This window comes from Balaenoptera physalus (assembly GCF_965194825.1).
Source record: "Balaenoptera physalus genome assembly, chromosome: 1".
In the NCBI taxonomy this organism is placed as follows: domain Eukaryota; kingdom Metazoa; phylum Chordata; class Mammalia; order Artiodactyla; family Balaenopteridae; genus Balaenoptera; species Balaenoptera physalus.
In genome coordinates, this window is record NC_138882.1 from 161709118 (window position 1) to 162783166 (window position 1074049).

Here is a 1074049-nt window from a genome sequence, read left to right on the forward strand (position 1 = left end):
TCACAGAGATCCAAAGGCCCAGTTATCAGACTTCTCTGGATCTCAAGGGGCAGGGAGTCCTCAGCTGACCCACGGGCTACAACAGGGAAGAGTGTGCCTAGTGGCCGGCCGCAAGGGGGATGCACTGTGGAACTGCGAGAGGGAGGAAGCCTTTGACTTTGTAGCTGATTGTAGCTAACATGTGTATCAATCAGGATTCCCCCTCAGGTGTGCCTGACGGGAGACGTTTGGGACCTTCAAGCCCTTGGCCTCCACGGAGGCCCACGAAGGCCTCTGCAAATCCAAGACATTCTGCAGTGAGGGAACATGAACCAAACTGGGGCTAAGGAAGCCTTCAGTCAGCTTGGCAGGGGCCTTCTCTCACATTCCATCACTGATGGTGTAATGTGAGATTATGTGGTCTTGGCTGGTCTACAGAAGGCACAGGCCATGAGCCAGCACACACCAGAAAATCTTATCTACGCCTTTGGGGCTCTTACCTAAAAGGCATCCAAGAGCTGAATCCTTCACAGCTGGCACCATGTTGATCCAGAGCAGAGGCTCAGCGGAAGGGGGATGGGCACAGGGTGGGTCCAGGATGGCAGCAGTGCTGGATGCCATGGAAGAACAGAGCCACCTCTGGCAGTATGCCACACTGGCTGTGAACCAGACTGCCTGGGTCCCAACCTTGCTGCTGACTAGCTAAGTGACCTTGGCCTCTGGGATTCAGAGTCCCATCTATAAAACAGGGACTGAACTGGTTCCAAAGTGCTGCTATTCCTGTGCCCTCAAATCTGGCTTGATGGGTGACCTTCTTAGGGTTGCCTCAGAGCCCTAGTGAATATGCAATGCCAGAGCAAGACTACCCAACAGTGTTGGGATGCCAGCACGGGGCCCAGAACAGTGCCACTTGTCAGCAGGGGAAACGCGCCTGGAGAAGGAAATGGAAAGGCTTGAAGGGACAAGGTTTTCATACTCAGTTGTGTGAGTTTTAGAAGGGAAGGCTGCAGTCTAACCACAGATTTGGAATGGAAGCATAATATGGTTTTAAGAAAGGAGTAAGACAACATATGCCTGAGATGGTGGTCTTCCAGGTGACAACAGTTGAAGCCACGATCTGATCTGGGGAATCTCAGAAGCAGTCATAAACAGCAGCAGGTTTTCTATTAGGGCTACAGCGGCAGATCCAGGAACACTAACTCCAGGGACAGTGACAAGAAGGCCGCTGTCAGGGCTCTTCCCAAAAAATCCGCATAGACTGACAGCAGATAGAAGCCGCACCTCCAGCTGCACAGGAAATTACTAGGCTGTTTCACTGACTTTGGACTCACCCTCCGACATGGCTCTGTGACCGCCTGCACATGGTATTCTGGTCATTAACTTCTGGGAGGGTCAGCTGTTACTTGAGTGATCGTGGAACCGCCCCCCCACCCCGCCCCCCCAGCTAGCTGCTTCAACCTTCCTCTGAGTTACATTCAGAGCTGGTTCTCAAGATCAGCCTTCATCAGGACTTAAAGAAGGGATGAGGTATGTCTTCTTTGGAGAAATGTCTGTTTAGGTCTTTCGCCCATTTTTTGTTTGGGTTGTTTGTTTTTTTGATATTGAGCTGCATGAGCTGTTTGTATAGTTTGGCATACAGATGGCCAACAAACACATGAAAAGATGTTCAACATCACTAATTATTAGAGAAATGCAAATGGGAACTACAATGAGGTATCACCTCACACCGGTCAGAATGGCCATCATCAAAAAATCTACAACAACAAATGCTGGAGAGGGTGTGGAGAAAAGGGAACCCTCTTACATTGTTGGTGGGAATGTAAGTTGATACAGCCACTATGGAGAACAGTATGGAGGTTCCTTAAAAAACTAAAAATAGAACTACCATATGACCCAGCAATCCCACTACTGGGCATATATCCTGAAAAAACCGTAATTCAAAAAGACACACGCACCCCATTGTTCACTGCAGCACTATTTACAATAGCTAGGACATGGAAGCAACCTAAATGTCCATCAACAGAGGCATGGATAAAGAAGATGTGGTACATATATACAATGGAATATTACTCAGCCCTAAAAAGGAACGAAATTGCATCATTTGCAAAGACATGGATGGACCTAGAGACTGTCATACAGAGGGAAGTAAGTCAGAAAGAGAAAAACAAATATCATATATTAATGCATATATGTGGAATCTAGAAAAATGGTACAGATAATCTTATTTGCAAAGCAGAAATAGAGACACAGAGGTAGAGGACAAAGGGGGAAGGGGAGGGTGAGATGAATTGGGAGATTGGGACTGACATATATACACTACTATGTATAAAATAGATAACTAATGAGAACCTACTGCATAGCATCGGGAACTCTACTCAGTGCTCTGTGGTGACCTAAATGGGAAGGAAATACAAAAAAGAGGGGATGCATGTATACATATGGCTGATTCACTTTGCTGTACAGCAGAAACTGACACAGCAGTGTAAAGCAACTATACTCCAATTAAAAAAAAAAAAAACTTCATGGAAAAAGATTTTTTTAAAAAAAAGGGGATGAGGTATGTCTCTCTTACTTCCGCTGAGGTGGATGAGAATCCAAGCAACTCATTTTCTTTATACAGAATAGTTTCAAAGAAAGACCCCTACCTCTATAAGCAATACATATTCACAATTCTTTCATTCCAACAACCCACGGAAGAGCCATTTCTTCCTCCTTCCCACTAGAATTCCAGATGATCCCAACTTATTTCTTCCACTGAAATGTCACAAAACTATCCCAGACCTTCCTCTCCTCTCCTTCCTCCTCGCCCATCCCCAACGTTCATGGAATCCCCTCTGAGCTGGGAGAACTGAGTCTGCAATTGTGACACTAATGGCTTAAGAGCCACTTATATTGTTGATCAGATCCTCAAGACCTAAAGCCCCAAATCCACCTTCTGGGGGAACCCCATACTCCTCAGCAATCAGACAAACAGCATGAAGACATTCTTCCCAAGTGCAAAGTCATATATATTCTGAGTGAGCTATTGGCATTCAAGTTTTGACCAGTTTCAAGATGCTACTACCAGATAATGGGAAGACTGTATACAGACACTGCAATTTATGTTACATGAGGAAGACTGTTAGTTGATACACGAGAGTCAAGAGTTTCAGGTTAGATACAATCCATCCAGAAGGCTGAATACACTAAGAGCCTTACTTCTTTCAGGTCATAAGCCCTCTGAGAAGCTGCATCCTTTTTCAGGCCCTCTACCACTGTTTAGTGTGCTAATGCCAAGAATTTATGGCCTCTTTAACTCCCCCAGAGGAGGGGTGATAGGAAACTGCTAAAAGCCAGATGTGGGAGGCATCCTTCTACCACCTCCCACGCAATGTACAGTTTCATTAATTAACTCCAACCTCAAAACACCCGCCCCAAGAGCTAACTAGAATAGGCATCTCTCCTAGCAGAAGAATGGAAAAATCGAGGCACAGAGTCAACTTGATTGTATAAGGTTAATCAGCTATTTTAGGGGAGAACCAGAACCGGGATCCGGCTCTGCGCCCCCCGTTCCTTCCAGCAGGCCCTGTGGGCAGCTGTGATGAGTGTGGCCCAGCCACCTGGCTGAGGCTCACAGGGCCCACAGCCAGTATGGGAAATCCTGGAGGGAGGCTATGATCCAGCTGTGCCCCAGCTCTCTAGACAGGGCTGGGTTCCAAGCAATGATGCCAATGACGACAGATGTCACTGGCAGCTGGAAAATGGGCCCCCTTTGACAAATCTGGAAGCACCCTCTAGCTGCTGTGCTCAGGATGGGGCTCAAGAGCATCTATTTAGGTAAAGTGGAGAGACTGGGCTTGCACTAAACTGTGGGAAGGAGTGAATGCAGCTTCCAGAAAGTCATCACTTGGTTCAGAGGTTTACGTAGAAAGCATCTGGCCAAATCCAACGAGAACAGACCTAGAACCATCCTTCTAAACCCACCCTGAGTGGTAAAGATAAGGTACATGTCTTAACCTATATAAAGGTGAAGGATTATCGTTTTTCAACTGTACAGACACGTGACTGGAATTACAGTTCAGTGGCATGCACCCTATGTTGACTGTATTTAAACTACTACTGTGTAGTGCGACATCTCCATTGCATGGTGCCAAACATTTTTCAGTTTCAGTTACTTGGTGAGATCTGATTTTAGCCACAGTATTTTCAAAGCCAATTTCTATTTAAATGTGTTGTGGAAAAATGTAATAGTTTGACTTTATACACGTTTTACATTTACAGCAGAATAAGTACAGGAATTCGTACACCCAAATGGGTGTTGTTCCTTCAACTGGTCACGTTGGGAAGATGTATGTTTAGTCCAGGGAAGCTGACCTTACTCATAACATTTCTAGAACCTTCCTTGGAAACTGTCCACTTGTAAGCATCCTTAACATTGATAAGTCTTTGTCCTTTAAGGGTAGATTTATTCTTTTGAGGAATGATATTTTTTAACAGCCAAAGAGCATTAGAAGATAAGTCTGATCAATAAAATGGGTGATGGAGCTCGGGATGAACTCTGGGGAAGGGTGGTGTAAAAAAACGAGGTCTGACTATAAGGTTATGAGGCCTCTTTTCTTGCATGGCTTCAAAGGTAACTCCAAAGAGGAAGTCTAGTGCTCTTGGCACATGCAACATCACAGCTCAAGAGTAAGGTCTCCCAGGGAAATAAGTACAATCATGGTGACTCTTGAGTGCATATGTTCTAGTGTATTTGGTTAAAAAGGTAGCCTTGCTCATTTTTGTCATACTTCACAGAAGCAGAAATGAAACACTCCATGTCCGTGACTTCTCCCAAGGGCAGTGTCATCATCTACTGCTGGAAGAGTTAAAATGAAAAGCACTTGGTGTCATGTCTACATTATCCACTCCCCCCACCCCCCATCCCCCCCACCAAATGTGCAATGAGTTATTCCTGATACCTGAGTCTCCCCAGTGTGGAAAAGTGGGTAAGGACAGGTCTCTGGAACCTGGGTAAGACTAGTTATGTCAAGGGGATTAGAGTGTTTCCAATGGCTCTAGCTACCCAACAGGCTCACAACACCAACTCATACAGGAAAATCTCCTACAGCTAAGTACCTAAAGTTTCAGTAGAAGAGGGGGGGAAATGATTATCTTCCAGTAGCTTTCTAGGATTAAAAACCCACTCGCTTCTAATGTCAAGTGAACAGTCTATTGAAAAGAAGTCCATGGTGTTCTAGTGCATGCTTAAGGAAGAAAGTGTGTGGCCACTAGGTCACTGAAGTGCATTTCCAGCTGAGGTCAAAGGCAGCAAAGGTGCAAGAGGCTGCTGGGGCTGGCGTTAGTTGAAGCAGGATCTATATATTTGGAGTGGCAAAGCAATCTGTAGAAAGCCCCAGTTACAGAGCAGCATGTTTGCCAACGAGTGAAGTCAAAGGATGCTCAATCTCACTTTCTACAAAGTGCTTCACTGAAGATGCAAAGGAGGAAGCTCCCTTTAAAACACCATATCCTGAGTGTCAGAGAAATATGGTCAAGATGGTGATTGATGGGGAGCAGAGACTGATTCTCTAATAGCGCTGGGACTGTGTGTACTCCGAGTATCTCTCTCTCTCTCTCTCTCTCACACACACACACACACTTAATGAAGAGCACACAACTGCAGTCACATTCCACCTCTTCTGCACGTGCCTCTGTCCGGTGGTTGCTCTTTTGTACAGTATTTCCAGGAGCCGTTCTGAGTTAATGGGCTCCACTGCTAAAAGCCAGAAGCACAGCACAGAGTCAGCCGTAACATCCAACTGCTTGCAGCAGACATCGGTCTCAAATCCATCAGTGAGGATGTTGTTCTCGGTGAGGGTTTTTATATTAGTGTTTATAAAAACCGCAAAGCTAGGCCATTTGCTTAAATCATCGTTAGAAAGAATGCTGAGTGCCCAGATGGGATTTCTAGTTTCTGTGCAAATGAAATCACACTAGTCCAGATTTTATTCTCTCAAAACTACTAGGGAAGCAGTAGGATTTGGTTTCAATGCTGCCAAAAAGCAGGAATTCACTTAAGTTTTAATTCTGAAGCAATCCTGGTGTTAATGTTGTAGCCAGGGTCGGGCAGCATGGGGGCTGGGGCCCCCACTGGGCTTGCTGAGGACCCCCGGATCTCTCCCAGTTCAGGCTCGCTCTCGCTAGAGGTAGACCCGCTGTTGATGGCGTAGACGCTCTCTGTGACTCCCTGAGCTGAAGCACAGCTGTCTGGCTCTTTCTTCTCCCTGGGACTAGACAGTCCTGGGAGGGCAGCCATCTTCCCGGTCTGCCTGTTGGGCAGCAAGGACATGGTGTAGTCCGCAATGATCCCGCCCACATCTAAGTTGCAGGCCTGGTCAAAGGCTAGGAAACCCACGTTGGCGTTTGCTTCGCACACCGTAAAGGAGCCATCGTCCATGATGAGGAGATCGATGCCACAGAAGTCCATGCCCAGGATGTTGGACACCTGGATAGCCAGCTGCTTGCCTTGTTCTGTCAGTGGGCACATGACGCCCACGCCACCTGTGGGGAAAGTGCAGTGACGTAATGGTGACACTGTAACCGAGCAGGACCATATAAGGCCTTCCCAGAAGAAACCCCTACCCATATCCTCTGCCTGCCCTTTGTCGTAGAAAAACTTTAGTCAAAGAATAAATTTAATCAGAGAAGTGAGAAAATGCAGAAAGAAAGGAAAACAGTCAAGCAAGATAAGATAATAATACTTTAGCCATTAAACAAAGTCAAGGACCTTTAGTTCTTCCTCAAGGACTGCAGATAATATTCTGAGCCACGTCCTGTGAGCTGTTTTGCAGATACTGAAACCCCAGCAGGCGGAAGAAGTTAAAGGTATGCTGCCCACAAGCACGGAGACCCCAGACCGGTTGGAACCAGAAGGTTGATGATGCTGACCGCCCATTACCTCACCACCAGCCAATCAGAAGAATGTCCACGAGCTGACCACGCCCCGCTCCTTGAACGCTATAAGTCTCCTCACTACCCCCTCCAGGGCAGGACACACAGTCCTGTGGGCATTAGCCCACTGTGGCCCCCTTTGCCTGGCAAAGCAATAAAGCTATTCCTTTCTATAATACTTCACCAAAACTCTGTCTCTGAGATTTAATCTGGCCCCAGTGTACAGAGGCCGAATTTTGGCAACAACACCAGGCAGCGACTGGACTAATGAGTCAAATGACCCTTCAAGGAAGAGAGGTGAGGGATGCAGGGGAAGGGCAGCAAGATGGGCATTTTTATTACCAACAAAAGGTCTGAATGGAAATCAGGACACCCTTTGAGAAAGTAATATGATTGTTTCTTTCCTAGAGTTTAAAAAATGTTTATATCCGGGCTTCCCTGGTGGCGCAGTGGTTGAGAATCTGCCTGCCAATGCAGGGGACACGGGTTCGAGCCCTGGCCTGGGAGGATCCCACATGCCGCGGAGCAACTAGGCCCGTGAGCCACAGCTACTGAGCCTGCGCATCTGGAGCCTGTGCTCCGCAACAAGAGAGGCCGCGAAAGTGAGAGGCCCGCGCACCGCGATGAAGAGTGGCCCCCGCTTGCCACAACTAGAGAAAGCCCTCGCACAGAAACGAAGACCCAACACAGCCATAAATAAATAAATAATAAATAAATTAAAAAAAAAAAAAAAGTTTATATCCTCTGACCCAGTCATCGCACCATGAAAGAAATAATCTTATATATTGGGAAAAAAAGCTTTATGCACAAAGATGCTGATGGCAGTCATTTAAAATACTGGAAAGTCAAAATACTGGTACATAGTAGGCACTCGATACTTGTTGATGAGTAAATGAAAAATTACAATCTAAATAGCTCACAGTAGAGGAAAGCAGCATCGTTTACAACCATTACTAAAAATGATAGAGTTTGTGATCACATGGGAAAATACTTAAAAGGATTAAAGGCTGTACAGTATGACCATAATTATGCAAAAAAACATCGCCAGAAACGACACCAAAATGTTAACATTGGTTGTCTCTAGATGGTGGGATTAATGATAAATATTGTTTTTCATTTGACTTTGCTGTATTTTCTACATTGAGAATGAATTCCTTTTAGAAATTAGAAGAAACAAAATTATTATTTTCTAAGAAGAGAGAGGCCTGTGAAACAAAAATCTCATACCGAGGTCAGAGAGAGTCTGACTGCCCTTACTTGTTAAAAAGCTAAGACCTCAGATTTAACTGTCTTCCTTTAGTCTCTTTGCAAAGACTTAACACTTGTATTCTCAGGAACTAATGGCTTGACCTTAACCCTGCCCCTCCACCATCTATTACATGGTGTGAGGAAAAGGCTATTGAACAGCTTTAAAAGAGCTCATCAAAAAAGCAATATGGATAAATTACAAAACTGTGTAGTTTCTAGTTAAAGAATGGATTTTTTGGTTTGTTTTTTCTTTTGGCCGTATGGCTTGTGGGGTCTTAGTTCCCTGACCAGGGATCAAACCTAGGGCCCCAGCAGTGGAAGTGCAGAGTCCTAACCACTGGACCACCAGGGAAGTCCCCAAAGAATGGATTTTGTGAGCTGACTGAAAAAGACAAACTGATAATACATAAGGTTCGATACTGTGGCAAGACATGGGGTCGTCATGAAAATTAAATGAGGTAACGTATTAGGTACTTAGCACTGTGTCAACCTGAGCCTAGCATTTGCTTCTATCACAGCACTTTAGTCACAGTACCTTACAATGATCTGCTTATCCGTCTTCTCCTTTACTGGACTATAAGCTGCCCGAGGGCAAGGACTCTCATTAATCGCTACACTGTCAGCCTCTACCCTGGAGTCCACTTGGGGAGGTTGCTCAATCACACTCAGGAAGAAGGACCGGATTGGTGTTTCAGCCTCTTCATTAGTCACCAGACCTGGTATACTCATCTGGCGATTTAGGAAATAACAACTGGGTACTTTTTCACATTAGCAACATACAAATTCCACTCATGAGGCTGACAATAGATTTCTGTGATGAAGATGAACATTCCCATGCCCCCGGGACCATCTCCATGCACCAAAACTGAAAACAAGCTTTATCAATAGGTTAATGGGATGAGGTTATGCATTTGATCCAGACACAAACTGCAGCTTTCTAATAACATCAAACATATAAGAAAAACACAATTTTCAAAAGAAAAAAGAAACACAATCTTCAATTACAATGGAAAAGCAGAATATGCTATGTCTCCAGCTATAGCCTTACTTTTCAGTTTCTTTTTTTTTTTTTTAATTATTATTTTTGGCCACACCACATGGCTTGCTGGAGTTCCTGGACCAGGAATCGAACCTGAGCCCTCAGCAGTGAAAGCGCGGAGTCTTAACCACTGGATTGCCAGGGAGTTCCCCATTGCCTTAGTTTAGACTCTCCTTACTTCTTGCCTGAGCTATTGCCACGGCTTCCAAACCCAACTCCCTGCCTCCCTCTCATGCCTTCAATCCATCCTCTTCCCAGACGTCAGTTTTTCTCAAACACCAATCCTCACGTCACTCCCTTGTTTAAAGCTGACTGCCAAGTCCTAACACCTACAGGACAGGGTTCAAATCTCAGTGTCCTGACATCCCTGGCCTGACCTCCGTCATGGCACTCACACCCACCTGTCCCCCTCTGGACTGCTTGCTGCTAAGGGAAAAGGGCTTGTTTCTAATTCCTCTCTGTGATCCTGGCGCCTTGCAGACGGTCTGACCAGATAGGAGGGATCGAGACAATTCACTGGCTGGGTGCAAACATCCTAATGAAAAACCCTGGTGGCCGCCCCTGACCAACAGTCCGACTGAGCTTTCGTGCCTCACCGAGAGAGCAGTTGCTCTGCATCCGTCCGTCTGTGGAGCAGCGAAGCATAGAGCCTATCACCTGGCCACCTACTACCACCACCCGGATATCCTTTCCGTGGGACTCCTTCACGTACTTCTGGAACAGGTAGGGCACATCGTGGCGGATCACATGGCAGATGTCTGAGAGGTGGTGTTTATCTCTTGCGAGAAAAACAGCTTTTCCTTTAAGAAGAAAGACAAAGAGCAAGAGAAGTAGTTAGAGAAGCCTCTGAGCGCCGTCCTTGCCTTCCCACCTCCAGGTCCAGAGTCATCCATTCTTTCCCAACTCGCCTCACTGCGGCCCCTTCGATTTCTCTGACTCGACTCTTGCGTCTTATCAAATGGCTGTCGAACCTCATTTTTTTCTGGGTTTTACTCAGGTTCCTCTCCTTTCACAACTCTTTTTTTCAAAATGAAATCAAAATGTATTCCAGAAACACCCAGAAGAGGTCAAAATAAATTCCTAGGGATCTAGTCAATTCGGTTCCAGAAACAGTCAGCACCTCCTATCACCCCAGGATGCTGATTTGGCAGAGCCCATGTCCCACTCACTTTTTTTTCTAAATCCCCACATCTCACACTAGGCTCGATGCACAAAGCAAGTGTCAATCAATACTTACAGAACATAACTAATTGAACATACTTTAGAGGAATTCCCAGTCAAGATGGAGAGAGACCCACAGAAGATAATGACACAGCCTGATATAGCATCAGGAGAGGTCTGTGCAAAATACTATCGGAGTTCAAAGGGGGAGCCACTGCCAGACGTGCTTCCTCCTTTCAAACATAAGAAACTTATTATTTGGCTATACCCATTTAATTCTGAAAGGAATGGTCCATACTTCTATTGATCTCTGGGAAAAGCATTCCTTCTGGACTCCAAATTCTGTATTTTCTGCTTGAATCACTTATGCCTTTGCAATTATTTGACATCTGTTTTTCCATTTGCATATTAGCTAACAGATATGAGCAGGCGGCCCTGACAGGTTTGCTCCGTAAACCTGACATAAGCATACCATACCCTGATCCTTCTTGCTAGGAAACATGGAAAAAAGAGATGGTTTTCCTAAGATACGTGTCATCACCTTAAAAAGAGTGGCACATTTCTGAAGTCTTAATAAAAGAGGGATGGGTATCAGCCCCTAGTGGCATATAAGACCCAAAAGTAACCTCCAAAACATGTCTCAATCATTGGACATCTGGCACCAGGAGATCTGGCATCTGGCAGCAGATGGCTGGGATTCAGTGATAGGCACTGGGGATTCTCTGGACATTAGGTAGGATTTTCAGCAGAGATGGGGGCTAAATATATGGACTTTGTTCCTTGGTTCCTGGCACAGACGTTCTAATATGGGGCTTAGTCTGCAGTTAATAAAGGAGCTACAGTTTTAAAGCAAGGAGGAAAAAAACTGGGCAGGGGGAAGGGCACTAAGATTAGTTAATCATCTACTGTGTGCCAAACACTTTATTTTTTTAAAAATTATTTCTTTTACACTTCATACTAGCTCTATGAAGCCATTAGGACAAGGATAGTTATTTTTGTTTTACAGAAGAGGAAAATAAAGGTCCACAAGATTAGTAACTTTCTCAAAGGCATAGCCTGCATGAGTCCACTGCCTTCTTTAGATTTATTTCCATATACTAGAGCCTAACAACTGCTGTGACTTTGTTTACTCCCTATCCGTTTTCCCTAAGATGTGTGTGCTACACTAGCAATGACCAATCTGAAAATAAAATTAAGATCACAATTCCATTTATGATAGTATCAAAAGGAATAAAAAAACTTAGGAATACATTTAACCAAAGAAGTTCAAGACTTATACACTGAAAACTACAAAATATTTGAAAGAAATTAAAGATTGAAATAAATGGAAAGACATTCCATGTTCAGAAATTGGAAGACTTAATATTGTTAAGATGGCAATACTCCTCAAATTGATCTACAAACTCAGTGCAATCCCCACCAAAATTCCAACTTCCTGTTTTGTAGAAATCGATATGATGATCCTAAAATTCATATGTAAATGCAAGGGACCCCAAATAGCCAACGCAATCTTGAAAAAGAAAGACAAAGTTGGAGGACTTGTATTTCCCAATTTCAAAACTTTCTACCAAGTTACAGTAACAAGATAGTGTGGCCTGGCATAAGGATAGACATAGATCAATGGAATAGAACTGAGAGCCCAGAATAAACTCTCATACAGATGGTCAATTTTTGATTTTTGGCAAGAGTTCCAAGAGCATTCAATGGGGAACCAACAGTCTCTTCAACAAATAATACTGGGAAAACTGGATATCCACAGGCAAAAGAATGAAGTTGGATCTTCATCACACCATATACAAAAACTAATTCAAAATGGCTCAAAGACCCAAATGTAAGGGCTAAAACTGTAAAACTCTTAGGAGGAGAGATAGGTGTAAATCTGTGTGACCTTGGATTTGGCAAGCACAAAATGACATCAAAAATACAAGTAACCAAAGGAAAAAAGATAAATTGAACTTCATTAAAATCAAAACCTTTTGTGTATCAAAGGATACTATCAAAAAACTGAAAAGACGACCTACACAGTGGGAAAAAATCATGCTCAAATTATGTATCTGATAAGACAGTAGTAGCCACAATATATAAAGAGCTCTAAAAAAGTCAATAAAAGACCAATAAGCCAACTGAAAAATGGGCAAAGGATTTGAACAGTCATTCCTTCAAAGAAGATATACAAATGGCCAATAATATAAAAAGATGTTCAACATTAGTCATTAGGGAAATACAAATCAAAACCATAATAAGATTCCACATTACACCCAGTAGGATGGCTATAATAAAAACAAATTACACATTTAAAATTTGCTAAGAAAGTAAATCTTAAAAGTTTTCATAATAAGAGAAAAAAATTCTGTAACTATGTATGGTGACAGATGTTAACTAGACTTATTGTGATTATTTCACAATATAGACAAATATCGAATCACTATGTTGTACACCTGAAGCTAATATAATGTTTGCATGTCATTTTTTATACCTCAAGTTTAAAAAAGACTTTAAAAATAAATATATAAAGTGGGCCCATACATTACTAATGCTTGGAAAACATGCATTTTGGCTTGTGGCTTGTTTTTATCGTGGAGGTGTGGTGATCATTTGCATAATTTGTCGAGGCAAATTAATATACCCAATATAAAAGTTTTGTTTAGTATGTGAAGAAATTGGAACTTCATACATTGCTGGTGGGAATGTAAAATGGCATAACTGTTGTGGAAAACATTTTGGCAGTTTCCCTAAAGTTAAACACAGAGTTATCATATGACCCTGCAATTCTACTCTTAGGTATATACCCAAGAGAAATGAAAACATATGTTCACACAAAAACTTGTACATGAATGTTCATAGCAGCATTATTCATAATAGCCACAAAGTAAAGCAACCCAAATGTCCATCAACAGATGAACAGATAAACAAAATGTGGCATATCCATACAATAGAATATTATTGAGTCATAAAAAGGGATAAAAACCGGATCCATGCTACAACATGATGATCCTTGCAAACATTATGTTAAGTCAGAGAAACCCACACAAAAGGCCACATATTGTATGGTTCCATTGATATGAAATGTCCAGAAGAGGCAAAGCCATAGAAACAGAAAACAGATTACTGGTTGCCAGGGACTGGGGGGGCGCCATTGGGACTGACCTTTAACAAGTACAGGGTTTCTTTTTGGGGTGATGGAAATGTTATGGAATTAGATAGTGTAATGGTTGTACAGAAGAGTGAAGATACTAAGATCCTCTGAATTATATAATTTAAAATGGTACATTTTTGTTTTGTGAATTATATCTCAATTTTAAAAACATCCAAAAATACTATATCTTCTATTTAATTTGTTTACTGTCTGTCTTTCCCTTCTACAGTGTGAGCTCCTGGAGGGCAGGAATTTTTGTTCTGTTCCTTTCTGTATCCCCTTGGCACTTTGTGGGCACTCAATAAATATTAGTTGGATTTTATTTTATGTATATTTTACCACAATAAAGAACTAGTTGAGACATTGCATTTTTGCACTGTAGTACATATGAATCGTATTCAGAGCCCCACCTCGCCACCCAAACTCATTTCTCTCACTTCTTAGCAGGATGCCTTTCCTTTCCCAGGTTGCTTCTTTGCCCACACCTGTTTCTGTATGTTGCTCAGCCAGTTTAAACTCCACATTCCAACTTAAGTCTCCTTTTCTTCCACCGAAGCCTTCCCTGCCTCAGGGCAGAGTGGGCCCCTCCCTCTGTTTGGCTTGAACAGGCGTTGACCTGCCACAGAAGCCATTGCCCTGAAGTGCTACTTCTCTACTCTCTACACATTGGAGATGGAGAGCAGTGAGTGTGTCAAGTTCATGGGAACTGCTCATTCCATGTCCATTAGGGTATCTCCTCTCATTCCAGATGCCCTGAGCAGTTAAGGATGCCATCTGGGTATCATCAGGAGGTACTCGCTCACATACCACAAGGGAGGGGGACAGCTTTCTGCTGCACACGTCCTCTTCAACTACTATGTCTTGAGCACTGTAGTAGGTCCTGGAGACAGAGATGGGCAGGACCTGGTTCCCACCCCCTGAGCAGCTCACAGTCAAAAAGGGGAAAAGGCACATATATCTATAACTGTCATAAGGCGTAGTACTATGCTAGCGGCATGGATGAAGTGCTTCGGAAACACAAAGGGAAGGGCAATTAATTTTGTCTGGAAGAGAGCGAAGGAAACCAGGGATGTGGACAGAGAAGAAACAACGAGGAGCTGGCCTTAAAGCCCGAGCAGAAGTTCACTAGAGGGCAAAGGAAGATGGCGTTCCCAGCAAAGGGAAGAGAGCAGAGGTTTAAAGAGAGCAGAATACATGGTCTAGTCTGGAATGGATTACGGAGGGCTCATGTGGCTAAAGAAGGCTGCAAGGGAAGATCGATGCTGTTCGTCCAGGGCCTTCAGTGCCACGGTGAGGAATATAAACTGTATCTAATAGGCAACACCAGTTCTTGGGAGGGTTTTTCAGCAAGGGAGTGAGTGACAAGAAGAGATCTTTGTTTCAGAGAAATTGCACCCCCCAACGAATAGAGGAGGTACTGGCAGTGAAGTTAGGGAAACCAGTCAGAATCAAGTCAGGAGTCTGCTGCCAGAGTCCAGGGAAGGGCTGGGAAGGGTCTGGACAAAGCAAGGACAGTGGGGACAGCGAGGAGGGGACAGAAGTAAGGACTACACCACAAGCTCCGCAAGGGGGAGCTCCGTCTCTCCGAGCAGTGCTTCTGCCGCGCGGCGTGAGGGTCTCCTCCGAGCAGAGAGGAGGCCCGAACGGAAGCCCGGGAAGTGCGGCACTGACCCCGGTGTCCACGCGTGCTCTTCACCACGACCGGGTAGCCCAGCGGCTCGGCTTCATCGATCATTTTTGAAAAGTCTTCATGCCCACCTGTCAAGAAAAGCAGAAGTCAGTGAAGGTGAGGCTGATGGTCCAGGGCCCTGTGGGAATTCTTTGGAGGCCTCACATCTCTCTGATTCAGGCAATGTGAACCCATTCCATCGGACAGACATGCACTGTGCATGTGCCATACAAAAGGTGGGAACAGAGAGATAAGGAAAGCAGCATTATCACGTGCTTCCACGTGGCAGAGGCTTCACACGCTCTAGTTCACGCAATCGTCATGACAACCCCGCAGGCAGGGCAGGGATTTTTCCCTTACCTTGGCTGTGGTAGGCAGAATTCTAAGAAGGCCCCCAAGATTCCTACCCGCTGGTGTACATGCTCTGTATAACCCCCTCTCCTGAGTGTAGGGGGGACAAGTGACTATGCTGGGATAGCATTCCTGCGATTAGGCTAATAATCAGTTGACTTTGAGTTAATCAAAAGGGAGATGATTCTTGGTGGACCTGACCTAATCAGGTGAGCCCTGTAAAAGAAGGTGAAGCATCAGAGAAACTCTCCTGCTGGCCTTGGGGAAGCAAACTGCCATGTTGGAGAGAAGTACATGTGACAGGGCCAATAGGCAGCCTCTAAGAGCTGAGAATGGCCCTCAGTTAACAGCCAGCAAGTAAGTGGGAACCTCAGTCCTACAACTACAAGGAACTGAATGCCAACAGTAAACCTGGAAGACCCCAGACCTCAGATGTGGTCCCAGCCCAGCTGCCCCTTGATTTCAGCCTGGCGAGAGCTAAGCAAAAAGCCCAGCTATGCTGTGGCTGGACTTCAGACCTCCAGAAACTGTGAGATGATAAACGGGTGTTGTTTAAACTGCTAAGTTTTCAGTAGATTGTTGTACTGCAGTAGAAAACCAATACCCAAAGAAACCAAGCCTGGGATTTTTCTCACCCAAAGGTAAGGCATGACTTGAAAGCCCGAATTGGCTCCACTACACTCCTTTAAGCCTTCATTTAAAAAATACGAATATTAATCTGTATTAAAATCTTTCTAAATTTTTTTATAAGCTTCCTTGATTTCCTATACCTTTGCATCTTTGGGGGACCATTATTCTGCCTACCACAGGTGATACTGTAGTTCATCAATTTTTTGCAAAGCAAAATACTCTGGGATACTAATAAGACCTGTCACAAAAGTGCTAATGATTAAAAAAAAATAAAGCAGCATGAAGAGGCAGTGTAGATAATCAGGGGCATCTTTACAATGAGGACATTTTATAAGAAGAGAACTCCCAGCTTCCTGACACCCGCTGATAAATGTAACTCCTCTCTAGCCATCCTTTTGTCCTTCCCTTATAATACAGTGCAAGAGGGGTCCTGCTTATCTGAGGCCATCCCTGCACCTGTGCCTCGGACCCCCTTTGCTCTCACCTCCTCAGGGATCTTGCACCATTAAGTGTCCCCTCTCTGCTGTATCTTCAACCTCTCAGTTCAGAATTCCAGCAGCATTTTAAACATGCTCAGTAATCTCCCATCTTAAACAAATAAAACCCATTCCTTCACCCTGCATCATCCCTTAACTACAACCTTGTATCCCTACAATCAAGCTACTCAAAGGGTTTCAATTTCCTCACTTCCCATTCACTTCCTCATCCTTGACAAGTTGGCTTTTCTCCCTATGGCTGAACTGAAGCTGTATTCACTGAACTCCCTGTTGCTAAATCCAACACACATCTCCATGAATATGTTACGCGTCCTCTCAGAATTAAACACCCCTTTTAATTACACTATCCTTCTTGGGATGCTCTTTCCATTGGCTTCTGTCATCTCTCTTCTTTCTGTTCTCACCTCTCCAGGTGCTCTTACTTGGCCTCTTGCATAGGTCCTTCTTCCTTTTCCTATTCCCTAAAGGATTCCCTCTCGAACCCTCTTTTATTAAATGTCATTTTATTGTGGTAAAATATACATAACATAAAATTTACCATTTTAGGTGTACAGCTCAGGCCTCTTTTCATTCTACGTCTTCTCCCTGAGTAATCTCATCCATTCCTGTGACTTCACTTAACATAATTGAAGTTTCCAAATCCACTTCCTTAGTCTACACCTCTCTCAGGAGCTCCAGGTCCATTTATCTGCTGCCTACTGAATAGTTTTACTTTTATATACTATAGACAGCTCAAACAGAATGTGTCCCAAACTATAATAACCTCTTCCGACAATGCCTTGCCCTATCCACCAATCTGTTTCTCCTCTTCCATGGTTCTAGTCTCAGTGAGTGTTCGCTTTCACATCTGGTTGCCCAAACCAGAAACCAGAGTCACTCTTGATTCCTCTCCATGCTCCTCATAGCCACTCAATCATCATGCCCTAATATTTCTGTCTCCTTCCTAAGTCCTGAATCTGTTCACTTATCTTCATTCTTACTATGACCACCTTAGTTTAGACTATCATTGCTCATTTGCATTGTTTATAAAGCCTACCAGTACATATCCTGTCTCTACTTTGCCCCTGGTCCAATTCCTTCTCCACAGTGTAGCCAAAGTGACATTCTGAACTCTGATCAGGCCATTTCCTTGCTTAAAGCCCTCCAATATCTTCCTGTTAGTCTCAGGATTACCCCTGATTTCTTTCATGTACTGTATATGGTGACTTCTTATCTTTCTAGCCTTATATCTCAACTCTATCTCCCTGACATTCCACAAACTACTCAAAGTACCACCGATCGGTTGTGCTCTCTCTTGCCTCTAGGTCTTTCTATATTCTGCTTTCTTCTTAGACTGCTCCCCTGCCCCCCTTGCTTTAGCCGGATAACTTCAGCTAGTTTAGATGTTCTCTCTTTTGGGAAGCCTTCTTTCCTCATCACCTACTAAACTAAATTAGGAGCTCTCCTGTGTATTCCCATACCACCTTGCGCTAACTCTTATCCTGGCACTGCACTGAAATTGCCTCTGATGAACTGGGAATGCCCTGAGGGTAGGACTCTCTTACTCATTGCTAGAGCCTAGAGCCTATTGTGGTAGTTGGCACATAGTGTGTACCAGCTACACATTTAATGAATGAATTCCAGAGAGAAAGAAGCAAAGACATTTCAGACAGAGGCAATGACTATGATAAAGACTCAAGATGTTGAATCATCTAAGACGAACAGATTTGCCTTGAAAACCAACAAGAGATACCAGAGGCCTTCTGGGGAGAGAGAACATAGGGTTGCAGGCTATTTGGAAAGACAAGTCTCAATCCTATTTTAACGACACTCACCATAGGAGAAGGTGTCCGGCATGGGGACCCCATGTCCAGCCAGCTCCTGGAATGTCCAGAATTTGTTGATGCAGTTTAGAATGCTCTGTGGGCGGTTGACTAAGCGGCAGCCCAACTTCTCCAGGTGTCTCAGGACGGTGATGTCACTGTCCGACTGCACTGAGGGTGTGGGCACCCGGACAAGCACCACGTCTGGGAAAGTGGTGAGTGCCTTCTGGTTCAGCTGCAGGCCTGCAATCAAAGGAAGAAGTGAGCTCTGGGCGGGCCATCATCTAGTCCCACCAGAAGCAGTGGTTCCAACAGATTCCTCAAGACTGAACCTAGCAGGAAGATAGCCTTGAAAATGGCACTTGGATATCCTGTTGTAATGAGAAGCTACCGTCCACCCTATACGCCAAACAAATGGGCAGAGCATGACATTGAGGAAACACAAAAGAATGAACGGGGTGGGGGTGGGGGGAAAGAGCAGCATATCAAGAATAATCTAAGTTAGAAGAATCCATAGGAGATAATGCAGTCCAGCACCCTCCTTCCATGTAGGACTAGTATTACTCAAAATGTAGTGGCTTAGGAGGCTGGAGACTTAATGACAAGGAATGCAGTAAAGGTCACTTATGGTATCTTTACTACTCTTATGACTTCATCTTTAAAAGTCATCTGGAATATTACGAATATAATGAATGTAAAAATGTCAATGTTAAGTAAAAAAAACAGAACACCAAATTATCAGTACAAGTTAGAAAACGCTAGAAGGACATATAGCAACATTTTAACAGTGGGTAATGGGATTATAGATGATTTTCTATTTATACTTATCAGTATTTTCCAAAATATCTTCAACTGTGTATTACCTTGATAACAAAAAACTCAAAAAAAAAATCAATATACTAAAAATCAATTCAATATTAAGAAAAACTAGAATGTATCACAAAACAATTGGTCTATATAGCCAAAGGACTTAAACCTGTATGACATCGGATGAACTGGTAGTATTAGCTTGTAGTGAAGACTCAGAGGAACAGGAGTGCAGTCTTCAATTATCTGTGTGGCTCCATGCAGAAGAATTATTTGACTTGTCTTCTATGACCTCAGGAGGTACAGCTGAGGAGCTATGCAAAAGAGCATTATTTTGTCTGACTGTTCACTTCTATATCCCCAGCCCCTAGAACAGTATCTGCTGCCTGATAGGCACTCAATGTTTGTTTAATTATACAGAAGCTACATGGAGATAGATTTGGGCTCAACAAAAGGGATACTTTTCCTCTGCCTTAGGATGGAATGGGCTGAGGCTCATTGGTCATCCGAGGATGGCACAGAAGGAATGCAAAAGTTAGATAAGCTCACAGCAACCTGCTTGATCTCTTTCAACCCTGATATCCTATGGTTTGCATTACTCTAAGTAGTTACGTAGGCATCTCCGGTGCACCCAGCATCTGGGGATGGAATGATGGAGACAGGATATAGACTGGATAGGGCAATGAGAGGTGAGTTCAGGGAACTACTTGGTCTGCCTTAGTGAACCTTAAAGGAGTCTCTAAAATGCTCTACAGAAAACCTTTTAAACACAGTTTGAGAACTATCTTTTAGGCTTTAACCTAAAGCACCTTCGCTTTCATAAGTGATAAAAGGGTACAACCATATAACTCCAAGAAAACAAAAGGTAATAAGGAAGTTACCATTCCTCTATTGTGGGATGAATAATATCAATATAAAAACTCTAAGCAAAACAAAACAAAAGCAAGCAAACAGAAAAACCCAAACTGCAAAACTACTACATGGATCTAACTTGCACAGTTTCCACTCATTCTAGATGTTTCACCAATTTAAAAAAAAGAGAGTAAGTACAATCATTAAGTTAAATTGTTTTTAGTACTTCTGCTGATAGTGTGAACCCAAGGAAATGGAACATAATTCTCAGGGATGATTTGTAGAGAACGTTCAGGTTATCTTCACTTTGCCATCAGAAAACAGTATCATTTATACATGCTTTTTCCTTTGCCACTTAGAGCCCCTGGGGAAAATAATATGAAAGGGGGAAAAGAGCAAACCCTGAATAATATCCTCAAAACTGGTAGGAGAAGAAAGAAAAGTATTCAAGTTGGTGAAAATGGCAAGTAAAATACAGAACACTCAGGGGAAAAGCAACAGCCCAGAACAACATTACATAATGAGATAATATATGCAAAAATGCTTTGAGAACTACAAAACGCTATAGATATGCAAGGCACTGGCATTATTATTGCACAGACACTCTACTGAGCAAGGTAGGACACTTTATGGAGATTTGTACCACCTGATGAGAAAAAAATGGCTTTGCAACAGAAAAGTGACCTAGAGAGATGAGAAGCAGCAGAAACGTCTGGGTTTTAAATCTCAACATGAGACCACAGACAAACAGTTAAACTTCTAAATGGGAAGAAAAGAATTCAGTCATTTCTGGTTAATACCAACCACAAGTGGAGAGAGACAGCTCAGCCTCGATAAGCAGATTCACGTACACCTAGGAAGTCTTACCAGGATTTCATCTCTCTTCTCCAAAGGTAAATCTTTGGGCCTGGCTCATTCCAACTGAAGCCTTTAATAAATGAAGAATGGAATGGGTTAACGTGGAGCTGAAAAGCCTCTCCCAAGCAGTCAGGCAGGTCTGGTCTCTGACTGTGCTGGCCGTCCAGCTCTGTGCAGAGAGGGACGTGATGTGTTTAGGGAAAACATATGCACAACCAGTTACTTCTCTACCCATTGACCCAGCTCCAGCATCCTTGCTATGGGGCAACGTCACTTGTCCCATGTTCATGCCCATTTTCTTTGCTGTTTGCACCTTGTCTAAATCACCATTTCTAGAAGTAGGAGACAAGAGTCTGCTGCTCACCGTGGCATCCTTTAGCAGGAACAGCAACTCCACAGAGCCACGGCCAAGCACAGCTTGGGTTTAAGGCTGGCACTTGGCAAACCTGTCAGTGAATTCTGAAGCCTTTAACCACGTAGTAATCTCTCTCCCTCTCCCCATTAATATATCCTCTTGGGAAAGGATGGAGCTTAATGTGTCACCTTTCCTGGGATCCTTAATGTTCCCACTGCAATCTATGGGCCTTAAACCAAGGGAATGAAGTGCTGATGCAGGACCTCAAGGGGGCCAGGGCTCTGCTTGGCTGCCAGCAATGGAAGGAATGCCCTGAACAATGAGGGGCTCGTGCCCTCAATAACAAGGGATTTCATGTGATTAAGTGCCCTAGTGCCCTCAGGCATCACCTTGACCTGGGAAGCAAGGTGGGGGGAAAGGAGTTGAGTTACTTCTGGGACATTTGGGGATCTCCCAGATTGCTAGACTGGGATTGAGATTTACTACTTAGCCTCAAACCATTTTTTTTAAAAACTAAAATGATCACTATGTCCCCAAACAGGTCAATAAGATCATGAAAAAGATCAGTCCCCAAACTAGTTAGTATAATGACCAATAGCCAACCTAGTCTAAATCAACTTTTTGAAACCACAATATTTTCTCCATATTACTTCTAAAAAGAATAATATACTTTTATGGGTAATTATGTTTTTGACTCTATTATTTATATTTGGAAATATTTTAATGTATTAAAAACAAGATAGAAAAATTAGTAACTTTTCCAAAGAACTGAGCCTGTTTTTTTTTCTAACCTATATATTGGATTAAATTAATTCTACAAAACTAGACTTTTGCATTTATGTGTACAACAGCAAAGAAATGCACTTAATAATACAGAGAACTAGCTTTAGAAATAAACAAATCATTATTGGAAAGTAGAGCTCTAAGAATTAAAACCCATTCTCAATCATTCATACCAATACAGGGAAGAAGCATGGAAAATAAAAGGTGCAGTCATCCAGATCTGAATTTGCCTAACATTTTTACTGATCATCTATTGTGTTTGAGGAACTTTGCTAAGAACATTCATATGTATTATTGCATTTAAATTAAAGACACCTTGTTAAAAAAAAAAAAAACATAGAGAACAGACTTGTGGTTGCCAAGCGGGAGGGAGGGAGGGAGAGGGATGGACTGGGAGTTTGGGGTTAGCAGATACAAACTATTACATTTAGAGTAAATAAACAACAAGGTCCTACTGTATAGCACAGGAAACTGTATTCAGTATCCTGGGATAAACCATAATGGAAAAGAATATAAAAAAAGAATGTATATATATGTATAACTGAGTCACTTTGCTGTACAGCAGAAATTAGCACAACATTGTAAATCAACTGTGCTTCAATTAAAAAAAGAAGACATCTTGTATATGCATCCCTGCACTAGATCTGACTGTCAAAATCTTTGCATTTACACAGAACTGATGCACAGTGAGTGAGTCACCACCCTCCAGACCAGTGGGCACACAACACTCATTCATGTACACACATATGCATCTCTGGCTTCACAACTAAAAAGCAAGCTTCAAAACTAAACTGGCTTCTTGTACGCTAGGAAAAAAAAAAAAAAACAACCCTTCATGTACAAAGCAAGTGGCAGAAATAAGAAAATAGCAGGACACTGTAGCAGGAGAGCAAGCAAGGACCTCACTTACGGCAGCTTTTAGGACCATTACATTTGAGCAGGATCATGTAACCATGGCTGGTAGTGAAGCTCTGAGAGTTGTTAAAAAGGAATGAACACTATAAATAAAATAAGTGGGTAATAATCCATTAAGTGCTGCACATTGCCGTGTTGTGTTAGGAGGGAGATGTGTCATCCCAAACATGGTCTGGCTCATCTCAATCACTCTCCAGTTTTTCTCTGGTCTCTTTCTACCCTACCCCACAGCATTTTCTCATAAGGAAGTTACTTTTATTCTTACCAAGTAGAGGCTATGCCACTCCTCCTTTCTGTTTAAAGGTCTTTGTTACAATGCCCAAAGAAATCTCACCTCTACCTCATTAAGACCCACAGTCATTATGTGGCCACCTTCTCTTTCCACCAACTGCTAATTTGAGGTCATTTAATTCAATTCAACCTTCACTGAACTGTTGAGATGAATCAGACATACTCTGAAGCAGGAATACAAAGATGAGCCAGGTGATCTCTGCATACCAGGAGCTTATCGTCTCCTTACAGAGAAAGATATCAACATAATTTTAATTCATTCAGTCACTCAGCACACATTTATTGTTTCCTGCATTCATTCAGTGAAGATTTATTGAGCACCTACTTTGGGCCAAGCCCAGTGTTAGTTTGGGTTTCCCCAGAAGGACTCCTGGAGATAAGGACTGAAGTGCAAGAGGTCTATTATCACGGTGGTAATTTCAGGAAACACTGGAGGGGAAAGTAGAGAAGGCAATGCTGCAAATAAAAGATGTGTTATGAAGTGAATGATCACCTTGGCACCCAGGGCTTAATCTTGCCGGGCGACAATAAGAAATGGTTTAGTGCACACTCCTTGGTTACCCCACCCAAGGGGCGAGGAAGCTAGCAATTTATAATATTTATATACCAACCCTGTCTTTGGTTGAGAGCTGATCCAGGGGTGTGGTATTAATTCCCTGGTCCTTCCGGCTTGCCATGCATGTGTGGGCAAAGTGAGCTCCTGTGACCAGAGAAAGCCCTCAGGCAGAGATTCAGGTGCTGATGGTTAGACCGGTGGCAGCGGCAGTGTGGGGCAAGAGGGGAGGACGGACACAGTGCCATCAAATGGTAAGAGCAAAAGGGACGTGGGAGGGTCTCTGACAGGCACCATCTAAAAGGCTGGGCATAGGGGTTGAGGTGTGAGTGTAACAAACAATATCCCTGGAATTTAAGAAGAAAGAAAACAGACAACTGTAGTTAATGTCATTGATGCTCTATGCAGAGCACCTGGGTATTAAGAAGAGTTATCAGACTGGTTTGGGCAGGGGGTGGGGAGGTTCTAACACAATGTGAGAACTGCTCTAGCAGGCATATATATTAGGGTACAGTGACAGCGAAGGAGAAGGGAACAGTTAGGTGATTATTTCTGAGAATCAAGGAAAGTTTCGGAAAGGAGATGTTGACTCGTAGAGCTTCTGGGCTCAGAAGAAATGTGTAAAACTAATAAATGCATAATGTCTACCCTTCAGAAACAAGTCAATGGTAAAGGCATGGCAACTCATAAGCACTGAGTTCTGCGACAGCCCAGGGCAAACGTATTTGCAAAGGCCTTTCAAGAAGTTGAGGACACATGAGATGAAAGGCAATTATGGCAAAGTAGATAAAGTCCTGGCCTCCAGGTCAGAGACTTGATTTAATTCTGTGCCATCATTTAACAGCTTGGCAAGACACAAAAAATGTCCCTGGGTCTCAGTTTCCTCTTCTGTAAAATGGAAGAACTTGAAAACCTTCCTCTCTCCCACACCTCACCAACACAACGTTTCCTTGCAGCCACAAAGACAAATCTCATCAAGCCCTTTTCTCCTTTCCTATCAGGCTCTCAAGATTCCAGTCTCCAAGGTCATGTCACTTCCCTGGACTCTGAACCCCACCTGGCTCTGACGTTGCCTTTTCTTTCTTTCTTTCTTTTTTTTTTTAACATTTTGCCTGCGCTGGATCTTCACTTCATTGCGGTGCGCGGGCTTAGTTGCCCCAAGGCACGTGGGATCTTAGTGCCCAGACCAAGGATTGAACCTATGTCTCCTGCATTGGAAGGCAGATTCTTAGCTGCTGGACCACCAGAGAAGTCCCTGACATTGCCTTTTCTACTCCCACCTTCCACTCCTGCCCATCTCCCTGGTGCCCTCGGGGACTCAATCAATGGGACTCAGTGGGCAGCAAATCTCCTATCCTTGAACTTTTCAGCAACTGTTCCCTTCCCCTTCTTTTTCTGAGTCTAACTGAACCCTGGCTCTCCCCAGTGACACTGCTTCCCCACCAGCCCTCCCAAGCTATGGTGGGTTTTCTCTCCCTCTCGCCTGGGGTTACTGGGCCTAGAGGTAGGAGAGACGTGCTCCTAGCTTCTCATTGCAGCTTGACCAGCATCCTTCTCTCCTCCTAAAACACCCAACTTGACTCTCATCCGACAATACCACACATCTCCCCACTTGTGCAGGTCATCTAAAGACCCCAGTCACTCCCCTGTCCTTGAAGCTTTAGCTCCAGACTCACTGACTCTCCTGTGCTGTCACAGATATTGGTGACTTCAATATCCCCATGAAGAATTCTTCCAATTCCCAGGCCTCTCTGTTTCCTGACCTCCTTTCCTCCAAGGATCTTGTCCACCATCCCACCCCAGCCACCAGTACCAGTTACATTCTAGACTTTATGCAGTGATCATAACTCCCATCTCCAAACACCGCCTCCTATCTTTCCAGCTCACTCTATAGTACCCCAACTCCAGCCACACTTTGAAACCACCCGGAACCACCATGCATGGATCCCCCATCTTTTCACTGTCCCTCGCCCCCTTCATACCCTATTTGATTTCCATAGTCAAGCACCACAACATATATCCACAAATCCTTGCACCCGTTTCTTGCTTGGCTAAACCACAACCCCAGTTAGACTGATCCAACTCTGCCTACTTCATGTGCCCTCCTGTGCAATGGAGCATGTCTGAAGAAAAAATACACAAACCTGCTGACTGATCTCAAGGGCATCCTTATTGCTGCCTGCTAAGCCTTGTTTCCCTAGTCCATTCACTCTCCCTCAACACCGGACAACTATTTCACACTTTCTTTTCTTGCTTCAGATCTTCACTTCTTCCTCCCTCCTCCTCATTCTCACTCTTCCTATTTCAGGGAGAAAAACTGAAGCAATCAGAAAAGAACTTCTCTATAACTTCCCACTATCACATCTACCCACCTGCACCTGTGCCAATAGGTGATCTCTATTGTTGTGGCTGAAGTGTCCTTGTTCCTGGCTTAGGTCAACTCTTGAAATAGGCACTAGATCCCAATCCCTCTTAGTCACATAAGGCACTGCTCCAGCAAGTCACCTCTCTCTCCTACATCACCAATTTCTCTCTCTCTATTGGATCATTCACACCAGCATACAATATTCTGTTATTTCTCCCTTCTTTAAGAAAATCCTCTCAAATCCATCTTTGAGCAATATCTTAGCTCAGGCTGCTATTACAAAATACCATAGGCTTGGTGGCTTAAACAACAGACATTTATTTCTCACAGTTATGGAGACTAGAAGTCTGATATCGGGGTGCCAGCATTATTGGGTTCTGCTCCTGGCTTGCAGACAATGGCCTTCTTGCTGTATCCTCACATGGCAAGGAGAGGGAGGGAGAGGGGGAGAGGGAGGGAGAGGGGGAGAGGGAGAGAGGGTGGGGGGGGGGAGAGAGAGAGAGGTGTCAAGTTCTCTCATCTCTTCTTACAAAGGCACTAATACCATTCATGAGGGTACCACCCTCATGACCTCATCTAAACCTAATGACCTTCCAAAGGCTCCACCTCCAAATACCATCATATTGGGGGTTAGGGCTTCAACATATGAATTTTGGGAGAATACAATTCAGTCCGTAGCAAGTTATCAACCCATTTTTCACCTTCCCTTTATAACAAAACTCTTAAGACAGTGTGTATATTCCCTGTTTTCCATTACTTCATTGAAACTGCTCTTATCAGAGTAACTAATGCTAAGTCCACATTCTAAATCCAATGGTCAGTTCTCAGTCCTCATCTTAATTTGATTTACCAGCAATAGCTGAAACAGTCTCATCATGTCTTCATTCTTTAAACACATTCTCCACTCGGCTTCCAGGATGCCACACTCTCCAGGGTTTATTTCTTTTACTTAGGATTCTTTGCTGGTTCCTCCCCCTCTCCCCAACCACTAAACAGTGGAGTGCCCCAGAGCTCAGTCCTTGGACCTCTTTTCTGTCGATAGTCACCCCCGTGATAGGTGTATGGAGATGCTCCTACTTTTGATATCTTCAGACCAGGGCTTTCCCCTGAATCCCAAGTTGATATGATAAACTGCCTACTTGCCATTTCCATTTGGATGTTTAATGGGTACCTTAGACGGAGACCTGATCCTCACCACCTGACCAAACCTACTCCTCTCACATCCTTTCCATATGAGTAAATGGCAAACTTTATTCTCGCAGCTGCTCAGGACAAACTTTGGAGTCCTCCTTGATCAGTCCAATGTCTACACATCCAATGTCTGATCCAGTAGGTAAATTCTGACAACTCTGTCTTCAAAATGTATCCAAAAATCCAGTCACTTTTCACCTCCTCCCCTGAAATCATTCTAGTCCAACAACCATCATCCATCATCTGTCACCTGAACTGCAGCAAGAAACTCCTAAGCCAGCTCTCTGCTTCTGCCCTTGCTGTCATCAGTCTATTCTCAACACTGTGGCCAGTATGACCCTGTGAACATAGGGCAGGTCATGTCACCCCTCTGCTCAAAACTCTTCAGTAGATTCCCAGCTCATTCCAGAGTAAAATACAATGTCCTTCCATGACCCATAAGGCCCTATATATTGGCTCCCCCCACCTCACCTCTCTGACCACCTCTCCTAATGCTCATTAACTCTCTGCTTTGGCCACACTGGTTTCCTTGTTGTTCCCTCTTGCCTGAACCACTCTACTCCCAGATATCCAAACAGCTTGCATCCTCATTTCCTTCAGGTCTTTACTTAAACATCATGTTCTGGGTGAAGACCACTCCAGCCACTCTATCTAAAATTACAATCCCTTTTCCTGCCCCCAGAAATGTGCTACTTTTTCCTCCTTTTCCCTTTCTGACTTTTTTCCTCCTTAGCTCTTTTCACCAAATACTAATGTGTTTTATCTTGTTTGTATTCTATCTCCCCATCTAGAAGGTAATCTCCTTCAGAGGCAGGGATTTCTGCCTGTTTTGTTCTGGTGCCTAGATCAACACCCCTCACATAGTAGGCAGTCAACAGATATTGTTGAGCAAATGAATGAATGAAATCATAATAATGAGGGAGACTGTGTCTGTTCTTACTCTCTGTTATATCTCCAGCACCTAGCACAGTGCCTGGCCTGGCACAGAGTGGGCACCCGATTGATATTTGTGGAATGAAGTAAAGGAATGAATAGGATTGTTGTGAAGATTAACTGACACATAAAAGATATTTAAGTATTAATAACAGAGTTACAGGAATGAAGAACCATTATTCCTGTTCATTCCGCAATGCAAAGTAACTTAAATGTATCATTTCCTCATAGCAGGAGTCTTGAGTTACTTTTTAATAGTGAAGGAACAAGTAGAACTAGATTGAGAATTTCAGATCTTGTTGTAGTTTTGTATTAAAATAATATAAAGCCCTAATAAGGTGAAGTCTCTCCAGGAAGTGGGTAAGGTGACCCACCTACCTACTGGAGAAGTGGGTGGAGGGAGGTGAGGCTAGCAGTGACGTACCTGGATGTCCATGGACTCTCTGCTAATAAGGGGAATGACAAGGAGGTGTGGATGGATGGAGATGACGTGGACCTCTCTGATGATGGCTGTGTCCCTTCCACCAGGCAAACCTAACAAATTTGGTGGAGGTGTATGGTAGCAACAACAGGTGGTTCAGAAACCTATAAAGCAGGGCTTTGAGATCCACTAAGGATCCCAATCTATTGGGTCTAGAACGTTTTCCAACACAGTTCATGAGCTGTCCCTAAAAACAGCTGTTAGAAACATCAACACTTCAACCCATCCTCAGCCCTTGAGGTCAGCCCACAGTTATAAATGTGGACCCATGGGGTAAAGCGTATCCATTCAGCACTCACATCAGTTTGGAAACATTACGTGGTCGGTGCTTCCACCTACTGACCTTTCCACTAGTGCTGGATGGTGGTTTCTTTGGATTACAGGGTGCCAGGCACAGGCCTTTAGCAGGGACTGAGGTTAAAGATCAACCTTTGTGCACAAAGGTGAGCATGGTACCCTTTTCTGCTAGTGTCTTCTTGCACAGTAATGGGAGTCCATCCTTTCTCTGTGAGGCCCCTGTTGTCTTTTGGAAGGCTGCGGTAAGACCATTTCCTCATTCGAGTTTACTTAGGATTTCCCCCTACCCAAACCTTTTAAATATTACTCACCTGGTCACTACAAAGAACCAAGTGAAAGTAGTCCAGAACACCTTAACGTAAAGAACCTGACCTAGAAACTGCCATATGGACACCAAGGTTTTAGCTCTGAAAGTTAGGGAAGAATGCTGAATCATCCTGCTCCTAGAAGCCAAACTGTAACACATCCTCATTTCCAGGGCAGATTCATTTCTTTTGTCTTGGTATCTGTCCCTGAGTTTGGGACTATACTTTTTTCTTGAGACAGTTAATTGTAAAGACCTTTGGGTGGTCAAAAAACTTGATTTGCACCAGTGACTCTGCCCTCAAATGAGTAAATGTCCTTGTCACAAAAACAGTTATGCATCCAATCATGATCTCCCAGACACAGCAGCTAATTACAGTACATCTCACATACCTGAATTAGCCTTTAAGGCACTTCACTCAGTCATCCAACAAACATCAACTGAAGGCCTACTATGTACCTGTTCCAGAGCATATATTTGAGGAATACCCAGTCATTTAGGGGGTGATAGAAGATAAACTTTGTAAATAGATAAATTACAATAAAACATGATGAATGCTATCTTAGAAGGTCTGCACAATGTTATTCGGCAGCAGATAGAAGAGAGAGATTCCTGGGGGCTGGGTAAGGAGTCAAGACAGACTGTATAGAGAAGAGTGACTTGAGCTGGATATGAAGGGTGAATAAAAGTTCCCCATGGGGGAGGGTGCTGGACCAGACAGGCATCTCAGGCAGAGGCAATTTCAGTGCAAGGGGCAGGGAGGTCGTCAGTACAGGCTGAAGCATAGGGTGGAGTGGAAGAGGGGAAACGGAAAGTGCTGAGCCCAGAATTACTGAGTGTTGGTCCCAACTGCCAGCCAGCACTATGTGCCCAGACACCCTGACTGATGTTTATCAAATTAATGTGTAAAAAGAACCTAGACCTATGCCTGGCACACGATAAACACTCCACGAATTTTGCTTTGAATATTACTGTGTGCATTTTGGTGCCACATTCACCACCACCTTATCCTCAGGATGAGAAAAATTAACAAATACGTGTTGAATGAATGAAGAACTTGTGGTTTCTAAGAAGGAAATGGCAATGGATAGGATTCTCATAATGCTGCAGCCAGCAGGAAGGTGAAGGGAAAGTGTTTTCTACAGGATTGCTTCAGCCACCTGAAGGTCATTCACTCTTCCCAGTAGTCTCCCCCACCCAAATCTATGCGGGGTAGGGCAGACCACTGGGTTAAGAAGAATAACCATAAAACCTTACATTTGCACAGCTTCTTCAGCTTACTTGTATTATCTAGTTTAAAATAACTGCAATCTTTAAATCCCAAACTTTTAAACTCTTGTCTGAATCCTATTTCAGATATAACCTGAAATTCTCATCTCTGTATTTGAGTTCCCACTAGCCTCCACGGAGGGAAGATTGGCAATGAATTTAAGAAACTGGTAGAGTCACTGCCCATACCTGTCCCAAACTGACCCCTTCATTTACTCCCACACGAATCTCAAGAAAGAATGGAAAGGAGCCTGAGTAAAGGTGGTACCTTAACTTCCTAAACTATCACATTACTTTGCAACGTCACTGTCTAGCCTCAATTTAATATAATTCAGTTCAGTTCCACATCTGATGTCCTAAGGCATACTTATTCCATTATCACTGGCTGGGAATTAGGAGACCAGGTTTTTAAATGTCAGTTTGCTGCCAATTAGCTGGATGGCACTGAGCAAGTCACTTCGTTTTTTTTGAGCACCAGGTTTTTCATTTGTAAAATGAAGGGGTCAGAATGGGTGATCCCAAACTCCTTCCCAGCTCTCACAATAATTCTCAGATGGGAAATAGCATCGATGTCATTGTAACTCTTTCTGTATTTCGAAGCTAGTAAGTTCTGGAGTTTATTTCGGAGGAATACTTTGGCTCAGCAAATTACCAACAGTTTTCTACAGTTGACTCTAGAAGAAACTGGGAAGTAGACTGCATATCTTTATTCATTCAAAAATATTTCTTCAGTGCCTATTAAGGTGTGAGGCACTATTTAGACACTGTTACAGCCCTGAACAAAGCAAAGGAGCTCAGTCTTCTCATGGAATTCACTTCCCTGTGTTTAATTAATCCCCCCACGCACCAAATAAATCTTTTGACTGCTTTGGACAGCAGAAACAGTGATCTAATAGGTTTGTTTTATGTGTTGTGATTTGTGTGGGGCAATCTCTGAATTAGCAAAAAAATTAAAACTGCTTCAAAAAATCCCTGTCTTCAGTTTCTCCATCGACTAGGTAAATAACTCTGTAGTTTAAAAAGAAGTAACTCCTCGTTTCTGAATAGATTGAGATACATTCACACATGAATTCCAGAAAAATTTTAAGACACTAAACGAAAGGGGTGAAATGTTTCCTGCAGCACTGGAATTTAATTTTCTCTTTTCCTACGACTGATTCTTTAACATGGGGTTTTAGATACAAAACAAAAAGCATTTCCCTTCTCCTTCACAGAATGCATGATGGGTCTACAAAAAGGAACATGATGTGGAATGATGCGTCTGTATCTCAAAAAAGGCATCTTTATAGGCTGTAAAACAAATAAAGAGCAAACTCTTGGGGTGGAAAGATGTATATACTAGATTTAGGTCAGTAAAATATAACAGATTATTCCATTTAAGTATGGTACTGATGAAGAATTTTAGAGCTGGAGGAACCCTAAGCCTTAGATTTATAAATGAGAAACCTGAGATTCAAAGACATAAAGTGACTTGGCCAAGGCAAAGCCAAGATACTCATTAGCAGCAAAGTTGTAATAAGAATCCAATTCTACTGATTCCCTGTCCAAGAATCTGGTACTATATTAACTAACTGAGAGTTTTAGCAAATCAAGACTAGAGAGATGGTGCCCTTTATGGCTGACAGCCACTGTTTTAGACTAAATGTATGACACCTGATGTCTGTAGTATATTTCTCCAACAGACTATACAATCTGATATTACTTATGAAGGGTTTAGATAAATTTATGGATGAAACATCTGGGACAGATATGTTCTACTTAGAAACAGGTCATATTCAAAATCTCATTCCTAAATAGCCCGTTCAGAATTTGGAACCCCTTTCCCCTGCCAAAGAAAAGTAACAAATTATGAGTTAATTTAACCAGGCATGATTGAAATAATATGAATGGTATTCCAAGAAGCACTCTCACTGGGCCCAAAGCCCCTTGAATCCTGGACCCCCCTGAAGTGACTGGATACCTCCAGACTGGAGGCTGGAGAGGCTCAAAACTGCAAGCCAGGGGGAGGTTCCTAAGCCAGGATTCCTAAGTCAGAGACTGTTTGTATTAGGATAATTAAGAATATCTAAAAACATACATAACCTCTTGAGGTCATGGTCACAGATGATAGCCATGTCTTACCCCAAAAAATCTCTTGGACACAGTAGTGGAGAAATCGGTGAGGCCAGAATGGTCTGTACCTGAAATCTTGGCTTTTCTGGAATCGGAATTCAGTACTTTCAGGGAGGAGGATGAGTTTAAAGAAAACCCATCAAAGCTCTTCTCTCCCACTTTACACTCAAGAGGTGACTCCAATCTTTCTCAGATTTCTCCCCATCTGCAGTTTCCTAGCTTGGGAATTATATTCTATGTAGTGCATTAATGATGCTTAGACACTCTTGGAAAACTTTTAAAAACATTCATCCTAATGGCAGTTTTGTAAATTTAGTGTGGGCTTCTATAAATCTAAACTGACAGCGTATCAGTGCGAGCACAATTGGCTAATTTGGGGTTAGCTTGATTTTCCTCGGACCTCCAGGAGGCTTCAGGTGAATTTGAGTTCCTTCCAAACCAAGTCCCCTAAGTGAATTAAATCCTGTTCTCAAATCTTGGCCTCGGGGCAGATGCTGGTGGTCAAAGAAGCTCTCAAGGTTAAGTGCTTTCTCTAACCCAAAGAGATCTCTCAGGGGAGAGCGAGAGGTTTGGAGGACCGGAAGGAGATTTGGCCTGGGGGGGCCCGGTGCGCGCACCCATCCGCTGGCTCTCGGAGACCCCGGAGCGCCTCCCCGCCCTCCCGGGCCCGCCTAGCTCACCGAGGTTGCCGCCGACGATGGTGACGGCGATCTGGTCCATGAGCACCGCCCGGAAGCGCACGTCCTGCTCGGAGCAGCGCTGCCGGAGGGCGCGCAGGATCTGCACCTGAGGGTAGTCCTCGAGGATGCGCCGGTCCGTCAGGAACCAGAGCTGGGAGCACATGGCGGCCAGGACGGCGGCGCCCGGCGGGGCGCGGGCCCCCTCGGCGCCCCGGGCCGCTCGCTCTGGCTGGCGGGCGGCCGGCGTCCCGGGCGAGCGCGCGCCGCGGCTCCGCTCGCGCCGGTGCGCCAGGCGCCTCTGCAGCCCTGACCCAGCGAATCTGCCCGGCCACTCAGCGCCGCCGCCGATCCCGGCCAGCCAATCAGCGCGCGGCGGCGGGCGCGGGCCGGCCGCGGGGCCAGCTGCAGAGGCGGCCGCGGCGGGGCCCAAGCCTGCTGCGGCCGGGAGAAGGGACCCAGGTGGGGTTAGCGGCCCCGGGAAGCCCCGAGCGAGGAGGGCGGCGGGGAGGCTGATGGAGGGCATCCCTGCTCCGCGCTGGACCCCGGCGGGCGTGACGCTGCCGGCCGGGGTGGGGCGGCCGGAGCGGGAGGGGTTAGGGCGGCGACCCAGTGAAGCCGAGAGGGTGTCCGGGCTGACGGAATAGTGGTCCGCAGCGGGCAGCGGGATGCTTCCCAAAGGCTGTCCCGAGCACCCGAGGGCTGGGAGCATCGGCGGCCCCCTCCAGAGCCTGGGGCAGGGCCTCGGGGATGTCCCAAAGGAGACTCCGGGGCCTAGCGAAGGTCACACAGCTAGGCCTCCGGGTGGACCCTGGCCTTGGAATGCTCTGCCCAAATCCTGGCCTGGAGCTGGAGTGGGGATTGAGGGTTCAGGTAATTTGAAGGTGTGTTTCTCAGGGTCTCAGGTTTTCTTTCACTGGACACCCCCTCCCAGGATGCAGCGGTTCTGGGCCTGCATAACCTCAATGTGAAGAAAATGGACTCCTTTTAGTTAGAAGGACCACCAGCTGGTCTTCCCCCATTCCCCCAGCCCATACAACCGAGTCATCTTTAAACACTGTCCTTGGTCCTAGCCAATCGCAAATTCTGCCAGCAAACAACTATGTTTGAATCTAGACTTTCCTCTCTAAATAACTGAAAGACTGAAGCTGACCGTCTTTGGAGATTGCATTTGCTCTTCTGGCTCATTAAAATATTTGTCTTTTTTTTTTTGGCTTAGGGGGGCAAGAAGAATTTCAAAGCAGGCCAAACAATGATAATTTAGAAATGGGGTAAGATATCTCAGGTAAGGTATAGGCTTCACTATACATATTTTGCAGGTGTGTGCATTTACCCACTTGATGTGCCATTGGAAAAGTTCTGTCTAAATGGAATTTCAAAAATTAATTATTTTTCAAGCAATGTTAAGTAAATCTTTTTGTGTTGCAAAATACCTGCCCCCCCCAACCCCATGAATGTATTTTCTTAAAGTAGCAGTAACCTAGTGCCCTATGACTTAGTAACTTTCAAAACTATCTTCTAACCACAGATCGACTTGGGCACTAGAGGCTCTATCTTGTACCTTGACCATTTCCTTGATGTCCTATGGTATATATTTGGTACACCCTGATGCTTTCTACTTGGCTTCTGCAGGATCATAGTACATAGGATGTCTATAAGATGATCAGAACCATAGTTGTCTGGAACGATAATTTGTATATAAGAGTCACTAAATTTAGAAGTTGCTTACAATCCATTTTCATAGTTATCTTCATAAGTCGAGAATGTTTAATTCATATGCAGATGGATGCCAAGATCCCCAAAACCCAAGCTTGAGGAGAACAGGATCTGGGGATCCAGATGTTGTGATCACTTCTTCACTGTCTTTACTCACCCTCCCTAGAAGGTTGCTAACACTGCTGTGATCTCCCTTTTCTAGGATGGGTGATAAGTGAGAACCTGGGACAGTGGCATATCCAGTTAGGAGATAGCTAAACTTATGTTGGTATGTTTTGTTCTATTATCAAAATTATCAAGCACAGAGGTAACTGCCCCAGATTTGGGTTATTTTCTAAGATGTATTACCTTATGTAATATTTCTCCATAGATGACTCCCAAATTCAGTCCCCTGACCAGGGATCGAACCCACGCCCCCTGCAGTGGAAGCGCAGAGTCTTACCACTGGACTGCCAGGGAAGTCCCCAAATTCAATTTTAACCCTGACGCCTCCTGAGGTTCAACAATATAAAAACATGCTGTCCTGCCATCACCTCAATGTCCCTAGAGCTAAACTCATTCTTTCCCCCTTCATTCCAGATTCAGCTGTCTTAAACAATAAGGAAAGTGTATTATCTCATGTAACAAGAAATCCAGGTAGGTCAGTTCTAAGGTTTATTCATTTAACAGCTCAGTAAATTTATCAGGGACCCAAATTCCTTCCATCTTTTCACTCTGACTACCTTAGGCCAGTGCCCCTCATAGTTACAAAATGGCTGCCATAATTTCAGCTGGCACATGCATACACGCAATGTCCAATGGAAGTAGAGAAACTGTTTCTTCCCGTGTGTCTCTCTTTATTAGCAAGGAAAACCTGTCTCAGAAGACCACAAGCAGGCTTCTCACACTCTCCCACATCTAAACCAGTCACCAGCAGGGAGTAAGAAGCCATCATGAGTGGCTTAATGTAATCATGATTTACCCCCTGTGGCTGGGAATTGGAATCCCACCACCCTCACCAAGCACATGTAGAGTTAAGTGAACACCTGGGCAAAATTGGGGTTCTCTTAGGAATAAAGGGAGAATAGATGTTGGGAGGACAAGCAATGGTGTTTGATACAGATGGCAATAAGGTAAATGTATCAGGATAAGCCAGGTTAGGCTGTGGTAACAAGTGATTCCAAAGTGGCTTACAACAACAAAGTTTTATTTCTTGAAGTACTGTACATGCCCATAACAGGTGTATCAGTTTGGCGTATTTGAGGTTGTCTTCATGCCAGGACCCAGGCTGATAGCGTAACCTTTTTCTGGAAAAATGTTGGTCTCGCGGAAGGGGGAAAATGATCACGGTGAATCACATGCTGGTTCTTAATGCTTCTGCCTGAAACTTTTACATGCTAGAGCTCACATTTTCTCGGTCAGAACAAGTTCACCTGGCCAAGTCTGACATTGGTAAGGTAGCGAAGTATTATCCTTTCCTGGCAAGGGCAACAAAAATTTGTGAAAAACTATAACCAACAATATAGTCTGCCACACTCAAGGATGAGAAATAGCCAAATCCTACTCTGCTAATCGTCTCTCCTCTCTTTAGGGTTCCCAGGGGAACTATATAAAAGAAAGAAATTGGAATAGAAACCAAAGGATCATTTTATTCATAACTGAGCTAGCACCCAATAACCTCTAGAACAGAACTCTGCCAAAAGACTGAATCATATGGCTTACGTTTAAGGCTGAAGTGAAGCTTTGTAATTCCCTGCTCCGCCTCCACCCTCTAGATTTTGGGACTATCATACATAGGCATGCCTGTGGAAAGAGGGGAGAAGATGATCAGATCTGCAAGCAGACCAGCTTTACTCAACCAAGTGAGGGCCAAATGGAAACTGGGCTGGTCCTACCTGGAGCAAGAACAGCACTCCTGACCATGTGCCCTTTCAACACAAAGTGACCCAACCACCAGTAAAATGTGAACTCGTTAGTGTCCTGGGCTCTGACCAATCAGATTAAAAACTTCTTCCTTCTGAAGGTAGCCAGTCAGAGGACAAGGCAGAGGAAAAGGGAATTCCTTCCTATGTTCTCACATTCTCAATTTTGTTCTCTCTTAATCTATTAGGAAGAGGGGTAGAAAAGTCTTCTGCCAAACAAATGAACATGCCTTGTCTATTTGCCTCCTCATCTAGACTGTAAGCCTCTCAAGAACAAGGGCCAATGCATCGTGCATCACTGTTTCCACATATGGTAGGTACTCAAGTATCTGTTGATAAAGTTAGGACTGTCATGTAAAAGACATCACTGCAATTTCAGTTGAGAAAACTGTGGTCAGTTACAGATATACTAGGTTTTTGTAACCTGGGATTCTGGGGCCCTATTTCTTATCTTACTTCCAACCTTCACTATATATTGGCACAGAAGGGTACTGAGATGTGGGTCTGGACTGTGGAAAGAAAGTGAAAGTCTTTGTAAATATTACATGTGACCCCAAGCAGGTTGATATGTCAAGTTAGAAGATCAAAATTCAATTGACCTCAATAAATTAGAGAAATGGTCATCAGTGACACTAGGATAAATGGAAAGTAGTACATTGAAGGAGTAAAAGAAGCATCACACACGCATAGGTTCAAGAGAGAAAAACTGGCCATGCAGGAATGTGGCCAAGAAAGACCTGATAGTTGTGGCAAACCAATAACAGAATGAATAGAAAAATGATGGGCTATATTAACAGAAGTCTACAAGGCCAAATTCATCTTCATATCCCTGGGACCTAGCACGGTGCCTGGCACACAGTGCATATTGAGAAATAGTTATTGAAAAAAATTGTGTGGCTTTGGTCAGATTGTTCATGCTGTTCTGTCCCTCCGAAAGCCTTTGCATGATCAATGCCTATCCACTCTTCAAGACCCAGCTCAGATACAATTCTTCCGTGTTATCGTTCCTAAAATTTACCTTACCCTCACCTAGAAGAAAGCTCTCCATTTCTGAATCCTGATAAGCAGTTAATAACTGCTAGCTTACATTAATTATAATTAATATGTATTTAATTATGAAATATAATTAATTTTTTTCTAGTCATGGGCTCTCAGTAATTATTGGGTGAATGGTAACTCTCAGATTATGACAATCCAATATACATAATTTCAAAATTATAGAATTAATGACTAAAGGGAGGGGTCTCAAATTCTAGAATTTTGCATTTCTGGCACTGACTCTCTCACTTTCCTTGGTCTAGTAATCCAGATGTCAGCTTTTCCCTCATCCTCTTGTTCAAGCTCCCACCCCTTATTCCCTCTCACACCAGGGTCTTAAGGAACAAGGCAGAATTTACTGAAGGGGAGACACAATGTACATCTTGTACACTGCAGTAATTCACTTGAAAATACCCTACAACACACCTCTTTTTTCAGAGTACTCTCTGCTTCTGCCACTACGGACCTTTTTCCACTCCACTCCCCAGCCTCCAGTCTTGTTGCTCTTAACTCCCCCTCCCAGAGTCCTATGCAGATTCCTCAACCTTTCGTTATTGGGAGGAATGCATTTTACCCCAGCTCTACTTCCAAACTTGCGCCCCTGATGAATTACTGTTTAGCAAAACAGGCCTTTCAATTAACAGATCCATCTTCTTCAGGAAATAGATTATAAATAATTTTTCCCTGTTGCAGATACAATTAACACAAAATGACTAAATGGGGTTAGTCAATGAAGTCTTCATTGGAAGCTTGTTGGAGTCAGCTTTTGAAGATGACAATAGATACAGCTTTGCAGGGCAGAGTGCAAGGAAGACATTCAGGTGGTTGCTAGCTGCTGTCCGGCTGTGGATGAGCTAGGCTCTCAGAACCAGGTAGAAGTTTATAGTTTTCAAGGGGCTTTCTCTATCTCTCTTGAGACAAGGCTGCGTAATGGCTTATCTTGCTCTCTGCCAGCCCTAACCTCACTTAACTATAATGATTAAAGATAGATGTTTGTTGTCTCAGTCTTTCCTAGTTCTTTAGCCATTTCTGACAAGCCAAGAATTAGATTAGAAGCCTCAGCACTATCTTTCCTTTCCTTTCATGTTACGATACAGGCTATGCTGCTATAACAAAGACTCTACGAGGAATTTATTTCTCTCTCACTTAATAGTCCAGTAAGGTGGATGTCCGGCATGAAAAGGTAGCTTTTTCCCCTCGTTCAACCTGGGACCCAGGTTCCTTTCATCTTAGTGTGTTACCTGCTCCAGCGGTGTGGTCATTGTTGGCATGTTCGAGGCTGGCTTTATTAACCACATCTGTGTTCCAGACCTCTGGAAGGAGAAAGAAAAAGTGGAGACAAGTAGCTTCCTTTTAATGATGTAACATGAACATTATACTCCTAGCTTTCATTTACATCCCAAGAACTTGGTCACATGGTCACCTCTACTGCAAGGGAGGCTGGAGAATATATTCTTTAATTGGACAGATATGTGCCCACCTAAAACTTAGTGGGGGTGGGGGAGAAGGGGTTCTATTACTAAAAGGAAGAGGAACTGGAGGTGGGGATGATGAGTGGTTTCCACCATAGCTCCTTATCCCTGTGTGAGATAAACTTCCTAGCATGGCATAAGTGACCCTATGGACCTTCAGCTTTCCGCTGTAATAGTATAGAATTCCTTGAACTGCCCTGAATATGGTTTTGTGTGTCTCACCTCCATGACTGTTCATGGTAAATCTCGCTCGCCTTTCTTTGCCTGCTACAACCAGCTCAAGCAGCATCTTCTCCAAGAAGTCTTCTAAACCTTAGTTTGGCATAAGTGAACCTTCTTTGTGTTCTCTTAGTGCACTATGCATTCCTCTCTTTTGGCACTTGTCAAATTCCCCCGCTATCAGCACAAGCTTGAAATCATCTCTTTATGGCTCCATCTCCATCTAGATTGTAAGCAACTTGAGAGCAAATCTGCTCTGTCTCAGTGTTATTTGTATCCTTATTACCTAACTGTGCTAAATTCCTTTTGCCCACCAGTGGGGAAAATAACTTGCACTATCGCCTGACCCCCTGCATGTCCACTGAGTTTGGCTTTCATCTGTAATGGCCAGACTGTATACGTGGGCATTCTTTCCATTTGGATGGAAGCACTAGCCTGAAACCCCTGCTGATCTAGGATACTGATCCTCTTGCTAGATTTTGTGAATTCCTGCCTCTGGGGGGCGTAAGACCTGTTTTGTTACTCCCTAGGGGCTGACTGCTAACCCAGAACCAGGGTATGACACAGTCATGGCTAGGTTAATTTCCCCCAGTTCTGCTCCTAGTGGGCTCTGGCTATTTCCCCCTTATCACTGGTTCATCCTGCTAAGGCTTTATCATGTCTGACCTATGAATGAATTTGCCCATGTTAGGATTAATAAGTATTGTTGATACCTTCTGTTTGAAGCTAACTGGTCCAGGATGGGAATGGATTCTCAGATTTGTGGCGTATCACTGACACAAAATGCAATTTGTATAGGCTTTCTTTAGATGAAGATATATATATATCTTAAAACATATATGTCTTAAAATATATGTATCTTTAAAATATGAATATTTGTGTATGCAAAACCAGTATATTGAGAGGGATACTCATTTGGCAAATATTCTTTATTTCACAAAAGGATTGACCAGTCTTAGGAGTTAATCTCTCTCTTTTTTTGGTATAACTTTAGTCATTGTTCAGTGAGGCAGCTTATGTCTGTCCTGGAGAATGTTCCATGTGCACTTGAAAAGAATGTGTATTCTATCGCTTTTGGATGGGAAGTTCTGCAGATATCTATTAAGTCTATCTGTTCTAATATGTCATTTAAGGTCAATGTTTCCTTATTGATTTTTCTGGCCATTGATGTAAGTGGGTGTTAAAAGTCCCCTACTATTATTATGTTACTGTCAATTTTTTTCTTTATGTTTGTTAATATCTGCTGTATGTATCTAGGTGCTCCTATGTTGAGTGCATATATGTTTACAATTGTTATATCTTTTTGTTGGATTGATCCCTTTACCATTATGTAATGTCCTTCTTTGTCTTTTGTGACAGTCTTTATTTTAAAGTCTATTTTGTCTGATATCAGTATTGCCATCCCAGATTTCTTTTTGTTTCCATTTTCATGGAATACATTTTCCATCCTCTCACTTTCAGTCTTTGTGTGTCTTTAGATCTGAAGTGAGTCTCTTGTAGGCAGCATATACATGGGTCTTGTTTTGTTTTTGTTTTTTTTTTTAATCCATTCAGCCACTCTGTGTCTTTTGATTGGAGCATTTAGGCCATTTACATGTAAAGTAATTATTGATGGGTATGCACTTCTTGCCATTTTGTTAACTGTTTGTTTTTGTAGTTCTTTTTTGTTCCTTTCTTCTTGTTTTGCTCTCTTCCCTTGTGATTTGATGACTGTAGTCTCTATTGTTATGTTTGGGTTCCTTTCTCCTTTTTTTGTGTGTATCTATCATAGATTTTTGATCTGTGGTTACCATGAGATTTATATATAGCAACCCATATATATGTGATTATATTAAGTTGATAATCTCTTCTTAAGTTTGAATGCATTCTAACAACCCTGCATTTTTACCCCTTGCCCCACATTTAATGTTTTTGACTTCATATTTTACATCTTTTTGTTTGTGTATCCCTGAACTACTTATTGTGGATATAGATGATTTTACTACTTTTGTCTTAACCTTCTGACTAGCTCTATAAGTGGTTGATCTACTACCTTTACTGTATATTTGCCTTTACCAATGAGATTTTTCCTTTTGAAATTTTCATGTTTCTAGTTTTGGTCTTTTCATTTCCACTTAGAGAAATCCCTTTAACATTTCTTGTAAAACCAGTTTAGTGGTGCTGAACTCTTTTAGCTTTTGCTTGTCTGTAAAACTCTTTACCTCACCTTCAAATCTGAATGATAGCCTTGCCAGGTAGAGTATTCCTGTTTGTAAGTTTTTCCCTTTCATCACTTTGAATATATTGTGCCACTCCCTTCTTGCCTACAAAGTTTCTGCTGAAAAGTCAGCTGGTAGTCTTATGGTAGTTCCCTTATATGTAACTAGTTGCCTTTCCCTTTCTGCTTTTAACATTCTCTCTTTATTTTTTGCCATGTTAATTACAATGTGTCTTGGTGTGGATCTCTTTGGATTCTTCTTACTTGGGACTCTTTGATTCTGGACCTGGATATCTGTTTCCTTTCTCAGGTTAGGGAATTTTTCAGCTGTTATCTTTTCAAATAAGTCCTCTACCCCTTTCTCTTTCTTTTCTCCTTCTGGTATTCCTATAATGTGAATGTTAACATACTTGATGTTTTCTCAGAGGTCGCTTAAACTATCCTCATTTTTTAAATTCTCTTTTCTTTTTTCTGTTCAGCTTGGGTGATTTCCATTACTCTTCTTCTTACTCTTGATCCAGTCCTCTGTATTATCTAATCTACTATTATTTCCTTCTAGTGTATTTTTTATTTTAGTTATGCATTCTTTGTCTGTGGTTCTTTTTTGTATTTTATAACTCTTTAACCTTTTCACTGTGTTCATCCATTCTTCTCCTGAGTTCCTTGAGCATCTTTATGATCATCACCTTGAACTCTTTATTGGGTAGATTGCTTATCTTCATCCACTTCACTTAGTTCTTCTTCTGGGGTTTTATTTTATTCCTTCATTTGGAACATATTCTTCTATCACCTCATTTTGTCTAATTCTGTTTTTATTTCTATGTATCAGGTAGGTCGGTTTTGTTTCCCAATCTTGGAGAAGTGGCTTTTTGTAGGTGACATCCTTTGGAGTCCAGTGGCACTGCCCCTCTGGTCACCAGAGCTATATGCTCTAGGGGTGCCCTCTATGTGGGCTGCATTGGCCCTTCTATTGTAAAAGGGTCAACTACTGTGGGCATATTGGTAAATACCATATTGGGCATATTGGCCTGGCTGGTTGCCAGGTCCTGCCTGATGCAGAGGCTGCCAGCCCACTGGTAGGCAGGGCTGGGTCCTGGAGCAGCTGGCTGTGCAGCTCACAGGGTCCCAGGACTGGTGCCAACTGGCTGGTAGGCAGATGAGCCCCTAGTGCTAATAAGGGAGAGGGAGGACTCCAAAATGGCACTTTCCAGCACCGGTGTCTTCATGGTAGAATGAGCTCCCCAAAATGGCTGTCACCAACATCTCTGTCCCCAGGGGGAGTCACAGTTGCTTCCTGATTCTCCTGGAGGCTCTCCAGGATCAGCAATTTGGTCTGACCCAGGCTCCTTTCAAGATCCAGGCTCTATACTGGATCTTGGAGCATGAGATTTTGTGGGGGCCCTTTAAGAGTGGAGTCTTTGTTTCCCACAGCCCTCTGGGTCTCCCATATGCAAGCCTCCTTTAAAGCCAGACATTCTGGGGGGCTCATTGTCCCAGTGCAGGACCCCAGGGCTGGGGAGCCTGATGTGGGGCTTGGATCCCTTGCTCCTTGGGGAGAATCTCTACAATTGTGATTATCCTCCCATTTGTGGTTCACCTACCTGAGTCTTGACTATACTGTACCTCCATCCCTCCTACGTGTCTCATTGTGGTTCCTTCTTTTTAGCTTTAGTTGTGGAAAACCTTTTCTGCTAGTCTTCAGGTCATTCTCATTGATAGTTGCTCTGTACATTGTTGTAATTTTGGTGTGCCCATGGGAGGAGGTGAGCTCAGGGTCTTCCTACTCTGCCATCTTGGCCACAACCCCTCTAGTGTTCTTGATGAGATGAAGATGTATTGGCAATTTGTAATGAATTGAAGCGAAGTTCCCAGCTTCAAAAGGTCACTTAAGAGTTAGAGATAGCTGCATAGCTCAAGTGCTCAGAGCCCTTCCAAGTTTCCCTGCCTGTATTAGTTAGAAGTCATTCATTTACAAATGTCAGAAATACAGTTTAAACTAGTATAAGCAAAAAGGGAATGTACTGGCTTTCAGTCCTTGGAAGCGTAGGAATGGACTTCAGTCACAACTAGATCTAGGGACTAATATACATTTTCCAAATTGGTCTTTCTCACTCTTTCAACCCCTTTCCCTTCCATTCCCTTTCTCTCTCGCTTTCTGTCTCTCTTGCTCTCATTCTCACTCTCACTCTTCTTCTTTCTGTGTGTTGATCCCATTCTCTTCCACAAGAGACACCTTCCTTTGACGTGGCAGGGAAGTTAGACCCCTTCACATTCTCAATGTGCTTTATTTGGAAGACCAGGTGCATTTTTTTCTACCTCTAAACGAAAAGAATCCCCAGAAGAATTTTGATCGGCCTACCCCTGGACCAGTCATTCTGCCCAAGGCTATGTGGTACCTTGGTTGGCTGGACCCTATGGCTGTGAAACAGGATGGTGTGATTAGCAGCTTCACCAGGCTCACACAGTTTGTGGGGGTTTGGGCAGACAAAACAAGACATACCCACCACGCTCTCCCGTCTAAGGCCTGAGAGTCCCAGTAAATATCTTAAGTGTCCCCACCAAACAGCCCAGGCTTTACTTCACACTTTTGCTTGTTTCTACTCTTACTGCTCCACACTGACCAGTACTTGCCTTCTGTGTGGATCCCTGCTCCATGATTCCCTTGGACTGCCACTTAACACTGATACGACCACTGTTGGCCACTCTGCTGCTCAGGCCAATGCTTGTGCTGTGTTTTTTTCCTGGACCTCTCTCCTCTCAGTGCTCTATTTGGAGATGTGCCCATGAGCTTCTCAGATGCTCTGACAGGGACCAGTACATACGGTTGTGCAATCATTCACAGTTGTGAGGGTTGTTTGGTGCACAAGGGCACACATGGGGACTAAAATCTAGCATGAAATGCAGTTCACTAAGCTTAAGTTATACACCCTCCCACATATACTCCAGGAGGAAGAAGCACCTTCTTCTGCTTGTACAAGGGTACCAATCCATGCTCCCAGGAGCTGTGACTCCCCCCAGATGACTTTTTCTAATTCAGATGAAGGTTCCCTAAGGGCTAGCAGTAGTGAAGATCTTGCTGTTTCCTTTGAAAAGGAAAGGAACAGCTCCTTCTCTTCTGTTTGCTATTGTATCAGAGGGATGCCACTACCATAAACATAATGCTGGGAGAACAGCAAGGATCACAGGCCCCCCACCCCACCATCTAACTGTAACATCCTCACATGCCCTCCCAACATGCCAGAGCAAAGAATAATGAAAGACTGTCACAAATGTGACAGCATTATCAAAAGCATGCAGAAATCAGCTATGTAAATGGAAAGCCTGTTAGGTTCTCTGTTTTATGAAATTGGCAAATTATTCATCAAGATAGAAAATAAAAACAAAGAAAAACTATGAGAATCATCTCACAGAGATACTAACCATTACCACGCCCAAGTAACCCATGTTCACATTTAATCACACCATTAGATTGTGATAGCTCTCAAAGGCAGGTCTTTTAGTGTTACCTGCAGCCTAAACCTGCCCCTCTCCCTCCTCCCCAGAACTTATGCAAGACACCAATGGGCAGTAGCTGGGTCTGGACAAGTTTGGGTAATAGCCACCATGTTGGTCTACAACTACCATGCTGACCAGTCCTCCAGCCCTGATGCTGCTTGTGGCTGGTCACACCACACCATTTCGTGATGAATGCTCTCCTAGGAATCTGGAGTCCTGCCTACAATTTGCCTCTGTCAGTTCTCCCCCTGCCTGTTTTCCCCATCTCTTCAGACATACCTATACATGAATCATGGATATGGTTTGAGTTCTTTCCCTAGAAGTCTTCTCAACAGGCAAAACAGAGAGTGCAGTAGAAAACTGGAAGAGGTGTTATCTCACTATACTCCAGCAATATCCAAATCCCAGTTACATCCCAGTAGGCACTACCTTCAATAGCAATAGAAGAGAATGTGGATACTGGTGCCACGTGGTATGTCCTCTGGACCAGTGACTAAGTGAAATCAAAGGTGGTCAAACACATGTGCACATTTCTCAATTTGTGTCTCTCATACTGCTCCCCTATGATTCTATTTTTCTGCAGAAGGGCATGAAACTGAAGAAGTAGGGGTGCTTCCTAATCTGCCACCCAGAGACATTCTTTTGTTTTCCTTTTGTGTTATCATCAATAAAACTAGATAGGGTTCTAGCCAAGGATAAGACAGGGTAAGAGGGAGGTGTGGAAAGGATGTGTCCTGAGGAGTTCCTGACTACAGCACAGAGGATTAGAAGGACCTAATGTAGAGATAGTGAGAACAGTGAAGTAGATACCCCTAACCACAGGAGCTTAGCTCTGACTGATCAGATTAAAGGAAATAAAAGAAAAGATAATTTCAGCAATGGAAATGAAACAACTTTCATTGGCTTTCACTGACTGGCTTTCAAACTGATCTGCCAACTGAGAGTCAGTCCTGTACCTGCTGAGCTAAATTCTTGGTAAAAAGCAAAAGTTAGATGACTCACACCCATTACTTGGAAAAATTAATAGTGTCCCTCCTTGCCTGGGAAGCTGACATCATACTATCAGTGTTTGGTATTTATTTTGTCTTGCTGAAGACTTCCAATTTTATTTTTTTAATCCTGAAGCCAGCTACAGGTTCCTAGGAACGGTTGTTATTTGACAGCATCATATAAATTAGTCATGTTCAGTGGAAGTGAATGTACTGTACACAGCAAAGATCAGGTTGAATATAGAGGAGGCAGCACAGGTAGTAGGAAAAAACACTGAACTAGGGGACCCAAGTTCTTGTCCTGCCTAGCACTGCTAACTAGCCAGCAATGTGACATTAGGAAAGTCACTCAAACCTCACTAGCCTTAAGTGTAAAGTGAAGGGTTTAAAATTAGATAACCTATTATTTAAATTAACTAACTTCTAAGGCCAGCTCTAAAATGCTAATTCCATAGTCTCATTGGAAGTGGCACAAGGTGTTCAAGAAACTCATAGACAAACACCTGGATCAAGCGCAAATTAGCTGAACTGAGCCAACTACCAAGAGGAAACAAACCCACGCTGGTGAAGACCAGAGGTGTAGCTACAACGTCCACACTTGTTTTCCAGGAAGGTGTGTGATGGCTGGGCACAGGGGCATGACAGATAGTACTGTGAAATAATTTAGTCATGGACTCACTAAATGTTCCTTTCAATCTAGGTATGAGACTTGATATACAACTAAATGTTTCCCATGACTTGCTATGTATATATATATTTTGGTCTGATATCACATCTCAAGGGAAATATATCCAAAAAGACCTACTCACCCAGTAAAGTTCTTTGTGGTACCTACAGAGGCTGTATACAAATAACAAATCAGTGGTAATGCTAGCGTAAAGAATTATGTTGTGGCCATTCTGGATGTACCAAAATGTGGCCCAAAGGTTAGCAGGACCTCCTGACCTTGCTTGATCTACAGTATTGTTCATATTCATAAGATACAATGTGTACTTTGTTGATGGCACAGCTTAGATTCTGTGTGCCCTCTTAGTTGTCTATGAGAATAGGAGAAAGGGACCTAGCTTACAGGAGATAAGGCTTAGTCTAGGTCTGGGCAATACACATTACATACCCAGAGACTGCAGACAAGACAAATGAGATGCTTAGGAATTCTTTCTGAATACCACCATTTCCAAAAGACAGTCCCAGTCTACGTACCAAGTCTTATGTCCCAATACAAGAGTCCTGAGTCAAGGCATCCTACTGCAATCACTTGCTTTCAGTATACCATGGCCATGGCTTCCCTGGGGAGTACTACCCCAAAACTTAGTCCTCTGGGGGTGATTGATAACGCTTCTCTTTTCCATACAAGTTCTGAACCACCTAATAAACAAGACAAGAGCTGGCAGATGGAGGACAAATTAATGTTTATTTTCAATGTATTGGAGAATGTGACTTAGATGTGAGAGTCAAACTGTCTTCTTAATGCTGAACCTCAGGGTCAGACAGATTTACCACATGGTCAGAGAAGTCACTGAATTTTTGTAGGACTCCTCCATAAGGGAAGGACATTTATGAAACACACAACATGAAGGAGAAGCAGAGCAGAGAGCCTGCTATCTGTAGCCAGACCTGCTCCCCAAAGGAAGGAGATAAGAAGGTGTTCTGCTGTGCATGCCTAGTTTCTCCTTCCAAACGTACCAGTCAGATAAATTACTGTCTTCCCCAGTATTATGCTAATAACGCTGCTCCTGCCAAATGGAAGGGATTTGAAATTGAGAGGAAGCATTGCTCCACCCAGCCTCCCTTCCCCATTAACAAAGCCCAAGACCTTTTCCCAGGCTCGTAGGGAGGCCTAAAGTTTCAGCAGTGAAATGACACATTTCCTCCCTTTCTAACCCACCCCCTGGGACAAAACAAATTAAGTGCTCATAATACTAGGCAGAAAACTGTTCATTAGGGGTTCAGTAAGCAAAGAAGAACATAGTCTGCCCGTCCTGCTTTCTTCCGACACTGCATCCCAGGGTCCCTTCCTCCTTTGGAATAACTGTGGCTGGCATAGGGTATGGGGATGGTAACAATTACTGAATAATTACTTGGCAGCTTCTGAATTCTTGTCCAGAGATCCTGGAGGGTTTTATTTTTGGGAAAACCAAAGAATAGAGTGGGACCATCCCAGAGTATGGTATTCACATGCCAACTGACACAAAATCAAAAACTTGCTTATCTTTGGCCCATTCTCCTTAAGGGTACTACATCAGAAACCAGGATTCACTTTTTTTTCTTTTTTTAAAATAAGGTTTATATATATTTTTAACTGTATTCGATTTACAGAAAAATTTAGATTTTGCAATGGTAGTAAAGAGAATTCCCATAAATCCCAAACTCAGTTTCTCCTATTAGTAACATTTTACATTAGTGTGGTACACTTGTTATAGTTAATGAAATAATATTGATACATTATTGTTAACTAAAGTCTATACCTTATTCAGAATTGTTTTGCTTTTTTCCTTCTAGTTTTATTGAGAAATAATTGACGTGCATCACTGTGTTAGCTTTAAGGTGTACAGCATGATGGTTTAATTTACATGTATTATGAAATGATTACCGTATCGGTTTAGTTAACATCTATCTTCTCATATAGATACGGTAAAAAGAAAAACAATTCTCCTCATGATGAGAACTCTTAGGATCTACTCTCTTAACAACTTACCTATATATCATACAACAGTGTTAGCTATAGTCATCATGTTGTACATTACATCCCTAGCACTTATTTATCTTATAAGCTGAAGTTTGTACTTTTTGACCACTTTCCTCCAGTTCTCCCTCCCTCCACCCCCTGCCCTGGTAATCACAAATCTGTTTTCTTTTTATGTGAATTTGGTGTTTTGTTTGTTTTGTTTTTTTAGATTCCACATGTAAATGAGATCATACAGTTTTGGTCTTTCTTTGTCTGCTTTATTTCACTGAGCATAATGCCTTCAAGGTCCACCCATGTTGTCACAGATAGTAGGATTTCCTTGTTTTTTTTATGTCTTCATAGTGTTCCATTGTGTATATATACCACAGCTTCTTTATCCATTCATCCATTGACGGACACTTGGGTTGTTTTAGTGTCTTGGCTATTGTAAATAATGCTGCAATGAACATTGGGGTGCAGATATCTTTTTGAGCTAGTGTTTTCATTTCTTTTGGATATAGTCCCAGAAGTGGAATTGCTGGATCATACGGTAGTTCTATTTTAAACTTTTTGAGGAATCTCCATACTGTTTACCACAGTGTCTGCACCAATTTACATTCCCACCAAGAGTGCACAAAGGTTCCCTTTTCTCCACATCTATGCCAGCATTTGTTATCTCTTGTCTTTTTGATGATGGCCAGTCTAACAGGTGTGAGGTGATGAGATTTGTTTAGTTTTTACCAAATGCCCTTTTTCTGTTCCAGTATTCCATCCAGGATACGACATGACATTTACTTGTTATATTTCCTTAGGCTCCTCTTGGCTGTGCCACTTTCTCAGAACTTACCTTGTTTTTGGTGACCTTGAGAGTTTTGAGGAAAATTGGTCAAGTGTTTTGTAGGATGTCTCTCAACTGGATTTGTCTGATGTTTTTCTCATGATTAGACAGGGGTTATGGCCTTTTGGGAGGAAGACCAGAGAAGTAAGGTACCATTTTTCATCACATCATATCAAGAGTACATACCATCAACATAACTTAGGACTACTGATGTTGACCTTGATCACCTGGCTGAGGTAGTGTTGGTCAGGTGTTTCCACCATGAACTTACTCTTTTTTCCCCCCTTTGCATACTTATCTGTTTGGAAGGAAGTTACTGTGTGCAGCTCGCATGTAAGGGATGGGGAGTTATGCTCCACCTCCTTGAGGGCAGAACATCTACATAAATTATTTGGAATTTTTTTGCACAGGATGTATGTCTCGTCTTCCCCATTGACTTATTTATTCAGTCACTTATTTATATCACCCACTGACTTCTTACTTGTAGCTTTTCATCTGGCCACATGCTTAGAATTCAGAAGGAAAAACTCAAATTGGATTCTTATGGATATTCGTTTTATATGTTGGGTTATAACCCAATACTGATTTGATTATTTTATTGTTTGAATTGTTCCAACTTTGACCATTAGGAGCTCTTTCAGTTGGTTCCCATGGTCCCTTTTTTTTTTTAATTTTATTTATTTATTTTTATTTATTTATGGCTGTGTTGGGTCTTCATTTCTGTGCGAGGGCTTTCGCTAGTTGCGGCAAGTGGGGGCCACCCTTCATCGCGGTGCGCGGGCCTCTCATCATTGCGGCCTCTTGTTGCGGAGCACAGGCTCTAGACGCGCATGCTCAGTAATTGTGGCTCACGGGCCTAGTTGCTCCGCGGCATGTGGGATCTTCGACCAGGGCTCGAACCCGTGTCCCCTGCATTGGCAGGCAGATTCTCAACCACTGTGCCACCAGGGAAGCCCCCCATGGTCCCTTTGGCATATCCCCATCTTTGTCTTATTGTGTTTTTCTCTTTTGTTTTTGTTTGTTTTGTTTTTTAGCACTACAAGATGCTTCAGGTACATGTTGTATATTTCCCATCCCAATCCTAGAATAAGCGATTTTTCCAAAGAGGCAGAGTTCATTCTTGATTTGCATATTTACATCTACAACAAACTCATTAAAAAGTGGTGAGGGAGATTGGGAGCAGAATGGGTGGGGTCCCATTTCTTACTGATTCAGCTATTTTACCTTGCTTACTCCCCCAAAAGTTTGAAGTCTATATTTGTTTCCTATTGTTGCTGTAACATATGCTATTTCTTATTGCTTCTATAACAAATTACCATAAAGTTAGTGGCTTAAAACAACACAAATTTATTATCTTATACTTCTGGAGGTCAGAAGTCTGAAATGGGTCTTATGGGGCTAAAATCAAGTGTTGGCAGGGCTGCATTCCTTCTGAAGGTTCTAGGGGAGAATCGGTTCCTTGCCTTTTTCAACTTCTTATGGCTATCTACATTCCTTAGCTCATGGCCGCCTTCCAGCTATGGTATCACACTAACCTCTGCTTTCATAGTCAATCCCCTCTTTCTCTCTCTTCAGCCTTCCTCTTCCATCTCTTAAGGACCCTTGTTATTACATTGGGCCCACCCAGATTATCTAGACTAATCTCCCTGTTTTAAAACCTTTAATTTAATCATATCTGCAAAGTCCCTTTTGTCATGTAAGGTGACATATTCACAAGTTCTGGGGATTAGAACATGAACATCTTTGGAGGGTCGTTATTCTATCTACCACAAAATCCTAAAACCGAAAAGTGACATTTGCTGATAAATCACAGTTTTACCTATTTCCTTTATGCCACACAGGACATTCTAAATCTAAACATTTTCAGCCTCAGACAATCATTTCTCCTTTTCCCCAAAAGAGCTAATAATAACAATATTATTTAATAAACCTCCCTAAACAACTTATGCCACTTTTTGGTATTTTGCCCAGAAAAGTAGCACAATTTTCCTCACTAATTCTAGTGATATTTTGCCCAGTAGCAATTTAGAAAATGCAGGTTAAATAGTTCATGTGGTTGATTTCCTACTCTAACCAAATGATCTCTAAACAAGAAAGGCTAAAGCCTTTATCCAGGCTCATAGGGCCATGATGGCTCTCAAAGCCTATTTCTTATCTTCTACATCTTTTCCATACTGGAAATATAAGCCCCATCCATCAGTCAATCACATAGATCAGGGAATCTCCAATTATGTGTCCCATAAGACAGACCCAATATATTAGACTTAAAGTTAAATACTTGTGAATTTTTTTCCCAATGGAGAAAAAAGTTATAGTGATGAATAGAATGTTATACATTTCAAAAATGTTCCCCATTAATTTTCCTTAACACTGATAACCTCATACTGCTAGTCTGTCAACACATGCTAGCTGACAACAAAAGAAATGAACAAGAAGCCAATTAATATTAATAGAAAAGTTAAGAGATAAGCAATAACAAGTCAGGAGTTCCCTGGTGGTCTAGTGATTAGGATTCGGCACTTTCACGGCCGTGGCCTGGGTTCAGTCCCTGGTAGCAGAACTGAGATCCAGCAAGCTGCGTGTGTGGCCAAAAAAAAAAAAAAAAGGGAAAAGAAATAACAAATCATGTCTACTTTGATAGCTCATGGTGCTTTACTGTAATTTCATGTTGCATGCAAAGAAATACTTTGCTAGCCAAAATGCTTTCTCATAGAAAGAACCCTACATGTAAAGGATAAATATCTTTCTAAATACGGTGGAGCCAACTACTCTTTCTTCATTGTATTGGAGAGTCTTTTTAAAAGGAAACCATTTCTGTCTTGTGAAAGACTAATATAATCCTGGAGAGGCAAGAATATGGACTTTGGAGCTAGGTAAATCTGAGTATGAGCATCTTACTAGCTGCATGACTTCAAATATATTGCTTAACTGAATAATTAGAATTAGTTAGGAATTACATTTGGTTATTTGCAGAAGATTCTAATTAAAGCAATTTAACGATGAAAGAGTCTTACTTCTTCCTCAAAATAAAGAAGTGCAGAATTAAGCAGTTCAGGACTTGTGGTGGCTCCTTGATCATTAAGTTTCTAGGTTCTTCCTTTCTGCATGCCCCACGATCTTTAGCACACAACTTCCATATTCTAGGTCACTCATAATCTGATATGGCTTTTGTTGCTTTAGCCACCTCATCTGCTTTCCAAGCAGCAGGAAGGCTGAAGAGCAACCAAAACTTTCCAGGAAGCCCCACCCAGTGACTTCTGCTTCTGTCTATCTGGCTGCTCCTCTCTGTAAGGGCAATGGCAAATGTAGTTTTTCATTGGGACACACTGCTCCAATTTTGGAAGGAGAGAATCACTTTGGATTCTGTGGCAGAGATGCCTAAACAATCCCCAACACCCATGATTTCCTTCTTCTTTTAGTAATAGAATCACCACCATACCTATCCACCACTAGTTTTACCTTGGCTAGTGGCTACTAAGTAGAGGCTACATTTTTCAGTCTCTCTTGCAGTTAGTTGTGGCCATGTGACTGTGATCTTTCCGGACAATGGGATGTGAGCTGAAGGGTCCTTGTGCAATTTCCTAAAAAAAGGAACTGCCTGTCCTTCATCCTGTCTCTTGCTCCTTCCCACAGGCTGGGACATGCCTGGGTAGTGGTGAGCCAGCTTTTACGATACAGATGAGGATAACGCCCTTGACCATGGTGGAGTAGCAAGAAACTACTGGGTCCCTGGATAACTGTGTGAGGCAAAGCCACCTGCCGTCCTGGACTTTTTGTCTAACTGTTGTGTTTTATGAGAGAGAAATAAACCTCCACCTTGTTCAAGTCACTGTATTTTGGTATCTCTTTGTTACAGCAACTTAGCCTGTATCCTAACTAATACAGCCAACTTTCTGGGCCTCAATTTATTTTTCTGTAAAATGGCAATGGAATTATATACTCCACTGGGTTATTGCAAGGAAAGAAATATAAGTAAGGCACCGGGGCCATAGCTATTATATGTAATAGTTATTAGCATAGGTTTCACAAGATGATTCTGAGGAGCTGATTAAAACACTTGGAGGAAATAGTGCCAGTGTAATAGAGGACCATTATATGTGATTGGATCTTGATTTAGCAACAAAAGCATAAGAACAATAAATGTCTTGGATTTAAATGTAAGTAAGCTAGTTAAAATGTTTAGAAACATCACTTAAAGCATTTTCCCTTCTTAATAATTTGAATGATTTCCCTGCCTGAAGTTGACATGAGGGAAGTTCAGAATGCAGGGAGGATGAATCAATAGTAGACATCAGAATGATACTCCAGAAGATAAGGTGGAACCAGCCTTCCCTTGGTGGGCTTCAGAAGTGGGATCAGGGAAGACCACAGGACAGTGTGGGTTTCCTCCCCCCACTCTTAATGAGGGAGAAAAACAGCCAGCAGGAAATGTAAATTCTGAATTGACAAAATTTAATTTAAACTCATAAAGACTTAAACACAATGTTTTCTCTGCTACTAGCAGGAGTAGAGGCTTGAGTCTAAGAATTAATTGTGAAAAACAGTGAACATTATATTCTTTCTTTTGTACCTCTGAGTTATGGTATGCAAATTTCTATCCTGCTAGATGACACAAGGTCAGTACAAAAAAAAGCACAATTACAGGTCAATTTCATTTGTGAACATGGATTCCATAATCTTAAATAAAACATTGGCAAATTTAATCCATTAAGATAATAAAAGAATAATACATCACATCCAAGTAACGTTTAGCCAACAAATGCAAGGGTAAAAAGACTTTAAATTGGAAGTTTCAGCCAGAAACACCAAGGCAGTAGATATTAGATAACAATCTTGTCAGTAGACCATTTTGTAAGAATTTCAGAGTAGGGAGTCAAAACCTAGTTTCACAATTCTCAACTCCCTTACCCGCAGGGTGTAAAAGTTGTTGGTGCAGGACTTTGTAAAGAGGACTTTTCTGGTAGTGGACAAGTGTCTGACTCATGCCTGGAACATGTGAAAGGCAGAGATGGGCTGGCTAGCTGATCCTATCACAAGGGTAAAGGGAAAATGAGTCAAGTGGCCTGTACTCCAAGAGTCAGTCAGGGTGAAAGATTTCTTTGGAGGGAGAGCTGGCTTAAATCCTTTCAAATCCTGCCCAAGAGAACTGCCTGGAAAAGCCATGGGACTCCAACAGAATGACCCAGTGTAGCATGGACCACCAAAAACCAAAAGCTGAGATGGGAGAGGCCAATGGAAGGGAAATGGTGTCACCTGCATAGTGGCAAGAACAACAGAATGTTCCTACTGGGAGCCTCTGCAGAACCCACAAACATAGCTCAAGAGAGAAAGAGTCAGCTTTTAATATTTGCCAATCCCAGAGAACATGAGAATATTTAACAAGAGTGTTTCTCTCTCAAATGTGAGAGAACCAGCTGGAAGAGAAGGAGATAGATACCCAAGGTGGAAAATGAGAATGTAACTATGGCCCTACCGCCCTCCGTTCCTGCTGTAAGTATTCATGCAGAAGGTCCAAGTTAGGGGAGGAGAGGAGTTTTCACTTTAAATAAAGTTTGTCATTTTGATTATTATATAATTGGGCATTCTAATGCCTGAACAGAGACTGTCATGACCATGGGACCCTTTATTATCTAAGCATCATGTGAATGCCCAAGATTCATCTGGAGTGGAAAGGAAAGTTTCCCAATGAATAAAATTTAAAGGCACATTGTAAATAAGATCCAAAAAGCATAAAAATTTTTAAAAATTGGTAAATTAGATTTCATGAAAATTTAAAAATTTGGGGATGTTTCTACACAATGGAATGCTATTCAGCCATAAAAACGTGTGAACTACAGATATGTACAATAACATGGGTGAATCATAAAAACAATATGCTCAGTGGAAAAAGCCAGACACAAAAGAATACATACTATATGATTTCATTTATATGAAATTCTAGAAAAGGGAATACTAACCAACAGTGACAGGAACCAGGTCAGTGATTGTTTGGGGCCATAATGTTCATCATAGCGCCATTCATAATAACTAAAACATAGAAATAACCCAAATGTCCATCAACTGATGCATGGATAAATAAAATGTTGTATAGCCATACAGTGGCATATTATTTGATAATAAAAAGGAATGAAATACAGATACATGCTACAACGTGGATGATCATTGAAACATCATGCTAAGTGAAAGGAGCCAGTCACAAAGAACCACATGTTGTGTGATCCCATTTATATGAAATGTCCAGAACAGGCAAATCTGTAGAGACAGAAAGTAGATTAATGGTTGTCTAGGGCAGCAGGAAGAGTTGGGGTAAAAAGGGTACAAGGTTTCTTTTGGGGATGATAAAAATACTCCAAAATTTACTGTAGTGATTATTGTGCTACTCTGTGAATATACTAAAAAACACTGAATTGTACATTTTGAATGTGAATTATCTCTCAGTAAATATGTGAATTATCTCTCAATAAAGCTGATACCCAAAAAATGGTGTTGGAAGTCCTATTGAGGAAAAGAGTCAAGGTAGAGTCTTACCAATATCACTAAAAATATACTTTCCTGATAAATTAAAAACTTAAATATAGAAAATGCTATGAGGGACTTCTCTGTTGGTCCAGTGGTTAGGACTCTGCACTTCTAATGCAGGGCTGCAGGTTTGATCCCTGGTCGGGGAACTAAGATCCCACATGCTGCATGGTGTGGCCAAAAAATAAGTTAAAAAAATTTTTTTTTTAAATATGTTTTTTAAAAATGCTATGAATTTATTAGGAAAAAACTGTAGCAAAATGTTTATGGCCTTTGGAGTAAGGAAAATCTTGTGGAAGAAGATTCAAATAGAAAAAAGATTTTAAAGAAAAGTTATACATTTGACTATATCAGTCATAAAAACTTCTGTAAAACAATAAATACGTTTATGGTATCTAAAGCTTAAGGCAGGTAACAGACTGAGAGAAAATACTTATAGCGTAAGTATCAGAGAATTAAGACTCAAAATGTATAAAAAACTGCTATAATTAATTTAAAAAGGAAAAGAACATAGGATACCAACAGACAATTTACAAATGGGAAAACACAAGTGGCTGATATACATATTAAAATATACATTCGACCAACTCTCCTAGGAATCAGGAAAATTTAAAATAAAAAATTTCAGGAATTCCATGGCAGTCCAGTGGTTAGGACTCTGCGCTCCCACTGCTGAGGGCCTGGGTTCGATTCTTGGTCTGAGAACTAAAATCCCATAAGCCATGAGGCCAAAAAAAAATTTCTTTTTCACCCATCAGATTTTTAAGGAATTTAAAAGTTTGTTAATATTGTGTTAAAAAGGATATGAAAAACTTTCACAAAGGTGAAATGGGTAATTTTCAGAGACTGCTGGTAGGAATATAAATTGGTATAGCCTCTTTGGAGGGCAAATTGGCAGCATAGACTGAAATTTAAAATGTGTGTAGACAAGCCTCTTAGATAGGCTCATCCACCAGAGGGCAGACAGCAGAAGCAAGAAGAACTACAATCCTGCAGCCTGTGGAACAAAAACCACATTCACAGAAAGATAGACAAGATGAAAAGCCAGAGGACTATGTACCAGATGAAGGAACAAGATAAAACCCCAGTAAAACAACTAAATGAAGTAGAGATGGGCAAACTTCCAGAAAAAGAATTCAGAATAATGATAGTGAAGATGTTCCAGGACCTTGGAAAAAGAATGGAGGCAAAGATTGAGAAGATGTGAAAAACGTTTAACAAAGACCTAGAAGAATTAAAGAACAAACACCTAGAAGAATTAAAGAACAAACAAACAGAGATGAACAATACAATAACTGAAATGAAAAATACACTAGAAGGAATCAATAGCAGAACAACTGAGGCAGAAGAAGGGATAAGTGACCTGGAAGACAGAATGGTGGAATTCACTACCGTGGAACAGAATAAAAAAAAAAGAATGAAAAGAAAGAAAGACAGCCTAAGAGACCTCTGGGACAACATTAAGTGCGACAACATTCGCATTATAGGGGTCCCAGAGGAGAAGAGAGAGAGAAAAGACCCGAGAAAATATTTGAAGAGATTATAGTCAAAAACTTCCCTAAAACACAGGAAAGGAAATAGCCACCCAAGTCCAGGAAGTGCAGAGAGTCCCAGGCAGGATAAACCCAAGGGGAAACGTGCTGAGGCACATAGTAATCAAATTGACAAAAATTAAAGACAAAGAAAAATTATTGAAAGCAACAAGGGAAAAACGACAAATAACATACAAGGGAACTCCCATAAGGTTAACAGCTGATTTCTCAGCAGAAACTCTACAAGCCAGAAGGGAGTGACATGATATATTTAAAGTGATGAAAGGGAACAACCTACAACCAAGATTACTCTACCCAGCAAGGATCTCATTCAGATTCTAGGGAGAAATCAAAAGCTTTACAGACAAGCAAAAGCTAAGAGAATTCAGCACCACCAAACCAGCTCTACAACAAATGCTAAAGGAAATTCTCTAAGTGGGAAACACAAGAGAAGAAAAGGACCTACAAAAACAAACCCATAACAATTAAGAAAATGGTACTAGGAACATACATATCAATAATTACCTTAAATGTGAATGGATTAAATGCTCCAACCAAAAGACACAGGCTCGCTGAATGGATACAAAAACAAGACCCATTTATATGCTGTCTACAAGAGACCCACTTCAGACCTAGGGACACATACAGACTGAAAGTGAGGGGATAGAAAAAGATATTCCATGCAAATGGAAATCAAAAGAAAGCTGGAGTAGCAATACTCATATCAGATAAAATAGACTTTAAAATAAAGAATGTTACAAGAGAAAAGGGAGGACACTAGATAATGATCAAGGGATCAATCCAAGAACAAGATATAACAATTATAAATATATATGCACCCAACATAGGAGCACCTCAATACATAAGGTAACTGCTAACAGCTATAAAAGAGGAAATCGACAGTAACACAATAATAGTGGGGGACTTTAACACCTCATTTACACCAACGGACAGATCATCCAAACAGAAAATTAATAAGGAAACATAAGCTTTAAATGACACAATAGACCAGATAGATTTAATTGATATTTATAGGACATTCCATCCATAAACAGCAGATTACACTTTCTTCTCAAGTGCGCACAGAACATTCTCCAGGATAGATCACATCTTGGGTCACAAATCAAGCCTCAGTAAATTTAAGAAAATTGAAATCATATCAAGCATCTTTTCTGACCACAATGCTATGAGATTAGAAATGAATTACAGGGAAAAAAACGTAAAAAACACAAACACATGGAGGCTAAACAATAAGTTACTAAATAACCAAGACATCACTGAAGAAATCAGAGGAAATCAAAAAATACCTAGAGACAAATGATGACAAAAACACGACGATCCAAAACTTATGAGATGCAGCAAAAGCAGTTCTAAGAGAGAACTTTATAGCAATACAAGCCTACCTCAAGAAACAAGAAAAATCTCCAATACACAATCTAACCTTACACCTAAAGGAACTAGAGAAAGAAGAAAAAACAAAACCCAAAGTTAGTAGAAGGAAAGAAATCATAAAGATCAGAGCAGAAATAAATGAAATAGAAACAAAGAAAACAATAGCAAAGATCAATAAAACTAAAAGCTGGTTCTTTGAGAAGATAAACAAAATTGATAAACCATTAGCCAGACTCATCAAGAAAAAGAGGAAGAGAACTCAATAAAATTAGAAATGAAAAAGGATAAGTTACAACAGACACCTCAGAAATACAAAGCATCCTAAGAGACTACTACAAGCAACTCTATGCCAATAAAATGGACCACCTGGAAGGAATGGACAAATTCTTAGAAAGGTATAACCTTCCAAGACTGAACCAGGAAGAAATAGAAAATATGAACAGACCAATCACAAGTAAATTGAAACTGTGATTAAAAATCTTCCAACAAACAAAAGTCCAGGACCAGATGGCTTCACAGGTGAATTCTATCAAACACTTAGAGAAGAGCTAACACCCATCCTTCTCAAACTCTTCCAAAAAATTACAGAGGAAGGAACACTCCCAAACTCATTGTATGAGGCCACCATCACCCTGATACCAAAACCAGACAAAGATACTACAAAAAAAGAAAATTATAGACCAATATCACAAATGAATATAGATGCAAAAATCCTCAACAAAATATCAGCAAACAGAATCCAACAACACATTAAAAGGATCATACACCATGGTCAAGTGGGATTTATCCCAGGGATGCAAGGATTCTTCAATATACACAAATCAATCAGTGTGATACACCATATTAACAAATTGAAGAATAAAAACCATATGATCATTTCAATAGATGCAGAAAAAGCTTTTGACAAAATTGAACACCCATTTATGATAAATACTCTCCAGAGAGTGAGCACAGAGGGAACCTACCTCAACATAATAAAGGCCATATACGACAAATCCACAGCAAACAAAAAAACAAACAAAAAAGTGTGTATACTATGATTTAGGAATTCCCCCTGTAGGCATCTACCAGAGTAAAGAACTTACCCATGTGCACAAGACGATTGTACAAAGGTGTTCATTGTAGTATTGTCATTGTAGGACAAACAGGGAACAATCTAAAGGTCTAAGGTCTATTCAGAAGTGGACTGGCTATGTAAAATTTAAAAGAAAAGGTTCATTTATATGTATAGAGAATGACCTCCAGGATTTATTATTGGGTGACAAAACAAAGTTGCAGAACAATATGTTTGATATGATACCATTTTGTAAAAAGAAACACATAAAACAATGTTATCTGCACATACGTCTTATTTAAAACATAAGAGAAAGTCTGAAATACTACTGAACTGAAAATAATAGCGAATGATGGCCATTAACATGATATTGAGTGCTTTCTATAATATTAAAAGAAATTGCTCTAAGCCCTGTGTAAGATTTAACTCGTTCTATCCTTACAACAACTCTTTAAGATGAAGAGAGATTAAATAACTTGTCCAAAGTCATGAGTAAGTTGCCCAATCCAGACTCAGGCTTGGATACTCTAGCTCCAAGGGTTATCGGTCTTAACTTTGGTTATATGTGGGAAGTGAGGACTGGGATTGCAGTGGTGGTCAAAGGGAATCATGGCCTAATTTGTAATGTGTTTATTTTTTTAAGGTGCATGAACTTTTTGAGTCAATAAAAATTTATTTAAAAAGAAATATGACAACTTACCAATTATCATAGAAGGTTAAAGAGATAACTCTTATCGCACTTAATTTGTTATTCTTAGAAAAGACATCAGCGTAAGCTTATTCAGAGTGCTTTGAAAACTGGAGATGACTACTGTCTGACATGACAACTTTCTGACACAACAATGAATAAAATGCTTTCAATTTGGAAACTACAGTATGTTAAAATTGAGATTAAGACAAAATTCAAGTACCTCTTTCTTAAGTCTTACCATAAACTATCTTCCCAACCTTCTCTCTCCCCTCCTCCTACACCTTCTAGTAGGAGAAATCCATGCTGTTTCCTGCTCATGTTTTGCTCAGTTTGTTCCCATTTAATCCTCTCCCCAAGATGTTTGCACCCCCCACCTCTTTGGTTCAGGGGACCACCAGCATCTAGTTCGATGCAGAGCACAGAAGCTTTTACTATGTGTTAATAGATCTGGAATGACTGCAGTAGAAGCCTTCTTATCCAACAGGATCAGGACTGGAAATGGAATAATTCAGTTAAACTCAGAAATCACAAAATGTCATCTATATTTACTTTAAATATTTTATTTTAACTTTGAGCATGTTTATATATATTCATTCACCAATGTTTTAATGTAAAACAAGGTTGAGAATGAGTCCATGGATTGGAGCTCTGCATTATCTTTCTGGAACATACCACACTCACAGCATGCATTTTTATGATTTCCAGTTTGGGTTTCTTTAAAGTGGAGCAAGAGCTTAAACACACCTGGGAAAGAAATCTGTGTGCAGGACTTTACTTAGAATTATTTACCCAACTTTTTACAATTGTTTTGCCCACACTTATTTCAATGATAGTTTTTGTTTTTTTGTTTTTCAGTAACGCAGTCTTTATTGTCTTTTCAAAGCATTCCACTAAGTTTAAAAACAATTTAATGAAATGTTGCAAACATAGAAGGAGAAAAATAGAAAGGACACCTGTTCCCACACTCAGCTGTATGAATGCTACCATACTTGCTTCAGATTTTTCAAAAAGGAATCAATATTACAGATAGAGTTGAAACCTCCTGCACACTCCACACCGATTTCATTTCTATTCCACTCTCCCCATCCGTAACAACTAACCTGAATTCAGTGTTTAGCTTTCCCCTATGCATTTTTATACTTAGTAATATGTGTACCAATAAATATATATATATGGCTTTGTTTTACATGTTTTGAATCTATGTATAAACTGTATCATACTGTAATTTTCTCTCATCATTATGTGTTTGAGATTTATCCTTGTTCATATTTGTAGCTCTAGTTTACTCATTTGAACTGCTGCATTGTATTCTATTTTGCAAATATTCCAAAACTTATTTATTTTATTTTCTCTCTGGTTGAATAATTGGGTTATTTCCATTTTTTTCCCATTACAAACAGTACTGTAGTGATCATTCCTATCATATATCTTCATATATCTCCTTGTATATATATGTGAGAGTTTCTCTAGCCTAGCAAATATAACAAATGGAATTTGGGGGACAAAGGGCATGCACATCTTCACAAGTATATTGTCAAATTATTTTCTAATATGGTTGTAACAATTTATGCTCTCACTAGCAGTGAGTGAGTTCATTGCTCTATATTCAACACTCATGTTATCAGTCTAAATTTTTTTTCCCAGTTAGGTGGGTGTGAAATGGTATCTCAAGTGGTTTTATTTTGATTTGCCTTATCTATAATGAGGTTCATTATCTTTTCATATGTTTATTGGCCATCCAGATGTCCTCTTCTAGAAATTGCTTGCTTCTGTCCTTTGCCCATTTCTCTATTATTTATCTGTTATTCTTGATTTGCAGAAATTTTGTTAAACTCTAGATACCCATCTTTGTCAGTTAAATGAATTGCAAATATCTTTCTCAGATTGCAGCTTGTAATTTATCTTTGTTCATGTCCTATTTTGTTGAATAAATGTTTTTAAAATAGAGTTAATCATATTTATCAATCTTTTCTGTCATGGTTTATGCTTTTGGGTTTTAGGGAATACTTGCTTATTCTGAGAAAGATTCTCCTTACGTTCTCTTCAAAATGTTTTGAAACTTTACTTTTCACATTTAGGTCTTTGTTTCACTTAGATATGGTCTTTCGTATGTTTTGGGGATAGGAACCTAACTTTGTTTTTTCCTTTCTTTTTTCCTGTATATACAGTCGTCTTACCCCAGGTTCTCTGAAAAACAGAGCCTGAGGTACCACCTACATGCTAAGGTATTGAGAGGGGCAATGCCCGGGCAGCAATAATTAGGGAAAAGGGAAGTGAGGTGTGGGAGGAAAGAAAGCAAATACAAGTTGATATGTTACCAAGCTGGCCACAGCTTCCCAAGGAAATCCAGCTTTGGTCACCCAGGACATCTTCCCAGCAGGTTCTATGGAAGCACCACACCTCAGAACAGTCCATCAGAGAGAAGAGGAAGGTTGAACAATTTATCTTCTGCCTCCTCTTTTCTCCTCCCTGTTCTCGGTTGAAGTTTGTTCCATTGGAAGTTAAGTCACTTCTGTGTTGTTACACCAACCCAGTGGGGAAGCCAGTCTCCAGGGCTGTTATATGGTGCTTGATGCTTTATTTGAGCCTGATAGTGATGGAAAAGCCATATCCTCCATGAGTCTGGTAGGGTGGGACCTGAGCATCAGAGCCACTGTGTCTTCTGCTGTGCTGGGAGCAATGGAGGCCACACCAAAGTTGAACTCTTGCTCTGTGGTAAGACTGAGACAACTAGAAGTGTTAGGAGATGAAGAAACGTCAGTAGCGACTGGGGCTCCCAATGGAGAGGTGAGTCCAGGTGCATTATTTGGATCCTTACCAATAAATTTCCTCACTTATTGAATAGTTCATTTGTAATGCCACCTTGGAATATATCAAATCTGCATATATTCATGAACCTCTTTCTGGGGTCTCTTTTCTGTTCCATTCACCAATTTGTCTATCCCTACACCAATATCAGGCCATCTCAAACCCTGTGTCTTTAAACTAAGTGGCTATCTGGTGGGACAGTCTTTCTATTTTGTTCTGTATCTTCAAAATTGCCTTGTCCTTTTCCTCTTCTATATGAATTTTAAGATCAGTCTGTTTAGTTCCACAAATAGTCATATTTGGATTTTATTTAGAATTATATTGAATTTATAAACTAACTTGGGAAGAATTCACAACTTTATGGTATTGACTCTTCCAGTTCATGAACCTGATAGATCTCTCCCTTTGTTCAGGTCTGAGTGTGTGTGTGTGTTTTTCTTTTTATCTTTTAAAATTAATTAATTTATTTATTTTTGGCTGTGTATGGTCTTCATTGCTGCGTGCGGGCTTTCTCTAGTTGTGGCGAGTGGGGGCTACTCTTCCTTGCGGTGCGCGGGCTTCTCATTGTGGTGGCTTCTCTTGTTGTGGAGCATGGGCTCTAGGCACGTAGGCTTCAGTAGTTGTGGCACGTGGGCTCAGCAGTTGTGGCTTATGGGCTCTAGAGCGCAGGCTCAGTAGTTGTGGTACGTGGGTTTAGTTGCTCTGCGGCATGTGGGATCTTCCTGGACCAGGACTTGAACCTGTGTCCCCTGCATTGGCAGGCGGATTCTTAACCACTGAGCCACCAGGGAAGCCCATGTGTGTTTTTTTCAATTTTTATAATTTTCTTCACAATGATCTTACACATTTACAGATTGATTCCTAGGAATCCTGTTATTTTTGTCACTATTGTGAATGGGATCTTCATTCTTATTACAATTTCTGATTATTTACTGATGTTGAAAGGCTACTGATTTCTTCATATTGATCTTGAATATGGCAAATTTGGTAAACTCCCTTATTAGTTTTAATAGATTCTGTTCCGTGGATTATCTTGGGATTTTGTATGTAATCAATCATATTTATCTATAAATAAGGACAGTGGCCTTCTAATCCCAGTTTTAAGGATTTGTAAAAATCGTGAATGAGTGTTAAATTTTGTTGGTGTCTTTTTGACATTCATTGGAATGGTCAATTTTTCTCCTTTAATCTGTTCAAATGGTCAGTAGATTTTAGGATGCTGCGTTTCCTTGTATTTCCAGGATAATCAACTTATTCTTTGTAGAAACAATCCTCATTCTTTTGACATTCATATTACATTGCTTGACATAATTTTAATTTAAATTATATAATTATAATATCAAGTGCACCTGGCATCAGTAGGTTATGAAATAAAATACAATTGACCCTGGATAAGTATAAAACTCAAGTGCACAGCAGCCCATTACCTACCAGGATTACACTGATGGTTCTTTTAAGACAGAATGGAGAATGGAGAGTATCAGTTAAGTGGAAATCAATTAACAAAGTGTTCACTGTTTAAGGAAATCAGTGGCCAGGGTGACAAGAACATGCTCTGTAAGTCAACATGAGTTGTCTCCATCCAACCATGTTCAAGAAATAGTTCTTGAGAAATTACTATGCATTAAGTACCATGTTAGGCATCATGGTTAAACACAAAGGTGAAGCAGATAGTTCCTGTTCACAAAATATTTTGCAGTCTCGTAGAGAGGTTAAGACCAAGTGCTTACATACATCACAATGAGACAGAAAGAGTAAGACGGATGTCTAAGGAGGTACAAAAGCTATCATGGAGGGAAGGTGTAACTGGGGGAAAAGAGTGATCAGGAAACGAGTTTAAGAGGAGATAGATTCTGCTATGAACTGAGAGGAGTTGGACCATTGATATCTACACCAATCGGCCGCTTTAACTGCTCCCTATCTGTTAGCAATTTCCTTGAAAGCAGAACTATCCTCTGATCTCCTCTCATGACCATTTCTTTTCTTATTGGCCTTACACACAGATTCTCCCTCTCTGCCTGGCGTTTTCAGATGAGATGTCCACTCCCTAGTCCCTGGAAACTGTGACTGTGTTGTTTTACATGGCAAGGGAGAATTAAGACGGAAGATAAAAAAAAATTGCTAATCAGCTGACCCTAAGATTGGGAGATTAGCCTGGATTATACTGATGGGCCCAGTGTAACCAAAAGGGTTCTTTAGGGCTTCCCTGGTGGCGCAGTGGTTGAGAGTCTGCCTGCCAATGCAGGGGACGCGGGTTCGAGCCCTGGTCTGGGAAGATCCCACATGCCGCGGAGCAACTCGGCCCGTGAGCCACAATTACTGAGCCTGCGCGTCTGGAGCCTGTGCTCGGCAACGAGAGGCCGCGATAGTGAGAGGCCCGCGCACTGCGATGAAGAGTGGCCCCCGCTTGCCACAACTAGAGAAAGCCCTCGCAAAGAAACGAAGACCCAACAAAGCCATACATACATACATACATAAATAAAAAAAAAAAAAGAATGTAAGCAGAGAAGAATAGCATTAAAAAAAAAAAAAAAGGGTTCTTTAAAGTGAAAGAGGAAGCAGGAGAGCAGTGCCAGAGTGATGCAGCATGAGGAAGACTTCACCAGTCATTGCTGGCTTTGAAGAGGGAAGGAGGTCATGAGCCAAAGAATGCCGTCAGCTTCTAGAAACTGGAAAAGGAAAGGAAATGGATTCTCTCCTAGAGCCTCCAGAGGAATGCAACCCTGAGACACATTGATTTTAGCCCAGTGCTACCCATTTCAGACTTCTGACCTGCAGAACTATAAGATAATACATCTGCTTTGTTTTAAGCCACCAAGCTTGCGGTAATTTGTTAAAGCAGCAATAAGAAAGTATTAAAAAAAGTTAATAAAGCTGATCAGGAGAAAGAACAGGTTTGAGGGAAAGTTTCTGGCTTTGCTAGTGCTGAGCTGAGGAGCTAGCTGGTGGTTATGTGTGAAAAGGCCAGAAGGTCATTGGAAATGTGGGTTTGGATCTCAGAAAAGAAGTTGGGATTTGGGATTCTAGAATAATTTCATTGAGGAGATGCTTGACACCTAGAGAATGGGTGAAATGGATTTAAGGAGAAAGTTTACAGAAGTGCTGTCCAATAGAAATATAACACAAGCCATGAATGTGAGCCAGATTTGCAATTTAAGTTTTTCAGTAACCACATTAAAAACATATTAAAAAACCAGATTAAATTAAATTTTAATAATATATTTCATTGTACTCACATATCCAAATTATCATTTCAACATGCAATCACTATAGAAATTATTAATGAGACATTTTACATTCTTTTTCTTGGTATAAAGTCTTTAAAATCTGTTGTACATTTTACACTCACAGCATATCTCAGTTCAGCACATCTATAATTAATTTCAAGGGCTCTAACCGTCATGTGGCTAGTGGCTACTATATCGGACAGTGCAGTTTAGAGAAAGTGCACAAATAATGGAGCCTTGAGAGACTTCTGCATTTAGAAGACAGGAGGAGGAAAATGAGCCAGTGAAGGAGTAGACAAAGGTAGGGCAATGTTTCAAAACCCAAAGGAATTTTACTTAGGAAAATGTAGCGGAGGAAAAGCATCACATGATTTCTTTCTTCAATGCTCTGGCTCATTCAACTCTTAGATTTTAGAGGTATTCCCCCTGTCTGTAGTGAAGCTTTACACTACATTTTCCTTTGCTCTGCCTTTAATAGTCTCATATATACATCTAGCCATAAATTTAGGGGCTCAGATATAGGTGGCTAGGGATAATAGGGTGACTGGGGGAAGAAGAAAGGAGAACTAAAGTGGTATGAGGTTGTTGGAGGATGTGATGATTTGGAACAGGTGCCTGGTGGGAGTAAGATGGAGATCGTGTTGCCATAACAACTGATTATTTCATTGGCTCAATGACCAGTTGCCATGGTGACAAAATCTTTGTGTCAGTGTGACATGGATCCCAAGGGAGAGGATGCTTGTGCAAAGGACCCTTTGCTCATTGGTAAAGCTTTTATATTTGCAATAATTTCTGCATCATTTGATGAAACCTCCCCCAGGAACTTCAATGAACATTGATGTCCTCCCTCCTTCTTCCTGTTCATTTATAGTAATCATTGCTTGCAAAATGCACACATTTTCATTGTTCATGTTCTATATAGTGTTTCCTTATCTGATAGTCTTTAATTGTTTTTTTTAATTTATTTTTTTAAAGATTTTTTTGATGTGGACCATTTTTAAAGTCATTATTGAATTTGTTACAATATTGCCTCTGTTTTGTTTTTTTTTTTTAATTTATTTATTTATTTTTGGCTGCACTGGGTCTTGTGTGCAGGCTTCTCATTGCGGTGGCTTCTCTTGCTGCGGAGCACAGGCTCTAGGCACGCAGGCTTCAGCAGTTGTGGTTCATGGGCTCTAGGGCACAGGCTCAGTAGTTGCAGCGCACGGATTTAGTTGCTCCGCAGCATGTGGGATCTTCCCGGATCAGGGCCCGAACCTGTGTCCACTGCATTGGCAGGCGGATTCTTAACCACCTCGCCACCAGGGAAGTCCCATTGCCTCTGTTTTATGTTTTGGTTTTTTAGCTGGGAGGCATGTGGGATCTTAGTTCCCCGACCAGGGATCGAACACGCACCCCCTGCATTGGAAGGTGAAGTCTTACCACTGGACCGCCAGGGAAGTCCCTTTAACTGTTTATTAATTTAACTCTTTCTCCTACACAGATATAACCCTGTTGAAGGCAGGGATCATATAATTCAGTTGTGTTTTTAAAAGACCGGGGGTTAGTGGAAAAAGACAGACCTTTGGGAGCCAGACATATCTGTGTTTACTTACCACCCTTGCTTCTGCTGTTTGCCAATTGTGTGGCCTTAGGAAAGTCATTTTATCTTCTTGAGATTTCATTTTCTTCTATAAAACGAGGATAAAAAAACTTGCACTGTGAGATTGTTGTGACGATTACAGATAACCTATGTAAAGTAGCTGGCCTACAGTGGGGACTCAGTAAATGGTCCCAATTATTATAATATGGTGCCCAGCCCATGTTGGTACCACTTGATGAGTAATAAGATAATGATGACAGATGATAGGATAACAGTAGGACTAGATTTAATCTTCAGGGTCCTTAAAGTTCAGTTGTCCTATGGTGGCCCAACTATATGTCAGCTGCAGTCTTAACTATCAATCAAAGTTATGCTGATCATAACATCTTGGGAGAAAAAAATTTAAAGTATTTAATTAGGAAAAATGAGAGAAGAGATAACCAGGTATTTTGTGCCTCCTGAGGGAAGAACATACTGCCAATGAACTAGTTGTGTCCAAAACAAAACAAAACAAAACAAAAAATCACACATGAATCTAATTCAGCCTCTAGATCCAATTACTGATTTACAGGAAACACAGAGGGCAGAGCACATGTTAAAAACCACCACGGGGAAGCAATCAGCAAGATCCATATTGTGAGAAATACTATAGGAAAAATAGTGTAGTTTCTTCAACAAACACTTTGCAAGAAAAAAAGAGCAGAGAGGGAACTTATAAATTACAAAAGATTTAAGGGTTTTGTAGTGGCATAATAAAATGCACTGTGGTCAACAAAAGTTGCTGAATGATATGTAGGTTTGGAATTCCATGTGGAAGTCTAAGGAAATACATGAAATATACACCCCTTTAAGAGACAAAACAAACAAACAAAAAACCCCAAAAAACAAAAACCAAAAAGATGTAAGGGACATATCATTAATTTCCATGCATTACTTGAACCTTGATTCAAACAAACAAATATTTTAAAAATTCATAAGGTGATTGGAAATTTGAACACTGACAGGATAGGTCAAAGATACATCTTGATACCAGTGACTTTAGAAATTCTCATTAATTTTTAGATAAGAAAATGGTATGTTTTAGTAAAATAAGAGTTCTTATCTTTTGGAGAGAACAGTTTTTAAATGTGTGTGTATTGATGAAATATGATATCTGGAATTTGCTTCAAAATAACACAGATGGGACAATGTAAGTGTGAGGGTGGGAATCTAGATGAAACAAGATTGGCTACTACTTGGTAATTGTTGAAGCTGAATGATGGCTATGAGGGTTCATTTTGCTATTTGTTTATTTGCACATCTGCTTGAAGTTTTTCATAGAAAATAAAGAAGTTTGGAAAAGATTAAGGAATCATATTTAAAACATCAAGTGCATTCATCCAAGATTGTATGCACAGTAAAGATGCTCAGATGTAAGGAAATACAGACTATTCTTTGGTACAGTTGTGGACAAATGTATTATGATGGTTTAATGAATAAATTAATGTATATTTCCCCTAGCTAGTCCTCCAAAGTGCGGTTTCTACATTGGACACATCAATGATATTTTTCTATTTCAAATTACAATCAGTATCACTCACGATGTTGTAAGTTATATTTCTAGAAAAACATTCCCTGAGAGGGAATGTGCGGACAAGATGTTTTTTAGGGGGAGGGTAGAGAGGTGTGCTTTTGTGATCAGTCCTAGTCGAGGAGTGAGTAAAGAGGAGTGGGCAGAGGAAGGAGTTGAACAGTGATACAGTTGTCAAACAGATCTCATCTGAGCCAGCCCCCCAACCCCTTGGGAGCTCAGGAGATGGAAGGGCTCTTCCAATATGTCCCACCTTGAGCAGTGGGGCCAGGCCTTTATGCTTGGAATCACCCTCCTTACCGCAACAAACTTGAACTCATTCTTCAAGGCTGAGGTCAAATATTTCTGTGTCTGCGAACTCTTCCTTAAAACATCCATCCCCAGTCAGATCCAATTCCTTCCTCCCCTCTTCTTTCTCTATGAACCATACAGCGGAATAGGAAGAGCTCACATTTATAACATTTACTACGTGCTAGGTGCGGTGTTAAGGACTCTACATGTGCATTTGCAGTTGATACTATTATCCGCATTTACATATGAGGAAACTGAGTCTCAGAGTAATTAAGCAATTTTGCCCAGCTAAAGTCATTGAGCTAGTGAGTGGGATTTAGCGCCAGGCAAGGGAGCCCATACTTACTCACTTATCACTATTATTCACTTATCACTAGCACAAACTCAATCACTATTATGCTGGACTGCCCCCTAGCTACTGCTTTTCTCTTTGTACTCCAAGCCCTGAGCACAGTACCCAGCCTAGAGTTAGCATTTAATACATGTTGACTGAATGAATGGAAAGTCATCTGATCAGCATTTCTAGTAAATTTCATTTTAGAAACAGATCAAATCCAGATGCAATTTGATCCGGCACAAGGATGACATATTTCAAGGTAACAAGGAGCAAGAAACCCCACTAGAAGGACTATGCTTGGCTCTACTCAACGTGGCAGAAAAAGAGACGGATGCGGGGAGTGGGCATGTAGGCCATAAATTAACTGCTAAATGGTTAAAAAGGAAAAACTGTACTTAGGTACTTGAACATAAATTTTGTGTTTGTGTGTGCATATGTGTGCATGCAGGCCTTTTGTCACCTCTTGCCTTGAGAATCATTACAAAAAGAAATATTCCACATTCCTTTTACTATACTGAATGGTGGGGGAAGACACAAAAGTGGAGATGAGAACCTATAAGGAGCAGTAGAAGATACAGGAATTATAAATGTTTCCATTATATAGAAAAACAACTCTTCTCCTTTTCCATTAAAATATCAGAATCTGAGAAAATACACTTGGACAATCAGTATGGGATATTAGCAAAAGGAAGGATTTGGAAGCCATAGGATTGAGGCTCAAGTCTTTACATTGCTATTTGCTGGCAATGTGACCTCAGTTTTCTTGCCTGTAAAATGGGGACAACAATCTCTAACTTTTAGGATCATTGTGGGGATTTAGTAAGGTAAAATATTACTTCCTTCTTCTACTTCCTGTTCTTGATGGAAGCCATTGTTCCCACCTCTGAACTTCTATAGACATCAACATTTTGCCTGTCTTGTTTCATAGATCTCCCACACATTCTTTTTTTCTGGGGTATTTCAAAGCAAATCTCAAACATGTCAGTTCATCTTAAATATTTCAATTGCAAGGATTTCTGTTATTTTACACCAAAAGAAACCCCAAAATAATCTCTTGGTGAAAAAAAAAATAATTGTTTTGCACATCTTATTCTGTTTGGTTAACATATTAAGGTTAACCCTAACAGGTTCACTGGATCACTCTTCATTTCTGTGCTTTGCGTTAGCCCTTTGAATATACTAATTATGCCTAGCGTTGTTATACTTTGGAATTAGATGCATGTCATATTTGCAGTATCTTAACTGTTTGAGTGAGTGGTAGTAACAGGTGAATCTCTTCCTGGTTTTAAAACATTGATTTACAAATCTGGGCAGTCCTAATTCATTTGCAGGACTTTTTCTTTCTTCTTTTTTTAAAAAACATCTTTATTGGAGTATACTTGTTTTACAATGGTGTGTTAGTTTCTGCTTTATAACAAAGTGAATCAGCTATACATATACATATATCCCCATATCTCCTCCCTCTTGCGTCTCCCTCCCACCCTACCTATCCACCCCTCTAGGTGGTCACAAAGCACTGAGCTGATCTCCCTGTGTTATGTGCTGCTTCCCACTAGCTATCTATTTTACATTTGGTAGTATATATAAGTCCATGCTACTCTCTCACTTCGTCCCAGCTTACCCTTCCCCCTCCCCGTATCCTCAAGTCCATTCTCTAGTAGGTCTGTGTCTTTTTATTCCCATCTTGCGCTTAGGTTCTTCATGACCATTTTTTTTTTAGATTCCATATATATGTGTTAGCATATGGTATTTGTTTTTCTCTTTCTGACTTACTTCACTCTGTATGACAGACTCTAGGTCCATCCACCTCACTACAAATAACTCAATTTCGTTTCTTTTTATGGCTGAGTAATATTCCATTGTATATATGTGCCACATCTTCTTTATCCATTCATCTGTTGATGGACACTTAGGTTGCTTCCATGTCCTGGCTACTGTTGATGGACACTTAGGTTGCTTCCATGTCCTGGCTATTGTAAATAGAGCTGCAATGAACATTTTGGTACATGACTCTTTTTGAATTATGGTTTTCTCAGGGTATTTGCCCAGTAGTGGGATTCTGGGTCGTATGGTAGTTCTATTTTTAGTTTTTTGAGGAACCTCCATACTGTTCTCCATAGTGGCTGTATCAATTTACATTCCTACCAACAGTGCAAGAGGGTTCCCTTTTCTCCACACCCTCTCCACCATTTATTGTTTGTAGATTTTTTGTTGATGGCCATTCTGACTGGTGTGAAGTGATACCTCATTGTAGTTTTGATTTGCATTTCTCTAATGATTAGTGATGTTGAGCATTCTTTCATGTGTTTGTTGGCAATCTGTATGTCTTCTTTGGAGAAATGTCTATTTAGGTCTTCTGCCCATTTTTGGATTGGGTTGTTTGCTTTTTTGACATTGAGCTGCATGAGCCGCTTGTAAATTTTGGAGATTAATCCTTTGTCAGTTGCTTCATTTGCAAATATTTTCTCCCATTCTGAGGGTTGTCTTTTCGTCTTGTTTATGGTTTCCTTTGCTGTGCAAAAGCTTTTAAGTTTCATTAGGTCCCATTTGTTTATTTTTGTTTTTACTTCCATTTCTCTAGGTGGTGGGTCAAAAAGGACCTTGCTGTGATTTATGTCATGGAGTGCTCTGCCTATGTTTTCCTTTAAGAGTTTGATAGTGTCTGGCCTTACATTTAGGTCTTTGATCCATTTTGAGTTTATTTTTGTGTATGGTGTAGGGGAGTGTTCTAATTTCATTCTTTTACATGTAGCTGTCCTGTTTTCCCAGAACCACTTATTGAAGAGGCTGTCTTTTCTCCATTGTATATTCTTGCCTCCTTTATCAAAAATAAGGTGACCATATGTGAATGTGTTTATCTCTGGGCTTTCTATCCTGTTCCATTGATCTATATTTCTATTTTTGTGCCAGTACCATACTGTCTTGATTACTGTAGCTTTGGAGTATAGTCTGAAATCAGGGAGCCTGATTCCTCCAGCTCTGTTTTTCTTTCTCAAGATTGCTTTGGCTGTTCAGGGTCTTTTGTGTTTCCATACAAGTTGTGGAATTTTTTGTTCTAGTTCTGTGAAAATTGCCAGTGGTAGTTTGATAGGGATTGCATTGAATCTGTAGATTGCTTTGGATGGTATAGTCATTTTCACAATGTTGATTCTTCTAATCCAAGAACATGGTATGTCTCTCCATCTGTTTGTATCATCTTTAATTTCTTTCATCAGTGTCTTATAGTTTTCTGCATACAGGTCTTTTGTCTCCTTAGGTAAGTTTATTCCTAGGTATTTTATTCTTTTTGTTGCAGTGGTAAATGGGATTGTTTCCTTAATTTCTCTTTCAGATTTTTCATCATTAGTGTATAGGAATGCAAGACATTTCTGTGCATTAATTTTGTATCCTGCTACTTTACCAGATTCATTGATTAGCTCTAGTAATTTTCTGGTAACATCTTTAGGATTCTCTATGTATAGAATTATGTCATCTGCAGACAGTGACAGTTTTACTTCTTCTTTTCTGATTTGTATTCCTTTTATTTCTTTTTCTTCTCTGATTGCTGTGGCTAAAACTTTCAAAACTATGTTGAATAATAGTGGTGAGAGGGGTCAACCTTGTCTTGTTCCTGATCTTAGTGGAAGTGGTTTCAGTTTTTCACCATTGAGGACGATGTTGGCTGTGGGTTTGTCATATATGGCCTTTATCATGTTGAGCTAAGTTCCCTCTATGCCTACTTTCTGGAGGGTTTTTATCATAAATGGGTGTTGAATTTTGTCAAAACTGTTTCTGCATCTATTGAGATGATCATATGGTTTTTCTCCTTCAGTGCAGAACTTTTTTCAATGCTTGCTTCAAGGATATTTCATGGAAGGTTTTCCAGTTACTGCCCTGTACTCTTTGGAGATGCCTTGGGGCCCTGCTCCTTTGTTTGCCTGAGTTTAACCTTCACCTCCATATTCTCTTAATCTGGCACATTAAAAAACTTGATCCACAGTGCACTTCAAGCTAGAGTTCTCCTTGCCAAGTCCCCTGGGCTCTCCTTCAAGGTTTTCTACTCTTTGTAATATCCTCGAGGAGATTTGTGTGCCTTTACTGACTGCCTACTCTGTTCCAGCCCTGTAGATCCTGATGTTCCAGCTATTTTTCAATTATGTGGCATTTCATATAAATGAGGTGCATATAACTTGTAAAGTATTATATAAAAATTGGCTAACAATGTTACCACAGCCTTCCCCTCCCTCTGAGATCCCTTAACCCAAGTGGGCAATATACCATAACACAGGAAGAGCCTTTTTGGGAAGTTAGGAGACCTGAGTTATGGTTCCAGATCATTCCTTAGCATTAGTTTAAAAAAAATTTATTGAGTACCTAGTGGGTGCCAGGTACCCAGTAGGGTGCTAGGTTTAAAAATGAATGAGGTGGGCCTTGCCTGAAGAACAGGGACTGTATCTTAACCTTCTTTGTAACTTCCTCTGGGACATGACATGGTCCATGGAACCTATCTTATAAAGGCTTGTCTGAGCCCACAGATCAGGACTGAATTTCAAATTCTGTATTTTAAAGCCTTTCACTACATTACACCAACCATCCCATTTCCTATATTTTCTCATAATTCCCAAGCAACTTCTTTTACCTGGGGATGACATCAGAAATTTGCATAAGCAAAAGGAAAAAAAAATCAGTAAGGGTCTGCATTAGTCAGTATAGGCGCTGTTACGCTATGAGAGCAACTCCCAATTTTCAATGGCCCAATCAGCAACAGTTGTTATTTTTGGCTGCGTTGGGTCTTCATTGCTACACGCGGGCTTTCTCTAGTTGTGGCGAGCAGGGGCTACTCTTTGTTGCAGTGTGCAGGCTTCTCACTGCGGTAGCTTCTCTTGTTGCGGAGCATGGGCTCTAGACGTGCGGGCTTCAGTAGTTGTGGTGCACAGGCTCAGTAGTTGTGGTGCACGGGCTTAGTTGCTCTGCGGCATGTGGGATCTTCCCGGACCAGGGCTCGAACGCATGTCCCCTGCATTGGCAGGCAGATTCTTAACCACTGCACCACCAGGGAAGCCCCAAAAGTTGTTTTTCTCACTTATGCTGTGTGTCCTTCCCAGGTCAGCTTTGCTGCACATGGTCTTCGCTCTGGGACGGAGGCAGATGGATCAGTCTCTATCCTGAATGTTGCTGGTCATCAGGGCAGCAGGAAAGGAAAACATAGTGAAGTACTCTGACTCAAACCTTGCAGCTTGACTCAAAGCTTCCACCTGGAGGTGGCTCATCCAGCCACTCACATTTCATTGACTAATGCAAATCACATAACCAAGCCTGCTGTCGAGGAGGGCGTTGGGGAAGTAAAATCGACTCAGCCCCTCCCTTCCCCCAGACACAGGAAATGTTCAGGAACAATAATATAGTGGCTTTACCCTTTCTTGGGTAAACTTTCTTGGGTAAATTCTCACTCTACCACTCTCAAACTACTGAGCCTCTGTTTTTCCTCTTCTTTAAAATGGGGACGACCACCTCGTAGTTTTGCTCTAAGGAGTAAGTGAAAACATTTGCCAAGGGTCTATCATGTTCCTAATCACACAAGAAACGCTCAATAAATATTACCCACGCCCCACCACTCTCCACCCAGCATTGGGGTTTCTTGATCATTCTTATTCAGCCCATTAGGCACAGAGTTGGTCAATAAGTTCAAAACTTGAAATCAAATAGTTGCTTCTTAAATACCATGTTTGTACCCAGAGTTTCAGGATCCTTCAGGTTGCAAATTTTGGCTGCTCTTTCCTACTCACCAGTTTCCTTTCATTCTATGATTCCAAAAGATGCTGCTTACTCACTGAAGAGAGGAGATCTCCTCTGCTCCCACTCTACTTGAACACCTTCTCTCTCACTCTTCCTAGCACCACCCAAGTTTCATCTTCATCACTGCGTGTACATAATGTAAGGACTTTATTTAATCTACGCATTTGTTCATGTTTGTTCAGCTGTCTCCATGCTGTTGTGTCTTTCATGATGCTTTTAATTAGCTCGGTTGATTCTGAGAGTGGAGGCAAGCCAAGGTTTGAGCCAGGTGGTTACAAGGAAGATGGATGGGAGGGGGTGTTGGGGAGGTAGGTGGTATGAGTGCACTAGTGCGAATTCATTGCCAGAACTATGAAAAAAATTTAGGCTTCTGCCTTTTACTGGGGAGAAATTGTCTAAGTTACCCCTTTCTTGTGAGAATGATTAAGCAGTAGGGTGTTTGGGAAGGATCACATTTTGCCTTACTGATAAAATCTGAGGTTAACACCAAGCTCCTAGAGGGCAGGAACTCAATTTATGGATGGTTTATGTAGAGCGATATGGTCTAGATTCATCAGTTATTTCTTTTCATCAGCCACTAGTGTTTAATGACCACTTATAAGACTGTAATTTCTGTGGCCTCTACTTTTCTCATATCCACCCAACCTCTTTGCACAAGCTTTCCTCCTCTACCCCAAATTTTCTTTCTTTACTCCCAGGCCTGCTTCTGTCTCTATGGCAAACTCCTACTTATTTAGTCAGACTTAGCCTTAACTTTTACCTTTAAGAGTGAAGCTTTCTTTGGTGCCCCCATCCCCATCCAATCTGACAGAGTTAAGCCTTGCTTTTTTTTTGTTCCCATGGCACAAGTACAAATCTCTACAAATTGCACAGGCATTAACTTTTGACATGTCTGTTTTTCCAGAAGCCTAGGAGCCCATTGAAGGTGGGAAATTTATTTATCCCCTTTTGATTCCCTAGTGTTTAGCCCAACACCTGGTATAGAGTAGTTGTTTGATAAATGATTCTTGAATGCTTTTTAACTATGCAGAGTGACCAACACCTAACAAACACCCAAGTGTTATAATTAAATAGCAGTTAGTGGTGCTGAGAGCTTCCCAGTGGCCTCTGTATTTTTAGGAAATCTAATACATGAAATATAAGGTATTATATAAAGATACCCAGGGAATCTGGAAGGCTCCTTCAGGGCTGGGAATGATAGGAAGGGCTCTCTCATGTTTTTCTCTCTCCCCTTTGCAGGTCTTGGCTCATTTTAAATTCATTTCTCATTTTCTGCTTTCCTCTTACCATAAATAAAGAGGGAGAAAGGATTGGGTGAAGCCTCATTTGTCTAAAGGCGGCTGTGGGTCACGTGAAGTGTTGAACACCCCACTGTTGATGCACAGCCAATGCCGAATCAAGGTTTTGTAGGGCTATTGCAGTCCAGTTTGGGACTGTGTTTATTTTAGGGAATTTATAATCCAGGTGAGGCTGGGAAAAGATTGCAAACAACACAAAACAATAAAACTTCTATCTCATTGCTTTGAGCAATCTATTTCTCTTAAGGATCTGTCCCCTGAGTTGGATACCATTTTCTCTTTGAGGGCTCACCTGCTCCACACTCGCCCTCCCAGACCACTCTCATCTCCGGAGACTATGAACTACTCTTCTGTGCTGACGCTCGACCTTGTCCATAATGATGATTGTCTTCGGCGGCCTTTATTTTATGGCAGCCTGTGCCTGATCTCTTTTGCTACATAGCTATGATTATAGTTCCTATTTAATAGGCCAGGAAATGGAGACTAAGAGAGACTAAATAACTTGACGTAGGCACACAGGAAGTAAGATGTAAAACGTGAGATTGAACCCAAGTCTGTCTTCCCAATCTGAGCTTTAAGCTTTTCCTGCCCACCCCCAACCCCGCCCCCGCTGTTCCAGAATCCCCCCTGCTTCTATGGCCCTTACAACTTTTTTAGGGGGGGTGGGAGGTGGAGTGCTCCTCAGCCTTTGACATTCTGGGGCTTGTGATTCTTTCATTCTCAGACTGCTGATCCCCAAGCCCCCAAGCCCATTCTGGCAGCTATCCAGAAACATCTTTCTACTCTCTTACTCCATCATCGGCTGACTCCACTCAAGTGGCTCAGAGAGATTCCTGGTTTGGGACTTTGATAACCTTGATTCCCAGTCTCAGGTTAAAACCTGGTGACTATTGGCCTCAGTTTCTTCTTCTGGCAAATAGGTATAGTCTCAGTTTTGCCCATCTCCTTAAATGCATGACCCAGACTGTCCTTTAGTACCCTTCTGCTTATAGCACCACTCAGATGATAGTGGGCTTTGAGACCTAAAGAGCTGAGAAGAAGACAAGTGTTACCTGTGCTATAAAGGATCCACCCAGTGGCCCAAGAAAGAACCAGGAACTTCTGATTCCCTTGGCAACTCGGTAGAAGAGGGAACTTCTACCCTTCTGTCAGGCAAGCTGGCAAGGGTGGCCACTTCTATCTCCCTTATCACAGTGTACTATAATTATCTATTTGCTTCCCACTAGGCTGTGAGTTCTTAAAGTATAGAGACTGTATCTCATTTATCCTACTAACTGCTACCAGCCTGGTCCAAGCCATCATCCTGCACCTAACTAATGGAGCCTCTGGCTTCCACCAATGTCCATACACCATCGACTCTTAGCACATAGCCAGGGTGATCTTTGGAAAGCGCGAATCGGATCTTATCACTCCTCTGTTCGAAGCCCTGTGTTGGTTCCTCTTTAGCCAAGACCCTTACAATGGCCTACAAGACCCCACTCTCTGACCTTATCTCCTATTCCTCTCTCATTTGCTTACCCGGCTCCAGTTGTCCTGGCCTCCACTATTTTTAACACTTCCAGGAATACTTTCACTTCAGGGCCTTTCCACTAGCTGTTCCTTCTGCCTGGGACACTCTTTCCCATACAACGCATGGCTCACTCCCTCACCTCTTTCAAGTTTCTCATTAAAGTCACCTTATGAATTGGGCTCTCCCTGATGGCTCTATTTAAAATCCCATTCTGTAAAACTGGAATTGGAATAGCTGTTATGAATCTACCTTCATTTCTCTTCCACTAAGTCTTCTTTGCCACCCCTATTACTTTGCTCTACGAGTCTAGATTTTTTGGATAACTTCCCCCTCCTTTCCTCTAAATATTTTCCTTTCTCCCTTCCTTTTGCTCCAGTGCAGATCTAAAGCCATTCACCTATATTAATGCATGAGTTTACTTGACGAAAGAGGTGAGGTGTATTGAAACAGAAAAATATGTGTTCTCAGCTGAGGAGAAGCTGGAAAGGGAGTTGGACTCAGAAGACATTAGGTTTGAGTCTCAGCTTAAGTTTTTAGCCCTCTCAGCTTCAATTTCATCAGCTGTAAAAATGAACACAGGAGTCCTACCTTAGGGACCTGGTGAAAGCACTGAATGAGAGGTCAAGTGAAAGCACCTGGCATGTGGTCTCTACTAGCTGCAGAAGCTTGGCTTATTCTCCACTGAAGCCCCAGCACCTAACGCATGGTTCAGTTGAAGTAAATGAACACATTATTGATGAAGAAACGGTTGATGTTAAAAAAAAATCCCACCCCCCCCCCTCCAGTTTTCCTCATACCTCTTACCCTGGTCTATTTTTTTCCCCCCATAGCACTAAACACCTTCTATCACACCAAATTCTTTTCTTGTTACGTTTATCATCTTTCTCTCCATACTTAGATGATAGCTCTAAGAGGGAAGGGTATTTCCACCCTGCCCCCCTCTTCTATTCACTGATCCAACCCAAACACTAAAATAGGGTCTGACAACCTTAGTAGTGATCAGCAAATATTTGTTGGATGAGTGAATGAATCTTTTAATCTTCAGAATCTTGCTGGAGTCTTATGTAGAAAAGGAATATAGGAGTACTTTGAATCCTGAGTGCCTAGAAATGCTTGGTAAATGGCAGGTGTTCAATGTTTGCTGAAGCAATTGGGTACTCAGCTCTTTACCGGAGGTCTTCATCTGATCTATATGAGACCTACATCGAAAGAGGTTCCCAAGGTCAATTCACTCAGGCCTCTCCTTTTCATCTCGTCCAATCAACCTAGTATTCATCTAACAAATTATCTGAGTTTCCAAATATTGAGTATCTACTATGAGTTCAAAAGCATGCTTGGTGCTATATGTGACTAACGCAAAAGAAGCAACAGCAAGTAATAAGTCTGAATGTAATTAAATGTGAAATTACAGGGCAGATTTGCAGTGCTGATACTTTAGAGAAAGAATCAGTGAAGACTGACTAGAAGTAAATTCCAAAGTTCACAAGTCGCCCAACTACCCTTCCAAGCGCTCCACCTGTTGATAGCAAGGACCATAACCTGGGCAGCAGCTTTAGAATGAGAAGGTCTTTCAGAGTTACAAATCCTTTGTTTTAAGGAGTAGGAAACCAAGGCTAGGCACAGGAGAGGCCTCGGCAGAGATGGGTCTAGAACCCGGGACTTGTGACATTCTGGAAGAAGTGTCCTGAAGGTCCAAGGTGCCTTTGTGGGGGTCGTAGAATCCGTGGTGCCCGGTCTTCCGGAGAGGCTAAGGTGCCTATCACTAAGGTGAGGTGGAGGGGGTTAGGGGAGAGGTCACAAGGCGCCATTCCCCCGGGGGACGGGACCCCGGAATCCCTGGGCAGGCTCCCAGGCGGAGGTCCCTGCTGTCCTCAACTAAAGAGCTGCCCCCGCCGCCCTCCCTCCCCGGCCGCCACTCTGAGGAGTAGAGACCCCCGCCCCCCCCTCCCCCGCAAGTCGCTCGGAGCTGCCGGCGGCTGGCTGATACCTGCAGCACAGAACCAAGGCCCCGGGAGTCCCAGGGCACTACTTGTTCCAGCGGAGGGATCACAAGCGCGTTGCCACAGCTGTGACCGCGGAGGAGTCGTGACGCCGCTGACGCCGTGCCGGTGGCGCAGCGACGTCGCAGGAGGCGGGGGCGGCGGCGGCGGGGGCGGCGGCGGCGGGGGCGGGAGGGGGAGCGGGTTGGGAAGTAGTTCCGGGTGCGCGGCCCCGGATGTTGGCTGTTCTCGCTGCCGCCGCCGCTCTCGGCGCTGCTCCGGGCCTCGGCCGCTCGCACAAGGCACCGTTGGGACGTTTCCCGGGGGGCGGAGACGCACACAGCGGCCGGGGGCTCGGCCGGGCCGTACCGGCCTGCGCAGCCTGAGGTGAGCGCCCGCTGCCGGGGTGGTCGGGCCGGGACGGCGGGCGAGGAGGCGGGGCCGGGGCATCTCCCGGGACGGAGGCAGGGGCTGCTCTCCGCGAGACTCCCTCTCCCTTTTCACAGCCGCAGTCGCGTCGCGGGGCGGGCGGCGGGCGGGGCGGGGCAGGGGGCCCGGGCCCAGGCTGAGGCCTGACGGGCGGCGAGGGCTGGGTCGCTCCCTCCCCCGCGGCGCTTCTCAGCTGCTGCTGCTCCTCAGCGGGGAAGCGGCGGCTCCGCGCCTCCCGCCCCTCCCCCAGGCGGGGCCCGGGGGAGCCAAACTGGGTTCCCGGGGGCGTCGAGTCCGAGGACAGTGGCCGTCTTCCCTCCGTGACCTGCCCCTAGCCTGGGCTAGCCCCCTTTCCCGGCACGATGCGGCTTCTTCCCTTCAAGCTCCGGGGTGCCTTTCGGCCGGCGAGGCGGCCAGTACCTCGCGCGTCGGAGGTGCCCTTCGGCGTGAGGAGGCCCGTGCGGGGGCCTGCGTTCCCACCCATCCTGTCGCCGTGTCCTTTACCGGCATTGGGCAGAGGCAGCCGTCCCATGCGGACGTGTTGCTGTCCTGTGTGTGTTGCATCCTGCCCACGTGGTAGGGTGTCTCCCCTCCACCCCTCTCCATTTTTGCAGCTAGTGGGAAGGGAGGTTAAAGCGGGGTGGTTTTTACTCTGTGATTTCCTCCGCGTGGCGAGGAAGGTGTTAGGGTCAGTTTGCTTTGCCGAGGCATACTGTTGGTCAGCTGGAAGAAGCAAGAGTTGTACTCTCTGAAATTGAGACCAGTAGGGGACTTGGTTTCATTGACATCTTCCTCCTCTTCGTTTAGCTGCTCTTGTTCTTTTCTCTACCATTTAATCCTAAAGAGAGACTAAATAGGCTTTAGCTGCTGATGCATTGAGGTGCATAGTTTTCACTTCTCTATTCTACTTTTTGTGTGTATGGTTGGCGAAGGGTTTTCTTTTCTGTGTTGTGCAATCCACGCCTCAGTTGTTCCTAGTTGGATTCCTGAATGAGCTGAGTTGGGCTGGCCAGGGAGTTAGAGATTGGTGGGCATCTTTCTTGTCTTTTCCTAACGTTTACTTTATTTTTTCCTTTTGTTTTGTTTGCCAGTGAAGCAGGCGTGCATGTCATGGATGTGTTACATGCATAGCTCTTTATTTGCAAGGCAGCACTAGGTAGTTTTCACAGAGTCACTCGTTTCGTGGGAGCTCTTTTATTTCACTTTTCCTCTCTTTCTGTTGAGTATCATTGCACTCTCTGGTTTTTGAAGCTGTTTTTGAAACGTGTTTTGAGTAGTTTCTTTCCTTAATGTCTCTTCCAGGTTAAGGTTTCCATCTTCCTGTGTTTTGCTCTTTTGTGACCACAGATTGCTCCCTTAACTGGGAACAGGACACGGTAGCAATGAGAGAAGCCTTGTATTCCTCCTAGACTTCAGCAGATATTTATAGAAAAGCAATAACTCCTCTCTGTTTTTCTCTTTGGGTAGCATCTAGAGATTTGATTGAATTTTTTAGTTTTTTAGATATCTTTTCTTTTTGTGTTTCTTGGAGTTAAGGTGAATCATTTTCTTGGTTTTGTGCTGCTGAAGATGCTGGGGTCTTCCTCATGCTTTTATTAGGTATTTTTTTGGATGGGGTCAGGACATGTTTATTTTGGCTCTTTTTGGTTCATTAGTTTGGTGAAATGAAAAATCCTCATATTTTGAAGTCACTTTTTAGATTCCAAAATGGCTAGTTCTTTTTCTTGGTTTTTCACATGTGCATTCTCTTTGAGTGTATGTTTGTTTGTTTGTTTTTTCTTTTATCTCGTACAGTTGTTAGTATATTCTCCTTCTAGGTATGTAAAATAAAAATATTTAAATGCAGATTCTGTCCGCCCTCACCATGGTAAGTATGGGTGGGGCAGTGGAAAATAGAGAATGTTGTTCTGATACATTCTGAGGCATATTTATTTAGTTAAGTCAGTCAGCATTTGTGTACTTCTGCAAAATACAGTGCTACGTGTGAAGTGGTCTGTGTGACGAGACACAAGGAATAAAATATGTGGTCTCTTCACACTTCTGTTGGGGAAACAACATGTAACATGCATCATTCATAATTCCAAGCAACATCAAGCTCCTGGTTGGGATAACGGTGCAGCCAAAGTCAGAGGTATAAGTAAGATTTGGAAAATTTGGAATTTTCAAAGGGCAAGAGATGTATTTAGTGAAGGGGTATTTGCAAAGACATAGACGTGGCAATGTACAAAAGATATTGAGCAGTTTGACTGGCATAGGGAATCTGTATTGGTGAATAAGAATAAATGAGTTTAGGCTTGGTGAGTGTGTATTGATGGAGGACCTTATTAAGGATATAGGGTTTAATTTGATGGGGTACCACAGTGGGTTCTAAAGATTGAGAGTAAGATGATGCATATTGTTACTGAGGAAGGTTTTCATAATTAGTTGAGTGTTCTGGAGTAGGAAGACTGACTTAGAAGGCTCTTGGAGAATTTTAGAAACAAGATGATGAGGGTCTGAGATAAAATGGTGATGTTTGGAATAAAATAATAGCTAACATTTATTGAGTACTGTATGCCAGGCACAATGTTCTAAGCTATTTACATGTATTTAACTCATAAAATCTTCATAATAAGGTCTTATTATTCCTATGAAGAAACCGAGTTACAGAAAGATTAAGTAACTTGCCCTAAATCCTATAGAGAGTAAGCAGCAGAGCCAGGATTTGAACCCAGGCAGTCTTGCCTTTGAGCTTATGCATTTAATCTTTATATTGTCCCTATGAAAGAGTGTATAGAATATGTAAGAGGATGTATGTTTGAGTAAAAATTAATTTGAACTTAGCGATGATTGAATGTGTGCCAAGGGAAGAGAGCAAATTAAACATTAAAAGATTAAAGCCTAGAATCCTGGGAGAATGGCTGATAATGATGAGGAAATTAGGAAAGTGTCACTGTGAAGATAAATGAGCTAAGGTGGGTTATGGTCAGCACTTCGATTGTATACAATCAAGTTTTCAATAAAAGGCTAGTCTTCTGCAACTCCCGATAGCCTTTTCTCCTTGCTGGTTTTGCTCTGGAAATGCAGGCTAGTTTAATATTAATCTAAGCAAAACAATTAGAAAAACAGATCTGTTCAAAAGAAAAAATATATAGGAATTATTTTGGTTGAGCCATACCACTGCTTCCCAACCTTAGTGAAGATAATCAAGATTTGAATAGAGGAATCCTGTAGTATATCACTATAAGATGAACAGAGATACAGTGTAGGTTGTGCACGTACCAGGGCTGTATTTGGTAGTAAAAAAAAATATGTGAGTAGATGAGTGTTGGAGGTTAGTAGCATGATGGCGAAAGAACTTTGAGGTTTGGAACTGTGGGTGACATTATAGGCTAATAGGTAAAGCATTCTGAGAAGAACCAGGAAGTACATCAGTGCCACAGAAGCCAAGGATAGGAAGGATAGTGTGGTAGACAGTATCAGATGTAGTCTCAAAGTTCAGAAACAATGATCATGATGAAAAGACTATTGAACTAGGACCAGGAGGTGATTTGTAACCTTAGAATTTTGAAAGGAAGGATAAGAAGAGATGCCAGATTTGCTTTCCACAGAAGGCTTTGTAGAGATGTTGTGGTCTGGTGTGGTAATTCTTAGTATTTTCTCCTATGCTTCCTCCAGTCCCATTCTTGTCCACATGTCCGAGCTACTCAAATATCAGAAAGCTCACTTTTTTTCTTTAAAGAAAAGAAACGTGTTCTAAAGCCAGTGATTTTGTACTTCGTTTCTCTCACACGTTTTATTCTTTTTTTAAAGTTTTACTGAGATAATTCACATACTATACAATTCACCCATTTAAAGTGTACAGTTCAGTGATTTTTAGTATATTCACCAAATTGTGCAGCCATCACCACAATCATCATCCCAAAAGAGAAAGTCTGTAACCGTTAAGTCACTCTCCATTTCCCCCTCATTCCCCAGTCCTAGGCAACCACAAATGTACTTACCATCTCTGTAGATTTGCCTATTCTGAACATTTTGTATAAATGGAATCATACAGCATGTGGTCTTTTGTGTCTGGCTTTTTTCACTTAGCATAGTGTTTCAAGGGTAATCCATTTTTGTAGTATGTATCAGTATGTCCTTCCTTTTTATTGTTGAATATTCCATTGTATGGCTCTACTACCTTTTATGTATCCACTTATCAGTTGATGGACATTGGGATTTCTTACTCTTTTAAAAATCCTCCCTATCTTCATTTTAATCTTCACCCTGCCAACTTCATCCCTCTCATGGCTTGTCTTTTAGATTATAACCTCTACTATGCATTCTGCTAGGCACTGGGGATATAAAGATGAGTACGACATGGCTTTTGAACATTCATATGGTGTGTTTATGGTTTACATATGTTTTCTCATGTGTTATCTATTTTATCACGCAACAACCCTGTGATGTAGGCAAAGCTTTTTTTAAGATGAGTAATTTGAAGTTTAGATTAGGTGACTTGCCCAAGATTGCCCAGTTAAGTCAGTGTTGGAGCAATTAGATCATCTCAGTGCATGTCCATTGCTATTTCCACTTCTCTATGCTGCTATTCTAACTTAAAGGAGCCTCTTGTGAATTCCTGGAGAATTAGAGAGGTTGGAAAATCCCCTTGCTTAGGGAACCAGTAACTTTTAATGTTTGATCTTAAGGACATAAAATGAGATTTTTTCTTACTGCATTCTGTCACTTGTTTGTGATTTAGATAAGTCATTTCATATTTCTGCCTTTCTTTCAGAACTTTATTGGGGATTAATGTGATGATGGTGATAGTGGTAGTGGTAATAATAATAGCTAATGTTTTCTGAGGCCTTAGTATGGGCTCAAAAGTGTTCTAACTATTTTTCATTTATTATTCATATAACCCTCACAACAACTCTAAAAGGTAGGTTTTTTTGTTATCAAAAATTTATAGATGAGGATACAGGCATAGAGAGGTTAAGTAACTTGCCTAAGGGTATGTAGCTAGGGATGGAAAGAACCAGGATTTGAACCCCTGCAGTCTATTTTCAGAACTCAGTGACTCTTAATCACTGTACTGTTACTGTGTTATGAATTAATAGAGGGTATTATTTCAAGTAAGGGTATGACCAGAATATGAAGATTGGATTTTGAATGTAGTTGGGGAAACAAACAGCAAAATTAAGTTGACATTGCATCCACATTTCTTTTAAATATCAATCTAACACTTCAAGTGTACAGAGATGCGTGTTGTTTAGGCATCCAGGTACATTTTTTTCTGTTTATCCTTGCTAATAGCCTCTCAACTCAGAAATTGCATTATTTTCAGTGCTCTTCACTGTCAGCTTTGTTAGTCATTAGCTTTCCACATTGCCGCTATTCAGAAACCTTGGCTTAGGACAGCTAAAGCTTACTTTAACCTCTCCTGAGCCTCCCTTTAACTGTGAATCTTTGTTTTCCATTTTGAACAGTTAGCCTTTCAGTCCTAGATGGAGGTACTCTTTACCTCCTCCACCCCAAAACTCAGAAAACACCACAGAGGCATTTTATAACAACTGTCAAAAAATTTGACCATCTTATTTGGCATAACTGGATTTTAGTGCACAAATAACAAGAACCAAAGCACAGTGTTTTGGTTAAAGAGATTGACTTATACTGAAATTGGAAAAGGCATCTGCTATACAGGATTTTGGATTTAATAGAATTTGTTTAAAAAAAAAAAAAAAGAATTTGTTATAACCAGATCAACAAAGCATTATGAGCCATGTGCTGGGACATGGAAATAGCTTTGTTATATGGAACCAGATGTATTTATAACAATGGCATTCTACTTATTTTAAGTAATCTTTTGTAGTTACGTACCTTGGCTGCTGTTTTACTTGGCATATCAGCTGATAACCTGAGAATGCAATGTCTTTCAAAGTGGTTATTACTTTTCTATAGAATTGAGACAAAACAACTGAAATGGAGAGCAAATGAGACTCATATGGTGTCAAACTTTAATGCTGTAACAAGAGAAAATACTGGGTAAGTATGAATATGATACAAGCTAATTAGGACCATTTTCAATAAGAACTCTTTGGCACCATTAAGTTTAGTTTCTAGTAATTACTAAACTACTCTGGTTGCTCTAAGAATTTTACTGTAAATCTAAAGTGATTTCATTTTGGTATAATCAGTTTGTTGTTCGCACTGCCCTGTCTGACTTATTTCCCATCAACAGGTAAAGTAGTCTGTTATGGGATGCAGTAAGAGAAACTTGTTAGAACATAGTCCTAGAAAACTCTTCTGAGCTGAATGCTAACAATTTGGAGGTGGGCAAAGTCTTTGGGTGGAAGTTTTTAGAGAGAGTCTAGAAATCTGGCATGTTGACCGTCTTTGTTTGGGGTGCTGTAACATGCCACAGATTGGGTAACTTATAAACAACAGAAATTTATTGCTCATCGTTTTGGAGGCTGGAAGGTCTTAAGATCAAGTGCCAGCATGGTCACCTTCTGGTGAGGGTCCCCTTCTTGGGTCATAACTGGCACTTTCTTGCTGTGTCCTCACATCGTGGAAAGGGCAAGGGATCCCTCCTGGATCTTTTATAAGAGGCTAGTCCTATTCATGAAGGCTCTGCCCTCATGATCTAACTACCTCCCAAAGACCCCACGTCCTAATATCATCATCTTTGGGGGTTAGGATTTCAACATACAAATTTTGGGGGGACACAAACATTTAAACTCTAGCATTGGCTATTTTTTCATTATTTTCAAATAATATATATGTCATGGATTCCATTGAAGACTTGACTGATTATCCTAGGATGACCCTGTGTGTGAAGGAGACTTTATCTAGTAACTTAGTTTTAGCTAAAGTTTTTACCTGGAGTACAAAGCTAAAACCTGTAAATGAATTCTACCTAGAGGGAGTCCTGCCCATTGATATAATGGTGTCAAGGATATAAGACTGATCTTCTGATTGATTGGTAAAGTGCGGTGCCAGTGTCACCTTATTAAAGATTTCAGAAGTTGAAATTGGCTTTTTCTACGGCTGAGACCTGGCCTTACTGTGAAACATAGATTTGTGAGAGAATGGATGAAGGGAGGAAGACTGCTAGAACTCATTAATAACAATTTCAAATTCTGTTTGCTTACAGAGAGATGGGATTGGGAGGGGGTGCAGTATGGTAGAAAGAAGTTATTAATATCCTAGATTTTGGCTGGTGTGTATATGGGTATGTATTAAATTATTAAAAGGAACTAAAAAGTTTCTGTGGCTTGGCTGTAGAACTTTGGGAAATTAATTACAGATACAACAGTCAAATATGCTGCAGTCAGGAGCAGGTTGACTCTTCTGAATGAAGATGGAGCAGACTGTCATGGAAGGAGATAAACAATATATGGCCTCAGTTTTTGCTAGTGTGGTTGGGTCTGTGAATCTGTGACATGCTTTACCTGTCTACCCTGTGTAAGGACCTGTTGATGGTATTGTCTCACATGTGTATACGTAGATAGTAATCACCATCAGAAATGGCATCTTTGTGTATCAGGGAAGTCATGTTTTATGTCTATTATAGGGCATGTGTGTGCTGGAAAGATTTCCACCTTAATTTAAATAATACTTTATGAAAAGCTTTTTCTCTGATCTATTAGAAAAACAGTCCTGTGATATAGGTAAGGCAAATAATATGCGTATTCCTGTTGACAAATGGAGAAAATGAGATACAAGCTAAGATTGACTTAATGTCACTCAGTTATTTAATAGAGCAGAGACAGGAGCCTAGATCCTGCATTCTGTCTCTAGTCTTGTACTCTTTAGTAGAAAGCTGACAAGGTTTTTTTTTAAAAACTTACATTGCGTTCTTATTTATTGATTGATTGATTGCTGCGTTGGGTCTGCGTTGCTGCACGTGGGCTTTCTCTAGTTGTGGCGAGCGGGGGCTGCTCTTCCTTGTGGTGCGCGGGCTTCTCACTGTGGTGGCTTCTCTTGTTGTGGAGCACAGGCTCTAGGTACACGGGCTTCAGTAGTTGTGGCACGCGGGCTCAGTAGTTGTGGCTCATGGGCTCTAGAGCGCAGGCTCCATAGTTGTGGCGCACAGGCTTAGTTGCTCTGTGGCATGTGGGATCTTCCCGGACCAGGGCTCAAACCCGTGTCTCCTGTATTGGCAGGCGGATTCTTAACCACACTGTGCCCCCAGGGAAGCCCTGCTGACAAGGTTTTTATGAAGCACACACTTGGATTTCTGAGGTAGAAATTAAAGTTTAAGAACCCCAAAGGACCTGGGCTCCTTGGAGGAGAACTTGTCTTGTGATAATGTCAGACTAGGGTACATAAAACTGTTGAGAGCAGCTTCTTCCTTTGTTAAATTTGGGTCCATTTCCAGTAGTTGGATGCATTTTTACTTGAACTTGCATTCTCTGTCTTTGTGAATTCTGGAAGTAAGGAGGAGATGGAATCAGAAGGGAAACTTCTAAGGATTACTAAATAGCAGATTTGGTCTTATTATTATGAAAGTATACATTTATAAAAATTTAGAGAATGAGGAATTGTACCTGGAACATTTAGAGATTGAGGGTGCTTGGGTTTCTACCATAGTGCGAACGTATTGTTTTTTTGCCGGTGGGCAGGAAGAGTGACAGTATATAAAGAACTTATAACTCCACAGAAAAAAAGACTGGGAAAGAAAGCATCACGTTGGGTAGTCTTTATTTTCTCCTTTGAACCTGTTTATATTTTCTATAAGTTCTCTACAGTGAGCATATAACATTTTTATAGTCTTCTGTTTTCTAGTCTTTAAAAAATAAACGTATGATTTTTATGGTTCAAATGAGAATTTGGAAAAATGTGAATCGTAGCACTTTTGAAGAGTAGTTTAAACACTGGTGCTTTCAAAGTATTTTGCTTTTTAGGCAGTTATGTTAATAAATCAGTTTGATAAATTATTTGATTATAATCTTATAGGTCAAGTTGTGGGTGTATTAAGTGTTCTGGGTTTTTCTTTGCATTAGAAATTGGTCATTTAGCTCTGCTGGTCAATAAATTAATTTTAGTCCCCCAGAAGCAACCAAGAAATTAGGTTTACATATAGTAATTACTTATCAATAAATGACCTAAAAATAGCACTCTGACTTATAGTGAAAACTGGATTTAAGAATCTACTCATCTGCTTTCATTTCCTTTGCAGATTTCTAATAAGAAAAACCAAATTGTCAGTGATTCTTTAAGGTACTTGTTTTCATCCAGGGACATTGGACTCAGTTTCTCTCATTCATTTGCTCATTTATTCACCATGTGTTACGTCCTGGGAACTGTACTAAATGCTGGGGACACAAGTAACTGATAGGGTCCCTGCCATCAAAGACTACAGCTTTTGGTTTGGGAGAGACATCAGAAGAGAGATCCTAGGCATATGGAGATACCCATTTTTTCTGTTTTTCTAGTTTTTAACTAAAAAGCAGCATGACTAGCTTGTTTGAAGACTTTAATGCTTTTGGTGGTGTGGTTAGATGGCTTTAAGAGGAGCTGATGGTTTCATAATTATTTTTCTGACTGCAAAATATTGAAAATCATGGATCTAGAGAATTGCCTTATCTAAGGAGCGTTGCTTACTGAGGTAGATGACCCAGGCGTTTATATTTATATCCGATTTGCTTTGGGAGCATAATTAAGAAACCTGTGTTGATTCTTCTAGGATGGAGACAGTGTCTTTTTTTGTCTTTTATTCTCTTTACTGTTGATCCTTGAACAACAAGGGTTTGAACTGCACAGGACCGCTTGTAGGAGGATGCTTTTCTATTGTGACTATGACAGTACTACATGGTCCATGGTTTGCATCTGCCGATGCGGAGGAACTGCAGATATGGAGGGGCAACTGTAAGTTATACTCAGGTTAACCCCCATGTTGTTCCAGGATCAACTGTACTAGTAAATGGAAGGATATTTCATATTTGAGCTTAACTTTAAGAATATTAATATTGATACATTGTATCAAAATTTACCTTTTGTCTAATATATATATGTATGTATGTCTATATATGTAATACATAGATACATAGTAGTTCCTAACATCTTAAGAGTTAATCTTTTATTCAGACCAGCGAGATATCCCACTAAAACACTTGATAAAGAGTCATTCGGCTACTCTTAGAACACCTGTAGTCACCGATAGCTGTAAGGTAGCCTGTTTGTTGTTAGCTCTAATTGGGGCAAAATTTGCTTGTAACTTCATCTCTTTTTCCTAGTCCTTCTCTGCAGAACATTAGAGACCTAGTTTGCCTTCTTTGACAAGATAACTCTCTAAATATATGAATGTGATTGTTCATTCAGCAAATATTTCGTCAGCACCTACATATGCAAGACATGGTCCTGGGCATTGTGAGAGATCCTAAGGTAATTAAGAGGCATAGTCTCTTCTCAGAGAACTGATACAGAGAAAGTCATGGGTTTGTTGAAAAGAGTGGTTTTGCTTATGATGATCAGGAAACTTCTTGGAAACAATGATGTTTGAATTAAGATTAGTGATGGGGTAGTCTAGGCTGACTGCATAATCAAAAACCTAGAGATGAGGAAGAACAATGCAAGTTAGAGGAGTAGCAAGAGGCCCAGCCTGGCTGTTTGACAAACTATCCTCAAGGATATTGAAAATGTTCATTGTTTATTCTCAGCGCCCGGAGGAGTGTTCGCAAATAATAGGTGCTCAGTAAATATTTGTTGAATGAATGAATGGTTACATTTGGGAAATACTGAACAACTTCTTGAAGAGTCATAAAGCGCTTTAGGATATTGAACACTTTGTAAGTCCCTTAGAGAGAAAAAAAATACTTGACTCAAACTTACTTGATTATGGAATGCCTGTTAACAGCTCTGGAAAATATTACACTGGGTCTCTATGGTAGAGGTGACAGGGAATGCTGGAAAGTGTTTTCTTCAAGCTAAACACACCCATTTTCTTCATTCTACACTTGACATTTGGCTTCTAAACTCTTCACTAGGCTGATTTCCCTCCCTGCAAGTATTCTAGCTCATAAGTGTTCTTAAAACGTGGTACTCAAAACAGAACACAGTACTCCAGTTGTGAGCTAACCAGTGAAGAGTGAATGGGACCGCTACCCTCGTTGATCTGGATACTATTCTTCTAATGAACCCTAAGACTGTATTTTCTTTTTAGCAGCTGAGTCACTGTCTTGGCTCATATTCAGTTCTCATATTAATTTACAAGAAGTTCTTTGAGTAGATTCTCTGATTTCCTATTAGTAGAGCTAACACATGAATGCCCATTTTTTTTGATTGAGTCTAGGTTGTTTTCTCAGAAGTACTAGTGATTCTTAAGTTTCCTGAAATCTGAGAAAGAAAAGAATTAATTGTACAATGCTGGAGTAACATGAAAGTCCACCACTGCTGAGTACACTCAAAACTAGATAAGATATAATGAATCCCTCTGTACCCATTACAGATTTAATAATTATTAAGCTGTTTGCTCTATATGCCTCAACTATCTTTTGCTTAAGTATTTTAAAGAAAATCATAGGCATTGTCTTTTCACTCCTACAAACATCTCTAAAAAATATAGACATTTCTTACATAACCATATGCCATATTGTAGCTAATGAAATTAACAATATTTCCTACTAGTGTTATCACAATATCCAGTTCATAATAAAAATGTTCTTGACTGTTTGTGTCTTTTTACAGTCGGTTTTTAATTGAATCAGGTTTCAGACAAGGTCTACACATTACATCTAGTTGTTATGTTTGTTGTCTCGTTTAGCCTAACACAGTTCCCCCCTTACTTTTTGGCATAATTTCATTGTGTCCACTTCTTTGACCTTTCGTGTCTCTATACCAAGTTCTGTTACTGTTCCTTTTGAAATAGCTCTAAGAGTTTTCCTTCATTTACAGCAATTCAGCAAACATTTTGGACTGTTATGTACAAAACATGTGCTAGGCATTATGGGAGGTAGAAAGATTAATTTGACATGTGCCTGGCCTACTGGGAGGCCTGCAATCCAGTGGCAGAGGCAGGTACATACAGAAACAATATGAAAGAGATTATTTGCCTTCGGATGGGTCATGCCTTGATTATATATCCTCCCATATATTTTCCTGGAAAATGCTGCTAGTGGTATCTTCTTAGTACATTACTTCAGGCATGTCCTGATCAGGAACTCACAGTTGATTGCCTTTTGAATTAATCCAAACTATACTGTTTTGGGCCTGGCACTCAATGCTCCACTAATTCCCCCCTTTACCTAACATGGAACTTCTCAAGGCACAAATATCCTTTTTTTCTTTTTTTAGACCAAATTTATATTGTCATGTAGAATTTTCATTTCTCAAACAAGATTATAGACATTTTGAGAGCAAAAATCTTGTCATCTTTTTCTGTATAATACTGGAAAGCTTAATAATTAACTTTTGGAGAGTGCTGGCACATATGCCACTGGGCCTGTTCTTCCTGCCTACTACCTTTCCAGAGACAGAGCTTCTGCCAGTTAGAAGTAAATAATCCAGGGGCTTCCCTGGTGACGCAGTGGTTAAGAATCTGCCTGCCAACGCAGGGGACACGGGTTCGAGTCCTGGTCCGGGAAGATCCCACATGCCGCGGAGCAACTAAGCCCGTGTGCCACAACTACTGAGCCTGCGCTCTAGAGCCCGCGAGCCACAACTACTGAAGCCCGCGAGCCACAGCTACTGAAGCCCGCGTGCCTAGAGCCCATGCTCCTCAACAGTAGAAGCCACCGCAATGAGAAGCCTGTGCACCACAAGGAAGAGTAGCTCCTGCTCACCGCAACCAGAGAAAGCCCACACGCAGCAACGAAGGCCCAACAATTAAAAATTAATAAAATAAAATAAAAGTAAATAATCCAGTTCTGGGTCTCTTCTTTTACCCCAAAAGCCTCCTTAAAAGAAGAAAAAATGGTCTGAATCACATAACGGCAGATACATGGTTTGGATGTTGCCACTTCCCCATCACCATGTCCATGGCAAACTACTAATTTCTTGTTTTTAGACATGACCTTCGCAGTGTAGCACTTCAGGCAGCTACTACCTATTGAGTATAATTGGCAAATGATTTGAAACCTTTCTGCTATCCTTGTCCTAAACCAATAGTTCCTGAATTAAGCTGTGTATCAGAATCACCTGATACTTGTAATTAATAGATTTCCTAGGTTTCACTCTAGACTCTTGAATCAGGATTTCCAAGAATTGGATAGAAATGATTCTTATAAAGTTGGCCATGGTTTGTAGACTTGCTTTGAGGACCAGGCAGGTAATTCTTATTTTGTTAAACAGCTCTAGCAGTGGAGACTATAGCTGCCCATCTTTTCAGGTGTATAGCATCTCATTCCTCTGACAACCAATATGTTCTGATATGTTCAATTTACTTTATTATTTTTTAAATTAATTTATTTTTGGCTGCGTTAGTTCTGCTTTGCCGCGTGCGGGCTTTCTCTAGTTGCGGTGAGCGGGGGCTACTCTTCATTGTGGTGCGCAGGCTTCTCTTGGTGGCTTCTTTTGTTGCAGAGCACGGCTCTAGGCGCTCAGCCTTCAGTAGTTGTGGCTCGCAGGCTCTAGAGCGCAGACTCAGTAGTTGTGGTGCATGGGTTTAGTTGCTCCGTGGCATGTGGGATCTTCCCAGACCAGGGATCGAACCCGTGTTGCCTGCATCGGCAGGTGGATTCTTAACCACTGCGCTACCAGGGGAATCCCTGATATGTTCAATTTACATTTCAGGGATATGGTAGGATCTCTTGCTTTGAATTATACCAGGCAAAGCACATGAATCAAATGCCCAAGATAAAGATACGGGATCCAGAGAGGTGGCATCTTGGTTTTCTAAATATAACTGAGCTTAAATTTAAAGCCTCAAAACCCTTCAGCCCTCTGGAAACTTTTTCTTTCTCTGTTTAGTGAATACCTTTAAAAGTTTAAAATGGAAGAGTTCAACATTTTTGGAGTAAACAGTCTTTTGAATTTTTCATACTTCATGTATATTCATTAAAGATGATTTAAACATGTAATGTGATTTAACTTCATACACCTTTGTTAGATTTTCCATAAAAGTACATCTACAAGTTGGGGAAATGTTCTTTATTAGACCACATGATTTGATTTTGAGACTGGAAATTGTGGTTAAGTTATTGAGCAAAGTAGAAAGACTGAAGTTTCAGGATTATCCAGTGAGTTAATGACAGACCCAGAAATAGAATCCTGTGTTATTTGCTTGGGTTATGATTTGGTTTGAAGAGGGTGGCCTGTGATCTGCTTACATAAATTTCAGGAAGTAAGGTTTGGGGTTTGGAAGAAGTTACAGCTCTGTGATATTTGGCCAAGAAGCTCCCCTCACCCACATTTACCACCTGTTTTATTGACAGCAATCCTAAACTATGGAGGGTAAAGAGACAGTTCAGCCTTACACTTCCTACTCCTACAGGAACAGTCTTATAAAGCTGAAGCTGATTGTTGGTTGGCATGCTTTTTTTCATCTTCTGTTATCAGAATAACAACACCTGGCCCTAGTGTTGTTTTTAGGAGGAGAGGGGTATAACCTAAGTAGTTGATTTATAGATAGTGTTAGAGTGGTTTCCTATAGAATTTTTTCAGGGTATATAGAGGTGTATACGTAAGTGTATCTTCATTAAACATGTTTAATTAATAAACAGAATGGTTTGGAAATGGTGGAGCCTACCAGAAAACAAACTTTCTTGAACCACTAATGGTTCAAGGGGTTATAGATTTGAAAATAATTGCTATAGTAGAGTTGCTTTCTGGTGAAGTCATTACTTTTACTCTCCCCTTTTCCATTTTGTGGGGTTGGGGGGGGCTCCTATGGCACTAGTGAAGCAGCAGCTTACAGAACAAGAGAACATTTTGTGTGTGATGGTTCTTAAACTTGCTCTTTTAAAAAAACCAAAGGAACCCCTCCAGCTTTATTGAGATAAAATTCACATACCATATAATTCACCTGTTTAAAGTGTAAAATTCAGTGTTTTTTTTTTATAAATTTATTTTATTTTTATTTAGTTTTGGCTGCGTTGGGTCTTTGTTGCTGAGCGCAGGGGCTACTCTTCGTTGCAGTGCACAGGCTTCTCATTGTGGTGGCTTCTCTTGTTGCAGAGCATGGGCTCTAGAGCACAGGCTCAGTAGTTGTGGTGCACGGGCCCAGCTGCTCCGTGGCATGTGGAATATTCCTGGACCAGGGCTCGAACCCGTGTCCCCTGCATTGGCAGGCGGATTCTTAACCACTGTGCCAGCAGGGAAACCCCAATTTTTTTTTTTTTTAACATATTCATAGGGTTGTGTAATCATTGCTGCAGCCTAATTATAGAATGTTTTCCTCTCCCTCTAAAAGAAACCCCACACTCATTAGCAGTCAGTCCACTTTATCTGCCTCTCCAGCCCTATGAAACTACTAATCTAACTACTAATCCATAGTCTAACTATTAATATAAATTTGTTTTGGACATTTGATATAAATGGAATCATGTAATGTGTAGTTTTGTTACTGGCTTCTTTCACTTAGCATGTTTTCAAGGGTCATATATGTTGTAGTATGTACCATTCCTTTTTATTGCCAAATAATATTCTGCTGTATGGTTATAACATCTTATTTATCCATTTGTCATTTACTGGGCATTTGGATTGTTTCCACTATTTTGCTATTATGATTTAATGCTGCTGTGAACATTCGTGTACAGATTTTTCTGTGGAGGTATGTTTTTGTTTCTTGGGTATATTCCCTGGGTGTGGAATGGCTGTGTCATATGATTACTCTATGTTTAACTTTTTGACAAACTGCCAAACTGTTTTCCAAAGTGGCTGCACTGTTCTACATTTTTCACTATCAGTGTATGAGAGCTTCAATTTCTTCACATCTTTGCAACCTTTGTTATTATCTGTCTTTTTGATTATAGCCATCCTAGCTGGTGTGAAGTGGTATCTCGTGATTTCGATTTGCATTTCCCTGATAGCTAATGATGTTGAATATCTTTTCATATCTTATTGGACATTTTAATATCTTCTTTGTAGAAATGTGTATTCAAATCTCTGCCCCCCTTTTTTTTTTTTTGCAGTCAAATGCTCTTCCTCTGTGTTGTATCTCCAAATCTTTGCCTATTTTTAAGTTGGGTTGTCTTTTTATTATTGAGTTGTAAGGGTCCTTTATATATTCTGGATACCTAACTTGCTTTTCTAACTGTGAATTTGTCTGAAATTACTTGCTTGGAGGCAGAGAGAAGTAATGGATACAAAGACTACATTAAAAACAATCTGGTGAGTTTTCAGTTAGATCTTAGTTGTTCTTATTTTATGTTTATTCTCTTTTTCCAACTCTTGAGGAACCTGGTTTATTCATTCATTGAACAAATATGACTGCAGACTATATACCAGGATTTGGGGATATAACAGAGAATGAAACAGAAACTTTAATCTGCATTCTAGTGGGAGAGAGACAGTTAAACAAAAGTCATATCAAATCATATCAGATGATGACGAGTTATGAAGAATAAAACAGGGTAATGGGGATATACTGTGATGAGCTTTCTAACATATTCTTCACCTTTCCTGATTTCTTAATCTGTTCCTCTCTGCTGTTTGACCTTTTTGTGCTTTCTGTTTATTTTCATTTTATGTAGTTTGTAGCTAAACGTTTACTTCACTCTCTCTCCTTATTCTTAACACCCTTGCAGTCTAATTTTTGCTTTCACTAGTCCACAAGATCCACCCTCTATAGTAATAATGATCTTCTATTAAAAGCCAGTATTGTCTTTTTAGTTTATGTCTATCTTAATCTGTGTGTAGCACTATTGCCTTTCTATCCGTTACATCACTTGCTGCAACCTCCAGTACAGTTTTCTCAAGTTTTTTTTTTTTTTTTTAAACTGGTTCGTCTTCTCCAAATCTGTTAGAGTTCTCCAAATTTAAGTTTTGGCCTCTCTTCTCCCTCTAACATTACCATGGTGAATTGATCACTCTCACATGATTTTTTGCTTTCTGAGAGCATGTGACTCTGAGTTCTCACTTTCTAGCTATAGCTGCATCACTGCCTTCAGGTTTAACTAGTGAAGCTGCAGTGGACAGCTTGATTGCTACTCACTCAGCAGGATTCTTTTCCCTTTACGCCTTCCTCTGACAGATTTTTCCTGTTTAGGCTGATTAAGACACAGGTTATTTCCGTGACTGCTTTAATGATTACCTCTGACTAATGGTATAACAATTCACAGTGTTCAGTCAAGGAACCTGATTCAGAGGTGTTGTTCCTTCATGGATGCTAGTGAATTTTTTACTTTCAGGTCTTTTGAAAGAGCTGAATTCCGAAGTTAGAAAAAGAAGGAATAATCTCTTGACCTCTAGTGCTTATAGTATTCATTTTCAACAAACTTTTACTTCTTACTTTTATCTGATATGGTGTTGCTTTCATTCAAGCTACTGTCACAGTAACTGAGGCATGAATTTTTCCTTTTAACAATATTCCTAAGGTCACAATTGGCATTCTCAATTGGGTTCTTGACGCAAGGTCATGAATGTTGCAAGTTCTTTGTAAACTATAAAGCATTATATCTCTGTGTGGTGGGAGAGAGGAGAGAAGGGCTCATAAGAATTACTTGGGAGCTTTTTCAAAATACTTAGTCCCATTTCACCTCCTGCTCCCAGATAATGTATTGTTATACACCTGTTAGTTTGTTAAACATCTGCTTCCTAAATGTGAATAGTTTGTAACTCATTTTAATGTACACTTGAAGACTGCTTATATTAAAAGGAATTCCATATTCTTTCTGTTGATGATGGGATGTAATGCAGTAGTTTCTCTTGGAGCATACCCATCAGTGAGTGACTGGTTTTTACTCCCCGTCCTCTGGTGGTGTCATGCTACGCAAAGTTTCTTGTATGTTGATTTTCAGAGGATTTGCAGAAAATGCTACGTTGTGCACCAACTTAAACTGTATAAATTTTGGATGTAATTGAACAAGTTAATATAATTGTTCAACATAGTTGGCTTCAGAAATGTGAGTTTGTGATTTGGAGGACACTTTGAGATTTTCCTGATTTCACTGTGGATCGTCGTAGCCTTCTTTTGTGAGAGTTCCATGTTGCTGGACATCTGCCTGGGTAGGGAGAAGATGATTGGTATATTTGTTCTTACAGTTAACCAGACTGGTGTTCAAGACACCACTTAGGTGCAGTAATCTAAATTAAAAGTGGAGAAAACTGAAACTAAGGCATTGAGACCACAGTAGATTAGAAAGATATCTAGGAGCTGGAGTTGGTAGTAAAACTTCATCATTTTAAAGTGTAAAATTTGGTGGTTTTATACAAAAGGTTTTTAGTCACAAGATCGTGCAACTATCACCACTATCTAATTCCAGAACATTTTCATCAATCCTAAAAGAAACCTGTTAGCAGTCATTCCCTACCCCCATTCCTCCTCCCATCCCCCTATCTCCTGGCAACTACTATCTGCCTTCCATCTCTAGGATTTGCCCCATTCTGAACATTTTGTATAAATGGAGTCATACAATATGTGGTCTTTTGTGTCTGACTTCTTTCACTAAGCATAAGGCTCTCAAGGTTCATTCATGTTGTGGCATGTAACAGTACGTCATTCCTTTTTTATGGCCGAATAATATTCCATTATATATTATATGGATATTGTACAGATATGTCACATTTTGTTTATCTGTTCATCAGTTGATGGACATTTGGTTTGTATCCACTTTTAGCTTTATAAATAATACTGCTATGAACATTTGTATGCAAGTTTTTTGCTTGTTTTTTTTTTTTTTTTTTAAACTTTTATTTGCATTTATTTTTTGTGGCATTTATTCCCAGGCCATAAGTTTTTGTTTCTTCAGTTTCTTCTGGGATATCTTTTTCTTCGGGGCAACCTCCTCTTCTGGTTTAGGAACAATCTGGTCTTATTCAGTAAGGACCGTCTCAATGTGGCAGGGAGAGCTCATGTATCGGTTGATCCGACCATGAGCTCTGTAAGTTCTGTGCCGCATCTTGGGGGTTTGTTCACCTGTATGTGCTCAGTGACCAGAGAATCTGCATCTAAGCCCTTAAGTTCAGCATTACTCTCTGCATTTTTGAGCATGTACAGTAAAAATTCAGCACTCTTTTTGGGCCGCCAACCCTGCGTCCAGCCCCACTGTTTGGCCTGGGCACACCTACCAACTCCACCATTGTAATGATGGAATGCCACACATTGCTTCTTTAAAGTGACATCTTTCAGATACTTGGTGGCTTTTCGGATATGCATACCCTTAATGGCCTGGGCAGTTTCACGAGTGTTCTTAAAGTGAACACGAAGATTTGAACCTCTTGACTTGCATGATTTTGTGGGGTTTTCTGGGTCAAGTGAATAGCGAACCATTTTTAGAGGTCACCTCAGGCTGCTTACCGGAAAAGGAAGCTGTATGCAAGTTTTTGTGTGAACATATGTTTTAAGTTCTCTTGGGGATACATATATGTGTGTATATATGTATTCCCAAGAGGATTTATATATATATATGTATGTATATATGTATATATACATATATATAAATTTTTTATACATAAAAATACACACACACACGTACCCCTAAGAGTAGAATTGCTGGGTCCTGTGGTATCTTTTGTAAGAATTTACCTTTGTTTTTGATAAAGCTGGTATTGTAGAATGTTGTAGAATATGATTTAGGTTTAAGAGACAAATGGGCTGGCTGACTCTCCACATTCTCTTGTCCCTGCCCACCCAATTTGGACAGCTTACCTGATGTCTAGGTTGTTAGAGTCAACAGAGCAGTCATACCCAGGTAACTACCTTGTAGAATCCTGGATGTAGAGTCCTGGAGTTAGCTCTATGCACTTGGTGAGGAGTGGGCTGGGAGCCCAGGGCTGTTTAGAGAAGTCATTCCTCATAGAAATCAAGAATTGAAAAGAAGTGTTCTGCTCTAACAAAGGAAAAGAAAGCCATTCTTAGATAAAGGACTGTGCCATTTTATCAAGATAGGAAATACATTAAAGAAAGATAATGAATTCAGTTTTAGACATAGTAAATTCGGGATTTCCGGGAGGGAATGTTAGATATTTATGTTGGGAGATCAGGAGGTTGATCCCTGATAGAGATGTAGATTTGAGATTCATCTGCATTATAGGCGTTTGAAATGCAAGAGTACGTAGATCACCCATAAAGTAAAAAACAGTAGAGAAAAGTGTCTAGTAATTCCTGTATCTGAGGTCTTTGAGGTTTTGAGTCTGCCAGCTGATGTTTTAGCTGTATCTTACTCTGAGTGGCTTGTTTCCTTCTGGTTTTGTGATTTTTGATTGTAAATTTATTTATTTTGGGACCTTATCCTTGAGAATTCTTCCAGGCCTAGATCAAAGGCAGATTCCCCAGAGAGGATTTGCATTTCCTTCTGTCAGGGTTGGGTGGGAGACATTACCATTCTAGGACTACCCTAAACAAAATTCTAGGTATGAAGCTTTTTAAACCATAATCTAGGTGAGGGTCAGCTTCTGGTTGTGAGTGTCTGAGGAGATACTGTTGAACTGTTCTCATAGCCCCCCAATCCCTTACCAGCACTCAGCGCCAAGGTTAAGTTTTCCTTGCAGTTCTCTTAGGTAACACCTGGACTTTGCCTCTTGTACCTTGAGCCCTAATAGACCTTGGAATTGCAAGCTGAAATTCATAGGGTTTGGCAAAATGCCCTGAAGGTGAATGAAAGCTGGTTTCAGTACTCTGCATACGTCTCTAGTTTCCCTCTTTCATTTAGTTTTTTCTTTTTTTAAAAAAAATTATTAGCACCTTTAATTATTATTTATTTATTTATTTTGGCTGTGTTGGGTCTTCGTTTCTGTGCGAGGGCTTCCTCTAGTTGTGGCAAGCGGGGGCCACTCTTCATTGCTGTGCGCGGGCCTCTCACTATCGTGGCCTCTCTTGTTGCGGAGCACAGGCTCCAGACGCGCAGGCTCAGTAGTTGTGGCTCACGGGCCTAGGTGCTCCGCGGCATGTGGGATCCTCCTAGACCAGGACTCGAACCCGTGTCCCCTGCATTAGCAGGCAGACTCTCAACCACTGCGCCACCAGGGAAGCCCTCACTTAGTTTTTAGCCTCGATCATACTTTATTTTCTTTCAGGTTATTGATTAATATGTAAAGATTAAAAAAATTTATCCAGTGTTTGTTATTTCCAGTGGGCATGTTGATCAAGCTATCTATTCTGTTGTTCTAGCAGACGTAGAAGTGTCCATCTCTCTTCAGTGCATGCAACGGACAGTAAGATGCAGGGAATTCAGTCAGCCGCTAAGTTAAAAGTTATAAACTTGGGACAACATCCAGTGGTTTGTTTGGCCCACATAGTATTTAGAAAATGAAAATCAGGAGATTTCAGATAAAATTTTGGGTATCTTGCTTCTCTTGAAATATTAGAAGTTGTTAACAGTATTGGGCTTTCAATCCTGCTTAACAACAATTGGCTAGAACTGGGAATAGCGTCTAATCTTTTCAGAGTGAACCTGTTTTCTTTAGTTGCAGGCACACAATCTCCATTTGTGCTGTGTACGCATATTTATACCCATTCTAGCTTCTCTCATTCATGTTACCTGTAGACACTTGTGGATCATCCTTGTGCCAGGTAGTAGTGCTAATACACAGTTTCACATTTGTTTAGTGATTTGTTTAATTCTAATAACAAACCTGCAGTTTATCCCTGATGAATAAATAAAGTTACGAGTGGTATTATCCCCAAGTTACAGATGAAGAAATGGAGTTTCACTGAGGTTATATAAATTCTTCAAGGTCTCTTAGTGTCACAGCTAGAATTTGAACAAAGCTCCTTCTGTTCAATGCTATTCTTAACTTTTTTTTTTTTTTTAAGCAGTGGAACTGTTCTTCAAATGAAGTTTTAGTGAAGTCCATTATGCAAAACCAACAAAGATAGCACTGCTTTGATTGGAGGGTAGATGGGGTGGGAGACAATTATGTGGGGATGGGAACCTGCATGCTCAGCTCTTTGGTAGCCTTTAGGCACCTCTCTGGAATCCTTAGGATTCTACTAAACAGTTTGGACACTCTCTATCTGTAACTAAGCATAACAATTTGTTAAATTTTATGAGTTTTTAGCTTTTTTGGATGTTACAGTTATAGTGTGCCTATTTTTCTTGTGCTTCCTCGTATGTCAGTCTTCATCAGTGTAATCTGTCTTATTGCTCAACAGCATTTTTATATTTTGTGGGTATGTGTTCAAATAATGGTGAATCTTTTAGCGTTCTATTTCTGTTTTACAATGGTAGTGTGATTTATAGTTTATTTTGGAGCATCTGATAACTAACTCTGCTTTACTTTTCAGATTCTCTTTGTGGCCAGATGGGTTTGTATGGACAGGCTTGTCCATCTGTAACTTCATTAAGGTTAGTGCTCTTCTTTTTATTAGAACATGTAACATTTTAAAAGTTATGCTGGTCAAGTCATATTAGAATCAGTTTTACTGTAAGGTTCAGAATAAAATATTGTAGTCTGTTTTGGTAAATAGTGCTATTTTGTGAGATTGGGACATATTTTTGCTTACAGAGATATTTGTGGTAGTGGGATTTGGGTCTTAATCTCCACTTAGTACATGAAATAACAATTTTACTCTTCTTTGTTATTCCTTTTTTAAAAAGAAACTAATCTTGTTTCTACTTGTTTTAATTAGAAAACACATAGTAAATTTTTATTGCCTTTGTAGCAGATTATTAAATAAGACTAGATGGTAATTTAAATCTCTTTTTAAAGGACGATATAAATATGATACCTAGATTATCCTCATTTACAATAAATAAGTAAAATGTAAAAATGTAGGAACTAAGTTGTATTCAACCCAGTGGTTTTAGATTTTTTCGAAGTTGCTAAATCCTTTCTATAAATTAAATCTTAAGTGAAAACCTGTGAATAAAGCAGATAAATGCTGGGCTTTTCTGCTTGCTTGGGCTTCCATGTTCTACCCCTGCAGTTGCCCCTGAGGGATTACTCTAGTTCCCAGCGCACAGTTTGAAAAAATAACCTAAATCTAATCTGTTAATTGGGATCTTTCAGGCTAGAATATGAATTGCTGATGGCAGCACCTACCAGTTACATGTGGTGTTGTAGCTAGCTGTATCATTTATTTATTCAGCATGTTGAGCACCTAATATGTTGTCAGGAGCTATTCTAAATGCTGGGGCTACAGTAGTGAACATAACAGATAAAAATCCTGTAATTATTGGGCTTACATTTTGGTGACAGTGTAATTAATAAAAAAAAGTAAGAAGTATATGTTAGATAGCGACAGTGATAAGAGCTAAGATGAAGAATAAAATAGAGAAGGGGAATAGGAAATATAGATAGGGTTATTTTAGATAGGGTAGCCAGGGAAAGCTTTACTGAAAAGGTGACATTTGAATGAAGACCTGAAAGAGTGATGGAATGAACCATATGTTGGGTAGGTAGAAGATGAGCGTTCTGGGCAGAGGGAATCCAGGAGCTGCTGGGGCAGGAGACTTGCCTTGTTAGGTTGGAGGAACAATGATGGAGGTCAGTGTGGCTGGAACAGAGTAAGTGATGAAGAGAGGTGGAATTGACCAGCTTTGGAGGGCAGGAAAGAGAGAGAGGAGGGATACAAAATTATTAGAGCCATGAATGTGAAGTCAAGGAATCCTTAGGCATGAAAGAAATTCTGGTGGTTCAGAATGCCACCAAAGAAAAATAAAGTTGCCTTTTTAGTTTTTATGTACTTGAATTTTTATGAGACTAAGGCTGACTCTCCTTTTCCTCAGTAGGAGAGCTTTACTCCATGCCCTTATGGCATTTCTTTCCCTGAGAATGCATCTTCCAGCTTATAATGGAAGTAGGTGGAGTGATTACTTTTCTACCTTGTTGGAGTCCATGTGCCCCCACCCCCACCTCCCAACAAGGGACACCTGTATAGTTTGGAAAAGAACTTAAAAAAAAAAAGACTTCTTTTCTTTAATCCCCAAACCTGCTATAGAACTAATTTCACTTAAGAGTCCTTTTGTTTAATACGATGGGAGGAATCATTTTCCCCTTTTTTTGAATATTTAAAACTTTAGATATGACCATATCAGGATATTTTTGCAGACTTTGATCTTCCACTGATCATAGAGTTCCTTAAAGATATTTTATTTGTGGGTTATGCCAAAACAGTCATATATTAAAGTCATTTACTGGGATTTTAAATCCCTTTATTTGAATAGTTATGTTTAGGTGAAGATTGTATATGACATTGGGTTAGGAATAATATATGCCTAACTTTTTTTGCTTGATAGAATTATATAATTGGAAGAGATGATGAAAGAGATACCATGAATTATTTTATAACTTGCTCACTGTTATAATTCTAGTGTATAATATCCTAGAATCAAATTTTTGTGGATGTGCCTGTGAGTTTAGCATTTAGTTAATAAACTGAGAAACTCTATGGCATTTGAGTTGAGATATTTAGTATCCTTATATTCTAATCTTTCATTTTTTTGTAATATTCTATATGGTCCCTCTGTGAAGCAGAGAATTCACATTCTCAGATGTATGGGTAGAAGACCATTGTTTGTCGTTGATTTTTCTAACTGAAAGCTAGCTTTGGTTTGATATAAGGAAAAGAAAAGAATGACTCTTTTTTGGTAATGGGAAGAGAAACTGGATTACTTAAAACCACAATAAACAGTTTGGACACTCTCTATCTGTAACTAAGCAAGCCAGAAACGGCCTCCCAACTACACTATACAAATAGAAGTAGAGCAGGAAATCTTTTTTTTTTTTTAATTTTTGAATTAATTAATTAACTCATTCATTTTTGGCTGCATTGGGTCTTCGTTGCTGCGTGCGGGCTTTCTCTGGTTGCTGCAAGCTGGGGCTGCTCTTTGTTGTGATGCACAGGCTTCTCATTGCGTTGGCTTCTCGTTGCAGAGCATGGGCTCTAGGCTCATGGGCTTCAGTAGTTGTGGCACGTGGGCTCAGTAGCTGTGGCTCACAGGCTCTAGAACACAGGCTCAGTAGTTGTGGCACACAGGCTTAGTTGCTCCGTGGCATGTGGGATCTTCCCGGATGAGGGCTCGAACCCGTGTCTCATGCATTGGCAGGCGGTTTCTTAACCACTGCACCACCAGGGAAGCCCAGGAAATCTCAAATCCACTCACAAACATTGCTTGTTTGCCATAACTCTCTTTGTATATACTACCTTTATATCTTGTATATATCTGCATGTACTACCTATATATCTAGAAAGTGGCTAGACTCAAGACAGGAAAGCATTTGAGTTGGTGGAGAAGAACTGCACCCTGTGGCTAGGAATGAGAAAATGGGTAGGCAGGTGGGGGGTTGTAAACATAGGTGGGAGTGGGAGTGGATGACTTATGTGAAGTGAAGATAGGGCGTGGAATGAAAGTATGTGACATTTAAAAAATTTGTTGGGTAGGAGAGGGTACTTAGTAAATGAATTAAATCTCTTCCTCTGCCCTTTAAATATTTAGGGTAAACAAGTTAAATATTGTTTTCTATAGATGATATTGGATCCTTGTTTAATCTGAACATGTTAAAATTATTTTTAAAAATTGACTTACTGTATTTTTATGATTAAAAAGTAATCTTAAATCAATTATTGTAGAAAATTTGGGAAGACAGAGATAGCCCTTGGTAATGTCGTCTTATCATGTAATTTTATTCCAGTAGATGCTATGTGTGTTAGAAAAAGGCACCCCCACCCAAATTTTCTTTAAGAGAATGGTTGCAAAAGATTTTGTAGTGATAGCTAAGTATACTCTTAATTTTAATCAAATTGCTCTTAATTAACATTTTGTTCTTCTTTAATTGCTAGTATGGGTAGAATTGCATTTTAACAAAAGTTATTATAATAACATCATATACTATTACAGTATAATGAGACTGTTTTCTTTTATCAGTCAGGGTTCTTTCAGGAGGCAGAAACCACACCAGTTATTTGAACAGAGACTTTAATAGAATCATTAACTAGATTTAAAGTTGTTAACTAGGTAACAGAAAGGATAAAAATAAAACTTGAAGTTATCATGGAGATAGACACTTCCAGAAGCAGCTGTGAGCCCTAAGGGCTTGGGAACCAAAGGGAAAACCTAGAGACTTAGAGGAAGGGTCCTGTGGAAACAAAATTCAGATCTCCGAGGAGAAGGTACTACATGCTAGTGCTTTTGTCGAGCTCAGAATAGAAATCCCATAGGTTTGAAACTCAGAACTCTGGGGAGGGGTGCTGGCTGGTGCTGGGGTCTTTGAGTGGGGTATGCTTAAGCTAGTTCCATAAGTGTTAGAAAAACTGCAAACTTATTAACTTACTACTGTGAGGGGGACCTTCTGCTGCAGGGGTGAAGAAACCTTTGCTGGGGTAATGCTCTTATGAAGCCCAAAGAATAGACAGGAAGGCCAAGTATCTTTTTTCTTCTCCAGGCTTGCAGTCCATCTTTAGTGCTCCCTCTTGGCAGAGCCTTATAGGAAATCAGCTGGCAAAGCAGAAATGTGGTTTGCAGAGTCCCAGTTCCAGTATCATTAAGGCAGATTGGGAAGAAGGGATGCGGGTTTGGAACTGAGGGGCAATTACTTAATAACTTGTTCCAGCAAACTACTAAGAAATATGGTATTAAAAAGTGTTTTCTTGGGACTTCCCTGGTGGTCCAGTGGTTAAGACTCTGCGCTCCCAATGCAGGGGGCCTAGGTTCAATCCCTGGTCAGGGAACTAGATCCCACATGCATGCCACAACAAAGATCCTGTGTGCTGCAACTAAGACCCAGCGCAGCCAAATAAATAAAAATATTTTAAAAAAATGTTTTCTCAGATGTTTTGCAGCCAGTGTTTATGTGATTTTAGTAGGATACTTGCATGTTGCTAAAAATGCTAATTTTGTAAATCATGTGAAATTATATTAAAAATTTATATAAGATTTGCAAGTATTCCTCGCAATCCGAATCTACTGCATTCACATCCTGAGTTTGGATAGTAATAGTCTGGATAGTGAATACTGGATCATCTACATCTATTTAATTCCTGAGTTTTGGAAAGCAGGAGTGAAGGGTTCAGATAATGATGGATACAGTTTCTGTCAGACAATAGAATCTTAAAAATTTAGCAGAATCTGGTTACTGAGTTTATATAAGATGGATTTGAATCCTGAGGTGTACCTGCATTTCCAGGTGTAGACTCAGTAATAGCAAAAGCTTACCGAAAAAGCAAAAACTTTCCTTGAACATTTGCTTTATGTAGACAGGTAAACACATATATGTATATAACATATTTCTTTCACATATTGTAGCATTAGACTGTTATAATTCGGTTTGATTAAAGCAAAATAAAATTTGATATTTCTTTGGACTTGTTAAAATGGGGCCCTTTCTGCATTTCTGAATTGCCTAACATTTATGAGGATTGATTTTATGGTTCACATGTGTATTCAGCCTAGGATGCTGAGTTATCAGTATTACTTTAAGTAGTTTATGATCTTCTACCTGAGACCTCTTCCTTTTGTTATCTTTTTCTTTCTTTCTTGTTCACACTTATCTTTTCCTTTTTGTTACGCTTCTCCCTTAAAGATGCCTTTTATTATTGATCCAGTCTGTTTGTTTAGGATATGTTGGGGAACACATAGGGATTTTTAGCACCAGAGAAGCTTGTGTGTTAGTGTCCCAAGTGAATTTCCTGTCCATCTGTTTCCTCATTTCCCTCCATTTGATATTGATAACCCTGCTATTTAGAATGACCAGAGGAGGGTAGATTTATTTTAAGGCTTCTTGCTGTCTTGTTTCTAGTAGCAGAGTTGCTGTTAAGGCAGCTCTGGTATTTAGTCTTAGAATTGGGTAGATACAGGTTCAGATCTCTGCCGCGTATTATTCATATGATCATGGGTAAGCTACTTCAGTTTTCCTGATTTTGCTGTAATAAGGATGTTAATGTTTACCTCCCTGGCCTGTTAGGATTCATGGGATAAAATATATATTGATTACATAAAGCATCTGGCGTATTTTTTCCTTTTTTGCATTTTCCTGTAGTAGAATGCAAAAGGGATCATTGTTTTTAGAATAAAAGAGGACAGGTTTGGGGACTCCCCTGGCGGTCCAGTGGTTAAGACTTCGCCTTCCAATGCAGGGGGTTCGGGTTCATCCCTGGTTGGGGAGCTAGGACCCCACGTGCCTCGGGGCCAAAAAACCCAAAACATAAAAAGCAGAAAAGTATTGTAAAAAATTCAATGAAAAAGACTTAAAAAAAAAAAAAAAAAAAGGACATATTTGTATCCTTTGCTCTCAGCTCAAGAACATGGGGTAGAAGAGGATTTCTTTTTCCCCTTCACCCTAAATTCTTATTTTTAAAAATGAAAAAAAAAATTTTTTTTATTGAAGTATTGTTGATTTACAGTGTTGTTAGTTTCTGGTGTACAGCAAAGTGATTCAGTTATACATACACATATATATGTATATTCTTTTTCAGATTTTTTTCCATTATAGGTTATTATAAGATATTGAATATAGTTCCCTGTGCTATACAGTAGGACCTTGTTGTTTATCTGTTTTACATATGGTAGTGTGTATCTGTTAATCCCAAGTTCCTAATTTATACCTCCCCTTCCCCCCCTCAGGTAACCGTAAGTTTGTTTTCTGTGTCTGTGAGTCTGTTTCTGTTTTGTTAAATACGTTTTGTGTGATTTTTTTAGATTCTACATATAAGTGATATCAAATGATATTTGCCTTTCTGTCTGGCTTAATTCATTTAGTTTGATAATCTCTAGTATGATAGTCTAAATTCTTAGATTCTAGAGTATCTACCAGTAGCATTCAGGTTTGCAACTGACCTCAGGCTAAGGATGTTGCTGACATTTAATATTACATTTTTATCATACTTACATTAATATAGTTTTATGCTTTTAAGTCAGTCCCATAGAGTGGCAGAAATAACTTTCATTATCATGCCATAGTTCATCATTGTTATCGTATTTATCAAACTTTTTTTATAATTGATAAAATCTATTAATTTGCATGTTTAGTTCTGACATGTTCCAATTAAATGAAGAGTAATGAGAAACCGTCTTAATTTTGACCATTACAGAGACTTTTTCTAAAATGTATTTTGAACTTTTTGGCTTATCTTCTAAGGCTTACTGTCTCATATGGTAGCTGCTAGCCTCATGTGGCTATTTAAATCTAAATGTAAAAAAAATCAGTTCCTCAGTCACACTAGCCACATTTTAAGTGCTTGGTTAGCTACACATGGCTACTGACTGTCATATTGGATAACACACAAACATTTCCATTGTTGTAGAAAGTTCTGTTGGACAATGCTGGTCTAGAGCATCCTAAATGTAATTTAATCTTTAAGCTGACTTATTGGGCTTCCATTTCTGAGCATAAGGTATTGAAGAGTACCACTGACTAGTCACTGACTTAAGGACGTATTATAAAAGTTACTTATGGGAGTAAATATTGACTTGGATAACTAGCTTTATGGTGTTCTTACTAATATATTAGACCAGGCATTATTTAAGCATTTTATGGTATATTAATTAAATTTCCCCTAACAACTCTATGAGGTTGGTGTTATGATTATTTTCATTTCACAAATGAGGAAACTGAGATAAAAAAGTTCAGCAACTCAAGGACATGCAGTGAATAAGGAACAGAGCTGGGATTCATACAGAGGTCTTGCTCCAGTGCCCATGCACTAAATTCTGCCTCTTGGCTGTCAGTATTTATCATAATTTGAGGCTTTTTCTTTTTTTAAAAAAATTTGTTTTATTTTTGGCTGCATTGGGTCTTTGTTGCCGTGCACGGGCTTTCTCTAGTTGCAGCGAGTGGGGGCTACCCTTCGTTGTGGTGCGCGGGCTTCTCATTGCAGTGACTTCTCTTGTTGCGGAGCACGGGCTCTAGGCATGCGGGCTTCAGTAGTCGTGGCTCATGGGCTCTAGAGTGCAGGCTCAGTAGTTGTGGCACATGGGTTTAGTTGCTCCGTGGCATGTGGGATCTTCCCGGACCAGGGCTCGAACCCATGTTCCCTGCATCGGCAGGTGGATTCTTAACCACTGCGCCACCAGGGAAGCCCTTGAGGCTTTTTCTTAAATGAGGGGTGCCAAAAAATATTCTACGTAATTGAGGATACTATGAAGAAATAAGTGCAAATGGGAAATACCAATGCAGGAAACTAGAAATAAGTGATAGAAAACTAGTGATTTAATTTTGAAATACATTGTCTAAAATTGAAAATAAAATCTTGTTATGAAAGTCAGCAGTTTTTAAATAGGGAGGTGGTGGAGAAATTGGAGTTGTCATGAATTCTTATACATGGGGGAAGATAATATCAGAGGTAATAGACTAAAAAGCATCACTGAATATACTGGCAAAATAAAGGAGTTAAATATAAAATCTGTGGCTACCAGCAGTGCACAGAATATAAAATAATACTGAAAAATAAGAAAGAAATTATATGATTTGATTCAGTAAGCTTATTTTAGTCAAGCTTTGCTTGGTTACAAGTAAAGGAAATCAGCACTGGACGTATCAAACAAAAAAGAAAAGGAATTTATTTGGTGAATACTAGGGTATTTCACAGAACCCAGAGGTAGCTAGGTCTCTTAAGGGAATAGAACTTAGGTTCTTAGGAACCTAGGCAGTATATTTTCTTCTCTCTTGCTTTTCGCTGAATGTAATATCTTTTCATTTCTATAAACTGACTTTCTTTGCTTTTCTGGCACATGGGCATCCCATACCTCTCAAGTTCTTAGCTTTTTCATTCAGGAGACCAGCCCAGACTGTTTAAGTCCTATTACTAAATTCCTGAAGAAGAAAGTTCAGATGAACAATTTGGGTCAGGTACCAACCCTGGTTCAAATCCTTTAATTTGTTGTTGTAGTACTCACTTTTCAGGGCCCTGGGGATGGAGCCAACGCTGAGAAAGAGCTTGGTGAGCTAGGCAAAATGCTACAAAAAGTTTCTGATAAAAAGCAGCATGTGTCCAGTGTTGGATGAGAAGAGTTAGGATTTCAAGAGAGGATATTTTTAGGATTCAGAGCCTTTCCTTACAGTCATGTGGGTAGCATGTCTTTTTCTTTTAAAGGGATTTCTAATAGTTATCATTTGTTGAACGTCTACTCTGTGCCAAGCATTAACTCTGTACTACAGTGTTTCACATATATTTTGTCATTTACTCCTCACAGCAATTCTGTGAGGCTTAGAGGTTTGACTTGTCCAAGGATGCAATTAATAAGGAGAAGAATAAGAAATCAAGCCCTTTTGGGTGATTTCAAAGCCTTTACACTTTCCATTGCATTATAGTATATTAGAAACAGTGACCTATAGTCTTTGAGATGTTGACTTATAGCATCTTAAACTTTTTGGTCTCAAAAATTATTTATTTAGTGCAGAAAGTAGGAATAGAGGGAACTTTCCTCAACATAATAAAGGCCATATATGACAAACCCACAGCCAACATTGTCCTCAATGGTGAAAAACTGAAACCATTTCCACTAAGATCAGGAACAAGACAAGGTTGCCCACTCTCACCACTGTTATTCAACATAGTTTTGGAAGTGTTAGCCACAGCAATCAGAGAAGACAAAGAAATAAAAGGAATCCAAATCGGAAAAGAAGAAGTAAAGCTGTCACTATTTGCAGATGACATGATACTATACATAGAGAATCCTAAAGATGCTACCAGAAAACTACTAGAGCTAATCAATGAATTTGGTAAAGTAGCAGGATACAAAATTAATGCACAGAAATCTCTTGCATTTCTATACACTAATGACGAAAAATCTGAAAGTGAAATTAAGAAAACACTCCCGTTTACCATTGCAACAAAAAGAATAAAATATCTAGGAATAAACCTACCTAAGGAGACAAAAGACCTGTATGCAGAAAATTATAAGACACTGATGAAAGAAATTAAAGATGATACAAATAGATGGAGAGATATACCATGTTCCTGGATTGGAAGAATCAACATTGTGAAAATGACTCTACTACCCAAAGCAATCTACAGATTCAATGCAATCCCTATCAAACTACCACTGGCATTTTTCACAGAACTAACAAAAAATTTCACAATTTGTATGGAGACACAAAAGACCCCGAATAGCCAAAGCAATCTTGAGAACGAAAAATGGAGCTGGAGGAATCAGGCTCCCTGACTTCAGACTATATTACAAAGCTTCAGTAATCAAGACAGTTTGGTACTGGCACAAAAACAGAAATATAGATCAATGGAACAGGATAGAAAGCCCAGAGATAAACCCACACACATATGGTCACCTTATCTTTGATAAAGGAGGCAAGCATATACAGTGGAGAAAAGACAGCCTCTTCAATAAGTGGTGCTGGGAAAATTGGACAGCTACATGTAAAAGTATGAAATTAGAACACTCCCTGACACCATGCACAAAAATAAACTCAAAATGGATTAAAGACCTAAGTGTAAGGGCAGACACTATCAAACTCTTAGAGGAAAACATAGGCAGAACACTCTATGACATACATCACAGCAAGATTCTTTTTGACCCAGCTCCCAGAGAAATGGAAATAAGAACACAAATAAACAAATGGGACCTAATGAAACTTAAAAGCTTTTGCACAGCAAAGGAAACCATAAACAAGACCAAAAGACAACCATCAGAATGGGAGAAAATATTTGCAAATGAAGCAACTGACAAAGGATTAATCTCCAAGATTTACAAGCAGCTCATGCAGCTCAGTAACAAAAACACGAACAACCCAATCCAAAAATGGGCAGAAGACCTAAATAGACATTTCTCCAAAGAAGATATACAGATGGCCTACAGACACATGAAAGAATGCTCAACATCATTAATCATTAGAGAAATGCAAATCAAAACTACAATGAGATATCATCTCACACCGGTCAGAATGGCCATCATCAAAAAATCTAGAAACAATAAATGCTGGAGAGGGTGTGGAGGAAAGGGAACACTCTTGCACTGTTGGTGGGAATGTAAATTGATACAGCCACTATGGAGAACAGTATGGAGGTTCCTTAAGAAACTACAAATAGAACTACCATACGACCCAGCAATCCCACTACTGGGCATATACCCTGAGAAAACCATAGGTCAAAAAGAGTCATGTACCAAAATGTTCATTGCAGCTCTATTTACAATAGCCAGAACATGGAAGCAACCTAAATGTCCATCGACAGATGAATGGATAAAGAAGATGTGGCACATATATACAATGGAATATTACTCAGCCATAAAAAGAAATGAAATGGAGGTATTTGTAATGAGGTGGATGGAGTTAGAGTCTGTCATACAGAGTGAAGTAAGTCAGAAAGAGAAAAACAAATACAGTATGCTAACACATATATACGGAATCTAAGGAAAAAAAAAAAAAAAAGGCCATGAAGAACCTAGTGGCAAGATGAGAATAAAGACACAGACCTACCAGAGAATGGACTTGAGGATATGGGGAGGGGGTGGGGTGAGATGTGACAGGGTAAGAGAGTGTCATGGACATATATACACTACCAAATGTAAAATAGATAGCTAGTGGGAAGCAGCCACATAGCACAGGGAGATCAGCTTGGTGCTTTGTGACCACCTAGAGGGGTGGGATGGGGAGGGTGGGAGGGAGGGAGATGCAAGAGGGAAGAGAAATGGGAACATATTGTATATGTATAACTGATTCACTTTGTTATAAAGCAGAAGCTAACACACCATTGTAAGGCAATTATACTTCAATAAAGATGTTTAAAAAAAAAAAATTATTTAGTGCCCAAAGAGCATGTGTTTGTGAATTATATCTATCAAAATTGTATTAGAAGTTAAAACTAAGAAAAAATCAAAATATTTATTAATTTACATAGAAATAATAAAACCATTCTATATTAACATAGATAACATGTTTTATGAAAAATAATTGTATTTTCCAAAACAAAAATTTAGAAGAGTGGTGTTGCCTTACATATTTGCAAAATTTTAAAAATATCTGGCTTAATAGAGACAGCTGGATTCTGTTCTGTGCCTCTGCATTCACTCTGTTGTGATAGCACCCATCACATAGCATCTGAAAAGCTCCACTCTACACTTATGAGAGGATGACAGTGAAAAAGGCAAATAATACCTTACTCTGAAAATTGTTTTGATCCTTCAGATCCCCTGAAAGGGTCCCTGGACCACACTTTGAGGACCACTGAACTGTAAACATCATATGTAGCAGCTTAAGCTGTTTCTTTAGCATTTTATTTGTATCACATCAGGATCACCTTCCATGATGTTAGCCTTCTGCCAACACTGATACCATATTACTGGTATAATGTCATGGAGGCAGTGTGTGTGTGGAAATAGGATATCCAGTAAATGTCCTACGGTGAGTTGAAGCAGTATGGTTGCAGAGAGGTCAGGATAAACCCTTTAATGAGACAGAGTGAATACATGTTACTCAGAGGACGTTTATTATTACATATACACATATTTTTAAAAACTATGTATAAGAAGTATTAATAGCAGATTCTGTCTGGGTTTTTAAATAACATCTGCAAAGATGGCTTTGAGTGTTCTTGTATCGAAGGGACTCTTGTTTATTAGCTTTCCAGCTACTCAAGAGACATAGAGATTCCAATAGGTAGAATGAGATTAAATGCAAAATATGGTACTTACTTGATGACAGAATGTAGTTCAGTGGTTAATGTCCAAAAATATTTATTTTTCCTCCCTAAATTGTAGAGTAAAATATTTTTAAGATAAGAATTACATTTATAACATAAAGATGTCTTTTGACCATATGATCACTAAGTTTTAGCCTGAACGGAGTTCTAACTATGAGTGTGGCTTGTATGAATTTAGAATACAGTTTTATGAATCTAAGATTATATATTTGAGTAATAGAGTAATTTCGAGAGAATCTAGAGAAGAGCAGTAACTATATTATGGTTCTTAAATCAGATCCTATTGGAGTTCTGGACTTCAAACTTTTGAGAAGGAACCCAAATGGTTTTAATATTGTAAAATATGTGAAACATCGTTGTGAAGAGAACTCTGACCAGTTCTCATTTTCCAGGATAGAATTTAAAGAAATTTTCTTCTCTGTAGCAAGGGAGATACATGGTCTGTTAAAATTTATTATTATTATTTTAAACAAAATGAATTACTGTATACATTTGGTGAACTTTTCTTCCCTTGGAGATAAAGAATATTGTTGGTCTCCAAAATAGGTAATAGCAGGGCTTTTAAAAATCAGAGATGAGAAAGAACCTCATTAAATGACATAATGAGGTTCTTTCTCATCTCTGATTTTATGATAAATAGTTCTGAAACCACAGTTCTGTTTACAAATGACAGTTGTCTCACTAAATCCCCCAAGTTTTTGCATAAGCTGTATTGTGAATATTCTTGGAATTTTAGGGGTGAAACAAAAGTTGTGAAAGTCAAGAGTTTTTGAAATGTGAACTTCTGTTTGTGTATTGGATTCTCTATCCTAAATTATGATTCTTCTACCTATATTTTCACTTCAAACCAATGAGGATTTTTTGGGCTTGTCCTTTAAAAAGATCATTGCTCATAGGAAATTTAAAGCCTCAGTTATTCATACCTTAGTGGTGATTAGTTTGATGCTGTCCACTTTCTTCCTAAATAGAGCAGAGATCAACTGCTTTGAAAAGGTTAGAGTTTTTACTGGAGGAGAAGAGCAAGTAATTAATTTTGGAGTTTATAATACCAACTTTAGGGGCCAATCTTGGAGGCTTATGGCAGTGTGAGATGGGAGAGCCAAGGTATAGAAGGTACTTAGAAGTATGCCAGATGTAAACTATGTGTATTGAAATTTTATCAGGAACAAGCTGGTCCTACACCAGGAAAATGGAAAAACTTATTTCTTTATTTTCCTTGTTACACTTCTTTCTGCTGCAAAATATCCAACTGAGGCTTTTATACTCTTAGAACTTTGATTTATAGAACTCCTTTATAGAATAGGTAGGATTTTGTGGGCTGCTTCAGGAATCATCATCATAGAATCTTATTTCTGTGGGAAAAGTGTATGTTCAATTTTCATATGCAATCTACAAACAAAATTTAAAAGCACAGTCTTTTCTGGATCATTTCTTTAGAGTAAATAATTGAATGAGGGGCTCATTTCCATTGAGGTTGATAAATGATTATTGTGTGATTTAGGGCATGTAAGTCTAAAACCACTGAATAAGAGTGACAGTCATTTAAAATTTAGAAAATTCTGAAGAGTATGAATTTGATAGGAATAATAATAGCTAACATTTATTGAATGCTTATTTACTGTGTGTTAGAAACTCTTCTTAGTGCTTTGTATATATAACTCATTTAATCCTCACAACAATCCTTTGGGGTGGGTACTATTTTTATCCTCACCTTACAAATGAGGAAACTGAGGTATAGAGAGGCTAATTTACTTGTTTAAGGTCACATAGCTAAAAGTGGAAGAGCTTGGATTCCAGTCCAGGCAGTCTTGCTCCAGAGCCTGTGTTCTTAATCACCATATCTTCTCTAATGTAGGGCATTGACTGTGTTATTTTCCTGAAATTGAACTAAGAGTAGAAACTTTGGCTTTGCCGGTGTATGATAACTAATTTTGAAAAATAACAGCAGCTACTTTTGCTTGGAAATAGCTTAAATTATTGCTTCATTTATAAATTTAAAAATTGTTTTTTTTTAATCACATGCTTCCAAAATGTAAGGTCAATTTGTAGTAGATTATTTTCTTTCTTGTTAGGTTTCTGCCACAATCAGCCTTGGGTACCCAAATATCCACGTGTACTGTTCTTCCTATAGATAGAACTTACTTGCCCTTTTCCCAAGGGAAACAACCCAGAGTTTCATCCAGTTATTATATCCAGCTGAAATTCTAAGCTCTCTGGGTGCATTCACTTTCATTAGATCCCAGAGTGGCTTTTTGGTTTATAGTGGTGAAGGAATAGGATAATAGCAATAAAATCTTTTATTCAGAAAACAGTATAATGGGAAACACAAAATAGTCACTAGGCCATATCTATTATAAAATCCTCCTGGGTAGCAGTGGCAGAGACTCCATGACAGTATAATAAGTTCCTTGATTCTGCTCTTTGATGGGCTCTCCATTGTCCCCTGTGCCCTCTGAAAGGTCTCACCTTGTCCAGTATCCTCCATGGCCACATCTGCGGTGGGTATTGGTGAAGATGCCCTATCTGGGAAATGCATAGGCTTTATAGCTCACTTCTTGTTGATTAGCTTGGGTATTATTTTGGAAACTTAAGAGGCTTTCGCAGTCTAGGCACCCCTCTGCCCCTTTACAGTTATCTTAAAAAGCTTAGTTTCAAGACTTTTTGCTGCTTTGAGCCAAAGGACATTCCTAGGCAGAATTTTTTAATATGAAAACTCTGCCCTTTGTGCTCTACTTACCCCAGGGATTTCTGACCTTTTGGTGCCATGGAACCCCTTCAAAGTCTGGTGAAACTTGTGGACACTTCTCAGAATAAGGTCTCAAACTTCATAAAATAAAATACTTAGGATTACAGAAGAAACCAATTAATTATATTGAAATATGGTTAGCAAAATACTAACTTTATAACATAGTAATATATATGCCTTTGAATTAACACATTAAATAAAAAATCTAGTGGCAAATCTAATACACTGTCATAAATTTGAAGTAGTCGATGAGTTTAAAAAGTTGAGATTCTGCAGCATTTGTCCCATATGAATATATTTGTGATTTTTATTGATGGCAAAGTCACAGGTACTGTTAATGCTGCTGTGATTTGTTGTCTACTTTTGTAATTAAAGGAAATGCTAAGTTTCAGTTACAAGTTAGTGGAAATAAAGAATATATTTTCCCCCATCTAAGTTCATTCACCTCTTTTAGCTCCTGAGGGAATGATGGCTCTGGGTGGGGCCATTTGAAGTGATAGTCTTGGGTGGAAAGTCAACACCCTCACAACATTGCTTTTGTTTGGCAAGGTACCAGTCTTCTCTACTGCTAAGGCTGTAGTTTTGCAGCTATCACTCACTTACTTCAGTTTGCTACTTCAGAAGCAGTTGGTGTTTTTTTCAACCATGTAGGGCGTTAAATTATAGGAATTTAAATGGTCTGAATTGCAGACCATAGGCAGGGAGTACCTCCCTTAGCAAACCTGCGTTTTCTCTGCTTGCAACTCTAATTGAAGTTTATTTCCCTTTTAGGACTTTGTTTTAAGTGGCTAGAAGGAGCCAACACATGCCAATATTCTCAATTTTTCCTGTAGTATTTCTCTCCTTGCTGTATAGCCTCAGTTGGCGTATGGTTTGTTTTCCAGTTACAGTAGGTGACAATTTGACCAAATCCTTTGCCACTCTTTAATAAGTGTAATCAGCTTTCCATCCTGAAGTATTAGAGTTCTTAATGTTTGCCTCATCAACTCCTCTAAGAGAGTGTCTTATTTTAGGTCCTGTTACTTGTATCACTTCACTTCCATGTCCCACATTCCATGTTTGTTAGGAATTGCATTCACCTGCCGGTAGAGATCTTTTTATAGTAGTTAAACACATAAAAAGTCTGGAAGGTAGGCAGTTCAGGGCTGGGATGGCAGCTTCACAATTGGTTCACCAAAAAAATCAGGGACCCAGATCCCTTCTCTCTGCTCCCATGTCCTCAGTGTATGGCTTCCATTCTCAAAGGTCACCTTATGGTCCAAGATGACTGTTGGAGCAATAGCTATTGTATCCACATTCCAGAGAGCAGGAAGGGCAAAAGGCATAATACCATCCAGAATAAAATTGGGGTTGTATTCTTAAGGAAGAAGGCCAAAACAGATATTAAGTAGCAGTTAGTGGTCTCTGCCATAGACCTTGCTTCTGGCTGCCTCGGGTGCTGAGATGCAGTAACAGGAATTATGTTTTTTATATATGTATATTATGTGTAAATATATATATTTTTTGACCCCCTGAGATGCGTGTGATCAGAATTACCGCTGTGGTAATTACAAGGATTTCTTTTGAGTTCTCAGTTGCTCAGTTTTTCACATGCCAAGTGCTAAGACAAAATGCCAAGTGCTAGGAAGGGAGGGAGAGGATTCAGGAATATCTAGGTCACATCATCATTACCCTCATTATTCTTATTTTATTTTCCTTGATGTCTTCGTCTTACCTCCATTTAGGAAAGCCAACAATATCTCTACCCATTTCCCACCTTTGTATCCTGTTGAAAACTTTCTGTGTAAGCCTTGGCTACTCCTCAGTTGTTAGGGAAGTTACAGAGGGAAGCCAAGCAATGTGCTAAAGTAGCTAAAATGCATATTTGGGATCGTATCAGTGGCAGTATTTCATTAAGTGAGGTCAGAACCCCCTCCCTCCTCTTATGTCATAAATTAGTGTGGAGTTGTTATATCTGGATGCTCTTTACCTTTTCATTGTATGCAGAAAAAATTCCTTATTCTTTTAAGCAATAGATACCATCATAGATTTAAGAACTTCAGACATAATTTTTTCATGCCTTGGTTTATCCCACAAGTAACATTATCTTCTTACCTTTGGCTTCCATCTTCCCATTTTTCTCTACTTTTCCAGTAGAACTCTCTGTGTTCCTGTGTAGTGCTCACTTGTCAGTCTGTGCTGAGTCACGCTTTTTTCCAGTTCATAAAGGACTTCGATCCTGTGGTTATCCTTACCTCATACTGTTGAGTCCTCTTTCCCCTCTTCCTTTTAGCTTTTAAATGTGTTTGGTCTTGTTTGCTTGGGGAGCAGCACACCCACACCTTCATTGGCTAGTCACTGTTTCAATCATTTAACCACCATTTATTGACCCTTTACCTAGTGTGTTCCTAGGCATTGTGGGAACAGAAAAGAATAAGAAAGTTCCTTCTTCTAAGGAGCTCATGGCCTCATGGGAGAGAGGTAGATAAAGGTAACTTAATTCTATGTAAGTTCTGTGATAGAAGTATTTATAGTCAATGGGGGTAGGATCTAGTTCAATTTAGGAGATGGAGGATGGGACGAGTGGATTGACCAGGCTTTCTGGAAGGGGAGGTGTTTGGTCTGAGTCTTGATGAAAAAGTAGAAGCCAGCTAGGCAGAGTGGGAAGGAAAAGGCATTCCAGAAAGGAAGACTCATTCCTTATCCAAATACTGTGTTATTTTTCAGATAATGTGTACCTGGCATGGTGTTGGGTAGCATCTGAAGTACTAGTGTACGGTCACTATCCTCAATGGGGAGGCGGGGGAAAAGGGAGTGAGGGTAGAAAACTTATGTTCCAATTATACATGTGAAACAGCATGGTAAAGCCAAACTGAGGTTATAATTGTTCTAGGAATTAATAGAGAAGGATTAATAAAAGGTTAATGAAGCTAAAGTAGTTGAAAATGAGGCATTCAGATTTAGTATAATAGGAGAAGGGGAACCATTGAAAGTTTTTGGGCACAGTGACATGAAAACATTGCTGGCATTTCCCTTGGAGTTTATACATGGACTCTGGAGGTGATTAGCAGGGAGGAGTGGTGAGAAATCAGAGCCTAGGAGGCCAGCTAGGAAGCTTTTGGAATGAGGTGAGGTAATGAGGGCCTGACATTTCTTAACCAGATTTCCATAACCAGATTCCTCAGAGCCTCCCATGCTGTTTTTAAATCTGCCACCATCTGTTCTCTTATACAAGTGGACTTCTGTCATCACCATTCCACTAAGAGGTTTCTTTCTAAAGTTACTTGATGATCTGGTCAAATCTAATGGTCATTTTTTGTGTTCTCAGTGGAGAACCACTGCAACAACCAGCCTAAGCAGCAATAGAGGCATTTTTTACCTCACTACCAAGAATATGTAAAATATAACAAATTGCAAAGAAAACAGCAGCCCCGCTTTTTCAGATTTTAAATTTAAGAAAGATTTTTATACTCTACTTCAATGAATAATTCTTACTCATGATGCCTTTGATGACTAGGCACCAAATTCTTTCCAGCCTATTTAGATCTTAACTTTCTTTAAGTCTTAGCTGAAGTTCTTCCTTCTCTACCTCTTAAGGCTGCAGCCCATGTTGTCCTCCACCTTTTTCTGAGCCATTGCAGCACCCAGAGCTCTTTTCCAGCTCTTTCTTGTGTTTGACCTTCCTAATTGGAGTACAGGTTTCTAGAGGACAGAAATTTTATCATACTTGCTGTGTGTATAAAATTTTACTCTAGGATAGCCTTGTACACGTGTGTAATTATAAATTCTTGTTTATTTTTATAACAGTATTAAGTACCTACTTAGTGTGTGTTCATGTCATATTACTGAGACTCTCCTAAAGTCTCAGTTAGTGGCACTGGTGGAAGGAAACAGAAGTTAAAGATGGTTCTCAACAGGGAGCATCTACTATATCAGTTATATTCCAATTTGGAATGTTCTTTTACATTATCTTTGAAAATGTATGTGACTGGCTGCATTGGGAATTTGAACAAAATAAAGCTACTCAGTGGAGACTTAATTGAGGCAAATAGGATGATAGCATGGTATAATAATAGCCAATGTTCGTAGAATAAAATGTGAATAATAATAGCAGCAACTACTGTTATCACCACTACCAGTAGCTAACATTTATTGACTCTTTACTATTTGCCAGTCGCTGTTCTGAGTACTTTATATCAGTGAGAGGTAGGTAGTATTATTTTAATTTTACAGGTAGAGTATGGTAGAAAAACTGCTGGATTGGGCATCAGGAAATTTGAGCTCTGGTTTTAGTTCCGCTGTTAACTATTTGTGTGAATTTGGACAAGTCTTTAACTTCAGTAGACCTTAGTTTTTCATTTTTAGATTGGAGGCCTTGTTCTCTAATCTCTAGGGTACTTTGCCCACTCTTTGACATTCTGTGATATCTAAATTATCTTGGCTTCTTATTCCACAAGTTTCTATAACTTATTTCATGATGGGAACAAGCATTTCTGGCTGAGATTGTAGAGCAAGGTGCTGTATAGAGGAATTTAAAGTTCAGGTTTCAGAGGAATGCATACAGCAGAGATGGGGAGGGAAAATGAAAAATGTAAAACTGTTAATCAAAATATTGGAAAATATTCTATCTGCATTGCCAGTAGTTAATATTCTACTGGCAATGCAGATAGAATCCTCATGGCTATCTCTTGATTTATAATTGCTATTGCTTAATCTTGTTTACTTTATGGTTCATTAGTACCCTCCCAAGATACTCCTAGAGTAATATTATTAACTAATACTTATTGAATGTTTCTTCTATGCATAAGTTATCCCATTTATTTCTCAAAGTAATGTTTTAACCGTAGGTACTATTATTGTTTCATTTTACAGATTAGATGGGGTTTAGAGATAGTAACGCTTTCATAGTCTCACAGATAGTAACTGGTAGAATAAGTACTTGAATTCTGGTCTGCCTGACTGCAGAGCCTGTGTTCTTTATTAATTCTACATTGCCTCCCAGAAGTTCAGATCCTAAGCATATACTCCAGCTTGCTTTTTGCCTGCAGCTATTTGGAATGAAGGGTATATATGGGATTCTTAGCCACAGTTTTTTTCTTTTTACTGAGATACTTTAAGTTTCTTATTTTGTTTTCTTTTTCCCTTTATATCACTTAGAAGCCTTTCATTCCTCTCTGCTTTGTTGTCAGGCTCACTTTTCCTGCTTCTTTGATCCCAGGATAGGAAAGTTTGTACCTTTTGTTGAAAGTTTGCCATTCCAGTGAGAGGTGTCAATCTTTGTTTCTATATTTTTATCTTCCATTCTTAGAGCAGCTTCCTTCTTTCTCCAGAATATGTGTTAACCTGGCAGATGTTGTTTTTTCTTTTTTCTTTCTTTGGGTGATAATGGTTTGAATTTTTCAGCCTTGGAGAGAAATAGATTACAGAATCCAGATCACTGGATGTTTTTGTAAGCCTGTCCTTGAGGTTTTAATGCTTCTTTTCTTGCTGTCCATTTATGTGATTTTCTCCCTTATATCCCACACTCCCAGATCTTTAGTTTTCTTAAGCTTGTTCTTTGACTTTTTTTTTTTTTTAAACTGCCTGGCACTGCCTATTCTCCTTTTCTCTAGTTCATCAGTGTCCTTGAGTTTGCATTTCTTTTTTCAGTCAACTCCCCCAGCTAGCTTGTCTCCTTGCTATTCTTGTCTACCCTGCTTTACTCTTCCTATCTCCCACCTGCTCAACTTTACCTTCTTTCCTCCCTGTAAATTCCTGTGCTTATTTCTCAGTTACTTCTCTGACTTCTTGCCTACACTTTAATTTGGGTATTCTTTTGTATGATTTCCCTAAAATTTGTGTAAAAGAAATGCCAGATATACAATCTTAAGTTTTAAAAGGGCCTGCAGTGTTGGTGAGTAAAGAGCTGGACTGCAGACAGATGTTTTCATACTATGATCCTGTCTCCCTGTTTAAAGTGACAGATAGTCTTTTTAAGAAAACTGGCCTCAGAATTACTTTGTGTGTATATATTGTTCTATCTCTTAGACAGTTTAAAACCAAATTTGTTGTGTTTGGAGAGGAAGAAATTAAGAAAAAAGATTGGAAATGTTGATCCCTTAAATATTTGGTTTGGTCATTAATATACTCAATCTTTTTCCTCCAGATTTAACTCAGGCTTTCCCTCACTTTGGAACTCCTAGATTTGTGAATATTGGATATTTTGAGAAGCAGGGGTTCTTTCCTTGATATTGACTAAGGAGTCTATTTACCTTCAGGATGACATCTGAACTGGAGAGCAGCCTAACATCTATGGACTGGTTACCACAGCTCACCATGAGAGCAGCCATCCAAAAATCTGATGCTACACAAAATGCACATGGAACAGGAATTTCCAAGAAGAATACACTTCTTGACCCAAATACAACCCTGGACCAGGAAGAAGTCCAACAGCACAAAGATGGGAAGCCTCCATACAGTTATGCCAGCCTCATTACATTTGCAATTAATAGCTCACCCAAAAAGAAAATGACTCTAAGTGAGATTTACCAGTGGATTTGTGATAACTTCCCATATTATAGAGAGGCTGGCAGTGGATGGAAGGTAAGGATTTTATTTAAATTTTTATTTTTATGCTGTAAACAGTAACAATACTGGCTTTTATTGAAGATAAAGCTTTGTGGAGGCTTATATAATTAAAGATGAAATTCCAATTACTAGTCATTTTTAGGATTAAAAGAAATTAAATGTTTTAAATTAGATGAATAACTTTATTTTGGGTAGAATATTAACTTGTTAGAGCTTTCTTGTATTAGAGGACTGACATAGCATAAAGTATTGGAGCAGAGATAATGTAGCATTCACTAGAAAACAATACCCACAGTTCAGTTAAGTTGATAGTGTGTCTGAGGTTTAAAAAAAAACAGCATAGTATTGCAACTAGTACTGTTTTTATCATCAAAGATTTTTTTTAAAACTCTATTTTGAAAGAATTCTAGATTTATAGAAGAGTTTTATAAGTAGTACAAAGGGTTGCCATATATCCTTCAACCAATTCCTCTTTGTTAACATCTTATATAACCGTAGTACCATTATCAAAACTAAGAAATTAATACTTTTGACTAAGCAGTACTGTTAGCTACTAAGTAAATTACAGACTTCATTCAGATTTCACCAGTTTTTCCCACTGATGTTTTTTTATGTTCCAGGATTCAATTCAGGATCTAATCTAGGATCCCACATTACATTTAGCTGTCATTTGTTATGTCTCCTTAGTCTTCTCCAGTCTGTAACAGTCCCTCAATCTTTTCTTGTCTTTTATGACCTTGACACTTTTGAAGAGTACTTGTCAGGTATTTTGTAGAATGTTCCTCAGTTTGGATATGTCTGATATTTTCTCGGTTAGATTGAGGTAATGCATTTTGGGGAAGAATAATGCAGAGGTGATGTGCCCTTCTCTGTCTATCTGTCATATCAGGGGGAACTTGATGTCAGTGTGTCTTATTACTGGTAATGTTCACCATGGTTCTTTGGTTAAGGTGGTGTCTGCCAGGTTTCTCCACTATAAAATTACTATTTATCACTTTGTAAATTATGAAATGTTTTGGGGGAGATACTTTGACAGCATGCAATACCCTGTTTTTCTTAAATTTTTGTTCATTAATTTTAGTGTTCATTGGTAGATCATTACGGCAGTTTTTATTGTTTTCTAGTGGTGGTTTCTCTTTTCCTTTATTCCTTCTATATTAATTGGGATTCTTCCCAATTAATATGGAAGGCTTGTCCCTTCTTCCCCTTTTATTTATTTATTCAATCGCATATTTGTAATAGTATGCACTCATGGATATTTATTTTATTTTTTGTGCTGTCGTTATTTGTTGCTCAGATTTTTGCTGCTTTTGGCATCGGGAGCTCTTACAGGTTGGCTCCTGTGCCCTTTGATATGGTACAGTTCTTTTGTTTATTTACCACTTCTTAACTTTCTGGCACCACAAGATGTTCGAGGCTCATCTCGTACCTTTCCTGCCTCAGCTCTAGAATCAGCTACTTCTTAAAGAAGCCTTAGCTCCTCATCTAAGCTTTTTGAGGAACCTTCAAATTAGTTACCTCCCTAATCTATGTTATACGACAGATAATTCAGTTTTCTTTTGTATCTGCACATTTTACATTCATATTCTTATGTAGGAGTTATCCAGTTGTGTGCTGTGTGGGGTGTGTGTATTTGTGTGTGTGCATGTGGAAGAAGGGGACTTACAGAGCTTTAGGTCTGCCATCAGCTGGTAGTTCCACTTGTTTCTCTTAAGCTTTCATGTCTCAACACCTTTGTCTTTCTTGTTTGAATATACTTATTAAAGGCATTTACTGAATTACTGTGCACCAGTGATGTGTGCTATGTATCATGCCAGATAATCAAGTGCCTTATGGGAAGGGATTTTTTTTATATCTTTTCCTCTATTCCATTGCACTAGCACAGTACTTCCATTTAGTAAGCCTCAATAAATGCAGCTTGAATGAAAGCCAGAATCCTGGTCCCAACTTTCTTTCCTAGCTTATTTTTTGCTAGTTCCCTCTCATGTACTGTTTTTTCTACATATTCCAGCCTATTAGTTGTCCTAGAAATAAATATTTTGCTTTTTTTTGCTTTTGTTTTTCTCTTACTTCTCCTTGGACTTTCTCTTGCCCTTTGTCCAGTTGGCATTATTCTGTTTATTCTTTAAGCTCATATGTAACCTCTCTTTTCCCTGTGGAATTAATCTTTTGTGTTTCCATATGTTTTATTAATAACTCTATTATAGAACTTACAGATTTTTGTTCAGGGATCTTGTTTCATCGAAGTCCACCTTGAGAGTGTCAGATTCAGTCTGCTGGATTTCTTGCTGCTGGCCACCCCAAGTTATGGTCTGAAACTGGTTTAGAAGTAGTGATACAGTTTCATCTGGAAGATACATGGTTTGGATGTAATGAAGAAGGAAGGATGGAAAGCGAAAAATGGGAATAAGTTGCGAAGGATAATGTTGCTTTTTAGAACTAAAAGATACGCCAAGGAGATTATCTGATCCAGTCTGTTGCTTTAGGCAGACCTTTAATATTCCCAGGGAATTGCTGTTTCATAATTATTCTTTTAAAAAAGTTTCTTCCACCCAATTTTAGGAGCCTAGAACTTGCCATGATTACTTTATATTTTATTTTTGTAAACATAGAAATATTTTGAACATCTCACATGGAGACAAATGGAAAGTGGTTTATCTTCTCCTTTGCTCAGGTCCTATCTCTGTTTTCATGTTTTAGTTCCCATTCACTGTCCTAAGATTTGTTTAGCATTACTTGTACAACTTGCTGCTTACAGTTTCTTCTTCAGATATGGAAGAGATGGGTTAGGTGCAAATGGAAGGTCATATAGAACTTGTGAAATTAGCTTGTATTGTTTGAAGAGAGGATGGAAGAAAAATCCTAAAGCAGTGTCAACCACCTTTCCAGAAATGTAGAGCCAACTAATGTCACCCAGAGGAGAAAATGTTGCCGTGGTTACTTAAAAGGATTCAAATAGAATTGTAATATTTAGATGAACTCCCTTTCATTTTGTGCCAGGGCATTGAAGGGAGATTACATATTAAAAACAATTCTTTGAATAGTCCATAAGAGTTATAAAAACTCTTTGAATTTCCATAATTGAATGATTTTGTAATCTGAACTAGAGGAAAAGGAATTTTTTGTGTGCTATTCACCTTACTAAAGAAAATTAACCTATTAAGTTACTGGAATTTAGGGTAATAAAAAGAAGAATATAAAAGAGTGGTATGGGTATGTGGGGGTGTATTCTACTTTTCTGTGTGAAGAAAAAAAGAAATAAGAATATATTATGTGTTTGCTTATTGTTGTAAAAAGAAAGTTAGGAATAATAAACTAGAAATATAGTAAACATAGTTACCTATAGGGATGGATGGAACTGAGGTTAGAAGAGATACAGAAGGGAGTAAGATTGTGAGTGTACCTTTTTATATAGTTTTGAGTCTTGAAACATCTAAGTATTTTACACATTCAAAAAAATATAAGTTAGGAAATCAAAAAGGATGAAAGAAGAAAACCTTAAAACTGAATATAAGTAGAAATAAATAAGCCTTATATCAAATGTATAACGTAATCACAGAAAAATTCAAGAAGTTTTGAAAAGAGCATACCAAGGTTGAAAAGAATTACAAAAGAATCATGGACTTCATTTAGTAGATTTGTCTTTGGTAGTGGTAATTTGCTAGAGGCAGTCTCTCTACCTTGTATAACCACAAGAAAAGAAGTTGGGAAGGGGAGCAATTCTGAAACAATCTTATGTGCATGGTAGGATAGAACAAATGAGTACATATATTAGTGTTTTGGGGAGTCAGGGCTCTCACAGTGGAAGAAGAGAAATAAAGGTGGAAATGGGGTGGTTGATTTGAATGAGAGATGCCAGTTTAAACTCAAGTGAAAATAAAAATCAGTGAGAGTGCTTTTAAATTCAGATTCTTGGGTCACAACTCCAGAGATTTTGAATTAGTCATCTTAGAGCCTAGGAATCTGCATTAAAATTCATCTCAAGTGATTCTGGTGTAAGTAGACTGTACTTCTGAGAAACTACTTTTGAAGCTGGGTTTTCAAGGCCAAGCAATATGCCTTTATCAGTTATTTAACCCGGGCCATTTTTCTCCAGCTTACTCTCTGCCATCCTAGTTATCTCTACCTCTGCTCTCCCAACTTCTTTCCTTAGGGTTGTTAGAGGTAGTGTCTCCCCAAGTTGTGAGGTCTGAAGTCATCTCTTTTCTTCATTGTGTATTGTAGATACATGTCTTGGCTCTCATATCTCTCCGGGTGTTTTTATTTTCTAAATATGCTTTTGGTATTTTTTTCAACAGATTCGTGATTCCCATAGGAAAAGCATTATATTCTAGGTTCTGAGTTGGTAGACAAATCCCTACCCTTATGGAGCCTACTTACATTTTGATACAGAATACAGTATGGAAGAGGAAGACCATTAAACAAATTACTGTGTGGTGAGAAATCCACACTTGGCCTAAGCTAATAATTTATGAAAGTCAGAAAGGACTTCCTTAAAGAACTAACGTTTAAACCAAGAATGAATTGAAAGTTAAGTAGACTCAGGTGAAAGGGATGGAGGAAGGCTGGCAGCAGTAACTTTTGCAGGGGGAGCAATAAATGGAAAGCCTAGAGGTGAGAGAGACCATTGGAGGGGGTTAGTATAGAGAGTATGACAGCAGGATAGGGTGAGATTATGAAGAGTCTTGTGGAGGCTTTAAGGATTTTAGATTTTATCCTAAGTGCAATGAGAAGTTACTGAAAGGTTTTAATTGAAGCACTAATGTCAGATTTGCCTTGTGAAGAGGTAACTGCCTGTTGGGTAGAGAATGGTGGAGGAGGGGTAAAGAGAGGAAGGTAGAGGGTGGACACCAGTTAGGAAGCTGTTGTACTAGTTTTGGTGAGACTGGTGTCCTGGACGGAGGTAGTAACAGAAGAGATGGAATAAAGTAGGTAGATTGAAGGTAGACTTAAAAGATTTGGTGACAGATTTGTTTTAGATGGTGAGAAGGAGGGAGGAGTTAAGGAGGTCTTACAGGTTTCTGATTGGAACAGTTATATGAATAATTGTCTTTAAATAGAGAAGGGAAAACTGGCAGAAGACCACACTGGGAATAAAGATTGAGTTTAGTTTTAAACATGTTGAGTTGGAGGTGTTTCTGGAGATGTCTAGTAGATTGTTGAAAATACGTGTTAACTCAGGAGAAAGGTCACAGATGGTTATTGAAGCCATGGCTGTAGATGAGATTGCCTAGGCAGCAAATGTAGAAGTGAAAAAAGGACAGTGGCAGAGTCTTGAAGATTTCCAGCTTTTAAGCTTTTTGTAGAGGAGGATGATCTAAGTAGAGATGTGTTCTTCCACTGTGAAGCCATTTAGAAAACATGACCATTTTGATTTCTTCTTACCATCTTGATTTTGGTTTTTTCCCATCTTGAACTTTTTAAATGGGTAATTTTTCTGATTAGTTCCTTCTTTTCCTTGTCTTCTTTTGGATTTGGAGTGGGTATTGTTTATTATTTCATTTTATCTTCACTATTATTTTATTAGTTATACCTCTTCCTAAATTTTGTTTTAGGATGTGAATACTCTAGGGTTTACCACCCACATCTTTAACTTATCACACTCTACCTTCATTATACCATTTTATGTATAGTGTAAGAACTTTATAAACCTTATACAGTTGACCCTCGAACAACCCGGGGACTAAGGGGACGCTGACCCCTGCACAGTCGAATGTATAACTTTACAATTGGCCCCCCATATCCATAGTTCCTCATCTGCGGATTCAACCAACCTTGGATTGTATAGTACTGTAGTATGTATTTATTGGAAAAGTCTGCATATAAGTGGACCCATATAATTCAAACCTGTGTTGTTCAAGGGTCAGCTGTACTTCTAATTCCCCTGAGCCAACCTTTGTGTTATTGTACATTTTACTTTTACATGTTATAAATCTCATAAATAATTGTTATATTTGCTTTAGACAGTTTTCTTTTAAAGGCATTACAGATAAGAAAAAGTGATTTTTTAAATTTGCTTTCATTTTCACAATTTCTGGAACTCTTCATTTCTTTTTGTAGATCCAGGTTTCCATTTGGTATCATACTTCTGCCTGAAGAACTTACTTCTAATATTGCCAGCCAACTGGCGGTACAAGAAATGACTTCTTTCAGCTTTTGTTTGTCTAGACGTCTTTATTTTGCCTTCATTTTTGAGAGATATTTTTACTGCATATAGAATTGACTTTTTTTTTCTCTTAGTGTTTTAAAGATGTCACTTTGTTGTCTTCTAACTTGCATGGTTTTTGAGACATCGCTGTAATTCTAATCTTTATTTCTCTGTACATAATCTTTCTTTTTTTCTCTTGCTGCCCTTCAAGATGTTCTCTTCATTTTGATTCTCAGCTTTTGGGCTCTAATGAATATAGTTGTGTGGATTTTTAATTCCTTCTGCTTGGTGTTCTCTGAAATTCTTGCATCTGTGATTTGATGTCCTGCATTACTTTTGGACGATTCTTGTCTGTTACATCTTCAAGTTTTTCTTCTACCCTATTCTTTTCCATTTCTCCTTCTGGGACTCTAATTATATGTATTGTTCCACAGTTCTTGGATGATCTTTTTTTTTTGTATTTGTGTATATGTGCGTGCCTATGTGCATGTGTGTTATTTTGGATAATTTCTGTTGATCTAGCCTCAAGATACCTGAGCCTTTCCCTAATTGGGTCCAGTCTACTGATGAACCATCTAGGGAATCCTTTATCTTTATCATGTTTTTTATTTCTATCATTGACATTTGACTCTTTCTTATAGCTTACACATCTCTGTTGAAATTCCCCATCTCTTTATGCAAGTTGTGCACTTTTTTCTACTTGGTGCCTGGACATATTAGTCATAGCTTTTTAAAAGTTCTTGTCTGATATTTCTAACATCTGCGTCATCTCTCAGTTGGGTTTTGTTGGTTACTTTATCTATTGACAATGGGCTTTTTTCTTTTTTCTTCCTCTTCCATGTGTCTTGCAATTTTTGATTGAGTTCCAGCTACATGTGTAGAAGAATGGTAGAGATAGAGGTAAATACTATTTGTACTTGTAAATGGACGAACATCTTTTTTCACAGGCCATTTGTGTGGGGAGTCGAATTACACTCATCAGTAGTTGAGCTGGATTTGGGTTTTGTTGTTGGCATCTTTGCCTTTAGTATACCACAGACTTTACATTCCTCCTGCAGTAGACTCCTGTTACCTTGTGCTTGGAGTGGGAGGCTTGGGTGCTGTAGGGTTTTGTCAGTTTTCCTGTTTTCTCTTTTTAGTTGTCTCTGCCCACCTTGCTACAGATAGGAGTCTCTGTCCATGCTCCTGCCCCTCCTCTCTCTGCAAGTTGTCATTACTTGTTATCCACTGCTGGGCTTGTGGTAGGGGCTGGTTTTTTTTGGGGGGGGGTGGTGTCTTGATCCAGCCTTAGTCTTATTCAGGCCCTTGGACTTGAGGGTGGGGCTTTTTCAATGTTTGTTTTCCCTCAGCCAGGTTAGTTATCCTTGTTTATCCAGTTACCTTTGCGTGGGAGTTTCCTGTCCCTTTCCCAGCTATAGTCACCCTCCACCTCAGCATGGTGTATTGCTGTAGGATACTGGCCCCTGGATAGTTTCTGACACTTGTCCCATAGGTAAAAGGATTTTGCTTCCTCCATCAGCAATAGATCTTTGCCTGTATCCTGGGAAAGTGTTTCCTATCCCTCCCTAGAGACAGAAGGGCTTTGTTTCCATTCTTTCCTCAGAAGTAATCTTTGCCAGAGCCCTATGGGTGAGAAGTTTTGCTACCCCTACCTCAAACTTAAGTTTTTTGCTTTGTAAGATCTGTAGAAGGTGGTGTGGCTTTTTTTCCCCTCGTGGCCATCAGTTACCTCCTTCCTGCTTATGCCCCAAAGGAGACTTTCTCTGGTTTCCTTTCCTGCCCCCAATCTTTCTTGTGAGCATACGGTGAAGGTCCAAGAGCTTCTTCTGAGCTTGAGGGTGAGTGGAAATTTCCCCTGTGTCTGGGATCCTTGCTACTCTAAACTGATACCATGCTTGGCCTTTCAAATTTTAGCTAATTTCTTGGGTGCTTGGATGGTGACCACCTCTTTCTCCCATATTCTGCCAAAAAGTGAGACAGTTGTCCCCTTTCTCCTTGAATGGGCTTACCCTCTTAGGAATTTTATTTGTTGGGCTGCTTTGCAACCTCAGCTCTCTGATGTGGCTTAAAAATAGACATTTTTTTTGGCTTACCCATTGGTTTCTCATTGTTTGGGAGGGATCATCAGTCTTTGTAGCTGTTTACATTCCAAGTAGAGGTGGAACTCCCATTCATAAGTTTTTTTTTATTATTATTAATTAATTAATTAATTTATTTTTGGCTGTGTTGGGTCTTCGTTTCTGTGCGAGGGGTTTCTCTAGTTGCGGCAAGCGGGGGCCACTCTTCCTCGCGGTGCGCGGGCCTCTCACTCTCGCGGCCTCTCTTGTTGTGGAGCACAGGCTCCAGATGCGCAGGCTCAGTAGTTGTGGCTCACGGGCCTCGTTGCTCCGTGGCATGTGGGATCTTCCCAGACCAGGGCTCGAACCCGCGTCCCCTGCATTGGCAGGCAGATTCTCAACCACTGCGCCACCAGGGAAGCCCCATAAGTTTTAATTGATGTTTGGTAATAAGATAGGCTTGAATTTACATTCTCTGGTCATCTTTTAAAAACTTCTTTAATCCCAGTATTGCCTCATGAGAGGCAAGTTTTAATGTAGGCATTGTTAGAGTTCTGAATTTTACATTAAAAATAAAATGACATTATGCCAAAAAATAACCCCCTGCCCAACATCCAATTCTAAGTAGTGGCTAAATACAATTGGAGCCCCTCCACCAGATACCTGGCCATTTTGGAACAAACAAAATTATGAAATGGATTTTAGAGCATTTAATTAAGAAGAAATGGTCTTTGGGTATTTTCTGTAAAAATTGTGGCATAGTCCTGTTTATTCATGAAAGATTTCCTGTTTCACAGATTCTCCAGGTCTCTAAGTGCGTTTTCCTTCCATCCAAGTTGTTTATTCTTTCTTGCTACATTGAGGAACCTAGGTGTTCTTGCTGGCTTCTCTAGTCAGTGTCTTCCCATGTGGTTTTCTTTCTTAAATATTATAGTGAGAACCGAATTGGTTTTTATGTACTCTTGTAATGGAGCAGTGGAATTTTTTTGTTTATAACTTTTTAAACTCATTAAAAAGTGATAACACATGTGCCTTGTAAATCATTTGAACATTGCAGAAAACTGAATGGAGGAAAATAATCATCACTTATAATTCCATGTAGAATAACTCTTAGCATTTTGCATTATGACTTGTTTCCAAGAATAAATAAATTAGTTAATAAATATATATCACAATTATAATCATAATATGCATACAATTTTATATTTGGTATTTAACATTAATCACAGACATCTTCCTGCATCATTGAAAGGTCTTACTAAACATTTAAAATGTGACATATAGTCCATTATTTGGAGTTTTGTAAAATGCACTAGAAACTGTCTTTTCCAATAACTACTCCCCTTTGTAGCATTCATAATTTGAAAATCAGAAAGGTTTAAATTTGAAGCTCATTTAAAAAACTTATTCCATTTGTAATTGTATTCTGGTGCATAGAGATATTTAGGTTTCTGATTCTGTTTCTAAAGGGGGTTTTGGTTTTTGGAGTCCAATGACCTTATGGCTTTTCTTTCTTTTTTAATTTCAGAATTCCATACGACATAATCTGTCACTGAACAAGTGTTTCCTTAAAGTGCCTCGATCCAAGGATGACCCTGGAAAGGTAGGATTCATTTCTTAAGATAAAATAATTAGATTCTTCATTGTATCTTTTGGCATGTTTGAATCTGAGTTATATTTGTTATATAAAGAAAGAGAATTGGAATGAAAGCATTTAGGAACTCGTCTAGTTCATTGGTAAGGAACCTTTGAGAAAGAGCAAGTCCTCCTTTACCCACCCCGCCCTATTCCACCTCACCTCACCTCACCTCACCTCACCTCACCTCACCTCACCTCACCTCACCTCACCTCACCTCACCTTACCTCACCTTACCTTACCTTACCCTTTTAGTTGGTATGCTTCAAGGACCAGCCAGACAGGGAGAGATTTCTTTTTAAGCAATGAGAAGCTAGCTAGCTAGTATAGGGCTGGGCCTCTGTTACAGTTTGCTGTTTCTAATCTAGTTTTTGTTTGGTTATTTTCTCAAGTGTTACGCATTAAATTAAATTTGGCTTTTGAATTGCTTGTTGGAACCACAATTTATTATTACATAGAAGAAGTGAATCTGTATGTAATTGACAAGTGGAAGTAACTCTTACCCTGAAGTAAAATTTTCTCTGTTATATCCTTGTTTTCTTAGTTGCTGTTTTTTCCTCTTCATTCCATTTATCTTTTGCCATTGTTACATTTTTAGTATTTTATCTGCAGAAACGTCCCTTTTTTTTTGGTATCAGGGCCATGTCAAATACATTGTGGCCTGAACTTGGTACTAGTTGCTTGGTTTCGAAAGCTCAGAGTACTTGCTTGGACCATATTTGGTTGTCATGATAAATTGTTAGTTAGATTAGGACTTTGAGATAGTTTATCTGTTGGCAAGTACGCATTCTTTTTTGGATGGTTAATCTGCCTTTCTAGCAATGATTTCACCTCATTCAAGACCCACTGTGAGGAACTTATTGATACTTGAGGTTTCCCAGACATGCCTTTCCTATGGTTTTCTCTTATTGCACAAACTCCCTCTACTTGTCTGCATACTCCTTGTTTTTTAAGATTGAGCTGCAACATTACCCTCTGAAGTTTTTTTGTTTTCACATACTTCAACTGAGTTTGTTGTTCCATCTTTTGAGTTTCTGTTACTTTGTCAGCATTGTAGTAGTTCCTAACTGGTTTCTCTATCCTGGGGCTTACTATCTCCAGTTTAATAGTAGCCAGCCATCTTTCAGAAAGATTAACCTAATCATATGGTCTCTTTGTTTAAAATCTTCATTGGTTATCTATTGCCTTTAGGTTAAAGTCTGAACTTAAGAGGGTAGGGATAGTATGTATATTGTTCACTTTTTAGCCCCTGTTTCTTTCACAGTGGCTGGTGGCACTGAGGAGACACTCTTGTTGAATGAATGAATGTAAAGTTCACCCTTGAACAATGCGTGGGTTAGAGGCACTGACCCTCTGCACAGTCGAAAATCCCAAGTATAATTTATAGTCAGCCCTTGGTATACACGGTTTCTGCGAATCCACAGTTCTGCATCTCCAGATTCAACCAACTGCAATTGTGTAATATTGTAGTATTTAATGTTGAAAAAAATCCATGTGTGAGTAGACCCGTGCAGTTCAAACCTGTGTTGTTCAAGGTCAGCTGTATTGTATCCTCTGCTAGACTGTTAACTTCTTGAGGTTGGGCATGGAGAGTTATTCATCTCAATTGTAAAGCAGGCACTCTTAAATAATGAATGTTTTATAGCACCTTCTATGATCTGCCCCATCAAGTTGGTTCTCAGTAAGATTGAATAGATTATTGTAATAGTCTTATTTGACCCAGTTTATTATTTGTCTGTTTTCATAACTCTAAGATTGTGAATAGGAATTAGTGAAATTTTTCTTTCCTTTAAAGCAGGCTTATTATAAAAAAAGGAATTATAACTTTTTATATTTGCTTCATTACAATTTCTGATGGGTAGTGAGTGTATGTGAATCTGACTAAAAATCTTAATAGAGTTTAGAGATTAGCTGTTTTATTAGAGTTCTATGAAGATACTAATTGGAATCTGTAAACATTTGACTCAGATTTGATTTTTAAATGAGGTTTAAATCATTAAAAAAGAAAAAACCAACACCCATGAATGCTTAACTATATTATGTACTAAATTTTAACCAATTGGATATCTATTTTAAAAATCTTGTGCTGTTAGGTTTTTTTTTTGTGCAGAACTTAAAAGCTTTTTCTACCTTTACTTAAATAATATCATGGGGTAAGGCAGGTGAATAAGTAATAACATGTTATTCTTTGCAACTATTCATTTTGAATCAGGGTTGTCTTACTCCTATGCAACCAAAACAGTACAGAAATAAATTGAATCCTGGGAGGTTAATGAAAGCTTTCAACTTCTACCATTAGTCTCTAATTTTAAAGTTTCATTTTTATCAAAACACATCATTGTTCTCATTGACTTTGGTGATTATAGTAAATATACATTTGATATGATAAGTATCATACATTTACCATTGATGTGATAAATATCATACATTTGATAATGCATTTCTACTAATAGAGTCATCTTTATTTTCAGTCTCAAGGTGAGATTTAAATACCCGTTGTTCTTACTGATTTTGGTCAGAAGTAAATGTTGTAAATCTGATCTTATAAAATACATTTACATGAATAAAATCATTTTAGTTTTTGATACCAAAATAAGATTTTTGTTTAAAAAAGTTCTATTGCTTAAAAAAAGTTTTGAAAACCTCAGATCTAGCCCATTTTATAGACGAGGAACTAAGTAAGGCCAGTAAATGAGGAATGACTTGCCCAAGTTCAGTGTGGAATTAGAACCCAAGTGTATTGGCCAGACTTACTTGCAAGTCACAGAAACCTATTAGAGACTAACTTAAGGGAGAAAATATCTGCAGGAAGGGCTGGAACTGGAGAGGATTCTTCAGTTGTATCACCAGAGATGTCTCTTTACATCCCTTAGTTCTGCTAGCTTCTCTGATGGCTTCATTTTCAGCCCAATTCATGACAGAGATGGCCATCAGGAGCTTCTGGCATATATTCTACTAGTTTAGTAACCCTTAGCAGTGAGTGAGTGGTGCCCTCCCCACCAAATCCCCTGGAGTACCACAAACATCTTAGAATGAGTGCCCAACAAGCAGAATACACTTGGTTTCTTGGTTCCTAGACTGGCGTTTTTTCCACTATACCAGTTTTCCTTGAAAGGGAAGCCAAAATGTTAGTTAAGTTTTGGTACTTATGAATTGTTTTTTCTTTTTGTATTACAGTGTTTCCTGGCATTTGAGGAGCTTTTCCAAAACCACCCTCACCACAGTGGGAGAAAACCATTGAGCCAAGGTGGGGTGGGAGTAGTTTTTGGTCTTGGGTGATGGGTGTACTTTAACTAAACCCTTAGGATTTTGCTACCTGCTGCCATGATCCAGATGGGTCCAAGAGGTAGAGTTAGAAGTAGCTCATACAGCTTCTTCTTCCCTATACTTTCATGGTATAACTCTCTGTTCAGTGTGTTACTGGAGAGGTGTAGAAGCCAACTTAAACTTGAAAAGTATTGTTTAATTACAGGTGCTTTTATATGATTATTTATTCCTGACTCAATCCTTTATTTTCTAGATGCTTTTGTCATAAAAGCTCTTAATATTTGATACTCTCCCATGTACATTGATGGTCTGAAATCCATTTTTCTCAGTTCCCTGAAACTAAATATAAACAGCTACATTATTGCTTTCTTTAAAAAGAAACACAAAATGAAATTATATTTTGCATCCATAGCTCTGCTGCTTTTTTTGGGATAGATTTCTATTTCTTTTCCCTTGATTATAGCCCTGTTTCTGTATCCTGCAGTCTTTTTTTTTTTTTTTTTAATTCCTGTCTCTTATCTCCTCTCTTATCATTAGCTTTGTTTTTTGTATTTTTGTCTGGTTTTTTTGATCTAATTTTTTTGGTAAAAGCCTTCTTATTCTGGAATTCACAAATGCCTCTTAATTATCTTCAAGGTAAGTATTTTGCTCACATTTATGGAAAGACAAATCCTATCAGCTAAATTCAGTTTTTAAAAAAAATAGAGTTCTCTTTTTTTGCTTTCCAGCTTAATCTTTTCTCAACCTTGTTCCCTCTTCTCTAGCTCAGGAAAGTGATACTTTGACTTTAAAGGAAATAAAAGATTATAAGAAGTAGTTTTAACAGTTGCATAATTAAATAGCAGCAATGGGCTCTAAGAGAAATGAAATGATAGCTAAGAAGTTTAAGACCCCCGTGAAGGCCCCCTGCCTGGCCTGGGAGAGATAACTACAGTGAATTCATAGTAAGAAGAGCTTTTTGTTTTTTGAATGCTTTTTCTTCCCTGGGGTGGGGAGGTTGTAAATGCTCAGTGGCTGTGGAGATTGGGGGTCTCCTGGTTTGTGAGGAGACAGCAGCTCACTGCTAGAGAATTAACTTTTGGAAGTTCTGAGATTGTGATTATTTTCTACTCCTGTCCTCTGTCATAATGTAAGAGACCATAACATAGTTGACTGATTGCTTTTGTTCAAAGGATATTCTTTTTTGGCCATGTTAGTATTGTGTTGTATTTATTTGTAAATTGTCTGTTATTTGTTAGTATACTGTTTTGGTCATTTCATTTGTAAAGGGTTGTAGAAAGACTGGAGAGGTTTGAGAGAACATAAGATATAGCAAGCATTAAGTGATAAACAGTGTTGCAGGAATCATAGGTATGTACCTTGAAGAAGGAAGATAGTATTAAGTTTAATAATAGTCTTAAAGTAGATGTATGATTTTTGTAAGGAAGAAGTTGATGTCTTATCTGTGTCTTTGAATAAAACCAAACAGGAAGTAGAACTTAAAGATAGGCAAGAGTTCAGTTGGACAAAAATAAGTACATCATATTATTGGAGTGAAAAAACACTCATAGGGTTCCCAAGGGAAGCTTTAGAGTTTGCCACTTCTAAAGCACTTCAAGGAGAGAAGAAATTATTACCCTTCGTAGTTTTAACTCATGATAGGTAAGAACCCCCTTTTGAAGGCTGAGAAGAGGGCATGATCAAGAGGGATCCATCAGAACAAAGTTGAGATAGAATCAGGAATTAAGGGAATTAATGTAAGTACTAACATGAGGTCAAGAGTTGAGGTTGAATGTAAGTACTAACATGAGGTCAAGGGTTGATGCCAAGAGTGCATGTTAAGGCAGAAGTGGATTATGAATGTAAGGTGGTCAGTTAGACAAACCAGGGTTAGAAAGCCCAGACTACGCATTGAGAGAGGCATTCAGAGAGGATTTGAAAAATTGGGTTAGATAAGAGGTGAGTGTCTGATTCAGAGAGACAACACTGCAGAAACAGAAAGTAGTGCTGGCACAGAACCCTGACAATACACTGTTAGTCAAAGCAGTTTAGTTAGAGCTGCCTTTTACTTGCACATGCAGTAGTCTCTGTTCTTAAGGGTGGGAGATAACAGTTTGTTGCTGTTGGCCTCTTTTTTCTTTTCCAGATCTAAACTGCTTTTTAAAAAATAATTTTTTTGCCCTCAGATTAATTTTTACAAAAATTATACATGGTAAAATTTACTCTTTGGCATATAATTCTAGTAGTTTGACCAATGCATACAGTGTAAGCATCACCATGGTCAAGATACGGAACAGTATTGCCCTTTGGTAGTCAGTGCCCCACTGCCCCCGACTCCAAGTCCTGGCAACCACTGATCTATTTTTTGTTCTTACAATTTTGCCTTTTCCAGAAATTCGTATAAGTGGGACTCATACAGTAGGTGGCCTTTTGAGTCTGACTTCTTTCGCTTAGCATAATGCATTTAAGATCCATCTGTGCTGTTAGTATCAGCAGTTCCATTTTATTTCATATAGTTCATCTTACGGATTTACCACAGTTTAGTCACCGTTTGAAGAGCATGTGGGTTGTTGCCAGTCATAAGTTCATTTGAGCATCAAGTTTTTTTCTTTTAGGCTTAGATTCAATAATTAATTTGATAAATACTGAGATACAAGACAGTGTGGAATTAACCTAAACTAGTAACATATAAGTCATACTATCTATCATATGTGAGTTATAGTAAATATTATGAGTTATAGTAAATATAGGTGAGCTGTCTCTTGGAAATCAGTTGTGATGTAGTAAAACCTTATTTATCTTCTACTTAAATAATTTCTAAAAAGATTAGGTTTAGGCACTGATGATTTAAAAACAAGATATGGCCAACTATTAATTGCTTAATAGAATATACTGCTTTTAAGTATCCTTAACATTTAGAGAAACCATTTACTATACTACAATCAGTATACTAATTACGTATTATTAATTTTTTTAACATCTTTATTGGAGTATAATTGCTTTACAGTGTTGTGTTAGTTTCTGCTGTATAACAAAGTGAATCAGCTATATGTATACATATATCCCCATATCCCCTCCCTCTTGCGTCTCCCTCCCACCCTCCCTATCCCACCCGTCTAGGTGGTCACAGAGCACCAAGCTGATCTCCCTGTGCTATGTGGCTGCTTCCCACTAGCTATCTATTTTACATTTGGTAGTGTATATATGTCCATGACATTCTCTCACCCTGTCACATCTTACCCTTCCCCCTCCCCATATCCTCAAGTCCATTCTCTAGTAGGTCTGTGTCTTTATTCCCATCTTGCCACTAGGTTCTTCAGAACCATTTTTTTTTTAGATTCCATATATATGTGTTAACATACGGTATTTGTTTTTCTCTTTCTGACTTACTTCAGTCTTACATAGTATTTTTAATCCATTGATTAAGAGTGAGTTCCTTAATAATCTTTTCTGGGCAACACTTAGATTATTTGATAATCAATGTAAAAGTAATAAAGGACTGTATTTGTTCAACAAGAATGTTCCAGAGACCTGAGCTGGCATTGGAATAGTTTTTGTCCATACATTCATTCAGCCAGTTAGCCACCCAAGCTACCTGCCTTTGAGTGCCTACTGTGTATTGACTGTTCGTAGCCTATTTTTGTGGTCTGAGTAGAGTGATTATTTAACCTGTTGCCCAAACTAGAAACTTCTGAGAATAAAAAGACGTTTTTCTCAATTATGTATAGGCAATAGATATAAACCAAGACTAAAACCGGGAAGGATGTTCACTCTTATCTGTATGGTGCATGCAAATGCTGTGCCTTGGAGTTGTGGGCAGCTACCCAGGAGCAGCACCCTAAGATGATGGAGGGTAAAAAAAAAACAAAAACCCTTTAAAATTGGATTGCCATATCTAAACTGGGAGAGAAAAAACATTGAGACACATGGTCTGAAGCCAAAGAAGTCAGAGACAAAAGGGATCCAGTACTATGTCTGAGGCTCTTGATATGGTGTGCACTGAGAGCAAAGGAAGAGCAGAGAATAGTCTGTGATGATTCACTTTACCAATGAGCATATATACATGATAATATAGTTAGTTAAAACATAAAATTCACAGATGTAGCCATTTGGAATGGCTAACTATTTATGACAGGGACTGCTTTCCTCAGGAATATTAAATTAATATTAACTTCTTGGGTTTATTTATATTTAATCAGATAATGGCATTTTTATTAGGCTATTTCTAATCTAAGAGCTGTTAAAGAAAGGTCATATCAGTGTGTAATAGAGCAGGGGACTTAGTATTGACATAAAATTTCAGTCAGAAATTATTGGAATAATTAAAATATACTTTATTTGAAGTGATAAATATTTTGTAATGATGAAAATAAAGGCATTTAAGTCCATTGTTCATCTTTGACACATCTTGAAGTTGGCAGGTGATTCGGTTTTGGAAGATGTGTTCAGAGCTGGACGATTCTAGTTTGTGATCTTTCTTTGGGATTTTACAGACTAAGACATTGCATTCTTCTCCAGGAGGACGTTAACTTGCTGTACCAGAATTGTTGATATAAGTTAATAATAATGTCTACATTTGTATATAGCTTTACAGACTAGGGGGCTATTTTACATGCATTATCTCAGTCTTTAAAACAAAGTTGTATTCAGGCCTCAGTTTTAGATAGTGATCTTTAAGTCCATAGTAGATTTTTCCATAACGGATTAGGTCACATAAATCTCATATAATGGAACGTCACATAAATGGAATCATTTGGTATATACTCTGTGTCTAGCTTCTTTCATTCAGCAAAATGTCTGTGATGCTATTGCATATGTCAGTTGTTTCTTATTATAGCTAAGTAGTATTCCATTGTATGAATATACCACAATTTTTTGTCCATTTATCTGTTGGTGGACATTTGGGTTGTTTTCAGTGTAGGGCTATTATGAACAAGCTACTAAGAAATTCTAATACAAGTTTTCTATGGACATATGCTTTCGTTTCTCTTGAATAATGGAAGGATTGTTATGTCAAAGGGTAGATGGAACATTAACTTGATAAGAAACTGCTAAATCTTTCTCCAAAGTGGTTGTGTATTTTACATTCCCAGTAGCAAGACATGTGAGTTCCAGTTGCTCCATATCCTGACTGACAGTTGATACTACCTATCTTTTTTTAAATTACTTTTTATTGGAGTATAGTTGATTTACAATGTTGTGTTAGTTTCTGCTGTACAGCAAAGTGAATCAGTTATATATATATATATATATATATATATATATATCTCCACTTTTTTTAAGATTCTTTTCCCATATAAGTCATTACAGAGTACTGAATAGAGTTCCCTCTCTGTTTTTAATTTTAGTCATTTTAGAGGATGTGATGTAGTGTCTCATAATGGTTTTATTTTGAACTTTCCTGATGACCATTGATTTTGAGCATCTTTTTTATGTGCTTAGCTGTCATTTGTATATCTTCACTTCTTAAAGTTCTTTTAAAGTCTTTTGCAATTTTTTTTCTTTTAAAATTTGGTTGTCATTATTACTGAGTTATAAGAGTTTTATATATATTTTAGATATGTCTTTATATTGCATTCTTTATATTGTGTAAACATTTTTTCAAAATGTGATTTGCCTTTTTGTTTTCATAATAATGTCTTAAAAAGAGAAGTTTTAGATTTGATGAAGTCTAATTTATTAATTTTTAATTTAATGATTAACGACTGTGTGTCCTGTCCAGGAAATCAACCAAGGTCATAAATATTTTCTCCTCTGTTTTCTTCTGTAGGTTTTATAGTTTTAGTTTTTACATTTAGGTGTATGATCCATTTCAAATTAATATTTATGTATGGAGTGTTTAATCTTCCTGTTGAATTGTTCTTTTATCTTTATGAAATGTTCTTAATTTCTTCAAATACTCAGTCTTGAAACTTTGTCTGTTATTAATATAGCTACTACAGCTTTCTTGTGCAACTTCATGGTATATTTTTTTCTAGTATTTTGCTTTTAATCTATAAATGTCTTTGTATTTAAAGTGTGTGTCTTATAAACAGCATGTAGCCATTGTCTCTTCCTTCTTAAATTCAGTGCAACAGTCTCTGCCTTCTAATTGGAGTGCTTAGTCTGTATTTAATATGATTATTGGTTTGGTGGTTCTTTTTTTTTTCTTTTGTTTCTGTGTTGCTTCATTTTTGCAACCTTTGTGGTTAATCAAATATAGTATTATATTTTATTTTCTCTAATGACTTCTTAGCTATATGCTCCTTTTCTTAATTTTTCAGTAGTCATTCTAGAGCTTAACAGTATGTATTATTAACTTATCAAAGTCTATTTCGACGTAATATTATACCACTTTTCACTTTACACCTCACACTTCATACCACTTACTACTTACCTCTTCCCATCTGTTTCACAAGTGTAATAACCTTACAACAGTATAATTCCATTTATCTACCCATCCCTTTCTTTGTGCTGTTGTTATATCTTGTACTTCTCCTTGCGTCATAAATCCCACCTTAGGATTTGTTTTATTTGCTTTAAAAGGTTAGTTGTGTTTTAAGGAAGTTATTTTGACTAAAATATTTTCCTAAATTTTTATCTTTCCTGATGTTCTTTTCTATAAATCCAAATTTCAATCTGATATCTTTCCTCTTTAGCCTGACAACATCCTTTGGCATTTCTTGTAGTGCAGGACTGTAGGCAACACATTTTGTAGGCTTTTGTTTACTTGCAAAGGTCTTTATTTCATCCTCATATTTTTTGGGGGTGTGGAATATTGAGTTTTTTGGGTTTTCCCCATCTTTCAGACCTTTGAAGATGTTCCATCATCCTTGGTCTCCATTATTTCTGGAGAAAAGTCAGCTGTCATTTATAATATACTTTTATTTTCTTGTATGTAATATGCCCTTCCCCAACCCTACCTCCTCTGTGGTAGCTTTCAAGATTTTTTTCTTTAGATTTAAGCAGTCTATGATGTACCTCAGTGTGGTTTTCTTTATTCTGCTTGGAATTTGCTAATCTAGGATCAATAAGAAGGGGTTTTCATCCCCTTCAAAATTTGAGATATCTCAAAATTTGAGATATTTTTGGTCATTATTTCTTTTAAAAAAAATATGGCCCCATTTTCTCTCCTTCGCTTTTAGTGTCCAATTAAAATATGATAGACTATTTGACATTGTTTCCTAGGTCATTCTGGCTTTCTTTATTAATTTTCCTTTGTTCTTTTCCTTTTTGTTCCTTATATTGGGTAATTTTTACTTATCTATCTTCAAGATCTCTGGCTCTCTGACGCTGTTCTGTCACATCTGGTGAATTATTGGACTTTTTGTTTCTAGAATTTCCATTTGATCCTTTTTTGTGTGTGTTAAGAGAAAATTGGTGAAATGAGTTTAACCATTTGCTTTGATGCTGGAACAGTAGGGCTTCTGTGTTGTCTCCAGCCAGTTTGTGGACATGAGACATGCCTAGGAGCTTCTGCTTCACTGTGGATTTTTATAATAAGAAGGTATGTAGTACTGTCCTGATCTATATAGGGTTTAGAACCTAATCCATTCTTTCATCTGATTCCTTACATCATCACTGATGTTTTGAGATTCTGGGTTTTTATATGAAAACAAAGTAATTAGAAGAAATGAGATTTAAAAAAAATAATTAATGATAAATAACATGGATTACTGTGTCACCTCCAATTGTCTCCTTCCTCTAATCTCTGCTTACCTTTGCTCCATCTATTACATTGCTGCCTTAAGCTATGGTACACTAATAAACACACAGACCTACCTCTAATGCCACATTTTCAACCCTAGCCCTCAGCTTCATCTCCCTGAACTTTATATTGATGCTATACTGCACCATTGGTTTTGGATTTATGATGCAGTTAAATATCTTCATGTTGTTGCCCATACTCTTCATTGTATCTAGGTAGTCTTTCTTTCTATTTTACTCATTGTTTAATGCCCAGCTCAAGTGTCAGCATTACTCTGAAAGGAGGCAACCTTCCTTTTTCTCTTTGTTTCACCTTTTTCCTTCCTCCTTCCCTTCCTCCATTCCTGCTTTCCTTCCTCCCTCCCTCCCTATTTTCACCTCTTTCTTCTTTTTATTACCATAGTTCTTTGAATATACCACTGTTACAGCTCCTAAATGGTGTAGCTATCTGTATTTTGATCTGTTCCACCCAGTTGTGAGTTTTTCGTTGACAAGGATTGGTTCTTTTTCATTTTCATAGGCCCATAGCACCTAGCATAATATTTGATACATAGCAGATGTGTAATACGTGTTTATCACAAGAATAAACATGTCTTTTCCTAGTTAACTAAGAAGTAGCTGTTCTGTTCTTCTTAAGGAAACTTTTCTAATTGTATATTAATTCTTTTGCTGTTTTAAATTAAAGGCTGGTCTTTAGATGTTCTAGAAATCGTCACTTTGCTTCTTTTCACTCAGACCTTTTCTTTTGATCAGCAAGCCAGGGGTCAAGATAATTTATTTTACTTCTTAATATTAACTCACATATACTTTGAATTTGAGAGACTTTGGAGTTCCTATTCTTTGGGTAGGTGAACTGCTTGACTTACTCTGACATTAATGACTATTTAGAACTTTTATCAAGACTAACGTGGTCCAAAGGAAAGCCAGGAAACAGCTTGAAATCAAGAAACTTGAATTCTTTATGGGCATTACCACCTACTTTGCTTTGTGACAAGTGACTTTTGTCTCTGTTGGGTATACCAGTATATTAGATTGGGCTCCTTGATTCCAGTTTTTTTCTTAATTAAAAAATATTTTTTGTTGAGATATAATTCACATACCATAAAATTTACCCTTTAAAAGTGTGTGATTCAGTGGTTTTCAGTATATTTGCAAAGTTGTGCAACCACCGCTACTATCTAATTCCAGGACATTTTCATTTTTAATTAATTAATTAATTAGTTAATTTCTTTATTGGCTGTGTTGGATCTTTGTTGCTGCGCACGGGCTTTCCCTAGTTGAGGTGAGGGGGTGCTGCTCTTCGTTGTGTTGCACGGGCTTCTCATTGCAATGGCTTCTCTTGCTGTGGAGCACGGGCTCTAGGTGTGTGGGCTTCAGTAGTTGCAGCACACGGGCTCAGAAGTTGTGGCACGTGGGCTCAGTAGTTGCAGCATGCAGGCCCTTAGAGCACGCGGGCTTCAGTAGTTGTGATGCGTGGGCTCTGTAGTTGTGGCTCGTGGGCTCTAGAGTGAATGCTCAGTAGTTGCGGTGCATGGGCTTAGTTGCTCCGCGGCATGTGGGATCTTCCCAGACCAGGGCTCAAACCCGTGTCCCCTGCATTGGCAGGCGGATTCTTAACCACTGCACCACCAGGGAAGTCCGACATTTTCATTTTATCAGTCCAAAAAGAAACCCACTTCTCATTAACAGGTACCCTCCCTCATCCTCCAAACTTCTGGCAACCAGTAATTTACTTTCCATCTCTATGGATTTGACTGTTTTGGACATTTTATATAAATGGAATCATACAATATGTGACCTATTGTGTCTGGCTTCTTTCATTTAGTGTAAGGCTTTCAGGGTCATCTATGTTGTAGCATATAGCGGCATTTTATTCCTTTTTTATGACTGAATGACATTTCATTGTATGGGTATATCACAGTTGTTTATCTGTTCATCAGTTGATGGACATTTGGGTTGTTTTCACTTTTGGCTGTTATGAAAAATGCTATGATCATTTGTGTATAAGGTTTTGTATGGGCGTAATGTTTTCATTTCTCTTGGACATGTTTTCATTTCTCTAGGAGTGGAATTGTTGGGTCATATGTTTAATCTTTTGTACTGCCCTGACTGTTTTCTAAAGAGGCTGCACCAGTTTACTCTAACAATTACGAGGCTTCCAGTTTTTTCATATCCTTGCCAACACCTTTTATTGTGTGCGTTTTCTACCATAGCCATCCTAGGATGTGAAGTGGTATCTCATTGTATAATGGGCTTGATTTGCATTGCCCTGATGGCAGATGATGATGATCATCTTTTTATGTGCATATTAGCATACTCTTCGATAGAAATTGTAGGAGATGAGAAAGAATACTAGAAGATTAATACAAAATAATATGTGATCAAATAATGGAGGAGGGAATATTTCATATATATTTTATTTAACCCTTAGTATATCATCAGGGTCTGTTGGATCCAATTTCACTTTTTTTTTTTTTTAAAGAATTTCACTTATTCATTTATTTATTTATTTATTTTGGCTGTGTTGGGTCTTCATTTCTGTGCAAGGGCTTCCTCTAGTTGCAGCAAGCGGGGGCCACTCTTCATCGCGGTGCGCGGGCCTCTCACAATCGCGGCCTCTCTTGTTGCAGAGCACAGGCTCCAGACACGCAAGCTCAGTAGTTGTGGCACACGGGCTTAGTTGCTCCACGGCATGTGGGATCTTCCCAGACCAGGGCTCGAACCCGTGTCCCCTGCATTGGCAGGCAGATTCTCAACCACTGCGCCACCAGGGAAGCTCCCCCCCCCAATTTCGTTTTTGAGTATGTATTTTGAGTAGTTCTAATTTGTTAAGATTATTACTTTATGACTTTTATTCTTTAAAAAGAAGTCTTCCAAAGCACAGTTAGAAAATTTATCATCATCTTAAGAATTATTTCATCATTACCCATCAGTTATTCTCCATCATGCCCAACTACTAAAATAACAAGAATATAGCAGAATGATTGAGTGATGTAGAAGGACAATGAAGTAACGAAATTATCACTATTATCCTTCAGTTTTCTTATTGTATTGCCCAAAGTATTGCATCGTTCAAGAAGGTATAATAAAAGTCTGTAGATGCCATTTAAGTCTAGTCTTTTTTTGTTTTTTTCCCTTTTAGTTTTCATTGAACATAGTTGAGAGTTTAGGTATTTTTTTTCTGCTCATAATGACAAAAAGATGAAAATTGATAGAGGAAAATTGTTTACTGTTATCAGTAGAATCAGAAGTTAAATACAGACAGCAACACTCTAATTATGATGGTGAAATTGAGTGGATGATATTATAGATTAGTTTTCCCAAACCCAAGAAATACTGAGTTAGTGATATATTTCTAAGGACAAAAAGATACATGCTATTCTCATCCATTTAGTCATTCAACAAGAAGGTCTTCATCATGCAGTACTTTGTGACTAGAATCTGAATCATCCCATTTTTTCCTAGGAAGTCATGTTACAGTATTTTTCATCTTTTATGATGTTTGTGCACCAAAATTCACTTGATATGGTTCATAAGTGGACAGATCCTGAAGTCTGATGTGTAAACAAAAGTGCTTACAAGGAAATAAATGATATAGAAATGAAAGCATTAATTGGATTCATCATTCTATTTGGGATTTATAAACCAAATATGAAAATGTTTTTTGCAGTTATGGAGCAGAGGTGGCCATCCTTCAACAAAATTCTGAGCCATCAAAAATTACAAATGTATTGCATTTTGAAAAGTAGAAGAAGAACAAGAATTAATAATATGCTAGAATCTATTAAATATATATTTATAATCTGTAATCAGCATTGCCTTTTGATAGCAAAATATAAGGAAGAAAAACCCACAAGTAATAAAGTAGAACATTTTAGAGATTGGAAATCTGGAATCAGTACTTACAAGATAGATGTTTTAGTTTCATGCGTGACAGTTTAAGCACTTACATTCAAAAGATACTGACCATTTGATATACATACCTTCAAAACCAGAAAAATTGACTATTTTAAATATGTATTATATATATAAAATATAGAAAATTTGGGTTTGCTATGTTTAAATTCCTACTGAAATATCTCGTACAAGGTTTTTCCCCACAATCCTTTTATTATTTATTCTGTAAATTATTTGCAAAATGACTTAACTATAAACAAGAAGTGTCTATTGGACACAGGTGGTAAATAAATACTGATGACTAGTTTTCCTGGTGTACACTTAGGGCTGATTGTCATGATAACTCTATGAAAGAGATATGAGGAAAGTGGATCAAAGGTTTTGTAACTTGTCCGAGGTTATCGAACCAGATCTGAGATTTGAATCCAGGTCTATGGGTTAATAGATGTTCTCTTCAGGATGTCACATGACCTTTTAAATATTGTATAGGCATACATCATTTTATTGTGCTTTGCAGATACTGCATTTTTAATAAATTGAAGGTTTGTGGCAACCCTGTGTTAAGTCTGTTGGGCACCATTTTCCCAGCAGCATTTGCTCATTTCACGTCTCTGTGTCACATTTCTATAATTCTTGCAGTATTTCAAGCTTTTTCATTATTGTTATAACTGTGATGGTGATTTGTGATCAGCGATCTTTGATGTTACTCTTGTTTTGGGGTACCATGAACCATGCCCACGTAAGACTGCAAATTTAATTGATAAATGTTGTTTGTATTCTGACTGTTACACTTACCGGACTTTCCTGCATTTCTCTGTTCCTCTCCTTGGGCCTCCCTATTCCCTGAGACACACCAATATTGAAATTAGGCGAGCTGATAACCCTACAGTGGCCCTCAAGTATTCAAGTGAAAGGAAGAGTTGCACATCTCTCACTTTACATCAAAAGCTAAAAATGATTAAGCTTAGTGAAGAAGGCATGTCGAAAGCTGAGATAGACCAAAAGCTAGGCCTTTTGTGCTGAACATTTAGCCAAGTTGTGAATGCAAAGGAAAAGTTCTTGAAGGAAGTTAAAAGTCCTACTCCACTAAACATACAAATGATAAGAAAGCGAAATTACTGATATGGAGAAAGTTTTAGTGGTATGGATAGAAGATCAAACCAGCTACAACATTCCCCTAAGCCAAAGCCTAATCCAGAGCAAGGCCCTAACTCTCTACAGTTATATGAAGGCTGAGTGTGGTGAGGAAGCTGCAGAAGAAAAGTTTGAAGCTAGCAGAGATTGGTTCGTGAGGTTTAAGGAACAAAGCTGTCTCTGTAACATCAAAGTGCAAGGTGAAGCAGCAAGTACTGATGCAGAAGCTGCGGCAAGTTATCTAGAAGATCTGGCTAAGATAATTCATTATGATGGTGACACTAAACAATAGATTTTCAGTGTAGACAAAACAGCCTTCTACTGGAAGAAGATGCCATCTAGGACTTCCATAGTTAAAGAAGAGAAGTCACTGCCTGGCTGCAAAGCTTCAAAGGACAGGCTGACTCTCTTGTTAGGAGCTAATGTAACTGGTGGGTTTAAGTTGAAGCCAGTGCTCATTTAACATTCTGACCACCAAGGTACATTTGCTAACAACCTGGTTTACTGAATATGTTAAGCCCACCGTTGAGACTTACTGCTCAGAAAAAAAGATTCCTTTCAAACTATTACTGCTCATTGAAATTGTACCTGGTCACCCAAGAGCTCTGGTGGAGATGTACAATGAGATTAATGTTGTTTTCATGCCTGCTAATAACACAGCATCCATGGTGCAGCCCATGGACCAACAAACAATTTTGACTTTTAAACCTTACTATTTAAGAAATATATTTTATAAAGACATAGCTGCCATAGTGATTCTTCTGATGGATCTGGGCAAAGGAAATTGAAAGTGTTCTGGAAAGGATTCAGCATTCCGTATGCTTTTAGGAACACTCATGGATTCACTGGAAGAGGTCAAACATCAGCATTAACAGGAGTTTGGAAGAAGTTGATTCCAACCCTCATGGATGGCTTTGAGGGGTTCTAGACTTCAGTGGAGGAGGTAACTGCAGATGTGGAGTGGGAACAGCAAGAGAACTAGAATTAAAAGTGGAGCCTGAAGATGGGACTGAACTGCTGCAAACTCTTGACAAAAGTTTAGTGGTTGAGGAGTAGCTTCTTAGGGATGAGCAAAGAAAATGGTTTCTTGAGATGGAATCTACTCCTGGTGAAGGTGAAGATTATTGAAACAACAGCAAAGGATTTGGAATATTACATAAACTTAGTTGAGAAAACAGCAACAGGGTTTGAGACGATTGATTCCACCATTGAAAGAAATTCTGTGGGTAAAATCCTATCAAACAGCATTGTGTGCTACAGAGAAATTGTTCATGAAAGGAAGAATCAATTGACGTGGCAAACTTTGTCTTATTTTATTAAATTGCCACAGCTACCAGAAACTACTACCCTGATTAGTCAGCAGCCATCAACATTGGGGCAGGACCCTCCACCAGCAAAAAGATTATGACTAGTTGATGGCTCAGATGATGGTTAGTGTTTTTTAACAATGAAGTATTTTTAAATTAAGGTACATAACATTGTTTTTTTAGACATAATGATATTGCACGCTTAATACAGTATAGTGTAAACATAACTTTTATATGAACTGGGAAACTAAAAAATTCATGACTTGCTTTATTGCGGTATTTGTTTTATTGCAGTGGTCTGCAACCGAACCTGTGGTATCTCTGAGGTATGCCTGTAGTACTTTTGTTGGAATTTAGCATTGTATATTACTTAGAGAAACCTTTATGGGGAGCTTGCCTTGAAGTGAAGGAAGTTAAAGAGATTGATGTCAGTATGGCTTAGATAAGAGTTGGAGTTAGCTCCTGAATCAGGTGGAACAGGTGGCCCAGATAGTGGATTTAGCAGACACAAATTTCAAAACAGCCATTATAAATATGTTGAAAGAATTAAAATAAAACATATTCTAATAATGAATGAATGAAGAGATAGGGAATTTGAATACAGAGATGGAAACTATAAAAAGAACCAAATGAAAATTATAGAGCCGAAAAATGCAATAACTAAATGAATAGTTCACTGAATGGCCTTAACAGAATATTGCATACAGCAGAAGAAAAGATCAATTGATCAGGAACATCTAAGAATTATAAATGTATGTGCCCAAAAGTAGAGCTTCAAAAAAACCAAACAAAAACTACCAGAACTAAAAAGAGAAATCAACAAATCCACAGTCTTTTAATTGTGTAGTTGATGTGGTATATTATATAAGTTTCAGGTGTATAACACAGTGATTCACAAGTTTTAAAGGTAATACTCCATTTATAGTTATTATAAAATATTGGCTATATTCCCTGTGCTGTATAATATATCCTTGTAGCTTATTTATTTTATACATAGTAGTTCCAACCTCTTAAACCCCTACCCCTGTCTTGCTCGTCCTCACTTCCCTCTCCCCACTGGTAACCATTAGTTTGTTTTGTATATCTGTGAGTTTGTTTCTTTTTCTTTATATTTACTAGTTTGTTTTATTTTTTTAGTTTCCACATATAAGTGATAAAATACAGTATATGTCTTTCTCTGTTTTATTTTACTAAGCATAATAACCCTCCAAGTCTATCCATGTGGTTGCAAATGGCAAACTTTCATTCTTTTTTTTATGGCAGAGTAGTATTCCATTGTGTATGTATGCCACCTCTTCTTTATCCATTTCTATGTTGATGGGCACTTAGGTTGCTTCCATATCTTGGCCATTGTAAATAATGCTGCTATGCACATTGGGGTGCATGTATCTTTTGAATTAATGTTTTCATTTTTTTAATACCTATATACCCAGGAGTGGAATTGCTGGATCACATGGTAGTTCTATTTTTAGCTTTTTGGGGTAACCTCCATACTGTTTTCCACAGTGGCAGCACCAATTTACAATCCCACCAACAGCGTACAGGAGTTTCCTTTTTTCCACATTCTCTCCAACATTTGTTACTTGTGGTCTTTCTGATGATAGCCATTCTGACAGGTGTGAAGTGATATCTCATTGTGGTTTTGATTTGCATTTCCCTGATGATTAGTGAAGTTGAGCATCTTTTCATGTGCCTATTGGCCATCTGTATGTCTTTGGAAAAATATTCAGGTCTTCTGCCCATTTTTTAATTGGGGTTTCTTTTTTTTTTGATGTTGAGTTATATGAGCTGTTAAGTTGATATTAATCCCTTCTAAATGATGAAATTTTACAGATGTATGTTTTCTGACTAGCAGAATTAAATTAGGAATAAAAAACAAAAAGATACTTAGAAAATCCCAAAAGTTTAGAAATTAATATAGTTTTAAAGTACCTCTAGGTCAAAGAAGAAATCATAAGGGATATTAGAAAATATTTTGAGCTGAGTGATGAAAGCAGAAAATATCAAAATTTAAATGCTTTTATTTGAAAAATAAGAAGGGTCCAAAATCAATTACTTAAGCATGTATCTTAAGAAGTTAGAAAGATAAGAGCAAGGTGAGCCCAAAGTAAGTAGAAAAAAGGAAATAATAAAGGGAAATCAATAAAAGAAAATGAACAAACAAAAAACAATGAAACAAGAAGCTAAAATATTTAAGGAAAAAGCAATGCCAGTCTTACAGAAACTCTTACCGCCACTCCCCCCGTCCCCCCAAAAAAAGTGGATGAAGGAACAGTTTTCAGTTCATTTCATGAGGTCACTGTCGCTATGATGGCAAAGAAATAATAAGAGAAGTACAGACCAATATCTTTGTGAACATAGACCCAATAATCTTTGATGCAATATTAGCAAATTTATTGATATATGAAAAGGAGAATACATCATGACCAGGAGGGATTTGTCCCAGCAATGCAATGCAGGTTAAAATTTAAAAACCTATTGATTTAACTCATCATGTGAGTAGAAGAAAACTGAAAAATCATGTTATCTCAAGTGTAGAAAAGTTTGACAAAATCTGATACTCGTTCAGCACACTAGGAATGAAAAGGAATTTCCTTTATTTGATTAAAGGCATCTATAAAAAACCAACAGTTTATATCATATTTAATGGTGAGACACTGAATGCTTTTCCTCTGAGATTGAGAACAAACATGAATGCTTGCATTCACTGTTATTCAACATTCTGTTAGAGGTCCAAGCCAATGGAATAAGGCAAGAAAAAAATAGAAGACATCCAGGTTGAAAAAGAATAAGTAAAATTTTCTTTGTTTGCAAACAACTTTATTGCATATGTAGAAAATCCTAAGGAGTCTGTGGAATAGCCACTAGAACTAATAAGTGAGTTTAGCAAAGTCACAAGATACAAGGTCAGTATAATTTTTTTATGCTACCAATTAATGGTTGGAAAATAAAGAAAGCAATTTCATTTACAATAGCATCCAAAATAATGAAATACTTTAGGGATATGTTTTAACAAAATATATGCAGACATGTTTACTGAAAACTGTAAAACATTACCAAGAGAAATAAAACAAGACCTAAGTAAATGGAGAGATATAGCATGTTTGTGGAAAAGAGGACATATTGTTAGATGTCAGTCTTCCCCAAATGGATTTATAGAGTTAATGAAATGCCAATAAAAGTCCTAGCAGACTTCTTTTTTCTTTCTTTTTTTTCTTTTTTTTTTTAGAAATTGACAAGCTGTTTCTCATAGTCATGTGGAAATGCGAAGGACCTAGACCAGCCAAAACAATTTTGAAAAAAACCAAGGTTGTAGGACTTACAGTGCTTGATTTCAAGACTTTCTATATAGCTACAGTAATCAAGACAAAATGGTATTAGCACAACGGTAGACATGTAGATCAGTGGAACAGACTAGAGTTCAGAAGTAGACTCACATATATATTCAGCTGATTTTTGGTAGAGATGCCAGTGTAATTTAGTGGGGAAAGGACATAGTCTTTTCAAGAAATAGTGTATACCTTGGTGGAAGAAAAATTTATATTGATCCTTACCTCACACTTACACAGAAACTTAACTATGTATCTATCTCTGACAAAGGACTTGCTATTTAAAAAGTATAAAAAAATCCTTGTAACACAAAAAACAAAAAATCTTATAACCCAAATAAAACATGCGGCAAAATTTATGAATAACTGCTTCACAAAGGATGGTACATGGATGCCAATAAGCACTTGCAAAGATGCCTATCAACATTATTACGGAAATGCACACAAAAATCACTGAGGTACAACTATACATCCACTAGGATGGTTGTAATTGAAAAGACTTAAAATTCCAAGTATTGGCAAAGACATGGAGCAGCTGGATTCATACATTGCCAATAGTAGTAGAAAATAGTGTGACGGTTTGAGTTTATTTATATGAAATTTTATAAAATGTTAAACTATAATAATAGGAAGCAGATGAGTAGTTGTATGGGATGGACATGTGGGGGCAAAGGAAGAGGGGTTGCTTGTTGAGTCACACAAAGGAGCTTTTTAGGGTGATGGAAATGTTCTTTATCTTGATTTTGGTGTTACTTGCGTGCATGTATACATTTGTCAAAACGCCTTTAACTGTATGCTTAAAATGGGTGCACTTTATTTTTTAAAAAATATACTTCAGTAAAGTTGACTTGAAAAAATAAAACCAGAAAACAGAAAACTCTTGTTTCTTACTTGCTCCACATAAGCCTAGAGGAGTAGGCCCTACTCTGGGAAGGAATGTGTGTTTGTTGATTGGCTGTATTTAAGCAGTTCAGTTTCTGTGAGAAATATTGTTTTAATATGGAAGAGAAAAAGTAGCTGCTTTTTAAAGGTAGCTGAAAGGGATTTTTCGTGTGTGTGGTAAAATATTTATAACATAAAATTTACCATTGTAATCATTTTTTTTCTGATTAACTTTTTTTTTCCCACATCTTTATTGGAGTATAATTGCTTTATTTACAATGTTGTGTTAGTTTCTGCTGTACAACAAAGTGAATCAGCTGTATGTATACATATATCCCCATATCCCCTCCCTCTTGAGCCTCCCTCCCACCCTCCCTATCCGATCCTCTAGGTCATCACAAAGCATTGAGTTGATCTCCCTGTTGTAGTCATTGTTTTTAAGTGTATAGTTCAGTGGCATTAAGTCCATTAATATTGTTGTGCAACCATCACCACCATCCATCTCCAGAAGTTGTTCATCTTCCCAAACTGAAACTCTGTACCCATTAAACAATAGTTCCCCATCCTCCCTCCCACCAGCTCCTGGCAACCACCATTCTACTTTCTGTCTTTATAATTTTGACTGTCTAGGTACCTCATGTAAGTAGAATCACAAAGTATTTTCCTTTTTGTGACTGACTTGTTTAACTCAGCATGTCTTCAGGGTTTACTCATGTTATAGCATAATTGTGTCAGAATTTCCTTCCTTTTAAAGAGTGAATAATATTCCATTTTATGTATGTGCCATATTTTATTTATATGTTCATCCATCGATTGACACTTGGGTTGCTTTCACGTTTCAGCTATTGTGAATAACTTGCTATGAACATGAGGGTACAAATATCTATTCAAGTCCCTGCTTTTGATTCTTGGGTATATACCTTGAAGTGAAATTGATAGATCATACGGTAATTTTATGTTTAATTTTTTGAGCAACTGCCATACTATTTTCCACAGTAGCTGTACCACTTTATATTCCCACTAGCTAAGCACAAAGGTTCCAGTTTCTCCACATCCCTGCCAGCACTTGTTATTTTCTGTTTTTTTGATGATAGATATCCTAATGGGTATCAGATGTTATCTTGCAGTTTTGATTTGTGAAGGGAGGTTTTAAGTCATTTAATCCAAACCGGTAAGTTCACAGGTGAAACTCAGATAATAGGTTAGCAAGAGCCACTAGGTGGAAGATTTTACAACTTCTTTTGTGAATAATTTCAATTGTTTTTGCATTTGAGCATTCAGAGGTTTTTTTGTTTTTTGTTTTTTTTTAAGTATAGTTGATTTACAATGTTGTGTTAGTTTCTGCTGTACAGCAAAGTGATTCAGTTATACATATATGTTCTTTTCCATTGTGGTTTATTACAAGATATTGAATATAGTTCCCTAGTGTTATATGATAGGACCTTGTTGTTTATCTATTTTATATATAGTAGTTTGCATCTGCTAGTCCCAAACTCCCAGTCCAATCCTCCCCTGCCCCACTTCCTCCTTGGCAACCACAAATCTGTTCTCTGTATGAGTCTGTTTCTGTTTTGTAGTTAAGTTCATTTGTGTCATATTTTAGATTCCACGTAACAGTGATATCATATGGTATTTGTCTTTCTCTTTCTGACTTAACTTCACTTAGTATGATAATCTCTAGGTCTATCCGTGTAGCTGCAAATGGCATTATTTCATTCTTTTTTATGGCTGAGTAATATTCCATTGTATATATATAACACATCTTCTTGATCCATTCATCTGTCAGTGGACATTTAGGTTGTTTCCCTGTCTTGGCTATTGTGAATAGTGCTGCTATTAACATTAGGGGTGCATGTATCTTTTCGAAATATAGTTTTGTTCGGCTATATGGGCATTCAGGGTTTTGTAAGTACATAATGGTGGCTTAGGCTTACGAACGATTTTTTTCTCTTTTGTTGATCTATTTGTGATAAGCTACAGCCGATTATATTTTGTGTGGAAGGACAGATACATATTTGTTTTTGTAGTTTTATTAAAATGTTTAATAAAAAAATGTTTAATAAATCAATGTAATGTTTGGACAGTGAGTGTTTTCCCAGATTAATACAAATATACACAACCATGCAAAACAAACTAAACACTGAAATTTATCATTTCCATAAACAGTGGTTTTTAAACTGTTGTCCAGTGAGTTTGGGTATTTTTCTTCCTGCTTCACTGTCAACTTTAGCAACAACTGAGTGTAGCACATTTTCCTGCTTTGTTTATTTTGCAACTTGCTAGCCTGAACCATACTCATAATTGTTGTTTTAATTTTTAGTGCTTAACATTTTACATGGTTCTTGGCAAGTTTACATCAGGTCCGGTAGGCTCATTAGCTGAAATGCAGAAAAGATAACATGGAAGAATGCCCCAGTATGGCTGTGTGTGAAGTGAGTGCTGAGTTCATATACTGCCTAGATTAGGACCTGGGGAAGCCTGGCATTATACCCTGTATTCTGACATTCTTGGCACAATTTGTTCAACATCTCCCCCCCCCCCCCCCCGCCATTTTAACAAATGTTTATTGAGTACTTGCTCTGTGTCTGATATTCTACCGTGCACTGTGGATATAGGAATGAGTTTCTACCCTTAAGGAACTTGTAGCCTAGAAGGCATACAGACCTGTAAATAAAATTGTAATGTTAAGTGCAGACAATCATCTAAATGTGTAAATAGTATAGAGATCTTGCAGAGGGAGAGAGAGATGAATTCTTGAGTATTGTAGGAGGATCAGAGAAGGATTCCTTTAGATAACATCTGAGCTAAGTTTTGGAGGTAGAATATGAGTTTGTCAGTGGTAAGGTGGATGTTATAGGCAAGGAGATAAGTATGTAGGACAGGCACAGATGCATGAAAGAACATGGTATATTTAAGGAGATATAAGGAGATAATTCATGTTGGGCACAAAGTGTGAAAATTGATAGATGAAAGCTGTATTTCCCCTTGTTGTCAAATATTGCCTGTAAAAGCAGCCTAGGAAGATTAATGAAATGATAGAGGCAAAGAACTTGATTCTGGTCCTGACTCTCAAATCCTTGGTTGAACAGACCACTTTTATTTTTCTGAGCTTTGGTCTCATTTGTATATGTGCAAACTATATGATCTATGCTTTTCAAGTTATTTTTCAAGGGAGTCACAATTTCTGAGTGCCTGGAGCACAGTAGGTCCTCAGTATGTATTTTCGAAAGAGTGGTCTGAGAACTTGTATCAAAATGTAAGAGAGGATAAATAGTTAAAATTAACTGTGATAGAATAAGCAATAAAAGATTTATGTACAGACCATTGCACTTATTGTATAAAACGTGGTCAAGGAAGTTGTTTTTATAAATTGTTTCCCTTACCTGTTTAGTTTTGTGAGGTCCCAGGGTGCAGAAACTACATACAAAATAAAATTCTGTTAGACTTGAATGTCATATGCTGTTGTAATTATCATATATGTTCAATTAAGAATTAGTATATCTATATATGTTTTAAATGTGTTCGGTTGATCATTTCCCTTTTTAATTTGGCTGTGGCAGATTTCTTGGACTTGGCTTCTTCAGCTTGTGACTTTTTCTCTCTTTAATAACATAGTTATAAATGGACTTTTTTTTCTTGTATAAACTTTACTTTTCTCCATTCAAAACTAGTATTTCTTTTCATGCTACTTTTCCATTGTTGTAACTGCAGAATGTTTGCTTTTGAAGCAGAGGATTGTGAAAGTCCATTTTAATGTTACAGAGTTCCTGTAAAATACTGTTAATATAATTTATTTCTTTACCTTTAGGGGTCCTATTGGGCAATAGACACCAATCCGAAGGAAGATGCGCTGCCTACTCGGCCAAAGAAGAGAGCACGATCTGTAGAACGGGTAAAAGCTCTTTATCACAAATTTAGTGTGATGGGGTTATTATGTCAGAAATATAGATCTTAAAAGTTCATTTCCAGTAATACAGTAAGTATAACCGTAATGAAGGTAATATTTTATTTGGATAGCATTTTCTATTTTTTCAAAGCACTTTCAGACTTATTTGATCTCAACACCTCTTAAGTGAGGTGGGCACTTTAGGAATTAAGTAAAAGGGGTTTTGTTTGTTTGTTTGTTTTGTAATTAGGGCACAGCTGTTGTCTAACTGAGGGAGAATCCAGGTCTCTTGAGTTTTAATTTGGTACTCTTTACTCTGTGTCTACACCACTGAGGACTGGTTTTATATAACAGAACCGTTCCCTTTCACTGAAGATAATCATTTTGATTATTATTGAATTTTCCTGATTATCCTCAAAATGTTTTTTCCTGCTTTCAACCATGTAATAATTATTTTGTACACAGAGTCTCTAAGGACCTCAAGCTGAGTTTAAGTTGGGATTGGATGAGCCATGAGGTATAGCAGCAACGGGATTTAGTCAGGCAGATTTATGGTGCCAGCAGAGGGAATTCAGTACTCCAGTTACTAAGCTCTGCAGAATTAGAAGTGAACTCTTAGGTCAGAACACTTTTTGGTTTTATACGAACCAAAATTTAGAAAGATAAAGTTTAGTATTCGTGGCATAGTCTTCTGGTAATAGAGTTTTAAGGCTGAGATATGTATGTAAAAATTTGAGAGGGAATGAACCTCACTTATTGCCCCTCCATCTTTTGCTTTTTAAAACATATTGAGCACATGGACTTTAATTGTGTGAAAAAGTGGAGTATAAAATGTTTAGCATTTATTGCCAGATTTTGAAGGAAGAGAAGAATCCACATTGTTTAACCCAGAGCATTAGCAAGGATGTATATCTTGAAGGGCTGAGGAATTGTGGTCTTCTCTACCATTTGCTCTCTTCTTCTGAAGTTCCTGGAACTTGAATTATTTTTGGAAATTTGAATTCTTAGTTGGGTTGACAACTGGGAATTCCTTTTGGATATTAAGCCTGACTTTTATTCTGTTGCTTTGTTTCATAGTTCTTAGAGCAATACTTCTTTATTTCTGAGAGCCCCCTTTTTTTCCTGAAGACCATATTGTCAGTTTTATAATGGAAGTCTGTATAGAAATACAGAATTCTGATTACAGAATTCTGTTTTATGTATGTTCTTGAATGTACATTTTGGACATATATTTTCTGTATTTATTTCCTGCTGTTTATCTTTTTACCTTTTAAGTTTAAAGCATGTAAAAGCTTCAACAATTTGCCTTTGTAGTATAGTTCCATAAAATATCCAGTACCAGAGCCTTTCAGTTAGTATATTGATATTTATTTTGGCCTGAGCTATGTGTTGGTTGCTACTGTAGGAGAGAAACCTATAGAAAGAGAACAGCTGTAATCAGAGTATGTCTAAACAGGGAGACAGATATTGTTTAACAAACACTCTGAAAGATACTGTTCTTACAAAACATAATTTTGTGTCCTGATAAACTGATATGTCTGTATTTTTTCATTTAGAGGCTTTAGGGGGGGTAGTATTTTTATTAGGACAGAGTTTGTATTTAAGTAACCATTGGGTTGTCTAAGGAAATGCCTAAGATGGTCAAATAGTGAGTACGATTTTTAAACATTTAAAGTTTTGTCAAAAACGAAACATGACCCGTAAGTTGAAACTTCAGAGGATTTTAAAATGCAGATGGTAAATATGTTGACGTCCCTAAAATTTCCTTATTAAATTTTTGAAATGTTACTTCTTTGTCCATGTGTAAGCATCAGAGTTATATGTGAAACATCAAAGTATTTCACACATTTTTGAAGAGAGAAGAGCCTTTAATGTAAAGAGAAGCAATTTTTAAAAATGCAAGTAACAGTATCTTTATGTCTTAAATGAAAATTAAAGCCTGATGGTTATCTCCAGTCTAGTATTCTTAATGCAGTTGTCTGGACTGCCTTCCTGTTCCCTCCATTTACATGAACATAAACCCTTGTTCTCTCTTGACCATTGTGGTATTCCTTTCTTTTCTTAATCCTTGAATATGTAAATGCCTTTCATTTTCCTTTTTCTGATTCCTTTCATCTTGTTACCATGTTTTCTTTATTTATCATAAAGTAGACCTGAAGACCTAAAAAGAATTATTGATAAAGTTTAGCATGGTGAAGATGAGTGGGCTCCTTGACTAGGAGTCCTGTGTTTTTCTTCTGGCTTTACAATTTACTTCTTCTGTGACTTCTGGCAAGTTGTTAGATTTTTTGAGCTTCAGTATTCTCAGCTATTTTAAAGGAAAAGATAGAAGTCTTAACAGCTGCTGCGGACTGAATGTTTGTGTTCCCCCCAAATTCTTATGTTGAAACCCTCATCCCAGTGTGATGGTATTTGGAGGTGAGGCCTTTGGTAGGTAATTGGATCAGGCATGTGAAGCTCTCATAAATGGGATCAGTGCCCTTATAAGAATAGCCAGAGAGCTGGCTAGCTGTTTTCTACCATGTGAGGATAGCAATGAAGATACCTGCAAGAAGGCTGTTACCAGAACCTGACCATGCTGGCACCATGATCTTGAACTTCCAGCCTCCAGAACTGTGAAAAACAAATTTCTGTTGTTGATAAGCCACCCAGTTTATGGTATTGTGTTATAGCAACCTGAGCGAAGATAACAGCATAATAATGATAATAGATAATTGAGTTTATGTGCTAGATTTTTTTTTTTTTTTTATAAATTTATTTATTTATTTGTTTGTTTTTACTTTTGGCTGTGTTGGGTCTTCGTTGCTGCACGGGCTTTCTTTAGTTGCGGTGAGCGAGGGCTACTCTTTGTTGCAGTGCGTGGGCTTCTCATTGTGGTGGCTTCTCTTGTTGCGGAGCACGGGCTCTAGGCACGCAGGCTTCAGTAATTGCAGCACGTGGGCTCAGTAGTTGTGGCTCACGGGCTCTAGAGCGTAGGCTCAGTAGTTGTGGTGCACGGGCTTAGTTGCTCCGCGGCATGTGGGATCTTCCCGGAGCAGGGCTCGAACCCGTGTCCCTTGCATTGGCAGGCAGATTCTTACCCAGTGCGCCACCAGGGAAGCCCTAGATTTTTTCTTAAAGAATTTTATGTATATTAACTCATGTAATTTTTATAGTAACTCCAAATGATGAAACTGATAGGCACGGATGTTGTTATCCAAGGTACAAAGGACAATAAGTACCAAGGCCAGGATTATGAACTCAGGTAGTCTGCCTTCAGAGTCTGTGCTGTTTACAACTGCGTTATACTGCCACTAGTATTTGCTGTGCTGAAGATCACAAGACTGAATCAGATTTCTTTTTATATATGCATATCTTATTGTGAGATAATGGGCCGTTATTTATTTTTGGATTTGAATACTAATTTTTTTCTTCAATGTTATTTAAAATTTTTTAAAATTGAAGTATAGTTGATGTGCACTATTATATTAGTTTCAGGTGTATAACATAATGATTTAATATTTTCATAGATTATACTCCATTTAAAGTTATTACAAAGTAATGGCTATATTCCCCTGTGCTGTACAATATATCCTCGTTGCTTATTTATTTTATACATAGTAGTTTCTATCTCTTAATCCCATACCCCTATCTTGCCCCTCCCCACTTCCCTCCCCTCACTGGTAACCACTAGCTTTTTTTCTGTATCTGTGAGTCTATTTCTGTTTTGTTGTATACATTCGTTTTATTCTTTTGATTCAACATGTAAGTGATGACATAGAATATTTGACCTTTTTCACTAAGCATAATACCCTCTGGGTTCATTCACATTGTTGCAAATGGCAAAATTTCATCATCATTATTATTTTTTATAAATTTATTTATTTTTAAAATTTATTTATTTTGGCTGCATTGGGTCTTTGTTGCTGCATGCGGGCTTTGTCTAGTTGCAGCGAGTGGGGGCTACTCTTAGTTGCGGCGCGCCGGCTTCTCATTGCAGTGGCTTCTGTTTGTTGTGGAGCACTGGCTCTAGGCACGCGGGCTTCAGTAGTTTGGCGTGCAGGCTCAGTAGTTGTGGCTTGCGGGCTCTAGAGCACAGGCTCAATAGTTGTGGCGCATGGGCTTAGTTGCTCCGCAGCATGTGCAGTCTTCCCGGACCGGGCTCGAACCCATGTCCCCTGCATTGGCAGGCGGATTCTTAACCACTGCACCACCAGGGAAGTCCCGCATTCCTCTTTATGGCTGAGTAATATTCCATTATACGTAATACATGTATGCATATATATATGTATGTATGTATAATGGAGTATTTTATATATATATCTCCCACTTCTTTATCCATTCATCTGTTGAGGGACACTTAGTTTGCTTCCATATCTTGACTATTGTAAATAATGCTGCTATGAACATTGGGGTGCGTATATCTTCTCAAATTAGTGTTTTTGTTTTCTTCAGATATATACCCAGGAGTGGAATTGCTGGATCATATGGTAGTTCTCTGTTTTAGTTTTTTGAGGAACTCCGTACTGTTTTCTATAGTGACTGCACCAATTTACAATCTCACCAGCAGCGTACTGGGGTTCCTTTTCTTCCCACATCCTTGCCAACATTTATTTGTAGACTTTTTGATGATAGTTATTTTGACAGGTGTGCAGTGATATCTCATTGTGGTTTTGATTTGTATTTCTCTGATTAGTGATGTTGAGCATTTTTTCATGTGCCTGTTGGCCATCCGTATGTCTTTGGAAAAGTGTCTATTCAGGTCTTCTGCCCATTTTTTAATTGGGTTGTTTGTTTTTTTGATGTTGAGTTGTATGAGCTTGTTTATATATTTTGGGTATTAACCCCTTATTGGTCATATCATTTACAACTTTTTTCTCCCATTTAGTAGGTGGTCTTTTCGTTTTGTTGATGGATCCTGTTTATTTTTTAAATTTTTGGCCTTGGGAGACAGATCCGAAATAATATTGCTATGATTTATGTCAAAGAATGTTTTGCCTATGGTCTTTTCTAGGAGTTTTATGGTTTTTGGTTTTACATTTAGGTCTTTAATCCATTTTGAGTTTATTTTTGTATATGATGTGAGGAAATGTTCTAATTTCATATTTTTTACATGTAGCTGTCCATTTTCCCAGCATCATTTATTGAAGAGACTCTTTTCTCTATTGTATATTCTTGTCTCCTTTGTTATAGATTAATTGACCATAAGTGTATGGATTTATTTCTGGGCTCTCTGTTCTGCTCCATTGATCTATGTGTCTGTTTTTGTCTCAGTACCATGCTGTTCTGATCACTGTAGCTTTGTAGTATAGTTTGAAGCCAGAGAGTGTGATTCTCGAGCTTTGTTCTTTTTTCTCAAGATTGCTTTGGCAATTCAAGATCTTTTGTGGTTCCGTATAAATTTTAGGATTAGTTGTTCTACTTCTATGAAAAATGTCATGGGTATTTGATAAGAATTGCATTAAGTCTGTAGATTGCTTTGTAGTATGACCATTTTACCAATATTAGTTCTTCCAGTCCAGGAACACAGGATATCTTTCCATTTCTTTGTATCATCTTCAAACCTTCATCACTGTTTTACAATTTTCGGAGTATAGGTATTTCACTTCCTTGGTTAAGTGTATTCCTAGATGTTTTATTCTTTTTGATGCAATTTTAAATGGGTTTGTTTTCTTGCTTTCTCTTTCTGAGAGTTCATTATTAGTGTATAGAAAAGCAATAGATTTCTGTATATTAATCTTGTATCTTACAACTGAATTCATTTATTAGTTCTAATAGTTTTTTTGCTGGAGACGTTAGGATTTTCTATGTATAGTATGATGTTATCTGCAAGTAGTGACAGTTCTACTTATTCCCTTCCAGTTTGGGTACCTTGGTTTTTTTGTTTGCTTTTTCTTATCTGCTTGCTGTGGCTAGGACTTCCAGTTCTGTGTGTAATAGAAGTGGCAAGAGTGGGCATTCTTTTCTTGTTCCTGATTTTAGAGGAAAGGCTTTCAGCTTTTCACTATTGAGTATGATGTTGGCTTTGAGTTTGTCATGCATGACCTTTTTATGTTGAGATATTTTCCCTTTATACCAGCTTTGAAGAGAGATTTTATCATGAGTGGATTTGAATTTTGTCAAATGCTTTTTTGTGTGTCTTTTTATATGTTGTTGAATTTGGTTTGCTAATATTTTGTTGAGTGTTTTTGCATCTATATTCATCAGAGATATTGGCCTGTAATTTTCTCTTTTTGTAGTGTCTTTGTCTGGTTTTCGTTAATGGTCCTTGATTTTAAGAGACTTCCCCACATTTAATCTTCATATATATATAATTGTCATAAATATTATTATAAATAACAGAGCAAATTACTAAGTAATTAATCAACATGTTAGATCAAACAGTGGTAACTAAAGTGACTCAAAATATCAATAGATAATGCTGCCCTGGGAAGGCCTATAGGAAGAGGAGTGAGACTTAGAGTTTGATACAGAAGTGTAAGTTTTTGGCATGGGAAATAGCAAATGATAGGGGACTTCCCTGGGTCCAGTGGTTAAGACTCAGTGCTTCCACTGCAGGGGGGCACAGTTCATCCCTGGTCAGGGAACTAAGATCCCACATTGTTACATAGAATGGTTTTGTTGTTTAAGTGATCCCCCACTGTGTGCCTTCCTTCTCTGAGGCTGAGTCTGAGTCTGAATGAGGGAGGGTTCAGTTAAAGGTATAAGTGAGCAGAGGAAGGAATGCAGTCTACATACTTATTCTTAGAACAGAAAAAAACATTTATTTCAATTGGGCAAACATACTGAGTATACATTAGGTGGGAGGCACTACACGTTGCCTCCAGGAGATATGTAGAAATAGAATTTCTTTTTAAAGCAGGAGAAATGCTACAGAGTTGTAGACCAGAAAGTGTTTCATAAGGGGTTATTTTGATCAATGGATAAGATTTAGTTCTCTGTTTTTTACAGTACTATTGAGAGATAGTTTATGTACAATTAATTGAATGTTTAAAGTTTACAGTTTGAGGATTTTTGACATGTGAAGTTATTAGTAGTTGACACTATGAGCATTTCTGTCATACCCAAAAGTTTCCTCATGCCCCTTTGTAACTTGTGCCTCCCTCCATTCTTATCCCCAGGCAACCTGATCTGGGGAGAATTGACATCTTAACAATATTATTTCAAGCCATGGAAGTGTTGTATCTTTCTATTCATTATGTCTTTAATTTCTCTCAGGAATGTTTTTTAGTTTTCAGTGTAGAGGACTTGGATGTTTCCAGTTAGATTTAATCCTGAATATTTTGGATTTGGATGCTATATATTTTAAAATCCAGTTGCTTGCTACTAGTAATAAAAATGTAATTAATTTTTGTATATTAACGTTGTATTCTACAATCTTGATAGTTCTAGTATTTTTTAAAGATGCCTTGGAATTTTCTATATAAACAAGTATGTCATCTGCAAATAGACACTCTTCCTGTGCCTTTCCTTTCTCCTCCCCTGTCCCTTCCTAGAACCTTATTGCAGTGACCAGAATCTCTAGCACAGTGTTGACTAGAAGTGGTGGAAGTAGGCCCCCAGCCTTATTTCCATTCTTAGGAAGAAACTGTTCAGTCTTTCACCACTAAATGTGACATAAGCTGCAGGGCTTTTGTAGATGTCAGATGCTCAGATACTAAGCCCAGTTTGGTGAGAGTTTTTATCATGAATGGGTGTAGAATTCGTTAACTGCTTTTTCTGTACCATCGAAGTGGTTATGGCTTTTCTTTATTCTGTTTGCATGTTGAATAACATTGATTGGATTTGGAATGTTAAACCTTGTATTCCTTGGATAAACCCTTACTGAGTCACACTATATTATTCCTTTAATATATTGCTGGATTCATTTTGTTAATATCTTAAGTGTTTTTGCATCTGTGTTCATGAGGGACATGGATTTATAATTTTCTTTCTTTGTAATGTCGGCTGAAAAAAAAATGCACAACGTTAAAGTTGAGAATTATATTTTATTTGGTGGACTTGATGAGGGCTTAAGCCCTGGAGGCAGCTTCTCAGATAGCTTAGAGGGACTGCTCTGAGGAGGTAAAGGAGGAGCCAGGATATATAGTTTTCGCCACAAAAACCAGGTAGTTGGAACATCAAAAGATTACTGTTAATTAAAGAAAACTTGACATCTCAAGTTAATGAATTTAGTGCTTTTCTGTATATGGGAAGATGCAAGAGTCTGGGCTCATTGAAATCATTCCTTTGATGTGCACCTTAACTATCTCAGGCTAGTGTCCTGTTTGTCTCCAGATTCACCTCAAGGTGCACATTTGAGGGTGGCTGATGGCTTGATGGCCTCAACATCCATTGTTTACTGATATGGCAGGTGATATTTTTCATCTGCAGTAGTATTTGTCAGGTTTTGATGTTAGGGTTGTACTGGTCTCATAAAATTGGTTGGGCCATTTTCCTTCTCTTTTCTGAAAAAGTTTCTGTAGGTTGGTATATCTTCCTTGAATGTTTGAGAAAATTCATCAGTGAAACCATCTGGACCTGAAGTTTTTATGTGGGAAGGTTTTTGATATTTATTTGTTATGGGACTGTTCAAATTTTCTCTTTTTATTCCAGTTTTGGTAAATTATATTCTTAAGAAATTTGTCCCTTTCATCTAAGTTGTTGAATTTATTGGTGTAAAGTGGATCATAATATTTTCTACTAATATTTATAGAATCTATAGTAATAAATCCTCTTTCATTCTTGATATTGATGATTTGTTTTCTCTTTTTTTCTTCATTTGGTATAGCTAAAGGTTTGTTGATTTTGTTAGTCTTTTCAAAGAACCAGGTTTTGTCTTTAAAAATTTTTTTCTGTTGTTGGTTTTCTGTTTTATTTCTACTTTTATCTTTTATCATTTACTTCTTTCTAGTTACCAGTTTTTCTTATTAATATTTCTAGCTTCTTCAGTTTCCAGCTTAAATAATTGTTTTGAGACCTTTCCTCTTTTGTAATATAAGAATTTAAAGCTGTAGGTTTATCTCTAAGCACTGCTTTAACTGCATCTCACAAATTTTGGTATGTTGCATTTTCATTACCATTTAATTCAAAATATTAAAAAAATTCTCTTTTGAGTCTTCTCTGACCCATGAATTACTTTTTCCAAATATTGGGTTTTCCTAGGTATCTTACTGTTATATAATATAATTTGTTTTTCATTTCAGTCTTTACATATTTATTGAGACTTGTTCTGGGACTCAGCATGTGCTGTATCTTGGTGAATGTCTGTGTGCACTTGAAAAGAATATGTGTTCTACAGTTGTTCAATATAGTGTTCTCTAATATCAATTAGATCAAGGCATTTACTAATTTATTCCAGTGTTCTTTTTCTTTACTGATTCTTAATTGTCAGTTTTTGCTTCATATATTTTGAAGCTCTGTTATTAGTCTCATTTGAAGTTGTGACTCTCGTAGGCTGCATTTAGCTTAGTCTTGCTTTTTTAACATCTTTCTGACAATCTCTGCCTTTTTATTGGAGTGTTTAGACCATCAACATTAATGCAGTTGTCACCGGCCGAACGGGTGATTTCCTCAGTTCTTGCCCTTCTTGAGGGAAAGAATTCAGTCAAGAAGGCATAGAACAGTTTTAAGTAGCAAGAGTGTTGTTAAATAGAGCGAAAGTACACTCCTGAGAAAGGATGAAAGCGGGCTGTCTGGAAACCAGAAGCAGCCTCATGATGGGGTAGGGTTGGGTTTTTTAGAGTGGTGTTTCCTCCCTGTGTCTTGCATCATTTGACTGACAGCTTTAGGTTATATCACTTTTCTCCTAGTGCGCAGGTGCTTACTCATAAGCACCCAAGTGAAACCCACAGTTGGGGGGCGGGGATGCAAAAACCGTAATGCTAATTTATTACCTATACAGCATAATGAACCCTATGTTACCTTGAGTCACCTTTTAGGTCTTGGTGTGCCTGCGCCAACCTGTGCTGGTGGTTTCATCTTGCTTGGTCCTGATATGGCTGGAAACCTAGTGGTGGTCCTTGACCACAAGAGGGAGGACTGTGGGTGTGCTCCGATCACCAGTGTCCAGGTGGAGGAGGGAAAGACGAACCATCCAGGGTGGGGCGGGACCCCCTCCTGTCTGACTAGCTACCTAACAGAATTATCGATATTGTTATTAATGTAATTAATGATACTGTTTTCTGTTTGATTTCTCATAAGCAGGTAGGGAGTCCCCAGAGAAAGAGAACCAGACATGGCTTTCTTGACATAAGAAAAGCCATTTTTGGCCTAAGCCATTTTGTGATCTAAGCCTGGCCATACTGCTTGCTCTTGAACAGGTCTCAGTAATAATTACTTTAAGGGAACAAAAGAACAAACTGTTACCAGTCATGAGAAGTGACAATAGCAAAGATAATAAATCAGTTGTAACATTCCCAGTTCTGTTTCAAAGGCTAGCCCGAGTGCTTTCTTGGGCTGTTTTTGCAGAATTTAAACCCCTCTGGCAGGCGCTCAAGTACCAGATCAACTGGAACCTAAGGGAGGATGATGTTGACCTTTTCTGACCCTCGTGACTTCAATCAAGTAAAGGTTGGACTCTCTGGCCCCACCCCCCATCCCCTTCATGAATATGCATGTACCCTTAGCTTAAAACTTGCTTCAGTTTTGCTGTTGGCAGAGACACTGCTTTGGGAAAGATCCCCAGTGTTCCCCTTACTTGCTGCAAGTAGTAAATCCTTCCTTCTCCCACTCTTTGCCTTGATTGTGTCTTTTAGCTCTACACCCACCAAGAGGCGAACCCAGTTTTTCTGGTAACACTCTGTATTTTTAGTTCCTTTTTTCCACCTTTCTTGCCTTTCAGATTATTTGGATATATTTTTGTATTCTTATCTACTGGCTTTTTAGCTGTACCTCTTTTTATATTTATATATTGGGATTTCAGTATATATTCCTAACCTTCTGCAGTCTATTCAGAGTTAATATTGTACATATAAAATGTAGAGATCTTCCAATAATATAAGTCTCCTTTGTCCCTTTCCTCACCATTCCCCATAGTATTACATCTGTGTATACTGATGATCTTAGAAGACAGTGTTATAAGATTTGCCTTAAATAAAGATACATGATTTTTAAAACCTAAGAGAAAACAATGGTCTTTTAAATTTACCTAGATGTTTACCATTTCTGGTGCTTTCATTCCTCAAGGTCCAAGTTTCCCTCTGCTATAATTTCCCTTTAGCCTAATGAACTTTCTTATGTTGTAGATCTCCTGGCAACGAATTCTCTTAGTTTTCCTTTTCTGAAAATGTGCCTTCCTAAATAATATTTTTGTTAGATATACAGCCTAGATTGAAAATTTTTTTTCTTTCAGTATTTCAACAATATTCACTGTCTAATGACCTCCATTATTTTTATGAGAAATTCAGTCATTTTCCAATCAATGTTTTTTCTTTATGTGATATGTCATTCTCTGCCTGCTTTCTACCTTTATTTTTCAACAGTTCAGTTATGATATATCCAAGTGTGATTTTTCTTTTAATTTATCCTGATGGAGGTTTACTGAGCTTCTTGGATCTGTAAATTTGTCTTTCAGTAAACTTCCAAAGTGTTCAGTCATCATTTCTTCCATATTTTTTCCTGCTGTTTTCTCTCTTTTCTGTCCTTCTGGAACTCATATATACATGTTAGGCCTTTTGAGATTATCCCATAGCTTTCTGAGGCTTTTTTTTTCTTTCTTTCTTTTTTAAAAAGAATCAGTCTTTTTCCTTTTTGTTTTTTAGATTGGATTATTTCTGTTGATCTGCCTTTGAGTTCACTGATTCTTTCCTCTTTAATCTCCATTCTGATATTAAGTCCATCCATTGCCTTTTAAAATTCAGATATTATATTTTTCATTGGTAAATTTTGATTTTGTTCTTTTTATATTTTTTGTATTTCTCCACTGATATTTCTATTATTATGTTTTTTTCATTCAGATTTTTTCTCCTTTATCTCACTGAGCATAATTATAATAGCTACTTTAAAGTCCTTTTCTCGTAGTTCCAACATCTTAGTCTTCTTGTGGTGGGCTTCTGTAGATTATCTTTTCTCTTGAGAATGGGTTTCATTTTTCTATTACTTACATATCAGGTAATTTTGGATTGTATCGTGGACATTATGAATGTTATAGAGACTCTGGGTTCTGTTATAATCTTCTGCAGAATATTGGTATTTTTATTTTAGCTGGCAGTTAACCATGTTAGACTCAAACTGTAAGTTCTCTCTCACCGTCTGTGGGCAGTGGTTCCAATTTCAATTTGATTCTTTAAGCTTCTGCCTTATTCTGATCTGCATATGCATGGTTCAGGGGTCAGCCTGAGACTTTTGTGGTGTTTCATATACAGTTTTAGGGGATCTCTTTTGACTTTATCCCCTGTGGGATTCCTTTCTCTCTTTAGTAGCTGGTTGTGTTTACCTGGGCTCTTTTCCCTAGTTCCTCCTGACAGAAAGACAACTTTAGCTGCTCATACTCCGCATCTACTACCTGACCTTGGGGCAAAGCTACAGCAAAACAGGAAATTCAAGCAGGTCTCTCCCAAGTTTTACCTTCTCTCCACAATCTACCTATTTTTTTTATCCATCAGACTCCTCAGCTAGTTGTCATCCCATGTCCCTTTCTGCTTCCCCTACCCCAAATTGGTAGTTATCAGCAGAAGGTAGGTGTCACACTACCATTCTGGAAGTAGAGCCTGAATGAGTAGGATTTTGACATGGGGTATGAGGAAACTCCAGAAAGGATCTTTCATAAGCTGAGAGATGCCACCTAGATTAGATTCATTGATACTTTTCTTTGTCCAGAATTTGGGTTTTGGCTGCAATAATAACAGTTATTCAAACACGTTTTGGGATCTGTAGATTCCAAGTTAAATTAACTTTATTAATCAGGCTACTTGTCTACTAATAACATCAAATCAGTGTATCTACAAATAAAAATATATACCATACTATTGAGCATATCAGTGCATGTAAAGAGAATTGGGTCCTTTATTCTCTTGTTTTTTTGTTTTTTTTACACACACTGTATTTTATTTTTACAAGAGATAAACTGACACCAGGCATTGTAAATGGATGACCACACCAAAAGCAACAATGATTGCAATTACCAAACACAAAACACGCTCATACTATGTCATAATATTGACATTCAGTCCAGTAATCCTCCACTGTAACAGCTCCTTTACTTTGCAGTGAAAATTGATTTGTATATTCTTCGCCTCTGAGTCCTTGTGGGATTTTTTTTTTTTCAAACAGAAAGTCACAAAAATTATAATCATCCTCAGCAGTTCACTCAGTCCTGTGTAATTAATTTTTTTTTTCATCTTCATCTTTTGTTACCACTTTTATGAATTCATCAGTTTTCCATTAGAGTTTTGAAAATGCTTATTCATTCAGTTCAGCAGTATGGTCAGTTACCAGAAACCTGTACTTGTCAGACTCTTTTCCATGAATTCCTTGAAGATGAAACCCTTTTATAGGAACATTTTTGCAAAAGCATCAGCGTACACCCAGAACTGTCTGTCAGTGACAAAAGACTTAAAAATGACCACAGTTAAAGATTTGATGAAAGTTCATAATAATGCAACTGACAAGGAAGTTTAGTTATTTCTGAGATATACATTTTAAAGTAATAACTAGAATTATGACTTATAACATTATACCAGAACATATAAGATTTTTAGAAATTTCATGTAATGTCTGAAACATTTATATTAACATATTTCCATACAAATAACCCAAAGAAAGTTTAGTATTAGTTGTTTTTTTGTTTGTTTTTTTATACTGCAGGTTCTTATTAGTCATCAGTTTTATACACATCAGTGTATACATGTCAATCCCAATCTCCCAATTCATCATACCACCACTCCCCACTCCACCGTGGTTTCCCCCCCTTGGTGTCCATATGTTTGTTCTCTACATCTGTGTCTCAACTTCTGCCCTGCAAACCAGTTCATCTATACCATTTTTCTAGGTTCCACATACATGCGTTAATATACGATATTTGTTTTTCTCTTTCTGACTTACTTCACTCTGTATGACAGTCTCTAGATCCATCCACATCTCAACAAATGACTCAGTTTTGTTCCTTTTTATGGCTGAGTAATATTCCATTGTATATATGTACCACAACTTCTTTATCCATTCGTCTGTCGATGGGCATTTAGGTTGCTTCCATGACCTGCCTATTGTAAATAGTGCTGCAATGAACATTGGGGTGCATGTGTCTTTTTGAATTATGGTTTTCTCTGGGTATATGCCCAGTAGTGGGCTTGCTGGATCATATGGTAATTCTATTTTTAGTTTTTTAAGGAACCTCTATACTGTTCTCCATAGTGACTGTATCAATTTACATTCCCACCAACAGTGCAAGAGGGTTCCCTTTTCTCCACACCCTCTCGAGCATTTATTGTTCATAGCACTTGTTGTTTGTAGATTTTCTGATGATGCCCATTCTAACTGGTGTGAGGTGATACCTCATTGTAGTTTTGGTTTGCATTTCTCTAATAGTTAGTGATGTTGAGCAGCTTTTCATGTGCTTCTGGGCCATCTGTATGTCTTCTTTGGAGAAATGTCTATTTAGGTCTTCTGCCCATTTTTGGATTGGGTTGTTTGTTTCTTTAATATTGAGCTGCATGAGCTGTTTATATATTTTGGAGATTAATCCTTTGTCCGTTGATTCGTTTGCAGATATTTTCTCCCATTCTGAGGGTTGTCTTTTCGTCTTGTTTATGGTTTCCTTTGCTGTGCAAAAGCTTTGAAGTTTCATTAGGTCCCATTTGTTTATTTTTGTTTTTATTTCCATTACTCTAGGAGGTGGATCAAAAAAGATCTTGCTGTGATTTATGTCAAAGAGTGTTCTTCCTATGTTTTCCTCTAAGAGCTTTATAGTGTCCGGTCTTACATTTCGGTCTCGAATCCATTTTGAGTTTATTTTTGTGTGTGGTGTTAGGGAGTGTTCTAATTTCATTCTTTTACATGTAGCTGTCCAGTTTTCCCAGCACCACTTATTGAAGAGACTGTCTTTTCTCCATTGTATATCTTTGCCTCCTTTGTCATAGATTAGATGGCCATAGGTACGTGGGTTTATCTCTGGGCTTTCTATCCTGTTCCATTGATCTGTGTTTCTGTTTTTGTGCCAGTACCGTATTGTCTTGATTACTGTAGCTTTGTAGTATAGTCTGAAGTCAGGGAGTTTGATTCCTCCAGCTCCGTTGTTTTCCCTCAAGACTGCTTTGGCTACTCGGGGTTTTTTGTGTCTCCTTACAAATTTTAAGATGATTTGTTCTAGTTCCGTAAAAAATGCCATTGGTAATTTGATAGGGATTGCATTGAATCTGTAGATTGCTTTGGGTAGTATAGTCATTTTCACAGTATTGATTCTTCCAATCCAAGAACATGGTATATCTCTCCATCTGTTGGTATCAATTTAATTTCTTTCATCAGTGTCTTAAAGTTTTCTGCATACAGGTCTTTTGTCTCCCTAGGTAGATTTATTCCTAGGTATTTTATTCTCTTTGTTGCAATGGTAAATGGGAGTGTTTCCATAATTTCTCTTTCAGATTTTTCATCATTAGTGTATAGGAGTGCAAGAGATTTCTGTGCATTAATTTTGTATCCTGCAACTTTACCAAATTCATTGATTAGCTCTAGTAGTTTTCTGGTGGCATTTTTAGGATTCTCTATGTATAGTATCATGGCATCTGCAAACAGTGACAGTTTTACTTCTTCTTTTCCAATTTGTATTCCTTTTATTTCTTTTTCTTCTCTGATTGCCGTGGCTAGGACCTCCAGAACTATGTTGAATAATAGTGGTGAGAGTGGACATCCTTGTCTCGTTCCTGATCTTAGACGAAATGCTTTCAGTTTTTCACCATTGAGAATGATGTTTGCTGTGTGTTTGTCATATATGGCCTTTATTATGTTGAGGTAGTTTCCCTCTGTGCCCACTTTCTGGAGAGTTTTTATCATAAATGGGTGTTGAATTTTGTCAAAAGCTTTTTGTGCATCTATTGAGATGATCATATGGCTTTTATTCTTCAATTTGTTAATATGGTGTATCACATTTATTGATTTGCATATATTGAAGAATCCTTGCATCCCTGGGATAAATCCCACTTGATCATGGTGTATGATCCTTTTAATGTGTTGTTGGATTCTGTTTGCTAGTATTTTGTTGAGGATTTTTGCATCTATATTCATCAGTGATATTGGTCTGTAATTTTCTTTTTTTGTAGTATCTTTGTCTGGTTTTGGTATCAGGGTGATGGTGGCCTCATAGAATGAGTTTGGGAGTGTTCCTTCCTCTGCAGGTTTTTGGAAGAGTTTGAGAAGAATGGGTGTTAGCTCATCTCTAAGTGTTTGATAGAATTCACCTGTGAAGCCATCTAGTCCTGGACTTTTGTTTTTTGGAAGACTTTTAATCACGGTTTCAATTTCATTACTTGTGAATGGTCTGTCTGTTCATATTTTCTGTTTCTTCCTGGTTCAGTCTTGGAAAGTTATACCTTTGTAAGAATTTGTCCATTTCTTCCAGGTTGTGCATTTTATTGGCATAGAGTTGCTTGTAGCAGTCTCTTAGGATGCTTTGTATTTCTGCAGTGTCTGTTGTAACTTCTCCTTTTTCATTTCTAATTTTATTGATTTGAGTCCTCTCCCTCTTTTTCTTGATGAGTCTGGCTAATGTTTTATCAATTTTGTTTAGCTTCTCAAAGAACCAGCTTTTAGTTGTATTGATCTTTCTTTGCTATTGTTTTCTTTGTTTCTAATTCATTTATTTCTGCTCTGATCTTTATGATTTCTTTCCTTCTGCCAACTTTGGGTTTTGTTTGTTCTTCTTTCTCTAGTTCCTTTAGGTGTAACGTTAGATTGTTTACTTGAGATTTTTCTTGTTTCTTGAGGTAGGCTTGTATAGCTATAAACTTCCTTCTTAGAACTGCTTTTGCTGCATCCCATAGGTTTTGGATCATTGTGTTTTCGTTGTCATTGGTCTCTAGGTATTCTTTGATTTCCTCTTTGATTTCTTCAGTGATCTCTTGGTTATTTAGTAACGTATTGTTTAGCCTCCATGTGTTTGTGTTTTTTCCTTTTTTTCCCTTGGAATTCATTTCTAATCTCATAGCGTTGTGGTCAGAAAAGATGCTTGACATGATTTCAATTTTCTTAAATTTACTGAGGCTTTATTTGTGACCCAAGATGTGATCTGTCCTGGAGAATGTTCCATGCTCACTTGAGAAGAAAGTGTAATCTGCTGTTTTGGTATGGAGTGTCCTATAAATATCAATTAAATCTATCAGGTCTATTGTGTCATTTAAAGCTTCTGTTTTTTATTTTCATTTTGGATGATTTGTCCATTGGTGTAAGTGAGTTGTTAAAGTTCCCCAGTATTACTGTTTTGCTGTCGATTTCCTCTTTTATAGCTGTTAGCAGTTGCCTTATGTATTGAGGTGCTCCTATGTTGGGTGCATATATGTTTATAATTGTTACATCTTCTTCTTGGATTGATCCCTTGATCATTATGTAGTGTCCTTCCTTGTCTCTTGTAACATTCTTTATTTTAAAGTCTATTTTATCTGATATGAGTATAGCTACTCCAGCTTTCTTTTGATTTCCATTTGCATGGAATATCTTTTTCCATCCCTTCACTTTCAGTCTGTATGTGTCCCTAGTTCTGAAGTGGGTCTCTTGTAGACAGCATATATATGGGTCTTGTTTTTGTATCCATTCAGCAAGCCTGTGTCTTTTGGTTGGAGCATTTAATCCATTCACGTTTAAGGTAATTATTGATATGTATGTTCCTATGACCATTTTCTTAATTGTTTTGGGTTTGTTTTTGTAGGTCCTTTTCTTCTGTTGTGTTTCCCACTTAGAGAATTTCCTTTAACATTTGTTGTAGAGCTGGTTTGGTGGTGCTGAATTCTCTTTAACTTTTGCTTGTCTGTAAAGCTTTTGATTTTTCCATCGAATCTGAATGAGATCCTTGCCTGGTAGAGTAATCTTGGTTGTAGGTTCTTCCCTTTCATCACTTTAAGTATATCATGCCACCCCCTTCTGGCTTGTAGAGTTTCTGCCGAGAAATCAGCTGTTAACCTTATGGGAGTTCCCTTGTATGTTATTTGTCATTTTTCCCTTGCTGCTCTCAATAATTTTTCTTTGTCTTTAATTTTTGCCAGTTTGATTACTGTGTGTCTCGGTGTGTTTCTCCTTGGGTTTATCTCGTGTGGGACTCTCTGCACTTCCTGGACTTGGGTGGCTATTTCCTTTCCCATTTTAGGGAAGTTTTCGACTATAATCTCTTCACATATTTTCTCTGGTCCTTTCTCTCTCTCTTCTCCTTCTGGGACCCCTCTAATGCGAATGTTGTTGTGTTTAATTTTGTCCCAGAGGTCTCTTAGGCTGTCTTCATTTCTTTTCATTCTTTTTTCTTTATTCTGTTTCGCAGCAGTGAATGCCACCATTCTGTCTTCCAGGTCACTTATCAGTTCTTCTGCCTCAGTTATTCTGCTATTGATGCCTTCTAGTGTAGTTTTCATTTCAGTTATTGTATTGTTCATGTCTGTTTGTTTGTTCTTTAATTCTTCTAGGTCTTTGTTAAACATTTCTTGCATCTTCTTGATCTTTGCCTCCATTCTTCTTCTGAGGTCCTGGATCATCTTCCCTATCATTATTCTGAATTCTTTTTCTGGAAGGTTGCCTGTCTCCACTTCATTTAGTTTTTTTTCTGTGGTTTTATCTTGTTCCTTCATCTGGTACATAGCCCTCTGCCTTTTCATCTTGTCTGCCTTTCTGTGAATGTCCTTTATTCTGTTGATTGAACCAGATTTTTAGTATCCATGAAGAATATCTAATTAAAAGATTTTCTAGTTAAAGCTGTGAATCTGGCCTTGTGGGAATACAGTGCCACATACCACAGCTGTCTCCTTTTTCATTAATCACCATTGAATATTCCTATCAGTAGGTTCTCAGCATCAGTAGTAGATACATGTTAGTAGTCATCATAGAAACCAGCACTTACTGTGCATTTCAGGTACTATGCTAAGTGCTTTCATAAATTATTTCATTAATGCTCTTAACAGACCTCTAAAGGAAGTGGCATAATCCTCTTATAGATGAGGAAAAGAGTATAAAGGTTGAGTAATTTGCATGAAATCACACAACACAGGCTTGCCTCTTGTTACCAGTGGGGAGGAGTGAGAATTAGATAGTGAACCAGTAGTCTGGAATGAGATGACTGAGTTGAGTTAGAGGAACATGAGATTTGCATCTTTCTAAAGTAATCTTCTTTGTTAATTTATCTAAATTAGCTGGCACCAAAGTTGGGGCATAAATTGTAGCTAAATTGGCAGGCACCAAAGTTGGGGCATAGACAGAGCTGTCTTTGTAGTTCTTCCATTTGTATTTCTGAAGTGCTTTTCCATGTTCACCTAACTCTCAGTGTGTATCCAGCACGTAAGTAGTAGATTCTACCTTCTAGGGGTGACCCTTGTCTTTTACTTTTTTCAAGATGTCTGTTCCCTACCCTCTTGGATTATCTGATGAAAGAAATTCATGCCAAGGGATTAAGTGATAAGTAAATCAATCTTAGAAATGTTTTTCAGTGAAATTACTCTTTATTTTGAGAGAGAGAAAGGAGTTATCACACTCTATATCCAAAATTCTAAATGTAGAAAACCTATATTGATTTTTGACACCCATGTTAGCTCTATAAACAATGTATATGAAATTGTGTTATTTAGGATATTGTTCAGTTGCATTAACAGACAAAGGAAGACAAAACTACACCTGAGAGGCTTAAACCAGATAGATTTATTTCTCTCTTAGGTAAAAGTCCAAGCTGAGAGGTGGATCAGATGGATAACCAGCTCTGTTCCACAAGGTCATTCAGTTGTTTCCTTCTAATCTTATCTTTCCAGTGTTCCCCAGGGTATTACCTTCAGCTTTCTGATTATGTAGGATCACCACCACCACATCTGTGTCACAGGCCTGCAGTAAGAGGGAAAGAGGATGGAGGGCAAGCAAGTTCCTTTCAAAGACATGACCCAGAAGTTGCACACATCACTCTTGCTCACATCCCATTTGTCGCACCTTAATCACATGGCTACAACTAGCTGCAAATGAGTCTGGAAAAGGTGGTCTTTAGCTGGGCAGAGATGAGTTGATAACTACAGGGATCTATTGCTAAAAGGGAGCAGAGGGGAGAATGAGTGTTACCCGATTATTAGTAGTCTCCACTACAGAAGTTTATCTCTAATTTTGGCAAACCTATCCCACAACCAGTTAAAAGAGTTGGTAAGGAGTAGCCATACCAATGGACTTTCTGATTATCAGGTTAGTAGCATAATAAAATATAGTAGAAGAGAATTCAGTAATGATTTTAAGTTTATTTTCAGAAACAAAGCACAAAACTGGATGTTAGAGAATTTGATGAAATAACTTCAAATTGTGTTAAAGTTGGTGGTTTTATGAGCTAATAATTATTTATTTTGTTCTTGTATTTTAGGCCTCAACTCCATATAGCATAGATTCAGATTCTTTGGGAATGGAGTGTATTATTTCGGGAAGTGCCTCTCCAACTCTGGCAATCAACACTGTGACTAACAAAGTAATTCTATTTTTTTGAACACTTTTGAAATGTCGTTGAGTAATACATTTAATTTGCTTTTATAGTAACAGTAGATTACTGTATGGTTGAGTTTAAAGATGATATAAATTTGACCAAACCATACATGGCAGTTGGAAAGCTGAATCCACAATGCTTTTAGCTTTACACAAGTTAGAAGTAAATAAATAATTCTCTGGAAATATTGGAAGATGCTTATTGGGAAGCTCTATATTAAATTTAAATTCTTGACACTACCAATCCCATTGAATTTTTGAGTCCAGCATTTTATTGAATCAATTTGTTTCAAAATCATTGATTACCCCTCTAAATATGTGATTTAAAAAGAGATTGACAACCAGGGCGTCAACAGAATCCAGTAAAATAAATAATTCAGACAAACTCAGAGTCCATTAGAACGGTGGTCAACCTCTTTCATGATATTCAAGTCTAGGTACATACCCAGAAGTGTAGTATGTGGTAGTTTGCTGCAATTTTTGTTTTGTTTTTGTTATTGAAGCAAGGGTTGAAACTTTGTGCTAACTCATTAGATACCTAGTAGGGTACAAATATCTCTTCTTTACAAGGTAGTTTCTTAATCTCATATCTCAAAACCCTAAAAAGGCTCTGGGAGGTTCATGAAATAACTCAGTTCTGTGCATCTATTTCCTCCATTAGTAGACCATGATGAGCACCTTGAAGCCATAATATATCTCACTCTTGTACTCACACGGTCTGTCAGTCTTGCTTTTACCCTCTCCCCGTCTCCCTTGCTTTCACTTGCTCTTTTTTTTTTTTAATCTCTTCTACTTTCTTGTGCACACACATAAACACAAACATGTATACACTCAGTTGCACTAATACACGTATCTTTGTATTTGTAAAAGGTAATGAACAAGCAGATAGAAGACAGATTATAATCAGAGTGACTAATCAGAATTCCAATTTAGATAGGAAACTTACAACTGAAGTGTAAAGTAATAATTTTTCCCAAATAGCAATACATGGACTGATTCCATCAGAATCATTTAAGGGAGGGGTGGGGTTGTTAGTGTGTACGTGTGTTTGGTGGTGGTAGTAATTCCCAGATTCCATTGCAGGCCTACCAAATCAGTTACTTTATCCTTGTGGGTAGGGCCCAGAAATCTGTACTTTTAAAAATCATCCCTAATGATACCCAGCTAGACTTGAGAATTTCCGGTGAAATAGATGGGTTGGAATCAGAGGTATCCAGTACTGCTCTTTGTGATAGTCCAAGCAGGAGATACTGAGGCCTAAACATAGACAGTTGTGGCTATTAGGAAACAGTTAGAAAGTAGTAACGCTGGGACTTCGTGACTAAATAAAGGAGCTGGAGTTTTTGGACTTCTGCTTTCAGATATGATAGAATAGCTAGTATCAGATTAACCCTTCTCCCTATCTATATAAAATTACCACCCTGCCTCCCACACCCTGCCCCCCACACCCTGCCCACCAATAAAAAAGAAAGGCATTGGAGAAAAAGACAGGTAGGACTTCAGAAGAGAAGGTCTCAGAAAAAAGGGAAGCACACTGAGATAAGCCCTACGTGTTTTCCCTTGGGACATTTCCCACTTCTCAGTGCATGGCATAGAGGCTGCACAGAAAGCTACAACCTAGAGCAGTCATTGAGCTAGGCATGTAAAAACCAGAGTTTGAGGCTACCAAAGAGCCAGGGCTTAAGGACCAAGATCCTGAGGAATCTCAGAAGTGACCTCAACTGTTTGCAAGCAATATCCAGTTAAGGCATTGGCTAATCCCTAACCTGTGTGTGCTTTGACTCAGACACAGGCAAATCGTGGATTTTTCACTAGCCAGACTTCAGCAGTCTCACAGAGGTTGGGGGGACAAAAGTTGTAGTTCTTTAAAGAGGGAGCCATGGTAAACACCCCAGTTTTTCAAGTTGATACTTAAGAAAGATTATGTTCTATAAGTAAGAACAAATCAAAATAACACCAGTCTCAAACTGTTACTAGGGTGGTATGCTAATATTCCACTTGCCAAAAGAAAACTAAATCCTTTCTGGAAGATAACGTATCCCGAGCTTTTGCAAGTTTTCATAAGTAAGGTCTCACTTTCAGTCAGAATTTTCAGACATTCCAGGAAACAAGACCAAATAATTAAATGCCAAGATGGAAAGATAGTATAAACATATCCACAAGTTATCTAGATACTGATTTTTAAATAACTATGACTAATATGTTGAAGAAAATAGATGAATTATAGAAAATTTATCAGAATTGGAATCTGTATGGAAGAATCAAGAGAACTGAAAAATATAATAACTGAAATTAAGAATTAAATAGATGGATTTAACAGCAAATTAGACACAGCAGAGGAGACAATCAGTGAACTGGAAGATAGGTCAATAGAAAATATGCTGGTTGAAAAACAAAGAATGGAAAATTCAAAGAAGCTTAAGAGATAAATGGGATACAGGGAAAAGATCTAACAAACGTGTCATTAGTGTTCCAGAAGAGAAGCAAAAGGGAATAGAGAAGAAGCAATGTTTTAATTTTCTAAGACTGATGAAAGATAACACAGTACAGATTCAAGAAGTTCTGAGAACCCCAAGAAGGACTAATTAAAAGAAAACCTTATCAGACAAATGAAAGTCAAACTGCTAAAAAACAAGGATTTTTTTAAAAAAAATCTTAAAATCAGAGGAAAATAACAGGCAACTTCAAAGGAACACACTGAATTCTGAATAGAAATGATAAAAGTCAGATACCACCAGAATGAAATTTTTGTAGTGCTGAAAGGAAATAACTGCCAATCCAGAATTCTAAAATCAGAATTTCTATGAAAAATGAAGGTTAAGTAAATTGGCTTTTACAGAAACAAAATGTGAGAGAATGTTACAGTATTAAAAAATTAAAGGAGGTTAATTTTTCAGATAGAAGGAAAATTATCCTGTGCAGAAAAGAATGAAGAACACCAAAAGAGTATGCATGTCAGTAAATAAAAATATGTATCAAGTGATTAAAACAATAGCAGTTCTGTTATAGAACATAGTGCTTTGGAGTCTAAAATACTTGTAGAAGTTAAAGTACATGACAATACTAGAGTAAGGCATTAGGAAATATATTGCAGTTAATGTCTTTGCATTGTATGGGAAGTGGTAAAAGTACTAAGTCAAGGGCATGTGGTAAAATCTAGGGCAGTGATTCTTAACACTTCAGCATATATCAGAATAACTAGGAGGGCTTGTTAAAACCCAGATTACTGGGCCTTACCCTGAGAGTTTCTGATTCTCTAGGTCTGAGTTGGGGTCTGAAAAATTGCATTTCTGACACGTTCTCAGATAATGGTCATGTACTGGTCCAAGTTCCTTACCTTATGAACCACTGCTCTAGGTTACTACAAGAATAGTAAAAGAATATTACCAAGTAAGGAAAAATAATAAATCCTTGGTTAATCCAAAAGTAGGCGAGAAAGGAGAAAAAAAAATGAACAGAGAAAAGATGGGAACACAGGAAAATAAAAAGTATTTAAATCTAATTACATTAAGGAATACATTAAATGTAAATGTGCTAAATATTCATTTAAAAGCCAAAGAGTCTTTTCTGACCACAACAGCATGAAACTAGAAATCAACCTTAGAAAGAGAACTGAGAAAAAAATGATTACATGGAGAGTAAACAGCATGCTACTAAAAAGCCAATGCATCAGCAATGAAATCAAAGAGGAAATTTAAAAATACTTGAGACAAATGACAACGAAAACACAACCATACAAAATCTATGGGATGCAGCAAAAGCAGTTCTTAGAGGGAAGTTCATTGCAATACAGGCCTTCTTCAAAAAACAGGAAAAAATCTCAAATAACCTAACCTGCCACCTAAAAGAATTAGAAAAAGAAGAATAAACAAAACGTAAAGTCAGCAGAAGGAAAGAAATAATAGAGATTTAAAAAAGGTAGAAAAAACTCAATAAAACCAAGAGCTGGTTCTGTGAAGGGGCAAACAAAATCGACAAACCTCTGGCCAGGCTCACCAAGCAGAAAAGAGGGAGCACCCAAATAAACAAAATAATGAATGAAAGCAGAGAAATAACAACTGATACTGCAGAAATACAAAAAACCATAAGAGAATACTATGAACAATTATATGCCAACAGATTGAACAGCCTAGAAGAAGTGGACAAGTTTCTAGAAACATAACAGCCTACCAAAACTGAATCAAGAAGAAATAGATAATTCAGCAGAGGTGAATTATCCTGCAAACAAAAGTCCAGGACCAGATGGCTTCACTGGGGAAATCTACCAGACATGCAAAGAAGAACTTATACTGATCCTTCTCAAACTCTTCCAAAAGACTGAAGAGGAGGGAACACTCTCAGAGTCATTCTATGAAGCCACTATCACTCTGATACCAAAACCAGACAAAGATAATAACAAAAAAGAAAATGACAGGGCAGTATCTTTGATTAATACAGATGCAGAAATTCTCAACAAAATATTAGCAAGCCAAATCCAACAACACATAAAAAAGATATTACACCACAATCAAGTTGGATTCGTCCCAGGGTCACAAGAATGGATCAATATATGCAAATCAATCAATGTGATACACCACATCAACAAAAGAAAAGACAAAAACCACATAATCATCTCAATAGATGCAGAAAAAACATTTGATAAAATTCAACATCCATTCATGATAAAAACTCTTACCAAAGTGAGTGTAGAGGGAACCCATCTCAACCTAATAAAAGCTATTTATGATAAACCCACAGCCAACATAATACTAAACCATGAAAAGCTGAAAGCCTTCCTGCTAAAGTCTGGAACAAGACAAGGATGCCCACTCTCACCACTTCTATCCAATAGATAAAATTATCATTATATTCAGATAACATGATACTGTATATAGGAAACCCTAAAGACTTCACACAAAAACTATTAGATCTGATAAACGAATTCAGCAAGGTAGCAGGGTACAAGAGTAACATACAGAAATCTGTTGCATTTCTTTACACTTAACAATGAAATGTCAGAAAGGGAAAGTAAAAAAAAAATCCCTTTTAAAATTGCATCAAAAAAAATACTTAGGAATAAACCTGACCAAGGAGGTGAAAGATTAATATGCTGAGAAGTATAAAATATTGGTAAATTGAAGATGATTCAAAGAAATGGAAAGATATCCCATGCTCTTGGATTGGAAGAATTAATATTGTTAAAATGGCCATACTGTCCAAAGCAATCTACAGACTTAATGCAATCCCTGTCAAATTACCCATGACATTTTTCACAGAACTAGAACAAATAATCCTAAAATTTATGTGGAACCATAAAAGAACCAGAATTGCCAAAGCAATCCTGAGGGAAAGGAACAAAGCTGGAGGCATAAGCTTCCCAGACTTCAGACAATACTGCAAAGCTACAGTAATCAAAACAGCATGGTATTGGCACAAAAACAGACATATGGATCAAGGGAACAGAATACAGAGCCCAGAAATAAACCCACACACCTACGGTCAATTAATCTTTGACAAAGGAGGCAAGAATACACAATTGAGAAATGACAAGTCTCTTCAGCAAGTGGTATTGGGAAAGCTGGACCACTGCATGTAAATCAGTGAAGTTAGAACACACCCTCACACCATACACAGTAAGCTCAAAATGACTTAAAAACTTAAATATAAGACATAACACCATAAAACTAGAAGAGAACATAGGCAATACATTCTCTGACATAAATCATAACAGTGTTTTCTTAGGTCACTCTCCCAAGGCAATAGAAATAAAAGCAAAAATAAACAGACGGGATCTAATCAAACTTATAAGCTTTTGCACAGCAAAGGAAACCATAAACAAAACGAAAAGACAACCTACAGACTAGGAGAAAATATTTGCAAATGATGGGACCGACAAGGGATTAATTTCTAAAATATACAAACATCTCATACAACTCAATGACAACAACAAAAAACAACCCAATCAAAAAATGGACAGAATACCTAAACAGACATTTCTCCGAAGAGGACATACAGATGGCCAATATGCACATGAAAAGATGCTCAACATCACTAATTATTAGAGAAATGCAAATCAGAACTACAGTGAGGTATCACCTCACTCCAGTCAGAGTGGCCATCATCAAAAAGTCTACAAATAATAAATGCTGGAGAGGGTGTGGAGAAAAGGGAACCCTTCTACACTGTTGGTGGGAATGTAAATTGGTGCAGCCACTGTGGAAAACAGTTTGGAGGTTCCTCAAAAAACTAAAAATAGAGTTGCCATATGATCTAGTGATCCCACTCCTAGGCATATATCCAGAGAAAAGTGTAATTTGAAAAAACATATGCACCCCAGTGTTCATAGCAGCACTATTTACAGTAGCCAAGACATGGAAGCAACCTAAATGTCCATTGACAGATCAATGGATAAAGAAGATGTGGTATGTGTACACATTTTCATTACTCCCAAAAGAAAATCTCATACCCATTAGCATTCATTTCCCATTTCCTCCATCCCCTGGTAACCATTAATTTATTTTCTAACATTCTGGATTTGCCTATTCTGGACCTTTCATGTAAGTGGAATTGCAAAATATATGACCTTTTATGTCTGACTTCTTTCACTAAACACATTTTCAAGGTTCATCCATGTTATGGCATGTATCAGTATTTCATTCCTGTTGTCATATAATTTAACTGTGTCCCAGAATAAAGCTCAAGAACATTCATAAGAATCTAAAAATATAGCACTTAATAATGTAGATTCACAGTAGTCTGGCATCCAATAAAAAGTTACCAAGCAAAGAAGCAGTAGAAAACAACCCATAATGAGGCAAAAATCAGTCAATTAGAACTGACCCGGAAGTGACACACATGATAGAACTAGTAGAAAAGGACATTAAAACAGTTATCATGAGCCAAGATATGGAAATAACCTAAGTGTCTGTCGATAGATGAACGGATAGAGAAGATGTGGTATGTAATATACAATGGAATAATGTTCAACCATGAGAAAGAAAGAAATCCTGCCGTTCGTGACAAAATGGATGGACCTTGAAGGCCTTATGCCAAGTGAAATAAGTCAGGCAGAGAAAGACAAATACTGTATGATATCACTTATATGTGGAATCTTAAAAGGCCAAACTCAGAGAAACAGAATAGAATGGTGCTTACTGGGGGCCTAGCGGGTGGGGAGAAGTGGGGAGATGGTCAAAGAGAACTTTTCGTTGTAAGATGATTAAGTTTTGGGAATCTAATATATAGCATGGTGATTACAGGCATGATACTACAACACTATTGCTAGGAGAAAAATTGCTAGGAGAGTAGGTCTTAAATGTTCTCACCACAAAGAGAAATGGTAATTATGTAAGGTGATGGAGGTGTTAGCTAATGCTATGATGGTAGTGATTTTGTAATACATAAGTATATCAAACTAGTACATTGTGCACCTTAAATTTATACAATGTTATATGTCAATTATATCTCAAGTCGGGGGCTAGGGGGTGGGGGGAACTGTTAATGTAACTATATTTTATGGAAGTTCAGGTTGAACATGTGTATAGACACATGGAAGATATTTAAAAACCCAAAGCAAACTCCTTAGGGATAAAAATATGTCCCAGTTGAAAAATAAACTAGATGGGATTAACAGCAGATTAGGCATTGTAGAAGGAAAGATGTGAACTTGAAGATATAGCAATAAAAGCTATCCAAAGTGAAACACAGAGAAAAGACTGTAAGAAAGTAAATAGAGTATTAGTGAGCTGTGGGGACAGCTTCAGGCAACCTATAATATGTGTAATTGAAGTTCCTGATGTAAATCAGGATCTACACAGAGCAATTAAGGACACCAGAAATGATAACTATGTGGATAAATGTAAAACTTTTTTTAAAAAAATGTAAATCTCTTTAAAGGATAACTGTAAAGCAAAAAAATATGGGAAGGCAAAAGTAAAGCCATTGTTCACAGAAGACATCATTATTCATATGGAAAATTCAACAGAATCTACAGATAAACTCTTGGAATTAATAAGTGAATTTACCAAGGTGTCAATATTAGATCAGTGTTGGATTTTAGAAGTCAGTTATTTTTCTGTGTTAGCCATGGACAGTTAGAAAATACAATTTAAAAGATAATACTTAAATTAACATTAAAAAACATCAAGTACAGAGATACCTCATTTTATTGTGCTTAGCTGTATTGTGCTCCCCAGATATTGGGCTTTTTACAAATTGAAGGTTTGTGGCAACCCTGTGTTGCCAGCTGATGGTTAACATTTTTTACCAATAAAGTATTTTTAAATTAAGGTATATACATTGTTTCTGTAGACATAATGCTATTACACACTTAGTAGACTACAGTACATTGTAAACATAACTTTTATATGCACTGGGAGACCAGAAAATTCATGTGACTTGCTTTATTTCAATACTTGCTTTATTGCAGTGGTCTGGAACCAAACCGGCAATAACTCTGAGGTAGCTAGGATTAAATGAAAGATGAACTCTGCACATAAAACTATAAAACATTACTGAGAGAGAACAAAGGGGGTATAAATAAGTAGATATATAATTTTCATAGAGAAGATTATTGTAAAGAAGTCAGTTTTTCCTGAGTTTATCTACAGATGTAATATCCCAATCAAAATTCCACAATGCTTTTTTTAGGGGAAGGAAGATAGTAGGAAATGACCAGCTGATTTTGAAAGATAAATGAGACTCCAAATGGTAAACAGTAGTTGAAGAAAATGTTGAAGAAAAAGATAAAAGAGGATTTATACTTCCAAATACCAAGAGTAAACCTACAATAATTGAAAGTGTAATATTGGCATAAGAATAGACACATAGAATTATGGAACAGAGTTCAGTGATGTCTTTCAACAAATGGTGCTGAATCAATAGAAAAGTGAGATTTTTTCATGCACAAAAATCAATTTCAGATGGATTTGAGACCTTAATATAAATGATAAAGTTCTCAATTGGATGAAAAAGAATAAAATATGTTTTAAAAAGTAGAATGAAGGAAGTAACAAAAGATTAAGAGCCGATGCTAACGCAACACACAACAAAGCTTTACGTAATCCTTTAGCTAAATTTACTGCAAAAGGACAGAAAAGGATATATACGTTGTATGAAACGAGTCATTAATGGTAGAAGTCTGCATGGTGGTTACCTGTAACAGGAGATATGCAGATGGATAATGACTGGCTGGTGAATGATGATTGGGAGAGTTCATGAGTGGGCCTTCTGGTGTGCAGGTATGTTCTGTATCAGTGGTTCTGTGATCTGTGGACACCTGAGTAACCAATACCCTTTTGGGGATTCCATGATAATACTAAAATGCTATTTGCCTTTTCCTTTATTTTTGTGTTTTCACAGATGCAGCAAAAGCAATAATATGTAAACATTAGCACAAGTCAAGGCAGTGACACCTGACTGTACCTAGTAGTCATTGTATTCTTCACAGCCACACACCCTTCAGATTAAAAAAAAAAAATACTAGTTAAGAATATCCTTGATGATGCAGGAAAAATAATTTTATTAAATTGTGACCTTTGAGTATACGTTTTTAAGAATCTGTGTGGTGAAATGGGAAGTACGCATAAAACGCTTAAACTGTGTATACCGAAGTACAGTGGTTGCTTCAAGGAAGAGCATTTGTGTTGATCTAGCCACTTTGTTCATGGAGCATTGATTTTACTTGAAAGAACAACTGACACTATTATTCAGATTTGGGTATTTAGCAGATATTTTCTTGAAAATGAATAAAGTAAGCCTCTCACTTAAAGGAAAACAGTTGACAGTATCTCTTGCCAATGGTAAAGTTTGAGCTTTTAAGCAAAACATACAGGTTTGGAAAACTTACATCCACCACAGTGAGTCTGATAGCTTCATAGTCTTTACACACTTTTCCAGTGAGATTATTGGTAATGTTAACAAGTGTGATGTTTTGATGTTGTGTAATGAAATATGTCAATATTTGGAAGATCTGCATAACTTAGTGAATGATATTTTCCAAATGACCAATGCATAATGTTATAAAATCATGCATGGGTAAATGATCCATTCAAAGTCCAAGGTGGAAAGTGGATTATAATGTAAAAGAGTATGAAAATTTATTCATATGGTTTCAGATGTTACATTGCAACTAATCTTTAAAAAATTGTCACTTGTCATATTTTTGTGTAGTATCAAAAAAGACTATCCACAATTATCTGAAAAGTCTATTAAAATATGCTTCCCTTTTCCAAGCATACATATATATACATATATATATATACATATATATATATATGTATATATATGATGCTGGGTTTTCTTTCTGTACTTCCACCTAAACAACATATTGCAACAGATGGAATGCAGAAGCAGATATGAGAATCTAACTGTTTCCTGTTAAGCCAGTCTTTGAAATTTACAAAAATGTAAAACAGTGGCACCCTTCTAATTTTACTTATTTATTGAGAGAAAATATTTTTTTTGTTAACATATAGTTGAGTTTGTAATAGTTATTTTTAAATTAGTATTTAAAATTTTTTAAATTTCTAATATGCCAGTTATTGATAAATATATCAAAATAAACAAAAGCTCCTTGCCTCCTTAATATTTAAGACTGCAAAAGGGTTCTAAAATCAAAGTTTGAGAATTGCTGTTGATTACATGATTCCATGAGTATGCCCGTTTTATAATTAATAAACTATAACAACTCGTGTCTTTTCCTCTCCATAATATGTTACATTTTAATAAAAATCTTATCCTCCTTAGCTATGAGGATTTGTCCAAGATGGTGGGAAGTATTTCTGACTTGAGTGATAGGTAACTAAGCATGGACAGGAGAGAATGAGCAGCCAACAGAATGACCATGGGATGCTTGTAATTTGCTGATATTGTATTGCTTAAGAGCCCATAAGGTTGATTTTTTAAAAAATGAAATTTACGCTGGAAATATTGACCAGAAAAATCTTTGCCATAGTTTTATTTCCTCTCATTTTTCCTTATACTCTTTTCCCTTACTAGTTCCTAGACACATGATTGTTCCTAGCTGATGTGAATGTGAGACAGTTTGGTTTTGCCTGAAGTATTGAGGCATATATGCCTAGTTTTCCAGGTTTTGGCCTCTTTTGGCAAATGAGCATTGAGCATGACCCCATTTTCAGCACAGACAGAAGGGTGGTAATAGCTCAGTTGGTCGTTAAATTCAGCAAGTATTTATTATGTGTATACTGAGTAGAAAACATTATGCTGCTTATGATTATTTATTGGGGAACTCAAGTTGCTAACAGTCTAGTAGTGGATAAAAATATGATAAAAATTAGTTACACCATAAAATCAAAAGTATTAATTTTTCCCATGAAAGTAGGAGCATAGAAAGGAAAATTGGTAGTAGAATCTGAATAGAACTTTAAAGGATAGTTAGACTAGTTTTCTGTTTTAAAAATATCTTTTTTGTTGTTGTTTCTAATTAAAAATGATAATGCACATTATAAACATACTCAAGCATTGTAAAAATATACACTATCAGTGACAGAAGTCTTCAGGAATACCCAACCCCCTGCCAGTTAACCATTGTTAACAGTTTGGTACATAGTTCTTTCATGTCTAATGCATATGTTAGCATATTATTGTTATTTTAAAAATCAGATCACATATATATGATTCTACAATTGTGTTGGACAGTTAAGTTTACAGTTTTCAATATTATAAACACTATGATGCCTAAATTCTATTTTTTGTGTCTTTTTTTTTGATGCCTAAGATTTTGAAAGAAGAAAACTGATTTTGCTTAAAGCTTGAGTAAAAATAAGTTTATGCATTATAGAAATATTTAACAGTAAAAATCTGTTATAATCCCCTCTTATTAAATGTCGATGAACTAATTATACCTTTTAGAAAATTGAATTTATGTACCTCTGGATGGGATATATCCTTTAGTTTGAAAGTAAATTATCAATATTTCATGGTGGACATGGAGTTAGCGATGTAGAGCATGGATTTGGGGTAGGTAAACACCAAAGGAAAGACCAGTAACATTTTGTTTTCCTTCCATCTACCAGGTTAGTTGTATTTTTGTAGAGTTGCTTAAAAAGTACTCTTTATAGTAGGAACTACTTATTCGAATGTTGCTGTTCTTTTCATTGTAGGTAACATTGTACAACACTGATCAGGATGGTAGTGATAGCCCACGCAGTAGCCTTAACAACAGTCTCTCAGATCAGAGTTTGGCATCTGTTAATTTGAACAGTGTTGGAAGTGTGCATAGTTACACACCGGTAAGTCTTGGTGAAGTTAACTCCTTTGCTGAGTACTCATTTAGAGCTTAAAACGGAACCAAATGTAATTGAAATGCAAATAAAAAGTGAAGATGTATATTTCTCACTGATCAAATTGATCATTAGCTTAGATAAGTAGAGCAGATTTCTATTATATTTTAGCAAGTTAGATACAAATATATTGTTGTACAATGTTATATATTGTGGTCTACTTCATCTGTTCTCTGTCCAAGTGAAACACAATTGGAATAGGAAAAGAATTTTTACTTTAGTCTTCTAAAGCTATGTTTGATGATATTTTACAGTCCTTGGTAAAAGAGCTTAGAGGATATGTATATCACCTAGTTTCCCAGAAGCATATCTAAGAAGGGGATTTTACAAACCCCAAAGGTTAGGATGACCTGGTACTCAGTTGTTAACCAGTCTTGTATTTTCAGTTTGGGTCTGGAAAACAAAGCTATGCTATAAAGGGACCTGTGTGAGTATTCTTGCGCCTGTGCTGACCCTTCCGTTATCAGATACTTCTTTTCAAATCATCTTGCAACTGTCCTCCCCGGTAGACAGAACAGAGCTGGAGAGAGCCATGCGCCACACTGTTCATGGTATAAATTTGATCTCATCAGATCTCTCCCTGTTCCAAGATGAGTAATAGGTAAAAACTTTACACAGAAAAAAGATATAAGGGGGAGGGGGGACCTGAAATAAGAAAATAACACGAGGGGAACAAATTCAGAGAGCAGTTTTAAAACTCACCTTGAATGTAGGAAAAGAGAAAGAAGACAACTCAAAACTGTTAACAGTGCTCTGGGGGAAAAAATTTAAAATATTTTTCGAGAATGCAGAAGAAACAGATAAAGGAATAACAATTATGTAAAAGAATACGATAGATATGGAGAATTGCGAATTATAGGTGTCCCCAAATAGTTGGTACAGAAGCAGTTTTCAGAAGAAATAGAGAACAAAAGGGTTACTGAGTTCTAAGAAAAGTTAATGGGAAAAACACTATATCTAGACACATCATAACAAATTTTTAAATTTCAGAAGTAATCATAGATACTCTAGCAGAAGAAATAAGGTACATTCAGAGAAACACAAATCATACCTCTCTTCCATAATACTAAATGCCCGAAGATGATGGAACACTTTATACAGAGTGTCAAGGGGATAGGTTTGGAATTATAAATATTACGCCCACCAAATTTTCATTCAGTTGTGAAGTCAAGAAAAAGACATTAATTCTTTGATACACAGAGTTTAGAAAGCATCCTACCCTTGTTTTCATGCACCCTTCCTGAAAAAAATTATGTATTTAGCTGATCAGGTGATGAATTAAAGTACTCAGTAATGATGAAGTCATGTGCCAGTGGTGGAGCCATTCCCCTACACAAAACTCGTATTTTTCCATGTCATTGTAGACTCCTTGTAAGCATCATTTTGAAAGGCTGCATAAATTTATAGCCAGTGTTCATATCTTAATTTTTTCAAAACACTAAACCAAATGGTAGTTTGTTACTGCTTGATATGATCTTTAAGATATATTGCTGATCATGTTTTATTTTATTTCTAGTTGTGCTGTCTTCAGAGATAATTCTTATTTTTTAGGTGTTCATGGTGCTCTTTTTCCTTGCATAGCTCGAGGCCCTGATCCATTCTGTTTTTCTCAGAATCTCCTTTGTCTTTTACCCTTCATTTCTTATTTTCCTTAAGTATCATTTAAAAAAGAAAAATTTACCTACATTGAAGAGTTAGGTGTGTTGAAGTTCCTTGATGCTTTGGGCAGTGTCATACAACCTGACTCACAGTATTTGAGTTTAAATACTTAAAGATTAATTGAATAAATGAATGAGAAATGTTAGTAGTTTCAGAGTATAGTGAGTTTGAGATGAAATTGCTTCTGTGGAAATCAAGATGAAGACTCCACAGAAACTGGAAGGGTTCCAGGCTTAGCTTATCACTTATTATGACCTTGGGAAGGTCCTTTAACTTTGAATTCTTCCCCCCTACTGTGAAATGTGGGGGTTGGATTAGATTTCTGAGATTCTTCAAGACCTAAGTTAACAATTTGTGGTCTGTCCTTTTATGTATACCCAACTTAACAGATGATAGGAAAGCCGAAGACAGGGAAGTTAATTCCTTTGGGTTCTAGAAACTGTTCTGATATTTTCAGTTTTATATGTAACAAACCAATTTTCATATAGAGCTACTAAATTAGTAGTTTTTTTCTTTTAATGTTAGGTGACAAATCATCCAGAACCAGTCTCTCAGTCATTAACTCCTCAACAACAGCCACAGTACAACCTTCCAGAACGAGACAAACAACTACTTTTCTCAGAATATAATTTTGAAGATCTCAGTGCCTCATTTCGGAGCCTTTATAAGTCAGTTTTTGAGCAGTCACTTAGTCAACAAGGTGAGTTTTTTAATACCTCTTTTATAATTTTTTATTGAAAATTTTTAAAGAATTATTTTCACATCGCAGCTGTTATAGTTCCTTAATCTTAGAACATTACCATCATGATAAGGATTGAAGGTTCTTTGTGCCTTTACTATAGTCTGTATATATTTTTATCATAGCACAAGAATGGCAGATAAATCTATCTCCTCATGCATGCCTACTTTGTTTGATTACTAGTGGTGTCCTGGAGCATTGTGTTAAAGGATTCTGACACCGCATTTATGCCATGTGGGAAAGACTGCCGTGATTAATTAGTGATGTCTAGCATATGAAGTGTTTTGAGTGGTAAATGTTGCACCACAAGAATAGATGTGCCTTGCTTTTCTGTTCTGACTGCTGTTAGCAAAGAGATAACTTTTGGAATATGGTAGCACCAAATTTGCAGTTTCATGTACGGCACTTATAAGTGAACACATTAGTTAGTGGTCATTATTTTGTACAACATACTTAAATCAGATTTAACACTAAAAGTGATACTGGTTGAGATGTACTGTTACATCTCAACCAAATGCTAGATTGTTGCTATTATGTATTACTGTCCTATTAGCTGCTGGTTTAATTTTAATCAGAGTCATTTAGTAGGATCAAGGTGTCTCATTGTTGTTCCACCATAGAATGAACACTAGTCAGAAATTGTTGGGAACTCAAACATTGAAGCATTGCTTTGTTTGGCAGATTGACTATTTATACCCCAACTCAGAGGGTTTACCTGTTCACGGCAGTAGACAAAAATCCCTGCCTTTAAAGAGTTTACATTTTAATACATATCATTGTCAGATATTATGAAAGTTAATGTTATATGTAAGTGTTATATATATTGATGAATATCAGTAGTTTGTTTAGGAAGTTGGTTTTCTGGTTAAAGTAAGAGTCATGTATTTTCTCAAATTTTATATTAAATTTTCTTTCTATAAAAGTACAAAAAAAAAAAACTAAGACTTTGCTAAGCGGATCCAGCTTTGCTGATCATAGTAGAAAAATACTGGCTTTGAAATAACAATGGTGACAATTTCTGAAACCCATAATGCTATTTCATTACACTAATAAAAAAAGAAAAGAAGATTGACAGGAATTCTGGGTTCTAGTCCAGGTTCTACCATAAAGTCAACTGAGTTAACTTCACCTCTTTAGACCTAATCATTCCCATTGTACAGTGAAGAAGATTAGACTAGATCAGTGCTTTCCAAATTGTTCTCTTTGGAGCTGTTGGGTTTTCTGGAGGTTTCAGAGAGAAGGGTGCAGATGAAGAGGGAGACCTAACAGGTTTCTTTTCATGGCTTCCCAGAAAACAACTTTACATTTATTAGTTTTACATACTGGGCTTCTGAAAGATATTTTGTTTTGTTTTATTTTAAAAACAATTTGGGATTAAAAATGTTGGTAGAGATTATATCTGGGTGCCCTCTTAAAATGTTAGGACTTTATTGGAAACAGATAATGAAATAACTGCTTTCTTTCATCTTATTGTAGTAACCCTATAGATTCCATATAAATGACATTTTTCCCAGGGTTAAGGCAAGCACTTTTATTAACTCTTCTACCTATAAAACCTTAATTTATTATGTTTTGAGATTATCTTATAATGTACTCTGATATAATTTTACTCCTAATAACAAGTATGAGAATACTTTTATTTTTGTTTAAAATTTTTGATTCTTTTATTGACTGACAGTATGGTATGGGACTTTATTTTCATTTCATTCAAGTAAAACTTTTTTGTGTTTGGTTCAGCAAAACATTATATGTTGTCTTCTGGGATATGAAAATAGTGTAGTTATATAGAACTACATGTTGCAATAAGATTTGTTAAAGTGAGTGTCTACCTGCAAACCAAACATACATTATTTTTAACATTAAGCACTTCTGGCCTAATCATCATTATCATTATAGCAGCTAATATTTACTGAGCTAAGCCTGCAGCCTGCACTTGTACCATGGCATGTAATCCTCACAACAACTCTACGAAGCAGGTACTATTATCATACCCATTTATAATTGAGGTAATTGTGGCTTGGAGAGGTTAATAATTCTCCAGAGTTACCAAGTGTGTAAATTGTGGTGCAGAGATTTTAATTCCTCTTTTCTGGTGTTAAGAAATATGTAATCTTAACCCCTAAACTGTGTCTGTCTCAAGAATGTTCCATAAGAGTAATGAAAAAGAGCAGTGGAGATGGCTGTTTTGTTTTGCCTGGTCTTAAGGATTCTAGCCATCTTGGACTTAAAGTTTTTGGAGTAGTCAGAGAAAGAGATCAGAAATAACTGGGCTTTATTTCTACCCTCCTCTTTTGTCAAAGGTCTTCAGACCTATAGAGAACCATCCTCAATGTGACCCAACACCTCTCCCACTTTTCCCTTAACATTTTACTCATCTTTCAAGACTCAACCCAGATACTGCCTTTTCAAGGAAGGCTTCTCTGTATTTCAGAGCCCCTTCCTAGGTAAAATGGGGAAGAAGCAGAGTTCCTGTATTCCCTCTGTATACTTTTGCCTTAGTACTTACAGTGTTGGACGTAATCTCCTCAAGTGTCTGTCTCTTCCACTGGACCACGAGCTACTTGAGGGCAGAGAATGATGTTTCTTCTTGGTAGCCCCAGAGCCCAGGGTGTGGTGGATCAATATCAATACTTGTTAAACTGAACCAAAATCGCTTCCTGACAGCATATACCTTTGCTCTGTAAATAATTTTGCAAATGTTTGTCATAAGGTATAACTGAAATTTGACCATCAGTGTTCTTGCTTTGTCTGTTTTCAGGTTTGATGAACATCCCTTCTGAATCTTCCCAGCAGTCCCACACTTCTTGTTCCTATCAGCACTCTCCCGGCAGTACAGTGAGCTCTCACCCACACAGCAACCAAAGCAGCCTGACCAACAGTCATGGCAGTGGCCTCAACACCACGGGCAGTAATTCGGTTGCACAGGTCTCACTGTCCCACCCCCAGATGCACACACAGCCGTCTCCACATCCGTCCCATCGACCGCATGGTTTACCACAGCATCCACAGCGTCCCCAGCACCCAGCACCACACCCGCAGCAACACAGCCAGCTCCAGTCCCCTCACCCCCAGCACCCCTCTCCACACCAGCACGTACAGCACCATCCGAACCATCAGCATCAGACGTTAACACATCAGGCACCCCCTCCCCCACAACAGGTATCCTGTAATTCTGGTAAGTTTTTGTCTTCTGACGTGTGTTTGGCTAACTGTGAATTTGGATCTGTTATCTGGGGCTTATATATATTTTCTACCAATACTCTTCTTATCCATCTTCTTTTGTGTTTCCTTGCCATAGTCCTAGAGTTGTAAGTCCTTCAGTCTATAGATTCACCTGGATATTGTCTTGATTACAGTTTATGTGGTAACATAGGCAAACTCAGCAACCCTTGCAGGTTTTGGTTTTAACTCTTTTGTTCTTCTGGAAAACAAGTGTTTTTGTGAGCGTTTGAAAGAAGAGTGGAATGCACAGTCTGTCTGCAGTCTATTATGATTTAGTGTGGTATAGAAGAAAGAGTATAGATTTATGTCTGAAAGACCTGTATTCGAATCTTCATTATGGCTCTTTATGACCTTTGGTGCATTAACTCTTTTGGTCTTATTATTTTGTTAGCTGTAGAACAACACTGGTATACAGTGTTGTTATGAGGATCATATTGAGGTTACAAAGTATGAAATGCCTAGTCTAGTACCTTGCATTTACGTATTCAGTGAATGTTCCCACTTTTTCTTTCTTTGCATATTCCTGCCAAGTATTTCGTTTAGAATGATAGATTCATACCCTGATTTTAAAAGAAAAAAAAATGTCTGTTGCTCTTAAGATAGGTCTTGATGGTTTCTGGTGAGATGCTTAACTGACATTGCTCACAGACCAGGCAGTCTCTGCACTGCAGAACTCCAGAGGGTACCGTAGACATAGACTACAAGGTGAATGGGGCCTCTTGGAATGGTGCAGAGTACAGCTGGCTTCAAGTCTTGGGTTCATCATAGTGGCCTTGCTAAGTCATGCCTCCTCTCTAGGTTCAATTTCTTTTGTTTGTAAAATACAGGGAAATAATACCTTTCCTGCCTGTCTCACAGAGCAGATTGCCCCAGTGCATGATATAATGGGTTTGAATCCATTTGTAAAACTGGATTGGGATCGGCCAATATCAGGAGTAAGGCCAGCTCAAACTTTCGCTATCCAAGATTTATAATATTGCCAATATTATTTTTATAGGTGTTTCAAATGATTGGTATGCAACACTTGATATGCTAAAAGAAAGCTGTCGAATCGCCAGCAGTGTTAATTGGTCAGATGTAGACCTTTCACAGTTCCAAGGTGAGTATTGGTTCCTTCTTACTTATAACCAAATACACATATCATGTGTTTTTGAATAGATTTTAAGTCTCTTTTTAGTGGAAATAAGCATCTCCTTATATAGTGTTTCTTTTGCAGTTGGTAGTATGCTTAAAAACAACACTTTGCAAAATTCGTAATTAAGCCTTTCAGCCAGTTGATGTAGCGGAGGTTCACAGACAAGAGTTCTGAAGGAAATCTGGCCACATTTAAAAGAATCAGACTTTGAATAATTTTTAAAATGTCATTCTTCATTGCATGGGCAGAAGATTACCAGTGGAAATTTTGAGGGCTGGAAAAAAGAAGTGCTGTTTTCTTTGCAGTGTTTGCAGAACCATGCTAACTGTATTTCTAATGCTTTCCTCATAGGTTTGATGGAGAGTATGAGACAGGCAGATCTCAAGAACTGGTCTTTAGATCAGGTTCAATTTGCTGATCTCTGTTCTTCTCTTAATCAGTTCTTTACACAAACTGGCCTTATCCACTCACAGAGTAATGTTCAGCAGAATGTCTGTCATGGTGCCATGCATCCAACAAAACCTTCCCAACACATTGGAACAGGTATGGATTTAATTATCTTCTTGATTTTCTCTTTTTCTCATTCATATGAAATTCAGTAACTGTCTGGGGCAACTTGATATGTTGTTAATGATAGCATAGCAGTGATGCATTTATATCTTTTTATTTCTAAGAAATGAATGAAATCAAGTAATTTTTTTAAGATATATCTTAGAAAAATTGAGATAAAAGAGACTATGTTTTTCTGTCATGATTTACATGATTATTTTATTGTTTATAATTGACTTTCCTTTGTGAACTTTAACCTTTCAAGTTACCAAACAAGAATTGAATGTCTTAAAGATATGTACATTTTAATTTTAATAAGAACATAGTTATGAGATGTTACCAATTTAAATTTGTATAGACTTGCAATGAAAATCAACACATCTTTATATATCTTCTAAGAATGTTAAAAAAAATTAAAGTTCAGAGTGTATATGAAGAGTATACATAACGGTAGTCTCATTTATGTTTTGCTCTGGACTCAAAATTTGTGCTTTGTATTTTTTCATCTCACTTTCTTCCTTTATTTTTTACCCTTGTAGCCATCTCGTTTACTCTGATTGCAGAGCCTACAATTTTCTCAAGTTTACATTCTGTGTTTAATATCCAAGTTCTTTCTCTCTTCATTTTAATTTCTTGATGCCTTTATCTCCACGTTGACTTCTTTTCTGTACATTGTCTTGTTTTTAGAGTTGATGCTAAAAAGCTCTCTTTTCTATCCTGAGTGGCTTCCTTCAGTCATTATCCTAAGTTATTTCACATACTTGGTCTTTCTAAGTTCTCAAGATCCCTAGTCCTTTTTGTGAAATCTTCATTTGTGAAATCTTCTTTTGATACAAAAGAAATCTTCCATCTTTGCTTCTTCCACTTGAATAGCTTACCTAACTTGAAAGTCTCAGTGGTTGTGTGATTTTGGTGACTTATTCATTTCATAAATCATATTCATAGAAGAGCCTCATTCAGTGCCTGGCATATATAGGAGGTACTTAGTATTAACTGAATTTATTGAATGCCCTCTATGTGCCAGATACTAAGCCACTAAACTCTTTTTTTTAATAACTCTTAAGCTTCTCTCTCTCTCTCTCTCCTTTTGTCACTTCTTTTTTGGTTCCTGTTAAAATAAATTTCAAAAAATTTATTTTTATTGTGGTAAAATACACATAACATAAAATTCACTGTCCCAATCATCCTTAAGTGTGCAGTTCAGTGGTATTTAAATACATTCATAATGTCATAATGTTGTGCAATTATCAACACCATCCATCTCCATAACTCTTTTCATTTTTGTAAAGCAGATACTCTGTACTTATTCAACAGGACCTCTCCACCCATTTCATCCCTTCCCCAGCCCGTGGCAACCAACATTCTACTTTTTGTGTCTTGAGTTTTAACTATTCTAAGTACCTCATATAAGTGGAATCATACAGCGTTTGTCTTTTTGTGGCTGTCACTTAGCATAATGTCTTCAAGGTTCATCCATATTGTAGCATATGTTAGAATTTTCTTCATTTTTAAGGCTGAATGTATGTATAAGGCTATTTTTAAGGCTATTGTATATATAATATATACCACATTTTGCTTAACCATTCATCTGTTAATGAACACTTGGGTTGCTGCCATGTTTCAGCTATTGTGAATAATGTTGCTGTGAGCATGAGTGTACAGATCTTTTCAAGACCCTGCTTTCAGTTATTTTGGGTATATACTCAGAAGTGGAATTGCTAGATCTTACGGCAATTCTATGTTTCATTTTTTGAGGAACCATCATACTGTTTTTCGCAGCAGCTGTACCATTTTACATTTCCACTAACAGTCATAAGGGTTCCATTTTCTCTGTATCCTCACCAACATTTGTTATTTTCTTTTCTTATTTTTGAATAGTAGCTATTCCAGTGGAATCTCATTGTAGTTTTGATTTGCATTCACTGATGGTTAATGATGTTGAGCATTTTTTCATCTTCTTATTGGCAGTTTTTATATCTTCTTTGAGAAATGTCCTTCGCCCATTTCTTGATTGGGTTTTTGTTGCTGCTGAGTTTTAGGAATTCTCTATATTTCTGGGTATTAACTCCTTACCAGATACATGATTTGTAAATATTTTCTCCCATTCTTTTGTTTTCTTTTTTACTGTGTTGTTAGTGTCTTTTTTTTTTTTCTTCTTTTATTGTGTATGCCTTTGGTATAGTATCCAAGAAATCATTATGGAATTCAATGTCATGAAGCTCTTGCCCTCTGTTTTCTTCTAAGAGTTTTAAAGTTTTAGGTCTTACATGTAAGTCTGACCCATTTTGAGTGAATTTTTGTATATGGTGTTATATAAGGGTCCAATTTCTTTTGTGTGTGGATATCCAATTTTCCTATTACCATTTCTTGAAAGACTGTCTTTTCCCCATTGAATGGTGTTGACACCTTGTCAAAAATCATTTTGACTATATATGTGTGTATTGCTGGGTTCTCTATTCTGTTCCATTGGTCTTATGCCAGTACACTGTCTGACTGTAGTAGCTTTGTAGTAAGTTTTGAAATCAGTAAGTGTGAGTCTTCCAGCTTTGCTGTTCTTTTTCAGGATAGTTTTGGCTATTCACAGTCCCATGAGCTTCCATATGAATTTTAGGATGGGATTTTCTATTTCTGCCAAAATAAGTCATTGAGATTTTTGATATGGATTACATTGAATCTGTAGATTGCTTTGACATCTTAACGATATTGTCTTGCAGTCCATGAACATGAGATGCATTTCTATTTATTTACGTCTTCTTTAATTTCTTCAGCAATGTTTTTTAGTTTTCATTGTACAAGTTTTTCATCTCTGTAATTAATGTATTCCTCAGTAGTTTATTCTTTTTGATCTCATTGAAAAATGGAATTGTTTTTGTAATTTCCTTTTCAGATTGTTCATTGTTTGTATATAGAAATGTGACTGAATTTTGCATGTTGACTTTGTATCCTACTACTTTGCTGAATTCATTTATTCTAACAGTTTTTCTGTGTGTAGTCTTTAGGGATTTTTATGTATGAGATTATATCTGTGAACAGAGATAAATTTACTTCTCCCTTTTTAGTTTGGATGCATTTTATTTCTCTTTCTGGCCTAATTGCTCTGCCTAGAACTTCCAGTACTATGTTGAATAGAAGTGGTGAAAATGGACATCTTTGCTTTGTTCCTGATCTTAGAGGAAAAGCTTTCAGTCTTTCACCACTGAATATGATGTTCACTATGGGATTTTTCATACGTGGCTTTTGTTATGTTGAAGTAGTTTCCTTCTACTCCTAATTTGTTGAGTGTTTTTATCATGAAAGGTGTTGACTTCTGTCAAATACTTTTTCTGTGTCAGTTGAGATGATCATGTGGATTTTTGCCCCCTTCATTCTGTTAATGTGGTATATTACACTGGTCAGTTTTCATATGTTGAACTGTTCTTGTATTCCAGGAATAAATCTCACTTGGTCATGCGTGGTGTGCATAATCCTTCTATTATGTTATTGAATTCATTTTGCTATTGTCTTGAGAATTTTTGCATCAAGGTTCATAAGGGATATTGGTCTGTAGTTTTAGTTCTTCTTGAAATGTTTGGTAGAATTCACCTGTGAAGCCATCAGATCCAGGGATTTTCTTTGTACAGGAAATTTTTGATTAAGTATTCAATCTTCTTACTCGTTATAGGTCTATTCAGATTTTGTCTTTCTTCATGATTCAGTCTGTGTTGATATTGTGTTTCTAGGAATTTGTCTGTTTCATCTAGGTTGTCCAGTTTGTTGGTTTACAGTTGTTCAAAGAACTCTCTTATCCTTTTTATTTCTGTAGAATCAATAGTAATGTCACCACTTTCAATTCTCATTTTAGTAATTTGAGTCGTTTTTTTCTTAGTCCATTTAGTTAAAGGTTTGTCAACTTTGTTGATTTTTTTCAAAGAACCAACTTCTGGTGTTAAAGATTTTTCTCTAATGTTTTTCTGTTCTCTATTTCGTTTATCTCTGCTCTAATCTTCATTATTTCTTCCTTTCTGTTAGCTTTGGGTTTTGTTTCTTCTTCTTTTTTAGGTCTGTTTTTTAATGTAAGTCTTTATAGCTATAAATTTCCCCCTTAACACTGCTTTTGCTGTTTCCTGTAAGCTTTGGTATGTTGTATTTTTGTTTTCCTTCATCTCTAAGTATGTTCTTATTCGCCTTGTAATTTCTGCTTTAATCCATTGGTTAAGTGTGTGTTGTTTAATTTCCACAAATCTGATAATTTTCCATTTTTACTTCTGTTTTTGATTTCTAACTTCATCCTGCCATGGTCAGAGAAGATACTTTGTATGGTAAAATCTATTGAGACTTGATTTGTAGCCTAACATATGGTCTGTTCTGGAAAATGTCCCATGTGCACTTGAGAAGAATGTGTATGCTGTTGTTGTTGGGTAGAATGTTCTATATATGCCTGTTAGATCAGGTTGATTTATTGTGTTAAATCCTCTGTTTGCTTATCTTCTGTCTGGTTATTCTATCCATTATTGAGATAATGGGTCTTTAAGTCTCCAACTGTAATTGTAGAGCTGTTTATTTCTCCTTTCAGTTCTGTCAGTTTTTGCTTCGTATGTTTTGCAGTATGTTATTAGGTGCATAAATGTTTGTAATTGTTCTGTCTTCTTGCTGTATTGCACCTTTTGTTGATCTATAATGTCCTCCTTTACAAGAAGTAAGACTTCACAAGACATCTCTTGTAACATTTTTTGATTTAAAGTCTATTTCGTCTTATATTAGTACAACAATCCCTGTTCTCCTTTGGTTACTATTTGCATGGAATATCTTTTTTCATCCTTTCACTTTCAATCTGTTTGTGTCTTTGGATCTCACGTGAGTCTTCTATAGTAAGCATATGGTTGGATCATGTGTTCTTATCCATTCTGCCAATTCTGTCTTTTGATTGGAGGGTTTAATCCATTTATATTTAAAAGAATTACTGGTAAGGAGTGACTTCTGTGTTTTGCTATTTCTTTGCTATGCCTTGTAGCTTTTTTGTCCCTTATTTCCTGCATTACTGTCTTCTTTTGTGTTTAGTTGATTTTTTGTAGTGAAATGTTTAAATTCCTTTCTCCTTTCTTCTTGTGTATATTCTGTAGCTCTTTGTGGTTACCTTGGGGATTGCATTTAACATCCTAAAGTTACAACACTCTAATTTGAATTTATACCAATGTAACTTCTATAACATACAAAAACTCTGCTCCTTTTTGGCTCCACCTCCACCTCTTTTGGTTGTTGATGTCTCAAAATTACATTTTTCTACATTGTGTGGCCCAAAACATAGACTAATAATTATTTCAAATTCATTAATCTCTTAAATCATGTAGAAAACAATATGTGAAGTTATAAGCCAAAGTTACAATAATATGAGCTTTTATACTAATAGTTTTTAGAAAACATTTTAGCCTCTTAAATCATGTATAGAACAAAAAGTGGAGTTAAAAATCATTGTTATGATAATGCTATCTCTATAATTGCCCATGTATTTACCTTCATTGAGATCTTTACTTTTTTCATATGGCTTTGTGTTACTGTGTAGTGTCCTTTCATTTCTTCCTGCAGGACTCTCTTGAGCATTATCTTCCGGGGCAGGTCTAACAGTAACAAACTCTCTTAGCTTTTATTTATCTGGGAATGTTTTAATTTCTCTCTCACTCTTGAAAGGACACTTTTACCAGGTATAGGGTTCTTTGTTGACACTTTCTTTTTAGCACTTTGAATAGATTGGCCCACTACCTCTGGCCTGTAAAATTTCTGATGAGAAGTCTGCTTATAATCTTATTGAGGATCCCTTATATGTGACAAGTCACTTCTCTCTTGCTGCTTTCAGGATTCTCTCTATATCTTTGAAAATGTGATTATAACGTGTCTTGGTGTGGGTCCCATTGACTTCATCTTACCTGGAGTTCGCTGAGCTTCTTGGATGTTTATATTCCTGTCTTTCATCAAACTTGGGAAGTTTTCAGCTCTTATTTGCTCAGATACTCTTTCGGCCCCCTCTTCTCTCTCTTCTCCGAGGACTCCCACAATGCATGAGTGGTCTGCTTGATAGTGTCTCATAGGTCCCTTAGGCGCTGTTTGCTTTTCTTCAGTCTTTTTTCTTTCTGTTAATCAGCCTGGATAATTTCCATTGTCCTATCCTATCTTCACATTTGCTGATTCTTTCTTCTGCCTGCTCTTCTTTGAGTCCCTTAAGTGAATTTTTAATTTCATTTATTGTAATTTTCAGTTCCAGAATTTCTTTTTGGTTTCTTTTTATGTTTTCTGTCTCTTTGTTGATATTTCATTGTGTTCATGCATTGCTTTCTTAATTTTCTCCACATCTTCCTTTAGTCTTTGAACATCTGTAAAGTTGTTTTAAAATCTTTGTGTAGTAGATCTGCCTTTAGGATTTTTTTCAAGGACAGTTTCTGTGGATTTGTTTTTGCTTTGAATGGGCCATACTTTCCTGTTTATTTTTATGCCTTGTGATTTTTTTGTTGTTGTTGTTGAAAACCATACACTTGAATCTGTTAATGTGATACCTGTGGAAATCAGATTCTTCCTCTTCCCAAGGGTTTGCAGGATTTTGTTACTGGTTTTGTTTTTTTGATTGTTACAGGCTATCCTTGTGCTGAGGATCAACTTAAGGTTTAAACTTAAGATCTTTTCAGGTTTTCTCTGAGCCTGTGCTTTTTCTTTTGGCATGGGTGGTCACTTTCTAACTTTCCCTGGATATGCAGTTGTTTTTCAGTATCCTAGTCTTTAATGTCTGGCTCCCAGAGGGGAAAAAAGAAAAGAAAGAGGGGAAAGGGGGCAGCAGCCCTTTAAATCTCCTGGAAATCAGGTCAGCCAGAGGAGAGGAGCTTGCAGTGTTGGGGGGAGATGCAGCAATAATGGCCACCCTCCTTTTTGTCTGCACCTCTGTAATCAGAAGCAACAATCAGTGCTCAGAGCACAGACCCCCAGTATTTGGTGGACAGTACCCTTTTTCCTACACTGGCTCATGTAGGGTTTGTATAAGCTGTTCCAGCTGCTTGCCATGGGGGTAGGAGTGAGGGGATAGGTAGCTATATCTGTGCTAAGAGCTGAAATTCACCAAAATTAACTGCAATTTGCCAACCAAGCCTTCTTCTGCAAGTTGTGAACCTTCTGTAGAGAGTCCAGAGTTGCAAACTAGTTATGTTAGATTTTACCCATGCAATTTTATCTAGATTCTTGTTCCACCATCTTCCCAGAATTCTCCCTATCTTCATGTTTAAGTATCAAGATCTTTATGATTTGGCATGTATTTTTACTTATTTGTCTTCTTCCATTCCATCTTTTTAATCTATTCTTCTACGTGGACAGCTTATCTTTGGTCCTCTGATAGGTTCTAAGCCTGTAATTTGTCCCTTTCAGGATACATCACTTACTTTTCTAGCTTGCTTGAAGTCCTAGACCAGGTGTACCATACTTTGTCCATTGTCTCTTGGTTCTCCTCTCTTCCTTTCTTTCCCTGTTCAACCAAAATTGTCCCTTCTAAGTGCTGCCACATTCTCTTTTCCAAATCACCTTAAACCATTTCAGTCAACCTTGAAAGTACTAAGTGAATTTGAGTAGTTTATATGTCCATCAATATGCATGTGTGTTTGGGGTGAGCCCCTGTGTTGCTCAGATTGTTGCCTTCAGATCAGGGAATTCTAGGAAAGACAGGTAGAAGAAGATGTGGGTCAGTCTTAAGAGAAGGCCATTTCAGAAGGCCATTGTACATGCTAGCCAGTAGCTGTCCTTTCTGCAATTTCAAAGCTGTATGGTGAAACAAGACTTTCTTCAATTTTGTGGCCTAAATTTCTAAGAAAGGTCCAAAAGTACCTTTTGATTTTGGAACTGGGTACTCTTGGTCATGGAAAAAGCACTTTCCATCTGCTGCTGTCCTCTGTCAGAGTGGCCAGACATCTCTTCTAGATTCTCTCTAGGCTGAGATCCTGGGTTATTTCCCTAAAGCCCTTTGTTAGTAGACTTCTGTGGTCATCTCTACTTGATCCTTGACCTTGATTATTTGGTTCTGGTTTTTATGATTCTCTTGATTTTTTCTGCCATCTTTCCCTTTTATTGCCAGCACTTCCTTTCCCTCTAGGGTCCCCCCAACTCCTTCTTGATTCTCAGTGCTACTCCATTCATAGCCTGGCAGATGCAGAAGACCTATAGTTTTCCCTCAGTGTTTATTTGTCTCCCAATTTCCTTCCCCTTTAGTCTTTTCCTTCTGAGTCAAAAGAACTTTAACGAGCCCTGGCCTGCCAAGCCATGTTGACCTTTGTCAACACTTTGTGTGATCAGCTCTGGTGTTAAGTATCTATCACCTCATGCCTGCTGATGTCTATTCACAAACATTCAGGGTTTTTGTTTTTGGTTTTGTTTTTTAATTAAAATTTTTAAAAAAAATTTTGGCTGCATTGGATCTTTGTTGCTGCACACTGGCTTTTTCTAGTTGCAGTGATTGGGGGCTACTCTTCATTGCAGTGCGTGGGCTTCTCATTTTGGTGGCTTCTCTTGTTGCGGAGCACAGGCTCTGGGCGCGTGGGCTTCAGTAGTTTTGGCACGTGGGCTCAGTAGCTGTGGCTCACGGTCTAATCCAGTAGGTGAGGAAATGAGACGAGAGAAAATGAGAAAGAACCAGGAACAGAACCCAAGAGTTCTGACTTCCAGCCACTGCCTCCCAAGATAACATGCCTTTTTATAGTAAAGTTTAAAATCAGAAGTGATCTCTCTGACCAATTTACCATACTGAAGACTTAGGAAGAAAAGAAGAGAAAAGTTATACTAATAAAATTATACTAAGTTACAGCTCTAGTATATTTTTGCAGGAGAGAAAATGTGATCAGCCTTCATATTCGTGGCTGATGTACCTTTTAAAGGCTGCATCCGGCTAGAGGGGCTGCCCTCCTCTGAGTAATATGGTCGGTCATTCACTTACCAATGACTTCCCAGCCTCCATCCTGCAAAATCTTAGCTCTCTTTCTACTTATGCTTAACAACTCAAGTCATAAGACAAAACCTAATTTTTATTGGAGATTAATCTGTTTTTATATATATTTTTTTCATTTCTCTTTTTTTGGCTTAGTAATTCTTACCTTAAAGGAGGAGACAGTCTGACTTTCCAGTGGCAGGTGGAAACTTGTGAGCAGCCAAATATAGTGTGCCCTACCATGAATATAAAATGAAGATTTTTCTTCCCTTTCTAATTTCTTCTGGGAAAATGATTGCTGTTTTCTAGTTTGATTACAGCATTCCTAGAATGCAATTATAGTTTGTGTGAAACATTAGAATACCTTAGGGAAATAGCCTTTCCAGAATTCTGGATGTTTCATATAATATAAACCAGTGTTATGGTGGTTCTTCCCCAGGAGTTGTTGTGGGAGGTTGCATGATTTTTCCTCCCCTCCCTTTCTATTTTGCATTAGGATGCAATGTAATTGACATTCTGGAGCTATTATACTTGATGGCTGCTGTCAGTGAAAGCATATTAACTTAAGAACCTTCTGAAATGCTGTTTAAATGAGATCTATGTTTCCCATCTACACATCTTCTAAATAATATGTTTTTAATCACCTTTGATATAGCTCTTTTACTTTATGCAAATCTTTCCTGTCACTTTGTGCCTCCAGTCACTTTGTTAATCAGCTAGGGCACACTTAGGTCTGCTTTAAGGATGAGAAAATCAGGGCAATAGAGACAACCATTACTGGAAAGAGCCCATGAGTTAGGAGAACTGAATTCTAGCCCTAGGCCCTGTCAAACTGATGTGTCTTTGGGCAAGTCTTCTCGGCCTTCTGAGCCTCTGTTGCCTCATCCATAAAATGGGGGTAATCCCTGTCTTGCCTTCACTGTGGGTCTAGGGGGAGACTCAGATGAAGTAATGGGATATGAAAATGCTCTTGAACTATAATGAGGTATGTAACAACAACAGACATAACTTACCTACGAGCTTCCAGAGAGTTAGAGGCAGTGCCAGAATTAGTACCAGTGTACTCACACCCAGCCTGGCACCATGTTTGAAAATCCAGCACCACCTTTGGCAGAGTTTTAGCATCTAAAAGGAGGGATTTTTCCTTCCCTTTTCTTCCTCACTTTACTGGCTTAATTTAGTTTTAGGTAACAATTCTATTAAGATTTTTATGTTTGATTTGCTTTACTTATGGTACTATGTTTTCCTTCTGTCTTCTTCTCGATCTGATTAGGAAATTTGTACATAGACTCCAGGCAAAATCTCGCTCCTTCAGTGATGCCTCCCCCTGGTTATCCTCACATCCCGCAGGCACTCAGCACTCCAGGAACAACAATTGCAGGTAGTTTGGGGTGTGGTGTGTTGGGGTTGGTACTCGGAGTTTAATATTGAAAAAGGCTTTAGCTGTCCCGACAGGGAAGGAGGCTGCCTCAGGAGGGGGTGAACTCCCTGTTTCAGAGGGGTGGGGTGCAGAATACCTGTAAGATGAGGATCATAAGAGCCACCCTGTAGAGGCTTCTGGGTGGGTAAGTGAGAGCATATGCAGTGAGTTCCTGGCGCACATAGGAAGTGTTCAGTAGTTGTGTGTTTCTTTCTTCCTTTATCCTCTCCCAAGTCACTGCTGACATTGCCTCCTTCCTTCCAGGCCATCACGGAGCCATGAACCAGCAGCACATGATGCCTTCCCAAGCCTTCCAGATGCGGCGCTCTCTGCCTCCAGATGACATCCAGGATGACTTTGATTGGGATTCAATTGTGTAGAGCTTGTTTCTCAAGGCACCAGACAGACCCAAGCGTTACCTTTCTGTGCAGTGAAGGGGAAGGTTTGAGAGTATCCAGTTGAGAAAACAAAGTTTCTAATCATTTTACCAATGTTATCGAAATTTTTTTTGAAGACAATCAGAAAGATTTTAGCTGGATAACTTACTGCTTTTATCTGACCCAGACAAGTACTACATGTTTGTCTCCCTGCCAGCTGCCCTATGTAGCTCCTAATTGTTGTGTGATTTGAACGGCTTTTGCATATTTGTGTCAGTTTGATGTTGACCACAAGTGCCAGACTGATTTTTCAGGCAGAGCCTATTTTGCTGCAAGCAGTTTATAGATGCATATGTGTAAATACATGTACAAAAATTATTGAAAGGCTTCAGTTTTTTCTAATTGGATTATTATGTCTTGAAAAGGAAGTTACTGTGAGTTTTTATTCCTTGTTAGGCTATTTTTGGCAGGATGCTTTTAACTGATGTAGGCAACTGAAAGGAAATAGATTTTTTCAAAGCCCAGTTCCCCTTATTTAATCTTTTTTGGAAATGTGAGTATTGAGTTCTACTCAGTAAGCCAGAGAACCCAGAGTTTGATACTCTCCAAACAGTCCAAAGGGGCATGTTGTTCCTGAGCAGCATGAAGGACTGACTGAATGTTTTTTTGATGCCTGGGGGATTCTAGAGTTCATGTTGCACCGTGTCAGCATCTGTTTTTCTAAGTCTGCATCGTATGCCAGTTCTAAATGTGTTTGATTAGAAGCTGGGCACTCCTTGGCTTTTGAAACAAATCAGTGTCTCCACATTCACTTATGTATTTATTATTCAAAAGTGTTATTTTAATATTTATTGCTATCTTCTGTGAATGCTCAACTCCTCTTGGGTTCATTAAGGAGAAATGCAGTGTCTGAAAGCACAGAATTATTTTTCTTGATAAGAGTTTACAGACAAGACAATCAGAGAGAGATTGTGTCATTCTCTTTATCATTACTCCTGCCATGTGAGTATATTCTCTATCTTTGCATTCCTGCTAATTGAGACTTATTTGCTAAGTAGGATTTTCTGGAATTTGAATCAGAGTTCATTAGGGCAACAGAACAGCAGGGCAGTGTTTGTATAGCAAGTTTCCCCCTCATTCTCTTTCCATTTAGGAAGCACTGAAAGGAGGGTAGAGCCACACATGGATTTTATTTGCCTCAGTCTTCAGTGCAGTTACTGTTGAGTGGCCTGCTGTTTCTGTTGTCCTGTGTGTCTGTGTATGCATGACGTTTGGTTCCTTTCTTTGAAATGCAGCCTGCCTCTTAGGGGTTTTTATTAGTTGTTTGTTTTATTTCACAGTTACTTTGCATGGATTGATTGTCTTAGTTTTGCAGTGAAACTAAGAGAAATGAGATTTCTTTTTTTAATGAATAGATTTTGAATTGGTTCTTTAAACCAGAAAAAAAAAAGCAGAATTTTTCAGTTCTAATGGCGAAACGATGTTCCATCAAATCAAGGAGTACTAACTGCTCGCTGGTTGCTTTTTAGCATCTCTAGTCTCCATCAGCTATGCTTATTAAATCACTTTAATTACCCTTACTGATTCTGTGGTTGAGTCATCTCTACTTGAACTAAACAAACACCTTTGTTTCTCTGTGTGTGTATGTGAGAGTGTTTGCGAACGTCTTTGGGTATTTTTTCTAGTGGAGTGTTGCCTTGAATGAATCACTGGGAAGCCAGCCATGGTAAAGGCTGGTGAGGTTGGGGAGAAGGGAAAGGCTTTATATTCCTGTTGTTTGGATCCTGCTTGGCATGAAAAAGCAAACTCAGTTCCAGCCCCTTGGATCAGTAAAAATCAGAGGATTCTGGAAAGGCAGCCAATCAAGATGAGATAGCAGCCTGCAGAGTAAAAGCTCGGAAAAAAGGGGGTGATTCTCAGTAGTCTGCTCAAGTCACGGTTCTCTAGATACCAAAATAGCTGTTTTGAGACTATAAATTGTGTGGGTAGCAGTGTGCACTTTAAACAATTTGGGTATTAGAATGCAGTAGCTTATACTGAGTGATTCAAGTAGAAACCGCTGATGAAGATGTTACAAATTGTGTGAAGCTTATTTCCCATTTGGCAGTCATTTACTGATTTGCAGTGATCAGTATTTTTGTGAGAATTTAAACTTACCATGAATGGCCCTGGAGGCAGAGCCTCCATCCAGACCCATCCCGCACTAGCGATTCATGTGGCCAGGGAGCCCAGGACAGGCTTCCTCACGGGCTCCAGCCAGACAAGGCTCCCTAGTGAGGCGCAGAGCAACCCTCTAGTGGCCATCTCAGTTGGTAGTTGTAAATGCAGAGCAAGTTCTGTCTTGGGCTTAAATTGACTGAAGACTTTTGGGGAAAAGAATCTTAAATGCATATAATCAAATGGGGGTACTCTGTCCAGGAGAATAGTCCGACTGGCATTTGTGGCAGTTTTTGAAATGTAAATGTATTCATGTATGTTCTTGTAAATACATGTCTCTCAGATGTCCTTTGAAGTGGGAGGGAGTCAATCTGGGGATTATTTCAAATGGAATAGAGTATTTTGATATTGTTCATTCAGAGGGTGATGTGTACATATCTATATTGTATATATGTGATGAAAATGCATTGGCTTTTTGTGCAAACACAGTCTGCTCTCTGTACTGCTGTTGGACAGTCAGTGTTTTAATGTTTCTACAGTTTTGCTATTGCACGATTTCATATTTTGCCTCTATGATGAACGGCACCCATTCTTTGTAACTGTTCAGTGCTGTAAAGAAATATCCGAAGTGTCATTAGGATTGTTGCTGCCAAAAGTGATATGCATGAATGGCACTTAAAATAAATATATTATGTTAACTCTATTTACAACACCGATTGGTCTGTGTCATTTGCTGCAGTTGAGGGAACAAGATTGGAGCTAGTCCAGAAGCAGAAAGCCTGGAGTTAGTCATTCCTTGGGGTCTCAGAGATTGTGTCCCATGTACTGCTGCCTGAGAACAGTCATTGCTGCTGTTTATTGAACATCTCACTTGCTCTGTGAACTTGAGGAAATTATTTCATTTGTCTGAGCTTCATTTTCCTCATTTACAGTGCCTATAAAATGAGAATAATACCTACCTCCTAGAGTTGTAGAGGGATTAAATTAATTAAGGCATTTAGAACAGCATCTGGAACATAAAAAGTACTCAGTATGTGCCACGTGCTGTGCTAAGTAGATATTGTTATCCTCATCTTACATATGGGAACAACTCAAGTTAAAGGTATAATGGCTTCCCCAGATCCTTTGTTGGCAAGTGGTAGAGCTAAGGTTTGAATCCAGATCATTTGACTCCAACGTCATGTTTTTACACCATCCTCTATTACTTCCAGCGGAATACCCCTGTCCCTACCCCTACCCTGGACCCTAGTCTTGCCCCCAGCACTGCCTTCCCAGAGTGCTCTTTCCCAAAGGTGAAAGTGGAGCTTCTTAACATTTGCTGAGCCCACACTGTGTCAGCCCTTCCCATGAGAAATCTAGAGGTGAAAAAGCCACAGTTTCTGGCTGTAGGGGGTACAGACTTACCCAGGACAGGGAGCAAATGCCAGCCCAAGGAAGTTGCCCAGGGAAGCTACTCTGAAGATACCCCCTGGCAAGGCAAGATTCTGGTGGTGAGCAGTTAGGTCATGCTGAGGCTAGGGCATTGGCTTAGGAAAGCTTTGGGGTGGGCATGGGCTTTTTAAGTTGAGTTTTCAAAGGACTCGACGGGAGAAGGCGTTTCCATTTATACCACTGCTCTGAGCCAGGCATGGAAGCTAGATTAGCATGGGCCCGGGGTGAGGTTGAAGCCAAAGAAGTGACGGTTTGCTAGTTAAGAGCCAAGCACCAGCAATCCCTGGAGTTAGGATGAGTGGTGGTGTCCCGACCTGATTGTGGAAACAGGCTCAGAGAGGCTACCAGTGGGCAGACCAACGACACTGGTGAAAGTGGACTTGAAGCTGCGGTTTGTCTCACTCAGGAAGGGGAGAGATCCCCACCAATCCCACGATGCTGCTCAGGACCCCTCACTACTTCTAACTTAACCCATACAACACTGTCAGGAAAACCTATTTATAACCATTTTACCGATGGGAAACTGAGGCTCAGAAAGATTAACTTGCCTTAATTAAGTTCTCCTAGGTAGTGGAGGATCTGGGATCATTCAGTCTGGCCTGACTCCAAAGCCCATTTCCTTTTGCTCCACCCAGGGATAGTGCCTACCCATCCTGTGTGTGTGTGTGTGTGTGACTTGGAGGAGCTCTGCTTTTTCATCAGTGCCTCTGAAAGACTGTAGTAGGGGGCATGGTTAGATCTGGTCACTTTGTGCTGATTCAGGCTCAGCTAAAGTGCACCTTTGTGCTGATCAAATGAAAAAAAGATCATAAAGATGCATGTTTCATTCTTAAGCCTTTACCATGTTACAGTGTGTTAAGGGCTGCTGTTTATAGATGTGCCCTTACCAGACAAAGCAGTCCTGGAAGAACCATGTAAGCATCAGTTAGCATTCATAGAAGGGTTGACTGCATCAAAATGCCCTAGGATCACAGAACTATCTTGAAAGCTTCAAGCTGGGAGGGGCCTTTGAAATCATCTAGTATTATAAAACACCCACATTTTGCTGTTGAGAACATTGAGACCCAGAGAGGGAAGTGACTTGCTCAAAGTCATACATTAGTTAGGGGAAATTTGGGGGAAGGGGAGGAGTGAGAAAGTCATCTTCCTGGCAGGAATTTAAAATTCCTCACACATTGTCTTGATCTACACAAGAACATGATGCTGTAGTAGTTACTGTAGTTATTGCTCCGGCTTACAGAAAAGCAAACTGCTTTAGAGAGGTAAGGCACAAGGCAGCAGCCTCCTGAATGCATTCGATTAAAGCATGGGAATTTAATTATACACACTTGGCCAAAAAGAGAAAGAATGGAAATCTTAATGTGATAGTATCTACCTGTGATGAACGTGTGCCCCTCAGTGAGTACAAGTTGGAAGATTCAAACCTGAGACCATAACTGATGTCTACTTCCAGGTACCTCTCTGCCTGAGCATCTCACCACTGAGTGTCATTCCAGTGGGTAAAGATACACATTCTGTACAACATTGCACTTGGATGCAAGCCAGCTACTTCAAAGACAGACTGTAACCAAGAATTAGGAAAAATGGCCATGTTGGGCTTATTGAGATGGTGTGTTTTTCCCCAGTGTGGTGCCTAAAGGATGCCTAAATCCTTCCTAAAGGATTTTCCAGAGGATTTTGGACTTACCTCCCTGTGTCTCTCCCTCACATGATAAGCAGCCTCCCTGTGTCTCTGCCTTACATGATAAGCAACTAGTCAACATGTGCAAAGCACACATTTGGTAAGTGCACCAGAGCCGGAGTCTAAGCCCAGGTCAAGGCTGCTTCGACCCAGCTCTCAAGCTGTGCCTTCAGCAACGCTGACCCTGGAAGTCCAGAGTAGGACGGCCACCATGTATTCCTTGTTACTTCACATTACTTATTCCAAGTACTTGTGGGTTATCAGATTTCGCCTTCAAAACAACTGTGTGGTAGATAACTATTGTTGTCAACCTATTGCAAAGGAAAAATCTGAGCCACAAAGAGATTAAGTCACCTGCCCAGGGTCCTTCGCTCGTAAGTGGTAGAGGTAATAATAGCTGGAGCAGGAGAGCCGGGATTTCAAACCCAGGCCATCCAGCCCCAGTGTCTACACTCCAGTGCACTGTGCTGTCAGTCCCTTACAGGGCAAAGAACGGGGAGCCTTAGAACAAAGCCATGAGGCCGCAGTGAGCACCGGAGGCCGCCAGAGGGCGCAGGGCTGCCGGCTGTGTGCCTTTCCTTGTTTGGAAGGTTTCCTTTACCACAGGGGCTGTGTTCTCTTCCTCTGCAGCCCCCAGAGCTGGGAGCTCCTACAGACAGATAGGGACCCCAGTGGCCAGCCCTCAGACTCTGCTGCCGCATCAGAGCTTGCTGGAGGGAGCCAAGGAGCCCTCTAGTCCTCGGCGATAAACATACTGGGGGGGGGCCCACTGCAGAGTGGCCTCTGAGTCTGCTGCCTGGGCCCAGCCCTCCTGATGCCCACTGTCACCTACTCTGAGGTTCGGGTGGGGAAGGTCGCCCCACCATCAACCCCAGCTCTGAGTTTCCTGAGGCTCTGCATTCCTGGGACCAGTTGATGTCTTGTTTAGGCAAGCGTGGCCGGGCCTGCCACACACCTTGCCACGGGGCGTCTACCCTTGTCCTCCCAGCCCTGCCTCTGAGCCCGCACACACTCACACAGCGAGTCCCGGGGCCATCACAACATTATGATTATTGCCACTATTTGCCAGGCCCTGTGCCCAGTACTTGACAGCAGTTATCTGAGTTAGCACTCCCAGTTGCCTTGGAGGTTGGTGTCATTATCTTCCTTTTACTGCTGGACGTTGCCACTCAGAGAGGTGAAGTCATTTGCCCCAGGTCACCATCAGTGAGAGGTTGGCAAGGGGACGGGAACCCAGAGCTGCCTTACTCCGGTCTGCTCTTCCCACCGAGGCCTATGGCCTCTTCCACAGCACTCCCCAGTTGCCCTTGACCTCCCTCAGTGCCAGTCACCACACCCATCCCAACCCACCCTACCCTAGCACGGGGCCTGAGCTGACGTCACTGGGTGAAGGCCACCCCTCTCATGAGGCAGCCCCCAGAACGTCAGAGAGGCAACTTCCTGTCCCAGACAATGGCAATAAAGACGTCCAAGGGCACTTCCCACCCTTCCCATGCCTGAGTGACGTCCATAGGCAGAGGCCTTCCTGGGAACGGTCCTCTGGTTCCGTGTGAGAGCGTGTCAGTGCATGAGCTCTGTGACTGGGGTGGGGGGGTGTAGGTCCTATAAGTCAGGGTAACCGCGAGTGCTTGTGTGACTCCGACTGTGCTCATGAGGCCCTCCGTGTGTGTGAGCCAGACCTTGTATGTGTGTGCTTGTGTGTCTTGTGATTGTGTGCTCATGTGTCTGTGCCTGGGTATGTGATTGTGTCGCCTGCGTGATTGCGACTGTGTGCCTCATTGTGTCTGTGTGTGATCGTAAGCCGCAGACAGGAGAGAAGGCATTCTGCCCAGGGTAGGGAGGGCGGGATGGCTTCCCACTCAGGTTCTGTCTTCTTCCTCCCTTCCTAGCCTTGTTAGCCACTCGAGTCTTCCCCAGCAGCCCACGTCCCCGGAGACATTTGCCTGGGATAGAGCCGGGTTCCCAGGCACACTCAGGGTTAGGCCCTGCAAGTCCAATACAGATGAATTCTTCCCCTTTTCTCATCACATCCCTGGCCTGGGCGCTGTCACTGCTCCTCCCCACTGTGGCCCTTTGGACTGGATCCCAGATCTATCTATAACTGCTCCTGCCCCCAGGCAGCTCCTACCCTCCTCCTTGCGCCCCACAAAGTTTCCTGGCCAGACCGGAAGCTGGTCCATTGTGAGTTGCTGGCCTGTGGCTGATCGTGTTTTCTGCGGGCCTCAAAGGCCAAGAAAATACATGAGGCAATGGAAAGAACACGAACTCTGGAGTCAAAAGAACCTAAAGTTCCATCTGGGCAAGACGTTGCTCTCTCTGAGCCTCAGTCTCCTCATGTGTATAATGGGATTAAAGTGTTGATGAGACCGTCCATGAGAAGTCAGATGGAAGCAGCCAGCACGGGCCCTGGTACACTGTCAGTCCCAAGGACCCATCTGCCTTCCCTGTCTGCCCTCCTCCCTTGCTTCTCAAGAGCACATGCCAAGACCCATGGATTCCCCTGCACACCATCCTTCCAATCACCCCTGGCCCTCCCAGGGTACTGCTGGGGGTGGAACACACCCCTTCTCTCCTGGATCAGTGCAGCAGCCATACCTAGACAGTCCGCTCCCAACACCGAGGGCCATGATGATCTTTCTAAATCACAGCTCTTCTCATGGTCTTCCCCTAGCTTCCCACTGTCACCGGGTGAAGGGCAAAACGCCTTAGCCTGGTGTTTAAAGCCTCCTCTGGCTGCTCACCCACAGACCCTCTTGACACACTCTTTGCTTCAGCCCATCCCCCCCTTCCCCTGTGTGCTTCCTGTTGCCAGGCCTTTGCCATATAGCCCCCATCTCTGTGGGTCCAAATCCTCCCATTGATCAAATCCTCCCAGTTCAAATGCCACCTGGTCTGGCAAGCATCCCCAGACGCGGCCACGGGGGGACCTTTTCTCCCTGCGGAGCCCCAGGGAGTTTGTGCCCGTGTCCTATCCTCCCTCTAGCCTGTGGGCTCTGGGGCACATGGCAGGAGCACCAGGTGGGTCTCCCTCCTTCCCTGACAGCCTTCGGGTGTGATAGGTTGTTTCCGTGGCCGATGCCCAGGGCAGGCCAGGGGGCGGGGGGAGGAGGCCCTGCCGTGTGGGGAGCAGATGGTGAATGGAGCTCCCCCAGTGCCTTGTCCCGGCCAGGCCATGGGGATGTGAGATGACACTGCTGAGCAAACAACCAGACACACCCTCTGTCCACTCCCCAGCTGCCCCCCGGAGCATCACGGGAGAGATCCTGCCCACCCCAGCGCCTGGGGGAGGGGAGGGAGCCCTCCACCCCCACCTGGCCTTGGGCTCAAGCCAACAGGCTTCAGATTCCCACTCAGTCATCCACTTTCTCTGTGGCCCTGGGCACTCTCCCAGGAGCCTGGTTTCCTCCTCCGTACAACGGGTATCGCTGCCCTGTAAAACAGGGTCTGACTCAATGGTTGTGCCTTTCTTCTTCTCCTTCCCCAAAGGAGGAGGGGGTCTGGGGCTAGGAAGACAGGACAGGAGGTATGAACCGAAAAAAAGTTTAAGCTTTTCTTTGGCACTTGTGAGAACTGGCCTCTGTTCTGGAATTTACAGCTTTGTGACTGCAGCTGGTGCCAAGTCCACCTGGCAATGAGTCTGAAAAGTTGTGCCTTCCTCTAGGCTGAGCTAGCCCCACACTTGTGTCTGTGCTTCCCTCTCTGTTGGCTGGGTGCCCTCGTGCAGAGCGCCACCAGTGAAACTGTGCCCGGAGCTTCTGTCCGCACCCTTGGGAAAGTCATGGTTTCTTACCCTCTCTGGGCCTCTGAGCTTCAGCGTGCCCACCTATAAAAGGGGGTTCTGTAGCGATTTCTTACGTATTCCCAGAGCTATTGGGAGGTTCACATACATCGTGATGCCTTCCTCAGGCAGTTCTGGGCTCTCAGAAGAACCTCCAGGACATGTTTGCAAGCAGGAGGCGGAGGCTGTAAAATGTGGGCCACACCCTCTTCATGGTCACACAGATCAACATGGGAGTCTTCAGACTCCCACCTGGGCTCTGTTCAGGCCTTTCGTCCTAGGGTCAGCTGAGGCCTCCAGCCTGCAGGGAAGCAGAGCCAGGCTTGGGAGGGCTGGGCCTCAGTGGACCCAACTTTAACAGGCACACTGGAACCATGACGAGGTCACCCAAACACAAGAGTTCAACAATCTCTAGGCCAAAAGGAACGGCATCAGCATCCTCACAAAGAACAGAGGGCAGCCTGACAGCAGGGGAAACCCAGGCAGCTGCCAGCAGTGGGTGGCTGGGCTGCAGGGCTGGCTCTGGTTTTCACAACTGTAAAGCACGTAGCCTAGAGCGAGTGCCTGATAAACGTTCGCTGCTATTATTAATGTTATGATTATTACTACCACAGCCTTCCTGGTCTCCTGAGAGATCAGGGGTACCCACTAAGTGCCAGGCCTTGTATGGGTACTGGGGCCACGATGGAGCAAGACACAGGCTCTGCTCTCAGAAGCTCGTAGGAAAGTGGGCAGGACAGATAGTTTGGTAGGTTTTATAAGGGGAAAGTATAGGAGGCTGGTGGAGATGGTCTTAACACAGGCTTGCTGGGGCTGGAAGTCAAGTGAGGAAAGTTTTCTAGGCAACCCAAAACACAGTGTAGTTGTTATTGTCTCCATTTTTCTGATGCAAAAACTGAGGTTCAGAAAGGGCACACAGCTGTTCACTGATGGAGCTGGGACTCTAACCCAGGGCTGCCTGGCTCCAAAGCTGGAGCTTTTCCACCTACAGCACCCCAGGTATGGGCCCCTTCTTCCTGGCCCACTCCTAGGGAGTCTTTCGGGATCCTGGGCAAAGGGTGAGCAGGGGCCTGACCATGATGGGCCTTGAATGCCCGGCCAGGGAGTCTGGGCTTCCTTCTGAAGGTTTTGGGGCAGCCACTGATGGCTTTTCAGGTGGGGAGGCAGGTAGAGGTGGCATGGCCTGGGAGGCTATGGAGGTGTGAGAGTTTGCCGGAAGAGGTGGCCTTGGATGTGAGGCGCCCAAACAACCCAGACCCACTCGCCACCCGTAAGAAATGATGAGGGGTGTTGGGGTGCTGGGGAACCAAGGCCACAGGATTCAGGTGGGGGCCCGGGGCGATCCAGAACCCCAGGCTTCCAAGAGGACCCCAAGATCCAGCAGCTTCGATGCAGGAGAGGAGGGAGGGGGTCTGAACTCACACCTGGCCCCAGGCTGGGCCAGGGAATTGGCAGGGGAGGGAGGGGTGTTGGTTCCCATTTCCCAGGGGAGATGTCAGAGGTAGGGTTGGGTAGGGCAGGGCCCAAAGTGCTGAGGCCTAGGAGCCGTTTCCTCTTTCCCACAGTGTGGAGCTACATCACTCCCACACACCCACTCCACCCCAGCCTTGCAGCAGGTAAGCCCCGGCTAAGGGGTTATGGGAGAAAGAGGCTTCAGGAACCAGAGGCCCCTCCCTTTACCCCCAATCCCACTGTAACTTAGGAGGGGAAAGACTGAAAAGCCAAAGGGAGCCAGAAACAGGGCTCCTGCAGCCCACAGCGGCCACGCCGAACCCCATCCTTCATGTTAAACCAAATCCCAGTGCAGCCCGAGCCCCGTACTTTACCCCAGATCCAGCCCCAGTCATAAACCTGACCCCACCCACACCTCCAACTTACAGTGCAGACTCAGCTCCCACCTTAACCCTACCACAGAACCCTAAGCTAACCCCAAACCAACCTCCGTGTCAGCTACAATCTCCACATCGACCCACTCCTAGCTGCACCCCTGATTCCAAGCCTAACCCTGACACTTACCCCACGCCCGAGCTCAGCTCCATCCTGACCCTGACCCAAACCCCAATCTGAGTCCTAACTTGAACTCCTATCACTATCTGCTACTTCATCTTGCCCTAATGTAACTCCAGTCCCAGTTGGTAACCTAAGACTGATCTTAACCCAGCTTTCACCCTAACCCAGCTCAAGTCCACCCAACCCCAATTCCAACCCCAGACCAGCCTCAGCTGCACTCCTGATCTCTACCTGTGCTCACCACCATCCCAATCACAATACATTCTACCCTTATGTGTATCTCTAGCCTCACCTTCAACCCAAACTCCATCCATAACCCTAAGGTACCCTATCCCATCCCTAACCCTCTGCTGGGGCTCATTCCCGCCCAGCTCTCAGCTAGCAGCGGCCACCATGTGGCTGGACTGGACATGTAGATTTCAGCATACACACACACACACCTCGCATGTACTAACACACTTCAACTTACACACATTCCTCAGTGTACACACACACACTAGAAAAGGGAGGGAATCTTAGTCTGGTTCTGAGGACTAGCCTGAGAGGGCAGGTTGACCAAGTGTTTCCTGCCCCTCCCTTGGGCTGAACCCCTTTGAAGGTCCCTCCAATTTCCCCTGCAGTGACTCTCCCCATCCAGGGATTCCCACCCCCATCCCTTTCTTTGGAGCCATCCAGGCTTGCAGCCAGATTGGTTTGTAGATTAGAACAAAGCAGCTCCCAGGGCTTCCCTTCCTCCGTGTCCTGGAGGCTCTGCTCACAAAAGAATACAATGAACACACACTATGCGGGGTACAGTCCTCATGGGGGTCAGAGTCTAGAGGGGCAGAGACACACACCCAAGTAATCCAACTCAACAATATCCCCAGTAGGGGAATGTATCTGGTTCTGTGAGAACAAAGAGAGGTTATTTAGCTGAGGATGCAGCAGGGGTTATTGGATCTGGGCCTTAAAGTTTAAGTAGGAGTTCACCTAGTGACAAGGAAGGAAAAGCCTTCCAGGCAGATGGAGTAGCATATTCAAAGGCAAGGGTGCTGGGAGAGCTGAGCCTGGCAGGAAAGGCCAGGGTGGGGGAGATTAGGCTGAGTTAGCTGGGGGAAGCAGAGCAGAAAGAGGAGGGACACGGTGTGGGCGGGGGATGGGGGGATGGTTAGAGGGGCAAGGGAATCAGGAGGGAGTGGGGAGAGCACATCCGAGGATGATCTGAGGCTGCAGGACAGGCAGGACAGCAGGCCCAGCACCGGATGAGAACAGGCTATGGCTCAGATGGGCAGGTGGTCTCCAGAGGGGCCAACGGGTGCCAGAAGCTGTTGTGGCTGTTGATCAAAGTAATAATAACGGAAGGATCTTTTACTGAGTGCTTTCTGTATGCCAGGCATTGAGGTAAGCATTTTTATAACCTCATTTAATTCTCAAAATAACCCTACGAGGTACGTATTATTATATTGGTCCCCAGAGAGGATACAAGGGGTCCTGATGTTCAGAGAGGGAAACAATTTGTCCAGATTCACACACATAGGAATGGGGCAGTAGGTGGGATTCGAACCAGGCCTGTGGATGGCAGAGCTGAGTCCTTCCTCAAAGTCACAGTGGCCAAACCTAATGCCTGCCTTGGTAATCTCATTTCTTTTTTTTTTTTTTTAATTATTTATTTATTTATTTATTTTTGGCTGTGTTGGGTCTTTGTTTCTGTGCGAGGGCTTTTCTCTAGTTGCGGCAGGTGGGGGCCACTCTTCATCGCGGTGCGCGGGCCTCTCACTGTCACGGCCTCTCTTGTTGCGGACCACAGGCTCCAGACGCGCAGGCTCAGTAGTTGTGGCTCACGGACCTCGTTGCTCCACGGCATGTGGGATTTTCCCAGACCAGGGCTCCAACCCGTGTCCTCTGCATTGGCAGGCGGATTCTTTTTTTTTTTTTTTTTTTTAAATAAAGCCCATTTTTTTTTTTTAAATTTTATTTATTTATTTATGGCTGTGTTGGGTCTTCGTTTCTGTGCGAGGGCTTTCCCTAGTTGTGGCAAGTGGGGGCCGCTCTTCATCGCGGTGCGCGGGCCTCTCACTACCGCGGCCTCTATTGTTGCGGAGCACAGGCTCCAGACGCGCAGGCTCAGTAGTTGTGGCTCACGGGCCCAGCTGCTCTGCGGCATGTGGGATCCTCCCAGACCAGGGCTCGAACCCGTGTCCCCTGCATTCGCAGGCAGATTCTCAACCACTGCGCCACCAGGGAAGCCCCGGTAATCTCATTTCTTAACACTTGAAGCCCCCTGGCAACCTCCTCCTCCCCCCACGCTGAATTACTCACATTTCCTTGATTATTCCAGGCCTATTTCACCTCCCTGCTGTCTCACATGTAGTATCCTCTGCAAGAAATGGCCTTCTACCCTCAGCCCCTTCTCTAAGAAAATTTCCACCCATTCTCTAAAGCTCCTTTGGGAAAGCTTCTTGAACTGCCCCGCCCCTTGGCTGGTTGAATGGCCCCTCCATTCCTCATGCCCACCCACTCCCCTAATCACCCTGCATTGCCACTGGGCCTCCCTCTTTAAGGGCTGGGCTGGGTCTGCAGCCCCACCCTGGTGCATGGCCTGGCCCAGAGCCATCAGTGAGTGTGAGTGGTTGGTCCTGAATGCAGGACCCAGCCCAGCCGTGGGTTAAAGTGGGAGCCCAGGGAGGGGCTGGGGCTCTGACGGCCTCCCCCCGCGACTGCTTTCTTACCAGACAGGGCTGTCTTGAGCCTTATCTGATTAGGGTTAAGTTGACAAGCAAGCAGATGAGACACTGGCAAAGACTCCTGGGTTACTCAGTAACCCTGCCCTCTTTTAAAGTCCCACTGTTTTCCCCTGGCATCCAGAACAAAGCACTCTTCTCTCTTAGGCGCTGCTGCCATGAACACCCTCCTGCTCTCTGCACTGTGCCTCCTTGGGGCCTGGGCCGCCCTAGCAGGGGAAGTCACCGTGAAGGTAAGTTCTCTGTCCCTACTGTGGCCCAGCTGGCTCTCTATGTCCAGGGCCCAGGGCCTGTCCCCTGATAGAGCACCTCTCCGGGGATGGAGTGGGGGGTATGTCTAAGGCGTGGCTCTTCCCCAGGGACCCCCGTCTCAGTCCTGCCTCTTACGCCTTCCTCTTCAAACTTGGAGAAAGAACATCAGGTAGAGAAAAGAGAAACAATTTGGGAAAGGCAGGTGATTAGCCAATGTACAGAGTGCCTGCCATGACCAGGTTCCTCCAGTATGTCACTGCGACGCCAGGATCACCGTGGCAAGAGGGATTATTAGTCTCATTTTTCAGAGGAGTCAAATAGAGCCTCAGAGAGATTCTGTAACTGGGCATGGGCACATGGTTGGGAAGTGAAGGAGCTTGATTCAGTTCCAGACCTTCCTCCTCAGCCAAAGCCCTGGCCTGGGTCTCAGGAATCACCTGGGCAGCCTAGAGGTCCTGACGGAAGGGTGTGCCCATCGGTGTGGATGCTAGCCGTAGGCCGGCCTGGTACTCATCGGGGGCCCCATTCGATCACAGCCGGGCCCAGGGAGGCTTTTTACTGCTTCTCAAACATCAGCCAGGCAGCAGGCTGGAGCCGGGGGCCAGGGGATCAGCCCACGCTGCTCTCAGGCAGGGGTGAAGACAACTGGGGCACAGCCACGTGGATTCAGGATGCCTGAGCCTTGGTCCCAGCTCTGTGCCTCTCCCTGAAAATCAGCACAGTGGCTCCCACTAATAGGCACCTATTGTGTCCCTGCCGCTTCAAATCTGTCTTCTCCATTCCTCATATAACAGGCAGACCCTAGGATCCCAGAGTGTAATGACCTGTCCATGGTCGCAGAGCAAAACCAGGATTCAAGCCCAGTGTCTGGCTCTGAGCTCTGACCACCTCATATTGCCCCGCAGTGGAGCACCTGGCTCCCGCGTGCCGCAAACACTGTTTGAGTGCCACCGGGGCTGGAGAGGGGGCAGTCCTCGGGGAAGCGGCCAGGGAGCAGGCTGTAGCCTGGCCTCACACCCTGGACATGTCTCTCTCAGGATGGAAAGTTCTCCTTTTCTCTGGAGTCAGTGAAGAAGCTCAAGGACCTCCAGCAGCTCCAGGAGCCTGGGGGGCCTAGAAATACTGGTGGATCCCTCGTTCCCATCCTCTGCAGCTCCCCGAGGTTTCCCGAAGAACTCAAGCCTCTCTGCAAGGAGCCCAATGCCCAGGAGATCCTGGAGAGGCTCGGTGAGTAACCCCGTCTCTGAAGGGCGGGGCCCAGGAATTCCCTGATTGGTGGCACTTGAAAGAGAGATGTGTTCTGATTGGTGGGATTCCGAGGATGCGCTCTGCTCTGATTGGCGGGTTAAGCCCTCTGCTGTGCGTCCTGGTTTGTCTGGTCTCAGCTGTAACGCCTTTCTGGGTAGGCTCTCCGCCCTGATTGGCTGGCTTGCAGTACTTGTGTCCTGGTTTGGGGTGGAAAGTGCAGATGGTCCGAGAGGACAGGCCTGGGTGGCGGATGTTCAAACTCTGGCTCAAGGGAGGGCGGGAGCTTTGGGCAGAGGAAGCTGCTTTCACGCGGCCCCGTTTCTCCTGTCCAGAGGCCATTGCCGAGGATCCGAGCACGTGTGAGATCTGTGCCTACGCCGCCTGTGCTGGATGCTAGGACGGCGGGTGCTCACTACCTTCTGTCCCTCCCCCGCAGGCCGCTCTCCCTCCTCGCAACTCCACCTACCCAGAATGGAGGAGTGACGAGAGGGCAGCCTGGGGAGGCCCAGCCCCTGCCCCCGGTGCTTTCCAAGATCCACCCCCACCCACGGCTAATAAACCAGATTCCAGAGTCCTCCTGGTGATGCTTTCATTCCTTCTTTCATCCCACTTTATGGATGCCTACCCTGCCCTCGCCAGCTCAGGGTTTAGTGTGCTAAGTGCAAGAACCCTGCTCTTCCTGCTAAGCCAGCATCGGTACTGCCCCCCACTCACAGACACCGAGGAGACTTGAATCCAACGACCACCAATGGAGGAGGGGGAACTTCTGCTTTTCTTTCATGATCCCTAAGCCACATGTGAGCTCCTGTACTGGTTTGGATGACCAACACAAGCACTGAGGGGCTATGAGATCAGCCTCTGGCTGGAGAGTGTTCAAGGGGCCTCAGAATCTGGCCCCGTCCTGACCACTTCAGCACTGCCTCCTGCCCTCTCCCCAGGGCCCACACCACAAGCCATTGTTCTCACTATGTCCTCTGCTCCTCTCACCCCTGCTCACCCCTGATCTCTTGGGAGATCCCTCCTCCCAAGGTTGCAGGGGTGCTTGATGAGATGGCTGGTGGGGTAGAATTATCTAATGCTCCTACTCTGGAGCCAAACTCTCTCGGTGTCAGTCCAGGCACTGCTTGTTACCAGCTGTGTGACTTCGGGCAGGTTACTTAGCCTGTTCTCTCCCCTACTTCATAGGGGTGAGTGAAGATTAAATGAGGTAACACAGGGAAAACATTTAGAGCTCCACCGGGCCCAGCGTGAGTGAGCACTGTGCTGATGCTATTATTATTATTATTATTATTATTATTATTATTATTTCTGTCTAGATGGCTCTGCCTTGTGCCTGGCACATAGCAGGTGCTCACTCAGTGGCAGTTCCCATTATTGCCTCCTTCCCAGGCAGGTGGGAGACGAGGCCAGATGGTGAGTGGGCTCAGTTTAGACTTGAGAGTTGGTACTGGGGAGGCACAGAAGGGTAAGGGGCACTGTAGGAGCAGCGCTGCAATGTCCCTCTGGCTTGGTGGGCATGGAGAGCCTGCAGGATGCAGGGCAGGGAGGAAGCTCTGGCCTCGCTGGGGAGAGAGGATGGGGACGGGGAGGGAGGCAGTGATGATAGAGGGATGAGAAGGGCCCAGAGAGACGCAGGAGGCATTGCAAAGGCGCCTAGCCAGACTTGCCTGCGGGGGGGAGGACAGGAAGGAGCCAGAGCTCCGAGGGGTGTGGCCTGGGAGGCTGGGAGGTTACAGGATGATTGAGCACAACTGGGCAGGCAGGAGGGGCAGCTGGTCTGGGGGAATCCACCATGGCCTTGGCCCTGGGAGCTGAGTTCAGAGGGTGTGGCCCCTTTGTACCTGGCTTTTCTCCTCTCTGGCTGCCCGGGACAGAGGCCGGGGAGGAAGCCACCCTGTGGAAAGCCCTTCTCCCAGGAATTCCCAGTCTGGCTCTTGGCCTTTAGTAGAGCACTGAGGGCCCCTGGGGGAATGCGGTGGCTGCAGGGCATCCTCCCTTGGGTGTCATTAGCTGCAGCTGGGCCTGGAGTCACAGGGAGGCGGTAACATGATGGTTCAGAGCATAGACTCTGGCCCAGACTTCCGGGGAAGAAGCCTGCTTTGCCACTTTGCTGAGCCTGTGACCCTGGACTAATTAGTTCTCTCTGCACCTGATCTCCTCATTCATAAAGGTAATACGAATGGTACCTGCTTCACTGAACTGTTGTGAGGACTCGGTGAGTTAATACCTACAAAGAATTTAGAACAGTACCTAGGGTATAGCAAATGCTCAATAGATGCTGGTATTATTAATATTCCTTAGGGCCACCAGGATGGAGAGAGGGAAGGAAGGCCTTCCATATGGAGCTGGCCGGGCAGTTCCGGGGAGCCCAAGAAGGAGGGTAAAGGTGAACTCAGGCAGGCCCGGGGGCAGAATCAGCCCCGAAGGGGCACCATGTGGTTCCTCCCTCCACCCCCTCCACCGCAGTCCCACCTACGGGAGGGAGCCCCCCGTCCTCCCCCCAGACCCATCAGGAGCACAGAAGCTCTGGCTCTGCAGCTGGGCCAGGCCTTGAGCTCAGCTTGGGGGGTCAGATGGATCTGGGTGCTCTGTGGCTTCCCAGCCCTGTGATCACGGGCGACTCATTTCCACCCAGAGCCTCACTCCTTCGATATGAAATAGAGCAACTCCTCAGGCGAGGAAACCAGGAAAATACCTGACTCAGGAGTCCAACCCACCCAGCTTCCTAGGCAGCTCTGCCTATGGCTCCTGGGGATGAACAAATGGACACCTGACTCTATGTGTAGGTGGGGAATCTTTATTCAGCAGCAGGGCTGCCTCAGGGGCCAAACTCTCCTCCAACCGTGGGTCCAACTGCTTTGTGCCAGATCCAGCTGCTCGGGCCCTGCAGGGCGGGGTGGGGGGCGGGGATGACCGTGGTGGCGGGGACCCCTAGAGCCTGGATGGGGGTGGGTGCTGTGAAGGCAGTGGGCTGGGGGGGGCACGGTGTCCAGGGTGGGCTCAGGGCACCCAGGCCATCTTAGCTGCAGCCAGTACAGGCAACATTCACGCACAGCTCGCAGTCGTCAGCAGCGATGTTCCCTGGGCAGAGGAGAAAACTGGTCAGCTGAACCTGAACCTGAAACATCTGTGGTCCAAGGAGCCACTGACCAGGCAGCCAGAGAAGGCCTGCTTCTGAGAGGGTTTGAGGCAGGGGCCTGGCATCCTTCTCATAGATTAAGAGCAAGAAAGTTTAGAAGAAGCGTGAGCAGCTTGGGCTCAAGTCCCAGGTTCTGTCCTCCTAGCAGTGCCTGGGCAAGTCACTTAAACTCTGTGCCTGAGTTTTCCTGCCTGCTCGACTGTATCAGCCTGACAGAGGGGTTGTGAGGAGAGCTTGCAGGCAAAGGGATTGACCCAGGGCCTGGCACTTAGTAGGTGCTCAATAAATACTAGCTACTAGAGATTATCATACTAAGTGAAGTAAGTCAGAGAAAGACAAATATCCTATGCTATCACTCATGTGGAATCTAATTTTAAAAAGTTACAAATAAACTTGTTCACAAAACAGAAACAGACTTAACAGATGTCGAAAACAAACTTGTGGTTACCAAATGGGAAGAGTGGAGGGGGAGGGATAAATCAGGAGCTTGGGATGAACATACACACACTACTATATATAAGGTAGATAACCAACAAGGACCTACTGTATAGCACAGGGAACTCTATTCAATATTCTGTGATAACCTATATGAGAAAAGAATCTAAAAAAGAATGAAAAGATGTGTATGTATAACTGAATCACTTGGCTGTACACCTGAAACTAACACAATATTGTAAATCAATGATACTCCGATAAAATCAAAAGAAAAAAAGAAAAAAAAAATACTAGCCAGTTGCCGCATTCTCCTGGCCAGCTGTTTCATCCCTCACATTTCAGCTTAGATGTCACCCTGTCTTGGAAACCTTTCAGATCCCGTTATGTAACAAGGAAGAGCCAAATCTGACTACATGTTGGATCTGTTGTTTCTTTTACTCTATCCTTTGCTTTCCGCTGCTTTTGTTCACTAAAAGGATACTGTCTATACATAATGGCCTGCCTTGGGGAACCCTGCCCCTTTGCCTGAATGTTAAACCAAAGTGCTATTGTTCAGGGACGCATCCTGACCCTGTCCACCCTGTGGATGGCTGCAAGAAAGAAGAAATTAACACATCCCCTCCCAGAGGCTGGCCATTCCAAGGGACATTTGCAAAACGTATGGCCTTTTTACTTTACTTCCTCATCTCCTCCCCTTCTCTGTTCTATAAAAGAAACTGGCACCCAAACCCCGATATGATGGTTTTTTGGAGACCTTAGTCTGCCATCATCTCGGTCTGCTGGCTTTCCAAATAAAGTTGTATTCCATGCCTCAACACCTCGTCTCTGATTTATTGGCCTGTCATGCGGTTGGACTCAGTAACACTTATGCCACCGTGGACGTGAGCCATCTCTCTCCCATGTCCCCACTGTGCCTCCCCCATCATCCCACTGCATTGCAGTCATTTTTGTGGGTCCGTTTCCTGTGTCCCCTTCCCCCCAGTCTGTGTAGTCTTGGAGGTAGGCTGATCACCCCGTCCAGGTTGCCGGGGACTGAAGGAGTTCCTGGCATGCCTGATTTCAGTGCCCAAACTGGGTAGGCCAGGGGCTTGAGTTTCTTGAATCTCCCTGTTCTCAGCCACTGGGTGTTTAACAGAAACCACAAGAGGTAGAGGAGCTGGGGTGTGGGAAGGAGAGAGAATGAGGGGCAGGAGGCTTGCCAGGGGCGGGGGGACTCACTCAAGGCCTGGAAAATGCTGTCTGCTTCCCCGGAGGCACAGATGGGCTGGAGGTCCAGTGGCAGGGCCGGGTGGTGGCACACGGAGGGCTGGGGGCTCTGGGTTTGCAGGCCAGGGCTGGGCACCCATTGCCCCTCCAATTTATTCAGCTTCTTCACTGATTCCAGTTGGACCTGGAAGCCTTGGTACTGGGGGAGGAGGGAGAGGAGATGGGAGGGCATCAAAACCTGAGCAGGAAGGGGGTGGAACACTGCCAGGAGACCAGGGTTCCTCAGGCCCCCCAGAGCGTCCCTGTTCTCACGGAGTGGGAAAGTCAAGGTCATACTCGGAAGACTGCCTGCGTGGAAGGTGGTGCCTGGCACTTCACACCCCCGTGTCACAGGCTAACTGGGAGATGAGGTCGAGCAGGGCCGTGGAGCACATTGGTTCAAGGCGTGGGCTTTGGAGGCCAGGGGACTTCGGTTCAAATCCTAGCTCTTCCCGACTGGCTGACCATCTCTTCCCCACTCTGAGCCTCATCTGACAAATGGACATAATCAAACTCCACTGCTCTCTGGTGCCTGGTACCCAGGGCACCCTCAATAACTGCATGATTGCCCTTGAACTGACATGGCAAAATGATGGCAATGCCTAGTCTAGCCAGCTGGGCTCCAAAGCCAAGGCTGCAGGGGGAAGCTGACACCGCTCCCCAGGATTTCCTTATTCCTTCCCAAGGAGGCCCCGCCCAGAGTCAGGAATGTGCCACCCAGGAGCCCAGCGGCATCCTGCCACACCCACAGGCAGGCCCTGTTTCCAGAAGACTCCTTCTGTCTCACAGCTGCCCTGGAAGGAGACCCAGATTCCCTGCTGTCTTCTCTCTGGGCCTTTGTATATGCTGTGCCCTCTGTCTGGAGCAGTCGGTGACCTCTGTGCCTGGCTACCTCCTGCCCATCCTGCAATGTCAGCTCGAGTTACCGGCCGGGGCAACTTTTCCTGGTGACCCTCCACCCTCCTCCCCATACATGGGTGAATACAGAGAGTTGTGGGAGCATAAAAGAAGTCTCCCTGCCCTCTGGGCTCTTCAAGGGCAGGGATCACGTCTTCCACATCTGATCTCTGACTGAGAGGGACATTTGAGGAGAGAAATGCTGAATGACCATAATTTATTGTTATTATCATCACCGTCATAGCCACCATTGGCACCCCAGCTGCTCCCCCCCACCAGCTGTGTCCCTGGGCTGTGATTGGGTGTTGGGCTGAGCCCTGGGTCCTCAGCTATCCTCAGTGAATTGCCCAGCCTTCCCTCTCCATCCCAGCCTCTCACCATGGGGACCTTCAGGACAAACCTGGATGTAGACTGACTGTGCGCCCTGCAGCAGTACCAGGAAAACCGCAGCAACCCCACACAGCAGCAGCCCTGACACCACCCTGCGAGCCATCTCGTTCCCTCTGTGTCTCGCCACCGTCCACCAGGCTCCCACTTGCTTCCCCAGCTGGCAGCTCTTTATAGGCCGGGTTCCAGCTCCCTGGTCACTCATTAACTGGCCAGCCAGGGTGGGGTTGACAGCTGGCTGGCATCCTGACAAGCCCAGAGCCCATTCCCGGGAAAGGGGTTGGAGATGATAGAGGTAAGGAGGCCCAGAGCACAACGGAACATGATGCAGTGTTAAGCGCCTGCCTTGTGCGCAAGACAGCGAGCGAGTGGGGTGAGAGGGAGGCCATTTCACAGACAGGGAAAGTGAGGCTCCAGAGGTAAAGTGCCTTGTCCCAGGTGACAGAGCTAGTCGATAGCAGAGCAGGTCCTCAGGCATCTGACCCAGCTCAGCCTAGGGTTCTTTCTCAGGTCAAAAGGTGCAGACAGACAGGTTGGTCCAGGGCAAGGTGGGCAGATACAAGGCTGACCTCAGAGTTCTCCATGCCCTCAGACCCATGCCTCTCCCACTCCCCTCTCACCAGTTCTATTTAAGAACCATCGTTCTGATCAGTCCCTGCCCAGGCCCTCAACCTGTCTCTGCCTGCCATTTCCCATGGTGATGGGTACACTCAGGCCAGGTATTGTCCATCTCATCTGTCGGTGCCTTTCAGAAGCCAGTAGCCTACCCCAGTATGGAGGAAAGCGCACCTGCCTTGGAGACAGATTGACCTGGGTTCAAAACCTGATCCTGCTGCATCTGCGTGATCTTGGCAAGTCACATCGACTCTGACTGAGCCTTAGTTTTCTCTTCCATCAAATGGGCATAGTGATAGAATCCACCACAAGAGGTTGCTGTGAGAGTGATGGGGCTGGGCCCGCCTGAGCTCGTCCTCATCTGGGGGTGACTCGTGCTGTCACAGGTCCCTTAATTTCACAGTTGCCATTCGGGGCAGTGCATGACCTATGACCTCCGTGATTGAAGGTTGGGTCAGGGAGAAGTGGGCAAAGTCTGCAAGGGCGTCATCACCACTGCCAGCCCAGGCAGCTGTCAACAGCATCCATCCCAGGGCTCTGCTCTGCCAGGCACAGAGCCTGGCATGCAGTAGGTGCCCCATGCATAACATTGAATCGAAGCCCAGATAGCCCATCTGGCTCTCCAACCTGTGGCTAAAATCTGATGTCATTGTATTCCCTAAGGCTGATCCTCCTTGCACGAGCCTAATCCCATCTCGTGCTTTTGCTGCTGCTTTCCACCTGCCTGAAATGCTCATCTCCTTCCTTCTTTTCTTGGGGGATGAAATGAAAAAAGCTTGAGTGAACTTTGGTATTTCCTTTGTCTTGCTTTGAATATGGACTTTGACCTTTACTCTTATGAGTATGAAGAATTTAATAGACTTTCTTACGTGATTTCATATCTGTAAACTGAAATAACTGTCAGTAACAATAACTCTCTTTTCTCTAATATGCAGGCGCCATGCTGTTCTATGGGCATAATCCCATTCAATCTGATGGGACAGTGTAATAATTGTCTTCATTTTACAGATGAAATTCATTTTACAGGCCCAACAAGTTCAAGCACTGTGTGAGCAGCAGGTTTTCTCTCTGGAATTCTTGCCTCTGCTCAGCTTATGGTAGAAGGAACACAGGCCTTGGATGTAAGAAGATCTGGGTTCAAGCCCAGACTCCAGCACTTCTCACCTGTGTGACCTTGTGGGTGGCTTCTCCAAGCCTCCATTTCTTCATCAGTAAGTGGAGGAAGTAATGGACAACCTCACAGTGGCTATTGTGAGGAAAAACTGGACAGTCCCATCCCAAAGGAACCTGTGGCTCTTCCTTTCCCCAGCATGTGCCTGGCCTGTGGGGGCCACGTCGTGAGTGGTGGTTTCCCTGCCTCCTTCCCCATGCAGCCCTCCCTGACAGGCCCCATCTCTGAACCTGCAGATGGGACACTTCTGATCTTCGAATCCCCAGTCCTTGCTCTCTCCACCAGGCAAGCTCAGCCCCACTGGCCAGACACCAAGAGACAAGGAACAAGCCTGTAGGTTTGGAGGCCCCGGTAGCCATGACCTTCCCTCCTCTGTCTTTCGGCTCTGCCAGCCAGGGCCCATCATGTGTCACTCTTTCCCTGGGAACAAGGTGTGGCTTCCCTGTCTGCCTAATCTGACTCAGATTCATATCTCAACGCTGCTCTTCCTAATCTCTTCACCAATGACCTACCATCCATCACGCCACAGATGCACAGACACAAACCCTCGCTGCTGCCCCCGTTCAGCCAGTGTGTGTTGACGTTTCTCAGGGTGCTGCCTTCTTGAGGGACATGGGAAGTGACTGTCATGCCAGCCTTGACTCTGGTCTCTGTGTGGAAACCTCGAACACGGAGGAGAGTGGGTGGCACTTTGCCTCTGTGTGTATTTGGGCTGCTCCTCTCTCCGCACTGGACTCCCTGCCCAGTGCCCACTGGCACGGTACATCCCTGCCCCCAAACTGACCATTTCCCAGCAGCATTTGTCACACCTGACCACTCCATCTTTCTTGGAATAAAACACCTTCTCCACTTGGCTTCTGGGACACACGCTCTTCAGATTTTCTGCCAATTTCATTGACCCATCTTCTCAGTTTCCTTTGTTGTTTTTTTCTTCTCTTCTTGACCTCTAGAGCTTAGAATGCCCCAGGAGCTCCAGGGCTCAGTCCTTGGACCACTTTCCTCTGTCTATAGTCACCCCCTTGGAGATCTTATCCAGTCTCAAGGACTTTAGTGTCATCGGTACCCTGTTCACTCCCTAGCCTGATCTCTCCCCTCAGCTCCAGACTCATTTATCTACCTCCTCAGCATCTCCCAGAACAGGTGAGGGTACTACATTCACTCAGTTGCTCAGGCCAAAAATCTGGGGGGTCATCCTTGATGCCTCCCTTTGTTTTCATTGCCAAATTCAATTCATTAGCAAATCCAGTTGGCTCTACCTTCAAAATATCTCTAGACTCCAACCATGACTCATCATCTCCATTGCCACGGCCAAGGTCCAAGCTATCACCACGCATCACTGGTCTCGTGGATTCTTACAACACCCTTGTATTAGTCAGGATTCTCCAGAGAAACAGAACCAATCCTGTTATATATTTATATACATTCTGTCTATCTATCTTCTATCTCTGTCTAGATTTATTTTTTTATTAAATTTAATTAATTAATTAATTATTTAAACAATTTTTATTGGAGTATAGTTGATTTACAATTCTGTGTTAGTTTCAGTTGTACAGTGAAGTGAATCAGTTATATATATACATATATGCACTCTTTTTTAGATTCTTTTCCCATATAGGTCACTACAGAGTATTGAGGAGTTCCCTGTGCTATACAGCAGGTCCTTATTAGTTATCTATTTTATATATAGGAGTGTGTATATGTTAATCCCAATCTCCCAATTTATCCCTCCCACCCCCTTCCACCCCTGGTAACCGTACGTTTGTTTTCTACATCTGTAACTCTATTTCTGTTTTGTAGATAAGTTGTCTAGATTTATTTTAAAAGATTGGCTCATTCAATTGTTGGAGCTGGCAAGTTTGAAATCTGTAAGGCTGGTTGGCAGGCTGGAAATTCAGATGCAGTCATGAGTCTGAATTTTGCAGGACAAGCCAGCAGGTGGGAAACTCAGGCAGGGTTTCCATGTTGCAACCTTGAGGCAAAATTCCTTCTTCTTCTTCGGGAAACCTCAGTCTTTCTAAGGCCTTCAGCTGATTGAATGAAGCCCACACACATTATTCACTTAAACTCTACTGACTGTAAATATTAATCACATCTGAAAAAATATCTTCACAACAACATCTAGACTGCTGGTTGACCAAACAACTGGGCACCACAGCCTGGCCAAGAGAGGTCTCCAAACAGATCTCTCTGTATCCACTATTGCCTGTTTTCAGGCCTCCAGGCGGCAGCCAGAGTGAGCCTGTTAAAATTTAAGTCAGACCATGTCTCTCCTCTGCTCAAACCTACTAATGGCTTCCCACTTTACTCAGGGTAAAATTCAAAGGCTTCCACTGGCCTTCCAGGTCCCTTTGGCTCCCCTTCACATCTCTGAGCTCATCTCTAAAAATTCTGCCCTTCACTCTCTGGGTTCCAGCTACACCAACTTCCTTGCTGTCGCCCAAACTTGCCAAAAGTTGCTTACCTCGGGACTCTGCTCTTTACCCACGCACTTATATAACTCACCCCATCACTTCTTCCAGGTCTCTGCTCATATGCCACTTCCCCAAAGAGATCTTTCCTGACCATCCTACCTCAGAAAGCTTCCCCACCACTCCTGGTTCCCTTAACCTGCTTTCTTGTAGCACCTGTCATATACACACATTTCACTTCTTGCATTTCTTTCACTACTAGAATGCAAGGAATTGGTCTATTTGGTTCTTCCCAAACAATATATGGCACATAATTGGTGCTTAATAACTACCTTATGAGTTGAATAAATGAATATGAGTCAAATGTTAACTCCACCAACCACTAGATGTTTGGTGTTGGAAAATGTCCTACTTCTCTGAGCCTCATTCATCTTGTTTGGCATCTTCCTGCCATATGTAAGGGGCCTGGTGACTGTTCAAAAAATGTGAAGACATTTGTGAACTAGTGTTCCTAGTTGTGAAATCATTGTTTATCAAGAAACAAAATCCTTTTTGTGTCGTATGTGCATAGCAAACTCTAGGGTATATAATAATTGAATCCACATGTATTTATTGACGGCCTATTATGTTCCAAGCACCATTCTAGGCACAAGGGATACAGCAACCAACAAAACAGACAAAGCCACTGCCCACAGAGCAGTGCTGGTGGCTTGGAAATGGTGGGTGGGGGGGAGGTGTCAGAATAGGGATGGTGAGAAGAAGTTGGATTCTAGACATTCGTTGAAGTCAGAGCCCACAGGATTCTCTGTTCCCTTGGATGTGGAGGGTAAATGGGGAGGAGTCAAGGACAACTCAACGTTGTTCCACGTCAGATGGGGTTGCCACTTACCGAGATGGGAAGCAGGGATGAGCAAGTCAGGTGAGGGTCTGGAGAGTTCCGTTTGGACATGTTGAGTTTGAGATGCCTGCTTGACCTCTGAGTAGAGATATGGTATGGGCCACAGATATACATGTGTGGTCATCAAGGAGGATCTGATACTTAGAGTCTTGAAACTGGATTGAGAGAGTGACTGGTTGGAGAAGAGGCCAGTCCCAGGGCCGAGCTGCAACAGGGCCCTGCAGTATTTGGAGGTAAAGTAGAGCAGGAGGAACCGGCAAAGCTGATGGAGAAGGAGCAGTAGATGGAGCCCAAAGAGAGGGTTGTGTCTTCAAAGCCAAACGAAAAAGGTGTTTCAGGAACAACAGCATGCTCCCTGGGGTCAAGCGCTGGCTCAGCTCTGGTAAAGTGAAGACAGAACTGCCCCTGGATTTAGCTACATGGAAGTGGCTGGTGACCTTGACAGGATCAATTTCAGGAAAGCAGTGGATGTAAACCTGATTGGAGTGGGATCAAGAGAGAAGAGGAGGACAGGAAATAGACACAGTGAAATGGAGGTCTGGCTCTAGAGCTAGAGAACTTAACTTTCACTTTGAATTAAAGGGTAAAATGGAGAGATGACAAATTTAAAGAAAAATAGGTGTATTGGGTTTAACACATAAGCAGAGTTGATCTAGAAGACCCTGTATGGGGAATTGTATAAACTAAAGTGTGGTGGTTTTCCAGCAGCTTCCCTAATGAAATTTTGGCCCCTCCCTGAAGAAGTGGGTGACCTAGTGAATGGTTCTATTTTTGCTACGGCCAATGGGAGACTCAGAACCAAATCTGTACCCCAATATAAGTAACTACACTGAACCCCATTCAACCTATGACTTCCCTTTTGACTCAATTCCCCAGTCTACCCATATTGTACTGATCTTGACACACACACACACACACACACACACACAGCCCTTTCAGGTTGTATTCTCCCCAGCTCCAATTGTCTTTATGGACTGGGGTTTGGGTAGTGTTTAAACACAAATAAGTGGATCAGGGCTGTCCCCTGGTGTCAGGCAGGGAGCACTGCAGGCAGAGAAAGCCGAGCTGCCCTTGTCCTTAAGGCATCCTTCGCTGAGCCACCCCTTGAGAGTTAATGGATGAGGAGACACATACTCTCTGATTTGAGGGGCAGTGGAAAGCCTCTGTCCCCATGTCTCCTCCCAGGGGTGGAGGGTCCTGCCAATGTGACTGTGACAGTCTCCATAAGGGGAAGCGCATGAGGTCGTTAGGGAAAAGCCCCTGCTTGCTGGCTGGTGTCTGCGTCCTGTGGTCTCCAGGCAGTGGGTGCTGAGGTGAACAAGAAGACTGCAGTGGCGAGGGGAGGGAGGAGAAGGTGCAGCCCACAGGTGGGACTGGGGCTTGGGAGAGGCTAAGGGGCAGCCCGAGGCAGCGGTGAGCCGCAGCAAGGGGGGGGACACCTGGGCCTCCAGGGTCTGCTGTTGCCTGAGCTGCGCTGCTCTCTTGGGAGGAGATGGTGTGCCTCTGACCTTGGCTTTTGTCGGTGTGTTTCTGCCTTCCTCCCCCTGTGGTCAAAGGTGTGTGAGCACGTGTGTGCCTGCCTGCCTGCTGTGAGCACGTGTAGATATGCATGCACTTTGTGTCTATAGGTGAGTGTGTGTGCACACGTGTGGTAGGTGTGTGTGTGTGTGTGCATGCGTGTGTGAGAGCATGTGAACACAGGTAAGCTGTGTGCGTCTGTGTGGGCATCTGCACGTGTGAGTGTGGGTGGTGTGTGAATAGGTACGTGTAAGTGTGTGTAGGCATGTGCGTGTGAACATGTGCATGTTTGTGTCTGCGTGAGTGTGTAAGCGGGGGAGTGCGAGTGTGTGCCGGGCGCTGGAAGGGAGGCCTCTCTCTCCTGGATGTGGACAGAGGCCGGGTGGCCGCCAGGGTCCCTCTGAAGCAGGATTGGGCCCGGGCGCGGGGGCTCGGGGCTGAGAAGGTGGAGGCCGGGCCTGGGGGAGCAGCCTTCGCGCAGCTGCCTGGAAGCCGGGGGATTAACGGAGGACCCGGGAAGGCGTCCAGCCCAGGGCAGCCGGATCCGAATGTTCTCGCGTCTTCAACTCCCCCAGCACCCTCCGGCAGCCGCTCGGATGCTGTGGTTTTGGAGTCAGGCAGAGCCGAGGTCACACTGCTGTGGGCTCTCCAGCAAATCATTCCCTTCACTGAGTGTCAGTTCTCTCGATGGTGACATGGAATCAGCACACTGTGGCGGCGGAAGGGGGACGACGAGGGCACAGCAATGCCAGCGAGTGTTCACTGGGGACTGACGATGGGCCGGCCCTGATCTAAGGGCTCTACCAGCGCAAGCACGTGGCTTCCTCACATCCCCCTCGGTGGCAGAAAGCGTTCCTTTTACCGAGAACACCCGGGCAAGGGAGGTTTTCTAACTCTCCTGAGGACACACAGCTTGTAAGTGGCAGAGCTCCCGATCTGGTGTCATGAGCACTATACACCTGGCCTGTGTGAGCGGTAAGTGGATATAAGGCAGCCCTTGCAGTGCTGGGCACTTCGTAGACCCTCAGTAGCTGTCCCCTCGTCCCCACTACCCTCTGTCCCTCCTAGGAGTTAAAGGCAACAGTTGAGGGAGAGGGTGAGTCCTCTTCACATCCCCCATGAATGCTACCTCTCAGAAGTTCTGGGAGTCCTGGAATTTGCCAAAGAAATGACCTGGATGTTGGTTCATGTATCCCCACCACAGGCAATGTGACAGTAACAACAACATACTGCTATAGATGTATATACATAATGATTAGATGCAGTCCTTCATTCGGCCAACATTTATTGAGCTTCAGTTCTTTGCTGGGCACCAGGGCTCAGAAATGGATAAGACAGTCCCTGCCCTCAAAGGGCTCATGGTCCATGAGGACAGGTGAGGTCAGTGCCGTGTGACAGACACGGGGCGTGGGGAAACTCAGGAGGTGCCAGGAACCCCGAGGAGGCCCCACCTGCCTCCAACGCGGAAGCAGGGGCCCTTCCAGCCGTTTGCTTACATCTCATGCCCGGGATGCTCCTGCAGCCCTCTCCCATGTCCTGCCCCAGCACGCTTCCTCCAGGAAGCCAGCCCAGACCACAGTCCTTCCTCTTCTTCTTGGGAACTTCCACAGCCCTTGTGCCCCCTCCATGGAACCCAGCCCCTGCTACCTTAATTGTTTCCGGTTTGGGTGCAAGGGACCCATCTCCACAGTTAGGCTGCATCCCCTCCAGGACACAGCCTCCATCTCACATTCCTGAGAGATCCCAGTGCCCAGGTGGTCCCACACAAGCCCAGGACACACCATCTTTAGCGATGCTCCCGTTGGGGGTTCTTTGTTTGCAGCCCATGGGTTGAGCTGCTGAGGAAATCCTAACTGCTGAGTCAGGGACCCCCGCTTTGCCAAGCAGGATTGAGTTTCATTAAGTGGGGATGAAATACAAATTCCCCACAGCATTCATGGGATTGATGTCCAAGGTGCAGCTGCCATTTATGTTTTGAAATTTGCAGTTGGGGATCATTGTGAAACTTGATTGCTCTGTCTTGGGGACTTCTTAAAGTCCAACTCCCACAATAAGGCCAATCAGACTCAACCATCAAATGTCAAATAGGAGCTAATGAACCATTCACAGGCTGGGGAGAGAAATCAGGCAATCTCTTATTTCAGGATTATCCCTTCCAAATATTGAATCTGAACTGTAAGCAGAATTTGCTATAATTGTGTCCTCCTCCTCACGGGTGTGGAGGATCATTGGCATTCGCTTCGTGTCTCGGCTTTCCAGAGAGAGGCTTGACAAGCCAACCCGCCGCTTTCTAGAGGCACGGGATCCTGGGTACCGTTCGACAGGGAGCGGGCAGGGGGTGCTGGGAGTCCTCCTGTCCCCCTGGCTGAGTCGGTTGAGCTCGATGTTGGCTGGGTGTCCCAAGTGCCTGTGTGGCAGCCTCATTGTGGGAGAGGGCGGTCAGCATCGAAGGAGGGGGACGCACTCACATAAGCTCCACTGGAAGCCCGGGTGTGGCTTCAGGAGGGTCGCTGGAGCCCAGGGACAAAGGAATGTGTCCGGTCTCTACTCCTTAATCTGTTGCATTGGGATCTGCAAAGGCTAGCACCTCGGCTGCCACCCTGTCAGCTGATGCCCAAGTACATATGCTGTTCTCTGGTGCCCCTTTGAAACATCTGGCTGGGTGAGTTGGGTTATAATAGAGGGTTTGCCATCACTTCTACCTGGGGCAGCACTATGATGCAGGAGGTGTTTACTCTCCTCTTGCTTCCTTTAGGAATTGAGGGTAGCACGGTGGTGAGTCATTCCCTGTGGCAGAGATGGCTGGCTGGCCATCAAAATTTCCTCTCCTCTCTCATACTACACAGTCCTGGATGGAAAGCAGCTATCTGGCCAGCGATATGCAACTAGACTTGGTCACATAACTGGCTTTCATCACTGAAATGTGAGAAGAAAAAATGAGGGCTACTTACAGTTCAAGGCTCTTAAGAGGCAGTGCACCTTCCCCATCCTGATTTCCCCCTTTTACTGATTGGTTTCAAATGGTGACAAGGCTCTACAGGATGGCAGAGTCACAAGAAGGAAAGAGCCGGGATCCCTGAATCAACATGTTCAGGATAGGGGCCATGTAAATAGAGTGCATTTAATGGTTCATCCTTCCCTGTAGCTATTGTCATGTGAACTTGGAGTACCTCCTGTAAAGGTGGAGTACATTGGTTAAATCAATGGAATATATACACATATATATATATATAGATATATATATATATCTATATATCTATATATATATATATATCCCATTGCTTTGGCTAATAAAATGAGGTAGAAATGATGGTGTGCCAGTTCCAAGCCCAAGTCTTAAGAAATCCTGCATGTTTCTGTCTATTTGTTTGCATCTTTGCCATCTCCATATGAACATTTCTGACTGGTCTGCTGGAGAAGAGACACATGGAATGAGCCAAGACACCCCAGTTGTGCAGCCAAGGCCAGCCTAGACCAGCCTTCAACCAGCAACCCATGACCTGGTTGAACGAGCTGGTGAATGAGCCTAGCAAGATCAGCAGTGCTATCTCGCCAAGCCCCATCTGCTTCCAGATGCCTGTGCACTAAGCACTTACCGTTGTGTGCCACTGAAGTTTTGTGGTGTTTGTTACACAGCATCAGGACACTAGATAACTGATACAACAGTCTACCAACCAGGAATGAATCTATTTCTTGGACTCTGCTGTGAGTAAGAGAGAAACTTCTATTGTGATGGAATGTTGTACATTTTGGAGTTGATTTTTAATAGCAGTTTAACTTACCCTAATTAAAACAACCCACTACTTGCATGGCTTGCCCATCGCTTTATGATGAAGGATCCGGAAAAAATCTCTCCAGGTCCATCCAGCATATCTTTTCCTCTTTCTGCACACCAGTTGCGCTGGATTTCCCTCAAGTCCTTGAGTGCCCCAGGCAATTTCCAATATCGTGACCTTATCTTATGCATTTCCTTCTGCTTAGAACCCCACTCCTCACCACGTAGCATAGCTAACTCTCAGCTAAAATTCCCCACCTCCCCACCCCCCTCCCCAGCCAGCAAGTTTACTCTAATTCTCAGAGGAGGTTACTCCCCTGTTAAGGTGGTCCCAAATCCCTGTGCACGTCCTTGGTGCCTTTGAGACTCCCAGCCCAGGTACATCCTCTCCATCATGAGGCAGGACCCCATCTGGTGTGCTCATGGTGGGTCCCTCCCATCGGGCACACACCTGGCGCATTGTACAGGCTCCATGAGTAGTTTTTGAATAAATGGGTTGGTGTAGGTAACATTTTCTGGACTAGGGTTACCAAGGCTTTTCAACAGAACACCTTTGAGCTTGTGAGGACATATGAGGGACCTCCCTCTCCTTCACAGGTGCTGTCTAGTTGTATGTTTATTTTTCTCTCAACCTTCCTTCCCAGCTCAGGCTCTTAAGTGGCCATCCAGTGAGGTGGTGGGCTCTGTAGTTAGTCTGCCTGGGCCCAAATTCTGGCTCTGCTCCTTACCAAATGTGATCTCTCTGACAGGTTTCTTAATCTCTCCTTGCCTCAGTTTCCTCATCTATAAAATGGGGTTTATGAGAGTACCCATCTCATAAGGTTGCTCTGAGGAATAAGTGAGTTCATATGTGTAAACCATATTCACAGAGCCTCACATATGGAGAAAGTTATAAAAGCATAAGCTATAATTATTCAAGGTCAGGGACTATATTTTATTCATTTTTGTATCTCCCAAATGCTTAAATCTATGCTGGCAAAAAGAATGTGCTCAATAAGTGCCTTTAAAGAGAAAAAATTCCAGAGGGTTAAAAAAAAAAAGACTTCATTATTATTATTATTATTAATTACTTTTTTTTTAGGCCGTGCTGAGCGGCTTGAGGAATCTTAGTTCCCTGACCAGAGATTGAACCTGGGGCTCCGGCAGTGAAAGCACAGAGTCCTAACCACTGGACCACCAGGGAATTCCCTCATTATTTTTTTAGAGCAGGTTTACCACGAAATTAAGAGGAAGGTACAGGTATTTCCAATACACCCTTGGCCCCAACATGCATGGCCTCCCCCATCATCAACAATACTTACCAGAATGTTACCTTTTTTTTAAAAACCAAGAATGAACCTACATTGACACATCGTGATCACCCAAAGTCCATTGTTCACCTTAGGGCTCACTCTTGGTGTTGTGTATTTGTGGGTCTGGACAAATGCATAATGACATCCATCCATCATTATGATACCACACAGAGTATCTTCACTGTGATTATTTTGTTTTGCTTTTTTCACCTCATCATGTCATGAGTTCATAGGGAATGGGTCCCAGCAGCTCAGGCTCCTCTCCATCGGTCTACAAAGCCTGCCTCTCTGGGGGGAGCGGGCCGGTGCTTCCCTTGAACCTGTGCACTTTTCTCCTTGGCTCCCTCCTATCCCGGCTCTTAGAGCACTTAATACACTCAACACATATGCTCCTTCTCTTGGCAAGAATCTTGCCCTTCACCTGTTTGTTTACAATAATGCCAGCAGCACACAGGGCCATGTCATAGACTCCTTCAGTTTTGCCGTGGTGACATTCATGAGTGTTCCCTTTGGAACAGTGCTAGTCCCTGGATGTTGATATCACCTTCCTTGTAGGTTCACGTGTATGTGGCCAAAGGAACAACTTCCTGTTTTCTAAAAGGCCTGGAGAACATACAGCGGGTGCTTCTCCTCTTTCCCTTTGTGTTAGTCATTTTGGTGAAATTACTGGAAGATGGTGGTTCCGGCTGAAAGGCCATAAATGCTTTTCGAATGAATGAATCAAAAAAAGCCTCAGAAATAGTATTGGGAAAAAAAGCTCACAACGTATAAGCTGAAATGCCTGTTCAACAAGGTCCTACTGTATAACACAGGGAACTAAATTCAATATCTTGTGATAAACCATAATGGAAAAGAATCTGAAAATGAATATATATATATGTATAACTGAATCACTTTGCTGTACAGCAGAAATAAACACAGCACTGTAAATCAACTATACATCAATAAAGTAAATTAAAAAAAAAAGAAATAGCTGTTCAAGTCCAGAGTTGGCTCCTAGTTCACATATGGCTCAAATCAGCAATCAGGGAAGACTATTCTCGTGGTGTTTTACTACATCTTATTTGGACCCCAATGGCACCCCAGTTTGGTCCCTGCCTTCCTTCCCTTGAAGACTTGCCACTACTGGGATCCTGAAGAAGTGGCCCAGGAATGACAGCGACACCGAAAATTTTCAAGCATCGTTGACTAGTCTGAGGTGATACACTTGATGGGGCAGAGTTCATCGATACGTGTTTTGACCTGTTTATTTATAAATGCACTGTGTTGAAAGTAGGCATAGAGGGAACTTACCTCAACATAATAAAGGCCATATATGACAAACCCACAGCCAACATCGTCCTCAATGGTGAAAAACTGAAACCATTTCCACTAAGGTCAGGAACAAGACAAGGTTGCCCACTCTCACCACTATTATTCAACATAGTTTTGGAAGTTTTAGCCACAGCAATCAGAGAAGAAAAAGAAATAAAAGGAATCCAAATCGCAAAAGAAGAAGTAAAGCTGCCACTGTTTGCAGATGACATGATACTATACATAGAGAATCCTGAAGATGCTACCAGAAAACTACTAGAGTTAATCAATGAATCTGGTAAAGTAGCAGGATACAAAATTAATGCACAGAAATCTCTTGCATTCCTATACATCAATGATGAAAAATCTGAAAGTGAAATTAAGAAAACACTCCCGTTTACCATTGCAACAAAAAGAATAAAATATCTAGGAATAAACCTACCTAAGGAGACAAAAGACTTGTATGCAGAAAATTATAAGACACTGATGAAAGAAATTAAAGATGATACAAATAGATGGAGAGATATACCATGTTCTTGGATTGGAAGAATCAACATTGTGAAAATGACTATACTACTCAAAGCAATCTACAGATTCAATGCAATCCTTATCAAACTACCACTGGCATTTTTCACAGAACTAGAACCAAAAATTTCACAATTTGTATGGAAACACAAAACACCCCAAATAGCCAAAGCAATCTTGAGAAAGAAAAACAGAGCTGGAGGAATCAGGCTCCCTGACTTCAGACTCTACTACAAAGCTACAGTAATCAAGACAGTATGGTACTGGCACAAAAACAGAAATATAGATCAATGGAACAGGATAGAAAGCCCAGAGATAAACCCACGCACATATGGTCACCTTATCTTTGATAAAGGAGGCAAGAATATACAGTGGAGAAAAGACAGTCTCTTCAATAAGTGGTGCTGGGAAAACTGGACTGCTACATGTAAAAGAATGGAATTAGAACACTCCCTAACACCATACACAAAAATAAACTCAAAATGGATTAAAGACCTAAATGTAAGGTCAGACACAATCAAACTCTTAGAGGAAAACATAGGCAGAACACTCTATGACATAAATCACAGCAAGATCCTTTTTGATCCACCTCCTAGAGAAATGGAAACAAAAACAAAAATAAACAAATGGGACCTAATGAAACTTAAAAGCTTTTGCACAGCAAAGGAAACCATAAACAAGACGAAAAAACAACCCTCAGAATGGGAGAAAATATTTGCAAATGAAGCAACTGACAAAGGATTAGTCTCCAAAATTTACAAGCAGCCCATGCAGCTCAATATCAAAGAAACAAACAACCCAATCCAAAAATGAGCAGAAGACCTAAATAGACACTTCTTCAAAGAAGATATACAGATTGCCAACAAACACATGAAAGAATGCTCAACATCATTAATCATTAGAGAAATGCAGATCAAAACTACAATGCAATATCATCTCACACCGGTCAGAATGGCCATCATCAAAAAATCTACAAACAGGGCTTCCCTGGTGGCGCAGTGGTTGAGAGTCCGCCTGCCGGTGTGGGGGACATGGGTTCGGGCCCTGGTCTGGGAGGATCCCACATGCCGCGGAGCAACTGGGCCCGTGAGCCACAACTGCTGAGCCTGCGCGTCTGGAGCCTGTGCTCCACAACGGGAGAGGCCACGATAGTGAGAGGCCCGCGCACCGCGATGAGGAGTGGCCCCCGCTCGCCGCAACTAGAGAGAGCCCTCGCACAGAAACGAAGACCCAACACAGATAAAAATAAATAAATAAATTTATCCAAAAAAAAAATCTACAAACAATAAATGTTGGAGAGGGTGTGGAGAAAAGGGAACTCTCATACACTGTTGGTAGGAACATAAATTGATACAGCCACTATGGAGAACAGTATGGAGGTTCCTTAAAAAAGTAAAGATAGAACTACCATACGACCCAGCAATCCCACTACTGGGCATATACCCTGAGAAAACCATAATTCAAAAAGAGTCATGTACCACAATGTTCATTGCAGCTCTATTTACAATAGCCAGGACATGGAAGCAACCTAAGTGTCCATCGACAGATGAATGGATAAAGAAGATGTGGCACATATATACAATGGAATATTACTCAGCCATAAAAAGAAACTAAATTGAGTTATTTGTAGTGAGGTGGATGGACCTAGAGTCTGTCATACAGAGTGAAGTAAGTCAGAAAGAGAAAAACAAATACCGTATGCTAACACATATATATGGAATCTAAAAAAAAAATGGTCATGAAGAAGCTAGGGGCAAGACGGGAATAAAGATGCAGACCTACTAGAGGATGGACTTGAGGACATAGGGAGGGGGAAGGGTAAGCTGGGACAAAGTGAGAGAGAGGTAGTGTATACATGGACATATAAACATTACCAAATGTAAAATAGATAGCTAGTGGGAAGCAGTCGCATAGCACAGGGAGATCAGCTCCGTGCTTTGTGACCAGCTAGAAGGGTGGGATAAGGAGGGTGGGAGGGAGGGAGACGCAAGAGGGAAGAGATATGGGGATATATGTATATGCATAACTGATTCACTTTGTTATAAAGCAGAAACTAACATACCATTGTAAAGCAATTATACTCCAATAAAAACGTTAAAAAAAAGATGCACTGTGTTACTGAAACATACATCCCCAAATTGTCCCAGTTCCTCTTTCACCGTTATTTGGAAGAAGACTTGGCAGCAAATCCGGATGTTGGGACCTTTCTGGAAATCGTCGCCATCACATCATCTGTCAGCAGCGACTGGCTACTTACTTTGTGCAGGCAGTTGTCAGTCCTTTAATCCTCTCAACACCTCTGTGAGGGAGTCACCCCCACTTTAGAGATGGAGAAACTGAGACTCTGGGAGATAAAGTCAGGTGCCAAGGTGGCACAGGAGGAACTGGTACAGCCAGGATCCAACTCCAGAGCACGGTGTGGGGCAGGCATGGTATCTCCTGTGGACCACAGGTGTAGTATTGAAAAGGCTTGGCAAATCCTGCCTTAGAAATCCTACTCCGTGACAGCCCATTATTTCAAAAACATTGGTTGAGTGTCTTCGCTGTGTGAGGAGGCTCCAGGGGGGCAGGAAGGGTGTCTAACAGTTGGAGCTGGAGAAGGGAAAGGCCTCCTGGGAGGCAGGGAGCTTCTTCTCATCTGAGCAGGGCCAAAGGTGGTCGTGGGGAGTCTGTGTCAGCAAAGGGCTGACCTGGTGACCCAGAGAGTTCCTTCCATTCTTGAGCCTATGGGCCTATGTCTGACTTGTATCCAAGTGGCCCTTGAAGTGGTACCATTTCTGCTCTAGAAAGGAGCCACGTCTAGAATGGGCATCCATAAGGGCAGGCTCCCCAACCTGAAATGGTCCTGGAGCTGGTCCACTGTCCTGCCAACAAGGCCAGCAGCAGAAAATCCATGTGACTTTAGGCCCACTCTACTCATTGGTAAGGAGTCCTTCAGTTAATAGCATGTGTTTGGGGCCCAACAGACCTAAGCTTGAATTTTAGCTCAGCCACTCCCAAACCGGGCTTGGTCTTAGTTTCCTTGTGTGTAAAATGGGGATAACTATTGTACTTTCTTCTTTGCTTTGCTATGATGGGTAAATGAGTAATGCATTTAGCCCAAGACTGGCACAGAGATGAATGTTTATCAAAACAACCAGAACTGTCCAGGTATTTTGCCCCAAGGTGGTGTATTTGGCCTGCTTGGAAATCCTTAGTGTGAAGTAATAACACTAGATAACATTTATGTAGCACATACTAAGTGCCAGACACTTAGTCATAAGAGTTTTAGGTGTGTTAACTAATTTAATTCCTATGTCAACCTTATTAAGTGGGTATTATTATTATCTTCATTTCATAGAGAAGGAAACCGAGGCACAGAGAGGTCTGTCCTGGAAATCTCTTGGGAGGTTCCATATGGCTGTAGGCTGCTCAACAAGAGGGTGGTTTGGTATGAGATGAGAAAACCTATTCTTAACATCTAGCAAAGTAGTCTTAATGATACCCCCAACATCTGTGAGACCACCTCACAGTAAAGTGAGTATTTTTTTAAGTTAAAAATTATGAGCTCTTGTCCTTCGAAAGACTCTGTTAAGAGAATGAAAAGACAAGCAACAGACTGGGAGAAAATATTTGTAAATCCTATATATGTTAAAATATTTGAATCAGATTATATAAACAATTCTCAAAAGGCCACAATAAAACAGCTCAATTTTTTACAATGAGCAAAAGATATGAACAGATACTTCAACAAAGAAGATAAATGAATGGCAAGTAAGCACATGAAAAAGAATGTTTAACATCTGTTGTCATGGCTTTAGTGCAAATTAGAACCACATTAAGATATTATTTTACACCCCCTAGAATAGCTAAAATTAAAAAAGACTGACTTCATTAAGACTGGCAATACTAAGTGTTGGCAAGTTTGTGGAACTCTCGAATATTGCTGGTGGGAATGTAAAATGGTACAACCACTTTGGAAAACAGTTTGGCAATTTCTCAAAAAGTTAAACTCACACCTACCTTATGATCCCAGCCATTGCTAGGTAACTACTCCTAGGTATTTAACCAAGAGAAATGGAAGGACATGTCCACGGGAAGACTTGTACCTGAATGCTCACAGCAGCTTTAGTTGTAATAGCTCATCAAGTAAGTGATGGATAAACGACTTTGGTACATGCCTACAATGCAATACTGTTCAGCAAATGCTATTCAGCGTGGATGAATCTCAAAATGGGCTGAGTGAAAAAAGCCTGGTAAAAAAACAAGTAGACCTCTATGATCCCATTTATATACAATTCTAGGAAATGCAAATGAATCCATAATGACGGCAAGCAGATCAGTGGTTGCCTGGGGGTGAGGGGAGACAGGGGGTGGGGTGGGGGAGGATGTGGATTCCAGAGGGGCCTGAGGACACTTTAGGAGATATGGACATATTTGCCATCTTGAGTCTGGCAGTGGTTTCACAGGTGTATACATTTGTCAAAACTTATCCAATTGTAAGCTTTAGATATCTTCAGTTTTTTTTTTAAATGTCAATTATACCTCCGTAAAGCTGTTGAAAGTGAAATTCAGGTGTGACGAGGGAGGGGTTGGGGAGTTATTGGAGGCCCTGAGCGATTCAACTCAGGCTCCCTCTAGGTTGCTGCCTTTTAAAAACTTATTTTTTAAAATTAATTCTCCAGTAAAGGGCAGGCCCTGTACCGGGCACTTTCACTTTGTTCTCGCAGGACCTGGGTAGAGCCTGTGCAAGCAGTGTGCCCCGTAAAGGGCATGGGGTGGGGGGGCTGCTCAGAGGACGCACGGGGAGCGCTTGGGGAAATCCCTTCACATCTCAGTCCAGCGTTCTGCTTTCCAAATGTGTAGTTTTGACCCTTTTAGGAAGCGAGTTCTGTGGAGCTGTTACCAATCAGGGTTCTTGGCCTTCCTTAATCAATAGAAATTGATAAGAGGCCAGACAAGAAATTCATGCAAGGCTTTATGAGAGACCCTGCTGCAGCAGGGGGGAGCGAAGACAAATAACAGGTTCCCTCGCTTGCTCCCCAAGGCAGGGCGAGCTGGTTCTTTTTTTTTTTTTTTTAATTTAAATTTATTTATTTATTTTTATTTTTGGCTGCGTTGGGTCTTCGTTGCTGCACGCGGGCTTCCTCTAGTTGCGGTGAGCGGGGTTACTCTTTGTTGCAGTGCGCGGGCTTCTCATTGCAGTGGCCTCTCTTGTTGCGGAGCACGGGCTCTAGGCACACGGGCTTCAGTAGTTGTGGCACGCGGGCTCAGTAGTTGTGGCTCGAGAGCTCTAGAGCACAGGCTCAGTAGTTGTGGCGCACGGGCTTAGTTGCTCTGCGGCATGTGGGATCTTCCCAGACCAGGGCTTGAACCCGTATTCCCTGCATTGGCAGGCAGATTCTTAACCACTGCGCCACCAGGGAAGTCCCCGAGCTGGTTCTTTACATGGGGTGGGGGTAGGGGCGGGTCCAGGGGCTGGGCTGGAGGGGTGGCTGAGGTGATCTGCCCACCCCCTTGGTGGTGCTGAGTGCAGGGGGCATGCGCAGTACCCTGTTTTGCTCCTGGCTCTTCTGAAGTGGGCGTCGGGTTTGGTCTTTTTGTATCTTATTGTCCATAATTTGCCCCAACTGCGAATGCACGTGGTTATTTTTAGTCCCTTGTAGTTTCTTTGTATTTTGTTGCTCAAGGTGATGTTTGTCCAGGTGCAAGCACTGCAGCAAAGAGTCCCAGATTCCAGGTGCCAGCCGGTCTCAGAGCTGTGTTCCTTAAACTTCCTTCTAAAACGATGGGGGTGGGGCTGGGGGCTGAAGGATCAGTGTGCTTCTGCGATGCCCTCAGTTGGCAGCACCAGCTTCCTGGCTCAGAGATAAGCCAGGGAAAAGGAGTCTTGGAGGAGGGCAGGGCCCTGAGTGTTTTTCTCTGCTCCAGGCTGCGTGCTCATCCTTTTCAAGCTCCCCTGGGGCTGTAGGGCTGTCTCATGCATATTCCGGCTCCTCTCCTGAGGAGGCAAACTCCGCTGGCAGACCAGGAAAGGCGGAGACAGTGCTTCTGTTCATGGTCTGGTGCTCTCGCCCTCCTTTCACAAACTCAAGTGAAGATTTTAAAGGATGCTCAGAAATGGTTTGCAATGGAAATCACCACTGGATCCCGTCCCCAGAGTCTTGGGGTGTGTGTGTGTGTGTGTGTGTGTGTGTGTGTGTGTGTGTGTGTGTGTGTGTGTGTGTGTAGGATACAAACCCAAGGCAAATGCCACTTGGCTCCCTACCCCTTTCCAGGAGGCAGATGTGAAAGGACCCCCTCTCCTGGCTTGGCAGTCTGTTGGGAAGGAACTGCTGGACTGATGGATAAAGGCTGGCTTGGCAGGAGCTGAGGCTGTGAGTCTCAAAGAGGCACAGTTGCCAGTGCAGACAACAGAAGGAACAGGTTCCGGAAGCAGGAGGGAAAGAGGGGACGACCAGTGAACGCATGCACACGTCCTAGAGCACACACCTAGCCCTGGGCACTACTGACATCTTCTTTATTGTGAAGGGCTGCCCCGCGCCTTGTAGGATCTTTGGCAGCATCCCTGGCCTCCACCCTAACCTCCCACCCCGGGAAAGGCATGACAATCAAAACTGCCCCCAGCTGTCCCCTGGGGGAGAAATCACCTCTGGCCAAGAGCCATGGGACTAGCCACTTTGGATCTCAGTTGTATCACCTGTGAAATGGCCATACTTGACCTCCTTGAGGGGAGGAGACTGGACTAGACTTGCACTGTCCAATGCAGGGGCCACGAGTCACATGCGGCCTGAACACCTGCAACGTGGCTAGTCTGAATTGAGATGTGCTGTGCGTGTGAAATACAGGCTGGATTTTTGAAGACTTAGTAGGATAAAAATGAGGTAACATATCTCACTAATAATTTTCATGTTGCTTACATATCCAAATGATAATATTTTGGACACAGCGGGCGAAATAAAATATATTATTAAAATTAATTTCACTAGTTCCTTTTTACTTTTTAAAATGTGGCTATGAGAAACTCTGAAATGACCCATGTGCCTCCACCACTTCTATTAGATGGTGTTGGTGTAGAGAAGGGACAAACGTTAATGAAAGAATCACTCAGTTGGTGAGAGGGTACACTCATGAGGAAACTGATGGGGCAGAAGAGAGCATGGACTGGGGGATGCTCAGGGGTCAGGGAGGGCGCCCCTAAGGCAGTGATGATAGAAGATCCGCGGGAAGAGGAGGAGGGGGAAGGGGAGGAGGGGGGGGAAGGGGAGGAGGGGGAGGAAGGGGAGGAGGAAAAGCAATCGTGCAGAGGAATCAGCCAGTGCCAAGGCACAGCAGGGGGAGTGAGCACTGCGCCCGAGACACAGCCGGCGGCCAGCATGGAGGAGTGCAGGGCTGGACCACACAGGGCTCTGTGGGCTGGGTGAGGAGCTGGTCTCCATCCTAAAGGCAGTGGGAGGCCACAGAAGGGATTTTAAGCAGTGGGGTCATGCCATCTGATTTGTTTTTTAAAGAGCTCACTCTGTCTTTGATTTTTTTTTTTTAATTTTATTTATTTATTTATTTATTTATTTATTTATTTATTTATTTATTTATTTATTTATGGCTGTGTTGGGTCTTCGTTTCTGTGCGAGGGCTTTCTCTAGTTGCGGCAAGTGGGGGCCACTCTTCATCGCGGTGCGCGGGCCTCTCACTATCGTGGCCTCTCTTGTTGCGGAGCACAGGTTCCAGATGCGCAGGCTCAGTAGTTGTGGCTCACGGGCCTAGTTGCTCCGCGGCATGTGGGATCTTCCCAGACCAGGGCTCGAACCCGCGTCCCCTGCATTAGCAGGCAGATTCTCAACCGCTGCACCACCAGGGAAGCCCCTGTCTTTGATGTTTTATCTCCATCCCTAAGAAGTCACAGAGGGCTCTGGAATGGGACTGCTGGGTCCAGATCAGAGCTCTGTCACTCACTAACTCGGTAGCCGTGGGCAAGGAACTCAAACTCTCAGGGCCTCAGTTTCCACATCTGGAACATGGGATGATGATAATAAGAGCATTTACTTTACAGGGTTGTTGTGATGATTAAATAAGTTATCACGTGAAGACCATGGTAGAACAGGGCTGGACACATAGTAACCACTCGGTGTTTTTCAATATTAACTTCCTGAGCAGGGAAGACTCCATCTTAGAAATCTTTGCTTTCCTCATTCTGGGTGCATGTACAAATATGCCTTGTATTTTTATGTTTCTCTTTCCCTTGAGCCTTTTTCCTCTCCTAGGAGGAAATCCCAGCTCAGTTAGAATTTTTGCCTTCCGTTCCTGGTTTCTGACACATGGAGGCCCAGAGACCACAAAGGAAGGAGTTGAGAGGCAGTCAAGGGGACACAGGAAGAGAACGCCACTCAGGGCCGTGATTTCAACTTCTCTCCAAAAGCAGGATCCCTTACAGTTTCTCCCACTGTTACTTCCTTTTAAAGTCAGTCTGAAAAAAAGGTGCTATCCCAGCAGGAAAGAAAAGAAAAATGAGCTTCCCTTGGCTCCTGCCTATTGGAGAGCCCCAGCTGCTGGGCCAAGGCGGGGAGAAGGTACAGCTTTCACAACTTTATGCACATATTTGGAAAAGTCCTTGATTGTTGAGTTCTTTGACCACATTCCAAGAACCCAGCAGCGCCTCCTCGGAGGGTGACCCCTGGGAGCCAAGACTGGTCTAGGATATGTTGCAAATTGCCCAAGGGTTTATAGCAACTTTGGCGGTGTGACATGTATACAGAAGAGCTCAAAGTCTTGAAAATCCATCTGGGTACTGAGCTGGGTAAATAAAACCAAGTACTTCTGCAGCTCTGCAAATTAATTCAACCTGAAGTTTCTTAACAGTGCTCGGCCATGAGCCTGACCTGCCATCAGTGGACAGCTTTGGTGACTATCCATTGAGTTTGTCCCCTGGGAGGAGAGTGTGCTTGATGTGCACACTGAGGAAGGGAAGAGAGGCTCCTGTCAGCCACAGCCCAGGGAGACTGGGACCTGTCCATCCATCTTCCTGTTCCCTACACAGCCAAGAGCTGAATTTGGTCCAGCTTTCTTAGAAACTTAGCTCACCCTGGGTTAAAGCTTGGGCACTTGATGCCTCAGGGCACCCAGGGGATTCTGGATCAACTTCATTCTCTCTAAGGTAGAGCCTGGCAGTGGTATGATCTAGTATGTTCCCGCAGCTCCAGGCATCACATCCCCATATGACAGTTTCCCAAGCAGAAAGGAAGGGGCTATGGACAAACCTTCTCCTTGCTTGCTGTGGTGTAGTAAGAGATATATTTGTGTTTGTCTCTGGTTCCTGGTGTAGAGCTCCTAACTAACACCCTGGTAATTTCCTGAGTGATGGGAGGTTAGGAACATCTTTTATTCTAATATTTGGTCTTTGACCCTGGTTCTTGACATAAGACCTTTTAATACCCTTGGAATCTCCAGAGTGATGAATGTCTTTTTGAATGCTAAGGTGATGACTTGTGACTGAGGGCCCCTAGATAGCTTCAGAAGTCACCAGAAAGACCAAGCCATGATGAGAAACTTGGGACTTTCGGCCCCACCTCCCAACCTCTGAGGAGGGTGGAGGACTGAATGTTGAGCTAGTCATTGATTATGCCTACGTGGTGAAGCTTCCATAAACATCCCTAAACTATGGAGTTTGGAGAGCTTCCGGGTTGGTGAACACATGGAGGTGCTGGGATGGTGCTGCGCCCAGAGATGGCATGGGAGTTCCACTCCCCTTCCCCAGGTATTGTCCTATGGACGTCTTCATCTGGCTGTTCATCTGCATCCTCTGCAATATCCTTTATAATAAACAGTAAACATAAGTCAATGTTTCTCTAAGTTCTGTGAGATGTTCTAGCAAATTCTTGACCCTGAAGGAAGGGGTGGTGGGAACTCCCCATTTATAGCTGGTGGTTCAGAAGTACAGGAGACCACCTGGAATTTGAAACAGAGTCAGAAGTGGGGGGCTGTCTTGTGGGACTGAGCCCTTAACCCTGGGGTCCATACTAACCCCTGGCATTTAGGGTCAGAATCAAGTTAAGTTGCAGGGCACCCAATCAGTGCCCACTGAGAACTGGAGAATTGCTTGGTGTGGAAAATTCCACACGTTTGGTATCAGAAGTGTTCTGAGAGCAGAGGAAAACATAGTTTTCTTTTACATGATCTCTCATCACAGAAGAACTTTCCCCAGAGTCCCCAGCATACCTCTTCTTGTGTCTTGTTGGCCAGAACTGTGTCATGAGTCCACCCCCAGACCAGTCATGGTGTAGGGTTGCCGTGATTGGCTTTGACCAGCCATGATTCACGCCCTGGGGCCAGGCACGCTGGGCTTGGTGGTGAGGAAGAAGTGGGCCGCTGCTGGGTAGGAACTCTGTTGTCCTGCAGAGCCTTTATCCTAAGAGCAATGGGGAGCCATTGTAGGGCTTTAAGTAAGGGAGCGACATGATCAGATTTGTGTTTTTAAAAGACACTCTGGCAGGACAGTGGAGAATGGGTTGAAAGGAGGCAAGAATAGAAGGGAGGAGATTAGTTCCAAGCTGTCCAAGCTTGTATAACATGAATAAAGTCAGATAGGATTTCCTTCTATTTGCTATAAAGACTTTTGTTTTTTTTGCATTAATATGTTGCAGGAAAATGCTGTGAAGAACCTCTTGACATATTTCCCTTCTTAGTAATTTACTTTTCACTCCCTTGCTGCCCTTAAAGCTGGGCCAGGAGACCAAGCTCATTGCCCCAGGAGAGAGGAGGGAGGATACTACCTAGAACAAAGAAATCATCGCCAGCCGTAAATTTCAAACTAGACTTTCTAAATCCACAGACAGACAATAGTCTAGGATAGGAGTCAGCAGACTACGGCATTTGGACCAAATCTGGTGGCTGTTTCGGTAAAGCTTTATTGGAGCACAGCCATGCTCGTTTGTGTACAAATTGTCTATGGCTGCGTTGGCACTATAGCAGCAGAGCTGAGTAGCTGTGATCAGAACTATATGGCCTGTGAAGTCTGAAATATTTACCATCTGGTCCTTTATAGAAAAAAGTTTCTCAACCCTAGTCTAGAAAGGCAGACTTTGGAGAGAGGAGGCATTTTCTTGGAACTTCTGAAGCTGAATTTTTCATCTCAAGATCCAAAGCTTGGAAACTTACCGCAAAGTAGGAAGGACAAGGGTCTGTCATGAGGGAAGTGTTGGCCACACAGGACTGCGGAACGTCCCTCTCATGCTGAGGCAGGCAAGGCGGGATGGGCTTTAGATGTGACTGTCCTGGCTTCCCCTTAAGGTCAGAACTTCCAACTGCCCAAGGGCACAGCTTGGGGAACTCCAAGGCATCCAGAAAAGCCTTGCATTTTCATGATGCGGCTCCAATGTGGTTCAGTGACAGCAAGTCAAGGTGGCTGAGGGACTCCTTAGAAAGGTGCCCGAGAGCAGCCTCACCTGGTCTCCCACAAACTCTATTCTCTGCTTGGACAACTATGACATGTCAGGAAGGCCTTGCCTGATTGCATGAAGTTAGCTCCCCGCTTTATATACTTACAAAGAACTCCAGAATTCCCCTTTTCAGAACATTCATTATATCTGTAATTATTCTTCCAGTATCTACTTAGCTGACCTGACCATTAATTCTACAAGGAAGGGACCGTAACTAATGATGGTTTTATCGTCATCATGTAACTCAATGGTAACACTGCGTGAAGTGGTGAGCAATGAATGAATGAATGAATGAGCAAGTAACTCTAAAGACCACTCCCTAGCTTATCCCTGTCTCTTTGGTGTTTTACTGTCTAGTTGCTCTTGGCACCATCATTGAGAAAGGCAGGATCTCCCTTTAAGAGAGGAGATGAGAAAACCCTTAACTTTGTGGCTGCACTTGCATGTAGCACTCAGAAACCACAGGAGACCTCAGAGCTAAGATGTGCTCTTGACATTGAAGTGTCTACACTGACATATACCCATTCCTAGGTGCTCCAACAGGCTGTTGCAGGTACCTGCAGGGAACAAAGATTTTTCTACTTCTGTTTCTAGGTTGGAGAAGTGAAACCAACTGGCCACCCTTTAACTGAACCAATTAGCTCAAGATGTAACAACTGCACAGATGTTCAGAAACAGTATGTTGCAGGGTGGACCATGTGGCAGAAGTGTCTTTAGCCAAAGAGAAGTGGGGTGGGGATGCGGCCAAATAATTCAAATAATGTTGTGCTTTTATGTATATATGTTAGATTTCAATAACAAGTAAAAAAATGAAAAAAAGGAAAAGAAAATAATTTTGACAATTTGCTTCCCAAATTAATAATAATCAAAGGCAACATTTGCTTTGTGTTCAACAAGGGCCAGATGCTTTGCTAAGCACTTCACGTGCATCTTCCTGTTTAATCCTGACAACAACCCTAGGAGATATTCGTCATTCTTCATTCATTGCAAACCTATGTACCGGGCACCTCCTGTGCCAGGCATTGCCCAGGCCCTGGATACAGCAATAACAAGAACGATGGGTCCCTGCCCTCACGGGGCTTACATTCCAGTGAATATGGATCACTATTAGCCACAACTTGTCATTTTAAAAACTGAGGTTCTGGAAAGTCCAGTAATTTGCCCAAATCCTTTGTCTAGGAATTGATCGGGCCAAGATTCAGTTCCAGATATCTCTGACCCCAAAAATCCTAACCACTCGGCCATGCATTTTCTTCATGTTGATTCCCCCCAAAAGGTTGGGCAGACAGTGCTCTACACCAGCTCAGGAGTTCTTCAGTACTTTGTAAGACAGACACATTCTTTTTATTGATTTATTTTTAAAGCATAAAAGGTTCGTGTACTGAAAAGTGCAAGAGAGGATGGACTGAGGTGCTCCAACATTGTCTTGAAGACACCCCCAGTGTCAGCTTCTTTCTCTGGCAGGACTCTGCATAGCAGGTGCATGCTCGCAGGGATGGCCCTTGTGACTGGCCATCCTGAGAGGGTTGGCATGCCACTCTCCTGGGCTCCAGGAAACGTTGGGACAGTGCTCAGTTTGGGGCATATGCCTTTCCCAGAAATGCTCCCAAGGCCAAGGGTGTGGGTATTCTTTTTACAATCATATTTTTTTCTTTGATTATGCTATATATTCACATGGCACAAAGTTCAAGAAGTTAAAAAAGGTTTACAATACAAAGGTGCCCCTCCCACCCTGTTCCTCAGTTTTCCTTCTTGGAGTTCCTTGCTTCTCATGTGTGCGGTGGAGACGATTCTAAGACAAAGGGAGTGCAGATATCACGGGGTAGCCATGCTTAATAGATAAAGAAATATGGACGGACTTACCCTGAGGCTCCTACAACTGTGCTGCTAGAGTGTGAGGTGATCCTTAAATATTTCCCCAGTTTGGACTGAACTACCTTTACACGAGCTACCTTCTTTCCATGAAGCCTGCATTCCAGAACCTCTGGGAAGCCAGGCCAATGACTGCCTTGTTTTCAAGTCCTTTTCGATTATTTACCCCAAGACGTTTTCCGATGATAGGTGTCATTTACAACCCGCACCCTAACTCTCAGGAAACAAATAGATTGGTGTTCTGGGCCACATTCTGGGTTCTTGTGATTTGGTTTACTGAGTGTCCACCTTGAAGCTGGTGCTCAGGCAAGAGTGTCCCCAAATGGGGAGAAGACCAAGGAATGGAGTGACCACTCTAAATCACTATGTCCTCTAAGCTTCTGTGAGCAGCCAGTTCTCCTCTCTCAGTGCTTATTTCTCTTCAACAAACGACTTTTTAAAACATTGGAGTTCTCTGTTATCCAGTTTTTATTCAGGTAAGAGACAGTTGAAATATTGAGCTATTGGTTTTAAGAAAAGCCAGGGTAGTCCTGGCCAGAGCAATTAGGCAAGAAAAAGAAATAAAAGGCATTCAGATTGGAAAGGAAGAAGTAGAACTGTCACTATTTGTGGATGGCATGATTTTATATATAGAAAACTCTAAAGACTCCACCAAAAAACTATTAGAAATAATAAATGAAATAGTAAAGTTGCAAAGTACAAAATTAGCATATAAAAATCTGTTGTGTTTCTATAGGCTAACATTGAGCTATCAGAAAGAGAAATTAAGAAAACAATCCCATTTACAATCACAAAAAAAAGAATAAAATACCTAGGAATAAGTGTAACAAAGGAGGTGCAGGACCTGTACCTTGAAAACCATAGACACTGATGAAAAAAACGGAAGAAGATAAACATGAATGGAAAGATATTCTGGGCTCATGGATTGGAAGAATTAACAGTGTTAAAATGTCCATATTACCTAAAGCAATCTCCAGATTCAATGAAATCCCTATCAAAATCCCAAGGATATTTTTCACAGAAATGGAACAAACAATTCTAAAATTTATAGGGAGCCACAAAAGACCCTAAATAGTCAAAGCCATCTTGAGAAAAAAGAACAAAGCTGGAGGTGTCACTCTCCCTGATTTCAAACTATATTACAAAGCCATAGTAATCAAAACAGCATGGTATTGGCAGAAAAACTGATATATAGATCAATGGAACAGAATTGAGAGCCCAGAAATAAACTCACACATATATGGATGACTAATATTCAACAATAGAGCAGAGAACATACAATGGAGAAAGGATAGTCTCTTCAATAAATGATGTTGAGAAAATTGGACAGTCATATGGAAAAAATAAAACTAGACCACTAACTCACACCATGCAAAAAAAATTAACTCAAAAGGGAGTAAAGACTTGAATGTAAGACCTGAAATCATAAAATTATTATAAGAAAACATAGGCAGTATGCTCTTTGACATCAGTCTTAGCAATATCTTTCCAGATATGACTCCTCAGGTAAGGGAAACAAAAGCAAAAATAAACAAACGGGACTATATCAAACTAAAAAGCTTCTGCACAGCAAAGGAAACCACCAACAAGACAAAAAGACAACTTACTAAATTGGAGAAGGTATTTGTAAATGATACAACCAATAAGAGGTTAATATCTGAAATATATAAAGAACTCATACAACTCAATGACAACAACAACAAAAAACAACCTGATTTAAAAAATGGGCAGAGGAGCTGAATAAACATTTTTCCAAAGAAGACATACAGATGGCCAACAGGCACATGCAAAGATGTTCAACATCACTAATTATTAGGGAAATGTAAATCAAAATCACAATGAGAGATCACCTCAAGCCTGTTGGAATAGCTATTATCAAAAGGGCAAGAAATAACAAGTGTTGGAGAGGGCGTGGAGAAAAGGGAACGCTCATGCACTGTTGGTGGGAATGTAAATTGGTGCTGCCACTGTGGAGGACAGTATGGAAATTCCTTAAAAAATTAAGAATAGAACTACTATACAATCCAGCTATCCTGCTTCTGGGAATTTATCCAGACTATGAAAACACTGATTTGAAAAGATACATGTACCCTTAGGTTCACTGAGGCATTGTTTACAACAGCCAAAATATGGAAGCAACCTAAGTGCCCATCGAGAAATGAATGAATAAAGAAGATGTGGCATATACATACAATGGAATACTACTCAGCCATAAAAGAGGTGAAATCTCGTCATTTGTGACAACATGGATGGACCTTGAGGATATTGTGCTAAGTGAAATAAGTCAGACAAATACTATATGATTTCACTCACATGTGGAATATAAAAAACAAACAAACAAACAAACAAAATAAATGAACAAGCCCCCCAAAACCTCCACTCAGGTAAATACAGAGAACAGAGTAGTAGTTACCAGAGGGGGAAGAGGCAGGGGGAGGGTAAAATGGGTAAAGGGGATCGACTGTATGATGATGGATGGAAACTAAATTTTTGGTGGTGAGCACACTGTGGGGTACATAGAAATAGAAATATAATGTTGTACCCATGAAATTTATGTAATGTTATAAACCAATGTTACCTCAATTAAAAAAAATAAAGTAAAAACTGGAAAAAGGGAAAAAAAAACAGGGTAATCAGTCCTCTGAATCTTAGAAAATACAGATGGATTCTACTCACCAGCAATAAGCCATCTTTTAGGGTTGCGTGGGCTTGTGTGCATTCCACAAGCTCACTGATGGGGGTTGATTTACGTTACCGTCAGGCCATTTGGCAGGACAAAGCAATTATTATTTTCAGTGTCTGCTGAACTTATCTCTTTCCTCTGTTCCAATAAGACCAAGAATATGTGTCGGAAATGGATATCCTTGACCATCCTTTTGAGATTATGCACAGTATTTTAACTCCAATGTATAATGAAATAAGAAATATTCAAGGTCATAAAGTTGGCATGCTGCTTTGTTTTATCTTTTACTTAAGTGGATGTTTTCCTTTGCAATGAAGTGTTCTGTGGCCAGTGACCATTTGGCCCATCGAATTCTCTAGACTCTTGCTAACTCAGACCCAATGTGAATAAATATATGTATATTGGCATTCTATGGGAACTGGGGTCACAACAAAAGCTGTCCATCTTCCTCTTGTGTCAGTCCTCGAAACACTCTGAATTCTCTGCCTATGGCTGCGAGCTACTGGCAAAGGAGCATAGCGTTGGCCCATACCAAGAGTGGATGATAGGTCAAACAGTGACCTATTCTGGCATTCACCAGGCAAGAACCAGTGTTTAAGATCAGAATTATTCAGAGACTGGTTGGAGATCTGGGGATCTCACAGGGTTGGCTGAAGAGTTGGTAGTTATGGAAGATAAAATCCAATGTGCTGGGTTAAGAACTGAGGAATATAAAGATGACTGAGACATGGTCCCATGTTGAGCATCCTAGTTTCAGATGGGAGATGGACATTAACTTGAGAAATATTTATTGCACATCTACTATGTGCCAGGCATTATGGAAATAGAGACAATAAGATGGGGGAGGGGCCTATTCACTTGTAGCCCATAACTTGATGGGAAGACAGACACGTGAACAGAGAATTGTGATCTCAAATGAGAATTGAATGCCAGGGGCATGAAGGATTAGAAATAGCCTCATGGAGGAGGTGACAGAAGCCTTGAAAATAAATAGGAATTTGTCAGGCACATGAGATGGGAAGGACATTGGGGTCGGGTGGCTGGGAGAGCATAGAGCAGGAGAGTTTGGGAATAATAGTAACAATGATAACACTAGCAAACACTTATGTAGCCACATCCTCAGACTGTTCTTAGATTTTAGGTTTACTGGCTCACTTAATCCCCACAACAACCTTAGGTACAGATGAGATTGGGTCACTTAGCCATGATCAGTGTTTGTTAGTGGCAGAGCTGGGATTCAAACCCTGGCAGGCTGGCTGTGAGTTTGTACTCTTCGCCACCGCACTGTGTCACCATGTAGCCTGAGCACACGACACAGAGGTGGAGGGAAGCCATGTAGACGAGATTGGCACATATGTTGGGGCTGGTTGGTGGAGAGCTTTGTCTGCCCAAGGCTGGAGCTGAGACCTTACCCTGTAGCAGAGGATTCTGCATAGGAGAGTTTGCAACCGGACCTGTACTTTGGAAAAAATCACCTTAGCAGCTGTGATGATGAACTAAGGCAGAAAGACCTGGAGGTTGGCTTAAGGCTACTGCAATTGCCCAGGTCAGATGGGTGAGGCCTTAAGGGCAGGAGCCATGGGCTGGAAAGGAGGGGTGAGATTTAAGAGCTACTTAAGGAGTAAAATGATCGGGATTAGGAGAGCAATTGCATATGGCGTGGTGGTGACAGAAGTTGTCAGTGACTGAGGCTTGTAACTTGGGCACCATTTGCAACTGCCAGCTCTGAACCGCTGCTCTGGGTTTGTGGAATATGGAGGTATGTTCCTCCATTGAGATGCTGCTACACCCCAGGCTGTCCCAGTTGTGGACCAGTCAGTTCCCTTCAGTGCCGCAGACACCAGGCTGCAGAAATAACAAAGAAGCGGAGATGTGAATGTAGCACAGAGGAATTACAGCACAGGACTGGCCGTGCCCTCGCATAGGGGGTCTAAAGCTCTTCCTACTTCAGAGTCTGCTAAACCCAGAATCCTCCTTCTCCAAGATTTGGGGCCCCAGATTCCTGTTTATTCCCACCCAAGAAAGGAAACATTTAGTTTGCCTCATTGTAAATTCTGCACCCCAGGAATATTTTATGTTTCCTGGCAGTGCAGTTATCTCTTCAGTGTCTTGACCTCTCCTTCCAGGCTAATTTCTGGGCCTCACCTTTGCATCCTCAAGAGGCTCATTAAAGCATTTTCCCAAACAAAAGAACAGTCTCTCCCAAGGAGGAATATTGCTGCCACCACTAGAATGCAGAAACAGCTGCAGCACCTCTGAAAATTGCAGCGTTTTCATTCCTCCTGTAATATTTAAATATTGCAAAAAGGCCAAGAATGAAGACTATTGAATTTATCCAGCGTCTCATCGAACAAATATTTATTGAGGGAGAGTGTCCACCTTTGGTAATAGAAGGTCAATCCCCTTGCTAAAGACAGAGAGAAAAGCTGGACATATTAAAATTAGTCTGTTGTATCTGAGAGCTAAACCAGCTCTTTTTTTTGAATTTTAATTAACTTATTTTTATACAGCAGGTTCTTATTAGTCATCCATTTTAAACATATTAGTGTATACATGTCAATCCCAATCTCCCAATTCATCCCACCACCAACCCCTCCCCCACTCCACTTTCCCCCGTTGGTGTCCATGTTTGTTCTCTACATCTGTGTCTCTATTTCTGCCTTGCAAACTGGTTCATCTGTACCGTTTTCTAGGTTCCACATATATGTGTAAACATACGATATTTGTTTTTCTCTTTCTGACTTACTTCACTCTGTATGACAGTCTTTAGATCCATCCACATCTCTACAAATGACCCAATTCCATTCCTTTTTATGGCTGAGTAATATTCCATTGTATATACGTACCACATCTTCTTTATCCATTCATCTCTCAATGGGCATTTAGGTTGCTTCCATGTCCTGGCTATTGTAAATAGTGCTGCAATGAACACTGGGGTGCATGTGTCTTTTTGAATTATGGTTTTCTCTGGGTATATGCCCAGTAGTGGGGTTGCTGGGTCATATGGTAATTCCATTTTTAGTTTTTTAAGGAACCTCCATACTGTTCTCCATAGTGGCTGTATCAATTTACATTCCCACCAACAGTGCAAGAGGGTTCTCTTTTCTCTACCCCCTCTCCAGCATTTGTTGTTTGTGGATTTTCTAATGATGCCCATTCTAACCAGTGTGAAGTGATACCTCATTGTAGTTTTGATTTGCATTTCTCTAATAACTAGTGATGTTGAGCAGCTTTTCATGTGCCTCTTGGTCATCTGTATGTCTTCTTTGGAGAGATGTCTATTTAGGTCTTCTGCCCATTTTTTGATTGGGTTGTTTGTTTTTTTAATATTGAGCTGCATGAGCTGTTTATATATTTTGGAGATTAATCCTTTGTCCATTGATTCGTTTGCAAATGTTCTCTCCCATTCTGAGGGCTATCTTTTCATCTTGTTTATGGTTTCCTTTGCTGTGCAAAAGCTTTTAAGTTTCATTAGGTCCCATTTGTTTATTTTTGGTTTTATTTCCATTTCTCTAGGAGGTGGATCAAAAAAGATCTAGCTGTGATTTATGTCAAAGAGTGTTCTTCTTGTGTTTTCCTCTAAGAGTTTTATAATGTCTGGTCTTACATTTAGGTCTCTAATCCATTTTGAGTTTATTTTTGTGTATGGTGTTAGGGAGTGTTCTATTTTCATTCTTTTACATGTAGCTGTCCAGTTTTCCCAGCACCACTTATTGAAGAGACTGTCTTTTCTCCAGTGTATATCCTTGCCTCCTTTGTCATAGGTTAGTTGACCATAGGTGTGTGGGTTTATCTCTGGGCTTTCTATCCTGATCCATTGATCTGTATTTCTGGTTTTGTGCCAGTACAATATTGTCTTGATTACTGTAGCTTTGTAGTATAGTCTGAAGTCAGAGAGTCTGATTCCTACAGCTCTGTTTTTTTTTCCCTCAAGATTGCTTTGGCTGTTAGGGGTCTTTTGTGTCTCCATACAAATTTTAAGACTTTTTGTTCTAGTTCTGTAAAAAATGTCATTGGTAATTTGATAAAGATTGCATTGAATCTGTAGATTGCTTTGGGTAGTATAGTCATTTCCACAATATTTTTCTTCCATCCGAGAACATGGTATATCTCTCCATCTCTTTGTGTCATCTTTGATTTCTTCCATCAGTGTCTTATAGTTTTCTGAATACAGGTCTTCAACCTCCTTAGGTAGGTTTATTCCTACGTATTTTATTCTTTTTGTTGCAATGGTGAATGGAATTGTTTCCTTAATTTCTCTTTCTGATCTTTTGTTGTTAGCGTATAGGAATGCAAGAGATTTCCGTGCATTAATTTTGTATCCTGCAACTTTACCAAATTCATTGATTAGCTCTAGTAGTTTTCTGGTGGCATCTTTAGGATTATCTATGTATAGTATCGTGTCATCTGCAAACAGTGACAGTTTTACTTCTTTCCCAATTTGGAATCCTTTTATTTCTTTTTCTTCTCTGATTGCCATGGCTAGGACTTCCAAAACTGTGTTGAATAATAGTGGTGAGAGTGGACATCCTTGTCTTGTTCCTGATCTTAGAGGTAATGCTTTCAGTTTTTCACCATTGAGAATGATGTTTGCTGTGGGTTTGTTGTATATGGCCATTATTATGTTGAGGTAGGTTCCTTCTATGCCCACTTTTTGGAGAGTTTTTATCATAAATGACTGCTGAATTTTGTCAAAAGCTTTTTCTGCATCTATTAAGATGATCAAATGGTTTTTATTCTTCAGTTGGTTAATATGGTGTATCACATTGATGGATTTGCATATATTGAAGAATCCTTGCATCCCTGGGATAAATCCCACTTGATTGTGGTGTATGATCCCTTTAATGTGTTGTTGGATTCTTTTTTTTATTTATTTATTTTTATATTTTTATTTTTGGCTGTGTTGAGTCTTCGTTTCTGTGCGAGGGCTTTCTCTAGTTGTGGCAAGTGGGGGCCACTCTTCATCGCAGTGCGCAGGCCTCTTCACTATCGCAGCCTCTCTTGTTGCAGAGCACAGGCTCCAGACGCGCAGGCTCAGCAGCTGTAGCTCACGGGCTTAGTTGCTCTGTGGCATGTGGGATCTTCCCAGACCAGGGCTTGAACCTGTGTCCCCTGCATTAGCAGGCAGATTCTCAACCACTGCACCACCAGGGAAGCCCTGTGTTGTTGGATTCTGTTTGCTAGTGTTTTGTTGAGGATTTTGCATCTATATTCATCAGTGATATTGGTAATTTTCTTTTTTTGTAGTATCTTTGTCTGGTTTTGGTATCAGGGTGATGGTGGCCTCATAGAATGAGTTTGGGAGTGTTCCTTCCTCTGCAAATTTTTGGAAGAGTTTGAGAAGGATGGGTGTTAGCTCTTCTCTAAATGTTTGATAGAATTCACCTGTGAAGCCATCTGGTCTTGGACTTTTGTTTGTTGGAAGATTTTTAATCACAGTTTCAAGTTCATCACTTGTGATTGGTCTGTTCATATTTTCTATTTCTTCCTGGTTCAGTCTTGGAAGGTTGTACCTTTCTAAGAATTTGTCCATTTCTTCCAGGTTGTCCATTTTATTGGCATAGAGTTGCTTGTAGTATTCTCTTAGTATGCTTTGTATTTCTGTGGTGTCTGTTGTTACTTCTCCTTTTTCATTTTTAATTTTATTGATTTGAGTCCCCTCCCTCTTTTTCTTGATGAGTTTGACTAAAGGTTTATCAATTTTGTTTATCTTCTCAAAGAACCAGCTTTTAGTTTTATTGATCTTTGCTATTGTTTTCTTTGTTTCTATTTCATTCATTTCTGCTCTGATATTTATGATTTCTTTCCTTCTACCAACTTTGGGTTTTGTTTGTTCTTCTTTCTCTAGTTCCTTTAGGTTTAAGTGTAAGATTAGATTGTTTATTTGAGATTTTTCTTGTTTCTTGAGGTAGGATTGTATTGCTATAAACTTCCCTCTTAGAACTGCTTTTGCTGTATCCCATGGGTTTTGGATCGCCATGCTTTCATTGTCACTTGTCTGTAGGTGTTTTTTGATTTCCTCTTTGATTTCTTCAGTGATCTCTTGTTATGTAGTAATGTATTTTTAGCTTCCATATGTTTGTGTTTTTTACGTTTTTTTCCCTGTAATTGATTTCTAATCTCATAGCATTGTGGTCAGAAAAGATGCTTGATATGATTTCAATTTTCTTAAATTCACTGAGGCTTGATTTGTGACCCAAGATGTGATCTATCCTAGAGAATGTTCTGTGTGCACTTGAGAAGAAAGTGTAATCTGCTGTTTTCAGATGGAATGTCCTATAAATATCAATTAAATCTATGTGGTCTATTGTGTCATTTAAAGCTTGTTTTTCCTTATAATTTTCTGTGTGAATGATCTGTCCATTGGTGTAAGTGAGGTGTTAAAGTTGCCCACTATTATTGTGTTACTGTCAATTTCCTCTGTTATAGTTGTTAGCAGAAGCTCCTATGTTGCATGCATAAATGTTTACAATTGTTATATCTTCTTCTTGGATTGATCCCTTGATCATTATGTAATGTCCTTCCTTGTCTCTTGTAACATTCTTTATTTTAAAGTCTATTTTATCTGATATGAGTATTGCTACTCCAGCTTTCTTTTGATTTCCATTTGCATGGAATATCTTTTTCCATCCCCTCGCTTTCAGTCTGTACGTGTCCCTAGGTCTGAAGTGGGTCTCTTGTAGACAGCATATAGATGGGTCTTGGTCTTGTATCCATTCAGCAAGCCTGTGTCTTTTGGTTGGAGCATTTAATCCATTCACATTTAAGATAATTATCGATATGTATGTTCCTATTACAATTTTCTTAATTGTTTTGGGTTTGTTTTTGTAGGTCCTTTTCTTCTCTGTGTTTTCCACTTAGAGACGTTCCTTTAGCATTTGTTGTAGAGCTTGTTTGGTGCTGCTGAATTCTCTTAGCTTTTGCTTGTCTGTAAAGCTTTTGATTTTTCCCTCGAATCTGTATAAGATCCTTGCCGGGTAGAGTAATCTTGGTTGTACATTCTTCCCTTTCATCACTTTAAGTATATCATGTCACTCCCTTTTGGCTTGTAGAGTTTCTGCTGAGAAATCAGCTGTTAACTTTATGGGTGTTCCCTTGTATGTTATTTGTCATATTTTCCTTGTTGCTTTTAATAATTTTTCTTAGTCTTTAATTTTTGTCAGTTTGATTACTATGTGTCTCAGCATGTTTCTACTTGGGTTTATCCTACCTGGGACTCTATGCACTTCCTGGACTTGGGTGGCTATTTCTTTTCCGATGTTAGGGAAGTTTTCGACTATAATCTCTTCAAATATTTTCTTGGGTCTTTTCTCTCTCTCTTCTCCTTCTGGGAGCCCTATAATGTGACTGTTGGTGTGTTTAATGTTGTCCCAGAGGTCTCTTAGGCTGTCTTCATATCTTTTCATTCTTTTTTCTTTATTCTGTTCTGCGGCAGTGAATTCCACCTTTCTTCTTCCAGGTCACTTATCCGTTCTTCTGCCTCAGTTATTCTATTAATTCCTTCTAGTGTATTTTTCATTTCATTTATTGTATTGTTCTTCTCTGTTTGTTTGTTCTTTAATTCTTCTAAGTGTTTGTTCTTTAATTCTTCTAGTCTTTGTTAAACATTTCTTTCATCTTCTCAATCTTTGCTTCCATTCTTTTTCCGAGGTCCTGGATCATCTTCACTATCATTATTCTGAATTCTTTTTCTGGAAGGTTGCCTATCTCCACTTCATTTAGTTGTTTTTCTGGGGTTTTATCTTTTTCCTTCATCTGGTACATAGCTCTCTGCCTTTTCATTTTGTCTATCTTTCTGTGAATGTCTAAACCTGCTCTTGCCCAGGCTCGGCAGCCCATCTCCAAGGCCCTGAAAATCTCAGTTCCTGCAACTGGGTTCAGATGGTCCTGGATTACTGGTGCCCTTCATCCTTTTCCTCTTGCACCTGGTGAAAGCAAACATAAGTCTTCTTAGTGGAAGTTATCGCCACCTGAGACCTTGCATTATACCTATAACCAATTTTTCTAATGCAACATTCGAAACCAAGTAAACCAGGCATCAGAGTGAACTTGATAATATGACTGACATTCATCAGAAAAAAAAAAAGAACAGAAAATAAAAACACAGACGCTCAGATAGTAAAATTATCAGACCCAGATTTAACATAGTTACTGAGTAACTATTAACATGTCAGGCACTTGTGCTTGGCATTGAGGATAAAATAGTGAACAAACAAAACATAATTCCTGCCTTTATAGTGCTTTATAGTTTCGTGAGGGAGACAGACATTAATCAAATAAATCACCCTGTGGTAGATTGATTGCAAAAATGGGCCCAGTTCCAAATGTGAAATGGTACAGCTGTTGTGGAAAACAGTATGGAGCTTCCTAAAAAAATTCAAAATAGAAATACCACATGACCCAGCAATTCCACTTCTGGGTATATGGTCAAAAAAACTGAAAGCAGGGTCTCAAAGAGATATTTGTACACTCTTGTTCACAGCAGCATTATTCACAATAGCTACCCAAGTGTCCACTGACAGATGAATAGATAAGCAAAATATGCTATATACATATAAAGGAATATTTTCCAGCCTTAAAAATGAAGGAAGTTCTGCAATGTTCCACAACATGGATGAATCTTGAGGACATTAGGCTAAGTAAAACAAGCCAGTCACACACGCACACAAACCACTGTATGATTCCACTTATATGAGATACTTAGTCAAAATCGTAAAGAGAGAATGTATAATGGTAATTGCCAGGGGCTGGGGGGAGGGGAGAAGGGGAAGTTATTGTTTAATAGGCATTGAGTTTTAGTTTTATAAGATGAAAGGAGCCATGGGGGATGGATTTTGGTGGTGGCTACACAATAATGTGACTTTATTTAATACCACTGAACTGTATATTTAAAAATAGTTAAAGGTAATTTTTATGTTATGGGCATTTTATCAAAATTAAAAAAAAGTCAAAAACAGGGCTCAGTTCCCACCCTTCTCTGTATCCAACCCTTTGTAATGTGACTTTTCAGCCATCCCAACAACTGATGAAGTCTATTTCTCACTTCTCAACTCTTAGCTAGCCTTGCATTTGCTTCAGCCAATAGACTGAGACAAAAGTGATGGTATGCCAGTCCTGAGCCCAGATCTCCAGAGGCCGTGTGCCTATCTGCTCATTCTCTTGGAATGCTGACACTAAGAATCGTTTTGGGCTATCCTTTTGGAGAACGACTGTCCCAGCCAAGGCTCCAGACTTGACAAAGAGTCCAGTCAAGATCAGCAAACCTGCCTACCTGACTTGCAGCTGACCACATATGCATGAGTGAGTCCCAGCACACATTAGTTGAACTGCCTCAGAGAACAAATATTTATTGTGGTGTACCACTTACATTTGGTGATGGTTGTTATGCAGCATTATTGTGGCAAGGGTGACTGATACACATATGAATAACTATGATCAGAGCAATTATTTTTCACCTTCTTTTGAACATTTTTGCATCTTTTGAAGGTGCAGTGAACTAGAAGAGTATTTAATAGGAGAATCTGATCTAATCTGGAGAGTATAGGAAGGCTTCCCTAAGAAAGTGAAGCCTGAAGTGAGATCTGGAGGATGAAGATTGTTAAGTGAGCAAAGAGGAAGACAGAGTGCCAGTTGTCCATGACTCACACTTGAGCAGAGACAGTGAAGACACCTGAGGTGATGAAGGAAATCAGGAGGCAATGCAAAAGAGTGTAAGACTAGATTAAGGAAGTAGACAGGGACTAGATCATGGAGGGACATGTCTTTATTTCTTGTTCTATCAAATAGAGGCAGTACCTTTTGATTCCCCTCTTTGTCAGTGTCTGTACTCTTCTCTTCACCTCCTTTCCTTATTCTGTACCCCAAGTTCTGCCATTTATATACTTTCATGTTTATATTGCCAAAATCACTGATGTTTATGGTAAGTTCTATAATTATAATATTCACGCTTTAGCTCTAAGTTGATTCTAGAAGCTAAAGATCAACAAACTCTTTACATATCGAGACTTTATATTATTACGACAAAGACCTTGTTCCCTGCACAACCAAGTGATGTATTATGATTTTAATTTTCTCACCTGAATTTAAATTTTAAAAATTGCTTTTTTCCCCTGTTATTCTATCTTTCGAAACTATTAGTAATTATCAGACATACTACTGAGGAAAATGTTTCCCAGGAGAATTCCCTTCTGGGACCTCAGTCCCCCTACTCCAATCTAGAGTGGTTGTTCTGATATCATTGTGGAACTTTCTCTTCACTGTATTCATGGTTTACATTGCTATTTCTAGAAACCAGTGTTTCTTCTTGTTTTACTCCTATCTTGCCGAAGCATATCTTCAAGAAACTTCCTTGGAAAGGGGTGCAGAAGGTAAATTTATTTTCATTCATATATGTGTGAAAATATTTTTATAATACCCATATATTTGATAAATAACTTGTCTGATTATAATCATATAATAATCTACGTTGAAAATAATTATCTCTTAGAATTTTGAAGGCATTGCTCTGTTATATTCTACCATCCAGATTTCCCGGTAGAAAGTTTAATGCTACTCTTTTTATTTTACTCAACATTCTTTATTATAGAATATAATGCACATGCAAAAAAAGTACAGAAAAATACAGAACTCAGTGATTTATCACAAATCAAACACTTGTGTAACTACTGGCTTTGTCAAGAAAATAAAACATCTTTAGTATCCCCAGCCACTGGCCACCCCCGCCAACCCCCTTGCCAGTTACTATTCCTTCCCTTCCCCCAAAGGTAACAATTATCCTGACTTTTATGGTAATTATGTCTTTGTTTTTCTTTATAACTTTACCACTTAAACTCGTATCCCTAAATCCTGTAGTTTAGTTTTGCCTAATTTGAAAACTTAAATGTATGAAAGAAAAGAATGTGTTCTTTGAGCCATAATTTCTTTCACTTGACATTATGTTTGTGTGATTATCTATTGTGTATGTAGCTGTAAATTTTTCATTTTTCAATACTGTGTAATACTGCCTTGTTTGAATATACAATAAATGCATTTATCCATTCTATTGTTGGTGGACATTTAGGTAGTTTCCAGTTTGAGGTCATTACAGGTAAAGCAGCCAAGAACACTGGTGCACCCGTACATATTTTCTGTTGGGTATATATCTAGGCAGAGTAGAATTATTGGGTCATAGGGCATGTAGTCTCATTGTCATTTTAATTTGCATTTTCCTAATTATCAGTGATGTTCAGCACTGTTTCACGTGCTATTGCTCATTTTTTCCCCTTTTGTGATGTACCTGTTCAATTTTGGGGGGCCCGTCTTTCTTTTTTTAATAAATTTATTTATTTATTTTATTTTTGGCTGCGTTGGGTCTTCGTTGCTGCGTGCGGGCTTTCTCTAGTTGCGGCGAGCAGGGGTTACTCTTCGTTGCAGTGTGCGGGCTTCTCATTGCGGTGGCTTCTCTTGTTGCAGAGCATGGACTCTAGGCACGCGGGCTTCAGCAGTTGTGGCACGCAGGCTCTGGAGGGCATGGGCTCAGTAGTTGTGGCTCGTGGGCTTAGTTGCTTCGCAGCATGTGAGATCTTCCCGGATCAGGGCTCGAACACATGTACCCTGCCTTGGCAGGCAGATTCTTAACCACTGCGCCGCCAGGGAAGTCCCAGGGCCCATTTTTCAATTCTAGTTTTTTCTTATTAATTTGTAGATGTTCTGGATGCAAGCCATTTTGTCACCTATATTGTTGCAAATAATCTCTCCCTTCTTATGGTTTGAATTTTTCACTTTTTTTTTTTTTCACTTTCTTAATGGTGTCTTTTGAGGATATAGGGGAGCAAAACTTACTACCCCAAAATGTCTCTTTGGCATGCAGATTATTTTGAGCTAAAAACAATCAAGACCCAAAAGACTCAGGAAGAAACTTGGACCTTCCCCAACTGCCTAGAAGAATTTAGGTAGTGGGCCTGTTCCTGGAATAGAGTTATCACCAGAGATATCTGCAAGGAATATGGGCTAGGGGTGGTGGGGGAAATTTTTAGAGATCAGAGTCCACTCTGTGTCCCATTGTCTCTGCATGGCCCAGCAAACATTTATTTACCAAACATTTACTTTTCCATCTTCCTGTGAATTGCTTTCCTCCCTTTTGACATCCTAAACCACTACACCCAACATCCTCTTTCGTCTTTAGCTGAAGATGGCATTTAAGTGAGGGCCTTGGCCATTTTGGCAAGTTACTCAGCTTTTCTGGATCTCTCCCATGTATACATGTTACTAAACTTTTGTTTGATTTTCTCCTGTTGATCTGTCTCTTGTCAGTTTAATACTTAGATCAACCAGAAGAACCTAGAAGGGTAGAGGAAAATTTCTTCCTCTCCAACAAGGAAGAGGTGCTCTTAAATAAATGTAATCAAATTATAAATCTTTTCTTTATAGTTAGTCCTTTTTATGTCCTATTTCTTAAGCTTTTCTCCACCCTAATATTGTGAAGATCTCCTGTATCATCTTCTAAAAGTGCTATTGTTGCCTTTTACATTTAGATCCATAATCCACTTGTAATTCATGTTGTGTATACAATATGAGGTAGGGATCAAGTATGACCTTTTTAATATGAATATCCAGTTAACTGAGTACCATTTATTTAAAAAAAACTTATTCTTTCTCCGATTCTCTTCAATATCATTTTCTCTGTAATTGTCATCAATCACTTGTGTGTATGTGCATTTTTGTGTGCGTGTGTATTTCTGGGCTCTCTTATCTTTTCCATTGGTTTATCTAATCTTGTACTAATACCACACTCTCTTCGTTGCTAGAGGGTTATAATAAACTCTGAAATCTCATAGAATAAATTTTCACACCTTGTTCTTCTTTACAAGTGACATAGATACTTTTGGCTCTTGACATTTCCAAATAATTTTTAGAATTAGCTTGCCACAAAACTAACCCACTGGTATTTTTATTGGAATTGTATTGAATCTAAAGATCAGTTTGGTGATAATTGACGTCTTTAAAATATCTAGTCTTCAATCCATGCACATAGTATGTCACTTCCATTGATTATCTATTTCTCTATAACAAACCACTCTAAAACTTAGTGGCTTAAAATAGTAATAATTTATTATTGTTCCTGATTCTGTGGGTTGGCTGGGCTGGGAGGTCCAGGACGGCCTCACTCATGCATCTGGCAGTTGGTGCAGGCGTCATTTGAGGTGCCTTGGTTCTCCCCCACGGGCCTTTTACCCTCTAGTATGCCAGCAGTTTTTTTTTTTTTTTTTTTTAACATGGCAGTCTCAGGATGGTGCTCCAAGGGGCCTACACTCTGAAACTCTCACAATATCATTTCCATTACATTCTGTTGGGCAAAGAAAATCACAGGGCCACTCAAATTCAAAGAGTGGGAAAAATAGAGTCTACCTCTTAATGGAAAGAGCTGTAAAGAATTTGTGGAATATTTACTATCCCAATTCATTCTTATATTTAAGTCTTTAATTTTTCTCATTTATAGTTTTCAGTATAGAGGTCTTGCATCTGTTTGTTGGATTTATTTCTAGGTATCAGATTTTTTTGATGCTATTGTGTTATCTTTTTTCTTTTTCAAAGAACTTTATTTTAGTGAAATATAAATACAGTGAAATGCACCCATTTTAATTGTACCATTTGATGAGTTTTAAAAAATGTGTAACTACAACCACAATTAGAATGAAGAACATTTCCACCATCCACAAATATTCCTCATGCCCTTTGCAGTCAAACCCCTTCTACCCTGGCCTCAGGCAGTCACTAACCTGCTTTTCATTCCTATAGGTTAATTTTGCCTTTTGGAATTTCTTAGAAATGGAATAATGCAGCATATACTCTTTTGTGCTTGGATTCTTTTACTCAGTACAATGTTTCTGAGATTCATTCATGTTGTTGCCTGTATCAGTAGCTCATTACCTTTTATTCCTGAGTAGTGTTATATTGTATGGATATACCTCAGTTGTTTATCCATTCTCCAAATCATGGGCATTAGAGTTGGGTTTGGTTGTTTTTAGTTTCTGGCTTTATGAATAAAGCTGCTATAATATTTGGTTACATATGTTATATATTTACATTTATCTAGGGTAAATAATAAGTAGAATAACTGGTTTGTAAGGTAAGTATATATCTAATTTTATAGTAAAGTAACAGACTGTTTTCCAAAGCAGTTGTATCATTTTTCAGTCCCACCAGCCACATATAAGAGTTCCACTTGCTCCATGTCTTTGCCAACACTTGGTATTGTCAATTTCTTCATTTTTTTTCTTGAATTTCAGATTATTCATCTAGGATCACTTTCTTTTTGCTTTAACTACAACCTGTAGGGACTTCCCTGGCAGTCCAGTAGTTAAGACTCTGCGTTTCCACTGCAGGGGGCACGGGTTTGATCAAATTAGGATCCCGCATGCCACGTGGTGTGGCCTAAATAAATAAGTAAATAAATTTCTTAAAAAAAAACTTTATAAAAAAATAAGTACAACCTGTAGAATTTCCCTTAGTGTGGATTCTCTGCTTTTGTTTATTTGAAAAATGTTTTTATTTTGACCTAATTTTTGAAAGACATTGGCTCTGTAATTCTAGTTGGGCAATTCTTTTTTTCAGGCCATTAAGATATGATTTTACTGCTTTTTGGTTTTGACTGTTTCTGTTTAGAAGTGAGCTCTCAGTCTAGATGAGGTTTTTTTTTTTTTTTTTTAAGTAGTAAGTCTTTTTTTCTCTGGTTACTTTTAAGGTTTTTTTTTTCTTTGTCTTTGGTGTTTGGCAGTTTCATTATGATGTGTCTAGCTGTGTATTTTTATTTGTGCTGTGTGGCTTTTGTTTGGCTTCGTGAATACGTGGATTGGTATTGTTTATCAGTTCTGGAAAATTATTAACCATTTCCTCTTGAAATATTTCTCTGACTCATTTTCTCTCTTCCTTCTCTTTCTGGAACAGGAAACATAGTAAACATATTATATGTTTATTACATATAAACTTGTAATAGATCATCTCATTTTATCCTTTATATCTCAACCTATTGAATATATCTTCCATATTTTGTCTCTGAATGTTGCAAGATGGATAACTTCTTTCAACATATCTTTTTTTTTTTTTTAATTAATTATTTATTTATTTATTTTTGGCTGCGTTGGGTCTTTGTCTCTGTGCGAGGGCTTTTCTCTAGTTGCAGCAAGTGGGGGCCACTCTTCATCGTGGTGCACAGGCTTCTCACTATTGCGGCCTCTCTTGTTGCGGAGCACAGATTCCAGAAGCGCAGGCTCAGTAGTTGTGGCTCACGGGCCCAGTTGCTCCGCAGCATGCAGGATTTTCCCAGACCAGGGCTCCAACCTGTGTCCCCTGCTTTGGCAGGCAGATTCTCAACCACCGCGCCGCCAGGGAAGCCCCTCAACATATCTTCTAATTCACTTAATTCTCATTTTAACCTGTCAAATTCTTTTTTTTTAAACATCTTTATTGGAGTATAATTGCTTTACAATGTAGTGTTAATTTCTGCTGTATAAGAAGGTGAATCAGCTGTATGAATACATATATCCTCATATCTCCTCCCTCTTGCGCCTCCCTCCCATCCTCCCTATCCCACCCCTCTAGGTGGTCGCAAAGCACCAAGCTGATCTCCCTGTGCTATGCAGCTTCTTCCCACTAGCTATCTATTTTACATTTGGTAGTGTATATATGTCCATGTCAATCTCTCACTTTGTCCCAGATTACCCTTCCTGCTCCCTGTGTCCTCAAGTCCATTCTCTACGTCTGTGTCTTTATTTCTGTCCTGCCCCTAGGTTCATCAGGACCTTTCTCTTTTTTTTTAGATTCCATATATATGTGTTAGCATATGGTATTTGTTTTTCTCTTTTTGACTTACTTCACTCTGTATGACAGACTTTAGGTCCATCCACTGCACTACAAATAACTCAATTTCATTTCTTTTTATAGCTGAGTAATATTCCATTGCATATATGTGCCACATCTTCTTTATCCACTCATCTGTCGATGGACACTTAGGTTACTTCCATGTCCTGGCTATTGTAAATAGTGCTGCAGTGAACATTGTGGTACATGAACATGTCAAATTCTAATGTATCTAAACCTACTCGTTATTTTGTATTTGTTATAAATATGTTAATTTTAGTTATTTTGTATTTTCTTTCTCAAAAGTTCTATTTGGTCATTTTTCAGTCCTCTAAAGTCACTCTATATTTTTATCTTCCAAGTCATTCTATATTTTCCTCCTTCCCACCTATGTCTCATACATGTTGTCTTTTATTAAAAAAATTAATCATAATTTTCTTTGAGTTTTCTGGTATTTCCAGTTCCAGAAGTATTTGTGGGTCTTGTTCTGTTGTCTATGGTGTCTGCTGATTTTACTCATGGTACTCAAGGGTGTTTTAACCTATTTAAGCAAGAAAGAACAAACACAAACAAGCCAATGAGGCAAGAATCCTGGAAAAAATCAGAATGGTACCAAGAACAAGAAAGCTTGTTGGAAACCATGGGCCAATTGAGAGAACCAGGTCAATAGGGGTCGGCAGTTGTTCTGCATCAGTGGTCACCTGCAGTAGGAGCAAAGTGAGTTCTGAGATGATGAATTATCCAGTCTGTCGAAGAGGAGAATGCACAGATTCTACCTCTCATTTAGAAATTCTCGCTAATTATAGTGAGATTCTTACAAGGCTCTCTTAAAAGTTCAATAATACTAACAGAATAGGTCAATAGATCACAATAATAATCATTGAGTCAGGTCATTCTGAGTGGTGAAACTTAAAGAGGGCAACATATCTGGGAAAGAGATGAAATGTCAAAAACCTGAATCTTATGTGAAATAAATCCCAGTGATGTAATGAGTGAAATTTTATTCTAAAAGAAGCTCAGGCCAATGATTGGGGGCTCAGGTTTGAATCTTCTTGGACTGTACAACCAGGTCCTGTTTCTCAACTAGGAGCTAATAGGTTGATATCCTGAACCTTGCATATTTAGCTTCTCTGAGGCAGAATCTGTCTCTTCTTTAGAGTCAGATAAGATGACTATAACCCAAAGAAGGTATAGAACAGCTTTATCCAAAAGAACCATCTGCAATAGTGCAATAATATTCTATGTCTATGCTGTTCATACAGTAGCCACCAGCTACATGTAGCTATTGAGAATTTGAAACGTGGTGAGCAGGAACTAAATTTTAAATTAATTTAAACCTAAATAGTCATATAGGCTACTGGCTACTATATGGGACAAAGCAGGTATAGCTATCATATCTGGTAAAATTACTACAATATTAGGAGGTAACCCCATAAAAAGGGAAAATTATTTAAGTTTAAATTTGTGGTATTAGTATTTTTAAATGGTATCTAATATAACAGTAATAATCAGATCTTAAACATTGTGATATTTTAGGGGTGCTTAAGTTATCTAAGAAAATCTGGTGAGAGAGCTATGATCCTAAACACTCAGAAGAATAATTAAATAAGTGAGTAATCAGTTTTTTCATGTTTGTGGAAACCTAAGTTGTTAAAGCCATCAGCTGTGATTTGTATTTTGTATAAATCATGTGTGACTGAGTCATGCTAATGGTTTTAATGTTTTAAAATATGCTAAGTGCTTGGTAGGATTATAAGATCAATAACCTGGATATTAAACAAAGTTCAAGGAGTAGTGAATGTTCCTCTCAAAAGCTCCCTGGGCAAGTCTCTTTCTTTGAATTTACCTACACTCACTCTCTACATTTTATATTTCTATGTATAAATGTGCCTTGCTTTAAGAAAATTCAGTATGGTGTTATGTGCAATTACCACCCTGAACACTTTTATTTATGGATTGTAAATTTCTTCAGGAAGGTCCAAGGTTTCTAAACAGACAGTATACTTTTATTCTTTCCACTTAGCCTTCATAATCATGCCCAGCTCTGTCCACATGGTGCTCATCCTACCAGTAAGTTCTGCTGAGTATCAACACTGTAGCTTCGCATGTGATTTCCAACTAACATGTTGGGAGAGCTTGGGAGCGGGGACTCCAGAGCCAGACAGATGTAGGGTTGAATTCCTTTAGCAGGATTTGTCACTGTTCATCTCTCCCTTCTGAGACACTTGCCTTCCAGGACACCACGGTCTCCTTACATCCTACTAGCCTCCCATTCTCAGTCTCCCTCACTGGTACCTCTGCATCTCCCAACCTCTAAATGCTGCAGTGTTCCAGGGCTCCGAGCTTGGAACTTTTCTCCTTTCTTCACTCACTTGCTTGGTGGTCTCATCAGTGGAATTTAAAATGCCATCTACACACTCCCAGCTCCCAAGACTTATCCCTCACTCAGACCTCTTCTCTGGTCTCCAACATAGTAGGTCCAACTTCCTACAAGATGTTTCCATTTGGATGTCCATTAAACGTCTCAAATATGAAATGTCCCAAATGAACTCTTGGTCTTCCCCCTAAAACCTGCTCTTTCTTATCTTGGTAAATGCTTACTCCATCCTTTTGATTTTTCAGGCCAAAATCTTTGGAGTCACCCTTGTCCCTTCACTTTCGCTCATACGCCACATCCAGTCCTTCAGTAAATCCTGTTGTCTGTACCTTCAAAATACACCCAGATGTGACTGCTTCTCACCACCCCCCCAGCTCCCACTCTGACCTCACCTCCACTGTTTCCCGGGGGTATTCTTGCACGGGCCTCTTGCCTGGTCTCCCTGTTTCCACTCTTGCTCTCTAGCACAGAAGCCAGAGTGACCTAGTAAAACCTCACTCAGATCTCACTGTTCCTTTGTTCAAAACCCCCCAGTGCTCCTCTGTCTTGCAGAGTGAGAGCCGATATCCTTGCAGTGGCCTGTGTAGCCCTATGCAGGCTGGTCTCAGTTATGCCCCAACTGCATCTACTGCTCGTCCTGTCCCCACTCTGTGGTTTTTTGTGTTTTTTTTTTTTGTAAGAGAATCATATGGTAGCTTGTGGCTTTATTCTTGCTACTCAACAAAAAGGTGATGTAATGGCCATGATGGTCAACATCGTATGGGGAGGACCAAGTCCACACTTTGTCATGAATCAGCTGCTATGACATGAGTCTTTTTGATTAAGTCATTTGAATCCACAGTGACAACATAGGTCCTTGGATATATTTCTACGTAGAGGTCCTCAGAGATGTTCTCAGAAGGCTAGGATGCCTCTAGAGCACTCTCATGCTTGATAGATGCCTCCAACATCAAGGGGTATGTCTTTTCTCTGACCATTCCCTATGTCTGAGCGCAAGTGCTGCTCCAACTACCCTCTGGGATAGTGGCAGATGTGGGTTGCTTTTCCCTCCTTTGGTGCTGATGAATATCTCTCTCTGGGAGAAGGCACTGGTTGCCAGCTGCCATCTATCTTTCCTGGTAGGGCAGCTCCTCGAAAGGACCTCTGTGCTGCCTCTGGCGTCCCTGTCGTTTTTTGACCTGGTAGATGATACTCCATCTTGGAAATTGCCTCTCCGACTCATCTCTCCAGCTCTCGTCTTTGTGTCTCTGCTCCATCTGCATTGGCTTGCTTCTTGACCATTTCTTCAAGGCGCCAGGCTCACTCCCGCTTCAGGGCCTTTGCACTTGCTATTCCCATATGACTTGCCCATGTAGAGCAAGGTTTACAGGTTTTTGGTCTCAGTGAGGCTTTACCTGACTCTGGTATTTAAAATCAGAACTCTCATCTCCTGATGCTTTGTTTTCCTTTACATCATTATTTGTTTATTATCCATGTCTCTCAGCTCTCATCCCTGCTAGAAGATAAGGTTCACGAAGGTTGAGATATTTAAAATCTCTGTATGTTTTAAAAATAATGATCTCTAACACCAAGACACACAGTAGGTACTCAAAATTAAAATACTCATTGATTAAATGAATGAATGAATGAATGAATAAAGTTAACTAGGCTTGATTAGCTTCAGTGAAATGTAAGAATTCTTTGAAATATAATTATTTTCAATTAGTTGGTTAAAACTCAGAGTTTCAAAAGCTGTGTTTAGTGTTTGATATAATTAATGTTCCTTTTTGACAAGACCTCTCATATGATAGAAAAGGATCACATTTTTGTGAGATAAAAATGGCTATAAAGAAACGGTCTTTTAATTTTAAGTTGGTGAAATAAGAGTTCTCAAATCCTGTATTAGACTGCAAATTGTTTTAAGGAAAGGATGGTGAAATTAATATTTCATTTGAATTCCTGAAGCTGGACACAAAGTAGCATAAAGAATTTTTGTAGTTTGAGCACACGGTGATAAGTTAAAGCTTTCTCGCAGCAGGGGGATGGTTTGCCTGAGGTCATGCTTTCAGGCAAGACCACTCAGAGGTATGGAATCATTGAACTTCAGAGGGAGAGAAACTCTAAAAGATACCAGGGATGAGGGAACTAAGTTTGCGTAAACGCCTACCCTGCTCCAAGATGGGGCAAGGCTGCTGTGTTGGTCTTCATGACCACCCTTGAGGGGGTGGGATGGTCCCATTTCACATATGGGAAAACTGAGGTTCAAACAGGGTCACTTGCCTGAAGTCACTCCTCTAGTAAATGGAAGAATTGGGATTTGAATGCAAGTCTGAGCTTTTCCCAGGAAACTTATACTTGCCTCCAGTCTTTTACAGATAAGGAGACTGAGGGCCAGCGAGATGGAAAGCCTTGTCCAGGGTCAGAGGAAAGAGTAAACCCAGGTGTGGTCACCTTCCTTGGGAGCCTCTTGGCCATTTGTCAGAGTTTCCCTTTCATCCAGCTTGCCTTAATTTTTTTACTGTTTTTCATGTCTTCAAATGCAATAATACATTATGATTCAAATATTCCAGAAATGCCCCCCATAAAAAGAGAAAGTTCCCCCCAATTTCCCCTCTAAAGAAAGTCACCATGATCAGCTTGAAATAATCCTCCATATTTTTTTGCTCTAGACACACACACGTGTGCACACATCCACACACATGAGTCACACTACATGTACAGTTTTGTAACCTGCTATTTACACCTCACACTCTCTTTTGGGGATCTTTTCATGCCAATAAATGGTACAACCTCGTTCTAACTGTTGCACAATATTCCATATACAGATGTACCGTGTACCATACTTTATTTATGTAATTCCCTACAGCTGGACATTTAGGTTGTTTCTTTGGGATACATGTCTATAAACTTCCAAAATATGGAAAATTTACTTTTATAAATTTTTACAATTTTAATTTTCGCCACCATGTAGACAGAGCCCATTTCCTCACACTGTCCCCAATAACGTGTAATAATGTGGGAAGAGAATTATGACTCCGGGATCAGCCTGGGACTTGTGATACTCAGCAGGGAAGCTGGCAATGCTGGGCAGAGCACTTGAGCGACAGCGTGAGGGCACGGGTGTGCCAGCCACCTGGCTATTCATCCAACCCTCGCAGAAAGCACTCCGCCTCCAGCTTCTTTTCACACCGCAACGCCTGGCTCTCCCGTGCTTAAAACCCTCCACCGGGCTGCTGCTTTATCTAAAGACATGTGCCTTAGTGGGGTCTACAAGGCCCTCTGGTGTGGCTTCCATCTCTCCATCCCTCCACCTGCACACTTCTCCAGCCACACCGTCCACCTTCGTGTTTCTCAACTGAGTGCACAGGGGCTGGTTTTACCACTTCCCTCTCCCATCCCAGTGCAGCTAAAGGTTCTGCCTTCTACACCTGCCCCAGCCCCTCTGGGAGCCAGGAACACCACCCTGTGTTTGGGAGTTGATGTGTGCCCTGGATTGCTGAGCACGGGGCAGCTCCAATGACACTCAACACAACTTCGGGGTCTGGGAGAGTGTCACTTTTCTGGTTCATCATGAGTGACCTGCAGGAACTGTCAATGAAAATTCCTCTTCAGAGAGCAGTGATGGCACTGCTTTTGTCGCCCCTCAGCTGGGGAGACCCCTGGAGCCCCCTGGATGATGGTCTATGAGCGCTGCCTTGGCTTCCACGCAGCCTCCTGGTGCTGGAGAGAGGTGTGCTCTTACCTCCTTCTGTCCTCGCTGTTCCCCTTGCCCAGGACCCACCAGTTTTCTTCCTGGAGGATCATTCTTCATCCAACAACCCCATCCACTGCCCAGGGAAGGGTGTGGTTGATGTCTTCTCTCCTCTGTCCATTTGGCAGATAAGGCTTAAATTTGACATCATTTCCCTTTGGAGTCTCAAGAGATGTTCCTGTTCTCTCCCAATAAAACCTAGTTCTTGCAAATTCAAAACTTTGGCTTTCAAAACTATCGTTTCTGACATGGGGTTCAACTCAGAAGCCTATTTTAAGAAATTGAAAAATAGAACATTAAATATTTATCTTTGCATTCCTGATACGAAAATCCCAATTATCTTTGCAGCAACCCAGGATGCTTCTGACTGAGTTTTGAAACCTTGACAGGTAAGGAAATGTGGCAAAGAAAAGGACAAAGGCAATTACGTCTTGATGTTATCATGTGATAGGCAACTTCCCTCTCACCACAGGACCTTTGCTCATGCTCTGGCCTCTGGCTTGACCAGATCTCTCCCCACTCTGCATGATGATGCTTCAACTCAGTGATCACTCCCTCAGGTAAGCTGACCCCATCCATCCTCCAGCTCCATGACCTCTTGGCACCATATACTGCCCCTCCTTACCATTGATCACAGTTAAAATTTTACATTTTTTCATACTTTTATGATTGAATGTCTATCTTACCACTAGACTGTGAGCTCCAAGAGGATGAGGACCAAGTTTCCTTTTCCTTCCTATTAATTTCCTGTATCTAGCACAATGTCTGGCTTATAGTAGGCATGTGATAAAAAAAAGAAAGAATAAGTAAATAATAAGGTAGCATAAATCTCATTATGGAGTGTGGTGTGTACTGGAGCTGCTTCATACCTACTCGTGGACCCAGTTATCCACATCATTCCCCATTTCTGCGTTCAGTGATGTCACAGTAGCTTGAAATCAGCCCTGGTGGCAGCATTTACACCACAGAAATCAGCAACTGCTACAAGCCGGACCTCCTTTGCCTCCCTCCCCACCCCCACCCTGCCGTCTGTTGTTAAGACATTGACCAGCTCACCACTGGGTGACCTGATTTCTGAGAGTTTCTCCCTAACATCTATATATTTACTTCCACACATTTGATGTGATGTTATGTAACCTTAATATATCTATGGTCAGTTCTTTGCCAGATTTTCTTCTAATCAGCAAGCATTCTTTATTTTATGCAGGCACGTAAGGTAAAATCAATAAGAACTGAAGCGTGTGATATTCAAACTGCCATAATAGGACCTAAAGACTTTGCTGCGGATCATTTCACCAAAGCGTGTTAGAATTTCAGGGAGCACCAAAGGCAGAGGGAGACTTTAGTTTCCTTTACTAAGAAACTGCGGAGGCAACAGAGAAAATGTACTTATTTGGTGACACGAGAGAGGCTGTGAACGGGCATGCAGATGTCAACTCCCTGCTTCATTCCACCACTTAAGGGCTGTGCAGCTCTGGAAAATCACCTAGACTCTCTGGTTCTTTTCCTCAAGTGACACATGGATGGGTGGAATTTAATGATTCAGTGATAAGCTTTACTGAACAAGGTGGGAGGAGGCTGACCGTGCAGCCTCCAGGTAGTGGAGAAAAGCTGATGGATTTGGGCAATCAGACCTCATATCGATGAAGCTATTTGTTCACTTCTGTTTTCGACTGTCAGTCACCAGGGAGTGTATTTTGTACTTTGAGAGCAGGGGTCCATCTTAAGAGTGTTTACTTTTTACATTTACTGGTATTTCAGTGCATTCAAAGTCTAAGTTAAAGTGTAGTTATGTTTGCTCCTTCTGGGGCATGGAGGTGGGGTGAGGGAGGTTCCAAGTGAAAAACTTAACCACAGTTAAATCTTGATGAGAGGTGCTCATTCTACAAAGATCATACCTGCCACACATGGTCTCTGCCACATCATGGATTTCTTCCTGAATCTGCCTTTATGTTAGATTGTGTGGGGAATGTAGTGACCCCAGTTAAAGCTGTTATTAGCCCAAAGCAACACAATGTATTGTACAACTCTGTCTTTTGGGGGTGAAGATGCTGGCTAAGTATTTACCTTGATAAATTTAGGGGACAAGTTTCTAAGTTGCTTAGAGAAGAGAGATGTAAGAGGCATCACTGATATTTTTAATCATCCATCATTCTAAATACACATGAACTTTAAAAGACTTTATGTCTTATAGCGAAGCACCTGTGGATGATGGGTGTTAGCTCATGGAGGCCCTGGGAGGTTTAGAGACATTTTAGAAAAGAATACAAATGACATACAAAGGCCTTTCTTATGACCTTCATAAGGCTTTAGTCAAAAGTAAGGGTCCCTGAACCCTCCTACGCTGCTGGTGGGAATGTAAACTGGTGCAGCCACTATGGAAAACAGTACGGAGGTTCCTCAGAAAACTAAAAATAGAATAGAGCTACCATGTGATCCAGCAATCCCTCTCTTGGGCATATATCCAGAGAAAACTCTAATTCAAAAAGATGTGTGCACCCTTATGTTCATAGCAGCACTGTTTACAGTAGCTGAGATATGGAAGCAACCTAAATGTCCATCAACAGATGAAAGGATAAAGAAGATGTGGTATATATATACAATGGAATATTATTTAGCCATAAAAAAGATTGATATAATATCATTTGCAGCAACATGTATGGAATGAACCTAGAGATTATCATACTAAGTGAAGTAAATCAAATGGAGAAAAACAAATACCATATGATATAACTTATGTGGAATCTAAAAAAATGATACAAATGAACATATTTACAAAACAGAAACCTCCCAGACATAGAAAACAAACTTATGGTTATCAAAGGTGAGTGGGGGGAGGGATAAATTAGGAGTTTGGGATTAACAGATAAAACTACTATATATAAAATAAACAACAAGGTCCTAATGTATAGCACAGGGAACTATATTCACTATCTTGTAATAACCTATGATAGAGAAGAATCTGAAAAAGAATACATACACACACACACACACACACACACACACACATACATATATATATATATACACACACACACATACATATATATATCTGAATCACTTTGCTGTACACCAGAAACTAACACAACATTGTAAATCAACTATACTTCAATAAAAAAGTAAGGGTCCCTGGGGTAAGGCATAGGGATGTGGAATTTTATAATTACAGGGGCTGTGGAAGTCACATGGTCTGATCATTCATAAGTGAGGTGAGCTCCTTGATGGTCTCCTAGAAAATGATCATCCAGTTCCTCCTTAAAACTTCCAGCAGGGCTTTCCTGGTGGCGCAGTGGTTGAGAATCTGCCTGCCAATGCAGGGGACATGGGTTCGAGCCCTGGTCTGGGAAGATCCCACATGCCGCAGAGCAACTAGGCCCGTGAGCCACAGCTACTGAGCCTGAGCGTCTGGAGCCTCTGCTCCGCAACAAGAGAGGCCGCGATAGTGAGAGGCCCGCGCACCGCGATGAAGAGTGACCCCCCGCTCGCCGCAACTGGAGAAAGCCCTCACACAGAAACGAAGACCCAACACAGCCAAAAATAAACATAATAAATAAATAATAAATAAAAAACAAAAACAACAAAAAAAAAACTTCCAGCAAACTCACCACATTACAAGGGCAGCCCACAGATTATCTGAAAATATGGGAATGAGGTGAAATCAACCTCCCAACAATTTTCACCAGTTTTGTAACTGCTCTCACTTAGCCCTAATTTTCCTAGGCTTTAGTAGAACACCTTTTTTTTTTTTTTTCCCAACTTACCCTGAACCCTTATTCCAGTTTAAACCCTTCCTGGCATTTACCATCATGCGCTGTGACTTAGAATTATTTGGGCTTCAGAAGATTCCAGATAAAAAACAAGGTCCTACTTGTGCTGTGTGTATAGCACAGGGAACTATATTCAATATCCTATGATAAACCATAATGGAAAAGAATATTAAAAAAAAGAATGTATGTATGTATAACTGAATCACTTTGCTGTACAGCAGTAATTAATACAACACTGTAAATCAACTCTACTTCAATAAAAAATTTTTTAAATAAAAAAATATATATATTATATATCTATAGCTGAGTCACTTTGCTGTACAGAAATTAACACAACATTGCAAATCAACTACACTTCAATAAAATTAAAAAAAAAAATAGAAGAAGATTCCAAGGTACTTTTCCCAGATTCCATGGATTCTTCTGTCACAGCTGGTTTGTCTGTCTGGCAGCTGAGAATTGAGCGCAGTTTAGAAGAAGCATCTCAGGGATGACTTAGCACATCAACATATGTGGTTGTTTATGTTGTCCATGTCCCCTGGCACTCCAGACTGCTTTGTTTAGGAGCCATATGCATGTCCACAAGGCAGTTAAGAGTTTTATCATATTGGTGCTCACCGTCTATTGAATCTCTAACTTAAAAAAATATATAACTCTGAGAAATCACACAAATTCTCTGAGAACTTTTAAACTGCATAAAGCACAGTGATTGCTGTGCCACACATTTTGGATACAGTTTTCTATTTCTCCTTTGGTCCTGATGCAGCGTTGCATAGTATCTGGGCAATAGGTCATCTCTAGGAGTAAGGCAAGTGTGTAAAGGTAGGTTCCCCTTAACTGTGAGTGACCAGAAAACTGGCAGAACACTTGTAATCAATCATTAAATATCCAGTGAGATAAGGTCCTGCTCACAAGGAACTTAAACCCAGTTGGGAAAAGAGGCTGACAGGACTTCTGGGGAAAAAGTCAATATAAGTGCATTTTTAAAAGTCTTCCCAATTCCTACTTCTTTTAGTCAAGTTTGGGGGCTGTAATAAAGAAACCTCAAAATACAGTGGCTTAAAGAAGGAAGATTTTTTTCCTTTTTCATGTAAAAATATAGGTGGATGGTCCAGAGCCAGTATACAGTGATTCTGGAGTGTCGGGGATGTGAGGTATCAGGTATCTTGTTTCTCTGCATCCTCAACATTCAGATTCCATCTTATTTTTTTTTAATTAATTAATTAATTAATTATTTTATTTATGGCTGTGTTGGGTCTTCGTTTCTGTGCAAGGGCTTTCTCTAGTTGCGGCAAGTGGGGGCCACTCCATCGCGGTGCACGGGCCTCTCACTATCGTGGCCTCTCTTGTTGCGGGGCACAGGCTCCAGATGCGCAGGCTCAGCAGTTGTGGCTCACGGGCCTAGTCGCTCCGCAGCATGTGGGATCTTCCCAGACCAGGGCTCGAACCCGTGTTCCCTGCATTGGCAGGCAGATTCTCAACCACTGCGCCACCAGGGAAGCCCCAGATTCCATCTTATGGTCCAAGATGGCTGCTCCATTTTCTGCCATTGCATCCATAGTCAGCTGGCACAGTATCCTGCGTCCAGCAGTCTAGCAAAAGGGGAAGGGGAGGGAATGCCCCTTTCCTTTAAGAGCGTAATGTGGAAATCACACACTTCTCTTATGCCTACGTCTGGCCACATGTATGGCCAGATCTCAGCCACACACCCAGCTTCAAGAGACTCCAAGGAATATCCCTTTAGTTGGGTGAACAAATGCCCAACTAGAAATTGTACTGGGATGGAAGATTGGATTAAGGGGATTGGATTCAGAAGAAGAACTGGCAGTCTCTGTCCCTCCACTGAATTTCACAACAACAAAAATTAGACAAAAACCACCAGTTAGAGTAGCTAAAATTAAAGTGATTTCATCCAATATTGGTGAGTATGTGGGGCAATGGGCCCCTCGTATAGTGCTGGCAGAAGTATAAAGTGGCCCAAGCATTTTAGAGGGCAATTGGCAGCCTCCAGCATTCCTAAAGACATACATTCTGTATGGCCCAGCAATCACACTGCTAGAAACTCATCCCACAGAAGCAATGTACAACATACTTTGATAATTACCTATGAGGATCTTCACAGAAACATTGTCAGTGATGGCCAGTGAGCAGGACTCCCTAAAGACCCATCAAGAGGGAGCAACTTTAAAAAGGATGGTGTGTCTATATAATGGAATATTATGTAGTCATTAAAAGTAATAAGTAGATCAATATGTATTGATATAGAATATGCCCAAGCTGTATTCTTAAAAAAAGCAAGTTTGAGAAGAGTATACATAGAAAGGTTCCATTTTTTTGTGAAAAACATATATGTATATGCTTGCATATATTCCCATATATATTTGTATATACATAGGAAATGTGAAAGGCAGCACTGAAACTGAGTAATTCCGGGGCACAGAAGTGGCAGAAGGTGTGCGGAGAAGTTTCTACTTTTAGCTTTATACATATCTGTAATGTTCGACTTTTTTATGAGCGTGCATCAATTTTGTAATAAAAGATACAGATTTTGGAGGAAAATTGACCTGAAAAAGAGGAAGCATTAAATGGTTCAATGTCATTGCAGGAAATGTGACTAACTGCTAAGAGTCTGGGATACTTCAAAATACTATGGAAGTTGGGGGGACGGCAGGGCAACCAGTATTGAAGCAGTAGAGGGAGGCTGTAAGAAGGAGCAAAGAGATTACATGAAAAGAACCGGAATATAAGATTCGATGCACAATTTGATTCTAAGGAGAGGTGTGTGTGTGTGCACATAATCTATATCTATATAATCTCTATGTAGATAAATGCACAAAAATATACAAGAACGTCATACCCTAAAATGTTATTGACGGTGTTTAGCTCTCTGTGTGGGAGATGTGCTTTAATTGTATTTCTTTACATTTGTCAGTATTTTCCAAGTGTTCGACGAAAACACTCTTGGTTTTCTTTAATTCAAAAAATTAAAAACAAAAGAATAGGTGATGTTTATATAGGTGGGAAAGAATGCAAAGGACTTCCATGGGTGGGGCAGGCAGATGGGTGGACAGGTGAGACTGTTTGAGGCAGACCCAAGCACAGGTGAGAAAGGTACCCTTCTCCATCATTCCCCCAAGTCCCTAGAGGCAGGGGGCAGGGGAGTGGGCGTTCCTGTGTGCCAAACCCTGAACCAGGTGCTTTGCCTCTTAACTCATTGAATCCTCAGAATGTTCCTGCCCCCGAGTGGCATTATCATCTCCAGGAGGCGGGTAGGAGTTACAGGAGGGTGTATCCCAGCTTGATGTGAGGGCAACGGTCTATTAAATTGGAAGTTTAAAGCGACGCACCAAGATACATTTCATAGTGAGGGGCCAGTCCAAGACGTTCGTTTTCAAAGGCGATATAATAAAACTGGTGTGATGACTCTCAAAGGCCAGACTGCGTAACCGTCGGTGGAGAGGGTTTTTAGAGAGAGCTGTACGTGGGCTCCAAGTGGTCCCCCAACACCAAGGGAAGAGGCAGGGGTAGCAGTGCATTGAGAGGTGTATCAGGAATGGTCGGCCGCAGCGAAGAGAAGTGTTGATCACAGATATTGTTAGCATTGTCAGAGCTTGTTGGTAATAAAAAATTAGGCCAGCATTTGATTGGTTTTATTATGATTTTTAAATTCTCTACAATCACTGCACCTCCTATTGACACAGCTGTGGTGGATTACCCTTGCCACACACTCAACCTTAGCATGCTGCTCTTGGGGGCGATTCTTCATTTTTCTTAAATCAAGAGAAAAGGGGAATTCAGAAACTTTGTTTATGCCCCTGCACTTCAGGGAGGGACAGTGGGAAATCTAGGGAAGGGAAGGAATGGGCTGCTCGGCTGAGATGGGTGAGTGACAAGAGGCGGATGCAGGAGGTGAGCCCCACGCTCGCTGCCATCACGGTGAAGGAAGTCTGAGTGTTTTGCAGAGACCGGCTTTGGGCCACGCACACAAGCAGCAGCGGGTGGAGTCAGGGTAAGTTCCGCTGAAGGAACAAACACGCCAGGGATGCTAGACGAACGGAATGTCAGGTGAGGGTCCCTCCATCCCCAGAGGAATCACAGAAACACCCACGAAAGAAAGAGTCGACTTTAAACACCTGCCAGCCCCAGACAGCCCAGAGGCAGCATGCACAGCGCTCTTCAAATAAGAACCTTCCTCTTTCTTCCTACCCGCCTCCCTTCCCACCTGCCTCAGACCCTGGCGGGGAGAAGTAAGTATTAGCAGTTAGCAAGTGGGGGAGGGAGAAAGAGGAAAGAAGCTGGGGCTTTCCACTGCAGCTGGTCAGAGGGAGGAGTGAGGAGCTGAGTGGGTGTGGGAGAGTTGATAACTACAGAGCCCTAGTGACTGATGGGGGACCTTGTATTATCCAAGAGTGGCCACCAAGAGTGGCCAGAACCTGAAGGAACAGTGGAAAAAAAAATCCAGTTGCTTTGACACAAGTCCTGCTTGTTCAACACACCGTTACCTAAAGAACTTCCTAAAAGTAAGAGCTCTTGACCCACCTGGGGCCTAAGTGCCTAGAGCACAGGATTGGTCCCTGTATTCCTCATCACTGCATCTTCAACACTGGGTGCAGGGTCTGGTGTATGTCACGTATTCAAAAGTGTCCATTGACGGATGAATGGATAAAGAAGATGTGGCACATATATACAATGGAATATTACTCAGCCATAAAAAGAAATGAAATTGAGTTATTTGTAGTGAGGTGGATGGACCTAGGATCTGTCATACAGAGGGAAGTAAGTCAGAAAGAGAAAAACAAATATGCGTATGCTAACACATATATATGGAATCTAAAAAAAAAAAAGGTTCTGATGAACGTAGGGGCAGGGCAGGAATAAAGACACAGACGTAGAGAATGGACTTGAGGACACAGGGAGCAGGAAGGGTAAGCTGGAACGAAGTGAGAGAGTAACATTGACATATATACACTACCAAATGTTAAATAGATAGCTAGTGGGAAGCAGCCGCATAGCACAGGGAGATCAGCTCGGTGCTTTGTGTCCACCTAGAGGGGAGGGATAGGGAGGGTGGGAGGGAGACGCAAGAGGGAGGAGATATGGGGATATATGTATATGTATAGCTGATTCACTTTGTTATACAGCAGAAACTAACACAACATTGTAAAGCAATTATACTCCAATAAAGATGCTAAAAAAAAAAGAATTTGACATGTTAAAATGTGAATTAAGTGAATTAGAAGATATGTTGAATGAAATAACACAATGTAAAGCAATTATACTCCAATAAATATGTTAAAAAAAAAAGGAAAACTTTGGGGAAATAAAAACACTGTTTGCTGAAAAAAAAATTTGTTGGATGAACTGATAAATATTGGGTTGGCCAAAACGTTCGTTCGGTTTTAACTAACGAACGTTTTGGCCAGCCCAATATTAATAAAGTTGAGCAGCTGCAGTGTGAAGGGGTGAGTTTCTTGTGCTGGGAAGGATGGAAGCAGGTGGTCCCTGAAGTGAACTGGCAGAGGGGCCCTACTTTGTTGGGAAGACTGGTCATATGGTGCCTGTGTTTCCTTCCTGCCTCTTATTTTTGTGTCTCTCAGCTCTGGCATGGCTTCCCCACCTTGCCAATAAGGAGCTTTAGAAAGGGGGTGTTTTTCTTTTTGTTTCTGTCATTGTTTTTTAGCAAAAATGAAATTATAGAGCAAAGTACAAATCTCTGTGCTTGGTATTTACACATACTATCTCTTATCCTTGGAACAAACCTGAAAATCAGGTATTATTTTTAATCCCTAACCTCTGAAAGGTTAAGTGATTCACTCAAGGCCACTACCCCAGCTAGTAAGTCACCAAGGTAGGATTCAAATACAGGATGAATCTGCTTAGGAGATGGGGTGTGGGATCTGCAATAATCTCTCTTTATGAATGAGGTGGGAAGCTTTTTCAGGCACATGGGCCAAAAAGTTCAGATGGTTTGGGAGAAAATCATGTGTGATTTTAGGACTGGAGGAGGCAGGTGTGGAGAGGCAAGAGGCCATACATTTGGAGGGCTGGGGCCAAGGAAAGGAAAGACACGGCAGGCTCAAATATCAAGCCCCTTACCTACCATTGCACGTAGGCGCTGGGGCACACTGGACAATGGTAGACTTGGGGCTATGAGCCAAAGACCACAGCGTGTATTTGGATCTGTGTGGGTTTTGAGGAGCTGGTCAATGGATTTCTCTAGACCTGAGAAAGCAGGTCAGTGGACACCAGGACCACACCACTGGGATGGACTTAGGATGAAGATGCTATTGTAGTCAAATACATCTACTTTTGTTTTTCAGGCTTTTTCATTGAAGGGTAACATGCTACATGCATGCACAAGTCCTAAGGACACAGGTCAGTGACTCATCCCAAAGGGAATGCTCCTGCACGGCTACCATGCAGGGAAGAAACAGAACATAATGAACACCCCCAGCGCCCAGTCTCCTGGCAGACCCTAATCCCTCACCTCAAAGGTAACTACTATTCCGCTTATTCTAACACCAGAGGTAGATTTGCTTGTTTAAAAAAATTTTTTTTTTTAATTTTAATACAATTTTTAAAGGTTATACTCCATTTACAGTTATTACAAAATATTGGCTCTATTCCCCATATACAATACAGCCTTGAGCCTATCTTACACCCAATAGTTTGTACCTCCCACTTCCCTATCCTTATATTGCCTCTTCCCCCCCACCCCACTGGTAACCACTAGTTTGTTCTTTGTATCTGTGAGTTTGCTTCTTTTTTGTTATATTCACTAGTTTGTTGTATTTTTTTAGGTTCCACATATAAGTGATATCATACAGTATTTGCCCTTCTCTGACTTATTTCACTTAGCATAATGCCCTCCAAGTCCATCCATGTTGCTGCAAATGGCAAAATTTCATTCTTTTTTGGCTGAGTAGTATGCCATTGTGTATATGTATATATATATATCCATTCTTCTTCTTTAACCATTCATCTGTTGATGGACACTTAGGTTGCTTCCATACCTTGGCAATTATAAATAATGCTGCTATGAACATTGCAGTGCATGTATCTTTTCGAATTAGTGTTTTTGTTTTTTTCGGATATATACCCAGGAGTGGAATTGCTGGGTCATATGGTCGTTCTATGTTCAGTTTTTTGAGAAACCTCCATACTGTTTTCCACAGCAGCTGCACCAATTTACATTCCCACCAGCAGTGTGCAAGGGCTCCCTTTTCTCCACATCCTGACCAACATTTATTTTTTGTGTTCTTTTTGATGATGCTTTGCTTGGTTTTGAAATTCAAATAAGTGGAATCATGCAATCTGTACTTTTTTGGGGTGTCTAGCTTCTTTTGTTCAGCATTATGTCTGTGAGACTCATCTATGCTGTTGTGTATCATTTGCTCATTTTCACGGCTGTAGGATTTTACCACAGTTTATTTTTTTCATTCTATCACTAGACATTTTTTTTTTCCAGTTTGGGGCTATGAATAATAATGCTATAGGCACATATGTACATGTTTCTATTGTGTATACCTAGGAATGGAATTACTGGGTCCTAGCATATGCATATGTCCAACTTTACTAGATACTGCTAAATAGTTCTCTAAAGTGATTATGCCAATTTCACTCTCCCCAGCCAGTATATGAGGGTTTCAATTTTTTCGCATCTCTGCCAATACTTGGTAATAGTCCTTTTAATTTTAGCTACACTGTTGAGTGTGTAGAAGAATCTCCTTGAGGTTTTAATTTGCATTTCTCAGATGACTAAAGCAGTTGAGTATCTTTTCAAATGTTTATTAGGGGCCATTTGGTTATGTTCTTGTGAAGTGCCTATTCTAGTCTCTTGCCCATCTTTTTATTATGTTGTCTGTCTTTTTCCTTATTGGTTTGTAAGAGTTCTTAAGATACTATAGATATGAGCTCTTTATCAGTTCTATGTTCTGTAAATATCTTCTCCCACTCTGCAGTTTACCTTTTCATTCTCTTAATGGTGTTTTGTGAGGAGTGAAAGTTACTAATTAAATTTTTTTTTATTTTGGTAGAATATACATATTGTAATATTTATTACTTTAACCTTTTGTAAATGTTTAATTCAGTGGCATGCATTTGCACTGTTGTGTGTAACCATCACCACTAACTATACCCAAAACTTTTTCATCATCCCCAACAAAAACCTTGTACTCATTAGACAACGACTCCCCCTTCTCCTTTCCATCAGCCCCTGATAACCTCTATTACACTTGCTGTCTCTATGAATTTGCCTATTCTAGGCACTCCATATAAGCAGAATCATACAATATTTGTCCTTCTTCATCAGGCTTATGTCACTAAGCAGGATGTTTTCAAGGTATGTATCAATATATACCACATTTTGTTTATCCATTAATCTGTAGATGGACATGGGTTGTTTCCATCTTTTGGCTATTGTGAATGATGTTGCTATAAACATTGGTGTATGAATAACTGGTTAAGTCTCTGTTTCTTTTGGATATATACCTAGGAGTAGAATTGCCAGGTCTGTGGTATCTCTACATTTAACCTTTTGAACTGCTGGATTGTTTTCCATGGTGGTTGCTCTACTTTACATTCCCACTAGCAATGCATGAGGGTTCAAATTTCTCCACATTCTCACCAACGCTTTCCTTCCTTTCTTCTTTCCTTTCTCCTTCTCTCCTTCTTCCCTCCCTCCCTCCCTCCCTCCCTCTCTCTCTCTTTCTTTCTTTCTTTCTCCCTTTCCTTCTTTCCCTGTCCCTTCCCTCCCTCCTTCCTTCCTTCTTTTCTTTTCTTTCTTTCTTTTATTTTTTGTTATAGCCATCCTAGTAAGTGTGAAGTAGTATATCATTGTGGTTTTCATTTGCAATTACCTAATGACTAATGACGTTGAGCATTAGTTCATATGCTTATTGACCATTTGTATATCTTCTGAGGTGAAATGCCTATTCAAATCCTTTGCTCATTTTTGAATTGGGTTGTTTGTTTGTTTTTGTTGTTAGTTTTAGGAGTTCTTTATATATTCTGGATATTAATGTCTTATCAGATATATGATTTGCAAATATTTTCTCTCATTCTACAGGTTATCTTTTTGCTTTCTTTTTTTTTTTTTAATAGTAGTTTTTTTTTTTTTTTTTTTTTATGGCTGTGTGGGGTCTTCGTTTCTGTGTGAGGGCTTTCTCTAGTTGTGGCAAGCGGGGGCCACTCTTCATTACGGTGCGCGCGGGCCTCTCAGTATCGCGGCCTCTCTTGTTGCGGAGCACAGGCTCCAGACGCGCAGGCTCAGTATGTGGGATCTTCCCAGACCAGGGCTCCAACCCGTGTCCCCTGCATTAGCAGGCAGATTCTCAACCACTGCACCACCAGGGAAGCCCTCTTTTTGCTTTCTTTTTAGTATCCTTTGATGCACAAAAGTTCTTAATTTGATAAAGTCCAATTTATTTATTTTTACTTTTGTTGCTTGTGCTTTTGGCTTTAATCCATAAAATCTCTGCCAAATCCAATGTCATGAAGATTTTCTCCAATGTTTTCGTCTAACAGTTTTATTGTTTTAGCTTTTACATTTAAGTCTTTGATCTATTTTAGTTAATTTTTTTACAAGGTGTAAGGTAAGTGTCCACCTTCATTCTTTTGTATGTGGGTATCCAATTTTCCTAGTACTATTTGTTGAAAAGATTGTCCTTTCCCCATTGACTGGTCTTAGCACCCTTGTCAAAAACCTATTGACAATATACATGAAATTTTATTTCTGGGCTCTCTATTCAATTCCATTGGTATATATTTATGCGTGTCCTTATGCTAGTACCATACTGTTTTAACTACTGTAGTTTTGTAGTAAGTTTTGAAGTCAGGAACTGTGAGTCTTTCAATTTTATTCTTCTTTTCAAGATTGTGTTGGCTATTTGGGGCCCTTTGCAATTCCATGTGAATTTGAGCATTGGTTTTTCCATTTCTGTGAAAAAGGCTGTTGGAATTTTGATAGGAATTGGGTTGAACCTGCAGATAGCTTTGGATATTATTGGCATCTTAACAGCGTTAAGTCTTCCTAACCATAAATATGGGATGTCTTTCAATTATTTAGGTCTTCTGTACTTTCTTTCAGCAATTTTCTATAGTTTCCAGCATGCAAGTATTTCACCTCCTTGTTATTTATTCCTAAGATGCTTTTAGATGTAATTTAATTTAATTCTTTAGATGCTATTGTAAATGGAATTGCTTTCTCAGTTTCATATTTGACTGTTCATTGTTGGTATATAGAAACACAACCAACTTTTGTGTGTTGATGTTGTACTCTGCAACTTTGCTGAATTTATTCATTAGGTCTAGAAATTTTCTTGTGAATTCTTTGAGATTTTTCTATACATAGGATCGCATCATCTATTAATAGAGATAGTTTTACCTCTACCTTTCCAATTTGAATATCTTTCATTTCTTGGTCTTGTCTAATTTCTAGTACAATGTTGAACAGCAGCAGTGAAAGTGGGCATCCTTGTCTTGTTCCTTACCTTGGGTGGAAAGCTTTCAGTATTTCACCATTGAGTATGATTTTGGCTGTGGATTTTTCATAACTAACTTTTATCATGTTGTGGAATTTTCCCTCTGTCTCTAGTGTCCTGAGAATTTTTATCATTATGAAAGGGTGTTGATTTTGTCAAGTGCCCTTTCTGTGTCAATTGAGGTGATTGTGTGCTCCCTCCCTTTGTTCTATTAAGATGATGTATCACATTGATTGATTTTCTTACATTGAACCACCCTTGTATTCCTGGGATAAATCCTACTTAGTCATGGTGAATAATACTTCTAATATGCTGTTGAGATGGATGCTAATGTTTGTTGAGGATTTTGCATCTATAGTCATATAAGTGATATTGGTCTGCAATTTTCTCTTTTTGTAATGTCTTTATCTGGCTTTGGTATTTGGGTAATGCTGGCTTCACAGAATGAGTTAGGAAGTGTTCCCTCCTCTTCACTTTTTTTGGAATAGTTTGAGGAGGATTGGGATTAATTTCTCTTTAAACATTTGGTGGATTTAACCATAATGTCAACTAGGCCTGTGCTTTTCTTTGTGGGAAGTTGTCTTTTTAAAAAATTTTTCATTACTAATTTAATGTCTTTACTTGTTATAGGTTTATTCAGATCTTCTGTTTCTTCTTGAGTCAGTTTTGGTAGTTTGTGTCTTTCCAGGAATTTGTCCATTTCATCTAGATTATCCCCAAACTTAGCTGATCCTTGATGTAATGGAGCACTGAGGAGCCATTTACAATGATTCTGTAAACAAATATTTAACGAGAGGGAAAAATGTTCACAGTAGATTGTTAACTCCAAAAATTAGGTTTCAAAATATTATTACACTCTGATTCCATTTTTGCATAAATCATATATTATACATCTATATATGCTTAGAAAAAAAAAACTGTCCAAAAGAACATGTTAATGGGGATTAGCAAGGGGTAATGAGATTAGTGGGTTTTTTTTTTTTTTCTTACAGGGTGATTTTTTTATAATCTTCTTCGGACTGCTCTGTATTTACTAAAATTTCTCAATTAAATTGCCACTTATATAATATGAAATAAACACAAATTTTTAAAAAATTTAATTCGACTGAAGTGTGTTCATTTGGGTTAAGACTCTGTATATTCAGTATAACTCATTATTTCAACCCATTTTTCAGGCTGTATCACCTCGTTAGAAAGAACTCTAGTCTATTAGAAAACTAATTGTAACCTTGGAAACATGGGAGTGGGCCCGCATGGTCCTAGGAGAACTAGAAAGGGCAGGTTGGTTTGGATGAGGGGAAATGGGAAGAACTGTGGGGTGTGACTGTAGAGATGGGGTGGAGCTTGACCTTGGCAAGGTCTGGACAGTTAGAAATCAGGATAATAGATGGGAAGGGAGCAGGCGGGAGGGGTGGAAGAAGGACTTTACAATTTGTTTATGGAGAGTCCTAATCATCAATGCACATCCAGAATCTGTGGGGCCTGCCTGCATTTACACCATTTAGGGTGCCCTCTTTAAGAAAAAGGACTTACAAATACAAAATTAAGTACTAAAAGTACTTTAAAAAATACTAAGTATTTTCTTAGAAGAAAAAAATAATCAACAAATTGCTGGGCCCAGGAGCTCTAGGTCCCTTTCTTCTAAGAGTTCTTTAGGTAATTGACCAGAAATACCTTTAAATTGTGTCTGATTATCACCTGGCTTCCCCTCCCCTTCTGGAACCCTCCACCACTTCCAACATCTCCCAGCTCTCATGGGGATTTACCCACATGAGGGGGCCTGAAGTTTTTTTTTAACTTTTATTGGAGTATATTTGCTTTATGAAGTTGTGTTAGTTTCTGCTGTGCAGCAAAGTGAATCAGTTATATGTATACATATATCCACTCTTTGTTGGATTTCCTTCCCGTTTAGGTCACCACAGAACACTGAGTAGAGTTCCCTGTGCTCTACAGTAGGTTCTCATTAGTTATCTATTTTATACATAGTAGTGTATATATGTTAGTCCCAATCTCCCAATTCATCCCACTCCCCCTTCCCCCCTTGGTATCCATAAGTTTGTTCTCTACATCTGTGACTCTATTTCTGCTTTGCAAATAAGTTCATCTGTACCATTTTTCTAGATTCCACATATAAGCAATATTATGCAATATTTGTTTTTCTCTTTCTGACTTACTTCACTCTATATGACAATCTCTAGGTCAATCCACATCTCTGCAAATGGCACTATTTCGTTCCTTTTTATGGCTGAGTAATATTCTATTGTATATATGTACCACATCTTCTTTATCCATTTGTCTGTCGGTGGACATTCAGCTGGCTTCCATGTCCTGGTTATTGTAAACAGTGCTGCAATGAACATCGGGGGTGCATGCATCCTTTTGAATTCTGGTTTTCTCCAGATATATGCCTAGGAGTGGGATTGCTGAGTCATATGATAGTTCTATTTTTAGTTTTTTAAGGACCCTCCATACCGTTCTCCATACTGGTTGTACCAATTTACATTCCCACCAACAGTATAGGATGGTTCCCTTTTCTCCACACCCTCTCCAGCATTTATTGTTTGTAGACTTTTTGATGATGGCCACTCTGACCAGTGTGAGGTGATACCTCATTGTAGTTTTGATTTGAATTTCTCTAATAATTAGTGATATTGAGCATTTTTTCATGTGTTTGTTGGCCATCTGTATGACGTTTAAGTTGCATCAGCTTCATGGTAACTATGCTTCTGCTGATTGTCTTTCTCATTGTAAGTCTTTTCAGGTTTTCTCCTAGTTAATTCTTAGACCCCTGGGTGATGAAACTCCAGGGTGGCAATTACTCTATGAATTCTTGTTGGCATATCTTGCTTGTGGGCTCCTCATATCCCAAATGGCTCTAAGCTCTTAAAGCAGAGGCGTTTATTCCCTTCCTGCTTTCCCTGGAAGAAGAAGGGAGACTGGAACTAGTATTTGCTAGAGAGGATGTTAATGGTTCTGTCTGAAACAAAAGCTCTGGAAAATATGTACATTGTACTAATTCATTTTTTCCCCTCTCTGAGATGATTGTGGGTGATTCAGAGGTTACTGCAAGTGTCAAATCTTGATTTCACAAGTGGGGAAATTGTAGGTCAAGGGGTGACACAGATAGGCCCAGATTCTTAGTTCATATTTAGGTAAAATATGTAGCTGAGCATTCCAAGCGCTCAAGGAAGGTGTCACTGGAGAATATATTTCCCTGAATGGTAAATTTCCAAGTCAGACTGAGTCTCATTTGTCATTTTTTTTAATCTGAGAAATTCAACACGCATAGCAAACATTTATTACTTAAGCCTCATATCGCTGACGTGGGGAAGGTTCAGCAAACATTGTCTTTGTCTCATAGGTGGGAAAAATGGAAGCATGGTGGAGTTACAGGGACGTACATCAGGTTCCTGAAGTGAAGCTAGGATATCTAGGGTGCTCCTCCATTCATTTCCTCCTCTCCCTTCCCTGGTCCATTCCTTATGGGAGAAAGCGTGAGGATGGTTGTGTAACCAGCTCCTTTGCCCAGGTAAGTCAGGACACCTGGGGGCTTTCTGCCCTTGCTCTTCCTGGGCTGGAAAATTCAACAGTGCTCTTTTGGTTGTGAGCAATAGAAATCCAGTTGAGTAAGCATAACTGGGAAAGGGGCACTTTATTTTAAGAATATAAGAGGGTCTGAAGTACCTCCTGAGTGGGCACACAGCCACCTAAGGGAGAACTGAAACCAGACGCTGAAAAGTCTGGGCTTCTTTCACTCCACCCCTCATGTCCGTTTTAGTCTTTATCACCAGAGACAAACTTTCTCTATTTCTTCCATTCACGGGAGAGAATATGGCTCTGACTTTCAGCTACAGGCTGAGACTAATTTGCTGGTTTCTCTGAGCTGGTCAGAGAGAATCGGATTGCCCCAGGGACAGGTGCTCGCCCCTGGTCCAATCTTATACTGTCACGTGGTACAAACATAGCTGCCAGCAGCCTGCCCTGGGGGATCAGAGGCAGTTCCAAGACAAAAGGGATGGGGGATTAGGAGCTGGGCCAAACACTCCCAAAGTGTTTATTTTAGGTGGAAATTTTATGAGAGCATTGAAGGCCTCATTAAGGGCTGCCTTGGGGACATCAATCTTCACTTTAATCAAAAGAGCACAGCAGGCTCTTCCCTCAGAAGACTGCCCAGTCCTTATGCTGCTTTCTAAACATTCACAATGTGTAAATAGCATCCGTAGTAGCTATGCCTTTAAGATGCCCGGACCCTCTTTAAAGGAAGTGGTCCTGATCCTTCAAAGTGCAAGGTGAAATTGCCTTCAGCTATATCGGACTGGAGGAGCTGGGCAAGATTCTCTGAAAAACTTTATAATGAATGCAGAATTTAATTATTAATTCTTCTAATAAATACTGCCGAGGCACTGGGAATACAATAATGGATAAGATATCAACCCTGCCATCAAGGAACTCACAGTCTATTGGGGGTAAAACAGATGCATATACAGGAAATTAAAATACAGCGTGGCAGGTGCTAGGATGGAAGGGTGTATGTGGGGGGGAGAATGGAAGGGGGACAACGGGAACACCAAAGAGAAGTACCCCACCAGACTTGGGGTGAGGGCAGGACTTGGAGAGATGGGAGAGGGTAGAGGTTACGGGGGAGTTTCTAGGAAGCAAAGATATCTAAGCTGAGCCTTGATGGACACAGGGATTTCTGAGCCCACGAGGAGAGATGAGAATGGCTGGAAGAGTAAGTCAGAGAAATGTGACTAATCCCATAGAAAAGCAAATGCAGAGAGCTTTTTAAAAATTTTTCTATTTTTATTTTTATAAAATAAAATTTTTGGCTGTGTTGGGTCTTCAATGCCGTACACGGGTTTTCTCTAGTTGCGGCGAGCGGGAGGTACTCTTCCTTGTGGTGCGCCGCCTTCTCGTTGCGTGGCTTATTGCTGAGCCTGGGCTCTAGGTGCGCGGGCTTCAGTAGTTGTGGCGCATGGGCTTAGTTGCTCTGCGGCATGTGGGATCTTCCCGGACCAGTGCTCGAACCCACATCCCCTGCATTGGCAGGCGGATTCTGAACCACTGTGCCACCGGGGAAGTCCCAGAGAGCTTTTAATATAGGTAAATCCATATAACATACTCAGGAAATTTGCTGATATATACACCATCGAGTTCTTATATATGTGCCCGCTAACATTTACTCAGCCAAGTCAGTGACGGAAATTGGGATCAAGGCCAGAGTTTCAACAACCTTGAATGCTGTGGGGTGTTCTGATTGTATTTTCTAATATAACTTAAGACAAAATGTGGTCGTCTCATCCGGCTCATTTCAAGATGGTAAGTGAGATGGGCTTGATATTTTTAAAGTGATATTGTCTGCTCTGTGCAATGGTTAATTTTATGTGCCAACTTGGCTAGGCCACAGTAACCAGATATCTGGGCAAATACCAGGCTGCATGTGGCCATGAAGGGTTTTTTGTTTGCTTTGTTTTTGTTTTTTTTAGATAAGATGAACATTTCAATCAGTAGGTTCTGAGTGAAGCACATGACCCTCCATAATGTGGATGGGCCACGTCCAATCAGTTGAAGGCCTTCAGAGAAAGAGACTCCCCCCCCCCGAGGAAGAGGGAATTCGGTCTCCAGACAGCTTGCAAACTCAAAGCTGAATCACCAATTCGTCCTTGGGCCTCCAGCCTGTTGGCCTAACCTGCCGATTTGGGACTCGCCACTTGCCAGTCTCCATAACTGCATGAACGTATTCCTTAAAATTTCTCTCTCTCTCTCTCTATATATATAAATATATAAAAATATAAATAAATATCAGTTAGAGATATATAGATCCTATTGGTTCTGTTTCTGTAGAGAACTCTGAGCAATACAGTGTGTCTACTTTCTTTTTTTTTTAACATTACAATGAGATATTTTATTATTATTTATTTATTTTTATTTAACATCTTTATTGGAGTATAATTGCTTTACAATGTTGTGTTAGTTTCTGCTGTATAATAAAGTGAATCAGCTATACATATACATATATCCCCATATCTCCTCCCTCTTGCGTCTCCCTCCCACCCTCCCTATCCCTCCCCTCTAGGTGGTCACAAAGCACTGAGCTGATCTCCCTGTGCTATGCAGTTGCTTCCCACTAGCTATCTATTTTACATTTGGTAGTGTATATATGTCAATGTTACTCTCTCACTTCGTCCCACCTTACCCTTCCCCCAACCCCCATGTTCTCAAGTCCATTCTCTACGTCTGCATCTTTATTCCTGTACTGCCCCTAGGTTCATCAGAACCTTTTTTTTTTTTTTTATATTCCATATATATGTGTTAGCATATGGTATTTGTTTTTCTCTTTCTGACTTACTTCACTCTGTATGACAGACTCTAGATCCATCCACCTCACTACAAATAACTCAATTTCGTTTCTTTTTATGGCTGAGTAATATTCCATTGTATATATGTGCCACATCTTCTTTATCCATTCATCTGTCGATGGACAGTTAGGTTGCTTCCATGTCCTAGCTATTGTAAACAGTGCTGCAATGAACATTGTGGTACATGACACTTTTTGAATTATGGTTTTCTCAGGGTATATGCCCAGTAGTGGGATTGCTGGGTCATATGATAGTTCTATTTTTAGTTTTTTAAGGAACTTCCATACTCTTCTCCATAGTGACTGTATCAATTTACATTCCCATCAACAGTGCAAGAGGGTTCTCTTTTTTCCACACCCTCTCCAGCATTTATTGTTTGTAGATTTTTTGATGATGGCCATTCTGACTGGTGTGAGGTGATACCTCATTGTAGTTTTGATTTGCATTTCTCAAATGATTGGTGATGTTGAGCATCCTTTCACGTGTTTGTTGGCAATCTGTATATCTTCTTTGGAGAAATGTCTCTTTAGGTCTTCTGCCCATTTTTGGATCAGGTTGTTTGTTTTTCTGATCTTAAGCTGCATGAGCTGCTTGTATATTTTGGAGATTAATCCTTTGTCAACTGCTTTGTTTAGAGTGTCTACTTTCATCCTCTAAAGTTTTGTTTTTATTTATTTATTTTAAAGGAGAACTCAATGCTGTCTACTGTACTATCTTATATACAACTAAATATGAAGGATAGAACGTGGAATCTGATACCAGTCTCCAATACTGGTGACCTTTAAGTGATGCAACTTGGGGGGTCATTCTGGGGACGTTTTGGACTGAGCTTCTCCCACTGTGTTTGGTGGCATAACTTCTTACTTCCTTTACTGCCCATTCATAGCGTTTTACTTAAACACTTGCCCAAGTTGTCTGTAAGAATGGAGTTTTTTTCTTTTCTTCCTTCTTCTTCCTTCTCCCTTCCAACCTCCTCCTACCCACAGATAACCCATGTTAATGATCTGTTTATTTATAAATACACATGCTATTTGTGTCTGTTGTTTTTATTATATAATGTCTACATCTTGCTTCCCACTTAGCAGTACCTTGTGGAAATCTCTCCAACAAAGTGGGCAGGGAAGCAGCCTATTTTTTATTTGCTGCTTGCATTCCATAGCATGCATATGACACTTATTCAACCAATCCCTAATGATAGCCTTTCACTTTGTTTTGAGATTTTTTTTTTTTGCCTCTATAGTGCTGCAAAGAACATCCTTGTACATATGTCCCTGCAAGAGTTACTACCACTTAATTGCTTCCAAAATATGCCCCAATTAACCTACTTTGGTAGAAAAAACAAAATGTCCTGTGATTTTTTTAATAAAATTTTATTTAATTAATCAGCCTGAAAACAGATTAGGTTTTCATTATCTTATATTTAATTTCTCATGTTTTGGTATTTCTCAATATGTTCCTCCTATACTCAAGGAAAGATACGGGACCCGTAGCACAGCGTTATTAAAAACTCAGCCTTCGAGAAGTTTATCTACAATAATTTAGATTAAAAAATAAAACTTTCCCTCTTGCCCCTCAAATTTTGAACATAGTTTTAATTTAAGATGTGCAAATTCGGGACTTCCCTGGTGGTGCGGTGGTTAAGAATCCGCCTGCCAATGCAGGGAACATGGGTTCGAGCCTTGGTCTGGGAACATCCCACATGCTGCGGAGCAACTAAGCCCACATGCCACAACTACTGAGCCTGTGTGCCACAACTACTGAAGCCCATGCGCCTAGAGCCCATGCTCTGCAACAATGAGAAGCCACTGCAATGAGAAGCCCGCCCACTGCAACGAAGAGTAGCCCCCGCTCGCCGCAATTAGAGAAAGCCCGCGCGCAGCAACAAAGACCCAACGCAGTCAAAAATAAATAAATAAAAAAATTAAAAAATCTATAAAAAGAAGATGTGCAAATTCAAGGGTATGACCATGAAGTAAGAGTTACTTCTAATTATATAGATGGCATTTGAGATGCCATTTTCCCAGATCACCTTTTAGAAAATTTTATAAATAGGTCAAAAGAGGCACCTGTCAGCTTGTCCACTTGCTATAGACACAAAGATTAAGGCTAACATTTTAGGAAAAAAATAATTAGCAGGATTCTGGTGCCACAGAATTCCAACTTGAGTCCAGGGCTCCATCAGCTTCTCAGGGCCTTCAAACATTGTCATGAAGCAATGGAAACAGCAAGGTCGCTTTTGGGAAGCAATTTATGGAAAAGATCATGCTCTGTAACCTGGAAATCCCAGTTCTAACATAATCCAAAACACATACATAAAATATATTTTTACAAAAAAATTTTGTCATGGGCTTTTATTTACATAAATATGAAATTGAAAGAAATCTAAATGTCCAAATATAAGAGAAAGGTTAATGGTAGAAAGATTTGAGGGACTATTGTGTACACAATATAAAGGAAGGTTAGGAAGAGTAGGAAGACTATGTAGCAGTATTGATTTAAGAGGATAACACAGGCTACAAAGTTATGTATGCAAATTGGTTGCAACTGCATTAAAATATGCACAGGCATAAAAGGCTAGTGAGAGATATACTTAAATCCTAATTGTTGTTACATCCTAACTGTTGTTACTTTGTTGTTAAATCCTAATTGTCCTATATGGGGTTTTGGGGAGAGGAGGATTTTGAGTTGATTAAAAAATTCTATTTCCCCAAATTTCTATAATTGTGTTATATTACTTCTATACTTTTTAAAAAGAGAGAACCAATTAAGAAAATAGATTTCTGATGGGATTAGAAATTTACCCTTATGAACCAGTGGGAATTATCTGAATTGAAGTGACATAAATGAGGTGACAATACAGGTTTTCATAGCAACAGCATTTTTTTGCAGGCAAAGAATATTTGAGAACAGATAATACGAGGTAGATTTTGTTTTGTTTAGGTTTTTCAATTTGTTAATTCAGAACTGATTTAAACAAACAACATCACAATCTACAAATAAACAAAAAGAGGAAGTGGACAGAGTTAATTGTGATGATGAGATCTGATGAAACGCAGAAAAGTATGGGAGTAACAGCAAACACCTGTGTACCTTGAACCCAGCTTTGTCAAAACCTATTTCCCTTTTTGGCATACGATAAAAGCATTAAAGATTGAGTTGAAGCCCCTGACAACCTCTTTCTTATCCCATTTCCCCTTTTCCTTGCCCAGAGATAAACAATAGTTTGGTTTCATCATTCCCATGCATATTTTTATACTATTACTACATTTATATGTAGCCATAAATTAGCATCATCTTTCATCATATTTTATTGTTGCCAATATTATCATCCTGAGTATCTCACCATGCAGCTTACTTCTGCATTCAGCATCATGTATTAAGATTTATCCACATGGATGCATGTAACTTTAGTTTATCTACTTATCTATTGTAGAATAGTCCACTGAAGGAAGATGCCACAATTTACTTATCCTTTCTTCTATTTATGGACATTTAGGTTGTTTCCATTTTATGCTTTCATTACAGTGCTGCAGTGAGCATTCTTCTCTGTTTACATACATGTATGAGAGTTTGTCTGCAGTACGTACCTAGAAGTAGAATTGCTGGGTAGGAGAGTAGCTCATCTTTATAAGATAAGGTCAAATTATTCTCCAAAGTTGTTGTACCAAGTTGTACTTCCTTAAACAATGTGTTGGAGTTCTTGTAGCTATAAGTAGTCCCCAGTACTTGGTGTTATCAAAATTTTTAATTTTGACAATCTGATGGGGTGAAATGTTATATAATTTTAACTTTCTGATTTCCAGTGTGCTCAAATATGTTTTTATCGATTTATGGTTTGTTCAAGTTTGCTCTTCTATGAATTGTCTGTTTAGGTCCCTTCCTCACTTTTTCATTTTATTGTTTGTCATTTTGTTATCAAACTGTAGACATGCTATCTGAATTTTGGACACCAATCTTTTGTTAATTATATGCATCATAAATATATGCTCTCAGTTTGCATCTTTAACTTTGTTGATGATAACTTTTGTTGGACATATCAACTTAATTTTAATGACAAAAATATCAGTCTTTCACATTGTGGTTGGTACTTCTTGCTTCTCATTTAAGAAATCTTATTTTTTTAAAAATGCCTTTCTCCACAACCTTACAGATATTCTATATTTTCTTCGAGATTTTTAACATTTTAATTTTAAAATTAACATTAAGTCTATCAGGAATTTATTTTGAAGAATGCATTAAAGATTGCATTGTAAGTTTTCCTTCTGAATATGTCACAGCATAAATTATTAAATAACCCACCCTTGCTGCAATGATTGTAATGCTGCTTTTGTCATATATCAAGTTTTCATACATACGGTAGCTTGTTTCTGCACTCTCTGTCCTGCTCCATTGATATATTTGTTCATTCTAAGCCAACTTACATTGCCTTAGTTATTGTGGCTTCAGTTAAACCTAGCTTTTCTAGTAAGCAAGTCCCCGTACCTTCTTCTTACTCAAAATTATGTCAGCTATTCAGGTCTCTTTGCTCTTCCAAATGAATTTCAGGATCACCTTTATCTATTGGGATTTTGATTGGAATTTTATCCAATATCAGAGTATTTTGGAGAGGATTGCCACTTTCTTCATATCAAGTCTTCATCATCCTTCAACATGTTATGCCTTTCCATTTATTCTGGTCTTCCTTTATATCTTTGAAAATGTTTTGTAGTATTCTTCATAAAGGCTATGCAATTTTGCTAAATTTACTTCTAGAGTCTTTATGTTTTTGTTGTTACTATGAATGATAACTTTTTTCTGTCACATTTTCTAATTGATCATTACTGGTATTTAGAAAAATAATTCATGTTTGTCATTCTTGTGTTTAGAATCTTGTTGACCATATTACTACTAAAAGTTTGTCTTCTGTGCAGATAATAAATCAGCTGTAGTTTGTTACATTCAACCTTTCAAACTCGTATACCTCTGATTCCTTTTTCCTCCTCTGTACATTGACTTTGACCCGTGGAATAGAAAACAACCTTGCTTGTTGCCAATTTTTATGCTTCTGTGGTTTCACCATTGTATATGCTGTTTACTTCAGGTTGAAAAGAATGCATAATTGTTACTTGTTGGATACACAGCTGTATATATTTATAAGATCAGTGTTTCATAAACTGTAGGTCACAATCCATTCTTGGGTTGTGAAATCAATTTAGTTGGGGGCAATTCACATTTTAAAAAACGAAATAGAATGGAATGAAACAAATTGTATCAGAATACATCACTTATATTAAAGGTGAATATTGTTTGTAAAATTCTCTCTCTCTCTCTCTCTGTGCACATATGTGCATTTGTATACTAGGTTTTGATATAAAATATATTTCTTAAAAGTGCTACGTTAAAAAATTTGGAAATTTTGTATTATATCATGATTTAAAATTTTGTTCTTCAAAGTTACTATAGCCTTACTAATTTTTTGCCTGCTTGATTTATCTGATTCTGTCTGATAGAAGTGTTTGAAATTTTTGGAGTCTGATTATGAACTTATCCTTTTCCCTGTAATTCGATTCTGCTCTATATATTTTGAAGCTTTGTTTTTAGATGTATATAAATTCATGATTTTTAATATCTTCCTGGTAGATTGTTTCTGTTTTTGTTATGTAATTCCCCTCTTAATTTCTATTAACTTTTTGCATTAAACATCACCTCACTAGTTTTATTGGATATATCTTTTTCCAACTCTTTACTTTCAGTCCATTCAATCCAATATGTTAATCTTTGTTTTGTAATAAATGCATTTAATACAGTTGCATTTATTTTGATTCCTGATATACTTTAACTTATTTTATATTTTCTTTTTATTAACATTGTCCTGTGTTCCTCCTCACCCCATCCCAGTCCTTTTGGCTTTTTATTAGGTTTGCAAATTATTTTTTAAATACTTCTTTTATTATATTCTTTGTCGGCTGTTAATCTATTCTTTTAGTGATTTTCCTAAAATTTTAACATAACTTGTTTGAATTTAAAATATTCTAACAAGCATATGGTTCTTTGGCATTTCTATCCTTCTAAACAGAGTGTATGCACAGTTAATATTTAATTAAGCCTAAAAATACATTTATTTTTCTCACCATTATTTCATTGTTTCTTCTATTCCTTAGTAATTTTACATTTCTTTTTATTGAATATATATACTTCACTAAGTGTGTAAATGTGGATATGTATGTGGGAGGACCCATTCAGTCTTTGTGCTTTTGAAAATGTCTTTTTTTTTTTGCCCTCACTCTTAAATAATAATTTAACTGAATATAAATTTGTAGGCTGACAGCTATTTTCCTTTTGCATGTTAAGGATATGTTACTACATTGTCTTTTGGCCACAATTGTTGCTGAAAATAAGTTGCTGTCAGCCATATGATTCCTTCTGGGTATTTTTTGTTTATTCTCTCTAGTAGGTTTCAGGAGTTTCTTCTTATCACTGGTGATTTGCACTTTCACTGAATGTGTCAGGTTCTGTCCACAGAGTGTGCTTTCCATCAGAGGACACATGTTTTTTGCAATTATGAAAATTCGCAGCACTAATCTCGAAATATTTCTCCTCCATCATTCCCTCCATCCTCTTCTTTTGGAATATCTACCAGGTATAGGTTGGAGCCTCTCAGGTATCTTCCATGTCTGTTAACCACTATATTAAAAATAATCTCATTGTCACTCAACACTAAGTTCTGTGTGTCCATCTCACGACTAATTCTTAGTTCACTACTCTTTGGATCTAATCTGGAGTTTATCTTGTCTTTTGAGTTTTTATTTTGGTAACCACATTTTTTTTTAGTTCTAATATATATTTGGGTTTTCTTAACACTCACCTGGTTTTGTTTCATATATGTCTCTTTTTTGTTTCAGAATTTCTTACTCATTGTTAATGGACATGATACCTTGGCTTATGCCTTTGAACATTCCAGACATACTTATTTTAAAGTCTTTGTAAGACTGTTCATAAAATTAATTTTAACTCTAGGCATTTCATACTTCAATCAACGATTTTGATGGTTTTATAGGCTGTCTTCTTCAGTATTCGACTTCTTTACTTGTTATGGCAGCCACATTTTGAATGTGAGTGTGCGTGTATGTTTCTCTCATCCTGTTTGTCTAGCAGTTTTGGGGATTTGTAGTTGCTTCCATCTGACCCTCCTCTATGTCCCCAGTACAGCACCAGGTGGAATTTTCTCTGCAGTGATATTGGGGCTATACAGATTCAGTCATGGGGCAGCAGGTGGCTGGCTCTTTTCCTGCCCAGGAAGTTATATCTACAGCCTGCTTTCCTAAGCCAAGAATCCTCTGTGAAACTGTAGTCTCAGGAAGTGAGTTGATAATTGCTTTTTCTTAATAGACTTCTTTCTGTAGAGGGAGGAGCCCCATCCCAGCCTCTGGCTTCAAGTGGTGAGCCTGGGTCTGATCCACTATTGTGCATGAAGCACTTTTACTTCCCATTGCATGGTAGGAACCACAATTTGAGCTGCCACCATGTGCTTGCAGATTTGGAACAAAGCAGACCTGTGCCTTCAAACCCACTCAACACTTTGTAATTCACTGCCAGCTGTGGTCAATGGAGATGTTTATCTTGTTTCCCTCTCTCTTCTTATACTTTATCAATCACTGCAATGTGTTTGGAGGAAAGGGGGTGGATCAAAGCATTCATCTTTGATGCTTCATCTTGGCTGGAAGTCCAATCTACATTGTAAAGCTTTTCATTTTGTTTGAAATCCATTTAATTTTAGTTTCTGAAAGCTACATGTTATAGCTATATAACTCCATGATTAAAATGACATTTTTACTAAATAATTTTACGTATATTTATTATAAAAATAGTTCCCCAAATTTATAAACACTTTCATTGCTTTAATGAAAATAAAGCAACTTAAAAGTCTGTTGTTTTTAATGGGGATTTCTGTGCTCTTCATATACCACAGCACCTCCCCCTGCCAAACCATCTAGAAAATCATGATTTCTGTAGAACTACATGGAGAAAGTGCATGATCTCACTTGTTTATGGAAGTCAGCCTAATGTAGTGGCTAAGAGCCTTGGGAATCCCTGGGAATCACTCAGTTCTGGCCAGTGATTATTAGTTGTATGTTTTGGGCAGGTTATACAACATTTTAACCCTCATTTTCCTCATCTTCAATGTGTGGTAATAGTAGAAACTAATAGGATTGTGTGAGGATCAATTGACATAATACACCTGATGTGTTTACACACAGCGCTTGGCACATAGTAAGTGCCCAATAGATGTTAACCATTGTTATCGTTATGATTAAATCATGAGTATATGTGTCAATAAATTTTGTTAAATAAAACAACCAAATCATGAGGTTAGGACATAACTGGAAAGTTCACCTGAAAAAATAACAGCAAAATAAACTCTCTTTTACAATGGATTATGTGTAGTCCAAATAGTGAAAACCACATCAATCTCCACATGAACGATAAAGTTATATCAAACAACAGTAATGTATTTTATGAAGAAAATTGGACTAAATTGAGTTTTCCAGATTAGTAATTTTAATCAAATATGTCCCAGCCTCCAATGGTCAAAATATTACCTTCAAATTTTCCATGGCTATGAATCAAAACCTTGCCAGGAGAGAATCTACCTTTTATGCCTCTAAAAAGTTAGCATCTCAACATTTTTCTACTCTTCTGTTTTTATCCGTAGTTTCTATTCATGAAAAGACCTTCTTCATTTCTTCCCTCCTGAGTTAAAAAAAAGATCCCAACAAACTGAAGGATGATCTCAGTCTGAGAAGAGCAGTTCAACTATGCATGATGCAATGCCTATAAATATTGTCCTATTAGACAAGGGCTCAGTGGCTTAAGTGGCCTAGTTAAACAATTAAAGCTAACCTGCTTTGTCTCTTGGGCTCACAAAACCAAGAACCTAGGGACTCAATACAATCCCAGGAGACTCAACTTTAAAGGCACCTTATTTAACTTGCTTTTAAAAATAGAGCACCATATTTTCATGGGTTTTACTTGGCAGACACACTGACTGAGGGGGGTTGGTCTGTCTGCCTGGTTTAGCATCAGTAGAACACCTTTCGTTAATTGATGTAGGCAGGAAGTGTGATAAAATAAGGCATTGATGCATGTGTGAAAGCTTGTCACTTGTTCACAGAGGAGTGAGACAACAGTAGGGGAAAGGAGAGGTCAAGAGCAGGGTTTCTGCTAAAGAGAAAAAGGGCTGTGTCTCTAGGGCTGAATTCATACAATATTTGGAACGAGCGTCAATGTTTGAACACATGACACCTCTTTCTTTGGGAACTGGATAGGAGCCTCAACATGCTGGGATTTTAAAGACATGATCAGAGGCTTGTAGGTTCACCTTTAAAACCAGGCAGCATGGTTACCAGTTCATTATTCCTTGTGTCTCCAAGGTGAACTCCATTGAAGAGTAGGTATACTTATATTGGAAGACTCAACAGCTCTCCCCTCCTTGTGCTGAAGGTTGGAGGGAATGTACCACGCACTATGGGAAGTGGGAGACTGGAGTTATCAACCTTCTGGTCTTGTTATTGAAAGGAAGAACATCAAGAAAAAAATTGAGATGTTGAGTTTTGTTTTGTTTTTTTCATGTTGGCCTTTTGTATGCCTTTTTTGGAGAAATGTCTATCAAACCCTGAGTACATTTAAAAAATCAGGTTACTGGTTTTTTTGCTGCTGAGTTGTAGGAGTTACTTATATATTTTGGAGATTAACCCCTTATCAAATGTATGGTTTTCAAGTATTTTCTCTCATTCTGTAAGTAGCCTTTTTACTCTGTTGATTGTTTCCTTTATGGAAAAAATGCTCAACATCACTAATCGTCAGGGAAATGTAAATCAAAACCACAATGAAATATCACCTCACATATGCCAGGATAGCTATTAATAAAAAACCAAAAGACAACAAGTGTTGGTGAGGATGTGGAGAAATTGGAACACTTGTGCACTGTTGGTGGGAAGACAAAATGGTGCAGCTGTTATGGAAACAGTATGGGGAGTCCTCAAAAAATTAAAAATAAAGCTATAATATGATCCAATAATCCCGCTTCTGGATATTTATCCAAAAGAAGTAAAATCAGGATCTTGAAGAGATATTAGCACTCCCATGTTCATTGCAGCTCTATTCACAATAGCCAAGGATGTTTAGGAAACAACCTAAATGTCTGTTGACAGATGAATGAAAGAAAATGTTGTATATATACAATGGAATACCATTGGCCTTAAAAAAGATGGAATTCTGCAATATGAAACACATGGATGAGCCTTGAAGACATTATTCTAAGTGAAATAAACCAGTCACAAAATGACAAATACCGCATGATTCCACTTATATGAGATATCTAAAACAGTCATATTCATAGAATCAAGGAGTGAAATGGTGGTTGCCAGGAGCTGGGGGGAAGGGGGAATGAAGAGTTATTAATCAATGGACACAAAGTTTCAGTTAAGCAAGATGAATAAGTTCTAGAGATCATACCTATAGTCAACAATACTGGGGACTTCCCTGGCAGTCCAGCGGTTAAGACTTTGCCTTCCACTGCAGGGGGTGTGGGTTCAATCCCTGGTTGGGGAGCTGAGATCCCACCTGCCTTGTGGCCAAAAAACCAAAACACAAAACAGAAACAATATTGTAACAAATTCAATAAAGACTTTAAAATTGGTCCACATCAAAAAAAATCTTTAAAAACCAAACCAAACAAAAAAGCAATACTCTACTGTGCACTGGAAAACTTGTTAAGAGGATTCATAATTTAATTTGTTAAGATCTCATGTTAAATGTTCTTACCAAAATAAAAAATAAAAATAAAATAAAATAAGAGAAAATAAAGAAGGGGTCCAAAGAGAGAACCTTGGAAAACTAGAGAACTACATAAGTTTGTGAATGTGCAAACCAAATCTTTTTATGGTCTGGCATTCCTAACCTTGATGTCTTTGCTCAGACTCTTTCCTCATCTTTGGATTCCCTTCTACCATCTTCAAATGTTGGTCTTCCATTGTCTCAGATGGAAGTAATCCTTCTCAACATGATGTCTGCTCCTCTTTACTGGTACTGATTACTGTCTCCTTCATGTTCAGTTATTTGTACCCTCATATATATATGTCAGGGTCTATGTTTTCTGGTGGCCAGGAAACTCAGCTTCCTACTCTGTGGTCCAGATCCTCTGGGAGCTTCCTGAAGAAGGAGATGATAATGAGGAGGAAGATGAAGAAGATCATGATGATGATGGCAGCACATCAGAGTGGAGCAAATATAACTTTGCAGGCAGACTGTCCTTGGTTTGAACTTAACCCTGCCATATGCTAATTGTGTAGTACTTGGTAAGTTCCTCAACTTAGCTGAACAATTATTTTGAGAATTAAATAAATTAACCTACATTGATATGTGCTTTAATCTAGAGCAAACAATAGCTGCTCCAGAAATTCTGTTTTCTTCTGCATCTCCCCTTTACTCAGTCCACAATAGTTCCTAGTTTAAAAAGAGCTTCTAGGGGCTTCCCTGGTGGTGCAGTGGTTGAGAATCTGCCTGCTAATGCAGGGGACACGGGTTCGAGCCCTGGTCTGGGAAGATCCCACATGCCGCAGGGCAACTGGGCCCGTGAGCCACAACTACTGAGACTGCGCCTCTGGAGCCTGTGCTCCGCAACAAGAGAGGCCACGATGGTGAGAGGCCCGCGCACCGCGATGAAGAGTGGCCTCCACTTGCTGCAACTAGAGGAAGCCCTAGCACAGAAATGAAGACCCAACATAGCAATCAATCAATCAATAAAATAAAAAAAAAAAAAAAAAAAAAAAAAAAGAGCTTCTATCTTCAATGTACTAGTTAGGGTTCTTTCAGTTGCAAGTGAAAGAAACCCAGCCTAAGTAAATAAAAAAAGAGAACTTTCTGCGCATGTAACTGCAAAGGCAAACCAGAACTTGATCCAGGGCTCAAATGATGTGATCAGAGTCCAGCTTTTCTCTTTTCACTTTCCAGCTCTGCTTGCTCTGCAATTGTTCACTTCTCAGGTGGGCTCTGACCCTCATGGCAGATGGCCACCAAAACTTCTGCTTCTGTCCTCAGCAACCTCAGAGGCTGGAAAGCACCTTTTCCCTAGCTGCCCCAGCCAAATTCCCAGAATTTCATCCAAGTGGTTTTCATTGGCCTGGCTTAGATCACATGCCCATCCCTGAACCAATACTGTCGCCTGAGGGAGGTGAGATTCTGAGTGGCCAAGCTGGGATCTTGTATTTCCTCTGAGCCAGGGGTGAGAACAGCCCCACCCAATCATGTGTGCCAAGAGAAGGGAAGAGACGGCTCCTCAAGGAAAATCAGGGGACTGTGACCAAAAGAAGGGGACCAAGTGACAGGCGGGCCAAGCAGCAGATATTGACCATCTACATAACTTCAGTGAGGCTAGACACACCTAGGGAAAATGCCTCTTCTGCTTGGTGGAATTCCTAAAAACTCTGTGAAGATGTATAGATACCTCCATACCTCAGTGGTTTGGGGTTTCCTTACTACTTCCCAGTGCTATGGATTTGTGTTTGTGTGTGTGTGTGTGTGTATGTTTCCTAGTGGGCTAAGTGACATCTTAGAAATGTGGTGGTTTTCTCAGTGTCCTAAAAGGAAGGAGATGGCTCACTCAAAGGGGTTGAACATGAAAGGCCATATGGATAGATGTGGGCAAGGGTAGCCAACATGGGGTAGTGAGGTTCCCAGGTCTAGTATGGAGCAGCAAGAAGAAGGAAGGGGATTACCAGAGTCCAGTGAGAGCTGGACAGTGGCCTTAGGGAGAGCACAGCTACTGTCTGAGCCCCGGCAAACAAGGAGGGAAGAAGGGGAGTAAATACCCCAGCTTCTCTCTGTTCCCACCCTCCATTCTCACGCTGCTGCCTCCCATTGGCCAAACCCAAACAGAAGCCAGAGGGCAGGGAAACCCAGGTGAGCAGGGCAGAGAGTGGAGACCTACTTCCTGGACGTAAGGTTTATTCTCTGGGAGGAAAGTATAAGTGTGTTAGACATTTGGCAGATGATCAGTGCTGTTGGGGGAAGGGGATGTTTAGTCAGCGTCTGGCTAAATTCTGATTTATTCTCTTTGCTTTTGGAAATGTAATAATCTCTCCATCAAAGCTCCATCTATCTGCCAAAATAATGCATGTCCTTTTGTACAAATGAAAGAATTACTGCTATTATGCAAACACTGAAAGGGTACCACATTTGCATGCAAAGGGGAATAAAGAAAAATCCTATTTGCAATAAAAATTAATTATACCAGTGTGGCAAAGAGACACATGAGTATCCATTTAACATTTGGACAGGAGCAGAACTAACTTTCCTTGCCAACCCTGATGAAATAATGGGAGCCAAAAAGAAAATACTCTGAAAATAGAGGCCTAGAGAGAATTTACAGGAATTGGGAATTTCTGGCCACTTTAAGACTTCCCCCCTCAACAGAAACAAAAGATTGAAATAAAGGTTTTTACAAATACTAACCATGAATATTAATGTTCTATAGCTGACGCCTGAACCGAGCTCCTCATTAAAATAGTCTTTGGTAGAGGAGTGTTAGCAGGCAGGATTTGCGTCTGGTGTGAGGTGCCGTGGAGAATGTGCTTTGCATCTGAAACCAGAAGGAAGGTAGATGTATTAGGGTTAGAACTTGTCAGATGTTTCTTATATGGTTGCTTTTGATCATCAGAAAATAGAAACTTTGAAAAGAAGACAAAGGAATCATTTATTTTGGAGAAGAGAAGGTTGAGCTGTCTACAGAGGGGCATTCAGTTCATAAAATGCTCCCCTGTGTCCCAAGGTCCTCATGTTTTATAGATGTGCTTGGTTTGCTTGTCTGTTTGCCCCAACCGGATGGAGAGCTTCTCGGAGGTAGGGATGGTACCAACCTAGGTCTGATTTACCTGTATCTCCAGTGCTTGGTACAGAGTAGGCACTCAATAAATGCTGAATTGAGAAGTATATTAATGAACGAACCACGGAATTTTACTCTGATCTCAAAGTAGTTTCAGAAATTGCCAATTCCAATGGTTCTGAAAGAATAAATGCACTTGGGGTGAGGCGTTGGGCAGTGGTGGGAGGCCGGGGGGTGGGGCAGGATAAGGGAGATGAGATATATCTGGGAGAGATTTTTCAAAATTAAAATTTTTTTCTTTCAGTTTTATTGAGATAATATTGACATACAGCACTGTATAAGTTTAAGATGTACAGCATAATGAATTGACTTGCATACATCATGAAATGATTAGCACAATAAGTTTAGTGAGCAGCCATCCTCTCGTAGAGATACAAAATTAATGAAATAGAAAAAAAATTTTTCCTTGGGATGAGAACTCAGGATTGACTCTCTTAACAGCTTTCATATGTAACATTCAGCAGTGTTAGTTATATTTATCATGTTGTACATCACATCCTTAGTACTTATTTATCTTGTAACTGGAAGTTGGTACCTTTTATGTAACAGATTTTTTGAAGCACGTGTCCCTCACATCCACCTACCACTCCAGCCTCCACATGGATATCAGAATCCAGTGGGAGTGAACATTGTATTCTGAGAAGCTCCATTAGATGGCTTGTGGTCTAACAAGGCTGAGAACCACTGGCTTCATACCCACCCCATGACCCCTCCAACCCTCTCTGCTTCCAGGGGTCAGCTCAGCGCCTGCCACAAAACAGGTGCCACCAATAGCTGTTGAGTAAATGAATGTCACAAGGGAGACTCCTCAGAAGTACTGATAATTTGCCCAAAGCCACAGTCGTGTCCTGGCGGTTCAGACGCTCAATCAACATGAAGGATCACCACAGAGGAAACGCTGACCATCTTTTTTCAACACCTCCCCCTCTGTCCCCAAAGTCAGCATTAAAGTTGAAAGCTTCCATGTGTGAAAGAGGATGTAGGTCAGGACTTTCTGGAGTTGGAATGTCGTTAAAAGGTGGGACCAGCCCTGGGAGGAAGTGTGGAGTTCCCTTGCTAGATCCTCTACTGAAGTGTTAAAGTGTGATGGAAACTCATCTTGTGAGGTTGATTAAGATTAGATGCAGCATAAAAAGAAACGAAGTTGAGTTATTTATAGTGAGGTGGATGGACCTAGAATCTGTCATACAGAGTGAAGTAAGTCAGAAAGAGAAAAACAAATACCGTATGCTAACACATATATATGGAATCTAAAAAAAAAAAAAGGTCATGAAGAACCTAGGGGCAAGATGGAAATAAAGACGCAGACCTACTAGAGAATGGACTTGAGGACACGAGGAGGGGGAAGGGTAAGCTGGGACAAAGTGAGAGAGTGGCAGTGTATATATGGACATATACACACTACCAAATGTAAAATAGATAGCTAGTTGGAAGCAGCCACATAGCACAGGGAGACCAGCTCGGTGCTTTGTGACCACCTAGAGGGGTGGGATAGGGAGGGTGGGAGGGAGGGAGACGTAAGAGGGAAGAGATATAGGGAAATATGTATATGTATAACTGATTCACTTTGTTATAAAGCAGAAACTAACACACCATTGTAAAGCAATTATACTCCAATAAAAACGTTTAAAAAAAAAAAGATTAGATGCAGCCTTTGTGGAGGCAAAGAGTGGATTAGAAGTAGAAGCTACCTAATACCATGAATCATACCACAACTCTGTAATCACCATTGGGAAATTACATTGCTGCCCATCGAATTCAAGGGAGTGGATGAAAGAAATGACTGCTTCATCTCACGATCTCTCAGTCTATAAAACTGATGGTAAATTGGGTTTATTTATTTGATGACATATATAGTTTTTTTAATTGAAATACAGTTAATTGACAATGTTGTGTTAGTTTCAAGTGTACAGCAAAGTGATTCAGTTATACATACATGTATATATTTCTCAGATTCTTTTCCATTATAGGTTATTACAAGATGTTGAGTATAGTTCCCTGTGCTATACAGCAGGTCCTTGTTGTTTACCTATTTTGTATATAGTAGTGTGTATCTGTTAATCCCAAGCTCCTAATTTACCCCTCCCCCCTTTCCCCTTTGATAACCATAAGTTTGTTTTCAATGTATGTGAGTCTATTTCTGTTTTGTAAATAAGTTCATTTGTATCATGTTTTTAGATTCCACATATAAGTGATGTCATATAATATTTGTGTTTCTCTGTCTGACTTACTTCACTTAATATGATAATCCCTGGGTCCAGCCATGTTGCTGCAAATGGCATTATCTTATTCTTTTCTATGGCTGAGTAATATGATATATATAGTTTTGGCAATATAGTGTATTGTTTAAAGCACGGATTCTGTCAGTGTACTAAATGCCACTGAATTGTATACCTTAAAATGGTTAAAATAGTGAATTTTATGTTATGTGAATTTTAGCACATACACACACACACATACACATAAGGCAGGTGGATTCTGGAGCCAGAAAGTTTGAGTTTGAGTCCTGGCTCTGTCACTTACTAGCTGTGTGGCCCTTGGGCAAGTTACCTAACCTCTCTGTACCTCTGATTCTTCATCAGTAAAATGGGGATAATAATAGCACTTCCTTCATGGGGTTGTTGTAGAGATTAAATGAGAGCTCCAAATGGGAGCTCTCAGTAGTATGATTACTGCAGACGGCAACCCCCATGGGGAGAAGAGGCTGTTGTTAATTTCTGTGGCTCGTCTACAAGGCTGTGCATCATTTAACAGATGAAGTAAAGACTGACACCTGAGGCTGTCTTCATTGTATGACACTGACTCAGACAGAGCCTCTTTGTGAGAGAGAATACTTTGTTTTCCCAGGCACGGTGCTAATATAAATTATTTCCTTTGCATTTCCTGAATCACAGAATCTTAGGTACTGGAGAAGGTCTCATAGATCACGTCAGCCACATAAAGAAGAAACTGACTTGCCTGGGGATGCACTACTAGCGTGGCTTGGTCTTCTAATTGCTAGATCAGTGCTCTTTCTGCCCGTCACCATAGCTGCAATAAGTCAGTGCCTGGAAATGCATTTTGTTTTCACATCTGTAACGTTTAAAAGGAAATACACACACACACACACACACACACACACACACACACACACACACACACACAGGCACACACGCAAGAATTAAGGTGCAGAGAGCACTTCAGTTTTGCAAGAAGCCGTCTGCATTTAATTGGAATGCACCACGTTCTCTGTCTGGAAGGGAGGCGGTAAGGCCACATCCACGTACCAGGGTTCCCAGTTACAAGTAATGGAAACAAGTTCTGGCTAACTTGGGCAGTCAAGGGATTTATTGGAAGGATGTCAGGTGGCTTGAGAACTGAAGGGAGGCTGGCAAACCAGGCTCAGAAGATAACCAGAACAAGAGGCCAGGCCGTGGCTACCACAGCCAAGGCCACCCTCAAGGTCAGTGTGATGGAAATGCTGCCAGGTACAGCTGCCCCTGGACCCTCAATGCCAAAGCCCCACACTCGGTCCACTGCTGCCACCGGTGAACTCTCATCCTTGGGAGTGGCTGCTGTGAGTGGTCTCTCACCTGCTTTTGTGTCGTTGCATCACTCTCCATGATTTGAAGTCCCAGAAGAAATATCCCATCAGCTAAGCAAGTTAGCAGGTGGTGGTGCAGGGCTTAGAGGGAAAGTCTCTGGCCTTCTCAGACTGTGGATTGGGAGGAAGGTCCCTGCCTATAGTCAAGATTTACAAAGGAGTATTCCACCCACCCATGCCCCACCCCTCACTTTGAATTCTCCCCAGATGAGGAGGTGATAGAATGCCGAGTACTCAGAAACAGACAAACGAACAAAAACAACAGAAAATCCATGACATCAGGAGAATCCAGAAAAGGTACCTGGCCCAGACACCTGCTCTCCTCCCCTTCCTGGAGTCAGCATCCTCTACTCATCCTCTCTCCCCCGCTCTCCTTCATCCCCATCAGTCCCCGTGCTCAAGGGAACAGATGCTCCAAGACGGACTCCAAGGTCAAATAAACCTCTTACAGCTCTCTTTACTTCAGTCTCCACCAGATTCACCCTGGAACTCTTGAGTGTCTTCTCTGTCCAATCAGAATAAAGTCCAACTGCCTATTATTTTTATTGTGATAAAATTCACATAACACGAAATTCACCATTTTAGCCAAAAGTATCCAACTCAGCAGCATTTATGACACTCACAGTGTTGTGCAACTATCACTGCTGTCTAGTTCCAGAACATTTTCATCACTCCAAAAGGAAACCCCCTACCCATTAAGCAGTCACTCCCCATTCCTGCCTCCCCTGGGCCCCTGGAAACCATTAGTCGGCATTCTCTGTCCATAGACTGACTTATTTTGGAAATTTCATATAAATGAGATCGTATACTATGTAACCACCTTCCTATTCATCCTCCACCTCCTTCTGCAACAGGTTCTTCTGACCTGTCTCCCCACTACCTCGGAAACCTCATCTCAGCATAGGACAGGGAACCAGCACTGGTCACTCAACTTTTCCCTGACAACACAGATGGGAGAGGGGAGTCGATGGATCTGAGAAACCATCAGAAGGACGGTGAGAATCCCCTAGGGAGACAGAATGTAGTTGGTGTCTCTGTATGATTAACAACCACACAGAGCAGAGGAGTGCTGGGTAGAAGCCTAGGGGGGTTAGGCTGGAGGGAAGTCTTTTAGTTGAGTTGAATTATTTCTCTCTCCCTGGGCAGGTCACTGCCCACATCTTCATCTCTTCAAGACAGAGAAGCAGCAGGGCCCTAGTAGTGCTGGCTGAGGGTGGACAGTTGTGTCAGGGCAGCAATGGACCGGATGGGGCAGGGAGTGATTCAGAGCAGGTCCAAGCAGTCCTACCTGCCTCTGAGTGTCCCTTCTTTCCCCCACTCTTCCCTCTGCCATTGAGGGAAAACACCTGAGCAAGAGCAGGGCCTGGAATTTAAGTACAGGGGCGGTTTTCTGAGGCAGAGGGTTGCCCAGTGGGGAATGTACAGCCAGCAGCTGTATTTGAACGTGGGTTATAAGTGCCAGAGGCTCTCCTCTTTCTATACTTTCTATACTCTCATGCCCCTCCCTGTAACCTAGCTAGAAAGAGCACAAGTTGGGGCTGTGCTAACAGCCATGATTGCTATCTTACTTAGAGCCAAAGTGACTCCCAGAGAGAATGGCTTAAAGACTATAGGCATGCATTTCTCTCATACATAACAATTCTGAAATCTGCGGGCAGCTCTGCTCCATACTGTCATCCAGGAAAAAAGACTGACAGCATCTCTGTTTTTTTCAACACAGGGCTACTGTAACGAAGATGTCTGTAAGTGAAGGGCCAGTAGGCCAGCTGTGATGTGATGCTATGCAAGGCTTGAGCTTACCTGTAGGATGCAGTGTATGCTTTAAACCTGCAGTCGATAGCTGGTGTTGTCTCCATAGCAACAACACATGGGCTAGGAACCAAAGGGAAGAGTTAAGAGTGGCCCTTCTAACAATTACAGTGAACACTCCCCTTAACAGAACTTTTGTTTCTTTCTCCATGATCTTGGGTTTGGCAGGTTTGGGGTGTTGGTTCTAAGAGAGGTATGTTCCCACTAAGGAATGCAGTCATGGTTCTGATGAATTGGAAGCTGAGCTTGTCCCTGGCCACTTGGGGACTCCTCATGCCACTAAATCAACAAGAAGAGAAGCAGATCACTGTCCTGGCTATCAGGGGGAAATTGGGTGTCTGCTGTGCACTGGGCTGAGAAGACTCTGCTTGGAACCCAAGGGATTCATGGGGCCACTTCTTAGAATTTCCACTCCAATAATAAAGTTCATTGGAAAACTGGTAACCCAATACAGAGAGGACTAGTAAGGGCTCAGTTACCTTGAGACGAAGGTTTGGGTCTTCCCACCAGCTGGTAGAGGGTAAGGTGAATGGATAATCAAAGAAGGAAGCCATGATTATGAGCTCTCGCCTCGGGACAGGCTACAGAAGTGGTGACTATAACAGTCATACTAATTTTATGTTAATTGATTCTTTCCCCCTCCCCTTTCCCTATTCTTTACATGAAGAATACTGGTGGTAGCTAACCTCAAAATTTAGATTGCAGGTGGGAGTACACTTTAGATGACATCACCAATAATAATACGATGGCTGATGACACTTCTGTCTCCTTGTATTTGGGATGAGATTTTCATTACTAAAATGAAAGGCAGTAATGGAAGCTGGATGGTAAATGGGGTGAAGTGAACTGATTATTTTATGTTTATGCTCTATATCCACTCTCCGCCCTCTCTGCTTTATTCTCCCCCCCGGGAGGCTGATCCCTATAAACTGTGTCATCTGGACTCTCTTGTGGGTTTTCTGTTCAGATCAGCCAGTGCTGCAACCTGCCTGATCCAGTGTCCATTTCCTGAGCCAGCTCCTGAAGGATAGGAACATTATCTTAGTCATCTCTGTATGTAAAGGTGATTTGGTCATAAAATGTTAAATGAATCAATCAAAACTGTGCTGGAGATCTGTCTTTTTCCATGAATCTTGCAAAGCAGAACAAAGAACAAACTTAATTAACAGCATGCTCTTAATTTCCATTTCTAGGAAAGCAACACGGATTCTTTCCACATCGCCTCTTCCCGGGGTTCCCAGTGCCTTCAGGTATGGCCCCAGTGTCCCAAATGCAATACCTAACAGGGACCCAGGAAATGCCTTTTTGAATTAGGATGTTGATTACAATTGCATGTCCAAATGCATTATTTTATATGAGCTACATATCCTGTATGTGAAACCTTTCACGCATAATTGCTAGTGCAGTATATCAAACAATTTGCTCAACCCTTCAGGCTTCTAAGGTGCTTAATCTCTTTTATTAAGTGACTTTCCTCAGTTAAGTAACCATCCCGGTCTCCTTCCTCTAGGCCCTGTTGCTACAGATAAACGAACCTGTGCTCTGGAGTTGCTGGCTAATATATCAGCACTTCCAGCTGATTGAAGGTGGTCAGTGCTGGGAACGCAGATATGAGGGAAGGCTGGCAGGTTAAACATATGACTCAGAGGTCAGATCCGGGGGGAGAGAGAAGGCACAGGGGAAGGCTCAGGTCAAAGAGTTCAGGTAGAAGAGGTCAGAATCTGAACAAGGGGTCTAAGGCCATGGGCACCACCAAGAATCATAGATCTTCTAAAGCAGGGTAACCTATGTGCTTCCTTCCCAGATCACCCCTCCCCCAATAACTATTCTCAGAGCATAGGAACAAGTGGCTGAAGTATAGGGGGAGAGGGTGGAGATCAGGGTAGCCCCTGGTATAGGCTAAAGATTAAGGATTTTTGTTTGCATTTCTAGTCTCTTTGGTTGGGTTAAATTAGAGAGTCTTATTTTCTTTAGTGTTTACTAGTAAATCATAATGCGCTTACATCTTTATAAGTACATTAACCCTTTGGAGACTCACAGGATGTGAGAGCTGGAAGAATTCCTAGAGATTATTCATATTACCTTTATTTTATTTATGAGAAAATGGAGGCCCACAGAGATTGTTAAGTGTTATTGTTAGGACAATTTATGTTACAGACAGAAAACTAAACTCCAACAATGTAGGGGATTTATTGGCTCATATAACTGGAAAGTACGGGGTAACAGCTTCAGGTGTGGCTTGATCTAGCTGCTCACTGCTCAACAATGTAACTGAGGTTCTGTTTATTTTCCATTTTCCCATTAAGCCTTTCTCAGGATTCATCCACTGTCTGGCAATCTAGTCTCTATCCTTGTTGTCACATGTGGTTGCATTAATTCTAGACCTTACATCATTGATAGGAGCTACAGCAGGGAGAGGAATCTTCTTTTTGTCAGAAGCCCTTGAAAATGTCTTCTCAAATCTCATTGCCCTGACTGGGTTTCATGTCTGCTTTTGAACTAATTTCTGTAACCAAATGGTATAGAAGGATTGCTTTAAGTCAATCAGGCCCAACTCCTGGAGTTTGCGGTCAGGTTAAGCAAGACTATATGGATTAGAATGGAGAAAAAGTGGTTTTCCAAATAAATTTTGTGGTTCTGATGGTGGGACAATGGAGGAATGGATACTGGGGAGTCTGACTGCAAGCATCCAAGGGCAGCGACTTACCCAAGGTCAAGTAGCTGGTCATGGCCAAGTTAAAACTAGAACCCAGCTCTTCTCACTCAGCATCTGCATATGGATGGTTCTATAATCCCTCTTAAGGTAGTACATGTTTCACAATAGACATCCAGATGGAACTATGGATTTGCTTGTTATGTTCAATTTATTCTTCCGCTATGATTACAAATAAACACAAAAACACACCTTGCTATTTAGTCACAGTAATGAGTACAATTGTCTGAGTCACTTAATTTTGCATCTCATTAAGCCATGAAGGCTTTCAGGAGAAATTGAGTAGATTTTAGAGATGAGAACTATATCATTTAAATAAATGTTCTTTAGTCTTACTGAGGTTTTAGCCATCTTCTGGAAAATTTTCTGGAACTGGAATTCAGTTTTGGGGCAACTGTATAGATGCTTTAGGGCTGAACTTCTGCTTTTTATCTTTCTGGGAAAAATGCTTGTTAATGTCCCTCAATGAGAGACACTTACTCAGTGTCTTATTCATCTATTCAGGAATTACAGAGGCAAAGAAGAAGAAAGGAGGGTTCTGAGCACCTGCCATGTGCCAGGCACTGTGCTAAGCGCTAAGGATACGAAAGAGAAGGGTATAGCCCTCCAGCAACTCCAAGTTTAGTGGAAGAGGAAGATAATTAAATGGATAAGTAAAATACTACACCATTAAGTGCAGTAACAGCTGGAAGAATAGGGTGCTTTGAGAACACAAAGGAAGCAGAATATTGGGAACAGGGAAGAGCTAGGGAAGGCTTTCTGAAGGAGGAGAACTCCTTAAAGAATGGTTGCAGTTAGCTGGTGGAAAATAGGGAAGGTTATTCTACCCAGAGGGGACTCATGAACGCTGAGGCAGGAAACCTTACAGTGAGTTTCCATGAAACTCCAAGTAATTCAGAAGGGCCAGGCAGGGGGTGGAGAGAGAAGACGTGGGAGGGGCAGGCAGGGGCAGGGTCATGAAGCTTGGAGTCTATCCTATGGGCGATAGGATGCCTCTAAACAGTTTTAAGTAGGGAAAGACATGGTTTGTGTCTTAGACATATTACTGTATTCGTTTGGATCTATGGTTGCAGGCAACCCTGGTTAACTTCCAAAAAAGCAATTCACTGGAGAGCTATGGGATCATTCAGAAAACCGAAGGAAAAGCTGCAGCACCCAGGCTCTGGAAAGAGCTCCCAGGACAGAAATATCAGGAATTGACTGGCAGTCTCCTTGGTCGGGGAAAATCAGGTCCAACTACCTTCTGTTTTTATTTTGCTCTGTGTAGAATTCAAATTCCAGAAGAAGGATGTTGTATTGTCCCAGCTTGAGGGCACACCCAGCCTGAACCAGGTAAAGTCGGCATCTTGATTGGCAGTCTCACCAAGCCTATATCTCATGGGGGAGGGTGGGTTCTTAAAGTAAAATCAGGGCGTTGCTCTCATAAGAATGAGGAATGCTCGCTATGTCAGCTAAAGCAGTGGGTATCCACTTTACCAGCTGTTTGGGAGCTCGATTTGAAGGGGACGAAAGATGAAGGGAATTGGCAAAAGATGATGGAGTGCGGACTAGCACTGTGGTAGTCGCAATAGAGAAGAACCGTGGGATGTAAGGACATTTATGGGATAAAGATTGGTGGTTGACTCTAGAAGAAGAACAAGGGAAGAATCAAGGATGACTCCTAGGTCCCAGCATGCAGTGATAGATATCACTATTAGAGAGATGGTAGAGCAGGGGGAGGGAAGGTGACAAATTGCTTAGGACACGCTGAGTTTGAGAAACCTGTGGGACATCAGGTGGATTTAAGAATTTGAAGCACAGTAACTGAACTCATGGACATGGATGATAGAACCTAGGAAGGATTTTGGGAGGAGCCATGGAAAACATCAATATTTAAAATAAGTTTGCCAAGGAAATGAAGGTCAAAAGACGGAAAGAATGGAGAGAAGGGGGAGAACCAGGAATGTTCAGGGTCATAGAAAGCCGCAGGATTAAGGGAGACATCAGTTTTGAGCTCTAGTGCAGGCAGAAGCCACATTCTAGGCAACTAATATATATGTGGGAGATGAGGAAGTAGAAGTAAAAACATGCAGACCACCCTTGCAAGAATCTTGGATGAGAAGGGCTGGGAAAGTGCATGGTAATTGGAAAGGGTACAGCCTCAAGGGAGTTAGGTGTGGTTTTTAAAAAATTGTAGCTTGATTTAAAAAAAAATTGAGATATAATTCACATACCATACAATTCACTCTTTTAAAATGTATTACTCAGTGGTTTTTAGTATATCCACAAAGTTGTGCAATCATCACTCCTATCTAATTCCAGAACATTTTCATCACCCCAGAAGAAATCCCATGCCCATTAGCCGTCACTTTCCATTCTCCCTTCCCCCAGCCCTTGGCAACCACCAACCTATTTCCTGTCTATATAGATTTGCCTATTCTGGACATTTCATACAAGTGGACTTATATACAATATGATCTTTTGTGCCTGGCTTCTTTCACTTAGTTTTCAATGTTCGTCCATATAATACCATGGATCAGTACTTCAGTCCTTTTCATAGTCCAATGAAATTCCATTGTATGGATAAACCATAATTTGTTTATCCATTCATCAAACGATGGACATTCGATTATTTCCAATTTTGGGCCATTTTGAATATGCTACGACATTTGTGCACAAGTTTTTGTGTAGATATATGTTTCCCTTGAGTAATACTTAGGAGTGGAATTGCTGGGTCTCAGTTGATTCTTTTTGGGAGAGTCTTGGTCTTATTTACAGGCTGAGGGTGGCGGGAACCGCAGAGGGAGCGGTGAGATATACAGGGGTGGGGGGGCGGTGGGGAGAAGGAAGTAGGCGCTGGAGAGAGGCTACTTTCTTCAACATCCCTCAGTTCCTCTGTCGGCACAACCTTAATGCCCTAACCTCGCTTCACAACTACTGGACCTCTGCACACCCATCACACTTGTTGACCAGGGAGAGAATCCAGCACGTGGATAAAGCACACCTAGACCTGTCGCAGATACGTCCGGGCCAGCGGTTCGTTTTCTGTTGCAGTTCCTAGTTTTGCGGTCTCCTGTGGTTAGAGCCTGGCCCATTCCGGTTTGACTTTTTTTCCCGCAGATTCGTTCACAGGTGAATAAAGACAATTCACCGTGGAGTCTGAGTCTGAATCCTGGTTCTTCAGGTCACCCAAGGCTCTCAGTCGTTCCGGATAAGGAAGGATGCCCAACACCAGCTGTAGGGGATCCAGAACGCCAGCACTCAGCACTTATGCGTTGCCCCTCGCAGCCACCGCGCACGCGCCGCTTCTCCGCCAAGGAGGGGGTGGGGAGTAGGCGGGGCGGTTATCTCCCGGACCAATCGGAAGCGAGGGGCCCCGCCCTCCGAGCCGGTGGACCGAGCTTGACCCCGGCGGTGGGCGGAGGAGGCGGGGCCAGCCGTGCGGCCGCGGAGGGGGCGGGGCCCAGGGCCTGGAGGCGGGGCCTGGGGCTGTCAGTCCCGCGCCTGCTGCCGCCGCCGCCGCCGCCGCGGTTCCTTACATGTCGTGGCCCCGGTGGCTGCCGGCGCTGCCGACCGCCGTCCGTCGCCCAGGCATCCCGAGCCGCCTCCCGCCGTGCCGGCCCGGCGCGCAGGTAAGGCCGGCCGCGCTGCCGAGCCATCGCGTCCCCCTACTCGGCAGCGGTCCGCCGCGCGGGCGCCCCCTCCGGGCTGTGTCAGCGCCGCGGCTCCCCTTGCCTCCCGGGGGCGGTCCCGGGGGGCGGGACGACCGTCCTCCCCATCCCCCCCACACCTCCGGGCGCCGCGCCTGCAGCCGGGTCCCCGGGCCGCGCCTCCGCATCCCGGCGTGGGGCTGGTCCCGAGCACCCCCCTCTCGGGCCGATTACACAATCGCTGGGGCTGGGGGCAGGGGCCCCTCCCGAGCCTCGGCCCCACACCTGTCCCCGCCCCGCGCTCCCAGGCAGAGGGCAGACAACCAGCGCGACAGCGGGGGCCCGGAAAGTTTCACTTTGTGGTCCGGGTTTGTTGACATCTGAGAGATGCGGAGAGATGGAGGCTGAGCTGCGAGGATGCGCCTTGCGAGCAGCGTTGCCTTTGCCCCGGGGTGGCCCTGGTCCAGGTTTCCTTTCCAGAAGTCCTGCCGAGAGCCCTGCTCTGGGCTGGAGGCTGCTGCAGGGCACACGGGTCTCTCCGCCTGTACGTTAGCGAGCCTAGCCCCTAGCTTGCAGCATTCTGGGGAAAGCTCAGCCCTTCGCTCTTCCCCCTTTCCTAATTGAGCATTGACAGAACGTGTAGACGAATTTACTTAGCATTTCCCTGACACTTTATATTTGTGAGGCGCGTTGCCATCCCTGATTAGTTAATTAACAAGGTGGGAAAGCAAAATAGATCCTGAAACGCATGGCTAATGCCTTTAGTCTAGCAACTCTGAGAACCACTGAGAGCTTTAGGCTGTTTGCGGTGAGAGATGCTTTTGGCCGAGGTGCTGCCGGGAGAGCAATTCAGTGTCTTCTGGTTGCCTGAGAAGGCTTTGGTGATAATGGCAAGGCTTTCTCTGCCTCTCCCTGCTTATACTGTTTATTAAGGGTCGCCAATCTATGGTGGGTTATTTGGGTTTCTTCACTTAAGCAAAGGAGGAATTAGAAGTGTTGCTGACAAAGCAGTTAAGGAAAACAAACAAACAAAAAACCCCCCAAAACCCTGAGGTTCAAATAAGTTTGGATAGTTGTCTGCTTTACCAGGTTACCCCTCCTGTGCAGAAAACCTTGGCTTTTCCTGTTCTCTCCCTATCTTCCTGGTAGGACTGTATCCATCTGGGCTGGTGTTACTGGTTCTGCATTTAGTCCATAGACCTCTTGCTGCCTGTGGTTTACAGACCTGCCTAGGGACACCCTCTAAGAGTGGGCTTAATTAGCACTTTTTTCTGCCCATTAAGCAATACAGCTTGAAATCTCTTGTAATCAGGCACTGTTGTAGTGTTGAATCTTTAATAATGTCTAATTCATTTTAATAGTGTTTCTATAATAATCTTTCTATTAGTATGCCAGTTCTGCAACACCAGTACTTTTAGTATAGAAGCAGCAATTTACTCGAAATATTATCATGGCAAAAACAATTCTTCAACATTTTTGCAGCCTACTTTACTTAGATAATTACCTCTAGAGGCTGTTAAGGTTTTTTATTCTTTGGTGCGGTAGGTGTTACAATGCTTTTGATCTATGAGGTCATTATGAGGTCATTCCTACTTGTAGAAATGATTTCAGTCACGGTGTCACTTAAATATTTTGTGGACTAATAGCATGTGAGTTTCCCCCACATGCTGATTTCTTTTTGAACAAGGAACCGAGTTAAGAAGATTTAGTTTTGATTTGCCAGCTTAAATTTTAAGAAGGATGATATTTACTGTATTTTGGGGACTATATTAGTATTATGATGCTGATTTTATTAGCATAGGTATCAGGCATTGTTTTGGGTGCCTTATAGATGTTAACTTATCTAATTCTCACAACAATCCTATAAGGGAGGTACTATCATTACCCCGGTTTCAGACAATGAAATTGAGGCCCAGTTGATCGACTCAGGTCACATAGTTAAGTAAACGACAGCTAGATCCTAACGTAGGCAGCCTGAGTTCAGAGTCCAAGTACTTAACCACTGTGCTATCTTGCCTCTGTAGGTTATTTTTTTTTTCCAGCAAGTATTTATTTCTACCTGCTGCCTGCATACACCCTGCACTGTGGGGAGAAGAGCACTTACAGTGTAATAACAAACACTGGGCTAAGAGTTCTTATTCTGGCCTTAACTCTGTCACCAACGAATCTGTGATTTTGAGGAGGGTACCTGATCTCCCTGCCTCCCATTTCCTCATTGGTGGAATAATAGCAATTGAAGCAGATGAACTAACTAGCCTTAACCTCCTGGGGAGCTGGAGAGATGAGTCAATGCATGTAAGAATTAAATGTCCTCCTCCCTAAGGCATAGTATAAGATCAAGTGTCAGATGAGTGGGGTGTGTGCGCACGCGTATGTGTATGTGTCATGGAGAAGGACTGGAGGGCACACGGTGTATGCTTGCCAGTGGCCACCATGCACTGCGCCATGGGAGTGCAGTGCTCGAGAGTCTTCATCTTAAATATTTCAGTATTGTTTTATTCTGTTGCCACCAGCATCATTCCATTGTAATTAAAAAAAATAAAAGACAAGCAGAAAAGAAGTCATGCTGTGGAAGTGGGGTAATCATGTGCTGGACAATGCAGCAGCATTCGTGGAGGACCATTTGGCATCACTTTACAGGACGCTTGGGGTCAGATGATGGCACGACCTGGATGGCAGGACCTGAATAGCGGATCCAGGAGTTCCCAGCATCGTGGCAAGTCAGGGTTGAAAGGAAACTTTAAGGTCACTGCATCTAACAGCCTCCACCCCTTTCTCCCTTCACCGTCGATACAATGGTTGAATCCCCCACGTGTGCATACCCGTTTCACTCAGTGCTTATCCTGCTCCTGCTCAGACACCTCCTGAGCCATCCATTTGGTGTGTTTCACAAATCTGTGCACAGAAGAAGCTGGGATTGTATCCAGTGATAGGGAACGAGAAACCGCAGAAGGATTCTGGGCCCTTCTGGATTGTGCTCTTGGAAGATCAACATCTGTGTGAAACCTGGATTAGAGGGGAAACTCTAAACCAGGGAGACAAGTTAGGAGGCCTTGGCCAGAATCTAGGATTGAGGGGATCCAGACTGAGACAGGTGGTGGCCTGGGATTGCAGAAGTAACGGACCCCAAAAGACAGAATCCCCTGTACCCAGCATCTGCCTGTCGGCAAGCGTCAGAGAGGAGGAACGTGTCAACATCTCTCTGGGGTCAGGGGGGGCGTTGGGAGTGGAGCTGGGAAGTCCAGTGCTGTGGGGAGGAGAGACAGCTTTGTATGTATATCCCCCAAAGCTGAATAACAGACTGTGGCTAGTGTAAGCCCTGTGCAGACTGGAAAGCAGATTTTCTTTCTTTTCAAGAGGGGAGTGTACCATGGGAAACTCCCTCTGCCTAACGAAGAAATAGAATAGTATTTCTCCTTGGGTGTTGTAACCTCTCACACTGCTTTTTTAGCCTTGTGTTTTGCTTCTTGGCCATCATGGGAATCTGGTGGTGTTTGAAGCCATACCAGGAGGACGTGATGCTTTCTTCTGATTTCACTGGGAAATCTTCTTTGGGGGCTTCCGTTCTCCAGTGATACCTGTTGAGTGTGTGCTCTAGAGCCAGCACACCTCATGGGGAGCGCTCAGAGAGGCATTAGGAGTTTTTCTTTCCAATGCGGATTGCATGGCACGTCAGAGAAGGCTTGGCATGAAATGGTTACCACATTGACTGGAAAACAGGATAATTTGGAGGAAACAAATAAGATTTACACAGGAAGCCACAAAGACTGAAGAAATAGTTGAGAGCATTGTAAGTTCATTTTTCTCTTGTTCCTGTATGTGTTTCTGGCTTAGGATGTGACATTTCTTCAGTTCTGTATTCATATTTACAAATTTATAAGTTGAAATACTTTGTCTAATAGTGTATGTGGAAATAAACTGTATAATCTCATTTTTTTTTGCCAGGACAATATTGGCCTTGGTTTTCCACTATCTTTTAGACTAGTGGTTTTCAACCAGGGGTGATTTCCCCTTCTAGGGAACACTTGGCAATGTCTGGAGACATTTTTGGTTGTTGTGACTGGGGACAGCATACCTGCTACCGGCATCCAGTGGGTAGAGACCAGGGAAGCTGCTGAATATCCCACAATGCACAGGATGGCCCCCCAAACAAGGAATTGCTCAGACTGAAATGCTCATAGGGTTGAGGTTGAAAAACTCCACTTTAGATGTTAAAAAAATGTCTTATTAGGAGCATATTGAGGCTAGAGGGAAGAGGAAGAAGAGGGAAATACAAAGTGTTCCTTGAGTCCTTGCAAGTGATAGCAGCACCCTCCCTTGTGACAGGCAGGAGGGAGAAGCAGCTAAACAAGCCTCCGGAACACAGGCGTTCGTCTGCCACCCAGGAGCTATTTCCATAACTGGATTGCTCAACACGGTAGTTTGGAACAGGAAGTAGAGGCCCTTGGAGTGGGAGGAGGCTGTCAGGGTAATTTGTGGAGGCACAAGGGTTTATAGGCCAAGAAGGGAAGCTGGATCCTGCCAGAATAATTCTGAAAAGTTCTAGGAAATTTTTCTAAAGGTGGTTTTGTTGAGGACACCGCGTGTAATGCTTCAAAGACACAATCTCTGTCCCGGGAGTACAGGAACCCTGTAGGCTGTCGATCTGAGCACTTCCTAGATTCTTCTGTGTCTAGACACAGAGTGGAGAGTGAAGAGCGCTTGGTTTTGTTTTCAGGTTGTAGCTGTGTCCTCCTGCAACCTTTCTTTCAAAACTTTTATATTATGGAAAATTTTATCATGCCTTTCTATGGTGAGGGCAACTCCTAGTCTATTAATAAGAGTTATCTACTCTGTGCCTCTATTATGCACCAAGGACTTTACTTATATTGATTCCATTCCTTAGAACCTTTCTAGGTAGGAATTAGTATTCCCAGGTTGCAGATGAGGAAACTGAGTTTTGGAGAAGTTAAGGAAAGCTAAGAGGTAGCATTGGGTTTTAACCCAGCTTGTTTGATTCCAAAGCCCTAATTCTTTCCATTAAGCCTTGTCTCTCATGGGTAAAATTGCTGGGAGTTTGTACCAGGACTGGTAGAGAAGATGAAGGCAGGTACTGTGAAAGGGGACCGAGAGTTCTGGTTCCCCCAGCTAATGAAATCTTCACATTGAACCCCCTGGGAAACATTGCTCTTGAGGGTGATAAATTACCTGTGTCCTATTTTTGAGCTGACTGTATAAAACAGAATTGCACACGGGTAGCCCTGAACCAAATTTGGTTAGCAGATGTGTTTTATTTGGTCTGCAAAGTGTTTTATTTTTTAAAAATTGGATTAGTTGAAAGTGGGAGATTTCACACTGCAATTTCCAAATTGCCACATTTCTTGGTTTCTCTTGAACCATCAGAAGATCTGGCAACTCCGGGTCCACATTCCTCCTTGGCAGTAGTTAGTTATAGTAGCCACCCCTCTTTGGATGTAGCAGAGACTCCCTAGTTTGCCATCTTTACCATCCTGCCCTCTTCACTCATTTATATCACTTGCCAGGACTCTGAAGGCATTTGTTAGAGGCACCCTTGTAGAAGTCACGCCCGTTCTCTCTGCCAATGTCAGGGATGTGTTAGTGGAGGCTTGTTCTGTATCTGAATTAAAGATCCCCAGCATCTTTCCCATTTGTAAAGAGCCTGGAGAGGGTGACTCTGCTTGGCATGTGAACAGACCCCACCCACCGTCTATCCCCCAACAATGGCTAATTGGATTCTGGAAGGGTTCTTGGACTAAGGCAGACCAATCTGATATTTGGGATTTAGACACCACGCTGAGGAACTTCAGGTGGAAGGACTTGTAGACTCAGGCTAAAAATGGTGATGTTGGAGGTGGCTGAGTGAGCAGAGAAGCTGGACGGCAAGTAGTGAGAGACGGTGTGGCAGCAGAGATGGAGGAGCTGCCCAGTCTCTGCTTTCACTGTACTTCCTGCAATTGGGTTCCTCTGTAGCCACAGCATTCATTCAGTGACATTTATTGTGCACTTACTATAATGCCAAGCACCATTTAGATGCTTGTGATATATCAGTGAACAAAAACAGACAAAGGCCCTGTTCTCATAGAGCTTATATCTTGGTGGGGGAAAGCAAACAATGCCAAACAAAGAAGCAAGTAAGTATAAAATATGTAAGGTGGTGATAAGTGCCAAGACGAGAAATAAACTGGGTAAGGAGACATGGAGTGGATGTGCAGGGTAGTGATGCTGTGTGAGAGAGGTTTTTCAGGGAAGACCTCCCAACATAGTGATATTTGAGCAGAGATGTGAATGAAGTGAGGAGTGAGCCATGAGGGAACCTAGGGGTGGAGCAGTTTAGCAAGTGCAAAGGTCCTGAGGTGGGAGTATGCTTGACCTGTTTAGTGAACAACAAGGAGAATATGGTGGCTGGAATGTAACAATCATGGGAGAAGGGGAGGCGGAGGGAATTAGAGCCTCACAGCCATGCTAAAGACTTTGGATTTTATTCTAGTGAGGTAGGAAGCCATTGGAAGATTTTGAACATAGGTGGCATGATCTGGCTTATGTCTTAAAAATGTAAATGTTGCTGTTTACAATGGCTAAGACATGGAAGCAACCTAAACGTCCATTGGCAGATGAATGGATAAAGAAGATGTGGTACATATATACAATGGAATATTACTCAGTCATAAAAAAGAATGAAATAATGCCATTTGCAGCAACATGGGTGGACCTAGAGATTATCATACTAAGTGAAGTAAGTCAGAAAGAGAAAGAAAAATATCATATTTTATCACGTATATGTGGAATCTAAAATATGACACAAATGAACTTATTTATAAAACAGAAACAGACTCATAAACGTAGAAAGCAAACTTATGGTTACCAAAGGGGAACAGGGGTGAGGGGAGGGATAAATTAGGAGTTTGGGATTAGCAGATACAAACTACTATATATAAAATAGATAAACAACAAGGCCCTACTGTATAGCACAGGGAACTATATTCAATATCTTGTAATAACCTATAATGGAAAAGAATCTGAAAAAGGAGATATATATATACATATTCTCAGTGTAACAGAATCACTTTGCTGTACACCTGAAACTAACGTAACATTGTAAATCAATTATATTTCAATTAAAAAAAATAAATGTAAATGCTGTATGGGAATAGACTGCAAGGCAGCTAAGGTGTATTCAGGACAACTAATTAGGAGGCTATGCAATAGTCCAGATAAAATACAATGGTGGCTAGGACTAGGGTAGAGATGGAGGTGGTGAGAAGTGGACAAGACCTGAATATATTTTGAAGGTGGAGTTGACAGGAATTAATGATGTATTTTTGTACTGGATATGAGAGAGAGGAGTCAAGATGATTCCAACCTTTGTGTATAAACATTATTGCAATAGTTGGCATTTCCCCCTCTCTTCCTTGAAAATATTTAGAAGCAACAAGGAAGGTGAAAAAATAATAATGAAAATTTTGCAAACCCCATTTCCAGCAAAATTAGGAGAGAAATTTAATCTGTAGACTTCAAAATGTGTGTAAAGACTGTCCCAAATAGATGAGATCAGGTAGAAGCCACGTGGGGAGAACTGAAGGGAGGCAGCACAGAGATGGCGAGAGAGACCAGCAGCAGTAGATCTTAGAAAGTACCAGAAAAGTCATATTCTTTAAGGTGAAAAGTGCACCCTGATGTGAAAAAGCTATATCCCTTGCTTACAGCAATTGTTGTGAAAACTGGATGTACAGCTGGTAGAAGAAACCCTCCTGGCATAGTTTGATTCAAAGTTGTGAAAGAAGAAGTGTTGTATAAAGAATCACATAGGCAAGGTGCCATATATGTAGGAAGTATTCTGTCTCTTTGGCAGCAAGGAAAAAAGAGAGTCTTTGGGTTGTAAAATACTTCAAGGAATGAAATATTTTAAAAAGAGGTAAATAAGTGGGTATATGTAAATGTAGGAAAAATTGGCTTTAAGGTAGTTCCAGGTTGCTGGTGTTCCCTGCCTCTTCCCCTCCCCTGATACCTGGCAGAATCAAAGATGAATCTTCTCTAAAGGAAAGCATCTTCCTAATTTTCCAAGGCCAATGAGCAGTATAGTCACAAAGAACAAAGCACATGAGGAAACAAAACATGATGAGAGAACTAGCAGATGTAACTGATAGAAAGAAAAAAAAAAGACTCACAAATTCTTTATGTATTTAATCAGAGACAAATAACTATGTTTATTATGTTCATAGAAATAAAAGCAAGCTTGAAAATATTTTCAGGGAATGGGTAACAGTTAAAAGCGACTTGGCAGGTTTGAAAAAGACCAAATAGAACTTCTAGAAATAAAAATATAAAACTGAAATTTAAAAACTTAATGGATTACCATTAGGTAACATATTCGATAAAATCAAAGAGAGATTAGTGAATTGGATGATACATGATAAGAAATTATCCAAAATGCTGCATAGGGAGACAAAAATACAGAAAATATGGAAGAGAGGTTAAAAGACATGGAGGATAGATCAACTATACTTCAATACATTTTTAGAAAAAGACATGGAGGATAGAATGAGAAGTTCTAATGTACATTTAATTGGAGTACAAAAAGGCAAGGGAGAATGGATAGAAGCAACTATTTGATGAGATAATGACTGACATTTTTCCAGAATCAGTAAAACATATCAAGCCAAAAATTCACAAGCAGAGCACCAAAGGCAAAGAGAAAATTCTAAGAACATCCAGAAAAAAAAGGCACATTGCCTTGAAAAGTGATTTACACACTTCCCAATACCAACAATGGAAGCCAGAAGACAGTGGAATGATTTCTATAGTGAAGTAGCTGATAACCTAGAATTCTATGCACAGAGAAAATATCTTTCAAGAAAATGGCAGTATAAAGACATTTCTATATAAAGAAAACGTAGAGTTTGCCAACACTTTGTGAGTTTGCCTCCCTAAAGGAAATCTTCACTGATTTTTCCTTTAGGCATAAGGAAAGTGACTCCAGTGGTAAAAGCTGAGAGCTAGTAAGGGATGAAGTATTTTAAAAAGAGGTAAATATGTGGGTAAATGTAAATGTAGGAAAAATGAAATATAAAATAGAATTTTAATATCTTATGCATTAAAATATAGACAATTGAAAATAAGACAACAATGGCATACAAGTTAAAGGAGTCTAGCATCCTGATATTACCTGGAAGGAGAGTAAAGATTAATAGTCATTCTTAGACTAATAAGTTAACAATGTATATTGTATTTTCTAGAATAACCAGGGAAAGAATAGAAGCAGAGTGTATAACATCACAGCCAGTCAAGAAAGACTTATCTATAACAAAACTGTAGAGAGAATGAAAGTGAAAGGATGGGATACTGTCAAAACAATAAGCACAATATCAGATAAAGCAGATGTTATGGTTAAAAACATCACTAGGGGTAAAAAATTATTTTCACCAGGAAAAATATCAGTTTGAAATATTAAATATATGTTAATAACATAGCATAGTATATAAAGGGAAGGATGACAGAACTATAAGGAGCAATAGAAATATCCGCAATCATAGCTAAGACATTTTAAAGAAGAACTAGATCAGAGGACTTGCTCTATGGATATCGAGTCTTATAATAAAGCTATAGTAATAACAACAGAGTGAAATTGATTCAAGAATAACCAAACAATCCAACAGAACAAAATAGGGAGCCCAGAAACAAACCTGTGCATTTATGGACTCTTTATGTATTGCAAAGTATGCATTACAGTTTAACACTGAATTTTCCAATAAATGGGTACTGCGACTCATGGCTATGCATATGGAAAAACATCATCTGACTATCGTATACAATACATGAAAATCAATTTCAAGGGGATTTAAAAACTTAAACATGAAAGGAAAAACTATAAACATTTTGATAATACAAGAGAATACCTTCATGATCCCTGCATGGGAAGGACTTCTTAAATAAGTTGCAAAAAGCAAACTTAACTTAAGAAAGGATTGAGAAAATTGATTACATTAAAATTAAGAATTTATTTTAATTAAAAGCTACTATGAAAAAAGGTAATAATTAATTACAACACTGGAAAAGAAATATTTGAGCTTCACAAGGACAGATACTATGTCTATATTATTCATCACTGTACCCCAGCACCTTGCAGAGTACCTAAAACCAAAGCTTCAGCACCCAGGGTACTATATACTAAGTACTTACAACCATTCCCAAATGATGAAGCTCCCTACAGAGCAGAATCCACATCATAAACCACAAACATTATTCCTTTACTGCTTTCTTCTGCTGCTGTTCATTCTTTAGAAAATAAGAGGAGAGAAAATAGGGGTGGTAGCTTAACCAGCCCATTGTTTAAAAATATTCAGTGTAGAAACTATTTGTTTAGGGTTGGGCAGATTGCTGAGAAGATTATATAGAAATATGAAACAAGGATTCTTCCTGGAGGAATTTACACTCTAGTTGGGAGATTGGCAAATAGGAAAAGATACTTGACAAATCTGGACCATTTAAAAAAATGTTATTTATGCTGTAAAGTATATAGGAGGACAGAGATAACACTGCCAGATGTGATAATTGGGAAGGATATCATGGAGGAAGGAAGATTTGATCTGTGTATTGAAGGAGGGTAAATTTATGGATAGGAAGAGAGAAAGGGAGAATGTATTCTAGGGGAGGAATGAGGATGAAACGTGCTTTGTAGGCAAGAAAAATTTAAGGTGCTTTGGGGGAACAGGCCCATATGACCAGAGTAGAAGGAGACAGATTATAAGTATAGATTCTTTCAGAATAAATATGAGTGAATAGCTGGAATTTTTTTTTTTAAAGAATCATAGTGATGTAAACATAAAAGTCCTACTACTTATGAAAAGTGTATCCATAGGTAAAGTAATTAAACCCCTTTGGTGTTGGCAGAGGAATTGTAATCAATAATTGTGGTGGACATCTGTGGATTCTGATGCCCAGCAGCATTCACTCTTTTCCTGCTTGTGGGACCCCAGCCTCCAAGGATGAGTCACCCACGGAGGAGAGCATAGCAGAAAAATGGAGAGAAACTGCATCTAAGTGACATTATTGGAGTCAAACCTGGTTTTCCTTTCACTGCTGAAGTTGATTTGAGTTGGGTTGTCTGTTGTTGTTGTTTTTTTTAATTAATTAATTAATTAATTAATTAATGGCTGTGTTGGGTCTTCGTTTCTGTGCGAGGGCTCTCTCTAGTTGCGGCGAGCGGGGGCCACTCTTCATCGCGGTGCGCGGGCCTCTCACTATCGTGGCCTCTCTTGTTGCGGAGCACAGGCTCCAGACGCGCAGGCTCAGTAGTTGTGGTCCATGGGCCTAGTTGCTCCGCGGCGTGTGGGATCTTCCCAGACCAGGGCTCGAACCCGTGTCCCCTGCATTGGCAGGCAGACCCCCAACCACTGCGCCACCAGGGTGGCCCAGGTTGTCTGTTAATTGGAATTAAAAGAATCAAAACTGACACAAGAACAGACAAAAAGATCAGGAGTACAGAGTGGAGAATTCAGAAACAGGCGCATATACACATGAGAATTTCACCTTACTGGGTACTCCTCTGTCTTCTTTGCTATGGATCCTCTCTTCCCAATTTCTGAAGCTAGAGTATCTCAGGGCTCAGGCTTCATTCCTAGATGAATTTATCCTGTCCTGTAGTATTAAATATCTATTTGCGTGACTCCTAAGTTTGTATTTCTGGTTTTCATCATTCTTCTGAGATTCAGACCCATATATTCACTTGCCCACTTCCATTCTCACTTGGGTGTCTAAGAGGATCTGAAACTTAACATGTCCTGATTCCCAACCTCCCCTCCTCCAAACCTGCTCCCTTCCTGAAAAGGCCCCTAGAATGGCACCACCATCTTTTTGCTCAGGCCAAAAACCTAGGAGTTATCTTTGAGTCTTCTCTTTCCTGTAACTCCCACATTTAGGCCATCAGCAAGTCCTCTTCAAACTTTTTTGACTCCACCTTCAAAATATAGCCTGGATCTGACTACTTCTCCTTACCTCTGCGGTTCCCACCATAGTCCAAGCCATAACCATCCTTCGCTTGGATTATTTCAATAGCTCCTAACTGACTTCTATACTTCCATTTCTTCCTCTTACGGTCTCTTCTACACACATTTGTTAGAGAGATCTTTCAAAACATGTCAGATCATGTTACTTGCCTGTTCAAAGCCATTGTTTTCCCATTACATTTAGAATATCCCAAATCATTACCATGGTCTGTAGGTCACTGCATTATCTGGCCCCTACCTAGGTTTCTAAATACATCTCTGCTTCTCTCCTTCTCACTCACTCTGCTACAGTCTCACTGGCCTTTTTGCTCTTCCTGGAACATGCCAAGTACATTTCTGCTGTGGGGCCTTTGTACTTCTTCCTTCTGGTCTTTTTATGGATCATTCCCTCACATCATTCAGGTCTCTGATCAGATACGACCTCATCAAGTTGACCCTTCTCTATTATATGTAAAACAGTTCTTCCCCTTCCTCCTCTTCAGACCCTTGTCTGGTATATTCTTCAGAACCCTTATCATTATCTTGTTTATTATCTGTTTTCTTCACTAAATGTAAACTTCATGAAGCAGGAATGTTGTCTTGTTTAATGCTATGTTCCCAGCATTGGAATAATGACTGAATCATAGTTTGAGCCAATACATATTTTTGAATGACTGATTAAATGAAATTCATATATAATAGAGGTAGCATATGTATCATTTTGTAAGATTTATTATTCAACAAGTGATTTTGGGAAAAAATGGTTAGACATTTAAAGATGAAATGGATTATTAATAAGAGGATATTATGGGCAGTTTTATGCCAAAATATTTGACAATTTAGATGAAATAAACAAATTCCTTAAAAAACCAAAACTAACACAAGAGGAAATAGAAAATCTGAATGGAGCTATATCCATTAAAGAATTGAATTCATTCTTAAAGACCTTCCCACCGAACAGATAAACAATCAAACAAAGAGACTCTAGGCTTAGATGGTCTTTCTAGTAAAGTCTTCAAGATGTTTAAAATAATTCTTCAGCGAATAGAAAAAGAGGTAACATGTCTCAGCTCATTCTCAAGAAAAACCTTTTTACCAAACCTTGACAAGGACATTACGAGAAAAGAAAATTAAAGATCAAACTCTCTCATGGACATAGGTAGAGAAATCCTAAACAAAATATAATCAACATGAATTAAACAATACATAAAAAGGGTAATGCATCATAACCAGGTGGGATAGGTTTCAGGAATTCAAGAGTAGTCAAAATAAGGCAAGGTAATTCCCCACAATAACAGAATAAAGAGAAAAAGAATATAGTCATCTCAATAGATGCAGAAAAATAATTTTATAAAACTCAATATTGATTCATGACTTAAAGTCTTAGTAAAGGAAATTCCTTAATCTGATGAGTATCTACAAATAGCTTAAAGCAAACATCATACTTAATGGTGAAATGTTGAAAGCTTTCTCCGTGGGATGTCTGCTATCACCACTTCTATATAACATTGCATTAGAAGTTCTAGTCATTGCAGCAAGGCCAGAGAAAGAAATAAAAGGCGGCATATGGATTGGAAAGTAAGAAATAAAACTGTCATTATTAGGAGGTAACATGATTGAGTATTTAGAAAATCCAAAAGAATCTATAGATAAACTATTGGAATTATTAAGTAAGTTTAGCAAGGCTGCTGAATACAAGGTCAATATATAAAAATCAATTGTACTCAATATACTAGTAACAAAAATGCAAAATGAAAATTTAAAAATGATACCATTTACCTCAAAACACATCAGATTTATAGGAATAAATATAATAAAGATGTACAAGATTTCTACACTGAATACAAGAAGACATATTGAGAGAAATTAAATGAGACTTAAATAGATGGAGAGATATACCATGTTCATAGACTGGATGACTCAATATTGTAAAGGTGTCAATTTTCCCCAAATCTATCTGTAAATTATGCACACCATTCAAAATTCCAGTAGGCTTTTAAAATGGACATTAACAATCTGATTATAAAATTTGTATGGAAAGGAAAAGGGCCAAAATTAGCCAAAATAATCATGAAGAATAAGAACAAAGTTGAGAGAACTTCCACTATCAGATATCTAGACTAATTATAAAGCCATAGTGTTAAGACAGTGTGGTGTATGTGCCAGAATAGACAAATGGCCCAACGGAACATGGTAGACGGTTTAGGAAGAGACCCTCAGCTGATCACTGATTTACAACAAAGGTGACACCAAAATGTAGTAGAGAAAGGATGTCTTTTCAATAAATGGTGCTGATTCAATTTAATAGCCATGTGAAAAAAATGAATCTTGACCCCCTTCCTCAAACCATTCACAAAAATTAATTCCAGATGCATTGTAGATCTAAATATGGTAGTAAGACAATAAAGCTCTTAGAAGAAAATGTAAGAGAATGTCTGCAGCCTTAGAATGGGCAAGACACCAAAGCACTAACTATAAAGAAAAATATTGATAAACTAAATTAGATTGAAATTAAGAACTTCTCATCATCAAAAGACATCATTAAGAGAATGAAAGGACAGCCACAGAGTAGAAGATACTGCAAAGAACTACAAATCAATAAGAGAAAGACAAATAGCCTAATAGAAAAATGGAAAAAAACTTGAATAGACACTTCACACAGAGGATGTTCAAATGGTCAATAAAAGGTACGCAACTTCACTAATTCTCAGGGAAATGCAAATTAAAACTATGATAAGTATGTCTACATATATTTACCAAAATGGCTAAAATTAAAAAGTCAGGCAATACCAAGTGTTGACAAGAACATGGAACAATTGGACTCTCATATATTGTTGGTGGGAGTGTAAACTGATACAACTACTTTGGAATACTGTTTGGTAGTATCTACTAAAGCTGAACACTCTATACCCTCTACCTTAAATTCCACTCCTAGGTATGTACCCAACAGAAATGTATATATATGATTACCAAAAAACACATATAAGAATGTTCATAGCATTCATATTATTCATAATAGCCTTAAACTGGAAGCAACCCAAATGTCCAAAGACAGTAGAATGGATAAGTAAATCATAGTATTGATATATTCATACTATGGTAATATATATAGGAATGAGAATAAGTAATCTATAACTACATGCAAAAATGTGGACGAATCTCACAAGTATAATGCTGAGAAAAAGAAGCCAGACACCAAAACAGGCAGAACTAATATCTGGGGATATAAACCAGGATAGTGGTTACCCAGGGGAGGTGATGAGTGGGAGGGGAAATTAAGGGGACTTCTGCCATGTGGGTTGTGTTCTGGCTCTTGAACTGGATGGTGTGGTACATTGGGGAGTTTACTTGTGAAAATTCATCAACCTGTACATTTATGTTTTGTACACTTCTCTGTATGTATCTTATACTTCATTAAAATTTTTACTTAAAGCAACCTGGATCTTTACTTCATTTCTTAAACCAAAGGAAATTGTAGCTAGACTTAATATTTAAATATAAAATGGAAGTTCCACCATTAAAAATAGGTGAACATTTTTATGATCTTGGAACCATAAATTGGAGTGTATAAAATTAAAATTTTCTTTGAAAAGCAAAATTCAAAGAAATTGAATTCAAATTGGTAGAAAATATAACAAAATGTCAACATTGGCTATCTCTTGGGGATGGAATTACTAAAGATTTTCATTTTATTTTTATATTTCTTTGTATTTTCCAAATCCCCTACAATAAGTGTGTGTTGATTTAATAATCAAAAGATACTAACTAGGACTTTCAAATTCTGTCTGTGTTTTACCAGCTTCACAATAATGAACAAACTCCTAGTGAAGGCATCTCTTTCCATCCTTCCTGCCTGTCTATCCATCTTTATCTGCCACTCACCTTCCACATGCATCCTGCCTTTCATTTTTCTACGCAACACTGATACTTTCTCATTGGAAGTAATTTAAACGAAATAAAGCATATAGAGAAAAAGCATGGAAGTCCCCTTCCCAATTCCACTGCTTCCCAACATCTTCTGTACCTTTGCTCACATATGTATGTCCATGTACAAATACAGTCTTTTTTAAAACATAAATGGGATACTTGCTCCCTACTTCTTTTTTTTTCTTTAATAAATTTATGTATTTATTTATTTTTGGCTGCATTGGGTCTTCATTGCTGTGCACGGGCTTTCTCTAGTTGCAGTGAGTGGGGGCTACTCTTCGTTGCGGTGCGTGGCCTTCTCACAGCCATGCCTTCTCTTGTTGCGGAGCATGAGCTCTAGGTGCGCAGGCTTCAGTAGTTGTGGCACATGGGCTTCAGTAGTTGTGGCTCGCAGGCTCTAGAGTGCAGGCTCAGTAGTTGTGACGCTCGGGCGTAGTTGCTTCGTGGCATGTGGGATCTTCCCAGATCAGTGCTTGAACCTATGTCCTCTGCATTGGCAGGAGGATTCTTAACCACTGTGCCACCAGGGAAGCCCTGCTCCCTACTTCATAACCACATTCTATTACTTGCTGTTCCTTGAACTGTTCATGCTGTTTCACCCCTACATGACTAGCCAACAGCCCCTTTTACCCTTTCCTCTAGTCCCTGTGCAAACAGCAATTACAGCATCTAATTATTTGATGCTTTTACTAAGGACTTTGGAGGTGAGAAGTTCAAAAGGGACAAAGCATGAAAGGAAAGCAGACAGAGCCATAGCCATGTGGGCAGCTGAAGGACGATGGGGAAGGTGGCAGGATACTATTTCCAGTTATTCACTGAGGTTTTTGTCCCTTTGGTTCCTTTTAGTTATGGCACATTCCCCTGCCTAGGCAGCTAGGGCATTTCACATTCATTGCCTCAAGGGACAAGTGACATAGTGGAATTCAGAAATCAATGCTTGGCTCTTGCATTTCCAAAGCCTGGTCCTCGTGGGGGCACCAAAGAACTCAGTGCGTAGACAGCAGATTTAGAAGGATGCCTGATGAGTAAGAGAAGTGCTCTTCAGACATCCCCGCTCCCAGTGGTGTAATGGTGCCCTTGGCGAGGGGAGGGGTGTGGTGGAGGGGAAGGAGGGGAGAAAGATGTTTGAGGCCCCTGAGGAGGCAGGCTGTGCCCTGTGTCTAGGCTGAGTCCTGAAGGGCAGTGAGTGCAAACCCCTCACAAGCCTGGGGAACCAGAGTGCAGAGGAAACCTGTGGCCCTGCGTTTAGGCAAAGCCCAGGGAGGAGGTATGACTCGAGTTCGCATCACGAATATGGCCCTGGAATATTCAAGTAGAAATGGCCTCAAATCCTACAGAGGCAGAGAAGCCCCCCAGCCCCACCCCAGCACTTCCCAGAGCCCTTGCACAGCACAGGGGAAGGAAAGTGCTCCCAGAGGGGTGTGGAAGACTTGGAGGTTGGCTTAGAGAGCGGCTGAGGAAGCCTTGTGGTCGGGAGAGGCGGTCTGCATGATACCTGGAGTGGACCCGTGATCCAAGCTGGAGAGGGGAGAGGAGGTGTGGGCAGGGGCTGGGGGGTGGGGGATAACTTGGAGGATCAGGTGCCTCTCTGCCTCTGGCACCTTGGCACTCACTAAGGAAGGCCCTGGAATTTAGATATTACACTAGGAAGATGGGGCTGGGGAGAGACTTTGAATTGCATGTGACTACCAGAAGGAGGATTTCAATACACATCAGATTATTAGAGAACAGTAAAGCTGTATTCCTTACACACTTGAGTTTGAGAACTGAGAGTTGTCTCCATTACAGATAGAAGAGAAGAGATCCAGTTTTATTTCTTTGCTTTGGTGGTGGTGCTGTCGGGTTTTGATGTAATTGGCCATGATCCCAGGGATTTCCTTAAGTATGGTCTGTGGAGGCTGTCTCACTTCTGCCCTGCTTTGCTGCTTTGGGGGGCTGCCAGGGACCTTTGGAGGCCAACAGAGGCCTGGCAGTCACAGATGTGTTTACCGTCACATCTGTACGTGAGCAAAGTAGGGAAAGATGAAATCAGCAGAATGGGACCTTTCTAAACAAGAGTATATAGGAACCCAGCCTGGAACACATTTAAAGTCAATGCTGAATAATCCAAGAGATGCAAATGAAAACCAACAAAGACTCATTTTTTAACTGATTGTGAAGTAAAATATTTATCACTGACTTGCATTAATTCAAGGGGTGGTTGAGTAATTTTCTGACCTACATTTAGCTTTGATTCATAGAACTTAAAGTTAATTTTCATAGAATTTAAAGTTAATTTAAAGTTAATACCTGGCGACTTCAGCATCATCAGTGCCCAGAGTCTTGACTTAAGTAGGTGTCACAAGACAACAAGCTAACGGAAATGAGAGGACTGAATAGTGCCACTGGACACGCGGTAGAGGCGGCTTGTGGGATCTTAGCCCTCGGTAGTGAAAGCGCGGAGTCCTAACCACTGGACTGCCAGGGAATTCTCCAAAGGAGTTGTTTCTTGGTAGCGGTTCTGGGTACTCTTTGAAGCTCAGGGTAGGATGTTTTTGGTTGGCCCAGCTGTATTTGTGCTCTGCTGTCCCACCACCGTTTCAGACTTTGCTGACCTTTGCCCAAAATCCTAATCTACTCATCCCTTCTTCCCGTGCTCTTTCTGCCTTCCTGCCTTCCTGCTTATGCTTTGCACACTCTGCTGACTTCTTTGCTCTGTGCTGGGCTTTGGTTTTTCTTCTCCTTCCTGAACTCTCACCCTGTTTGCCCCCGGTCCCTTTCTTTCCTCGTGATGTGCGCATCCTTGCTCAAGTGCAGCTCTGTTGTTAATTTTGTGGCAGGCCTTTTTCTCTTCACCTCGCAGACTCTCCCCCAGCTGGGGAGGAACATGTATCTACTCTTCAGGAAATGCTGTCCTTTGGGTGGAAAAGGACTGGCTTCCTAGCAGTGCCAGAATGAAGCTCCTTCTCTACTGGAAACAAACAAAACCCCTTTATCTGTGGAACTTCCTGTTTCCTCCACTGAAAGCTGTGCTTTTCAAACATGGGGCATTAAGCCAGGGGCACATGGAATCATAGGATAAACTGGGCACATCTTCCTGGATGTCACTCGAAACTTTGGGGGAAAATGGTTTTGAATTCTTCTTCCTCATAAAAACAATTGCCACATATGAGTTGAAGAATATTGTGGAGGGCAACCTAAAATTCACATGGCATTTAAAGATTAAACAGGAGATGTAAAAATTTTATGCTTCTGATAAGCTGCTTTGGGTTATGTCTTCAAAATTCCTGTGGTGTCTTTCCACTCCTCTGCTGTTAGGAAGTACTTCAGTCGAGAATTTTGAACAGCACATAAAGCAGTCCTTGGAAGTAGCAGATTTCTGTGGGTTTCACCCAGTGAATTTGGCACCTAGGGTTGATTTAATGAAGTTGGAGAAAATTTTGAAATATTAATAGAGATTTCTTTCCTCCTCACCCTTTAAAGTTTCCCTATGTCCTGCTTATTCTGTTATTAATTTATTGCTTGGGGAGCATTTGGATTGTCACAGCAGGAATGTAAAGATAAAGAAACAGTCAGGGATCCTACTGAGAGTATAAATAAATAAATAAATAAATGAATTTAAATTCATAATAGAGACAGGCCTGACTTTTGATTTGTAAGAGCTGGGCTTTGAACATCAAAAGCAAATCTTTGAAGGAGTCAAGGTGTTATGGGTTGAATTGTGTCCGTCCAAAATTCGTTAAACCCTAATACCTGAGAATATGACCTTATTTGGAAATAGGGTATTTATAGAGGTATTCAAGTTAAAATGAGGTCTTTAGGATTGGCTCTAATCCAATAAGCCTGATGTCCTTATAAAAGGGGAAATTTGGATACAGAGACACTCATAGAAGGAAGATGATATGAAAAGACATAGAGAAAATGGCCATCCATAAGCCAAGGAGAGAGGCCTGGAACAGATCCTTTCCTAATCCCTCAGAAGGAACCAACCTCACTAATACCTTAATCTTGAACTTTAGCTTCCAGAACTGTAGGCAATAACTTTCTGTTGTTTAAGCCAGTTTATGGCAGCCCTAGCAACCTAAGACTCAAGACATAAAAGTTATGCCATAAGCAACAGATTGGAAATATCAAGTTTCATCAAATCTAAGATGTCATTGGGACTTCCCTGGTGGTCCAGTGGTTGAGACTTCGCCTTCCAATGCAGGGAGTGTGGGTTCGATCCCCGGTTGGGGAACTAAGATCCCACATGCCTCGTGGCCAAAAAAATAAAGCAGAAGCAATATTGTAACAAATTCAATAAAGACTTTAAAAAAATACATTAAAAAAAAATCTGAGATGTCATCAGTTGGAGGAGCTGTGATAGAGCTTATATTGCCATGGGTTCATGGAAGGAGATCCAGTGTCCTATCTTTATGCAGTGGGCTGAGCCTTGAAGGTGGGGTGAGGTGAATTCAAGAGCAGGGTCATTACTACTCTACTTCCCATTCCCACTGTTTCCCAGGGAGAAGCCCTGTGGAGTTCTTTGTATCATAATGGTACAGGACCAGCAAGGTACAAAAGGTAGGGGTGGCATGTCTAAGTCTGAGACTAGAGTCTAGCTCACAACAGTATCCAAAACTCCTGGTCTTCAAGGTAGTTTTGAAGTAGCAAAGAGATACATGAAGTAAGAGACTGAGTGTGAATGAGCCAGCGAATCTGAATAAATTTGTGGCTGAGATGAAAAGAATGCATATGACCCCTCTGGACGTTATGCTTGGAGGCCAACATGAGGACCAAAGACATCAGTGAAGAATTTGGTGAGGAGAGAGACCAGTGACCAAAGATCAGGTGGGAGGAAAGCAGTGTGATGGAGGCCAGAGCAGGCACCATGTTCCCAAATGCCTGAGCCACGCTTGATAGAACCCTGGCAAGAAGGATGATTATGGTGTGATATTTTGAATTGACAAGTTTTAGCTTGAAATGCTTACTTTTACCCAGAAGTGACTGGATTTACCTGGAAATAACCTAGATTAAATTTCTAGTTTTGGAGGGAATTGTGGGGGAGGTGTTCCAAGACAAATTATTAATTCTGATTAAAATTAATTTGAGAAAAACATATTTGACTTTATACATTTGAGTCTAGATTTAAATTTTTTTACATGGTACATTAATTTTTACTTCTAGCCCATTACCTCCCACATTATATGAATTTCACTTGCACCAAAAACACTCAGTTGTTTGTCTTATCCATTTCCCCCTGGTTTCCTAATTTGCTTTGGGTTACAGGCCACTGAGAATGTGATGAAAATTATGACTGCTTTCCCTAGAAAAATGCACATATGCACATACATATCAAATTTGGCATACAATTTCGGGGACTTCCCAGATACTCTGAAACCTCTCACAATGTCAAAAAATGGAAATAAAAAGTTGGTTTGTGTTAATAGAAATATATTAAGAATTCTGGTTTAAGATGACAGACTTTACATTCATTTGCTTCCCCTGCCTTCCTAGAACCCACTGAAATGACAGTTCAAGATATGTAGAAAAAAATGAATCCATGACAGCTCTGAAAACAGGAATGCGTGCCATGGTTTGATAAGAGATTTCATCAAATTTCTGGAAGATGGAAATGAGATAGACTTGCCTTCTATTATTTCATGAGTGTAATATACCATAGGAATCCATGGCCTAGATCTCAAATGGGGGATTGTACTGGATGTGGGAGCCTTTCTTCAGACAGGTACTAGAACTGTTACATATAGAGGATAAGAATGAACTTTGAGGCAGCAATCTGGGTGGTTAACTAGAAGGATGTCCTCAGGACATTTTGGCTAAGTAGCTCCTTCCTTTCTTAGATGCGTATAGAGCAATTTGAATTCTAAGAATTGTTTTCTGAACTTGTGAAAGATTTGCTAAAGGACAGTCCAAGTAATGAAGTTGGAGCAAAGGAGCAAGGCAGACTAATATTTGAAGGAGGTCCACAGGATAAAATGGAAATTCTGGGGTAGAGCCAGAGGGTTAAAAAAGAGAGTCATCTCAGACTAGGAGGGAAATGCAGTTAAGTGCCCTACTTTTCTTTGACAGCGGTGGGGTTTCCAAATCCACCTGCCTGCTCCCTACCCAGGTATACTGAAGAGAAGGATCTCTCTACAAAAAGGCTACAGTCTGCCCTCACATTCAGAGCAAATAGAGCCTTCTTAACCGCAAAAGAAAATCAGGCAAGCTACTCACACTAATCTACAAAGTCCTTCATCAGTAAGTATAAATGGTTAACTAAGGACCACCAAATGTCTGAGGGAAATCAATGTCATAAAAGACAAAGATGAAGATAAACAAACAAGTCACCTGAGCGGATAAGGAGATATGAAAAGCAATTTGAAGATATTCACATGGATGAAACAATGACATGCAGCTATGAAAGAGAATGTAAAAAGAGGACAAAAAAGAATTCTCAGAAATTAAAAATATGATTACTGAAAATCTGAAAGTGTAGTAAAAATGTCTAAATAACAGAAAGGATGCTGATAATCTCCAAGGGAGTAAACAGGAAGATAAAGTTAAGAAACTTTTTCAGGACCTAGAGAAAAAAGGTGGCAAGTATAAGAGATATGAAAAAAGACAATAGATATAGTTTGAGAAGGTCCAATATCTGTATAATTGACACAAAAGAAATAATCAAATAAGTAATAAAATCAACTTTCTCTGAAAAATCAAATTCTTCAGTTAAAAGGGGCCACTGAGTACTAAGCAGGATAAATGAGAAAAGATTCAAACCAAGACACATTCTGATGAAATTTCACTACTCTGGGAATGAAGGCAAACACTGTTGAAGCTCTCAGCAGGAGGAAAGATCAGATTATTCACAAGGAAATGGGAAATAGCTTTGCATATCACTTCAGTAATCAACAACAGTAGATGTCAGTATACAACAGAATAATGCTTTCAAAGTTCTAAACGAAAGTAAACCAAGAATTCTATACCCAGCTGTGTTAATTAGTGTGCTTTTGACTGGAAGGAACAGAAAGCCAACCTCAAGTGGCTTAAGCAAGAAGGAAATGCATTATCTTACGTTATATGAAATTCAGAGATAAGGCATCACCAAGGTTGGTAAATTAATCAGCTTAATAATGGCAAATAACAATCAAGGTTCCTGATTCTTCTCATTCTACTGTGTTATCCTTCGCTTGTTGGCTTTGTCTGCAGGGTAGTTCCTCTCTGATGACAAGATGTCCACAGTCATTCCAGGCACCACATCTAGAAATAACGGTTTCCAGAGGAAGACAAGAATGTCTCTTATTCAGAAGCTCCAACAGACTTTCCTTCATGTTTTTTTTTTTTTTTTAAATTTTATTTATTTATTTATTTATGGCTGTGTTGGGTCTTCGTTTCTGTGCGAGGGCTCTCTCCAGTTGCGGCAAGTGGGGGCCACTCTTCATCATGGTGCGCAGGCCTCTCACCATCGCGGCCTCTCTTGTTGCGGAGCACAGGCTCCAGAAGCGCAGGCTCAGTAATTGTGGCTCACGGACCCAGTTGCTCCGCGGCATGTGGGATCTTCCCAGACCAGGGCTCGAACCCGTGTCCCCTGCATTGGCAGGCAGATTCTCAACCACTGCGCCACCAGGGAAGCCCTTCCTTCATGTTTTGACCAAAATTTTGTCTTCTTCCTAAGCCAATCATTGGAAAAGTATAGCCATGATTGGAAAGGTATATCCAATCATTGGATAGCCATGATTGACTTAGACCAGTCAGGAGGCACCCCGTGTGGATACATGGCGAGGGAGTATACCCTGCATGAAAGAAGATCCTATTATGAAAAGTATGGGGGTGGGAGCAAATGAATATTGTGACATGCACTAGTACATCAGATCTTAGTTTCCAGACTAAAATACGTGATGGAAAATTTGTTTATTATGGTTTATTTGGAGGAAATGGGGGATGGGAAGACTGTGGAACATCTACCAATGATCCAATGATCTTTTCTAGTGGTAAGCCTTCACTTTTACCCTGCTGTGACCTTAAAGCTATCTGTGTAGAACCATTTTATAGAAAAATATCTAGATCTGGAAATTCCCAGGAAAATCATAAAAAAGAAACTAGTTATGAGAGACTGGATACCTTACTTCCAAATCACCAGCCAAGAAAATGTCATAGGTGTTTGGCAGGATGTCACATTTCCCACTTTAAGCTAGAAGCAGAAGCATTGAATTTTAGTTAACTCTGATGATTGTGCAATTTAACTAATAGTCTTAACTTTTAAACACTGGAGAAGGCTTTATTTGAGAGGAAGTATTTTCAGTTGCATGGTGCATTCAACTGATGGCTAAGCTTTCTACACCCAACACCTTCACTACTGATTCATTGTGTGCTTCTAACAATTCACTCTTTCTTAAATGTTGATTGCAAAACAACATCATCAGAAGGATGATCTTCAGAAGGATGATCTTCAGAAGGATGCACTGTGGCACCAACACTGGGACCTTAGGTGAGGTGCTAGGGCACCAGTCCTCTAGCCTTCCATGAGAAATGGCAACTTCTCTTGCGTTCATAAAGGTAGCCCCTCACTTGAGTCTTTACAAAATAAAGGAAAGCTGTGTACCCCCAAATGTTTGTTTGCCTGACTCATTTAATCATTCAGCAAATATATATGAGGGTCTACTATGTGTCGGACACTATTCCAGGCTCTCTTAGTGGACAAAACAGATTATAGTCATGCAACTTACTTCCTACTGGAGGGAGACATTCAGAAAACCCTATATAGTAATAAGGAAGTTATTTGTTCTTTAGAAGGAGATAAAAACTTTGGGAAAAGTAGAGCAAGGTAAGGGGAATCAGAGGTACAGGGTAGGCCTCATTGAGAAGGTGACATTGGAGCCAAGTCCTCTAGGGGGTTGGGTGGAGGGGACAGTGCTCCAGGCAGAGGGAATGGCCAGGACAAAGGCCCTAAGGTGGGCGCATCCAGGACAGCAAGGAGGCCTGTTGCAGGGGAGGTTTCTCTTCTTCGCTGATACAGATACTGTTTGAAGCAAAGACTCTAGAACTGTGTGACAGGAATGCTTACAGATAAAGCTAATATTTGAAACAAATATTAGGAGCCATAATGTTTACTAAATGAGTTGCTATAGTAGCACATTGGGAAACAGACAGCTGGGCTGTACCCCTACGGTTTCTGAGCCAGTTGGTCTGGGGTGGAAGCTCCAGAATTTTCCTTTCTAAGTTCCTGGTTGAGGCCGATGCTGCTTCTTTGGTCACTAAGAGAACCACTGCTCCACAGACAATGGGATTTCTCTAAGAGTGAAGTCTGTGGTACGTTTTAGGTATAGTTTATTGACAATTTGTTTAGGGATATATCTTTTACATAAATAGAGTCTATTCCTCAGTAGTTTGTACAGTCATATGTTGTGAAGCTCGAGCGGTCATCTGGTCCAACTCTGCCTTTTGGGCAATCATTTTTACCATTTTAAACCCCATTTTTACTAATGAGGCAGTCAAGATCCAAAGAGGTTACGGCTTGCCCAAGTCACATACTTAGGTTTTGGAAGAATTGCTGGTATGTAAAAGTAATGAAAATTAAGCTCCCTTCTCTTCCTTGTTTCTAGAACCAGGAGATGCAAACCTACTTAAGGTTTGCTTTCTAATTGGAGGAGGGGCACATTTTGGTTTTGACAGAGAAATCTGGAACTCCCAAGTCCCTGCTTTATCTCTGCCACATTTTTAGCCCTGGAATGCACTTTGGATTCTGCCTGTTTGGAGCTCATGTGCTTCTAGATTTCTCTCTTGGTCCTCTGATTCATTTCCTTGGTTTGCTTTCCTCTCCTCTTTCCTCCTCAGTTCCGCCTGGGGCCTGCTTCCTCACCTGCTTGTCATCTTCTCTGTGAAGGAGGTCCTCCTGCTAGGAGAGGCGGCCAGGCTGTATCCAACGACTGGCCTCCTCAGCAGTGACAGTGTGGAGGGGAGACCTGCCGCACAAGATGCCTCGTCACTTTGCCCAGATTTAGTACCTAACCCGGGATATTTACATTGATTTGTTCCTTTTTTTTTTTTTTTGGTGGCAAGATTTGTGAGATAGAAAAACTACACTTTTTTTTTTTTTTTTTTTAGAGAATTCAGGAACTTTATTTGCAACAACTTTGTGTGTGTGTCAGGGGGTGCGGGGGACACAGCTTGAAGCCAATGAATCCCCTCAATCGGAATGTATAGGTTAAACAAAGCTATTAAAAGGTGGAAAAACTACACATTTAACAGCAGCTTAATTTAACTGAAATCTCAAGTTTACGTCTGCCCAATGCATGTCGGAGGTTTTTCTCTTTACTGTGCTCTTGAGGTACTGATAGTGACATTTTTTGCCCTAAGGAGACATTTGCTCATTGAATTGGTCCCTTTAACCTCCCTGCACCTTAGTTTCCTTGTCGGCAAAGCAAGAGACATGATCCTTCTTTAGAAAGGAGACCTTGGGAGGTTCTGAGGCACCATGGCTTGGTTCCCTGCCAATCTGGGCAGCCTCAGGGGAGGGCCAAGATTTCAGGATCTGTGCCAGGAAGGAGTGCCTGAAAGACTTGCTTCCCAAAGCGATTTCTCTTCCCTCGCTATGGCCCTCTCTCTGGATCCACTGGCATCAGGGTGTGTGGACAAGGACCCCTCTGCTGAATTAAGCACAGGGTACTTTGCAGAGGGGCTCAGAAGACAATGAGGACTCATTTAGACTATGAGTTTTTCTCCCCTTTTGCATGATATTATCTTTGAGAAGCCAACTTTTTTATTGAGGTATAGTTGATGTACAGTATTATGTGTTTCAGTTGTATGACGTGATTTACAATTTTAAAAGTTATACTCCATTTATAGTTATTATAAAATATTGGCTATAATTCCTGTGCTGTACAATATATCCTTGTAGCTTGCTTATTTTATATATAGTAGTTTGTACTTCTTGATAGCCTACCTCTATCTTGCCTCTCCCCCTTTCCCTCTCCCCACTGGTAATGGCTAATTTGTTCTCTATATCTGTAAGTCTATTTAGAAGCCAACTTTTAAATCTTAATTTCTGTATAGGTCACTAATATTAAAAAAGTTAAAATATTAGTTAGCAGTTAAGAAAATTAAAAAAACCCAAATCCCTGGAAGGCAATAATGAATGACACTATTAAAATTTGCAATCTCCTCAGCCATGATAACAATCTCTTAACAAACTAACAGTAGACAGGAATTCCTTATTCTGGTAAAGAGTATCTACTAAAACCCTGTGGCAAATATCATCCTTAGTGATGGGACCAGGAATGTTACAAGAAAGCCTGCTATCCACCGATTGTATTCAACATTTTACTGGAGGGCCTAGCCAGTAAAATAAAACAAGAAAAAGAATGAAAAGGCACAAATATTGGAAAGGAAGAAATAAAGACCATCATTATTTGCAAGTAATCTAATAATTATGTATTTAGATAATCCAAAAGAATCTATAGACCTTTATCAAGGCCACTGACACAGGATAATATTTTAAAATTCAATTATATTTCTATATGTGAACCTCAAGTAAATAAAAATTGAGCTTAAAAAGATCATTTACAATGGCATCAAAACCATAAAATAGTCTGCAATAAAGCTAATAAAAGATACGTAAGAGCTCTAGATGGAACTATAAGCATTATTCTGATAAATTAAAGAAAACCTAGATAAATGGAGGGTTATACCATGTTCACAGATTATAAAGTCAGTATTTTAAAGATGTCAACTCTCTCCATGCTGATCTATAGGTTCGGTGCAATCCTAATTTTAAAAAACAGCCACATTTTTTTCTTACAGAAATTGACAAGTTGATTCTAAAATTTCTATAAAAACGTCCAAGGCAATCTTAAAGAAGAACAAAATTGGAATAATTACACTGCTAGGTATCAAGATCTATTATAAAGCTATAGTAATTAAGGCAGTATCTGGCACTAGAAAAGACATATAGACCATTGTAACAGAATATAGTTCAGAGATAGACTGACACACAAATGCTCACCTGGTTTTGACAAAGGTGACACTTAAGTGCATATATATATATATATATATATATATATATATATATATATATATATGGTTGATCTGTACAATGACAGTCCAGATTAATTACAGATCTAAATATGAAAGGCACAGGAAAACATCTTTATGACCTTAGGGTAAGCAAAGATAAGTAAACAGAACACAAAATATACTAACCATGATAGAAAATATTAACTTCATTAAGAATAAGAACTGTTCATTAAAAGGCACCATTAGGAGAATGAAAAGGCAGTCTACAGAGTAGGAGAAGATAATTGTAATACATTTGACAAAGGATTCACATCAAGGATATATAAAGAACTACAAATCAGTAAAGAAAGATGGAAAACACAGTGGAAAAATGGACAAAATTATTGAACAGGAATTTCACAATTAGGGCTATCCCAATGGCCAATAAACATTAAGAAAAGGTGCTCAATGGCATTAGTCATCAGGAATTTCAAATACCCATGTACCCACTGATGTTTAAAATTTAAAACAGACAAACAATAGCAAGTGTTGGCAAAGATGTAGAACAAGTGGAACTCTCATATACCACTGGTGGGAGCATAAATTGGTATAACCATTTTGAAAAACCCTTTGGCAGTATCTACCAAAGCTTAATATATGCATATTATTCTGTGACCAAGCAGTCACATCCCTAGATACATATCCAACAGAAGTGTGGACATCTGTTCCACAAGATATAAGTACAAGAATATTTTTAATAGCTCCAAACTGGAAGCCACCCAGATTTCCATAAACATTAGGATGGATAAATAATTTGTGATATAAAAATTTTGCAGTCTCATCTCAGGATTGTTAACAAATGTCTTTCTTGTTTTCACTGTCCAGCCACCATGTGTGGGCAAAGTGCCAGAATCGCTTAGCCTCCAGAACTTGCCCCAGGCAGAAGGGGGAAACCCCTCATGGCCCATGGCTCACTCTGCTGTATGAGCACATGGGCAGGGCGGGCGGGGGGACCTGCAGGCAGAGTGCCATCTGAACAACTCTCCATTTGGGCTGCCGGCTTGTCTGTAGGAAAGTGAAATTCTTGGGGTCTGACCGGTCCGTGGAGGCAGTTCACAAGTCTGGAGCCCCCTCTGCCACAGCAGGTCCCAGTGGATTGGTGGTCAACACTGATGGTGCCCGGCTGTGGTCTGGCCTCTATATTTAAAGCACCACCAGGTGATTTTAAGGTACAGCCAGGACTGAGAGCGCAGTAATGACAGGGAACTGACTGCCTCTGAGTCTGCTTTTGCAGACGTCTCTCAGGGCCAGTCTCCATCTTTCCTGGCACCTGAGCAGGTAGAGGGATTTCCCAGCGAGTGAGGCTGTCACCTGAGCGAGTGGGTGAAGCTACTTGACGGGTGTGACTTGCCACCCCTTCGTGACTGACACAGCCGGCAGGAGTCTGGGCCATGAGACAGACCCCTCTGGTTACCGTGGCTGCTGGGCCATCTGGGTCTGTCTCACTGAGGCCCCCGTTCTGAAGGTGTCTGTTGAGAGGCGCTGTGGTGGACGGCATGGGCGGAGGGGATAGTTTGGTCCCATCTTGGCAAGATGTTCTCTGCGTCAACGGGTGGCGCGCAGACAGTTGCTGATTGTCACATTGTGTGTCTGATGCTTTTCCTTTTTTTAAAAAAACATAAAGACCTACTGTTTCTAAAGAGAACTGGCAATCAACCAGAATAGTGTGAGGTGAACACTTGCTTAGAGGGGGAAGGCACTGTTTGCCATTTGGCTACTTTTAGTGCATATGAGCAGGGGCACGGGCACCCACAATCAGAACTTATGCAGGTCATGTGCTGGAGAGTGGTCCTGGAGACCCCCTGCCTCACCGGGGTTAGTCCTGTAGTTAATGGATTGTGGGGACATGCCGGGGGTTCCTGGGAAGGGGGCCAGGGTACGGTAGGCAGTGGTGGGACAGTTAAGAGACTTAGGTAATGGCTATTTACTAAACAGTAAAAAAAAAAAAAAAAAAAAAAAAAATCACTATTTTACCAACCAGTATGCCTGCAGGGGTGCATACTGTCCAGATACCAGGTCTGCTTGTAAAAGATGCTAAACACTCCAGTTAACCTCAGCTAGAGTGTGAGACGAGCCAGGGCTAAGTGGAAAGTATTGTGAGGGCACGGCTGAGTCTGTCTGATCATTGTCCTATGTGTCCTCAGGGCCTAGGCTGGGCACACAGTAGGTGCACAATAGGGCTGGGCACATAGTAGGTGCACAATAAATACATTCTTGATCCCAGAACCTGGTCTTTCAGCCCTTGTGACTCTCCTAGTAATAGGTGGCCACAGAAGCCTCAATATTAAAGAAACACTCTTGAACATGACAATGAGCTGCCTCGGGTCCTGTGTAGAAAGGTTATCCCCACATGCCAGGCTGCCTTTGTGGGCATGGCATCTGTGGGAGGGAGAGGATGTTTTCATGCCACTAGTGTAGGAGGAGCCCTTAATCTGGATTAGTTTATGGATTAGCAGATCGCTCCCAGCCTCTCTTGACAATGTGTCCTGGTGTCCTAGCCAGCGTTGAGGCTATGCTCACAGGTTCATGCTTTGGAGCTGACAGTTCTGTCTAGATTATGTTATTATACATCTGCTTGCTTGTTCTCTTGAAGATTGCTTCATTTCAGTGTAGTATTCATCACTGTCTCTTTTTTTCTGTCCCCTTGCTCTCCATTTTTACTTTATGATTTATCTTGAGTGGGGGCACTCCAGGGTTGGGGTTAAGAGCGCAGACTCTGTATCTGGACTGCCTGGGCTCAGTTCAGTGCAGCTTTCCATTTTGAACGTTTCGTGAAAATCTTTGTCAGGTGAGTTGTTTAGGTGCTGGCTTGAATGTGTCTTTAGTATACCTCTCAGCAGCATATATTGTAGGAGAGCTGTCATCCACCAGCAGTCCTCCCCAGCGCGTGAGGCACACCACACTCAAGTCTGGGGGACTGTGAAGATGTATTCCCACATCTGAGATGGAAGAAATCCCCCCACATATCTGGGAGTTAGACTGTGATGGTTAAAGCTGTATGTGACAAGCATACTCTCCCATCCTCCTCTTCTTCCTTTGGGAAGCTGCTACCCCACCTCATGTGGTCCTGGTGGGGCTGTCCATTAAGGTGATGGGTACTGCCTTCTGTTCTCACGTGGACATGTGATCTACGCTGGGCCAACCTTAGTATGACAGCTCCTTAGTCACGGTGAGAGGTTTAGGGATGGGTGTTTTTCCCATTTGGGTCACAAAGATGCCTCGCTGAGGCTCGTCTACTAGCTCTAGTGGGGAAGACGGTGCTCTTCATTTACGCTAGCAAGTGGTAGCTAAGCTTCTCAATATGTGAGTTAACAAGTTACCATTTTTTACTAGTTTGACTTGGGTTTCTGTTAACTGCAGTTAAAATAACCCTGTCTAGCAGAGTTCAGAAATGTTTGAAGATGCTAGATTTTGTAGAGTGCCCTGACATGGCCCCATAAGAAAACACGGAAAAAAGGATGGATCAAATTGCTGTCTGGCTTGACTTTCTTGATGATTGAAGAGTGGGTCCCCAAGGCATTTCTTCTGTGACTTGATCACTATCCTTATTGGACGTCACAACTAACTCTGTCCTTTCCATTGTGTTCCCTCTCCTTGGAATGCTGTTCCCTTTGACTTCTTAGCTTCTTGATAGCTTATTCATCATTCGGAGTTCCACTCAAATATTTCTTTTCTGATACCGTCTCTGATCCTGCTGGTCAGATCCCTTCTTTTCCGTCTCTGAGTTCCCCCAGCTCTTTAATTTTTCTCTATTTATCTCAACTTGCATTATGTTATAATGAATTGTCCACATGTCCCATTTGCCCTCTGGAGTTTTCCTGGCTTTGAGATTCTAATGGTAATGGCTTGAACGCCCATTGATGTGAGATGCACACCTGGCCTGCTGAGGAGATCCTGGGCGGGACTGCCGGGGAGGTACTTATAAAAAATTCACCTGTATCTCCCTCTAGCACTTTTATGAGTTAATTTTTTTATTTACCCCTTTGCTCCAATTCTAATTTCTTTTGATTTAAAGAGTGAGACTGGGAATCTAATTCAGGGACTTAAAAAAAAATTATCATGGGAGATTTTTACTTTTTTATTTAGTTGGTTTATATTTTCTAAATTTTCTACAATGAGCGTGTGTTGCTTTTGTAATTAGAAAAAAGTATTAAAAACACGAAAAATGATTCCCAGTTATGTAGATGGTACCAAAATAAGAGTGGCAAAATAGCCTGAGAGAAGTGCTAGGGACAGCTTACTTTATCTTCTAGCAATCTTCTTGTACTATAGGAGACATAAGAAACCCATTTGTTAACTAATGCCTGATTATTTCAAATATTTCTAATGTTTTGAATGGTCAGACCTCAAATAAGGGTTTATGATCTTATTTTCAATGATTAGCTTTGGCATCCAACACTGTCTAACATAGATGCTCAATTTTACATTTGGCACAACTAAGCCATGTGCAAACCGCTTACTCTCAGGATGTTGCATATATCTGCCAGGTGGTGTACAAACATCCATTTAAAGTAGAAGGCAGAGGCCTATCTGCAATGCTCAGTATTCTCAAAGAATATATAAAGTTGAGCAAAAACCATGAAGTCGTGAGGGTATACCTTTTGCTTAATTTCCCGTCCTTATTTCATAAAATGTGCTAAATATCCAGGATCAAAAGTGGAAGGAAACAGACAGTGAAGATCAGTTGAATGGGGCAAAATTCAATGTCCAGTCTCCTGAAGGTACAATAGTGAGGCAAAAATGATTGAACACAATACTTAATTTAGAGGAAATTAAGACACAGTACAAACTTTTTTGACATGAAATGTGAACCAAACGTCTTATGTTCATTTTTTATGGTATACTGGCTTTCATTTTTCACATTAATGTTATATTTTACCCCCTTGCTAATCCTTATTTTTAATAGTCACGCTTTTAACACTCTAAGGGGCGTTTTGTTCCTTGAAGTTAAGCCAGAGTACCTTAGGATATTTTACAAACACATCCATCGAAATTGCTGACTTCTCCAGTTTTGACAATTTACTAAACTGATATAACAGGTAGTTCAATTTAGCCGCTGTATAGAGAGCAATCGTTTAGCACAGTTTGATATTTAACACTGCAGCTTAACCATAAAAAATACAATTTATGCTAATATGTTCTATTCAGGCCTGTTTCCAACAAAGCCTACAATTTAGCCACTTCGAGTTCTCACAACTGCTGTTTACTAATAATGCTTGATTTCAACAGAAAAAAACATTCCTTCAATTCAAACAACATGGGAAACTCGTATTTTGAGGGAAGTTAATCATTTGGTGATTCTTTAATCCTCATGCTGAAAGTTGGTTGTAATTTTCACATCTCCTCTGTTTTCTTTCTTCATGTTACATTATGTTTTGGACCCTTACAGAATAAAAACAAGTACAGCATGTTCACAGTTTATGCAAGGGATGCATTCCGAAAACACTCACATAATTCAAAACTTACACAATTTGAGTCTGATTCTCCCAGAGGGATAAATATAAAGTAGGATTTGCTTGACTTTGCATAAAGAGAAGAGGTATTTATTGTTTTATATGACACTAAAATTGGCCAAAACTGCGACTGCACTGCGTATCCTTTGCCTCCGCTCTCACGTCTGTGGAATTGTTAGACTGTTCATCTCTTTGTGTGTTTGTGCTGCTGAGTGAAGAATGGGATGGAGCTCCTTCCAGCCCATGGAGCAGCTACAGCAGGGACAGTGGTGGGACATTAAAAACATGCCACAAAGTCATTGGCACTCCTTCCATTGAGAGGCTGGTCTGTGCCGCTTCCTCTTGAATCAGGGCTGGCTGTGGTTGCTTTGATCAACAGTGTAGAGCAGAAGTGACACCGTGTGACTTCCAGTGTGTAGTAGGCAGAATAATGCCCTTCCCCTGCTCCTTCATAGATATCCACATCTTAATCCCTAGAATCTGTGAATATGTTACCTTATGTGGCAGATTGGGCTTTGCTGATGTGATTAAGTTAAGGATCTTGAGATGGGAAGATTATCCAGATGGGCCCAGTGTAATCACAAGTGTCCTTATTCAGAGGGAGACAAGAGTATTAAAGAGAGATTTGAAGATGGTACAGTGCTGGCTTTGAAGGTAGTGGCAGGGGCCATGGGCCCAGGAATGCAGGTGGTCTCTAGAAGTTGGAAAAGACAAGGGAATGAATTCTCCCCTAGAGTCTTCAGAAGAAATTCGGCCCTGCCAACACCTCAATTTTAGCTCAGCGAGATCCATTTGGGACTTCTGACCTCTAAAACTGTAACCCAGCAGTTATAATCTCTCTCATCTTAATTTATCTTCACCTTTCATTAAACCCACCTCCATCCTTCCTTTTGCTTAGGATAAAGCCTTTGGTGCCTAAATATTTTGTATGATGTGTGTGTGTGTGTGTGTGTGTGTGCTTGTGTGTGTGTGTGTGTGTGTGTGTGTATATATATATATATATATATATGATATCTGTATATATTTATATCAACTTTCTTTTGGTATTTGCATTATGTATCTTTTCCAACTTTCTATATCTTTATATTTTATACAGGTCTTTTGCAAATGGCATATATACAGCTGGATTTGGTTTTATATTCAGTCTGACAATTTGATTTTTAGCTGGAATATTTAGTTCATTCATATTTAATGTTACCTCTGATCTATTTAGGTTTACATCTCTTATTTGGGCTTGCTGCTTTTTCTGCCAATTTCTATGTTTTATTTTCTTTCCTTTCTTGTCTCCTTTTTGGTTATCTCATATCATTCCATTTTTTTTCCTTCCTGGTTCTGAATGTATGCACTCTATTTATATTTAGTGATTCCTCTGGAAGTTATAATATACATGCTTCACTCATCAAAGTCTAAAATTAATAAATTTCTTTACCCTCTTGAATTTCTTTACCCACTAACCTCAGAACACTTTGATTTCATTTACGTCCCTCCTGATTATAAATTATGTTGGCATGCATTTTATTCCTTAAAAAAAAAACCTCACAAGGCATTTTTTCTGTTTTATGCAAATAGTGTCAATTTAGATTTATTTACATCTTTGTTACTTTTTTAGCTCTTCTTCCTTTTTGTAGCTCAGATCTTTCATCTGGGATTACCGTTCTTCTTCTTGGAAAAATATTTTTTAGAATTTCTTTTAGTGAGTATCTCCTGGTATCAAATTCTCTCAGTTTTTGTTTGAAAATGTTTTTATTTTGCTCCCATTTTAAAAAGATGTTTTTGTTGAGGATACATTTCCAGATGGGCAATTGTATTCTCTTAATACATTGAAGATATCATTCCATTGTCTTTGGCCTCCACTGTTGCTATTGGGAAGGCAACTGCCAGTCTTTCAAAGTAATCTGTCTTTTTTCCCTGGCTGTTGTTAAGATGTTTTCTTTGTTTTAGTTTTATGAAGTTTCACTATAATGTGTCTGGAAGTGGATTTCTTTTCACTTACCGTGATTGTGTTTCACTGAGTCTTTTGAATCTGTGATTGGCGTCTTTCATTTGTTCTGAAAAATTCTCAATGATTCTCTTAAAATATTGCTTTTATCCCGTTCTCTCTCTCTTCTTTATCTGGGACTTGGAATAAATGTATGTTGGACTGAATCCTCTCTGTATCTTAATATCTTCTCTGGTATTGTCTCTCTTTGCAATATTTTGGGTAATTTCTTTGGACTTTCTCGCTAATTCTCTCTCCAACAATGTCTAATCTGTTGTTAAACCCAGACATTGATCTTCTGTGCTTTTTTTTTTTTTTTTTTTATTCTGGAGATTCTCTTTGGTTATTTTTCAAATCTTTCATGATTTCCAGATTCTTGTTCCCTGCAGATATTGTCAGGCTTGTGCTTTATTTCTTTAAACAAAGTAAGCATGATTGTTGTATACTTTGTGTTTCATAATTCCCATAACACTAGTCTTGGCTGATGTGTTTCTGCTGATGTTGTCTGCTTATAATATGTTGTTTCCTAGGGTGCTTGGGTGTTTTTTCTCTGTGAGTTTCACATTGTCCTTTAAAAAGTAGTTTGTGGGAATTCTTTGAGGCCAAAGATGAAGGTGCCCTTCTCCAGAGAGAATTTTTCTTTTTTTTGCTTCTGTCAGGTGCCTAGGATCATTCCTGCTCCAATATCATTTTAAAATAAATTTACAGCTTGATTTTTTTTGGGGGGCCTACACAGGGGAAATACATTTTGGCAGTAACTTCTTGCAAGGACTGCCTTTTCTCTTTCTCTAGTTATCCTTCTTACTTATTCCTTAACCCTCCGCAGATCCCTGCTCAAATATCGCATCAGCAGAGCCTTCCCTAACCACTCGATATGAAATACTATCCCTGGGTAGCACCACTTTCTAAACTACCTTATTTTGTTCATAGTACTCTTTACCACAGAGAATGCTCTGGAATTACTCATTTATTTGTTTATTGAGTCTCTTCTTTCACTATCATGTATGACTAAATGAACAGTATCTCAGATACTCAGAATCCTTTAGACATGATTCAATATAGTAGAGCAGATAGATTTTTTTTTTTTAAATCAGAGATATTGGAAGTACAAAATGGCATCTGGAATAATCTATTGCCCTTTAGAGGTCTGCTTAGTTAAAAAATTAAACCTCTTTCTTTCCCCAAATCTAACTCATTTTTAAAAACATCACATTTTAAATATAACTGATGAAGAGTATTCATTGAATACTCTGCCAGAAGGGCAGTACATATCTTAATAAATAGTTTGTTAAATGGGCAGTGATTAATAAATACATTTGTGCTAAACATTTCCTAGTCAACAGAAAAAAATTGTATCCACGTGAGGGGAGCTGTGTCGCTTGTTCAACAAATACAGAACTTCTACGTTATGTATGGTAGACTCGCTGTTATGGAAATGAATATGATAATGCTTTTGTTAAAATAATATTCCATGTCTTGTGCAAGGAAAACCCAAGCAGATTACTTCAGTTTGGCATAAAAATTGTCCTCCACTTCTGAACACTCAACAACTAGCTATTTATATATAAGTGGGCTCTCCTCTCTCAGGATTTCCTACGTTTTCTATTCTGAAGGGGCCTTAGAGAGCAGGTTGCTCTCTCCCCTAGGCTTTATGATGAGGACACTGAGGCACAGATAGCATGACATGAGAGAGGTTATGCTTAAGAGGGGATATTAAGATACAGAGACGAAACAGTCCAACAAACGTTTATTCAGAGTCCCAGACAGAGAAGGGAGAGCGAGAATGGAGTAAGGGATCCAGGTCTTGGCTCAGCAGACTTCCCATCCGCTATGGCTGCCTCCCACTCTGTAAAGATCTTAACTTTGAACTAGAGAGAATATGTCTGTGACAAGTTGAGCATGCGTGGATCGCTTTTTAAACTCACTTTTGTATTCACAGAAGAGATTTGATATGTTAGCCCTGGGCTGAATGTTTTCCTACTGTATTAGGAGGCAAATGACCCCGTAGCCAACCGGACACGAGCAGACATCTAAGACGGGCCTCCTTTGAGCCACTATCCTTGGTGGCTAAGTGGGATGGCATGGCATCTCCTCCTTCTGGCTATTGCCCCTCCCCCTGACCTGACAAGCAGGGCCAACTCAGCATTTCTCAGACTTAGAAGAAATATTTAGCAGGCCACTCAAGTTCTTTCCTATGGCCTGCATGATTCCGTGTGACCTGGCTCCTGCTTACTTCTTGCATATTTTCTTGAGCTACTATCATCTAACTACAGTCCAGCCTCTTCTGGAACTCACCATGCTTTTCATAGTTCATAGCCTTTAGCTAGCTTTCCATTCTTCCCAGGGCTGGCTCCTTCCCACCTGACCTTCCCTGCTGCTCTGTCAAAAACAGGCTCTCTTTTGTTCTCTGTCTCAGCACCTTGTTTGTTTCTTATGTAGCACCTGTGACAGTTTGTAATAGTTTTATTTATTTCTTTATCATTCATTCATCATTCATTCATTCATTCTCTGTTCCTTTACTAGATTGTGTGCCCCAGGAGGGCAGGAAAGTCATGTGTTTGGTTTAGTGAGCCTATGGGCTGCTTGCATATAAAAGGCAACCAGTGAGCACCTATTGAATGAATGAATATGTGATGAAATGACGTCTCAGTTAGAGTTACCTCTGAACTCTCTATCCTGTGGCTTGCATGGACCTTCCCCCTCATATCTGTCCATTAGCAAAATCAGATTTTTGTGTTAAAGGTGAATGAAGTTTTTCACAATAAACAAAGCTTCTCTGCTATCTTGTCCTTCATGGTTTCTCTTTATCTTCTTTTTTATCTCTTTATCCATCTCCTCTGCCTTCCAGGTGATTTTTTCCCCTCCTTTAAAGCTGGGCTCCTCACCATAGATTTAGTTTTTCTGGAATGTTAATTCTGCTTCTGGATATTTCTCAGGCATTTTTAAGTTCTGAATTCGTATTGCTTTTCTCTTCATTTCTCATTAGCTCTGTCATGTCAACTTTGATTTGACAGCTTTGATCTCTTTGTTTTTCTTTTCCACTCAGGTGATATTCCTTTTAAGTTTCCTTAAACATTATTATTTAAATTCTTCCCCATATTTTTTTTCTTGCTGTTGTTGAAGAGCCCTTATTTGTTGTCTGCTTCTTCTTTTTTTTTTAACCAAGGAAAATTCTACCCAGGCCTATTATTTGGTCCAAAAAATAGTATGAAAAAATTTTTTTCTTGATTCCTCTACTTCTTTACCTGGCTATGCTGGAATCCTCCACTTTGCAGGTGAGAGTCTGTATTTTTGTTAAGTCCTTCCACTGCCCATGGAAGGTGGGTCTAGGGCTGAGCCTTTCTGGAGGGTGGTCGTCATCAGTAAACTTTGCTTCTTTTTTTCTCTTTCTAGTTAAAAATAAAGCCCCCCCCCCCACCAACCCCAAACAGAACAAAGCCTCCAGGAGCCAATCGTCCGCACAGAGAGAGGTGAATCATGATGTCCTAGTGAGTCTCTTTAGCTTTGGTGTCCTGTTCCATCCTGCTTGGGGGTGAGCCAGCCACTTAGGAGTGTGGAACTTGTGGTTCCAGGGCTTGGCCTGGTGTGACTGTATTTTTTCTCCACCTACCTGTGCCTCTGTTTGCTGTTGCTGTTTTCTGCTAAGACAGTTAATCTTTTCTGGTTATTCTCTCATCCCTTTCCTTCCTTCTCATTCACATTCTGGGGGAGGGTTGGCTCTATCTATCCGTGTGTCTTTACTTAAGGAAAAGGATAACAGCGAGCATCATGTTTTGAACTATTGAGTGTGTTCCCTACTTTATAGTATTTGCGCTTGTCAAATACTATAATTTTAGATTGAGTTTTAAATGCATGGTGTTAATGAGTATCATTTCCTCCTTCAGGGAATCACTCATGCTGGTCTTTTGTTTTGTTGGCATTTATTTGGTTCAACCAACATTTACTGGGCACCTGCTTTGTACCAAGCAGAGCCCTGGGAATACCAAATGGTCCCTCTTTGTCTTCCAATTTGTCAAGACCTATTTGTATTTTAACTGTTGTTTTCTAAATCGGCATGTTTAATGATGCACCTCCAATTCTATCACCTATTCTGTCAGCAAGTAATTAATGAAAATGTTAAATAGTACTGGGCAAGAACTGACCCTTTTGGAACTACATTTGTTAAATTCCCCCAAGCTGACATTTACACTGACCTGTTAATCAATTTTGTGTTCACTGGATACATAAATTATAGTTTCCCAGTTTCATGATGGGTAGGTCAAACAAGATAAAACCTTCAGCATTAACTAAATTCCTCTCCTTGAAGGACAAGGATCATCAGATTTATTCTCAAAACCATGTTGATTTTCACCCTAGCTGGAGCTGCTTATTAAAATAAATAAGAGCTGGCTTTCATGTTTTCCAAAGACTTGGAGTGCTACAGTAGGCAAGGAATTAGTTCCAGTAACGCCTTTAACTGCTTTTGTTTGTAAGGAGGATTTTGTTATCTTTGAATTCCTTTTTGAATTTCCATTCTGAAAACTTTAGTAATAGTTGTCACTCAAGTCGATTCTGAGCTTTCCAGCCCCTTTGACATGAATGACATATATGGCTCCAAGTTTCAATGCTGTATGTTTGTTGCTAATTAAAAACAAGCAAACAAGGAAAGCTTATAAAATACCACCATGAGGAAATCCACTTTGGAGGCATATGCTTTGAAGTATATGTAGGGGTACTCACAAGTGGGGTAAATATATTCCCATCCCCTCATCCTTTCATCCCCAAACATTTCTTTACTTTGAATGACTCACCTCCAGAAATACCTACTCTTCCCTCCATTTAAATTTTCGGTAAGGTGCACCTCTGTCCTATCTCCTAAAGCTGCTAATTGTTAGAAGTTTAGGCCCTAAAGGTGGGAGGGAACCCTTTGTTGATCTTGGTCCTCCATGCATTCCCAGTGCAGAATTAAAGGCATGGCTTACAGTAAATATGCCTTTTGGGAGTCTTCCAAAATTAATGTGTTTAAGTTTTTAAAATATAATCCCAACAGGGAATGGTTTCTATAGCTAGGGGCTGTGCTTAGCCAATTGAGATAGGCATACTCTCTGAAGAAGTAATATGAAATGTTCAACATATTTTGTAGCCCCATACAATGGGGGGTACGGAGTATTGGCATAAGAATGAAATTCTGGCAAAGTGCAGGTTTTTCTTTTCTCCAGAGTGATTAAGTCTTATCTTAAAGTATCATGGTAACTTTACTGGGCCACCTAGCTTCTGTGGTCATGCTTACTTTTCAAACAGTTCCTGGATATTGGTTCATGATAATGTTGGCCTAATGTGAAATGGGATATTTTCTTTCCTATTTCCTGTCTCTGCTGTCACCTTTCAGAGGATATAGAGGAAAGGGAGTCCCAGCATGATGAATCCAGTGGCGGAGGCATGAAAAACTCTTTACATTTATAACAGAATACAATTCCCTTTTCTTTTAGTGCCTTACATTTTCTTGTTAATCCTCACACAACTTTTTCTAGTGGATAAAGTCTCCATTTCACATAGGAGGAGATAGTGGGGGGCGAGCCCCAGTGGTCCTGTAAGTTGGGGAAGGTCACAGAACGAGTAAGGTGTGCAGGAGGATTCACGGCGGCTTTCGGAGTCCAGCCCCCTCCCCCCGTACTCAGCCCAGCAGGCCTGACACAGCTGAGCCTCTGCCTTCTCTTCACTTCCTCCCTTCTCCCTGTAGTCCAGGCTCCTGGAATCTTTTGACTTTATTTTCTGATGAGGCTCCTATGAGCTTTTTCCAGGTGGTGTTCTTTTGAGGTCTTACCCAGCCCTGTGAAAGGCTGAGGTGGTGCCAGGCTACCTGGAAGAGCTTGCTACCTTGGGGATGGCCAGCCTCCTGTCACCTGTTCTTGGCTTTTCACCCTCCTGGCTGCTACTCTGAGGGAAGAGCTTCCCTTCTCCCCTCGTTCCTGGGCCCCACTTGCCAGGGCCCACGCACGCCTTGTAACCACTAGGTGCCTCCCCTTTCGCAGGGCAGTGGATCCTGGCGGTGCTTCTGACCCAGGCTTCTCGAAGCCTCGCTCAGCCATGCAGGATGAGCTCTGCTGGGCATGGCTTGCCCTGGTCTGATCTCAAGTTCTGGGCCCCGAGCTGAGACACCAGCAGGCCCGTCCCTGCCTTGCGTTCCTTCGGGAGTAGTATTTGCTCAGCTGCAGAACTTCTGCCCCAGTGGAACTGTCCCCCAGTTTGTCTTTCAAGACATTTATCAGAGAAGAAAATGATGACAGCCTTTGCTCTCCCTGGGGCTTACCCATGTGTTAGTGTTAATAAGCCTTAGTTGTACCAAATCCAACAGCTCATGCCTGTGGACCTCAAGTGGTCCCATTCATAGCCCCCTTTGTAAAAACAGCTTTATTGCGGTACAGTTTGCATGCCATAAAATTCAGCAGTCTAAAATGTAAATATAATGATTTTGGAGCTGTGCAACTATCACCACAACTAGTTTTAGAATATTTCTATCACCCCCAAAAGATCTGTTGTACCCACTTACAGTTAATCTCCATCTCAGCCCCAGGAAACCTCTAATCTACTTTGTGTCTCTGCAGAGCTGCTTTTTGTGGACATTTCATATAAATGGAATCGTACAATTTATAGTCTTTTGCATCTGGCTTCTTTGAATAAGCATAAGGTTTTTGAAATCCATCCATGTTATAGCCTGTATCAGTAGTCTGTTTCTTTTTATTGATGAATAGTATTCCAGTGTATGGATAGCCCACATTTGGTTTATCCATTCACCAGCTGATGGATATTTGGGCTGTTTCCGCCTTTTGGCTATTATGAATAATGCTGCTGTGAACATTCACGCACACGTCTTTCTGTGGACACATGTTTTTATTTCTCTTGAGTAGATACTTAGGAGAGGGAATTGCTGGGGTCATAGGATAAGTTTATGTCTAACTTTTTAAGAAACTGCCCAACTGTTTTCCCAGGTGGTTGCACCATTTTACGTTACTATCAGCAATGTATGAAGGGTCCTGTTTCTCCACATCCTCGCCAATACATTCCCTTGTAATTTAAAGGTTAGCTCAGACACTGCCGAGTGAAAGCCTGCCACTCTGCCTGTTCCTTTTCGGGGCATTGTACCCTTACTGGACTGCAGATTCATTCATTCAGGCATTTCTGCTCCCCCAAAGTCAGTCTAAAATGGCCACAGAAAATATAACTTCACAATATTCATATTCTTGCTCCCCTCACTAGTAGCGGATTCTTTTTTAGTTTTTTTTCTCTTTATGGGAGATACTTTTTCTCCTGTCTCTTCCTCTTCTTATAAGGACATCAATTAGGACCCCATCCATATGGTCTTATTTAACCCTTAATTATCTCTTTTAAGGCTGTCTCTCCAAATACAGTCACATTGGGGGATAGGGCTTCAACATATGCATTTTAGGGGGACAGAATTTAGTCTATACCACCATAAACCACAGCTATAGGCTGGAGGGGTCATATTTCTCAGCTTGGGGCTCCATAAAGGCTGAGAACCCCCAATCTAGTAGATTCCTTTGTGCCTTACTGAAAGGCTGAATAGAGACATAGACTTAGGTCTTAATGGAAAAAAAAGGAATAAAAGTACTGACAGACACAGTTTTGGCAGGGAACCACTCATTTTTTAAATTCCAGAGCCATTGCCTATTGGCAGTATGATTAATTTTTTTCTTGACTCTACAGCATTAAACTGTGAAATTATTCCTCAGTTACATGTTGTTCATAACCCCAAATCTTCTTCCCATGCTTCTAAAATCTGACTTTAGAGCTAAAGCGTTGAGGAGAGGTATTCTGCCCTGAATAGGGTCAGGAAAAGCTGGATTCCTGGAGGACTCAGACAATGGAGCAGACACAGCAGGGAGTCTCACTATTTTGCCTTTGGCGGGAGGCAAATATGGAGTTTGTCACTTATGCTTTGAGTCTCACAGCATGTAGTCCCCCTACGACATAGTCCCTGAACATTGCACATTCTCAACAAATCCATTGCACTGGAGGCCTCTCTTTTATTTGCAAATGTTACGATCTGTGAGTTTGATATCACTGGTGTGACAGCCTGGTGTTTCCTGAGCTGCCTGGTCCCCGTCTCTTGTTCGTGCTCAGGCAGGAGCATCAGTCGGCTGGGGAGCTGCAGGAGGACGGTGCTCACTTCTTTGCCTGCACCTGCTTCCTCCCCTGGCTGGCAGGCCGGCACCTCCTGAGGCTAAGAGAGGAAGGAAGGAAGGCAGCTGGGAGGTGGGAGAACTTGGGAGTCACATCCCTCTCCTGGGGTGGCTATTTCCCTCACTTGGTGGTAGCAGCAGGTGGCAGCTAGAACCAGCTGGAGCCTTTGGATAGCAGAGTTGCAGGACCAGGGAAGGTAATCATTCTCATGCTGTCCCTGCCAGGCCCTGTCCTGAACTCCCTGTCTGATTTTTGGTTTTGCCCTATCTCTTTCTCTCTCCTTTTCCACTTCAGTCAACTCACCCTAGTTTACATACTCCATCTGCCCAAACTCCCTCTTTCCATTCCTCGGCTCACCTACTTCCTTGCTCCTTGGGTTCTAAACAGGTAGGCTGTGAGGGGTTTTAAAGTTGTAAACTTTGGAGATAAGTTTAGCACTGTGGTCGTATTCGTTTGCAAGGGCTGCTGGAACAAAGTGCCACAAACTGGGTGGCTTAGCTTATTAGAACAAAAATTTATTGTCTCCTAGTTCTGGAGGCTAGAAGTCTGAAATCAAGGTGTTGGCAGGGCCATACTCTTGCTGAGGGTGCTAGGGAAGGATCTGTTCCCGACCTCACTCCTAGCTTCTGGTAATTCCTTGGCTTGTGGCGGTGTAACTCTAGGCTTCACATGATGTTCTCTCTGTGTGCGTGTCTGTTCAAATTTCCCCTTTTTATTTAAAATTTAAAAAAAAATTTTTTTGTTTTTTAATTGAAGTATAGTTGATATACAATGTTGTGTTAGTTTCAGGTGTACAGCAAAGTGATTCAGTTATACACACACACACACACACACACACACACACACACACACACACACGTATTTCAGATTCTTTTCCCTTATAAATTATTACAAAATATTGAGTATAGTTTCCTGTGCTATATGGTAGGTCCTTGTTGGTTATCTATTTTATACGTAGTGGTGTGTTTATGTTAATCCCAGACTCCTAATTTATCCCCTCCCCCTTTCCCCTTTGGTAATCATAAATTTGTTTTCTATGTCTGTGAGTCTGTTTCTGTTTTGTAAATAAGTTCATTTGTATCATTTTTCTAGATTCCACATATAAGTGATATCATATGATATTTGACTTTCTCTGTCTGGCTTACTTTACTTAGTATGATAAGTAAACATGGTCCATCCGTGTTGCTGCAAATGGCATTATTTCATTCTTTTTTATGGCTGAGTAATATTCCATCGTGTGTGTATATGTGTATATATATCTATATATCTATATCTCACAGCTTCTTTATCCATTCATCTGTTGATGCACATTTAGATTGCTTCCATGTCTTGGCTATTGTAAATAGTAAATTTCCCCTTTTTTTATAAGAACACCAGTCATATTGGATTAGAGGCTCACTCTTCTCCAGCATAATCTCATCTTAATTTAACAAGCTACATCGTCAGTGACCCTATATTCATAGCAGTAGTTTTGACTTACTATGAGAAATAACTTTAGATAGAGTCTGAGTCAGGGTTTCTAAGAATATGCTTGTAAATAAATACTGTACCATACATTTTAAAAATATTTATTTATTTTTGGCTGCATTGGGTCTTTGTTGCTGTGCACAGGCTTTCTCTAGTTGCAGCGAGCAGGGGCTACTCTTCATTGCAGTGTGCGGGCTTCTCACTGCAGTGGCATCTCTTGTTGCGGAGCATGGGTTCTAGGCACGCAGGCTTCAGTAGTTGTGGCACACGAGCTCTAGAGTGCAGGCTCAGTAGTTGTGGTGCATGGGCTTAGTTGCTCTGCGGCATGTGGGATCTTCCCGGGCTGGGCTTGAACCTGTCTGTGTCCCCTGCATTGTCAGGCGGATTCTTAACCACTGCGCCACCACGGAAGTCCCTGTACCATACATTGTTATATCATGCTTACTTTTAAGATAGCAAGAGATGGAAATTACATCTTATTTACATTAGGAAGAAAAGAAAGGGGCAGTGACATTTGCATGTGTGACTTCTCGTAGGCAGAATTAGAACAGACCAGAGGTTGAGCAATCCTTTGGCTGTCTGTTTCCGGGTAGCATTCTGGAACAAGCAAGCCCAGCAAGTCAGGGTAAGAATTGATTGGGAGCTTCAAGTTCGGTTTCTGGCCTTGAATGCCGCTGCCTGAGCCAACTGTTCATTCTCTCCCAGGCTTAGAGTACTCCATCTCGGGAGATGGAATAATGCTGCCTTGGAGAGGAGTGTTAGGAATGAATGGATTATGTGTTTAGGAGATCCTCTGATGAGCACTATAAGGATAGCAGTAACTTTTAATTACCACTTGGGATAGACACGAAAAATGATCTTCCCTTTTGCATTCATCTCCATGGGTCATAGCTGCAATCACAGGTGTGGAGGTGAACATTGTTGATATGGAGGTGACCTCAAAGGCAGATCAAAGAGAAAATCAATCAGGTGGGTGAATTCATGGGTCTTGAAGTAAATTTCTGAGTGTGGTACATGCTGTTCAGATTCTGGCATGAGGACTGTTCACCCTGCTGTGAGAGCTGACCAGGTGTGCTTCCACTCCTGGACTGTTCTGTGCACTCTTTGCCCCTTCGTAAGTCCTTGATCTCTGAACATGGCCTTGCCAGTTCATCAGCTCCCGATGGATCTGTCCTTCGGAAGCATGACTTCCAGTGGACATTTGCCATCACAGAATCTCTGGATGTGCTCCCTAGCAAGGCGGGCAGCACAAGGCTCCTGGTCTGCGTTATCGCTGCTTAGAGGACCTCTGCCTTCAATCTTGACTCACTTGGTCTAAAGAAATGTCTCCTAAGAACAGTACTGGCATCATTCTTTCTTTTCTAGCAATGGCTAAAAGCAGAATCCACCTGTACTGTGCTCGGGTAGAGGCATTGTACCTGAGACCAACTGAAGGAGCTATTTATAAAAAATTTTATAAATTGGTTTTTCTTAGTTCCAAAGAAAGAAAGTAATTTGAGTCACTCACCAATTGTGTGATGAGAGTTACCAGAAAATTCAAGAACCAAATGACCAGATTGATTCATTCAATCTCAGCATCTACCAAAGGCCCAATACTTGCTACCATAGGAGCTGACCTAGAAATATTGTAGTGGGCATTGTTCTGTTGGGGAGTGACTTGGACAAAATTCATTTCTGTTTATTCACTTGCCTCAGGTCAGGTTCTCTGGGGAATCAGAGATTCTGGTTTCGAGTAGACTCTGCAATGGAGATTGGCAGGCAGGAGGTTTATTTAGGAAAGTTCTCTGGATCAACATCGGTGGGGGGAGTTAGGGAAGCAGGACCGGGTGGAGTGGAAGTTGAGCTGTGATGTGGTCACAATGAAGGTCTCAGCTGATCCCACAGGAGGCTTGGGAGCTGGGATGGCCCCTCAGAATTGTCCCAAATTGATGCAAGGGGACCAGCCTTTATACACCTGTATCCAGCAGTCACCGGACCCATGGACTGCCCTCAGGAAGGGGGTGTGGCCTGGGGGGAGGCAGCTCTTTTCAGTCCAGAGCAGTTCCCAGAAATGGACTCAGCTGAGAGCCCTTGGCAGGGGGAGGAGTGTGGGCCTCCATCCTGAGGGGTGGGCTGTGTGGGGATAATGGCAATGCAGCAGAGCATCAACTACCCCCATCAACCAATTTGTGCCAAGCCAAACATTGTACTAAATACAAAGGCTGTGGTGCATAATATGGTACAGTCTCTGCTTTCACAGAGCTTTCTGTCCTGTGGAAGGCCAACAAGTAAACAGGCAATTACAATACAGACGTTACCATCCTGTGGGCTTCCATGGTGGGGGAGCCAGGAAGGCTTCCTGGAGGAAGTCACATCTAAGACGAGATCTGAAGACTAAGGAGCTGGTTGTATTGAGAGGGCCATGAAAGGAGTATCCCAAGCAGAGAGCACAGTATGCAGGACATCCCAAGGGCCAGAGAGGGAGAGCATCACATGTTTGAAGAATGAATAAGGTTGAGAATGGCCAAGGATACAGTCTGTGTGGGGTTGGGGAGGGGGTGGTTATGGCTGGAGGGGTGAGCTGGGGCCTGAAACCACTGAGTGGACAACCTGGCCTAGAGCAAGGGTTTGAATGAGAAGGGAAGGGATTGGGAAGGAACGGAAGGGAGGAGAAACCAGAGCTCATGGAATGGGCACAGAGAGCCAGAGGCAGTAACTGAGTCAGGGAATAGGAGGAAAACCAGGTGACGTCTACTGCCCATTCCTGTTATAAATCCTGCTATGTTTGTGTTTGCCTGAGCCCTTTGGGAATCTTATACAACCAGTAGATATCAGCCTTTCTTTTTTCTTGGGCCTTTGACTTTTTTCCAATCCCCCACCCCCCGCTGCTGCCTCATTCTAGCCTAAGGAAGTCCTCTGTTCATTTCTCAAGCTGCTACTCCCAGCCACTCTTGTCTTTACCGCCCCATTTCCTTGAAGACCCTCGTTTTCGGTCTGCTCCCCGACCTCGCATGCCCTCATGCCTGTTACATAATTTAGTTTCCACCTCCTTATTACCGAATCTCCTTCAAGTGGCATGGGTGACCCTTTTCAATGACCTTCTCTGCAGTTGTCTTCTGGATTTTGCTACAGAATTCCATGCAGGTGACCCCCTTTTCTTGGAGTGTTCTTTTTCAGGGTTTCTGGAACCTGGGGTCTCTTGATTCTCTTCCTGATTTCCCTATTTTCTTCTCTTTGCCGCCCACACTGCCTCCTCCGCTTCCTACTCTTACTTCTCTGGAAGTAGGAGGTCCCTGTGATTTTTGCCTTCTCTTTCTTCTCTCTTTTCTAGCCATTTTATTCACTCCCACGGCTTCAGTTGACCTTTCCACATGGTTGTCCCTTGCCCCCAACACCAGATTGGCATTTCTAAGGGATGCTGATTGGTCTACCTGGTTGTCTCCTCAGCACCCCAAACCCCAAGTTCTATCATCCTTCATCTTTCATCCACGCTGATGCTTCTTCCTGCCTTTTGATTTTTGTGAATCCCATTCTTCCTACTCATCCTAGTTGGAAAATTTGAAGTTTTGATAAATCCTTCTTTTTCTGCTCCCTCTGTGCCCTCCCCCCCACCCCCCACCCGCTGCCCCATAGCCTGTCAGTTTCCAAGGATTATCAGACTCTTCCTTTGCATTTTGGTCTTTTGCAAATGTCCACATCTTTTCAGTGTTGGATGGTGAGACAAGTCATTTAACTTCTAGTCCTTAATTTCCTTACCTGTGGAACGGAGATAATGGTTGGCTTGTTTATCTCATTGGGGTTCTTACATTTATGATATGTGATATATGTTAAATTGGCTGGTGACTTATAAAATACCATACAAGTATTTGTTGTGGTGTTCTTGATGCTAAAGCATCCTACTTTAGGCCTTCATTATCTAGACTAGAGAATTGGCCTCCTAACTGATTCCCCCAACTCCAAACACATACTCTGCTTCCAATCCATCCTACACAGTAATGTGTAATCTCTCAAAATAATCTCTCTGTAGAGAAGCTCTGCTCCTGTCACTCCTATGCCCCCAAACCTTCACTGGATCTCTACTGTCTAGTAAAATACAAGTTCCTTTCACTGGCATTTAAGAGTCTACATGGTATAATGCTGTCTTAGACTTATAAGATGGCCCCCAATGACCCCCACCTCCTCTTATCCCTTAGGCTGGCTGGACCTAGAACAGGGCAAAATTGATGGGTTATCACTTCCATTATTAGGTTACAAAAGACTATACCTTCTGTCTTACCAGAAGCTCTCTTGCTGCCTTTGATGAAGCCAGCTGCCATGTTAGAGAGGCCCATGTGGCAAGGGACTGAGGGTGACCTCTAGGTCTAGCCTGCGAGGAACTGAGTCCCTTAGTCCAGCAGCCCACGAGGTATTGAGTCCTGCCAAGGCTGTGAGTGCCAACAACCGGTGAGCGAGCTTGGAAGCAGATCCCACCCCAGTTGAGCCTTGAGAAGACCATGGCCCCAGCAGATGCTTTGATGGCGGCCTTTTGAGAGACCCAGGGCCAAGACCTTGACTGCAGCCTGAAGAGCCCTGAAGCTGGTATAGAGACCCAGCTAAGCCGTGCCTGGATTCTTGACCCACAGAAATGGAAAAAATAAATGTGTGTTGTAAACTTCTCAATTTGGGGGGTAATTTCTTATTACTACTTAGTAAGTAAGTACTACTTACTACTAATGTTTGCTCTAATCTCTTTGTCCCTTACCAAGGCTTCATACTTCTTTGGAACTAAATTCCATGGTCTTTCCAAACCACACTGTGTGCTTTCTTGCCTCCATGATTTTTCTGTGGTCTTTACTTTGCTTAGAAGACTTTCATCTATCCTCTTCACCTGGAAAATTCTTGTTCATCTTTTTGCCTTCAGCCCTTGGACACTTGCATATAATAATGTTTCAGTAAATATTTATACATTTTAATTGTTGAAAGGGATTTCTAAAATAACAATTATTATTTGAAGAACCCACTTAGAGACAGAGTGCTTAGAGGTACTCAAAATTTTTTAAAAACTTAATTCAATAAATATTGATTTAGAATCTGCCTGGGCCAGGTTCTGTGGATATGAAGATGTCAAGAACCAGAATGCTTGGTTTGGAACATGGAATACTGCTTTCACACACATTCAACCCTTCACCTAATTAATTCCTATTTATCTTTTGGATCTCATCTGCTACGTGCCACCCTTTCAAGGCAGCTTTCTCTGACTCTCAAAATAGATCAGGTCTACTTGTTAGATGCATTCATTGATTTGGAAACATGCCCCACTGTTGTAATTATATAATTAATTGTGTGAGCGGAAGTTTAACATCCATCATCCCTACTAGACTGTGGGCTCCTGGAGGCCAGGGACCCTCGCTCTCCTCGTTCATCCTTGAATCTTTATGACTGGTCCAATGCCTTGCCTTTAATAGGAGGCCAATAAATATCTGCTGAATGAGTGTCGACCCAGTTTGCCCCTGGACCCCAGAAGATCACCTCCTGGGTGGAGCAGCTGCAATGGCAGTCCAGCATGACGGCAAGAGCCATGACATAGGTCTTGATACTGGGTGCAATGGGGGGATAGCAGAGCAGAGGTAGGAAAGACATCAGAGATGAAATGGTCATTGAGCTGGGTGGACTCAGTGAGAGGTAGGGCTTTCCTGAATGAAAACAAAGGCAAGATGGATCCTGGTGGATTAGAACAGAATTTTCCAGTGCAGTGTGGGCTGTTGTATCCCAGGGTGCCTTGAAGAGGCACAGGTTTGCCAGCTTATTGACCTTTGTCTATTTATCCCCATGTACCCTCAAACATTATTTTCTGGGTGTGCCTTGACATGAAAAAGTTTGAGAGGCAGTGGATCAGCTTCAGATGAAACAGGGCAGGTAGGATGGGATTTGGCAAAGATGAGTCTGGAAAAAAGGTTGTGAGTGGATTGCAAAGGGCTTCCATGCTCTGCTAAATAAGTTTGGCTTTTGCCCTGTAGGAAGTGGTGAGCCATTAGTAGTTTGACCATCTCTCCTCCAGTCTCCTCCTCAATCCTGTTGAGATTATTCCTAGACTTTATATACATGTTTATAGATTCCAAACTAATGAATAACTGTTATAAGAAGTTCTACCTGCTAATTCTCAGGGGCATAACACCAAACATCCTGTGCTGTGGCAGTTTTCAGTCTTGTGTGGTGACACATTGGTACGTTGGATCAGCTGGGATTGCATTACAAATAATTTACTGCAACTAGTAAAACATTGGTGCTTTCAGAATACTCACTAATTCTTTAGAGACTTTATTTTTTGGAGCAGTTTTAGGTTTGTAACAAAATTGAGAGGAAGGTACAGAGATATATCAATACTACATACTCCCTGCCTCCGTTATAAACTTCCCCCACCAGAGACGTACATTTGTTGCCAAGGATGAACCTGCATTAGCACATCTAATCACCCAAAGTCCACAGTTGATCTTAGGGTTCACTCTTGGTGTTATACATGCTGTGGATTTGGACAAATATCTAATGACATATATCCATCAATATATTATCATCCAAAGTGTTTACAGTGCCCTAAGAATCCTCTGTGCCCTACCTATTCATTTCCCCTCCCCTGACTCCTGGCAACCACTTATCTTTTCACTGTCTCCATAGTTTTGCCTTTTCCAGGAAGAATGTCATATTGTTGGAGTCATACAGTATGTAGCTTTTTCAGATTGGCTTCTCTCACCTACTGATATGCATTTAATGTTCCTCCATGTCTTTTCATGACTTGACAGCTCTTTTTTTTTCTTTTAAGCTCTGAAAAACATTCCATTGTTCGGCTGTACCACAGTTTATCCATTCACCTACCGAAGGACATCTTGTTTACTTCCACGTTTTGGCAATTACAAATAAGGCTACTGTAAACAGCTATGTGCAGGTCTTAGTGTGGAAATCACTAACTTTTAAAAATTAAATCAGGTTTATAATTTTTCCTAGATCAAATCTGTGTTAGTTTCCTAGGGCTGCGGTAATGAAGTATCACAAACTGGGTAGCTTAGAACAACAGAAATTTGTTGTTTCACAGTTCTGGAGGCTAAAAGTCCAAGATCAAGGTGTCAAGAGGGCCATGCTCCCTCTGAAATCTGTAGAGTAGTATTCCATTGTACATAAATACCACATCTCTTTTTGTTTTTGGCCACACTGTGCGACTTGTCGGATCTTAGTTCCCCAACCAGGGATTGAACCTGCACCCTCGGCAGTGGAAGCGCAGAGTCCTAACCACTGGACCACCAGGGAATTCCCTGTACCACATCTTTATCCATTCATCTGTCGATGGACATTTAGTTTGTTTCCATGTTTTGGCTACTGTGAATAGCACTGCTATGAACACTGAGGTGCATGTATCTTTTCGGATTAGAGTTTCCTCTGGATATATGCCCAGTAGTGGGATTGCTGGATCATATGGCAACTCTATTTTTAGTTTTTTAAGAAATCTCCATACTGTTCTCCATAGTGGCTACACTAATTTACATTCCCACCAACAGTGTAGGGGGGTTCCATTTTCTCCACACCCTCTACAGCATTTATTATTTGTAGACTTTTTGATGATGGCCATTCCGACTGGTGTGAGGTGATAACTCATTGTAGTTTTGATTTGCATTTCTCTAATTATAGTGATGTTGAGCATCTATTCATGTGCCTATTGGCCATCTGTATCAACACAACTTTTTTTGAGGGACACCATTCAATCCATAGAAACAAAATTTTTACCCCCTTGCATTTTAATATTCTTTCTTGAGTCAGAATAAACTGGTAGAATTTTGCACTTCACCTGTAGTCATAGTATGTCAGAATCTGAATACGTCCATGAGAGTGTTATGCTTGTGAATCTGAATCCATCAGTCAGACAAAAAAGTTTGAGAACTACTGCTGCTATATAACCTCATCTCATTGGTTATCCCCTTAAATCTCAAAGACTTTTTGCTTCTCTTTCATTCTTAGGAAGCTGGCCCTTTAAGCCTAGGCCACACTAATGCATTGGTCATCAGCTGGGGTGAATTTTGCCCCACAGGGGACATTTGGCAATGTTTGGAGGCATTTTTGACTGTGATAACCGGTGGGTGGGGTGAGGGTGCTATTGGCATCTAAGTAGTTGGTAGATGCCAGGGATACTAGTAAATAAACAGCCTGCAGTGCACAGGAGAGGCCCGCACAATGAAGAGTTGTCTGGTTCAGTGTGTCAATTGTGCTGGTGTTGAGAAATCCTGCAACGGTGGGTTTCGTGTGCCTCCACATCTAGGGTGGTCGTAATAAGATGCTTGATTTGAGTTCGGCCAGACTCTAGTGCATCCTTCTCTTAGAAAATTTTGAAGGTTGTCTTTCTAAGACACTGATACTCTCAATACCTTTGCTACTCTGGTAAGTGTGATGAAGTGAGTTTGAATGTAGACTCAAGTCAGTATCTCCAAAGTCATTCAAAGATGAGTAAGAGTTTCAGTATCCCATCCGGTCCCACTTTATGGACCAAAGAAAGACACATAATAACTTTCACATACTCATGGTCCAGTGAAGCCCCAGGGGTACCCAGTAAGTACAGTTCTGACAAATGACAAGGGTTTCGTGAGGTTAGCATTAACCTCAAAACATGAATTGTTGAATAATTTGATACGAAATTTCCTTTCCCCAATCAATTTATGTTCCATTTTCAAAAGGCATTAGGTAGTAATTATTCTCTGTGTACTGTGAATTATCTTCAAATATTCATTTGGATCACTGGACCCAGGAAAGCTGAGCCCTTTTGGCCAAGACTGACCCTGAATAAGCCCCAGATTTTAGATTTGGTTTCATCTAGACACTTGGTCCCTGGCTCCTTCTCTTGTTTTGCATGGCTCTTCACTTTGGTCCTGACCATCCATGGGTAAATATTTACAGTCCTTTCGCTTTTAGACTTAAGTTTATTTTCTATATTCCTGGCTTAAATAAATCATTGATGCTTTTTGCTTATAACTCTAACATACTTCTAGGATGGATCACTATCTGTCCCTTTTTGATGGGATTTCTGATCTCTTAACTCAAGGGACTTGTAAATTAATTCTTGGCTTCTGGTACCTCTCATTCTGGTTAATCGTTGCTGAGAAGATTTTCTATCTATCCATCGTCTTCTTTTTTGAGGCACTGAGGGCACCTGACAACATTTCATTCTACTATGGAGGCCGATTAATGAAAGCCCACGAGGTCATTTGTTATGTGTCTTTAGGGCCTCAGGAAATGGACCTGTGTCACTAACTGAGCTTAACTGAAAAGAAAGGAGAGGAATATTGAAATTTCAGGATAAAGATGTTATTGGAAAATGCTGCTATTTTCACTATTTTTATTGATAATCATCATGAAGCCCCTTTAATTACGAATTATGAAGTATCCTAGCCTTGGAAACAGGGAATGTTTTCCTATTTCCTCTTGGATCAGTTATTGCCATAATGTTATATAACAAAACAAAATCCCAGAAAATCTCAGGCTGATCTGGGCAGGGCTGGCCCCAGGTTGCAGGTTTTGTTTATGTCTGCTACACACATCTCTCACTTCTCCTGTGTCTGTGGCATGCTCGCATCCAAGACATGCTTTTCTCATGGTGATGGCAGAAGTACAAGATGCAAAATCCCATTGGCCAAAACAAGTGATGTGACTAAGCTCAACATCAGTAGGTGTCCTGGTTACTATTACTATGGGAAAAATTTCCCTGAACCTTAGTGGCTTAAATAATAACAATCATTTTATTGTCTCTCATGGCTCCTCTGGGTCAGGAATTCAGGAAGGGCTCCACTGGGTGGTCCTGGCTCAGGGTCCCTGATACAGTTGAAGTCAGATAGTGCCTGGGGCTGGCATAGCAGGGGGCTGACCAATATTCTCAGGCTTCTCCACCTGGTCTCTTTGCGTGGGCTAGATTGGCCTTTCTCAGCTTGGTGGCTGTAGGGTTGTCAGACTGCTTACAAGGTGGTTTAGAACTCTAGCACCTTTGTTCTGGAGAACCAAGTGGAAGCTCCATTGTCCTTTATGACCAGCCTTGGAAGTCACATAGCATCACTTCTGCCACTCTCTTTTGGTTGAAACAGTCACAAAAGCCTGCCCACTTTCAAGGGAAGAGATACAGTTCCCAACTCTTGATGTGAGGGGTGTTAAGGTCACATTGTAAGAAGCACATGAGGGATGGGAGACAGTGTTGCAGCCGTTCAGGGAAAATACAGTCTGCTGCAGTGGGGCAGGGGGTGATTCTCTGCCCACAGTGGAGGGGAGGAGAGTAGATATCTGCTAAACACAAACCCGAACTATCATATGCCTTTAGCTCTTTATGTGGGATGCACAGAAATATATACTGGATAACTGTACTAGGTTAGGTACCCAGAAACATGGCCTAGATGGGAGCATGTGCAAGAGATGTATTGAGGGATTGCTCTTATGAAAACACCTAATGGGATGAGAGAAGCAGTGTAGGACAGGAAGAAACTAGTGGTGGTTTTAGAAGTCTGGCTTCAGCCTATGTTAAGGACTGAATGTTTGTGTCCCCCCCAGATTCATGTGTTGAAATCCTAACCCTTAATGTGGTATAAGGGAGTGGGGCTTTGGGGAGGTAATTAAATCATCATCCTCATGAATGGGAATGCCTTTATCAGAGAGATTCCAGAGAGCTCTCTAGCCCTTTTTCCACCATATAAGGATATAGGAAGACAGCAGCCTGTAACTTGTAAGAGAGCTTTCATCAGAACACACCATGTGGGCTCTGATCTTGGATTTTCAGAGATGTGAGAAACCAATTTCTGTAGTTTATAAGTTACCCAGTCTATGGTACCTTGTTATAGCAGCCCAAACTGACTAAGACAGCTTAATCCCGTGAGGCGCTTCTAGAGTGTGAATTGAGGCAAGGGGGTTGAACTTTTATTTCCCTGCATCATTCAGTCATAGGTGTCCCTTGCAGGAGGAGGGAGAGGCATTTCTAGAAAAGGCAGCTCCCATTAGCTAAGAGGAATCCTCCAGAGAGGAGTGCAGGTGTGAGCCGTAAGCAGCCAATACCTGCACCAGCAGGAGGATGGGTACACCTGCCTGGTAAATGGGGATCTGAGTGGGACACCAATAGCGTCTGCTACAGTCCACCCCTTGTATCATTCAGATCCACCTGTTTCTTACTTTAAGTTTATTCTGTCCTCTCACAACTTCTACAGGATTCTTCTTGGTCAGAATTTGGACCAGGATTCTTCTTGGTCAGGATTTGGGGGTTAGTGGGATAAACTACAGCTTCCATTGTTGTAGTGGATCCTGAGGCCATAACTTATACCCATCCTCTCCCTTGTCTGCTGTCCTTTCTCAAATTTCCTCCCTTGGCTAGCACTTCTGCTGATCAAGGTGGCTTGTCTGGTAAAGTGAGCCAGACTCTCATCCCTGAGGAGTCTGAGCCCCTGGTTACCATGCCCTTACCAGGCTGTGGTTGATGTAACTTGCCAATTTGCAGTTAAGACTGGGCCTTGAAGTACCAAGACACACCCCGTGGATCACCTGTCATGGCTATCACATGTCATCCTTATTCCTTCCTGCCCCAGTATGTAGCAGCATCCCAACTTGCTTACGATGATCCTGGTCAAACCCCCTTGCCAGTAAGGCAACTCCATTTCCTTGCCTGCCATTGGAATGAAGAGCCTAGAGTAACCAGGCAGACAGCAGCTATAGATTTAATTTTAGCAAAAACTGTGTCCCATGATGGAAGCATCTCTAGACCCACAATGCCTAAAGTGTTGAGTACCAGAAACACAGATTTCACAAGTGACACTGGGAATAATAGTGATTAAGGTTACTCTTACTCCTTCCTTCTGCCTTGCTTGGTTCCCAGACCTGTGTATTCTGTTTACTGGGAACCGACCCCATATAATGGCTCGTTATTTAAAGTGTATGCTGCCTCCCAAAGAATAGTGTCTCACCTGTGCAGGTATTATGTCTAAGCCACCTCAGCTGTGCTTTCAAGAGGTTGTTCCAATGTTCTATCAAGCCATCAGTTTCTGAAGGATTGCTAAGTAGTAGAACCATTGGATCACACGGTCATTTGTCCATGTGCATGTTCTTTGCTGCAAAGTGGATTTCTTTGTCCAAACTGAATTTATGCAAGATCAGACTTTCAACATAGCAGTCAATTGGACACTCTGTGAGTCCTTGGATGGTGGCGGTGGCTGAGGCCTACAGGCAGGAAAGATAAATCTGTACCCAGAATATTTATCAATCTTAATCAAGATGAAATATTACCCTTTTCAGGGTAGAAGGGAGTCAGCTCATTGCCAGCTAGACAGTTGGTCTCCTCTAAGGATGTACCGTGTTGGGGGCTCAGTATTAGCCTTTGTGCCTGGCAGATTGAACATTTAGCAGCAGCAGTAGCTAGAGAAGGCTTAGAGAGTGGAAGCCCATATGTTGGGCTCATGTGTAGCCTATGTCTCTGCCATTATGGCAGCTCCACTCATGACCCTGCCATAGCACATTCTTGGGCCACACTGAAAACTGGCAGCCTTCCAAGCCACCCATTCTACAGATGAGAAATGTATGTTCAGTGGGGTAAAATAATTTTTCAAGGTCTCAGAGCCAGTTAGTTCAGGAGTTTATAGGTGCTATTTCCACTGCACCACGTTGCCTCTTCTGTGCTTTTGGACCTATTTCCAGGGTATCTATGAATAGAAGAAAAAGTCACCTGTGGTTGATTCCATGTGGGTGAATTGGCTCGCCCTTGAAATGCCAGATGTAGATCGGTTTTAGTTTTTCAAAATAGGCTCTGACTCAGGTAACGGTACTGTTCAAGGACAGGGGCGGGTGCTGTGTCCTGCCCTGACTCAGGGAGTGATTCAGACCGCGAGCTGGCTAAATCTGGGAGGATTGTTGCATTGTATCATAATCTTTTAGGTATTCATCTTACCCTTTAGCTAAGAATAGATCTGGACCATGAACAAACCCTTCTGAAACCTCCTCCTCCACTAGAGTTCTGAGTTTTCTTTCTATGTCCAATCTGACAATAGGGATCACTGCATTTTGAACTTTTGCTTTCTCTTGCACAGTTTGTCCTTGGTTGATGAGTTCTCCCAGGTGCTTCTGGATTGACTGGAACATTAAGGACGCAGTTGGCTCAGAGTTCATTCATTTGTCTGAGCTATTTATTTATGTGTGCGGCAGGACTTGTATCAGACTAGGACTGTGCTAAATATGTTTTGTATTTATTGAGAGCTATTGATGAGAAACTACTACCCACTTATTTAGCAGTGTCTTAGGGAATTAATGACTTTGGGGATTGGATCAGGGTTAGAATAGTACAATTTTGGATTGTATTCCACTTTATTTGATAAAATGAACTTTTAGTTACTTGCATAAAGATTTTTTTTTCTGGCAAAACTAAGTTTTCTTGGGACACAGAACTGTTCTTTTAACTTCTGTTTATAGTGGCTTACAGATTAGTGGGAGGTAGATTTTTAGAAACAATGGTAAAAACCTAAATAACTTCCCTTACTTTATTGAGTAAAGAAAAATAAATCACTGGATCCTTTCATGCTAATATAATTAATTTCACATATAAAGTTACATTCTAAATGTATCTGTATGTATATGTATATGTATATATATATATATATATATATATATATATATATATATATATATATATATATATATATTTCTTTCTTTCTTTTACAAAATAGGCATACAGTTTTGACTAAAAGAAAATTTTAGGCCTCATCGCCACTCCTTGTAAGGCTTTTTGACGACCTGAGGGATTCACTTCCTGTCAACCTGAGGACAGAGAAAGGAGTTTGGAGAATGTATGTAAATGAAAAGACACAGAAGCAGAAGGACCTTGTAATTCCCTCTCCTTCATAGTTGATATTGTAGCTTTAGTAATTTGTTTCCAGTACTGCTGAAAAACTGTATCACCCTTCCCCGTCCCCGTGTCCTCAAGTCCATTCTCTACATCTGCGTCTTTATTCCTGTCCTGCCCCTAGCTTCATCAGAACCATTTTTTAAAAAAATTTTTAGAAGGGGAAGGGTAAGCCGGGATGAAGTGAGAGAGTAGCATTGACATATATACACTACCAAATATAAAATAGATAGCTGGTGAGAAGCAGCTGCCTAACACAGGGAGATCAGCTTGGTGCTTTGTGACCACCTAGAGGGATTGGATAGGGAGTGTGGGAGGGAGACGCAAGAGGGAGGGGATATGGGGATATATGTATACGTATAGCTGATTCACTTTGTTATACAGCAGAAACTAACACAACATTGTAAAGCAATTATGCTCCAATAAAGATGTCAAAAACTGTATCACCTTATATTCAAACAAAAATGAAAAATGACTTTCAAACCCCATTCATAACTTTTGGGCCCATACCTCGTTTTATTTCCAATAGTGGAAATACTTTTGAGTTGTCCGCGCCCCTCCACATTGCCAAAGCAATTGCTTCTGTGTTCTAGAAGGAAAGATAGGGTAGCCTTGGCCCGCTATGAACGCCAAGCACACTTGGATGGGAATAAGACATTAAGACATCATATTTAAATCATTTGATATTTGGCATGAATTTGTACCACTGGTCTATTAGCATAGCTGACCTGGGGTGGCTGTAGTTACAGAAACTCCTGGAATGGATTCATAGGCAGAACGTATTTTCCGTTGCTGTCATTTTACAGAGATCCTGATACAAAGAGTGTTATATTTCTTGTTTTGGATCAGCCTGCATTTCTCCTAAAAACTCATAGCCCCCTGGACTGTTTCTGTCTAATCCTGACCCTACGGGAATGGGTAATCAGCTGCAGGATGGTGTGTGGACTTCTAGGAACTACAACAGCCCAGCCTCCTTCCCCTAAAGGCAGTGTGTGCTCATCTTGCTTGGTCTCTCTCCCCAGCCAGGCCTCCACAAATGCAAAATATTTCTAGGTTTGGGCTCAAGAGAGAAAATCCAGTGTGATGCTGTCTTAGCTTTGCACCTTCTCCTAACTTATAATTTCCCACAGGATATTTATACCAGGGAAGTAATTGACACTAGAGCCTTGTGCTGTCAGCACCAAAGGGGTAATGACTCCCTTGGCGAATTCAGCCTTCGCTATTATTCAGCTTCTGCTGGGAGTAACTCCTGGCTACCAGTCTAGATCATTTGAGGAGGGAAGGGAGGGGTCCTGGGTGGCTCCTCTGTCTCTTTTGACTGTGGAAGGGTTCCAGAATTTTCCTTCAATATCCAGATCATCACCAGAAATAATTTAAGTCCCAAAGGCCCTTTTCTAACCAGTCTAACCCCTGAGTCATTCCTGTGAGCTCCCCATCTCCCACAATGATTATATTCCTCTGTCCATTCGTAATTTTAATTATGCATTTACTCAATGGGCTTCCCTTCTGGTTAACTTCTCCTGGTAACTCATTAAACCTCTGAGTCACACATTCATTATTAAAGAGAGGGGGAAAGAATGAAAGAACAAAAGGGAGCTGTGCCCTGGGAGAAACTTGGGGAGGATCACCGCGGTTGAGTGTAGCTGAGTCTCTGGAGATCTCAGTTAGCTCTTTTCCAACTAGGGTGTGCCCTGCATCGCAGGTTGTTGTACTGACTGCAGGGAGTTCATTGGTCAGGTTGCCTTTAAGATGAGTTTTTGCCTTGGTAGGAGACCCCCTTATGATTTTGGTGAAAATGCTTCCCTCCTACTTAACTATGCCCTCTGAACCTAGGTGGTCTCAAAACAACGATGGAGCCACTAATTAAAAAGGAATTCCAACCTTAACTTGTGTCTCTGAAAGAACATTAAAGGGAACTAATTTGTAACCCACAGAGATACTTCTTAATATTCCCTTTCCTTTCCTCCACAATTTAAAAAAAACCATTCCAACCTCCCTGCCCATTACCAGTCAGCCCACCAAACAATTTCCTTCCTCACCCTCTCCCCAAGGTGAATAATTTTACTCCCGTGGTAGTACTTGGGTGATAAATTGTTGTGAGGATTAACTGAGAGAAAATATGTAAATACTGCCTGTGCAGTGCCTGGAACATTGTAAATGCTCCTAAAGGTTTGCTATTTATTATCATTTCCAATTCTGCATCCTCAGCCTCAAATTTGATTTTCTCTCTCAGTGGAAACATTAGGGGAAAAAATCCGGAGGCTGAGAAAATGATTCCTAAATAATAGTAACAATAGCTCTCATTCACCGAGTATACCTCGTGTGTACCAAGTGCTATCCTGAATCCTTTCTGTGCATTATCTGTTTAATCCTCACCACAGCCCTCAGGAGTGGATGCTATTATTATCCCCATTTTACAAATGAGGAAACTCAGAGAGATGAGGCAACTTGCCTAGGGCCACATAGCTAGTAAGTGGTAGAGTTGGAATTCAGACTCAGACCTGACTGCTTTCCAAGTCCATGGTTTATTGGTTTTGCAAAAATCTGCAAGGCTGTGGTGCTGCCAGCCACCAGGAAGGCCTGCGTTCTCTTTGTGGGTTTTGACCCCTGAGGACTGTGACTCCGGCTCAGAGACTCCGGGTCTCTGGTGATGGGTGAACTGCCCTTGAGAACAGCTGTCGGGGTGGAGCGGGCCCCCATGCCTGGCCTCAGCCGGGGTGAAGGCCCCGAAGGCCTCCTTGGTATTCAGTCAGAGGCAGAGAGAAATGTGTTTTTTCTGCAAAGGTTGGCGTTTATTTCTTAATAATCAGTTAAAAATTTATGTAGCCTCCCTAATCAAAAACAAAGGCTTTCTATACTTTTACGTGTGCTAGAAACCACTAATGAGTTCTTGGGGATTTATCACCGACTCTAGAATAGAAGTAGAAGCCAGTATATCTGGAGTCAGTGAAAGCAGGTTTTGCCAAGGTACTTCTGCTGCAAGGGAAACGTTAAATATTCCACACATCCAGCGCTGCATCTGTCCTGGGTAATCTGAGGATGAGATTATGCCCTGCAAAAGATGCCTGGTACACCTTCTTCTTGCCCAGGTGACCTGGAGCTTCCTGGGTAGGCCCTGTGCAGTCCTTGTAGACTCGAATCCTGGGGTGGTCCTCCATCTGATGGTCCTCTCTCTGGGAAGAGATCCAGTTATGCAATTCAGTTGTCCAGGGGCCAGAAGGTAATGCTGAGCTTTGTACCAAGATTATGGACCAACGTATTCCTGAGTTCCAAAGAGTTAGCAGCAAGAAGAGCTGTGGCAGGCTGGAGTACTGTGATGGATGCCTGTTTTCTGTGCACACAAAACTCAGATACCATCGTTAGTGGCAACTCCTTGCTTTCCTTCATTTCTTCCTCCTCCTCCTTTTCCTCTTTATTTCTTTTTCTCCTCCCCATCCTCCTCCCCCCTCCCCACCCCTTCTCCCTTCTTCCTCGTCTTCGTCTTCTTTTACTTTTTCTTCTTCTCTTCTTTCATCTCTTTTCTACTTCCTTTTTTCTCCCCGTCTTCCTCCTCCTCTTTTTTTTTCCCTATGAAAGTATGTATAGCAAGAGGATATGTCAAGAAGATTTGGCAGATCACTCACTTATTTCTCACACATTTATAAATCACTTTAAACTGAGCATGGAGTAGGAGGTAAAAAGATGAAAAAGAAATCCTTCCTGTGGGATGTGCATGGTCTAGGGGGAAGAGATAGACATCTGACAATTATAATGAGTAACATGTTCTGAGAACTTATTATGTGCCTGGCATTGTGCTAAGTGACCCTTTAACCAGATCACCTCATTTAGTCTTCATAGAATTACTCTGAGTGGAATTCTAGTATTTTATCCTTTTATCCATGAGGCTGAGGCAAAGACAGATTAAATAATTGGTGCAGTCACACAGGCGGCAAGTCACAGATCTGACTTGAACCCAGGCAGTTTGACTCCAGAGTCAGCATTAACAGCTCTGTTGCTTCCCATGTAATTACAGCACGTTGTAATGGGTGTCACCTAAGTAGGGTCTAGCAGAAGTGAAATTTGAACCTGGCCTTGAAGGGTGAGTGGGAGTTTTTGAGGCTGGAGAGGGAAGGGAAGAGCACTGTGGGCATTGGGAACGGTGTGAGCAGAGACAGGGTGGCACAGAGCACCTGGCATCCACAGACCATGACCACTGTCCCTTAGGCAGTGGAATAACTTGACACCTTCTAAGAAGAGAGGAAACTTGTATACTAAAAAGGCAGCCATCGTTTCAAAAATGATAAATAAAATGGTCACATTATTAAAAATCTTTGAGTGTTAGGAATATGAATGATAGGGTCTTTCCCCTTTGTATTCTTTTATATATTTTCCAAATTTTCTTTAATGAGCTTGTCTTGCTTACTTAAACAATGTGTATGTACTTTACCCATGTGTGCATATGTACATGTATGTTGGAGAAGGGAGTCGTGAATTGGTGGCAGTGCAGAGAGAGGAGTGAAGTGGGGAGAGAAATGTTGGTGAGACTGTGTAGGAATCTCACCTACCGAGGAAGCAACTAGAGAGTCCAGGTGAAAGTCAAGGGCTTTGGTTGGTGGAGACCATGTCTGACTTGCCTCCACACTCCTCAGCCCCTCTCATAGGGGCCAGCATGCCCTCCACATTTCACAAATACACAGTAGGTCAATGAATGAATGAATGAACAAAAGAGGAAAAATGAAAGCAATGTGTCTGGAGAAGAGACCACGGACTTGAGGAAAGTTTCTAAGGGAGAACCTCCAGGAACCACGTAATGCGACCCCGGGGATGAGGTTTCTACCTTCAGCAGCAGGAAGTTGACGGTCCTCATGTCTGTGATAGAAACTTCGGGGAGAAATGCACAAAGGGAGAAATGAGAGATGGTGAAGTTTGGTCCTGAATATGGTAACTTTGGGGTTAAATTGATAAAAACAGATTTAACCACTTGCTGCAAATCCACATGGGATGTGGAAGACAGACCAGAGAGAGAGCGGTAAGACAGCCCCGAAGGCAGCTGCCGGGAGTGAATCCCAGTTGAAAGTTGTCTTCAGAACTTTCTAGTCCAGGTGCCCTCTGCCCTCGTTGTTATGGAATGTTTAGCTGTCCAGATCATTTATTCCTAACTACTGTGCATGTTTTGGTTACTTTTTAGTTAAGTGCATTATACCTACACAAATCTTAGGTACACAGGTTGTAGTATGCAGTTCACAAAATGAACACACTTCTCCAGTCTCCATCAGAAGAAGACTAGAGCATTATCAGCACAGCAGAAGTCTTATTTGTGCCTTCTCTCAGTCATTATCTGCCTCCATCGAATGTAACCACTATTCTGGGTCTTACCACCGTAGGCTAATTTTACCCCATTTTAATCAGTAGTGGGATTGCTGGATCATATGGTAATTCTATTTTTAGTTTTTTAAGGAACCTCCATACTGTTCTCCATAGTGGCTGTATCAATTTACATTCCCACCAACAGTGCAAGAGGGTTCCCTTTTCTCCACACCCTCTCCTGCATTTGTTGTTTGTAGATTTTCTGATGATGCCCATTCTAACTGGTGTGAGCTGATACCTCATTGTAGTTTTGATTTGCATTTCTCTAATAATTAGTGATGTTGAGCAGCTTTTCATGTGCTTCTTGGCCATCTGTATGTCTTCTTTGGAGAAATGTCTATTTAGGTCTTCTGCCCAATTTTGGATTGGGTTATTTGTTTTTTTAATATTGAGCTGCATGAGCTGTTTATATATTTTGGAGATTAATCCTTTGTCCATTGATTCATTTGCAAATATTTTCTCCCATTCTGAGGGTTGTCTTTTCGTCTTGTTTATGGTGTCCTTTGCTGTGCAAAAGCTTTGAAGTTTCATTAGGTCCCATTTGTTTATTTTTGTTTTTATTTCCATCACTCTAGGAGGTAGATCAAAAAAGATCTTGCTGTGATTTATGTCAAAGAGTGTTCTTCCTATGTTTTCCTCTAAGAGTTTTATACTGTCTGCTCTTACGTTTAGGTCTCTAATCCATTTTGACTTTATTTTTGTGTATGGTGTTAGGAAGTGTCCTAATTTCATTCTTTTACATGTAGCTGTCCAGTTTTCCCAGCACCACTTATTGAAGAGACTGTCTTTTCTCCATTATATATCTTTGCCGCCTTTGTCATAGATTAGTTGACCATAGGTGCATGGGTTTATCTCTGGGCTTTCTATTTTGTTCCATTGATCTATGTTTCTTTTTTTGTACCAGTACCATATTATCTTGATTACTGTAGCTTTGTAGTATAGTCTGAAGTCAGAAAGTCTGATTCCTCCAGCGCCGTTTTTTTCCCTCAAGACTGCTTTGGCTATTTGGGGTCTTTTGTGTCTCCATACAGATTTTAAGATTTTTTGTTCTAGTTCCATAAGAAATGCCATTGGTAATTTGATAGGGATTGCATTGAATCTGTAGATTGCTTTGGGTAGTATAGTCATTTTCACAATATTGATTCTTCCAATCCAAGAACATGGTATATCTCTCCATCTGTTGGTATCATCGTTAATTTCTTTCATCAGTGTCTTACAGTTTTCTGCATACAGGTCTCTTGTCTCCCTAGGTAGGTTTATTCCTAGGTATTTTATTCTTTTTGTTGCAATGGTAAATGGGAGTGTTTCCTTAATTTCTCTTTCAGATTTTTCATCATTAGTGTATAGGAAAGCAAGAGATTTCTGTGCATTAATTTTGTATCCTGCAACTTTACCAAATTCATTGATTAGCTCCAGTAGTTTTCTGGTGGCATCTTTAGGATTGTCTACGTATAGTATCATGTCATCTGCAAACAGTGACAATTTTACTTCTTTTCCAATTTGTATTCCTTTTATGTATTTTTTTTCTTCTCTGATTGCCATGGCTAAGACTTCCAAAATTACGTTGAATAATAGTGGTGAGAGTGGACATACTTGTCTTGTTTCTGATCTTAGAGGAAGTGCTTTCAGTTTTTCACCATTGAGAATGATGTTTGCTGTGGGTTTGTCGTGGATGGCCTTTATCATGTTGAGGTAGGTTCCCTCTGTGCCCGCTTTCTGGAGAGTTTTTATCATAAATGGGTGTTGAATTTTGTCAAAAGCTTTTTCTGCATCTATTGAGATGATCATACGGTTTTTATTCTTCAATTTGTTAATATGGTGTATCACATTGATTGATTTGTGTATATTGAAGAATCCTTGCATCCCTGGGATAAATCCCGCTTGATCATGGTGTATGATCCTTTTAATGTGTTGTTGGATTCTGTTTCCTAGTATTTTGTTGAGGATTTTTGCATCTATATTCATCAGTGATATTGGTCTGTAGTTTTCTTTTTTTGTAGCATCTTTGTCTGGTTTTGGTATCAGGGTGATGGTGGCCTCATAGTATGAGTTTGGGAGTGTTCCTTCCTCTGCAAATTTTTGGAAGAGTTTGAGAAGGATGGGTGTTAGCTCTTCTCTAAGTGTTTGTTAGAATTCACCTGTGAAGCCATCTGGTCCTGGACTTTTGTCTGTTGGAAGATTTTTAATCACAGTTTCAATTTCATTACTTGTGATTGGTCTGTTCATATTTTCTATTTCTTCCTGGTTCAGTCTGGGAAGATTATACCTTTCTAAGAATTTGTCCATTTCTTCCAGGTTGTCCATTTTATTGGCATAGAGTTGCTTGTAATAGTCTCTTAGGATGCTTTGTATTTCTGCAGTGTCTGTTGTAACTTCTCCTTTTTCATTTCTAATTTTATTGATTTGAGTCCTCTCCCTCGTTTTCTTGATGAGTCTGGCTAATGGCTTATCAATTTTGTTTATCTTCTCAAAGAACCAGCTTTTAGTTTTATTGATCTTTGCTATTGTTTTCTTTGTTTCTATTTCATTTATTTCTGCTCTGATCTTTATGACTTCTTTCCTTCTTCTAACTTTGGGTTTTGTTTGTTCTTCTTTCTCTAGTTCTTCTAGGTTTAAGGTTAAATTGTTTATTTGATATTTTTCTTGTTTCTTGAGGTAGGATTGTATAGCTATAAACTTCCCTCTTAGAGCTGCTTTTGCTGCATCCCGTAGGTTTTGGATCATCGTGTTTTCTTTGTCATTTGTCTCTAGGTATTTTTTGATTTCCTCTTTGATTTCTTCAGTGATCTCTTGGTTATTTAGTAATGTATTGTTAGCCTCCATGTGTTTGTGTTTTTTACGTTTCTTTCCCTGTAATTGATTTCTAATCTCATAGCGTTGTGGTCAGAAAAGATGCTTGATATGATTTCAATTTTCTTAAATTTACTGCAGCTTGATTTGTGACCAAAGATGTGATCTATCCTGGAGAATGTTCCATGTGCACTTGAGAAGAAAGTGTAATCTGCTGTTTTTGGATGGAATGTCCTATAAATATCAACTAAATCTATCTGGTCTATTGTGTCATTTAAAGCTTGTGTTTCCTTATTAATTTTCTGTTTGGATGATCTGTTCGTTGGTGTAAGTGAGGTGTTAAAGTCCCCCCACTATTATTGTGTGACTGTCAATTTCCTCTTTTATAGCTGTTAGTGGTTGCCTTATGTATTGAGGTGCTCCTATGTTGGGTGCATATATATTTATAATTGTTATATCTTCTTCTTGGATGGATCCCTTGATCATTATGTAGTGTCCTTCCTTGTCTTTTGTAACATTCTTTATTTTAACATCTATTTTATCTGCAATGAATATTGCTACTCCAGCTTTCTTTTGATTTCCATTTGCGTGGAATATCTTTTTCCATCCCCTCGCCTTTAGTCTGTATTTGTCCCTAGGTCTGAAGTGGGCCTCTTGTAGACAGCGTATATATGGGTCTTGTTTTTGTATCCATTCAGCAAACCTGTGTCTTTTAGTTGGAGCATTTAATCCATTCACGTTTAAGGTAATTATCGATATGTATGTTCCTATGACCATTTTCTTAATTGTTTTGGGTTTGTTTTTGTAGGTCCTTTTCTTCTCTTGTGTTTCCCACTTAGACAAGTTCCTTTAGCATTTGTTGTAGAGCTGGTTTGGTGGTGCTGAATTCTCTTAGCTTTTGCTTGTCTGTAGAGCTTTTGATTTCTCCATCGAATCTGAATGAGATCCTTGCTGGGTAGAGTAATCTGGTTGTAGCTTCTTCCCTTTCATCTCTTTAAGTATATCGTGCCACTTCCTTCTGGCTTGTAGATTTTCTGCTGAGAAATCAGCTGTTAACCTTATGGGAGTTCCCTTGTATGTTATTTGTCATTTTTCCCTTGCTGCTTTCAATAATTTTTCTTTGTCTTTATTTTTGCCAATTTGATTACTGTGTGTCTCAGCGTGTTTCTCCTTGGGTTTATCCTGTATGGGACTTTCTGCGCTCTCTGGACTTGGGTTGCTATTTTCTTTCCCATGTTAGGGAAGGTTTTGACTATAATCTCTTCAAATATTTTCTTGGGTCCTTTCCGTCTCTCTTCTCCTTCTGGGACCCCTATAACGTGAACGTTGTTGCGTTTAATATTGTCCCAGAGGTCTCTTAGGCTGTCTTCATTTCTTTTCATTCTTTTTTCTTTAGTCTGTTCTGCAGCAGTGAATTCCACCGTTCTGTCTTCCAGGTCACTTATCCATTCTTCTCCCTCAGTTATTCTGCTATTGATTCCTTCTAGTGTAGTTTTCATTACAGTTATTGTATTGTTCATCTCTGTTTGTTCTTTAATTCTTCTAGGTCTTTGTTAAACATTTCTTGCATCTTCTCGATCTTTGCCTTCATTCTTATTCCGAGGTCCTGGATCATCTTCACTATCATTATTCTGAATTCTTTTTCTGGAAGGTTGCCTATCTCCACTTCATTTAGTTGTTTTTCTGAGGTTTTATCTTGTTCCTTCATCTGGTACATAGCCCTCTGCCTTTTCATCTTGTCTATCTTTCTGTTAATGTGGTTTTTGTTCCACAGGCTGCAGGATTGTAATTCTTCTTGCTTCTGCTGTCTGCCCTCTGGTGGATGAGGCTGATTTGTTCTTCTTCATTGTCTTATATTATTGCATTGGATAAATATGCTACAGTGGAATAGACCATTCTGCTGTTGGTGGATGTTTGGGCTATTTGCAGTTTGGGCTATTATAAATAAGGGTTTTATGAATATTCATGGATATTATCTTTCAGTTGATATATAAACACTCATTTTTTGTTATTTATGTACCCAGCAGTGGAATTACTGGATCACAGGTTTTATATATATGTTTAGCTTTTGTAATTTCTGCATAACAACTTTCCAAAGTGTTTGCATCAATTTACATTTACACCAGCAGTTTTTGCAGTAGAAATTGATCTATGTCCTCACCAATACTTAATGTATTTAGTTGGTTTAACCATTCTGCAAGGTTTATAGTGTTATCTCATTTTGGCTTTAATTTGTGTTTCCTGAATGATATTGAGTTTCTTCTCATATAGTTATTGGACATTTAAGTATTCTCTTTTTCTTGTGAAGTATTGGTTTAAGTATTTTGCCAGTTAGTGGAAAGTCCATGTCTGGTAACTCCAATATATGGGTCACCTGGGGATCTGTTTGTCCTGTCTATTTTTTCTCTTGGTTTTCAATCATTTGGTTCTATTTTCTGGAATGTTTTGTATTTTTCTTTGAATGCTGGACATTATGTATGAAAAATTATAGAGCCTCTGGAAAATATCTTCCTTCAGAGAGGGTTTAATTTCCCCAGATAGAGCATGGGAAGATCACCTTGAGCTGTTGAGGTTGGTCTGTTTCTAGTTTGTTCTTAATCATAGGTCATGGCTCTTCTAGACTCTCAATTGAAAGCCTGGTGTTTAATGACCCCCTCCTCCTCAGTGGTCCATGCATCCCAGTTGTTGTCTTTCCAGGCCACTGAGACTGCCACAGTCTCTAGGCTGCTGATTTCTATCTGACCTTCATTCTCTGCACTGTATAGTATTAAATGTCCTGAGGAGAAAATGTGGCTCTGCCAGGGGGCTCCCTTCAGTGAGCATTTATGCTCTTTGGGATCTTTGTCCCTCAAGTATTGGCTGTTTTGGTTGTTTTTCATTATCTTCAAGCAGCTGGTGTGTGTGTGTGTGTGTGTGTGTGTGTGTGTGTGTGTGTGTGTGTGTGTTATTTTCCCCAGCTTTTATAGATGTTCTTAGCAGGAGGATTAGTCTGATACCAGCTACTCCATCATAGGTGAAAGTGTAAGGTTGTTATCTACATTTTAAATAATTTTTAGAAGGGCATTTCAATAACTTACTCCTTCCAGTATTTAATTGCCTCTAAGGTCAAGGACTTCAACATGTCTGTCTATACTCTCTAAATGGCAAGAGAGAAACAAAGCCATGTGTTAGAAATCTGGGGTTTCCAATGCAATCAGGAGCAGAAACTAGGGGGTTATAACTTGGGGGTTGCATTCTAATGATTTTTCCTTTTTTCCTCCCCTAATGTTCAAATATATTTAGAAAGATGACTGGCCAGCAAAATATCCCTTAATTTCTGGCCAGATATATTGCATGTTTAAAGGAGAATGTATTTCCTTATTAAGAAAGCATCATTTTTACTTACATGGACCAATACGATCATTTGCTATACCAACAACTCAGAGAATTTAAGATGCAGAGCTTTATTTTTTCAATTGATAGACTTCATTTTTTAGAGCAGTTTTAGTTTTACAAAAAAACTGATTGGAAAGTGCAGAGCATTCCCACATACCTCTTCTCCCCGTGCACACAGTTTCCCCTATTAGTTATATCTTGTATTAGTGTGGTACAAGATGCAGAGTTTTACCTTGGGAAGGTAAATTCTTCCCAAAGCATTTCTCAACCTCAGCAGTAACTCATCGTACAGTGATTTTTCCTGTGGGAATGGAGGGGAAGGATAGAGCATTCTACTCAGAAGCATCAAAGTAAATATTATGGATCAATGCCAATACAAAGCTTTGATTAGAAACAACTATCAGAGTCTTAGAAACACCTTTTAAATTAATCAGCTATGTGTAACTCCTGGTTATACAAAGCCCACGGGGCAAAGCAGTCCAAGGGTAGAATGTTTCTGTTGGAAATACTCCTAAGGGTAGAATGTGGTACTATGTTTAAAACAAAAAGCCAATGCTCTCTTCCTTAGGTGATCTTTAATGGCCCTGGAGAGGATAGCCTTGGTTAAATTGTTTTTATATTAATATAAGGTATTAAAAGGTCACCATTAAAAGGTGTTCTCATGGCTCATTTTCTTTGCTTTTTAAAAACAAATTTTAAATTATGGTAAAATATACGTAACAAAATTTACCATTTTAACTATTTTTAAGTATACAGTTCAGTGGCATTAGGTACATTCACATTGTTGTGCAACCATCGCCGCCATCCATCTCCAGAACTTTTTCCATTTTGCAAAATTGAAGCTCCGTACCCATTAAGCAATAATTCTTCACTTCCTGCTACTCCCAGCTCCTGGCAACTACCATCCTCCTTTCTGTTTCTATGAATTTGACTGCTCTAGAAATCTCATATATGTGAACTCATACAGTATTTGTCCTTTTGAGACAGACTTATTTCACTTAGCATAATTTTTCAGGGTTCATCTATGTTGTGGCATGTGTCAGAATTTCCTTCCTTTCTAAGGCTGAATAATAATCCACTGTATGGATACACATGTTTAAACATTCACCCATAGGACACTTGGGTTGCTTCCATTGTTGTCTTTGTTTTGTAGGTAGAAAGTTATGCTTTAGCCAGGTATATGGTATATTATCAAGGAGCTCTGGACTCCTTGAATTTTAAAATAAATATAAATTTTCCAGCCAATATCTTTCAGATGCCAGAATTATCACCAATGTATGTTATGGTAACTGTAGTGATTGAGCATTGAAGTTTTCCAAAATGGATCAGAGGTGGATTTCATTTTCAAGAGGTTATGGTCTAGCTGGGGAAATAAACTGGGTACTCAAATGTTAATAGTTAGTATGTGAAGAGAGTAGATGGGGCCGGGGTTGGGGTGGGAGTGGGGCATAAGGAAGTAAGATGGGGATGTCTGGCTGGGGCAGACTCAGAGCACTGAGACCAGACTGAGGAGTTTGGACCTAGTAGGTAGGTAGTGGGAAGCCACTGGATATTTCAAATTGTTTGATATTTATGGATTACTTTGTTTCTTTTCTATTTAATTTTATGTTTTAATTATATAAAACATTTACATGCTTTCAAGTAAAAACTATAAAATACGGCACATAAAGAGAGATCTAGCTTCCATGCCTATTCCCTTCTCACTGTTCTTTCCTTTCTCTTATAGATAATCCTTCGTTTTTTAGGTTTTGGTTTATCTTTCCATTTCTTCTTTTTGAAAACATAAGGAAATATGTATAAGTATTAATCTTCTTTTTTTTATTTAAAAGCAAATACTATGTATGCTGTTCTGCCTCTTGCATTTTCACTTAAATGTCTTCATATCAGTACACGGAGATTTTCCTCATTCCTTTTTATGTCTGCATAATACTCCATTATATGAATATATCATAACTTATTCAACAATCTATTGATGGACGTTTGAGGGTTGTTTTAAATCACTGGCTATTATAAATTGTGCTTTAGTGATTGGGCATGTGCACATATCATTTTACGTGTTGCCAGTGTGTTTTTAGGATAGATTCCTAGGTCAAAAGTCAAGGCATAGGTAATTTTGCTACATTACTACAAAAATCCACTGTTCAGGGATTGTACCATCTTTCGTTCTCACTAGCAATGCATGCAAGTCTCTGTTTCCTCAGTCATGCTAACAGAGTATGTTGTCAAACTTTTGGATTTTTGCTTATCTGATAAGGGAAAATGGTATCTTGGTATAGTTCTAATTTGCATTCATAGAAGTTACTAATATTTTAGGGATAGATCAGTGAGACTTCTTAAATGTGGAGGCCAGTAGGAGAGTGAGAAGAATCATTGGATTGAAAGACCAAGGGGAAGCAAATATAGGGGGCAATTTGTTGTTTGAATTGCTCATGGGACACTCATATGGATGTGTCCATTCGGCATTTGGAGCCAAGAAAGGGGTCATCATATCCACATAAAGATGGCAATTGAAGCTGTAAGATTATATGATGTTGCCAAACCTGGAAATGTAGATGAGAAGAAGGGCAAGAAAATGTATTTCTGGGACTTCCCTGGTGGTCTAGTGGGTAAGACTCTGCACTCCCATTGCAGGGGGCCCGGGTTCAATCCCTGATTGGGGAACTAGATCCTGCATGCATGCCACAACTAAGAAGCCTGCATGCTGCAACTAAGAAACCCACATGCTGCAACTAAAGATCCTGCGCACCACAACAAAGACCTGGTGCAGCCTACATAAATAAGTAAATAAATAAATAAATAAATATTAAAAAAAAATTAATCTTCAAAATATACAAGCAGCTTATGCAGCTCAATATCAAAAAAGAAACAACCGAATCCAAAATTGGGCAGAAGACCTAAACAGACATTTTTCCAAAGAAGATATACAGATTGCCAACAAACACATGAAAGGATGCTCAACATCACTAATCATTAGAGAAATCCAAATCAAAACTATGATGAGGTATCACCTCACACCAGTCAGAATGGCCATCATCAAAAAATCTACAAACAATAAATGCTGGAGAGGGTGTGGAGAAAAGGAAACCCTCTTGCACTGTGGGTGGGAATGTAAATTGATACAGCCACTATGGAGAACAGTATGGAGGTTCCTTAAAAATCTAAAAATAGAACTACCATATGACCCAGCAATCCCACTACTGGGCATATACCCTGAGAAAACCATAATTCAAAAAGAGTCATGTACCACAATGTTCACTGCAGCTCTATTTACAATAGCCAGGACATGGAAGCAACCTAAGTGTCTATCGACAGATGAATGGATAAAGAAGATGTGGCACATATGTACAATGGAATATTACTCAGCCATAAAAAGGAACGAAATTGAGTTATTTGTAGTGAGGTGGTTGGACCTAGAGTGTGTCATACAGAGTGAAGTAAGTCAGAAAGAGAAAAACAAATACCATATGCTAACACATATATACGGAATCTAAAAAAAAAAAAAAAAGGTTCTGAAGAACCTAGGAGCAGGACAGGAATAAAGACGCAGACGTAGAGAATGGACGTGAGGACACAGGGAGGGGGAAGGGTAAGCTGAGACGAAGTGAGAGAGTGGCATTGACATATATACACTACCAAATGTAAAATAGATAGCTAGTGGGAAGCAGCCGCATAGCACAGGGAGACCAGCTCGGTGCTTTGTGACCACCTAGAGGGGTGGGATAGGGAGGGTGGGAGGGAGATGCAAGAGGGAGAGGATATGAGGATATATCTATATGTATAGCTGATTCACTTTGTTTTACAGCAGAAACTAACAAAACATTGTAAAGCAATTATACTCAATAAAGATGTCAAAAAAAATTAATTAAAAGAAAAAAAGAGGGCTTCCCTGGTGGCACGGTGGTTGAGAATCCGCCTACCAATGCAGGGGACAGGAGTTGAGGCCCTGGTCCGGGAGGTTCCCCCATGCCACGGAGCAACGAAGCCCGTGCGCCACAACTACTGAACCTGCGCTCTGGAGCCCATGAGCCACAACTACGGAAGCCTGCGTGCCTAGAGCCCATGCTCCGCAACAAGAGAAGCCAACACAATGAGAAAACCGCGCACTGCAATGAAGAGTGGCCCCCACTCTCCGCAACTAGAGAGAGCACGCACGCAGCAGGGAAGACCCAACGCAGCCAAAAATAAATAAATAAAATAAATAAATAAATTTTAAAAAATCATATTAAAAACTATTAATGAGATTTTTAAAAAAAGAAAATCTATTTCCAGCACAAACACGATTGGATAAATCAACTCATCTGTCTTCTCCATGCTTCCCTCTTTTTAAACTATTATTGAAGTTTAAATTTTTATTATTAATGTTATTATTATTTTCAGACTTAGAGGTGACAGACCTGCTGTCTACCCTACTGAAGTACTTGAAAAAAGAATGACAAAGGAAAGGGCTCTGGTCACTTGTCACTCAAAGTGTGACCCAGTGATTTAGTAGCATGGGCATTGCTTGCAAGCTTGTTAGGAACCTAGAAGCTCAGGCTCCTCCCCAGGTCTGACTCAGAATCTCACAATGCACAGGTGATTTATGGGTTCTCCATACCCCTTTGAGTAGCTGAACTTTGCTGGAGAAAATGAGAAAAGGAGAGTTGACTGGTTGTGCCTTAAATTTGTGATCCCAAATCATAACTGGATGCTCTACACTTCCTACCATGTTTCTTTAGTGGGATTTCTTCTTTCACACTCCCAAGGGATTATTTCATACCTTCTCCCTGCTCTGCCAATCTCTCACTCACCCTCCCTGCTTATTCTCAAATGATGTCCTCCCCTATGTTATGTATATAGAAAATAGAAGCCATTAGATGGGGACTCCGTCATACTTTCACCGCCAAATTTATCACCATCTTTTCCTTCTTCTTTGTAGTGGGATGGAAGAAGTGTCCCTCTTTAAATCAACTCTCCCTACCTCTTTTCTTCTTTCCTCCCTCCCTTCCTTCCCTCCCTCCTTCTTTCCCCCCTCCCTCCTTCTATCCCCTCTCCCTATTCCTCCCTCCCTTCCTTCCTTCCTTCCTTCCTTCCTTCCTTCCTTCCTTCCTTCCTTCCTTCCTTCCTTCCTTCCTTCCTCCCTCCCTTCCTTCCCTCCTTCCCTCCCTTCCTCCCTCCTCTCTGTCTCTCTCTTTCTGCCTGGATTCCATTCCACTTCTCTAGGATTTGGCCAATTTGGCTTCTTTGGACATATCTTTCTTTTTATTATTTTTTAACATCTTTATTGGAGTATAATTTCTTTACAATGGTGTGTTAGTTTCTGCTTTATAACAAAGTGAATCAGCTATACATATACATATATCCCCATATCTCTTCCCTCTTGCATCTCCCTCCCTCCCACCCTCCCTATCCCACCCCTCTCGGTGGTCGCAAAGCACCGAGCTGATCTCCCTGTGCTATGCAGCTGCTTCCCACTAGCTATCAGTTTTACATTTGGTAGTGTATATATGTACACGGCCATATCTGTCTAGCAACATCAATGTCTCTATCTTTCCGGGATAATTCCCATCAGTAGAAAAACCTGATCTGATATCAACTGTCTTTTTTTCCATTTTTAAATTGTGGTAAAATATACATAACATAAAATTTACCATTTAACTGTTTTTAAGTGTAAAGTTCACTGGTATTAAATACATTCAAAATGTTGCACAACTGTTACCACCATCCACTTCCATAACTCTTTTCATCTTATAAAACTGCAACTCTATTCCTGTTAAACAATAGCTCACCATTCTCCCCTCCCCCTAGCCCCTGGCAACCACCATTCTACTTTCTGCCTCAGTGATTTTGACTACTCTAAGTATCTCAGATAAATGGAATCATACAGTATTTGTCTTTTTGTGATTGGCTTCTTTCACTTAGCATAATATTCCCAGGTTTCATCCATGTTGTAGCATAGGTCAGTATTTCCTTCTTTTTAAAGGCTGAATAATGTTCCATTGCGTGTATTTGCCACATTTTGCTTATTTATTCATCCATCGATGGACACTAGGGTTGCTTCCACATTGTAGCTATTGTGAATAATGCTGCGATGAATGTGGGTGTACAAACATCTCTTTGACACCCTGCTTTCAATTATTTTGGGTAAATATGCTGAAGTGGAATTGCCAAATCATATGATAATTCTACTTTAAAGTTTTTGAAGAACCGCCATACTGTTTTCCACAACAGCTGCACCATTTTATATTCCCATCAACAGTGCACAGGGGTTCCAATTTCTCCACATCCTTGCCAACATTTGTTATTTTCTGGGTTTTTTTTTTTCTTTTGATAGTAGCCATCCTAAAGAGTGTGAGGTAGTACTTAAAGGTAGTTTTTTTTTTTAACATCTTTATTAGAGTATAATTGCTTTACAATGGTGTGTTAGTTTCTGCTTTATAACAAAGTGAATCAGTTATACATATACATATGTCCCCTTATCTCTTCCCTCTTGCATCTCCCTCCCTCCCACCCTCCCTATCCCACTCCTCTAGGTGGTCACAAAGCACTGAGCTGATCTCCCTGTGCTATGCGGCTGCTTCCCACTAGCTATCTATTTTACGTTTGGTAGTGTATATATGTCCATGCCACTCTCTCACTTTGTCCCAGCTTGCCCTCCCCCTCCCCGTATCCTCAAGTCCATTCTCTAGTAGGTCTGCATCTTTATTCCCATCTTGCCCCTAGGTTCTTCTGACCATTTTTTTCTCTTTTTTTAGATTCCATATATATGTATTAGCATATGGTATTTGTTTTTCTCTTTCTGACTTACTTCACTCTGTATGACAGTCTCTAGGTCCACCCACCTCACTAAAAATAACTCAGTTTTGTTCCTGTTTATGGCTGAGTAATATTCCATTGTATATATTTTCCACATCTTCTTTATTCATCTGTTGATGGACACTTAGGTTGCTTCCATGTCCTGGCTATTGTAAATAGAGCTGCAATGAACATTTTGGTACATGACTCTTTTTGACCTATGGTTTTCTCAGGGTATATGCCCAGTAGTGGGATTGCTGAGTCATATGGTAGTTCTATTTTTAGATTTTTAAGGACCCTCCATACTGTTCTCCATAGTGGCTGTATCAATTTACATTCCCACCAACAGTGCAAGAGGGTTTCCTTTTCTCCACACCCTCTCCAGCATTTATTGTTTGTAGATTTTTTGATGATGGCCATTCTGACTGGTGTGAGATGATATCTCATTGTAGTTTTGATTTGCATTTCTCTAATGATTAATGATGTTGAGCATTCTTTCATGTGTTTGTTGGCAATCTGTATGTCCTCTTTGGAGAAATGTCTCTTTAGGTCTTCTGCCCATTTCTGGATTGGGTTGTTTGTTTTTTTGATATTGAGCTGCATGAGTTGCTTGTATGTTTTGGAGATTAATCCTTTGTCAGTTGCTTCATTTGCAAATATTTTCTCCCATTCTGAGGGTTGTCTTTTCGTCTTGTTTATGGTTTCCTTTGCTGTGCAAAAGCTTTTCAGTTTCATTAGGTCCCATTTGTTTATTTTTGTTTTTATTTCCATTTCTCTAGGAGGTGGGTCAAAAAGGATCTTGCTGTGATTTATGTCATAGAGTGTTCTGCCTATGCTTTCCTCTAAGAGTTTTATAATGTCTGGCCTTACATTTAGGTCTTTAATCCATTTTGAGTTTATTTTTGTGTATGGTGTTAGGGAGTGTTCTAATTTCATTCTTTTACATGTAGCTGTCCAGTTTTCCCAGCACCACTTATTGAAGAGGCTGTCTTTTCTCCTCTGTATATTCTTGCCTCCTTTATCAAAGATAAGGTGACCATATGTGCACAGGTTTATCTCTGGGCTTTCTATCCTATTCCATTGATCTATATTTCTGTTTTTGTGCCAATTCCATACTGTCTTGATTACTGTAGCTTTGTAGTATAGTCTGAAATCAGGGAGCCTGATTCCTCCAGCTCCATTTTTCTTTCTCAAGATTGCTTTGGCTCTTTGGGGTCTTTTGTGTTTCCATACAAATTGTGAAATTTTTTGTTCTAGTTCTGTGAAAAATGCCAGTGATAGTTTGATAGGGATTGCATTGAATCTGTACATTGCTTTGGGTAGTAGAGTCATTTTCACAATGTTGATTCTTCTAATCCAAGAACATGGTATATCTCTCCATCTATTTGTATCATCTTTAATTTCTTTCATCAGTGTCTTATAATTTTCTGCGTACAGGTCTTTTGTCTCCTTAGGTAGGTTTATTCCTAGGTATTTTATTATTTTTGTTGCAATGGTAAATGGGAGTGTTTTCTTAAATTCACTTTCAGATTTTTCATCATTAGTGTATAGGAATGCAAGAGATTTCTGTGCATTAATTTTGTATCCTGCTACTTTACCAAATTCATTGATTAGCTCTAGTAGTTTTCTGGTAGCATCTTTTTTTTTTTAATTTTATTTATTTATTTATTTATTTATTTTTGACTGTGTTGGGTCTTCGTTTCTGTGCATGGGCTTTCTCTAGTTGTGGTGAGTGGGGACCACTCTTCATCGTGGTGCGCAGCCTCTCACTGTTGTGGCCTCTCTTGTTGCGGAGCACAATCTCCAGATGCGCAGGCTCAGTAGTTGTGGCTCACGGGCCCAGTCGCTCCGTGGCATGTGGGATCTTCCCAGACCAGGGCTCGAACCCGTGTCCCCTGAATTGGCAGGCAGATTCTCAACCACTGCGCCACCAGGGAAGCCCTGGTAGCATCTTTAAGATTCTCTATGTATAGTATCATGTCATCTGCAAAAAGTGACAGCTTTACTTTTTCTTTTGCAATTTGGATTCCTTTTATTTCTTTTTCTTCTCTGATTCCTTTGGCTAAAACTTCCAAACCTGTGTTGAATAATAGTGGTGAGAGGGGGCAACCTTGTCTTGTTCCTTATCTTAGTGGAAATGGTTTCAGTTTTTTACCATTGAGGATGATGTTGTCTGTGGTTTTTTCATATATGGCCTTTATTATGTTGAGGAAAGTTCCCTCTATGCCTAGTTTCTGGAGGGTTTTTATCATAAATGGGTGTTGAATTTTGTCAAAAGCTTTCTCTGCATCTATTGAGATGATCATATGGTTTTTCTCCTTCAATTTGTTAATATGGTGTATCACGTTGATTGATTTGCATATATTGAAGAATCTAAAGGTAGTTTTTGATTTGCATTTCCCTAATGATTAGTGACGTTGAACATCATTTCATGTGCTTATTGGCATTTGTTGATATCAACTGTCTTTTAATAAACTACCTTCCTTGACTGCTTGTTCCACTCTAACCATTTCCCAATTTTTTTGCTCCCTTCAGAGTAAAACTTCTTAAAAGAGTTGCCTTTATACTACCTCTATTTCTCTGCTTTCCATCCACTTTTCAGAACACTTCAGCCTGGCTTCCAACTCCACCACGCTGCTGAAACTACTCTTGTCAAGGGTACCGGTGACCTCAGAGTGGTCAAATCCAGTAGACGCTTTCAGCAAAATTTGACACTGTTGACCATCTTATTCATCATGAAACATTGACTCCTTGTGGCTTTTGGGACACCTTGCTTTCCTGGTTTTTCTCCTATCACACTGGTCTCCCTCTATCTACCTCCTCTACCTGACCTTTCAGTGTTGAAATTCTGGAGTTCCTCAAGGCTCAGTCCTCATCCTTTCCCCTCCCTTCTGTCCCCTCCTCTCCCTTTGCACTCTTCTCTCTCTTTCCCCCACTCTCTCTTATCCTCCCCCCTCCTCACATCCTGTATCCTCTCTTTTTCCATTCTTTCTCCTAAAACAAAGAATAACATTCTCTGAAAGTGCACATTCATTTTACACCTTCCCATAGTTCTCCATTCTCTGTTGCCTTATACTCACCTTGTTTTATGCATTTACATTGTCTGCTTGGCTTCTGTGGGCATTTGAGTTTGTGATCACTCTCTTAAGCCATATATTGTAGTTACTTATGTAAACATTTCCCTCTATCTCTTGACTATATGTTCTCTAAGTGTTGGTTCTCCATCTGCTTTATTCTAAACAATGCCTAGCAAAGTGCCTTCAGAACAATAGAAATAAAATTTATTGAATAAGATAAGCAAGCAAATAAATAAATACAAGGATTCATTAAAATCTAAAATTGAAAACATTTTTATCCTGAAGAAGATATATGTCTAGAACAGTGCTGGCCATCTGATGGGCATTCAGGGGGTTTGGTTAACTAATTGAATAATAGCAATCTGTAGGTTCCTGATATGACAAAGAACCTAATGATTATCATCTCCACCATTTAAAAGTATGCTGAAGTATCTATGTTTTTAAAGATTCAGCTCAATTATATATTTTATTAGAAGTAGAAAAAAGGGTCGAAGAATATCAAGGGATATCAAAAATGTGTGATGATAGGATAGTTAATGACGTTTGATTGAAAGCAGAAATGCTGTTATGAATAAAAGAAAGTGTTTTCCATTGAGATGAATATATATTCCCTTCTTATGTATGGCTCAAAAATTATTTTTATTAATATTACTAAATGAAAATACTGATACTCTGGTCCTTAGACTAAAGTAAAGTGATCAATAATGTGATCTAATTTTCAATAATGAACACCTACCAATAATGGGAATTGAATAACGGGAAATAAAGATAATGATTTGGAGACTGAAGACATCTATTTAGCTGAATGACTTTGGCCAAGTCCTATACCTTGGTTTTCTCAGCTCTAAAAGAAGAAGACTGGATTTAATTATCTTTAAAGTATTTTTAAAGCTATCAAATTTCTGTATTTCTGTAATAAATAAACAGCTTCCAGTTCTATGATCCTGATGTTTGCTTTTCTAGTGCATACCTGATTCCTTTAAGAAAAAATACTGGTAAACCCTAATGGAAACCATCTGGTAAAAAAGGAAGGAGACAGAATTGCAGGGCTTTGTACCTGCTTCCTCTACAGGTAGACTTCCTTGGTCCTTCCAGCAGAGAAAGGAGGCGTGGTAATTTTAAAAAATTGGGGTGGTGGGGGGAGAGACCAAAGAGAAAAAGAAAATACTTCCTTCTTCCTCTGAGAGTTGGTGTCTCTCCCACCTTTCTGGAGACTCGTCAGCACCTGCAGTGTGGACAGCACCAAATCTCTAAAATTCTCACATGCTAATCTAAACCCAGGTTCCTGGAGTTCACTGATTAAGTAGTTTGTATTCTTTCCAAAAAATAATATGAAACCAGGAGGGGCCACACAGAGGGCTTCAAAGATAATAGTCTAGATCTTAAATTGGGTGCTTTGTTCAAGAAAGTCCTTTTTCTCTTGTGATTTATATCATAACGTACATTACATGAATTCTGTTGCGTCTATCAGTTTTTCCATGATAAAATTAATGAATTAAAAATATGTATCACATTAAAACAAAATAAAGAGACATTCTCATTTAAAGAGAGACCTCACATCCAGAGGAATAATTAAGAGGCTATTATGTATCAATCCTAAAGAGTTTCAGTAACAAACCTTCCTCCTTCCCTGTCATGTAAAGTAAGATGATCCCATGCAAGGTAGACCCCATGTGAGAACAAGAATGTGAACAGGAAAATAGCAGATATTCTCCACTTTTATGGAGCCCAGAAAGGCTGGCTGGGATATGGCCTGACCAGCATTTCAACCAGGCTCTTGAGAAGTTCCACAAAGCACAGGTCAAGAGTGTGATCTTGTCTTTAGAGCAGAGTTATATGAGAACTCCTAGACTAGACCCCAGATCCTCCCATATTTTTGCAGTCAAGTTATAAGAATGAGCCTAAGAACCACATTGTTTCTAACAGAGAACAAAACCTCAGGTAGAATCTTTATTGTGTGAAGTTCAGGAATGCTTTGTACTGCAGGCTTTACCATTGAGTCTCTGATCATTTACTTCTATGCCTGGGGGAAGGTCCAGGGAGCCACTAACTGTTCAAATCCTTCCAGACCTGCTGTTCATTTGTCAGTTCTCATCCTTACTGTCTTTATGGTTCTGCTAGACCCTGTGAACCATAAAGAAACTCATTGGCTTGGTCACACTGGATTATCTAGGCTTCCTTATCACATTACTTCACATTCCCCTGGGCTTTCTGTTTTTCCTGCCCCCTTTAACATTCACTCCTGGCATTCAGAAGATATTTAGTGAGCATCCACTATGTGTCAGGTGCTGTTCCAGGTGCTGGAGATAAAAGGAAGAACCACATAGCCATGGTGTGCACTAATGCACGTTATCGTATGGTGGGGAGGGGGAAAGTAGACATCAAACAGACATCTAAAGAAATTAATATATATTTTGCTCCACATATATAGAGAAGATGAGGGGCTATGAGAGGCAATAACAGGGTGACGTACTCTAAATTGAGTGGCCAGGGAACTCAGCTTTGAGGAGATGGCATTTAAATTGCAACCAGAGGGAGCAGGCAAATGAAAAGAGAGGACAGAAGGGTAAGTTTTAGGCAGAAGGGTAAGTATGTGCAAAGTCCTGAGACAAAAAAGAGCATTGACACGAGAGAACCTGAAAGAAAGCTGGTACCATACACTGAGCACATAGAGTGGTGTTAACAGAAAAAAAGTAGTTGATTTGTCCCTATATGGAATACTTTGTGCAGATCTGGACACACTATTAGCAAGGTGACTAGTAACGGACAAAAATGCCCATGATCTGTTGTTCAATGAAGAGTAGTATCCTGAATGTGTAGTGTGATTCTTCATATGGCTATGAAGGACTCTCAGGTGCAAGTGCTAGAAAGCCCAATCAAAACTCGCTTAAGCAAAATAAGTATGTATTAGTTCACATAGCTGAAAAGTCCATGGGTTGGGCTACCCTTAGGCCTGGCTTTACCAGGGATTCAACTGTTATAGACCAGTGCTGTTCAGTAGAGTTATAATGTGAGCCACATGCATCATCACTTCAACATGTAATCGACAAAAATTATTAGTGAGATACTTTATGTTCTTTTTTCATACTGTCTTTGAAACCCAGTGTGTCTTGCATACTTACATCATGTCTCAATTTGTACTAGTCTCATCAAATGCTCCATAGTTACATGTGGCTAGTGGCTACCATCTTGGACAGTGCAGGTCAAGGCCTTAGAGACTTTCAATTTCAATACATGTGAGAGTGAGCTAGAGAATGAGTCTTCTTAGAAGTCTGAGCAAAAGTTTCTTTGTATCTCATTGGCTCTAAAACAATTACGTGACCATGTTGGACCAACATCGTGCCCGGGAAAAAAGTGACACACCCAATGGTTTAGACCTCAAATCACCCAAATCATATGCTGAACCCCAGAAGTGCAGAAAAGGGGTAGGCCCCACCTGAACTCAATGTATGGGATAGACATTTGCTATTCATCTGGCCTCAGATAGTGGTGTTTGGGAATTCTATCCTCCCCATGTGGAGGAGGACTGGAAAGCAGACTGTTTGTGGAAGTTATATCTGGGAAGTGAGATTCCAAGGGTTGTAAAGGGCACACTTTTATTTTCTGTTTTACATATTTTTTTAGTTTCTTGCTACTAACATATATTACTTTATTTTTATTTTTAAAGAGGAGGATAGGTAAACTTAGATTTCCTTGCTCTAAAATGGGGATGTGGTCTAATACCTGAGTGATCAAATGTTTTGGTTTGCATAGGATAGTCCTGGCTTATTCCTGTCATTACAGAGTAATTAATAGAACTCCTTTCACTTCCAAAAATGTCCCAGCATTGGAGCTTATGGTCATTCGATCTAATACTTTAACTCCATGGTGGGTATTGATAAGGTTGATTCAGACTTTAAAACAATATCTTGAGATAATAGGACGTTTTGATAGACAGCCCAATAAAAGGCAAGTATTCACATCTGGTATTTCTACATCCTCAGGGAGCAAGGTGTTTTAAGAGTTAATTTTTCTAATAACTGAAGCTTGCCCTTTAAGCATCAAAATGTTTTAACATTAACCACTTTTGATGAAAATATTGCTCTGAAGCGTTATATATTTTCCTAACTTCTTGAGTAAATCAAACATGATTGAAGTACTTGTTGACGCAAGTTATCGCAGAGCTTCCCCCTGGTGGGCAGCCACTCACTGGTGTGTTGTGAATGGATTACAGGTGTGTGGAGATACGATCTCCCCCTCCTCTCCCCCTGCCACCATCTCCACCTCTCAGGGAAGCCAGTTGGGGCTTGGGGTGACAGAAGCCCCTGAATCAGTTGCCTCTGGCTGTTTCCCCAATGTGTCATCTAAATAGGTTCACTTTCCACGTGCATCTTGTAAAAGGTCAGGAAGAGCCAGTTACTGCTTTGTGTTACCATTTGGAGATTCTGGCAGGGCCACCTGGTATGGTCCTCCATCGTGGGTGAATTTCCCTGGACGGCTACTGCTCTTTGCTGTTTGTGGTGTTCTTCTTCTTACATGTCTGGTGATTGTCATTGCTTCTTATTGTCTTTCCTATTTCATCTGCTATCTTATTTTATGCAGGCTTGTTAGGTAAAATGAACTATGCTTGCGTAGAGCTTGCCTCTTCCAGCTGAAGATTTAGTAGTGGCTGTTTGCATCATTGTCTTTGTAACTAACTCATTTCTGTGCTGTTGCTATACTCCATATGTCTAAGTTTAGAATGTCATATTATGCCTCCTCATTAGAGCTGGTAGATATCCCATAAAGAGTCCTTTATTCTTTATTTTTTATTGTTTAATTAATTGATTTTTAGTTAAAAAATTTTTATAGCTTTTATTTATTTTTGAGCCCTTTATTCTTAAGAGATAGATGTGGTTAATATAGATAGATAGATAGATACATACATACATAGATACATAGGTATAATTTCAAGAAGACTGTAAATAAATTACTGATGACAGCATCATAATGCAGTGTTGTATTGAAGAAAAGAATACTTGATACACACACACACACACACACACACACACACACACACACACACACACACATGCATATATATGTATAAGGAGGGAGCCGGGAAGGAATTCAGAAAACATGGAGAACAGTTATACCCTCCTTTCAAACCAACCTCATAAAGGTCAGTTGTCATCCTGTCTCAACAAATGGTCCCTTATTACTATTCTGAAACTGAATGTCTTTCTGGTTGGACAACTGATGTTAGCCAGTAAGGCATTTCTGATGCTTTTGTGTTCTTATGTAAGGGTGGACCACTTCCAGCATTGTAAATGACAGAAGGAAATACTCAATGGGCCACACAAAATCTTAACTAGTATCATTCTAAGGCAGTCTTGCTCAGAAGTTAAAAACAAGATCTTTGAAGTCTGAGCTAGGTTTGAATTCTGGTTCTAGCACATACTAGCTCTGTGCATTGGACAAGTTTTTTAATCCCTTGGTGCCCCATTTTCCTCATTGAGTTTTTGTGATGATGAAATGAGAAAATGTTTGTAAGATCTCTTGTTTGTCATAAGTGATCACTAAATGATTTTGTTCCATTGCCATTATTGTTAATAATAATAATTTTGGAGTTAATGGTTAATGGAAAGACTTACCTTTGGGGAAAATATAATAAATAATAAAACAGGCATGATATTTTTGTCATTGGCCTAATTTTGAGTAATTAGTCACCTGTCATATTTTTCACAGAATAGTGACATGTGTGAAAAATTCTGAAATTGGCTTAATTGGCTAGAAATCTTCTTGAGTTATTTTATTCTTAGCTATCCATGAGGTTTGCTGTATAGCATCATATTCTTTGCCAGGCAATTGCAGACTGGTAGGTGCTTCAGCCAGGCAATTGTCCTGGATTACAGCTGACTGACCTATAGTTTATACTTTATGAAAAATCAGTACATCGTTTGTATTTTACTTAACCCCTATGGGATATTTTCCTACACCTTACATTTCTCAAAAAACAAGAGGAGTGTTTCTGGGACATATGTCATTCCTAAAGCCCCTTAGGGAAGTTTCCAAGAGGACAATGATTTATCCTAACTGCTGTATCTTCTCCTGCTTGCTACTTCAAAAGATGCATAAGTACTTCATTAGACAAAGTAGGGTTCTGGTTTCTATTCAAAGATGTAGAGAGCTAGAAAGAGAATTACTCTCAAGCTTTCAATGAAAAAAAATTGACTGGCAGCAAGTTCACAATCTTTCTTGAGCCTATTGAAGTATTGAGGTTGCTGGGAAACCAGCAGACCCATAATTTAGGAAGAGACAGGTATCTGCAGGGAGAAACAAGACATGAGCACTGACTTACCTGGGCAAGGAGCAGCTAGACAAGAATTCAGCTAGAGTGGTTGTTGAGTAGGTGGAGTCTGGCTGAGCGCACACTGGCAAAAGAGGGTGAATCTAGGGGCCACAAATAAAGGGGGGAAGTCCATGCCCTCTTATAGTCATTTTTCCATGAACCCCACTGTGAACTCACAGAAACCGTTTGGAGCGTCTACAGAAAGTCTCCCTTGTGCTGCACAAGGAACGAAGCTGCTGTGGGAAGGTAGGGAACTCTACCTGGATCCTTCTCTCCTATGAACAAAAGCCTTAAATTGTGTGGTGTGTGTGTGGAAGGGGACGAGCACTATTACCCTTAGGGTACTGGTGAAATCCTATCATTTCTGGAGCAAGGGAATAGGAAAAACTCTTGACTTCTGGGGAAAGGGCAGGTATAAATGTTGGGTTCATAAGTAACCTAGAGAAGGGGTGGGATCACTGAGAAGGCTCAGTGTTGCAGTGCTTGTCTAAGACTAAGGGAACAACAGAGAATGTTTCCTCCCTCGCTCCACCCCCAAACCAGGCAAATAAAAGAAGGTAGAAAAAGAAAAGAAAAAAAAAGAAGAAAGAACAGATGAAAGAAAGAAAGAAAGAGAGAAAGAGAGAAAGAAGGAAGGAAGAAAGAAAAAGAAAGAAAGAAAGAAAAGGAAGAAAGAAAAGAAAGAACGAAAGAAAGGGCAAGGTTAGTGGGTTTTAATCCAACCATATCAATAATTACATTGAATATGAATGGTCTAAACACACCAGTTAAAAGGTAGAGATTTTCAGATTGGATTAAAAAAGCAAGAATAAACTATACACTGTCCATAAGAAACTTACTTTACATATAAAGACAATCGGTTAAAAGTAAGAGGATAGAAAAAAGATGCTATGTGAACACTAACCAAAGTAAAACTGGAGTCGTTACATTAACATCAGACAAAATAGACTTTAGAACAAGGACTAAAGTCTTGTTCTCAGGGATAAAAAGGGACATTAAATAATTGTAAATGCCTCAATTTTCCAAGAAGAAGTAATAATCCTAAATATGCATGTACTTTACAACAGAGTTCTGAAATACATAATGCAAAAGCTGATAGAATTGAAAAGCAAAATAGATAAGTTCACAAAATTGAAAAATTCAGTGCTCTTTTCTTAGTAAATGATAGAACAAATAGGAAGAATATGAATAAAAGTATAATGATCCGAAAGACATTATCAAACAACTTGACCTAATTGACATTTATAGAACACTACCCAACTACACATCTTTCTGTAGTGCACATTCACCATAGGATACTATATTTTGGGCCATGAAACCAACCTTAACAACTTTAAAAGAACAGAAATTTCAGGAGGTATGTTCATGAACCATAATGGAATTAAAACAGAAATCAGAACAGAAATATATCTAGAAAAATCCCCAAATATATGAAAAATAAACAACATATGTCTAAATATCCTATATGTCAAAGAGGAAGAATTAAAAATATTTTGAACTGAATGAAAAGGAAATACAATGTGTCACATTTGTGAGATGCAGCTAAAGCAGTGCTTGGGGGGAAATGATAGTGTTAAATAATTTATATTAGAAAAGAAGAAAGGTTTCCAATCAGTAATAGAAGCATCCATCTAAAAAAAAACAAAAAACACTAGAGCAAGAAGAGCAAATTAAAACTAAAGCAAACAGAAGAAAGGAAATAATAAAGATAAGTGCAACAATCAATGAATTGAAAACAGAATTGCTTTTGAAAAAAATCAGTGAAATTAATAAAACTCTAGCCAGACTGACAACTACTAAGAAGGCCTAAAATAGTGCATTTTGGTAGCAGTGAGCACACCCAGTGCCCAGATCTTGGTTTCTAAATGCCATTATCCAATAAAAGGAATGAGGAATCCTTGAAAAAATAAACTCCAAGACTGAGCAGGGAAAATACAAGAAGATTCTGGAGCATCTTGTGGTGCCACAGGGTAAGGAAGTGCTAATCAACAACAACAACAAAACAACGGCAGGATTATGTCAAATACAGGAACAAACATGAAAGAGCTCCCAATGGCCAAAACTGGAAAAATTTTATCCTAAATAAATACATTTTTAAAATTTGGTTATAACTCAAAGAATAAAATGATTATCCATGAGTCCATATTGACAAAAATAAAAGTTGGGTAGGCTGGTTATCTTGTATGGAGAAAGGACAACTCTTCCTTCCAGAAGAATTCCAAATTAATAAATATAGAGGGATGAGGGAAATCGAAAATCACCATTAGAATATCATAGTCATAACTGCTGCAGACAGATCACCTGATGAGTGCTAATATTTGTGGGTGACAGTTTAAGGAGAAGCAAGGCATTTTCACAGTCTCAAAGTACCCTCCCCCAATATTTATTAACTACAGAGAGAAAAATAGTAACTTCACAGTGGAGAAACCTGGCAGACACTACCTTAAACCAAGAGATCAAGGTTAACATCACTGGTAATAAGATGTATTGACATCATCCCCCCTTCCCCCAGTTTGATGTACTGAGAAGGCATGTCACTTCTGTGGTATTCTGGCCAAAACTCCCTAACTCTAGTCTAATCATGAGAAAACATCAGACAAACCTAAATTGAAGGACAGTCTACAAAATACCTGACCAGTGCTCTTCAAGTGTCAAGGGCAAAAAGACAAGGAAAGACTAGGAACAGTCACAGATCAGAGGAGACCAAAGAGAAATGACAACTAAGTGCAATGTGGGATCCTGGATTGAATCCTGGAACAGAAAATTGGCATTAGTGGAAAAACTGGCAAAATTAGAGAAAATTCTGCAGTTTGTTAATAGTATTGTACCAACATCCATTTCCTGTTTTTGATCATGATACTATGGTTATGTAAGATGTTAACATCAGGGAAAGCTGGGCGAGAGGTATATAGGAGTTCTTTATGTAATCTTCACAGCTCTTCTGTAACTCTAAAATTATTTCAAAATAAAAAAAAACCAGAAGTCGGGAGAGCTTTTGATGAAATAGCCCTAAGGAAAGAAGTAAAGGCTCCTTTGTGTTAAAAGGAAATAATATGGACACCTTTCGACTGTAAATGAGACTTGTAGAAGAACATCTTGCATCCTACCTGGGCCCCCAAGTGATTCACTGAGCTCTTAGTCTGAGAGTTACTGATGGGGCCATCCAACCCAACTCATTTGAAGACATCCAGTTTTGGTGGGGTGTTCTTTAACTCTTTCTATATCTTACTTTGGCTTTTTATCCTATCTCAACTAGGTCTTGGAAGTGATGATGACCTTAAAATCACTTTTAGAAAACTGCTTTTTGAAAAAAGCTAATTTTCTTTATCCTTCTCAGAGAAAGATGAAAATTTTCCCTCCTCTCTTTCTTTTACTGACTGTGATCATCGTGAGGAGGGGGTGCAAACTTGCAGCCCATCTTCTGACGTCAGCTGTTTCTAGCCAACATGGCTTTTGTTTATATTGAAGTTGGATTTGCAGAGAAGCCTGGTCATTTATACCATGCTGTTTCATACACTTATGTTGTTTACTGGGCCCCTAAAGGCATGTGGGTTTTTGACCCCAGGTGAATGTAATAAGTTACATATAATTTCTGGTGTTTGCTCATGATCTGTGCTAGTCAGAGCTCTTTCCAGTCTGACCAAAATATCTAATCCTGCTCCTATGGTTCTTTAGATTCCTCTGTGGGGTTGTGGCCTCTGATCTGCTTTTTATTATAACTTTCCCTTGTTCATCCTTGCAGCAGTCTTATGTGGGCTGTGGGTTGCCAGAAGAGAACTTTTCCCTGCCCTGCACCCCGTACACATGTGTAAAGTTGATGTTGCCAGGATATGCAAACTGCCCAGAAGCCAGGTGGTCACACAGAACAGGAGCTGTGAGGTCTGTCTCAGTGCAGGATTGGTTGGCGCTCAGAGTACCCATTTGGGGCTCATGTCACTGGCTGCCCGAAGTAGGGTCTCACTGGGTCTGAGAAGCTTGTTTTGTGCTATACCACACTCCTTTGGCACTAGAAGCTTCTCCAATATTCTGCCCTAGTTTACTGAGGTCCCTGATGGTGCTTCTCATATCTTAGGTATAAGAGGTAAAAGAAAGGTTAAGAACCAGTGCTCTAAGGTTTCGTTTGTTTTGTGTGTGTGTGTGTGTGTGTGTGTGTGTGTGTGTGTGTGACTTTAGATCTGAATAATTTACTTTTAGGTAACCAGAAGTAAGAAGGAAGATGCACATTGGCCATGACTGATTTTTTTGTGCATAGAAAACCACCCCACCAAGATCCCCAAACAGGCTGAATGATTATAAGAAGGGAGTGGGTCTTGAGCCAGCTGTTTGTTTTTTAAACACCATGCTAGGGTGTTGTTCTACTCTGAGTGGTGGAAGCTCTGAAGGAAGTTAGAAGAAAACCCCCATTAACCTCAGTGAGCTCTTGTCTTGAGCACCACATTAAGAGTCATCCAACCTTCCCTCTGGTGGGCAGGTCATCTTTTTCAGCATGATTTGGTAACTTATTTTCTACCTTTGTCTTTGATCATATGGCCCATATTTTCCTTCTTTATCTTCGGAAGAAGAAAAAGCATGAGGTGGGAATCAAATAGACCTAAGGTTTAATCCTCATGCTGACATTTACTGGATGGTTTGACCTCGGACAAGGACATAAGCATCATATTCATCATCTGCAGAAAAAGGGGGAAAATCTGCTTAGATGGTTTGGTAAGAATAACATATCCCTATTTTACAGATGAGGAAACTGAGGCAGGAAAGGATTAAGCCGTTGACTCAAACCCACAGGGTTTGGACCCAGATAGTCTGACACTACTCAGAGACTGCCCACTCAGTCCTTCTGCCATGCAGCTCTGCAGAAGGCCAGCATGTACTTACTTCTCATCTGTCTTAAGATGGCTCAGGGTAGAGTTTTCTGAAAATACTGTCCACTGTTCTACACTGGACAGTTCTTGAGCTAGGTGCCTGGAGTATTTTCATCTTTGCCTCTAAGTCTTGTGAGGAATGCTGGCACCATACTCTTCAGGTGTCCAATGAGAGGGTGGGTGCACACAGACTTAGAAAAAGAGAGATTTGCATGGACTCTGTTTTCATCAGTGTTTATGGATAATAGTTTTCTGCCCCAGCAGGGGGTATTTATAGTTACTGTTTCAAAAAATTAAAATGAGTACTTTAAAAATAAATGGATGAGTGAATGAATGAATGAATGAAATATTTAATAAATGAGATAACAATGAGGAAGTTCACAGAAGAGTGCCTGGAATATAGTAAGCTCTTCACAACTGCTTGCCCCCATCCTCCCCACCTTCTCCTTCATTTGACCTTAGTTTAATCTGTTATTGTCTTCCCCCACAAACTGAGGTCACAGTCCTCTCCATTACATTATGCTTAACATTGATCAGGTGCTTTGATGAGCACTGTATTTAGTGTGAGTGCTACACCTAAAGTGCTTCTTGAAGAGTGACATGAAATTAGAAAGGATAGAAGCTACTTTGGATGTCAGAATTGGATCCCAGCTGTCAGGGTAAAATGATAGACTGATTCTTACAAGGTCAGTGCAAGGTCTTATTATGTCCAGAAAATTAACTGCGTGCTTGCAGAATGTGGGAGATGTGTGTCTTAGCAGCCACAAATATAGAAAATACTTGGGAGTTAAAACTGATAGTTGTATTGGTTAGGGCACAGATTCAGTTGCTGTCACAAAGACCTAAAATAACAATGGCTTAAATAAACTACAAGTTTATTTCCCTCTCACAGACTGAGAATAAGCAGTATAGGGTGAAATGGCAGCACCAGAAACCCAGGGTCCTTCTATCTTGTTGCTCTGCTACCCTTCATCCACAGGATGATCAGCCAATGGGAAAGGGAAAAGGGAAGTGGGGGGCATGTTCCTCCCCTTTAAGAGAAAGACTAGAAAGTTACCCTAGTCACATCTGGCTACATCCCATTGGCTAGAACCTAGCCTCCTGGCCACACCTTCCTGCATGGGAGACTGGGAAATGTAGTCTTTAACTGGTATCCATCTTCCTAGCTAAGAATTTTATTACTAGGTAAGAAGGAGAAAGAGAATGGATACTGATCCAACAGTTAGCAGCCTTACAGTTAAGTTGATATGATACAATAGTGCAATTTGTTTGTAAAACAGTCTTGGGCAATCTTACATTGCATTGATAGAAGTATAGGAGCTTCTAGAACAGGAATTGGCAACCTTTTTCTGAAAAGGGCCACATAGTAAATATTTTAAACTTTTCAGGCCATATATGGTCTATATTGTAAATTCTTTTTTGTTTTTTACAGTCCTTAAAAAATGTAAAAACCATTCTTAGCTCACAGACTATTAAAAAATGTAGCCTGCATGGACGGCTATAGTTTGCCAACTTCTGTTCTAGAACAAGAAGGGTGATAAGTCTGGGATCATGTCTAAAGATGTACAAGAATATGTCCAGAGGAGGTGGTCAGGATGGGGAAGGGTCTCTGGATGAATTCACAAGAACAGTGACTGAAGGCATTGGTTACTTTTTTTTTATTTTTTATTTTAAGAATTTATTTTAAGTGAAATAAAACACACGTCACATACCCTTTACCATCATCACCATTTTAAGTGCACGTTTCTGAGGCATCAGATAGATTCACTTTCTCGTGGAGCCATCACCACCATCCCTAGAACTTTTCATCTTGCAAAACCAAAATTCCACAACCATGAAAGTCTCATTCCCCATTCCCTCCCACTGCCCCTGGCACCGATATCCACTTCAGTCCCTGAGTTGTCAACTCCAGGGCACCCACTGGAGTGGAATCCTGCAGTGTTTGCTGACGGGTCATTTTGGAAGAGCTGACTTTCAGTCTGAAGCTCTGCCTGTTTGCATCTGAAGAATCTGCATTTAAGGAAAGGGTGTATGAGGAAGGGGGTGTATGCGGGACAAAGGTGTCCGGGGTGCAGGTGAGCCAGGACCTGACCAGCTGCCTTTTGGGTCCTCTGGTCCCATCTCTTGGTCTGTGCCTCATCTGCATCATCACTGTCCCTGCTGGCACCGCTGGGGTGTTGTTGTCTGAGTGAGATTCCCCTGGTGCCCCTGCTCTCCTCCCCTCCTCCTGCTGGTTGGGGAGGGAACTGCTTGCTGTGTGGTCTCTACTCCTGAGGCATGAAGGACCCTGTAGCATGGACCTGCAGAGTGTGGGGTGTGGTCCCAAGAGCATGGGGCCCACATAGGACACGACATCGGGGCGTGACAAGTGCTAGGGCTGCCTCATCACTGACAGGGAATGTTGCCCAGATCCTGCTCGAGAGGGCGTGGTGGGTGGCCTGGGACCCTAGAGGCCCCATTCCTATACTGGCGCTTGGAGAGTGCATCCCCATGGGCTCTAGATTCACCCCATATCTCAGCCATATCCCTCTGTCCTGTCTTTGAACTCAGGAAAATGAGCTCTCTTGTCCACAACATAGGCCTGGTCCTGTTGATATTAGGATTCTTTAAGTTAGGCGTCCTGGGATAGCAGCTCTTTTTAGGCCTGAGAAGGAACAACTCCGGAGTGTACAACAATTTCAGATGAAACTAATATTCAATGACTATCCCTAACTACTCGGTTGTTGACTTCTATTAGTCATTATTCTCCTGGTTTTAGCTCTGATGTGGGGATTACAGAGGAGTCAACATTTAAATCTTCATAATCTGTGTATTTGTAGCTTCAGTATCATTACTGACCCATAGTTTTTTATGGTTTGGGAAGAGTTATTGATTTCATGTATCATGTAAAGGATTCACAATGATGATAGGGCAATTAAGATTACAATAATAGCTAGTAAATTGTTCACATTTTCTCTACCTGTGCATCTATTGTATGCATATGAGTTTAGATGTCAATATTAGTGAAATGATATAGAGGACTAGAGAACTTATTTTAAAAATCACTATTAATGTGTGATGAAGAAAATGTAAAAGTTCTTCCATAATCGGTGATGTTGTATCTTGAGAGCCTAGATGAAATTGATATGCCTTAGTGATATACAGGATTTTAGCCTATCATTTAACTTTGACAAAGCTACATCACTTTTTACTTTTATCTCATTTATTGAGGAAGACATAATTGTTATGGTGTTGGCTTGAAACTGGTTGAAAAGGACTTGAGTCCTTCCTTATTTTACATTTACATAGGTAGGATCTTGAAACATAGGATATGGTGGAGGACATCCGTGTAACCATTCTAGGTTAGGAGTAGCAATTTCCACTGCTAAGACTTCTTGTTTAGACACAAATGCTTTTCAAAGTATGAAGATTATTAGCATTACTGCTGCTACTGAGATGAATGAGCCTAAAGACAAAGTATTTCATGTTGTGTGTGCCTCAGGGTACTCAGACTAACGTAGTGACATCCCTGAGAGGCCACGAAAGTGCTGCAGGAAGTCATATTTACTACTACAAATATACTTGTGAAGTGAATTTTTGCTCATGCTGAGTTAACTGTATAACCTGAGAATAGTGGGAATCAGTGTAGGAAGCCTCCTATAATAGTGAAGACTGCTCCCATGGATATTAGGTCATGGAAGTGTGCTACTACATAGTATGTATCCTGGAGGACAATGTCTGGGGATGAGTTGGCTAAGATGATTCCTGTCAAACCACCTACTGTAAAAAGAAAAACTAAAGCCTAAAACTCATAATATAGTGGGAGGTCATATAGTATTACCTCCGTGAACAGTTGCTAACCAGGGACTTCCCTGGTGATGCAGTGGTTAAGAATTCGCCTGCCAATGCAGGGGACACGGGTTCGAGCCCTTGTCTGGGAAGATTCCACATGCCGCGGAGCAAAAAGCCCGTGTGCCACAACTACTGAGCCTGCCCTCTAGAGCCCGCAAGCCACAACTATTGAAGCCCACGCGCCTAGAGGCCGTGCTCTGCAACAAGAGAAGCCACTGCAATGAAAGGGCCGCACACCGCAACGAAGAGTAGCTGCCGCTCACCGCAACCAGAGAAAGCCCATGCGCAGCAACCAAGACCCAACTCAGCCAAAAAAAAAAAAAAAGAAAGAAAAGAAAAAGAAAAATTAAATAAAGAGTTGCTAATCAGCTAGATACTTTTACTCCTGTAGGGATAGAAGTAATTACGGTAGCTGATGCAAAGTGGCATTGGTTACTTTTAGTCTGGAGAAGCTGAGACTCTTAATGAGATGGTCATTGTCTTTAGATATTTGAATGACAGTCAGGTGATTAGGAGAGACCTTTGTTCTACATGTATCCGAAGGGAAGAACTAGAATCAGTGAGAGGATGCTCTGGGAGACAGACTGCCGCCCACTATTGGTGGACTTTCTCACTGTTGGTTACCATTTGTGGAGCCCTTATTGTCAGGCATTGTTCTAAGCCCTTTACATAGATGGTTTCACTTTACCTTCCACAACGCCATCAGGTCAGTATCATTCCTACCTCTACTTTATGGATGAGACAAAGCAGCATTAGAAGGTTATATAACTTACCCAGGCATTTGTGCTACTAAGTGGTAGAGCCATAATAACTACAGTTCTCTACTGCCACCTTGCATGCAAATTAAATGAGATTAGATATGTATATAATTTAGCAGTGCCAGGCACATAGTAAGTATTGTTGCTGGTAATAATTATTATTATAATCCCTAGGCAGTACTGTTTCTCATCATGGTGGTTGTATTAATTTCCTATGACTACTATAACAAATAAACACAAACTCTGTGGCTTAAAACAATATATTTATTTCCTTAGAGTTCTGGAGGCCAGAAATCTGAAATCAGTTTCACTGGGCTGAGGTCAAGGTGTCAGCAGGGCTGTGCTTTCCAGAGCCTCTAAGGGGAGAATCTGTTCCTTGCCTCTTTCAGCTTCTGGTGGTTTCTGGGCTTCCTTGGTTTGTGGCTGCATCACACCATTCTTGGCCCCTATGATCACATTTCCTTCTCCTCTCTGCCTTCAGCCTCCCTCTTATAAGGGTACTTTGATTCTATTTAGTGCCCTCCCAGATAATCCAGGATAACCTCCCCATCTCAAGAGCCTTCAATTAACCACACCTTTTGCCATATAAGGTAATATTCACAGTTTCCAGAGGTAAATGTCTTTGGGGGGCATTATTAAACCTATCACAATGGTATTTAAACAGACACTGCATAACCACTATTTTTCTTTTCTTTCCACTATTAGAAAAAAAACCCCCAGCAACTTTATAACATTCTGTGATTTATTGGTCAGTCATAGTATCTGTTTTTCCTTGTGGTATTTGTGTGTGTGTGGGGGGTATGAAAATAGAATATATTTTGTTTAAGGTATGAGTTAGAAGTAATACTGAATACCGCAGTCTGACACTATTTATTGAATAACATTTTTTCCTCCCATTGATTTAAAATTCAGTTTTTATCACCTATTACATAGCAAACACTATACTTGGAGCTGTTTCTTAACTTCATTCAATTCCATCGTCCATTTTTAGGTTTCTGCAATTGTGCTATATTGTTTTATTTACTGTAGCATATATATTCATAGTTGATAAATTCAGTCCCCTTCTGACTTCCCTGGTGGCGCAGTGGTTAAGAATCCGCCTGCCAATGCAGGGGACATGGGTTCGAGCCCTGGTCCAGGAAGATCCCACATGCTGTGGAGCAACTAAGCCTGTGCGCCACAACTACTGAGCCCGCGTGCCACACATACCAAAGCCCGCGTGCCTAGAGCCTGTGCTCCGCAACAGGAGAAGCCACCACGTTGAGAAGCCCACGCACCGCAACGAAGAGTAGCCCCTGCTCGCCGCAACTAGAGAGAGCCTGTGTGCAGCCAAATATAAATAAATAAATAAGTAAATTTATAAAAACAAAAAAATTCAGTCCCCTTCTATTCTTCTTTTTCAATTTTCTTGGCTAATGGCTCTTCTACTGTTTTCTTTGTCATTGTGTATTTGAACTTAAAAAATTCCTTATTATCATTTTAATGTGGTCTTGGGAAGAGAGGTGATAAATGGAGTTCTAATTGCCTTCCGTAATGATCCTCCCACCCTATTTTTTTATTCTAGTGATTTTCCTTACCCATCTCCATTGAGATTTTCCAGTTTTTTGGTTGAAATCATATGGAAGTTTAATTCCAGATTTCTTGATTTCTTTCTCTCATCCTTTCTCTGTCTTTCTACCTATCTATCTTATGTTAACAATTAAACTTTACAACCACATTAACTATTATATTTGTACTTAACCATACATTTTATTGGCTTTATTCCTCATTACATTTTCTTATATAACATGTCTTCTCTTTTCCTGAATTTATTATTCTGGTTTATTTTTTTCCTTGGCAGGAACAGATCTTCAAGTAATCTTTTTTTTTTTTTTAATTTAATAAAGAGTATTTCTATGTCTTTGAACATGCCTTTCTTTTGTCATCACATGTGAGAGAAATTATAATTTGGCAGCTGGTAGAATTCTCGAGTTACAATAAGATTTCCCTAGAATTTTATAAAAATTGTGCCACTGTCTTTTGGCCTAGTGTTGCAGATGTGCAGTATGATGTCAGTCTGATTTTCTTTCCTTTTAAGCAGCCTGATTCTTCTCCACTATCAGGAAGCCTGTAGTTGTTTCTCTTTGTTCTTGGAGTAGGAGACTGCATCTAGAATTGTGTATTCTTTTTTTTTTAGCGAGAGAGAAGTAGCTTGGTTTTGCTCAAGCAGAGTTTTATTTATTTATTTATTTATTTATTTATTTATTTATTTATTTATTTTTGGCTGTGCTGGGTCTTTGTTTCTGCGCGAGGGCTTTCTCTAGTTGCGGCAAGTGGGGGCCACTCTTCATCGCGGTGCGCGGGCCTCTCACTATCGCGGCCTCTCTTGTTGTGGAGCACAGGCTCCAGACGCGCAGGCTCAGTAGTTGTGGCTCACGGGCCCAGTTGCTCCACGGCATGTGGGATCTTCCCAGACCAGGGCTCGAATCCGTGTCCCCTGCATTGGCAGGCAGATTCTCAACCACTGCGCCACCAGGGAAGCCCTAGAATTGTGTATTCCTTCAGTAATCCTACTGCTCAGCACTCAATAGACACATATGATCTAAGGCCTCGAGTCTTTCATCAGCTCAAGGAAATGTTCTTCTATTTCTTCCTTGATTGTTGCTTTTCCCCTTCCTTAATGATGTCATCTCCTTCCAGAACTTCATTTAGACTAATACGGGACGTTCTGGATTTCTCTGTTATATCTTGTGTCTTATTTGATTATAAATTTCTTTTGCTTTTTCTGTTTTTTTCTTTCTTCTTCTTTGTCTTTGTGTGTGTGTGTGTGTGTGTGTGTGTGTGTGTGTGTGTGTGTGTGGCATACCAAAATGAGCTGTGGTCCTGCCCCTTTTCAGACTTTGACTTCTTCCTATATTAGGGACAAACTTCCCACTTTCCAAAGACGCCCTGGAATCGTTGCTGTTCTGTGTGGAGAGAACATGCCTAATTCCTGATGTCCTTTCATTTGCCTCTGAGCCGATGCCTGTGACCCTCATCTGATCTTTGATCCTCTGAGCTTGGGGTTTTCCAGGACCTTTTCCTGGAAGCCTGTGCACTTTCTTCTTAGGGGGCCTGTGCAGAATCATACATAGACTTATCTGCACTAATCAGCTTTTCCTCAGCGACATCTCATCTGCTTTATATCTTCCCCATATTCTTTAAAATGTAGGCTTTACTGATGGCATCTTTCTCTGGGTCCCAGCATTGCCTCTAGTGTTTTGGTCATATAAATGTGGGGTTTTGTTTTGTTTTTGTTTTGTGTTTTGGAGGAGAAGGAAGGAGTAAATGTCTGAGCCCAGTTTTGCTATTCCCCCAAATCAAAAGTCCCAGGGTGGAAACAGTAGAAGTGAGTGAAGCATCACATGCGTGGCTGGATGGAATGACCTTTCAGCTACATCTAGCTCTGGGAGGCTTGTCTCTGAAGTCTAAAGAATAAAGCAGCATAATTAAAGGTTTAAGAAACAACTTTTACATACCAGTCCAGAGAGATAGGGTTTAATTTAGCCGGGAGAACAGAGTGAGGTGAGACTTAAATGGTGAGTCACACTGAAACGACTAAAGATATAGCAGGAGAGACTAAGCTTAAATTACAGCCAAAGTGATTCAGGTTGGTCACTACAAAGACCATTTAACTCTGAAACACTTGTGTGGCATCACAGGGCATTGACTAGCCAAGTTAGGAAGCCTCCTTTTCTGGTGAGTTTTCTTGGAGGGTTAAGAGCTGTTCTATTTAAGGGAAGAGGATGGACTAAATTGTCTTCCGGTTTCCCTGACAGCCTTGGGATATTATGATTATGATACCTTAGTGCATATGATATTAGTGTTTTCACCCAGCCTTACTGATAATTTTTATTTTTCAGTGTGAGCAGAGACTGTTTTTATTAGGAACACTTCCTCCAAATCTTTAAAACTGAATGGAGACGTCTTCCCCTAACCTGCTGAGAAGAACAGGAATTTCAGTGGCTTCCTCTCTCCTGCAGCTGGAAGCAGCGCAGCTCCCAGTGTGGCTGGAGACTCGCTCCCATCCCCTGGCGGTCCCCTCCCCCAGGGCGGGCTAGAGAGACCAGCCAGGAGGAGGAGAGGGCCTGGGGCGGACCGGACCGGGGGAGGAGTGACAGAGTGACAGGCTCCCTGTGGTAGGTCTGCGCTTTGTCACGGAGCCTCCTGGGCTCAGGTCTGAGGTGGCCGCGGGAGAGCCAGTTCCAAGCTGTGTGGCTGGTGACATTTCCGGCTGGCAGTGCCCAGCCAATCAGTGACAGGTCCAGCTAGCTTGGGTGATGACACACGAAATATAATTTTCTGCTAAAGAGTCCTGGGAGCTGGGAGAGAAGGGTGTGCGTGTGTGTGTGTGTGTGTGTGTGTGTGTGTGTGTGTGTGTGAGGGGGCAGTGCAGGCAGTGGCTGTGATGAGGTGAGAGGGTGACAGTGCATTGGTTTCAGTGGTTGCTGAGGGAGGGTGGGCTCTGAGGCTACGGCTAGAGGGACATGCCCAGAGTGGCTATGGGAACATCGGGGTGGCTTTTCAGCTAAGCTGCTGGTGTTGCTGCTGCTGGCCTGGAACCAGGAGAGCAGAGCCAGCGCCATTCTGAAGCTCTGGGGCTCCTGGGGTGAAAAAGAAACTGTAAAAGAAGGAAACTGCATTTTCCTTCCTTTCAAACATAAGTGAGGTGAGGAGTTCTGGTTTCCTCTCAGGGCTACCTCTTGAAAAGCCAACACTGGAATAATAAACACCACCTGGGTGGCTGAAGTACTTAACGAATAATTTTTTTTTCCATTGGGGCAGGGGGGTTGTTGTTTATCCTCAAGCCCCACCCCCAGTTTTCTACCTCCATGCTTAACCTAGTCCTGAAAAAAGAAGTAAACAAACAAAAACCCAACAACCAAACAAAACCAGCTTGTTAACAAAATCTTGAAGAAGGGCCTAAGTCTGGATCTTAGAGACTGTAAAGGTTCAGGCGGTAGTTTTGATTCCAGATACTGGCTGGAAAAAAAAAAACATGTGTTGGAACAAGATCTGGTCCTAGATTACATTATAGTTTGCAAGTAGTGCCAGAGGATTCTTTAGTTTGAGGGCATGGCAGTGCCCTGTGGTTAACTGTGAGCTGGTGGAGGCCCCCACTTCCTTCAGCTGCCCTGGCAGGCTTCCTGGTCCTTTATCAGCAGGTAGGGGCTCGTGAGGGGTGACACCCGTGCTGACAAGTGTCCCTGGCATTGTCTGACCCCATGAACATGTGTGTTCAGAAGTGAAGGATGGTAGTGTTTACATAACATGCTGATTTGTCACTGAGGAACTCATCACTGCAATAAATGTGTCTAGTTTTATGCCTTGCCTTTGCTCTTTCCCTGCCTCTCTCTCTCTCTCTCTCTCTCCTTCCCTCTCTCTCTCCCCCCCCCTCTATATATATATATTTGTAAAAAGGCACTGATGAATGAAATCATTATCTCTGCGAGCAAGCCTGCCCTGTGGCTTTAGGCATGGGACTGGGTTCCTGTGCTTGGAGTGACAGCTCTTCAGAAGTGATAATTGGTGTACTGTATCTTTAAAAGGTTAAAACCCCTTTCAAAAAAGGTCTGAACTCATAGTGGAAAAGAGGCGAGGCAGGGGTTGGCTCTGGATTCAGAAAACAGCTGCTGATTTGATTCCGTGTCTGCGGGCTGCATTTATTCCGTGTTTTTCAGCAGCAGGAATTCAAGAGGGATGCTACTGTTTGGGTTTCTGATCGTGATTTATATTTATTCAGAGGAATAACAGAGGGTGGATCTGTTCCCGGCGCGAGCATGCTCACAAGCAGCCGACTCTCCCATTATCCAACTGCCTAGTTTGGTGCTTCAATGTACATGTATATTTCGTGTACATATGTGTGTATACAAACGCGCATGCATGCCTGGATGGACATATGTGTGCACAGGTTATCTTTTAAGGACAATTCTTTCAATAAGGTCTTTACCCCTTACTTGAAACAGGTGTTCAGGAAAAAAATGCACAAAATCCTGACTGACCGGAATAATTCATGAAGAAGGGGCTGGATCCGTGGGTCAGAGAACACAGGACCAGTTTGCCATCCCAAGGCCGAAGGTAGGGGACTCTGGATTTTTATTCGGCGGAGGGATGCCTCGCGCTTTATTTTATTTATTGTGTTTTTGCCTGCGGCCGCCACGGGCAAGTGAAATAGCGAGCTGCGATTCCATGTCGTCGTGGCCTTTCTCGGGCGAGGTGTCCGGTGGCGGAGGCGCCGGGAACGGCCGGGTGGGCGGCCGCGCGGCGTGCGGTGCCCTCGGTGGGCTGAGCGGGCTCCCTGGCCCAGTGCCGGGGGGAGCGGCGGGAGCCTCAAGTGACCCCCGCGCGTCAATCACGGCGGCAGCGGCGGCTGTAACCCTCTGCGCGCCGCGCGCTCCCCGCACCTCGGCAGCCCGGCGGCACCGGCGCAGTGGGGCCCCCCTCTCCTCTGAGCCCCAGCGGTTGGGCTAATGCCTCGTCCACCGCAGCACCTGCAGTTTTTTCTGCTGCCCTGGCTGCGGCTCCGGGGTTGTTCAGACCCCCCTGAGCCGTCTGTGTTGCCGAAAATGAGATCGGAGGATGCTGGGTGCCCAGACAGAGGGGAAATATTCCTAGCCCCCGCCCCAAAGGTTCCTAAAGCAAAATCACAACCTCCCCTCCTCCAAAGAAAATCAAACCAAACCCAAACTCTTACTCTGTTGGGGATTCTCGCCTTACCCCTCTCCCAGTCGTGCCCCACATTTTACCATCCTTTAAAATGAGAAACACCGCTGGTGGAATGGCCCCTGCCGAGACTGTGCAAGCTGCCCGAGGACTCCTGAGCGTAGCCGACACCCTGAACTCGCGGAGACTCGGACGGAAGTGTTGGAGAGGCGCTGGAGGCCAGGCGTGGCTTTGGTTGACCGCGGCTGCTTTGGTTTACGTTGCAGGTCGCAGGTCGGGACTACTTCTTTGGCTCGGCCCGCCCTTGAACTTTGGGGGTCGTGGATGCCGGCAGGAGGGTCTGCGGGATCTGGTTGCTGGGAGAGCGGTACCCTGGCCCTTTTTCTGCCGCGCACCTCAAGTTTCCGGCCACCCTTGGCATTGGAACCGCAGTATCCGGGTGCTCGCCACCCCCCAGCCGTGTCTTGTGCTAAGGTTTTGGTTGTGCTAAAACTGGCTTGCTTTCTGGTTGTTGGGGGAGGGGAGAAGGGGGAGCCTGAGGTGTGCCCTGAATTGATCTCCACCCAGCGGTCTCCAGCCCTTGTTTGCGTGATTACGTAACTTCAACCAATGATCAGACCGTGCGCCCCAGCAACTCCCACCATCTCCCGCCCTGCCCCCCGACTGAAGAAGTTGGGTCCTATGTTTACGATGTTTTTGTGTAACTGTGTGTATCAGCGGGGCAGGGACAGTGTGGGGAAGAGGGGGAATGATTTGAGCAATTTATGTGACGAACATCGGGGGCAAAGATCACGTGTCCGTTAGGGTTAGCAGTGGAATTGGCTTTGGGTTGGTGTTGATCTAAAGACCCTCCCACATCCCTTTCAGCTAGTCATTGCTTGTCTGAACTTGCATTTGGTCATGTCACCCCCCCTCTTGAATCCTGGAGAAGGTTGGAATCATCCCTGCAAGACCCCTGGGTTCCCAACTAGATGCATAACACGAATCCTGAATCCAGGGTGACTGCCAGGCTCATTTGTTTCAGGTTCTAGCTTTTCTTCATACTTCCTGCTGAGGGAAGAGTTTCTGCCACGCTTAGAGTTTCGGTTTTGCTCTGAGGTTGGGCTACACTGTGGGGCTGAAGAGTAGAACCCAGATGCTGGCTGAGCTGCTCGACATACGCTCTTTAAAGCTCTGATGACTTGCAGCTGCTGGAGACCCTGTACATTCTTGCATTAAACACTGTGGGATTTTTTTTTTTTTTTTTTTGCAAGGTAGGAGAACAGCTGTCCCATCAAGATATCTGCAGGCAGAGGGGGAAAGGTGTCCATGACACTCAGCTCTCTCTCCTTCCTCCCCACTCTGTCTGTTTAGCTAAGGTACCCACAGGACACAGAATTGTTGCATGGGGCCCCTTTGTCACACCTTTTGGTGCCTCAGCCTAGGACTCCTAGACAGACTTGTTAATTTAGCAAGAAGTCTGGCCCCTGAGGCTGAGATGGTTTTACTGTCCTCCGCACCCGGCTGGGTCTGCTCTAAGGGCCAGCGACAAAGTTGTGTGCCGTGGCAGTGGATGAAGATGTTCCCCAACAGCGCTGTTGCTGAACTGTCTCTGCCCGCTCTGTCTCAGTGGCAGTCACCCTCCTTGGACTGGAAGAGCATGTGCTGCCTTTGGGTTCTTGCCAAGTGAGCCATCGAGGCACTTGGTGTATGAAAGGTACCAGCAAGAAGAAGAGACGTTTAGTCTGAAATCCTGGCAGATTCCAGGCCCCGACTTGATGGGAGATAATGTTAAGAAAGCTGTGTGACAACTGGATAGCTTTTAACTTGTCTCTCACTTGCTCTGTGAGTTCCCTGATGCCTTTCAGGTTCTTCTCTGTTCTCCAAGCTGCCCATCAAGGAGGCCCAGACATGCTGTCCTTCCTTCTGTGTCTGGTGGAATCAAAGCATATTTACAAATCTGAGATGCACTGGGCAAGCAGGGCAGGAAACACCGACTATGTGAACAGGCAGCACTGGTGTTTCAGGACAGACTTGGCCAAAGCCCTTGACCAAGGTCGTTCTTCATCTGTAAAGTGGGTGTCACCGTCGTAGCCTTACCAAGACCACTGACATATCTTGAGAAGTAAATGAGTTGGGCTAAAAAGTAACATGTGCTCTGTAGCTGATGGTTATTAGGATGATACCATGACAATCTGGAATGCACATTTATACGAGGTCACTTAGCCATCTGGGACCTAAATGGTAAAGCAAAAGAGATGCCATAAGTCCATGAGCTCAGGTCAGGTATTATGATCATTGGAAAACTTCACTGCAGAAAATTTCATACCCTTTTGAAGGACTCTTCATTTACACAAAGTTCTAAGAGGGTCAATGATTAGTTTGCCAATTATACCCAGAAAATTGGAAGAGAATGATAAAGTAGTGTACGAGGGTTCTTATAGCTCTTTTGTAAAATATCACTAAGAAGTACTAGTAATGTAAGAAATAGAAATACTAAACAAGTTTAAAATAAAGTTTAAAAGGCACAGGAATTCAAAGCATAGAATTTTGAGACTATTTAACATAAAAGTATTTAATGTGAGTAATTCAGTGAAATTTTATATATTTTGATAGGTCTTCAGAACACTGTTTTGTAGCATAATAACTGACGCTCACAGTGACCTATATGCATCAAGAGGAGTTTAAATGGCATTTTGTGTGTCCAGCTTCAAAAGGCATGAGAATATGAAGTATACCCCAAATGACTTTTTTCACCCGAGGTTTCTGGACAGCCAAGGGCTTATTGATCAAAATTATATTATAACTATAAAGCCCTCCTGTTGAAATTAATTGAGAACTTTACGATCTTTTGCTGAAATTTGGCAGGGAACTATTATGCTAGAATTAATAGTACTTATGTTCTAACATTTGATGTTACAGAAAATGCTAAGAAGGAGGCATGGGAGCCTCAGCCTGTCTCGCTCTGACCAGAGACACATTTAGAACCTTCCAACTTGGCAACTTTAATGCTGGAATTAATTGGAAGAGACTGGATGATGGAAAAGACGAAGCAAGAGAGGCATGTGCTTCTTATGTCAGTGTAGGGAACATAGACTCCCCACCACCAGTGTGCTGTTAAAAAACATTCAAGGTGTCATGACAACACCCTCATGTTAAACTGTGGTGTTGACTCAATTCAGACATGGTTCTCAAAACTGTAAGGATATGTGAGTTACACAAGGTTTGCCTGAGCTTTACTTGACCCTCTGCCGATTTGCTTAGTTATAGTTTATTCCAAAACAAAGGCAACAGGAAAAACACAAGTACAGGAAAATTAATGCTGACACTGTTTAAAGAGTACTGTATATTTAATTTAATTTTTAAATTTAATGCATATGTCAAAAATGTGAAGGCCCTAATTAAAAGTAGCAGAAGAGTACTGCTCGGTTTCTAGACGCACATAAGTTCATCATTTTGGTAAATTATTTGAAGAACGTTTTGAACTTATTAAAAGAAACTCTCAACAACAGGCCATTGAATATGATCAGAAGTGCTCAGAACTGTCCCGAGTTTCCATGTATATAAGCAAAGGGATACTGATGTAATGAGATGGATAAAACGCTATTCTCTGAAATCCCAGAGGGCTTGAAAGGCAGAGGAGGTAGGGGTTGGTGGTGGGAGGTGACTGAACCACTTTCTCCAAGGGGCTGCCCTTTTGGGAGGGTCACATTCGGGAATGTGTGCTTAGGCTATTGATCCGGTCTGTTCCTGAAAACCATGCATGCATGAATGATGTGATTCCTCCCCTCATTACTAAGTGCTACAAAATACCAGGTGTGGCTGGCATTCTTCTGAAAAAAAAAAAAAAAAGGGTGGAGCTTTACATCTAGATGTGCAGTAGAGATGAACTGAGAATACCCCTTAGATTCAGCAGTGAAGCCAGGGAGAAGCATACAGAAGTCAATCTCAAGAATCATGGGAAGTCTCTGGATGTCCATGGGTCCTTGAATTGGAGTTCAGAGCAAACTTAAAAAAAAAAAAAAAAAAGAGTAATATACATGACTGGGATCCAAAGAAAAGCTGATAAACAAACAATACAGATGGAAAAAAATAAGACCAGTGCTATAAATACATGACATGCTCTGCTGAGCCTCTGTCACCAAAGTTAGTCTATTCAGGAATTGCAGGCTTTGCATTAGATGCTGAAGCTATCTTAAGATCAGAGGAGGGACTTCCCTGGTGGCGCAGTGGTTAAGAATCAGCCTGCCAATGCAGAGGACATGGGTTTGAACCCTAGGCTGGGAAGATCCCACATGCCATAGAGCAACTAACCCCGTATGCCACAACTACTGAGCCCGCGTACCACAACTACTGAAGCCCGTGTGCCTGGAGCCCATGCTCCGAAACAAGAGAAGCCACCGCAATGTGATCAGGAACAAGACAAGGTTGCCCACTCTCACCACTATTATTCAACATAGTTTTGGAAGTTTTAACCATGGCAATCAGAGAAGAAAAAGAAATAAAAGGAATCCAACTTGGAAAAGAAGAAGTAGAACTGTCACTGTTTGCAGATGACATGATACTATACATAGAAAATCCTAAAGATGCCCTCAGAAAACTACTAGAGCTAATCAATGAATTTGGTAAAGTAGCAGGATACAAAATTAATGTACAGAAATCTCTTGCATTTCTATACACTAAGAATGAAAAATCAGAAAGAGAAATTAAGGAAACAATCCCATTCACCATTGCAACAAAAAGAATAAAATACCTAGAAATAAACCTACCTAAAGAGCCAAAAGACCTGTATGCAGAAAACTATAAGGCACTGATGAAAGAAATCAAAGACGATACAAACAGATGGAGAGATATACTATGTTCTTGGATTGGAAGAATCAACATTGTGAAAATGACTATACTCCCCAAAGCAATCTACAGATTCAGTGCAATCCCTATCGAATTACCAATGGCATTTTTCACAGAACTAGAACAGAAAATCTTAAAATTTGTATGGAAACACAAAAGACTCTGAATAGCCAAAGCAATCTTGAGAAAGAAAAATGGAGCTGGAGGAATCAGGCTCCTTGACTTCAGACTATACTATAATGCTACAGTAATCAAGACAGTATGGTACTGGCACAAAAACAGAAATATAGATCAATGGAACAGGATAGAAAGCCCAGAAATAAACCCACACACATATGATCACCTTATCTTTGACAAAGGAGGCTAGAATATACAGTGGAGAAAAGACAGCCTCTTCAATAAGTGGTGCTGGGAAAACTGGACAGCTACATGTAAAAGAATGAAATTAGAACACTCCCTAACACCATACACAAAAATAAACTCAAAATGGATTAAAGACCTAAATGTAAGGCCAGACACTATAAACTCTTAGAGGAAAACACAGGCAGAATACTCTATGACATAAATCACAGCAAGATCCTTTTTGACCCACCTCCTAGAGAAATGGAAATAAAAACAAAAATAAACAAATGGGACCTAATGAAACTTAAAAGCTTTTGCACAAAAAAGGAAATAATAAATAAGGTGAAAAGACAACCCTCAGGATGGGAGAAAATATTTGCAAATGAAGCAACTGACAAAGGATTAATCTCCAAAATATACAAGCAGCTCAGGCAGCTCAATATCAAAAAAACAAACAACCCAATCCAAAAATGGGCAGAAGACCTAAATAGACATTTCTCCAAAGAAGACATACAGTTGGCCAACAAACACATCAAAGGTTGCTCAACATCACTAATCATTAGAGAAATGCAAATCAAAACCACAATGAGGTATCACCTCACACCAGTCAGAATGGCCATCATGAAAAAATCTAGAAACAATAAATGTTGGAGAAGGTGTGGAGAAAAGGGAACCCTCTTGCACTGTTGGTGGGAATGTAAATTGATACAATCACTATGGAGAACAGTATGGAGGTTCCTGAAAAAACTAAAAATAGAACTACCATATGACCCAGCAATCCCACTACTGGGCATATACCCTGAGAAAACCATAATTCAAAAAGATACATGTACCGCAGTGTTCACTGCAGCACTATTTATAATAGCCAGGACCTGGAAACAACCTAAGTGTCCATCGACAGATGAATGGATAAAGAAGATGTGACACATATATACAATGGAATATTACTCAGCCATAAAAGGAACAAAATTGAGTTATTTGTAATGAGGTGGACGGACCTAGAGTCTGTCATACAGAGTGACTTAAGTCAGAAAGAAAAACAAATACCAAATGCTAACACACATATGTAGAATCTAAAAAAACGGTATCGATGAACCTAGAGTCAGGGCAGGAATAAAGACGCAGACCTGGAGAACAGACTTGAGGACACAGTGGGGGAAGGGGAAGCTGGGATGAAGTGAGAGAGTGGCATGGACACATATACACTACCAAATGTAAAATAGAAAGCTAGTGGGAAGCTGCTGCATAGCACAGGGAGATCAGCTCAGTGCTTTGTGATGACCTAGAGGGGTGGGATAGGAAGGGTGGGAGGGAGATGCAAGAGGGAGGGGATATGGGGATATACATATACATATAGCTGATTCACTTTGTTGTACAGCAGAAGATAACACAACATGGTAAAGCAATTATACTCCAATAAAGATATATTAAAAAAAACAAACAAAAAAACCCCAAAACCACAATGAGGTATCACTTCACACCAGTCAGAATGGCCATCATCAAAAAATCTAGAAACAGTAAATGCTGGAGAAGATGTGGAGAAAAGGGAACCCTCCTGCACTGTTGGTGGGGATGTAAATTGATACAGCCACTATGGAGAACAGTATGGAGGTTCCTTAAAAATGTAACAGTAGAACTACCATACGACCCAGCAGTCCCACTACTGGGCATATACTCTGAGAAAACCATAAATCAAAATGATACATGTACCGCAATGTTCACTGCAGCACTATTTACAATAGCCAGGACCTGGAAACAACCTAAATGTCCATCGACAGATGAATGGATAAATAAGATATGGCACATATGTACAATGGAATATTACTCAGCCATAAAAAGGAATGAAACTGAGTTATTTGTAATGAGGTGGATGGACCTAGAGTCTATCATACAGGGTGAAGTAAGTGAGAAAGAGAAAAACTAATGCCGTATGCTAACGCACATGTATGGAATCTAGAAAATTGGTACTGATGAACCTAGTGATAGAGCAGGAATAAAGATGCAGACGTAGGGAATGGACTTGAGGACACTGGGAGGGGGAAGGGTAATCTGGGAGGAAGTGAGAGAGTAGCATTGACATATATACACTACCATATGTAAAATAGATCACTAGTGGGAAGCTGTTGTATAGCACAGGGAGATCAGCTGGGTGCTTTGTGATGACCTAGAAGGGTGGGATAGGGAGGGTGGCAGGGAGGCTCAAGAGGGAGGGGATATGGGGATATATGTATGCATATAGCTGATTCACTTTGTTGTACAGCAGAAACTAATACAATATTGTAGAGCAATTATACTCCAATAAAGATGTATTAAAAAAAAATCAGAGGAGCCCTGGTAAAAATGAACCGACTTAATTTTATTAGAAGAAGAATTCTGAAAAATCTCCTTAGTCAAGATTCAATACAGTAGACTCTTGACATTCTTTATGGATGCATCTCAAACCCTTTACAAATTCCCAAATTTGCAAATGCAGAAAATTTTGCATAGGCTCTTGACTTCCTTCTGAATCAGGTTTCTGTCCAGAGAGGAGAGGTTTCCATAATTATTCACAGGCCACCAATAATTTGCCTTTTCAACTTGCACTCAAGGAAGCAGTTTCACATCCAGAGAGTTTCTGTTTCCCTGGTAGTGTGCTGGGAGGGGGAGCTTTGATAAGACTCCCTCTCTGGCTAAGTGACTTGCTCTTGTGCTGTGTAGCTTTGCTACACAGTTCACACTTGTGCTTCAGGAAAAGGAGAGTCGCCATGTGGTGTGGCTCTTAGGGGTGGTTCACAAATAACTGAAAAAAGTGAATGGTCAGTCTACAGATGCCAAGCAGCTGCTGGAATTGGTAAAAAAAAATCACACAGGCACGCAACCTCCCAAACTCCCTCCACTCCCTGGCCCTCAATATAGATTTAATACACTCTTAGACACTTCCCCTGACTGTCAGCATATCTCATGGAGAGAACTGGGGCATCACACAGCTGAAGCGTATGGTGAAAGACAAAACAAATCTAGGCAAGAGAGACAGAATGTAGTCATTTGCTCCATGCCCTCATTTTAAAGATTTCAAAATTTGAGAAGATTCCAGGAGATTAAAAAAACAAAAACAAACCCCACTGTGCTTATGACTATATGTAATAAAAAGAGCCAGAGCAGAAAGTACTCTGAAGGTTGGGCTTTCCTGCTCCTCATTGGAGGTGTTCTTGCAAGAATCTTTCTGGAGTGATTTGGGGAGAAGCTCGTAGAATTTGAAGTGGGTTTAAGAGTTCCACCAATTACAATTGAGGAGATCATTTTTACCAAGCCCCTAGAAGAGCTATGTCAGGAACCACAGCAACTTGATATGAGAGTTTCTTATTAAATTTTTCTTGATATACTCCTTTTAAATAATTTTACTGAAATAGCCACTAGATACAAAAGAACACATATACTGTATATAAAGGTTTAAAGAATAATCATTCTTCGTATTATATTATGACCAACACTCATATCCTCACCAGTCAATTTAAGAAAAAACATGTTACTGTTACCTTCGAAGAATGGTACCCCTCTCCATCCCATCCCACCCCTCCCTTTTCAGGGATAGTCATTTTCTGGACATGTCTGTCTCTTTTCCCCATGCTTTTCTTTATTGTCTCACCCTTTATATTTGCATCTCTAAACCATATCTTTAGTTGTACATGTTTGTGAATGTCATATAAGTGGAATCATACTGTTTATATTCTTGTGCTCATAGTTAGCCCATGCATACCAGAGGCTGCACTAGTTGACAAACAACTGAAATATTAATATTTCCATATCAGTTGGTGGTAAATTGCTGCTTACCTAACTCCTCCCCCAACCCCACTATGCTCCCATGAAACCTATTCAAGTCCCTTCACCTTCCTAAATGGATTACACCTGGCACAGCAGGGGGTATTGGGACCCATCTCCAGTCCTGTGGCTGGAATCCCTTCTGACTATACAATCCCTGTCCCAGCTAGTTGTTAAATGTTTCATTCCTGGATTTGTTCATATTGTTGACTGTAGCTTAAGTTTTTTCATTTTGCTGAACTGTAATTCCATGGAATGAATACATTGTGGTTTATATATCTATTCTGCTGTCAATGAACACTTAAATCACTTCCAGTTTTTTGCTCTTGTAAATGGTGCTGCTGTGAACTTTCCCCTGGTGAGCATGTGTATAAGTTTACTTAGGGAATATACATAGGAGTAGAATTACTGGTCACAACTGTGGGCATCTTCAAAGCTTCTAGAATAATTCAAAATTAATTTCCATCATGTTACGTGAATTTCACCTCAATAAAAGAATTTCTTACCAATTTCTCAGCTTGTAAGTCATTTTAAAAGATGTTTTTTCTCTAGTATCCAGTTTTCTTAGTTGTTTTCAGTAGACTTACCTAGCCCACCATAGCACTGGAAATAAAGTCTACAGGGTTTTCTTTAATACCACAGTAAACCCGAACACTTGTTAACTGTGAAAGACAATGCTGAGTCTATTGACAGGATGTATTATATATTTGCACGTGTTTATCACAATGGTTTATTCAGTTTATTCCATGATTCATTCCATAGATAAGATGGTGTGCTCTTAGAAATGTAACTTAGGTTCCTTCCAGGCTAAGATAGAAGACAAGTTGGTGCTAGTGGATTGAGTATGAATGTTCTAAACCTGCCAGAGAGTCTGGCCAGAGTAGAAATGAGCGATATTGAGTAGGTAACAGATAGTTTAGCCTTTAAATGCAGAAGTACATCAACTACTAGGGATTTAATTCTTCTTTCTTGGTAACTTGGGGGAGCTGTTGGGTTTTTGGTTGATTTTCAGTTCCACGCATTGGCAGTCCTGTTCCATTAGGACATTTCTCCTGGATGCAGCTCTCTTCCAAACCTGAAACAGAGTGAATTGGGATTAGAGACTATCTCTTTCCTCTTCCATTTACTAAGAGCTAGAGGTCCAGAATTACTCACGTCTTCTCTTCTGGATGCCTGTTTTTTGGCCAGAGTTCTACCTTCATGCTACCCTTATCTCTCTGTTCTTAGCTTGTTATTGAATGATAGGCCTTACCACATGGAAACCCACTCTCTTTGGGAGAAAAAAAGTGCAATCATCTCGTTCTCTGAGACTGGCTCTCTCTGTTTCCAGCAAAGGACTTGGATGGCAGCTGGTATCCCCTGCTCCTCCCACTGCCCATGTGGCTGGGTTGTGCTTGGCTGAACTCAACTTCCAGGCCTTTCGGCCAAGGGATTTTGTAACTCTTTGTTGTTGTAAGGGGTTTGTCCAAGACAGTCCTGGCTGGTGACACTGCTGTGGTTTACTCCTAGGCCAGCAGGAACTGCTGCTCACTTCCTGGGATGACTTCTGAGCAAAGGGCCTTCAGGTTGTCATTGTCTCCTTCCCTTCCTGTGAGCCTGCTAGTGATGGGGCACAGCAGATGGACATTCCAGCTGCCACAAGCCTCCTGCGGGTCCAGGGGAGGGCCCCGCGCCGCTCTCGTGTTCTGTCCCTGTTCCTGCTGCCTTCCTGCCCTGGTGATGTCTCTGTTCCCTTCTCATCCAGCCTGGGCAGGGGCGCCCTGATGCGGTTTCTGTCTTACCTAGGTAGCCAGGTGAGAATGGGGTAGGCTAAGGGTTCCTTCTCTTCCTCCATCCTTTCTAGGGTTGAAGATGGTAAGAGCTCATCTTGCTGCCACCTCAGAGCAGTGTGACATTTGCTTCCCTGTTCTCTCCCTTTCTCCCCTGCTGCAGCCCCTCACCCCTACCCCCATCCCCAAATGTTCTGGAGAGAACAATTCAAGGGTGAGTGAAAATTTTTTCTTGGACAGAGACAAATGATCTCCCACCTTCCCAAGGCCAAGTAAATCTTGGAAAGTTGCTTCCCTTTTTTCATCTAATAGATGCATAGTTTCTACCTGGGAGGCAGAAGCCACAGAAGAGCCCAAGGAGAGCCTTGTGGGCTTGCCAGCCTTCTCTGTGGGTCACTGGCCAGTTTTGCAGAACATCTGCCCCTCTGAGGTCAGCTGTGAATTAGTCTGCCTGGGTATCTGATCACTTCCACTAATTTGTAATGGCAGCGCTGGAAATGCTCGGAGCTCAGCAGCCTGCCACGAGGCTCGGATTGGAAAGGGAGAGAGAGTAGGCTTTCAGGAGAGAGAGGAAGGAAGGAAAGAAGGGAGGATGGAAAGAAGGAAGGAAGGAGAGAGGGAAGGAGGGAAGAGGGAAAGAAAGAAAAGGAAAAGAAAAGAAAAGAAGGAAGCAAAGAAAGCAGAACATATACTCTCTCACTCCTAGCACCTCAGGGTGAGGGCACTGCATCACATCAGATCTCTTGTTTTAAATTGAGTATAATATAATAAAACTCACCCTTTTAAGTGTACAATTCAGTGAGCTTTGACAAATCTCTAAACACCCACGTAGCCGCATCACAATTAAGATATAGAACATTTTCATCATCCCCCCAGAATTTCCTTGGACCCCTTTGCATTCATTTCTCCCCTCCCACCCTCTTCCCTTGGCAACCACTGATCTGGTTTCTGAAACTGGAATTTGCCTTTTCTAGAACTCCGTATAGAAGGAATCATAAAATAGGTACTTTTTTTTGCTCCTGACTTTGTACCCTGAGCCCAATGCTTTGAGATTCATTCACAGTGGGAGCATCAGCTGTTCATCCTTTGTGCTGCTGAGTGGTATTCCATTGTACGGACGTACTGCAAGTTGCATTTGTCTCTTGATAGAAATTCAGGTTGTTTCCAATTTTTGGCTATTGTAAAAAAAGCTGCGGTGAACAATCACAATCTTTGTGTGTACATATATTTTCATTTCTCTTGGGTGAATACCTAATCAAGTTTCTTTTCTTCTTTATCTCTCCAGAAATTGGAAGGTTCATTTTATCTGCCTTTGTGACTGTCAGGCTGTCACCAGGTGGCTCCTTCCATTTTCCTTCTATGAGTGAGCCTCAAATAATAATGGGATTTTGGACACCATCACCTGTACTCGTCCTTAGTATATCCTGTAGACATTCTATTCTAATTGTCTGTTGACACCCTTACTAGACTAGAAACAATATGGCATAGGAATTGAGAGCATGGGCATTGGAGCCAGACTGCCAGGTTCATATTCCAGGGTTCATATTTCACTCTGTTGCATATTAACTGTATGACCTTGGACAAATTACTTAACCTTTGTGTGCCTCAGTTTCCTCATCTGCAAAGTGGGATAATAAGAGTACTAACCGAATGGGGCTATGAAATATCAATCAGATGATAGATGATAGATAGATTGATAGATAGATAGTTAGATAGATAGATAGATATGCTTAGCCAAAAATAAATACTGTGTTGTTGAATGGCTCAACAAAAAGGGATCTCAGGATCTGGGATGCACATGGTCAGATCTCCTTTTCTCAGTTCATGGTGAGATTGGAATAGTCTCCATCAAGCTCTGTTGCCTGGCACCCTGGCATCCAAGCTCCCATTGGACCGCAAACACTACCTCTACACTGGGTGGACGGCACTTTTTTCCCTTGTAACCCAACCAGCTCTTCCTCCAACTGGGATGCTAGCTGCCCCCCCTTTACTCCTTGAATTGGAGCTCTGTTCATTTCTCCCAAGTGTTTATTACAGAAAAACATGACTACAAGTTGCAGAGGATCCCACTCGTTTGCTTTGTCCCAGTTCCTTCTCTGGGTTCTGGGTCCAGACGCATAAATAAGGTAGGAAGCAAGGCCTGGAAAGTCCCCTGCCACACTCTGAAATTCTCACACCCAGATTTGCATGCATCTTCATGTGTCACAGGGTTTGAAGCTCTATGTTGATTAATGATATGGCAGGGAGGGCCACAGGCCCAGAACTATTTTTCCTATAACTCTTACCAAGGATGTTACTGTCCAGGCAGCCTCCATGGGAGCCAGGGCTGTGGATGCCCATCCCCAGCTCCTGTCACCTCTGTAAGCCAAGGACTGAGGCTCCCTTTGGAATGTGACTCTCTTATTAGGATGGGGGATACGAGGCCGTTGAGTGCATAATTGGAAATGAGGATTTAGCTTCACAGCCCTACATCCAGAGAAACTCTTTCTGGGTCTGACCTTTTTCTCTCTCCAAGAATAAGATGACTCAGGGCCAGGATGATCAAACAACTAGAGAAATCAAAATGTGGGCTTGATCCTTGATACTTGCCAAAGTGAGGTATCTGAACCGAAGTTTCCTATGAAAAGAATAAAGCTGCTAAATTATGATCCTCTGTGGGTCTGTGGGGAGAACTCTGAGTGGTATGACGTGTTAACCACCTTTGTCGGGACACTCTGTGTAAAACATGGTATTTTATTAAACGTTTCCCTGAGTAATCTCAGTTAATTCACTCAGATGAGGAGAAGATGACCATTTTCCCTATAGCAGTGCTTCCCATCCTAGGGGATTCTGACTTTATTGGTCTGGGGTGAGTGCTGGGCATTTGGACTTTTAAACACTCCTGCAGTGATTTTAAAGTGCAGCCAAGGCCAGGGAACTGTTTTACAAACTAGGGACTTGAGCCTCCAGAGGTCAAAGTCACTGGCGCAGGGTCACACAGCTGTGCGTGGAGGCGCAGGATGGGAGCACAGGTGTGTGTGATTGCACCGCTTGGGCCTGAACGCCCTACTCTGGTGCTGATCAGAAAACTGTCAGCACTGGCTCCCAGGTGCTGGGCAGGAAACCATCAGTAGGGATACAAAGATGCTGATGACTTTCCCAGTGCTTCCTTACTGACCCAACACTCTTTAGAGTCTGAGCACGTGTGTACTCTAAGTCTGAAAGTCTCCCAGGACAGAAAGCCGTCGGCCTCGACTCCAGGCCAGCCCAGGAGAGGAACACGCCCTGTGCCCTTCACCTCTTGGTCTTTGCTTAGTTTGCACCTGTGTCCAAGAAAACAAGGATGGATGTTACTTGATTTCTTATCTGGTGTGACCCCATAGCCAGGCATAAATGTTTGGGTCCTTCCTGAGCAGAGGCAGATAGGAGACAAGTCAGGTAAGTAGAGGTTTTTTCCATCCCTCACTGCCAATAATACCTGCGGCAGTGGGACTCCCAAGGACTGAGTGCTTGCTGTATGCATCAGGCATTGCTCTAAGGGCCTTACACAAATTACCTCATCTTATCCTCACTGGAATCTTGTGAAGGAAGTACTGTTATTACTCAGATTGGAAAACTGAGGCAGTAATAAGAGTAATCCCAGGCAGTCTGACTCTGGGACTCAACTCTTAATCATCAAACTACATTGCCTACCATGGATCCTGTCTTGCCTTGTTCTTTAATTATTTCAGCAATATCATCTGCTCCCCAACCTGATCATAAACTTCTAGCATGGAAGACATTTCTCCATTTCACCCTTTCTGGCACAGAACTGGATGTATAGCAGGCATTCAGTAAATATTATTTGGTTGATTTATTTTATTTCAATTGATTTTATTTCTGAGGATGCCACAATATCACATACTATGATAATAATAAACATGTCCTAGGAATGTAATACAGGTTCCCTAGAAGTTTCCTATTTGTTGACTTTTAAGTATTTCAGAATACTCTAAGTACTTTCTTAATAATTGCACATCACATTCAGTATTAGTAGCAGGACTAACTTCATGCCCTTATCATTTTCGAAGAAGAGCACTTCTGCGTAACTATAGCAGCCTTGATATCTTCTTTTGTAGGATTATTTTCTGGAACAAAAATGATCCTAAGTGGTAACTATCCCTGCACCCTCCAGCCTCCTGGAATGAAGTTGGTTGTTTGGGGGGTCTTCCGGGGGGGCCCACACCATTCTCTGTAGCAAACATTGTTGGTGCTCTGCCCAGACACCCTGGGAGCACTTTGATGAGTTCTGTGCACCCACCCCGAAGCTTCTGTGGCCTTTGCCCCTTCAAAGGATTGGCCTGTCAAGAGGGCTGGTGTCACAGTAGCCAGTGTTAACTGGTGTGGGAATGTGAAACTCAGCTGCCTCGCCTTGGGGGAGGAGGGGACAGATTTGGGAGGAGGTGCAGTTTGTACTCCAGAAGTCTCCTGGGGTCATGCTGGGGCTCCCCCTGAGGTCACAGCCTGGCCTGATTCCTCCCCTCCTCTGTGCTGCTCCCCGTCTCCTTTCCTGACCCCCCTGGAAGCATTTCATTAATGAATCACCTGCCCAGGGATCCTTGTCTTACTCCGGGGGAACATGTCCTAAGGCCAGGGCATGTGGGTTAGATGTCATTTAGACCAGAAAAATGCCTCTAAGTCTCTATTTTAAGCTTTCATGTTAGTGCCCTGCGTGCGCCCTAACCACCTCCCTGAGCCTGGGACCCCACCATCTCAGGGGCGCCCACCCATCTCTCTTCTCCTCATCAAGGGCTCATTCCATCAGTAGCTCCTGCTTGCAGCCCACTCCCTTCCCAGCTCCCCCTCTCACTTCTTGTTAACCAAACTATCTCTACTCTCTGTTTCTATTTCAGTCATTCAATATTCAACAGGTATTTCTTGAGTCCCTGTTCTGTGCCAGACATCCTGCTAAGTGTAGGGGGTGTACAGCTGGGCAGAAAACCGACAAAGTACTTGTCCTAACAGACCTTACCCTTCTAGGGAGGGAGGGAGACAGCAAGCAAGTCAACAAATCAACGAGCAGGATAATCACACATTAAGATGAAGGATGGGAGGGAGGTGCTAGTGGTGTGAAGGAGGATAAGTTTGGGGGCAGCGGCCAGAGGTCTGAGTGCCTGTCTCACCTCCCGCTCACGCTTCAGGCTTTGCGTGGACCACACCCACTCCTCATCAGAACATCTCTGACCTGCACATCCATCAAGGCTGGTGGAGGTCAGACTTCATCTTTCTCGCCCTCTGGGCAGCATTTTATTAAGTTTAATTAAAACTCTGAATCTTCTTTTCTGCCCTCGGCTTCTGAGCCACTACCCACTCCTGGTTTTTTTATTTTTAAACTTTGGGTTTATTTATTTATTTATTTATTTATTTATGGCTGTGTTGGGTCTTCGTTTCGTGCAAGGGCTTTCTCTAGTTGTGGCAAGCGGGGGCCACTCTTCATCGCGGTGCGCGGGCCTCTCACTGTCGCGGCCTCTCTTGCTGCGGAACACAGGCTCCAGACGCGCAGGCTCAGTAGTTGTGGCTCACGGGCCCAGTTGCTCCGCGGCATGTGGGATCTTCCCAGACCAGGGCTCGAACCCGTGTCCCCTGCATTGGCAGATTCTCAACCACTGCGCCACCAGGGAAGCCCCCCCTCCTGGTTTTCTTCCCACTTTCCTGGCTTATTCTGCCTGGTCTCCTTTGCCGCTTTCTCCACCCCCTCTACTTGGCCGTTAAGGGTCAGAGTGGCCCCAGGATCCTCGTCTTCCTGTGGACTCTCGTCTGGTTTCAGCTTCCGTGCATCTCATCTGGACCGCTCTTTGGAACACTCGACTGTAAATACAACCGTCTTCTCGGCATCTTTGCTGGGTGACCCCCCGTGTGCACAACTTGGCTCAATATCTGCTCACACCCACTCCCCCCTCTGCTCCCCTCAGCCTTTGAGTCTCTCCTCTTTGACATCCCCTGTCTCAGGAAGGGGCGCCCCTGTCTCCCCAGCTGCTTGACCAGAAACCAGACTTCATCCTCTCCTCTCTACCACCCGTCACGCCTAATCTATCATCACAGCCTCTGCGTTCCTCTTCCTAAGGCTGTGGATTTGAATCCAACCACCAGTCCAGTCTGAGTTCCACTCCCTTGTCCAGGCTTGGCTGTGGCAAAGGCTTCCTAACTGGTCCCCCCAGGCCCTGCCTTGACCCTTCCAGGCTGTTCTTTGCACAGGCCCTGATCATGTCTGTGGTTTCTTGCCGAATGAAAGATGACGGAAAATTCTTAACACGGGCTGCATGGCCCTAGAAGACGGATCCCTGACTGCTTCCCTGGCCTCAGCACTGTCCCTCCCTCCCCGCACCCCAGCCTTCCTAGCCAGCATGTCCTTTCCCAGTTATGAGCTTTGCACGTGCATCTCCCTCTCCCTGGATAACGTCTCAGGGAGGCCCTCTGTGGCCAGGCCCACATGGTGTATGAAGGAGCTGCTTTCTTTACCCCTGAAGTGTTGTGATCACCGTGGGGATGAGGGGTGGGGGAGATGGCCACTGTCTTTTTAGTCCCTTTTTGAGGAAATCGGAAGAAATCTAGGCTGTGGCATGCATCGGGTGGGGAAGGGGCTCGGAGCAGGAGGGAAGGAGTGGGAGAAATCTACCACAGGGGCAGGCAAGAAGGAGGTACATTGTAGAGAATTTAAAAGCAATAATAAAACCCATTAAAAGTCTGTTTGGTTTTTACTCTCACCATGCACCAGAAATTCTAAAAAGTGCTGATGATAAAATACTCTTCCCCACAGAGGAGGGCTGCTCTCCTCTTCCCTCAGGTGGATCTAGGAATAAGTCTAGGGACTCCACCAAGAAATAATAGCAATAACCATCATTTACTGACCAGCATGTGCCAGGCACCTTGTTAGATGTGGGGGGATTCTTATGACCCTGGCTCCTCACAGCGGCCCTATAGGACAGGCATGATTGTATCCACTTTAAAGGTGGGCAAACCGAGACCAAAGAGGCAAAGTCGGCACAGGCCCATCTTGAACTGCTGGCGGGGAAGCCATGAGCGGAGGAAGTTGGTCCTGAAGCAGGCGGCTGTCTTTGGCCTGATGCAAAACGGGCTTTCTGATCTTGTTCTGTTATCTCTCCTCATGGACCTCACAAGACCTGTGCTTCCAAGGAATCTGCTGTAGGGAAGGGCTATGTAATTCCAAACTAACCCAGAAATACTCCTGACATGATCTGGCCTTGCCAGGACACCAAGGTTCTGCTGATGGAGGAGAGGACCATGGCCTGGAAGCTTTCTGGTGCAGAGACAAGACCCTAGATTTGGAGAAATTCAGGCTGGATTCGAATCCTTGTCTTACCGCTTCACAGGATCTTGGGAAGACTGTTCTCAGAGCCTCAGTTTCCTCATCTGTAAAATGGGGATAATAATAGAACTTACTTCATAGAGCTGTTGGGAGAGCTAAATGATGCAATGAGGGTGAAGCCTTTATCACTGCACTCATTAAATATTAGATTCTATAGTGTCTGCCAAGCTCAGGGCAGAGTAAATGATGTGTAAGGGACATGGGACAAACATGGTTTCCTTCCACACAAAAGTCATCAGGGGAGTGTCAACATTAATATTCTTAGGGAGACACCCCACTCTTCAGTGGGGTCATGAAACAGGCAGGAGGGCACTAAAAACGCCCGAAGGTGCACAAACCCCATCAAATGGGAAACCAGATTTCTGGTTGAAGCAGTTTCCTGGTGGAGAGAGGGCCTTTCTTCAGGAACAGTCAGTAAATGGATATGTTCCCTGAACATAACACCTTGCTAAAAAAGGAACTCATTGATACAGTTCAAGACATCACAGCAGAGGTTTGATTTTTCACAGTTTTTATTTTTATCGCTTCATCAGTGATACAAGGAAACATCCAAAACGGCAGGAGCTGTGTGCTCACCGTCCCCGTCTTGAGGGGGCCTCCGCGGCAAGGACACTGGCCCGTGGGATTGCACCGTGCTGCCTCTGCAAAGAGAGCGCGGCTAGCTGCTGTATTAATTAAGCAGTGGGTTTTTAATGCTGGTTGAATGAATAGATCTGGCCTGTCTTCCAGCCTGGGAACCAGGGCTTTTAGATTTTATGTTATTTCCCCCAAACAATCAATTCTTACAGCACTCCAGTGAGAAAAACAAAGCCTCCGTTTGCTTCAGCTGGAAGGCAGCTTCATTCGTGTCTCTTCGTACCTGTGGAGGCTGTTACTTGCAGAGAGTCAGATGTAGATATGGCTCTGTGCGACCCTGCTGATGGCGGTCCAGTGCCTTTGTAAGTTCTTAGAATGGTCCTGTTCCTTCTCCTGTGTTATCTCCAGCATGCAGAGCTGTGTGTGTGTGTGTGTGTGTGTGTGTGTGTGTGTGTGTGTGTGTGTGTGTGTGTGTGTGTGTGTGTGTGTGTGTGTGTGTGTATGCACGTGTGCAAGCGGGCCTGATTGTGTGGGCAGGCTGACCTGAAGACAGAGCTCAGCCCTGAGGCCCTGAGGGTCCTCCCATGAGCCAGGACAGGGATGTGGGAGAGAACGTCAGAAACCCTTGTGAACAGGGGTTCTGAGCCTTTGCTCTAGGCCATGGAAAGGCACTAAGTTGAGACGGGTGCAAGGCGATGCTTTTTGCTGATGCGGTGTCAGCAGTTCTTCTGGGGTTGGACTCCAAATCACTCCTTCCTCTCCCACACCCCGCTCCACCCCACCCCACCACAGAGGAAGACTGTCTGGGAAGGAGAGGCCTTTCTTTCTGTCCTCTTGGCTTTGTATCCATCAATACTGGCTCACGGGAAACCAAGTTTTTCTTTCTTATGTTGGATAGAAAGAGCCTGAATTAGTTTTGTATCCATACAGTGAAAACTTTGACTCCAGCGTGCACCAAGAAGGAAACAAATAAACACAAAACGAAAGATGAGACCGAAGTTTCCTGGCCCCGGGTTGCTGGGAGGCTGAATGACTGCTTTATCCCGTACAGTAGTGGAGCCATATGAGAGCAAAATGGTGCCGGTGCTGATGGAAGCACTCAGGCTGTGTCCTTCTTCCGGGACCATGCCCCTTCCCCACCCCCTGCCCCTTCCCAGCCCCTGTGTCCACTTTCTCCTCGCACAGAAGTAGCTCATTCAAAGAATCACCTCTCCTTAAGAGTGTGGGCCTCGCCCACGAACATACTGTCCTGGGGGTTGGGCCTGACAAAGATTCTGTCCATGACCGAACTTCAGGCAGGCTCTTCTGAGCTCTTTTTCGATTAGTTTTTGACTTCTGTGCCTCTGTGTGTTTCTGCATTGTCCAGTTTTAGCAAGAATCCTGCTAAGTTGGTTTAGTCAGAATCCCGCATCCTTCATATCTGACCACCCTCAATATCTGATCAGGTTCCTCATCCTCCCCCCTCCCCCCCATAGGTGATGTCTCATTACCCTGGGCTGCCTTCAGCAAGAACCCTGTTAGGTCGGCTTAGCCAGGACCCCCCCCCCCGACCCCTGACCCCTGATGTTTCCTCTTAGTAATTTTCCGTCCACTGACCCCCCACCCTACTCCTTGGTTATAAACTCCCCCTTTTCCTTATTGTACTGGGAGTTAAGCCCCATCTCTCTCCTCCACTGCAAAACCCCATGGCAGTGGTCCCTATACCTGTCGTGATGGCCCCCCGAATAAAGTCTGCCTTACATGCTTTAACAGGTGTCATTGAATAATTTTTCTTCAACAGGTCCTACAAGGGTGCTGTCAGGATCCTCTGCCGTGGCGGGGCCACCCCTTCTTGAAGACCATGTGAGGGGCCTTAGACAGGAGAGTAGGATGTAATTAAAAGGCCTGACTTTTTGAGGGGGTATTCAGGGGACTTGAAAGTGAGATGCACCGCACAGACTTGAGGGGAACTTCAGGTCTGGCAGAATAGAGATAAGAGAAACAGTGGGCCAACTGGTACCATTACCTCCACAGACAGATAGGAAAGGCTGTGTCTCTGGAGGTAACCCAAGCTCACGGTGATTAAGGAAAGCCGAGATAATTCAGCATTAACTTCAGAAGAAAAGGAATCTTCATAAACTGGTTGCACCCCAGGTCTTTCACTCATCCATTTTAATCCTGAGGCTTTTTAAAAATAAAAGCTAACATTTATTGAGAGTTCAATTTGAGATGGGCATTGTTCTTATCCCCATTTTACAGGAAAAAGTGCTACACAGAGAGGTTGAAGGATTGGCCAAATGTCAATGCAGTTAGCATGTGGCAGAGCTGGAATTTACCCAGGAAGCCTGGTTCCAGAGCAAGCCCTCCTCTTTCACCACACCTTATTTTCAAATATGTTAAAATACGTATAGAAAGCAACTTTTGTCATTCAGTGCATAATGAATTATATATAATAGCCAATTAATGTTCATTGGGGCAGTACTGTGATTAGTGGTATGCTGTATATTATTTTAACAGTTGAGGGTGCATTTTGACCAAGTCTTTCCTTTGGAATCTTGCCTGCTGCTCTTCTTGACTTCTGGAAAAATCATTCCAGAGTTGGGGGCAGTTTTCTAAGGATCTGCTACAGCGAGAAAGGTTCCACTTTGCCTTTTTTTGTCCTTCTCACTTTGCCCAAACCCAGTCTATCTTTAAGCTTCTTCCTTGCCCCCAGCATTTCCATTTCTCTGTCTACCACGTTCTCATTCTCCTAATCTAAGACAAATACATGTTTATCAGTCACCTGCAGTGTCACTGGAGGATGGTCACAGCCATGACTTTCTATGCCCAGGACCTCCTCAGCCTTGACTTCCACTCCCCCCTTACCATTAGCCGGAATGGCCTTGCCTTGAGGCCGCTGGCTGCTCATGGGGCCCCAGAGAGGTGGGGGATTCAGCTGCCACACTCGAACTGGCTGGCACCTTCAGAATCCCAGGACAGAGTCATTTGTCAGCGGGAAAGGATAGCATCCCTTAGCCCAGTTTGTAAACCACCAAGAACCACTTTGTTATTCTCTCCATTTCTATATCCCGGATCGGAAGATTCTTATCCAGTTACACCTCTAAACCAATCAAAATCTTTGTCATTAAAAAATATATTTTTTAATTTAGTCAGAGATGTGCCTTTCTGCCAGTCAGCACTGCTGATTGGCCTGAGCCGGCCTGCACTAGCACACTGGGGGTGCCAACAGTCCAGCCCTGGTTTTTGGTTCACCTGAGCATCTCATCACAGGTAGAAGTTGGGTCATTTGAAATATTCAGTATAAACATTGGACCCTACAGATCTGAATAGTGTGGGAACTATGCTAATGATAGGGGGTAGAACGAAGGTTTGGACCAGATGTGGAATGTGTGTGGGGAGAGTAAGAGAAGATGGGAGGAAACTGGGGTGTGAAGGAGAAAGGGTCAGAGTCCCAGGAGCATCCTTTCCGTGGCTTAGAGCTGGAGACAGAAGAGCCTGCAAGGGAGGGGCCTAGGGAGGGACACTGTGCTTCTTTCCCACATGGATTGGTTGAAACTGTCTGTCCTTTCATAAAAGTATCCACTTGTCCAGTGTTCGGCTTGGCTAATTACTCACTTGCTGTGCTTCCAGATCTGACCACACTCAGACTTGTTCTGGGCTTTTCTTTTTGTCCTGACTTGCTGGTGCAAGCTTAGTTTCTGCATCTGCAAAGTGGCCGGCCTGGGTGCCCTCAGAGCGTGCTCCCGAGAGCGTGTTTTTCAGATTGCTTAGGGAGGATTGCTTGTTTGTTAAATATAGATGCCATCTGACAATTTGTTTTTAAATAGACACACTTGGGACCTTCCAAGGCCAACACGCAGAGGAATCAGGGGGCCGGCAGAGAGCAATGTCAGGTCCAGGACGTGGTTCTCAATGACCTTGCCGTGCTCATCCTCAATGAGCATGACGTTTGGGAACATTGTGCTGGAGTGTGTTAATGCCAGCCTGGCTAGAGCTCGTTTTGCACTTTTGAATAAACATCTTGGTGTAGCTGGCGTTTGGGGAATGGGAATGTTTGAATGTTTGCCATTTTTAGATGCTGGAAGGGAAGGAGGAAAAGCAAGTGGCATGGTCCTTGGTGTCACTGTTCAAGACAATACAAACAATACAGGCTAAATGCTGAAGGAGGGCTGAGAAGCCCCGTTTGCTGCATGCCCTTGTATCAGGAACTAAATTAGATAATAAATGTGAGCTCTAATCTATAAGGCAAGCTAAGAACGGAGTAATGTGAGAGTGCAGGCTGTGTTTCCACATTGCTGGGTGCGAATCCTGGTTCTTCCACTTACTAGCTGGGTAATCTTGGGCCTCAGTCTCCTCATCTGTAAAATGGGGATAAGGATAGTACTGTGGCATGGGGTGGTTAGGAAGATTAAATGAGTTCATACGTGTAAAGTGCTTTGAATAGTGCCCGGCACTTAGAAACTGCTGCATAAGATTTATTAACTATATAAACGGTACCTGGAGCTCTGAGAAGCGAAGTAACTTGTCCGAGACCCCTCAGCTAGTAAGTAGTGGAGTTGGGATTCGGACCCTGTGCTCTCTGGCTCTAGAGCAGGGTTTCTCAACCTCGGCACTGTTGACATTTTTGACCAGATAGTCCTTCGTTTTGGGGGCTGGCCTGTGTATCGTAGTGTATCTAGCAGCATCTCTGGCCTTTGCCCACTAAATGCCGGTAGCAAGAGCCCATCCCCGGTTGTGACAACCAGAAATGTCTCCACATATTGCCAAATGTCCCCTGGGGTGGGAAGCAAAACCACTCCTGGCTGAGAAGCACTGGGTGAGAGGGTCTGACACCCTGGGGGGAGCAGCAGGCTGGTTTCTCAGTTCCAGGGTTAAAAGCCCAATTCCCAATTATCACCTTTTTTCTTTATAGACCGGTGGCCAGAGAAGGCTGGGACCCTGGTGGCTGGTACCTACATACACTGCAGCTGAGCAGCCCCTGCATCCAGGCCCAGGCCAGCAGCCTCTCAGGCGTGTTTCTGAGACGTTTTCTTTTCTTCCCTTGGCTAGGCGTGTTTTCACCAGACCACAGGGCAGGCCGAGCCGTGTGGCTGGTTTGAGCTGCTCTCTGCGGGTGTCAGCGCCAGTGTCTGTGCAGCCAGACCGACCCGGACAGGCGTTCCTTGGAAGCACAGCTGGTGGGTTTAATTGGTGTCAGTGTGAAGGGTCCCAGAGCGGAAGGGGTCAGCGGGCAAGAGGGGAACTGACATTCCTCGTTGCCGCATCTTGATGCCACCTCATTCGGTTCCTGTTCTCATTTACTTATTTCTGTGTCGTTTTCTGCACCTTCTACTCTTCTCTGTGCTCTCTTTCAGTTTCGCAAACTTTAACGTGTGGCAGAGATGGGCTGTGGTTCAGAGTGTCAGGGCAGATGTGGGATGTGAGCAGGGCTGATGTGGGATGTGAGCAGGGCTGATGCGTTCTTGGCACCCAGCTGCCAGTTCTGCTCTCTAAGCCTCATTTGTAAAGAACTGTGTTGTTGGCTAGCCACTCAGCGTCTCTGACCAGCTTCTTAGGAAACTCTCAGAGTTAGCAGCATGTGTGGCTCCTGGAGCGGGGGGAGGGAGGCTGGGGAAGGGGAGGGCAGAGGGGGAATAGATAGTTTTTTTTTTTTTAAAGTAAAGCTCTAGTGTTTGGGCCGCTTAAAGAGAACTACGCTGGGTCCTATTCAAATATCTGTTATTGTAGGTTGACGCTTTTTCATCAGTATTCACAGCTTGGGTGTCCAACATTCTTCATTCTGGTCCAGATCTTGCTCACCCCTCGTTTTGATGCAAGCTTTCTTCCCAGCCTGCTCTACCCCTGTTCAACGGAAGGATGATATTTGCCCTTGTGTTGAATTGTGGTTGGGAAACAGGCAGTTCTCAAGCGCTGATAGGTCTGGAGGTGCCATTCCCATGAAAATCTGTCACTGACACTTGCTTCTTGTGAGTTTGACTCCTTCTCTTTTCCCATCGGAAGGCCTTGCTTTTTACAAGCTAAAAAATCAGGATGCGGGAAGATGTCACCGTTGCGGGGGGGATTGTGGAAGATGGCTCCTCAGTAGGCACAATTAACCCCTGATCTTCTCTGGAGGGCTGCCTCTTGAGTGAGCTTGTGTGCTAAACCAGCCCACAGGGATGCTCAGAACAGGGAGAGAAAGGAATTATCAAGGACTTCTGGAGGGTTCTGTGAGCAAGAGCTTCCCTCCTTACCTGGAGGGAGACTCAGTCGTCCAACTGCCAACTAAGATTTCCTGAGTGCCAGCTGGACACTGTGCTGGGGACACACCCATGACAGCCTGCAGGACCTCCTGGTCCAGGGGACCCGAGTGGAATGGGTACCCAGAGCAGGAGAGGGCAGAGCTGGGCACTCGGCATGGTCATACCCACCATCATCGCTTTTGTCCCCCTGATGCCACCGTTTGGGGGTTGGGAAGCACAGTTAAGGGAACTGAGTTTTGTGTTTTGATGAAGTTTAATTAAAACTCTTAATACCTCTGCTTGGATGCAAACTCTCTTCTGTGAGTAGAAATAAATGTGAAACTCAGGGTTGGGAGATACAGTTGGGGCTTTTCGTGTGTGGCCTGTCTGCTGTTTCCTTGGTTTTCTCTGTGATCCTGCATCTTTACTGGAATTCTTGTCCCTGTTAGCCCAGGGTTGAAGTTGGGACACATAAGTCAGACACCAGACAAGTTTCCTGGAAAAGGCCCAGGTTGGGTCTAAAGCTGGGGCCATTCTTCCAGCTAAATGCTTCTGTAAGACCAGGTGGCGTGCAGTCTAGGGAGCCCGGAGCCTCTGGGTGAAGAAAGCGTACGTGTGAGCCCACGTTTCCAGCTTGCATGTTCTCAGGGCTCCCACCTGGTGAGAACAGGGCTGTGGGGAAACAGGTAGGCCTCCAGGCTGGCTAAGGATTCAGACCTCTTCCTTACCGATTATCTAGTAATTACATAGCCAGGAGCAGGAGTCCACTCTACCTGAGTGGACTGTTTATTTCCAGGTGCAGGCACTAGCTTCTTGGGCCCATGTAGGGTCTGTTGACGTTTTATTTTGCAAAGACCAGCGTTAACTGGCACCGCATTTCTCATTCCCCCCTGCCGAGGACTAGATTTGGCAGTAGCTCTTTGGGGGGGGGGGGTGACAGTGGAGGGGGAGGCCTGAGGAAGAGGATGATGTCATGCCAGTAACTCTGCAATTCAGGCCTGTAGATGTTCCAGCTATGCAAAGCTGTAACTGAGTCCCCAGTAAAGACTCCCAGTGCAAAGTACACTCTAAAAAGTGTGTGTGTGTGTGTGTGTGTAAAGAGAAAAATAACCTTGATTCCAGAGCTAATAATAATTTCTACTTCTTACTTGTTCTTGGGTGTGATCTGAGTTATTTTCCTGGCTCGTGTGTCTGATGATGCCCTTCCTGTCTGTAAGGCTCCACACCTCGGCTGGCCCGGGTTCTCTCTCCTCTCTGGCTCTCCCTTGACCCTTCTCTGCAAACAAGCTGCTCCGCTTTGCTTTTCTTTCTGGACAGGCCTTCCCTTCTCCTCACGTGTCTGCCACACGCACCTGAAAATGCCCTCCACTTGAGAAGGAGAGCTTAGATGTGACTTGGTTATGAAGATTTAAATCAGCTGAGTGAACAGTAGAACTTACGGGGGTGATGGAAACAGTCCATCTCTGCACTGTCCAATACAGTCCCCACCAGTCACGTGAGGCTGTTGAGTACTTGAAGTGTAGCTAATGCAACTGAGTAGATTTTTGATTCTATTTCATTGTAATTAAACTTAAAGAGCCACATGTGGCTAGTGGCTGCCATTTTAGTGCAGATCTAGGGAATAAAGCACCTGGAAGAATGAAATCAGGTTCAGTGATGCTGTGTGACGATTTGGGGTTATTTATCCTTAATCTGGGTACTTGGTTCTAGAAGAGTCAAGTTTTGTCAGGTTGCACGCTCAGGTCCTCAAAATGCCTCTTGCTCTTGCCTGCCTACCCAGGTGAGGTAGAAACTTAATATTGTGTGCGGTAATAGAGCCTGTGGTTAATTTGTCACCCTCCCCCACCCTTCTCCACTCCAGCCCAGGCCACCCAGTGACTGGGTCCACATGGGTTGAGGTGCAGGGAATCACATGCTTAGGGTACCAAGTCTTCCAGTCCAGCATCTGCTACTTCCTGGCTGGGGAACATACTTCACCTCCAGGGATGGATCGAGATTTCACAGGGCTTGAAGCTTAAGTAATTTGGGGACCCTCCTTAAGAGAAAGAATATAAAATTACAAATACAAAATTAGATATGATAGTGAAAATTTCCTCAGAATGAGAAAAGAAATCACATCCAACATAAGTTTTAAAAGCCTGATACGGATCTTTACAAAATCCAGAAAAATAGAGTATTTTTATTAGTTATTTGTCTATCAAACCTCTATAATACATTTTTTTCTTAACATCTTTTGGCTGGAAACTCTCTGATCACCTCTTCGTGTGATAATGATTTCATAATTTTTCTAAAGGGAGGCTGAAAAGATCATTTAATTTTCTTCTAGCATGGTTGATAAAATTGTTTTTTATTACTGACAGTCACAAAACCTGACTTCATACACAGACATCCACTTTTTGTTGTACGGCTACGGGTTTGAGTCCTAAAGTGCATAAAATTTGATAAAATCTGTTTTGCATAATTCCCATCAAAAAGGGGAAAAGTGTTTGGTATGTTTGTAGCTGTGTTTGACGTGTTATCAAATATATTTCTGACAGGAGAAAACTTTCCTTTTGGAGTAAGCATCATTGAGTGAGAATTAGTTTCTCCTCCTACAATTCCACCTGTCTGATGACTGGAAGAAATGTCCACCGACTAGCTTCTGGCTCTGTATATTTCAATTTTCATTTTCCCTCCACTTTGCATGTATCTCAGGTACCAGATGGTGCACCTTTGAGTCTCCGCGACAGTGAGTGGGCCCAGTAGGCGGTAGGCGGATTCCTGGAAGCCATGGGGACAGCTACAGAGGCAGCTAGCAATAACCTGCCCCTGCATTAAAGTGACTGTGAACCACAGTCCTCAATCCCACTACACCCAAACTAAATTTATCCCCAAGTCAAGTTCCCCTTAGCTGGATTGCCCAATGCCTGAAGCTGCCTTAACACCACTTGACATGAAGGGAAATGCAACAGGAGGAGGAGACATCAGAGTGGAAAGAAACAGTGCTCCTAATGAATTGCAGCTAAAATACCTTAATTTTGTAAATTTCGAAAACCAGTTATACGATTCTGCAAACACATTGCTAGGTCCTTGAAAGAGGCCCATGCAAGAGACGCCCGAAAAAAAAGAAAAAAAAAAAAAAAAAAAAAAAGAGACGCCCGAAGCTTTCTTCATTTGCCTCCCAGTAAATCTGCAACTGTTCATCGCGCTGAGTCGCAGAGTTTTCACCTTCAAAATGGGAAGAATGAGGCCCATCTCATAGAATCATCATGAGCCTTAAAAAGTTGTATTTGAAAACCATTAACGTTGTGCCTGGGGAAGAGATGCTCAGTGTGGAAGAATGAATGAGTGAATAAACGGATGAATGAATGGATGAGTGAATGAATTAATTAAAACGGAAAGGACAGAAGTAATGTTTGCTAGCCATCTGCTTCAAGTCCAGTGGCCTTCTTTGAATTCACAGTATCCCCCAGACTGCTGAGCAGTTCTAGGGGAGCCCTCACTCCAACCAGAAATGGGGGTAGAGAGCCAGAAGCTGAAACCAAGCTCACGTGAGTGGGAACACTCAAGGTAGCTTTTGAGTGGGCAGAATTTGGTAATTTTTCTTCAGCCAAGTCTTGCTGCTCATGACTCTCCCATGCCCTGTGATTCAGGGGCACTGTGCCTGAATTATCACGTTAAGGCTGGAGAAGATTCTTAAGCAGCATGAGACTGGACTATGGTTCTCAGCTGGTTCAGAGCCTCCTTTGTACAAGGGCTGTTCAGCCAAGAGTATGGGGACCTAATGCCTTTGGAATTCAATAGCTGTGACCAGGACACTCCTCAACAAAGTTCCACAGCCATACAGATACCCTTGGATCTGAAAATTGGTTGCTGTGTCAAGAGCTGTGGTGATAATATTGAGAGACCCTGGAAATTTGAAAGGTGTGTCCTGAGGCCCTGATCCCGACCTGGGCCTGCCCTAGGTGGCTGCTGCCCTCTGTCAAGCCTGGCAGGCGGCTGGGGGACCCTGGGTGTGGTGAGGAGACACCATGAGACTCCAGCAGAGGCTAGGTTTGTCTTGACTCTGGTTCCTCTTTTACAGGTGAGGAGACTGGTCCAGATGACCTCTAAAATTTCTTCCACTGCTAACCTTTTAGGATTAAAAAAATTTGAGTGTGTTGGAATTGACCCACCTCCAGGTGGTAGCCTTCTGAGGTTGGGGAGATGGGTAGTGTCAGCAGAAACACAAATTTTCAATGTCTTGGCATCCTGATTCCAATTCCCCATCCTCCTTCTGCATCAGCACGACTTGCCTGTCATCCTGTGGTGGTCGGCAGCAGCCATGGAGAATTGTACATCGATGGCCTGCAGTGACGCCCATGTATCCTTCTAGGTGGCACAGTTGCACGTGTTTGTGCTCTGCTGAGCAGGAGAAGCAGGCCTCTAAATGGTCCGGTGTAATGCTGTTCACAGGAAAACCGTATCTGTGTCTATATACATAGAAAAATACCGGAAGGAATTAATCCAAAATGTTAACAGTGCTTCTCTCTACGTGGTAAAACAATAGGTCACTTAATTTTTTAAAAATTTTAAAATTAAAATAACCTAGATGGGAAAAGAACTTGAAAAACAATAGATACATGTATATGTATAACTGAATCACTTTGCTGTACACCTGAAACTAACACAACATTGTTAATCAACTATATTCCAATGTAAAATAAAAATAAAAAAAAATTTTTTAATTAAAAAGAATTCCCCAATTTTTTATCTTAAGTATGTACTATTGCAATTTTGGAGTTGGGGGATGAATAGAAGGTGTTCATGGGGGGGTTTGGGAGCCCCTGCTGCCCTGGGACACCGGAGACAGTGTCTCTCCCACCTTAGCTGGCATAAGGATCATGCAGGGAACTTGTTAAAACTGCAGGTTCCTGGGTCCCTCTTCCAGAGATTATGACTCTGTGCGTCTGGGTTGGGGCCTGGAATCTGCCACTTACACAAACATCCCAGAGACCACCCTTTGAGGAACATTGGTCTGGGGACTCTTGCTTTATTTGGAGCTGGGTTAACAGAAGTGTCGGGAGAGATCTAGCTAGAAGCAGGCAGGTGAGCTGAACATCAGCAGATCAAGCTGAGACTCCAATGAGATTATGTCTCCAGATGGAGGTGGCTCTGGGACAGAGGTCAGGACAGGCCTGCCAAGCTCTCAGAGGAGCAGGCTGTGCCAGCAGCATCTTGCTGTCAAATTCTCTGCCCCATCAGACCTCCTCTGAGGCTGGGAGGGCAGGCTGCATCCGGTGGGGCCAGAGGTTCTCTTTCAATCCTGGCCAAAACTAAAAGTTCTGGTTCTGCTACTTGCCAGTTGTGTGATTGTAGGTGAGTTACAGTTCTCACCTGAGTTTTGTGTAATGTAAATGATACCACCAACCTCACAGGCATTTCATGGGAGAAGGAAGTGGTCCATAGCAGGAAGTCGTGAACATTGGTTGTCTATCCTTTCTTATTCTTTGGCTGCTTGGGAGAAGGGAGCATGAGAGACCTCTTAGCCAAGGGGAAAGACACAGCCCTGCCTACAGCGCTGCAGTCAGATTGTCTGCCTAGGTCATTTTCACAACAGCTCCTTCACTGCAAGGCACAATATTCCTGGAGGACGTTTACTGGCAGGATGATTAAGTAGCTGGCCCAGCCTGACCCAGCAACTCCCTTCTGGCCCCATCCTAGCCAGTCTGTCTCTGTGAGTCCTCAGAGCTCCTAGGTAGTCTGAACACTGTCCCCGCTATTGTCTGTGTGGCTAGGGGACCCCTTGGATGGTCTCCCTCAGACCATCTCCATTAGGACTTTGCTTTAAACTCCATGTCCTCTAAGCAGCCAGCTGGCTCTCTTCTCCTAGACAGTCCTTTATTTTAATCTGAAACTTCCAGCAAGCCAGTTCAGCTCTGCTCCCCTTTGGTATTTTTTAAAAATTTGCCTTTATTTATTTAACCCTGCTTACAACACAACAGACCAGAGCTGCAATATAGTGAATCTTATCCGATGGCAAGCATTTAGCAAGACACTTTCCAAATGGAAAATTATGTTCTTTGATTCCTGCCCCTATTTCAGTCATTCAGCAGATATTTCTTGAGGACACACTGTAGCAACAAGAATTATCCTGTATTGGGTGATCTTTATGTGCCCAGGGTGGATAGTCCCTGACGTCCTGGGGATACAGATAGGCAGGTGGTTATTTACAGCATGGTGAGTGGTGCGAGAGGGAAGGAATGGGCTGCCTTGGAGCAAGTAAAGATGGACACTCTTTCCCACCTTCCACCCTCACTCCTCCTGAGCCTAGCTATTGTGTAATATAGCTAATTGCATAATGATCTCTTTTCCAAGTGAAATCTGCTTCTCCTGCAACTCCTAGTTTAGCCATCCTCTTCCATGCCTTCCTAAAGCACGGAAGACCCGTGAGGCCCCCATCCAGAGCTGTGGCTTTGAAACCCCCAGCCCATGCAGGACCTGGGATTGGCCTGGCTGCATGGCAGTATCTGCATAGGTGTAGACTGCCATCTTCCTTTTCAATTTAAGCAGAAAAACAGAAGTGCCAGGGAATCATACAGACAGTCCTGTGGTTCCTTTTCCCCCTGTAAGGCAGCAGGCGGCTGTTTATCTGAGAGAAACAGGTTTGCCCAGTGGAACGTTTATTTGGTTTCTTTGGCTGATCCTGGGAACACACCTGCCACTTTGCCACTTCCTGCGAATCAAGCAGTTTCTTAGAACAGGGACACATTCCTTAAAATATATTATGTGGTTTGGGGGTGAGATATGGTTTCTTGGATTTTTATGATTTAATGTGTCTGCAAAAACATTAAGCCACAGATAAAAATACATTGACTGCCCCTTATGAGAAACTGGACTTTCCTTAGAATTAGGGGGCTGGTCATTTTGGTTTTTATGCTGGGTTTTGTTGTTTTTAAGTTTTCATTTGCTCCTCTTCCTGTTTCTCAGCACTTCTCTTATGCTGTAGACACACCATGTGTGGGCAGTCTTTGATATAGTACACTGCAGTTATCAACCAAAATAAGTTGGATTGAACTTTTATAAGAAAAAGGCAAATAGTGAAATTAATTTTCTTAGATCTTATTTTTTAACATCCCTTTTTCAGGGCATGCCTTGGGGATGCTCTGAAAGTGGTATATTAAAAAAATAAGATATAAGTTATAAAAATTAAGATATAATATATATTATAAAAAATAAGATGTAATATAAATTATAAAAAATATATAATATAAATATATGAAAAAATGTTTAAAATATATATTACATCTACTAGTATATAGATCTTTCTTGACTCACAATGGGATTTCATCCTGATAAACCCATCATAAGGTGAAAATATTATAAGCTGAAAATATATTTAATACACCTAACCTACTGAACATCGTAGCTTAGCCTAGCCTGCCTTAAATGTGCTCAGAACCCTCACTTTAGTCTACAGTTGGGCAAAATCATCTAATATATAGTCTACTTTATACTAAAGTGTTGAATATCTCATGGAATTGATTGAATACTGTACCGAAAGTGAAAAATAGAATGGTTGTCTGGGTACAGAATGGTTGTCAGTGTATCGCTTTTTTACCCTTGTGATCGCATGGCTGAGTGGGAGCTGTGGCTGCTGCCACTATCCAGCATCAGGAGAGGAAAGGACAGCATATCGCTAGCCCCGGGAAAAGATCAAAATTCAAAATATGACGTATGGTTCCTACTGAATGCGTATTGCTTTTGCACCATTGTAAAGTCAAAAAATCATAAGTCAAACCATTGTCAGTCAGGGACCGTGTGTATATATTTAATTTAATTTTATTATTATTTTTTTTTGTGAGAGAATCATTTTTGCTTTAATTTGCTCCCTGATCATCATATAGCAATAAATATACATAGAACATTTTCTAATTATTTTCTGGGTTGGCTAGGCGTGAAAGGGAAGATCTGGAAAATCAGGAGTATATTAACTCAAATTTCAGCACATAATTATTCAAATAAAATTTTAATGATTTCAGTTCAATACAACTGAAAATGCAGGGTGTTAAAGGGCATTTTCTACTAAATTTCAAATTACAGGTTGTGGGTCATTTCTGAGCAAGAGTATCATATCCTACTGAGTATTCAACTTATTAACTAAGGTGATTGACATGGTAGGAGGTGGGGAAGAACAATAATCAGCTCATAGAATTTGGCTAAGAAAGGAAACAAACAAAAACAATGCAAATAATAATTAAAATAGCTACAGATATTAGTAAACTAAAAATACAATCCCAAATATCCATCTCTTAAATTACTAGAAAAAAATTACAGGTAAATTTACAGCAAATACAGTCTTCACAGATTTGGGTAACTTTATTTGCATTTAATAGTGATTTTTAAGCCCTACAGCCAATGAAATCATTTTAAAAAGCACTATGAGGAATGGAAATTTAGATGTCTATACACTTTTCTTTGAAAAAAAGAAAAAAAGCTTAAATTTCTGAATGAGCAAGATTCACTTTTGCGGGTAGAGGCCCTGCTTCTTCATGATCTTCACCTTTAGATCTAACAACCACGAGAGAAGAAGCTGGATATCTGTTTAGCTTTTGTTCACTCACAAATTCCAAGTCACCGTAGATACTCAGCTTCTCAGAGGCAACATACTGCTCCACAGCTGTAGCCACAGTTGCACAACAAATCCAGAGCAATACCATCCTGGAGAGGACAAGAGTCATGGTTAAAATCCACCCGGAGTTAGCAGAGACATCTTAAAACGCCATCACTTTCTCCATCTTCAAGATAGTTCCTGTGTGCTTGTGAACTTCTCATTTGCAGATAGGACATTTTGCTTAGCGATGGTTCTTTCAAATTTGTTGGCTCCTGCTCCAACGGTGGTGCATACTGGATTTCTGGCTTACACTGGAATATAACTATTTTTCCGTCATCAGCTTGAAGATAAAAAGTCCACGAAGAGGTTATGAAGCTCTGTGAACAGTCCATCATATCACTCCAGAATGACCTTACCAGAGTTAGAGGGAAGACTGGATGCATTTTTGGCATCAGGGACATGAGTTGTTCTTGTCTCAGTTCAGCAAATGGCAGCTGATTCTGGCACCCAAGGTGGCAAACATATTGCTCATCAGATTGGGAATATGCTTCTGTACATGCAGATTCACATTCCAATTTGGTCCGATTTAAATCAATTCCATCATCCACAAATTGACAAATTGAAAACAGCCTGCAACCTCTCTGACATGCGTACAACTCCTCTTCCTTGGAGTAGGTGTGCGAGGGGTAGGTCAACTGGCAGGCCCGGTGACAAGACGCCGTATCACCCAAGACTGAGTCAAACGCTTCAGCCGAAGTGGTCCCCGAGTCTCCAGTCAGGGCCGTGGTCAGCAGCAGCAGCAGTGGCGAGAGCCCCAGTTGGGCCCTGACCCAGAGGCTCCCCTTTGGTGCTGCCATTTTGTTTGCCTCTGTCACAGCAGGTCAGCTTGTTGCTCTATATATTTTATATATATATATATATATATATATATATATATATGTACACACACACATACATATATATATACTGGGCTGTGTCTAATTCTTGTGCCTATATCTGAAATACTCTACAATCAGACCTAATTGTTATGGCAAATAGCTAAGAGATAGCCCTGAACGTATCTATTAATAAAGTACAAGTAGATTTATATTTAGTATAGTATACTTACTAAGACAGGAAAGAGGACCATGAACATTGTGGAACATTTTTCAGATGAGTATTTAGAACTGATTGCACATATATTTATCAGAAAATGTGAGTAATCAGCATACCCTGTTTCCAGAACTTTCTATACTAAGGTTTTCTTATAGGAAGAGACAGTCGAGCATTAGATAAGAATGTGAAATTGGAGAGTCAGATTGGCCCCGGTTCATATTGTGACCACAATCATGACACCTTGACCCAGATACTTGGCCTCTCTCATCGAATTCCTCATCTTTAAAATGGGTGTTGTGCTGGTATCTGCCTCTCACGGTTCCTGTGAAGATTAAGACAGTGCAGGAAGAGTCCTCAGCACAGTCCCTGACCCATATGAGATGCGCCACCAATGCTTGCTCTCGTGATCATGGCTGCCGCCATCTTCTCCGTCATCATCATTGCCATCACCATCTTAATGATTGTCCTCTACCTGTCAGGGCCTTTGCTGCAGCCAGCTCCTTTCTCCAAAGGGACTTGGGTTTGAGGGACTTGCATTGTGTGATGTTGTGAGTCAGTGTTTCTAGGAAGTTAGGCTAGGATAACAAGCAAGTTTCTGAGTCTTATATAGAACTTCTAGAAATAGTTAATTGACCTTTTATGTCTTAGTTTGTTTATCAGTAAACTTAGATAAATGCTGCCGTGTTTGCACTTGAGAATGTGACATCTTCTGCTGTCACAAGCTTCCAGCGCCTAATGGTATTGATACCTGATCCGAGATTAGGGAGATTTTGGCTCCTTGGCTTTCCTGTTCATTTTCAGATCTGAAAGCAGCACCTTGAGAACAAGGAGGCCACACAGAGGTCAGACTCCTGTCATGCTTCCCTTTTCAGATGACTGCCTCATGCCTGGAGACCTTGAAAACTGATCTTGAAATCCAGGGCTGGGCCTGTTCAGTGGTTTTTTTAAAGAATTAAAATAGAATCTTTCAAGGGCAGAAGTCTCCTCTCTTCTTCCTTCTCCTCACCCAGGCGAACCCTGCTCTTCCTGAAGGTGACATGTAAATTTATACAAAGGTAGCTTATCTACAGGGCTTGCGGGGTGTTCATAGAGTTAATGCTGCATTTAAGGGGCCACGGAAGTACCTTTGTTGTCATGCCAACAGCATTCCCTTCCCGGTGAGCAGCACCGCTGAGATGGATGACAAAGGTTCAAATCCCTGCTCTGCCAATTATTAATTGGATGACTCTAGGCAAGTTAATTTCATGCAACTTCTTTGGGTCTCACTTTCATTACATGTAAAATGGGGGTAAGAAATAAGACTGCCTTATAGGGCTGTGGTGAGATTTAGTGGTTCGTATAGGTAAAGCACTTGGAACTCTACCAGCCACATAATCAGGGCTATGTGAGAGTTTGCTATTGTAGTTAATTTTACCTTTTACCTTTACCAAGTAACTACTTGGGCTGTGACCTTCCCTAATTTTTCTAAAAGCTGAATAAAAAGCCCAGATGTTCTTCAAATACAAGTCATAGAAAAGGAAATTAAAGTAGAGGTTTCACATGGAGGTGAAGGATTTTACATCCTTGGTCTGAAGGATGTAAAATCTGTCAGATGTACTTTTCCACGTGGGGGAAACCAGAGCTGTTGGACAGGGAGGAGTGGGCTGGGGAGACCGAGAGGGGGCTGTTTGCTGGAGTCCTGGGAACGAAGGGAGGTTTGCCTGAGAGGCTGTCATCTGGAGACCAGAGTGTTCCTGCTTAATTTAAGGCATGCTGTGAAGGGCTCCAGAATATGTTAAGATGGAATTAGTTTTAATATACGTCAGTAGAGAAACCCATGGTATTTTCAGGAAGAGAGGAAGAGAAGTTTGTAGGAAGCAAGCTTCCCCAAGGTAACAGGCACGATGGAGGCTTGGGGACTGTTTTGTGTGATCCACGGGGAGAAACAAGCCTTGCAGGGCTCAAGCATCTTACTTGAGACCTGCCCCGTTGATGGGAAGGGATGCCTGGGCTTCCTGTGGTGAATGGTGCACCTGTCTAGTTAGGAGAGGCAGCTCTTCATGGAGGGGTAACTGGTGAAGGGGAGGACTCCCCTAGAAAAATTCAGGCACATGGGACAGAGCATGCAAGCAAACTGCAATCCCACATTGATCCCAGAGTGCTTTTTCTCCCTCTGGGCTGCCCATCCCATGAGGACTTGAGAACACACAGAGGCTGGGCCTTTTTCATCTCTGGATTTCCAGGAAGGGCTCAAGAAATGGTTAGGGGTCTGTGTTATGGATGAATTACAAATTTGGGATGACCTAGGAAGTAAAACTTTGAAATGGGACTGGCGCTGATACAGGAAGGGCTGGACTGGACCTTGGAAGCTCACATGACCTGTGTTCTCTCACTCTGCCCCCTTGTTACTTGAAGCAGGGTGAATATGAGGTGTTTCCGCTGTCACCTGGCCTTGTTGATGGAATAAAAAAGGTAGGACAGGAAGGAAGGAAGGGAGGAAGGAAGGAAGGAAGGAGGGAAGGAAGGGAGTCTTTTGTGCATACATTCAGCTTAGACCAGTTCTGCATTCACCTCTGCTTGTTGAATTTGGATCCTGTGATGTGTGTGCGTGTTATGGGTGTGTGTGTGATGGGTGTGTGTGTGTGTTTATTGCGTGTGTGTTGTTTTCGTTTCCCACCCTCTCCCCATCAATCAATTTAAATCTTATCACTTGCAAAGGTGGTTGTAAACTAAAACAAAGTGACCAAATATCGCAGTTCAGATTCATGCTAATAGAGTGATTGTTCAGAGATAATCTCACCCCTTTTTCTTCTGAAATGGTGTCTTTCAGAGCCTTAGCTGTTTGGTTCCATTGAAACACAGCAGGACCTTGATACACTTTTGGAGAGAATGAAGATGAACCCCTGCAGAATAGAATGTCGTTAACATTGGTAGCTGGGGCCCTGGTTTTCATGTGTTGTAGGGTAAAGTTTCACAAATTGCTTGCTCTGTGGGGGGTAGAGACCTAAATCCTCCACAGTGCTAACTAATTGGTGATGCTTAATTCATATTTGTGGATTGCTAGATGTGCGTTTAATTAAAAGACACACCTAGTTGCATGATTCCACAGAAACTTGCCAGGATTCCCTGGTGTATTTTACAAATGAAATTAGGCTTTGTGGGAGTTATAGAATTATAGATGTATGTATATTTCTTTTAATCTCAAATGCAAGAATAATATTTCTGAATCCGGTTTCACTTCCTGTCCTTAGTTTATGCTTTCATCTTTTCTCTATGCTATTTATTTGTAAGTATACGCCAGGATTTGTTTAGAATTCAGATAATTTTGTTGACTCTGTAGTAGAAAATTCATTGATTTGGTTCCCAATTTCTACATAACGAACAACATTAAAAAGATACAAAGACTCTCTTCTATTTTCTCATCGTTTATCTTAGCCTTATTAATATCTATGTAACAATATTATTTAATATGGATCCCCTTTAACATGAGCTGTTGACTATATAACCCATACACATTTGTGTATTTGGGAGGTGGGTGTGTGGTATTGTTGAGGGTGGGGAAAATGGTTCTGAGCCTCAGAAAGTTGAAATATACCTGGGATAAAGCATGGAATTCAGTGGAATTGACTCTGCAAATCAAATGCTAGAATTAATTCACAAATATGGTTTTTGCATCTTCAAATGGCCTTGGGTCGAAAGGAAATAGAATTCAGTTAAAATTGCTTGAGTCAGGGTGTGAATGGCTGTGAGGAAACATGGTGTCTTTGTCCAAGGCCAAATTCAGAAATATCACAGCTTCAAAAGTCTGTCCTGCTTCAGGAGCAGCCTGCGGGTGACTTGCTCTGTCGGTCACGTGAACACCACCAGGAAGGAATTTCCTCTGTACAGAGTGTGAGGGGTTGGTTCCCCCTGAGGCGTTAACCCCACTCTCTTCTAGGCAGGGGCTTGGGTGTTTAGCAGATCTTGAGGAAGAGAGAATTCTGCCTGGAGACCTACATTAAGGCGTTCTCCTGGGCGAATTACAGTATTATTAACCAAAAAATAAGAAAGAAAAGGAGTGTTTTAGGAGCTTGCGGTGGGTGCACACGACTCATTAAGACCACAGTGACCTCTCAGTGCCTATGACCTTCCCGCTCTGCAGACAAGGAGAGCGGAGCTCAGGGTGTTGAGTGCTTTGGGGGGACAGAGTGGAGCCTCCGCCTGGGCTGCAGAGCCTCAGACCTATGGGGTTTTTCTTGTGGTGTTTCTGGGATCCACAGCACCGTGCATTTCCATAATGATGCTCATTTCATCAAAATTAGTTAAGAAGTAGGAAAGAAATAACATATGTTAGAAGCACATTTATCAAGGTTGGTGGTGCTTAGCTATCCAGAAAATCTGGTGGGCTGGACTAGGATAGTTTTCTAAGTGCTGAATTTTGGCTTGACATTTAGGGGTGGTCAGATAACATTTGAAGAGAGAATGTTGGGAGATAACATTTTAAAGAGAAAAGAGCCCTGGTGGGGGATTTAGAAGAGCTGGGTTTGGTAATAATGATGATGATGATGATGATGGTAGCACTAACATTTGCTGAGCATTTTTGCTCAACAAATTTGTTGTCCAACATTTATTGAACAGTGCCAGGCACTGTTCTAAGAACTTCACAAGTATTAATTCATTGAATTCTCACAAAAATCCTCTGAAGTAGATCCTGTTATTATCCCTATTTTACAGGTAAGGAAATCGAGGCACAGAGAGGTTAAGTAACTTGCTCAGAGTTTTACGGCTACCAAGCAACAGAGTGGGGACTTGAACTCAGACCCTGAGTCTGACTTCAGACTCCATCACCCAGGTCACCTCTCTAGGGCCCAGCACTGTGACCCTTGAAACATTACTTAATCTGAGATATCATAGATTCATGCAATTTCAACAATATTTTGGAGAACTCTATAAGGTTGCCGTTTAAAATTTTTGATAACTGTCATTTATTTTTACAGTCATTTCATGAAAGAAAGGACAATATTAACAACCCCTCAACAAAGTAAGGACACAAATCTCAGATTAAAGGACAATCCTTCCCTTTATTGGGACATACACTGACTTGTTCATCTGGCAAATGTGCCAGGAGTACCCACTGTGGGTGAGGGAGGGGGTCCGAAAAGCAGACCTAGCTCCCACCCATGTGGAACTCTCATGGGTGGGAGCTAGGGAGGGGAGATAGTCATTTTAAAAGTAAACGAAAACTTACATAATCACAGATTCGTTAAGTGTTGGAAGGACGTGAGCACAGCTCAGGGATGGGGAATAAAATGTAGGGTGTGCCCTGCTAAGGAAGGCCTCTTCCACGAGAGGAGGAGACAAATGCTGGGCAGAGGGAACAGCACGTGTGAAGTCTCAGTGCGGGGAAGCGCCTGGGGGCAGGAGGAAGGAGAGGAGGCTGAATGGCAGCTCAGGGCCCAGGAGGAGGCTGCAGAGAGCAGGTCGGGTCTGGTGTACCCTCAGAAGTCAGGGGAAGAGCTTTGATTTTACTGGGGGGCAGTGGAAACCATTGCAAGATTTGCAGGTGCGTGACGCGGTTTGATTTACATTTCACGGGATAACTGGGTATGCTCCTGGGGAGAGCAGATGAGAAGGGGCCAGGAAGAAAGCTGGAAGCGTGGTCAGGAGGCTCTTGCAGCTGTCCAGGCTAAAGAGGCCAGGGCTGTGATAAGGGGAGACGGGGACGTGGAGGGGGAAGCAGCAGCAGGAATCAATGCTTATCCCATTCAGGGTGGGAACAGGATATAGCCATCTCATAGGGGGACAATTCAGGAGCGACCATCTACAAAGGCAGGGCTGTGGAGGAACAACAGTGGTGGTGCTGGGCTGATAGGATGGAGCTGATACTGTGGAGGCCTGAGGGGCAAGGAGAGGGGGGAAGTTACTGGAACCCTGAAGGAGAGGGCTGCCTTGAAGGGAGCAGTGACCTTCAGTGGAAGCTCAAGCCAGGCCAGTGTTCTGAATTTCTGCCTCGCAGGCAGAGAGCCGAGGAATGAATCCACTGACCTCTTTCCCCTCCCTCCACCCTCCTGTGATCTCCTGTGGGGCTGCCCCATTGGCTGCTAACCAGACCACAGAGGCTGCCCATTGATGTGGTCCTTCCGGGTCAGCCCGTGGGCAGAGAGCGGAGTAGGGAGGGTGGAGGGTAGATCTGGTGGGAAACAGGACGTAGCCAGCACCAAGACGATTCCCAGACCTGTGTCTGAGCAGCGAGGTGGAGGGAGGCCCTCCTCCTCTGTGGCGGAGAGACTGGGAGAGGGAAAGGAAGCTGGGGAGGAGAGTCAAGGTGTCCTGTTCCCGTGGACTGAATCCCTTGAGGGCTCTGAGTTTTCCTCTATAAAAGCAGCCGTTGGACTGAATGACCTGGGAAGTCCTTCCAACTGTCTTCCTAGAGGACCCTACGGGGGGCTCACTGAGCGTTTCTCATAAGGAGTCTCTACGAGTCACCCAGAATCCAGCCCTCCTCGCCCCCTGCCTGGTCACCCAGATAAAAGCCACAGAGGGCGGCGATGGAGAGTCTGGGCCTGGCTTTCTGCCGGAGCAGAAGAGCATTTGGCGGTGGCCTTGCTGGGGAAGCCTCATCTGTGCTGTGAGTGGCCGGCCGGCTCCTAGTAACCGCATCTTTGTGGCCCTCCCGAGGAAGAGAAGGACTTCCGTCTTTACAGATTATGTGCTAGCCGGCCAAGCCTAACTCGGGCAGAATTCTCTGAGTAAGAGGAAATCAGTGGGCCACCTTCAGACTTTATTTTGCTTTCCAGACGAACAGCCCAAGGGAAGTCCCAGCAAGTAAATGTGGGACTCTTCCCTCTTCCCTCACTTGGCTCCACTTTATTTTAATTTTATTTTTAAATTTTTATTGAAATATAGTTGATTTACAATGTTGTGTTAGTTTCAGGTGTATAGCAAAGTGCTTCAGTTATACATATATATAAATATATATATTCTTTTTTTACATTCTCTTCCCTTATAGGTTATTACAATATATTGAGTATTATTTCCCTGTGCTATACAGTAGGTCCTTGTTGGTTATCTATTTTATATATAATAGTGTGTATATTTTAATCCCAAACTCCTAATTTATCCTTCTTCCCCCTCTCCTTTGGTAACCGTAAGTTTGTTTTCTATGTCTGTGAGTCTGTTTCTGTTTTGTAAATAAATTCATTTGTGTCCTTTTTTAGATTCCACATATAAGTGATATCATATGATATTTGTCTTTCTCTGACTTACTTCACTTAGTGTGATAATCTCTAGGTCCATCCATGTTGCTGCAAATGGCATTATTTTATTCTTTTTTATGGCTGTGTAGTATTCCATTGTATATGTATCTATATACACCACATCTTCTTTATCCATTCCTCTGTCAGTGGACACTTAGGTTGCTTCCATGTCTTGGCTATCGTGAATGGTGCTGCAGTGAACATTGGGGGTGCATGTATCTTTTCAAATTATGGTTTTCCCCAGATATATTTGGCTCCCCTTTAAAAAACTCAGTGAATAAGATGAAAACTGCAGATAGGCACTTCTGCGATCTGCTCGTTTCAGTGATAAGGGAATTTTAAGGCACCTTTACTGCATTTCTGGTCACTTTCTAAGGCAAGAAAGAATGGTTTCAGTGAAGCCGGGAGAGTCTGCTGTTCAGGTGGTTGTTACAAGCTCAGGAGGTGGCCATCTCGTGGCAGCAGCTGTTTTTGGAGCAGAATTGGGGCAGGAGTAGGAGAAGGGAAGCGGGGATGGGAAAGGGGTTCCTGACCCCCGCACGAGGCCAGTGTGAGGCCTCAGGGCCAGCAGCTCTGAGAAGCTTCTTCGCATTCTGAGGGCTCCTCGTTCCCCTTGGACCTGCAGTTTGATCTCTTTCATCCCTGAGCTTCCTGACTCCTCAGGCTTCAAAGCTCTGAGATTCCCTGCCTTCGAGGAATTACAACCCACCCCACCCTGTCCTTTTCTCCTCCTTCTTCCTTACTGAAGGTGATGAGAATTCTGGATCTTAAGGGGAGTTTATTATCTCTCAGAAAACAAAATAAAGCCTATGTGAAAAACATAAGTCAGTGAACATATTGAAAACCTACATTTATGAAAATTCAGTTTGGTGTCTTGGGAAGTTATCTTGTATAAAAAAATGAACGCCTCTGAAATAATAAGAATAGGCATGTGGTTGTTAACATATAGGATTTTGTAGTTCGGATGCTGTTTATGTAACATGACATTAAGTGAGCCATTTCCTGGCCTAGCCGGGCACAGTGGTTGCTGGGATCCCCTGTGTTCTGAAGACACGTGCTAGGTTGTGGGCAGGCCTGGCTGACGGGTGGCCCACACTGGTTCCCGTCGGGCAGAGGGAAGTACTGGGGTCCCCACTGTGAGCTTTGCCTGGTCCCCTTTCAAGGGGGAGAAAGGGGGGATACCCCCTCCATAAGCCTTCCACCAATGAGGGGCTCCATGGCCTGATGCCGCCACAGCAGTGGAGCAGGGTGGAAGCTCCTGGGTGAGCTGGGTTCACATCCCCTGGGTCTGATGGTCCTTCCAAGTCCTGACTCTCCTAGAAAAGCAAGGAGAGTCTGCTGGCGACAGGGCAGTCGAAACTGCCCCTGAAGACAGAGTGAGGAGAGGAAGGAAACTGAGGAGGGACAACACGTCCACTGAAGGTGGGACAAAGGTGGCTATTTTCCTGGGGTGAAGTGGGCACAGGGGGGGAGGTGGCCAGTAGAGCTGTCCTGAGAGGACCCTGCCAGCTCCCTGAGCAAAGCAGCTGAATGTGCTGTTGGTTGCTCTTTTTGGCATTCCCTACTCTGGTTTCCTCTTTTATTTTTAAAATCTCTCTAATAAGTGCGTTAAGAGTGAACCTATTGATGATTTCTATTACTCAGGATAAGTTTGGCATTTTCCTATGAAGTTAAACATCTACAGCATATGACCCAGCAATTTTCCACCTAGGTATTTATCCAGGAGAAATTTGTGTTGGCAAAAAGACTGGTACATGGATGTTCAAACAGCTTTATTCATAATAATCCAAACCTGGAAGTAACGCAAACCCAAACACCCATCAACTAGGGAATTTATAAGCAACTTGCTGCACACTCACATGCAGGACTCCAACTCAGTAATAAAAGGAATAAACTGTGGATACATGCAAGGACAGGCATGAGTCTTCTAAGTGTTTTGCTGGAAAAGCTGCTAAAAAAAGTGTATATTGTATAATTCCACTTATATGAAATCCTAGAACAGTCAAAACTAATCTATGGGGGGAAACAAATGGAACAGTGGTTGCCCTGGTGAAGGGTGGGTGAAGGAAGTAGGACCAGGGGTTCACCAGTAAAGGGCACAAGGGAACTTTCTGGGATTATGGAAATGCCTGTATCTTGACTGGGGGTAATGGTTACCTGGGTATATGTGTTTGTCAAAACAAAAACCAAAAACCAACTGCTTACTTGAAATGTATCCATTTTATTATATGTAAGTTATTCCTCAGTAAAGTTGATTTTTATAAAAGAACCTAATAAATGTAACAAGTTTTCTTTAAGAAGTTACTTAGTACATAGGGATTTGCCTGTTGATGGCTTGGGCTCCTTGATTTGCCAGGGTTGTGCTTTATTAGCCCTTGAGGATTTTGAGCTTCTTGATTTTGAGCCCCTCCTGTCTGTTCTCAACAGTTCCTCCTATCAATTCATTGAAGGCATTCTGAGATCACTGATAAGACTGTTATTTTATTGCTTGAGTTGTCAAATAATGCCCCGATTCCAGAACAATATTTCACAGAGATGGTGAAATCGTTCCACTGAAATCCGGTTGTTTCAGCAGGTGAGCCTGATGCTGGCCTCTGTGGAAGGGTATTCATCATCGGATTCATTATCAAGGGGATTCTGCATCCACTTTTCCATTGCCCGCTTAGTGTGTGAAGAGCTCAGAGATAATTATGTACAGTTAGTTTCAGTTTCATCAAACAGCTCTTCCTTACCACTGCATTTTATTCTCCTGGGAATGTGTGTGTGTGTATGTGTGTGTGTGTGTGTGTGTGTGTGTGTGTGTGTGTACACACCCACATATACATATATGGTGAACAATAAGTTGTATAGACTTTGGAAGGTACGCACTTTTCTCAGCCTTAAATAGTATTCATTATAAATCAATCCAGAGAACATTTTCTAAGCTTTAAACACATGCTTGTTGTTGTGCTGGGCACTGTGGGATGTACAAAATCAAATCTTAGACTCTAGGTCCAGAAGCACCTTGAGGGGTCATGTGGTCTGGCTCTTATTTTAGATGGGTGTGGCATTCTTACCATTTCAACTGTTATGGACTGAATCATGCGCTCCTCCCAAATTCATATGTTGAAGCCCTAACCCTGGTGTGACTGTATTTGGAGATGGGGTCTCGAAAGAGGCAGTTAAGGTTAAATGAGGTTATGGGAGGAAGGGGACTAATGTAATAGGACTGGTGTTCTTAAGAAAAAGGGACAGCAGGGGTGCAGGGCACAGAGGAAAGGCCATGTGAGGACATTGCAAGAAGGTGGTTGCCTGCAAGCCAAGGAGAGAGGCTGCAGGAGAAATCCGACCTGCCTGCACCTTGATCTTGGACTTCCAGCTTCCAGAACTGTGAGAAAATAAACGTCCGTTGTTTAAGCACCCAGCCCATGGTATTTTGTTACGATAGCCTCGGCTGACTATAACTGCAACTGAGGCTGGAAAGTTGAAGTAGATAAACCATCGCTTGCCTCTGAGTTACCTAATTTCAGTAATAGGGAATCTTGGAGATTTGTTCTGTTTGTGGACTTACTGAAAGCATATCAAACTCCTTGATTTAACCTATCTTTGTTCTCATTCTTCCAGTATATAAAAATAACTAACTTATTGTGACTACTTAGCATGTGCTAGGCCTTGTCCTAAGCAGTTCATATGTACTAACTCATTTCATTATTAATGCAGTCATCTGAAGATAATATTCTTATTATTTCCAATTTCCAATTTGGAAACTGGAAGACAGAGAGGTTAAGTGGCTTACCCAGAGTCACACAGCTGGTCAGTGGTGGGGTCCAGACCCCTATCCCAGGCAGTCTGGCTCTTTCCACCTTCCCCTTAACTACTCCTCTTCACTACCTCTGCCGATCCCAGGAGAACACCTACAGGCCTATCCTCTAGTCTGTCCCACGGGGCTGCCCCTCAGGGAAAGTCACTTTCTGCCTACTGCTGTACATCTTATTGTTTTCCTTTATTCAGAAATGTATGCATAAATTAATAAATCTCCTTCATTAAATTTAAAAGTCCCATTGATTACGACATCAGTTATAACTGTGTAAGGCAGACAGCAGGATGCATTTTGGAATTTGGGCATAGGAAGGGAGCTTTTGAATGCTTTGATTCATTTATTTATACATCCATGTGATGAATAGTTATAGAATGCCTACTCTGTTCCAGGCACTGTGTCAGGTGCTGGGGATGAAATGACAGAGGAATCAGATACAGTCTCTGTCCTTAGGGAGCTGACAGTCTAGGGAAGGGGAGGGGAAGTAAATTGGAGTATTGTACATGTAATTATTTAAGTGTAAAGTTGAAAGTAGAGAGTGATAAGGAGACTCTGAGCCATAGTAGGTGCTCAATAATCATTTGTTGAATGAATGAGGCAATGAATGAGTGAATGACCCGACCTAGTGTAGGGAGGCTTCTTTGAAGAAGGGACATTTTGGCGAAGGTCTGAGGTGTGGGTAGGGTCAGTAGGGGTGGGGATGGTGGGGCGGGGAGTGGTCGTCAGAACTGCAGCATCTCCCTCCTTGGCGGAGCAGGGACACTGCTTTTGGATGGCAGGCACCTCTGGTCCTGGACTCGGGACTCACATCTTGAGCAAACCTTTGTCATACAGTCACCCACATTCAAGTTCTCCTTTTCAAATCTGTTTAGATGTTGTTTGGGCTGTCTCCTCATTATTTGTTCTCTAAATGTCTTACCTAAAAGGTTTGTTCCTTAATAATTCACATTTTCATAATGTCTGAGGCCAATTGTTTTTTTCTCCAGAAGGAGAACACATTTTCAACTTCATGATGACAGCTAATGGGAGAAGCACTCATACGGTATAAAAATTTACTTTATCGATAGGATTATTGAGTACATGTGCTCCATAGAGAAAAACCCTTGTGCGTGGAAAGAACAGTCCCTTCTGGAGAAGCATTCAGGTTGAAGGTGGCTTTTGTACTTTGGTGTCACATCTCAGATATGACAGGTTCTGCTGCGTCCCTGGTGGGTCCTAGTCTTGGTGTGGTTTCTGTTCATCTCTCGGTGAAAGGAAGGCTGTCACCTGTTTGCATCTGTTAGGGATGATTAGCAAGCAAGGCAGGTGAATTCTCTTAGCTTTTGATCCCTTGCTTGTGACACTCAGATTTCCCAACGTCACGGGGTGACCCCCTTAAGAATGTCATCTTAATATGAGCATTCTTCCAGGAGACCCTGTCCCAAACTTCTCAACAAGCAGACTGATGGGAGAGCCAACACTTGCTTTCCTTCTACTGACATAAGCAGTGTGTGATGTCTGAAACATGAACAGGAGAGAGGCAGGATGACAGGAAAAACATACACCAACAGGAACCATTGGTTTGAGTCCCAGCCTTGCCATGGAGTAAGTCCTCTGACCTCAGGCGAGTCACTGCTGTTCTGAATTTTACCTTCCTCCTTTACAAAAGGGGAGAAATGATTGTTTATTGGGTAATTATTGTACACAGTCATTATGCTGGGAGCTGTCTGGTTTTGTTTGCTAATTATTCACTTAAGCTTACGACAACCTTATAAAATAAGTATCTCCATTTAACAGATGAGAAAGCTGAGCCCTAGAGCGCTTGGTGCCGCATCCAGAATCAGACCACTTGTAAAGGCAGCTCTAGGATTTGAAATCTGACCTGCCACCAAAGCCCGTGCTCCCCTTCCTCCCTCTGTGCCTGCAGGGTGGTTGAGGTGAATGAGCAAGAACGCTGAGCCGGTGTGTTCTAAACCGTGATGCAATCGCTTATTGTTTTTTCCCGTGGGTAGTTGGTTAGTTCGGCTGAGATCTGAGTTTGTTGCTGCTTTAGGATTGAATATAAACAGTTTGAAACTGCTGGCTCCAGGGGTGGATCTGTTTTCATTGTTTTGTCCTGAGGGGGCTTCAGAGCAAGATGTTTATTTGCATAAAGGTATCCAAGTGGGAATTGGGTACACAGTGTCATGGCAATGCAGCCACCTCTCTCCCATCAGCAGGGGACCCTGTCCCCGTGCATTGTACAGATATTTGTGCATCTGTGGAGCCCCTACTCTGTGGTGGGCACTTTGCTCTGGGGTACAACACTGAAGAAGTTAAACCTCTCGCTGAGGGAGCTTATATTCTAGTGAGAAAAACAAAAAACAAGACCAAAAGGGGGCAAGAACATGAAAAATTACATGAACTGTTGGTGATCAGTGCTAAGAAGAAAAAAGAAAGCTGGGTAAGGAAGGAGGCCAGCATGGCTAGAGTCGGCATTAGCCAGGAGAAGGAGGTGGGAGGTGAGGCCAGGCACATGACCATGAAGACCCAGGGGACTTAGTGGGCCAGTGGAAGGACCCCGATGTTGGGTTTGCTTTCATTGTTCAGAGTCATTGACTCACTCTGCATGAGCTGGGAAGCCTCCGGGGGCTTTGAGCAAGGGAGAGGGAGAAGGGCAGAGATGGAGGGAACAGGCTTAGATGGGAGGCTGGCAGTGGTCCAGGGAGAAGTGGTGTGGCCTGGGTGGCAGTAGTGGAGGGGTGGGAAGTGATGGGTCCTGGCTATGCTCCAAGATGGAACTGATGGGATTTGCCATGCCCCGGGTTTGCCTGCCCTGTAGGAAGAACCCAAGTTTAGTCATTTACTAGATGGCACCACCATGGCAGGGAGATGGGTGGACATGGCTGCATGTGTGTGGTCAGGTGAGACCTCACGGTGCAGGATGAGGTTGTCTGGGCTTTCAGCATCTCAAGTTAAGCACAAGGAAGACAGAACAGCTCACGATCTGTATCTGTACAACGTGCCCTTCTCAGTGAAACGTGTGCTGCAGAGAGGCCACCCTGGGCCTGAGCACAGACGCCAAGTGCAGCTGGAGCAGTGTCGGGGGCAGTCCTTGGGCTAGAGGGCGGGTCTGGAGGCATCAGGGCAGGGAGGGAAGGTGGCGAGGGGCTGCTGGGTGGGGACCAGTAAAAAATGTTGCAGCTTCTTCCTGTCAGCCAGGGGTCTGCAAACTGCAGCCTGCCTGCGGGCTAAACCCGCCTGCTGTCTGCTTTTGTCCAGCCCCTCAAGCTAAGAATGGTTGGGTTGTTTAAAAAAAAAAAAAAAAAACAACTCTCAAGGAATAGAGTATGCAACAGAAATGGTATATGACCCTGCAAAGCCTAAAATATTTCCTATCGGTCCTTTATAGAAAAAGCTTGCTGTAGGCAGATGATGGGGCCAAGACAAGGATGCCCCATCCATCCCACTTCATGCCGCTCTTAGGAAGACTGTGCCGGAGAACGGTGGGCGGGCATCCGGTCCAGGAACGCCCGATGCAGAGCAGCACGCTCGCCGGAGTCTCTGCTGAGCACCTCCTCTAAGAGGGATTGTCCTCAATAGACATGTAAAGACCGAACGATCGGAAAGACCCGCCCTGGCTCTCCGTCAAGGCGGCTGTGGGAACCTGGCGGGGAAGATAAGAGTAATAGAAGCTCTGCAGGTGACAGTTTTGCCCGTTGTGTTTGAAATACTCAGAGGTTGCCCATCCCGTCATGGGTCTCCTGGCATTGATCACACTTGAGACAGAGTCTGTGTTTAAGGCAGGACGTGTATGGTGAGTTGGGACATTTAGAGTCTGGTCTCACTCTTCAGGCGACCGCTGAACAAACTTTAGCACATCAGGAGCTCTCTGTGCTGCTGACTGTCCGGCGTGGTTCGTTAGTTGGGGGAAGAGACCAGGCTCCTGCTCCTCTGAGTGCCTGATGGGCCAGCTGTGTTGCTTGGAAAACTACCTAGCACACCAGAAGTCAGTCAAGGTCAGGGAGAAACTGATCCAAGGGAAGGCCAATTTGGAGAAGAAAAGGTAGCGGGGGAGGGGGAAAGGAAGGAAGAAGTAGGGGACGGGGGTTATCTTGTTGAACCTACTTGACCTTCTACCCCAGGCCGGTTCTGTGTCCAGACCCAGTAAATCGCACAAGGAGCAGCCAAGTTCACTGTGAATCCTTGGCAAGTAGCCTGCCATTGAGAGCCAGCTGCACTTCAGAGGCCAGGAGGTAGGCCAGGCAGAGGCTGGCCTGGGGTGGAGCCTGAGCTGCAGATCAGCCTGACCTCTTTGGCTTCCAGCTCTGGCTGAAGAAGGGAGGATCTTCTTTAGCTACTACCACCAATGCAGTGGCAGCAGTGGTTTCTATCACGACCCCCAGTCCCGGGAGCTGGTGGAGAAACGAGCCTCCAAAGAGCAGGGGCCTGGGACTTCTCCCCACCCCCAGATATTTTCATCCCCCATCCTCCCGGTCCACAGCCCGCACACCGAGGGCATCTGCACCCCATACTTTGAGATCCGCCGGTTTAAGTGGGACTGAAGATTCCTAGAAAGTCAGCCTTGGATCTTCCTCCGGTGGCAAACTTCAACTCAGCTGGGTCCCTGTCTGTTCATGGACAACAGAGCTGAGAGGTCAGCTGCGGTCACAGTAGCGGGGAGGGAAGGCACAGAGGGGCTCAGATTTTGACCATTTTTTCTGCCACAAAACCTTTGTTAGTTGACTTAGCAACTCCTTCAGACCTGTTTGTGAGCTCAAAGCTCCAAGTTCTGTTTTTTTCCCCCCAAATCCTGAAACTACGTGTGATGGTCGAATGTTGTCAACACTGGTAGCAGCCATAGCTGAAGCCCCTGCTCGTCCTCCTCCTTCTTGCCATAGCTGTAACTTTTAATTTTTAAGACTTTTTTCTTCTAGCAAATGTAAGTTCCTACCAACTACTTAAGCTTGATTTTACCCCTACCTAATGATTCATAGAATTCAAATCTAGAGTTTCCTGGTCGTGTCTTACTCTGCTTTGAAATCATTCCCGTCTCTCCAGAGTACAATCCAGGAAATTTCCCCAGATCATCTCTCACAGGGAACATGGCACCCAGAGTTGCCCCACTTTAAAGACAATTGGAAGAGACAGAGGTAACGCCAAGAGCAGTGACCGTCCCTGAAGTTCGGGGTGTGGCAACTCCCCAGAGCATCCTCTGAGGGCAGGGGCCTGATGACAGGTGCTGGTTGCACTTCTGTGCGGCTCAGGATTCCGGGCTCCAGCCCCAGCTTCCCCTACCACTACCGCCTAAGGAGACGCGGCCAGAGGGCGTTTGGCAGGAGGGCTGCCAGGCGGGTCTAGTTCATTGGTGGTGCCCTTGGTAGCACCAGATCTCCTCTCCGACCCTGTCCTTCCTACCCCCTTTGCCGCTAATCTTTGTTTAGCTCCAGATGCTGTTATGGCTCTGACTAAAAGCTGGCATCAAGGAGGATGTGAGCCAGGGCTTTAATTTCCCTGGATACCAAGGAGAAAGAGGATTAAAAAAAATAGATCCAAGTATTTAAATTGAAAAGATACTTGAGTGAACCCCTAGTAGGGTCAAGTCCAGTGATGGGAAAGTTTGTGCACCTGTGACAAGTCCCTTCCCTTCGGCTGTCTACCTGCCCTGGCCTCAAGAGCTGGCAGCAAGCACAGCGCTCTCGTTAAGCTCTGCAAGACTTCTCTGGGAACCCAGATTAAGTAGCTCTGTGAAGGGAATCTGCTTATCAAAATACTGATGAATGGGCTGGGTCAAGGGTGAGTCAGAGGCAGCCATCGCTGAAGCATAAACCCCTTGGATTAGGGTGAGTTGCTTTATCTTTATGCCTGTTTTAGCTGCTAAAGCAATTTGCAATCTAGATCTGATGCTCCTTTGATAGTCTTTCTTATGCAGAGTTTTTCCAGGGGTCAGCTACCACTCAGCTATGTCCCAGGGTAGCTGCTATCAAGACATTTCTGTAAATTCCTTTCCATTCTGACAGAAGCCGTTGCTCCATTTTGTATATCCAAAGGTTCTCCCTGTGTCTCAAAGCCCCTCTGAGAAGAGAATCAGGTGAGCCAGGTTGTCACCTGGACATGCTTCAGTGCCTGTTTATGTTAGATCTGGTCCCTTTGTCCAAAGGTCACCCATTTGTGGAGCAAGCAGACGCACTTCAGTGTGATAGGACCAGCCTGAGATTAGCCAGAGGCTGCTTCGTTGTTCTGTTCTTTGGGGGGCTTTAGAAATGGTGAGAAGTTATACCACTTTTCTGGATCTTCATTTTCTTATCCATAAGAAGGGGGATGGGGGCGATGGCTGGCTGGTTCTCACATCCTCTAAGTCTCTGCAAACATCCAGCTCTCTCTGCACACTGCCTGTACCCAAGTGTGAATCCTTTCTCTCCTCCCCTCCTCCCCTACTAGGAAGAGCCCTGCTCCAGCTACCTGGACATCACAAACCCAGAAGGAGTTTGGAAGGAAGGGAAGAGAACTGTGTGCCCCAGTCTTGAGGCCACTGGAGAATCTCAAGAGGAAGAGGTTAGATAGCCTGTAGGAGCAGGTGACACTGCAAAGGGAGTGATTGTTGGCCTTTTTCCTTGATGTGGAGGATGGCATCTTCTCTACTCTCCAAATTTGGTTCCAGGATGGATGATTTGGGGGGAATTTTCTGCAGGCAGCGAATCTCATTCAGAAATTCTTCTTAGCTTCGATCGATGACCATGGCTTCTTAATCTGAATGTACTGCCCGTTTCCTGCGACAACCAGCTCTTACAATTGTAAATTTTACAGCCATGTGACACTTAGAGGCTGGCTTCTTAGTTTCAATTTGACAGATGGGGAACTTTGGACCACAAAAGGTTAAATGACTCATCCAAGGTCACACAGTCAATTAATTGGGAGAACCAGATTTACTGGGGTCTAAGGAATCTACAGTGAAATGCACAGATCAGTTTCAACGAATTCACGTGCCTGTGTAACCCACACCCTCAGCAGCAAACCAGAATTAGAATCATTCTCTGGGCCACAACTGCAAGATTATTGAAAGCACGGAGCCTAATGGGAATTCAGCTTCCCTTTAGGAAGACCTCCCTCTCTCTGCTTGTCCCCATTCCCTAAAGTGGCCTCATCCCCTTGCCTTTCTGATTTTGTCCCATTCCCAGGACCTGTATTATCCTCTGAGCTGGAGTTCCGATTTCTACCTGGTTTAGGCAGAGTTGTCTAGGAAACTAGAAATAACGACAGTCGCCAGGCTGTGCAGATCGGGTGATCCTCGGCTCCTTCAGAACAACGTCATACCAGCCTTCTCTGCTTTTTCTACTACGCTCACCTGCCCTCAGGTCACTGGAATCATCCCCATGTGGCCCAGGTTGCTTTCAGCTCCCTAGCCACAGCGGATCTGACCCTCCAGCTTAATTTACAAGGAGGTGGTGGCCGGTAGCTCTAGATGCTGGGTGACATGGGGACGGATGATTCTGTGTCTGGGAATGTGTGTGACAAGCGGAGGAGGAAAGCCTGTGAAACTAAGCTTCTGTTTGACTCATCTTTGTTTTCCAGGAACTGGAGGAGGTGTGCATTTCAGACTGTTCACGTCCATTCCACCTTAAGCATTGCCCCTTTTTTTTTTTTTTTTTTTTGCATTCATTGTTTCCTTCCCTCCCACTGTCATTCAGAGTAACTGCAGCTGTGAGCACTGCACTTGGGGTTACCTCTCTGAAAGGGAACTGCTTATCTCCCATCTGTATCTGTGGAGTGAGAAAACTTGTCTACGTCAGCAGAGCTGGGTAATCATAAGACCCCTGGTCCCTAAGGATCTTTATCTGATTCCCTTGCATGACTCCCCAAACTCAAGTCTCCTGACTTGCCTCAATGCTCCTTTCACAACTAGCTCCCTGTCTTTGTTGAAATCTGTGGTCCTCTGTCCTGTTGAATCTGTAGTTCATCTTGTAGACTCCCCACATTTCTAAAGAAGTAGGAGACAAGCTTGGAGGGAATGGGAAATGTGGAGCATCACACAGTAATGTGATGGAGAAAACCGCGTGCTGGGACGTTAGCAGCAGTTTGGGGGGCGGAGGAGGAGGTTGTGGTGCTGGTGGGAGGGGAAGAGGGAGCGGAGAAGAGAGGGTAAAGGAAGAAGTGACTCAGTACTCACACACTGAGCTGTAGGCATGTGCATACGTGTGAAAATAATTAAGTCCTACGGTTTGTCATCAGGAGAGAGGATTAGAAATCTGGATTTCTGAGTTTTCTAGATCCTGTTCTCTGCAGCTGATTTCCACCTCTGGTCTGAGAAACTGTCAGGGGAGGATCAAGGGCAGGGGAGGCAGAAGGGGTGTGCAGAATCCACTCTAACTGGTTATTTGTTTTGACAGACAGCTGTTTCATTGACGCTAGATAAAACTTAAGTTATATTTTTAATTCCCTTTAACAGAAATTACAAAGCATCATCTGTGGCCTTCTGCTTCCAGTTTTGCTGCCTGCCTTTTGGATGTTTGGGCCTTTTTAAGTTTTTGTAAAGCGGCCCTTACTCTGCAAATCTGAACCCATTACTTCTTTTTTTTTTTTAATGGCAGCGCCACGCAGCATGTGGGATCTTAGTTCCCCAGCCGGGGATCGAACCCGTGCCCCCTGCATTTGGAAGCGTGGAGTCTAACCACTGAACCACCGGGGAGGTCCCGAACCCTTCACTTCTTACCTCCTTAGCTGCAACCTGTTTCTTTGCCTTTTACAACGCCACCTCCACCTCACATCTACCGAGTTGCGAAATTCACAACTCCCTCTGACTCATCCTTAAGCCCTCTTGCCGAATTCTTCTCCCTTAGAGATTTGCTTTGTGGTACCTTCCAGATCTCTTTCTTTCTCTCCCATGGCCAACACCATGGTCTAGCCCCGATCACGATCACGGCCAGCCTGGGCTGCTGTAAAAGCTTACCAGTACACTTCTCACCCTAGCCTATTCTGCAGTCCCACAGAAAGCTGAAGCCTTTAAGATTCTCCTTTAAGTATGTTAATCTGCTATTCACACGTCTCCAACTGCTCCCTACTGTTTATTGGATAAAGCCCAGACTTCTCTGTGTGGGATTCAGACCTCTCTGAAATCTGGCCTCCTTCCTCCCTATCAAATTCTCTTTGTCTCTGTCTCCCTTGCACAAGCCCTCCTCCTGGGGCTGGGAGTGCAGGCAGCCTGTGCCCGTGCTCAGCTGCTCTCACAGTCTGCCCTCTCCCCCCGCAAACCAGCTCACTTCTTATCCACCCGCCTAAACTCCGCCCCCCGCCACTCCAAGGTGAAAGGCACCCCATTTTCCCAGAAAGACCAGCCAGCCTTTTCCTGAGTCTGCCAGCTCCCCGTGGGGGTGTCTAGTGGCGCTCACTGCTGGGATCTCTTTTCGGCACCTGACTTGCCGGCTTCTGTCATGAGCATCATCTCCTCGGTGAAATCACAAGCCCTTAGAGCAGCTTGATTTTTTTATCAACCCCAGTGCTTGGTCCAGCGTAGCACGCTTGCGGGCCTCCGGACATTGTTTTGGAGGATTATCGTGCACTGCTCAAGCAAGCTACAAAGTGACTCTGTATCCTCTGCTACAGTGTGGTCCCAGACTGAGGATGGAATAAGAGTTTTCTCTGGGGTCATCAGCCAGTCTGCCCATCGCTTAGGGTTGCATGCACAGTGCCCAGCTTCCCCCCACCAACTCCCCCTCTTAGGGGTGTGCCAAGGGGCTGGCAATAAGCACTCCCCTTCCTCTTAGTTTGGGGTTTCGCTCCTGTTGCCAAGAACCTAGTGCTGGCTTTGCCTCCCTCTGATTCCACCTCCCTCCTGGAAGATGTTCTTCTTCTTGCTTTATTTTGGCTGCCGATTTTACTACTCTGCAGCTTTCAGGTTTGTGGGCTTACTGTGTGCCCGCAGGAAAATTCGCCAGGGTTCTCACCCCACACGTGACTTCTTCCTCAGAGCTGTAATTTAAGAGATGCGTGTTCTGTTTCCAACTGCCGTTATGCCACTGGGGCCAGACCCAGCAAGAGACTCCAACTGCGACAGCAGAAATGGGGGAGGTTTTAGAGGAGGAAAATCCCCTTGGTGAAAATGGAGACGGTCCTCTGAAAACACTGCAGAATTCTGGCTGAAGGAGTCAGACCCATTTCTAATCCAAGAATAGTAATTCTCTAAGAGTGCACAACGAACAAATCTGGGTCCAGGTGTCTGCTTACTGCACACACAGTAGACTCTCCAAATCCAGCGGGATTTTGACCAGCTCAGGAGAAAATTGCTGTGTAAATACTTGTCGGGGAGTGGGATACGGAGGGAGTTATATGTCAAATCATTGTCCCAAAACCGATGCAGAGCAAGGAAGAAAGTTATACAATGACGGCTTGAGGTAAGCAGGCCATGGCTACACCTTGGAAGTCTCGTGTTCCATTGGCCTGGAGTGTGAAGGCATTTGTTGTAACAGGATTTGGTCTGTGGCCCTCAAAGGTTTCCATCTTGGCAAGGGGGAGATTTAAGGAGTTTTCCCTGCTGTGGCGTGTTTTTATCTACTGGAGGCATAGCTTTGTCAGCTTAACTTTTCTTTCTCATGAAACTCGGGCATCCTTATGCAGAGGCTCCTGATGGATGTTTAGGTGTTAAATCCATCCTGGGAAAGCGTGGGAACCACTGATCTCAGAGGGACCCCAAGTCCAGCTGTTGATTTGCAGGGCTTTTTTCCTATCAGGTTTGCTTACTGCCCTTGCTGGTCTGAACCAGAGTTAAATCCCAGCGTTAGGAAGGACTGTGGCGCTCACCTAATTCAACCCTCCACGAAGTAAAGAGATGCCAGGTTCCATAGTGTGCAACCACTCTGCCTGACTGTTCCCTGTGGCAGGGAATTCACTTTACGTTGCCTGTTCTGCTGCCTCTAATTACTAGGATGGACTTCCATTTTTAAACATGAGCAGGCGAGTCACAAGAGAAGCAACACAAATGAAAAAATTCATCATCCCTGGTAATTAAAAAAAAGACAAATTAAAACAATGAAATGCCCTTCTTTCCCCCAACAAATTGGTAAAGATTTTCTCAAAGGTTAGTACTCAGCATAGACAAACATTTGAGGAAATCGGCCCTCACTTGTTTTTCGAGCACAGTTTGGCAATATGTGTTAAAAGCCTTAAGATCTGTGTAACCTTTGATTTGGCAATGCCATTTCTAGTGCTTTCTCTTAAGGAAATGATACTGTTTGTGTGGCAAGGATTTAGCTATAAGGATATTCCTAGTGGTGATGCTTATAATAAAACCTGACAAGTAGCCAAGTCTCTAACAAGAGGGGATTGATCAAGTCAGGGGTGCCACAGCCTAAGCATTACTTAGGCATTTTGTATCAACTCAGTTTTCATGATACTACTACAAAGTAGGCCTGTTATTTTGGCAATTTTACAGATAAAAATAACTGAGCCATGAAGAGGGCAAGTAACTTCAGTGAAATGATAGAGATGGCCAATGATGGAGGCGGGATGTACGTCCAGGTGGTCTCTCTGGAGCCCACACATTCTTAACCTGTATGCTTCACTGCCTCTCATAACAGAAATGTGAAGCAGAAAATATGTATTAAGTGGTATGTAGAATATGCTTCTATTTTTGTCTCAAATATCAAAGACTCGCAGAATATACATGACATTACTTTTTAAAAATAAATTTATTTGTTTTATTTTATTTTTTATTTTTGGCTGCGTTGGGTCTTTGTTGCTGCGCACAGGCTTTCTCTAGTTGCGGCGAGCAGGGGCTACTCTTCGTTGCGGTGCACGGGCTTCTCATTGCAGTGGCTTCTCTTGTTGTGGAGCACGGGCTCTAGGCACGCAGGCTTCAGTAGTTGTGGCTTGCGGGCTCTAGAGTGCAGGCTCAGTAGTTGTGGTGCACGGGCTTAGTTGCTCCGCAGCATGTGGGATCCTTCTGGATCAGGGCTCGAACCCTTGTCGCCTGCATTGGCAGGCAGATTCTTAACCTCTGCGCCACCAGGGAAGCCCGACATTACTTTTATAATTAGAAAAGAGTTTGGTTAAAAAGAAATCTATCCTTTATATTCAGCCAAGCTCTGAAGCCTTTACCCATTTTCCGACTCTTTCATTTACCAAATTTTCATTGAGCTCTTTCAATAGGCAGGGCATGATGACAGCTGCTCCGGATCAGCATGGTAGAAGACTGGTTATGCCCAACTGGTACAGAACTTGTGTGCCATGGGGAGACCAATGATAAACAAATGAACAGATACCAAGGGCTGCCATTTATTGACGCCAACTGTGTGCTGGGTATGCGTCTAACCAATATTGATGTTTCATATGTTTATTCTTTTAGTCTTTTACATAACTCCTTTTATAACTCTGGACAGCATGTGGCATTAATCCTTAAGGTCACCCAGTCTGTAGGCAGTGGGGCTAGGATTCGTCTCTGGCAGGGACTTTCCAGCCTAAGCTTCTAAATTCTCCAGCCTCTCCTACTACAAATTCATTACAGTCCAGTCACACTGGCCTCCTCTCCTACCCCAGGAACTTTGTACTTGACATTCTCTCTGTCCAGGGCACTCACTCTCCCACTAGACCTTAGCATGGTGGCCTCCTCATCATGCAGCTCATAGAGACCTTCCCTGAGCTCCCCGTGTGGCTTCCCTCTCACTTCCACAGTCATTCACCATCATTTTCTATCACATCACCTTGTTTTATTTTCTTTGTGGCAGTTATCACTGTCTGACATTATCTGACATTGTTTCACCCACTGGATTGTAAGCGCCATGGAAAACAAGATCCTTGTCCTTTTTTTTTTTTTTTTAATATGAGAGGTCTCATTTATTTATTTATTAAAATATATTTTTTAATGTTGTGTATTTAATATGATGTATTACAATACAATACATACAGTAAAGGAGAGATATGATCAGACATCATCTACCTATTTTCAATAGTATGGAGTTTTGGGACTCAGAATTAACATGGATCTGGTTCTAAATAGTAAATTGGAGAACTTTCAAACAATGATCAACATGTGCTTTTGTCAAATTGAATCAAGGAAGACAAGTACATGCCATTTATGCATTCCCTTCTCACTTACCTCCACGTGCCCTCGAACCCATGGTCAGTATCATTGTTCTCTATTGAAACAGTAGTAATAACTTAATTATACCCAGTAACATATTCAGTGCTTTGCTAACCTGCTTTATATACATTGTCCCCTATAATCTGCCCAAGAGTCCTGTGGTACCCTCGGTAGTTTATACATGAGTGTGTTAATCAGGGTCTCCAGAGAAACAGAACCAATAGGATATATCTCTATCTACATCTGTGTCTGTCTCTATGTCTATGTCTACATCTATATCTATGTCATCTATCTATCTATTGATTATAAGGAATTGACTCACATGATACATGATTATGGAGGCTGAGAAGTCCCACAGTCTGCCATCAGCAAGCTGGAGACCCAGGAGAGTCAGTGGTGTAATTCCAGTCCTAGTCCAAAGGCCTGAGAACCAGGAGAGCTGATGGTCCAGACAATGGTAAATTCTAGTCCAAGTGCAGGAGAAGACCAATGGCCCAGCTCAAAAACAGACTTAGGAGAAGACCAATGTCCTAGCTCAAAAACAGACTTAGGAGAAGACCAATGTCCTAGCTCAAACACAGACTTAGGAGAAGACCAATGTCCTAGCTCAAAAACAGACTTAGGAGAAGACCAATGTCCTAGCTCAAAAACAGACTTAGCAGAGCAAGATCCTTGTCCTCTTGATCACCATGGTGTCCCCAGTGCCTACCATAGTCCCCGCACATAGTGGGTGCTACTGAAGAGAGGGGGAAAGTGAATAAATGAAGGATGATGAGAGACTGATGGTCTCTAGGTGAGACATGCGCATTGGAGGCCATGGAAGGCAAGATGATCCACTGTGGGGCAGGAAGGAAATAAGGTAGATGAATAGGTAGGTAAATATATAGGTATAGACACACACACATATCATCCTTTCTTTCTATTTTTGTGAATGACAGAGTGTGAATATAATTTATAAATAAACAAATATACACATATGCTAGTTTACTCAAATGTTTACTGCTAGGGCACATTACCAAAAAACTTTGGGGATCGTTGGCTTAGAAGGAGAGACAGGTGAGGAAACAGGCCATCTGATGTGGTGTTACAGGTGCTCCCGACAGCATGAGTGTGAAGTGCCATTGAGGCAGCATGTACAGGGTTACCTAACCTGCCTTGGGGGGGTTGAATAATTGCGAAAACTTACATTTTAAAAAATTTTGTTAATATTTGTAATTATTTTTTAAAAACTATCCAAAAATACACAAGCTCTTATTTTTAGACAATTAAAGCAACATAAATGGCCATGGCCCTTATGGTCATTTTCCTAATAGATGGTGAAAGAGAGACCACCTGAGAGTTCACAGTTGACTAGCTAGAGAGAGTAGTTTCCAAAGAGTTTAAATATGGCTGTTAATGACTGTGGTTAAATATCCAAGTTGTCCTTACTTTCTGAGCTGCAAAATTAATCTGAAAAATAGAAAAATAAACATGTCTTCAAACTCTGGTCTCCTAGCTAGAGAGGCAGTAGGGCATTGCAGTGGAAGAACATGGGCTTTGGAGTCTGACGAACTTGAGACTTTCCTTCTGCATGACTTCGAGCAAGTCCCTTTTCTTGGATCACTCATCTGCAAAATGCGCACATGGATGCCTGCCTGAGAGACACCATGTTGTGAAGATGAAACAGCACAATGTGCATCTAGGACCCAGCACAGTGCTTGGTACATGGTGCGTCTATCTGACTATCAGTTCCTTCCCAGTTCCTCTGTTTAAAGAGAAAACGCTGCGCTCTTAGAAAGGACTGATACGTCCTTCAGAACATCGTCAAGAACATGCTTTTTTCTTTTTGTACTTTATTAAACTGAGTCATGCTTGAATATGTTCTTCTTTAAATAATTTAAATTGATTTCTTGTAAACCACAGTCATCCTTCTTGGGGCTGTATTGACCCTTGATATTTTGCTGGTGATGCTATCAGGCTAACCTTCTTTTCCTCCCTGGGCTCAAGCTTAGATGCTGCGGCAGCTGGATTTCTGTATGACCAACAACTCTTGTCTTCTGAACATGGAGGATTGCCGTTGGCTTGAAGCAGAGTAAACAGAGAGAAGCCGGGACCTTGGCCTGGGAACCACCTGTGTCCAGGCAGTGAGGCCTCTTGTGGAGTGGGGGAGGGGGACTGAGTGGCCTGTTTGGAGGAGAGGAATTGGATCAGGAAGGGGAGGACTGAGTTGGGCAGAACTCAGCAGATTCCTTGGCATGCGCTGCAGAAGGATTCCCTGAAGGGCTGCACAGAAAAGAAATGTGCTGTGTGTTTGGCAGGCCAGAAACCACAGAGAACCTGGCAATGCTTTTTGAGGATTTGGGAGCAGAAAAGCAGACTCCCTAGGTGGTTATTTATAGAGCCGGCAGCAGTAATGATCAGTTAGAAAAAATAAATTATAACTCAGTTAAACCTGAAATAACTTTTCTTTTGCAACCCCAGGCATTCCACCCGGGCGGCTTGCACACCACTCCCTCCTGATAGAGTTCCTGGAGGCCGAGGATCCCCGCCAGGCTCACTCATGGCCCCTCAAAGCTTCAGCGCAGTCCATAAGGCAGCAGAGAGGGAATGTCTGGCTGGATGACTCCTTTCTTTTCCCCTTGCACCCCCCCAAATTGTAAAATTGTCTCTTCTTTCTTCCCTCAACACGTCTGTATCATACGGCAGAAGGTGGACCTTGCTGGGAGTGTGGAATCCGTGGCACGCTGAGCCTCCACTTTTGCATGCCTTGTGCACGTGAAAGTGCGCACACCAGCTTGTTTGCGGCGTCTGTGTTTTGGCTGCAGCAAGAGCTTCTTAGTGGTGTGCCTTCTGAGAGCTGGATGCTGACTCTGAGTTCACGGGCCCCCAGTCTCTCATCCCCCCTCAGCCAGCCAGTAAGACCACCACAATGTTCACACTGACAGCTTGGCAGTGGGGTCACCTTGAGCTGCCCGACCTGTCACTTGGCATCTTGACACTTGGGCATCCGTCCTGTTTCCCCTCTCCCAGCCATCTGCTCCTTCTTTTCTATTCATTCATTCGTTCGTTCATTTGCTTTTCAATCGACAAGCATTTATTGAGCGTCTATGATGTGCCAGGCACTGGCAACGTACAAATAAATCTAGAGGCTGCAAACGGGTGGCACTTGAGTCGGTCTGGCCTGCAGATGCATGTTATTTGGCTCACAACATGGTGTCTTAAATTTGACTTGCTGCTGACAGTAAAGATGTGGCGATTTCACATAAGTATGCTGATACTTACTTCTCCCCGAAAATCTGAGGTTCTGGCAATACAAGCCCACACTCCCACGTGTTAGTATTTTCTACAAGGGCAGCTGCCCCCTTTAGGTGAGGCAAGTCCCTCCGATTCATCACGGATCCCGAGACTCCAATTTTCTGGCCAGCGCCAAGACAAATACCATCCAGGTCCCATAAATCAGCTGCTACACGCATTTATGGGACCTGCCCGGCCCTGTGCATTTGAATCTGTGACCCCTGATGCAGATTCTAATCTGAGGGGTTTTATGGTCCAGTGGGGGAGGCAGGCAGAGCCACAGGTAATTTTAGTACATGAGGAGTGTCATGAGAACAGTGTCCTTTGGAAGAAGGGGGGAAGGAAAGATTGTTATTGATGAAAAGAGTCAGGGACTTGATGGAGAAAGTGAGTTTGGACGCAGAATTTGAAAATGCAGTAAGAATATGCCAAGATGTAGCTGTGAAGGGCACCCCCAGCACAGGGATTGGTCTTTATAGCAGCTCAGAGGACGAAGGAGCAGAGAAGTCCAGTGGGACGGGGGCGGGGCGAACCTCAGCACAGGTAGGGTTGAGGCCGTTCTCTCTTCAGCGGGATGCTCCTCGGCCAACTCTGCCCAACTCTGCCCAACCCCAAACCAGAGACCCCAGGGCCCTTCACACCCTTCTGGCCAGTGGGCACCCCTCCCCCAGCGCCTGCCCCAGACAGCTGGGTGACCTGTGAACAGGTTCCGACCCATCTGCCAAAATTTGTCTGGAGTAACAGAGTCCTGCTGTTTCTCCCCACCCCAGCCCAGAACCCAGGGAGGGGAGAGGGCAGAGGGAGAGGGAGAGGACAAGGCAGGTCTGTCTCCACCCTCAGGGGGTAGCAGGTGGGCCTGGGCACAGACCCAGTGAGTAGACAGGCTGAATAAGCCTCCGTGGTCCCCCTCCCTCTCTGGCACCTTTTTCTCCTCATCCCTTGAAAGCTGGAGATCCTCAACACGTGCGTTGCCCTGGTCCTCCCTCGGCACTCATGCGTCATCATCGCTTATAGTAGTCTGGTGTCTCCCCAGCCGGCATCGTCAACCCAGAGCGGGAGGGGCGGCAGGAGACTTGTAGCTTATGCATGATTCACTGTGGAGAGTTCACAGGAGCCTCCAACCCTACCTGCTCTCATCCCCTCCACACCCCGGTCCTGGCTTCGTCCTGGGCGCAGTCTTCGCCATGCCTTTGCTTTGCTCACTTCCCTCAGTCTGGATCTTCCTTTCTCACCCTTTCAAAATGTTGAAATCCTTCCTTCTTTAAGCCCCTCGACGCATGATGCCTCTCTGGACCTCCCTGATTCGGGAAGCACCGGCACCAATCACATCATAACATTGCCGGAAATCAAAGAACTCACCGATGATCCGGATGCCCCAATCAATACAGCATTTCAGAGCCAGAAGAGAACTCAGCCGCTGAAGATGACCCCCTCGCTTTATTCCCCACCCCATGTGTTCCTTTTTTGGCGGTGATCATAGCGGTTTGGTGGGGGTGATGAATTCTGTGCCCCCAACCAGACTGTTCGTTGCTCGAGGGCAGGAGCTGGCTGCTGTGTGTGTTTTCCCTAAGATGTGCTCACTGCTGCATAACGACTGTGCCCACTTGTATGTGGTTAGTAGCCAGTTGCCCCCTGAATTGAATTCTTGGTAGAAGGGATGAGAAGTTACTCTTTGCATGCAGATTTGTCATTAAGGTTATCACTGGAGGAAGAGTGGTAACAGTTTGGGAGTGACTGTGTCAGAGGAGGTGACACCTGTAATGTGAGGGCACCTTGTGGCCAAGAGCCTCTTTGCCTGGAGTGTTAAAATTTGGCTAATGGGAAATTGGTTCAGGCATCCTACGGGTTAATGCAGGCTTGGGGAAGGGAAGGAGTGTAGACCCAGTGCCCTCCTATCCCCCCCCCACCCAAGAATGTCAAGAAGTCAGGGCCTGGTGATAAGAGGGAATCTTAGCTCCTCTGAAGTCCCCATCTATGGGACTCTAGGTTATCCAGAAATTTTGGCCAGAAGTCGAGGGATCTCAGCCTATATTCTAGCACTTGCCCTGGTTCAGTTCCACTGACGGTTTCCCCACACTCCTCTGCGGCTTCCCAAAGTGGTCTTCTCCTGGGCTTCCTTCTGGCCGCACCGCCTGCGGCTGTGATGCCTCTGGAAGCTGCACCAGGGCTCTGAGTGGCCCGTGCCAGCACCCCAAGGCTTCTGCTGTTGGGCTGGGGGTGTCCACCCAGCAGCCTGGGGCCTGGGGGTGCTGGGGAGAACTACGAGGGAGGCAGAGCACGAGTGGGTGGACATGCACACCCCGAGAAGTTTCACTGCTTTGGATCCCTCCAGAGACTATTTGGTCTTATTATTGATCAGCTAATGGCAAGTTATAGTCTTTTACTGTTTACAGAGAGTTTCCATATATGCTAATTTCCTTGCTCTTCACAAGTACCCCACGTCTTGGGTATTTTTACCATTCCCATTTTACGGATGAAGAAACTAATGAATCTCAGAGAGATTGAAATGACTTGCCTAGGGTTGGAATCCATATCTCTTGACTCTAAAGCATCTCATCGTTCCAATACACTTCTTGCCTCCCAAATCCTGTATCCAGATAGACCTGACTCACTAGCATTCTTTCTAGGTGAAGGGGCACCAGAGCTGGGAAGTGATTCAGCACCACCCCCAATCCCTGGAACTTCCTGTCTTCTTGCTCCTGTCATTGAGGACACCAGCCTAAGGGGACAGTTTCTTCTTCCACATCCTGTTGAAGCACGAGGAGTCCAACTCCTACTATTGAAAGGGAGAGAAATTCAAAGGAAAGTCTCAGATTCCAACTTTGGGATCCACTTGGGAAGAAGATGCTCCTGGTGCCTTAGGGTCTTTTGTTCCTCTGTGCATTTATTTATTTATTCGGCAGATATGTATAAAGAACCTGCTCTGTGCCAGGCACAGTTGCAGGTGCCGGGGTTACCGTGGTGAACAAAACAGGCCAAGTCCTCGCCCTCTTGGAGCTCACATGCTAGTGAATGATGAACACAATGTTTCAGACCGTGCTGGGGGCTATAAAGAAAACAGAGAAGGGGGATGGGGTAGAAAGGGTGGGAGTGAGAGCTGCTTGGATTAGGTACTCAGGAGTGACTCCAGAGGAAGAAACATACAGACTGAGACTTGGGTGACAGAAGGAGCCCGACATGAGAAAACCAGGCCAGGAAGAGGGACCAGGAAGGGCGAAGGTCCAAGTGGAAGCTCAGAATGAGATTTTAAGGAAATAATATTCTTCATGGTGGTTAGATGACGTGTGCTGTCATCACTGCGGTTCAGCAACACCATGCCTAGTGGGAGGAGTTATCCCAGGACCCGACACATGTGTAATGGGATTTCTGTGAGAAAACCAGGCTGGGTGCTAGACAGTGGACTCACAGTTGAACTTGGAGACCAAGGAACTGCTTGCATCACAGGCTTACTAAGAAATGACCAGGGCACGGAATGAGTGCTTCAGTGGGGAGGACAGGAAGAAAGCCTAAATTCACCGATTGTAGAAACTCTTGACCCTTGTGACCCTGGTAATGACGAAAAGTCAGGTTTTCTAAGACTCCATATTTATGATTTGAAATTGTGCTGCTGGGGTTTCAAGTTGGGGTTCTGCTATCAATTATCCGTGTTTCATTGTTTCTTTGAACAAGTCACTTAACCTCTCTAAACTTAGAAATATTATATTAAGTGAGGGAGGGAGATTAAATGAACTCTAAGGCACTTCTTCTTCTTTCCCTTTTAATGCCTTAAAATGAATGCATTTATCAGCAGTTAGTTTTCTCTGTGTGGCAGCCTTTTTTGTGCCTCCGCTTTGAGTGAGGTTAGAGTACTAAGTCTAAGTGAGTCATTTGTAATGGTAGTGATTCCTTAATGTAAGCCAGGTGCTACTATTGACCTCTCTTGGTGTAGACCCGTGGTTCCCAAAATGTAGTCCCTAGACCAGCGGCTCCTGGGAATTTGTTAGAAATACAAATTCTCAGCCTCAACTCCAGATCTACTGAATTAGAAACCCTGGGTGTGTAATCCAAAATCTGATTTTAACAAGGCTTCCAGGTGATTCTGACGCACGGTAAAGTTTGAGAGCCACTGGTGTAGAGTACGTGCTTTAAGATTTGGGGCTACCGGTGATGGATTCTTATATTTCAGCCATTCTTGTGGCCACAGGAAATGCTTGCATCTGTAAGATGTTTATCCAGCTTGGCTTGGCGAACAGTCCTGTGGCTGTAAAGCAGAAGGGAAGCTCATGGCTTTTGCTGGGACTGGGCCCAAGATCTTCTGGTTGGCATCATATCCTGTCCACTACTCCAGGCGAGGACCTGCTAAGAGGAGGGTGTCGGCAAGGGGTGTGCTTATCCTTGAGGAAGCCTTGGCAGAGGGGCTGCTGGACGCGCTTCGGTGGAGGCTGATTCAAGTGGAGCCGGCTGTTGATTATGTTAGCGTTCACACATTTTTAAAGCATGAAACTGTCCTGGGTTTATAAGAGTCTGGTAGATAGATCTGCTTGCACCTGTGTCGTGAAGATCAGTGGTGATGAAAAGTCCTGGGTCTCAAATAAAAAGTAATCTGGTGACCCTGTTATACACTGAATCTAGAGCTCTGATCCAGTTTGGTCTCCTTGTCTAAATGTCCACTCGTAAAACGAGAGTGAGGTGACCAGATGGTCCAAATCACCCAGGACTGTCCCATCTTTCCCCTTCCTGTCCCTCTCAGTCTGGTGTCTCGGATTTGGCCCTGCGTTGCCCACTCCTGCTGGATCTTGTCCATTCGAGGGACAAAACGTCCTGACACCTTCCTGAAGAATGGGAAGAGAGGAGATTCTGAAAGCACAGATTGCAATACTGTGCCAGAGGCCGAGGAAACCCATGCCTGGAGGGATTGCCCCACACCAACAGGAGCACCAAGGATGCTGGAGCCGGAGGCACGCAGGCCCAAGAAGGGTAGAAGTAAGTTTATTTTCCTGGTAGGGCTTAGAGGAGGGTTAGTACTAGGTAGGCATCGGGAGTGGGGCTGGGATGGCCTCTACTGGCCAGAAGGCAGAGAATGGGAGGCAGATGGGCAAAGCAGGAGGTGACAAGGGCATGGCAAGGAGTATGAGCCTTTCAGCCCAAGCTGGCCTTGCCTCTCTGCTCACGCCTTCTGCCCCTCTTTCTGAATTCTTTCATCTCTGACCATGTCGTTCCATCCTGGGGTCCTTCCTTCCTCCTGCCATCCTGGCGGCCCTGACACCCTTGTTAACCACTTGCCCTGCCCATGCTCCTGCTGTACCCTGCCCACTGCCCACTCCATCCTTCTCGTCCGCTTCTGTACATCATTGACATGATGGAAACGGGAGAATGGTAGAGTCCCATCGTGATAAGCACTCTCCCTGTTCGCAGATACCAGCAATGACCAAGGGCCACCCATAGCAGTTCCCCGGCTGTCCGTCCAGGACCCACCGAATGGAGGACACGCGGCGGCTCTCCCTTTACCACCACAAAAGCTGAAACAAAGGCCAGAGAAGCTGACGAAGCAGCACGAGTCCAGAAGCTTTCAGAATCACCCTGAGAAAATTGTCTATTGAATGACAACCAGTTTTACCAATGTGTGAGAAGAGACCTTCCCTCCCCCATTGGGTTCCATCCTATCTGGATGCCCTTCTTTGTGGACTTCGAAGATCTCATATCTACCTTTAAGCATGCAGTTCCTGCTTCAGCTGTGGTAGTTCTGGTTAACCTTCTCTGTGAGAAAATGTTCATTTTTTTCTCCCTCCACATTCTGGATTGAACTGTCTGACCTGAAACTGGGTCATTTTAGGCTAGAAGCACCTCTGGACATTCTCGTTTTTCAGAAGTTGCCAAGTTCATGTCACACTTGTTTCGTTTGTGAACAGGGGTCCACTTCTGACAGATGTTACCTGGCCTGGGCAGTGTGTCTCCTGTTGGCTCCCTGGTACTTTTCTCCCCTCCTCCACCCTGTCCCAGGTGAGACTCACTCAGTGGCAACCGTGCCTCTCCTGGTGAGGACCGTATATGTGGCAGACGGCCTTTGGCTGGAGGTGTGAGAGATAGTGTGGTCTGGTGGAACCGCCATCTTTGTCAATTTGGAGGCCACTGGAGGAGGGCTTTATTCCTGGGAAAAGGTAGTTTCAGAGAGGCCAGCCCTTATCTCCGTGTGCCCCCTGGTTCTACCCTCTTAACTCTTAGTCTTGCCTTTTAGTGTCTTTCTTAATCCAGGGTAGTTTTTCTTTTCTTTCTTCAACTAGAAGCAACTTTTGTTGTTCTTTTCATTATTGCAAAGCAGCACGTGCTTATTACAAAGACATCAGAAAGGTAGACAAACAAAAGAAGGAAAAACCAGCCCCAAATCCTATTTGCCTCAAAGGCAACCACTGAGACTCTGTTGAAGAACCTTCCAGATCCCTTTCTAGGCATACAGTATCGTATATATATTAATATGTATCATACATCACTATGACTTCTCCTATGGTGATGTCATGATACCACGTATATTCTTTGATAACATATGTTGTCATATAACGTCTTACAATGAACAGCTTTTCTATATCAACAAACTTTTTTTAAAATGGTTAAGTAATGTCTTTAATTACAGAAGAGAAAACTGAGGACAAAATGTAAAGTAATTTACAAAAGAAGGAGGATGCTAAGTCATTTGGTAGAAGGGAATAAAGCCAAGCAGATTCAGCTCAAAGCAGGCACACCCGCATTTTTCTGGGCCATGAGTTATATGAGTCTATAGCAATTGTCATGTAAGAGTACTCAATTACAGAGCTACCCCATCATTTATTTACTTAATCTCATATGGTTCAATGTTTAGGTTGTTTCCAACTTTTCTCTATTTTAAGCAGCATTAATGAGCATGGTTCTGGTTTAATCTACCTACAGTTATTTCCTTGAAGTAAATGCCCAGAAGGAGATCAAAGGACAGTTAGTGAAAGCTACAAAGACCTCCAAGTATGCAACCAGCATTAACTGCTTGGTACCAAAATGTGTTAAAGGCTGGGCCACTGGAAGGCTGCACACGCCCTTTCTAAGGTGATATCACACATCCATGCTTGGGTAACTCTGGCCTCCTTTCCCTTGCCCAGAACAGAAGGCACCCACAAATGACGTCTGAAGTAAGCAGATGGTGAAAAAGGGAGTGACGTTGTATCTGTGGGTTGGCTACTTGGGTATATCTCGTGATTCCTCATTGGATGCTGAGAGATAGTCATTCATTCATTCATTCATTACCCACTTATGGAGCAGCCACTGTTGCAAGGTGTCAAGCTGGAGTCTGAGAAGACAAAGATGGATTAAACAGGGACTCCATCCTCAGGAAGATCACAGCCTAGAGAAGGTCAATGACGAATAACACACATTTACTCCACAGTATAGTAAGGGGAGAAAAATGTAAGTTCAGTTATACATCTCAGGGCAGAAAAATTGGAACAATCTGAAAGTCCCAAAGGAAAAACATGAAAATCACACGTAATCCACTGGCCTATTCATGACAGCTATCTTTTTCAAGTGTGTCCTTTGAGGCTTGCTTGCTTGTGATCATCCTTACTGGGTGCAGCCTCCTTGAAGGCATTGTCTGTGTCCTTCATCTGCACCTCCAGAGACTCTGGCACCATCTTAGACAACTTATTCAGAAATCTGTTCAATGTGAAATCCAAATGGGAAGAAACAAAATTAAAGGTAAAGGGATTCATGAATTGAAACAGAGTCAATGTTTTATGTATGCAGGGAAATTTGCATTAATTCATATCCTTCTGTTGATGGAAACTTTTTCAAATATTTCATTATGAAAGTAACAATCTCATTTAAGAAAATATGGGAACTAGAGAAAAGGACCACTCTCACCCTGTCTCATCATCCTAACCCAGGGCTGGTGGCATTTGGGTGAACTTCACCCAGAAAAATGTGTATTAACATGGTGTTGAGGATAAGAGTGGAGGAATATGTGAGGGTTTTTTTTTTTTTTTAGTTTTTTCCCATTTTAATTTTTAATTTAACATGTTTAATAGTTAATTTTACTCACATAGTTTAAAATTCAAATAGTACGAAAGCATAGAGAATGAAAAGTCTATGCCCCAGCCATCTAGTTTCCTAGAGAGACCCAAGGGTATCAGTTTCTTGCGTATCCTTCTACAGTTTTTTCGTGCATATAAAATTATGTATATATATATATATGAATTTTTAATGGAGGGCTTGGTAATATCATTACTGAATATTGTAAGTTTAGTCTAAACTATCCTGTGGATCTTAGTGACAGGCCTGGGGTACAGATGGAGCAGAAGAGAGAAAGGGGCAGACTGGGTTGTGTGTGTGTGTGTGTATGTGTGTGTGCGTGTGTAGGAGGGGAGAAGGTGGTTGTTGCTGAAGGAGAAAGGGAAGGGACAAGAAGCAAAAGGAAAGAGTAATCATTCCTTTATTTATTTATTTATTCAACCAGTATTTATTGAGCATCTATTATACGCCAGATACTATTTCTAGATCCAGGAGAATCAGGAGTGAACCAAAAGACAAAATTCCTTGTCCTCATGAATATTCATTAAAAATGGAAGGTGGTAGACAATAAACATAATAAATAAGTAAATTCTGTAGTCTGTTAGAATGTGGTAAGTGCTATGGAAAAAATTAAGTAGGGTTCAGAAGATGGGGAGTATCAGGGAACAATTTTAAAGTGAGTGGTCAGGGTGGGCTTGAGAAGGGGGTGTATGAGTACAGACCTGAAGAAGGTAAGAGAGTGAGCCCTGTGGATATCCAGGGAAGGAGCACCTGTAGAAGGAAGAGACAGTGCAAAGGCCCTGTGGCAGAAGAGTGAGTCTGGGAAGCTGCCAGCAGGAGCCAACCCCAGGCTGCACCTGGTGACCTCTGCCCTGACGCTGGGTTCCCTCAGTTCCTGAAGAACCCAAAGTCAGGCTGGTGGGTTCTGTGTGCAGTGCTGAGATTATTCTATACTAGATGTTAGTTTCTCCTTTCTCTAAATTTTGATCCTAATGTTTAGTTTTACTCCTTCCAAGATAATTCTATGGTTTGGTGGTTAATTTAGTCCGAATAAGGAAAGAAGGGGAATAGCATCATTGCAACAGAAAAAGCAAGATTGAGACTCAAGGGTCCTGGGTTGTAAACAAATTCTGCCACATATTTTCAAGCATTTGGGGCACATTTCTCTACCTCTCTGGGCCTCGGTTTCCTCATTTAGAAATTGAAGGGGGGCTTCCCTGGTGGCACAGTGGTTGAGAATCCACCTGCCAATGCAGGGCACATGGGTTCGAGCCCTGGTCCGGGAAGATCCCACATGCCACAGAGCAACTAGGCCTGTGCGCCACAACTACTGAGCCTGTGCTCTAGAGCCCACGAGCCACAACTACTGAGTCCACGTGCTGCAACTACTGAAGCCCGTGCGCCTAGAGCCCGGGCCCTGCAACAAGAGAAGCCACCGCAATGAGAAGCCCGCACACCACAATGAGGAGTAGCCGCCACTCGCTGCAACTAGAGGAAGCCCGTGCGCAGCAACAAAGACCCAACGCAGCTGAAAATAAATAAATTAAATAAATAAATTTAAAAAAAAAAGAATATCTTTATTAAAAAAAAAAAAGAAATTGAAGGGGGTGTACTTAGATGGCTTTAGGGCTGTCCTCGGACTAGATAGGAAGTGGTGTCAGCTGATGCCTAGTGATACTGCAGGGGAGGCAGTGGGGGGCTTCTGCCCGCAGAGGACTCTGTGCATGTGCTAATGGGCACTGCCACCTGATTTCCCCTCTTGGACTAGAAGAGCTCAGCTTCACCCTTAAAACAGAATATTCCATCTGAGTAAGTCACAATCCCTGATGATAACAGAGGAGACATGGTGACACTGCTAATTGCACTCCTCTCCTTGTTTCCTCTGCACCCTTGAAGGGTTGGTTTTCTCCATGCCCCTGAGCTGCACTGATTCTAAGTCTGAAGTGGCCGTGGCCGTGGCCATGGCGGGGTCTGGAGCTCCTTGTTTTGTTCTTTTTGGCCTCAGAGGTGCCCTCTCTGTCTCACTCTCATCAGTTTGGATGCCTGGAGTCTTTCGTTCGCCCTCGTGAATTAGGCAGTCAGTGGGGAGGAGAGAGAGTGTGTCATTGGCATCACCGTTTTCCCATGTGGAGCAAAATCACTTTGAATTTCAGAATGGGAATGCGTGTGGAAGGTTGTGCAGACAGAGCTGGAGCCTTCAGCAATTTCATTTAGGGGGAAAAATGTTAAACATGTGTAGAAGCCTTTTCCCTTTCACTGTTAAAATGTGTCACCTTGGTTGTAGTTCCTTTCTTGCTTATTCCTCAGCACTTCCCCTGTTTCCTCTTAAACTACCCATCTTTATTAGCACCCTTGGCTGCTGTTAAACAGGGCAACAGAAGAGTGGCTTCCAAAGCTGGGTTCCTCTTCCCTTACTGGAGGTTTTTTTTAAAGTGGGGGCACTGTGTTCCCTCAGCATTGTGGGAGAAATACACATACTCACGTGCCTTCCATTGAGGATGGATTCTGCGATGTTTAATTTGTTGAACTTCTGATTTATGCTATTCTCCCAATGCCTTTTTAAGATAGATAGATAGATACGAAAATCCCTCTGTTACTTCTTACATTTCCTGTGATGCCCTTTGTCTCTATCAACTTGTGGAGAGAAATTTTATTTGGAATATTCATAACAAGTCTATCGCTAATTATCACTTTAACAATGTGTTATGGAGTGTATCCATGCAGTCATCTGGAAAGGCACATATGCCATGAAATTTGGGATTTGCTGTGTAGTGCGTATGCCCACTCTTAGTGTTTTATCAGATCTTTGGTCTGGGAGGAAGTAGAGGTGCTCTGTAAGGGAGAAGGGAGGACTGACTTTGTAGCTGAATGCATGCATCCTTCCTTCCTGTCCTCATAGCAATAATTCCAGGGTGAATTGCTTTCCAGTGTAAGAAAAGCCTTAACTTTCTCACAACGAAACCCCATTCCGGCAAGCTACAGAGATTGGATCTGAGGTCACCCCAGGTCAGCGCCCCATGGACAGATCCCAGCTGTAGATCTAATCACAGGTGAAGAAGAAGCTGCTGGCCCTAGTGCCTTCCCGCTGCTCTGGCAAGAAAGGTGGGGCTGAAATCACCATCCAGTTGGCAGACCTCAGAAGCAAATGCAAAGGAACGTCACCATCTCAGGAGACGTCAAGAACGAATGCCTCTCTTTTTTCTCTCTTTCTGCTCTCCTTTCTCTTGGGAAGGAGAATGAACTCACGCGGGGTTCTTTCTTCAGGATCCTCAGTGGGTCGGAGCTTTGGGAGTCAAGAATTACATTATCACAGGGGCGCATGGAACTCTTCCCACCAAGGCTTCCTGATGGAAGTGGATTGAGCCCCAGAGGCTGCCTGCAAATGAGGCTGAGAGTAATGGAGCGTAATGGAGCCGAGCTCCTGGTCGAAGAGCTCAGTCCTAGTGCAGTAATAAATCAAGTGGCCTGAATGAGGAGCCAGTCATGGGACAGCAGGGAGCGATCTACCGAACCTGGCTCCCTGTGACTCTGGGGGTCTTTGTGGGTCCTGCTTTATTTATTTATTTATTTATTTATTTTTGGCTGAGTTGGGTCTTTGTTGCTGCGTGCGGGCTTTCTCTAGTTGCAGCGAGTGGGGGCCACTCTTCGTTGTGGTGCACGGGCTTCTCATTGCGGTGGCTTCTCTTGTTGCGGAGCACGGGCTCTAGGCGCATGGGCTCAGTAGTTGTGGCACACAGGCTTAGTTGCTCCCTGGCGTGTGGGATCTTCCCGGACCAGGGCTCGAACCCATGTCCCCTGCATTGGCAGGCAGATTCTTAACCACTGCGCCACCAGGGAAGTCCCTGTGGGTCCAGCTTTTAACATGAGTGGGACATTCAGGCTCAGTCTCTTCTGGGTATCCATGGAATGTTCTGAGGGATGTAATTTGGATGGTTGTAGAGTTGAATCTGTTATAATGAGCTTTTCAAAATGAGTTTTTATTGCACTTGGAGCCTGGTTTTGCTAGATGTTATTATAGAAATAATAACAGTAATTATTATTTTTGCTGAGTAGTTACTGTACGCCAGGCACATTATTCATCAAAATCATTAACAAGCATCATTAATGGAGCCTTTATGATAGAGCAAACTCTTAAGCACTTTTAGATACATACCTTCCTAGTTATTCCTAGAAGGAAGCTCCCATTGGAGGCATCATTTACGTGTGAAAAGACTGAGGCTCAGAGCTTTCATCAGCTGTTCAGAGTGACAGTGCTGGTAAGCTGCATGAAGGAAAACAGCGGTTTGAGGCCCGTCTTTTCACAGCGGTGCCCTTCCTCCCCATTTTAAAGCAGTGGGAAAAAGTGCTTGGAGGAACAGCCCCAAGAAGGTGGGGTGAAGGGCAGAAAATAGGATGTTTTCCTGGCTCTGTGTGGTCAGGGGGTGATACTGGATCAGGACTGGGCTTATCCACGCTGCCCAGCATCAGGCTTTGGGGGCTTTGCACCTGCTTACAATGCATTGTAAAAACTCAGTAAAAACTCAGTGCTGGCTGCTTCCTTAAAGAAAGGATTCAATAAACCCTGGATTTCTGGATGTTTGGTTTCTTTGTGTTTGTTTGGGGTCATGGTGGGACCCTGGAGGAGTTAGGTGGAAGTGTATTTGAGAGAGATAATTCTGGGTGTATTTAAAAAGCAAGCCACGGCAAACAGAGTCTGCTGTAACCTTCATCCCCAGGCAGGGGGCTGCGGGCAGGTGGGCGGAGGAGGTGGCGGGGTCTGTAGTTAGAAATGCGGGCTGGCTTTGTTGTGGTCCGGCCTGGGCCCAGACGGGCCACGTCCATTAACCACGCCAACACCAACCTAATAGGTGGGTGATTCAACTCCTTTCTGAGTTTTATTACCAGACAGAGACTATAACAGCCCTTTGATTTAGCAAGTTAATAAAGTAAGCTATCAGGCTCCACTGTTTAACCACTGACTGGATCGCCCGGGGCTTGTTGCTTTCTGGGAACCTTCTGATATTGTTTACAACTGAAAAGACAGAACGTGTGGGATTTGCGGGCTCTGCAAGAGTCTCCCGGCTCCTTCCTGGTCAGCCCTGCCAGCCCGCACCCCTCCAGTGCCAGGCTTCCTCACCTTGCATAGCGAATGGCCAGCTGACATGGCTGAGGATCTGATTGGCTCTGTGGGTGTCATGTCTAGAGGTTAGTATCCGAAGGATCCAATGGTCTGACATGTCTGGGAAGGGAGGGAGAGAGTTGTATGAGGATGTGGAGGTCTCCAGGTAGAGTCCTGTGTTAGTTTCCTGTGGCAGCTGTAGCAAATTACCACCAACTAGGTGTCTTAAAACAACAAATTTATTCTCTCACAGCTTTGGAGGCCAGAAGTCCAAGGTCAAGGGTGTCAGTAGGGGCATAGCCTCTTGATAGCTTCTGGTGGTTGTTGTCAATGCTTGGCTTTCCTCGTCTTGTAGATGTGTCCCTCTAATCTCTGCCTCTGTCATCACATGGCCTTCTCCCTCTTTCAGTCTGTGTCTTTTCTTATTTTTTTAAAAAATTTTTTAATTTAATTTTTTTTTTTTATGCAGCGGGTTCTTATTAGTTATCCATTTTATACATATTAGTTTATATATGTCAGTCTCAATCTCCCAATTCATCCCACCACCAGCCAACCCCCCACCCTCCCCTGCCGCTTTCCCCCTTGGTGTCCATACGTTCGTTCTCTACATCTGTGTCTCTATTTCTGCCCTGCAAACTGGTTCATCTGTACCATTTTTCTAGGTTCCACACATATGCGTTAATATACGATATTTGTTTTTCTCCTTCTGACTTACTACATTCTGTATGACAGTCTCTAGATCCATCCACGTCTCTACAAATGACCCAATTTCGTTCCTTTTTATGACTGAGTAATATTCCATTGTATATATGTACCACATCTTCTTTATTCATTCATCTGTCGATGGGCATTTACGTTGCTTCCATGACCCGGCTATTGTAAATAGTGCTGCAGTGAACATTGAGGTGCATGTGTCTTTTTGAATTATGGTTTTCTGTGGGTATATGCCCAGTAGAGGGATTGCTGGGTCATATGGTAATTCTATTTTTAGTTTTTTACTGTTCTCCATAGTGGCTGTATCAATTTACATTCCCACCAACAGTGCAAGAGGGTTCCCTTTCCTCCACACCCTCTCCTACATTTGTTGTTTGATTTTCTGATGATGCCCATTCTAACTGGTGTGAGGTGATACCTCATTGCAGCTTTGATTTGCATTTCTTTAATAATTAGTGATGTTGAGCAGCTTTTCATGTGCTTCTTGGCCATCTGTATGTCTTCTTTGGAGAAATGTCTATTTAGGTCTTCTGCCCATTTTTTTATTGGGTTGTTTGTGTTTTTAATATTGAGTTGCATGAGCTGTTTATATATTTTGGAGATTAATCCTTTGTCCATTGATTCGTTTAAAAATATTTTCTCCCATTCTGAGGGTTGTCTTTTTGTCTTGTTTGTAGTTTCCTTTGCTGTGCAAAAGCTTTTAAGTTTCATTAGGTCCCATTTGTTTATTTTTGTTTTTATTTCCATTACTCTAGGAGGTGGATCAAAAAAGATCTTGCTGTGATTTATGTCAAAGAGTGTTCTTCCTATGTTTTCCTCTAAGAGTTTTAGAGTGTCCAGTCTTACATTTCAGTCTCTAATCAATTTTGAGTTTATTTTTGTGTATGGTGTTAGGGAGTGTTCTATTTTCATTCTTTTACATGTAGCTGTCCAGTTTTCCCAGCACCACTTATTGAAGAAACTGTCTTTTCTCCATTGTATATTCTTGCCTCCTTTGTCATAGATTAGTTGACCATATGTGCGTGCGTTTATCTCTGGGCTTTCTATCCTGTTCCATTGATCTGTATTTCTGTTTTTGTGCCAGTACCATATTGTCTTGATTACTGTAGCTTTGTAGTATAGTCTGAAGTCAGAGAGTCTGATTCCTCCAGATACGTTTTTTTCCCTCAAGACTGCTTTGGCGATTCAGGGTCTTTTGTGTCTCATACAAATTTTAAGATTTTTTGTTCTAGTTCTGTAAAAAATGCCATTGGTAATTTGATAAGGATTACATTGAATCTGTAGATTGCTTTGGGTAGTATAGTCATTTTCACAATGTTGATTCTTCCAATACAAGAACATGGCATATCTCTCCATCTGTTTGTATCATCTTTAATTTCTTTCATCAGTGTCTTATGGTTTTCTGCATACAGGTCTTTTGTCTCCCTAGGTAGGTTTATTCCTAGGTATTTTATTCTTTTTCTTGCAGTGGTAAATGGGAGTGTTTCCTTAATTTCTCTTTCAGATTTTTCATCATTAGTGTATAGGAATGCAAGAGATTTCTGTGCATTAATTTTGTACCCTGCAACTTTATCAAATTCATTGATTAGCTCTAGTAGTTTTATGGTGGCATCTTTAGGATTCTCTATGTATAATATCATAGCATCTGCAAAGAGTGACAGTGTTACTCCTTCTTTTCCAATTTGTATTCATTTTATTTCTTTTTCTTCTCTGATTGCCATGGCTAGGACTTCCAAAACTATGTTGAATAATAGTGGTGAAAGTGGACATCCTTGTCTTGTTCCTGATCTTAGAGGAAATGCTTTCAGTTTTTCACCATTGAGAATGATGTTTGCTGTGGATTTGTCGTATATGGCCTTTATTATGTTGAGGTATGTTCCCTCTGTGCCCACATTCTGGAGAGTTTTTATCATAAATGGGTGTTGAATTTTGTCAAAAGCTTTTTCTGCATCTATTGAGATGATCATATGGTTATTATTCTTCAATTTGTTAATATGGTGTATCACATTGATTTGCATATATTGAAGAATCCTTCATCCCTGGGATAAATCCCACTTGATCATGGTGTATGATTGTTTTAATGTGTTGTTGGATTCTGTTTCCTAGTATTTTGTTGAGGATTTTTGCATCTATATTCATCCATGATAGTGGTCTGTAATTTTCTTTTTTTGTAGTATCTTTGTCTGGTTTTGGTATCAGGGTGATGGTGGCCTCATAGAATGAGTTTGGGAGTGTTCCTTCCTCTGCAGTTTTTTGGAAGAGTTTGAGAAGGATGGGTGTTAGCTCTTCTCTAAATGTTTGATCGAATGTACCTGTGAAGCCATCTGGTCCTGGACTTTTATTTGTTGGAAGATTTTCACAGTTTCAATTTCATTACTTGTGATTGGTCTGTTCATATTTTCTATTTCTTCCTGGTTCAGTCTTGGAAGCTTATACCTTTCTAAGAATTTGTCCATTTCTTCCAGGTTGTCCATTTTATTGGCATAGAGTTGCTTGTAGTAGTCTCTTAGGATGTGGTGTCTGTTGTAAGTTCTCCTTTTTCATTTCTAATTTTATTGATTTGAGTCCTCTCCCTCTTTTTTCTGATGAGTCTGGCTAATGGTTTATCAATTTTGTTTATCTTCTCAAAGAACCAGCTTTATTTTTATTGATCTTTGCTATTGTTTTCTTTGTTTCTATTTCACTTATTTCTGCTCTGATCTTTATGATTTCTTTCCTTCTGCTAACTTTGGGTTTTGTTTGTTCTTCTTTCTCTAGTTCCTTTAGGTGTAAGGTTAGATTGTTTATTTGAGATTTTTCTTGTTTCTTGAGGTAGGATTGTATTGCTATAAGCTTCCTTCTTAGAACTACTTTTGCTGCATCCCCTAGGTTTTGGATCATCGTGTTTTTGTTGTCATTTGTCTCTAGGTATTTTTTGATTTCCTCTTTGATTTCTTCAGTGATCTCTTGGTTATTGAGTAACGTATTGTTTAACCTCCATGTGTTTGTGTTTTTTATGTTTTTTTCCCTGTAATTGATTTCTAATTTCATAGTGTTGTGGTCAGAAAAGATGCTTGATATAATTTCAATTTTCTTAAATTTACTGAGGCTTGATTTGTGACCCAAGATATGAACTATCCTGGAGAATGCTCCATGCGCACTTGAGAAGAAAGTGTAATCTGCTGTTTTTGGATGGAATGTCCTATAAATATCAATTAAATGTATCTGGTCTATTGTGTCATTTAAAGCTTCTCTTTCCTTATTTATTTTCATTTTGGATGATCTGTCCATTGGTGTGAGTGAGGTGTTAAAGTCCCCCACTATTATTGTGTTACTGTCGATTTCCTCTTTTATAGCTGTTAGCAGTTGCCTTATGTATTGTGGTGCTCCTATGTTGGGTACATATATATTCATAGTTGTTATATCTTCTTCTTGGATTGATCCCTTGATCATTATGTAGTGTCCTTCCTTGTCTCTTGTAACATTCTTTATTTGAAAGTCTATTTTATCTGCAATGAGTATTGCTACTCCAGCTTTCTTTTGCTTTCCATTTGCATGGAATATCTTTTTCCATCCCTTCACTTTCAGTCTCTATGTGTCCCTAGGTCTGAAGTGGGTCTCTTGTAGACAGCATATATATGTGTCTTGTTTTTCTATCCATTCAGTGAGCCTGTGTCTTTTGGTTGGAGCATTTAATCCATTCACGTTTAAGATAATTATCCACATGTATGTTCCTATTACCATTTTCTTAATTGTTATGGGTTTGTTTTTGTAGGTCCTTTTCTTCTCTTGTGTTTCGCACTTAGAGAGGTTCCTTTAGCATTTGTTGTAGAGCTGGTTTGGTGGTGCTGAATTCTTTTAGCTTTTGCTTGTCTGTAAAGCTTTTGATTTCTCCGTCGAATCTGAATGAGATCCTTTGCCAGGTAGGGTAATCTTGGTTGTAAGTTCTTCCCTTTCATCACTTTAAATATATCATGCCACTCCCTTCTGGCTTGTAGAGTTTCTCCTGAGAAATCAGCTGTTAACCTTATGGGAGTTCCCTTGTATGTTATTTGTCATTTTTCCCTTGCTGCTTTCAATAATTTTTCTTTGTCTTTAATTTTTGTCAGTTTGATTACTATGTGTCTTGGCATGTTTCTTCTTGGGTTTATCCTGCCTGGGACTCTCTGTGCTTCCTGGACTTGGGTTGCTATTTCCTTTGCCATGTTAGGGAAGTTTTCACCTATAATCTCTTCAAATATTTTCTCGGGTCCTTTCTCTCTCTCTTCTCTTTCTGGACCCCCTATAATGCAAATGTTGTTGTGTTTAATGTTGTCCCAGAGGTCTCTTAGGCTGTCTTCATTTCTTTTCATTCTTTTTGCTTTATCATGTTCCATGGCAATGAATTCCACCATTCTGTCTTCCAGGTCACTTACCTGTTCTTCTGCCTCAGTTATACTGCTATTGATTCCTTCTAGTGTATTTTTCATTTCGTTATTGTATTGTTCATCTCTGTTTGTTTGTTCTTTAATTCTTCTAGGTGTTTGTTCTTTAATTCTTCTAGGTCTTTATTAAACGTTTCTTGCATCTTCTCAATCTTTGCCTCCATTCTTTTTCAGAGGTCCTGGATCATCTTCACTATCATTATTCTGAATTCTTTTTCTGGAAGGTTGCCTATCTCCACTTCATTTAGTTGTTTTTCTGGGGTTTTATCTTGTTCCTTCATCTGGTATTTGGCCCTCTGCATTTTCATGTTGTTTATCTTTCTGTGAATGTGGTTTTTGTTCCACAGGCTGCCGGATTTTAGTTCTTCTTGTTTCTGCTGTCTGCCCTCTGGTGGATGAGGCTGTCTAAGAGGCTTGTGCAAATTTCCTGATGGGAAGGACTGGTGGTGGTTAGAGCTGTGTGTTGCTCTGGTGGGCAGAGCTCAGTAAAACTTTAATCCACTTGTCTGCCGATGGGTGGGGCTGGGTTCCCTCCCTGTTGGTTATTTGGTGTGAGGGGACCCAACACTGGAGCCTACCTGGTTCTTTGGTGGGGCTAATGGTGGACTCTGGGAGGGCTCATGCCAAGGAGCACTTCCCAGAACTTCCGCTGCCAGTGTCGCCGTCCTCACGGTGAGCCACAGGCACTGCCTGCCTCCTCAGGAGACCCTCCAATACCAGCAGGCAGGCCTGGTTCAGTCTCCCATGGGGTCACTGCTCCTTCCCTGGGTCCTGATGCACACACTACCCTGTGTGTGCCCTCCAAGATTGGAGCCTCTGCTTCCCCTAGTCCTGTCGAAGTCCTGCAATCAAATCCTGCCAGCCTTCCAAGTCTGATTCTCTAGGAATTCCTCCTCCCACTTCCAGACCCCCCAGGCTGGAAAGCCTGACGTGGGTCCCAGAACCCCCACTCCAGTGGGTGGACCTCTGTGGTATAATCGTTCTCCAGTTTGTGAGTCACCCACCCAGCAGCCATGGGACTTGATTTTATTGTGATTGCCCCCCTCACCGTCTCACTGTGGCTTCTCCTTTGTCGTTGGATGTGGGGTATCTTTTTTGGTGAGTTCCAGTGTCTTCCTGTTGATGACTGCTCAGCAGTTAGTTGTGATTCCGGTGCTCTCGCAAGAGGGAGCGAGTGCATGTCCTTCTACTCCATCTTGAACTGCCACCTTGAACCAATCTGTGTGTCTTTTCTTCTTATTAGGACACCAGTCCTACTGGAGTTGGGACCCACTCTAATCCAGTATGACCTCATCTTAACTGGTTACATTAACTATTCCAGAATAAGGTCACAGTTTGGGTGGTCATGAGTTTGTTGGGGCGGGGCACCATTCACCCCAGTCCAAGCCCTTTAGGAACAGGTGATACAGATGTGGGGACCATGGCGTACTGATTCACAGAAGGAAATATGGCAATGGCTGAGCTCCGGCGGCACCGTCTAGTTGAACTTTGGGTAATGATGAAGATGTTCTGTAGCTGTGCCCTCCGCTATGGTAGTCACAATTGAACTATACCTAGTGCAACTGCAGAACTGGATTTTAAATTGTATTTAATTTAAATTAAATTTAAAACATTTAAAATGACAAGTGGCTACCATATCAGACTTGGGCAGAGTCATTGGCATCCATGGTGGTTACCAGGTGTTTACAAAGCTGAGCAAGATGGACTGTTGCTCCTTTTCCCTCTGGGTTAGGAGAAGGATGTCATACAGTGTCCTCTGCTGTGACTGTGTCACAAAGTAAGCCATGCTACAGTTCACGTGGGGTCCTCTCATCCCCAGTGGTGCCTGTGAGTCAGGGCAGGGTCGGCCCCTCACGGGTATTCATACACCCAGAGCATCCCCATCGCCCTGCTGCTGGGATGCTCATGCTCTGGACCACGAACTTCTTTAGTCCCATCCCCTAGAATGCTCCAGTGGGCAAGTTAGGAAGGAGATGCCATGCACGTGCCCACAGGTGGCCCTGTGCTCATCTTCAGAGTCAGAGAAGGCCTCCTGGAGGACTTGGTGCTGAAGCTGAGACCTATTTCTGCTGCAGAGAGCCTAGCGTTCATACACAAGAACAAGTGCTCAGGATCACAGGCCTTTAGAGCCAGAGAAACCTCAGCAGTTATCAGGATGTGGTCTCAAAAGTTCTTAAACCACCAGAGCTTCTTCAAAGGAAAACTCTCTTGGGCTCTTAATATGTAGAATCAGTAATAGAAGGCTGCTTTGTGTTGGTGGGTGAGGGGAGGAGGAGGCCAGAGGCTTTCGTAGGGCCCCACCTTGCCCTCCTCTGTGGACCCTGAAGCACAGGTTGAGGAAACCACAGGTTGAGGCTGGCTCCCCCTGTGGCCGACCAAGGAGTGGAGGTCCAGAGAGGTAGAGAAACTTGACGAGGGCACACAGCAAGTTGTGTGATGAATGTTGCTGATCAGCGGATTTCTGATAATCCATTCCTGGGCTTTCCCCAAAACCTTGACACCCTTTTTGAGAGAAAATAACTTAGCCCAATTGTCAGCTACTGTGAGTAAACTGGGGGAATTCTGCTCTGGGACCGGATGCGCTTTCTGACTTTAATCCCATCAGGAAATGGCATTTTGTTTGGTTGCTATTTTTATTTTGCCCACCGGCGGCTGAGATCTGTAGGTGGTCCTAAGTGATGCATGGTTGCCCCTCCCGGCTACCACGCATCAAATGCCCACTACATGCCAGGTACTGGGAAGTCCCCTCCTTGTGTCACTTAATCTCCGTGGTTCAAGGAGGTTGGTATTACTGACCCCATTGCATAGATGAGGAAACTGAGGCTGAAAGAAGTAGAGACAGGCTTTGAAGCCCCTTCTTTTTGCACAGAGATACGCCGTCCTCCCTAGGAAGATGGAGATAAATGTGAAATACCCTGGATACAGTAGAAGGAAGTTGCTAAAAAAAATCAGAGTGCCATTTAAGGGCAAAGATTGGGACAATGTGACTCAGGAGGAAGGGGAGGCCAGACCTGAGGCTGACCACAAGCGGATGTGAGGCAGCCAGGCATCCAACAGCAGTGACGTGGGGTCTGAAAGTGTGGTAAGAAAGCCGAGAGTGAAATGGCAAAATTATAGAAAAGGAGACTAGTCCAGTGGTTGTCAGGGTGGGAGAGGGCAGTGGGTGTGGCTCTAAAAGGGCCATGTGAAGGATCCTTGTGGTCATGGAAATGCTCTGTATCTCGCAGTATCAACAATATCCAGATATTGAGATATTGTAACATGGTTTTGCAGGATGTTATCACTGGGGGAAACTGGGTGAAGTGGATGTGGGATTTCTCCGTGTTATTTCTTAAAGCTCCATGTGAATCTACAATGATCTCAACAAGTTTAATTAAAAATGTATATAAACCCTGAAAAAAAGAAAGCAAGGAGCTCATGGGGCCATCTGCATCAAAGGGGCAGAATCCTGATACCTTTCATGCACTGGAAGCAGAGCCTGAACACTGTCTTCTGCAGCAAAGAGGTATTCACATGTCTGCACTAGAGGCATTGAGGCTTAGCTTGGGCGCTGTGGAACCGAGAGGGCCACCCCGAGTGGGAGCTGCCATGGCAGGAGGCAGTGCAAGAGAACGAGTGATGGAGGCCAGTCAGAATCCCCAGAGGTGGTGGGATGTCTGGTAAATCCTGGTCAGTCAGGCAGGCGACAAATACTCGTTGAACACCTTCTGGGTACCAGGTGCCATTCCAGGGCTGGGAACTCAGCCATAAGAGAACCAGTATTCCTGTCTATAATTCTTATGCTGTAGAATGGGAGACAGGCACTGAACACAGAACAAGTAAGTGCATCTGACACATCAGGTGCTGATGGGTGCTTTGAAGAAGACAGAAGAGCAAAGTGTGACTGAGTGACTGAGGGGCTGCTTTGGCCAGAGTGGTCAGGGAAGGCTGCTCGGAGGAGGGGACATTTGAGGGAAGACCTAGATGACAAGAAGGAGGCAGCCATGTAGGAAGAGCATGTGCAAAGTCCCTGAGACAGAATAAGCTTGTTGGGTTTGAGGAAAAGTAGCCATTGTGTGTATGTGTGTGTGTGTGCGGGTGGGAGGAGTTGAGGAGGATGGTGTGGAGGGAGATGAGGTTGAAGAGATGGGCAAGGACCAGATCCTATAGGTTCTTGTAGGCTTTGCTAAGGAGTTGGTATTGGGAAGCCCCTGGAATTTTCTAAGTGGAGGAAGGACATGATCTGCCATGTGGGGATGGATTTTAGAGGAGTAAGGGTGGAAAAAAGGAGAACATGCTATGCTACTGCAATAGTCCAGGCAAGATGGCAGTGGCATGATAGGGCTTTGGCAGTGGAAATGGAAAGAGGTGTTGGGTTTGAGGATACTTTGGAAGTGAGGCTTTTAGGAATTTTCTGGTAGTCTGAACCTAGGTGGGGTGGAAAGGAAAAAAGTCAGGATGACCCCTAGGTTTGCCAGTCACATCCTACCACTCCTAATTCCAGGGAATTGGTCATCTTTTGGACGTTATGAATTGCCATCAGGGAACAACACTGGAAAGAGATGAGGATCAGCTAAGATTCAGTAAGTTTGCAGTGGTGTGGTATGCTACCAGTTTCACTGGTCTGGGTTCTTAGGTTCATTCTCACTGCAGAGAACACACTCAGATTGTCTTATTGATGGGGTTAATTGTAAGGATATTGGGGAGGTGAGGAAGTTCCAGAAAGCATCCTGGCAGCTGCCCCTTGAGCACCAAGGAGAATTACAAGCATGTTCTTCATCACCCAGGGCCATTGGCAGCTCTCAAGACCAGAGCATCTCTGCATGTTGGCTCCCAGCTCCCAACAGGGAACATCTGCTTAGATTGGCTGGTCCACCACAGGGCATGTCTGCAGGGCAGAGGCCTCAGGCAGCTGGAGTCCTTGACGTCTCTCCTGAAGGTCATTGTCTTTGGCTTGTGCACATATTCTTGACTTAGTCATGGGTAGAGGGTTGTGGGACGTGAAATGTGCCTGTGGCCCCCGAGGACATGCAGGCACCAGCATTTGTAGATTCACTCGTTCATGGACTATACTATGTACAAAAGTCATATAATCTAGGAAGACAAGTGTCAGGTGGACACGAAGGAGCTAACATGGCAGGTTATGTTAACAGCATCTTTTGGTGAAAGCATGAGGAGCACGAAATTATCTTTTATTTGCATGGTACTCTATCTCTAGGGACTTGGAATTAACTTTATCTTTGGTGCAGCTTCTTAGTGTGGCCCAGGGAGCGTTGCAGTCATCCACCATCCATCAGTCCATGGAGGATGCTTGTTAACATGTACTTTCCCTGGACCGCATCTGCTCTTCTGAATTAGAACCACCCCAGGGCAAACAACTGCTGCCCTGGGGATACTGGGGTGATCTACTTCCTTTCTCTCTGTAGTGGCTGACTCTGACTTTATCATTGATTTTCTCCATTAGTTCCTCTGAGGTTAACCATGAAGGAGCCGAAATGATTTTTTCCCTCTAGTTCTATAGGAGTATAGTTGCTATGGGCTGAATTGTGTACCCCTCAAAATCCACATTTTGAAGCCCTAACCCCCGTTGTGACTGTATTTGGAAATAGGACCTTTAGGAGGTAATTACAGTTAAATGAGGCCGAAAGGGTGGGACCCTGACTTGATAGGATTAGTGTCCTTATAAGAAGAGACACCAGAGAGGTTGCTCTCTCTCTCCCTGGAGTACATGCACTGAGGAAAGGCCATGTGAGGACACTTTGAGAAGGTCACCATCTGCAGGCCAGGAAGGGAGCTCTCACCAGAAACCAAATTGGCTGGCACCTTGATCTTGCACCTTCCAACATCCAGAACTGTGAGAAAATAAACTTCTGTTGTTTAAGCCACCTAGTCTGTGATGTTGTGTTATGACTGCCTAAGCAGACTGTGACAATAGTGTTTTCAAAACAAGTTTCTTTCTATGTACTTAGGTTCCTTTAATGTCTCTAGATTTCCTTGGAGCTCATGAAGGAGATCAGTTATTCTGGTCCCCAAACCATGTATTGATAGATCAGATAGTGGCACTGCTGTGCTCAGGGTTCTCCAGTGTCTCCCATGGTGCTTAGAATAAAATCCAGAGACCTCACCATGACCAGTATAATCCTGCCTGCTGCTCCAGCTTCACTTCCCAACCCTTCAACTTTTATCACTGCTTTCCAGCTCCAAGCACATTCCCACCTCAGGGCCTTTGCGCTTGCTATTTTCTCTGCCTGGAATACCTTCTCTGGCCATCCCATCTCAGAGAGCATTCCTTAAAACTCTTTATTCTCATACCTTCCTTTAAGATTTTTTTCAGAACATTTATCACCACCTGACACTATATAATGTCCTTGTCTATTTCTTCCACTAGAATGTAAGCTCCATGAAGGCAGGGGCCAGTGTCTGTTTTGTAGGTTGCCAAATCCCCACATAGTGCCTGGCATATAGTAAATGCTCAATAATTACTTAATGAATGAATCGATGCAGGTCCCCACTAGAGTTCTAGCCTGCCTATGTGAAGAAGCTCCAGCATCACTGTCTTGTGCTATTAAGACTGGGGAACTGTGTCTTCCCCAGTGTTCTCCTGAGTCAGACCCTTCACACTATCACTATTAGTGGAGCCAGCATTTACTGAGCACTTGTTGTGCCAGAGAATGAATGTACTGGACATTGATGAAAACTGCATTTTGGTCTATGTATTTTATAGGGTAAGGGGCAGCCAGACAGAGGCCACAGAACAGTGGCAGTGACAAGGCCCCCTGGGGAAGGGCCCAGGGAGCTGTCTACTCAGAGCAGGGCAGTGGGGGTATCAGTGAAGATGTCTCCTGTCTCTGCAGAGAACTGAGCAAGGAGAAATTGGCTCTAGGTAGAACAAGAAAGGTTCTGATAGTATCTAAAAAGCTGATGGGGCTCCCAGAGGCCACCACCCAGCCTGTCCTCCACTGTTTCTGGCTTCTCTGACCCATTTGTGAGGAGGGTTAAATGAGGGTGTGTTATGTAAGGTCCAGCCACAGGCCCAGAGGAACAGGGTCAGCTGGTCTCATGACCTTCCAGCCTCTTGACCTTTCTTATTCTGTGACTGTGCTGGGGCAGCTGTGCATACCTCTGACACACGGGAAAGCAGACCCCCGGGAGCAGGGTCCTTTCTGGGGTCAGAGCACCGCTTCCCTCTCCAGCTGTTGCATCCCCATCCAGGGCTCGTGGCCCCGCTGGTTCACGAGCTGGAGGCGCCCACGCTGAGTGGGTTCAGCAGCATCTCCTCAGGAGTGATTTCCTTTGAGCGTTCATCAGGTCTTGGATTTCTCTCTGTGGCCAGTTTGTGTTTAGTCATTGTCTGTATGAGCTGGGCGCCACCAGCAGAAGGAGGCATGGAAGGGGAAGCACGTTTTCACTGTGTGGCCGCAGGTGAGGCACTTGCCACCGCGATGCTTGAAGCCAGCAGTGCTCAGGGGAGCCCCTGGAGCCCCGCCCGGCTCTTTCCAGGTCCTACTGCTCTTTTATAAATACAGGGAGGCAGAGGAAAGGACACAGACTTTGGAGTCCTGTGGCCCTGGATTGAAGTCTCACCTCTACCATTCATACCTTTGTGCTTTGGACTAAACTCCTTAGCTTCCCTGAGCATCAGTGCCCTGCCTCTAAGATAGGGATAATGTCATCCTCTCATTTTACTTTCTTCCTCCCTTAAGCGGCTGGGCCTCAAATACAGTTGGTTAGTGGATGAAAGGCCTCAAAAACCAGCCTTCCCATGCGGCATTGCATTGTGTGGGAAGCTGGACTCAGTGACCTCTACGTTTCCTGCCAGTGCTGGAGCTATATGTCGGTGTCAAGGACAAACAGTGTGGTCAGCAGGGCCGTCTAGAGACCCTGACAGACCCCACTTTGAGAACAACTGTTCTGAGCATTTGCTCCTGTTAACTTTTCAACTTGTTAAACTCACACAGTCTGGACACTGGCTTTTGGAGGCCCTGATAGTAAGAAGCCCTTGACTTTGATTTTCACTGCAGAATACTTACAGAGTTTATTTTAGCTGGATTATGATTTCTGTGCCTTCTCCCACCCCTAAAATGAAGAGCGTCAACTTGGATTTGTAGGATCTGTCTCCAGACCAGAGCCCACAGTTCCTCAGAGGGTCCTCGTTTGTTCTAAGTGCCCAAGTGACAGGCGCAGAAGCAAAATCTGGGTCCACTGGGAGAGCTCAGCCAAGCCTCTCAGGTAGAGGAATACTAGGAGTGAGGGGTACACACAGCCTTGGGAACCAGACGGATCTCAGTTTGAATCCAGGGCCCAGCATTGACTGCATGGGTGGTTTGGGCTGTGGTAGGTAACGTCTCAGTTTCCTTGTCTGGGAAAATGGGAATCCGAGATTGTTGGGAAGATTAAATTAGATAATATTCTAAGGTGCTTGGCTCTTTGATTGAACACTAACTAATTACCTACTATGTGCCAGGCACTCTGCTGGTGACCCCTCAAGGACCTGTATCCTAGGGGGCTGTAGACCAGTGGACAAGTATTGTCCATTCAAGCCCCCTTGCTTATGTGTATGAGTTTTCTGGTTTATGTTGTGCTTTCACACACACAGCCCCTGTGATTTGGTCACCATGACCATCCTGGGAGGTAGGTGCATCCTGAGGTCATCTCTATATTGTAGGTGAGGACGCTGAGTCCTGGAGAGGTGAGGTACAACCTGGCCATGGTCCCATCACCAGGGTTTGCCAGGGCTGGGCCAGCAGCTAGTCTCTGACTTTTAGCAGGAGTTCCTTCTTCTACATCTTTGCTGCTCAAAGTCTGCTCCACAGGCCAGTGGCATCAGCAGCACCTGGAAACAGTTAAGAATGCAGGTCTCAGGCCCATCCCCAGATCTTCTGAATCAGAACCTGCATTTTGAGAAGGTCGCTCAGCCGATTCGTGTGCATGTAAATGTTTGAGAAACTTTTCTCTAGACCAGACCCATCGCCTCTAGTTGTGGGTCAAGTGGTGACTTGTCCCCAAGCCAGGATTCCCATCTTTTTTTAGCAGGAGATGAGAATCCCGTGGGTGACAGCATTGTGCAGTGGCTAAATGACAAAGCTCTGGACCCAGACTGTCCAGATTCAAACACTGGCTCCACCACTCATCAGCTGTATGACGTGTGGTACGTTATGTGATCTCTCCGTGCTTCAGTCTCTGTAACTCCAAGGTGCATGGTAAAAGTACCCACCTCAAAATGAGTGTTGTTTGCCTTCAAAGAAGTAGCCGTTCAGAGCCAGCATCCCTTGAGGGCTTGCTCCAGGCCAGGCGCTGTTCCTAGGGCTTCATATGAGCACAGATTCACGCTGCCACTTGGGCAGCCTTCCCCACTGTTTGCTTTTATCCTTGCCTCATAGGACTAGAGAAGGAGACTTCACACTTTTCATGGGAAAGAGGAGAACGGTTATTTCATGGTGTTTAAAGCTTTGATGACCCCTATGTTAAACATATCCTTAAATGCGGGGTCTCCCATGGAAGTTTTCCTAGCACTTATGTAATTATGAAATTGGCATCTGAAAGCCCATACTCATCGTATATTGCAAAATGCTCTGGGAAGCTCCTTTCCAGCTCAAACATTCTATGATTCCCATGTAGTTTATAGACAGAGTAATTCCAAGCTGCATAATCATGTAAAATTATAGCATGCTAGAGCCGCCAGAACCCCTAGTGATCACCACATTCAGCCACCTCCTTCTGCAGATGAGAATACTGAGACTCAGAGAAGTCAAGGCACTTGCCTACGGTCACACAGGTGGTTAATGGCAGAAACAGAGCTAGAAATAAGGGTTCCTCACTCTCAGCCCAATGCTTTCCACTACAAATGTGTACACATCTTCTCATTCATTCATTCAGCAAATATTTCTTAAGGGCTTACATTGTACTGGGTGTTGCTTAGAAGCTGGGCATGTAATGGTGAGCAGCCTAGCAAGGTGTCTGTCTTCTGGAACTTACATCCCTGGTGGCAGGGAAAGACCATGAACAAGTAAGAAAGCAAAGAACAAGAACAAGACAATTTCAGATGTTGATTACTGCATAGGAGGTAACGTGGGGCAACGTGCTAGCAATTGATTTGGGCAGGGAAGCATTAGGACTGTCAGAGAAGTCTTCTCTGAGATGGTGCATTTGAGATGAGCTATGAATAAAGTGAGGCAGTGAGTTGTGCAGGTATGGGGATAAGAAACTTCCAGGAAGAGCCAACCTGCTCCCACCTCCCAGCTGTTAATCCTGGTACCAACTGTCACAGGCCAGGTTCCCCAGGAAACAGATTCGGAGACGGAGATGTGTGTGCAGAAGGCTTACTGGGGAGTGAGGGAAGCAGGGTTGGGCCGAGGGAAAAGTTAGGCTGTGATGCAGTTGCAACAAAGGTCAATACTATAGAGTTCGTTCTGGAGCTGAAATGGAACTTCAGAGTTGTCCCATGTGGAGGCCAAGGGGCCAGGGCTTTGTCCCTGCACAACTGACGGATCATTGGATTTAGGCTGCCCTTGGGGAGGGTGTGTGGCTCCCTTTGGTATTGCATTTTGGGTAATGCAGCTCCCTTTGGTGAAGGCAGTTCCTGGGGAGGGATTCAACTGTGAGCTGGCAGCTGGCAACACTCCTGGCAGCTGGGAGAATGAGTACATTTATCTTGAAGGGGCATCTGGGCAGTGCCATAGCCTGTCACTAGGGCACCAAGACTTATTGCTGGCAGGACTATCCCACGGACAGACATAAGGACATCTTTATCTTGATTTATATTTGCCTTGTCTGAATATGCATTTCTTTATCACAGTATTCTCGATGTTTACTGACGTCCAACTATGGGGCTGGACACTGAAGGGGCAGAAAGGAATTAGGCACATTTCCCATCCTGGAGTTTATAGGCCTTTGCGGGGAGAGAGAAAATTAGACAGAGAGACAGTTAAACAAGTATCTCTGTGTAGCTCTTCCAGCCAGTGAATTGTACAAAAATACTTCTTCTGTAATAGACACTATAGTCACTTAAACATTCAAATCTGTGGGTTCAATGAGAGCTTTGCCTAAAGTGTGTCACACCTGAATGTGTTCACCTTTATTTAATGGACAGAAGTCATGGGCATTCCATAGACCCATTTGATTAGCTTCTTTTGGGCAAAGGAGGGAGGGAAAGGAGAGCTCAGTTGACTGGTACACCTGAATAATAGTAAAAAATTGCAAATATTAGTTGAATCCTTTACTCTGTGCCAGTGCTATCCTGAGCACTGCGTATGAATTAACTCTTTCAGCTCTCTCAACATTTCTGCGAGATGGGTACCATTGTTGTTTCATTTTACAGATGAGAAAATCACAAGAAATTTAGGGATTCTTGAGTCATTCTTTAAAAATTAGGACCATAAAGGCAATATTTTTGAAAGAAGCTAATTAACAAATCTAAAGTTATGTGGACCCCTCAAATTTCCTTCTGACTTGTGTTGAATGTATATGATTGTATTTCATAGCTTCTATCCATTTGTATGTGCGAGATTGCATTCTGCCCCTTGATATTCTTATTATATGTTGGAATCACATTTTCCCTTTTAATTCTGCATCTCTGAGGATTATTCTGAAAAGCAATAGGAGCAATGCTTCCTGTGCTCATGGGTTTCTGTTTTGATTGTCTAGTGGCCACTGATCTGGATTTACATCCAGACCGTTTTCAGGACCTGGTTAAGCAACAGGGTTAGACGAAGACAAAAGAAGGAAGGATTTTTCTAACTCAAATAAGTTAAGGTGCATGAAAGCAATTTGAGAATGATAAAACACTGTGTCAGTGTGGTATTTTCCTTCTGTCATTCTCATCTGAATTTCTGTGTATCAGGTCTGATTTCCATTTCTTTAGGTAAAAGCAAAGACTGATTTTTTCCAGAAAGCATGAGATATCTAAGTGAGTGTTGTTCCCGTTTTCTGAAGCTTCACCTCTATTCATGGTGTAATGCAGGGGCCACAAAAGTGGATGTGACACGGCCAGACAGGTCAAGTCAACAGGCCATGCGGGATGGGGAGGGGGTAGCCCCTAGAGAGCCTGGGCGTCCAAGGGAGGGCACCACCCAGCCAGCAACAGGTGAGCTCTGCCTTGTGGGAGTGTTGCATAGCGGTGGCCCCAAATCCAGAGTTTTAATGCAAAATCTTCTGATTCGTAGCCAACCAATTCAGACTTTTATAAAAGACTGTGAATGTCAGATAAAACAGATGCACAGACTAGATTGCAGGGCTGCACTAGATGCAAGCTCTGGTACCGTGGCAGATGGGAATTAAGAGATTGACCAGGGCACAGGTGCTTGACAAATATCATTGAAGGAGCCTCAGTTGGCATTTTCAGCTCTGATATCTTGGGCAAGCCACCTATTTTTTTTTTTTTTTTTACTTTATTTATTTATTTATTTATTTATGACTGTGTTGGGTCTCTTAGTTTTCGTGTGAGGGCTTTCTCTAGTTGCGGCAAGTGGGGGCCACTCTTCATCGCGGTGCGGGGGCCGCTCTTCATCGCGGTGCGCGGGCCTCTCACCATCGCGGCCCCTCCCGTTGCGGGGCACAGGCTCCAGACGCGCAGGCTCAGCAGTTGTGGCTCATGGGCCCAGTTGCTCCGCGGCATGTGGGATCCTCCCAGACCAGGGCTCGAACCCGTGTCCCCTGCATTAGCAGGCAGATTCTCAACCACTGCGCCACCAGGGAAGCCCAAGCCACCTATTCTTGATCAGCTTCTACAATGAAGGTTTTGCAAATTTACGAAATTTCTAACGTTCAAGTAGGCATCTAACACCACCAGAGTGGGGTACCAAGTACGTGTGTTTCTGATCCTAGTGCGGAGCAGTGGTTCCCCACCTTGGCTACACATTAGAATCACCTGGGAAGCAAATATATCTCCATCAGGCAGCACTCACACTTCTTACGCCAGAGTCTCTGAGTGAGATTTGGGATCTGTATTTTGTTTTCAGTCTTCCTGGTTGGTTGCAATGGCAGCCAAGGTGGAGAACCACTGCCTTAAAGTACTACCCAGAAATGCCTTCAGAGCCTGGGGTTCATTCCTAGGATTCCCCAGGGAAGGCCATTCTTCATCCTTTAAGGAGGGGTCACATTTTGGAAATGGTCGAAAGGCAAAAGTCCATCAAATCAAATTGGTAATGCTCTTTGGATTGTTTCAAAACGTGAGTTAGAAGTTCTTCCAAATAAGGAGAGTCAGTCCCTGGTGTGGTTAAGAATTGGCTCTGATGAAGGCAGTTCCTTCCAGAGACCTTTGTGAGCATCTGCAGATTTCAGGCCTGATAGAGCAGCAGTGAGGGGCCTCAGGGAGTCCCCCAGTTCAGCGGGGTCGTGGCCCATGCCCACCCGGTGCCCTGACCTCCAGAGGACCCTCTGAGCTCTAGAACACCTCAGCTGCCTGACCTGGACCAGAGTCCACAGTGCACTTGAAAGAATTAAAAGCATTATTTCCTGTTATGTGCAGCTGGGTGTGAGGTCGGATGTAGATGAATTCTGTGATGTGGAAAGAGCTTTGTGAAAAGGGAGTATGATCTCAAGGAGGGCATTGTGTGGAGAGCGTGAGTTTTTGGTGGAGATCATCCCCCTGCATTCACCCACCCCCTTCCCATCCTTTCTCACTAGCTTTACAGCCTGGGGCTTCTATCTCTCCTGGGTGTGAGCCGTCTTGCCAGATGGTTGGGATGGGCCAGGTCCACCTGTTAGTGAGGACTCGCTCTTCAGAACTGTTGTCTGGCTGGGGCTGCCTGCCTTCCCCCCTACCTCCCGTCAACACAACTGCCTAGAGGACCAAATAGCCCGGTAGTGTTTCTGAGACACAGAAATTGGCTGGGTGAGAGTGGTTGAAGAAATTGTGAGTCTGGGGAATGCTACTCACGTGGGAGTCACTTTTTTTAAAAAAATTATTTTATTGTGGTAAGAACACGTAACATGAGATCTACCGTTTTAACACTTTTTTTTTTTTTTTTTTGGTGTGCAATACAGTATTGTTGACTACAGATACAATGTTGTCCAGTAGATCCCTGGAGCTTATTCACCTCAACTGAAACTTCATGCTTGTTGAACAGCAACTCCCCATATCCCCCTCCCCGAGTTCCTGGCAACAACCATTTCATTCTTTGAGTCTATGAATTTGACTGTTTCAGATACCTCATATAAGTATAATCATGCATTGATAGTATTTGTCCTTCTGTGACCAGCTCGTTACCCCTTAGCAACAGTAATGTCCTCAGGATTCACCCATGTTGCCACATATGGGAGGATTTTCTTTTCTTAAGGCTGAATAGTATTCCATTGAATGTATATATCATATTTTGTTTATTGTTCATCCATTGATGGACATGGAGGTTTTTTCTACCTCTTGGCTATTGTGAATAATGCTGCAATCAACATGAACGTGCATGTATCGCTTTGAGATACTGTTTTTAATTCTTTTTTTTTTTAAGATTTATTTATTTATTTATTTATTGGTTGCATTGGGTCTTCGTTGCTGTGTGCAGGCTTTCTCTAGTTGTGGCAAGCGGGGGCTACTCTTTGTTGCGGTGCACGGGCTTCTCATTGAGGTGGCTTCTGTTGTTATGGAGCACGGGCTCTAGGTACACGGGCTTCAGTAGTTGTGGCTCGCTGGCTCTAGAATGCGGGCTTGGTAGTTGTGGCGCACAGGCTTAGTTGCTCTGCGGCATGTGGGATCTTCCTGGACCAGGGCTCGAACCCGTGTCCCCTGCATTGGCAGGCAGATTCTTAACCACTGCGCCACCAGGGGAGCCCCTGTTTTTAATTCTTTATTGTGTATATCCAGAAGTGGGATCAGTGGATCATACGGCAGTTCTATTTTTAATTTTCTGAGGAATCTCCACACTGTTTTCCCTAGCAGTCATACCACTTTGCATTCCCACCGACAGTGCACAGGCTTCTAGTTTCATTTGGTTCACTTCTAATTGCTCCTCTGACTTTCTCCTCACTCTTCTGATGATAGTCTGCCTGTGCTGGGGGAGCCACAGGGTCATTGGCTAGAACTCTCTCTCCTTTGTGAGTACAGTCACTGGGTCGGGCATTACTTGAGGGGCTGTCCATGTATATATTCAGTGCATTCATTCATGCAGTGATATTTATGGAGCCCCTACCAGGTGCCAGTCCCCGTTGTATGACATCCCTGCCTTCTTGCGTGCGAAGACAGACAATAAAGAGAAAGTTAATATATAATTTTTCAGATGGTGCTGAGTGCTATGGAGACTAATAAAGGTAAGGAGGCCAGTCAGTCCCCTCAACCACCTTCTGATGGGTGGCATTATACCCACTTTACAGGTAATAGAACTGAGGCTCTGGAGGGTGAAGTAACGTTCCAAAGTTACTGTACCTATTGATTAACTGAGCCCAGACTCAGGTGCAGGGCTGCCTGACTCTGCAAGAAAAGCGTATGGCCAGGTGTCAGGCCTGGAGCTGGGCCTGGGGTGCAGAGGTGACAAGGAGGACTCATGTCCTCAAGGAGACTTCAGCCTGGCGTGGAGAAGGACAAGCAGAGGCCCATCCAGCTGACTCGGGACGATGGCTGTTTCCACTGGGGTTTGCGCAGGGAGCTGGGCATCACCCCAGCAGCCCTCGCACTGTCTGTGGCTCCCAAGGGGGTGAAGGAGAGGGTCCCAGACGAGGTTTGAGCAGTTTACTGGCTGAATCAGCGCAGAAAAGACTTTCTGGGCAGAGGAAATAGCACCTCCAAAGGCAGGGAGGCCAGAGTCATGGCTTCCTGGGAAACTACAAATAAAATAAAGGTGTTCTTTGATGTCAGTGTTTGAAGAAGCCAGAGAGCTATCCTAGGAGTCCCCAGGTCCCCTACTTCCCTGCCTGTCCCCTCTCTCTCTTCTCCTCTCTCCCTCCTGAGTCTCCTCTCCCCACCTCTCCCTCCCTATTTTACTCCCCCTCCATCCCCCATACACACATACATACACACACTCTTTCCCCAGTAAGCCTTTAGAAAAGGCAGACCTTGCTGAAATTGCCCAGTGAATTAGAATCAATGAGATTTAAGTGCAACCTTGAAAAGAATCATCCTCATGTTCTGTCTGTGATTGAGTTCTACAGGAATAGTTTAATTATGGAATATTTAATATATCTATTAATGATCTAGATCCGTAGCCTTCAATCACTCTCAGGTCCTTTCTTCAAACAAAGCCCAGTATTCACCCAAAGATGCATAATGGCTGCTCTGGTTGGGGTGGGGGAGGGGAGAGCAGGCCTGGCCTGGCCACTTCCTCACTGTCCGCAGCCCATGCCTTTCCAGTGGTGCCTCAGACACCTCTGGAACCTCTATGGTACCCTGAAACAATGTAAAAATCAGCTCATCTAGGATTAGGCAAAAGGGAGCATTCATTTGCAGGTGATGGTAAATTGGTAAAGTTGGCAAAAACCACAGCAGCGAGGAAGAGGTGTCACAAAGCCTGCCAATAGCGAGAGGCATGGAAACTGATTCAGAAAGAAAATCAGGTTGTTCTTAGGTTTTAGGTGCTGTCAATGAGGACATGCATTGAAGTGCTTCTGGTGAAAAAGCTAGTGGAAAAGCAGAATGTCATGTGGATTTGGGGTGTGACAAGAAAGCACCTCTCCATCCATCCAGGCCCATGTCTCTTACCTATTTCAGGAAGAATTCCCTGATCTCTGCTGTCAGCAGCACCCCAGCTATGGGGCACCACCTTCGCTGGGTGGCTGTTTGTCCTGCCCAGATACAGTAGAGGTAGGAAAGAGCTCCAGCTAGAGGAAAGAGCTGGGGCTTCAGAGTCAAACAGAAGGACGTGGGTTCCGTGTGACCTGGGGAAGACACCGCACCTCTTTAAGCTTCAGTTTCTTCACCTATAAGACAGAGGTTTTAAATTCTCCACTCAAGAATAAATGAGTTTGTATGGCCCGCTCAGTGCCAAGTGCGTGGAGATGCCCAGGCACTATTAGTCTGGTCTGCTATTGCCTGAGCAGGTTTTGAAGTCAGTGACACTTCTCCCTGACTATTAAAGTGATACCTGTTCTTTATAGAATGTTTGAAAAAGATACACATGTATAAAGAAGAAAAAAAAATCCCCCGTTGTCCCACCACCGAGTGACAGCTACTGTTAATGTTTTGGTGCATTTCCTTTGACTGTTTTCTGTGTATAGCTACACATATACTTATAAATGATTTTTACTATATATAATTTTGGTTTCTTTGATCATGAACATTTTCCCATGTCACAATTCTCTTGAACACCTGATTATTAGTGACCGCATGATAGCCTTTTATTTGGATCTACCATAATCTACTTGGCCATTTCCCCAGTGGCCATTTAAGATGTTTCATATTTTTTGCCATTCTCAATTATAATTAATAACAATATCAGTGGTTAATGTTGCAGTGAACATCCCTCTACATGTTCTTTAGGCCAATCTCTGATTATTTCACTGGGATAAATTCCCAGGAGTATGTTACTGGGTCACAGGGAAGATAAGTCTCCTGATATTTGTAGCCAAACAGAAAGGTTGTATCAGTTCACACCCCTGAGCTGGGTTTTGAAGGATGAGCCATTTCTGAGGTTACATTTCCTCCTCTGTAAAATGTAGACAGTAGTATGGACTTGACAGCGTTTTCTTTTGTGTTGAGTGGTTTGTGTACACAAATAGTGAAGTACCTGGCCTGGTGCCTGGTGCCCTTCTCCCTTTATCTTCTCTAATGCTCAGCCTAATTGTTGTATGAGATAAACCACATTGTAATTACATGTTACTTAAAAGCCTAGGACACCTCATACCCGTGCACACATACTGAAAACCCTGAGTAAATGCTGCCACCCATCCAAGGCCATGTACTCTGTTTAGAATCTCCCATTTCCTCAAGTCCCTAAATTCCTCATTCAGTCTTTCCCAGGGGCAGTACATCCTCACCTCTGTGATGGTGACCCCTGGGGAAGCGATTGTGCAAAAGAGAAATAAGCCTTTTACAAAATGTTTATTAATGAATGATAAAATATGCAGATGGCTCACAGGCTCTGGAAAAGAAAGGAGGCAGCCTCATTTGTGAGAGAGAAGGCCTCAAGTAAGTCCTATACCAGAGCGAGGGGGTAACAGTGGCATAGCCCAGGAGGGTGACCATGTCCAGTTGTGCAGGGTGGCCATGTCCAGTTGTACAGGTTGTGCACTGCACAACAGGGGTGAATCATTCACATTACAGTCAATCCCTCTTTCAGGGCTGCAGGGAGATGGAGCTGCTGTGGGACCAAGGGGTCTCTGGAGGTCACGTCAAAAGTAGTGAGACTTAAATGAGTTATTATTACATGTCAAGCATTTAAGACAGGGCCCGGAATCTGGTGATCACCAATACATGTTAACTCTGATTCTTATTCATGTGAGTTAATGTTTCTTATGTTCATGGGAAGGACTAGCTTTTCACAAACAGCATAAACCAGACACAAAAGATCTTTTCTAGTTGCTTAGGTATTAGAGGGTTTTTTAATGGGGGTTGGGGGTTGTTGAGGTTGTCGATTGGCAGGTGGGTTGTGTGGATCTCAAGGAAAAATGTCAGGACTAAGGTCTAGGCCACTTATAACATTAGCTGTGTGAGCCTGTCCTCAATTGAAAAGGGAGTATTACCTTTCCTACTATACCAGGCTATGATTAAGTTACAAAATGATAGATAGTAGTTTTGATAAAGCAAGAAATAATTAGTGAAAATAATAGAAATTTCTATTAGAAGCAGTTAGGAAATGGGTGATGATCATCACCAGTGTTACGGAGCCTTCTGAGATGGAGAGAGTGTTGCACTCAGGATTAGAAGCTCTGGGGTGGATTCTTGGTGTTTCCTTGGGCTAGTTTCTTACTTCCTGTGTGTCTTCGTTTCCTCACCTATGAAATGGGGATCGTGATACTCAAATACTCGCCCTACTGACACCTGATGTGAGGATAAAGCTGGAGTGGTATAAACGTGCCCTGAACACTGAAAAGTGCTGTACAATGCTGGTTTTTCACTAGAGATTAAATCTGTCACTAGAGCTCACAAACCAGCTTCTTTGCTTCTGCTGCCTACTTTGAAATAGCAAGTAACCAGACTTTTATGTGCCAAGAGAGAAATAAATGGATTTTTAAAATATTTGGTTCCAGGGCTTTTGAATAACTGACAGGAGTGTGCATGCTGATGTCCTAGCGCCCTCTTGGAATGACCAGGACCTAGAAAGGAGCTGTGTGTGTACTTCCCCGAGAAGGGAAGACAAAAGCCGCTGTCTCCCCGCCCACCTACATACTCCGCGCTAATTGGGCTTCTTTGTTGCCCTCCCCAAAGGCTGGGAAGGAATGTGCAGCCCAAGCAGAATTCCTCTTCTCTCCGTCCCCCCGAGGTCACCACTCTGGGGTGGCCTGTGCCTAAGGAGAGTGTAGAATGAAGTAGAGGACAGAGCCAGGAGCAAACAGCCACCAGCTGCAAGAAGTCCAGGACTCCGCCTCCTTTCCCCAACTGCAAGTTACCAGGAGATCCACGGGAGGCAGGAAGATGGAGCTTGGGCCTTGGGGCCAGGCATCCTGGGTTCCGATCTGTCACTCACCGGCTGACCTTGGTCACGTTACTCTAATTAAGACTGGTCCCCTTTTCTTCATCTGTGAGATGTGATATCTGCATCTTTGCGTCCTTGTGAGGAGATCTAAGCAGTTGATGCAGCGTCTTGGTCAGCTCACGCTTCCTTAACAAAATACCACAGACTGGGTGGCTTACACAACAGACATTTGTTTTCTCACAATTCTGGAGGCTGGAAGTCCAAGATTGGGGTGCTGGCATGGTTGAATTCTGGTGAGAGCTCCCTTCCTGGCTTGCCTCACATGATGGAGAGAGAGAGAAAGATTTTTTTCACTTCCTTTTCTAAGAAAGCCACCAGCCCTATTGGATTAGGGCCCCACCCTTCTGACCTCATTTAACCTTAGTTACCTCCTAAAGACCCTATCTCCAGATACAGTTCCACGGGGGGTTAGTATTTTAACACATGAATTTGGGGGGTCTCAAATCAGTCCTTAGCATTGGAGAAAGTGGAACTGGACAAAATCATCAAAAGGAAGTGAAAATGGCAAAGAATAGAACATGAATGCTTGAACTAGGCACAAGTCTCAACTGCATTCTACAAACATTAGCAGACCTTGTCCAGATTCAGAGCAGTGTAGACCAAATGGTAGGAAGATGCTTGAGTTGATGGAGAGCTTGCTTTTCCACATAAAGCAGTTTTGTGTGATGAATGGTAAGTGTAGGAAATTTTGAGAAACCACACTGATACCCCGGAATCTGGGGACTCCAGTGGTGTAGCTGGACTGGGAAAAATGCAGAGCAGCCTTCTTGGAGACGCTCTTCCAGGTAATACTAGTATCCTAAGGCCTAGGCCAAGTGAACCTCTAACCACACCATTATTTTCTTTGTCCCCATGCGAGGAATGGGAAATAATCTCTAAGGAATTAACAAGGAATACAGCAGAAGAAGGACAGCGGTAGTTCTTCTATCTGGCTGTCAACAATTCCTCTCCGCCCTCTGTGTACCCGCTGCTCCTCCCATCCAGAAGCAGGTCCCATGAATCTGGGCTGGCCTTGTGACTTCCTTTGCCCAATAGGATGCAGTGGCAGTGAGGCCTGGAAGCTTCCACTTTTTTTCCTCTCAGAACCCACCGCAAGCTGAAGAAATCCAGGCTCTCTTGCTGGAGAGACGGGCCCTGGAGGATAAGAGACCCTATGGAGAGAGAGAGGCCACACAGAGGAGAACCCAGGGGCCCACAATTTGTGGAAAGGGCTCACCAACAGGGAATTAGAAGCTTAATTCCATTCACCAAGTATGTATTGAGCCTTAAGTTTGTATCCAGGCGCTGTGTGAGGGATGCAGGGTACCAACAAAAACAATTTGGAACCAGAGCCTGTCCTCATGAAGTCCATAATTAATGGGGAAGGTTGATAGTAAACACGATTATAATACCCACTGAGTGTGATTATGGGAAATGGACAGGGTGCTCTGAGAGCACATTGTGGGGAGGGATTGGGGGCAATGGCCAAGTTTCCAGGTCAGGGGGCATTTCCTCCCTACCCCGCCCCCCGAGAACACCCCTTCTGTCCATTTGCACTGCATCTTTGTTCCTACCCCAGCCCCAAACAACCACTAACCTACTTTCTGCCCCTATAAATTTGCCTTTTTTTTGGATATTTCGTTTAAATGGGCCCATACAGGTGTGCTCTCTGGTCTGGCTTCTTTTACTTAACATAATGCATTTGGGTCATTTTCATTCTTAAAGGATATTTTCACTTGATACAGAGTTCTGAGTTTAATTTTTTTTCTTTCAGCATTTTAAGGATGTTGTTCTATTATCCTCGGCTGCCATTTCATTTTTTTCTAATGAACAGTTACCTGAAATTTGAAATTTGATCCTCTGTATGAGGTGTGTCATTTTTCTCTGGCTGTCTTCAAGATTTTCTATCTTTGGTTTTCAGCAGTTGTTCTGTCATGTAACTAGGCATAATTTTCTTTGTATTTTACCTGCCTAAAGTTCACTGAGATTCCTAAATCTATAATTTATATCTTTTACATAATTTAGGAAAATTTCAGCCAATATTTTTCCAAATTTTTTTCTACCCTTATTCTCTCATGTCTATTCTTCCTGGACTCCAAATACATACATGTAAATCTTTTCATATTGTCCCTCTAGCTCCTGAGGCTCTATTCCCTTTTTTTTTTTTTTTGGCATTTCTTTTATTTAAAATTTTTTTTAAAAAAATTTCAGCTGACCATGGGTGGACTTTTTAGCTGATATAATTGACATATAATGTTATATTTGTTTTATGTATACAACATAGTGACTTGATGTATGTATACATTGTGAAATAATTATCACAATAAGTTTAGTTAACAATTGGTAACAATTTTTTCCTTGTGATGAGAACTTTTAAGAACTACTCTCTTTGCAACTTCCAAATAGACAATAGAGTATTGTTAACTGTAGTCACCATGCTGTACATTACGTTCCCAGGATTTCCTCATCTTATAATTGGAAGTGTGTACTTTTTTGACCACCTCCACCACCCCCCAACCTATGGAAACCAATCTGTTCTATCTATGAGTTTGGTTTTGTTTTTTGGTTTTTGGTTTTTGGTTTTTAGGTTTTTTATATTCCACATATAAGTGATGTCATACAATATTTGTCTTTCTCCATCTGACTTATTTCACTTAGCATAATGCCCTCAAGTTCCATCCATGTTGTTGTGAATGTCAGGATTTCCTTCTTTTTTATGACTGAATAATATTCCATTGTATATATATACCACATTTTCTTTATCCATTCATTCTTCAGTGGACACGTAAGTTGCTTCCATGTCCTGGCTATTGTAAATAATGCTGCAATGAACATGGGATACAGATATCTTTTTAAGATAGTGATTTCATTTCCTTTGGATAATACTCAGAAGTGAAATTGCTGGATCATATGGTAGTTCTATTTTTAATTTTTTGAGGAACCTCCATACTGTTTTCTATTGTGGCTTCACCAATTTACATCCCCACCAACAGTGCAGAAGGGTTCCATTGTCTCCACATTTTCACCAACACTTATTTCTTGACTTCTTGATAATAGCCATTCTGACAGGTACAAGGTGATATCTCATTGGGGTTTGATTTGTATTTCCCTGATGACTAGTGATGTTGCACACCTTTTCATGAACTTGTTGGCCACCTGTGTGTCTTTTTTATAGAAAGGTCTATTCGATCCTCTACATATTTTTTAATCAAATTGTTTGTGTTTTTGCTGTTGAGTTGTATGAGTTCTTTATGTAATTTAGATATTAACCCTTTATCAGGTATATGACTTGCAACTATTTTCTCCCATTCAGTAGGTTGCCTTCTCATTTTGCTGATGATTTTCTTTGCTCTACAGAAAGCTTTTTAGTTTCATGTAGTCCCACTTGTTTGGTTTTACTTTTGTTGCCTTTGCTTTTGGTATCAAATCAAAAAAGTCATGGCCAAGACTGATGTCAAGGAACTTACCCACTATATTTTCTTGGAGTTTTATGGTTTCAGGTCTTATGTTCAAGTCTTTAATCCATTCTGACTTGATTTTTGTGTACAGTGTAAGAGAGTAGTCCAGTTGCATTCTTTTGCATGTCCAGTTTTCCCATCACCATTTATTGAAGACACTATCCTTTCCCCCAGTGTATATTCTTGGCTCCAGAGTTGCAAATTAATTGACCATATGTACATGGGTTTATTTCTGGGCTCTGTAATCTGTTGCATTGATCTTTGTGTCTGTTTTTATGCCAATACCATACTGTTTTGCTTATTATAGCTTTGTAATATAGCTTGAAATCAGGTAGTGTGATGCCTCCAGCTTTATTCTTTTTTCTCAAGACTGCACTGGCTATTCAAAGTCTTCCATGATTCCATACAAACATTAGGATTATTTTTTCTATTTCTGTGAAAAATGCCATTATAATTTTGATAGGGATTGCATTGAATCTGCAGATTGCTTTAGGTAGTATGGTTGATATTAATTCTTCCATTCCATGGGCATGACTATCTTTCCATTTCTTTGTGTCTTCATTCTCTTTCATTGGTGTATTACAGTGTTCAGTGTACAGATATCTCACCTCCTTGGTCAAATTGATTCCTAGATATTTTATTAATTTGCATGCAATTGTAAATAGATTGTTTTCTTAATTTCTCTTCCTGATAGTTTGGTATTGGTGTATAGAAACACAACTGACTTTTTTTTTTAACATCTTTATTGGAGTATAATTGCTTTACAATGGTGTGTTAGTTTCTGCTTTATGACAAAGTGAATCAGCTATACATATACATATATCCCATATCACCTCCCTCTTGCATCTCCCTACCACCCTCCCTATCCCACCCCTCTAGGTGGTCACAAAGCACTGAGCTGATCTCCCTGTGCTATGCGGCTGCTTCCCACTAGCTATCTATTTTACACTTGGTAGTATATACAAGGCCACGCCACTCTGTCACTTCATCCCAGCTTACACTTCCCCCTCCCCATGTCCTCAAGTCCATCCTCTACATCTGTGTCTTTATTCCTGTCCTGCCCTTAAGTTCTTCAGAACCATTTTTTTCTGTTTTCTATCTATTTTACACTTGGTAGTGTATACAAGGCCACGCCACTCTGTCACTTCATCCCAGCTTACACTTCCCCCTCCCTGTGTCTTCAAGTCCATCCTCTACATCTGCGTCTTTATTCCTGTCCTGCCCTTAGGTTCTTCAGAACCATTTTTTTCTGTTTTCTTTATAGAGCTGCAATGAACGGTGTGGTACATGACTCTTTTTGAATTATGGTTTTCTCTGGGTATATGCCCAGTAGTGGGATTGATGGGTCGTATGGTAGTTCTATTTTTAGTTTTTTAAGGAAACTCCATACTGTTCTACATAGTGGCTGTATCAAGTTACATTCCCACCAACAGTGAAAGAGGGTTCCCTTTCCTCCACACCCTCTCCAGCATTTATTATTTGTAGATTTTTTTATCGTGGCCGTTCTGACTGGTGTAAGGTGATACCTCATCGTAGTTTTGATTTGCATTTCTCTAATGATTAGTGATGTTGAGCATTCTTTCATGTGTTTGTTGGCAATCTGTATATCTTCTTTGGAGAAATGTCTGTTTAGGTCTTCTGCCCATTTTTGGATTGGGTTGTTTGTTTTTTTGATATTGAGCTACATGAGCTGCTTGTAAATTTTGGAGATTAATCTTTTGTCAGTTGCTTCATTTGCAAATATTTTCTCCCATTCTGAGGGTTGTCTTTTTGTCTTGTTTATGTTTTCCTTTGCTGTGCCAAAGCTTTTAAGTTTCATTAGGTACCATTTGTTTATTTTGGTTTTTATTTCCCTTTCTCTAGGAGGTGGGTCAAAAAGGATCTTGCTGTGATTTATGTCATAGAGTGTTCTGCCTATGTTTTCCTCTAAGAGTTTTACAGTGTCTGGCCTTATATTTAGGTCTTTGATCCATTTTGAGTATATTTTTGTGTATGGTATTAGGGAGTGTTCTAATTTCATTCTTTTACATGTAGCTGTCCAGTTTTCCCAGCACCACTTATTGAAGAGGCTGTCTTTTCTCCATTGTATATTCTTGCCTCCTTTATCAAAAATAATGTGACCATATGTGCGTGGGTTTGTCTCTGGGTTTTCTATCTTGTTCCATTGATTTATATTTCTGTTTTTGTGCCAGTACTGTATTGTCTTGATTACTGTAGCTTTGTAGTATAGTCTGAAGTCAGGGAGTCTGATTCCTCCAGCTCCATTTTTCTTTCTTAAGATTGCTTTGGCTATTCAAGGTCTTTTGTGTTTCCATACAAATTGTGAAATTTTTGTTCTAGTTCTGTGGAGGATGCCATTGGTAGTTTGATAGGGATTGCATTGAATCTGTAGATTGCTTTGGGTAGTATAGTCATTTTCACAATGTTGATTCTTCCAATCCAAGAACATGGTATATCTCTCCATCTGTTTGTATCATCTTTAATTTCTTTCATCAGTGTCTAAAAGTTTTCTGCAAACAGGTCTTTTGTCTCCCTAGGTAGGCTTATTCCTAGGTATTTTATTCTTTTTGTTGCAATGGTGAATGGGATTGTTTCCTTAATTTCTCTTTCAGATTTTTCATCATTAGTGTATAGGAATGCAACAGATTTCTATGCATTTATTTTGTATCCTGCTACTTTACCAAATTCATTGATTAGCTCTAGTAGTTTTCTGGTAGCGTCTTTAGGATTCTCTATATATAGTATCATGTCATCTGAAAACACTGACAGCTTTACTTCTTCTTTTCTGATTTGGATTCCTTTTATTTTTTTTCTTCTCTAATTGCTGTGACTAAAACTTCCAAACCTATTGAATAATAGTGTTGAGAGTGGGCAACCTTGTCTTGTTCCTGATCTTAGTGGAAATGGTTTCAGTTTTTCACCATTGAGAATGATGTTGGCTGTGGGTTTGTCATATATGGCCTTTATTATATTAAGGTAAGTTCCTCCTATGCCTGCTTTCTGGAGGGGTTTTATGATAAATCAGTGTTGAATGTTGTCGAAAGCTTTTTCTGCATCTATTGAGATGATTATATGGTTTTTATCCTTCAATTTGTTAATATGGTGTATCACATTGATTGATTTGTGTATATTGAAGAATCCTTGCATTCCTGGGATAAACCCCACTTCATCATGGTGTATGATCCTTTTAATGTGCTGTTGGATTCTGTTTGCTAGTATTTTGTTGAGGATTTTTACATCTATGTTCATCAGTGATATTGGCCTGTAGTTTTCTTTCTTTGTGACATCTTTATCTGGTTTTGGTATCAGGGTGATGGTGGCCTTGTAGAATGAGTTTGGGAGTGTTCCTCCCCCTGCTATATTTTGGAAGAGTTTGAGAAGGATAGGTGTTAGCTTTTCTCTAAATGTTTGATAGAATTCGCCTGTGAAACTGTCTGGTCCTGGGCTTTTGTTTGTTGAAAGATTTTTAATCACAGTCTCAATTTCAGTGCTTGTTATTGGTCAGTTTATATTTTCTATTTCTTCCTGGTTCAGTCTCAGAAGGTTTTGCTTTTCTAAGAATTTGTCCATTTCTTCCAGGCTGTCCATTTTATTGGCATATAGTTGCTTGTAGTAATCTCTCATGATCCTTTGTATTTCTGCAGTGTCAGTTGTTACTTCTCCTTTTTCATTTCTAATTCTATTGATTTGAGCCTTCTCCCTTTTTTTCTTGATGAGTCTGGCTAATGGTTTACCAATTTTGTTTATCTTCTCAAAGAACCACCTTTTAGTTTTATTGATCTTTGCTGTTGTTTCCTTCATTTCTTTTTCATTTATTTCTGATCTGATCTTTATGATTTCTTTCCTTCTGCTAACTTTGGGGTTTTTGTGTTCTTCTTTCTCTAATTGCTTTAGGTGTAAGGTTAGGTTGTTTATTTGAGATGTTTCTTGTTTCCTGAGGTAGGGTTGTATTGCTATAAACTTCCCTCTTAGAACTGCTTTTGCTGCATCCCATAGGTTTTGGGTTTTCGTGTTTTCATTGTCATTTGTTTCTAGGTATTTTTTGATTTCCTCTTTGATTTCTTCAGTGATCTCTTGGTTATTAAGTAGTGTGTTGTTTATCCTCCATGTGTTTGTATTTTTTACAGATTTTTTCCTGTAATTGATATCTAGTCTCATAGTGTTGTGGTCAGAAAAGATACTTGATACGATTTCAATTTTCTTAAATTTATCAAGGCTTGATTTATGACTCAAGATATGATCTATCCTGGAGAATGTTCCATGAGCACTTGAGAAGAAAGTGTGTTCTGTTCTTTTTGGATGGAATGTCCTATAAATATCAATTAAGTCCATCTTGTTTAATGTGTCATTTAAAGCTTGTGTTTCCTTATTTATTTTCATTTTGGATGATCTGTCCATTGGTGAAAGTGGGGTGTTATAGTCCCCTACTATGATTGTGTTACTGTCAGTTTCCCCTTTTATGGCTGTTAGCATTTGCCTTATGTATTGAGGTGCTCCTATGTTGGGTGCATAAATATTTACAATTGTTAATCTTCTTCTTGGATTGATCACTTGATCATATGTAGTGTCCTTCTCTGTCTCTTGTAATAGTCTTTATTTTAAAGTCTATTTTGTCTGATATGAGAATTGCTACTCCAGCTTTCTTTTGATTTCCATTTGCATGGAAAATCCTTTTCCATCCCCTCACTTTCAGTGTGAATGTGTCCCTAGGTCTGAAGTGGGTCTCTTGTAGACAGCATATAGATGGGTCTTGTTTTTGTATCCATTCATCCAGTCTATGTCTTTTGGTTGGAGCATTTAATCCATTTACATTTAAGATAATTATCAATATGTATGTTCCTATTACCATTTTCTTAATTGTTTTGGGTTTGTTATTGTAGGTCCTTTCCTTCTCTTGAGTTTCCTGTCTAGAGAAGTTCCTTTAGCATTTGTTGTAAAGCTGGTTTGGTGGTGCTGAATTCTCTTAGCTTTTGCTTGTGTGTAAAGGTTTTAATTTCCCTGTGGTATCTGACTGAGATCCTTGCTGGGTAGAGTAATCTTGGTTGTAGGTTTTTCCCTTTCATCACTTTAAATATGTCCTGCCATTCCCTTCTGGCTTGCAGAGTTTCTGCTGAAAGATCAGCTGTTAATTTTATGGGGATTCCCTTGTATGTTATTTGTTGTTTTTCCCTTGCTGCTTTTAATATTTTTTCTTTGTATTTAATTTTTGATAGTTTGAGTAATATGTGTCTTGGTGTGTTTCTCCTTGGATTTATCCTGTATGGGACTCTCTGTGCTTCCTGGACTTGATTGACTATTTCCTTTCCCATATTAGGGAAGTTTTCAACTATAATCTCTTCAAATATTTTCTCAGTCCCTTTCTTTCTCTCTTCTTCTTCTGGGACCCCTATAATTCGAATGTTGGTGCATTTAATGTTGTCCCAGAAGTCTCTAAGACTGTCCTCAATTCTTTTCATTCTTTTTTCTTTATTTTGCTCTGCAGTAGTTATTTCCACTATTTTATCTTCCAGGTCACTTATCCGTTCTTCTGCCTCAGTTATTCTGCTGTTGATTCCTTCTAGAGAATTTTTAATTTCGTTTATTGTGTTGTTCATCATTGTTTGTTTTCTCTTTAGTTCTTCTAGGTCCTTGTTAAACATTTCTTGTATTTTCTCCATTCTATTTCCAAGATTTTGGATATCTTTACTCTCATTACTCTGAATTCTTTATCAAGTAGACTGCCTATTTCCTCTTCATTTCTTTGGTCTGGTGGGTTTTTACCTTGCTCCTTCATCTGCTGTGTGTTTCTGTGTCTTCTCATTTTGCTTAACTTACTGTGTTTGGGGTGTCCTTTTCACAGGCTCCAAGTTTGTAGTTACTGTTGTTTTTGGTGTCTGCCCCCTAGTGGCTAAGGTTGGTTCAGTAGGTTGTGTAGGCTTCCTGGTGGAAGAGACTAGTGCCTGTGTTCTGGTGGATGAAGCTGGTTCTTGTCTTTCTGGTGGGCAGGACCATGTCCAGTGGTGTGTTTTGAGGTGTCTGTGACCTTATTATGATTTTAGGCAGCCTCTCTGCTAAGCGGTGAGGCTGTGTTCCTGTCTTGCAAATTGTTTAGCATGGGGTGTCCAGCACTGTAGCTTGCTGGTCGTTGAGTGGAGCTGGGTCTTAGCATTGAGATGGAGTGCTCTGGGAGAGCTTTCACCATTTGATATTACATGGAGCCAGGAGGTCTCTAGTGGACCAATGTCCTGAACTCAGCTCTCCCACTTTAGAGGCACAGGCCTGACACCTGGCTGGAGCACCAAGACCCTATCAGCAACACGGCTCAGAAGAAAAGGGAGAAAAAAGGAAAGAAAGAAAGGAAGAAAGAAAGAGAGAGAAAGAAATAAAGAAAATAAAGTTATTAAAATAAAAAATAATTATTAAAAATAAAAAAATTAAAAAGTAATAAAAAAAAGAAGAAGAAAAAAGAGGAAAGAAAGAAAGAAGAGAGCAACCAAACCAAAAATTAAATCCACCAATGATAACAAGCACTAAAAACTATACTAAAAAAAAGGAAAAAAAAGGACAGACAGAACCCTAGGACAAATGGTAAAAGCAAAGCTATACAGACAAAATCACACAAAGAAGCATACACCTACACACTCACAAAAAGAGAAAAAGGAAAAATATATATATACCTATATATTAAAAAAGAGGAAGAGAGCAACCAAATCAATAAACTAATCTACCAATGATAATAAACTCTAAACACTAAACTAAGATAAACATTACTCTAGAAACAAATTAGATTCAGAAAGCAAACCCCAAGTCTACAGTTGCTCCCAAAGTCCACCGCCTCAATTTGGGATGATTCATTGTCTTTTCAGGTATTCCACAGATGCAGGTACATCAAGTTGATTATGGAGATTTAATCCGCTGCTCCTGAGGCTGCTGGGAGAGATTTCCCTTTCTCTTCTTTGTTCGCTCAGCTCATGGGGTGTAGCTTTGGATTTGGACCCGCCTCTGCATGTAGATCGCCTGAGGGCATCTGTTCTTCGCTCAGAGAGGATGGGGTTAAAGTAGCAGCTGATTAGGGGGCTCTGGCTCACTCAGGCTGGGGGGGAAGGGAGGGGTATGGAGTGCGGGGCGAGCCTGCAGCAGCAGAGGCCAGCATGACGTTGCACCAGCCTGAGGCGCACTGTGTGTTCTCCTGGGGTAGTTGTCCCTGGATCATGGGACCCTGGCAGTGGCGGGCTGCACAGGCTCCCGGGAGGGGAGGTGTGGATAGTGACCTGTGCTTGCTCACAGGCTTCTTGGTGGCTGCAGCAGCAGCCTTAGTGTTTCATGCCCATCTCTGGGGTCCGCGCTGATAGCCGCAGCTCGCGCCCTTCTCTGGAACTTGTTTAGGCAGTGCTCTGAATCCCCTCTCATCGTGCACCCCAAAACAATGGTCTCTTGCCTCTTAGGCAGGTCCAGACTTTTTCCTGGACTCCCTCCCGGCTAGCTGTGATGCACTAGCCCCCTTCAGGCTGTGTTCACTCAGCCAACCCCAGTCCTCTCCCTGGGATCTGAACTCCAAAGCCCGAGCCTCAGCTCCCAGCCCCCAGCCGCCCCAGAGGGTGAGCAGACAAGCCTCTCAGGCTGGTGAGTGCTGGTCGGCAGTGATCCTCTGTCCGGGAATCTCTCCACTGTGCCCTCTGCACCCCTGTGGCTGTGCTCTCCTCCATGGCTCCCAAGCTTTCCCCCCGCCCACCCGCCGTCTCCTCCAGTGAAGGGGCTTCCTTTCCTAGTGTGTGGAAACTTTTCCTCCTTCACAGCTCCCTCCCAGAGGTACAGGTCCCATCCCTATTCTTTTTGTCTCTGTTTTTTCTTTTGCCCTACTCAGGTACGTGTGGAGTTTCTTGCCTTTTGGGAAGTCTGAGGTCTTCTGCCAGTGTTCAGTAGGTGTTCTGTAGGAGTTGTTCCACATGTAGATGTATTTCTGATGTATTTGTGGGGAGGAAGGTGATCTCCACGTCTTACTCCTCCACCATCTTGAAGGTCTCCTCACAACTGCCTTTTGTATATTGATTTTATATCCTGCAACTTCACTGAATTCATTTATTAGTTCACTCTGTTCATATTTTAAAAATCTCTTTTCTCTTTGTTCTTGAGATTTGGATATTTTCTAGTGATCTATGAATTCACTCTCTCTTCTGTCGTCTCCATTATGTTGTCAAGCTTATACAGTGAATTTTTATTGCAGATATTGTGTTTTACAGTTCTAGAATTTTCATTTGGTCCTTCTGTTATAGTTCTTGTTTCTCAGGTGATGTTTCCTATCTTCTTCATTGTGATTGCATTTTCTTTTACATTATCGAATGTAGTTATAATAGCTGCTTTAAAATTCTTGTCTGCTGGTTCCAGCATCTGGCTTATCTTGATGTTGGTCTTGTTGATTGTCTTTTTTCTTGAAAATGGATAATACTTTCCTGTTTTCATATATCAGGTAATTTTGAACAAGTATCAAGTATCCTGGACATTGTTAATGTTTTCAGACTTGGCCCTTCTATATTCTTCCAAAAAGTGTGTTGATTTTATTTGGTTGTTGGTTGATTTTAGCAGGCAATTAGCTTGGTTGGATCCAAGCTGAAAACGTAATCTCTTGGGTTGCAGTTTAAATATCCATCTATTTCTTTTTCCTTAGCAAGTCTTCCTGGAGTCTGATCTGTGCATGCATGGTTCATAGATCCAGAGATTGGGGTAGAAATTTTACACAAAATTTGGGGCTGCATTTCTGGATCTCTCTTTTCTGGGATTTCCCCCTTCATTTCCTGTTTTTTGCTACTACTGGCATTTTAACCACTCCAAGGTGGTATGACCTGCCATTAGTCTAAAAGGTACAAAAATGGGAAACTCACCCCATGCAGCCCCTTTTTTCCAAGCGTCATTGCCCCTCCAGAACTGCCAACTTTAGGTTTTCACTCTCCAATCCCTTTGAGTCATTGTTTGTTGTTGTTGTTTTGAATATGTAATTGTTACCTGAAGGAAGGTCAATCCAATAGGAACTTACTCAGAAGCTCAGTCAGAGCTTTGGCATCTGGGTATAGTTATTGATTTTAAAAATCACTAGATCAGTTAAGCATTTGGTAGACACAGAAGAAAAATGTATTAGTAAATACATTAGTAAACTAGAGGAAATTACCAAATTATCAAAATTGTAGCACAGAGAGATGAAAGTACAAAGAATATGAAAGAAAGGAGAAAGTCCAGAATATGTCCAGAAGAATTCCAAAAGGAAATATTTAAGAGAATGGAGAAGAAGCAATAAACAAATAAATAATGGCTGAGAACTTTTAGTATTTGAAGACATTAGTCTGTAGATAAAGGAATCACAATGATCCCCAAGCAGGATAAATGAAACTAAAACTAAACTATGCATATTGTGGTGAAACTGCAGAATACCAAAACAAAGAGAGAACTCAAAATAACTGGAGAGAAACAAGTCATCTATGAATGAAAATGATTAGATTTATAGATACCATAACAACAGTGGAAGCCCCACCCTCACATGCTCATGGAATTATATGTTAACTGCTGGGAGGAAATAATTAATACAGAATATTATGCCTTGCTAACCTATTATTCAAGAATAAAGATAAGACATACTATGGAACAAACTTCAGGAAAAAGGAAGAGGAACTTAGAAGCAAGAAAGAGGGTATAACATTGGGCAAAGAAACTGGTAAATGTGAATAAATATAAATAACCATTTACTTTTTAAAAACAACGATAATCACAAATTTGAGAGTATGAAGATGGGGGAGAAGTAAAGTACTGAACAATGCTAACTTTAAGGTAAAAAGGGTTTTTTTGGACATTTAAGCACTCTGAATTTTTTAATATTTGACAGAAGAATAGAGCTAATGTAAGTCTTTGTGTGCATTAAAAAATTTTAGGTTAAACAATAAAAAGAGGCATTGGGAAATACAAATCAAACAGGAAATGGAATATTATTGTGGAAATGGAATATTATTGTGGAAATGGAATATTATTGTGGAAATGGAAGTTTTGACAGGGGCACCAAGATGTAATTATCTGCTATTTTCAAAACGAGGTGCTAAATCAAGATGCAGAATTTCCAAGGGAAACGTTGATCCCCAGTTCCTTGACTCTGAGACCCGTCAGCAGGATCCAGTATATCAAAGGGGATCTGGGTGAGGATTTTGAAGCAGGGATCTTGTGAGGAGAATTTTTGGAAAGTTGCTGAAGTCCAGTCCCCTAAGGATAAAGAGGTGAGGGAGCCTAACCTTTCAATTCAACCTGAGTTATCTTTCGTGCTGGGGTTGGGTGGGGGAAACTCTTCAACCAGACAACTCAGAGAGCCTGATTTGTCTCCTGCAGTTGCGAGAGATCTGCTCTGATGTGTGACATAGGACTGAGACACTAAAGTGGCCTTTGGCAGGGAAGGCAGAGTAGAGATTGCAGACAGATTGCATTTGGGAAGTACCTACGTTCCCACTACAGCAGGGCCAAGGATGGTTTCTGTGAATGAGATATGGATCATGCAGAGATAGTCAGATGGGAGCCTTAATATTTAAGACCCGCCCAAAAAGACAGGGTGAGATCCTGTGATATGGACCTCTGAAGGACCGAGGGTAGAGGGGTGGGACAGTCAGAGGGATGGGATGCAGCCTCTACCTCAGGAAACTTGCAGCCAGAGGAGCCCAGCTGTAACTTCTGCTTGGCCCAGAGTGTAAAGTCTGTAGGACCAGCTAGTAGCCAAGCAAGAGCTTTACTGCCCCTGCTTCTCCTCCCCTTTGTACCCCAATCACTCAGGGGCTTGAAGCCCTACTTAATAAACTAGGGGCAAGAGGGTGAGAGGAAAAAGAAGCTCATCATACCTCCCTTCCCTGACCCCAAGTTCCCACCTGTCATACGCCCTATAAAGGGAAGGCGGAAGCCACCTTTAACCAGCCTGTTTGGGAACAGAAGATGTCTTACTTTGAAATGAAGATTCAAGAGTTCAGTTTTGCAACAAATACATATGGAGTGCCTATTCTGTGCCAGGCATTGCTCAATGCTGGGGATTTCTCAGTGAACAAGATACATAAAAATAACTTCCGTCATGGAGTTAACATTTTAATGGATTAATATCTAGGACTAGACATTTTAAAGTTGATATTTTATGTTGTGACTTAAAGTGACTGCAAAACTGTCTGTTACCCAAAAGAGAGTAGAAATTTGAGGGGATAAGTAAATATAAAATAAATATTTAAAACATTTGAATTTTAATGAATGGCTATTTACTAGACAAACACTACCAAAAGAAAGCTGATATAACCATATTGTCATCAGAGAACAGTCTGTTAACAGAGAATGCTGTTAAGGATTTTAAAAAAGAGTTCATGAAGCTATAGCAATTTTCAACTTGCTTGTACCTAATAACATAACTTCAATATACATAAAGCAAAATTTGGCAGAATGACAAGGAGAAATGAACAGATCCATTATCATAAAGGGAGATTTAAACATAACTCTTAAAACTCGATAACTGATAGAGTAAACAGACAAAAAAATTATTAGGAATACAGAATATTTTAACACACAAGTGACAAGCTTGATCTAAGGTAGAGATTGGCAAATTATGGCCTGTGGGCCAATACCATCCTACTGCCTGTTTGTATAAATAAAGTTTTATTGGAACACAGCCTTGTTCATCTATTTAGCATTGACCATGGCTGCTTTTGTGCTACAATGGCAGCACTGAATAGCTGTGACAGACAGTATTCGCAAAGCTGAAAATATTTACTAATGGCCCTTTATAGGACTTTTGTTGACCCCTGATCTAAAGCATTTAACAAAACCCTGCCTCTAACAATTGAAGAGTACATGTTTTTTTCAAGCACACATGAACATTGATAAAAATTGATAGTGTAGCAAATATTGACTTAAAAAAACCAATATCATATATATCTCTAACCACAGAAAAAACCCAATATCATATATCTCTGCTCACAAAGCAATTACATCAGAAATTGATAATGAAAATATAAGCAATCCCCCCATAAGTTAGAAATTTAAAAAAAATTTTCTAAATAATTAATGAATCGAAGAAATCATAATAGAAATTATACATTTGAATTGAATGATAATGAAAATGCTACATTTCAAAAGTGAGTGGGAAATGGCTAAAACAATTCTGAGAGGAAAATGTAGAGCTGTAATTATCTATATTTGAAAGAAGAATCCAATTCCAAAAGTAAGGAAAAGAACAGAAGAGCAAACTCAAAGAAAGTAGAGGAAAGGAAATATTAAAGACCGAATTAATGAAATAGAAAATAAAGAGCCAATAGAAAACATCCAGTAAATCAGAAAACAAAAGATAAAGAATCCCTCAGCAAGACAGACCAAGAGGAAAGGAAAAAAAAAAAGATGAGAACAAATAAACACCATTGAGCATGAAACTGCTTTGTGTTCAAATGGCTACAGACTGGATAGAGCCGGGAGATAGGCACAATGTATTCTTTTTATTAGTCTCTGTACATTTCTGTATGTTTGAAAGATTTCCTCTCTCACACATGCGCACACGTAAAATAAAATGTATAAACAAAAAAAGAGTGTGGGCTCTGGATTCAAACTGCCTGAGCTTTAAGATCGGTTCTAGACTTAGTTAGTGAGTGCCTTGGGGCAAGGTACTTAAATCCTTCCCATGCTTCTGTTCTCTGTCTGTAAAATGAAGGTAATAATAACATCTGGCCCATCAGCTCACACACCCTCCTTCTCGAGATGCTGGGATTTCAGGCCAAGGTTTCACTGACACTGATTTTCAAAACTCTTTCTCTAGTCTTAAGCTTGCCCCAGAATCGCTTAACGCATCTCCCTCACCTTTAGACAGGAATGTTTAAACTACCCTGGAGACCTTAGGAAGTTCTCTTGGTGCTCTAGACCCCACCTGGGAGGAAGAGGAGGGCTTGTCAAAGGAGGCTGTAGAAGGAGGAACGGAGCTGGGAAGATACGAGGTAAAGAACCAGTATTTACTAACTTTCCTCAGTGCATCAGCTGGTGTGCTAGATGTGAACACCTATTCCCTCCTGTGAAAGGTGATAACCATGTTATCTACTATTGGCTGTGTTCATTTTCACTGGCATTACATGTCAAGATATCTCTGTGCTGTAATGCATCTAGTTCATGGCCTCTAATGACTGCGTGATACTCAATGGTGAGCCAGATCTGGCCACAACCTCTTCTTACCCTTTCCCCTAGTCTCAGGAACCTAGGTTGCCTTTAATTCCTGGCCGCAAGAAACAATACTTGGGAATTTCTTCATTTGCCTTTAATTCCTGGCCGCAAGAAACAATACTTGGGAATTTCTTCATAGATGCCCTCTTATAGAACCCTGTGAACATTTCTCTGGAATTTATAGCTGGGGGTGAACTCTCTGGGTCACAAGGAAGATAAACACTTATTTAAACTTAGAATTGTCGTGCTGTTTTCCAGATGGCAGAAGGGGACTTGAGCATCTGCAGATTTTGGTATCCTCTGAGTGTCCTGGAACCAATACCTCGCAGATACCAAGGGATGGTGTTGCATTGCCAACAAGTGCTGTAGGGATGGGTGCTATTAGTTGTTATTTAATTAAAAATTTGCCTTTGGAGCTTGACCTGAAATAAGAGAAATGCTGGGCTTTTGTCTCACCAGGTTTGGGTGGCCTGCTTCCTTGGCTGCCTTCCACGTACCCACCCCACTTGTGCACAAGGAAAGAGCTGCATGAGATTACACTTTCTGTTCAGTGTTGTGGTTCGTTTTTCCTTCTTGTTATCTTTACGTGTGCTCTGTGTCTAAACTTTACGTGGGAGCCTGGAGCAGAGAAAGACTCAGGATTGTGGAGTCAGGCTGACCTGAGTTCAAATGCTGGGTCTGCCACTCTCTACTTACTAGTTCTGGCTCTGCCTCCAAGGCCACCTTGATTAGTTTGGGATGCTTTACAATTCTTCGGGTGTTCACTCCAGGAACCAACAGGGAGCTAGTTACATCAATGGCGTGTGGGTTTTAGTGGTTTAATTCAGAAGGTGATTTTATTCCCAAATTCTGGGGGCACATGCTGCGTGTAACTAGACTGAAAACCAAAGCTCTTCTGTTGGCCTGAGAGGCCTTGTGTGAATTAATGTTCCTCATCTTCCACTGCTTTCCCTGAGCTCTCTAAGTCCTGTTAACACTGGCCAAGGGAAGAGGGTTAGGGTTAAGTCATTGCTGCCTCAGGGACTTTGCACTTGCTGTTCCTTCTGCCTAGAACTTTCTTCCACCTGATTTTTCGAGGGTTGGCTTCTTCTCCATTATCAGTTCAAACGTCATCTCTTGTTGCCCCCTAGTCACCTGTTTTATTATCTTTGTAGCACTTATTCCTGAAGTCATCTCATTTATTTATTTACTTGTTTACTTGTCTCCTCTGCTAGAATATAAGTTCTGTCTTAGCAGGGACCTTGTCTGTCCTGATCACTGTTATATCCCCAGAACCCAGAACAGTGCTACATACACACTATACATTCAATAAATGTATTTGAATACATGGGCAATTGGGTAAATGGAATTACTGAAGGAAGAAGCAACTCTCCATTTCAAAATATGGAAACTAATTTCTTCGGTGCCTATAAATACCTGTGGAATTGAAACATAAATATTTGTGGAACTGAAACATATTAATGCATAATAAAGCTTTTAGTTGAGAGCGCCATGGAGAGTGTGATCGTAAATGAGTAATAATTGCAAGACTAGCATGCTGTGGCAAGCACTGGGGATTGAGCCTAGCATAGTTTAGGCCAGCACTTGATTCTGAAATAGAGTTCAAGAAAGGGTTTCACCCAGGTTGTATAGGCTCCATGGCTGCCATGTGGTGAGAGGCACTGGCCTTGGAGAAGCAAGGCCTGAGTTCAAGTTCTGCTTCTGTATTTTCTTACCTGTGTGGCTTTGGGCATTTCCCTTAAGCTTTTGAAGCCTATATTTTCTCATATGTAAAATGCGAGCATACTAACTGCCATGGTAGTTATGAGGACTGACCAAGGTGATGGATATGGTGCATGTGAAACAAACATGGGCAGCCCTGGCCCTGGTAGTGTGAGCTCAGAGGTCATGCCAGATGTGTGTCTGCTGAGTGTTGGCTGAGGGACACTCTTCTCCAACCTCTGTGGTCAGAAGCCAGCTTTCTACAAGCTCACAGACGTGATGTATTGGGGCTTGAATTTTATCCATGGCCAAAAAAAAATAAAAACAAACAAACAAACAAAACCAGTCCTTGTTCAGAAGGCTCTCACTATTCAGAGTCTTCTGGGGATTTTTCTCAGATAGCAGAACTACAGTGCCCAAGGTCCAGGATGTCAAGAAATGAAGCCCCTGCCATTGGAGGATGGGCTGAGTGGGGGGTCAGGAGGGGGCTGCTGTGGATGGCTGCAGGAAGGCACAGGAGCCCCAAGCACCCCTTAAGTGGGGAGGCCCAGGCCACCATCAGAGTGGCTGAGGAATCTGTGAGACAGATACTGTCATGGTTCTTTCTATTTGTGCCTCTTTTGGGGGGCGAGGGTGGGCGCTGACTAGGAAAGACCCAGTGTTCAGACCTGCCGCTCTGACCTGGAATTAAAGGGAAGGTGTTAAGTGGCATGGTGTCAGCTTTCCTATTTTAATATAGTCTCTCATGTGTTAGAATTACTTACTGGGCATCATGCACAGAATTGGAGGGCACTGGCTGACTTCTGATGGCCCTTCTTATTTGATGGCTCTGTGACTCTAAGCCTTCTTCTTTTGGCCTAGAAGATACATTCTTTATGGCCAATGGCAAAGAAGAGATTTCCACAGCAATTTCTGTTCGCCATGGTCCTGGGGAGAGAATAGCACCTCTGTCCATGGCGAGAGAGAGAGAGCTGGAAGAGAGCAGTGTCTGAAGCTCCCTCCAAGTCATTGAGTCTTGCCTGTCGTGTTTGGGAGGAGGACCAGCTGGTGGTGATTGCCTGGCAGATGCACGAGTCACTGTTTTGGGGCTGCCATGCCAGTGCTGCTTCTGGGTCACCAGAAAGACAAGATGTGTTTGACACGTAGTGGCTGCCCCAGCTGGAGGAGGCTGCAGGCCAGATGTTAAGAGTGCTAGATGAGGGTCCGGATGACTGGATTTGAGTCCCACTTCTGTTTCTTAATGGCTGTGGGATCTGGGACCTCAGAGACCTCATCTCTAAAATGAAGGCATTGGACCAGGACCTCGAGACAACGAAGGCTCGTGCTTCCTCTAAGAGCCTCTGAGGCCCCACAGAACAGAGGATCGTGGGTGTGGCCGGGTTGGCCCAGGTCCAGAAAACTGCTGTGCTCCAAGTGCTGCTGAGGACTGGGCCCCTGCCCCGTCCTGACGGGCTGCATCTGTAGAGCAGAGAGCCTTCCCTGCTCTGTCTCATCTGTCCAGGGATGGGGATGCTTCTCATTTCACAGATGGGGCAGCCGTTTGAGTAGGTGTGTTCTCAGCGCAGTGGTTCGCCTTCTCTGGGCTGAAGACCACGGGTCCTCCCAACAGTCTTAGTATTTGCCAATTTCCCTTCCCTGGGACACTTGTCACTATCGCTTTTGAAATGAGGTGTCCAGATGGGAACACAATACAGATGTGACCCAGCTATCACAGAGGGGATGCTAGAGGGCTGCTGAGCAGTGTCTGGAGCTGAGACGTTTCCCCGGCTGGCCTTATCCTCTGTTTGTGCCAAATCCGCAGCATCCTATTAGACATCTGTCCGTTTCAGGCCGAGACAGTTCTATATTTGTGTTTCTTGTGTTTGTAAGTGCGTGTGAAGGAGGCTCTGTTTAGAGACAACGGCTGACTCTGGCTCCCCCTGGAGGACAGCTGGCTGCGGTTAGGGTAGGCAGCCTCGTATACCCCTCTGCTCTGCGCTCCTGTCTGTCCTAAGGTAGCAGATATTTTAATGACCTGGGTGGTTTTGTTTATTAAAATACCATACCCTCGTAAGAAAGGTTTGACTGAAGGGGGTTCTTCATACCCTCGTAAGAAAGATTTGACTGAGTACGTATCTGTCTTCTTAAGCAGGTGCCTCTGGGCATTTCTCTTTGTAACTTGGGCACTTAGGGGCTTCTCTGGGCCTCTGCTTGCCCAGCTTTAAGATAAGGCAATTTTTCTAGCTCTAAATTACATGACACTTTGGGAGTTAAATAGATAACTAGATAGAATGGGATCTACCTTTTCAATTCCAATGGCTGCTATTTTTGTATTATCTCTCTTGTTGGAATTTATTGTGACCCCAAGAAAAAGAGCTCCTCCTTTCCCTAACTTTCTGCCTTACCTCTTATTTCTCACCTCCTCCTGACGTTTTGCCACTCCCCACACCCCTAACCTGAAGATGCTCTGAGTTCAGCAGGAAGCAACATAGCACAATGGTTAAGGGTAGTGTCTCTGGAGGGGTCCAGCCTGGGTGTGTGGTCTGGGTCCATCACTGACATCTGGGTGACCCTGGGTGCATCACATAACCTCTCTGTGTCTGCTCCATTATCTGTAAAAAAGGGGATAATGCCAGCACCTACCTTAGAGACAAATGCATGTAAAATGCTTAGAATAGTTGCAATAGTGTTCATTTGTTGTTATTTTGTTATTGCTGCTTTCTTATGGGGCAAGATGGCAAATGTAACCCAGAGTCACCACCAGCCTCTTTTCCTCTAGGAAGTGCAACAAACAAGCAATGAAATAAGCAGAAAACATGGATCCTGAAGTTTCCAGTGATGTCTGTTCTGAGTGTGAGACCAGCACAGGCCACTGTCCCCACCATCAGGAGGAGAGGCCAGCTGGCTGGCCAGCAGAATGGGCCATGGAGAGCAGGTCAAGCCAAGGGTTTAAGAGATGGGGTCACAGCCAGCAGGTTGTTCATTAACTGTCTACAAGGCAATAAATGCTAACTGAGGACCCTGAGGGCCACACCCTACAGTAGGGATGAAAATGGATCTGGTTAATGGAAGACTCAACCCAGTAGGAAAGATAAAAAGCAGCATCCTAGGAGTTTGGAGTTACTAGGGAGGGGGTGGGAAGTACCCAAGATCAAGATATAGAACAGGCAAGATCCAAGAGAGTAAAAACTTGGTGAAATCAAAGGTTCAGGGCAATTGTAGGCAAACCCATGGCCCACGCGCCACATAGGCCTTCTGGCTTCAAAAAAAGACCCACACTATAAATGGGGGGTAAAAAGTTAGAAAGCTGCTTCTCAAAGTGATAAGAATATACCTTTTTCTCCCTAAGAGGCACACATAGTACAACAATGAAGCTAAATTTATTTTAAATTGATTCATTTTTAAAATAATGTAATCGTTTTATTGTGCTTCACCTTATTGCATTTAGCAGATACTATGATTTTTACAAATAGAAAGTTTGTGGCAACCCTGTGTTGTCAGATGATGGTTAGCATTTTTTAGCAATAAAGTAATTTTTAATTACAGTATGTACTTTTTTTTTTAGACATAATGCTATTGCACTCTTAACAGACTACAGCATAAACATAACTTTTATATGTAGTGGGAAACCAAAAAATTCATGTCACTTGCTTTACTGAGATATTTGCTTTATTGCAGTGGTCTGATACCAAACCCACAATATCTCCAAGGTATTCGTGTAAGTTATATAAACTCTGAATAACCACCGTTCACCAGGGCACTCCTTTTAGGGGCCCAGCCAGGAATGAGGGTCAGTACCTTGGAGAGCTCCAAGGGGGTTCCAAATAGCTGAGGCAGGCAACTAGTTTAGCATGAGTCAGAAGCCGGCTGCTGGACCCGTGTGGTGCCAGCCCGTACCTCCTGTGGGCATCAATTGTGAAGGCTGGTACTTCTCTAGGTGGAGATCCCAGAGCCAGGTCAGCCGGGCAGGTGGGGAGCAAGGGCTCAGGATGGAGACTGGGAATCTGCCCTCTCCCTGGATACAGTCTTCCTGGTACCCGGGAGAGATCACTGCACCGATCCTGGAGTCAGCTATTAGGTCCTGTCACTAAGGTGTTTGTGGCATTTTGCTGTCTTAAAGGCGGTTGGTAGCCTTTCTCCTCTAGTGGAGGTGACTTAGTTATTTGAGATAAGACATTGAAAGGGTTGCTGCTGCCTGAAGGCAGAAACAAAGAACTGGGACAAGCTCAGTGGCAGTTCTGCTTTTTCAGCCTCATGGATGTGTGGATCTCTCCAATTGATCCATTCAGTGCTTGTGGGTGTCCAGGGACTGTCTGTGAGACGCAGGACGAAGCCGGGCTTTCACACGTTTGTGATTGGCTTCGGGCCCTGAACAATGCAGGCTGATTAAGTTTGGTATAAAACCTGACCAACTGCAGTTTGGGGAGATGCACCCACACGCATCTGGTGTGTGCGTGTACAGATGGGCATGCGGTTTGGATATTTCTCTTCTGGAACAAGGCATTAAAAAAAAATTATTAATAGGTTCGGTCCCCAGCCAGGTGTAGACTCTGGTGAGTTGGTGATGTCAACAGATTTTATCCTCATGGCTCCTCTGCTTCCTCTTTCTCTTCTCTCTCAGTTTCCCTCATCTTCACTTTTCCCTGGTCATTTATTGTCTTTTCTGTGCAGGGCTGAGGTATGCACCCATGGTCACCTGTGGTAACCATATGCCCTAGATTCTCAGGGACAATTCTGATTATAGATACTTTCATTCTGTTCATTAAAAGTGATTTGTTAAATGTATGACTGAATGTGATTTCATTTTATGTTTTTGTAAAACCTAAATAAATTCCTAAATCAGGAAAATAATCTTCAGTCAAACCACATGTCTGAATTTTGCATGTAGGAAATATCGTCACCATATGTCAAAGACTGAAAGGGAAAATAATTTTCATCTCCTGGGCCAGTTCAATCCATTGGAGGAATCACCTGTATTGAAAAGGAGCCTCAGGCTGTCCTGGGAAAGAGGGTCATGATCGATTAGTGATGTCTGTCATGAGCATCATATGGCCACTGGTGTTGTCTTTGGCACCAAGATATTTCTGTTCCAAGGTCCTTCTGCTCTCAAGCTGTTTCAATTTTCTCTTGTCATAGAAAAAGCTGCCTTAGTCGTCAGTGGTGAGGGATTATTACCCTAATGTGGTAACCATTCCAGAGGGTGGAAGAGACCCATGTCTCAACTGAGCATCCAGAGACAGGCCAGGAGAAGGGGATATTTTGGGGCTTCTCAGCACTCATTGCAAAGCACATAGCCAGCCTTGTTCTGAATCCCAAACTGAGTTTCTTACCTTGAGACCACCTAGTTTAATGGAAAGAACCTGGTGTTTGGAGGCACACAGATTTGGCTATAAATCCTGAATGTTCCAGGTGTACTGTGTGACCCTTAAGAAGGTTATATAACTTTTCTGGGTCTCAGTTTATTCTTCTATAAAAAGGAAATAATAATAATTATTATAAGCATTAAATCATATAACACATTTAAAGCACCTACAGTGGTGCCTGGCACACAGTAGATACTCCATAAACAGGAGCCCTTCCAACAACAACTTATCAGGCCTGAGGACTATGTCATTTGCTCCTGACTGGCTATTTGAATAAACCTATTTTAAATAATGAATATCACTTGTACTTTGGGCAATAATTTCATCTCACTTCTACTCCCAAATCTGAAAAATAAATAAAGGAGGTGACCTTTACTAAATGATTTGGAATTTCAGCAGAAGGTTCTGTAATTGCTAGTTAACAGGCCCAGGAAACCAGCTCTTGTGCAGTAATTGGAGGTGTGCAGGTTGGGACATTAAATTACGGGCTGGCCTCCTGGAATAGAAACCTTGCCACCATGACAACACCTTTCTGCATCTGCCTGAGTAAGTCAACAAATTGTTGGTTCCCAGCCCGAACTGGATGGCGACAAGGGCTTTCTCCTGCTGGAATCTTCAGGTCTTGACATGCCAGTCAAGTTCCTTACAAAGGCCAGGCACGGCGTCGGGGGGACACCCAGGAGGAGGAGGAGGATATACAGTACCTGCTGCCGAGGTGCCTGCAGTCTGTGGGGGAGACCAGCAGAGATGGACGCGTTCGGGAGAGGGAAGGCAGGGTAAGGTCGGCAGAGGCAGCAAAGCAGAGAGGTCAGCCGGGTTGCCCGCTGGAGCCTGCCGGCCGATTCGGATCCAGCCCCGCCTCTTACAGGGGTGTGTGCCTTGGACACGTTACTTAGCCTCTTTGGGCCCAGTTTCTTTAACTATAAGGTGGGGATAATCATCATACTTACCTCCTAGGGTTGCTGTGGGAATTAAATGGGCTAATGTTTATAAAGTGCTGAGGAAAGTATCTAGCAGATGGTGTAAATATTTGACATTATTATTATTATTGGGGTTATAACTCTAATTATCTGAAAACAGAATGACTTCTGGGGTCCAAGTGAGCAGGGAAGACAACAGGGACCACTGGGGGCCTCCTCCACGACCTTGCCCTTGGCCGCAGCCCCTACTGCTGGACGTCTCTGCGCCTTTGCTTCTGCTCTTTGCCCTCTTGATCTCCTGACCTGTTCCCACACGCACACCACTCAAGACCCAGACCAAACACCACGACTGTCAGGAAGTCCTTCTGGACCTCAGCCTCCCCTGGCAGGGCCAATTGGCCCGTCTCAGAGCTCCCTGAGCACCTTTCACCTGCACTGTGGGCCCTCTCCACTCTTGCCCCGGTGCTTTGGCTCCTCGTGTGTCTCCATCACCCACCATGCTAGAGGCAGCAGACCTGGATGTGCATTCTGGCTCACAACTTGCTAGAGGTGAGACACTGGGGAAACCACCTCCCCTCCCCTCTTGTCTTTGCAGATGGGCACGGCTGCCTGGCAGGGTGTGTAGAGATTGTGTGTCTGGCCCATCACTGAATCCCTTCCCTCGCTCCCTCTCTCCTTACCTCAGTCTCCCTGACCTGGCGAGAGGTCTGGCGCTCCAGAGAGGCCACACACGCTGGTTTCTGAGCACGCTTCCTCGCCCGTCCTCTGGGCTCCTGGGATCTACCACAAGGCCTAGCGCGTGGGGGCAGGGGTGGTGGTGAAGGCATGTTTGTATTTTCTTCCCTTCTCCCCTCCTCATTTCACGTCTTCATTCTCTAGCACAGGGCTATCAAATAGTGGGGAAAGGGCCCTCAGTGTAAGGATGAGGAGTGGGAGGGAACTGGGTCCAAGCGCCACGGAGGAGGGTCCTGGGGGCCAGGCCGAGGCCCTCTGTTTGGCTGAGCCTTGCTCTATGACGGGGAGAATTAAATGTGCTCTACTTTTGATTTTGAAACATGTCAAGGGGCAATATCCTTCCCACATCAGAGCGCAGGAAAGGGGCAGGGGTCGAGAGTGGGAGGGGCATTGGGGGTGGGATAAGTCAAGAGAAAGAGGAAATTGAGCCCTAGTAGCCTCAGCTGCTGGCTCAGTGACCGGGTGACCTGGAGATGATTCACCCTCTCCACTTGGGGGTGTAGGGAGTGTGCAGATGGGAGAGGGGGTGAGGGTAGAGGTGGTGAGCACATCACAATCTGGGTTCTGGGTCCTGTCCAGTTCATCTTTCTTGGGAAAAGCAGGGAAGGCGTTGAGCTTGGAGTCCCCCACCCCGCTAGAATCCCCTCGAGATACCCCGTCCCTCCAGAGTCTGAGTCAGGCCTGAGCCATCCAGCTGGGTCCGTCCCTGCCCCTTCTACAGAGGGGAAGCACAGACGTGTCCCTTCCTGCTCAGCTTTTACTCATAATGATGCTGTGACAGAAGCCACCTGTCACTGGCCCCTGGCTGTGCGCCAGGTGCAGGATAAGCATTTCACATTCTCACCACAACCTTATGGGCAGAGGCCACTCTATCCCCATTTAACATATGGGGAAACAGAGGCTCAGGGAGGTGAACTTATTTGCCCAAGGTCTGAAAGGGCCCTGGCATAGCAGGGACTCCTTCCTGAGTCTGTGGGCCCCCAACGCAGTCAATCACCATGACGTTCTCTTAGGAGGTGACGGGGGGTGAGGGGAGCAGAGCAAAGGACCTGCTGAGGAGATCCTTGGGTCATCTGTCCCCTCGTGTGGTCAGGTTGGTCGCCCTGGCTGGTTTCCCTGAGGTGATGGCACCCGAGGCTGTCAACAAGAATTGGGGAGACCTGAGAAGGACAGATATGGGGGTGCGGCTGGTCTGGGCTGAGAGAAGCATCTGTGGGGCAGTGAGGGCGCTGGCCCAGAGAACGGAAGGCAGCGGCCCGAGGCCCTGGAACCTTCAGGAAGGGAGGCGGAGGGCAGGCACCAGGGCTTTATCTGGCGGGGAGGACAGAGAGAACTGACATCTGGGAGATACCTGCTGTGTGCCAAGCTGCATGCTGGGAGCTGGGGACCCAGATCGGAGTAGGGCTGCGCTTCCGCCTGAGGAAGCTCAGCGCGGCGGCGGAGGCCGGTGGGGAGCCCTAGCGGCGGTGCAATGCGAGATGCGCTGCCAGAGGCAGACGCGTGAGACGCCCTGGCAGAGGGGAGCGAGGACTGGATGCGGGCTGTAGAGGATGTGGGGATGGCTACAGAAGGATGCCCGTTTGAGCTGAGTCTTGAAGGCAAGCAGTTGTTCACCAGGCAGCCCCTGGGAGAAGGGTGGCGGCGTGGAGAAGCTGCCAGGAGCTGGGGCAGCACCACGGCAAAGGCAGGAAGGAGGCTGGACCCTATGGAAGGAGCAGGGGAGGGGTGAGCAGGGTCCAGTGGGGGAGAGCCATGGGGGCTTCCTGGACCACTGGAGGGTGAAGCCGAGAGTGACTTTGATAAACACTTAGATTGGTATCAGAGAAGCGACTCTGACAGCCAGTGTGGAAGATGGACAAGTGAGGGGGTGGGGCTAATGGGGAGGCTGGGAGATCCTATCATGAGGATGTGAGATGGAGAGTCCTGCTGACACTTAATACCTGACACCCAGCCTGCCACATTGAATCTGGGCATCTCGAACGGGGCAGGTGGCACCAGCCACCCCTGGCTCCCTCTCCTGGGTTCTGACCAAGGAAAAGGTGAAGCAGGGTGGCCCAGGATCCTGCAGATGGAAGCAGGAGGACACAGGCCAGACCGAACTTGTCGAGGGCCTGCTTTGTGCCAGCCGCTAGGCTGGGTGCTTTGCCTGCCAGGCAGATGTCTTATGCTCAAACTTAAGATGAAAAAATGAAGGGTCAGAGAGAATGAGTAAGCTACCCCAGGGCACACGGCTGATGAGGTGGAATTGCACACTGGGCCTCTCTGACCTCAGAGCCTTTAGACTCTGCCAGGCTTGTGGTTTTCACCAGCTCTGAGATAGCTGCTGCCCTCATTTATTCACTCAGCAAATACTGATCTCAACCACGTGCTGGAGGGACTCTGGGGTGAATTAGGCACAGCAACTGGGTGCACAGAGCTCATGGCCCTACAGAGGAGAGGCACACACACACATACACAAACACACACACACACACACAACACAAGGTATAAAGTGGCCCATGGGAAAAACAAACCAGACCCTTCAAAGAGATGATCTCCATCGGGACGCTAAATGCTCTTGCAGAAGAAGTGGCTCAGAAACCCTTTTCCTTCCCATCTACTCACATCTTATGCCCTATTCCCTTTTCTTTCCAATTTTGCTCTCATTTTAAAATGAGGGGACACAGGGTCTGGAAAGAAGATCCCTGTTCTTGCTTGCATATCCTTTCACTGGGAACGCAGTGATATGGAACATTCCCACCTGTGCCAGCCCATCCTCACTATAACTTATGAGATGGTACTATTATCATTCCCTTATAAAAGGGTAAACTGAGGCTTAGAGGGAGGGTCCTGGGCTTGTCCAAGTTCATTTGGACCCAGATCCAGACAGCCCTCCGCCTTTTTGCCTCCCAGGTTGAATGGAAGTGCGCTGGTCTGTATCCATTAGGCACTTTAATTTAAAGGCATCAGACCAATTAGGTTCCCAATTGGAACATTAAATATTTAAAATATTAAAAATTCTCTCATATAGTTTAGTTACAGTCTGGTCACTGTAGGGCTGGGGAATGAATGGCCTCGAGGTTCACGTGCACTTGCTCATCAGGAAAGTCGGCCTCACTTTCTTCTGGAAGCTTCTTGCAGAATTAGCTCTTGCTTCTGGTTTCATTTTATTCTGTAACCACTTTCCAGAATTTAAAAATGTGTATGTTTCAGGGAGAGGTGAGGATGGGGATGCTCGAAAACAGTCAAGCATGTGATTAAATTCTCGAATCTATTTGTTCTAACCAGCCTATGGGAGGGTAAGCATGAGGAAACCACAATTAAATATGTGTAAATTTTTCTAGACAGTTGCAGAGAATGGATTTTTATAATCCAAGCCATATTTTAAATGCTTCAAGTGGTGTGGATGAATTTGACGTCTGCAGTAAATTATTTAATAATCTAAAGAAATCTGATTTCCTTCTCTCTTTCTCCTTTTCTCTCTCTTATAATGTTTTCTTTCATGTGAAGCTCTTTTTCCTATGTCAGGTCACCTTAGGTAAATGAGCCCAAGACTAGGTTAGGACACCAGGGTTTGGTGTCAGTTCTGCCACTTAATAGTATGTGGCCGTGTATAAGCATCTCGTGTTGCCGGGTCTTGGTTTCTTCAGCTGTAAAATGGTACAGTCTTCCTTATCTGGCAGGTTTGTCTTGAGGAGTAAACAAGCTGATATATGTGAAGTGCTGGGTACAAATCTTGGCAGAAGGCAAGCTCTCAGGTTTTATACCCAAGAACTTTCTAATCTGATGGTGGTGAGAACGGTGAAAACAGAAAGTACAGAACTGTGGCTGAGTGCCGATCCAGGAAGGTACACACAGGGATTGTGGGTGCACCGAGAAGGGGAACCCCACTTTCATGGAGTGGTTAGGGAGAAGTCAGAGTTAGGGACATTCAAGGTGGGTTTTGCAGAGTAAGAAGGAACTGTTCACTCAATTATTTATGTATACCCTGCCTTATTCCAAATAAAGAGGTAATATGATTTATAGATATTCTACATGAAGGTAAAATAAGGTAAATGAGGAAATATGGTACAAGGGAAATAAGGAGAAGGAACTAAAATAAAACCATGGGGCAGGTTAGGACATAAAACTGCTGGAGGTGATTAACACATTTGGCAGTAAGCTTCTTAGCAATGAAAACAAAAAGGGAACATGACCAGGTTGGCAGTTCTCAGTCATCGTGTTCACAGGATAAAAACAAATCAGGTGCCCAGGATGTGCACAGCTTTCCTGGGGCTAAGAACTGAGACATGTTTTCCCCAGGACCCCTCGACAAGGGAACTCTGTGTGGCATAGTCCTTAGTGATATCATTGCAATAATCATGTCGTTCCAATGTGAATGCTTCTGAGGGGGAGTGCGCCAAGCAGGGAACAGTGTTCTTGGCAGAGGGAACAGCATGAGCCCAGCTCCAAGTCTTTATCAGGGGTTCTTTGCAGGGAATGTCTGCTGGCCAATTCCCAGCATGGTTCTTGGATGGGGTGACCCAGTGGGGCCTCGGGGTACCTGTGGAAGCAGTCTGGGGGTGGATGGCATTGCATGGGGGCACAGGAAGGGCAGTGCTGTGGTGTGGAGACCTGTTGGGATGAGACAAGGGTCCGGGTTTCTCTGGCCGTGTGATCTGACCATTTGCAATCATGTTGGAGACTCAGAAGGCGGGGCCTTGGCAGTGGTGCAGGAAGCCTGATTGGCTGGGCTACCTCCTGCCCTTGGTCCCCAGAGGCTGGTTGCCTTTATAAAGAAATTGCAAGACTTTTTCTTGTATGAAATTTAAAAAAAAAACAAAACAAAAAACACACATACTCTGCAGGCTGTCAGGAAGCAATGTGAGAAACCTGAGCTGCCCCACTGTCAGAGCCTCATATTTTGGGGTTTTTGTCTGTTCTATTTCTGAGGCTGGTAAACTGGTTTCCTGTTTGTTGCAAAATGGGTGGTTGTCGCTGTCTGTGCCTGGCCTGGAGGGAGGTGGCCTCACCCGCTGAGGCCCGTTGTTCTCCCCTGAGCCAGTTCCCTTCTGAGCAGCGGCCAAAGAGGAACCCAGAATTGAGGGGGCAAGGAACCGGGGCACCCTGCCAGCTGCTTCCCGGGACACCCAGGGGTTTGAAGTCACCACACTCAGTTCTGCAGTGCCTCTCTCTGGGAAGACTAGCTCTGTGTCACAAAGAGGGGACCTTTCATACTCAAGGGTCAAATGAGAGACTCAGAAAGAGCGTGAGGGCGGGACTTGGAAGAAAGAGCCAGCTATTGTTAGAAGGGTCAGGGAAGAAGCGAGAAAAACTAACGTTAATTGGTACTTGTTAGGAAGCTGCCATTTTCACAGCTTTCTCAATTGTTGCATGTGATTCCCATTTTACAGATAAGGAGACTGAGGCTCAGAAACATTCAGTTGACTAGAGCCACTGACTCAGGAGCTGGCAGTCTGACCTGCCTTGGGGAGCAAGTTCAACATTCCTCTCTGATCCCTCTCCCTACACCTTTTTATTGAAGCTCCAAGAGGCAAAAAAGCTTGCAGAAACTCACAGTAGCTAGTTAGTAGCAGAATAAGAAAGTTAGTTAATTCCTGGTTTCTAGTCTACTGGTCTTCCAAACTGCCTTAGATGCTTTCTAAACTGGCAGGGAAATGATGCCAGCCTGACCTGGGACAGAGTTGGAACTCCTAGCCAGGCAACCCAGGCCAGCCAGCCACGGTGTTTACATTTGTGAGCATTGCCTCTCTCTCAGAGCAGCTAGATGGTGACGGACCGGGTCATAGGGTTCTGTTTTTCCCTGCCCCTCCCCCTCACTCCTCCACATGCCATCCCAGATCCTGCAACTCCCCCATTGTCTTTTGGGGTAAAACAATGACTGCCCTTCTAAAAGTGTAGGTCTGTTTTATTAACTGGTTATCCCCTTTTATTGGTGTTTTTTCAACCTCCTCCTGGACGCCGGGGGGCATTATTGTGAGGAGAACTGAAATCTATTTTCACATGTATATTTTCTCAAGCAACAGATGCTAAAAGTTATCACCGATTTCTTGCAGGAGTTTTTTTTTTTTTTTTTTAATTTATTTATTTATTTATTTATTTTTGGCTGTGTTGGGTCTTCGTTTCTGTGCGAGGACTTTCTCTAGTTGCGGCAAGCGGGGGCCACTCTTCATCGCGGTGTGCGGGCCTCACTATCGTGGCCTCTCTTGTTGCGGACCACAGGCTCCAGACGTGCAGGCTCAGCAGTTGTGGCTCACGGGCCTAGTTGCTCCGCGGCATGTGGGATCCTCCCAGGCCAGGGCTCGAACCCGTGTCCCCTGCATTAGCAGGCAGACTCTCAACCACTGCGCCACCAGAGAAACCCAGGAGTTCTTAAATTCCCAAGACTGGAACCAGTACCTGGGGGCATTCTCAGGTCTTAGTAGATCTTCTCAAATGCTTAGTTTTCCAGATTAACCCAAAGCAGAGCTGGGCACAGGGTGAGGTAGAGACATAAGAAAACCCATCAGCCTAGAAGGCATTGCCTTGAGGGGCCTTGGAGAGGGAAGAAGGGAGACCAACCTGGGGGTGGGGCGGGGGGGGGGCAGTGAGAATGACCTGGGGGGGGCTTTTGCTGTCTGTCATTGTCCCCTACTTTGTTACCTCCTTCCCACTCCCTCTGCCTTGGATAATGTCCTCTCCCCATCACTTCCTGCTGAGGCCTCTCTTCCTTCCAGGCTTAGAACCGAGCGAAAAAGCTTTGCATCTTCTCCTTCCTCCAAGCCCTGATGAGCCTTTGGTTATACTGCCTCTCTAATGACCTGTCTTCACCGTACTTGCTTTTAAGTTCTTTGTGACTTTCTTTAACTCCACTTGGTAATTGTAGCTCCTTGAGTGTGAAGATGCCCTAATTAGAGTTTATTCTCCCCACGGCATGGTTCAGGGCCTGATAATGTAGAAGAAAGGGAGGCGGGGTGGGTAGGCAGGTGGGTAGTGAATTCCTTCCTTTGTCTCAGGGTAGGCTCTGGCTGGAACATTATGGGAGAGGCGGGGAAGGACAGTCTCAGCTCAAGCCCATCCTCCACCCCTGGGCCTGTCATCTCTCTGTATAGGAAGCAGTCTTGTCACTTGGGTTCCTGATGCCTCACTACTTTGCAGATTTTGTGAAAGGGGCACCCACCTTGCTTCTGCATCTTCTCCCCTGTGGCCGGCCACATTTGTGCTTTGTCCTTCGTTCCAAACCTTCCTGCTATTTTTGCTATCTATTGCTGCCTTAAAAACGAATCCGAAACTTAGTAGCTCAGAACAATGATTTCTTATTTCTCACAGTTCTGGCTGGGCAGTTCTCCGCTGGGAACCGTAGCTGCATTCAGCTCGTGGCAGGGCTGGGCTGGGAGGTCCGAGACAGCCTCACCCCCATGCCTAGGGTCTCAGGGCTGGTTGGTTCTCCTCCATGTGGTCTCTCATCCTCCAGGAGGCCAGACCCGGCTTCTTCACAGCATGTTGGTCTCAGGGTTCCCAGAGTTGTGAAGGCAAAGCTGCTAGGCTTTTGAAGGCCTAGGCCAGAACCGGCACAGCATCACTTCTGCTACATTCTTTGGGTTAAAACAAAAATCAAGGCCAGCCATATTCAAGGGGAGGGAAGATAGACTCACCCCTTGTTGACAGGAGTGGCAAAGTCACATTGCAAAGGCTCTGGGACTATTTAGCAATGATCCACTACACCCTGCTTTGTTTGCTTTGAGAGAGAAAATCCTCCTTTTGGAAACCTTTGTGAAATGGTTTCTAAGGAAGCCCGTCTGAACATGGCATGGTCAAGTTCAGGAATTGATGCTCTGGTCCCTGCCTGCCCCAAGCTCTGGAAGAGGCTGTTTGCAGAGTGGAGCTGGGGATGGCTGCTTCTAAGGAATGTGGACACCCACCTTCTTGATTAACACGAGCAACACCTTAGGGTGCACGGCCCCGGCACTGCATGAAGGGAAGGCTTTCTCAGGATTGGAGTCACAATTGTAACCTCAGGCACCACTCAGATCATGCGAAGTTTTCCCTGGAGTCCTGTGAGCATTAATCATTAATCCTCCTATGAAAATAGACCTGAGTTTTTTTTTGGTTTTTTTTTTTTTTTTTGCCATTTCAACATCTGTTTCTTGGGCTAAAGATATTTTAAAACTCTTCTTCCTGGGTGTAGAAGTTAGTTTTTTTGTTTTGTTTTAATGACAAGCAAAATAAACTAATTCTCACTAACTTTAAAAAAACAAGAAGAAATGTATTAAAAGGGAATGGGGGCCTCATGGAATTGGTGGAAGGCTGAAGAATTGGACCAGGAGAGAGCAAGAAGCAAAACAAAGGACTGACAGGTTGGAAACACATTTATAGTCTGGGGGAGTGCTCAGAGGGTACAGGCCGAGAGCTGCAGGAGCATCAGAGCTGGTATGTCTGTGTCAGCCTGGGGGATGCTGGGGACATTTCACAGAATTGGCAGTGTCGACTTCAGAGGAAAAGTTGGGAAAAGCATTCAGGCTGGTGGAATAGCATATGCAAAGACCCTGAAACTTGAGGTGATCTTGTTTAGGGACCCGCAGGTAATTAGTTCAAGTGTGAGTGGCAGGAAAAGTATAGGAGGGAGGCAGAGAATGGAATGGGAGGTACTCACCAGATGATGGACGGCCTTGAGTGACTACTGAGGAGTTGGTATTGTACCCTGTAGGCCAGAGTTTTCCAAACTGGGTTCCTGGAACTGTAGTGGCCTGAGAGATGCTAGTAGATGCCCCTTGAATAAAAGATTCCATGAGCACATAAGTTTGGGAAATATGTATATTATTATGTATTTCTCTCTTGGCTGATCATCAAGATACTAAAGGCTCTGAGAAGTCCTGCAGTAAAGAAAACACGGGAGGAGACCAGCTGGGACGCTGAAGTGGTGCTCCAGGTGAGAAATGCTAGGTGCTCTCTGTCCGTGAGCTCAGAAGGAGGTTTTCCTCCCTACCTACCCTAGTCCTGCAGGATGTTACAAGAGCAAAGCACTTTAATTCTCTTGAAAAGGGAATGGGAAGAAGAGGGGGACTTGGTCATAAATCCACTACAGTAGAAAGGGATGAAAGTGGAAAAATTTTTTCATGTGGAAAGTGAGCCCTCTGACAAAATGCTGAGTTTTTTTGGGGGGGATGAACTCAGTATTTCTAGATTTGTTTTCATGACAAGGCCTCAGTTCCCTTTGGCTTTTGCTGAAAATGATACGTTTTCCCAGACTTGTGACTTTTGCTGCCATGGTTGAACATCTCTGCATTCTCGGCTCTAAAAGTGCAAAATATTTCCTCTCCTTCTGAGTGGTTCTCTTTAATTTTTTTAAATTATTTTTTGTTTGTTTGTTTGTTTTTGGCCACATTGGGTCTTCATTGCTGCGTGCAGGCTTTCTCTAGCTGCAGAGAACGGGGCCTACTCTTCACTGCAGTGCATGGGCTTCTCATTGCGGTGGCTTCTCTTGTTGCAGAGCACAGGGTCTAAGGCGCACGGGCTTCAGTAGTTGTGGCACACAAGCTCAATAGTTGTGGCTCTAGAGCGCACGCTCAGGAGTTGTGGGGCATGGGCGTAGTTGCTCCACAGCATGTGGGATCTAACGGAACAGGGATCAAACCCGCGTCCCCTGCATTGGCAGACGGATTCTTAACCACTGCGCCACCAGGGAAGTCCCTAATTTTTTTTTTAAATGAAAAGAGGTGTGGAAATTAAAAATGCTCTTTCTTCCCTCCTCTTGGAAGAAGGGGAGGGAAGACTCTCCCAGAGGAATTCCTCCAGGGTAGAATGACAGAAGTTAAGCCAGGACTACTGAGATGGTGACGTGTAGCCCGGAGCTGGGTGCTTTGCTGTGCTCGCTGTGAGGCTCCAAACCCTGTGACCTGTGGGCTTCCAGTGCAGATTCAGGAGAGTGACGGTGGCTGGACCCTGGCTGCAAATGAGCAGAGGAGCCTGGAGCTTTAGCCAGGGCCTCGTGCTGGGCTGGGAGACACCCAGGCGTGGGCTTTGGGAGTGGACCCTCCACATCCTCAAGAATATTCCTACCAGAAACCTCCACCATAAGAGGACACTGGTCATAGGACTCCGGGTGACAAAGAAAGGGGCTCATTTGACAATGACTTTTTTGCTATGTCATCCCTGCTCAAACCTGGAGAAAAAAGGAGAGGAAGACTTTTTTTCATCAGTTTCACAACATAGCTTCTGGAAGGCTCAGCGAAAGATAAGAAAGAGGATGGCAGCCAACACCTATTAAGCGTCTACTTTACGCCAGGGACTTAAAGCTGGTGTGTGTTTTCATCCACATGTGCATGTTGTCCTCAGTGCAAGCCTCTGATGTGCTTATTAATATTAATTGTAGGGAGGAGTGTGGGAGATGCTATTTTGTTGTTTTTTTTAAGTGTTTTCTTTTATTAATTATAAAATAACATGTTTATTTTAGACAATTTAGAATATACAGAAACATACCAAGAAGAAAATAAGAAATGCTGAGACCTGGTAAGGGTAGATCACCTGCCCACGTTAGTAAGTGATGGAGTGTGGATTTGAACTAGAGAGAGGCCACAGCATGTGCCCAAATCCTCTCTTCACCTACTCACTCATTCACTCAACCGCCATTGATTGAGTGCTTTCTGTGTATCATAGAAGACATCATCTGATTTAATTTCACAAGAAAAGAATCTGTCAGGAGGCAAAGTTAGTGGCAGGGCTGGGATGTATCTTCAATGTACGTTTAATACATGTACAGATACAGAAATAAATAGAGGTGTGTGTTTATGCTTGGGTTAGGATACATACAATTATTTCCTAGCTCTGCCCACTAGCAATGACACTCCAGTAGAAATGAGCATACCCACTGCTAGCTCTTAGTTTCTGAGTACCATTCTCCAGTAAAAGGAACCAGAGCTCCTTGGAGAAATGGCTGATTCTGGGGCTAGGCAGGGAAGCTACAACATGAGCCTGAAACATCTTGTAGTTCCAGAAAGTAAGAAAGTGCTTAAAACGAAAACCAAACAAAACAAAAGATAAGGGTATGTCTAAAGGACATACAGGCCGACTAGAAAGAGCTCTCAATGGCCAAAGCTGAACAACTGGAGCAATAAAATAAATAATAATAGCATTGAATTATAACCAAAATAATCCATGAATCCATGTATTACAAATAAACAAATGAATAAATAAGTAGGGAAGAAGGCACAAATCTTCTTTGGAGAAGAATTCCAGTTAATATATGCTACTTCCCTTCCAGTAGATGGAGCTTAATTCCTTTCCCCTTGTGGGTAAGCTAGACTTAGTACTCATTTCCAAAGAATAGAGTATGGAGAGAGAAAATAGTAACTCATGGTTGATAAGCCTGGCAGACACCACCTTAACCAAGTGACTAAGGTTAGCATCCTCAGTTCTAAGTCATGTTGCTATCATGTGACCCCAAAAATGATGCAAGGAGGAGGGCACGTCATCTCTGTGGTATTCCTCTCAAAAACTTATAACCCAAGTCCAGTCGTGAGAAAACATCAGATAGACCCACACTGAGGGATATTCTACAAAATACTGCACCAGTGCTCTTCAAAAATATTATGGTCATGAAAAGCAAGGAAAGACTGAAAAACTGTCACAGATCAGAGGTGAGTGAGGAGACATGACAACTACATGCAATGTAGGATCCTGGATCAGACACTGGAACAGAAAAAGGACATTAGTGGAAAAACTGGTGAAATCCAAACAAAGTCTGGAGTTTGGTAAATAGTACAGTACCGAAGTTAATTTTTCAGTTTTGAAAAACATATGATGGCTATGGAAGATGTTAACATTAATGGGAGCTGGATGAAGGGTATATGGGAACTTTCTGTACTATCTTTGCAATTTTCCTGTAAATCTAAGATTGTTTCAAAAGTAAGTTTTTGAAAATTCTTCCCTGATAAAATAAGTGATGCACCAAAGAAATACAAAAGCCCAATAAACATAGAAAAAGTTCAGTTTGTCTAATAATAAAAAGGTGCAAGTTACAATAATGAGAGATCATTTTTACCTGTTAAATTGGCAAACTTTTTGTTATAAATCCTAACACTCCTAGTGCTGTGTAGGATGTGGGGCACCTGGGCACTGTAAACAACCACTTGTAAGAGTACAAACTTGGACAAGCCCACAGCTAACATCATACTCAATGGTGAAAAGTTGAAAGCTCTTCCTCTAAGATCAACAACAAGACAAAGATGCCCACTCTTGCTACTTTTATTCAACATAGTATTGGAAGTCCCAGCCAGAGCAGTTAGGCAAGAAAAAGAGATGAAACGCATCCAGATTGGAGAGGAAGAAGTAAAACTGTCTCTCTTTGCAAATAACATGATATTACATATGAAAAACCCTAAAGACACCACCAAAAAAAATGTTAGAACTAATGAACAAATTCAGTAAAGTTGCAGGATACAAAATCAATATAAAATATCTGTTGCTTTTCCATACATAATAATGAACTATTGGAAAGATAAATTAAGAAAACAATTCCACAATCCAATTTACAATTGCATCAGAAGGAACAAAAAATCTAAGAATAAATTTAACCAAGGAGGTGAAAGACCTATACACTGAAAAGTATGCACTGTTGAGAGAAATGGAAGAAGACACAAATAAATGGAAAGATATTCCGTGCTTATGGATTTGAAGAATTAGTGTTGTTAAAATGTTCATACTACCCAAAGCAATATGCAGATTCAATGCAATTCCTATCAATTTTTCATAGGAACAGAACAAACAATCCTAAAATTTGTATGGAACCACAAAAGACCACAAATAGCCAAAGCAATCTTGAGAAAGAAGAACAAAGCTAGAGGCATCACTCCCTGATTTCAATTATATTGCAAAGCTGTAGTAATCAAAATAGTATGGTGTTGGCATAAAAAACAGTCACAAAGATCAATGCAACATATCAGAGAGCCCAGAAATAAACCCATGCATATAAGGTCAATTAATTTATGATAAAGGAGCCAACAATATACAATGGGCAAAGGACAGTCTTTTCAGTAAATGATGTTGGGAAAAATGGGCAGCCACATGCAAAAGAGTAAAACTGGACCACTATCTTACACCATACACAAAAGTTAACTCTCAAAATGGATTCAGGACTTGAATGTAAGATCTGAAACCATCAAACTCCTAGAAGAAAAACATAGGTGGTAAGCTCTTCAACAGTGGTCTTGGCAATGATTTTTTGGATTTGACACAAAAAGCAAAAATAAATAAATAGGACTACATTAAACTAAAAAGCTTCTGCACAGCAAAGGAAACCATCAACAAAATGGAAAGGCAACCTACTGAACTGGAGAAAATATTTGCAAATCATATATCTGATAAGGGGTTATTATCCAAAATATATAAAGAATTCATACAACTCAATAGCAAAGAAACAATCCAATCAAAAAATGAGCAGAGGATCTGAATAGACATTTTTCCAAAGAAGACATACAAATGGCCAACATGTGCCTGAAAAGATGCTCAACATCACTAATCATCAAGGAAATGCAAATCAAAACCACAATGAGATACCACCACACACCTGTCAGAATGGCTGTTATCAAAAAGACAAGAAATAACAAGTGTTGGTGAGGATGTGGAGAAAAGGGAACCCTTGTGCACTGTTGGTGGGAGTGTAAATGGGTGCATCCACTATAGAGAACAATATGGAGGTTCCTCAAAAAATTAAAATTGAACTACCATATGATCCAGCATCCACTTCTGGGTATTTATCTGATGAAAACAAAAATACTAATTCGAAAATATATATGCATGTTCACTGCAGCATTATTTACAATAGGCAAGACATGGAAACAACCTAAATGTTCATCAGTGGACGAATGGTTATTCACCCATAAAAAGAATGAAATTTTGCCATTCACAATAACATGGATGGACCTTGAGGGTGTTATGCTAAGTGAGATAAGTCAGGCAGAAAAAGAATACTGTGTGGTCTCATTTATATGTGGAATCTAAAACAAAACAAAAACAATAAACAAAAAAGCAAGCTCATGTATACAGGGAACAGATTGGTTGTTGCCTGAGGTAGGGGGTGAAGGGAGTGGAAATGGGTGAAGGGGATCAAAAGGTACAAAATTCCAGTTATAAAATGAGTAAGTCATGGAGATGTAATGTACAGCATGGTGACTATAGCTAATAATACACTGTTGCACATTTGAGAGTAGAAGAGTGGATCTTGAAAGTTCTCATCATGAGAAAAAAGATTTTTTGTAACTGTGATGATGGATATTAATTGGACTTATTGTGGTGATCACTTTGCAATGTATACAAATATTGAATCATTACACTGTATATCTGAAACTAATAGTGTTATGTCAATTGTACCTCAATTTTTTAAAAAAGTACAAATTGCTACAGATATTCCAAGGGAAGTATGGCAGTATATATCAAATAGTTGTGCATTTTCACTCATAAGTTCCCCTTTCAGGAATTTATACTAATAAAATACTCACTGATGTGGATAAGGATTACCTAGAAGGATGCTCTATATATCATTGTTTGCAATAGTGAAAGACCGGAAGCAATCCATATATACAGGAATGTGGGCACTGGTTCTACTAGTTCTAATACATACATACAGTGACATACCATGTATCAAAAAAAATGGTATGGTAGAATACTGTTTAATATATGGAAAGATTTTTTTGGTGTAATAAATGAGAAGAGAATGTATACACAGAATGATACAAATTTAGGAAAAAACATGTACATGTATATAAAAATATTTAAAGGACAAACACCAAAATGTTTATAAGAGTAATTTCTGAGTGGTGGGATTACCGGTAATTTTTGATTTTCCTCTTTGTGCTTTTCTATATATATTTTCAAATTTTTCTATACTTTTGTTTCTTGCGCAAAGGACCTATATGCTAAGCCCCCTCGGGGGGAGTCACAGTGCCTGTTAACATAGTAAAAGTTCTGATTCCTGCAGGACAGAAATGTTTCTACTTATAAACTCAGTTTTCCCTTTATTTGATCACAGGTTTTTTTCATTGCTTTATTCCCAGAATTATGCCCAGTACATAATAGGTGTTCAATATATGTTTTGTGAATGAATAAATGAATGAATGAATGAATGATCATGACCAAGTGGGAAATACACAGCCAAGCCCCCTCCACAGCATACCGTCTTCCCACCTGCTCTGCTGGCCTCTCCAGCAGGGCAGCTTCCTGCCCCTTTGAGTGTGACCCACAGAAACCAGTCATGGGACATTGAAACCCAAGCAGTGGGCAGAGAAGTGAAGGGCTAGAGGAGTGGCCAGATTAAGAGAAGGATCTTTACAGCAGTCAGAGCCCCTAGTAGGGCCGCTCTGCAGACAGAGAGCATCCCTGATGAGGCAGAAGAAGCCCAGAAAGCTGGACAAGATGTTAGGAGCAACAGGCCTTCCCAGGAACAGACTGCATGGATGTCCTGGGTCATCCCAGAAGGTCTCAGGCCCCAAGTTCCCAGAACCCAAGGTCTCTGTGGTGGCATGTGATCCTGGGTATGACCACTGGCTTCAGGGCACACAGGGCGGCAGCTTCCCAGGGCAGCCCACTCTTGTGTGTGCCGGTTCTGATGCTTGGGGAGTTCTATAGGCTGAACTGAAATCCTCCTCCCTGTAATTCCCATTGATCATTAGCCTTCTGGGGGAATGGTCCTATCATCATACAATGTGGTGGCCATCCATATCTGGAAGAACGGAATCCAGTTTCCCTGAACCTTCTCTCCTGGCCATTCATCTCCCTGTCCTTCGGGGACACAACGTGAAGGCTCTAGAGGAGTCAAGAAATGCATTCACACACAGCTACTTTAAGTTCCTCTGCATTTCCTGGTACGGTTTGGGTAGTTCTCCCGCTTTTCTCTGTTTTCTGTCCATGTATCTTTCGCGTATGCACTGAAGCTTGAGTGGAACTGCCCCAGTGCAGATTTGTTTTTTTAATGTTTTTTAAAATTTTAAAAAATTAATTAATTAATTTATTTATTTATTGGGGTATAGTTGTTGTACAATGTTGTGTTAGTTTCTACTGTACAATGAAGTGGAGTTCCCTGTGCTACACAGCAGGTTCTCATTAGTTATCTATTTTAGACATATTAGTGTATATATGTCAATCCCAATTTCCCAATTCATCCCACCCCCCCAACCTCCCTTGGTGTCCATACATTTGTTCTCTACATCTGTGCCTCTACCTCTGCCTTGCAATCTGGTTCATCTGTACCATTTTCTAGGTTCCACATATAGGTGTTAATATACGATATTTGTTTTTCTCTTTCTGACTTACTTGACTCTGTATGACAGTCTCTAGGTCCATCCATGTCTCTACAAATGACCCAATTCCATTCCTTTTTATGGCTGAGTAATATTCCATTGTATATATGTACCACATCTCCTTTATCCATTCCTCTGTTGATGGACATTTAGGTTGCTTCCGTGACCTGGCTATTGTAAACAGTGCTGCAATGAACTTTGGGTTGCATGTGTCTTTTTAAATTATGGTTTTCTCTGGGTATATGCCCAGTAGTGGGATTGCTGGGTCACATGGTAATTCTATTTTTAGTTTTTTAAGGAACCTCCATACTGTTCTCCATAATGGTTGTATCAATTTACATTCCCACCAACAGTGCAAGAGGGTTCCCTTTTCTCCACACCCTCTCCAGCATTTGTTGTTTGTAGATTTTCTGATGATGCCCATTCTAACTGGTGTGAGGTGATACCTCATTGTAGTTTTGATTTGCATTTCTCCAAAAATTAGTGATGTTGAGCATCTTTTCATGTGCCTCTTGGCCATCTGTGTCTGACATTTCTTTGGCAAAATGTCTATTTAGGTCTTCCACCCATTTTTGGATTGGGTTGTTTGTTTTTTCTGATATTGCGCTGCATGAGCTGTTTGTATATTTTGGAGATTAAGCCTTTGTCCATTGATTCGTTTGCAAATATTTTCTCCCATTCTGAGGGTTTCTTTTCATCTTATTTATGGTTTCCTTTGCTGTGCAAAAGCTTTTAAGTTTCATTAGGTCTCATTTGTTTATTTTTGTTTTTATTTCCATTACTCTAAGAGGTAGGTCAAAAAGGATCATGCTGTGATTTATGTCAAAGAGTGTTCTTCCTATGTTTTCCTCTAAGAATTTTATAGTGTCTGGTCTTACATTTAGGTCGTTAATCCATTTTGAGTTTATTTTTGTGTATGGTGTTAGGAAGTGTTCTAATTTCATTCTTTTACATGTAGCTGTCCAGTTTTCTCAGCACCACTTATTGAAGAGGCTGTCTTTTCTCCATTGTATATTCTTGCCTCCTTTGTCATAGATTAGTTGACTATAGGTGCATGGGTTTATCTCTGGGCTTTCTATCCTGATCCATTGATCTGTATTTCTGTTTTTGTACCAGTACCATATTGTCTTGATTACTGTAGCTTTGTAGTATAGTCTGAAATCAGGGAATCTGATTCCTCCAGCTCTGTTTTATTTTCCCCAAGATTGCTTTGGCTATTAGGGGTCTTTTGTGTCTCCATACAAATTTTAAGATTTTTTTTTGTTCTAGTTCTGTGAAAAATGCCATTGGTAATTTGATAGGGATTGCATTGAATCTGTAGATTGCTTTGGGTAGTATAGTCATTTTCACAATATTGATTCTTCCAACCCAAGAACATGGTATATCTCTCCATCTGTTTGTGTCATCTTTGATTTCTTTCTTCAGTGTCTTATAGTTTTCTGAGTACAGGTCTGTTACCTCCTTAGGTAGGTTTATTCCTAGGTATTTTATTCTTTTTGTTGCAGTGGTGAATGGGATTGTTTCCTTAATTTCTCTTTCTGATCTCTCATTCTTAGTGTATAGGAATGCAAGAGATTTCTGTGCATTAATTTTGTATCCTGCAACTTTACCAAATTCATTGATTAGCTCTAGTAGTTTTCTGGTGGCATCTTTAGGATTTTCTATGCATAGTATCATGTCATCTGCAAACAGTGACAGTGTTACTTCTTCTTTTCCAGTTTGTATTCCTTTTATTTCTTTTTCTTCTCTGATTGCTGTGGCAAAGACTTCCAAAACTATGCTGAATAATCGTGGCAAGAGTGGACATCCTTGTCTTGTTACTGATCTTAGAGGAAATGCTTTCAGTTTTTCACCATTGGGAATGATGTTTGCTGTGGGTTTGTTGTATATTTCAGACTTGAATCGCATGGAAGGTGTCCTTTCTCTAAGTCAAAGTCCTGGCGGGAGGGAAGGCCCAGCCAGATGGTTTCTGCAGGGCTGCCCGTCTCCTGCTCACTGGCCTCCTCACAGCAGTGGCTTCTTTGCTCCTGGGCAGTGGGTGGCTCCAGAAGGGCAGGTTTCAGGCATCTGAGTGTTTTCCTCTTCACTTCTTGAGCCTCCTGCCTTAGGGCATGAGTGTCTGCTCAGTGCAGCAGAGAGAGGGATCTGGGGAGGGGCAGGTGGTGACTGGCAGGGCCACCACGAATAGAAGCCAGAGCTCTAGACAAGGTTTCTGTGAGCACCAGAGAAGCTGGAAGGGAGGCTGTGTTACACATTCATTCATCCACTCAACACACATTTTGGGAGCCTTGTGCCCAAGAACAGACCCTGTTGCCCCATCCTCCCCCAAGGACATGGCCCTGCCCCGGAGTTCGCCTCCCAGGCCCGAGAAGATGAATCCTGTCTTGGAGAACGTTCCCTGAACAACTTCACTTATGCCTGGTGTTGCTGGTCCTGGGCTAGATGTCAGAAACAAGGACAGATGACATGGCTCCTGCCTCAAGCAATCTAGGACCTGGGAGGTGCAGATGGACAAAAAAATGATGACATGGTAGAGGTGCTGTGGTAGACATTTGGGGGCATACAGGACAGGAGGAGTGCTTACTTCTACCTGGCTAGCGTGTGGCGAGTGTGTCTGGACAGGCTTCCTGGAGGAGGTGTCCCTCAAGCTGGGTCTGGAAAGCTGAGAAGGTTTTCCCAGGCGGCTGAAGAAGGGGCATTGAGGAGAGGGCAGAGGGTGTGATGCCTGAGAAAAGTATGATGCTTGAGGAAACTAAAAATAAATAAGTGGGTTTGGAGTAGAGAAAGGAAATGTATGTCTGGAGAGATAAGTAGGAGCCAAATCAGGAAATGGCTTGTATAGCTATTGTATTGGATAGGATTAGATTTTCTGCATATAAAACAGCAACAGCAAACTAAAACGACAGTGGTTTAAATACATAGGGTTTATTTTCCTTTCTCATAAAAGAACCAAAGGTAGCCAGCCTAGGCTTACTGTGTGGCGTCCACAATATAAACAATATCCAAGCTCCTCTCTTTCAGGCCCTCCATCCACAAAGCATGGCTTCCATCCTGAAGGCCACCTCATGTTCTAAGATGGCTACTGAAGTGCCAGCCATCACGTCCAATTTATATAAAGGAACAAGAGAAAGGCAGAAGAGCCATGCGGCCATCTGTGCTCCTTTCAAAAAGACTTTTTGGTAGTTCCTCCCAGTGATTTGCCCCTACATCTTATTGGTTAGTCACCTAGCTGCAAGAAATGAGGGGAGGTAAGAGTTTGCAGAATGAAAAAACCTCATTTCAGCAAGGTGTTCAAAGGTCAGAAGGGATTTGTCCATCAAAGAAAGGGAATAGAGTGTTCCAGGAAGAAGCAACAGCAGGTGCAAAGGTGTACAGGTATGAAGGAGCATGCGCTACTGGGGGAACAGTGAGTGGATGTGACTGGCTCAAAGATAGACTGTGTGTGTGTGTACACAAAATGTGTATGTGCATGTGTGTCTATACATATGTGTGTCATATGTATGGGGAAGGGTTAGGAGGGGTTCTGAGAGGGAGGATGGGGCAACTGTGACAGACTGGAGGGAGTTTGGACTTGATTCTGCAGGAAAAGGTGAATCATGCAGACTTTCAGGGGGTAAGTTAATCAGATATGAGTTTTTGGAAGGTCAGTCTGAACACTCAGGTCAGGGAGAGAGAACGGGGCTGGGGGTACTGGTGTCAGAATGTGTGCATCTTATTCATGGGGCAGTAAGGGAAAGTGAGACAAACCAGGATGGGTGTTGGGATCAGGGAAATGAAGTTGTCTTGGAGGGAAGGGCCACATTGTGGAGGCCTGGAGACTTGCCATGGTAAGAAACAGGGAGCCACTGAAGGTTTAGTAGTCAGGTTTCCTAACTATGGATTTTCCCATGGCCAGTGGGGTCATGTCTTCAGCAGGGATGCTTGCTCTGGCTTTTGGTGGAAGGAAAAAAGGAAACTCACTTTACTCTCTCTACACTGCCTCTTACCTCCTTTTGCAGATCTGAAAATGAAAACACAGAGAGGTTAAGCAATATGTCCACAGTCACACAGCTAGGAAGTGGCAGAACCAGATAAGCCAGTTCCACCAGTCACCTCTGACCCTGGAGAAACACCTGACTCTGTTTCCTAGACTGGTGTCTGTTACTCTGCGGGTTATTTTGTTTTACATGACATGGGGTTTGACCTGGATGTTATGTGTGATCCTATCTCGTGACAAGCCACGTATTCATAGCTTTTTACATGTACTTATTCAAATGAAGCACTGATGAGTCTCTTACCGAGGCAACTTGACTGGGAAGACAGGAGGATGGTCTGGTCCCAGCCCAGCCGGTGACTACACTGGCGGCTGAGGTCCCAGCCCTTTACTTCCTGTTCAGAGTTTCCTTTTCAGTGAACTAGAGAGTTCAGACGAAATGAATATTTCCCAAATCATCTGTGTTCCACCCTCACAATTCATACCACACCAACCTATCCCCTAGACTATTATTTATTTAAATTTTTCTTTAAATATATTTACATTGATGTATTTTTTTCATCCAGTTTTGACCTAAACATGGGTGTGTAAAATCATGGGTTTGTTTTTATTTGATTTTCTCTAAGTCACATTAAAATTATCTCATAACTATAAATAAAACACAAAAGTTTGTCTTTATAACGATAGTAATAATAATAGCTAACAAATGTTGAACTGAGCACTTCCCTAAGCAGAGTAATATATGAACTCAGTTCATCTTTGCAATAACTCTGTGAGGTAGGTACTTTATTAGCCCCATTTCACAGATGAGGAAACTGAAGCACAGAGTGACTGTATAACGTGCCCAAGATCACACAGCTAGATCCACCTCAAATAAACTTATAATTCTCCAGCAGTACCTGCTCCCCATCTTGGAAAGCCCAAGGCAAGGCCTGGCTCTGTCTGAGGTGCCACGATTCTACGATAGATTTTGCTGTAGCGGGTGTGGTGACGTGAGTGTGGTGATGTGAGCTGGCCCACGATGACTGCGGTCCAGGGAAGGCGGTGGTGCCCAAAGAGGGAAGGAGTGTGTAAGCATGATGCTGATTCCCTGCGGGCCAGGGGAGATGGGGAGCAGAGAGGTAAGGTGGCTACCGGGTTTTGCTCCAGTGTCCCCAGAGCCGGAGGGACCCCTGACAGGAAAAGACTTGGAGATTGGCAGGGGATACGGGATTCTGCTAAAGTGGGAAGAAGGCTGGGCTCAGCTGCCAAACAAGTTGAGATGGAGGACAAAGGAGCAGCTGGCTGGCGTGCCCTCCTTTCCACAGGCAAGTTTATAGGCACTTATCTGGAGTTTTCCTTATTCCATTTGCCATTCATTTCTAGCAGAATGATTTGCATCATTCCCAGCTTTCTTCAAATTTCACTTCCCTGGATGAGATGCAATATGGAGAAACCCTTGTGCCCAAGGCACTAATTACCTGGACCACATCCCAGGACGCCGTTGCTAGCAGGATGCCTGGTGACTCACCTGTGCTTCCCTGTAACAAATGGACTTGGCCGGGCCCCAGAGCGCATCAGAGCTGCGGAACCCGCTGTGCTTTGTTCCCAACTGGGAAGGGGGACCACCTGGCCACGCCCTCCCGCTCAGGCCTCTCTCTCCCTCATCCCCATGGGGCCCCTGGCTCCTGACCTGCGAGGGGTCACTGGCTGGGTTACTTTGCCTCTCTGGGTCTGTGCTCATCTGGATGCGGCCCAAACTGTCTCCTAGTAATTTTGCGGAGTCCTCCGCGGGGTCTCCTATATACCCACCACGCTGCGCATCGGCTGTGGTCCCCACGGGCGTCCGGTCCCTTCCTGCCCTCCTGCTCTGGTTCCCACTTAAGCACATCTGCCTCCCTTGAAGCTGCTCAGAGAAGCTTCATTCTTGCTGCCACCTATCAGATGGTGGCCACTCCTTGCCAGGGGGCTCGGTCTGGGTGGTCCCAAGGCCTCCAGCCCTCAGGCACAGGGCAGTCTGGACTCTGGACAGAGATGGGAAGCTGGGGGGAGATAGAGGCGGCACTTTATCACCTGAGCCCCAAAGCAGCATTGCGTGGGCCCAAAGTCATAGGAAACCCCTCTCGAGTAGTTCCTTTGGCTTCTGTCTCTGACCTCTCTCTCCACAGGAGCTCAGAACTGGCCAGGGGACCTAAGGATATCCACCCGCCTCCTTACTTATTTCTCTCACTCCCTCTGCCCTGCCCCTCACCAAAATTTCTCCTTTCCCAGCTTGAAAATCACCTTGCACACAGGTGGAACCACATACAAAGTGGTCTGCTGTGTGTGTGGAAGGGGCGTATGCGTATGTGGGGAGGAATCATTGTCCATGTCTGTACTGTCCAATATGATAATCCCTCGAAATGTAACTCGTGCAGCCGAGGAACTGGATTTTTTATTTTCATTTACATTTGAATTTAGAAATAATGCAGCATAGAACATTTTCCCATGAAATACAACTTTATTGTTTTGGAAGTACTACAGTTCACTTTTTAACCTCCAGTAAGATGTTACTGTTGTGTCATAGTGTGTATGTCAGATGCCAGCATTGCTTCTAGTACCTCATTAATCGTTTCTTATATTTATTACTCAATGAAATGATAGTATTTTGGATATATTGAGTTCAATGAAATATGTTACTAACATTAATTTAGCCTTGTTTCTTTTTCCTTTTTTAACGTGGCTATGAGAAATTTACTTGTATCGCTCATATTGTATTTTTATTGGACAGCATTGGTCTAGAGTAGAAATTGGCAATCCTTTCCCGTAAGAGGCCAGATTGTAAATACTTTGGGCTTTGTGGGATATCTGGTCTCTGTCACAATTACTCAGCTCTGCGTTGTAATGCTAAAGCAACCATAAACAATACAGAAGTGAATGAGCGAGCTGTGTTCCGATAAAACTTTATTTATAAAAGCAGGTGGCAGGTTGAATTTGACCTGTGAGCTCTCATTTGCAGATACCTGCTTTAGGCAGGCAATAGGAAGTGAACTGTGAAATGTAAAACTGGAAGTGATGAGGGTTAAAGGAGCATCCTTAAGGCTGGGCTGAGAAGGAAGGGCAGGCCCTGAGCAGAGGATGGAGTAAGAAAAGTCCTCCTGAAAGATAACAGGGGGAAAGGAAACTCACATCTGCTGAGTGCCTAGTGTGTGCTGGGCATTTTTCACATATTTTACTTGTATTGACTACGTTAATCCTCTCAACAAAACTGTAGGGTGGATACCAGTACCATAATTAACCCGTTTTCTAGATGAGGTACCAGGATGCATTCCCAGCCTGGCCCAGAGCCTGTGCTCTCTGTTGCTTCTTATGTGCTGTTCCCTTTCCTCGCTGCATCTCCCAACACTCTTACGAGGTAAGTGTTAGTAACCTAATTTCAGATGAACACCTGGGGCTTAGTGGGGACCAGACTTGCCTGAGCTCCACACCTGGTACCTGAGCCTGCCCTTGGTCCTAGGTCACCTGCCTTCCAAGCAAGATCTCCTTCTGATGTGTGTCTCCTTGCAAGGAATGCTCTTGTCTGCAAAGCCAGGTCTTCATGCCTCCCTGTTCTGGGCGTTGAATCCCTGGCACATGTGGTGAAGGTGATGTCTTTTGGTGGGGAGCCAGATGCCCTTCCTGCTCCTCCTGGATGCTGGTGGGAGCCCCTGGGGGCCTGGGGGCTGGCTGGGCTCCTGGACCCCATGTCACCGCCTCTCCTCATCACAGGCCAAAGAAAAGGAGGTAGCGCCTTGATAACCCACTTGAAAAAGTCACTTGACTTCGTGCTTTTCAGTTACCTTCTCCTGGGTTCTTACTGATCCAAGGAAGTCACAAAAAGCCTGGAATAGGGGAGACCAGAGAAGCATTTTTCAATATACATATATAAAGTGAAGCAAAATTGGTATCACAGTTTGTATACAGCTTTATATTCTAGGTCTCATTTAATGTTACCATGGACAATTTCCCACACCAATAAATATTTTCAAAAACAGAAGTTTTAGTGTCCTCCCAATATTCCATTTTGTAGAGTTGTTATTTATTTAACCACTACTCCTTGTTGGATACTGAGGTTGTTTTGCTGTTATAAATAATACTATGATCCCCATCTTTGAACCTAAATTTTTGATCTCTTACGCTGTTGGTCCATTTTAGATTCCTAGGAGTGGAATTAGTCCAAGGGTGTAAAATTCTGAATGTGGGCCCCCTCCCCTCCCCATTCCTTGCCTACTCAGCCAGTTGTAGGGCCTCCTGGGCTGATCAGATGATGGCAGATGACATACAGGAGAAATGAAAGCAGCAGAAGGAGCTGAACTGATACTTACGTAGAAGGGCCTGGAGGCACGGCCAGAAAAGAAAGCTCCCAGAGGGAAGACGGGCTGAGAAGAACTTGGCCAGAGAAGAGGGGGGACTGAAGAATGCAGTCGGCAGGTGTAGGAGGCAGAAGGGAGCCATCTGAGCGGCTGCCCTGCGGAGTGACCCTTGCACACGAGAGAAGGAGGACTGTGGGTGTTTAGGAAGCTTGGCCGTGACCCATGCCTACTCATTTCCCTTTGCTACCTCCTTGGGAGAACTCAGTCAAGAATTAACAGTAGTTTCCCAAACTTGGGGAGCTCGGTTTGTGTTTCTTTTGGGTGGAGCACCCTGCCAAGATGGGCATTCAGATCTAGGCTTACGGGGCTTTGACAGAGATTTTTGAATTATCTGCCAAAAAGAAAAAATTATAAAAGCTTACGCTGTAAGCAGGAGCCTGTTTCATGCCACCCTCACTAAAATGACTAATAATTTCACAAGAGCATTTTCTATGTAAACTAGGATGTGATGGTAAGAAGACTACACTAGAATTTATGAAGCTTGATTGTAAACCAAGATCTGATTAATTTGCTTGAGCAAGTCATGGAAACACTCAGGTCTCTGTCCCATTATGTACATCAGCAGCTGGCCTGACCCAGCCCCTCTCAGTGTGGAGCGCTGCTGCTGCGGCCCTGAACACCCCCAGACTGCCCCACCCAACCAGCATACGAGCAGTAAGTCTGGGGCAATCGCTCTCCCTGTTCTGAGTCCAAGGATTCCTCCAGAGCAGCACCGACTGATGCAAACATGATGCGAGCCCCCAGTGGGAATCACACGTATCATTTTAAATCTTCTGGTTGCCACATTAAAAAAGTAAGAAGAAACAGCTGAAATCAATTTTAATAATACATTTTCTCTAACACAACATATCCAAAATGATATCATTTCAACATGTCATCAATATTAAAAAATTAATAAGCTATTTGACATTCTTTTTTTAAAATACCATGTCTTCGAATTCCAGTGTGTTTTTTACCCTTAGAGCAAATCTCAGTGGGGACCAGCCGCCTTTCAATAGCCACAGGTGGCTTGTGGCTTCCATTTCAGACAGCACAGCCCTACAGCCTGGGGTCCACCTTCCCCAGTAACAGCCCAAGGCAGGCGGGGTAGGCAGGGAAGGCGGGGTCCTGGGCTTCCTGACGGAATGATGCTCTCCAGAAGCACAGCTGCCTCTACAGGCTGCAGGTTGCCCCGAGCAACTCGGCCTGATTTGGTCACATGTCTCTGTGCCCCTCCGCAGACCCAGATCCCCCATCCTTCCTCTGCGTGGTCCCTGCAGAGCCAGGCAGCTTTTTATTCCTAAGCCCTGGAAGCCAAAGGATGGGATTCTATGTCCTTCCCCAGATAATGGGCTACTTGCCCCGCCCTACACCTCTTTTGGGAAGAACTTCCTTCCATGATTCTGGCCACGGCCACTTGCCTTGACTGACCAATGCAAGGACAGCGACCTTCATCAATTCTGGGGGGCGCCTTACCTTCCCCCCTTTCTAAGGGGTCTGTGTCCTCAGTGGGTGATTTTCTGGCCCCAGGATTCTGAAGAACACCCATAAACGTCATCTCCAGCAAGGCAGCCAGCTGTACTTACAAAGCAGGGCTGAAGCAGATGACCTTGAGGGTCTCCTCCGTCTCCAGCCGTCCTCATGCTGTCATCTCAGGACCCTGTGTTCTCAGGAAGCTGGGGGGAAAGATGATCCTTTACTTTTTTTTCCCTTTGCGTTAAACAACAGTGACTGGAGAGTGTCCTGAAAGTGACTGCCGGCTGCAGGATTACCCCCCCCCACCCGCTGCTGCCCCCAGTATATTGCTCTGCAAACCCCTCGCCCTGCAGCGCCCAGCTGCCCTCCTGCCCACTCTCCTTTTGTCAAGTGGCACATGGAGATGTCATTTATTGTAGCATTCTGACAAATAGAAGCCATTCTTCTGATTTACAACCCTGCCACCTCCTCCCTTTGAGTCAGGGTGTGATTCATCTCTTTAATGTGATACTTCCGAAGCGTGCGGCTCACTCGGGGGCTGAGTGTGGAGTGAACCCTTCCTGCCAGCCTGCCCCCTCGGGCTCTTCCCCACTCGTCCTGACCCCCACACCCCGTGAAAACCAAGCCTGTGGCAGCCTCTGCCAAAGGGCTTAACTTTTCCCCCTTGATTCTGCCCCGGGAGTTATTCTATGTGGGTCCTGGGAGGACGCGGCAGGGCCCCTGAGAATGAACACTGATTCACATCCAGCTGCAGCCCCGAAGGTTTGACTTGGTTTGGGAGGTCTAGGTTTGAAAACCGCGGCCCGGGCACTGTGAAGACCTCTTGTTGGGAGGGACAGTGATAGAAATGGAGGCCACCCTTGTTGCACCCCGACCTCCAGGCTTTTCAGTTCTGACCTCGTTACATAATCCCCTAAGTGCTTTGTGGAGGCTCCAACGATTTCCCTTGGTTAATTACTCACTGATTCACTCAATAAACAGTCATTAAACTCCTTTCTGTGCTCACATTGCTCTTTTTTTTTTATTGTGGTAAAATATACGTAACTTAAAATTTATCCTTTTAACCATACTTAAGTGTACAGTTCAGTGGCATTAACTATATTCACATTGTTGGGCAGCTACACCACCGTAGCTCTGGCCCCTACAGGCCAGTGGTTTAATGGCCACTCTGTCCCCATTAAACACTGCCTCTCTCTCCTCCACCTCCCTTCAGCCCCTGGCATCACCATCCTACTTTCTGCCTCTATATAAGACTACTTTAGGTACCTCACATAAGTGGAATCATACAATATTTGTCCTTTTGTGACTGGCCTCTTTCACTTAGCATAATGCCCTCATGGTTCACCCATGTTGTAGCGTGTGACAGAATTTCCTTCCTTTTTGAAAGAGAAAAACAAATACCGTATGCTAACACATATATATGGAATCTAAAAAAAAAAAAAAAAAGGTTCTGAAGAACCTAAGGGCAGGACAGGAATAAAGATGCAGACGTAGAGAATGGACTTGAGGACACGGGGAGGGGGAAGGGTAAGCTGGGATGAAGTGAGAGAGTGGCATGGACATATATACACTACCAAATGTAAAATAGATAGCTAGTGGGTAGCAGCTGCATAGCACAGGGAGATCAGCTAGGTGCTTTGTGTCCACCTAGAGGGGTGGGATAGAGAGGGTGGGAGGGAGACGCAAGAGGGAGGGGATATGGGGATATATGTATACGTATAGCTGATTTACTTTGTTATAAAGCAGAAACTAACACTACGTTGTAAAGCTATTATACTCCAATAAAGATGTTTAAAAAAAAAATTTCCTTCCTTTTTAAGGCTGAATAGTATTCCATGTATGTCTCTCCCACACTTTGTTTATCCATTCATCCATCAGTGGACACTTGGGTTGCTTTCACCTTTTGGCTATTGTGTCACACTGTTCTTGATGCTGGTTGTGTACAGACGTACAGACATTCTTTGCCCTTGGGGGGTTTCTAGTGTAGGGGAGGAAGACTGACCACTCTCAGCACAGAAAAGGGCGGCAGCAGAGGTCACCATGGAGCCAGAGGAGAGGGCTGAGCTTTCCCCTGAGATGGCAGAGCAGGAAGGCTGACAACAGCTGGAAAAGACCACAGAACTGAGACTTAAAGGGGGATGAGTGACAGAAGGACATTGCAGCAAAAAAGATAGCATGTGCAAATGCTCAGAGGCGAAAAAGTCTTGGTTCCTTCCAAACCTGCCAGTTGTGGGAACTGGCTTCAGGCAAGGAGGCGTGGCGGGGACAGCAGAGGAGATTGGGGTGGCCGGTGGAAGGGGGGACCCATCACTAGGGCTGGCACACCTTCCTCTGTCCTATCAACCCTGAGAAACCACTGGAGGGTTGTCAGGAGCCCTTAGGAGGTGGAAGGGTCCACCCTGTGGCTGGTGGAAGACGGTCTTAGAGTGAGAAAGACCTCGGAGGCTGGAGAGGAAATTGCCACCATAGTCTAGTGAGAAAAAAGAGAGTTGAACAGAAGCAGGGAAGTCGGGGAGATGCAGCAGCTTTTCTTTAGGAGGGAGAAGAGATGGAACCGAGGAGCCATCGGGTGGGTTCTCCTTTAGTTTTGTTTATTGAGCTGGGCGAGGAGATCATCAAGAAACGGTATTTATGGTTTAGTGTGGAATGGGCAGGAGGGCGGAATTGAGAGTGACTCTTGGTATCTAACTTGGATCGCACATCGTCCTGAGAATAATTCTCCCTGCCTGGTTGCGGGGACTCACTGGATATCAGGGCCCTTAGGTGTGGTCTGGTCCAAGTTCTGATTTTACAGAAAAGAGAAGAGAAGCTCAGAGAGGTGTCTGATCTCCCCAAATGCACACAGCCAGCCCCTCTCCTCCCTGAGGTTAGCTCTAAAGCCACATGAAATGGCTCCTCCCACTACACACCCCTTCTGTTTTAAGAGATTTTTATTGCCAGTCACCCCTGGGAGATTTAGAGACTTTAACAAAATTACAAACAATGGGGAAGCAAGTACTTGTAATTAAAATCCTCAGTTTTTGTTACGCGTGCTCTTCGTTAAACCTCGGCGGAGCTCAGCCAGCCAGCACACTTTTCTTGCTCAGACACTTGTCTTGGTCGTCTCTGGGGAGAGTCCCCCTGTTTCTGTCTTGGGAATCAGCCCCACGCTTCCTTCCTTGCCTGGCTTAACCCAGAGCTCCTCCTGGCTTATGAGAAGCCCTGGATGCGTGTTGTGGCACTACGGTTGCTGATCTGGGCGGTTCAGACTCCTGAGCCCCAGACAGAATCAGGTCGACCTTCCTGGGGTCAGGGAGCACCTCCAGCTCCTTTCTTTATTATTATTGTTATTATTTTAAAGTTTTATTGGAGTATCGTTGATTTACAATGTTGTGTTAGTTTCAGGTGTGCAGCATCGTGATTCAGTTATGCATATACATATATTCATTCTTTTTCAGATTCTTTTTTTATTATTAATTTATTTATTTATTTTTGGCTGCATTGGGTCTTCGTTGCTGCGCGCGGGCTTTCTCTAGTTGCGGCGAGCAGGGGCTGCTCTTCGTTGTGGTGCGCGGGCTTCTCATTGCGGTGGCTTTTCCCATGTAGGAATCCAGCTCCTTTCTGCACCTGCTCCTACTCTCTGCTCTAGTTTGATTCTGGGCAGGAGGAAGATCTCTATCCTTCCCCCAGAGCTTCCTGCAGGGGTGTCAAAGGGACCTGCTTTGATATAGACTATTAGACTATTATATAGACCCCATGACCACGGCCACTTTAAGACAGACACAGATCAGTCCCTGAGTCAGTCTCAGACCTGCCCTGGCCTCCTGCCCCTCCCCTGGTTTGGCTCAGGGGTGGCTTGTCTGGGTTCCCCCATGGGCACCCCTGACTCTCCTTCGTGGGATTCCCAGCGGTCGCCGCTCCCCCTTGGCACTGGCCTTAGCACCTGGTCCTCCCTTTGGCACAGACCTCCACTTGGCAGATGGTGACCTGGCCTGGCCCCATCCAACTCCACGCCACACCGGGTCCTGTGACTGGCCCAGCTCTCTCTGTGTCCCGGGGAACAGGTGGGGCCTCTCTGCACAGTGTGATCTGCTTGCCATCTCCCTGGGCCCCTCCTTCGAGACTCTGGGCTGCTGCTTCTGAGTCTTTTTGTCTCTTCAGTCTGGTTCTCTCTGTCCTGATCGTCCATCTGAAACCTCGTCACTAGCTCCAGGGTCAGGCTGGTTCCCCCATTCCCCATCAGGAAACTTTGTCCTGAGCTTATCCCTGGGCCTATGTCATTTCTTTTTTTAAAAAATAAATTTATTTATTTTATTTATTTATTTTTGGCTGCATTGGGTCTTTGTTGCTGCGTGCGGGCTTTTCTCTAGTTGCGGCGAGCAGGGTCTACTCTTCGTTGCGGTGCGTGGGTTTCTCATTGCGGTGGCTTCTCTTGTTGTGGAATACGGGCTCTAGGTGCGCGGGCTTCAGTAGTTGTGGCTCACGGGCTCTAGAGCACAGGCTCAGTAGTTGTGGCACACGGGCTTAGCTGCTCCGCGGCATGTGGGATCTTCCCGGACCAGGGCTCGAACCCGTATCTCCTGCATTGGCAGGCGGATTCTTAACCACTGCGCCACCATGGAAGCCCCAGGGCCTATATCATTTCATTTACTCTTTTCCAAGACCATTATCTCCATATTAAGGTGAGGAAAATGATATTTAGAGAGGCTGTGTCATTTGCCCAAGAGCACCGGCTGGGGCTCAAACCTACATCTCTCTGACCCCAAAGCCTGTGCCATTTTCATTTTCTCCCCATACAGCAAGCACTCATAACCGGCTACCTTAACCTGGGAAAAAGGGTAGGAGAAAGGACTTACCTTAATAATTTTCCACGGATGCTGGCGGAGCATCACTCCATAGACACTTTACACATGTGATTCATTTGCTCTCATAGTAGCCCCTGTGATAGATACTACTGTATCCCCATTTCCCAGTTAAAGAAACCAAGTCACAAAGGGCAGTTGGCCCAGGTTCCCCAGGTAGGAAAAGGTGGAGCTAAATCCAGGCAGTCTGACTCCAAAGCCAGCAGCCGCCTCTCCTTGGAACTAGGAGAACATGGGGACCTGGAGAACAGCCAGATGCACCTGGGCTGCCCATGCCCTTCAGGAAGGTGCCAGCAGAAGAGGGTGGGAGGAAGGCAAGCCAGGCAGCGGGGTCTGGGCTGTGACCGGAGCAATCCCGGCAGGTGGGCATCATTTGGGGTTGGCCCTGACGAAGCACTCAGTAACCCTGGTGCCCACCGCTGTTGTGGGTCCATCTTCTACCCACGCCCAGCATCTCTGGTGTCTTCACAGAGGGTGGGGAGCTGGGCGGGGTAGGCTGCGGTGAGGATGACAGGGCGATACGCGTGGCGTGTAGGACGGTGCCTGACACGGAGGAGCCCTCAGCAGACATTAGCTCTTGTCATGAGCTGCTACTTCTCCCGTTTGGTGGACGATGACATATTGAGCCTTGATGAGGTCTGGCAAGTGACCTGCCTTGACCTCTGGCCCGAAGCTCTTTCCCCTGCACACCCAGAGAGTGCACACATTTGCACTGTTACCTGTCATTTGAACTTACTTGATCAGGTCAGGGATGGGTGTAAACCTCCCCAGTGGGGTGTTTGGCTACATAGTGGTGAACTAACAGGGACCAGGGATTTGGCTTCACTGGGAGATGGGTTTGGGGATTTGCAAGAGGGCCTGTGGCTCGGTTGGCCCGCCCCACTGGGCCTGGAACCAGGGTGGGGGGCCCGAGAGAGCCATGGGCACACAGCCGCGATTCTGAAAGCAGACAAATGCCCAATGTTCCCACAGACAGGCCGGGGAGATGGGGCTGCGCGACCAGAACAGCTGGGCGGAGGCTGGTGGCAGGAGACAGTGTGAGGCCCCGCTTTGTTCCTGGACGGTCATGGGGACAATCAGAAGCATAGATAACCCCTTTCCTTTCCCTCTGGGCTGCAGCCCAGGGATCAGAGCTTCCTGCGCCCAGCCAAGGAGAGCCGCCGGGAGAGCCCCAGCTCGGCCTCTGCGCCGAGGCTGGCAGGCCACCAGCAGCCTGGGCTGCCCCGCTGAGCCAGGGCCTCTTCGCTCCCACAGCCCTCCTGCGGGGTCAGGGACTGGCACAGGGCAGAGAACCTGAACCAGGCGTCCGAGTCCCTGGCTGCGGTCCCCGTGCTGCTGTTTAATGTCGTGTGACCTTGGGCGGGTCACCTTCCTCCCGCCCCCTGGGTTTCCTCCCAGAGCTTCCCTGGAGCTCAGAGGAGGATTTAGTTCTACATCTGCCACCTAGTGTACGTGCCACACACAATAAGGATCCAGTGTAACGAAGTATGGGGGGTGGGGGAGGAATAGCACTTGTTCCCTAAATATGTAAAGCAGCTGAAGGGGTGTCAACTTAAAAAAAATGCACAACGTGAGAGTTGCGAGTTAAGTTTTATCTGGGGCAAAACGAGGACTGCAGCCGGGGAGACAGCATCCAGGATAGATCTGAGAAACTGCTGCAAAGAGGCAGGGGGGATGGTCAATATATACGTGATTTTGGTGAAGGGGGGAGTACATGCAATTGAGCACATATCTTTTTACAGAAGGTTTCTGCTAGTGTCGTGCGGGTTACCGCTAGTCACGAGGAGCAGACGTCACCATGAAGGATTTTAGTGCTTTTCTAGATAGGAGGAGATACAATAATTGGGCTCATAAAATGGGCTCCTGAAAATATCTAACTATCTGAAGACCTGTTCTGCCAGTTTTTCCCAGAGCACAGAAGGCCTCATTTCTGCTCTCCACCTGAACTCCTTTCAGGGGGTGTTGATGGTCAGCAGCTGCAGCAGCGCATGATTTAATCCTTGTAGAGGTCGATGGCAAGCGCCAATGGCAAATGCCAATTCATAGTTGACAGGGTTTCCAGAAAGGTGGCAGAGTGAGTGCCTGTTTTCAGAGCTGCCTTCTCTGAAGCTCTCTTAATGAACGAGAGTCAGAACAAGAGTCCGAGGGGGTCAGACACCCTTCAATGCAAGCAGACAGCAGCCACAACCTCACACCCCAACCCTTGAAGCAGTGGGATCTGGGTGGAGTAAAGGGGGCACCTAAAAGCCACCACCAACCCGGATGACTGTCACAGCCTCACCTGCAGCCTCCTCTTCTTCCCCTGCTAAAGACAGGCCACATTTCAGAAACACACAGGCAGACAGGCCCAAAGACAGACCCAGGTCCTCCAGGGCCAGCAGTGGGAGGAGACTCCCTCCGGGGCCAAGTCAGCCTGGCCCTGTGCCCCGGCGCACGCTCACACACCCATGCGTGCATACCATTGCCCTGAACGCCGGCTCAAGTGTGGACACATCCCAGTGGTACCTGGCACAAAGGGCCTGCTCAGGAAATGTCCCTGCAGCTGAACTCACCGCTTCTCAAGACAAGGCTCTCTCATTTTTCTCCATGGACATGGGGCAGGTGTTTAAGTTCTGGGTCCCCAGCATCAATGACAAGAGTAGGTCTTGCCTTTGGAAAACTCTAGAGTCCATTAGATTTTCTTTTGTGGACCACGGGGGCAGGGCCTGATTGGGCAGCCTCTTTCCTTTTATCCACATTCTGACTGAAGGCTTTGTTTAAATGCCAAGGGGCTCATCCCTTTATCATCATTGTTATTTCAACTGCAGGAAGCCCAAACATGTGTAGATTTCCCCTTGTACCAGATCCTCTGTGATCTATTCATCACTGACAGTGAACACATGGGAATGGGTGCAGGGGCCTATAACTGTGTCCCCCTGTAATTCCTGGGACAGTCCCAGGAACTCTCCAGAGCTGGGCAGGCAGAGCCCGGGGATGTTGGGTTATCTGTGGAGTAACCTGCTGGTCCTTCTGGTGGTTTGATGTCAGGAGCAATGTGGCTTATTTTGTGACATAGCAGATCCATGAAATCATGAAATGTCCATGTTGGAATCTCAAGTATCAAAACCACTCTCCCCATCCCCTTGGAGTCTTCAGGTGATCTGAAAGAATACCAGTTTCTGATAACTTGAGGCTTTCATTTAGATTCTGAAGCCAACAACTCCACTAGAAAGAATAATGTAATGTCTCAAGCTCCTCTTACGAGAATCTGTCTTAGGGTTATATGCTCCACAGAAATTTCTTCTCCCACAATGACTACTAAAAGGAGAGGCTTTTGATGTCTTGTCTTTTATCAAGAACAGGATGGCTGGCTGGCTGGCTAGCTGGATGGGTGGAGAGAGAGAAAAGGAGTGAGTGAGTTTGTTTCAAAGTTGTCGTGCTTCAACACCTGAAAACAGAAGGTGATTTAGTTATTCTACTTACCGAAAATAGTAGTTGTGAAACCTTAAGTGAAAATTCACATATGATCTGAGTTGGATGCAGTGCTCCTAAGATCCCATCTTACTCTAAAATGTGTTATTTAATCATCCTCTGAATTGAGTCATTCCTTTTATTAGGCAAGATGTGATTTTTTTCTATTTCTGAATAATCTCCCCAGAAACCCTGGAGTTCCATAAAATGTACAGTCCACGGTTTATTGATTACAAGCCTCGTTGAAAAGTTTACATAAAAATATTTCTGGAAAATCCAAATATCTACTAAGTCAGTGCCCATCTTTTTTTTTTTTAATTAATTAATTAAATTTTTTTTTTTTTTTATGGCTGTGTTGGGTCTTCGTTTCTGTGCAAGGGCTTTCTCTAGTTGTGGCAAGCGGGGGCCACTCTTCATCGCGGTGCGCCGGCCTCTCACTATCGCGGCCTCTCTTGTTGCGGGGCACAGGCTCCAGACTCGCAGGCTCAGTAATTGTAGCTCACGGGCCCAGCTGCTCCGCGGCATGTGGGATCTTCCCAGACCAGGGCTCGAACCCGTGTCCCCTGCATTGGCAGGCAGATTCTCAACCACTGCACCACCAGGGAAGCCCTAAGTCAGTGCCCATCTTTATGCCTGAATTCTCTCTCAAAAAATGATATTTAATTAGAAGTAATAGACCTTTAAAATCTAAGACTCAATTCATTTTTATTCTTAAAATTTTCAAAGCGTTCTTTTCTCCCAGTGTATCAGTCAGCTTACGCTACAGTGACAAACAACCCAATATATTGACCTACAAAAATCAGCATTTATTTCTCGCTCCCTTTACATGAAGACTGTGGCATCTCTGGGCCCTGAAGGCCTCCACATGTCTTCCTATCCTGGGACCTGAGCTGAAGGAACAGCAGAACCTGAGACATACTGTTTACTTGCTGCAGAGGGCAGGCTCAAGAGAGGCCAAGGTGAACTTAACCATCATTTGAAAAGCTTCTCTTCAGACCCAGCAAACATCACATCCCCAATCATCACGGTGACAAATCATATCACAGGGCCAAGCCAGTGAGGCAGAAACATATGTTCCTAGGACACTCAGGCAGGTCACATGACAATGGGCAGGGATGTAGAACCCAGTTGCAAGGAGGGAGTAAATAGTGGGGAATATTAATTCTATCCACCACACTCCCCCATGCATGTAATATGTTCTTGGTCTTTTGGTTAAATCCCAAGCCTAAGGAATCTTCGTCAATAGCATTGAAATTAACTAACAAGTCTCTTTTACAAAGACTCATCCCTGATCTGTGACGTTTTCTAATTTAATTTATTTCAAAAATTTTAACTCTACGTAGTGTAAAATTTTCTGAGTGATTAAAGGCCATATAATACAGAAAGAACTTGACCAGAAGTCCAAGGATTTAGGCTTAGGCTCGCCTCAACTCTTAACTAGCCAGGCAGCCTTCTCTGAGACTCAGCTTTCTCATCTCTGCACCTCAGAGGTAATGACTACAGGAGTGTTTAGAACAGAAGGAAGCATCAGAGAAACAATTGGCCAAGGCTGCTACAGGCCATGGCACCGGAGCAGCATCCTGGAGGCCCCACTTCACTCTTTAGATGCTGGGGGACTTCTTGGCAGGGGGAGGCAGGGCAGCATTTGAGGATGCTCAGAGCATGGCTGGTTACCAACTGGTACAGAGGTATTTCAGCATCCTGGCAACCGGTGCAGCCACTTCAGTGCACCCCAGCTGCATGTCAGCCCTGCGTGATGTTTTTTCACATTTCTGCAGATGAAAAAAGGCAGTGTTGCCAAGCAGAAAGAGTATTAAATGAGGAATCGCAAGACATGAGCTCTCGGCTTAGTTCTACCAGTTACTTGGCAAATTACTTAACCCTTACGTGCCCAGTTTTTCTGGAATGCTGGAAACAGTCTCTACCTTACAAAGCTGGCATAAGGATGAGTGGGGTAATGTGAGTGACGTGCCCGGCACAGCATCTGGGTCACCAATAGGTGTTTCCTGAATCTGCACCCAAACCTGATCAGCCCATGACCTGAGTTTGGGTCCCAAATCTACCACACTAATTCTGTGAACTTCTCTTTCCTATAAACGCCATAAAATGGGTCCATTTATGGGGCATTTGAGTGGTGCATGTAAAGTGTTCAGAACAGTGCTTTGTGTGTAGTAAGCACACAGATAAATCCTGTTTTTATTCTCTGTTACGCTGAGCTCTGTACTAGTTTGCCGAAATCATCCCCATTGACACGTCTACGCTCTCTTCTCTCTCATTTCTGATATATTTTTCTCCTGATGGCTGTCATCTTCCTTCCTCTTTATTCTTTTATCTTCTGTTGTGCTTCGTTTTTTCTTCTCCTTTCTACCACCCCTGTACATTGTGGGATTGGCTTTGAGAGCTGTGATGTGTTTGGCTGCAGGTAACAGAAAACTCCCTTGAGCTGGGCTTTGCTGACGTAGAAATGCACATGTTACACAGAAGGAGGTAGGGAGTTTCACGGTCCAACCAGCCATAAAGGCTCTGTTTCATCCCATCTCTCCCCTCCTGTCAGCAGGATTGCCTTTGAAATTAGAAGAAGGAGGATGCCGTTTCGCAACTGGGGCTGTTTCCTTGTTCCATGCCCAGGTGTGGATAGATATTGGCAGAGAGAATGCACAAGTCAGACTCATCTTTAATGGGTTTCCCCAAGATTGTGGCCTAGAGGAGTGAGTGCGGAGAACTAAGTGGTCACACATGACCTGCTCGAGTGGCATCACTCACAGCAGGGGGCTGTAGGAAACAGGTGGAAGTCTCTGAAGAATCCAAACTGGCCCAAGAGAGGAAGAGTCAGCTTAAATACCTGCCAAGCCCAGAGAGAGGCACCATCAGCTCCTGAGAGCATCGGGCAAATGCAACCTTTCCTGCCCCTTACCTCGTCCACCAACCCCCATCCAAACCAAGAAGGACCCAGAGGCAGCCCAGCAAGGAGGGGCAGACACACTGAGCAGGGAGGGAAGCAGATGACAACTAAATGCTTTCCCATTGCCCATGGCTTGCTTGAAGTAGGCCTGAGCTGGGGAGGGGAAAAGCTCCAGTTTGGTTAAATACTGACTTTTTTTCAACGACTATTATTATTCCATGTTGGCCTTATTAATTACTTAACTGAAACTGTTTTATGAGTACAAGTGACCAGAGGATGGATGCATTATCTAACTATCTATCCATCTATCCATCTACCTATCTGTCTATCCATCTATCTAGTTAAGGCCCTCACAGACCAACTATTAAGAACATTATTTTAAAAATATTTTAAAATACTTTTATAGTTACAGAAGAGTTGCAAAGATAGTACCTCTAGGGTAACATTTCTTTTTTTTTTAAATCTATTTATTTATTTATTTTTCGCTGTGTTGGGTCCTCGTTGCTGCTCATGGGCTTTCTCTCTAGCTGCAGCGAGCGGGGGCTATGCTTTGTTGTGGTGTGCAGGCTTCTCATTGTGGTGACTTCTCTTGTGGAGCGCGGGCTCTAGGCACACGGGCTTCCGTAGTTGTGGCACACAGGGCTCAGTAGTTGTGGCTCACGGGCTCTAGAGCGCAGGCTCAGTAGTTGTGGTGCATGGGCTTAGTTGCTCCGTGGCATGTGGGACCTTCCCAGACCAGGGCTCGAACCCACGTCCCCTGCGTTGGCAGGTGGATTCTTAACCTCTGTGCCATGAGAGAATAGTATTTCTTAACCTCTTTTTAAAATTTTTTGATTGAGGTACAATTGACGTATACCATTATTTTAGTTTCAGGTATACAACATGATGGTTCAATATTTGTATATATTGTGAAAATGATCACCACGATAAGTCTAGTTAACATCCATCGCCATGCATAGTTACAACTTTTTTTCTGGTAATGAGAACTTTTAAGATTCAACCTCTTCTTCATTATCACCCTGCTCCCCACCCCAGGAGCCTCTTTAGATTTTCATTTCTATAATTGCTCCCCCATGAAATTTTAATACCACAGATATGCTGTGTATCCATGTATGTGCTGTGTCCTTTAGAGGGCCATCAACCACTGTAATAGCTAAGATTTTTTTTTCTGCCCAACAACCAATTTTCACCCCTTGGGGGCAACCCTTCCATTGCAAATGCGTGCTCTGGAGAGTTCCAGCACACCCTTCACCCAGCCGCCCCTGATGCTAACATCTTACATAACTGTGGTATGTTTGTCAAACCTAAGCAATTAGCATTGGTGCAATACCATTAACAAAGCTACAGACTACATCTTGATTTCTCCAGTTTTTCCACCAATGCCCTTTTTCTGTTCCAAGATCCCATCCAGGATCCCACATTGCATTTCGTCATCATGTCTCCTTCAGTCTCCTCCATTCTGTGACAGTTTCTCAGGTTTTTCTTGTCTTTCATGACCTTGACATTTTTGAACATCGTACTGGTCTGGCATATTGTTGAATTTCCTCAATTTGGGTTTGTCTAAGGTTTTCTCATGATTAGATTGCAGTTATGAATTTTTGGGGAGATACCATACAGGGGATGCCCCCTTCTCATTGCATCATATCAGGGGTGTGTGACACCAACATAACTTACTGCTTGTTATGTTAACCTCAATCCCTTGGTGAAGATGGTGTCTGACAGCTTTCTCCACTGTGAACTTACCATTTTTCCCTTTCCATACTCTGTGGATGAGAAGCAAGTCACTGCACCCAGCCCACACTCAAGGAGCCCCACCTCCTGGAAGGAGGAATATCAGAGAATTTGTGGACATCTGTTAAAATCACCACAGCAATTAAAAAATATCTGGTGTGGGGAGATGCTTTGAGGCTGTGCAGATATCCTGTTTCTCCTTTAAGTTTTACCCACCAATTTTAGCATTCATCAGTGGATACTGCCTGCAGCAATTATTACTGTGGTGTCTAAAATAGTGATTTTTATTTCCCTCATTTGTTCATTTGTTATTTGGAATTCTTCTGTAAGAAAGAGATAGCCCTTCTTTCCATTAGTTTATTCAGTAAGTTATTTATATTAGTATGGACTCACAGATATTTATTTTATTCTTTGAGTTATAATACAACACTATCATTATTTATTTTGTTATTCAGATTGTTCCACCTTTGGTCATTGGAAGCTTTTTCAGATTGGCTTCTCTGTCCTTCTGACATGCCTTCATCCCTCCCTTCCTTCCTTCCCTCCCTCCCTTCCTTCCTTCCTTTCTTCTTTTTTTCTTCCTTCTTCCTTTCTTTTTATTTTTTAAGGCACTTTTTTACTTTCTGGCACTACAAAATGCTCCAGGCTCTACTTGTATTTTCTGTGCCATGGCCCTAGAATCAGGCATTTCTCCAAGGGGCCCTGGTTCCTAGAAACTTTTAATCACCCAAGAGTGACCAGAAAAGTCATGGGATGTGCCCTAGATTTCTTGCAAAGGTCAGAGGATAACCAGCTCTTCAGGACAGGTCTGATGGGACAGTGGGAGATAAAAATGAAGTTGCTTCTTAATTGTGTGCTACACAACCCCTTGTCCAATTTAACAGTAACCCTGAGTCACTGCCCCTCATAGGGTTGACCAGATGGGCTGATGGATGTGACATGCTTTGGAAAGTGGACAACACTTTCTAAGTGCAAAGGCTGATGCCTGTGGTCAGCTTTGGATAATCTGTTGTTTCATGGCCCGAGGTCTCTGACAATCAAGGAGTAGAAGAAATTCTTGCTACAAAAGGGAACCATTTGCCGTGTGACTTTTACCCTCTTGGGACCATGATGCTGAGAGATACTGATCAGAAAGGGCTTGCATTGCAACACCCTGGCCAAGTGCTTCGGCAGCAGAATGGACATGAGGTCAACAGGACTTCCTAACATCATGAGGCTGCTCTTCGTGTAAGAGCTGGAATGAGGAGTCTTTAAGGGAGACCTGGTGGACACCTGACCATGCCACTGGCCCACAGCCCTAAGGAAATGCTCTGAGCTCAGAGATCAGGTTTCACTGGAACCTCTCTGGTCAGGCCCAGCAAAGCCAACAGGGAAGGTTTTAGACTTCCAGTGAACTATCTAAGTGACATTTGTAATGGCGTAAGCAAAAACCCCCCAGCTTCCTCTCTGCTGACTCCCAGAAGAAGCAGCTCTTCAGCTGAGATGAGACAAAGACAGTTCCTTCTTCTGAACTGGTGGGTTTCCTTCTAACCCTCCAGAGGAGTTCCTCTCATCCCCAAGAAGGGGACTTTCACTTCACAAGAAGGGAAGCTTGTTAACAAGGGCCTGTACATCAAAGGAGACAGATGATTTGGCTGTGAAGATGAATTCCATCACCAAGGTTTTATAATTCTGCAAATGGACAGATTGGTAGCAGTGCCCAGTTGGTCTCCATGGGAAATTTACACGAGACAGAATAAGCCTGAGGGGAAAGAGAGCAGCATGGCTCAGAGCCAGGCCTGGCAGGCAGGTTGTTTTAGTCTTTTGACCTCAGTTTCTCCATCTCTAACATGAGAATGAGTGATGTTTGCTGTTTTCTACTTCACATACCTTCATGAGAATGAAAGATTGCAATCAAGAACATACATTGAGTATGGAAGTTCCTTAAAAAACTAAAAATAGAACTACCATATGACCCAGCAATCCCACTACTGGGCACATACCCAGAGAAAACCATCATTGAAAAAGAGTCATGTACCACAATGTTCATTGCAGCTCTATTTATAATAGCCAGGACATGGAAGCAACCTAAGTGTCTGTCAACAGATGAATGGATAAAGAAGATGTGGCACATATATACAATGGAATATTACTCAGCCATAAAACGAAACGAAATTGAGTTATTTGTAGCGAGGTGGATGCACCTAGAGTCTGTCATACAGAGTGAAGTAAGTCAGAAAGAGAAAAACAAATACCGTATGCTAACACATACATATGGAATCTAAAAAAAAAAAAAGAAAATGGTTCTGAAGAACCTAGGGGCAGGACAGGAATAAAGACGCAGCTGTAGAGAATGGACTTGAGGACACGGGGAAGGGGAAGGGGAAGCTGGGACGAAGTGAGAGAGTGGCATGGACATATATACACTACCAAATGTAAAATAGATAGCTAGTGGGAAGCAGCTGCATAGCACAGGGAGATCAGCTCGGTGCTTTGTGACCACCTAGAGGGGAGGGATAGGGAGGGTGGGAGGGAGATGCAAGAGGGAGGAGATACGGGGATATATGTATATGTATAGCTGATTCACTTTGTTATAAAGCAGAAATTGACACACCATTGTAAAGCAATTGTACTGCAATAAAGATGTTAACAACAACAACAACAACAACAAAAGAACATACATTGAGCGAAGAAGAATGAAGTAACAATGAATCCTGAGCAAACTCAGCCTGAAGCTTCCTGTTCATCACCTGACAAACATAAATTAGTGGAAAGAGACTTCACTAAGCATGGAAAAGTTGGGGCCGGATGAACGAAAGTCCTGCCAGCCCAGAGAATCCATGATCCTGGCTGTTCTTGGGTTCCTGACACACACGAGGCACTCAATGAAGATACGTCAGCTGAATGAAGGAAGTGAGTTGGGAGCCAGTCACGCAGTGTGCTTGGTCCGGGTGTTTGAAAGGGAGATTCCTTCAGCTCTGGGAAGGTCAGCAGAAATGTAGGCTGAGATGCCACAGGTCCTGAGGCAGAGTCTGGGGACAGCCAGGCCCACTGGACAAAAGGCAGGGAGACAAAGAACCATTCCATGGAATTCTGGAATATCAGAGCTGGTAGGGTCCACCCCGCAATCTTCACAGGTTGGGGGACAAATGTAGTGTCCCCTCCTCTGGGAAGCCTGTCCTCTGCACAAACCCACCCACATCTCGCTGCTCTCTGCGCCCATCCCTCAAGGAGGGCAGGGAAGGACTCACTGTACTCTAGCCCCTTTGTTGCAAATTCACTCCCCCCATGAGATTGGAGCTTCTTATGTGCGTGCATGGGGTGAGGGTGGGAGATATGTCTGCTTTGTTTCTCTGTCCTCTGTGAGGCCGAGGTGCAGTAGTGGCCAAGCTAGGAGCAAACTCTCACCAGCCGGGAGGTGTATCTCAGCCACCATGGGTCAGTGCAGACTCAGAGGGACACTTGGGAAGAAAGAAGGATCAGGCACTGCCCAGGTAAGGGCATCCTCCCAAAAGAAGATGCTATAACATGAGTCCTCACTGGCAAACAGGTGGGGAAAGGCAAAGGCGTGGGGGGAGTTGTCTTTATTGAGCACCCACTGTATGCCAAGCATTGTAACAGGCACTCTACAAGCATTATCTCACTGACTTTTCAGACAGCCCCATTCATTTCTTCAGTCACCAATAAATGTTCACTGATTGTCTATGACACATGGGGAACTGTCCAAGGTGCTGAGGATACAACAGGAAACAAAACAGACAAACTCCCTGTCCTCACGCAGCTTACATTCTAGGGGGAGAGATTGACAACACTAGGAAGAAAATGAGTCTGATGTACAGCCTGTCATATGCGGTAACCACCATAAGGAAGGCGGGAAAGGGAACTGGGAAGGTGTGGGGTTGTGATTGTATATAGCCTTGCTGAGGTCTAGAGCTAAAAGTCCAATTTCAGTTTGCCCCTCGCCTAAAATTTACCAGCATAGCATTTGAGACTCAATCACAAAATGAATCAACACTAAATGTTAACTCCCCAACAAAGAATATGTTAGGGAACCATATTGTTCTTAAGGGTACTGAGGCTCAGCGACCCGCCCAAAGATACTCAGCTACCAGGTGGAGAAGCCAGGTGTTGACTGATCTCCAACTGATTCAAAAGCTCATGCTGTTTCCACTGGGCTAAGTTTCAGGACTTGTTGAGGCTTAGCAACATGAGATGGTCCAGGGGTTGGATGATGGGAACCTCCCTCTCTGGGGAGACCTTACGGCAGGAGAACTCAAGAGTGAGAAAGGAACCAAGATGTAGACTGAGGGAAGAAGTGTTTATAAATAGCTAGGAGGAAGAGGAAGCCTGAAAATAAAGGCTGGTGGGGCCAGGGAAGAAAAAAATCAATTAATTAAAACAAGCCAAACTTCTCAGGCATACTTTTTCAGCACTCAGAGGCCTGGAATCCTCCTCCCCTGAAATTTCCAGGAGCTCCCTAAATCCAGAAACAAACAAAGGGATGTCCAAGAAGCCTGAGAGGCAAGAGTGGAGGGGGATTGCAAAATCCAAAAGCCATGGCACTGCACACTCTGAGGCTGGCTTACTTGGCAGAGGGTGACACAGTTGACATCACAGTTCCTCTGAAAATGCAAGGTCATGGGCACCCGGCAACCACGCCAATTCAGTCACTATCCCCTGCCACCCACGCCTGTGATGATAGTCTTAAAAACTGATTATGATGATGACCTTGAGTCATGAAGAAAGGCTGGGGTTGCTCTCAGGACATGGCTCTGTCTACTGAGCCAGGCACAAGTGTAAAATGCTACCTCTGTGCAACCTATTCTGGCCTCCTGTTAGAGCCCTCAGCTGACAGCTTGTCAAAGACTTCTTCATGTGGTTGTCTCCCCACGGAACTGGGGTCTTTGAGGACAAGGACCGAACTTCTGCTTTGTCTCTCTGTCTTCTGTGCCCAGCAAGATGTCTTTCCCATAGGAGGGATGCAGAAGTATTCGTAGAATGAAAATGGAGACCTATTCCCATCAAAACAGTTCAGACTAAAAGCTTTAGCCCTTTGAGAATTCATCTTCTGTATACAAACCACCAACTCAGACCCTCTAACCCGAGAATCGTCATTCTAGATAGTGGAGGCAATACTTCACCTGACTTTTCTCTCAAGGGCACCCCTGTTGCCATCCCTCTGGTTTACTGGGCACTGAAGGTTGAGTCATCTCTTGCCCCTCCTGTCCTCACTTCACCCCCACCTTGTCCCATCAGTTATGTGTTCAGTTGAATTGGCTTCTCTGGTGTCTCCAACACCTGCCTCCTTCTTTCCTTTCTCCATTCTTCCAATTTAGTTCAGGCCCACTGGGCTGGGTGTGATGCTCTCCTTCCATCTTCCAATTGGTTATCTCATCTCCCCAAGCAATCCTACACTCCCCTTCCATTCAAATTCCAAAGCCCAGTAGGGTCACGTCTCTTCCCTCCTTGGAGCCTCCATTGGTTCCCCCTTGTTTTCCCCATTTCAGTACATTCCTGGCACATCCCTCATATTCAGAGCTCCTCCTCTATCATCTATCCCCAGCCCACCCTCTCCATCTCATCTCCTACTGCTTTTCCTGTATGTTCCTTGGACACTGAGGCCCTGGGCCCAGCACCCGCTCTGTGCTTTCCAGCCCCTGTGCCTTTGCTCCTGCAGTGTCATCCACTGGGTGAACCCCTCCATCCCATGGCCACAGGTCTCATCCTGTCCTTCAACCCTCAGCCACAAAATCACCCCTCCTAGGAAGCCTTCCCTGATTCTCCTCCTGCCTTCTGTTGATAGCGATCACATCCAACCTGAATGTCCACAGCATCTAATTTTCACCCCTATTGTGACATTTGTCACCAAACACCAAATTATAGTTATCATTGTATGTATCTTACCTCCCCTAAAGTGGTCTCCAAACTTTATTGATTTGTTTACTCCTTTATTAAAAGTTTGAGAATGCACACCAACATGTACATTCTTTATTTGCTTATAAATTAGACCACTGTACTAATATATTTTGTACATCCTGAAACACACAAAGAATAGGAATTTACAAAAGGGTGTGATAAAAATACTAGATATAGAAGCCTGGTGTCTTCTTCCTTTGCCCGGAGAACTTTCATGTGTGTTGCATTTTGGAGACCACTGGTCTAGTAAGGGAAGGACTCAGGCTGCAGGGGCGTGAACTCAGGGCTGTTCATGGGGTGAAGCATCCAGGGAGGAGGGGAAGCAGGCAGGAGAGCCCAGCAGTTCTGGGAGGGGAGGGCTGCTCCCTGGATGGGTGCTTCTGCCCACTGGCTCCAGGAAAAGGCTCGGCAAACCCGACCAAGCATGGCAGTTGGAAGAAGATTAAGAGGACCCCCAGGCAGGAGGGGAACAGCAGCTGGGCAGAGCGGCTGCCTCGGGATTCCAGGCTCTCTTCAGATGCCAGGCCATGTCCTTGGGGAATAGAGGCCTCAGGGGAATGGGGTGGGCTGTCAACACTGTGTCCCCTTAAGCATGCATCTCAATTAACAGTGGCAGCTCCTAGCAGAGATGCTAATGCAATGTGACTCCCATGGTATTTGACGGATAGGAAACTAAAGCCTGAAGGAAGGTGCCCAAGGTGACCCTGGCACCGATGATGCGTGAACTCTCTTCGCACTTGGCCTCTAGTTTGTGTGTTAGTGTTCACACCCTCAAGGAGGCACCCCTGTCGCCATCGACAGGCCTGCAGCCCCACCTGCTCAGACCAAGCTGCTTCTGCCAAACTGAGCTGGTTGGGCTCCAAGAACAAGAGGCAGCTTCTGCTAATGCCCAGGCCCCAAACACAAGCATGCGCGTGCGTGTACACACACACACACACACGCACACACACACACCAGATGGGACCTCTCTCTGTTAGGACACCTTCAGCAGTGTTTTTTTCCCAAGGATCCCTGTTACCTCCCTGCCCTGTCACTTCCCTGATCAGAGTGGCTTCAGCGCCTCTGTGTCTGGCATGTACACTGCCTCTCAGAGCATCCTTTACTTTCTACAAAGAGCATGGCCTTCCCTTGAGAGGGGAGGTAACTTGGGGAAACAGATGGGGCAGGGTTGAGGGTGGGGAAGGAGGGCCCCTGCCTGCCCCTCACCACCTTCTGTGCCACAAGAGAGCTGAGGAAGGTTGTGGGGACAGTTGGTTGGGCCTTGTCACTACTTTGCTCTGCATGTCATCCTGCCCTGACTATGCTGTTTGCCAGATTGCGGGACTGGGGAAAGGCATTGTGGGAGGATTACGGCATGTTCCTGGTCCAGCTGTGGGAGAGGACTCCCAAGCCCCAGGTCCCCATGCCATGATCAGCCCCCGGGGCCAATGCCTCAATGGAAAGGAAATTCATTCTTTCATTTATTCAGTCAACAAGTGTGTGATGCATACCTACTGTATGATAAGCCCTAGAGAAGATGCACAAAAAGAATAAGCTAGAGTCTACCCTCATGCTGAACGTAGCAAAGTTTGCACAAAAGGGCATGGGGCACGGGAGAGGATTAATCTAGGGGTCATTTGTGCACCCACCTGTCCTTTGGGAGCAAAGGGTCCCAGCAGAGAAGCCTAGAGAGAGAAGAAAAGATGGGGAGGAGGGGAGAGCATGAACGAGGCTCAGGCTGAGAAAGTGAGCACATGCCCTGCCCCACTAGTACTGCTAAGCAGTGGCAGCATTTTACCACAGCAGCTAAATTGGTATGGTTTTCCAGTTAATGCTTTACATGAATTGACTGATTTAATACAACAGTCCTGTGAGGCAAGTACTCTTATTCATCCCATTTTATGGATGGTGAGGCTGAGGCTCAGAGGGGCTAAGTAATGGTCCAGGGATCTACAATCACTAAGTGACAGGGTCAGGTAGAGCCCTCACCTCCACTGCTCTAACACTGCACCTCTCCTCTCATTCGTAATCTCAGTTAATGTCTGATTCCTTATTCAGAACACCCTGTGAGATCTTACAGAGCAACCAAGGTACAAAGAAGTGAATGACCAGCGCAGGGTCTCACAGCTCTTAGGGGTCACAGTCTGACCTACATCCAGGTCTCTTAACCCCCCAGATTTTTAAACTCTGGTGCAGTCGCAAGATGCCAGGGCACAGGCTAGAATCCAGAATGCCGGGTGCCTTGTAAGAGTGAGTGAGGGTGGAAGACAGTTTGGAGGTTCCTGAATACATTAAACATAGAGTTACCACGTGACCTAGCAACTCCTCTCCTAGGTCTAGACCCCAAAGATTAGAAAACAGGTGTTCAAACAAAAACTTGTACATCAGTGTTCAGAGCAGCACTGTTCACAATAGTGAAAAGGTGGAAACCGCCCAAATAGCTGTCAACAGATGAGCAGATAAACAAAATGCAGTATATTCATACAATGGAATATTATTCAGCCATAAGAAGGAATGGAATTCTGACACATGCTATAACATGCTTGAATACATTATACTCAGTGAAAGAAGCCAGACACCGAAAGCTCACATATTGTATGATTCCATTTATGTGAAATGTCCAGAATAGGTAAATCCATAGAGATAGAAAGTAGACTGGTGGTTGCCAGAGGCTGGGGAAAGGGGAAAATAGGGAGTGACTGCTAATGATTACAGGGTTTCCATTTGCGGTGATGAAAAATTTTGGGAACTAGATCATGGTGATGGCTCCTCAACACTGTGAATGCACTTAATGCCATTGAATTGAACACTTTAAAGTGGTTAAAACTTGTACATTGTGTGTATTTTATCACAATAAATAAAGAGGGAGTCCTTGGACTCACCAGGGACTTCTTTCTGAGAAAGCAGAGGGTCACAGTACAGCAAAGGGGAGCAATGGAGACAGTATCCCTGGTTCTCTTAAAGGGGAGGTGTCTATGATTCTGGGAATGTCCTTAAAATTCCCTGAACTCTTTAGAGAAAAGGCTTCCTACAAATCAGTAATCATTAGGCCCCAGGTCACTTCATCACAAATGGCATAACAACCACCCATTTGTCTGTCCAATGTGATTCTGTTTTGGATTTCTGCCCCCGGCCTGGAGTTTCCCAGACTTCCCTGTGTATCACAACCACTCAGGAAGTTTTGTAAAATGACAGATTCCTAGGCCTCATCCCCAGAGACTCGGGTTCAGCGGGCCGAGGTCAGGAACCTATATTTTATGAAGCTTCCTAGGAATCGTGATGCAGCCTGTCTTCAGCGGGTCTTTGGGAACCACTGACCTGGCCCACTGAAGTGCAGAAAGCCACGCATGAGAATGACCCTGGTGGAGAGATGTGTTTGCAGGTTGCCATCCTGTGTTTACTGTCAGCCTGTCTCGAGAGCAGATTTGCTTTCCTACCCGTTCCCCGTGGACCCCGTATCCAGCACTGCTCCTGCTCTGAATGTCATCCCATCAACCCTCTGGCTCTTAGGGGTCCTCCCTGTTGTCCAAACGTCTTAAGAAGGTCCTCACTTTAAACATGGTATCCTCAGTCCTTGGGAATTGTTCTGGGGCCTCATAAAACCTGTGCATTCTGGGGCAGGCAGACATGGCTGGATGTGGCCCAGTTGTACTAACCCCAGATTTGTCCAGTTTGGACTGGAGGGTTCCACAGAACATTCTACACTTAGTTTGTGATTGTTTACTTTTTAAAAATGTATTTCTTGAACAATACATAATTGTTATTAAAGAGCAGAAAATACAAATTAGCGAAAGGGGATGTAATTAATTATTCCAAATCCCTCTACTCTTAGCTAACTATTATTAATATTTTGTTGATAACTTTCTAGACTTTTCCTATGCAAATGTGTGTGTGTGTGTGTGTTTTATGTGTTTATTCAACAAATATTTATGGAGTGCCTACTCAATGTCAGGCACTGTACTGGGAGCTAAGAATACTGGTATAAAGGATACAGACAAAAATCCCTGCCCTTAAGGAGCTTGCAATATATACATTTGTTTAAACTTAAAAAAAAAAACCAAAACTGTAGGCAGCTTTTAAGCAATCTTTTTCCCTTAATAGTATATTGCGAATGTCTTTCCATGTCTATCAATGAATATAGATCTATATCATCATTGTAATGATTGTACGCTATTCCATTGGCTATATTTATAATAATCTATTTAACCAATTATGTATAAAGTGGTTTGGCCTAGTTTTTCACTATTGTAAACAACTTGGAGATGATCATGTTTATCTAGTGATCTTTGATGCCTTTAGACATTACTAATTTAGATATTACTATTTACTTAGAATATATTCATAAAAGTGGAATTTTGAGGTCAAGGGGCATGTACTTCTTTTTCTGTTTTCAGGATAGCTCTTTTTTTAAAAGACTTTTTATTTTGAAATAAAAATACAGGTTCACAGGAAGTTGCAAAGATAGTACAGAGAGGTCCCATGTACCGTTCACCCAGTTTTCAACCCTATGTTTGCATCTTACATAACTATAGTACAATATCAAAACCAGAAATTTACATTGTGACAATGTGTGCATATAGTTCTTTATCATTTTATCACATGTAGATTCATGTAACCATCACCAAATCAAGATACAGAACTATTCCATCACCCAAAAGATCTCCCTCCTGCTAACCCTTTATAGTCATTCTCAACCCTCTCCCTCCAACCTTCCCAAATGCTGGCAACCACTAATTCGTTCTCCATGTCTGTAATTCAGCCATTCTGAGAATGGTATGTAAATTGAACCATACATTATATGACCTTTTGAGAATGTTTTTACTCAGCATAGTGCCCTTGAGAGCCATACAAGTTGTTATGTGTATCAATAGTCTCTTCCTTTTTACTGCTGAGTAGTATTCCATGGTATGGATGTACCACTGTTTAACTCTTCACCTATTGAAAGGCAGTTGTTGGCTTTTTAAAAGTAAGGCTGCTATGAATATTTGTATACAGGTTATGTGGGCAAAAGTTTGCATTTCTGTGAGATAAATGCCCAGGGATACTACTGTTGGATCCTATGCTAAGTGTATGTTTGGTTTTTAGAAGCTTCCAAACTTTTTCAGAGTCGGTCTACCAGTTTACATTCTTACCAGCAATGTACGAAAGACCAGTTTCTCCACGTCCTTGCCAGCATTTGGTATTATCACTATTTTTTTTATTTTAGCTGTTTCAGTAGTTGTGTAGGGATATTTCATTGAGGTTTTAGTTTGCTACTGGCTAATGGCTAATGATATTGAGTATCTTTTCATGTGCTTATTTACCTCCTGTATATCCTCTTTGGTGAAATGTTTGTTCATATCTTTTGCCCATTTTCTAATTGGATGTTTATTTATTTTCACTGTTGGGTTTTGAGAGTTTTTTTTTTCATATGTTCTAGATACTAGTCCTTTGTCAAATATGTGGCTTGCAAATATTTTCTTCCAGTCTGTAGCTTGTCTTTTCATCTTCCTAATAGAGTCTCTTGCAGTGGAAAAGTTTTTCATTTTGATGAGGTCCAATGTATTGATTTTTTTTTTCTTTTATGGATCATGCTTTTGATGTTATGTCCAAGAACTCTTCACTGAGCTCTAGGTTTTGAAGATTTTTCTCCTATGTTATCTCTAAAAGTTTTATAGTTTTACATCTTATTTTTAAATCTGTGACCCATTTTGGGTTAAATTTTGTATAAAATGTAAGGTTTGTGTTGAGTTCCACTGTTTTTGCCGATGGCTAGCCAATTGTTCCAGCATCACTTGTTGAAAAGACTCTCCTTTCTTCATTGAATTGCATTTGCTCCTTCGTCAAAGATCTGTTCTCTTGGGACTTCCCTGGTGGTCCAGTGGTTAAGAGTCTGCCTTCCAATGCAGGGGACGTGGGTTCAATCCCTGGTCAGGGAACTAAGATCCCACATGCCACGGGGCAACTAAAGCCTGCACGCTCTAGAGCCTGTGCAACACAACTAGAGAGCCTGCGCGCCTCAACTACTGAGCTCATGTGCTCTGGAGCCCTCACGCCACAACTAGAGAGAAGCCCACACGCCATAACTAGAGAGAAGCCTACCCACACGCCGCAACTAGAGAGCCTGCACGCTCTGGAGACTGTGTGCCGCAACTAGAGAGAAGCCTGCGCACCGCAAGCAGAGAAGCCGGAGCGCCGGAACGAAGGATCCTGTGTGCTGCAGCTAAGACCCGACACAGCCAAATAATAACAAAATGAGATTTGAAAAAAAAAAAAAAAAGATCTGTCCTCTTGTGGAACTATTTCTGGGTTTGCTACTCTGTTCCAGTGATGTGTATATCTAGCCTTCGGCCAATACCACAGTCTTAATTACTGTAATTATATAATAAGCCTTAAAATCAGGTAGAGTGATTGCTTGCACTTTAATTTTTCTTTTTCAAAATTGTTTTAGCTGTTCTAGTCCCTTTGGCGTGTACCTGTGAAAGGCCTTTGGTAACATATTGCCCAAGTGCCCCCAAAAGGTGGTACTAATTTAAACTTCCGCTGGTGGTGTGGGGAAGTGCTGTTTCCATACACCCACACCAGCCCTGGCTGTTATCGTTCTTTTTAAATCTTGGCCTATCTGATAACTGAAAAATTATATCACATCCTTATTTTCAATTGCATTTCTTTGGTTACCTTTGAATCTAGGAAGGCAGCCAGTGCCCCCAGATCTTAGGGTATAAAAGTTTGGTATTCTTGTGACAGGAAGCTTCACATTGAAGATTTCAGAAATGTCCAACAGAGAAAGCAGACAGGTTTGTGTGGCATCCCTTGGTGACTCCTTTTCCTCCGATGAAGGCATTTCATACCCTCTTCCTAACGTGTTCTTCTCAGCTTCTAGAGATGAAATAATCTGTTCAGGCAACCGCACATGCCCATCTCCAGGCAGGCATCCCTCCACTGAAAAGCCCAAATGTACCTTCAAACCACATTCAAAAGTTGACCACGTCTCACCTCCATTGTCACTACCCTGGTTTGCATGCTGCCATCTCTAGCTTGGATGATTGCCAGTGGCCTCCTAACTGTGTCCCCACTTCTACACTTGTCCCCTAGCATCTGTTCTCAATAGAACCAGAGGGTTGTCTAAACACAAGTCATAGTCTCTCCTACGCTCAACCCTCCCTTCTCCCCGAGAGTAAAAGCCAGAGTTCCTGGACGGCCTGCCCAGTCATCGTGCCCATGTCCTCACAGCCCCCGGTCAGTCACTCTGCTTTAACCACCACGGTGTCCCTGCTCTTCCTGAAACACCCAAAAATGCTCATACACATTCTTGATTATTTTCTTAGGATTAATTTATAAAATCCAGTTGCTGGGTTGGGGGAGGTACATTTTTAAAAGCTCTTGGCAGTTATTTCTGCAGGAAGGCAGTATCAATTTCCATGCTTACCAGAAATGTGTGAGTGTGCCTTTTCCCCTACACACTCACCAACTCAGGGTGTTGTCATTTTTAGAAAGCCTTTGCCAAGTTGTTCCTTGCCACTGTACTCTCCATGTGAGTTTTATAGAAAGAGCTTTGTATAGCTGGATCAAAAACAACCATTTTACAGCAACTGAGAGATGGTCTTCCTGTGGATGTTTCTTGTAACCATCCTTGATATCAGCCAAGGGCAAGAGCCCAGAGATGGAACCAGTGGAGGAATGACAAGCTGTCCAGACACAGAGCTTTCCAGGAGTCTGATACGTTGTAAAGGGGGCACTTAGGGGTCTAGGGGAGAGAATGGAGGGCATATATTTTATATGCCACTTTTCTGAATTGTGGCTTTTCCCAGCCAGGCTCTGGAGAGGACCTAGAGAGCCGACGATTCAAGGTTTTGCTGTCTTCCAAAGGCCTGCCCTAGACCAGTGGTTCTCAAACTGAGACAGCCTCAGAATCACCTGTAGGGCTCATTAAAACACAGACTGCCGAGTCAGTAGGTCTGGGATGGGGCCCAAGACATTTGCATTTTGAACAAGTTCCCAGATGATGCTGATGCTGTAAGTCCAGGAACCATACTTTGAGAATTGCTGGCCTAGAGTCCTGACGGTTGTTTTGTCTTTTTCCCACTGGTTCTTTTCCCTTCAGGCGAGATTAGGCACCAGCCTCTGTGGCCTGTGGAACCTCCATTAGGCATGGACCACATTGTAAGGCTGTGCTGTCTTTCCTGGGCCTTTCTCCCCTAGTTGGAGGTGGACCCTAAAATGGGGACCACATTTTAGTTCAGTCCCTCTGGTGCCTGTTGAACTTCTCAGCACACAGGACTTCATTGAAAGTTCCCCAGAAGAATGAGGAGGGATGGAGCGATCTCCACTGGTGACTGCGTAAGAATCGTGTGCGCTGGCCAGCAGATAGGCAAAGGGTGGAGATCACCCTGTGGTTTGAAAGTTGGAGGATTATCCCAGGATTCAGTCTCACTTCCTCTGGCCATCAGATCCTGATGTCATCAAGAAGACACTCAGAAATGAATCAGAAAACTCAGAGAGTGGGCTTGTTTTACAGGTGAGGCAATTAAGACCCCTAGAGGGGAGTGCCTAACTCAAGGTCACAACCCTGAGTGATGACACAGGTGAGACTTGAGCCCCTGGCTTCCTCGATAGCCCCCTGTAGAGGAAGGAGGTGAGGTGAGAAGGGGAGTGTGGTCTGGACACGGAGCATAAACTTGGAAACCAGCCTCGGCTCTTCACCCATCCCAGGCTTTGGACACCTCCCTTCATCCCTTTGGGCCTCTACTTGGTCACCTGTATCCTGAGTATGATACCAACCCAGGGATGCTTTTGTGTGAATTGAACTTGGCCAACTGTTGTGTATGGGCCTAGCATCGTGCCTGGTACCCGGAGGCTATTTGAGACGTTCCTGCCTCAGGTGACTTCTGCTGGGCTTTCCAGCAGCCCCCTCACCCCCTACTCAGTGCCATTGTTCTAAAGGGCACTGTGGTCTCTGGCTGCACTTTGTGAGTCTTACTCTCCAAGAAGGGGACAGGGGAGAAGCTGAAGAACCTTTCCAGTTTCTTCCAGGAAGAACACACACCTGAAGGTACAGATGGGACCTCATGTGATGTCAGCCCCCGATCACACTTTGTGAACTTCCCTTCCCTCCTCACCACATCCTCCTGGGGTTTTCAGTGTCAGAGCTCAAGTGGAAGGTGCAGGCAGAAGTTAAATATAGAAAGGCACCTACTCACGGTGAAATGCGTGGGCTGAGCCTCGGGTGAGGGGGCGTAAGCACATGCTAAATTTAGCTGCCCGACTTCCTCTCCTGGCCCCTTACAAGCCATTATGCAAACACGGTGCTTGTCAGTTTCCCGCCGAGGAGGACTTCAAGGGCTGAAGATGAGAACTTGGAAATGAAGCCTGCCCGTTAATCATGGCCCTCCACCCCTCCACAGCCCCATCTGTTATCACTTTTCACCCTCCCAGCAGTTCTGAGACCTGGGCATGGAGGGTGTTGGTGATCTCACTTCACAAATGAAGAGGCCGGGGGACTTGCCCAGCATCCTCGTGGGGTAGAGCCCAGATGTAAGCTCAGGGTTTCACCCTGACTCCCCTCTCAGTTCCTGAGAACCCGGCACAAGAGTGCTCTGGGCTTGGTCATCCAGCGGCCAATAAATAACACCCAGTCTGCAGATGTTCCCCAGGGTCCTGAGGGGTTTGCTAACTGCAGGTGGAAAGGCTGCACACTAAAGAGTATGACCAGGGATGGACCGAAGGCTTGCTACTCAAAGTGTGGTCCGTGGCCCAGAGGCATTGGCCTCACCTAGGAACTCAGAAATGCCGCGGCCCAGCCCGACTCCAGACCTGCCTAACCAGAGTCTGTATTTTAATAAGGTTCCCATGTGACTCATGTACATATTTAAGCTTAGGAAGCGCTGGCCTAGTACTTTGAGTGGTGCCCACTTAGAGAATCAATTCGTGGGATTTTTAGACGCCGGAAATGTGTTCTTTCACTCACTCCCTCATTTATTCAGCTGCCATTTATTGATTAACTTCCACATTTGAGGGCTTGTGCTAGAATCTGAGACAGAAAATAGCTAACACTTATAATTATTTACTGTGTGTTTAGAGAGCTGTTTTAGATTTATTTGTTTGTTTTTAATTGAGATATAATTGACATATAACATTGTATTAGTTTCAGACGTAGGACATGATTCAATATTTGTATACATTGCAAAATGATCACCACAGTAAGTCTAGTTAATGTACATCATCACACACGGTTACACATTAAAAGTAGAATTTTTAAGATCTACTCTCTTCGCAACTTTCAAATATACAGTATAGTATTACTAACTGTAGTCACCATGCTGTATATTACATCCCCAGGACTTATTTATTTTGTAAGTGGGAGTTTGTACCTTTTGACCACCTTCACCCGTTTTGCCTGTCTACCTATCCCTTGCCTCTGATAACCACCAATCTTTTCTTTGTATCTATGAGGTCCATTTTGGGTTGCTTTCCAGTTTTTGTCTTTCTGATTCCACATATAAATAAGATCATATGGTATTTGTCTGACTTATTTCACTTTGCATGATGCTCTCAAGGTCCATCCGTGTTGTCAAAAATGGCAAATTTTCCTTCTTTTTTATGACTGAATCGTATTCTTTTGTATATAAATACCACATTTTCTTTATCTGTTCATTCGTTGATGTACACTTAGGCTGCTTCCCTGTCTTGGCTATTTTGAATAATGCTGCAATGAACATGGGGGTGCATATATCTTTTTGAGTTAGTGTTTTTGTTTCCTTTGGATAAATACCCAGAAGTGGAATTACTGGATCACACGGCAGTTCTATTTTTAATTTTTTAAGGAACCTCCATACTGTTCTCCACAGTGACTGCACCAATTTACATTCCCACCAACAGTGCACGAGGGTTCCCTTTCCTCCACATCCTCACCAACACTTATTATCTCTTGTATCAGTTTATTTAATCATCACAGTGGCCTATGAGGTAGGTATGTGCAGTTCATAGATGGGAAGCAGGAGACTTCAGGCAACATGCTTGAGGTCATGGTGCTTAGCAAGTGGCAGAGCCAGTATTTGCTCGAGCATCTGGCTCTTAACCAGGAGGCTTGACCTCCTCTAAGGATTAAAGAAGAACCAGAGCAGAAGGGCCTGAGCAATCGGCTGTGTGGGGGCTTTGTTTTAATTGTGGCTTTAAGCTACAGGGCCGTTTATTCAAGTAGCATCTCATGCAGGTTCTGTGCCCTCTGGAGCTCCCTAGAGCACAGGCTGAAAGCTGCTCAGAAGACCAACTTCTTCATTTTGTAGATGCGGGAACAGGGGCCAGAGAGATGAGATGCCTTGTCCAAGATCATGTAGCTAATGAAGACAAAGTGAGTCAGGGCTGTGTGGGGCAAAGGTGAGCTCTGTTCCACACAGGGGCCATTCCATTCCAGAGAGCGCGTTTCTGACTTCTGCTGTAGCGTTTCTAAATTTCCTTAGAAATTTAGGAACCCTGATGAGATCATGTTGACTGCTACAGGCCTTCCCCCCAGAATTATTCTCATTCATCTGTCTGTCTGTCTCACACACACACACACACACACACACACACACACACACACACACACACGGTATGTCATAAGGTCAGAGAGCCCCTGAAGCCCAGAAGGAACCCGGAACCCTGGGGTCAGGAATCCTTGTCTGGGTTTCCTGTCTTTGCTGAAACCTGTGCAGGGGAGGTGAGAGGAGCTCAGATAGGTGCTGGGTGAAGGGCCAGCCATGGACACCAGAGGGTGACCCACCGGGACCGGCAGTGCTGAGTGGGAAGTCACACATTTCAAACAAACCTCTTTTCACACCCACACCTCGCAGAAGGTGGCATTCACTACTTAGAACTTGTTGGAAGTTTGGAAGGACCCCCTGCTGGGACTGAAAATAGACCCCCTCATTCAGTCTCTGGCCTGAGTGGAGGAGGGAAGGGCGGTGTGTGTCGACTGGAGCCTATCACCTTTGCGCCAATGTCAGGGTTTGCTAAAAGCAGGCAGCCCTCTTTATTGCTCCTGTCTGGGGTTCTCTGCCGGGAGAAGAACCACCCGCTCTGCATGGGTTAAGGGCTGAGCAGTACCCCCCACCCCATGCTCCTGTGCGTGCCCGTCCACAGAGAGCCCTCACCAGTCAGTGTCCCCAAGTTACAGGTAAGGAAACTCAAGTTTCAAAGAGGCTGAATCGGCGACCCAGAGGACCCCACTGGTAGGTGGCAGAGGGCGTTTTGCATTTGGATTGGTGGCCCTGGCTCAGAATGCGGATACTGGGTTTAGACCCCAGCAATGTAGCAGGCCAGCTGGTGGGCCAGCCGAGTGACCTCTCGCTTCGCATCTCCAGCATCCATGCCACGTAATAGCGTCAACGCCAGAGAGCTAGCATGAAGGTTAACGTGACCAAAACGCTTAGAACGGTACCTGGTGGATAAAGAATACTCAACAAATGTTAACTACCTTTATTATGGTTGCTGTGATGATGATGACGATGATTGTGTTACTTTAGAGTCTATATAGACGATCCCCGACTTACGATGGTTCAACTTATGATTTTACAATGGTGCAAAAGCAGTATTCAGTAGAAACTGTTTTTCTTGTTTTGAATTTCAATCTTTTCCCGGGCTAGTGACATGCACTTACGTGATGTCTCCTGATGCTGGGCAGTGGAAGCTGCAGCTTCCAGTTAGCCATGCGATCACCGGGGTAAACAACTAATACGCTTACAGAAAGTGTTCACTTTCAATACAGCATTCAGTAAATTACATGAGATATTCAACATTTTATAATAATGGGCTTTGTGTTAGGTGATTTTGTTCAACTGTAGGCTCATGTAAGTGTTCTGAGCACATTTAATGTAGGCTAGGTGAAGGGACGAAGTTCAGTAGCATAGGCTTATTAAATGCATTTTCAATTTATGGTATTTTCAATTTATGATGGGTTTATCAGGACATAACCCCATCATAAGCTGAGGAAGATCTGTATTCAAATGTTACCACCCTGATTGCTTTTTGTAGGTGAGTGGACCACAGCTTCCCATTCAACAGTTGAAGGAAGTGGGGCAGGGAGAGGGGGAGTGGGTTCTCTATGATCAGGGACAAAGCAAGGATGCATCTGGTTTTGGTGTGTCATTTTTCCATAAAGCCAGGGCTTCTGGTCACCTGCCTGGCCCTTGGCCTCTTCACTGCTCTCCCTGAGACTGTAGGCCCCTTGGAACCTGAGGCCAGTATGCCAGGGTCCTAGTGTCAAGCCAATCTTTGCAAAGACTCAGACTTTTAACTAGGTTCCCACTTTGCATTTGAGACCAATCTCATACTTCATTCCACATTTGTAAAGTGCCAACTCCATGCCAGGCACTCAGGACAAAATTACAAGTGATATTTACATAGAAGTCATGTTCCTATCCTGGCCCCAGCCTCAAGAATGATGTCCTTCCATTGCTGCCTTGGTCCCTGTGTTGATAACACACCTGGTTCTCCAGGCCCTCTGGGTTCTCCATGCCAGCAGCCTTCTCTCATCTGATTACTTTCTAAGGATGAGCAAACTCTCCTGAGTGGAATCACTGGGTCAAAGGAAATGATATCTTTTTAAGACTTTTGATCCATGTTCTTAATTGGCCCCCAGAAAGACACCATCTTAAAGATGTTCAGGGACTTCCCTGGTGGCGCAGTGATTAAGAATCTGCCTGCCAATGCAGGGGACACGGGTTCGAGCCCTGGTCCGGGAAGATCCCACATGCCGCAAAGCAACTAAGCCCGTGTGCTCTAGAGCCCTTGAGCCACAACTACTGAAGCCTGCGTGCCTAGAGCCTGTGCTCTGCAACAAGAGAAGGCAACGCAATGAGAAGCCCGAGCACCACAATGAAGAGTAACCCCCGCTCGCCGCAACTAGAGAAAGCCCACGCGCAGCAACGAAGACCCAATGCAGACAAAAAAAAAAAAAGATGTTCATTCCAGCATTGTTTACTGTACACCCAGCAATAGTCTATCAGTAAGGGATGATTTGCATTAAATGTGATCAATCTACACAGTACAATACCACACAGCTATTGAAGGGGGTGACGTAGGTGGGCATTCAATGACTTGAAAAGGCACTGATATGGATAAATGAAAAACTTGGTACATCTAATAGACATACGAAATAAACCCAAACTGCATCATGCATAGAAAAGGGTATATCAAGAAGGACACCAAGTGTGAACAGTGGTGATCTCTGGGGTGGGATTATAAGTCATTTTAATTTTCTTTTTATACTTTCTGAAATACTCACAATATATACTATTTTTATAATCAAGAAAAAAATTGATTCCTTCCCCTTTCCTCATGCCCCTGCCAGAAATGTGGGTGGGAGTTGCCAGCGGCCTTGGTGGTGGGCAGCTGCCAGATGAGGTCCTGGGTAACCAGCACCAACATGGGCGCATGGTGGAAGCTGATGGGATCAGGCCTGGGGGTGGGGGGTACCCTGCACAGCACCCTCTGGGTCCCAACTGGCCCCATGTGTCCTCAGCATCAAACATCTTGCTGGTCCAGGGTTCCCTCCCCATCTTTGGCCTTGGTTCTCATGAGCGGGGCTGAAGCTTCCTCCTCACTCCATCTTCTCCCCTGTCCCCGCCCCTCTCCTCTTCCTAACCCTGAGGTCTGCACATTACAGTTTACTGCTTACCTTACCCCCTTCCTTAACCTTCCCTTCCCTTCTCCTGTGGCAAGCATTTGACCTTTAAATCAGGCAGACCTGAGTTCACATCCTATTGCAGTCCTCAGTTTCCTCATCTGCAAAATGGGAGTCGTAGTGTCCTCTTTGTAGGGTCGAGGGGTGATTAGTGCTGAATGCGCTCCCTGGCCCACAGCTCCCCTGGCCTGCGGTTACGCCATTGCACCAGGTCGCATGCTGGCCCTGCCTGACTTTCTCATTACCTGGTCTGAGTGTCTGAGAGCGAGCTAGGGTATTTATACCGTGCGTCCATCAGCCAATAGTTAGGAGCTGGCCCCTGGGTGGAAGCACACTGACTCCCAGGCCCTTCCAGCCCTCTGCGCGGGCAGGAAAGTGAGTTCCAGTGGCTGAGTGCAGTGCTGGCTGCAGAAGTCAGGCTGGTGTACACGGAAATGACAAAGGGGCGAGGGGCGATGGGCAGAGCACCGACAGCATCTGCTCCAGACCTGGCTGGTTGGCTTAGCCCGTGCCATCACCCCCATGGGATGACCCCACACCAGGCCACCTGTGGGTTACAGCAACCTAGGGAGAGGCGGGTGCCCTGAGGCAGGCGCCACCACAGCCCAACTGAGACCTGCCACCTTCATGTATAGCTTCCCTGGACAGAAGCTTTCGTGTCCCATGTTCGGGGGCTTAAAGAATACTAAGTCCCTTAGACCATTCTTATCAGGAGTGTGACCAGGAGGCTGGAATGGGAAGGGGAGTCGGTCCCATTGCCCTTGCTTTCCGCAGCCACGCAGAGGACAGACTGAGGACTTCAAAGCCAGTCCCAGGCCCTGTTTCCTCAGCAAATATGCCACCTGGTGAAGTCCCAGGTTTCTAACCTGAAAATGGGGTTGATGACAAGTTGGCGTGAGAAGTAAATGGATAATGGATGTGAGGTGATTAGTAGAGGCCCAGGCATTTGGTACCCATTATTACTGTTGTCTTTATGGAAGATAATTTTTGTCTAAATATAATTAGTGGTTTATAATCTATGGCTCTTCTTACTGCATTAGCCACAGGGAGAAACCGTGGGGCCAGCAGGCAGTACATCAAATTACTTATTTAGATTGGGGACAGGAGGGGTGGTGTAGCCACCTCAAATATTCTATTTAGGGCCAGAAAGGATTAGCATCATCTAGGCTGAGGGGAGTCACTAGTTCTTTGTGACGCAGCCATTTATTCATTCATTCACCATTCATTCATCTCTCCATTCAACAAATGTTGATCGAGGATTATTATGTGCCAAGCACCATGCTAGGTACCAGATCTCCTAGAGGTTACTGGCAGTTGTTGATCCCCAGCTAGGAGGCCTGTGACACAGGTGCCACATCCCCCTTCTTAGGGAGTGTGTTGTATTCCCTCCAGTGGAGAGGGGAGATCCTCTGGCCAGAACATTCTTCCCATATCCCCACTCTCGCAACCCCAGTCTCATTCAGGCTTTTGGTCCTCCACGTCATGCTGCCCTCCCTCTACTGGGGTCCTCCAAGTCATGAGCCGCCTGGAAAGGTGGGACCGAGGGCCACAACAGCCCCTCCCTTTGTTCAAGGAAAGCCACAAGGTGTGTCCATAGCAAGTTATGTTAGAACCCCAGGCCAGGGTTCCTCTGCTTTGTGCTTCTCAATTGTGGGTGCCCATGTCCCTGGGGTCCACGCAGGGTGCCAAAGTCCTAGGGAACCGCACGTAAACTTGGCTGATCTTTCAGTTGAAGAATTAAATGCATGCATATTTCATCACGTAGAGAGATACATACATAGACTGTGGAGCAGAACTGTATATGTGCATGGATTTTAGGGATAAAACAGGAGACTAAAGGCGTTTTGGCTTGTGGGGCCTGCTTTGGGTCATATCCCTGGAACTCCCGGGGGGAAACATTTTGGTGTCTTCCCCCCTTTAGGGTTGCTTTGGTGGAAAGATTTGAGAACTTCACCAGGGTGATATTCAGGTGATGGTGACCCTGTGCTCCACCTCCTTGGTGGGGTGAGCATGGAGGGAGGGTGCCAGGCTTGTGAGAGGATGGAAGGGAATCACTGTCTAGGGGTCTTTTGGGCTGAAAGTCCACAGAGAGGAGAAACTTAGGAAAAGAATCCATCTCCCTTCTTAGGTTGGTGCTGGAGCCCCCAGCTTTTGACCAGAGCCCAGCACCTTCCAGAACTGGAATTCATAAGACCCTGGCTGATGTCGAAGCTCTTTTGAGATCTATGCTGCTGGCTCTTTCGCTCCCTTCAGGCCCTGCGCCCATGACACCTGATCAGAGAGAGCCTCTCCAGCCACCCTTCCCCCTTCACCTCGCCGTCTACCCTGTTATCTTCAAAGAAAGCTGGCCTGCTTCACGGCACTTGGCAGGTTAGATAGGTATGTGTTGGGATGTAAGCTCTGCAAGGGCATGGACTGTCTTCTTGTTCACTCCTTGAATGAACACACCTTATAAAACCAGGCTTAGCCAGGATCTTACTGAGCAATACCGTCTACTGAACAGAATTTGCAGAAAAACAAAACCAAGACAAACAAGAAAATGCAGCTCAACACAAGAATATAAGCTCCTATTAAACATTTAGCCCCTAAAACATAGCTTCCGAGGAGTGTCAGGAACTCAGTCCCCTTTGACATAATCTCCTAAAGCTTCTTCATCCTGCGCGTCTGGCCACATTCAGATCACGGCTTTACTTGGTACCTGGCTCTCTCCCCAAAGACTGGGAACCTCCAGCATCAGGGACCTGGTTTGATTCAGCGCTTTCCACTGCATCAATAGGCACGTAGCAAAGGTTCAGTGACATACATTTCAAAAGGCTGTCTGGCCTCTGAGCTCCACGCGATAGGGAAGGGCTCTATTTGTTACCAAGGAGGAGAGGAGGCTAAGGATGGGAAAATGTTTGATAAGAGTTTTCTGGTTAATCCAGTTCTGCTCAGAATATCCAGAAGGTCCCTCCCCTCGCCCCTTCCCCTTCCGTTTCCCAAGGACTCTGCTTGATCGGGTGCATTCACATTAATGTGATGGTGCCTGATTGCATCCATGCAGGGAAGGGGAGAAAAATGCAACTGCTCAGATATCTGCCAAGCCTTACTTAGGGTCAGGTCCCCTGTGCCCAGGAACAGAGAGGGAAGTGAGGAGGGCCCTACCGCCCATTCTGGTGGGGGAGAAGAGAGAAACCTTTATGAGCAGACAGTATTCACCAGTGAAAGACAGCTACCAGCCCCCAGGGACCGTCTCCAGCAGGCTCAGGCCTTGAAGGAAGGGTGGGACTAGGCATGCAGGGTGGGGCAGCTGATCCTCCACCATCTCCCCTTATCCTGTGGTTTGGAGTTGCTCCTCAAACACTAATTGTGATTGGAATTGATGTGTTTCACCAAATGGCCACACACCGATTATTGACTGAACAGATACCATTCATTTGTTTGTTTGTTCATCCAGGGCCTGCCATATGTTGGGCCCTGTCCTAAGTGCTGAAGATTTGGCAACACAGAACAAGACAGACAAGGTCCTTTCCTGCTCTTATGAAGCTTCCACAGCAGGGGACAGTAAACGAGTCACAGCTCACGTTGGGAGGATGTCTGCCATGTCAAGGCATTTTTTGTACAGAGCTCCTCAGTGGGGTACAGCTGACACTTTTAGGGGCAGCTCTTTGTTGTGCAGGCTGGCTAGAATGTTGCAAGATTTAGTATCTCTAGTTCTGTGCTCTACTGTCAGTGACACTCTTCCCCGTGACCCACTCCAGTCACTGGGACACCCAAGTACCCACCCACAGTTAAATACGCCTTATCAGGATATGGTCCTGCCCCCCAGTAGAAACACGACACGATCTCATTTCATCCTCACAACTACCTCGTGATTGGTTCTGTTACCGATCCCCAGTTTTACAGATAGTGAAACTGAGGCACAGAGATGTTCAGCAACTCTTTCAAGGTCACGCAGTTGGAGTGATGGATTTGAACCCCAGGAGTTTGGCTTTGGGAACTGTACTCTTCACTGCTCTATCACATAGCCTCTCAAACAAGCACAGAAGCGGGAGATTCTAGGCTGGGAGGGATACAATGCTAAAAATAAATGAAGATGTTGTGATTATGAGATGAAGTGTTTCCTATGTGAAGCATTGTTTTAACCCACTGGGGAGAAAGGACAGAGTAATGAGAATCAGCCTCGGGTTCCTCACTATGCTTTGCACACAGGCATTCTGAACACACCACTAAAAGTGTGTGTGGGGGTGGTATGTGTGTGCACATAAGTGATCTGTACTTTAGTGAAACCCTCTCCCTTGTAGGGAATATCCTGCTCATTGAGGAATAATTATTCATGTGAAAGTCACTCACCAGGAGACTTACACGTGGAACAGAGGAAAGGCAAGGTTGAGCAAGCCAGACTCTGGGAAGGGAGGCAGCCCTCTTTCTCTCTCCATATGCAATCAGTGGAAAAGTAATTATTAACTGCCTGTAGTGTGGGTCTGAGCCATCAGTAGTGAGGGAAGCTTTGGAAGCTCATTTTTGTTTAGTGCCCCCACTGTGGCTGGCATACCGTAGGTATTCAAACGTTGGAAGGATGGATGGATGGATGGATGGATGGATGGATGGATGAATGGGTAGGTGGGTAGATAGACTGATGGATGAACAGATGGACAGATGAAATTTGGTGCCAGTACCACACGAAACTTCTGGTTTCAGAGGCCAGATGTGTTCAGGGACCAATTCAAGATGGTATAGAATTAAGGGCAAAATTACAAATCAAGATCAATTCTAAAAAGCATTTGTTTATCTTTCCTCAAATCAAATCAAGAATAAGGAGAATATTTTCTATCACTTTTCTTGGCTGATCAATGTAAACGAACACCTGGGCCCTCAGTCCTCTTAGTACATCTTAGGCAGTTGAAGGGAACATCTAATACGTGCTGAGGACCTACTTTGTGTCTGTCATTTAACAGACATCATGACTTTTAGTTTTCAAAGTAGCCCTGCATTTGACAAATCAGTAGGTTTAGGCTACTCAGATAACCCAAGCAATGGGCACAAGGTCATATCATCACTGGCTGAGCTGCAAATCAAAGCCAGGGTTGTCCGTTTCTACAGCCCCACCTCCTCCCCTGGCATGAACAGGAAAGCAGACAAATAGGGCAATGTTTCTTCAAGCAGTGCAACTTGTGTGGTTGCAACCTCGTGTGACTCACCTGTATTGTGGGTTATCTCCCAATGCAATGCAGCGCCTTGCCAGAGACCCAAGGTCAAGGAATTGGGGGTGAGGATTAAAGAGGAAGGAGCTTGGGTTTATTTCCACTGTGGAGGGCAGAGAGGGCAGCTTCATCAGCCCCAGCGCTAGTCAGTCACTGAGGCGAGGGTGGATGGGAATGTGGGGATGGGTCAGCATCGTGGGAGTGAGCAAACTCCCAACACAGAAAGCCAGCTGGGGACCCAGACTCTGCTTGGAGAGTGCAGGGGGGGCGGGGTGGGAGAATAGGGGGTTCCCCTCTGGTTACGGCACTGCTCCTCCAGTTCTGTTTAACATGGTTTAGCTGTGGGGAGGGAAGAGGGGGAGGGCCGGGAGACAAGAAAGAAGGAAAGAGAAGAGGCGGCTTACCGTCTTTCTTTGAAGGCAAACAGATCTGTGTTCCTACTGCAGCCCCTCCCTGTTCCCGCTGTGTGATCAGGGGCCAGTCACTTTCCCTCTCTGAGCCTCAGTTTGGGCCTCCCTGGGTTATCTTAGAAATTAGACAAGATACCATATGGAAAATGCTTGGCCAGAAATTGGCTCCCCTTCCTCCCCTCCCTTCCCTGGCGAGTCTGATGAAGAGAGAAAAGCACCCGCCTTTGGCTGGGCACAGTGGGGACTGAGCACTCACTCCCTCCAGCTGCCCCCGCTCCTTCCTGCCTTCTTTTGGGCCTGGCTGCCCTCACCAAGGATGCTTCTGCCCACCCGAGGGCAGAGACCATGAGTCATGCCAGGTGGCATCTGAGAAGGGGCTGCTTCATGGACTCTGCAAGTGGACCCTCCAAAAGCCTCAGAGCTGACACCATGGCCCCATGAGGGCATGAGGTTCACGTGGGTCACACAGTGGGGAATGAATGGCAGCGCCAGGCTAGCTCCAGGACCACCAAGTCCTCCCGTAGTGCTCGCTTCCCGGTTTCTCCTGCCTCTCTGCCCTCTCGGCCTCTGTATGGTTGGAGGCTTCTGGCTGCCGCTGGCAGGAGGAAGCGTGAGCGCTCCTAGCCCAGGCCCGTGCAACGAGGGTGTTTATTAATGTTTGTAGAATGAACGAATGAATAAAAATGACCCCTCACCTAGAGCCAGGCTTGCTGTTCGTGTTAGTTTTCTCCTTCTTCCCCATTCTTTGCCCCCCAGAATGCTGTTGGGGGTTCACCCTGCCAGGACTGGAGAGAGAAGCGGACAGTGTCATTCCAGAGCCTTGTTGAGCATCCCAAGGTCCGTTCCCTCCTCCAGGTTCTCCGGGTGTAGCTGTGTGCGGGTGACGGCCGAGCTGCAGAGGCCGGGGAGTGACCTCGGTGGTCTTGCCCCACCTGAGTGCCCTTGCCGGCTCCCTGGCTGCCCCGGCCCCAGCAGGACTTGAAATCGCTGCTTTCTGGATGGCCTTGGAGGCAGCAGAAGCTCAGGGCCGTGGGGCCCGGGAGCACAGGGGAGGGGGGTCACACCGCCACCAGGGCCCATGTCTTCATCCCACCTCCTGGCCAGCAGTACGTTTCGGTGGACAGAGTATGGGGGAACTGGACAATATAGGCTTGAGTCCTAGATCTACCACTTTTAGCTGTGTGACCTTAGGCCAGTCATTGTTTTTGTCATCTTTAATGTGAGAACAGACCATTTCCCGCTTACAACAGGGTTGTGGGTTGGAAGGGGCTGTCCGTGACTGGATGTTGGGGTGACTGTGAAGACGCTTTGGGAACACCTGAGTCATGGTCCTGTGGGCATGTGGTTTCCTTGCCATTGTGCTGTTGCTGGTGGTCCCTCTTCTGAAGCTACCTGGGGAGCCAGACTAGAGAGCTGGAACTTGAGTCTTGGCCATAAGCAACTCACATGGTCTCTGAGAGCCTCAGGTCTTCTCATCTGTAAAGTGGGTGTGATGACCCTGTCTGCCTCTCCAGGGTCATCTGTAAGCACGTGAGATAAGATTGCGAGTCTGTGGTTGAGAAGTACTTTTTAAACAGTAGGTGGATTTGGGTGTAGCTGGGGGAGGGTCTGAAGAAGCCCAGACTTCCTTCAGAGAGAGGCAGACGGGGGAGGGGGGAACCCTGACTCTTTCTCTCACGAGCTAAGTAACTACCGAGGTTCCATTACTCACACAGCCGGAGCCTCTATGTTCCCATCTGACAAGACTTACATGTGCCCAGGGCTCAATGGGCAGTCTCTAGGACAGCCTGTCGTGCTTGCCTCTGCTTCTGGAAGGAGTGGCCCGCTGACCCTGGGCCTCCCTCTCTGGCCACCACCACCCTAGGTCAGCAGAGTCTCTCTGACCTCACTCAGCTCCTGCCAAAGTGCTCCCCCAGCCTGGCTTCCTGGAGTTCCCTGGTCACCACCGATGCTCTGCTCATGTGATCTCCAGCTCGAGATGTCGAAATCCCACACCAGGCTGCCCGGAAACCCCTAGCCGGTGGGGCCGACGGGGCAGGGGCAGTGAAGGCTCCTCGGGTATTGCCACATGGGGAATCTATGCGGACACTGTTGTCAGAAGTTCCTGTTTCCTCTCCTAGGAGCAGTGGACGGCTGGGAGAATTTGGGCTTCTGGTGACTCTGAGATTATTCTGAGCACAATATCATCCTAGGGATGCTGTATCTGGGGGCCCTCATGAAATCCTGTGGTGTAAGGGTGCCACGTTCCATTACAAGCAGAAGGAAGATGCTGGAATCCACCTTCTTGGGGGTCTGAGTGCTGATACGGGCATTTTTCTGCTCACAGGTTTCTTTACACTGTTCACAGGGACAACAGAGGGCAGGGAGGCTGGCTGTTTGTGGTGAGTCTATGAATCCTTACAGCGTTAGCTCACGTGCTTCTGAGACTGTTGCCCCATTTTATTGATGAGGAGACTGAGGCATGGCTAAGAGAACTGACCAACCCCAGGCAGGACAGTTCATAAGCAGCACCTTAACTGGAATCCAGGGTTGTCCAACCACGGATCCGTTGGGCTCAGCCTGGGTTTGCTAGTTTATGTCCTATGCCAGGTGCTGGGAGCGAACTGGCTGTGTGACCTTGAGCCAGTCACCTGATATCTCTGAGCTCCAGTTTCTTTCTCTGTTTCATGAGAGGATTGGACTAGCTCAGTATTTCTCAAACCTTTTCACAAAGAAGGTTAAATGAATTTCTCGGGAGTCTTGTGTTTTCCCTTAAACATTCTCTTAACATTTTGTGTTCTCCATGATTCTATCAGGGTTCATTTTCATTTTTTAAAGTGTTGTGCTTGTTTCTCCCCTAAATCTTTAAGTAGACTTGTTGCTCTGAGATGTGTCGTGTGCTCCTGACACAATGCTGAGCTTCCCCCTTGGGCTGACCAGCTCCTCCTTCCTAGAGGGAAAGGCCTGGGGCAGGCCTGCTCCATTGGGCTTCCCTCCCATCAGCAGCACAGGACTCGGGCCTGGGCCAGAGCAGAACGGACGAGGACCCTGCCCTCCGGAGAGGTGGCCAGCACCAAACTTGAGTCTCAATGTTACCAGCTGTGGCCTTAGGCAAATCACATGCCTGAGCTTCCCGGTCCTCTACAGACACAGGCATGGATCTAGGTCCTTCTTCACAGGATTACGGTGGCACAGAAGAGAGCAGGGGCGGGAGAGGTCCCGGTACGGGCCTGGCATGAGGGATGTGCCAGGACAGGTTAATGACGCCTGCTATATTTTAGGACCGCAGAGCCTCACAAATCTGTAAACCATTTCCCCGTAAAAAGCCCCTTTTCCAAAAATATCTCCCTCCCCAGTTTCATCACCAGCCTGAGGTCCTCAAGGTCACCAAGGCCTTAGGTGAAGCCCTGGACGGCCCTTGTTAAAATGCAATTGTTCTGCAGAAATGCTGGCGCAGAGTTCCACACCCCACCTTCCGTGTAATTAGCCACGTGGCCTCGGCAAGTCATTTGCTCCTTTGAACCTCTGTTTCTTCATCTGTGAGCCGAGGGTGCTAGAGCAAACAAGTTGCTGTAAACTAGGCTCATTTCATGGCGCCCAGAGGTTAGGGGACAACAGATGAGTCAAGGGGCCGATGCAGCCCAAGACAGTAAGTCCAATGACGGGGCATGTCACAGGCCCTTTGGGGGACACAGAGACACACCAGCCAGGCTTGGAGAGTCAGAGGCCTTTCAAAGCAGAGGTAGGGGTCTCCTCTGGGATACAAAGGATGGCAGGAGGTAGCCAACCAAAATGGGGCTTTGGGACATCGCAGACAGTGGGAACAGAGGAATGTGGGCCAAGGCACCACACTGAGCTCCGCCCTGAGCACTCAGCATCTTAATTAAGGCTCCAGACATCCCGCCGGTAGTTACCGTTCACCCCACTTTGCAGATGAGGAAATCGGGCTGAGATCCATTAAGCAGCTTGCCCGAGGCCACCTAGCTTGTAAGCGGCTCAGATGGGCTTCAGACCCAGACTGCTCAGATGCCAGAGTCTATGCTCCTAAGCGGGTAGCCCCTTAGAGCTGGAAACAAGGGGCCGTGTATCTCAGCAGATAAAGGAAAAAGTGAAGAAGGCCTCACTTTGTGCTTGGTGCCGGGAGGGTGGGTAGGGGTGGGCACCGGGGTCTGGGAAGTGGAGGGTGGCTGGAGCCTAGAGGGGTCAGTCCTGGGGGGTGGGGGGTACAGAGGGCCTTGGGTAGCCACGTTGGCCTCTCTGTGTAGAGAAAGAGCCAGAACTCCTTCTGGTCCTTCAGTGTTTCCCCTCAAGGCCTCACTGTCTGATGGGCTGTTATGTCCGAGCTGCTGAAGGACACACATGTGGTCCTCTCTGTGTCTTACCCCTGGGCATCCAGGACAGGGTCTCGGAGTCAATGAATGTTTGCTAAAGGAAGCCACAGATGTGTATGCTGCTTTTCCAGTACTGCCTTTGCCCGTGGTGAATGCTCACAAAATTTTGGGGGCGTGGAAGGTTCAGCCTTCTCATTTCACAGATGAGAAAGCTGGGATCCAGAGAGTGAATGTTCTTAAGACCGCTGTTCAGATTACAGTGTTCCCGGGGTCTCCCTGTTTCCCTGGGGGAGAAGGAGCTGGGCGAGCAGTGAGCCCACCTCTCTCCTCTTGAAGCCAGGGTGCCTTGCCATCCCCGGGACCCCACCCCTTCCAGGGGGAGCTGAGCATTTGGCGTTTTGCCCAGGGAGCTTGGCCTGATGTCATCTATGGGAAATGCACCTTCTAAGGTTCTGTGGGAAAGCCACCATGGGGTGCCCAGCCCAGAGCTGGACAGTTCTCAGGCATTAAGCCTGGGCGCTCCTTACTTCTAAGCAGGGTGGGATCAGAATTGCAGGCCCCTCAGTTTGCCCCTCATGTGGGAGCGTGAAGCTCCCAGACACCCTGGGCGGGTACCGGCTGCGATGCTGCCTCGTTAAACGGGGAAAGGAGGCTCCTCGGACCTCGGAGGCAACATGTCCCCCACGCAGCCTACAAGTCATTTTTCTAATGAGTTGTCACTTGGACAATGGGGCTGAGTCTTGGCCCTGATTCAGTGTTGTTGCCTTTTCTCCTGCCTCCCTTCTAGGTTTTTTTTTTTTTTTTCCTTCTACTTCTTCTTCTTCCTTCTCCTGCTTGCTTTCTTCTCTCCCCAGCCTCCACTTACTGGAAACGAAATCTCTCAGTGTGTGAATGGCAGGGAGGGAGGGAGGCACCAGGACAAAGAGGAGGCTTTGTCTGGCGGTGAATTTAGATAGCACGTGGGTGGCAGGGAGCACGCAGACGTCCTCCATCCGCCTGTCACGGAGCTTGCCTTGTGTTGGCAGAGGATGGGCAGATGGGTTCGATCCTCTGGCAATACCTGGGTCCCAAGGTACGGGGCTGGGAAGAGAGCCCCAGCAGGCAGCCCTTCGTGGGAGCAGGGCGCAGTGGTAGCAGGCTGCTGGTTGCGGGGAGGGACGCTCCTATTTTAGAGCAGTGAGCAAGCCCTAGGGATGATGCAGGCCTGTGTGTGTGACCTGGCCTCAGCTCCTCCTGACGCACGACCTCTCGCGCCTTTGCTGCTGTTTCCCCATAGTTAGGGGACCCTAACCCCTCACAGGACTAAATCAAAAGAGAGAAGTGGATTCTCAGCCCCACCCCCCTCAGCGCTGTCATCTTCCTCACCGTCATCACCACCATCATCATCACCATCATAGCAAGCATTTACATGTCGCCTACTGTGTGCCATTGTTAAAAGTGCTTATGAAAAGAAAGGATTGCCTGTACAGTAGGAGCTCAGTTGAAATTATTTGCAGCCGACTCCAGTTTTCTGCTCGGTCGGTAACTTGTTGGACAAGATGATATCACCTCTCTGGGCCTCAAGTTTCTCAACCAGTCAAATGGAGACAATAATAGAGCTCTCTGCAAAGGATTGTTGGAGGATTAAATGCGTTGAAGCACATAGAATGCTTGAGAGAGGTCACGGTGCTGGTGAACTATTCACTAGCGTTAGAGCATGTTGGTGGGCAGTCACTTGATACTGGACAAGGGATGCATCTGGTGTCACAAACATCGTGCCTCACAGGCCGCAATTCGCCCTTAATGCCCTGCAAGCATCCTCTTAACACTCCCAAAGCCAAACATACCATTGCATCATCTTTACTGCCCACAGCCCTGAATTTGCTTTTCTTCTACATCCTACACCTCACCCTGCAGCCTCAGCAGCCACCGTGTCAGTGGATATTTTCCTCTCTTCTTCCCCCCCCTCAACTCCATCCCAGTCCAGGGGGCCCAGGTACCGTTGCTTTTGCCCCTAAGTGTCTCTAGTTAGGCTGCCTTCTGTCCACCCTGCCTGCCCAGCCTCCGTCAGGATGCCCTCCTCTCCCTGGGAGCAATGAAGCCACCTCCCCCCTGGTCTCTTGGCCTCTGCCTCCCCTTTCCCAGGCTGCCCCCCACCCTGGTAGCCCGCAGGTCTTTCTAAGGCACAGATATGGCCTTTAACTCCCCTGCTGAACGCCCTTCAGTGAAAACTGGTGATCAGTCGTCGACAAGCTGAGTGGCCGTCAGCTGTGTCCCACACCAGCCTGGGCCCCGAGCACGGGAGGGGATGACTGGAGACATTTGCCAACAACCCACTCGCTGCCCATTCACGTAATGAATGTTTATCGTTTGCCTTCTCTGGGCCAAATGCTGCGCCGTGCACATGCCCGCCGGCTCGTTCATCCTACCTGTCAGGGAGGCGTCATTGCTTCATTTTGCACATGAGAAACTGAAGCCCAGAGAGGTTCATGGGCTGGCCAAGGCCACACAGCTAGTCTGTGGGGTGGAGCCTCGATTCTGGTGCCCTGGTCTCTGAAGCCAAAGGCACCATCCACTCATTACTGCAGACAGCACAAGTGAGCCACAGAGAGACCCAGGGGCCTGGCGGGTGTAACCTCTGCCCCCTGTCTGAAAAGGGAAGGAGGGCTGGTGTGTGAGCAATGGTGGGATTAGGGCATGAGCTGGGGTTGTAGGGGCAAAACCGTGCCCTGACCAGCTGCAAGGCAGGGAGGAGCGTGGGTGAAGGGCGTGAGCTGGGTGGAGTGGGGGGGTGGATTCTGCACCCACCGAGAGCCAGGGGCCCTACCCCAGGTGACAGGGAGGGGGCCGGGGTCAGGACGGAAGGGCAACCGGAGATGATGAGGGTAAGTGTGCATGCAGGGCGCCTGCCTGGTGGCTGAGTAGGAAGTTACAAGGACGGTAGAGGGACAAAGAGAGTGAGAGGCGACGGAGGCCTGCCCACCCTTCTCCAGTTCTGTGTCCTCCGTGAAGAATCCCTTCGCGGCCACTGTCCCACTGTTCCTTACATTGGCAACGCGAGTTCACCTCTTGGGAAGCCTGCCTGAGCCCTCTCCGCGGGCACAACCATGCCATCCTGCGTCACTGACCCTGCAGCACCCGGGCTCTCTAGGCACAGGCGTGCCCCCCGCAGGGGCTGAGGCCGAGTCACGGGTCCCAGTTTCTGGCACAATCCATGTTTGCTGAGTGATGGACAGGAGACAGGAGCTCCAGCTCCCGCGTCTGGCTCCACCACCAGCTCTCGCGTGACCCTTGAGAGACTCTGCCCTGGCTGGGCCTGAGTTTCCTCTTAGGTACAGGGAGGGCTGGGTGGTAGCCCCCGAGGGCCCTTCCCACCAACACCGAGGCCTGCAATGTGAAAGCGGTGGAGGGGGACACAAAGTAAGGCATTCCACTCCACTCTCACTGTCAAGCTCCTTGCTTTTTACAGTAATTACCACTTAGTACCTGGGTGTCGGGCAGTTGGCTGTCAGCGCTGGGGTTTCAGAATCCAAGGACATCCCATCCCTTGGCTCTCCCTCGGCTGTGTTCTCATGCTCCACACTCCCGCCCCCATCACTTGGTCTCACCGTATGGCCTGCTGCCTGGTGCAGCCAGGAAGATACCAGCAGTCCCTGGGGGAGATGACAGAAGAGACTTGGATGGTCAGGGGCCAACATGAAAATTCACTGCCACGGCATTTCCTGTGTGATTTCCCAGAATGCTCTGAACGCTCTGTGTTTGCAGGATGGAGATTTGCTGCTGTCAGTTCATTCATTCCATGAACGTGAATTGGACACCTGCTCTGCACCAGGTCCAGGGCTGGGTCCTGGTAACCCTGGGAACTAGGCAGGCTGGGGAGCTCTCGCCTTCTGTGGGGCTGGAAAACTGGATGCCCTGTGCCCTCCTGCCCACCCCAGGCCCCATCTAACCCCAACAGGAGCTCTCTGGAGAAGACGGGGCTCTGGGCAATATAACTTGCTGTGCTTGGGGTTCTGCTGAGGGGCAGGCCTGAGCCAAGGGCCTGCCCTTGGAGGATGCAGCTTCCTGGTCCAGGTACTGTGTGATGGGAGTGGGCAGAGCCGTAGAAGAGAATTGTTCAGCCCAGGCATAAAGTTCAGCAGGAACAAATGGTGGGCATCCTGCAGAGAGGTAGAGCTCAGGTAGAGCTGAGGCTGCGCCTGGGGACAAAGCCACCCAGCCTTCAATTCCTCACCCATCCGCTCAAGGCTGCAAAGCTCACAGGCTCACAGGGGCTCATGGGGCCCTGGGTGGGCTCAGGGCTTCTGGTAGGGGTTTTGCCACTGCGGTAGGCCAGAAAGCCGGCCAGGTTGGTGGCCTGGAATTGCTAGAGGACAAAGAGGACCCTCAGGAATAGGACTCAGGACCTCTGTCTCTCGTGTCAGCCCCTTTATCCAGCTTCCTCGCTCACTCAGCCAGCACTCAGTGGCACTTGCTCTCTGGACTGATGTGTGCAGCTGCCTCTTTCCATAGTCAGACCTGCTCAGAGACGGGCTGTGTGTCATTCTAGGAGGTAGTGAGCGCCCTGGCCCTAGGGGTATGCAGGCACTGGCTTCAGAGCCACTGTGCAGAGGGGCCACCAGGGGAGATTCTGACAGGGCTTCTCTCAGCCCTGAATTTCTAAGATTCCCCTCTTTCCTTGTGACCCGTGTACAGGGGTTGGGCCCTTGCTCCTCTTCACAGACATGCCCAGCCCCCATGCAGGAAGCCTCAGCTCACCCCCATCTGATCCCCTGAACGGGGCTCTGGGCTATGGAAGTTGCTCTCTTATACCGCCACCCCCTCCCCAACCTCCCACCTGTAGGATCTAAGTGCCTGGAATCCTGGCTTCCCGCCCATGCCGCCCACATCCCACTTGGGAGCCTTCCCCACATAATCAGGACCATTAGAGGCCTCCTAATGCCACCTGACCTCAGGTCTCTGATGGGCCCCACGCCGGCTGTCCATGCATTATTGATGTGCAGAGAGCAGAGAGAGCTGCGTGGATGTATTACACCCTGGCGTCCCCCGTGCATTAGTTTGCAGCATTGGTAGCATCCGCCTGGGGGCCCAGTGATGCCCCCTTCCCAGATCGGCCCCAGGAGTGAGTGCAGATGGGGGAGCTGGCTTTCTGGGTACTGGGCACCTGCAGCAGCTGGGAGCCGGCAGCATTGACACCAGAGATGCCAGACTGGGCAGGCCTGGCACGTCCAGGTCAGGGAGGGGAGCAGGTTGAAGGGTCAGCTCGTCTACTTCTCACCTCTGCAGGGAAGGAGGGCAGAGGCTGCAGGAGGGAAGAGCCTGTTCGAGGTCACATTGAGGTGGGGCAGAGGCCCAGGCTCCTGGTGCTCCCCCCACATTGAGCCCCCGTTGAGCAGAGCCATGTCAGCTTCTGAGCCTTAGACCAGGCCTCGCCAGGTGGACAGAGGGGAATTTCGCGCAGGCGGGGGCCTTCCTCATCTCTTCATGAGGAGCTAAGATGAAAGCCCCCTACTCTGCCATTGCATTTTCTAAGGTTAAAACCGACTGGCTGTAGGACCTTGGCCTAATCACTCTCCCTCTCTTGGCCTTAGTGTCCTCATCTGGAAAATAGGCACAATAATCCCTGCCTCCCTCCTCAGGCTGGTGTGAGGCTCAGCAGTGGTGAGACTGGAGGCTCATGTAACATACGATTACACATCGAAAGCAAGAACACATTTTCTCTGTCCTGGTTTCCAGTGCCTTGTACCTTTCAATGAAAAATCAGATGTTGAACTAGTTGACCTATAGTTGAATTGAAATAACAAGAGGAATTGGGGCAGGGGCTGTGAGGCTCCAAGGACCGTAACATTTGGGAGGCCTTGGTCTCAAGTGTAGACCTGCTACTTACAAGCTACAGTCACAGCCTTTCCTCTCCCTCTCTTCTCAATTTCTCCTTCTGTAAAATGGGTATGGAATCAGGAGGGGGAAGATTAGAAGCCTTCTAAAAATATTCCAACTCAAAAGGCATTGGGAGCTCATTTAGACTGAAAGGTAAATGACTAGCATCAGGTCCTTTTCTAACAGCAAGTTTGGGGAGGGGGTTCAGAGTCCTGGAAAGCACCTGGTTCCTGGAGGCAGAAGGAGGGGATGAGACGATAAGCTTGTCACCTGCCTCTTTTTGCCTGAGGGCCAGTGCCGCTCAGTTTCTTCCCCACTTTGCAGATGAGTAAGCTGATGTGTAGATGGTGGAGTGAGTTGCCTCAAGTCACAGGGCCAGGGTGAGGGAGAGAATGGGCCCGGGTCTGCCCAGTCCCTCCAGTGTGGTGGAAGAAGTAGATGGGCGAGGAAGGGAAGGGGCCCCCCCAGTGACTGATCCCCTCTGTGGGTTCTCTGCAAAGTGCGTTCCCTTCAGGACCTCCTGGGTGGTGGGTCTGGTTATTATCTCCGTCTCACGGATGGAGACCCTGATGCCTGGGCAAGTGAGCGGAAGCGCTGAGGGTGATGGAGCCAGTGGTCTGATTGCTGGTTGTTCCTGGATGGCTGTGTGGGGGGCCACGTGGCCACAGCAGCCTGGGTAACCCCCAGTCAGTGTGGGGGGCTGTGACCGAGAGCAAGAACGCAGCCACACGGAGGCAGGTGATGCGGCCCTGGAGCAGCAGCTGTCCTCTATGCAAACAAGGCCTTCAGCAGCAAGCAAGGGCATGGCCGATAAACCCCCTCCTTCTCCGCCTCCATGACCCCGGCCTGTGCCTTGTGACACCTTCACCACAGCAGCTGCCCTCATTCTCGGCCTTGAATCTCAGGCCAGACCAGTTCACAAGAGCCATGCGCATGCCCTGGGAATTCCCTGGGCCCATCTGGAGGCAGTCACAGCCCGAGCAAACGTCTGGCTAAAGGAGCCAGCCCTAGAAGCCTCTCTGCAGTCAGGGGCTGACCAGAGCATCCCCAGCAGCATGTCTGTTTCACTTCTGGGGCCAGTCTGAGCACTGTTGGTGGAGCCTTGGCTTAGAGAGCTTCTTCCCCTGGACATACCCAGCTTCGTGCATCACCGCTGTACGCAGACACTTCACCCTCTGCCCTGCTTCCGGGCCCTTGCTCCTGCTGTTCCCTTTGCTGGACCCTTCCTGCCCTGTCCCCTCTCCATCTGTTCTGATACCTTTGCAGAGCCAGCCCCACATCCCTGCCCAGCCCTGCGTGCCCCGGCCCTTGGGGTTACCGGTCATTACAATGCTGCCCTTGTAAAACGCCCAGCTCCCCACCAGCCTGGGCGCTGCCTGGCTGAGGCTGATGGATTTGTTTCTGGCTCTGGACTGAGTGCTTTCCGCACAGTCTCACTGAATCCTCACAACCAAGGAGGTAGGTATGCTTCTCGTTCTCGCTTTACAGATGAAGAAGGGTGGTCAGAGAGGTCAAGTCACTTGCCCGACATGGCACAGCTACCAAGTGGAAGAGTCAGGATAAGGAGCTGGGAGTCCCTCCGCAGACCCTGTATTGGGACTAGACTGGCCCTTGTCAGCCTTGTATTCCCAGGGCCAACAGAGCACAGAGTGATTAAGGACCGATAGACGCCCAATAGATAAATGCTCAAGAATGAGACAGCAGATGCTTCCCCCCGTGCTCCCCACCAGGAGTGCCGACTGCACATCCTGCCTCTCCCTCGCCTCCCACGTGCTCCCCCAGGCCCAGGCAGGCCCCCCAGCTGCCATTCTCCCTGCGCCGGGCTTTGGCTCGGGAAGTCCTCCTGGCAGTGTTGTGGGCTTGGGTGGTTATACCCATTTTATAGAGAGGAGACAGGCCCAGGGAGGTCTAATCGATGTCCCGGAGCAGCCGGCAGGACACGGTCGGTCCAGCCTCCGGCCTGGGGTTCTGGGCTCTGTGTCGGTGCCCCATCGCCGGGCTGGCGGGAGGAGACCTTCCTTACCAAAGCCTCCCGGCTGCCTCTGGCCCGAGGTGACGAGGTGGTAGCACAGCTGGTCAGCTGGCCCCCTACCCCCAGTCTCTGAGAAGAGAGGAAACACCAGGCAGTGGGGGATTCCTCCGGCGGCGACACGCCCCCTGGCCACTTCCTCTGGACACTCTCGTTTTCTTTGTCGCTTGTTTTAGTTTCTGCTTTTCTTCCCTCGTTCCTTTTTTTCGAGGCCACTTTCATTTCCGTCTGTCAGTGTCTCCCCACACCACTCCCACCCATCCTTTCTGCTCGGCTGGCCACCCCAAACCCTCCTACCACCTTGGGATCCCCAGTGGCCCAGCCTGCCTGAGCCTCTGTTCCCGCAGTGGGAACACTGAGGCGGGGGGACTGGGTCCCCCCAGGCTCTCTGCTTAGCCTCTCTGGGCTCCTCTTCTGTGTACTGAGGGTAAGAATATCAACCTCAGAGGATGTGAGGAGAAAAGGAGGTGACACATGTAAAGCTCAAATAACTAGTATTTAGCACAACTCAATAAATACCAGCTCTGTGTCTCCAGGGTCTGCCTCTGAGTTCACTCCCCTGTGTTTGTGGTCATCTCTCCCACAGCACATCTTCACGGGGCCCCACATCTGGCCAGAAGCAGAAATTACCCTCTGTGCCTTCTGTACAAGCCACCAAAGCCTGCACAGAGGAAGGTCTGGGAGAGGAAGAGAGTATTATCAGTTTTGCCCTCTACTCAGTACTGCCCTCGATCCAGTGCAGGAATTCCCTCCACCCTGCCCAGCACACAGGCCTCCTTCCTTGCCAACTGCCTATGGCAAGGAGCTTGGTACTGCCCAGGGCAGCCCATCCACTGCCAGACAGCTCTGCTCGTTAGGAAGTTCTTCCATCCAGTGAGCAGAGACCCGCCTGCCTTTACTTCCATTTCCACCTTTGGTCATCCCCAAAGGGACCACTGTTTTCTCCCCCATTGTTCCAGATGCTTGAATGTTGTCCTTGGGCCGCTCCAGTCTAGCCCTCAAATCCCTCTGCCCAAGCCTGAGAGGCAGTGTGGCAGAGTGGTTAAGATCTTGGACTCTAGAGCCTAGCTCTCCCAGTTCAAATCCCAGCATGGCCCCTTGCTACCTACGTGCCATTGTATCTTCTACGCCCCAAAGAGGCAACTGTGGGACTTAGGTGAGAGGATGTGTAATGTGCTAGCATATTATAAGCACCTGGTAAACATCACCTGCTTCCGTTATTCTTGTTCAAGACCAAACATCCACAAATTCTTAACAGCTACGCAAAGCTATATCAAAGGATATCATTCCCAGACCCCTTCTAAGCCGTATTGTCTGCTGGGTTCTACTTGGCAAGTTCCCTCTTACAACTTGGATAAGGTGCCTTGATTCCCAGAGGGAGCGTTTCATCAAAAATAGATCCCTGGTTTGGGAATGAGACCTGTGTTCATATCCCAACCCCCACCCTGGGCCTAAGTGCTAAGACATGAAAAGAAAAAGTTTGGATTACAAAATATGAAAACTGCTGATCAAAATGAATGTTTAGTTAATATATTCAAACGTAATTAATTGTTTGGTTTGATTTTTTTTTTTTTTTAAAACGGCCCTTCCTTTGGGGGTTCCAAGTGCTTTGCCTTGCCAAGGTTCCTGATTACAGACAGCGATTGCACAGAAGTCAGAGCCAATTGTTAATTTTACAATTTACTCATTGCAAATAATTTCAAAAGAAAAATTATTGCAAAAATTCAGGGTTTCTTTTCAGCCAAAGAATACTTTCAGAATGGGATATGTTTTATATCATGTGGGAGAGACCTCCAAAAGCATCAGCACTGAGTCTTAAAATGGCCCCGAGACAGGTCACTTTGCCTCTGAGTCACTAACTCCTCACCTGCAAGATGGGGACAATACACCTGCCTCCCAGGGTGTTTGATCCTCACCTGGATCTCTGGAGGTAAGTTCCTGTCTTTTGGGAACTGCTGGGGAAGGGGGCAGAGGACTAGTGACCCTGGCTTCCCAGCAGTTTCCATATAGACACTGGCTCCTTAGCTTTATTTACAGTTCTGTGCATCTGGCTCTTTCATCCAGGCTGCCACGCATCCTACTTGGAAAACAGCAGCACCATCAGCAGCAGTTAATAACTTGGGCTTCGGATGGTTCTGGGAGAGTCTCAGTTATCCCTTTGCTGCTGCATCAGCCAGTTCCACACAAGCCCTTGAAGGCCAGATGTCCCTCCCCAGCCACAGCGGAATTCAGCCAGAAGACTTGTCTCTGCTCCCTCACCTCTCAACAGCTTTTCCTTGTAAGAAACCGTCATCCCTTTGTCTTTGTAACTGGGAGAGGCTCATGGCAGAGGCAGGGAGATGCCGGCTGGATGGGTGGTACCAGGTTAGAGACCCAGCTGCGTTTCTGCCTCTCCTGAAACATTCTTGGCCCAGGATGGCTATTCACTGACTGAGAGGTGCTTTTATATGTGCCCAGTCTGCCTAGGGTGCCCAGTTTCATACAAAGAGGGTAGAAAACGTTGAGTCCTGGGTTTCAGTTCTGCCTTTCTCACCACTTGCTGTGGGACTTTGGACAAGTCACTTGGCCACTCTGAACCTCGGTTTCCTCCTCTGTAAACTGGGGAAACAAACAGCTGGCCCGCCTCTTCCCTGGCTTGATGTGGGATTGTGAGTGGGAAAGGCTCGGTAGACCAGCTTTGTGAGGCTGCAGGGAGAGATGCCCGTCCTCTTCTTTGTCTTGGTGTCAGGGCCCAGCTTCCCTGCTTTCTGCTGGCCCCAGCCTGACTCCCACCCCAGGCTGGCCCAGTCCTGGGGGCTTGCCCCCATCAAGGAACATGTGTCCCTCCTGGGATGGAGCTTGTGGCCTCAGACAAGACCCAGCAGGTGACCTCAATGCAGACCAGGTGTCAGCACCTCTATTTACAACTCACAGATCCAGCCGCCTCCCCCTTGTCCCCCGCAGAGACTGTGTCTTTAAAAGTAGAATATGAATAATCACCAGGAAAAAATACATCTCACAGATCAGATATAAATAGTCATTTCTACTGTTCCCTTATCACCCCCTGGACATGCCCATAATCAAAGACAGGGATTTGTTAAACCAGAGAAGATCTTTGAAGTGATCCCGTGTAACCCAGCCTTTGTTCCCAGTCTATATTTGCCAACTGAAACCAAAGAGGTTAAGTGACTTGCCCAGGTTTGTGCAGGGCGTGTGTGTGAGAGCTGGGGCTGGGGCTCTGACCTCTGATTCTTTACACAGCACCAGATGCCTCCCAAACTGTGACCTCCGCTCAGAGCGGGGTGCCTCCAGCCTCCGCCGTGTCTCAAAGGGCCAGGGAGGGTGGATGTGGCCAGATGTTCAGGAAACCCCTGAGTATGGTCATCTGGTGCAAGTCTCCATTCTCTGGTCTTCATTCTTCCATCTGCAGAATGGTGTTCTTCGACGAGCACTTTTTTTCACTTTAGTTGGCAGCAGTTGTACTGCACGAAGCAAAAGCCCAATCCTTTTGTTCATTCAGTCCTCGGCCTTACATGTGAAGGTAGCCCCCTTCTCCCGGGGGAACCAGCCTCCCCCTCCCCAGCAGCTGTTCTCTCTCAGAGGAAGATCGTGCAGGCAGTGTTCTGGTGGAGGTGAGAGCATATCGATTTATCTTAAAGCTGCATTTGCAGAGTCAGCACACTTTTTACCTAGATTTTGTGTTTGTTCTATAGATTGAATGTGTTCCCCTAAATTCATACGTTGAAACCTAATAAATGTAATGGTATTAGGAGGTGGGGCCTTTGGAAGGTGATGAGGTCACGAGAGTGGAGCCCTCGTGAGCGAGATTAGTGTCCTTATGAAAGAGAACCAGAGAGCTCCCTTGTCCCTTTCACCATGTGAGGACACAGCGAGAAGACTGCTGTCTGTGGACCAGGAAGTAGGTCCTCACCAGGCACCGAATCTGCAAGCTCCTTGATCTTGGACTTCCCAGCCTCCAGAACTGTGAGAAATAAGTTTCTGTTGTTTATACGCCACCTGGTCTCTGGATTTCTATTACAGCAGTTCAGACGGACTGAGACAGTTTGTTTTCTTGGAGTTGCTTTGGAAGGTGACAGTGGTGGTGGAAGGGAAGCAAAGGTCCACCCCAAGGCACTACCTGATGCTACCCCTGTAAACCTGGAGAGGAAGGTTCATGTTGGGGCTGCCCTGAGGCTGCTGTAATCCCAGGAGAAACTAAAGGCTGTGTTCTCTGGGTGGACAGACAGATGATGGCCTTCAGAGAAGTGGGGAAAGCTACTTGCTCTCCGTCCCTAAACCAAGCTGCTCATACCACCAGGAGGGGTCAGAGTACCCTGCTGGTCATTCATTCTTTAGCATGAACTACTTAAGCAGATTGCTCTCTAACCCTGACCAAGAGAAATCTATTGGAGGGCTTCGGCTCATGTTCTGAAAGCTGTGCTGAGATGTTCCACAGCTAAACTAAATTGATATCTGTCTCTTCCCAATTGGTATTAGAGAACAAAATTACTACTTAGAATTATCTCAATTTCACATTTTTCTCCCATTGAATTTCCTTAAGATCCTGGCACCTGCTACTGCTTGACTGCTAATGAGTGCTCACAGGCAATAAAATGAAATGTACAAGTTGCCGACAAATATTAATGAGAATTATCAGAATCAGCCATTCTGCTGAGTTTCGCAGAATGTTTTTTATGATGGATGTGCATGTGTGGGTTATGATTTTACAGTGTGGGTGCATTTTCTGCTGGTAAAGTTGTTCCCAGTTCATGGGACGGAGCAGAAGTTTAGTGTTGCATGGAGTGCCCCCAAGAATCCCGTGACTTCCGTTTTCGGCAATGGAATGAGGATGGAGATGGTGGCAAAGAGAAGATGGGGCCCCCAGAAGGGATGGGAAGCCCCAAACTCAGGCTTCATCTCTGACACACCCTTCACCCCATCCAAGGTAGTCAGGTCCTGGTGACTCAAGATCTTTCAGGTGTGTCCCTTCCCTCCCTCCCCCACTGCTAACAACCTTGTCTTACTGGGATTTCTGCAGCTGCGTCTAACTGCCACCACCGCATCCCTGCATTCTGTTCTCCACAGTGCACCAGGGGGATCTTTCAAAAACACAAATCTGGTTGCATTGTCCCTCGCATAAAATCTTTTAGTAGCTCCCTGTGGCCTCCAGGGTTAAATGCCACATTCCTTTAGAGTGAGTTGCAAGGGCCCTTGGGATCTTACCCCACTCTTTTCCATCTCCTTTTCCACCTTCGTGCTATACCCACCCCAGAGCGCAGTTCTGTGCCTCTGGGCTTTTGCAAATGTGGTTCCCTCTTCCTAGAAAGCTCCGGGCTTCACCTCCCTCCCCCTACCTGGCAGGCACATGCATATGCACACACGCATGCACACACACACACACACACACACACACACACATACACAGGAACTCAGGCTGTAGATTCCTACAGATCGCAGTTTAGATGCCACTTCTAGGAGGTAACTTGACTGCCTCTCAGCACTTAAGGTTGCCCATCCAATGTGCCCCCTGGATTCACCCCATGCCAGGACTAGTCACACTGTAATTGTCTTTTTGCTGGTCTCTCTCCCCCACTGGACTGTGTGTCCCTGGAGAATAGGAACTGTCCTGCCATATCCCAGCTGCTTCATGTAGGGGATACTCAACAAATACCTGTTGAAAGTGAAAGGAAGGAAGGAAAAAAGAGAGAGGAGGTCAAATTTGTTTTGCCAGTGTCCCAGTCCAGTCAGCGCCAGCCTGGGCATCTGCAAGAAATTCATGTCAATTCAACAGGTATTTCACAAGCACCAGCTACATCCCAGGTCTGTGCTGGGAGCTGGAGAAGGCAGAAGTGGGTGGGACAAGGGCTCTGCTCTGGAGAGAGCTGAGACAAGCCTACAGCTGGGGCAAAGCAGACGGTGTCCACCCTGCAAAGGACACACACAAAGAGCCCTGGGAGCTTGCAGCTGGAGGAAGGGGACCCGACTGGGTCAGGGCGGGGAAGGTAGGGATTGCGGGGACAGGGGCTCCTCCTGGGACTCGTTCTCTACTGGCTTCCTTAGTCTTCAAGGGTGATGGGGCTTCTTCCCCACTGAGAGTCCAGGTCAGGCATCACTCCCTCGGATGGGGTCATTCACGCCTGCCTCTATACTGCCCGACGCACAGCTCTGTTTGGGAATATACTTCTGCTGATCAAGATGCTGCCAGTGTAGGGCTAGGGGCACAGCCTTGGAGCTGACTGCCTGGGTTCTGATCCCGGTTCTGTGCCTGTGAGCACAGTGGTTGTGATGGTGGGTAAGTTACTCAACCTGTCGGTGCCTCAGTTTCCTCATCTGTATAGTAGAGATGATAATAATCCATCCTTCATTGTCTCATTGCCAGTGTTAAATGAGTTAATGCAGGTTAAAAACTCAGAACCGTGCCTGACACAGGATACAGATTATATACATCTTTGCCACTAGCATTATTAATTAAACTGTGCACCTGTGAATCTATTGTTCTGGTTTACCAGCTTTTTTTTTTCATTGTCATAAGAACACTTAGCATGTTTAACAAAATTTTCAGTGTGCAATACAGTACCGTTCACTATAGGCATGATGTTATCCATTAGATCTCTAGGACTTATTCACCTTGTTTCACTGAAACCTTATACAGCAACTCCCCACGTCTCCCATCCCCCACCCCCTGGCAACCACCATTCTGCTCTCTGTTTCTGAGTTTGACTATTTTAGTACCGCATGTAAGTGGAATCAACAGTATTTGTCCATCTGTGACTGGCTTCTTTCACTTAGCATAATGTCCTCCACATTTATCCATGTTGTTGCATATGGCAGGATTTCCTTTCTTTTTAGGGCTGAATAATATTTCATTGTATGTATATACCACATCTTCTTTATCCATTCACCTATCCATGGACATTTAGGTTGTTTCCACATCTTGGCTATTGTGAATAATGCTGCAGTGAACATGGGAGTGAGATCTTGATTTCAATTTCTTTTGGATAAATACCCTGAAGTGGGATCGCTGGATCATATGGTGGTTCTATTTTTATATTTTTTGATGAACTGCCACACTGATTCCATAGTGGCTGTGCCATTTTACACCCCACCACCAGTGCACGAGGGTTCCAATTTCTCTACTTACGAGCTCCTTGACATCAAAGCCTGGTTCCGGTTCCACCTGTGGCTCCTTCAACACCTGGCATAGGAATTGCACAGAATATGTTTTGGAAAAAGTGGAATAATAATAATAGTAATTCAGCGCTTGAATTGGGTGAGCCAGGACTGAATGAACACATTTTTTTTCCTAGAGGGACTCAAAGCCATTCTGAGCGTGTCCAAATGGAATCAACCTATGAATGAACCATCCTATCTGTGGGATGTTTCCGGTGAAGAAAACTACAGCGTCTCCCTTCTTCTTAGCCTTCAAGAGTTGCTGTCTGCAGCCTGGGAGCAGCCCTGAGGGCCTGCACAGAGGTGGTGTTGCAAGCGCATCAGGTTTAGCGAGCTGCTCTGGGAATGGAATTCCCTGGCTGCTCTGGAGACTTTCCAGTATCTGGGCCATAGAGGAGGTCCTGGGAGGATGTTTGAGGGTGGACAGGGGCAGCATAGGAAGGTTCAAGATGGCTTGCAAGGGACACGTGGCTGAAATCAGGGCCAGAGTCGAGGCTGGACCTCTGGCATGGTGGGTGTGGCTGGCCCCCATCCAGCCTCCAAAGTCTGAGTCCTGTGTGACTGGGAATAAATTGCTTCCACCCTGAGCTTCTACTCTAAAGGAGGCTTGGGAATAGATATGGAGGTACTCTGTATGTGGCGGTGCCCCCAGCCTGGGCAACTTAAGGCAAGAAACAGCTTGGCCTGATGGAGAGGACTTGGGGGCTGGGAGTCACACTGTCCTGGGTTCAGACCCTGGCTCTGCCACTTAACCAGGTGGAAGACTCAAGTAAGACACGGCGCTTCTCAAAGGTTCACTTCCCCGGTGTGGTGTGGACGTGAGTTGCCCCACCTGGGGCTGCCGTGAGGTTGAGGTGAAGCTCAGGAAGGATTCTGTGTGTTCCTCTTCGGAGCCTGGTCACTGCCTCATCCTTCTCTGATACTGTGGCTTTTGCCCCAGAAAGATGGATGTCTCGGGAAGCCCAAGGCTTTCAGATATGCTAAGCCTTCCTGGTGGGGACTTGGCCACAGGCCTCCTGAGCAGTATGGGCCAGCAAGGCCTGTCCTTTGGTCAGGAACAACTGCTCTGGGGCAGTCTCCCTCCCATGACAAGGATACACCCATTTGGGAGATGGAAACATTGAGGCACGGGAAGGAAAAATGACTTGCTTAGGCTGCCTCAACTTTTTTTAGATAGGCGAGTTATTCCCATGAATGAAGGAATAACTGTTCGCTCAAGGTAAGGTGAAAAGTGGAGGCGAAAGGTCTTCTTGCTCCACCTTCCCCCTCACATCTTACTTCCAACTTAGAAAAAACCTAGGTCGTCAATGGAGGCTCACTGTTGTTCTCCGCCTCTGTGCTTTTGTACTTTTGTCTTGTTTCATTTTGCTTTCTGCTTATAATGCTATTTCCCATATTAAACAATGAAGTCTGTTTAGCCAAATCCTCCCCATTCTTCAAAGCTCAAATGAAACCTTACTCTTTTTCCTCCTCCTCCAGGAAGTCCTCTGGGGTGCCTCGTTGCCTTTGTGCAGGCTACTCTCCATAGCTGCTGCAGCACACTCTGATCCCTCTGTTGCAGCTGTCTGGCTTTGGTCTCTCACCGTACCAAGGGTGTGTTTCTTATCAGTTCCACTTGGCTATGGGCTCTTTCCCAACCCAAACTTCGGGTAGGCCCTAGTCCCATCAAGGCTAGTTTCAGCACAGCCAAGAGGGAGGGTTGGAACACGCACCTAGATCCCTGGCTAGAATCCACCGGAAACTTCTTTGCTTCCCTTTGGTCTCAGCTCCCACTGCCCTGAGGTGGGTCAGTGTCTTATGGCTATAATTGCAGCACATGCCTCTGTGTGTATGTGTGTGTGTGTGTGTGTGTGTGTGTGAGAGAGAGAGAGAGAGAGAGAGAGAGAGAGAGGGAGAGAGAGACAGAGAGACAGAGACGGAGACAGAGGAGGGAGTAGAAAGAAAGGGAGGGGAGGGGCAGGAGCAGGGAGCAGGCTTGTGCCAGGCCACACGCACCATATTTCTGTTTTGAGGTGACAGTGAAACAATCCTTCTTCTCCATCAGCTGTCATGCCTGGCAGACCCTCTTCAGGGTACTAAGCCTGCGAGCTGGGGCAGGCCAGCCATTCTGATTCCAGAAGGGTCCAATCTCTGTCACCTACAAAGGTAAATACCAGTGTCCTTGAAGGTTCACTAATAATTATAACAACTGCAAGCATTTGGGGCATTTACCATGCTAAGCACTTTACATGTGTTATTTTAATTTTTGCAAGAATTACTTGAGGTAGATGCCCTGTTAGTCCCATTTTTCAGATGAGGAAACCAAGGTTCAGAAAGATTCCATGCCACAGCAAGCAAGGGGTGCAGATGCACAACCAGGCTGTCTGTCCCCCAAGCCCATATGCTCATCTCCATTGCCCACAAACATCACCTTGGCCCAGGAACTGGACTCCTTGGTGTAAAGGTCCTGGCTCTCCCTCTGGTTGCCATCTGTGGGACATTCAATGCACCAGGCCTCAGTTCCTCCCTCCTTAAAATGGGCCAAATGCTGCTGAAGGGCCCTGCCAACTGTCATATGCTGAGAAGCTGATTCTGAATTCTCTGATGTTCAGATGCAATCATTTTCATTCTGCAGTTCCCAGATTCTGACCATAAATTCTAGGATCCTGGAGTCCTGTGATCCCCATATCCTCCAATCTTCACTAGAATGTGGGCTCCATGAGGACATAAACTTCTGTCCATATATGCCCTGATAGATGCCAGGGCCCAGCACAGCCAGCACTTGACATGTAGGCCATCAGTCAATATTTGTTGGCTGAATGACTGACCCACTCCCAGGTCTGCTTCCCCCTCACAGTCAGTAGTCCGTGCCCACACCCTGGCTCTAGCCCACATCCTGAAATGTGGCCATTTGCCTGTTCAGTGGTGGACAAGCCCTCAACCAGCAGGCAACAAACGTGCCCTCTGGCCCTGCTTGGCCACTAATCAGCAACGTGACTCCGGGCAAGTCACTTAACCTCTCTAAGCCTCTCTTTTCCCCAAGACACTAAGATGAGGAGTCAGAGAAACATACCAAGCTCTTTTCTGCCTCATGACCTGTGCATGTACCATTCCCTCTGCCTGAAATACTCTTCCCCATTACTTGTTGACTGTTGTCTGTTTCTCCTATTCGAATTTAAGCTCTAAAAGGGGTTTTGTTTATCTGATTCAATGCCTAGAACACTGTCTGACACATAGTAGGTGCTCAATTATATTCGTTGAAGGAGGGAGAAAAGAGAGAGACTAAGATTTATGGGGTTGCCCCGGCCCTGAGATCTCTGCCCAAGTTCTGGTTCCCAGAACGCTAAGCCACTTAGCGTCAGCTCTCTGCCCATGGGCTAACTCAGCCTGAACTCCTATGAGGCCCAGGTTGAAAACATACCCATTTTCCATGACGTGCTGCTTGAAGTCTGGTGTCTGTTGCTGGCACTCACACAGCTGGGGAAGAAGGAGCATCCTATATTTGAGGGTTGGGGAAAGGAACGAGGAATTCGGTGTCTGACCCAGATTGGCTTCCTGAAACTGCTTTGTTTACATCTCCCCATCCTGCCTCAGCCCTTCTCAGCTTCCCACCGGTCTTCACTGCCCATAGGAGAATGCAGACTCAGCCTGGGATTCATGGCTTTCCTTGATCTAACCCTGCCCGCATCTCCAATCTGCTTTCTCCCAACTCTCCTACAGGAGGCCTCAGCTGCAGTGGGTCCTGGAGCTACTTTCCCCAGTGCACTAGACCAGTCCCCTCGTCAAGCTTTAATTGTACCATACCGTCTGCCTAGAAGGCTCACCACTGCTCCTCCTCCAGGAAGCCCTCCCTGACCATGCCCACCCATGAGACTTCTTTGTCTGGGCCTCTCCAGCTCTCCTGGACTTGCCTGCTTCTAGAGGATGCTTGGCAATCAATATGTAGCTATTCTCTACATGGTGGGTGACCCCAGCCTATGGGAAGCCCTGTAGGCAGGGATGGGAGAGAGCTTGTCCCCTCTGTCCATCCTGGCTTGATCAAATGAGGTAATGGGCATGGTACACCCTGTAAACTATAAAGCCCTGTCCCGCCTTAGCCCAGGCCCCTTTATCTCTGACCTTAACTCTTGCACCAGCATCCCTGCCTCCGGTTCACCTGACCCATCTAGCTTCCCTGCTGAGCTAGACACGGGGTCCTTCTGAAACACAGATCTGATCATTTCCCTTCTCTAGCGAGCCCTCCTTGCCAGTAGGTTCCAGCCCAGTGAGCTTGTCCCCTGCTCTCAGACCCTCCTTGTGCTCTCCCTTCTCCCTGCCTTTGTTCGAGTCATTCCTCTGCCTGGAATGTCTTCCTTCTCCCTCTCCTCTTTATTCTGCTAGACCATCCCCTTCCTTCAGAATCCCCTGACCCCTCCAGGCACATCCGGCCACCCTGGGGGCCTCCCTGGCCATCTGTCTGTGATGGCACCTCCCCAACTGTACCTCATTCCTCATTTATTCGCACAGGTGCCTCCATGGTCTTCGGGGTTGGCTTGAATAGAAAAGCGCTGAAGTAAAGGTTTCTCCTGGTGGGAGGCGCCATCCACTGAAGATATTCTGTGTGCTAGGCCCTGCGCTTTTTAAACTCCAGTTTATTGAGGCCCAACCACTGTCCTAAAAAAAAATCATTGTCTTTTTACCTATGGTAGGATTGAGGCCCAGAGATGCTAAGGGCCTTGCTTGAGGTCACACAGCAGTATGTGACACAGGAACCCTGGTCAGGCCGATTTCACAGCTTCCCTCCAAATTGCATGACCATGACAAAGGTAAAAATAACAGATCTCTTTCCAGAACGTGACTGTTATTGAACTGCCCTGAGGATTTTGTTTGTTCGTCTTTTTGCTGTCTAGTTATTCCATGTCTCCCATGGGTGCTTCCATCTCAGCCCTGACAAGCAGCTGGCTGGTGTACAAGGGGGTCACAGTTGCCATCCACCTTCCTGCCCTTGGTCAGGCCTGCTGTGGGTCCCCTCCAGGTCACCTGGGCCCAGGCTCCAGACCAAGGTTAGACCTCGTGCTTCTCTCCAGGGCTCCTCAGAGAGCCGGGGCCACCCCGTGCCCGTGTCTGCCCAAGCCTGACATCCAGCCCTGACATCCAGGCTGCAGATCAATAAATCTGTCTCCTGCTCTTCTCTCCCGACCATCTGTTTTCCCTGGTGGTCCCCAGGGAGTCTGCCAGGCTGGCTGCAAGCTCCCAGGTTGGAGAGAAGAAGCTATTTTGGGGCCATCTGTTTGAGAGGTGCCTCCGGCTGGGGTTCCACAGCTGAGGGAAGCTGCCCAGGCAATGGGGAGCTGCCAGGAGGGGACAGCAATTAGGGAATGAGAACCACCTTTATCTTTAGGCTCGGGGCCGGGAAGTGCCAGCTCTCACAGGTAAGACCTGTGAGATCCCAGGCTGGCTACATCTTGGACATGTCACTGGGGCAGCTGGTGCCAGAGGGAGCAGAGAAAACAGTCTGAACGTCGCCACCTCCCTCCTCCCCACACCCCCCTTTTAAAACACATACACACACCCTTAAAACTGGGTTGCCAGTGACAACCTGGCATATCATCTTTTTATATTATTCTTAGCCCCTCTGTTGCCATAGCAACCGAACAATGCTTTTAAATATAGCAGTTAATTTTTTCATCTCCAGAAACAAAGTTCTGGCGCTGTCCAGAAGGCCAACAACTAGTTTCTCTCCTTGGGGCAGAGTCCTCCAGACTCATCTCACCAGATGTCAGCCCCAGAGTGTGAGCTGGGGCTGGGTATCCTCAGGCTGGCAGGGACCCACCTTCTGTGTTCCCTCACCTTATTACACTCCCGAGTCAAGGTGTAGCAGACAGAACCTAGGTTCTTTCTATATCCCCTCAACCCCTGAAACCCTCACTTTTCTTCTCTGAGCCTCAGTTTCTTTATCTGGGTAATGGGGATGATGGTATCTGCTTCACAGATTTCAATGGGACTTAAAAGGAGCTAAAGGAGGTGAAAGTGGCACCCGGGAGACAGTCAGTAAATACATCTGTGCTTTTTTTCCTTTCTCCTTCCCCTCCTCCATCCCTTTTCTTCCCTTCGCTTGCTTTTTCTGTCCTTACCTCCCTCTCTCTTTTGCATTTTTCTCAACCCCTCCTCCCCACTGCTTTGAATTATTGATGTTAAATTCCCAGCCAGTAACATCAGAGGGTTAAAATCCATAACCAGCCTTCCTCTGGCCTCCCCTCAGATCGACCCTCCCTCCATGGGCTGGTGAGCTCATCAGAGTCATTAATCATACATCATGGCTTGAGAACCCAGGGCCCTGTGGTCCAGCCGCTGAGCAACCCTAGGCAGGAGGCAGCCCGGACAGGATGTCTTCCGGAAGGGCTGGGCTGGCTCTGAAGCCTTGGGCAGAGTAGACACCATTAGTGGGAGCTTATCTGGGAAGGAGGAGCTGACCACTGTGGAGGGGCTTACATCAGAGAGCCTCCCTGGCCCAGTGATTACAGGTGTTATTTCCAGGTCCGCACCTCTCCCCAGACCCTCCCCCCCAGGCTTGCTCACCACCCACTCATCTCTCTGCATTCCAGAGCTCAGCATGGCAGGTCTTCAAACAACAGGCAGCAACGTTTCTAATGCTCAGTAACAGTCAAAACATGGCAGGGACTGCCCAGCAGGTAGTGAGTTCCCCATCATTGGAGACTTCAACTAGAGAAGGAAGCCCGGGGGCAGGATGTTGTGGAAAGGATTGTAGTACCGGGTTACAAGTGGAATAAACTCTGGTCTCAACCTATAATTCTATAATGCAAACAATAATATTAAAATCACCATGTAATTTTGCAGAAACTTGGGCACTGATTATTATCCTCAGTTACCAAAAAAAAAAAAATTGCCCAGGGTCATTAGGCTGGTAAGGAATCTGACTCTGAATCCACTGTTCTACCTTCCCCATGATTCTTCAAGTTCAGCTTTCCTGGCTGGAAGCTGCATGGTGGGGGGTGTTTATGGAGCAGTGCCGAGTGTGACTTTAAGCTGAGTCCACAGCCGGTGGCCTGGAGACATGCAGGAGCCAGCAGCTGCTCCGGGTGCTGGAGATCTTTTTCGGGGACCAACAGCAGACGCAGGAAGAGAACACGAGTGCTCTGAGGGCTGTGGGAGCCTTGAGGAGGGAGGGATGCTCTGGGATGCGGGCCAGGCGCAGGGCGGGAGGGAGCCGATGCAGGAAGGGAAGGTGGCCGCCCTCTCCAGCCCACTGTGGGCCATGGACTCTTGTGGACACTTCACACCTCACTTTATTTAATCCCCCCATGGCTCCATGCTCTGCTGAATTTGTCAAGGTCACACAACTCAGAAGTGGAGGGACCACGTGTGTCTGACACCAAGGCACCACTGACATCGGTGGGAGGTGGCAGGGGGAGGGACAAGCCTGCTGAGTCTGGATGGCCCAGGGTCTGGCTGTCAGTCTTCATTGCCTGGGGCTGGTGTGGGTGACCTGTGAGCCAGGAAGTGGTGGCTGAAGGAGCCGGGCCCGCACCCACCAGAGGCCCTTGGTGCTTTCCCCAACCCCCAGGGAGGACGGAGCAGGGACAGTGGCTGGAGGCGCAGAGGGGCTGCCGTGCTGTACGGGGGACCACCTCTGGCCTGTGAGACCAGAGACCTGGGGCAGTTCCTGAGTCTGTTGCTGGTTCTCTGTGACCCCTGAGGCAGGTCATCTCAGGGCCTTGGTTCCCCTCTTCACTCAGAAGGCAGAGCATTCATTGCCCTGCCTGTTTCACGTGCTCAAGTTAATTTTTCATTGTTGGCATCCACCTGCCCATCTCTACCTAAAACATCCACCAGCGGCAGGTGCCCACTGTTCCCTTATCATGCAGTAGTTTTCTCTGTAGTACATGCCCTGACATTCTATCATACCCCTCTTCTTTTATCTGTGACTCCCTTTGTCTGCCATGAGACTGTAAACCCCATGAGAGCTGGAACTGGACTTTATTCAGGGCTGTGCCTCCAGCACCTAAGCAGTGCCTGGTACAGACGAGCCTTGAGCACATAGTGAATGAATGAATGAATGAATGAATGCACGACCACGTGATTAGGGTGGTGTGCCTCCTTCCTGCTTCCGCGGCCCCATCCGTGTCTCCTCCTGGCAGTTGTCACAAGGCACTGGGATTGCATGTGTGCCTTCTGTCTCCCACACACTGTCAGGTCCCTGAGGCTGAGCACAGAACCGAGCCTCAAAGAGGTACTTGATGAACCTTTGTGGAAGCAGTGAATCTAAGCCCTCTCCCCGCTGGACCTCAGCTTCCCCATTTGTCAACTGTGAGAGTGTTTACCCCAGAGGCTTTTTAAGTGCCCTCTCTCAGTGACATTCTGGGATTTGTCACCTGTTGGCTGGCGTTTCTGCACCTGCCCCTGGGTGTGTTTGCCACCCCAGTGCTTGTCCTGACCCTCCAGGGTTGGTCACTGGCCAGAGTCTGACTTCCCCTTGATGAGCAATTAAAACCCCAGAATAGCCCATTGTTCAGAAACAGGTGCCTGGACCCTGTACTTATCTCCAGCGTGCATGCCCAGTGTGCTCGGGGCCCTGCCAGCCACGTGGTGGGCATCGTTGGGACTGCTCAGGCTTCTCAGCACCGAGAGGCCATCCCTGGCATCAGGAGACAGCCAATGCCAAGGGGAGCAGGCGCCCCTGAGAGCCAGGCACTTGTTGAAAGCGTTTCACATTCCTCAGGAAGGCCTCGCAAGATCGGTATCATTAACCCCATTTCACAGCAGGGGGTCGGATGCTGAAAGAGGCACCATTCCCATGGACGTGCCTCAAGCTCGCAGAACTTTAAGGGACAGGACTGGGGTCTGAACACAGGACCGGCAAGCTTTTTCACTGTGCCACTCAGCTTCCCCTGGATGTTAGGTGCCAACAGCACCCTGAAGCTATAGCCCAGCGACTGCTGGTGAGTGGGTGAGAGATGGGACCAGCTCATGGGTGCACTTATAGGGTCTACGCTTGCAAGTAACCAGACTTGATTTTTGGCCTCTTCTTGCCCCCCACCCCATGCTCTCAGCATGTTATTCTGGGTCCTGTCAAATCTCACATCCTCTCTGAAGGACATGAGAGCAGCCTAAAGTGCTAGGGAGAGAGAGGCTAGGGACTTGAGATCAACCATGCCCACGGGGGTGGGGCAGGCACTCAAGGCCAGCCCAGAGGGTGGCAGTGGGAGAATCCAGTCCAGGCCCACAGCAGAGCAGAGTCCAGAGAAACGGCCAACGTGGGCTGGCAGGGGGACATCTGGGCACTGCCACTTACCAGCCAAAGTGACCTTTGGTAAGCTGGCCTTCAGCTCCCTTATCTATAAAATGGGAGTAATGATAGCAGCTGCCTGACGTAACCCTCTTTGGGGATTTGATAAAGTAATCCCTGTAAAATTCTCAGATGAGCACCTGGCAGGGAGCACGTGCTTCGTAAGCCACTGTTGGCCACCATCGTGTCACCACCCTCCTGCACAGTGCCAGCACTGGGTTTGTGGGGCTGCAGCTGGGCGCTGGGCCAAGGCTGAGGAATAAGGTGGGTGTCGGGCCTTGGGAACAAGACCGTGACAGTTTCCAGGAACCGGGCACAGTATTAGGGCAGGGAAGTCTGAGCTGGAGGTTCTTTAGATGATTATAATGATGGGTTCGAGAACCAGAGGTGGGACTAAACTTGCAGGTGAGTGCAGGGGACCCAGCTGTTGGAGGAAGAGAGATGGGGCAGGGAGGAGGGTCAGACCCTCACTCCGACTAAGGCTAATGGCTACGGTTAAAGCCATTCCATGTGGTTCTGAAGAGTTAAATTACCATTTCACATGTGCTTGTCCTTTTGAAGCAGAACCATGGAATGTCCAAGCTGGCAGTGATATTGACCACCCAGGGTCACACAGCAGGTTAAGAGCACGCCCCTGTTCTCTATGCTTCTGTCTCCCCTTTGGTCACTTTAGATGACGGTTTAGGATCTTTCCAGCCCTGAAAATGGCCCCTAAAGACTGTTCCTGTGGTTTGTTCAGTGCTGGGGAGGGGTGGTGGGGACTCTGAAGAGGCACGGCATGCAGACCAGGATACATCGGGAGGCTGATCCCTTGGCTGATGCACAAAGAACAGGATGGGGGGAGGAGCACGGTCCAGCTGCTTTCCGCTTGGACTTGAACAGGGCTGTCTCTCTGAGGCACGGGGCTTGCTTGCACCCTATCAGACGCAGCCTGGCATAAGCTGGAAATCTCTCTGAGGCTCTCCAGGCTCCTGATGGAAGCTGCTTCCTGAGCTAAGCCTCTGTTAGTCCCTGACTTCTCTGCTCCTCTTTAGGTACCATTCCTCCAAAGTGCCTGTCCAACACCTGAGCCAAAGCAGGCAGGAGTGCCCAAGGGGTTGGCAGGGCCTAGAATTTGCCTGGTTGCCCTGAACTCTGCATCTGGCATTCCTGTGGGTGGGGGCAGTGGAGGGGGCGTATTTACTGAGCTGCAGCCTCCCCTAAACTCTGCTATGTTGGTGACTCTACATAACTGGGTTTGTTTCTTTCTGCCTCTGTTTCCCTGTCTTAAACTCCAATTCCCTGCAAGGGTTGGAGCCCCGCATGAAGTCCAGACCCTGAGACCCTGACTAGCTGTTACCATTTCATCCAAACCCTACTTTGGGCTGAATCTTATTCCCTATACCCTCAAGCTTCTGGCTGGGTTCTTGCCCCCAACAAAGAAGACGGCCAGGAAATGGCACTGCCCTTCGTCTAGCTTCAGAGATTGCCACTGCCAGAGACTACCTGTGTCCACCCATGAGTGGCCCTGCTTGGACCCATCCACCCTCTGGATACTCCCTTCTCCAGGCTTCTTCCTGCCACTGACCCTTGATGCTACAATCCCAGCCTGCTGGTGGGAACACATTCCCAGGTCTGAAGCTCTAGCTGGGTACAGGGATGCTTTGGGCTGCAGGTAACAGAAACCCAACTACAAGTGGCCTAAACAGTAGGGGTTTATTAACTCCAGAAACCCGGAGGTGGGGGCAGTTTCAGAGCTGAATAACCCTGTGGCCCAATGATGTCAAGGATCCATCACTTTCCAGCTTTCCCTCCTCTGCCCACCTTCCCACTGAGTCAGCATTCTTTCACTCTAAGTCATAAGATGATCCCAGGGGGCCATTTGCAGACATGATGGTAGGCGGTGGAGAAGAGGACCAAAATCTCCTTCTTGTCCCAGAAACACTGAGAAAGACTTCTTTTAGCTATAAAATGGGAGTAATAGGTCCCATTAGCCAGAATTGAGTCACATGCCCATGCCTGAACCACTCACTAGAAAATGAAATGAAACTACCCTTACAGGATTGGACTAATCACGGTTTACCCCCTGGGCCTGGGGAAGGGCTGTCCCCAATAAAGGCAGGCCTCTGTATTCCACTTGAACTTTTCCTGTTTGCATTTGGTGCCAGAGCACCTGGTCACAGCCCTTTGTGGCCAAGGAAGCCATTCTGACTACTTCCTCTCTGCACCCAGTAGGTGTAGAGTGTAAGTAACAGAAACTGACTTTAGACAACTAAAGTGAAAAAGGATCAAGTTGGAAGGATAATGAGAATCTCATAGAACTGCTAGGAAGGTTGGAGAACCAGGCTCAAAAGAGGATCCAAGGCCCCTTTAGGGAGCAGAAAACAGGAAACTATTGCTGGCAGTCCTGTCATGGCTGCAGAGATGGAAGATTCAGGGGCATGGAAGGAGCATCAGATATACTTAGCTCAGTCTCATGCCATCCCTCTGGCTGCAGGAAAGCAGGGAGCCTTGCTTTACTGTCCAACAAGAGCGGGAGAACTAATTCCACCAAAATGAAATCAGGGTGCTATTGCAGAAGTAGGGAGTGAGGGGGTGGGCACTGAGTGGCCAAAACCCAGCAAATGCCCATGGTAGCCCATGATGCCTGACCTGAAGACAAAGCAAAGATGGTGTGCTACATGTCCATCACACGGGGATGAAAGATGACCTTAACTTCACGGGGATGGCCACTCAGAGCAGGAGACACATGAGCACCCTGTCAGGCCCCCAGAAAGGCAGCCCTCCTCTGACATCACCCTGACAAGCAGAGGACTCTATCAAGTCCTTCTAAGGGCAACCTAAGCCACTCACCTGGGGGGTGGCTACTCCTGGCTCCTCCCAGCTGCTCTAGAAATTATTCTGTTCACCAATTATAGGAAACTGGTGACACACTCAGAACATTCCCGAGTCTTTCCTCAAGACTGCATGAATCCAATGCCCAGGCTTACCATCCTCCAGGTAGGGCAGGTTTCAGGCTTGCCCAGATCTATTGCAGCACATAGCAAGCCATTATGGAGCACCTTCTCTGGGACAGGTAAGGACTAAGCACTTGGTAGGCAGTATTTCATTTAATCCTCCCAACCATCCTATCGTACGGCTACCATTTTCCTTTTCTACAGATGAGGAAACTGAGGCTTGGAAAGAGTCATTAATTTTCCCATGGACAAATAAGAAGCAGAGCAGGACTCAAATCTGATCCAGAGCCCCCTGTTAATCACTTCACTGTACTGTCCCGCACCCCACTGCTATCGATATCTTGTTCTTCCTGCTTCGAAGAGAAATGGGACTGTGACCTTAGTTCACACATTTGTCCTCTAGGCTTATCCACTCACCAAAGACCCTCCCCACCTTGGGCATCAGCCCGCCACCTGTCAGAGCCTCGGATGGCTCCAGTACGCCATCCCAGAATGCTAAGTCCTTTCTTACCCCACCCAAGGTCCTTCACGAAAACCCAGTCACAAGTTGTACTTTTTAATGTCCACAATGAAACTTCGTCTTTGCCCTCGTAGTTGTGTCTTCCAAGGACATGGCTCTGCCTTCTGTTGGCACAGAGCATCCTTTCTGCTGCCCTTGCCAGTGCCCTCAACCTGGCAAAGGACCAGGAGCTCTACAGGTCCCCAGAGGGCTGGTCTAATGGAGCCATTTGCCAGCTGAGCTCCAGGATCCCCCAGAGGTGCCACAGAACCCCTGCAGGAGCAGCCTTGGAGGGAGTTGTGCGGTAACATGAAACATAACCCACTCAGCTTCAACCAGAGCACCCCATCTTTATCCGTTTTCCACACTGGTCTTCAATGTAAGTTTTATTTTCTAAGAAAAAAACTCTCTGCAGAAAATGTATGGGTTCATTGGCTACATTGATGCTTTTTCCCCCAAGATTCCACAAGGTTTTCCTTGAACTAAACTCCTGTATCACCCTGGTCACTAGAATTGTCTTATGGAATCATAGCTTATCATTTTCTCTTTGACCTCATTTGAAGGCCAGTACTTCAGGAATAGCCATATATGCAGGAAATACCTCAGCACACTAGTGAAAAATAGAGAAGTTGTCCACTGTGTTTCTTGGTACCCTTGAAATAAAGACCATGGTAACCAAGTCGTCTCAGAAATCTGGGACAGGGGCTTCCCTGGTGGCGCAGTGGTTAAGAATCCGCCTGCCAATGCAGGGGACACGGGTTCGAGCCCTGGTCCGGGAAGATGCCACATGCCGCGGAGCAACGAAGCCCACATGCCACAACTACTGAGCCTGCGCTCTAGAGCCTGCGAGCCACAACTGCTGAGCCCACACGCCACAACTACTGAAGCCCACGCGCCTAGAGCCCGTGCTCCGAAACAAAGAGAAGCCTCTACAATGAGAAGCCCGCGCACTGCAACGAAGAGTAGCCCCCAATTGCCACAACTAGAGAAAGCCCGCGTGCAGCAACAAAGATCCAACACACTCAAAAATAAAATAAAATTAAATTAATTAATTAAAAAAAAAAAAAAGAAGTCTGGGAGAGGAGGGTTTGATTTTCCTAGTTTCCTGGCTCCTTCCTACTACTGACAATAGAACCCATCTTGTTTTGCTCCTTACCTTGGCTACTAGAATGCCCAGAGCTGAGATATTCAACTATGCATCTCTCTTTTTAAAATGTGATTTTTCCATTATATGGTACTTGTGTATTTCCTAAGAATTAGAAAAAAAGACAAGTAAAAGGAAGCCAAAACCAAAAATTACTTACTGTGTTTCTACTCCCCAAAAAACTGTTAATATTTTCATCTATTTCTCTGGGTTTTTTTATGTACAGTTTTCATGTGGTTTTTTTTGTAGGGTTTTTTTCTTTTAACATAGGTGAAATCATCCTGTATATAAACTTTATAGCTTGCTTTTCTCAACCTGATATCTCAAGATTATCACATTCTTTCTTTTTAAATTGAAGTATAGTTAATTTACAAGGGTGTGTTAGTTTCAAGTATATAGCAAAGTGATTCAGTTATGCATACATATATATATATATATATATATATATATATATATATATATATATGCTTTTTCAGATTCGTTTCCATTATAGGTTATTAAAAGATACAGAGTATAGTTCTCTGTGCTACACAGAAGGTCCTCATTGTTTACCTGTTTTATATATAGTAGTGTGTATATGTTAATCCCTAACAACTCCTAACTTGTCTTTCCCCCCACCCCTCACTGCCCCCTTTGGTAACCATAAATTTACTTTCTATGTCTGTGAGTCTATTTCTGTTTTGAAAATAAGTTCATTTGTATCCTTGTTTTAGATTCCACATATAAGTGATATATGATATTTGTCTTTGCCTGACTTACTTCATTTAATATGCTAATCTCTAGGTCCATCCATGTTGCTGCAAATGGCATTATTTCATTCTTTTTTTATGGCTGAGTAATATCACATTCTTAAAGGATGCAGAGTATTTCATCAGGTAGATCAGAGGTCAGCAAGCTTGTTCTGTAAAGGGCCAGATAGTAAATAATTTAGGCTTTTCAGGCCATACTATTTCTGTCCCTACTGCTCCACTCTGCCTCTGTAGTAGGAAAGCAGCCATAGACAATATGTAAATGAGTGGGTGAGGTTGTGTCTCAATAAAACTTTATTTACAAAAACAAGCTGCCAGTGAGATTTGGCCTGCAGGCTGTAGTTGCCAGCCCCTGATATAGATGGAGTCTAGTTTTCATAGACCCGTTATCCATTTCCATATGTTAGCACTTAGGTTTGCCTTCAGTTCTTAGAATTTTTGTCCCTTAGACTATATTCCTGGAAATTGAGATGACTGTGCCCCAAAGTATGGATCTTAGTGAGGCAAAGCTCTTGGTTCATGCTGTGAACTGTTTTCCAAAAGCGTTCTCCCAAATTCCGCTACCAGCAGTGATGTGACTGCGCCCATTTCCCCAAACCCTGTGTGCACTGGGCATTGTCCTTCAAGACATTTACCTCCAGCCTCCCGTGCTCCCTTATGTCTGGACTTTGCTTTTGTCTGATGTTTCACGCCTTGGTCTGCACTTTTATTCTTTAATCTTCCTCACTTTGTTTTTTTGGAAGTAGGTAAGATTTAAGCAAGCAGGGGTCAAGTTCAGGGGTTGGGGGAGCCAGGGAAGCACAGAGTCCTGAAGGGCCAGTGAGGGTGGCACTGGCCAGCAGGGCTGACAGCTGTCCTTCTCTACTGGGTGAGGGACCCACTCTGGTGGGTAGACACTGACTAGAACTTCCAGAGCCTGCATCACTGTGGGTTAGATGGGGGAGCGGAGAGGAGGCTGCCATGGGGAGAAAGGAGCAACATGGCAGGAGGGGACAAAGTGGATTTGGGGCTCAGACGACGCAGGCTTCTATCAGGCTCTGTGTGTGAGCTTGAGCAAGTTATTTTACCTCTTGAATTTGCCCATTTTTTCATCTGTAAAGGAGATAAAACAGTCAACTGCACAGGACTGTCCTGAGGATTCAACAAGAGCCTTAATACCAGACCCTTGCACAGTGCCTGGTACAGAGAAAAGACTTAATGTGTCTCTGTTAAGTTGAATTGGCTTGAATGCTAGGGTCTTAGGAATGATGGGAAACAGATCATATGAATATTTTTTAAAAGAGAAAGAGTTTGGATCCAGTGCACAGTACAGGGTGGGCCTTCAAAAAACAATTGATGATGAATGAATGGATGGGACTGTGAAGTCAAACAGCTCCCGCTTTGTCACCTGTTAGTTATACGATCTTGGACAGAGCACCTCCCTCCCTACAGTGCTTCAGCATCCTTCTCTGCAAAATGGGTTTCCTGCAGGATATTTACCTAGTGCTCCCAGATGAGAAAACAATCATGGGTGACTGAGTAGTTTGTTCAGGGTCTCCCAGCTGGTCCACAGAGAGCTCAGGGTGCCCACCGGCCGGCTTGCTATGAGGATTACATGAAGCCAGGATTGTAAAGTTTCTGGCTCAATAAATGTTCATTCCTTCCCTTAAGCAAGCTGGTCTGCCAGGCTGGGGGTCTTGGCCAGTGAAACTGAGCACAGGGCGGGGTCTGCAGCCACCGCAGGGACTGGGACTGCCCCAGAGGCTGCTGCACAGTGGCTGTGAGTTGCTGGCACTGGCGCTTGGGAGGAGCGCTCCAGGTGGATTCTCAGGAGATCACCTCTCCCAGGGGACCATCTCCCAAGAGCTGTCTCGCCTCCACGGAGTCCAGTGTGTGCTGCGGCCAAATAGAGAATTTGCCTTTTCTCAGCAGCCTTTTGGCTGAGAGTGCCGCCTAGGCTTTTCTAATAAGCCATAGCTCTCGCAGAGGGATGCAAAGCCCATGTGAGGGAGCATGTGGTAGGAGCAGCACTTAGCACAGGACGAGCTGGCCCATGGGACGAGCTCCATCACGGTCAGCTGCTGTTGACCTTGTTATCACTACTGCTATGGACCGGGGCTGGGTATAGGAGGCTTTACCTCCTCCATATGACATCTGATCAACCCAACTTCCCTTCAAGGAAGGAGTGAGTATCCCCATTTTACAGATAAGGAAACTGAGGCAGGTATGGGGAGGGAAGTACACAACTAGTAGTAACAGAGTGACAGTACAAGGCCTTGAATTTAAGTATCTGACTCTAGAGCCCATATTCTTAACCATTAGTCATATTTACTGCTCTTCATTGGGCATAAAACCTCTCGGTGAAGGAGAAAGGGCTTTTAGTCCTGAAATGACCAATGTCCTTCCTTCTGGATTTGTCTGACCCAGGAACTAGGGGACCCTAGATTCTTTGAGGCCAGAACTCCAGCTACTCTTTTGACTGACTCGTTCATACTCGAGGCACAGTTATTGACCTCTTTCCAGGGAGTATTTCATCAACCATCCAACAAATGTTTTTTAGGGATCTTCCCTGTGCCAGGCCTTGTTCACGGTGCAGGGAATGCATCACAAGTAATAATAATTACAACTAACCCTTACTATGTGCCAGGTACTGTTCTAGACACTAAACATAGATTAGCCCATTTAATCCTCACGATCCCACAGATAGCTGGTATTAACCTTTCCTTATAGATGAAGAAATCAAGGCACAGAGAGGTTAAGTAATCTGCCCAATGTTCCACAGCTAATGAGTATCAGAGTCAGGATTTGAACCCAGGCAGTCTGGGGTCAGCATCCGTACATTTAATTGCCCCTGCACTGTTGTGGCTCACATAGTCCCTGACTCACAGAACTTCTAGTCTTTCCTTTCCAACAGGCCTGTTCAAATAGGACCAAACTAGCTTAATTCTGTTTTGTTTGCTAAGAAGCAAACTGGGCAGTGAGAATGAATCATCCCGGATTTGTAAAGTGCTTGACATCATGGGGCCAGTGGGAAAGAGTCAAGGTCATGAATGGGACCCTGGTCTATTTTCCACCATGGCCTTGACTGCCATGTGCCCTTTGGCAAGTCTCCTCACCTCTCAGCCTCCATTTCTTTATTTGCAAAATGGATTGTCAGTACCTGTTCTAACTGCCTCCAGGCATTTTTGTGAAGACCAACTGGTGTGGCAGATGGAAAGAAGATTTAAAATAGAAAAAAACAGGCACTGGGCAAGGATTTGTTATTGAACCAAAGTGAAATTTTGGTCAGCTTGATGAATGAATGAATGAATGAATGGTCCTAGCAGGCCTGCAGATTGGCTCCCTGGGTAACAAATGGCTCTCTTCGGGAGGTCTGTTGGAAGTTTTCAGAGTCTCATCAGGGCTCTCTCCTTGGCCATGTCCCATGCTCCTGTCCCTTGAGTTATTTTGCATCTGATTTTGTGTGAGGCTCCAAGACTGTTTTGGCAAACATTCATTAATGTCTGTTGGGAGAAAGGCCTTGTGCTAGACTCTGTGGGGAGACTGAGATGAATTTTGAATGGTCTCTGCTCTCAGGGGCTCAGAGGCTAGGAGGAGAAGTAATAAGAATAATAATAATGATAATAACAATGACCAGCATTTACCACATCCCAGATATTGTGTTGAGTTTTTATATGCATTATTTCATTTAATCATTGCAACAATTCCGTGAGTTACTAAAACTTTTGTCCCATTTTACGTGAGGAACCAGATTTAGACAGGTTAAGTAACTTACCCAATTTCACACAACTCTGAAATTATAGAGCTGGGCATGAATTTGAGAAAGAATATGCGCATACAAATAACTCTATTATAAGGTGGAAACTACAGCGTATCCTACTAGAGGGGCAAGGACAGGCCTCTTGGCGTTCAGAAAGAGAAGGGAAACAGGATGATGGTGGTGACGACAGTGGTGATGCTGATGGTCTGTTGATGGTAATGATGAGGATATTCATGATGGTGGTGGTGGTGACGGTGGTGGTGATAATGGCAATGATGGTGATGAGGAGGGTGGCGATGATGATGATAATCCTCTAGTGCCCATTTGTTGAGCTTTTCCTTCGTGCTAGGCCCTGACCTGGGTGCTTCCTACTGTCTCATTTCATCCTCATAATGACTTTCCAATGTCAAGGTCATCATCTCCATTTTACCCACGACAACTCTGAGCTAGAGACAGGCTGAGTGACCTGCCAAGGGCACGCATCCAGTCTGTGCTGGGCTGGAGCTTAAGCACGCCTCACGGCAGAGCCACGGCTCTTTCCCATACCAGGGTCCCTAACCCGTGGGCCATGGGGCCGGGCATCCCGGAGATGCTCCATAAATACCTACTGAGCAAATATTGAATGAATGGATCCCCAAGGAGTCAAAGCCTTAAACCCAGAAGACAGAAATAACATGTCTCGAGTGAGTATGTGTAACTGTTTCGTAAATAGATGTAGCGGTGCTGTGATCACTAAAATACAAGTTAATTGTAAAGCATTATGTTCATGTACCTTTTGTATTGTCCTTTTTTTTTTTTTTTCAATGAAAAGATACTAAGTGTACAGTTAGGAGGAGTTTTGAGAAATATTTTCACACAAAAAGGGGTCCTCGTGCTAAAAATGGTGGGAAGCGTCCTGCAGTCCTGCATGTCGTGTGAAGTGCTTTGCCCAGTGTCTGGCACAGAGGTCACTCAGAGGAGAGAGGAAACCCACCAGGCTGGGGATTGGGAGCTGTGGCATTTGTCCTGGGTCTACAAGTGACTTACTAGATGTGAGCTGTCCCTTTCCATGGCTGTCTCTATAAGACCTAACACCAGCATCTAAGAGATTTCCCAAGTGGCTATGGAATGCTGACATGAATGAATGGATAACAGAAGAAAAAATGAGTGAATTACGACGAATGGTGCTCAGGGAGCCTGTGAGAGGATGTTTTCCCCAAGGAGTGCTTGAAAGTGAGAGTTTTTCAGCCAGAGAGCAGAAATAGAACACAGGGGGTTCAGCAGGGGCTGTTGACGCCAGACTTCCAGCTCTGTGAATGGGGTGGTTAGGCTACGGCGGCATCCCCAGGGGGGTCTGATCTTGACCCTGTGATGACCCCGTTGGAGATGGAGTCGTGGCTGGAGCTTGGCTGTGAGGCTACTCTCAGCAAGGCTGTGCTCCCTATTTGGAGATACATTTTTCAAACTCAAGTGCAAGTTGACAGATGGCAGTGGTATAATATTCTCACATTCTCTACTTCCCACAGGCCTCCTTCCAACACAGCCCTGCGAGCTCTTAAAAACCTCTGTCATATCTCGACCATGAGACCACGGCTGGCTCTTGGCAGGTAAGCCCCCCATCGCTCCCTCACGCCACGGGGCATGGAGCAGTTTCAGCACAGCCCTAAGACCATGGGCATGTTTGTGGCCAAGAGGTAGGTGAGGCTGACTCCAGTCTTGGCAGGAGAATGGAGCCTCACACTCTCCCAGGACTTCAGGACAAAGCTGCCAAATGTCCAGGGTCCTGCAGCGGGCATTTCTACCAATGGCAGTATATGGCGCTAGGAACGTGTCCTGGGACAGAAGCCAGGGAACTGGTTCTGACACCGTGTCAGCCTTTACTGCTCAGGAAACTCTCAGGCAAGAACCTGCCTTTCTGGGTTTCTGTTTCCCGGTGTGAAAGTGAGGGAATAGGGTTCAGTGAACTGGACTGCGCGAACCAGCTCTTCCAGCCTCCGGCCAAGGCCATGGGCTGGGAGGAGGGACGGTGGGGACAGCAGCTGTCTGCCACTTCCCTAGGGCTCGTCTCCTGTTTGACTGCTCCATGGACCTCCATGGAGAGCCTGGGCTGGGCTTTGCGTGTGCCGTGCGTGTGCTTGTATGCATTTGGGCCCAGGACCTGTGTCCCTTCCAGCAAACTGTGCTTGAAGTCGAACTCAAGCGTGGACAGTCACCAGCCCTGCACCTGCCCTGCCATGGCTGGACAGCACACCACGGTCACTGTAGGCTGTGGTGCCCAGATGGGAAGGGCGAAGGCTGCCCACATGCTGAGAGCATGGGCAGTCCCGCAGCAGAGTGTGGGTGTGAAGATCAAGCTGGGTGACGGGCAACACAGGCTGGGAGACTAGGTTACCGTTAACAGTGAGGCCTTCATTCATGTGGGAGTGAGTGCAGGGCCAAAGCTCATGGGCAGATCTTCAGGGCAGGCTGGGAGAGCTGCCCAGGAGATGAGACCAGGAGGGCACTGAGGGCTAGAGGGGAAGAAAGCACATCATTGCCCTGAAAAAGCTTCCCATCCGAAGGAGGAGATGATGTGCAAATAGCCACAGTACAGGAAACCTGTGAAGTCAGGAGGGGTCCATTCTGTCTGGGTTTGGTTGTGGGGTGGTTCAGGGAAGACCATTTGAAGATGACACTTGAACTGGGCTTTGAAGGATGAATAGAAGTTCACCAGGTTAAAAAAAAAAAAAAAAAAAGGAATAAGGGCATTCTAGGCTGAGGAGACAGCATGTACAAAGGGGGAGTGGCTGGGATGTAGGCCCAGAGGAGGAGTGAGGAGAAGTGAGGCTGGGAGAAGTGGGTGGGCCTTTGAATGCCAGGCCAAGGAGCTCAGGGTGGGCCCTTAATGATCAAGGAAGGAGAGGAGATGGTCATCTCCGTGGTGCCAAGAGAGGCCTCTGGGACCCAGGGAGAGGCTGAGAGCAAAGAGGAGGGGCTCATATCGGAACCTGCTGAACATCGGCCACGGGAGGCCCAGGGCAGGACGCCCCTCGCTGAAGGGTCTGCGTCCCACCGGGGCCCTTCAGGTCTCCCGATGAAGAGCAGCCACAGGGGCGCTGGGGTCCCCGTCCTGTGCCGGGAGCCTCTCCAGTGGAGGGCTGCTGGCCTTGCCATGAGAACCCCTCTTCCCGCCCCACCCAGCTCCCCTCCTCCCCCGCCCCTGAAGAACGGTGGGCCGCCTCACCCAGGGCAGCAGTCACGTAAGGATGCAGTGTTGCTACCGAGGCCCTTCTCAGCCTCCTCCTGTCCTCTCCGCTGCATAACGAGGAGGCTGCCCCGCTACAGTCGTCTTCCGTGTGGTGGGTAACACTCCGCAATCGCGTAGTTTTACAGTTTCCTCTCTTGGCAGAACTCAGAACGCCTTCACATCTGTTGTCTCTCCTGGGACAGAAGGAAGAGTAGGCTCTGGGACCAGAGAGCGCAGACTCCGGCCCTGCCCTGTCCCTCCCCTGGGGAGCAGTGTAACCGCCTGTGCCTCAGGGTCTTCATCTCCTAAGTACCCACCTGCTCGGGTGGTTCCAGAATCAGATGCCAGAGCTCGTGTGAAAGGCCAGCTCGGTGCCCGTCGCATGGGGAACTTATATTCTGTGCTGCTCTACCAGCTCATGTCCCAGTGATGGAGCAGGCGGCCTGGAAAGGCCTGTGTGTTTTTTGGTTCAAGTGTGGCATGAACAGTTCGCACCTGTGCCTTAACAGGCAGGCAGGCTCATGGCCTTGATTTTCCTTTGAAAAGTTCATTCAGCAGAACTTTCCAGACACCTCCTCTGTTCCAGGCACTGGCAGACCCTGGGGGCCCCGACAGGAATAAGACGGTCCCTTCTGCAGAAGGGATGTGTAAACAAATAGCAACATACTGTAAGAAAGGAACAGAGCCATGGAAGAGGGAGCGTGGAAGGATCGGTAGGGATTCGTCAGATCAGGAGAACCGTGGAAGGCAGCGAGGGCGTTCCAGGCAAAGGGGCCAGCAGGTACGCAGGCATCACCGTGGGAAACCTCCTGCTTGGTGGGGCATCTATGTTAGTGTTTACGATGACCTGCTCTGCAGAGCTCCCCATCACAGAGAAGCATCCAAGGAAGCCTGCACCTGCCCCCTTGTCAGCTCAGGAGGCTCAGATCCAGGCCAGGCTTCACAGTTTAAGAGGAACATCGGTGAGCTCTGAGATACGGCCAGATGTGCAACTTCTAGTGCCCAGACAGCAAGGAGCTTCTGATGCTTTTCTTGCTTTGGGTTGAGGGCACGTGTTACCCACACACTCAGAATTAGTCAGGGAAACGTTATTGCTGTGTTTGTGCTGGGGCCTGGGATAGAGATGAATAAACATGGATCCTGCCCCAAGTACAGAGAAAGAGGTGGACAGACCTTAAAGGCCCATATCACATATCTACAGATGCTGTAACGGGGTGGGGAGGGCATTCAAAGTGCTAAGGGGCCGTAGAGGAGGGGCAGTCAGAAGGCAGGAGCAGGGGGCAGTCATAAGGAGGGAATCTGAGCCAGATGATAATAAGAATAAGAATACTTATAATAACTAATGATTATTGAGCACTTACTATGTGCCAGGCGCTGCTCTAAGAGTTTTATATGGATTTACGTTTCACCTACACAACAATGCTATGAGGCAAGTGCTGTCATCATCCTCTTTTACAGATGAGGAAAACTGATGCACAGAGAGGCTGAGTAACTGTCCAAGGCACACACAGCTGGGAAGTGGCCTAGCCAGGCCAAACCTGGGCAGTCTGGCCTCAGAGCCCACTCTTGAATGACCTGGCATAGCCTAAACACTAAGCACTCTCTAAGAACTAGAGGCACCAACAGGGTTGGGACCGTGTCTGTCTTGCTCTAGCACATAGTAGGCACTCAATAAAAATGCGTTCACTAACTAGAATGCACAGATGCATGGATACGTTGATCCCTGAAAGAGCAGGGACAGAAAATGGGCACAGGGACAGGCACTGCAGACAGAGGTTGCAGCTGAAGCAAAGGCCTCAGGTACCAGCACGTGGAGTTGCTTCGAGGCTCTGCCAGGTCTGGAGCGCTGGAAGGCTGGAGGGGACCGGATAAGGAAGGCAGAGTTTGAAAGGGAGCTTCCCTGGCCAACCCTTCCTGTTCCAAAGACGTGGCACCTGCCCGCCTTCCCCTGCAAGCCTTCCCCACCCAACCTGTCCCACATTGAGAAAGGGAGGATGCCTTCACCTTTGTGTCCCCACACCTCTCTGTCACCCATTCCTTCAAAGGCTCCCAGAGGCAGGGGAGGCCTGCACCACCCAAGAGGGGCTTAGGAAAGACAGTTTAAAAGGTGCTCCTGTACGGGGTGGCTTTCTGGATGTTTGAGGCTTCAGGGAGCCAGTGTTTTTCAAAGATCCTTCCTTCCTTCCTTCCAGCTCTGTGGGCTATGCATGGGAAACTAGGGCTGGGGCTTAGCTCTGTGGCTTCCTAGCTGGGCGCCGTTGGGTAAATCGATTCTGTGCCTCAGTTTCCATCTCCATAAAGTGGGAATAAAAACAACAGAATTAAAGTGAGCAAGGTTTGGGGAAACTCCCATTCAGATCGAGGCTCAGTGAAACGTAGTTTCTCGGCTTCCTGCTTTGCTTCTGGGGCCTCAGTTTCCTCCATAAAAGGAAGACTTGGAGAATGTTGATCTTTCCAGCTTGACATTCTAGGATTCAAAGCTGTCCACACTGGTGGACTAGATACACAGACACATTTACACACACATATGTGCTATATGACTATAAATATATACAATTTAATCACTTTTATAAATTTAAAATGTATACTAAATTATATTTAATATAAACATTTAATTGACAGCATCTTTGTTGTGTTTTCTTCTGATTGAAAAAGTAATACATATTTACTGAGAACATTTTGGAAAGTACAGAAAAAGAAAAAAATTCAGCCGCTATTCCACATTTGACACTGCCTCTTAGATATTCAGGGAATTCCTCTCCCACCTTTTTTTCCTATGCACATACACAGATTTTTCAAAAACATATTTGGGATTGTACTCTGCATCCTATTTTTTAACTCAAGCTGAGCTATGGAGCCAGGTCTCTGGGCAGGGCTGTCGTCCCCACGCCCGAGAGGAACCAGAGGCAGCTGCTACCACAGCTGTTCTGTGCCCGCTTCCCTGCTCCTGCCTGGGCGGCCGGCTACAAGCATCTGACCTTCGGATGTTCTGTGTCTCTGGCGGGTGCACATTTTACACTAATTTTAGCCTAGCCTCTCAGGCCCACTGGCCTTGGGGGCTGCACACAATGGACGGCTTATGTAGACAGCTGCCAACGGAGCAGGAAGAACCGTCCCACCTTAAAATGTTCCTCATCGCCGGCCAGTCCTTTGCTCTCAGAGAACAAGCCGGCTCCCTGTTCCTCCTCTCACCAGGAAGGGGCCAATGTTGATGTTCCCAGCCCAGCAGGCTGGACCTGGCGGGCAGGTAGCCCACCAAACACATGGGCGATTGCTTCTCTGGATGGGGCCGTGTTTTTACAGGACAGGCTTGAATTTGAGCTGGAACAGCTGAAAGAGACTTCCCAAGAAATTGCTGGGTGGTGAGTTTGCAGCAGGGCAGCTGGGTGTCTGAAATGTCCCTGGTGTGTACAGAGAGCCTTCCAGAACCTCACCTTAATGTTTTACCTTTGTCAAGTGTGTACAAACGTACAATGTTCTTTGACATCCGGTTTTGTCCTGATGACAGCCCTGTGTATTGGGTGACAGAATTCCCATTTTACAGGCAAGGGAACTGAGGTCGAGATAGGGAAGTAATTTGTTCAGGGTCACCGAGCAAGTCAGTGGCAGGGACTTGAACATGAACGTGGGTCTCTCACCCCAAGTCCAGGGCTCTTTCCATTCACTGGCATCGTACAGGTAAGGGGTTCAGCCAGGTTCATATGCATCTGCTCTGTGTTTCCTTAGGTTTGGTATTGTTTTTGCAAAATGGAGGTACTTTAATTTTCACCTTAAAAGTCATACGTGTTTATTGAAAATAAATACACCTAGTTGGTCTGTTTCTAAAGCACAAATCTGATCGTGAGAGACTTGCTTCAAAATGTGTGCCAGCTCCCTTTGTCCACAGAGTGAAGTCCACGTGCCTTAGCCTGACATCGAATCTTCACAGCTTGCTACCTGCTCAACCCCCTCCCCACTCTCTCCCAGTCTGGGCTCCCCCAGCACTTACATAGCTCTACCGTGGCACCAAGGTGGGGCTGGAAACTTTCCTTACGATCTGCCTCCTCAGCAGAATAGAGCCATGAGGCAAGAAACCAGTGGGTTACTCATCTCCATGTCCCTGGGGCCCACCCGGGGCCAGACACGGAGCCAAGACCAGTAAATGTATTGGTCCCCAACCCACGGTCCTTCATGAGAAACTGGAGCTTTGATCTACGCTTAGAAGAAAGCCAAGGGCTGCCCGGCAGCTGCCAGCCCCATAAGGAAGTGGCTGCTTGGCCGGACTCCCAGGAGGGGCCTGCAGGGCCAAGTCAAGAAACACCAGCCCTGGGCAGGCTGGGAGGAGGAAAACGGAAGGGCGTCCCCAGATGTGTGCTGGAGACCAACCCCTTACCCCATGGCAAACCTTCCACCTCCACCCCCTCCCCTCCCCAGTCCCTTGGTGACAATACAGCCTGTGTAATACATCCGCAGCCCGGACAGTGGTTCTTTGACCCAAGTCCGATACTCTTCAGGAACAATCCATAGGCATCACAGCTGCTCTGGGGGAAGAAAAGTTCTCTAGGGACTATCTTGGCTCAGTGAGGGCAGGACCGTCTCTCTCCGACTCCGTGTGGGGCTCCTCTCTGGGCGTGGCCCCTCAGCCTCCCAGACTCTGGGCTCTGGACATTATTGTGAGAGAGGCAAGGCCTTCAGAGTCCCACAGCCTCAGCTCCTGCCAGTCCTGTCCGTTACTAGCTCAGGGCTCCATCTCTCTGAGCCTCAGTTTCCCCATCTGCAAAATGGGACTAGTGATACCAGCCTTTCAGGGTTCTTGTATCTTGCAGGAAAGTACTTTTCAAAAAGCCTAGCAGAGCAGCAGAGACACAGTGAATGCCTGTGCTCCTTCTTCTGGAGGGTTTTCAAGGCCTCGAGAGCCTCCCTGAGAAGTGCCAAGGCTGCTCGGTGAGGGTGGAGGTCTCTGGGGAGAGGTGCTGGGTCAGGTTGTACATGGCACAGCAATCTAGCAGCTACCACTTCTCTGATTCTGACATGGTCTCGGGGATTTAGCCAAAGACAAACATTTTGTTTTCTAATGAAAGCCCGTGGAAAAGTAGACTTTTATAACAGTTGGTTCACTTCACTTTCAGCTTTCTAGGAAGACGTCTTTCATTCATTTGTTCGTTCATTTATTCGTTCGTTCTACAAATATCTCCATGGCCTTGACCACCTGCCAGATGAGGCAAGAGATGCACAAACAGGCCATGCAGGGCCCCTGTCTTCCAAGAGCCCACCGTCTCACTAAAAATTGTTATTCAGGGTAAAAACGTAGGAATGACACGGGAAAGGCACAGTGTTGGGGTAGGGAGTGATCGTTTCCTGAAGGGTTGTTTGGGAAAGGGTCCATGAAGAAGGTGGCACCAAAATGAGCCAGTTAGGAAGCACAGAGGGAAAAGACCCCAGTCTCCAAAGAAATAGAAGCATAAAGTTCCAAGAATAAACTTAGGAAGTCATTGTGGATTAGTCTATAAGTTAAATGAAATCCCAATTAAAATCTCAACAAAATTTTGTAATAAAATGGCTATAAAGAAGTACATCTGGAAAAATAGACATGGATGAATAGCCTAGAAAAATTCAGTGTTGGTAAAGTGTAGCTCAGTGGACCTGAACAGAGCACCTAGAAGGAGATGTAAGTGAGCGTGGTGTTTAGAATTACAGACAAAAAGGCAGATGATTCCTAACATGCTATAAAGACAACCAGTTAGCTATTTGTAGGTGGAAAAAAAAGAATGAAACTAGACCCATAATTCAGTCCTCACATCAAAATATTTCCTAGGTGAAGAAAAAGCATGAAACCAGAAAAGTACTAGAAGAAAAACAATGAGGGAACATTTATGTCATATTGGGATGGAGAATGCCTCCTTAAGTAGAAAACTAAATCCAGAAATCATGAAAGAAAACAATTAAAGACCCCATGGGCAAAAAACACAATAATCAAGGTTAAAAGATTATAACAAGCTAAGAAAAGTATTTCAATTTGCAAAAGACAAAATACAGGGCATGTTAAGCATATGAAGGGTAGTCACCAGTAGTCAAAGGATGTACATTCAAGAATCAAGATGTACGTTTGGGTGCCTATTTCTTTTTTCATAATCTTTTAAAATTTATTTTTATTTTTATTTTTTTAAATTAATTTGTTTATTTTTGGCTGCATTGGGTCTTCGTCGCTGCGTGTGGGCTTTCTCTAGTTACAGTGAGCGGGGGCTACTCTTTCCTGTGGTGCGGTGGCTTCTCTTGTTGCGGAGCACGGGCTCTAGGTGCACGGCTTCAGTAGCTGTGGCACACGGGCTCAGTAGTTGTAGCTCGTGGGCTCTAGAGCACAGGCTCAGTAGTTGTGGCACACAGGCTTAGTTGCTCCACGGCATGTGGGATCTTCCCAGACCAGGGCTCGAACCCGTGTCCCCTTTATTGACAGGCAGATTCTTAACCACTGCACCACCAGGGAAGTCCGGGTGCCTATTTCAAAGCATGAGAAAACCTGGGGAAATGAGGAATGGGACACACGGACACTGGAGCACTGTTAGTGGATTGTGAATTGATACATTTTCTGGAGGGGAGGTTTAACAGTATGTACCAACATTTTCAAATGTGCATACCCTTCAACACAGCAGTCCACTTCTAAATAGGTATCCTAAGGAAACAATCAAAAGGTGCCTGGAATTGTATGTATAAGAAGGCAACAGAGCACAGTGGTTAAGAGTGAGGCATCAGAGGTCAGAGAGACCTGGTTTTATGCCATGTGACCCTGGAAGAGTTACTTAACATCTCTAAGCATCAGTGCCCTCAACTGTAAAGGGGGCATAATAATAACACCACTTTCATAGGCTTGTTGTTAGATAATATTCAATGAGATGATACTTATAAAATTCATAAATATGATTTATATAAATGTAAGTTTATCTGTATACTTGTTTATAAATAAAATTCAGTGAGATAATACTTACAAAACTCTTAGCAGAGGGCTGGGCCCATAGTAAGTACTGAATAAATTTGGCTATTTTATTATTAGCCATAAGGCTGTTTATCATAATGTTGTTTATAATAGTGAATAATCGGAAACAACCAAATTGCCCATCAGTAGGTTAATAAGTAAAAGAATGCTCATGGACATGCAGCCATCTAGAGACCTGTGTTTATGGGTCTGGAAAGGTGTTTTTCACATAATAGAGTATGAATAATTTTTAAAAGGTGTCAAAAGAATGTGGAAGGTATGTTCTAAATGGTATACATCTGCGTATGTAGAAAAGTACTGTTCATCCTTGTTATTAACAGTAGTTAAGTTCTATAAAGTTCCACAAACACTGAATTTATATTGTGAGCACTGAACCATTGTTCCTAGGAGAAATACAGCATTGGTGCCTGAGAGCCTCTGGTCACAACTTTCTTGTCAACCTGTCAGTACGTAACCTTGTTGTATGTGTGTTACTGTCAAACCGTCTTATTTAATATATACTGTTGATTCATTACCATTGCACTCATGGCCAACAGCCCTGTAAGTCTTGCCTGAATGAAGCGTATCTAACACATGCGTTGTCTCTGTAAGGCACATCACAGTGAAATCACTGACAAAAAGCACAAAAATGCAAACATCATGACACTAAATAGACTGTAAAAAGGACACTTGTTGACATAGGGGAGCTGAAACAAGAAGGCAGTGTCGATGGACACTTAGGTGGCTTCCATGTCTTGGCTATTGTAAACAGCACTGCAATGAACATTGGGGTGCATGTATCCTTTCGGACCATGTTTTTCTCCAAGTATATGCCCAGGAGTGGGATTGCAGGATCCTGTGGTAGCTCTATTTTTAGTTTCTTAAGGAACCTCCCTACTGTTCTCCATAGTGGCTGCACCAATTTACATTCCCATCAACAGTGTAGGAGGGCTCCCTTCTCTCCACACCCTCTCCAGCATTTGTTGTTGGTGGATTTTTTCATGATAGCCATTCTGACTGGTGTGAGGTGATATCTCATTGTAGTTTTGATTTGCATTTCTCTAATAATTAACAATGTTGAACATCTTTTCATGTGCCTCTTGGCCATCTGTATGAGTTCTTTGGAGAAATGTCTATTTAGGTCTCCACCCATTTTTTGATTGGGTTGTTTGTTTTGATGATATTAAGCCACTTGTGGGGAGACTCAAATCTTTTGCTCTGCGCGTGTCTGCAAATGACCACAAAAGCACCGTGAGCATTGATTTCAGGATTGCAAACCAACTTAGTGAGTAGGTGAATTTACAAATGCAGAAACCTTGAATAATGACAATCAACTGTATCTAAAAAAAGATGGTCATGTTAATGATAGTTATCTGAGGGTCCGCGTGAAAGGTAATTTTCCCCTCTTTCTTCCTTGTACTTATAATGCTTTAACTCTTTTATGGTGGACATGTGTAAGTAAAATCAGGCAAAGCAGTAAAGTTACTTTCATTTTGGGAAGAAAAACGTGTCACTGATGGCTTTCCATTATCTTTTTCAAGATAAAAGCCAAACTCAGTCGAATAATAAAAACAGCTAATAATTTTAGATAATGCTTACTATGCACCCCACAGATTTCTAAGCCCTTTATGTATATTAATTCATGTACTCCTCACCAAAAGAGATAGGTACTATTATTATATTATCCTCATTTTAAGGTGAGAAAACTAAGGCAAAGAGAGGTCAGATAACTTGCCCAAGGTCAGAGCTAGTGAGAAGCAGAGTTCAGATCAGAACCCAGGCAGTCTGGCTCCAGAATCCATGCTTTCAACCAAAATTCTGTGAGCGCATGCTCAGTGCCTAGCCTGGCTCTGGGTCGCAGAGATGCCCAGGAAAATCTGACCAAGAGACTTGCAGTCTGGATTGAGGGCAGCAACAAGGGTGCACCAGCGCTGTAGGCTCGTGGCAGGGCGGTGGGGGGCTTCCCGGCCCAGCCTGAGGGCTCAGAGAAGGTGGCATGCTTTAGCCCAGCACTCCAGGCCCCCCCAGTCTGGCTCCCCTTCCTTTCTCACCTTCTTACAGGCACACCCTCTCTCCCACCAGGGCATCCCACCCCCAGCCCCATGCAACCATCCCCCTCTCTGAAGGAGCTCAAAAGTCATCTTCTTTCTCAAGCCATCAGGAGGAAGCGAGGGCTCCTTCTCCCGACCACCCCTCTATTTTGGAGCCGTTATCTCTACTCACCTGTCCATCTACCCCCTCGAATGAACTTGTCTCATTTCATCTATCAATAAAAGTGTATTAAATGAATAAATAAACAAACAAGTGGAAATACCTAAGATTCTGAGCCCCGCCCCCCCCCAAATATAGGCCAATGGGATTGTAGCGCAGTTGCTGTCGAAGGCTGCCAAGGCGCTGGAGGACTCTGGAGGGCTGCGCTGTCTGCCCCGGAGCCTCTGCGACCACAGGATCGGGAGGTAGAGCTGACAGGGCTGCAAGACCAACATTAGCCAGGGTGTTGTTTCTGTGGCTTCTGAAAAACCCCCCGCCCCAGTGGGAAAGACTAAGAAAGGTCCCATTCAGCTTCTCTTGGCATTTCCAAGGGAAAGGATGGGGTTTGGATTGGCTGGGCTAGGGACATCTTTTCTAAAATAGCCTCATGCATATTCAGCTGCTCCCTGAAATAGTCGGGTGGCTATTTTAAGCGGCTTCTACTCAGATGCCCACACATAATGGCATCTACCTTGAGCGTGTAAACCAGCAAGAAGAAAAGAAAAGGGTATGAGAGGACAGTGTTAGGAGGCTTTTGATGGATTCCTACCACTCCTCCCCCACCCCTTGGTGTGTTTTCCTCTCGGGGACTCTCTTGCATGAAACTGAAAGTCATGGTTACTATGACAACTCACTGGAGGAGTTTTCCCATCCAGTGACCTCACCCACCCGGATCTCAGAAGGCACAACTACACCAGGACAGCCATCACTTAAAGCACGATAACGTTAAGTCCATGACAGAAGTTGGTTAGTTTACTCCTGAGAGAGTCCCTTAGTACCCATTTCCTCCTGGTTTGTACACAGTCTAACAAGTTCCCAGCAGATTAGAAGTAGAAGCAGTGGGAGGGCAGAGAGACCCTAACAGCAGGAGGTTGAGGTTACAACAGACAACCCAGCTGTGAGAGTAAAGAGAGAGCAACTCTATAAAGGACACATTTATTAACAAATATGTACTGAAGCATCAATGTGTACCCTTTTTGCTGGGGAAATAAAGATAAATAAGACACAGGTCATGGGATGAACAGGTAAATAAACAATTGTAAGTGTATTTATCTAAACTCTAACTTTGTTTCCCCAGAAAAAGATTCAAAAAAGAAGATGGAAATACAATGTTATAAGGGCTGAATTCAGAAATACAATGTCATAGGTGCCAGGGTTGAGGTAAGGACACTGGATTTGCAAAGGAAGGAAACGGATCTCTCTGAGGAGGTTGGGAAGGTGAGGCTTGGGCAGAGGGATAAGAGCTCTTGGAGGACAAGCAGGTGGTGGCCTCTGTTCAAGGTGGCAGGCACAGCACGTGCAAAGGAACAGAGGTGGGAAACAGCAGGTCTGTTTGGGGACTTCCAGCTCAGGGTGGCTAGAGCGTGATGCTGAGGGGGAGGAAGGGAAGGGGGGGGGGAGGAGGGGGGATGGGAGGAGGAAGAAAGAGAGATGATGAGAGAAGAGGTGGGAGAGGCCTCAGAGCCACGTCTCTGGGGCCTTGGAGGCTCTGCTCTATTAGAAGAACTCTCTGGGGCTCTTGTGTGTTCGGGCAGAGATTTCTACCCACTCCAGTCACATCTGAAGGTCTCCCTGTGTCATAACATAGCACGGTGATTGGAAGAAAATGAGATGATGTTAAAAGCTTCACAGGGAGAGGTGTGACTATTAAGAATGAGATGAAAGTTCATTCCAGCTTCTCAGGACATGTATCAGAAAAATGAAATGAACAGGGAGGCTGGCAGCCTGGGCCCCAGCAGGAGGGTAGTGATGAGAAACAACTGACTGGGGGCCCTGGCCCTCAGCCAGCTCAGCTGTATGTCAAGAAGAAGAGATGGCTTACCTTTATATGTCTGAATTTACGCTTACACTGTTGCCCCATAGTTACCCAGAAAAGATTCTGCTTTGTTTAGGGCAGCCTGGGAAAGGTGGGAAAGTGTGTGATACCTTTTAGAAAGATGGTCACTCAGAGGGGCTGGACAAGAGCAATAGATGAAGCTTAAGGAGGGAAGGCATCCTCTCCGGAGGACACCTGTCCAGCAAGACCTGACCACACGTTACATCTCAGTCGGCTTCTTTGAAGGCTTCAGGAACCATCAGCAAGAATCCCGGTGCCCAGAGGTGCTGCATGTCTGTCCTCTTCCTGCCTTGAGTTCCTCCACATGCATGCAGCTTCTTTATTCTTCCCTTGTTTGTTCATTGATTCATTCATTCATTCCCTTGGAGCTACAGACTGGGAAACTGCTGGCATAGATAATGGTTGCCTCACTGAATTTTCAGGGATCTGTGAAAGCCCTGAAGTTATAAGAGAATGAGTGCATATTCTGTGTTCATTTTCTGAAGAGATAGTGCATAGCTTTCAGCAGATTCTCAAAGGGGCAGGTGACCCAAAAAAAGGTTAAGAACCACTGATAGAGATAGGTATTGTTTCATTTTAAAACAAATGATTTCGCCTTTTGGTAGACGAGCAGGGCAAGGAAGTGCCAAATGAAATTCCTAGTTCTGTGCCGAGCTGTCTCAGATGATGAAGTGACACTGGGGACTCTGCCAGTGTCCCCGGCATCGCTGTGCACCCAGTGTGTGTGCTTGCTGCAGCTGAGCCAGGCCCAGAGGCCTTCCAAGCACCAAGGGAGGGCAAGATCCCCAACCGAAGACTTCTCTCTGTTTCTCTCTCTACCCAACCACAGTCTCTCTGTAAGGCCCCTTTCCAGCCTGTGCTTGGTAGAACGTGCAGAGGTCCTCCTGGTTTGGGTAGATTTAGAAAGCTGGAAGAAATCTGAGAAGGGAGAAAGCATATGAGCTGGAGTTGCAGAGGTCTGAGTATTGAATAAGGCTTTGAAGGGAAGGGGCAGCTGAAGGATATTGATCAGTTATAAAAGTCAGGTTGTGTCAACCTGGAAAGCTTCCAGTGATTTCCTGTGTCTGAGTAAAAGCCAGAGGTCGCATAAATGCCTTCACAGGCTCCGGTGATGTGGCCACCAATAACTTCTCATACCCCATATCCTCTGGCCTCCATACTGTTCCTCAAACTCTGGCCTCAGGGCTTTTGCCCTTGCTGTTTCCTCTGCTGGGAAAAATATGCACAGGGTTCACTCCCTCACTGCCTTCAGGTCTTTACTGAAATGGGTCCTTCTCGGTGAAACCTTTTCTGGCCCCTATTTCAAATGGCCATGCCTCCCACGGCCACCACCCCATTCCCTGCTTTGCTTGTCTTGATAGCATTCACGTGCCATTGTCTATATATTATTCCCAGTGCCTGGCCCATGGCAGATGCTAAATTCATATTCGTGGAATGAATGAATCGATGCTTACCGTGCTCTGAGCTAGTTGCTTTAACATACTATAACCTCATAGGGTCCTGTAGTAACTCAGCAGGGAGGCTTTGAGTCTCCCTCTTCACAGATGACAACCAGAGACTCGTAGCAGCTTGGAACCACTTCCTGGCTCTGGGGTCAAGAAGCTCCTGCTCTCTGTTTGTTCCCCGCCCCCACTCCTGGAAGCCTTTGATACTGCTTTCCCCAGGGCTCCTTGAGCCAGACAAGAGGCCGGGTTTGTACATGGTACAGTCAGTTGTTGAAAGTCCACAGCAAACTCTCACGATCCAGCTGTATCCAGGTCAGACAGTGTTTGATATGTCCTGGAAGTGGCCAGTCACTCTTATCAGAAGCAAAGTAAAGGAGAAAAGAAAACAACTTTATAGGGCTTTTAATGGATTCCTACTCCTTATTGCCATCCTGTAATGTATCTTAAACATCAGCTCACTTTGCTGCAAGAGGTTACTTAAACGAGGACTTGGCTCTTTGAAAATATAGCCCAGAACCCAAAAGTAAGCCCAGAAATGTGTCAAGAGAGACACAACATGAGGCCACTTCCATATACATAAGCCGGTTCTTTTGCTCGTAGTGGAATCCATTGGTGCCCATTTTCTTCATAATTCTAACACACGCCCAGCCTGTGGGAGTAGGGGGTATGGGAAGATGGTGAAACAGGACACGGGCTGCATGGATGAAGAGAGAACCACACCACAAACCCCCAGAGGTGCCCTGTGCTGGTTATTGAGGTTTACAAATACGACACAGAACGTGCCTTTAAGGAACTTGCAATCCAGCTAGAGAAACAGATGGAAAACAATTAAGTGTATTTATTTATTCAAATCCTCCCCTTGCTCCAACAAGGATTCTAGGCAGAAATAGGAAATATGATATAGTAATATGCTGCTATTGAGGTGGGGATGGGGGCTCACAAAGGAGGGGATGCTCTCTTCTCCCTGGGGAGTCAGGGGGGGTCTCAGAGACAGTGGTGCTCGTCCACTTGGTGACCCAGCAGGTGGCCTGTGTCACTGGAGCATGGGGCAGACAACCCTCCATCCAATGTATGTGCTGTGAGCCGGTCCTGCTCCTTGGGGAACTTCTGGTCCAGTGAAGCAAAGACCTGTGATGTATCTACAGTGCCTCCCTCCTCGCTCTCAGAGGCCTGTTCTCAGCGTATGGAAAGCCCCCAGGCTAAAGAGGCTGTGGCATTTCCTGTTGGTGGCCGATGGGCTTGGTCCTCCTGGACCCTCAGCTTCAGGCTGCACTGATCACGGTCCCAATAGTAGCTCTGGTTGCAGGGGTAACACCTCGCGTTCAGACAGCGCAGCACAGTTTGCAAAGCTCCAGGGCATCTCATTTGTTCCTGCGTGCAGAAGGCCAGGCGAGAGCCAATTTCCAGGGAGTGGATGGGACCACAGAGGCTCAGAGATTCCAAATCTCACTCCCAGGAAGTGGCAGAGCCAGGACTGGAATCCTGGGGGAGGGGGGAGAAGCCCTGCCCACACAGGCATGTAGCTGGTGTTGCGAACACCAGCAAAGGACCACCTAAGAGCAAGGGAAGGTGCTGTAACTGGCGGAGAAACACTTGGGCTCTGGAATCAGATTGAACCAGGTTCAAAGCCTGCCTCCACCAGCCGTGAGCTGGGTGCCCTCACCTCCCTGAGCTTTGGCCATCTCACCAGGTAACTGAGAACAATCTTACCTATTATACTTCGCAGGCTTGCCGTGAGAGTTAAATGAGACGATGCATGGCAATCCACCTAGCAAAGGCAGCAATGACAAGGGCCACCCTGCATGGCTTAGTTTGTGGCAAGCTTTACATGTATTATCTCAGCTAATCCTCCCAGCAACCAGCAAAATAGGTAGGATCATCATTTTTTACAGATTTACAAAGACACTGAGTTAACCACAGCACCCAGAGACAGCAGCTGATGAACCCTGAATACTGGCTCCAGAGCCCCAGTTATTAAACATGAGGCTGTAATTCCTCCTCATCTCATTTCACTCATGAGCCTTTGACCCACACAGGCTCGGCCACTCGCCAAGTCTGTGGAAGTGACCCCTTGACCCAGCAGGAGGGAAGCACCATGGGAGTCCCTGGAGACCTGGAGAGGTCAAGTGAGCTTGACTGTGGAGGAAATGGTCAGCAGCTGTGGCCTTGGGAAGGAAGGGCTAAAAGGTCATGGGCACCAGGCAGAGCCGCATGGCCAAGGTGGTTGGTGGTTTTGGACTAACAAAGTGGTGACCTGGAATCCAGCGGGCTGGGCTTCCCTTTCCCACTTCCTTCCCGTGCCGACTGTCTCACTGAGTCACCTCCAGGAAGTCGGGGCGCTGAGGTGGAGAGTGAGGAGCCCTGGGTCCTCCCGCACCCTCGCCGTCACCTCACCGCGTGACCCTCAGGCACCCACTTCCCCATGCCTGGGCTCAGTTTCCACGTCTGTCACACAGGAGGCCTGACTAGATCTCCCAACTCAGGCAAAGGGCTTTTTCAGAGGGCAGTGCCTCCTGGAAGACAGTTCAGGACAAAGGCCCTCTCAGCTGGTAATCAGTTAGGGATTTAATAGCCACTGTCTGAAAATAAAAAAAATATATGCATGCATAACTGAATCACTTTGCTGTACACCTGAATCTAACACAACGTTGTAAATCAACTATACTTCAATTAAAAAAAAAAAAAAAAGGAAGAAAACAAAATAGTCATGGGGCCTCCTGAAAACAGCCCTGTGCTCCCATACAACTTGCTGGGTTCTGCCATGGGTCCCGAGTGTCACCATCAGGTGCTGGGACCAGGAGGGTGGTAGAGGGCAGACCCTCCAAATGCTGGAATGGTGATGGCCGCAAGGGGTAGCAGCCGCAAAGCTACCGAAGCCTCTTCTTCCTTAGCTCCATCCTTTGCCAGCCTTCTGTGATTCACGTTTCTGAGTTTTTACCGAGTCCTGGGCCCTGGCGAAGGTCCAGGTAGATCCTTCAGGATTCTAGTGCAGGTACAATCTTGTGGGAAAATGCACGGCCAACGTGGGCCTTCTCTCAGCTCCAAGCAGTGTCCCCTTGGAGCCCTGGGCCATGCAATACCTTTTCACTCACTCAGACCCAAGAGAAGCTGCTTTGGCTAAATAAAGTTCCAAACCTGTTGATGAGACTTATCCCTAAAGACACTGTATTCTGAAGTCAACTCATTTCTGCAAGTAGCAATTCTTAGCACAGCACACGGCTCCTCCAGCTCTAGGATGCAAGGGCTTGTGAGTTGAGAAGAGCTTTTTCCAGGGCCCTGAGGGACTGCCTGGGTAAATGACAGAGCGGGGTTATGGCATCTATCTGGGCTTCCTGCAGCTCTGGAGACGGTGGGAAGACAAAGGAAGGAGGATTATGGGGCATATGGAGTCCAAAGATAAGGTTCTTTACCTGCAAGCTGGAGTCCAGTTGGATTAGCGTGGCTTTTGAGCCCCTCCTGTTGTGGCCTTGCCCCCCGTGCCAGCCTCCAAGTGCAGGTCCCCTCTGTACTGAGAGCTTCAGCCTTACCACTGGGCTTGTGCCATTCCCCATCTTGCTGTATCATTTCATGTTTCTGTGTCTTTGCATATTTCTCTTTTGCTGGACCACCACTTCCTCTCCTCTCCTCCCCCATCTCTAACTTAGTCCTCCTTGTAAACTCTCATTTAAGACCCTGTTTGGATATCACGTCTTCCAAGATGTCTCCCCTGACTTCTCCCATCCCCCTGGGTGGCACCTCTGTAAACATTTCTGTTACTTCCTTTTCACCCCATTTTACAGCTCTTTGGGTATATGTCTACACAGCTCCTTGAGCACGAGATCGTGTGTTGGTGGCATTTGTGTCCCAGGCTGAGCCCAGGGTAGTGGATTTGTTGCTGAGGAAATGAATACCCCAGAGCCTGTTACCAAGGTTCAGAGGCAGCATGATGGTGAGGAGAGGCCTGGGGGAGCTGGATCGAGTCCCCGGCTTTGCCACTAACAGGTGGCACCCTTAGCCACCACCTATCCTGGGCCGCGTTTCAGTTTCCCTCCTTGAAAAGTGGATTAATTTCTCAGCCTTTCTAGAGATGGCATTTTGTGATGTTTCTGGGAAATCTGTAAGGCTGCTTTTACAGAGCTCCCCAAGCCACTAACTGTAGGGCATCCTTCCCTTAATTCACTGACCCCTTTCATCCACTTTCCCAGTGCCCACTCAGGGCCAGGCCGATTCAGGTCCTGGGGGCACAGGGAGGAATCTGACTTGGTCCCTTACCTGGAGAGGTCCTGGCCTAGTTAGAGAGACAGACGCATCCACGGTGAGCACACAGTGCTATAGGAACGAGGAGAAGGTCAGCCCCAGGCTGGCCTGTGGCAGTGTTCAGAGAGGACTTCCTGGTACAGATGGGCCTGAATGACCCAGGGCACTGTATTTCACAGTGAGCACAAAGCATGTAAGCCACTGGGCGTGGCCAGTGTCATGGAGAAGAAGATGTGGTCTCAGCTGCTCCAGGGTGCCTGGGTGTGTGTCTCCGTGTGAGAGAGAGAGAGAGACCACAGAGGGGGTTGAGAGGTAGGAAGGCCTGGGCTGGCACAAGTTATAACCCCAACTTCCTTGGGAAAGAGCTTTCCAATTAAAGGCTTGGCGGGTACAGGCTGGGTTCCCTTGATTATGTAACAGCCAGGGATATATGGTCTGGGAGAGCATGAGAGGCAGGACGATGTGTCTGAGCAGGGCTCCACTGTTCCCAGAGGTGAGCTGGGAGCAGATCTGTAAATGAACCGGATTCGCAGATAGTGAAACATCCAAACCAGGGCAACCAGCCCATGTCAAGAAGAGAGGACACATCAGCCACCAGGCTGTGACAATGGGATTTGCATGGAGCAGGACACAAGGTGTCTCTCCCTGCTCCTCCCTCCCTCAGGTCCCCCCCTAGCCAGCTGGAGCGTCTTCCCATCCCATCAGGGTGGTCTCTGGGAATGGTGGGTGGGGACAGGCCAGCTCTGCACCACGCTGGCCCGGAAGATGTGCGCTGGGCGAGCTTCGTCCATGGCAGAATGCAGTGCAAGGGCTCCTCATCTCCTGTGACCCCAGGGTCAGGTGGGCAGGAGGCCTGAAGCAGGTGAGTGCCAGCTGAGCACTTTTGCTCTGCTTGCTGGGGAGAGAGCACATCCCATTTTCGCATCATCACTTTGAATCGCCCCTGGACTCCCAAGAAACATCCTGAAGCCCGTTGATAAAACACACAGGTCAGTTCTCAGCTTCTGGGGGATGAGAGGGGCTTTAGAGTTAGATGGTCTCTGAGCTTCGTTTTCCTCACCTGCAAAGTGGGAATAATATTCGTACTACTTCCTGGGGTTATTATTGTGAGGGTTCAGTGCACGTGGAATGTTCAGCTTGGAGGCTGGCACATAGTAAGCGCTCAATAACTGGTGCAGTGATTATTTCCATAAAAGGCAAGCTTCCACGAGGGGTTTGTCCTTTTTGACTTATAATCTGCATACTCTTTTAAAAGATTTGGGGTGCCCTCCATAGGGTAAGTAACCAGCATAAGAATGAGGTGGCACAAAGCCATTTCTGGGCAGAAGGACAAGTTGTATCTCCAGCACCAGCAGAAAAGACAACCCTTCACCCCAGGCTGGGACTGAGACAGGCCGGCAGTCAGTTCAAAGAGAAATAAGATGGAACATGGCCTTGGCCTATAGGCTGGGCCAGGCCAGGTGGGCTCTGTGCCTAGGCTGAGACCCTGTACATTACTTACATGCCTGGGTATAGCTCAGTGCCCCAAACCTTCCCACTGTTTTGGCACTCTGAGTGACACCCTGCTGGAGGTGGAGTTTGGAACACAGGAATTAGAGTGAGGGGCCAAGGCCAGACATGGTCAACACCGAGGAGACCAGGGGTGGGATAGGGGCTCTCAGCAGCTTGGCCTGAGAGGTGTGGTCCAGTCTCCGGCCTGCTCCCCAAGCTGGCCCGCAGAGAAATGCTGTTGTCACAGCTGTGGCTGTCCAGGCCTTCGTGTGTGCTTTGGGTGTGACAGTCAGTGTCTCTTAGAAGGGGGCTCAGCAGTCCTGGCCCCTCTCCCTTCACGGCAGGGCCCAGACCTGGTTGCCAGGAGTATGAGGCACAGGGCCCAGCCCACAGAGGAAGGGGCAGGTGCCAGACTCTCAGGGAAGTGAGCTGGACTCAAGTTGTGATGAGGGCAGCGTCACCAGCCTCAGGTCAGACCCCCAGAGAGATGCCCTCCCCCTCCTCCCAAAGCAGTACAATAAGACCATGGCAGGTGAGCAGAGGCAAGCCCAGGACACCCACGGGGCATGTGGCTTATGGTGAGAAAATTAATTCTAGCCTTTGGTGGAACTGGGTTTCCCACATCCTCCCAGGCTTGGGTAGGATGAGCTCAGCGATGGGGGGGGCCGGACCTTCAGGTGCTGAGCCCAGAGGCTGGGGCTGAGGGGAACTGCGGAAGGAGTGACGCCCCTGGCCTGCGCAGCGCCAGCAGAGCCCCAGCTGGGCATGGGTGCTGTGCGGGCTGGTCAGCTCCCTTCCGTTCCAGGGGTGCAGACTCCTCCCCGCCCTGCCGCCAGCCCCCTTCCCAAATGCATGCAGCTGGTCTCTGGACCACTAGGAGAGGGTGGGGAGAGACCAGAAACTTTCGCTGCGAGCACAGGCACAAGAGTCCCGAGGCACCCAGCTGGGGCGACAGGCTCTGGCTTTTCTGTGTTTGACAGCAGCCATGGCGCCATGGTGGCAGTCCTAGACTTGGGTTCTGACAAATGAGTCCAAATCCAGGTTCTGCCTCTTCCTGCTCTGGGACCCCAGGCATGGCCCTTGGCCTCCGGCGGCTTCAGCTTCCTCACCCCCAAAATGGGGCAGGATTCCAGAAGGTCCACATGGTGGTAACTCTCAGACCCTCCAGAAATGGATGCATGTCAAAGGAATTGGGGAGTGGCTTTGGGGAGGTGCAAAAGCGATGGGAGAAAGAAAAGTATTTATCCAGCCTCAAGGGTGCCGCCTCGACAAGGGTCTTTAACGTTCCAAATGCCTGGTCATGACGTGAGCTCCCTTAACCAGGATCCTCGTGGCCCATCCCTGGTGGAGCATCTTCTCCCGGGCCCTGGGTCCCGTACTGCAAACACCTAACTTTGTGCCCGGAAACATTACTTCCCCCCATTTTTGTGGTTTCTCTGTCTTGATTGCCAGACCCAGATCCCACGGATCCATCTCTCCCCAGAAATCTGGCCATGGCAGGAGTAGAGAGCAGACTCTAGGCTGAGCTGGCTCAGAAGCAGGCCTGATGTTCCCACTTTTACCTACCTCCTCCTTGCAATTAGGAATGACCTCTTGGCTGGAGGGCTTCAGGATCCAAGCAGGCACAAACACTGGGCAGGCAGGGCCGCGGCAGCCCTAGGCACCTGGCCTCAGGGGTGTAGGACAGTCGTCACCATCGCTGTAACCAAGAGACATGGTATGCTCTGGCCCTTGGGGATGGGGTTTCTCTCAAGAGGGCTTGGGTGGGTGGGGGATGGGTGGGAGACAGTGGCCTTGCTCAGGCTGCACGGCGCCCGCTGTGTGGTGTGGCTCCAGGGAAGAGGTGAGGGGGTAGAGAGGAGCAGGAAAGCTGGGAAGAGGAAATGGACAAGGCCACATCTCTAGGCCCGCAGGAATTCCAAGCCCCTGGCCTAGAGCAGCTCAGCTAATTACAGTTTCCCCATAGTTGGTGGGAACAAGGCTCCTAGGAGAGCGCCAGGCTTGGCCAGCACTGGCGAAGGAGGGCAAGGTTGAGACAGGCAGTGGGGAAGGCCTGGTAGCCGGCTGCCTACTGCATCATCGCAATCAGACCCCCAGGAAGGGCCAGCCAGTTCAGCCTCTCTCTAGGGAGAGGGGTCCCAGCAGCCCAGGAGCGCGGCAGATGTTTGCCAGGAACTGGCCGTGGGGATCTCAGGGAGTAAACAACCCAGGAGAATCGACTTGCAAACCACACTCCGTGAAAGTCTCCCCCACGGCCACATCGCAAAAAGCAACCAAAATATTTATTCTGAGCGGCAGTTTTCAGAGTTGCTCTTTGGAAGGCAACACAGAGTTTCCAGCTTCCCAGACAGCCCAGCCCAGAGGGACGCACCCCGCCCTCACTCCAATAAAGCCAATGACCCATTAGATGGGGACTTGGGGTCAAGGTCAGCCTTTGCAGAGTCCTGGCCTGTCCTTCCACACTGTACAGGGAAACTGGAAGCAGCTTAGACACATCTGGAAACCATAAACAGGCCCCTTGCCTTGGTGACCTGTCACCACTCAGCTGGAGCTGCCATCCCTGTGGACGCACCCTACGGCCCAGCATCTGAGGAAGTAGACCCATCAGCCAATCCTGTGTCACCGCACAGTCGGCAGCCAGTGGCCAATGTCGGATATTAACTGGATGTTGAACTCTAGCTGGGAGGTTCTCACACATCCCTCTCCTCTTTTACCCATGGCCAACACTAATTCTTAGAAATGAGACATATAGAACTATCCTTCTAGAAAGGGCTTCTAGATTGGACAGACTAAGCTAATGTTTATTAAGTCTCTCCTAGTCAGAAACACTGCTTGTTTGTTTTGTCTCACCATTCCCCATGGCAGCTTTTGATGTAGGCATCACTACCTATAGAGGAGGAAAGGTAAGCTCAGAGAAGTTAAGAAACCAGCTCGACATCACACAGCTCATGCATGCCAGGGCCAAGATTAGAACTGAGGGCTTTAACACCCTATTCTAGTGTTCCTTATCGCCCATCACACCATTGTATTTCTCTATTATTACCTAGGCTAGTCGTGAGGATTAGACAGGATGACACATGCTCACCTTCACTACTGCTGTCCTTCTCAGAGATTGTTTGGTTAGTGCTATGGGATGACTTTGGACCTGGGTGTATTTGGCAACATTCTTTCAAATGCAAGGAACAGAAACAGAATTCCATCTGACTTAAGAAAAGAGAGAGGAGGGGGAGAGGAGGAGAGAGATTGGGTGTTATCTCATGGTCTCATTTTACTGGATGGATGGACCTCAGGCATGGCTAGATCCAGGAAGTGATACAATGTCATCGGGTCATCAGACTCTTATTTTCCCCACGTTTCTCATCTTTATTTCTCATCTTTACTCTCTTTTTTGTGCTGACCTGTCTCATCTGCTGCCTTTGAGCTTCTTCTTCCACACAGTGTGACACACTGGGAGGCCTGTGAGGGGGAGCCCTGCCAGAATCACGACTGAAGTTGGGGAAGACAGTTCCCTGAGGAACTCTTACCAGAAGAAAGGGAAGAGGAGATACTGGACAGACACAAAGCAATGGTGCCCATTACCCTGGGATTGGAAGAAAGAGCTGAGTCGATAATGTGATACAAAAATGGGAGTCATTCTGTATGGGCACACCCTTTCAACCTTGCAGATTAGGGAACTGAGGCTCAGAAGCATTATGTGACCTTGTCACACTCTGACAGTGAATTTCTGAGACACCCGAGGCTGGAATCTGCGTCCCCTGTTCTTCCGCCTCACCCGGCTCGGGGAAGAGATTGAGGTCACAGTGACCCTCTCACCATCTTCTGCCTCACGCAGGGCCTCTCAGAGAGTGCTGGGAAAACTTGCGGGCCAGCAGCTACTGTGGCAGGTTCTGGGGATTCAGTGGTGAGCAGAGTACACACGTTACCCTAACCATGGCACTTGTATTTCAGTGAGGGAGTTGGTTATCAGACAAAAAACTTACACAAATAAAAAGGAGTTACAAATGTTGATACTTGTTGGGCTCTAAAGACGAAGCTTGTGGTGCTGAGTGAGTGTGTCCAGGGTGTGTGAGAGTACACAGGTACACAGAGAGTATGCAGAGAAGTTGTACACCAGTACACAGGGATCAAGGAGAGCTTCCTTGGGGAGCTGATGTGCAAGTTGAAATTGCAAGTTTGGAGAGGAGTTAACTGGTAAGGAAGGGATATACAGGAAGAGCATTTCAGGCAACGGACATGGCATGTGCAAAGGCCCAGAGGCAGCGGAGACTGAAAGAATACCCCTGTGCCTCGAGTGGAGTGAGGAGGAGATGAGGCAGGAGAGGCAGGCAGGGCTGCTGAAGGAGGCCTTGAACACCACACAAAGAAATTTGGTCTTTGTCTAAAGAGCAGAAGGAAGCCATTGAGAAGATTTAAGCAGGACAGGCCTGGGGCTCATGGGGGGTGGGTGTGGATTAAAGCCTGGAGTAGAGAATATTTGGGGTGTTGGTGGGAGAACAGGGATGCCTGTGGGAGGATGGGTTCTGTAAATAAGCCAACGGAAGGCCTCAGGGGGGCCTTCTAGGCTACTCATGCCCAGAACTGTAAGATCTCTGTGTGCTTAAAAATTGGATACAGAGGATGGGACCTCTGGTGGAGGGAGGGGGAGTCTTTGTTCTTTTCCAATAAGAGCAGATTAAAAATGAGCTGTTTTCTTTACCAGCTCCCTTCTGGGTTTTTCACCTGCCAGGGGGTGTACACTGGGAATCTCCAGGAGGTCTGTGTAATAATCAGTGTTTTCCCAACATATTTGACCATAAGAAACGCTGGGGGCAAAGGCAGTCCCCAAAGTACTTGAAAAGTGACTGATCTGATCCCAATATGAGGACACTGTCCTGGCAGCCTGTGGCCAGGTCAGCTTGGGATGAGACCAGATATAAGAGGAGAGGTCCTGGGTACAGGAGAGTGAGGAAGCTCCAGAGCTGAAAGTCACGCCCTCTCTGCCCCATCCTTGTGCCCTTTCTCCTTTTCTCCCTGGTGCCTGCCCTGAGAATTTATTCCATGTCCTCAGAATATCCCAAGCTTAAAATCAGCACCCCGAGAGGTCGGAACAGGCTGTAAGCATGCGTCTCATTGACCAGGATAAAGTGTCACCAGGATAAATACATCAGTGTGAAGGCCTTCACTTGTGTCCACAAAACAATGGTGTGAGTGAGGGACGGAGGAAAGAGAAGGGGCGGGGATGCCTCCTTCCTCTCCACCCATTGATTTGTTTAATGGTCATTTAACAAACATGAGGCTCGAGACTGGACACAGGGGCCTGGCCGTGCATGAGACAGACTCGGTGCCAGCCCTCCTGACTGGGCTGGGCTTGTGTCTGTGTGGCATTTAATTCTCCTGACAAACCTGCTTCTGGTTAAGCCCTGGCCACTGCTGGGGAGGCTTGACCCCAGCTGGCAGGGTTTAGGACAAGAGCACCAGCCTGGTGTCAGAGAGGCCTGGGTTAGGAATGCAGCGGTGTTCTCTTGGGAGCGTTACCTAGGCTCTCTGCACCTGTGTGTCCTTCTCTGCAGAAGAAAGGCAACTCCACCTTCTGCATAGGCTGGGTGAAGGTCCAGGGAGATGCCACACTCTTGGCATCCAGCACGACACCCGGCATGCAGTGGCTTTCCTTCTCATCCTCTCTCTTCCCGCCCAGGACCAGACCAAGCAATTGCTGATGGTCTAATTTTTCCCCACCTGAGCATTACAGACCCTCTCCCCCCAGCTCAACACCACGTGCAATTTAGAGTCACAACCAAACCTGATTTATTTGTATTTGGGGAGTCCCCCCAAAACACTCTTCAACTTTGAGCAGCTGACACAATCCAGGGCTTTTGTAACTTTCAGAGTTAAACTGGACACAGGCTCACGTTTTTGGTTTGCTTTAAGCAGTGAGGTACAGTGGGACCAGCACTGGGTTTGTGACAAGGAAATCCAGGCTGCAGTCTGCTTTCCTGCCTGCCAGCTGTGCAGAGCGCCCAGCCCTTCCGAGCCTCAGTTTCCCCTCCTGTGAAGTGGGGGTGATCAATCCTTCCTCGCCAGGTGGCTGGGAGAATTGAGGGAGGTACAGAAGCAATTACGAACGGAAAGTGGAGCTGCATCTCAGAGCGTCTGCCTCCCCAGAGCTTCACAGTGTCATCTCTGAAAGTACTTAGTTTCCCTCTTGGGAAACTGGCATCCCCAGTACCTCCTGCCACCTGTGACCACCCATCTGGTCTCTGGGAGATCCCAGCCGTTCCTGACCCAGCTGTTTCGCTCTAACTGTCCTGTGGTTAGAACATCAGGCTGGCTGTTCTGGGAAGCCTCTTTCTCAGGCTGGGTCTCTAGGGCGGGAGCTGAGCCCTGTTGGGTGGGGAGAAGACAGAGGCTGGGGAGGGGCGGGGCTGGGGGAGGGCCAGCTGGGGTAGAAGTTAGGTGAATGCTGTGTCTTGTTTTTCAAATAACTCCCGGTCCACAAAGCTAAAAATGTGGTTTGGCCTTACGTAGTGTGTGTGTGTGTGTGTGTGTGTGTGTGTGTGTGTGTGTGTGTGTTCCCAGTACATTTCCTTCTAATTTTTAAAACCATACGTAACGTCAGGGACATTTAATCCATATGGTTCTGATTCCTTAACACTTAAATCATCCAAATGTTGTTTTGTAGGATATATTTGCAAATCTCTTTACATAAGCTCTTAACTCCTGCTTTCTCAAGGGCATCGAGGTAAGATCTCTGGGAGAGGCTTCCTTTAATGCCAGTTTTCCACTCTCCACCCAAGTTGGCCAGAGGTCTTGTGACCGCCTGTGCTCCGGGCACCAGCTGCCCAGGCCCTGCCCTCAGGGCTGGAGGGAGGCTGGTGGCAGAGGAAGAAGGACAGACTGGGGTCCGTCCACCCCCCTACCACCACTTCCTGGCTGTGTGATCAGCCTCTAGTTCACCACATCAAACCCTTTTTTTCCTCACCTGTGAAAAGGGATAAATAATCACCATCTGAAAGGGTTGTTAAGAGGAATTAGACAAGGATGCCAGTAGAGCGCCTGTAGCCTGGAGATCAGGGTTTGCCTTCCCCTGTGCCACAGCACAGGGCTGAGGTGAGAGCAGGCCAGGTCGGACTGCAGGGTCCTTCTGGAGGAATCTTAGATGGCAGTGCCAGGTGGAGAAGCCAAGTCCAGAGAAGCAAAAGGGGATCCTGCCCATGGGAACTGGGGATTGAGGCGAGGACGGAGCAGTGACTGCAGTGGCCCGGGCACGGGAGGTAAATGGCCTGATGCGTGGAAATGCGCAGCCCAGCACTCAGGTGGGAGTCTGGGAGGCAAGTGGGCACCCCCAGCATACCCTCCGTTTGGTGTGACAAGGGGTAGGGGGTAAGGCCACACAGGACCAGGCAGGCTATGGAGGGAGGGGACAAGGAAGGCGGCCCTCCCACTTTTAAGGGCCTGGGTTTCACACCTGGAAGCCACCCACACTCATCTGTCAGAGCACAGGCTCCAAAGACCCCCTTCACGGGCTCTCTCACCTGCAGCCACCAGCCCAGTTCCTCAGCCTAGAGTTCGGCCCTGTGTCTCCAACACACCTAAAATCCCTACTTTCCCCTCCCTCCCTCCCTCAGGCCATTCCCAAACATTCGATGCTCTTTCAAGCTTTTGTTTCTTCACCTGTTTCCCCTCCTTGGGTGGCCTTTTCCACTGATAAACACCTACCCACTCTTCAAAGTCCAACTCAAAAGTCACCTCCTCTGAGAAGCCTTTCTGGGAAGATTTGCCAACAGTGGCGCCTTCCTTAGTGCCGTCCCTAGTCTTGGTCTTACTGGGCTGTACTTACTTGGGATGAACTCTTCAGGACCTGTGCTGGGAGCTGCGGGTAGAAGGATGGCTAGGAGTCCCCAGGAGGTCCTCCTGTTCAGGTGAAAGCAGACCCATGCTTAACCCACCCACTGGGAAGAATGGAAATCAAAGATGGCACCTGCAGGAATCCGTGGCTGTGGGCACGAGATGGGAGACCAGGAAGGGGGACCCAGATGTCCTGGTGTAGCATAGCTCCTGGGGGGCCTCCCCATGGCAAGGGCCCGTTGGCCAGCTCTGATCTGGACGCCACCAGTGCCTGTACCCATAGAACAGAATTTGTTTCTCTGGCAATTCCAGACGGAGCAAATCCCAGACAGAGCTGAGTCTCTGGGACAGAAGAGCAGATGCTCAGTCTAAAATTAGGCTACTGAGTGCGACTCCATCTAGGCTGAGGGAATGGATCTGCTTCTTACATCTGTCATTGTGTAGTGGAGGCAAAGCAGAGCCCCTGCCTCCCTGTTGAGGCTGAGTGGCAAAGTGACAGCCAGCCAGGGGGCCAGCACTCTACAGTCTACCTGGAGTGCTTTCCTGCCCCTTATCATGTTGACTCCTCACAAATCCCCTGAGAGGGGCATGTCCCCAGGGAGCTACCCCCCAACCCCCCGCTTCCCCAAACAGCTCTTAGGAGCGGGGTCTGACTTTGGCTTTGAACACATCCCCTAGGAGGTTAGATAACCTGTCCAGTATCCTCTCCACCAGTGGGAGTCCAAGCTGCTCTGGAACCTAACCTCAAATTCCAGCAGCAAGAAGACAGGCCCATAGGAATTATGCAGGTAAAAGCCAGGAGGTGTCTGGCTGAAGCTGAGGAAGATGGTAATCAAGAAAAATCTCTTCCTGCCTCTTCTTTGTCTGTTGTTCCTTCCTCTGTACAGGCATCCTCAGACTCTTTCACTGCCTGCCCAAGCTGGATCTCTGGGAAGAGTGGTAACCATTGGAGGCCTGCTGTGGGGTCCCAGCCCCCAACCATAGCCTTTATTTCTCCTAAAGCTACAGTTCTCACAATGGCCTACAAGGCCCCGAGTAATATGCCTGACACACTCACCTCAGGGCTTTTGCACTGGCTGTTCTCTTTGCCTATGTAGGTCTTCCCCCCAGTATCTACAGGACTCAATCTTCACCTGCTTCAAATCGTTGCTCAAATGCCACCTTCTCAATGAGGCTTATTCTAACTATCCTATTTAAATTTGTGACCCACCTCCCACCCCTGCATACCTGGTTTCCCTACTCTGTTCTACCTTGTACTTTCCATTGTATATACTTCCTGCTAACATGTTATATAATTCACTTATTTATTCAGTTTCTTTATTGTCTGGCTCTTCCTTCTAGAATGTAAACTCTACGGGGGGACGGCTTTTTGTCCATTTTGCCCACTAAGGTACTTACTCTAAGTCCCCAGAATAAGGCCCAGCCTGTAGTAGGTGTTCACTGAACATCTGTTAGAGGATGCATGTGTTCAGGTGAGGCGGCGACACCTGGACCCGGGGCTGCATCCTTCCTTGGCCCCTCTGCCATCGGGACTGCTTCTAGGTCCTCTCTGGGCCTCCATTTGCTCATCTGGCAACTGGGGCTGACAATCCCTTTCCTGCCTCTTGCAGAGCCTTGGAGAGGACATGAAGGTACAGGTGTGATTGTGCCCAAATCTACCAAGGGCTACCCAAATAAGTGTGAGGTGTCTATTTTGTTCAGCTAGCACATTGAGCACCCACTGAGTGCTAGGCCCATACTCAGTGCTGGGGGTCCCCAGAGGAGTGACAGCGTGTGTCCATCTGCAAAGAGGCTCCCCCAGGTGAGCGGAGCCAACTCCAGATGTGAGGAGGTAGGAAATGCTCATTTATTGGAGAGTTGTTGGACAAAAGAGAAGCCAAATAAGGAATGTGGGACCCTCCTGAGATCTGGGGAATTTATACCTTCACCTTCTGTATTAGTTGGGGTTCTCTAGAGAATCAGAACATAGGATACACACACACACACACACATATATATCAGAAATAGTATATATATATGTATATATATGTATATTGTGCATGCGTGCACAAGAGAGAGAGAGAGAGACTGAGACTTATTACAAGGCTTGACTCGTGTAATTACGGATGCTGAGAAGTCCCAAGACCTACAGTTGGCAAGCAGGAGACCCAGGCTTGCCGCTCGTGTAAATTCCAGTCTGAAAGCTAGCAGTCTGGAGACTCAGAAAGGGCTGATGTTTCAGTCCGAGTCCAAAGCCTAGAAGAAGCCAGTGTCCCAGCTCAGTCAGGCTGAGGAGTTCCCGCTTCCTCAGCCTCGTTGTTCTATTCAGGTCTTCAGTGGATTGGATGAGGCCCCCACATTGGGGAGAGCAATCTGCTTCACCCAGTCTAACGATTTGAATGTTAATCTCATCCAGAAACACCCTCACAGACACACCCAGAGTAATGTTTGGCCAAATTCTGGGCACCACATGGTCCTGTCAATCTGCCACATAAAATTACCCGTTATCCCCTCCTCCCCACTCCCAGATTCCTCTTGACTCTTCACCTCCAAGCTCAGAACCAGCCACCAAATCCATGTGCCCACCTTTCCCTCCCCAGGTCTCCGGCTCTTCCAACCTGCCACCCTTGGAGACATTGCCTCTGCTCCCAACCTCCCCTGAGCCAGCCCCTTCTAAGTGGTACACCAGTTGCCCCAGGATGCTTGCTGGGATTCTCATCCAGTCAGATTCAGGGTGGAGTTGAAGGGGCAGGTTGCACAAAATCAGCAGGAAGGCCTGGGGGAGACAGGACCCAGAGGGCTGGTTTTCAGGCTGGAAGGAGCATGGCTGTGTTAAGGGCCTGGAGCTCCTGAGGGATCCATGGGGGCTCCATCTGTATCCCCAGCCAGAGTGGCAGATGCTTCCATGTTCCCCAGCTCTGGGACGTATGGGAGGAAGCCGTCCAGGTACTCTGTATGTCGAGCACCTACTAGGTGCCAGGCATAGACCCTCAGAGCTCTCCCAACCTAGTGGGGGCATCAGATACAAATATTTCACTATAATGGGATAGATGCTCTGATGATGTATGCAAAGCAAGTTACAGGAACGTTGTGGGGAGGAGGCTTTTAATTCTACTGGGGTGGGGAGGCTGGTCAGGAAACAATAATAACACCAGAGTGTTCGAAGGAGAGGGAAGGGAGGATGGGGGGATAGGAGGAGAAGGAAGGGCATTCCTGGTAGAGGGAAAAGCATGAGCAAAGACATGGAATGTGAACATTCCTGTTGCATTTAGGGAACTAGTGAGTGATCTTGCCCAGGCCAGGCCCTCCTTGCAGGAGGACTCCAAGGCCAAAGGATGGAGGATTGGGGTTCTCACCACCTGCCCTGAGAGGTCAGAGAGGCTACAGAGGGAGGGAGCCTGAGCAGCGGTGGAGTGAGACCATTTCTAGATTTCTTTGCTGTTGTTAGATGGAGGCTCCAAAAGTTAGCTTTCACACCAGGCCCCACCCCTTCCCATACGCATGTCTCTTTGCCATCCCTTCTGCATCATCTGTTGCTTTTATTCACTGTTATCGTAGTTATTTTCTGAGTGTGCAAGTCCTCTCTGGAGCCAGACTGTCAGATGCACAGGCCCCGTCAGGCCTCATTGGTCTTGCCTGGGGACTCCTTCCTGACCGCCCCCTGCCCATCCCCAGTCTCTCGCCCTGGGCTGGCCACATGGGTGATAGCAATCACTGTTGGATAAAAGTCACGCAAGGGGAGACAGCTTTAAGGCCATCCCAGAACTTCCCTTTTCTTCCTGCTGCTCCCAAAACTTTTTCTTGTCAGACCTGTTACTGTTTTTCTTGTCTTAATGTTTATGGGGTCCGATTAAATTCTCATTTCCTCCCTTCCCTCACTTTATGAGCTATTGTCAAAGACTGAGTCTCATGTATCAAAGTACCCTCCAAAGACCTTGAGTGGAGGTGGTGGGAGGGGCTCCCTTTATTGAGCATCTACTACAGGCCAGCTGCTTGATACTCACAATGCACTGACTCCTTTAATTTTATCAGCTCTTATTTGATCTTCGTCATCCTTCCCTGAGATGTGTTATCCTCCCCATTTTACAGCCGTGAAAACTGAGACTCAGGAGAGTTAAGCCGCTAGTAAGGGTCAGAGCCAGGACCTGCACGCAGACTGCCTTAATCCAAGCCTTAGAAGCTGGTGCTCTCCTGCTGCACCTCCCATTGAAAGGCACGAAGCCATACGCAGAGTAAATAGTGCTTGTTATTGATGATCTTGCAAGTCGGCCCCTTGGCTTGGGGAAAACCTGTTCTCACAGCTGCCAGGGGGAGTGACGAATCTTCTGATTTCCTGGAACCAAAGGCCCCACCCTCCCCACCTGGGGTTCACTGGGCCCTGTGGGAGTCCCCAGAAACGCTGGTGAAAAGCCAGAGTGAGGCAGACGTGGTGTTCAGGCTGAGCCAAAGCCTCAGTCTAAAGTGTAGGAAAAAAGGATGCTTTTGTCATTTGGGGAAAACTAGTCAGTGGGCTGGAGGCCATGTGGCCTCTTGTAGTTGTTTACTGGACAGGACGGCCAGAGGCACAGAAGTCCGTCCTTAGTATGCTCTGAATACCTGTGACGTTCCTGGCAATGAGGAAGACGTGGCTATGCATGGAGTTGCAGAAACTAAAGGGGCGACAGATAGATGAATGAAGTGACTGCACATAGTGGGGCACAAGCCTGGACATCTGTACCAAACGGTGGAGGTTCACAGAGAAGGAAGCAGCCAGTGCCACCCAGGGGACCAGGGAGGCTTTCACAGGGGAAGTGGCCTCTAAGCTGACCTGGAAGGCTGAATGGGAGCCGGCCAAGCAATATGAGTAAGGGGAACAGTACAGGGGACTAAATATGCAAAATGCTCTCAGCAGGTTCGGAAACAGTGAGCAGTTCTGCATGGTGGGAGCGTGGGGTGGTGCAGAGAGAGGGAGGCTTGGGCAGGTGAACTGAGGCTGTTAAAAGAGGCACTAATAGACAGGGTAATTTAGCTGGGCAGGCACCCACTTGAATTTGTCTTAGGGAGTTTCGCCTATGTGGAGAATGGATGGGAGGGGGAGATGGGCAGGGGGATCAGGGAAAAGGCTGTTGTAACTGGGTGATGATGGTGGCCTAGACTGGGGCAGCAGGAATGGAGAAGGGATTCTGGCTCAGTCTTGGGATGATGGGCGCCTCCATTAATGAAGATAAACAATATAGGAGGAGCAGGATTCTGGATCACAATATGGGAACAAAGTAACAGTTGCTACCGTTTATTGAGCACCTACTAGGTGCCGGGTGCTCCATCAAGGGCTCTATTTCAGTTTCTTGTCAAATCTTCACAGCAGCCCTTTAAGATGAGGAAGTCAAGGTCACCAACATCATGTAAACATGCCCAAGGTCACACAGTAAGTGGGGCTGGGAACTGAAGTCAGGTCCTTGTGGCTCCAAGGCCCATGCTGTTACCCACAGCATCAGATGAAGGATGAGTGCCTGACTGAGTCAGGAAGCTGGAAACACAGTCCTCAGGCTGGGGAGAGAGGTTGGGACTGAGTCCACCGGCAGCCCAGGAGGTGTTCTCCATAAACTGTAAGAGTCCCTAGTTCTCTGTCCCAGGAGAGAGATGGCTACCTCTGTGAGAAGTGAGGACTGATGTAACAGATCTGTCAAGAGAGCACAAACCACACACACACACACACACACACACACACACACACACATCGACAAACAGAAAAACACCACAAAGCATCTGAATCCAGGAAATCATAGCCATGGGGTCAGGAGGGTGGAGAGAGGGTGGCTGGTAAGTAAGTGCAAGACCCAAACATAAATTCCCTGGAGACTCTACTGGGTGAGTTGCTCAGCCCCACCTTGAAAGCTCTCCCAAGGCCACTATGGCAGTCCCCAGCCCTTAGAAACCATGGTGTATTCCAAAACTGTATCTGTAATTTGGTTGTTAGGAGTTGGAAACAAAATTTCACAGAGAGACAGCATCCTAGATGACAGATCAGATGCCAACCATCTCCCCTGCTCCAATCTCTTTTAGTCTGTAAATTCTCTACAGCATGATGTTGGCTTCACAGCAGAACCAAGCCCAGTGCGCGCGTGCGCGCACGCGTGTGTGTGTGTGTGTGTGTGTGTGTGTGTGTGTGTGCGGTGTTTCCATGGAAACAAGCATTCAGCAATCTAGCCGGGACACCTGGACCACAATCTCCCTGAATTGTAGCCCCAGAAGTAGAATGAATCTTATCTCTCACCTCGTGTGCCCCTGCCCTGCCCCAAGCTTGGCAAACAGCACTGTAGCACTTAGCAAGTTGCACTGGGATGATCTGTTTACCTGCCAGTCTCCATCCTTGGATAGAGCTCCTAGAACACAGGTTTGTGTGTTGCACGTTCCCAGAACAGGGAAGGAGCCTGATTCATGTTTGAAGAATGAAGGAATGTGGGAAAGCCCCCAGGGCCAAGCTCTGGGAATTTCTCAAGACCTGGCCCAGTTATACGCAGGGAAAGGGCTGATAGGAAGGAACTGGCACCTGGCACCACCTGCCTTCTCACCTGGGGCCCATCCAGCTGCAGGATGGGAAAGGTGCCTGGGGCCCCAGGGTAGGGGTGGTGGCTCACGGAACAGAGTTGGGCTCAGGCTTCTAGCCTTGAAGCAAGGCTGCCTGCCTCCATCCTGTGTCCCTGAGCTCTGAGGCTGCAGTCCTGAAGACCTTCTAGCCTCCAGTGAGAATTGGCACCAGAATTGGGCTGGGGGCTGAGTCTCAAGACAGAGGACAAGGAGCTTTGGTTGTAGGAGGAGCTGAGTGAAGGCTTCTGGGCTGACACTCCTGGCCTGGAGGATGGCCACAGCTGGATGGGAAGTGCAGCTTGAGGGGTAAATAGCAGGATCTTTGCAGGGTTCTGGAAAATCCAGAGTGACTATGTCTGGCACAATGAAGGTGCTTGATAAAACACACTTTCCTCATGCCTTCCCTGCTACTTTGCTGTAGAAGGGAAGTATGGACTGTATGTTTGGGGGTTGGGATGGGAATGTCCCAGGCTGCCTAGATGGGGCTGCACAGGAGTTTGCTAAGGGAACGGAGGGGGAAGACAAATCCCAAGCCACAGAAAGTTGAAACAAAGGAGCGGTCCAAGGAAAGGGCCTTGGCAGGGCAGCCTCTGCAGGGCTGGCACATTGGCCCAACTTCCTGAGCATCCATTCCAGTCTGGCTGAGAACCCACCTTCCACCACAGCCCCTAGCCAGGGCCCCTGGAACCTCAGGTACAGCTCTAAATTGGATCACTCTGCCCCTCCTATGCTTAGCTTGTCTCTTGATTTGCCCCCCTGGATCATTCGTTCACTTAACAAACATTTGTAAACTTCTCAGTCTTGGCAGGAGAGAAGAACCAAGATGGAAATATCCTGGCAGCTTCCAATCTGGAAAGAGGGGAGACCTCTCCCAGCTGACTGAAACTTGGGGTGATGGGTACGTCTCTAGAGGCAGGAACCATTGAGTTGCCTGTGACAACATAAGAGGGTGACTGAATCCATTAGGAGTTTCCAGTGGGGCAGGGCCAGCCTTCAAAGCTAGGAGAGGGTCCTCATCCTGGGGCAAGAACAAGGCTGTCATCTAAGCCTTTGTGCAAATCACAAAATGTCACCCCTCTGGGCATATGAATTATAACAAGACACCCACTTGCTCCCACCTGGAGCTGCTCCCAGCCAGGAACAGTAAGCAGGGCAGAGAGGGCAGGGCAGGAGTGGAGTGAGGGGCAGGGTCCTATTCCACGGGGTACCCTGTCTCACTTGCCCTAATTAAGAGAGAGACTTATGTCAAGGGCAGGCTTGATTCAGGGTGTGAAGGACGCGGGAAGGGTAGAGAGGGCATTTCAGACAGAGGAAAGTCTGTGCAAAGACCCCCAAAAATGAAAGCTGGTGGAAGGTTGGAGAGAGTGCTGGCAAAGGATGCAGAGGGCTGAGCTGCAGGAGATGCAGCTGGTCGATGGGGCCTTTGTCAGAAAGGGGATGACCCAATTAGAGCTGGGATTGAGAGCTGGGAGCTGATGGAAGATGGAGGGTACTGGGCTGGTGGTGATCAACAGAACAGCTGGGAGCCTTGGCAACCAGCCAGCGGGTGTGCAATTGTGTACGTGAGTGTGCAGGCCCAGTGAGTGTCCAGCTGCGATCACACCTCCCTCCACCCCCTGCAGGCCCTGGAGCTGTGGTTCCCTCCCCAGGGCACCTAGGAGTGCAGTTCCCCTTTGGAAGTCGGGGTTTCTCCATTAAAGCTGGTGGTCCGGGAGGGGTTTGTTCGCTCTAACCTGGCTTTGGAGGGAAGGTGGAGGCTCTGCCAGAAGCTGTTGTATGGAGAAGGCACAGAAATTCCCGGGGCCACTAGCCCCTGGCCTAGATGGCCTCTGGCCAGGGGGAGTCTAGATGGCCTCTGGCCAGAGGGAGCCTACTCCTGTGACTGGCAGGGCCTTGAATTTGAGGCCATCACTTTGGAGCCAGAGGAAGCCTGGGGCCTCCGAGGCCTTTGTGGAAGCCCTGGTCAGCTTAGTGGTCAGTCACCCTGTGGGTACTTGAACTTCTGTGACCTGGAGAGGGAGTGCCTCCTTCAGCTGGCACCCTGGGCACTGAGCTTGCCTCACTCTCGTCCTGACTTTGGCCCCAGGCCCCAGAACCTCCTGACGTTGTTCCCAGCCAGCAGAGGCCAGGCCTGGCGTTAGCCAGGGTCAGCCCCTGTCCAGCAGAGAGTTGACCTCGGGTGAATCACCTGACAAGTCAGAACCTCAGGGTGCCGCATCTGTAAAATACAGATCCTGGTGAGATCTCCAGGCCCCGGCCGTTCGCTCCCTCGGGAAGCAGCCCCGTGGGGGTCCCAGCTGGGAGCTGGCCAAAGCGGGGACCAATGTGCTCAGGTCCCAAACCCTGGGATCCGGTCGCTTCTGGCAAAGTCAGGCCGTTGGGGAGCCCCGGGGTGGCCCCACCCTCACCCTGAGGCTGGAGCCCAGGGAGCCCGGCCAGGCCTGCCCCGCCCAGCGCTCCTGAAGGTATATTCCCGCCTTGGGAGGCGCGGGCTTCCCGGAGCGGGGCTGGCACACGAGAGCAAGGCGGGGACCGCGCACTGTGGGAACGACGATGGACGCCCGCCGGGCCGGCTGCTGCAGAGTAGGGGCCCCGCGCGGCGGCGGCGGCGGCGGCGGCGGCGGCGGCAGCGACCGGGGCTTCCCTGACTGCCCTTCCCGGAGGGCCCGGGAGGAAATGACAGCGCGGGAGCCGGGGCGGGCGCGGAGGGAGGGGCGGCGCCCGGAGTGACACGGCCTGTCACCGCGGAGGCCGCCTCGCAGACCCTCCCTGCGGCCTCCGGGAGCCGGGGATTCCCCAGACGCAGACCCTCCCCGGCGGCCGCCCGCCCGCCGGGACCCGGCCGCCTGGGGACCCCAAGCGGCGGGCAGCGAAGCCGGGCACGCCGGGGCCGAGCCGGCCGGAGAGGCGCCCCGCGCGGGCGCCGGGGTCCCCCGGGCTCGGCGACAGGAAACTCTGGGGAGTGAATGGAAAGAAGTGGGTGGTCCTGCCCCTGCGACTTCCCCTGACATCACTGCCCAAATAAGGAGCTTCCAAGCGGCCGCGGGGCGGCCCAGAGCCGCGCCCGCCGCCGGCGCCCGCCCGCCAGCCCGCCCCGCGCCCACCCCGCGCCGCGTGGGCCGCCAGCGAGCGCCCCGGGCACCGCCGGGCGGAGCCGAGCCGGGCGGAGCCGAGCGAGCGGGCGCTGCTGAGCCGCGCGGAGGCAGGGCGCGCAGCCCAGCGCAGCCCAGACCAGCCCGGCGCAGCCCAGCCCGGAGCCGCGGAGTCGCGGCCGCCCGCAGGTAAGCAGGGAGCGCCAGCGCCCCGCGCCCCGCCGCGGCCTGGCAGCAGGGAGCCGGCACCGCCAAGCGCGCCAGCAGCCCTGCCGGCCGGCAGCGGGATCACCCTCCGGAGCGCGGCGGGTGGGAGAGGGCTGGGCGCGGGCGCGCGTGCAGGAGCGCGTCGGGCCAACTCCCCGGACCTCCGGGACTCCTCCGCAGCCTGGGGTTGCCTGGTGCACGCGCTCTCCGCCTGCGTTTCCCAGACGCTACTTCTGTCACCGCCCCGGGGTGACACCAGCGTTCCCGCGTTCACACTTCTCTCGCACACTCGTGCCTGGTACAGCCTCACTCGGCCCCTGTGCCCCGAGCAGACCCGCACCCCGCCGCGCCTCCTGGGCCTCGCACTGCCGGACAAGGCGGGACAAAGCACCCCGGTGGGAACTGCCGAATGACTTTGGCAGCCCTAGCCACGCTTCCCCCTGGAGGCGGTGGCAGTTTCAGACTGTCACAGCAGACCGGCCTTGGGCTCCTCGGGCTTACTGGGAGTGAGTTAAACTAGCATTGATCTGGCTCCTCTTGCCCCCTTGCAGAGTGGCACCTGGCACCGGGGATATTGCCGAGGGGGATGTACCTGGCATGGTCAGGAGGGTGTGGCGACTGGCAGGGAGCTAGTCCCGGCCTCCCAGCCTGGGTGTTTCCAGAGCGGCTCTCACTCCATGGGCATTTCTCTGAGCACCCTCCCCTCCCCTCTCAACCAGTGCAGGCTGCCTGGGATCCCGGACAGCAGTGGTGGCTGCTGCAGAACAGGTGCAGGTGTGTCCGCCTCGACATCTGGCAGGGGGCTCTGTGAAGTGGCTACAGTTGCTTATCTGTAAAATATAGTATGTCGTTATTGACAACTTGATCAAGGTCATAGGGAAAAATGATAAAGGCAAGTAATGGGTCCATCATTTAGTGGCTCTGGGCAGATTCCTTAATATCTTTCGGGCTGCATTTTATCATCTGGAAAATGGGGATGAGGGTCCTCAGAGGAATGTTGTCAGGGAAAATTGAGATCATATAAGTGAAAATGTTCTGTAGATATAGAGCCCTGTGCACATGCCAGTTCCTGTGGTTTGGATGATTCTGGGCTGGTATCTGCCATGGCTCTGCTCTGTGATTTAGGGAGACTGAACGCCACTTCTGTTCTGTCATCTGCAAGAAAGGGGGCATTAACAAGTGTCCCGTGTGCCTGCTAGCAGATTCCCCAAAGTATGTTCTGTGAAACATTAGTTCTCAAAGCTGTGCCACGAGTAAGATTTCCCTATCCTAGTAAGTCTGGCAAATTCTGCAAGCTCTCTCTAACCCTTCTGGCCAATCATAATCCATATTGGCAAATTAAAGGCTTTGAGAAGTACTGCAATAAAAAAAAACCCGTTTAACATTGTCAAACCCGGCATTTCCCTGGTTGACCCTGTAGCCCTTTTCGGGTTACACATGCTTGTTCTCCCAGGAAACAGTGCTTCTGGAGCTACCAATAGACATGATGTGGTGGCATCCAGTTGCTAAGTTCTACTTGCCTTCTTGAATGAAGAGTAAGCAGAGGCCCAGAGGAGTTGAGTTCCTTATCTGAGATCACAGCTAAACAGTGGCCCAAGATCACCCGGTAGTTAGTGGTAAAGCAGGGACCAGAACCCAGACTCCTCATCTAGTGCTCTCATCCCATTCGGTTACATCCAGAAGTTGACAGTTCTCTTCTGCTGCTTTATGTGGACACCCTGCAGAATACACTTGGCAAACGTAAAGATTTAAATGGATTCAACGATGATCAGGTACCTACTATGCGTCATTTGTTGGGGGCGGAGGGAGACTTTAGTATGTAAAGTTCTACCAGATGTGGAGGTTGTGGTGAAGAGTAATGGCACCAGAGTCCACACACACACACACACACACACACACACACACACACACACGCATGCACTCCTACACACTCACACGTCCACTTCGAAACACAAATCCCTATCTCCCTACGCTCTCACCCATGCTCACACACTTGACCCTGTATACTCATTCACACCTGTGCCCCTACACCCGCACACACACTCCTACACATGCACACACCTGTCTCTGTACATGCACATAGCCACTCCTGTACACACTCACACACATAGCCATCCTGTGTGCTCTAGGCTGCAGCCAGGAGGCACTAGTGGCAATGGGCACGTCCCCTTTTTCTCATGTCCCTAGAGCTGGGGGAGTGTGCCTGGCACCAGCTCCCCAAGATGAGTACTGAGCACGTGGGAGGCCCTGGCAGGGCCAGTCTGATGTTTGCATTTCCCCAGTGTTTTCCCATTTCTCCCATTTTCTGCCATACTTATCCCCCCACCTTTTTTCCGTCAGCTATTGTCTGGTCACACATGATATGATTGAAACAGCTCTGGCTTCTCTTGTGTCGTTTGTTTTAATCAACTCTCAAAGCTCGGTTAGGGCAAGGGCTTGGTCTCATTAGTTGGATTGGAATCCCCAGCTCCTAGGAGTATGCCTGGCACAGAGGAGACGTTCAATAAGCATTTATTGAATGAGTGAGTGAGTGAGCGAGTGAGGGACTACTGGCTGCTAGGATGCCCGTGACCCAGGCAGACATCCAGGTGGATTCGCTGAGCATGTTTGCTGAGTGCCTGCTGGAACCTAGGCACCTTTTTAAGGCAATGCTTGCATTCCAGTGGGAAGAGAGAATGAATCATAATGGACAAGGTAATGCTCACTGGTGATACACACCATGAAGAAACTCCAACAAGGCAGTGTGATGGAGAGTGTCAGGGAGGAACAGGGGAAGCCGGAAGATGGCCCTAGGGCATCCTCTCGGAGGAGTTGGCATTTATCCTGAGACCTGAACCATAAAAAAAGTGATAGCCATGCCAAGGTCTGGGAAAGGGGTATTCCAAGCAGAAGAACAGCAGGTACAAAGGCCCCACTGCAGGAAGGAGCAGGGCTGAGGGTCCGTGGAGAGGCCACACTTGGGGCCACTGCTGATTCCCTTGCCAGCACCTTTGAAGGGGGCATTGGCTGGTATCTGGTCTGGGACCTGATTGTCTTCGTGGTACAATCACAAAACCAAACTTGGTCCATCCCGGGTTTCGGGGTGTAGGGCTGCCTCGGCTATCTAAGAGGGCTGCCTCCCCATCTTGTCCAACCCCACCCCTATAAATGAGGAAAGGGTCGGGCTCCGAAGACCCCTCCCAGCTCTGCCATAATAGAATCTGATGCTCTGTGTGCAGGAGATTCACAACAGTTCAGGTGGTCCATCTGGAGGGATCGTGAATTAGTTGTGCCGCTTCCATTATTAATAACCATGATGTCATACATTTGTGTGGTTCCTGATGGGCTGCAGAGCACTCTCTCCTGTGGACTCATCTGCCAAGTGAGGGAGGGTTAAGAAGGGGGGGATGTCGGCGGTGGGCAGAGAGACCTCAGATACTGCCACGTGCTGCTGCAGGCTCACCCCAAGCCGCTTCACCCCCGAATCCCTGCTTCCTCAGCTGCAGAGCAGTACACAGGAGAGCCTACTTCCTGAAGCCCTGGGGCTGTGAAGTGAGAATCAGCATGTCAGGGCCTGGCATGCCATCGTAGGCACTTGGTAGCTGTTGGTTCCCATTTTACAGATGAGGAACCCAGAGCTAAGAGCACTGTGGCTTTTCTGGTCCACTCCTGTATCTTCATTCTTCCCAGCACAGAGCTTTGAATAACTATGCTGTTGAATTGATTTGCCTAAGGTTGCACAGCTAGTAAAGGACTAACCCAGGACTTTGGGCTCCCAAGTCCTTTTCATAAACATCACGCTGTTTGGGAATAATTGTCATGGTTAATAAAGACAGGCCGTCACACCCCATCTGTAGATGATCAGAATTATTGTTGCTTTGTTGAGAATCCTAAAATTGTAAGGTCTCGGGTTCTGAGGCATGATATCCTCTGTAAAACATTCAACGAATATCTTAAGAAACATGTTGGAACCTTCTGGAAGAGCATGTAGATGTGAAAGAATGACCTCCTGAGGAGAGTTGAGAGCAGTGGTTTAACCAAGAGTGTCCTTTCCTGTTACCTGAGGGCTTGTAACGGAAGAGTTCCTAGTTCTACCCCCACTGTCTGATTCAGAGCTTCTAGGGATGGCATCTAGGCATGTGGAGAAGCCCCCTGGTGCTAGAAGTTCAGCCTGGGGATGAGAAGCCTGGCCAGCTAGTTGCCGGGGAAGTCTGGCAGGCCCTCCATCTGCCTCCTTAGCTGTGGCTCTAACCCCTTTGTCCCCACCTCACATCAGCCATGTGGGAGGAGCACGAGCTGTGGAGCCCCACAAACCTGAGTTTGCATCTCCTGCTTTCTAGCATGTACCTTGGCCAAGTTCCTTTACCTCTCCCAAGCCTCAGTTTCCTCATCTGTAATATGGAATGCTCACTCTTCCCTACAGGGTGGTTGGGTGGATTACAGGAGACCATCTATGTCAGATATCTTATGAGATATCTGTGCCTGGCACGTAGTAGGTGAACAGGAAACAATAGTTTCAGTTATTATTATGAAAAATGAATTATAATAATAAAACAACTGCAGTATTTGTGAACTGGTTGCTACTAAAGGGTTCAATAAAAATAGACCAATTTGCTCCAAACACCAGACTTTTGAGAAGAGAGTCCACTCCATATTGTAAACACCAGTCCTTGGGTCAAAGAATTACCAGCTCCGCCATCTTCCCACACCTCTTCGTTGCTCAGTTCCGGCTCTGGTGGGGAGCTGCGGGCTGCGTGGGAACCAGGGCTGGCCTCACTCTCCACACCTCTCACAGATCCATGGGCTCAGAGAGGGGGACGTGGGGTTTGAAGGTCAGTGTCGAGTTCGGGCTGTGCTCACCTACGTCAGCCTGGTCTCCCGTTCCTGAGGTCACTATGTGGAGGCAGTTGAGAGGCAAGCACGTGGGCTTGTGGGAGTCACAGGACGTTGCACTTCTAACCTACTCTGTCATTCATTCATTGATTCTTCGGCAGTGGGTGGAGCCCTTCCGTGGGCTCAGCGCGGGGCTAAGCACTAGGAGCGCGCCTGCGTCCTCGCGAAACTCAGAGTCTAGCCACTCACTAGCCATGTGGCGTAGACAAGTTGCATTTCCTCTCCAGATGTCAGTTTCCTCATCTGTAGAATGGGATTGTTCTGGCTACTTCACCAGAGGCAGATCTTGGTGTTTTGAGCCCCCCCCCCGACCTCTGGAGTGCTGTCGAGGTTTTAGAGTCTCTACTAGAGCAGGCGGGCAGAGGACAGGGCTTCGGAACCGGGAGGAACTCCACTCTGCTGCTGGCTCTGCCTTGTACTTGCTCTGTGAGTCGCTGCATTTTTCAGCTTCTCTGCGTTTCCTTTTCCTCACTTATCTAATGTGGTTATGGCACCTTTGTCGTAGGGCACTGTGAGTGTGAGGTGAGATGGTGATAAAGAGTACCTGTCTGTCAGTAAATGTGACCCCCATTTCCTTTCTGTCTGGCTCTTTACTGTCCTGTGCTTTGCTGCTTTTGGAACGTGACCTCTACCCACTGCTGCCCAAGACCATCAGGTCCCCGGGAATGGGCAGGGGCAGGCAGACAGCCATCCCGGAGCTCAAGGAAATAAGCACATGTCCCTTGGTGAAAAGTGGGCCTGGGGAGGTGGTTCCAGCCCAAGAGGAATCAGGGCCAGGATGCAGAGCCAGGAGTCCTGGGTTCTGTCCAGGACCTGCCACCAGGTCACTGTGTGTCAATTGCCAGTTCCCTCCCCTCTCTGAATCTCAGTGTCCTCACTGAGGCCAGTCTTCCAGATCCCCTGGCATCTTCCTGCCCTGAGAAGCCCATGGGCCTTTGATGTGCACACTGAGTAGCCTCAATAATGGAGTGGGCTGGTGGGGTATGGGGGTTTCACCAGTTTTTTCTAGCCTGGGCTCTACTGGAATTGATCCTGTGGAGAAGCCAGCAGACAGACTCTGGACAAAGAAGAGACTGTGGTTTCTAATTGGCAGAGCTGCTCATGGGAGGGGAGGCAGATGAAGGGACATTAATAGCATGAAATTAAATTAAAAGAAGGGCATCACTCCTTTTTTCTCCCTTAAAGAAGACCCAGAAGGCTCAAAGCCACCTGCTTCACAAATAGCTTTTCTCTCATTTGAATTCAGTAGTGTGTTTGGATGGGAAGAATTTGTTTTCAGATGATCAGGATGGAGGCAAGAGGTTGCAGAGTGACACTGGGAATCCAGTCATCTACCGAACGTCTGTTGAATACTTCCCAAATTCTAGGCACAGGGATGCAGCAGTGAACAAAACAGACAACAGTCAGTGCTCTCCTGGAGCTTATAGACTAGCAGAGAGAGGCATATCGTGAACAAAGGAGCTCATAAATGTGTAATACGTCAAATGGGTTAAGTGCCATGGAGGAGAAGCAAGTAGGGTAAGAAGTTCAGAGAATGCCAGGGGAAGGATACGGGGGCTCTTGTATGTAGGATGGTCAGAGAAGTTATCACTAAGGTGACATTTGAGCAGAGCCTTGAAGGAAGTATAGAAATGAATACACTAATTTAAGCAGAGTTGTCTTTCTCTATGGTGTACCTGAGAGCCTTTGGAAAGATCTCATTTGAGGCTGAAATGGTCAGCTCAGTCAGGCAGCTCAGTCTCTGGGCCATCCTGCTTTAGATACAGGATACCAAGTCTAATTCATGATCGTCGTTACACCCGCATTAATGATAATATCAGTGAGCTGGATACGACTCTAAGTGAATGGATCTTTAAACCTTCAAAACGCCTGTCCACATAGACTGTCTTATTCAGTCCTCTAACAAGGTAAAGGTATCATCTCCATGTTGCAGATGTGGAACCTGAGAAATCTATATATGGAGTGACAAGCCCAGGACCATATCCCAAGTGAGGGACAAAGTGAACATTCAAACCCAGACTCTGCCACCCATGAGGCCTGTGTTTCTCCCTGCGGGGCAGCTGGGCACCCAGCATACCACCTTGCATGCAGCAGAGGATGATATTTATTTTTTTGAAAACAAAAATAAATCCATAGACTAAGAGGATATGATGACTAAATGCAATATGGGATCCTGGCACAGAAAATGGACATTAGTGGAAAAACTGGTGAAAATATGAATAAAGTCTGTAGTTGAGTTAATAGTAATGTATGAGTGTCAATTTCCACTTGACAGAAGTACCTTGGATATGGAAGGTGTTAACGTTAAAGGAAGCTGGGTGAAGGGTGTATGGGAACTCTCTTCCATCTTTGCAATTTTGCTGTCAATATAGGATTATTCCAAAGTGAAAAATTTATCCAAAAATAAATGAATAAATCCACATACACTCCGACTCGCCAGCCTCCTCCAGGTTAATGAGGAGAGTCATAATGGGGCATCAGGTAATTGAATCCCTGCTGCTACTAGTCATGCCTAGAGTTACCTGTGTGAGAAGGAGCAAAATTATAAACCAATGCCTGTAACCACGCTGGAAGAGGAATGGAGGAGGTATCTCCCCCGGAGGCTGCCCCCAGGTGAACTTCTCGTATACCGTATAACCTGTATTTTAGGCTATACCAAGTATGCCCTTTATATGTGATGAAAGGTCACCAACTCATTCTCACTTGATGCTGCAGCAGACAGATGGAAACCTAGTTTTATTTGTAGGGCTGCCTCATGTGACTCTATGAATCGGGGTGACTAATGGCAGTGAAAGAGTGACGGGAGGTGGTGAGAACAGAATCAGAGAGGGAAGGTGTAACGCCGGTTTTCTCTTATGGTAGAAAACATCAGGGCCAGGGAACGGTGTCTCCTGGAATGAAGGAAAGAGAGCAGGGTCAAGGGCTTCCTTGCCGTGATTTCCTACTCACAAAGCAAGCGGGCTGGGGATCAGTCCCTCCAGCTGAAAACCACTGAGTCCAGAGCAAGTGATTGGTCCAGCCTCACTGTGCAACTGCCCGGGAGACACAGCTTAGCCTGTCTGGGTGACCTGGTCTCCTAACGGTTTCCAGAGGGCTTGTTCCTTGGCATGTGGGCATTTGGTTGGTGTAGCCCTGAAATATAGGACAGGCAGAAGATGCTCAAATGGACAGGAAACCATCACCACGAGTCTGTTAGAAAGCATCTAATGTTTAAAAGAGTAGGGCAGCCACTCCAAGATAGACTTTATTTTAAGCAGGCTCTGATCTTGTGAAATAAAGAAGTCCAGCCTTTCCCATAGTGTGTTTTCTAGAGCACAAGTGCCATGGATGGAAAGATGTGTTACAGGGAGAAAATAAAAGTGCTCTGTGTGCAGTTTTCCAAGCTTGATTGATCAGAGAACTCATATATATACACATACGGTTTTATATATATACTTATATATGTACATATAAGGAATAGATTTTATATACGTGTGTGTGTGTCTGTATAAGGAAGATGTATACATATATAAGATCGCTGAACTAGAGTGCTATACGGAAACATTTTGGGAAACACTAAAGTTATCTGAGGTCAAAGCTGAAAAAAAAAAAACCCCAAAATGAATGCTAAATTGTGACTCTAAAACTTGTTTCTGCATGTTCATTTTAGCAAGTCAGTTTCCCACATTTTTTTTCCTATTTTGTTAACTTGACTGCCCTTTTCTCAGAAGAAAAATGGCAAATGGCACGCAGATGATCATTCCCCCTCCGTTGTGTACTGTGTCCAAGGGAGACTGAAGTACTGCGTGTGTTCCCTGAGATGAGGGTAGCCAAGCCATGTGACAGCTCGGTGGTGGGTCTCTAACCCAGAAACCCTTGTGCGACATTGGTGTTTGGGGAGCTAAAAAAGAACCTCATTAAAAATGCCACTGAAGCCCCAAATTCGGCCTCTGTCAGGTGTGGTTTTCACACAAGGGATCCCCAGCACTTCCACAAACACAGGTGTGTTTGTCACCCTGTACGACGAGCATCTTTACTGCTCCCAGTGCCAGGTCATTGGACATGCCAGGATAGGTGAGAACGCTCTTTGACTACATGACGATTTCTAGCTAAGCTAATCCTCACCCCACTCCCTGGTACCAGACTTTCTCACCCCATGTTGCCCCCAGGGGAGAGTCCTGAAAACTGCCGACCTGACTTTTGGAAACTGCCTGCCAGCCCCTTCCCAGCCGGGGTCCCACCTCAGCCTCCACGTCCCCTGACTCTTTACTCCCGTGCATAAATTCTGCCCCCACCCAAATCCTGCTTCTCACTCCTCCAGGCATGTTCCCAGCATGTCCGTGTCCCGTCTAAGGTACAGGGTCCAATTCCATTTTCTGATTGCCTCTGTTAGAAACTGAACTTCAGTTTCCTACCTGGCATATTATATCAATGTGTACTTAGACTCCACAAATAAAGTAAAGGATAAGTAACAGAAAGAGGGAAAATTTAAGGAAGGAATTTTCTTTCTCTATAGGTTAGATGTCGGGGAGAGGGAGCTTTTCAGATATCTCATTTGAGGATGAAACGGTTGGTTCAGCGAGGCCCTCAGACTCTGGCCTGTCCCTCATCAGACATGTGTGACCTCAGACGTCATTTGAAGTCTCCGAGCCTCTCTTTGCTCGGCCGTAAACATGGATTGACGCTCCCACTTCCCTCTTGGGGTTTTGAGTCAATGCTGTGAAACTTGCGGGGAGCCTAGAGCAGTGCCTCGTGCATAGAAAGCTATGTGTTGTTATTCTTAGGATGAGAATTCCATCAACCAACTGAAAAAACAACCAAGTTGAAAAAAGTGTGCAAAGATGTAAACAGGTAGTTCAGAGAAGTGAAAATGGCTCATAAACATATGACTAATGCTCTAGGTACTAAAAAACAAAGGATGATAAATACAAATGCTTCTAGAAGGCAAAAATGTGAAAAAATAGAGACAATCTAGTGCTGGCAAGGGTCAAGGGGACTTGTGAGCCTAAATTGGTATCAATGAAAATGATAAAGGCACATACCTGCCCTGATCCCGAAATTCACCAGCTATGGAAACACACATGTACACAAAGATACACACACACACACACACACACACATATATAAGGGTGTTCCCTTGCAGTGTTGTTTGCAGTTGAGAGAGCTTAAAAATGACCTCAATGTACATCAGGGACGGCGCTTTAGAAAATTATGGTGAATTTGTACTGTGGAATACTTTACGGCCATTTAAAAAGAAAGAAGTGAATCTATAGGTCCTGACATGGGAGGACATTTACAACATACTTTTAACTGGAAAAAGGTTTCTGTGTGATATGTTTAATCTGATCCCATTTTTATACAGAAACAAACAGTTATATATGTGTGTGCACGTGTAGATGTGTTTCTGTGTTCATGAAAAGAGCATGGGAAAATACCAGGGAACTGTTAGTGGTAGTTTCAGCTGGGGAGTAGAAATTGGGAGGGTGAAGGGGGACTGGTCCACATTTTCCTTTAAATACTTCTGTATTTTTAAAAAAAAATATTTTTAAACAAAGAAAACAAAAAAGAAAGCCCAAGGAAATGAAGAGCAAAGACTAATCTTTATAGCACAGGATTATTGAGAAGATGAAATGAGATCATGCTTGGCAAACATCTAACACAGTGCCTGATGCTTACTAAGTACCCAATAAATGCTTCTGTCCTCTTGGCCCTCCCACCATAGACTCTGGGCCACCCTGCCCCTCTGAGTCCATCCCGGTGTTTTCCCCAGACCGCGAGCTCAGTAAACACGCAATGGTGATCACAAGCTGGACAGCACACCAGGCGCTGTGTGCACCACCCCAGTGCCTGCCCTCATGGAGCCCCTGGTCTGGGGAACCCACCCTGTTTCATTTCCCAGCCGTTCCCTGGGTCCTTTCTTCTTGGTCTCCTTGTAAAAGGCTGCCTTCCTTCACTGGTTGCTGCCGGCCACACCTCCTGTCTCCCAGAAGGAGCCTCTCACCACCTCCCAGCGTGGGGCCGGCTTTGTCACCAAGCACATTCCAAGGGTGAATCTTATCATTTGGGTCAGGTCTGCTCACTGGTTTGTTTCTTTTCTGTTTCCGCTCACGGCCAGGCTTTCCCACTCCCGGGCGGGTGTGTGGGCTTTCCTGGGTCCCTTCCCCCACTAGCTTCCACCTGGCTTTGATGAATTCCATCATGTCTGCTTAAAATCATTTCACTTCCAATTTGCTAATTTAATTCTAGTCTTACAGAATTTTGGCAACCCTGCCAAATTGGGTGCCAGATGCAGATTTAATGAGCATATTTTCAGTTCTTTTTTTTCTTGTCTGCTTGGAGATGCCGAAGAGAACGGGTTCTGGAACTAGTCCCCAGGGGGCTCCCTGGAACACCCCACCCAACGTTTGACCTTGAGGCCCCGGGCATGCCCTTCCAGCCAGGTCTCTCCCAGTCTGACAGGTGGAGCTCATGTCTGCTCCCCTGGGAAGGGAGCTGTTATTGCATCATTCTCCCAGTCCTAGAAGCCTCAACCCAGTTCCCATCGTTTGGGCTTCACAGGAAGTGTATTTGGAGAAAATTACTTATTTCCTTCAGCCCATGTCTTCCAGCAGCCATGTGCAGCTCAACAGATGTTCACGGATTCGTCTCTTTTACAAACACATACTGAGCATTTTCTAGAGTGATTTCTCAAAGTGTGGTCTGTTGACAACCTGCAGTGGAATTCTGGGTCGGGGGCGGGGGAGGGGACAGATAATGCATATTCCTGGGCCCTGCCCACAGCTGTAGCATCAGCCTGGATTCCACCCCTGAGGGGATGCTAGGGCCTCCAGCAATTCCAAGTGTTACCTCATTTCAAACTCATACGGACCCCTTACGGAGACATTTTAGTCTCCAAGAGAAAGACTCAGAGAAGTCAAACGGGTGGTTCAGGATCCACAGTGGCGAGTAGCAAAACTGGGACTTGGCGTGAGCCTTTCGGTTCTCAGTGTAGGGCTCTTGCCCTCTCTGGTCACAGTGGCCCAGGGCTGAGAGCTGTTGTTCTCGATCCCAGTGGATTCACAGCAGGCCTGTGCCTGCCCTCGTGCATCCACACACACCCTGCTTCACAGACAAGGACACGGAGACCACGTTCCCACCGCCAAGCCGGCAAGTCTGCAGCGCTGTCAAAGCAGGGGCCACGACCCACACCACATCTGGTTCTAAATTCTGTGCCAAGAGACGCAAAGGGCTGAATGGTGGAACATGGACGTTCCCTCGAGGACCAGGAGAAATGGGCAGAGCTCTCCGGTTCCGGCACGGAGGCCTGCCCTGCTGCTGGGCGAGTCACGTCTATTCCTGAGCCTCGGGCTTGTCGTCAGTACAGGATAGGGTTGGCTACGGTCGATGATTTCCAAACTTCTTTGGAAAGTTCTCACTTCTTTGTGGCCGCAATAAAATCTTGTACAGCGTGTACAGAGAGACAAAACTGGAGATGCCTGGAGTGGCTCAGAGCTTTCCAGGAGGCAGTTTGGAACATCTCATTTAGCATCAGCGTGGGTCATCTATGTGCGTCCTCCGGCCACCCCGCCCCCCAACATGACAGGTGGCTACAGCCTAGCCTTGGGGTCTGGCGCCTCGGGCTCCCGTCCGGGCCCTACCACGTTCTGGCTGTGTGACCCTGGCAAGTTGTATCCCTTCTTTGAGTCTCCGTTTCTTCCCTGTGAAGTGGGGACCATAGCAGTTGAGGTGAGGATGAAATGAACTAGTGCGTGCAAAATACTTAGCACAGTGCCTTGCATGTATCAGTAGAAGGTATGGTGACTCTTGTTTTCCTTCGATGGGATAGGATGTAAAACATGAGAAGTTAACAGTCATGGCAGAGATTTCCCAGGGCCCTAGAAACACCATGTCGTATGAGAGAGTGCTGTGGACGGTGAGGCCCGGATATTTGTGGGTCTGTATATTTCAGCAATTTTTTTAGCCCCTGCAGGGGGTGAGATCTTCTAAGAGAGAAACTCCCTGGTGGGGTGAGGGGCATGGTTTCGACCGAGATTCCCAGGTGGGAGTCCCAGAGTGGGAATGCCGAACAGGCTGGCAGGGCTCACCTGGAGCAGAGGCAGGGCGGGGCACAGCTGAGCTGGTGTGAGTGGGCCTCTGGCTGCTTCCTTCCGTGGGACCTGCTGCCTCAGGGCAGGGCCCGGTCACATCCCAGAGGCCCAAGGACGGGGCAAGATCAGAGCATCATGGGCTTCAAGCCCACGGGGGTGCCCAGTGGATCCCAGTGCTGGTGGCGAGAGGTCAGAGAAGGAAAGGTTGGGGCACTGCAGGGACTGGCTGGAACCTCCCGTGCCCACAGTGCCACAGGGCTGGGGACAGTGAGAGTGAGAGAGTGAGTGGCACCGAGGAGGGGCTGTTTTCCAGCTCAGTGGGACTATTTCTGGCTCTGCTCCTGTTCCCGCAGTCACTGTGGAAACTGCACGTGCCCAGTTCAGTGTGGAAACATGACGAGTTTTTCAAGAGTGATGTACACTAAGCAGCCAGCCAGGAAGCTGCCGCCACTGCTGCTGGCAGGGTGAGAGTGTGTGTCTGCCCGCCCCGGCTCCCCACCCCACCCCCATCTCCTTCTCTCTCTGCCTGGGCTGCCTTTCTCCTGGAGCTGTATTTGGGGGAGGTGTGTTCTGTGCAACGTGGTAGGTAGGCAGAAAAACGGCCTTCAGAAGACGTCCCCATCCTCATTCCTAGAACCTGTGAATACATTACATGGCAAAGAGGAATTAAGATTGCAGACGGAATTATGGTTGCTAATTAGCTGAATTTTTTTTTTAATAAATTTATTTATTTATTTATTTATGGCTGTGTCGGGTGTTCGTTGCTGCGCGCGGGTTTTCTCTAGTTGCAGCGAGCGGGGGCTACTCTTCGTTGCGGTGCGTGGGCTTCTCATTGCGGTGGCTTCTCTTGTTGCGGGGCATGGGCTCCAGGCATGCGGGCTTCAGTAGTTGTGGCATGTGGGCTCAGTAGTTGTGGCTCGTGGGCTCTAGAGCACAGGCTCTAGAGTGGCAGTAGTTGTGGCACACGGGCTCAGTTGCTCCGCGGCATGTGGGATCTTCCCGGACCAGGGCTCGAACCCATGTCCCCTGCATTGGCAGGCAGATTCTTAACCGCTGTGTCACCAGGGAAGTCCCTAGCTGACTTTTAAATAGAGAGATTATCCTGGATTGTCCACTTGAGCCCCGTGCAATCACAAAGGGCTTTAGATGTGGAAGGGGAAGGAGACTCATTGTCAGGGATGTGATGTGAGGGAGGCTCTACTGCCGTGGCTGTCTTTGAGGATGGAGGAGGGGGCCGTGAGCCCAGGAATGCAGGCAGCCCCAAGAAGCTGGAAATGGTGAGGGAATGGACTCTCCCTAGAACCTCCAGAAGAAACAGAGCCCTGCCAGCACCTTGATTATTGCCCAGTGACCCGTTTCAGACTTGTGACCTCCAGAACTGTAAGAGAATGCGTTTGCGTTGTTTTGAGCCACTGCGTTTGATGGTTGTATGTTACAGCAGCAGCAGCAGGCAGCGACCGGGGAGGCTGAGACTATCATGGGGAGAGGTCCGCAGAGAGGAAAGCTGCAGCCACGATCTTTTGTTTCCCTGAGGTCTGATCATTGCCTGTTGCCTCACTCTGGACACGGGTCCCCTCTGGCCAGCTTGCTCTCTGAGTGGGCAAGTGACTGTCCCCTCTGTTTCCTCCAGGCTTCCTGTCCTGTCCCCTCTAAGTGACTTCTCATTCCTCTGACACTTGGTGCCACTCCTGGGGCTTGTCACTTGGGGACCTTGCATTGTCTGCTTTAGCCACCAGCACGCTGCTGCCCCTACTCCCACACCCCTCCCCCGCACCAGCCACTCGCTGGGCATTGCCAGAACCTAGGGGAGGAATTAGTGACTTCTGCCTGTTGAAGCCGGTTGTGCTCCCAACTGGTCGGAGCCACGCTCTGTGCTGTGTGCTGAAAGGGCCTGGACTTGAACACAGGGTGCCTGGGGTTCGGTCCTGGCTGTGGCACCCGGTAACTCCAGCCCTCGGCTGATCACGTCCCTCCTTCCTCATGGAGAGGCTGGAGGGAAACAGGATTGGTGTGAAAGCCTTTGACAACACTGCTGTCCGGGTGAGCGTGGCTGTCAGTGTTACTTTTCTCTCCCAGAGCTGAGTCCAGAAGTAATAGCTCCTCTTCCCACTGTGGCATATGTCACCACCCTGCCTGGAGCCCTTCTCCCTTTGCTTTAGACACTTCCCGCATGCCTAGACCTGGGGAAGCCTAGAGAAAATGTGGAGAACCAGGGCTGGGATGTGGGTGAGGCGAGTGAGGTGCCCAGGGTGCAAAATTTCAGGAGGTCCTCACCCTTAGCGTCACGCAAACATGGTAGGGAAGTCTAACCCCACACTCCCTTAATAGACGAGGAAACTGAGGCCTAGAGAGTGGAATGCCTTGCTCCAGGGCACATGGGGGGCTGGCGGTAGAGCTGGGACCAGAACCCAGGTCTCTCCCCTTCAGCTCCAGGGCAGGTCCGCTCTTCTTCCAATTAAATGCATGAGTGAGAGGCTGAATGACTTTATTACTCCAGCATATATTTATGGAGTGCTTATTCTGTGTTAATAGTGTGCTAGGGGCTGGGCTTCAGTTTGGGAACAAGGCAAGCAGGGTCTGGTCCTCCCCTGAGAATTTATATTCTGTGAGAAAAGAATAAGTAATGAGGCAGTTAGTCCTTTAATTACAACGATGATGAATGCTATCCAGGGGTTGGAAGTCATGGGCTGTGAATGGTTGTGCAGGTTGTGCACTGCACAAGTGCATGTAGCAGTCCTACCGTGGGGCCTCCATTAAGGAGGTTACAGTATAATTTGGAAGACAGGACTAGTATATCCTTAAAGTACCAGTACAAAATCATGAGTACTGGTTTTAACCACCATCATTGTGTTTAAAACAATAGGCTGGAAGGAGGGCCCAGAATTGCAGCCCTTGTTCCTTCTTCTCCAGGGCTCTGGGCCCTCACCTCCTTTCCCTCCCTGTTTGATAGTCAGATCACATGCAGTCAGCCCTCACTGGGAGTCTCAGAGGAGGAGCCCTGCATCCAGAAGGGCCTGGGAGACCAGGAGAAATGAGGCATTGCCCTCTCTTGGGGGGCAGAGCTCCTGTTGTCCTGGACAGGGTTCAAAGGCAAGGAGTCCTGTGATGGCAGAATAGGCTGGAATCTTCAGAAATAAAAGCTTCTCTGCCTGGACAAAGTCCAGCTCTCAGCATCACCTATTTTCTAGAATGGTGGGCCTGGAAGGAGTCTGGCTTCTAGGAATTAGGTGTCTCCCTGCCACCAGCGCACTGCATGGCTTTGCACTCCGCGCATCTCTGGATGTTTCCACAGGCATGGAGAAAGCGTGTGGAAAAGCATGGGGAGGTGGGTGTTGCTTTACTAAAGTATCTTGCCTGTCTGTCAGGCAAGGCCAGCTCCTGGGAAGCCATGGTGTGATGTCCTGGGGGCCAGCAGCACCCCTCCCACACACTGGTTGGGGGACTTTAACAAGCCCCTCACCTCCCTGAACCTCACTTTATCTGTAAGGCAAGAGTGAGAAAGACCTATCTCACCCAACTGTTAAATTTGAAAAGAAGGTCCAATGTGTGCAAGGGCATTTTAAGTCTCTGGTTTATGAGGACACAGAAATTGCCACCAAATGAGGGCATTCCTTCAAGAATCAAAAGGCCATCTAACTGAATAGATAAAGAAGATGTGGCATATATATACAATGGAATATTACTCAGCCATAAAAAGAAACGAAATTGAGTTATTTGTAGTGAGGTGGATGGACCTAGAGTCTGTCATACAGAGTGAAGTAAGTCAGAAAGAGAAAAACAAATACCGTATGCTAACACATATATATGGAATCCAAAAAAAAAAAAAAAGGTTCTGAAGAACCTAGGGGCAGGACAGGAATAAAGACGCAGATGTAGAGAATGGACTTGAGGACACGGGGAAGGGGAAGGGTAAGCTGGGACGAAGTGAGAGAGTGGCATGGACATATATACACTACCAAATGTAAAACAGATAGCTAGTGGGAAGCAGCTGCATAGCACAGGGAGATCAGCTTGGTGCTTTGTGATCACCTACAGGGGAGGGATAGGGAGGGTGGAAGGGGGATGCAAGAGGGAGGGTATATGGGGATATATGTGTATGTATAGCTGATTCACTTTGTTATACAGCAGAAACTAACACAACATTATAAAGCAATTATACTCCAATAAAGATGTTTAAAAAAAAAAGAATGCATTGTAGAGTTGCAGTAAGTTGAAAACTTAATTATAAAGATTTAAATTATTCTTGAAAAAAAAAAAACAGGCCATCTAACATATTTCCTTAGTGAGAGGTCCATCCTGGCTTTCAGGAGGAGCAGAGAAAGACGTGTGGTACTCTGTTTGTTTTTTTTAAAATAAGGAAGAATTATTCTGACTGGTAAATAAATCAACTCCTTGGCAAGGAGTTAAAAGAGAAGGGGTCCTTAGAGATGGGCTTGTTCTAGTCTCTGGTTTGACAGAAGGGGAAACTGAGGGCTAGAGGAGAACATGATTTGTCTTCGGTCACATGGCTGGTTAATGGCAGAGCTGGGGTCCTGCCCACCTCCTGTGCCACCCCACACCCTGTCCCATATTCTGGGAATTTAGCTATTTAAAGAACAGTAGGTAGAGACAACCTGTCAGGGAAACAGGAGGGTGACCCCGGTGAGAGTAAGAGGATAGGAAGGTGGGCACAGTCCGGACAGGGGGTGAGCAGGATGGACAGGAGGGAGGCAACAGCATGGAAGGTCTTGGTTCCAAGTGGCCAGAGGCGGAACGCCCTTCAGATTCCCCTCCTCCTGGAACCGCCCGAAGCCTCAGCCCATCTCCGGGTTCCCAGGATGTACATCCGCCACAAAGGTAAGCCTCAGGCTGTTTGGGGTCCTAGGCTGCTGCACAAAGGGCGATGTTGGGGACCATGGACCTGCTGGTTTGGCAGAGTGACATGTTGCTTGTCCTGGAAAGTGAGTTCCTGAATGTGGTGATGTCAGGGGCAACACCCTGGAAGGCAGGCCAGTGGGGGTGTGTTTACTGGCTGTTACTCATCACTCATTCACTCCGCACGCCAAGCGCTGTGCTAACAAGCACCGGAGGTACACAGACGGTACACGTTGTTCTTTCCCCAGAGGCGCTCGCCGTCTGTGGGGAAGACAGACACACAGGAAGATGACTATCACAGTGTGGTGGGGTCGGTGTTGCAGCAGAGCTCTGGCTGGAGGGTCAGGAGCAAGAGAGAAGGGGGTTCCAGCCCGGTCCCTGGATGGTGGAGGGGCTGGGGGAGAAGGAGGAACTACCAGGGCCGAGCTTTCAAAGGATGGGTGGGAGTTCGCCTGGCAGAGAGAGGAGGGAGGATCTTCCTGAAGAAGGGTTTGGAACCTGGGAAGAAGGTGGCGTGTCCAGGTATTAGGTAGCTGAAGAGCAAGGAGTAAGGAAGAGTGTCAGGCGATGGGTGAATCTGGAAGGTCACGGTGGCCGTATGGGGAAGAGGCTCTGACACTCACTTAAGGAACCTGGATTTCTAAGAGCGGTCAGCAAGCACTGGAAGTGGTTATGGCGCACCGTGATACTTGCTTACTCTGAGATGCAGAAACATCGCCCTGCGTGGCGGGGAGAGTGGGCCCAGTGGCGGTGGGTGGACAGGAGTCCAGGGGCTTGAGAGACTCTTACGGAGCCAATTCACTGAGAACCTGGGGACACGTGGAACGTAGGGGGTGCAGGAAAGGGAGCAGTCAGCCACAGCTCCTGGACTTCTCAGGATGCCTCGGATGCTTTGCAAGACCCCTATGCTGAGGTTCAGGGTTCCACCCTGGGCGGTGGGCTGCTTACCTGGGACAGCAGTGGAGCCAGGGCTGGGCTGGAGCTGTGAGCCCCTTGAGGTCCTGACTGACACCCCATCTGCTGGTTCCCTCAAGGAGAGCTGAGAACATGTGGATGTTCTGGGGCTGTTGACTCATCTTCACCAACATACCTACACTCAGGGGTGGTCAACTGAGAGAACTCAGAGTTTATCCCCTCGTTCATTGTCGTGAATTATGCTCAAAGCTCTGTGAGTGACACAGAGATGTGTCACACACATCCTAGTCCTGTCCTCAAAGGTCATGTGGTTTGTCTGTGATGCTGACAAACATTTGCATAAGTATTATGTTCCACATATACAGGGGAGAAAAGGGAAAGGCCACAATAAAGAGACCACGTGCTGTAAATGAGAGATCATTCCTGGCCAGAGAGGGGAGGGCATGGAGGGCTTCATGGAGGAGGTGGCATATGAGCTGGGCTCACTTGGGTGGATGTGGTTGGATTTGGCCACAGTGAAATGGAGAAGAGCATTTCAGACAGGCAAAACTGCACAGAAGCAGGCCAACTGTGAGCATGGTAGTTTGGCAGGAGCAGGGGTTCTTTAGGGGAGCATTGATGTCAGGGGCAGCCTGGCTATTAGTAGAGAAGATCTCAAGTGTAGACTTTACTCTCCAGGAAGAACCACTGAAGAATTTGGTACAGGGAGGGGCGTGGTGAGAGCTGAGTGTCAGTTTATCTGGCCTAGTGGAGAGGGTGACCTTTCAGACGCTGCTAGGTACTGGTCCAGAGGAGAGGATGACTACTGAGGTCTTAGCAAGGGTGATGGAGAAAGAGGCCTCTATCCATATTTATTGACGTTTATTGAGGCTTTAGGCCAGCCACTGTTCTAAGCACTTTATGTGGATGAACTGAGTCTCGCCAAGTCCAGCCATGCGGGTGCTACTGTTATTCCCATTTTACAAATTAGTTTACCGCAACCAGAGGTGTTAGGTAAATAACCTGCCTAGGCAGGTCACACAGCTAGGAAGCGGAAGAGGCAGAGATTCGAACCCAGGGGCCTGTCCTCTTAACTTCCACCCTAGAAATGGCTTCCCAAGGGGACAGAGCAGATGAAAGGTGGCCCTGCCAAGGTTGGAATGGTTTCTCCCACCTGTCAGACCCCCCCGGAATGGTGGGGCTGTCTGGCTCTGAGGGCTGACCCTGGTGCTCTTCACCCCAATAAGCAGTGGGGGCCCCTCTGGGCCTGATTGGTTCACCGATTTGAAACAACCTACATATAGGAGGTGACAATGTAAATAACTGATGCAATGGAAACTTTCTATGGAAAAAGGTACCCACTCAAACAGCTACAAAGTCCAAAAAAAGGAAGAACAGCAGAGCAGACCCAGAGGGCTCTGTAGCAAACAGTTTCCTTTGGCACAGCCTTTTCTGTCTGCCTGAGGCTCTGAGCTGGTGGGGGAGGAAGCCAGCAGCACTGGACAGGTGGCGATCTAGACCAGAAGCTTGGCTGGATCCCTGGAGGGCCCGGGGTCATCAGGCTTCCCCTCTTAGCTAAGGAGGTAGCCATGTGGGTGCAGAAAGCAATTCTTCCTCCAAACACACACCCTGGTTCTCAGTCTCCTCCGAAGGCCTTGATTGGGGCCCCTCCCCTCTGCGGACCAGTGGTTGAGGTTTTGCAGTCCCCAGTGTCTCCCAGGGCTTCAACCTGCTTTTTTTTTTCCCCCGTGCCCTCCCTGTCAATAAGTTGCATCAGTCTTGTTATGGGATCTGAAATCTTCTTATTTTAGCACACAAAATCATTGTAAATATAAGTAAAGCTAAAAGATCAGAAATAACCAAAAGAGGAAGAGGAGAAGGCCATTTTCTGGAAAGTTGACTCTGTATTATTTAATTCTTACACCGACCCGAGCTCTGCACTGTTGCTCCCATTTTAGAGATGAGAAGACTGAGACTTGAAGTGTTAAGTGACTTGCCTGAAGCCACACAGCAACAGAGACCAATGGTGCCTGGTTTTATCTAACACTAAAGCCTGGGGCTGTCCTTCTGCTGTGCAAGGCTGTCCACATCTCTGTTTCCTCAGCTGTCAGATGGTAGCATCAGTGTGACAATGAGATAATAGAAGGACAACACTGGCACATGGTAGGCACTCAACAAATGTGGGTTTCCTTCCCTACCCCTCCCTTATGCCTCTACAAACTGGGGAGATGTGATGAGCCTTCTTGTGGGGAAACAGCCCGAGTTTGGCGATCCTTGGGAGGAAGGGAGGTAACCACTGATTTTCTGGCCCATCTTCCCTACTTGATCGAGAACACCCTGTGGCAGGGGCCAGCACTTCTTCACCTTTGCACCCTGGGGTCTAGCCCAGTGACAGGGAGTGTCTTGTCCAAGGTGGCTGGATGCAGCTGGACCTCAAAGGTGGACCAGTCCAATGGGCTGTTTATTGCACCCGGCTGCAGGAGATTTCCGGTGAGAGGGGGCCATCACTAGGTGTGGCCTGGTATGGCAGGAAACAACTCCTCTACCCTTCTACCCGTGGCAGCTGTCAGCACCTCAACCTCACGTGCAGGCCCTGGGGTTTCATCTGCACTTTCTCTTCCTGCCACTCTTTATTCTCTTAGACTCCTGGGCTGGGTGCCCTCTATGTGCATTCAGGGCCTCCCTCCCCCCTTCCCTGCAGTGTCTTAAAACCGTGGATGTTTCTCCTGCTAATCCCCATATAGAGTTTGTGGGACCAGATATTCTTGCCTATCACTAAACGGAATCCATTACCCTGCACTTGAAGTTCCTCTTTTTCTGTCCTCAATACAAATGGAAATATATCACCATCCCCTATTTTTAAAAACTCTGCTTTTACTGGAAAACATTTCCCAGGTCTTCTCAAAGTATGTCCTGTCCATATCAAAGGCTCTGAGCTCCACTGCCTCTCTGCTCATTTTTCTTGTTTGGGACACCTCACTCACTACTCCACGGGAGAGAGCAGCTCCTTGTCTGGAGAATGGGGCGAGGAACCAGGAAGGATCCAGAAGCAGCCCGTGAGCTGTCCAGTGCTGTGGCAGTGTTCTCAGCCTGAAATGCAGAAACGTGAGGCAAAGGAGCGCATCCCAGGAAAGGGAGAGCCCGAAGCCTACCACAGGGAAGGAGGTGGGAAACCTTGCAGAGCCAACCCCAAAACGGGATCCAGAAAGAGGAGAAGTGGACAGAGGGAGGATGACTTGGATGGTCTCCCACTGTAACTGAAGAAAAGCACAGGCATTAATTGAGTGCCTTTTGTATGCTGGGTCCACACTGCATCTCTCACACACTTTGTCTCATCCAGTCCTCACAACAAACCCAGGGAGGGGTGATGTTCTTCACTTTTTACTCATGAGGAAAGAGGCTCAGAGAGGTTAAGTAATTTAGCTGAGGTCGCACAGCTATTAATAGGTGAAACCAGGGTCTAAAACCAAGTTCCTGTGATATCAGGGCTGTCTCTCTGTGCTTTCCTGTGCTGCTTCCCTAGTGTTAGGTAAATGAGGCAGTAATTCTCCCCATTTCCCCTCCCAATTGCTAAGTAGCCCCACGTGATCCCCCGAGATTATTCTATGTGATTCTGCCATGTGAGTCCCGGTGTCTTGGATTTTTGTGTTTTCTTATTGGTTTACAGACCACCGTAACAGAAATAAAAATAAAAATGAGAAAGGTCCGTCCCACAATTCCCTGCCCCAAGCAGATCAGACTCAGCTTATCCGTGTACCAACCCCATCTGCTGATGTCCCATTCACAGTGGAGGAACAGTCTGTGTGTCAGGAGGGCAGCCGTGGCCTCAGAGCGGGCCTTGTCTACTTTCTTTGGGATCAGGGTGTGAGGCCCCTTGCTGGAAACCCAAGCCCCCAGGCTCCCCTGCCAGCCCTTAGAAAGCCACTGTGTTGTGACCCAGTGAGGCTGGCCCCTGCAGGCATCCTGGGTTTTTCTTTAACCCTTCATCAGCTGAACTTCCCCTGCAGTGATGCCACCCCAGTGCCCAGGCCGGATGTGAGGCGCCCTCCACCTGCCAGCGGAGGCCGTGCTGTGCTGTGATGCTTTGGTTCCACAAGGAGGGTGGGGAGGGGAGAGGACGGGCCTCCCTCCTTGTGGTTTTGGGTGGGGCCTGCAGAGGAGCTGGCCCTGGTCCTTCCTGCCCTGGGTAGATGCCACCTTGCAGATGGGCCCCTCTTGCCCTAGTGGGCCTTCCATGTTCAGCTGCTTTCTAAACACAAGACAGTTTTATATCATTTTAAAATTGAAATTTTTAAATTCTAAAAGTGATACATGCTTATTGTAAAAAAAAAAAGAAGAAGAAGAACAGTATAGAAATGTATAAAGAAGAAAATGCATGCTCTGAACCCCACTCACTGCACAGTCCCACCCCTAGGATGTGCTGACTACTTAATCCTGCAGGTCCTTTGTGGCATTAAAAGCTACACAGATATGTGTGTGTCTGTGATGTTGCTTTTCCCCTTTTCTCACACCGTCCCATTGAGGGGAAGTGTGTGTAGCAGCTAAGTGTGTAGGCTCCGGAGTCAGACAGGAACCAAGGTTCACCACCTGTCAGGTCTCTTAGCCTCACTAAGTCTCATGTGGAAAATGGGACCAGCAATAGTGCCTTCCGTCGAGCAGGCTGTGAAAAGTAAGGGAGGTCACTGTGAGAAGTGTTGAACCCAATATTCAACACATAGATAAAGTCACAACAAATCTCTATTATTGGTAGAAGTATATATTTATTGCTAATTAAGAAAAGTTATTGTCCCATTATTATACCATTGGGTGGATTTATCATCATTTACTTATTAGGCCAATTCCCTGCTGATGGGTATTAAGGTTGTTTCCATATTCACTGATAAAAATAATGCTGCAGCCATTGTGTGTGTGTGCATCTGTGTGTATGTTGTGTAAGATGTGTGTGTATTTGTGTGTGTGCACTTGTGAAGCTGCTGGTTCAACATAAATTTTGGTCAGTCCTTCTCTCCAACACTGGATGGTAGCAGTCATTTTCGTCTTTGCCAGTCAAATCGGGGAAAAGGTGATATTGACTTTTAACATATATCCTTTAATTATTAATGAGGGCAAGCATCTTTGCATCTTTATTACACATTGTAATATCTTGAGTAATGATCTGTTTATTTCCCCTCTCCATTTCATTAGCTGTGCATCTTTACTTATTGTTTTGTGGGTGCTTTTTATGTGTTATAGATATTGACCCTGTTTTATATATGTTGCAGATATTCATATCTAGTCTGTCATTTGCTTTGTAACTGTTAATGGGGTCTTTTGTTGTATGTAGTGCTTAATTTTTTTATGTAGTCAATTTTATTAATCTTCTTCTTTAAGAGCACTGAGATCTACTTCAGGCTTTGAACGTTATTTTCCGACACTAAATTATGTAGATATTCTAACAGTTTTGGTGTTTTCATGGATTTGCTTATATGTTTTGTTTATATCTTTAATTCAAATAAATTTTGTTGTAAGTGTGGTACATGTACTCTATTTAAAATAGAATTCTACACCCTCCCTCACTCTGTATCCCATTTTATTGTCATGCCATTTATTTTACCTGCATGTTTGTTTCCTGCTCATCTCCCCTGGCTAGACCCTCAGCTCTACAAAGGCAGGGACCCTTTCTGTTTTGTTCATTGCTGCATATCCAGTGCCCAGAATAGTGCCTAACATATAGTAGGCACTTAGTAAATATTTGTCAAATGAATATACAACCAGCCAGTTGTCACAGCTCTCTTTAAGTAATCCATTCTTTCTCACTAATTTGGAATTCTATCTTTGGTAGCCTTTTCTGTTTCTTCTTTTGTTATTGATCTATTCAGATTTTCTCCCTCTTCTTTAGTTTTACAATTTATGATTTTCTAGAAGATCATCAATTTTCAAATCCACTGACATCAAGTTATGTGTCACATTCTCTTAAATTTAAAACAGTGTTAATATACATGATTGCAATGCCTTTCATAATGCTTATTTGTGATTTTGCTATTCACTGCTAGTCAGATTAGCCAGTGGTTTGTCCGTGTTGTTTGTGTCAGAGAACTAATTTCTTTTGTTGCGGTTGCTGTACTTTTCTCATTCATTCATTTTTGTTTTCAACTTTATTCATTTCTTCCTTCTAGATTATTCTGGTTTATTTTATTCTTTTTCAGCTTCTTAGGTTAGATGCTTATTAATTCATTTAGTTTCAATCTTTCTTCTTTTATCATAAAAGCATTTACGGTTTGTATTTTCCTCTAAATGCAGCTTTGGTTATATTCCACGGGTTTTTTAAGTAGGTTTCTCAATGTTGTACATTTATAAATATTCTACAGTTTCAGTTTTGCTGTCCTCTTTGACTCAAGTTTATTAAGAAAAGCATTTTTAAATTGTCCTGTGCAGAGGTTTTTTTTGGGGGGGGAGGGTTTGTTTGTTTGTTTCTTTGCTACTTGTTAGTTTCCAATTCTACTGTATTGAGAACTGAGCCTGTGATATCCATGTTGGAATTTGAGATTTTCTTGTTGTCTACTACAAAGACATTTGAGATAAAGGTGTTTTGTTTCTTGAGTATATATGAAGTTAAGCTTACTATCTTCAAATCCTCTATATTTTTCTTATATAAGGTTACACGTACCATCAAATTTTGAGTAATGAGCTCAAGATCTCAAGATGTTTCCTGGGTTTTTGGTTTGTTTTGCCTTCTCCTTGTGGTCCTAAAAATGTGTTATTTCGTATACTTTATGGTTCTGTTGTACAGGGTGACGGTAAAGGTTCATGATTTTTGTGTCTTCTTGGAGAAACAGACTCATTAGCAATATAAAATGCCCCATTTATTCTAACAGTTTTGCATTTTGACTGATATTAATATTGACTTTCTTGCATTCTTTTTGTTACCATTTTGTCTATTGATGTCCCTTTGCCATTTCTTTGATTTCAACCTTTATCAATTTGTGTGTTACCTCCAAACGGCATATGGCTGGATTTTTTTCCCCCAATCTAATCTGTCCTAGAGTAATTCCATTTATTCACATTCTTGTATTTATGATATGTTTGGTCTTACTTTCATCATCTTACTTTATGTCTTTTGTTTGTTATACTTTTTCCTTTCTTGTTTTCTTTTCCCTTTCCTAACTCTTGCTGAATAATTGAATTTCTTTGCTCCCCCCAACAGTTTTTAAATGTCTGTATCTTATTTTTCTTCAGAAATGGTTACCCTTAAATAAAAAATAAAACCCATACTTCTCTGTCAATGTCAAGAACTAAATGGTATCTAATTTCCAACAAGATGAGACCATTATTATTAACATTTGTTTAGATTTGACTGTGCGTTTTTCTACTCTTAGTGTTCATCATTGTTTCCTGTGTATCCTGTCTTGACCTTTCTTGAATTACTTATTCTGATACAGTTTTTATTTTGTTGGAGTAATTCCTGGAGTAATTTTTTTTTAAGAAAAGATAAGTGGGTGGCATACTATTTTTAGTGCTTCTCTGTTTGGCTTTGAGACTTGGCTGAGTAAGGGATCTTAGGGCTTTAACCGTTTTTCCTCAGAGCTCTGTAGTCTTGGCTCTGTTGCCCTCTAGCAGTTAATGATGCAGATGTCAAGTGCAAAGTCAATTTGATTCTCAAAATTTGTATAGAGACTGTCAGAGAGGAAGCTGAGTTTATTGCTCACTGGGTAAGGGGGAACTTCACCTCCATGGAGCCTTGGCATATCTGGAGGAGCGAGGCAAGGTCAGGATTTGTTGAGGATTGGAAGTCTCTAAAATGGGTATGTCAGCATGGGGCTTGACTAGGATTGTGTAAGAAATACAGTACAGCAGTTGCGGACCTGTAGAAACAGTGAGGAGGAATTTTGAGGCAAGGCAGGGGATTCAAAGAGCTTACGGAGCCTTCAGCACGTTTCAGTAATGAACAGTCAAGCCGTTTGCCAGGGCTAGAGTCTCGTGAAAGCACTAAGTAATACTCATGAAGACAGTAAGGTGTGTGGGCAGGTGGTTTCTGTCCCCCGCCCCCCCCCCCAACTTTGGTCTCTCTGGCAACCTGAAGGATTCACTCATTATCCTTGGATTTCAGGAATTCCATCCCTCCTGCCCTGCCCCAGCTCTGCTGCCTCTGTGTGAGTTTCCTGGGTGTTTGGCAGCTGGGCCTTTCCCTTGCCCATGTTGGGTGAGGCTGGCTGAGCTCTGATTAGACTCTCTGTGCCTCCCACTTGTCTGCTTTTCCTCAGACTTGCTGGCCAGCTGGTGCTACTATGGATCTGTTCTTACTTGTACATTTCTCTTTTCATTTCAGTGGTGTCTGGGGGAGAAGACGTAGACAGATGGGCCCAGTTTGCCATATAGAACCTCAAATGTGTGTGACATTCCTGGTGACCCCAATGCAGGTGTGTCCGCCGGGCTCTCCCACCTGCCACCAGAGGCCAGAGTGGCATTTAGGTTACGCTGAATGAAAGAGAGGAGAGCCGTGGCTCCCTCCTCCCACCTCATCCCATCTTCTCCTCTGGCCACACCCCTGGGCCTGACCACATTACCTCACTGATTAAAACGGTTTGGTGACCTCATTCCCCTACAAGATCAAGTCCAGACTATCTCATATACCAAATTCTTTTTTTTAATACTTTTTAAAATAGATTTATTTATTTTTATTTATTTATTTTTGGCTGTATTGGGTCTTCATTGCTGCGCACGGGCTTTCTCTAGTTGCGGCGAGCGGGGGCTACTCTTCATTGTGGTGCGCGGGCTTCTCATTGCGGTGGCTTCTCTTGTTGCGGAGCACGGGCTCTAGGCGCGCGGACTTCAGTAGTTGTGGCACGCAGGCTCAGTAGTTGTGGCACACGAGCTTAGTTGCTCTGCAGCATGTGGGATCTTCCCGGACCAGGGCTCGAACCCGTGTCCCCTGCATTGGCAGGCGGATTCTTCACCACTACACCACCAGGGAAGCCCTATACCAAGTTCTTTCCCTGCCCAACTCTTCCCTCATGAGCTATCACTGCCTGTTACCTCCAGCCATATGGACCGCGTGCAATTTCTCGAACCTTCAGTCAGTTTGGGATCTCCTGTCTATTTACACTGCTTCCTTTGTTTGAGATGCCTTCTCTCTTTCTCACACATTCAGACACCATCAGAATTGACTGCTCTTTTCTTTACGCTTTCACCATGTAGCAGCTTAGAACCAGCGATGCTGTAATGCATTCCTTTGATTTCTTGCCCCTCACCCATCCCCACCCCAACTGTGATCCCCTTGAAGGGAGGGAATAAATCTTTGCTGTCTTTTATCTCCAGGACTTACTACCCAGCCTGGCCCCAAGTAGGCACTGAATGCACATCTGTTAAATGAATGAACGGCCGAATTAGGTTCTAAAGAGAATTGTTGTGTGCTGTGTGTGACACACCATGCCTGGCTCTAGGGGTGGGGGGATGAGTCAGACCAACCTGCCCCAGGTGTAGGCTGTCTACCGAGGCTTTAAGACTCCTGGAGTCTCTGTGCACAGGGGGTGCTGTTACTTACCCTAAGAGGCCAGCAGATGTGCTCTGGGCATTCTGGGGAAGCAGGACTTAAGTCCAGTTTGGCAGGAGCTGGGTGAGCCTTCTGAAGAAGGATGGGTAGGATTTGGCCAGGCAGACATGGTTATGGGGCGAGGGGAGTAGCATGTGAGCAAAGGCTCAGAGGTGGGAAATTGTGGACTGTGTTTATAGAATAACATGTTCTGGGACATTGGTGTTTCTATACGCGGAGGGATAGAGCCAGCTGTTTTTATTAATAATTTGAGATCTGTTGGAGGGCATGAGGTCAGATGTGGAGATGATGGAAAAACATGGAGTGGTGAAAAGTTTGGGTGCCTTGGACAACAGAATTGGGAAATCATAGACAGGAGCCACAGAGCAAGTTCAACCATTCCGCTGTGTGGTGGTGCGATGCTGCCCTGGGGTGTGGGACGGGGCTGGCTGGATTTGAGAGCAGCAGGTATAGCCGGGAGGGGACAGCAGAGGGGCTTTGGTTAGCTGTACATTTGTAGGAATCAGCAGTAGGATGTAGTTGCCAAAACATTAACTATTCCAAGGCTGTGTCAATATAAAGCATGGTGCCCGAGAGAAGGAAGGTGACAGTGCCCCAGGCGTGCGTGCAGGTTACCCCAGACCTAGATCACTAGATGCACTGGAATAGTATCATAGTATGACATGGGCTGAACCACGTGCCAGGCATGGGTCTAGACCCTTTACATGTACTGAATCGTTAAAACCCTGGGAGGTACTTGCCATTCTTAGCCCCTCTCATCAGGCAAGCAAGGCTCAGCAACTTTCCAAAGCAGAGGTAATGAGGAGAAGGCCCAGGCTGGAACCCAGGTACCCCGGCCCTAGGTGCCTTGTTCTCAGCCATCACTCCACACCACCTCCAGCAGACATACCAGAGTACAGCTCAAGGCAGCAGCGTGGATGTGACACGCCATGCCAGAATCAACTAGAACAGCTCAGGCTTTCTAGATCATGAAACATGTTCCTCTGTATTTTCTTGTTTGATTCTTACCACAGCCTGGTAAGTTGATTGTTAAAAGCTGGCGCAGTAAACGTTGTTGCCTCCCTTGGCCCTGAATGCTCTGTTTTGTCTGATGGTTTGGGGAATACAATGCGCACTTATGTCTATTATTGTGTTTAATTCTCACCCAGGCCCCAATAGGGGTCACTTTTGCAGGTTGTCTGGGTTTTTCTCTTGCCGTGTAACAAATTACTGCCAACACCGCGGCTTGAAACAACCCTCCTTTGTTAGCTCTCAGTCCTATAGGTCTGAAGTCGGGCACGGAGTGGCTGGGTTCTCTGCTCAGGGCTGAAATCAAGGTATCCGTAGGCTGAGTTCTCATCTGGAGGCTTAGGAGGAAATGCCGCTTTTCCAGGCTCATTCAGTTGCTGGAATCCAGGGCCTAGGGGGTTGCAGGGAGTCAGCAGGAGATTGCTCTCAGCTCCAAGAGGCTGCCCTCAGGTCCTTTCCACACGGCCCCCTCCACCTGCAAGTCAGCAAGTGCATGTCCAATCCTCCCCTTGATTCTAAGCCCTATGACTTCCTCTTCTGTGACCAACCAGAGAGAACTCTGCTTTTAAAGGACTTTCTCAATTAGGTCAAGCCAGGGAATAATCTCCCTATTTTAAGGTCAAGTGCGCCCTATAACAGAACCTAATTGTGAGAGTAAAATCCATTATATTCACAGGCCTAAGGATCACGCGTGATGCATACACCAGGGGTTACAGGAAACCTAAGGGCCGTCTTAGAATTCTGTCTACTTACTGGTGAAGAAATAGCGGCTTATAGAAGTTAGGTGCCAGGTACAAGGTAGAAGAATATGGTAGGCGCCAGGGCCGCCACGCCACACCGTCTCCCCAGGGACCATGGAGCTCTGGCCTGGAACCAAGACGAGCGGCCTGGGGAGGAGTTGGGGCCTGGGCTTCTGGGACCAGGCAGACACTGTTCTATGTCTAAAGAAGTTGACCAGACAAACTCTTTGACCATGTTTTTCGACCGTCCCCTGCAGGATTCGGGGTACGAACCCGGCAGCCTCAAACTAGTTCATGGAGGAGCCTCAAGCGACACTGGCCAGGAGAGCCCTCCCTTCCAGAGGGGAGAGCAGAGCGTGAGAGGAGGCAGCTGCTGCAGGAGTGGACATGAATGCTGGTTTTCAGAGAGAACAGCGTTTTAGTTTTGGTCATCGAAAGTGGTGCCTTCAGCACAGGTAGGAAACGGGCGGTCGATGAATGTGCTTGCTGGGGGCTCCATGTGGTCTTTCTTGCCTGAGCTTGCTAGAGTCCTTCCTCTTTAAAATGGATGGTGATGGTGAAGATGATGGTGGTGATGATTGCCTTCCTTGAGCCTCTGTGAAAGTTGGACGTCCTCGGGACTTCCTTGGTCAGGAGTAGAAACCTTGAGGGCCAACACTCTTTCACTGCCCCACACTGTCTCCCCCAAAATGCAGTCCTGTCTCCCCAGTCCCTCAGTTTCCATTCTGTCCTTGGCAACAACACCGCTTAAGGAACCACGGCCTCCCTACATGCCAACCCCACCATGCCGTCCTGCTGGCCAGCTCCACCCACTTCTCTGTGCCCCACCTCTGCCTCCCAGGATGGCTCTTGCCTAAAGAGGCCCTGCCACCCCCTCCCTAGTTAGAACATCACAGTGGGTACTGAAGACAGAGCAACATCTTTCAGGGCCCTCCCAGATATGAAGAAATGAAAGGATGTCGGGTGCTTAGCCCAGGCTGCATATTAGAATCACCTGGAGTTTTTAAAAATTCCAATAGCAGGGCCCCATCTCCAGAGAGACTGCCTGAACGGCCCTGGGAGAGGGCCCCAGCATGGCTATATATATGCTTATTTAATTTGTTTTTAGCTCTTTAGGTATGAGTTGTGGTTTCAGGTTAGCAGTTCAGGCTGTGATTCAGGGTAGGTGTGTGGTGTTAGAAGCTCTTTGGGTTGGGAATATGTCTTTGGATGTTTCGTCTGGCCGTGGAGTGCACCAGAATCACCCAGGGAGAAGGAGAGGGAGGGGGAGAGTACCTCTGTTAAAAAAAAAATGGACTCCTTGGCCCACCCAGGCATGTTCTCTGAATCAGGATCTCAGGAGGTGGGGACACAGGCATCTCTGTTTTTATTCTGATGCAGCCAGGGTTTGGGTGCTCTGGGGCCCCTGGAGATGCTTGTCCTGTGTTTGGGTCTGTGGGCTCCACTGTGAGTCCCAGTGGGTGCTTCCCAGCCTGGTGTGCCGTGAGCAGTGCCCAGTCCCTTCGTCCAAGCAGAAGTGTTCTCACTTACAGAGAGGAGGACAGGGACCCAGGCAGCCTTCAGAGACAGCATCTCTGTAGCTGTCTGAACTGCCCGGTTGCTGGGCCTGGGCCTCTGCCCACAGCTCTGCCATACCACGTGGACCCCCTAGACCCAGGCCATGATCAGGGTTCTCCAGAGGAGGCGGAGGAATCATCCCCTGGACTCTGATGAAGAATGACTGGGCATCTGAGCCTCAGTTTGAGGGCATGTTTGATGTGGTACCTAATAGTGGAGGCTCTGGATCTTCCCAAGTTCAAATTCCAGTTCCAGCCTTTACTACTTCGGGAGGCAGATTGCTTAGACTCTCTGCCTCGTCTTTCTTGCTTGGAAAATGGGAGAGTCATGGCTCTTGCCTTACAGGGCTGCTGGCGAGATACAGGTGAGGCCCTGGGATGTCGCCAGACACCTAGCAAGGGCTCCCCAACATGAGCAGCCCTCTGACTCATGCAGGCAGGTCGACCGCCACTCCGCCCTCCTCATTGCAGTACTGTGACACGTCTGCCATACTCTGCCATCTGGTCCCAGTGCATGAGTTCCTAAGAGAGAGTCAGGGTGAAGTTAAGGGCCAATGCTGCACATGGGGCCTGGCGCTTTGCAGACAAGACTGAGTCCTGCAGAAACCACAGTGAGGCTGGTTCTATGCCTCTTTTGTACAGGAAACTGAGAACAGAGAGGTGCAGTAATTTAAAGACAGTCACACAGCTAGTAAGGAGCAGAACCTCTGGCTACAAAAGACCCAGTACTTTCTTCTCCACTAAGATGCTTCCAAAAGAAAGGCAGTAACAGCTTCAAGGAGGACTTCTCCCCCAAGAGTATCTACCTTTTAATAGAAATCAGTAGCACCATAATACAAACGAATGGGTCCCCCTTCCTCGGCCTCCTGGGATACCTCATTGTACCTCGATTTAGCATTTGTCTCCTTGTGCACGTATCACAGTTAGCTGTACATGGTCTCCTCCACTAGCAGTCTCAGGGCAGGGTCTGAATTTATTCAGCTAGGTGTGCAGTAGACACTTGAACTATGCTGGAAGTAGAAACTTCTGAGGGTTGCAAGCAGAGAAATGGGGACACTGTCATGGGAAATACAGATGGGGGAATCCTCCCCCGACCTGGCACTTGTCCTTCCCTACTTCACTCTCAAACTCTCTTTTTTGTCCACGGGGGCCCTGGCAGCTGCATGGAAGCATCTGTAGGGGATGGGACCGGCCCAGAGGGAAAATGAGCTGTCAGTTCCAGTGAGAAATCTGGTCCCCACCCCTTCCCGTGCTCCCTCTGGGGAATACAAGCATACGTGAATAATGGGGTGCTGACTCAGTGCTTCTGGAGTGTCCAGGCACTCAGGGCCTACTGCTGGCACAGCTTCCCCCAGCCACCAGCGGGGAGGCTGGAATATATGGCATCTGAACGAGGTGGAGGGCTCAGGCCCAGGCAGGCAGGCAGGGGTGCCAGGTAGGAGCTGGCCGCGTGCCGGTCTTCGGTGGCCTGGCAGAATCCCCCGTGCCAGCAGGGCCCATTAATACCATTTGAGGCTTGGGAACGGGTATGTTGGAATTATTTGAGGGCAAGGAGTTGTGGAGTCATGGCCCTTCGCCTTTAGTACAGGCCTGGACTGGGGCTCTCTCCAGAGTAAAGGTAATTTTTGAATAAGCGATTGGATGATGAATCTAATTTGAAGACGGGTGTGAAAGCATTTTCTTAGCAGCAAAGCTTTCTGCTAGTAGTTTTCAAACTTTTATAGTTTTAGAAACCATTTTAAAAAGTCAAATCCTGCATGGAATGCGAAGTTAAAGTGGTAGTTTATTAACACACATTTATTTTCTAAGTTTAAAATGTTAACATCTATTTATTATGAGAATCCATTAACAGAGCAATGACTCAGCTTTGATGCATAAAAACATTGAACGCTCAGGGTCTAGATCAAGTGTCAGCAAACTACAGCCCGTGGGCCTAACCCAGGCTACCGCCTGATTTTTGTAAATGAAATTTTATTGGAACGCCGCTATGCCATTCGTTTAAACGTTATTTATGGCCGCTTTCCCACTCTAATGGCAGAGTTGAGTAGTTGTGACAGAGATTGTCTGTCCCACAAAGCCAAAAATATTTACTGTTTGGCCCTGTATAGAAGTTTGCTGATCTCTGTTCTAGATGATCATTGTATCGGAATATCAGCTGTAACATCCAGGATTGCTTCGTCATTTTTGTTTTGTTTGGCTTGGTTGCACGATATTAAGAAAATTCTAAATAAGACAATGTGAATTGGTAACAGATTTCTCATAGCTGATCTTGCAGCCCAGGATGGTCTTCAGTTCAATGTTATGTAGACATTTAAGGAGGAGGAGAAGGGAATTCTGGTTTGCATCACTAACAGTGTCAAACAGTTTCTTGGATTCCTTCTTATTACAGCACTCAGGAAGCACACAACCACTTACGACATCTTCATGATAATCCATGTAATCCATTCTCATATCACTGAAAGCTTTAGCATGTACTTGTTTGTGTGGTTTTACAGAAGTGTGTATAGTCCTGAATTTTAAAAACAACAACATAAAGATGCCCAGTTAGGGCTTCCCTGGTGGCGCAGTGGTTGAGAATCTGCCTGCCAATGCGGGGGACACGGGTTCGAGCCCTGGTCTGGGAAGATCCCACATGCCGCGGAGCAACTAGGCCCGTGCGCCACAATTACTGAGCCTGCGCGTCTGGAGCCTGTGCTCTGCAACAAGAGAGGCCGCGATAATGAGAGGCCCGCGCACTGCGATGAAGAGTGGCCCCCACTTTCCGCAACTAGAGAAAGCCCTCGCACAGAAACGAAGACCCAACACAGCCATAAATAAATAAATAAACAAACAAACAAACAAACCCAAAGTTTAAAAAAAAAAAAAGATGCCCAGTTAGAAGCTCTAGTCTTTCTAGTTGAAGACACATCTCAATACTGAAGTTCAAGATCCACCCCGGCCTTAGTCCGAGGTCTGTACAAACCACGTTCAGCTGGCCGCCCCCGTTGGCTCGACTCCGTGTTACAGTGTGCCGTAGAACATGTTTGGAAGTTCAGGTCCGTTTTCCATAACAGTTTTAATAGGGTCAAACTATATTTTTAGAATAAAATTCTCACACGACATTTGAAGAACCTCTGAAACACCTCTGCAGAACACAGTTTGAAAACTGCCCCTTCAGCAAATATTAGTGTTTCTCGTTTCTGTGCTGAAGGATAACGGAGGAGCCAAGGATGCTGAGTCGGGGTTGGGAGGCAGAGGAGTAGGTAGTGAAAGACGGTGGAGGAGAGCAGTGAGGGGATGCTGTCCATGGTGGAGAGGGTCACGGGGCAGGGAGCGGGGGGTGGTCAGTAGTGGGAAAAGTACTTGGGAAACACAGAGAAGCCCCAGGAGCTCCTGCCAAAGCTGGAGGTGTCTCCTAACAGTTGTTGGTGACTTAAACACAGCTCTCCGGAGCTGCTCTAATAACTTCCAGCCATGGGCTTGGGAGAAGAGGTCCAGAAGATTAAAATATGCTCAAAGACATGGTGGGGGAGAGTGTGGAAGGCTCTTACAAATCGCTTCTAATCATCATGCCAAGGACCTCTGAGGCCACTCAGCAGATCCAGGCAGGGGAGGGGGCAGGGGAGAGGGAGAGGGATGGCAGAGGGGTCCTCTGGGTCAGCATGCCAAGCCGGTTTATGCAGGAGGAGGACACGTGAGCGTGTGCAGTGCTTGTGAGTGACCTGGATGGGGACAGATGTCAAGGCCCCGAGGAGGTGGTGACTGGTGTTGGGCAGTGGCTTTGGGCATTCGAGGCAAAGCCCACATAGCCAGGAGTAAAACCCAGGAGTCCCGGCTCCCAGGCCCCCTGCCTTCCCCTCGGAGGGTGCAAGGAAGGGAGGGGCAGGCTGGTGGCTTCGGGAGGCTGTGGGCTGGAGAGGGCCTCTCGGGGATAAAAAAGCACAAGTTCTTTCTGAGGTTTTGCTGCTCACCCCATAGAAAAAGAACATTGTTAGATTTTAAAAGGGTGACCTCATTTTTTTCTTATTTACATAGCCCTGTTTGTTTATATAGCCCTTTAGAAATAGCAAACGTGTGCTAAGCTTAGTGCTCCCCCCACCACCAGCGGCAGAGCCACTGTGTGGGGAGAAACACCTTTTCATCTAAGAGAGGGCAGCCTTGTTTCCGAGGACAGATGGGAGCAAAACGGGACAGGTAGGAAGTTTCGTGGTTTTTCGTGTCGCTTTTCCAAAATAGCCACATGCCTGCCTCCCACTTCCTGCCTGGCTCGACTCAGGGTAGATTTTCTCCTGCAGAGGACTTGTGTTCTGTGGATTCTCAGAGATGCTTGAAGGGATCCGTCAACAAGCAAACAGGCTCGACCCCGGAGACCTTGAGCTTGGCACTTTGCGTCCCGCCTCTGCTGCTTACCAGCTGTGTGACCTTGGGCAAGCTGCTTCACCTCTCTGTGCCTCATCTGTAAAATGGGGATAACAACACTCCCTGCGGTGGCTGTGCAGATTAAATGAGGGAGTATGTGTGAAGGGCTTAGCCCAAGGCGGTCACACAGCAACTCTTTTTTTTTTTTTTTTTTTAATTTATTTATTTATTTAATTTACTTTTGGCTGTGTTGGGTCTTCGTTTCTGTGTGAGGGCTTTCTCTAGTTGCAGCAAGCGGGGGCCACTCTTCATTGCAGTGCGCGGGCCTCTCACTATCGCAGCCTCTCTTGTTGCGGAGCACAGGCTCCAGACGCGCAGGCTCAGTAGTTGTGGCTGACGGGCCCAGTTGCTCCGCGGCATGTGGGATCTTCCCAGACTAGGGCTCGGACCTGTGTCCCCTGCATTGGCAGGCAGATTCTTAACCACTGCGCCACCAGGGAAGTCCCCCACACAGCAACTCTTAATGAATCTCTTAATCCACAACAGCAATTGTGATATCCATCCCCCGCCTGGACAGTTAGTTATGGCAGCCTCCCAGCCACCTTCCCTTCCTGCCGGCTTGTCTGCTCCAGCCCATCCCTATGTTGGCCCAAAATAATAGATAAAGCTCCAATCTGACCGTACTGTCTCCTCCTTAAAATCCACCCAGAGCTTTCAAAGCCCGTGGCCAGGATCCGCGAAACTTTCTTTCGAAATGGCCAGGTGTAAATCTTTTAAGCTTTGCCAGCCGTACAGTCTCCTGCAGCTACTCACCTCCATTGTTGCTACGTGAAAGCGGCCATGGACAGTGTGTAGAAGACCTGGCGTGCCTGTATTCCAGTAAAACTTCATGAACAAAAACAGGCAGCGGGCTGGATTTGCCAACCTCTGACCTACGAGTCGGGTCCAACTCCTTAGCTCAGCATTCTTAGTCCAGCCGTTCCCGTCATCTCCATCCTTCTTCCTCCTCCTCCCTGGCTCCTGTGGAACTCCTCACACTTTAATCCTTTGCGCCTTCTCTCTGGAATTTCCTCCTCTGCCTCCTGTGGAACTCCTCACACTTTAATCCTTTGCGCCTTCTCTCTGGACTTTCCTCCTCTGCCTCCTGTGTGCCCCTCCCCTGTGGCATTAGGAAACTTTGCTCTGGGATTCCGTGGTCCCCTATCTTTACTTCTACTCTGTCTTTACTGTTAGGGAGTACCCCCAGGCAGGAATTCTGCCATTCTCCTATGACACTGCAGTGCATGTGTTGGTCTTTGTAGATGCTCAGTAAGTGTCTGTGATCAAACACAAAGATCTGCGAGAAGACGGTTGCCCTCAGGGAGCTTACAGGCTGGTTAGGAAGCTAGGATGTGAGCTGGTGAAAAGCCAGCCAGCAACCCAGGCAGGAAACGAGGGTGCATGGATTTATCGGGATACCGATGACAAGTTGGAGGAAGGAGAAGGCCTTTGAGTCGGACCTTACAGGATGGAAAAAAGACTAGCAGAGAGAGGGAGGTCAGGAAGGCTTTCTGTGCTGGGGAAATGGCAAGAGAAGAGCAGACTCAGGTCTGGGTTCAGGGTGATGAATGGACAGACCAGTAGGGTGAGGGTCTGATCAGGGGTTGGGTGGGTGGTGAGGGAGTTTGGACTTCATCCTGCGAGCCAGAATTTCTCTAAGTGTGATCCATAGCTCCCTCCGCTCCAACAGAATTGCCTGGGGTGTTTCTTTAAAATGCAGCTTCTGGGGCTCTGTCTCAGACTGGGGGCTAGGAGCTGCAGGGGGTTAAGGCCACGGTCCAGAAGAAGCTGCAACATTGTTGGGGGTGATGATCATGAATATTCTTCAGATTGACGTCACCTGCGGGCATCACAGCCAGGCTGGGGAGAGTTGAGGTAGGGATGCTTGATCTTCTCCCAAAGCAGATGAGGGCACCCAAACTCAGACATGGCAAGTGACTTGCCCAAGGTCACACTGTGAATTACTTGCAGTTATGGGCCTGACTAGTTCTGGAACAGGGCCTGGGGTGGTCCTGGAGGTTCCACAGAGGTGGGAGGGACAGGCACGGTGACTGTCCCAGTGCCCAGAACAGCCTGGTGCACACTGGTACTTGGTCAGCAAGTGCTGAACAAATGAGGGCATGGGTGGGGTGGGTGGGTGGATGGATAGTATGGGGGCAGAGGAGAGTGGAGGTAGTTTTGAGATAGTTCTGATGTTGCAAGCCTGAAGGTTTAGGAGAATAGTGATACCAGAAGCATAGGAGAAGAAAAGATGAGTTTGGTGCTAAGCATATTGAATTTGAGAGGCCAGCAGGATGGCCAAGCCAAGAGGTTGACAGCTGGAAAGGCAGGGTTGGGGAGTTCCGGGGACAAGGCAGGTGATGTGTGCAGCTGTGGAAGCTGCTAGTAAGACAAGGTGAGAAATGTAGAGAGAGACAAGTAGGGGATTAAGGACCAAAACCTGAGGAACGAGCACAGGCATCCAGGAAAAAAAAGGTTCGGGTGAAAGAGTCAAGAGAAGTGCTCAGAGGGCCAGGAGCGGAGTCGGGATGGGCCGGGGCAGACGGAGAAAAGAGAGATTTCAACAGCCAGTCACCCGGGTAACTCAGCTTGGGCCCCTCTTTAGAATAAAACCAGCCAACCTCAAAGAAATTGTGCCATAGGTAAATAAAAATGTCAATCCAAATAAAACCAAAATCACGAGTTTCTGTTTGCTTGGGATTTGTGCTCCCTGCCGGCAGATCTGCAGGTGTGGGAGAGTGGGCGAATCCTGGACCCGCCTGTCCCACCTGTCAGGACAAGCCCTGCTGTTTTGTCTCTGCCCGGTTCTGGTTGGCATGCTTCCTGGGGATCACTCTGTTGCTTGGAGCCTTCGCCTTCCTCTCCTGTGCCTCACTTTCCCGCTTCCCTTCCACCTCTCTCTTTATTCATTCAACAGATATTTATTATTGGGAATAAAGCTCTGTGCAGAGGAGCTCAGCTGAGGCCCCTGAACACAGTGGGGCCTGTAAGTCACCCACTGGAGAGATTTTTAAAAAACAGAGAGAGATTCCTGAACTTGCAAATTCAAGTTGCCTAAAAGCAAGAAGGAGCCAGCGATGCCTGGGTCCTCACAGCCCCGTCTGGGCCGCTTCTGTGTGGCTGCTTCTGTGAATGAGCCGTTCTGGATCAGCTCTGCCTGGGCTGTGGGTCTGGGAGGCACTGAGGCCCCGGTGTCAGGGTGTTTCCCCCACAAGGCCCTAAAGATATAGCATCTGGGCTAGCTCTAGCTGGCCTCCCTGGAGCTTTCAGAGTCTCTCCTTTCATTGATCCTGCTTGTGCCACCAAACTTGTCCCCTCCCCCCACGCCTAACACACACACTCACACACACTATGTCACAGTGACACCAGGACCTCCGTCACCATCATCCATCCTCAAAGGGGTAGATCACCTTTAAAATCAGCCCTGCCTGGACAGATGGTGCCGCGTACCGTTTTAAGTGACAAAACACACACATTCCTGCCTCTGAATATATTGTCACCTTATCACGTATTGTTTTGTGAGATATTTAAGATGTGAACATATTATCTATAAAATAAATATAAAGGTATTATCTTTTACTTATATAAGGTATGTAGTAGGTGACAAGATGACATCAGGAAAGGAAAGGAATCAGGCGGTTAGGGAGGGCTCACCAGAGAGGTGGCATTTGAGCAAAGACCTGAGGGGTGAGAGAGTGAGTCCTGGGGCACCTGGGGAAGAGTGTTCGGGCAGAGGCGGGATCCTGCCAGGTGGGAACAGCAAGGAACAGCAAGGAGACCAGTGTGGCTGGAGGGGCAGGGGTGGGGGCGGAGGAGGAAGATGGTGGCAGAGGGTGAGTGTGTGCAGTTAATTGAGAAGCCGCTGGAGGTCCAAGCCCTGGAGTGGCCTGATCTGCCGAATGTTCTGGAAAGCCCAGCCGGCTGTGTGTGGAGACCACACTGCAGGAAGCCAGGGCAGCATGGGAGGCTGGTGCCGGCATCAGGAAACGATAATGTCGCAGACCAGGGTGGCAGCTGTGGAAAGTGGTTGGATTCTGGGTATAGTCTGAAGGCAGAGCCGACATGATCCACCAGCAGATGGGATGTGTAGTGTAAGAGAAAGAGATTAGGGAGGAGAGCCCTGCTGGTGCTCACATTTGCTCACTCTGCTCTCAGGCTAGTCAACCTCTCTAAGCCTCAGTTTTCCTCATCTGGAAAATGGGGCAGTTGGATCGATAACTTCCCAGATCTCTTCTGGCTTGAAAACTCACTACTTCAGCTTAGGTCACTGGTGGCTGGCTTTAAGGATGTGGGGTGGAACTTGTGCTTTAAAAAGGGGGCTTAGACTAGACACAACTGACAAAGAAAGAAAAGGGAGACGGGCATTCCAGGCAGAGGGAACGGCAGGAGCACAGACTAGGGGGCAGGGTCAAGAGGCCCAAGAGCGATGCTGAGGAGCAGTGAGCAGACTCCATGGCTGGGGCCGAGGACCTCGGGAGGAGGATTCCGGGGGCTGCAGGGACGGGCACGCTACGCCCTTTGGAATAAACCAGCAGGTTCAGGGCCCGAGCGTTTTTTGCAAATACTGAGGCCCTCGATTTTGAGCCTTTTCAGATGGATACACTCAGGCAGGAAGGAACAAGGCTTGGCTGCTGTCCGGGGAGAGTTAACCTCCTGGCCCAGCATTGCATAACCGCAAAGCCTGCAGAGCGCAAGGAGACTCTTCTGTGTGGCAGCCAGAGTGGCAAGCCTGGTGGCTCTGGGCTCTGGCACCGTCCCGCAGCGGAACAAACAGCCCTCCCTTCCTAGATAATGGCCCTCATTGAGCATTGTGTCCATGGCCAGCACCCAGCGCAGGGCAGCTTAGCCTGGGTAAGTTTCCTCTCTTGGCTGCTTAGCAAAATGTTTACACTAAGCCTTTCTAGTAAGACGGTTCCTACGAACCAGCAGGCGGAGAAGCTAGAGAAAAGTGCCCCCCAGCGACCCTGCTCCCGGCTCAGAGAAATGCTTTTGCACACCCCACGTGTGAACCTGGGTTGGTCATTGCCCTCCAGGACTCTTTTGTAAAATAAGGCATTGAGCTGGAAGATGCGTGAAGGCCTGTCCGGTTCCAAAATTATTGGCGTTTTCTCTAAGTGAAGAATGAGTCCATTTTCTCATTGGGTGGGGATAGAATTAGTCTGTCCTTTAATACTTCACAAAGGGCCTTTTTCTCAGGAAGGCATGTGTGTGATTGGGGGGAGCTGAAGATAAGAACTCTGAACCCTACCGACTTGGATCTCTCCTACTGCACCGTTGGCACCAGCAAAGACGCTGCCCCTCTGTGCGTGTGTCCTTCAACGGGGAGGAGGTCACCCCAGAGGATGCTGTACTTTAAGAGGTATCTGGACCAGCCGTAGGGGACACCAAACCACGTGGACAGAGGAACATTTGGGGAAACTGGAGTAGAGAGGACTGTCGTCAACCATCCTAGGGGTCATCCTGGAGAAGAGGGGTCAGAGGTGTTCTGTGGGGTCCTCGGGGCAGAATCAAAACCAGTGAGTGAAAATCGCATGGCTCATCCTTAGGAAGACGCCTGGAACAATAGGCCCCATAATAATCCAGCCCAAAACACACATACCCTTTGACCCATGGTCCCACTTCTGGGAATCCGGCCTATGGAACAATAGCACCAGTCCGTAAAGTTATGTGTACAAAGGATGTTTATTGCAAAATTCCAGTGGCAAAAAAATTAGAAAAAAATGTGACACTCAACAGTAGGGAAGGCTCGAAGGTATTATATTCAACCCGTGGCCCATCATTCAGCTATTAAAAAAGAATGAGGGGATTCCCTGGTAGTCCAGTAGTTAGGACTCTACGCTTTCACTGTTTCACTGCTGAGGGCCTGGGTTCAATCCCTGGTTGGGGAACTAAGATCCCATAAGCCAAGCTGTGCGGCGTGGCCAAAAAAAAAAAAAAAAGAGTGAAAGAGACAGACCCTGTCTCTGTTTAGAAAGGCAGTGAGTGCAGTGGTTAGGAACACAGAGGCAGGAGGCAGGCTGCCAGGGTTCAGATCCGGATCCCGCAAACTGTGTTCCATGACTCTCTGACCATCAGTCTTCCCTTTGGTGAAGCAGGAATTATAATAGTGCCTGCCCTATGGGCTTGATGCAGGTGCCTGGTATATAGGAACTGCTCAAAAAATGTTGGCCTTTGACCTAGAAAGATTGTCCGTGAGAAAAGCAAGGTATGGAGAAGTGTACACAGGGTGATTCCATTTTTACAGAAACAAAAAAATGCTTCCCCCACCCCCCTTGCAAAAAGAGGAGAGCAATGGCTGCCGCCCCAGGTCTTGAGCGGCCTCCTGAGCACAGTCCCTAAGGGAGGCTTGCGCCGTGGGCAGGAGGGTGCACCAGTGCTCTTGAAGGTCCCTTCCAGCCCTGAGACTCTGAGACATTGTAGGCCCATCTCGGCAATCTCAGCGTACATCCTTGCCTGGCATTTGACCCAACCAAATAGTCTGCTGTTCACCATATATATGCCAGGGAAGACTTGCCATTTTCACAGACGGGGAGCAAGGACACTGTTGGTGGCTTGGTTTTATAAAAATGCTCATTGCCCCAGTGTGGTGCTCCATCAGTGGGGCCCATGTGGATCCAGCTGGGACTCTCCAAGTGCGGCGCAGACCCCACTTGGCTTGTGTGAGCCACACCAAGGATGCCATGGCCTAGGCTTGAGACGGACTCTGCCTCGGTCGGCCTCAGACACGCTCAGATTCACCCCCCCCCAAGTGCCACAGGCTTCGGGAGTCGAGGGAGAGGTGGCAGGCTGAGAAGACCCCCAGCTGGGGTGTACCTGACATGGAAATCAGCACCATTTCCTCTGCTCCAGTTAGAGCCGCTTGAGATGGGCACAGAGCGTTATATTAGCAGAGAGAAAGCACACTTGTTTAAAGGGCTAGTACTAGATTTATTCATGTATTTAACAAATACATTTAAATTTTTAAAAATATTTCAACCAAACAACGACAGCAAAATACACAATAATAGAACAAACAGTGGTAAACCCACTAAGCCGCTTAAAAAAGACTTCAGCAAACACAGCAGAAGCTGCTGCATAGCCTTCCATAATCGCAGGTCCCTCCCCGCGCCCCCCAGAGGTGACCATCCTCCAGAACTTGCTGTGAACATCTCAGGGTTGTTCTCTGAACACCTACTATGTGCCAGGCAGAGTGCTGGGTGCTGATTCACCCTGGGGAACAAAACAGACACGGTTCCCACCCTCATGGGGCTTGTGGAGTTGGGTGAGACCCCGGTCCCTCTATTAGAGGCCTTCGGTGAGCGCCAGTCTTTGGTTACGTAAATGGTCACCTGTCCATCTGGGGCAATGACAAAGGCGAGCCTGGAAGAAGTCCTGACCCCTGCCCTGTCACCAGCCTTGTGACTGGGGGCAAGTCTCCTGAGTGTTGGTCTGTCACACACGAGCTTTGAACTAGATGACATTCAAGGGCCTTCCAGCTCCACGATTATGGGGGGCATGGGGGAGCCCAAACCACATCTGCCCAGGGACCCGCTCCATCACTCTGGCAGGTGGAGGGGGTGAGGGGGAACTTGGCTGCTCATGAAAGGGGGCGCACCCTCGTGCATCCGAAGTGAAGTGGTGGCGGGGGGGGCTTTTGTGCAGGACACAAAGCACTAGTAGAACATGAGGTGGTTTTAGGGGAACATGGGTGAAATCCATTTTTTTAAGAGTAATTTCTTACTATTAATACAGTTAAATAAACACCTAGAGTTGGCAGTTACACCCATGATCCCTACTGCTAAGATGAGGCTATGTTTTAACAAGTCAAATTCAAGTCAATGTAAATTAAAGTTTTATATAAATAACCGTACAGATGGTATGTGTTTCTGGCGAAACGTGACATGGTGGTCACCAAATGGCACCGCATTTCCCAAACAAGAGCTAATGATGTAAAGGGTGGGGCCCACCTGGCATCTTTAGAGGCCAGCAGAGCCAGCCTGGAACTGGCACGTCACAGCCCAAGAAGTATTGGAGGAATGACTTCATGAATGGCTCCCCCTTTGAAACAGCAGGAGAGAAATTCCCTTCAGATCTTAGTGCCAAGAAGAGCTGTGCTTTTTCTGAGAAACTGCTGTGCTTATTGTCAGGACACTGAAAAGGTACGACTAACTGTGTTGTCCTTCCTTCTTTTACTGCCAGGAAGCCCTACCCTGAACCTAGGACCCAAACAGAGCCACCACATGGGGCTCCTAAGCTACTTATCCATGTTCTTTTACCCCTTCTGCTGTAGACCTTACGTCTTCCATTTCCCCTGGGTTGATGCATCATTTTTAACGCAAGCTCCGATTTTGTTTGTGCAAACCACATCAGGTCCTCTGTGGAATAAAGCAAGTTAAAATTGAAAAAAAAAGGAAATTAAGTAATTAATTAATCAATTCCTGTACAAACTGCCGAAGACCAAAACATTCTTGGCTCTACTTAGCCTGTTGGGATTTCCTGCCAGGAGGTGCTGCTTCCCGGCTAATGTCTGGGTTAGACAGAGATGGTGGCCACTGTCGGTTCTGCACTCCTAGATCTGAACCAGCCAAGCGCTGGGGACCCACTCCTCCAGGAGTTGAACTTCGAGGCCACCTCAGAAATGGGACTCTCTCTCCAGACTCAGGGCTGGGCATGGCTGTCTCCCTACCAGAGAATCGGGTTTGCAGGCAGCTGTTCCCTTGGGCATTCCTGAGGGCACTGCAGGGCTCTCAGTCTCCCTGTGTGATTGGTTCCTACCAGCTGGTTCTGCTGCTGGCCCCAGACTGTCCAGACTGTGACAACATCTCCTGTCTGACTCCCATACTGCCCAGTCCCGTACATCTGCTGCCAGACCCTATGCTGTCCTGAGGGCTCATAGCGCCCACTCCAAACTGTATGGTCTCCCTGGCATTATGGCCTCAGAACCTCTGGGGGCCAGGGTGCTCTTAGAAGCACCATGAAATACTAATATTTTTAAAGCAAATGAGTGAAAACATTATGCTCAGTGAAAGAAGCCAGACACAAAAGACCATGTATTGCATGGTTCCATTTATATGAAAATGTCCAGAATAGGCAAATTCATAGAGACAGAAAGTAGATAAATTAACAGTTGCCAGGGGCTGGCGGGGAGGGGAATGTGGATTGACTGCTAAGGGGTATGGGGTTTCTTTTTGGAATGATGAAAATGTTCTGGAATTACATAATGATGGTTGCACAATCTTGTGACTATACTAAAAACCACTTAATCATACATTTAAAAGAGTGAAATTTATGGTATGTGAATTATACTAGATACCGTCTAATGGAGCAGGTTCCAAAAAGTTATGTTCATGAGAGAGACACTCAAAGTTTAGAAAATTCTATTTATTAATAGATTAATATAGTCACTAGTCTTGAAAATGAATACACCCCCTTTTCCAGAAAGGAATCAAGGTGACTTCTGTAAACTATCCGTTAGCTAAGGTTTTCCACAATCATAACTTCATTCATTCGTTCGTTCTTTCACTCACAGACACCCATGAGTGCCTACCATGGGGCAGACACAGAGAACGTCAAGGGAGTTAAAACACAGTTCTGGGGACTTCCCTGGTGGTCCAGTGGTTAAGACTTTGCCTTCCAATGCAGGGGGTGCGGGTTCGATCCCTGGTTGGGGAGCTGGGGTCCCGCATGCCTCGCGGCCAGAAGGCCAAAACAAAACAGAAGCAATATTGTAACAAATTCAATAAAGACTTTAAAAATGGTCCACATCAAAAAAAAAAAAAAAAAAACTTAAAAAAAAAACCCAAACAGCTCAGCTCTATAAAATCTGTAGCTGGAGATACGACATGTGAAACCATCAGTACAGTGAGGGGTACAATAGAAACTGTCTTGAGCCCAGCATGTAATAGTAAGCATTCAAAAATTGGCAGTGATCTTTGCCACAGGAGAGGGGAGCTATGAGTGACCTGGACGGGGAGATGGGTGTGATCCTGTTTGGGAAAGAGAAATCGCTCACTTGGGCCAAAACCCATTAGGAAACCCATTTGGACAGGTTTGTGGCATGTTAGAAGGACTTGGAGTTCTTGGGAAGGGAGTGGGGAGTCCCTGCAGGCCAGTGAGCAGGGCTCTGCCTTGCCTGGCACCCAGGGAGGTGAGTCAGCAGCCAGCGGTCCTGGCTGCACTCCACCACTCCCTCCCTGGGGCATCCCTGTAGTTCCCCCTTCTAGGTGCCCCAGAGCCTCCCGGTCTGTGCCCTGGAAGGGGGCACTGTATTAATCCTGCCAGACTCGTGGGGACAGCAACTAGCTGAGGCCACCCCCTTTCTGCATCACAAACAAGAAACACCACTGGGTCTCCTGAGTTTCTGGGTGAAGGAAAAAGAGACCAGGATTTCAGGTCCCACCCCTGCCCATCTTCCAACCCCTGCCCATGTGTCTTTTTGAATTATGGTTTTCTCTGGGTATATGCCCAGTAGTGGGATTGCTGGGTCACATGGTAGTTCTATTTTTAGTTTTTTAAGAAACCTCCATACTGTTCTCCATAGTGGCTGTATCAATTTACATTCCCACCAACAGTGCAAGAGGTTTCCCTCTTCTCCACACCCTCTCCAGCATTTATTGTTTGTAGATTTTGTGATGATGGCCATTCTGACAGGTGTGAGGTGATATCTCATTGTAGCTTTGATTTGCATTTCTCAAATAATTAGTGATGTTGAGCATCTTTTCCCGGAGAAAACCATAATTCAAAAAGACACATGCACCCCAATGTTCATTGCAGCACTACTTACAATAACCAGGACACGGAAACAACCTAAATGTCCATCAGCAGAGGAATGGATAAAGAAGATTGGTACATATATGCAATGGAATATTACTCAGCCATAAAAAGGAACAAAATTGGGTCATTTGTAGAGACATGGATGGACGTAGAGACTGTCGTACAAAATGAAGTAAGTCAGAAAGAGAAAAACAAATATCGTATATTATTGCATATATGAAGAATCTGAAAAAATTGATATGGACGATCTTATTTACAAAGCAAAACTAGAGACACAGACATAGAGAACAAACGTATGGATACCAAGGGGGAAAGGGGTGGGTGGGATGAATTGGGTGATTGGGATTGACATATATACACTATTGATACTATGTATAAAATAGGTAACTAATGAGAACCTACTGTATAGCACAGGGAACTCTACTCAGTGCTCTGTGGTGAATGCTCTGTGGTGACCTAAATGGGAAGGAAATCCAAAATAGAGGGGATATATGTATACGTATAGCTGATTCACTTTGCTGTACGGTAGAAACTAACACAACATTGTAAAGCAACTATACTCCAATAAAAATTAAAAAAAAAAAAAAGATGAAAAGTGGGGATGGTGCTGGCCTTGTAGGGCTCTGGACGGGGGCACTTAGGAAGATGATTCTAGGCCCTGATGAATTAATTTTTCACATCAACATACCGCTCCTGGTTCCTGAGTTCAGGATACCATGTTTGTCAGGGCTAAGGATGGACCAGGAACACAGAGTCAGATCCTGGGTGCAGATCAGGGAGCAAGGTACCCTCGAAGAACATTGCTCTGAGAATGAGAGGCCTGGGCTGTGGATCCCGCCTGGTTACGTTCCAGCCCTGTGTCTGGGGAGTCCTTCAGCCTCATTGAACCTCTGTCTCCTCATCTGCAAAATGAGATGATAAGGCCCTAACCAGAGGGCGGTCTTGAGGAACTTTTCAATTGTGAAGTGATGTTCAGACCTTGTGATTACAATCGAAGGGGGGAGAGGGAACATAAACAGTAGGTCGTCTCTGCAGGGAAGAACCTGGTAAAATCAGATGAGAGGATGACTATGGAAGCCTTTACTGAGCTGTAATCATGGCACCCATACAAGGTAGCATTATTCATATTATTGTTATTATTTGAAATAGAGGTGTAAGCACCACCCAGAGGAAGGGGGAAATTGGTTCTGTCTGGGACACTGGAGGAGACCCCAGGGAGGGGCTGGCAGCGTTGACAAGTAGGATTTAGCCAGACAAAACAAAAGGGAAGAAGGGGGACCAGACAGCAGGGCCGAGGGAGGGGCTTGAACCCTGGCCAGGAGGCAGAAAGGGTCGGGGGAGTGGGGCACAGGTGAGAGAGAGTGGGAGTAGGGGGCTGGGAAGCTGGAGAGGTGGAGGGCATGGGGCCCAGGGTAGAGCGTCACAGCCAGCAGGAGGGTCAGGTACTGTACAAGAAGCCTGGAATGTCCTGGAGGCGGGGTGGTCTGTATCCACACAGGCCTCATCAGAAGGCTTGTTTGAGGGCCAGACTCAGGCCTTCTGGGGGAGTGGGCCTCAGGGCAGCTGGTAAGACCCAGGCCAGGGAGTAGAAGCATCCAGGGCGGTAAAGGCCTTAGAGCCCAACTATGGTCAATACCCTCTTTTTCAAATATGGGGACAGGCAGCACAGATGGGGGACGACTTGCTCAGGGAGCCCAGTGAGGCAGCGCAAAGCCAAGTCTCTAGATCTCCAGGCCTGAGCAAAATTCACGCCTTAAGCAAAACTCCATTTTTTCCTATTTCCTCGATTAAATGTGCCGGTGCCATGCATGGAGGTTGTATGGGGAGGTGGCCGCAAGCAGAGCACACACTCGGGAGCCACCTGCTTGCCTGGGCTCCCGGCCTTTATTGAATGTGTGCCCCTGGGCAAGTCATGTGACCTTGTGTGCCTTACTTGCCTCATCTGTCAAATGGACTTAGGGACATTACCTGCCTCGTGGGGCTGTGTGTTTCAAATGCTTAGCAGAGTGCCCGGCACGTAGTCAGCGCTCAGTGACATCAGCAGCCCTTGAAGTTATCCCAGTTGATTCCCAGTTTGTCTCGTTGTCACAAAATCCGATTCATCCTTCATAAATCACCAGTCCCTTTATCAGTCTCCAGCTTATCTTTGCTTCTGGCTCTTTTCCTTTTTCCTGAGTTAAATGCTCTTGGCCTGAGCTTGTTTTATAGGGAGGAACTTGGGGCATGTTATAATCCATTCAATTTAGCATCTGTCTGTTCTATTCATTCACTCATTCGTTCGTGCCTGATTCCCTGGGCAGCCAGTGACCTGTGCTTAGAGCTTTGGGAAACACAGAGCCCTGATTCCCAAAGGGTTCACCTCCTGCCCTACACCCCCAGCCCATGACCTTCTGCCAGGTGGAATTTTCAAAATCATCTGGTTTGGATGGAGAAAAGGATGTGTGGATTGCAAGAGCCTTTTTTTTTTTTTCCTGTAATGCAGTCTTAGAAAATTATGCCTGACTATGTCTTCTTGCTTGGTGAGGACAGAGCACGAGAGATTTAGGGGGTGGGGGTTAGAGAAGGCTGAGAGTCGCTCCCCTCAAGGACACAACAGTGCCCCCCAAGTGCTTGCAGAGTTCAGTTGTCATCAAAAAAGGAAGACCCAGATCAGGACCCAAAGTGAGACTTCCTAACAAGAAATTGAGGTTAGAATTCAGTGAGTATTAAATTAAACCCAGCTCCCTAGGGCCCGAGAAGCTGGGCTGATTTTACACTGGCATACGGGTTAACGTCCCCTAGGTTAAACTCACAGAGGCCCCCACCCATTCAGTGACCTGTATTTAGGAGTGGGGCTGTGAGCCTGGTTTTCAGGAACTAGTTATCTTGTCCCTCTCTGGCCTATCTTACAGGGTCTCTTTCAAGAGCCGGTCCTGATCCCTTTATCCAGTAAGACTCCCCTAGCCCATCTGCCTTGACTCTCTCTTGTTCTCACTAATTTACCCACCTTTTGGCCAACATTAATTATTAAGCACCATTTATTTGTATGCCTGCTACTGTGCTAGGGATATAATGGTGAATGAGCGAGGACCTTGGCCTAGAAGAAATCTGTCTCTTAGGGGGAGAGAAGCCCATAAAGAAATAAATTACAACATGGTGTGAGATGTACAGAAGTGTTTGACTGAATGCAAGAGGGTTGCAGAAAGCTTGCCGGAGGATTTGATGTTTGGGGTGATGTATTAGTCGGGCCTCTCCAGAGAAACAGAACCAGCAGGACTTAAATATATATAGAAAGAGACTTATTTTAAGAAATCAGCTCACACGATTGTGGAGGCTTGGTAAGTCCCAAACCTGCAGGGTGGCTGGGAGGCTGCAGACTCAGGGGAGTTGCACTTGGAGTCCTAAGGCTGTCTGCTGGCAGAGTTCCTTCTCTCTGGGGCAGGTCAGTCCTTGTTCTGTTAGGCCTTCAACTGATTGATTGAGGCTCACCCACATCATGGAGGGTAATCTGCTTGACTCAAAGTCTACAGCTTTAAATGTTAATCTCATCTAAAAAATACCTGCGTCTTGAACAATGTTTGACCCTACATCTGGGTACCGTGGCCCAGCCAAGGTGCCATCACAGGTGGGTTTGGAGGACACTGAGACATTTGCCACATGTCTAGGAAGGACAGGGCATTTGGGGCAATGGGAACGTCATGTGTTTTGAGAACTCTTCAGCTCCCTGTGGCTAGAACACACAGATTGGAGGGAGAAGGGAGAGAAGAGGCTGGAGACGCAGGCAGGAGCCCACTGAAAAGACCTTAAAAGCCACACCCTGGAGCCGAAACTATGTGGGGAGCCTAGAGGGTCTTGGGAAGGGGAGTAACTACGGACTAGAAACAGCCTCTGGAGCCCCTTCTCCCAGCACACTTAGTGTCGACAGCTCCATGGCCCTCAGCTCCTGGGCGACAGTGGGTGGCAGGGTACAAGGGTTGGCTAATTAGCTACCTCCAAAGGCTCTCCCCAGAATCTGAGAGAAAGCAAAAGAGCATGCCAGGTGCCCATGCAATGGCTTGCAGGCCTCTCAGACAGTCAAGTCATTGACACTACCTGGTGGGCCACCAGGCTGCCCAGGTGAACAGGACCAGCTGTTCCTGCCCTTCATGGAACCTCAGTGGGGAGGCTGGAGTTGGGAGCATTGAATGTGCTCTCTGCAAGAGTGGACACTGTGGGCCCCTCAGCTGGAAGGGCCCATCTTCCCCTGGTGTGTCAGTCTCCTAGAAGGGCCATTGGCCTCTCTGCCAATGAGTCACAGCCCAAAGATTTCCTAACAGCCAGAGCACAAGTGTCCACCTCCACATGTACCCTGAGAATTATTAGATGACAGAGAAAGCCATATTTGAAAGGATGACATCATAATATTGGAAAACAAGATAGAATGACTTCCATGAACCAAAAATGTTGATAAGTCTTAGGAAGATAGGAAGCCCATGAGATGGGGTAGATGGAGAAATCAGAGCAGAAGACACTACAGCCAAGACTCTAGAAGCCTGAGTGATTTTTATCCCAGAGAAGCCAAGTATAGGTCAAGCCAAGAGCCAACAAAACAAAGAACAGGAATGGGCTGCCAGGGTTGCAGAGTCCCTTGAAGAGCTTTTCAGAAGAGGAATTCCAGTGCAACCCCTCTCACTTTCTACATGCAGAGGCAGGCAGCCAACGACAGGCCAAATCCCAAGAAATGCTCTCTAAGGAAAGTAACGGGGCCAGGATCTAAGAGACAAGCCCAGCTGAGGGAGTTCCAGAACTCCCCAGCCAACTCAGTGTTGTGGTCAGGGACAAGCAGGGAAATATGGCAGCTCTGCCTTGGAGTGAAGGATATCACTGTGCCCAGTGTGGAGTAAAGCCCTTCTTTTGGCAATTGCAGGAGTCCACTGGCCAGCTTCCCCTCCACAGTCCTTACAGGGAGACTTGCCATCATAATGCTTTACTCTTTTATAAAGAACCCTAAATAGGATGGGTTCATGATTCCATCGTCACATTCAAGGGCAAACCTGTCAGAAAAATAGACCAAAGACCTCATAGGAAGCTCCAGTTCATTGTTGCACCAGTATCCTTTTTCGCTTCTTCTGCAGTAATGAAAATTTTATCAGGGTACATGGCCACCCAGCTAAAGACTACATTTCCTAGGCTTCCTTGCAGCTAGGTGTGGCTCTGTGGCGGCTGTGAACCCAAATCACAAGTACAACTCCCAGGCTTGCCCTCTCCTGTCTCTTTCCCTCTGAATAGGGTGTGGACAAAGGAGATGGAAAGCAAATGCTGTGGGTCACAGAAGAGATAGATCAAAGAAAGCCGCACTGTGAAGCCACCATATTAGCCCACAGCCACTTACACTCAGACTGTTACACAAGATGCAAGTAAACTTCTCTCTTGTCTAAGCCACTCTTACAGTTGGGTCCTTGTTACAGGGGCTAGAACCTGTATCCTAACATGTATACTATCTTTACAACATAGTTCTTCATTTATAAATATGTATGAACAACCAGGGTCACCAAACTTTAGAAGAAAACCAATAGCAGAAAAAGAAGGCCCAAAATGGAAAAAAAGAAGAGCTCACTCCAAAGGAAGGGAGTTTCAATGTAAATGAACCCTAAAATAAATTACCATTAGTATCCTTGGCAATAATTGAGAGATTATCTCATTTAATAGAAAGGAATCAGTAGCTATGAAGATGGAGCAATCAGAGAAAAGGAAATAATTATTGAAAATTTAAAATATGACTCCTAAAAAAATGCAGTGGGTGAACTGAATAACACAGTGAATATAGAGGAATACCAAATTGGTAATCTAGAAGTTCAAACTAAGAAAATATCCCAGAATGTAGAGCAAAACATCAAGGAGAAAAAGTTGGTGGATAGATGCAGGAGGTTCAGTATCCATCAAATAGGAGATCTGGAAGCAGTGATGACAGACAGTGGCAGAGGGAGAGGGAGGCATGGAAATAGTCAAAGATGTAACAAAAGAAAATTTCGCTGGGTTGAAGAAACATGCACAGATTTTAAAATTGAAAAACCACACTGAATTCAGGACAGGAATCAGTGAAAAGGAACATTTAGACATTAAATCTTACTGAAACTTCAGAACATCAAGGATAAAAAATGAAAAGCTTCCAGAGAGAATCAAAACTTACATCGGAGTCTCTCATCAGTAACACAAGATGCCCAAGGACAGTGGACCAGTGCTTTCAAAATTCTGGAGGACAATGATTTTGAACTAAGAATTCTATCTCCTCAAACTTTGAAAGCAAAATAAAGGCTTTTTATGTGTAAGAGTTTAGAAAGTTCAGAAATTCCCTGGTGCTCCTGTGGTTAGGACTCTGCGCTTTCACTGCTGGAGCCCGGGTTCAGTCCCTGGTTGGGGAACTAAGATCCTTCAAGTTGTGTGGACAAAAAAAAGAAAGAAAGAAAGTCTATCATTCAGTCAGTCGTACATATTTCTGGAAGAAAAAGAAAAACCCTGGAGTTATTTCTATCAATACAAAAAGGAATCCAAAAAGATGATGACATAGAATTCAAGAAGTTAAGGAAGCCATAAATACTTTGTAGGAGCATTGCTTGGTTCTTAACTTGTGGAAGACTTTTCTTCTTGCGACAAAGTCTTGGTCATGTGGAATTACATTTCTTTCTCTTGGGTCTATTCATACGAAGTGATTCCCCAGGAAATGATCTCTTTACAATCATATTGTTTATTAGTTTCAATTTTTAGAATTAACCTATAGACTAGACAATTATAATATGGAAGAAAATGTAAATGTTATGAAACTTGACAATATAAGGATACTGTAATAAATGTATAACTAACAGGAATTTAAAGGTAGACAGAAGAAAGGTGGAAATGTGGGAGAGTGCACGAATTTCTTCGTTGTTCATAGAAATGAATAGATCCTATCTAAAGTTGACAGACCAGGAAATAGCAATTTAAGTATATTATTGGAAGATGTTAAAGGCAACTGCCAGAACAACCAAAAATATATAATGGTGAGATGGTGTGGAAGGAAGTTGGGAGAGAGGGTAAATACAAAAAAAAAAACCCTCAGCGTTCATAGGCGAGTCAGTACTGTAACTGAGTGAGGATGGTTTCTAATTCTGGGACCTGGAAGACGTTGAACCAAAATTCAAAGGGAAATTAACAATTTTAGAAGAAACGGGCTGCACAGCCACACCGGGGCTGTATCTCATCAGTACGTGTTGCCATGCAAACATGCCGTGCCTGTGACTCCAAACATCAGATGTGTCGTGACTGTGGGAAGGCTCATTCATTCACTCAGCCAGTGTTATAGGGAGCTCATTTAAATAAACAGATCTGAAGACTGACTTGATTCATATCTTCAGCTTCATGTCCCACCACTAAGCTCTACACCCCCGACCCTCTAACCACACTGACCTACCTTCTCACACACTCAGGGTTTCCTCCAGCATCATCCTGCCTTTGCTCACACTGGTCCCCTTTTCTGGTTGGTGAAATCCCGAGCGTCCTTCAGAGCCCAGTGTACCTTCTCTAAAGCCTCCCCTTCCTCCCCACCCCCAGCCTGTACTCAGAGCAGCCTCTTTCTATCATGGCATCTACCACACCTTATAATCTATTTTTGTTTGTGTCTCTCTTCTCATAGGCTTTGTATTTTTCAAGTGCAAAGTCCATGTCTTTTTTAAAATTGCGGCATAACATACATATAATTCTGAACACACATCATAAGGTTACAACTCAAATAGTTTTTACATATATACACTCATGTAATATACATGTAACCAAATCAAGATGTAGAACATTTCTATCACCCCAGAAACTCCTACATGCCCCTTCCCAGCCAATACCTACCTGCCCCACCAGAGCTAACCACCATTCTGATTTCTAATACAATAATTAGTTTTGCTAAACTTTAATTAAATGGAATCATACAGTATTTAGCCTACTGTGTCTGAACTCCTTTGCTTATTATTTTACCTGTGAGATCCATCTGTATTTTTGTCTGTAGCAGTATTTTGTCCTTTTTAATTACTGTGTGATAATCCTTGTATGAATATACCACAACTTATTTATCTATTCTGTTTGTTGTTGGCACTTGGGTTGTTTCCAGTTTTTTGCTGTTTCATAACATAAAGCTACTATGAACATTCTTGTTTGCATTTCTTGGCAGACATTTACATGTATTTCTGTAGGAAACGTTCTTAACAGTGGAATTTTTAGGTCATGGGATAGGTGTGGGTTTGGCTTTGAAGATTTTGCCAATCAACTGTCCAGATGGTTGTGTCCATTTACTTTCCCACCAACAATGTACAAGAAGAGTTCCAGTTGCTCCACTTTCTTGCGTTTGGTATCATTTTGTTTGTTTCACCTTAGCCATTCTGGTGAACGTGTGGTGGATTTAATTTATATTTCCCTAATGAGTAATGGTGTTGAACACCTTTTCATATGCTTGTTGACCATTTAGATGACCTCTTTTTTAAAGTACCTGTTCAAATCTTTTGCCATTTTAACAAAATCATGGTAAAATACACAAAACATAAAATTTACCATCTTAACCCTTTTTAAGTTCAGTAGTATTATTTTCACATGGTTGTGCAATATCGGTGACTCTCCAGAACTCTTTTCATCTCGCAAAACTGAAACTCTATACTCATTAAACAACAAATCTCCATTCCCCTTTCCCTGCCAGCCCCTGGTAACCACCATTCTTTTCTGTCTCTATGAAGTCAACTCCTCTAGGTACTTTGTATAAGTGGAATCATATAGTATTTGTCTTTTTGTGACTGGTTTATTTCACTTAGCATAATGTCCTTGTGGTTCAACCATATTGTAGTATGTGTCAAAAGTTCCTTCCTTTTTAAGACTGGATAATATTCTATGCATATATATACCACATTTTGTTTATTCATTCATCCATCAGTGGACACCTGGATTATTTCTACCTTTGGGCTATTGTGAATAATGCTGCTTTGAACATGGGTGTACAAATATCTCTTTGAGGCTCTGCTTTCAATTCTTTGGAGTATATACCCAGAAGTGGAATTGCTGGATCATATGGTAATTCTATTTTAATTTTTTTTGAGGAACCACCATACTGTTTTCCAAAGAGGCTGAACCATTTTGGATTCCCACCAACAGTGCATAAGGTTTCTCTACATCCTTGCCAATTCATGTTATTTTCTGGGGTTTTTTTCTTTTTTTCTTTTTTTAGTAGCCCTTCTAATGTGCGTGAGGTGGTTTCTTGCAGTTTTGATTTGTATTTCCCTAATGATCAGTGATGTTAAGCATCTTTTCATGTGTTTTTTGGCCATTTGTATATCTTCTTCAGAGAAATTCAAGTCTTTTGCTCATTTTTTAATCTGGTTGTTTGGTTTTTGTTCTTGAGTTGTAGGAGTTCTTTATATATTCTTCATATGACCCCTTATCACATATATGATTTGAAAATATTTTCTCCCATTCTGTAGACTGCCTTTTCACTCTGTGGATTGTGTCCTTTGGTACACAAAAGTGTTAAATTTTGATGAAGTCCAGTTTATCTATATTTACATTGGTTTCCTGTGCTTTAGTCTCATATCTAAGAAATCATTGCTAAGTCCAATGTCATGAAGCTTTTCCCCTATGTTTTCCTCTAAGAGTTGTATAGTTTAGTTCTTATGTTTAGATCTTTGACTCATTTTAACTCTGGCCATTTTTAATTGGGTTGTGTGCCTTCTTAAAATTTATTTTTAGGAATTTTTTATATTCTGGATGAGTCCTTTGTTGAGTATGTATTGCAAATATCTTCTCCCAGTCTGTGGTTTGTCTTTTTACTCTATTATTGGTATCTTCTGATGAGCAGAAGTTTTTCATTTTAATGAAGCCCAATTTATCAACCCTTTCCTTTATGATTATGTGATTTTGCTTTTTGTGAACGGTGTAAGAAGTCTTTGCTGGCCCCAAGTTTATGAAGACATGTTCTTTTGTTTTTTTCTACAAACTTTATTGTTTAATCTTTTGTATTCAGGCCAATCATCCTTTTCACATTAATTTTTGTGTATGCTGTAGACAAGGTTCATTCTTTTCCATATGGATATCCAATTGCATCAGTACCATTTGTTGAAAAGGCTAACATTTCCCCCACCAAATGCAATCACACCTTAGTTATAAATCGGGTGACTGTATATGTGGGGGTCTGTTTTCTTACTCTGTTGTTTCCACTGATTTTTGTTGTTGTTGTTGTTCTCTCCCTTGTGTTGATGCCACACTATCTTGATTACTGTTGCTTTTTATAGTAAGATCTATCATTTATGTCTGTTTTCATATTACTGGCCTGGCATTGAGAAGATCCATGTAATACTTGCAGACTGAGTGAATAAATGAAGAAATGAGTTGCAAAGCAATCATTGTAACTGCTGTATCATTACTAGTATAGTTTATAGCCATCTTGCCACATGGGCAAGAATGGTGGAGATCATAGGTATTCTCTACTTTTGTCATTGCCCACTTTGGAATACACTTTGTATGTCACCCAGTCTCTCTGGTCATTTGTCCTTATAGAGTTTATGATGTGTGCATATGTGTATTATAGTGTGTTCTATATATTACCCTTTAGAGTGGACCAAAGAACCTTAACTACCTAGGAAGCTTGTAGGCAGGTGTGACTTTTGTACCATGGGCGTTTGCATAGAAACAAAATGACATCAAAGGAACAGCTAGACCTGCTGGACACCCATGAGAGAGCAGGCTATTGGGACAAACGTGGAGGGCAGGTGTTTCTTAGGACTGGCAGAAAGCGAATGGCTGGAAGACAAGTCTGCCTGACTGTGCCCAGCGTTCATTTCAGGCCTTGTTCTTCCTTAGGCTCTTTTACCCACAAGTACTTCCTGGCCCATTTAAGGTAAGCAGGTCGAGTTAAGTTCAGATGCTCCCCAAGTTCTTACAGGTGTCCAGAAGCCTCTTTTAATCCTTACCGGAGCAAGGCGGTTATAAATAAATAACGAGATAGGTGGGTGGATAGATAACTAGATTTATAACAGTAGGTAACTTCATAAATTAATTAACTACAAGCATCTGGGTTTCACTGGGCCCTTGTTGAGTTCAGGCTACAGTTCCTGATCTCAGTTCATTTTCAGTCTCAGTAGGAACAAGACTTAAACACAGTAGCTACCTTTTTCGGTGAAAGAGGGAAAAAAGAACTCTTCACAAGGCCAGTCCACAGGATGGGAAGGAATGCTGCTGGGAACAGTATTTGGTTACCTGAAGCGTTCGGACTGTGATTCATATCTGAGTCCTGTCTGCAAGGCTGGCCTGGCTCCAGCTGCCTTGAGGGTCTCCACGGCAGAAGTCACCCGATGGCCCACGTTTAGGTTCCAGCTCTCCCATTACCAGCTTTGTGATTTTGTGTCTCAGTTTCCTCGTCTGTAAAATGCAGATGATAATGGTCCCTGCCTGATAGAATTATTGTGTAAAACACTAAGAATGGCCCTGACACATACTAAGAGTTCAGTTGTTTGGTCTAGACACAAGGCATTGGTTAGGACCATCTTTGCCTTACTTATCACAACCACAAATAATCAGGCTAAGTCTGGGCTTCCAAAGGTCTGGCGGAGTGGAGTTCTGGCTGCATTGTTGTTTGGTCTTGACTATAAAACCTGTTCCTGCTCTCCTGGAGATGTCTCTGGAGATGGCCCCTCCCCTGTGATGTCAATTCCACCTCTATCCCTGGGCTTTCTAACAGGAAGACAAACACCAGCCAGTTATAACTCACCCGGGATTACCTAGATTTCTCTTTGCTATGAATAGAATTTGTTTCTCGACCAGTGTGTACAAATTCCAAGCCTTGTCTGGGTCTTGGGGTTGGAAGGGAGGAGGAGAAGGGAAAGTAGGAACACAGAGACAATCATCTAAGGGAAATGATTTGGGATCTGCCCAGACAGTGAACAATCTATCACTCATTGCTGATAGAAAGCATTTATCAAGAAACTCAGCCCTGAGGTTAACAGGGTCATGCAGAGTGATTGCACATAGGGAGGAGAGTGGTGTAAGCGGAGATGGCTGTGGTTAACTGGAAAGACTTCCTAGAGGAGCTGGATGCTGGGAAAACAGGCAGAATCCACCTAGGGCCCTTCTGACCAAGGTCAATGCTCTTGGGGGTTTTCTAGGCAGTGGCCTGAACTCAGGGTTCAAATCCTACCTCTGCCCTTCCTTGTATCATCTGAAGCAATTAGCTTCACCTCTTTGAGCCTCAGTCCTCTCAAAAGGGCATCTGTGTGAGGATCAATATGTCAATGTTTAGTATAGTTTGGGCACAGAGTAGATGCTCATTTAAGTAATTTTAAAATATTTTTAATATTTTACTCAGTGCTGGGTCCAGTGCCTGGCACTGAAATACAAAGGTGAATAAGGCCCAGCCACTGCCCAGTTCAGGGACAGACAAGTTTCCCAGGAAGATACTGATGAACTGGTTAAGCCACAGGTCTGACCCAAGGCAGACATCTCAGGCTTCTCAGGGAAGCAGCACTATTTGACCTGTTGGACTAGTGGAAAACTTCTTCTTCCCAGCATAGGCAATCCATCAGACCAGAGGGTGTGAGGGGCTGGTCACCCTGGAAACCTGATCCAGCCCAGCAGCACACCCTGGGCCACCCCATAGGACCAGACTGTGCCTTCTACCTGCTTTCTGAGGGTCAGTACTGACCCCAGCTCAGTTGGAAGATCTGTTTGGCAGAACTGAGCCTTCACAGTTTGGGGCTTTTTCTTGTCATTCTAGGACCTAGGAGGGAACTTTTGAAATCTTCTGCCCACACCCTGAACGGCCTGCATACGGGGCTCGGGAGCCCCAAGGCCCTGGAGGGGAGAGAGGCAGCAAACTCACCGTTCCCTGTGACCACATTCCGGCCTCCTGAGCACTGCATGTGTTGAACCTCCCCGCTAGACTACAATCCTTTTCTTTCAAGTCTAACCATCAAGATTTTCCCCATATTTCAAGGCCTAGTTCAAGCACATGTGCTTTCAGGAAGCATTCCCCGACTCCTCTGTAAAATCAACCTCCAGACTCCTTTCTCTGTCTGTTCCCTGGGGAACAACACTGTGTTCAAGCAGAGAGGTCAAGAGCCTGTAGGTTAGAGTTAATGCAAAGTGAAAGCGCTGGGTGGAGAGAGGAGGCTGGACAGGCTGGGCGGGGCCTGATTGGGACGAAGCTGAAACACCATTGGCTGCATCTCCCTGCAGTTGGGAGCTATGGAGAGTTCTTGACAGAGGGAGGGGCCTGGTGAAGTTGGCAATTGAAGAGATTTCACTTTCCACAGTAAATGGTGGGGTGGGGTGGAGGAACATTGGGGGCCTAGAGGTAAGGTGATTAGTTACAGGAGGCAATTAGAGGAGTTTCATCAGTTTCCCCAAATATGGGGCTGTAGAAAAGTTTATGTCAGATTTTTACAAAGGGAGTTTTGTAACAATACAGATTCTGAGGCCGTTTTCCCAGAGATTCTGTTTCAATGGATCTGGATGGGGCTGGAACCTGTGCTTTTAGAAGATGCCCCAGGACATTTCAATGGAGTGAGGGTGGACTATTCAATAATGATGTCAGGACAACTGACTAGCTATATTGAAAAGACACTAAGCTTTATCTCTACCTCACTCCTTACACAAAAATAAATGCCAGATGGAGCCAAGATAGAAATGGAAAGGAAAGGAGGGAGGGAAGGATGGAAGGAGGAACAGAGGGGTGGAGGGACAGAGAGAGGGAAGAAAAAAATAAATCATAAAGGGACTAGAAGAAAAGTGGGCGACATTCTAAAAAGTAATCTTGGACACGAAACCTAAAAGTCATAAAAGGAAAGATTGATGATGCATTTGACCACATAGAAACAAAATTTTTCTGTTCAGCAAAGTTAAAGACTAATAATAAATAGAGAAATATTTGCAGTTCATATAGAAAGGATTAATATCCCCAGTATCGAAAGAGTTTGTATAAACAAATAAATATATAATTCATTAGAAACATATGCAAAGGATATGAAAAATAATTCCCTGAATGAAATAGTCGTTTGATAAGCTTATGCACAGTTCTAAGCCTTGTTCTAGAGAACAAGAAATACAGATTTAAAAAATAATAAGGTATCTCTGTGGTACGCAGACTAATGATTACCAAAGATGTCCACATCCTAATCCCTGGAACCTGTGAATGTGTTGCCTTTCATGACAGAAGGAACTTTGTAGATGAGATTAAATCAAGGATGTGGAGGTGGGAAGATTATTCCAGATTATCCAGGTGGGGACCAACATAATCACAAGAGCCCTTAAAGGTGAAAGAGAGGCAGAGCAGTCAGTGTTGGAGTGAGTCGATGTGAGAAAGATGTGGTCAGCCACTGCTGGCTTTGAAGGTGGCAGGGGCCAGGAGCCAAGGAGTGCAGGCGACCTCTAGCAGGTGGACAAAACAAGAAAATGTTGAGGATCACACAACAGAGCTGTGTCAGGGGCTTCCTGCTACAGGTAACTGGGTCCCATGCAGTCAGAGTGACTCCAGGCCTCTCCCACTGCCCTTGCTGGAGGAGACACACAGAGCCTGAGAAACAGGGTAGCCGACGATGGTGAGGAGTCCAGGTGCTCTGCCCCCTGGCTCTCTTCAGGTGCCCTACCTGCCATCCTACCTGCAGCCCAGATCTGTCTTCTCCTGAGGAGCTCCCAGGGAAGCTGAATCAGAGTCAGGCAGTCCCTGCCATTCAGGGGAATTGGCCCCAAACAGAGAATTGGAGGACTCAGGAATTTTCTTCCGTTTGGCCTGAACACCTCCTAGCTGGCTCTCCATGGGCAGATCATGCCTCTCCTCTGGGCCTCAGTATCCTCCCAGAAGCAAATTAAGATGATGGGTACAAAGTGCTGTGAGTCTGAGGACAGGATATTCTCATGCAATTCATCCATTTGGCTGTAATGGAGGCCAGGATTCAGGCCCCTCTGAGAGCTGTCCTGCCCTGGGCCTCACTGACCAGTCACCATATCACAGGAACCCAGTGACCAAGAGGTACACTGGAGGCTCCAAAATCTCCAGCCTCAGTAGGAGAACCACCTAGTACAGCTTTCATGGAGGCAGCGGGATGGACCAGCCCATCTGGGAAAGCTGTGTGCCAAGATTGCAATGACTTAATCCATGAGTATCTTCAGTTCTAGCTTGAGCCCTGGGTTGGTATGAAGCATTCAATCTGAAAAGTGTCCCAGAAAGTCAGGTCCATAAGACCTGTCACCACCTGATCACTTGCCTATGCTTTTGTCCCCACTGCTGTTACCACTTGGCCCTGCCCAGCTTGGGAACCAATACCTCTCTCGTCTGGGGGACTTAGAAAGGCTATACCACTAGCTGAGTGGTTCAGCATTGTGTTAGCTTCTGTGGAGGCCCTGCTTTGACCTACAGATTCAACATCTGCTCTCATTTTTCAAGCACCAGCTGTGTACCAGACACAGGCATACCTTGAATATGTTGTGGGTTTGGTTCCAGACCACCACAGTAAAGCGAGTCACACAAATGTACCGGTTTCCTAGTGCATATAAAAGTTATGTTTACACTATACTGTAGTCTACTAAGTACGCAATAGCATTATGTCTAAAAAAAGCAATGTACATACCTTAATTAAAAAATACTTTATTGCTAAAAAATGCAACTCTCTTCTGAGGCTTTAGTGAGTCATAATCTTTTTGCTGGCGGAGGGTCTTGCCTCAGTGCTGATGGCTGTTGACTGATCAGGGTGGTGATTGCTGAAGGCTGGGGCAGCTGTGGCAGTTTATTAAAATAAGACAACAGTGCAGTTTGCCGCATTAATTGACTGCTTCCTTTCATGAACAGTTTCTCTGTAGCGTGCAATGCTGTTTGGTAACAATTTACCCTCAGTAGAACTTATTTCAAAATTGGAGTCAATCCTCTCAGACCCTGCTGCTGCTTTATCAACTAAGTTTATGTAATATTCTAAATCTTTTGCCATTGTTTCACAAAATCTTTTCGATTTTGTCTTCACAAAATCTTCACTAAGAGTAGATTCCATCTCAAGAAACCACTTTCTTTACTCATCCCTAGGAAGCAACTCCTCATCTGTTAAAATTTTATCATGAGATTGCAGCAATTCAGTCACATCTTCAGGCTTCACTTTTAATTCTCTTGCTCTTTCTACCACATCTGCAGTTACTTCCTCCACTAAAGTCTTAAACCTCTCAAAGCCATCCATGAGGGTTGGAATCAACTTCTTCCAAACTCCTATTAACGTTGATACTTCAACCTCTTCCCATGAAATCACACATGTTCTTAATGGTATTATAATGGTGAATCCTTTCCAGAAGGTTTTCAATTTACTTTGCCCAGATCCATCAGAGGAATCACTGTCTATGGCAGCTATAGCCTTATGAGATATATTTCTTAAATAATAAGACTTGAAAGTTGAAATTACTCCTTGACCTATGGACTGGAGAATGGATGCTGTGTTACCGGCATGAAAACAAGATTAATCTTGAACATCTCCATCAGAGCTCTTGGGTGACCAGGTGCATTGTCAATGAGCAGTTAATAGTTCGGAAGGAATCTTTTTTTCTGAGCAGTAAATCTCAACACCGGGCTTAAAATATTCAGTAAACCATGTTGTAAACAGATGTGCTGTCGTCTAGGCTTTGTTGTTCCATTTATAGAGCCCAGGCAGAGTAAGATTCAGCATAATCCTTAAGAACCCTGGGATTTTTCAGAATGGGTAAATGAGCATTGGCTTCAACTTGAAGTCACCAGCTGCACTGACCCCTAACAAGAGAGTCAGCCTGTCCTTTGAGGCTTTGCAGCCAGGCACTGACTTCTCCTCTATAGCTATGAAAGTCCTAGATGGCATCTTCTTCCAAATAAGGCTGTTTCATCTACATTGAAAATCTGTTGTTTAGTGTTGCCACCGTAATGAATTATCTTAGCTAGATCTTCTGGATAACTTGCTGCAGCTTCTACATCAGCACTCGCTGCTTCACCTTGCACTTTGATGTTATGGAGACGGCTTCTTTCCTTAGACCTCTGCTAACGTCAACATTTTCTTCTGTAGCTTCCTCACCTCTCTCAGCCTTCATAGAATTGAAGAGAGTTAGGGCCTTGCCCTGGATTAGGCTTCAGTTTAAGGGAATATTATGGCTGGTTTGATCTTCTATCCAGACCACTCAAACTTTCTCCTTATCAGCAGTAGGCTGTTTCGCTTTCTTATTCGTGTTTTCACTGAAGTAGCTCTTTTAATTTCCTTCAAGAACTTTTCCTTTGCAGTCACAGCTTGGCTAACTCTTTGGCACAAGAAGCCTAGCTTTTGACCTATCTCAGCTTTCAACATGCCTTCCTCACTAAGCTTAATCATTTCTACCTTTTGATTTAAAGTGAGAGACGTGTGACTATTCCTGTCACTTGAACACTTAAGAGGCCACTGTAGGGCTATTAATTGGCCTAATTTCAACATTGTTGTTGTCTCAGGGGATAAGGAGGCCCAAAAAGAGGGAGAGAGACGGTGAATGGCCTGTTGGGACAGTCAGAAAGAACACACAGAACTTTTATCCATTAAGTCTGCCATCTTACACGGGCATGGTTCTTGGAGCCACAAAAACAATTGCAGTAGTAACATCAAAGATCACTGATCACAGATCATCATAACAAATGTAATAATAATAAAAAAGTTTGAAATATTATGAGAACTACTAAAATGTGACACATAGACAGGAAGTGAGCAAATGGTGTTGGAAAAATGGCGCTGATAGACTTGCTCGATGCAGGGTTGCCACAAACCTTCAATTTGTAAAAACTGCATTATCTGCAAAGTGCAGTAAAGCGAGGCACAGTTAAATGAGTCATGCCTGTACTTTCTATACGTGATAATCACACTGAGTGCTCACAACAGCCTGCGGCCTAAAAGCAGCAGAGTCAGGATTGGTATCCAGGCCAGTGCTCTTCCCACAAGGCCAGGGCAGCCCCTCAAACAGAAAGACTTCCCCTGATAACAGTGATGGCCATTATTTCTTGACTGTTTACTACATTCCAGGAGCTACTATACTAAGCGTTGCATATGAATTAACTCAATTTAAACCACATGTGGTACTTTTATTGTCCCCATTTTATAGGTAGGGAGACTGAGGCTTAGAGAGGTTCCCAACATTTCCAGTTAGGAGGTGGAGAAACCAGGATTCAAACACAAGCTGAGTTGCAAAGCTGCCTGTGGGGTCGCATGCTGTGTTGCCATGTGTGTGGGCTTGGTGTCTGGACACCTGCCCCTTTGCAGGAGCCCATCATGTCCTTTAGGCCTGGACCCCGGTCTGTGTTGCTGCATTTCCCTGTATCCCAGTGTTCCCAGGCCTGGGCTCTGTCAAGCTCTTATTAGACTTCCCAGGACTAATATTGCACTGCAACCGCCTGTGTGAGTTAGTGTGTTTGTTTGACTGCTCTAAAAGGGACCGAGTAGATGTGGCTTAAGACGAGCTAGACGGTGTCGTTCTCTCATGGGGGCAGGTGACTCTGCTTCACGCCGTCCCTGGAGGTCAGGTTCCCTTCCATGTGGTCAGAGTTGGCTTACCACCACTACTACTTCCATGTTCCTTCCTGAGAAAATGAGGACGTGGAGGGCAGACACCTTTCCTTCTGGCCATGACCTACGAGCTACATCTGTTGGCCAGAACTAGTTGCAAGGGAAGCTAGTAGATACAGTCCAACTGGGTGACCACAGATCCAGCTGATACTCCGGGGCTTCAATTATGAAAAGAAAGGGGAGAGGCTAGTGGGAGACATTTTCAGTCTCTGCCACGTTCCCCATTCCCAGCCAGAGTCCCACCATTGGCCTTGGCCACTCTCTGTCCAGACTTCCTTCGGTGGCTCTCTGACGACCTCTTCCGTTAGTCTCCAGACCCACATCTTCACACTCACCCTCTTGCCACCAGCTGAGCCCCCAGCCACTTTTACTTTTCTTTGCAGCAAAAGAATTCTGCCCCATCTTGTACACACACACACACACACACACACACAGTGTCACACACAGAGATTCTCAGAAGGGGCACTGGTTTTGGTGTTGGGTCCTTAAATAAAAACACTTACTGTTTGCCTCCTGTCCAGCCTGTGGCCTTCTGTGCTGGGTTTCAGCTTTTGAAAAAAAGGCGAAGGCTTGCTTTCCTGGTGTTTTTAACATTGGTATGTTTTATTATTTATGGTCAGTAAAATTTTGACCAGATGTTGGCATATTGGGATGCATGCATGCATGTATATGTGTAACAAAATTATAAGAACTTTATGCCCCAAGTCTGGGGCAGATTGACCTAATAGCCCCTGGACATCAGGCTCCTGTCCCTGTCTTGCCTCAGTCTTCTCTAACTTGGCTGGTGACCCAAGCTCCCTAGTCTAGAGCCCGTGCAGATTCTAGTTGGCCCCCTGCCAGGACTGGTGGAATTGACCACCTGAAAGAGCCCACCTCCCACCTCCCCTTTGGTGGAGCCCTCTGGGCGTCCACTCTGGGCTATGGCCACGTTGTCCCTGCACCTTAGATACGAAAGTGGTTTCCAGTTTGGTTTCAGAGCTTCAGGCCCCCTTGCCTCGGCCCTGTGGGCTCCTCCCTCACTTCCCACTCCCCTGAGGCCTTTGTGACTCCAGCCCCAGCACCCTGCTCTCTTCCTTGTTGGGCTGTCCTAATAGCTAGGCCTATGGAAGCTTCCGGAAGTGGGAGCCAAGTTGTCTGATATGCTAGCCAACTGGATCTTGAAACTCAGGTTCTCTTCGTGGTTCGAAGCTGGCTTCTAAGCCAGAGCTCTGAAGGCTGTGGCCTCAGAGGCAGGCAATGTGGCCCCCAGAGCCATTCTGCCACCACCAGCAGAGGACATCCATCCTCCCTCTGGCCTGAGGCTCGGGCCCCTGTGGGCCCAGCTTCTGGGTCCTGTCAAGAAAACCCTCGACCTCTGACCTCGTGTCGCCGGTGACTTTTACAGGTGTGCTCACCAGTTCTCTGCAGGGGCGGCTTTTTCTTCTGTTACTTCAGGTTTATATTAAAACTTCACACATACCTTCAGAAGCACAGAAGATAGAAAAGAGCCATCTTCTTAGTGTCACTTGGTCACAGTGATTGGAAACAGTCCTTCTAAAGGGATTAAAGAGTTAAGTAAACAAGTGATGATGCCAGTGTGAACTGTAATCCATTCCAAGGCTGAAGCCTTCTTAGCCCTCCTAGGGTTGCCCCAGGTCTGCACCCAGTCCTGCTGCCCCCTCCCATTGCCTCTCGTATGAAGGACCCCTGGCCTGTCATGAGGTGTGGAGCAGGGCAGCAGAGAGCACTGGCCCAGGAGCCCGGGGACCTGTGTGGCCTGAAATAGTCATTGCCCCCCGGCTGCTCAGGTGCCCTCTATGCAGAACGAAGGGGTGGGCCTTTCGGCTCTCGGGCCTCACTGACCCACTCCTTCTGGGTCGCCGATGGTGCTGACATGTCCTGGCTGCTCCTGCCCCAGAGGGTGCTGGCAGGAGGGCCCGCTTGGGAAGAGCCCCGAGGCCGGCTCACAGGTGCAGCCTGGATGCTGACCCCAGGCAGGTGGTGCTGGCCCAGTGAGTCACCTGATGACACAAGAGCCACCTGTCTCCCTCATCCACCCCACCCCTCCTACCTGGCCTGGGACTCTCCAAACCCCAGCCTCTGGGCACTTCCCCACCTGCCCCTGGAGAGCCTGTGGCTCGGTGAAGGGAGAACCACAGGACTCGACGATGTAGAGTCCTCCTTGGCCAACTGACCCCCACCCAGACTGATCGTTCACCACCCAGTCATGCGGAGGGTCCCTTCCATCCACTGGAAGAAGCAAAGCTTGCCACTAGCTAGTATCTTGGGGGTGCTTTGAGATCCTTGCATGAAAGGGTCTCTAGAAATAGTAGGTAGCGTCAACCCTTTATTATCTATACAGAGCACCCAGGGGCCTCCTCCTCCACGCCCCCTACAGGTACAGCCAAGCCCGGGAGTTGCAGACCAGTCCGGAGCACAGTTCTGCATCTACACGGCAGATGCTGGCTGCCTCATCTGACTTTTCCATGACTCAGCACTACTGCCCGCATTAGCTTGGATAAATGAGGCCTGGGGGTAATGCCACCAGGATGGACTCCCCAGCCTCAGTCTGCTCCCCATTTCTCCTGCCCGGCAGCCACAGTGAGGTTAGGACATACGTTGAAAGGCCCCCTTGATTGTTAAGCCTCTGGACACCCACTGATGCTCATTGCCAGGGATACAGCCACGTCCTGTAGGGCCAAGCCGGTGCCTCCATAGAACAGGGAGTCATAGACTGCAGTGCCCATTGTGCCACAGTGGTCCTAGGGGGCATTTATTCGCCGAGGTGGAGATGAGCCCTGGCCAGAGGGTGGGAGGCGGAGGGTGGTCTGCCTCAGCTACCATCACCGTGCAATTTTTAGGGAAAATCACATCATCCTGCTAGGCCTCAGTCTCCTCATCTGTCAAATGAGGGGATGAGACTAGGCAACCAGTCTCTAGGAATCCACAGGAGACCATGGTGTCATTTCAGTCCTCACAGCAAAGACCAAAAGTTTGTACCAGACCCCCAGAGATGGTACTTGTGCCTGGTTTGGGTCACAAGGTAAATATTGACTGTAAGGGTAGCCATTTGTTCTGATTTGCCTGGGACAGCCCTGGTTTATTGCTGTTGCTCCTCCATAATTATTAGTTGTACCTCTTTCCCTCTCAAAAGTGTCCTAGTTTGGATGATATCTTACATGGTCACCCTATTGACAGTAATATGATGAAATGAGATTTCCCTGCTTTGGGAGGATACTCTCTGCCGGAGTCAAAGGAGGGCTTTGACTGCTCAAAGAATAGCCTTTGCTGAGTTGTGACCTTCCATTGACAAAAATCAGTCACTGCATTTGCTTGGAGGGATGTCATTTGAAGACATAGGTGATCTCATGCATCATTCACTGCCCCTGTCTGAAGTACCACATGAAAAAGTTCTTTTCAATCAATCCTCTGCTTCCTGCAAGGAACTTATATATTTCTTCCTCTCTGGATATAAAGACCCTGTAATGGACCATATCTCTCTTTTCTCCTTGACTGCCAGGAATCTCAGATATAAGTGTATAGCTGAACTATAGAAGCACCGTAAGCCGTTATGATTGTTATACCAATATTCTTTCCATCCCACCAATCCTGACCTCCTGCCTTATTTACATTTTCCTTTGTTCTGATTTGTTATTCTTATTTACAACTTTCTTATATTATTTATAGCTTGTCATTCTTTTAAAAATATTTATAAAATTTTGTTATAGTTACATTGAAGTCTCTATAGAACCAGGATGGAAAGGAAACAAAAAAGGAATAAATTTATAGAATATAATTTTTAGTTAGTTATTGAACTACCTGCCATTCCATGGCATGTCACTATGTCCGAGGTCCTGCCATTTGAGCGAAAATTATTTGAGTCTTTCAGACTTGTTAATTTTCTGAGCACTCTGTGAAAGTAGAAGAAGGAAACTTTTCAACACTGCATCAGCAAACACCCAATGAAAATAAAGGTGAGGTCATGAAGGGAGCCTGAGATCAGGATGCCAAGGGCAGAGCAAGCCTGCAGGAGAGAGAAGAAGGCTGCAGAGACACGGTCACCGCCCCCCCAGACCCTCGCCCAGGGGACAGACACCTGCAAGGTGACTGGGGAATAAAATTTGGCCGTGGGGAGCCTGAGTTCAAGTGCTGGCCCTGCCTCTTAGGAACATAGGACCTTAGCAGGCCACCCTCCCTCTGCAGTCCTTAGTTTTGTCCACTGGAACGTAAGGTGGCTGGCGAGACAAAGTTCACAGTGACTTCCAGCTTTGAAATTCTCACCATGCTCCTGGGGAGATTGGCTCTGCAATGCCCTTGGAGCCCAGGAAGCCTAGGCTGCCTGACTTTTGGCTGGCCCTGGCAGGGCACACACACTTGGGGCTCTGCTCTGATCAGCTTTGCCCCTCAGTTTGCCAAGGACCCCCATTCTGAACTACTTCCAGGGTATCCCTGGGGCACTGACTGGACAAGGAAAGGTTGAATACCTGGAGGAAACTTCCAGAATGACCCTCCAGCTATTGCCTTGGCAGATCTGGTGGTCACGCTGTGTTAGACTGTGAGCTCCCACAGGCTGGGGCAGTGGTTTTAGCTTTTCTATGAAACACTGGTTTGGGAGGTGGGTTAGCAAGGGTTAGCAAAGCCATGAATGATGCCCTTCCTGGACACCCTCAGAACCCAGGGCCAGAGAGAAATACTAACCCGAGAACAGTCCCCCTCTTAGAAAGCTCATCTCCAAATAACCCACCGGCCCCAACTCTTGCACCAGCCATGGGACCGGCCGGGGTTCATCCTACAGCATCCACATCCATTTTCACGTTGGACCCCACTGCAGCCCGAGATGCAGTTGAGGCAGGAATTGCTGTTATCCCATTTCATAGATGAGGCAACTGAGGCTTAGGGAACTGAAACCCACTTGGAGTCACTCTCTGAGCAGGGACTGGAGCCCAAGCCTCCCATCGCTAAGTGCCCTGAGGTTCCCAGAGCCCCCCCCGCCTCCTGCTCCCAACGCTCCACACAGCCACGGTCCTCAGAACCACAGTGGGCATCACTGGGAATGCAGACAAGGGAGGTACCAGCAGTGCTTCAATGCACAGAGCCTGGAGCTCTGGGTTCGGGTCGGGTCTCCCCGGTTAACCTGTAGGGATCTCACCAGGTTGGAGCTGCCTGAGCTGTGGATGAGTCACAGTAATTCTCTCTTCTCTTCTCTTCTATTTCTGTGTGTGTTTCTGTGTGTGTGCTCTTGTCAAGTAGAAGAGCGTGACTTCCCCTCCGCGGCTGTTCATCTCCAACACGGGACAAAAGAGGAGAAGAGGCGGGACGGAGCTGCCCGCGGTGTCCAGCGTGGCTTCTCTCGTGCGGGGACCAGGGATGCCTGGGCCATGCACACAGCCGTCTCCAGCCGTCAGCGGTTCACATAGCACACAGGGGACTTGTGGGGGGCCACTTGCCACTGCCAACTGAAACAATACAATGGCAACACTGACATCCTTCATGACGTTTCCACGACAGACATTCAGGCAGAAAGTGCTGGCGCGTTTTCTGTCTGCAAAGTAGAGGGCCATGCCTCACTGACGTGAACAGTCTGGGCCCTGATGACCTGCTCTGAGTCCACTTGCACCCAGTGACACTTGCAAAAAAAACTCCCAAAACCATCTTGGGCTTGGCTTCCATAGCTCTTGACCAATGTGGCCCAAGCCAGACGCCTCCTTGGGACGCTTGGATTATTCGTAAATGCGGCCTGCCCCGACCTTCCCTGAATAGCATCTGAAGTCCCGTGGAGGTCATGGATCCTGAACAAAGTGTCAAGGGCACCAAGAAGGCTGAGGGAAGTCCCCGGAAGCGGCTGACCAAAGGAGAGGCCATTCAGACCAGTGTCTCATCCAGCGCCCCGTACCCAGGCAGCGGCACGGCTGCCACCCAAGAGGGCCCCTTCCAAGAGCTCCTAGCCCCACAGCCCTTCCCAGGCCCCTCATCGGTTCTTAGGGAAGGCTCTCAGGAGAAAACAGGCCAGCCGCAGAATCCCCCCAAGAGGTCCTCCATCGAAGCCTCGGTCCACATCTCGCAGATTCCGCAGCACCCTCTGACACCAGCATTCATGTCGCCCGGCAAACCCGAGCATCTCCTGGAGGGGTCCACGTGGCAGCTGGTTGACCCTATGAGACCCGGACCCTCAGGCTCTTTCGTGAGCCCTGGGCTCCATCCTCAGGGCCAACTCCTGCCTTCCCATGCTTCCGTCATTCCTCCCGAGGACCTGCCTGGCATCCCCAAAGTCTTTGTGCCCCGTCCCTCGCAGGTCTCCTTGAAGCCCACAGAAGAGGCACACAAGAAAGAGAGGAAACCACAGAAGCCGGGCAAGTACATATGCCAATACTGCAGCCGCCCCTGTGCCAAGCCCAGCGTGCTCCAGAAACACATCCGCTCGCACACGGGTGAGAGGCCCTACCCCTGTGGCCCCTGCGGCTTCTCCTTCAAGACCAAGAGCAACCTCTACAAGCACAGGAAGTCCCATGCCCACCGCATCAAAGCCGGCCTGGCCTCGGGAATGGGCGGAGAGATGTACCCCCCAGGGCTGGAGATGGAGAGGATCCCTGGGGAAGAGTTTGAGGAGCCCACTGAGGGGGAAAGCACAGATTCGGAAGAGGAAACAGGCAGCACGTCCACTCACCCCGCAGAGCTGTCCCCGAGGCCCAAGCACCCCCTCCTGTCCAGCGGTTTGTACAGCTCTGGAAGCCAGGGTTCCAGCCACGAACGCTGTTCCTTGTCCCAGTGCAGCTCAGCCCCGTCGCTCGAGGACCCTGCCCCCTTCGCAGAGGCCTCATCCGAACACCCCCTGAGCCATAAACCCGAAGACACCCACACGATAAAGCAGAAGCTGGCCCTCCGCTTGAGCGAGAGGAAGAAGGTGATCGACGAGCAGGCGTTCCTGAGCCCGGGCAGCAAAGGCAGCACCGAATCTGGGTATTTCTCGCGCTCCGAGAGCGCCGAGCAGCAGGTCAGCCCCCCAAACACCAACGCCAGGTCCTACGCCGAGATCATCTTCGGCAAGTGCGGGCGGATCGGGCAGCGGACCACCATGCTGACGGCCACCTCCACGCAGCCCCTCCTGCCCCTGCCCACCGAAGACAAGCCCAGCCTGGTGCCTCTGTCTGTGCCCCGGACGCAGGTGATCGAGCACATCACCAAGCTCATCACCATCAACGAGGCCGTGGTGGACACCAGCGAGATAGACAGCGTGAAGCCCAGGAGGAGCTCCCTGTCACGGCGGAGCAGCATGGAGTCGCCCAAATCCAGCCTCTACCGGGAGCCCCTGTCCTCCCACAGCGAGAAGACGAAGCCCGAACAATCACTGCTGAGCCTCCAGCACCCGCCCAGCACCACCCCCCCTGTGCCTCTGCTGAGAAGCCACTCAATGCCTTCTGCCACCTGCACCCTCAGTACCCCCCCACACACCTTCCGAGGCAGCTACTCCTTCGACGACCACGTCGCCGACTCGGAAGCCCTGAGCCGCAGCAGTCAACTGTTTACCTCCCACCCCCGGATGCTCAAGCGTCAGCCGGCCATCGAACTACCTTTGGGCGGGGAGTACAGTTCCGAGGAGGCGGGGCCGAGCAGCAAAGAGGCAGCCTCCAAACCCGCAGATGAACCGGAACCCAGGGAAAGCGACCTCACCAAAAAGACCAAGAAGGGTTTGAAAACGAAAGGGGTGATCTATGAATGTAACATATGCGGTGCTCGGTACAAGAAAAGGGACAACTACGAAGCGCATAAAAAGTACTACTGCTCGGAGCTGCAGATGGCAAAGCCCGTCACCGCAGGTGCTCACGCGTCTCCGGAAGCCGAAAAGAGCCAGGCGGAGCACGAGCCCTGGTCCCAGATGATGCATTACAAACTGGGGAGCACCTTGGAGCTCACTCCACTGAGGAAGAGGAGGAAAGAGAAGAGCCTCGGGGACGAGGAGGAGCCGCCCGCCTTTGAGTCCACAGAGAGTCAGTTCAGCAGCCCCGGGCCATCTGAGGCTGCTCGGAGCCTTCCCTTGGAATCCACCAAGTCACCAGCAGAGCCGAGTAAGTCAGTGCCCTCCCTGGAGGGATCCGCCGGCTTCCAGCCAAGGACTCCCAAGCCAGGGTCCAGTTCAGAATCAGGGAAGGAGAGGAGAACCACGTCCAAAGAAATTTCTGTCATCCAGCACACCAGCTCCTTTGAGAAATCCGACTCTCTGGAGCAGCCCAGCGGCTTGGAAGGGGAAGACAAGTCTGCGGCCCCGTTCTCATCACCCCCGCCCGCCCCGCATGGACGCTCGGCTCACTCCCTGCAGCCCAGGTTGGTCCGTCAGCCCAACATTCAGGTTCCCGAGATCCTGGTGACCGAGGAGCCCAACCGGCCAGACACAGAGCCGGAGCCGCCCCCTAAGGAGCCCGAGAAGACGGAGGAGTTCCAGTGGCCCCAGCGCAGCCAGACACTTGCCCAGCTCCCAGCAGAGAAGCTGCCACCCAAGAAGAAGAGACTGCGCCTGGCGGAGATGGCCCAGTCATCCGGGGAGTCCAGCTTCGAGTCCTCCATGCCTCTGTCTCGCAGCCCGAGCCAGGAGAGCAGTGTCTCTCTGAGCGGGTCCAGCCGCTCCGCCTCCTTCGAGAGGGACGACCACGGAAAAGCCGAGGCTGCCGGGCCCTCGTCCGACACACGCTCCAAACCCTTGGGCACCCACATGCTAACTGTCCCCAGCCACCACCCGCACACCCGCGAGATGCGGAGGTCAGCCTCAGAGCAGAGCCCCAATGTTTCCCACTCCACCCATATGACCGAGACACGCAGCAAATCCTTCGACTACGGCAGCTTGTCCTTGACAGGCCCTTCTGCACCAGCCCCAGCAGCTCCAGCGGCCCCAGCAGCCTCAGCAGCCCCACCAGAGAGAAGGAAATGCTTTTTGGTGAGACAGGCCTCTCTGAGCAGGCCTCCTGAAACCGAGCCAGAGGCCACCCACAAGGGAAGACAGGAGAGTGAGGAACCAAAGCCCTCATCCAGTAAATCTTTGGCCAAAAGCCCATTGCCCCCGATTTCCTCTGCAGCCACCTCACACAGCGGGCACCCGGGAGGCAAGAGCCAGGTGCAGGACAGACCCGCGCTGGGGGCCACTCCACCCTACACAGAAGCGCTGCAGGTGTTCCCCCACCCCATTGCTCAGCTCCCCTTGCAGGAGAAGCCGTACCTGCCCCCGCCCGTCTCCCTTTTCTCCTTCCAGCACCTCCTACAGCATGAGCCAGGGCAGTCTTCAGAGTTCTTCTCCACCCAGGCCATGTCCAGCCTGCTCTCCACACCGTACGCCATGCCCCCGCTTCCTCCCTCCTTATTTCAAGCCCCCCCACTTCCTCTCCAACCGACTGTTCTGCACCCAGGCCAACTCCACCTCCCCCAGCTCATGCCTCACCCAGCCAACATCCCCTTCCGGCAGCCCCCTTCGTTTCTCCCCATGCCTTACCCTGCCTCCTCAGCACTTTCTTCTGGGTTTTTCCTGCCTCTGCAATCCCAGTTCGCCCTTCAGCTCCCTGGTGATGTGGAAAGCCATGTACCCCAGATCAAAACCAGCCTGGCCACACTGGCAACGGGAACCCCTGGCCTCTCCCCCAGCACAGAGTACAGCAGTGACATCCAGCTGCCCCCCGTGGCTCTCCCATCCAGCTGCTCAGCACCCACGTCAGCCCCTCCGCTGGCCCTGCCTGCCTGTCCAGACACCATGGTGTCTCTGGTTGTGCCTGTCCGCATCCAGACCAACATGCCGTCCTATGGGAGCGCCATGTACACCACTCTTTCCCAGATCCTGGTCACCCAGTCCCAGGGCAGCTCAGCAACTGTGGCTCTTCCCAAGTTTGAGGAGCCCTCATGCAAGGGGACGACTGTGTGTGGGGCAGATGTGTACGAGGTTGGGCCCAGACCGGCTGGGGTAAGTGAAGAGCAAAGCAGAGGTTTCCCGACTCCATACCTGAGAGTGCCTGTGACATTACCTGAAAGAAAAGGCACTTCCCTGTCATCAGAGAGTGTCTTGAGCCTGGAGGGGAGTTCATCAACAGTGGGGGGAAGCAAACGTGTCCTTTCACCAGCTGGCAGCCTTGAACTTACCATGGAAACCCAGCAGCAAAAAAGAGTAAAGGAAGAGGAGGCTTCCAAGGCAGATGAAAAACTCGAGCTGGTGAAACCATGCAGTGTGGTGCTTAGCGGCACCGAGGATAGCAAGAGACTAGAGAAGTCCCACTTGGGCAGCCAGGGCCAGGGCAGGAGGGAAGTAGAAACACTGTCCAGCCTGTCCTCAGATCCATCCGACCCAAAGGAAATTCCTCCCCTTCCTCAGCCCTCATTGCCCCGTGTGACAACCCCGGGCTCAGAGGCTTTGAAGGAATATGCCCAGCCGTCTGGTAAACCTCACCGAAGAGGGTTGCTCCCACTGAGTGTGAAGAAAGAAGATTCCAAGGAACAACCTGACCTCCCTCCACTGGCACCTCTCAGCTCACAGCCTCTGTCAGAAACGTCCCCCAGGCCAGCCAAGTTGCAAGAAGGTACGGACTCAAAGAAGGTACTGCAGTTCCCCAGCCTCCACACGACCACTAATGTCAGTTGGTGCTATTTAAACTACATTAAGCCAAATCACATCCAGCATGCAGATAGGAGGTCCTCTGTTTACGCTGGTTGGTGCATAAGTTTGTACAACCCCAACCTTCCGGGGGTTTCCACTAAAGCTGCTTTGTCCCTCCTGAGGTCTAAGCAGAAGGTGAGCAAAGAGACATACACCATGGCCACAGCTCCGCATCCTGAGACAGGAAGGCTTGTGCCATCCAGCTCCCGCAAGCCCCGCATGACAGAGGTGAGTTCAGCCTTGTTTTTCTTCTCCCCACTGATTTTAAAAGTCTTTGCTGAGCTTTTAAAGCCACATTCTCCTCAAGTTCCATTTGCAAAATGAGAGCCAACTGAGTGGGCAGATTTCCTCTCTATCAGCTGTGACTGATCACCTTATCTATTGGGTTTCTTTGTCAGTGTCCCTCATATCATTGGACTAGATACATTTCAATAAAGTGAGCTTTAAAGTGATCCACTTTCCCATTAGCTTCTATTGAGAAATCAAAGACACAATCTCAGCCAAAAGACAGCTGGAAAACTGCCACTCCAACATACATTTCTCCCTTATCTGGTTAGTCTTTTCCTATTCTCCACATCTACCATTTCTGTTCTCTGGTGCCACTTGAAACCTTCCCATTGTCAGAGAGTCTAGAATTTGATGCAAATGACTCCTGAAATATTCCTTCTTTCTTTTCTGTGAGTAGGAGAGCAAATAGAGCTTGGCTGCAGTATCCCTCTTTACCAGTAGGTGGCAAGGTCACAGCTTGACTCATCTATGCTGGTGGTAGCGCACAGCCCCGACTAAGGGCTCATGTTTACTCCTCCATTGCCTCTGACTTGAGGCTGCATCAGGAGGCATAAAATGAACTGATCCCTGCAAGTTCAGGAAGATTGACATTTGATAATTCCAAGTTTGCTTCATACCAGTGACACCTCCGTATCCTGACAAGGCCAGCGTAAGGATTTAGGCCATGATGTGCTATGCTGACTTGATATTTGTGGAATAACAATTGGTCTTATTGGTTGAGTAGACTCACTGTGCCAGGCATTGCTCTGTGCCCGTGAATCCAGTTGATGCTCATCTCCACCTGTGAGGTAGCAGTATCATCTTCATTCTGTAGATGAGGGAACTGAGGGTCAGAGGGTGAGAGAGGTCCAGGTCACATGGCAAATATTTGGCAAACCCAGAATTTGAACCCAAACCTGTCTGACTCCAGAGAGTCTATTTTTCTTCTTTCAATTATTTGAGGAAAGAAAACCTTAAAAGTGACTGCAAATTTAGAGATGTTCATTAGTGTGTCTTCAGACCAGATTCTTTGACCAAATAAGTCCCCTAAATTCCTATTGTAGATAAATGAACAAAACTATGTTCGATAACTTCTCCTATATTTGTATCCTGCTCTTTTATTGAGTGACTTTTGTGCATTGAATTTGTCCTTAGCTCTACTTGATATTCTTCACCAAACTGTTTCCCAAATTTATTCTCTAAATATCCTTGTCAGTCTACAGACATCCTTAACTGAGGTTTCCACTTTCGCCGTAAACATCATGACTGATTTTCTCTCCAGTGTCTCTTACTGGCGATGGCTACTCCCAAGATGCTGTTGTAATTATATTCACACTTAGAACTTATAGTGCACTTACTATGTACCAGGTACTGTGCTCAGTGTTACTTTTATCCTCACAACCACCTTGGCAGGGTTCTATATCACTATATGATTGATAAAGAGACTAAAGCATGAAGAAGTCAGGTAACTTGCACAAGGCCCCACACACAGTAAATATCCTGGCTTCAAAACTAGATCTCACTCCAAAGTTCTTTTGGATGCTCAGGACTGCTCCTCTGTTTTAATGATTGAACACTGAAAGGTGGTTTAAGAAAAACAAAGAGTTAATTTGGCTTAACTGGGTTTGACAATCATTTGTTTAAAATGCTGCTTTCCTAAAATGAGCTGAACCGTGCACACTTTTTCCTGGAATATTCCATTTGATTCACTGGCATGTTGCCTACCAGAAGCTCACCAGTCTGGTCCGTTAATGTAACTGCATGGCCCACTGATTGATGCCTTTCTATAATTACACCTCTCTCTGGTCTCAGCTTGCGTATCTCCAGTGACTGGGCACTCACCACCTCTTAGTACAACCCAGCCCATCTTGGGACAGTGCTTTAAGAAAGTTCCCTATTATACTGAGCTGACATTTGTCATCCCATAGCTTCCATTCCCTGTTAGTAGCTCTGAAAAGGCCCTTTGGGCTATATCAGCATTTCAAAGCTCTTCCTAACCATCTTTGTGCAGGTCTATGCCACCCAGTCAGGTTTGAGTTTGGTCACACACATTTTTTTTCAATTTAAACCCTGGAGAAACCCAAGCTTATACAAGAGTTCACTTTGCAGCCACATTTCATCCCCCAGGTTTCTCCTTCCTTTTTTCTCTTTGGGGATCATTTTGACAACCACATGCACTATTGCAAAGAGATTAAGAGCAAGGGCTTCAGTGCCAAGTTGCCCGAATTTGAATCCCACTATCTCACTTACTAATTGACCTTGGGCCAATTACTTAACCTCTCTGAACCTTGGTTTCCTCATCGATAAAATAGAGACAATAATAATACTTGGCTCATAGGACTGTAGAGGTAATTAAATGAGTTAAAATATGCAAAGTGTGTTTAGAACAGTGGCTGGCACATTGGCACTTGATCATCATTATCTGCAGTTATTCACATTATTATCATTAAAAGCTAAAGTGGATCCCTGGTCCGCTGCTCAATTCCAACAGTGTTTCCTGGTAGAGTGGCTCCTGCCACCAAAACCAGCCTCCTCTAGCTTGACCCTGACATCACAGCTGGTTGTGAGACAGAAGTCACTCATCAGCCTGGGGGAGGCCTCTTGGTCCTTCCATGGATGGCCCAGATGGCAGGCTGAGATGGAAGTGAAAACAGCATGCTCTGGAAATCCCTGGGTATTGCATAAAATCACCTGCCTTCTGCCAAAGCAGCAGTCCATAGCCTCACTTGGTTTCCACTCCCCATCTCCAATTCTGAAGAGATTTTTTGGGGGGAGGGGGTCACTGAATCATAGAAGTTGACCCTGGAATGAATCTCCAAGATGGTCTAATCCCCTCAGACTCTGAGGCCCAGAGAGGTGAAGTAGTTCACCCAAGGGTGGCTCAGCATGCAGTGGCCTATGTGGTGCTAGAACTCAGATTCCCTGATTCCCAACCAGCTACCTTTCTGCTGAGCCCCAGCCCATCCTTGTAGGGGCAGCTGTGGTGACTGGCACAGGGACTTCTGTCCTTAGATTGTCCCAGCACCGGGAGACAGGGTTGCTCCTCCTGCCGGCTATCAACAGTGCAGTTCCTCATGACCTTAATGACAGTGGCATGAAGTAGGATAAGAATCTCACTGCTGGCCCCAGCCCCCAGCCCAGCATCGCTGCTTCCTATTAAAGGATGCACCCACCCCTGCCACCATCAGAGGATCTAGGAGACATGTTATCCAGCCAGCTCTCACCACTGAGGCCCTTATCTCTTGAAGAGAACGGGTTCCCTGAGAGGCACGCCCGCCAGGTCCATGCCCATCAGTGGGCGGCACAACTTCTCTGTGTCCGGCTCGGGGGAGGGGGACTGGGTGGGGTGCTATTGGTCAGGGCCTTCAGGAGACCTGCGTTCTGCTCCCAGCAATGCCCTTAACTTGCTGCGTGACCTTGACTTTCTCATCTATAAAAGAAAATTGGGCTGGTTAATCTCCAAAGGTGGAGCCTTCATTTATGTATTCAGCATTCCTCAAATGCCTTCTCTGAGGCTGGTGTGACCGAGGAGACCAAGATGAGGGCCTGTCCCCAGAAACCCCTAGACTAGTGTGAAAAAGAGAGCAAACACAGCTGTCATGGGAAGGCCTGGTCTTCCCCTGAAAAATACCTGGTCCGAGTCCCAGTTCTGACTTCACCTCTCTGAGGATCCGTTTCCCTCCTTCTGTAACGTGGGGCTAATAGCACCTCTTCACTGGGTAGAGGGAGGATGAAGTGTAGGTGTGCGATGCCATCAAAGGCATCATTCCGTGACCACCCGTTAACCAGCCATGATTTTGTCATTCCTGCGGTGGGCCAGGTTCGCCTCCCTTCGCTGGTTTCCCCGGAAGGCCAGAAAGAGATAGCTAGAGTGGAGAAGGAAGAGGAGAAGCGAGGGAAGCCGGAGGAGGACGCTCCTGCCTCCAAGAGAGGGGAGCCGGCGAGGATCAAAATCTTCGAAGGAGGGTAAGAATCACCTTTGGTTTGCAATGTCTGCTTCCCATGCAGTAAGAGCTCGCGCCCGCCCGAGGGCTGGGGGTGGTGTCGTCTGCGTTCAGAGGTGGTGAACATCTCAATGGGCAGGGCTGTGCCCACAGGAACCCTGGGCTTCCGGCCTTCCAGGAGGTGCCATCTTTGTGGGACTCGCTGACCACCTCTGTTAAGGAATGCGGGCTCCTTGGTTGGGGGTGGGGTACGCCAGGTATGTGCTGGGGACTGGAGCCGCCTGGGTCTTCCCCCAGCCTCTCTTTCCTCACACGCTGGCTGGGTTCCTAGACCCCGCATTGGGATTGATAGTGATTCTCCCAGGTCCTGTCCGGACTGCTGTTAACCTTGGTGTATGTTCCCCAAAAGTCACCTCTGTCCTGCCTAAGCAGCCACCGTGGCAGGCCTGGTGTCCCACAGGGGCACTCGGGCTCTGCTGACAAGGCTGTTGACAGGGCTGATAGCGCACTGCACATACCAGCTGTGTACACCGGTCTCTGTTCTGTCTGGCCGGAGTCCAGGACTCATTGGTTGGTAAATATTTAGAATAATACTCCTGGTTTTTCACCGTCGGTGCTTTGTCTTTGTAAACCTAATGATAGAAACATCTCAGAACTCTCAACTGTGGGGCTCCCCGGGCTCCAGCAGGCTGCCTGGTTTCAGACCTGCTTTGTGGAAGTGTTGTGCAAGCTGTGTTCTTCGTGACCACGTGTGTGCTTCTTGGGACGTGGGTGTCTGTACGCAGGTCCCGTGGTGTCTGTCTCAGGGTCCTGTGTCTGTGTCCCCAGTGTGATCAATGCAGCCCTCGTCCTACCCAGTCCTGAATGATAACAGCACGGAGGAAAACCTACCTCCCAAGGAAGATGGTCCCCATGAGCCCCAGCCAACACCGAATGTTATGGGACCTACGATTCTCCAGCACCTGCAGGTGCCTAACTCACAAGGTCAAAGTGGGAGGTGCTGGATTCCTCTGTAGCGCGGGGAGAGCAGACACTACCCAGCTCCCCAAGGCCACCAGTGGGCATCCTCCGGTGGCACTGACCAGCAGGGGCTCTCAGGAGAAGGAGTGTTTGGAAACTGAACTTGGGGGCTTGGCTTGTCATAGAGACAGGGAGGGGATCAGAGAGGGCAAACATCCTGCAGTGGCAGGGACACGTCCCCCGGGGGGGAGAAATATCCTTTTCAGACTTCCAGTAACTGCTCCAGTGAGAAACACTAGACCAGCGGTTTTTCGAAATATTTACCCTCCTTCCATCTGGGGACTGACGGGTATCCTCTTCTGCTACTTGGTTAGAGCGCCCCCGTGTGTCTCTGTGTTCTCACATCATTGGGGTCCTCCAAAGGCCACATAAGACTTCATCCTGGGATTGGTGCATCGGTCACAGCCTTCTCCCAGCAGTTTCAAGGACCATCTGTGGGGCCCCAGGGGGAGGCTGAGTGTTAGCGGCCATGAAGGAGGGGGTTTGCTTCTGCCCTGAGAGGCAACTGTCCCCAGACTGGAGATCTGGTTCCAGGCGGCTCCCTGCTGCCCTCATTCCCCCCCGGGAAGCCTGAGCCCCAAAAGAGTAGTTGGTAGGAGCCTCTCCCCACCCCAGTTAGTTCACAGCTTCAGCCACCGGAGTCTCTGCCACGCGGTCTACCTTCAGCTGAAAGGTGAAGACCACACCTGAGTCCCCTTCTCCTCTTCCTACAGCCTAGGCAGGGGTCCTCACTGTAACCTACCCCCACCGTCCCACCCAGGTCATCATTTAATCCTACCTGCTCTGTTCAGAATCTCCCTCTCTTCCCAGGTCCAGCATCCCTGCCCCCGAGCAGCTCTCCCACTTACCTGTTCCACTCAGACAATCCCCTCACCTCTCCAGCTCTGCTTCCCATCTGTAAAAGGCGATAATTACATACTTTGTGGATGGTCAGGGGATCCTGTTGCCGCCCCGTGTAAAGGCTGCAGTTCATGGTGCTGACAAATGGGCATCGGAGCATTTTTTCACCATTGCGTCCGTCGCTTTTATCCCCTCCAGGGTAATCTCACTCTGTCTGTCAGCTGCGAAGAACGTCATCCTCACTCTCTCTACTTGTCACATCTAATTTGAGCGCTTTGGTGGGGGGGGTTATGTAATGCCGCCGGTCAGGTCATCTTCTCCTGCAGCCCCGCTGTCCCATCTGGGCCCCCGCTGTACCTCCCACCCTCCCTTCTGGTGACCCCTCAACATTTACAGCTCTCTTGGGGCTGGTGTCACCCCCAGGAGCGTTTGCAAATGTGGGCATGAGAGTTTGGGTTGTCACAGAACTGGGAGCACCTCTGGCATTTCATGGACAGGGCTGGGTATGTGACCATCCTATCACCAACCACAGAACCACCTGTCCCACCCAAAATGCCAAGGGTGCCCCCACCCAGAAACACTGAATAGACCCTTCAGGCACACCCACCTGAGGTCACCAGGGCTTTGCCTTAGGCCCATTTCTTCCTTCTTTCCTTCCTTCCTCCCTCCCTCCCTCCCCTCCCCCCCCTCCCTTTTTTTATTTCTGTCTTTTGTGGGTTTTTTTTAACACAGCAAGTATTTGTACTTCACTCCAATACCTGTTTGACAAGGGTCTGCAATGGGGTTCTGTTCCTGGGAGTCACACAGAGATCCAGGCCAGCCAAGGCCGAGAGGGTAAGATGGGACAGTGGTGCCTTGTGCACTGACTCTTCAGGCTTCCACCCAGAAGCTTCTGCTCCCATCTCATCTGCCAGAGCAAACCGCAGGCCTCACCCAGCTCCCTGAGAGTGGGGAAGCACAGCCCTGCCATGCACAGGGGAGGACCAGGGCTCTTTGGTAGACAGCACTGACTACTCCAGAGGATTTACCGTACATCTGCAACTTGTTGTTTCTACTCAGTGATGTTCTGAGATGTAGTCAGGTTGATCCATGTAGATCTAATTCATGGCCGTGAGTCAAGAGACCAGACAGCAAGAGTAGACGCTGGATGAGTCCAACAGGCAGGAGTCTTCTCATCACTAGTCTCCTTACTATTCTTCTTGACGTCCAACCCAGCAGTTGATCCATCACTCAATCCATCCAGGAGGAGCTATTTATTCAGTGCCTTATGGGTGCTCTGTGCCAGAAGATGCCCAGAGCCAAGGGGGTAAACTGTGCTTCTCCTCTCAAGGAGCTTGGTTCAGGTGCAGCACAAGGCCCGGTGCTGAGGTGTGGACCCCCAATATTGAGATGATCACAGCAGGCAAGGACTCTTGAGGCTGGAGTAGCCAGAGATGGCTTCCTGGAGGGGGAGGGCTAGGCCTGGAGGGTGCATGAGACTGGGACAGGCAGAGAGGAAAGGTGGGTCGGTCGGCAGTCTGGGTATAATGGTGACTCACGCACCTGGTCAGTCAGACTGGTTTCTTCTGGCCTTGAGTGGTCTCCCTGGTCGCCGTCATCCACCTCCTTGGCTTCAAACCTCACTGTGCCAAGGACACTAAATGTGAGTCTCCAGCTAGGACCTCACTCCTGAACTATAGACCATTGCTTCTGATGCCTCACAGGCACCTCTGCCTGGGAGACTAGGGCACCTCGAACTCAGCATGAGTTGGACCAAGCCCTCCAATTGCCACCAACAACATCTCCTTCCACTTCCAGAGCCCAGATGATGCGCCCAGCCCTTCACACTCAAAACCTTAATGTCATCTTGGACACCTTCTTCTCCCCCAACCCTCCACCTCCCAATTAGTCCCCAAAGTCTGATGTCCACACCAAGTGGTCCATGACTCAGAGGTGGTCTCTCTGCACTCCCTGTACCACGGCTCTTACCCCCCTCTCTCCAGGCCCCCATGTTGGTGCTATTGGGTGTCTTTGATCATGATTCTACCTGTGTCACACCTCTGCTCCAGAGCCTTCTATGGCTGCCTTACCTGCCGGATCCAGTTGAAACTCAGGCTGGTCTTCCTGGCCCCACAGTCTCACTCACCCCTGTTGTGCTTCTCCTTCTGTGCCTGCTGGGCTCTGCCCATTGCCAAATCCTAACCACCTCCAAAGGGCGGTACTCAGCCCTCTCCTCTAACTAACCTCTCAGATACCTCCATACTCCCTAGTTCTCTGCGTTACTTCTGGAATAACAGTGGTACGGAAATCCATTCCTGTCTCCCCTGCAAGTCCCCTCTTGGCTTGGGTCCCAGGGCCATGCTTTGTCCACGCTATACATGCGTTCCTATTTACCGCATTGATTTCCGGCACCCAGCCCCCGCCCTGCATTCCCCGTCCCTTCCACACCCGAACGCAGTCTGCATCTTCCAGGCAGCCTCCGGGAGTGCCCATCAAGAGCGTGTTGACTTTCTCACCCAGCATCCCTGCATTTGCCTCGGTTGTTTCAGAAGGGCTCCTTTGTTACGAGAATGTTGATTTTACACCTACAAAGTTATACGGTTCATTGAGGGTAATGCCTGTGTTGTCCTAACTCAAGTTCACTTGTTGCAAGGAAAGCTGAGAGCTCAGCCCAAAGGGCTGGTGTGGAAGAGGAGGCTAGAATTGATAGGAGCTACCTGGATGCCATAAGTGATCATCCAGGCCCAGCTGGGGGTTGGGGGGGGGGGGGGAGGGGTCGGTGCTTAGGCCTGAAGGGAATGATGAGATCAGAGGGTGAAACCATGGAGGCCAGGCCCAGCTGGGGTGGGGAGTCCTCAGAAAGGTGGCCATTGTCAAGGGGCAAGGGGTGGGCTGGGTTTAGAGGGGCAGCCCAGCCTCAACTTGGAACTGGAATACAGGGCAGGGGACAGAAGCCCAGCTGTGGGCTGGGCCAGTGAGTGTGGGTATGGTGACTCACAGGCATGGGGCTGTCCGGGGCTGCCTCCCAAGCCCTTCAGGCCTTCAGTAGAAGGCATCCACGCCAGACCCTGCCACCACCAATGGCAGGACTCAGCCATTGAGGGAGGACCATCTGTGCTCCTGTCCAAGGGTACTGACCCCCATCTCTTCCCAGCTCTCCAGTACCGCCCAATACATCCCTCCAGCCACTGCCTCTCTCCTAGCCCCTTCAATTCAGCACATCCAAACTTAAAGTTTCCCACCTTAAAAACATTCCTTTTACTAAAGGGCTTATTCGCCAGATTTTTCTGTTTTCCTCAAAAGGAAAACTCCGGAAAGCGATGACTATACTTGCTCACGTCTCATCTTTCCTCCCATCCTCTCTCAGACTCATGCCAGTGGGGCGCTGGTCTCATCACACCTCAAAGGCTGCGCTTATCAAGGTCAACAGTGACCTCCAATGCTGAAGAATTCCGTGGTCAGTTCTCATTTCTCTTCTTTCCTGACCTGCTGGCAGCATTTGACACAGGTGACCCTTCCACCCTCCTCAAAACACTTTGTCCCCTGGTTTCCAGGCGGCCATCTTTCTTGACCCTCCTCTTCTTTGCCAGCAGCACTTTCTCATCATCTTTGGTGATTTCCCACCATCTCCTGATCTCTAAACATTAGGGCCCCTAGGGCTCAGCCCCTGGGCTTCCCCTTTTCTCTGTGTAAACTCACTCCCAAGGTGGCTCTGTGTACCATCTATAGGCTGATGACTCCCAGACTCGCATTTCCCGCCGGACTTCTCCCCGGAGCTCCGTGTCAGGTCTCAGCCATCTGTGTGATGGTCACCTGGGCGTCCAATGAACTCATCCTTAGAACACAGCACAGCAGATGCTGAAGAACCACTGTGACTCCTGGGGCTCTTGGTATATTTGTTAAAGAAATTATTTTGAAAGTTTGCTTAATTTGGTACAGTTCCACTTGAAGGAGTTATATTTTTAACAGGTGTGCTTTTCTAGCTCATGTATTTTCATTTCTAATAGCTGAATTTATTTTTATTGAGGTCTGAGAGTTTATGCAGTATATCCACATGTGGTTTATTGTGTACCTATATTTTTAAAAGCAAGCACGCGTGCGCACGCATATGTGTGTGTGTATTTATGAAATAGTAGCTTGGAGAGAATAGTTTTAATTTTTAAAAATTTAAAGTTTGTTTGCTAATAATTTTTCACAAACCCATTTCTTCTTGGACTTTGAAACCTAAAAGTGCAGCATATTTTCTATCCTAAATTTCTAAATTTCTACTCTGTGTAGCCCCATCTTACTGTGAACACCAGATTAAGGATGTTGTTGAATTATGCCTTGGGAATATTTGTTACCTCTGTATATTTATTGGGGACCAAATTGATTAAACTATGAATTAAATACATAATAATAAGTTGGAGGTTTTTGGATAGGTGTAAAGAATAAACTCCGCAGGTAAACCACTCAAAAAATCCAAACTGGAACAAAAAAAGCTTGCTACCGATGTGTTCATAACGTAAAGGTTGTGAAATGTAAACATAGGCAGAGAAACTGTGTGCATTTGCTCATTCGCTGAATGTCTTTTTGAAAGTTTTTTGAGTGGCCAAAGAAAAAAGATATACTTTGTAAGAAGGAAGCAAAATCACTTGTTCAAACTGCACAGGCAACTTCATTTTTCCTGTCTTCAGGCCCCAAACGGCTCTGTCTCACCTCCATTAACAAATCCTGTCAACTCACCCTGTGAAACCATATCCAGAATCTGCCCATTTTTCCCACCTCCTGGGTCAAACCACTGCCAAGATTCATCTGGTTTGTCACAGTGTCCTGCTGTAATCTTCTGCTTCCACCCTTACCCACTACAGTGTATTCTTAACCCGGCAACCAGAATGATCCTGTTTAACATCAGCAGACCCTGTCACTCCCACTCTGCACCCTCCACAGCCCACAAGTGGCCTGCGTGTGCTGGCCCCAGGTCCTCCCTGACCTCTGCCTACCCCTCTACCCCTTGCTTCCTGTGCTCCAGCCGAGGATCTCTGTCAGACATGCTTCTGCCTCAGGGCCTTTGCACTTGCTGTGCCCGCTGCCTTGAACACTTTTTTTTTTTAATAAATTTATTTATTTTATTTATTTATTTTTGTCTGCTTTGGGTCTTCGTTGCTGCACACGGGCTTTCTCTTGTTGGGGCTAGCGGGGGCTACTCTTCACCACAGTGTGCAGGCTTCTCATTGTGGTGGCTTCTCTTGTGGAGCACAGGCTCTAGGCACGTGGGCTTCAGTAGTTGTGGCACGTGGGCTCAGTAGTTGTGACTCGTGGGCTCTAGAGCGCAGGCTCAGTAGCTGTGGCGTACGGGCTTAGTTGCTCTGTGGCATGTGGGATCTTCCCGGACCAGGGCTCGAACCTGTGTCCCCTGCATTGGCAGGCGGATTCTTAACCACTGCGCCACCAGGGAAGCCTCTGCCTTGAACACTTTTTCCAGGGTCCCGCAGCTCCCTCACTTCCTTCAGTCACACTTTGGTGAAGCCTTCCCAGGCCACCCTCCCACATGTACCCTCCTCTAGCATTTCTTATCCCCCTTCCCTTCCCTGCTTTATTTTTCCCCAGAAAGTCACTAGTTTGTTTCTGTTTCCTCCACCAGAATGTACACCCTGTGAGAGGACAGGAATTGTGCTTTATTCATTGCTGTATCCCCAGTGCTAAAATGGTGCCTAGCAGTGCTAGAGAATGTTTATTAAATGAAGGAATCTCCCTTTACCTGAGACCTCAGGTGAGGGGCCGGATCCCTGAACTCAGCAGCTCTCAGAATCCGTGACAGGGTGGACGCTCTGGGTCTCAGGAAGGAGCAAGGACACAGAATCAGGGCCAAACCAGGCCGGACAGGACCAACCCACCAACCTGGAGTCAGGCTTGCTCTGGGAAGGTGAAGTCAGGTGGCCTCAGCTATGGGGCAAGCACCTGGGGCTGGGAGCCAAGGTCATTTGCTTGCTGACCTGCCTTGCAAGTGTTACAGGTAAAAATGAAACATGATTCCAAAAGGGACCAGCTCATGGGCTGCCAGCTCCTAGGCCAGTGCCTGCTCTGAGCAGATCCCTTGTGTCTCGGGGGCCGGAGAGAAGTGGTCTTGGGACCCAACTCTGGATAGAGGCTGCTGTCCTTCCTGGGTGAGTCCAGGCTGCCAGGGCCCTGTCTTCTTCCTGATCCAGTGCCTTGGTTTCTCTTTAATTCTCAGACTTCTCCCTGGAAGTGTAGACATGCAGCTCTGAGTGTGGCCCCAGTGGGCCGGGAGTGAATTGTCCAGCCTCCATCACATGCGCCCACACTGGTTTTGTTCTCTTTCTGTTTCCCCCAAATCCTGTTGTTTCATCTCTCCTAGGGAATGTGACCTGAGCTTTGAGAAGAGGGTGGGGGTAGGGAAGGGTGGGATATTGCAGAGTCCAGGTGCGACATCCAGTGGCTCAGACCAGGGAGACCACGTTGGAGATGGGGGTGGAGCTAGAGGACTTCTGGTGAATTGAATATGAAGGGTGAGGACGAGAAGCTTGGAATGAAGAATGACTGCCATGTTCCTGGCTCGAGTAACAGCTGGATGGATGGTGCTGCCATTTACCGAGATGGGCAGGGATGGGGAGGAGAGTAAGAAAGGGGCTCGGGGAAGGGGAGATCAAAGCTTGGTGGACATGTTCACTTTGAGATGCCAGTCAGACATCCAAGTGTTCAGGAAGGCGTGTGGCAATTGGATATGTGAGCCTGGCCTTCAGAGGACAGGAAATACACATTTGGGACATGCGTTTGTCAATGCATAGATGCTGTTTAGGAGGATGGAACTGGATGGGGTCACTTGGGGAGAGGAGAGGAGAAAAAAGAATAGGGCATCCAGGACTGAGCCGGAATATGCCAGCAGTCAGAGGGCAGGTAGAGATGAAGCTGCAAGAGTCTGAGAAGGAGAAGCCAGAGGAGTGGCAGAGACCTGGCAGAGTGAGAAGTCATGGAAGCCAAGGGCAGAGGGAGTTCAAGGTCATCTGTGCTGAGGCCCGCTTAGAGGCCCAGAGCAGGGAGGCCAGGCAAGTGTCCACGGGATGTGGCCACATGTGGGTCACTGATGGGACCTTGATGGGAGCTGTTTTGGGAAATGGAGACCTGAAGGCAGCACGTGTAATTAAACCTGTCCCAAGAGGCTGGCTATGGAGGGAAGGAGGAAAAAACAAGGGGGTGAGGGGTGGGACCTGGGTGAGTGTGTATGAGGCTGAGCAGGTGGGTGTTTACACAGAGAGATCTTCAGTGTGCTTGTGCTGCTGGGGGTGTGGAGGTGGTAGGCGCAGATGACAGTGCCGGGAGAGAAGGGGCCGAGCGCAGGGCGGGGTTCTAGAAGAGGTGCAAGGGGTGGGGCTGAGCTGATGAGAAGGGGGTGCTTCTCCTAGAGTAACAGGAGGAAAGACAGATGCGGGTGCGCTGCAGGCAGACTGATGGTTTCGGGGGGGAGTGGGGAGGGTTCTCTCAGCCCCCATCCAGACCTCTTCTCACTGTTCCTGGACAGCTACATTCCCAGCAATAGATTCGTGAATGGCTGTTTTGAAAACAAACGCAGGAAATGTCTGTTCCTAGGAAACCACTTAGATTCTTGGAAAAGTTATTCCTTTGTAAAGATTATCCTCCAAATAAATATCTCAGAGGTTAAATTGTCTAGTTAGATTGACTCTTTGTACTGGCCTAGCATCTTTCTCCTGAGCACTCAAAAGGCTTCCCAGGGAACACTGGCTCCAGGCATTAGAGAAAGCTGATTATGTCACTATGAAACCTAAGTCACCGACAGTGGAAAAAAAAAAAAATGAAAAAGAAAAGACATATTGATCACGGGGCAGACTGAGTGTCTGAGTATGCTGGGGCCAGAGTCCCCAGAGCCCTGAGGATGGTCAGGGAAGACCTGAATGCATCCTATTAAAATTTAAAGGAGAATCCATTTCTCAAGCAGACACTGCCTCTGGTTGCTGGAGGGGGTCTAAGGCAGCAAGGGGCTCAGCCTGAGGGTTTGGGGGTGCGGGAAGTGGAGTTCTCATGCCAGCAGGTGGTGACCCCTGGCGGCTACAGCGAGGGCCAGGCATCCCCTGGGCCTGGACAGCATCTGCCTGAGTCCCAGCCTCCTTCCTGTCCTGGGGAATCAGCCTGGGCGCCCAGGAGGAAGCTGGCTTCTCCCCTTCTCTTCTGTAGGCGAAGCAGCCTCTTAGCCAACAGTGGCACGTACTCTCTATCTCTCTTCCAGTTTTTATTTTTATCAAAATTGCACAGAGTTGAAAAAGCCAAATACTTTTACAAATTTCGTTATGGAAAACAGCAGCACCCTTCTTTCCCCCACATTTTCTGCCCGGCCCCCCACCCCCAGAAGCAATAACTTTCATCTCTTTTAGCTGATTTTCTTGGTTGACCTCCATATCTCTAAATAATGTGCCTGGGTTGCTACTACCAGGCGCTTCAGCTTAGGTATTAGCTAGTGACTCAAGACCCTTTCCTGGTCCACGTATGCCCCCTCATCCCCCATCCTCTCATTAGACTGTACCATTTATGCTTCATAGCTCTGTCACGTAATGAACTGTAGTTACTTTGGCTTTCCTATACGGCTTTTATTTTCTCTAGGAAAAATTGTGTATGTGTTAACTTCATTAGTTTTCTATATATGTATTGCTAATTCAACCCCCCAATTCTCACCTCATCAACTCTCCCCTGCAGATGTTCAGATGCAGCGGGTCCTCTGTAAACTCATCTTGCTGACACAGTCCCTCCCTGAGGGGTCCAGCTGGCTCCTGGCCACACAGGGCTGCTCCCTTTGCCTGGGGCACAGCTGCCATTCCAGGGCTGCCTTCACTCTCGCCCTGGAGATTCTCTTACCTATGTTGGATCTCCTCATCGACTTACGTCTTCCTTTTCCCCGGTTTACTTCCTCATTGTCACAGAGACCATCCTTCAGCATGGTCTTCTTGAGAAATGGCCCATGAGAGGTGAGCTTTTTGATGCGTCACATGACTGAGAATACTGGAATATTCAATTCCTCAGTTGATTGAAGTGTCAAATTCCGGGTTGAAAGAGTTTTGAGAGCATTGCTCCCTTGTCCTCAAGCTTCCAGGTTGCTCTCAAGAGTTCCCGATCCATTCTGATTTCTGTTCCATCCTCTGCAACTGTCTAAGGCTCTTCTCTTCCTCCTTAGAGCAGTGACATTTCACAGGCATGAATCTCGGTGTGGGGTACTTTTCATCACTCAGCGACTCTTTTAATCTGGCAAGTCAGGGACTTCTGCTTTAGAAAATCTTCTTGAATGGTTTCCTTGATGATTTCCTCTTCTCCATTTTTCTCTCTCCTCTCTTTGGAGCTCCTGTTATTTAGGTGTTGGACCTCCTGGCTTTTTTTTTTTTTTTTTTTTTGGCTGCATTGGGTCTTCGTTGCTGTGCACGGGCTTTCTCTAGTTGAGGCGAGCGGGGGCTACTCTTTGTTGCGGTGGGACTTCCTGGCTTGTTCCTCTAATTTTCACACCTCTCTGTCAGAATCCCCATCTCTTAGTATTTTTGCTCTACTTTCTGGGTACTTCTCTCCATTTTGTCTTCCAGCCACTCATGTTTTCATTTTTCAAGAGTGCTTTCTTGTCTCTGAACATTCCTTGTAATAATATCCTATTCGTATTTGGTTGATTTCAGTATCTTCTCTCTCAGAGGCTATTAACTTTAGTTGGTTTTGTTTTGTTTTTAGTGTTCTTTTCCACTTGGTTTCTGTTTCCCTCAGGTTCCCTTCATCCTTGTGTTTGTTTAGTCTCTTCTCTCAGGTGTCTGATAACCTCTGCTGTCTTCCCATGTTAAGAGTGGGAGGCTCAGAGACAGCTGGGCGCCTGGGTGTGAGAGTGAGGCTTCCCCGTGACTGCCCATCTGGGCTGTTCCACTGGGGAGGCTGCAGTGGCAGAGTCTTAGGTCGTTCTTCTTGGGCGAAGACTCCAGTTTCACGCCTGAAGATGGCAGGGTTCATTTCCCATAGCCTGGGAGCCACAGAAAGGAAAAAGGTGGGAGGGGAAAGGGGGAGGAGTCTCAGCCTCCAGTGATGCATTCACTCCATCCCTTCATTTCTTTGTGATTCCCCTGCCCTGCCCTTACCTGGTCTGATGTCCCCCTCAAATGCCTTCCATCTCCCCCTTTGCAGAGAATAATCCTCCAGGCTTTCTCAGGGGTGGTCTCCTGGCTGCTGGAGTTGAGGAAGGGATGGGGTCTGACTGCTTCTAACAAGACTTTCCACTAGTCATCCTTATGTTGGTTCCCCCCATCCCCACCTGCAGAGTCCTTGGGGGGCCCTGTGGTGTAAATCGGGTTGGTTCTCATATTCCCTGCTGTCAACTTAGATTCCGTTGTCTTGAGTCTGCAAAGTCTTTTTCACCCATCCATCTCTTTCCAGCTTCCACAATTTTATTGTCAGTCTCCTCTCTTGCTCTTTTCTTCTTTGTGGGTTTATTATGCCAAAAGAGATGGGGGGCGGGGAAGAAAGAAAGAAAGAGAGAGAGAGAGAGGGGGAGGGAGGGAGGAAGGGGGGGAGGGAGGGAGGAAGGGAGGGAGGGAAGAAAGAAAGAAAGAAAGAAAGAAGGAAGGCAGGGAAGAAAGAAAAAGAAAGAAAGAAAGGAAGGAAGGAAGGAAGGAAGGAAGGAAGGAAGGAAGGAAGGAAGGAAGGAAGAAAGGAAGAAAGAAGGGAAGAAAGAAGCAAGGAAGGAAGGGAAGAAAGAAAGGAAAGAAAGAAAGAAGGAAGGAAGGAAGGGAAGAAAGAAAGAAAAGGAAGGAAGGAAGGAAGGAAGAAATGAAAGATGGAAAGGGAAGGGAAAGGAAAGGTAAATAAAGAATGTTTCCCCACCATCTTCAATAACAGACTCCTAGTAGGGTTGTTTTTCTAGGCACAGAACTCATTCTTCCAAAGAACTCTTCAGGGAAGGTCACCCTCTCAACCTCCCCCACAGGTTCCTGGGGCCCCTGTGGCACCTTCCTGAACTTCTAGGACTCAGAGGAGCACAGGGGAAAGGGCCAGTGTTGTAAAAAGTCTGGAAAGTCCTTGGGCATTGGCCTGAGACAGAATCAGATTCTAGGCCCACCTCCAGCAATTACTGGCCAGTCCCTAAAGTAGGACAGTGGAATCTACTTTACAGGCTCCTTGTTAGAATTGAATGGTAAGATACTATGGGCTGTTTTCCCAGGCCTGGCGTAGAGGAAGTGCTCAGCAAAGAGACCACTTCCTTCCTTGCTTCCTTTCTTCACTGTCTTTACTTCCTTCCATCTTCCTTTCCTCCCACCCCCTTCCCTCCGCCAGCATGATTGTGATCTTCCCCAGGCTCAGGTGGTCTTTCTTCCCAGTCAGTAGAAAGCCACTGAAGGTGTAAGCCAGGCTATGTCTCTGATGGCTGTGTGTGGACAGCACATCAGGAGGGCAAGAGTTGGAGTTTGATCTATGGACGATAAAAATGAAATCAAAAAAGAAAAATGACACATGGGTTGGGCAGATGGAGAGTGTGACACTAGGGTCCACCTGAATTTTATGATCTGCAAATCACAGGAAACTTTACCTTTTCCATCTTTGGGTGTTGTTTGAAATGAGGCCTCACATGGAGGGAGGTAAGTGGGGTGAGTCCTGGAGCTGGAGACTTTGGGCAAATCATGTTTCCTCTCTGGATTGCAGTCTCTCCATTGGTAATTGGGGGATGTGGGAAAGGGCTTGGGTCTTGGAGTCCAGGGCTGGGGACTGTGTCCTGACTCTGCCTTTACTAGAGCTGAGGCCGTGGATAGGCCTTTGCTCCTTGTGAACCCAGGTTTCTCATCTGTAGCATGAATGATGGCCATGTGGCTTGGGTGAACCATCTCTGGCTCTTGTGATGTGCTGTGTAGGATCTTTCCAGCTGTTGTCCGTCGATGAGCCATTTCAGCTCTGCACTCAATACTTGAGGAAGACATTGCTCAGAGGCAGCTTACAGGGAAAGGTCTGGGCGAGGGGGCTGTGCGGGCTGGTTGCAAGCCCTTGTCTCTGCCTCAGAGAAGCTGCCTTTTCTAAAGGTCAGAGAATCTAAGCCAAGCTCATCTGCAGGGTACCCCTTCCTGGGCAGGAGACCTTGACAGTGTGCTCTGGCCTGAGATAAGACATCTGTTGGGAAGAATTTCCTCTTGGAGCCCAGAATTGGGTGTTGGGTATTGCTTGCCTGGACACACACAGGTGAGGAGATGAAGGGGGCAAAAGACATACCAAATCTCCAGAACCCACTAGAAAAATGAGGAGCTTAAAAAAATGAGGAGAGAGTCGGTCTGGAGTCTCTTGGTCTCTTGGAGGAGGGGTCCCTGCTGTGGTCTGTCCCCCAAGCATCAGCTGCACCTTGCTGCCCAAGGGGTGAAGGCCCAGTCCCGGGAGACACTGACACCCTCCAGCGGCCACATCCCACCTGCGCCTGCCCACCTGGGTGCCTTCAATCATGCTCTTCGGTGCCTCTCTGGAGGTGGAGATACCTCTCGGTGCTGTTGTGAATGTTAAGTAGAATCAGACGCGTGAATCAGCTGTCCAGGGTCTGGCCCTCTCCATCCCACCGCCCTGCCAATCAGAGGGGATGAGTGGCATCCTTCATTCCCGCCTTCTGAGCAGGGCTCGTGTCTCAGTTCAGCAGCAGAACATGGTGACAAAAGCACGGCTTTGGCATCAGCCAGACCTGGGTTCAAATCCTGGCTGTGCTACTGATTAGAAAGTCACTTAACCTCTCTATGGCTCAGGTTTCTCATCTGAAAAATGAGAATTATAACAGTAACCTATCGATCAAAGTTGTTGAGAAGTAAAGGAAACGAAGATGTTGGTGTATAATGTACCCGGCACAGTGTCTTATTCTGCCATGAATGATCAATATTTCCTTACATGATTGCCTCTTCAAGTAAGGGGTCAACTAATGTCTCCCCCTTCTGCAAGCACATTGTGGCAGAGTGTAAACACTGAAGCCAAACCACCCGCGTGGGAATCCTGGCTCTATCACGGCGACCGGCTGATCTTAAGTGAGTTATGTAATTGCTCTGTGCCTCAGTTTCCTCATCTGTAGGATGGAGATGATAATAGTAATTACATCTCAAAGAGTTCATATGAGGCTTAACTCATGTAAAGAATTTACAGTGCATGATGAATAATAAGCACTTAATAAAAGTCCACTGGTATCATTATTATGAAAGCATCCCTAGAAATCATTTGATCCAAACTCCTCACTTTGCCAATGAGGAAACCATGGCCCAGGGAGGCGTTAACACAGCATAGGAATGATAGAAGCCGGTCTCTTGGCCTTCACTCAAAACACACCAACAGGAGGAAGGGAGGAAGGCTGTGTGGTGAGTGTGTATGAGGGTACAGGACCTGTGCCATCTCACCGTGACTGTGGTGATGGCAGGGAGGTGGCATTGTGGTGAATCAGGCTGGGATTCTGAAGCACTTTCAGCTCCCGTGAAAAGAGACATTCAACTCCAGAGGATTCCTTGGGTTCAAGAGGTAACAGGGTGGCCTGGTTGGGGAGCCAAAACCAAGCAGGTTAAGGAGGGCCTCCCCTCAGGGGGCGGACCCTGCACGGGGAGTTAGAGCCTGACCAGGCAGGGAGACCTGGCATGGCCTTGGATGGAAGCAACATACCCTGGAGAATTCAGGGGTGATGCTTCATGGGGTTGGCAATTTACGCTTAAACAGTTCAGGAAAAGGAATTTTTTTTTAACTATACTTTCAACTTTTCTGTATGTTTGTGATTGTTTCAAAATAAAAACTTAAAATAAAAAAGAGAGAGAACCAGTTTGGCTCAGAAGAAGGGAGACCAGGGGAGCCAGGAATTGAGGAGAGTTTAAAAGGGCAGAGGCTGCCAGGGGCCGCCGGGCAGATCTCTGAACAAGTGGAGTCAGCCAAGGCCAAGAGAGGAAGCTAAAGGCATCAGACCAAGGAAGGAGCAGGGCCTGAACTCCAAGCAGAATTTTGGATCTGTGCTGTGAACAAGCGTCATCTGTCACCATGGGTGGCTTGCAGACCAAAGAAGGACAGCCCAGCTGGCGGGAGAGTTTGGGTCCCCAGGAGAGTGTGTCCCAGGGCACATCAGCCAACAGAAGGCAGATTGGGCTGGAGCCCGGGCAGCAGGGGGCGGGCGTGCTGGGCAGGCAGGCTCCCAGGAACATAGTGGCAGCAGACAGGGCGGACACAGGAGCCAGAGTGAACCTAAGGCAGCCAGGGAGAAGCCAGGCTCTGAGCAAGGTCTTATAACCCGCTGGCGAGTGTGGCTGGCAGACTGGGGCCAGGAGGCCGCCAGCCAGGGGCGAGGCTGGGCTTCTGGGGACTGAAGCCAGGAGCAGGCAGGGCACCTCCCCAGGGAAGACGGCAAGGAGTGGAGGCGGCCGGTGGGCCCGAGGGCAGGGAGGCTTGTCCGCAGGCTGTGCTCTTCAGCTGGGGGCCAGAACTTTAGGGGCCAGGGAGGAAAGTGTGCTTGCCCAGGGGGGCCAGGTTGGATGCAGTCTGATTCAGGAGGAAAGGGGAGCCATCCCCTAGTAAAGAGGAGGAGACCAGTTCCCGTAGACTTTCAAAGCGTCAGCAGATCTAGCAGCTGGGCTGCCTCAGATCCGTCTCTCGGAAGTTTCTGGGACTGCTTAGCTCGGGAGCTCAGGTCCAGACTCTATAAACCATGATTTTCCTGAGCTCTGTAACCTCCTAGTGGCTGCCTTCTGGCGGCTCTGGTTTCACCGTCAAGCGGTAAACCCTTCCCGTGAGGAGGGCAGCTGGGGACTTGTGTCCCCCTCCTTCATGGTCAGGGGTGAGGAGGGAGGAGCCCGTGGGGCAGAGTGGAGGTGGGGAGTTGAATGGGTCTGGACCAGGGGAACAAAGTGTCCCCAGGGAGCCAGCCACGGGCTGAGCAGTGACCCAGGGGCTCCAGCTGGAGCTGAAGGAGGCAGCTGTGCCATGGATTCATACTGGGCAGGGGGCTGTCCCCTGCCCGGACTCCAGCGCAGTGCCCGTGGGGTCCGGTTGCTGCAGGAAAGGGCAGAGCAGTGACCACGGCTATCCGCACGCTGGTCCAGGCTCTCTTCCTTCCCCCTTCTAGGGGCCAGAGTGCCATCAGTCAGCCCGCCCTTACCTGAGGCGGGGGAGAGGCTACTGTGAACGCAGTGGGGCTTTGCCTGGGGTCTGACAGCACTGGGCCTCCATTGTGCTCGCTCAGATCCTCACAAAGCGTCCTCACCCTTCACCCTCTTCCTTGGGTCTCCTCTGCTCAGTGTGCCTGGAAGGGCCCTCCCAGCAGGGACGACACACTGAAAGCAGCCAGCTGGGCTCCCCCAGACGTCGGGCCAGCCCTGGCAGGAGCCCGGCCTCCTCACTTTTCTCCCTAGTACAACCATGAGATGCACGGATGAGGGTCAAGCACCGGGTCCCCGAAGGAAGGAGTGAGGAGGCGGTCTGGTTTTCAGCAGGCTCTGCACACAGGCCTGACCGTCCACCGTGGTGCCGGGCACCCTCTCAGCACCCCACCTGCTGGCTGGGCCTGGGCGCTATCCCTCTGCTCGCGAGGAATCAGGGTGATCGCGCCCATATCATGCTGGGAAGGTTGCTTCCGTCCTTGCAGGAATCCCTCACGTGTCTTGTCCCCTCCCTGGACTCCTGGGCCTTTGGCTCCCATCCTCCCTGGCCCACTTCATACCAGGTGCATCATGCACCTGCTTACCCAGATGAGAGCCTCCTGCGGGCTGTGATGCAAACCGTCAGGTTGATTTCAGGCGGCACCTGGACAAATGCTCCTTATTACATTTGTCATGTTTTATTTTAATGTCTGTTAGGAATTTGTAACCTGCGCGTGAACCTGAGATTTTGTGACTGTGAGCCCTCGGGGTGAAGCTTCGCTGGGGCAGGAACCTCAGGCTTCTGCTCAGGCAAGCCCGTCTCTGAGCTCAGACTCCTGGAAGGCCCGAGATGTGGGTCCCTGGTGTGGGTTTCGAAACATGACTCTGAGGAGCGTCACCGCAGGCCTTTGTGCAGTTCACAGGAAGATCACTTCCTGCGGGTCAGGTGTGGCGCGAATCGGGACGGAGACTGGGCACGCTGGCCTGGGCTGTCTCTTGCGGTCTCAGGGAAGATCACTGCGTCTGGAGTCTGGCAGACCTGGGAGCCACCCTGGCTCTGCCCTGCTGGACTGTGTGATGTGGGGCGGACTGTTAGCCCACCTGTGCAACCGCTCCTCACCTGGAGGGTGATAGGAGCAGTGCCACCTCCTGGGGTTGAGGTGAGGACTAAGTGAGAAGACGACCTCGAACGCACCGCCCCAGCAGCTTGGAGCCAGCATGTGTCTGGAGATGGAGCCTGGCATGCCTGGAAGGAAGCTGGCAGGGCAGGACAGAGGCAGGGATGGGTGGGGGTCAGGAGCGTGGCCTCTGGGGCCGGGCCACCTGGGTTGAGTCCTCGCGCCATCACTGCTGGGTATGTGACCTGGAGCAGGTTGTTCAGCCTCTCTGTGCCTCCCTTTCTCGTCTGCAAAGTGGGGAGAGTACTGATGACACAGCCAAGGGCTTTCCTGGGGACTGAACGCTCAAAAACGGCAGCTTGGCGAGTCCCGCAGCTGCGCTTCTGGCACCTCCTGGCTGGCTTTGCACCTGTGTCCATTGACCAGGAGGGCTGGGCAGTGCTCAGGAAACACCGCTGAGGACATAGCGGTGAGCTGAGCCTGAGGACGAGGGGCACTTAACAAAGGCAGAAGGCGGGGGAGGGAAGATTGTTCCAGATGGACGAACTGGCCCAAGGCTGGAGGACCGGGGTGCTGGTGAGGCTGAGGCTGGAGGGAGAAGGCGGTGGCAGTGAGTGGGGGGCAGCCTGAGAGGACGAGAGAGGTGGGTAGGCTGGGAAGGGGCCTGGGATGGGGTCACAGGTGTCAGTGGGGGATGGGGAAGGACCACTGTCCCTTTTCCATCAAATAGAAGAAGCTATATCATTCATCTCATTTTTTTCGATGGGAAAGTGGGAATGCACAAATGAAAATAACTATAAATTGTAAACACTCCATGCATTTGGGGCTATTTTTTAAATCCCCAAAGCCTGGTATTCCTGTAACTCCACCAGACAGTTGGCCTTAAAGCGGGCTAAGAAAGAGCCCTTACTAGCTCCCCAGGTCCTTCCAAAGCACGCTGTGATTGATTAGGCCCCAGACTATCTCACTAGCTCCTCTCTCGGCCCTAGCCCGACCCTCCATACATCCCAGGCTCCTCTGCTTCTGCTCCTCTGCTCTTGCTGTTCCCTCCACCTGGAGGGACCTCTCCTCCTCTCCAGCTCCCAATCCCCACAGTGGACTGTTCTTAGAGCCCAGGTCAAATGTCCCCATTCCACGGAGTCTCCCAGACCTTTCCCCACCCTGCCGCTGCCTGCCAGACATCGCCTCTCCTTCCAAAGCCCCCGGACCTGTTATCTCACCTTGTCTTGACATTTATTATTTTCTGTTTGGTTCAGACAAATGGATGTTTCCCCTGATGGCCAACGTTAGAGCCCACGGGCAGGGGAAATCCATTTCATACAATGCGTGTACCGTTTACAATGTGTAAATTTTAAAATGTAGACGGTGGGCCGATCAGAACGATCTGTGGCAGGCTGTGGTGCCACTTGCTAGCTGTGTGGCTGAGGGCAGGTCTCTGTGCATCTCTGGGCTCAGTTTCTCCATCTCTGGAGCAGAGGCAGCTGTCTCCGCCTCCCAGGCTGTTGTGAGGCTGGAGGACACGTACGGCACCTGCCTCCACTCCCAGCAAACACCGAGGAGATCTGCAGGAAGCCTTAGCAGGCTCTGTTCTCATTCAGCTGCTCCGAGCTGATTCCGCATCTCATCTGAACTTCATTCTAGCCACGGGGTTGCCTTCTTGCCGACGGTTGCTCTGAAAGGCCCTTCACATACTATAGATAGCGGTTGTAAGTGATGCCCCAGCCAGGCAGGGCCAGCGCTGCTGGAGAGCTGCCCTCGGGCTTTCTGGAGACACGGTGTGCTGACTCAGTTCTCTACTGGCACCGGGCCTGGTGCAGGGAGGTGCGTGGGGATGGAGTGGTCCTTTGTGAGGAGGTCACACCCAGAACCATCAGACCCGGACCCAGTTTGGGGACAGCAGACTCTGGCCGTCGTAGTCCTGGCTCTACTGTCAATGCCTGTGTACGTTTGAGGGGGAACCTCAGGCAACTTACTGACCTCTGGTGACCACTGATTGAGATGCAGCACGTGGCCTCCTAGACGGAGCCCTGTCCCACCTGGCAGTCCCCTCGCCCTGCTGCCCCTACCCTTCCACCAACCTCCCCTACCCTCCTTTGTAGTAACAGCAGCCGTTGTCTGTTGAGGGCCTGCTGTGCCCCAGGTACAGAACTCAGCACTAAGCACTTCACAAATATAATTTCTAGTCCTCATCATCCCCTGCTGAATAGTGAGGTGGGTAATGGCATGAATAGTACTTATATGTATATACACACACACCCCCATTCTCCAGATGAGGGGTTGAGGCTCAGGGAGACGAAGGAACTTGACCATGGTCACTCAGGTAGTGAGAAACGGAGCAGGGATTCAAACCCAGACCTCTGTGGCTCCAAATCCTGTGTTCTTTCCTTCACAGCCCCCTGCCACTAACTGGGCACCCTGCTCTCTGCATCCTCTGACTCTCAGCCACCTGCAGGGCAAACCCCAGCTGAACCCTGTTCTTGCCCCTCCATGTGCCCATGGCCAGGCCCTGAGTGGACCCCAGTGAATGCTTATGGATACAGATGATGATGATGCTGGTGCTTCCCCAGGGCCCATGGTGGAGGACGGAGTTGGCAGGGGGAAGCGTCCTCTCCCCTCTCCCACTATCTCTCCATGTGCTGGAGAACATTCCTCCCATCAGCAGCATCTTCTCCAGCCAGAAGAGTCAGAAGGGTGTGTAATCCAAAAAGGAGCCTTGAGAGATTGGTGCTCACTGGCTGTGTGACCATGGGCAAGTTACTTTACCTCTCTGAGCCTCCGTGTCCTCATCTGAAAAAGAGGAATGCCATTACCCACCTCACCGATTTCTAGTAAGGGATACATGAGGTCCTATAATTTGGAAGATGTCCAGTAAGTGCTGAAGGATCACAGATGTTTGGTTTGTATTATCACTGCTGCTCTGTCCAGTGCAGAAAAGGGCTGAGCAGTAGTGTCAAGTCCAGTAGCCACAGGCAGAGGCATCATGGGCAACTCTGTCAGACTGGAGACCTGATCATAAAGGTGACATGGAGCTCTGACCAATGAGAGTGTTGCTTCATACTCAGGCAGACCATAAAGAAGACCCTTTTGAGACTGTGTCAGAAGCTGTAATCTTTTGAGACTTGCAACCCCAGGGTGAGCACTGGAATTAACAGAAGTGAGGAAACCGGCTCCCAGAGGTGAAGGCTGTTAGGGGACTGAGGAGAGCAAAGCATGATAAAGGCCACACAGGAGATGGCCCGCTGTGTGAGGTGTAGTTCCCAGTCCATGAAAAATGTCTTCAAGGAGGTTCAGAAGCTTCTACTTGCCCTGTACATCAGATAATTCCAAAAGGGCATGTCCCTGGTGACCAGCACCTCATTTTCGTACTCTGGGTTTGCTTTCTCACGTCCGGCGCCTGGTCACGTCAGGTTCACTGCGCTGGGAACAGATGAAATGTTCTCTGCTAAGTGGTCAGCACATCTGCTAACCTCTGACAAGACTTCATAGACATGGCATTTCTGAAGGCTAACCCAGCCAGCGGTGGCAACAGTCTGATCTCAACGTACGCGCTCTGGAAGCTTTCAACAGCCATACCTCTCACCCTGTCTCCCTCTGTGCAAAGTATCCAGCCCTTCTGTCATGCTAAGAACTGTCCAAAGCATAGAAAGCTTTTAACTGAAGGGGAGATGAGATATGATCGGTCGGCAGGAGCTCACGTCGTCCATGGACCATTCCTGCTTGTGTCTGTGCCATGACCTCAACCCCACATTCCAGTGGTGAGGACACTAATTTGGCTGCAGCTTTGGTCAGTCATTTAAGGTGAGGGGTTGGTGAAAGGCTACCTGTAAACATAAAGCTCATACGGTCCAGTCTACCAGCCCTCCCTGGGAAGTCTTGTTTCCTGTTTTTCAAATGCAAGTAACCAAATCCCTTTATTCTTAAACTTGGAGTTTCTTCTAAAGCTGCTCCCCATCTTGCACCTCTATCATCCTGATATAAATCTGACAGTTTGGTTAACTTCACTGAGGCTTTCATGACCCCTGCATTTTCTTTACTGGGCCCTGATCCTTTATCGTACTGATTTCCATTTCAGTGACTGTGCTGTGTCCATTTAGATTCCAGCTAGACCCATTTACCTCAAGTCCAGCCTCCCTCCCAGCATAGGAATCTATTGATATTTTGCCCCAAATCTGAGAGGTCATTTAGTCTGTGCTTGCACACTGTCCATGGCCGGGAGCTCACTACCACTCAAGCTTGCCTTGTTCCAAGTTTGTTGCTCTGGGGTTGGAAAATTCTTTTTTAAAATAAGCCCAGATCTTCCTCCCTGTCTTTTTTTTTTTTTTTTTTTTTTGGCTGTGTTGGGTCTTTGTTTTCTATGCGAGGGCTACCTCTAGTTGCAGCGAGCGGGGGCCACTCTTCATCGCGGTGCGCGGGCCTCTCACTGTCGCGGCCTCTCCCGTTGCAGAGCACAGGCTCCAGACGCGTAGGCTCAGTAGCTGTGGCTCACGGGCACAGTTGCTCCGCAGCATGTGGGATCTTCCCAGACCAGGGCTCGAACCCGCGTCCCCTGCATTAGCAGGCAGACTCTCAACCAGTGCGCCACCAGGGAAGCCCTTCCTCCCTGTCTTGGTTCTGCTTGTGGACTGAGCTACCTCCCAGGAGGCTGGCAGTGGTTGCACCTGTGACCTAAGGTATCTGTGGGCAGATTTTCCATGAGCCCGGCTTCTCTTCTGCTCCCAGCTGGTGGGGAGCAGATCTACTCAGAGCAAGGGCCAAGAAGGTGCCTGCCATCATGGGACAATTAGAATGGCCTCTCTTTCCTTCTCCCGTAAGATTTGAGTCTATAAGTCTGTGGCCTGAATACACAGCCCACTTGTGTGTTCTGCAGGTTGAAGCAGCCAATGATGCCAGCCACCCCCTTCTTGAGAAAGGGTCTGATGTGCCTCACAGTAGCTACCCCAGTGCCTTCAGATGTTTGGGACAGCCTTGCCACGGTCATTACCTCACAGGTATTCCCCATCACAGAAATGATGCCTTGCATTTATTATGGGAATTTAATACAGTTCACAGCCTTTTCTCATCTTATTTGCATCTCAAGGCACATGAATTTCTGAGCATTGAGGAAACACTGAGGTTTCCCAGGGCGTGGTGACACAGCAACTCATAGCCATTGGCCCACAGGCATTGATCAGGCACCCAGTGTCTACACACATTTCATCAGCTGCTACCACAGATGGCCTCGGTCAGGGTCCCCTCAAGCTGCTGTTGCACGCAGCCCCAGAGGGCTGCTTCCAGAGCAGGGCTGTAACTGAACACCTTCCCCATCCCCCTCTGCCCACAAGATACAGGCCAGGCTTTTGCGCCAGCCCCTGAGGTTTTTCTAAGCCAGCCTCCATTCTTGCTTCTTGCCATATAGAATCATGCCAAGGCTTCCACAGTATAATTCCTGTAACACACGCCTACCACAGAGTAAACACTCCACAAATGCTAGCTGTTTCTTTTTCCATGACAAAAGAAACACCTCTGACCCTGGCTGACTTTCTTTTTAGTGTTTTTTTAGTAAAGAATAAGACATGCATTCAATCTCCAGGATCTGGTCACTTCCCCATTCTGGGCCTGTTTCCTGTCTGGGGAACAAGGAAGTGAAGCTGGGAAACTAGCTGACCATAGTCCTGCATCAGGCTGGGCTGGCTCCAGCCACAGTGGGTGGCGGTGGGGGGGGGGGTCTCTGGGTGCTCTGGGCCATCCCATCTTAAGAAGGACAACCTGGAGAGGTTGGGAAAGTCTGGGGAGGAATCTGGAATCCATCTTGAGTGCGCCTGTTTGAGGCCTGGAGCAGAGAAATCTTGGGTAGAACAGCATCCTTTGGAGACTGTCGTGTGCAAAGAGGGGTTGCACTAAGCAGGGCTCAGACTACAGAAGGTCATCAACTTTAGCTTAATAGGGGGAGAGCTGCCCAGAGATGGAAGGTGCTGCCTGGGACACCGAGGGACCCCAGGTGCCAGAGGTAGATGCACCCGTGGTGGGGTGTGGATGGGCTGCCCTGAGAATGACCACATCAGAGGATGCACGAGGCCCCTCCCACCCAGGAAGTCAGAGGTTTTAAGGTCCTTCTGAACATGGATGTGCTTTAACAGTAATTTCAAATTGATTTTAAATTCACAGAACCCTTTTTTACAAAGTTCGGTTTACATAGATGCCTATTCTGAAAAGCAGCTCAGTGTGGTGGGGCAGGTGAGGGCCCAGAGCCCTGCTGCTCTGTCTCCCCCTCCGTGAATCCTGAGCACAGTGTGAAAGTCATTGTTCTCGACCCTGCAGGTCAGGGCCTGCTGAAGGCTGGGGCGCCCCCACGTAATGGGCACCTTTAAGAAGTCTACTCCTCCTCGGTAGTTTCATTTCTCTGAACGCGACAGGCCTAGCTTCTGGCATCCTGTCTCCCTCCCTAATCTCGCCGTCTGGTCGGAAACGGGGCCTTGGCTGCATTCTTTGGACCTGAGCTGGCTTCAGTGCAGGTTGGCTGCCTGCTCGGTGGTTCTTAGGCTTCTGCACTTGGTCATGCACTGCACAGCGTCTCAGCTTATCGTATCAACTTCTTTAGAATAAAAGTCACCTCCTCTCCTTAGACCGGTGCTGGGCATCAGACCCCTGAGCTATACTGTCTTCCGGGTAGTTGATGCCGATTGCTGATGTCCCCCTAGAATGAAAACTCACACCAGGAAAAGCGAGGAAAGGGCCCAGATGGCACAAACGCAAACCTGCAGAATGGACGAAGGCTGGCCTCCGTGGTGGGAGTCCTGGAAGCTGTAAAAGAAGGCTCCTGACCGGCTCTCCCCTCCTGCCTCTGTCAGACAGCCCCAACTTCTCAAATCTGTGTCCTCTTTCCTCCCGCCCTTGCCTCTGCCCCGGCTGGGGCTCCAGGCAACTACAACACCACTCCCCAGCTTCCAGGCCTGTCAGCCCACACCGTCCTCCACCCTGCACTAGACGGGGGCTCCCAAAGCAGGAGTCTCACCAGTCAGACCCGACTCACCCAGAAAGACCGGGATGAAAAGCACTTCTTCTGCAAAAGCCACCTAAGACCCACCCTGCTGGTCCTCCTCTGATCCTCCATGGCACTTTGTGCGTTGTCTGGCTTATGGATTCTACCTCTTTGTTTTACAGTCTTTTAAGTACCTGTTATTCACACTCAAGACTGAGGTCAGAGTCTTATTTAGCTTTGCCTTTCTGGGCCAGGCTCAGACCAGGCCTTAGTAAGTATTGTTGAGTAAATACAAAGAATACTGCTTAAAATAGACCCTCCGCTGGTGGGCTCTGAGCCCGTGCTTGTGTTACATATGTGCCGTGGAATTCTGGGCACAGCAGGCCTGTCCCTGGACAGCACATTAAAGGCCCCCCATCCCGGATGTAGTGATGTGATATGATTTCTGCAGAACCCTGACAAAACGAGAGTCTGGGATGTGCCCAGAACCCAGTGTGAACTTCCCCCATGACCCACAGCTCAGCCTCCCCAGTACATTTGTCACCAAGGGGTATGTTCCCGACCTCTTGGCAACTGAATATTTTTAGCAAATACACAGCTCAGTGCCAACTGGCACTTGCTCCTCTTCCCACAGACATCCCTTCCTTTTTGAGCTTCACCCGGAGAGCAGCGCGTCACTGCAGACAAGCTGGTGGGCTCGCTGTGGCCGGACCTCCTGGGGGCCAGTGACCGCCAGGAGCCGACCCTGAGCCTCACTTTATGGGACACAGGCTGTCCGCAAAAGTGGGCCTCCGAGCAACAGTGTGGACATTTCTGGTCGCATCTTCCTCTCACTTTGCATGATTATATCCAAGCTGTATGCCCCTGGGGGAAAGCATATTTGGCCACAAGATCATAATAAAAACAGAAATTTGACAAGACTTTAAAATATCCAAATTTGGAGAAGAGGTGACAGTTTTATGATAAAATATTGATATATGAAAACGTCAGTAACATACATACAGAACAGCCTCCTAGAAACTCCGATTAGGAAGGTCACTCGGAGGTCATTGAGTTTATCCCCTCATTTAAGAGAAAAATGAAGCTTGGTGGAAAGAGAAGTCATGGGTTTGAAGGTCAGACAGGCATCTACTAGCCGCATGACCTTGGGGAAATTTCTTTCAGCCAGAAGTTTAGCTCTGGACTATTTCTGCCTCTCCTATTTTATTTGCCTTAAACTGTGTTTTTAAAAAAGAGGAGATTTTTTTAAAAATATTTATTTATTTATTTTTGGCTGCGTCAGATCTTAGTTGCAGCATGCGGGATTTTCGTTGCAGCTTGCGGGCTCTTCGTTGCAGCGCACGGGCTTAGTTGTCCCACGGTGTGCGGGATCTTAGTTCCCCAACCAGGGATCGAACCCACGTCCCCATGCATTGGAAGGCGGATTCTTAACCACTGGACCACCAGGGAAGTCCCAAAAGAGGAGATTTTAAGTCTTAGAATTTCATAGCAATTAAGCACCTGAACTTTGTAACACGTGACCTGGTTTCAAATTCTAACTCTGTTAACTTACCGGCTGTGTGACCTTTGGCAGGTTACTTAACCTCTCTGTGACTCCATTTTCTTATGTGTACATTGGGATGATTAGAGTCCCTGCATCATGGGGCTGCCTTGTGGTTTAAATGAGGAAAGGTATGCAAAGCATTTAAAATACTGGTTGGCACCCAGTAAGAGCTATATAAGTGTATGCTAATATTATTAGTTTTTTAAAAATCTGGATTTGTGGTTTTCTTGAAAACCTGGAAGATCTGACAGCCTCATACAACACTTGGCTGGAAAGGTGTATCCACTGTTCCTTTAGAGAGGGACTGTGCACTGCCTTCCAGCTCACTTCAATCCCGACCCCTCCCCCCTCCTTATACCTCCTCTGTTTTGCGCAGTCATGTGGCCAGCTCACCCCCCCCCTCCACATCTAGTGCCCTGAGGCTCCATTTGGTCAGGAATGAATATATCTATTTATATTTTTTGGATAAATATGGAATATTTGAAGGATAAATATATGCATTTTACAGCATTGTTACAGGAGCAAACAGGCTAATCCACTGAAAGCTGCCTCCATCAGTGAGCTGCCATAACCACTCATTCCCTCCTGCTCTAGGGCCTCCCAGCCTGGCCTCTGGGTGAACAGCACTAGTGATGGGGAGCTCACTACCTCACAGAGCAGCTTCATCGCTGAGTCTTTGTCATACGCATAGTCCAAGAACAACAACTCACCCATCATCTTGCCTGAAATGCCATTTAATTTCCACCACATCCCCTCTTCTGGAATCTGGAGCAGAGGGATGTGCCACCTCCTTTGGGAGCTGTGCTCTGAGTTCCCAAGTGCTTGGTGGAAGCTTCAGGTTTCAGAAATGCCTGCCAAGAGTCTAGAGCCACAACCCAAGGGGTCACGTGCTGAATGATCAAGAGTCAGGCAGCTCAGCATCTCCAGTTGCAGGATCGGAAGAAGAGACGTGGCTGAAGGCAGGAGGGCAGACTGTGTCACGCATAAGAGCGCTGGGGTCAGACCTGGGTTCCAGTGTCTGCTTTGCCACTTTCTAGCTGCCTCGTGACTTTGGGCAAGACACACAACCTCTCTGTTTCTATTTACTTCTCCGTTAGATGAAAATAATAAGACCCTCCTGATTAAGGGGTTGTGCAAGATTTTTTTTTTTTTCCTTTGAGTCCTGCAGCATAAGAATGAAAAGAGACCCGGAAGATTCTGGCAGCTCCACACCCCTCCTGGCAGCCTCACTTACCTCCTGACCCAAGGCAGTGGAACAGAAAGCTGCTTCCATGGGAGGGTCCAGGACCCCTGGTGCTGCGTGACCTCAGCCCCTCACAGCCCTGGGCCTCAGGCAGTCAAGCTCAGGGCCCCTTTAACTAAGACATTCTGTAATCCACAGAAACAGCTCTTTTTTTTTTTTTTTTTTTTTTAAGAACAAAACCAAGCATTTTCCAGACTGGCTGACATCCCTGGCTTGTCAGATCAGCAGAAGATAGGCAGGTGGTGGAGCTCAAAGAGCCATGAGTCAGCTGTACCCAGGCGGTGACTGTCTTGCAGGCTCAGAACAGGCAGGAGACTGGGCGGGCGCTTCTTCACCGGGTGAAGGGCAACCTGTGGCACAGGCCTCCAAAGGGCAGCCTTGGGTGGAGGGTGGAGGGGCCAGCAGACCTAGGAGACACGACCATGCCCCTGGGGGTCCCACCATGCTTTTCTGGCTTCCTTCCCTGGCTCTTTGCATGGCATTTTTCTGCAGCTGTCAACACCCTCGGTCCCACCCAGAGCTGGTGGCCTTTCAGGAAGGGCTGCGGGGAGAGTGATGCCGTTCTCATCTGTCTGCGGTGTTACAGGCCCCTGAGAATCTCCATGAAGGAAGGTGCTAAGGAAACTTGGTCAGCATCACCTAAAAGCATTCGTGCAGCGTCTGTGCGGGGACGGGGATAAGTGGAAAGATCGCTGAGGGTGTGATCTTGGCCATGTCACTTGAACTCTTTGGGCCTTGGTTCACATTTCTGTAAAATGGGGACAATGGCAAAGGGCTGATGGGAGGACTGAATGACGTCAGGCATGTGGCGGTGGTTGGTGTATCTAAGGGCAAAGTTTGACTATTCCCAAGGGAGGGGAAGTGACTTACCCGAGGTCACCCAGCAAGTCCACGCAGGAGCCAGAACTCAGACCCAGGTCTCATGCTGACTTCTACCCTATGAGCACAGTGGTTCCTACCAGAAAGTGGGGAGTGTTCAGCCAGCCAGTCTACCGTGGTTACGGGGAGACTGGCTGTGTGCCGCGTCCATGGGGAGCCCACAGTGTCAGGCTGAGCTTGTGCTCAGGGACTCTTGGAATGGGAGCATCTCAGCTGAGAGTCTCTAGCAGACACGAGGAAAGAAGGCCTTGGCTTGGCTTTCCTCTGTGCAGCGGTGAGTACCGAGCACTTGCTGGGTATCAGGCACTGAGCTAGGCCCTGGGGATGCGCTAGTGAAGGAGGCAGATGTGCCCTCCGCGTGGGGTTAATGGGGACTACATTGTGAGAGGCCACACGGTACACACAGCTTGACAGGCACCGTGAAGGAGGAGTGGCGGGGCCCCCAGGCCCAGGGGTGTGGGAGAGGGCTCTGAAGGAAGGGGCCTTTTGGCAAAGCCCTGAAAGAAAGAGGAGCTGGTCAGACAGTAGCAGGCGGTGGGAGGGGTGGGGGGGGAGGGAGAAGGCCAGAGGAAAGGGACTCAGAGGCACTGGATGATGTTGTGTTGTTGATGGGGAAGTGCAGTTAAGAGAAGAACTGGAGAGGTAGCTGGGCCAGGTGGTGCCCGGGGCCTTCTGCACCCGTTGAATGAGGGGCAGGGCTTTATCCTGAGAGCAGGGGGAGGAGCATTGAATGGGCCCCTGGGCTGGGAGGAGTGGCAGGACCGGATGTATTTGGGGAGAGCCCGCTCTGGATGTTTTGTGAGGAAAGGATGCTGCGGGTTAGGAGAGGGGATGGTGGCCTGGGCTAGTGGTGGCAAGGAGGTGGGCCTCCCTGGAGCATATGTGGGATGCGGCATTGACGGGCTGTGGTGATGGATTGACAATGAAGACTGAAGGAAGTAGAGGCACCAGGGACTCTGGCCTGGCCACCATGGGATGCGCATGCCGTTTACTGACGCGGGGACCCAGGAGGCGGTACTACAGGTCGGGGGACATGGAAACATGGTTCAGGGCATGTGGGCTGTGAGGTGCCTAAAGACCACCAGGGAGATGCCGAGGGGGCAGTTGGATGTAGAGCAGAGGGGTCAGAGCTGGAGATAGAGACAGGGAAGCCATCAACATCCAGGCAGAAAGTCAGGCGTGTGCGGGGAAGCTCACCTGGGGGAAGATGTGAGGGGAGAAGAGTGCAGGTTGGTGCCTGGGGAGCACCAGCATGGGAGGCGGGGGTCAAAGAAGGAACTTGCGGAGGAGACCCGGTCACCAAGCCAACAGGTGTCTCCAGAGGGCGGGCAACAGGGCAATAACGCCTCTGCCACTTGGGTTTAGCAGCCTGTGTTGTTGGCAGGAACAGTCAGCAGGGGAGCTGGGCTGGGGCGGTGAGGAGGCGTGACTCTGCCAGCGTGATGGCCCTTTCCAGACTCGGGCTGAGAAAGGAAGCAGACAGAGCGGTCGCTGGAGCGGGCTGAGGTCCAGGGGGACTTTGGGGTTGGTTGGTACCGAGAGAATTGAGCTTGCGTCCGTGATGGTGGGATGTGTCCGAAGGCGGAGGCCTGAATCTGCTGGGGAAGGGGTGGGACCTTATAGAGAGGGGCCTTGCACAGGCTGGAGGGGCTGACCGTGAGCTGGGAAGGGGAAGAGGGTCCAGCTCACACTGGAGAGCTGCCCCATACCTGTCCCTGGACTTGGCCCTTTGGGAACCACAAAGCTGTACAACCCCAGTGGCCTTCAAGGAGCAGAGAAGTCAACAGGCTCCAGGCTGGCCAACCAGGACTGCCCTCTTCAAGTCTCAGGACCCCCAGTGGCCACCCTCCTCCAGATATCCACAACCTGGACCCTCCTGGCTGCCTCCTCCTCTAACCTCTTTTCTCTGGCTCCCAAATCACATTCTCTCCTGGTTCTCTACCAGGAGATCTCTGCTTGGGGGTGGCTTTTAGTGCCATCTTTCTCCCCGCCCTTACATTTGGGTGCCTCCTGGGCCCTCTCACTGCCCTCTTCCTGTTTTTATACTCTCTTGATCTGAGCCTGCCTGCCCCAAAGCCCGTCCATCCCCCACGAGGTGTGACACGTGCTAAATCAGTCTGCTAGGAGGCCACCCAGACACGCGTGTGAGGGGAGGGACGAGGGCTTCATCATTTCCCAGTCCTCAGAGTCTGGAAACCAGGGGCCCTGCACTCTCTCCCCCGTCCCATCTCCAGCCGAGCCAGAAGCTCTCAGGACCCAGATTCCAGCCACCTGGCCTCTCACACGGCCTCCAGGGATCAGTTGGGGTCATAGCGGGAAGTACCAATAGCTTTCAGGAGCCTCCTGGGGTGGCTGGCCCACCCGCTGCGCCTCAGCGCAAATCTACATGTCCCATCCTGAGTCCCATGGATTTCCAGCTGTGTACTGGACATTTCCTCAACTCACTCTCAGGATCATCTCACACTCAGCAGTTAAGGACAAGGGTCCTGTATCACTTCTCTCTAAGCCCGCGGATGGTACCACTTGAGCTGGCCAAGTTGAAAACTTTCGATCTTTGTTACTCCTTCATGGTGGCCCCTGCGTCATCCAGATGGCCACCAAGGCCTGTAGATTCAACATCCAGAAGGACTTGAATCTCTGTCCTAGAACACGTGCCTTGTACCCAGATTCTAAGTCTCTCTTCTTCCAGACCATTCCCCATGGTGCCAAGGAAGCATCTTCTCTTTAGACTTTGTTTATCTTTAATAAAACTTCGATCAAGTCTCAGCTTCTTAGCGTGGCATTCAAGGCCGGTGGTGATCCAGCCTGTCCTGCCCTCAAACACTCCAGGCCTCTTAGCACCCGTGCCTTTGCCTCTGGGGTCCCTGCCTGGGGGCCTCCCTTCCTGCCTCCGTCTCTCAGCATCCTCTCTGGCCCCTTCCAGCCCAGGCTCCTCCTTTGTGCTACCCAGCAGGTTGTGCGCCTTCCATGGAGTGTGACGAAGTGGTGTCTGGGGTTACATACATGCCTCCTCACCCCACCCCCAAGTCAAGGCACCACCCTTGGAAGGTCAAGCAGAGTCCTTTCTCTGTGTGTGTGTGTCTCCATTCAGGCGACTGCAGGTGGTTTAAGCTCGCTATGGAGGGAGAACGAAGGGGCTGAGAACAGCCAAGGTAGACGGACTCTAATGCCTTCTTCTGAATTGGCTTAAGCACAGGGGGAATCCCACATGTGGCAGAAGTCAGGGCGGCTGTGGGCCTGGGTAGGAGGAGGTGAAGGAAGGGGGACCCCGACGGCGCCATCATCGTTGGAAGGGGGGGGGCTGTCATGGACCTGCCAAGCAGAGCCAAGTGGAGGCTGGTGTCCAGTGCCAAGGGGAAACCAAGCCATTCTCACTTCTTTCTTCTCCAGATGGGAAAAGGGCGCCCCAGCTCAGACTGGGTCCCAGGGGGACGAAGGGACCTAGGAATTAAAACCCAGGTAGCTGGTTGAGGTCTGGGGGGCGTGCTGCGTGAGGGTGCACTGCTGGCACGGGGAGGCAGACACCCCTGCTTGCCCGCAGGGTGCTGTCCCTAAGAGCAAAGTGAGTCCCTCTCCCCTTAGCCCCCCATGGCCTTCCATGCCTCCCCTTGAAAGCAAGATGGTGCTTTGCCCTGGATCAGGGCAAGAGTTGGCCCCCAGCCTGAGGACTGGGTGCCTAAAAGTGGCCCATCGGGACCCGTAATAGGAAGAAAGGGTGGTTTTAGACAACTTGAGAGGCACCGGTTGGCCAAAGTTGAGGCGATCCACTTGTACTCTTGGACAGCAGTCCGTGCGTGAGTGCGCGGGCACGCGTGTGTGTGTGTGTGTGTGAGAGAGAGAGAGAGTGTGTGTCACTGCATGGGTGAGGGTGAGTGTGCCAGGGTGTGTGTCAGTGTGTGAGCGTGAGTGCATGTGTTTGCGTGTGAGAGTGGGGAGGTGATGTGAGTGTGTGTGAGTGTGTGTGTATGTGTGTTGGTGATCGCTGTGCCGCTGCCTGCCGGCTCCCTCCCTCAGAGTTCCCTCCTGCAGGCCCATCCTTGTGGCGTCCTCTCAGCTGTAAGCTGATGGCCCCAGCGGAGCAGGACTGAGTCCCAGCTGTTGTCACGGCCTCACCTCCCCCCAAGCCCCTTCCTGCCTCTCTGCACCACCCCACCCCCGAGTTTGGGTGCCAACTCCTGGGCAGGGTGTGATGTGCGGGGTGAGTGTGGGCACAGGCAGGCCTCCTGCAGGCCAAGAGACCACACCTCTCCCAAGGCACCCGCGCCTTCAGATCCCCAGGCCTCATGAGTCAGAAAGCTCTTCTCCTGGAATTATGCCAGGATCCCCTCCCTGGACCCCGTCGCAGCCTTCCACGTCCCCATCGAGACACTCACACATCCACAGCATTAGACCAGCACGGCATTTTGACAAGGAGGGTATCAAGTGAGCCTGTGAGACTCGTGGGTTCCTTCCGAGTGGAAATAAGAACATTCTGATTCTGGGCCAAGAGCGCAGTGGCGCTGAGGCCCAGCGGGTGGGCCAGCCACCCCAGGAGGCTCCTGAAAGCTATTGGCACTTCCCACTATGACCCCAAGTGACCCCCGGAGGCCGTGTGAGAGGCCAGGTGGCTGGAATCTGGGTCCTGAGAGCTCCTGGCTCGGCTGGAGATGAGACAGGGGAGAGAGTGCAGGGCCCCTGGTTTCCAGACTCTGAGGACAGAGAAACGATGGAGCCCTCGTCCCTCCCCTCACACGCGTGTCTGGATGGCCTCCTAGCAGACTGTTTCAGCGCGTGTCGCCCTTTGTGGGGGATGCACGGGCTTTGGGGCAGGCAGGTTCAGCTCAAGTTCTGTCCCTTTCTGGCTGTGGGAGCCTCAGGCTCTTAAGGGCTCTTTGTGGAGACTGTGATTGAATTCGGGCAAAGTGCCCAACACAGAGTGAGCACTCCGTCAGTGGTGGCTGCCAGAGCTGTGGTCGTTATCTGTTTCACTCTCTTTGTCACACGGTGGCCCAGAGCGGCTGCTCTTTGGGAGCAGAAGCTGGCACCGAGGCCGGGTCTGGACCGGAGGCCCTCTGTGCCCCTGTGGCTTCCCTCCTGGCAGGGAGCACCAGGGTCTGCCGCCTCCGAGGGAGAGAAGGGGGCAGCCCCCCTGTGTGAGGGCAGGGCAGGTGCAGGGCTGGCTCCCTGGCGGATCCCCCCACCCGTGGTTCTCTCTGCTCCGCGATGCGTCCTCCTCTCCCGATGCCCCTAAGGGCCGGATGCAGCCAGGAAGCGCGTGCATCTTCTGAGGTGGGAACCTACCTCTTCTCCTACTTTTTTGTTCCTTTACCATGACGCCTGTTGCTCATAGGTACAAATCAAACGAAGAGTATGTATATGTGCGAGGCCGCGGCCGAGGGAAATATGTTTGTGAGGAGTGTGGAATTCGCTGCAAGAAGCCCAGCATGCTGAAGAAACACATCCGCACCCACACTGACGTCCGGCCCTATGTGTGCAAGCACTGTCACTTTGCTTTTAAAACCAAAGGTAAGAGACGGTCAGCGGGGCACTGGCCCTGCCCGCTGCAGGGAGCTCCCCTCTGGGAGCCCCAGCACAGAGCCCGGGGCCCGGACCTCTCTGCCTGGGGCCTGGGCACCCCCGGTTCCTGGGCTCCCCAGTGACAGAGCAGCCGCCTCCAGACTGGGCAGTGGCACCCCTCGGCTGCCCTGCCCGTGCTCTTGGATCCCACGCCGGCCCCTCCGCCCTCCACCACTGCGATTTCCACCATGGCCAGGCAGTGGCACTCTCGCACACAGTTCCTGGTCTTGTATTTGATCTCATCACCCCTTCCTTTTGCATGTCTCCTTAGCCCTTTATCCACCAACCTGATGAGCTCCAGCATCCACACTGGTCACTGCCGCTCTTGAGTTTGGAAATCCATTCCACCCCGAGCCACTTAACACACTCGCATGGTCACCTTTCATGCCAGACTTTGCCCCTGCCTCCACCCCGCCTCACCACTCAGACCACGTTCCCGCTCCGTCCAGCTTCTCTGCAGCTCTTGACACAGGGCCGGGCTCTCCCCGACCCCTGAACGGCAGCCCTGTCATTCCTGCCCCCCAACACTGCACAGCAGGGTCAGCTCAGGCTCTGGCAGTCACCTGTGAAAGGAAGGAAGGCTGGCCGGTGAGGGTACACAACCAGAGCGCTGTGATGGGTGATGGGGGGTGGCCAGGGCCACTGCAGCCACCCAGGACCCGGGTGTGGACCAGTGAGGCCGTGTCCACGAGACTTGGACCGAGCTCTTCTCTGCTCCTTCCGCTGGCTGCTCCCACAGGGCAGGCAGGAAAGGCATCGCAACCCGCTTCTTCCTTCCTGGTAGCTGAGCAGACAGAGGTGCCTCAGGGGGAAGCCTGGGGCTCTCGAACCCCTGGTGGCTTCTGCCTCTCGTGCTTCGCAGTTTCCTGGCTCAGGGTTGGGCACGAGGGTCCTGCCTTCTCCTTTGGGCAAGTTGGGGGCCTCCACACCAGCCCCCACCAGAGCCACATGGTTTTTCAGTAGATGGAACTGGAGAGCTTTGACGCCTGTTGACCTTCCTTTTGTTGGTAAAGCTGCTCCCAGAAAGAGCAGTGGGCAGTGGCTCTGAGGAGGGCCCCTCAGGTCTTTGAGCCTTCCTTACTTCCTCCTCCTCTTGCTGGCCCCTTCCGTTCTCTTGGTGCTCGGGCAGGGGGCAGTTGATTTCATCCCCTCGCTCATGGCCCCCTCTCTGACCGGGTGCCCATGTCTGGTCTCCTGACCCCGTTAGGCTGCCCTCCTCTGTCCTCTCACCATCATTCTCAACTGGAGCTCAAACCTTCCCACCAAGGTTTTGGTTCGAATAGAGGTGATCATCCTCCTTCCTCACCCTGACCCTCTTCTTTCTTGGTGTCTCATCAGCAACATTCCAAAGGGCATTCAGAGAGAACTGATAGGCCTGGAGCCCTGCCATGTCCAGGACAGCTCACCTAGCAAGCCTCGGTCCTGGTCGTGGGCTCTGTCCCACACACGCCCCCTACAACCCCACCTTCTCTGGCCTTAGGTGGCCCGTTGGGACTTTATGGTGGAGAGAGATGGGAATAATCCACCAACAGTTCAAATAACGGCCTTTGACTCTGAACGCCAAAAACCTTTTTGTCCAAGCCCCACTTGACGGTACAGAAGATGGGTCCCTCGAAACAGAAATGACGGTTAAAGCCGGAGCTGTAACTATAAGCCAGGACCCCTGCCTCCTGGACATCACCCCCACTACCTTCCTCTCTGTGAGCAGTTGCCCTCTTGTCTGGAAGGAGTGGCAAAATCAGGTGGCCAACCAGGTGGCCTCCAGAGTGGATCACAGCTGCTGGCCCTGTGCCCAGGGTGTGTCCAGGGGGCCCCACCATTCTGTTCTCAGCATGAGGAGCCCAGTCCTGAGAGGGTCTCCCAGCCCAGGGCCATGAAGAGCTGCCCACCACCGTGGAGAACCGTTATCCTGCCACGTGAGACTGGAAGGACCCATGGGGCTGAGTTCCCAGCCGGAGCAGTCTCCCAGAGCAATCCCTATTCGATTCCCTCTGACTTTATTGAGAGGAAAGGCCTGGTCTTTTTCTGTCAGGTCTGCGAGAGGCCTGGGTCCCTGGCAGGAACACCCCTTTTCCAGGAGATTCCTGCATTGGAAGCCATGTGCCGAGCTATCTGCCGTCCCTTCCTGGGTTCCTCTGAGCCAGCACACAGCCCTGGAGGGTCCAGAACTCCTAACCTGAGGGGAGGGTCTGCAGGCCCTCTGAGTGCCCTGGGGGTGGAGCCTGGGGTGGAGCCCTGAAGGCCCCTCCCAGGAGGGTTTGCTCTCACCCTGTGATGGGGGGAGGGCTGAGCTCTCTGCAAATGCTGCTAGAGGCTTCTGGAAGATGACACCTTCCAGAGCCGGAGCAGTGAGCACATCCAAAATCGTGGAATGTCAACCTCTGGGACTTAGAGAGGGGCCAGTAAGGGTGGTGGCAGGTGGAAGCAGAGCCAGCTCCCTCTTGGCTCTCTCTGAACGAGGCGGGGAGCGAGGGAAGCCGCAGGACACTGACACTCCTGTTTCTCCCTGGAGTCATGGACCCTTCAGCCACCAGCCCAGATGCCAAAGGCCCCCTCCTCTCAGGGTTCCTGCCTCCATACAGCTGCCTCCATCTCCTCCCTCCCCTCATCCTCGGGCTCGGGCCCAGCCAGGCTGCGTGAGAGATGAGGCTGGGTCAGGTGGTCCTCAGGGCCCTCCGTCACCACACCTGGCTGCACCCAGCCCGGGAGCCCTTCCTGTCTGTCTCCGTCTGCCTGTCTGTGTCTCCGTCTCTGTGTTAGACATCGTGGCAGCAGCTCCGGCCCCTGGGCGCTAGCAAGGGGTTGTCTCAGTGGGTGTGGCCAGGAAAGGCCCACTGGGACGTCCCTGTGGGGGTCTGGGGTCCCATGTCATCGTCTCAGAAGGTTCCCAGAGGCCAGCAGAGTGGCTGTGCTGGGTACAGGCCGTTGCACCGATCGCCTCGGGACAGAGCTGGCAGTTTGGGGCAGGCCTCAGGGACCGAGGGAGGGCGGTTGGTCAAAGCCCAAAGCTGAATGGGGCAGACAGGGTCACCGGCTGATGCCCTCAGTGGAGGGTCCGCCTCTGTTCCAGATGCCCATCATTTTCCATCCACTTGCCTTTCCTCCTTCATTCCAGGATTGTCGGGGTTTTGGTGGGGGGCCGGGACGACGGTGAGAAGCTGTGGACCCTGCTTGGCAAGCCCAGGCTCTGACCCTTGACAAGGAAATGGTGTCCAGGCCAAAGAAAGACACCTGAGGTCATTTGGTACACCTCCCTCAATTCACAGAGGGGGAGGTAGACCCACGGAGGGGAAACCAAAGAGGGCGCCGGATAACACTCAGGGCTGCGCATCTGGTCCTGTAACCCCGTGGCCTATCTGGGCAGCCACTCAGACTCCCACCTCCTCCCTGCAGCCTCCAAGGGCAGGGGCAGAGGAGAAGCTGGCGTCCAGGGGCTGCCCGGTGCCTTCTCCTGGGGGTTCCTGAGCCCAGACTGACTGGTAAAGCCAGCTACAACACAAGCATCACCTCAGTATCTCTCTCCTCCACACCCCCGTGACTGTGGCAGAGTCCCCCAGGTGCTCAACAAAGAGCGATTACTTGGGGGGGGGCACACAGTATGGGAAGGAAGGAGGTTCCACGTGGTGGGCATCTGCTGTCTGCCAGGCACTCTCTGCTGTCACTCTACATGTTTCCCCATCAGCTCCTCCCAGCGTTCCCAAGAGGTAGGTATTACTTTACAGTTGCAGAAACTGGTGCTCAGAAGGTTAAGAAACTTGCCCAAGAGCCCACAGCTAGCAGGTGGAAGAGCCCAGACTCAAACCCAAGGCCATCAAGCTCCTACACATGCTGGTTCTGTTCTGCCAGAGTGGAGCAAGCAAGATCTCTGGAGTCCTGAGACCTGGTTCCACGTGGGGCTCTGCACTAGCTAGCAGTGTGGCTTTGACGGGTTGGTTCGCCGTGTTGGTGAATGGGAGCCCTCCCACAGCATCCCGTCACCTGATAATCTCGTCTAATGGCATCATCAGCACCAGGGCCGGGAGTTAGAACAGAAGCAGGAAGACCCTGGGCCTGGTGGGTGTGGATTACATGGTCTGTGAGGTTCCTTCCAATACTTTGCTTCTGTGATGAGAAGAGCATTTCCCACTCATGCTTATTACGCACCCATTGTGTGCTCAGCATCTAACTTGGTTGAGTAGAGACCCGAACCTTCCAGGCAGAACAGGTACAACAATAACGTCATAGCCAGAATGAGCAGTGTGCATAGTCCCCTGGGGTCTGGGATAGTCAGGGGATGGCGGGCTGGTCTCAGAACGTCAGAGGATATTCAGTTTCTCTGGCCCGTGGAAGACCCCAGCTGCCTTTACCACCCCCTTGACGTCCTGCTCAGGCTTTGCCTGCTCACAACAGTGAGGGCAGAGGCCCATGATGTTGGACAGGGAATGTTGGGGACCCTCCGGCCCTGGAATGACTCTGGAAGTTATGGCTCTGCTCTCCATTTGGCCAGGAGTAGAAGATCCAGGTTTCTGTCTAGTTAAAGGAAGAAAATCTGACTTGGGAAGGATGGAGTCACAGACTAGGACTAAGGGAAGGAACGAGGAAAGAAACAGCTTCTCTCCATCCTTGCCGCCCTAGACCTGCACACCTCAGGCAATCTCCGCTTAAGGTTCCCTTTACCCTCTCAGCAAAACCCTAAGGTTCCTTAAAATTCTCAGAATGATTAAGAAGCACCCTTTGGTTCATCCATGGACCCTCTCTCCCTATTCACCCATCTATCCACCCATCTATCCTCCTGTTTATCCATTTCTCCCATCCTCTCATCCGATTAGTTGGTCTTCCTATCCATTTATCTTCCCATTTATTTTCTCATCTTATCTGTTCCTCCACCTCTCCCATTTGTCCTCCCACCAATCCGTCCTTCCATTCACCTGCCCATTCTTTTATCCTCCTGTCTGTTTGTCCTCCCATGCATTTGTGTGTGCTGCGTCCAGCCAGCCAGCCAGCCAGCTATTCTCCCACTCACCCAGGTCTCCTCCTCTCCCATTCTCCATCCTCTCATATGTTTATTGATCCATTTTCCATCTATCCTTCCATTTATTTTTGTCCTCCATCTGTCTATCCATCTGCTTATCTACTCATCCAGTATCCCATCCATCTGTCCAGCTCCTTCCCGCTCATCCTGTTCATCACTCCATATTTCCTCTTACCCATTTATCCATCCGTCCATCCATCCATCCGTCCATCCATCCATCCATCCACCCATCTCTCTATGCGTCTGTTCTTGGAGTCTATTCTTCTCTCTTCCATCTATCTGCTCAAACTTGCTAACTGATAAGATTAGTGAGACAGAGCACCTGACTCAAGGAATTTACAATTTATTGTATGAACTACCATATGGAAACTCAGCAATCGACAGAGCAACAGTGAGCACATCACAGTGTGGAGGCGGCTGCTGAGCCCAATGGAACACCCCGAGGCATCTGGCCTGCATCCTTCAGAGTCAGGCTGGGGGTCCTCCGCTGCTCCTTCACAGAACGTGCCTGCCCCCAGGGCTTTGTGGCCTGTGAAGTGCTGTGCGCACGTGGGGGGGAACTGGTGTCACTGTCTTTCCCCTGATTCCACAGAGCGGCCACCTCTGCTCTTCAGCCCACTGGGGACAGAGTCAGCCGCGCCCCGAGGGCTTCGTAGGCTTGGGGAGGGGCAGAGCCTTAGTTGGGCCTTCCCTGCACGCACCACCACCCCCGGCCGTGTCTGCACGGCAGTGACCTTGGAGGCCCAGGGAGGGGACATGACTCTCTAAGGAAGTCAGGACTTGGGCCCCAGCCTTGTGGCGCCCAGGTCCTGGTCTAGCAGATTTCTCTACACCTTCTGCCCTCTCTCCATCTCTAACAGTAACTTTGTCCTGGTTCCTCTTCCCAAACCCTAAGATTCTTCCCTGGGGGCTGCCCTAACAGGGTCCTCAGCCAGAAGGGCACCCTCAGCACCCATCCCCCATGCTGGGTTAACGGGAGCCCTGATCTCATCCCGGTATTTGAGATGGCCGGTAATCCTGTTTGATGAGTGTCACCAGCTCCTGGGCCCAGAGTTAAAGGCAGGAAAAACTTATTGCACATGACTTGTCTTTTAATTTATTTTTTTGTTTGTTTTTTTAATCAGCATCTCACTTCTTCATTATACCCTTTGTCCCCTCACACCCCTCACCCACCCTACCCCAGCTCCTCTGTACCATCCTGCACGGGGTCTGTGGCTGCACATCCCACCTGAGCACCTGGGCGGAGGGACGTCCCAGCACCTGCCAGCCAGGCGCCGCCCTGGGCCCCTGCCCTCCAGCCGAACCTGAGTCTGTTCTCATTCCTTTCCAGGGAATCTGACTAAGCATATGAAGTCGAAGGCCCACAGCAAAAAGTGCCAAGAGACGGGGGTGCTGGAGGAGCTGGAAGCCGAAGAAGGTAATGAATTGCCAACTCCCGCCTCCCCCTTCTCCCTCCTCCCCATCTCCCCCTTCTCCTCCTGTCCCCCTTGCCCTCCCCTTGCTTTCTGTCCTCCTCTCCTCTGCTCCGCCTCCTCCTCTCCTTCTTCTCTGCCCTCTCCTCTAGTTTTCCCAACTGCAGGGAGACAGAGGTTAAATTCACAGGATGACCGCTCCCCCTCACAGCGCGTGCTGGGAGCCATAGCTGTGGTGCATTAAGGTCTGCCAGGCAGGTGGCAGGTGGAGCGCCCGGCACCCCGTGGGTGCTCGGTGAATGTACGATGAATACATTAACACATGAGTAATTACAGTCAACATTGATTGAGCACCCACTCTGTGTCAGGCATGCTCTAGACACGTGCCATGATTATCTTGGCAAATCCTCGCGGTGACGCTGTGAGGTACACACCCACACTCACACTTACACACTCTGGGCATGAGCCTGGCACCCGGGCCCTTTAGAGCTAGAGGTTTTCAGACAGACCTGACAGCCCCATGTCACCTCCCAATCCCATCCCCTATCCCAGCACCGCACCCTGACCTCAGTCCCCCGTTAGCATGATTAGAGCCACATTAGAGCCAGTTTCTGAGAAGACAAGGCAGGGTGTGTGGCTGGGCCCTGCCCAACCTCAGCATCCAGGGAGGAGGCCAGAGGGGCTTTTTTGGCAGGTAGATGAGCGGCCAGAGGTACTCCTCCTGCACTGGGCAAACCTTTGACCAGATTCCCTAAAATCAGAATCAAGAATTACAGTGTGACAAAGAGAGGTGTGTGTGCCTGTGTCTCGTTTGTTTTTGTTTTTCTGATTTGGGAATGTGTCTACAGTCTTACAAAAGAGTTAGGTCACATTTCCTTTTAGGTGAAATAAATCACCTTTATTGAACGGAACACAGTGAACTTGGGGCTGTACCCCCGAAAATGAGGATGTGGGGTTACCATTCTTATCAAAAAAGCACATCAGGCCATTTACAGATGTCTCACTGAGTCCTCGTAACTGTGGTAGAAACTTGTGTTGCCCCGTTTTCAGTTGAAGACATTTAGTAAAGCTCAAACAGGTAAAGGCAGTTGCCCGAGGTCAGACAAAAACGCTGGCTGCAGTGCCTGGTGGGCTGGATGGGGCAGCTGCACCCAAGCCCAGAGCCCTCCATGGGTGGGAGGCGGGCGTTCCGACTAGCACTGCACCGGGGGTCCACTGAGGGACCCTGAGCGGTCCCTGCCCCTCTCCCACCTTCATTTTCCCAATGAGGCCAAAAAGGATGACCTTATTTGAGGATGAAATCAATGCATTCGTTCCAGAAATAATTACTGAGCACCAGACCCGTTCTAAGCCCTGTTCTAGGTGCTAGAGATTCTGCAATGAACGAAACCCAGTTCCTGTCCTGGGGAAGCCTGCATTCTAGAGGGGAGCTGGGCAATGAACAAATGTGGAATAGGGCAAGGGTGATGAGTCTGAAGCAAAGCATCCGTGAGGGGCTGGGAAGCGTGGAGAGTGGCCTCTCTGTTCGGGTGGTGTGAACAGGGAACAGGAGGCGAGGTGTCAGGAAGCCAAGTGGGGCCTGGAGAAGGGCTCTCCCTGCAAAGGGAACAGCAGGAGCAGAGCCCCTGAGGGCCGGAGGCGGGGGGAGATGAAGTCTGAGAGAGCCGTGGCTGTGAAGGCCAAGGGATGGACTTGGCCGCCTGGTGGAGCAATGCCCTCTGCCGTTCCCTGACTCTGTATGCAGAGGATGGCCGGTAGGGGGCGCGGCTGGAGGCAGTGATCCAGGCTGAGCACGTGGTGGACTTGGGTGGGCCGAGGGAGGTGGGGAGACGTGGTTGGACTCTGGATGCATTCCGCAAGCAGAGCCGAAGGGGTTTGCTGACGTAGTGGGGCGGGGGGCGGGGGGCGGGGAAGCAGGAGGGAAAAAAATAGCCAAGGATGACTCCGAGGTTTATGGCCTAAGAAACTGGAAGGATGGAGTTGCCACTTCCTGCGATGAGGAAGGCTCGGGGAGGAGCTTGCCTGTTAGTCGCGAAGTGATGGTTGGGAGCACAGCTTAGGAACGACTGCCTACGGGTGGCCGGGCGGGTGCCGCAGCCTCGCCCCTGAGGTTGAGGAGGTTGAGCACCAGCGCCACCGTGTGGCCGGAACCCTCGGCGCCCCAGCGCGCTTCATTCCTCTGGTCCCAGGCCGCAGAAGGGCGGAGCTTTGTGGAGCCTTGACAGTGAGGGGCGTTGGGAATGGGCCGTCCGGCTGGGGCATCCCATAGAGCCCTGAGCGAGTCCAGATGTGGGGGGATTTGCGAACCCTGTGCTGGGCAAGGGACCCTTGGCTTCCATCACTCCTGCTGGGTGCCTGGGGCAGGCCACCGGCCCTCTCTGCCCCTCAACTTCCTCATCTGTAAAAAGGGACTTTAGGATCCTTCCTGGTGAATATCAGGAGCCGCTGGTCCTGACTCGGACTAGTAGCACTACCCCTCTGACCTTCAACTGCAAGATGAGATGCTCTCATTGCTGCCTGTCTGCTGAGGTTGTGAGGTACTTGGGATGAGAATAGCTAAGGTTTATTGGGTACTTAATAGGTGTCAGACCCTCACGATCCTCCCGGCAGCTTCATGAGGTGGCTTTTATTAGTCTTACTCACATTTTACAGACAAGGAAACTGAATACAGAGAGAAAAACTAAATTATTCAACATTATACAGCAAGGAAGGGGTGGAACTAAGGTTCAAACCCAGACCATTTCCTGCTTCTCAATGCATAAAAACATTTTGAAACTGGCAGTGTCATAATGCAAGGGTTGTAAACCTTAGTCCTGGGCTCTCTGGGTGATCTTGGGGAAGCACTTGCCTGCTCTGGGCCTGGATTTCTCCACATGTAAATGAGAGGTGAGGCGAGGTGAGCTCCAGGGCCCCCGCTAAAGTCTTAGGCGGGAAAGTAAATGCGTGGGGCAAAACTTAGAGATGTTTTGCACCCCCTCGCCATCCCTACTCCTTTACCAATCCCCAGCCCCTTCCCCACTCTCACTGTTCTGCTCCTAGCTGCCAGGAGGCCATGCCCTTGGCCCCATGGCCCTCCCTTCACCTGCCAGCTCCAGCTCCACCCCATAGTTTCTGACCTACATCCTCTTGAATGCCGACTGTCATCCATTACAGGCATCTTACTGCTGTGTGTTGAGCTGTTTGGAAGCACAAGTGCTGGGCTTTCTACCCCCAGGGCAGCTCTGCATGGTGGGGTCCAGAAGCCTGGTTGCACCAGTGGCCTGAGTCAGCTTGTGTGTCCAGCTCTCTTGGTCAGTAGTTGAGTGGGTACTGACATGAGCTTAGTGTTGGGCCAGCGGGGCCCAAACCCTCAGGAGCCTGCCAAGTGGGCTAGATGTTAGCGGAGCTCCCCCTGGAGTCCTGATTGCTGCCGATTTCATAGATCCCCAAACTAGGCCTGTGTCCTGTTAGCGGTGACCCAGCTGGTTGGGCTGCCCCACCAAAAGCCAGACCAGGAGGCTGGTATTTCAGAGCTCCATTACCCCCCAGCTGAGAGTACCAGGGGTTCTGCAAAGACAGTACCTTCTCTGGACATGAGTGGCTGGAATGAGGCCCTGCTCTGCAGCCAGCCTGAGGCCAGCTTAGCCAAACCCCCAGAGAGGCCAGGGCCTGCCACCTGCCAGATACCATTGTATCAGCCGGCAGCAGCCTGGCCACAGTGGCAGACGTGTATGTAAACTGACCATGCCCAGTGCTGCTGGACTGGCCAGCAAGGCGCTGTGTCCCAGAGTAATAGATTTCTTCATGGATGTATTGAGAGTGACTATAATTATTTGAGCCCTTGCTGTGTGTCAGGAGTGTGTTTCCTCTGCCTAGCAAACCCTGTGAGGTGACTGTCAAGTTCACTTGACAAAGGGGGAGACTGAGGCACAACAGGGTGACTTAACTTGCTCATGGTGGAGCCAGCACTGAAATACTAATGAAAAAGAAACAAAGAAAAGACCTATCTTGTTTGCTATGGTTCAGTCCCAGCCCTACTACTTACCTTACCTGGACAAGTGACTTCAACTCTTTCACCTTGGTTCCCCATCTGTAACGTGAAGATAGGAATAGTGCCGACCTGGCGGGATTATTTGAGGACTAAGTGAATTAACACACGCAGGCCCTAGAACTGAACCTGGCACATGGTAGATACAAGGTAATTTTTGCTGTGGTTATTTACGAAGCGTTCCCATCCTCTCAACGATCTTGTGCCATTGCCGTGGCTGTCAGGCCCCGTTTGCAGACTGGGACTCTGGGGCTTAGAGCAGAGCAGCCTGGGGCTGGCTCTGACCTCGGGTCTCCTGTGTCTGCCCCTCAGGAACAAGCGATGACCCGTTCCAGGACTCGGAAGGGCGAGAGGGCACAGAGGCCGTGGCGGAGCACCAGTTTTCAGACCTGGACGACTCGGACTCAGACTCGGACCTGGACGAAGATGAGGATGAGGACGAGGAGGAGAGCCAGGACGAGCCATCAGGACCGTCCTCGGAGGCACCCCCGCCCGGCCCGCCAGCCACGCTGCCGGCAGACTCCTTACCTGTTCAGGGCCCCCAGCCCCCAGATGCCACCTCTGGCAACGAGGCCACCAGGAGCAGCTCAGTCTCAGAAGCCGAGCGCTTGGCAGCCGGCAGCTGCTCCACGTCCAGCCAAAGCATCCTGTGCCTCCCCCGGCTGGGACCGGCCCCACCGGGCCCCATGGAGAAGGACACAGGCTCGGCCCTGAGCTCCAAGGCCGTGTCCCCAAGAAGGCCGTGGTCCCCAAGCAAAGAAGCAGGCAGCCGCCCACCACTCGCCCAAAAACACTCACTAACCAAAAGCGACTCGTCTCCCCAGCGACATTCACCGGCCCGAGAGCCACTGGCCTCGGCCCCGAGCCCACCTGGCCCCCAGACGGGCCCTCTCCCCCGTGGGTCTCCGAGACTCGAGCTGTCTCCTCTCAACCCCCACCCCCTGGGTAGGGAACTGCCCCCCGAACGCGAGGGCGCCACAGACCCAGGCCCGCACAGACACTCGCCCACGAGGAGATGGTCTCCAGGCCAGGCCGAGTCACCGCCACGGTCAGCGCTGCCAGGGAAGTGGGCCTTGGTGGGGCCGGGCAGCCCCTCGGCGGGCGAGCGCGGCCCAGGCTCAGGGCTGGCCCCAAGGGCTCTCTACCCACCCGCGCCTCTACCTCACAAGCTTCTCGGCAGAAGCCCAGCGGAGACCTGCACCTCCACGTGGGTGAGTTCCCGTCTCCAGGGTGGCTGGGCCGCTTCTCGCCGGCAGGTGGGGGGCTGTAAGCTCACACCTCCCTGAGGCCTCAGACCTGGAGCTACACCCCTGCCAGCTCAGCCGTTACCAAGAAGATGTGTACTGGGCACCTCTTATGCCAGGCACTGTGCTGGGTGCCTGAAACCAGTTAGTTTAGTGTCCGAAGCAGCAGAGCACGGACTCTGGAGCTGGACTACCCAGGATTAAAACCAGGTTCTGCCACTTATGAGCTGTGTGGCCTTGGATGTGAGTGTAAATACTTGTGCCATTTCCTCCCCCCGCACCCCCATCCCCACGTATTCTTTAAGCAGATGGCAGAGCTCAACCAAAATCATCACATCTCCAGCATGACTGCCACCAGCACCCTCAGAGTCACTGCAGCCAACACCATCCCTGTCACACCATCAGCACTGTCACTGTCACATCACCACTGCCATCTGCCATCATTACACTCCAGCCACCCCATCAGCTTGATCACTGTTGTCACAGCGTCACCATCACCACCGCTGTCATGATCGCCAGCACTGATATCATTATCATCGTCAACTTACCTTTCCCCTCCCAACACCTTTTCTGTCACCAGATTGTCATAACCCAACACCGCTGCTCACCACCAGCAGAGATTCAAGCTCCAGGGGGAACATGATCTAGGAATCTTAACTTGATTTTTAATTTTGGGGTCGTGTGAAAATTCCTGGAGGTGGGAGAAGGCCAAGAGCCTGGAGTAGGGACTCATGTTCTAGGGTTAAGTTGGGTCAGTACCATTTGGGGAACAAGAGAAGCCGCAGAACCGAGACAGAGGGCCAGGAGCATAGGGGCCAACCAGGCAGCCCCATCCTCTGAAGACAGACGAGCTGGCTAGAGGCGGGGGACCATGTCCTGAGTGTACCCACGGTCACCGTTCCAGAGAGGGCGCCCACACAGGGCAACACCGTAGGCAGGGGTTGGGACTCGGTTCTGGGCCAGCTCAGTCAGGACTTGCTCTGTGATCTCAGCGAGTCCCCTCCTCACTCTAGGCCTTGGGGTCTCCGTGTGCCCAGCACATAATCCTCGCCTCACTCTGTCTTATTTTCTGACCCCAGCAGAAGGCCGAGTCGCCAAGTCCCTCCTGTTCACCTGGCCCTGCTCATCCTCTCTTCTCCCGACCCTTCTCCACCCCCCATGACTTCCACGGCCACACGCCGGCCCGGACAGAGGAGAACATCTTCAGCCATCTGCCTCTGCACTCCCAGCACTTGACCCGCGCCCCGTGCCCCCTGATTCCCATCGGCGGGATCCAGATGGTACAGGCCCGGCCGGGGGCCCACCCCACCCTGCTCCCCGGGCCCAGCACGGCCTGGGTCAGCGGCTTCTCAGGGGGTGGCAGCGACCTGACAGGGGCCCGGGAGGCCCAGGAGAGAGCCCGCTGGAGTCCCACCGAGAGCTCATCGGCCTCCGTGTCCCCCGTGGCTAAGGTCTCCAAATTCACACTCTCCTCGGAGCTGGAGGCCAGGGACTACCCCAAGGAGAGGGGGAGGACGAGCAGGGGCCTGGGCAGACCTCCCGACTGGGAGCCCCACGCAGCCGAGGTGCCCGCAGAGCCCGTGCCCACGCACAGTCCCCGCACCCCACCCGAGGCCTCGCCCCGGCCACCCCAGGGCCGCCGGGCAGGGTCCCGGAGCCCCCGCCTGGAGTCACCGCGTGCGCTGGCCAACCCCTCGGCCTCCGCCACCCCGCCGCTGGACCGCAGCAGTTCCGTGGGCTGCCTGGCCGAGGCCTCCACTCACTTCCCAGCCCGGAGGAGGAACCTCTCCGGAGAACCCAGGACCAGTCAGGGTTCCCCCGAGCCCTCGGGAAGTGGGGGGCCCGGGGCACCTCCACACCCTCCCGAGGACCGGGGGCCCCGGAGCACTTAGCCTCTCCCCGACCGCTTCAGCATCTGGCTTCCGGTGTTTGGCAACAGACGTTTCCAGCCGACTTCCTCGAATCATCTTGCTGTCACGGGCTCCCTGTCCCATCTGTTGTTCTGTCCAAGAAGCTTCTGCTCAGCCCCCGTCTGTCTTATCTTCCCACCATGTATGCAGTTACCTGTGCCTTTTTCCGTGACCTTTTGTTGCTTGAAAAGATACAAACAACACACACACACACACAAACATTAAAAAACCCCACGAGGTATTTGAGGCTGTGAATATTTAGGTGGGGCTTCCCCTTGGGCCACTGTGGTCAGCAGCCACCCCCCCAAGGATGGCAAGAGGCGGTCAGTTGCTAAGAGAAAGGGGAATGCACTGAAGCAGAGAGAGAGAAAAAAAGAAACTTTAAAAAATATATAATTAAATGTAAAAGCAAGCACTCCTATGTACAGTTGTTTATGGTTCCTATTTATTGCTGCTTTATCCCACCCCAGCTAGTGGCCTCCCCCGGCTGCCAGCAGAAGGGCCAGCAGCCCGAGGCAGAGGGACAGGCAGGGAGACTCCACGGGCAGGCCCAGAAAACTCTGGCTTTCTTTTTCCTAGGACTTCCAACACAAAATATTTGGAACGGGTAGAAGGTAGGAGCTGGTTGGTGCCCCAGGACTCCCAGACGTCCAGGCGGTCTGAGTCGTGACCCCATCCTGGCATTTGACCGGTAGACAAATCCCCCTGCCCCCCGCCCCAGCACCTCTGCTCCTTACCCTCACCCTCAACCTCCGGGCTGGGAAAGGAGTCCTGACCATCCATCTCCTGGTTCCTGAGCACCTGACCTCGGCCTTGCTCTCAGGGCCCCAGCCACTGGCTGCCGTCCTCCTTCTAGAAACTACCCACAAGGCTGAAGTGACAGGGCCCAACCCCTGGGGGTCAAGATCCAAGGTGCGTTGCCTTGCCATTCCTGAGGCCGGGCTTGGGCTTCATTTTACATTTGGTCCCTGGGGTACAAAGGGCCCTATTTCCTCCGTGGCTGGGCTTTTCCAGTGCTCAGCACTGGAAGTTTGCAAGGACACATTTCTGGACCACTTTGCAGCGGGACTGGTCCCCCTGTCCCCGTCCCACACACCGTCAGGCCTCCACTACCCCCAGGAAGTACCCAAACCCATGACTGGTGGGAACTGCCCAGGCCTCCTATTGGTTGGCTTAAATCTCTTTTAAAAAATAAAATTAAATATATATATGTAAACCTGGAAAGACAATGGTGTTTGATATTTCCCCTAGCCTCCTATTGTCCAAGGTCATTTGAATTCTTCTCCAAAGCAATCAGTAATAGTTAGTGCCTCCTTCCTCATCCCCATCTCCTCCTTTACGAAGCTGCCCTGTGTTTCCTGGTGCAAAAGCCTGCTTTGTTTAAAAAAAAAAAAGACTAGAAATTAAAATCCCAAGTTGAAATGTGGAACTTGAACTCTAGCATGTTTACCCAGCCCTGGGATGGGTGGGGTTTTCCACAACAACCAGAAATCATTTTCTTTAGTTTCTACCAGGGGGAGAAAGCACAGGGACCACGGTCATGGCCCAGCCAGGCTAGGTGCTAATGCTGCAGAGCAGAGACCTCCTTGGCCAGTCCCATTCCTCAGGCAGGCTGCATGAATCGTGTGGCCATAAGGGGCTCCTGAGCTGTTGTTTCGACAGGACACCATAAGGTGCATAGGGCTGGGGCACTTCTGTGAGCTCCCCGCCCTCCGGCATAATTCCCTCTTCTGCCCGTTCAGGACCTTTCCCTGCTTGGCCTCTGCTGCCAGGACAAACCAGCCACAGGTCAGCCTCCAGCCAGACCACCTAGTTCATTTCCCTTTGGCTAAGACAAAAAGGGGACAATAGGGAAGGACCTACCTGGGGGTCTGCTGGGCTCCAGGGTACAGGGGCTGGGGTTAGCCAGCACTTCCTGGCTGTCTGACCCAGAGTCTGGGGCTCTCGGCCACCCTGGAAGAAGGCCAACGAGCCCAGCCTTGGCTGTACTGGCACTGGTCAGGTCTGGCAGGAGGTGGGAAGGAGCCTGAGCCCCAGTCACAGCCTAGGCCAGAGGCCAGGGCTTTCCTCATCATTACCTTCCGGCCCCACCCCAGGGGCTGCCCAAGGACTGGAGACTTCAAGCACTGAGGCCTGGGAGCTGGATAAAGGGCATTGCTTCAGCCCAGGCTTGAAATATTCCTGGGCAAGATCTTCCAGTCCCAGACCTACAAAGCAGCAGACTGGGCTCTGCTAGACTAGCCTGTGACCTTGGGGGTGGCCGGGCCCCTCCCCCAAGCCCTGCGCCCCAGCTCTCCTGGGCATCATTCCCCCTGTATTCAGACAGCCCAGCTGCCAAGGTTTCCTTCCTGGAGGCCTAGTCATGGCCGGTGTGGCCAGCAGGGGGCAGTCCTCACGACCACTCGGGCTCACAGGCACAGGCAGAGGGGATGAGGGCCAGGAGTCACTGGAGATCCATTTCTCAATGACAGAGACACACTGTGCAAGCAATCTGGCCAAAGGGCTTACTGCCCCACACGGGTGCCCAGAGAAATGGAATTGATGCCACCAGCCTGGGCCGTGTGTCACTGAGCATGGCTCTAAGCCCCTCTGCCAGCCTCTCTTCCGGCTCCCCCAAGCACAGAGCTCCCAGCCCACACACCCACCCTCATAATGTAGAAAAGACTCTCACCCCACACTCTCTCCCACCCCCCACCCCGGGACCCAGTGCCCTGCTCCCAATCACTTGCACATTTACAGCTTGCCTGTGACCCTGTTGTCCCTGTTAAGGGACACGGTAGAGAAAGCAGTGCTGATTTGTTGCCACGGACACCTGTCATGTGCTCTGCTGAAATGTGCCGGATGGCCATTCCTTGGTACAGGCCTGCTGTGGTCCTCGGGTGTCGGCAGGGTTGGGGGGTGTGGGCCAACTTGCCGAGGTTTCAGAGCCAGCCCTTGCCTTGGGGATTCCAAGCCACCTGCCCCCCAGGGCTACCCTCCAGGATGCCCTTCACCCTCAGCAAGCTCAGGGCCATTTTGGGTACTAACCTTGCTCCTCTCCAAGGCGCCTTTTTACAAGCCTACTGCCCCTCCCCCCGCCAAAGCCCTGACCACTGCGACCCTCCAGGAGGCTGACAGCAGTGAACTTCCCACTCTCCCACCTCCAGCAACTCCAACTTCCAGACCCAGCAGTCCCTCCTCGAAAAAGTCTGAAAGAATTAGTTTCCGGACCCCTCTAACTCCTGCTCCATCCTCACCCGGCCCTTTTGAATAGGAACAAGCAAGATAACAGAGCTGAGTTGCTCTCTAGTCCTTTCTCCAGGCAAATCTTCTTTAAAGCAAAAGTCCTCCCTGGGCAGCCAACCATGGAGACAGAGCCGCAGCACTGACCAAGGGGAGAAAGTTCCTAAAGACCTGTTCCACCAATTCTGCTTCTGCATTGCGAATCCCGTCCGCTTTCCATTGGAAAACCGCTTCGGCACTTATGATCACTTTACTAAACCTAGTGTTAAAAAAGGAAGAAAAAAGAAACGTGTAGGCAAATGTAAGATACATGCTCTCTGTAAGATAAAAATTTGCCTTTTTTTTTCTAAAAGGTGTATGTATTCTGTATGTGAAATTGTCTGTAGAGAGTTTCTATGTTCTTAAATGGCAATACATTCCAAAAATCGTACTGTAGATATGTACAGCAACCACACTGGGATGGGGTAGTTTTGCCTGTAATTTTATTTAAACTCCAGTTTCTCCACTTGCATCTTGCAATGTTGGTATGGTATATATCAGTGCAAAAGAAAAAAAAAATTTCAACAAAAAATCCTGCAGGTCTAAAGCACAGAGTCTGATGTACAAAAGGAAAAAACTGCTCAGTATTGATGTGTGTGACCTTTGTTGTAAATTACATCTGTACTGTGAATGAGAAGTTTTTACAAGTATAATAATTGCCTTTATTACAGCTCTGGCTGAGTGTTCAGCCTGAGGATATTTTTTAAAAAAAACAGCACGTTGGAATAAATTTGAAAATCCCAACAGAGGCTTGCTTGCCTGGCTCATGGTTTTTCTTAGGGTTGTAGAATGGAGGGACACTTGGAGTCCCAAGTGTTTCTTTTGCTACGGAGAATCAGGCCCAGAGAAGGCAAGTGAGCAGGCCACAGTCACACAGCCTGGGATTCAAGGGGCCCCTCCCTTCCAGGCCTGGCAGGAGGCACAGGTACATTGCCATGTGGTTTGGGGTCTATATTCATTTCCTAGGGCTGCCGTAACAAATTAACAAACTAAGTGGCTTAAAACAGCAGAAAGTTATTCTCTCACATTTCTGGAGGCCAGAAGTCTGAAGTCAAGGTGTTAGTTCCTTCTAGAGGCTCTGAAGGAGAATCCGTTTTATGCCTCCCTCCTAGCTTCTGGTGGCTGCAGGCGATCTTTGGCCTTTGGTTTGTAGCTGCATCACTCTCATCTCTGCCTCTGCCTTCGTATTGCTGCCTTCTCTGTGTGTCTCTTCTAAGGATACTCGTCATTGGATTTGGGGCCCACCCTAATTCAGTATGATCGCATCTTGATCTAAATAAGGTCACAATCACAGGTTCCAGGGGTTAAGATATAGCTGTGAGCCAGGCTATAGCAGTCACACTTAATTTTGAGGGGTCACCATTCAGCTCACTACAAGGTAAGACCTGGAAACTGATCATGACACAGCTATTTACTGCCTGTGTGACATTGGGCAAGTTACACAACCTCTCTGGGCTTCTGTTTCCTAATCTGTAAAGTGGAGGGTTGTTGTGAGGATTAACTGATACAGTGTATACAGCATGGCTAACAGAACCTTGAACATAGTAAGCCTTCGACAAATATCCTCTGAGCAGACCTTGCACAGGGTGCTGGGGTTACAGAGATGAAAAAGACAGGTATAGGTCCCCACCTATTGTATTGTATTCAACAATGGCTTGCTGAGCGCCAGTGAGGGACTAATCATCGGATATAACAGTGAACAAAACAGACAATCCTGCCCTCAAAGAGCTTACATTCTAACAGGAGAGGCCATCCTTAAGCAAATAATGACATCATGAATTACTCAATCGCAGTGGCCATAATTGCTGCTTCGGGAGAGAACAAAGCTCTAGTCCAGAGTGAGTCTGAGTCATCTGGAGACCTTTCTTGGAAAACTCCTGAGGGCCTGAGGGTGGGGGGTGGGGGTGGGGGCAGGGGTGGCAAGGGTGAGGGGATGGTGGGGGTGGGGGTGGGGGTGGGGGTTGGGGGGATGGTGGGGGGTGGGGTGGGGGTGGGGGTGGCAGGGGTGGGGGGATGGTGGGGACGGGGGTGGCAGGGGTGGGGCATGGTGGGGGTGGGGCGGGGGTGGGGGTGGCAGGGGTGGAGGGATGGTGCAGGGTGGGGGTGGGGATGGGGCGATGGTGGGGGTGGGGGGGATGGTGGGGGGTGGGGGCAGGGGTGGGGGTGGCAGTGGTGGGGGGATGGTGGGGGCGGGGTGGGGGATGGTGGGGGTGGGGGCAGGGGTGAGGGGGATGGTGGGGGGGTGAGGGCGCTGGTGAGGGTGGCAGAGGTGGGGGGGATGGTGGGGGTGGGGGGATGGTGGGGAGGTGGGGGCGGGGCTGGGGGATGGTGGGGGGCGTGGCAGCAGGGGTGGGGGATTGGCAGGGGTGGGGGGAGTCCAGGAGAAGGAGCAGAGGAAGAGGTAGATGGACAATCAAGAGAGGTCCTCAGGGTAAAATGCCGCCCACAAGTTCAGCACTAAGAACCTAAGAGGGCCTGCTCGTTTCAGCAGCAGGAAGATCATTGCTGACTTAGGGAAAAGTTGGCCTAGCCCAGCTCCTGGCCCATGGGAGGCCCTTGGTAGACACTGCCGAGTGTTGAATGAATGGTGGAGGCTGGGGAGTGAGGAGAAGGGGGCAGTGGGGACAGCAGATCCAGACACCCTCCCAGGGGCTTGCAGTGGAGGGCAGGGGACAGCTGGAGCAGCAGCTGGAGGGGTGTATGGGGTCCAGGAAAGAACGACGCTGAGTGTGGGAAGGAGGTGGTGAGACCCCAGCCTGCTTGATTAGGAGGAGATGCAGACACCTCTCCCAGTCTGACCCAAGGGAAGAGGCGCAAGCGACGTCAGTGACAGAAGTTGAGGACATTCTCTCTGTGCAATGGAGTGAGGTCACCTGCTGAGAGGGGAGGAGGAAGCTGCAGGTGGGGGAAGATTGGAGACTTGAGAAGGTGTGAATGGCCTTTGAGGGGAGCGGGAGAAAGCTGGCCAGGGAACGGTGTGGCACCGCTCCTGCTCAACGTGTGGTTTGTCCAGCAGTGCTCAGAGGCCACGCTGAGAGCGTGGAGAGGTGGCCAGGTAGATTCATTCCGGGGGTGGGGGTGGTTTTTCCCAGCACGGGACAAAAGGAGTGGGGTACGGGAGGTAAGAGAGTTGGCCAATGAAGAGGTGACGTTATGGACCCCTGAAGTCACGAGCTCGGAAGGAAGCAAATGGGTGGCTTCCACAGAGCAAGTCCAGTGGTCAAGTGACTGGGGATTTGGATGAGAACAGAGGAGAAAAGGCTGGGAATTGTCTTAGCTCATTTTTCCAGAGGCAGGACAGTTGTGGATGAAGGTGGTGTGGACCACAGGTGTGGGTGCTGAGCTGGAAGGAAAGAGGACACGACTGGAGATGAAGAAGCTGGGAAGCGAGTGTCCAAGATGCCAAGTGGGTCGTGCAAGTGACCTGTGCAGTCATCTCTGATGATTGCAGGGCTGGGCTGGAGACCTGAGCTGTGAGCCAGGCTATATCAGTCAGGATGGGGGCTGTCACGCTGCAGAAACAAGCAACCCAGAAGCTCAGGAGCTGAAAACAATGAAAGTTGAGGTTTTCCCTTCTGCTATATGTCTGATGTGGGTCAGCAGCAGAACTGTACTCGTCCTCATCACTTGGAGACCTAGGCTGACGGAGGCTTTATCCCGTGCTCCCATGACCTCAGAGGCAGAAAAAAGGAGGCAGCTGTGAAACATTGCATTGACAACTAAATGCTCTACCTGGGAACAAACATTCCTCCTTTCACATTTCATCAGCCAAAGCAAGTCACATGGCTGTGCCTAGCGGAAGAGACGAGGAATATATGAATACAGCACTAATGACAATCACACGAGGCTAGGACATAGTGTCAGAAGTGCCTAAGAGCTGAGCAGATGTCAGCAATGGGACAGGGGAGGGGCAGGGCCTGATGGCATTGGCCTCAAAGGTGCTAGGTTTTTACAGAGAGTGAAAAAAATAATGGCGTGAAAGGAGGCCTGGAAGCGAAGATGGCACCTGGCGTTGGAATCATGGGATGTGGAAGGCGAGGAGCAGCTGCCTGGGAGCAAGTCCTGAGGGAGAGCCCAGGTCTCAGTCGAGACCAGTGGGAAAGTGGAATCCCAAACAGGCCCAGAAGAAGGAGAGCATAGTATCAGCCAGGCCCTGCGTTCAGCATTTACAAGCCCCATTTGTAGTCCTCGCAACAACCCAGGGAGGTGAGAGGTACAGTCCCCATTTCTACCGAAGAAAACAGGAGTTCCAAAAGACCCCCACCAGCCAAAGGTGCGGGGCTAGGCAGAGGCAGTGTGAAGACTGACTCTAGCCGACTCCAATGCGGCGCCCCCGAGGACCCCAAGTTCCTCCCTCTGCTCTCCAGCCTGCGCTCTGGCCCCAGGGGAGCCCTGGATCTCGGACTCTTCACCTCCTTCTGCCCAGGCACCAGTGGGACAAGGCGGGCCCTGGCCAGAGCTTCTTCCCAGCGGCTGCCTAGCTGCTCAGCAGTGCCATCTGGTAGCCACGTGGATCCCCGTGTCTGAGGCTGCAGGCACAAGGATGGACTTAGCAGACCCCGGGGCTGCGAATCCAGTGCTCGAGAGCGTGGAAAGTGAGTGTGAATTCTCTGAAGGACCAGACTCCCCAGCAAGCTGCAGGGCCCAGGGCCCACCAGTCACTCACACCAGGCCTCCCACGGCCGCTCTGGAGTTCACGAAGCCGTTTCCCTTTCGGAGCGAGGCAGGTTGGGGCACACATCCCCACTTCACAGAAGGAGAGAGCCCAAGATCATACCCTGGCGAGTGGCAGGGCCACCAACCCAGGTTACACCTGACCCAGAGCCTCAGGAAGGCTCGGGCTGCCGCCTGTTGCTGCTGAGGCCTGAGCCGAGCCTTGCTGCTCCCCCTTGGGCCCTCACCCTAGGCCTGGACGCTCTCTGGGCTCAGGACCCGGAGGTCACGCTCGGTCCTACAGACTCCCAGGGACAGACCGTTGCCGGCAGGGTGGGCTCAGAAGGCAGGCCAGCCTGAGATGGGCATGAGCAGAGAGAAACGGGAAGCAGGAAGAGTCCGGCGAGGACGGGGGACGACCGAGGAGGGAGCAGCAGGGGGCTACACCGCGTGAGGCTCATCACGGCCCCTGGTCCACGGACAGACTTATCACCTCATCACCTTGCAGAGGAGGAAGACAGGGGCTCAGACGGGTGACACTGCTCCCAAGGTCGCAGTGGTAAGGGGCAGGGCAGAGACTTAAAACCAGGCCCCCACATTCAGGAAGTGGTTGGTTTCCTATGGAAAGAGAACCTGGGCCTCTTTTCTACCTAGTAGTCCTCAAACCCACACTGGGGGACCCCAGCGGACATAGCCCCCAATCTTGTCACAGCATCAGCCACTTTAGGGAGACCCAGCTACTAACCTCCCCTTTTTAGAGATGAGAAAACTGATGTCCAGAGCCGGGAAGAGCTTGGCCCAAGGCCAGGGCCAGGATTCCTGAATCCTCAGCGGAGGCACCTGCACCACTCCGCCCACCCCTCCTCTACCCCAGGCCCAAGTTCACCTGCCCGGCTCTGCCTTTTTAGGAAAGGAAAAGAGCAGCCCTGGTGGTGGGCAGGTGGGCAGGCAGGTGGCCATGCTAATCCACCGGCTCCCGGCGGCTCTGGTTACCGTAGTTTGGGGCCCAGGCAGCCCTGGCTGGGAGTGCCAGCCCAGCCAATGGGTGCTGCCGCTGAGCTTCTCTGCCAGAGCCATACAAGGCTTTGCTGTAGCCCAGTCCCGAGCCAGCACAGGGCAGCCCCAGCGCCGGCACCCGCCCCGCCCGTGAGCCTGCCAGGCCGGCACGTCCTCGGACTCTGCCTAATCCAACCTGGGAGCAGGCAGGGCTGCGGTGCACGTGCACCAGGCCCAGGGTTCCCCAAGGTCAGGAAGGTAGCACTGCCAGGGCAGAGGCCAGAATCAGGGCAAAGACCTAGCCAGCCATGGTGATCCCAGCTGGGTTCAGGGGTGGTGGAGCCCAGGGCTGGTCCAGGCTGAGCCATCTCTCAATAAGATGACCTTCTGTTCCCATCACCCCTTGGCCTGAATGGCCACTTGTCCTTCCCCATTCACCTCTGGGAAGGGTCTCAGCAAAGTGAGTATCTGGTTCCTTCTGGGGTCTTCTCAGGGTCTAAGCTTCAACTCGTCTCATCTATCCTGGATCTAAGGCTGCATGACCCTCTCGGAATTGGGCTGTCCATTACTGAGTGCACGTTGTGAGAGTCAGGTATGCATAGGTTCCCTCGCGGGCCTTTTGTGGGTCCAGTGTCCCTGCCATGGGTCTGGGCCTGGGATTGTGGAAGCAGGTGGAGACAGGCAGCCCCTGCCCACCAAAGCCCATCCCATCTGTCAACTCATAACACCTCTGACTTAATGCTCACAAGATCCCTGGGGAGTGGGAACTATTGGCCCCATTTGACAAGCAAGAAAACCAAGTCACAGAGAGGTTATTTGCCCAAGGTCAGGGTGCCAGGATTCAATCCCAGAGTGGTCTGACTCTAGACCTCTGCAGCTTGCAGACTTCCTCCTCTAGGAATTTCAGATCCTGGAGGGACAGGGGACTGCCATTTAGACCAAAGTGTGTATGGAGGAGCGAAAATCATTGTCCGAGATAAGAGGGTCCTTTGTTTCAGAGCGGGGAAGGGCTTTTCCCAGGCCCCCAGTGCACCGCCATTGCCCAGGCCGTGGTCACGGCTGCGCACGTGTGCAGCAGCCCCTGTGGAGCTTCCCAGGCCACCACTGACAATTAGGTTTGTCATGGAAGTCACTGGGTTCAAGCATCCTTGTGTGTCCTATGTGGGTCGAGCTGAGCTCAGGGCCACAACTGCGGTACTCCCCAGGGCCACCCAGCAGGTGAGGGAAACGTGCCGGCGCTGGGGGGTGGCAGGCCAGGCTGGCATCGGGCTCTGTTTGCTCACCCAAGAAAGGAGGAGATAAATATAGACACAGGATTACTCAGACACAGCCAGGGAAAACCGGCTCTGAGCCTCAACTTCAGCCCTGGCCCAGTCTCACCTTCACCTGCCTGCCCACTTGGTGCCTGCTGCCAGGCCTGCCCTGCCTGTTCCCAGGACTCCCTGCCTGCAAACTTTGGGACAGCCCTTCCTACCTGCTCTCTGGGGGTGGGGCAGAAACTGAAACCCAGAGAGAGTAGGGCCCTTGCCTCAAATCCCACAGTAAGTTGGGAGTGGGTGAAGCTAGGGCTGCACCTGGCATCAGGAGTCAACTTTTCAGGCCCAGGCACTACAGCAGCCCAGACTCAGTTTCCCCATCTGTGAGATGGGGGCCTGGTACACCCAGCCCTCAACTTCCTTGAGCCTGCATGGAGGATCGAGCTGGAGACCACCCAGCAGAAAGGGGATGAGACTGGGGTCTCAAGCACTAGGAGATACTGGCCTGAGCGGCATGTGTAGGGCTTGGGCACTGGGACTCTGGAACCAGACAGCACGGGCTCAAATCCCCGCTCTGCCATTTTCAGCTATGAGATTTGGGGGAAGTTACTTAACACATTGGTGCCGCAGTTTCCTCATCTCTAATTTGAGAATAATAAGAATTATTATTCTATACTATGATACAAATATTATATATAGTATTATTTACATATAGTATAATAATAATAGCCTAACAATAGCACCGGCCTCCAGAGTGTTGGTGAGGATTAAATGAGATGAGATTGGTGCAAAGCACTTACCCAGGGTCTGGCACAGAGCAACTACTCCATGCATGTTTATTATGATATATCCAGCCATAGTAGGTTGGGGGCCAGGTACAAGAGGCCTGGGTGGGTAGCTCGAAGTCTCCCACCCTCCAAGGGAACAGCCCAGCCCTGAGCTGTACGGTGCACTGGTCTCTTCTGTGCTGTGGCCCCTGCAGCAGCTCCCTGCCCTCCCTGCCTGGCCTGAAAGCTTCAAGAGTCAGGCAGACATGGATTTGAACACTGGCTCCACCACTTACAGGCTGTGTGACCTTGGGCAAGTGACTGGCCCTCTCCAAGCCTCAAATCCCACTTTTATCCCTCCTGGGATTGGTGTGAGGGTTAAATAGGGAAACCTGAGGGTTAAATAGGGGAACGCAGCTCAGCCAGGCCAATGGACTCTCCACACTTGAGTTCATCCTGAGCCCCTTCTCTTGTTTCCTCCGGCTTCTTTCACTGGCTATGAGCTCGGCCCGGGAGAGGCCACCTCTAGGCGCATGACCCTCACACATGCAAGGCCCTCGGGTATGGGAAACATGCACCAGTTCCCACATCATGCATGAGTGCAGGTCCCTCCCCAGGGGTCCCTGGGACCCCCAGGGATCCATAAGTTCCCCCCGCACCCCTCAGGCACTTACGCATGTCCACACAGGTGTCTGTGCCCCTTCCCCACATACCTGCACACACACATGCACGCATATATGGACACACGGGGCACAGCTGTGCACGAGCTCAGAGAAGCAGGTGCACGCAGGTGTGTCCCTGCACACCTCGCCAGCACGCACGCTCCCACAGTCAGGGGTATCCCAGCCAGGCCCGGCCCTGAAGTGGCCGTCTTCACAACAGAGGAATGCAGACAGCTAGGGATGCTCTGCCAGCGGACGTGAGGGAGAGGCCCAGGGGAAACCACACGGGCAGGAATCCGGGCAGGTGTGCCAAGCCGAGGCGGGGCCTTAGGGTGCCAGGAAGTGTGTCAGGGGGCGGGGCATGTGCAGACACTGGCTCACTCTAGTCTCCTCTCTCATCAACCCCTGTCCTCAGCCTCTGGGACTCGGAGGCCAAAGGGTCTCACAGACCACCATCCTCTACCCAAGGCAGCGAGCAGGTTCTACCTGCACAGCCTTGCTGCATGGCAGGGCACTGTGTCTCTGGGCTGCAGTGGCCTGGTCTAGGCTGTGAGGGGCCATACTGGGGAGTCTTACTCACTGGGGACCCAGAAGAATCTATGACCACAGAGATAGACAAGAGGAGGAGTGTTGTCATTGACTCAAGTCAGAGATGACAGAGACAATGTGGAAGTCACTAGAACGCTTCAGGTAGGATTCATGCTGACTCAACCGCCACTGTGTGCTATGTAATGCACTTGCATCTATCAACTCCCTGAATGCTTACAAAGGGACCCTGCTCCCATTTACAGATGGGGAATCTGAGGAGCAGATGTGGCATAACCTACTCAGGTCCCAGAAGTGGCTGATTCCAGATACCAGTCTCTAACCACTGTGCTGTGTGACCTCTGCTGCAGGGCACATCTCACACCCTTGTGGAGTGGTTTGCAAGTGAGGCCTAAACACTGCAGGCAGCATGAAAGTCACTGTCCCAAATGTAGGGATCTCTGGCCCAGGGGGCAGCGAGGCCTTCTCAGGCCCCTGCAGCATCAACCTTCTCCAGGTCGCAGCTACATACAGGGGAGGGGGGCAGGCTGAGAGCCATCTGGGGGTTTTGGCCTCTTCTGCCAGCATCCGTCCCTGGGGACCAGCTGAGGCTGGGTGGGGGCCATGTCAGGGTTCCAAGAGAGGGCAGGCACTAAGGTGGGGACATGGCCTCTGCAAGTTCAGCCCTGGGGTGGAGAGAGGTCATCCTCCATCTTCTTTTGCATAGGAAACATGGCCTAAGGGGGACAGAAGCCAAAGAGTTCCGAGGAGACTGAGCAGGGGAGGGGCTAGCAAGGGCCCCAAGGAGAACCTGCCCAATTGCTGAGTCTCTGAGGTCAGGGCTGACGCTGGTGGCCTCCTGTGAAAGGCCCCCAGGCCAACTAGAAACCCCACACTCCAGATCTATTTGCTGGGTGGGACTATGGGGGAAGGGCAGGCTATGCCCTGATCTCCAGGACCTCAGGATGAGGAAAGGAAGAAAGGAGTCAGTGCATGAAAAAAATCCATCTGGGGACCTTCCCTACACCCCAGAAGCCACTCTGCTTGCCCTCTGCAGGTTCCATTCACGGACTTGGCCATTTACTTCCTAGGGGAGCTAAAATGGGGAAATGACAGTGCAGTCATGGGAGGAACAGGAGGCAAGTGACATGCCCAAGGCCACACAGGGCAGAAGGATTCTGACTCCAGTCACGACTGCTCCTTCTGGGGACAACCAGACAGACAGCCTCAAGGCTTCATGCTACACTCACCAGGGCTGGTCACATCAGCAGCTCCTGGAAGCCTAGGGAGCCCCGCCTGGCCCTCCAGCCCAGGAAGAGAGTCTCACTCTCAAGAATAATGGTGGCCGAGTCACACTGCCTCGTGTTCCCACCCGCTCTGCAGTACCAGAGTGTGGCCTGGGGCAGATGACTTCACTTCTCTGAGTCTCCAATTCTTATAAACAGCATGCCTACCACTCAAGGTTGCTCTGATCGTTAGATGGCATTGCACTTAGAACGGTCAAAGCATGGCCCGGCACGGCACACAAAAGGCCTCACTGTAGCCACCTGTAGTTTCCAAAGATTTCTCAAGGCCCCTGCACTCCTTTCCAAAGCACATCTAGACTTGAGAACTCATTACCCGGCACAGGGCTTTGGGGAAAAGCAAGACAGACAGTGTCATCCCACTTGTCAGCTGGACAGACCCAGGCCCAGAGAAGGGGAGTGACTTGGGGGAGACACACAGCAAGAAGGAGTCAGGGCTTGGAGGCCTCCTGCCCTGCTTCCTTCTCCCACACCAGCCTCATGTAGAGAACGGGCCCCGGACCCCAAATAGTGACCCCAGGGCACCCTGAGGGTCTTGCTGCGGCTAAGCGACCTCTCTGTTCCACCCACTGGCCCCTCCCCCCCGGTGGTTGCTGCCCTGTGACCTACGCAGGGCGCTTGGGCTGCCAGGACCTGTTAGAGCCAGAGCCGCTGAGACTTGGGGAGGGGACCGGCCTCCCCGAGGTCTCCTGGAGTCCCCAGCGGGGGAGCTGAGACCCAGGTCCCGGGCGGCACGTGGCGGCGCTGCCCGCGCGGTGCAGTCAAGCCCCGCCGCGCCCCGGCCCGGCACGTTTGTTGGCAGAGCCGGGAACAAAGCGTCCTGCGCATTCCTGCGCGCTGACTCATCGCCTGCACGTAGCGCCTGCTGGCGCCTGCTGCCGCCGCTGCTTTGCCCAAAATTGGTCGGGAGGCGAGGGCGGGCCGAGCGCAGCCGCTGCAGGTCCTCCGCTCGCTTGCCTGCTCCGCGCTGGCCGCGAGGGCCCCCAGTCCTAGGATTTCCTGAAACAGGCAGGAGAGCGAGAGATACCGGGGCCCCCGCTGGTCCCCGCGATGGCCGGGCAGAGTCAGGCAGTGGGACCAACTCGTGGGAGTGAGGAGGGTGATTGATAGGGCGCAGGCGGCGGGCTGGGGATGAATTCCGGCCCGAGGGCACTGCTTACCTTTGAGCCTCAATTTCCCCATCTGCCAAATGGGGATGTGCCAGGCATGGTTGCAAGCACTTGGTATGAGTTGTCTTCCGGAATTCTTGCATCAACCCAGTGAGGAGGTACTATTATTACCAGCGTTTTACTGGTAGGGAACCTGAGGCATGGACACTGATTTACACGAGGTCAGGTGCCAGTGAGCTGCAAAGCTAGGATTTGAACCCGGATTGTAAGGTTTCGGAATCTGCATGCATCCCCTTTATGCTAAAGTGCAGATCACAGTGTCTGGCGCGCAGCGGGTGCCCTCCCCGCCCCCTGTCCCTTGGTGGTTGAGACCAGGTCCCTCACTTCACCTCACTAAACCTCCATTCCCTCACCTGTAAAGTGTGGGTGCCTGCGGAAGGGCGCCCTCAAGGGGTTGTCAGGGAAATTACAAGTGAAGATCCAAGTGTGTTCTGCGAAAGAAAAGACAGATTTGGCTCCACAAGACTTCCAACCACCGGTTCCTGTGGTCATCTGAGCCACCACCAAAGTACAGAGAGGAGCCGAGCTATGCCTGGGGTCACCAGCCAGGCCAGGCTATACTGGGCTGGGCCTCCTTAGGGCGCCCAGGAGGCTGGGGAGCACGGAGTTGCCTGTACCCCTTGGGAAAATGAGGCAGTGGGAGGGTCCCTGCCATGCTCCCTCTGCCATCCTGGCCTCTTTCCCCACTGCAACCTGTGAGGTGTGGGGGTCAGAGGCCTGCCCAGATTTTGCAGGAATGAGGTGGCCACCAGGTGGCTTTGTTCTCAGGTGCAGAAATAGACTGGGCAGCTCTTCCCCCGGCTGTGATGTCCCCCACCTGGGGCTTGTCTGATAGTCCAGGGAAGGCCCCAGAAGGAAGTCCCCCCCAAGCCAGGACTGGTGTGAGTCCCAGCGGGCCTGGGCCACCACGGCGCAGATGTGAGCTGACTCCACTTTGAACTCAGAAAGAGGTCAGCTCCGGCGTGACGTGCAAAGCCTATAGGCAGGCCTCCAAGCTCCTCTCATCCCTGGGTCCCTTACAGTGTTTGCAGCAGCTCCTAGGACACGCCATGCTCTTTCAGACCTCCCAGCCTTTCCCCATGCCGTTCCCCTTGCCTGGAATGCTTTCTCTGCCTTCAAAGCCTCACTCAGATGTCTCTTCTGCTGGAAAGCCGTCCTGACCCTCCCGGCAGAGGCAGGCACTCACTCCTCTGGGGTCTGGAACTCCTTGTCTGTCCTTCCCTTTTGGCCAACACAAAGCCAGACACAGAGCACACACTGGCGCTTAGGGCCACGGCCTTCATCACAGACGCTCCCAGGTCCCTATTCCAAGGAAATGCCTTCAGGTCCCCTTTCCCCAAATCCCAGCTGGGCCACAAACCCACAGACCCAGCCCAGGTCTGGCAGGGCAGGCTCAGCCTGTCTACTGCATGACGGCAGGGGGCACGGCCTTGGGACCTGAAGACCCTTCTCTTCTGTTCCTGGCTGTGTGACCTTGGGCAGCTCATGCAGCTTCTCTGAACCTCACTCCCTAGCCCTGCCCTGCCTGCTTCTCAGGTCTGTTTGGAAGATCAAATGGATGAAGGCAGAGAGAATGCTTGGCATGTGGGCACAGCTTCCCACACAGCTGTCATTATTACGGACCTGCCTTGTGCCTGGGGCCTGGGTTCCAAGGCTGGGTGGCAGGCGGGCAGGCAGGCAGGCAATGAACTCAGAAGCAGCAGCGGCCCCGGGCTGACTCAGGCTGAGGAGGCACTGGGAGAAGTGGTTGCTTTATGGTCAGCCTGAGCCAGCCCAGCTCTGGCCCTCCCTCTGGCCACCCCCAGGCGTCACCCAAATCTGAGGCCTCAAGGCCTTCCAGGCCCATTCAGGATCTCTTATCTGGGGAGATAAAGGCCCCTTCCCCTTGGATGGTGGATCCATTCAGCTGGCTTCTGTGTGACCTTGGCAACCCTCACCCTCTCTGGACCAGCCTTGGGGAGTTCAGGGCCGGGGGCAAGCAGTGGCCTCCCAAGGCTCCCAGGCGTGTCTTCTAGGCAGGCATGGTGGGGGGACTCCCCACTGCTTCTGGGCCCCAGAGAAATGGCTCCTGCTCTTCCCTCCCTGATACCTGGCCCAAGATGGTGATGGGAGCTCCCAGCATCCTCCTGAGAGTCTGGGGTGATTATTTTTATTTGACACATGAGGAAACTGAGTCCCAGAGATCAGAAGGCCCTCACCCAAGGTCCCACAGCCAATAGCCAGGACACTGGTGTGTGGCTCTGCAGCCAGAGTCATCAGGGACCATCTACTACAATCCTCCATTCTCCTGTGGGCTCCTGGCTGGTGATGCCTCCCTCCCTCCCCCCCATCCCCCAACACCCTAGGACAACAGCTCTGTGCCAGGGTTTGGACAACAATCACCAGCTTATGAGAGCCTCACATGAATAGAAAACAAAGGAGGAGGTGAAACCTCAGAGAGCTGGAATTGCTTGGCCCAGGTCACAAAGCACAGTGGTGGAGTGAGACTCAGTTTCCCATACCTCTGCTCTGTGGCCTATACCAGCTGCTTTCCCAGTCTGGCAGGGGTTCAGGGTTCCAGCAACACCAGACCTCAGGGAGCCTGCAGGGAAGCCCTCTGGTCTCCAGACACCCCCTGGCTATGGGAGGCCAAAGAGGGGTTATACCTGTCCTGCCAGGGTGGGCCCACCAGGCCCACCTGGGCCTGAGGCTCCTTGCCAGGCTCAGATGAAAGCGTGAGGTCATTGGGCCATCTCAGCTCCCTGTTGGATCTCGCTGCTGTGACTCGGCCCTGCCTTCCCCAAACCTCCTCCTCCAGGGAACTCCAGCAATGGTCTGGCCTGGCCTGGGCTGCTCCCACTGCCTGCCTGCCCACCCGCTCAGGGCCTCCCACCCTGAGCCACCGCTCACCTCACCACCCAGCACAATGCTCACTGCGTAAACAGACTACTCTCCTCCCCCAAGCTCCCAGAGTTCCACTGCCTACAGCCCAGGAGCTAGGCTGAGGGATGGGGGCACTTCTCCTGCTGCCCTCAGACTCAGGCCCTGAGGTCAACCCCCAGGACCTGCTTTTGGGGACTCTCTGGCCTTGACAGGAAAATCTAGAATTGAGATTGAGGCCTCAGGCCAAGGGCTCAGACTGACCTGAGTTCAAATCCCAGCTCCTTCCTTGCTAGATGTGTGACCTCCGACAAGACACCTCAGTTTACCCATCTGAAGGAGGAGGGCAAAGATAATCAGCTGCATCCCATGAAGATTCCATATGGGATCCCGATGCCAGGATAGTGTTTAAATATGCAGGCAGATCTAGATAAACAGTAGCTGTAATTAATTCTTAAAGTGCCAGGCACTAGTGATCCCAGGATGGTTTCGATGAATGATGGGGAGATGGAGAGAGAAGGTCTGGCTCTTCCTTTGATGATGGAGTAGCATCAGGGAAGGGCTTCCTGGGTTCAAAAGCTCCAGAGTCCCTTCTGCAGGCTGAGCACCCAACTTCCCTCAGTGGGTCCAGAAGGCTCTCCGAAGAGGTCTTTCTGGACTGTGGCTGGCCTCACACTTTACAGTCTCCAGGGCACCCAAGAAGCACCTCATTTCATGGAGGGCGAAGCTGATGCTCAGACAAGAGAAGGGGCTTGTCTGCAGCCACCCAGCTGGAAGCTGAGCCCCAGCCTGCAGCTCCATGTCCCCCTCTTCCCAGCCCAGGAGCCGCCTCCTGGACCAGGGACACCCTCACCTCCCAGTCTCAGAGAGCACTCTGGGAGATTCACAGAGCTCTTCTGTGCACTGGGGACTCTTAGTGGCCCTGCTGGAAACCCAGTTTCCCAAACTCATTCGGTAATAGAGTCCTACCTGCTACCAGTGTTTTCCTTGGAACGCACGGCAGGAAACTGAGTTCTGCAGCCATCAGCCCAGGAAGCCTTTGCCTTTATCTTCTCCCATTATACTTGAGAGGCAGCTGCCTGAGCCACGGGGAGCCGGCAAGCCGGGACTGCGGACAGTGAAAGAAGAGTGGACCCAGGAAAAACTTCTCTAGCCTCCTCATTTCCAATTCAATGGGTATCTACTGAGCATGCAATCTGAAGGAGGGGACAGAGGCTAGGGAGGTCACATAAGTGAAGGGCAGGGGGAGTAGAAATAGCACTGACCCTGGGGTCAGACAGACCTGGATTTGAACCCTGACCACTACAGGTCAAGCTCTCCAACTTCTCAGAGGCTGAAGTTGTGTCTGAAAGTGGACACACTGACATACCTGGAAAGGTTATAGTGTAAGGATGAAGTGAGAGCAAGAGCGTGACCAGGTTATGTAAAAAGCTGTGGCCAGTAATAATTATGATGACCACTGATGGAGCTCGTCCTCATTTAATCATTACACAGCCATGGTACCGTGATTATACCCATTTTACAGGTGAGGAAACTAGGGCTCAAAGAAGGAGGAAAGGCACATGCAATGAGAGGCAGGCCTGACACCAGAATCAGAGCTCTTAGCCATTAGCCTGCCCTCGGAGACACAAGATAAGGCCTAGCCAAAAGTGGCTATAGATGAGAATAATGTGGGTGTTCAAAGGTGGGTTAGAGCTCATGTCTTGGATGGAGTTGGGAAGGCTTCCTGGGGGAGGCAACATTTGTGATGGGCCTTGAGGATGGGCAGAATAAATCAAGTAAGATTGGAAGGAGGAGAGGAGGCCCCACCTTGCACAGAGGCAGGGAGGCAAGAAAGTGTGCAGCGTATCCAGGGAGTGACAAGCCCAGTGGGCTGGTAGGCCAAAGCCATGGATACCCAGGTCAGCACTGGTGGGAGAAGGAAGGCAAGATACCTCCAAGTCAGATCCCAAGCAGACCTGATGCCAGGGTGGGCATTTGGGCTTAACAAGATGCTTCACCCTGATGCCAGGTCCTGGCTGCAGAAGCCTGGTTTTCATAGGAAGGCAGCACTGATCCAAATCTCAACACACCTCAGGTCTGGTGTGGTGCCATGTGGTGTGCCAAAGCAAACATGGGTGAGTGGAGCAAGCCAGGCTGGCCTCAGGTGCTTGGAGGGACTGTGTAACCCAGGACAGAGTAAGGGCCACTCATGGTGCATCTGGCCCATGGCGTGAAGATGGCACAATTTCTACTAACATCCCCCCAACACAGTCACGCACACACCACTCCTTTCCAGGAGTGCGTCCGCACCAAGAGGCCCCACACGCCCTGCAGCCCGGGGTGAGGAAGGCAGGGCAGAGGCTGGCCAAGAGAACCCCCCGCGCCAGGCAACGGGCCCAGCCTTCCGTGGGTTCTGCCACAAAGCCTCCCAGCAGCTGGAAGATAGGATTTTTCTACTTAGATGCCTCTGATGGATGTGGCCTCTGACACTCAGGAAGATTAAACAGTGGTGTGCCCTCGGTCACACGGTTGGTGAGCAACGAAACCAGAGCCCAGACTGGCCGCCCCTGCCCTGCGCTACTTCTGGCCTGACACAGTGCTGGGCACTTGTCCACGGGGGGCAGGGGGGAGATTGGAGCCTGAGTCACAGGGCTTTGGAGCTGGCAGCCAGGTCCACCGAACCTCAGAGATTCCAGGGTGGGCTGGGCCCTGACTCACCCCCATACCCTGAGCCGGCCCCAGGCAGCGGCTTCAGCTCCTGGCCGCCCTCCTGCCTGCCAGAGCCCAGCTGTGCCCCTCCTGGGTCGTTCATGGCTCAGGATTCCCAAGAGCTGGGCGGGCAGGCCGAGGCCTTTAGGCAAGGAGGTATCCCAGGCCCGTCTCTGCTCAGGAATGTCAGCCTAGAATCACAGCGGGAACCCCAGGCCTTGCCAGCCTGATGATAGAGGCACTAGGCACTTATATTTAGCTAACATTTAAATGAAGAACAAAATACTGTATTTCTGCGTGGACCAGCCTCCTGGTGGCTCACCCCTTCCCAGAGGGAAGACAGCCTCCTGGTGGGGCACTGGGTGTGCCCTGGAAAATATGGGTTCCAGGCAATGGGGTGGGTGTGACTCTGAAAAACTATTAGCTGCATGTCTTGGCTGGTGGTGGTAGATGGAGGAGAAGACTGGGGTTCCAGCCCCTCCAAGTGCAGGGGCTAGGCCTCAGAGAGAAGAGTCCAGGCATTCTGGGTTCCCAGGATGCAGGTCTGGTAGGGTGACCTCTGGCAGGCTGTTCCTCCTCCCTGGACCTCAGTTTCCTCGCCCAGGTATAGGCCAAGGGCCTTTCCCTCTCTGGCTGCCTGTCTTTTTCTCTTAAAGATTATGTCAAGTCTTCATCCTTAGAGCATTTTGAAGATGGTATCAGGCAGAAAAAGGGACCTAAATCTTCTTCATCAGAAGGGGTGTCTCTGCAAGAGCAGGGTTTGTCTGGTGAGATAAAGTCATCTTGTACATTCACTCCAGCGTTGGGCACAGACCATGTGCCCAAGCCTTTGTGCTAGGCCCTGGGGTGGGGATTCCAGAGAAGACTATGTCTCAGTGAGCTCATCGGCTCAGTGAGGTGACACCTCTCCCCAGGAAAGAACCAGATGTTTCCAGGACAAGTTTAACACACCATTCAAAGCTCTTTGACCTTTCTAATTTCTCTAACCACATCTGTCATGAAGGAAGATGGATGCGTGGGAGATTGGTTGTGTAGATGTATGGATGGAAGGATGGCTAAAAGGTTAGATAATGGATAAACGGATGGATCAGTACAAGGAAGGATGGGTGGAAGGATGGGTGGGTGGGTGGGTGGATGGATGGATGGATGGGTGGGTAGGTGAATAGATGGGAGGATCATTGGATATGTGTGATATAGGCTGTTGGTCCCATAGCAGACGAGTATAAGGGGAAAAGTTCTAGCCCTGCCTCTTGTTCATTGTGTGACCTTAAGTCACTTAATCTGTAAAGTGAGAATCTTATCTGGAAAGACCTCATCTGTCAAGTGAGAGCCATGAGCCCAGCCTGCCTCCCAGTTCTGTTTTGCGTATCCGGTGAAATAGGTGGAGACTGCCCACGCCTACCTAGCGGCTGTGACCAGGCCTCAGCCACTGGCCTCTCAGGCATAGGCAACATGCTGTGTTTTAGCTGCGGGAGTGATGCACCCCTCACCCGCCATGGGTGCAGGCCTGTTCCTGGGTTTCCCACTTCCCCAGGCTGCACAGGGCGCTCTGCCGGGTTAGGAGAAAAGAGGTGACCTCTGGAGAAGAGTTGCTGCCAGAGGGCTCCTCATGGGCCGTATTTTTAAAGGAATAGTTGATGTGTCCTGTTTGTTATTAATCTAAGTGTAAACAGAATAGGGTCCGCGAGGGAAGCACACAGGCCTGAGGGTTAGGGCTTTGGAGTTACACAGTGTTGGCTCTGCCACTTCCTAGCTGTCTGACATTGGGCAAGGCATGAGCCTCAGGTTCCTCATTTATAAAATAGGAACTAATTATAGTACCCACCCCTCAGGTATGTTATGACAATTAATGGAGATAAATGTATGTAAATCGCCTAACACAGAGCCTGGAATATATATATTTTTTTACATCTTTATTGGAGTACAATTGCTTTCCATTGTTGTGTTAGTTTCTGCCGTACAACAAAGTGAATCAGCTATACGTATACATAAATCCCCATGTTTCCTCCCTCTTGCATCTCCTTCCCACCCTCCTTATCCCACCCCTCTAGGTGGTCACAGAGCACCGAGCTGATCTCCCTGTGCTATGTGCAGAGCCTGGAATATATTAAACGCTCACGAAATGCACACGTACCCCAGTGGGGAATTGGGCCCTTAGCACTTTGGAGGTAACTCCAAAACTTCAAGTGCAAAGATTTCCATCCTGGATGCTGAGTCCCTGGGTTGGTTTTCTTATTTCAGAAAGTCCATCGGGACTCACATGCCTCTTGACAAGGGAGCCCTTACTGAACAGTGTCTGTTTTTAGCTGAAATTCCAGCAGTTCCATGGGCCTCGCTGACCCTGTTCTGATTACCCTTAGATTAATAACAGACAGGACACATGAATTATTCCTTTAAAAGCAGTTTATGTGGGACCTATAAATCTTTCCAATGGGCTGAGCTGGAGGGAGGAGGAGAATTAGGAAGGGGGTGTCCTCTGAAGGAAGAGGCAGAGACCAGGGGAGCTGGCCCCACAGGGCCGAGGCCACGCTTGCAGGGACCCAGCATGGGGACGATGCTGTAGGTGGTGGCAGGCCCTGCTGGCTCAGGGTGAGCTCTGGCTGATGGCAGGAGGCCCAGACCACCCACCGGAAAGACGCCCTGAGGCTGAGTGGCCCCAGGCTTAAGTGGGGGCAGTCCTGACCCGCAGCCATGGGGACATAGCTTGGGGACAGGTCATGATGGGAATGTCTTACTTCCCTCAGTCCCCAAATCCCCAACTCAGGTTGGCTCCGGAGCCAAACCCTCCCCAGCCCCCTCTTCCCTGTAGGCTCCAGACAGCTCCCCCTGGCCAGCCCCATCTGCCCCGCTGCTCGCTCTGCTAAGCTGCCTGCACGGTATGTGCCTGCAGCTGAGACTCTGTGTCCCTTCTGCTGGGGCTGCAGACAGAACTTCCTGAAACCTGGTGGGACCAGGTGGCAACAGGAGAGTGACTGGTTTTCCAGAAGGTGAGAGAGCGAAGGGTTCCAAGCTGGGAGCAAGAGCGATAGTGATGCAGTTACAGAGTCTGCAGGGCTTGCATTTGGGGAGCTGGAAACTCAGGGCAGGTTGATTCTGCCTGCTGTAGGCTGTCAGAGCTGAGAACACCCACCACGGTCAATGGGAAGGGAGGAAAGCTGTCCAGGGAAGCCAGGGAACGGACAGGACTTGCCCAAGCCCACACAGCATGAATAGCAAAGCTGGGGCCGCTCCTGCAACACCAGGCACCTGCTCCAGCCCTTTCCTGCCCTGTTGGACATCACCACAAGGACGTTTAATCCTCACTCCTGTGCATCCTCCGTCCCAGCCAGCTGGACAGCTATTCGATGGGACCAAATTTACTACTAGTGCAGGGGTGATCGAGGGAACTTTGGGGTCCACAGGAAGGTAGCCTAGACCCGTCCCAGTGCCCCAGCCTTCCTGAGATCCCAGTGGGATCCTTCTCGACAGTCCTTCTCAAAGGGACCCAGGGTCTTGGGCTCAGCTTGGACCCCTGGGAGCTTCACTGCTGTGCAGGAAAGGGTGGGGCTGGATTAGTAGCCGAGAGAACATGTCCAGCCCATCACTGTCTTGAGCAAGTTGCTCCTCCTCTTGGACCTCAGTTATCTCATCTGCCAAATGGGAGTGAAGAGCAGAGACGATTTCTAGAGGGCAGTTCCTAGCACGGTGTCTCACCCAGAAATACACCTCTTCTGCCAGCCTGCCCTCCCCACAAATCTCTCCTTCTTAGATTAGGCTGGTGCCAGGCATAAGTGGAGCAAATTATTTTGTGTGCAAAACAATTCCCTCCAACTTCTGACAGGGTGACCTTCCGTGAACCCCTGCCCCTCCACCTGCAGACTTTATCAGCCCAGGCAGGTAGCGGGGCCAGGTGAGGGTTGAGGCAGTGCTGCAGAGCAGTTGGCTGGGGCAGTTGGAAGGAGCCAGAGCAATGGGATTGGGGGGTCCATGCAGCCACACCAGCCAGGAGGCATAGAGGTGACTGTCGGGGCCCAGGCCAAGAGATGTAGGGGGATGGGTCTGGCTATTTTTAACTCAGCTTAATTTTCTCTACCTGGAAACCAACTCTTGCCAGTGGGGTAACGTTGTTCCCGGAATTCTTTCACCCCATAAGACCTGGGCTCGCTCAGGTTCCCAGGTCTGGCCTCTCCATGTCACAGGAACCCTGCTTTCCCGGCTGGAGCTGAGGGCAGGGAAAGAGGGAAACTGGAGTCGGGCACAGCTTCCTGAGCTGACCCTGTGTTGCCGGGTGGTGGCCCCTGCCCTGTCGTCATCCTCCTTTCACATCAGACAAGGATCCTGTCCCCTGGTCCGTTTAATTCTTCTATTATGTTTCCCAGACTCAGAGCCTCTGGTTGCCTATTGTCCTGAGCAGCCACTTTGCATTTGTGTAAAGATTAGACACGTTAGAACCTTCGCTCTCACTCCGATGTTCTTTTCTCTTTTACTTTCTCAAATCCAAGATCTTTCTTTCTCGCTACACTCTGCTTCCTTGTCCTCTCTCTCTCCCTACCTGTCTTTATCAGCCTCCCTGTTTATTTTCTTCCCCTCCCTGATCCCCTCCTTCTCCCCGCTGACCTGCTTTTCCTCTGTCTTCTCTTCACGGTTCAGTAGTTCGAATCCTCTTTCCCCCCCGACCCCAAGCCTAACCTCCCTTAATTCCGTATTTATATTCCCTTGGAGACTCATAGAAATGACTGAGAGCATTGCTCACCTCATTCCAGAAATACTCTTCTAAATTCTTAGAGAGGCACCAGGCAGGGTAGGGCATGAGCACTGGGAGGGGAGTCACTGTGGTTTACCGGAGAGACCAAGACCCAAGTCCCGATCCGGGCTCTGCGTCCACCAGCTGTGTGACCTTGGCCGGGCTGGGCTCCTGTCAGAGTCTCCATTTTCTCCCGGGCAGCAGTGGAGCTGGTACCCAGATGAGAACAGCTGTGTCCCAGGGCTGTGAAGGAGAGGGGTTTGTAGTGCCCTGAGCACACAGTAGGTGCTCAGAAATGTTTGTTTCTGCTTCCACTGCAGCCTGAGCCAGCCTAGGGGAAGGAAGTATCTCCCTTCTTTGTTCCGTTCTGCCCTGCTCTACCAGGATCGCATACATACGTGTGTACACACACACACACACCCTGGGAAGAAACAAAACTGCCTGTTTTTTCATGGTCATCTATTTCTCCCTTCCTAAATGTCTAATGGTAAAAGACCAGCTGAACACAGGAACTAAAACTTGGGCAGCCTGGGTTCCTGAATTTCCACAGTTCAAATCCAGGTCTTTATTCATTCATTCCCCCCTCCCTCGGAGAGCACTCACGCAGAGGCTCTTACTGTGTGGCAGGCAGGCTCCAGGCCCAGCCGTCTCTGGAGTTCTGGACCTCGAGATCATTGAGAAGATAAGCCCAATGTCATGAGTCAGGCATAAGAGCACGGGTTCTGGGAGTTCCGAGAAATGAGAGGGCCTTTCCTCTTGTGCCTGAAGACAAGGTCCCTGAGAAGGGTGGATTCTGAGCCGGCAGAGGGGCAGGAGCAGAACACTGGCCCCAGGGAGCCCCTCCACCACTTTGCCTTTTTTGCAGAAAGACACAAAGGTGAGCCAAGACATCCTGTCATGTCCGAGATGGGAGGCCTTCTAAGGGGCACTTGGTGTGTGTGCCCACCAGCCATCTCTCTCTGGAAAGGGCTCTGAAGGCCCCTTCTTAGTATCAAGGGAGTCTATGAGCCCAACAGGTTAAGCACCCACCATTTTGGCTTTGTTTTGCAAACAAGGTAACTGAGGCCCAGGAGAGATGTCCTTGGCGGTGCCTGCTCAACTGAATAGGTTCTGGAGGGGACCAGAATTCCTGTTCCCAGGCCCCGGGGGGTGGGGCTGGGGGCTGGGGAACAAGGGAAGAAGGGCGCTTCCTGGGGGAGGGGGGAGGAAGCAACTCCAGGCTGGTCAGAGGTCAGGGGTGAGCTGTGTCCCTCACTGGGGAAAACAGGCCCAGAGAGGGCTCTGACTCGCCCAAGGCCACACAGCCTTGAGCAGATCTTTTACCTCTCACACCACCGAAGGGACACCCACCACCTGGTTGGCAGTAGGCGGGCAGGAAAGCAGGGTCTCCTCCAAGGAAAGAGAGGTTTTGCTCATGGGACCTCTCACTCCAAACTCTCAGCTCCGGGCAAGACCTGTGAAGCAGCCTCGGAGAGTGAGGGAGGGGGCTCAGGACACTTGGGGGATTATCTGAGGAGGTCCAGTGGGACTGGGAGGGGTCCCTGGGGGCAGCAGGGGAGCCTCAGGACTCCGGGAGGTGCTCCAGGCTCTGAGGGAGGAGCAGGGGCCTTCCCTCCCCCCTCTTTCCTCCCCCGTCCCGTTCCCCACACCGCGGGGGCTGGGGCGGGCCAGGCGCCCTGGGAGGAGGCGGTGCCCCTGGCTCCCGGCCCACCGGTGCAGCGGGGCAGGGCGGACGGGCAGGGGCGGGGCCGCGCCTGGGGTTATAAGTGGCAGCCAGGGCACCGGGGCAATGAGCTATCGGCTCAGCTTGGCAGCAGGACGCTGGCAACAGGCGCACTCCCTGCTCCGGTCCAGCCTGCCCGCTCCGCCACCACCATGGTCGCCATGCCCACTGCCTGGTGCTCCATCGTTCTAGCCCTGCTCGTGGCCCTGCACGAAGGTGAGCCCCCTGGCCTCGGCTGCTGCAGCAGCCTCTGGGTTTGTTTGTGTGTCTCCCCCTGGGGCTGCTGTGCCCTCCAAGCCAGCTGAGGGCATATAGGGACAGGAGCCCCGCAGCACGGTGGCTGCATGGGGCTGTGCAATTAGAGGTGATGCAGTCCCAGGGCAGCCACTAGCCTTTCCCACCCAGAGCCGCTGGGGCTTCCCCGGGCTGTCCCGGAGCTCCTGAGCAGTGAGAATGCCAACTTCCTCAATTATGCGAGAGGAGGAGCCCGGCGGGTCCCCCATCCCAGGTGTGCCAGGCGCCCTGACCCACCTCTCCACCTCTCTCTCCCTCCTGTGCATGCAGGCAAGAGCCAGGCCGCTGCCCCCCACGCCCCAGAGCAGCCAGCGCCCTTGCCCCGTGCCCGAGGCTCCCACCTGCGGCCTCGCCGTTGCTCCTGCAGCTCCTGGCTCGACAAGGAGTGCGTCTACTTTTGCCACCTGGACATCATCTGGGTGAACACTCCCGGGTGAGCTTCCCTGGGGATCCAAGTGGGGCTGCAGGGGGCAGGGGTAGGGGGTGCTGGCATGCTGGGGAACCTCTGGCACACTACAGCTCTCCCCCGGGTATTGGGCTAATATCAATAGCAAGCAGCTATTGCTTCAACTCCTACGTGGGGGCTGCCTGAGCAATATAGAGGGCTGTCTCATGAGAATCCTCACAATAGCCTGGTAAGAAAGTATTGGCTCCATTTTCCAGATCAGGGTACTGAGGCTCAGAGAGGTTAAGTGCCTCTCCCAAGATCACACAGGAAGGAGTAAGTGGTAGGCGGAGGCTCCATCCTAGGTTTGCGGATGCCAGAGCTCACAGCGGCTCTGCCATGCTGCCTCTGCATAATGTTCCAAGAATAATACGATCAATGACAGCACCCACGTCTTGACTGCACCAGTCCCTACGCCAAGCACTGCTTGTGCGTTATCATCTCATGAGCCGCCCTCCACCCCCGTCCTCCCCATGAGGCAGGTACTGCTGTTGTCGCCAAATGACAGATGAGAAACCTGCTCTGTGTCACCTGGCAGAGCTAGGGTGCGGGCCCAGGGCTGTCTGTTCTGTCTGCACCCGCACTGCCTCCGGGCCACTGCATACTTCAAGTTGAAGTTTCTCTGTGTTTGTGTTTTTTTTCCCTTCCCCAAATTACAAAAGACAAGAGAAGCCCGGCACGTAAGCGTGTGTGGAGCTAATCCGCATCCAAACACTGGCTCAGGGCGGGAACCCTGCCAGTCCCTGAGTGCTGGGTCTACCTGGAGTCTTTACAGCTCCAATCACATTGTCTAAAATTAGCACTGGCACCCAAGGTGCTGGTCCAACCGGCCACAGGGCCCCTGTCCTGCCCCTGGCCCTCCTTGGCCAGACTGAATCTGAACTCGATCTCAGCTGATCACACACACACACACACACACACACACACACACACCATTTTTAAGTCAAAATTCTAAGAAACAACTTTGCTGTATAGTAGAAACTAACACAACATTGTGAAGCAACTATACTCCAATAAAACTTTTAAAAAAACAACAACAGTAAAACAGACTCTAAGAAACATTTGTCACCCTTCCAGGCAAGTGGTGACCAGGTGGGGGCAGCTTAGCTGTGAGCCTGCGTGTTTACTTCTGTGAGATGGCATTTCCTCCCCGCCTCCAGGACAAGCTGAGGGTCTTCTCTGAGAACAGGGGGACCAGCTGCTTCCATCAGCTCACGTTCCTGTCCGGGAGGGCGGCGAGGGGCAGGAAGGACAGCTTCCACGCCCTCCTCCCCATGCTGAGGGTCCTACTGAGCAGGACCGGGGGAGTTGAGGGGGAGCAAAGGCCCAGAGAGGGGAAGGGTCTTGCCCTGGGCCACCTGGCACTGAAGGAGGAGCCCGAGGTGGGACTCCTTGAGGTCAGGAGCTGGTTACTTTTGCTGCCACCCTGGTGGCATGGGTGGCCACCTCAGTGTGCAGTGTGGACAGTCTCAGCTTGCCAGTGGTCCTGGTTTATCTAATCCTCTCTCTCAATTTCTCTCTCTCTCTCTCTCTGTCTCCACCCTACACCACTACCTTGCTGGCTGCCCGCCCACAGACAGACAGCTCCTTACGGCCTGGGAAACCCGCCAAGACGCCAACGCCGCTCTCTGCCAAGGCGCTGTGAATGCTACAGCACCAGGGACCCTGCCTGTGCCACCTTCTGCCATCTAAGGCCCTGGTAAGTGGGCACCCAGCCCGCAGGGCCCAGGGGTGGCTGCTGGCCTGGATCTGCCCTGGAGGGCAGGGTGTCTGGGAGGCCAGCAGAGGAGCAGAGTGGCGAAATGGGGGCGGGAGGAGCAGGGTCTTAGGGGCCCGGAGGCTGCCCTGGGTTGTTGGGCAGCATACCTTCCTGCGGGGAAGCAGTTGCCCCTGAGTCCCACCCCCCTCACTGCCCAGCTCTGGGGGCTTCTGAGAGCATTACATCCCTACTCCTGGGCAGGGGGGATTCTCCCTAGGTGACAGCTGAGGCAGCTCAGGCCCAGAGAGGGGACAGGACTTGTCCTGTCAGGCCACACAGCTAGTCAGACGGAGAGCTGGGCCTTCAGCCTTGTCCACTGGGTTTTGGGTTCGGATCTGAGGCTCAGGGAACTTCGGAGCTTTCTCGGTTGAGAAGTAACATTCGGAGTTGGGAGGCCATGGCACCATCCCAGAGTTGTCACAGAGCTGCTGGGAGAGCCTTTGCCAAGTCTCTGAACCCTCTGGGCCTCAGTTTTCCCGTCTATAAAAGGGATGGAGACTTCCTTCCTTCCCTCCTCCACTTGGAGCATTTGGGAAAGTAGAAACTGACTTCACGATCCCTAGCCTCCTGTTCCCATGACAGTTTACGAGAAACTCCTCCCCTGAGACTCCAGCTGTGGCTCCACCCCTGCCTCAGTTTCCCTTGCAAAGGGCCCGGCTCAGCTGCAGGTGGCTGGATTCTGGGAAGGCCGGCCACCCAGCTGCCTCTTTCTGAGGCTAAGAACACATTCCCAGTAGCTCAGTTTTCCTCAGTCGCCACACCACCTGGGAAAGGAAGGATGCCAGGTGCACAGGGTAGAAATGGATCTGCTCCTGAGGGCGGGTTGGGGGGTGGCGGCTGGGCCAGGCCTGCAGCCAGGCGGCCTCGGGGCCCTGGACAGCCCCTCACTTGGGCCCTAACGCTGTTCGTTTAGGACTGAAGCTGTGGCAGTCCCAGGCAGCGGGTCCTCTGCAGACGTGTTCCAGGCTGGCAAGACATGGGCCACAGCAGGAGAGCTCCTCCAGCAGCTGAGGTGAGGGGCACCTGCACTGATTGAGCGTCTTCTGTATGCCTTGCACATTTCCCAATAGAAGCTCAGAGAGGTGAAGGTGTTTGCCCAAGGTCACACAGCAAGCGGTCATCTGGCTAACTCCAGAGCCTGTGCTCTTAACCACTATGCTCTTTGTTACCACCAGACCTGGAAGTGGACTTTTATAGAGGGTTCGAGGGCTTGTGACTGTGGAAGGTCCACAGGTGTTCATTCAGCCTGTGTCTGAATCAAGCATCTCCCACATGCTGGGGTCCAGAAGGGCCAACTACCCGGCCTGCTCCCTCTCTGTGTCCCAGACTGGATTGCCTCCCTGGCAGCCTCAGCATGGCTCAGCTCAAGGCTTGGCACCCAGGAGGTGCCCATGAACGTTTGTCCAACCAAACTGGCTTGAGAACAGAAACCCCACAGCCGGGCTTCCCTGGTGGTGCAGTGGTTAAGAATCCGCCTGCCAATGCAGGAGACACAGGTTCGAGCCCTGGTCCGGGAAGATCCCACGTGCTGTGGAGCAACTAAGCCCGTGCGCCACAACTACTAAGCCTGCGCTCTAGAGCCCACGAGCCACAACTACTGAGCCCACGAGCCATGACTACTGAGCCCACATGCCACAACTACTGAAGCCCGCGGGCCTAGAGCCTGTGCTCCGCAACAAGAGAAGCCACAGCAATGAGAAGCCCACGCACCACAACAAAGAGTAGCCCCGCTTGCCGCAACTAGAGAAAGCCCGCGCACAACAATGAAGACCCAACGCAGCCAAAAAGAAAAAAAGAAAAAAGAAAGAAAGAAACCCCACAGCAACCATGCAGCACAGTGGCTAAAGGGGCAGCTTCTGAGCCAGAACTTCCTGACTTGAACCCCAGCCCTACCACAAACAAGCTTTGTGACCTTGGTCTTATCACTTAACTTCTCTGTGCTTCCAATTCCTGTCTGTGAGGCAGGGACAACAGTGCATCCACCTCATGGGCTTGTTGTAGGTTAGACAAGTTGACACACATGAAGACACTCAAACAGGGCCTGGCCTGAGGGAGCTCTGGAGGCCTTTGCCATCCCCACCTCTGTCCCTGAGGGCTCCTCGGGGCTGGCCAGTGCCGGGGTGCAGCCTGGCCCCTCAGGGGCTCCCATTTCTGTGGGGAGGCAGAAACATAGGAGAAAAGGCAGGATGGTGGGATAGGTAGGACACAGCATATACTTAGGAACTGTCTTAGGATGAAAAAGTTCAAGATAGGACTTTGCAAGTGTTTGGCACTTCGTCATCAGCAAAGAGTTTGCTTTGCCAACCTGTACTCAGCCTCACACAAGTTGAGGCCTGATTTTATTTTACAGACCAAAAAAGGGGCTCAGGGAAGTTGAGACCCTTGCCCAAGTTCCCATAGCTGGGAACCAAAGCCAACCTCCTAGCTCCCAGTCTAGAATGCCTTGAGCCAGGATGAGGCCACTTGGATGACACCAGAGTCCCCACCAGGGTCTCAGCCAAGTTCAAAGGGCAGCTAGGACCCGTACATGTCTGGCTTGGACCACCTTGAGCTGGACCTGGAGGAATGGGAATTTTAGGAGGTGGAGTCTAGGTGAGCGGAAGGTAAACAGCCTGGAAGGAGCGGCGCGGACAGAGCTGTGGAAGCGGGAAGGCGGTCGGGGGGATCCGCTGGGCTGCTCTTAGCCGTCCAGTCACTCTGGTGGCACTTGATGTTGGACATCAGTTCTGCCAAAGCTCCCTGTGGGCAGAGCAGCTTCTAACCTGGTCTGGCCTCTCCTTGACGTTCAGACCTTGTTTTCAGGGTCCGCAGTGGCCACCCGCTGACCCCATGGCTGTGAGTAAGGGGTCCGTCCCCTATGGCCGCTGCCTCTCACAGGGAACTCTCAAGTGATCTATATTTCCTGAGATGCTTAATTGACCTCTCTCGATTCCAGGGACATTTCTGCAGCCCAGATCCGCTTTGCTAGGCAACAGCAGAAGGCAACAAGGGAGCCCAGGTCTACCCACTCCAGGTGGAGGAAGAGATAGCTCTGGAAGCTGGAGGAACTCTGGGAAGAAAGCCAGTGCGGAGCCGGGAGGAGAGGGGCATCCTAGGGCTGGGAGACCCTCCGCCTGTTTCCTGGGCCAGGAAACCCACCTGCTGGAGTTGGCACAAGCTCTGGCCTCCTCGCCCTGTGGAGGGGGCCTCCCTCAAGGCAGCTCCATGCCCTCCCACTGCCCAGGAAAGCCATCAGCCCCCAGGCTGCAGCCTGGACCCCCATGCTGGCTCTGGCCCAACAGCCCTGCTGAAAGGAACGGCGTGGGGAGTGCGCTAACCTGGGGGCCACATTCCAAGAAGTGTCCTGTCTAGTGGCTGCAAACCAGGAATGATGTGCGGTGGTGGACGTTCACAACTAAGCCAGCTGTAGAGGCTGGATGGGTCTATCCAGGACTGAAGTCCCAGTTGCACCCCGTCTGTCCCCTCCAACTCTCCCTCCCCAGAGTCCTTGTACCCTCATACCCGGGGACACTCCTGATGAGAAGGGCCTGGTCTGCTTCACCTGTCTGTATATAACTTATTTGCTCTGAGAACTTTGAAAATTGTGATTATTTATTTTAATGTATTTTTTTAGACTCTCAATTATTTACCTGCGAACTTGTGTTTGTAATAAACAATGAAAGGGTACTCTAGTATCTTGTCTTGGCTGAGGAGGGGGTGGGAGGCATCTCTCAGGAAGGGGCTGCTTGGAAGTGAAGGGAACACAGGAAGGGGAAGAAAAGAGCCTGGGACAGGTGGCTGAAGCCCTGAGTTCCACGCCCCTGTGCCCTGGCTGGGCATCTCTGGTTGCTAACCCTCTCTGGACTTTTGTCTGTCATGTGCCTGGACAGCCATTTGCAGTTTTTTTTTTTTTTAAGTTTATTTTATATTGGGGTATAGTTGATTAACAATGTTATGCTAGTTTCAGGTGTACAGCAAAGTGATTCAGTTATACATATACATGTATCTAGTCTTTTCAAATTCTTTTCCCATTTAGGTTATTACAGACTATTGAGCAGAGTTCCCTGTGCTATACAGTAGGTCCTTGTTGGTTATCTATTTTAAATATAGTGGTGTGTATATGTCAATCCCAAACTCCCAATTTATCCCTTCCCCCCACCTTTCCCCTTTGGTAATCATAAGTTTATTTTCTAAGACTGTGAATCTGTTTCTGTTTTGTAAATAAGTTCATTTGTATCATTATTTTTAGAGTCCACATATAAGTGATATGATATGATATTTGTCTTTCTCTGACTTACTTCACTTAGTATGATAATCTCCAGGTCCATCCATGTTGCTACAAATGGCATTATTTCATTCTTTTTAATCAGCCATTTGCAACTTTGACATCCAGGGTTCCAGGACCTATGTTTCCATCAGGCCAGTAAGCGATGGCCAGACCTTTCCCAAAAGCATGTTTGGAAGGAGTCAAGACTATGAGGGTGCCAGGACCCACTTCTGCTCTAGTTGCCCTGTCCCGCCAGGGGCCACCCCTGAGGTCTGGAGCAAATCTCTCCAGTGAGGGCTGGGGTCGGAGGGCTTCCACGGCTGTGTGCAGCCCTACTGGCCGGTGATGAGTGTTGTGATGGAGTCACAGCCTGGCCCTTGTCCCTCACCCTGGGCCTGGGACAGACCCTGCTGGGGTCATTCAACACTTCTCTGACTTAAGAAGCCCAGGGCTCTAGGACCGGGTTGGCCAATCATGCCAAGGCCCAAGAAGCTGCCCACCTGAGTCCCACGGATGGCCAGAAGCCAGGGCCACCCCTGCTAGCAGCTGCCTAGACCCATAGCCTCCGTTACTGCCAAATCCCCCTGCAAGCAAGCTGTTCCCTTTTCCCCCAGCCGGCCTCTGCTGGGAATGGCAGGCTGTGGCCTGGGCCAGCTATTGAAAAATAATTCTTTACACACTACTGTAAGCCTGCCTTGTCCATGAAGCCAGCCCCGACCCCCTCATGGGAGAATAACATGTTGACACATATTAAACTCCTACTGTATACTGGCACTTTACCCAGATGAACTCACTTCATCCTTGCCACAATCCTATGACATAGGTACCTTTATTATCCCCATTTTACAGATGAGGAAACTAATGCATAGAGAAGGCGATTGACTTGCCTAAGGTCACACAGCAAGTAAGTGGCAGCATCAGGATTTGAACCCAGAGTCTATAGTACACGTGCACGTATGTACGTATTGAATAAACATTTGTTGATTGAATTCATGGATCACCACTGTAATATGACATTGAACAAATCTTTCTCTTTCTGAGCCTCAGTTTTTTAATCTATAGAATGGAAAACAATAGTCTGCACCTTGTAGAGCTGGTGTGAACCCTAAATGGATAAGTTATGGTGCTGGGCTCAGTCGTGGGCCTGATACGAGGCAGGAGCTGCTTGTCAGGCCATCAGTGGTGATGACGTAACGAGTGGGACAGGCACAGAGCTGCAGGACCTGAGGGGAGGGGAGACTGGGGCTGGCTGGGGTGCAGAGGAGCGGTCAGAGAAAGACTCAGGACTAAGATGCTACTGCCATGGCCTCAAAGAAGAGTGAGACTCAAATCAATAGAAAGAAAATGAAGAGGGACCCCCAGACAGAGGAGACAGGAAGGGTAAAAGTTTGGCAGTGGGAGTGACAATGGCATTCCCCATGGAGGACCCCATGTGGCCAGAACATGGTCGGGGGAGATAACAGCAGGACATGAAGCCAGAACACCCTGGAGGCCAAAGTAAGGAGGCTGGATCTTCTTTCATGGGCCCTGGGGACCCATGAAAGATCTGCCAGCACCGGGGACCTGGTCAGAGCCCGGCTTTGGAAAAATGCCACCAGAGGGCCTCACAGGGCGAGAGCAAATGAGGAGACAGAAGACAGAGAAGCAAGTCCACTACTGGCCCTTAGGGGTCCATTCTGGGTGGTGAGGGTTGGTGTGACGGAGCTGGCCTAGTCACTTACTTCCTACTGCAGCCCAGGGTCCCAGCACACCTCTCAAATGTCACTGAGCCTGACGCCAGGGGAATCTCACTCCCCAGAGGCCCAGCATCCCATTCAAAATGACCCTGCCCCCTTGGAAATCCCAAAGCAACAGCCAAAGGCCAGGCTAGGCAGCTGTGTGGGGCAACCCCAGCATGGCAGGTGCGATAGAGGCCAGGCAGAGCAACGTAGGTTGAGGGTGTGTCAGAGGCCCAGGGAATTAGGCCTTCACTGCCCTGGCCAGAGTTCAGAGATCAGCGACCCAAGTGATTAAGTGACAGAGATGATTAAAGGGAGGAGAGGAGGTCCAGGAAGCAGGTAAAGGCAAGAGGATAACATAATCCCCTGGATCCTGATTTTCAGGAAACGGGGGCCCCTGGCTTGGGCCCTGCACTAAAGAGAGTCCTGCTCTAGCCCTCCGCCAGCCATACCTCTCTCCTGAGATAAGAAGTTTGCAGGGTCAAGAGTCGTGGGCACTCAAAGTCTGAGCCTGCTTCTAGACCACATTCCAGGTAGCCGGGGCCCCAGAAGTGTGGGGGAAGGTGGGATAGAGTTTGGAAGAAGCAGAGGAAAATTTACTAACAGCAGCAGTCAAGTCAAATTAAACCCTGGGAAGAAAGGTGTCAACATTTTAGAAAGTTTGTCTGGATTTTGTGGGACAAAATCTCCCCCTTTTCCTGCCTTTTTCCACCTTTTCCATCAACTCTTACAGGTTTTGTCAAGGCTTTCTGAGCCAAGTTTGTGTTCCTTTTGATTGGAACACCAGGCAGAGATAGGCCAGAAGGGGGCACAGGGTGACCCAGATTTTTTCGGGTCACACGCACAAGCGGAAGCAGAGGCAGAGTGGAGTCCGGTACCGTGTCCAGGGCTATGTGGCCTGATACATATCTAGGCTACAAACCGGCCCTTTCCTGCCCTGGGCTGCCTCTCCCTCCACCCCCTCACTCAGCCAAGAACCCCAAGGAATTAGTTTCACTCTTGCTTTCTCACTCTCTGAATCTCAGGGTTTTAGGTTGAGAAAAGTCATCTGCTTATCAGAGTAATGAATCTTTGGAATGTGGCCATCCATACATTTAACAATTATGAACAATCACCGTTCAGAGACTCATGAACAAGACAGACACAGCCCCTGCCCTCACAGGCCAAGAGAAGAGCCCTTCAAGAAAGCGCTGTTAATAAGAAGATAGAAGTGATAGCGAACATTTATTAAGTGCTCACTGCACGTGAATTCCTTGGTTCCTCACAGCTACCTTACGCAGCAGGTTCTATCATTATTATTCCCATTTTAGAGAAGAGATAACTGAAAGGTTAAGTAACTCACCCAAATCTCACAGCTAATACGTGGCTGAGCTGGGATTTAAATCTCAGGCTCTCAGCTTGTATGCTGTCCTGCTGCTCTAAGAGGGTAGATCCACAGTGTGATGGAGCCCCTGGTGGGGGAGCCCGGGAAGCTTCCTGAAGGAGGTGATGTCTAGGTCAAGCTTGAGGGAATCAGTCAAGTGAAGGAGGAGGGCGGATAAGAGTGTTCCAGGTGGAAGGAACAGCAGAGGTGAAGGCTCTGTGGGGAAGGGAGCTATTCTCAGCCCCTCTCAGGGAGCAAAACAAGAAGGGGGCATGGGGAAGGCTGGAGATGGGCAGGCAGGAATGGGCAGTGCCCTCCTGAGCGCCTGGCAGGGGGAGGGGCTACGAGCAGGGAAATCCACAGCAGCTGTCACCACCACCTGCCCCCAACCTTACCACAGCCTCAGACAATTTCTCCCTGGAGAATATTACCATGCCTGAAACACGCCTTTGGATCAAACCACACTTGCTGCCCTTGACGTCTCACAGGCTGGCAGGGAAGACAGACAAGGGCAAAGTGAAGGGACAGGAAGTAGGTAAGTTATGGGCTGCCCTTCCAGCTGGGGGGTGGGGAGGGGAGGGTTTGGAGAAGGAGTAGGGTTTGCACATGCTGGGATGAGGGAAAGGGCTGGAGCATGGAAGAATCCGAACGGAGGCAGCCAGCCTGATCAGCAAGGGCCAGTCTGGGAACAGCATCCAGTGCCAGGAATTCGAACTCGAGCGATGGGAGCCAGCGAAGGTGGCTAGTCAAGGGAGAGAGCCAGGACAGGAGCTGGCCTTGGGCGGCTGGCTTACCCTTGGCCCTTCCCGCCTCCCCAGCCAGTGCTTCCAGCTCAAAGGGGCCCTCCCAGCCCCTCGCAGGGGAGAGCAGAGTGTGGGCCTCTCCTCTGCCTGCCAGGGACCTGAGCCAAGAGCCCTCAGCAGCTCGGAAGGGGGCCATGTGTGGGCCCGCCAGGAACTCTGGAAGAGGAATGTGGCCTAATTAATTCTCCAAAGCTCAGAGGGCCTCGCCTTGTGGGAGCAGCTGCCAGGACAGGCCTGCCAGGACGCCACGGGCCCAGCCCGTCTATCACTGTGTGCGGGGACAGCAGGCTGGGAGGCCCAGAGACAGGGGCCCAGGGGGCCAACCCCTTGCCTCCAGGCACACACGTGTCCTCCAGCCCCTTCACAGTAAATAATGCAATAATAGTAACAGTAATAGCAACAGGCCTTGAGGGCTTAAAGTGTGCCAGGCCCTGTGCGAAGCCTGTTGTACTCACTTCTCATCTAATCATTACAAGGACCAGTGAGGTGGGTACTGTTATGATCTCCATTTTGCAGATAAGGAAACTGAGGCTCAGACGGGTGAATTTCCCAGACCAGGATCCTGCAATCAGAAAGCACAAGCAGGGAAGCTGGGATTTGGACCTAGGGAGTCCAGGCCCCAAGACCATGTTGTCATAACCACCATGCTGGGCTGGCTCAGCAGGGGAAATCGAGGCCCAGGGAGGTGGGATGCCTTTCCCAAGGACAGTCGATTAAAAAAAGGCCCTGGGATAGTGAATGGGGTAAGTACCTGCAGGGAGAAAGGCCACGCCCCTGTCATCTGCTTGGATTGCCTTCTCCTGAGGTTTCTTATGGGGCTCTTCCTCTCCTGGCCCATAGGTCACCCATAGGGACCTGTGATTCGCTACTCCAGGCAGGCGGGGCTGGAGGAAGCGATCTTGTCTCCTGGAGTCTCCACCCATTTGGTCCCAGTGACATGGTAACAGCACCGCCAGCTGGGCGGCATGTTCTCAAAGACTCCTCCTAGTGACCCTATCCCCGCTCCATGGGCTGGGGGTTGAGGGTACACCATGGCCAAGAGAGACTCAGAGTGGTGCAGAGACGGGCTGGACCAGGGCCTTTAAGCTAGAAAGTGGCAGACCCAGGACAAGATGGGCACCCAGACTGGCCTGAAGCCAAGACTCTGCCCTTCCCCGACAGCAGACCGGAAGGAGGGCAGTGTAGCCACATCCCATCCCTTCTCTGAGCCTGTTTCTCATCCGCTGTATGGAGACAAGAGGACCAGCCTTATAGGCCTGTCCTGGAGTTCATTCATAACAGCTCACACACTATGGGTACTTCTTGTGTCAGGCACTGTCCGAAGTACTTTATTTAATTTTTTTTTTTTTTAAATTAATTAATTTATTTATATTTATTTATATTTATTTTTGGCTGTGTTGGGTCTTCGTTTCTGTGCGAGGGCTTTCTCCAGTTGCGGCGAGCGGGGGCCACTCTTCATCGCGGTGCGCAGGCCTCTCACTGTCGTGGCCTCTCCCGTTGTGGAGCACAGGCTCCAGACGCGCAGGCTCAGTAATTGTGGCTCACGGGCTTAGTTGCTCCGCGGCATGTGGGATCTTCCCAGACCAGGGCTCGAACCCGTGTGCCCTGCATTGGCAGGCAGATTCTTAACCACTGCGCCACCAGGGAAGCCCACTTTATTTAATTTTTAAAAATTTTCCAAATGAAGATTTTATTCGTGGCTATATAACATATCACCATAAGGCTGTACCATATGTATTTGTTACTCTGTAGGTGTATATTTAAGTTTGTCCCATTTCCCACCAATGCAATAAACACTGTGTGCTACATTTATACATAAATTTTATATTCATTCCTAATTCCTTTTTTGCTGCATAGCTTTTATTGGGACTTAATTCACACCCCATAAAATTCACTCTTTTAAAGTGTACAATTCAGTGTTTTTTTATATATTCACAGTTATACAACCATCACCACTATCTAATTCCAGAACATTTCCATCACCCCATAAAGAAATACCTCACCCTTTAGCAGTGACTCCCCATATCCCACTTCCCTGGTCCCTATACGTTAGGAATCTACTTTCTGTCGCTATGGATTTGCCTCTTCTGGACATTTTATATCAATGGAATCATACAATAAGTGGCCTTTTGTGTCTGGCTTCTTTCACTTAGCATAATGTTTTCAAGGTTCATCTATGTTGGAGTATGTGTCGGTATTTCATGCCTTTCCATGACTCAATAATATTCCCTCATAGAGACAGACCACATTTTGTTAATCCATTTGTCTGCGTTGTTTCCACTTTTTTGGTTTAAGCACGTTATTTTAGCCCTCAGCGACCCTCTGGGGAGATGCTGTCTTATCATCATATAGACAACAAGATTGAGGTCCAGAGAGGTTAAGTAACCCACACCAGGTCACTTAGCTAGTGAGTAGCAGTGGTGGGCTTTGCCCCGGAAGTCTGGCTACAGAGACCATGGCCTTAACCACTAAGCATCACTGTCTCCTCAGTCAAAGTAAGATAGTGTAGGTCAGCACCCACAGCAAGCAACTGCACCAGAGGTGGCACCCATAGGGCACTTAGCGAAGGGTGGCTTTCCTCAGCAGCATTTCTGAAGGTGGCAGAGCCAGGGTCTGCCAGGAAGAGCCCCAAGCTAGAACAGGGGTGTCAGTACACCCAGTGATAAAGGATCGCTGTCTCGGCACACAGGTAGTTCTCCCAGGGGACATCTCTCCACACCTGGGGGGAGCTGCTCCCTCTGCAGCACATCTTTGGCTTGTACCCCAGAGCCCATCTCTCCACCCATCCCCACCTACGCAGCCATGGCTCCTCTCCTGGCCCCAAGGCCCTGCCACTGGGCAGCTGAGGTAGGATCCTTGGGTGAGGTCAAGGTCAGAGCTGCAGTTGAGGTCGTGTGGATGGGTCGCTGCCTCCTCTGGCCTCCATCTACTAAATAATGAGATAAGAAATCTTAATACCTTCTCTTTTTTTAAATTACAAAGTTAGGACAATACATACACAAGAGCTTGTGGCTTTAAAAAAATGAAAAGAATATGGGAGCTTCTAAAATAAAAAGTTTCCTCCTGACCTCCCTCTCCAAGGCAACTACTCTGACAGTGGGGTAAGTAGCCTTTTCCTATGGATTCAGGTATATGTTTTCTAATGTTACAGAGGTGTTTAAAATAATAAATGGTGACATGAGTCACCCTATTCTGAGACCTTTGTTTCTCACTCCAAAGGTGTCTTTCTAGACCAGTACACAGAGATCCACCCCCATCTCAATTTTAACAGCTCCACGTGGTCTCTGGCATGGACAGACTGTTGTTACTTGACCATCACCCGCTGATGGCTTTTGGAAGGCCTCCATTTATCATTTTCATAAACGTGCTGCAGTCAACCCCTTGCTTATACATCTTTGTCCTCAAAGAACCGATTTTTAGACATGACATTGCTGGGCCAAAGACAAGCACATTTTAAATATTCTGCCAAGAATGAGGTTCTAATTTGCAATCTTGTCCCCACTAGGTGCAAGTGCCCTTTTCCTCACAAGCCTTCCAGCACAGCATTTTATCCATCTCTTGTGGTTTGCTGCTCTGATAGCGAAACCACTTCTTCACAAACAATCTGATGTGCAAAAGAGATATGCCTGATGCCACCCGGATTGGGGGGGGGTGTGGGTCCTGGAGACGCTCCATGTCCCACCCTATCCCCTGGTGCAGAGGACCCCTCTAGGGTCTTCCAGCGCTGCTCTCCAGGATCCTGTTTGGCTGCAGGCCTGTCCCTCTGAAGCTGACGTGAGCCCGCAGCCCCTCAGTCCTGCCCAGTGGTTTGGCCCTGCAGGGAGCTAAGGATGGAGGAGGGGCTGGCCAGTCTTCTTCCTCAGCTGACCCCACCCTTCCCACATAGATGCGCCTTTGAGTAGGGCGCTCCTGGGGACAGCATTGTCATGGCAAAGCACGTGTGGTGGGGGAATGTGGGCACCTGAACCTGCAGATGTTTTGAGGAGGGGGATCCTGGGGAGTCCGGATTCCCCCTCAACCTGCGATCCAAACTAGCCTTTTAGAAAAGACTGGATCCTGGTCTTGCCTCTGCCCAGGCCTTGCTGTGTAGACCCAGGCAGGTCACTGTCGCTTCTGGGCTCCAAGCTCCCAGCTGCCAGGCCGGGGAAATCCCTCTCACAGGGTAGGTGCTGAATCTGCTCCCTCTGGAGACTCCACACTTGCCATGCGCATGAGTCACTCCCCAGGGGGAAGGATGGCTCCTCCTGGGAGTTGGCAGACTCAGGGCAGGGGAGGGGCACGGGGAGCAGGGGAGGGGAGGCTCCCTCCCTACAACTTTGATGCTGCGTGGTGAGCTTGGCACACTGGAGTCCCACCTGGCTAATGTGAGACCGAGTGTGAGCACACGCACGCAGGGCACACCAACGTGTGAAATGTATTCTTGTGTGCCGACTGGGAATCCTTCTGCTGGTGTCCAGGCGTTCAGGTTTGTGTCTCGTGTGATGGGTGTCCATACACCATCCACCTGTGTGCACGTCGACACGTACAAGTATGTGTGCCTGAGTGTCCCTGAGAGTGTAAGTCTTCGCCTGGTTGTGGCTGCCTAGATGTGTGTGCATACATGTGCCTACGTCCGTGTGCATGCGTGAGAGTGCAGGCGTACCTGCAGGATGTGCATGCAAGTCCATGATTAGGGATTACAGGTATGTGGGCGCACCAGTGACATGAGCGTACAAGCATCTGTGTGTTTGTGTCTGAGCGTGTGTCAAAACACATGCATAGAGTGTCCATAAGTGTCGATGGTGTGCATCCACGTGTGTGGATCTAGAGGTGCTTCAGCGTGCGTGTGGGCACAGCTGTGTATGGAAGTATTGCAGTGTGACTCTCTGCTGATGCAGATACACACAAGTGTGCATTTGCACCGCTGGAGGTGCCACCTCAGGGTCCGCAAACGATGACATCTCCTCCAGGGCCCATCCCACATGGCCTGGACCCCTCTCCTCTGCGCACACTGAGGAACCAACAGAGGGACAGTGTCATTGCTTTCATTACAGGCAGATTGATTATTTTAGTAATTAGTAAGTCGTTATAAACCTTACTGAGTTTAAGTACAAACATGGATATATCATAGATGCAAAATGCATATGGAATCTGAACACGAAGCATGAAAGTGAAGGATTTCCCACCCCAATCTGGGATGGCAGTGGTGGATAAGTACACGCAGGGCTCAGAAAGGCAGGAGAGGGAGGGGGCAGAGCAGAGAACCCCTGCCTCTGTTTTCAAGGCTGCCCAGCCCTGACCTCCATCCCCCGCCCCCGACCAAGGGAGATATTGTCCTGGGCCCAGATGTCCCCAACTCTGGCTTGAGTGGGAGTGGGGGAGTGAGGGTGTCAGACCATCCCCTGCTCTGACAGCAGCCAGGCAAGGCAGGTCCCTTCTCAGCCTCCCTCTGTAACTCAGGGATAATCATACCTACTTGGGGTTTCTCAAGGAACCTCAAAATATAAGCTCCAATATCTGCCCACCTCCTTCCTCCCCTCAGAACAATTTCTATCCCCCCACCCCAGTTCCTCCGCTTCTCTCTCAGCCTGAACTGCCTCCTTGCCCCAGGCCTGACCCACGAACTGCTACCCGCCTGTCCAAACCCACGCCCGTGCCACCACCCAGCCACACATTTGTCATTTCAGCTGGACTGTGAACTCCCAGGGTAAGGAAGGCTCAGGCATTCCTCGGTCCCTAGAGCCCACCCCAGCCTGGCACGGCTTAGATATCAGGCACGATTTGATTTTAGAAACTGAAGATAAGGGTAGGGGAGGGAGGAGGGCTCTGGGAGTAGCAATGTTTGGTAAACACGGCAGGTCGTTGGGTGCCCCAAGACTGGATGAGTCAGCCTGACCCTTGGCCTGGAGGACGGAAGGAAAAATCATTTATCAGTCTCCACCAGGTGCCGGCATCACCCATGCACTTGATCCCCACCACGCACCTGGGAGGTAAGCAGTATTTTTATTCCCATTTTATAGATGCAGAAACTGACCCTCAGAGAAGAGGAATCAGCAGCAGAGCTGGGACTCAAGCCTTCCTAACTCAGCACCTTCCCCAGGCTCTCCCCTCATGTTCCATCTCTCCTTCGCAAGCCCCGCCCACATACCCAGCACTTAGCAGGAGTCTGTGGCTCTATCCCAGGGGCTTTGGAAAATGCCCTCAGGAGCAGCCCTTGATCATAAAGGATAGGGGTGGTGGATAGATACCCCAGCTTCCTCACGCCATGGGTGGGGCGACCCTGAGGCTGGTTGCACAGCATCTCCCGGAGGTCCCCAGTGGAGCTGAGCTCCGCTTTCCACCTGCTGCTCATTAACTTGCCTGGGTTGGCTGCCCTTCCGGTCTTACTTCCACGTCCTTTATAGCTTCCTGGAATCACCTCGAAAATAAATCCATGCCCTTGAATCCTAGTTCAGGTCTTCTCCGAGGGCCCCAGCCCAAGACTGAGGGGCAGCAGCCATGGGGGCTATGAGTCCCTGGGAAGCCAAGAGGACCTTGCTGCAAAGGGGTCTCTGCCTCAGAGGCCTTGAGACACGTGCAGGGCCAGAAGCACCTCAGCACAAGTCTGGGGCCATGGGAGGAGCCCCGGCAGGCGGGAGGCCAGCCCGGCTGCAGCTCTAGCGCTGTGCACAGTGTCAGGTCGGGGTGCGGGGCTGCAGGTGCACCAGGGTAAAGAGGGCAGTAGGGTGTGAGTGCAGCAGCTGACGGGAGCAGGGCTTATCTTACTGCCCAAGACCACACCCGTATCTCCCTCCCTTCTGCAGAACTGGGCCTGGGACACCTATGCCCTGGCAGGCCCCAGGGCAGATCCCGGCTAGAAAACCCCAGAGCCCCCGGCTGACCCTCTCCTGCTCAGTCCCTCTCCTGCTCAGTCCCTCTGGTCTGGGTCCTGGCAGAGCAGGGAGGCTGCCTGGGGAAAGTTCTAGATGGGGATCTGAGCAACTCAGTGCCTCTCTGGGCCTCAGTTTCCCATTCATGAAATGGCACAGGGCCCTGGTGGGGCTGAGGAAGTGAATGAAGGGGTCCCAGCACACCTCAGAGGGATCCTGTTCTCTGATTCTGCCAGGAAATCTTTTGCACACAAAACATTAGATGTGGCATATCTTACACCCCTAAACCCTTCAGAAGAGGGTATTACTTAATGTAGAGGAGTCAAATTCTAATGGTGGAAATTCAAGCATTGGAGAAGACATAGCTTGACTTTGGGGATTGGCCTTCCTTACACCCCTCAAACCACACCATGTCAACCCCCAGACAGGCAGTGGAAAGAGCACAGGCTTTAGTGCCAGACAGACTTGGGCTCAAATCCTTGGTGACTCAGAAAAGCCCCTCAACCTCTCTGAGCTTCAGCTTCGTTGGCTGTGAAATGGGTTGACAATGCCCACTGACCCAGGTAAGCATCTTCAATCTCCTTTAGTCCTCAGTCTGGTGAGGAAGTAACTCTGATCCCCAGTTGATGCAGTAGAGACCCAGAGAAGAGCAAGCAGGTGCTAAGGAGGCCAGCCCCTGCTCACGTGGGTCCACAGTGGTCCAGGACCTGCCTGCCCCCTGCCCAGGGACCCCTGTGGCCTGGGCTGTGCCCTGTCCATTCCAGCCTTCCCCTGCTTGGCCCAGCCCCGACCCGAGGCTCACCCACTGCCCGGTTCCTGCACCTGGCCCATGAGGCAGCCAGGGCTGGGTCTTCAGTATCGGCATTCTTCTGGGATAAATACCTTTGGCCTCAGGAATGCTGGGGGCTGGGCCAGGAGGTCAAGGGTCCATGACCTTATCCTACTCTCCTGAGAAGCTCTTAAAGCCTCACAGCACCTGGGCGAGGCAGGCATGGCCCAGCCACAGAGGGAAACCGAGGCCCCTGACTTCATCCAGAAAAGGAAACCAGAGGCCTCCTTGGTTATCCTCAGTAAGGATCAGGACAGCAGAAGATGAAAAATGAAATCAAAGCAAGCAATGGACTGGCAATTCCACTTCTGGGTATATACCCCAAAGAAATGCCTAGATACGTTCATCAAAAAATGTTTACTAGAATGTTCAGCTTTTCCTATGGGAGCCACTGGGTTGAGAGGCGCGTGGTCTTCTCCTCTCCCCACCTTGGCGTGTGCTCGTCCACCGATACCAGTGTACTCCGAAAAGGGGGAGCCATCTGACAAAAATGTCACTTTGCCTGCTGTGTTCAAGACTCTCATTCGACCAGATATTGTAAACTTTGTTCACGCCAACTTGTGCAAAAGCAACAGACAACTCTATGCTATCAGTGAATTAGCAGGTCATCAAACCAGTGCCGAGTCTTGGGGTACTGGCAGAGCTGTGACTCAAATTCCCAGGGTTCGAGGTGGCGGGACTCACCGTTCTGGCCAGGATGGTTTTGGAAACATGTGTCTTGGGGGCTGCATGTTTGCACCAACCAAGACCTGGCGACGCTGGCACCACAGAGTGAATACAATGCAGAAGCGATATGCCATCCGCTCTGCATTGGCTATCTCAGCCTTACCAGCGCTGGTCATGTCTAAAAGTCATCATATAGAGGAAGTTCCTGAACTTCCTTTGGTAGCTGAAGATAAAGTTGAAGGCTACGAGAAGACCAAGGAGGCTGTTTTGCTTCTGAAGAAACTTAAGGCCTGGAATGATGTGAAAAAGGTCTACGCCTCTCAGCGTAGAGCGAATGAGAGCCGGCAAAGGCAAAATGAGAAACCGTCGCCGTATCCAGAGCAGGAGACACTGCATCATCTGTAATGAGGACAGAGGTATCATCAAGGCCTTCAGAAACATCCCTGGAATTACTCTACTTAATATAAGCAAACTGAACGTTTTGAAACTTGCTCCTGGTGGGCATGTGGGACGTTCCTGCATCTGGACTGAAAGTGCTTTCCTCAAGTTAGATGAGCTGTATGGCACTTGGCATAAAGCTGCCTCCCTCAAGACTAACTATTGATACAACCTCCCCATGCACAAGATGCTCAGTACAGACTTTAGCAGAATCCTGAAAAGCCCAGAGATCCAAAGAGCCCTCCGAGCACCATGCAAGAAGATTCATCTCAGAGTCCTGAGGAAGAATCCACTGAAAAACCTGAGAATCATGTTGAAGCTAAACCCATATGCAAAGACCATGCACCGGAACACCATTCTTCTCCAGGCCAAGAACCACAAAATCCAGATGGATAGGGCAGCAGCGGCACTAGAAGACAAATCAGATGAGATGGATGTTCCAGGCAAGAAGCCTGTGGTGGGAAAGAAAGGAAAGAAGGCTGTTGGCATTAAGAAGCAGAAGCGTTTGGTGGGAAAAAAGGTGGCAGCGACCAAGAAACCAACAGCTGAAAAGAAGCCCGCAGAAAAGAAACCCCACCACAGAAGAAAAGAGGGCTGCTGCATAAACTTAAATTTGTTTATTTCATAAAGGTCAAATCATTTTGGACAGCTAATTTTGAATAAAGACCTGATGAAAGAGACAGTGGGAAAAAAAAAAAATGTTCAGACTGCCCTGGTGGTGCAGTGGTTAAGAATCTGCCTGCCAACGCAGGGGACACGGGTTTGATCCCTGGTCCGGGAAGATCCCACATGCCGCAGAGCAACTAAGCCCCTGCACCACAACTACTGAGCCTGCGCTCTAGAGCCCACGAGCCACAACTACTGAAGCCCTCGCGCCTAAAGCCGATGCTCTGCAACAAGAGAAGCCACCACAATGAGAAGTTCGCACGCCGCAACTAGGGAAAGCCCGGGTGCAGCAACGAAGACCCAACGCAGGCAAAAATAAATAAAATAATAATTTTTAAAATGTTCATAGCAGCACTATTTATAATAGTCTCATACTAAATGAAGTAAGTCACAAAGAGAAAGACAAATATATGATATCACTTATAGGCGGAATCTAAAAAAATGATACAGATGAACTTATTTAAAAAGCAGAAACAGACTCACAGACTTAGAGCAGGGATCCCCAACCCCCGGGCCATGGACCGGTACCAGTCCGTGGCCTGTTAGGAACCAGGCCTCACAGCAGGAGGTGAGTGGCAGGTGAGCAAGCGAAGCTTCATCTGTATTTACAGCCGATCCCCATCGCTCACATTACTGCCTGAGTTCTGCCTCCTGGCATATCAGCGGCGGCATTAGATTCTCATAGGAGCGTGAACCTTACTGTGAACTGTGCATGTGAGGGATCTAGGGTGCACGCTCCTTATGAGAATCTAATGCCTGATGATCTGAGGTGGAGCTGAGGCGGTGATGCTAGCGGTGGGGAACGACTGCAAATATAGATTATCATTAGCAGAGAGGTTTGACTGCACAGAGACCATAGTAAATCAATTGCTTGCAGACTCATATCAAAACCCTATCAGTGAGTGGCAAGCGACAATTAAGCTGCATCTGGTGGCAGGCGTTATAGTGGCAAGTGAGTTGATGTACTTCAATTGTACAGCTGCATCTGGTGGCAGGCTTTAAGTCAGAATCCGACACATTTTAGTCTGTGCGTGGCCCGCCCATTATTTTATTTACTTGCATCCGCGCCTCTTTCCTGCATTGCGCACTTGCATCAGTCACAGTTTTGGTAAGCCCACAAGCTAACCCTAGCTGGGATGAGTAAAAAAACAAACGTCACTGGAGAGCTTCTTTGAAAAGGAGGAAAGACCCAGTGATGAGACAGCAGAAGACTCTAAGAGTGCCAACAAAAAGAAAGCTACATTTAAAAGAAAATACCAAGAGTCCTACTTAAATTACGGGTTCATTGCAACAGGTGATTCACATTCTCCAAGCCCGCTTTGTATAATATGTGGCCACCGGCTATCCAACGAAGCCATGAAACCTTCAAAACTGCTTCGCCACATGGAGACCAAGCACCTGCATTGAAAGACAAGCCTTTGGAGTTTTTCAAAGGAAAAAAAACATGAACACGAAGAACAGAAGCAATTATTCAAGGCCACCACGTCATCAAATGTATCTGTACTGAGAGCATCATTCTTAGTGGCTAACCACATTGCTAAAGCTAAGAAGCCCTTTACTACCGGTGAAGAGTTGATCCTGCCTGCTGCTGAGGACATTTGTCATGAACTTTTAGGAGAGGCTGCAGTTCAAACGGTGGCACGTGTTCCTCTTTCGGCTAGCACCATAACTAGACGAATTGATGAAATAGCAGAGGATACTGAGGCACAATTGTTAGAGAGGATTAATGAGTCACCATGGTATGCAATCCAGGTTGATGAGTCTACCGATGTTGACAACAAGGCAACAATGCTTGTTTTTGTGCGATATATTTTTCAGGAGGATGTGCAGGAGGATATGTTATGTGCACTTGTGTTGCCAACCAGCACCACAGCTGTGGAACTATTCAAGTCTTTGAACGATTACATATCAGGAAAACTGAATTGGTCATTTTGTGTCGGTATATGCATGGACAGAGCGGCTGCCACGGCTGGATGGCTTTCTGGTTTCACTACTCGGGTCAAAAAGGTCGCTTCTGAATGTGAGTCTACGCACTGTGTCAACCATAGAGAACTGCTGGCTAGCCGAAAAATGTCACCTGAACTTAACAGCGTTTTGCAGGATGTGATTAAAATTATCAACCACATTAAAGTACATGCCCTTAACTCACGTCTGTTTGTGCAGCTATGTGAGGAGATGGACGCAGAGCACATGCGTCTTCTCTTATACACAGAAGTGAGATGACTTTCTAAAGGTAGATCACTGGCCAGAGTTTTTGAGCTATGAGAGTCGCTCCAGAGATTTCTTTTAGAAAAACAGTCACCACTGGCCGCACATTTCAGTGACACACAATGGGTCACAAAACTTGCTTACTTGTGTGACATATTCAACCTGCTCAACAAACTCAATCTGTCATTTCAGGGGAGAACGACAACTGTGTTCAAGTCGGCAGATAAAGTGGCAGCATTCAGAGCCAAACTGGAATTATGGGGGCGATGAGTGAACATTGGGATTTTTGACATGTTTCAAACATTAGCAGAGATTTTGAAAGAGACTGAGCCAGGGCCTTCTTTCTCCCAGCTGGTGCATGATCACCTATCTCAGCTTTCAGAAGACTTTGAGCATTACTTCCCAACCACAAAAGACCCCCGAACTGGGAAGGAATGGATCTGTGACCCATTTGTGAATAAGCCAGGTGAATCCACTTTGTCTGTGCTAGAAGAGGATCAACTGCTTGAGATCGTAAATGGCTGTGGCCTTAAAAGCATGTTTAAGACAACTTCAAATCTCCATACGTTCTGGATGAAAGTCAAGGTGGAATATCCTGAGATTGCCACAAAAGCACTGAAAAGCCTGCTTCCACTTCCAACATCCTGTCTTTGTGAAGCAGGGTTTTCTGCGGTGACAGCAACCAAAACGAGATTACGGAGTAGATGGACATAAGCAACACACTTCGGGTACCACTGTCTCCCGTCATCCCCAGATGGGACCATCTAGTTGCAGGAAAACAAGCTCAGGGCTCCCACTGTTTCTGCATTATGGTGACTTGTATAATTATTTCATTATATATTACAATGTAATAACAATAGAAATAAAGTGCCCAATAAATGTAATGTGCTGAAACATCCCAAAACCATCCCCTCCCCCTGATTTGTGGAAAAATTGTCTTCCACGAAACCAGTCCCTGGTGCCAAAAAGGTTGGGGACTGCTGACTTAGAGAACAAACTTATGGTTACCAAAGGGGAAAGTTCGGGGGGGGGGGGGGAAGGATAAATTGGGAGTTTGTGATTGACATGTACACACTGCTATATTTAAAATAGATAACCAACAAGGACCTATTGTATAGCACAGGGAACTCTGCTCAGTACTCTGTAATAACCTAAATGGGAAAAGAATTTGAGAAAGAATAGATACATGAATATGTATAACTGAATCACTTTCCTGTACACCTCAAACTAACACAGCATGGTTAATTAACTTACTCCAATATAAAATTAAAATTTTTTAAAAAGCTGTATACTAGAAAGTTCATAGCAGCACTATTTATAATAGTCTCAAACTAGAAACTATGCAAAAGGCCAGCAACAGTAGAATGAATAAGTAAATTGAACTACAGCTAACAAAATAATATGGATGATCTCACAAACAAAATGTATAAAACAAGACCTCATCCCAGGCTTCCCTTGTGGCACAGTGGTTAAGAATCTGCCTGCCAATGCAGGAGACATGGGTTCGAGCCCAGATCCGGGAAGATCTCACATGCTGTGGAGCAACTAAGCCCATGTTCCCCAACTACTGAGCCTGCGCTCTAGAGCCTGCAAGCCACAACTACTGAGCCCACGTGACACAACTACTGAAGCCCACGTGCCCTAGAGCCCATGCTCTGCAACAAGAGAAACCACTGCAATGAGAAGCCTGCACACCACATTGAAGAGTAGCCCCCACTCACCACAACTAGAGAAAGCTCCCGCGCAGCAACGAAGACCCAACGCAGCCAAAAATAAATTAGTTTAAAAAAAAGAAAAAAGAGACTCCATCCCATAAGATTCCATAGATATAAACCTACAGTTTTAGTGGTGTTAGAAGTCAGCAAGGTGGTTTCCCTTGGGGGGATGGGGGCAGGCAGTGACCCAAAGGGGACAGAAAGGGGGCTTCTGGGGTAGCAGTCATGTTCCATTTCTTGATCAAGCTACAGTCTGCATGGGTGATCTCAGTTTGTGAAAATTCTTCAAGTTGGGTGTCTATGATCTGTACACTTTTCTGTACAAATATTATGCTCTTGAACTTTATGTTGGAATCTTATGGTATGCTCTCTTCTGTGTCTGGCCTCTTTTGTGCAACATTTTGTTTTGACATTCATCCATGCTGTGACATGTAACAGGATTTCTTCTTTTTCATTGCTGTGTAGTATTCTACTACCTGAATGGCCCACAGTGTGTTCATCCATTCCACTGTTGATGGAAGTTGAGCTGTTTCCAGTCTGGGAGCTATTACAAATAGTGCTGCTTTGAACATTTTTTTTGCACCTGAGTTTTTTTTTTTAATTTAATTAATTATTTATTTATTTTTGGGTGTGTTGGGTCTTCGTTTCTGTGCGAGGGCTTTCTCTAGTTGCGGCAAGCGGGGGCCACTCTCCATCGTGGTGCGCAGGCCTCTCACTGTCACGGCCTCTCTTGTTGCGGAGCACAGGCTCCAGACGCGCAGGCTCAGCAATTGTGGCTCACGGGCCCAGTCACTCCGCGGCATGTGGGATCCTCCCAGACCAGGGCTCGAACCCGCGTCCCCTGCATTAGCAGGCAGATTCTCAACCACTGCACCACCAGGGAAGCCCTGCACCTGAGTTTTGATGGACGTATGTATGTATTTCTACTGGGGGTATACCTAGGGGTGGGACTGCTAGGTCATAGGATATACACATCTTCAGCTTTGTTAGACCCTGACAGTTTTCCAAAATGGTTTATGATTGCACACTTCCATCAGCTGTATGTGAGAGCTTCACATCATCACTAGCACCAGCATGGTTACACTTTGTCTTTTAGCCATTGCAGCGGGTATGAAATAATTTGCATTTCCCTGCTGCCTAGTGAAGCTGAGCACCTGTCTTAGTTTGGGTTCCCTAGGAGCTGACCCTGAGACAAGGATTTGAGAACAAGTAGTTTCATTGGTAGGTTGTTCACCTCCTAGGGCTGCCATAACAAAATACCATAGACTGGGTGTCAAAACAACAGATATTTATTCTCTCACAGTTCTGGAGTCTGGAAGTCCAAGATCAAGGTGCCATCAGGGTTTGTTTCTGGCAAGGTCTCTCTTCCTGCCTTGCAGATGGTTACCTTCTCACCTCATCCTCACATGGCTTCTTCTCTGCGCATGTGTAGAGAGGGGGAGAGATCTCTGGTGTTTCTTCCTCTTCCTATAAGGACACCAATTCTATCACATTAGGGTCTCAAGCTTATGACCTCATTTAACCTTAATTCTCTCCCTGAAGGCCTGATCTCCAAATACAGTCACATGGGAGGTTAGGGGGACACAATTCAGTCCATCTCAGCAGGCGATCCTAGAAAAACTCGTCAGGGAGTGAAGAAGCGACAGAGGGGTAGGGAGGAGGCTCCTGAAGTGTGTATCCACAAGCAGGTTACCACCTCGGGCATCTGGAGGTTAATCCCCCAGGGAGACTCTGGGAAATCGCATAAACCACACCCCCGAGAGTTATCCCACTCAGGGGACCAGGGAGCTGGTTTTTTATACACCGACGCCAGTCAGTCATTGGTTGAGGGCTATTTCAAGGCATGAGAGGGGGTCAGCTCCCTGGCATCTCCCAGGCTCACAGAAGCCCCGAGGCTCAGAGCTGTGGGCGCACATGCTACAGCACATCTACGCATGCTAGTCACGGTCGAAATCTCACTTGTGTGAAGTGGTTACTCTCTTGAAGCTGGATTTTGAAGGATGTGTATTGAGTGACCAGGGAGGAGAGGGCATTCCAGCAGAGGGGACAGCGTAGACAAAGGCCTAGAGAGAGGGACCGTATTGTCCAGCTCGGACTATATAGGGCAGGGGAGGGAGATGAGACTGAGACGGGGTCAGCAGAGACTCTACCATGAAGGTCGAATGAGAAGACGCGCCATCCATTTGTGTATCTGCTCAGACACCCAAGCTAGGCCGTGTCCCTAAGACCATCTCAAAATGCTGTTTTCCAGGGCCCCCCCCCAGTCCTCTGACGATGCACCACAAGCACCCCCAAACCCCAGGATGCCTCCCATAGCCAGAGACACAGATGCAACTCCCAGGAGAGAGGCAGCAAGCCAGGGCCAGAGCAAAGACGAAGGGGCCAGCAGAGACCTAGGCCACAGCGTGGGAATCAGGAGAGTCAAGGGCTGACCCCAAGATTGACCTTAACAAAGGACCTTGAGCTAAGGTACAGGTACAGGGTCCTGAAACACTGAGAAGGACCCACTTAGTACCTAACCTTATGCCACCTGAATTCAGACTGTGCTGCTCTTCTAAGGTCTTCTCACGGGTCAGAAAAGCTGTGTGTGTCTGCACTGTCTGTGGAGCCTGCATAAGGAAGGCAGAGGGTCAGGGAGCGGCTGGGCCCAGGGGTGTGGCCTTGGATGGGCACCCCCCAACCACTGTTTTGGCCTGAAGGGGACGGGGAAGGGGGACTCTAAGACAGGTCTGGGCAGGGTTTGACTGCTCTGCAGTCAAAGTCTGCTTCGCTCTGCAAAGCTATCAGTTTGGAGTTCAGCCATATCCAATTCTGTATCCAAATTACAAGCATCTTCTCTACAGAGGTGTAACCCTGACAGGGACCAGGCCCCATGAACATCTGTTTGTCAGTCCAGCCTTTCTTTGGCAAGTTGCGTCTCCCCCACTAATCCTGCTCTGTCTGTGTGACTCAGGTTGGGCAGCCTCCCCACACCCAGGCAGGGGGACTTATGAAACATGCCTGGCCAGCCAGAGTCCCCGCCCCCAGACACCATGATTGGATAAACACATGACCCAAGCCAGGCCAATAGGAGTCTTCCTTGAGACTTTTGTTAGCACTTTCTGGAAACTCTCTCATCGTCTGAGATCATGAGCTGTAAAGAAGAGATTCTAGCAGCTGGTGGACAACATGCACCATGGAGAAAATCTGCCCAGGCAAAAAAAAAAAAAAAGGCAGGCCTAGCTGGGAGATGGAGAGAGAGACAGTCTTCATGGTGTCAGTTAAACACCTGGATGCAGCATGTCTGAAGTTCCTAGACTCCTCATTTGCATGAGCCAACACATTTCCTGCTGTGCTCATGTTTCATCAGGGTTTCTGCTGCTTGCAGTCTAAAATGTTCTGATTAAAATACTAGGTGAGAACACAACCAAGCCCTTTCTGCACCTTCATACCTCAGAGATATACAGAGATGTGCAGGGAGTTTCTTTAAAGGGCCTTTGCAATTGGAATGTTGCAATGAGGCAAAGATCCCTGTCCGGCTGCCCTTCTTTCCCAAGTGGCAATTGACTAACTCATAGCGGAGTAAACACTGCCAGCAATTTATGTTCAAGAGTTCAGAATGCTACTCCCACTGGAAGGGCTAAGTCCTGGCAAGCTGCCCTCCACCTGACTTCCCAGAGTGTTCTGGAAGGTGCATCTTGCTGACCAACAGTCAGAATTAATTACTTTTTCATTTGCTGAAATGTGGGGGTCAGAGCTATATAGAATTAGGAGAAAGGAAAGAAAATATTGCATTTTTGCAACTCCAGCTTGAATGGGCAATATTGCACATTGCTGGACTTGATTTGTTTGTTAATTCGATGAAGCTCAATAATCCACCCAAATTTATTTAACCATAGGGGTTTAGTTAAATAAATTATAATGCATGGATTTAAAAAGAAATAAGGTAGATCTAAAATATACCATCATAAAAATATGTCTAATGTATGAAGTGTTAAATGCACTTTGCACAATCGCACCTCAATAAAGTGGTTTTTTTAAAAAGCGATTTGCAGAGTAATATGTATAGCATACGCCCATTAATAAAAAAATATCTGGCACTCCTATCTCTTGCAGGAGGTTTGTCATTTATACAATTAGATGGGGGGTGGGAAGGGAAGGAAAAAATAAGCTATTTGCAATTAAAGGTAACTCAGTTTCTTTGGAGGATTCAGTCCGTGCAAACTTCAGTTCCCTATCAGAGCTATTTCACCTTCACAAGGGGTCCCCTTCCCAAGATGGGGGTCTAAGAACTAGAAGCTTGGGCGTCCTCAAGGCATCAGGGAAGGGCCCCTCCTTCACCTCATGTTTCTCTTGTCAGAATGTCTCCTCCTGTTGGTTGTGAGCCTCGGTTTCCATCCCAGCTGCCATCACCTGTGCAGCAGGGGGAGCCCAGGGCCGGTTTTGACTTGGCAAAGACTGTGGAAACTCCAGAAGAGGGGGGCTGATCAGAATCCCTGCAGTCTGGCTGGGACTTCCGGGACATTGTGACCCTGTCCAGGGTCCTGACTGGCAAGTGACCCACCAGAACCCTGAGTGACCTTCTGTGGGCTTCTGTGTCCTCCCATTGTTGGGGTGCTGGGAAATTGAGGTATCCCTTCCACATCACACAGAAGACAAGCGTGACTAGGGGCACTATCCCTGGTCTTCTCTCTGCCTGAACTCTTAGTAATGGGTTGAATGCTGACCCCCCCCAAAAGACATGTCCATATCCTAACCCCCGGAACTTGCAAATGTGATTTGGCAAAAGGGGCTTTGCAGATATAATTAAGTTGAGGGTCTCAAGATGAGATCATCCCAAATTATCTAGGTGGGCCCTAAACCCAATGACAAGTGCCCTTTAAAGAGAAAGTCAGAGGGAGGTCTGACGCAGAAGAGATGATTCAGAAACGGAGGAGGAGGACAGGTGAAGACAGAGGCAAAGACTGGTGGAGTGATGGGGTCACAAGAAATGCCAACAACCACCAGAAGCCAGAAGAGGCAAGGGACAGACTGTCCCCTAGAGCCTTCAGAGGGAGCACAGCCCTGCCAATACCGTGATTTCAGACTTTTGGCCTCCCGAACTGTGAAAGAATAAATTTCCGTTGTTTTAAACCACTTGTTAATGGAAGCCCAAGAAACCAATACACATTTCCTGCTGTCCTTTCTATTCTACTGTGGGCGTGGACCAAACATCCCTCCAGATAGCATCTACAGAGTTCTAGAGTTCTAGAAGTGGGCAGAAGTCCCCCTCTGAGGTTCTATCTTTTCCACAACCTCTCCCAGGCTGGGGCTTGGATGGAAGGGTGGGGCACAGGATCCCTTAGGCAGCCTCTTCGCGTCACTCTTTCCTCCTCCAAATCTGTTTTTCCAACTCTCTAGTGGCTCCTCTGAGAAATGGAAGCACAGCCCACATCCTCCCAAGGTGGGCAGGCGTTTCCCCTGCACTGTACCCTAAATTCTTTCTACCTGTGCCTTAGAGTATAAAATTCCATGTTCAGTCCTCTAAGTTTGCTCTTGACAAAGTTCTGGGAGCAGAGAGCTCTGCTTTCTCTCTCTTATAGTAGGTGGTGCTGATTCTCTACCTATCTTCTGTTTCCCTGCTCCTCCTCTTAAAAACACCCTGGTTTTCATTTCTGGAGTCTGTCTTACCCTCACATCACCCACATGCTTCTGGGGAAACTGACCCCAACCTCAGTTCCAGGGGCAGCTCTAACTGGTGTCATGGAATTCCATCCCACTTGGTCCAGAAGCTCAGGCCTAAATGCCAGTGCAGGGCGCACTTTTGGCCACCGGAACAGGCATGTGACCTTAGCCAAGATGAAAGTGCTGGGAGCTTCTGTAAAAGGTGTTTCCTTGCTCTTAAGAAGGAACCACCAGAAGGGATGTGCTCTCCTTTCCCTTAAGTGTCCTGGTGGTAAATGTGTGGCCCAGACATCTGGCAACTCTGAGGGAAGCTAACCCATGGATGAAGCCATCAGACAGAGGAGGGTATAGTCAAGGGACTGCAGAAAGATGGGCCAGAGTTGCTGGATTAAGCCAGTCCTGAAGCCCACCCTATCTCTGGAATCTGGTTACCTGAGCCAGTACATCTCATTGTTGAAGCCAGTGTAAGTTAGACTTACTATTACCTGCAGCCCAAAGCATCTTAACCAATATATCACTTACCAAAGCCAGTTTTTAAGACTATTGTCTTATTATGGACTTTGAGATCTTCTTTTGGGAGTCAAAAGCTAACTAAGCATTGTTCTTTATTCCTCTTATATTACTGCTCTAACAATTTGAATCCTCCCTGAGGCAAATGGATGCCTCTGGCACAAGGAAACATGAGAAAAAATACACATTACTATATTTCAAAGAAATTATCCATGTTACCCTAACATTTGGACAAAAATCTGGGGGAAGAACTTCTAAACTGTTAGCAGTAGTCACCTCTGGTGAAGAGAACTTGGGAGAAATGGATCTCCCTTTCTAGGTTGGTATTACTGTAATATTTGAATGGGCTCACGCTCCTCCTGCAGGAAGGATGCCGCATCCTCCTTGGACGGAGCTGAGGACCTTCAGCATCTCTGGAGAGGTCTCCAGGCTCTGGGGACCAGAGGCCACAGCCCAGACCCCAGTGCCCCTAGAACACCCTGATCTGCCTCAGCGTCCCCGTCATTCCCTAAGGGTCCTCTTCTAAGGTTAGTCCTAATGCAGCGTTCAAGCCCAACGCGCCTGTCTCTGGTGAAGCCAGGAGCCCCAGGGTGAATGGAAGGAGCCTCTGCCCCAGCCAGGAGAAACCCCAGGGCTGACCCCATACCCACCAGTAAAGGCCGGAGAGGCTGGGCTCTGGGCTCAAAGCTTGGGGAGAAGAGGAAGAAAGATGAAAGAGCTGGAGAAGACACAGTTTTCCAGCACCTGCTCACCCCTGCCCACCACCCTCTCTTCCCTGGACCTCGTCCCAGGACTCTGTCCCTCTCTAGAGCCTCTGGCTCCAGGATCAGAAAAAGCCTCCTTGCGGGCCCCAATTCTAGAACCTCCATTCTCAGAAAGACTAGTATAGGGAACCTCCACACTCCCTGCCGCCCCTGCCTGGGAGTGGCGTGGGTCTGAATTTCCCCCATGCTCATCCCCTCCGTGAAGGGCTGGGCACCTGCTGGAACACATCCTGTTCCCCATGGGTACCCAGAGCCCTCCAGATGCCCTGAACTTCCTCATCCACCTCCGACCCCTGCCTGGATGGGCAGCAGCTACCCCAGAATCTCTTGCCCAGTCTGACCCCTTTGTGGCTTCCTGGTCCTAAGGGACCCACATGTACCAGGCCCTTTGCTGGGCATCACGTTCAGAGATGAAGGCAGGTCCCTGCTGCAGGGCAGCAGGGAAGCAGCGGGTGGACGGATGCCCACATGAAAGCACCCACTGTGGCTGCCATAGTCTGCACAGCCGCTCAGCCCAATGCCGGCTGGGGACGTGATGCTGAATGGACGCCAGCCTCTTCCTCGACAAGCAGGTCAAGTTCCCAACAGCAATCTGCGTGGACACCCTCGCCAGACGCGGCATCTCTCGCAAGTGTTGCCTCCTCAGGAAGGTCCGCCCTGAGCATACGAGTTAACAAGTATCCCCTGCTCCACTGTTCTTTAAAGCACGTATCGTATCGCCATCTAGCACTACATGCTCGGTTTGCTTTTTCCCACACTGGAACGTAAGCTCTTTGAGGGTGGGTGTCTGCGTCGTTCTTCCATCCGCAGCCCCTGGGATGCTGCCTGTGCACTGACTATGTATTTGTGGATTCAGTAAATCTGCATGAAGGGTGGGGTTGAACACAATTCTTGTCCCTCCCTCTGCCTTACCAGTCACCTAGCCAAGCAGTCCCCAAGTCCTGCAGAAAGCGTCTCTTCCCCTGTTCTGTCGTCTCTCCTCCTCCCCCTCCCCAAACTCTAAGCCCAGCCTCGCCAGCCCTTACTCGGTATTTCTTAATCTCCAAGGCCCGGTTCAAATGTCACCTCCTCTGTGAAGCCAGCTCAGATGCATCTGCGGGCATGTTGCATATTATGTGATCATGGCCCCTCTTACTCCACACCGCAGTCGTTTGTTTATAAGTCTGTGCCTCCTGCCCCCTTGCCCTCCCCACCCCACAACTGCTGAATAGATCTTCAGAGCTGGGCTGCGGCCCAAATCTCTGTGTGAGTCTAGGGCTTCTGCAGAGGGCAGGACTGGGTATAATATCCGAGCTCAGGAACTGTCTGTTGGATGAATAAAGGACTGAGTGGAGAAATGAATGGATGAGCTCCCCATTAGTGAGGGGTACCTGAAGGCGCAGGCAGATGCATGAATGAGCGAGGGAAGAAGTTACTGAGTGAATGAGTCAGGGACTGAGGGGTGGCGCGGAGGGAAGGGTGAACGAGCCTGTGAAGGAGGGAGAGCCGTGAGGGTTCCCAGCCTTCTCCAGCAGCCCTGGCAGCAGCCAGCCCCCACTACCCCTGGGCCTGAGCTCCGTGCCAGCCAGACCTCCAATGCCTCCCCCCAGAACCAGCTCCCATCAGCGCTGCTCAGCACACGCTCCCGATGCTGGCCAGACACCGCACCGGGCCGTGAATCAGACAGGGCCCTGCCCCGGGGCTCCCGGGACCGGGGTGCAGACAGACAGCCTCATAAATAAACTCGCTGCCATGCTGGGCAGACATGTGTTCCAGCAGAGAAGTGAGCTCAGGGTTGGCTCTGGAGCCTGGGGCAGGCAGGGCAGAGCCTGATGGAGGGGTCTGGGAGAGCCTCAGGAAGAGGGACCTCAGAGATGGGCCTGGTGGAAAAAGGGCACCAGGAGCAGGAGGGACCAGCTCTTGCCGGTTACTCTACTGGAACCCCCTCACCAACCCTGCCAAGTGGATGTTGCTTTCCCCATCCCTGGATGAGGCCTCAAAGTTCAGAGTGTGAAGGTCTGGCTGAGGGCACACAGCCAGTGATGGGCCCAGGCACTAGCGTTGCTCCCAGGCCTGTTCCCAGCCCCGTCCCAGGTAGGAACAGGCAGCTCTGTTTTACAAGAAAGGAAGCTAAGGCTCAGAGAGGGCAAGTGACCCAACACCACACAGCTGATAAGCAGAGAACTGGAGTTTGACCTCAGGCACTGGGACTCCAAGCTCTGGGGCCACTTCCCCACACTGCCACCTACTGACCGGGAAACTACGGATGAGTCATTTAGCCTCTCCAAGCTTCCTGAGCGCCTCATCTGTAAAATGGGGTTAAGATTGTCTGTTGCATATGATGGTTGTAGGGAGGATTAAATGAGTGTCTGGCCAAAAGGAGTGTCACCACGTAAGCAGTGATAACAATAATAAAAATGACAATACCAGTAATACTACTACTACTAATAATAGTTTATACCAATGGGACAGCATTATGCTGAGAAAGGAAAACTTGCCTGGAAGTTAGAAGGACTGGCTGCAAATCCCAGCTAGGACACATCCCTCTCCTCTCTGGGCCTCAGCTTCTCCACCTATAAAATGGGGGGAAGGGCAGACTTGAAGATGTTTCCTGACCTGGTGGTCTCTGAGTCCAGGGACCCTGTTGTCTTTTCTTTTTTTTTTTTTTTAACATCTTTATTGGAGTATAATTGCCTTACATTGTTGTGTTAGTTTCTGCTGTATAACAAAGTGAATCAACTATACGTATATATATATCCCCATATCCCCTCCCTATCCCACCCATCTAGGTGGTCACAAACCACCGAGCTGATCTCCCTGTGCTATGCGGCTGCTTCCCACTAGCTATTTATTTTACATTTGGTAGTGTATATATGTCCAGGCCACTCTCTCACTTCGTCCCACCTTACCCTTCCCCCTCCCCATGTCCTCAAGTCCATTCTCTACGTCTGCGTCTTTATTCCTGTCCTGCTCCTACGTTATTCAGAATCTTTTTTCTTTTTAGATTCCATATATATGTTTTTACAGTATTTGTTTTTCTCTTTCTACTTACTTCACTCTGTATGACAGACTCTAGGTCCATCCACCTCACTACAAATAACTCAATTTCGTTTCTTTTTATGGCTGAGTAATATTCCATTGTATATATGTGCCACATCTTCTTTATCCACTCATCTGTCGATGGACACTTAGGTTGCTTCCATGTCCTGGCTATTGTAAATAGTGCTGCAATGAACATTGTGGTACATGACTCTTGTTGAATTATGGTTTTCTCAGGGTATATGCCCAGTAGTGGGATTGCTGGGTGGTATGGTAGTTCTATTTTTAGCTTTTTAAGGAACCTCCATACTGTTCTCCATAGTGGCTGTATCAATTTACATTCCCACCAACAATGCAAGAGGGTTCCCTTTTCTCCACACCCTCTCCAGCATTTATTGTTTGTAGATTTTTTGATGATGGCCATTCTGACTGGTGTGAGGTGATACCTCATTGTAGTTTTGATTTGCATTTCTCTAATAACTAGTGATGTTGAGCATCCTTTCATGTGTTTGTTGGCAATCTGTATATCTTCTTTGGAGAAATGTCTATTTAGGTCTGCCCATTTTTGGATCGGGTTGTTTGCTTTTTCGATATTGAGCTGCATGAACTGCTTGTATATTTTAGAGATTAATCCTTTGTCCATTGATTCGTTGGCAAATATTTTCTCCCATTCTGAGGGTTGTCTTTTCATTTTGTTTACGTTTTCCTTTGCTGTGCAAAAGCTTTAAGTCTCCTTAGGTCTCATTTGTTTATGTTTTTTAAAAATTTCCATTTCTCTAGGAGGTGGGTCAAAAAGGATCTTGCTGTGATTCATGTCATAGAGTGTTCTGCCTATGTTTTCATCTAAGAGTTTTATAGTGTCTGGCCTTACATTTAGGTCTTTAATCCATTTTGAGTTTATTTTTGTGTATGGTGTTAGGGAGTGTTCTAATTTCATTCTTTTAAATGTAGCTGTCCAGTTTTCCCAGCATCACTTATTGAAGAGGCTGTCTTTTCTCCACTGTATATTTATGCCTCCTTTATCAAAGATAAGGTGACCATATGTGTGTGGGTTTATCTCTGGGCTTTCTATCCTGTTCTGTTGATCTGTATTTCTGTTTTTGTTCCAGTACCATACTGTCTTGATTACTGTAGCTTTGTAGTATACTCTGAAATCAGGGAGCCTGATTCCTCCAACTCCGTTTTTCTTTCTCAAAATTGCTTGCTATTTGGGGTTTTTTGTGTTTCCATACAAATTGTGAAATGTTTGTTTTAGTTCTGTGAAAAATGCCATTGGTAGTTTGATGGGGATTGCATTGAATCTGTAGATTGCTTTGGGTAGTATAGCCGTTTTCACAATGTTGATTCTTCCAATCCAAGAACATGGTATATCTCTCCATCTGTTTGTATCATCTTTAATTTCTTCCATCAGTGTCTTATAGTTTTCTGCATACAGGTCTTTTGTCTCTTTAGGTAGGTTTATTCCTAGGTATTTTATTCTTTTTGTTGCAATGGTAAATGGGAGTGTTTCCTTAATTTCTCTTTCAGATTTTTCATCATTGGTGTATAGGAATGCAGGAGATTTCTGTGCATTAATTTTGTATCCTGCTACTTTACCAAATTCATTGATTAGCTCTAGTAGTTTTCTGGTAGCATCTGTAGGATTCTCTATGTATAGTATCATGTCATCTGCAAACAGTGACAGTTTTACTTCTTCTTTTCCAATTTGGATTCCTTTTATTTCTTTTTCTTCTCTGATTGCTGTGGCTAAAGCTTCCAAAACTATGTTGAATAATAGCGGTGAGAGTGGGTGACCTTGTCTTGTTCCTGATCTTAGTGGAAATGGTTTCAGTTTTTCACCATTGAGGACGATGTTGGCTGTGGGTTTGTCATATATGGCCTTTATTATGTTGAGGTAAGTTTCTTCTATGCTTACTTTCTGGAGGGTTTTTATCATAAATGGGTGTTGAATTTTGTCAAAAGCTTTTTCTGCATCTATTGAGATTATTATATGGTTTTTATCCTTCAGTTTGTTAATATGGTGTATCACATTGATTTGTATATATTGAAGAATCCTTGCATTCCTAGGATAAACCCCACTTGATCATGGTGTATGATCCTTTTAATGTGCTGTTGGATTCTGTTTGCTAATATTTTGTTGAGGATTTTTGCATCTATGTTCATCAGTGATATTGGCCTGTAGTTTTCTTTCTTTGTGACATCTTTGTCTGGTTTTGGTATCAGGGTGATGGTGGCCTTGTAGAATGAGTTTGGGACTGTTCCTCCCTCTGCTATATTTTGGAAGAGTTTGAGAAGGATAGGTGTTAACTCTTCCCTAAATGTTTGATAGAATTCACCTGTGAAGCCATCTGGTCCTGGACTTTTTTTTGTTGGAAGATTTTTAGTCACAGTTTCAATTTCAGTGCTTGTGATTGATCTGTTTATATTTTCTATTTCTTCCTCGTTCAGTCTCAGAAGGTTGTGCTTTTCTAAGAATTTGTCCATTTCTTCCAGGTTGTCCATTTTATTGGCGTATAGTTGCTTGTAGTAATCTCTCATGATCCTTTATATTTCTGCAGTGTCAGTTGTTACTTCTCCTTTTTCATTGCTAATTCTGTTGATTTGAGTCTTCTCCCTTTTTTTCTTGATGAGTCTGGCTAAAGGTTTATCAATTTTGTTTATCTTCTCAAAAAACCAGCTTTTAGTTTTATTGATCTTTGCTATAGTTTCTTTCACTTCTTTTTCATTTATTTCTGATCTGATCTTTATGATTTCTTTCCGTCTGCTAACTTTGGGGTTTTTTTGTTCTTCTATCTTTAATTGCTTTAGGTGTAAGATTAGGTTATTTATTTGAGATTTTTCTTGTTTCTTGAGGTAAGATTGTATTGCTATAAACTTCCCTCTCAGAACTGCTTTTGCTGCTTCCCATAGGTTGTGGGTTGTCGTGTTTTCATTGTCATTTGTTTCTAGGTATTTTTTGATTTCCTCTTTGATTTCTTCAGTGATCTCTTGGCTATTTAGTAGTGTATTGTTTAGCCTCCATGTGTTTGTGTTTTTTTACTGTGTTTTCCTGTAACTGATATCTAGTTTCATAACATTGTAGTCGGAAAAGATACTTGATATGATTTCAATTTTCTTAAATTTACCAAGGCTTGGTTTGTGACACAAGATATGATCTATCCTGGAGAATGTTCCATGAGCACTTGAGAAGAAACTGTATTCTGTTGTTTTTGGGTGGAATGTCCTATAAATATCAAATAAGTCTATATTGTCTAATGTGTCATTTAAAGCTTGTGTTTGCTTATTTATTTTCATTTTGGATGCTCTGTCCATTGGTAAAAGTGGGGTGTTAAAGTACCCTACTATGATTGTGTTACTGTCAATTTCCCCTTTTATGGCTGTTAGCATTTGCCTTATGTACTGAGGTGCTCCTATGTTGGGTGCATAAATATTTACAATTGTTATATCTTCTTCTTGAATTGATCCCTTGATCATTATGTAGTGTCCTTCTTTGTCTCTTGTAATAGTCTTTATTTTAAAGCCTATTTTGTCTGATATGAGAATTGTTACTCCAGCTTTCTTCTGATTTCCATTTGCATGGAATATCTTTTTCCATCCCCTCACTTTCAGTCTTTATGTGTCCCTAGGTCTGAAGTGGGTCTCTTGTAGACAGCATATATACGGGTCTTGTTTTTGTATCCATTCAGCCAGTCTATGTCTTTTGGTTGGAGCATTTAATCCATTTACATTTAAGGTAATTATAATATGTATGTTCCTAATACCATTTTCTTAGTTGTTTTAGGTTTGTTTTTGTAGGTCTTTTCCTTCTCTTGTGTTTCCTACCTAGAAAAGTTCCTTTAGTATTTGTTGTAAAGCTGGTTTGGTGGTGCTGAATTCTCTTAGCTTTTGCTTGTCTGTAAAGGTTTTAATTTCTCTGTCGAATCTAAATGAGATCCTTGTTAGGTAGAGTAATCTTGGTTGTAGCTTTTTCCCTTTCATCACTTTAAATATGTCCTGCCACTTTCTTCTGGCTTGCAGAGTTTCTGCTGAAAGATCAGCTGTTAACCTTATGAGGATTCCCTTGTATATTATTTGCTGTTTTCCCTTGCTGCTTTTAATATTTTTTCTTTGTATTTAATTTTTGATAATTTGATTAATATGTTTCTTGGTGTGTTTCTCCTTGGATTTATCCTGTACGGGACTCTCTGTGCTTCCTGGACTTGATTGACTATTCCCTTTCCCATATTAGGGAAGTTTTCAACTATAATCTCTTCAAATATTTTCTCAGTCCCTTTCTTTTTCTCTTCTTCTTCTGGGACCCCTATAATTCAAATGTTGGTGCGTTTAATGTTGTCCCAGAGGTCTCTGAGACTGTCCTCAATTCTTTTCATTCTTTTTTCTTTATTCTACTCTGCAGTAGTTATTTCCACTATTTTATCTTCCAGTTATTTCTCTGTTCTTCTGCCTCAGTTATTCTGCTATTGATTCCTTCTAGAGAATTTTTATTTTCATTTATTGTGTTGTTCATCAGTGTTTGTTTGCTCTTTAGTTCTTCTAGGTCTTTGTTAAACGTTTCTTGTATTTTCTCCATTCTATTGCCAAGATTTTGAATCATCTTTACTATCATTACTCTGAATTCTTTTTCAGGTAGACTGCCTATTTCCTCTTCATTTATTTGGTCTGGTGGGTTTTTACGTTGCTCCTTCATCTGCTGCATATTTCTCTGCCTTCTCATTTTGTTTAACTTACTGTGTTTGGGGTGTCCTTTTCGCAGGCTGCAGATTCATAGTTCCCGTTGCTTTTGGTGTCTGCCCCCAGTGGGTAAGGTTGGTTCAGTGGGTTGTGTAGGCTTCCTGGTGGAGGGGACTGGTGCCTGTGTTCTGGTGGATGAGGCTGGATCTTGTCTTTCTGGTGGGCAGGACCACATCTCGTGGTGTGTTTTGGGGTGTCTGTGAACGTCTTATGATTTTAGGCAGCCTCTCTGCTAATGGGTGGGGTTGTGTTCCTGTCTTGCTAGTTGTTTGGCATAGGGTGTCCAGCACCGGAGCTTGCTGGTCGTTGAGTGGAGCTGGGTCTTAACGTTGAGACGGAGACCTGTGGGAGAGCTCTCGCCGATTGATATTATGTGGGGTCAGGAGGTCTCTGGTGGACCAATGTCCTGAACTCGGTTCTCCCACCTCAGAGGCTCAGGCCTGACACCCAGCCAGAGCACAATACCCTTTTGGGAAGTCTGAGGTCCTCTGCCAGTGTTCAGTAGGTGTTCTGTAGGAGTTGTTCCACATGTAGATGTATTTTTGACGTATTTGTGGGAAGGAAGGTGATCTCCATGTCTTACTCCTCCGCCATCTTGAAGGTCCTCAACCCTGTTGTCTTAGGTTTGCCCTGTGCATGAAGTAACCTTGGGCTCTGCCTGCTGGGCCCTCATCACACACTGGTCTGGGTGGACGCAGTGGGTCTGGGCCTGAAGACACATGCACTGGAGGAGGACAAGAAGCCCCTGGACAGGGAAATGGACGTTAAACCAGGAGGACACAACACGCTGTCCCTCCCACACAGCCCCGGTTCCTAGCCTAGGGGTCACTCAGATATTGTCTGCTCTGGGTCCCTCATACCTCAGCGTGTGGGGCGTGCCTCTGCCCCTTGGCCTCAATCTCTCCCCTCCCTGCCAGCTCCCCGAGGAGATGCTAAACCTTGGTGAAGAGAAAGCAGAGGAAGGCAAGGAAAGAAAACCTGGAAGAGCCAGGAGAAGAGCCAGAAAACACTCTGGGCAGGAGGGTGAAGAGCATGGTTTTACAGGAAGGTGGGGTGGGGATGAGAGCGAGGCTTGTGGCAGGGTTGGGGGGAAGGAAAAGAAGCCATGTGAGGGGATCGGAGGTCTCTGTGACATTTTTTGGAGGCCCAGGCTGAAGGCAGAGTCCCCTTTACTAACACTGGTGGCCTTTGGGTGCCCCCTCGTTGTGTCCAGTGATGCTGGGGGCCAGACCTTTCACACAAGTCACACCAGCCCTGAGGGTGGGTCTGCCTCAGTGGCCCCAGCCCCACAGGCGGCCACACAGAAGGGCTGAAGGATGTTTGCGGAATAAAGGACTTGGTTCAATCTCCCAAAGGCTCTGAGTTGAAAAGAATGTAAACATCATCCACTCCACCTTTCCCCACCTGCCCCTTGCCACGGGAGGAAGGACTTGCTCGGGGTCCCACAGTGAAGGATGTCAGGGCCAGAACTGGAACCCAGTGTCCGTGTCTCAGTCCTCTTTCCAGCGCAGCAACGAAGGGTCCCTCCGCCCTGAGCAGTAGCAGGAGGAGCCCCTGTCTCTGGGTCTGGTTGTATAACCAGCCACGAGAGCGGGCTCGGGGCCTACGGCTCAGCTGCCAACCTCCCCGGGTTGGAGGAGCATTAAATGGGGCCTCGATGATGCTCAGCTTTGACTCCTGCATAGGTGAGGGTGGTGGCAGGGAACACACTGATGTGGCCTCTGGGGGGCTCCAGGGAGCCTGAGCCCAAGACAAGCCTCCACCGAGGTCTGAGTGACCCCAGGCCCTGAAGGGCCAGTGGCAGGGAGGCAGGCAGCATCCTTGGAACTGAGGCCTGGTGGCAGAAAGAGGAGAGGCCAGGTGACCCACCAAGATACCCCAGAGGCAGTCTTCACTGAGAGACACAGGGAGGCCGGGCCAGCTGCAGGTTAAGAGATTTTACAAGCTTCCAGCTACAGCCAAAGGCAGGAGATCAGTTTGTAAACAGACAACAAAATCCCACAGAGACAAACACCCTCAGACATGTCCTAACCCATCTCTCCAATGGGCTCAGAGCCGGAGCTGGCCTGCTCAACTTCCCCACCCCTTTCCAAGGAAGGGGCAACTCAGCCTTGGACCTGCAGAGGCCAGTCTTTCTGTTCCTTCCTCATCGAAACTCATCAACAAATCCCCTCTGGGTTTATTGCCTGCCCTCCTTCCTTGCTGGACTCCAGCCTCATCCCCATCAGTTTTGCTGACCCTTCCTCCCAAACCTTCCGTGGCTCCCCATGTCTACAAGGTGCCATTCAGACCTCTCAACCTGACCTCTCAGCATCTCCATGATCTGGTCTCTGACGTCAGTCCCCACTGCTCCCCTCTGCCCTAGCAACGACTCTCAGTCTTGCAGTGTTCTCCCCATGCGACCTGCTCATTTCAATCTGGATTTGGTCTGTCAAGCCCAGTTTGGCCCTTGCCCTTAGCCTTGTGGTCAAAGGAGGGATCCCAGCTAGTGGGCATGCTTTTCCTTTGAATGGCAGGTGGCCCATGTATCTGCCCCAATCAGTGGAGCCATGGTATAGGGGAATCCCAACCCTACCATTTCCTGGAATTGTGACCTTGGGGAAGTGAGCCTTGATTTTCTCATCTGTAAAATGGGAATGGTGATCCCTCCACAGGATTCAAAGTTCTGGGCACAGTGTAGATCACAGAGATGGCTCTCAAGACACTTTAGCTATTATTATCAAGATCAGCGCTGTTATTACTTCATGCAGTCCCATGCGGCAAACATACTAAGCACCAGGCCACCAGCAGGTAGCAAGGCTGTCAAACCACTTCACCTGAAAATATTAGGAACACTCACCTCCAGCTCAACTTAAATATGGGAAGCTGAGGCCCAGGGGCCCGAAGCCAGTTAACAGCACAGAGCCAGACCAGAAGCCACGTCTCCTGTTTTCCAAGCCAGAACTCTTCCCCTACAAGCTGCCACTGCTAAGAGCCAAGTTCAGACACCAAACTTTAATTATGATTAAAGTCTCAATGTATAGAGAGAAAACCTTAGCTGCATATAAGAATCTTTATTATTTATTCTCACTTTTAACGTCCCCCCTTTAATACTCCTATGCACTTTCAGAGAACTCCCCTCCCTCCTCCTCCTGGGCAAAACTCACTCCTCCAGCTGCTCTTTCTTCCCCCACCTCCTTTCCCTCTCCATCCCTGGGGAGGCCTTTCTCTGACCTTCCCTGGTGGAGCCAAAGGGCAAATGCTGGCTTGCCTTTTTGCTACTCAGCTAAAAAGCTGAATTCCTTTTCTCCCAGGGCCCTCCTGGATTTAGTTATTCTTGTTCTTAGCCTCAAGGGTCTACTCTGTAAAAGAAAACCGTAACCTCCCTCTCCCCAGCCTTTATCCGTTCCGGTTCCTCCCATCTTAAAAAACAACCAACGAGCAGACAAAGCCAACCTTCTTCTACCCTCTTCTCCTTCAACCTGGCCCCATTCCTTCTCCTTCAGCCCTGTTCCTTGGTGGTGGTGACCTGTTCTTTCCAGGTCCCATCTCCTTGGCTTCCTCTCCTACTCCCCAACCCATGGGGCTGTCTCTGCTGCCTCTCCACCCTCTGCCCAGACTCCTCCTGTTCAAGTCCACGGTGACTCCACTTCCCCACATCCGCTGGGCTCTGTGTAGCCTTCAAGCTGCCTGATCTGTCTGCGTCAGTTTCCCCTCTGAGCACTCTCTCCCAGGGGCTGTCTGACACTGTCTCCCCACGGCTCTGCCCGTAATTTCTCAGTCCCCTTTGTCAGCTCTTTCTCTGTCCAAACCATGACGTTCTGTCTTGGGCCCTCTTCTCCTCCCATGTTCCTCCACTTGGCATTCCTACAGGTTGAATTTCCATCTCTAGCCAGTGATTCCTAGAGCCCCATCTCCAGCCCAAACCTGTTTCCTGAGCCCCAGGCCTGGGCACCCTACTGCCTCCTCTGGGTGTCTCGAAGGCAACTCCAACCGAGTGCGTCTAGAACCATCTCGTGATTCTCTTTTGTGAAACCTGCTTCCCCTCACGAGCCCCCATCCCTATATACAGCCCCACCATCCACCCTGTTTTTCAGGTTGAACACCTGGGAGTCAATGGTCCTTCCTCTTTCTCACCCCCACACCCAGTCTGTCACCATGTCCTGCTGAGTCCACCTTCCAAATGCCTGTACAGTCCATCCAGGCCTCCTGATTCCATGACCACGACCTCAGTCCAGACTTCCCACCTCTCCCCTGGTCTTGCAAAGCCAATTTACCCTGCATTCCATTCTCCTTCCAGCAGCCAGAGGGGTCTTTCTAGAACACAGATCTTTTTATGTCATTTCCCTGCTTAAAACTCATCACCGTCTGTCAACTGTTCTCCAGTAAAACCCCCAAGTGTTTGGCATCTGGTGCCACTCTTCCCCCAGATCTCTGAGCACCAGCCACTCTGGCCTTTTAGCTTTTCTTTCAATTTGCTGTATTTCTTCCTGCCTCTGAGGCTTTGCTCTGGCTGTTTTCTCTGTCCAGAATGCTTTTCCTTCACCCACTGACCCATCCTCAAGAGATCAGGCCAAGGGTTGCTTCCCACATTTCCCCCCGGGGCCTCTGGGATTTCAACAGCTGCCAGGTTGTCTGCACTCATCCATGGGTGCCTGTGGTTGCTTGATCCATGTCTGTCTCGGCTCTTGCACTGCAAATCCGTGAAGACCAGGGGCCATGTCTGTCTTGCTCATCCTACAGCCACACCGCGCGTGGCCCACAGCATCCCAGGGCCCCATCTGCCCGGGCCATCCCCCTGTCCACACAGCCAGTGCTGACTGCCACAGAGACCAACTCCAGCCTGGAATTCAAGGACTCACCTTTCCAACATTCCCAGTCCTTAATCCCCTCCCACATACCTTCCCCATCCGTACTGGGGAGCCTCCCCCCTCCTCCCTTTGCTGCCCCCATTTCCCCCTCCTCCCTCTTTCTCTAATGATGTTCATCCAGCAGTAGCCAGCTCAAGCCCACCATCCTCAATGATGCTTCTGTTCCCTGACCACACAGCCCATCTTCCTCTGGATTGACAGGCATCTCTCCCTAGCTTCAGGATGAAATCACAAGGTTCTTGGGGTTCTTCCCAGTTGGCCCCAGCCTACATTCTCAGCTCCCCACCATCCACACCTGGCACCTCAGAGTACAGCACAGGAGGACTTGGCCTTCAAAGCCATGTTTCCTGGATTCAAGCCCTGCCTCCACCTCTTACAAACTTCAGGATCTTGGGCAAGTACTTTGCTAAGTCCCAATTCCCTCACATGTGAGATGGGAACAGTTAAGAGGCCTTACCTCATCACATTTTGTAGGGATTAAATAAGGAAATCCACAAGAAGTATTTAGCTCAGTGCTTGGCACCAAGAAGCTCTGAGCTTCTTTCCTCTATTGTGGCCCTAACTGGTTAAGAGCCTGTCCCTCCCATGGGTCCTGTGTTAAGAGGGGAGGCCGAGTCTCTTTTAGCTCTGTATCCCCCTTGCCTAACTCAGTGCCTGGTCCCAAGAAGATTCAATAATGCTTATTAATGAGTAGATAGACCACACACTTGACACAAATCTTCTCATTGTACTTCACTTTCATGTGTATAAATCTTATCTCTCCTAACAGAGTTTGAGCTTCAGGGTATGGGGGAGGTGGTACAGAGGGAAGGAGAGCTGGGGTGTCTTCATGTAGGAGCATCCAGAGCTGGGAGGGAGCTCCGAGCTTCTGACGTCTCTGTACCCCCCACGGTGCCCAGCCCAGAGCAGAGAGTCAAGGAGGCCTTGTTGACAGATGGGCCTGCCATCTTCCCCAAGGAGGAGGCATGTTTCCCCCTCCGAGATAGCGCCCTAATTACTCCCTGGTCCCTCCCCTCCGCACACACATCTGCTTTCTTAGGCAAGAGCCTGCTTGACTTCCACACGCAGAGTTCTTTTGGCTGTCGGTTCTGAGCCAGCTCGACCAGTTTCTTCAGAAACTACAGCAGAAAGAAAGGAAAAGTTTTCTTAAAGCCACAGGGCACAAAACCAGAGCAAGGGATGGATCAATTCTCACCAGCAAAAGGCCAGCCGTGGACCAGCATTGGCCAGATCATCTCAGCCCTGTCCAAAAGGCAGGCCCGATGGCGTAGTGGAAGGGTTAAGCGTGTTGGACTCTTCATTCAGAGAGTCTTGGGTTTATTCCAGGCTTTGCTCCTAACCCACTGGGTGACCCTCCACAACCGACTTACCCTTTCTAAGCTCAGTTTCCTTGTCTATAAAGTGGGGACAATATTAATGCTAGCTCAGGAGGATTTAATTAGACGAATTATCAAAAGGTTGGCTATTATTATTATTATTACTATTATACCATTGAATATCAGGTCCAGAAAGAACCTCAAAGGTCATTTGGGAGGAGAGGACACTGCAGCCTGCAGAGGTGGCCTGATTTGGCTAAAACATAGAGCAGATCGGTGCTTTTTCCTCTACCCCTATGTTAAGAGGGGAGGCTGAGTCCCCTTGTCCTGACATCTTTCAGAGAACCAAGAGGGGTTTGCTCACTTATTCCCAGACTTGGAGACGGTCCCCTACCTTGATTTGAAGAGCACAGATATGGGGGACTTGAAGGGGGGCATGCAGCAAGGTCCATGCCAACAACTGACTTGTGATCAAAAGGCCATTTTTTCACAAGTGGGCCCCCTCCAGTTGGGGGCGGCCATGGCCCTGCTGACACCGTGCTGCAGGGCAGAGCGTGGTCTCTGCTTGCTGTCCTTCCGGGAGGCGGGGACTGTGGCTGGGTTCACTGTGGACACAGCCTGGACTTTGCAGGGATAAGAACCTTGAGAGACAAGGCCCTGTCTGCTCCCCCTTCTCCCGCTGAGCTCAGCAATTTTAACCACGCCTCGGGGAGGTGTTGAAGGTCGCTGCATTGGATCAAGAAGGCAGATCTCAAGCAGTCTGTAGGTGAGGGGTCTGAGATGTGTTTTCAGGGCTGAAGGGGACCCCAGACTGCACTTGGAGAAAAACAAAAACAGGACAGCCTGCCATCCGTTAAGCAGCCACTCTCTCCTTGGCTCAAATCACACGTCATTCCAGTCAATCTTGGCAATAGGGCTTCCCTGGTGGTGCAGTGGTTAAGAATCCGCCTGCCGGGCTTCCCTGGTGGCGCAGTGGTTGAGAATCTGCCTGCTAGCGTAGGGGACACGGGTTTGAGCCCTGGTCTGGGAAGATCCCACATGCCACGGAGCAACTGGGCCCGTGAGCCACAATTACTGAGCCTGAGCGTCTGGAGCCTGTGCTCCGCAACAAGAGAGGCCGCGATGGTGAGAGGCCCGCGCACCGCGATGAAGAGTGGCCCCCACTTGCCGCAACTAGAGAAAGCCCTCGCACAGAAACGAAGACTCAACACAGTCATAAATAAATAAATAAATAAATAAAAGAACGTGAATTTCAAAAAAAAAAGAATCCGCCTGCCAATGCAGGGGATGCGGGTTCGAGCCCTGATCTAGGAAGATCCCACATGCAGCAGAGCAACAAAGCCCGTGCGCCGCAACTACTGAGCCTGCGTTCTAGAGCTCGCGAGCCGCAACTACTGAAGCCTGCGTGCCACAACTACTGAAGCCCATGCGCCTAGAGCCCATGCTCTGCAACAAGAGAAGCCACTGCAGCGAGAAGCCCACGCACTGCAACGAAGAATAGCCCCCGCTTGCTGTAACTAAAGAAAAACCCACACGCAGCAACAAAGACCCAACGCAGCCAAAAATAAAATAAATAATAAAATAAATAAATAAATAAATAAATAAAATCTTGGCAATAGCTCCTTCTCCACTGGGTGGTTTGTGAGGACGGAATGGGAAGCTGCATCTGTACCAGGGTACCTGGAAAGGAGGCATTTGCGTTAGGGTTCCACGGCAAGAGAAGATGCCAGCGAGTTGTCTGTTGAAGTACAGAGGTGCCCCTTAGAACAGACCTTCCTTGTTCAGGTACAAGTCCCTTGGCCAGGGTGGAGGAAGCACTCCCCTCTTAACTCCCCAAACACAAAGCCAGGAGGCCCTTGTGGCCTGACGAAGGCTTCTCCCACTCCTACTGGCTTGCAGAGTTGGCCTCTGATGCATTGGTGGGCAAATCTGCATAGGGACCAAAAAACCTCCATGTTCAGTGTTGTCTCTTAAAGATTGAGATAACCCACTGTCCAGAAAAGACCCCAGGTACCTGGCCCCCTCTTCATGAGGGAGGGGAGGGTCTGAACTGATGACCTGGCTCAGCACAGGGTCTGGGATATTGGTAAAAGGGCTGGTTCTGGTTTCCCATGTGACTAGAAGCCCCTGGCATGGCTTGCTTTGGGGCCAATGGCCAAGTGTGTGGATATGAGTCTAAGAAAGCTATAATCGTGGACCCAAAGTGTGGAGATCACAGGAGCACAGGCTCCACTGCAGGGGAGGACAAGGGTCCATGAGGGTGTGCAGATCATGTCTTCCACAGCGCCCCCATGTGGTAGCAGCAGAAGCAGTAACACTAATGGTCTGATGAGAGCTAGTTTCTCTTTCCCTGATACTGGAAGCAGAATTCTTCCCTTTGGACAGAGAAACCTTCTGGGTATTTTTGGAGAAGGGTAGGCAATGGCTTCAATCAGGAGATATTGGGCTCCCATTAAGTTGTTCAGGTGGGTATTTGAGCAATTAACTGCAAAATTAAGAGACTTGTGACCAATACTCCCAAACTAGTGAGGTGCGTGATTCTGGTTTCAGCATAGAACTTGACTATCTCATTGCTTCCTTCTAACAGCCCATCAAGTGGGCATAATTATGCACATTAAATATATGAGGACACTGAGGCTCCAAGGAGTCAAAAACATGTGCAAGTTCACCCAGCTGGTAAGTGTTGGACCTGGGACTGGAATGATCTCTACTCAGTGCTCCACAAGATGGAGCAGAAACTTGAGGGCACACCAGGGTCAGCCCCTCTCACAGTGGCTCTTTCTTATCCTTCAGATCACAGCTTACCCATCTCCTCCTCAAAGAGGCGTCTGAGCTGCAGAACCTACAGTGTGTTTCATCCCGTTACATCTATACATCCAGACAATATTTCTTTCTTTCTTAGAAAATTATCATAATGATCATAACCTCATCTTTATTAGTAGCTTTAAAATTCCCAGGACTTCCCTGGCGGTCCAGTGGTTAAGACTTCGCCTTCCAATGCACGGGGTGTGGGTCTGATCCCTGGTTGGGGAGCTAGGATCCCACATGCCTCGCAGCCAAAAAACCAAAACGTAAAACAGAAGCAATACTGCAGCAAATTCGATAAAGACTTTTAAAAAATGGTCCACATCAAAAAAAAATCTTTAACAAAATAAAATAAAATAAAATTCCCTTCGTTCTGTCTGTCTCCAAGAACATTAGCCCCACGAGGCAGTATGCTATATGCTATGCTCACCACTGAGGCCCAGGGCCCAGCGCAGAGCCCAGCACATAGTGGGAATCCAATATGTATTGGTTGAATGAATGATTGAATAGATGGATAATGGGGACTTGAAAGCATGTCCTCTTTGGATGGAGTAAAAAGTCGAGATGATCACAAGGGAGAGGAGAAGATCCAGGGGAGACACAGGCCCCATCTCTGAATTCTAAAGGGCTGTCCTGGAGCTATAGGACCAGGTAGGATGGGTGGTCTAAAAGCAGGGTCACTTAAAAGCAGAACGTTCCGTGGTTGGGGAAACTGGGTCCCCTGGGAGGAGATGAGGTCCCTGCCCTGTAGGTACAAGCAGGCTCTGACTACCCCTTCCTGCCCCTACCTGGGCAGGACTCCGACGATGGCTAAACTCACGTTTGTCAGGCCTGAGTCGTGACTGCTCAGGGACTCAAAGCAAAGCAGGTGAAGGGGCTCTAAGGAAGAAGTGAGTTGCAGGGTTTCCTGGGGTATTATCAGGAGCAGGGATCTCTGGGCAGAGACATGGGTCTGTTTGCTGAAACTTGCTCATAGCAGCTTCCGGGCTTCCTGGTCAGGTAATTGCAAACAAAATAGACTGGGGCCTGGGCAGCAGCTACAACCCCTCTGTACAGAGAGGGGCCTGGGATGGGGCACGCAGGAGCAGGCCCTGAGTCATAGAAGGAACCAGTCACACTCAGAACGACCAGGATTCTGGCCTCAGAAACTTTCTCAGTGATGATGATGGTGGGCAAGGCCCAGCCTCTCGCTGGCCGCAGGCTTCCCATCTGCAGACCGAGAACCCACTGGACACCCACTCTGTACCAGGCCAGCACTGGGGAGAGGGAGCCATCGACACTGCCTCCCAGGCAGCCAGGAAGGAGGGCACACTCTGCACCCAGCAGGGGCTGGGGGGTAGTGGGGATCAGCAGAGTGCTTCCGGAAAGAAGCTGGGAGATCCATACTCTGAGCTCTTTCTCTGCCCTTGTCCGGGAAACTCTGACCACCTAGACGAGATCGGAAGGTGGTCAAGAAGGGTCTAGCCTGAGGCGCTGCAAGACTGGCCAGCAGCACCTGGGACTCTGATGCCTGGGTTTCCTGGAGGAAGTGTACATTTCTGTTCATTTATATTATGCTCTTGTGTATCTGTATTTATATAAACATGCGAATCACATATTTGTGTGTTTGTGTATGTGAATCTCTACACTCTCCTATGTGTGTATGTTTCTATGTCTAATTCCATCTCGTATGTGCCCACGCGTATGTATGTGCCCTTGTGTGTATGTGTTTCTAGGTATACATGGGAGTCCAAGTGATTACATGAGTTATATACATATATTCATTCCACAAATATTTCTAGAGTGCCTACAATATGCTACGTGTTGTCCTAGGTGCTGGGAATACAGAGATGACTACGAAATTCAGAGGTTCTTTCCTCATGTAGTGTAAGAGATGGGCAACAAATGAGTGAATAAATAAATAATCTGAATAAATAATCTCAGATTGTGATCACTGCCATGAAGGGAAAAAAAGCAGGATAATTAGAAAAGAGTGACTTGGGAAGCATTATTTCATATAGAGAGGTCAGGAAAGACTTCTTGGAAATGCAGAACCTCAGGCCTCAAACCAGACCTCCTAATTCAGAATCTGCATTTTAACAAGATTCTTAGAGGATTTGCATGCACATCAGAGATTAAAACCACTAGGTTAAAATATCTTAACATATGCGTGACATGGAGCGACAAAGGGAATACAGGCAAATGCTACAGATCTCCTTCTGCTATTCACCATGAGATAATAGTTGGGCTTGATCAATTTCTTCCTTCCCTGGGCAGAATTCTTTACCCATGAAGGTCACCCAGTCATTCCTATGGATCTGAGACCTTGGAGGTCCTGCCCATCTAGAGCTATGGCGGTCTTCAATTAACAGCTTAAGACATTTTCCATCACTGTTACTCACTGCTCCCACTGAGTATCAGAAAGCTGATTTCCTCATGACAGAATCAATAACCCCAGTCACACTGTAACCTCTTTTCTACTTGTTTGCCCAATGACATAAGGAGTTTTCAATGGCCAGCTGGCATTCTTAACTTCCACTTGAATGTACATATTCTTGCATTCTCTAGTGGAAACATTCCTTCCTTGGGTACCAAAACTTCTAAACCCCAAGTTTGGGGGGAAGGTCATTAGGTGGAATTGTGAGTACTGCCACCCATGCTTCATTCCTTGGTCCCCTGGCCATATATTCTAGCTCTGAGAGAACTAATACCATGTATAGGTAGCTGATTAAGAGTGAATATAGCATCCTATAGGATGGCTCCCGACATCATAGTGTCTTTTAATTCCATTTGGCTCTGGAACCAAGTTTTTCATTAGGTCGTTCCATAATTCTTTAGGTCCATCAATTTCTTGGCAATGGGGTACCTGTTATGACCAATGGATCCAATTAGCTTCAATCCACTGGCTTACTCCTCTCTCTGTAAAATGAATTTCTTGGTCTACGGCAATGTGTATGGGATACCATGACAGTGGATGAGGTATTCAGTGAGTCTGCAGATGATTCTCCTGGCAGAATTATGGCAGGCAGGAAAAGCAAATCCAAATTCAGAATAAACAGCTGCTCCAATGAAGAAAAATTGCTGTTCCTCCCATGAAGGAAGGAATCAAATGTCGTCTACCTATCACCAGGTGACATCCACAGCTGCTTTGTCACTGAGTCCATTGAGCAAGCACTGGGGTGGCCAGGAAAAGAAACTAAGTGGCATCCACAAGGAGGTCATCTTGACCACCTGTTTCTTAAAGCCCTTTCTTCCAGGGTCTTCAGGAACTTTTGGTGAGTGCTCTCCTAGGACGAAAGTAAGCCTATGGCGCTGGATCCATTCTGAGGGTCCAATCGCATGTCTCTTCCCCAAGCTCCTCTTTCACCAACCCTTCAATCCTGTCTCTTCCAAGTCCCTGTCCATCTGACCAAATCATTGGCCACTTCCCATGAATCACTGTAGAACGCAAGCCTCTGTTCTTCCAGACCAAGACAATGAGACACACCAAAGTGCTTCTCACGGCGAAGGTTTCTCTCTTCTGTTCTCCAGGGATACCTCTACATGGGGCTGTAATAGCACAGCATCCCACTTCCAGCTGGTACCAGCATACCGTGCAGAGCCATTTGTTAACCAGGCTCAGAATGTTTTCTCCTCCATAAGTTGGCTATAGGGAATTCTTGTGAGAGCCTAAGGTGTAGGCTGAGAAAGATGTAGCATGCTGCAAGTGTGAGCCACCTCTTATGCAACATGCTTGTGCTTTCAGGACCTGCTTTGGTCCAGACAATTTATACCATCTCCACTCGATGAGGGAGTTCTGTTGGGCATGCTCAATTTAATGGCTAGGTGGACCCAATAAGACGGCAGTTCTCTTGAACTAAACAATTACTTCATAGTCTATGGCCAGGTGTTTAGCCTCTGTCAGTGCCAAGGGGCAAGCCAAGAACTGTTTCTCAAAAGGTGAATAGTTATTTTCCAGAGGAGGCATGGCCTTGCTCCAAAAATGAAGGGTCTCTAACTGTGGTGCTGCTATCTGGTCTTGCCAAAACACTCCATACAGCATCGCGACCTGCCACAGACTTTCAACACCATTGAATCTAGCGTATCATAAGAACTTGGCTTTAAGTTTTAACCAGCTCAGATCCCATTTAAAGCCAGCAGCTTTTCTGATCACTCAGGAACTGGCTTGAAGTAGTAGACACAAATGTGGTAAATGTTGCCTCAAAATCCAAAGTAACCCACCAAGTGATGTGCCCCTTTCTTAGTGATCCGGGATGTAGAGTTTAACAACCTGTTCTTCACTTTGAATGGGATATTCTGAATTTCCCAGGCTGATATTTTCCCAGAAGCTTAATTGAGTCCCCTATATTTTCTCAATCTATTCTTCCCTCACCCCGCCCCCACAAACACAATTGTATTTCAAGATACTTGCTATTTTGTGATCTCTAGGTCCTATGAGTAAGATATCACCAATGCTCTAGGTGAGTGGGATGTCCTGTGGCATGATGAAATGATCAAGGTCCTTATGAACTACCTTGTTAGAGGGCGAGACATGGAGTTGGAGAGTTGACATAGCACCGTGGCAAGATGCAAGGTGTACTGCTGTCCCTGCCATGAGAAATCTAAGTACTTCTGATGTTCTCTGATTATTAGAATTGACGAGGGAAAGTATTCTCTGGGTGTCAGATATGCATTAACATGTTCAGTCACAAGACCACATTTGGAACATCATGGAACTGTAATCGGAGTCATCAATATATATTAATGATAATAATCCATTTTCATTTTTTAAAACCCATCCATCTTATGCACTGGCCAAACTAGAAAGTTAAATGGAATCACCATCCCCGCATCTTTCCTTGATAGTAGCTTTAATCTTTGTGGCCCACAAAAGAGGCGTTATTGTTCTGACTCACTATTTTGATGTGGTTTGGAAACCTACAGCGGTTTTCACTTGGCCTATCCAGGCTCCATGGGTCAGGGAGCCAGTATAGAAAATCTGCCAATCCTGAGTGTATCTATTCTAACAATACACTTAGAACCTGCGTAAATAAACACATATAGTACTGCTGTGTGCCATGGAGCAGACTCAGATCAACATTCCATTTATCATCTGATCCTGATAAAGCCCTAATCTAATTGGGTCAATCTCAGGGGTAATCTGGGTCTTTAGGAATCAGCACTCGTTCAAGGCTAGTATCCAATAATTCTCAAAGATCTAGGGTCTTTGCCAGTACTCTGTTACCTTGAAATGCGGCCACAGATCCCTTTCGGGAAGGACAAGAGAAGCTTTAAGGAATTAAATGATTATTTGTTGTATTATTATTGAAGAGTGTTTCCTCAAGAAATACTTCCCTTCTCTTTCATTCAACAGACTGTGGTTCTGCATATTGACTAGGTGAGGTTCTGAAAAATTTTTATTGTGATGGCTCAAGTCACTTTTTATTCATAAGATGCACATCTATTTTATTATATGAATCAATATAGGACCTTAGTGGGCTCCCCATCTCTTCCTGCCTTAAACCCATCAACATTAACCATGTGCAAAAAAAAATCCTGTTGTTTGGACCGTTCTAATTACCATGAAGCTCTGTTCCCTATAGTGGTCACCACACACACCCAGCCTCTGAATTTTAAGTGCTACCACATGGCCTCCGTCACGCCAGGATCCTCCCATTTCCACTGACACCAGGGACCCATTCAACTGTGGCAACATCCATCAGCATGCCTGGACCACAGAGCACTGTCATTGGAGGGGTTTTTCAAAGGGGTTTAGCATTTCCCTCATCAGTGATTTTTTTCCAAGGTCTTGGTGAAGAGAGTCCTTGGGCTCTCTTAGAGGTCAGAGTTTGGAGTGGGAGGATTCTTCTTTCTTCTGAATTTCATATATCAAGAAAGTCCTGTCAGCGCCTCAAACCAGAGCGTTGAATCCAGAGCTCAGCAACATCAGGAAATTCATCCAGACTGAAAATGATGCTCCTTCTGAGAACTCATCCCCACATGTATTCTCTAGGATTTTGCCAAGATAAATTAGCAAAGTCTTGTAATTCTGTCAGTGAGTAGACTTTCTCCTCCAAGGTTTGCCTTTATAATTGGTCCCCAGGAACATGCTGGAATCTGATCTAGTCATAAGCCTAGGGAACAGTGAGGAATGTTGGTTTCCCTTTGTAAGGAAAAACCCTAGGCAAGGAGTCTTTAACTGAGGCCAGACAGTCTTGTCTCCTAGCGGAACAAGGCCAGTTTGGCCAACATGGTGGACCGCGTAGGGTTTGGGAGTCTGGATTGTTGAGTCTGTTATTCTCAGGCATAACCCCATTTTGATTCTCAGTTCTCATCCTTTCTGGATTAATTCTTTAAATGTTATGAAAGAACCCTGCAAAGGTTGAGGATTCAAGCATGAGAATTCAGCAATCCACCAGAACGAACCAGCCCTGCCTCAGTAAGAGACAAGACTCTTTCCCAGTCATAGAAAGTTCCTGAGTTTCAGTCCATGCCTTGAGCCAAGGCTCTAGGGACTTTTGTTCATTATTTTCTTTCCTTAAGCTATCCAATGCCATTAAAAACAGACATTCCACCCCCCCCCCCCAGTCCTCAAATTCCTCCTGTCCTTTATTCTGTTCTATGGCACGGGTCGTTCAAGCCCCTGATGTCTTGCCTTCCATGGGTACTTCATCTTAGGTGACCACAAGGGACACTTTAATTAGCTGTTTCAGCACTGGGGACCATGAGCTTCTGGGTCTCATCTCTTTACACTAGCTGTTATTTCCCTGCCTTCAGCCCTAACTAGGGCAGGAACCAATCCAATATTCCCAGGATTCCCTCAGGGTCTGTGCCTGTACCCCAATTATGGCACCAAGATCTGTACTAATCAGGGTACGTGTTGGCAAACAACAGAAAGAAACTCTGGTTGGCTTATACTGAAAATACATTTAACAGACAGGCATCAGAGAGTTCACTGACCCTGTGCAGAAGCAGGAGGCCCAGGCAGGGTCCAGGCAGACACAGACCAGGCCTTGCTACAGGAATGACAGCCCCAGGAGCTGCTCCAGTGCTATCCCCACCAGTGTCCCTGTTCCACCACAACAGTCCTCGCTGACCCTGCACCTTGGGCCACTCTTTCTTTCAGGGAGTCACATCCATGTGTGTGTGTGTGTGTGTGTGTGTGTGTGTGTGTGTGCGCGCGCACGTGTGCTGGTAGGAAGCAGAGGAAGACCAGCGAGTTGCTCTCCCTTACAGGATTTGTGGGATAATGGAAACAGCACTAAATTAGAAGTGGCCTATGCCAGGCTGGAATCTCAGCTCTACCATCCACTTGGCCCAGCTGTGTGACCTTGAGCAAATCCCTGACCTTCTCTGGATGGGCCTCAGTTTCATCATCTGGAAAATAGGGACTATATCCATCCTTCCAGCCTCACTGAGGTATTGTGCTTCCACAGCCTCCTTTTCTCGTGGGTAGGACTTAGCTCAATGTGTAATGAGACCTTTATTTGTGAAGGAAAACAATCACGTTCCTCCAGTAGATGGTAGGCTCTGTGAGGTCAAGGACTTCATCTACCTGCTCGGCGTTGTTTCCCCGACACCTAGAAAAATGCATGAAATGTACCATGGGACCAACAAATATTTGTTGAATGAAAGAATGAATAAGCTAACAGATCAGGAAGAGCTTTGTAAACTGTCAAGGGCTGTGCATGTATAAGTGCTGGTGCTTTGGAGCCAGAGAGACCTTATATTAACTATTGCTATTATTGTTGTTGTCATTATAACCCCTGAATTGTATATATTCAGACAAGCTGAATTATCTTGTAGTGCAATAAATGTGCCATTCTCCTCCCTCTGTCTTTGCCTGAGATGCTCTTTCCCTTTCTCTCTCCCCCCACTCTTGTGTCCTCTCATCCTCTGCACTCAGGCGAAGCTACCCAGTGGCCCCTGTGAGTCCCCGCTGTCACCTGCACACCAGTCTCAGCACTGGCCCACTGCGCTATGACTGTCTGAGAGTCGTCTGCCCCATCCCCTCCCTCCAGCTACTCCAGGGCTTGCTCCAGGGCTGCAGTTATGCCTCCTCGTCTGGAACCTCAGGACCCAAGCCAAGGCCCAGCCCACAGTGGGGGCTTAGAAACGAATGGATGAATGAATGACTGTTTTCAAAACTATGAAACCAATCTCTGTCTTTACTTGAGGACAGAGTCTGAAGAAATGACCTAAACCCGCAGAAAGATGCACTGAAGTTAGACCCCAACAGAAATTCCCCGGCCATGTCATTTACTAAACCTTGTAGGGGAGGGACAGAGGGAAGAGACATTCTTTCTTTCTTCCTGGAGAAAAGCTGGGGACTAGGGAGGAGAATTGAGATCCTTGGGAAAGCATACCTTCACTGGCAGGGAGCTCATTACCTGCGGGACCAGCCTCCTCTGTTACCAACTTCCTGCAGCAACTGGGGTCCACTCAGTCCTTGTGTCTCCGATCCACACCCCTCACCTATCCCACTATCCCCTCTCTCAGGAGGCTGTGACTTTGCAGAGCTGGCGGTCAGGGACCACCCCACCACTTCCAAAAGAAGAGAGAGTTTTCTAATGGCAGTGGTCTAATAAGGGAGCAGGCTAACTCAGTAGGTAGTAAACGCCTGATGGTGGAAATGTGCACAGAAAGATCTGTCTTTATAACACAATTGCACTTATGGGAGAACTCTTAGGTGAACCTTCTCCCCTGTCCATTTGAGCTGTGTGTTGAAGCCGTTTTCCCAGGTAAAAGCCGAGGGAAGTGTATTCCAGGCAGAAGGAATGGCACATGAAAAGGCATGGAGATAGAAAACAACCTACATGTTTGCAAAAAAGACAAATCGTCTTGACTTTCAAAGCCAGAACATGGGGGCCTAATATTTGCTGAGCACAGACTGTACACAGACACTGGGCTAGGACCTGGGAAGTTGCTGCAAACAAGACACACAGTCCCCACTCTCATGGAATTTATAATCTAGTCGGGGAGCAGATAAGAAACAGACAAATAAGTGAGGGCAGTCATTTCAGGTGGTTACACATGCTATAAAAAATAAAACCGGATGACACAATGGAGAATGGTCGGGAACCTCCTCTCTGAGGAAGTGATGTGTGAGTTGAGATCTGAAAGTAGCAAAGCAAATAGTCATACAAAGAGCAGGATGAAGTAGTTCCCAGACAGAGGGAACAGCAAGTGCAAAGGCCCTGAGGCAGGAATAAACTTGGGATTACGGAGAAACACAAGGAGGCCAGTGTGGCTGAAGCGTAGGGAGCAGAGGGAGAACACCCCATATTTGGCTGGTCTCACCTACCCCAGTCTCTCCCCTCTGCTTGGATGCTGGACCTCCTGGGCAGGCTGAGTGTTCAGAGCAAGACCCTCACTCCTGCTCCCCAGTCCCCACTGCTTCAAGGATCCTGGTTCTTTCTGGCAGTAAGTTCCTGCCCATCTCAATCTTAGCTCAGTGAACTCAGCCTGCTGCATCCTGCACAAGCAACCCAGCCTCTCAGCCCATCCCCCAGCCAAGATCCCAGCACCCACCCCAACCCCAAGCCAGGAGCCAGGGTTCTAGCCCTGGTCCAAAGGGGCTCCAGTCACCAAGCTGCACATCCCTTTAGACCCAAACCACCCAAGGAGCCAGCTCTGGGGGACAGCGTGTGGAGCAGGGGGTGTCAAGGGGCTGCACATGGCAGGAGATGGCAGAGCCAGACACGAGATCCCAGACTAGATAGAGCTGCTGGGAGCAGGGAGGGGGTCTGGGCTCAGCGTTCCTGGGCGGTGATGCCATCTCCCCAGCAATGGAGTGCGGCAGCAGGAGCCTCCCACTCTCCCAGAGGACTCGTCCTCCCTGCTCTCTGATGGGGGAGCTGTCGGTTACAGGAAGGCAAGGCTGTTAACAGGACAGCTCCAGGGAGCAGGAAATTAACCCACCAGCCAGAGACAGGAGGTGCTGGGCCGGGTAGGTAATTAAGGGGTCCTACAATTACTGCGCCTTCAAGCTGGGCCAGGGTTCTCAGGGAAGGGATGAAGATGCCGCTCAGCTGGGGGCCCCGGCTGACCCTGGGATGGGGGATTCAGCCCTGCCTCCCTCCCTTCCTTCTCTTTCCGCTCCTGTCTCCCTTAGGCCCCATCCCCACCTCGGTCCAGCCACATGTGATTCACAGGCTCTGCTCATTCCCATCTTTGCCTATGCTGTTCCTCCCACCTGGAATGCCTTTCCCACTCCACTCCACCTCGCTTAATCCTGCCCTCCCATCAGCCCCTGCACAGGCCCTATCTCCTCCAAGTTTTCCTGGACCAGTCCTGTGGGAAGGGACAGTTCTGAGCTCACATAACACAGCCCCTTTGTGTTATGGTGAGGAAACAGACTCAGAAAGGGCAATGTTTTCTCTAGGGTCACACAGCAGAACCAGGACTAGAACTTGAGACTCCTGAATCTTGAACTAAGTTTTTTTCCACCACACTGTGAGCTCATTAACCAACAGCCAACCTGTGTATCATCGTGTGCAAAACCCAGGACACAGACTGAGGGCCACAGAGGGTTCAAGGAGCCGCGATCGTATTTGTCCAGCATCTGCTTCTTTCTGGATTCTGTGCTGGGGACTAGAGATGCTGTGACAAGCAGACACAGACACGGCTCTGCCCTCAGGGAGCTTACAGTCTATGTGGGCAGAGGACATTTCGCAGGATCACCCAGAGGTATGTTCCATGGTAAACCAAGACAAGTTCAAAAAAGAGGCCCCAGGTTGGTGGGACCTTGTGACAAAGATATTTAACCCAGACTGGGACCCAGGACAGGCCTCTCTGGAGATGCTGTGCCTGGGCTGCAATCTGGAGAGTGCAAGGCAGCAACTCGGTGATGAAGTGGGGCAGGGAAGAACGTTCCAGACGAGGGGACTGGCACGTGCGCAGCCCAGCAGAGGAAGTCCAGGATGGCGGGAGCTCGGAGTGAGGAGAAGGTGGCCTGAGGTTCAGCAGGGAGGCCGTAAGGCCCAGATAATGAAGGACCCATGGCTAGGACATTTGATCTTTATCCTAAAAGCACAGTTAAGCCTCTGCAGAGTTTCCATCAACGGAGCTGTGTGTGCTGGTGAATGTCACTGGCTGCAGTATGGGGGAAGGGTTGGAAGGGAGCCAACGAAAGGGGGGCCTGCCAGAAGGCTCCTGCACAGTCCAGGTGATGGTGGTGTGGACAGCACAGTGCCAGCAGGCAGTCAAGGAAGGAGTGTCGAGAAAGGGGTGTGTGAGGATGGAATCTCCTGGGGCAGGTCCAGGGTAGGGGGTGGGAGCGGGGGACAGGTTGGGGAAAGGGGTTGAGGGAGAGAAAGGAATCAAGGTAGCCCCACTCCAGGGTTCTGGTTTGTGCAATGAGGTAGGGGTTAGCCACCGAGATGGGGGCAGTGTGGGAGGAGGAGAATAAGCTGAGCTGAAGACGCTTGTGAGAGACTGAGGCTCAGGGGAGCTGGAGACCCACAGGTGAGGGGGTAGTGAGATGCCACCGGGATTGTGTGGTGGGTGCAGGCATGAGGCAGCTACTCTGAGCTGTACCTTCTCTGTAGCTCCTTTAACACGGCAGGTGCCATTGCTCCCATTTTCCAGAAGAGGAAACTGAGGCTCAGACTGGAAAACAATTTACCCAGAGTTCCACGGTGAGGACCTGGCAGAACCAAGGCTGGAACCAGATCTGCCCTCCCTGAGTTTTTCCCACTTCAAGCTGTGATGCCTCCCTGGCTCGAGCCTAGCCCAGAGGAGAAAGCAGGGCCCCCCACATATGCAGCTGGGGCGGCAGGGAGCTTGTTAGCATCTGATGGGCTCTTGGAGGGAAGCGCCCCCTGCAGGGTTACCCCTGCAGAGGAGAAAAGGGTGGGGAAGGCAGCCTGGAGGTGAGCAGGGACCCCACCCTCACGGTCAAGGCCACTAACGTCATGGCCCGTCTGTGCATTGCACAAACTTATACCGATGCCAACTTTGTGCTAAGCCCTCTGCTGGGCCCTTCATACCCAAGAAGGACTGTTACTGCTCCCATTTTTCAGTTGAGGAAAGAGAGGCCCAGAGAGAGGACAGTCACAGATGGGTTAGTGGTAGGATGCAGAAAGGACCCAGGAACGTCTGGCTCCAGAATCCCAGCTCACTCTCTCCAAGGGCTGGAGGGGTTTAGTGAGCAGCTGGTAGAGGCAGAGACGGAGAGGCCCTGGGCTCAAGGGCTGCCCAATCCCTCCTGTCCCCCAACACCCCCTCAGTGGGCCCTGGGCCTCTGGGGTGCAGGCCCGAGGGAAGGGGGAAAAGGGACGGGATGTGAGTCCGCTAGGAAGCTTTTAAGAGCCTTTGCGGCCACCTGAGCATCCCCACTAGCATCTCTTCACTCTTCTGCCTGCCACCCCCCACCCCCCAGCCCGCGGACCCCAGGGCAGCCTCCTGTGCCCAGGCAGTGGAAGGGAGAAGGCTAATAGAAGCCTCTCATCCCCATCAGGGCTGTCTACTCAGTTCTCCTCCTGTCGGCGCTTTGCGGGCAGTCCAGCCAGTGTTAGACCTTCTGGCCCCTTTGTTCAGAAGAGACCTGAACAAAGGGGACCAAGACCAAGCGGCAGCAGCCAGTTCAGGTGGGGAGGGAACGGTCCATGGAAGGGTGATTGCTAGCCCAGCCTGGAGAAGCCAAGCCCTGGAGAAGGCCAACCCTGTCCTGTGAATCCTTGGATTTGGGGGTGTGGTGGGAGGGTCCAGCTGCACAGAAGCGGTTGCTGCCCTGCAGACCCCAAGGAATGACAAGGAAGGTGCAGAGCTTGGAGGGCCAAATATGGGGGTGGGGTGCTGGGGGCAGGGACAAAGCAGAAGGGGTCCTGGCCAGCAGGGGGCTCTGGTGCAGCAGAAATCCAAGCAGGTGATTTGCAAGGAGCTTGCTGGCCTTGACATGGGTCTGGAGGTTACCAAGGCTAGAACATGATTCTGGAGCAGGGAAGAAGAGGCACCCGCTCGTAAGACCTGGTTGTCAAGGCACGACCGCAGCACGAGGGACCCAGTACGGTGTCATGAATAAGAGCCCAGGCTTCAGAATCCACAAGGATGGATGAGTTAGAATCCTGGTTGCTGCTGTGTGACCTTGGGCAAGTCTTTTCCTCTCTGATCTTCAGATTCCACCTCTATAAAATGAAGATGCTCATCGCGCTTCCCCCATTGGAGTTGTTGTAGGCATGGTGCCTGGCGGGCAGTAAGTTCTCAGTAAATGGACAAAGTCCTTCATGAGGAACAAAGAACACATTCAGACATCAGGACCGGCAGGAGGATGTCCACGCCCCATCCCCCCACCCAGGGTCCTTTACCTTCCCACACAGGCTAGGGTGGGTACCCAGCTCTTTCAGAGCAGGAGGAGGGGGCTTCAGAGCAGGAAGAAAGGGCTGCAGGGGCAGAGAGCTGGGTAAAGAACCAGAGGTGGGGCTGGGACCTTGGCGACTTGCCAGGTTTACTTCATTTGCTTAACAAGCTTATCAAGCATTTATCAAGCACTTGCCCCCTGGCAGGCTTTGTATCAGGCACAGAGGTTTCAGGAGAGAAGACACACTTGTCTTGCCCTCCAGACCCGAGCAGGGACACCTCCTGCTGACCCCAGGTGGGGCCGGGTGCTGCCTGTTCCAGGTTAACACTGGTTGGCACCTCCTGGTGCCAGGTCCAGCGCTTGACCTCACAAGGCCCTGCTATTGCCACAGATAAAGTGACCTGTGACTCAGCAAGTAAACGTTCTTGAAGGCTGGAGGTCAGGGAGTGGGCTAGTGGCAGAGCCAGGCCAGCTCCTGTTCTCAGCCTCTCTCCCCTGCAAAGGCTGCTGCTCGCAGAGACTCTGGAGCTGTCAAGACTTGGTTCACATCCAGGCTTTTCTACTTGGTACCTGGGAACCCTGAGGAAGTCTTTCCCACCCTCTCAGCCTCAGGTGCCTCACTTATGAAATGGACCCCTTAGGCCTGCTAGGAGAATACAAGAAACACTTTTAATGATTTATGCTATATGATTTCTCTTTCCCTTTAATAAAGAAAGCTCCTCGGGGCTTCCCTGGTGGCACAGTGGTTGAGAATCTGCCTGCCAATGCAGGGGACACGGGTTCGAACCCTGGTCTGGGAAGATCCCACATGCCGCGGAGCAACTAGGCCCGTGAGCCACAATTACTGAGCCTGCGTGTCTGGAGCCTGTGCTTGGCAAAAAGAGAGGCCGCGATAGTGAGAGGCCCGCGCACCGCGATGAAGAGTGGCCCCCGCTTGCCGCAGCTAGAGAAAGCCCTCGTGCAGAGACGAAGACCCAACACAGCCATAAATAAATAAATAAAATTTAAAAAAAAAAAAGAAAGAAAGCTCCTCTGCTCCAAACTAACCCTGTGAGGCTGGTATTGGTACCCAGCTACAGCAAAGGAAAGGCACAGAGAGGTTAAGTGACTGCCCAGTATCACACAGTATAAATCAGGGCCGTCAAACTCCAAAAACTGTGCTCTTTCTAGAGCACAGACTACCTCAGGGAAGATTGATTTTTCCTTCTCTATAATGGGCTCATCTGAGACCAAAAGAGTACTCTGGAAGAACAGTTCGCAGAAAGCTGTCAGTGGTGAGGGGCCCTTCTGGGGTCCTGACCCCCTCCATCAGAAGCCTAATGTCCTGGGTAATAATCCTGACTCTGCTGCAGACTGGATGACCTCGGGCAAGGGCAAGGTACAAGGCTTACACCAAGCCCCAGTCTCCCCCTCCTTAAATGAGGGGAAGAGTTACTTAAGCATCAGACATATGGCATCCTCTGCCTTTCTTTGCTTCTCACCTCTACCTGCTCCATCCCAGAGACTGACCCGCAGGGTTCCCTCTGCAGGGAACCCCCAAGATTAGCCCCTACAAACAAGGCAAGAAGCTGCTGTGCTGAAGGGTGCTTCTACTTCTCAGAAGCATGGTCCCCATCCGGGACTGGGGCTGCAAGAGCCCAGCTGAGATGCCCTCTTGATGCGCTGGGTTTTCCCTGAGGATCTCCTGCAGGCCCTTGGAGCAGACAGCCCGCGAAGGAGGTTCTGCATCTGGAGGGTCTAAGAGACCCGGGAGCAGGGTCTGGGCAGGCAGAAGCGGTGGGCTGAGGGCTGCCCTGGCCTGCTCTGGGCTCCTGCCATGGTCTCGGGCACTTCTGGATTCCCCTGGCCTGGCCTTAGGGGAGTTTGGAGTCTCAGCCAGACTTGGAAGGGACCCCCAGACCTGAGATGCCCAATTATAATTAAATTCCCTGATCAAGCCATCAAATAAACTGGATTGCCAGGTTGGGGGGCATGGTCTCCAGCTCTCAGAGGCTCAGAGAATCATCCTTTAAAGAGAGTCTTTGGATAGAGAGCCTTTAACACTCTTCTGCTGTGTGACTGGCCACCCGCTTCTGAACACCAGTCCTAAGAGGGTATTTCAGAATCTGGGACCATGCCCCAGACCATGCCCCCAACATGAGCATGGAATCAGCCAGCTAAAATGTCGCACCCATGGCTCCCCTTCCCCAGCCTGATGGGTGATCCTGCAGGGGGAAGGTACTTCCATTAAAAAGGGTTCTGCATTTTGGAGAGATCGTCAAGAGTCATATTCCGAGAGAACTGCCAAGACACCCCACGGCCAAGCCTGAGGTACGACTGCAAGTGCTGGGGAAGGAATTTCTGGCAAGCCTGGTTCCTCGTGTTTCACCAAGACATCCAGCGTGGCTCAGAGAAGAGCAGCATTCGGGAATTAAACATCTCTCTGCCTGGCAGGATCCGGCGGCGGCAAAACCTGTGCTGTCGCCAGAGTGGTGCCCCAAGGGCACCACTTGTTTGCATCCGGAAGCAGTTTTAGTTGCATTAAAAGGAAGGTCTCTTTCTCTCTCTCTCTCTCTCTCTCTCTCTCTGTACTTCCCCCACACACACTATAAAATTAATGCTGGTTAATAAAATAAATTTGGAAAATACAAAAACAACAAAGCAAAACCACACAGCCCTGTCTCCCCCAGCACTTTCAGCCTTCTGGTGACTTCCTTTTGTCCCCAAGCTTTACAACACTCTCCGCGGTCTGCCACAGCACAGCTAAGACTTCCTGAGCACTTTCCTTTTGCTCTGAGTCCTTTCTCTGCCCAGAGGCCGCTCCCTGGTTCATAATCTTAAGGTTGTTTCCATTTCTGCTCTTCTAAACACAATTGCTATGAATACCTGTGTGCCAGAAGCTTTTCCCAGATTCTGAAATACCCCCTTAGGACTGGTGTTCAGAAGCGGGTGGCCAGTCACACAGCAGAAGAGTGTTGAAGGCTCTCTATCCAAAGACCCTCTTTAAAGGATGATTCTCGAGCCTGTGAGAGCTGGAGACCATGCCCCCCAACCTGGGAGCCCTCCACATTCTTTGTCCCCAAAATGGCCAGAGGATATCCCTGGGAGACTTTCCTTTCTGCTCAAGGCCCACAGGGATGGGGGGTGATGTCACCCCGATGGCCCTGGAAAGCTGACTGGGGCTCCTGAGGAGACAGAGGTTCATGTATGAAAAAGCAGCCCATCAACTGGAGATTTCTCCTTGGGGCTCACAGTCAGACACATGGGTGTCTTGCTGTCTCTGTCACTAACTAGCTGTGTGACTTTGGGCAAGTTACTTACCCTCTCTGAACCCGTTTCCTCATCTGGAGAGTGGAGATGATAATGACACCTACTTCCCTCGAGTGGCTGTAAACATGAAGTGAAATGATGCGTGTATCACCCTCAGCCCAGTGTTGGCTACAGTCCTGTAAGCGGCCGACACAGTGGAACCATTGGGTGGCTACTTTAGCTGCAGGGCCCTTTCAGTCTGAAGGGTTTTCTCTGACTTCTCTGAGTCTTCATTTCTCCACGGGTAAATGGGGCTGAGACTGATTCCTGCCTCGCAGAGTTGCCAGGGAGCAAATGAACCTGCCTGGATGAGAAGGAGCGCCCTGTCAACTGCAGAGGGCGTTGTGGTCATTTACTTTGCATGTTGTTGGTATCCTATTGGGAACTTACTACCTATGGCTGAGGCCTGGGGGCAGCTCTGGGTGATACAGCCTCTTCCTCCAGGGAGCCAAAGCCTGTTTCTAGCTCTACACAACCAGCCGGCTCCAACTTCCACAGAACCCCTCCCATTCCAGCCCCCGGGATCTGGGGTCACACGGCACTGGGGCCCAGTCCCAGCTTCATCGTTCCAGCCGCGTGTCCTGGGCCACTGGCCTCTCTGAGCCTCAGGCTCCTTCTCTGTAACGTGGGGGCTCCCATCCTGCTTTGCAGAGCTGTTAGAGCGGATGAGCTCACGGGGCACCCAGGAGGTGCTCCTTTTATGTAAATTTCCTTTTCCCTGCAGATCTGGAAACCACAGGGCCCCCTCCCCGAGCTGCCCCGGGCACATCTAAAATCACAAAGCACATTTCTGGTAAGGCGCCCACACTGCCTGGTATGACCAGGGTGAGGGCTGCTCTGGTCTGTGAGGGTCATGGGCAGTGGGTGGGCTTGGGGGCCATGGGGAGGGGGAGAGAGAATGGGGAACTCAGCTGTCTGCCGGTTTGCCAGGACCCCCCGTGGTTGGGGGCGAAGAGAGCATAGTGCTGCCTCACTCCCTTCTGGCTGCCCCAGGAATGGGAAGTACAAGTGCAGGGGGCCGTCTGCGTGTGCATGAAAGCCCTCGTGGTAGATGGGTGATGTGTGAGTGTGTAGGTGTACTAGACTGCCAGGGCTGTGTGAAGTGTGTATCCTGTGTGGCTGTGTGGGTGGCTGTGTGTGTGTGTGTCTGTGTTTGTGTGTGTGTGTCTGTGTGTGTACAAGATTATAAAGCCATGTGCAGTTAGGGATGTTCAGGTGGGGGCAGTTGCCTCTGGGGGGCAGGGTGTGAAGGTGGAGGTGGGCTTCTGGAGGAGGGTGCACCTGTCTACGGGAGCGAGTGTCTTCCCGGAGCCCTGAGGAGCCCCTTCCCAGACATTCCCCTTGGTCATAGCTGCACAGCCCCTGCCAGAAGCTAGAAACCAGAGGACAGGGCTCTGCCCTCACAGCAGCCCAGGCTCCCTCACGAGGAGCCGGACTTGCTGAGAGCACATGGCCTTGGCCTGCTCCTGCCTCCCAGCCCTGGTACCCCCATCTCACCAGAGCCCGGGTGGGGCCTGGGAGTGTGGTCAGGTCAGGTGAGCTCTCTCCACACCCCGTGCCCAAGGGCCACAGGGAGACCCCAGGGAAGGTCCAAGCAGGCAGGCATGCAGGAAAGTATGAAACCTCAGGGACCAGTCTGCTAGGCAGTGCTGTTTGTGGACGCCTCCTCCTGGCCTGGCAGCTACTGTACCTGAAACCTCACAGAATCCTCCCAAGGCGGGTGTCATCATCACCCCCATTTTACAGAAGAGGAACCTGAGGCCTAGAGAAGTGACAGAACCACTCTTCCAGGCCGGTGCTGGCCCTCGAGCCCCATCTGTGACACTGAGTGTGGCACACAGAGCCCCTCACCATGATGTCTGCCGTGGGCCAGTTTGTGGGTCGGTGTGCCCCCTCCCCCCCCCACCCTGTAAGGCTAGCGGCTCTGGCTCCTGTTAAACGGGAACAAGACTCCCAGGCACACGCCCCTCCCAGAGTGGAGCTGGCTGTGGCGAGCAAGGGCTCAGGGCTTTTCTTGCCATTTCAGGAGCACGGGAATGTCAGAGGAGAGAGTTGGGGTGGCCGCAGAGGGGCCCGGGGTCCTCCTCACTGGAATGTCTCAGCTTTGAGCCCGCCTGTAAAGAGGGCCACCACTGGCCCCCTTCCCAACCAGGAGCGCTGTGGGCGGTGGTGGGAGGGGGGGCTCCGGGACGTGAGATGGGTCAGCAGGCCCCCACCTGGCACGAGCAGGTGCCCCGTCCAAGGCAGCCCCAGCCTGGGACTCGCAGCTCAGCCCTGAGAGGGAGGCCTGGGCTCACTGGCATTTCCGGAGCTGCCGTACGCCAGGATGGGGGCCAAGGCCTGGTACCCATCACAGCCCACAGCCGATTGCTTGTTAATCCACCCTCCTCCACAGCCGCTCCAAGACAACTTAATTAGCCTGAAAGAGCTGCTGGAAGCCTGCCAGGGTAGGGGGCGGCCAGAGTAGGAACCCCCCCACCTTGCAGGGAGGGACCTTGATAGGAGGACAAGATCACCCCGGATTCTGAGGAATGTGCCCATTCCCCGTCATAGGGACCCAACCCACCATGGCTCTGCCAGGTCCGGCCAACTAACCCCACTGGACAGATGAAGAAACTGAGGCTCAGAGGGGGCCAGGATGGCCCAGCCTCAGGCAGGATCTGCTCTGTAGTATTCATGGGAGATGGGCATTTTGAAAGTGGGGTGGTGCTAGCTGGGGACGGGAAGAACCCAGCCCTCAAAAAGCTGGCAGGGGAGAGATTGAGGTGCCAGCAACTTAACCACCTAGACAGAGGGATCCCAGGTTGACATCAGGAGGGACTTTAGGCTGCAGGAAGGGACCTGAGCCAAATCTAGCAGGAGGGAGTGGGTGGCATGAGGCATAGAGGGAGGTGGGCTCCTACCCACCCTGAGGGGCTTGGACCATCATGTGCAGCACTGGGGCTCCTTGCGCCTCAGGGAGCTTGGCCAGAGCCAAGTCTCTGATAGGATAATGTCTAAGATCCCCTGCTCCCCACAACCTCCAGGCACACTGGGAGCCCAGGTGCAGAGGTGATCAGGGGCTGGGGTGATCAGGGTGGGCTCAGGCTGAAGCAGACACAGCCATTGCCCTCCAGACCCTGACCCTTCTCCATCAGTGCCGGGCTGGGCACTGCGCCAGGCACATGGGTGGAGGATGGGTGTGTGTGTGTGTGACAGCACAGAGAGGGACACAGGACACCCAGTGAGCTGGAGCTCTGCCCCACCTGTCAGGTCCCAGGTTGAGCTCACTACCTCCCACATCTGCTCCCTCCTCCCACCTCAGAGAATACCCACCATCAACCACCCAATTTCCCAAGCCAGACACTTGCTGCCTCCCTCCTGCTCACCCCCCAGTCCTGCCCAAGTCACCTCCCAAACCCTTGGAATCCAACACCCCCATCCCACCAAATCCAGGCCACCACCACAGTCCCTCTGAATTGCAGCCAAGTCCTTGTCACCCATTTCCCTGCTCTGCATGCCACACACACACACATACACACACACACACGCACGCACACACACATGCATATTCCCCATGAACTGTCAAAGGAATCTTTCCAAAACTCAAATTCGACAGGTCAGCCCCCTTGCCCTCCACAACCTGGCCTTCGAGGCTGTGGGGACTTTCCTGCTCACCTCACTGAGATCGGAACAGAGCAATTTAAAACTTGGGCTCCGGGTCAGCAGATCTGGATCTGCATCCTGGGTGGGCCACTTGGTGACTGTGTGATCTTGGATGAGTCACACCACCTCCCTGAGCCCTTTCCTCACCTAGGAAACAAGGCTGCCATGACCTTCACCAAGAAGACTTCATGAGGTACCAGGTTGGGGCCGTGATGGGTGCCTGGCTCGCAGCAGTCTCACCGCCTGGCACTGACCAGCACTGGCTAGCTCCCAGCTGCCTCTCCATACCCACCTTCGATGCTCAAGGCTTCCTGCCCCTGCAGCTGGTCCTTCTTCCGGCTCCAACAGCCCCCTTAGCACCTTGCTCTACATCTGGCTGTTCCCTGGCCTGTCTCTACCTGTGAGCAGGAATAGAGCCTGGGACAGACTCGGATTATCAACACATTTGATGAAGGAATGAATGCAGTATGGATCCCTACAGGGGGACACGGTCACATGGAGAAGCACACACACACACACACACACACACACACACACACACTCACACTCACACAGGGTACCCTCTTTGCCATCTGTGGCCCAGATGGGCAGAGGGTCAGAGGGAGCCTCTAGGTTGGTCCATCTTTTCTCGCACTCCCCTTGGTACAGCCCAACTCAGCCTGAGCCTAAAAGAAAGCTCAGGACCTGTTTTCTGAGGTTCCAAGAGGGTGTGTGTCCTGCCTCCATCACAGGGCACCTGAGCCTAAGACACTCAGGCCTGCAGGGGGCAGCCTAGGGAACCACAGAAGCCCACTGTGCAGGACCGCCTAAAGTGGGGGGGCGGAGCTGCGGCTGCCAGCTGGCAAGTGCCTGGGCCTGGCAGTGCCGCCAAACGCCCACTTGCACCAGCCGTTAGTTTCCAGGGCCTGCCCACGAGCTAGCAGGCATGATGGGCCCGGGCTGCCCTGGGGAGTCCTGCCAGGAAGAGGCAGCCTCTGGGAGGGTGGCCTGAAAGCGGGGAGGGGAGGAGAGGGGCAGGGCAGGGTGAGAATGCCAGGCTGGAGGCCCTCCACTTGCAGTGCGGCCCGGGACAGGCTGCAGCACTCTCAGGGCCTCAGGTGCCTCTTCTGCGCAATGGAGGGGGGTCCCAGGGCTCCCTCCACGCAAAACATCCTGCAGTGGGGATTCTGACCTCTTGTGAGGGGCCGTGCTCAGAGGACTGTGGCCACAAGAGCTTCACCCAGCAGGGAGCCAAGGCCTGAAGCCTCTGGTGGGGCTGCCCCTGGGAGGGGGCCTGGGAGCTGGAGCTGAATCTTGGGGGATGTGGTGCAGACACCTGTGTGCATCACCAGCAAGGCACTATCCACACTTGAGCTCTTTTCATCTGACAGCAACATTACCTGCTTCAGTAAATGTTTGCTGTGTAAGCACATGAATAATTGAATAATTGAAGGAGGGATGATGATGATGATGGTGATGATGGTGATGATGATGGTGATAATGATAGTGATGATGATGGTGAAGATGATGATGGTGGTGATGATGATGATGGTGATGGTGATGATGATGGTGATGATGGTGATGGTGAAGATGATGGTGATGATGGTGATGATGATGATGGTGATGGTGATGATGGTGATGATGGTGATGGTGATGATGGTGATGGTGATGGTGGTGATGGTGATGATGATGATGGTGATGGTGATGATGGTGATGATGATGATGGTGATGATGATGATGATGATGGTGGTGACGATGGTGATGGTGATGATGATGATGATGGTGATGATGATGGTGATGGTGATGATGGTGATGGTGATGGTGATGATGGTGATGGTGATGATGATGATGATGGTGATGATGGTGATGATGATGAGGTGTTTTACAGATGAGGAGAGTGGCTCAGAGTGGTTCAGTGATTTGCCTAAGTCACACAGTAGTAGGCATGGAGTGAGTTATTCCCTCTGGTGCTGGGTGCTGGCAGAGCTTTGGAGAAAGTGCTAGAACCAACTCACGGGGGTTACCAGCACTCAAGCCCTCAGAACAGAGACAAACCCTGGCCCTGGCTCCCTCCAGTACCCCTTTTGCCACAGAGACCAGGCCCTTATCTTGGTAGCACCAAGTAATAACAATAATTAATACGAAGAAGGCCCAGCTGTGAGCACCCCACACCCCTATGAAGCAGCCTCGTCCTCTGACTTACAGAAGAAGGAAGAAGGCATGAGGGAGGTTAAGAACTTGCCAGAGGGCACACATCTTACTTCCAGGACTTTGGCCCCAGAATCCACACTCTCCTCACTAAGTCTCGGGGAAACTGTTTTTCCTGAAGGAGCTTCTGGCCACCTCCCTCCATCTGCTGTTCACCCAACACCATTTCCCACCTGCTCAGTTGGGGCAGAGGTGACTTAACACTAGGCCCGGCCCCATGGACACCCCCCCACTCCAGCCAGGGGAGACAGACAAGGTGCATGTGATTCATTCGGGGCAGGAGGGCCCCTAACCAGGGGTGTCAAGGGACCCTGAGCTGAGTCTCAAGGAAAATGGAGGACAATGGCCCTTGCTGGCTTCCCATCCTGGGCCCAGGGGGAGCCCCTGAGTTGGGAGAGACTAGCCCCATGTGGGTGGCAGTGGGCGCCCTGCAGCCCGAGTCCAGGCTGGTTCCCGGACAGCAGCCAGCACCTGCTCATCACAAAGTCCTGGTGGGGCCGTGGAGGACTCGCCGTTGGGTCATGATGGGCTATGGGTGCTTGTGGAGCCAAGCTCTCCACCAGCCTTCCAGCCCCTTCTCTCAGGATGGGTGCCCTAGCTGCTTCCTCAGGGTCTGTGGGTACGAGAAATGGATGTTACAGAGGCACCACCCTCCAGGCACACGGAGCCCAGAGCCTTGGGCCACCAGCCCAGCACCTGGAGCCTGGAGCCCAGAGCTCAGAGCCTGAGCAGAGCCTGGCCGGAGGGGGTGAGGGCACCAGCCAGCGTCCAGGCCTGCTGCCTTCTGCATCCCCAGCCTGGAGCCCAGCGAGGGCCTGCACCTGTGCCTCAGGGCACCTTGAGGAATCGACTGCCACCCCCCTGAGAGCCTCTTCCCCTAATGGGGGCAGTGAGAGGCCAGCCCCAGTGCTCCCCGACCCTCCTGGCCTCTTGGGGCACCTTGTACGGTTCTAGAAGCAGGACTCTGGACAAGACAGCAGCCACCGAGAGTGGGGTGTGGAAGGGGCCTGGGGGCCGTGAAGGAAGCTTCTCCCAGCACCCATGCCAGCAGGGGGGCAGGAACATGTCCTCAGGCTGGGTGAGTGGTCCCAAGACTTTCAGATCTGAGTTCTCCTTTACCGAGGGTCACTGAGTGCCGAGTGATCTGCATCATGGACTCCCTCCCACCCCCACCTCCAGTGATAAGACTCAGACTTCCCCCTTCAAGTATCCCTGGGTGATGTTCCCAGCACCCCTGGTGACCCAGCCAACCCCTGCGTCTCGGTTCTGGGGTCCCTCATCACCAGCAACCCTCTCCTCCTCTGCACTCTTCCAGCCATCCCCACCCTGGACATTGTCCTCCCCCAGAACTGCACCCTGATATTTCCTCCCCCGCCAGGACTGGCCTCTCTGTCCACTGCCCTCCAGCCTTCCCCATCGGGCCAGCTTCACTCTCCTGACCCCGCTCTCTGACCTCATCTCAGCACCTTTCTCCTCCTCCTGGGCTCCCTCCCTGTCCAGCCTAGACACCAAGGGGCCTTTCTGCACCCAGAGTCTTGGGCACCTTGGCCCTCAAAAATCTCCCACCCTGTTCTGCAAAGGCCCATCCTGAGGCAGACCAGCGGCCCCCTCCGCCAAGGAGCCCAACTGTCCCCGAGCCCTGGGCTCTCCCCTCCCCTGCCTCATCTCTCCTCCCTTCCCCTTCCCTCCATCAACAAACGCGCTTACCTCTTGATAACAATCTTTCAAACCCCTCCCTTAGCCCCACACTTGGCTCCAACTGGGCCCCATCTTTCTTCTCCCCAGCCTGGTGGCATCTCTTCAAATGTGACCTGTGTGCCCGTCTCTGCCTCCTCAGCCCACTGCCGTCCACGCCGTATTCCACCAAAACTCTTCTCACCCATCACTCGTGCTACATCCTGAGAGCGAGGGCGGTTCGGTTCTCACCTTGGCCTGGGGCCAGGCAGCCGGCACTCTGCTTACCACTCTCCTCCCTGCACCCTGCTCGGCTCCATGGCCCCAGGCCCTGGTGAGGGTCCTCCTGGCTACTCCTTACTCCCCTGGTAGGTCCCTCTGCCATCCTGTTCCACAGAGAACTGGGCTCTCTCCTCACCCTGCTTGTTCACCCCACACTCTCCCAGCACCCATGCTCCCAAACTCACCGCTGCCAATCTCCACGCCCAGGGGTCCAACTGCCTCTTCAGTGTGGGTCAACCCCACCCACGTAACTCATTTAATCCTGACACAGTAACCCCATGAGGGAGGTGCTATTATTATCCCCATTTTGCAGACTGGGGTACTAAGGCACAGAGAGGGTAAATGAGTTGTCCAGGGTGAACAGCTGATAAGCCTCTGAGCCAAGCTCTCCTTCCTGGAGATCCCACAAGAACCTCAAACTCACCATAAACAAAACAGGTTCATTGGCTCTGCCCTGAACTTCTTATTCCTGGCCAAGCTGGCTTTTGGACCAGACAGTTACAAGCATCTGGACTGTGGGCAATTTTACTTAATGCCTGTGAAGTACTCAGCACAGAGCTCAAGCACAGTAAGTGGCCAATACAGGCCAGCTGCTATTGTCACCACGGCCTTCCCGAACCTCTGCTTCCTCCTCTATAAGATGGGGCTGTCAGGGAACATCCAGGCCCAGGGCCCGGCCACTTGGGGGAGCACTGCGGCCCTGGCTACTCAGCACAAGGACTTTTTTGCACTTAATCAAAGCAACATCGATTTATGACACTGCATGTTTGGCATAAATGCACTATTTTTCTTAAGCCAAAATAAAACTCCAAGAAGCTGTAAAAACCCAGGACTTGGGAGGATTCTCTGCAGGGTCAATTAGGGTGAATTAGAACCTACAGATGTGAATCTCCCCAGGCACACAATGGCAACCTGGGTGGGTACACTTCGAAATGCTAATGAAAGCAGCTGCTCCAGGTGGGGGAGCCAGCTTTGCCCTCCCTTCAGGCCCTGAGAGAGGGAAAGCCATGTGGGATGAGGCAGGACAGGACCTCTGCCACCCTGGGCTGTGTGATCTGGGGCAAGCCTGGGCCCAACACTGAGGTACAGTTTCTTCCTATGGGGTTACGATGCATGACTCGGGAGAGGGAAGTTCAGGGCCTGGGGTGCGGATTTCAAATGATGTGTGCAACCGTTTTCATTGCTTGGGCAGAGATCTCAGGATCTGTAATAGTGGTTGCAGGAAAAATGGGATTAAATTCACCAATATTTGCTTGTGTATACGACCGTCTCCATAAAGCAAGGTCATGCCCCACCTCAACGGAAGCAACCCAAAAGTCCTTCTTGTTTTAGGCAGGGGAGCATGTGTGAAGCTGGATTTGATCCCAAACTCTGCCCTTTTACCAATCACTGCCACCCCAAGGGAGGGTTCCCACTTTTCCCATTCTACAGATGAGGAGACTGAGGCCTGACTCCAAAACTCAGCATCTTAACTTGTATACAAGCATGTGACCCAGGCCCCAGTCTTTCCTACCTCTGGCTTGGTGAGGTCACATCTCTGCCCATGACCCTGCACCCCCAATGCCCTAGTGCCTGGCAAAGATCTTGGAGCCCCAAAGCTCAGCTCTGCACGTATAGGTGGGCAATGAGGAACGAGCAGGTACCCTCTCTCTGAGCCTCAGTTTCCTTATCTATAAAATGAGGATGATGATGGTAGCTGCCCCGGGCAGTTAACTAACGCAGCTTGGTGCCTGGCACAGGGTAAGTGCTCAACCAACGTTAGATAGTTTAAAGATCCATTCGGGAGATAGGATCTATGACTCTCATTTTGCAGCTAAGTAAACAGAGACTCAGAGAGGTTTAGCAACTTGTCCAAGGTCACAGAGCTCTGGAGCTGTGGTGGCGGGGCACGGGGTGCCTGGGGAGCAGGAACTGGGGCTCAAACCAGGTCTGCTTGTCCCCATCGGGGTCAGGATGGAAGAAGAGTCACCAAGCCAGAGCCCCCAGGGCAGGGGAAGGAACTGGCGGGGGAGAGAAGGGAAGGAGGAGAGAAAACAGGAGGACGCCAGGGCAGAGGCGAGGCCAGATGTAAGCTACTGCCTTGGGCAGAGGGCCTGAGCCAAAAGGGGTCAGTGCGGGCAGTGCCCGGGCTGGCAGTGGGCACTCTCACCTTCACTCTGTTCTCTGGTGGCCAGTGACCTTTACAGCTCAGCCTGTGCCACTCATATCCTAATGAGGCCCTGAGGGCAGGGGTTTGGGGGTGGCACGTCCACATGACAGCGTTAGGCCTCCCACCCCTGGGGCCAGAGCCTGGATTCAGCCCCTTCCCCCATGGCCAGGAGCGCCCCGCCAGGGGCTCCGTTCTGGGCTGCAGGGGTGGGAGGCCAGCCTGAGCCCTGAGCAGCCAACAGCCCAAGGTGGCCTCCAACGGACCCCAAGACCCGGGGGCACCTGCAGGGTGGGTGGTGCTCAGGCCCACCCACAGCTGCCAGGCTCCGTGCCCCTGCCTACAGGCCCCACCCACCTCTCCTGAGGCCCCTGACAGCTGGGAATTCCTGCCGCATGACCCAGTCATCCTCTCAGGGCTGGGAACCTGGCCTGGCAGCCCAGACTCGGTTCTGGTTACAGCTCAGGCTGCAAGCTGGCTGTGAGGCCAGGACAAGTGACTTCCCGTCCCTGGGACTCAGCTTCTTCAGGTCAAAGGACGGGTGAGCTGCAAGCTGAAAGAACTCTTCCAACCCAGAGAATCTCGGGATCTGGAATCACAGAGGCCAAGTGCTGGAAAGAACTTTGGGCTATGATTTCCTAATACTGGTCTGCAGCCTGACAAATTCAGGGTCCGCTGGGGGATGCGTGAACATGTAGTTATGAGGGCTCCCTTCCATCCTTGGCAGATCAGTAGATGGGGAACAGGGAGTCTGCTGGTTTAGCAAGTGCCCTGGATCCATGCCTTCCTCCCGCTTCTGACTTTTGGGTGGGTGGGAGGATGGCGATGGGGGTGTCTTCCAGAGACAAGATGCCCAGGGATCCCTAAGCCTCCCAAAATCTTTAAGGCTTCATCCCCTGGGTCTCCTGAGACCCCCCTGCCCAGATCTGGGCTCCAGCCTTCACTACGAGCAGCAGCTCCTCCATAGAATTCTCCACCAGCTTCTCTCCATCTTGGTCCTCTTCACCCAGGAGAGGCCACAGCTACTGGCCCTTCCAACCTCCCCTCCCGCCCAGAGCAGGAGCCTACTTTTTGTTTTCTTCTTCTTCCCAAGGCTGCATACAGTAAAGGGCACTGGCTTTAAGTGAAGAGCTCGATGCATAGCCCCCGTGTGGACTCCATGTAACTACCACCCTGTTAAGCTCTAGAACATTTCCTTCACCCCAGAGAGCTCCCAGTCAAGCCCCTCACCCCCTGCATCTCCCCTGCCCCACTATGCAGACCTCTAGCACCACAGATTAGAAACGAGAGGCCTCTTTCTAAGCTCATCTTTTGTGCTCATCAGGCTGGACCAAAGGCCCCCTGAGGACAGCAGCTGGGCTGTCCCGTTGGCTGGCAGTGCCCGGCACAGGGCAGGTGTTCGGGAAGGGCTGTGGCAAGAAGGACAAGGTGGCTGGAGGTTGCACCCCTGCTCTAGCTGCTGCCATAATAAGGCCCAGGCTCCTTGGCCCATCATTCCAGCTTCCTTCAGTATCCACCACCCCCGCAGCCCTCACCCCCTGCAGGACACCTTGACACGTGGGCACACAAGGTGGGCACACAACACCCCCACCTGCCCTAGCCATGCCTGTATCCATGATCAGACACCTCTATCCTGCAGGGCCCCCACCTCACCCCCATGCGTTGGCTCCCAGAATTCTGGGATCACACGTGTGCAGAATTCCAGGATCTGCAGTTTCTCTGCAGTGCCTCCAGGCCCTATCCACTGTGGCCTCACTCGTCCTGGAAGGCTGTCTTCTGTCCCCGTCCCAGCACTGCCTCAGCCCGCACAGCGACCTGGAGCCACTGCACTGAGCTATTTGTGGAAGGTCAGCTCTCCCACACGCCCACACTCTCACACGTGTGACCTTGGGATGAGCACGCTCCCTTTCCAAGCCTCAGTTTCCCTGTCTGTAAAATGGCCCTATCAGGCTGGGTGGATTCAATGCGCTCTTTTGGCTCTGATGTTTCCTGCAGATCCACCACCCACAGTTAGTGTAAATAAATGCTTATTAAACAAATAACTAGTCCCAAAGAATGAGTCATCATTGATGGTGGAATTGTAGGCATCAGCTGCAGGTGATTTAGAGGCAGAATTCCAAGTGTGGTGGTTAAGTCTGGAGTCGGACTGCCTGGGTTGGAAACCTTGGGTCTCAACTTTCTCATCTGTAAAGTGGAGATCATAGTAGGGCAGGTGAGGATAAAATGAGATAGTGCATAGAAACAGATGGAAGAGCGCCTGGCACTTACTAAGTGCTCAGTAGAGTTTAGCTCCCATTGGTGTTCCCAGCACCCACTGCCCACTGTCGCTCAGCAAGGCCCTGGAGTCCACATCAGCGACCAGCGGGTGGAGCCAAGTGTGGCAGCAGTATCTACCTGGTGCCACCAGAGGGCACCACGACGCAGCCAAAGCTGCCCAGGTGCGCCAAGGGCTCCCTGACATCCTGCGGGGCAGTGCCAGCCAGAAGCCTGCCAGCTGGGAGGGCGAGGGCGGAGGCCTGGAGACCCATGCAGTCCTTTCTCCAGGTGATGCCCCACACCACCTTGGCTTGATATTCTGTCCACTTCTAGCACAGTCTGTGACCAATAGCAACCCAAAGGGCACCTAAACCTTCCCAACAGGGCCGTCAGACCCATTCAGTGGATGGGGAAACTGGAGCCTGAGAGAGAGGGAGGCCAGCTCCAGGTCATGAGATGACCTCTGGCCTCCCTGCTCAGACTGACCTCCCTGTACATCCCACTAAACATCATGAGTGTGACCTCCCCCACCCACCCACAATCAAGGCTGGGAGCCAGCACCCATGTCCACCTGACACTCCTTGGCCAGGGGAGACACACCAGGGGAAGAAGCACATCTAATGGTGGGGAGACCTCAGGGATGGGGGGCTGGAGAAAGTGCTGGAAGTGCACAGAGAGAGAGACAAAGAAATATGAGGGGAAACGGGGGCAGGCGGGCATGGAAGACAGGGAGAAGTGGGAAAGACATTTGAAAGAGACATAAGAGAAAGTACATGGGATAGAAAGAGAGAGACGGGCATGGGAAGGAGAGGGACAGAAAGAAAGAAGGGAGAAGAAAGAGAGATGCAGAGGCAGAAGGATGGAGAGAGAGGCAGAGAGAGTGATGCAGGAAAAGATAAGTGGGGGGGTGGTGACAGAGAGAGATAGGAAACAGACACAGGAAGAAAGAGCTGTGGGCAGGGAAGCAGAGACCCATCCTCCTCCAAGGCCACCCGAAGCAGCTTCACTCTGGGCTGGAGCAAGAGGAACCCCCGTTCCCTCCCCCTGGGCACTCAGCCAGAGCTTTTGCCCCCGCCCTTCTGTCCCACCGCCCACCCGGGCAGGGCTTGCCAGCCAGACACCACCTCTTGGGGGTGGTGGTTGAGCCGGTTCCCAAGGGCACCTAAGGCAGACAGGCAGGGTCCCTGGGGCTGTGTTGCTAGGAGATCCAGCCGAGGGCCCCAGCCTCTCTCCTGAGCCTCTCCCGGGGTGAGGCTCAGCACTCACCTGGTGGTGGGGCGGGGGCCTGGGTCTCCCCAGCTTTCACCCCACCTGGCCCTGGCACACCTCTGCCCTGCATTCTCTTGGCAGAGGGAATGCACACTTGGTGACCCCACCATTCGCCAGGCCTCCCTGGCTCCTGCCCCAAGCCTCAGGCCTGCTGTGCTTCCGAGAAGCACTGGACTCCACGGCTTGGGTTCAGGTTGCAGGAAGGCTTGTTCAAATCTCAGCCTTCCTTTTACCAGCTGTGTGCCCCTGGGCAAGTCACTCTCCCTCTCTGAGTCTCAGCTTCTCATCTTTAAGCAAGGATAATAATAGTATCCATTTCATAGGGTCCTCCAGAGGAGGCAGAGCCGTAACGGGGGCACAGATTGGGGGGGATGGGAGGCTGGTTTCAAGCTCTGTCCCTGAGCCGCCCGGGCTGCAGCTGGGAGCACCTCCCTGCAGTCCCCAGTTGGCCCTGCCCTTGTTCTCCTTTGCGCGGGCTGGAGTCTGATTCACAGCCTCTGGGGAAGAGGTTGCCCTGAGCTGAGCCCTCCCCCAGGGAACTCAGGCAGACACCAGGAGGCACGAACCCCAGGGCCCAGGCAAAGCCATTCCCACATCCCTGTGTGCTGCTTTGGGGCCTTAGGTTAGAGCAACTTACCTCCCAGGCCCTGTTCCAGGCACCTTAGCAAACCCACAAGGGCCCCTGTGCAGGTATGACCATTATCTCCGTTTTACAGATGAAGACACAGAGGCACAGTGCTATGCCTTTGCCCAAACTCCCACAAACAGGTATGGGGGAGCTGGCAGCAGGCAGGCGGCTTCCAGAGCCCAGATCTTAACCTCCAGCCCGGGTGTCAGACTCCCCAGGGAAGGGAGAGGGCCAGGGCTCCTCCCTGGTGCCCCTAACCCAGCTCTGGGGCCTGGCTTGGGCGGGGCCAGTGAGGAAGCCTTGAAGGCAGCAGGGGATGGCCAGCCCCAGGCCAGGCTGCAGCTTGGGCCACCCAGCTTTGATTTACCATCTGCCTTCAGGCTGCTGCCCACCTCAGCCATAAATCTGTGGTTGCAGTGCTGGCCTGGCCCCTGGCAGGCTGCAGGGGGCACCTCTAGGGAGCATTAGAACATGCCACCCAGAGAAGTCCCTTCCCCAGCCTACCCTGGAGCTGCCTCTTGGAGGAGATCTAAGAACCAGGCCTCCCTTACCACCGGCTAAGGCCGGGCTTCACCAGGATGCTCTGGGGTTCCAGGACCTGTGGCCATACAAGGGGCATCCGGCCCAAAGCCCCTTCCCCGGGGCCTGTTCCCTGCCTGTGTCACCTTGTCGCCTCGGGCCTCAGCAGAGTCAGTCCGAGGCAGTGTGTGGGCTGGGGGACGGGGGGCCACTCCAGGCTCCATGCCTTCCAAGGCAGGCCCATGGCTTTGCAGAGATAGATGCCTGACGTCAAGGCCAGCCCTCTCCCACTCTGGCCCCGTGAACACTGCAAAACCCTCGACCTTTCACTTACAGTGTAATGAGATGAAAGAAGCCAGCATTGTGCCAGGCACCCAGTAGGAGCCTGTCCACTGATGCCAGCTCCCTTCCATTCCTCCTCTATCCCCCCGTTGGCACTAGGCACAGAGTCAGGCTGGTCAGGAGACTTCTGGATACTTTTCCAGGGACACTGGGCCCTTGGCCAGAAGTGCCTTGCCTGGGCTTCAAGAGATGGGGCCAGGGAGCTGAAAAGAGAGAGAGCCAGGGAGGACACAGGGTGGGATGGGGATGGGGGTGGGGCTACATGGAGTGGGGGGACACACATGCCAGCCGTGTGTCTAGGTAGTTTCCCGGGTGAACTTTCTACCAGCATTGCACCCCACAACTCCCGCTCCCTGCTGTGTGGGCCTCTGGGGGCTCCTGGATTCCCCTTCCACTACTTTGCCTCCCTGCCCCCCATACAGGCACACCCTCCAAAGTGAGCTCAGGCCCCTTCTGGCTACGCGACACTGTGCAAGTCACAGGGCTGTGCATGGGACTGATGTAAGATAAAGGAGCATCTGAGATGCAGTTATGGTCTGGAGACCGGTGAGGTCTTGGGTCTCAGACTGTGTGTGAAAGACTGTGGGAGAGCGTGGGAGGGTGTGGCAAGGCCAGCTGAGGGCGGGGGGGTGTGAGTATGCACATGTGTGCATGTGTGCTCACATGTGTGTCTCTGTGCACACACATGTGCTGTGTGCTTGTGTCATGTGCATTGCTCATGTGTATGCTCACACATGTGTGTGTGCACATATGTACAGTAGTGTGTGCACATGTGCTTGTGTACATGTCATATGAGTACACCATGTGTGCGTTCTGTGCACACGTGAGCGCACGCATATATGTGTGGGTATGCACGAACATGTGGGGCCGCAGCAGGCGGGTCTCCCTGGCTCTCCTGAGTCCCTCCCCTCTTTGATTCCTCGCCTCCTTTTCCCTCCATCCCTCTTCCTCAGCATCCACCACTCCTTGCCTCCTTCCGACCCAGAGACCCAGCTGCCGGATATCCAGACAGCAGCCACGATCACGCTGTGCGCTCACGAGGACCCTTTAATCCTCTTAGCTCCCACTTAACCCCCCTGCCCCCAGGTGGAAGCAGCCCCTGCCCACACTCAGCAGGCCTGGGGGCAACACGGCGGAGACTAATGGACTCCCAAGCCGGCCTTCAGCAGGTTAATTGGTAACAATGAACCCCAAATCCTCACTGGGGGTTGAGAGGGACACTTGTCCATCAATAAGCCCCTTTCCTAGCCATGATCCCTTTGATCCCGACAATCTCTTTGGAGGTGGGGATTTGAATTGCACATTTGACAGTGAAGGGCATTGAGGCCTTGGAGAGGGAGGGGGTCTTTCTTGAGGTCACACAGCAGGTCAGTGGCAAAGTTCGCTCTGCTCAGGCCACTTTCATACCTGAGGCCTCAGGGAAGTGCATTGGCGTGCTCCCTGGGGGACGCTCAAAATCCTAGGGCTCTGACATCTTGGGATTCTCCTCCCTACCAGATCTCTGCTCAGCTCCTGGGGCTCCAAACCCCCAAGGCAGTCCCCTCTCCTTCCCTCTCGCCTCCACCCACCATCCCAAGGTTCCTGGCAGCCACCTCCTGGCAGACCTACCTTGCCTCCGTCCAGCCCCTGGGGCCATGGGTCCTGCTCAGGACCACCAGGGTGACAGTCCAGCCTGCATGCCAGTCTCCCATGTGTTGCCTTTCCAGAGCCCCAGTGGCTCATTTGGTACACAGCAGTCAGACCGGCATTAATCTGGTCTTGCTGCTGGGATCACGGGGAGAGCCAGCACTGCCCAAGCCACACCCCATCTGCCCCCCCCAACCCATCCACATCAGCACCCTCTGCCTTCTCCTCACTCACGGCCCTCAGACACTCAGACCACCCTGGTCTCTTTCTGAATTCTCATCACTCCCACGGTTTTCCTCTCCTTGTAGACTTTGCCCTCTCGGATCCCTGTGCCTAGAATGCCCCCTCCCTAAACTCTTTGCCTGCCAGACCCCTCAGTTCTAGACCTCAATGTCCCTGCCTCAGAGAATCTTCCCTGACTCCCCAAGCTAAACTAAGCGTCCCTGTTATTCAGTCTCCAGGCACGTTTCACAATTTGCCTGAGTATATCCCTTTATGTCTTTATTTGCTTCATATCGGTCTCCCCCACTAGAGCATAAGCTCCTTGCCTGCGGTCAATGGGACACGTATGTCCCTGTATGTCCAACACAGGTCATAAAGAAACCAGGCACATAGTAGAGTGTGGGTAAATATTTGGTGAATAAATGAAGGGTGGAGAGATGAACAGGCAAGATGTACCCCCACCACGCCTGCATGAATGAAGAGCTGGGTGGTGGAGAGAGTGGGGAGAGCTGCCCGGGTCTGGCAGAAGCAGCTCTACTCCCAGGGGAGGTGGGGGGAGGTTTCACACACACACACATCCCCCCTCCAGTCAGCTCTCAGAGGAGTTGGCCAGTCCCTCGGCCTCCCATCCCCACCTTCCACCCCCGGTTCTGGGTTGGATGCCTGGCATCTGCCTCCTCAGGGCTCTCCTCCTTCCTCCAGGCCCCCCAGGGGACAAGGCCCCTTTCCCCTAGACCCACGTAGACTCTGATTCTAGCCGAGGGTCAGGGCCTGGCATGTCCCTGCCCATCTCAGCCTCAGCTCCCTCACCCACAGAGCAGGGGAGTTGAAAAGAATGATGTCTCTCTGTCTAGCCAGCTTCCAAGGAGGCCCCCAATTGTCACCTCCTGGTGTTCACAGCCCTGGGTAATCGCTGAAGAGGGCTGATCAGTGTAAACAATGGGACAACATGAAAATGAGAGTGTGGCTCCTGAGGCACAGAAAGACGGGAGGCTTCTCCGCTCCGTCTCGAATCCCTCTCTCTGAGGAATCCAGTCACCATGTTGTGAGGACGCTCAAGCAGCCCAGTGGAGAGGAACTGAGGTTTCCTGCCAACAACCAGCACCAACCAGCCGGGTGTGGGAGCTGGTCACCTTAGAAGCAGATCCTTCAGCCCCAGACAAACCTGCAGACGACCCCAGTCCCTGCCAAGATCTTGGCTGCATGAGAGACCCTGAGCTAGAACGGCTCAACTAAGCCAATTCCAGATTCCTGATCCATAGAAGCTCTGTGAGATAATAAATATTTATTGTTTTAAGCCACAAAGCTTTGAGGTTACTGGCTACACAGAATAAAGTAACGAATACCCCTCCCATCCTCCACCCTCTGCTGCCTACCCTGATGGTCTGACTCACTGGCCTTTCAGAAAACCCCAGATTGAGGTCGCCAATGTCAGACTCAACCAAGTTCAGGGGGGAGCTCATCATATCCCCCCATCTCTCTGTTTCCACACTTAGCCATTGCCAACCTACTTCCCCCAGAATCAAAGACAGACACGTGGGTGTACCTTAGTGCCTTCCTTATCCCCAGCACCAGTCACTGACAAACCTGGTCTCTTTTACCTCCTGCGTATCCCTAGAATCTTCCCTCTCTTGGCCATGCCCAAGTGCCCTGCCCCAGCTCAGGCCACGCTCTCTCTCACCTGTTCAGCAGCCCCTCTCTGGTTTCCCCGCCTCCATCCTTGCTGCTCCTACCAGCCAGCCATCCTCCACACTGGCCGCTAGAGGGAGGGACTTTCTAAAACACGGATCTGATCTTGTTGCTCACCTACTCCGTAACTTTCTCTGGCTCCCCTGTTGCCTAAGGTCCAAATGCCTCGGCCTGGTGTTGAAGGCTTTTTATCATCTGCCCTTGCCCTTTACCTCTCCAGGCTCATCTCTAATTCCACTTTGTTTCAAATTAATGTTCCACTGATACTGAACCACCTGCAATTCTTGGAACACAAGAGTTTCATGCCTCCATGCCTTTGCTCACACTGCTTTCTCCACCTGAACGCCCCTCCCCTTCTTTACCTGGAAAACACCTACTAATCTGTCAAGCCCCAGCCATCTGATCTTCCGTGAAGAAGATCTCGGCCCCGCTGCATCTTGTTGGATTGCAACAATCAATCCATTTACATGTCTTGTCTCCCACGAAGTGACAACCTCAAAAGTAGGATGTGTCCTTTTCATCTCTATATTGCCAGTACCTTGCTCAGTGCCCAGCATACAGAGTCCTTAAAAGTTCTTAAAATGGAAGAACTCTAGGTTGACCTTTAAGGTCAACACATTTAAAACCCACTTTGGATGGGAATATCTCTAAAAGGTATTACAGACTCCCCTGCCTTTTTTAAAATAGTTTTTGGGACATGACTGAACCTTGCTCAAGCGTATGATTTGTGTCAATACAGACACAGCGTTTTTCAGAAGAAGCCTTGGAGATCACAGTAGAGGAAGGACGTCAGGTCTGGAAAGATCAAGTGACTTGCCCAAGCACCTTGTGTGATGAATGTTAATGAATGTCTAGCCTGCAAGACGGTGACCTCCCTGCTTTGCTGAAGGATTTTGAGCCCTTGCCTCGCCCCTGCACTAAATGGCCCCAAATTCAGTGTCCTTTGAGATTTTTGCATGTTTTATAATCTTCCCATTTCAGCACTGTGCCAGTGTACCTGTTCCCCACCTTACCCTTCTAATTTTTTCCTTCTGATCCACTGGAGGCAGGAGAACCATGTAACCAAGCTTGATGGAGCCACATGGAAAGGAAGAGTTATGGCCCTGGCCTGAAATCTGGGAGCACTGCTCCCCTGGGGAGCGTGGCGGGATGATGGGGCTTTGTGATGCCTTCCTGCCTCCACTGTGCCCCATATATGACAGTTGTCGAGATAAAAGACTGAAAGCGTTGGGGTGGTTCTAGCTGAGTGAAATGTCAGCGTAACTAAGAGATCCTGCAGGCAACCCCATCCCTGGGCAGGTGACTCCACAGGGGAGGAAAAAGAGGCAACTCCTGGACACTGGGCTCCACCTAAAGGAAACTCCCTTCCCACACTCCCCTATCAGAGGCAAACCGCCTGGTGTGAGAGGTAAAAGGAAACAGTACCGCTGGGCCACGAGGGGGAGAGGGGGACTGGACAGGTGGGAATAGCTCTGCTTTATCCTGGGAGCAATCGGATTGGGGCAGAATGGGGAGCAATGAACTAAGAGATGTAGATTCTAGTCCAGCTCCACTATTAACTGGATGCATGTCAAGGGGCAACTCAACTAACCCCTCTGGGTGTCAGTTTCAAAATCTGTGAAATGGGGATATTCCCCACATCATGGGGCTGTAGTAGGATTAACAAAAATAACGTGTAAGAACTTAGTAAATTCTAAAGTGCTGCACAAGGGAATATGGCCTTCATTCATTCATTCCACAGATACTTACTGATCACCTACTATGTGCCAGCCAGGCAAAGTTCCAGGAACTGGGGATGTAGCAGTGAACACGACAAAGCCCCGGTTCCCATGGAGCTGACATTCTGCGGAGGGAGACACATGAACGAGTAATAATGTACCAAGCGGTGCCTCAGTCAGAATGGGCGCAGTTATGCTGCCATCAGTGCCTTAAAGCCACTAAGAATCATTTCTCACTCACACTACATGCTCTTGGAGGAAATCCCTGCAGGCCCACTCCACACTGTCCTCATTTAGGGACGAAGGCTGAAGGAGGCTCCATTCCCAACTTCCACAAAAGGGAACATGGCAAATTGCACCAAAGTCCCAAAACTCCCGGCCCCAGTCCTGGGAGTGCTACAGGACACTTCTGTCCCATTTCACTTCCCACCAGCAGGTCACATGGTCACATTCATCTTCTCCAAGGGGCGGGGAAGTGCAGTCCTACTCTGTACCCAGAAGATGTAAGTGCAGCGTATTTGGTGGAAAGCATTAATGCCCACTATGGATAGATTCATGGTTAAGTACCAGGAAAAAAATAAAGTAGTGTAAGGAGCTGGGTGGGTGGCGATGAGGGAGTCTGAGAAAGGCCCTCTGAGGAGGTCACACTGGAACAGATACATAAATAAAGTCCAGAGCAATCCTGTAGGAAGAGCACAGGACACGGGAAGGAGGAGCAAATGTCCTGGGGCAGGTGGAGAGCCAGGCGCCCAGTGGGCTGGAGCCATGAGCCAGGGGCAGGGTTGGAGAGAGAGAGGCATTCAGAGAAGGAAGCGGATCATTCGCCACTTTGTCGGTCAGGGCTTGGCCTTTCCTGAGAGAGATAAGATGTTACACATGGCTGCCAGCAAGCAGTATCCTTAGTGGATAAAGGGTAAACAGTCCCCGGAGCCAGAATGCCTGAGGCCAAGGCCCAGCTCCATCCCCTGCTAGCACAAGACCTTGGGCAAGTTACTTGACCTCTCTGAGCCTCAGCTTCCTCTCCGCAATAATTGAGGGTAATAAAAGGACCTGCCTCACAGGGTTATTGTGATGATAAAGTACTTAAAACAGGGCCAGCGCATTGTGAGTACTGGCTATCATTGCAATCGCTTTCCTCCTCAGCCTGGAGAAGTCCCTCCCTTCCGCTTTACCCCATCTCCCGGTCACCACCAGCACCCATCTCTAACAGGGATCTCATCTTACCTCTCTTGAGTCCCAGAGCCTGTGAGCCCTGAGTCCTTCCCCACCTCTCTGTCCCTGTGATGCTCTCCTCAGCTTCCGCATCTGCTAGGTGGGACCAATCCTCCCCTGCTGTCCGGGTGATGGACCCGGCGCTCCCCAGTGAGCACCGACTCTCCCCCTGCCCCGCAGCAGGTGGATGCTCCCGCATGGCTCCTGGATGGATTCCTAGCTGCCTGTGCTTTCCGCCACCCACCCTAGGGGGGCTGGGAAGACTATGGGTCCCTCCCCTACAGTCACCCCCCACTACCCCAGCTCTGGCAGCCAAGCTCTCTGGTGGGCAGGAGCTGGCACCTCACCCAGGAGGGGAGAACAGCTGCAGAGATGGTGGGAGAATTCCTCCCGCTGCTGGATTTGTAAAACAATTGATTAAAGACAATGCAATTAATTATTCCTTGATGAAATAGTGGAAATTACCCAAGAAAATGAAGATTTCAGCAGCAGAACATTAAATCCCTCTAATTATGTCATTCCTAAAAAAGGGGGAGGGGGATAAAAAGGATAGAAATGGTGGGCCAGAGGGAGGAAAAGAAGTGTAAAAATAGATGGGGTGACCCTGGGGCTCATGCCAGGTGAGTGGGGTGGGGGGGATGGAGGGGATCACCACCCTGGTCTTGACCACATTGTTCGAGGGAAAAGTCTGAGGTGACAGAGCTCTCTGCAGGGGATGGCGAGCAGCCTGGCAGGCCAGACACTGGGATACGTGCCTTGGGTGCATTAGCTCATTCTCACACTGAATCCTGGTGCCTCATTCCCGTTTTACATAGGAGAGCATGAGGCTTGGAGAGGGCACGTGACTTGTCCAAAGATGCACAACTACTAATTAATAGAGGCAGGACTTGAACTCGGGTCTAACTCCAGAACCTGTAATTTTTCAACCCCACAACTGCTGGAGTCTACAGCAGTAGCCACTGCAGATGCCCTTGGCAAAAGTGCATCTGACTGCTAGCCCCCTGAGAGTCTCAGTGGCCCCCTGAATCTCAGGGCTGGGTGTGGGGAGAAGGGTAGCTGCCAGGTGCTGACATCTCTGCCAAAGAGAATTGGCCTGAGGTCCCCTGGGAAGGGATCTTTCTAGACTTCCAGCCCCTCTGATCCCTCTGGATGTGCTTTTGCAGGCCAAGGAGGGGTGGCAAGTGGGACCTGCCATGGGCCTGGCCTGGCTCTCTCTCCCTGGGAGCTCCAGATGCTCCACTAGGGAGCTGATTGCCTAGATTCCAATCTAGGAATGGCTGGGGTTGCCATATGGCCTTGGGCAAGTTCCCTTGCTTTCCTGGACCTCAGTTTCCCTATCTGTAATAGTAGATATGGAGCCAGTGGATATATGGGTCCATTTGAGGAAACTGGACCCAGCCCTGCCCCAGCTCCAATGGTGAACTCAGTTCCAAGAAACCAGAATCAGCTCTAGAGTGGGCAGGGGGAGGAGATGGACAAGGGAAGTCCCAGATGGACAAGGGAAGTCCCAGAGCCAGCAGAGGAGGGGCTGTGTGTTCTAGCTTCTGGGGCTGGGCTAAAGGAACCAGGAGGAAGCCAGGGGCCCTGCAGTGGGCAGTGGGTGGGAGGCCGTCCAGGGAGGGAACTGGGTTCGGGGTGGGAGGAGGGAAGAAGAGGAGCTTGGAATGCAATCAAACCACTCACCCCCATTCCTGCCTCCGGAAACCAATCAAGGGGACCAGGTGCCTGGAATGGCCAGGTCTGGTGGGGCCTAAAGCAAGGGACACTTGATTCTTAGCACTGCTGAGGTTCTTTTTAGAGCTTCTTCTGTGGTTACCCTGCTCCTGGACCATATCTGAGCATAGCCCATAATGTTTCTGGACACTCTCAGGCACTATCAGTCTCACTTTTTTATTGGGGTATAGTTGCTTTACAATGTTATGTTAGTTTCTGCTGTACAATGAAGTGAATCAGCTATGTGTATACCTATATCCCCTCCCTCTTGGACCTCCCTCCCACCCATCTAGGTCACCACAGAACACCAAGCTGAGCTCCCTGTGCTATACAGCAGGTTCCCACCAGATATCTATTTTACACATGGTAGTGTATATATGTCAATCCCAGTCTCCCAATTCATCCCACCACCCCTTCCCCCGCACCATGTCCACATGTCTGTTCTCTACATCTGTGTCTCTATTCCTGCCCTGCAAATAGGTATTTTCCAATCTAATCTAGCATCAGAATTTCAATTTCTCATTCAATCTAAACATTTCACCCTTTCCCTCTCTAGCTCAGGCCCAACCCAAGCTAAGAAACATTCAAAGGGGATGGAAGGGCTGGTCCTCCAGGAAGATTGGGGCTACCAGGCCCTCTTTGTTGAGCATTTCTTGTGGGTCTTTGGAGTTTCCCACACTGGGATCCTTCAGCTGGTATTTCCCTGACATGGGCAATGATGTCTATAGCTGAGATCTCACGACTGTCCCCAGCTCCTTCTTCTGGGGGCTCATCCCACTCAGTCTCCAAGAGGTCACCTGGCCTTGGCATGCAGACCCTTCATGCAGCATGTCTTGCTACGGCCTCTCCGACCCACAGAAGAGCCTGGGCTTGCCAGACTCTCTTCCCCACCATCATAGACAGTTCCAAGTCGCCACCTCCTTCTAGACTCTTTTCAAGCCAGGGTCAGGCCTCGGCCACTGTGCCAACCAAATTCTTAGGGACACATGTCAGCTTTTCCAAATGCTTCTCCTGAAGCTCCCCTGCTCACCCAATTAAAGTGGGAGTAGCGGGGCACACCCCACCCCTTCAAAGGCATCCTCACTGCCCATCTCCACCTGCCCCACTCTCGTCACCCTCACCTCCCTTTATGTAGCATGGAAGTGGGTACTGAGGGTCACAGAACCAGCTTGGGCCTTGAAAGGCCTGAAGAGATCTACATCTCGATTTAAAATGTGGGTGTTCTGGGCATCAATTACTCTCAGAAGCACTCCAAGCACGCCATGTCCCATTCGGACAGCCTGATATGAAAGCAAGCCCCAGCTCCTCCAGCTGGTTCCGACTCCTTCTTTGGCCACGTCCCCATCCCTGTCACCTATCCCAGGCCCAGCACCGACCCTCTCCCTGTGTCAGGACCCCATAGCCTCAAGTCCGCTGTTGAGCAGCACCTTCACTCCAGCCATCCTACAGTGCCTGTGGAGACTGTGGCCCCGAGCAGACCAGCTGCAGAGCCAGGCCCCAAACTCAGGCGCCAACTAGCAGGCCAGTGCTCCTTCCACCAGCTCAGCCCCCAGCCATCGCTCTCCGGGAGGGATGAGCTTATTGGTGGAGGGGCTGGGGCGGGGAGGAATCCCTTCCCCTCTAAGGCAGCAGCAACAGTTCCTGCAAGAGCAAGGTTGGGAGCTGGATAGACCTGGGTTTGAACCCTAGTTCTCCTACTTTCCAGCTGGCTGATTTGAGGCAAGTCACCTCATATTTCTGCACCTCGGTTTCCCCCTCTGTAAAATGGGTATGATAATACTGAACCCAGAGGGTTGCCAGGAAGGGTGAGTTGAGATCAAGTCTTAGCCAGGCACTGGCACAAAGTGGGTTAGTTCCCTTAGGACTCCCCCCTTGCAGTCAGGATACCGGGGTTCTACTTCAAACCCAGAGACCAATTTTCTGGCCAAACTGGGTCTTGAACTTCCCATTTGTGTCCTGGAGAGAAAAGCTGCAGTGTGGTGAGGCAGATAGTGGGGGCCTGAGAGGCTAAGGAGGGACTTCTGGAAGAGAGTCTTTAGAATTAGGGGTGGTAGGGGCACAGCCCAGATGGGAAGGGCTGTTCCTCCCGCCCATCAGCTCCCGGACCCCTCCCACCAGGGATGGCATTCTAGCCCCTCCCCCAGCTCCAGCACAGATGGCAGGAAGGAAATGCCAAGGCATGGAGGTAGGGAGGGGCCACCCAGCCCCCGGAGGCTCCAGCCCTTGCCAAGCTTCCCACAGGAGAAGGAAGCAAAAGCCCCCTCCCTTGCTATGGCACTGCCCTCTGAAAGCCACAGCCCACTGATGCCCTGGCGCCTTGTATCCCGTTGTCATGGTAACCAGGACTAGCTGACGTGCCGACAGGCAGACCAGGAGCTGCTACCACATGAATCAGTTGAACTTGATGTGACAGACACAGGCGGGTGGCCTGCACAGAGGTGGAGGGAGGTGGTGCCCTGTGGGCAGCAGAGCTCAGGCTGAATCTCTCCAACCATGACAGGTTTAGGGGCTCCAGAAGCCCGCAAAACCCTAGAGGTCCCCAATGAAGGTGAGGCTGGCCCTTGGACCAGCCATGAATCCTCTCCAAGCCCCTATTTCCTTACTTGTAAAATTGGGAGAATGGACTGGATGGTAAAGATCAAATAAAATAACGAGCAGCGGCTTGCTTTGTAAATTCAAACCTGACACAAACGGCTGTTTGGGAGAGCTCAAAGGCTCGATTCTCATGCAGACTTGGGCTTCAGTCCCTCTTCTGCTCCTTGCTGGTGCCATGCCAGCCCCAACTTTATGTTCTGTAGAATGGGGATAATACTGCCTCCCTCACCGGATTCAACTTTTCACTTAGCCATTTAATATTTATCAACCCCATCTACATACCGAGAACCGCATTAGGTCCTAGGGACACAAGAGTAAACGAGGCAGACCCATTTCCTGCCCTCACTGAGCTTACATCCTAGTGGGAGGGGCAGACCCTAAACAAGCACACAGACCAACAAAATATCTCAGGTTGTGATGAGACTCTGAAGAATGCAGACGAGGAACTGAGCTGCAGAGCAAATGGGCTGAGGGCTTATTTTAGGAAGGATGATCAGGATGGATTTTCTGACAAGGTGACATCTCAGCTGAGACCTAAGTGATGAGAAGGGGCTGGACTCTCAAATGAAAGTGAGAGTGTTCCAGGCCAGGGACAGCAAGGCAAGCATCCTGAGGTGCGGTTGAAGCACAGGCGGAGGACGACTGTGGCAACAGCAGGGCAAACAGGTTAAGTGTGAACAGGGATTTTATCCCAAATGCAATGGGCAGTGGAAAGCCAAGGAGCTTTGAGTAAAGGAGCAATGTGATTTGATTTCCACGTACATGCTAAGGATGCTTTTTTTTTTTTTTTAATTTATTTATTAATTAATTTATTTTTGGCTGTGTTGGGTCTTCGTTTCTTTGCGAGGGCTTTCTCTAGTTGCGGCAAGTGGGGGTCACTCTTCATCGCGGTGCGCGGGCCTCTCACTGTCACGGCCTCTCTTGTTGCGGAGCACAGGCTCCAGACGCGCAGGCTCAGTAGTTGTGGCTCACGGGCCTAGTTGCTCCACGGCATGTGGGATCTTCCCAGACCAGGGCCCGAACCCGTGTCCCCTGCATTAGCAGGCAGATTCTCAACCACTGCGCCACCAGGGAAGCCCTAAGGATGCTTTTGCTGCCAAGTGGAGAATGGGCCTTCCTTCGGCAGCCAGCCCAGGTAGAAGCACGCTGCAGAGGTCCAGAGAAGAGAGGAGGGTGATGTGAACACCAGGTGGGGGTAGGAACAGAGATGGAGAGAAGTGGTCAGATTCAAGATAATTGTGGGAGATAGATTCACCAGGACTTGTTCCTGGTCCAAATACAGGAGGTGAGGGAAAGGGGAGAAAGAAAGATAACATCTGGGCCTCTGGTCTGAGTATATGGTGGGTGGTGATGTCAATTTCTAAGATCAGGAAAACTGATTAGTTTGTAAAACATCTGCAAAGATGGGACTTAAGTTCATGAGAAAAGTCCAAGGGACTGAAGTCCTCTCTCCAGGGGAAAAACCACACTCATAACAGAGCAGCCTTCAGGACAGGCCACTTCCCTCCCCCTGTCCCCAGGGGGCTGCCCCAGTCTCTCTGGAAGAAGTGTTTGGAGAGGCTACATGGCCAGGGGCCTCGGTTTGAACTCTGTTTTGAAAGTGACAGAAACGTAACTCCGACTTCCATAGGCACAAAGAAGGATTTAGTGGCTCGCAGAATGCAAGGAATTAACCCATGGGAATGGCCCAGAGAGCAGCTGGGCCTGCTCTGCTCTCTGCCTCTCCCCACAGGCCAGCTCTTCCATTCCAACCGCAGACCCACTTCTTGCCCAAGGCAGGAAGCACCGAATCCTCCGGATTTTTTAAAAGAGAAATCAACTTTTATTTTTAATTTTTCTTCTCTTCAATAGGCCACCTTTGGTCTAAAAATATTAAGAAATATGACAATGAACTGTGTGAAGAGGGAAAAGACTACTCCAAAAGCACATATATTTAAAAAAATTTTTTTTCGCTGTTCTGAAAATGATTCACATACAAAAGCAATAAAATTAATCTATAACAGGAAAAATATGAAAAAATTCATAATAGCATTCTCTCAATTTTTATATCCTATAACTTCCAATGACTCTCTTTCTAGCTGAAAAACTCGGAGAATTTTAATTGGCGAGGCTTGTATTATGTGCAACACTTGGGCCAATCAGCTGTGCCAGGGGCTGGGTTTCTATAAGGACATGGCAGCTCACACTATGGCCACAGGGCTGGAGGGGGCTAGGGAAGGGCTCTGATGCCCAAGAGACAGTGCGGAGCAGATAATACTCCCAACGTCTTTTACATGGTATGTGTCAGCTGAATTCCCAACCAGAGAGATGGAAGGGAACCATGAGAACAAGGAAAAGTTTGCAAAAGTTTGGAAAACTGAGCAATTGTTACTTGGAGGCCCAGGAAGGGCAGCCAGAGAAAAGCCCACGGCCCCTAAGCCATCTACTGAGAGCAGAGGATAAAAAAACATTGTCCCGATGGACTTTGTCTGTGTGAGAAGCCAGAGGAACAGTGTCCAGACTCTTGGACTGGTTGGGTAGGGATCTAACTATGCGTAACTGTAATATCTGGTAAAAGTTTGAGAAAGACCTTTATCTCCCCCAGAGACTGGGGTTGCCAGCAAAAGGGCTGCAGATGGAAGCTGAATTTGCAAAGCAGACAAAAGTGCAAGTTAGTCAATTGCTTTCTAATGAGTTTCAGGCTCCGGAGCCACTCACTAGCTGTGCAGCCTTGGATAAATTAGATTTCACATCTCTGAGCCTCGGTTTCCTCCTATTTTAAATGGTGAATGTGTAAAAAATAAAAATAAATAAGTAAAATGTAAAGTGTAAATGTAAAGTGTAAAATGAAATCATGTATGAAGGAGAGTGCTTCTCTCATAAGGTCAAGTGAAGAGTAGATGATAGAATGCAGGTAAAATACCTGCTCCAGAGCCTGGCACATAGTACGTGCTCAATAATATTATCTAATACTTTCATCACTGCTACAGAGGAGGTGTGTGAAGGGGGTAGGTCAGAGAGCGTTCCATTAACTTTCGAGGGCCTCTTAGAGGACAGTTTCAATACAGGAGGCTTTAATTTGCAGCCATGACTCCACCCCAGGCAACTGTAATAGCAGCTTTACTCTCTGATCACCTGCCATGCGCCAGGCACTCTGCTAGGTACTTTACTTCCATTATCTCATTTTTGAGCATTATCAGCAATGATTTGAGACAGTGTATCAGTTAGCTTTTGCTGCATAATAAATCACCCCCACATTCATAGCTTAAGACAACAACCACTTACAAAGCTCATGATTCTATGGTTGGGAAGTTCAGCTGGGCTATGCTTCTGGTCTTGGCTGGGCCCACACATGAATCTGCAGTCCACTGCAAGTTAAGTGGCTCCACTTCTGGGAGTTGCCTGGCTGTCATCTGGGTGATGGGGATGACTGAGCCATGTGTCTCTATTCATCCAGTAGGATAGCCCAAGCTTTTTCACACAGCAGCTGGGCAGGGTTCCAAGAGAACATATGAAAGTGTGCAAGACCTCTTGAGGCTTGGGCTCAGAACTGGCACTGGCACTTCTACCTCATTCTGTTGGCCAAAGCAAATCATAAGGTCATCCCAGATTCAAGGGGATGGGGAGAAGCTTCAAAGTTATATTGCATGGGGCATGCTCAGAAAGGGGTGGAGAACTGTGGCCAATCTTGCAGTCTACCACAGATAGGGACTAGTATTACTGCCATTTCACACATAAGAAAATTGAGACTCAAAGAGGTAAAAATGTCTTGTCCAAATTATGCAGCTAGTAAGCGTGGCAGAGCCAGGATTTGAACTCAGGGGTCTCCATGCTCGATTGCATTGTGACATTCAAACTCCATTCTCTCAGGGGAAACTGGCACAATCCAAACAGCCCAACCTAACAGGCACCAGAGAGCTTGACTGAGATGAGGGTGGGGCAGGAGCAAAAAAAAGTTGAGTCTGAGGCAGGACAAGACCGGGGGATTCAGACAGAGCCTGTGGCCATGACAAGGATGCCAGTTTTGTGACATGGACTTCAGCCTGCCTCACGAAGCCACAGAACTCAACAGGACAGGCCAGAGCTGACCGTCTTCCAGGCAGAAACCTTGCCTGGGCCTCTTGCTGGCAGGGGCCCACCGTGAGTCCGCAGTGAGGGAGCTGCCTCTGGTGTCTGCTACTGAGTTCCCTCCCAGACCACGGGTGGCAACAGCGCCGGCCAGAAGATGGAAGAAGTGTCACAGGTGAAAGTAGAGCTCTGTCCTCCCGAGAGCACACTGAGCTGGTCTCTGCCCGTGCCCAGGTGTGAGCAGAGGGGTACTGGACTGGCCATGAGATGCCCCACCTCCTCACCTCCACTGTGACCGGCCCCTCCCCCGCAGAGATCCCAGTGCCAGGAGCACAGCTGTGCCCAGCCAAGCTGCCGGGTGCCAAGCCGGGCCTGGCGGACTCCCTCTCATCTGTCTCTCTTTACCAGGAACAAATGGGAATGAGGGAATCAATTAACAAGGCTCCTTAGCCAAATGACTGCTGCTCCCTCCTTCCCCAGCCTGTTAACCCTTTGCTTCCAGGGCCGGGAAGGGCTGCCCTGGCTGGCCGACCTCGCTCAGCCGTGGAGCCCCCCCGCTGGATGCTGTGCTCCTGCCTTGGCTGGGCCAAGTGCTGGCAGCAGCTGCCAAGCTGAGGGACCAGAGCCAGAAACCTCCATTCAGCCTCGGTGGAATTGGGGGTCAGTCTCCAAGGATACTCAGGGGCTCTGGCCCACAGGGCAGGCCTGGCCCTTTCTTTTCTCTCCAGAGACCTGGGCCCCTCTCCTGGATGAGAAACCCCTGAGAAGAAGGTTCAGGTCGGGAGGGTGGGTCACAGCCAAGCCTCACCTGGGGACCCCACCGGGAAAGGTAGGGGCCCAGGAGACAGGGCAGGAGGCATCAGGCCACACTCCATAAGCCCTGACAACTCAAACTTCAGAAGCAAATGGTCAGTCTAAGCACCCTCTCCGAGGAATTTAGACAGGCAACTGTGGTGGCCTGGTTGTCCGGAGTGCTGGGTTCAAGTTCCGGCCCAAGAACTGACATGGGGTCTGACAACATTTGGAATGATTAATCAATAGGCCACTCTTTCTCCCACCCCCTCTCAGCGAATGTCTTTATTTGTTCTCCAGGGGTCTTCCACCACCGCCACGACTCCCTTCCCCCCACCCCACCTGCCAGCCTCGCCTCAGCACTCAGGCTTTGGTTTGAGCCACTGCATTACACAATTCAGGGACTGCCACACATAGCCTGATCCACCATATGCTGTGGCATTGGGGTCACAGAGAAACGCAGACGTGTGCTCTTGGCCTTTTACGTTCAAAAGATACTCAGATTCTAAGTTCAGACCGAAAAAAAATTGAATGCAGCTTGCATGGAGAGAGCTATCTGCGCCCACCCCCTAGATTGGATAAAAGACTCCAAAGGTTGGGAGGAGGGTGGTGAAAGGGACCAGAGAGGACAGGCCAGCAGGGAGGACCACCCACCGAGCGCTGACACTGGAGAGTGAGCTCTGGGCCCAGCCAAGGCCTGAGGTACATGTCAGCTCACCCATTCATTCATTCATTTCACAAATGGACAGTGAGGGCCTTCTGTACTCCAGACACTGTTCTGGGCACAGTGGACAAGCGACAAGGGCCCTGGCCTTGGGCAGAGTGAGGCTGAGGACATGAGAGTCACTCAGGAATGGCACTCAGCCATTTACCCACCTATTGTCCAGGAGGAGGGAAGCCGTCTGTGCACTGAGTCTTGTCTCAGCAACCCCCCAGGTCATCCAATGGACACAGCCCCTTCCTGCCTGGCTTCTGTACCCCAGGACATTTGCGAGCCCCCTGGGTGAAGGTGGGCCCAAGACAAGCAGGGGGCAATGGGGGAAGGGAGGAGAAGCCTGAGCTGGAGACTGCCCAGCAAGACATGCCGAAGTCATGCTGAAGCCACTGAGCTGCCCTTCCCTGCCCCTAGAGTGTTTGCCAGTTTCCCTTCTTCCTGCAGAAGGGGATCTGGGCTGCTGAAAACTCCAGAAACTCACCTTGGGCCCAAGTTCAAAACTCTCAAGCCAGGGCTCCAACTGGCCCAGTATGAATCATGTGTCCATCACTGAGCCAATCAGCACTGCCCAGGAGGGGGGATCTGTAAAGGATGGCAGCTCCCATTCCAAAAGCACGGTGAGCACAGTGGGAAAATGGTTCCCTGAAGACAAAACCACTGATGTCCACCACACTGACCTTGGGTATGTGGAGATACATTGAGCTTCACTCTTCTGATCTGTAAAATGGATCTAATAAGAGTGCCAGCCTCACTGGGCTGTCTTGAGGATTAAAGGAGATCACTCAGAAGAGAGTGCTTCTCATACAGCAGGTACTGAAGAAATGGGAGTCATTTCTCTGGCCTCAGTCACCCCCTCTCTAAAATGGGTGAGTGTCCAGGTTCATCTCCCCAGCCCCAATGCCCCAAGATCCCATGGCTCTGAGCCTGCATGATAAGCGTGAGTGAGCACAGACCCTCCTCTCAGAGGTCAAGAGCCCCCTTTTATTCCTCAGGACTGGGAAAATCCTCCTGCTGCTCTTCCCCTCCCCCACTTCAGACTCTCCGCCTCCTGTGACTGCTCCCCAACCCTCTGAGTCTCTGCCTGGCGGGCGTCCTAGGAAAGAGCGCATGCAGGGCTGTGCAGAGCTGGACCACCAGAGTGCAGATCCCAGTTCTGCCTGTCGCTTAAAGACTGGGCGATCTTGGTCAGGTTCCTTAAACCCTCTGTGCCTCCTCCGTTTCCTCATCTGTAACAATGGGTGGGCTAACAATAGGCACTGCCCCATGGGCTCCCTGTGTCTGTGGCCGGGCCATGTAACTATCAGCTATTCGAGTTTTCTCTGCTGCTGGCTCCCGCTCCACCCCGCTGCGGAAGTAGCTTGGATGGTAAAGAGTGGGCTGAGCACTGGGGACAGAGCGGTGCCCCAGACTGACTGCCGCAGCCCCCGGCCTCCTCAGCCTCCTCGAGTTCCCTGCCTGCTGGCGGGGACACATAAACAGGCAATTTCAGTGTAGCATGACCAGGGCCACTCTCTAGGGAAGCCTGCCGGGGGCGTGGTTAGTGTGCACAGGGAGGGGCCCGACCCCGAGGAGGGAGGCCAGGACCTGCTGCCAGGGCAGGTGACAACTGGAAGACAGTACAAGTGGGCTGGGTGAAGGGGGTTCAGGGTGACGGTCCAAGCAGAGGAGCCAACAGTACAAGAAACTCAACCATGAGGGTGGGCCAGGAGACAGGTTGGTGGGGAGGACCCAGGGGGTGGCAGCTCCCACCAGACTGTGTGCCTGGGTATGACCGTGTGATTGACCGGGGCCGTATGTGTATGTGTGTGGCTGTGTCGGACGGTGTGTTTGTGGGTTTGTTTCTGTGAGGGACTGTGTGTGAGGGTGTGAAATAGTGTGTTTAGAAGTGGGGCGGGGCTTGGCATGCCTGTTTGAGACACTTTAGGGTGTGACCACTGTGGGTGAAGTTGTATGTGTGTGATTGTGTGTCCATGGGTGTCCCTAAGCTGTAGCTATGTAGCTGGCTGGCTGTGACCAGGAGTGTCTCTATGTGAGCTGTGCGTATGTATTGAATATATACATAGATGTTGCATGTGTGTGTCTGTGTGTGGGTAGTGTGTGTGTGTGTCTTTGTGTAGGTATGTGTGTGTGTGTGTGTGTGTCTGTGTGAGACACATGTATACTGCTGCCTGTGGAGTCCAGGGCAAAGAGAGCTGCTCCTCCCTCTTCCAGCCCTGCTGCAGAAGACACACACACACACACACACACACACACACACACACACACACACACACACACACACACACACTCATGGGGCTGGGAGGGGTGGCTGCCCGTCGCTGCCACAGCCAGTCAGAACTTGCTAATTTGCATGTTAATGAAGCTCGGGAGCTTTCCAGCTCGAGACTGACAGGAGCCCCCGGCACCCCCCTACATCCTCCCCTGACGGGCCTGGGAGGGGGGAGTGGAGAGGGCTGAGAACCGGCAGAGGGAAGAAGAGGCGGAGGAGGCTCTGGGCTGAAGCTTCCCTTTCTCTCTCTCTCTCTCTCTCTCTCCTCCCCCACCCCTGTGCAGGCCCCAGGCCCCTCCACGTGGCTGCCGGCCCCTTGGCCCCCCTGCGCTCTCCCTCCTGGCCCGGCCTAGGGAGAGGGGGCTGGGACAGAGCCCTGGGGCGCTGGCAGAGGCGGCTGCTCAGGGTTCCCCGTGAGGTGAGGCTCAGCTGCCCTCCCCTGCCCCTCCAGGGAGCATCCAGCAAGCCACCTGGGGCAGACGCCGTGGGATGCACATCTGAGAGCGGCTCAGTGCCAACACAGCCAACAGGCCCTCCCTCCTGCCCCCCACCGCCATCAGGCTTCAGTGTGGCAAAGGGGGTCCCCGTGAGCTCTTCAGCCTGTACCTCTAGAGAAAGGGCTCCGTCCGCGTGGGATCAGAGCTCCTGCTCAGGAAGGGAGAGAGGGGGACAGGGTCGGGGGCAGGGACGGGGACGAGGACTCTGGAGATAAGATGTGTGGGGAGACTGGGGTACAAGTGGAGGGTGCCTCCCGCCCGGCCCCAGCCGGGGGTGTGCTCCCAGGGAGGGAAGGCTGGGTGGCAGGTGGGAGGTCAGAGCCCTCGCAGCTGTGATCAACAGGTCAGTCCTGGTTGCGTGGCTATCTCCTGCTCAGTCCATGCCCTCTGCATTCTTGTCTGTCCCAGGGTCCTTCACCCCTCCCATCCCCCCACACGCCTCCTGCCCCCTCCCCTCCTTCCTTTCTTAATCAGCCACATCCCACAGGAGGCTGGGCTCTCTGGGGAGCCCTCAGCAGCAGGCTCCTAGAAACACTGTCTGGGTTTGTCTCAGAGGTGTGTCCCCTGCCTTGGCAGAGAGACGGTCTCTGGCTGGGGGTCCTGGCTGCTGCCTCCTCAGCTTGGCTCCCAGCGGGCATTCCCTCCCCTCCTTTGCCTCCCCTTCTCCCCCATCACTCTCGGCCCTGGGTCTGGCCCGCTGCCCCGCCTGTCTCTCCCTGAGCCTGGGTCTCCATCTCTCCCTCCTTCTCTTCCCTGAATGCTCAAATATTCATATTCTATCCCCACCTCCCTCTCTCTGCCTTGCCCTGTAGGTCCCTGGGCACCCACCCCTGCCCCTGCCCTGGCCCCCAGGTGTCCCTTCACCAGAGCTGGGAGGCAGAGAGGTGAGGCTGCCTGAGGCCCTGGGTCTCTGCAGGTGAGAGGGGAGCCAGGCAGTTGCTGGTGTTAATTGCAGGGAGGACGTCTGGCAGAAATAAGGTGGTTTTTCTGCTTCAGTGACGACTGTTACAATCAAATTGTCCACAGACAATTAGCAGAGTGGGAGAAATAAGAATTAGATTTCTAATTATTTTCCCAGTAAAAGCCGCCCTGGACCCGGTGGGTGAGGGGGAAGGGCTCCTCAGTGGAGCCAACAGGCACTCTGGTGGGCCCCGCTCCCCTGGGCAGGGGGCGCCTCATAGGACCTCCCAAGGCAGGAAGGAAGGGGCAAGACTTGCCCAGCCAGGGGCTGGAAAGGGCAGAGAATCTGGCCACGTGGGTCCCAGAACCAGCCTCCATGGGACTTGCTGGCACTTCCCGTTTTTAAGCCTTAGTTTGCTCGTTCCAAAATGGGGGAATCATCATTCCCAAGTAGCAGAATCGTGGTGCAGAGTCAAGGAGGTGAGGTGGCGACAGCGCCTGGCAGACATCGGCACGGCCCCGGCTCACACACACGTGTGCGGACGTGCAAGCTCACACACTCACCCCCACACGAGAAGCCTCTCCTTCCACCTCCTCTGCCTCCCTGGATGGCAAGGCCTGCGTCTGTGACACAGGGAGGGGGCTCTTAGGGAAAAGGGGACTGAACCCAAAGAGAGCCTCACGCAGCCAAATTCCTCTCCCTGATCTGTGAGCCTCCCTCCTCCACATCTCGCAGATGAGGCTACCGATGGTGGCTCCTGCCTGGGGTGAAGCGAGGGTTCAGTGACACTGTGTAGGGGGTGAGCCTCAGGCCTGGCCCAGGGCACATGCTCAGTAAACACGGCTGATGGTGAAAGTACCATCCAAGGCAGCCAGACCAGGCCTGTGAGGCTGCACACAGGGCTCTGTTAGGAGTGTTCTGGGCTCACCAGACCCAGCCTTCCTCGGGGGCCCAGACGCTCAGAGAGACGGACAGAAGACCAAGCTGAGAAGGACCCACCAGCAGATAGGACAGTCCTGGGCTCCTGTCTGGGCTGTGCCCTTTCTAGCTGGTCAGATGGTGTCTACTTCCCCTCTCTGAGCCTCAGTTTTCTCCTCTGTAAAGTGGGAAGAGAGCAGTGGCCTCCTCAAGGAGTTGCTTTGAGGCTGTGACGATAATTTGCTCCTGGAACGTGCTTTAGGGGTGGGAGGGGCTGCTGACACAATCACCTAGACTCGAACACAGTCGCCCCTCCCCCCCACGCCCCGCCACGCTGTCCTGCACACAGACTCGGGGACCGAGGGTGGGAGCCTCTGGGCCACCCCCGGCCTTCAGGCCCTGCCCCCCGTGCAGCGGAGGGAAGACCAAGCTCTGCTCACTAACGTCCTCAGGGCCCAGGCCTGGTGGCAGCCAGCACACCTGCACACAGGAGAGCCCATGCAGGTGCCACGCCTGATGGCGCTCTCACTGTCACGTTTGTGCATGCGTCGCACAGGCACACACACACACACCCTTCCTGGGGCAGCCAGAACGTCCCGGAGTGAACTGAGGGGAAACTCTCGGCCGCACCCACCAGGGCTGTGCTGAGGCAGGCAGCTGCAGCCCGGCTGCAGGATCTGGCCTGGGTGAGGGCAGCTGCTGGGAGCCCCAGCTGGGAGGCAGGCAGGAGGGGTTCTCAGCTGCCTCTGGGGCTCCAGGCCACCTTCCCACCTCTGGGGCCAGCTGGCTGGGCTTGGCAGGGTGGAGGTCACCTGCCTGGAGGTGGCAAGAGCCTCTGTATTGCTCTCCCCCTCCCCCATTGCCTTTCATTCAGCAACAGTGGCGTGACCCCGCCTTCTGTGCCGTCTTCCCCCTCCTTTCCCATCTCTCCATCTCTGTCTCTCTGACTCCCTCTGTCCCTCGCTGGGTCCCTGGATCTTGCGGTCTCTCTGGTTCTGGGTCTCCCCACCTAGCCCGGTGCTGGGCTATGTAAATGTGGTATTTCCCGTCTCATCAGCAGGGCTGCCTGCTTGGCTCACATTTAATTTGATCCATGGCGGCGCCTCTGCGGAGCCACTCATCAAAGCAGGAAGACAATTAGGTGAATGTCAGGGTGGCCTAGGCCCCACGGGGCGACCAAGGCCTGGGGCTGGGGCCCTGAGGGGTGAGGGGCAGGGGCCTGGCTGCAACCTTCGTCTCCCTAGGGGCCTGTCCATACTTGGCCCAGCGTCTGTGGTGTGGCCAGTTGCCTGGACGGCCCCAGGGAAGACCAGGCTCGCCTCTGCCCAGGACCTGGGGCAATGAGGGGCTGAGGGGCCTGGCTGGTGCCCCTGGACTTACAGAACCCCCTCCCCACCCCCAGGCCACAGACGGCAAGGGGCCTGGGCATCTGTGTGACTACAGTCAGGTGGACTCCTGGGCTGGGCCCGAGTTGGGATCAGGAGACCGTCCGAGCTCTGAGCTAGTTCAGGGTCCACTGGGAAAAGCATACATTCTTTCCACAGGCCCTGCCCGGCCCGCCCATGCCGGCTCCGAGCCAGCAGTCCTCTCCTGAGCTTCAGCCTGGCCTTTTATCCTCCCCGTTCTGTCTCGCTTCCACTCCTTCTGTCTTTATTTCTCTGGTTATCTTTATTTCTCTGGTCTCTCTCTTCCCTCTCTCTGCCTCTTTTCTCAGTCTCATCCCTTTATTCCCAAACTCTCCCTTTTCTGTGTCTTATACCCACCCCCACCCCCCATCCCCCATCGTGTCCTCGGTCTCCTGGGACCTTCTAGCCTCAGCTACTTATCTATAATTCCCCATCCCTGTCCATGGCTGACCCTGCCCCAAGGGGTCACCTAAGACTGACCTTCTAGGTAAATCCCAACACCCCACCAGCCCTGGATTCCTCCCCACTGCCCTCCACCCCCCCTCCCCGGGGATCCCTGAATCTCTGACATCTCCCTCCCTACTGGCTTCTTCCTTTTAGCTGTCAACACATTCAAGTCTTGCCCTTCTTAAAAACAATAATAATAATAAAATACATTTTAAAGAAATACTCTCCTTGACAGCCCAACCTCTTCCACCACGGCCATCTCTCTCCTTGCCCTCCAGGGAAGCTTCCGGGAGAGTTATCTACACTTGCTTCTTGACCCACTCCAAGCTGGCTTCGGTACCCCTCGTGCCCTAGAAACAGTCCTCACAAAGGTCACCAGCAACTTTCTCGTCACTCAATCCCACGATCACACCTCACTTGGATGCCAGGATGGCATCAGAACAACTCACCTCTCCTCTCTTCTTGACTCTCCCTAACTCCCAAGACACCCTCCTGGCTTTGCCTCCACCCCTTTGGCTTGTCCCTTCTTGGACTCCACCTCTGCCCTGGCCTCTCACGGCTGCTCTCCATAGCTGTCCCAGGTCCTCTTCTCCATTAATCCTTCACACGACCCCCTAACTAATTTAATCCATGCCTCACCACCCACCCCCCAGGCTTCAGTCACCACCTGTGCCCACACCTCTGACCTTCTGCTCTAGCCTAGCTCTTTTTCCTGTGCTTGGGACCCAACTATCCACTGCCTCCTGGTCCCTCCCTGCATGTTCCATGGCCCTCTCAAACCCAGGGCGGCCCAAACCAAGCTTTTCCTCTGACCCTACACCCTGTTCCTCCTCTTGGTTTCCCCAGCTTGATGACTAGCACCTTCATCTCCCAGTTTCCCAAGTCAGAAACCTGGAGGGCAAGCCAGAGCCCCCTTCCCCCACTACTTCCAAACAGGGGGTGATGATGGACAGCAGAGTCATCAAGTCTGCCTCCAAAACATTTCTCTTCTCTAAGGCCTTGAAAGTCCACCCTCACCTTCCCCATCCTCCCTAGGCAGACCTGCTCAAGCCAAGATGTTCTCATTATTCCCTTGGAGGCATCTTATGCTTCTCCACCTGCAGGTGTTTAATACTCTTTATCCCCACATGGAATGCCCGCTTTCTCTTCTTTGCCTAACCCATGCCAAATCCATCTTGCCCCTCTTCTTGAAAGCCTAGCTCCAGCCCCCTGCAAGGAAGTCTCTCCTCTCTGCCCCAGCTGGCAGGATCTTCTCTCACCCTAAGCTCCTGGACCCTTCTTGTCTGGTCTGTGCCTGGACACACAGCATCATCTCCACCCTTCCTCCTGCACACACGTACTTCTACATTTCCCAGGCTCCTTTATGTAAGTGAGCCATGTGACTGTCCCTGGCCAATGAGCCGTGGAAAAAGGTGAAATGGTCACTTCCTGGCCAAAGCATACAGGAGTTAGTGCACGACCTTCTAGCTGCTGCAGCAACCAAGAAAGTCTCTTTTGAGATGATGGAGCCTCAAGATCAAAGCAGCATGGAAAGCTGACTCACCCCATGAAGGACAAGAGCCCTCAGATGCCTGGACCTGCAGCAGACTTTGCATAAGCAAAAAATAAACTTTGGGACTTCCCTGGTGGCGCAGTGGTTGAGAATCTGCCTGCTAATGCAGGGGACACGGGTTCAAGCCCTGGTCTGGGAGGATCCCACATGCCGCGGAGCAACTAGGCCCGTGAGCCACAACTACTGAGCCTGCGCGTCTGGAGCCTGTGCTCCGCAGCAAGAGAGGCCGCGATAGTGAGAGGCCCGCGTACCGCGATGAAGAGTGGCCCCCGCTTGGCGCAACTGGAGAAAGCCCTCGCACAGAAACGAAGACCCAACATAGCAATCAACCAATCAATCAATCAATCAATCTTAAAAAAAATAATAATAAAAATAAAAAATAAACTTTTACTGTGTTCATCCACTGAGATTGAGGGGTTATTGGTTACCGCATCAGACAGCCTCTCCTATCCAGATGAATACAACCCTTTCTGAGTGTTATTTCCCCATCTCTAGTCTGAGGATAACTTTCTGCTCCTCACAGGGTGGTTGTGAGGATTAAAGTATTAAAAGGTCCACACTCAGTTCCTGAGTGCCTGCTACAAGCCAGACTCAGTGTAAGTGCCAGACTATGAGATATCCTAGCTGGGCAGGTGTTATGAACTGAATGTTTGTACCCCACCCCCCAAATTCATATGTTGAAGCCCTAATCCCCAGTACGATGGTGTTTGGAGGTGGGGGGCCTTTGGGAGGTAATTAGGTTTATATGAGATCATAAGGGTGGAGCCCTCCATGATGATATTAGTGCCCTCATGAGAAGAGGAAACATCAACCATTTGCAAGCCAGGAAGTGTTCTCACCAAGAACCAAACCTGCAAGCACCTTGATCTTGGACTTCCCAGCCTCCAGATCTGTCAGAAATGTTTGTTGTTTGAGACACCCAGTCTGTGGTGTTTTGCTATAGCAGCCCAAGGAGACTACGACAGCAGAGCTCCATTTATCAGAGAGAAAAGAAGCTAGCTACATTCAGCTGCTCAGGTTGGATACTGAAAAATTCCGGGGGTGGGACGGGGGCACTGACAAAGATTATAATGTGGAAGTCACTCCCTGGAGCTGTGAACTGTAGTAACCCTGCCATACTCCCAGCTCCAGTGCTGTTTTGAACCCGCTGATAAACATGGAGACTAATTTTGTTATTACAAAAGGAAGAATTGGGGGTAGGGGGGCTTGAAAAGGGCACAGGAGAAACAGGAACAATGGTTATAATTTCATAATATTAATATAATAATAATAATGTCAGGAAATTTTCACATCATGCTACTATGGGCCAGGTACTGCTCCAAGCCCTTTACTTAACATTTATTCATTTATTTCTCATGACAACAGCCCTGTGAGATAAATATCATCATCCTCATCTTACAGATGAGGAAATCGAGGTAGAGATAAGATAGGTAAATTACCCAACATCATGTGGCTTATAAATAGCAAAGCTAAGATTTGAATATGGGCATTTTGTTTTCAGAATTGCTCTTAACCCTTTTACTATATGGGTTCCTGGGACGAGGGCAGTGTGGGGTTTCTCAGCCCCCTCCACCCTTTACATCTTCCATCCCTGCAACCCCCATCCCCTGCTACCTTGGCCTTGATGCAGAGCCCAGACCACTTTGGCATCCAAAGGGCAGGGGATGTGAAATATCCAGAGACCATCCCTTTGGCCTGGCATCGATAATTCATGATGGGAGGGATGGAGGGGAGAATTCTCCAAACATGTTCAAGGGTGGCAGATGGGCATAAACAGGAGTTTGGGCAGGATCAACTCCGAGCCTGAATCCTTTGGGCATAATAATAAAATAATAAAATAATAAATGCAAATGTGACCTCCCATGTGCTCGTAGGTCCTTCAGCTCTGTGACACATCATGCCACAGACAGGAACTTATTTAATTCTTACATCAACCCATTTCACAGATGAGGAAACCAAGGGTCAGAGAAGCCGATTGCCCAAAGTCATTCAGCCATTAGGTAGCAGCGTCTGGCAGACCCCAGGGCTCAGGCACTGTCCACATCTCCAGCTACCCTCAGAAGTGCCAGCCCTCCTAAGAGAACCCCCCATGTCCCCAAGGATACCTCCTACTGGGAACCAGGGTATCCAGGTCTCCTGCAGCCTGGCAGAGGTCTATCTGCCAGGGTGAGCCTCTGCCTCACCCGCCCACCCGTGAGCTAGGGACAGAAGGGGGACTTTATGTGCAATCTGCCTGACTCTCCAGAAAGCACTTAGGTTTACGATGTGCATGAGATTGATCGCCAGTTGGCGCAGCTCCCGCTCGCTCAGTGCCAGCCCAGCGCTGGCAGGAGGCTGCCCCCCCACCCCCCCCTCAAGGAGCATCAAAGCCGCCTGCCAAGGCCCCTCGTGAGGGTCCTTCTCCACTAACAAGTGCCGAGTGGAGGGGGGAGCTCTGCCCAAAGGCCTTTCCACGGCACATATACCCCCGCCCCATGGTAGTTAAATAGCTCCGCGTTTTATGCCAATTCCTGCCTCTTCTGCTTCCCCTCTAACGAGCTGATGCTTTCAAAGGCCCCGCTAATTGGTGTTTGCACCTCACACACCACGATACTTTGGTAGTCACTTAGGACGTGGGTCCATCCATCACACCCACGGTACGGAAGTTTGCTCACCTCACTGCATCAGGGTGCCCAGCCTATGTGCTTTTACTCCTGTGTGCACATGGGGGAGTGCCCGTGTGCCTTGTTTGATACATGAAGGACGTGTCTGCACAGGCACACTTATGTGCACATGTGTGTATAAGTGCTCCTTTGGAATATCTCTTGTGTATCTACGTGTTTGTATGTCAGTGCATGTGCACAGGCAAACACTATCGTCTGTGCACATGGAAGTATGCGCTTGTGTGTGTGCGCAGTTTCCTGGGTGGGTGTGTTTGTGTGCATATGTGATAGAGCTTGTGTGTGTTTAGGCATGCACTCATGTGCTTTGCGTGTGTGTGTGTGTGGACATCTGCTTGCAAGCAGGCATGTTCATGCGAATTTTTTGCAAGTCAACTAATAAGGTATATGTTCATGTCCAAGTGCATGTGTAGTTGTGTGGGCTTGTATGCCTAAGCACAGGGAAGGGTAGACATGTGCATTTGTGTCCATAGAGGTGGGATGTGGGGATGAGGGAATCTCTGGTTGGGGTATCTACGTGGCATGCACGTACTTGGGCATTTGTATATGACATGTGGAGAAAAAGTGTAACACAGAAGTCAAGGGCTCACAGGCTTTGGGTCTGAGGCCTGGCTCTGCCATTTTCTAGCTGTGTGACTTTGGGATGATCAATGAGCCTCTCTAATCACCAGTTTGCTCATCTGTACAATGGAGATAATAAAAACATCTATCTCATATTGTTGTTATGAGGATCAAATGAGATAATACACACAGAGGGCTAGTCCGATCTTCCCTGCCTGCTGGGAACACCCACAGTGTGTAGACACCGCCCCCCACCAGCCTTGTCTGGCCTCAACAGGGAGCTGGCTGCCCAGGAGAGACCCTGCAGGCACCTGGGGAGAGAAATGGCCAGGGCCAGACCACACAGTAACAGCTACAACCTCTGAGATCTTTGTCACATCCAAAGTGAGTTCACACTTTTACTACCTACTTTTGACAGGTGGGAAACTGAGGTGCAGAAGTAGGTAGGAGTTGGTGGCAGAGCAGGGACTTGCTGTCAGAAGACACAGCCTACAGCAGGGCTGTGGGAAGCCGAGACGTCCCTCATTTCCAAGGGAGAGGGGGCGGCTTCAAGGGGGTGGAGTAATGCACACCTTCGTGAACCCCATGCACCGATACACAAACCCGGAGCAAAGGGGTTTCCTTACCTGTCCCAGCCTGGGGAGCCTGCCTCAGGAGAACATCCCTGCTGGGGACTCAGGCTGAGTACAGCAACCCCCAAGGTGCCCAGCCCTGTCCCTTCTGTAAACACAGCTCTAGTAGATCCATATCATTTACTCACCAAGACACTGAGGCCCAGAGAGGGGAAGGAGCTTGCTCAAGGCCATAGGACAGAAAAGAACTAGAGCAGAAGCCCCCAGGAGGCAGGCCATGATTCTCACCCCTTGCTCTCCTCATTCATCATGCAGCCTCAACTGGCACTGACCAGGCCGCTGAATCATGGGTTGGGGCAGAGACCTCCCCACGGGCAGGTCATAGGGCCTTCAAACCCATCTGGTAGTCAGCCCAAGAGTCCACTGTGTCCCCATTTGGGGGGACATGGCCTCTAGACCTGGGCTCCTGCAACCACTATGTGTTACTTTTTTTTCCCTCATATTTTGCAGAGTGATTTTTTATGTTACTTTTTAAATTTTATAAACATGCAAACTTAAAAAACAATCACAACCAGTAGCAGCAGCAGCACTGCACCCTTGCCAGTTGACATTGCCACTGTCATTAATCCCGCCATCCCCCAGAGTCATCACCACCTCCAGCATCAGTCTGACTGTGCCCCCCACCACCAATTCCCACCCCTTAGGCTGTCGTTACCCCCAGCCCTTCATTAAAGAATTGGTCTTCTGCCACCCTTTGCATTTCATTTCTCCTCCCACTCCCAGGCTCATTCCAGGATCATTTGACCTGAAGCCCTCCCCAGATCTGCATCCCTTCCTGCTCCCCTGAGCCCCTGGCCTCGCCTGTCCTGCAGAAACTGCGGGCTGGGCTTTGGCCCTGAAGTCCTCACTGGGGGCTGGCAGCCAACAAGGGAGCCAGGAGGGGCAGGAGTGCCGAGCGCCCCCTTCCCCAGGGCTGGTGCCCCACCCATCCAGCCGGCGGCCTGTCTGCCTTCCTGAGCTCATTAACTGCAGGTCACCATTCAGCAGGAAAGACAAGGCGTGGGTTCTGCGGGCGTTCATTAGCCGTGAGAGGAACAGTGTGTGTGAAATTAGCAGTCACCTGAGGACCTCGATAATTTCATAATTAGGAGGCCTAATGGCTCCAGCTCTGGAAGCCAAATGACTTAACCCCTTGCCTGCTGGGCGCCTAACCCCCAGCCCAAGCCTGCAGTCCCCTCCCTGTGACCCAATCATGTTCATTTCTGCCACCCCCATGCCCAGCACGAGGGTTGGCACAGAGGGGGTGTGAAAGCAAAGTTTATGGAGAAAATGAATGAATGAACAAAAGGGTATCTGACTGGGGAAAGAGCTTCAGCCCCCGCTGCAGGTGATCAGGGGAGGAATGACTCTCCATCTGCGGGAGTAGGTGTGTGGCTGTGTGCGTGCCTGTGTGTGTGTGCGCGCGCACGTGCATGTGCACACATGCAGGCGTAAGGGCACACACACGTGTGGATCTGTGCTGTCTGCTTCTAAGAACCTTGTGTGTGTGTGCACACTCACATCTATGATATTCATTCCGCTGCCTCCTGTGCTCTGTGGGTGCTCTGTGATGGGGCCCCACGTGCCTTCCTTGAAGCCAGCCTCCCCTGGTACCGTCTAAATAATGGTGACCTCATCATTTCTACATGGGGCATTTGGTGGGAAAAGCAGGCCTAGGGAGTTGCCCTGAACCTGCATTTGCATAGCAAGTACACTATTTTAGTTTAGACTGAATGTTCCATTTGGGAGTCTGGTGTTAATAAGGATGCGGGGGGCACTAAAGTCACACCCTTTAGTAGGTGGAGCTGATCCTGACAGCCTCCGAAGACCCCCAGCCTCTCTAGGACTGCTCCCCTTCCTCCCAACCTTTCCCTGGTCCTGAAGAGGTGGAGGCTGAGGTGGAAGATGGGGTGCACTGGGGTCCGGCCTGATCAGGCCCTCCCCAATCTGGGAACAACTGATTCTGAGGCTCTGGTGACCCTGCCTCCCTCCCCGAATTGTTGAGCAGTGGTTGGGGAAGAGGTGAGTGTGGTGAGAGAGGAGGGGAATGAAGAAAGGGAGAAGAGGAGGTGTGAGAAGAACAAGAAAGGGATGGAGAACAGGAGGGGAATGGGGTAGAAAGGCAAGTTGCAGCAAGGATGGGAAGTCGCAAGGAGGTGAGAGAGAAGAAAAGAGGAGAGAGAAGATGGGAGGGGAGGGGCGAGGAGGAGAGGCAAGGAGGCTGAGAGCATTATCAGCACTTAAAAAGCGAGCAGCTCGGTTCTTCTTTGGCACAAATAATGGCTTTTTATGAATAAATCATGTGTCAGACGCCTCCCAGGGAGTGGGCATGGAGGGGGGTGCGTCTGCTGGGCTCCAAGTCTGGCAGGGAAGGGCCAGTTGCGGACCCCCAGCTGCAGGGGTATTGCCCCCTTTCTCCTGATGGGTCCCAGCAGGACAGAGCTGTCTCTGGAATTACCACTGGCCTGAGCCAGGTGGAGCTCAGCCATCACTCTGAGGTGGTCCCGCTGCTCCCTGCGCGAGAGTCTGGCCCATCCCAGGGTTGGGAGTGTTCCTCTGTTCCCCTCCCCTCCCCTCTCGCAGCAGAGCTGCCCAGAAGATGCTCCTGGCAGGGGGACACCAGCTCTAGTCCACCCGGAGAGAGGGATGCGCCAAGACAGGCAGACACACCCAGAGAGGGAGGCGTGCAGCGCGCACAGCTCACACAGGCATGGTCTCCACAGCCCCGGGCACACACGTGGGCACACTTGGAGATGGACACACCGTCATTCCCACCACACATACACACACACACACACACACACACACACACACACAAATGCTCAGGCATGCGCACACTCAGACAAGGAGACCCCAACCATCACTCAGCCTGCCCCCCTCCCAGCATGTGCGCATGCGCGCACGCACACGCACGGGCCCACACGGACAGATGCATATGGGGCTTCATGGACACACACAGACCTGCACACGCACAACAGCAGCCCACCCTCCATCAGCCTAGGGTGGGGGCAGCTTTGCAGCCCAGATGGAGCCCAGACCCAGCTGGGCTGTCCCTGAGTCTGGTTGTGGGGCGGGGCTGGGGCATCACTCCCAAGGGAGAGCTCATCTCTGTGCTCCCCACCCGGCGAAGACACCTACCACACCCCGCAGGGAGGTCTCGTCACCCTCCGCCAACTGAGCCCAGAACCAGTACAGGTCCTGCTGGCTCTGATCTCCTTTGTTCCTCTGCTCACAGACACCACCCCAGAGGCAGTGGGGGCCACAGGACAGCCTGGGCATTGGAGGTACACATTTGGGCAGGAACCCCAGCTCTGCCCCTCGCCAGGAGTGTGACCTCAGAGAATAATTCCCATTTTATTTGCTCCTCAAAACAAATCTGAGACTGGTGCTACTGCCCCATCTTTCAGACCAAGAAAGTGAGGCTCTAAGAAGTAAGAGTGTTAGGCATTCCTTTCTAGGACCAGGCCCTTTTCACAAACCCTAGGAGCCCACAGTGTCCTGGTCTTCCTCCTCTCCCTAGCTGCTCCTACTCAGCCAGTGCATTTCTCTTCCTGTGCCAAGGTGCCCTAAGGTGTTCCCCTGAGCAGACCTGGGTCGCCTGCTCCTCCCACTCTGCACCACCCCCCAAGCCGCTCCCAACACCTCCATGACAACCTCTGTACTCTTACTTCTCTGACCTCCCTCTCCAGCTCAGACACCTTCCTGGGCTTCTGACCCCATTACCCAGCTGGACATCTCTGGGTCACCATGTTGCCCAATGCCAGGGAATGCCATTCACACAGTACATATGCTCCCAAACATCCCTCCCAAATCTCAAGGGGTCCCATAAGGCATAACTCAAATTGAGCCTGTCTGAGGCTGAGCGCACCATCTTCCCCAGGGCTCCTCCTGCCTTGAAGTTCCCCATCTCAGTGAATGGCCTTGTCTGCCCAAGTGCCCAACCAGAATCAGGCATCATTTGATCCTCATTCCCCATATCCAATTCACAACCAAGTCTCAATGACTCTACAGCCAAAATATATGTGAACTCATCCTTCCCCCTCCAGCCTCACTTCCCTCCCCTGTCCCTCCTGGTTTGAGTCACCACCAGCATCTCTGGCTTGGCCACGGACCCTCTCCCATTGTTGCCCCTTCTGGCCCATTTGCCTCCCCATCATTGTTCCTCTTTCCACCTCTGAGCTTTGGCCATGCTAAATTGCTTTTTGTTCTGGAACCCAAATGATCTCTTGACTCTGGATCTCTGATCATGCCATTCCCTCTGTCTGAATCCCTTCCTTTCCCAATGCCAACTCATCCTTCAAGGCTCAGCTGAGACAGCACCCCCTCCGGGCCCCTTCCCTGACTCCTCAAGCCCAGGATGGGTGCAACTGTCTCATTCATTCCCACAACATCCCCCTGCCTCCTCCATTCATTACATCTCTGATCTAAAATCGCCCATTTACTCATCTCTGTGCCCCTCGAGCCTCTAAATTCCTTGAGAGCAGAGGTTGTGCCTCTGTTGCTCTCCATGGTAGCCCCAGTGCTTGGTATAAGACCTGGCACATAGCAGGTGCTCACTAAATTTTCCATGGATGAATGAATGGATGCAGGACCTGTGCTGCTACTTTACATATGTTTTCTCATTTACTGCTCACAAGAAATCCATGCAATAGGTGTACTAGCCTGTGGTCTAGACCAGGAGAGCAAGGTTATGGAGGTTGAAAATTTGCCCAAGGTCACACAGCTGGAAAACAGCAGGGAATAAATTCAAACAGAAGTTTGTGTGCCTTCAAAGGCCTCCTTTCCACCATCGCTGCCTGCCTTCCTAAGCCATTTTCCCTCTCTGACCGTTTTCTCATCTGTAGAACGGGAACAAAAATTATACCTAATACAGGACCTGGCATGAACACGTTCTCAGTTAATATCTGTGCCTTCTCTCCCAACTCTGAAGCTTATTCAGGACAGAATATCCCCAGGCCAGAAACTTCCTGCATGCACATGTTCACAGAAACAGGTGCAGAGCTCCACACAGGCACATCTCCAGCATCCAAAACTCAGTAGGCACTTAACCAATGTGTGTTGAGCAGACAGACATCAGTGAATGCTGACACAGACTCAGACACAAAGCCACAATGGGCTCGGGCACAGGGACCCCCGCCTCCATGATCCCTACCAATTATCCTCTTCCTCCGCAGCTCCCCCTACTAGCCCAAGGCACGAGAAATATTTAAAACAATTTTATTCATGAAAATATGCTGTACAATGCACTCTACACGGCCTCGACACGGCACACACGCACACGCACACGCTGACGGCACGGCCACGGTACACTGCCTACGATATGCGCCGGGGACGCCGCGCCCACAGACCGCCCCGACCGGACACTTATAAATATGGGAGAGAGGAGCCAGGACTGGCACGGAGAAAGGGGTGTCGGGTTGGGGGGTGGATCCGGAGCTGAGGCCCACTGGGGAGGCTGAGACCAGTACTGGGGAATGGGGACGAGCGGAAAGGAAGAGGGACTTCCACCTGGGAGGGGAGAAACTAAGGCGGGCAAGGATGAGTGGGCGGGGCTGAACTGTGGGTCTGGAGGTCGGAGAGTGGTTGAGGGCCGAAGGAGGACAGCTCAGGGTGAACAGCCAATAGGTAGGTGTGAGTGTGTTTCTGGGAGGGGGTTCCTGGCTTGGGGTGGGTGAGGCTAAGACCAGTGGGAACGTGTCAACTGGGGATCAGATTCGACTTTGGGGTGGGCGATTCGTCACGCGGGGGCCCCGCAAAGGAAACTGAAGATTCGGAGACGCCCCCCCACCCCGCCCCGCCCAGTCTCCCGGTGGGCTTCCCAGACCAGCACGGCCCACCTCATTCCTCCCTACTCCCACCCAGCCCGGAATCCAACCTCCACTCCCAGGCTTCCCGCCCTTGGGAGGAGGGGGAGCGGGTCTCAGGAGTCTGGGCAAGAATGGCAGGGCGCCCCAGCCCCTCCCTACCACTTCTCTCAGCGGTCAGCTTCCGAGGGATGTCTCTAGCTGGGTTGGGGCTGCCTCCTGGATCCCCTCCGTGGAGCGGGAATGGGAGTGGGGACCCGGGGATCAGGATGGGAAGACAGAGGCCCCTGGGGGGGGGCGGGGCAGGGCACCGGGGGCGCGGGAGGCGGCCCTCAGCCCGGCACCCAGCTCTGGTTGGGGGGCGGGGCCCCAGCCAGGCCGGGAGGCGGCGGCGGCAGGGCCGAGTCGAAGTTGAAGTCCATTTCGTCGCTGTCCATGAAGTCGTTGAGGATGATGGACTCGACGTCGCACTCGAGGCTCCCGCTGAACATGTCGAGGTCCAGGTCGGCCGGGAAGCGGTCGGGCGCGGCACCCAGCGGCCCTGCGGCGGCGGCCGCGTACGGCCCCGGCAGCGCGTCCAGCAGGAGGCCGCCGGGGGGGCCCCCGAAGACGGCCGCGTGGCCCGGCGGCGCCACTCCCGCCGCGCCCGCCTCGCCGGGCAGCGTCATAAGGCTGATGGGGTGGGCTAAGGCACTGCGCGAGGGCGCCGGCGGCGCGTATGGGGCCACCCCCTTGCCCGGGTAGGCGGTGGCCGCGCCCGCCAGCGCCAGCTCCCCGGGCGCGCCCAGCACCGGGCCGGGCCTGGGTGTGGGTGGCGGTGGCGGCAGCAGCGCGGGCAGCGCCCCCGGGCGGTAGGGCGCGGCGGCCGGCGCAAAGCTGGCCTGCTTGTTCTCCTGGATGGTCTGCATGGGCAGGCGGCGCAGCGCGCCCAGCGCCGGCGGCCCGAAGCCCCCGCCCCCGCCGTAGGCACCGCCCTTGCAGCCGCCGAAGTAGGCGGGCGTCCCGGCTCGGGCCCGCGGCCCGTACGCATCCTGCGAGCCGTCCAGCAGCGCCTCGGGCAGCCCCGCCCCGCCGCCGCCGTGCAGGCCCAGCGGGCACCCGAGCTCGGCCAGGCGGGTCAGCTCCCCCGGGCAGCGCGCACCCAGCGCGGGCGATAACGCGCTCGCCGGGCTCGGGTACATGAGCGGCGACGACGGCGCCAGGGCCTCCAGGGCCTCGTCGTCCTCCAGTTCGGCCGCCTCCCCGAGTAGGGGTCTCCCGCCGCCGCGGAAGTCGGCCCATGCCTCGTAGTCGTCGCTGGCGTGCGAGGCCGGGCTCGTGGCCCACTTGGCCGCGGCAGGCACGGGTCCCGGGGCTGGCGCGCCCTGGGGACTGTCGTCGGGGCTTCGCTCCGGTGCCTGCAGCTGCTTCTTCTTGCTGGCCTTGCCCTTGATGCGCAGGAACTTGGCCCCGTTGTCCATGGACACGGCCCTGCGCCGCGGGGTCTTGCCCGTCTTTCCGCCCTCAGGGTTCAGCATCCACCAGGAGCTCTTGCCTGTGCCCTCGTTCTGCACGCGGATGAACCGGGTGTGCAGAGACAGGTTGTGGCGGATGGAGTTCTGTGGCCAGAGACAAGGATAGGGGTGGGGGAGTGGGAAGTGAGGGGGTAATTGATGGGAAAAGGAGTGGGAGAAAATAGAGAAGTGAGAGTATAAGAGAACAGGAGAGGAGCCAAAAGGCGGAGGGGGAGGGAATAGGGAAGATGAAAGGGTAAAGGGGAGAAGGAGGGGAACAGGTGTAAGTACCAGGTCGGACAAACTCAGACTATCCATCCTCTACCCCAGACCCGCCCCATCCTTCCCGCTCCCCTGCCCCACACAGGCACTGTCCGTAGGGTGAGGCCAGGGCTTTGGGTCTAGCCTTTCCAGGGAGGCAACTCCTAAGGGGCCTGCAGCGGGGGAGCAAGACCCCCCCTCCCCAACTCAGCCAAGCCCCGCCCGGGGCTAGCCAGGCTGCCAGGGCCCCCCAGCAGATTATGTAAGGGCTCATGCCGCTGCGGCTCATTGTCCGCTCCCCACCACCCTGCCAGCCTGGCATGGCGCCAGGAGCCCGAAAACCCAGGGCTCCAGAAATCAATCTCGCGGTGACTGATTAAGCCCTGTTTAGAACTAATTGCTCTTTCGTGTGTGGGGAGAATAAATTACCTGCTTTAATTTCGTGTCTTTGAAATGCAACTGCAGGTAGAGAAGACTGTTAACCCTTTGCTGGGAAGGCCTGACCAGGGAAAGCAGAATAGGCTGGGGGTCCCCAAGGTGGGTAGAGGCCCAGACTTTCCCCCAACTTCTCTGAGCTTCTGTGAACTCCACAGAGGCTTTGGATCCCAGCAAGCCCCTCAAAGCACATCCATTGGCCATGAAGACCCCAGACCCCGCCCCTGCTCACTGCCCACCTTCAGGTCAGCCCAGGTCCCGTCTGGGCTGCAGCCCTCCCTCCCCTCCCCTCCCCTCCCCACCCACCTGATGCAAAGTAGCTCTGCCCTCAAAGCCCCTTCCTGGTGGAACCTTCACAAAATCGCCACAAAGCAGGTGGCATCAGGCCCATTTACAGACAAGAAGACCAAGGCTCAGAGAGGTGAAGTGGCTTGCCCAAGGCCACAGAGCCCTTCTGCTGCCCCTGGTCCTTCCCTGGGCTTCACCTTAGGCACACCTACACATATCCTCTTCTAAATTTCTGTTGGGCCCCATATCACTGCCTGCTTTTGCCAGGCCTGTCCTGGGGACAGAGGAAGGCTGGGGAGTCCACAGCTCCACTGACCTGGCTCCCCACAAGAACCTGGAGGAGTAGAACTTCTGCAGGGCCTACCATGCCCCAGCTCTGAGGCCTCCCTGCTGGTGGCCTGGACCACCTGGCTCAGGCACTGCTGTGGAAACAGCAGGGGTTTGGGTATCTGCAGGGCTGGGCAGGATGCCTGGCTCTTTTCAGCCACCTAGCTATGTGACTATGGCTATTGACTCAATCTCTAGGAGCCCATGCCTCAGTGAGCTCCTCTGAAAAAAATGGGCGACATCCAGTAACCACCTCAGAAGGCTGTTAGATCATTATCTGAGATAACGTGTGTGGGTGTTTGGTGAACACACCAGGTGCCCATAACGCTGGTTAAATTCCTCACTCTGGCCAGAAGACCTCACTTCTTAGATCACTCCACAGACCCACTCTGTCTCTACAATCCTTAGTATCAGGCCCTGAGTGTAACTGCGCTGGGCACGAAAAACTCTGGGGAGCTGGCATTACCCCATCTCATGTACCAGGGAATGGAGGCCAGAGGCATGATGTAACTTGCCCTTGGTCCCACAGGCGGCAATGCCAGGTACCACTCCAGATCTGCCCGGCATACGGACCTGCTCTCATCCGCCCAGCTCCAGAACCTCTGATCCACGAGGGCTCTCCCTCCTGCCTCCTTCCCGCCTGTCTCCAGAAGGAGGGGTCCTCCCTGCCGCCCAGGGCACCCTCCCACCCCTCACCCCCAGTTCCAGGTACTCACCTGACTCTTCAGGGCCCCAGGCTCCCTATCTCTGGCACTTTCTGGTCTTGGGAGATAACAGCTAGGGCTTCAAGGTCTGTCCCAGCATTGTCCTGCCTGGCTTCTCCTGGGACCCTGAGAGGAGGGGAGCTGGACCCCCAGGGAGTGTTGCTCCCTGGAGTAGAAACCCCCTCTCCCGCTCCCGCCCCTGCACCTGGCTCCCCAGCCCCTTCCCAACACCTGTGTTTGTTGCGGGGGGGGGGGGGGGGGCTCAGAGGCCTCAGTTCTCCTCCCCTGGGGGATTATCTGCCTTACCAGAGGCTCCACCTCCCAGCTGCTCCAGCTAGAGGTCAGTCAGGCTACACCTCTTTATCAGTGTCACTATGTGCCAGCCTGGTTCTGAGTGCTTGGGGGTGGGAGGAGGAGGAAGGACACCGCCAAGTACGGGCACCTCCCGAGTACCTGCCAGGTCAGCCCTGAGTACTGGAAGTACTTGATCTCACGTGATCATTCTATCAGTCTCCATACAACGCAGGGATTGTGAGCCCTATTCAAGATGAGGCGAGTGAGGCTCAGAGAGGTTAAGTAAGTTGAAAAGATCACACAGTTTAAGTGGCAGAGCCAGGCATTGATTTCAGGTTAGTCTCGTTCTGAGTCTAAAAGACCTCACGTTCCACCATGGGAGAGAGAACAAGTCAGAGAACTTCCAAAGAATCTTAGGAAACCAGTCCTCCATTTCTTCTGAAACTTTCCATGACGTAACCAACCCTAGAAGCTGGCAGTATGGGAAGCTGGGGGCATGTTAAAAGGTCAAAATTCCCTACAAGTCTTGTGCTTCCTTTGTAGAATTCAAAGGAATCTTGCACTGCACTCTGTAATACTTCCAAATTTTCTGAATATCAATAAAAATATTTTAGATTCCCACCAAGAACACATGTTCCAGGCCTATGAAGGTCTGCATCCTTCCCCACTCTGTTCCCTGCCCAGCCAGGTACCCCTGAGCCCCAGCCCAAAACCACAGCTGGTTGGACCCAGAGAGAAAAAAGGACTTGCCCCAGTTCACCCAGGGATTCGAGCCCAGGCCTCCTGACCGCCAGCTTGGTGGCCCTCCTCCCCTGGCAAGCCTGACCCGGGGCCAGTCCCTCCTCCTCTCTGGGCCTGTTTCCCTCCCCATAAATTGATGAGATGGGCCACTGCACTCTAGGCACCTTTTCAGTCTGACAATAAAAAGTTCTTGGAATCATTCAGTCCAGAGGTTTTCAAACTTTTGTTTTTTCTAAAGTAGTGGAACCTTTTTAGTGAATGGAATCTAATGCAAAACTTGAGTGTTCTACACTCAAGCCATCGGAGGTGGGGCAGGGGTACCTGGAGCCCTGCCTGCTCAGCACCCTCCCTTGGCACTCTCACTGAAAACGAGGCCCTTGGGGAGGGATTCTGCAGGCCAGGTGGATAGGGCAGTTGAGGCCTAGAAAGGTGCCGTGCCTTGCCCAGTGTCACTCAAGGAGGTGGCCCAGAGCTGGGCGAGGACCTAGGCCTTGGTCTGCTGAGCCAGGCTCTTCACCAGGTGTGCACCAGGGCTGTGCCCCAGGAGGCAAGGCCAGGCCCTGCAGCCCATTCTGGCTACTCAGGTCCCAGCCACCTGGTACCCATCAGAGCTCCTGGCCAAGATCCAGTGGCAAGCGCCGATCACATCTCACCCACAAGGCCTCCTGGGAGGCCAGAGGCCACGGAGGAGGTGAGGGAGACGCCTCTACCAGGCAGCAGTAACCAGGGCTCCCTCTCAGAGTCACCTAGCAACCCGCCACCACAGCTACAGCCCCGGCATGCCCCGGTTCCCCTGGTGCCCAAGCTGGGCCCTGCTTCTGGGGCCTCACACCTCCCACACCTCCATGCAGGCCTGGGGCAGGTTCCCAGGGGAGATGGGACCTCCCTGACTCAGTGCCTCAGAGGCCATCAAGGGGCAGAGGGAAGGGACAGTAGGTTACATCCCATGCCCATCCTACTCTCCCTCAGAACCTGGGCGAGAGGCCAGCCCCCTGGGGCCTCAGGCACCAGGGAGAAGAGGCTGGTACAGGACAAAGAGCACGGGCTCGGGTGTTGGATCTGGATTCCAGTCTTGGCTTCAACACCCACAAACAATGGAGCAAAAGGTGCTTTGAACCTCTATTTCCTCAAACAGCTACCTGCTTGCACCCTGTTTCCCTCCAGGCAGCAGCTGGAGGGATCCTGTAAATAACGTGGACCACGTTCAGTCCTGCCCAGAATACCCTGATGCCCCCATCTCACTCAGAGTAAAGAACAAAGGCCTTGCCATAGCCCACAAGCCCCTCCATGACCTCCCAGGCTCCTCCCCTGACCCTGTCCTGCTGCCAGGAACCTGCCGGGCACCATCCCACCTTGGGGCCTCGGTCGTAGGGGCAACACTGTTCGCCCAGATGCTCACATCCGTCTCTCGTCTCCTTCAAGTCTCTGTTCAGATGTCACCTATGTGAGAAGCCCCATCCTGCCCACTCTTTTAACAAGTGCTTCTCTGCCTTGCCATTTCTTGGCCCCCTTAGCCTGCTCTGAATTTTTCTAAAGCAATTAGCACTTTCTAAAGTACCATATAATTTCTTTATATTCTGTGTTTATTATTTATTGTCTGGTTTCCCTTATATTAGAAAATAAGTTCCATGAGGGATTTTTGTCCCCCCTTTTTTTTTTGTAACTGGACCCCATGTGTTTGGTATATGCTAGGCATTTCATAAACTTTTGCTGAATGAATGAAGGAGAGAGAGAAAAGGGGGGGAACATTGTGTGGCAGGGAGAATTAATGAGACTGTCAGAGTGGCTGGCACATGATAGGGGCTTCTCCAAACTGGGCTGAGAGAGGGGAATACAGGATGGAATGGGAGGCAAGCATGGGGTGGAGAAAGGCAGGAGCGGTCGGAGCCACAGAAGGAAGCGCAGAGAGGAGGAGGGGCTTCTGTGCGAGGGGAAGAAGGGCTCCCAGGGTGAACAAGGCGGCTGCCCACCCCAAGCCCCACCTGCTCGCTCCTGCTCCCCAGATAGACCTGGGGAACCCAAGGCTTGCTGTGGCCAAGCCCTCTCACAGCCTGGACTACGTGGGCCAGAAGACGCTGCAGCAGCCCCTGTGGGAACAGAATAACCTCGTCCTTGCTGATGGTGCCTCCCTCGCGGACAGGGTCTGAGCCATTTGGTAGTGGCAGCTCATCTATCCAAGGGGACACCCTCATCTATTCCCAGGACACCCTTCGCCCACGAGCGGTAATGCATTCATCTGACAGCACAACCCCATTTATCCAGCACACCAGTCCCATTTATCCAGCAAGTACAACCTCATTCGCTAACAGCACTCCATTCACCTGACGGGCCCCCTCATTTATCCAGCAGGACACCCTCATTTATCCTCCAAGTCGGAGGCTCTCCTTCCTCCTGTGGTGTGGCTGTGTTCTCTGACGGTGCAACCTGACTGATCCAGCAGGACAGCATCTCTTCTACAAGTACACTTCATCCCCTGATAGTACGACCTCATTTATCTAATAATGCAGCCTCACCTTGCCTCCAAGTACCACCTCATTCCCTGGCAGTACACCTCGTTTATCTTCCAGCACAACCTCATTTCTCCTCCCAGCACAGCTTCATTCCCTGATAGCTCAAGCTCATCCAATCTTACTTCTCCAGCCAGAACCCACCAGATATCAGGGCTGAAGAGTAGGGGCAAAGAGGGGGAGTTTGGAGAGAGAAGAAGGGTCCCACCATTTGCTGTCCCCTGCCTAGAGAGGGCTGCATGGCACTATGACTATATCCAATCTCCCCAGGCCCTAAAGGGCCCATGGACTTTGAGTTCTAGGTTGCTCAGCCCAGCCAGCCCTCGACCGTTGCCCCACCTCCCATTTGGTCCCCTCGAGAGCTAAAGAGGGCCTACAGGATGGATTTCCTTCAGCTCTCCAACAGGGGAAAAACCCCACCTGATTCGATTTGTAGCATTTGCTGATTTCTGTGGCATGGATACTCCCATCGTAGCCAATTTTAAGCTGGCAGCATGATGTCATTGAGTGCAGAACTGGGAAGAAGTGTGCATGATCAGCTCTCACGAGCCAGTGCAAGACAGCTCTCGCACACCACTGGCCCGTGCTCAAATACTGAGGCAGGAGAAGGGCACCATCTACCATGTGCCAGACCTAAGCTAGACTCTTTAGATATGTTTCTTCTTTGAATCCTAAAAACCATGCAAACTGTGAGTAGGTAATGCTATTTTACAAAGGGTAGGGGGAGAACTGAGGCTCAGGTGGGTTAAATGACACCTGAGGCCATGAAGCTGGGAAGTGATGGAACCAGGTCTGGGTCTCCGGGCTGTTGGATTCCAAAGCTAAGGCTCTTCCTACCCACACCGCCAATGTGGCGGGGAACACTGCCCTGCTGCCCACCTCAGAGGTCATACCTGCCCTGGTTCTCAAGCCCAAGCTTCCTGGTTTTCATCAGAGACAGGAGACTCAAGTCTTGTGCTCCCCACCCACAAGCCCTGTGCTACCTCCTGGCCTCTGGCACCAAGGGGATTCCAGGACCCTCCCAGTTCAGTCCTGGGTCTTGCGTCCATCCATCCAGCCCAAAACCAGGTATGGGTGCCTCTCCAGGTCCCATCGCTGTCCAAGGTTCATCCCGGCCCCTCCCTCAGGAAGCTGATCCCAGCTACCCGATGGGGGTGGTGATCCAGCTCCACCCTCTAGTGCCTTCCTGGGCGGAGATCACCTGTGGGGCGTGTGAGCGCTCTCATCCCCTCCGTGACTCCCATTTCCTCTCTCCCCGCTTCCTTCCCTCCTTTCCTGCATAAAGAAGGGTTAAGGGCTAGAGTTGGAATCCCAACTTCATCCATGTGACCTTGGGCCTCCCCGTAAAAGACGTAAAAGACGGTAACTATCGCAACATCCATGGGGGAGGGGGCGTGGCTGGGAGCTGGATGAGATGCCACATGTCAAGAGTCTTCCTGACTCCCTGTCTCAGCCCCAGGAGCAGCTCTTGTACCACACCCCACCCCATCTGGCCCAGGAACACACCTGACTCAGAGAGAGCCACAGACTCTGGGGGAGGGTGGCCGGCGGGGGGGAAGGGTCACTGGCTCTGCTGCCTGGAGTACTCAGTCCAGACAGGATTCCTGGCAGAAGGGGTGACCTGGATGACCTCAGGGCCCTGAGGCCACATGCAAACCCTTGGTACTAGGGTGTGTAATGAAGGAGGGGTAGAAGGGCAGGTGGGGGCATCAGAGCCACGGGTTTTGACAGGTGAATGGGCTTGGGGTCAGCAGTGGAACAGAAGTGGGCAGCCAGGGGCCAGGAGGAACCAAATGTCCAAAGCAAGCCATGAGGTCAAGGGACAGGCTCTGGCGTCCCCCACCCCTGCCACCCCAGAGACAACAGAACCCACACACCCGGCCCGGACAGCACACAAATCAGCAGCAGAAGTCCCAGCTCACCCCTACTCAAAAGCCCATGGCGCCTCATCCCGCCAGCGCTTGGGTCCAACTCCAGACTGACATTCAAGGGCCCTCTGATGCTCTCCAGCTTCATTACCTCCATTCCCTTAAACCCATCTGGGGCTCCAGACACCCTGGATGTCTCACGCCTCCATGCCTTCACACACTCTGTTCCCTGTGCCCTTCCCTCGCTCTCTGCTCAAGCGGTTCCTGCTGCTGCATCGGGGCTAGCTGTGCAGCATCTTCCTAGCCCCCTCTGCAAGCCCCACAGGTAGTTGCTCCCCCTTCAGTGCTACTGCAAAAATCTACCTGCACGCTGGAGTATAACCGTAGGTGAGTCTGCCTCCCCACTTGAACTCTGTGGGGCAATCCTTGGCTCACAGCAAGTCAACACATAGGTTGGAACCCTCAGCAGCCATGAACCACTCAGGCCTGGCAACTCTGCAGTTTCTGTTCAACAGGACCTCAGACCGGAGCTCCAGGCCTTGCCTCCTCCCTCCCAGTTTCCCCTCCAGTTCCTGCTGCCTCTGCCACCTCCCTACTTCTCCCCTGGCTTCTCGGGAGACTTCAGCAAAGTGAGAAAGGAAAGAAACTACCATTTGCTGAGCATTCGGTGCCCTGTGCTGGCACTCAACAATTAAAATCTTACTGAGTATCTGTAACAAACCTCTGAGTTGGTTTATTATCCTGATTTTACAGATGAGAAACTGAGGCTTCAAGAGACAACTGACCTGCCCAAGCGGGTAAGTGTTGAGGCAGGAATTCACACCCAGGGCCCTTGCTCTTCCTCCTACCTTGAGAGGCCTCTAGGGAGGAGCCTAGGCCAGACAGAAGCTCCCCTGGGGAGGGGGCGCCAGGAGCTGTCCACACTGGCTCAGCAGCCCCTCCACAGACTCTTCCCTCCCTCTTCCAGGATTAAAGGGGATCCCTAAATGCCAGGCCATTCAGGCCTCTCCCAGCCTCTCCTCATCGGAGCCCACTCCCTCCCTCTGCCGGCAGCACATCCCACACCCCTGCCCCCGGCCCTGGGAGCAGCTGCGGTGACCTCACCCAGTCCTGCCCTGGGCCTGGCTCTGGGGAGGGCTCAGCAGCTGTGCCCCAGCCCTACAGGCTGGCTCCTGGGGGGGAAGGGGGGGAAGAGTAGGCATGGTGCCAAGAGGACCATCTGCTCTCCCTGGGGCATGGCCACCCGCATAGACACTGCCCTCGTCCCCAGGGGCTGCCCTTGGCCCTCTGTCCCCATGCCAAGGGGCTCCAGGAGCTCTGGGCAGCCCACCCAGACCGGGGCACCAGCCCTCATCTGCCATCTGTCTTCTCCTGGAGCCTGAGAGGTCCTTGCAGGGCATGTTGGAGCACGAATGTCCGCTGAAAAATGAACAAGTGCTCAGGGTAAGCTCTGGGGGCAGAGGCCAGAGGCCAGGGCTGGGTGTGCTGAGGACTGCCTGCCCCAGCACCAGCCCTGCCGAGCCAGGAGCAGGCGACCCCCTAGGGGCTGGCGGAGTGGGGGGGGCTCCATCCACTCACATCTGCTCAGCTGGCAGGTGCCTCTGGCTGAGGGCAAGCCCCTTCCCCCACGGCCCCAGCTCAGGTTACAAAAGAAAGCAAGGCCAGCTGAGGACAGGGGGAGGGGACTGGAGGGGTGGAGGAGGCATCACAACTTCCCAGAGTGTTGGGGGAGGAGAACCCGGATCCCTAGATGAGACTGAGGGCCAGAGAGGGAAGGACCATGCCCAAGGTCACACAGACTGCCAGTGGGCAGAGGAGCCAGCGTCCAGGGGCAGGCAGCCCCGGATTCGAGGGTGACCTTGAGTAAATCACTGGCCTCATCTGTAAAAATACAGTGCCTAAAACCTGCCTGCTTGCCTCCCAAGGCCATGGGGAAGGCTCTGTAGGCTAGAGAGCAGTGGTTGGACCTAAGGGCAGGACGAAGCTTGGACATCCTGATTTTCTGACACCCCAGGGACAGAAAGGGAGGGACTAGAAGAAGAAATCCTACCCCCCACCCCAAACACATACACAAGTCAGTGTCTCTCAGGGATCAGGGCCCAGGACCCCCCCCCCCACCCCCACACACACAGCACACGTGGAGGTATCTCCTTTCCTTTCCCAGAGCAATGAATAACAATAATGATATTTGCTAAGATTTCACTGGGGACTTTACATGTAACTCTCCTTACATGCAATTCTCACAACAAAGCTTGGACATAAGTCTTTATTATTATCCCACTTTGCAGAGGGGGAAACTGAGGCTAGGTTGCCCAAGGCCACACAGAGGGTAAGTGGCAGAACTAGGACTGCTCCTCCCTGCTTGCCTCCAGGCTCCTACCCACACCACTTTGTCTTACCTCTGAGATCCTCAAGGCACCAAAGGGTGCTGCTTGGCACCTCAGGCCTGGCATCTTGGAATCTTGGGGCCTCCACCCTCTCTCAGGCTCATCTTCTCCCCTGGACCCCAGTATTAGGCCCACATTGGGCACCTGAGCCAGTCTCTCCCCCCACCCCAACCCTCCATACCATCCTTTCTGCCCACGCCATTCCTCATCCCTCACAGCTTGGAGTGCCAGCTCCTTGGTGTGGCATTCAAGGCCATTCGCCGTCCGGCTCCTGCTTGCTTCCCCAGCCTCAAGTCCTGCTGGGCTCCAGCTAACACAGCCAGACCCTGTGGGGCTCCTAAAGAGTCCTGAGGGTTTGACTCCTTTGCCTGGTTCTCCCCCCTCACCTCCAAATACCCATAGCTCATAATCTGGCCCTCCATCATGACCCTGGGTAGTTTTTATCCTCGTCTTATCTCCCCCGCTGGACCTGCAGGCATTTCGAGGGCAGGGAGCCAGTCCGGTCCCTCTGAGCAGTGCTGCACAGTGGGTGCCCAGTGGGTGCCCAGTGGGTGTAGGCCTGGATTAACACGAGCGGAGGAAGCGGCCATCAGCCCTGGGGCCTGCAGATGGAGGGGGGCGGACAATGTCAGCTCCCTCCCTCTGGCAGCTCTGTATTTGAGAATGGGTGCCAGGGATCCCAAAGCCACCCCCGAGGCTGGAAGCCCCAGGGCCAAACTCTAAGGGAAATCAGAGAGACAATGCTAGGGCTGGGGGGCAGGGGGGTAGCGGCCAGCCTGGACTGTGCTGGCCAGAGCACTCGGTTAGGGAGGAGTAGCCCAGGGGAGTTTCATTTCTGTCCCTTCCAGTGGGATACTGTGAGAGCCACTTTGTTTCTCTCAGCCTCAGTTTCCTCATCTGCAAACTGGGGATAGTAGCAGTACCAGCTTCACGGTTTGCTGTGAAAATTAAATGGAAGCACACCTGTCATGGCATGTGGTGGTTGCATCCTGGGCTGGAAAAGTTCTGTGTAGCTGAAGAAGGGTCAGAAGATGGGTGGGGTGAGTGATGTGGCTGTACAGGTTGACTGGGGCCAGGTGGGCAAGGCCTGGAATGGCACGCTACAGCCCCGGGACTGGATCCTGTAAGACCAGCACCGCGCTGTACACATGGTCTCGCCTCCCCCACCGGACGGGGAGCTAGCAGAGAGCAGGGGCTGCGACTTTCCACTTCCTGGTGGGCCAGCGCCAAAGAGGCCTGCTGAGTACACCGACGTTTCCCCTCCCTCGGGCAGCCAAAGGCTCTCAGTGGCAGAGCACCTCCCTCCTGCAGCCAAAGGCTCTCAGTGGCAGAGCACATCAGACACGGAGGGCGGGCAAATGTACTGTGGTGTTTCAGTCCCTTGGAGCTGACTGCATGGGGCTCAATTCCCTGGAGGACCCAAAAAAGAGTGAGGAGGAGAGATGTGGGCTCAGTCTGGGCAGCCTGTTTAGAGAAGGTGGTCCGCCCTGGGAGCGGAAGACGGGAGGGGGACTTCCCTGGAGGTCCAGTGGTTAAGAGTCCATGCTTCCACTGCAGGGGTTGCGGGTTCAGTCCCTGGTCGGGGAACTAAGATTCCGCAAGCAGAAGCAGAGGAAGCTACCATCTAAGGCATCGGTTCAGAATCCGACCCGTCATCAGACAGACCTGTTAAAATATAGATTCCAAAGCCCACCCACTGAGAGTCTGCTACAGAGGGTCTGAGACAGGGACTGCAGACTGTACTACCTAAAAGCTTCTAGGTGACTCTGATAGTCAGCCAGCTCTGCCAACAACTAAGGATTTAAGGCAGATTCTCAGAAAGACACATTGGGTTCCAGAATCACCTAGGAGGTAGGATTTTGTTCAAACTACCCAAGCACCCGCCTAGTTTCTGAGGGGTGTCCCCAGGGTTCAGTCCATGAGAGTCGATAGCAGCCTTGGTGAGCATGTAACAATGGCAGTGGTTTGGGCTGAAAACTCCAGGGTCAGGTATAAAGATGGCAGTGTGAGGGCTGCCTGGGATCAGAGGCAGCAGGGAAAGTGGGAGGGAGGGCAGGGCCTGGACAAGGCCAGCAGAGGGCCCAGGGGTCCAAACAGAGCAGTTTGGGCTTGGTTGGCTCCCAGGGGAACTGAGGAGCCCTGGAGGGTTCCGGAGAGAGCATGAGTGAGCCCTGGGGTAGGAGGGCTGGCTGGGGTGTGGGCTGATACTGCACTGGCATTGGAAGATGGCAAAACATGGAGGAAACAGGTCTGCTTCTAAATCTAGGCTCAGCCTCGTCTCAGCTATGCTACCTTGGCCAAGTGACTTCATTTTTCTGAGCCTCCATTTCCTCAACTGCAAAATGGGGCTATTAACACATACCTGGCAGGACCCAGGGAGGATGAAATGAGAGGATTTATGTGAAGTGCCCAACTGACTGCCTAGCACCCAGGCGTTAATCCTCTGAATTCTCGTTCCCCTTCCCAAAAGAGGCATCCCCCTTCGAGACCAGAAAGGCTTCTCTGCAAAGAGGGAGGCCCGGGGGGCGGGGGTGGGGGAAGGTGTGGGAGGCCCCTCCCCCACACGCCACCTGGCCCCCCTCCCACCTCCACATATGGGTTGGGGGGTGGGGAGAGGCAGCAGACAGCCAAACCCTCCCAAACAGGAGTTGGTTTCCATGGTAACCAGGATGCCAGGAGGAAGGGGGGTGCTCCAGATCCAGCTGTCCCCCTGAGCGCCCTACCAGGGCCCCAGAGCCTCCGCTAATGCCCACCTAACACCCTGTACCCCCCATCTGCCTGCTCTGGTGGCCAGCTGGGACTGCCAGGAGCACTCCCTTCACTGTGCCCAGAGTTTGTCTGCCACCTGGGTACTGCCAGGGGCAGGGTAGACAGCCCCAAGCAGGAGTCCCCAGTTCGAGTCCATCCACACGTGTACTCACGTGCTTCCACCCATGATAAGTCCCATTAGGTACTCTACGCTCTCGGTCCCAACTAACCCCTCATGGCTCCTAGAACCAGAGGGTTTGTCAGTCACAGCCCCGAAAGGGCCACAGTCTGAGTGCGTTAAGGCCCTTTGGACACAGATGAGAACACTGAGGACCAGAACGGGAGAGAGCTTTGCTCCAGCTCACACGCGCTAGATCAGGGTGCCCTACAGGTGCTCTGCCCACCGCTCACCAACTCCCGACTCCACAGCTCCAACAGACCCCAAAGGGCTGAACTAGGACACCCTGAGTGATGCTCCAGAGAGATGGGTCATTGCCAGGGAGAAGGAAGGAAGGCCTAACAACTTGAAGGTCTTGTCTAGCAATAGAATGGGCAGTCCCAGAGCTTTCGGGCTCCAGGTCCCTGGGAGTATGTGAGAAAGGGATTGATCTGGGAAGGAGGCTTGGAAGCGGGTGATGGGCTCCACCTCTCTTGGAGATCCAAAGTCAGACTCAGAGGTGGAAGGAGTGGGCACCAATGTGTACCTGTTTCTCAGGTACCCACTCCCAAGTTGGGAGGCAAGCCACAGGCTGCAAATAGGAAGGGGGTGCTGAGGAGTCAGCCACAAGTTAAGGGAGACAGTGAGGTAAGGAGGGGGCTCCCCCTGCTACAGCTGGTGCACCCATATGCCAGAGGCTCACATCCGCACACGCAGCCCACGACCACACCCTCACCCTTCACAAGACACAGAGAGAGGGGCTTCCATAGCCCCCAGGACCCCACGGAGTAGCCACCACCAGCTGCCACTCAAAGATGGGAGAAGGTGGGCTGCAAGAAACAAGCCTGCACCCTTTCCAAATCCCTCCTCTCCAGCCCCAATGGCACAGGAGGAAATGCTTGAGTTTGGGGGACAGGACGGGGTTCAATTCCCAGGTCTGCCACTTCTTAGGGATGTGACCCTAAGACAAGTCACTTCTCCACCTAGGAAACCGGGATGCTAACACCCACCTGGAAGGATGGAGGACAGGATTTGAGGGGACGTGGGCTTGGCTGGTGGGCGCCTGCTCCCCGGCGCTCTGAGCCCTTGCCCCTCTCTGGCAGAGCCCCTCCACTCCCCTCAGTCCTGAGCTGGGTCCTCAGGGCGTGCAGAGAGGGGAGCCCCAAACCGCAGAAAGTTGCGGCTGGGGGGCGCTGAACTTTCGAACCCGCACACACCTCCCCCCCCAAGCGCCGTTCATTACCTTAACAGGAGTTAAAAATAACCGTCTCATCTCTTTAAATTAGTCTGTCTGCAATTACCGCCTGGCACGGCGCTGCCCGCCATCGTCCCGCTGGAGCGGCGCCAGGTGGCAGGCGGGGCCCTCACCCTGTCTGTCGGTCTGTCTGTCTGCCTCCAGGTCCCCCCCTTCTCCCCGCAGAGGCGCAGCCACCCCAGGGGCCTCCCGGCGGCCCTGCCTCCCAAGCTCCCCAAGTTTCTGGGGAGGGGGCCGGGCGGGCCACGCGGCTGGCAGAGTCTGGGGCCTTCGGGGAGCAGAGGACTGGGGGGGGAGGGGCGCGGTGGCGAGGGAGGGGCGCCGGGAGGCCCGGGAAGCCGGAAGGGCCCGCTGCGCGCCAGCGCTCGTGGGTGGGTGTGAGCAGGTGGCCGTGGGAGTCTGCCGGGCGTGCCAGCAACTGTGCCAGGAGCGGCTGGCACGGGCTCGTGCCCAGGAGGCGGGCAGCTGCCAGCCCCCCGCTCGTGCAGCGCGGGGGGTGAGGACACCCCCCAACCCGGGCTCACACCGCCTCTTCCCGCACCTCCACCAGCCCTCGGGGCTGGGGATCCCCGGAGGACAAAGAAGAAGGAGGGAGCCCTGCTGGAACGGGCTGGGGGGAGGAGAGAAGGGGGAGCCCCTGCACGCACAACCACTGCTCAGTCGGGCTGTAGCAGGACCCTCCTCCCGGCCTCTCAGATCAGTCTCTCTCTTCTAGCCCCCACCCCACCTAGGACCTACGGGCCCGCCTGGGCCGTATTGGGGGGAGACACCCCCCTGCTGATCCCACCCCACAACAGCCAAGCTGCTCCAGGCACTGAGGGAGAAGGGAAATCCCCATCCACTGGGCTCCTCCCCCACCAGTCCCGGGGACAGGAATGGGAGGCACCCAGGCCTGGCCTGGGAGCTCCCAGGGGAGCTGGCAGCCTGGAAACACAAAAGCAGGCAGAATAACTCCAAGGGCGCTAAGTGGAAGCAGCACCAGGACCCGGAGCAGCCTGGAAGGCTTCCCGGAGGAGGAAGGTGGGGCTAGAGTGTCTGAGAGGAAGTAGGAGGCTCTACCTGGATGTGGGATATCCACACTTTTGCGACACTGGAGAGGGAGGGAGACTCCTGTCCAAGCCCTCGTCCCAGACCTGGAGACCATCTGCCCTGATGGCAACACTACCAGCCTCTCTGGTGGAGTTCCCAGCACCAAGCCCAGACTCTCTTCGGGCTTCAGCCTGTTGGGTGCCTTAGGCCTGCTGTTGATCTTGCCTCCTCCAATTCCTCTCTGCAACACCTCTGAACTATCTTCCCACATCACAGGTGGGACCACAGGGCAAAGGCCAAGCACAGGGCCCTCACTCGGCCTTTCCCACGCCACAGCCCTGCCATCCCACGCTCCTAGTCCTGCCTAGGAGCCCCTGGTTCCAGCCTGGCACACCCAACAGTCTCCCAAACCCAACATATGCAATTCCACCTCCTTGCCTTTGCGTATGCAGTCAATATCCCTTGGAAGACTTTCTCCCAAATTCTACCCACCCACCCCACCCAGTGAAGACAGACCAGATCAAGTGCCATCTTCTCTGTGAGGGCTTGCCTGGCTCCCCAGGGGATCTAACCCACTTTCCCCACACCCCTACTCCCACCCCCACTCCCCGGCCCTCAGTCCTGCCTGTAAGACAGAGGGCTTGCGTGTGGAACTGGCTGAGCCCTGATGCATCCTGAAAGCAGGTGCAACGCCTTCCCCTTCGGTCCCCCCACTCCATCTAACACAGAGTTCGGTACACTCCAGGACTCAAGTGCAACACTTACGTGGGGGAGGGGAGGGAGGAAGGAACAATGGGGTCCCTGGCCCCAGCCCTGGCACCTGAGGTGTATCACAGGCTCTGCTAACCGGAGGGTGGCTGGGAGTTGGGAACGGCCCCGCCACCAGGGCCCTGGAGGGACTGACTGGGAATGGGGGAACAGGCATTAGGAGGGACAGGAATGAGAGGGGAAGGAGGCTCCCTGGGGATCTGGATTGGGGGGGGTGGGGTAGAAGGAGGACAGCCACTGAGGGGATGAGATGGGAAAGGCCAGGGGCCTCTCTGAACAGCCCTCCTCCAGTGCCTCGGGGGTCTCTGCCAGGGCCTAGGTCAGGAGCCCAAGGCTGAGGCTCCCTCACCAATGCCCTAGCCCAGGACAAGCATTCCTGAGCCCAGGCGCAGGGAGAACCAATGTGTCCCCAGCAGCGTGGTGCAGTGGAAACTGCATCCAATGGGCAGGCGGGAGGCCTGGGCCATCATCCAGGGCCTGCCGCTCACTGATGACCTGAGAAGAGTCCCATTCCCTTCCAGGGCCTCAGTCTCACAGGCTGAGAAATGAACTCATGGGACTAAATCATCTCCAAGTACCTTCCCAATCACAGTCTAGGATTTAGATCTGCCCCCGTTTGAAAGCTGTCAGTGTCCCCCACCCATATCCAATGCCAGCAGGACACTATTCCAGAGGCTCTGGGTCCCTGGAGGGAGACACATCTGGATTGGAATCCAGTTTTCCCATCTACTGACTATGTGACCTTGGGCAGTTCACTCCTCCACTCCCTGCCTCAGTGCCCAGCCCTATAAGTGGTGACAGTAAAACCCACCTCAGGGAGTGCAGAGAGCATTAAAGGAGACACCTGGCACAGATGCCTGAAGGTGCCTGGCACAGGGCTTCGCCCTGAGACCCTCAGTGAACTGCAGTTCTTTCCCAGCTTCAAGCCTCATGTTCCCTCTTGCCATCTTCCTTATCATCCCTCACCCATCAAGCCCAGCTGGAGCTCTGCCTCCTGCAGGAAGCCCTCCTGGCTTATTCTGGCCCATAGTACCCTCCCTGGCCTCACCACCCTCTGCACTATCCACCTATTTCTTCACTCTTTTACCAGACACGCACTGGTAGTTCCCAGTGCCAGGCTCCATGCTCGGTGCCGTGGGCACAGAGATTGTTCTGACACTGCCACTGTCTTCCAAAGGGGGTGGGGAAGGGAAATGAGACAGGACACAAAAGACTAAGACCTATGACAGGTAGGGAGAGGGCCAGAGAAGAGGGAGTCCTGAGCTAGCTAAAAAGGGTTAGGGAAGGCTTCCTGGAAGAGGCATCTGAACTCTGTGCCCTTGAGGACAGGGACTATCTACAGGGAGAAGTGAAGGGTGGGACAGTGCATGGGAGGGAGGTGGGAGCAAAGCACAAGGGCAGGACCCACTTAGGAGGAACAAGTGTTCCGGAGGGGGCTGAGCCCAAGGGGACCGGAGAGAGGATGGAGAAGGAGACTCATGTCGGCCCCTCCAGCCTGTGTCCCCACCCAGTAGTGGCCAGAGACAGAGAAGCTGCCAGCGGAAAGCCTGAGAGCCATGGGCTCCCAGGGCAGAGCACCGTGGCCCCTACAGTGCAGCCACGGGGCATCTTAAGCTGTCCATGTCCGCGAGCCTCCCCTCCTCCACTGGCACACCTCCTTCCCCTGACCCTGCCTACAGGCACCACCAGCCAGAGCCCCTTCCCTCCATTCAGGCATGCCTCCCTCATAGAGACCCCCCTCTCCCACAGGGAGTCTCACAGCTCACAGGCCCTAGGCATGGCCCGACCCCCACCCCACCCCAGTCTCCTCTCCCCCAAAGGCATCGACTATCCCCATTCCCCAACAAGTTGGCCAGGGGAGGGTCTAGAGGCCACAATCCAGTCAAGACCCTGTCCTCGCCCAAGATGGCTCCCCCCTTTCCATTGGTTGGTACTGAGGCCTCGCTGGGGTGCCCCTCCCCTCTCCCCCTCCCCCAAGTGCATCTGGGCTCAGAAAGCCAGGGAAGTGGAAGACAGCCTGGGGTGGTCATGGACAGATCCCCAGGTCTCAATACCTTGCCCTCACACCAGCAGGGATCATCACCAGCCCACCATGCTGATCCAGGCAAGGGGGGCAGCAGTGCCCCACGGAGAACTCAGATCTCAGGTCACCTGACCAGTTCCCCACCCTAGGCTGGCTGGTGCCCCAGAGTGAACTCCTGGCACCACAGAAAGAACTGTGGGCCTAGGGTCGCATTCCTCACCCTGAGGCCAGCTCCAGGGAGGGCAGTGGGAAAGATCTGGGAGGAAAGCAGCCACTGGCCCCAAGTCATTATTTCAGCTCTTTAAGGAGGGTGCCCTGGTGGAGAGGGTAAAACAAGAGTAACACAAAGCAAACTCTTGGGGGTAAGAGGGGGGTCCCCAATGTCTGAGGCCTGAGAATAGGTTCTTCTGCTATGCCCCCAAGGATGGGGTAAGGGTGTCCCTCGAGAGTGCCTCAAAGTGGCAGTCCCTTGTCACCCCACCAGACCTCCCGCCTCGCATCCAGAGCATGCACACAGCTGCTCCCAGCACGCCCCCGCCTGTCTGCCGGCCGGCCCCACGCCCTGGGCACACACTCTGTGACTCCTGGGGGTGCCCCAGGGCCTCCCTCTAGACCGCCCGCCGGGAGCCCAGACGCATCTAGCAGCCCCTGGAAGCCCCAGCCGACGACTCCAGACCCCCTCCCCTGCCGGACGCCCCCACCTTCCAGCCGGCCGAGCTGTTGCTGTCGCCTTTATCCTTGAAGTAGGGCACGTAACGGACCATCCAGTCGTAGATCTGCGAGAGCGTGAGCCGCTTGTCCGGGGCGCTCTCGATGGCTTTGGTGATGAGGTCGGCGTAGGACAGGTTCCCCCACGCGTTCCGCCGGGAGCTCTTCGCTTTCCGCAGCGGTCCGACCTCCGCGCCCAGCGGCGGCGCTGGGGCCATCGGCGGGGCCGTGGCTCGGCGCTCCGGCCCGCAGTCCTCAGCGCCCTCGGCCACCCCTGAACCCAGCGCTCCGTCCTCGTCGCCGACCAAGTCTGGCTGCGGCAGGGGCCAGGTACACGAGCGCGGCCGGCTCTGCGGCGCGAAGTCCGGGTCCACGTCCACCTGATGCGCTCGCAGCTTCGCAGCCATGGTCCCGCCCGGCTCGGGCGAGGAGGGGAGGGGGGCTCCGCGGATGGTGGGCGGGCGGCTCTGGGATCTGCGCGCCCCGGGGAGGCCCGCGGGAGGGGTCCCTGGCGGCGCCGGCTCAACCGCGGGGCGCCATGGGCCGGGTCGCGGAGACAGGGGGCTGGACGCGCTGGGAAGCCCGAAGGGAGGGAGAGGTGGGGGCAGTGAGGGAGCGGCGGCCCCGGAGCCCAGCGGGCACACACCTCGCCCAGCCCCGCTTCTAGCACCTGCCGCCTGCCTGCGCCTGCAGCCACCACCGCCACCGTCTTTGCCGCCGCTCCCCCGGCGCCGGCCCCGCACGCGGGCCCCGCTTTCCCGGGACGGGGCCGGATTGCACCATGCCGGAGCCCGAGCCCGTGCCGGAGCCCGCGCCGCCGCCACCCCGTGAATGCCGCCGCCGCCGCCGCTCCGGCTCCAGCGCCAGCTCCCGCGCCTGCCGCGCTCAGCGCCGGCTGCACCTCGGATGGGCGGGGGACGGGGAGGGGGCGGGCCCGGCGCGGGAGAGGGCGGGGCGTGCCCGCCCGCGGCCGCGGAATCCTCGGCCGGCCGGGTGCCCCGCCCGCGGGCTGGAGGTGGAGGGGCGGGGCTCCCGGCCGGGGGCGACCCTGCCGTAGCCCCAGCACGCAACAGCGCCGCCTACGGAGCAGGGGAGGAGCGGCGGGCGCGACCCCGCCCCCTGCTTTGAGCTGGGGGAGGGGGCGCGGGGGTGAGGCCCGAGCGCTCTCATTGGTCCGCAGCAGGGCTGTCCCGCCCACGGACTCAGCTGGATCCCTCCCCGAAGCGCGTCAGCGGGTTATTGTTACAACCCGGGGTTTCCCAGGGCAACGGGGATGGGGCGGGGCTCAGAGCACTTGGCTCCGCCTTCTATTCCTGAGAGGAATGCCCCGCTCCTGTTTCTAGACAGCCCCCCCTCACCTCCCCCCCCCCGCCCCCGCCCCGGTGTTTCCAAGTCTTCATTCCAGAAACCTGGTGGGGTGGATGATGGAGCTCCCCTCTTCTTTGTGCCCTGGGCTGGAGAAAGGGAGAGGGTCAAGAATACCTGTGTTCTGGGTCAGACTTGGCCACAATTTTGGCTTCTCCATCTGCAAGTTGTTTTTCGTGGGCTTTCAGGGTGCCTGAAGTTTAACGTGTAGTAGAATCAACCTGGCGAGCTTGTTAAAACATATTGCTGTGCCCCAGTCTGGTAAGTCTGGGTTGGGGCTTGAGACTCTGCATTTCTGAGAAGTTCCCAGGTGATGCACCCTGGACCACACTTTGCAAACCACTGCTTTAGAGTCTGTGGGAGGCTCTTGCAGGGGCTGTTGGAACAAACACTTGCCCCAAATTTCATCCTGTTTGGGGAGAAGTTGCTCATTCATTTAACAGATATTTATTGAGCACCTTTGATGCACCAGGCACTGTTGGGGCTACTAAGGCAAGAGCAGCAGCAGAGACAGATGAGGTCCCTCCCTCATAGGCTAGTGGAGGAGTCAGATGTAAGTCAGATCATCATACAGCCTCAGAAGGAAGAGGCCGGCTGAGCAGTTGGGCAGCCCATGACCTCATCCCACAGGGCCCTAGGCTAGGTTTCCAGCCAACACTCCACCTACCAGCCTTTGCTTGGTGCATCCCCTCTGCCTAAAACACCCTTTACCCTCCTCAAGGTCCTCATCGAAGATTTTCCCTTTCCTCAAAACTCAGCTCAACTCATCCCTGACACCTTCTTTAACCCAACACCCAGCACTTGTCCTTGTCCCTTGCTTGCCCAGACCACTGCTGCTCTGCCAGTAATATCTACGTCCCTTTAGCCCAATATTTCTCTTTTGCCAGTCAGGAAACTGAGGCCCAGAGTGGGCAGGTGTCTTGCCCAGATGGAATGGCCAGGACTAGAATCTAAGCTCACCAGCCAGTACCACATTCCTGGAGAGGCTGGAGACTGCAACTTGCAGAAAGTTCTCTGGGCAGTGGGAAGGCTGGGCCCAGGCCACAGGAGACACCCGTCTCTCAAAAATTCCTTCATTTCAGCTTAGGTCCCAAGGAGTAGGGCCAAGGGTGAGGGTGCGGGCAGGGCTGGAGGGGCCCCTCCTCACCACGCCCCCCCCCCACCCCGAGGGTGGGAGCAGGTCCAGCTTGCAAATGCCTGGCGTGGCATCTGCCTGAGTCACATCCCGAAGGCAAGGGTGGGCATGGGAACCATTGGCTGTCCCCTTTCTGCTTACATATACACACACACCCTCCAGGTGGTTCTGTTTAGAGTCAGAAGGGCCCTGAAATCACTGCTGGACCCCCTCCCACGGTTCTCATATGCCCTCCCTGCCTGGGGAGCCCATGCTGAGGGCTGCCTCCTCAGGTACCCTGGAAGCCAGGCAGGCCTCCTGCTAGTCTTCAGCCCTGGATTAGCCTGCTCTGTGAGATGGGGCCTGCTGGGGGCCATACCAGAGCTGGGAGGATCCTTAGCTGGGGGCCCTGGCACAGGCTGCCACTGCGGGGCTGGGAAGCCAGGTTGGCAGAGACGCCCTAGAGGCTGACTCAGGCTCTGCTCCGGCCCCTGCCCCTCCCAGTGTCCACAGCTGCTGCTTGGAATCTCCTCTGGGACCCACACTGGCACACTCAGCCCCCGCTCCCCCCCTGCCACACACACACTCACACCTACCATGCACACCAATGCTCATTTTTCTCTACTCACAACTTGGTTCCTGCTCACATGTTCATTGTGAGGCTGTATAACATACTGATTAAGAGTATGGACAAGTTTCTTAACTGCCCAAAGCCACTATTTCCTAATCTATAAACGAGCATCATCATAGCATGAACTTCAGAGGCTATTTGAAGAATTCCGTAAAATCGTGAATGTCAGCACCAGGCTCAGAGTAAGTGCTCAATAATCCTAGCTGTTTTTATTACTGTTGGCGTTGCCCCTACATATCTTCCCTCCCTATTTGTCCCAGGTCACACTGTCCCACCTGCTCTCACCATGCACGCACTGGAGTCCACTCACACACTCGGGCTCACTCACATGCACACTTGCCTATGTCCCTTACACGTGTGTCCCAATTACGCAGACCCTCAAGTTCCTGTGGTTCCAACCCCAGGGCTCTCCCACTCCCCTCCCCTCCTCCACACTGGCTCTCAAGCTCCCAGTTACCCTCCCTACCACTCCCACATTCATTCCTGCTCACAGACAAGCCCCCACTTGCTCACCCTCGCTTTCCTCCCCCTTCCACACACAGGCACATTTGCTTCTGCTCACACCTTCCCTTGTACTTAAACTCACTCGCATTCCAATGCACACACACTCGCTCACTCACACACAGACACGTGCTTTACCCGGTCAACTTACACTTGGATCACAAAACCTGTGCACATACACCCGAACGATCCCAGGGCACGCCTCGGTACCTCAGCTGTCCATCCCTCCCAGTGAGGAGCAGGCACTACCCACCTCTCCCGAGGCACACTGCCCTCGGCAGACCCCTTCCTGGGCCACGCAGTGACCCCCCCCCCCCACAGCCCCGCAGGACTGTATCCTCCCGGCTGCTTCCCCTCCTCCAGTCTCAGCTCCCCAGCCCCTCCCAGCTCTCAGAATAGCCCCTGCCGCTGTCGCCACCGCCACCTCCACTGCTGCCACTGCTGAGCTGTCAGGGCCCGCCAGAGCCCGCTTCCCCAGCACGGTGCCAGCTGTCTCGGCTCACTCGGGGCAAGTGAGGACAGAGGACAGGCTTCTCTGAGGTCTGATGGGCGTAGCTGCTCTGCACCCCCGAGAACCCCCTTCCAGAGCCCACCTGGAAGACCGTCAGCTTTCGGGGGAGCCCACTGCCACTTGCCCAGCATTTTCCCAGTCCCCAAAGGACTTTGCCTGTGTCCCTTTTGGTCCTCAAAAGCCCAGAGAGGGCTGCCTCCCCTTCATGGCTGAGATAAGCCGAGGTCTGGGGGGAGGGGTTTGGTCAAGGCAGAGCAGTGAGTTGGGAGCAGAGCCAGACCAGGGCCAGCCATTCCTAGCCCCTTCTGGGGGACTTGAGGGGACCCTCCCCTAAACTGCACAGAGAGCAAGAACCACCCCCCTGCCCCCACCTGCCGGTACTGAGCAGAGCCTGGTTGACATTTGATGCCACAGTTGTCAGGAAAAGAGAACAGCACAGGGGTGATGTCTGGGGACGCCTCTGGAGGGGGAGGGGCTGGTGCCCAGCGGAGGCCTCCAGGGGTAGAAGGGGGAGCGTCTGCAGAAGCCAGAGGGGACATCAGGACAGCTGGGAGAGCCTCCAAGGCAGGCTCAGGCCTGGCCCAGGGACAGTGTCAGGGAGTGGGCGGGGCTGAGCTGAGGCTGAGCGGCTGAGGGGGACAGTGCAGCAGGGGAGGGCACTGAGGCAAGATCCGAGGCGCCTTCAGCTGCCTTCACAGCCCAGGCCTGGGCCAGAGAGTCCTGCGGGCTCGGGGAGGCAGCTTAGACCCGTGACTGCCCAGTGCCCAAAAGCATGGGGCCCAGGTCAAGAGGGCCTTGTGTCCTCCTGGGCCAGGGGTCTGTACCGCCACCGACAGTGGCAGAGAAGTAGTGCTGAAGTGAGCTACTCTTATAGGCCAAGCCTGTCCCACCCACCATCCCACTTAACGCTGTATCCTTATTCCCCTAAGTTTTATTGAGCACTTGCTAAGTGCCAGCCCCTGCAGAGTACCTGCCAGGCATGATAATCCTTGGGAGCAAGAACTCTGCCCATCCTGTTCACTGCTGTGTCCCCAGGAGCCAAAGCAGGGGCTGGCACAGAGACTTTCAATAAACATTTGTTGAATGGCAGGATAAACTCATTGTATTCTCACAACCACCCAAGAGGCAGACACTATTATTCCCATTTTCTAGATGAAGAAAGTGAGGCTCAGAGTAGGGAAGTGAGTAGCCTGCTTCCCTGAGACTCAGACTGGAGTCTGGGTTTGCTCCTTGCACAGCACTAGAGGTAGGGGAAAATGAGCTTCGGGGCAAGTCACTTCCCTTCTCTGAGCCTCACTTTCCTCATCTGTGAAATGGGAATGGCTATACTTACCTGTAGGGGATGATGAAGACCACCTGTGTAAGGTGCACAGCATGGAGCTGGCAAAGAGCAAATGCCAGACAAATGTATGCCCCCTTCATCCTACTCCACATTGGGCTTGCCTGATATTCTAAATTTGCACACAACCACACCTGGTATCCATGATGCCTGTAAGTCACCCCTCTTTCTGTACAACAGGAAGGAGGTGTATTAGTTTGCTGGGGCTGCTGTAACAAAGTACCGAAGCGGCTTAAAGGAACAGGAATTTATTGTCTCACAGTTCTGGAGACTAGCAGCCTGAAATCAAGGTGTTGGCAGTGCCACGCTCTCTCTGAAGCCTCTAGGGGTGAATCCGTCCTCCCCTCTTCTAGCTTCTGGTGGTTGCTGGCAATCCTGGCTTTCCTCATCTGATAAACACATCACTCCTCTGCCTCTGTCTTCACGTGGCGTTCTTTTCCGTCTCTTCTCCACGTCTTCACATGGCATTGTCCTCTCTGTGTCTGTCTCCTGCTTATGATGACACCAGCCACACTGGATTTAGGGCCCACCCTACTCCACTGTGACCTAATCTTAACTAATTACATCAGCAAAGACTTTATTTCCAAAAAAGATCCAATGCTGAGGTTCCAGGAAGGGTGTGGTTTGGGGGTGCGGGGAGACACTATTCAAACCCAGTACAAGAGGTGTAATGGAAAAGGTGTGGGATTTGGAGACCATCAGGACCAGGTTCGAATTTCACCTCCTTTTCACTAGGAGGCTGTTTGACTGTAGACGTCTCTGAGTCTTGTTTCTTATCCCTGTAGAGCGAGGACAACAACTCTGACCTCCCAGGGATGTTGAAAGGAAAAGATGAAATGAGCACTTGACAGCCATGCCCGGCAGAAGAAGACCCGCATCTCACTGTGGCCTCACTGCCCTGGCCCGCCCCGTCCTGCCCATGTGACGTCTCCTCGGGATTGTCCTGACCTAGCCTGTCATTTTCCTGATCCAGTGATCCTATCAGAACACTGAGCTGCAGTGTTCTGCTCCTGGCCCTGCTAAGTCACTTCTCTGTTCCTCAGAGCCTCTGTTTTCTGATCAAACAGGTGAGAGGCCTGGAGCAGATGATCTCAAAGGTTCCATCTGAAGCTGATGTTCGCAGAGCCCTGATACCTCGTCACAAAATACTAAAGTAGTCTGGAATTCTATAGAGCCGTGGCTGTTCAGAGAAGGAGTCCTAGGGAAGGGAGTGAGGTTTCTAGGAGAAGGTTGCCTCTTCCAGCTGCCCCCGTCTTGCCAGGTCCCCCGTGGCCCACCAGGCCATGGAGGCAGCAGACTTCCCCAAGCCAGTGAGACTCTGCCTGTGAGGAGCCCCCAGAGGGCCGCCCACGGCCCGCTGGGTTTGCTGCTTCTCCCCTCGGCTGCAGCCACAGCCCCATTGCTGGATGACAGGTAGCTATGGAGAGATGCAAGTGCCAGCCCCACCAAGGACTTCCTGTGTGACCCTGGACTGGTCCCTTACCTCAGTTTCCCCGTCTGCAAAATGGGGATCACAACACCTACCCCCGGAGTGGGCAGGAGAATGAAAGGAGATGACGTGGAGAAGGAGCTGCGTAACCTCTGGGGCATTGTAAGGATGTCTCTCTCTGGCGTTCAGCGTGGCCTTGCCCTCTGTCTGCTGGGCCCATGCAAACATCACCACCTCCCCAGCCTGACTCTCGGCCTGAGGACCCACAGCATGAGGCGTGCTGGGAAGAGAGGCTGTGGAATCCCAGGGAATTAGGGTAATCAGAGCAACCAGCCCCCTGAGGCGCCGGCTGATAGGAGGAGGGAGGAGGCCAACAGTGACAGAAGGCCTCCTGTGTGCCAGGCACCGGGCCATGTGCTCTCGCTCATTTCATCCTGACAGCCACACTCTGGAGCCATCGGCACTATTCCCATTTTGCAGATGGGGAAACTGAGAGCATCTGCTAAGGAAACTGAGGCAGCAGCTGCTGGGGAAACCTCACAGGGTGGTTGTGAAAATGATATAATAATAATATTTAATAATATTTAATAAATATCATCATCGGGGACTTCCCTGGTGGTGCAGTGGTTAAGAATCCTCCTGCCAATACAGGGGACACGGGTTCAAGCCCTGGTCTGGGAAGATCCCACATGCCACAGAGCAACTAAGCCCGTGCGCCACAACCACTGAGGCTGCGTGCCACAACGACTGAGGCCCGTGTGCCTAGAGCCCACAACAAAGAGAAGCCACGGCAATGAGACGCCCACGCACCGCAACGAAGAGTAGCCCCCGCTCGGCGCAACTAGAGAGAAAGCCCGCACGCAGCAACAAAGACCCAACACAGCCAAAAATAAATAAATAAATAAAGTAAATGTATAAAAATAAATAAGTAAATAAATATCATCATCATCATCATTATCAAGTGCTTACTTATCTTACTTATTTATCAAGTGTAGCCTCTATGCTAACTGATTCCATGGTTCTCCCTTGAGCCTTAATTAACCCTGAGAGGTTGGTATTATTTTAGAAGGGGCAGCAGAGACTCGGAGAAGTAAAATAACTTCTCCCAGGTCACAGAGCCAAGAGCTAAGACAGAGTTTTCCAACCCCAAACCTGATGTTTTCACCACTGCAACTGCTTTCTCTCACCTTGTTGCTGCCTGCACAGGTGAGTAATGCCACGTAGTGGTGGCACAGACTGCCCAAGCCAAGTGCGGCTGACAGGGTAGCAGGGATGGGATGTGCCATCGTTTCCATCCATGTTTTGTGAAACATGCTCAGCCCACATCCTTAATTTCTACTTTTTAATCATTGCAAGTTGACACTTAGACTAAGAGAAGCCAAAAATGTAGTCCATGCAAATGATACCACTTTCCTAAGCTCTCATCACCCAGGAGCCAAGAGATGGCCCCCTCAGGTGGCCCGGCCCTGCCCTGCCCAGCACCCTGGGACCTGGGTCCAGCCCCAGCCTTCCTTGCAGCTGCTTCTCTGCTGCTCCTCTGGGTGCTCAAGCGTGGCCCAAGCATGGCCCACACTACAATGACTGCAACTCTAGCTGCAGGCCCAGGCCAGCTGAATGTATCCACGTTCTGCAGCTGCCTTTCGGAGACCTCCTCACCCGGTAGAGGGACCTAATGCCATATACACTCGCCCCAGGCCTGGCTGCCTTCTGTGTGCTTGTCCTTAGCCTTCGTTTTATCTCCTGGACTCCCCTTCATGGCTCAGCGTCAAAAGAGCACAGGAATTGAGCCCAACAGGCCCAGGTTAGCTTCCTGGCTCTAAGTTGGTGACCTTGGGCACTTCTTCTCCCTGAGCCTCAGTTCCTTACCCTTAGGCAGCTTTGGCAATACCTACTTCACAGGACTATTGTGAGGATGATGGCAATAATGACCAAAATAATGACAATAATACTTATTAAGGGCCTAACAAGTGCTAGCTCTATGCTAAGTGATTCCATGGCTCTCACTGATCCTTCATCAGCTGGAGAGATTGCTATTACTTTACTGTCATCCCCATTTCACAGATGAAGACGTAGTAACAGAAGTTTCTGGCATATATTAGGCACTTGACAAGTACTAGTTCTGTCTTACAGCTTTTGTTTTTTCAACAGTCAAAATTTATAAACTAAATCAGCTACGTTCAAGCCGTGCTGGGATACACAGCCGTTGTTCCCACCTAGGACATCTATACGTGTCCAGCTTGCTCTGTGACTCCAGCTTGGCAAACTGCATGCCTGGACTGCTTCCTTGTTCTGAGATATCTCATCCTCAGACCCTCCCAGATGAACCTGTGAAGAGGCTGCGCTGGGATCAGGAGACGTGGCCCCAGGGCCAGCCCTGCTGATGTTTCTCTGCACTCTTTTGTGCCTCAGGTGCTTTGTTTATGTCTCAAGGGAGGGTGGTTGGAAAGGAGTGGTAGATAGCAGGTGCTCCGAAACTGTTGGTCCACAGCCTCTCCAATTTAGTCATGTGAATCAGTCAGAGTTAAAGATCAATCCAAAATACTGATCAGCCCAATACACAAGGGAGCTATAAACACAAGGAACCAACCAAGGGTCAGGTGTGGAGAGAAAGGGGCATGGGCTCTACTTGTGGGGCTGGACAGGCCCTTTGTCCCCACAGTGCAGCATGTGCAACCCACTTTGCCTGCTGGGAAGCATAGTTACCCCTTGTATTCTATTGCAGTAACTCTCCTCAGTTTAGGCTTATGGTTCATCTCTTCTCCCATTTTATAACAAAACCCTTACTCCTTTCCCTCAGTTAATCGTGCTATTGTTATCGCATGTGCCATTTTATAAAAACTGGAATGTCCCCCAAGTCCCTTTTTTGGAAGTGGACGTGGCATGAAGGATGGATGAGGGAGAGAAGCACAGGTGCAGGAAGTAAGTCACATGTAGGGTAAAGACGGAACCAAGGCATCATCCACTCCCACCCAACAAACTCCCAGCATCCTTCCAAACTCCCAGCATCCTTCCAAACTCCCAGCATCCTTCCAAACTCCCAGCCTTCTTCCTCTGAGAAGATTCCCAGACCCCTGTGGACATATCAGTCCTTCCTCCTCTCTTCCTGGTGCCTGTTTCTTGTTCTGCTCATCCTGGGCTGTACTTATCTGTTCCCACATCTGTTTTCTGGTCTGTGAGGTCCTCTAGCACTGGGTCTTATCCTACTCATGTCTCAGATCCTGCACAGGACCTGAATGGGGGGAGGGAGGGGGTGGGGAAAGGGAATAAGAGAGGCTTCACAAAGGTGAAACGTTTGAGATGGGTCTCCTGATAATTCCCTGAGCACTTATTAGATGCCAAGTGAGCTTTCCAAGAATAAGAATGACATAGCCAGAAAAACATGTACCTAAAGGGCCTCCTACAGAGACAGGCACATGATAGGCACTCAAGAAGTGACAGCCATGGTTACAGTAGGGAAACGCTGGAGGCCACCTGGAGGAGATTACGTTATGCCACAGCCACGCAGAGGAAAACTATGTAGCTCTTAAAAAGAATAAATAGACCTCCAGGTGCTAACACAGAAAGGTGGCCATAATGTGACAGTAAGTGGAAAAAGTCGTAGTGCCTACAACATGCCAGGCACTGTGTGTAATCTGATTCTGTTTCTATCAGTTCTACACATGGACATTATATTTGCATGTATGGATGCACATACGTAAAAAGTGCTATATATGTATAAAAAGGATTCTCCCAAATTGTTAAGATTAGTTAGTTCCAATCAAGAACCAATATTGGGGGTTGGGGAGAGCCTTCCGTTCTACTTTATATAGTCTTGCATTGTTGACTAGTTTTATAACAAATTAAGAACAGTGAAGGAAAAAAGAAGTAAATGCTATAATGAGTGCCCCAGGAAGAGTCCAGCTGACAACCCCAGTGACTTGGCAAAGGGGTCCAGCAGCCTGGTCTCTTTGCCTCCATCACCTCCATCACCTCTGCTGAGTGCAGAGGGTAGGTAGACACTGAGTCTGATGGGGAGGCCCATAGGAAAGTTTCCAGGAAACCAGGGAAACCAGAGTTAGGTAAATTGTCCTCCACTGAGGAGGGATGTGACTGGTGACCCCTCTGGAGACACAGGGGTCAGGTCAGATCCATGAGTATCAGCCCCAAGCTTAGGAGACTGATTCTGTGCTGGAGCTGAGCCCTGCTCTCTCTCTGTGGGCCTTGAGACAGAGTCATGAGGACAAGACCCCGTGCTCTCAGATCAGGTGGGAGCCTTAGAAATCATTAAGCCTGTTGCCCCCTCGTCCCATTATCTGGATGGGAACTTAGTCCCTGAGATGGTGTAAGGCATCTGGGTAGGGGCAGAGCTGGCCAGAATGCAGGCATCATGATTGGGAGAAATGGGAGATTTTCCAGGCTCCCTCAGAGCCTCCCAGGTGGGAGGGGCATGGTGAGTAGAAAGAGTATGGATCTTGGAGACAGACAGACCTGGTTCTGGACCTTGATGCCCACCCTTGAGACCCTAGAGCCTCATCTGCCTCCTCAGGAAAATGGAGACAACACTGCCTATCTGAGGGTAATTGTGAGAATTGAAGACAAGTTTAGTAGGACTTAATATGTGTTAGGGGTGAGTGGTGTCTTTAAGAAGAGATGGGAATTTATGGATAAGGACAAGGGTAGCTGGAGATTTGGACTCTGGTCTTTAGGGTTCACGGCCTGATATATCTTAGAGAGTAAAATCTACACCCAGTCCAGGCAAGAAAAGGTGGAAGAGGGTAGCAGTTAAGAACTCGGGTCTGGAGTAAGTCCCTGATGCAAATTCCAGTTCATTTCTAATTATGTGCCATCTCTAGGCCTCACATTCTTCATCATAAAAATGGGGATAATAGTAGTTCTTACCTTTCAGACTTATCATGAAGAGTAAATGAAGTAATGCATGTATTAGTAAATTACCTAGTACAGTGCCTGGCACTATTTGGGGTTATAAGGCAGAAGCACTCAAGCCCTTTCTACCTGAGAGAAAAGGATCCAGAGTTCCTAATAGACATCAGGTTATGGCTGGAAGAAGAGACCATCAGAAACAGGAGGTGTGTGGCTTTGGCAGCCACAATGTGGAATGGTGCAGAGGGCAAAGGCCTAAGAGTCAGGCAGATTCGAGATGAATACTAGCATCACCATCTTAGCTGTATAACTTCAAACAAGTTACTGCACTTCTCCAAGCTTCAGTTTCCTTATCCCCCAAAATGGATTGCTGTGCCTGTTACTGCTTGACCAGAACATATTAGAGTAAAACTCCAGATTACTTTGTCCAAGGCTCCTTCCCTCCATCTGTTTCTTCCCCAGCTCCTTGCTCCCGACCACCATCTCACAGTCTCCAGAACAGAGCACTGGGCTTGGAGTCTCAAAGACTTGCTTTCCAGACCCAGAACATCAGCTGTTACCTGTGGGACTTTGAGCAAATCACTGTGCTTGGCAGAATCTCAGTTTCCATGTCTGGGATGGGGAGACTCCTCTGCCCTCACAAGGTTACTGTGAGTAACAACTGAGGCAATAAATGTGAACATACGTGAACGTGCCTCACCCAGTACTTTGAGTAAATGTTCACTGTTCACTATGACTGAATCTTTACGGTATTTTTTTTGGGAGGCCACTTACATTTTACAAGTCATTTTAAGGACAACTTAATCTTACTCTCCATAGCCAAATGATCACCTTGAAACTGAACATGGAAAGAACATGTATATTGAGTCCAGGGCCTGGCTTAGATCTTGGCTCTAGCTCGTAGCCTTGGGCAAGGCCCTTCATCTCCCTGAGTCCTAGTTCTCTTAGCTATAAAGAGGCACTGAATTTATCTGAAGGAAACCAAAACACTATTTCGAAATGATATCTGCACCCCCATGTTCATTGCAGTATTATTTACAATAGCCAAGACACGGAAGCAAGCTTAGTGTCCATAGATTGAAGAATGGATAAAGAAACTGAGATGCGCGCATGCGCGTGCGCGCGCGCGCACGCGCACACACACACACACACACACACACAGAGGAATATTATTCAGCCATAAAAAGGAGGAAATCCTGCCATTTGTGACAACATGGATGGGACTTGTGGGTATTATGCTAAGTGAGATAAGTCAGACAGAGAAAAACAAATATTGTATGAACTCACTTATATGTAGAATCTACGAAAAAACTAACTCATAGATACGGAGAAGAGATTGGTGGTTGCCAGAGGTGGGGAGTGGGGGGTGGGCAAAATAGATAAAGGTGGTCACAAGCTGCAAACTCCCAGTTATAAGACATGTAAGGTACAGCATGATGACTGTAGCTAACAATACTGTTGTCTATTTGAAAGTTGCAAAGAGGGTAGATCTTAAAAGTTCTCATCACAAGAAAAAAATAGTTATAACTAGTGTGGTGTGGGTGGTAACTAAACTTATTGCAGGAATCATTTTGTGATGTATCCATATATCAAATCATTATGTTGTACACCTATAACTAATACAGTATTATATGTCAATTATATACTATTTTTTTTTAAAAAAGAGGCAATAATAATACCTACTTCACAGGGTTGTTGTGAGCCTGATAATGACAATAATAATAATAACAACAACAACGACAGCTGTAGGAGAGGGCTGGGACCTGGCCTCACAATCACCCACCAGGGTAGGCCAGCTCTGGAGAGGTAGACCAGATACCCAGGCAGATGGAGGTGTTTCCATTGAGCAGACCATCACTTGCAAACACACCTAAAAACATTGCCATCACCTGTGCTTCAGCTGTTACTCCAGGTGAGAGAGGGAGCAGGCTTGGGGGCTGCAAGTATGAAATTGGGTTCCCAGGTAACTCTCTGCACAGCCTCTTGGCAGACAATAGCTGCCTCTTGAAGCAAGGTCTGGAATTTGGCTGGGAGGGTCTGAGGATGAGATATCTCAGAACAAGGAAGCAGCCCGGGCATGCAGTTTGCCAAGCCGGAGTCACAGAGCAAGCTGGACACAAGCAGATGTCCCAGGTGGGAACAACGGCTGTGTACTCTGGCTTGGCTTGAGCATAGCTGATTTAGTTTATGAATTTAGACTGTTGGAAAAAAAACAAAAGCCATAAGACAGAACTAGTACTTGTCAAGTGCCTACTATGTGCCAGAAACGTCAGTTACTACATCTTCACCTGCGAAATGAGATGACAGTAAAATAATAGCAACTTTTCTTGGTTGATTAAGGATCAGTGAGAGCCATAGAATTACTTAGCATGGAGTTTGTATTCCATAAGCTCTTGATAAATAGAAGCCCATATTATCATAAGGCATAGGGCAGCCGGGAGGTGGTTCACTGAGCCAGGGATCACAAGAAGGGGTGGGAGCTTCAGAGGAAGTGATGGATTTGGTTTGGGGGCACTGAGTTGGAGGTGTCTGTGGGACAGCCAAGGAAGACATCTGGCAGGCATTGATGTAAAGCCTAAAGCTCTGGGATGAGGTGGGGACAGGAGATGTGAACTTGGGAGCCCTTGGCACCAAGATGGGGAAACCATGGGAGGGGGCTAAGACCCTGGGGTGTTGTGGAGCAAGATGTGAAGACAGCAAAGAGCCAAAGGGGGATGCTGAAGGATGCCAGCATATTAGGGGGAGCAGAGCAAGGGCAGACTGTGAAGGACTCCGGGAACTGCTAAAGGAGTTGGGGAAGGAGCAGGCAGGGAGCTAAGAAATGGTGGACTCATGAAAGCCAAGAGAAGAGAGTAGTTAAAGAAGAAGGAACTGGTAAATAGTGCGAATGTTGCAGACAGGTCAAGAAAGCAAAGCTTAAAAGAATGTGCTACAGTATATGTTTTCTCAGACCAGTGCAGGCCCAAAAGTGAGGCAGCTGCTGCTCCCAGTATATACCACCAGCCCCCAGGGAGGGCGAGGCCAACCTCTAAAGCTCACATAGGAAATCCTAGCGAACTTCCCTGGTGGTCAGTGGTTAAGATCCTGCTCTTCCAACGCAGGGGTGTGGGTTCGATCCCTGGTTGGGGAGCTAAGATCCCACAGGCCTTGGGGCCAAAAAACCAAAACATAGAACAGAAGCAATATTGTAACAAATTCAGTAAAGACTTTTAAAATGGTCCACATCAAAACAAAACAAAAAAACCTTTAAAAAAATTTTAAAAAAAGAAAAAAGAAATCCTAGGCAGTCAAGGGGTCTCAAAGTGGAGCCCAAAGGCCCTCGAGAGGCAATGTAGAGGTGGGAGGTGCTGAATCCCTCTGCATGAGGCCTTGCCACGTCTCTAAACAGCTCTGAGCCTCCGTTTCCTCAAATATGAAAGGGGGTAATATGCAAACTTTATAACAGTGTTGTAAGAATTGGATGACATCCTTTTATAAGATACCTGGTACATAGTGAGCACTCAAAAAAAGCTAGTGCTTTCACTCCAAACCAAGAAAAAGTTAAATTCAGGTCAAGTATCCTCTTTGGGGGAACACAGGGAATACTTTAGAAAGATTCACACTGTCACACCTGTCTTACTTTCGAAGACTTGGTGATGGGGTACCCCAGGCATGACCGCCAAGCTCCCCTCCAGCCCTGTCATCCTGTGCTCTCCCCAGAGAGAGGTGGTCATCTGTGGATGATCTGTCCATTCAGAGGACAGTGGGGAGCCTGCCTGGCCAGGCTAAAAAGCCCAATGCCTGGGGAAAAGGGAAGAAAGCTGTGCAGAGTGTAACAGAGGCGCCCAGGCGAGGTCCAGTTTAGGAAAGTAAGTTAAGTTGTTCTTAAAATGACTTGTAAAGATTCGGTCACAATCAACATTTACACCAAGTACTGAGAGAGTCATGTTCACATATATTGTCTCAGTCGTTACTCCCACCAGCTTGTGTGGAAGGGGGAATTCTCCCTACCCCTGACATGGAAACCGAGATTCTGTCAAATAAAGTGATTTGCTCAAAGTCTCACAGGTGACAGATGATGGCTCTGGGATTGGAAGGCAAGCCTGTGGTCAGGAAGGAGAAGCCAGCTGGATTTGAGAAGCTAGGAAGGAAGCAGATGAAGGGAGGGAGCCTTGGGCGATGCGATGTCTGGGTTTTACTCTCATAAATCCTGGTGGAGTGGGAATAAGCACAGGGAGGGGTTGGGACCTGACCGCACAACCACCCACCTTGGTGGGACAGCTTTGCAGAGACAGACCAGACACCTGAGCAGATGGAGGTGTTTCCATCTAGCAGACTGCCACCTGCAAATACACCTCAAAACACTGCCATCACCTGTCCTTGGTCTGCTACTTAGGGAGGGAGTCATGACAAGGAAGGAGGCAGGTTTGGGGGCTGCCTGCCTGAGATGAGCCCCACTGGTATCTGTGGTGGCCAAGAAGCCAGGAGCAACCAGCCCACCAGCCAGGTGAATCCACAGGCCCTCCGGAGTGGGGAAGGGGTCAGAGCTCTCTGAGCTTAAGTGTTTTCACGAGGGAAACAGAGATAAGATAGCCTACATCACAAGGCTATCCCAAGAAATAGGTAAGAGAACACATAAAGGACACCTGGAGAGTTCCTGACATAGAGCATGTGATTCTCTTTCACTTCATACTTGTCAGATGAGGAAACTGAGGCTCAGAGAGGGGCAGTGACTTGTCCACGGTCACATATCTAGTGAGCTGGTGATAGAACCAAGCCTAGGAGCCAGATCTCCTAATAGCCAGAGGCCCTAACCCTCAAGCAGTAGATTATTCTTTCCTCCTGGATGGGGGTGATGTGTTAGCCACAACACCCTACCTGTTCAGACCACATTAACAGAGGTAGAGTCTAGACCTGCCTCACACCTATGTCCAACACCATAGCCACTAGTCACAGGTGGTTACTGAGTACTTGAAACGTGGCTATTCCCAAAGAGGATGTGCTCTAAGTGTGAAAACACACCAGATTTTGAAGATTTTGTATGGAAAAAAAAGTTTAAGGTATCTCATTAATGATTTTTATGTTGAATGATTTATGTTGAAATAATATTTCAGACATATTGGGTTAAATAAAATATAGTTTTAAGTTCATGTTACCTATTTCCCCTTCCTTTTTTTTTTTTTTTTTTTTTGCCACACAGCTTGCGGGATCTTAGTTCCCCTACCAGGGATTGAACCCGGGCCTCCAGCAGTGGAAGTGCGGAGTCTTAACCACTGGACCATCAGGGAATTCCCACCCCTTACTTTTTTTAAGGTGACTACTAGAAAATTTAAGATTGCCCACATGACTCACCTTATATTGCTGTCAGAGCGTGCAGGTCTCAAATGTAGGAGGAGATGGGGCTGCCCCGCTCTGTGCAGAGGAGGCCTGAGTTGAATTCTAGACCACTCATCTCAAGAGACACGTAGGCAGGGAGGAGCGTATCCAGAGAGAGTGGGGGAAGCAGAATGAGGCCACAGCTTTGCACAATGCCGGGGCACCGCTGACATCATGGTCCAGTGGGGCTGTATTCAGTGACCCCACAACTATGTCATGGAAGGGACAGTTGAAGGACCTGGACTGGCTCCACATGGAGAGAAGACTTGGAGAGGGGACGTGATCCCTGTCTCCAAATAGCAAAGGACAGTCATGGGGCCAAGGGAGCAGATGTGTCCCGTGTGGCCTGAAAGAAGAGAGCTGAGGTCTCAGGGGGAGCACCAGGGAAGCAAACTTCTGCTCCAGGACAGGCCAGGACCATCCCCAGCGGGGCTGGGTGGCCTTGTCTGGGGGGTGCGGAGGGTGAAGGGAGCCTGGTGGGTTTTTCTTAGGAGGGGTTAGCATGGAAGGAAGAAATGTTCGATGACCTACAATGAAATGTCCTCACTCCTGGAGGCTCTGGAGCACCTCTGGGCGGGTGGCTGCCCCAGGCAGGTCAGGACAGAGAGGTTCCTGGGATTCCAGTCTAATAATAGTAACACTACAATAACGGCTTATTGAGCATCTACTAGGTACCAGGGGACTGTACACATAATATTACTATTCCTCTCACCCACCCTGATGAGGCAGTAACTACTTCCCCGACTAGGTAGGTAGGGAAACTGAGGCTGAGATAGGAGGAGTGGACAGGAGCCTTGTCCAAGGTTATGCATCTCCTGGGCAAGCTGGGATTTGAACCCAGTCTGGCCTATAGCAGTACCCTCAGGCATGGGGCAGCCTCCTTGGGGAGCCAGAGGGGCAAAGGCCAGCTGAGCCGGAGGACTGGCTCCTGGTTCACGGGAAGCCAGGGCCCCACTGGGCTCTCCAATTAGTGAGAGCAGAGAAATCAGAGGCAGCAACAAGCTCTGCTAATGAGCTGCCACATTAAACAATGAGTCACACTCCCATACGGTGCCGCTCCAGCCCTAACCCGGAACAAACAAGCTGTGAGAAACAGTTTACAAAACAGCGAGGTGTGACTGTCTCCCTGCTGCCACCCGCTGCTGCCACCACCACCGGCACTGCAGCCACCACCCAGCCCACCGCCCACAGGCAGACACAGGCGCAGAAGAGAGCCTGGGAGGGGCTCCCAGCCAGCCCTGGCTTCTGAGCTCAGGGGAGTCCCCATCTCCGAATGGCCCCAGGACACTCCCTAAGTTGCAGCTTCCACTGCCATTCTTGCCATCTCCTGAAATGCTGGAGGCTCTGTCATTGGACCACTCTGTGACCTAGGGCAGGTGACTTAATCTCTCTGGGTCTCAGTTCCTTTATCTGTATTATGGGGATAATAATAACATCTAGCTCATATTCCAATTATGGTGTTTCAATGTGATCATCACATGAACTGCCTGGCACCCAGTAGGTATGCAGTAAACACTGGATCCTTCCTCCCCCCTTCCCCACGTAGGGAATCCAGCTCAGAGCCAGTCTCATAGAAGGCTCCCAATAATAGTGACTGCTTTCCTTGTCCTGCTCCATATTATACTTCTTTCTGTCCCTGGCCTACCCCCTCCTAAACTGTGGGATCCTGTGTGCAGGAACTGTCCTACTCATTTCCACAGCCCCAGGCCCAGCACAGGTGAAGTTGAAGAGCAACAGGCTTTGGGGACAGATCATGCCTCTGGCAGTTAATAGCTGTGAGATCCTGGGCAGCTATGGTAAGAATTATTTCTTGAACCCTACCCTGTGCCAGACAATATGCCAAGTGCTGCATGTACATTATCTCATTCCATCCAATGAAGGGTATTATCCCATTTCACAGATGAGGAACTTTATGTTCAGAGCAGTTAAGTAGCAAGGGGTGGTGGCTTTGCAGTGCATCGACTCAGCTCAGCTGGACTACATTTCCCAGAATTCCCTTTCCTCTAAGGTCCTGGTTAGAATCTCCTAGTGGTTCTGCTTCTCTAATTGAACCCTGACTGATACACATGGCAAAGTTTCCACAGTTTGTTACTGATGGAGCTGGAGTTCAAAATGTTTGCCTGTCACTCAGCTCTAGATTTTCAACTATTCTACTGGATAATAATAGCTAACACTTACATAGTAACTATGTCAGTTTTATCTCATTTAATTCTCATAACAACCCTATAAGGTAGTTTTTATTATTATCATTCCATTCTTACAGGTGAGGAAACTGAGGCAGGGAGAGGTTAAATAATTTGTCCAAGGTCACACATTAATAAATGGGGAATCTGAGAGTCAAACCCAGAAGTCTGGCTACACAACCCATCTTTTTATCTGTTACATTATTCTACCTCTCAACTCTAATATAACTCATTGTCTAAGCCCCAATTCTCCTCAATCTATAAAATGGGGATAATCATACCTAACATATAAGATTATAGTGATAATTAAATGTGAAGATGTAGTTATAGGGCTTCTGAGAAGATGAAACAACAGGGGGTAGATTTACCCTCTGTCCCGAGCAACTGAAAAGCTAGATAAAGTAAAGGAAACAACAGTTTTCAGACACAACCTCAGGCAGCACAAAATAGCAATCCCTGAGAGAGGAGAAACTAATGAGGTGAGCCCTACGATTGCCAGCTTCTGCCTGGGGAGAGTCTCCAGGCTGCAGCACAGGGAGCAAGGCCCCAGCTGTCTCCTTGCTTTGAGGAGGTAAAGCAAGGAGTCTGGGGAGGCCAAAGCAACTAGAGTTCACAGGGCAGAGAACTGCAGAGGAGAGAGCTTCTCAGAGAGAGAGCTTCAATGATCTGTAAAGAGTTCCCCTCAAGCCTTCAACTGAATATTTAATAGCACTTGTATGTGAGGAAACTACCCAAGTTTGAGGAAAGAACATCTCAAAGAAGCAGAGGAAACAATTTCCAAAGTACACACAAAACCTGGAATGCTTTGTATCCCTACCAAGCAGAGTGAAAAACCTCATAAATCATGGGGCATCAAGTTGATTCCTTAGAAGGGTATTGCTTCAGTAGTGGAATAAAGGTAATCATCCTGCCTGATAACATTGAAAAGCAAGTTTCAGCAGAATCAAACTCTTTTCAAGTAACTTGACTGCATCCTAGAACAAAGCTCAAAAATATTTAATACACAATACTAAAATGGCCAGCACACAACAAGGTAAAATTCACATCTGGCAACCAGCCAAAAACTACCATGCATGCAAAAAGGCAGGAAAATACAACATATAATGAGGAAAAAGTTAATCAACAGAAACAGACCCCAAAATAACAGAAGATAGAATTAGTATACAAGGACATTATATACAATCTAACAATATAACTATATTCCATATGCTCAAGAAGCTAAAGTAAAGATTGATCGTGTTAAGTAGAGACTGGGGGAAATGGCCCAAATCAAACTTCTAGAGATGAAAAAATACAATATCTGAGATGAAAAATACACTGGATGGGATTAACAGCAGATTTGATAACACAGAAAAAAGGATTAATAAATTTGAAGACATGGCAATAGAAAGTATCCAAAATGAAATAGAGAAAAAAAAATTAATGGGCAGATTATTAATGAGCTGTGGGACAACTCCAAGAGTAGTTACACTATGTGCAATTGGAGTCCCCAAAGGAGGAGGGGAGCCAGAGAATATTTGAAGAAATAATTTTAAAATTTCCAAATTTGATAAAAACTGTAAACCATGGATTAAAAAATCTTGGTGAAAATCAAGCACAAGAAACACGAATAAAACTTCACCAAGGAAAGTTTATGGTTGTAACTTTACAGTAATAAAGTTGCTTAAAACCAGTGATAAGAGAAAATTTGAAAAGCAGCCGAAGAAAAAGAAACATGTTACGTACAAAGGAATAACGATAAGAATGACAGCAGACTTCTCATTGGAAAGAATTCAAGTCAGAAGACAGTGGTACAACTGTCTTTAAAGTACAGAATGTAAAAAACAAAATCAAACCAAACCCATTAATCTAGAATTCTATACACAGTGAAAATATATTTAAAAACAAAGGTAAAATAAAGACTTTTTCCAAAATGAAAAAAACTGAAATAATTAATCACTAGCAGACCTGCACTATAAGAAATATTACAGGAAGCCCTGAGACAAAAGGAAATATGATACCAGAGTGAAATCTGGATCTTTTTTTCTTTCTTCTATATTTTATTACATTTTATTTAATTTGATGTTTTTAATAGATATTACATTTACATAAAAAACCAAAACAATATAAAAGTTATATACTGAGAGTATGGTTCCCACCCTCTTCTCTCCTCCCTTTTAAAACACTTTATTAGATTTTAAAATTTACCCTTCCAAGGTTTCTTTATGCAAATATGAATATTTTTGTTCCTCTTCATTTCGCCACAGAGGTAACATCCCAGATACACTGTTCCATTTAAGGTCATGGTTTTAAACACACATTGTTCAGTCTTTACTTTGAAGAATTTCAAAACAATGGGAAACACAAAAGAATAAAGACCTCTGGAAATTGTAACTTTGTGGGAAAATACTTTTTTCTTATTTAAAATAATCTTTAAAAGATAATTTATTGGTTAAAACAAAAAAAAGTATTTTGGGTTTATAACATATAATGTAAAATGTGTGACAAAAATAGCATAAAGGCTGGGAGGGGAAAAATGGAGGCATAATGTTGTAAGGTTCTTATTCCAAACATGAAGTGGTATAATACTACTTGAAGGTAGACTGGGATAAGTTAAAGATGTATACTATAAACCTTAAAGTAACTACTTTAAAAATACAGCTAATTAAGCCAATAAGGGAGATAGAATGAAATTTAAAAAAAAATACCCAATCAGAAAAAGAGGGGAAAGGGATCAAAGAACACATGGGACAAATAGAAAACAAATTAGCAACAAGATAGATTTAAACTCAATCATATTAAGAATGACACTAAATGTAAATGGTCTGAAAACCACAATTAAGAGGCCAAGATTGTCAGATTGTTTATTCAAAGCAAGATTCAACTACATATTGCCTGCAGAAACCCATTTGTAAATTTAAATAAAATATAAATTTAAATTCTATCAAAAACTGATAGAATTGCAAGGATAAATAGGAAAATACACAATTATATTTGGAAATATTTCAATATCCCTTTCTCAATAATCAATAGAACAAGCAGGCAGAAAATCAGCAAGGATATAGTAGACAAGAACAACCAATTTAGCCTAACTGGCATTTGTAAAACACTTCACCCAACAACAGTAGAGTACACGTTTTTAAAGTGCACAAAAAACATTTACCAAGATAGGCCACATTCTGACTATAAAATAAGTTTCAATAAATTTACTGTTAGTCAAAGTATGTCTTCTGACCACAATGGAATTAAATTAAAGATCAATAAACAAAAAGACATCTGGAAACCCCCCCCCAAATATTTAGAAACTCAGTAAGATATTTCTAAATAACCCATGGGTCAAAGAAGAAATTAGAAGGGACGTTAATATCTTGAACTAAATGAAAATGAAAATACAACATATCAGAATTTGTGGAATGACACTAAAACAGTAGTTAGAGGGAAATTTATAGGGCTAAGCACCTATAACTAGAAAAAGAGAAAGATTTCAAATCAGTGTCATCAGCTTCTACCTTAAGAACTAGAAAAAGAAGAGTAAATTAACCCCAAATCAGCAGAAGAAAAGAAATAACAAGAACAGAGCATAAATCAATGAAATAGAAAACAGAAAAATAATAGGGAAAATCTATACAATCAAAAGCTGGTGCTGTTGTTGCTGTTGTTAGAAGATCATTTTTCCAAATGACTGTTGGAAACATACCAAATGAATAGGATGCAACAGAGCACAGACTTTGGAGTCTGACAGTCCAGATTTCAGTTATAGCTTGGATATTATTAATTATGTGATCTGGGATTGTCCATGTCACAGTTTCCTCATGTATAAAATAGAGATAATAGTACCTGTCTTGCACTTTCATATCCAAGTACACCTTGTTTTATTGTGCTTTGCTTTATTGCATTTTTTTTACAAGTTGAGATTTGTGGCAATGCCGCATCGAGTGAGTCTACAGGCACCATTTTTCCAACAGCATTTGCTCATTTCATGTTTCTGTGTCATATTTTGGTAATTCTCACAATACTTCAAAGCCTCCACCAACAAAAACTGTTATGACTTGATGAAGCCTCAGATAATGGTTAGCATTTTTAGCAATAAAGTGTTTTTTAATTAAGGCATGTACAATGTTATTTTAGACATAATGTTATTGCACACTTCATAGACTACAGTACAGTGTAAACATAACTTTTATATGCACTGGGAAACCAAAAATATTCATGTGACTTGCTTTATTTCAATATTCACTTTATTGTGGTTATCTGTAACCAAACCTGCAATATCTCCAAGGTATGCCTGTATTGCTAGTGGTGGTGAAAATGTAATACAGTTGGCCCTTTGTATCCATGGGTTCCAATCCACAGATTAAACTAACTGCAGAGCATGTCTCATGTTTACAGTCTGTGATTGGTTGAACGCACGGATGCAGAACCTATGGATAAGGAGGGTCGACTATAGGACTTGAGAATCCTCGGATTTTGGTATCTGAGATGGGTCCTGGGGTCAATCCCCTGCCGATACCAAGGGACGACTGCAACCCCATAGAGCCAAATTTGTCAATATTTATCAAAAATTTAAATGCATTTACCCTTTTGCCCAACAGTTCCAGTTCTGGGACTCTATTTTTTCAATAGGTCTTTTGAGATATAATTCCCCTAGCACACAATTCACCCATTTAACATGTAAAATTCAATGACTTTTAGTTTATTCACAGAGTTGTACAACCATTATCACAAACTATTTTGAAAGACTTCTATCTCCCCCAAAAGGAAACTCCATACCTATTAGCAGTCACTCCCATTTCCTACCAATTCCCTCAGCCCTAGACAACCACTAATTTAATTTCTCTCTATATAGATATGCCTGTTCTGAACATTTCATATAAATGGAATCATACAATAGATAAGCATCTGTGACTGGCTTCTTTCACTTACCATAATGCTTTCAGTTTTCATCTATGTAATAACATGCATCGGTACTCTATTACTGTTTATTGCTGAATAATATTCCATTGTATGGATATATTACATATTTATCCATTATCAGTTGATGGACATTTGGATTGTTTCTAAGTTAGGGCTATTAAAACAACACTGCTATGAACATTCATGTAAAAAGTTTTTGTGTAGACATATGTTTTCATTTCTCTTTAGTATATGTGTAGCAGTAGAATTTCTGGGTCAAATGATAATTTCATTTCTGGCATTTTGAAGAGCTTCCAAACTGTTTTCCAAAGTGGCTGCACCATTTTACATTCCCACCAGCAATATATGAGAATTCCAATTTCTCCACATTCTCACCAACTGTTAGGTATCGAATGTTTGTGTCCCACCCCCCTAAATTCATATGTTGAAGCCCTAACCCCCAGTATGGCTATATTTGGAGATAGGGCCTGTGAGGAGGCAAAAGGTTAAATGAGGTCATAAGGGTGGGGCACTAATTCTATAGGACTGGTATTCTTATAAGAAGAAGAAGAGGCACCAGAGCATCCTCTGTGTGTGTGTCTCTGCACACGCACAAAGAGTCCATGTTAGCACACATCAAGATGGCAGCCATCTACAAGCCAGGAAGAGCGGTCTCACCAGAAACCAAATGGCCTGACACCTTGATCTTGGACTTCACAGCCTCTAGAACCCTGAGAAATAATTCCTATTGTTAAACCAACCAGTCTGCAGTATTTTGTTACAATAGCCTGAGCAGACTAAAACACCAACACTTGTTATACTGTCTGTCTTTTTTATTATACTATCCTAGTGAATGTGAAGTGGTATCTCATTGTGGTTTTGACAGCTGGTGATGGTAAACATCTTTTCAGGTGCTTATCAGCCATTTGTATATCTTCTTTAGAGAAATGTCTGTTCAAATACTTTGCCCATTTTTTCAATTTGCTTATCATTTTATTGTTAAACCTACAAATACTGCCCATTTTTTCAATTTGCTTATCATTTTATTGTTAAACCTACAAATACTCTTATACTCATATAAAATGATGCATATGAAGTCTGTTTGTTGCAACAAATTGGAAATAACCTGGGTGTTCATCATTGGGAACTGTGTAGTTCATCCACACTATGGAATATTATGCAGCTGTAGAAAAGAAAGAGAAGGTCACAGAGTAATTTATGAAAAGTACCCTAGGATATATTGTTAAATGAAAATAAACAAGATGTAGAAATAAACAAGATGTAGAAAATAAACAAGATGTAAAAATAAAATATATATATTAAAATATATACAGTATTCTTCCTTTTTTAAAGAAAGAGGGAGAAATAATAATATATATGTATATTATTAGCTTATATTGCAATAAAGAACCATTGGAAGGATCCACAAGGAATTTTTTTAAGTGATTACTAATATGGTAGAAGGTGGGTAATGAGCTTGACAGGAACAGGGACAAAACTGAGACTTATTGTATAGTTTTATGTAGTCTTTTGATTTTTGAAGCATTTAAATGTGTTACTTATCCCAAACACTCAAGATTGAAATACGAGGAGTTTAAAATTTCAGTAAAGTATAGCAGGTGTTTCCCCGAGATGTAGGCCTCATTCTGTTCCCTACAGATGGACATCCGTCATAAATGGGAGGAGAGTGGGGCATGGCCACACAAAGTTCCTGGCTTACATCATTCTGGATCCCAGAAGAAAGAGAAGCATTTTCTCACCCAGCATTTTTAGATAAAAATCTCAAGGAAGGACCCTGTTTGCTTCTGCTTGAGTCACATGCTCATCCCTGTGGCAAGAAGCAGGAACTGCAGTTTGATGCCCCATCAGTACCACAAGGAGTGGAGGTACAGTGGGAATGTCATTTCTTCAAAGTAAGAAAGATCCTATTAACAGAGGGGGCAAGGGACACTGTACAGATCAAAGCAACAGGCATCTACCTGAGCAGGGGAGACAGGCAATATAAAAAGACAATTCTTAGAGTGTGGTGCATGCCATGACATAGGTGGGCACAGTGTGCTGTGAGAGCCCAGAGGAGGCAGCAGTCTAGCCAGGAAGACTTCTCGGAGGCAGTGATGCTCTGGCTGAGTTTTAGATGATGAGCAGGACGTCTTCAGGGAAGGGGAAGAAAGCATGTGGACAGTGTTCCAGGCAGAGGGAAAGGCAACATGAGCAAAGATCAAAGAAGGAAGATGGTATTATGAGCTGAATTGTGTGCCCCCCAAATTTATATGTTGAAGCCCTAAACCTCAGTACCTCAGAATGTGGCTATATTTGGAGACAGGGCTTTGAAAGAGGTAATTAAGTTAAAATGAGGCCATTAGGATGGGCCCTAATCCAATCTGACTGGTTTCTTTAAAAGAAGAGGAAATTTGGACATACAAAGAGACACCAGGGATGGGTGCACACACAGAGGAAAGACCATGTGAGGATACAACAAGAAGGCAGCCGTCGGCAAGCCAAGGAAAGAGGTCTCAGGAGAAACCAAATCTGCTAACACCTATTGCTTATCTTGGACTTCTAGCCTCTAGAACTGTGAGAAAATTAATTTCCAATGTTAAGCCCCCAAGCCTGCAATCTTTGTTATGGCAGCATGAACTGATCAATGCAGGCAGCATGATGCATTTAGGAATTTCTGGCTGCTCTGCCTTCCTGGGTCACAAGGTGTGAGGCAGGAGTGACAGGGTCTTATGCAGGACAGTTACAAGCACAGCTCTGATCTGGGAAGTATGTAGATTAGTGGATATAAAAAGAGCTTATGTTTCCTGAGTGTCTATTCTGCCAGACATTGTGCTCAGTTCTCTATATGCATTCACTGGTTGAATTCTCACTACAGTCCTCTAAGTGCTGCTATCACCCCTTGGTACAGTAAAGAAACTCAGGCACAGAGAGGTTAAGTGACTTGCCCAAGATCACACAGCCAACAAGTGATGAAGCTGGGATTAGAACCCAGGTCAATCTGATTCCAGCCCTAAGGAGGAAGGATACTTAGAATTTGGTGCCTGCCTGAAGTGGTGGGTGGTGGAGGAGGATGCGGACAATGACGGGTTTTAAGCCCAAGTGCCCAGTGGATGGTAGTGCCACAGGCTTCTGAGACCCGGGAGAGGGTGGGCTTGAGACTTGGGAAGTAGTGTAACATGAATAGGTCAGTACATGAGACTTGAAGCCAAAAACCTGGGTTCAAATCCCAGCGCTGCTTCTACATGTGGTCTTGGCCTTTCTGAACCTCGATTTCCTCATGTGGGAATAATAGTGATATCTATCTCAAAATACTCTATAAATGATATCTAACATTTGTGTTTTCTGAAAATTCTCAATAATCATAGCTACTGTTGCCATTACAACCACAGGGAGCGTGTGGGAAGTGCTGTGCTCTCTTGGGTGGTGCATTTGAGCTCCAGACATACTTGCTGCTTCCTGGAGCTCTCCCCCCGCACCCCACTGTGGCAACCCTTCTGTGCTTCAGGGCCCAGGCCTGCTTCCTCCTGGAAGCCCTCCCCACTGCTGCTGCTCAGGGCCCTCTGACACTTCAATAACTTGTCTCCAAGTAACTGTTCTGCCCTGGTTCGTTGCTGAAGCAGGGGATAGGAAGGACTCCATCAATGTCCATGGTCTCTCTCCCTCCCTCCATCCCTTCCTTCTCTCCTTCTTTGCCACTCTTCCTCTAGAAATCAGAGGCATCCTTGCCATCAGGTCCTGCAACGTGATGACTAGGGTGACGAGAAACCCCAGTCTCACTTCTAAACACCTTTGTTTTCCTAAAACCCAGTCACAAATTGGAGTGATGTAAAGCAAAGAGTGTCAGAGGTGGGCCTCTGAGACTTGGGTGGAGCACAGGAGCCCCACTCCCTCACAGGTAATGGCCCGGTTAGCTGTCTCAGCCTTAGCTCGGCCCCCTTCAGACACTGCATCCTTCATTCCTGGGGCCTGGCTTCTGACCCATAGGGGCTCTCATTTCCTGCATGTGAGCTTTACAGAGTAAGGATCAGGCTGATCCAAAGCAGATCTCCTAGGGTCTGCCTTGCCCTCTGCTGAGGAATAGGGACTGATCAAGCACCTACGGAATGCTGGGCCCTGTACTAAGCACAGCCAAGAAAAAAGAAAAGAATCAGAGAAACAGCTTATCCCTGGGGGCTGAGGGCAAGGCAGGGAAGTGGGCTGGGAACCAGGGGAATAGCCCCCAACTCCCACACCCCCTACTTCCGACAGTCTCCACGGGGTGAGAGGCCCAGGGGGCCTTCTGTCGGGGTGGGTAGGGGTGAGGGAATAATCTTCCAGGGCTTCCAGGCAGCAGCCTCCCAAACACACACCCTTCTGAGCCCCTCCTCCCTCACCCTCTCCCATGCTGTCACACTTTTTTTTTTATATATATAAATTTATTTATTTTTTATTTATTTATTTTTGGCTGCATTGGGTCTTCATTGCTGCACGCAGGCTTTCCCTAGTTGAGGCAAACAGGGGCTATTCTTCATTGCAGTGTGCGGGCTTCTCATTGCAGTGGCTTCTCTTGTTGCGGAGCACGGGCTCTAGGCGCACGGGCTTCAGTAGTTGTGGCGTGCAGGCTCAGTAGTTGTGGCGCTCAGGCTTAGCTACTCCGCGGCATGTGGGATCTTCCCAGACCAGGGATCAAGCCCATGTCCCCTGCATTGGCAGGCAGATTCTTAACCACTGCGCCACCAGGGAAGTCCCTGTCACACTTATTAAATGAGACAATCTGAGCAAAGCACTTAGCATCCTGCCTGGCTAACAGGGAGCCCTTGATAAATGCCTGTAGTCACACCCCGTCCCCCACATACTGTCACACACACACACTCACACAGAGGTGCACTCATGTCACACACATACACACCCTCCCACCCCACCCCATTTTCTCTCTGTCCTGAACTCCCCCCGGCAGGCTGTGGCACGTGGGCCAAGAGGCCAAGTGGCCAGCACAGGGTGGTGGGAACAAGCTCGCTCCCGCGGCCAGCCCCATCACAGAGGCCTGAGTCTGGAGAAGCCTGGAGAAGGGGACTGGAGACTGGCAGGAAGGGTGGGAAAGGAGGCGGGCGATGAGGAGGGCTGGGCCAGGCTCACCTCAGTCTTTTCAAGTGAGAAGTCTGGAGCCCGAGACCAGCCTTTGAAAGCAACACTGGGGGTGGGGGACAGAGGAAGTGGCACGAGGCATACTGAGTCTCCACGGGACCAACCTAAGCTGGGAGCTCGGGTTTGGAAGGGCCATTGCTGACCCACAAGGCCTCTCCTACCTCAGGTCAGCACCAGGACGCTGCACCTGATGGGTCTCAAGGCTGACAAGGGCCTGGGAGGGTGAGAGGGGAGGAGATCAATGACTTTGCCCTCCTCCCAGCTCCACCCCCAAGCGTCATGTGCAAGAACCGTGATCCTTGGACAGAGTCAGAGACAGACAGGCCTGGGACAGACAGACAACCTATGGAAATAAACAGGAATGGCGACGTGGGTACCAGAAGGGCAGGAAGGGGAGGGGAGGGGCTGAGCTCCGGGCCCCAACACGTACTCAGTACCCTCCGTGGACACTCAGCATGGACGCCCGACACAGATATATAGACACACAGCACAGAGACATAACCCAGCTCGACAAACGCAACGCCAGGACGTGTAGACACACCCCACTTAGCTGCACTGTGCAGACACCTCTCACCCAGCTCACAAACCCACATACACACAATACACTCAGACGCAGCAGTGCACAAAGCATCCCAAGATTCACTGACACACACCCCAGCCAAAGCCCCACACAGCCAGCAGAGATGTTCCCTCCGCCCACACTGACAACCAGGCACACACTATTTAGGACACAAAGGCATAGGCACACAGACATATATCATCTCAGGGACACACACACACATACACACACACACACACGTGTCCAGACATGTCGACACTGCTCCCCCCACTCAGCTAGTTCTGGGGTTCTCCTTCCTTTCTCCCCACTGCTTTTGCTGGTCTCTGTTTCCATCCTTTGTGTCTCTTCAAGACTTATTAGGCCAGAACCCTTCAGTCCTTAACACTTCCCCATTCCTGGCCTCCTTTCTGTGCCAAGGATTCATGCATGCGTGCACACCGTGAGGTCATGGGGTGCCCTGGGGAGCAGTCTCGGGCCAGAGGGCGTTCCCCTGTCACTTTCGCCATCTGCAAGGCTGAGGGCAGGGATTTCAGCAGGTGGCTGCCCCTCACCCCAGAACTTGGCCTCCTGGTTCCTTGATCGGCCCACTGGAAACCACCCCCCCGCCATCTGCCCCTGCTCCTCTGGCCGCCTGCTTGCAGTTCCAGAACACACTGTGCTTTGCCTGCACCTCTGTCTTGGTACAAGCAGCTCGCTCCGCCTGGAGCACCCTCCCGACTCCGGCTGCCAGTGCTCCTCATACTTTTGAATTTCATGGACCCGTTAAAAACTTCAAAAGAAAGTTTGGGAAATGACAGAAGGTTGCCAAGTTTTCATTTCATTAGGAAGGACATTTAAAGTATAACTACCATCCTCGATCCACCATCGTTTCATAAAAAGAACGCTTTAACACCCACAAAGTAGGAAGGCCTTAATCTCAGGATAAAGGGTAATCCTTTACGTTGAACACATTAGCTTTATGTAAAACCCACAGCATTGTTCTTCTTTTTCTCATTTCGCCCATGAAGCACTGGAAACTTCATCACAGATCCAGGTTTGGAACCACCAAGTCCTCAGCTCACAGGGCACCTCCCCCAGGAGGCCTGCCCCACCCAACCCCTCTCCTACCCCTCCCCCGGAGTTGGTCTCACTGCCCAGCAGGCTCTCTTGTGTCCTGTCACTATAGCCACATTGTCATGGTTTCCCAAGGGCCAACTCAGTTAAGCACTACCAGGTGCTTAACACGATTATCTCATTTTATCCTCATAACCCTGCAAGGTGAATATTTCGTAAGCGTCTTCCCCCAATCCTGCACCCCGTGCTGGAGAAGCTGATAGAAGGTAGCAGTTCTTTCTTTGGAAAGAACTGCAAACACAGGTCTGGGCTGCAAATCCAGGCTCTCCGCTTCCTGGTTTTATGATTGGGACAAGTCACTTCACCACTCTGAGTCTCAGTCTTTATCATCGATGAAAGAGGAGCAACAATTCCTACTTCACAATGTTGTCCTGAGGGAGTGCACGTGGAGCTCCTGAGACAGCACCTGGCACGTGGAAGACACTGGGCAATGTGAGTTACTCCCCTCCCACGTCCCCAGGCTCCCCTCCCCAACCCCGTGACTTTCCCTATACCTCATTCTCCCGACTGCCTTCCCACGTTTCTTTCCAGGCTCCTGTGTTAGACCCTACTGCTTTTCTTCCCTCTGAAAGTAGGTCAGCTCCAGGGAACAATCTTTGGCCCTCCTCCCTCTTCTGTCTACTCTCCCTCGCTGGGTGATCTCATGCAGTCCCATGGCTTTATGTATCGTCTAGACACTGACTCCAAATTTTATATCTACAGTCCTCATCTCTCCCCAGACCTCCAAACCTATATGTTCAACAGACACCTCCCCGTATAGACCTCATGGGTCTCTTGGAGTTTATACATATAAAACAGAGACTTGATTCTTCTCATCTTAAACCATTCCTCCACCAATTTTCTCATCTCAGTAAGTCACACCATTGTTACCCAGTTGCTCAAGCCAAAAGCACATTTGATTCTTCTCTCTCACCCCTCACCTACAATCATCAGCAAATCTCACTGCCTCTTATCTCCAAAATATAGCCCAAACTTTTCATTTCTCTCCATCTCCATTACTCTCACTGGAGTCTGATTTCTCATCATCTCTCATCTGGTTCACACCAGTAACATCCTAACTGGTGTGTCTGCACTTACTTTCACTCCTTTAAAAGACTGCTTTTAAAGTACATCTTTAGATCAGTTAGGGTGAGCCCTTCAGCTTGGTTCTTTTTAAAAATTTCCTTGGCTATTCTAATTCCTTTGTATTTTCCCATAACTTTTGGAATGAGCTTGTCATTAAAAAAAAAAAAACCTGCTGGAGTTCTGACTGAGATTACTTTGAATATATAGATCAATTTAGGCATAACAGACATCTTAACAATATTAAGTGTTCCAGTCCATGAATATATCCTATCAGTCCTTTGATTTAGGTCTTCTTTACTTAAATACTGGATAATAGTGTTCAGTACAGAGGTTTTGCATGTCTTTTTCTAAATCTATTTCTAAGTATTTTATGCTTTTTTACTATTATAAATAAGCTTTTAAAATTTCTCTTTTCCAATTGCTTACTGGTAAGATACAGAAATACAGCTGGTTTTTGTATATTGACTTTGTAACCTGCAAATATGTTAAATTCTCTTATTAGCTTTGGTAGTTGTTTTGAGACTCCCTTAGGATCTACAAATAAAAATAGTTTTACTTCTTCCTTTCCAGTCTTTATACCTTTTATTTCCTTTTCTTACCTTATTGCACTCACTAGGATTTCCAGTACAATGCTGGATAGAAGTAATGAGAGCAAGCATCTTTGCCTTACTCCTGAAGAGGAGAAAAACATTAATTCTTTCACTGTTAGGTATAGTATTAACTGTAGGTTTATCATAGATGTCCTTTATCAGGCTGAGAAAGTTACCTTCTATTCCCAGTTTGCAGAGAGGTGTTTTTGCTTTTTAAATCATGAATGGGTGTTGAATTTTGTCAAATGCTCTTTTTTCTGTATCTTTCAAGATAATGTTATGGTTTTTCTACTATATTCTGTTAATGTGGTGGATTAAACTGATTGGTTTTTTAAATATTAAACTTTGCATTCCTAGAATAAACCTCACTTAGTAATGATGTATTCTTTTTTTTATATGTTGCTAGGCTTGATTTGATAATATTTTGTTAAGGTTTTTTGCATCTTTGTTCATGAGTGATATTGAACAATAATTTCCTTCTCTTGTAATGTCTTTGTCAGGTTTTTGCATCAGAGTTGTATCAGATAAGACTGCCACAAATTCTTTGCAACTTTCCTTTGAGAGGTAGAGTCTGATTCTCTTCTTTTTGAATATGGACTACCTTAATGACTTACTTACTTGACCAAGAGACGTGCCCTTCCAAAGCTAAGTCATAGAAGCTTTGCAGCTTCTTCCCAAGCCTCCCAAAATACTCACACTTAGAGCTTCAAGCTGCCATGTAGGAAATCCAACCACCCTGAGGCCACCATGCTGTGGGGAAACATAAGCTAACCAGGGGGCCACGTGGCGAGAGAGAGAAAGATGTCCAGCAATTTACAGCCTGGTGTTACAGCTGGTGTTACAGCCACCAGACATTTGAGTCACCTCAGCTGAGGCCCCAGATATTGTGGAAGATAGAATAAGCCAACCCACTGTGGCCTGTCCAAATTCCTCACCCTAGAATCATGAGATATAATAATAATAAATTATTGTTTTAAGCCACTACCTTCTGGGATAGTTGTGCAGAAATAAATAACTAGCAGAATCATTTATGCTGGGCTCATAAATGAATGGCGGTATGTTCCCTTGTCTTCTAGTTTCTGAAAGAGTTTGTGTACAGTTGGTATCATTTATTCCTTAAATATTTGATAGAATTTATCAGTGAAACCATCTAGGTGGGAAATTTTTATATTATGAATTCAATTTCTTTAATAGATATAGAGCTATCCAGATTTTCTGATTTTTCTTATAGAATGATCTTTTTAAATGTCAATAAATAACATCACTACCCTTATGGAAACCTCCAATGGCTTCTCCTTGCACTAAGAATAAAATCCAAAGTCACTTTCATAATCTATAAGGCTCTTGCCTGGCTCCTGCCTGCTTTACAGATCTCACCTGGATCCACATTCCTGATATTTACCGGGATGATTCCTTAATGCCGTTTAGATTTCAGCCCAGGTGTCACCTCCTTAGGGAGGTCTTTTTGAACAACAAATCAAAATAATCTCAATCATTCTATATCACATTATCCATTAAAAATGTATAGCATTTATCACCATCTGACATTATCTTTATTATTAGTTAACTCGTTATTCCTACATGGTCTCTACCATGTAGAATTTCAGGTCTTTGTGGCAGTGACCTTGTTGGACTTATTCACAGCTGTGTCCTTAGAGTATAGGACACCTTGTCATAGAAGATGGTAAATACATATTTACTAAATTGTTGACTTGTTGCCCTGGAATCCCCAGTCCTGACCTGGGTGTATGGTGTTGAGAAGATGCTGGAAAAGGGGGTTTGAAGAGTCTTGGCCTCTACCCTGATTGGTCCCTGGAAATGGCCAGCATCAGGTACAAGAACAAGCAGTTTTCAGGGGCCTCACTTTGCCCACAGGCTTTTTTTTTCTCCTACCAGGGTCTGACTCCAACCTGGCTCCCTTTTCCATCACCAGCAGCTGGAAGGTAGCTTAGAGGCCATTTAGGAGAAGGATCCAAGCACATCACCTGGGCTCAAAGACGTGGCTACTACTTCTAGTTTAGAAGCCCCTTAGTCTACATGTCTTTGAAAAAACCATTTCCTCCCTCTGGCTTTCACCTGACACACTGTAGACACTCGATCATTTCTGAATAAAGATCCATTTCATGCCTACATTTCTACGATTCTATCTTACCCCATGCCCTTGTTACAGATGAGGAAACTGAGACATGGAGAGGCTAAATGGCCCTACCAGTGTCACAGAGTAAGTTCCTGGAGGTGCTGAAGCTCATAGATTTCCCCCTCGATTTATGATCCTACCAACAAGGGCATCAATTTCAGAGATTAACAGCTGCAAATGATGGCATCAAGTCAGCTGCCCCAGCAGCTCTCCGAAGTGCATCTCCAATTCAGGTTTATCTTCATTAAGCAAGTAATTCATTACCGGGTGGTAAGCATTCACATCAGAGTGAGAATATTAAAAAAGTAATTATATTTTTCACAGTGCAGCTTTCTGGGTAAATTGTATGCAAATTGCTGTCTAAATCAGGCTGGCAGAGCCTGGGCAGGTCTCGGCGCTCTTTGAGGGGATATTTTGGAGGCTGGACCAGTCACCTTCTGCTCACCTCAGTAAGTGTCCAGCAAGGGATCTTGCATTCAGTCAAGGAAAGCCCAAAAATAGTAGTAATTATTACTTCTTAACTCCATCAAGCCTCAGTTTCCTCATCGGTAAAATGGGGCTCCTAGTAGGACTAAATAAAGGAATGGAGAAGACAGTCTCTAGCATAGTACCTGCCTGGCATGGACATGAGAGGCACATGACCTCAGGAAATGGCAAGACAGCTTCAGGGAGAGGGAGCTGTATCAGTGAGGCACTGAAACCTACAAGCCCAGAGAGAGGGTGGGGGCAGCTGATGGGGGAACGAGGGACACTGGTGAGGGGTCAGGAGGCCTACCTTCCTTCTCATCCTGGCTCTGCCACCAATTCACTGTGTGACCCCAAATTCACCGCTTCTCCTCTCTGGGCCATACTTAATACACAGACATAATTAAACCCTAAGTAATCATCACCCAGAAGGTACCCGCAATCTCCCAGATAGCACTGACCTCCAACCTCCGGGAGTGAGAAAGTTCATGCTGGAATAGGGTGCTTGAAGTGCAAAGACATCAATTCTCTTAGTTTACAGGTGAGAAAAAGAAGCCCGAAGAAGGGTGTGAATGACCCAAGGTCACACATCAGGTAAGTGATGAAGTCAGGACCAGAATCCCAGGCCAGGGCAGTTCTAATACGTACTGTTAGTACCCATCTGTCAAATGGGCACTTTAAGGCCTGCACTGGAAACTGTAAAATGCGGTGTGCACATTGGTATCATCAATTTTATCTCAGGGCTGGAATACAATCCTGGGATCCGATCCAGGGCAGGTTACTTCCTGTCTGAACCTCAGTTTCTCCATTTGTCAAATGAGGCTGTTGGAAGAGATATCACTATGGGCTCCTCCCATGAAACTCAGAAGGGAGGATTTTAATGACATCTTTTCCATTCCCTCTCTCTGAGAGAAGCCCTGGAACTTCCCAGGGACTTAAAGGCAGAAGTGTCTGGGCCTACCCAAGGGGGTCTTGGGGCCATTTCCCAGCATCCCCTGCCCACACACTGGAAACCTGCTGGTGGTGATAGTTTGGGAAAATGCACTGTGCCTTTGTGAGGGGGGACCACCTGCTGAACAGCCCAGAAGCCCAGAGCCCCAGGCCATAGGGCCAAGGCTACCCCAGAGACAGTCTCAAATTGGGCCACACAATTCCGTGCAAATGTGCCTACAATGGGGCACAGCACTATGTTGGGGGCCAAGGCACTGCCTGGCGCTCCATTCACTAACACATAGCTACACCCAGACACACACTCAGGCTGGCACACACAGCTACACGCAGGGGTGCTCAGACAGGAAGATACGGCCAGATACGGCTACACCTGGTAACACCTTCACACACTGTTAGGGGCACCTAACAATACCTAGCCACAACTAAGTCCTGGGTAGTGGTCACCCAGCAGTGACATCTAGACACAGACACTCTGGGAGAATGCATGGCTCCTTTCTGACCCAGCTCCTATTTACAAACCCTCACCTGTGCAGACCCTCAATCCCACACCCGTGGGGCTACTGAAAAGTCTTATCGCCACCCTCAGGCAGCAGGTTCCAGGAGGCACAGGTGAGCACCTGCCTCTGCCCATGTGCAGACACGCATCGCTGCGGCTCCTGTATCTGTGAGGCCCTGCTGTCCTCACGTCTTCCTCAGGCATCACTTCAGAGATCCAGGATTTTCGAGAAAGGCCAAGCCATGGCTCCTGCCTCCTCCCAACCTTGACATCTCTGAGACACAGCCCAGGCAGCAACCAACCTCAGACTGAGCCAGTCAGGGATCCTATGTCCTTCACAGAGGCTGCGGTTGGGTGGGTTAAGGCCTGGCGTGGACTTTCAGAGCTTTCTCCGGGCTGTGAAAATCCTCCCTGGCTTTGTGCATTTCCTCTTTGGCTGGCCTTTCTTTAACTCATCTTTCTGGAAGAAACTCAAGGCTCTCCCAGAAACCTTTCATGACCGTGCCTGGCATGGTCAAGCCTTGACCCAGGAGTCAGGAGCCCAGGTTCACAATCCTGGCTCCTGTGCTTACACACTGAGTGACCCCGAGCCCATCTGTTGTCTCTAGGCCTCAGTTTCTCCTTCTGCACCAAGAGGGTGGATGGGGTGGGGTGGGATGAGGAGGACAGCATTGAACAGAACATCAAAGGCCCCCTCTCGTCTCAGATTTCTTGAGCTCTGCTTTCCCCAAGGGCCAGGGCTGGTGACTGAAGCAGCCAGGACTGGACCCTAATCTCCTGCCACCTGCTCTCGTGTTCTCACCACACGGCAGGCTTCTGACCCCAGGCCCCTAGCAAAGGCAGAGCAGAAAGAGCAGTGGTATTCGAATGAGAGAGAGAAAGCTGTGGGCACACACTGTGCTTGAGGGCAAGGATTTCCACTGGATCTGAAGTTTCCGCAGGGTGTGGTATACAGGACTCACTTAACAACGTTTGCTAAAACCAATCCAATCCACTCCTTCCTAGCTCTGTAGCCTTGGGCAGGCAACTTGGTGTCTCCGAGTTTTCTCTAAGTGTCTTCCACTATAAGACGGGGATAACCGCTCGCTCCTGGTTACAGGTAGTCATGAGGACCCCGCAAGGCCCTGCACGAGAAGGGACAGCACCTGCCCTAGAGGGGCCCCGCCAACAGGCATCCCCACCCCCTTCCCGTCCTAGCCTCTACTAGGAGTGGGACTCCCTGGAGCCCTCCCGGCTTAGAGAGGAAGGCTCGCCACAGGAACGCGATGGGGGGAGTGCTCAGAGGAGGGGCCACGCCCGCCAGCATCCTGACAGAGCTGGGGCTGACCGGAGCAACTTGCTTCTCATCCTTGCCACACCGAGGGATCGGCAAAGTCCTGAGCAGGCAGCTGGTCTGGGGGGAAACGAGAGGGAGATGCACACTTACTGGCTCACCCGCAGGTACAGGGAATCCTAGTCCCGGAGGTCATAAGCCGTAAAGCATCCACCAAGGAAAGGGATGCCCTCCCTATCAGCCCTGGCAGGCTTCCCCCACAACAGGTTGCTCACTGCCTCGCAGGGCTGCCCGTTCTGTGGCCTGGCACGTGCTGAGCTAAGCCTGCCTCCCTGGAGAGTCCCTCTCTTGGTCCCAGCTCTGCCCTCCACGGCTGCATGAATGCATCCGCTCCTTGTGCCTCGTGACAGCCCCAGGACCTGCAGACCAACCCGGTGCCCCACCACTGCCCTTCACCTCCTGGACCTTCTTTGCAGGCCAGACAGCAATTTGTCTGTTGCTTCTGTAACAGGGGTCTGAATCCTCTCACCTGCTCAGACATGTTCCCTCTGTATCTAGGCATGTGCTCACGTGTGCACACACATGTATGAACCTCCACTGGGCCCCTTTCCCAGATATAGTCCAGCCCAGAAGGGCACATCGACCGCCTCCTGCACAGAGCCGCTGCTCCTCCACTCCCGAGTCCCCACTGTGGCTGGAACTGCCCTGGAAGACGAGGAGCAGGCAGAGACGGAAGCAGCCTGAGAGGACACATCTCCCACCGGGAGCCCTTCCTCTTCCCCCACCCCCTGCCTTCTGCCACTTCCCTATGTCAGGGCCATGCTGATGACACCAGAGAATCCATCAAATGCCACCCCCGTGTCAGGTCATGTCACAACATAATTAAAGCATTAGATCTTCGTGATGAAGCCGTTGCCATCAATTCTCAGAGTGACTGATCCAATCTACAGAAAGGGGAAATTTCTCTCCACCCGCCACAACTGCCACAGCTGCCTTCCCTCCCCAAGAAGGGAGACAACATTGCTTGTGCTATTTAGGGCTCTGGACCTCGGGCTGGGAGTCAGGAGCTGAGCTACGAGGGAGGAGGGTCTGGCCTTGTGGTGTGTGCCCCTCCTGCCTGTGGGTCTGCTGGGGACAGCAGAGCCTGGAGACCTGGGAACTCCTCCGAGCTCAGTCACTGAGTCAGTCTGTGACCTTGGGAAAGACACTGCCCACCTCTAGATTTCAGTGCCCTCTTCTGTAAATGGGATGTGAGGGGTTGGGAGGGTAGGGAGGAAGATGACTTGATCTCTAAGGATCGTGGAGGGAAAAGAAGCAGGAGCCCAGGGGTCAGACGACTTAGGTTCAAATACTGACTAGTTGTGTAGCCGTGGTCAAGTAAGTTCTCTTTTCTCATTCTCCTCACCTCTAGGAAGGGGAAATTATTCATGCCTCACAGGATGACTGTGAAGATGAAATGAGAAGGGGAATGTAAGGGCCTAGCACAAAAGAAATGTTTCAGCTTCTCAGTGCCCCCATCCCTATGCTCTTGGATTCAAGGTATTGGTCAAGGGACTGGATTTAGGCCTGGTCTTTCTTTGCTCAGGACTGCTAAGTGTGGGCACAAAAAAGCTGGGACTGCAGCGCTGGAATGCAGACAGAAAAGACAGAGCAGGCGGGAACACAAGAGTTGTCTCTGTCTCAGCTCAGATGACGTCACCATCCAGAAGTCGGATACAGGAGGAACAGGAGCCAGGCCAGTGCGAACGAGGGGTCGGGGACGACACAAGGGAGAGAGAGAGGTACTGATGGGTTAAGGCCATCACCCTACGGTTGGCATGTCAGGAGAGGGAGTAGGTAAGAACCAGGCAAGTGGCCAGAGCCTTGGGAGGTGGCGGCAAAGGCAGAAGCAGAGAGACGAGTCTGAGGCCATTGCAGTGATCCAGGCGAGAGAAGAGGGTGCTCGGGCTGAGTTTGAGCAGGAGTCGAGGGGTGACTCCAGGGTCCTTGGTCTGAGCAACCAGAAGTGACCATTTATGGAGTTACCGTTTATCAAGTTTGAGTAACTGTCTGGGAAGAAGCTCGAAAGTGGTAATTAGGAGATTGTTTAAAGTTGAAGATGCCTAATAGATATCCAGGTGGAAACGTTGAGCAAAGCGGGTGGATACACAAGTCTGGAGTTCAGGGCAGAGATCTGGGCTGAAGAAATACACTTGAGACTTGAGAGTTAATCAGCAGATAGATAGTACCTAAAGCCATGAGCTTGGTGGAGATCCCCTGGGAAAGAGAAGAGGTACAAGGACTAACCTTGGAGAACTGCAACGTTAAGAAGTTGAGGAGATGGGGGGGAACCAACACTGGAGACTGAGTAGGGGAGATCAGTCTGGGAAGAGGAAAGCCAGGCCAGCACGGTACCCTGGAAGACGAATGAAGAAGGAAGGAGGAGGAAGTGATCACCTGCATTAAGGGTAAGATGAAGATTGAGAACTGGCCAATGACAATGTGGCGTAAATATGTTTTGGATGAATAAACCGGGAATAAACTGGGGTGCTGGATGGGTTCTGGGATGGAACCTGGCCTCATGGATAGTGAACGAGGTGATGATGCCAATTAAGCAGTAGTCAAGGAGGCTTGGGGTCAAGCATCCAAAAACCAGGTTGGAAGCCCTAAACCCTCCCAGCCTCAAGTCAGGCAGGATTGGTCCTGCAAACCGGGAGGAGATCCACTGCAGGTAAATCAGGTGATGGCAGCTATGGGGGGGAGGCGGACCTCAGAGGCCAGGCAGGGCCTGAAGGTCAAGTGCAGACCACAGATTCAGTGGCAGAGGCAGAATTCAAATGCCACAAAAGCCTGCTGAGAATGTGTTACATGCCAGGCACTGTGCAAAGCACAGTGGGGAGAACCCAAAGGCATAAAACATGGTCTTTCCTGGAGACATTTCCCAACTAATGGGGGAGAGAGACAAATGGACAGATGACCCAGGTGCATGATAGACAGTGCCAACCTTTCATGACTCCTTTTAGGGCCCAGACAAGCTCCTGGAACTTAGATCTTACCAGACCCCATGAAAAGAATATCTCCTTTCTTCTGAAAGGCTCTTCTGAGCCATCTAGGTTTTGAGTTTCTGATTTCAGACCTTACTACTTCATTCTGTTGTTTTTGGCCTCACCCTCTGGATTTGACCCGTGGGGTCTGCTTAAGCCCTGATCCTTTAAGGCAGTCATTCATATAGGCACCTAAAGGTGGGCTGCAGACCCCAAAAGAGCTCCTGGCCAGCCTCCCAGACACCCCTGGCTTGTTCTGAACCTGCTTGCACACCAGTCCCATTTCAGTCGTGCTTCCTTTGTGTGGATGACTCAGGATCTTGACTTTCTGGGTCACACACAAGCTCCTCCACTTCAGGCAACTTCAGCTAATGGGCCCCACTCTAGCCAAGCCCCTTCAGGCCCAACTCCCAGGCCCCCAAATCACACCATGGTTGAGTCTGAGTGTCGTTTTCCCAACTATACCCTTGGCTCTGCTCACCAAGGAACTGATTCTCCTTCCTGGTTATGAGGTGTGTCCACTCAGCTCTGGGCCCTCCTGGCCTCCACCCCTTTGAGCAGCACACCCGCTCTGCATAACCCCATCCCTCGGGTGGAAGGCAGATGGTACAGGAGAAAAACAATAGCTGCGGGAGCACAGAAGGGGAGCAGACTTGATTCTAGCCCAGGGGTTCTGAGGCCTCTTCCTGAATACGGCACACTGAGGCTGGCTGGGTGGGGTTTGGGCAAGTGCAGGTATCGCTGTGGGGTCTGCAGGAAGGCATCCCGGATGGAGGGTTGAGCGCGAGCAAAACACGAGGTATGAGGGAATGGTCTTCTTGGGGAAAAGGTATAGTGACATGCTGCCCCGGGTAGAGATGGGTGCCCAGGGAGAGGAGGCTGGAAGGTGGGTGGGCTACAGCCACCTGCTACAGCCTGGAGGCTGCCAAGTGCAGCGTAGGCAGAAAGTCCTCTGATTTTTTCTAAAGCATGCCCTGAGACTGGTCAGCTGCCTAAGATCCTCCTAGCTGCCCAGACCTGGTGTTCCTGGCTCTGTGACCCAGCACCTTCCATCCAGGAGACACCCAAGTCAGGCTCCAAAGGCCCTGCCAGGTGTCTTGGGGTAAGATGGAGATTGAGTCTCTGAATAACTCCCCAGCTTACTGTACCTGCAACTCCCCTGGAGCCTAGAGTCAGGGTGTCAGAGGTTTAAAGAAGGAGATTGAAATCATATCTCGGAAGAGAAATCATGTAAAGGGAGAGAAGCAGAAGGTCCTATCTGGAGAGCTGGGGTAGAGGAAAGGAGTCACTGATGGGATAGGGGTTGGGAGAAGAAGACACGTGGAAACTCGGGGCACAGAATTAGGATTGGGATGGACCTTCAGAGCATCCTGTTCACCCTTGTGCAATGCACGAGTCCCTCCTCATCATCCTGGCCTACCCCCACATGCACATCTCCACTGACAGAGCTCCCACTACCTCCTGAAGTAGCCATTTTTTCCTTGGTCAGCTCTGAATTTTCCTAAGTCTAAATCCGCAGTTCCACTCAAGGTCAGAGTTCTATATCTTACATGCCACAGAAATGATTCCATTTCTCCCTTCACGCTAAACCCCTGCAGGGTTTGGAGAAGGCAGAACCTGGCGACTGCCCCCTGAGGATTTTTTTTCTCGTGAGGTTACTGAACCAGCTCGGGAGCCAGCCCGTGGGCTTGTAGTCAAGTCTTGCATCTTAGGTCACTATCTGGAGTGTGCAGAACAGCATCTATGCCTGAGTGTGCGCCCGGATGTATATGTGACTAGTACTACGTGTACACTTATGGCTGAGGGTTTGCAGGGGTGCAGACCAGCTCTGCATCCATGTGTAAGGAAAAGCATCCCTTCATACATGCCTGGGCTAGGGTCGGGTGTGAGCACCTGACCACGTGTGAGTATTTATGACCGTGGCCGTATGTGGGTAGGAGGGCTCGCGGCCATCTGCCCATGAAGGGTTGGGTGTGTATGACTAACTGTGATCACAAATGTGATTCTGCACATGGAGGACTCACTAGCGCTCTATGTAGACATGTCCAGCCAGGTATTTGTGGGTCCATGGCTCTGGTTAGATTGTCTCTGACTGTCTGGTTGTGCCTCTGTGTGTGCAGAGCATGTGTGTGACAAATTGGAATTTAATGCATATGTGAGACTATGTTCGTGACAGATTGTAATTTAATGTGTTTGAGAGACTGGCTGGGGCTGTGAGCATGTGAGACTGTTCCATGTGCGCCTGTGCACGAGGATGTGGTTGTGTGTGTACGTGCTTGGATGCCTCCATGTAGCTGTGTGTCAGCATCGGTGGCTGTGTGTGCGACTGTGGCTCAGTGTGTGTGTGTGATGCTGCAGTGTGTGTCCGTGAGTCTCTTCTGCGAGTCTGTGTGTGTCTGAATGGTGGTGGCTAAGTGCAAATGAAGGTGCCTATGCATGAGGGTGAAGGTGGGAAGGGTGAGGACAGTGCAGGATAAAAAGGGAACTTGCTCGAAAAGGTCTCCCCAACCCCATTTTAATCAGAAACGGAGCAGCTGTTAGTCTGAATAGACACTGCACAACGGCAGACGTCTTAATCTCTTCTGCATTGTGATTCACTCGGAGAAGCCCCATTACTCAGCTTTTGATAGGAGCTTACTTGTCTCAAGTGTTTTCATTATTGCCCTAATACTATCTATTAACATACTGGAGGGAGCTCGCTGCTGTCTGGAGATGGCATCACTGGGCTTTTAAAGATTATGGGCCTTGCAAATACATAACATTTTACTGCCTTGCAGACGTAATTCACTGGGAAAAAAAAAAGTCTCACGTAAATAGATAGGTAAATAGATAACCAAGTGGGGAAGAGAGGGAGCTGGAGGGGGAAGGAGGATGTATGACCCAAAGGCACTGTCATCTCCAGCTCAAATAATCGCCTTTCTGAAGGGAGGAGCCAGACAGACATCTGTCTCATTTGGGGCACCTCTAGCCTCAAATCCTTCATCTCTGGGTATCCTGGGGTGGGGGGACCTCCTGGGCTTCTCTGAGGGGTGCAAGATTGGGGCAAGATGCAGGGAAGTGTGTGGTGGAAAGACTGTAGGATTAAGTGCCAGGGGGCCCAGGCTCGAACCCCAGTTCTGCTGCTGATCTGTGGGGTGACCTTTGTTCCCATCTCTGTGCTTTGTTTCCTTAACTGCAAAACAGGAGTCTGAACTAGCTCATCTAAAAAGCCAGCTCCAAGGTCTCAGTTCTAGTCCCAGCAGGGGCTTGAATCACAGCAATCAGCATTAACTCATCAACCTGGATTCCTGAGGAAGAAAAGGCTGAAGTATCTCCAACATCTCAGAACTGGCAAAAAGCAAAATGGTCATGTAATCCAACCACCACTTCTCTTCCTGTCGTGTGAGTGCACACCCATAGTGATAGGAATCTCACTACTTTCTTTTCCTTTTTACAAAATGAATATGACTTGCAGGGTTTTGCTTGTTCTTGTGGTCCAAGATGGTGCTTGAAGCACATGCAAACCTTTCCCTTCTTCTTCAAGTTTCATTGAAATAATAGAAAGATATGTAAAAAGAATACATCCCAATACAGCCCAAGAAAACTAGAAATTATGGCATCATAGGAGATCAACAAATTTGAAGGCTTTCTGGAAGATAAAAAGCAGACAGAATCAGATTTATGGAGAAAAACAGAGTGGTTAAATCAGCACAGAATAAACTGGCTAAAGAGATGTAAACTATTCTTTCCAAAAGAGCCTTGGAGAGACTCCACATACAGGGGGCAGGGAGCAGGCCACAGTGCAAACAACAGGTAAAGAACTGTTGAATTAACAAGTGGCCAGCCAGCCCCTTCCTCTCTCTATATATACTGATAGAATGATTGGCTGTGGAATTTGCCTCTGATATGGAAGCCTGGTGGACTGCTTTCTAAACAACATGAAAGATCTACCTTAGGAGGTATGATAAACTGTTACATTGGTGGCAATGAACCATCCATCTCAGTAGTCACATCCTTGTGGAGTTCCCTGTACATTGACTTTGGACTTGGCAAGGTAACTTGCCTCCACCAATGGGATATCAGCAAGCATGATGCAATTATTGGGGCTTGTCTGCTTGGAATACCCTCTCTTGGACTCTTGCCACCATTCTGTAAGGAAGTCCACCCTATCCTACTGGAAAAAGAGGTTCAGGAGGATAAAAAACCACTTGGAGAAAGAGGCCACCTGGTGGAGAAACTAGGTGCTTCAGCAGACAACCAGCACAGCGCCAAGGCCCCAGACATGAGAGGAAAGCCTTCTTAGTCCTTCTACCCCAGCCCAGCTGCCGGCTGAATGCAGCAATGTGAGTGGATCCAGTCAATGTCATGTGGAGTAGAAGAATGATCCCAAGCAACCCATAGAATCATGAGAAATAACAAATCGTTGTTGTTTTAAGGCACTAAGTTGTGGGATGTTTTGTTATGTGGCACTAGATAACTGATACAGGAGGGATGACTATGTTGGTGTTGAGGCCAGAGAAGCAGAACAGAGTTAAATCTCTGCAATGGACATGGGAAGCAGAAAAGAAAGAAAAGACAATGAGGCAGTCATGCTCAGCAATAAAGTCTGTTAAAGTACTTCACACAGAGAATAAAGTCTTCCTTACTTCAGTAACCACAGGGTCCCCAGCCTGTCTGTGTGTGGTCTCCTCACTCTTCCTAAAGGGAATCCAACAGTGTGCAAGCCTCTCCTGCTCTCTCACATACACAGAGCTGCAGACAGTCTCCCTTTTAGGAAAGGCCCATCCTGGAAGCAAGACTACACAGTCAAAAGAAACTCACACTAGTCTCCTGAATATATTAATCAACCTAATTTTAAATTTACAAATCTGAAATAACCATCATGAATCACCTTTGAGGCAAACCAAGAGCATGAGGAAGAACAAAATGAAAAACACAAATAATTCATCCTAGAGGAATTTGAGATAATGTAGGAGACAGAGGGGAACTTTAAAAGAATTATAGGTTGTATCCTCAGAGAGATCCAAAAGAATTTGCATTTATAAAATAAGAGTAGATTTCTATAGAAAACAAGTAATCAAATAAAAAGAAATAATCCTTGAAAATTAAAAACATGAAGATAAAGTCAAGGAAATTTCCTGGAAGATAGAGTGAAAACACAAAGAGATAAAGAAAAATATGAGGAAAATACTAGACCTAATATTTATCTCATAAGAGTTTTAGACTGAGATAACAGAGAGATTAGTGATGATGTAATCACTAATGGTATAATTTTTAAATATTTTAGATTACAGAAAAATTGAGATCTGAGTCCTCAAACTATAAAAAGACCCACCAAGTGGTAAGGAGAAAACACACATCCTGGTGACATTTCTAAATTACTAAATAAAAAGAAAATTCTCTAGGCTTCTATATTATTTTGAACCTGCAATTCTACACCAGCCAAATTATCAAGCATGAAAGCAAATCTAAGATATTTTCTGATAATAAAGGACAAAGGAAATTTACTATCCATTCACTCCTTCTGAAGAAATAATTATACACTACAGAAGAACAAAAAAAGGAATTCAAAAAAGAAAATGTTAGAAGTTTTTTTTTTAATTTTAGAGAAAAGAAACCAGTAAATGTATGAGTCTGAATAATAAATGAAAATGAATCTATAAAACTTCATACAATTTTTAAGAAATGATTTATTTTAAAAGTATAGAAATAAACTAATAACACTTAGAACTAAAATTTCAACAAAATATGAAAGATAGGAGGAGGTTTAAAATACTATTGGAAGAAAAAGTGCTTAAATAAATTTATTAAAAATTTAGAACACTAGAAAAATAGAAATAGTACTTATAACTTGCAAAAAATAGAGAAAAAATAGAAATAAAGGAAAGTTGATCCATCAAACAGAAAGCAGGGGAGAAATCCAAACATATCAAAAACCACAATAAATATGAATGGGTTAAACTCCCCTGTTAAATGACAGAGACTCTCAGAATGGGTGAAAGAAATCTCAACAACATACACACATAAATGTATATACACACGTGTTCACACATAATGCAGTTATTTTAAAGAGTCACATTTAAAAAATATAATACCAAAAAGATTAAAAATAAAGTAATAGAAAATGAATATATGCTAATAAAACAAAACAAAAATGAAGGCACAGAAATATTAGTATCAGATTAATTAGAATTTAAAATAAAAGCACTCACAAAAGGTATAATCTACCAAGAAGGTATGACAATCAAGTAAATTTTGTACTAAATAACTGAGTATCAAAATATAAAAAGAAAAAATTCAAAACTACAAAGAGAAATTGTCAAACTTGTAATGATACTTGATTTTTACATGCCTCTTCAAAAATTGATAGATCAAGTAAAAATAAGTGAAGCTAGGGCTTCCCTGGTGGCGCAGTGGTTGAGAGTCTGCTTGCTAATGCAGGGGACACGGGTTCAAGCCCTGGTCTGGGAGGATCCCACATGCCGCGGAGCGACTGGGCCCATGAGCCACGGCTGCTGACCCTGCTCGTTTGGAGCCTGTGCTCCGCAACGAGAGAGGCCACGATACTGAGAGGCCCGCGCACCGCGATGAGGAGTGGCCCCCGCTTGCTGCAACTGGGGAGGGCCCTCGCACAGAAACGAGGACCCAACACAGCCAAAAAATTAATTAATTAATTAATTAATTAAAATTTTTTTAAAAAGTGAAGCTATAAGAGAATCTGAATAATGTAATTTAAATTTTGACTTGAGAGTTATATAAGAAAATTTACTGAACTGAGATTTTGATTTGAGAATTATATAAGAAAATTTACTGAAATGAGAATACATATTTACACATTCATTTTTTGGTACATTTTTTATGGTACATTTACAAAAATTGACCATTCATTAAAATTGGTTTAGAAGCAAAATCTTAATTCCAAAAAGTGGAAATCATTTGGGCTACATTTTCTGACTACAATGTCAAATAAACAAGAAACAAAGACAAAAGGGTAGCAAAACAATATAACAATAACTCAACAACTTGGAAATTTTAAAACACTGTTATATATAACTCCTGGATTAAAGAGAAACTCAAAATTGAAATGACTGATTTGTTATAAGTTAATGACACTGAGAGCATCATATAATGAAATGAATTCTCAAGGCCAATGCCGTATTTATAGAAAAATGTATAGCCTTGAAAACGTTTATTGGAAAACAGGAAAGAGAATTGAATCCAAGCAGCTGGGAAACGGAAAACTAGGGGAAAAAAATAAAACCTCTATAGAAATAAGGAATTAATAGAGATAAAAGCAGAAATTAATGAAATGAGAAACAAATGTAGACTTGGTAAATAAAGCCAAATGCTGTGTCTTTCATTTATTTATTCCCTTAATGGCTCAAGAAGAGGTAAAAATGCTAATATTCATGGATGAAATCAGATCATCAAAGATATACTTCTAAAAATGGCATCAGGCCCAGAATGGATTTAACAATGAGTTATATCAAACCTTCAAGGAACAAATAACTTCTGTTATTTAAATGATTATAAAGCATAAAACAAAGATGGAAAACTTCCCGATCCATTTTGTTGAGCTAGCACAACAAATAGAGTAGGCATCTGTTGTTTTTGCTCCTCAGAGTTCATTCATCCTTCTAATAACCACATCCTGATTTTCCTCAGAGGGAGCCCTCTCCACTCTACTCTAAATCCATGTATTTCCAGGGAAGGTGACATCATCCCTAATTCCAGGGCTGGGCCCACAAGCCATCAAGCTTTGCTTTTCCCTAACTGCTGTGAACGACTCAGGGATGGCCATGTGACTCAGTCAGGGACAAGGAAACAACAAGAGATTTTTTCAGTGACTTCTGGGAAGAGGTTGTGTTTGGCACTAAGGCTATAGATCCTGGAGTGGACGTATGCCTGCGATGTGGACCCTGAGATTAAAGCTGAGGCAAAGAGAAAGCAGAACCAAGAGATGGAGAGAAAAGGAGCATTGGTTATAGCATTTAAGCCCTGAATGCAGCTGTGTCTTCAGGTACACCCTCCCCCTGTACCCTTCAGCTCTCTGAACCAATGTTTCAATCAGGTAGAGTTGAATTTTCTATCATTTTTAGCTGAACTCACTAACCGTGACATACCAAAGCTGAATGAAGACAACACACACAGAAAGTATAGCTCAATCACAATTACCTAGATGTAAAACCCATACATTAAATGGTAGCAAATTTAATCTAGCTATATATTAAAGACCAATATATTATAAGAGCAATAAATCATGACCAAATAAGATTTACCCCAAGAATCAAGCATAGATTTTAACATTGTAAACTAAACTTTAGATTTTAATTCACTATAGTGGTACATTAAAGAAAGAAAATTAATGATCATCTCCATAAGATAATAAAAATTTGTAGTAAGCTGCCTTAACCAGATAAAGAATCCTGCAATGGTCAGTTTTATGGGTCTGATTGGCTAGGCTATGGTCCCCAGTTATTTCCAATACTAATCTAGGTGTTGCTGTGAAGGTATTTTGTAGGATGACTAAAGACCATAATCAAGTGACTTTAAGGGAGATTGTCCTAGATAATCTGGGTGGGACTGATTCAACCACTTGAAAGGCTTTAAGAGCAGAACTGAGACTTTCCAGAAGAAATTCCACCTGTTCACTACAACTTTTGCTCATGTCCGACAGTTCCAGCCTGCCCTTCCTGACAGCCTGCACTATAGATTTTGGCCTTGCCTAGCCAGCTCCCACAATCACATAAACCAATTCCTTGCAATAAATTTCTTAATATTTATATGCCTCTTAGTAGTTCTGTTTCTCTGGTGGAACCCTGACTGATACAGGTTTCTAACTGAAGCAAACATCATACATATCTGTGGACCACAAGAAATATTCCTTCTCAAGGAGGGACAAGACAAGGTGCCCACTATGCCCAACATTTTAAAAGGATGATCAGAGAAGGTCTTACTGGGAAGATGTTGTATGCAGAACAATGCCCCTTCCCCCTAAAGATATCCATGTCCTAACGCCAGAACCTGTGAATATGTTACGTTACATGGCAAAAGGGACTTTGCTGGTATGATTATGTTAAGGGTCTTGAGAGAGGTGATGATTCTGGATTATCCAAGGGGGTCCGATGTAATCACAAGGCTGCTTATAAGGGAAAAGAAAGAGGCAGGAGATTCAGAGTCAGAGAAGGAGAAGTGAGTGATGGAACCATGAGCCACGGAATGTGGATGGCCTCTGGAAACTGTAAAAGCCCAGAAAATGAATTCTCCCCTAGTGTCTTCAGAAGGAATGCAGCCCTGCCAACCTGTTTCAGACTTTTGACCTCCAGAATAGTAAGTTAATAAATCTGTGTTGTTTTAAGCCACTAAGTTTGTGGTCATTTGTTACAACCACAATAGGAAACTAATACGGAAGGTAATATTTGAACAAAGACCTGAGGGAAGAGAGGAGGTAAAACAAGCATGTATCTGGGAGAATTGAGTTGCAGTTAGAGGGAAAGCAAGAGCAGAGGCCCTGTGGTGGGAATGCTAGAGGAAATTCAAAAAAACAGGGTGCTCTGGGCAGCAGAAGCCACAGGGAGGGGGTCAGGAGACAGGGTCAGTGAGGAGTTGAGTTAGCGATGATGGGGCCTTGGATTGTAAGGACTTCAGCTTTTACTCTTATTGACCTGTAGAACCTCTTGAGTGCCTAGATCAGAGGGGTCCACAATTCAACTTACACTTTAAAATGACCACTCTGTCTGCTATGGGTGACCAGGAATGTGGTCAAGGTGACCAGCTTTATCATAAAGCTAGTGAGCTCAAACTTCAGAACTCTACACTTTATGCACGGGCCCCTTCCAAGACCCCAGCAATGCATCACATGGTCATATGCTTTGTAAATTTACAAAAGTGAGATATTGTAACCACAATGGTGGTGAAGACCACTTGATCTCTTTCTTGATTTTTCTACCATATCAATTCTCAGTGCTAGAATGGCCACAGGAATTTTGGGGAGCCAGCTAGGGAAAATCGAGTTGGGAATACCTTTAGTTTGAGTTTAGTGGAATATGTTTATGTGTTTCACAGTTCTTTCCATGTTACTGGGAGTTATTGCCAGCTGTCCTGGAGTGAGAATGGCTTCTAGGAATCAGATTACCACCCACTGTGTTGACTTAACAGGATCGTGACGTGAGAGCTTTAACTGAGTGTTGTCAGCTCACAGAATTTTTAAAAATTAGTTACTGCACAAGAAAATTTGAAAGACCCAGAAATCTTAGAGTTCATATATAAAAGACACTTGGTAGAGCTTTCTCTAATTTGACAATTCTAAAAAGTTACTCTGTTTTACCAATAACAAGTTATGAAAAGTGGAGGAAGCTTTTCTAAACTATTGATAATAATTTAAAAAAATAATTAACTGTAGTAGAGAAGACTTTTGCAGTCTTTCTATGAAAACATCTTGTCATATGAAAAGATATGACGAAGAATATGAAGCCAAAACATATAGGGGAAAAGGTAATATAGAGGTATGCCAGGCAATTAATTAATAAAAAAGATTGTGTTATTTTCTCCGAATTATGTCAGATGTTTGTGGTATTTATCTGCCTTTTAAAAGTTTGTAATTTGATGTGATTTTGTCATTTCAATAAAGATTTACTTTCATTCCTCATTTAGAGTTTTTCATCTTTTAATTTTCTTCTTAATGAAGACCCCTCAAATTACGTATGCCTTAGGCCCCACAGGACCTGGATCTGCCCTGCGGGTGAGTAGGCCAGGGGGGTGGGGCTGTGCTAGTCCTTGGCATCTTTGTCTCAGATCCTTTTCTCCCCTCCGCCCTGCTATGCTCTGCAGGGAGTGACCCTGCAGACTGTCTCCAAGGATCCTGAGTCAGCTGCCTTGTGGCAGGATCCAGCCTAGAAGAGGTCTGGTGGGAGATGAGTGGGCTGGACGAAGGGAGAAACCAAGTCTTCCTCCTGCCTTTGGAAGCATCACTAGCCTCTGCTCTGTACCTCTACCACCTGACAAACAAGCCTACCTTGGTTGCAACTTCTTTCAAGGTAACTCTTGTCCCTGGGTGTGGATACCACCGTTTCCTGTCGTCCCTAACAGTCTGCAGGTGATCACAGCTTCCTGCTGTTGACAGCCTCAGGGCTGCCTCCCAATGCCCTGTTTGCCTTCTCAGCTCTTTCTTCATAGAGTGGTTTCTGTTGTCCTGAGTGGATCCCGCCTGAAAGAAGAAGGTAAGGACAGAACCAAGGAAACTTGTTAGGGGGGGCTAATGGAATCATCCAGTTGAGAAATGAAAGTGGCTTGCTCCAAAGTAATAGCTTTGGAGGTGATGAAAAATGATAGAGACAAATGATTTGCTCATAGATGGGATGGTGAAGTAAGAAGAAGAGAGGAGTTGAAGGTTACTGTGAGGTCTTGGACCTTAGCACCCAGAAGAAAAGGCTTATCATTTCATGAGAAGGTGCAGACTGAGGGTATGGGAGGAGACAAGGAGTTTGGGGGATGTGTTAAGTTTGAGATGCCCATTAAACATCTAAGTGAATATATCAAGTTGGCATTTAGAGGCCTCTCAGGAAAGAGATCCAACATGCAGGTATAAATTTGGAAGTCATCAATGTATAGATAGAAAAAGCTGAGAACCCCATCAGTGGACACCAATGGAGTGAGTGTAGATACAGAAGAGAAGAGGTCCATGAACTAACCCAGGAGCACATCAGTGTTTAGAGGGAGATGAGGAGGGACCATCAAAGGAGTCTGAGATGAGTGTCTGGAGAGGTCAGAGAACTGGAAGAGCGATGTCCTGGAAGTGAGGTGAAGAAATTTTGCCTACAGGTCAAGTACAATGAGGTCTGGGACTGACCACTGATTTTGCAATGTGGTGTCATTGGTGACCCTAACAAGAGCAACTGCAGGAGAATACTGGGCTTAAAAACTTGGAGATCATAAACAGTTTTTTTTTAGTTTTGCTAGAAGTGAAGGAGATAAATTGTGTAAGTTGGAAATAAAAGTGGGATCAAGAGAGGAATACAAATACATATACATATATATACACACACAAATATGCCCACACACCCTCACATGTACACATGCACAATATGTAATAACTTTTTGTTAAAGTATAGCATACATTAAAAGTGGTGTACAAATCATGACTGTAAAACTCAGTGGATAGTCACAAGTTTATTTATCCATAGATTAGGAAAGAGAACACTGCCAGCACCCCGAAGGCACCTCATGCCCTGTCATTACTCACTCCTTCCTCTCCAAGGTAACCACTATTCTAACCATAAATTTGTTCTGCTGTTTTTGAAATTTATATACTAGAATCACAGAGTATGGCTTCTTTCACTCAACATTGTTTGCAAGATGTTGAATGTAGCAACAGTCGATTCATTTTCATTGACATAGACTATGCCCTTGTATGACTATACCACAATTTCTGTATCTATTCTATTCTTGATGGGTGGGCACTTGGATTGTTTAATGTTACTACGAACATGCTTGAGCATGTCTTTTGGTGCACAAGTGTAAGCATTTCTGTTTGGTATATACAGTAGGTGTGGAATTGCTGGATCATAGGGTGAGCGTATGCTCAGCTTTAGTAGATATTGCCAAGTAGTTTTCCAAAGTGGTTGTACCAATTTGCATTCCCACCAGCAGGGCAACCCAGTTGTCCCATATCCTTGTCAATACCTAGTACTGTCATAGGTCTTCTTTTTTTTTTTATTGTTTATTTATTTATTTTCTTATTAGTCATCCATTTTATACACATCAGTGTATACATGTCAACCCCAATCGCCCAATTCATCACACCCCCACCCCCACCCCCTGCCAATTTCCCCCCTTGGTGTCCATACGTCTGATCTCTACATCTGTGTCTCAATTTCTGCCCTGCAAACCGGTTCATCCATACCATTTTCTAGGTTCCACATATATGCGTTAATATACGATATTTGTTTTTCTCTTTCTGACTTACTTCACTCTGTATGACAGTCTCTAGATGCATCCATGTCTCTACAAATGACCCAATTTCGTTCCTTTTTATGGCTGAGTAATATTCCATTGTATATATATACCACATCTTCTTTATCCATTCGTCTGTCGATGGGCATTTAGGTTGCTTCTGTGACCTGGCTATTGTAAATAGTGTTGCAATGAACATTGGGGTGCATGTGTCTTTTTGAATTATGGTTTTCTCTGGGTATACGCCCAGTAGTGGGATTGCTGGGTCATTTGGTAATTCTATTTTTAGTTCTTTAAGGAACCTCCATAGTGTTCTCCATAGTGGCTCTGTCAATTTACATTCCCACCAACAGTGCAAGAGTGTTCCCTTTTCTCCACACCCCCTCCAGCATTTGTTGTTTGTAGATTTTCTGATGATGCCCGTTCTAACTGGTGTGAGGTGATACCTCATTGTAGTTTTGATTTGCATTTGTCTAATAATTAGTGATGTCTAGCATCTTTTCATGTGCTTCTTGGCCATCTGTATGTCTTCTTTGGAGAAATGTCTATTTAGGTCTTCTGCCCATTTTTGGATTGGGTTGTTTGTTTCTTTAATATTGAGCTGCATGAGCTGTTTATATATTTTGGAGATTAATCCTTTGTCCGATGATTCATTTGCAAATATTTTCTCCCATTCTGAGGGTTGTCTTTTCGTCTTGTTTATGGTTTCCTTTGCTGTGCAAAAGCTTTGAAGTTTCATTAGGTCCCATTTGTTTATTTTTGGTTTTATTTCCATTACTCTAGGAGATGGATCAGAAAAGATCTTGCTGTGATTTATGTCAAAGAGTGTTCTTCCTATGTTTTCCTCTAAGAGCTTTATAGTGCCCGGTCTTACATTTAGGTCTCTAATCCATTTTTAGTTTATTTTTGTGTATGGTGTTAGGGAGTGTTCTAATTTCATTCTTTTACATGTAGCTGTCCAGTTTTCCCAGCACCACTTATTGAAGAGACTGTCTTTTCTCCATTGTATATCCTTGCCTCCTTTTTCATAGATTAGTTGACCATAGGTGCATGAGTTTATCTCTGGGCTTTCTATCCTGTTCCATTGATCTATATTTCTGTTTTTGTGCCAGTACCATATTGTTTTGATTACTGTAGCTTTGTAGTATAGTCTGAAGTCAGGGAGTCTGATTCCTCCAGCTCCGTTTTTTTCCCTCAAGACTGCTTTGGCTCTTTGGGGTCTTTTGTGTCTCCATACAAATTTTAAGATTTTTTGTTCTAGTTCTGTAAAAAAATGCCATTGGTGATAGGGATTGCATTGAATCTGTAGCTTGATTTGGGTAGTATAGTCATCTTCACAATATTGATTCTTCCAATCCAAGAACATGGTATATCTCTCCATCTGTTGGTATCATCTTTAATTTCTTTCATCAGTGTCTTATACTTTTCTGCATACAGGTCTTTTGTCTCCTTAGGTAGGTTTATTCCTAGGTATTTTATTCTTTTCGTTGCAATGGTAAATGGGAGTGTTTCCTTAATTTCTCTTTCAGATTTTTCATCATTAGCATATAGGAATGCAAGAGATTTCTGTGCATCAATTTTGTATCCTGCAACTTTACCAAATTCATTGATTAGCTCTAGTAGTTTTCTGGTGGCATCTTCAGGATTCTTTATGTATAGTATCATGGCATCTGCAAACAGTGACAGTTTTACTTCTTCTTTTCCAATTTGTATTTCTTTTATTTCTTTTTCTTCTCTGATTGCCATGGCTAGGGCTTCCAAAACTATGTTGAATAATAGTGGTGAGAGTGGACATCCTTGTCCTGTTCCTTATCTTAGAGGAAATGCTTTCAGTTTTTCACCATTGAGAATGATGTTTGCTGTGGGTTTGTTGTATACGGCCTTTATTATGTTGAAGTAGTTTCCCTCTATGCCCACTTTCTGGAGAGTTTTTATCATAAATGGGTGTTGAATTTTGTCAAAAGCTTTTTCTGCATCTATTGAGATGATCATATGGTTTTTATTCTTCAATTTCTTAATATGGTGTATCACAGCGATTGATTTGCGTATATTGAAGAAAGCTTGCATCTCTGGGATAAATCCCACTTGATCATGGTGTATGATCCTTTTAATGTGTTGTTGGATTCTGTTTGCTAGTATTTTGTTGAGGATTTTTGCATCTATATTCATCAGTGATATTGGTCTGTAATTTTCTTTCTTTGTAGTATCTTTGTCTGGTTTTGGTATCAGGGTGATGGTGGCCTCCTAGAATGAGTTTAGGAGTGTTCCTTCCTCTGCAATTTTTGGGAAGAGTTTGAGAAGGATGGGTGTTAGCTCTTCTCTAAGTGTTTGATAGAATTCACCTGTGAAGCCATCTGGTCCTTGACTTTTGTTTGTTGGAAGATTCTTAATCACAGTTTCAATTTCATTACTTGTGATTGGCCTGTTCATATTTTCTATTTCTCCTGGTTCAGTCTTGGAAGGTTATACCTTTCTAAGAATTTGTTCATTTCTTCCAGGTTGTCCATTTTATTGGCATAGAGTTGCTTGTAGTATTCTCTTAGTATGCTTTGTATTTCTGCGGTGTCTGTTGTAACTTCTCCTTTTTCATTTCTAATTTTATTGATTTGAGTCCTCTCCCTCTTTTTCTTGATGAGTCTGGCTAATGGTTTATCAATTTTGTTTATCTTCTCAAAGAACCAGCTTTTAGTTTTATTGATCTTTGCTATTGTTTTCTTTGTTTCTATTTCATTTATTTCTGCTCTGATCTTTATGATTTCTTTCCTTCTGCTAACTTTGGGTTTTGTTTGTTCTTCTTTCTCTAGTTCCTTTAGGTGTAACATTAGATTGTTTATTTGAGATTTTTCTTGTTTCTTGAGGTAGACTTGTATAGCTATAAACTTCCCTCTTAGAACTGCTTTTGCTGCATCCCATAAGTTTTGGATCATTGTGCTTTCATTGTCATTTGTCTCTAGGTATTTTTTGATTTCCTCTCTGATTTTTTCAGTGATCTCTTGGTTATTTAGTAACATATTGTTTAGCCTCCATGTGCTTGTGTTTTTTACATTTTTCCCCTGTAATTGATTTCTAATCTCATAGCGTTGTGGTCAGAAAAGATGCTTGATATGATTTCAGTTTTCTTAAATTTACTGAGGCTTGATTTGTGACCCAAGATGTGATCTATCCTGGAGAATGTTCCGTGCGCACTTGAGAAGAAACTGTAATCTGCTGTTTTTGGATGGAATGTCCTATAAATAACAATTAAATCTATCTGGTCTATTGTGTCATTTAAAGCTTCTGTTTCCTTATTAATTTTCTGTTTGGATGATCTGTCCATTGGTGTAAGTGAGGTGTTAAAAATCCCCCACTATTATTGTGTTACTGTTGATTTCCTATTTTAGAGCTGTTAGCAGTTGCCTTATGTATTGAGGTGCTCCTATGTTGGGTGCATATATATTTATAATTGTTATATCTTCTTCTTGGATTGATCCCTTGATCATTACATAGTGTCCTTCCTTGTCTCTTGTAACATTCTGTGTTTTAAAGTGTATTTTATCTGATATGAGTATTGCTACTCCAGCTTTCTTTTGATTTCCATTTGCATGGAATATCTTTTTCCATCCCCTCACTTTCAGTCTGTATGTGTCCCTAGATCTGAAGTGGGTCTCTTGTAGACAGCATATAGATGGGTCTTGTTTTTGTATCCATTCAGCAAGCCTGTGTCTTTTGGTTGGAGCATTTAATCCATTCACGTTTAAGGTAATTATTGATATGTATGTTCCTATTACCATTTTCTCAATTTTGGGGGGTTTGTTTATGTAGGTCCTTTTCTTCTCTTGTGTTTCCCACTTAGAGAAGTTCCTTTAGCATTTGTTGTAGAGCTGGTTTGGTGGTGCTGAATTCTCTTAGCTTTTGCTTGTCTGTAAAGCTTTTGATTTCTCCATTGAATCTGAATGAGATCCTTGCCGGGTAGAGTAATCTTGGTTGTAGGTTCTTCCTTTTCATCACTTTAAGTATATCATGCCACTCCCTCTGGCCTGTAGAGTTTCTGCTGAGAAATCAGCTGTTAACCTTATGGGAGTTCCCTTGTATGTTATTTGTCGTTTTTCCCTTGCTGCTTTCAATAATTTTTCTTTGTCTTTAATTTTTGCCAATTTGATTACTATGTGTCTCGGCGTGTTCTCTTTGGGTTTATCCTGTATGGGACTCTCTGTGCTTCCTGGACTTGGGTGGCTATTTCCTTTCCCATGTTAGGGAAGTTTTCGACTATAATCTCTTCAAATATTTTCTCGAGTCCTTTCTCTCTTCTCCTTCTGGGACCCCTATAATGTGAATGATGTTGCGTTTAATGTTGTCCCAGAGGTCTCTTAGGCTGTCTTCATTTCTTTTCATTCTTTTTTTCTTTATTCTGTTCTGCAACAGTGAATTCCACCATTCTGTTTTCCAGGTCACTTATCCATTCTTCTGCCTCAGTTATTCTGCTATTGATTCCTTCTAGTGTATTTTTCATTTCAGTTATTGTATTGTTCATCTCTGTTTGTTTGTTCTTTAATTCTTCTAGGTCTTTTTTAAACATTTGTTGCATCTTCTCGATCTTTGCCTCCATTCTTTTTCCGAGGTCCTGGATCATCTTCACTATCATTATGCTGAATTATTTTTTGGGAAGATTGCCTATCTCCATTTCGTTTAGTTGTTTTTCCTGGGGTTTTATATTGTTCCTTCATCTGTTACATAGCCCTGTGCCTTTTCATCTTGTCTATCTTTCTGTGAATGTGGTTTTTGTTCCACCGGCTGCAGGATTGTAGTTCTTCTTGCTTCTGCTGTCTGCCCTCTCATAGGTCTTTTTAATTTTAGGCATTTTTATGTGTGTGTCATGGTGCCGCACCAATGTTTTAATTTTCATTCTCTTGATAACTAATATGACTGAGCACCTTTCCATACATTTAATGGTTATTTGGATACTTTCTTTTATGTTCAAGTCTTCTGAGGAGAAATGAGGTGTTAAATGGGATAGTAGGAGAATGAATGGATTAGGACATTCACTTTTACCTGCAACACCAACAGTCCACTTGAGCTTAGTGGCCATGAATTTAAAATAAGACTGGCCAGCATGTCTTATGTTTTTCTCCAGACTCATCCGTTGCACAGCGGAAAGAGGGAGCATATGCAGAACTGGAGTTAGTCAGGGTTGAGAGTTGCCCTAATGAAGGACAAGGGAGTTGAGAGAGTTATGATGATGAACTATAGGCTCTAAGCTGAGTAGGGTGGAAAGTAAGGACAATGAAAATATAGACGGGCAATAGATTGCAGGTCCTGGTGAGCTGAAGAATTGTTAGAGTAGAAGAACATGAAGAATGAGCTGGATAAGTTCCAAGTGGTGATCAGAAAGGTTAATGGCTTCAGCTGGGCTATGGAGATGTCAGAGTTGTTGGTCATGATCAGGTGTATGGCATGACCACAGCCATGAGTGGATGAGGTAGGTGGAGGACCAGATCATAGTAGAAACCAAGGAACTGAGAGACCAATGTATTGGAAAAATGATTTATTTGAATGTTGAAGTCACCAAGTTGGGGAGAAGTTATTAGAATTTACTGGTAGAAAGTATTAGCAGAGGAATAAACATATAGCGCAGAAGGGCCTGATTAGAGTTGAGAAATAGAACTGTTTGCACATGTGAATTTACTATTTAAGTCAGATGATATTTCAAATTAGTGCAGAAGAGATGGGTTATGCTAAACAGTATTGGGTCAACTGTCTATCCACTGGGGAAAAAATAAAAATTTACCCTTGCCTACAAGAGTAACTTTTAAATGGATTAAAAGACTGAACATTAAAAACTATATAACCACTAGAAGAAAATAAAGGAGAGTATTCTTATAAAATTGGGATGGAGAGGGTTTTTCTAAGTAATATATGAGATCCCAAACAATGGTAATAATTAATATTTATTTCATGGTCTCCTATGATGGTTACCATTCTAAGAACCTTTAATGTGTATTAATTCATTTAATCCTCACAGCAACCCTGTGCAGTAGGTACCCTTAGCCTCATTTTATATATGAAAACTAAGGTACAGAAAGTTTAGGTAACTTACCTAAGTCACACAGCTAAGATAACTTCAGAACAGAATATAAATAATTGACAAATAAAACTTATATATGACCAAAAAAGTAAATAAAATTTAAAGAAAAAGGACAACTGGGAGAAAATATATTACTAATTATATAACTTTCTTTTTTAAACAGCTTTATTGAGGTATGATTGACATACAATAAACTGCACATATTTAAAGTGTACAATTTGATGAGTTTTGACATAAGTATACACCTGTGAAACCATCACCACAATCAAGAATGAACATCTCCATCACCCTCAAAAGTTATTTATAACTTTCAAAACTGTTTATTTCCATAGCATACATACACAAGGAGTTCCTACAAATCAATGGGACAAAAACATACAACCCCATAAAAATGGGCAAAGGACGAAACCAGGAATTCACAGTACAAGACATACAAATAGCTAATGATTATAGGAAAATATGCACAGCCTCAGTAATGATGCAGGAAATGTAAGTTTAAGTGATGAGATAGCATGTTAACCTGTGTCAACAGAAATAATCGATAAACAATCAATAATAAAAATAGAAAAGAGTTTTATTTGAGCTAAACTAGGACTATAGTCTGGAAGCCAGCTTCCCAAATTACTCTGTGAAACTGCTCCGGAGAAGCATGGTTTTCAGCACAGTTTTATATCTTGTCAGAACAAAGAACGTTAAACAAATCAGGGATACATTCCTTCAAGGTTTCAAAAAAAAAGGACCAGCACGTACACAGTGAGTCACTATGGCCTTGGCACCTGGGAAAGGAGGCTTGTCATCAAAGGGATACCAGTATTGGTGTCCCAGGAAGGGAGACATCTAATCTTTATTTTTAACATGGACATTCTTTACTTCTGGTCAATGTGCTCTTTAACGGTTAAAGCAGATGTATAATGCAAGTTAAAGCAGATATAAAAAGCAGATAGGCCACAAACACGCTGTTTTAGTTAGCATAAAATTCAAGTTAAAAGTCGTATATAAGCCAGAATGACTTCCCCATACCTCTATATGTGAAATTTTTTTATCACCTTACTGGTGAAAATTGGCAAGGTTGATGCTATCCAGAGTTGTTGAGGGTGTGGACACATGGGCTCACTCATAGACTGTGGTGACAATAGGTGTTTGTATGCATCCTTTTGGAACAGGGTAGATATTCTCTACATCTAAAATGCACACAACTTCTTTCCTAACAGCTCAAATTTCTAGGAATCCATCCTTCAGTAATACTCACATATATGTACCACTGTATAATGCAGCACTTTAAATATGAAAACACTGAAACATGGGGAGGGAAAATCCTGAAAAGACCATTAATTATTAAATAATGTTTAAAATGGTATAACCATACTGTGGAATATTATATAGCTACTAAAAAGAATAAATGAGATTTATAGGTACCAATGGAAAAAAAAGCAGAACCTTATTTTTATTTTTAAAAACTCTGTGTATATGGAAGACTTCCATCTTTTAGTCTATGTACTTTTGAATTATATCATTTCTTAACAAGTAGTTTAAAAATACATGAAAATGAAAAAAAGGAGTGCATGCCTTTGAAAAAACAAACTTGTGCAATACAGAACTACAGAAGATGTGACATCCTCCCCACATTTATTAATTCTTGAAACAAAGTGCTAATTATGCACCAAAGGAACAAAACATTGTCCCTGTCCTCATAGAGTGTATCTTCTATTAAAGAAGGAAGAGCGAGTACATCATCTGCAGGTAAAAATGATGCTTGATTTAGATGGGAGAGGGAGAAAAGGCCTCTTTGGGAAAGTGAGATTTAGCTGGAAGCCGCAAGGATAAACAAGAGTTATCCAGGCAATGAGTAGGGAAAAGAGTGTTCATGAAAAGGCATGGAAGTGGAGGATATGACTGGGGTGGAGTGCACAGGTGACTGGAAACCAGAAACAGGCTCAGGGAAGGGCTTGGGGACTGATTGGACATGAGGGGACATGCAGGAGAAAGAAGAGTCTCTGCATTTTCAAACTGCTAGCCTCAGGACTGCATGATTTATGTTCAGGAAAATGCACACTTTTTAGGTTGGCAGTTTGATGAATTTTGACAAATGTGTACAGTTGTGTAACCATCACCACAATCAAGTCTTAGAATACTTCCACCACCCAACAAAGTTCCCTGGTGTCCCTTTGTACTCACTCCTTTTTCCCACCGCCAGCCCCTGGCAGCCACTGATCTGCTTTCTGTCACAATAGTTTTGCCTTTTCCAGATTATCACAGTGGAATCATAGAGTATGTAGCCTCTCTGGCTGGTTTCTTTTACTCAGCATAGTGCTTTTGAGATTCATCCATCAAATTGTGTGTATAAGTAGTTCACTCTGTCTTATCACATCCATTGTACAGATGTACCACAATTAGTTTATTCAGTCACTCACTGATGGACACCTGGATTGGGGTTTTTTTTTTCCTGGTTTGAGGCCATTATGAATAAAACTTCTGAGAAAATTCATGCACAGGTCTTTATGTGGATATACCTTTTCATTTCTCTAGGGTAAATACCCGAAAGTGAAATGGCTGGATTCATAGCAACGTCTTAACTTCATAAAAAACTACCAAACTGTTTTCCAAAGTGTCTGTACCATTTTGCTTTCCCACCAGCAATGTGTGTGAATTCCAGTGGTCTCATTCTTACAAGTGCTTCATATTAACAGGTTTTTAAAAATAAATATATATATTATTATTACCTAAGCCATTCTAATAGGTGTGTGGTAATATCTCGTTGTGGTTTTATTGTGCATTTCCCTAATGATTGATGCTGCTCAGCATATTTCCATAGGCTGATATACCATCTATATCTCTTCTTTGGCAAATGAGCCTCAAAACTTTTAATTCACATTTAATTGTTTGCAAAAGTCCAAAATATTAAATAACAAATAAATATGAAATACTAAAGTTAGGGGCCAGGAGTCCTAGTTGCTTAGTTTCCTTCACTGTTGCCCTCCTTGTCCCCCCTCCAAAGCCCTGACCTTTGAGAGTACTCCACGTTGCAACGTTCCAATCCGGATCAGGATCTTGCTAGCTAGTCTTCAAAGATGGCTCCCCAACAAGCCACTCCCCCCAGTATCCGGGCCCTTGTGTATGCCCCTCCCACACCCAATCTGGACTGGCCCTGTAACCAGTTAAATGAAATAAAAGTGACGCTTCCTGACTTCTGTGGCTGGGTCAGAAGAAGCCATAAGCTCCGGCCTTGGTCCTTTAGAATGTTCACTCTGGGAGGAGCCAGCTGCCATGTAAAAAATCTAACTATGCCAAGACCACTCTGCTATGAGAAAGCCCAAGATAGCCATGTAGAGAGGCTGCATGGAGGGAGAGATGCCTGTCCATCCCCCAGCTATTCCAGCCATTCCAACCCAAGCACCAGACATGTTGAGTGAAGGAAGCTGTCTTGGATGTCCCATCTAGTCAGGCCTTGGGATGACTTCAGCCCCCACTGCCCTCTGACTACAATCCGCCCAGAGTCCACAAGTTAGAGCTACCTATCTGAGTCAACCTTCGGAGCCATGAGATATAATCATAAACTGCTGTTTTACGTCACTAAGTATTGGCGTAGTTTGTTACACAGCAACAGCTAACTAAAACATGGACGATGCCCAGCTTGGGGTCTGGCTGACTTAGAAAGGCAGTGAGGTCATCCCGAGTCAGGGAACGAGAAAGCGGGCTGCTGGTTGTTGTCACGTTCCTTCTTTTTCCTTCTACATTCAGACTCTCTGGATGTTGTCTTATATCCCTACACTGTCAGTGCCAGAATCGTGGGTGGCTACAAGAAAACGGAGACTGAGCAAGAAACAGGAACTGGGAAAGTCAGAGCAGATGCCAGGCCCAGGAATGAGCCCAACTGCAACAAAATAATAAGAACAGTAATTCCTTACATGTTCACAGTCCTTTACGGTTTCTAAAGCACCCTAAAATGTGTTATTTATTTGACCTTCATGCCAGCTCGGTGAGGGGGCATTATTACTCCCATTTAACTGGAAGAAGACACAGAGGCTCAGGAAGCTTAAGTGTGGTAGAGAGCACAGCCCTGGTACATCCCATGCGGGAGCCCTTGTTGGGATGAGAAAGAGAACTAGGACTAAATCAGAACTGGTTTGGGATGGGGACCGGGGGCAATAAGTTATTTAAGAAGTTGGTAAAGGCAAAGTCAAGGCTTAATTATTTACTGAGCACCTACTGGCTCTAGACTAAGTTCTTGACACACCTCATCTTATTTAGTCTTTCTAATTACCCCATGAGGTAGATACAATTTCCCTCCTCATTTTGCGCAGGTCTCTGGCACCACTGTTCAGAGCTGTAACCCCCAACACTTACCACTCCAACCCGTCTTGTCTCTATAATGTCATTACCAATTCTCTGGACACTGATTCCGTGGCTAGAATCTTGTGCCTGGATGATGAGCACAGGGTCCTGGCTGGCCTCCTTACCCCTCCTGTGTACACCGGTATCCTCCCTGCCCTTGAGCTCATGGTGGTCATGCTGTTTCTGTGCTCAGAAACCATCAGGGGCTTCCAGTAGACCAGGCTCCTCATCAGTGCCCCACCCACCCACCCTGCCCATAGTTTAGGACAATACCTAGTTGGAGGGATTCATCTGTTCATACATTCAACAAATATTTATCAGTTGCCCACTGTGTGCCAAGCACTGTGCTGGGGAGGAGAGCATAGTGTATAATAAGATAGACAACTTCCTGGACCACAAGGAGCCTGCAGTCTAGAAGTGTATATGGACAAGTTCCCTAAGGGCACCAAAGAGATTTGTAGAGAGCTATGGGAATATACAGAAGAGGGAATGACCTAACCTAAGAGTAAGGTGAAGGAGGTAGGGGGGATGAAAGGGGAAAAGTTGAGGGACAGCAGCATGTGCAAAGGCCCTGAGGCAGAAAGGAGCACTGTAAATGCAAAAAGAGGACAGGAATTCCAGATGATGCTTAAAAGGCAGAGACTAGATCATGTAGGGCTTTGCAGGCCTTATGAGGAATTTTGGTTTTGAAGCGGGCATGGGACGCACTGGAGCAGAAACGGTGATGAGGAGTTTTTGATTAGTAGCTTGACCTGTCTGCTGATTCCACTTGGATACAAGGCATCATCTGAAATAACCAGTTCCTAGATTTGGCCTCTCATGTGGAACTTTTGCCTTGACAACTTACTTGCAGCTCTCTCTGGCACCCATTATCCTCTGGAACTGGTGGAGGCCTGATGGAACCGAGATAATTGGTTGCCTACCCAACACCCAGCCCATTGTTCCTAACAGAAGTCTTCTTGTGTTCAAGGAATCCTCCTTCCTATATGGGGCCTGTGCTTCAGAGCAGCTGGCCCCAGCCCCAGGGGAGGATCCTGGCTGCCATTAATCAGTATTGGCAATCCTGCTCCCCTGCTAGTGGTTGGCTTAGGCACAGGCATGTAAGGAGGAGTCTGATGGGAAAGGCTTCTCATTCAGAGACATCCAGGAGGAGCATGTCTCTTCTGCCACTGGACATTGTGGTGTCTGGATGAAGTGCCTGGATCTGGGGCAGCCCTTTTGTGACTATGAGGGGAGCCATCCTGAGGACAAAATCAACACACTCAGGGTAGCAGCAAAAGATAGAAAGAACTTGGGTCCTTGATGACATCATTGAGCCACTGTATAGGAGCTCATCCTCCCTCTCTGGAGGGAGTTCCTGTTATGTGAGATAATGTATTTTCTTATCATTGCTGAGTTTGAGGTGTTCTGTTACTAGTATCCAAAAGCATGCTGTACCTCGGGTCCCAGGCTCCCCTGCCTGTGTCTCTGAGGCTGACCTCTGTCCATATGCACCTGTGCAGCTCTCCTCTTACCTAGTAGGACACCCACTTTGTTGGCAATCTGGTTATGGCCCTGTAGCCCTCTTTCCCTCTAGCCCCCAGGAAGCCAGTTTTAGACCTTATACCATGTCTTAGACCTTGGATCCCTCAAATATAACTTGTACCCTTTTGCATTGCATCCATATCTTTATAACTGAGGCTAAACAGGCTCTTCCTACATCCTGGGTGTTCTCTAGCTAAGCTGCCCTTTGTCTGGTCCCCTGGCCTATTTCAGCAAAAGATCAGGCAGAAGCTGTTACACATGTTGAGACTGGCAAGGCTGTAATCCGGAAACTGAGTCCAGGTCAAAGTTTAGGACCGTGAGGAAGGGGAATGAAAGATGGTGGCTTAGGACCAAGAGCACAGGTGGCAGGTCATGGAGGAAGCAAGAGCTCAGATGCCTGTTTGGATAAAAAACAGTGCAAGGTATGGAGGCAGGTCTGCCAGCTTGAAAGAGTTGGGCAGGGCTGGGCACCCCCTTTAGATACCTAGCATGCCCCTCCCCATCCCATCACTCCTCACCCAGTGTCTTGTGTAGATTTCAAAGTTCCCCTGCAGTAAACTACCTGGACTCTCCCTAGTTATGGTGGTTCAGACTTTGACTCCAAGTCAACTCAACATCCCTACTCTTGCCCTGGGTGCTGGAAATACCATGATGAATAAACGACAGCTCCTGCTTTCCAGGAGCTCATTGTCATCAAAATGGTCTGCAGTCCCTGCCCCTAGTCTTGCAGAATCTGTCCCTATCCCCCATCCCCAAAGCCAGAACAGCATCCTCTTCTGTCTGCATTCTCTTTTCCTTATGATTTCACTCAATATTCACCTCTGCCAGGATGTTTTCCCTCACTCTCACCAATGGGCACATTTTATGCCATTCCAGCAACCCTTGGAAATTTCGTATTGAACTCTGTCCAGCTGGGATTAACACAGTATGTGTCCTTTCAGCCTTGAGAGGTACGGGGATGTGTGTGTGTGTGTATGTGTGTGTCTGTGTGTGTGTCTGTGTTTTCACCTCATTCTAGCCAAAAGCCACGTCCACCAATACGTGGTCACCTGAACAAATTTGGAAGGCCTCCAGCCTGAGCCAAGGCCCTCCTGCCCTTTACTCTTCCCTGAGCCCCAGTCCTGCTTTTCTAGAGGTTTCTCCTTGATGTTCTGCCAAGACCTCAGACTCATCACACCCAAAGCCATCCTTCCCAACCTGCTTTCCTATTTCCCCATTCTGGGCGTGTAACCACATCAGCCACCCAGGCACACAGACTCAAGACCCCTGATTTGTTCCCCAGCAGCACATGCAAGCTGTCCTACAGCCACACACAAAACTCACAGACCCCATAGCTCCACGAGAGCTGCCCCCCGTGAACAGCTGCTCAGTCACATCACACAAAACACACTCCTATAAAACTCACGCAAAATTCAGAGGCGTGGTCAGTCACACAAAAATGAAATCAGAACACACAGAGAGTTATGCAGAAGCTCAAGCCCTCTTGCAAAGAGACATCAAGTCACGTGTAATGATAAAGACATGCACACGCTACACAGACATGGTCCTGGGTGACAAGCTCTTCACCGGGAGCATTCCGGAGAAATGAAACATTGTAAAGTCCAACCATCTTGAACCCAGACCGAGCCCATCAATCCAGCTGGGGAAGGAGGGCAGGCATTGCCTTTCCCCTATGCCTGACAGCCTCGTGATTTGTGCCTGCTCCATGGGTCCTGGTGTCATTATTCACCCTCAGTGCCCACAACGTGACTGCCTAGCCTGGCATGTTGCCTGATACACTCCAGGCCTGCCTGTGCCTGTCCTCCTGGCCCCAGAGCCAAGTTGCATCCATGAGATGTGGGGAGCGGAGGTCACAGAAGGACTCAGTCTCCCAGGAAAGAGGATCACAAGGTGTTTCTATCACCCCTATGTCTTCCAGGATCCCCTATGCTGAGCACTTGGCCAGGGGCTCAAGGACAAATGCCTCTCTGCTCCCGGACCACAGTCAAATCCAAGCTGCCTTAAACAAATTGGCAAAGAGGGTCCCAGCAGCCTGAACCTGGGGTATAGGCACCGGTGGTTAGAATCCAGGCTTCTTGCTACACAGGCAACCTGGAAGCTACTGCTCCCATCACCTGCCTTCCCATTCCCCCACTCCCAGAACACACACACACACACACACACACACACACACACACACACACACACACACACACACACACACACACACACACAGACTGCCCCAGCTATGGGTCTGCTTTCCTGAGGATGGGCAGTTCCTAAGCCAGTCCTGGGGCTGATGTTCACTGCCAGGGCAGTGGCAGTGTGGATGAAGAAGACAAGATGAATTACTTACGTATTAATGTGGTAGTGTGGAGGACCTGGGTAGGTGGCTGGAGGTGATGATGAGGCCGAGGGAACCCAGGCTGATAAAGAGCTGAAGTTACAAGACAACTTCTATTAACTTCAAAACAAGAAAGATTTTTTTTCTTAATTGCTGAGAGCTGGGAACAAGGCTGTCTTGCACATGTAGAGCCTTCTGGAAGGAGTTCTTTCTAATAATGCAGGCTCTGGCTCAGTTCCTCTAACATCCTGCCTCTGCCCGTGAGGCGCAAGCAGGACCACAGTTAACTGGATTCCCTAGGGATTAGCTGCTAGCAGATTCTGGGGAATCTTGTCAGAACTGCTCTTTTGACCTATTGACATCCCTTTCTGTCTTGGAACATTATTTACTCTTGTTCCCTCACTGGTCCACATACGGGGAAAGATCGAATAATCAAGTGCTGTTGGGATAGCTGACCAACCATTTGTAAAACAATAGAGCTGGAGTCATCATACTTCACTCTTTACACACAAATAAATTTGAAGGCATAAAAACATAAAGTGTAAAAAGTGAAACAGCACAACTACTAAAGCAAAGTGAATGTTTTTATTATTTAAAGGAAAAGTGGCCTCTCTGTGCATGACATAAAATACAAAAGTTATAAAAGAAAAGCCTGGTAGACTTAACCACATACAACTCAAGTACTTATGAAGGACAAAAAAATAAATAAGATTGAAAGTCACGATGAAGTAAAAAAAATTAGGAATATTATCTCTAGTATATAAAAGAGTTCCTACAAATACAAAAAAAGATAACTATTCCAGTAGAGAAATAAGCAAAGAACACGATCAGACAACTCACAAAAGAAATATGAATGCCCATTAAGAATTAAGCATATGTTCTAGTTTAATACTGATCAAAGACTTTCCAATGAAAAGTAGCATGAACTGTCACCTATAAGGTGGACAAAAGTTTTTTTTTTTTAACTGACAAGAGGGTCTATCGTTGGCGATGGTGTAAGTAAAGAGGCTGTCTCCTACACTGTGTTCATGGATTGGAAGACAGTATTGTTAAAAGGTCAATACTATTCCAAGTAATCTACAGATTCAATGCAATTCCTATCAAAATCCAGATGACATTTTTGAAGAAATAGAAAAAGCCATCCTAAAATTCATATGGAATCTCATGGGACCCCAGGTAGCCAAAACAATCTTGAAAAAGAAGAACAAAGCTGGAGGACTCAGACTTCCTGAATTCAAAACTTACTACAAAGGTTTAGTAATCAAAATAATGTGGTACTGGCATAAAGATGTACATATGGACAAATGGAATAGAGTAGAAAGACCAGAAATAAACCCTCACATATATGGTCAAATGACCACACATATGGTCAAGGGTGCCAAGATGATTTAATGGGGAATGAACTGTCTTTTCAACAAATTGTGAAAACTGGATATCCACATGTAAAAGAACATCATATATAAAAATTCACTCAAAATGGGTCAAAGGCCTAAATATAAGACCTAAAACTCTTGGAAAACATAGGGCAACACTTCATGACATTGGATTTAGCAATGATTTCCTGGATATGACACCAAAGGCACTGGCAAACAAAGGAAAAAATAGATAAGTTGGACTTCATGAAAATTTAAAAATTTTGTACATCAAAAGACAATGTCAACAGAGTAAAAAGGCAACCCACAGAATAGGACAGAATATTTTCAAATTGTATATCTGATGAGATTAATATCCAGAATATATAGAGAACTCCTAAAACTCAACAACGGAAAAACAAGCAACTCAATTCAAAAATGGACAAAGGACTTGAATAGACATTTTTCTAAAGAATGTATACAGATGGCCAATAAGCACACGGAAAGATACTCAGCCTCACTAATCATTAGGGAAATGAAAATCAAAACTACAGTGAGATACCTCTTCACACCCTTTAGTATGGTTACTATCAAAAAAACAGAAAATGACAAGTGTCGGCAAGGACGTAGATAAATTGGAACCCTTGTTCGCGGTTGATGGGAACGTAAAATGGTATAGCCACTGTGGAAAACAGTAAGGTGGTTCCTCAAAAAATTAAAAGTAGAATTACCATATGATCCAAAAATTCCACTTCTGGGTATTCACTCAAAAGAATAGAAAGCAAGGTCTCAAAAAGACATTGGTACACTCATGTTCACAGCAGCATCATTTACAACAGCTAAAATGTGCAAGCAACCCAAGTGTTCATTTACCGATGAATGAATAAGCAAAAACTTGTATATACATACAACAAAATATTATTCAGCCTTAAAAAGAAGGAAATTCTGACACATACTACAACATGGATGAATCTTGAGGACATTATGCTAAGTGAAATAAGCCAGTCACAAAAAGACAAATATCATATGATTCCACTTATATGAGGTACTTAGAATAGTCAAAATTATGAAGACAGAAAGTAGAATGGTAGGGGAGGGAGAGGGATAAATTAGGAGTTTGGGATTAACATATACACACTACTGTATATAAAGTAGATGATCAACAAGGACCTACTGTATAGCACAGGGAACTATACTCAATATTCTGTAATAACCTAAATGGGAAAAGAATCTGAAAAAGAAAAGATATATGCACATGCATAACTGAATCACTTTGCTATACACCTAAAACTAACACAACATTGTGAATCAACTATACTCCAATACAAAATAAAATAAACTAAAATTTGGAAAAAAAAAGAAAGTAGAATCGTAGTTGCAGGAGCTGGGGGTAGGAGGGAATGGGGAGTTATTGTTTAATGGATGTAGAGTTTCAGTTTTACAAGATGAAAAGCGTTATGGAGATGGATGATGGTGATGGTTGCACAACAATGTGAATGTACTTAATGCCACAGAAATGTACACTTAAAATGATTAAGATGGTAAATTTCATGCTCTATGTATTTTATCATAATTTAAAAATTGGGAAAAAATCTAAAAAAAACTGACAAGGGTGTCTATCGTTGGCAATTGTGTAAGGAAAGGGGCTCCCTTTACACTGCTGGTGACAAAGATGTGAACAGGTTCAGAGTTTCTGGAGGCCAGAGAGCCAATGTACCCATAGCAGTAGCTAATATACACAGCCCTTACTACCAGGCATCATTCTAAGTGCTTTGCATATAATAACTAATTTCACCCAGACAGTAGTCCTGCAAAGTAAATCCTATTATTATGCCCATTTTACAGATGAGGAAACTGAAGCCCAGAGAGGTTAAATAATTTGCCCAACGTCCCTTTACTAGGAAAGGGCAAAACTGATATTGAATCCTAGACATCCAGCTCTACTATGTCATACTAGACCAAAAATGTTAATTGTGCAAACCCTTTGTCCTAGAAATTCCACACCTGGGAATCAATCTTAAGGAGTTAATTAAGCAAGTGCACAGAGATGTATATACAAGGATGTGGCTCTCTTTGTCAAATGTATCAGAGAAAAAAATGGGATCAATATAAATGTCCATCAGCAGATCTGTTGACTAGATTATGTTACTTCCATAAAACAGAATGCTATGCAACCATTAAAAAGTATGATGTATATTTATATTCACCGATACAGAAAGATTTCAACAACATATTGTTGAGTGGAAAAGCAGGCTGCAAAACAGCATGCATAGTGGGATCCCATTTAGGTAAAATTATATATATATCACTCAAGATCTGAGAGGATGCTCACCAAAACGCTAAAGGTTATTATCTTGAGATGGTGGGGACTTCGGGGAATTTTTATTATCTCCTTTCTTCCTTTCTTGTGTTGTTTGGATTTTGTACAGTGAGCATATATTATCTTTGTAAACAGAAAAGGCAATTTTCAAAAATGAGCCTCCTGGAATTGGCATATCCTTATTTGTACCTCTCCACACTTTGTTCAGCCAACCTGTAATGAGAACCTACTAGTCATTAGGCTCCGGATTGGGAGGAAAAAGAGAGAAATGGACACTTCGAAGGTGTCAGGGGCAGAGACAAGGCCACAGTGGGAAAGATGGGGAGAGAGACGCATACATTCTGCTTGACTGAGACAGAAACTGGCCAGAAGCTGAAAGGCACCAAGAAGAGGATCCGGTGAGGAGGGAAGCTGAGAAGGTGCAGACACAGGTACTTGGTATGGGCGCCATGTCTCGCTCCCAGGTTGGCTAATGCTGTCTGTCCTGTTAATGAAGTGAGTGATTAATAGCCAAGGGGATAGAGAGCTGGTATATGAGATTAATCCCAGTTAATGAATCCATTGTTAACGGCATTAAATAGCAACGGGGGGGGGGGGCGGTGGGGGGGAGGCGGCCTCCTCTCAGCACATCCAGGCCTGGGCTGGCTTTGCAGCCACCGGAGAGGGAGGCTTTGGCACGAGGCGGGAGAGAGTGGAGAGAAGGACCGGCGATGAACATGCGAATCTGGTGCTTTCCCCACGCTCTTTCGTGCTAGTCCCCACGCAGCCTTCGGCGGGCAGCGTCAGCATCCCCGTTTCGCTGGGCCGTGAAGATGACAGTTTGCCCCGGCCCTGACTGCTGTGCCTTCACCTGACTGCAGGCCAGTCTCTGGCTTCCGGCCACACTCCCTTTCAGGAGAAGCTGAGTGACAAGGCCCAGGGAGCAGGGTGGAAGGTGAGGAGAAGTGGTCACTGTCACTGGAGACAGGAGGAGGTGAAGGGAAAGAGGAGCTCTCCAAGAAGCAGGGCAGGGAGGGCCCCTCAGTGGTAACCTGGAGGCTCAGAAAAAGTGGACAGTGGAAATGCTTGAAGGACAGCAGAGTCCGGGGATGAAGTGGCCTTCAATTCACTGCCTCACTTCCAAGGGACCCACGTCTCAGGACTGTCCTGAGGCAAAGCATCAAAGTGGAGAAGTCTGTCTGCCCAGGCTGCCTCTACCCTGGTCCCAGCCGACCACCCAGAGCCATCTGAGTGAGGGAACCTGGCTCACTCCTGCCTGTCCCCGTGCCTCCCCAGCACAGAGATAACATTTCCCGAACCTCAGCTTGTCTAGGCTCGATGCTAGAAGCTGAGAATATGCTAATTTGTTTAACCTTCCCAATAACCCTGAGTAATAGGTATTGTTGTACCCATTTTACAGAAAAGGACACTGAAGCTCGGGGACAGACACTGTCTTGCCCAAGATCACACAGCAAGTTAGTGGAAGAGGCTGGATTTCAAATCAGTTCTGCCTGGCTCCAAAAACTATGCTCTCACTGTGAGCTGTAAGTCTGCCTTCCCCTAGACCGGTAGAACCTCAAAGTGCAGCCTCTACACCAGCAAAGGCAGCAGTGGCAGCATCACCTGGCAATTTATTAGAAATGCAATTCTTGGGTGCCATCCCAGACCCACAGGAGGGTGGGGCAGTGACTCTGTTTTCACAAACCTGAATGGTTCTGAGACCCACTGCCCTGTACAGCACTCCCGTCTTGGGCAAGGGAAAAGCTCGTCCAGGGTGATGATGCCAGGTGAGCCTTCTGGGTCCTCCTGCTCTTCCAGCCCTGAAAATGCTGAAGCACCCGGGGACCCCTGCTCTCCTCCATCTACACTCTCTCTGCATGATCTCATCCTATCCCCTGGCTTTAGACATCTCTACGCTGACAACTTCCCAATTTGTATCTTCAGTCCTGACATCCTCCCTGAATCCCCATCTCGTACATCCCACTACCTACCTGACATCTCCATTTAGATGCTCATGACATCTCAAAACTAAAGTGTATCATGATTGTCCCCAAACCTGCTCCTTCCCATCTTCCCAGTCTCAGTGAATGGCACCAACATTGACCCAGTTGCTCTGGCCCAAAGTCTTGGAGTCAACTTCTACTCCTCTCTTTATTTCATAGCCCACATCCAAACCAACAGGAAATCCTGTTGGTTCTACTTTTAAAATATATTTCATATCTGACTGCTGTTGACCACCTCCAAATCTGCCACTGACGTCCAAACCGGCTTTCTCTTCTCGCCTGGACTCATACGGTCATTCCCACTTATGCCCCCTACAGTCTTACCTGCACTCAGTGGCCAGAGTGGTCCTTTAAAACATAAATCTGAGGTTATGTCACTTTCCAGGTCAAACCCCTCCAGTAGCTTTCCAACAATGTAGAATTAAATCTTAGTTCTTGCCTGACCTCCAAAGCGCCATATAATCTACACTTTCACATCCCTCATTTTTCTCCAACCTCGTCCACTCTCTCACTACACCTGCCTGTCACACCGCAACCTCACCACCCTATTGCCCCACCTTGATTACGGCAAGCATGCTCCCACCTCAGGGCCTTTGCAAGGGCTGTTGCATCCGCTCAGAATGTTCATACAATTGCTTCATTCAATTCTCTGCTTAAAAGTCAGAGCGACCTGATATTTACTCAGTTTTGTTTTCTGCACAGCATTCATTATGTCATAGATTTATTTGTTTTAATGTCTATCTCCCCTACCAGGCTGTAAGCTCCATGGGGACAGTGCCTTTTTGTTTACTCAGCAACCTGAAAGGTGTCTGCCATGGGAGCTGCTCAAACTGTATTTGCTGAATGAATGAATGAACTTCTGGGAACTTCTGTTTCCCCACCTGTAAAAATAGGTGTGCTCACCTTATAAAGTACCTGTGAAAATTGAATAAATATGTTAAAATACATAGGTCATGGTTGGCATAATGTGGATCCTCAAGATTTGTGTTATTTTTGGAGCTCACCTTCCTTCCCTTGCTTACGAATCCATGATGGCTCCATATTTCCTGCCACTTTGAGTGTGAGCCTTGACCAGCCTAGCTTGGTCAAGGGTCGACTACAACCCAGCCTGCCTTCTCACTGTCCCCTGGAGGAAATCGCAACAATAAACACCCATCTGTAGGGTACTTTACAGTTTCTCCTACACTGACATCAAACAGTCTTCAGAACCATCCAGCGAAGTTCCTACCAGTATGCCCATTTACAGATGAGGATACTGACACCAACAGCGTGAGTGATTTACCCACCAAGGTAGCTTCAGGGCGTGGCCAAGATGGGAATCGCCCCTAGTCATATGAGGACAACTGCCCTGCTCTTTCTCCTGTTTCAGGATGCCTCTCCCCTGAACACACGTCCTCACTCCTGACCTTTCAGCTATGCCTGGACTGCCCTCTCCTCTGCTCCAAGTCTCAGTTCCACTCTTGCTCTGAAATCCAGCTTGCCTTCTTCTGGAAGCCCTCCTGGCTTTCTCCTTCTCAGAGCTTCTCTAGTACTGGAGTCTGTGCTCTGATGGTCTCCTATGTGTTTTCTCTCTTCAATTCTAAGAGCAGTGACACATGATTTTTAAATTACGTTTGCCATATTGGCAAACAGATCAGAGAGATAAAGAAGAAAAAGTCGAAGTTCCCCTTTGCTGCCCCCGCCCCAATCCCACTCCTCTTCCAAGTAACCACTGCCAACAGTCTGGCCTGACTGCTGGAGCCCCTTCCAGGCATTTACACACCAACACTAGCTCACACGCTAACAACAACGCTGAATAGATGGGATCATAGCACACCTATTCTTCAGCTTGATTTTTTTTGACTTGGTGATGTGTCCCAGTGATTGTGCCACGTCAGCACTTACAGACTCCCTCCTAAAGAGCTGTAAGACGGTGGATGCCCCACGATTTATCTCACCACTTCTCTATTGAAGGACGTTGGGATTGTGGCCAATTTTTCCTACTGGAGAGCGCCACCCCCCTCACCCCGCGCACCGGCAGCCCGTATGTATGTACCTCCCAAAGCCCACGTACGTGTGTGCGTTTCTGCGTGAGGGAGTACTAGAGTGGAGTTGCAGGGGGAAGGCCGCCCCTTCGAGGAGGCTGGGCCCATCTGTACTCCACAGTGACCCACTCTGACCCCAGGCTCCGAATTCACAAAGAACTTCCACAAGCACTATTGTAAATGCTCCTCACAAGAACCCTGAGAGGTAGTAACGTTAGTACCATTTTACAGGCGAAGACTGGAATTCGGCCCCATCCTGTCACTCTCCAGAGCTCACGCTCAGATCCAGTTCTCTGCAGACAAGACAGGTCTCCAGACCCTGGGAGCGGTGCTGGGGGCAGGTGGGCGCTTCGGGAGTCCCAGCGGGGTCAGGACGCCAGAGAAGCAGCAGGTTCACAGGTGGGGGAGTGTAGAGGTGAGGCACTTGGTGGGAGCTCAAAAGCCCGAGGAGGGGCTTTCTTCCCACTCCTTCCATGGCTCAGAGGAGCCCGGGCTCAGGCTGAGAAGCAGGGCTGCTATGTTGCCATGGAGACGGAGGGATCCTCTCTCCCTCACAGCAGGAATCTCAGTGATTGGGGGGTGGGGGTGGGAAGAGGATGTTTCCCTGGCAGCACCAAGGGTTGGGGCTAGGATGCCGGTCACTCCTCTCCTCCTCTCTCCCTTTCTCCTCCCACCCCACACCATGGAGGCCAGCAGCCAGCAGGAGGTGTGGTGGGAGTGCTGGGGGCGCTGGTATAGACTAGGGGGGAACACGGGAAGTTGTGGGGCTGGGGTGAGCGGGGAGTCGGGGGCTCCCATAGGAAGCTACAGAAAAGTCCCTCCTTTTAGACATCCCCTGTGTCAGGGGCCCCGTCCTGCCCTGAGCCCTGCCCAGGTTCTCTTCCAGAACAGAGAAGACACCCACTCAGGAGGTCATGCAGTCAACCCCACTCTCTAGCCTTGCCCACCCACGCTGACCTGAGGCACACGTGCATGTGAACTACTTACACACACACACACACACACACACACACACACACTGCCAGCCACTCCCATGCAGAGTCACACACTGATATGCTCATACCTTGACATGTTCACACACTCATTCAAACACAGTCACTCCCAGACACGCAGACCACATGCACCTGCTACCTGATGCACAAGTGTGGTCGCGTATTCATGCACGCGTGCAAGCGCACATCCTCTCTCCGCCTCTGTGATTGATTGTCAGTCCTGGAAGCTCCTCTCTTTCCTCTTCATATCTCCTCCTGCTCACTCTCCCTCTTCTCTGTCTCTCCTCTGCTCCCCCCAGCCCTCAGCCTGTCCTTGGCAGGAGCCCTGCCCTCTGGGCTCAGCCCTGGAAGGAGATGCTGTCATTTCCAAGGGAGCAGATTCTCAGACACAGACAGCACTCAGCCTTGAAAAAGCAGGAAGGGCTGAGGCGGGAGGCGATACCCCATCTCCCTCCCTCCCTTTCTAGATGATACTCCTGCCTGATCCTGGCTGGACTGAAGAGCAGCAAAAGCTACCCCGCTCCCCAAACAAAAACCTCCAACAGTAAATAAAATTGTGACTATCCAGATAACGATGGTTAATAACAATTGGCAGCTAAGCGGCTAATTATTGAGGGCTGGACTAGCAAGTACTAGGCTAAGTCCGCGGTCCCACTTATTCCTCATATCAACCTCCAAGGCAGGGAATATTCCTTTCACAGAGAAGGAAACTGAAGCTTAGAGTGCTCATGTAACTGCCAAGTGATGGAGCTAGGCCTCAAACTCAGGTCTGCCAGACTCCAGTGACTCCTAACCAGGGGACCCCTAACCTTCAACTGCCAGGGTTCCATGAACTGAGCAAGGGCATTTTGATAGGAGATCTGGGGTATCAGCTGGATGACTGGCACAAGAAAGCAGACAAACTGCTGGTTGAAATCAACTACTAGACATCTCTCTCCTTAGGGTCCTTTGGTCATTCTCTGCCTCCCATGTAGGGGGCTTTCATGAGTGGTCTCTGGAACTCGAGTCCCCTGCTCTGTCTGGACTTCTCTGTTCAGCCTCTCCTCTTGGTGCCACAGTTTGCTCATGCTTCCAAACCCGCAGTTGCAAACCAATGCTTTCGCAGAGAATTGTTCTTGCTCCTTTTCCCTTCCGACCCGCTCCAGCCAGGCCCAGAGAGCTAGTGGGTCCAACTCCAATGGCTCCTCAAGGTGTTATAAACACAACTTAGTTAATTCCTTAGAGGAATTCTGTTCTCAGTTACTATTTTTTTTTCTCCCTGCTACACTGAGATTATATCTTCCTAGCTTTCTGAAGGTAAATGTTCTTTTCTTTTTAGTGTCCTTACTTGACAAAATTTTAAGTTGCCAAATTCTATGAATTCCACAATTTTTTAAAAAACAGAGGGGTCTGGAAACTACTGATTGCCTACTAATTTAATCCAATCCTTTATTTTCACAGACTGGAAAAATGAATCCAAGAGAAGAAGCTTGGCTTGTCAAAGGATCAGCTTTCTTTGTGAGTTGCACAAACTCTGGGGTCAAAGACCTGATTCAAAGCCAGCCCGGCCACTGTGTGACCACAACTGGGCAAGACCTATGTGAGCTTCAGTCCTCATCTCTACAATGGGCTGATCGAGAACCAAATAAGACACTGCATGGCTAACACTTGGAAACCATAAAATGCTATTAAGGTTAGCTGTCATGTAACCCTTCAGCTGCAAAGCTGGAGCCAGAGTCCAGGCTTCCTGACCTCGGCTCTGTCATTCCTCAGTGTGTTCAAGTGGGACGAGGGTGGCTTGTGGACTCAGAGACCTGGATCAGACCCCAGATCCTCCATTCACTAACTGTGCAACTGTGGGGAACATAACTCAGGTCCACAATGGTTCTTCATCTGAAAACAGGGAATTATAATACTTAACTTGTGCTTGATGGAATTAAACAAGCTAATATATGGGAAAGGGCCTGCACATGGCTGCCTGACAATAAGTCAGTGTTTTCTCAACTTCCCCCTCAAACTCTTCCCTCCAGCTGTCATTCTCTGAATTTCTTCAGTGGTGACCAACCTCCTGCTTCCTTTGAAGGAAGATTTGATTTTGGAAAGAGCCCGAGGTCACTGAGAGGCTTGTCTGGCCAGAGAGGCAGACGGTTAGTAATCAAGCGCAGGAAGGAACACCCTTTGGATGTGCCGATGGGTTTCAGCTCTGCGAGGGGGAGGAAGAGCTCCTCCCCCAGTGCCTCCAGAACCAGCTCTGAATGAGGCGGGCCTTGCTGGGGGGCCCGCAGTCCCACTCTGCAGGGCCACTCCTGGAGGCCATCGAGGGAAGCAGACCCGCACCTCCCAGGATGGGGGTGGTCAGCATGTGTTGGCATCTCCGAGGGGATGCTTCTGGCCTCTGTGACGGCCTCTCTTCCTTGCCACGCCAGATGTCAGAGCCAAGATGACACATCATCCAGTCCACTCCCCCATGTTTTTTAAATGAGAGAACTGAAGCCCTTCCCTCCCCCACCTGGTCCTGATGGACAGATGTGAAGCTTCCAGTGCGACTCAGAGACTGACCTTGGTGATATCCAGCCCAACCTTCTCTCTTTCTTTCCCACCCCCACTTTACAGATAAGGCCACGGAAGGCAGGGAGGGAAGAGCCATGTGCCCAAGGCAGCGACAGGACCGCTGCCCAAGACTCCTGCCCCTCGGCCAGTGTTCTTCTACTACCGAGAGACACAGTTCTTTATCAGAGGAGCAAATGACTGTTCTCCCAGCCTTTCCTGAGAACATCCACAGAGGCAGAGCAAGGAGGGCCAGCCCAGGAAGAAACACTGGGAGGAGTAGAGGCCACCCAAGTGGGTAGCACTACATGCTTTCATCACAGGTCTTGCCCGGGAGCATTTCATCAGCAGAGGAGCCAGCTGGGCAGCTCTGTCCCTGACCCCCAGGGTGACCCAACAAGCCCCCTCCTCTCCGGCCTTCAGCGTCCTCATCTGGAAAAGAAAATGGGTGTTGCACTGCATACACCCCTGGCTCTTCATCCCACGACCCCAAGGGCTGCAGCCCCCAGGGTCCCATAGCAGGACGGGACGGCCAGGGTGGCCCGGCTGCCCTGCCCCACTAACTTCCGTGGCGCCCTCTGGCGGAACAGCAGAGATCACCAGCTACAGAATTCCACTCAGACTCCCACTTCACTAGTTTCCGGTATTATCTTTGCCCCTCGGTCCCCCCCAGATCTTCCGACCCCCTTTGGCAGCTGCTGCTGGGGCTCAGACGAGTTAAACTGCACCACCTAGGGGCACTCGGCCTCCACTGCAGCTTTGTGGAGGGAAGAAGGCTGGATGGGGGCCTCCCTGTCTGCCTACCAGAGCTGGCTCTTCATCTTACTTGTCTTCCCTGTCCTCACTGCTACCTTGAGGAGGGCGGGTCAGGGATTCTGAAGACCAGGAGACTGAGAAGGTCAAGCGGCAACCATGTGGCAGAGTCCAAACCAGAGCTCAGGCCTCCTGATTCTAGCAAGCTTTTTTTGCCATTTTTTTTTCTTTTTCATATTCCAAGGGCATTTCTGGGTGGAGTGACCGTTCACACGTAAGAGGTGAGTACGTCTTCAACCACGGCTCTTCAGTGGGGCAGAAATAGCCTTAAATCGCTGTGACCCTTCTTTCGGTTGTTTCCAGAGGGATTCGGGGAGGAGCGGGGTCTGGGCTGTGGGGAGGCCTGGAGGAAACGCTGGGGGCTCAGACAGACTAGGGGTCAAGCCCTGGCTCTATCAAGGACTCGGCTGGGCCATCCCGAGCCCACTTCTGGGAGAATCTCTGAACTACCTGCGAGGTGGAATTAACTTTTTTAACTGGGTTCTTGACGGGATTAGCAACGAAGTATGAGAAACACCTGACACGTGGCAGGTCTGGTCTCAACAAGTCCGTCAGAGCCATCCTGTCTCTCCTCCACCAGAACCCGGCACTCCCTCCAGCCCAGAGGAAGAGCCAAAGTCCCCACGGCAGCAATGAGGCCACTTGGGACCTGCTTCCCCTCCCCTCCCCTCCCCCACCCCTCCCCCGGCCTCCTTGCTGTTTTCCAAACATCTGGGTGCAGGGGCCACTGTCCCCTCTGTCTGGAACGACATCGGCATAACCTGCTCTCTCACTGCCTTTGGGTTTTTACTCAAATGTCACCTTCCGGGGCGGGGGTCTTCCCTACCTGAAATTTCAACATCCCCCCCTCCCTGCCTTCCCTGCACAATTTCGTTTTTTCTCCTCTTGCATTTGTTACCATCTAGCATACTATCTATACCTGACTTACCCCTCTTAGCCTTTACCCTATTCCATGTATCTGATGCTGAGTTCTTGGCATGTAGTCGGGGCAAAATAAATATTTGTTAAATGTGTGGGTGACTGTTCAGATCATAATTTTTCAAAGAAAGAAAAAACCAGGGCACTGACCCCACAATGCGTGTTGGAAGCTCAGACAATAATGAACGGATAAGACTTTTCTGTCTATAAAACCTCTTCCTAGGAAACAGTCAGTGTTGTCCCCAGGACACTGGGAGGAGCCTGGGGAGTGGTGGCCGTGCTCACTTTATAGATGAGGAAGCAGAGGCTCTGCAACACAAGGGCTTGTGTCTGGGTGGTCGCACAGCTGCTAAGGGGGAGAGCTGGGAGAGCCCAGTTTGCGGGCTCAAAGGCCGCAGAGCTTTCTCCTTCCCACGTTGCAGCGGCTCCCATGGAGCCGGGGACCTGGAAGTCCTTACACTGAAGCACTTGGTTGAAGGGTTGTTCTTAGCATAAGTACAGTACTTAAGTGGCCACCCAGTCAGCTTTCAGAGGGCTATCCCAGGGGACAAGCAGAGCCTTTCTTAACGTGTGTGAAAGCTTATTGGGCACCAACTCTACAGCAAGACCATGAGACCAAGCAGGGGCAGAGAAAGCCAGACTGCGCAGACCAGCGTGGCTCCTTCCCAGAGCGGAAGCCACTTCTGTCAGAGGAGCCCAGGGGAGTGGATGGACTCGGAGAGGATCAGTGACGTGTCCGGGAGGGAAGCACAAAGCAGGACACAGGTATCTTGGGCACTTGCTGCACGACCTTGGCCTTGCCACCGTGGGGTCCAGTTTTTCCAGAAGTCTTTTCTGTCTTCTGGGCCACAAGGCATCCGTGCTCACCTCTGGCACGGCACCCAACACGCTGTCAAGATATTCAGCCTTGGGAATTCCCTGGCGGTCCAGTGGTTAGGACTCTGCCCTTCCACTGCAGGGGTCACAGGTTCGATCCCTGGTGGGGGAACCAAGGTCCCGCATCCCGCACGGCCAAACAAACAAACAAAAGATATGTCAACCTCCCTCTCTCCTTAAGCCAGTGGTACTCAACCAGTGCGGATTTGCCCCCAAGGGACATTTGGCAACGTCAAGACATTTTTGGTTGTCACAGTTGGAAGGATGTTACTGGCACCTAGTGGGTAAAGGCCAGAGATGCCGCTATACATCATATAATGCGCAGCCTCCTGCAAGAATTAACCGGCCCCAAGTGTCAAGAGCACCACTGTGGAGAAACCTTGCTCTAGACTGTGAGCTCTTGGAGGGGTAGGAAGTGTCAGATTCTCCTCTGCACAGCCAGTGCCCACCGTGGCACGTGTGAAGCCATCCAGAAGTGGTTGCTGATGGATGAAGGCCAGACCAGGAACCTCTGGGTCCCCCTGACTCTGGGAGTATATGATTTAAAACACCTGACTCTACCCTGCAGGCCCCACCCTGCTTCTCGTTGGCTGGGCTAATGGGCCCGGGGTTGGAGGCCAGAAGCCCCCAGGAGAAGGGGCTCAAATCACCTTTGCCTGTGGTGCCACTTCTCCCTGAGGTTCACAGTCCCCCAGCTCTGTCCTCAAGTCACACCTGTCTCAGAGCCGGCGCTGGGCTTTAGAATCAGACCAACGTGTGTTCAAATCTTAGCTCTCTTCTCTCTCACTCTCTTTGCCCTTGGATGTGTCCCCTCTCCTCCCTCCCTCGACTGTAAACCAGGAGCACAATCCCTGACCTGTCCCTACTGGGCTTTTGTGAATATGTGTAAAGTACTGGACTGACATGAAAAAATCTTCCTGTTGAAGGTGAGAGGTTGGCTGGTTCCAGTTGGAGAATCCTGAGTTTCAGGGGCCCACCTGGAGAGGACGGCTTCTTGGAGAATCTCTGTTAACCATGGCCCCGGTTGGGCTACGGCCAGTGGGATGCTAGAGGAGCAGGATCTGACCCAGATCAGCAACAAGCCGTGGTGATTGGAGAAGACGTGCGGGGTAAAGAAGCAGCCCCTTGAGAGCAGGGAGGTGCCTGTGCTGTTTGCTGGCACGTCCCTGTTGCTCGTCGTAACATCTGGCACCTGGAAGGCTTTCAGTGAACACTGGCAGAACAAGTGTATATTCACTGTTCCTCCTGAAGGAGCCCCTCTGTGTCTGTGCCCCGTCCTAGCCTTGTACAGATCCCATTGAATCCCCATAACAGCCCCACAGGGAGGAGCTACATCCTCTATTCACAAAGGAGCCGAGGCTCACAAGGTGAAGCCTCGTGCCCGGGGTCATCTAGCTCATAGGTGGCATCTCTGTGATTTGAGCTCAGATCCATCTCTTACCAAAGCCCACAGCCTCTCCCCCAAACCACCCCTCATCCCCTCTATCCAGGGGTCAGAAGCTCTTTTGAGAAGCAGTTCTAGAAGTTCCCTCCAACCCAAAAGACTCCATGTTGCATTGTGGAGAGAAACCAGGAGCCAGCTGGATTCTCACCTCTCCCCCTCCCCCGTCCCAGCCCCCCACCAGCCTCATCCTCACCAGTGTCAGGGAGTTCCTGGAGCTGGGAGAGACTCTAGCCAGCACCCATCACCATTCCTGGCAGAAGCTCTGGAATCGAGGTCCAGGAATCTGCCCTTCTCACCAGCAAGCTCTGAACCCTATTCCAGAACCTCTGCAATGGTTTAACCCCCTGAGCTAAACATGCACGTAACAGGGCATTCAAGGCTGAGCACCTCCCCCCACCCCATTTCCTATTCCAGCTCCTGCCAGTCTCTTCAAACACCCAATGTCCCACCTCACAGGACGGTGTGCTCTTGCTAGAACCTGCTGGCACCCTCACACCTCTGTGAGCACGTGCCTTTCCCTCTACTGAGAATGCCTTTGCTCGTCTTGTCAGCCTAGCAAATTCCTTCTCAACCTGGACCAGCCGATCCATTAGGCATGGCAGGCACGGTGCGTTGAGCTCACAACACCTATAGGGACCCACGGATATGTTTTCATTTCTTTTCAGATCAGAAGGAAACAAATTAACTTTTAGGTCAAAGAAAATGTTTTAATACTGTATGTACTATTAATAACTTGTCTTTATACCAGTGAGGTAGCAAAATATACTTTTTAATTGTATGTGTGTAGGCATCACTTGTACATCATTTAATTTTAATAGTGTATACTTGCACTTGTGCATGTGTGCACACACACGTGTGTGTGTATATGTGTGTAGGTGTGTGTATGTGTAGGAAGAGGTCCAGGAAGGCAAAAGTGTCTAGGACCCACGAAAGTCATAATGCGGGCCTGTCCTCAACCTTTCAACACAGCTGTTGAGTCACTTCCTCTAAGAAGTTGTACCCCGGGCACACCCCCAACAGAACTATCTCTTCTCTGTGTCTCCACTATCCATTTTCATGCTTAGCATATGGTATTACAATCGTTTGCTACCTGTCTTTCCATAGGGTGGTGAAGTTTGTAAGGGAAGAGGTGTATCGTGTACATGCCAGTGTCCCCAGCACGTAGCTTTGGGTATATGGCAGGTACTCAGCAAATGCTACCAAATTCAGTTGAAGCTCCTCAATACCAATAAGGAATAAAGGCCTCACTTCCCCAAGTCACCCAATAATATACATAGCAGAGCTGTTTCTGATCACCTATTCATTCAGATATGCCCATTATATGCGGCCACTGTCCAAAGCAGCAAGAATCAGTGAGTAGTAAAGAAAGCAAACATGGTCCTGCCCTCAGGGAGCTTGTATCTGAGACGGCCGCACCTGCCAGCCTCTACCCCTCCTACTCCCCCATCATTTTCCCATCCTGCCCCACTGATGCTCTCGCAGTGCAGGGATAAGGAAAGAAAACACTGGTAGGGCAACCTCCTTCCCCTACCTGCTCCAGCCCTGCAGGCTCCACCACCTCTCCCAAAGGGACTGCATTCCACCTTCCCGCCCTCCTGGAAGGTGGTGACTCCAGTCCCGCGTGCTTGTTAATTCCACGCTCCGTTTCCTGCTTGACTGACCTACTTTCTGCTCTTTCCCCACGTGGCTGCCCAGCAACGCTGGGTCTCTCCCACCCCTGGGGCTGGGTTTCCTCAGCCTCTCCCTCTCCCTGCAGCCAGGTATCCCCTCTGAGACCTCAGTTCTCCCCACCCCCACCCTGGAGCAGAGGCTTCCTTGGCCTGGGGAAGGGCCAGCAGAGGTCCATAGAAACTGGCACAGCCCTGGATTCGAATATCAGCTCCAACCCTCCCAGGCCCAGGGTCCTGAGCAAGTCATGGCCCAATCTGAGCCTTCTGTGTTTCTTCACCTATATGGGAATCTGCCCTGCAGGGTGGTATAAGAAGACAGCATCTGTAAATGGACGGGCATTGCAAGCACAGATTCAGAATTATCCTTTATCCCAGCCCCACCTGTGGACCCGCTGCCCTGGCTGGAATTTCACCATTTTTTTTGTTTTAACTTTTCATTTTATATTGGAATATAGCCGATTAACAATGTTGTAATAGTTTCAGGTGCACAGAAAAGGGACTCAGCCATACACATCCATGTATCCACTCTCCCCCAGACTCCCCTCCCATCCAGGCTGCCACATAACATTGAGCAGAGTTTCCTGTCCTATACAGTAGGTCCTTGTTGGTTATCCGTTTTAAATATAGCAGTGTGTACATGTCAGTCCCAAACTCCCTAACTATCCCTTCCCTCCACCCTTCCCCCTGGTAACCATAAGTTCGTTCTTTAAATCTGTGAGTCTGTTTCTGAGAATTTCACCATGTCTAGAGAAGACTGGTCCATCCCCCTCTGCCCACAGGTGCGCCACTGTGCTTCCTGGACAAGCGCTTTTATCCACCTCCTGCCCTCCTCCAAGGCCAAGAGTAGGCTGTGCTCCTTGGCCTCAGCCCCCCTAACCACAGCGGCCTGTATTTCTTTATACCCACTCAGGATTAATTGGAGGCAGAGCTTCTAACTGGTAATCCTCATTTGGCATTCATCATAGAGACTTACATCTGGGCTTTCCTGGGAGAGCCCCAATGTCAAATATCCTGCCTTCCCATTCCCATGAACGCATGGCAGAATAATAATAGCTAACATTCACTGCGGCCTACTCTGAGGCAGGCACTGTT

The 1074049-nt window shown here is 46.0% G+C and overlaps 7 protein-coding genes, 2 long non-coding RNA genes and 3 pseudogenes across 25 annotated transcripts; 7 read left to right on the forward strand and 5 right to left on the reverse strand.

Annotated features, from left to right (window-relative positions):
- Positions 1-4085: 4085 nt before the first annotated feature.
- On the reverse strand, positions 4086-33788 carry RIMKLA (ribosomal modification protein rimK like family member A). The gene is made up of 5 exons (XM_082466370.1): positions 33471-33788; positions 18437-18667; positions 15147-15233; positions 9775-9978; positions 4086-6501 (listed from the first exon to the last, which is right to left on the reverse strand). The coding sequence occupies exons 1-5, from the start codon at positions 33631-33633 to the stop codon at positions 6011-6013; spliced, it is 1176 nt and encodes a 391-aa protein (XP_082322496.1). The 5' UTR covers positions 33634-33788; the 3' UTR covers positions 4086-6010.
- A 397-nt stretch (positions 33789-34185) lies between these two features.
- On the forward strand, positions 34186-56955 carry LOC309663165. Its single transcript, XR_014265134.1, has 2 exons — positions 34186-35451; positions 35554-56955. It is a non-coding gene; the product is annotated as an uncharacterized lncRNA (long non-coding RNA).
- A 24803-nt stretch (positions 56956-81758) lies between these two features.
- Positions 81759-214842, forward strand: FOXJ3 (forkhead box J3). 6 transcript variants are annotated; one of them, XM_082466269.1, is made up of 13 exons: positions 81759-81949; positions 104280-104340; positions 125456-125892; positions 135611-135685; positions 161008-161091; positions 181559-181660; positions 193776-193904; positions 196140-196314; positions 199112-199528; positions 200573-200674; positions 201062-201253; positions 211459-211566; positions 211870-214842. In XM_082466269.1, the coding sequence occupies exons 3-13, from the start codon at positions 125569-125571 to the stop codon at positions 211983-211985; spliced, it is 1824 nt and encodes a 607-aa protein (XP_082322395.1). In that variant the 5' UTR covers positions 81759-81949; positions 104280-104340; positions 125456-125568; the 3' UTR covers positions 211986-214842. The 6 variants fall into 6 exon arrangements, with proteins under 6 accessions (XP_082322395.1, XP_082322394.1, XP_082322398.1 ...); XM_082466268.1 differs by having other exon boundaries at positions 125568-125892; XM_082466272.1 differs by lacking the exon at positions 193776-193904 and having other exon boundaries at positions 125568-125892.
- LOC309663132 (large ribosomal subunit protein uL22 pseudogene) lies at positions 94430-104272 on the reverse strand (annotated as a pseudogene). The gene has a single exon. The product of its transcript is annotated as a large ribosomal subunit protein uL22 pseudogene (transcript).
- A 10993-nt stretch (positions 214843-225835) lies between the features above and the next one.
- Positions 225836-227833, forward strand: GUCA2A (guanylate cyclase activator 2A). Of its 2 annotated transcripts, none has more exons than XM_082464499.1 (3): positions 225836-225992; positions 227049-227238; positions 227696-227833. In XM_082464499.1, the coding sequence occupies exons 1-3, from the start codon at positions 225918-225920 to the stop codon at positions 227740-227742; spliced, it is 312 nt and encodes a 103-aa protein (XP_082320625.1). In that variant the 5' UTR covers positions 225836-225917; the 3' UTR covers positions 227743-227833. The 2 variants fall into 2 exon arrangements, with proteins under 2 accessions (XP_082320625.1, XP_082320624.1); XM_082464498.1 differs by having other exon boundaries at positions 225869-225992; positions 227592-227833.
- A 2207-nt stretch (positions 227834-230040) lies between these two features.
- On the reverse strand, positions 230041-239860 carry GUCA2B (guanylate cyclase activator 2B). Its single transcript, XM_082467494.1, has 3 exons — positions 233376-239860; positions 232052-232238; positions 230041-230340 (listed from the first exon to the last, which is right to left on the reverse strand). The coding sequence occupies exons 1-3, from the start codon at positions 233838-233840 to the stop codon at positions 230279-230281; spliced, it is 714 nt and encodes a 237-aa protein (XP_082323620.1). The 5' UTR covers positions 233841-239860; the 3' UTR covers positions 230041-230278.
- Positions 239861-320814: 80954 nt separating this feature from the next.
- Positions 320815-829651, forward strand: HIVEP3 (HIVEP zinc finger 3). 7 transcript variants are annotated; one of them, XM_082466057.1, is made up of 10 exons: positions 320815-331011; positions 432976-433087; positions 662842-662922; positions 730639-730836; positions 770829-776433; positions 780293-780438; positions 814418-814593; positions 820986-821072; positions 825407-826305; positions 827418-829651. In XM_082466057.1, the coding sequence occupies exons 5-10, from the start codon at positions 771364-771366 to the stop codon at positions 828228-828230; spliced, it is 7191 nt and encodes a 2396-aa protein (XP_082322183.1). In that variant the 5' UTR covers positions 320815-331011; positions 432976-433087; positions 662842-662922; positions 730639-730836; positions 770829-771363; the 3' UTR covers positions 828231-829651. The 7 variants fall into 7 exon arrangements, with proteins under 7 accessions (XP_082322183.1, XP_082322180.1, XP_082322186.1 ...); XM_082466054.1 differs by having other exon boundaries at positions 770832-776433; XM_082466060.1 differs by having other exon boundaries at positions 770832-776433; positions 827421-829651.
- Positions 466971-468025, reverse strand: LOC309663098 (transmembrane protein 59 pseudogene; annotated as a pseudogene). Its single transcript has one exon. The product of its transcript is annotated as a transmembrane protein 59 pseudogene (transcript).
- A 25144-nt stretch (positions 829652-854795) lies between the features above and the next one.
- EDN2 (endothelin 2) lies at positions 854796-861590 on the forward strand. Its single transcript, XM_082466577.1, has 5 exons — positions 854796-855053; positions 855402-855564; positions 857153-857275; positions 858249-858347; positions 860271-861590. The coding sequence occupies exons 1-5, from the start codon at positions 854990-854992 to the stop codon at positions 860362-860364; spliced, it is 543 nt and encodes a 180-aa protein (XP_082322703.1). The 5' UTR covers positions 854796-854989; the 3' UTR covers positions 860365-861590.
- Positions 861591-872177: 10587 nt separating this feature from the next.
- Positions 872178-875704, forward strand: LOC309663069 (large ribosomal subunit protein uL4 pseudogene; annotated as a pseudogene). Its single transcript has one exon. The product of its transcript is annotated as a large ribosomal subunit protein uL4 pseudogene (transcript).
- A 91614-nt stretch (positions 875705-967318) lies between these two features.
- Positions 967319-988973, reverse strand: FOXO6 (forkhead box O6). 2 transcript variants are annotated; one of them, XM_082466355.1, is made up of 2 exons: positions 987908-988973; positions 967319-969519 (listed from the first exon to the last, which is right to left on the reverse strand). In XM_082466355.1, exons 1-2 carry the CDS (start codon positions 988319-988321, stop codon positions 968254-968256), a joined length of 1680 nt encoding a protein of 559 aa, XP_082322481.1. In that variant the 5' UTR covers positions 988322-988973; the 3' UTR covers positions 967319-968253. The 2 variants fall into 2 exon arrangements, with proteins under 2 accessions (XP_082322481.1, XP_082322482.1); XM_082466356.1 differs by lacking the exon at positions 987908-988973 and adding an exon at positions 970105-970382.
- A 67935-nt stretch (positions 988974-1056908) lies between these two features.
- Positions 1056909-1064776, forward strand: LOC309663173. Its single transcript, XR_014265137.1, has 2 exons — positions 1056909-1060143; positions 1061112-1064776. It is a non-coding gene; the product is annotated as an uncharacterized lncRNA (long non-coding RNA).
- Positions 1064777-1074049: the final 9273 nt, after the last annotated feature.

Excerpts from the sequence above, each read along its gene's own strand:
- GUCA2B (XM_082467494.1), bottom strand. The coding sequence starts at position 233,840 with ATGCCTGAGGACCTGCTCTGCTATCGACTAGCTCTGTCACCTGGGACA. Across the intron at positions 232,239-233,375 it reads CACAGTCAGTCTACATCCAG|TACCAAGGCTTCCAGGTCCA; the intron begins GTTTGTCCTGAA and ends CTCCTCCCCCAG. Across the intron at positions 230,341-232,051 it reads CAGCATTTTCCAGGCCTTGA|GGAACATCGCTGCTGACGAC; the intron begins GTGAGTCCCCCC and ends TCCTCTGCCCAG.
- FOXO6 (XM_082466355.1), bottom strand. The coding sequence starts at position 988,321 with ATGGCTGCGAAGCTGCGAGCGCATCAGGTGGACGTGGACCCGGACTTC. Across the intron at positions 969,520-987,907 it reads ACAGCTCGGCCGGCTGGAAG|AACTCCATCCGCCACAACCT; the intron begins GTGGGGGCGTCC and ends CTCTGGCCACAG.
- GUCA2A (XM_082464498.1), top strand. The coding sequence starts at position 225,918 with ATGAACACCCTCCTGCTCTCTGCACTGTGCCTCCTTGGGGCCTGGGCC. Across the intron at positions 225,993-227,048 it reads CAGGGGAAGTCACCGTGAAG|GATGGAAAGTTCTCCTTTTC; the intron begins GTAAGTTCTCTG and ends TGTCTCTCTCAG. Across the intron at positions 227,239-227,591 it reads GGAGATCCTGGAGAGGCTCG|AGGCCATTGCCGAGGATCCG; the intron begins GTGAGTAACCCC and ends TCTCCTGTCCAG.
- FOXJ3 (XM_082466268.1), top strand. The coding sequence starts at position 104,297 with ATGGGTTTGTATGGACAGGCTTGTCCATCTGTAACTTCATTAAG. Across the intron at positions 135,686-161,007 it reads CCAAGGATGACCCTGGAAAG|GGGTCCTATTGGGCAATAGA; the intron begins GTAGGATTCATT and ends CTTTACCTTTAG. Across the intron at positions 200,675-201,061 it reads AGACCTTTCACAGTTCCAAG|GTTTGATGGAGAGTATGAGA; the intron begins GTGAGTATTGGT and ends CTTTCCTCATAG.
- RIMKLA (XM_082466370.1), bottom strand. The coding sequence starts at position 33,633 with ATGTGCTCCCAGCTCTGGTTCCTGACGGACCGGCGCATCCTCGAGGAC. Across the intron at positions 18,668-33,470 it reads CATCGTCGGCGGCAACCTCG|GCCTGCAGCTGAACCAGAAG; the intron begins GTGAGCTAGGCG and ends CTTTGATTGCAG. Across the intron at positions 15,234-18,436 it reads GCCGGACACCTTCTCCTATG|GTGGGCATGAAGACTTTTCA; the intron begins GTGAGTGTCGTT and ends TTTTCTTGACAG.
- EDN2 (XM_082466577.1), top strand. The coding sequence starts at position 854,990 with ATGGTCGCCATGCCCACTGCCTGGTGCTCCATCGTTCTAGCCCTGCTC. Across the intron at positions 855,054-855,401 it reads GCTCGTGGCCCTGCACGAAG|GCAAGAGCCAGGCCGCTGCC; the intron begins GTGAGCCCCCTG and ends CTGTGCATGCAG. Across the intron at positions 858,348-860,270 it reads GAGCTCCTCCAGCAGCTGAG|GGACATTTCTGCAGCCCAGA; the intron begins GTGAGGGGCACC and ends TCTCGATTCCAG.
- HIVEP3 (XM_082466057.1), top strand. The coding sequence starts at position 771,364 with ATGGATCCTGAACAAAGTGTCAAGGGCACCAAGAAGGCTGAGGGAAGT. Across the intron at positions 776,434-780,292 it reads GCAAGCCCCGCATGACAGAG|GTTCGCCTCCCTTCGCTGGT; the intron begins GTGAGTTCAGCC and ends GCGGTGGGCCAG. Across the intron at positions 780,439-814,417 it reads ATCAAAATCTTCGAAGGAGG|GTACAAATCAAACGAAGAGT; the intron begins GTAAGAATCACC and ends TGTTGCTCATAG.